Source organism: Musca autumnalis, unplaced genomic scaffold (assembly GCF_047663935.1).
Source record: "Musca autumnalis isolate F117 unplaced genomic scaffold, ASM4766393v1 scaffold_3, whole genome shotgun sequence".
NCBI classification, from domain to species: Eukaryota; Metazoa; Arthropoda; class Insecta; order Diptera; family Muscidae; genus Musca; species Musca autumnalis.
The window spans coordinates 217997794-219151226 of NW_027411866.1; the positions used below are offsets into that span (position 1 = coordinate 217997794).

General features: G+C 35.7%; 6 protein-coding genes and 1 long non-coding RNA gene across 20 annotated transcripts; 5 read left to right on the forward strand and 2 right to left on the reverse strand.

Moving 5' to 3' along the window:
• Positions 1–21811: 21811 nt before the first annotated feature.
• fog (folded gastrulation) lies at positions 21812–445691 on the reverse strand. 13 transcript variants are annotated; one of them, XM_073976864.1, is made up of 5 exons: positions 255240–256518; positions 207152–207184; positions 138950–139127; positions 81956–83504; positions 21812–31747 (listed from the first exon to the last, which is right to left on the reverse strand). In XM_073976864.1, exon 5 carries the CDS (start codon positions 31390–31392, stop codon positions 28339–28341), a length of 3054 nt encoding a protein of 1017 aa, XP_073832965.1. In that variant the 5' UTR covers positions 31393–31747; positions 81956–83504; positions 138950–139127; positions 207152–207184; positions 255240–256518; the 3' UTR covers positions 21812–28338. The 13 variants fall into 13 exon arrangements, with proteins under 13 accessions (XP_073832965.1, XP_073832969.1, XP_073832967.1 ...); XM_073976868.1 differs by lacking the exon at positions 207152–207184 and having other exon boundaries at positions 255240–256086; positions 256430–256508; XM_073976866.1 differs by lacking the exon at positions 207152–207184 and having other exon boundaries at positions 255240–256089; positions 256430–256508.
• Positions 126318–565159, forward strand: LOC141398983 (uncharacterized). The gene is made up of 8 exons (XM_073976860.1): positions 126318–126630; positions 291557–291580; positions 375866–375994; positions 476129–478108; positions 489989–490251; positions 535452–538362; positions 547581–548107; positions 563833–565159. Exons 4-8 carry the CDS (start codon positions 476698–476700, stop codon positions 564991–564993), a joined length of 6273 nt encoding a protein of 2090 aa, XP_073832961.1. The 5' UTR covers positions 126318–126630; positions 291557–291580; positions 375866–375994; positions 476129–476697; the 3' UTR covers positions 564994–565159.
• On the forward strand, positions 310120–311715 carry LOC141397124 (uncharacterized). Its single transcript, XR_012411311.1, has 2 exons — positions 310120–310304; positions 310364–311715. It is a non-coding gene; the product is annotated as an uncharacterized lncRNA (long non-coding RNA).
• LOC141397125 (uncharacterized) lies at positions 441380–442177 on the forward strand. Its single transcript, XM_073973047.1, has 3 exons — positions 441380–441425; positions 441486–441656; positions 441727–442177. The coding sequence occupies exons 1-3, from the start codon at positions 441401–441403 to the stop codon at positions 442047–442049; spliced, it is 519 nt and encodes a 172-aa protein (XP_073829148.1). The 5' UTR covers positions 441380–441400; the 3' UTR covers positions 442050–442177.
• Positions 526603–527251, forward strand: LOC141396761 (uncharacterized). Its single transcript, XM_073972394.1, has 3 exons — positions 526603–526627; positions 526690–526863; positions 526932–527251. The coding sequence occupies exons 1-3, from the start codon at positions 526603–526605 to the stop codon at positions 527249–527251; spliced, it is 519 nt and encodes a 172-aa protein (XP_073828495.1).
• A 406341-nt stretch (positions 565160–971500) lies between the features above and the next one.
• Positions 971501–997071, reverse strand: LOC141398988 (ryncolin-1-like). 2 transcript variants are annotated; one of them, XM_073976880.1, is made up of 6 exons: positions 996836–997071; positions 996685–996773; positions 996523–996596; positions 996327–996452; positions 971761–972171; positions 971501–971696 (listed from the first exon to the last, which is right to left on the reverse strand). In XM_073976880.1, the coding sequence occupies exons 3-6, from the start codon at positions 996543–996545 to the stop codon at positions 971561–971563; spliced, it is 696 nt and encodes a 231-aa protein (XP_073832981.1). In that variant the 5' UTR covers positions 996546–996596; positions 996685–996773; positions 996836–997071; the 3' UTR covers positions 971501–971560. The 2 variants fall into 2 exon arrangements, with proteins under 2 accessions (XP_073832981.1, XP_073832982.1); XM_073976881.1 differs by having other exon boundaries at positions 996523–996618; positions 996836–996956.
• Positions 997072–1018408: 21337 nt separating this feature from the next.
• Positions 1018409–1018816, forward strand: LOC141398439 (uncharacterized). Its single transcript, XM_073975723.1, has 2 exons — positions 1018409–1018607; positions 1018680–1018816. The coding sequence occupies exons 1-2, from the start codon at positions 1018409–1018411 to the stop codon at positions 1018814–1018816; spliced, it is 336 nt and encodes a 111-aa protein (XP_073831824.1).
• The last annotated feature ends 134617 nt before the right edge of the window (positions 1018817–1153433 follow it).

Genomic DNA, 1153433 nt, shown 5'->3' on the forward strand with positions numbered 1-1153433 from the left:
GTGCCCGAAGGAGTGGACTGATTGAGTCCATATTCAAACCTTATCTAAGTCTGGTACACATTTCAGGATGTGCAAAGGATGGACCAATTCGGTTACTCCCTTCAAGAGTTATCGTGCTCACATTTTCGAACTTTTGTGTTGGAGGTACCGGAAGGAGTGGACCGATATAGCCCATCTTCGAACTTAAACTAAGTTTGGGCAAAATATTGCGAAAGCCAAAATTTGAATCGAATCGGTTCATCCGTTTGAGAGTGCGCTCCAGACAGGCAGGCAGACGGACGGACATTGCTCAATCGACTCCAAATTGTCTTAAACACATTTGGTCCAAACATAATTGGGGTCTAAAACCATTATTTCGATGAGGCACATTTTGCCCGTTTGAAAGTGTATATACCCTCGTTAGCATAAATGCTGAGGGTATAAAAAATAATTATCCAAATCGGTCCAGCCGTTCTCAACTGATGCCATTACCAACGAACGACATTTGATTTTTATTTATGTATATCGTCACCATTAATGCCCGAAGACGTAACCCACAAAACCAAAACTTTACAGGAGAAGCAAAAAACGTTATAAAATTAAAAACTGTTTTACGGAATATTAATCTTATGAAGGCGAGTGTATGGGATATTATCGATCATATATGAAGGGGAATAAGTAGTGAAACTAAAACCGCTGAATTGCTTAGTTTTGAGATCCTCCATTACAACAATATCTGCAATATTAGCCCATTTTCCGAAATGCCATTTCTTGAATAGGATCGTTGTTTTTGAACGAAGAAGCTTAGCTTAATTTTGCCAGAGCCTGTATTTTAGCTTTATGTATCAGATTACGTCAAAAAACGAATTTCGATTTTCATGTCGGTTACGTCTTCGGGCATTTATGGTGACGATATAGATTTATTTATTTCTTATATATTTATTTATTATATATTTATATTATTTATTTATTTTTTTGAGACACTGTACTGCACGAATGAGCCTTAAAAACTATGTGAACCTAAATAGGCATGTGTTTCTGGCCGGAAGCCTTTTCAACTTGAAGCCTGTGGATTGTTTCTTTATAACGTGTAGATATCTTTATTTATTTCCTTTAATGTCATTACAGAAAAGCAACAAAGAAGGAGAAAAAAAACAAAGGTAATAACACCACAATTATCTATAACCGTACAGCACTTAGCAAATTTTCTATGTGCCTTGGAGTAAGTAAAATATATTAGACATGTATGTGTGTGTCTGTCTGTGTATGTAATTTAGCGATAAATGACAGCACCATATCTAAAACAAGCTAAAGTTTAGGTGTGAGTGGTGAGCTGTTAAATTCTACACATTTACACTTAATTTTCACAGGAAAAGGAAATTGAGTTACTTGTTAGGTATTTAGTTGTACCGTTAATACGGTTTATAAGTATGTGTGATAGATAATAAACGACACCGAGCAACGTAGCTGGATATGTGAATTGGTAATAAAGATTATTTGTTGTGTGGACATTGTTAGAATTCTTTCCTATGTGGCACATTCGTGACATTTCGCAATATAAACGTATTTCGTGTGTTATGCCCTTAAGCTTTAATATTTGGAAATTTCCCTTTAAGCTATGCCATAACACATACAACTCTCAGAAGATTAAAGTCTTGAAACTTTGGATGTCTTTATGGTAACTTCTAAGTGTTGCAGAAAGTTGTAAGAAAGTATGTGCGTTTGTCAATTAAATGTAATGTTGTGTTAGGGAAATATTTGAACACAGTTTTTATTTGTTTTATTAATTAGGGATATGTAAACATAATTTTGTTTTGTAGTATTACAGGCCGAAATATATGTACGTAATGTGCATAGGAAATTTTAACATTTTACATGAGTTTTCTAGAGTTATGTATGTTTTTATGGAATAATCTATTTAACAATGTAAAATAAATATGCTCCTAAAAGTATGCTTTCAATTTGATGTAAACTTTTAAATAATTTATTGTTTGAAAGTTTTCGATTATTACTATACTTAAAGCGTACTTTAGGGTGTGGCGATTTGCATTTATATCTTCGAAATTTGAAAGTAACATGTTTCTCTACTTAATTGGGTGTCGTAGCATAACATTGGTTCTTGCAAACGAAACTGAGATAGACCTTCAAGTGAAATATTAGCTTTTAGGAATATGGACAAATTATCCGAAGCAAATGAAAGTTTTCAACATGTTTAAGAATTTCTGAAAATTAATGAAAACACATGGATAGTTCAAACAGTAGGTGCCAGGGCGATTTTGCATCCGAATTTAAGTAACATAGTAGAGCAAGTGTTACGTATATACATTAAAATATTTCATGTGTATTATGTCTCATTTAAAATGCCTTGAAATAAATGTCCCATAAGGGGATGCCTACATTTAATGTTTATAAGTGGCGAAAGAAGTTTCAGAAGTTTCCGCAAGGATCCTAGATCGGTTTATAACCGCTTTTTGTGGAATTATCCTAAACATGGAATATATGGGGGTAACAGTAAGTTCTGGAACTGCCGAGATTTACTTGCTTAAGGTCCCGGCCATAAATAGCTGTACTCCAAGTTATTGGTTTTGGAAGATAGTAATGGTCTGATCTTGGGAGACATTAATGTTCATCAAGAGTTGTGGCATTCGTTCCTAGACAATGCCCATAGATATCGCACTGTCAATCAGGACGGCCCTACCAGAATTAGTGGAGTGTTCCACAGTTCGCCAGATATAACCATCGTGTCACCTGGTCTGACAAATGATGCCACCTGGCAACCCGTCGTTTCTCTTGAATCAGAGCATCTCCTAATCAGAATACCGCCCGATTTCATCATCTCTGGGAAAGCTGATTGGCCCAGTTTCAGAGAGTCCACAGCTTCATAGATCTGCCGAACCCTCCTGATGTTCGAATAGCAATGAATGGCTACATATAAAATAAGATCAAATTTTCCTACATTTAAAAAAAAACAAAGAAACATTGTCGGATAATGCTAATTATGATCATAGGGACTCCTCGCTATGGAATTTTCAACGCGATCCAAGAATTGAACTTGAAACGGATTCATGCTCAATGGTCTCGAATTTTGTGAGGTGGATTTTCAACTTGATGTACGTTTGGATTTCATATTACGATTACGTGTGTGGAACAATCGCTGCTGTGTTGTCTGTACCATGAAATATGAGCTTGGTCACAAAAACAATGACATCATTGATCAAGACCACAAGGACAGTAAAAATTTCAAATTGTGCCTCGATTAGTCATGAAACTACACTTATTCCAAAATTATTGTAACAACCAAATTTAGGCAATTTTATACACTCAGCCTTAAGGCTAAAGAGAGTATATTACAAATATTGTTAATTATTTCATATGCCATTTCAAAAAAAAAGGATATTTTTCTCGCTACATCAAAGATTTTTGATATATAGGTTAAGGAAAAATTCCACAGTACGAATCTGCTCGCGATCCAATTTTCGGTTGTTGCGGACAAAAGTTATGGCGGTTTTACTTCGCATTTTAAGAAAGAAGATATTATAAAAACGCTTATTATTTTAATGAGCGCAATTGTTACTATAAACATCTCTCGAAAAAATATTTTTTCACACGCGTTATGTAGTAGAAAATATTGGAAAAAATCTATAGGAATACTTTCTTCATTTTGCTTAAATCTCCCTATAAAATATACAAATTTTCCTTTATAGACATTCATATTAAAGCTTTCCCATTGAGGAAGATAATTTGGTTGATAAGGATATATCTCAGGGCTTCTAAAATGGAAATAGAGGTCAAATAACCCATTTTATGTATTTTAAAATACGTGTAAATCGCCTAATTATCAAAATCATTTTGTCCGCATGCGATTTTCATGTACAGAAAGACCATATCTTTTAAGTTGTATATATTTTTCGAAATTTAATTTGGAGGCTAAGATGTAGCATCAATGCAGTCGATTTACATTAAAAACCTATTAAATATCGCTAATTTGCGCAAAGTGCATACAATTTTTGTCCGCATCCGATTTCAGTGTTCACCATGAAAATCTATATCGATATATATCTATTTCGAGGCGATCAATCAAGAACCGTGGATGTAGCATCACACACCATTTTTTATCAGTGAAGTTTTCAAATCTCTGTTTCCGCTAAAACAAAGATGCTGCGATAAAATACGCAATATTTTTTTTTAAAAATTATTTTTTCAACTCACAGAATTCGATGAGTTCTTAGTTGATACGTGCTGACATGTTGCAAAATATTTTGATTTTGGTGTTTCTTTGGAAAAGCCGAAAAGTGAGTGTGATTCTCATTTATTTGAGAATACTAGACACTTAAAGAGTTCGGTTTTTCGCTAAAAAGGCATCATTTCAAAAACTGAGAAGCCAATTGATAATTCCCTTCGCCGGGATGAAATTATGATATTGGTAGCGATCAGTAAAATTTTGCAACACTGTCAGTTCGATTTAAAAAAACATTACTCTCTGTAATAGAGAGTAATAATGAAGTTTAAGCCATTGGGGGTAACACTCTAGACTTAAAAACAATCAAATAATTTTATGTGATTTTTCTTCTTTGGAATTTCTCGTAACTCGGTTTTGGCAGATGGATTTTCACGGGAAGTGATTTATTGGATCCGGAACGTAAAAAATCAAAATGTGTAATGGAGTACGAGCTATTCTAATGGCAATTGCAAATATTAGACCCGAAAAATATGATTTTTAGAAAAATGTTCGCACAAAGTTTAAGCATTTGGATGCAGATTTCTATGAAGCGGTGTCGACTACATTCACGACACATGTACCAAATAACTCAGAATCGCGTAGTATACAATCAAAAGTCGCGTATTCTAAACGAATAAACCTTGGCTTCAGCTACATATATTAAATTTTCAAAAAATATTGGTGATATACACTTTTGAGAAATGAAAATTTGATGACAGAGAAGTCACTCCACAGCCGATATATCTGATGAGCTGCTCCCAACAGCGAAACATGTGGTGGTTTTGGGGGTTCGAATCGTCGGCTTTCCTTTTTCACTTGCAAAAAATCATCGGTCATCAAGCTCGACTCTAACGAGAAATTAATTTAAAATTAATACTAAAATCATCTTCGATCTAATAGGCAAAATTAAAAAAAAAAAATAATAACATTCATTCTTCTTTAGAAAGTTCACGTTAATTGCTCTCCAAGAAAATATTCTTAAGAAAATCAATGTTTATTGTTGTGATAGTTATTATTTCTAATGTTTTTTTTCTATTCTTTCTTACTTTTTTTTCGGTAACCTAGCGTTAAGTCCTAATGCTGTCAACTTGAATTAAAACATTTCAGGTAAAATTTTGCTTTTTATTTTTGTCAAATGCTCATTAGTGGACTAAGAAAATATTGCGTTTTAAATTTGAATTTTACGCGACTAAAGTTGACTACTATATAGCCAAATCGGAAAAAATAATGTACAAACTTTTTGACAAAAACAAACATAATATCCTTTTCACAAACTGGTGTGGCGTTTAAAACAGCCAAGATTACCCATATACGTTATTGTGACCGCAAAAACAACATATCGCTCATTTACTCAAAGAGTGGCATAACTCAAAAATGTTTTTTCTGAGTTAGCAACTTCTACTTTTTCTACGACTTCTACTGTATCTTGTGTCAAATTTTCATGCTGATATCTCTAAAACTCGACGAGTTACAGCTGATTTAGTACGAGTTTCGCATAATTCGACACAAAAGTTTTTGGAGTTTATGAAGCAAAAAAACACTTTAAATCATGCTTGATCTTGCACAGAAATTTAACACTGATATCTGGCTAGGTGTTTGCAAAATAGGGTCCACGTAGTTTTTTTTGTGTAGTAATCTTTTTAAGTCTGGAAGTCAAATTGCAATCGCCAACTTAAAATGCATTTTTCTCGATACTCGATTTTTTGAAATGTGTCACTCTTTGAGTAAATGAGCGATATGTTCTCTTTATTCTCATCTGTCGTTATTTAGCAAACAAAAGACTCACTCGTTTCGTTTTATTGTGCCACTTATTTAATCCATTCATTCTTACAAAGAAAAATATTGGCTTATTTTTAAATTAACAAATATTATGCTTGGGATTATAAAAATCTCTTAAGCCTAGATGTGTCGGGTTGTATATTCGTACAGTAGACTTACTACATGTACATCATCACACATTTTAATTTTTAAAATTCATTCAGTGTTGCCCAAAAAATAGGATTGTTAAAAAGGGCTAATCTCTCAAAATAATTGTTACTTAACCTAATCTTAAAACTATACTTAAACTATCTTATAATTAACTATATACAAATATATACAAACATGAGTATGCATTATTGTGATGTAATGTATATGATCTATATCTCCTATGGTAGAATAATCCCAGCAAAAATACTTATTACAAATTGACCTACTTCCTGATTATTTTATCAAGGGAATGTCATAGGAAATCAGTATTTATTTTTTGGCCAATAAAAAGTAGATAAATAAGTAGTTACTCTCTGGTTACTTTAAGTTGAAACTACTTATTTAACTACATATTTATCTGCTATTAGTGGCCAAAAAATTAGTATTGATTTCCTATGACATGCCCTTGTTAAAATAATCAGAAAGTAGGTCAATTTGTAATGAGTATTTTTGCTGGGATAGATTATTATCTTTAAAAAGTAGTAGTGAAGACTTGGAAGATCGGCAGGAGAAAGATGTTTTTTATGCTCGATAGAACGGTTGTCAGTGTTATTCAATGCTTTCTGAATCATTTCATTGTCCAGTCCAAGGCTTTTCTCAAAAAATTTTAGACCACTGTTGATTATAAAACAGTCGATTCGTCGAAGGCCAGATCTCTCGTATATTAATTTATTTGATGGACCGTTCTCTCCTATGTACGTATCCTTTCCATCTGATGGGATGAAATTCCGAACCAGGATGGAAAGGCATATGAAATTATAGGCCTAAAGACCTGGGTATATATTAAAAGCTTCACTTGGATAGGTAGTCCGCCACTCATACTTAGTGTACGGTGGTACGAAAAATAAATCTTTTTGGCTTTCTTTAAGATATAATCCACATGTCTACAAACATCGAACTTATCATGGAATAATATTCCAAGATATTTCATTGTGTTATATGTTTGTATAACACCATCTCCTACTTGCAAATTTAGAATAAAATATCGGAAATTTTTATAAACCAGACCCTTGGCATCCGTAAGTACGATGGATTGGCATTTCGCAACATTTAGACGTAATTTCCATCGATAAAAATACACACGTAGTTCTTCTAAATAGGTGTTCATTTTCCTATTTAGACTCTTCGCCAATGGTCCCTTAAATGCTATGAGGACGTCGTTCGCATAGACTAGTAGCAGGCCGCCCTAAGGATATCACTTACGTAAATATTGTATATCAGGGTCCCTAGGATAGAGCCTTGAGGCACACCTGATAATACCCTTCTCTCAAATGATTGCTTATCACCCACCTTTACTGTGAAGTAACGCCCCTCAAAAAAGCCTGCCACCAGACTGCAGATGTGCTCGCTGAAGCCGAAAGACTGCAGGTTGTACACAACCCCCTGATGTCACACTCCATCGAAAGGAACTGTCAACGGGTAAATCACCTGAACGGTATGTGCTCTCTATGTGGCTGGCCATTATTTCTGTCTTTTCCAAATCCTCGCAAACTACATAACCATCTTGGCTAACAAGATTACCAACAGAATATCGACCCTCTATGCCTGCTGCGCGTTTTACCTTCGAATAGGTTTTACTACTTACAGTAATACCCTGAAGAAAAGTTTTACGGCGATCTCCTTCAAATTGACATATCATTTCCTCAATTATTCAACTGAGGTTACGTATGTCAGCCCTCAAAATTGACATCCTATCGGGATCGTGAGATCCCCTTAAGGCTGGCATTATACCCGGAGAATGGAGGAAAAAAATCTATGTGTGACCCACCCGACCCATTGGGCTTGGTTGCCTAAAGGTGGAACATGGCATCAAACTTGGGCAGAGAGAAATGAAGTTTTCTAATCTTCTACCCCGTTCATTCGTTTCGCTTCCACCCCATGAGGGGCGTTTCGCATTCAAATCTGAACCTATAACAACCTCGCCGGTGTTGTAAAGATCTATAATTGTATTGAGGCTATGTTCGTGAAAACTTTTAGTTGGTGTTAAATATAAAGAGACAAAGGTAATTGGTGTACCATCCCCCCTCCATAATCTAGCAGCGCATACTTCTATATCCCCACTATCTAAGTATACCCTTTCGCATCTATATTTTTCATTTACTAGAACGGCAGTCCCTCCCCCTGCTCCACCTGTTCTATCACTACGAAATATTTTATACCCCTTAAAAAATATATTGCGTTTAGATGATAATTTATTCCCAGCTAATAATAAAACATCGGGTTTGTTATTTTTTATAAAATTATTCAAATAATGTCTCTTGGCCATAGAGACACAAAAGTTAATGTTGAAGAAGAAACAAATGAGTGTATTATTATCCTTCTATATTACTCATGGCAAAAATCATTCCTAGAGTGGCTTGGTTTTGCCTCTGCTTTTCCCGAATTTGTCTATATTCGGGAATCCGCGGAAACCGTAGAAAAGATATCCATAAATCCCTCAGTCTGCTGTCCATAGGAGTAGGCAGTTTAACTGGTGTTAGATTGCTTGGACGGTCGTTGTTTGTCGCAATATCATACGAAACACCGGGACGTGTATTAACAAAAGGAGCCTTATGAGCCATGGATTTGGCACGCGCTTCTTCTTTGGCTTTAGTAATTCTAGCTACGTAAGCCACCACCTTTGGGCATTGAGGAGAACTAGCAACATGCCCTTCTTCCTCACAATTAATGCATTTTATAGTTGTCTTAACTGTTTTTCCAGAATCTCCATCAACAGTTATAATGTCGTTTTGACCTTGGTCTTTGGTAGGTAACGGGCAGTTACCAGGACCGTGAGGTTCGGCACACTTGACACATTTAAACGGCATGCCACAGCTGTTAGAAGTTTGTCCAAATCTTTGGCAGTTGAAACACTGCGTAACATTTCTATCCTTGTGTTTGCGAATATGCACATCCCAGCGTAGAATTTTCTTTATTTTATAAACCTTGCTTATATCGGAATGTCGTGCAAGACGAAGTATCCATTTATATGCAGAGATATTTGTAGCTTTTAATACCTCTATCGGAAAATTAAAATTAAATTTAGAGAGACTAATGCGCGAAAGCACTGAATCGAACTAAAAATTCAGATTGTGATGTAACGACATATTAATGTGACAACATTTGTTTCTAATAATATTTATCTCACTCTCTCAATTTTATGTTTCTTACAAAACTTTCAGGTTTTGATACACTGATGGGCAGAAATGCTCTGCCTCACACACAAAAGTGTAAAAAATACATGAGTCTCTCGCAATTTGCCCACCATTGTTTTGATATTAACATAATATTCAGGTGATACTATTCTTTCTCACCCTCTCACCATCACGTTTCTTAACTAACAAACAAAAGTTTCAGGTTTCACTTAACGAAATATTCAGATAGCAGAGAGTTTTTACTCTCTGTAAAGTTTAACTAATACGTTTGTTTCTCACTCTCACAACTTACAAATTTAGAGTTTGTTTCTTAAGTCGTCTATTGAAGTGATTCTTAATGAAGATACATAAGTGGAAACTAATTCTCTGCTCAGTAATGACAATGAAAATGATGTGAAAAACAAGAACTGTTCGATGTTTAAATAAAAATTAAAATAGTCATTAGTACTATAAATTTTTTCGCGTTCATATTTGCATATTATGGAGTCAACCTCACATGCAAATATGGACCATAAATAGCATGAAACATGTGGTAAATCTTTCTAGTCAATTGGGGAAAATTGGCTTGGATATGATCGCTGAAAGGGAAGAAATATCATTTTTATTGAAGTATATTATTTTTAAACTCGGGGTTCATCATATATTTTTGTGGCCTTATTTAGGGCACGATCAAGACTTTTATCGTTTGATTTATTTTATAAAAAGAAATGCAAGGTCCACAGCGGAATTTTTGTTAATAACAAAATTTTTACTTCAGCTAATAGCTCTTTCACAATATCTTATATATTTCTTATACCCTACACCACTATGTGGAAAGGGTATTATAAGTTTGTTTTGGGAAAAATTCATATAACACTGCGAAATATTCATCGGAGACCCCCAATGTGGTATACCAATCTTCATATCTCGACGAGATAAAGCGATTTTGAGATGTGTGTCCTTCCGTCCGTCTGTCCTTTATAAATTGTAATCAAACTCCAGGCCACAATCGTCACGAAATTTTGTATGGAGGTCGGGTTCAGACCAGAATAGATCCCTATTTTTATTGGTGATGATCGTGATATATTTAGCGGGTGAAATGGACCAAAAACATATTATTAATTCAATTTAGTAGCGGCTCTGTAGGTCGCAATAATAGCCCTATCGCCTTGAAATTTTAACTAAGGTAAGAGTATATGACAAAGAAGAAGCTTGCTTATTGAGATAGCGATCAGATAATATTTAGGGGGTTAAATGGACCACAACTTTTATGTGAAAATTGTGAAAAATTTTAATATACAGTTTATATCGATTTTCCTGGCAAACACATTCCTCCCTCGTGAGTTATATTTGAAAGACGATCTCTTGACCTTTCCATTGATGTGAACTATGTTGATGTACCTGATCAGATAACATAGTTACAGCCTAATATATCCAGTGTTTTATTTTTTGAAATTTTGCCTTTTATGGCGAAGATCATTTTTTTAATGATTTTTGTTAATTTTCTCGTTTAGAGTTAAGCTTGATGATCTGAAATTATTTGCAAGTGAAAAAGGAAAGCCAAGGACTCGAACCCACATAGTCACCAAATTACGTTACCTGGTTTCATTGGTGGTAAAGCAAATCTTCGGACGTATCGACTATGCAATGGCTTCTCTGTCCTAGAACTTATCGTTTTTCAAATGCAAATGTGTTTTTGTACATTAACGCGGATACTTGGCCACAGAAATGTATTCTTCATGACAAACGCTTTTTGCGCTGACTTTGAAGTTATGAGTTGGCTTTGAACGCTAACACGCCATGACAACATTTTTTGATATGTTTTTCAAGGACGTGGGTTCAAATCCCAGCCGGGCTCAGCCTGTTTTTTATTTTTTGAAATTTTGCCTTTTATGGCGAAGATCATTTTTTTAATGATTTTTGTTAATTTTCTCGTTTAGAGTTAAGCTTGATGATCTGAAATTATTTGCAAGTGAAAAAGGAAAGCCAAGGACTCGAACCCACATAGTCACCAAATTACGTTACCTGGTTTCATTGGTGGTAAAGCAAATCTTCGGACGTATCGACTATGCAATGGCTTCTCTGTCCTAGAACTTATCGTTTTTCAAATGCAAATGTGTTTTTGTACATTAACGCGGATACTTGGCCACAGAAATGTATTCTTCATGACAAACGCTTTTTGCGCTGACTTTGAAGTTATGAGTTGGCTTTGAACGCTAACACGCCATGACAACAGTTTTTGATATGTTTTTCAAGGACGTGGGTTCAAATCCCAGCCGGGCTCAGCCTGTTTTTTATTTTTTGAAATTTTGCCTTTTATGGCGAAGATCATTTTTTTAATGATTTTTGTTAATTTTCTCGTTTAGAGTTAAGCTTGATGATCTGAAATTATTTGCAAGTGAAAAAGGAAAGCCAAGGACTCGAACCCACATAGTCACCAAATTACGTTACCTGGTTTCATTGGTGGTAAAGCAAATCTTCGGACGTATCGACTATGCAATGGTTTGTAGTGTAATCATAAACACGCTAGAGGTAGCAATTAAAGTTCAATAGCCACGAAATTTTGCACGTGGTAAGAGTCTACGATAGGTTGAAGAAAATATGCCTATAATTTTGCATAATGATCAGATATTATTTAGCTGGTGACATAGACCATTACTTTTGCATGAAAAATATGCAAATTTTATTTTTGGTCCATATTTTAATTCCTGGAGGGCATATACCGGCAAAGTAGCCTACATATGGAATAATAACTACTGACCTTTCCCCTGATGCAAATTGCAATAACGTTTCTGCTAGATAACGGACCTACTGCCTAATATATAATGGGTTTTGTGTAGCGAAACACAATTTCCTCCCATGCTACATGGGATAGTCTCTATCATGACAGAGAATTTATCAGTTCAGTTTTCCAACTGGATTTTTTATACAAATATTGCAGGGTGGGGTCGCCTCGCCACCTTTTTTATACCTCAGGATTTACAGTAAAGGGGATTCATTCAAAATGCGATTAAATATATGTCTCATCGAAATAATGGTTTTATGCCCCAAGTAAGTTTGAACGAAATTCGTTGGAGTCGATTTAGCCCTGTTCGTTCATCTGTCTCTCTTACTGTTTAGCTGGCTGGTGCGCACTATAACTTTCGAACAGATCTACCGATTCAAACCAAATTTTATTCTTTGTAATGTTTTGCACAAACTTAGTTTATGTTCGAATATAGGCTATATAAGTCCACTCCTACCCGACAAAAGTTAAAATTTTTTCGAAAAATTGTGTGAACGATAACTGGCGAAGTGAACAAACTATTTGGTCCAAACTTTCCATACATTATTATTCCTTCCAGATATAGATCGGATGAGACCATGTCGGTCCACACCTTCGGGTACCTCCCACACAAAATTCGGAAAAGTGAAATTTAAGAGTCCTCTCGAATCGTTTTGAATTTTTTTCAGCAGATCGTTCTTGTGGCCCCTTTACGATTGTACAATTACAATGACAAGTCCATACTTCCGGAGATTATGACCGAAAAGCCCCAAGAAACCCTGAAAAACAAACAAGAAACCTAAATAAAATGGCAAATCCGTATGATAACTCTCAAGGGTATTTTCTGATTGGTCCAAACATTGCATACCGTACTATTTCATCCAGTCACACAAAATTTTGGAAAAGACTCTTATCGGATCTATTTGAATGTTTTTTGAACAAGGGTTTTTTTTCACGCCCCTATTACAACGGTACAATTTATCTGGGGTAAATCCATACTTCCCGAGATAATGGTCCAAAAGTTCCAAAAACTCCTGCGGGCTCCAACTAAAATTACAAATCCGAAAATAATTCTCAAACTTTTTCAAAAATCAGAAGTTAGCTTACTAAAATTGATTTGGTATAGCCCCACATTAGGATACCCACAGATTCCACATATTTTGAAGCAAACTCGTGATACAAAATCAACATATTTTTATACGGCGTAATTATTGTGTTTGTTTCTTTTGGTCAGAGGCTGAGGTTATATCACAGTTAGTGCAGCTGACTTGTACTATCCTCGTTGGTGTGTAATTGAATATGAATAATTTTGAAATTTATAAATTTTTTGAATTTCTATTCAATAAACTCACAATTTTCCCAAATATCAAATGTCACACATATAGCGAATTGAATTGTATATATCAGCAAAAATGTCTAAAATCGTCTTTTCCATTTCAAAAAAATCAAAAAAAAATTTTGATACTACATCTATGATTTTTGGTACATAGATTAAGAAAAAAATCGTCATTCCAAATCTGTTTTCGTTACCAACTTTGATTGTTGCAAATTAGAAAAAATTCTAAAAAAATCGCGGTTTAATATAGTAAGCTGTTATATCCAATTGTCGTTAACTGAATTCGCACCCTTTGAGAATATGCAAAAAAAAATTCAAAAAAAAATTCAATGGATTCGCGAAAAATTAAATTTGTTAAATAATTTCACGTATTTACAAACATATTTTTGAAACAATAGCGCTTATACTTACAAAAAATATATAAAAAAAATTATAGCAGCATCCAGACATTGTGAGGAATAAAATGAAACCTAAGTCGTGAAGTTTGGAGCTATAGTATTCGTGTTATTTGCAAAAATACAATGAAAATGTGACGAAAAAATAAAAATTATGTTATTCTAATTTTATTTTTTTATGGTTTTATAGGAAATGTTGAAGAAAAAATGATTGAGTTCTTCGTCATTTTCGTCCAAATTTCACGCAATAATGAAGATATTCCGTTGCAACAACTTTTTCACTTATAGTTTTCCTATTGGCGAATATTTTTAGAACATTATATTAAATCACAAGGAATTCCAATTGTGGCATAACATTAAAATAATGTTATATTGAATATTACAACATTTGAAACGCATAGAAACCGCGTAATAGTGGAAATCACAAGATGCGCATCCGATTTTCCAAAACAGCGAATCAATCCCTCTTATTTGATACACACTTTGTGAAATTCCATTTGACGACCACCAAAAGTAAAATGCCCATAATTTCCACGAAGTACATTTGCATTTTATGCGCATCCGATTTCAATGATCACCATTAACCCAGATATGCCCACTGTCCTATATATAGGACACACAAAATTCTTGCTAATTTGATATTTTATGTTTATCAAAGTACCGTTTATTTTGGTGATATACTCAGTACACATCTGTAGCTCTTGGGATATTATGTGATTTCATTATTTTGAGCTACTATTTTTGAGTTTTGAGGTCTAGTTCATCGAAGTTGCCACCTATCGCTTAGTTTTTACAATGATTTGCGTTATGACCGATTAATTATTGGGTAGTTTTATAACGAAAACATACACGATGTGGAGCCTACTACGAAAAAACGTTAACTAGATGCCGAAAAGGTGTCTTTGGACTATATGTCAAATGTTTTGTGTCCCATAACTCCCAATTATATGATAACACCCTGTATCCAAAAGTGGCCTCAAAAACCACTTTTTCAAAATTTTTTTAAAAAACATATAAACATACTGTTATTATTTTACGTTTGCTTCTAAAATAATATAAAAATACTTTTAAAATGATCACGATCAAGCAATGGGCATATCTGGGTTAAAAAATACATCATCCTATGTCATTTCAATGCGATCCATCAAGAACCGTGGATGTAGCATCGCACTCAGTTTTTAGAAAAAATCTATTATATCCCCGGATTCGCGAACGTGTTTCAATATCTGTTTTCGCACGTTTTAAATATGCGTTTCGCTCTATTTATCTAAGTAGGAATAACACATCTAAAAGGTGTCTAAATACGCGATATTTTCAAAAATATTTTTTGCATATTTTCGAAATTTGAGGAGTATCATATCCGCCGATCTAGTGGATGGATTTAGACGCGCAAAGGCTTGTTAGATTCAGAACGTAAAAAAACTAAATTCACGCGGGTTTCCACTAAAATCGAAAGGCATTTGTAAGTTTTGAATTAAAAAAACAGGTTTTGTATAAAAATTTACGCACAAAAATTTCGACTTTAAGCTGAGATTGTTGTGAACCTTTGAAGGCTACACGCCCGAGTTATACATCAAAAAATGCGTAATTGCGAGTACTACAATCTCATAATCAGTTTTTAAACGAGTACAGTTGCGCGTTCCGATTAGAGCAAAAATTCAAAAAACCCAAATTTTCAGTCTTCAAAATGTCAGCATCCGTTTGAGATTGATGCGGTGGTTATATTAAAAAATCATACATTAGAAACTTCATCTCTGAAGTGTCTTCTTTAACTTCTTCTTTGAACATTATACTCTACATTGTATTGTAAAGCCACTAATTGAAAATTGACTTAAAAAAAACTCGTTTCCTTCAACGATTTATTTCTATTTTTTACATTTTACATCCGCTCAAATTATAATTTTAAGAAATCCATCGGTGAATCGTGCTAAAACAGTTTATTTTACCTAAATGCGTTCAAAAGTTATGGTATATTACAACAATTCGCGAGATACAATACCCCATACCTCAGTTTCAACAGAAGTAAATTTTCTACAAAAAGGCCGATATGTGTATTTATTTATTCATTTTGGGTGTATTCCGAAAAGGAACCTGATATTCAGGGGCTAATCAATGTAAATTTTCCAATTTTCGAATATTTTTTAGAAATTTAATATTTTGTAACCATTTAATTTATATAATTGTTCCACAAACATCCCAGTAGGGACAAGGGAGGCTTCTCTTATACCAATGGATTGGTATTAAGTTATTGATATGTGACCTCGTTTTTATCGCCGATTCCGAACGGCGTGTCCCTTCATGGCTGAAATACTAAGGAAATATGGCCAACATTACTAAGGGGTATTTTGCCACCGTTGAAAATTTGATATGCCCAGGCCTGGGAATCGAACCCGGACATTCAGCGTGCAAGGCGGTTGCGCTTAGCTAATTCCTAGAGGTTCTGATGTAGGGTATCACATGGTCGGCCCCGTCCGACTATAGCCTTTGCTTACTTGTTTTTAGCTTATATTTATGCTAAAAAAAGCGCAATTAACAAACCAAGAGTTATTCGTCGAAAGGAGGATATAGATGAGATTTTTCTTGAGGCGACAACCCAAACCTTTCATGGAAGGAGATCTATGCGAATAATAACTCCAGTACTGGATGATGATGAAGACCAGAGGAATGAAAATGATGACCAATCTGCCTTTTTATCACCAACCAATTAGAATGTTTTTTATATTTTTTATGAATATTTTCGAATTTATTTTTATATAATGTTAAATAACAACAAATATTTTGAAAACTTAAATTCATTTATTGAAAATATTTCTGATATTAATGAATATAATTTTAATATTATGTCAATTAACGTCAGAAGCATTTCATCCATTAAAAAGTTTAATTATTTCAAATCAATAACTGCACAGTTTCCTTTTCTGCCGAACATAATTGCGGTTCAAGAGACCTGGTTTCCAGAGGATGTGACACAAATATATAGTATCAGTGGGTATAATGCTGTACATTGTTGCCGCAAAGACGGTTATGGAGGTACCTCTATTTATGTTCGGAAAAACCTTTCGTATACGATTGAACTATGTGAAAGCAAACACTTTATTGAAGCAATCCGAATTTCATTACATGGATTCTTAATCAATGGGATACCTCTGAAAATAACGTCATTTTACCGATCTCCGAAATGTAATTTGAATTCTTTTGTTATGTACTTTGAAAATGAGCTCTGCGGTCCTTGCCCCTCGTCGTCTATAATTGTTGGGGACGCAAATGTTGACCAATTAATCCCATATAATTCTGAACTTTTTTCCACTCTTTCTTGTGTCGACTATCAATCACGCCATACACTTATTTCACGGCCGTGTAGCAACCAGGGTTTCGGAGTCGAGGTATTTTTGGCTCGACTCCGACTCCAGGCGAGTTTTTTTCACGACTCCGACTCCGACTCAGACTCCGGGTCGACTCCGAGAGTGAATTCCTATACCACTAAACATGAATAAAATGTGCACAAGTTTTTAACTTTTTCCTATATTTTGGCCTATATAGGCTAATGTGTTAGTTTTTCCTTACTTATTCATTAGAAAGGGCATTGGTTCGAATACATTCGAACATATCAATACTGTTTCTGCCGAATCTTACATTGAAAAATAGCAAAGTTAAAAAGTTTTTGTCGGTTTTCATTTTTTTTTGCACGAGTATATTCTGGACGGGTTTCTTCCGCGTGAGAAAATCTTTAAGCTTTCAAAATATTTGAAAATGATGGGACAATACAAATCGTAAGGACTACATGCAATAAAAACTATAAGCAATTTACGATTTGGTGTGCTTAGCCTTAAAATGAGACCAATTGTAAATCTCAATAAAAGCCATTTTTCATGATTTTTGTTCCGAGAAAACTACGTAACTTTTTGGTAGAATTTTTTTCATCTGAAAGAGAAAAATATTACGAAGGTTTGAGGTCGTCTACGAAAATTTGTTTTCATTAAAGCATTTTGCGGTGCCAACTCTATCTCGAAAACTAATAAACCAATTGTTATATATTTTTGTGGCCGATTTCGAGAAAAACAAGGTTTATATGCTGCATACAAAATAAAATAAATTGTTCCCATCCAACGCTCATACTGAGGCAATATTGTTTCGATCGACTTAAAAATTTGACCACGTATTCTATGCTTTTTATACTTTCTACCTTTTTCTGAAATTTTAAATTGGGATCACCCCTTAAACTAAAATTCAGCGCTCACATTTTGAACTTTGGTGTGGAGTGGATAATTTTATTGAAATATTTGAGATATATTGTGTACACCACTCAGCACGAAGGCAGATGGATGTTTTCTGGAACTGAAAATTAGAAAACGATGAGATTTCGTGCTTGAAAATGTACTACAGAAATGTTGCTAGGAAAATTTTATGTAGTGTCGCTTCACTAGGACAAGAAATCGATGTTGTCATGTTTTTATTGTCCTTTATCACTTTTACCCGATCCTTTCTTATGAAAACTCTATGATTATGTATTTCATTGAATTTCGTATATGCAATTGTATGTGCAGAAAACTCTGACAGATTCTGTTATTTGAATATCTACATCTAAAGCCCTCATAGAGTATTTAATGAATCCTAGATGAAACATTCGCCGTTTGTGAGACTTCTGTTAACCAACAACGAATTTATGATGCCTAATTCAGAAGAAGAATTTGATATATAGTTAATAGATTATGCGAAATTTACGGAAATAGAACTTTACTATTGTTTGCAAAAATGTGAAGAATCAATTGGATCAACAAAATAGGGATGAATAGACTACACTTCAGAGGATAGTAAATATCCTGTGAATTGTCCTTTAACTTAGTATAATAAATAATTTGCATATATATTTTCTTTTACCTTTCTTTTAAAATAAATAATCATTTTAAAGAAATGTTCTTGTTCCAAATTTAAGGTTATATATCTATAACGTAGAAAAAATTTTGCCCGGAGTCGGAGTCGAGTTATTTTTTTCGACTCAGACTCCGACTCCGACTCCAGCAAAATTGCTCGACTCCGACTCGTAGACTCCGACTCCGACTCCGACTCCGAAACCCTGGTAGCAACACATCTATTGATCACGTATACAGCAATGTTGCGAACAGACTACATATAGCATCCGTGGAATGCAGCATATCAGACCACAATATTATATGGTGTTGTTTAAAAAGCACACACAAAAATTGCCAAGAAAGTAGGAAAACCTGGAGACACTGCAATTATAGCAACATAGCCGCAAATATTCAAACATTCCTTACTAACTACACACATTCTGGGAATCCTTCTACTGACCTTCAGCACATGACCCATAATTTAAAGGAAATAGTAAATAATAATACAATAGTTAAGGAAGCAATAGTAGAATCAAAAGCATTATTAATGCCATGGTCAAATGATCATCTGCAATCTCTTATCACATATAAGAACAGAATATTGAAGAGGAGAAGGAAAAATCCTGGAGATGCGAAAACCGAGTATATACTAAAGAATATAAGTCGTATTATCAAGATTGCCAATAAAATATGTATGAACTCCTATATTAGCTCTAACTTGGAGCAATTTAATGATAACCCACGAAAATGCTGGAGCTTTTTAAACGACTGTTTGGGGAGAAACGTTAAAATTAAAAACGTCAGAAAAGGTTGCGGTACTCAGGATGCCGTTGTAAATATTATCAACCTTATCTGTGAGGGTTTTGATTCGAACTTTGGCGGTGTGGGGGCAGCCTTCTATGACTTGTCAAAAGCTTTCGACCTCGTTGATCATCAAATTCTGCTTGGGAAACTGAAATACTATGGAGTGCGAGGAAATGAATTAAAACTTTTTGAGAGTTATATCAGCTGTAGAAAGCAGTATGTAGAGATCAATGGAGTGAAAGGAGATATAGGGACTGTAGAGCACGGTGTCCCACAAGGAAGTGTATTGGGGCCCTTATTATTTACGTTATACCTAAATGACATGTGCAATCTAAGCCTCTACGGAAAATTGGTGATGTATGCCGATGATATAGCGCTTGTTTACCCATATAATCACGAGGTGGTTTTGAAATGCCAAATGGAGCATGATGCGGAGATAATAATGGAATATTGTCGACTAAATAAACTAGTGATAAATTCTAAGAAGACGAAAATAATCCGATTCCGACCTAGAGTCCCACAAAATGATTCAAATTTCAATATTACAATCGGTGATACAAGCATTGTGGAATGTCAATCGTTAACATACTTGGGAATCCATTTGCAAACTAACTTATCATGGAGCCTTCATATAGAGGATTTGAAAAGGAAGGTTGCGCCTGCAATAGGAATTTTGTACAAATTCAAAAATATATTTAATGAAAAAACGAAATTGCTGCTGTATAACGCATTAGTTCATAGCCATTTTACTTATATGGCAATGATTTACGCGTACAAAAAAAGCGTTTGCTTAAAATCACTACAGAGGATTCAAAACAAGGCACTAAAGGTGGTGTATAATTTGCCAAGATCATTCCCAACAAATCAACTTTATAATATGAATACAAATAAAATCTTACCGTTACATGGTATATACAAATTACAAATTCTAACGAACATGTACAAAGTCTTACATAACACCGGACCTCGAACAATACAATTTAATATAAATCAAACAACAATTAATGCAAGAAGTAGCTCAAATTTAAGAGTTAAGAGATGTCGACTGGAGATTTCAAAGCAACGAATTGAGCACAACGGATGCCTCGAGTTCAATCATATACCCAACAATATCAAAAACCTTACAAAAATACCATTATTTAAAAGAAAGTTAAAGTCGCATTTATTAAACAATACGGAAATGTTTCTGATGTAGAATGGAATAAATAATATTTTAATTTGTCAATGTAAATAAATACTTACACGTCTTTAAGATCATTTAAAAAAAAATATCCCCAAAAAGCCTTCAAGGCGCTGGGGTAACATTTAATAATTGTAATAAAATTGTAAAATGTAAAATTGAATTAAACCAAAAAAAAAAAAAAAATTAAAAAATCATTCACACCTAATGCATTTAATTATTCCTTTTGAAAATCCAAGTTTTTTGCTGTGTTGGCTTGCCAAACAAATATTCTTTGAAAAAATCCACGTCTATTCCTGTTATAGCTTGCCAAAAAATATCCTTTAAAAACAAGTCTTGGCATTATTCTTTTTAGTCCCCACCCTATTCCATCCCAATGATAAAAGGAAAATAAAACACCAACGGTTTAATATTTTTCGTAAAACATCATTGTTTCGTTTATTGTTTGTATTTCGTTTTTCGTTTTTGTTTCGTTAAAAAAATGTGTTTTTAATATATTTAATTTTATTATTGGTACATAATTATTTTATTTATTTACTGAGCTTTTTTAAATATAAAATATAATTTACACAAAATTTTAATATTAATTTATATTAAGAAAACATAATATAAAATTACAAAAGGAAATATATTATTATAATAAATACATAGAAAAATCTCACATATTTTCTTATGATGAAAATAGGTGAAGAGGGGCCTAAACTAATAATATAAAACATGTTATTGAGATATTATATACAGAAGATATTAATAATAATAAAATGGTAATTACAAACATATATAAATGAATTTTTATTAATTTAATAAAAATTGCTGAAAAATTAAATTTTTTAAATATTGTGGTGATTGTTTAAAAAGAAGGAATATGTAAAAGAGGAGATGGGGGTTAGAGGAAAGCAATATTGTTTTGGATATATGTATATGAGTGGCTAAAATTGGTAATGAATAGATATTTATTAAAAAATACTATTTACAAAAATATTTAAGGGGGGAGATATGCTTGTTTTTTTTTAAATCACCTAAGGGGTCAGAAAAGTTATGTAAAACCTACTAGATCCCAGCAGCAAAGAGACTATTATTTACTTCTTAAAATTCCCTTTGACTTTTTGCTAAAAAACTCTTCTATTGAAAGAAGTTTTTGGTTCAAGTCCTGTTTTAGGGTTTTATATGAAATTGTATGGACAATTTCAGTTCATTTGCTAGTTTTCTTTTTCCAAAAATGGACCCTTTTAAATTTTTTCTCAACTTGTGTTATGAATAAAATAGAATTTTTAATAGGCCAGTTGTATAAAACCAATTAACCAATTAGAAAAGGGGTTTCGAGATTCTTTTTGTTTCCATATACGTTTATTTGGGGGGTGAAAATATAAAAATGGAAACAGTTTTTGTTTATAATTGATATATTATTTTGTTTTGTTTATACATAAAATAACCCCTTAAACAATATTTATTTTAAAACTTTTATGCGATTAAATCTAAACAACTAAGAGAGGGGAAAAACAGTTTAGACAAATTGCAAAGAAACATTACAGATTTTTATGGGCTTACTTTACTAGAATAAAATATACAAATTTTTAGTTTAAAAAACAAACTTAAATACTAAAAAATTAATGATATAAACTATAATACATATACATACAGATATAAATACTTATGCTATAATATTTGGATGTGTTTCTTGAATTTAAGGATTGTTTGACAATGACAGATCCTTCACATACATATAATTAAGGGTTTTTGGAGATTAACTTAATTGTTTATACATACAAAAAAATATATACTTTAATTATTATTGTATTAAATCACACTTGAATATTGCTACTGGTTTCCATACATGGTACGACGCATAAATTTAATTTTTGATTTGTTTTTTCTTTAAATTTAATCATTTGTTTTTATCAAAGAAACAAACATTTGTAAACAACAACAACATAAGATATTTTTTACACACAAAAAATACAAATTATAAAAAAAAACGTAATAACAACATGTACTAAAATTTAAAAATTTATTTAAATGTATTTTGTTGCGTTTTGTTACTCTTAAACTTCCTGCGCAAATGATTTGTGGCTTTTAATTCTTGGAATATTTTTTTCGATTGTTCAATGGGAGGTATGAAATTTTGGATTTTTTTCTCTATAATAAACAATTTCCGATTTAAACACTCACACATGTAAAAATTAACATACCATAGCGATTAAAACTTGACATGTTTTTGTTGGTGTTTATATGTGGTTTATTAATGAGTTTTGTGTGTTGGGGGACGTGCAGTTTTTAAAAATCCTTCCTTAATTGTTATCATTAAAATATTTCACTTTGTATTATGGAATTTTTTCTTGAATTTTTCTGCTGTTTTTTTGCGTTCTTTTCAAAAGAAAATGATAAGTTCTTTGACTTATACCTCAAGGTAAACAAAAACTTATTTGTTAGAAATTTTTATTCTAAGAAAAATATCAAACAAATAAGTGGTATAAGTCGTTGTCATTAACGTATTGAGTGTTAAAGTTCTGGAATATAATGAAAATATGTATTTTGAGGAGATTTGAAAAAAATATATATGAGATTTGGTTAGTAATGGAGAATATAATACTGTTATGGTAAACCTATTGAAGTGTTGGAAAGACAGGAAACTACAGTCATGATTTCGAAAGCTTTTTAAGGAAAATTCACTACTAAGAGGAGTTTTAGGATGGCGTAAACAATGTGGAAAAATATAGTCCATCATAGGCAAGTAAACATATGAAAAGAGTGCTGGATCTAAGAGGAGTTTTAGGATGGCATAAACAGTGTGGAAAAATATAGACCATCAGAGACAAGTAAAAATCTGAAAGTTGGGCTGGATCTAAGAGGAGTTTTAGAATGACGTAAACAAACTAGGAAAATATAGTCCATCAAAGGCAAGTAAACATCTGAAAGGAGTGCTGGATCTACCAGGTCTAAGCTTAAGAAATTCTGCTGTAGAAGACTTAAATCCTCAGCAGGAGTATCATATTTGCATCTTGGGTTCCAACATTCCGAATCTTTTTACGATTTCAAAATATTTCCTAGCATATAAGCAAAATTTTCCCTTGTTTTACATATTTGTAAGAGAAACATTAACAAGAAATCAAAAAAGACTAAGACGATTCGAATTCAAATTCGCTCAAATTACGAAAGTCCTCTTATTGTAGATTTTTGTTTGATTGATAACAAAAATGTTTCAAATATAAAAACAGATGTTTGGTAGTATTTCGAACGAATTTGGTTTCGAATTGTCATAGTGAAACAGGCCATATTTCTTAACTTAGACCTACCGACTTAGCCCGACCTAATAGCATGGCATGCAGTTAATTGCAGTTAATATAATCGGCTCACAAGAATCTATAGTCGTCCTTCAAATCCTTTGATCATCGTCTTTCTTAAAAAAAAGTTCTCTCTTTAAGCCCTACCGACAAAATATAATTATACCAAAAGCTTTAGTAATTACAACAAAGCCTTTAAGACCACTTTTATTGGGCCAAATTTTAGGGTAAAGGGGTTCTAGAGGCTGTAGTGAGAAATATACCAGCGGGCATATAAAGAACTAACAAAAAAGCTTCGTCCCCTATAGGTAATGCTGATATTTACAAAAAGCTTCGTCCCCTATAGGTAAAGTGAAATATTTACAGACCGTCAATCTGTTTCTTTACCACAGGGGTCTGCAGCTTCTTCGACATTATAAGCAAAAGCTCTATACCTCACATTTTAATTCGTTCTATTACATTAATTCTTATCTTTTACTTAGTTCATTAGAAAAAAGCTTTCAATTTTAGGACACTACTTCTTAAAAGCTATTTTGAAAAGCTCCAAACAGCTATGGCATGCTTTTATAAAACTCAGGGGATTAAAAAGCCTATTTATAGCTTTGAGTTTATGCCAAAACAAATGCATAGAGCTTCCTTATATAGAGAGTTAATTGACTTTAAGTGCTGATAAGGGTCAGGCTTTTGGTTATAAAGCTAAAAACACATTGATTCTGAAATGCCCTCATTACATAGATAATTTTTAAAAAGTTTTTTAAAAACTTTTATTTTAGGGCAATGTTGTTTGAATGTAATAAAAACTTCTAAACATTGGTAATATGATGAGACTTGACACTTATATTGACCCTCGAATGAAAACTTTGTAGTGCCATATTGACTTAGCCTGTCTGATAGGGCTCCGGCTTTTAATTACAAGACTCAAAGTCCTCAAAACTATTCTTATAAGAATTCATTGCAAGGAAAGCTTTCAAAATTGTTGGAATGTAAAAAGTGTTGGAAATAAAATGACTTAACACATCTCATGACACGATAAGTACCTAGGCAATAAGGACTTACGCCCCTTTTTTGTAAGTTTCCGTTAAATTTGTAGCTTTCAGAAAAAAAGTTAAGTCACCACATTCATAAAGCTTTAAACTTGCGTAATAGAAAAATAAAGCTTTAAGCTTTCACAATAAAATTGCGTTTTAATGCTAATAAGTTTCTAGTAAAAGCTATTAGAGGCTTAGTATATATAAAGCTCTCAATAGCTTCTCAATAGAGGTATGATTACAAAGTTGTAACCCCTTGACCTAATGGCTGCTGTTGTTAGAAGGCCCAAAGCAATTATGCCTGTTCGTATAAGGCTTCATTGCATGTGTAGCTTTCAAAAAGCTACTTTGTAGCTTTGAGTTTGATCTAAAAAAGCTGTAACTTTTCAATGTAGAATGCCTTAACATGTCCAATGACTCCCTAATGAAAGCTTTGAAGGTACACAAGTTAGGTATAGCTCAAATTTTTTGCCCATTTCTAGACCGAAATGAGAGGAAAGTTTCTAATTTTTTGAAATTCAAATTTAAAGCTCACTCAAAACCATATTTGTTCATGCAAACCATAACATGGTTTTGATACCCTGATTCAAATCTTGCCCCAGTGATTATAAAGTAAATTGTAGACCTAGATTTTAGCCAAGACTTCCAAATAGGGGCTGGACCATAAGCTTTCGTCAGAGTTCTAGATCAGTAGGAAAAATCTATATGTAATTTTTATGATCATTAAAGCTTTTTAACGCGATTAATTGTTGATGTGATGATTAAGCTTTTGAAAAGGTGTAATTACTAAAGCTTTATATTATAAGGGAGCCATCGGCTGAAAGCTTTTCGCTGAATTTTGAAAAGGATTTATTAAACAACCTTCTATAGCTTTCAAAATGTATCATGGTTGGAATTTTAAGAAAAAAAATCTCAGTGCTCTTAAAGCTTTAGAATGTATACAAATCTACAAAATTCGCCCAAAGCTCCAATTTAAAAAAAGCTTAAAACCTCTCTTAGTCTAGCCCAGCCGTTTATGTGAGATGAATTAGCATAATCTGAAAGCTTTTTACTCTCAACACTTTGAAATGTACACCTACAACCTTCACCTACAATCCACGCATGGGCCTTACATATTTTTATGGTCCTGCCAAAAGCTTTTCACTGAGTTCTAAACTGCAATAAAGAACGATTTACTAAACCTTTTTTATTACGTCCAAAAGCTTTTAAACAGTTCTTAATAACGATATGAATTAGCTTAATCTGAAAGCTTTTTTGTCGAAAAGCTTTAAAATGCACACAAATCTAGAACCTTTATCTACAAACCAGGCATGGGACATGATTTTACGACACTACCGAAAGCTTTTCGCTGAGTTCTAAATTGGAGAGAATAACGGTTTATTGAGTTTTGATGTTTATGTTTTAACTTAAAAAGCTTTGCATCACGCTTAACTGTTTAGGTGGGGTGAATTAACTTTATCGTAAAACTTTTAGTAGGAAAAAACAGATATTTTATGTGGAAATAAAATGCTCGTTAAAATGTTATAATCCCAAAGCTTTCATTGTATTATGGCAAAAATTAAAAAAAATATATATTCCCACGTTGCTTTGCCTTTAGAGGCTTTTAACTTCATGTAAGGAAATTTAATCAATGCTTTGGGTCCTTCAAGCGACAATCTCTCCCCAAAACTTCCCTTTTCAGACACAAAAGCTCATATTATTACGTTAAAATAACCCTTCTACTTGTTTCTTTACAGATTCAATAATGCTTGGTCTCTCGAAGTGAACATCCAGGTAAGACCGAATAAAGCTTAACTTATTTTATTACATATTATTTATTGAAGTTTTCTTCAAAGGTAGAAAAAAACTGGCGGGCAAAGAAAGAAGAGATAAGCCGTTGAAATAGATATTCCTTCAAAACAAATTAAAAAAAGCTCTCAACAAAAATGTCATTTTAGAAGTTTACAGTTCTTTGTGATAAATAAAGCTTTTACACGTTGACATAAATTTGTTGATTGATAGCTTTTTAAACTCTTATATTTCAAAACAAATTAAAAAGCTTTTAACCAAAATTTAAGTTTAAATGTCCATTTTCATTTGAAAGCTTTTTTAAACTGTTATATTTAAAATATTTTATTACTTAAAAGTTTTAAATTTGTATTACAAAAACCTTATATGTTTGTTTTTGTAATAAAAATTGAAAACTTTTGTGTAGATTTGAAATGTCATCAAGGCTTGATCTAATGCGGAGGCTTCTAAATCGATTTATTTTTCGTAAACTTTATTTTAGTTTGTAAAAGCTTTTGGTTACCTTGTGCCATCTCTTTTCTCTACAAAAAAGCTTTTGAATATAGGTTAAATCTTTTCCAGTTTGTCGTAATCTATAAAGCATTGAATTACAAGAAAAAAATTTAATAAACTATGTTCGATTTTAATAATCACGGAGACTTGATAAGCTATGGTGCTTCCTTAATTGTGTTTCATTCGTAAACTTTATTTATGATTTTTAATTTGTAAAAGCTTTTTATTTCATTGCACTTTTATTTTATATATTGTAGAAAATTTGCTGATTAAAAGGTTTTTTAAATGTTATATTTTCAATAACTTTTATAAAGCTTTTAATTTTTATTGGGAGAACAACAAAGAAAGTTTTCTTTTAATTATTATTTGGTTTTTGTTTATACTTGAAATATACACAAGGCTTAAAAGACATCTAGGTGGGCTTTGTTTTGTAAACTGCATTTACGATTTATTATTTCTAAAAGCTTTTGATTTCCCTCTATTTTCTGCAATGAGTCTCCTTTTGCATAAAAACGTTAGAAATTACTTCAAAAATTGTTTTGATTTATTCACGCTTGTAGTTCCAACACTTTCTTGGAATTATTTAATTTTTTTTTTAAGTTTAGAATTTTTTCTAAAAAAAGTTTTCTAAAAAAATTTGTTTAAATGGTTTATCCTTACTTATCATTTCCTTCTCATCTTCTTCCTCATACTGTGTTTACACAGTCGTTGCTGATCTTCAGCAATCTAAATAACGTTACGTTTCACTTTAACGCCATAGATGCTGTGTTTTATTGCAAAAACAAGCTGCACAGCAAAAAAATCCTCAAAAATTCCCATTAGCTTTTTCGGAAAGCATTCAAACTGCATTACATCCCCCTGAATCCGATTTAATACCACAAAATCAAATGCCTAGCTTAGCTTAGAGATTTCTTTTTTCTTCTTCCTTTCGTTCTTTAGTACTAATACTTTTGTGGGAATTTGTATGGGGTGGGGAAGAGTTTGGGGTGAGTTTGTATGAACATTTTTGTAAGTTAGTTTTACTTTGAGCAAAATTTAACTACAAATAAACAATAAAAAAGAAATAATAATGAAACAATTTGAACTATGGCTTCCTATACTTTATGTAGGGAGTATATTTGTTTTTTCCAGTACTGTACACTTAACTTGATTTCGGTGCATGATAAGTTGACCAAAATCGTAATAATAGAGGCATATCTTCTTGTTGTTGCTCTGGACTTTGGTCGGGTTTTACTGTGGTACTTGTTGTTGTTGCTGTTTCTTTGTTTGGCTGGCTATCTAAACGCCAGGAAATTGGTAACCACCAAAAGGGTCCAAAGGCATTGTTATCTTCAGACTCATCATTATGCTCTACCTCAGCAGCAGCAGCAGCAGCATCATCCTCATTCTCATCTGCCAAATGTGTAGTAGATGAGGTTGATGATTCTATTGTTGCTGAGGTGGAATCCTCTTGTGTTATCCTCTCTGTACTTGTTGTTGTTGAGGAAATATCTGCAGTTGTTGTTGTTGTTGCTGTTAAAGTTTTTTTACCCTGCTTGAAATCTAAACTATTTAAACCATTTATCCGTATAATTTTACTATTTCTATGACTACGATTGCTTACTACTAAGCTAGCAGCATTTGGTGTTTGTTTTGTTGTTGTTGTTGCTGTTGATGATTCGTTTGGGGTAGTGCTGGGCGAAACCGAGGAGGAGCTGGATTCATCCACCTCTGTATTGCTATTTGCAGTTGATGTTTCTTCATTTATTTTGAAATTTCCGGTAACCTCAGGGGATTTTTCAGTTGTGGTTGTTGTTGTTGTGGTTTTTATCAATGGCATGATTTTGGACCATATTTTTGTTGTTTCCAGTGTATATTTTATGGAACTGGCAGAACTTTCACTTGGTGGTGGTGATGCTGATACCGAGTAGGCTGGCTTTGGTGATGTATGTATTTCATTATCAACGTCATCATTTGTTTGTTGTGATGTTTTTGTAGTTTTCAATGTTGTCGTTTCACTTGCGGTTAAGGTTATACCTGGACGTTGTTTGTTGCCCTTCACCAATTCATTAATTAAACGCAATTCTTCGGCCAGATCAATTTCACTTGTTGTTGTGCTGGGGCTTACGGATGTTTCTGCTGCTGGAGCTGCTGAGGATGATGGCGATGACGATGATGACGTGCTGCTGGGTGTTGTTGTTGTGCTGGTAGGCGTAGTAGTGGTTGTTGTTGTTTCCTTGGCCACATCAGATTTAAGTGCTGCACTTTCAAGATCTTGTTTGCCAAAGTGTTGATAGTAAAACCGGTCATTATTATGCTCTTTATTGACGTTGTTGTTGGTGCTGTTGTTGTTATTTTTATTGACAGATTTGTTGTTGTTGTCAATATTATTATGGACGGTAAGTAACGGTGTCACTGTTTCTCCGCTTGTTGTTATTAATTCATCCAATGTTGCCGTCGTTGTCGTCTCTTGTTGGCTTGCCATGCTAGCAGTTGGAACAGTTGCTGTTGTTGTTGCTGCTGCTGGCATTGCTGCCGTAGTTCTTGTGGCCAACACCTCAACCGGTTCTACTTTCGATTTCTTCTTTACATTATGTTGTTGATCTTTTTGTAATTCCTCAAAATCCTGTAGCGATTGTTCCAACAATTCTTGAAGGCTTTCTGAGACAGGACTGGTGGAGGAGGAAGTAGTGGAAGAGGTGGTAGCTGATTCTGTTGTTGATGAAGCTGGCTCTTGTTCTTGCGGTATTATTGTTGTAATTTCAATATTACCTTCAATAATGGTTGTATCATCCAATTGTATTGTTGTTGATGGATCCATTGTTGTGGTTTCAAAAGCTTCATCCATTTCCTCCGCTTGCCTTACTTCTTGTTCATCACCATTACCGGTGGATGGTGTCAAGGTTGTTGTAAACTCCACATCCTGTTCATCTTCATCTTGTTTGCTGTTGCTGCTGTCTTCATCATACATGGGATTCATGGTTACACTGCGCACAAATTCCGCCTTGGTTTGTTGTTCCTCTGTATCGGCCAATGTACTGTGACCGTTCATCATCAGCTCAGGCATTATTGTGGTAATTTCTTCTACATCTTCAATTTGCAGCGCAGAAGGTTGGTCCACATCCATTGATGTCTGGTTGGTGGTATTTGCTTGGGTCAAAGGTAAACTTTCCAAAGCCACCAAAGTGGAGGCAGTTGTGTGATTCAACATTGGCATAAGGGATTCGGTTTGCAGTAGTGATTCCAAATCATGGGGCTTGGATTTTTCTTCAACATCTTCTTCTCCCTCTGTATCCATAAGCGTGGTAACCAAATGTATGGCCGAATCTTCATTGAACAAAGAAATCCTATGGTGTTGAAAATCCTGGCCATTTGTGGAAGATGAGGAAGAGGGCGAAGAGGAGGAGTGCACTGGCACAGAAATGGCCTCCAAACTTTCCAAATTGAATTGATTGAGACTGTGGCTCTTGGAATCATTACTGGCCTCTCCCACCATATCTTTGTCATTGGTCACATTTACAGCCGAATTTCTGGACTTCTCCTGATCCTCCAACAAAACAGGTGCTACCACAGGTGGTGCTTGGGCAGCTGCACCTTCATTGGATAGCCCCGAATAATCTTCCAATGGATAATCATCGGTGGGAAATTTACTTTGAAAAATATTAAATTTCAAAGGCTCATCTTGGCTGGGTGGTTTTAGTTCCAACACCGTTTCGGTATTTGACTTGCCATCATGTCCCGACATCAGAAATAGCGGAGGATTAAATGGCATATTATTACCACCACCATTACTACCGCCATCACCCATTATTGTCTCATCTTCATAATCATATTCAATATCAGCGGTGGGTGCATCGCCCAACACCAAACCCAAGGCATTGGGATCAATCAACACATCATTGGTGCCAATTACCGTGGGCAGACATTTCGAATCAACCTGTTGATGGCCTTCGGGACATTGCACCCTTTGGGGTAGGGTAAATATTGATTTTGGTGTAACTTTACGTGATTTTATTAATTGTTTCTGTTCGGGCGGTAACATAATCCATGCTTGCCATGCTAAATTTTCTGCCGTACTTTCAATGGGTTTTGAGGTTACCGGTAATGCTGTTGCTGTCGTTATGGTTGTTCTCAAGGGCATCACGACGAGTAGTGTCATTAGCACTTGCAACGCCACCAGTAGCCGTGCTATGCATATTGTGGGTGTAAAATCCATTTTGTGGCGGATTTTTGTTTACTCGTCGGTGTCGGTGTTGTTGTTGGAGTGGGGTTTTGGGTTTTTTTTGGTTTTCTCTTTCGTTGACTTCTCCTCCGCTTCTTCTTTGTTGTTTCTTTTTTGTTTTTTTAGGTTACTTAATTTTCAATATTCGTTACAATGACCAACGGGAAAAAATGTGAATAATTTTCGTATTTATTTTCATAATACATTAAAGTATGCTAAGCGTATTGGCTGGCATTTAAAGGCCTTTCTTGACGTGCTGGACAGTCGAGGAATTTATGCAAGAATGTTGCTGCTTCTGCTGCTGATGTTTTCTTTGTAGTTTGTTACAATATAAACGCCGTAAGTAGGTCTGTAAAGAGAAGAAAGATGAAAAAATATAATTTATATTTTGTTCAAATAAAGAGAGATGTTTTTGGAAACGTTTTAAAAATTAATAAATAAATTAACAATTTTATTCTTTGAATTTGAAATTAATATAAAATGTGTAAGCTTATTTTTATAATGCCTGGATGCCACGATATTAACACCAAACTGCATTAGCACTCATTAACTCCAATAAACTGAGGTTAAGGGGGTTTCAAAAAAGATCAGGAAGATGTAAACGTTCTGTATAATATGACGTGATCACAAGGATGCCCAACCATTATAATTTCAACGCAAAGGGGACTTCTCAGGTCGCATTGAAAAAATAATAGTAGTAGAAAAATTGGATTTAAGTTCAGCATTGTTGACCTTTTAAGGATGAGGCATCGAAAGGAATGAGCCTTTTTGGAATTTTGATCTAAGACCAATTTTCTAATTTTTAATTTCAAAACGTTCCGAGACTTGCACTTAAATTGCTCTCTGCGAAATATGTTTAATACCCCCAGAAGTGTATTGATTTAGTCCGTATACTCGTATCTGAACATTTTCTAGGTCTGGTATAAATATTACGAGGATCAATGTATGGACAAAATCGGATACACCGATACATCGAGAGTTATCTGCGCAACATTTTAAAGAAAAATTTGGGAAATTTATGGGGAGTTTGATATTGGAAAGAGGGTACCGATATGCTCCATCGAAACTTATTTTGAAAATTGAAAAATGTTACTTACAAAATCAACTTTTTTGGTCTTTCGAAAATTGAAACATATTCTTTAAAAAATGCACGTTTTTTGAAAAGGTAGCATATAAAGAATTCAGGATTTTTGGTCTTTGAAAAAAAATATTCTTTAAAAAACCCATGTTTTCTTGGATTTGAAAAAAAAATCTTTTAAAAATGCATATTTTGAGACATATATTCAAATATTCGTTATAAAATCCACGTTTTCTGGATGTTAAAAAAAATTGAATGTGCGTTTGAAAAATATTCTTCAAAACTCTACGGTTTTGGACGCTGAAAAAATATTCTTTAAAAAAATCCATGTTTTTTGGATTTGAAAAAAATAAATCGTTTAAAAATGCATATTTTGAGACATTGAAAAAATACTTGTTATAAAATCCAGGTTTTTTGGATGTCAAAAAAATTTTTAATTTACATTTGAAAAATATTCTTCAAATATCTACGACTTTTTGGAAGCTCAAAAAATATTCTTTAAAAAATACACGTTGTTTGGACGTTGAGAGAAGATTATTTAAAAAAAATATTCCTTAAACATTTTTGGACTTAATTTTATTTTTTTAAATTATCGTTTTTTCGTTTGGAACTTAAAAATATTTTTTTAAAAATCCAATCTTTTGGAAATTTAAAAAATTGTATTTAAAAAATCCGCGTTAAAAAATATTCCTTAAAAATGTTTGAACTTGAAAAAAAAAAATTCTTTAAAAAATTCAACTTTTTCTCTTTCGGAACTTGAAAATATTTAAAAAAAATGTCTTTTTGGATTTGAAAAAAAAAATATTCTTTAAAAAATCCATATTTTGAGACATTGAAAAAATATTCGTTATAAAATCCACGTTTTTTGGATGTTAAAAAAATTTAATGTGCGTTTGAAAAATATTCTTCAAAAATCTACGTTTTTGGACGCTGAAAAAATATTTTTTAAAAAATCCACGTTTTTGGATGCTGAAAAAATATTCTTTAAAAAATCCACGTTTTTGGACGAAAACATTCTTTAAAAATTCCACGTTTTTTTGATATTGAAAAATATTCCTTAACATTTTTTAACTTAAAAAAAATTCGCGTTTTTTATTTGGAATTTGAAAATATTTTTTAAAAAATCATGTTTTGGACTTTTGGAAATTTAAAAAATTGTATTTAAAAAATCCACGTTAAAAATATTCCTTAAAAATTTTTGAACTTGAAAAAAAATCAATTTCAATCAAATTTCTTTAAAAAATCCACGTTTTCTCTTTTGGAACTTGAAAATATTTTTAAAAAAATTGTCTTTAAAAAATCCACGTTTTCTCTTTTGGAACTTGAAAATATTTTTAAAAAAATTGTCTTTAAAAAATCCACGTTTTCTCTTTTGGAACTTGAAAATATTTTTAAAAAAATTGTCTTTAAAAAATCCACGTTTTCTCTTTTGGAACTTGAAAATATTTTTAAAAAAATTGTCTTTAAAAAATCCACGTTTTCCCTTTTGGAACTTGAAAATATTTTTAAAAAAATTGTCTTTAAAAAATCCACGTTTTCTCTTTTGGAACTTGAAAATATTTTTAAAAAAATTGTCTTTAAAAAATCCACGTTTTCTCTTTTGGAACTTGAAAATATTTTTAAAAAAATTGTCTTTAAAAAATCCACGTTTTCTCTTTTGGAACTTGAAAATATTTTTAAAAAAATTGTCTTTAAAATATCCACGTTTTTTTCTTTTCGAACTTGAAAATATTTTTAAAAAATTGTCTTTAAAAAATGCACGTTTTTTCTTTTGGAACTTGAAAATATTTTTTAAAAAAATTGTCTTTAAAAAATCCACGTTTTTTTCTTTTGGAACTTGAAAATATTTTTAAAAAATTGTCTTTAAAAAATCTACGTTTCTTTCTTCTGGAACTTGAAAATATTTAAAAAAAAATTGTCTTTAAAAAATTTACGTTTCTTTCTTTTGGAACTTGAAAATATTAAAAAAAAATGTCTTAAAAAAATCCACTTTTTTCTTTTGGAACATGAAAATATTTTTAAAAAATTGTCTTAAAAATTCCATGTTTTTTCCTTTGGAACTTGAAAATATTTTTAAAAAATTGTCTGTAAAAAATCCACGTTTTTTCTTTAGGAACTTAAAAAGATTTTGAAAAATTGTCTTTAAAAAATCCACGATTTTTCCTTTGGAACTTGAAAATATTTTTCAAAAAATGTCTTCAAAAAATCCACGTCGTTTCTTTTTGAACTTGGAAATATTTTTAAAAAATTGTCTTTAAAAAATCCACGTTTTCTCTTTTGGAATTTGAAAATATTTAAAAAAAATGTCTTAAAAAAACCACGTTTTTTCTTTTGGAGTTTGAAAATATTTTTAAAAGATTGTCTTTAAAAAATCTACGATTTTTCTTTTGGAACTTGAAAATATTTTTAAAAAATTGTCTTTAAAAAATCCACGTTTTTTGTTTTGGAACTTGAAAATATTTTTAAAAAATTGTCTTAAAAAAATCCACGTATTTTCTTTTGGAACTTAAAAATATTTTTAAAAAATTGTCTTTAAAAAATCCACATTTTTTTTTGGAACTTGAGAATATTTTTAAAAAATTGTCTTTAAAAAATCCACGTTGTTTCTTTTGGAACTTGAGAATATTTTTAAAAAATTGTCTTTAAAAAATCCACGTTGTTTCTTTTGGAACTTGAGAATATTTTTAAAAAATTGTCTTAAAAAAAATCCACGTATTTTCTTTTAGAACTTAAAAATATTTTTAAAAAATTGTCCTTAAAAAATCCACGTTTTTTGGACGTGGATTTTGGGTCTTTTGGACGTTGAAAAAATATTTTTTAAAAAATCCACGCCTTTTTGACGTTGAAAAATATTCTTTAAAAAATCCACGTTTTTAGGTCTTTTGGACGTTGAAAAAATATTTTTTAAAAAATCCACGCCTTTTTGACGTTGAAAAATATTCTTTAAAAAATCCACGTTTTTAGGTCTTTTGGACGTTGAAAAAATATTTTTTAAAAAATCCACGCCTTTTTGACGTTGAAAAATATTCTTTAAAAAATCCACGTTTTTAGGTCTTTTGGACGTTGAAAAAATATTTTTTTAAAAAATCCACGCCTTTTTGGTCTTTTGGACGTTGAAAAAATAATCTTTAAAAAATCCACGTTTTTGGGTCTTTTGGACGTTGAAAAAATATTTTTTAAAAAATCCACGTTTTTGGGTCATTTGGACGTTGAAAAAATATTTTTTAAAAAATCCACGCCTTTTTGGTCTTTTGGACGTTGAAAAAATATTCTTTAAAAAATCCACGTTTTTGGGACTTTTGGACGTTGAAAAATATTTTTTTAAAAAATACACGTTTTTGGGCCTTTTGGACGTTGAAAAAATATTTTTTAAAAAATCCACGCCTTTTTGGACTTGGACGTTGAAAAAATATTCTTTAAAATATCTACGTTTTTGTTTCTTTGGGTAGTTGAAAAAATATTCTTTAAAAATCCACGTTGTTGGGTCTTTTGGAAATTGAAAAATATTCTTTAAAAATCGAATTTTTTGGTCTTTTGGAGGCTGAAAATATATTCTTTAAAAAATCTACCTTTCTTGGTATTTTGGAGGTTGAAAATATTCTTTAAAAAGTCACCGTTTTTTGGTCTTTTGGAGTTTAAAAAATATTCTTTAAAAAATCACATTTTTTAGTATTTTGAACGTAAAAAAATATTTAAAAAATTTACGTTTGTTGGTCTTCTGGAACTTGAAAAAAATATTCATTAAAAAATATTCATAAAAAATTTTGGTCTTTCGGACGTTAAAAAATATTTTATAAAAAACCACGTTTTTTGGTCTTTTGGACGTTGAAAAATATTTCGTTAAAACACCAACTTTTTTGTTTTTGTCTTTGGAAATATTCTTAAAACTATCCAAATGTTTAGGCCTTTTGGAACTTTGAAAAATATACTTTAAAAATCCACGATTCTTGGTCTTTTGAAACTTGAAAAATACCCTCCAATTTGTCTGGATTGTTGATTGTATTAAAATAAATATGCGCTAGTTAAATACTTCGCCTAAACGTTTGCTCTTCAGATTATTTTTCTCAGACAAACAATATAAAGTTTTAAATATAGATGGCCTAAATTTGTAGATGTAGTCAAGATATCTGTGAGAATTTTTCAAAAATTATTTCCATAGAAATATCAAAATAGAAGGGTCGGATAGGGAAGAATATTTTTGGTAGATCGAATTTTTGTAATATTGTGAGCGCATGATTACTAAGTTAGAAACATTATACGTGTGTGTAAAGAATGCCCGTCTACATTCAGCAACTTTAATAAGTTAAATATTCCGCCTATAAGTATGCTATCCAATATGTCATTTTCATGTAAATAAATTTTAATCCAAGTATAGATGGCGTAGCAAGACACATCATTTCCTTTTTTTGAAATATTTTTCTGTAACTTTTTCAAAAAAATGCTCATTTCAATTTGTTACTTTACATATTTGAGAATTAAAAAAAAAGTATATGTAATTCTGAACAATTGGCCTGTGCCACTTTGGCGAAGCATTTTAAATGCATAAATTGTGTATCTGTCCAAATGGAATTTTTCAAACTTCAAGAAGTTTTCCACTTAATCAAAACTTCTTCCTAAATTCCCAAACAAAATTGACGAACATAATTATTTGAAAACAGCTGGTATACATCACTATGGTTTGCACTTTCAAAATTTAACATGTTTCGACAAGTGAAGTTCGTCAAACTTCACAACCTATTTCCCCGAACAATTCATGCCTCAATTAAATTGATCTAAAGTCGATGTCATATCACATATTGTTTTCCTCAAAATCCCATAGATTATACATTTTTATTATTGAGAAAAGACAAAAAAAGAGTAAATTGATCTGTCGCTTTATTTCCACTTGAAATTTCCAATGAATAATTCAACATCAAAATAAGTGGGTTACATAGGAAAACTACCGGATGTGTGGTAAGTAAGGAAAAAAATTGTGTGCTGGGAAATGTTTTGTAAAATTTGTATGTAGTTCATCAAGAATGTGTTGCAGGGCATCACTAGCTGTCAGTCAAAAATAAAAAAAACCGTTAGCATAAAATGGGGGCTATGCCATTAACCTTATCACCACCACTCATTTACGGTTGCATAGAACTTTTTTTATATATGTAAGTATGTATGTTATGCCGCCCCATCACATCAAACAAGCATATCAAACTTAAGAATGGAGAAAAAAAAGTACACCAAATTTATTATTCCAATAAACACTTAACATTTGTTGCTTGTTGTAACAAAATAATATATAAAAACACATTTCTTTGCTTTGTAAAAGAATTTACCGAGACAAGAATGCCATCAACGTTCTTAGAATCTTACAAGATCATCATTGTTTGTTTTGTTTCCATCATATTGCACTTAAAGGTGGGCTTGCAGCCCATAAAAAACATATAATAAGCAAATAAAATTACCAAAAAAACAAAGTACCAAGAGGAAAATAAAAACCAGTAGGCTGATGATGGATACTTAACCTTGTACACCTAGACGGTGTGCGTAGCAAGAGCAACACATTAACGCAATGCTAAAAACATTTATCACATAAAAAAGTCAAAAGAATGCTCATACAACAGAACAACAAACAACATGAAGCAGCGTAAAGGTAGGTGATTGAAGGTGGAAACAAAAATTCATCACACATCATAAACAAGATGAACGAGCCAGATATGATATAAATGATGGTGTTCTTCGGCTGGTTGTTCTTTATTATTACTATGTATTTTTGTTGCTTTATCAGAAATTAACAAATTTCATAATAATGTAAAAGGCAGACAGACAGACCGCCACAAAGATAGGCAGCAGCATCAGACACCATCAACATCATCATAATAATAACAATAAAATTTACAAGAATAATAATAAAACATGTTAATGATAATGCAGTTATCATTATCACACACAGAGTCATACGCCACATCTATTACTTCATACCTGTCGACAATACCTGGCCCCTGGTATGTTGTTATGTCTCAATATGCATAATCAACAAACAAACAGACATATGAGAATGAATATATAAAATTAATTATAAATATTGTTATTGTTTTATTACATTATGTTAATGAAATATGAAATCAACTTTAGAGAGTGTTACCAAAGTTTGGGGTGAGTTTGACTGAGTGCATCAGGTCCGTAAAGGAATGGGAACAAATTTATTATATTTTATTGGAGAGAAAAACATATTTTATAGGTTAATGTTTTACTCTGTGAGGAGGGAATAAATTGCTAAATAAAAAATTCGAAATTAAAAATAAAAAATATACCATCAAAGACGCTTTATACGAAAAAGCTGCAATGACAAAAGACAGTACCAAAGTGTTTGATGAACGTGTTCAAAATTATAGTTGTGTAGTTTCGGGAACTATTCCGGACATGGAACTATTGGAACTACAGCCAACTCTTTCCTTTTGTTCATATAGTTTTCGTTAATCTTGTTCCTAGAGTTGGGCAATATAGTTCCTGGAGCGGATCGATCTTTCTAGTTCATTTTCCCAAAAGGAACTAGTTTCTAGTAATATAGTTCCATTGTTCCAGATAGTTCCGAGAGCTATATAGTTCAATGAATCTTTCTCGTTCATCGTTATTTCTATTTCCTTCATTCCAAGTAGCTCGAGAGCGATACAGTTCAATAAATCTTTCTCTTTCGTGGTTCTTTTTATTTCCTTCGTTGCAAATATTTCCGAGAGCGATGCAGTTGACGAATCTTTCTCTTTCTTTTTGTTTTTATCCTTTGGTGGATGAATTGACATAAAAATAAGTACTTTGCAGGATGGGATTTACGTTTATTTAAGAATGTGGCAGCATTTGAATGATGAAGAAACCGAACGTGAAAGATCGAAGTAAGTGTGGAATTAAATTAAGAAAATAAATTATACAAATGAAAGGAATTATATGCACGGTTGGAGCTATATTTACTAAAGGAACTATATAAATGCAGGGTGCCACCGTGGTGCAATGGTATGCACGCCCGCCTTGCACGCAGAAGATCGGTGGTTCGATTCCCCGGCCAGGCAACATCAAACATTTTTCAACGGTGGCAAAATACCCCTCAGTAATGTTGGCGACATTTCCTGAGTATTCCAGCCTTGAAAAACTTCTCCACAAGTGGTGTCTTAAGACACGCCGTTCGGACTCGGTGATAAACAGTAGGTCCCATGTCATTGAGCTAATATGAATCGCGGTGCACTCATTGATATGAGAGAAGTCTCCCTTGTCGCATCTGGGATGTTTGTGAAACAATTATGATTATTATTATAAAGGGTTGTAAATCAAACTTGTATATTTTTCAGTAGAGACAAAAACCTATTAATACATAAGAAGTTACTCTTAATACATGAAGAGTGAAATAACGTTGTTTTTTGTCGAAAAATTAGACAATATTGCGAGATTTTTACAGAGGGTAGAGAAGATCTTTATATTTTGTTTTATAGCAAAAAAAAGAAAGTTTAAAAATTTTGGGTAATACTCTTTTATTGAACATGTGCTATAAATTTCCTCGCTGCGTTCATTTTTTCAAATTCTGTAACATTGTAAAAAAAGTAAATCACACACCCGTTACATCACTGCAATTTATTTACTTTTTATAAATGTCTTTATTTCAAATCATACACCAAAGGATGCAAGAGAACGATTCATTGAACTATTTCGTTCACTGAACAGATTGGAACCATATAATGGATTAGTTCCTTTTGGGAAAATGAACTAGATAGACTAAGTCGCTGCAGTAACTAGATTGCCCAACCCTATTGAAAATAACTCTATCGGTATGATGTGCCACCTAACAGGCATCCAAAACATGTCAAGGAGTGTCGTGCGAAGGGAAGAATGGGACATATATGGAACGAGAGAAGAGAAATGATAACAAGTAAGAAAAGCGTTAAGTTCGGTCGTGCCGAACTTTTTATACCCTCCACCACAAATTTCAGCCATTTCGGTGGATTAATGTGGCCACAACCTTCAAAATACCAAAATGCGGAAGGTACCGTTCTATGGGGGCTATATGATGGCGTGGACCTATACCTAAAAATTTCTAGGGGAAAGTTTTATACGCCTAAAGAAGACTAAATATCAAATTTCAGCCATCTCGGTGTGATAATGAGGCTAAAACCTTCAAAATATCGAAAATCGGGAGATATTGTATTATGGGGGGCTATATCAACACGTGGACCTATATAAACATTTTATGGTAGAAATGTTTCTTAGCCTCTGGAAACACAAAATACAAAGTTACAACCGATTCTTCGGTCAAATGGGTCTAATACATTCAAAATATATTCAAATGACGCGTACTTTATAAGGGGCCTTATGTGGGGGCTATACCAAAACGTGGACCTATATAACCCAACTATGGTAGGAATATTTGTTGGCCTCTGGAGACACAAAGTACAAAATTACAACCAATTCGGTGGTAAAATGGGCCAAATATCTTGAAAATTCCTTAAAACGACGACGCGTCACGCGTCATTTTGTATGGGGGCTATACGAAAGCGTGGACTTACATAGCCCGCTTTCAATACCAAAAGTCCTACGTAAAAATAACATATTTTCCACAAATTTCATCAACCTACGTCAATCCGTTCGGACGCTAGAGTGATTTCCACAGACGGACAGACGGACGGACATGGCTATATCGATGTAGAATTGCACGCTGATCAAGAATATACATACTTTGTGGGGTCTACAATGATTATTTCGAGTAGTTACAAACGTAGTGACAAACTTAATATACACCCATCCTATGGTGGAGGGTATAAAAAGAGTGAATCGTAATAAATGTTGAATCGGATGTTACAAGTTACATTGCTCAAATTTATTTATTTTTTTGTAAAGTTATTTATTTCAAATCATTCACCAAACGATGAAAGAGAAAGATTCATTGAACTATATCGGTCTCGGAACTGTTTGAAACTATAGTAAGGAACTAGTTCCCTTTGTGAAAATGAACTAGAAAGACCAATCCTCTCCAGGAACTAGATTGCCCAATTCAATATAAATGTTTTCCATGGATATATTTAACCACCACCAATGCATCCACGATATGTCAGGGAGTGTCGTGCTTTTCTCTTCGCATAGAAAAACAGAATGAGAGAGGAGAAATGTATTTTCCATGAAGAGGGAACTGTAATGAAGGCGCAACATTTGCCCAAATCTATTTTTAAGTAGAAAATCTTGTAACAGTTAAGTTTATTGACAAGAGGTCTTGGAATAATCGTTCCAGGAGATTATTCCTTCAGAGATCTTGGTGTACAGTGGAGTTGAGAAGAAATAATCGTTCCAGGAGGGGATATTTGATATCATTATTAGGTAATGAGAACACATTATTACCAGCATTGCAAAGAATGTATGACATTTTTAGAGTTGACAAGGAATAATCGTTCCAGAAGATTATTCTATCAGAGATCTTGGTCTACAGTAGAGTTCACAAGGAATAATCGTTCCTGGAGGGAATATTTGATATCATTATCTAATGCAATAATAGGTAATGAGGACACATTATTACCAGCATTGCTAAAGAATGTATGATATTTTTAGAGTTGTTTAGAATGATCTAGTTCAATTGAAAGATTCATTGAAAAGAACGACTTTGTTCACATGAGTTCACTGAGCTAAGATTGAATGGTCGATTATTGACATCCACCATAGTGACATCGATTAATGCATCATATTACTATAGGAGCTTGGTTTGCGAATCAACTAGTTCCATAGAATTACGATTGCTGACGTCCACCACAGTGGCATCAATTTATGCATCAAATTACTAGATTTGTGTGGTTTGTGAATGAACTATTTCAATTATTTCAATGAACTAAAATCATTGAACGGACGAAATATTACCAAACTATTTCTGCCCATAGTCTCATAAAGAACCTAACTGATTTGTTTAGTTCGCCAATGATCTAATTCAATAGGATGATTCATTGAAAAGTGTACATTAGCCTAGTCAGCCAATTTCGTTTAAATTAGTTGCCCCGAGCTAAGTGGAGGAATTGATGATTTCCGTACTAGTTACCCCTCAAAGACATAGATAAATCCGTAAAGTCGCCAGTATCGTTTATTTCAGAAAATGATTTACTTCATAAAACTATTCATTTTAAAGATTGTATGAACTAAATTAGTCAATTTCGTTCATATTAGTTCACTAAATTAAATTCAGTAAAAGGACAAACGAACAATTATTAACGCCTACAGAGCCTTAGGTAGAGGTATTGAGTTACTAGTTTTGTTTAGTTTGCAAATAAACTAGTTCAACAGGACGGTTCATTGAAAAGAGCATAAGAACTTGTTCCTCTTAACTAATATCAGCGATGGAAAGAATTATTACCAGACTTCTTCATTCAAATAATTACAGCGATTTGGTTAGCAAGTTAACTAGTTCAATAAAACTATTCATTGGAAAGAGCTAATGAACTGCAGTCAAAATTCCCTATAACAAACGTCCCTAAGACAAAAAAATTCTCTATAACAAATTGTTTTATAGACAAAAATTTGAGTTTTCAATCAAATTATTAATTTTTTGTCCAACTACGTTTTATAGAAATTAAACTAAAGTTCATTTTAGTTCACTGTACGAACCAAACTAGTTCAACATTTCAATTTGTATTAAGTGATCCCGTCGTAAATTTAACATGGATTTTAAGAAGTTATTTCAATAATTAAAAAAAAATTTATTTCAACTATTAAACAAAAATTGTATTATAATGAAAACTTATATATGGAGTCCTCTTTATACCAAACTTTACATTTAACTGAGAAAAATAACTAAGTGTTATAATTTTTTTAAGCTCGAGTAGTTTGTTCTTATTGATAAAATTCTGGTTTCCCTTCTGATATTATATGTATGAAATTTCATACAAACCTATTGCTAATTAATGATTAAGAGATGATGAACACTTCCGACCTAAACTATTGAACTAGATTGTGAACAATAAATTAGTTTTTGAACTAGGTCAGTGGCAAGGTTCTTGTTGTATGAAAATTTGAATTGGAAAACAATATTTATTATATTTTTTCATTTAACATTTATTTCCTTTACAAAACTTTTCTTTCAAATTTTCATAGAACAAGAATTGAGTCCCCAGTCCATAAAATTGAACCCAATGGAGCGTTCTTGCTAATGAACTATAATGTACAACTCTACAAATATCATATTTAGTTAACAAAGTGTCAATCTACGTTGACGTTTTTTGTTATCATAATTGTTTATTAGTTCTAAGATTTAGTCTTGGAACTATAGTTGTAGTTTAAGTTATTTTGTATAAAATAGAGGACCTTTAAGGCTTGAATGCCTTTATGTAAACTGAATTAAATTCTTGTTCTTTGAAAATCTGAATTGAAAAAAAATGTACATACATAAAATTTTTTCATTTAACATTTATTTCCTTTATAAATCTTTTCATTTCAAATTTTCAAAGAACAAGAACTGAGCGCCAGAACATAAAATTGAACCAAATGGAGCGTTCTTGGTAATGAACTATAATGCACAACTCTACAAATTGCATCTTTAGTGTTTTTTCTGTAATCATAATTTTTTATTAGTTCTAATATGTAGTCTTGGAACTAGAGTTGTCGGTTATGTTATTTTCTGTAACATAGATGACATCTGAGGCTTGGTTGGTTGCCTTTATGTGAACTGAACTAAATTAAATAAAAGAATGTGAACCTGCTGACACATCAAGTAGAAAAGTCGTTGAAAACTACTACGGAAAGCTCAAGTGAAGGAAATCATAACAAAACCAGGCAATAGCATAATTCTAAATTCGTCTGCAAGAGCAGGAAGATAAGAAGGGGCAGTAGCTATTTTTTATTTAATATAACATAAGAAAAAGTTATCAGAGGACTTTTCTTGCATCACCATTCAAATCTTCGTTTAGCGCACATGAAGACTATGGTCTTCAAAGATGTGGAAAATTCTATTCGAGACAGTACTTCTCTCCAAATTTATTTCAATAATATACGATTATGATTATTATGAAGAAAAATGTAATTAAATTTGTATTTTTCCCATAAAAAAGCTACCACAATTCTTAGAAACTATCGAAACAGCCTTGGTTAACACTTCCGATCTTCACTTGTTTTTATTCAAAATAAATCAAAATTACTTATTTGGGAATTTTAAGCAGTCAGTCATCATGACAAGAAGTAAATTTTCCATGAGAATTTTGAAAAACATGGTAAAAATGGAAAATTTTAAATTCCACAAACAATACAAATACATTCATCACAAGATGAAGAATGTCTGACAAGTGGTTTGGATGTGTGGCGGAAAAAATACCCACATTATTTCAAATAGAGGAAGCAATAAAATTTGAATTTTTCTTCTTGTGGCAGCAAGTTGAGTGAGTGAAGTAGCGGTGGTGACAATGATGGCCATAGGTTTTTTGTTTCCCATGGTATTCTATTATGTTGGCGTTTTTAACTGTTTTTAAAATTTATTTCTAACAATATTTAGTTCACTTTTCAAATAATGACGTGAGAATTTACTGTTAACCTCCATCATAGCAAGGGAAATATGTGGGTAAGTTTTAAGTGTTTTTTTTTTGGATGGGTGACAAAGGGAATTTAAAATTTTGTCGGAGGTAAATTAAATTAGAGCAGCAAAATGCATAGCTGATAAAATTCACAATGGGTTCATGGAATACATTTGGTGGGCATCTCCAAAGAACTACTGCTTTAAAGCAGAAAAGAAAGAATTCTAGAATGGATGTCTAAGCGAACTTCTAAATAACGCAACTGCCTACCACGAAGAATTGCTAAAGATACTAGTTTGTAGAAAAAATTATATTTGTTGAGGGTTATAAACAAGACAAAAAATAAAAAAATAAAATAATATTTTCAAAATGGCCAGTATAAACTAATGTGTTTAGTTCATGGTCACTTTGGGGAAATATAAATCAACGAAAATTGTTTTTAAAATTTAAGACACCACTGATACTACTTTACCTTATAAGAAAACAACTATGCCATTTTTAGTAATTAATACCATTTTTCAATTCCTTACCCTAATCTCAACCTAGACCAATGACTCTTACCTTATAACTTATTGGCGCTATTGACCTTATATGTCATTTTAAGAATACAAATATTTACTTTTTCTCAATAAGTAATAATTTCTTTAAATTTCTAGCCCCAACCTAGGCCAATGACTCTCTCTTTCGTTAATTAACCAAATCCAGTTTTTTGTTATCGTTCAAAAGAAAAAGTGCCTAAACCCTTGGGTCACTGGCCCGTTCAACAAAAAAAAGCTCATATTGACCTTTCACTCGTTTTCCCCAAAAATTCAAAAGAACTCAAGAAGTAACTTATTATATTTAGCAATATTGATTATTTCAACTAATGGAAAACCAAGTTATTGATGTATGTCACTGCTAAAAAAGAAAGAATTACACACACCTTCTTGCATGTGACATACGTTGGACAGGTGAACTTATACACTTGCCACTCAGGCGTGATATTAGATTGCCTATTGTGGATAGCAAAGGTTATTAAGGTAATCATAAATATATATGTTCATACAACATGTTGGGGCATACATCAGGTTGTGGTGGCAATCACCTTCTTTTTTTTAATAACGACTAAAACACTTGTCAATACATAGACATTATGACCGTTCAGTGACCGATAAACCAGATACCACAAAATTGTATTTGTTATAATTGTGGTCAACTATAATTTAAGGTTTTTTTGTGTTTTTTTCGATGTGGAAGTTATGTTTTTTTCGTTTATTAGAAAAAAAAAAAACGAAATTAGGTGTATTGACATATAATCAAGTGCGTGTCCAATGTGTTTAACTAGGCATAATAAATTTGATAAGTAAATTACATTTGAGTGTGTATTAGAAAAAATATTATTAAAATTGTTAGCTTTGAATTGTTGCGAGAGTTGAAGTACATAGTTATGATGATGTTAGACACAGTGGGTGGAAAAATATTAGGGAAATTCATATTTTCTATGATGATGCCAATAAAAATTTAAAATTTAAATAATATATAGAAATTAAGATTTTTAAATAATAAAAATCCAGTCTTGTGAATTTTCCTGACAATATAAAAAATATTATTTTTAGGCCAGTTCTTGGGGCTCTGGACATTAACAATAACTTTAATTTTAAATCTGGGGTAAAAGTGACAAGTTTTATGGCAGGGATGTCGCACTGTGGGTGAAATTCAAATCTAGCGGGGAAAAATTAATAACTTTTAAACTAGTTAAGATAGACTATTGAAATTTTGATCATATGTTTTTTATGACCGTAGGACCCATGTTATGGAATATGGTCTATATTGGCCCACCTTTTGGTATAGATCCCATATAGCGGTACCGCCCGATTTTCGGCGTTTTGAATAACTTTGCTAAATTTTCTGGCCAAATCAACTGTATTTTGACATTTCGGATTCCCTGAGGTCAAAAAACTTCTCCACAAAAATTGGGGACATAGATCCACGTTTTGGTTTAGCCTCCATATATAGGTATTGTTCGATTTTACTTATTTTAAAGTTTTTAACAAATTTTTCTGACCGACTTAGCTGTATTTTGGCATTTAGGGTAACCAGTGGCCCAAAAACTTTCCCCAAAACAAGTGGAGGCATAGCTTCACGTTTTGGTATAGGTTCCATGTAATGATATCCAAACTAAACGACTTTTTTACTTCAAAATAAAATGGCGATAAAATGAAGAGTTGCAAATAGTAGCAGTCGGAATTTTAGGAGTAATTACCTCGGAGTATGTATTTTAAGAAAAACAATATTCGGAATTGATCCCCGGTTATCCCCGGTTAGTTGTACTTTATATAAGATACTTAAAGTCGAAAAGTTTTTTCTTAATAATTAAAGATTATTTTTTTGAATATTTACAACAGTAAATAATTAAGCAATCACTTTCTTTTTAAAGCAGCACATCCAAACTGTTGGAAAAAATTCAATTATGCACTCTTTACTTTAATGTTTCCCACAATTTTTGACGATCAAAACAAATACCAAAAAAGTCGATTTAGCAATCACGAATAAAAACTCCCAATGTATGTACCGCTATAACAGCCAACTACAATAAAATACAAATTTGTTTATTGTTTTCGGGTGCCGCAAGATGTTTAGAACAGGACACCATTAATTATTTCCATATAACATAAGGTCAGTTTTCGGACTTTTGCTCCGCTAGATTTGAATTTCGCCCACAGTGTGTCGTAGGGGATGGAAGATACCAAGGAACGGTCTTGACCGGTTTTAACATGGCAAAGCCCAGGATTTATCTTGGTACCTCTTTCATCTCAAGTGGACACTGAACTCCCCTTGGTGTCACCTGGGGAACTGCCTTTAACACCCGTTAAAGGTAATGAGCTAACATGTGCCGCGCGTTCACCCATAAGAACGTTAAAACTTGGGTTTGGGCGTCGGGTTAGTAACCCTTCCCTAGAAAAAACAGTCTACTATGAAAAAACGAAAGAAAAGAAAAACAAACCCCTCCAAAGTTGACGTTTTAAGGACCATGATCTGCGAATCTGCACCAAGAATGTTGGCACTCTTTATAGAGAAGGTGCAGTCTTCGCATTGGCAGACGTACTTTAAAAGAACAAGGCGGATATTACTGCCACAGAGGAAATGCGATGGATTGGGAAAGGCGTCACAACAACACCTAAAGGTGACGCACTGTATTATAGCTAGCATGACGTAAAGCATGAGTTTGGCTGCGGATTCGTAGTTAGTCGGAGGCTAAAACATCTAGTATCATGCTTCACCCCAGTGAATGAAAGGCTTGCTGCAATTCGAATAAAAGCTAAATTCTTCAACGTCAGCTTTATTTGCGCTCATGCTCCCACTGAAGAAAAGGACGAACAGACCAAAGATAAATTTTACGAGCGCTTAGAAGAAACATATGAGCGTTGCCCTGCCCATGACATTAAAATCATTCTAGGCGATTTTAATGCCGAAATTGGAAAGGAGAATATCTTTGGCCCAACAGTCGGGCATTTCAGTATCCACATCTGACAATGGTATGAGGCTGATAGACTTTGCAGCTGCAAAAAACATGGTAGTTAGCAGTACCAGATTTAATTATCTCGATATTCATAAGTGCATCTGGCTGTCTCCAGATCAAAGAACAAGAAACCAAATTGATCATGTTGTGATAGATGGAAGACATTCATCGAGCGTGTTGGATGTACTCGTACGATTGTTCCGAGGCGCAAACATTGATTCGGACCACTACCTCGTTGCAGCAAAGGTACGTACCCGTCTAAACGTTGTAAATAAAGCACGAACAGACACAACGCGGAAGTTGGACATCGATAGGCTGCAAACTCAACAGATAGCCACAGCATATTCCACTCAACTAGCCCAATTGCTTAATGCGAGCACTCCTTGTCCCGATAACATAACAACACAATGGCAAAATATTGCCCACTCCATGCAAACAGCCGCAAAATCCATACTTGGATTCCAGAGACCTCCACAAAGGAATTCATGGTATGACCAGGAGTGTCGTGCTGCTACCGAAGAGAAAAGTGCGGCATATAGAGCTACTTTACAATCAGTAGCAACGCGTAGCGCACGAGAGAGATATCGGGAGAAAAAGAGAGAAGAAAAACGTCTTTTCCGCAAGAAAAAGAGAGAAATGAAAAAGCGGGAGTGTGAAAAAATCGAGATGTACAGGAAAATTCCGAAAATTCTACCAAAGAGTGAAACATCAAACAGATGGCTTCGGTACAGGCACATCCTCCTGTAGAGACCAGCAAGGTAATCTGGTAACAGATGCAGATAGCGTGCTCAGGATATGGAAGGAACATTTATCCAATCTGCTGGTATCCAATAGTAGCGAGGACGATGATACCACAGATCCAATCCCAGAAGATGGTATAGAATGTATACCGCCCGGCCAAGATGACGTAAAAACTGCAATCAACCGGCTGAAGAATAATAAAGCAGCAGGAGCCGATGGCTTACCAGCCCAGCTGTTTAAAACCGGCGGCGACGCGCTGATAAGGTGTATGCATCAGCTAGTTAGCACCATCTGGCAGGAAGAACGCGTACCCGACGATTGGAACCTGAGCATCATGTGTCCAGTCCAAAAGAAGGGTGATAAGACTGTGTGATCCAATTACAGGGGCATAAGTCTGCTCCCTATTGCCTATAAGATGGTGTGAGGGATATTGTGCGAACGACTAAAGCCAATGGTCAACGAGATAATTGGACTAGCGGCATAGCGAAATAAAAAGAAGAATTGTATTGGCCAATAGATGCTACTTTGGTTTAAGTAAGCAGTTTAAAAACAAAGCCACATCTCGTCAAACAAAAATAACGCTCTACAAAACACTGATACTACCCGTGCTGATGTATGGCTCCAAAGCCTGGGTACTTGCGCAAGCAGACATGGCAGTGCTTGTTGTGTTTGATAGAAAAATTCTCCGAAAGATCTATGCACCAATCTGCGTTGACAGTGAATATCGATGTCGCATGATCCACGAGCTGTATCTGCTATACAACGACATCAATATAGTTAAACGTATAGAGATGCTGCGATTGCGTTGGCTAGGCCATATCATAAGAATGAGTGAAGATGAACCCGCTAAAAAGGTGTACAAATACGGACCGCTTGGCGGTGCACGCAGAATTGGCAGGCCAAGGAATCGATGGCGCAAACAAGTGGATGAAAAGATGAAAAGGCGCGGTATTCTAGAGTGCGAAGCAACAAATAGAGAGAAATGGAGATCTTTTCTTAGTTAGGCCTTAGGCCTATGGAACAAATGTTCTGTAATGGGCCAGCTAAGTAAGTAAGTAAGTGCGAACTTGAATTAATTATTAGAGAAATATTGCTTCGATCGAAACGGCTGATGAAGTTATAATATACATCAGTCAGTTAATCGTCATTATCTCTGGAAGCATGCACTTGCCCACGAAAAATGCACTTAGTTAGGGCCGTGATGACTACCTTCTTTCAAATGTTCAAAGGGAGGTACCCAAACAGTTGTCCAATATAGACCTTCTTGAAACTTTATGCACTTTTGGGAGAAATATTATGGTTCACAAGCTCCTATCGAAGCTCATGAGTCATTCAAGTCGTCATCTCGTGGTCATCAGTTACTCAAGTTGATTCTGGTAACGTTTGCGGAGCTATTGTGTCGTCATCTCGGGGAGTACACACTTGCTCAAGAAAAAATATATATGATTGTAATTAGAACTACAAGGACTAGCTGCAGTGGAAATTGCAAAACCATAGTCGATCATTCTTTAAACTAAACTCATTCAAAAAAACTTCCGTGTGGAAGGTATCCGAACAACCAATGTATGTTGACAATTTTTTGTGGAGAAATTTTGTGACCATTGGGAACTTCAAATGACAAATAACAGGTGGTTCGGTCAACAAATGTAGCTGAAATCCTCAAAATACATACAGTCGGGAGATACCTTTATATGGGGGATGTACCAAAACATGGACCAATGTTGAAAAAATTTGGTGAAGAAGAAGGAATCTCAAACTTTAAATTACAAGTTGTTTGGTAAATAATAGCTAAGATCCCCAAAATACTTGACCGTACATATGGAAGCCATTATAATCCTGGACATATATTTCCAATTTTTTTTGGGAAAGTTTCGTGACCAGTGGGCATCTCAAATTTCAAATTACAGCTAGTTTGGTTAAAAAATGGTGTAGTGGTCTCAAAACTTTTTGGTGGAGAAGTTTTGAGACCACTTTGAACCTTAAATGTCAAGTAACAGGTAGTCAACAAATGTAGCTAAAATCCTCCAACTACTACAGTATGGAGGTACCGTTATATGGGAGATGTACCAAAACATATTTCGATTGTGCTCAAGCTTTGGCAATCTGAAAATCTGACAAAACTAAATAATTTAGAATGATGCCACCTAAAACTTTGATTTGACTTTGATTTTTTAAAACCACCCTAGTGTGTATAGGGCGCTAATGATGAGACCTTGTTTTTAAGATAAACACAGATAGACAGATTCTTATGTTTAGAACTGTGCGACTTTTAAAATTTTATGTTATTTTCATCGTTAAAAAACAAAAAAGAAAACATAACTTATTTTTGTCAAATATTTTAACAACATTGCCTTTCATTTTTTGGGACTTTAAAATTTTTGATATATTGTGAACTGAGTTTATTTTTCCTCTCCACATAAATTTTAAGTCCTATCTTCGCTTTTCTGTTTACCAAATATGTTAAGGAAAGATTTCAATATTTTGTCATACATCAACCCACTGTGTCAAACTATCTAAAGTTGTTAGGTGATTGTCATACAACATCAAATTTGTGTACACCTGTTGCTTTGGCAAAAACAAAGCCATCGAAGCGGCTAGCTGCGCTCAGTAATCTCTGGGTTAAAATTTAACATAATAGACTGGCTGCTAGCTGGCGGTTGCACATGTTCGGTAAGTCTGAGCAAAAGTATTGACAGGTTATAGCCGGCAATACTTTATAGAAAATAGTATTACCTGAAACGATGTAATACGTAGATGCTGAAATTGAAACGATGGCACAAAGCACGAGAACTAATCTATAACAAAAGAACAATAGATTATTGCTAAAAATGCTCGTGTATGGGGTATTTTCCACAGACTTTTTTTTCGCATTTTATTACAAAAGTACAATGACCTAGAAGTTACTCTAATACAGGCAAGCAGATTGTCGCACATTTACAGAGATGGGTGGATGGATGAATGTTTGGGTTTTGTTGTTGAATGTAATAGTATTTGTTTTACAATAATTTGTATAGTAATAATAAAAATGGAAAAAATTGAATTTAAATTCCATACAATGCTACTATACAAGGGTAATTGTAATTAGTTTTTTTGTTGTTGCTGTAATTAGTGTTTTTTTGTGTAATTGTAAAACGTAAAAATGAAAATTGAATATTGTGGCATTATTGTTTTTTTTTTCTTTTTGGAAAGATTATCAACAATTGTTAAAGTTGAATATTTTTTTCATTTACAACGACATCATCATCAATTGATTCATTTGTTTTGAAAATTGATTTCCTTTTTTTGATTGCTAAGCCGCCAACAATGATGCTCCACATTGTTGTCTCTATCATTAACAATTTATCTATGGCAAAAATGTGTGTTGTTGTTTTTTTAATAGTTTTGGTTTTTTGTTTAATAGAATAATTTCCTTTGTTTTCCGAATTTGTAAACATTTAGGTTTTTGATTACTATATTCCTAAAGGCTTTTTTGCGTTTTGTGCTATCATCCACCAGACAATCAGTTGTGTGATTAGCTGCTTAGTGTTGTTGAGGGTTGCCAAGGCATGTTTATATAAGTCAGAAAAATGTACCAAAATAGTAGCATCATAAAAAATTGTGCAAAAAGTGTTAGGGACTTTTAAGGACTCATGGTGAGGAAAAAGGGAATGTTGTTCATTTTAGATTGTTCATATTAGCCTCATGGTATGTATCGTACGGCGAAACGTAAAGAGCTCCCTTAATAACTTTACAGGGAATCCAAAGAGAAATATTATTAGTTTTGAAAGTCGTAAAATAAAATGAAATTTAAGCCCTGCTGTTTCCGATTTTAATTTTATTTATTTATTTATTTATTTTATTTTATTTTATTTTATTTTATTTTATTTTATTTTATTTTATTTTATTTTATTTTATTTTATTTTATTTTATTTTATTTTATTTTATTTTATTTTATTTTATTTTATTTTATTTTATTTTATTTTATTTTATTTTATTTTATTTTATTTTATTTTATTTTATTTTATTTTATTTTATTTTATTTTATTTTATTTTATTTTATTTTATTTTATTATATTTTATTATATTTTATTTTATTTTATTTTATTTTATTTTATTTTATTTTATTTTATTTTATTTTATTTTATTTTATTTTATTTTATTTTATTTTATTTTATTTTATTTTATTTTATTTTATTTTATTTTATTTTATTTTATTTTATTTTATTTTATTTTATTTTATTTTATTTTATTTTATTTTATTTTATTTTATTTTATTTTATTTTATTTTATTTTATTTTATTTTATTTTATTTTATTTTATTTTATTTTATTTTATTTTATTTTATTTTATTTTATTTTATTTTATTTTATTTTATTTTATTTTATTTTATTTTATTTTATTTTATTTTATTTTATTTTATTTTATTTTATTTTATTTTATTTTATTTTATTTTATTTTATTTTATTTTATTTTATTTTATTTTATTTTATTTTATTTTATTTTATTTTATTTTATTTTATTTTATTTTATTTTATTTTATTTTATTTTATTTTATTTTATTTTATTTTATTTTATTTTATTTTATTTTATTTTATTTTATTTTATTTTATTTTATTTTATTTTATTTTATTTTATTTTATTTTATTTTATTTTATTTTATTTTATTTTATTTTATTTTATTTTATTTTATTTTATTTTATTTTATTTTATTTTATTTTATTTTATTTTATTTTATTTTATTTTATTTTATTTTATTTTATTTTATTTTATTTTATTTTATTTTATTTTATTTTATTTTATTTTATTTTATTTTATTTTATTTTATTTTATTTTATTTTATTTTATTTTATTTTATTTTATTTTATTTTATTTTATTTTATTTTATTTTATTTTATTTTATTTTATTTTATTTTATTTATTTATTTATTTATTTATTTATTTATTTATTTATTTATTTATTTATTTATTTATTTATTTATTTATTTATTTATTTATTTATTTATTTATTTATTTATTTATTTATTTATTTATTTATTTATTTATTTATTTATTTATTTATTTATTTATTTATTTATTTATTTATTTATTTATTTATTTATTTATTTATTTATTTATTTATTTATTTATTTATTTATTTATTGATTGTTTAAAGTATTATTATTTTTTTTTGTTTTTAAAGTATTATTTATTTATTTAATTTATTTATTTAATTTTTTTGAGACAATATAATTCATCAGATACTAGCGAGAGGTAGTGGTTATCATGTCTATATAATTTGCTCTTTAATAGGATAGTTCGTGGAAGGTGTTTTATTCTTAGTATGGGTATATGTGTATTCCCGCTGTAGTATCCTAAAGACATTTTTATAAAATTTCCTGACTTTTCTTCTTCAAATATTTTCTTGGCAACCATGATTTCTGTGAGCATACGACCCCACCGATGACAGACCAGTAGCCATCCAAGCCACACGTTTTAACCTTGTTTTTTATGATAAACACAGACACAGATTTTTCTGTTTAGAATTGTTGCGATTTTTCAATTTTTTATGTTATTTCCATCAACAACAAAAAAAAAACACAACACACAAAACATTGTTTTTTTTTGTGAATTAATTTAACAACATCGCCATTCAGACCATCAACAAACAGCAGCATCATCATTGCAATAAAAATTTGTTTTTATGTACAAAATAACCTTTTCACGCTACATTGTTTATTGTTTTCCACAATCGAAATAAAAAACCAACAACAACAAAGAAGAAACAGCTTTGCCTATAAGCAGATTACCATACAAAAGCTAATAACCACCATAGATGAGAATAGTCAAATGGTTGGATAGATTTGCAAAATTCTATGTGTTGATTGGTTTTTGAATAAGAATTACATTTTAATGGGCCATGATGATGGCAAGATTTCGGTGTGTGTTTGGTTTTGATGATGAATTAATCATAAAATGGGGTTTTTTAAATGATTTTCATGCTAGACATGTTATTGATATTACATTAATTGAAGAGTGTTTTTTATGGCACAAAATCAAGAGAAAAATAAACATAAATGTTTATTAGGCGATTTGAAAAAAAAAAATGAGTTGCTAAGAAGGATATTGCAACAAATTGACGAAGATATTAGGTAGAAGGCAAATAATATCGAATTATGAAATCATTGAAAGTTGGTTAATGGCAATTTTAGGAAACGTATATTAGGCCTTTTGATGGCTTCATTAGCAATGTTCCTATTTCTCAATGCTAATAAAGCTATCAATAGGCATAATAAACGTTCTCTAAAATTTGCTATTAACCGATTTTCAATGATTTCATAATTTAATGTTATTTGCCTCCTAAATATTGTAATAACATCAAATTGTGGTAATTTTCCTTCTATGATTGAGTTGGAATTTCTAAGTAATTTTGAATTTCTAGTAGTTTCTAAAGAAGGAAATGCATAGATTTTTTTGAAAGAAATAGTTTTATAGTACGTGAGATATTTTCAAAACTAAAAATGTTGTAGTACTTCGAATGATTTATGAATTACCCCTTCGGGTACCTCCCACACACAATTTCGGAGAAGTTCAGTTTAGGACCTGTTCTTGAATCGCTTCGTGTTGTAGCAACTTGTATTCACTTCCCCCATACGACGGTACAACTTTCATCAGGGGCAGCTCCATATTTCCTGAGCAAATAGCCTGAATGGTACAAAAAACCCCTGTGACGCCGTGTCTAATTGTTGAAGCTCAAGATAACTCTCGAAAGGATCTGCCGATTCGGTCCATAATTTGGCCTTCGTATTATTTTGTGAAAATACAGTTTAAGTTCAAAGATAAGCCATATCCGTCAACTCCTTCAGGTAACTCACCCACAAAAGTTCAAAAATGTTCGGAAGAATTGTGCACACTATAACTCTTGAAGGGAGTGACCGATTTGGTCCATACTTTACATATCGTAATATATCTACCAAATATAGATCATGTCCGAATATGGACTGTATTTGTCCACTCCTTCGGTTACCTCCACATAAAATTTCGGATAAATTCACTAATATCAGCTCTCGAATCACTTTGATTTTTCTTGAAGCAACTTGCATTACCTGTCTCCATTAGGGCGGTAAAATCTTTATCAGGGGCAAGTCTATACTTATTGAAAAAACAGCGCATGGCAACGCTCGAAGCTTTGAGCTTTTATCCTAGTCCATATTTTTGTCGGGAAGTTCGTACGCTTAAAATTTTGAAACCCCCCTAAATACATACGTTTTTTCGAGAAAAAAGTATTTTAATTCACTCAGGCTAAGGGTATATCTCTGTCGGCAAAGCCGACTGATACTTTTTTACTTGTTTTAACTTAAATCTTCAACAAAGTCGTCATTTCTAGTTCACTGAGACTACAAACAATCAACACAAACAATGGACGGTTTAATGAAATAATTGTTCCACAAACATCCCAGACGGGACAAGGGAGACTTCTTTCATATCAATGAGTCCACCCCGATTCATATTAGCTCAATGATATGATATGATACTGTTTATCGCCGAGTCCGAACGGTGTGACTCAAGACACCACTTGTAGAGAAGTTTCACATGGCTGAAAATACTCAGGAAAGGAGGGGTATTTTGTCACCATTGAAAATTTGATGTTGCCCGGCTTGGGAATCGAACCCACGACCTTCTACGTGCAAGGCATACCATTGGCACCCGGGCGATTTAATGAAGTAAATTAAAACAAAAATTATAAAGATGTATATTCAAACATTTTTAGTAGTATCGAGTAATACTCCAGTGAACGGGTTCAATTGAACGATTCACTGTAAAGAGCAACTGAACACACTCATCCAAAATCGACACTTTTAGTTGCATAACAAAATAAAATCGGAAATTATTGGCTTATAATAGGGTGATAAATCATAAAATGACACGAAATTTGAAACACCTTCAACCATTTTCTGCCTTGTTAAACTAGTTCAATAAAATAACTTTAGTTTACTACAACAACCACAATTATACACCGCAATAACTCATAATGATACCAATAATCCTTAAAATGGACTTAAATATTTTTAAAATGTCAGTCTATAAATATCTCCAAAGTGAAAAAATCTTCATCATAATTTACTCTCACACATTTCCATTATTTCTTCTAGTTCCCGAAAGAACTAGTTCAATTGTACGATTCACTGTAATGAGCAACTGAACTATACATCCACAGTCGCAAAATAAAATAACGAACTACGAAATGTCAGGGTATTTAAAAAAATATTGCATCATCCATCTTCAGCTACTTCCAGTAGGGTAATATAATAAACGAAGGTCAATTAAAATATTCACTGCAGAGAGCAACTGAACAATGTCATCATTTTTGGTTCATTGAAACAGGATTGAAAAAAAATATTCCTAAAGCTTCAATATTAACTTTTCTCAAAATTAAAAAAAAAATTCTTCAACATTTTTCTTCAGGCATTTCCTGTGTTTTTTATGTAATTCCCTTAGAAGCTAGTTCAAATTGAACAATTCACCGTAATGAGGAACTGACCACATATTTTCACAGTCGACATTTCAGACATATAACAAAAAATATTACTAAAGCTTCAATACTAACATTTCTCAAAATTAAAAAAAAAAATCTTCTTCGACATTTTTCTTCAGGCATTTCCTGTATATTGAACGATTCACTGTAATGAGGAACTGACCACATATTTTCACAGTAGTCATTTCAGACATATAACAAAAAATATTCTTAAAGCTTCAATATTAAAATTTCTCAAAATTAAAAAAAAATCTTCTTCAACATTTTTCTTCAGGCATTTCCTGTATTTTTTATGTAATTCCCTTAGAAGCTAGTTCAAATTGAACGATTCACTGTAATGAGGAGCTGACCACATATTTCCACAGTCCTAATTTTAGACATATAACAACAAATTAATGTCCGTTAATGTCTACAGCTATTTCCGATAGCGTTTTTTAATTAACGAAGTTCAATTAAAAGATTCACTGCAGAGAGCAAGTGAACAATGTCATCACTTCTAGTTCATTGAAACAGGATACAATCATATAAAAGAACAAAAGTTTAATTGAACTAAAATATTTCTAAAACTTCAATGCTTAATTTTCTCAAAACTAAAAAAAAAATTCTTCGATGTTTGTCTTCAAAAATTTCCTGTATTGTCGTTTAATTTCCTTAGAAGCTAGTTCAAATGAACGACTCACTGTAATGAGCAACTGATGGATGAGCAAAGACCTCCACAAAAGTCGCTTTATGTTGATATAATAAAAAGTTTCTCCGTCGGTCTGTCTGGCTAACTGGTGCACACCATAAGTCTCAGTCTATTTGGTCTAAATTTTTCACTCTGAAATTTTTTATCCAATCGTATATCAAGTTCGAAGATGGGTCATATCTATCCGCTCCTCATCGTACCAACCCCACAAAACTTCAAACTTTTTCCCGAAAACTCTAAACTTTGGACCTCGTAATATTTTTTCCATGCAGATCAGATTCGGGAAGGACATACATATAACGGTCCATTCCTTCGGGTACTTTGCAGCAGTACTTCAAATTTTTTCGCTAAAATGTGCAATCGATAGATCTTGGAGGGAGTAGCAGATTTAGTCCAAACTTACCACCTCGGAATATTTTTCCAGACATAGATCAGTTTCCCATATGCACGTGGGTGCACATGTAAGTGTTTAAACAACCCTTAACGTTCGTACGTGTAGCACAGTGTTTAGTGTGTTTGGCTACAAATCAGAAGTTCACCTGATCAAATCCAGAAGAGAGCAAAATAAAATAAAATTTTTTAGTGTGTTGGAATTGAAAACAAATTTCACCTCAACTGTTCTAAAAATAGAACAAATGTTTTTTAGTTTATTTTTTAACTTCTGGTGACCATAGAATAACTAGTTATTCCAGTGGTTATAGAATAACTAGTCAATCAGTGCGACATGCCCTTGTTAAAATAATGGGTTAGTGGGGGGTTTTGTAAGTAGTTACGACTACCAAAGAGTACTATAAAAAACCATTAATTGGTAATGATTTTTTTTGCTAGGTACTATTAACTTTTAAACAATTAGGACATTCTTTTAATGGCTGAGGATATGTAGTTGATTGATTCCTTTATACTCGCTATTACTTTGCAAATTGCCACATATCCACGAATGACCCTCAAGAAATATTTTTATTATTAAATTTAATTTTATTTCAAATTATTTCAATTTAAATAAAAGTAAAACAACAAAACGATGTTCTCAATAAAACTATCACAAAAAGTTCGTCTAATGCCAAATTAAGGGGCAGTTAATTGCTTTTTGAGACGTAAAAGATCAGAGCCTGTGGAACAATTATCAAGAACAACTTCCACATTCAACAATGTTCCATGCATAGAAAAACATCGGATAGCTTACAAAGTTTTCCAAAAACTACTTATTGGCTTAGTTGGATATAATATAGATGAAGGCTGTTATAAAAAAACAAATCACACTTGACATTGTAATGGCCCTATGCATGCCCTAAAGTCAATATAATCCCAAAATCCCATATTATCATTTAAATCCCAAAATCTGTTTTTATCGCCGAATTTCCAATTAACTTTCCAAAGATTTCAATTTAAAATAAAAATCGACAAAATCCATTAAAATTGTTCAGTTGAATTTATTGCCATTAAGTGTAGGCCATAAGTATATCCTCGGTCGCATTTATACCAAAAACAAGGCTAAAAGCCTACAATTGGTTTTTGTTTTTTTCGCAAAATAATTTTAATTGATTTCCATTTCAATAAATGTAAATCGATTTCATTTTCTGGGTGCAGTTCAACTAACATATGGACAAAATTATGCCAACATTTAAATTAAATGAATTAAATTAAATGCCATTTCGTTTGGGTCATACATAAATGTTTGGTTTGCTGGATGCCCTCGTTTTTTTTATTTTTGTTGATTTGCCTGAGCGGGAAAAAGTTTCGCATTTGCAGTGATTTAAAAAAAAACCAACCAAATAAGTGAGCTACAAGAATTACTTAAATTTCAAATGCATTTTATGCAATTTTTAGAGCTTTCTCTCAGTTTTTCTGATTTTCCCGAAATTTAAAACATTTTCACCATTCATTTGAATGGTGTGCAATTTCAATTTCATTCTCGCATTGCTTAATTTATATTGATGGCTAAAAATTTTACAATTATTCAAAACAACAACACCCAAAAAAAGGTGGGAAGCTTTGGAAAATTTGTATGGCACCCAATCAACATCATCATCACCATCACAATTTATCTCACTTTACAAAATTTTGCAATACAATTCAAATTGAAATCATAGAATTCTTGTATTCGCTGTTATAGAATTTCGTAAATCACATCACACCACAACATTGCAGTGTGGGGTGTAGTGGCTCGGCTCCCCACCAGATGCATGAATTACATTTGCTAGCATCACATATGAATCAACGATGAATGAGAGAATGCACATTTCAAAAGTGGAATAAAAACTTGTTGCAATTTAACACCTTAACACAACATTCCCGAAAAAATTGTAATTATCCCTTCTCTCCCACCATCACCATTAAACACAAGTGCACCACCATGCAACCAGACAGATTGAATGAATGAAATTCGGCACTATTTTTTATGCAAATTCCAATGTAAAAAAATTTAGGTGGGTGGGTGGTTGTTGCTGCTGTTGCTTTTACATTGTTTTGATTTTGTTAAAACAACAAAAAGAAACCGAAACAAACACCAGCAAAGAAAACAAATCCGCCAACAACTAACCTAACCATCAGAAATGTAAACATAACAAACCAAAAACAAACAAACGTAAGGGAACATTCTGAATGTAATTGAAATCGCATAACAAAAAAAAAAAAAAAAAGAAAAACAAAATTCCAACACCTCCAAAATAAAAAACACACTACCTGTGCTGCAGTTCCTCCTACCTTCCTCCTTCTTTCCACCTTTTATTTTTTCTTGCTAGCGTCTATCACAATGCGGCAATGCCCTTCGGCAAGTTGCATTTCCCTACACCACAAAAGAAAAAATATTGAGGCAGAGAATAAATACTCTCTTGCATTCGTGTTGGCTGGTTTTCCATGAATGAAATGTACATGAAGCTTGCAGTAGGCGGTTTTTGAAATGCCCTACAGATAGGCCTATTGTGCTTAGAGAGGGCATGGTATTTTTACATTCAAAGTCCGAAAAAACGAAAAAAGTAACGTAACAATCCTCAAAAAAATTCTTTAAACAATCCAAATATTCAGTTCCACAAAGGTCCTTAAAAGTCCAAATATTGAGGCCCACAAAGATCCTGAAAGAAAGATCCTGAACTAATTCTACAAATGTACTGAAAATATTGTTTAAAAATCCAAATATTGAGCTCTACAAAAATTCTGAAAAAATATTTTTTAAAAATCCAAATATTGAGCTCTACAAAAATCCTGAAAAAATATTTCTTTTAAAATCCAAATATTAAGATCTACAAATGTCCTCAAAATATTCATTTAAAAATCCAAATATTGAGCTCTACAAAAATCCTGAAAAAATATTTCTTTTAAAATCCAAATATTAAGCTCTACAAAAATCCTGAAAAAATATTTCTTTTAAAATCCAAATATTAAGCTCTACAAATGTCCTCAAAATATTCATTTAAAAATCCAAATATTAAGCTCTACAAAAATCCTGAAAAAATATTTCTTTTAAAATCCAAATATTAAGCTCTACAAATGTCCTCAAAATATTCCTTTAAAAATGCACGTGTTGAGCTCTACGGATACCCTCAAAATATTCCTTTAAAAATCCACGTGTTGAGCTCTACGGATACCCTTTAAAAATCCACTGTTGAGCTCTAGGGATACCCTCAAAATATTCCTTTAAAAATCCACGTGTTGAGCTCTACGGATACCCTCAAAATATTCCTTTAAAAATCCACGTGTTGAGCTCTACGGATACCCTCAAAATATTCCTTTAAAAATCCACGTGTTGAGCTCTACGGATACCCTCAAAATATTCCTTTAAAAATCCACGTGTTGAGCTCTACGGATACCCTCAAAATATTCCTTTAAAAATCCACGTGTTGAGCTCTACGGATACCCTCAAAATATTCCTTTAAAAATCCACGTGTTGAGCTCTACGGATACCCTCAAAATATTCCTTTAAAAATCCACGTGTTGAGCTCTACGGATACCCTCAAAATATTCCTTTAAAAATCCACGTGTTGAGCTCTACGGATACCCTCAAAATATTCCTTTAAAAATCCACGTGTTGAGCTCAAATATTCCTTTAAAAATCCACGTGTTGAGCTCAAATATTCCTTTAAAAATCCACGTGTTGAGCTCTACGGATAACCTCAAAATATTCCTTTAAAAATCCACGTGTTGAGCTCTACGGATACCCTCAAAATATTCCTTTAAAAATCCACGTGTTGAGCTCTACGGATACCCTCAAAATATTCCTTTAAAAATCCACGTGTTGAGCTCTACGAATACCCTCAAAATATTCCTTTAAAAATCCACGTGTTGAGCTCTACGGATACCCTCAAAATATTCCTTTAAAAATCCACGTGTTGAGCTCTACGGATACCCTCAAAATATTCCTTTAAAAATCCACGTGTTGAGCTCTACGGATACCCTCAAAATATTCCTTTAAAAATCCACGTGTTGAGCTCTACGGATACCCTCAAAATATTCCTTTAAAAATCCACGTGTTGAGCTCAAATATTCCTTTAAAAATCCACGTGTTGAGCTCTACGGATACCCTCAAAATATTCCTTTAAAAATCCACGTGTTGAGCTCAAATATTCCTTTAAAAATCCACGTGTTGAGCTCAAATATTCCTTTAAAAATCCACGTGTTGAGCTCTACGGATACCCTCAAAATATTCCTTTAAAAATCCACGTGTTGAGCTCTACGGATACCCTCAAAATATTCCTTTAAAAATCCACGTGTTGAGCTCAAATATTCCTTTAAAAATCCACGTGTTGAGCTCTACAAATGTCCTCAAAATATTCCTTTAAAAATCCACGTGTTGAGCACTACAAATGTCCTCAAAATATTCCTTTAAAAATCCACGTGTTGAGCTCTACAAATGTCCTCAAAATATTCCTTTAAAAATCCACGTGTTGAGCTCTACAAATGTCCTCAAAATATTCCTTAAAAATCCACGTGTTGAGCTCTACAAATGTCCTCAAAATATTCCTTTAAAAATCCACGTGTTGAGCTCTACAAATGTCCTCAAAATATTCCTTTAAAAATCCACGTGTTGAGCTCTACGGATACCCTCAAAATATTCCTTTAAAAATCCACGTGTTGAGCTCTACAAATGTCCTCAAAATATTCCTTTAAAAATCCACGTGTTGAGCTCTACAAATGTCCTCAAAATATTCCTTTAAAAATCCAGGTGTTGAGCTCTACAAATGTCCTCAAAATATTCCTTTAAAAATCCAGGTGTTGAGCTCTACAAATGTCCTCAAAATATTCCTCTAAAAATCCACGTGTTGAGCTCTACAAATGTCCTCAAAATATTCCTTTAAAAATCCACGTGTTGAGCTCTACAAATGTCCTCAAAATATTCCTTTAAAAATCCACGTGTTGAGCTCTACAAATGTCCTCAAAATATTCCTTTAAAAACCCACGTGTTGAGCTCTACAAATGTCCTCAAAATATTCCTTTAAAAATCCACGTGTTGAGCTCTACAAATGTCCTCAAAATATTCCTTTAAAAATCCAATATTGAGCTCTAGAAAGGTCCTCGGAAACATTCTTTAAAAATACACATATTGAGCTATACAAATGTCCTCAAAAATATTCTATTAAAAATCCACGTGTTGAGCTCTACAAATGTCCTCAAAAATATACTATTAAAAATTCACGTGTTGAGCTCTACAAATATCCTCAAAATATTCTTTTAAAAATCCACGTGTTGAGCTCTATAAATGTCCTCAAAAATATTCTATTAAAAATCCACGTGTTGAGCTCTACAAATATCCTCAAAATATTCTTTTAAAAATCCACGTGTTGAGCTCTACAAATGTCCTCAAAATATTCCTTTAAAAAATCCACGTGTTGAGCTCTAAAAATTTCCTCGAAATATTCCTTTAAAAATCCACGTGTTGAGCTCTACAAATGTCCTCAAAAATATACTATTAAAAATTCACGTGTTGAGCTCTACAAATATCCTCAAAATATTCTTTTAAAAATCCACGTGTTGAGCTCTACAAATGTCCTCAAAATATTCCTTTAAAAAATCCACGTGTTGAGCTCTAAAAATGTCCTCGAAATATTCCCTTAAAATTCATGAATTGAGCTCTAAAAATTTCCTCAGAAATATTCTTTTAAAATACTCCTCTGGAGTTCCTGAAAGGTCCTCAAAAATATTCTTTAAAAATCCACGTTTGTAGAGCTCAATAAAATTTTAAAAATTTTCTTTTAAAATCCACGTTTGTAGAGCTCAATAAAATTTTAAAAATTTTCTTTAAAAATCAACGTTTGTAGAGCTCAATAAAATTTTAAAAATTTTCTTTAAAAATCCACGTTTGTAGAGCTCAATAAAATTTTAAAAATTTTCTTTAAAAATCCACGTTTGTAGAGCTCAATAAAATTTTAAAAATTTTCTTTAAAAATCCACGTTTGTAGAGCTCAATAAAGCCCTTAAAATATTAAAAATCCACGTTTGTAGAGCTAAATAAAGGTCTCAAAACAACCCAAGTTTTTGGGGCTCCATCCGGCTATCAAAATATTTTTTAAGTTCACTACTTTAGATTTCAATAAGACCCTTAAAATATTCCTCCAATAGTTGTCGTGTCCATCAGACATTTTAGTTGATCACCTTAATAATTTCCCATAAATATTCACAAATAATTTTGAAATGAAATTCAACAACTGGAACAAGGTTACAAATCGATCAATAAATTTATTATAACCCCCCAAACCATGTAAAGGGTACCTAAAAAACCAAACGTTTAGAGTCGCACTGCATATTGAATTGCAGCCAATTAAAAATTCAAATTTCACATACATACATACATATATTAACTCGCGTATGTGTGACTGAGCCCGCTAATAAATGCATGAAACATAAACTATACCAAAAAAAAAATCTCATAAAATTTTATGTGATTAAATTCGGGAAAAATATGCACTGGTCTTATCATTATTATTACTATGCGATACGATATTCTAGAGGGGATTTCTTTCATGTGTCGGTCGGTATATTTTTGTTTCATGCTTTTGTAAATATTGCACACAAACTCATATTCACTGCAGAGGATTTCCCTAGGGAGAGTGTGGCACACCATCACCATCTCCCCTTTCCAATGTATAAAAATTCATAAAAACAATTCGAATATTCATTTGTAAAAGTATGAAAAATAATGTTGATGTTATATGGATTGGTGCTGACACATAGTTGGGAAGGTTGTTGTTTTTTGTTTTTGCTGCACAAGTTGCAACAAGCTTTATTGGGAGGCATTATACATTGGCCATATTAACGGCAATGCATACAACCACCGCAACAATCTCAAAATAAAACATAACATCAACAAAATATACAATTTGAAAAAAAAGGAAACAAAAATATGCAACTGCAAATAACACGAAAACAAGCCATGAATGAGTGAGCAAATAAATGAATGAATGAGCGAATGATGGAGGGAAGTCTGAATGGGGTTTTTATATGTATGTATGAGCCTATTGTTTTTTAAACATATAAACATAAATATTTATGTAGGCGCATACTTTTTATTTTGGTATATATGGATGTGTGGCCATAATATATCCAATTATATACACATTTTGTATGAGTATGTGTGTGGGGAACAAGAAATCTTTTCATTTTCAAGGGAAAAAAGAACATTGTGTTCTCCTACATGACCACCACACAACAGTAACAGTATCCGCAAAAAGGAAGTAAATGAAAGAAAAAACAAACAAATGCAAGGCATAAACATCAAAGAAAAGGAAATGCATTAATGAATATTTCAATTTTAATTTGTTCAGCCTTTTGGCAAATTAATAAAAAGGGGCTATCTGGATTCGCTGTTCTAGGGAGGAAGTTCTGCAGATAATGCAAAGACATAACTGCAGCTAATGTCAATATATTTTCTTACAAAGAAGGATCTTGACATTCTTTACAAAAATTAAAGAAAAATAATACACAATTCCTTAGAACTCGTTTAAAGCAACCGTGATTATTAATATTTCAAGTTCAGGAATATTTTTTGAATTTTTGAAAAGGTTTGATTACAATGCGGGACAGTGTTTTTGACATGAAAGCTTGGATATTCGGTTAAGGCTGGCAAGCCGTCTTCGTGGGGACAAACCTTTATAAAAATCCCAATATATTCATATAAGGATATGGCTATTAACTGTTGACGTTCCAAACAAGGCTAGAGGTATCATACGTATGATATGGGTATATAGGGGCTGCCAATGGGAATACAGTGAGTAAACCAACTTTATTGCACAGTGTAACGAAAACGTTAATTAAATTAAATAGTATATGTCTACACGAATGTCATCGAAGTGACAAGGCAGACTTCCCTCATATCAATAAGTGCACCCCGATTCATATTAGCTGAATGTTAAGGACATACTTTTCAAAAATGAGTCCGAACGGCGTGTCTTACGGCACCACTTGTAGAGAAGTTTTAAATGGCTGGATTACTGAGGCCAACATTACGCTGAGAGTTATTTTTGCCACCGTTAGAAAATGTGATATTGTTTGGTTTGAGAATCGAACGCCCACTACTGGGTTCAGTAGCAAATATATAAAAAGTGAGGTAGCCAAATATTAGATAGTGTGAGGTTGGCGTAATTCTGAGTTATAAAGGAGTAAAATTTCCAAAGGCTAAAATTATTATTTTGATTTTTTTTTAAAGAAAAAAGTAAGTATGAGTGTCCTGTTAAAAATATTAAATTTGACATCAGTCCAAAGCAGTCCGTTTTTTTATTATTTTCTTATTTTTATATTGAAATCAATAGGCAGGAAAAGCGGAACGTTTATTTTATTTAATTATTTTATTCCTTAAACTCCCACTGGAGTATAGGGCCCGCCAGCGGGATATTAAACGTATCGAGTTGCAACACGCAGAACTAGAAGGCCAAGGATAGAGGGCGTCAGCAAGTGGAAGACGAAATCAGAAAACACGATATCCCAAATTGGCAAAATAAAGCAACCAATAGAGAGAAATCGAGGCATTTTTCTTAGTTCGGCAAATGTTCTGTAGAGGGCCAGCACAGTAAGCAAGTGCTATGTTAGACTACAATACCTATAGTTGTATCCCAAGGGAAGCACTGCTGGGTGCAACCATGCGCGTTTATAGGTTGCGGGTAATGGAAAACTCTGTAGATATACAGAGTTGCTGCTTTGCAGTCGCGGAAAATTCAGAGGTCCAGAGTGAAGGGAACAAGACAGGTTGGTGGCACTGGTCTTCCCGGTAAATACTAAGTGCCAGTGAGACTCTGGACGAAGAGGCAAGTATTTGGTGTCATAAAAAAAAAACCTTCCGAATTCTGAAACATTGTAGGCTGAGTGGTCATGATCAGTGTGATTTTATGATTAGGTGACAATTACAGAAGAAAATCACTGAAGCAGAGTTGCTAATGTTGCCGCCGAAAGGCAGTATGGCTGGAGCATAAATAGCAGCCATATCACCACACTAGGCCAGCACCCCACTTTTTGGACGATATATTGGTAACGAATCGCTACTATTAATTTTAATTTTATAGTCTCTGCCTTTAGGCTAACAAGGTTAAATACAAAATGAAGATTTTCAACAACTTGGAGTCAATTTAGACCTGTCCGCCCGTTTACCTGTATTTTGGTCTGGTTGATGCGCCACGATAACTTTAGCAATTATCAAGCGATGTGGTTGAAACTCCACTCGTAATATTTTATCCAAACATAGATCATGTTCGAAGACTGGCTATATCGATCCAGTATTCATAATAATTTATCTGGAGGTGCAGTTTTGTGCTGAAATTTTGCACCAGATCAGTCTGCCCAAATTTACCAATACCATATAATTGTATAGGTTAACTTTGTGATTCCGACCTGTGTGCCTCGAGTACCTCCACCACAAAAGTTCAACAATATTCGATAACACCCTTGAAAAGATTAAGCTATTTGGTCCCTATTTTGAGCAATGCAAAATTTCTTCCCCTCCTTCGATTACCTGCCTCATAACATGTTAAAATTTTTCGCAAACGAGAAATCCAAGACCTGCTCTGGGTTTATTTTGAAAATGTTTGCAATGACATAACGTTACAATTTTTTCGTTGGCAAGTCCATACATCCTGAGAAATTGACCAAAACATAAAAACCTACCGGAACCAAGTAAAAAATAATGAAATAAAATAAAAAGGACTATATCGCACAATAACTTTAGGGACCACCCCACACAATTTAAAAATGTTTTTGGAAAAATGAATTTTAGGATCAGCCCTCGGATCTTTTTTTTTTTTTTTGCAACAGGTTGTCTTCGCTGCCCCTGTTAAAACGGTACAATTTTGTTCTAGGGCAATGGCCTTCAGAAATCCTGTCGGGAACAACCAAAATGACTAATGGTAAGATAACTTATAACTCACTTGGAAACTTCGTAAAATGCCTTCTGGTATATATCGAATATATATAACACCTTAGGAAACCTTCCTTCAAAAAAATCAACATTCAACAATAGGCAAGTTGACTTTCGATTAATCGACTTTTTGCGGTCAAAAGACTGAAAATCGTAGTCGACTTTTGTCTGGAGGAGAAATCGCATAATCGATTATCTTGTGATCGATTTTCGAGTTTGTTGACTTGGCGTTTTTATAGTTTAGGCGGTTTTACAGTTTGAAAACAGATCTCGAAAATTGACGAATAATCGATTATAATCGATTTTCTGCGATTATGAAAAATTCTAAAGTAGAGTTTTAGGACAAATGAAATAATCGCCAGACCAAAAAAAACGCATTTTGTAGTTATAGGCCAAAATCGAAAAGTCGAAAACTCAATTTTTGCTTTCCATTTTAATATGTTGCCAAAGATACTTCTTGTGGTCCTGATTACTACGATATAATGTTTTCCGCGGGCAAGTCCATGACTTCGGACATAAAGTTCAAAACTACGTATACAAATTCAACCAACTAAACCGGCTGCTTAAATGGACCAATTTAAAATATTAGATAAATTATGTTCAAATATAGACCATATCAGGCAACTCTTTCCGATACCTCCGTCACAAAAGTCCACAGGTTTCCTTGAGTACAGTTTTAAGGCTGTGCAAGGACTGAAGGTGTGTCTGAAACTTCTTAAAATTCCTTTGAAACGTCCTTCAGTTTCTAAGACGGGCACCACCATCGGGCACCTCCCTCACAAAAGTTCAAAATTTTCGCTTGAGTGAAAATTTAACCAAAGTTTTTCCCTGTGTTCCTTTTTACCACGGTATAATTTTTCTCTCTAACATACACACGCAGAGAAGATATATTGTAGGAGCAATCATATTCTAAGATCAAAATACTGTATTTTAAAAATCAGAAAATATATATTGTTGATTTAACAATATATTTTGTGTCATTATGGCATTATGTGACAAAATATATGGTTGGAACGATAATATATATTTTCAGATTTTTAAAATACAGTATTTAGTTATTAGAATAAGATTGACCCAACAATATCTCTTCTCTGCGTGTACCAACTTCGAAGATAGACTATATATTTTTGGAACCTCTGTCACAAAGATCCAATAGCTCCATTTAAGGGCTGTTTAAAGGCTTTTGATATATTCATCAAAGTTAGTCCTTGAAGTTCGAACGGATTTCAGCGATATAATTGTTTCCTTGACCAATCCTACTGTGACCATTAAATTTGCGCTCTAGTCAAATTAAAGGTAATTTTCTGGATCAAGTAAAAACGTTAGGGCAACCACTAAATGTCCCAAAATCTCTAAAAATCCTTTATTGGCCAACTAAATTGATTAGTTTTCGCGATAACTAACAAACAGAATCACTCTCAAAATGAGGTCCAGTTCCATTATTACAATGTCGCTCCATTCCTTCAGTTACCTCATCAGCAACAGTTTAGCGTATAAGGTCATTTTCCTCATCGTGTTACAATAGCGGGTAGTCATTGTGATCATGACTACAAGAAAGCCAATACCTCCTGACTAGGCGAAGCAAATACCTCCTGAGATATGGGCTGTGAAATTCCTCAATGTTTAGAGCCACACTACTCGCGCTAATGGTTTTGGTAGTCTTTGGGGTCTCTGTTACAACGCTAAAATTGGACAAAAAAATGCATGTTCTCTTTCTAGAACTATTGATGAGAATTTATATTAAATTTCAACACGCTGGGAGTTAACACGTGAACTTCTGATTTGCGGCAAAACACAATACACACTGCCCCAAGTTTAACAATATTAGGGCTTCTTTCCCATGAAAGGCAAAGGTAGCCACGTATTGCCATGGATTGGTAGATTAGCATAAAATTCCTGCTGTTAAAAGTGCTATAAGAAGCCATTTAATTGTTTATGATATTCCATATATTTCCTATAATTATGACAATCATTGTCCTTGAACGTTTTTTTTATAAAAGAGAATTATTTTTTGTTGCTATTTCACGCAGGATTATGAAACCCTAGAACTTTGTTATGATACTTTATACATTGTTATTGATTTTGTTTAATTGCGAAAATAAGGAAAATATTAATTAACTGCTGACAATTTAGGCCATCAGCAAACTCAACACTTGCTGGGATCCTACTTATTGAAATTCCAAACTTTATTAATGAAAACACTTAGGCTGACTTCATTGCTTCTTAAATGGATAAACAAATAAATAATTCTATCAGAATGATATTTTCAAGGTAACTAGACCGCCAGTATCATCAACATTTATGAAATCATACCAAAAATAATCTTCAATATTTGTTTTTAGCACACTATTAAAATTATGGCAAAATTTGTTGGCTGATTTTTGTTCTCTTAAGTGGTTTTGTTGAAACAAGTGTAATTGCTCACCGAAATAAAATATCATATCACAACAAACATTAAAAATGGATCACTTGAAAATGAATTTTTACAATTGGCACTTTAAAGCCAATATACAAAAGTGTGCAAATGTGTGTTTCTTTTACACGCACAACAAAATTGGCCAAAAAATATGAACTGAAAACCAACAGCACAACAATGCCAAAAACACATAAATGTTTATAAACAAAATACAGCCAAACCAAAATAAAAAAAACTATAAACATATATAATATGTAAGTAAGACAAAACGCGTGCCGAATTAATAAACAGTGAAAAATCAATTGCTGTGGGAAGCTATCACACAAAAACAAAACGTTATACAAATTCGCCACACCAAAAAGAAACGACGAAACAAAACATGATTTTTGCAATATTGTTTCTTCTTTTGATTTTTTTTAAGCAAATAAACAAATTGTTGTTTATCGCTTCATTGAGCTGCCCAATAAATACTCGAGATATATGAGAGATATGTATGTTGGCAATTATCTTAGCTATTGTAAATATGAGAATATGTATTTATGATTGCCACTGTTTGTTGTGGATAATAGTTTTGAGTGCCTGCGTGTTTTTGCCATGCCATTTTTGTTTGTTTCAAGTGGTGTGGTTTTTCTGGCATATGTTACATTTTAGTGCCCTCTACTTTATTACAGTATGTAAAATAATAAAATATTTTATTACACTTCAATTTAATATTAAAAGATTTTTATGGATTTTCCAACACTTCATAAACATTTGCTACACATTTAGTGTTTACATAGGCGGCGGATACACATACTATGCGGAAAGGGGACAAGTTTATGGTTGAGGTTAATATTTGTTACCTATCGTATCCGTTGTAAGGGGTTATTTACCTGACTGGCGGTTTTCATTAATTGGAAATGTGACAGAGAAGAAGAATTTTTTGTTCTACCTAATAGTAGCTGATAACGATAAAAAGTAAAAAAATATTAATAAAAATTAGAATTATATCATAAAATTTTAAAATTAAATTTTTTATTTATTTTTATAATAATTATTAGTTATAATAAAAAACATTGATAATAATTATAATTAGTTTTAATATAATAAGACATATTTTAAACAATAAATATAATAGTTATAATTTTTATTAATATTGCAATACATAATAATAATTAATTATTATTTAATTAATTATTTTAAAACAATTATGAATTATTATATTATAACTAACCATAATAATTATTATAGTTTTTATTATTAATATTATTTATAAAATTTTTAAAATTAATTATTATTTATTATTGTTAACTTATAATGTTTTTATTATTATTATTATTATTATTATTATTATTATTATTATTATTATTATTATTATTATTATTATTATTATTATTATTATTATTATTATTAACCCACTTAGCGCCGAGAATTTTGTTTGCGAGAAAACTAAAAACTTTTTATGAATAATATATTTTTGAGACTTTTTAAGCATTTTTTATAAAATAACTTTTTTCTCTAAAACGTATAGTTTTCCTGCAATCGGGCCTTCTTTTAAAAGTGCCAAAAACTTTGGAGGGTAATATTGGTGTATCCTTACATGCCAATCCCATAGTTTTTGATTGAGAAAATACTCTTACTATATTCCTAACAAATCCCTGACTTTATATGATTCTAACATTTATGATTAAATTTTTATTGCATATTTAAATTTTTCATAAAAAGTCGAAAATTACAAAAAAGTCGATTTTTTTGAAAAGCTTGGGTTTTAGGCCAATTGCGTGGAAATGCGTAGGTCAAATGAAGCGTTATAGGCGTGAAATGACAGATAAGAGACAATACTTTAACAAAATGCAAAAAACCCCACAAAAATATTCGAAAAAACCAGAGTTTTACGTCACTTTTTACAACCATTTTTCGTGGCGTTTAAACGACCAGTGGCTTTATCTGGGTTAATACAATTTTTTAAATTAAATATTATTTATAATTAATAACTTATAATAATTATAATTATGTATAAGTATGATTATATATTATAGCTACAGAATATAATAATAATTATTATAATTTATTAATAATAAATAATTAGTAAATTAAATAAAAAAAATAATTATTATTATTTGTTATAAGAATAAAAAATAATAATTAAAACACTAATAATAATTGTAGTTAGTTATATTATAATAAGTCATAATAGTTTTAAATAATAATTAATTATTATTTGTTATTAGACTTATATAATATTTATTACAATTATAATTATTATTATATTGTTATAATCAATTTAATATTAATATTGGAACAAATAAATAAATAAATAAATAAATAAATAAATAAATAAATAAATAAATACATAAATAAATAAATAAATAAATAAATAAATAAATAAATAAATAAATAAATAAATAAATAAATAAATAAATAAATAAATAAATAAATAAATAAATAAATAAATAAATAAATAAATAAATAAATAAATAAATAAATAAATAAATAAATAAATAAATAAATAAATAAATAAATAAATAAATAAATAAATAAATAAATAAATAAATAAATAAATAAATAAATAAATAAATAAATAAATAAATAAATAAATAAATAAATAAATAAATAAATAAATAAATAAATAAATAAATAAATAAATAAATAAATAAATAAGTAAGTAAATAAATAAATAAATAAATAAATAAATAAATAAATAAATAAATAAATAAATAAATAAATAAATAAATAAATAAATAAAGCAATAATTAATTATTATTAAATTAATTGCTGTTAAAAACAATTATAACTTATTGCATAATAACTAAATATAATTATTATTAATGCTTTTATTATTAATATTAATTATTATAATAAATAATAATCATTATTTTTTATTATTATTATTATTGTTACTATATATAGTTTTAATATATAATTAGACTTATAACTTATAATTATTATAATTTATTAGTAACAAATAATTACAAAATTAAATAATAGAAAATAATTATTATTTTTTATAATAAAAAGTAATAATAAAAACATTATTTATAATTATATTTAGTTACATTATAATAAGTCATAAATGTTTTAAGTAATAATTTAATATTATTATTTGTTATTATGATTATTATAATTATATAAGATTATAATTATAATATTAAAAATTAAATTTATTATTAAAATTATTATTATAATGTATTAATAATAAGTACTTAATAGTTTTAAATATATGAGTTAATAATACAAATCATAGTTTTTTTAATATTATTAATAATTATTTTAAATAATAATTATTTGTTATTATTCTAAAATATTACTAAATATATAATATAGCATTATAATAATTATTACAATTATAATTTAATATTATTATAATAAATAATATTTTTATTTAATTTATTATAAGCAATGTTTTATTAATAATTATTTATTATAAATATACAATTATTTAGAATTATTATAATAACTATTTACAATTATAGCTATAATATATAATTTTAATAATTATATAATATGCAATTATACTTGTAAATAAAAATAATTATTATAATTATTTAATAATAAGTAATTATTTTAATAATAAATAATTATTATTGTTTATTACTATAATGAATAATAATATTATTTGTTATATTATAATATTATTATTTATTATATTATAATATTATATAATGAATAATAATATTATTTGCCGTTACAAAAATTACTGTTATAATAACTAGTAAATTAATAATAAATAAATACATAAATAACTATTATTTTAAATAATAAATATTAATTTGATTTTATTTTTTTATTTTATAACTAAATAATTATTTATATTTAATTATTACAGTTATAATTTTTATAATTATAATTATCATTTTTATAATAAAAATTATAATTTTATAATTATTATTAAATTTTGACTGTAATATATACTTTTCATAATATAATTATTGTTATATCCTCTTTGTGATGCCATTTTTGGCTTTTTTGAGATACAGGTAGTTTCTTTGATTTCTATATTTTTGCAAATATCTACTATATACTACTATTATAAATTCAAGTCAAAAATTTAAATAATTTGTTTTGTCAGCTCCACGCAGTTGCGACGCAACACATTAAAATGCTATTATCTCAAAACGGGAAAAATGGCGTATGGAACACTTGAGCATGGCACCGACGATATTTGTTTATAATTATTACTAATTTATAAATATTAATATATAATAATTATAACTTAATATATAATTATTATAATTGCAATAATATTATAATTATATGTAAATTTAGTATTATAATTACAATATAATTATTATTACTATTATAATAAAAATTAGTATTGTATTTTCATTATTTTCCTTTAAATTATTATTTTTCAATAGAAATCTAAATGTGGTTTTGGAATTTATTATTTGTTAAAACTCAATAACCATAACATTCCTCTAAAACCTGACTCAAATCAAATCTCTTTATAGCACCCAAGTTACAATAAAATCTTTAGGATATTACGACAAAATATTGTTTGCACAATAAATTATCAAATTTCTACCGATTTTCACACCAAATTCCATTGATGGACGACACATGCCACAAATTGAATAACTCGTCCAAATCCAAAAAATGTGTGTATTTAGGCTCTCTTTGTTTCTTCCGGAGATAAGATACAACCGGTATGGCATATTTCTCAAACATAGTGAAAGTCAATTCTTAGAAAAGAGACACGTGTAAAACTTCATAGATTTTCAATTAAAAAAAAGATACACAACAAAAAGCAATTTACCACAAATATTGTTATTATGAAATAAATCCCAAGATGTCTTATCTCAATATTTTGGGTGTTTCAATCATATGTCTGCAGTTTAATGTAATTTCAATCACTTCAAAACAACAACAAAATAGATAACTTTATTAAACAAAAACAACAACTTTGATTTTTCAAATTTTGATTTTTCAAAATAGTCCCAAAAACAACAACATCAGAAAATAATATTGAAAAACAACAAAAAAAAAATTAAAGAGAACTTCATTTATCTTTCACCTCCAACAAATTTCATATTGTGCAAGTCTCTCGTCTTAACAAGTGCCATCATCATCATCATTTGATATGAAATGCATACAAGTAGGAAGGAACGGAACGAGAGGAGAAATGTACAAGAAGAAAAAATAATCATATGAAAAAAACGCGCACACATTTTTTAACAGACAACACACTTTTGAATATGATAGCACACAACAATGCTGTTACTACTGGTGCAACCAAAGAAACCACTTGAACCTCCCCTCCCCTTGGGGAATAAAGAAAAAACTCATTTCAATGATGTTTAAAAAAATATTGTTTGTGAAAAACTTTCATTATTTTTGATTAAGTAAAAATAAAAAAAAGCAATTGTTGTTTTCAATACTCAATGTAAATATGAACAATATATATATATTTTTTTTTTTTTTGATTTTCTTATAGAAAAACTATAACATCATCACTCAGAAAATGTTCTACAAATTGAAAATAATTAAACTGCCAACAACAGTTATGTAAATATTATAAAATGTTTGCCGGAATTTCCTGTCATTTAAATGTTATGACAGGAATCAATGCAATACACCTTTTTTCTGAGCAGTAATTTTTTATAGGGACTTGTTTTCTGTTATTTAATATGGTTGTAAATATGAACTACAAAATTATGAAAATGGTAAAGGGGAGAATGAAATGCATTTAAGAATATAATGAATTTTTTGCTCACTTTCGTTCAATACTACATTTCCCTGATATGAAAGAATTATATTTATTGATTCGATCTAAATAAACGAGATAACTTAATTGATTGATATAAACGAATGGGATGAATAAAGTTCCTTTGTTTCATTTCACAGAATCGTTCCTTTGAACTAATTCGTTCATAAACGACATAACTATTGACATTATTTAACTAAATTTAAGGGGAATTGGACCATAGTCAACGGTATAGATTAAAAACAAGGACGTTATGCGGTAGAGTAGAGGAATTATATAACTAATTTATAGGTTCTAAGCCACATCGGGTAACTGTGGTCAAAATAGGACCGTAAGGGGTTTTTGTAACAATTTATCGACCTTTTAAAACAAGTAAAAAAGGATTAGTCGGCTTTGCCGATGGAGATATACCCTCAGCTTGTGTGGATTGAACGATTGACGATATGGCTCTTCTTTGAACTTAAAATAAGTTAGGACAAATATTAAGGACCTACATTTTAGGCCGAATCGGCTGATATTTTCGAGAGTTATCAGGCACTACACATGGTACCGTAGAGTTTTTTTTACAACTTTCAGGCTATTTTCTGAAAAAATATGTACCTTTGTTATGGGGGCAGCGAATACAAGTTATTTCAAAAAGAATCAAAGCGATTCGAAATCTTCTCTTAAACTGCACATTTTCGAAATTTTGTGTTGAAGGTATCCGAAGGAATGAACCGACAGAGCTTATATTGGAACTTTATCTATGTCAGGTAGAAAGTTTACGATGTGTGAAGTATGAACCAACTCGGTTACTGCCTTCGAGATTTATAGTGCGCACAATTTTAGAGACAAATTTGAACTTTTGTGAGGTACCCGAAGGAGTGGATATTAGGCCGGGGCGATTTGAAAACCTTAATGAGCCCTTCGCGTTTCCGATTCCTGGAATTGAACTGAGCAAAAAAGTCTACTGGACCATATGTCTACGATGAAAATCGAGCCTCCCGATTTTGAATTTAAGTTTTTTATCTACGTTTTTTGTGACATCTTGGCATATAACAGCCAAACCATTGAGATTTTCGATCAAATGCAAATACAAAAATTGTAGCCAAGACAGTAATTAAGAACTCTTTAATACATCTCTAAAGCATTGGAACGCTTTTTCAGGCAGTTTTGGTCTTGAGAATGTGCAAACTTCTCGGAAAATGTCGATAAATGGCACTGTGCTACAAAAGTTGACCAGAAAAATATCGGGAAGCTCGATATTCATCGAAGATATATGGCCCAGTAGACTTTTTTCCTCAGTTCTATCCCAGGAATCAGAAACGCGAAGGGCCTATTAAGGTTTTTTTCCTTCCACACAAATTACCCCGGCCTAGTGGATATGGCCCACCTTCGAACTTAAATTAAGTTTAAACGAAATGTTACGAGGGCCAAATTTTGGACCGAATCTGTCGTGAGATATCATACCCCCCGGCTTTCAGGGTATTTTCTCAAGAAGTATGGACTTGAACCTGAAAAAATATGTACCTTCGTAATGGGGGCAGCTAATACAAGTTATTTCAAAAAGAATCAAAGCCATTCGATATCAGGTCTTAAACTGCACTTTTCCGAAATTTTGTGTGGGAGGCATCCGAAGGAGTGAACCGACAAAGTTCATATTGGAACCTCATTTATGTCAGGTAGAAATTTCACGATGAGCAAGGTATGAACAAAATCGATTTCTCCCTTCAAGAGTTATCGTGCACAGAAGGTATGATCCTATATATTAGACCAGGACATATATCAGTTCTGTCTATATCGCATATAAAACAAGTAAAAAAGTATCAGTTGGCTTTGCCGACATAGATATACCCTCAGCCTGCGTATTGAAACAATTTTTCCCAAAATACGTATGTATTTAGGGGGTTTTAAAAATTGTGGGCGTTTGAACAGACAAAAATGTTGATTAGGATTAAAGATCAAAAGTTTTGCGGAGGAGATACTAAAAGGAATCGACATTGACCGTTATGGAAGTGGATCTCCAGCCGCAACATATGGTGACACAGGGGGTTTTTACACTCTTAGGGCTGTTTGCTCAAGAAGTATGGACTTGCCCCTAAAAAAAACTTTTACCATCGTAAATGAGGCAGCGAATGCAAGTTGCTTCAACAAAAATCAAAGTGATTCGATATCAGGTTTTAAAGGGAACTTATCCGAAATTTTGTGTGGGAGGTACCGGATAGAGTCGACAAATATAGTCCATATTTGAACCTGATCTATATCTGGTAGATATATTAGGATGTGTAAAGTATAGACGAATACGGCCACTCCCCTCAAGTGTTACCGTACTAACAATTTTTCGGAACATTTTTGAACTTTTGTGGGGGAGGTACCTGAAGGATTGGACCGATATGGTTTATCTTCAAACTTAAACTATGTTTGGACAAAATATTACTAAGACCATATTTTGGACCGAATCGACAGATCCTTTCTTATCGAGCGTTCCAACCACCTTACACGGTGTCATAGGGGTTTTTTTTTTGCAACTTTCATGCTATTTTCTCAGGACTTGCCCCTGATGAAACTTGTACCGTCGCATGGAGGGCAGTGAATACTAGTTGCTAAAACAAAAATCAAATCGATTCGAGAGATGGCCCTAAACTGAATTGTTCCGAAATTTTGTGTGAAAGGTACCCGAAAGAGTGGACCTATTGAGACCATATTGGAACCTCAAATTACTCTGGTAGAAAGTTTACACCATACAAAGTATGGACCAAATCGGTCACTCCCTTCAAGATTTATCGTGCGCACAAACTTTCCGAACATTTTCAAACTTTTGTGGGGAGGTACCGGAAGGAGTGGACCGATGTAGCTCATCTTCGAACTTAAACTAAGTTTGGGCAAAATATTACGAAAGCCAAAATTTGAACTGAATCGCTTCATCCGTTCGAGAGTTATCGTGCGCTCCAGCCAGCAGGACAGACAGGCACACGGACGGACATGGCTAAATCGACTCCAAATTGTCTGAAACACATTTCGTCCGAACATACTTGGGGTCTAAAACCATTATTTCGATGAGGCACATTTTCATCGTATCAAAGTGTATATACCCTCCTTAGCCTAAAGGCTGAGGGTATAAAAATAAAAATTTCGAATGTGGGCGCCATCCTTCAGTAATGTTGCGATATTTCCTGAGGATTTCAGCCATGGATGAATCTCATTGATGCACTCATTGATATGAGAGAAGTCTCCCATTTCCCTTATGGGATGTTTGTGGAACCATCTCTAGATGTGCGAATTCCGAGAGAAAAGTGTTGTAATCAAAACGACAGGGACAACCTACCGTAAATTCAAAACGATAAGAAAAAAGAATCAAGTAAAAAATCGTTAAATTCTGTCGGTCCGTAGCGGCATATTTCCAACATGAAATATTCTGAACTAAATGAAGTAACTTGTTTCATTTCGTGTCCACAACTGTAGGTTAAAAGATTTTTGACTACGGATAACCCAGAATATCAAGAATAAGCCCAAAAATATATCTAAAAATACAAGTTTTGTGTGGCCAGTGGGAATCTCAAATGTCAAAATATCGTTATTTCGGTCAAAATACCTAAAATGGGGAGGTGCCGTTACAAAAGGACCGCATACCACAACATGAAGTAACAGGTATAGACTTCTCCCATAAAAAGGATTGCATTATATTTTAAGGATAATTATATGGGACATCCTTTTCATTGCACCCTACCACTCGTCAAAACATTTTACTTGACTAAAATGCCCAGGATGGATTAAAATCCTGTGCAGTTTTGCCCGGGCGTCGAATTTCCGCAGATTGGCAGGTACATCTAAAGCCGTTAAGAATGCTAATAAAAAGGAAATCTAGGGCATTAATTTTAAGGACAATGATATGGGACATCCTTTTTATCGCACCCTACCACTCGTCAAAACATTTTACTTGACTAAAATGCCCAGGATGGATTAAAATCATGTGCAGTTTTGCCCGGGATTCGAATTTCCGCAGAGTGGCAGGCAGATCTAAAGTGGTTGAGAATGCTAATAAAAAGGAAATAAAGTGAGATTTCACACACGCTCTATTACGGTAGACATTTCACCGTTGGAAAAGATAATTTCAGAGTTTCGCCTAGAATCGATTTGAGTGTTTTTTTTTTTTTTCATTTCATTTTAGATGAGATGAAATGTTGCTTTAAAAATTTCAAAATTTCAAAACTAGCAATTTTATACACATGTGTCTGGGGCTAAGCGACTCATAAGCATAGCATTTTTAGATTGAAGCACTGGACTACCCATTAAATTCTATCTAATGCGATGTTGATAAAACATTGAAACACAAATGTCTTACATTATTCGAATATCAAAGTAATTGACTAAATAATTGCAGTCGTCACTAAACAAACAAAATGCACAGAAGATGGATTCAAAGGCCTTGTTTATAAGAAAATTTCAATGTAAAGTGTAAATATTCATTTTGGGAATATTGATCGTAAAAAAAATTATAGAAAAAATATTTAAAAATTTTACTTAAGCAACACTGCAGAAAATTTTAATTATAAACCCAGTTAATGACATCATAATTTTTGTAGATAGTTTGGTATTTTTCCTAGATGTTTTGGATAATTTCAAAAATTTCCAAATTGTTTTTAACATTATCCCCTTTATTTGCAAAATTTCGCAAATGCAAGATTGAATACGTTCATTTTCTATACGATTTTATATTCCTTCGGTCAAGCACACAAATGGTAAAGCTTTTAAAGGGTTAAAGTCAAACTCAAAATTTCTTTGAAGGAGGTTATCACTTTCAATTCAATACCATAGTTATAACAATAGTTTAAAAATAAATATTTTGCACTACACTTTCAACACAATATCAAAAGTGGAAACCCACAAAACAATTTAAATTTTACAATCCAAAAATAAAGACACACACAAATCCCGAGGAACCGAAAGTACACACATGGTCTTTTCTTCCGTTACTTAGAGTCAAGCAAAACCTTGAAATTCTTATCAGCAAGTAACAACAAGAAAACTATCCACGCATTCTTAACATAAAACAAACTTTGGATAAAAAAACTACGGAATTTCAAATATGAAACTGATTTCGAAATTCATAACAAAAAACAGAAATTAAAATAAGAAACAACACAACACTTACATGATTTTTGAGTCCACAATATGGAAAATTAAAATCCGCTATTGAACAAGAGCTGGGACTGTGATAAAATAATAATCCATAAGAAGAAGTAGTGGGTTGTTGTAGGCTTTTTCATACACTTAGAAAAATCAGTATTTGCCAAACACAAAATTAATAACACTTTAGAGAAATTTGGCAAATATTCACTTTAGTTTTGTTTTAAACTTTTTCAATATTTATTTGTTTTGAATTTCTCCTTGAAATTTCCACAATTTTTGTTTTCTTTTCTTTTAGTTATTTACTTGGTGGAATCTTTTTTTCCATTATTATTATTCCATGTTTACTTTTAACCTTTGTTTATTTATGACACTCAATAAATCTTCTGTTATTTATTCATTTTCCTTATTTACACTTTGTTTTGATTTATTTCATTTTTCATTGATTCTTCTTCGCGTTTTTCACACATTAATTTATTACATGATGGGTTTCTTATATGGGTATATTTTCTTATTTTTTTTTTTAATTGGAAATTTTATTTCCACCTCAATATTATTATTATTTTTCTTTTTGTATTTCAATTTCGCTAAAAACAAAATCCATACGCCGTCCGTTAAACGTTACGTTTTGAAAATGATTTTTCCGAAAATTTTTGCGTCTTAAATCTGTGAAATCTGAATATGAACTGAGAGTAAGTAGACAACTAATATTTCGATTTTGTTGAAACACCGCACTCTTACAATTTCGTATTGAAAACAAAACCAAAAACAGAAAAATACACAAGGAACATGAAACAAAAACAATATCAAAATTCCAGCAACAATAATCTATCGAGCAAAACGAGCGAGTGTCCGATCGAGCTACGATGAGTAGAAACAGAAGCAGACGTTCTAAACGAAAAACTCACAACACTCGGAACCAAAAAAATATGCTTGCTGCATGCACACACAAAGACGATCCATCCGTTTCGTTACACACATATACTCTCAAAGGGAAACATCATATCGTAGCTAGAAAAAGAACGTAGATCGTAAGCAGTGGCGGAGGAGTATCAGCCCGTCAGGCAACCGAACCTAACACACACAATCCCACTCACAACTAACATCACTCAAATCGTGGCAGTATAGTATGGAAATAGAAGAAGAAGCCAACAAAACGGAACAGACCACATAAAAAGGAAATGAACTAACACATTAATAACCCAAACATACAAACCGATCACGATCATGGTGTTTTAAGAATCATACTCAAACATGCAGTCACTATACATCTTGTATTGGTGTAGGTGTTTGTTGTAGCAAAACAAAACCCCCCAAAATTAGAGATACATTTACGCAATTCTGTTTTTGTGTTATAGACCTCTAGGAAGACGTGGATTGTTGTTTAATTGTGACCCTCTGGAAAAGTACTCAATAATGTAAGTGGGAAAAGGTTTTACACTCATTTCGTTTTGTTAAAGGATTGTTTTAGTATTGAGTGGTTATTGAGAAAGAAGGTTTATTAGGGTGTCTTGATAAAAAAAGAGATATTCTTAAAATATGTTCTTTTTTAACTTACATACCTTTTATGTGAGCTGAAATGATAAGAAGAAAAAAAGTATTTTAATAACATTATAAAAAACAATTAAAAAGCTTTATGAAATATTCCGAACCTCAATGAGTAACTAGATTCCTTTCTGTTACGAAAGTACTTAGTTTTTTTACCACTAAATGACAACTTACAGATAGATAACTAACTATGTACCTTTATATGGGGGCTATGGTGATAAACTATCGATAGTATGACGTCCTAGGCTAACGGAAGTACATCATTATTGACGACCAGAAGGTCATCATAATTGTCAACCAGAAGAGCATATCGGTAGAAGAGCATGTTTACTGTAAACCAGAAGAGCTTATTTGAAGACAAACCAAAAAGGTGACCTTTTAGATTGTTAAAATTAGGGTCTTTATGGTATGTTGCATTTTCATAGGCGGTCTGCCGTTTTTACAGACTAACAAAATGGGGTTTTAAAACACGACCGGAAGAGCCTACATATACACTTGTGTATGTCAAGGACGTCTCTACCCAGCAAACCAAAATCGGAAGAAACATCAGAGTTCGGACCGAAGTCGATCAGACGCGTCGGAAAAAACTTCCGACTTTGAGCAGACGCGTCGGACGCCCGACATTGTGTTTGCTGGTTATAGATAACTAGAATGGTGTAGAAAGGGCTCGTATTATTGTGCTCCAATAAATCTTTAAAAATTGCCGTTATTGAGGTCTTAGGTCGCTCCTAAAAATCTTAAAGAATCCTTTCCTTTTTTTGCAATATTAAAAAAATCCGTTTTTTTTTCTCCAAAAATATTTAAAATATTCTACTCTTTTAATTCTAAAAGTCTTAACCACGTTAATAACCCCTTTTGAGGCATCTTTTTTTCCTAAAAATATTTAAAAAATCCATGTTTTTTCTTCTACAAATATTTAAAAATTCCACGTTTTATCACCTAATAATATTTTAAAAATTCCACTTTTTTTCGCCTAATAATATTTTAAAATTCCGCGTCTTTTTCTCCTACAAATATTTTAGAAATCCACATTTCTTCCCCTACAAATATTTTAAAATTCCGCGTTTTTTTCCTGCTACAAATATTTTAAAATTCCACTTTTACTCCTCAAAATATTTTAAAAATCCACGCGCTTTCTCCTAAAAATATGTTAAAAATTCCACGTATATTGCTTCTAAAAATATTTTAAGAATCCACGCGTTTTCTCCTAAAGATATTTAAAAAAAATCCACGTGTATTGCTCCTAAAAATATTTTAATAATCCACGCGTTTTCTCCTAAAAATATTTTTTAAAATCCACGTATATTGCTGTTAAAAATTTTAAAAAATCTACGTTTTTTTTTTCTACAAATATTAAAAAAACGCATTTTCCCCTTAAAATTATTTTAAAAAATCCACGTTATTTATCTTAAAATTATTTTAAAAAATCCACGTTTTTTATCTTAAAATTATTTAAAAATTAACCGTTTTTTCTCATAAAAATAATTAAAAATTACATGTTTTCTCTCTTAAAAACATTAAAAAAATCTACGTTTTTTTCTCTTAAATATTTTAAAAAAATCCACGATTTTTTTATTAAAAATATTTAAAAATACACGTTTTGTTTTTTCTTAAAGATAATTTAAAAAAACACATGTTTGGTCTCTTTAAAATTTTTTAAACAATCCACGTCTTTTTCTTCTAAAAATATTTAAAAAAATCACGTTTTCTCCTCATATTTAAATACACTTTTTTCCTATTTTTTTTTTAAATGCACGTTTTTTTAATATTTAAAAAATTCCAGTTTTTTCTCCTTAAATATTTAAGAAACACCTTCTTTCGTAAAAATATTTTAAAAACAGTTTTTTAATTTATTAAAAAATTAATGTTTTTTTTAATTTTTTTTAAAAAAATCCCCTTTTTCGCTTTTTCTCTTAAATTATTTTAAAAAATCCAAGTTTTTAAATCCACTTTTTTCTTCTATTTTTTTTTAAATCCAGATTTTTTTAATATTTAAATACAAAAATCATGTTCTTTTTTCCTAAAATATTTAAAGAAACACTTTTTTCTTAAAAATATTTTAAAAGTTCATGTATTTTTAATTTTTTTTAAAACCATGTTTTCGTTTTTTTCTCTTAAAAATATTTTAAAAAATCCAAGTTTTTTTCCTAAAAAAATTCCATCTTAAAAATATTTTTAAAAATCCACGTTTTTTTTTCCTAAAATATTTAAAAAGTCAAGGTTTTTTTCTTAAAAATATTTGAAAAAATTTATGTTTTTTTCTTAAATTTTTTTTCTTTTTCTTAAAATAATTTAAAAAATCCTCTTTTTTAAATAATTTAAAAAAAATTCACTTTTTTTCTTAAATAAATTTAAAAAAATCCACTCTTTTCTTAAAATAATTAAAAAAAAACTCCACTTTATTTACTTAAAATATTTAAATCCACGTTTTTTTGTTAAAAATATTTTTAAAAATCCACGTTTTTTTGTTAAAAATATTTTTAAAAATCCACGTTTTTTTGTTAAAAATATTTTTTAAAATCCACGTTTTTTTGTTAAAAATATTTTTAAAAATCCACGTTTTTTTGTTAAAAATATTTTTAAAAATCCACGTTTTTTTGTTAAAAATATTTTTAAAAATCCACGTTTTTTTTTTGTTAAAAATATTTTTAAAAATCCACGTTTTTTTGTTAAAAATATTTTTAAAAATCCACGTTTTTTTGTTAAACATAATTTTAAAAATCCACGTTTTTTTGTTAAAAATATTTTTAAAAATCCACGTTTATTCCCCCTAAAAATATTCAAAAAATCCACGTTATAGCGCCCTGTGTGTTCTTCTAAAAACCCTAAAAATCATGTTAATAGTTCCCTGTGGTTGCCTCTAAAACTCCTTCAAAAAACCAAGTTATTAGTCCACTGTGGGTGTATTAAAAATCTTTAAAAAATCCACGTTAAATGTCCATTGTGGGTGTGCTAAAAATCTTTAAAAAATCCACGTTAGTAGTCCACTGTGGGTGTGCTAAAAATCTTTAAAAAATCCACGTTAAATGTCCATTGTGAGTACTTTTAAAAATCTTTAAAAGTCTTGTGGTTGCTTCTAAAATTCTTTAAAAAACACGTCAAAAGTCCCTTGTTGGTGCTTCTAAAAATATTTAAAAAAATCCACGTTAAAAATTCTAAATTTTTTTCTCTTAAAAATATTTTAAAATCCACATTTATTTTTCTTAAAATTATTTCAAAAATCCAAGTTTATTTTTCTTAAAAATATTTTAAAAATTCAAGTCTTTTCTCGTAAAAATATTTTAAGAAATCCGCATTTTTTCTTTAAAATATTTTAAACAATCCGCATAGTTTTCTCCTAAAAATACTTTAAAAAACCCCGCGTATTTTCTCTTATTTTTTCAAACCCACTTTTTTCTCCTAAAATATTTAAAAACAGGGTTTTTAAAAAAAACACGTTTTTGCTCCTAAAAATATTTTAAAATATTCAAGTTGTTGCTCCTAAAAATATTTTTAAAAAAATCTAGGTTTTTACTCCTAAAAATATTTTAAAATATCACGTTGTTGCTCATAAAAATATTTTTAAAAAAATCTAGGTTTTTACTCCTAAAAATATTAAGAAAACTCCACGTTTTGCTCCAAGAGGTATTTCAAAAATCCACATTTTTTACTCCTAAAAATATTTAAAAAAAACACATTTGTTTGCTCCTAAAATAAAAAATCCACGGTTACTGAGGTCTCAGGTTGATCCTAAAAATATTTTAAATCCATTTTTTGTTCCTAAAAATCCGTTTTTGTTCCTAAAAAATATTTTAAATCAACGTTTTTTGCTCTTAAAAATATTTTAAGAAAATCCACTCCTAAAAATATTTTAAGAAAATCCACTCCTAAAAATATTTTAAAAAATCCACGATTGTTTGCTCCTAAAATAAAAAAACACGGTTACTGTGGTCTCAGGTTGATCCTAAAAATATTTTAAATTCACGTTTTTTACTCCTAAAAATAAACTAAATCCGCGTTTTTTAGTCTTAAAAATATTTAAGTACACTTTTTTTGTTCCTAAAAATATTTTAAATCAACGTTTTTTCCTCCTAAGAATATTTTAAGAAAATCCACGTTTTTTGCTACTTAAAATATTTTGAAAATCCACGTTAATTATCTGTGGATGATCCTAAAAGTCTTTAAAAAATCACGTTAATAATCCCCTAAGTTTAAAGCTTTAAAAAATCAGCCCTAATTGTTTCGGAGCAATATTTCTGGATCAACAAAATGGATCCTAAAATATTGCTCCGAAAACATAGGTATTTTAAAATCCAAATTTGTTTTTCCAAAAATTCTAGAAAAAAGGATGTAAGGATAGATAAAGTATATCAATCCACATTTAACATCCTAAAGCATTCTAAAATAGAAAAAGGAGTTAAAATCCCTATATTTTATATTCAATCTGGGACTAAGTAAATTCGGAAGGAAGTTTAACACCTCCATTCATATAAAAACTAAAACCCACAAATTTGCCACAGTGCATTTCTTTGAGTAAAACTCTTATTCTTCAAAATTGATTTCGACTCAATTACAAAACTCACCCAAAGGACAACTCAATTGAGCACAAAAAGATCACAACATAACAAATATTATCAAGGTGTATATTATGCTCATCAGGTAGTTAATTTTCATTAACGTTTTTCCAAAATCGAGAAAGACACAAGAACAAATCAAAGTAGAAAATGCATTATCTAAAGACAAATAATAAATACCTTTACAAAACACAAAAAGAAGAGAAGATAAACATGACAACCATAGAATGAACATTGTAACATATGCTCAGGTATAAATGATAACAAAAAAACATACAGGAAAATAACTCAAAATGAACACAAGAAAAAAAACACAAATGAAAACAAACCTCATATACCATCGTCTGATCATCACAACGACAACAACAGCCGAAAATGCATCCAGTGAAAACTTAAAATCTTCACGGTTGTCTATTTGGAAAATTGGTTCAAAATAATATTTTTGTTGGTAGAGGTCAGTATCTAACAAACAAACAAAACAACAACAACAGCCATCGAGCCGTACTACGGCAATAACAGAATATCATCCGAGCCGCAGAAGAAGAAGCAAAATCATAGTCATCATCACAGAATGTCACCTCTCGTCCATAGGTAACAAATACAACAATTCAATGGTGATGATGGTAATACATTGTGGACAATAACTAACCAGGCAGGGTGTCGTATTCCCAATTTTAGAGTTTCGTTTTTAATTGGGTCAAAGACCAAAAACAAAGTATTAACACAACAACAATCTTGGTATTTGGTATTGTTCTTATCATTGCATTTGTGACCAGCAGCAGGTTTTGTTATGGTCAACATCAGCAAAAGGATGAAAAGGTAAAAACAACACGTACTACCTTTAGAATCTTCTTGGGATGGATGGAATATTACCAACATTTTTCAAATAATAGATGCAAAAGATAAAGAAATGGATAATTGCTTGAATAGACCTGGGGATGGATTTTATAATTGTTAGCTAAGCCTACCAACAAAGAGACACAACAAACATGATGGTGACAAAATTGTTATTGTTGTTAATGGGTTTTTTGGTTTCTTTTTGTAACGTATAAATTGAGTTTAAAATAAATTGTTGTTTTGGTATTTAAGATTATTGGAATTGGGGATTGAGTGCCCTACGACGTTGTTTGGGTTGGTTCGAAAAGCTTGTAACAGAGAGATCTTAAAAATATCCCCGTTTGTTGGAGTCTTTGATTATTGCTAAAATATGTTTAAAAATATATGTTTGTTGGAGTCTTTGGTTGTTGCTAAAAATCCTAAAAATATCCACGTTTATTGGAGTCTTTGGTTGTTGCTCGAAATCTTTAAAAACTCCAAATTTATTGGAGTCTTTGGCTGTTGCTACAAATCTTTAAAAAATCCATGTTTTTTGGAGTCTTTGGTTGTTGCTCGAAATTTTTAAAAACTCCAAATTTATTGGAGTCTTTTGTTGTTGCTAAAATCGTTAAAAACATCAACGTTTATTGGAGTCTTCGGTTGCTAAAAATCTCTAAAAAAATCACTTTGTTTGGAGGCTTTGGTTCTTGCTAAAAATCTTTAAAAATCCAAGTTTATTGGAGTTTTTGGTTGTTGCTTAAAATCTATAAAAAATCCACGTTTATTGGAGTTTTTGGTTGTTGCTAAAAATCTTTAAAAAATCCACGTTTATTGGAGTTTTTGGTTGTTGCTAAAAATCTTTAAAAAATCCACGTTTGCTGCAGTCTTTAGTTGTTTGCTAAAAATCTTTAAAAAATCCACGTTTATTGTGTTCTTTGATGGTAGCTAAAAATCTTTAAAAAATCCACATTTATTGTGGTCTTTGATGGTAGCTAAAAATCTTTAAAAAATCCACGTTTATTGGAGTCTTTGGTTGTTGCTAAAAATCTTTAAAAAATCCACGTTTATTGGAGTCTTTGGTTGTTGCTAAAAATCTTTAAAAAATCCACGTTTATTGGAGTCTTTGGTTGTTGCTAAAAATCTTTAAAAAATCCACGTTTATTGGAGTCTTTGGTTGTTGCTAAAAATCTTTAAAAAATCCACGTTTATTGGAGTCTTTGGTTGTTGCTAAAAATCTTTAAAAAATCCACGTTTATTGGAGTCTTTGGTTGTTGCTAAAAATCTTTAAAAAATCCACGTTTATTGGAGTCTTTGGTTGTTGCTAAAAATCTTTAAAAAATCCACGTTTATTGGAGTCTTTGGTTGTTGCTAAAAATCTTTAAAAAATCCACGTTTATTGGAGTCTTTGGTTGTTGCTAAAAATCTTTAAAAAATCCACGTTTATTGGAGTCTTTGGTTGTTGCTAAAAATCTTTAAAAAATCCACGTTTATTGGAGTCTTTGGTTGTTGCTAAAAATCTTTAAAAAATCCACGTTTATTGGAGTCTTTGGTTGTAGCTAAAAATCTTTAAAAAAATCAACGTTTATTGGAGTCTTCGGTTGCTGCTAAAATTCTTTAAAAATCCACGTTTATTGGAGTCGTTGGTTGCTAAAAATCTTTAAAAACCACGTTTATTGAAGTCTTTGGTTGCTGCTAAAAATCTCTAAAAATCCACGTTTTTTTGAGTCTTTGGTTGTTGTTAAAAATCTTTAAAAAATCCACGTTTATTGGAGTCTTTGGGTGTTGCTAAAATCTTTAAAAAATTCACGTTTATTGGAGTCTTTGGTTGTTGCTAAAAATCTTAAAAAAATCCACGTTTATTGTGGTCGTTGATGGTTCCTAAAATCTTTAAAAACTCCACTTTTATTGTGGTCTTTAGTGGTTCCTAAAAAATTTTAAAAAATCCCCGTTTATCGTGGTCTTTGATAGTTCCTAAAATCTTTAAAATTTGGTGACTCCTTAAAATATCATACCAATTTTCAAAAACCTGAATTTATTACCGTCTTTGGATACTGCTTAGCTACTCTTTGAGTTCTGTTGTCCTCTTTTGTTTCTCCCAATTTGCTCCTTATTGTTATATTTGTGTTTGTCACACTGATGTAGGGTATGAAATAGTCGTTGCACATCACAACCCCTTTGATTTTATTTTTGTTTCGGATCTAACCAGATCATCCTGGCAATTTAATCTCCTTTTGGCGCGTTGTTTAAACGCGTGCTTAGGTAGCCATAAAATCGAAGGGCCGACATGCAGAAGCATCAGTAGACATAGCCGTTTAAGAAAAAGGCCAAAACGTGGTTTAAAGGGAAAACGTTACTTAGAGTTCATAAATGATGTTTATGTGTGTGACTTTGTGGCTACACATGTGTGTGTGTGGAAAATGAGAAAAAACCTGTGCATATTAAAATAAGATTATTATCTTCATTAACATTTTAAGTCATTTTTATTATAGTTGTCCGTCTGCCTCAACACAGAAAAAGGCAATTTTAGACATTGGTAAAGCATTTGCATCAGGTGGTGGATTAGAAACAATAGACACGGACTGACTTATATGGTTGACTGTCTGTAACAAGTGGAATGTCCATTTTGATTGTCCATCTGTCTGTCTGGTCGGTTGGTTGTAAATTTATCAGTCATGCTTCTTCTTCTGTTTTTTTTTTGTTCTTCTAAGACTTTTAATACAGGTGTTTTGCTTCGGGTTGACCGGTTTCTCTGTGAGCGTATTATGATATTACTTATTTTTTCCATTTTTTTTTTTTTTTTTGGTGTTAAAATTACATTTTTCACAATGACTTTTTATTTTTCTTCTTCTGCTTATGACCGACCGTCCATGTACACTGGCTGCCATTGTGAGACTATTACTGTCTAAAAATATGAAAAATATTAAGTTAATCTTTATAATTACCTTGAATTGTAAATTGTATGACAAAGACAAAGCATTTCAAGTGCCATATTAACTTTCATTTGTTTTAGTTCGTTTCGTTTAGGTTTTAAATGTCATCAAATTGCCCAAAGGTGTCTGTCTGTCTGTCGTTTAAACTATTTGAGTTACATAAAAACAAAAAGAAGAGGTGGTTAGTTTAATATACCCCTCAGCCACATGTAAATGATGTGCTCTATTAAGAAGTTAGTGCAAGTATTACGATTCATGGATCGACAATCATTAGAACACAACCTTGAAGATTCAAGGAGATATTGTGTTAGTAGGTACCATAACAGTTGCTATGTACCAGTATACAAAGGCAACCCATTAATTTGGATTTTATGAAGATTGTTTGGAGACTTAATCAATAATGCTAATTTTTAAAGATATTTAAAAAGGAGTATCCTAAAATACGATGTATAATTTATTTTTTTAGATTTTATGAACAGTCAAGCGAATCAATAAACCTGTACTTTTGAAGACTTTAAAAGTTATGCAATAAAGTTGGATTGGTTAAAAAAAAAATATTTTTTTTTTTATTTTTACCAGTAAATATAAACTTTAAGGAGCAGCCGAAGATACCATTTCTCGTAAATTTGTATAGTAGGTCCCAATAAAAGTGTTTTTTAATAATTTTGGAGAACACCAAAAACATGAAATAATTTTAAATTTTGAAGAGGATACTTGTTCAGGATTAATTTGCGTATTGAGTAGGAGTTAAAATAAATTAAACTTGCCGTTTTACCATTTTTGGAGAAATAAAGAACATACAATATCTTTGATTTTGTTATCAAATTTTAGTGGAACATGAATATGCTTTTTTGCGATCTTTAAAATAAAAACAATCTGAAAAGAACATTTACCTGATTCTTTATTTGGTTTATTTCGGCTTAAGGTCAATAAAATTATTGTTTTGTTTTATTATTTTCTTTTAATTTTCCAATATTTCGACTGTAATCTGCAGTCATCTTTAGAGAAATATTTACTGAGAAAAGCAACAAGTTCCCTACACCGGCTGTGCTAAACTCTGATTTTAAAAGAAGGCCTCAAAAAAGTGTGTCGAAGAAATCCACAGACCGACCCAATCAACGCAGTCTAAACAAAAATAAATGATCCTTTTTATATTGAATAAGAATATATGGGTCATCATCGAAGAAATTATGCAGAATATAATTATATCAAAAAGCCCACTAAAAAACTTGTTTGCGAAAGGTGTATAAAGGAGTGCACAGTGGTTCCGCCCGTGGACAAAAATCGAAAAATTTATGGCGACAAATTTGATTGTAAATGAAAAAAATATTCTCTAAACCAGGGTTTCGGAGTCGGAGTCGAGCAATTTTTCTGGAGTCGGAGACGGAGTCTGAGTCTGAGTCGAAAAAAAATAGCTCGACTCCGACTCCGGGCAAATTTTCTTTTACATTATAGAAATATAACAATAAATCCGGGACACCAACATTTTTTTCAAAAATCATTATTTATTTTTTAAAAAAAGCTGTAAGAAAACATTCAAACAAAAGGTATATTATACTAAGTTAGAGGAAGATTTACAGCATATTTACTATCCTTTGAATTCTAATCTTTTCATCTCTATTTTAATCCCAAAATGCAAGTCGAGAATATATTTGGTCTAATTGATCCTTTAATTTTTTGAAACCAAAAGAAAAGATCTATGACAATCGAATTATAATTGGAGATTTAACGTCTTCTAAAGCTGTATCTTGATTTCAACAGACGGACATTGTTAAATCGACTTATGCTGATCAAGAATATATATACCTTAAAGGGTGTTACTATGTTTCGATGTGTTACAAACGGAATGACAAAGTTAATTATACCCTCCATATTATGGTGGAGGGTATACAAACAGGGTTTCATAGACGGCCATTTGCCACAAAACTTCTTAATATTTTTCAACAAAAAATTCAGAAAGCCGATTAAGTTATGCTCATTCTGATGAAGAAAACCTCTGCCACAAAAGTTTTCTTGGACAAAAAATTATGAAAATGGGTTTTATTGGGCTTTCAACTGGATGTCACCCCTTAAGGCTCTCGAAGCACTCTAAAATGTTGGCTTACTTCCATTTTAAAACCTGGTCATGAACGTTTTATCGCATGTAGTACTTATGTTTTGTATTGCCCCTTCATTTTCACATATTTTAAAAGCTTAAAAATTTTTCTACGGGGAAGAGTTCCTTTCTGAATATACTCGTGCAAAAAACGGGCAAAACCGACAAATACTTTATATATTGGATTTTATTGCCGTTTTTTAAAGTAAGATTCAGACGAAACAATATAGGTATTAATTTTACTTTATATTTATGTTCTGTAGTTGAGTATTATATCCGAACGAATGCTCTTTCTATAGAATATGTTAGGAAAACCCAACAGATTAGCCTATATGGGCCCAACTATAGGAACAAGTTAAAATTATTACATTATTATATTACATTCGGAGTCGACCCGGAGTCGGAGCCGGAGTCGTGAAAAAAATTGGTCTGGAGTCGGAGTCGACCCAAAAATACCTCGACCCCGAAACCCTGCTCTAAACACATAAAATTTTTAATATCCAGTATTATTTTTGTCAATTTACAGTGGTAATATGCTAAGTTAAGTCAAAGAAGTTGTGATTTATATGTGGTGCCTTGAAAAAGTAAAATAAATCCGCAAAGCATTCGTAGGTTTGGTGCGATAGTCGATGGTATTGGCAAAGTTTTTACGAAACAACATATTCATAATTCGTTTTCTAACTTTCCTAAAACTAAATTCTTTGTAAATGACTTTTTCTGGTATTTTTTAATATCATTTCTATTATTTGATGTTGAGTTTTACTAATGTTGTGAATATTTGTGAGTCTCAATATTTTTTTTTAATACAGGGGAAACATGAACAAAATTCCAGCTGCCCCCATCTGCTACCCGACAAGTTATTCCCCTTATACCACACCTGTAAAATCGTCAAAATTCCGAAAATCGGAAGGTACGTTTATATGGGAGCTATACCTGAACTTGGACCTATGTTGAACATTTTTTGCAAGGAGCTATTTAATGTACTGAGAACCCAAAATTCAAAATTGCAGCCAAATACCGAAAATCGGGGGGTACCTTTATATGGGGGCTATACCTAAACGTAAACCTATATTGAACATTTTTTGCGAGGAAGACTCAAAACTCTAAACTAAAATAGTCATAATACCGAAAAATCGGGCGGTAACTTTATATGGGGGCTATACCTAAACGTGGACCTTTATTGAACATTTTTTTCGATGAGGTGTTTTGTTCACTCTGGATTCAAAATGGAAAATTTCAACCAAATCGGTTGAAAAATTTGTCTAAATTCTTCAAAATACTACAAATCGGTCGGTACCTTTATATGGGGGTTATACCTAAATGTGGACCTTCATCCACTAAATTTTTTTCTATCTTTTTGTCACGTTATAAGCTAGATCAGAACTATTTTTGACACTCCTTTCCACACAAGTGGGACCAAGTGGAGTGTCCCCAAATATTGGTAAGTTTAACTGTCTATATCTCAGGAAATATTAGCTTAAGGGGTTAAGGGCACATTTTTTATTGGCTCTTATTAAAATACAGGTGGAAAAGAATATGTTGAATTTTTTGTTCAATTGTTATTTTTAATTCAGATTCGTTTAAGGACAAGATTATTAGGCCCCTAATGATCCCACACAAATATGCTGATCGGTTTATTCATTTTCGAGCTACGGTGGGTGAAAACAGATTTCGTAGGCGGCCATTTGCTAGAACATTGTGCAATATTTTTCAATAAAAAATGTCCGAAAGTAGCTTAAGGTCTGATCTTTTAGATAAAAGAAAAATCTTTTAAAAATATTTGGTAGATTTTTTGTAAAACATTAATGAAAAATGTTTTTTTTTGTGAATTTTAAAATGACTACCCGCTTTTAATATTTCAACACTATTCGAGAATCGGTCTTTGATTAAAGCGTAGCCGCGTTGAAGTTTTGCGGAGAAGCGAATCCTATGCAAATGCATATATGGTTAGGATGGTCGAAGAGAAAATCTGATTAGAAACTCGTTTTATTACAAAATAAAAAATAAAATTTCTGCATATTTTGCATATCGTGCATATTTTGACATATTTTTATATATTTGCATAAAATGAGGATACGCAAAACTGTATTCAATGATTTGTGGTCTAAATATCCCACCGAAGTGGCTGAAATTTGGTTTTAAGTCTTAGTTAGGGGTATGAAACTTTGCAACTGAAATTTGTCCGCATAGGTCCACGTCTTCATATAGCCCCCATAGAACTGTACCACCCGATTTCCGACATTTTGAAGGTTGTGGCCTCAACATCACTAAATTGGCTGACATATTGTATTAAGTCTTCGTTGGGAGTATAAAACTTTCCACCTGAAATTTGTCGGTATAGGTCCATGTCTTCATATAGCCCCATAGAACGGTACCTCCCGATTTTTGGTATTTTGAAGGTTGTGGCCTCAATATCGCACCGGAATGACTGAAATTTGGCATTTTGTCTTCGTTGGGTGCATACAACTTTCCACCTGAAATTTGTCCGCATAGGACGTCTTCATATAGACCCAATAGAAGGGTAGCTTCCGATTTCCGGTATTTGGAAGGATGTTGCCTCAATATCACGCCGAAATGACTGAAAGTTGGGGGCAAAAAACTCCACCTAAAATTTGTCGGTTTAGGTTCAGGCTTTCATATAGCCTCCATAGAACGATACCTCCCGATTTTCGGTATTTTGAAGGTTGTGGCTGTGGTTACAAACACAACAAAACATTGTTCCACAACATCCCATACGGGACTGTGGTTACACATTTGTCTATTTTATTGACTTGTCTGAAGAGAATTTTAAACAGAAAAGTTTTACACACACACACACATTTTTGTGCATATTATTAAAATTACAGACCCAAACGCCAAGAAACCCTAGTTGGGTTTTGTTGTGTCAGATCCAGCTCGGATTTTATTACCCCATCTAAACGTGGTTAAATATTGAGTTTTTAAAGAAATTCGGCGTTATATCTCTGAAACCAATGTGAATCTTCTTCTGACCTCTGAAGCAAATTTGTAGATAAGCACAAGAATAAAATATTTGGAGAAATAATGAACTCGCAAAACTACATTTATTTCCTCAAATTTCAAAATATATGCAAAAACTCCACAATTTTTATACATTTCGCACCTCTATGCCGCTGTTTTCAGTACATTTTTCAACGACGATTTAATAAAAATGTCAATAATATAGTGAAATCTGAAATGCGAGAATAAACTATTGGTGTGAACTGTGTTTGAAATACGTGTTGTAAAAGATATGATGCAAAATACCGCTGAAACAACATGAAGTAAGCATTTTAGAGTTTCAGAATGTTCTAACGAATTGTTGAGAACTTTATTTGCGATAGGTTACTTGGTTCAACTCCCAATAGTTTACCCGATACTGACCAGAATTTCAGCAATGATGTAACATTTTTTATATTTTATAGATTTTGATGCCCTAGATGGAGTGTGGTTTCTTATGTGTGGTTTTTTCAAAAAATATATCCAGAAAGTACTCCTTCACCCTCGCAGCTTCCTAGAAGATAGCCTTGTGGCTATCATGGGGTTGGGATTTCAATGCCCCTGCGGAACGCTGGTGGCATACCGTTGTTAATTTTTGGGTTGACTACTTCGAAAAATTAAAAAAAAAAATAACAACAGTGTTTTATATATAAATTCACTAAAAGCTAAAAGAAAATAATTTTCGCTTAGCATGAAATAGTATATTCTTCTACATGATGGAATCTCTCAAATAAAACACTTGCATTTAAACACTGTGTGTAAATTTTTGAGTCATGGTTTATTAACCATATTCTGACACCGCAGCGTGATAGAATACTAAAAATAAGAAGATAGGTGTCCCGACGTTTCTCCTATCACTTCAACTTTCGCGGTTATGGTCACCCAAAGACCTAAGGCCACATTATTGTGGACCATTGTTTTCTTGAACTTTGAACGGTTTAGTATCTATGAAGCAGTAACCGAGAAAAGTGGATAAAATCGCATTTGATTTGCTATTTTGACATTTAAGAACCGTTTCTACAAAGTTGTTTACTAAGATCTACGGTACATTTTGCTTTAGGGTTAATTGCTTTAATTTTGATCGGTTTGATATCTGTAGACTAAAATCCGAGAAAAAATTAAAAGGTAAATTTGACTTTGACAATTTTGACCTTGAAGGTGAGGTTGAATGGAGACGAGACGACAAGACGAGAGCTACAACTTTTCCTTTACGAGTAAACCCAAATTCTAAACGGTTTGGAATATCTGTGCCTGACAAAATGATCCCTTTTGACATCAAGGCCTCAGGTCGTTGGTAGCCCTTAACCGCGAAAGTTGAAGTAATAGGGAAAAACGCCGGGACACGTATATTCTTATTATTCGTCTTCTATCACGCTGTGGTGTCAGAATATGGCTAATAATTTTCGTGTTGCACAGTGAAATTAAGAATGGTAACAAAATTAATCGGCAAGCTCTTTATTTGAGAGATTTCATCATGAAGAACAAAATACTACTTGACGCTTAGCGAAAAATTATTTTCTAGTTTTTTGTGCATTTATAAATAAAACACTGTAGCTTATTTTTTAAATTATTTTTATTTATTGTTTTTATTTGTTTTTAACAGTACCCAAATAATTATTTTTTATCGTTTATAAGATTGGGGCTTTCAAAATTTCGTCTTTATAGATCGACAGTTATTACATTCAGTAACGCTAAGTTTGAGGTTTTTACTGCTATTGCTGCTATCTATCACCCTAATTGAACACACCCTTTTAATGAGAATTGCGTGCAGCTAATTTGATTGAGATATTTGTGAGAATTGCTTACAGACATCAAAATAAATGTTTAACCTTATCACGGAAATTGATTTACAAGATACTGAAAAACCCAAAAAACATAATAATTAGCCATTCACAAGTAACAATTTAAAACATAGCCGAGGAATGTTGTAAAATAAAATAAAAGATTTTTTTGTTTGTAGTGAAAGTTTTACAAAACACGACAAGAAGAAATCAAATTAAAGAATTGACCTATTTCTTTGTGCTGAGGAAAAAATGGATTTGAGGTCACGGTGATAGCAATTATTTTGGTGGAGTTGTTCTACAAAGCAGACGATATGGGAAAATGTAATAGTTTTTATAAAGTTTTAAATGATGGAAAAATTTGCAAGAATTATAATTTTCTTGATCTGTGTTGAATTGTCTAATTCAGAAATAATATTTTGGGATATTTTAAGCTAACACTATATTAAAGTTTTTAGCCTAATTATGCCCTAAAATAAAAGTAATCGAGATGACCTCAAGCTCGACAAACCTCTTACTATTTTAAAATTGAATCAAAAAGGTAGAATTAAACCAAAAATCTGACAAATCTGACAACTAAAAAAATAAGTTATTTTGTTGCCCTCTATTTTAATCTTCTTGAGAAAACTGCAAAGTCCTTCAATGTAGGTTCTTAATTTTGAATTCTTATTGCATTTTTAATGGCACATTTTGTTGGCAATTTCTCTCACCTATTGTTTCTATTTACCTGCCATCAACATAAGCGGAAATCATGAGTTTCTTCCGTATTCCGTTTGTTATTTATAGCCCTCCACTAAAATTATTTGTGACCCTCATCACATCAAGGTAAAAAAGATGTAATGCAATTGTAAAGTAACTTCATTACATTAGTCAATGTCATTACCATTTAAATAAATACCAAAAAGAGAGGGAGAGGGGGGCAACAATACGGAGGAGATAATTTTATGGCGTTTTCTTTTTGAAATACATCCACTGCTACTTTTGTTTGAATGTTTCTAATCAAATAAGACCTTATCTGAAGTTATGTTTTTTCTTCTTATTTACATTCTCTTTCTCCCGGCTGGCTGCTTCGTCTATATGTCTAGCTGGCCATTGTGTGTACTTTGTTTCATCTATCTGTCTGCCTAGAACCATTGTTATGCATAAAACAAAGTTGAGTAGTGTTAACGGTTTTTTAAAAGTGTAAAGTCAAAGAAATAAAACTGATGACATGCGCCGCAAAACACACAAAACGCCAGCTTAATAGCTGGTGGCATGAAATCTAATTCACTTTTGTTTCTTCTTCTTCTGCGTCTTTCTTCAGTTCTTTTATTCGATTTTATTTTTTTATTTGAAACAATAAATAAACAGTTAAAATTTCATTGTCATTTTTGTTACGGCTATTTTACAAAGATGCCAGATGTACATAAGTTACATTTGAAGGCAGTGACGTAGAATAGAATAGAAATTAGCATAGATTATTTTCTGCCACAAATACCAGGATGCAGAGTGAGAATCTCCATCATGAAGCGTATTATGCCGCTGGTAGAAAGCTTTATGTGAAATTTCAATCTTCCATTACTCCTACGAAACCTTTGATTCCTTGTAAACAAACTGTACACCATCTTCCTACAAGGAACTCCCCAAAACATACCCCATCTACGCCCCTGATCATTTAAACAAAAAAATCGTTAAAAATCAGTTTTTTTTATTTGTAACTCTCCTATATTTACTTATCACTTAATATTTGATAGCATTTCTTGATGAGTGGGGTATTTTTTCAATAAAACCGGGAAGAATTCATTATCACCAGATTGAGAGCAAGAGACAGAGAGAGATCATTGTCCAGACATCTTATTTTTTAACAAATATTAAAGTCAATTTTCATTTGTACCATTCCTTGTCATTGCCATTGTCTTTGGCCTATCTGTCTGTCTGCTGTTTTTCTTGGGTAAATAATTAGGATTTTCTTTTCTTTTTCTTCTTGGGGAGATAAGAAATACAAATAGCATGCAATAGAATTTTCAAAATTAAAATTTGTTTTCTCAATTTTGGAAGTCGTATTTACAGTGAGTGCACAAAAACTATACCCATGGGTACGGGGATGTGATGGCTATTGTGATAGTAGATTACTCCCATGGGAAAGTTGTATGGTTTTTTAAGGCACGAAGAATTATGGCATAGATCAGACCTAACGAATGGACCCTTAGTTACTAAGGTGACCTTGTATAGAGTGTTAATACATATGTCCCATAAGAGGAGCTTAAAACAGATTTACAACCTCATACATATTTTACTTTACATTTTGAATTTGATATCTGTGATTTCTTGGCTATTCTATCGGAACCTTGGCTTTTATTTGCTTCGTACCAAAATTTAGGAGCCATTTTAGCGAAATAACCCATTACAAAATAATGCAAAATAACTATCTTCTGCATTATCAGTAGATTAAAAAAATGTTTTTTTTATTAAAAAATTTAGAAGGCAAAATAATTATTTTACGCACTACCAAGTAAAGCGTGTGTCCGGCTACAAAATCGAATCTTTTATCTACGTATAGAATTTTGTGATTTTTTTTTTTGGACATTTAAACTTGCCGAACTTAATCCTAAAGTTCAAAATGTTGCCGAGGATGTACGTGAAGGAATGGACCTACATTGTCCATTATGGAAGTTGATCTTTTTTTGGGGGTCATATCATTTCGAGTGATATAGCGCCCACTAGTCACTTTAGTGGGTCATAGTATAACTTTTGGATCAGTATGCCAGGAAGCATGGACTTGTCCACGGAAAAAATAATCCCGCTGTAAACGGGACCACAACGAACAGCATCGGTATACATTTAACAAGGATCTTCGAACAGACCCTAAACTGCACTTAGACATAAATGTTGAACTTTTGTGGGGAGGTACCCTAAGGAGAGGACCGATATGGACCATTTTAGAAGTTAAACTAAATTTGGACAAAATATTAGGAGATCAAAAGTTTGGACCAAATTGGTTGCCCCGTTCAAGATATATCGTGCATACCATTTTAGTGACATTTTTTTAAATATTGGGGGAAATACCGATATTGCCCATCTTCGAACTGAAACAAAATTCAGACAAAATATGACGAAGGCCAAATGTTGGACCAAATCGGTTGATCCGTTCGAGAGTTATCTTGCGCTCCAACCACTACACACGATGTTTTTTTGCACCTTTCAGGCTATTTTCTCAAGAAGTATAGGCTTACCTCAAAAAAAAAAAGCTCTTGGCGACGTAAAGGAGGCAGCGTACGCAAGTTGCTTCAACAGAAATCAAAGTGATTCGAGAGCGGGCCTTAAAGTGATATTATCCGAAATTTTGTGTGGGAGGTACACGAAGTAGTGGACAAATATAGTTAATATTCAAACCTGGTCTATATCTGGTAGACACATTAGGATGTGTAAAGTATGGACCAAATCGGTCACTCCATTCAAGAGTCATAGCGCGCACAATTTTTCCGAGCATTTTTGAACTTTTGTGGGGGAGGTACCTGAAGGTGTGGACCGATATAGCTTATCATCGAACTTAAATAAAGTTTGGAAAAATATTCTTATTGTTCCACAATAGGGTGGGGCGATTTGTGTGGAAGCAAAAAAACCTTAATGAGCCCTTCGCGTTTCTGATTCCTGGGATTGAACTGAGCAAAAAAGTCCACTGGACCATATATCTACCGTGAAAATCGAGCCTCCCGATTTTGGCTTTAAGTTTTTTATTGACGTTTTTTGGATATTTTGGCATATAACAGCCAAACCATTGGGATTTTCCATCCAACACAAAGACAAGCATTGTAGCCAAGACAGTAATTGAAAACTCTCTAATACATCGCAAAAGCATTGGAACGCTCCTTCAGGCAGTTTTGGCCTTAAGAATGTGCAAACTTTTCGGAAAATGTCGATAAATGACATTGTGCTACAAAATTTGACCCGAAAAATATTCAAGTGTTCTGATGCAAAATTATATCGTGTTGGGATCCATGGACAACGACAATGCATTTATTTCGTTTGGGTCACTTCGTTTTATTTTTTTATAACGGTAAAAGTAGTGAAAATCTAGGTTTCTTACATTTTCAAATTTAAACGGGCATATCTTATTTTTTCCACAACGGATTTCTGTTGATCCTTCTTCCTTTTAAAGGGGTGAATAATGTCTTTTGAATAAGCTATTATTGTTTTACTTCGGTTAACAAATGGCTAAGCTATAGTGGTTTATGTCTGAAAAACCCCACAAAAAACCTATAAAGGAATTTCTCATAATTTTCAAAAATATAATGTTTTTTTGTTTTGTTCAATATTTATTTTGAAAATTATTAGAAATTCCTTTATAGGTTTTTTGTGGGGTTTTTCAGACATAAACCACTATAGCTTAGCCATTTGTTAACCGAATTAACCGAATTAGCTTATTCAAAAGACATTATTTACCCTTTTAAAAGGAAGAAGGATCAAAAGAAATCCGTTGTGGAAAAATAAGATATGCCCGTTTAAATTTGAAAATGTAAGAAACCCAGATTTTCACTACTTTTACCGTTATAAAAAAATAAAACGAAGTGACACAAACGAAATAAATGCATTGTCGTTGTCCATGGATCCCAACACGATATAATTTTGCATCAGAACACTTGAACATTTTTCGGGTCAAATTTTGTAGCACAATGTCATTTATCGACATTTTCCGAAAAGTTTGCGCATTCTTAAGTCCAAGACTGCCTGAAGGAGCGTTCCAATGCTTTTGCGATGTATTAGAGAGTTTTCAATTACTGTCTTGGCTACAATGCTTGTCTTTGTGTTGGATCGAAAATCCCAATGGTTTGGCTGTTATATGCCAAAATATCCAAAAAACGTCAATAAAAAACTTAAAGTCAAAATCGGGAGGCTCGATTTTCATCGTAGACATATGGTCCAGTAGACTTTTTTGCTCAGTTCAAGCCCACGAATCAGAAACGGGAAGGGCCCATTAAGGTTTTCAAATCGCCCCGGCCTATTCCACAAACATTCCAGAAGGGACAAGGTAGACCTATCTCATATCAATGAGTGCACCCCGGTTCATATTAGCTCAATGATATGGGACATACTGTTTATCTCCGAGTCCGAACGGCGTGTCTAAGACACCACTTCTAGCGAAATTTTACATGGCTGAAATACTCAGGAAATGTCGCCAACATTACTGAGGTAGAAATATCACGATGTGCAAAGTATGGACCAAATCGGTTACTCCATTCAAGAGTTATCGTGCGCACAAATTTTCCGAACAATTCGAACCGGAGGGAGTGGAGTTTGGACAAAATATTACGAAAGCCAAATTTTTGACATAATCGGTTCATCCGTTCGAGGGTTATCGTGCGCTCCAGCCAGCCCGACAGATAGGCAGACGGACGGACATTGCTAAATCGACTCCAAATTGTCTGAAACGGATTTCGTCCAAATATACTTGGGGTCTAAAACCATTATTTCGATGAGGTACATTTTGCCCGTATGAAAGTGTATATACCCTCATTAGCATAAATGCTAAGGGTAAAAAATACGAAAACCCATTGATGTACATGAGTGTTGAAACAACCCTTAGCATGTTTAATTCCAACAAAGGGCAAAATAAAAATGGTTCTAAAAATATAACTTTCTGGTATCCAAGTACCGATTTTGAGGCTGTTTGCATGGAGTTATATATACTTTGCTACGATATTTTATCGGTAGGAGAGGCATTTTCATGAAATAATGGTATACGTTGTTACTACACCTGTCTCCTATGTTTGAATACGTTCAATCTGTTGCAACCCTTTAGTGCAGTCATCCTAGTCGATGTTTTTATCCTTTCATCAATAGTACACCCAATACGCTCTATGATTGTCTTACAGTTCATGTGACAGCAGCGCTATGCCATGTTTGCCTTTCGTCGGTCCATGTGGGCAGTAAAGATGCAGAATATAGATACAGTATAATGAAGTGTGCGTCACCATTGTAATTTTCAAACCAATGCGGAAGTTGCACCTTCTCAAACATGAAATGAAATCGGTCACTTCAAGTGAAGATTCGTAGTTTTTGGTACCAAAATGTTTCCGTGGAAAAAATAGGTTTATTTGATCAAGTAAAATTCTGAGTCGATCTAGCCATTTCCGTCTGTTGCAATCAATATAGCTTCTGCAATACTACTTTATATTTTTGCACTCGGTTGTTTTTTTCCATAGGATGGTCAAGTTCGAATATGGGCTATATCGGTCCACGCTTTGGTATAGTCCACATATAACTAACTGTACCTACGGATTTTATGTATTTAGAGGATTTTTGCTATATTTTTGGATCGAATGACTTGTAACTTAAGGTTTGAGGTTCCCAGGAGGACATACAAATTCTCCACCAAAAATTTGGTAAAGCCCCCATATAACGGTAAGTCCGATTTTAGATATTTTGAAGATGTTTGCTATTTTTTTGACCGTATGAACTGTACTTTGACGTTTGAGGGTCTCAGTGTCTCAATCTTATCTCTAATCTTATCCACCAAAAAATTTTAACACAGGTCCACGTTTTGGTATGACCCTACAAAACGGTACAACCGATTTTAGTTTTTTTCTACATTTTCGGGCTAGATTGGATGTCCCTCGGCCTTTATGGTTCCCAGTGGTTACAAACATCTCCATCAAAAAAGTGGACAACGTCGATCAATGTAGCCCCCCCCTAAACGGTACCACCCAATTTCACGTATTTTGAAGTTTTTAGCTGACCGAATTAGCTAAAATTAGGTATCTGGGGACCGTCTATTCCTCTGTTCCGCTCTGGAGTTGGCGAACGGCAACCAATTTATGCGTGAAAGTGTCCTCGAAAAGATCGCACAGATCTGTGATGGTGTGGAGATTCCCCACAACCTGAGGTAACAGAAAATGTACATATATAATGTACTGGTAACCCTCTCCTAGACCGGGAACCGCAATGTCGTTAGACACGTTATTCTCTTTCGAAAATACCCTTGCGAATACAGAAGACCGTCTACAGGTCTCATATACTATAGATAGAATAGAAGGTCTTCTATCTATATGAGACTTCTGCAGAGAGAAGATCTGCCATAGGCTTCATTGAAATAAGTATGATTGGACGGAATCCGTTCAGACATTTTGGCTTCAACTTTGTTACGTCAGTCCCACCGACTAGTGCTCACGATAATTCTCGAACCGACCAACTCATTTGATCCAAACCATACGCCGTAAAATGTTGTTCAAACTCCTAAAATGGTGCACATGATAAATATCGACTAAACTATTTTGTCCAAACTTTGCAGGTACAATTTTTTTCAGGGGATAATGACCCAAAAGCTCTCAGATACTCGAAGGGACGTACTTAAATGCAACTGAGCACTATAAATTACAAATTGAGTATCCGATTTTGCCGAAATTTTGAACATCAAAACTTGTTTCATCTGGGGCAAGTCCATACTTCCTGAAGAAATAGCCTGAAAGTTGCAAAAAAAAAATCACTATGACACCGTGTGTAGTGGTTGGAGCGCTAGACAACTCTTGAACGGATCTGCCGATTCGGTTCAAAATTTGGCCTTCGTAATATTTTGTTCAAACTTAGTATAAGTTCGAAGATAAGCCATATCGGTCCACTTCTTCATGTATCTCCCCCCAAAAGTTCAAAAATGTTCGGAAAAATTGTGAGCACGATAACTCTTGAAAGGAGTAACCGATTTGGTCCATACTTTACACATCCTAATATATCTACTATATGTACATATATCAGGTTTGAATATGGACTATATTTGTCCACTCCTTTGGGTACCTCCCACACAAAATTTCGGATAAGTTCACTTTAAGGCCTGTTCTCGAATCACCTTGATTTTTGTTGCAGCAATTTAGATTCGCTGCCTCAATTACGACGGTAAATGCTGTTTCAGGGGCAAGTCCATACTTCTTGTCCAAACATAGTTTCAGTTCGAAGATTGGTAACAACTCCCTGTACTATCCCTTGAACGGGGCAACCAAATTGGTCCAAACGTTGGACCAAATTTAGTTTAACTTCTAAAATGGCCGATATCGATCTTCTCCTTATGGTACCTCCCCCACAAAAGTTCAACAATTGTGTCGATTTGTCCGTAGATTAAAGTTTCAATTCAGATAGGCTGGGGGGTATATCTCTGTCGGCACAGCCGACTGATACTTTTTTACTTGTTCGTTAAACTACGAGTACCCAGCAAAAACGTATACCCTCCTCATAATATGGAGGATATTATGAAATTATCCGCTTGTAACACATCGAAATATTCGTCGCAGTACAGATATTCTTGATCAGCATAAAATTCTAAGTCGATATAGCCATGTCTGTCTGTCTGTTGAAATCAAGTTAAAGTTCGCAATATTTAAAATGGAACTTTATTATTTGGTATAGAAGTTTATATTACTCCTAGGATGTTTGGTATTGAAAATGGACCATATGGGTCCACGTTTTAATATAGCCCCATAGAAATTTGGTATTTTTGTCAGTACAAGTCCACCTCATCATATAGCCCTCATAAAACGGAACCTCTCGATTTCGGTATTTTGAAGGTTGTGGCGTCAATATCCCACAAAAAAGTCTGAAACTGGTGGTACACAACTTTCCACCAGATTTTTTTTTTTTGGGTTAAGGTCCACCTTCTTACATAGACCCCGATCCCAACCGATTTTCGGTATTTTGAAGATTTCAGAATGAAATTTGATATTAGTCTTCGGGGGTACAAAACAGTCCAAAAGATAATAATGAGTGTAGGTAAACGTTTTCACATTTCCCACGTATTCATATAGCTTCCATAGAAGATTGGGCCTTAATATCCCACAGAAGTGGATCAAGCTTGGTCTAAGTCTTCGTTGGGGTATACAACCTTTCACTAGAAATTTGTCGGTATAAGTCTATGTCTTCATATAAGCCCCATAGAACGTTATCTCTGATTTTCTGTCGAATTGTAATGAGTGTTTTGCTGGGTTATTGTCTCCCTCTTACTTTTCACTGGGACTCACTGTATAGTGTATATCTGTGCAATTAAACCAATCTTGCCCCTCTTTAAAAAAAAAGGTTCTAAAGATAATGTGTTTATTTGTGGTGCCACAAATTTTCTATTTTGTCTGTTTTTTTATCAACGTTTGGCGCATGCGCGGCCAACGTCCAAACGTTGTTCTCCACGCAGTACTTAGAAATATCCAGTAGCAGCAATACCAAATCTAAATAGCGGCATAGTTTTTTTCAGAAGAACGCGAACGGATTGTCTTGTGTTGTGTGTGCGGCAGCGGTACATACATGCGAACGAACGAACAATCGATCGATCGATTTGGTGGTGGTGGTTTGATTGATGTGTCGCCATTGAAATGCCGTTAATGTCGATTTAATGAGTTGTATGTGTAGGATTTCATGGTTTGTTATTGGATTTCAAACGTTGACAATGACAACAAATAAATACAACAGCAGTGTGGCTAAGACCATCATTACTGGTGATGGCTGGATGGATGTCAGGCTGGCTGGCATCGCCACCATCAGCACAGAGGAGTAAGGCAGGGAAAATTATTATGGTTCTATTAAAATTTATTGTGGTGATGAACTTTGTGGTTTTTCTTTCCAGATTGACGTATGTTTCGCTGATTGGTGAGAAAAACAAAAACAAACAGCCGATACAAACGAAGAAGAAGAAAAATCAATTTACTGCCATTCACAAGACACCAACCGCCATCACCACATTGTAATATGGTTCCTTAATGATCATGTCATCATTCCGTTTTTTTCTCGTTTGTTTTTGTTTCTTGTGGTCTCTTTTTTATGAGTTCAAATGCAAAATAATGTTGTTGTCTTGTTGGGTGGGGGTGTTTTAGTGTTTGGGTTTTGTGGGAGCAGCAACAACAATAGTTTATTTATTTTAGAACAGGGTAATTAAAAATTTTAATTTTTCGTAGGGTTGTTCATGTTCTTGTTGCTGCTACATTTATTATTGTTAGTGTCGTATTTCGTATCAAAGATATCAATTCTGTGACCAGCTACTTATCGATTGGATTTTTTTATGATCGTTAAGTACAACCAGATGGTTGGTTAGTTTACTTTGGTTTTGATTATTGTTTTCTCTTATGTTTCTTCTTCATAATGCGGGATGGGAAGATTTTTATAGTTCTAAATATTTAGCGGGCGTTTTTATGACTTTTTAAATAAATATTCAAATCAATTAACAAGTACAGCCCGATTATTTATTTAACTCAGTGAGACCTCCTTTTATCGATGAACCTGAAAAGAATAGAACTAGAACACGAAGTAGAAGTAGACTTGTAAAATGCTCTATATTTTTTTGAGGACGCCATCTATATTTCAATTTTAGTAATGGTCTTGGAAGGAAAGGAGCTTGTCTATTATTGTACATACTTTAAGGCGCACAATCGGAGTACGGAGTATTTAAAAACAAGTAAAACGGCGTTAACCTCCACCATAAAAATAATTTATACCAGATTTCAGTAATTACGGTTGATTGATGTGGCTGAAATTTTAAAATTCGGTTGGATACTAAGAACATAACCTTCAAAATACCGAACATCGGAAGGAACCGTTCTATGGGGGTCTATATAAAAACGTGAACCTATATCCAAAAATTTCTGGTGGAAAGTTGTGTACATACCTCCAACGAACACTAAAAACCAAATTTCGAGCATTTCGGTGGGATATTGAGGCCGTAACCTGAAAAATAACGAAAATCGGCAGGTACCGTTCTATGGGGGCTATATAAAGACGTAGACCTACACCAAAAAATTCCAGATGGAAAGTTTTATTTCCCCAACGAAGACTAAAAGCGAAATTTTAGGCATTTCGGTGGCATATTAAGGCCACATCCTTCAAAATTCCGAAAATAGTGAGGTAACCTTCTATGGGGGCTTTACGTTAACGTGGACCTATACAGAAAAATTATTGGTGGAAAGTTTTACACCTCCAGCGAAGACCAAATACTAAATTTCAGCCATTTCGGTGGGATATTGTGGCCACATCCTTCAAAATTCCGAATATCGTGAGGTACCCTTTTATGGGGGCATTACGAAAACGTGGACCTATTCTGAAACAATTATTGGTGGAAAGTTGTATACTCCCAACGAAGACTAAATACCAAATTTCAGCCATTTTGTTGGAATATTGGGGCTACATCCTTCAAAAATCGGAAGTTACCGTGATTTTGAGGCTCTATCAAAATGTGGACCGATACCGAGAACTTTCTAGTGGAAAGTTATATACCCCCAACGAAGACTAAATAAGAAATTTCAGCAATTTCGTTGGGATATTGAGGCCAAAATTTTAAAAATATCAAAAATCGGGAGGTACCATTCTATAGAGGACAAATTTCAGACGGAAAGTTTTATTCCCCCAACAAAGACTAAGTACGAAATTTCAGCCATTTGGGTGGGATATTGCGGCAACAACCTTGGAAATACTGTAAAATTTATTTTAAAAACTTCCACGCCCTCCTTAAGGGGACCGCAAATTATTTTAAAAATTGTTAAAGAAAAAGTTACCATTACTTAAAGGGTTCTGCAAATTATTTTAATTTTTTTTAATTCCACGCCTCCTTAAAGGGTCTGCAAATTATTTAAAACAAATTTTAAAAATTCCACGCCTCCTTAAAAAGGATCTGCAAATTATTTAAAAAAAAATTTAAAAATTCCACGCCTCCTTAAATGGGTCTGCAAATTATTTAAAAAAAATTTTAAAACTTCCACGCCTCCTTAAATGGGTCTTCAAATTATTAAAAAAAAAAATTAAAAATTCCACGCCTCCTTAAAAAGGATCTGCAAATTATTTAAAAACAATTTTAAAAATACCAATGGGTCTGCAAATTATTTAAAAAAATTTTAAAAATACCAATGGGTCTGCAAATTATTTAAAAAAATTTTTAAAAATTCCACGCCTCTTTAAATGGGATTGCAAATTATTTTAAAAATTCCACGCCTCTTTAAATGGGATTGCAAATTATTTTAAAAATTCCACGCCTCCTTAAATGGGTTTGCAAATTATTTTAAAAATTCCACGCCTCCTTAAATGGGTTTGCAAATTATTTTAAAAATTCCACGCCTCCTAAAATGCGTCTGCAAATTATTTAAAAAAAAATTTTAAAAATTCCACGCCTCCTAAAATGCGTCTGCAAATTATTTAAAAAAAATTTTAAAAATTCCACGCCTCCTAAAATGCGTCTGCAAATTATTTAAAAAAAATTTTAAAAATTCCACGCCTCCTTAAATTGGGTTTGGAAATTATTTTAAAAAATTCCACGCCTCCTTAAATGGGTTTGCAAATTATTTTAAAAAATTCCACGCCTCCTTAAATGGGTTTGCAAATTATTTTAAAAAATTCCACGCCTCCTTAAATGGGTTGCAAATTATTTTAAAAAATTCCACGCCTCCTTAAATGGGTTTGCAAATTATTTTAAAAAATTCCACGCGTCCTTAAATGGGTTTGGAAATTATTTTAAAAAATTCCACGCCTCCTTAAATGGGTTTGGAAATTATTTTAAAAAATTCCACGCCTCCTTAAATGGGTTTGCAAATTATTTTAAAAAATTCCACGCCTCCTTAAATGGGTTTGCAAATTATTTTAAAAAATTCCACGCCTCCTTAAATGGGTTGCAAATTATTTTAAAAAATTCCACGCCTCCTTAAATGGGTTTGCAAATTATTTTAAAAAATTCCACGCCTCCTTAAATGGGTTTGCAAATTATTTTAAAAAATTCCACGCCCCCTTAAATGGGTTTGCAAATTATTTTAAAAAATTCCACGCCTCCTTAAATGGGTTTGCAAATTATTTTAAAAATTCCACGCCTCCTTAAATGGGTTTGCAAATTATTTTAAAAAATTCCACGCCTCCTTAAATGGGTTTGCAAATTATTTTAAAAAATTCCACGCCTCCTTAAATGGGTTTGCAAATTATTTTAAAAAATTCCACGCCTCCTTAAATTGGTTTGCAAATTATTTTAAAAAATTCCACGCCTCCTTAAATGGGTTTGCAAATTATTTTAAAAAATTCCACGCCTCCTTAAATGGGTTTGCAAATTATTTTAAAAAATTCCACGCCTCCTTAAATGGGTTTGCAAATTATTTTAAAAAATTCCACCCCTCCTTAAATGGGTTTGGAAATTATTTTAAAAAATTCCACGACTCATTAAATGGGTTTGGAAATTATTTTAAAAAATTCCACCCCTCCTTAAATGGGTTTGGAAATTATTTTAAAAAATTCCACGCCTCCTTATATGGGTTTGGAAATTATTTTAAAAAATCCCACGCCTCCTTAAATGGGTTTGGAAATTATTTTAAAAAATTCCATGCCTCATTAAATGGGTTTGGAAATTATTTTAAAAAATTCCACGCCTCCTTAAATGGGATTGGAAATTATTTTAAAAAATTCCACGCCTCCTTAAATGGGTTTGGCAATTATTTTAAAAAGTTCCAAGCCTCCTTAAATGGGGTTGGAAATTATTTTAAAACATTCCACGCCTCCTTAAATGGGTTTGCAAATTATTTTAAAAAATTCCACGCCTCCTTAAATGGGTTTGCAAATTATTGTAAAAAATTCCACGCCTCCTTAAATCCCACGCCTCCTTAAATGGGTTTGGAAATTATTTTAAAAAATTCCATGCCTCATTAAATGGGTTTGGAAATTATTTTAAAAAATTCCACGCCTCCTTAAATGGGATTGGAAATTATTTTAAAAAATTCCACGCCTCCTTAAATGGGTTTGGCAATTATTTTAAAAAGTTCCAAGCCTCCTTAAATGGGGTTGGAAATTATTTTAAAACATTCCACGCCTCCTTAAATGGGGTTGGAAGTTATTTTAAAAAAATCCACGCCTCCTTAAATGGGTTTGCAAATTATTTTAAAAAAATCCACGCCTCCTTAAATGGGTTTGCAAATTATTTTAAAAAATTCCACGCCTCCTTAAATGGGTTTGCAAATTATTGTAAAAAATTCCACGCCTCCTTAAATTCCACGCCTCCTTAAATGGGTTTGCAAATTATTGTAAAAAATTCCACGCCTCCTTAAAAGTGTCTCCGAAAATTTGTAAAAAGTTCTCTGAAAATTGTTTATAAAAAAATTCCAAGCCTCCTTAAAAGAGTCTCTAAAACTTATTGTAAAAAATTCCACACCTCCTCAAAAGTGTCTCTGAAACTTATTTTAAAAATTCCACGCCTCTTTAAAAGTTTCTCTTAAAATTATTTTAAAAATTCCACGCCTCTTTAAAAGTGTCTCTAAAAATTATTTTAAAAAATCCACGCCTCCTTAAAAGGATCTGCAAATTATTTAAAAAAAGTCTAAGCCTTCTTTAGTGTCTCTAAAAATTATTTTAAAAAATTCCACGCCAAATTCCAAATTATTTAAAAAAATCAGGCCTCCTTAGGAGAGTGTCCGAAAATTGTATTAAAAATTCCACGCCTTTTTAGAAGTGTCTCTATAAATTATTTTAAAAAATTCCACGCCTCCTTAAAAGTGTCTCCGACAATTTGTAAAACGTTCCACGCCTCCTTAAAAATGTCTCTGAAAATTATTTTAAAAAATTATACGCCTCCTTAAAAGTGTCCCTGAAAGAAGACTAGATATCCGGTTCAGCAGAAACTTTTCTGCTATGCTAGTATACTTAATTAATTTACATTAATCCATATAATTAAACATTTCCACTGATACACAAATGTTCCCGTAAAACACAATTATCGCCAAAAAGCAACCACTTAGTTATGGCTTTTGTACGCATCACCAGCACCACCCCAACAAATTACAATTGGTGGTTTTGCAAAAACTCGCAATTATTTTCCTGCAACTACACTAAAAAAAACCCAAACACAGAAGTTCATTAGAGTTCAACTATATTTTTTGTGTAAATTGTTAATTTTTTGGTGTATAGTTGCTGATGTTGGTCATTTTGTGCTGCTCTGTGCTTCGTCGTGTTGTCCTCAGTCATTGTCTTTTTCCATCAATAATTTATGAAAATAGTTTAACTTTGTTAATTTATTATTTACAAACTGTTGGCAAACTATATGACAGATAATGTAATACATTTAGCATAATAGTTGTCATATGTGTGGGTGCATACATATGTGTGTTGTGTGTCTGGATATATGTAACTGCTGATCCATTGGCGAAAAACAAAATCGTTGTACATTGTTGAGTCATGAATTTTTCATTAAATATTCCATTTTTGTTTCATTCACATAATTTCCAAGTTGTTTTTATTTTTTTCATGTCCACATTTCGAAAAAACATTGAGTGACTTTTGTGTTTTTCGTGTTGTACTTCTCCCAATGATATGTTATTGAATTTCGTTTTGTTCCGCACAACTGTATCATCATTAAATTATAAATTAAAATTTAACATAGAGTGGTGTTATGCGAAAATACTATATTGTGGTAAATGGCGAAATGGGTTAAGTCATAAAATTTGCAAACAGAATGTTGCAGTACTTAAAGTTTAGCAGGTAATGCAATTTTGGCATATTTATCCACATTTATGATAACTAGGAGATTCAGAAAGGTCCTAAAGGTTCTATCAGTAGACTTACACATTGAAGACAGTCTGAAAGGCTTTGCGAAATTCTTATCCTACGAGTGTAATGAAAACTCCCTAACTAAGTTAGCAGCTTAAACAAGCCAACGCTCGCCAATAAAATAGCTCACTCTACATTATTGCCGTTCGCCGGTGTTTTGAAGTGACCACCAATATTTAGGCAAGTAACAAATAGTCGAACTAACAGTGTCCCACGTTGGGCGCCATTATAAGCGAAAGATTGTTGTGATTACACTATAATGAACCAAACCTAAACATTTTGGGTTAATAACAAATTTTACACACATCTCCCTTACCAGTTTTGGGGAGACAATAGCAAAAATACAAACCTTTTCCACGAATACATTTACTTACTTACTTACTTATTTAGCTGGCCCATTACAGAACATTTGCTCTATAGGCCGAACTAAAAAAAGATCTCCATTTCTCTCTGTCTATTGCTTCTCTTTCTGGAATACTGCGCCTTGTCATCTCTTCATCCACTTGTTTGCGCCATCTATTCTGTGGCCTGCCAATTCTGCGTGCACCGCCAAGCGGCTCATATTTATACGCCTTTTTAGCGAGTTCATCATCGCTCATTCTTATGATATGGCCTAGCCAACGCAATCGTTGCATCTCAATACGTTTAACTATATTGATGTCGTTGTATAGCAGATACAGCTCGTTGTTCATTCGACGTCGATATTCACCGTTAACGCAGATTGGTCCGTAGATCTTTCTCTCAAGCACACCAAGCACGGCCTTAACTGCTTGCGCAAGTACCCAGGCTTCGGAACCATACATCAGGACGGATAGTATCAGTGTTTTGTAAAGCGTTATTTTTGTTTGACGAGATGTGGCTTTGTTTTTAAACTGTTTACTTAAGCCAAAGTAGCATCTGTTGGCCAATATAATTCTTCTTTTTATTTCACAGCTGATGTCAGCGGTGCCGAGGTATACGAAGTCTTTTACTACCTCAAAATTATAGGAACCAACTTCAATAGTTGGTCCGATCTCAATGGACGCATTGCGCGTCAACACCATCAGCTTGGTCTTCTCGCCGTTTATCGCCAGACAAACTTTAGCAGATTCTCCTTCGACCTTCATAAAGGTATCTGTTATTTCTTTTACTGATCGTCCCATGATGTCTATATTATCAGCATAAGCAAGTAACATGTGGCTATTGGTGTAGATTGTGCCACTTCTTTTGACGTTTGCCTCTCGAATAACCTTTTGTTGAAGAGATGACACGATGTTGAAGGTATCACACGAGAGGCTTGCCTAAAACCTCTTTTGGTACAAAATTCTTCGGGGCACAGGATACTCAGGTTCCAATCGTCGGGTACTCGTTCTTCCTGCCGGATGGTGCTAACTAGCTGATGAATACACATTATCAGAGTGTCGCCTCCGGTTTTAAACAGCTCGGCTGGTAAGCCATCGGCTCCTATTGCCTTATTATTCTACAACCGGTTTATTGCTGTCTTTACCTCATCTTGGCTGGGCGCTATACATTCAATACCATCTTTTGGGATTGGATCTGTGGTATCTTCGTCGTCTTCGCTACTATTGGATACCAGCAGATTGAAGAAATGTTCCTTCCATATCCTGACACGCTATATGTATCTGTTACCAGATTACCTTGCTGGGCTCTACAGCAGTAGGTGCCTTTACCAAAGCCATCAGTTTTATGCTTCACACTTTGATAGAATTTTCGGACTTCATTCTGGTTCCTGTACATCTCGATTTTTTCACACTACCGCTTTTCCATCTCTGTCTTTTTCCTGCGGAAAAGACGTTTCTCCTCTCTCGTTTTCTCCCGATACCACTTTCGTGCGCTACGCGTTGGTACGGATTGTAAAGTAGCCCTATATGCCGCATTTTTCTCTTCGGTAGCAGTACGACACTCCTGATCATACCATGGATTCCTTGGTACAGGTCTCTGGTATCCCAGTATGAATTTTGCAACTGTTTGCATGAAGTGGGCAATGCTTTGCCATTGCGCTGATATGTTATCGGGATGAGTACTGCTTTCATTAAGCAATTGGGCTAGTTGAGTGGAATACGCTGTGGATGTCTGTTGTGATTGCAGCTTACCGATGTCTAACTTTCGTGTTGTGTCTGTTTGTACTTTGTTTGCTACGATTAATCTGGTACATACCTTTGCTGCAACAAAGTAGTTGTCCGAGTCACGCTAGATGAATGTCTTTCATCTATCACAACGTGATAAATTTGATTTCTTGTTTTCTGATCTGGAGACAGCCAGGTGCACTTATGGATGTCGAGATGTTTAAATCTGGTACTGCTAACTACCATGTTTCTTGCAGCTGCAAAGTCTATCAGCCTCATACCATTGTCAGATGTTTCATTGTGGACACTGAATTTTCCGACTGTTGGGCCAAAGATATTTTCCTTTCCAATTTTGGCATTAAAATTGCCTAAAATAAATTTAATGTCATGGGCAGGACAACGGTCATATGTCTCTTCTAAGCGCCCATAAAATATATCTTTGGTCGGTTCGACCTTGTCTTCAGTAGGAGCATGGGCGCAAATAAAGCTGATGTTGAAGAATTTTGCTTTTACTCGAATTGTAGCAAATCTTTCATTCACGGTTGTGAAGCTGGAGGACCAGGTGTTTGAACCTCCGACCAACTACAAATCCGCAACCAAACTCATGCTTTATGTCATGGCAGCTATAATACAGTGCGGTGTTGTTGTGACGCCTTTCCCAATCCATCGTATTTCCTGTATGGCAGTATGCAGTAATGCCTTGTACTTTTCAAGTACATCTGCCAATGCGTAAACCGCACCTTCTCTATAAAGTGTGCGAACATACCAGGTGCAGATTTGCAGATCATGGTCCTTAAAACATTTGCGGGGGTCGTCAACTTTAGAGGGATTTTTTTTCTTTTCTTTTGTTTTTTCATAGTAGGCTGCTGTTTCTAGGGGAGGGTTACTAACCCGGCTCCCAAATCCAAGTTTTTAACGTTCTTATGGGTGAAAGCGCGGCACATGTTACACATTTTTAGCAATGTTTTGGGAAAAGTACAAATGTATTGGTGAAAATGGTTTGTAACTTTGCTATTTTCTGTTCTAAATTGTCTGCGTGTAAACGCCAGGTTAGTGCCCGATAAAAGTATCGACTTTTAAAATTTATTATAACTTAGTTGTGTTTCACTAAAACTATTTTCATATTTACATTATTTAATCTCTTTTGCTTTTCGATTGCCTCCTCTTTTCATCGTTTATTATTTTCACTGATATTTACATATGTACGTATATAGCTGTATGTAGTTCATATTGCAAACAATTCAAAACCTTTTGAAAAATTTATGATGTGGAATAACCACTCAATACACGTTTTATTAAATCAATTACTAATTGTCACAGATACACACATACACATGTATCGACACATGGTTGTTAAGATCTACGTTCTTCCCGTCACCAAGTAACCGGTTGGTTCCAGGTCACAGTTAAATTGTTGCGCATTTTTGTTTTATTCTTGCCCCGGATGTACTTCTTATTCATTCTTGAAGACCTTCTCTCTGCCGAGGAAGACCGTACTCATGTGTAAAACAATATATTGCCATATAATTGGTCTGTGTCATAGGTGAAAATAATAAAATTGTTTTATTGGCAAAAATTTGTCGTTTGCCAATTGAATTAGGTTGTCAGGGTAACCTAGAGGAAAAAAACATTGGGGTAGGACATTAATGATATTTTATTTTATTTTATGGAGTTTTTGGGCGAGAGAAAAATAGAAAAGGAAATGAGTTAACAGAGAAACATAGACCAGTTTTTGCATTATTTATGGCATTTTAGAGGGACGCATTTTCACAGAATTAGAAAGGGCAGTTATTTCAAACATTCCGCCACACCATAAGCTAATATTGCTACAAATACAGATTTTTTTTATCATACAACAGGTACTCGTACATGAATGTCTAACCTTCATGTACGAGTACCAGTTGTATGATAAAACTAATTCCCTATCAAGGGGACAAACAATTAAATTAACAACATTAACTTTGGTCGAATTTTAATAACCATTGTAAGTCCCTGGCCTTAAAATCCAAAAACACCTGTCCTTATGAAATATTCTGAAATAACCCTAATCATTAGTCTATAATCACAATTACGTTTCGAGTACATTTGGGAGGGCAATACGAAGTATAAATTACTTCATAAATATTCTCCAACACCCATACCACCTTAAAAAAAAACAACACCTCTTATGAATGTTAAATATTAAAAAAAAATAATTAAAAATACAATTTATTATTTCCTATCATTAATTGTTGTTGTTGGTTTTTTTTTTCAAAATTTTGCTATTACAGAATTTGATTAATTCAAAATGTTTTTTATCCATTGTTGTTTTTTACAATTTAGGTTACTCACGCTACTTTTTAAGGTCACATCATCGTAAAATGTTGTCATAAAAATTAAACATACATTTTAATTGTTAAAAAGAAAAAAAACTAACTATCTATCTATCTATCGTTGTAACGGACAACAGAAAAAAAATCCATTTAAAATTCAAACAATTGCCATGCGTTGTTCACAACTAAATACGCACAACTCGTGGTTTATGACCAAATCAATGTGACTAAAATTTGGCTATTTTGTATGCGTAATTTCATGCAATTTACTATATGGGGAGGAGGGACAAACAAAGCAAAAATATGTTATGGCAATAGACAATAACACAAAATAAACCAAAACTATATTCAGTTGTCAGCTGTGCCAAGTGTCAATAGACGGTGAAATGATGTAAAGTGTCCTTGAATTTGTTTGTCATTTGTGTTGTAAATAATCGGGTGTCTAATAGTGCAATTTTGAAAGCCTAAACAATATAATGAAATTGTTTAACTCTTGTTACATGTTGTGAAATTATAATGTAATACAATTAGGAATATTTCACATATTGTATTAACTTTTTACATGAGCTACTCAAATTTTTTACGTTAGTTATTTTGTTTAGAGATCGATTTAAAAAAGAATTTGTAGTTTTTATTAGGACAGAATCACTTCCTAGGGTCAAAATATGAAATTTTGCGAGTAAAATATAAACAATGTGTAAAAAATTACACCAGCAATCAGTCGTCATTCCTAGCAAAGACAAAACCTTAGTCTCTGACATAAAAAAGGAAGCAAATCCAAATCTTTGAGTCTAGGTGACTATAAAATATGAAGATTTCAAGTTAGGGATTTTCTGCTAATTCCATGATTCTGATGATTATGATGATTATTCCCCATTATATTTCATCAAAATTTAGCCTTACAATCACACATTCCGTATGATACACACTTTCGGTTAGAACCTGAAACATTCACCTATTATCTGACCAAATAGTGGTGAAACAACCGTCACCCCTCTTGCTCCAAGAATCAATTATTTCGAGGTTGTAAGCATTTTGTGACACTTTTCAGAAAGTGAAGTTGCCGAAAAATACAGGGTTTATGGAAATTTTGAGGCATTTATCATAGCAATTGTGGACGTTCCGAATAAATTGCCAGCCCATAGAGAAGTTGATATGTATAATTGCAGATAACTTTATGGGAAATGTGTCTAAGACCTTTTCATACTACTAAAAAACGCTGTGACGTTTATAACCTGTCGACAACCGAAAACGACATACAAAATAGTCAACAACTTTTCGTACAGATTTTTCCTGTCCTAAAGAACCTGAAACACCAATACCGAGCTATATGGACTCCAAACTGTCGGAAACAGATTTCGTCCAATATTACTCTAGGTCCAGAACCATTATTTGTATCGATTCAAAGTAAATGCTTATACCCACTGTAGCCTCGAAGCTGAGAGCCTTAGCAACCCAATCGTTTTGGTACCTCCCACCAAAAGTTTACAAAATATTCGCTAAAATGACGCGCACCATAACTCTTGAATTAAGTAACCGATTGAGTCCAAACTTTGCAAATCCTAAGGTTTTGCGGACATAGATCAGTGTATAATATCAACTTTATCGGTCTTCTACTTCGGATGTCACCTACACAAAAATTAAAAAAAAAAAAAAAACAATTTAAAAAGTATCTTTGCCGACAGAGATATACCCTCAGCCTGTCTGAATTGAAATAATTATAATAATATACATACACTTTGATACGAAAAATGTCTGTCTCTCTGGCTTGTGCGCACGATAACTCTCGAACAGTTCAAGCGCTTCGAACCAAATTTTTGGTATCGTAATATTTTGTCCAAACAAAAGTTCAAAATTTTTCTGTAAAATGGTCTGAACGATAACACTCGAAGGGAGCAATCGATTTGGTCAAAACTTTGCACATCGTATTATTCCTTCCAGATATAGATCTGGTTCGAATAAGAACTATATCTGTCCACTCCTTCGGGTACCTCCCACACAAAATTCGGATAAAGTGAAGTTTAAGAGCTCCTCACGGATCGTTTTGAAATTTTTTTCAGCAAGTTTTTTTTGTGGCTCGATTTACGACGTTACAATTTTTTGCCGGAGTAAGTCAATAATTCCTGAGATATTGACCTAAAAGCTCCAAGAAACCCTGACGGCACCAACCAAAATGGCAAATCCGCAAGAGGGAGTTTTTATTCATGCAGGCTTTGCACATCGTATTATTTCATCCAGTCCAGTATGGGATTGAAATATAGACTATATCGGTCCACTCCTTCGGGTACATCCCACACAAAATTCGGATAAAGTGAAGTTTAGGAGCTCCTCTCGCATAGTTTCGACTCTTTTTCAGTAGATTGTTGGAGCGGCCTCATTTACAATGGTACATTTTGTTACGGAGTAAGTCAATACTACCTAAGATAATGGCCCAAAACTTCAAAACCCTGTCGGATATTATGCAAGATAACTCTAAAACTTTTTCAAAAATTTCTCTCAAACTTATTTTAATATTTTGAGTCCTTTATGAGGAAGTTTGGTTGCCAAAAATGATTGGTATATGTCAATGATTTGGTATAAGCCCACGTTACGGTATCTACAGATTTTAAAGAAAACTCGTGATATAAAATCAATATAGTTTATATACGGCATAATTATTGTGTTTGGTTTGGTGTTGCTGTTTTTTTCTTGGTCAGTGGCTGAGGGTATATCTCCGTCAGCACAGATGACTGATACGTCCTTACTTGTTTTATTTTATTTTATTTTATTTTATTTTATTTTATTTTATTTTATTTTATTTTATTTTATTTTATTTTATTTTATTTTATTTTATTTTATTTTATTTTATTTTATTTTATTTTATTTTATTTTATTTTATTTTATTTTATTTTATTTTATTTTATTTTATTATATTTTATTTCATTTTATTTTATTTTATTTTATTTTATTTTATTTTATTTTATTTTATTTTATTTTATTTTATTTTATTTTATTTTATTTTATTTTATTTTATTATACCCTCAGCATTTATGCTAACGAGGGTATATGGTAAATTTCAAATTTCCTTTACAATTCCATCGAAAAAAAATAAAAAAAAAATTTACAAGCACATTCACGATATTTTGTACATGGGTTAAGAAACAAATCGTGGTTTCAAATCTGTTCGCGTTCACAAAATTGGATGCTGCGCCCAAAAGTTATGGGGGTTTTATTCCCATATAAAGAAAAAATATTTAAAAATTCCCTTTGTGTTGTAATACCAAAATGTATATATAAATCGGTAAAAACATTTAATATCTATCCGTAGACGCCTAAATATTTGCTAAATTTATTTTCATTTTTGCGGAAAATCAAAAAATAATGAAAGAACCTTGGAGTAAATTTTATTTATTCTAACTCAGAGTCCATAAAAATCTCTAAAAAAATAAATTAAAAATACGTACAGAATGTAGACAATGTCCAGAAAAATGTGAGACCAAAATTTTATAGATTAGGATTTTAAATTGCATATTGCAGCTACAACAAAAGACAAAAATTTATTGTTGGAACATTATTTCAAGAATATATTTTTTGGTTTAATACGAAAAATTTGACAACATTTTTTGGGATTTATTCTACTATTTCGCTAAATTTCCAAACAAAACCTGAATTATTTTGCTAAAACCTCTTCAAGGAAAATAGTTTATCATCGTGAAAGTATATTTGCTTAGTGTGATAAGCAATAGAATTAGGAAATAAAGAGTGATATTGATATTACAATTAAAGATAAAAACATAAAAGTTTAAAACCGTATAAGGCGCGAAATAGCTAAAATCAGTTGAGGCGCATGTGCTTTTCGCATAAAGCGAGTGCATCTCTGTCAATATGTTTGCATTTTTCCATGTTTCATTCAGCGACCAAAGTGTGCCATCAGTTGCATCTTACTACACCAAAATGCTTTATGTGGGTAAAAATAACGCGATGTTCATATGATTATAAGGCGCATCCGATTTCAGTGACCCCCTGTTAAAAATACGTCAATAAGACAAATTTTATACAGATTCGTCAAGAACCGCGGATGTGCTACTTGATTCTTTTTTTAGTTAAATACGAATACTACTCCCGAATCTCTGTAATTTATGACACACCTTTTTGACAAATATTATAATCGCGTATAAAGGATTCCATTGATGTAAACAATTTTAAGGGAAATCGCGGTTTAGTATGCGGATTAGTCAAAATAAAATTTTGTTTATTTTCCTATTTTCAGGGTATCTATATCAGCGGTTTTAGTGGATGGATTCGATCGCGGTAGGGATCATTAAATCCGGCGTGGAAAAAAACTAAAATCACGCGGGGTTCAAGGGTACCTGTGTCACAGTCGTAAATTTTGGAGCCAAAAAATAGGTTTTTAACGAAAATTTACGCACCGAAAATTCGAATTTGGACACCTATTACTAGGGAGCTGTACGGAGCACACTCATGAGATATATGGTAACATGGGGCGCCTTCGCCACGTTTTTGTTCAAAATGTTCTCATACCGACACCGTTAAAGTTTTTTCAAATATTATTTTTGGTACAAATATTAGCGTATCTTGGCTATAAGTTTTGATATATAAGTGGTTATAATTTTGTTTTTAAAATATTATTTTTGAGAATTTACAAAATGTCTAAAAAGTGGCGAAGCCTCCCCACCCATGGGGCAGCTTCGCCATCGAAATTGAAAAATTTCCAACGGACTCTAAACCTGTTATTTACCATACTTTTTCCTTAAATATCAACATTATGCGAAAGGAACATGTTTTCTATGGAATAATCAAAAATGATTCTAAAATTCACAAATAGCAACCGATTCTAGCGGTTAATTGAAATTGGTTCTTTGAATTTAGGTACAAAAATAATATAACCAAAACAAGATACGTTTATGATACTACTTGATTTTAACTTCACATTATAGTGTGGTATATCTATGGCATAAAGAATTGAAGTTAAACATGACAAATTTCTGACATTAACCCACCACACCCCTATCATGGCGTAGGCGCCCCACCCCCAACATATCTCATAATATGAATATATTGACATTTGTTATTGTTTTTTTCATGCAAATTATTGGGATTTCTATTCTTCAGTAGTTGTATTCTAACGGTATAAAATATGTTTTTGATATCACAAAAGGTAAAGAAGATATCACAAAAAACATCTACCACAACTATTTTTCCCAATACCCTCAAAACACAAAACCGCGTGCGTCCGCTGTCATACTTATGACACAACTGCCAACTTCTGGGAGATGATAGATCTTCATTAAACTCACAATTTTGCCTTTAACGGATTTTATCTAGCACTTGTATTTTGCGAGAAAATCGGCGATGGCGTACCCGCCCCAGTGGCGAAGGCGCCCCATGTTACCATATATCAAACGACGTGGAATCATGAGTTCTACAATCCAATAAATAGTTTAGGTCATTATCTGGTTGCGCCCTCCAATTATAAGAAAAATTCAAAAAACCCCGATTTCAAAACTTCAAAATGTCAGCATCGATTTAAGGGGGATGCACTGTATATATCGAGAAGTCATACATTAGAACCATGTTGCCCAAGGGGTATTCTTCAATTCTTTCTGTGAGCTCAGGTCAGAATTTTCCCTGGTTTGACCAGAAATCAAGAAAAAACACAAAAAAACTTGCTAACTTCAACACATTTTTACCCATTTTTTTATATTACCACCAACACAGCTTCCACGTAATTTATTTATTATGGTCTATATTATGAGAACCCGGCTAAAACACTTCAATTAACACTTCAATCAATATAAAATATATTGACAGTTCGGGACTTATTAAATGGTGAACCTCAACTTCAACGATTGTAAAACATTTTTGAATAATACCATATACACTTTCATACGGGCAAAATGTGCCTCATCGAAATAATGGTTTTAGACCCCAAGTATGTTTGGACTTAATGTGTTTTAGACAATTTGGAGTCGATTGAGCAATGTCCGTCCGTCTGTCTGTCTGGCTGGCTGGAGCGCACGATAACTCTTGAAAGGATAAACCGATTCGGTTCAACTTTTGGATTTCGTAATATTTTACCCTTCCGGTACCTCCCCCACAAAAGTTCGAAAACGATCGGAAAAATTGTGCGCACGATAACTCTTGAAGGGAGTAGCCGATTTGGTCCATACTTTGCCCATCGTGAAATGTGTACCAGACTTAGATAAGGTTCCAATATAGACTCAATCGCTCCACTCCTTCGGATACCTCCCACACAAAATTTCGGAAAAGTTCAGTTTAGGACCATCTCTCGAATCGCTTTGATTTTTGTTTTAGCAACTTGTATTCACTGCCCTCCATACGACGGTACAAATTTCATCAGGGGCATGTCCATACTTCCTGAGAAAATAGCCTGAAAGTTGCAAAAAACCCCTATGACACCGAGTGAGGTGGTTGGCGCGCAAGATAACACTCGAACGGATCTGCCGATTCGGTCCAAAATTTGGCCTTAGTAATATTTTGTCCAAACATAGTTTAAGTTTGAACATAAGTCGTATCGGTCCACTCATTTAGGTATCTCCCCCACTAAAGTTCAAAAATGTTCGGAAAATGTTCGTACGGTAACTCTTGAAGGGAATGGCCGAATTGGTCTATACTTTACACATGCTAATATATCTACCAGATATAGATCAGGTTCAAATATGGACTATATTTGTCCACTCCATCCGGTACCTCCCACACAAAATGTCGGATGAGTCCGCTTTAAGACCTGATATGGAATCAATTTGATTTTTGTTGAAGCAACTTGCATTCGCTGCCTCAATTACGATGGTAAAAGTTTTTTTAGGGGCAAGTCCATACTTCTTGAGTAAACAGCCCGAAGAGTGTAAAAACCCCCTTATGGCACCATATGTTTTGGCTGGAGATCCACTTCCATAACGGTCAATGTCGATCCATTCCTTTTAGTATCTCCTTCGAAAAAATCTTGATCTTTAATCCTAATCAACATTTATGTCGGTTCTTTAAAAACCCGCTAAATACATACATATTTCGGGAAAAAATTGTTTCAATATACACAGGCTGAGGGTATTTCTCTGTCGGCAAATCCAAATGATACTTTTTTACTTGTTTTATTTTATTCTATTTTATTTTATTTTATTTTGTTTTGTTTTGTTTTGTTTTATTTTATTTTATTTTATTTTATTTTATTTTATTTTATTTTATTTTATTTTATTTTATTTTATTTTATTTTATTTTATTTTATTTTATTTTATTTTATTTTATTTTATTTTATTTTATTTTATTTTATTTTATTTTATTTTATTTTATTTTATTTTATTTTATTTTATTTTATTTTATTTTATTTTATTTTATTTTATTTTATTTTATTTTATTTTATTTTATTTTATTTTAGATGTTGGCAAAGCCGACTGAACCTGTTTCACTTGCTTTTTAGACATTTTCTGCATAGTTAAAGTTGATTTTGTTAGTTGCCAACTCCGGCTGCGTCAACCAAGCCTATGTATAGTGCAACAAGGGTCAAAATTGGCATAAATGAGAGAACTTCTATACACTAAAGGGAAATATAAAGATCTGAAATAACATCAGACTTTCTCAGCATATTATTTCATGCATTTTCCAATGCCGTATTTTCTATGCTGACACACATAATGAGCTTTGTAAAATACATTCCCGATCTATAATATATAACACTAGTAAAAATGGTTTTTCAAATAAATCAGATCACCAACGGTATAAATTTTAAGAGTGTTTTTGTATGTTTAGAATATATGGTATGTTGGTTCTGAGTTGTAGAGTTCAGGGTTATAATAATTAGCATATTATTTCAATACTAATTTCTATGATTCTTTTTTTCTTGTTTTTGTTTGTAATTTATGTAAATTTCTTTGTTATTTAAAACCAAAACACAGCATGTTAGAGAATGTTTTCATTTTAACGCTTTACAATCGACAGAAACTAACACATTTTCTTGTTCTTTTGTTTACATTTTCATTTGCAGAGTGCTGACCAGTACCAACAAAGAAAATGCTGATTTTGTTGTAAATCATCAAAAAAAGAAAAAAAAACAGAAACAGAAAACATAGAAACAACAAAGGTAAGTTGAGACTATATAATTTTACCTTACCAATTGATGATGGTTCGTTTGTTTGTTTGTTTGCGCTTGAATTACTGCTGCTGCTGCTGCTGTTCCCTCTATGATGATGTTCACGGTAATGGTGGTTTGGGACACTGTCATAAAATCGTTTAAAACTGGGTCAACGATTGGTTTGCTTTGAGTTTAATGGCTCAGTTTTGTATAACTTATTTTTGTTGTTGTTTTATTTATTTTGGATTCCCTGCCACTGCCACTACTGACACACATATTGTCATACATATGGACGTATGCATATTCAAAGCAACCATGTTGGTCAAATATGTATCTACGTGTTTGTAATGTATCGATTTGTAGCGTACCATAAAACATATTATCATGTGTTTTGGCTTGTGTTTTTTTTAAGTTTTTTTCTTTCTTTCTTTCTTTCTTCGGTGTTATTCATTGGCATATGTTTGAAATTTTTATTCAATGGGAGTTTATGATTGTGTTAACACTTCTTCACATTCATTGTTGTCTTTTTTCGATTTTCGTTTTTAATTTGGCGGGGAATTCGTCTTTGGTTACCTCTCGTCTTGCTGTTTTGGCTTTTGTTTTGGTCATATCATTCGATTAGTCATTGTGGTTAGTTAGTTAGCTTTACTATGGTCTTCTTCACATAGATGTTTTTCAAGACAAAAGAGGAAACTTTATTTGTTTTTAGAGTGATTCAGAACCAGTACATAAAGTTTCACTGGAGCTTAAATCAATCTCTGAAGAATTGTAATTCGAAATTATTGTATGTTTTGCAATAATGAGTTGAAAAATCTTTCATAAATATTTAACATGATTCTGAGGTCATAAACGCTCGAAAAATCAGTAATAATAGTTTCAATCAAAATAGTTTCAATTAAACAACAAATCAAACGGATAATCTCCTCTCTGGGTATGACAAACCCAAAACTATTCATTATGACAAATACTTCAAAAAATCTTCCCTTTAAAAATTACATATTCCACTTCAGAATGCAGGCCTAATTTTTTATACCCTCCACCATAGGATGGGGTCACTACGTTTGTAACTACTCGAAATAATCATTGTAGACCCCACAAAGTATATATATTCTTGATCAGCGTGCAATTCTACATCGATATAGCCATGTCCGTCCGTCTGTCCGTCTGTGGAAATCACTCTAGCGTTCGAACGGATTGACGTAGGTTGATGAAATTTTGGCAAAATATGTTATATTTACGTAGGGCTTTTGGTATTGAAAGCGGGTTATGTAGGTCCACGCTTTCGTATAGCCCCCATACAAAATGACGCGTGACGCGTCGTCGTTTTAAGGAATTTTTAAGATATTTGGCCCATTTTACCACCGAATTGGTTGTAATTTGGGACTTTGTGTCTCCAGAGGCCAAAAAATATTCCTACCAAAGTTGGGTTATATAGGTCCACGTTTTGGTATAGCCCCCATATAAGGCCCCATATAAAGTACGCGTCATTTTAATATATTTTGAATGTATTAGAACCATTTGACCACAGAATTGTTTGTAATTTGGTATTTTGTGTCTTCAGAGGCCAGTAAATATTCCTACCAAAGTTGGGTTATATAGGTCCACGTTTTGGTATAGCCCCCACTTAAGGCCCCTTACCCTGACCAAAGAATCGATTGTAACTTTGTATTTTGTGTTTCCAGAGGCTAAGAAACATTTTTACCATAAAATGTTTATATAGGTCCACGTGTTGATATAGCCCCCATAATACAATATCTTCCGATTTTCGATATTTTGACCGTTTTAGCCTCATTATCACACCGAGATGGCTGAAATTTGGTATTTAGTCTTCTTTAGGCGTATAAAACTTTCCCCCAGAAATTTGTAGGTATAGGTCCACGCCATCATATAGCCCTCATAGAACGGTACCTTCCGAATTTCGGTATTTTGAAGGTTGTGGCCACATTAATCCACCGAAACGCCTGAAATTTGTGGTGGAGGGTATAAAAAGTTCGGCCCGACCGAACTTAACGCTTTTCTTACTTGTTTCTTTGTCGCTTGTAATTCTACTACCAACCTACCTAGCCATTTTTTCACTCTTTTTTAATTCGTGATTTTATTTAAATTACAATTACAAAAAAACGCACAATGTCCATTGTTTTTAATCATTTAATTAATTAAAACAATAACAACTGTATTTACTTTTTTTGGTTGGTACCGTTTGTTCTTAAGCGCAGTAACCACAACATCAAGCCCCGACGAACAAAAAAACACCTATCCACAACTAAAATTCATTAAATATGCCTAAAGCGTATTTAAATTTGAGCTTTTCCAATGCAAGAAATTTAAATGTGAATAACAGAACGGCGAATTAAAATAAATAACAAATCGTTAGCCCCTCAAACTATTGTTACAATTTTTTTTTTAATTTTGTTAACTTCTTTGTCATGAAAAAATAACACTCTGCATATATAGACTTAATACAAAAAACGTGACTTTAAATTACAAAATTCGTCGAAACAAAAACATGCTCAGTGACATATGGTGGCTTTGGGCTATATTAATAAATTGAAATATAATACTCACATTCACATACAATGTCAGTAATCTGATTTTCATATTGAATTGAACTAAATGAATAAATTAAAAAAATAACAAGGAAGATTTACATATGAAGTTATTAGTTTTTATTAAATTTTGAACATATGAATTCCTATTATTTGAAATATCATACAGTAGTCATCAAGTTAAAATAACGAAAAACAACAACATTAATTTGAAACTATGAAATAATTTAAAGAAATTTTAAAATTTATGAGAAACGTAATATGGTGGCTGCCAACTCAGGGATTAATGGGTAATTGGCATGAAAACATACCTAAAACCTTCTAATCGGATAGAACTGTTATCTATGGATTATATACAGACATAGACGTACTTGGAAAAATTTTTGCAGACAATTTTACTTTCCACTCAAATCAGATATCAGTATAAGAATGCTTTTTATACCCTACACCACACTGTGGTAAGGGGTATTATGGCTTTGTGCATTTGTATGTAACATACAAAAGGTAACGAAATAGACCCATAGTTCCTTTTGGGGATATACATATAATCACATTCTGAGTCGATTTATGCATGTCCGTCCGTCTGTCCATGTATTTTTGTTTGCAACGTACAGGTCGCATTTTTTGTCCGATTCAACTGAAAATTGGGGACTACAACTTTTTTAGCCATAGGAAGAACGCTATTGCTTTTGGTGAAAATCGGCTCAGATTTGGATATAGCTCCCATATACATATATTCGCCCGATTTCACGTATTTGCTGCACCAAACACGCTATATACTTCCAATTTTGATGAAATTTTGAATGTGTGACTGAATTCGGTCTACAAATAAGTGTGCCAAATTATATCAAAACCGGTTCAGATTTGGATGTAGCTCCCATATATATTTTCGGCCGATTTCACGTATTTTCTGTACCACACACGCTATATATGTCCGATTTCGATGAAATTTGGAATGCGTGACTGAATTCGGTCTAGAAATAAATGTGCCAAATTATATTGAAATCGCTTCAGATTTGGATATAGCTCCCACATATATGTTCGCACGATTTCACGTATTTGCTGCACCAAACTCGCATTATACGTCCGATTGTAATAACATTTGGAATGTTTGACTGAATTCGGTCTAGAAATAAGTGTGCCAAATTATATCAAAATCGGTTCAGATTTGGGTATAGCTCCCATATATATTTTCGGCCGATTTCACATATTTTCTGTACCAAAGACGCTATATATTTCCGATTTCGATGATATTTGGAATATGTGACTGAATTCGGTCTGGAAATAAATGTGCCAAATTATATCGAAATCGGTTAAGATCTGGATATAGCTCCGATTTATATTTTACATATTCACAGTGATGTAGGGTATCATATAGTCGGCCCCGCCCGACTTTGATCCTTTCCTTACTGGTTCAACATGAAGTTATAATATCATAGTACGGTGATTGTACCATAGCAATTTATTATTTTATGACGATTATAGTCCCGTATGATTATATCGAAAAGAATTGTCTTGGACGCCCTGTAAATATCTAATATTAATTTCACCAATGAGAAAGTCAAATGTCTTGATTTATGGGGTTCGGATCAGTGGTTGCCTAACTGAAACAATTTATATATAAAAATCTTTAAAAAATCTATATCGAATATTGTTGAGGAGCCCTCCCAAAAATCTTTAAAAAATTCACGTCGAAACTTGTTGAGGAGTTATCCTAAAATATTTAAAAAATCCACGTTTAATAATGTAGAGAGGTGCTCCTAAAAATATTAAAAAACAAGTAAAATTGTATCAGTCGGCTTTGCCGCCAGAGATAAACCCTCCGCCTATGTGAACTGGAACCTTCATTTACGGACAGGTCGAATGTATTTAGGGTCTTTTCAGAAATTTGTGTAACTTTTTGGAAATTTTAACTTGCCGACAAAAATGTGGATTAGGATAAAAGTTCAAAAGGAATGGATCGACATAGTGCAATACGGAAGTGGATCTTATTTTTAGAGTCATATATTTTCGATAGATATGGCGCCCACTAGTCATTTAGGTGGATTATCATACACCTGTTGGACAAGTATGCCAGGAAACATGGACACAAAGAACATAATCGGTATAAATTTCCAAAGGATCTCCGAACAGACCCTAAACTGCACTTGGACACAAATGTTGAACTTCTGTGGGGGGATGTATCCTAAGGAGAGGACCGGTATGGGCCATTCTAGAAGTTAAAGTAAGTTTGGACAAAATATGACGAAGGCCAAATTTTGGACCAAATCGGTTTATCAGTTTGTGAGTTATTGTGCTCTTCAGCTTCTACATATGGTGCCATAGGGGTTTTTACAACTTTCCGGCAAGAAGTATAGACTTGCAACTGAAAAAACGTTTACCGTCGTAATTGAGACATCGATTGAAAGTTGCTTAAACAGAAATCAAAGTTAGTCAAGAGCAGGTCTTAAAGTGAATTTATCCGAAATATTGTGTGGGAAGTACCCGAAGGAATGGACAAATATAGTCCATATTCGAACCTTACCTATACCTGGTAGATATATTAGGATGTGTAAAGTATGGACCAAATCTGTCACTCCCATCAAGTGTTATCGTACGCACAATTTTTCCGAATATTTTTGAACTTTTGTGGGGGAGGTACCTGAAGGTGTGGAGCGATATGGCTCATCTTCGAACTTAAACTATGTTTAGACAAAATATTACTAAGGCCAAATTTTGGACCGAATCGGCAGATCCGTTCGAGAGTTATCATGCGCTCCAACCACCTCACACGGTGTCATAGGGGTTTTTATGCAACTTTCAGGCTATTTTCTAAGGAAGTGTGGACTTGCCCCTGATGAAACTTATACCGTCGTATGGGGGGCAGTGAATACAAGTTGCTGAAACATCAAAGCGATTCGATAGCAGGTCTTAAACTGAACTTTTCCCAAATTTTGTGTGGGAGCTACCCGAAGAAGTGGACCGATTGAGTCCATATTGGAACCTCATCTAGGTCTGGTAGAAGTTTAACGATGTGCAAAGTATGGACCAAATCGGTTGTTTTCTTCAAGAGTTTGTGGCGGAGGTACCGGAAGGAGTGGACCGATATAACCCATCTTCGAACTTAAACTAAGTTTGGACAAAATATTACGAAAGCCAAATTTTGGACCGAATCGGTTGATCCGTTCGAGAGTTATCGAGCGCTCCAGCCAGCCAGACAGACAGAAGGACGGACATGGCTAAATCAACTCCAAATTGTCTGAAACACATTTCGTCCAAACATACTTGGGGTCTAAAACCATTATTTCGATTAGGCACATTTTTGCCCGTATGAAAGTGTATATACCCTTGTTAGCATACATGCTGAGGGTATAACTATGAGGCAGCACGTGTAGCTGCTGCAGCGCTTCGTTTTATTTTGCCCAAAAATTAGTTTAAGTTCAAAGAGGAGCCATATCGGTCCACTCCTTCCAGTACTTCCCCTCAAAAGTGCTAGAATGGTACGCCCGGTTTTCTTGAACGGAGCAACCGATTTGGTCCAAACTTTGGAACTCCTAATATTTTGTCCAAATTTACTCTAACTTCGAAAAAGGTTAATATCGGTCTTCTCCTTAGGGTACTGATAATATAAAACAAAATTTTTGTTTAAGAATCTGTTTGAAGATCCTTTGGAAATTTATATCGAAACTACTCTTTGTGGTCCTGTTTACCGCGATATTATGTTTTTCGTGGACAAGTCCATGCTTCCTCACGTAGTTTTCCAAAGTTCAAAGTTATACGGTGACCAATTGATATGAATGGTGGACGCGATATCTATCGATAAGAATTGACTCCCATAATAAGATGCACTTTTAAAATGGACTATGTCGATCCATTCCTTCAGATACCTCCTCCGCGACTCTTTGGGCCAAAAAATCTGAAAATCTTCTAGCACATAATTATTAGGAAACAGTTTCAATTCGTACAGACAATTCCAGACTATTTCTCAGCCATGTAAAACTTACCTACAAGTGGTGTGTTAAGACACGCCGTTCGGACTCTGCTATTGAAAGTGAGTCCGACTTCACTGAGCTATTATGAATATCCTTTGTCCCTTCGGGAATGTTTGTGGAGACATTTGCATGTATGTTCTCTGAGAGTGAAAGAGAGTCAGAAACAAATTCAACCACATCACCCGCGTTGTTCTGTTTTTGCAAAAAATCTTACTTCTTGGTAGGCAATCTAATAATAGTTTAAGAACCCACTTCTGTTAGGACCAAATCCGTTTGAAATAAGTTGGAGTTGATCTGACCATGTCCGTCCTTTGTAATTTTAGCATTAACAACCTAAGGGCTCAATCGATTTGGTTCGAAATTTGTACTTTGTAATATTTTTCCATACATACATATATTAAGTTGAAATACGGGCCGTAGCGATCTAATTCTCCGAGCACATCCAAAATTAAATTTTTTCTTTGAAATGGATCTCACGATAACTATCGGATTTGGTCGAAATGTTGCATATAAAAATGTTTCCTACACAAAGTGTCAAATTTTGTTGTCGCAAAAGTATAGTTTGAGTTCGCCTTTCTGATAGTTTGCCCTCGCGTCCCCTATAACGACGGTATATTTTTTGAGCAAGACCATACTTCCTGAGATAAAATGTCCTCAACTAAAATGGGTGAAGTGCAAGAACTCGAAGGAGTACCCTAACCGGTCTAAACTTTGAACATCGTAATAATTCTTCCGAACATACCACAAATTCGAACATGGAATATATCGGTCAACTTTTTCCTGTGTCTCCTCCAAAAAATTTCAAACATTTTGGGTTAAGAATGGTTTCAAAATTCATTTCGCATAGTTTTGGGTCTACTTATTGCAGCAGTATACTTTTTTTCTTGGGACCTTACCAAAAAATGCTGGTATATTTCATTGTTGTGATACATTCCGCATATAAATAGGCATGCCTTCTAGGCATTTGGAAGTTTTTAGCTAGGTTTTTCCTACCTAATTAGCTTTACATTATTTTGGTGTAACACTGCTGAGGAAATACCTTCGAATGTTCTAAGGGAGTTTTCTCAAGATCATGCTTTTTACAAAATTGTCACTAATTCTGAAAACCACCTAAATACTTAATATTTGGGCAAAGTGGACTTCGGCTGTGTAGACCGTATTCGATCAGTCAATAGATGAAAGTCTCAATTTCTAGCCGAAGTTTAGATTTTGACGAAATCGGACGATATCTATAAAAAATCATGAAATATCAGTAACTCCTGCTAAATTTTAAAATTTTTAAAGTTTTTGAATTCCTATACAGAACCACACAAAATTGTCTTTTCATTAAGAGAAATTGTTTAGAAATTACGGACCCCTTTGTTTTATTAAAATTGGGATATGTATCTAATATTTGGGAACCTTATGCTGTATTCAATACTACTTGTGTTCCAAATTCAGGGCCACAAAAATTGTTAACGTTTACAAAAAGTTATTTAGCTGCATCATCGAACACACTATCCACAGTCTAGTAAGTAGCGGATTGTAATAATTAATTCATTAATTCATATTGATGGCATACTAGCACATCTGACTCTTAGAATAAATAGTCAAAAATTTAAACTTCTTAAATTTGTTTCTAAAAAAATAAAACTCTGCTTCTAACCAATATGCCCTACGACGTGATTAGTCTCCACTGAAATGTCACAGTTTAATTGAAAAATTAAAAAAAAAACAAATCTGACAAAAAAACTTGTTATATTATATTATGAAATATTGTCAACGATTACAGCTCTGTTGCAAGAAATATTAAAAAGCCAAGCAAATATTTCCCCAGTGGCTATCAAATTTAAATAAATTATTGGATAAAACACACACGCTGTGAAAAACATACAGCGCGCTAAGTGCTGTGATTATGATTTATGTTCTATTGATGTATCAACGAGAAACTATACATACATACATACAGACCCCTAACAATTTTCATTAAATGCCATTAAAATGGCACTCGCTGTTTACACCTTCTATTGAAACAAACGATCAAATCTTGTTATATTTCATTAAAGCTAACCTCACTCTCCGCATGGAATTAAAACTAAAAGGCAGATAGGTACCTAGTATGGGTAGGCAACTAATACAAACATTAGAGGAAACACCTTACATGGGAAATATGTATGTATAAAGGCAATATTTAAACACTGACACCTGCTAATTAAACACTTTGACTCATAATGAAAATTAGTATATAAATAACGGTTTAAATTGCAAATTATATATTGTAAATAAAACAATAAATTCAAAAAATTTAACAAATATTGACATAAACGTGAATAGGCGACAATAATAAAAGAGAGAAAAAATCAAAATTATAAGGACTGTTCAGAAAGGAAAATTTATATATGTATAATATGTGGATTAAAGGTGGAAAATTTGGAAAAGTAAATATACTTGCAGATAAGGACATCGAGTGCTGTTCTTCAGATCCTTGTTACATATCGAGTTTCATTCTATTGCTTTGTGATGAGTTTACGTTTAACGTTTATTAAACCTACATGTAATATGTTGAAACTGGAACAGTCCCTAACTTTTTCGTAAACATTTGTACCATATGGGCAAACGTATCCCAGATATAGATTTTTCACATGTAAAATATAACATTTTAAAACATGGTGATAATGTCAAAACCTGTCAACACTTTTAAATTTATGCGTATAAGCATAGCACGCCAAAATTTGCAACAACACAAAAAAAAAACAGTGATGAAAAGGTCAAAGTAGGTCGGGACCGACTATATGATACCTTACACCACATGTAAGTTATATGTATAGTATCGGCCAAAACTAAAGCACCCCCTCAGTAAATTTTTTTGAAATGATAATTTGTTTTATTAAAACTAAATTATACATTTATATTTTATTTTTCTTTTTATTTATTTATATCTTCATAATTGAAAAATACAAAAATAAGGAGATCAGAATTAAATAAACAAAAGTTAAAATTCAAAAAATATTTTAGGTCGCAAATATAAGCGGACAAAACTAAAGCACCCCCCAATTTGAGGTACAACAAAAACTATTGAAATCAATATTTCGGATATTTAAGCCAATATTTCGGATATTTAAGCCACATTTTCCTACTAAATTAGCTGCAATTTGGTACTTAGGGTTCTTAGTGGTCACAAAACATATCCACCAAAAATCGTGGACCTGGGTCCACGTTTGGGTATAGCCTCCATATAACGGTACCTTCCGTTTTTCAGTATTTTGAGGATTTAAGCTAAATAAAAAAAAAATACTGAGGGGTTGCTTTAGTTTTGGCCGATACTGTATATGGAAGTTATATATAAATCTGTTTCAATTTCGATATAATTTGGCACATTTATGTCTAGACCATATTCCGACAAATTCCAAATTTCATTAAAATTTACAAATAAATGGTGTTTGGTGCATCAAATACCCCAAATCGGCCGAAAATATATGTGGGAGCTATATCCAAATCTGAACCAATTTTGAAATAATTTGGCACATTTATTTCTAGACAGAATTTAGGCAAATATTCCAAATTTTAACGAAATCGGACGTATAAACCGTGTTTGGTGCCGCAAGTACGTGAAATCGGCCGAAAATATATATGGGAGCTATATCCAAATCTGAACCGATTTCGATATAATTTGGCGCATTTATTTCTAGGCCGAATTGCTGCACACGTTCCAAATTTCAACGAAATCGGACGTATAAAGCGTGTTTGGTGCAGTAAATACGTGAAATCGGCCGAAAATATATATTGGAGCTATATCCAAATCTGAACCGATTTCAACATAATTTGGCACATTTATTTGTAGACCGAATTTAGTCACACATTACAAATATCATAAAAATCAGACGTATAAAGCGTGTTTGGTGTAGTAAATACGTGAAATCGGCCGAAAATATATATGGGAGCTATATCCAAATCTGAACCGATTTCTATATTACTTCGCACATTTATTTCTAGACCGAAGTTAGGCACATATTCGGAATTTCAACGAAATCGGAGTTATTAAGCGTGTTTGGTGCAGCAAATACTTGAAATCGGCCGAAAATATATATGTAAACTATATCCAAATCTGAACCAATTTTGATATAATTTGGCACATTTATTTCTAGACCTAATTCAGGCACAAAATTTACAAATTTCAACGAAATAGGACGTATAAATCGTGTTTGGTGTAGTAAATACGTGAAATCGGCCGAAAATATATATGGGAGCTATATCCAAATCTGAACCGAGTTCGATATAATTTGGCACATTTATTTCTAGACCGAATTTAGGAACATATTCCAAATTTCAACGAAATCGGACATATATAGCGTGTTTGGTGCAGCAAATAGTGAAATCGGCGGAAATATATATGGGAGCTATATCCAAATCTGCACCGATTTCGATACAATTTTGCACATTTATTTCTAGCCCGGATTTAGTCACACATTACAAATTTCAACGAAATCGGACGTATAAGGCGTGTTTGGTGCAGCAAATACGTCAAATCGGTCGAAAATATATATGGGAGCTATATCCAAATCTGAAGCGATTTCGATATAATTTGGCACATTTATTTCTAGACCGAATTTAGTCACACATTACAAATTTCAACGAAATCGTGTTTGGTGCAGCAAATACGTGAAATCGGCCGTAAATACAAATATATGGAAGCTATATCCAAATCTGAACCGATTTTTAGCAAAAGCAATGACATTTTTCCTATGGATCACAAAATGATATTCCACAATTATCAGCAGAATCCGACAATAAATGAGACTTGCACGTTGCGAGCGGACGGACGGTTATGCATAAATCGACTCAGAAAGTGATTCTATGTATATCCCCAAAAGCAACTATGATGGGTCTATCTCTTCTCCTTATGCATGTTACATACAAATGCACAAACACATAGTACCTCTTACCAGAGTTTGGTGTAGGGTATAAACACACTCTCAAATTTCCAAAACAACGAAACACAAAAACCGCAACAACCGTCAACCAAAAAATTGAGTTTTTAAATATTTAAAACATAAATATTGACGCAAAAAGGAAGTAAGTATTTACAAATACAAATACACACATACACTTGGTCTTCTATATCTCAAAATATTTTGCAAAACAGATGTGATAACAGATTTACTCTGCACTTGACTATGTGTTTTTGGGCATATGAACCAATACATAAACACATGTGATTATACAGTAAAACTACTCTATAACGAACAACTATAGAACAAATAATTCTCTATAACGACCCGTTTTATGAGCCACAAATTGGAATTTCCACACAAAAAAGTTTCTTTGTTAAGTATTTTCTATATGTATATGAGCTACCTTACAGAGAAGTTGGACTGTATATATGGATTTGTATATCAGTATATTCGGACTTCCTTTCCATTTGTGGCATTTAACACAAAGATCCCCCTGTGGAACACAACGATACGATAACCCAAAAATAAAACAAAAAATAAACGTAAAATAAAAATCCAAAAACATGTCAATTTCTTGTCAAAAGCATGTTCATATTCCTTTTTTATTTGAAAGATACTTTTTTTTTTATAAAAGAAATAACTGAATGTGTATGAATTGTATGCCTGCGACATTTCTCATTTCACACCCCCCAACCAAACAAATGTACAATCGTTTTTAACGGCCCACAAGTTATGCGAATTGTGAATTGTGCTTGACACCACCAACACCCACAAGTGGGAATGAATAAAATACCACACACATTCCCCAACTGTATCCCCAAAAAGTGCTCAACAGAACGAACACACTCTCATCTGGTTATTTGCTTCGCTGAATACCTACCTCTACAAACGAATTCATATGTCACAGTGCACAGTGCAGCGTTGTTGTTGACTACCCAGTTTAACGTTATGAGCAATCATCATCATCTTCATATATCACGTGCTGTGTCGTTTTAGTGTCGAATTTTGTATTCCTCTGTAGTTTTTTTCATTCGTTGATGCAATGCCTTCAATGGATGCTGCAAGTAAAAATATAAAAAATAAAAAAAAAATATTAGAAATGTATGTTTTTTATGGGACAAGAGCTTAGATATTGCCATAGAGACAAGTTAATAAAGATACTAGTCATTTCTTTTTTATTTTTGTTAAATAAAAACGTTTCTTTTGAAAACATTTGCAATAATATCCATATGAAAATTTACGTAGATATGTACATATGTTTGCATGTAAGGGGGATGCAATTTAGCAGAGTCACTGTTAGTAATATAGAAGAATTAAATATTAAGAAATTAAAAATATTCCAAAACAAGTAATTTCCGTAAATTAGAAAATGAAATGAAAGTAACTATCTCTATTGCAAAAGGTAGGTATCCAAAAGATATTTTCACAGGAGCTACTAAATGTATATATGTAAATGATTTGGTAAAATATACACATAATTGCACGCAATAGAAGTGGTCAAGATGTTTTATATACAAGTCCCAATTGGTTATGTGAAATGTGTATTTCATCTTTAAAGCATTTTTTTTTTGCTGTTGGCAGCTAGTGGTTGACGTAGTGGATGAAATATACCAAGGAACGGTCCAGACCGGTTTTAACATAACAAAGCTCGGGACTTATCCTGGACCCTCTTTATTCTCATGGGGGCACTGACCTCCCCGTGGTGTCATCTGGAGAACTGCCTTTAACACCCATGAGAACTCTTTTAAAGTTGACCAACCACGCAAACGTTTTAATTATACCTTTAAAGAAATGCTACGGTAACAGGCCGACGAAAAAAACATAAACGATGAAGTAGATGTTGGGTTTATGGTAAATCGGAGACCTAACAAGCAAAAAATAGTTAACTTCGGCGGGATCGAACTTTTATACTAAACACCGTGAAATATTCTAAGCTAATATGGAATAGTTATATTTCTATGACCACATTTCTAGGTGGAAAAATAAATGCCAACATATTACTAATTCGGGTTGAAAACGTGGTTGGAAAACGTCCAAAATACTCGATACCGGATGGTACGGCTATACGCGGGCTAGTACAAAGTGTGGGTCTATGTTCATAATTATACCCTACACTACACTGTGGTAAGAGATATTATGTCTTTGTGTATTTGTATGTAACATACAAAAGGAAACGAGATAGACCCATAGTTCCTTTTGGGGATATTTCACTTTCTGAGTCGATTTATGCATGTCCGTCCCTCTGTCCGTCTGTCCATGTATTTTTGTTCGCAACGAACAGATCGCATTTTTTGTCCGATTCAGCTGAAAATTTGGCAATGGTAAAATCATTTTTTTAGCTATAGGAAGAATTTAATGGAATTTGGAACATGTAACTGAATTTGGTTTTTGGGGTGACGTAGGGGATGAAATGTACCAAGGAACGGTCCTGACCGGCTTTAACATGGCAAAGTCCAGGATTTATCTTGGTCCCTCTTTCATCTTCATGGTGTCACCTGGGGTAGCTGCCTTTCTTCTTCTTTACTTACTTATCCGTTATCCGAATATAAGTGATCGTACAATTCATCTTTTTTAATATTTATCGCATTTTAATTATTATTTTATTGTACAATGGTTGTCACCTCTCCGTGTCTTGCAGCATTCAACAGATCAGTTTCGTTGGCATAACCTGTCCAGTCCATGATGTTTTTGAGCCAGGATGTTTCTTTCCTTCCTCTAGCTGGCCTTCCTTCAATTTTTCCCTTCAGAATTTCTTGTAAAATTATGTATTTGTTGTTCCTTAATACATGTCCGAGATATGCTATTTTGCGCCTTTTTATAGTTGTTATTAATTGCCGGCTTATATTCATCCTTCTTAGTAATTCGTCATTAGACATTTTCGCAGTCCATGGTATTTTCAGTACTCGCCCGTAAATTCATATTTCAAAGGATTCCAATTTTCTTTCATCAGAGGATTTGAACGTCCAAACTTCTGTTCCATATAACAACACCGACCAAACATAACATTTTATAAAACGTATTTTTGTTGTTATGTTTATGTCATGACTTTTCAGGGTTTTACTACAGTTAGGCAAGAAATGTATTGCAAAAACCAAAATTGTAGAAAATTTCATATTTCTTGTTCGTTTATGGCAACAAGTTATGTAAAAACTATACGGTTTTTTGTGCAAATTTCTTGCTATAGGTCCTTACAACAATATTCCGTCAAAACATGCAAAGGTTATTTGCGATTTGTAACAAATACGGTCAAAAATAAGAATTAGCTACTATTTGGGGGTGACAATAAAAGTATTGCAAAAATTGCCAAATCGATGGTTTCTTCGAGAATTACCAAAGATGTGTTCTTTAATGAGTTGCCTATCCACTTTGGACATTCGTTTGAGCATTAATGAGCTTAGTTAAACCAAAAAATAAGGCTCGGTATGTTCCACTCTAAGGATACTGTTTCCCAATTTTTAGTAAATCTTGATCCTTCGTTGGATGATGTTTTTGGAGTTTTTTGTTAAATTGGACCCAAACATTTTATGAGGGTTGATATCAGAATTTTGGTCCGATGTATTTAATAGTTTTGTGTTGTTATATTACATCGGCAATTTACATAAATAAGATTAGCATGTAATTATCTGGTCTTTGGAATGGTGGTAGTTGACTTCGTTTGAGCATTCGGGTTCGATTTTTCTGAGTTTCAGACTAATGACTATTAAATATTTCTTAATAATGTCAGTAGGAATGCCAAAAATTATTATATCCGTGAACCCAATTTTGCATACTATTTTCCATGTTAAAGAATATAGTACGCAAATATTCGGCATTCCAGGTTCTCCAGTAGCGGTTTAATTTCCATATTTGATGGGTTTTATAGCAGAGGATAATATCTATCCACTTAGCAAAAATTAAATCATATCAATACCATTAGGAGACGAACTAGTGCTCTGTCGTAGGTCGTTCCAAAATACTACACTGGTGTACATTTTTTTCATATACTTTCCAGAGGTATTTCGATTTTCTCAAAGTCAAAACCGGACTGTTTTGTATTGTTCCATTATCCTACAATACATATTGAGTCAAATATTCATTCTTTGCCTACTTGCCTATGGCCTATTCGTCATGGTTTATTGTTAACTAGCAAAATGCCCGCTACTTCGTAAGCGGAAAAGGAATAATATACAAATAAGCAATATTTAGTATGGAGAACACTGAAAAATTTGATGTACTAATACCTATTTGAATTGATATTTAATTTCTTTCAAGTACTGTTCGTATACGTTTTGTTCGAATTTCAAAAAAGACCTCTACACTTCAACAGCGGCCTACATTTTAAATTCCAGTCCATGTTTTATTAGAACGGTATGGGTATTTTAAAAATTTTATCCATATTTTCCAACCGAATTTTGGAATTTGTGATATCAAAATGTAGAAAACCATTATTCAGAAGATATAAAATAGTTAAAAATATAACAGTTAATTTTTGATACATTTTATTTTCGGCCTTTTTTCTCAGGATGTAAAAACCTTCTTGTAAAACATTAGCCGCATAGATCTACCTTTTCAAGTGAACTTACAATAACGTTTAGAAAAGACATCAAAGATAAAAACAATTTTGTTGAAAAGGTACGTTTGACTTTTTGATTTCAGTACATTATTTAGAAACCAAATTCGTGTTAACCTAGAAACAATAGTACATTATTCAGTACAATTTTTAAAATCCAGGACCTTAGCTCAAATGTTACAGTTTTAGCTATACTTGTTCACCCAATGTCAATGGTATTACATGTAGAAACCTTTCATACATTTAAAGGCGGGTTTAAATAAACATTCTGATCCAATCTCAACAGTTATCCTCATAACAAATTTCATTTATCGATTCACCCAGTGCCAGTGCTTCAGTATTTAGTATTATTTAATACTTCTAGTACACTTATTGTACGACCACCTCTAACAATGAACCTGACAAATCAATAATATATCAGAATTTCACATCTATACCAAATTGATTGCAATTTTGTACTTTTCACGCACTAATGATATAATTCCATCTTCATTGCTACACCCAACGTCAAATTTAATAGCATTTAGTACATTTCGTATTTCTCAATAAATCAGCCAGCCCTCAGCCTAATTTCAGAATTTGTATGCATTTCAAAAAATCCTTATCTAAACACCAACACAATCCCTTATACAACAATTCGGAATTCCACCTATATCCCATCATGCAACACCAAACTGGTACCAAATTTAGTACTTATAGTATGTATAAGTTTCAAAAATTACTTCCTTTTATCAAAAACTATATCCAAACCGCGATTTAGTATTTTTCGTATACATTAGTACGGATTTCCAAAACTTTCCCTCTATCTCCACTCTAAACGTCAACTGCTATACTAATACAAATTTCACAATTTCAGCTCTACCCCTTTACACAATAACAATTTGGACCAAATTCTGTGCCACTTAGTAATTTTCGTACACCTATTGTACGTATATCCACAACCACATCCATATCTAAACCCTGCACACCAACAACGGCTATAATACCAAATTTCTGAATTCCACTTCTATTCATAATACCATTAATACTTTTCGTATGAAAGTACGAATTTCAATAACTATCTCCAACAGTAATTGTGAATTTCAGGATTCCAACCCTATCCGTCTACCCAAATCTAAATTTCACCTAAATTTAAATTTAAATTGTACCATATTTAGTACCCTTTTGTACTTTCCGTACCCATCAGTTCGAATTTCCAATGCTAAGTCAATCCTACAGTCCAACAGTAATCTTAATTCCAAATTTCAGGATCCCAGCTCCATCCGTTCACCCAAATCCAAATTGTACCAAATTTAGTACATTTAGTACTTTCCGTACCCATAAGTACGAATTTCCAAAACTTCCTCAATCCTACACTCCAATAGTAACCTTAATTCGAAATTTCAGGATTCCAACTCTATCCGTTCACCTAAATTTAAATTGTACCATATTTAGTACTTTCCGTACCCATAAGTACGAATTTCCAAGACTAACTCAATCCTACACTCCAAAAGTAATTAAATTCCACATTTCAGGATTCCAGCTCTATCTGTTCACCCAAATCCAAATTGTACCAAATTTAGTACATTCCGTACCCATAAGTACGAATTTCCAAAACTTCCTCAATCATACACTCCAATAGTAACCCTAATTCGAAATTTCAGGATTCCAACTCTATCCGTTCACCTAAATTTAAATTGTACCATATTTAGTACCATTTAGTACTTTCCGTACCAATAAGTACGAATTTCCAAGACTAAGTCAATCGTACAGTCCAACAGAAATCTTAATTCCAAATTTCAGGATCCCAGCTCTATTCGTTCCCCCAAATCCAAATTGTACCAAATTTAGTACTTTTCGTACCCATAAGTACGAATTTCAAAAAACTTCCTCAATCCTACACTCCAACAGTAACCTTAATTCGAAATTTCAGGATTCCAACTCTATCCGTTCACCTAAATTTAAATTGTACCATATTTAGTACCATTTAGTACTTTCCGTACCAATAAGTACGAATTTCCAAAACTTCCTCAATCCTACACTCCAATAGTAACCTTAATTCGAAATTTCAGGATTCCAACTCTATCCGTTCACCTAAATTTAAATTGTACCATATTTAGTACCATTTAGTACTTTCCGTACCCATAAGTAAGAATTTTCAAGACTAAATCAATCATGCAGTCCAACAGTAATCTTCATTTCAAATTTCAGGATCCCAGCTCTATTCGTTCCCCCAAATCCAAATTGTACCAAATTTAGTACTTTTCGTACCCATAAGTACGAATTTCAAAAAACTTCCTCACTCCAACAGTAACCTTAATTCGAAATTTCAGGATTCCAACTCTATCCGTTCACCTAAATTTAAATTGTACCATATTTAGTACCATTTAGTACTTTCCGTACCAATAAGTACGAATTTCCAAAACTTCCTCAATCCTACACTCCAATAGTAACCTTAATTCGAAATTTCAGGATTCCAACTCTATCCGTTCACCTAAATTTAAATTGTACCATATTTAGTACCATTTAGTACTTTCCGTACCCATAAGTAAGAATTTTCAAGACTAAATCAATCATACAGTCCAACAGTAATCTTAATTCCAAATTTCAGGATCCCAGCTCTATTCGTTCCCCCAAATCCAAATTGTACCAAATTAAGTACTTTTCGTACCCATAAGTACGAATTTCAAAAAACTTCCTCAATCCTACACTCCAACAGTAACCTTAATTCGAAATTTCAGGATTCCAACTCTATCCGTTCACCTAAATTTAAATTGTACCATATTTAGTACCATTTAGTACTTTCCGTACCAATAAGTACGAATTTCCAAAACTTCCTCAATCCTACACTCCAATAGTAACCTTAATTCGAAATTTCAGGATTCCAACTCTATCCCTTCACCTAAATTTAAATTGTACCATATTTAGTACCATTTAGTACTTTCCGTACCCATAAGTAAGAATTTCCAAGACTAAGTCAATCGTACAGTCCAACAGTAATCTTAATTCCAAATGTCAGGATCCCAGCTCTATTCGTTCCCCCAAATCCAAATTGTACCAAATTTAGTACTTATCGTACCCATAAGTACGAATTTCCAAAACTTCCTCAATCCTACACTCCAATAGTAACCTTAATTCGAAATTTCAGGATTCCAACTCTATCCGTTCAACTAAATTTAAATTGTACCAAATTTAGTACCATTTAGTACTTTCCGTACCCATAAGTACGCATTTCCAAGACTAACTCAATCATACACTCCAAAAGTAATTAAATTCCAAATTTCAGGATTCCAGCTCTATCCGTTCACCCAAATCCTATTTGTACCAAATTTAGTACGGTTTACTCCTTTTCGTACCCATAAGTAAGAATTTCCAAAACTACCTCAATCCTTCACTCCATCAGTAATATTAATTCCAAATTTCAGGTTTCCATGTCTATCTAAATCCAAATTGTACCAAATTTGGTACCATTTAGTACTTTTCGTACACATAAGTATTAATTTCCAAAACTACCCCGATATCTCAATCGTACACTTCAACGGTAATCTAAATTTCAAATTTCAGGTTTTCAGCTCTATCCGTTCACCCAAATCCAAATTGTACCAAATTTAGTACCATTTAGTACTACTCGTACACATAAGTACGAACTTCCAAAATCATGTCCTTATATCAACGCCACTTCCCAACCTTGATTCCCATACCAAATATGAAGATTGTAGCTATATCCGCTCAAAATATACAATTGGTACCAAATTTAGTAACTTTTCGTACACTTATAGGTCGAATTTCCAAAAACCCTTTGGTACATCTTTCTAACTCTCCATCAGTTACCCTCATTCCAAATTTCAGAATTCTAGCTCTTCCCGTTTGCCTAATACAAAGGGTACCATATTTAGTACCTTTTAGTACTTTTCGTACCCTTCTAGGTCGAATTTCCAAAAACCCAGCCTTATCTCACCCCTATACACCGGCAGCAACCCACAGTCAAAATTTCAGCTTTCTAGCTTCAGCGGTTTCGTCTGGGCGATGATATGTCAGTCACTCAGTCACTCACTCACTCACTCACTCACTCACTGAGCTCTTTTATATATATAGATATGGTCCCATGCGTTTTTTACCTGTCTGAAGACCCTCCAGAACGGAATTTTTTTATCACTGAACTTTATTACATTCAATACTGTTATTCTATTATTAGCCGCAAAAGTCATAAAAATGCATAATGACCGCAAAAATTTGCAAAAATTGTATAGTTTTGTAGTACTGATTTTCCCTTTGCAATACTTTTATTGTTACCCCCAAGTAGTAGTTAATTCTTATTTTTGGCCGTATTTGTTATAAGTCGCAAATAACCTTTGCATATTTTGGCGGAATATTGTTGTAAGGACCTATAGCAAGATATTTGCACAAAAAGCCGTATAGTTTTTACATAATTTGTTGCTATAAACGAACAATTAATATGAAATTTTCTACAATTTTGGTTTTTGCAATATTTTTCTTGCCTAACTAAATATTTACAGAAAGCATCTCGCGCCATCTCTATTCGACTTTTTATTTCATTCGAGGGATCCCATTTGTCGTTTATTAACATTCCAAGATACTTAAAGGTTCTCTAGCTGCCTTTAACACCCGTTAAAGGTAGTGAGCTAAAATGTGCCGCGCGTTCATCCATAAGAACGTTAAAAACTTGGGTTTGGGCGCCGGGTTAGTAACCCTCCCCTAGAAAAAGCAGCCTACTATGAAAAAACAAAAGAAAAGAAATACAAATCCCTCTAAAGTTGACGACCCCCGCAAACGTTTTAAGGACCATGATCTGAGAATCTGCGCATGGAATGTTCGCACTCTTTATAGAGTACATCTGCCAATGCGTAAACTGCACCTACGCATTGGCAGATGTACTGGAAAAGTACAAGGCCGACATTACTGCCATACAGGAAATACGATGGAACGGGAAAGGCGTCACAACAACACCTAAAGGTGACGCACTGTATTAAAGCTGCCATGACATAAAGCATGAGTTTGGTTGTGGATTTGTAGTTGGTCGGAGGTTAAAACACCTGGTCTCCAGCTTCACATCCGTGAATGAAAGACTTGCTACAATTCGAATAAAAGCAAAATTCTTTAACATTTAACAGGGCACCTGGCTATCTCCAGATCAGAAATTAAGAAATTAAATTGATCACGTTGTGATAGACGGAAGACATTCATCGAGCGTGTTGGATGTACGGTCGTTCCAAGGCGCAAACATTGATTCGGACCACTACCTTATTGCAGCAAAGGTACGCACCCGCATAAACGTAACAAACAAAGTACGAACAGACACAACACGAAAGTTAGACATCGGTAAGCTGCAATCACAACATATAGCCACAGCATATTCCACTCAACTATCTCAATTGCTTAATCAAAGCACTCCTCATCCCGATAACATTTCAGCGCAATGACAAAGCATTGCCCACTCCATGCAAACAGCCGCAAAATTCATACTGGGATACCAGAGACCTCCACCAAGGAATCCATGGTATGACCAGGAGCGTCGTGCTGCTACCGATGAGAAAAATGCGGCATATATGGCTACTTTACAATCCGTAGCAACGCGTAGCGCACGAGAGAGATATCGTGAGAAAAGGAGAAACGTCTTTCCCGCAGAAAAAAGAGAGAGATGGAAAAGCGGGAGTGTGAAAAAATCGAGATGTACAGGAGACAGAATGAAGTCTGAAAATTCTACGAAAGAGTGAAATATGAAACTGATGGCTTTTGAACTGGCACATTCTCCTGTAGAGACCAGCAAGGTAATTTGGTAACTGATACAGATAGTGTGCTAAGGATATGGAAAGCACCTTTTTCAAACCCGTTGGTATCCAGTAACAGCGAAGAAGACGATGATACCACAGATCCAATCCCAGAAGATGCTATTGAATGTATACCACCCGACCAAGATGAGGTAAAGACAGCAATAAACCGGCTGAAGAATAATATGGCAGGGGGGGTATCTGATGGCCCACCAGCCGAGCTGTTTTAAACCGGAGGCGACAGGCAGATACGGTGTATGCATCAGTTAGTTAGCTCCATCTGGCAGGAAGAACGCGTACCCGACGATTGCAACCTGAGCAGCCTGCGTCCCGTCCATAAGAAAGGAGATAAGACTTTATGCTTCAACTATAGGGGCATAAGTCTTCTTCCTATTGCCTATAAGATAGTGTCAGGGATATTGTGCGAACGACTAAAGCCAATGGTCAACGAAATAATTGGGCCATACCAATGTGGCTTTAGACTTGGCAAATCCACCATTGACCAGATATTTACCCTGCGGCAAATCCTGGACAAGACCCAAGAGATGCAGATCGACACCTACCACTTTTTTGTCGATTATAAAGCAGCCTTCGACAGCCCGTTACGTTCAAAGGTATTCCAAGCCATGTCTGAATTTGGTATCCCCGCAAAGCTCATTCGGCTTTGTAAGATGACTTTAACTGATACTAGGTCCTCAGTTAAAATTGGAAAGAACCTCTCCGAAGAATTTTGTACCAAAAGAGGTTTCAGACAAGGAGACAGTCTTTCGTGTGACCTATTCAACATTTTGCTGGAAAAGGTAATACGAGATGCAAATGTCAAAAGAAATGGCACAATTTACACCAATAGCCACATGTTACTTGCCTATGCTGATGACATAGACATCATGGGACGATCAGTAAAGGAAGTAACTGGCGGTAAACGGCGAAAAGACCAAATTGATGGTGTCGACGAGCAAAGCGTCCATAGAGCTCGGACCAACTGTGGATGTTGGTACCTACAATTTTGAGGTAGTTAAAGACTTCGTCCACCTCGGCACTGCCATAAACACAATAAACAACATCAGTTGTGAAATAAGAAGAATTGTATTGGCCAACAGATGCTACTATGGTTTAAGTAAGCAATTTAAAAACAAAGCCACATCTCGTCAAACAAAAATAACACTATACAAAACGCTGATACTACCCGTGCTAATGTATGGCTCCGAAGCATGGGTACTTGCACAAGCAGATAAGGCAGTGCTTGCTGTGTTTGAGAGGAAAATTCTTCGAAAGATCTATGGGCCGATTTGCGTTGACGGTGAATATCGACGTCGTATGAACCACGAGCTATATAAGCTATACAAAGACATGAATATAGTTAAATGTATCGAGATGCAACGATTGCGTTGGCTAGGCCATATCATGAGAATGAGTGATGATGAACCCGCTAAAAAGGCGTATGAATACATGCCACATTGCGGTGCACGCAGAATCGGCAGGCCTAAGCTTCGATGGAGCATACAAGTGGATGAAGAAATGAAAAGGCGCGGTATTCCAAAAAGTCAAGCGAAAAACAGAGAGGAATGGAGATCTCTTCTTAGTTCGGTCTATGGAACAAATGTTCTGTAATGGGCCAACTAAGTAAGTAAGTACATAATATTTAGGGAAATGGATATTGTGTGTGTAGCTGGCATTCAATCATTCCGTAGATGCATGTTTCAACTCACACAGGCTGAGGGTATATCTCTGTCGACAAAGTCGACTGCTATTTTTTATTTGTTCGGAGGCAATTCCATACCGGTACCAACTAAATTGAGCGATGGCCAAAACTTAAATCTAACATAATAAACATAACATAAAGTTTCTAGATGCACGGTGCTCTTGAAGCAACTTTAAATGGAAGGTGCTTACACCTGGGAATTTTTTGCGGATTCTGAAACTACAATGTTCATAGATGAGAAAAATAAAAAAAAAAATTCGCCGGAGCGCTTTTATAATATATCGCGATTCAAGCTTACTTTTTTAGGTTTTTTTTGTGTTTTCACGATTTTGCTTGGAAACCGGACTGAAGATAATGTTGTAGCTATAAAAATTCTCTACAAGATTGACGTACATAATATTTTTGTAGGTTTTACCGTTTTTGAGATATAGAAGTTCAGATCAATCATTCAGATTGTTTTCTCAGGTCTTCAGGATTTTGCTTGAAAACCGCAAGTCCTATCGGAATGGGACTAAAAAGTGTTGTAGCTGTGAATATTCTCTACAAGATTAGCTTTGGTATATTTTTCCTAATGTTGTACCATTTTAATATACATTTATAATTTTAAATTGGGAAATTGCAGTCCTGACACTGTTTTATAAGGAGACGATACAGTCAGTGCGTTGTCCCAATTTGAACTTCTATATCTAAAAAACGGTAAAACCTATGAAAATAACATAAGGTTCAGTCTTGTAGAGAATTTTCATAGCTACAACATTTCCTTTCATCTTATTTCAATAGGACTTGCGGATTCCAAGCAAAAATCTCGAAAACCTAAAAACCCCTTAAAAATGACGTCTTGTAAGGCGATTTATTTGAAAAGCGCTCCTGCGAGAATTTTTGTTTTTTTGATTTTTCTCATCTATGAAGATTGTAGTTTCAGAATCCGCAAAAACTTTCCAGGTGTAAGCACCTTCCATTTAAAGTTGCTTAAAGAGCACCGTGAATGGTAAGATAAACATGTTCGCTTAAATTCAGTTTAGGACTGTTTGAGGATCGCTTTGAAAAGTTTACCAAATCTACACTTCGTGGTCCTGTTTACAGCCATATAACATCTTTATTGAGAAGACCACGATGCTTTGCTGGGTTCCGTAGACTGGGTCTGTCAGTTGATACCAATTTTTTTGGACAATTTGCGTGAAACATCTCGCTGACAATTTTGATGTATGGACATTAGGCCGGGGCGATTTGTATGGAAGGAAACAACCATAACGCTCGCGTCACGTTTCTAATGGGATTGTGCTGATCAAAAAAGTCTACTAGAGCATATGTCTACGTTGAAAATCTAGCCTCCCGATTTTGACTTAATATTTTTGTCTACGTGTTTTTTTTTATATATTTTGGCACATAACAGGCAAACCATTGAGATTTTCCATCCAACACTAAGAAAAAAAATTTAGCCAAGAAAATAATTAAAAAATCTCTAGTACAGGTAATTTTGGCAGATTTGAGAAATACCAGTAAGTTCTTAATTATTGTCTTGGCTACAATTTTTGTCTTAGTGTTGGATCGAAAATCTCAATGTTTAGCTGTTATATGCCAAAATATCCAAAAAACGTGGATAAAAGACTTCAAGTCAAAATCTGGAGGCTACATTTTCACCGTAGACATATGTTCTAGTAGCCTAATGTCCATACAAGTGTCTGTGTAAATAAGTAAAAAGGTAACAGTCGTGCGTGCGTTGCAGGCAGACAGGTGGACAACTCAAAATAAAATTCAATATTTTGGTCGTATGAAAGTGTATGTACGTTCGTTAGCCTAAAGTCTGAGGGTGTAAAATAAAGAAGAACTAAGATTTTTAAGTAACATCAAGATAACTCTAAAAATTATATTCAAATTAACCTATTACCTTTAAAAAATCAGTGAATATGAACTTAGAAGAAATTTAATTACTTTGATTTATGTTTCCGAATTCTACAGACGTATTTTCTTATCTCCTAACAATTTAAGTCGCATTATTTGGCACAACATGATGTTTAATTCGTGACTCAATTTCCAATTAGGCAGGTACAGTGAAACCTCTCACATTAAAACCAATATAAATTTGAAAAAGTTGCAGTCAAAATGAGGAGTCTTTTTGGATAAGCTGGATTATATTTTATTATCTTACGAAATATAATATATGGAGCAAATTCTGCAATCTGGCGACTAATTGTCTAACAACTCGTTGATTGTAATCTTTTAATTTAAAAAGTATCACATGTTTCAGTTTGTTTCGGATTCTAACCTACTTGCTTAAATCTAAATGCCCATGACTTGAACTAAGGTCAATGATAAGGACATAAAAAAATATTGCAAACAATAACAATTTGTTAGGTTGAGTACTTATATTCTGGAAAGTATTTTAAACGAGAGCGACAAAATTTTGCAGATGCTCAGCTGGAAGATTTGTAATCTGGTGGTATAATTTGAAATAAAAAATAAAAAATCTCGCCATTATTATCAGCAATTTTTCAAAAAATAAGGTGGCAAAAAAAAAAAAAAAGAAACTGTAGCCAAGCAATTGCTAAGCCTACATTTGATAAATGGCACATGTTTGTTTGTTTGTTTTTTTTTTAAATATTGTATAATTGTTATTATTTCCCTGTTATTTATTCTTTCTCTTAGTTCCTATGCCATTCGCTTCGGACCCATTTGAGACAAATTGAAAAAAAAAAACAAAATTAAACAATAATATTAGAGAATAGAAAACAAATCTGTATTTAAGCGTAAAAAACATATTTCCGGTTTGTCTCGCAAAAAAGGCGTAGCCAGCCAGCTAACAACCAGTTTGCCCTTTCAAAATTTTGATTGAAAACACATTGTATTATGATTCAGTTTTTTTATTAGTACCTTTATGTGAGTTAACAGCTCTGGCAGAAGTTGTTTCTTCGTTCTTTAATTAACAATTTAACTGCATTCCATGGCGTTGCAGACAAATTAACGGGAACAACACCAAACACCAACTTTGTGTAAAAAAATCATTTCAACATTTAGCTGAAAAATACCACAACAGCAATTACAAACGCCTGTCTGGTAGAGAGGTTTAGGCGTTTCTTTACACAATAACAATTAGAAATACCATGCTGTCAACTACAGATTAGGTTCAGAACAAAATGAAATCAAAATAGCCGATGTTTGGTTTTGGTGTCCGCGAACATATTACACACTACACTAAATAACACCCTTATGAAAAGTCTAAAAAATCCGGCATAACGATTCTTTTCTATATGTATTCTATATACATATATTTGGTCTAAAAATCTTCTCATGTTCTACAAGTTGTCTCAGGTAAATAATCTACGATAAGCCAATCTAATACTCAATGGAGCAAGAAAACGTGTTTCATTCCGCATTACCCATAAAAAAAAAAAACAAATTCACCATTACTCGATTATTATTTTCACAATATTAAAGAGGCTGAAACCATTGAAGTTAACGCAAGAAAAAAAGAAGAAGTCTAGTACCAGAAATGTCAAAAAGTTTAAAATCAAATCGAAATGAAACATGAAATGGATAACTAACAACAAAGTCCAATGATGATGACGACGTTGGAGGCAAAACAGAGAAAAAAATTTAAAGAAAAATGTTTAATTTCTTGTTGTAAGCCAAATCACCAACCACTGAAAAGCTTCCCCTCAATCCCCACTCACTCTAACTTTAGCCCACATCAGACTGTCACAAATGTTGGAAATAATAATAAAAAAAATTCTAAGAAAAAGCACATTCAATATACTAATAATGGTATAAATGTCTGTTGTTGACCTTTAGAGTATTGGCGTTTGAGTATGAGTGTGTTTGCCTTGTGATTGGCAGTTATTAAAAAACCAGTACAAATGCCATCAAAACTTTATTAGGCTTTTTATTTTCGATTTTTTTTAATTTAAAATGGAAAATGTTCCAATTCCAAAAATAAATAAATAAAAATGTAATGTAAAAAGTCTTTCTGAATGCGTAGACGGGTTTTTGCCTATCCAATGATGAATCCTTAAATCCCGGTCGAAGTCCTGGCGCCTTAAACTTTGGGTTTCGAAAGGGACAGGGACATTTTTTATATAAAGGGTACATCTAAATGATCATTTCTTAAATTAAGAGTGATTCTAAGCATCATTTCTTATATAAAGGGTGCTCGTAATGATCACTTCCTACATAAAAGGTGCTTCTAAGGACCATTTCTTATATAAAATGCGCTTCAAATTAATAGTTCTTATATAAGTTGCTTCTAAACACCAATTCTTATATAAAGGGTGCTTCGAAGGACTATTTCTTATATAGGGTGCTTCTCAGGACCATTTCTTATATAAAGGTTACGTATAAAGACCATTTCTTATATAAAGGGTGACTCTAATGACCATTTATTTTATCAAGGGTATTTCTAGAGGGCTATTTTTTATATAAAGGGTACTTCTAAGGACCATTTCTATAAAAGGTTGCATCTGAAAATATTTTTATATAAAGGGTGCTTCAAAGAAACGTTTCTAATGTAAAAGGTGCTGTTAAGGACAATTTTCTTCTAAGGGTCATTTATTATACAAAGGATGCTTCTAAAAACCATATCTTATATAAAGGGTGCATCTAAAGACCATTTCTTATATGATAGTTGCTTCTGAAGACCATTGTTTATATAGGGGGTGCTTCTAAGGACCGTTTCTCATATAAAGGGAGCTTCTAAGGAACATTTGTTATAAAAAGGGTGCTTTTTAGGTCCCTATCTTATATAAAGGGTGCATCTAAATACCATTTCTGATATAAAGGTTGCTTCTAAAGACAATTTCTTATATTAAGGTAGCTTCTAAAGATCATATCCAACATAAAGGGTGTTTCTAAGGACCATTTCTTATATAAAGGGTACTTTTAAGGTCCATCTCTTACATAAAGGGTGCTTCTAAGGGTCATTTCTTATATAAAGGGTGCTTATAAAAAACAATTCTTATATAAAGGGTGCTTATAAGGACCATTTCTTATATAAATGGTGCTTATAAGGACCATTTCTTATATAAAGGGTGCTTATAAGGACCATTTCTTATATAAAGGGTGCTTCTAAGGTCCATATCTTATATAAAGGGTGCATCTAAATACCACTTCTTATATAAAGGTTGATTTTAAAGACAATTTCTTATATAAAGGGTGCTTCGAAGGACTATTTCTTATACAGGGTGCTTCTTAGGACCATTTCTTATATAAAGGTTACGTATAAAGACCATTTCTTATATAAAGGTTGACTCTAATGACCATTTATTTTATATAGGGTGTTTCTAAGGGCTATTTTTTATATAAAGGGTACTTCTAAGGGCTATTTTTTATATAAAGGGTACTTCTAAGGACCATTTCTATAAAAGGTTGCATCTGAAAATATTTTTATATAAAGGGTGCTTCAAAGAAACGTTTCTAATGTAAAGGGTGCTGTTAAGGACAAGACCATTTCTTATATAAAGGTTGCTGCTAAGGACCATTTCTTATATAAGGGGTGCATTTAAGGATCATTTCCTATATAAAGGGAGCTTCTAAGGGCCATTTCTTATACAAAGGGTGCTCCTAAAGACCATATCTAATATAAAGGGTGCACCTAAAGACCATTTCAGATATAAAGGGTGCTACTAAATGTCATTTTTTATATAAAGGGTGCTTCTAAAGACCATTTCTTATATAAAGGATGCATCTAAAGACCATTTCATTCATAAAGGGCGCTTTTAAAGTCCATTTCTTATATAAAGGGTGCTTATAAAAACCAATTATTATATAAAGGATGCATCTAAAGACAATTTCTTATATAAAGGGTGCTTATAAAAACCAATGATTATATAAAGGGTGCTTATAAGGACCATTTCTTATATAAAGGGCGCTTATAAGGACCATTTCTTATATAAAGGGTACTTCTAAGGTCCATATCTTATATAAAGGGTGCATCTAAATACCACTTCTTATATAAAGGGTGCATCTAAATACCACTTCTTATATAAAGGTTGATTTTAAAGACAATTTCTTATATAAAGGGTGCTTCGAAATACTATTTCTTATACAGGGTGCTTCTTAGGACCATTTCTTATATAAAGGTTACGTATAAAGACCATTTCTTATATAAAGGTTGACTCTAATGGCCATTTATTTTATATAGGGTGTTTCTAAGGGCTAGTTTTTATATAATATTTTTATATTTTTATATAAAGGGTGCTTCAAAGAAACGTTTCTAATTTAAAGGGTGCTGTTAAGGACAATTTTCTTCTAAGGGCCACTTCTTATACAAAGGATGCTTATATAAAGGGTGCTTCTAAAGACCTTTCCTTATATAAAGGGTGCTTCTAAAGACCTTTCCTTATATAAAGGGTGCTTCTAAAGACCTTTCCTTATATAAAGGGTGCTTCTAAAGACCTTTCCTTATATAAAGGGTGCTTCTAAAGACCTTTCCTTATATAAAGGGAGCTTCTAAAGTCCTTTCCTTATATAAAGGGTGCTTCTAAAGACCTTTCCTTATATAAAGGGTACTTCTAAAGACCTTTCCTTATATAAAAGGGTGCTTCTAAAGATTTTTCCTTATATAAAGGGTGCTTCTAAAGACCTTTCCTTATATAAAGGTTGCTTCTAAAGACCTTTCCTTATATAAAGGGTGCTTGTAAAGACCTTTCCTTATATAAAGGGTGCTGCTTAAAACCATTTCTTATATAAAGTGGGTTTATTAAGACCATTTCTATTATAAAGGGTGCTTCCAAAAAACAATTTCTTATATGAAAGGTGCTTCTAAAGGCCATTTATTATATAAAGGGTGCTTCTAAAATCCATTTATTATATAACCATTTCCTATATAAAGGGTACTATAAGGACCAATTCTTATTTAAATGATCCTTAGACATTTCTTATATAAGGGGTGCTTTTACGTCTTACATAAAATGCGAACATACACCCTAGGAGTCTTCTGTTGCCTTTGGCTTTGTTTTCAATGTGTCGCAGACGTATTTTGGTTAACTGTTTCGTAAATACTCATCCATTTTCCCAACAAATTTATGTATACTCCAAAATTAGTTTGTTTGAACGTCCTCTAATCAAAAATGTGTAAAAATCATAAACCCTTTCTCTGCCATATGTACGGGTAGTTATGTTTTCAAATTTGCAACGATGATGCTCTTGATGATTGATAATACCGTTAAAGAGGATTGTTTATAAATTATAATATGCGATTGCATGTAAAGATAAGATGTGCACAAATGTACACACACATTGTGTATACAACTAATCCAACATACCTACATATTTTTCAAGCTGAAATGCATATTTACAAACACCAACAACAACACCACAATGAAAAAAGTGTCATTGATTGTAGATGAGTTATTAAGTATTATTGACACAACTTGTGTTTATTTATACAAATGTCTAGAGGGAGAGCGAGAAAAAATATACAATTTTATTAGGTCAAGTATTTTTCAACCACATTGAGAATTAATTTTCTATGGCATTAAAACCCAACGATGGCATTACAACTTACTATGCTGCTCCTGCATCATTCATTGGTGGTTAAATTTCAATAACTAGAAAAATAGAAAAAAAAAAACAAAAATAAATAATGAATGTCAACTTGTTTAAAGTTTAACCACATCTATGGCAGTATTATGGAATTCATTCATCGTGGCGGTATGATGATGATGAAGCTGCCGCTGATGATGAGAATGTGTAGACAAGATCCATCAACAACTTCAAGGCTAAGTTAAAACTATCATCATTAAGCCGCTAAGCCTAATGATATATTAGGTTATTCTTTGATATTTTCAGTGGAATAACGAAATTGTTAATTAAATAGAAAAATTAACTTTAGTTCTTTGTGAATGGAAAATAATCTTTATAAGAAGAATTTTTAAATTTAATAATTTTTAAATTCAATAAGAAATTTAATTTAATAAGTCAAATAAAGTACAGTAGTACCAGCTGTTTTTTAAACATTATACAGAAGATTCATAGTACTCATTCTTATAGAAAGGGTGCTTCCAAAGACGGTTTCTTATAGAAAGGTTGCTTCCAAATATAATTTCTTCTTAGAACCCTTTCTTATAGAAAGGGTGCTGACAAAGGCCCATTCTAATTGAAAGGGTGCTTCTAAAGAACCTTTCTTTTAGAAAGGGTGATTCTAAGGAACTTTTATTATAGAAAGAGTGCTTCCAAGCAACTATTCTTATAGAAAGGGTGCTTCTAAGGAACTTTTCTTATAGAAAGTGTGCATCTAAGGAACTTTTCTTAGAAAGGGAGAAAAGGTGCTCCAAAGACCCATTCTTATTGAAAGGGCGCTTCCAAGGATCATTTCTTATTGAAATGTTGCGCCAAAGAGCATTTCTTATTGCAAAAGTCCAAAACCCTTTCTTTCAAAAAGGGTGCCCCAAAGACTCTTTCTTATAGGAAGGGTACATCCAAAAACCATTCCTTATTGAAAAGGTGCTTCCAAAGACTCTTTCTCTTCGAAAGGGTGCTTCCAAAGACCCTTTCTTATAGAAGGGGTGCTTCCAAAGACTTTTTCTTATAGAAGGGGAGCTTCCAAAGGCCATTTCATATGGAAAGGGGGTTCCTAAAGACCATTTCGTATAGAAAGAGGCCCTTCTAAAGACCTTTTCTAATGGAAAGGGCGTTTCTAAAAACCTTTCGTATAGAAAGAGGCCCTTCTAAGAAAGGCCCTTCAGAATGGGGCTTCTAAGGTTCCTTTCTTATTGAAAGGGTGTTTCTAAGGATAATTTCTTATAGAAAGGGTGATTTGAAGGACCCTTTCCTATAGAAAGGATCATTCTAATGACCATTTCTTATAGAAAGGGTGCTTTTAAGGACCCTTTCTTAAAGATTATGTTTGAAAAGGTGCTTTACCATGGAAAATGGTACTTCTATTCATCTTTTCCATAGAAAAGGGTGATTCTATTCACCCTTTTCATGGAAAACGGTGCTTCTATTCACCCTTTCCTTGGAAAAGGCTGCATCTATTCACCCTATCATCGAAAAGTGTGCTTCTACTGACCCTTTTCATTGGAAATGGTGCTTCTATTGACCCTTCCATTGGAAGAGGTGCTTCTTTTGCCCCTTTCCAGAAGTTAGGGTGCTTCTATTGACCCTTCCACAGGAAAGGGTGCTTCTATAGACCATTTCCATTAGAAATGGTGCTCCTATTGACCCTTTCCATAGGAAATGGTGCTCCTATTGACCCTTTCCATAGGAAATGGTGCTCCTATTGACCCTTTCCATGGGAAATGGTGCTTCTGTTGACCCTTTTCATGGGAAAGGATGCCTCTATTGACCCTTTCTATGGGAAAGGGTGCTTCTATTTGAACTTTCTATGGGAAAGGATGCTTCTATTTGAACTTTCTATGGGAAAGGATGCTTCTATTGACCCTTTCCATGGGAAAGGGTGCTATCCATGGAAAAGGGGGGCTTCTATTTTGAAATGTTGCGCCAAAGAGCATTTCTTATTGCAAAAGTCCAAAACCCTTTCTTTCAAAAAGGGTGCCCCAAAGACTCTTTCTTATAGGAAGGGTACATCCAAAAACCATTCCTTATTGAAAAGGTGCTTCCAAAGACTCTTTCTCTTCGAAAGGGTGCTTCCAAAGACCCTTTCTTATAGAAGGGGTGCTTCCAAAGACTTTTTCTTATAGAAGGGGAGCTTCCAAAGGCCATTTCATATGGAAAGGGGGTTCCTAAAGACCATTTCGTATAGAAAGAGGCCCTTCTAAAGACCTTTTCTAATGGAAAGGGCGTTTCTAAAAACCTTTCGTATAGAAAGAGGCCCTTCTAAGAAAGGCCCTTCAGAATGGGGCTTCTAAGGTTCCTTTCTTATTGAAAGGGTGTTTCTAAGGATAATTTCTTATAGAAAGGGTGATTTGAAGGACCCTTTCCTATAGAAAGGATCATTCTAATGACCATTTCTTATAGAAAGGGTGCTTTTAAGGACCCTTTCTTAAAGATTATGTTTGAAAAGGTGCTTTACCATGGAAAATGGTACTTCTATTCATCTTTTCCATAGAAAAGGGTGATTCTATTCACCCTTTTCATGGAAAACGGTGCTTCTATTCACCCTTTCCTTGGAAAAGGCTGCATCTATTCACCCTATCATCGAAAAGTGTGCTTCTACTGACCCTTTTCATTGGAAATGGTGCTTCTATTGACCCTTCCATTGGAAGAGGTGCTTCTTTTGCCCCTTTCCAGAAGTTAGGGTGCTTCTATTGACCCTTCCACAGGAAAGGGTGCTTCTATAGACCATTTCCATTAGAAATGGTGCTCCTATTGACCCTTTCCATAGGAAATGGTGCTCCTATTGACCCTTTCCATAGGAAATGGTGCTCCTATTGACCCTTTCCATGGGAAATGGTGCTTCTGTTGACCCTTTTCATGGGAAAGGATGCCTCTATTGACCCTTTCTATGGGAAAGGGTGCTTCTATTTGAACTTTCTATGGGAAAGGATGCTTCTATTTGAACTTTCTATGGGAAAGGATGCTTCTATTGACCCTTTCCATGGGAAAGGGTGCTATCCATGGAAAAGGGGGGCTTCTATTGAACCGTTCCATGGGAAAGGGTGCTTCTATTAACCCATTCCATGGGAAAGGATGCTTCTATTTGAACTTTCTATGGGAAAGGATGCTTCTATTGACCCTTTCCTAGGGAAAGGGTGCTATCCATGGAAAAGGGTGCTTCTATTAACCCTTTCCATGGGAAAGGGTGCTTCTATTAACCCTTTCCATGGGAAAGGGTGCTTCTATTAACCCTTTCCATGGGAAAGGGTGCTTCTATTAACCCTTTCCATGGGAAAGGGTGCTTCTATTAACCCTTTCCATGGGAAAGGCTGCTTCTATTAACCCTTTCCATGGGAAAGGGTGCTTCTATTAACCCTTTCCATGGGAAAGGGTGCTTCTATTAACCCTTTCCATGGGAAAGGGTGCTTCTATTAACCCTTTCCATGGGAAAGGGTGCTTCTATTAACCCTTTCCATGGGAAAGGGTGCTTCTATTAACCCTTTCCATGGGAAAGGGTGCTTCTATTAACCCTTTCCATGGGAAAGGGTGCTTCTATTAACCCTTTCCATGGGAAAGGGTGCTTCTATTAACCCTTTCCATGGGAAAGGGTGCTTCTATTAACCCTTTCCATGGGAAAGGGTGCTTCTATTAACCCTTTCCATGGGAAAGGGTGCTTCTATTAACCCTTTCCATGGGAAAGGGTGCTTCTATTAACCCTTTCCATGGGAAAGGGTGCTTCTATTAACCCTTTCCATGGGAAAGGGTGCTTCTATTAACCCTTTCCATGGGAAAGGGTGCTTCTATTAACCCTTTCCATGGGAAAGGGTGCTTCTATTAACCCTTTCCATGGGAAAGGGTGCTTCTATTAACCCTTTCCATGGGAAAGGGTGCTTCTATTAACCCTTTCCATGGGAAAGGGTGCTTCTATTAACCCTTTCCATGGGAAAGGGTGCTTCTATTAACCCTTTCCATGGGAAAGGGTGCTTCTATTAACCCTTTCCATGGGAAAGGGTGCTTCTATTAACCCTTTCCATGGGAAAGGGTGCTTCTATTAACCCTTTCCATGGGAAAGGGTGCTTCTATTAACCCTTTCCATGGGAAAGGGTGCTTCTATTAACCCTTTCCATGGGAAAGGGTGCTTCTATTAACCCTTTCCATGGGAAAGGGTGCTTCTATTAACCCTTTCCATGGGAAAGGGTGCTTCTATTAACCCTTTCCATGGGAAAGGGTGCTTCTATTAACCCTTTCCATGGGAAAGGGTGCTTCTATTAACCCTTTCCATGGGAAAGGGTGCTTCTATTAACCCTTTCCATGGGAAAGGGTGCTTCTATTAACCCTTTCCATGGGAAAGGGTGCTTCTATTAACCCTTTCCATGGGAAAGGGTGCTTCTATTAACCCTTTCCATGGGAAAGGGTGCTTCTATTAACCCTTTCCATGGGAAAGGGTGCTTCTATTAACCCTTTCCATGGGAAAGGGTGCTTCTATTAACCCTTTCCATGGGAAAGGGTGCTTCTATTAACCCTTTCCATGGGAAAGGGTGCTTCTATTAACCCTTTCCATGGGAAAGGGTGCTTCTATTAACCCTTTCCATGGGAAAGGGTGCTTCTATTAACCCTTTCCATGGGAAAGGGTGCTTCTATTAACCCTTTCCATGGGAAAGGGTGCTTCTATTAACCCTTTCCATGGGAAAGGGTGCTTCTATTAACCCTTTCCATGGGAAAGGGTGCTTCTATTAACCCTTTCCATGGGAAAGGGTGCTTCTATTAACCCTTTCCATGGGAAAGGGTGCTTCTATTAACCCTTTCCATGGGAAATGGTGCTTCTATTAACCCTTTCCATGGGAAAGGGTGCTTCTTTTGAACTTTCTATGGGAAAGGATGCTTCTATTTGAACTTTCTATGGAAAAGGGTGCTTCTATTGACACTCTCCATAGGAAAGGGTGCTTCTATTGACCCTTTCCATGGGAAAGGGTGCTTCTAATGACCCTTTCCATGGGAAAGGGTGCTTCTAATGACCCTTTCCATGGGAAAGGTTGCTTCTATTGACCCTTTCCATGGGAAAGGGTGCTTCTATTAACTCTTTCCATCGGAAAGTGTGCTTCTATTGACCCTTTTCATGGGAAAGTGTGCTTGTATTGACCCTTTCCATGATATACGGTGCTTCCATTGACCCTTTCCATGATAACGGTGCTTCCATTGACCCTTTCCATGATAACGGTGCTTCCATTGACCCTTTCCATGATAACGGTGCTTCCATTGACACTTTCCATGATAACGGTGCTTCCATTGACCCTTTCCATGGGAGAAGGATGATTCGATTGACCCTTTCCTTGGGAAAGGGTGCTTCTATTGACCCTTTACATGGGAATTGTTGCTCCTATTGACCCTTTCCATGGGAATGGGTGCTCCTATTGCCCCTTTCCATGGGAATGCGTGCTCCTTTTGACCCTTTGGATGGGAAAGAGTGCTTCTATTGACCCTTTGGACGGGAAAGAGTGCTTCTATTGACCATTTGAATGGGAAAGAGTGCTTCTATTGACCCTTTCCATGGGAAAGAGTGCTTCTATTGACCCTTTCCATGGGAATGCGTGCTCCTATTGCCTATTGCTCCTATTCTATTGACCCTTTACATGGGAATTGTTGCTCCTATTGACCCTTTCCATGGGAATGGGTGCTCCTATTGCCCCTTTCCATGGGAATGCGTGCTCCTTTTGACCCTTTGGATGGGAAAGAGTGCTTCTATTGACCCTTTGGATGGGAAAGAGTGCTTCTATTGACCCTTTGTATGGGAAAGAGTGCTTCTATTGACCCTTTGGATGGGAAAGAGTGCTTCTGTTGACACTTTCCATGGGAAAGGGTGCATCTATTGACCCCTTCGTTGGGAAAGGGTGCTTCTATTGACCCTTTCCATGGGAAAGGGTGCTTCTGTTGACCCTTTCCATGGGAAAGGGTGTTTCTCTTGACCCTTTCGATGGTAAAGGGTGCTTCTATTGACCATTTACATGGGAAAGGGCGCTTCTATTGACCCTTTCCATGGGAAAGGGTGCTTCTGTTGACCCTTTCCATGGGAAAGGGTGCTTCTATTGACCCTTTCCATGGGAAAGGGTGCTTCTGTTGACCCTTTCCATGGGAAAGGGTGCTTCTATTGACCCTTTCCATGGGAAAGGGTGCTTCTATTGACCCTTTCCATGGGAAAGGGTGCTTCTATTGACCCTTTCCATGGGAAAGGGTGTTTCTATTGACCCTTTCCATGGGAAAGGGTGCTTCTATTGACCCTTTCCATGGGAAAGGGTGCCTCTATTGACCCTTTCCATGGGAAAGGGTGCTTCTATTGACCCTTTCCATGGGAAAGGGTGCTTCTATTGACCCTTTCCATGGGAAAGGGTGCCTCTATTGACCCTTTCCATGGGAAAGGGTGCCTCTATTGACCCTTTCCATGGGAAAGGGTGCTTCTATTGACCCTTTCCATGGGAAAGGGTGCTTCTATTGACCCTTTCCATGGGAAAGGGTGCTTCTATTGACCCTTTCAATGGGAAAGGGTGCTTCTATTGACCCTTTCAATGGGAAAGGGTGCTTCTATAGACCCTTTCCATGGGAAAGGGTGCTTCTGTTGATCCATTCCATGTGAAAGGGTGCTTCTATTGACCCTTTCAATGGGAAAGGGTGCTTTTATTGACCCTTTCAATGGGAAAGTGTATTTCTATTGACCCTTTCCATGGGAAAGTGTGCTTCTATTGACCCTTTCCATGGGAAAATGTGCTCCTATAGACAATTTCCATTGGAAAGGGGGTGTTGTATTGAAAATTCTGCATCTGAACAAAATTTTGTTTATATGTATACATGAAAATAAGAGGAAAATTGCCGTTTTTTCATGAATACTGATAATTTTCCTCAACTCACTTTTTTTACAAATCCCGTGTCAAGCATAAAAATCGAAACGAAAAATTGCAAAATTAAGAAAAATATTGTGTAACACTAACCCTTTATTACATCATTCTCAAATGGACATTTCTCAAATTTGTTTACATTTAAATTTTTATGCTTATCGGAGCAACAATTAGCACCTAACATTATCAACGTAATCATCATCATTAGTGGTGCCTCCTTTTAGTAGTATTCTAATCTGCTTGTTTTAGCAACCCAAACAACAATAATGGGTCACTGTATTCATAGATTTTTTTCCTTGCCATAAGGCACAAACAACCCAGCCACGAGGCTTGTGATGAAGATAACACCAGGGACCTTGAAATTGTCATTTCACTAGATTTACCAGTTCAAGCCAGACAACGGGGGAAAACCTTCACACATATTTTTGTTGGGTACACAACGACATACAGAGTTAACGTCCATTGAACTAAAAAGATATACAAGGATCCGAAACAAAACAAAATATTGAATTTTTTGGGCCATCAGACAATAAGGCATTCATTACAGTGTCAGCCAGCAACAAATGCCAAAATATATTTGTGTAGTTTTGTTTAACAAAAAAATCATTAGCAAAGGGTTTTTCACACCTCAATTAACAAAATATGTTATATAATTTGTGTAAGCAAATGGCTGATGATATTCGTAATGATGATGGTAATTAAAATGATGGCGGGTGTTTGTTGGATTGTTTGTTTTGTGAGTTACGGTAGTTAAATCAAGGATAAAGCAGTAATGATGGTGTGAAATATTTATCTTCATTGTGTTTCGAATTGAATGAGTGCTCTCTTTAAATTGTTGTATTTTTCCCATTGAGAACTCTTTTAACAACCTGATTTTTTGGTATTAAAATCGAAGTAAGTGCTATCATATCTAAGAGGTCTTCCCGTATATTGGGAAGATTCAAGAATTAACAACTTTTTACCTATATTAATTTGTTTATGATGTCAGGATATCTGTGAATCCTTTACATAGTTTATCCTATATGATTCGCTTATCATTAAAAAAAACCCTTAAAATTGCTTTGAATATTATAAATGTTAGTGATCTTTTAAAATGTAATTTTCATATTTGAAATAACAAATTATAAAAATGCATAGCTACCAGCTATCGTATCGGATCAATTCCCTTCTACAAAAAAAAAAAAAAAAATCTGAATGTTAATGGGTTTTAAACTTGTTTCGTTTGGTTTTTTATTTTTTTTTAACGTATTTTTGCATTAACTAGAAAAACAAGTGGAATTGCAATGACGAATAAAGTAAAGTAACCAACACGTAAAAGACGCAAGAATATAAGAAATAAACAAAATTTTTTCTTAAAGAAATAATAAACAAGAAACTGGCAATTTTTTATTCACTTCATATTTTATGAGTATATCGCAGTCGTTGTTATTTGGCTTGTGGTGGCGTTTTTTAAGAATTGAATTGAATCGAAACAAGCTGCAACTCAATTTTTTAAGCCATAGCACCCAGACGTCGCCAATCGTCGTAGTCAGAAGAAACAAGAAATTAACAGCAAATCCCTTGTATTAACATCGATTGATTATTGCAATTTTTTGAGGTTTGTTTGCAAAGAGAGATGGAGGTAGCGAGAGAGCGAGGGAAAAGGGCATGTGAAGTGAATTAAAAACACAGAAAAAATCCATAAATTCCCCCAACCATTATTCCATCAATATGCATTTCAAATTGATTTTTTTTATTTTTTACATTTATTTATTCGTCGTTTTTTTTAATAATTAATTTGCATATGAAATTTGTGATTAAGGAAGTGAGATTTTTTTCTGTTTATATTTAGCAGATGGACAAATTATGCCTGAGGGCAAGTTCAGATGTCTGTACATACATACATATGTTAATGGGAAGTGAGAGTGATTAAATATTGAATGATGGCGCATTGTTTATGAATTCCAAAAAAGTTATGCAGAAATAAACGTCAGGCAAATCAAGAATATTAACTACAACAATGGCCGTACTCCAGCTTATAGCTCAAAAAAAAGCTGTCATTTGGAAATTCATAAACAGCTGGTCTTTCGGGGACTTAAACGCACATCATGAGGTGTATCATGGGTGCACTGCTATCTGAGCAGATTGATAACTCTACGTTTTTGCACGGTCAGTGGGGACGACCCTACCAGGACGACCCTGCGAAGAGTGTCACAGACAAAAATGGACTGTCATAAGTCGAAAAAGTCATAATTTTTTTATTAGAACATGACAGGAAAATACTCAGGAAGGTGTCCAAAGGCGGTATCAATAGGAAAAATTGAAAGATTTTTCCCTACAACTAAAAGAAAATATTTTAAGTTTTCGGGAAAACAGCAAAAAAATTAGATACTGGCTACTGCAAGGACCCGTTGTATACCACTGAAAGGGAACTTCAAAAGATCGAGTTAAATTTAAACAGTGAGGGAAACATGAGGTTGGCCTTCTTTTCTCGACGAATCCACTTTTCATCTCGCTTTTTGTGATTTTAGCGTCCTTTCCGCAAATTTTGACCCGTATAGAGGCTCTATTTCGTTTTAAGCATCTTAGTTTATTTTGAGCAAAGCTCCGAATACTCGCTCGAATTCTACTCGCGAGTGAAACTCTTCTCGAATTCGAGCAAGTTGAGGGAGGCAACTTGCCCGCTACCTACCACCATAACAAATACTTACCCCACCCCCAGAAAAACTGGAACAATACCCACCAAAAAAAAAAAAAAAAAAACACACAAAAAATTTCCACCCCCCACCAATTTTTCACTCTCGAGTAAATTAGAGCTCTGATTTTGAGGCCGTTTTCTTCTATTTATTTTTTATCGCTTATTCCTAATACCGTAAGTCTTCCATCCCCAATAATACCAATATGGTATTATTGGCAACTTGATACGAACTCGTTTGAATACCATAATCTTTCCGCAGTTTACGACGTTTACAATTTTTAATACGTTTTCAGCGAGTATGTGACCTTTTCTATGTTTTAAACTTTTTGAATGTCGAAAACCTAAAAAAAACAAACCATCTTTGGTCACACTTCGCCGGACATAACCATCGTGTCACATGGTGTGATAAATGATGTCACCGGAAAACACGTCGTTTCTCTTGGGCCAGACCATCTCCCTATAATCGTTTCTATCAGCAGACCTCCCAACTTCATCACCTTTGAATGCCGCACGTTCACCAACCATTAGGAAGCTAATTGGCCTAATTTCCGAGGGTTCACCAATCACCGCTACGGAGAATTGCCCAACTCTTGTGATATTCGGCTAGCAGAAAGGACGTTCCGGGACATTATCACTAGCTATATACTTACTGGTCTAATACCCAAAGTGATGCCGAATTTCTCATCAGAGGCAAAATCATCGAAAGCGTTGAAGCGTTACCGAACCTCCATGATGCGGAAACATCACGATGAACCGTGCCCAAAATATGGAAAGTGGGCAGAGTAGCAGGATACTTCATCCAGACAAGATTGACATCAAAAGCGAATCATATAAACTGATTTAGCTATTACAGCCCGCACCACATACTCTTCAGGCTATAATCCTCCACAACGTCAGAAGTAACTATCCCATTGCCGATCATCAGCTAGGGTTTCACAATCAGCACTCCACATACATATATCAGTCGAAGACTCAACCCAAACAAGGTTTACGATAGGGCAGGTTGGAACATGTGTCGTTTAGGGGCACCTCTCGGCTGGGGCTAAAATTTTTACCATAGGTAGTCCTTTGGGCCCTGATCATAACGATATTGTTGCTGGAGGAAGTCCATACTTTCCGTGATATGGGTGTTGACATTTTGGAAAAGGCTTACTTAACCAGCATTACGTTGTTTATGGACTCTTCTTGAATGGTCAAGCTACCCTCCGACCAATTTTGAAACGTTACAATTCAGTAACAAGCAGTCCCGTATAGTGCAATAGCGAGTTTCACAAGGTGAGATCACATTTCCTGTATTCCACCCCCTTCACATGGTGTTGATATCGTTATATATGCGGATGATTGTACAATTTGGCGTCGGGTTCCTTCCTTAATGCTATTTGTGAATAACTGATTTAAGGAACTTAGTACCCTACGTCCGCTCTCCACACTGTTACAGACATCGAGAAGACTACCTTTCGGCCCAGTTTGAAAATTTTAATATTCAATTATATGTATGGACATCAGTTGTACGTGAAAGTCAGGAACAAGAAGTCAAAGTCCAATGGAGTGAAACTGCAAGTTTCCCAATATGGGGTGACATCTACGGAACTGTTTCATCTCTACTTTTTGGGTATTTGAAATCCAGACTGCATTGATATCGTTACGTAAGCAAATGATTGCATTAGCGTCGTATACCATCCCTAATGCACTTCGTCAAAGGTTGAACTTCCATTTAACCGAATTTAACGCTATACAGCCGCTCTCCACATTCGAGCAGATCACGTATTACATGTGTGGACAACTGTCGTACGTGAAATTCAGGAACAAGAAATCGAAGACTAAACAGGCAGTTCCAGAAGTAGAGGTAATATCTCCGGAACTGTTTAACCTCTACATTTCATATAGTCTACCCGCTTCAGACGAAATTAAGATCGTTACGTTTTCCTCACATGTGATTTGTGAAAAATTGAACTCCTATTTTACTGACCATACCATATGTTTCTACGCGAATAATATGCAAGTATACGCCACTAATGCTACTGCCACTCTGCTCACCATATTGAGTCGGAAATGAGCGCATAACCAAAGTTTCTGGCCAATGATAACCGAATTCCGAGCACTAACTACCCCAAGATTGTAGGGGCATATCCTTGAAAAAATATTCTTTAAAAATTTCACGTTTCTTGGTCTGATGTCCAAAAATATTTTTTAAAAATTCCACGTTTCTTGGTCTGATGTCCAGAAATATTTTTTAAAAATTCCACGTTTCTTGGTCTGATGTCCAAAAATATTTTTTAAACATTCCACGTTTCTTGGTCTGATGTCCAAAAATATTTTTTAAAAATTCCACGTTTCTTGGTCTGATGTCCAAAAATATTTTTTAAAAAATCCACCTTTCTTCGTCCCTTGAAAAAATATTCTTTAAAATATCCAGGTTTCTTTGTAAGATGTCCCTTAAAAAATATTCTTTAAAAAATCCAGGTTTCTTTGTAAGATGTCCCTTAAAAAAATATTCTTTAAAAAAATCCAAGTTTCTTGGTCTGATACCCCTTGAAAGAATATTCTTAAAAAAATTCACGTGAAAAAATTTTCTTCAAAAATTCCACATTTTTTGGTCAGATATCCCTTGATAAAAGATTCTTTAAAAATCCACGTTTCTTGGTCCGATGTCCCTTGATAAAAGATTCTTTAAAAAAATCCACGTTTCTTGGTCTGATGTCCCTTGAAAAAATATTCTTTAAAAAATCCACGTTTCTTGGTCTGATGTCCCTTGATAAAAAATTCTTTAAAAATCCACGTTTCTTGGTCTGATGTCCCTTAATAAAAAATTCTTTAAAAATCCACGTTTATTAATGGAAAGGGTGCTTCTAAGGACCTTTATTAATGGAAAGGGTGCTTCTAAGGACCTTTATTAATGGAAAGGGTGCTTCTAAGGACCTTTATTAATGGAAAGGGTGCTCCTATGGACCTTTATTAATGGAAAGGGTGTTTCTAAGGACCTTTATTAATGGAAAGGGTGCTTCTAAGGACCTTTATTAATGGAAAGGGTGCTTCTAAAGACCTTTATTAATGGAAAGGGTGCTTCTAAGGACCTTTATTAATGGAAAGCGTGCTTCTAAGGACCTTTATTAATGGAAAGGGTGCTTCTAAGGACCTTTATTAAGGGAAAGGGTGCTTCTAAGGACCTTTATTAATGGAAAGGGTGCTTCTAAGGACCTTTATTAATGGAAAGGGTGCTTCTAAGGACCTTTATTAATGGAAAGCGTGCTTCTAAGGACCTTTATTAATGGAAAGGGTGCTCCTAAGGACATTTAATAATGGAAAGGGTGTTTCTAAGGACCTTTATTAATGGAAAGGGTGCTTCTAAGGACCTTTATTAATGGAAAGGGTGCTTCTAAGGACCTTTATTAATGTAAAGGGTGCTTCTAGGGACCTTCATTAATGGAAAGGATGCTTCTAAGGACCTTTATTAATGGAAAGGGTGCTTCTAAGGACCTTTATTAATGGAAAGGGGGCTTCTAAGGACCTTTATTAATGAAAAGGGGGCTTCTAAGGACCTTTATTGATGGAAAGGGTGCTCCTAAGGACCTTTATTAATGGAAAGGGTGCTCCTAAGGACCTTTATTAATGGAAAGGGTGCTTCTAAGGACCTTTATTAATGTAAAGGGTGCTTCTAAGGACATTTATTAATGGAAAGGGTGCTTCTAAGGATATTTATAAATGGAAAGGGTGCTTCTAAGGTTATTTATTAATGGAAAGGGTGATTCTAAGGACCTTTATTAATGGAAAGGGGGCTTCTAAGGACCTTTATTAATGGAAAGGGTGCTTCTAAGGACCTTTTTTTAATGGAAAGGGTGCTTCTAAGGATATTTATTAGTGGAAAGGGTGCTTCTAAGGACCTTTATTAATGGAAAGGGTGCTTCTAAGGACCTTTATTAATAGAAAGGGTGCTTCTAAGGACCTTTATTAATGGAAAGGGTGCTTCTAAGGACCTTTATTAAAGGAAAGGGTGCTTCTAAGGACCTTTATTAATAGAAAGGGTGCTTCTAAGGACCTTTATTAATAGAAAGGGTGCATCTAAGGACCTTTATTAATGGAAAGGATGCTTCTAAGGACCTTTATTAATGGAAAGGGTGCTTCTAAGGACCTTTATTAATGGAAAGGGTGCTTCTAAGGACCTTTATTAATGGAAAGGGTGCTTCTAAGGACCTTTATTAATGGAAAGGGAGCTTCTAAGGACCTTTATTAATAGAAAGGGTGCTTCTAAGGACCTTTATTAATGGAAAGGGTGCTTCTAAGGACCTTTATTAATGGAAAGGGTGCTTCTAAGGATCTTTATTAATGGAAAGTGTGCTCCTAAGGACCTTAATTAATGGAAAGGGTGCTTCTAAGGACCTTTATTAATGGAAAGGGTGCTTCTAAGGACCTTTATTAATGGAAAGGGTGCTTCTAAGGACCTTTATTAAAGGAAACGGTGCTTCAAAGTACCTTTATTAATGGAAAGGGTGCTTCTAAGGACCTCTATTAATGGAAAGGGTGCTTCTAAGGGCCTTTATTAATGGAAAGGCTGCTTCTAAGGACCTTTATTAACGGAAAGGGTGCTTAAAGGACCTTTATTAATGAAAAGGGACCTTTATTAATGAAAAGGGTGCTTCTAAGGACCTTTATTAATAGAAAGGGTGCTTCTAAGGACCTTAATTAATGGAATGGGTGCTTCTAAGGACATTTATTAATGGATAGGGTGCTTCTAAGGACCTTTATTAATGGAAATGGTGCTTCTAAGGACCTTTATTAATGGAAAGGGTGCCTCTAAGGACCTTTATTAATAGAAAGGGTGCTTCTAAGGACCTTTATTAATGGAAAGGGTGCTTCTAAGGACCTTTATTAATAGAAAAGGTGCTTCTAAGGACTATTATTAATGGAAAGGGTGCTTCTAAGGACCTTTATTAATGGAAAGGGTGCTTCCAAGGACCTTTATTAATGGAAAGGGTGCTTCTAAGGACCTTTATTAATGGAAAGGGTGCTTCTAAGGACCTATATACAGAAATCCTCTTAAATGTCTTTCATACACAAAATAAATTTTAAAGATCTCCTATCGAAAGAAGACCTCTAGAAACCGTTTAAAATAAAAGGGCCTTTGACATTTTATTTTAAACGGTTTCTATAAACAGAACACCTTTTTTAGGTCTTCTATGAACAGAAGATATTTTAGTGATCTTCAATAAGTGGCATATTTACACTTATAACCGCAAGAAAAATCTTCAGCAGAATTCTGTTTACAGAATACAGAAAACCAATTTAATAGTTTAGTCGTTTTCTCTCACCCATAGTTAGTGGTGGTGCGCCTGGGAAGTAATTACTCCCATATTCCCAGCAATATTTATTTCTTCAAAACAACATACTATAAAAATCCTCCTTTACTTGTCGTCTTTATAATTACTTGGCGGTGACATTAAATTGTCAGTAATATGTCTTAAGATTTTATGGCTTGGAATCTTAATTAAATACTTAATTTTCTGGTTTATTGTACATGTTAAAAAAAGTGTTGAATGTGTTGTTTTGTTGTTGTTGTTCGGTTCTTCTTTGCATTGTTTACTGTTTTCTTGCATATATCATTTTTGACATTTACAGTTGAATTTGCACAGAAAGAAAGAAATAAAAAACCAGAAGACAAAATCATTTAGTCCCAATTTACATTAGGCGAGTTTACTTGCGGCAATTGTCAGTTTGTTGGTGAGAGAGGGTGTTGAGAGGCAAAGGGTTACCATATACCTCACCTCTCTCTCCATCAACCTAACAATTGCCGCAAGTAAACTCGCCTAATGTAAATTGGGACTTATAATGTTTCTCAAAACAACAACAAAGTAACAACTACAAAAAAAAAACGACTGATTTAAAAAATGAAAGGTTTACAGTGAAAACAATCGGTAAATGCAAGAAGACATATCGGCGGCAAGGAGGAAGCAACCTTGCCGCCGATATGTCTTTTTTCATTCTTAAAGGCAATTTTGATAAATTAAAAAATCAGGCCGGTCGAAAGATTTACCGAGAAATCAGAAAACGAGTTAGTTATTATTTGTTAGAGGTTCCACTGTGGTTGCGTATAAACAACATAAAAAACAATCGGGTTTAAGCAAATTCAAAATAATTTTTTCTTTTTACACCGGCACTGAGGCTTGCATTCAATTTTTGTTTGTGTGGTGAATATTTTGTAACTAAAACTTTAAAAACAGTTTACGGCTCTTTCCTTGTCTTTTTTGTGATTTTTGATACAGTTGCATTACAAATATGAACCAAATGCTGAAACACTTTCTTAATTAAGAAAGATTATATGAATAAAATTAAATCAAAATTAATTAGCACCCATTTTTTCCTAATACCAATATGCCCAAGAAATGTGAGTCATTTTTCGCTTTTAAGGTATGTATAATTAGCTTTGGTTTTTTAGAGTAAAATTTTTACTTTTGCTATAAAAAATTATTTCTAATCTTGTGGTTTTCTTTGAGACTTAATGTTTGTAGCCAAAATATTGGTAGAAAAAGAATTTCCTGATCTCAATACCACTGGTCATGATTCATTTCCCTATTACCCGTGTGGTTAAGATGTAGGTTATCTAAAACCATAAGAACGAAATCAAAATAAAGTCGACAACAAGGAAGAGAACATAAATGGCACCAATGTCTTTTTTTGTCAACCGGATTCCAGATAAGAATACAAAGAAATTAATTGATGTTATGGCTCTCCATCTTCTTTTTCCTGATGCTTTTAGGAATTAAAAAGCAACTGCAGACAAATTAAAACCTATAAAAAGAAGCAACTATATTTTCTGTTGGGATATCCGAAAAAAAAACAGAAAAACATTTTCGACCAAAAAATGCTTCAAAACAAACAGCATATTTGTTTATAAACAAACAAATAACCATAACAAAATAGCATTCATTATTTTCTTTTTTTTTTTTTCATTTCATTGGTCTGCATCTTGGAAACATTAAGATACAAAAAAACACGAATGGCATCTTTGGGGGTAATGCCGTACAATGACCTTTGAAGAAGAAGAAAAAGATGTGAGATAAAAATCATTTAAACAAATATTTATGTATGTTTTTTCCCTTTAAAATACATTTGTATAGATGAGTATGTGAATTATATAAATTTTTAATTTTTTTAAGTTTGTCCAAAAACATATATTTTTTTTGGTTTTAACTGATTATCTTTAACTGATGAGTTTAATTGCTGGGCTTAATGGGAAATGATAAATGTAATTGACAATTGACAGTATAATTAAATGTGACCTAACTTCCGTTTTATTGTTATCCATATTGCAATTATAATAACATAAAATGTGCCAATGTGTATTAGGGTGGATGGAAAACGAAGATGATTTTTATTGAACTTCAAATGAATTGTAATTAAATAATTAAATTATATTTAATTAAAAGCTCTTCTAAAGATAGAAGATGGTTTTGTGGTATTCTGTAGACAGGAGACCTTTAAAAGGCCTCCAAGAGATCGAAGACATATTAAAGATCTTTTAGATACAGAATACCTTTAACGGCCTTCAATATACACAAGACCGTTTTAAATGTCCTATATTGAAAGAGGACCTTCCAAGGGACTTCAGTAGACCTTTTAACGGTCTTATATGAGTACACGATTTTGAACTGCCTTTTGAAGACAGACAAAATACTTCTGAAAAGTCGCCTGTGGACAGAAGAATTCTTACATGTAGTCTATGTACAACAGACCTGTCAAAGGTCTTCTAAAAATAGACGATTATTTTAACATTTTTTTGGACATTCCTAAAAGGAGAATTTTTATAATATCAGTGAGGGCTATTCATTTTAATTCCTTATTCAAAAGACACATAGGACTTAAATTTATACACTTTTAGCAGTATTGATATACCGACTCTAAGCTATGTGAGGTTCTATTTCCGCTGATAACACTGAAACGACGAGAAACCCTAGTTGGGTTTTGTTGTGTCAGATTTAGCTCGGATTTTATGGCCCTATCTAAACATGGTTAAATATTGAGTTTTTATAGAAATTCGGGGCTATATCTCTGAAACCAATGCGAATCTTCTTCTGACCTCTGAAGCAAATTTGTAGATAAGGACAGGAATAAAATATTTTGAGAAATAATGAACTCGAAAAATTACATTTATTGCCTCAAATTTCAAACTATCTGCAAAAATTCCACAATTTTTATACATTTCGCACCGTATCTCTAAAACCGTTTTTTTTCTGATTATATTCTTTACTCAGAGAAACTTTCTATGAGAGCAAGTGGGTGTCCTTTTGCATATCGCTGACCTCATGTCACCTTTAACAAGACCCCTTAAAAATGTACCCAGCAAAATCTTGTGGAAGTGGTTCCATGAGATGCCATGATTTCACTCGATCTTTTGCATTGGTTCAAATGAAGTCGTGAAAAATCCGATATTTTCATCAGCATTTGAACCCATTCGAAGGAAGTCGTGAAAGATCCGATATTTTCATCAGCATTTGAACCAATTCAAAGGAAGTCGTGATAGATCCGATCTTTTTCTTAGCATTTGAACCCATTCCATCGATCCAATAGAGATGAATTTTGTGTTTTTATTATTTATTTTATTATATTTTTACTTTTACACATGTATATATTCATTTATTTATCTAAATATGTACGTTTAAAGCAATGTAAGATTTATTATGCTAGGAAGTCCCAATCATTGAGCTAAAATTAGAGTCGGACTGCACTCTTTGGTATTAGTCGTGTTCCTTTACGTGCCTGAGGTTACCAGTTTTTACCCGCAAAGTGTTTCCTTACTTTTAAAAGCATACAATTTATATGAGAGCAGTTCACCACTTTTACCATTTTTAAAAGTAAAGGAACGGACCAATTAGAAAAGTTTCCTTGCCTGCACTATACAACCCCGCTCAACAAGTCGATTTGTAGATCCCTACAACAAACATTTCCAAAACGTTGTAAAATAAAATTCACGAAATAGTAATCTGCAGTTGGAGTCAATGTCGAAATCTGCACTGCACTGATGAGAAGTAAAATCCTTTTGTAAGATGAATCAAAACCTGTTGCGGAGGAAGTAAACTCTGTTGCGTGCAGCGGCGGTGTTTAGACTACAACAGCTGGGACGGACGGAAGTCAAGTTTCTCACTTAAATTTACAACCTGTCGCTTGCCAAACACATCGTTCCCGAAGTCTGGAAAATAGGCCAGCTGCTGAAGCCCGAACAGGATGCCAGCAAAGGTGAATTTACAAACCGATTTCGCTTTTGTCGCCCGTAGCAAGGACCCTTGTGGCTATAGTTCTTCCAGCATCAGAAATAACTTTCCAGTTGCCGATCAATAGCATAGGATCCGTAAGCAGCACAACAACTGCGCTGAAGGCCATCTCCATCTCCATATTAACAGAGAACTCACTCAGAGCAAGCCGTGCTCATAATCTAGAAAGAGAAGTCTAACGTTACAAGAGAGAACCTCTAGATCAACAAGCCTTTCAACCAGGTTTAAGTAGCATTCACACGAATGCAGTCGCAGATGCAGTAAACAGTTATCGTGTGAATGCGGTCCTTGGAGAACATCTACGATCTATTGCCGCGGAGAAGCGCCAGCTGTCAGGACAAACCAGAGTAGTTTTGGGTCAATACGCTCTGGATGGTGCAGCCGTCAAAGTTCCTATAGGGCAAGTAATGATGACACCGTGGAAAACATCTGCCCAGCATACAGCACAGGCCCCCACGACACACAGCTCCTTTTCAATTGCCCTACCAATCCTGCTAAGAAACTTAAGTTTGCAGCTTTGTGGTTACAAAAAATATAAATAACGAAATAGCCACATTCTTACGACTGCTAGACCCAGAGTCAGATTAAGCAGAAAAATGAGAATACAAACATATTAACTACTGTTACAACAACGAGAACAAACTGCAATTATAGATGTAAACTTTATTATGATAAATAAATTATAGTTATTTCATTAATTCCTTTGAATTAATAAAATAAAAAAATGAAAATCATTTTTCAATACAGCATTTTCCATTTTCCGAACAAGACGTGAAAATGACATGCCAAAGATTAGTGAAAATGCTATTCATGGGAATTGGTTAAGATGGCATGCCAAAAGATTGGTATAGATGCCATGCCAAAGAATTGTTGAAGATGCCATTCCATCGAGTTAGTAAAGATGACATGCTAGGATCCGAATATTAATTGCATCTTTTGGGGATCACGCTCTTGTAAAAAGAATGAGTGAAGATGCTGAAAAAATGACATTCCATTTCACTTGCACCCATTCTTGAATAGCATCTTTGGCATCGAACATTTTGCTGGGTATGAGTGAGTGCAGTTTACGCACAGGTGAATGTAATTGAGAAATAGAAGGCAATTGACGGAATAGTAGAAATATAAAATCTCTTTTTTGCAACACAAAATAAAAAAAACGTTGTATTCAGAATCGTAACACTCTACGTTCTGCAATCATAATATAGGCTACATAGGCTGGTTGTTAACATAATACTATGCCGGTATCCAAATGCATCGGAAATTATTGTCATGGCTTCGAATAACACATGTACAACAACGGATAATTGTTTCCCAGGAAATTTGAGATATTCTCTGAAACAATAAATGTTATGAATATTTAAGTTGTAACGAAATGAAAAACAATTTGTGACAATTAAATGAAGTTGCAATATTAATATGAATGAATGGAAAGTATTGTATTTGGCAAAATAATACAGTTGCGCTAAGTGCACTACTTAATGCTGCATATATGCAAATAAAGTTGACGAACCCCGCAAACGTTTTAAGGACCATGATCTGCGAATCTGCACCTGGAATGTTGGCACTCTTAATAGAGAAGATGCAGTTTACGTATTGGCAGATGTACTTGAAAAGTACAAGGCCGACACAACAACACCTAAAGGTGACGCACTGTATTATAGCTGCCATGACACAAAGCGGATTTGTAGTTGGTTGGAGGTTAAAACATCTGGTCTCCAGCTTCACCCATTGAAAGAAAGACTCGCTGCAATTCGATTAAAAGCAAAATTCTTTAACATCAGCTTTATTTGCGCTCATGCTCCCACTGAAGACAAGGGCGAACAGACCAAAGATATATTTTACGAGCGCTTAGAAGAAACATATGACCGTTGTCGTGTCCATGACATTAAAATTATACTAGGCGATTTGAATGCCAAAAATGGAAAGGAGAATATTTTTGGCCCAACAGTCCTGAAATTCAGTCTCCACAGTGAAACATCTGACAATGGCATGAGGCTGATAGACTTTGCAGCTGCAAGAAACATGATAGTTAGCAGTACCAGATTTAAGCATCTCTATATTCATAAGGGCACCTGGCTGTCGCCAGATCAAAGAACAAGAAAGCAAATTGATCACGTTGTGATAGATGGAAGACATACATCAAGCGTGTTGGATGTATACGATCGTTCCGAGGTGCAAACATAGACTCGGACCACTACCTAGTTGTAGCAAAGGTACGTACCCGCTTAAATGTAGCAAACAAAGTGCAAACAGACACAACACGGAAGTTGGACATCGGTAAGCTGCAATCACAACAGATATCTACAGCATATTCCACTCAACTGGCCCAACTGCTTAATCAAAGCACTCCTCATCCCGATAACATATCAGGACATTGGCAAAACATTGCCCACGCCATGCGAACAGCCGCAAAATCAGTACTTGAATACCAGAGACCTCCACCAAGGAATCCATGGTATGACCAGGAGTGTCGTGCTGCTACCGAAGAGAAAAATGCGGCACATAGGGCTACTTTACAATCAGTAGAAACGCGTAACGCACGAGAGAGGTATCGTGAGAAAAGGAGAGAGGAAAAAGAGAGAGATGGAAAAGCGGGAGTGTGAACAAATCGAGATGTACAGGAGACAGAATGAAGTCTGAAAATTCTACCAAAGAGTGAAACATCAAACTGATGGCTTTCGAACTGGCACATCCTCCTGTAGAGACCAGCAAGGTAATCTGGTAATTGATACAGATAGTGTGCTAAGAATATGGAAAGAGCATTTTTCCAAACTGTTGGTATCCAATGGTAGCGAAGTCGACGAAGATACCACAGATCCAATCCCAGAAGATGGTATTGAATGTATACCACCATGAGGTAAAGACAGCAATAAACCGGCTGAAGAATAATAAGGCAGCTGGAGCTGATAGCCTACCAGCCGATATGTTTTAAACCGGAGGCGACACGCTGATAAGGTGTATGCATCTGCTAGTTAGCTCCATCTGGCAGGAAGAACGCGTACCCGACGATTGGAACCTTAGCATCCTGTTTCCCGTCCATAAGAAAGGAGATAAGACTTTATGCTCCAACTATAGGGGCATAAGTTTTCTCCCTATCGCTTACAAGATAGTGTCAGGGATATTGTGCGAACGACTAAAGCCCGTGGTCAACGAAATAATTGGCCCATTCCAATGCGGCTTTACTCCTGGAAAGTTCACCATTGACCAGATATTTACCCTGCGCAAATCCTGGAGAAGACCAAGAGATTCAGATCGACACCTACCACCTTTTTGTCGATTATAAAGCAGCATTCGACAGCCCGCTACGATCAAAGGTATCCCAAGCAATTTCTGAATTTGGTATCCCCGCAAAGCTTGTTCGGCTTTGTAAAACGACTCTAACTGACACAAGATCTTCAGTTAAAAGTGGAAAGCATCTCTCCGAAGAGTTTTGTACCAAAATAGGTTTCAGGCAAGGAGACAGCCTTTCGTGTGACCTATTCAACATTTTGCTGGAAAAGGTAATACGAGATGCAAATGTCAAAAGAAATGGCACAATTTACACCAATAGCCACATGTTACTTGCTTATGCTGATGATATAGACATCATGGGACGACCAGTAAAAGAAGTAACCGATACCTTTATGAAGGTCGAAGTAGAATCTGATAAAGTGGGTCTGGCGGTAAACGGCGAGAAGACCAAGTTGATGGTGTCGACGCGCAATGCGTCCGCAGAGCTCGGACCAACTGTTGAAGTTGGTTCCTATAATTTTGAGGTAGTAAAAGACTTCGTATGCCTCGGCACCGTCGTAAACACAACAAACGACATTAGTTGTGAAATAAAAAGAAGAATTGTATTGGCCAACAGATCCTACTTTGGCTTAAGTAAGCACCTTAAAAACAAAGCCACAATTCGTCAAACAAAAATAACGCTTTACAAAACACTGATACTACCCGTACTGATGTATGGTTCCAAAGCCTGGGTACTTGCGCAACCAGATAAAGCAGTGCTTGGCGTGTTTGAGAGAAAAATTCTTCGAAAGATCTACCGACCAATCTGTGTTGACGGTGAATATCGATGTCGTATGAACCACGAGCTGTATCTGCTATACAACGACATCAATATAGTTAAACGTATCGAGATGCAGCGATTGCGTTGGCTAGGCCATATAATAAGAATGAGCGATGATGAACCCGCTAAAAAGGCGTATAAATTCGACCCACATGGCGGTGCACGCAGAATTGGCAGGAATAGATGGCGCAAACAAGTGGATGAAGAGATGACAAGGCGCGGTATTTCAAAAAGCGAAGCACTGAACAGAGAGAATTGGAGATCTTTTCTTAGTTCGGTCTATGTAACAAATGTTCTGTAATGGGCCAACTAAGTAAGTAAGTACATTGAAAGAAGACTTTTTAAGGGACTTCAGTAGACCTTATATGAGTACAAGATTTTTAAATGCCTTTTGAAGACAGACAAAATACTTCTTAAAAGTCGCCTATCGACAGAAGACTTCTTACATGTAGTCTAGGTACAACAGACCTGTCAAAGTTCTTCTACAAATAGACGATTATTTAAACATTTCCTTGAACATTCCTAAAAGGAGAGTTTTTGTAATATCAGTGAGGGATTCTCGATTCTAATTTTAGTTCCTTATTCAAAAGATACATAGGACTTAAATTTATATATGAGGTTATATTTCCACTGACAATTGTATTATTTTGTGATATGGTTTGTACCCAGGACCTGGCTAAGCTTACTATTAAAGCAATTTGGTCTTTAAGCAACGATTTAACCTCAAACAATGATAGACACCACACCTTTGGAAGCATTAAAGGGCTGACATTGTGTGAGTGCTTGATTTTTCAATTAGCTGAATTATGTATGTGGTGAGGGAAATGTTGTATGAGAACAAGTGGGCGCCCTTTCCCATATAGCTGAAGTCATGGCACCTTTAACAAGGCTCCCTAACTATTAGTGTGTGCAATTTAAGAAACAAGAAAGTGCTGTAAAAAAAATTAACAGAATAGTATAAAAATAAAATCTCTTTTTTGCAACAAAAAATATAAAAAAAAAAAATGTTGTATTCTGAATCGTTACACTCTACGTTCTGCAATCATAATATAGACTACATAGGTTGATTTTCAAACTATAGTTAACACAACACCATGCCGGTATCCAAATGCATTGGAAATTATTGTCATGGCTTCGAATAACACATGTACAACAACGGATAATTGTTTCCCAGGAAATTTGAGATATTCTCTGAAACAATAAATGTTATGAATATTTAAGTCGCAACGAAATGAAAAACAATTTGTGACAATTAAATGAAATTTCAATATGAATAAGAATCTATGGAACGAATTGTATTTGGCAAAATAATACAGTTGCGCTAAGTGCACTACTTAATGCTTGCATATACGCAAATAAAGTTGACGAACCCCGCAAACGTTTTATGGACCATGATCTGCGAATCTGCAAATGGAATGTTCGCACTCTTTATAGAGAAGGTGCAGTTTATGTATTGGCAGATGTACTTGAAAAGTACAAGGCCGACACAACAACACCTAAAGGTGACGCACTGTATTATAGCTGCCATGACACAAAGCGGATTTGTAGTTGGTCGGAGGTTTAAACATCTTGTCTCCAGCTTCAGCCCAGTGAATGAAAGACTTGCTTCTTCAACATCAGCTTCACTTGCGCTCATGCTCCCACTGACAAGGACGAACCGACCAAAGATATATTTTACGAGCGCTTAGAAGAAACTTATGACCGTTGCCCTGCCCATGGCATTCAAATTATACTAGGCGATTTTAATGCCAAAATTGGAGAGGAGAATATCTTTGGCTCAAAAGATGGGAAATTCAGTCTCCACAGTGAAACATCTGACAATGGTATGAGGCTGATATACTTTGCAGCTGCAACAAACATGGTAGTTAGCAGTACCAGATTTAATCATCTCGATATTCATAAGGGCACCTGGCTGTCTCCAGATCAGAAAACAAGAAATCAAATTGATCATGTTGTGATAGATGGAAGACATTCATCGAGCGTGTTGGATGAACGATCGTTCCGAGGCGCAAACATTGATTCGGACCTCTACCTTGTTGCAACAAAGGTACGCACCAGATTAAACGTAGCAAACAAAGTGCGAACAGACACAGCACGGAAGTTGGACATCGGTAAGCTGCAATCACAGCAATAGTCACAGCATATTCCACTCAACTGGCCCAACGGCTTAATCAAAGCACTCCTCGTCCCGATAACATATCAGGACAATGGCAAAACATTGCCCCCTCCATACAAACAGCCGCAAAATCACTACTTGGATACCAGAGACCTCCACCAAGGAATCCATGGTATGACCAGGAGTGTCGTGCTGCTACCGAAGAGAAAAATGCGGCACATAGGGCTACTTTACAATCAGTAGCAACGCGTAGCGCACGAGAGAGGTATCGGGAGAAAAGGAGAGAGAAGAATCGTCTTTTCCGCAGGAAAAAGAGAGCGATGGAAAAGCGCGAGTGTGAACAAATCGAGATGTACAGGAGACAGAATGAAGTCCGAAAATTCTACCAAAGAGTGAAACATCAAACTGATGGCTTTGGAACTGGCACATCCTCCTGCAAGGTAATTTGGTAACTGATACAGATAGTATGCTAAGGATATGGAGAGAGCATTTTTCCAAACTGTTGGTATCCAATAGTAGCGAAGTCGACGAAGATACCACAGATCCAATCCCAGAAGATGGTATTGAATGTATACCACCCGGCCAAGATGAGGTAAAGACAGCAATAAACCGGCTGAAGAATAATATGGCAGCAGGAGCTGAAGGCCTACCAGCCGAGCTGTTTAAAACCGGAGGCGACACGCTGATAAGGTGTATGCATCAGCTAGTTAGCTCCATCTGGCAGGAAGAACGCGTATCCGACGATTGGAACCTGAGCATCCTGTGTCCCGTCCATAAGAAAGGATATAAGACTTTATGCTATAACTATAGGGGCATAAGTCTTCTCTCCATCGCCTACAAGATAGTGTCAGGGATATTGTGCGAACGACTAAAGCCCATGTACAACGAAATAATTGGACCATACCAATGCGGCTTTAGACCTGGCAAGTCCACCATTGACCAGATATTTACCCTGCGGCAAATCCTGGAGAGGACCCAAGAGATGCAGATCAACACCTATCACCTTTTTGTCGATTATAAAGCAGCCTTCGACAGCCCGCTACGTTCAAAGTTATTCTAAGCCATGTCTGAATTTGGTATCCCCGCAAAGCTCATTCGGCTTTGTAAAATGACTATAACTGACACAAGATCTTCAGTTAAAATTGGAAAGAACCTCTCCGAAGAGGTTTGTACCAAAAGAGGTTTCAGACAAGGAGACAGCCTTTCGTGTGATCTTTTTAACATCCTGCTAGAAAAGGTTATACGAGAGGCAAACGTGAAAAGAAGTGCCACAATCTACACCAATAGCCACATGTTACTTGCTTATGCTGATGATATAGACATTATGGGACGATCAGTAAAAGAAGTAACCGATACCTTTATGAAGGTCGAAGGAGAATCTGCTAAAGTGGGTCTGGCGGTAAACGGCGAGAAGACCAAGTTGATGGTGTCGAGGCGCAATGCGTCCATTAAGATCGGACAAACTGTTGAAGTTGGTTCCTATAATTTTGAGGTAGTAAAAGACTTCGTATGCCTCGGCACCGTCGTAAGCACAACAATCGACATCAGTTGTGAAATAAAAAGAAGAATTGTATTGGCCAACATAGCTACAACTCTTAAAAAAAATAACGCTTTACAAAACACTGATACTACCCGTCCTGATGTATGGTTCCTAAGCCTGGGTACTTGCGCAAGCAGATAAAGCAGTGCTTGACGTGTTTGAAAGAAAAATTCTTTGAAAGATCTACGGACCGATTTGCGTTGACGGTGAATATCGACATCGTATGAACCACGAGCTGTATCTGCTATACAACGACATCAATATTGTTAAACGTATCGAGATGCAGCGATTGCGTTGGCTAGGCCATATCATAAGAATTAGCGATGATGAACCCGCTAAAAAGGCGTGTAAATACGGACCGCTTGGCGGTGCACGCAGAATTGGCAGGCCAAAGAATAGACAAACAAGTGGATGAAGAGATGACAAGGTGCGGTATTCCAAAAAGCGAAGCACGAAACAGAGAGATTTTTTTCTTAGTTCGGTCTATGGAGAATGAGAATCATTTCTTAGTTCGGTCTATGGAACAAATGTTCTGTAATGGGCCAGCTAAGTAAGTAAGTATGCAAATACATATGTAATTTTCTTTGAAAACCGCAGCAAGTATTTCAGTACACATTAAATATTTGTAAACTAATAATAATAAATGTAATTTACATTTTCAGGGTATTTTGCCTTTTTGTTTATAATAAAACACGGATGCAATTAAATATTCATACAAATTTCTTTTGTTCAATTTTTTTCTGCCACTCACTACAACAACCGCCTCCAGCTGAGTGTCTTCAACACCTTACAGATATTTAAATTGTATTTTGTTATTTTTGCTTTGTTAATTTGACTTACATAATATGGATTTAATAACACGATTTTTGTTTTAAATATTTATTTAAAAATTAAAATATCAGCAGTATTGAAAAATATGAAAACAAAAAAATTGTTCTTCATTAAAAAGCCCTTCAATTTTAAATTAAAATGAAAAAAAAAACATGAACAAGCTCCCTGGGCTTTCTACTATCGCATAGTATTGATGAGTTCAACATGAACAGTAGAAACAGGTTGGTACAGATGGCAATGGTTATTAACAAAAGCGGTTATAGGCAGGCAACTATCAATTTACTACTTCGTATCCCTGTATCATATTTTGATGAGTTTTAATCTAAGATTATAAGGTGTTTCGATAAAAAATGTACACGCACAAAGTCATTAAGAAATTTTTCTATATAGCTTTTTTGATAAACTTGTGAAGTCGCTATCCGCAGATGTATCTAAAAATAAGCTTTTGAACCACACGACCTAACCATTATGGCATAACACATTGTCTCTCACTAAATGTATCATCATATCATTACACGTATATCATATATAATTTTATTTTATATATCATATCAATAAAAAGTGGTTTAAATGGAATAATGGTTATTATAGTCAATAGTAGGCAAAAGGCATTCGTGTAACAGGAAATAATTTTTTGAGGAACAAATTTTCACTTCATAGTATTTTTCAAAAAAAATTGTTTTCAAAGTGGTTTGAGATCTGTTTTATACTTAAATATAATAAACGTTATTTTAGTCATTAATGGGCCAACGTTCGTTCATTCTTGCTACGGGAAATCATTTTTGAGAAAAAGGGTCAAAACGACATAACCCTAATGAACACACAGTTATGGTGAAACGTCTATAAAATGTAATTCATCTCAGAGAATGCAAGGAGATACTACTCTCAGAGCAAAGAGTGCTGACTAATTTTATTTGAAATGTAGTTAAACGGTGTCCACGTTCTTATACGCGACGTGTGGTGCACTTCTTCTTCTCGCATATCAATGTGTGCACCCGATTCATATTAGCTCAATGATACTTTTTATAACCGATTCCGATCGTATCTCAAGACACCACTTGTAGAAAAGTTTAACAACGTCGTACTGTAATGCCTTTTTTTCAACAATGATTGCATAAAACCTCACCGCAACAGATAATTTGTAAAAAAATAACAACAACAACAACTACAGAAAAAGCAATCAATATATTTTTTAATGTGATATGATGATGATGATGATGAGCAGCAGCATCATGATGTCGGCGGTGATGATACAACAACCACAATATCACATGCATATGTCGAAAGTATGTCCATGTGTATTTATATAAATATATAGTATATTATTATTTGTTGTATTTTGACACTTGAATACTTATCATCTGTCAGTTGTTTTATGAATATTAACCAGTGGCTGTTTCATTAATGTTTTGCAATTAATAAAATTCACCGCAGGTTGCTCTTTAGGTTTCTCTTTTTAACCTCAGGGATTGATTTTCACAAATCCAGTAGCAAAAAAAATTGTCGGTGTGAGTGTAGCCAGATAATATCTAAATTATGCTATGTGTGTGGATTTTAGAAATGTTAAATGTTTATTTATAATTGACGAACAACTGTTTGTTATAAAAGCTTCTATTAGTTAGAGAAAGGGTTTACTGCAGGACCTTAAAATCAATTTACAGAGAACTGGTTTATATTTTGTCTGTTCCTTTACTTTTGAAAATTGTAAAACCGGCAAAAGTAATAATAGTTGTAAACTGCTCCCATATGAATTGTATGGTGTCAAAAGTAAAGGAACGCTTTTCGAGTAAAAAGCGGTAAAACTTGAGGATTCTTGCACGTAAAGGAACAGAGGAATTATTTATTATGGCTTTTTGTGGGGTCTTATCAATCTAACCTCCATCACATTTTCAGTCTAGACTCCCCTCGAACTTATGTTGCATATTTGTTCTTAGGTTGTTTCCTTATTAGTAGACAGCGAAATTTTATGCAACCCCTATTTTTGGTCCGATTCATGTAAAATTTTGGGACTGGGTATATTTTTGGCTTCTGATTAACTTGCAATCGAAATATATGGCATATGCAAAGTTACGCAAACGCATAAATTTTGCATATGCAAAAACTAATATATACACATTCAAAATTTATGCATTATACATATTTTCTTATGCAACAAATATTTTAATAATAGGTACAAACATTTCTGTGTGTACAATTTTTCTGTCTAAAATTCTCTTCAGACAAGTCAATAAAATAGAGAAATGTATAACCACAGCCACAACCTTCAAAATACCGAAAATCGGAAGTTACCGTTCTATGGGGGCTGTATGAAGACGTGGACCTATACCGACAAATTTCAAGTGGAATGGTTTTTACCCCCATTTCGGAGGGATATTGAGGCCACAACCTTCCAAATACCAGAAATCCAGAGGTACCGTTCTATGGGGGGGTATATGAAGAGTGGACCTATACCGACAAATTTCAGGTGGAAAGTTTTATACCCCCAACGAAGACTTAATACCAAATTTCAGCCATTTCGGATGGATATTGAGGCCACAACCTTCAAAATACCAGAAATCAGGAGTTACCGTTCTTTGGGGGCTATATAAAGACCTGAACCTATACCGACAAATTTCAAGTGGAAAGTTTTTTCCCACAAGGAAGGACGTATCAAATTTCAGCCATTTTGGAGGGATATTGAGGCCACAACCTTTTAAATACCAGAAATCCCGAGGTATCGTTTTATGGGGGCAATATGAAGACGTGGACCTATACCGACAAATTTCAGGTGGAAAGTTTTATGCCCCAACGAAGACAAAATACCAAATGTCAGTCATTTCAGTGTTATATTGAGGCCACGACCCTCAAAATGCCGCAAATCGGGAAGTACCGTTCTATGGGGGCTATATGAAGACGTGGGCCTATACCGACAAATTCCAGGTAGAAAGTTTTGTACCCCTAACGAGGACTAAATATCAACTTTCAGTAATTTCGCTGGGATATTGGGGCCACAACTTTCAAAATATCGGAAATCGGGATGTACCGTTCAGGTGTAAAATGTCATACCCCCAACGAAGACTTAGTACCAAATTTCAGCCTTTTCGGTGAGATATTCGGGCCACAAACCCTTGCATATGGTTTTGCATATGCTCATTTTATGGAAATATGTAAAAATATGTCAAAATATGCAATGCAATATATACAAAAATTTCTGGACCTAATTCGTTTTACTTTGTGATAGAACGAGTTTCTGTGTAATCAGATTTTCTCTACGACCATCCTAACCATATATGCATTTGCATATGATTCCACTGCCTACTTATTAATTAAGACTGTGTCAATCATTAAACCCTCAGCTTTTAGGCTAGATAGGGTATATACCCTCTGATACGACCAAAAATGTGCCTCATCGAAATAACGGTTTTAGACCCCAAGTATATTTGGACGATATTCGTTTCAGACACTTTGGAGTCGGTCTGTCTGTCGGTCTGTCTTGCTGGCTGGTGCGCACCAAATTTTGGATATCGTAATATTTTGTCCAAACGTAGTTTAAGTTCGAAGATGGGCAATACGGTCCACTCCCACAAAAGTTCTAAATTTTTCTGTAAAATGGTGTGAACGATAACTTTCGAAGGGAACAATCGATTTGGTCCAAACTTTGCACGTCGTATTATTCCTTCCAGACATAGATAGAGTTCGAATATAAAGAACATCGGTCCGCTCCTTCGGGTACCTCCCACACAAAATTGGGATAAAGTGAAGTTAAAGAACAACTCGCGGATCGTTTTGAAATTTTTTTCAGTTAGTTGTCCTTTTGGCTCCCTTTAAGACGGTCTATTTTTGTCGGGCGCAGGTCCATACTTCCTGAGATAATGGCCTAAAAGCTCTAAGAAAAAGTTCTTGACGGCACCAACCAAAATGGCAAATCCGCAAGATACTTCTGGCAGGGAGTTTCTGATTAATCCAAACTTTGCACGTCGTTATATTCCTTCCAGACATAGATAGGGTTGGAATATAGACTATATCGGTCAACTCCTTCGGATACCTCCCACACCAAATTCGGATAAAGTAAATTTCAAGAGCAACTCGCGGATCGTTTTGAAATTTTTTTCAGTTAGTTGTCCTTTTGGCTCCCTTTACGACGATATAATTTTTGTCGGGCGCAAGTACATACTTCCTGAGATAATGGCCTAAAAGCTCCAAGAAAAAGTTCCTGACGGCACCAACCAAAATGGCAAATCCGCAAGATACTTCTCGCAGGGAGTTTCTTATTTATCCAAACTTTGCTCATCGTATTATTTCATCCAGTCATGTATCAGGTTGGAATATGGACTATATCGGACCACTCCTTCGGGTAACTCCCACACAAAATTCGGATAGAGTGAAGTTTAAGAGCTCTTCTCGGATCGTTTTGAATTTTTTTCAGCAGGTTGTCTTTGCTACTCCCTTTACGACGCTACAAGTTTTTTTCCGCGCAAGTTCATACTTCCTGAGATATTGGCCTAAAAACCCCAAGAAACCCTGATGGCACAAACCAAAAAGGCAAATCCGCAAGATAAATCTCGCTGGGAGTTTCTGATTGGTACAGACTTTGCACATCGTATTATTTCGTCCAGTCATGTATCAGGTTGGAATATGGTCTACATCGGTCCACCCCTTCGGGTACCTTCCGCATAAATTTCGGAAAAGCTCATCTTGGATTCTTTTTTCAATAGATTGTTTTATTGACCCCATTTACAGCGGTACAATATTTTCCGGAGTAAGTCTTTACTTTCTAAGATAATGGCCTAAAAGCTCCTACCAGCACATGCAAAATGGTTACTATGCAAGATAAATCTGAAAAATTTCTTCCAAACATAGTTTAACGTTATTTAATTTGTATTTCGAGTTCTCTATGAATCAGAAGTTTGCTTACCGAAAATTGTATGTATACGTCGACTATTTGGTATTGCCCCAAATACCAGTACCTACAGATTCCATGTATTTTAAAACAAATTCGTGATTATTGTTATTTTTTCTGTGGCTGTCGGTATATCTCTCTCAGCACAGCTGACTGATACTTTTTTACTTCTTTTTATACCCTTTATTATATTAGGGAGCGTATATTGGTGGTTTGTAACTCCTCGAAATAATTATTTCAGATCCCAGAACGGTACATTTTTAGTGTGCTCATCATAGCTCATTGTTATGACATTTTCTAGCCAACTCGACAGTTTAACTCTGCCAATGTCGTTGTATTGAGAGTACAGGTTGTGGTCTATAAGACGATATTTACCGCCAACGCAGATTGGCGAAGGATGTTTTCGCAAACTGATGAAGTGCTGTCGTATATACTTGTATAAGTACCCATGTCTCGGAATCATACATTGGAAAGGCCGGGATTATAATCAGATCGCTTCGTCAATTGAATCCTTTTACGGTTCGATTTACGGGTGGGTTTTTCAGTCTTCTTCATTCCTTTGAGGAGAACAGAATTAGACTTCTGAACATTGCTTAGGGCAGTAGGCTCCTTCATCTCCACTGTTTTCTTCGCCGTCGCAACTTTCTTAGAGGCTGTGGCTTGAGCTACAGGGCATAGTAGAAACATCTTATCCATCTGAAGCTCTAGTCGAGGCGCATTGTCGCCGCCCATAATTTCGGTCCTGTCAGCCGTAAACTGGTTTGCACCAATCTTGGCTTTATCGTTGCGCAAATCCGTAACACAATCGTTTGATAAAGACAATTATTCATGATTACATACCAATGAACGCAAACAAACAAAACGATTCCCGTCCCAATCACACAACGTCACAAACTTTTCAGTTTCTCTGCATCGTTTCGCTCTCAAAACAAAACAAATCCACAAACTTTTTAATGCAAAGATACAAGAACTGTACGATTACTGAAATGTATTTCGGCTATACTTTGCCGTAGTTGTTTCATTCAGCACCGAAACAAAAAGAAGTTTTGGCAAACATTTACTGTGCGAAATGATCAATGCCACACTCAGATGCACACACATTTGATTGCTTAACAACCCTATCAGCTAACATCAACATACTTGGAACATGCTACGGTTGATGTTTTCAACTACAAAATGGACCATTCATTTTCGTTTTTCGTTTTCTATCGGTATTGTGGAATTGATAACTTTTCGCTATTCGTTTTGTTCGCACTCACGAATGTAAACAAAACAGCGAGTTCGGTCAACGTGGGTTATGTTTCGTTTTGTATTGTTCCTATGGAAAATACGAAACGAAACAATTCGAAATGTTTTTAAAGTATTTTTACATACGCTTTTACGCACACGCTTACCGACTATACTCAATTTAGGCCCTGCACCTTAACTTGTTTCCTTTTATTTGTCTCTAAAGGGGATCTAAAGGATTCAGTTGTTGTCAGTCCACGTTTTGGTATAGTCCCCATATAATGGTATCGCCCGAATCTTTGTTTTTACCATTTAACTTCAATATAATTTCTGTTGGAGGGCCGTCCTGCCTTAAGACTGAGTTGCTAAATTGGATGCATGATTTATGGACATAAACATAAGGCTACCAAAACATCAACATTTCCGGAGGCGGCAAATCTCCTCAGTGCTGGCTTACATTTCCTGAATATTTCAGCCATGCAAAACTCCTCTACAAGTGGTGGCGTTCAGACACGCCGTTCGGGTTCAACGATAAACAGTAGGTTTTATATCATTGAACCAATATGATTAGGCGTACACTCATTTACATGCGAGAAGTCTCTCTGGTCCCTTCAGTTATCTTGTGGGAACATATGGATGTATATATGTAATCTGATTAGATTTTCCATAAATCGCTCTGTAAGAAGTTCTTCCTATTTGGTTGGTCCCAAACTCCTTAGAATAGGAATATTAAATCTGCGAGCCGCCACCTTTCTTTTTTACATCGAATGATTAATTTCATTTTCTAGAAATTTTCTTCAATTGGAAGTTCTCTAACAGGCATATCTGTGTAACTACAAAACTTCTTTATAATCAATGAGAATGAACATCATTACATGAAACGAAGTTTATCTCTGCCGCTCATAAATACTATATAAGGGAAAACAAGAACAAAAACAAAACGAACTAAAAAACACAAAAATAATAGATGAAGAAGAATACTTGGGCTGGGAAAAACATAGTCAAGAAACATAAAACAATACAATTTTCAGTATTTGAACTTTTAAACGATATCTCGCCGCAAACCATCAAGAACAGCAGCAACAACAGCAACAATTACAACTTGCTGTGAACATTTGCAAAAGCAACGCTGGCAGCAAACACCATCACTGGGAAAGGAAAAACGAAGAAAAACTACTTTGGCGCCAAATGCAACATTTACAATGAAAAATTCGTGCAGATTTATTGCAACTGATTAAAATGGAACAAACGAACGAACGAACGGACGAGCAGAAACGACAAAGACTTGATAGAATGAATGGCGTTTTTTTTTTCTCTTCAAATATAAGTATGGTTATAGTCCAAAGCCATTAGTTCTAGGGAGACTGAGAGCAAGATGAGATAATGGCAGATGAGCAATAACATCTGCCGCCACAGCAGCAGCACCGGCAGTGGTTATATAGTAGTGCAATAAGAAAAATGGAAATCTTATTAAATGCAAAATCTAATTAAAGTTAAATTTTAAAGGATCTTTCTTAACTAAAGAATTAGAGATTTTGAATTTACCTTAGGCCAACTATTTTCCATCAACTTCCCAAAGGCAAGGGGTTATATTAAACGCCGCCAGTAGACAGGATAAACTACTGCCCTCTAGATGGATGTATGTTTATTTCTAGACAAACACCACAAATTTTCTCAACTTAAACCTCAAACCTCGCGAATCCTATTACTCTAATATGAAACAAAAAGCCGGCTACTGCCCAATAACAGACATAATTTTTACACCTGCATGACAATTCTTTATGATATATTTCCTATTTTAAACTAATTGGAAATATCCTTACTAAGTTAGTCTAATTGGTATGGTGTGTGTCTGTGCTAAATAAGTGTTGCCCACCGTTGAATTATTTACTACATTGATATAACTATTGTGATTTAAATTCATCCAAACTCTTAAAATGCTTGTTAGGTTTTCATACGAGTTATTCACAATTACAATGAATTTGTCAGCTTGGGTGGGATCAGCTGGCCCTACTACGCCGATTTATAAGTGCGGAATAGGATACATGGAAATCTCATGGTGCAAAAAATAAGGTGGAGCGACAAGACCAGCTGATTTCGTCCAATCTTTCAAATTCATGATGAAATGAAATTATAAGTTGGTGTAAAACGCCAGCGACATGTATTCAATCTGTCAATTTTTTTTGTTATTGTGAATAAATTGTATGAAAATCTAAAGAAACATTTTGACATCTTGAAGAATTTTCTGCCAAAATAGAGTTGTTATTGTGCTACTAGGTGATGGGTGACGTAGGGGATGGAAGATACCAAGGAAAGGTCCTGACCGGCTTTAACATGGCGAAGCCCAGGATTTATCTTGGTCCCTCTTTCATCTCAAGTGGCCACTGACCTCCCCGTGGTGTCACTGGGGAACTGCCTTTAACACCCGTTAAAGTTAGTGAGCTATCATGTGCCGCGCGTTTACCCATAAGAACGTTAGTAACCCTCCCCTAGAAAAAACAGCCGACTATGAAAAAACGAAAGAAATGAAAAACAAACCCCTCTAAAGTTGACGAACCCCGCAAACGTTTTTAAGGACCATGATTTGCGAATCTGCACCTGGTTTACGCATTGGCATATCTACTTGAAAAGTACAAGACCGAAATTACTGCCATACAGGAAATACGATGGAACGGGAAAGGCGTCACAACAACACCTAAAGGTGACAGAATGTATTATTGCCGCCATGACACAAAGCATGAGTTTGGTTGCGGATTTGTAGTTGGTCGGAAGTTAACACATCTGGACTCCAGCTTCACCCCAGTGAATGAAAGACCGCTGCAATTCGTTCAAAAGCAAAATTCTTCAACATCAGTTTTATTTGCGCCCATGCTCCCACTGAAGACAAGGACGAACAGACCAAAGATATATTTTACGAGCGCTTAGAAGAAACTTATGACCGTTGCCCTGCCCATGCCATTAAAATTATTCCAGGCGATTTTAATGCCAAAATTGTTTAGGAGAATATCTTTGGCCAAACAGTCAGGAAATTCAGTCTCCACAGTGAAAATCTGACAATGGTATGAGGCTGATAGACTTTGCAGCTGCCAGCAACATAGTACTTAGCAGTACCAGATTTAAGCATCTCGATATTCATAAGGGCAAGAAATCAAATTGATCACGTTATGATAGATGGAAGACATGCATCAAGCGATTGGATGTACGATCGTTCCGAGGTGCAAACATAGACTCGGACCACTACCTTGTTGCAGCAAAGATACATACCAGAAGTTGGACATCGGTAAGCTGCAATCAAAATAGATAGCCACAGCATATTCCACTCAACTGGTCCAACTGCTTAATCAAAGCACTCCTCGTCCCGATAACATATCAGCAAAATGGCAAAGCATTGTCCATTCCTTGCAAACAGCCGCAAAATCAGTACTTGGATACCAGAGACCTCCACCAAGGAATCCATGGTATGACCAGGAGTGTCGTGCTGCTACCGAATAGAAAAATGCAGCATATAGGGCTACTTTACAATCAGTAGGAACGCGTTGCGCACGAGTGAGGTATCGGGAGAAAAGGAGAGAGGAGAAACGTATTTTCCGAAGAAAAAAGAGAGACAGAATGACAGGGGACAGAATGAAGTCCGAAAATTCTACCAAAGAGTGAAACATCAAACTGATGGCTTTGGAACTGGCTCGTCCTCCTGTAGAGACCAGCAAGGTAATTTGGTAACTGATACAGATAGTGTGCCAAGGATATGGAAAGAACATTTTTCCAAACTGTTGGTATCCAATAGTAGCGAAGTCGACGAAGATACCACAGTTCCAATCCCAGAAGATGGTATTGAATGTATACCACCCGGCCAAGATGAGGTAAAGACAGCAATAAACCAGAATATAAGACTTTATGTTCCTACTATAGGGGCATAAGTCTTCTCCCTATCGCCTACAAGATAGTGTCAGGGATATTGTGCGAACGACTAAAGCCTATGTTCAACGAGATAATTGGACCATACCAATGCGGCTTTAGACCTGGCAAGTCCACCATTGACCAGATATTTACCCTACGGCAAATCCTGGAGAAGACCCAAGAGATGCAGATCGACACCTACAACCTTTTTGTCGATTATAAAGCAGCCTTCGACAGCCCGCTACGTTCAAAGGTATTCCACGCCATGTCTGAATTTGGTATCCCCGCAAAGCTCATTCCGCTTTGTAAAATGACTCTAACTTACACACGATCTTCAGTTAAAATAGGAAAGAACCTCTCCGAAGAGTTTTGTACCAAAAGAGGTTTCAGACAATGAGACTGCCTTTCGTGTGATCTTTCCAACATCCTGCTAGAAAAGGTTATACGAGAGGCAAATGTCAAAATAAGTGACACAATCTACACCAATAGCCACATGTTACATGCTTATGCTGATGATATAGACATCGTGGGACTATCAGTAAAAGAAGTAACCAATACCTTTATGAAGGTCGAAGGAGAATCTGCTAAAGTTGGTCTGGCGGTAAACGGCGAGAAGACCAAGCTGATGGTGTTGAAGCGAAATGCGTCCATTGAGTTTACCAACTGTTGAAGTTGGTTCCTATAATTTTGAGGTAGTAAAAGACTTCGTCTACCTCGGCACCGCCGTAAACACAACAAACGACATCAGTTGTGAAATAAAAAGAAGAATTGTATTGGCCAACAGACGCTACTTTTGCTTAAGTAAGCACTTTAAAAACAAAGCCACAACTCGTCAAACAAAAATAACGCTTTACAAAACACTGATACTACCCGTGCTGATGTATGGTTCCGAAGCCTGGGAACTTGCACAAGCAGATAAGGCAGTGCTTGGCGTGTTTGAGAGAAAAATTCTTCGAAAGATCTACGGACCGATCTGCGTTGAAGGTGAATATCTGTCATGAGCTGTATCTGCTATACAACGATATCAATATAGTTAAACGTATCGAGATGCAGCGATTGCGTTGGCTAGGCCATATAATAAGAATAAAGAATAAGCACTAAACAGAGAATTGGAGATCTTTTCTTAGTTCGGTCTATGGAACAAATGTTCTGTAATGGACCAGCTAAGTAAGTAGACCTGGTAAATAGATCTTGGTCATTGCAGGTCTACTTACATAGCTGGCCCATTACAGAACATTTGTTCCATAGACCGAACTAAGAAAAGATCTCCAATTCTCTGTTTAGTGCTTTGCTTTTTGGAATACCGCGCTTTGTCATCTCTTCATCAACTTGTTTGCGCCATCTATTCTTTGGCCTGCCAATTGTGCGTGCACCGCCATGTGGCTCTAATTTATACGCCTTTTTAGCGGGTTCATCTTCGCTCATTCTTAATATTTGGCCTAGCCAACGCAATCGCTGCATCTCGATACGTTTAACTATATTGATATCGTTGTATAGCAGATGCAGCTCATCGCTATTGTGAATTAATCGCGGTTGTTACCAGTAACTCTTCACCTTATTTATTTGATCACGTGGCAATCTATCGTAATATTCATTTCATTTTAAACAAGTCTTTTGCATACTTTTAGGAGTAAACAGATGATTTATCATTCTTTACTGATTTATTTTTAATTTAATCATAATATTCACATGTGACATCATTTTTCTAAACCTTAGCGCCATTCTCATCTACCTTTAAAAAGAATTTCAGAATTTCACAACAACACATCATCATTTGTTTTTTTATAATTTTAATTTAATCATTTAACAATAGTTTAAAATATTCAAAACTTCAAAGTCATATTTCTAACAAAAAACCACCCAATAACCTTTATGAAACTGAGAAACAACAGCAATAACAACAATAAAACAAACAATAACAAAAAAGCAAAACAACATTTTTTTTCAATAAATAAATTGACGCCGACCGCATGCTGATATTGAGTTCTCTTTCAAATAAATTGCGCGCTTGCGTAAATTCCCATCACCCATCAGTATCATCAAATGGCAGCTGATGCAGTCAGCACCGGCTTTGTGTTTTATGGTTATGTGTTGTGCCTGTCGCGCCATTCAAAGAGAATCCATCAGGTTCATGATGACACAACTGAACAACTTGACGGATTAATATTAGATACATTCGTTCGCACATCAATATTAAAGCGCAGAAACAGAAGAAGAACATCACCCAGCAGCAGCAACAGCAATGCCAATAGCTAGTCAAGCTGTCCAGCTATCCATCAGTATGTCTCATTTGCTGTCGTTGTTTAATGGCAAAGAAGGCGCTGAATTAAAACAAAAGGAACAGATGGAAAAAACAACAATAACAACTTTGTAACATTGCCATCGTGGAAATAGAAACACAGAAAGTGTAAATTTTAAAGGGAATTGTAGGGAGAGAGAAAATACTACTTCGCGACCACTTGTTAACTTTGAAACGGTATGGGTGTTCTATATATGCATATGAAATTGTATGTGTGAAAGATTAAGGGGTAGGTAGAACAGTTGAGGAATTTGTATGGGAGCATTTTAAGTTTCTTATACGGTATTTATAAAGCGGAGAGATATATAACTTTAAGTTTTTATACCAAATGCAAACCTAAAGACACAATCAACTGAGAAAATGTTACTGTCGAAGCTATGTCATCAGCATTATTTAGTCTACAAATAACTGCTCTAAAAAGAGCAGTTGAACTGGTCCTTTTTATTCACTAAGTGCGAATGTCTAAAGTTTTGACACTGAAACGGCAAACGAATGATAAGTAACTTTAAAATATCAGAAGCGAAACGGCGCAATACTACGAGTACACAACAACTGAAGACAGTAACTGCCTATAAAATGGCGACATATGGGAGAAATTATGAAATATGGATCCATATTTAGGTTCTCTTTCTGAAAGAGGCACCGGTTTTGGTAATACTGCTGAGGTTATGCCATTAAAATTGCATATTCCACGAAGCAACTAGTTCAATTAAAAGATTTACTGAAAAGAGCAGTCGAATTTTTTCGTACAACTAGGGTGAAAGCTAATGCTAGGTTTACATTTACGAAATCCACTCGATTTAAATTTACAATTCCACTGCTTAAACGTCAAATGAAATCCAATGGATTTCAGGTGAGATTTCATTTGACGTATACGCAAAGGAATTGGGAGTTGAAATCCACTCGATTTCGTAAATGTAAACGTACTGTAAGACATGATCCACTGAGCAATTCTAAAAGGACAAGGGAATGACAACAAAATAAAACCAGTAAGGAAAGGATCATAGTCGGGCGGGGCCGACTATATGATACCCTACACCACTGTGAATATGTAAAATATAGGAGATATGTATCAATTTGAACTGATTTATATACATATATATACACATCCCAAATTTCATCAAAATTAGACAGAGCGGGCGAAAATATACATAGGAGCTATATCCAAATCTGAACCGATTTCGATATAAGTTGTTACACTTATTTCTAGACTAAATTCAGTCACACATTCCAAATTTCATCAAAATTGCACGTAAATAGCGTGTTTTCAGCAAATACGTCAAATCGGCCGAAAATATATTTGGGAGCTATATCCAAATATGAACCGATTTCGATGTAGTTTGGGACATTTATTTTGAGACCGAATTCAGTTACACATTCAAAATTTCATCAAAATCGGACGTATATAGCGTGTTTGGTGCAGCAAATACGCCAAATCGGCGGAAAAATATATGGGAGCTATATCCAAATCTGAACCGATTTCGATATAATTTGGTACATTTATTTATAGACCTAATAAATTTAAATGTCAAATTATAGCTACATCGGTCTGAAAATGTAGCTACAAACGTCAAAACATTGCAAATCGGGGGTACCGTTATATGGGGGCTATACCAAAACGTGGACCTATGTCCACAAGTTTGGTTATATAAGTTTATTGACACTTAAGAACCCTAAGTGTCAAAATATAGCTAAATCGGTCTGAAAATGTAGCTAAAACTGTCAAAATACCGTAAATCGGGGGGTACCGTTATATGGGGGCTATACCGAAACGTGGACCTATGTCCACAACTTTTGTTATATAAGTTTATTGACATTTAAGAACCCTAAATGTCAAATTATTGCTACATCGGTCTGAAAATGTAGGTAAAAACGTCAAAATACCGCAAATCGGAGGGTACCGTTATATGGGGGCTATACCAAAACGTGGACCTATGTCCACAACTTTTGTTATATAAGTTTATTGACATTTAAGAACCCTAAATGTCAAATTATAGCTATATCGGTCTGAAAATGTAGCTAAAAACATCAAAACACCGTAAATCGGGGGGGCACCGTTATATGGGGGCTATACCAAAACGGGGACCTATGTCCACAACTTTTGTTATATAAGTTTATTGACACTTAAGAACCCTAAATGTCAAGTTATAGCTAAATCGGTCTGAAAATGTAGCTAAAAACGTCAAAATACCGCAAATCGGGGGGTACGTTATATGGGGGCTATACCAAAACGTGGACCTATGTCCACAAGTTTTGTCATATATATGTTTATTGACCCTTAAGAACCCTAAATGTCAAATTATAGCCAAATCGGTCTGAAAATGTAGCTGAAAACGTCAAAATACCGTAAATCGGGGGGTACCGTTATATGGGGGCTATACCAAAACGTGGACCGATATATCCCATCTTCGAATTTGATCTTCCGACGGCTAAAAAAATGGTATTCCCCAATTTTCAGCGAAATCGGCCAACAAATGCGACCTGTATGTTGCGAACGGACGGACGGACGGACGGACGTACGGACATGCATAAATCGACTCAGAAAGTGATTCTATGTATATCCCTAGAAGGAACTATGGGTCTATCTCGCTTCCTTTTGTATGTTACATACAAATGCACTAACACATAATACCCCTTACCACATAGTGGTGTAGGGTATAAAAACTATCGGGAATGACAATCAATAATACGCCGCACGATTGCAGAACAACTGGGGAGACTGCAACTGCCAGCAAATGATGGGGATATATGGGAGAAATGTTAGAATTTGGACCCACATTGAAGTTTTCTGTTCAATGAGAACCCGAATGGGAAACCGGCTGGGAATAGTATAGTGACGAACTAACCAGTTCAATTGAAAGATTTACTAAATAGATCAGTCGAGTTATAATGATAATTCTAAAGTCAACATAGTCAGTAGTTCAATTGAAAGATTCACTGAAAGGAGCAGCCAGTCGAGTAGGTTATATTTATTCAATAATAACTGAACCATATTGAAAACTGCAAACGAATGATAAGAAAGTTAACAATATCAGAAATGAGGTACAAAAATGCGGCGCACGGTTGCAAAACAACTAGGGTAGGCTCCAAATGCCTACAGAGTGGCGACATATGGGCCACTCTACCTAATGAAAACCCGAATGGGAAACCGACTGCGTAAATGTTACTACTGAGAGTATGTCACGAAGATTGTATAGTCCATGAACTAACTAGTTCAATTCAATGATTCGCTGATTCTTTTTAGTTCATTATAATAGAAAGTTCGATCTATTAAAAGGAACGACAACAACTAATATGAAGGTTAAAGAAGAACAAGCGGAGACGGCAACCGGCTTTTACAATCGATAAGGAGGTTCAGCGGAAAAGAGAAATATTTCCGAAGGGTAGATATACCAATCCGTGGAAAGCAAATATTTGGAAAAGTAAACTTTAATCGGACGTGATAATAACTCCAATACGATTGTCCAATTTCATCTTGGAAGGTCACTCCTTCACACACTTCTCGCTCAAAAGTTGTTAATAGTCTGTATTAGCATATGGGTCTACCTGCAGATCTTGGAACGTGGCTCTACTGGAGTTAGTTAAGCAGGTTTGACAGGTCAGTTGGTCAGGTATTGTGTAGGCCTGTGGCGCATTCTGGCCAGATGTTCCACACAGTGTCATCAATCGTTGCCCTATAGGAATATAGACCACTATCCCGAGCGTAGTTGAGCCAAAACTGCTGTGGTTTGTCGTGGGAGCTGACGCTCCTCAGCAACGATAGATGGGGGATGTACTCCGAGGACTGCATTCACATGATAATTGTTTATGACAACTGAAACAGCATCTGTGTGAATGGTACTAAAAGCTGTATGATAGAATTGCTAATCTATGGATTCTCTATGTGACGTTGGAGCTCTCTTTTTAGATCATGAAGATCCCATCTAACATGTCTAGGTAGGAGGGTCCTATCCACAACATGGTGATTAGGATGGATCTCATGATAACACCCGAGAGAGTACTGCAACGAGAGAATGCCATTGTGTAGCTGTGCAATACTGTAAGAATCTTTGTCTCCTTGTATCTACTGGTACACTGAAGACAGGAGAAGACACCCTGATAAAGGTCTCAGGACAGCATTCGGCAACTTTAAATATTTTTTTAAAATATATTTCACACTGGCATTAAATAGTTTGCCACATACCGAGCTAACGCGTTATATGTGGTCAGCAAAGTTTATTTTTCTGCAACTAAAATGCTGCCAACTAGGGACTTTATGAGCTTGTTCTTACATCTAAGCTTGTCGCAGATACCTACCTGCTGTTGAATGTTACCCCTACAATCTTGGGGTAGTTCGTGGTCGGAATTCTGCTGCCATTGCATCCAGCTCAGTCCACAACTTCGCAGTCCATGTGGTGAATAGAGTGGCCGTAGATTTAGCTGGGGATATTTACACATTTTTTGCGGGAAAAAACCTCACTTTTCCGCGCTAAAAATATGTATTTTCCAAAGAGTAACGATCTCAGTACCGTCTGGAGTGGGGTGGAATACAGGAGAGCTAGAGGTTAAACATTTTCAGAGATATCACGCCGTACCTTAGGGTCTTGGACTTCTTGTTCCTGTAATCCACGTACGACTGACATTCACACATTTTATGATGATTATCCAACACTTCAAACTTAGCCGGATGCAGAATACCCGTTCAATATACAGTAGAATCGCGATAATGCGTACCTCAATAAATCGAAACACTCGGTAATTCGAATAAGCTGTCATTTGCTTCGTATTTTAACCCCGATCCACCATCGAAATCCGATAATTCGTATAAAATTCCCGGTCCCTTGGATAACAAATTATCGAGGTTCTACTGTACTTAAACAACGTAGAATGCTTCCAAGTATCAAAGGCTTTCGATAAGTAGCCCACCAACATTATCCTATCGCATGGCTTTTTCTGGTTAAGTCCTCGAAAAACTAGTGCGGAGATGGCGTGCTGAGCTGCTTACGGAGCCCATGCTGAAGATCGACAACTGACGCTGGGGCGAGTAATGATTCAAGAGTCTTTGCTAGAAACAACTGTGGTGGTTTCTCCTCGGCAGGAAGAAATCTAATGCGAAGTAGTATTCTTCTCTTTGCCCTACCCCGACAATTGGTGCTCGACGAACTGTAGATTAAAATAGTTTGCGCTTCGCTTGGGATCAGTCAGCGTAACATCGCCAAACGTTTCTGATGTTCTATATTCCTTCTTCCCAGGGTTGGATAGTTACTTAACTGTTGCCCACTATTCACATATTCCGGCTCCACTTCTTACGACTTACCTGTAAAGAGCGGCGTTCAAATGTAATGAAATCCAAGTAAAACGACAGGTTGCCAGGTGACCTCATTTGTCAGACCAGGTGACACGATGGTAATATCTGGCGTACAGTGACACTTGCCACGTAGCCAAACGTTACTTATGTCCTATCTTCCTTCTTCCCAGGGTTCGAGAGTGACTTTAGCATTATCCACAATTCACTTATTCCGGCTCCAGTGTTACAACTCTTCGGATGATTAAGTGACTTAATTATTCAGCCTATGCTCACCAACCAACATGTGAACTCCCAGTATCAGCTTCCTTGACTCTGGGGTCACTGATTTAGCTCGACGAAGCTCATAACACGAGCGGCTGTAGTAGTTATGATGTCTCGGAAAGTCCTCTCTGCTACCCAAACATGACAAGGGCAGATCTCTGAAGCGGTGACTAGTGAAATCTCTGAAAGTAAGTCAATTAACTTTCCCATGATTGAAGAAAGTTCAGCGTTGAAAGATGATGACATCGCGTGACAACTGTGGAGAAATGGTGCAACCGAAGAGAAGCGACGGGTTGTCAGGTAACGTCATTTGTCCGACCAGGTGACACGATGGTTACATCTGGCGAAGTGTGGCATTCTCCACTAATTCTGGTGGGTTCGTCCTCATTGACCGTGCAAAACGTAGAGCTATCAATCTGCTCTACCAGCGCTATATCCCTTAACGACCGAGAACAGAATGCCACAACTCATGATAACAATTAAAGTTTCCTAAGACCAGTCGGTTATAATCTTCCAAAGCAGGCTAATGTTGTGCCTGTAACCTGGAGAACACGCATTTAACGGCGGGTTTTATACGTAAAGCAACTCTATCTTGGCAGTTTCCAGAACCACTGCGATCTTATTATTCTTCCGACCCAAAAAAAACTTACACTCACAGGGGCCCGTGCTCTTGTCTGCAGCACCACAGACCCATGAAAGAGTCCAAAGAAGCCTTTGAGATGTACCCACTTCCGGCATCAGTTCATGAATTCTCTTAGGCTTATCGGAGAAGGGCTTACTTTCGATATAATTTTAATCTTTCCATAGTGCACAGTTTTAACCCCACTTCTCTAACCATCCTCCCAAATTCAATTTGCACTGACCTCCCCAAACCAAGACAACATATTAGGTTTTAGTTTCACAAGACTGTTGTTATTGTTTTCATTTCAGTTTTGTGTTGTTGTTTTGTTTGCTTCATAGTTTGTTTGCGAAAAACAAAAAAACGGTAGAAGTATCTACAAAGTTCTCAACATGCAATTCAATGCTGGGCTGCTGACTGCTGGGTCACACGAGTTGCCAATAAAACATTGACGATGGATGAAAGGACAGACAGACAAGGCACAGTTGTTTCTTTTTTTTCGCCGCAGTGAACGTTTCATGAACGTGTTGCTGCTGGCTGACTGACGGTGGTTCTCAGTGGTAAATAGTGTTGGTGTTGTTTGGTTACTGTCGCTTCGCTGATTCCTGAGAAATTGCAAAGATGCAAAAAAAAAAACCATCAACACAATCAACAACAACAAAACTTTTATGTTCAAAAGAGTGGCGTTTTCTCAGGCTCAAGAGTCTTAGAAAATATTATTATTACCAACATTTGTGTAAATATTGGACGTTTGGTGCATCACAGCGCCTCAGAGCAATTGCAGTAGAAGTTAAAGTTGCTGGGGCCCTGCTGCTTCGGCTATTGTTGTTATTTTTCCTATTGTCAGCTACTTCAGCATCTGCCATTAATGGTAGCAATAGTTAGTTTGTAGTATACTTTAGTTTTATTACTTCCATAAGTAGCAGCTAATATGCTTTACAACAACATGAGAAGAAAATAACAACAAACAATACGATCAACAATAACATGAGTACACAATACTATTGACAAAGAAGATGAAGTAACTTTTAAAAGTTTGTCACGGAAAGCCCATGGACATCAATGGCAATACAATGATGACAGCATTAATAGAAGAAGAGTTGCCATTGCACAGTGGTTCCGCCCGTGGACAAAAATCGAAAAAGTGATGGCGACAAATTTTATTGCGATTGAAATAAATATTCTCTAAACATATTAAATTTTTAACATCCAGCCTTATTTTTGTAAATTAACAGCGGTTATACGCCAAGTTAAGTCGAAGAAGTTGTGATTTGTATGTGAGCCCTTAAAAACGAAAAATACATCCGCAAAGCATTCGTAGGTTATGAGTAAAATTATAAAAAATTGGAGAGGTAAATGTGCAATTTTCAAAATGAAACTTATAGGCGATGGCATTGGCAATATTTTTACGAAAAAAAACAAATTCATAATTCGTTTTCTAACTTCATTAAAAATAAATTCTTAATAAATGACTTTTTCTGCTATTTTAATATAATTACTATTAATTTAGGTTGAGTTTTACTAATGTTGTGAGCATTTGTGAGTTTCGAAATTTTTTTTAGAATGCAGGGAAAAGTCTCTAGTTTACGACTAAAAAAAGTCCAGCTGCCCCCATCTGCCACCCGCTATGTTAAACCTCTTATACCACGCCCGTAAAATAGTCAAAATTCCGAAAATCGGGAGGTAAGTTTATATGGGAGCTATTCCTAAACTTGGACCTATACTGAACATTTTTGGCAAGGAGGTATTTTGTTCACTCAGAACTCAAAATGCAAAATTACAGCCAAATGGGTTGGAAAATGTGGGTAAAATCGTCAAAATTCCGAAAATCGGGAGGTACGTTTATATGGGGGCTATACCTAAACGTAGACCGATATTGACCATTTTTTGCATAGAGGTATTTGGTTCACTCATAACTCAAAATGCCAAATTACAGCCAAATCAGTTGGAAAATTTCGCTAAAATTGTCAAAATACCGAAAATCTGAGGGTACATTTATATGGCGGCTATACCTAAACGTGGACCTACATTGAATATTTTTTGCAGGGTTGTAGTTTATTCACTCAGAACCCAAAATGCAAAATAACATCCAAATCGGTTGGTTAATTTGGCCAAAATCGTCAAAATACCACAAATCGGGCGGTACCTTTCTATGGGAGCTATACCGAAATGTGGACCTATATCCACTAAAAATGGTTTTCTATCTTTTTGGCTTGTTGTAAACCTATGTTTAAAATTTGGAGGCGGTAGCTGTATTAGAACTATTTTTGGCACTCTTTTCCATACAAGTGGGACCACTGTGCATTGTCGGGATTTTTGGTGGAAATAAATGGGGATATGGCCCATATTAGATGTTTATCTAAGTTTTGGTAAAATATTTCAAGGTGCAATGTTTGGAGCAAATCGGTTAATCCGTTCGAGATTCATAGTGCCCTCCAACCATAGAGACAGAAGGACGGACAGGTCTAAATCGACTTCATATTGTCTGAAACGAATTTCGTTCAAAAATACTTGGCGACAAAAACTACTTTTTCGACGAGGCACTGTCTTGATCCTATCAAAGGATATATACAGTCGTTAACCTAAAGGCTGAAGGTAAAAAATAATTTATACTCTACAAGATTTTTAAACTCCGATCTCAAGTTTCGTTTTTTCAAAACATGTCAAAGCTAGGTTCGATGATATTTGAATATTTTTCTTTCTTTCCGTATAAATACCTAACTTTTTTTACAAATTCTAATCTTAGTTGGAAACTCTGCTGATAACTATAATAAGATTTTCCCTGATTCTGAATTGGGAAGTGTTTTTTGTCTTGCTTTGTTATTCTTTCTCTTCGACTATTGAGGGTTTATTTTCATTCGCAACTCTTTTGACTTGTTGCAAAAAAAAATTGCCGCTGTCTTTTACCCTGTAACGTTATCTCGATATTGTATTCTGACCAAGAATCGCCCACTTGTGTAAACACATTTTTTGCGCGAAATATCAACACATCTGTATGTACGGTCGTTCATATCTTGAAATGATGCGATAAACAATCTGTGACATCTCCAATGGGATTCTTAGTGATTATTATTTTTTCCGCGGCTGCATGGAAAGGCTGCAAACAAACGTAGCGACGAAACCTTGACAGATTTCAGTGGAAATGGAAACAGACTGCTAGTTTGACCAGATGAAGTATTTCACTGTCAAATTTTGTGATTTTTAAATATTTTGGTGTAAACAACAAATCACTTGTTATTGTAAACCGATGGTGGTAATGCAAATCGGAGAAGACAATTTTGTTTGTTTGTCTGTTGGTATTGGTGAAATGAAAAATTGAATATTTTCATTACACAAATTATTAATTATTTCCATTGTTGTGGAAAAGTTTTGGGGGATATTTTTAATTTTGAAATATTTTTTAACACCATAAATTTGCTACGTATAATATATTAATGGCAATTGTTTGTAGAACATTACACATATGTTAATATTTAAAAATAATATCTAATATAAATAAAAATAATTTTAAGATAATTATATTAATTTAGCTTTGTTCTATTCTTCTTCTTTTCAGGTAAATTCGTAGAGAAAGTAAAGAAGAATTTAATGTATGTAGCAAATTTCTCATATTCAATGTATGCTAACTCGGAGTCCTTTTCCTCCAATAGTATATGTATCTATAAGGATGCTTTAGTTTCTTTGTTTCGTCACCTATAGTGTAAAAGGATCTGTTTTTTTAATACCTCAAGTACTTACGGAACATTTAAGGAAACATCCAATGACACTCACCTGAAATAAAGCACACAAAATAAATTATTTTATATTAAAATATAAAAACAATTAAAATCAAATTATAAATGCAAACATTATGGGGAATAATATCCAAATTGTTCAAGACCGGAAGAAATACACTGATAATATGTGGAACCAGCTGGTTAATCATCTGACAAGGTGGACAAAATACTCATTGAATTTGTGCAAAAAAAAAAAAATACGACACAATGTTTCAATTAATGAGAAATAATAGAATGAATTAATTGAGCTATGGTGGGTGACCCAAGGAGTTTATATTGAAAAAGTGATATCTAGAGAAGTCCACACTGATCTAACCAATATGCTACAATCGTTTCACTGGTGGTTATTCATCGCATCAGGCATAACAGAGAAATAAATTGTCTTCCTTCGGCAAAAAATGGTACTAGCGAAACAACTAAGACCTAAGGTCAATGAATAATTACACTGTATAAAGGCGTCAATGGGCCTGAAAATCCACGATAATCGCCCTGAATCTTAACTTATATGAAAAACGGGAGAAGATAAAATTTGCATATTTTTTGGATATTCAAGAACTTTCTACTGTCTACGTTACGCAGTTAAAGTGGACAAGAATCTATGCAAATCTAACGGGTGTTCATTAGGGTTATGACTTTTATAAAACCTCATATCCCTGTATCATAGCATGATGAGTTTCTACATAAGATCAAATAAAATCGTTTATAAAACAAGTAAAAAAGTATCAGTCGGCTTTGCCGACAGAGTATACCCTCAGCCTGTGCAAATTGAAACACTTTTTTCACAAAAAAAACTTATGTATTTAGGGGGTTTCAAAATGTTGGTCGTATGAACCGACAAAAATTTTGATTAGGATTAGAGTTCAAAAATTTTGCGGAAAAGGTACTTAAAGGAATGGACCGACATAGACCATGGGGGTGCCATAGGGGGTTTTTACACCCTTCCGGCTGTTTTCTCAAGAAGTATGGACTTGCCCCTAAAACAACTTTTACCTTCGTACTTGAAGCAGCGAATGTAAGTTTCTTCAACAAAAATCAAAGTGATTCAATAGCAGGTCTTAAAGTGAACTTATCCAAAATTTTGTGTGGGAGGTACCGGATGGAGTGGACAAATATAGTCCATATTCGAACCTGATTTATATCTGGCAGATATTATGAGAATGTGTAAAGTATGGACCAAATCGGTCACTCCCATCAAGAGTTATCGTGCGCACAATTTTTCCGAATATTTTTGAACTTTTGTGGGGTAGGTACCTGAAGGAGTGGAACGATATGGCTTATCTACGAACTTAAACTAAGTTTGGAAACAATATTACGAAAGCCAAATTTTGGCCGGAATCGGCATTTCCGTTCGAGAATTATCTTGCGCTTCCAACCATAAACATGGTGTCATAGGGTTTGTTTTTCAACTTTCAGGCTATTTTTTCAGGAAGTATGGATTTGCCCCTGAGGAAACTTGTACCTTCGTATAGGGGACACTGAATACAAGATGTTACAACAAAAACCAAGGCGATTCGAGAGCCGGTCCTAAACTGAACTTTTCCGATATTTTGTGTGGGAGGTACTCGAAGGAGTTTACCGATTAAGTCCATATTGGAACCTCATCTAAGACTGGTAGAAATTTCATAATGTGCAAAGTATGGACCAAATCGGTTACTTCCTTCAAGAGTTATCGTACGCACAAATATTCCGAACATTTTCGAACTTTTGTGGGGGAGGTCCCGAAAGGAGTGGACCGATACAATCCATCTTTGAACTTTAACTAAGTTTGGACAAAAAATTACGAAAGCCAAATTTTGGACCGAATCGGCAGATCCGTTCCAGAGTTATCTAGCGCTCCAACCACTACACACGGTGTCATAGGGTTTTTTGTAACTTTCAGGCTATTTTCTCAGAAAGTATGGACTTGCCCCAATGAAACTTACAGCGTCGTATAGGGGACGGCGAATACAACTTGCGTAAACAAAAATCAAAGCGATTCGAGACCAGGTCCTAAACTGAACTTTTCCGAAATTTTGTGTGGGAGGTACCCAAAGGAGTGGACCGATTGAGTCGATATTGGAACCTTACCTAAGTTTGGTAGAAATTACACGATGTGCAAAGTATGGACCAAATCGGTTATTCCCTACAAGAGTTATCGTGCGCACAAATTTTGCGACAATTTTTGAACATTTGTGGGGGAGGTATCTGAAGGAGTGGACCTATATGGCCCATCTTCGAACTTTAATCGAATCTGGACAAAATATTTCGGTACCCAAAATTTGAACCAAATCGATTGATCCGTTCGAGAGTTATCGTTCGCACCAGCCAGCCAGACAGACAGACGGACGGACATTGCTAGATCTACTCAAAATTGTCTGAAACGGATATCGTACAAACATACTTGGGTTCTAAAACCATTATTTCGATGAGGCACATTTTTGGTCGTATCAAAGTGTAAATACCCTCTTTAGCCTAAAGGCTGAGGGTATAAACAGATATTCCCCACGAACAGGCTCTAAATGACTCCTAATAATGAGTGCAGGACACTTCATTGGGACCTCCGAATGGTGTTACTAACGACTCAAACTATCAACAGAAATAGCAGAATTGACGGGAGCAGAATATATCTTATGCCTCCTTTAGAGGATCTATGCCATTTTTTAAAAAATGCAGCTTTTTCAGTTTTTTCTTTTAAATAATTTTTATTATTTATTATTTTAAAAAATTCCACGCCTCTTAAAATAATTTTAAGACACCGTATAAGGGCGTCGAATTTTTAAAAATAATTTACAGACCATTTTAAAAAATTCCACCCCTTTTTAAAGGGCATGAAAATTATTTAAAAAAATTCCACGCCTTTTACAGGGTCTGAAAATGATTGAATAACAGAAATAACAGAACTGACGGGAGGAGAACTCATCTCACCATTTTTTAAATATATTATTTTTAAAAAAAATTATTTTAAGTCTGGAGTTTCCCCCATTGGCTTAACTTCATCACTTTCCTCTTTGCAGAGAAAAATGTTTACAAAACGCACTGACAGCTTGCAAAATTTACTGATCGCTACCAATATCATGATTTCATCCCGGCGAAGGGAATTATCAATTGGCTTTTCAGTTTTTGAAATGATGATTTTTTAGTGAAAACCTGAACTCTTTAAGCATCGAGTATTCTCATGTTAATGAGAATGATGCTCACTTTTCGCGCAAAACGGAATTTTGTAAATAAAATTCCAACGACATACTCACAGGTAACTGTGTTGATGTTATTTCAACTTAACAGAAATCGATGATTTCTTAGTTGAATCGTGCTGTCAGCTTGCAAATATTTTGTTCTGGTGTTTTTTGGGAAAGCCGAAAAGTGAGCATCATTCTCATTAACATGAGAATACTCGATGCTTAAAGAGTTCAGGTTTTCACTAAAAAATCATCATTTCAAAAACTGAAAAGCCAATTGATAATTCCCTTCGCCGGGATGAAATCATGATATTGGTAGCGATCAGTAAATTTTGCAAGCTGTCAGTGCGTTTTGTAAACATTTTTCTCTGCAAAGAGGAAAGTGATGAAGTTAAGCCAATGGGGGAAACTCCAGACTTAGACAATCATATGATTGAATCTTCAACTAAAACAAAACAAACAAAAAACAGCGAAGGCTCGCGCAAAACGGAATTTTGTAAATAAAATTCCAACGACATACTCACAGGTAACTGTGTTGATGTTATTTCAACTTAACAGAAATCGATGATTTCTTAGTTGAATCGTGCTGTCAGCTTGCAAATATTTTGTTCTGGTGTTTTTTGGGAAAGCCGAAAAGTGAGCATCATTCTCATTAACATGAGAATACTCGATGCTTAAAGAGTTCAGGTTTTCACTAAAAAATCATCATTTCAAAAACTGAAAAGCCAATTGATAATTCCCTTCGCCGGGATGAAATCATGATATTGGTAGCGATCAGTAAATTTTGCAAGCTGTCAGTGCGTTTTGTAAACATTTTTCTCTGCAAAGAGGAAAGTGATGAAGTTAAGCCAATGGGGGAAACTCCAGACTTAGACAATCATATGATTGAATCTTCAACTAAAACAAAACAAACAAAAATTATTTTATTAAAAAATTCCACGCCTCTTACAGGGTCTGAAAATTATTTTAAAATATTGCAAGCCTTTTTACAAGTGTCTGAAATTATTTTAAAAAATGCCACGCCTCTTTACAAGGGTCTGAAAATTATTTTAAAAACTTCCACGCCGTTTTACAGGGTCTGTAAATTATTTTAAAAAATGCCACGCCTCTTTACAAGGGTCTGAAAATTATTTTAAAAAATGCCACGCCTCTTTACAAGGGTCTGAAAATTATTTTAAAAAATTCCACGCCTCTTTACAAGGGTCTGAAAATTATTTTAAAAAATTCCTCGCCTCTCTACAAGGGTCTGAAAATTATTTTAAAAAATTCCACGCCTCTTTACAAGAGTCTGAAAATTTAAAGAATTCCACGCCTCTATACAGAGCCTGGAAATGATGTTAAAACAATTCCACGCCTATTTACAAGGGTCTGAAAATTATATTACAAAATTTCACACCTTTTTACAAGGGTCTGAAAATTATTTTAACAAATTCCACGCCTCTTTACAAGAGTCTAGAAATTATTTTAAAAAATGTCACAGCTTTTTACAAGGGTCTGAAAAAAACTTAAAAAAAATTCCACGCCTCCTTTCAAGAGTCTGAAAATTATTTTAAAAAGTTCAGCGCCTTTTTAGAGGGGCTAAAAATTATTTTAAAAAAATGCACGCCTTTTTAGTGGGTCTAGAAATTATTTAAAAAAATTCCACGCCTTTTTAAAGGGGCTAAAAATTATTTAAACAACTCTTAGGCCATTTTACAGGATCTGAAAATTATTTTAAAAAATTCCACGCCTCTTTACTGGATCTGAAAATTATTTTAAAATATTGCAAACCTTTTTAAAAGTGTCTGAAAATTATTTTAAAAAATTCCACGCCTCTTTACAGGGTCTGAAAATTATTTTAAAAAATTCCACGCCTCTTTACAGGGTCTGAAAATTATTTTAAAAAATTCCACGCCTCTTTACAAGGGTCTGAAAATTATTTTAAAAAATTCCAATCTTTACAAGACTCTTAAAATTATTTTAAAAAATTCTAATCTTTACAAGACTCTTAGAATTATTTTAAAATATTTCACGCCTCTTTACCAGGCTCTGAAAACTATTTTAAAAAATTCCAAACCTTTTAACAAGGGCCTGAAAATTATTTTAAAACATTCCACGCCTCTTTACAAGGCTCTTAAAATTATTTTAAAACATTCCACGCCTCTTTACAAGGCTCTTAAAATTATTTCAAAAAATTCCACGCCTCTTTACTGGATCTGAAAATTATTTTAAAATATTGCAAACCTTTTTAAAAGTGTCTGAAAATTATTTTAAAAAATTCCACGCCTCTTTACAGGGTCTGAAAATTATTTTAAAAAATTCCACGCCTCTTTACAAGGGTCTGAAAATTATGTTAAAAAATTCCACGCCTCTTAACAACGGTCTGAAAATTATTTTAAAAAATTCCAATCTTTACAAGACTCTTAAAATTATTTTAAAAAATTCTAATCTTTACAAGACTCTTAGAATTATTTTAAAATATTTCACGCCTCTTTACCAGGCTCTGAAAACTATTTTAAAAAATTCCAAACCTTTTAACAAGGGCCTGAAAATTATTTTAAAACATTCCACGCCTCTTTACAAGGCTCTTAAAATTATTTTAAAACATTCCACGCCTCTTTACAAGGCTCTTAAAATTATTTCAAAAAATTCCACGCCTCTTTACAAGACCCTGAAAATTATTTTAAAAAATTCCACGCCTCTTTACAAGACTCTGAAAATTATTTTAAAAAATTCCACGCCTCTTTACAAGACTCTGAAAATTATTTTAAAAAATTCCACGCCTCTTTACAAGACTCTGAAAATTATTTTAAAAAATTCCACGCCTCTTTACAAGACACTGAAAATTATTTTAAAAAATTCCACGCCTCTTTACAAGACTCTGAAAATTATTTTAAAAAATTCCACGCCTCTTTACAAGACTCTGAAAATTATTTTAAAAAATTCCACGTATCTTTACAAGACTCTGAAAATTATTTTAAAAAATTCCACGCCTCTTTACAAGACTCTGAAAATTATATTAAAAAATTCCACGCCTCTTTTCAAGACTCTGAAAATTATTTTAAAAAATTCCACGCCTCTTTACAAGAGTCTGAAAATTATTCTAAAAAAATCCTCGCCTCTATACAGGGTCTAAAAATTATTTTAAAAAATTCCACGCCTCCTTTCAAGGGTCTGAAAATTATTTTAAAACATTCCCCGCCCCTACAAAGGGTCTGAAAATTATTTTAAAAATGCCACGCCTCTTTACAAGAGTCTGAATTTTTTTTTAAAAATTTCCACGTACTTTTCCAATGTTCTGAAAATTATTTTAAAAAATCCTCGCTTCTTTACAAGTCTGTATGTACATACATATGTTTGTCTGTAGAACTAAGAGGGGTTTTTCAAGCGCTGAAAATGTGATGTTGGCTTTCGAAAATCTCTAAGGTCGGTCAATCGATCAGATTAATTGCATATTACTAATAGCTTAGGGGAAGGGTTGTTGCATGATAAACATTAACTTTATTTAATTATGTTCCTAATAAACATCCCACAAGCATCTAAGCTTTACCCAACTACTAAACAAAGACCTCCATTCAATGTCATGTGAATTCCCCCCTTTTGATGATAAAGCGATTCATTTAATGATCTCACATTTATCAACTTCACTTTAGAAAACTTGTTTTATTACTAGAGATGAATGCATTTTAATATTATATAATAGCTATTGGCACATCAATAAACAAACTAAGTTTATAAGCTAAATTGCATTAGAGCCATGCTTTAGGCCAATAAAAATGCAATGGAAATCCCATTACATAATCATGATTAAAATATCAGGCATTAGTTTATTTTTCTTTCTTCATCATATCCATCCATGGCCTAACAATGAATAGACAATCTGTAACTAATAGGCAAAAGCTTAGATTTACCATTCACTTTAATTATTATATTGACTATAGCAAACTAACCAACTATCATTTACTAAGGTAAAATCTTGGCATTCGGGTAGGTCCCAGTGCGACGAAGAAGAAGATGGCATGACTACCTAACCAAACTCAATGACGATGTAATCTTCTTAAAAGAGAAAAAAACTGCTGCTAAAGAATACACCATTATAAAAGAAAGGTTTTAAAAGAATGAAAACTAAACCTATTAACTTTGTTTCCTTTCATGGCAAACACAGATTCAGATTTAAACGTAGTAGCACTAACATTGATTCGAACTTAGGACTCGATACCATTTCTTTGGTCTTGGCCAAGAAGCTGAGCTAAAGAAAACAAAGAACAAGAACCTTAATGGCAATAACAACAAAACAAAGGCGAAGAACCAAAAAAGCTTAAGCAATTTTCTATGCTTTAAAAACAGCTGGAATAGAATATAAGTCTACAAAAATACAAAAATTAGTAATGCTTATTACATCAATAGACAAACGAAAAAATACTCCCCAATAAACTAATGGCCGAAGAAGACCAGAGAACCAGACAATCAAATGGACAGATAAACCAAATTGTATAAATAGCCAGAAAAACAACCTGTTGTACTTTTCAGTTTAATTTGTAAAGACAGAAGAAAAAACACTTGCACTCACAAAATTCTAAAAGGGGTGCAAGACAGAACCGTACACCTAAAAGAACGAAGTCTGCCAACTAAATAGTGAGTCCAAACACCCAACCATCCATCCAATGAAATGAAATGTAGTCACAGGTGAAACTAGCAACAAAAACAAAGCAAGACACTATTTTATTTGCTTCCTGCCAGTCAGCCAGCCAGCCAACCATTCAGCCAAATCAAATAAAGTCTCAGCATATTCTGCTTCAATTCTTCATTTCACAAACAAACACACACACATTGTAGCTCTACCAGAGAGTGTCAGTTTGACTGTCCATCACAAAAAAATGGTCATAAAACACAGCTCTAATGAAAAAAAAATGAATTAAGAATTTAATGCGTGAAAAGCGAAAAAAGTAGAATTTCTTAGTAAAAGAGGAAGAACAGTGAGAGAGGGGATATATGGAACCCCACGTATTTTTTTAATTTTTATTTGATTTGTTAAAGAAAACTCATAGACCATAGAATAAATCTAAGTACACCAGAACTTCACCATTAAGTCTGACTTATAGATAAAATAAAATAAGTAGATAAAAATGAATAACAAGAAGTAATGGGTGGACGGACGGACGGACAACGTAACAATATTTTATTTATTTTTCTTGTTTTTTGTTTTCATAATATGAGACAAGACACCACCACCTGTATGTGTAATGTCTAGGAAGAAGAAGAAAAAAAAACAAACCTAAAAAAGAGGAAGTACAGATAGACCTGGAAAATATGGGAAGGTTGTACATGTAAAATATCTATCCAATTTAGGCAGGTATTCTTGAAATAGTCCACGCCTCCTTAAAGGGGGTCAGAAAAAAATCTTAAAACACCCGTGAGCTGTTTTAAGATTTTTTTAAAGGTAATCAGATGCTCTAAAGGTGCTTAGAAAAACATCTTCAGAGTCCATGCCTCTTTAAAGGGACTTAGCAAAAAAACTTCATAGTCCACGCCTCCTTAAAGGGGCTTAGAAAAAATTCTTCATAGTTCACGCCTCCTTAAGGGTGCTTAGAAAAAATTTCTTAATAGTCCACGCCTCCCTAAAGGGGCTTAGGAACAAATTCTTCACACTCCACGCCTCTTTAAAGCTGCTTAGAAAAATTCTTGATAGTCCACGCCTCCTTGAATATGCTTAGAGAAAATTTTGATAGTCCACGCCTCGTTAAAGATGCTTAGAAAAAATTCTTGATAGTCTACGCCACCTTAAAGGGGCTCAGAAAAAAAAGAAAATAATCCACGCCTTCTTAAAAAGAGATCTAACAAAATATCGATATAATCTGCGCCTTCTTAAAATGAGATCTAACAAAATATCAAAATAATCCACGATTTCTTAAAATGAAAAAAAGCAAAATATCGAAATAATTCACGCCTTCTTTAAATGAGATCTAACAAAATCCAAATATCTACGTCTTTTTTAAATGAGATCTAACAACATATCGAAGTAATCCACCCTTCCTAAAAGGATCTGAAAATAACTTTAAACAAGTAAAAAAGTATCAGTCAGCTTTGCTGACAGAGATATACCCTCAGCCTGTGTATATTGAGAAAAAATTCTGTTTTTTTTCCAAAAAACGTTTTCAAAATTTTGGATGTATGAACCGACAAAAATGTTGATTAGGATTAAAGATCAAAAGTTTTGCGGAGGAGATACTTAAAGGAAGTGGACCGATATGGCTTATCTTCGATCTTAAACCATGTTTGGACAAATTATTACTAAGGCCAAATTTTGGACCGAATCGGCAGATCCGTTCGAGGGTTATCTTGCGTTCCAACCACCTCACACGGTGTCGCGGGTTTTTTTTTTTTTGCAAATTTCAGGCTACTTTCTCTGGAAGTATGGACTTGCCCCTAATGAAACTTGTACCTTGAAAATTATTTTGAAAAATTCCACGTCTCCTTAAAAGGTTCTAAAAATTTTTTAAAAATTTCCAAATGATATGGAAATTATTTTAAAAAATTCCAGAGTCTGGATATTATTTTAAAATATTTGAAAGGTCCTGGAATTATTTTTAAAAAATCCACGCCTCCTTAACTATTATAGAAAATTCCAAAAGTCTGAGTAGTACTTTAAAAAAATTCCAAAGGGTCTAAAAATTATTAAAAAAAGTATTAAAAAAAAACTTAAGAGGCTCTGAAAATTATTTAAGAGGATTCCTAAAGTCTGAAAATTATTTTAAAAAAATTCAAAGGGCTTGAAAAATCCACGTCTTCTTAAAAGGTTCTGAAAATTATTTTAAATAATGCCAACGGGTCTGGAAATTATTTTAAAAAAATTCCTAGGTCCTGGAATTATTTTTAAAACTTCCACGGCTCCTTAAAAGGCTCTGAAAACTATTTCAGAAAATTCCAAAATTATGAGTATTTTATTAAAAAAAATTCCAAAGGGTCTAAAATTTGTTTTTAAAAATTTCACAATTCTTTAAAAAGGTCTGAAAATTATTAAAAGAATCTTAAACGGCTCTGAAATTTTTTTAGATAATTCCAAAAGTCTGTAAATAATTATAAAAATTCCAAAGAGTCTGAAAATTATTTAAAAAATTGTCAAAGGTCCTGAAATTATTTTTAAAAATTCTACGTCTCCTTAAAAGGCTCTGAAATTTATTTTAAGAAATTCCACGCCTATTTAAAAGGCTCTGAAAATTATTTTGAATTCAGAAGGGTCTGAAAATTATTTAAAAATATTTCACGACTCCTTAAAAGTGTCTGAAAATTATTAAAAAAAAAAATCAAAAAGTCTCAAAATTATTTAAAAAATGTCAAACTTCCTGAAATTATTTTTAAAAATTCTAAAATGCTCTGAAAATTATTTTAAAATCAAAAGGGAATGAAAATTATTTAAAAAATTTCATAGGTCCTGAAATTATTTTTAAAAATTCTACGCCTCCTTAAAAGGCTCTAAAAATTATTTTAAGAAATTCTACGCCTCCTTAAAAGGCTCTGAAAATTAGTTTAAATTCAAAAGGGTCTGAATATTATTTTAAAAAAATGTAAAATGTCTAAAATTATTTTTAAAAAGTCTACGCCTCCTTAAAAGGATCTGAAATTTATTTTAAAAAATTCCACGCCTCATTAAAAGGCTCTGAAAATTATTTTAAGAAGTTCCACGCGTTCTTAAAAGGCCCTAAAAATTATTTTAAATTCAAAAGGGTCTGAAAAGATTTTTAAAAAAATGTCAAAGGTTCTGAAATTATTTTAAGAAATTCCACGCCTCCTTAAAAGTCTCTGAAAATTATTTTAAAATCAAAAGGGTCTGAAAATTATTTAAAAAATTTCAAAGGTCCTGAAATTATTTTTAAAAATTCTACACCTCCTTAAAAGGCTCTGAAAATTATTTTAAGAAATTCCACGCCTCATTAAAAGGCTCTGAAAATTATTTTAAGAAATTCCACGCCTCATTAAAAGGCTCTGAAAATTATTTAAAGCAATTCCACGTCTCCTTAAAAGGCTCTGAAAATTATTTTAAATTTAAAATGGGCTTGAAAATTATTTAAAAAAATGTCAAAGATTCTGAATTTATTTTTAAAAACTCTACGCCTTAAGAAATTCCACGCCTCCTTAAAAGTCTCTGAAAATTATTTAAACAATTTCGAAGGTCCTGAAATTGTTTTTAAAAATTCTAAAAGGCTTTTAAAATTATTTAAGAAAACTCCAAAGTTCTGAAAATCATTTTAAAATATTGCAAAGGTTCTCAAATGTTTTTTTAAAAAATCCACGACTCCATAAAAGGGTCTGAAAATTCTTGTAAAAAATTTCACGACAGCTTAAAATTTTTTCCGAAATTAAAAAAGGTAAAATGATTTCTAAATTAAAAACAAAAAACATACCTCCTAAAAAGGGTCTTTAAATTAATAAAACAAATCCACGCCTCTAAAATTAAAAAAAAATCCACCCATTTTTAATTTAAAATGGTCTCTAAATTCTCTTGAAAAAATTTATTCCCCCTTAAAAGGATCTCTCTAATTTCCTTTAAATTCCAATAAGGTTGTCTAAAATTAAAAAATCCACGCAGTTTTAAATAGGTCTCTAAGTTGTTTTAAACAGTTCCATTCCATCTTAAAAATCTACATTAAAAAAGCATCTCTATTACAACCATGTCATGCCTCCCTAAAATTGTCTCAGGAATAATTTGAAAACTTACACGCTACCTAGAGGATCCCAGAGTATTTTTGAAAAATTCAACTCCTCCTTAAAATGGTCTAATTTTTTTTTTTTTGTTGAAAAATTCCACGCTTCCTTTAAACGGTCTTAGATTTTTTTTTTTTAAATTCGATGCCGATGTCTCAAAGTTGTTTAAAAATTCTACGCCTTCTCAAAAGTGTTTCCACAATTTTGAAAAAAATGCCATGTCCTTGTAAGGAGTCTCTAAATGTTTGTAAAAAAATTCCATGCCCTTGTAAGTGTCTCAGAATTTTTATATAGTGTCTCCTTAAAGGTTCTCCGAAAATTATTTGAAAAAATTCCACGCATTTTTGGAAAGGTCTCTCCAAATTATTAAAAATTAATTGAACGACTGCTTAAAATGGTCTCAGAATTTTTTTACAATTCGACGGTTCCTAAAAATTATTTTAAAAGTTTCCACACCTTCCGGCACCTTAAAATTTTCTCAGACTTTTTTTACAATTCCACACCTCCTAAGAGTCTCTGAATATTATTTTAAAATGAACCATGCCTGCTTAATTGGGTCTGCCTCTTCAAAAGGGCCTGATAATTATTTAAAAAAAAAAAAAAAATTCCACGACCCCTTAAAAAGGATCTCTTAAAATCATTTTAAAAATGCCACGCCTCCAAATAATGGTTACTCCCAAAAAATGGGAAAAGCTCAAGGGTTGTCTTTTCCTTACGTGACCCTACTAGTTATTTGTGTTATCCAATTGGCGTACACATTTTATACTCTTCCCCATAACACATTCCAACGGTCCACCTGTATTATTTTACCGCCAATTGTTTGTCATTGCATTGCATTGGAAATGTTCTAAGTAATTGTCTGTGCGTACACGCATTTATGCATTTTAGACACAAAAAAAAGTAAATGTATATTGAGGGTACTACAGACTGCATAAACACATTTACTCTTTGCTCCCACTCTTCCCCCTCCCTGTTGCAAATGCAACGAAGCGTCAAAGTGTTGATGAACGTGTTTTGGCTGACCATTTTTAGTTCTGGCAGTTCTATGTGTTCAGTTACCACATTTTACAAATGTGTGTTCTTGTCATAGAATTTGCCCGAAACTTACTAGAATTGTGTTGTGTGGCATGATGACTGAGCGTGAGTCCAAATTAAAAGGGTCATTCATTAGGATGGCACACAAAAATGACTCGTTGCAACCGGGCAACTTATTGTTGCTAAAATGAGGCAAGAACAAATGGAATGAGAGAGAGACAGGGACAGAAAAATAAGTACATAAATAAAACCATGTTAAGTAGTTTTATTGACCGGCGATCATCAGAAAACCGACAAACAAAGTTGCCGGCATAACAAGAGAAAAAATATTATTATTGGGTTTTGGGTGGTGCTGGAGAAGGTGGTGGTGATGGTACGGAAAACACTAGTCGTGAATGTTGGCTTTGGTTGGAAATATGAATTTCATCTATGTGTGTGAATGACTATGTATGTGTTTGAGCATGACTACCAACCGGAAGTTTTTCAAATGAAAATGCATAAACTTTTCCATTCTGTGTGTGTACATTACTATTTATGACCAAAACAGCCGGCCAGCCGGCCAGCCGACCAACACAACCATCTATCTACTCATCATAAGAGCAAAAAGGGGGTACAGGGTCTACCGCCGCCACCCAGCAAACTACAGTAGCTACCACTGCACAAGTTACTCTTTATGGGTGGTTTGGAGTTTCAGTGGGTGATGAATGTGTTTTGTCGTGGGGGCCATTTCGTATGAAATTGTGGTATTGTGGGCATAGTTTTCCACAACAATTTTCCTCTATATAATTTTTGTTTTTCGTATGTACTCATTGCTGCCAAACATCGCCATTATGTTGATCATAAATGCCATCATTGTTCTATGCTAAATCTAGTTCAGTTGTTGTTGTTGCTGTGATTATTCATTCATTTTGGAAGACTTTAATTTATACACCCTTTACAGAGGGCAAGCAGGGAGTTCAAATAAAAGATTTCTCTCTACTGAAGCACTACATAAAGTAAATGCTCTAATAAAATTATTTGAAATAGTGTATTCAGTTTTGTAGAATAATCCGCACCCCCATATGCCTGGATTCTTGCTCATTTGAAAAAAAAAAATTAAATAATAATGGAGTTAAAAAATTTTCGGATATTTTAGAGATATGAAAAATGTAATTCCACGCCTCCTTAAAATTGAGTTTGAAAAATTCTTGGATATTAAAAAAAAATGAAATAATCCACGCCTGCTTTAAATGAAACTGATTTCTGTTTTGAGATTTGAAAATTTTTGAAATCCACAACTCCTTAAAATGGAGTTTAAAAAAATTCTTGGATATTAAACAAAAAAATTAAATCCATTTTAAGGACCGGGAGACGTTTTTAAATTATCACGCCTAATTAAAATTTAATAAAAAAATATTAGATTTTTGAAAAAATCCACGCCTATTTAAAATAAACCCTGCATTGATTTTAAATAATTGTTGGATACCTGAAAAATACTTGAAAAAATCCACGATTCTTTAAAATGAACTCGGAAAAAAATTTTGGATATCTAAAAAAAATTAAAAAATCAAATTGAAAAATAGACTAGGAAAAAAATCTTGGATACGTATTTGAAAAATTCTTAAAAAATGCTTAAAATGGACTTAGAAAAAATTCTTGGATATTTAAAAAAATTTTTGAAAAAAAACCTCGAGGCGTTCATTTTTTCAAGTATTTTTCAGATATCCAAGAATTTTTCAGAGTCAATTCAAAGGGACTCTGAAAAATTCTTGGATAACTGAAAAACACTGTGCAACAAAATGGAGCTCGAGGTCTGGGGGGTGGAAAATTCCTTTTGGGTATGAAAGCCCTTGATGAGTATATACAGAAACCCAAATGGCAGATCCGCCGTGAGTCGAACTTTTGAGTTATGGCGTGATGAATTTTTCACTGGAAACCCTATAAGCCATCATAAATAAGCGTTATATCTTTGTTCGCTGTTGATTTGGCTTATTCTTGATATGACATGTCTTCAGTCAAATCTTATGAGGATCTTTTTTGTAGAACATTTCGACCTTCTAACTCGCTTCCTTCCGTGTCCTTTTCGTCCTTTATTTAAGGAAACGTAATAAAAGTTCCACAAGATGACGATTTTCAGCTTCGAAATGTTCTGCAAAAATGTCGCTCAGAAAATTTTAGGTATGGCTCTCATTGACAACTTATTGATTTTGTAGGGTTTTCATAGTCATTTTTGACATTTACCCTGTTTTGGCTCGGAAAAATACTATATTTTGTTCTTTGTATATTCGTTACAGAACATACAAAAACACAAAACACAGTTTTTTTCTGAGCAAACAGGGGTAAATGTCAAAAATGACTATGAAAACGCCACAAAATCGATTAGTTGTCAATGAGAGTCATACCTAAAATTTTCTGAGCGATATTTTTGGAGAACATTTCGATGCTGAAAAACGTCATCTTGTGGTACTTTTTTGCGTTTCCTGAAATAAAGGACGAAAAGGACATGGAAGGAAGCGAGTTAGAAGGTCGAAATATTCTACAAAAAAGATCCTCATAAGATTTGACTGAAGACATGTCATATCAAGAGTAAGCCAAATAAACAGCGAACAAAGATATAACGCTAATTTAATATGGCTTATAGGGGCTCCAGTGAAAAATTCATCACGCCATAACTCAAAAGTTCGACTCACGGCGGATCTACTCTTTGGGGTTCTGTATGTACTCTTCAAGGGCTTTCATACCCAAAAGGAATTTTCCACCCCCAAAATTTCGGTTCACAGTGAAATACTTGAAAAAACAACGACTCCTTAAAATGGACGCTGAAAGATTCTTGGATATCTGAAATATACTTGAAAAAATCAACGGCTCCTTAAAATGGGTTCAGAAAAAATTCTTGAATATCTGAAAAATTCCCGACTCCTATACATGGACTCTGAAAACCTCTTGGATATCTGAAAAATTCTCGAAAAACCTAGACTCCTTTAAATGGACTCTGAGAAAATCTTGGTTATCTGAAAAATTCTCGAAAAAAACCTCGACTCCTTCACATGGACTCTGAAAAATTCTTGGATATCTGAAAAATTCTTGAACAAATCCACGCCTCCTTAAAATGGAGTCGGAAAAAATTCTTGGATATCTAAAAATTCTTAAAAAAAATCCACGTCTCCTTAAAATCGGAGTCGGAAAAAATGACCCGGAAAATTTTCTTGAAAAAATCAACGAATCCTTAAAATGGACTCGGAAAAATCCTGAATATCTGAAAAATGGACGCCTCCTTAAAGTGGACTCAGAACAAATTCTTTGATATCTGAAGAAGTTCTTGAACAAATCCACGCCTCCTTAAAACGGATTTGGAAAAAAATCTTGAAATATCTGAAAATTTATTTAAATAATCCACGCTTTCTTAAAATGGATCCTGAAAGGTTTTTAAATAAAGCCTCCTTAAAATTGACTGTAAAAAATGTTGGATTAAATTTCTAAAATATTCAATCCTCCCTAAAATGGACTCTAAAAAAATTATTGCATATTTGAAAACAATGAAATAATCCAGTCTCACTTAAAATGGAGGCTAAAAATAAAATATTGGATATTGAAAAAAAAAATAAAAATGAAATAAAATAAAATAAAAATAAAAATGAAATAAAATAAAATAAAATAAAAATAAAAATAAAAATAAAAATAAAAATAAAAATAAAAATAAAATAAAATAAAATAAAATAAAATAAAATAAAATAAAATAAAATAAAATAAAATAAAATAAAATAAAATCAAATAAAATAAAATAAAATAAAATCAAATAAAATAAAATAAAATAAAATAAAATAAAATAAAATAAAATAAAATAAAATAAAATAAAATAAAATAAAATAAAATAAAATAAAATAAAATAAAATAAAATAAAATAAAATAAAATAAAATAAAATAAAATAAAATAAAATAAAATAAAATAAAATAAAATAAAATAAAATAAAATAAAATAAAATAAAATAAAATAAAATAAAATAAAATAAAATAAAATAAAATAAAATAAAATAAAATAAAATAAAATAAAATAAAATAAAATAAAATAAAATAAAATAAAATAAAATAAAATAAAATAAAATAAAATAAAATAAAATAAAATAAAATAAAATAAAATAAAATAAAATAAAATAAAATAAAATAAAATAAAATAAAATAAAATAGAATGAAATAAAATAAAATAAAATAAAAGTAAAATGAAATAAAATAAAATAAAATAAAATAAAATAAAATGAAATAAAATAAAATAAAATAAAATAAAATAAAATAAAATAAAATAAAATAAAATAAAATAAAATAAAATAAAATAAAATAAAATAAAATAAAATGAAATAAAATAAAATAAAATAAAATAAAATAAAATAAAATAAAATAAAATAAAATAATTTATTAGTGGGAAAAAATTGGCGATGTATACCAAGGGGTAAGGCAGGGAATACTATAGTTTCAGATCTCGCCACAGATCTTCATCAGTTCCCTTATTTCTTGTTTTCCAACAAGAAACTTTTTATACCCAAGTGTCAATTGCTAGCTCAAATAGATACGTGCGCAAAGAAACACTCTGATCGAGAATTTCTTTGGCACTACCTAAACTCTAGCAACTTCACTTGCAAACAAATCCAAATTTTTCCCACTGCTATGCGTTCGTCGATTCTCGACGAAAAAGCACATAACTAGTTTGTTGGTATTGCATACTACAGCAATAAACAACATTTTGACGGTGCCCGGTCTCACAATTAGGAGGGTTGGCGTTTTTTGTTTGGGATGACGACTTCTATTTTGTTTTTCAAAATAGTCAGGCTTAATCCCATAGTCGTTGTCTTAATATTTTATTAAAACAACTTTAATTTATTAGTGGGAAAAAATTGGCGATGTATACCAAGGGGTAAGGCAGGGAATACTATAGTTTCAGATCTCGCCACAGATCTTCATCAGTTCCCTTATTTCTTGTTTTCCAACAAGAAACTTTTTATACCCAAGTGTCAATTGCTAGCTCAAATAGATACGTGCGCAAAGAAACACTCTGATCGAAAATTTCTTTGGCACTACCTAAACTCTAGCAACTTCACTTGCAAACAAGTGAAAAAAGTTTCTTGTTGGAAAACAAGAAATAAGGGAACTGATGAAGATCTGTGGCGAGATCTGAAACTATAGTATTCCCTGCCTTACCCCTTGGTATACATCGCCAATTTTTTCCCACTAATAAATTAAAGTTGTTTTAATAAAATATTAAGACAACGACTATGGGATTAAGCCTGACTATTTTGAAAAACAAAATAGAAGTCGTCATCCCAAACAAAAAACGCCAACCCTCCTAAAATAAAATAAAATAAAATAAAATAAAGTAAAATAAAATAAAATAAAATAAAATAAAATAAAGTAAAGTAAAATAAAATAAAATAAAATAAAATAGAATAAAATAAAATAAAATAAAATAAAATAAAATAAAATAAAATAAAATAAAATAAAATAAAATAAAATAAAATAAAATAAAATAAAATAAAATAAAATAAAATAAAATAAAATAAAATAAAATAAAATAAAATAAAATAAAATAAAATAAAATAAAATAAAATAAAATAAAATAAAATAAAATAAAATAAAATAAAATAAAATAAAATAAAATAAAATAAAATAAAATAAAATAAAATAAAATAAAATAAAATAAAATAAAATAAAATAAAATAAAATAAAATAAAATAAAATAAAATAAAATAAAATAAAATAAAATAAAATAAAATAAAATAAAATAAAATAAAATAAAATAAAATAAAATAAAATAAATAATAAATAAAATAAAAAAATAAAATAAAATACAATACAACATACAACGCTACCTCCAGATTTTCAGTATTTTGAGGATTTAAGCTTCAATTTTTAACCGAACCAGCTGTAATTTGATATTTGAGTTTCGCAGTGGTCACGAAACGTCTTCACCAAAAATTTTCAGCATAGTTCCATATTTTGGTATAGCTCCCATATATACCATATTCTGGCATAGCTCCCGATTTTCCGTATTTTAACGGTTTTAGCTACATTGTTTGATGGAATTACCTGTAATTTGACATTTGAGATTCCTAGCAGTCACAAAAAGTTCTCACTAAAATTTTCCATTCTTTGGTATAGGCCCCATTTAAGCGTACCTCGCGATTTTCGGTATTTTGAGAATTTTCCGAACTTGCTATAATTTGAAGCTTCTATTGCGCACAACACTTCTCCACCAAAAGTTGTCAATATAGGTTCATGTTTTGGTATAGGTCCCTTTTAACGGTACCTCCCGATTTTCGGTATTTCGAGGGTTTTGGTAACAATTTTTTACGGAACCGCCCGAAATTTGAGTTTTGACAATAGTTCGAAAATGTTCGGAACATTTTTGCGCACGATAACTCTTGAAGGAAGTTATCAACTTGGTCCATGTTTTGCACATCGTGAAATTTGTACTTAGAAGAGGTTCTAATATGGACTCAATTTTCCACTCCTTTGGGTAGGGGGGTACAAAATTTCGGAAAAGTTCAGTTTAGGACCCGTTCTCGAATCGCTTTGATTTTTGATGTAACAACTTGTATTCACTGCCCCCCATACGACGGTACAAGTTTCATCAGGTGCAAGTCCATACTTACTGAGAGAATTGCCTAAAATTTAAAAAAAAAAACCCTATTACACCGTATGTATTGGTTGGAGAGCAAAGTATCTTCGAACGGATCTGTCGAATATCTGTCGATTCGGCAAAAATTTGGCCTTCCTCATATTTTATCCAAACTTAGTTTCAATATTTAAAAATGTCATTAAAATGGTATTCATGATATCTCTTGAACGGGGCAACCAATTTGGTCCAAACTTTGGATCTCCTAATATGTGGTCCAAATTTAGTTTAACTTATAAAATGGCCTATATCGGTCCTCTCCTTAGGGTACCTCCCCCACAAAAGTTCTCCGTTAGTGTCCAAGTGCAGTTTAGGGTCTGTTCGAAGATCCTTTGGAAATGTATACCGATGCTGTCCCTTGTGGTCCTGTTTACAGCGATATTTTGTTTTCCGTGGACAAGTCCATGCTAACTTGCATAATTGTCCAAAAGGTATACCATGACCCACTGAAATGATAAGTGGGCCCAATATCTATCGAAAGGATATGACTCCAAATATAAAATCCACTTCTATAATGGACTATGTCGGTCCAATTCTTTAGGTACCTCCTCCGCAACACTTTTGAACTTTAATCAAATGTCCAGAAAGGGCCAAAAATACGTTCGAAGTGTCCGTAGATGAAAGTTTCAATTCAGATAGGCTAAAGGTATATCTCTGTCGGCAAAGCCTACTGATACTTTTTTTACGGAAATTATAATCATTTTAATTTTATGATTTTTGTGGGTAACTCAAAAAATGAGTAAGACAATCGCACAGCACATGTTAATTTTTGCATTTTATAATCCGGCAGTTCTTTGGGTATAACATCAAATCTTTGTACATATTAAGAATGTTTTCCATCCCTCTGTCATACCCTTGACCATAGTATACTGTAACATGATAAACATGCTAATTTCTATCGTCAGTGTGGCCGAAGCACGTCCAGAACATTTTATTTTGATTTTGTGTACATCGTACCCCCCGCCCTTACATAGAATTCCACCCGCAACGATTTCATAATTTTTAAATGTATGTAGTATAATTAAATCCAACATGTCAGAGCTATCGACCATCACAAATGCAGACGAACGTATGGATAAGATACTGGCTTTACTAAACATTAGATAACTGGCTGTCTAGCTGGATGACAGACTGACATATGTAAATGTTGTTACATATTTCTGTTGTCCTGATGATGCACATTTTCCAAAACATTGGTCAAATGGTCCTACCAGCCTAGCCTGGCTGTCTAGATTTTGTCTGTTGTTGGGCTTATTTTTTCCAGTTTACAGTTGGTTGCGTGTTAAATTAAATCTTAATTACATTTAAGTCATCAGCAGTGGCAATCACTTCTATATTCTGACACTTTCAAATGCCATAGAAGAGTCCCGCCTAATACCCTCCCTCGTTCACTGAAAGTAGCGGCAGCCACATAACAATGGAAAATTCTCTATCGAAATGTTTGAAAGCCTATCTAGCTATCTGCTGCTGCAGCTAGCTACTGGTGTTCATGTCATGTGCGTGGTTGAATGTTTGAATATTGAATTGAAATTTAAATAAATATTCATTAGACTGAATGAATGATTTAATTAAAATGAGGTTTTGTTTTACTGAAAATGTGTGGTAGCACACATGTGAGGGAGGGAGACGAGGGAAAGGGTGCTGTGTCAATTTTCCTCACATGAATACTTTTACTATTGCCAAGGAAGGGAAATGTAGATTTCAGAGCTGACACATATACTAGAATGATAGATGGAGGCATTGATATCGTTTAATCACGTGTATTGAGGATTTTAAAAATGAGTCTAAAATGCACGCTCACGCTTGAGCATACACAATCAATAACAAGTATCGAATAGCTGACAATTTGTATAATCTATGGTTTTCATTGCCATTGCACGTTTATTGCGGTATTTTCTTTTAAACTAAAATTTATATAAGAACCAGGCTAGGAACATGTTCTGGAGGCAAGGCATTGTGTCAACGGCAGCTGCGATGGTTGCGGAGAGAAAGTAGACTAAAGAGGGACTATGTAATGAAAATTAATAGTTGCGGAATAGTTATTAAGACTGTGCCAGAGATTTATTTGTGACATAATATGAATTGCATTTGCTGGCTTTGGTAAGCGTTGAATGATGGAGGGATGTGGATAGTATATTATTGGGTTCCTTTTCCTCGCACACTATTTCATTTTCATTCAGATTGACTCAAAATATTAATAACCAAAAAAATTAACTTCAGCTTAACCCCTTTAACTAATTTTTATGTTCCACTTCTCCCTACTTCATAATTCATCAACTCTTGTTCTTGTCAAATATTAATCTTAATTAATATTCATTTATCTGTTATTGCAAATCATTAATTTTGTTTACATAAAAATTATCAAAATTACAAACAAATAAATTTCCCATTTTTGTACATTTCCAATCATCTGCTGCATTGTTTTTGGACCCATTGACAAATCAAAACCCCAATGGAAAAGCCAGAGGGCGACATGAATAAAGAAGCCAGAATAAAGAACGGCAATAAAACGTATGTCATAATCTATTGTAATAAAAGCTGATGATGCCGGCAATTGTGTACGATTATGTTGGGAGACACAAACAACAATAAACACATATGCATGTGAAAAAATTCATACACATTTATATAAATACGTACATGCTTGCATTTATACAACATAATTATGCTATATTTCCGCATTTCCTGTTTGTTTTGCTGTTTGCTTTTTTGACTCTTTTTCTCTTTCTATTATTTACTGCAGCTATTGTCTGCATTATTGAGTGTGTACGTCTGGCTGTGTGTCTTTTGTTTGTATGTAAATTAAATTGTATTTTTATTTTTGGGTGCAAGTTTACTTTGCCAACAGTTGGAAAGTAAATTTCAATGAGCATATTTAGCCCCATAGTTCATTTGTCAGCAAGTGTGTGAGCTTGTGTGTGATTGTTTGATTGTGAACTCATCTCTCAATCAGTTTTGTCATTTCACATGATTTAAACGCATTTCTTTTTTGAAGTCCCCTACAATATGGTATGACGGCGCAATTATGGTTATTATATGTGTGTAACTTTATTCTACACCATTACACAATTTCTTTAATTTTCATGTGGAATGACATTGCAAATATAGAATATCCAAAGATTTTTTTATTTCAATTTATATTTATGATTTTTTAAAAATATATTAGGCAATTTTCTTTGCTGCAATTGTCAGTTTGTTGTTGCGAGAAAAGAGGAGCCTTTCATCTGAAAAAAAAAACTGTCCGTTACAGGCAAACTAACAATTTCTGCAAGGCTTTAACCCGAAAGATCGACTTACATTTACAATAAATAACCCAACGTAAGTTTCTTATAGAAATTCAACAAAAATCCAACTTTGGCAGTCCCACAATCGCCCCTTAGAAAAATCGTTTCCTAAAGCTTCCATAGACTCTAAAAAACTGTTTATAGGTATCTGCGTTTTAAATATTAATATATCCTAAAACATTAACTAGAAAAACCTTTCTCTAAACACTAAAAGGCTTGCAAGAAAAATTCAAGTGTACAGCGTTGAAAGTATCTCAAACATTCATAAGCCTCTTAAATTTTTGTGAGAAAAATACACGTTTTAACTGTGTAGTCTTACAAACATCCGAGATGTAAAAGGGGGACATCTCCCCGATTCATATTACTACTCTTTTTCACTACGCCTGAACGGCGCACAATGGTTCAGGATCGATTTTACTGCCTAAAAATCCCAATTTTTCATCGACACCGATTGCCAATTTCCATTTGGGATTCGAAACTAAGGAAAGCAAAAAAATATGTGCAAATATTGGAAGCTGTGAGCGTGGTGTGCTCCTAAAAACGACAATTTTTCATTTTTTTAGTTTTTTTATATGGTTTATTTATAAAGGGTGTTTTTTTAAGGCCGATAGAACTTGAAATTGTAAAAAATAACACAAACAATTAAATTGTAATCAAAATTTTTTTTATTCGAAAGATCAATACTTGACATTAACATTTGAAAATTATTTCGGGCATATGGGCACCGCGGCTGTTCTTGACGAAGTGCATTCTGGACGTCCAATTTTTGGCCACTTTTTCGAGCACTGCTGGCCGTATGTCACGAATAACACGAACAATGCTGGCCTCCAAGGCATCAATTGTTGCTGGTTTATCAGCATAAACCAGTGACTTCACGTAGCCCCACAGGAAATAATCGAGAGGTGTCAAATCGCACGACCTTGGAGGCCAATTGACAGGTCCACTTCTCGAAATCAACTTGTCGCCAAATTTTGATTTCAATAAGTCGATGGTTACGTTCGCCGTATGGCACGTAGCGCCATCCTGTTGAAACCACATCTCCTCCGGATCAATGTCATCCATATTTTCAAACAAAAAATCATTGATCATGGTGCGGTAACGATCTCCATTGACCGTAACGCGAGCTCCGGCCTCATTTTTGAAGAAATAAAGTCCGATGATGCCACCAGCGTGAAAACCGCACCATACGGTGCATTTTTCTGGATGTAATGGAGTCTGTAGGGTCTCTTGTGGATTGGTCTCACTCCATATGCGGCAATTTTGCTTATTAACAAACCCGAATGGCTTGTTCAGATGGACGATTATGTACGCCATATAAATGACGAAGTCGTCTATAAGTTGCGCGAATCGACGACTGATTTTCAAAGTAAATTTGGATAATTTCGTAGCGTTGTTCAAGCGTGAGTCTATTCATGATGATTTGTCAGAGTATACTGAAACAAATAAAAAAAAGTTTCATCAAAATTTAATTTTTTGTGTTACTTTTTACAATTTAAAGTTCTATCTAGCTTAAAAAAAACACCCTTTAGGAATTTAACGATTTTTAATATATAGAAGAGTATAAAAAAATTCTTATATTTCGATGAAAAATAGTAAAGAAAAACTCAAAATGGACCCAATTTAACCGTTTTTATTCACCGGAAAAGTGAGTGTGTTTGTTATCTGTTATGAAATTATAAAAACCAGGAAAAACGAAACGGTAAGTTCAGCCTTCATGAGGTAACATTCAACAACGGAATGAGGCTGATCGATTTTACAGCGGCAAAAAACGCGAAAGAATAATATCGGGAAAAGAGGAGAGAGGAAAATCGTAATTCAAGCAGAAAAAATAAATATAAGACTCGAGATTTTCAGGAGTCAGAGTGAAGTCCGAAAATTTTACCAGACTGAAGAGTATGGTGCATGCACATTCTCCGTCAAAGATGATGAAGGGAATCTGGCAACTGATTCAGATAGCGTTCTGAGGATCTGCAAGGTGCGTTTCATGAAGCTCTTAGTATCGAATATGGGCGGCAGTTAAGATACACTAGAACCAATCGCAAACGACTACGTTGAGTGTTTATCACCTAGCCAAAGCGAAGTCATGCCAGTAATTAATCGGCACAGCAATTAAAGCAGCAAGAGCTAATGGGTTGCCCGCCGAACTGTTCAAGACTGGTGGCGAAATGCTGATAAGGAATATGCGTCCCGTACATAAGAAAGGAGACAAGACAGTGTGTACACCAAGCAAAAAAATTGGATCCGGTAGTCATTACGTAACCCCTTACAAAGTATTGTAATGTAATACAAGTAATCTGAAAAGAATAACTAGTTATTCTAGTGGTCATAAAATAACTACAAACTAAGTGCGACATTTCCATGTAAAAATAATGGGGAAGAAAGGGGGTTTGAGAGTAGTTACCGCTGCCAAAAATCCCTTACGAAACCCATGATTTTGGGAGGACTTTGTTTGCTGGGAATGCATTGACAGACTTAGCTTTTGGAATACTCCTATTTGAAACGGAGATATTCGAATAAGAACAAAACGTGCAACTATTCTCCACCACAGAACCACAAATGTTTTTCAGGCAAGTTCATACTTAATGATGTAATAGCCCGAAAGCTCTACATATTATACTAGGGTGACTAATATTAGTCCAACCTTATCTAAAACTTAAATCACATTTATTATATTAGATAATTTCTTCGTGTACCTATCTCATAAAAATTTTAAATTTTCTTTAAAATGTTGTCTGAAGGTTGTTTAAAACTAAAAGAAGAGGACCGATAAAAGTCGTCAAATATCCATACGCACATACAGTTATGCCAGGTTAGCCTAAAAGTGCGCTCTTGACTTAGTAAGAATTTTGGTCAAAGAAGATGCCTACAATTTTGGATAATGAGCGAATAGTTCTTAGCGTGTGAACTTTTGTGGGAAAAATGTCCAAATTTAATTGTTGGTCTACATTTTATTTCTAGGAGACAATCTACGAAAATAAACTTGAAACCCAACATGAATATAGCGATTAGATAACTGAACTACTTCCTAACTGTAATTGGATTTTATTGTTGTGATTTTCTTGTCGCAATCATGAGAGAAAAGTTTTCAAATCATGAAAGAAGTATTCCCAGGTTTTAAATTGTTTCACATTACAATACCATTGGTAAAAAGTAATGTAATATTACGTCGAATTATTGATCTTTTTCATTGATCGATTTGATAAAAATCGCCGAAAACTATTTCTAAAATTCTTTAAATATTTGTTTATACCCTCAATTTAAATATTTGTTTATACCCTCAATTTAAATATTTGTTTATACCCTCAACGCTCCAACCTTAATTTAAGTTCGAAAATCGGTCTACCTCTTCCGTCAATTACCCCCTCAAAAGTTAAAAATTGTTCGCTAAGATTATTCGCACGATAGTTCCAGTAGGGACTAACCGAATTTTTTGTCTTTGTGGCCTTTGTTACGTCGGTACAATTTTCTGGGGATCAAAGTCCATTCTTCTTGGGAAATTAGTCCAACATTTAAAAAAGCCCATATAGTCCGGTCAAAATAGACATGCGTATAAGGGGGAAATAGCAAAAATTCCCACAAAGCTGAATTTTGGTGGAGAGCTAGGGTTGGCCATTACAAGCAACGTCCTAAAAGTCCCCATCGATCCCATGTGTGCAAAACAAGTTATTCGGGGTCAAAGGTCATTTTTGGAGCCATTATTCAGTTTTTTTAATTTTTCTCAAAAACGGTAATACTTAGCAAAAGCCCGCTAAAGTAAAAGTTGTAGATTCAATAATTGTCTACAAGATTGGTCCTTATGATTCTTATAAAAGACTTACCATTTTCGAGATATCTCGATCTAAAGGTCAAATAAAAAATTAGCCGCGTAAGTACATTATGAGGCGAACCGGTTAAAGTAACGACACTATGTGTTAGATACTTCCGTAAGCATTCAAACGATCTCCACTTTGCAGTAATCGGTTCAGTAGAACCGGGTCTAACCCGGTTTTTAAATTTGGCCTTTCGGGTCTAATAACCGGCGAACCGGATCCGCAACCGTTGAAAATTATACATTTCCGTAATCAGCGCAACAAACCCTACCTTCGGACAAAACTTGAAAAAAAATCGGAGAGTTTTCGTTGGGGTCGTTCCCGTTGGGCTTTCGATTATACATGTGGGTTAAATGGGCTATTTTTGCATAAAATGACTCTAACATTGAATAACTCTTCTAAACTGACTCCGATTTTGTTGGAATTTTTTTTAAAAGATAGCCATAATTTCGCTCTTCAAGAAAATATATATATTTTTGGGGGACAGACCCGATTACTTCGCTTATTTTAGCCGGTTCGTCTGAATATGTGCATATTTCCCTTATAAGTGCATAATAATCATGTGTTTTTTAGAACAGCTATATCTCAATAATGGTTCCTTCTAAGAAAAAAATTATTAGGGTCAAACTTGTAGATAATTTTTCTGTCTACAATAATTACTTTAGTCACTTTTTGATTAGATCAACCGTTTTCAAAAAATAAATCCGAAAACCTAAAAACACTTTAATTTTGACCTTTGACCCCGAATAATTTTTTTTTCACACATGGGATCGATGGGGACTTTTAGGACGTTGCTTCTAATGGCAAACCCTAGCTCTCCACCAAAATTCAGCTTTGTGGGAATTTTTGCTATTTCAATGTCTATTTTGACCGGACTAATAGAGACGTTATAAGTATTGAGTTTATTTATTTCCTTTGTGTCCGAGGCTGAAGGTATATCTCCGTCGGCACTGCTGGCTGATACTTTCTAACTTGTTTTACTAATATGTAGCGAAAAGCCCCGATTGGCCATTATAAAATATCGAAAATAATACCTTACCTTACCAGTTATGACGTCGTATATATGTATGTATCTTCTATATCTCTGGTATGTTACCATGTATATCAACGTATGTATGTATGAGCTGACGGCTAAAATATGTGCCCAGGTGTAATAGAGTAGGGTGTCACATGGCCGGCACTGTCCGACTATAACCCTCTCTTACTTGTTTCACTGATCGATTCGGTAAAAATCACCGAAAGATATATCTGAATGCCTTTGATTTTTGTTCTTAATACTAAATTAATGTAGCCAAAACGATCCATGTGTCCATTATATAAAATAAATATCTTCTAAGTGGGTTCCGCCTCGTCCGACTACAGCCCTTTCTTACTTGTTTTTTGTTAACTTTTTGTAATGGCTATAGATTACATTTTATGTCTACCATACTACAGTGGCATATGCTAGAATTGGTCTAATTATGGTCCCTATTACAGCAATATAATTGTAGTCTCCATACTTCCCTCGATAATGGGCCGAACGTTCCAAATGGTGCTCTTGTAATACATATATAACAAATTGTGGATTTTGTTCGTGTAAACAGCGTTGATTGGAGGTGATCTGATATATTACCTAACTTTTATAAGACTTATAGGGCGCTATAACTGTCAAGACAACATATTCTTAATTTACTTTTTGGGAGATATGACCGTCACAATGCCGATCGCAAAGCCCACTGAGCGCTGAGTAAGTTTTTAATAGAAACATTAGAAAGGTAATGTTCAAAAGTGGAAGCCTTAAACCCACTCCCACCCACAGAAAGCCGGTTACGTTCAGAAAATTTTAATTTAAAGTTGATTATAATACCCGGGATTCTCTTAGCGCGTCGCTAAATCCAACTGTTAAAAACTTTCCTTCTATAAAACCAAATATTTGGGCCTTATGGCCGTGGTTCCGCGCTCTGTGATATGGAAAAACTTTGCTGTGGAAGCCTTTTTTTCATATAACGAAAATATGTGTTTGTTTGTTAAGGACCTGTTGCTTCTGTTTTTACAGTCGTCTTGCAAAGCCGATTGATTTTTGTACCTATTTAATACTATTTTATTTTAAACTAAAATGTGCGGTCGGAAATATGTTTATTTTCGACTATTCGAGTACTCTATAAAATTTAAGAAAGAAATCCGATTTTTCCTTTTTTTGAAAATAATGTCTTTTTCTCTCAATATTTTTTTGTAACCCTGCGTTTGTAAAAACTTCTGAAACAATTAAAAAAGTATCAGTCAGCTTTACCGACAGAGATATACCCTCAGCCTATGTGAATTGAAACTTTCATCTACGGTCAGATTGAATGCATTTAGGGTCTTTTCACAGTATTTTGTGGTCTTTTTTTAACATATGAACTTACCGACGAAAATATGGATTAGGGTTAAAGTTCAAAAGTGTGGCAGAGAAGGTACTTAAAGTAATGGACCGACATAGTCCATTATGGATGTGGTTCTTATTTTGGGAGTCATATCTATTGGCTAGATATCGCGCCCAGTAATCATTTCAGTAGGTCATCTTATAAATTTTGGACCAGTATGCCAGGAAGCATGGACATGTCCACGCAAAACATAATATCGCTGTAAACAGGACCACAACGAACAGCATCGGTATATATTTCCAAAGGATCTTCGAACAGACCTTAAACTGCACTTAGATACAAATGTTGCACATTTGTGGGGGAGGTACCTCTATTTTAGAAGTTAAACTAAATTTGGACAAAATATTAGGAGATCCAAAGTTTGGACCAACTTTGTTCAAGAGATATCGTGCATACCATTTAAGTGACATTTTTTTAAATATTTTTTAATACCGGAAGTTTTGGTTGTGTTGCCTATCTTCGACCTGAAACTACGACAAAATATGACGAAGGTCAAATTTTGGATCAGTGCGAGAGTTATCGTGCCACTATATATAGTGCCATAGAGCTTTATACCTTTCGGGCTGTTTTCTCAAGAAGTATGTACTTGCCGCTGTAAAAAATTTACTGTCGTAATTGATGCAGCGAAAGCTAGTTCCTTCAACAAAAATCAAAGTGATTCGAGAGCAGGTCTTAAAGTGAACTTATCGGAAATTTTGTGTGATAGGTACCCGAAGGAGTGGAAATATTTGTCCACTCCTTCGGGTACCTATCACCATATCCATATTCGAAATTGATCTATATCTGGTAGTTATATTAGGATGTGTAAAGTATAGATCAAATCGGTCACTGCCTTCAAGAGTTATCATGTGAACAATTTTTCCGAACATTTTTGAACTTTTGTGGGGGACGTACCTGGAGGAGTGGGCCAATATGGCTTATCTTCGAACTTAAATTATGTTTGGACAAAATATTACGAAGGCCAAATTGTAGACCAAGTCGGTTGATCCGTTCGGGTACTATCTTGCGCTCCAACCACTACACACGGTGTTATAGTGGCTTTTTTCATCTTTCAGGCTATTTTCTCAGGAAGTATGGGCTTGCCCCTGATGAAACTTGTACCGTTGTATGGGGGGCAGTGAATACAAGTTGTTGCAACAAAAATCAAAGCGATTCGAGTGCAGGTCATAAACTTAACTTTTCCGAAATTTTGTGTGGGAGGTGCCCGAAGGAGTGGACCGATTGAGTCCATATTGGAACCTCAACGAAGTCTGGTAGATATTTCACTATGTGCAAAGCATGTACCAAAGTGGTTTTGCCCGTATGAAAGTGTATATATCCTCCTTATCATAAATGCTGATGGTATAATAACATCGGCAAATATCCCCTTCCATAGATGCTCATTTTCTTCCTTTTCTGCAATTAAAGTATTTTTTGGGGAACTTGTAACTCTAAGTTTACCTCCGTCCGTGGTCACACCTGTCCGAAGCAGGGTATATATGCGTCGACCATATATGTATAATTTTTGGTAAAAAATAATATTTTTTGTGGATTTTGAAGAGGAATAAAACAACAATGTTTTATTTATTTTCCTCGTTTCCTCGCTTGTGTGATTATTGACATTACAATGACAGAGAGAGATTCATTTTTGTAAGTTTGGCATTTCACATTAATGTGGTTGGTTGACGGTTGATGATGGGTTGCTCGACAAGTTGGATAGATAGGCAATGCATACGAAAATGTTTTTTTATTTGCTGTGTTAATGATGGCGTAGTTATTGTTGTTGATGGTTTAAGGGGGGGCATTAAATAACACTATCATCATTGCTGACAATTGCGTGTGAATGTGTTTTTTCTGTGTGGTTTAAATTAAAATGAGTTTATTTTTGGTTGGTTTTCAAATTAATGCATCATTATTAAATATGTGCGGGGAATAACCAAAAAACAAAAAAAAACTACTAACGGCAAGTGATGGGTGATAAATTATGTTTTTTTGGTTTGAAAAAATGAAAGAGAAAAAAATAACTTTTTTGAGGGAAAACGGAAGTTACTGAACTAGAAAATTTAAATATTGACACTATTACGGGCATAAAAAAGAGGACATAAGGAAAATGTATAAGCAGGATTTGGTCCATAACCTGGACAAAATGTGGTAGGAATCATTTCTAAATATATCACATACTGCCTCCCATAGATATTGTGAATAGTTTCGTATTTTGGTATTTGTAAAATTATGTTCTCTTATTACATTTTCACATCTCCATGTAATTTATGAAAATTATACGAGATCTTGACCTTTCAAATAAAATAAACACCGAATCTCCCACATTTCCCATTTGGGCTAGTACAAATTTACGACCCCCTTAAAAATATTTGCCATATATTGCTTAATGTTTATTTACACCAAAAAACCAGAAGAAGACTAAGACCAATACCACGAAAATAATATTAATTTAAAACTTGTGTTTATTATTTAAATAAACAGATGTCTGATGATATACAACATTTTTACACTTAGTTGGAGGGGGCGAGGGTGAGCACTCTTGCTTCAGAGAGATGTGATTTTTTTCCTCTTCATTTGTCTTCATTGGTTAAGCAATAAATTTCTCAACACTTTCGGTTTCATTTACATACTCTAAGGCAAATGGACAGACGACGCCCAAACAAAACTGACATATGAAAACCATCGGTGGCTAAGCTGTGGCGGGACAGACACTATAAAACACTTTCAAATCTCTTCCAACCACGACCACAACTTTTCCATGGTTAGAAGAAATATGAAGACGAAAGAAAAAAATCAGAAAGCTAGAAAAAAAAATAAAGCATCACCACAAAATAGCCCCTTAATCCATAACGTAACAAACATAACCGCCAACAACCAAAGAAATGAAATCAAAAGTCGCCAACAACATCATAATTTGTATCTTTATATGTTGTACAACATATTCGACAGCGGCAGCAGCAGCACCAGTCATTTTACTTTTGCTTCTTCTAATGCTCTCATTTATGAATATTATTATTGTTATTATTACAACAAAATGCCCCACTTCAGGGCAAAAACTACTAACTCGCCCTCACAAACAAACACACACACAGCAATACAAACATTTGAAAAGGGAACTCAACGACAGTTCACCCATAAGAAAACATACAAAAACCAAAAACAACCACACCATGCAAACAAGTAAAAGATTCTATGTGGGTGACCCCCAAAAACCAAAACAGCGACAAAATTACAGCTGTGTTCATTGCAGTAGCAGTAGGGCAAATGGAAAGAGTGTGCAAAAACGGCTATTTTGAAAATTAAAAATTTAAATTTCTGAATGAAAAGTGATGTCGTAACCCAGCAAACCAATCGTACCGACAGGTAACGAAATCGGGACAAAATTTCCGACGATACGTCCGATTTCGGATACGAAATCGTAACGATAGCTAAACGAACGTTGTATGAAGTGGTTGATATATTTTCGGAACGAAATGTCGGAGCTAAATCGGATCGATTTCGGTCAGAATTCGGATACGAAATCGTAACGATATCTTAATTCGGAACGAATAATGTCGTATGCATATCGAAAGAAAAAAATTTTACTGTGACACATCTTTTTTATACTCTCTACCATATTATGGAGGGTATAATTATATTTGTCATTCCGTTTGTAACACATCGAAATATTCGTCGGAGACCCTATAAAGTAGTCCGTCTGTCTGTCTGTTGAAATCAAGATACAGCTCGCAATTTTTAAGATAGAGAGTCAATATTTGGTACAGAAGTTTTTATTACTTGCAGGATGGTTGGTATTGAAAATGGTCCACGTTTTGATATAGCCCCCATAGAACGGTACCACACGATTTTCGGTATTTGGAGGTACTAGCTTCATTATCACACCGAAATGGCTGAAATTTTGCACTTAGTCTTCTTTAAGGGTATACAACTTTCCCCTAGAATTTTGTTGGTACCGGTCCACGTCTTCATATAGCCCCCATAGAACGGTACCTCCCGATTTTCGGTATTTTGAAGGTTTTAGTTTCATTATCACACCGATATGACTGAAATTTAGTACTTAGTCTACGTTGGGGGTATAAAACCTTCCCCCTGAATTGTGTTGGTATGGGTCCATGCCTTCATATAGCCCCCATAGAACGGTACCTCCCGATTTTCGGTATTTTGAACGTTGTGGCCTCAATATTCCACCGAAATGGCTGAAGTTTGGTATATAGCATTTTTGGGGGTATACAACTTCCCCCTATAAATTTGTCGGTATAGGTCCACGCCTTCATGTAGCCCACATAGAACGGTACCTCCCAATTTTCGGTATTTTGAAGGTTGTGGCCTCAATTTTCCTCCGAAATTTTAGACATCGTTTCGTGGATTGTTTGGGAATGTTTTTGAGAAAATATCCGAGTTCGTTGGCTTGAATCGTCATCACTGTTCGGTTGTTGTTGTTCCAACAGTGTTTTTATTTTATGTTTGTACGTTCATTTTCTGCTTAATGTGGATCTGGGTCTATCTCCATTTCCAGGAATGCGGCTGCTTCAATGGGATGTAACCACGCTAACTGGAGTTAGTTGAGTAGGTTTGATGGGGCAGTTGATAAAATGCAGAGTGTCGTGCGGGCCGTGCCGCGTATTGGACAGATATTCTGCACGGTGTCATCGGTACTGGCCCTATAGGAATTCAGGTGCACCATCCCGAGCGTAATTGAGCTAAAACTACTCTGGTTTGTCGTTGCAGCTAACTCTTTTCAGCTACGATAGATGAGGGATGTTCTCCGAGGAGGGCATTCCCACGATAGTGAAACTGCATCCGTGTGAATGCTATTAAAACCTGCTTGATAGGCTTCTTGATCGAACCCCTAGACCTCTCTTTCTAGATCATGAACATCCCTCCTGACAAGCCACGGCGGAGGTCTCATCCACCATATGATGATCAGGATGGTTCTCACCATGCCATTGTGTTGCTGTACGGGAAGATTCCAATCACAGTTCTCAGGGCGGCATTCTGACAGGTTTGAATATTTTTCCAGATAGTGTTGCACTTGTATTCGTGGACCATACTGGCGCCGCATAACTTACAACAATTTTTCCTTTCTGCATCCCAAGTACTGCCGGCTACCTTGTTCCTACATCTAAGCTTGTCACAGATAGCTGTGGTATGCGCGGACGATATGAACATGCTGTGTAATTTGACCCTTAGAATTTTGTTGTATTTTGTGTTCGGAATTCTGCTACCATAGCCCATGACATTCAACTCTGTTCTCACTTCTGCCGTCCATGCGGTGAACAGAGTGGCCGTAGATTTAGTAGCGGATATTCGCATATTACTCGCGTGAAAAAATTTGGTAATATCGGGCAAATAGAAGTTCAGCCTTCCACAAATAACACCAAGAAAGGTACGTGACGCCAAGATCGTCTGGAGCGGGCGGAATACAGGAGTTGTGGAGATAGCGTACAGCGCTGTTGTCATGCTTTGCTGCTTACGGAAGCCATGCTGATGATCGACAACTGGTTAGCTATTTCTAACGCTGGGGAGGATTTAAGCGACAAAAGCAAAAGTGGTCTGTACGATTAAACTTTGTCAGCATCCTGCCCCTTTTCCAGACTTCATGTGCCATGTGGGTTTCTATCGACAGGTTGAGAACTTTAGTGAGATACTCGACTCCCAGGTGTGGAGATTCCATCAGGGTCCAACGCATTAGATGATTTAACGTCCCTGATGGCATTCGCAACATCTTCCATTGTAAATTTTGGTTGTTCATCCATCCTACTGCGACATAGTACTCTTCTTTCTGCCCTGTCACTCCCGGGGTGTTCGACAAACTGTCGACTGAAATAACTTGCGCACCTCTTCGGATCAGTCAGCGTAACGTTGACAAACGACACTGAAGCAGTGTTGCCGAATTTGACGATTTATCGTCATTTTGACGATTTTTTTCCCAAAATTGAAAAATGACGATTTGACGATGGTATTATGGAATGCATGAAATAAAAGACGATAACTACATTTTGACCAAAATTTCACGAAAGATTTTAAGGAAAACAATGTTCCAAACTCGATTTTTGAACTTCTTGAATTCAATTTCCAGACGGAGTGGCTATATTTAGGCACATATCTGGAATACAGGTATTTTCATAGTTTTTGCCCCACATTCAAATTACATCAGCTGAAAATTTTCGTTTAGTTTTGTTAATGGATGAAAATCTTCCTTGAAAACTTTTCGAGATAAAATATTAATCGTATCTATTTTGTTGTAAAAAATATGAGTCCAGGTTTATTAACTTCCTAGTAATGCCGCCGTTAAGCTGTCAGACAGTTTTGAATGACAATTTTTATCGATTTCCGACTGCCCAACCAACAACCGAAATATACATGTACCCACAAACATGGGCGGTTTCCTTCCTTCATCTACTGAGTGCTGTTTTTATAGCGGTATTTAGGTGATACTGGGTTAGATTTATTGCTGTTGGTTGTATATCTTATGTTGCCAGTCTCACTCACAAAAATATCAGCGAAAAATCGCAATAAACGGTAACCAAACCGAGTTATGGACTATGTTGACGATTTTTTGACGATTTTCCAAATTTTGATGATGATTTGACGATTTTTTTGACAATTTCCGATCAAAAACTGTCGGCAACGCTGCACTGAAGTCCTGTTTTCCTTCTTTCTAGGGTTCGAGAGTGACTTAACTGTTGCCCACAATTCACTTATTCCGGCTCCAATGTTGCAACACTTCAGATGATTTAACCACTTGCACCGAGGTGGACTAGAGTTGTTCAGGGAAAACTAGTTCAAATGAACGATTCCACTAAATGAACTAACGGAATCGTATTTAGATTATCTCATTCATTTATCTCCTGTCGATAATATAACTCTTCCATTTTATTATGTTGAACGAGTGAGAATAGTTTCTTCAGGTCAGTGAAATATAATAATGAACGAAAATGAGCTAACGAACGAAATGAATCATTTTGGTGAACGGAATGGAAAATATCGACTCGCTTAGTGAAAGAGTTTGCCCAGCATTAGAGTGGACCGATATCGTCCAAATTTGAAGACAATCATTATTTCGATGTTTATACCCTCGGTAGCATAAAGCTGAGCCAGGTACCATATAGAATCGAGCTGCGGCCTTCGATATGAGAGAAGTCATGCTTTACTTGCGACCGGGCACAACGAACATTGTTCCACAACATCCCATACGGGACAAGGGAGACTTCTCTCATATCAATGAGTGCACCCCGATTCATATTTAGCTCAATGATATGGGACCTACTGTTTATCGCCGAGTCCGAACGGCGTGTCCTAAGACACCTCTTATAGAGAAGTTTTTCAAGGCTGAAATACTCAGGAAATGTCGCCAACATTACTGAGGGGTATTTTGCCACCGTTGAAAAATGTTTGGTGTTGCCTGGCCGGGGAATCGAACCACCGACCTTCTGCGTGCAAGGCGGGCGTGCATACCATTGCACCACGGTGGCACCCGACCGGGCACAACGACTAAAGGAAATAAGGCCTGATTCTTGGTTGGTATAGCCGTACAGACGGCAGTCATAAGGTCTAAAGGGAATTTTTGCAGAGGAGTATTTTGAATGCGTAGCTGGTTTTAACTCTATCCAAGAAGGAAAGTCTTAAATCGCGGACGAAGGCCGGCTACATACAGAAATATTAATTTAAAATTGATAATAGGGCTAATGAGGTTCCACATTCGTGCCAAACTTTGCATCTGCCCAAAAACAAAAAGGTTTAAATTCGGGGCGGAGGCCGCAAATGTCGCGAAAATTTATTTGTACGAACCAAAAAAATGGGCCTTATGTCCTATTTAATTTCTCTAAGTCTTATTTTGACAACTTTTCCTTTTATTTGCAAGTCCTGTTAGGCGGATACGCCTGCCTTATACTTCAAGATGCCACCAGCACTAATATACTTATTTACTTAGGGATCTCGATACAAAACATTGGTCCCGAATTAAAAACAGCTTTCATGATCTATATTTCTGATGTTAAATGCCACACCTTTCAAGCTCCGAAATACTCGCTCGAATTCTACTCGCGAGTTCGAGCGAGAGTACTCGCGCTAGTAGAAACAATAAATCGAGAACCAAAAGTTCTTTGAAACATTTATCAATCTGCGTACAAGCTATATCATGACATACCAATCGAATAAAGCACAAAAACGAGGAAGAATGCTTAAAATAGAGCTAACAAAGTATAGACGTACAATCGGTCTATCATTCTGATAGTTGTCGCTAAGCTAGGTGTGTACCTTAGAATCCGGTATATGGAGCAGCTATAATTTTAAGCTTTATTCAAAATTCGGCTCATGGGACAAATATTCCTCTATACAAATTTCAACAAATCGAAATAACTATTTTCTTGTTTGGTATTTTTCTGCAAAAAAACACATCTTAATCATCCTTGTAAGGACCAAACAATTAATACACACGGCCATGTATACTACGAAATTAAAATGACACTGATTGTGTAGATCGGAAAGCTCTGATAAGCTGAGAACGGCAACGGGATCCTCACGCACCTACAGTCGAACAATACATAATGTGTAGATAGATGTAAGTGTTTGTTTAAGATCTGTCAGTGATAAGCCATCCGACAGTACTGATTTGCCCGAACACAGTATTGTTTCAGTGTGGGAATGGAAACTTATTTCCTACTACCAGAAGCTGAAATAGGTACCACCCCTTGACCATCAATATAAGCAAGTGAAGAGATTTTTCTTTAACGTCCTTATAAAGGGACTCAATATTTGCCTTAGAATTACTAGATCTTCAGTTTTAGATACTCTACATTATTTGTAAAGAACCAACGACCTTTAAGTCTGCTAATTTCTTACACAATACTTCCATTGGAAGCATAATAAGAAATATGCTTCTTTTTCACACTCACTCACTCATCTTCTTCCTCATGAATTATTTTGTGTCTAAAATATGTGAATGGTGTCATGGTGTGGTGTGGACGCAGTACGATTTAATGTGACTGTAGGTATTTTTATAGTGATGACATTATTAATGTTTATATTTAATAAAGAATAAATCAATCGTTTAGATAGTTATCGAAAGGCAGGAAGACGAAGAAGATTGGAGACAACAAAATTAGAGTTTAATATCTACCACAGGAAAATTAATTTTCAAGGAGAGCTGTGACACTTTGGTATGTCACAGATTTGAATTTCTTACAAATTAGTCCCATAGGAATTTATAGAATATTTGTTGTGATTCAAAACACATAATAGGTGTAAAATGCATATGAATGTACAGTATATGGCATGTGGAGGTGAGTGAGTGTAAACCCACAACATAGCGAATGAACTTTTTTATGCTGTTGACACATTTTTCGGGGTCTTGATTAGTGGGATGAACAAGGGTGAATGGGGATAGATTTATAGCTTTAGGAAGAAAGTATGAAAAATAATTTTAAAATGCCAATATTTTAATTAGGGGAAAATTATCCTAATTAAATAAAAAACTATGAGAAAAACAAAAAACGTATCAATTGCATTCGTAACACTATTTTGTGTGTAATACCACATAATATCATCAGGCAAGAATAAGTGTTTCTTCGTAGTTACAATATTTGTTATACCCTTAAAATGTGTATGTTTCTTGTGATCAAATACATACTCTTTGCGTAGGAAGTTGACATTTTTGTTTGAAAATACTTCTCCGCCTAATTGATATATTCACCTGTCACCAACTGTCTTTGTTTTCGCCTCATTCCATTGTGATCCGGTTATTGCTTTATTGTAACACTTTCGCAATCTATATAAAAGTAAATTTTATGTTAATGTGTTTGTTCTCTTCATCTGTTTTTCTCTTTTGTCTTTTCAACCTATTTACCATATAATTTGTGTTTATTTTTAATGCTAATCTGTTATATTGACGACTGACTTTGTCATTTCTTCAAAGCATTTCTTTTGCTTTTCAAACGAAGAACAGGTGTTTGGCCAGCAAATTTCTTATTTTTCGTCATCTTGTCTTGTGGTTGGTAGTTTTCTGAGGTATTGCCCATGGTATAATACTTAAGGTAGGTGAATGAATCAGCCTAGCTGATGGAACATGGAACGGCAATACAAACGATCGTAAGTTTAATTTGTCGTAAGCAAACATATGGTAATTTAAATTATCTGAAATGGAAATCTGAAATGATACTATAATTCTTTATTTGTTAATTTGCTAGTATTAAATTAACAAATAAAGAATTTTTTATCGTGTAGCCCTCTCAACCAATGTTGATTAGAAATGAATTATTTTATTTTCGTTTATAAATTTCGACATATTCAACAAATTTGTTGTAACACTGCATCTACCTTGCTTATTGTGCCATGTTATTGCCTCATATTTATTTTGAATTTTGATTAGTTTGCCTGATCGATGCCAACTGTCATGAAACCCACCTGCAGTACTGTTGAGCGTTTAGCTGCACAATTTTTGTCATTTGAATTTGATTTATTTGAATTCCAAAAATATATGTATATATTCGAATAGAATGAGTAAAAACGGGGCAAATATACACCACAAATATTTGGAGCATAAAATGGAAATATTTCAATTAAGAAAAGAAGAAGAAATGGAAATTGTCAAAAATTATAAATTTTTGTCGTTTTATGAATACATTTTGGCAGTAAAATTTAAATATCAAAATAGAAATAAATTTCTTGCTAGGTGGAATATGAAGGAGGAAGCAAGCGGAACGGTCAAAGCAAAGAAAAGGTCGGACTTCTATTATTGCAAACAGTGCAGCCTTGTCCATAAACAATATCTCAAAAAATACAATATTAATAATAATAATAATAATAATAATAATAATAATAATAATAATAATAATAATAATAATAATAATAATAATAATAATAATAATAATAATAATAATAATAATAATAATAATAATAATAATAATAATAATAATAATAATAATAATAATAATAATAATAATAATAATAATAATAATAATAATAATAATAATAATGATAATAATAATAATAATAATAATAATAATAATAATAATAATAATAATAATAATAATAATAATAATAATAATAATAATAATAATAATAATAATAATAATAATAATAATAATAATAATAATAATAATAATAATAATAATAATAATATAATAATAATAATAATAATAATAATAATAATAATAATAATAATAATAATAATAATAATAATAATAATAATAATAATAATGATAATAATGATAATAATAATAATAATAATAATAATAATAATAATAATAATAATAATAATAATAATAATAATAATAATAATAATAATAATAATAATAATAATAATAATAATAAGAATAATAATAATAATAATAATAATAATAATAATAATAATAATAATAATAATAATAATAATAATAATAATAATAATAATAATAATAATAATAATAATAATAATAATAATAATAATAATAATAATAATACTAATAATAATAATAATAATAATAATAATAATAATAATAATAATAATAATAATAATAATAATAATACTAATAATAATAATAATAATAATAATAATAATAATAATAATAATAATAATAATAATAATAATAATAATAATAATAATAATAATAATAATAATAATAATAATAATAATAATAATAATAATAATAATAATAATAATAATACTAATAATAATAATAATAATAATAATAATAATAATAATAATAATAATAATAATAATAATAATAATAATAATAATAATGATAATAATAATAATAATAATAATAATAATAATAATAATAATGATAATAATAATAATAATAATAATAATAATAATAATAATAATAATAATAATAATAATAATAATAATAATACTAATAATAATACTAATAATAATAATAATAATAATAATAATAATAATAATAATAATAATAATAATAATAATAATAATAATAATAATAATAATAATAATAATAATAATAATAATAATAATAATAATAATAATAATAATAATATAATAATAATAATAATAATAATAATAATAATAATAATAAAAATAATAATAATAATAATAATAATAATAATAATAATAATAATAATAATAATAATAATAATAATAATAATAATAATAATAATAATAATAATAATAATAATAATAATAATAATAATAATAATACTAATAATAATAATAATAATAATAATAAGAATAATAATAATAATAATAATAATAATAATAATAATAATAATAATAATAATAATAATAATAATAATAATAATAATAATTGTAATATAATCATCATTATTATAATTTTTATAATTATAATCATATTATTTATTATAATTATAGCATTCTTATTTATAATTATTACTATAGTTATTTTGATTACACTATGCAACACTGAAAATGCAAACAACTTCTAGTATGGATTTTTTGAAAGTACATATTTAGACTACAAAAACCCTAGTTGGGTTTTGTCCTGTCAGATCCAGTTCGGATTTTATGGCCTCATCTAAACCGGACTAAATCTACACTTTTTGGCATTTATCAGGCCTTTATCTCAGAAACGAATAGGAATTTGGCCTTACTGTCTTTAGCAATATTGTAGCTCTAAACTAGTAGAACTTATATTTTGAAGAAACCACATAAGAAAAAATCCATCTAGGGCATCAAAATCTATAAAATATAGAAATTTTTACATAATTGCTGAAATTCTGGTCAGTATCGGCTAAACTATTGGGACTTGAACCAAGTAACCCTTTGCAAAAATCTTCCAAATAAAGTTCTCAACAATTCTTTAGAACATTCTGAAACTCTAAAATGCTTACTTCATGTTGTTTCAGCGGTATTTTGCATCATATCTTTTACAACACGTATTTCAAACACAGTTCACACCAACAGTTTATTCTCGCATTTCGGATTTCACTACATTATTGACATTTTTATTAAATCGTCGTTGAAAAATGTGCTGAAAACAGCGGGATAGAGGCATTTTACAACAATGACATGTTCTGAAGAGTTGTGTATTACATTCCAGGGAATATTTTTCCAAAAGAAAATATTCAGAAAAAATTAACGGTTTTGGAGATACGGTGCGAAATTGTAGTATTTTTGCATATATTTTGAAATTTGAGGCAATAAATGTAGTTCTTCGAGTTCACTATTTCTCCAAATATTGTATTCTTGTCCTTATCTACAAATTTGCTTCAGAGGTCAGAAGAAGATTCGCATTGGTTTCAGAGATATAGCCCCGAATTTCTTTAAAAACTCAATATTTAATCATGTTTAGATGGGGCCATAAAATCCGAGCTGGATCTGACACAAAAAAAAACTTTCAAAAAATCCTCAGTTCGAATTGTTTGCACAAGATCACCTTGAAAATGTTGCACAGTGTTATAGAAAATATCTTTCAAAAGTCCCACTAAAATTCTTCTAGCTGTGATAAATATTAACTTCTAAAACTTTGTCATGACTTCATTTCCCCTTAAAAATTAACTCTCACATATCCGAAATTTCTCTTTATTTCGCATTTCCTCATCTCAACCCTCCCATCACGCTCACCTAATCAATTAACTTTGGTTATTTATTTTCAATCTTAATTAATTTTGATAAATATTTAATTTATACGAAACCCAACACCATAAACAAAACAGTAAATTATTTCTCTCCCTTGCGGTATCGCCACACATACACAAATGTTGTTAATTTTATAAAGTTTATTCATAATTAAAAAATTAGCATAACGGGTTATTTTGTATTTTATTATCATTTTGTTGTTATTTTTTCGGAGAGGTTGTTTTGCGATATTCACCAAAATTTCTGGTTATTTTACCAAACAATAAAAATTTTTAATATCATTTGTCCAAATTTAATTGTTTTGCTGGATACATTGAAAAATGTTTGCTTTTGACAACAAATATCAGTAAAAATGTTTTTATTTGAAAATAATTCATTAAAATTGTAATAGGTAAGTTAATTTTATTTATATTGCCTAGTAAGTACACCGGTTTAATTTACAGTGTGTAATAAAATGGTTGAGTCAAATATTTTTATAATTGATGCAGTCAGAGTCATACTAGGGTATTACCCAGTAGGCAGGGAATATAAGAACGTCGTATGTATAAAAAGCCATTTAAATCATATTTTAAAAACAACCGGATCTTTATTATATCTTGTTTATTATTTCATACCGATCCGGCAAGAGACCCTAAACTGCACTTGTGCCAAAAATTTTAAAAATTTGCGTGGGAGGTATTCAATGGAGTGTCCCGATATAATCCATATTCGAAGCTGATATATGTCTAGGGAAAATATAACAACGTGCAGAGTTTGGAGACAATTCACAATTCTGTGGGGAAGTACCCGATATAGGTCATTTTTGAACTTGATCTAAGTTTAGACAAAAAATTACGAGACCCAAAATTTGCAGCAAATCAGTTGATCCGTTCGAGAGTTATAGTGCTATCCAGGCAGCCGGACAGACTGACAGACATGGCTAAATAGACTTGAAATTATTTGAAGCGGATTTCTTCAAATAGAAAATTTAAAGTTTTTACACAAAATTTATGGGCCATTTTACCCGATAGTTATTACTTAATCATAAAACCAAATTGTAAACTTCGTGATGATAATTGCGGCTTGGATTGTGATTATAATTTTTAATAGAGAGACAAACACACATAGCTAGATCATTTTATACGCTCAACGATAATTTTTATAATAGAGCTTTATAATTTGGTATAGAAGTTTCTATTACGCCTAGGATGTTTGGTCCTCGTTTTCATATAATGCCCAAAGAACGGTACTTCCCGATGTTCGGTATTTTGTGGCAGAAATTTGGTCTTCGTCTTCGTTGGGTGTACACAACTTTCCACCTGAAATTTGTCGGTATAGGTTTTTATTTGCCCAATTTTATGTATTTCGAGGAGTTTTTGCCACATTTTCGAACCGAGATTGCTATAACTTGGTATTGTGTTTAGTCGGAGGATCGAAAGAACAACAATGAGCTCTTTTAGAGAGTGTTGCTACATTTTCCTTCTGAAGTGTATGTAACATGGAATGTTGGAATCTCAATAAGAAAAACCTCTACACAGAAAATAATCACTGTAAAGTGATTATCATCAGCAAAGATTAGGGTTATGACTTTTTGAAATTTTTTCTCAAAAATGATTTCCTGTAGCAGGGATGAATGAACTTTTGCCTAATAATCACTACGCTATCGTTTATTCCATTGAAATGTAAAAAAAGTTCACGCACAAATCAATTTTAAAAATATAATTTTTTAAAAAAATGTATGAAATGAAAAATAATTTTTTTTTTCAAAAATTATTTTTTGTTGCACGAATGAATATATATAAGCCTACTAATAACTATAAAAATGTTTATTTCATTCAAATATTGAAAAAGGTCATGCACAAACCACTTTGAAAAAATTTTAAATTTTTTGTTCTTTGTTAAAAAAATTATATCTTTAAATAAAATTTTTACGATTCTCAGAATTGAAGAAAATTAATGAGAAATAAATGTTATGTCAGTTTAATTATGTCATGTGACACTAAAGTTTAATTTCAATTGTATATCTGCTTACAGTGTCTTCAAAAAATTGTCCATAATGTTGATAAATTCAAATTTTAAAATGATTTTGTGCGTGAGGTTTTTTCACCGAATCACCTTATAATTATGATTTTATGTAATCTTATGGCAAAACTCATCACGCTATGATACAGGGATATGAGGTTGTAAAAAGGTCATAACCCTAGTAAAGATATTATTCTTCTCACTACGGTGGTGGTGGAGGGTAAAAAATGTTCGGCCCGGCCAAACTTAGCGCCGTTCTTACTTGTTATCTCCTCCAAATATGAAATGTGGTATACTCAAATGAGGATCTTGAACCAATATTTCGAGTTAATAAATAGTTTTTGACAGATCAAACATAGGGTACCCTCTCAAAATTGTGGTAAATATGAAATAAATATATTAGAAATAAAACTTTTTAGAAATGTTATTAACACCATATTAATTGTATACATATATACATATGTACATTAGACTGACCAAAAAAAAAACAAAAGGCCTTCCATAGTAATTTTTATGGGACCAAATGTGCATTTTCACGAAAATTGTCTAAAATCCGCATTTATAGTACATTCGATCAAAATTTTTACCAGTTAATTTTTGTGGCAAAAAACGAATCCTACAAAAAATTTTTGAAAATCGGATCGGATTTTGGTGTAGCTCCGATAGGCCTATTTAAGGTATTTTGGGTCCTATGTAGCTATACCCTATGTAGCTATCTGATCCGATTTTCATAATTTTTTTTGTAGGATTCGTTTTTAGCCCCAGCAATGGACTGATAAAAACTTTTCATCGATTGGACCATAAATGCGGAGTTTAGGGAATTTTTGCAAACAAAGATCTCCCTGGTGGCACGGGTTGACGTTAACCGACCGCCAACATTTGTACCAGTACATTGTTGTGGCAAAAACAGAATCCTACAACAAATTTTTGAACATAGGATCGGATTTTGGTGTAGCTCCGATAGGACTATTTTAGATATTTTATGTACCGAAATCTGATCCGATTTTCATAATTTTTTGTGTGATTCGTTTTTTAGCCACAACAATGGACTGGAAAAAACTTTTCATGCGGGGTTTAGGAAATTTTTGTGTAACTGCACCTTTGGCCCCATATTATGGAATCAAAGATCCCTCTGGTGGCACGGATTGACGTTAAACGATCGCCATAAATTCCATTCCATTCCATATATAAGGTTTTGGATCAAATGTAACAAAATTAGGGGGTTGGTAGGGTTTCAAAGAGATCAGATCGACACCTAACTTTTTGTCGATTATAAAGCAGCCTTCGACAGCCCGTTACGTTCAAAGGTATTCCAAGCAATGTCAGAATTTGGTATCCCCGCAATGCTCATTCGGCTTTGTAAAATGACTCTAACTGACACAAAATCTTCAGTTAAAATAGGAAAGAACCTCTCCGAAGAGTTTTGTACCAAAAGAGGTTTCAGGCAAGGAGACAACCTTTCGTGGGATCTTTTCAACATCCTGCTAGAAAAGGATATACGAGAGGCAAATGTCAAAAGAAGTGGCACAATCTACACCAATAGCCACATGTTACATGCTTATGCCGATGTTATAGACATCATGGAACGATCAGTAAAAGAAGTAACCAATACCTTTATGAAGGTATAAGGAGAATCTGCTAAAGTGGGTCTGGCGGTTAACGGCAAGAAGACCAAGCTGATGGTGTCGACACGCAAAGCGTCCATAGAGCTCGGACGAACTGTGAAAGTTGGTACCTATACCTATAATTTTGAGGTAGTTAAAGACTTCGTCTACCTCGGCACTGACATAAACACAACAAACAACATCAGTTGTGAAATAAGAAGAAGAATTGTATTGCCCAACAGATTCTACTATGGTTTAAATAAGCAATTTAAAAACAAAGCCACATCTCGTCAGACAAAAATAACACTATACAAAACGCTGATACTGCCCGTGCTAATGTGTGGCTCCGAAGCATGGGTACTTGCGCAAGCAGATAAGGCAGTGCTTGGTGTGTTTGAGAGGAAAATTCTTCGAAAGATCTACGGGCCGATCTGCGTTGACGGTGAATATCGACGTCGTATGAACCACGAGCTACATATATCAGCTATACAAAGACATGAATATAGTTAAACGTATCGAGATGCAACGATTGCGTTGGCTAGGCCATATCATAAGAATGAACGATGATGAACCCGCTAAAAAGGCGTATGAATACATGCCACATGGCGGTGCACGCAGAATCGGGAGGCATAAGCTTCGATGGAGCATACAACTGGATGAAGAAATGAAAAGGCGCGGTATTCCAAAAAGCGAAGCAGAAAACAGAGAGGATTGGAGATCTTTTCGTAGTTTAGTCTATGGAACAAATATTCTGTAATGGGCCAGCTAAGTAAATAAGTAAGGAAAGGATATAGTCGGGGCGGGGGATGTATTACCGACTATTGCGATATCTCCGTTATTTAGCCACCTACGCCAACCTACTGCGCGTCATACGATTTTAAACTTTCTTAGTCAGGCTTTGTTTTTGGAAAGTCCCCAATCCAAGCTGTGATATTCGTCATTATAATTAAAATCGCAAAAATGAAAAGTTGGGTTGTATTAGCGACTATTGTGATATCTTCGTTGTTTGACACCTACCTACTAACCTACCTACCTACTTTACATCGTTAGAAAGGTGATATTTTCTACTTTCATTGCTTTTGGTATACCCCTTATAGAAGCTGAGATATTCGCTTTGGAGAAAAACGTTGACTTTTTCTCCAAATAAGTTTTTTGGCCATTCCGACCTAAATATTGTTCGAGTATCACCAAAATCAATAGGCTTCTTCCCCTCCGGGACCTCCATCAACACCCAAAATTTGGTGACGATCCTATCAAAATTGCGACCTGTAGCGTGATTACAAGGCTTAGATGGACAAAAGTACGGACGGACACATATAGCCAGATCGACTCAGCTCGTCGAGATGATCATTTTGGTATATATATGCATGGGTCTACGACCATTATTTCGATTTTGGTGAGGCAAAAATCGAATCCTACAAACAAATTTTGAAAATCGGATCGGATTTTGGTGTGGCTCCGAAAGGTCTATGTTAGGTATTTTGGGCCCTATGTAGCTATACCGAAATCTGATCCGATTTTCATAATTTTTTTGTAGAATTCGTTTTTTTAGCCACAACAATGGACTGGAAAAACTTTTCATCGATTGGACCATAAATGCGGAGTTTAGGGGATTTTTGTGTAACTGCACCTTTGGCCCATACAAATTATTATGAAAACAAAGATCCCTCTGGTGGCACAGGTTGACATTAACCGATCGCCATAAATTCCATATATAAGATTTCCATATTAAGATTTCAAAATCAATTTTGTTTGTTTTTTTTGGGTTAGTGTAATGTATGTACATATGTATACAATTACTATGGTCTTAATAACATTTTTAACAAGTTTTATTTCTAACATTTTACTTCAATCAATATTACTACCAAAAGAGAGCAGTCCCGAAGTAATAAAATAAGTTAAATTTAAACTCAACTTACGTTATAATGTTAATAATCCAATATACGGAATTTGCAAAGGCGGTTTCCAAGTATTTAAATATTCCCAAGACAGATAATGGTGGTGGTGCAGCAATGAAAACCAGTTATAAATTGTTGATAACTTTTTAAATATTGAAAAAAAAACACAAATTTTTCTGCTCTTTCTTTTTTTATAAAATTTTGAGGGTGTAACTTTTGGTGATTTCTTTCTTTATTTATTTTGTTTCACTGGTATATTTTAAACTTTCTTGATTCTGACTTTGCTTTAAGCATTTCTTTGCATTTCACTGCTTTATATTTTTTTCTCTTGATACAACAATAAGAATTAATATTATGTGATGTTGTAAGGCAAAGAATTTAATTCTTCTTTTTTTATTTATTTACAAGAAACACTGATGATAATAACAAAAACAAAAAATAATCACCGAACAACACCACACCAGGCGACACTGGCTCCAAATAAAAAAGCGGCGACGGACAACAGGCACAGTAATGAAACACAACAACAATAATATTAAAAACAATGCTTTAATTTTTTTCTTTTTTGAAACGTTGTATGGAATACAATTTGTAAATTAATATTGCATCTGCAGCGTTATGGGACTCTGCTCGGACAATGCTTCTTCAACTTATTAAGACGTAAAGCGAAGAAGAGTGGATGAGCTTTGTGTTATGGAAACCATGTAAAATTTTTAATTGATTGAAATTTTCTTTCATTTATTTTTATTGATTTATAAATTTATAACTTTATTACTATTATTGAGGCTGATGCGATGAAGTCCGCTTACATTTACGTTTGTATGTATATGTTGTAAATATGTACTATTTTACAAAACAGATGATGCTGCTGCTGGGAATAAGAGAGAAACACACAATGTAAAATTTTTGAATAAATATTGAAAACACTGATAAGAAAAGACAATTGGACTTTATTTTGTTGTGGTACACATTTTCACATTTATTTATATTTTTATTTTATTTTAAAAACAATAACTTTTTCCTCTGTGATTTTACGATTTTTCACTCTCTGTTATTAAACAAAAAATTGTTTTTTTTTATTTATTTTCTCACAATTTGAAATATTTGGTTTTATTTTATTTAAAATTTAAGTTCTCTACGTTTGTTTGTTTCACATCGACGACGACTTTTGAGGTACGTAAATCGATCATTTGTTTTTATTTTATTATTACTTTTTTTGCTTCGCTACTCTTTCGCCTCGGTTATTTAAAAACATTTAAGTCCGTTCAAAACGGTATCTCGCTATTGACTAAAATACGACAAAACAAATGAAACACATTTTTCCCATATGTATGTTGTTTGGTTTGACTGACGGACTGACGACGGCTACTTCTTTCAGTTAGTAGTGCTGCTGCTACATGCCGTTGACGTTGCTCAGTGTCGCATTCGTCCATCATCATCATCATCATCGTCACAGTGTTAACTAAGTAGTTTGCATTGTATTTTGTAAACGTACCCACTGCACTGCTAAGTCGCAGAGCAGTCAACGTCAGTTGATCATCATTATTAAGCCTCCATGTCCCTCTCTTTTCTCTCTGTTTTGTGACATGACGACAACAATAAATGACAATAATGATGTTTTTGTTGTTGTTACTTCTGTTCATCATCATTATCAGCCTAGTAATTATCATGATCATCATGTATGGGGTTTTTTTGTGGGCTAACAACACACAGACACATCACAATCACCACACTTGTTTTAATCCATTTGTAGTTTTCGAGAAATCCCTTCCTTTAATTGTTGTTGTTAGTGCATCGTGATGGCTGCACGATGCGTGGCTAGCTGGCATTATCCAAAGATCAACAGTTGGCTGACTCTTCTTCGTTTATATTTTGTTTTGTTATCATTATTAAGTAATGAAAGTTAGTTGGGTTTTTCTGCACCCTACAACACAACGTGTTATTTAATTTTCTCGGCATACACTTTGTAACACATTGGGTGGGCAAATGATATGATGCCTAATAGGCTGGGGCGATTTGTGTGGAAGGAAAAAACCTTAATAGACCCTTCGCGTTTCTGATTCCTGGGATTGACCTGAGCAAAAAAGTCTGCTGGACCATATGTCCACGATGAAAATCGAGTCTCCCGATTTTGACTTTAAGTTTTCTATCTACATTTTTTTTAACTTCTTGGCATATAACAGCCAAACCATTGAGATTTTCGAGCCAACACAAACACAAAAATTGTAGCCAAGACAGTAATTAAGAACTCTCTAATACATCACAAAAGCATTGGAACGCTTTTTCAGGCAGTTTTGGTCTTGAGAAGGTGCAAACTTTTCGAAAAATGTCGATAAATGGCACTGTGCTATAAAAGTTGACCAGAAAAATATTCAAGCGTTCTGATGCAAAATTTCATCGTGTTGGGATCCATGGAGAACGAAAATTCCTTTAGTTCGTTTGGGTCACTTCGTTTTATTTTTTTATAACGGTAAAGGTAGTGAAAATCTGGGTTTCTTACATATTCAAATTTAAACGGCCATATCTTCTTTTTTTTCACAACGGATTTTAATTGATCCTTCTTCCTTTTAAAGGGGAGGATAATATCTTTTGAATAAGCTATTATTGTTTTAAATCCGTTAACAAATGGTTAAGTTATAGTGGTTTATGTCTGAAAACCCCCACAAAAAACCTAAAACTGAATTTCTCACAATTTTCAAAATAAATATTGAACAAAACAAAAAAAAATAAATAAATAAATAAGACGAAGTGACCCAAACGAACTACATTTTCGTTCTCCATGGATCCCAACACAATGAAATTTTGCATCAGAACGCTTGAATATTTTTCTTGTCAACTTTTGTAGCACAGTGCCATTTATCGACATTTTTCGAAAAGTTTGCACCTTCTCAAGACCAACACTGCCTGAAAAAGCGTTCCAATGCTTTTGTGATGTATTAGAGAGTTCTTAATTACTGTCTTGGCTACAATTTTTGTGTTTGTGTTGGCTCGAAAATCTCAATGGTTTGGCTGTTATATGCCAAGATGTCAAAAAAAAAAAACGTAGATAAAAAACTTAAAGTCAAAATCGGGAGGCTCGATTTTCATCCCAGGAATCAGAAACGAGAAGGGCCAATTAAGGTTTTCAAATCGGCCCGGGTCTAATGCCTAAATATCAGTTTTGTTTGGACTGGAATTTGTGCCTTCATTGCACAAACAAACATATATAGGAACCTATATTGCCTGGGTGACGCGTAGTGGATGAAAGATACCAGGGAGCGATCCTGACCGACTTTAACATGGCAAAGCCCAGGATTTATCTTGCTCCCTCCTTCATCTCAAGTTGACACTGCCCTTCACGGGGTGTCACCTGGGGAGCTGCCTTTAACACCCTTTAAAGGTAGTGAGCTAACATGTGTCGCGCGTTCACATATAAGAACGTTAAAAACTTGGGTTTCGGCGTCAGGTTAGTAACCCTCCCCTAGAAAAAAGCAGCCTACTATGAAAAACGAAAGAAAAGAAAAACAAACCCCACTAAAATCGACGAACCCCGCACACGTTTTAAGGACCATGATCTGCGAATCTGCACCTGGTATAACATAACAACACCTAAGAGTGACGCATTGTATTATAGCTGCATGACACAAAGCATGACTTTGTGTGCATGACTCAGCTAGTTACCACCATCAGGCAGGAAGAACGAATACCCGACGATTGGAACCTTATCATTGGAAATGCCCTGTCCATAAGAAAGGAGATAAGACTGTATACTCTAACTATAGAGGCATAAGTTTCCTACAATCTAGTCTGTATAGCCTATCTCAAACATGGTACAACCTAGGAAAAAAAACAATATTGTAAAGAATTTTCACAGATACAAGATCTTCTCTAGTTCCATTTCGATAAGACTTGCCGTTTTCAAGCAAAAGCGTGAAAACCTAACACAAAAAAAAACTAAAAATGTGAACTTCTATATCTAAAAAATGGTAAAACCTAGGAACAAGTCATAATGGTCAATCCTCTACAGAATTTTCACAACATTTTCTTTAGCTCCATTTGGATTGCCGTTTCCAAGCAAAATCCTGAAAACCTAAAATAAACCTAAAAATGCGACCTTTGACCGCGATTTATTTAAAAATCCCTCAAGCGATTTTTTCTTGTTTTTTTTTTTTTTTGGATTTTTCACATCAATGAACATTGCTTTTTCAGTATCCCCAGATACTTCCCAGATTTTAGCGGTTTTCACTTAAAGTTAGTTACGGTGCATCCTGAATGACATTGTTTTATAAGGAGACAATGCAGTCAGTGCATTGTCCCAATATAAACTTCTATATCTCAAAAATGGTAAAACCTAATCATAATGGTCAATCGTCTAGAGAATTTTCACAGCTACAACATTTTCTTTAGCTCCATTTCCATAGGACTTGCGGTTTCCATGAACATTGTGAACATTGATTTTTCTAGCTTTGTAACGCATAAGTTATTTTAATTTAGATGTTCCGGGGTAAATAAATGCATGGTCAATTTTTTTTTAATTCTTAAATTAAAATAGGGCTTTAATATGGAAATTAGTCGAGTTTAGCTTTGATTCTTTTTTTTAATTTTTTATGTATCTTTTCTAGAATAATGTCTTAAATTTTTACCTGCGACTTCAACAAGTACGCTTCTATGGGGATATAGGAAGACGTGGACTTATACTTATTCCAATACTCTTCTGGAATATTTAATAACTCTTGGAAGACGAAATAACGAATTTAAGCCATTTCGGTTGGATATTGACGTCACAATCTTCAGTATTACGAAAATCGGGAGGTACCGTTCTATGGGGGCTATATCGAAACGTGGACTTATACCGACGAATTTTAGTCAGAAATGGGGCAATATGAAAGCGTCGACCTGTACAGACATATTTCTGGCGAACTATTTTATATCACATTGAAGACTAAATACCAAGTTTCAGTCATTTTGGTGGAATATTGGAGACACAACCTTCAAAATACGAAAAATCGGGAGGTACCTTTCCATGCGGGCTATATGAAGGCGTGGACATATACCGACAAATTTAAAGGGGAAGTTTGAGTACCCCCAACGAAGTCTAAATACCAAATTTTAGCCATTTCGGTAAAATATTGAGGCCACAAAGTTCAAAATACCGAAAAGGCATGGACCGATACCGACAAAGTTCTAGGGAAAAGTTTTATACCACCAACGTAGACTAAGTACCAAATTTCAGCCATTTCGGTGTGATAATGAAGCTAAAACCTTCAAAATACCGAAAATCGGGAGGTACCGTTCTATGGGGGCTATATGAAGGTGTGGACCGATACCGACAAAATTCTGGGGGAAAGTTTTATAGCCCTAAAGAGGACTACGTACCACATTTCAGCCATTTTGGTAGGATAATGAAGCTAATACCTTCACAATACCGAAAATCGGGAGGTACCGTTCTATGGGGGCTATATGAAGGTGTGGACCGATACCGACAAAATTCTGGGGGAAAGTTTTATATCCCTAAAGAAGACTACATACCAAATTTCAGACATTTTGGTAGGATAATGAAGCTAAAACCTTAAAATTACCGAAAATCGGGAGGTACCTTTCTATGGGGGCTATATCAAAACGTGGACCGATATATCTCATTTTCAATACCAACCATCCTGCAAGTAATAAAAACTTCTGTACCAAATTTTGACTCTCTATCTTTAAAATTGCGAGCTGTATCTTGATTTCAACAGACAGACAGACGGACGGACGGACAGACGGACATGGTCAAATCGACATAGAATTTTATGCTGATCAATAATATATATACTTTATAGGTTTATGGGGACAACATCAAAGGGGGACCTACATAAATCGACAATATTCTGGGGGTAACCTACCTCCAGGAAAGATTAAGTGGCATTTCGGCCATTTCGAATAAATAACTTATATAAAACCTTCAAAATTCCGAAAATCGGGCGGTACCATTATATGGGGACCATATGAAAACGTGGACCCAATTCAAAATTTTTTTGCAAGAATGTTTTCTAACACTAGGGAATACCGATAGCCAAAGTGTAGCCAATTTCATTGAAAGATGTGGTCAAGACTCCCAAAATACCACAAATCAGGGGGTACCGTTCTATGAGGGCCATACCTAAAGTTGGACCTATGTTGAATTTTTTTGCTTCTTTTTATTTTTGTTGTTAAACTAGACTTTACTGAAATTTTCGTGTTGATATCTGCTCAGGAAGTATTTTTGACCGATCATCCCATACAAGTTCGACCCCCAATTTTCTGAATTTTGAAGATTTTAACATATTTTTTATCTGAAATGTGGTATTTAGTATTCGTTAGAGCTACAAAATTTTTATCTAAGAAATTTTTCGGTACCGGTCTTAGTTTATATGTTGCCAATGTTTTAGCCACATTCCGAAATTGATCAAATTTGGTTTATTTCCAAGTGTTAATAAAGCTCCCATACGACGGTACTGCCAGATTTTTGGACTTGTAAATGTTTTAGCCGCATTATCCAACCGAAATAGCTGACATTTGGTATTTAGTCTTCGTGCGGGGTATAAAACATTCATGCAGAGAATGGTCGGTCCAGGTCCACGTTTTAATATAGTCCACATAGGACAACACCGCCCGAGTTTTGGTGTTTTTAAAATTGTATCTACATTATGCAACCAAAATGGCTAAAATTTGGTTCCAATACAATTTCTGTTGGAGGATTTAAAAATTTCGACTCGGCTGAACTTAACGCCGTTTTTTACTTATTGCATTTAAACCACTCTCACGACTGAATCTCAACTATACACTTGGTCGATACACATAATTAACCAACAGTTGGATTAAAAATGGGAGTCGACTACCTGTTCCCAAAAGTTCCTAAAATCTGAAAAATGGACTTTGAAGTGAATTATACAGGAGAATTTTGTCATCAAAAGCGATTATTCTTGAGACGTTATTCCACCCCACAATATTACACTGTAGCATTAACAGGGGAATTCAGCATTTCGAAAAATACCACAAAACACTGAAAAGTTGTGAATTTTGCAATTCTTTAGTTGACAGTACAAATAATGAGTTGTCTCTTTTGTTAATTTTAAGAACATGTTTAGAAAAATTTAGCTCCTTTTTTATTTTATTTTATTTTATTTTATTTTATTTTATTTTATTTTATTTTATTTTATTTTATTTTATTTTATTTTATTTTATTTTATTTTATTTTATTTTATTTTATTTTATTTTATTTTATTTTATTTTATTTTATTTTATGTTATTTTATTTTATTTTATTTTATTTTATTTTATTTTATTTTATTTTATTTTATTTTATTTTATTTTATTTTATTTTATTTTATTTTATTTTATTTTATTTTATTTTATTTTATTTTATTTTATTTTATTTTATTTTATTTTATTTTATTTTATTTTATTTAATTTATTTTTATTTTATTTTATTTTATTTTATTTTATTTTATTAATAAACATGTGTATGAATTAAACTGTTAACAAAAATATTTATAATGATATTTATTTATACCAATAAAATGATGTTTTATTTAAATTTGTTAATAACACTGTGATACAAAAGTGGACAAAATTTTTTTGCAGGATTTCTGATGCACAAATTCGGTTTTGTGGAAGTCCATAGAAGACGAAAATACCTTTGGTTTCTTTGGGTCACTTCGGGTTTTGGTTTTATAACGGTAAATGTAGTGAAAAATGGGCTTTCTTGGATTTTCAAATTTAAACGAACATTACTTCTTTTTTCCACAACCGATTTGCACACACTGTTTTTCATTATAAAGGGGAGAGTAAAGCCTTTCGAACAAGCCATAGATTTTTAAAAACGCACTAAAAACAGTCAAATGTTTTTCCTTGTGCTCTAGGCTGCGTAAACGACACCTAACTGTACAATTATTTACTGTTAGCAAGTAGGAAATTTAATTGGCTTTCCAAAATGAGAACCAACGAAATCGGTTGAAAAATGAATGCGTTATGGCATTTTTTGTGTTTCAACTTTTTGGTTTTTTTCATATTTTCCTTTATAAAAGATGGGTATCTTAGCATGTATGATTCTAATTGTGATTATCCTGCTTAACAAGGAGGTATCAATGTTTTATAAAGGAAAATGTGAAAAAAACCAAAAAGTTGAAACACAACAAATGCCATAACGCATTAATTTTTCAACGGATTTTGTTGGTTTTTCCCATTTTGGAAAGCCAAGTAAATTTCCTACTTGCTAACTGTAAATAATTGTTCTGTTAGGTGTCATTTACGCAGCCTAGAGAACAAGGAAAAACATTTTACTGTTTTTTAATGCGTATTTGTCACACTTAATCCGCTATTAATTAGCCATTTGTTAATCAATTTTAGAAATCTATGGCTTGTTCGAAAGGCATTACTCTCCCCTTTATAATGAAAAACAGTGTGTGCAAATCAGTTGTGGAAAAAGGAAGTAATGTCCGTTTAAAGTTGAAAATCCAAGAAAGCCCATTTTTCACTACATTTACCGTTATAAAATGAAAAACCGAAGTGACCCAAAGAAACCAAAGGTATTTTCGTCTTCTGTGGACTCCCACAAAACCGAATTTATGCATTAGAACCCCTGCAAATTTTCACTGTAGCACAGTGTAATTTTGGTTTTGCAATAATTAAGTTGACTTATTGTACCTATAGAGATAAGTTCTGGACACTGACAGATACTTTCATACTTGATAAATATCGCTGTTACTTTATCATTCGAATACCGAATACTGTCTTAATAACGAAACTTTAATAGATATCAAAAATCGCACATTGCATAGATTCTATAGAGGTATAACAAGGTCGACTTTATCTTGCATTCTTTTTTCTATGTATTCCTCTGCAAACGCTTGTTTTGACGACGCCACCATCCATTGTCTTGTCTTTGACCAGAGAGTACATGACTGAGGTTTTAAGTCTCTCTTTTTGTTTAGTAATTTGTTTTTTTTTTTTTTGTTGGCTTGATCTCTCATTCTTTTCCTTTGATTATGTGAGCTGAGTTTTAAACACATGAGTTTTCTTTGTTGTTGGTCGTGGCTTAAACGAATTTCACGATCAAAACAGAAGCGAAAAACGGTAAACATGTTGCGTAAAGATGAATGTTGCATTTGTGGTTGGCAAGGCAACATGTTGATATTAAGGTAAACTCACGTTTAGATACCTTATAAAAATTTGGAAATTATCGGACGATTAGGGTTTACCATATATATTTTTTTATAATTATAATATGTTATTACATATTTTTTCAGCATCCTAGCTAAAATAATATAATTTTTCCTACCGCACTGCACAATGTAATTTGCTGATAAAGCTTTGAGATACTTTGAAAAAGTGTGTGTTTTAAACTGAGGTTAATGAACAGTATATTTTTGTCTACAAAGTATGTTTTGATTAATCTTTTTTGGAGCAATAGACTGTGAATTTATACATTTTATTTGTTTTTAGCAGCGATGATTTCCAACCTCATTTTCAATTCAAGTGTGTGTCAACGGCTGCGGAATTAATTCGAATTTGATAGGATCAGATGACATGTGCTAAATTTAAGTGAACTCCACTTTCAGTTTGAAAACGTGCCTAAATAAAAACAGGGAGGTTTGAGGTTTGCTTTGTGGTTAGAGAGAGAAAATTAACCCTGCCTTATGTGACCATGGAAGTTTACAGTTTGGTCGGCGAGAATAAGCAGAAAAAGTGGTTAAATTAAAATAAGTGAATTGTGAGCAACTGATAAGTCACTCTCGAACCCTGGAAAAAAGGAAGATATGACCTCAGTTACCTTTGGCGACGTTACGTTGCCTGACCCGAAGAGGTGCGCACGTTATTTCAATCGACAGTTTGTCGAGCACCCAAGAGTGACAGGGCGACTAAAAGAATACTACGTCGCATCATATCTCTTCCTGCCAAGCATGAACCACCACAGTTCACAATGGGCGATGTTGTGAATGTCATCAATAACGAAGCGTTGGACCCTGATGGAATGCTTATACCGTGAATATTTGACATCTAATGCCTAAACAACTGGATGTGCCCCAGTATCGCACTAAGGTTCTCAACATGGCCACCCTCATTGTTCCCAAAGTCTGGAAATTGAGCAGGGTGGGAAGCCTGGCAAGGATGTCAGCAAAAGTGAATCATACGGGCCGATTTCGCCTTTGACGCCCGTAGCAACGACTCTTGAGGCCTTAATCCTCCCATCCTCAGAAATAGCTATACAGGTTCGATTCAACAGCATGGATCCCGTAAACAGCACTGCATGACAACAGAGCTGCACGCAATCTCCTCACATATTTGTCGAGGACTCAACCAGGATATGCCGTGTGATATAACAGTGATGGTGGCGCTTGACTTATCAAAAACCGTTGATACTATTGAGATGACAACCCGCCGACTAAGTTCCATATGCTGGAAAATCAGTTATATGAGTGGACGCCATTGAGGACATTGAGCAGACAACTCACAGGTCAAGTCTAAAACGCGGATTTCAGGAACAAGTAGTCCAAACCCCGTAGAGGGAAACAGGGAGTTCTTGTGCAAATGCCTCCGATCTTATTAGTGGCTAATCCAGGGGATAGTGAAACTAGACCATCTGGGCTTTATATGAATTTTTATACCCTCAGCATTTATGCTAACGAGTATGTTTGGACGAAATGTGTTTCAGACAATTTGGAGTTGATTTAGCCATGTCCGTCCGTCTGTCTGTCTGGCTGGCTGGTGCGCACGATAACTCTCGAACGGATCAACCGATTCGGTCCAAAATTTGGCTTTCCTAATATTTTGTCCAAACTTAGTTTAAGTTCGAAGATGGGTTATATCGGTCCACTCCTTCCGGTACCTCCCCCACAAAAGTTCGAAAATGTTCGGAAAAATTGTGGTCACGATAACTCTTGAAGGGAGTGACCGATGTAATCCATACTTTGCACATCCTAATATATCTACCAGATCAGGGACGAATATGAACCATATACATATGTCTACTCCTTCTGGTACCTTTCACATAAAATTACGGATAAATTCACTTAAAGACCTGCTCTCGAATCACTTTGATTTTTGTTAAAGCGATTTGTATTTGCTACCTCCTTTACGACGGTTAAAGTTTTTCAGGGGCAATTCCACATTTCTTGGGAAAACAGTCCGAAAGGTGTAAAAAACCCCTATGTCACCATATGTGGCGGTCGGAGAGCACGATATCTCAAGAACTGTTTAACCGATTAGATCCAACATTTGGCCTTCGTCATATTATATCCAAACTTAGTTTCATGGGACAATACCGGTCCCAACTTCCGGTACTTCTCCCCTTTATTCTAAAAATGTCACTGAAAGGCTAGGACGATATCACTTGAATGGGGCAACCAATTTGGTCCAAATTTTGGACCTCCTAATATTTTGTCAACATTTAGTTTAACTTCTAAAATGGTCCACATCGGTCCTCGCTAAAGGTACATCCCACACAAAAGTTCAACATTTGCGTCTAAGTGCAGTTAATTCCTAATCCACATTTTTGTCGGCAAGTTCAAATGTCTAAAAAGGGCCACAAAATTCTGAAGAGACTTTAAATACATTCGATCTGTCCGTAGGTTAAAGTTTCACTTCACATTGCCTGAGGGTATATATCTGTCGGCAAAGCCGACTGACACTTTTTTACTTGTTATATTTTGTAATATTTATTTTAATGACACACACATAGTTCTGTTTCTCTTCTTGTGCAAAGTAGATTGTCGATAGTAGTCAAATATATTTAGTCCTAAATCATTTGGTATGAAAACTATGGTGGGTGAAAACTTAAGTATCTTCCTAAAAGAAATGCTTACCAGTAAAGCGGTCCCTAAAACCTTTCGCAAAAGTATTTTTCTCGTTTTCTACCCTATGTGGCTACTCAACTATTATCGCTCGCGTAGGTGAACGTACAACTTTATGTTATAGTTCTGTCACAAGACCACTCTCTTAGTCGGTGATTATAGCCACTCTGACATTTTGTCTCAAACTGCATTACCAATAACAATTTTCTTTACCAATAACATTTTAATTTGTCGTCCAAGTCGCGGTTCTTCCAAAGCTGCTGAGATCTTTGATCCGAGTTCATTAGATGCTAATCTTTTTCTAAATCATGCATATACAAAATTAAATATAGGAAACAGGAAATTTTCTCCCATCTATGTATCTGCTCTTAAAACTATATTCATCCCGCTTGCAATGCATCACATCATTAAAATGTCTCATTGTTTTCTTGGCCCGTATTCCAGTTGTTGTTATTGTCTTTCTTCCCACTTAACATTTATCATATTGTGTGATGGAAATGTATCATTTTACTTAGTTTTTGTTATTTTTCATTGGTATTATCACTCACATTATTGTTGTTGTTTTGGTTTTCAAAAGAAAAACATCAGTCGATTTGAATTTTATAATGACAATAAATGTGTTTGCATTTGGCCCAGTCAGCGCCATCTTGATGAAGATGATGCTGGTGATGAAGTTGTTCGATTGGCGGCGGGTGCTGGGGATGGGTGGTAGGCAAAATAGACAATTCATATGATGATAAACATAATAATTATAGATCCATTACCATCTACTCTTACTCAGTCAGATATCACACGACCACCATCACCATACGTCACCCTTTTCAAAATATCGTGACCATTTCCGGCATCCCATATCAACTCTTCATTATTCACAAATTTGCAAGAATTTTCGTTGTTGTTGCTTTTGTTATGTGGTGGCAACGGTGATGGCGGTTTTGTTTTGTTCAAGCGAGTGAATGCAACACAAATCCTTCATTCGCATGTTTTCATCACTTTATTGAAATAACATCAAACGCTGCAATGAACCAACAACAATGACAGCAACAACAAAGCATACATTCGTTCTCAGTCGCTATTTTTTTGGATTAATTTCCATTTGGCGTTCATTGTTCTTGTTTGGTGTCATTGTGGTGTGGCTGTCATCAATGTTATTGAGCATCCTTTATCAGCAACACCACCACCACCAATCAATTTAAAAATTGCTATAAAACCTATAGTCGGTTAAGAACCGATTTATGTCATTTTACTGGGAGGTAAGCTTTGATTTTTAAGAATATTTTTTCTACGCCTCTAACAAAGCGTGGATTTTTAACAATATTTCCCTAGGCCTCTAACAAAGCGTGGATTTTTAAAAATATTTTTTCTACGCCTCTAACAAAGCGTGGATTTTTAAGAATATTTTTTCTACGCCTCTAACAAAGCGTAGATTTGTAAGAATATTTTTTCTAGGCCCTTAACAAAGCGTGGATTTTTAAGAATATTTTTTCTACGCCTCCAACAAAGCGTGGATTTCTAAGAATATATTTTCTAGGCTTCCGACAAAGCGTGGATTTTTTAAGAATATTTTGTCCAGGCCTCTAACAAAGCCTAGATATTTAAGAATATTTTGTTTATGTCTCTAAAAAAGCTTGGATTTTTTAAGAAAACTTTTTCTAGGCCTCTAACAAAGCTTGGATTTTTTATGATTATTTTTTCTAGGCCTCTAACAAAGCGTGGATTTTAAAGAATATTTTTTCTAGGCCTCTAGCAAAGCGTAGAGTTTTCAGAATATTTTTTCTAGGCCTCTAGCAAAGCGTAGAGTTTTCAGAATATTTTCTAGGCCTCTAACAAAGCTTGAATTTTTTAAGAATATTTTTTCTAGGCCTGTAACAAAGCTTAGCTTTTTAGGAATATTTTTTCTAGGCCTCTAACAAAGCGTGGATTTTTAAGAATATTTTTTCTGGGCCTCTAACAAAGCGTGGATTTTTAAGAATATTTTTTCCAGGCCTCTAAAAAACTTGGATTTTTTAAGAAAATTTTTTCTAGGCCTCTAACAAATCGTGGATTTTTAAGAACATTTTTTCTAGGCCTCTAACAAAGCTTAGATGTTAGGCATCTAACAAAGCTGGATTTTTAAGAATATTTTTTCCAGGCCTCTAACAAAGCTTGGATTTTGTTTAGAATATTTTTTCCAGGCCTCTAACAAAGCTTGGATTTTTTTAGAATATCTTTTCTACGCCTCTAACAAAGCTTAGATTTTTAAGAATATTTTTTTAGGCATCTTACAAAGCTGGATTTTTAAGAATATTTTTTCCAGGCCTCTAGCAAAGCTTGGATTTTTTAAGAATATTTTTTCTAGGCATCCAACAAAGCTTGGGTTTTTTAAGAATATTTTTCTAGGCATCTAACAAAGCGTGGGTTTTTTAAGAATATTTTTCTAGGCATCGAACAAAGCGTTGGTTTTTAAGGAATATTGTTTAAGAATATTTTTTCTAGGCCTGTAACAAAGCTAGAATTTTTTAAGAACATTTTTTCTATGCATCTAACAAAGCGTGGATTTTTAAGAATATTTTTTCTAGGCCTCTAACAATGCGTGGATTTTTAAGAATATTTTTTCTAGGCCTCTAAAAAAAGCTTGGATTTTTTAAGAATATTTTTTCTGGGCCTCTAACAAAGCGTGGATTTTTTTAAGAATATTTTTCTGGGCCTCTAACAAAGCTTTGATTTTTATGAATATTTTTTCTAGGCCTCTAACAAAGCTTGGATTTCTTAAGAATATTTTTTCGATGTCTCTAACAACGCTTGGATTTTTAAGAATATTTTTCCAGGCCTCTTACAAAGCTTGGGTTTTTAAGAATATTTTTTCTAGGCCTCTAACAAAGCTTGGATTTTTTATGAATATTTTTTCTACGTCTCTAACAAAGCGTGGATTTTTAAGAATATTTTTTCTAGGCGTGGATTTTTAAGAATATTTTTCCAGGCCTCTAAAAAAACTTGGATTTTTTAAGAATATTTTTTTTTTGGCCTTTAACAAAGCGTGGATTTTTAAGAATATTTTTTCAAGGCATCTAACAAAGCGTGTATTTTTAGGAATGTTTTGTCTAGGCCTCTAAAAAAGCTTGGCTTTTTTAAGAATATTTTTTGTAGGTCTCTAACAAAGCGTGGATTTTTAAGAATATTTTTTCTAGGCCTCTAAAAACTTGGATTTTTTAAGAATATTTTTTCTGGGCCTCTAACGAGCGTGAGTTTTTAAGAATATTTTTCCAGGCCTCTTAGAAAGCGTGGATTTTTAAGAATATTTTTTCCAGGCCTCTAAAAAACTTGGATTTTTTAGGAATATTTTTTCTAGGCCTCTAACAAAGGGTGGATTTTTAAGAATATTTTTTCTAGGCCTCTAACAAAGCGAGGATTTTTAAGAATATTTTTCTATACCTCTAAAAAGCTTTGATTTTTTAAGAATATTTGTTCTAGGCCTCTAACAAAGCGTGGATTTTTAGGAATATTTTTTCTAGGCCTCTAACAAAGCGTGGATTTTTAAGAATATTTTTTCTAGGCCTCTAACAAAGCGAGGATTTTTAAGAATATTTTTCTATACCTCTAAAAAGCTTTAATTTTTTAAAGAATATTTGTTCTAGGCCTCTAACAAAGCGTGGATTTTTAAGAATATTTTTTCTAGGCCTCTAACAAAGCGTGGATTTTTAAGAATATTTTTTCTACGCCTCTAACAAAGCTTAGATTTTTAAGAATATTTTTTAGGCATCTAACAAAGCTGGATTTTTAAGAATACTTTTTCCAGGCCTCTAACAAAGCTTGGATTTTTTTAGAATATTTTTTCCAGGCCTCTAACAAAGCTTGGATTTTTTTAGAATATTTTTTCTAGGCCTGTAACAAAGCTTGGATTTTTTAAGAATATCTTTTCTACGCCTCTAACAAAGCTTAGATTTTTAAGAATATTTTTTCCAGGCCTCTAGCAAAGCTTGGATTTTTTAAGAATATTGTTTCTAGGCCTGTAACAAAACTAGAATTTTTTAAGAACATTTTTTCTATGCATCTAACAAAGCGTGGGTTTTTAAGAATATTTTTTCTAGGCCTCTAACAATGCGTGGATTTGTAAGAATATTTTTTCTAGGCCTCTAAAAAAAGCTTGGATTTTTTAAGAATATTTTTTCTGGGCCTCTAACAAAGCGTGGATTTTTTTAAGAATATTTTTCTGGGCCTCTAACAAAGCTTTGATTTTTTAAGAATATTTTTTCGATGTCTCTAACAACGCGTGGATTTTTAAGAATATTTGTTCTAGGCGTGGATTTTTAAGAATATTTTTCCAGGCCTCTTACAAAGCTTAGGTTTTTAAGAATATTTTTTCTAGGCCTCTAACAAAGCTTGGATTTTTTATGAATATTTTTTCTACGTCTCTAACAAAGCGTGGATTTTTAAGAATATTTTTTCTAGGCGTTGATTTTTAAGAATATTTTTCCAGGCCTCTAAAAAAACTTGGATTTTTTAAGAATATTTTTTCTAGGCCTTTAACAAAGCGTGGATTTTTACGAATATTTTTTCAAGGCATCTAACAAAGCGTGTATTTTTAGGAATGTTTTGTCTAGGCCTCTAAAAAAGCTTGGCTTTTTTAAGAATATTTTTTGTAGGTCTCTAACAAAGCGTGGATTTTTAAGAATATTTTTTCTAGGCCTCTAAAAAACTTGGATTTTTTAAGAATATTTTTTCTAGGCCTCTAACAAGCGTGAGTTTTTAAGAATATTTTTCCAGGCCTCTTACAAAGCGTGGATTTTTAAGAATATTTTTTCCAGGCCTCTAAAAAACTTGTATTTTTTAAGAATATTTTTTCTAGGCCTCTAACAAAGCGTGGATTTTTAAGAATATTTTTTCTAGGCCTCTAACAAAGCGAGGATTTTTAAGAATATTTTTCTATACCTCTAAAAAGCTTTGATTTTTTAAGAATATTTGTTCTAGGCCTCTAACAAAGCGTGGATTTTGAAGAATATTTTTTCTAGGCCTCTAACAAAGCTTGGATTTTTTTAGAATATTTTTTCCAGGCCTCTAACAAAGCTTGGATTTTTTTAGAATATTTTTTCTAGGCCTGTAACAAAGCTTGGATTTTTTAAGAATATCTTTGCTACGCCTCTAACAAAGCTTAGATTTTTAAGAATATTTTTTTAGGCATCTAACAAAGCTGGATTTTTAAGAATATTTTTTCCAGGCCTCTAGCAAAGCTTGGATTTTTTAAGAATATTTTTTCTAGGCCTCTAAAAAAGCTTGGGTTTTTTAAGAATATTTTTCTAGGCATCTAACAAAGCGTGGGTTTTTTAAGAATATTTTTTCTAGGCCTGTAACAAAGCTAGAATTTTTTAAGAACATTTTTTCTATGCATCTAACAAAGCGTGGATTTTTAAGATTTTTTTTTCTAAGCATCTAACAAAGCGTGGATTTTTAAGAATATTTTTTCAAGATCTCTAACAAATCATGGATTTTTAAGAATATTTTTTCTAGGCCTCTAACAAAGCTTGGATTTTTAAGAATATTTTTCTAGGCCTTTAACAAAGCGTGGATTTTTAAGAATATTTTTCTAGGTCTTTAACAAAGCGTGGATTTTTAAGAATATTTTTCTAGGCCTTTAACAAAGCGTGGATTTTTAAGAATATTTTTCTAGGCCTTTAACAAAGCGTGGATTTTTAAGAATATTTTTCTAGGCCTTTAACAAAGCGTGGATTTTTAAGAATATTTTTCTAGGCCTTTAACAAAGCGTGGATTTTTAAGAATATTTTTCTAGGCCTTTAACAAAGCGTGGATTTTTAAGAATATTTTTCTAGGCCTTTAACAAAGCGTGGATTTTTAAGAATATTTTTCTAGGCCTTTAACAAAGCGTGGATTTTTAAGAATATTTTTCTAGGCCTTTAACAAAGCGTGGATTTTTAAGAATATTTTTCTAGGCCTTTAACAAAGCGTGGATTTTTAAGAATATTTTTCTAGGCCTTTAACAAAGCGTGGATTTTTAAGAATATTTTTCTAGGCCTTTAACAAAGCGTGGATTTTTAAGAATATTTTTCTAGGCCTTTAACAAAGCGTGGATTTTTAAGAATATTTTTCTAGGCCTTTAACAAAGCGTGGATTATTAAGAATATTTTTCTAGGCCTCTAACATAGCGTGGATTTTTAAGAATATTTTTTCTAGGCCTCTAACAAAGCGTGGATTTTTAAGAATATTTTTCTAGGCTTCTAAAAAAGCTTGGATTTTTTAAGAATATTTTTCTAGGCCTCTAACAAAGCGTATATTTTTAAGAATATTTTTTCTAGACCTCTAATAAAGCGTGGATTTTTAAGAATATTTTTTCTAGGCCTCCAACAAAGCGTATATTTTTAAGAATATTTTTCTAGACCTCCAACAAAGCGTGGATTTTTAAGAATATTTTTCTAGGCCTTTAACAAAGCGTGGATTTTTAAGAATATTTTTCTAGGCCTTTAACAAAGCGTGGATTTTTAAGAATATTTTTCTAGGCCTTTAACAAAGCGTGGATTTTTAAGAATATTTTTCTAGGCCTTTAACAAAGCGTGGATTTTTAAGAATATTTTTCTAGGCCTTTAACAAAGCGTGGATTTTTAAGAATATTTTTCTAGGCCTTTAACAAAGCGTGGATTTTTAAGAATATTTTTCTTTAACAAAGCGTGGATTTTTAAGAATATTTTTCTAGGTTTTTAACAAAGCGTGGATTTTTAAAAATATTTTTCTAGGTCTTTAACAAAGCGTGGATTTTTAAGAATATTTTTCTAGGCTTTTAACAAAGCGTGGATTTTTAAGAATATTTTTCTAGGCTTTTAACAAAGCGTGGATTTTTAAGAATATTTTTCTAGGCCCTTAACAAAGCGTGGATTTTTAAGAATATTTTTTTAGGCCTTTAACAAAGCGTGGATTTTTAAGAATATTTTTCTAGGGGTTTATCAAAGCGTGGATTTTTAAGAATATTTTTCTAGGCTTTTAACAAAGCGTATATTTTTAAGAATATTTTTTCTAGACCTCCAACAAAGCGTGGATTTTTAAGAATATTTTTCTAGGCCTTTAACAAAGCGTGGATTTTTAAAAATATTTTTCTAGGTCTTTAACAAAGCGTGGATTTTTAAGAATATTTTTCTAGGCCTTTAACAAAGCGTGGATTTTTAAGAATATTTTTCTAGGCCTTTAACAAAGCGTGAATTTTTAAGAATATTTTTCTAGGCCTTTAACAAAGCGTGGATTTTTAAGAATATTTTTCTAGGTCTTTAACAAAGCGTGGATTTTTAAGAATATTTTTCTAGGCTTCTAAAAAAGCTTGGATTTTTTAAGAATATTTTTCTAGGCCTCTAACAAAGCGTGGATTTTTAAGAATATTTTTCTAGGCCTTTAACAAAGCGTGGATTTTTAAGAATATTTTTCTAGGATTCTAAAAAAGCTTGGATTTTTTAAGAATATTTTTCTATGCCTCTAACAAAGCGTATATTTTTAAGAATATTTTTTCTAGGCCTCCAACAAAGCGTGGATTTTTAAGAATATTTTTCTAGGCCTCTAACAAAGCGTGGATTTTTAAGAATATTTTTCTAGGCTTCTAAAAAAGCTTGGATTTTTTAAGAATATTTTTCTAGGCCTCTAACAAAGCGTATATTTTTAAGAATATTTTTTCTAGACCTCCAACAAAGCGTGGATTTTTAAGAATATTTTTCTAGGCCTTTAACAAAGCGTGGATTTTTAAGAATATTTTTCTAGGCCTTTAACAAAGCGTGGATTTTTAAGAATATTTTTCTAGGCCTTTAACAAAGCGTGGATTTTTAAGAATATTTTTCTAGGCCTTTAACAAAGCGTGGATTTTTAAGAATATTTTTCTAGGACTTTAACAAAGCGTGGATTTTTAAGAATATTTTTCTTTAACAAAGCGTGGATTTTTAAGAATATTTTTCTAGGTCTTTAACAAAGCGTGGATTTTTAAGAATATTTTGCTAGGCCTTTAACAAAGCGTGGATTTTTAAGAATATTTTTCTAGGTTTTTAACAAAGCGTGGATTTTTAAGAATATTTTTCTAGGCCTTTAACAAAGCGTGGATTTTTAAAAATATTTTTCTAGGTCTTTAACAAAGCGTGGATTTTTAAGAATATTTTTCTAGGCCTTTAACAAAGCGTGGATTTTTAAGAATATTTTTCTAGGCCTTTAACAAAGCGTGGATTTTTAAGAATATTTTTCTAGGCCTTTAACAAAGCGTGGATTTTTAAGAATATTTTTCTAGGCCTTTAACAAAGCGTGGATTTTTAAGAATATTTTTCTAGGCCTTTAACAAAGCGTGGATTTTTAAGAATATTTTTCTAGGACTTTAACAAAGCGTGGATTTTTAAGAATATTTTTCTTTAACAAAGCGTGGATTTTTAAGAATATTTTTCTAGGTCTTTAACAAAGCGTGGATTTTTAAGAATATTTTGCTAGGCCTTTAACAAAGCGTGGATTTTTAAGAATATTTTTCTAGGTTTTTAACAAAGCGTGGATTTTTAAGAATATTTTTCTAGGCCTTTAACAAAGCGTGGATTTTTAAAAATATTTTTCTAGGTCTTTAACAAAGCGTGGATTTTTAAGAATATTTTTCTAGGCCTTTAACAAAGCGTGGATTTTTAAGAATATTTTTCTAGGCCTTTAACAAAGCGTGGATTTTTAAGAATATTTTTCTAGGCCTTTAACAAAGCGTGGATTTTTAAGAATATTTTTCTAGGTCTTTAGCAAAGCGTGGATTTTTAAGAATATTTTTCTAGGCCTTTAACAAAGCGTGGATTTTTAAGAATATTTTTCTAGGCCTCTAACAAAGCGTGGATTTTTAAGAATATTTTTTCTAGGCCTCTAACAAAGCGTGGATTTTTAAGAATATTTTTCTAGGCTTCTAAAAAGCTTGGATTTTTTAAGAATATTTTTCTAGGCCTCTAACAAAGCGTATATTTTTAAGAATATTTTTCTAGGCCTCTAACAAAGCGTATATTTTTAAGAATATTTTTTCTAGACCTCTAACAAAGCGTGGATTTTTAAGAATATTTTTTCTAGACCTCCAACAAAGCGTGGATTTTTAAGAATATTTTTCTAGGCTTCTAAAAAAGCTTGGATTTTTTAAGAATATTTTTCTAGGCCTCTAACAAAGCGTATATTTTTAAGAATATTTTTTCTAGACCTCTAACAAAGCGTGGATTTTTAAGAATATTTTTTCTAGACCTCCAACAAAGCGTGGATTTTTAAGAATATTTTTCTAGGCTTCTAAAAAAGCTTGGATTTTTTAAGAATATTTTCTAGGCCTTTAACAAAGCGTGGATTTTTAAGAATATTTTTCTAGGCCTTTAACAAAGCGTGGATTTTTAAGAATATTTTTCTAGGCCTTTAACAAAGCGTGGATTTTTAAGAATATTTTTCTAGGCCTTTAACAAAGCGTGGATTTTTAAGAATATTTTTCTAGGCCTCTAACATAGCGTGGATTTTTAAGAATATTTTTTCTAGGCCTTTAACAAAGCTTGGATTTTTTAAGAATATTTTTCTAGGCCTTTAACAAAGCGTGGATTTTTAAGAATATTTTTCTAGGCCTTTAACAAAGCGTGGATTTTTAAGAATATTTTTCTAGGCCTTTAACAAAGCGTGGATTTTTAAGAATATTTTTCTAGGCCTCTAACATAGCGTGGATTTTTAAGAATATTTTTTCTAGGCCTCTAACAAAGCGTGGATTTTTAAGAATATTTTTCTAGGCTTCTAAAAAAGCTTGGATTTTTTAAGAATATTTTTCTAGGCCTCTAACAAAGCGTATATTTTTAAGAATATTTTTTCTAGACCTCTAACAAAGCGTGGATTTTTAAGAATATTTTTTCTAGGCCTCCAACAAAGCGTATATTTTTAAGAATATTTTTTCTAGACCTCCAACAAAGCGTGGATTTTTAAGAATATTTTTCTAGGCCTTTAACAAAGCGTGGATTTTTAAGAATATTTTTTCTAGGCCTCCAACAAAGCGTATATTTTTAAGAATATTTTTTCTAGACCTCCAACAAAGCGTGGATTTTTAAGAATATTTTTCTAGGCCTTTAACAAAGCGTGGATTTTTAAGAATATTTTTCTAGGCCTTTAACAAAGCGTGGATTTTTAAGAATATTTTTCTAGGCCTTTAACAAAGCGTGGATTTTTAAGAATATTTTTCTAGGCCTTTAACAAAGCGTGGATTTTTAAGAATATTTTTCTAGGCCTTTAACAAAGCGTGGATTTTTAAGAATATTTTTCTAGGCCTTTAACAAAGCGTGGATTTTTAAGAATATTTTTCTAGGCCTTTAACAAAGCGTGGATTTTTAAGAATATTTTTCTAGGCCTCTAACATAGCGTGGATTTTTAAGAATATTTTTTCTAGGCCTCTAACAAAGCGTGGATTTTTAAGAATATTTTTCTAGGCTTCTAAAAAAGCTTGGATTTTTTAAGAATATTTTTCTAGGCCTCTAACAAAGCGTATATTTTTAAGAATATTTTTTCTAGACCTCTAACAAAGCGTGGATTTTTAAGAATATTTTTTCTAGGCCTCCAACAAAGCGTATATTTTTAAGAATATTTTTTCTAGACCTCCAACAAAGCGTGGATTTTTAAGAATATTTTTCTAGGCCTTTAACAAAGCGTGGATTTTTAAGAATATTTTTTCTAGGCCTCCAACAAAGCGTATATTTTTAAGAATATTTTTTCTAGACCTCCAACAAAGCGTGGATTTTTAAGAATATTTTTCTAGGCCTTTAACAAAGCGTGGATTTTTAAGAATATTTTTCTAGGCCTTTAACAAAGCGTGGATTTTTAAGAATATTTTTCTAGGCCTTTAACAAAGCGTGGATTTTTAAGAATATTTTTCTAGGCCTTTAACAAAGCGTGGATTTTTAAGAATATTTTTCTAGGCCTTTAACAAAGCGTGGATTTTTAAGAATATTTTTCTAGGCCTTTAACAAAGCGTGGATTTTTAAGAATATTTTTCTAGGCCTTTAACAAAGCGTGGATTTTTAAGAATATTTTTCTAGGCCTTTAACAAAGCGTGGATTTTTAAGAATATTTTTCTAGGCCTTTAACAAAGCGTGGATTTTTAAGAATATTTTTCTAGGCCTCTAACATAGCGTGGATTTTTAAGAATATTTTTTCTAGGCCTCTAACAAAGCGTGGATTTTTAAGAATATTTTTCTAGGCTTCTAAAAAAGCTTGGATTTTTTAAGAATATTTTTCTAGGCCTCTAACAAAGCGTATATTTTTAAGAATATTTTTTCTAGACCTCTAACAAAGCGTGGATTTTTAAGAATATTTTTTCTAGGCCTCCAACAAAGCGTATATTTTTAAGAATATTTTTTCTAGACCTCCAACAAAGCGTGGATTTTTAAGAATATTTTTCTAGGCCTTTAACAAAGCGTGGATTTTTAAGAATATTTTTTCTAGGCCTCCAACAAAGCGTATATTTTTAAGAATATTTTTTCTAGACCTCCAACAAAGCGTGGATTTTTAAGAATATTTTTCTAGGCCTTTAACAAAGCGTGGATTTTTAAGAATATTTTTCTAGGCCTTTAACAAAGCGTGGATTTTTAAGAATATTTTTCTAGGCCTTTAACAAAAGCGTGGATTTTTAAGAATATTTTTTCTAGGCCTCCAACAAAGCGTATATTTTTAAGAATATTTTTTCTAGACCTCCAACAAAGCGTGGATTTTTAAGAATATTTTTCTAGGCCTTTAACAAAGCGTGGATTTTTAAGAATATTTTTCTAGGCCTTTAACAAAGCGTGGATTTTTAAGAATATTTTTCTAGGTCTTTAACAAAGCGTGGATTTTTAAGAATATTTTTCTAGGCCTTTAACAAAGCGTGGATTTTTAAGAATATTTTTCTAGGCCTTTAACAAAGCGTGGATTTTTAAGAATATTTTTCTAGGCCTTTAACAAAGCGTGGATTTTTAAGAATATTTTTCTAGGCCTCTAACATAGCGTGGATTTTTAAGAATATTTTTTCTAGGCCTCTAACAAAGCGTGGATTTTTAAGAATATTTTTCTAGGCTTCTAAAAAAGCTTGGATTTTTTAAGAATATTTTTCTAGGCCTCTAACAAAGCGTATATTTTTAAGAATATTTTTTCTAGACCTCTAACAAAGCGTGGATTTTTAAGAATATTTTTTCTAGGCCTCCAACAAAGCGTATATTTTTAAGAATATTTTTTCTAGACCTCCAACAAAGCGTGGATTTTTAAGAATATTTTTCTAGGCCTTTAACAAAGCGTGGATTTTTAAGAATATTTTTTCTAGGCCTCCAACAAAGCGTATATTTTTAAGAATATTTTTTCTAGACCTCCAACAAAGCGTGGATTTTTAAGAATATTTTTCTAGGCCTTTAACAAAGCGTGGATTTTTAAGAATATTTTTCTAGGCCTTTAACAAAGCGTGGATTTTTAAGAATATTTTTCTAGGTCTTTAACAAAGCGTGGATTTTTAAGAATATTTTTCTAGGCCTTTAACAAAGCGTGGATTTTTAAGAATATTTTTCTAGGCCTCTAACAAAGCGTGGATTTTTAAGAATATTTTTTCTAGGCCTCTAACAAAGCGTGGATTTTTAAGAATATTTTTCTAGGCTTCTAAAAAAGCTTGGATTTTTTAAGAATATTTTTCTAGGCCTCTAACAAAGCGTATATTTTTAAGAATATTTTTTCTAGACCTCTAACAAAGCGTGGATTTTTAAGAATATTTTTTCTAGGCCTCCAACAAAGCGTATATTTTTAAGAATATTTTTTCTAGACCTCCAACAAAGCGTGGATTTTTAAGAATATTTTTTCTAGGCCTCTAACAAAGCGTGGATTTTTAAAAAAAATTTTTCCAGGCCTCTAACAAAGAGTGGATTTTTAAGAATATTTTTTCTAGGTCTCTAACAAAGCGTTGATTTTTAAGAATATTTTTTCTAGGCCTCTAACAAAGCGTGGATTTTTAAAAAAAATTTTTTCCAGGCCTCTAACAAAGAGTGGATTTTTAAGAATATTTTTCTAGGCCTTTAACAAAGCGTGGATTTTTAAGAATATTTTTTCTAGGCCTTTAACAAAGCGTGGATTTTTAAGAATATTTTTCTAGGCCTTTAACAAAGCGTGGATTTTAAGAATATTTTTCTAGGCCTTTAACAAAGCGTGGATTTTTAAGAATATTTTTCTAGGCCTTTAACAAAGCGTGGATTTTTAAGAATATTTTTCTAGGCCTCCAACAAAGCGTATATTTTTAAGAATATTTTTTCTAGACCTCCAACAAAGCGTGGATTTTTAAGAATATTTTTCTAGGTCTTTAACAAAGCGTGGATTTTTAAGAATATTTTTCTAGACCTTTAACAAAGCGTGGATTTTTAAGAATATTTTTCTAGGCCTCTAACAAAGCGTGGATTTTTAAGAATATTTTTTCTAGGCCTCTAACAAAGCGTGGATTTTTAAGAATATTTTTCTAGGCTTCTAAAAAAGCTTGGATTTTTTAGGAATATTTTTCTAGGCCTCTAACAAAGCGTATATTTTTAAGAATATTTTTTCTAGACCTCTAACAAAGCGTGGATTTTTAAGAATATTTTTTCTAGGCCTCCAACAAAGCGTATATTTTTAAGAATATTTTTTCTAGACCTCCAACAAAGCGTGGATTTTTAAGAATATTTTTTCTAGGCCTCTAACAAAGCGTGGATTTTTAAAAAAAAATTTTCCAGGCCTCTAACAAAGAGTGGATTTTTAAGAATATTTTTTCTAGGTCTCTAACAAAGCGTTGATTTTTAAGAATATTTTTTCTAGGCCTCTAACAAAGCGTGGATTTTTAAAAAAATTTTTTCCAGGCCTCTAACAAAGAGTGGATTTTTAAGAATATTTTTCTAGGTCTCTAACAAAGCGTGGATTTTTAAGAATATTTTTTTCTTTTGTCACTTTCAAAGTTGGCAAGAAAACATCAGGCTTACATTTCCCATCGCTATATACGCCCTTCGGGTTCGGTGATAAAAATTGATCTTCTTTAGTGAGACCACTCATAAGGGGTATAACAATATTCGGTATTCTCGAATAAATTTACTTAATGTCAAATATAATCATTCCATTTCCCTGATAAGTAACCGGTTTTAAAAATCCATCTCCACCACTTCTTCTTCATCACTAATTATCATTCCCAAAAAAATAAAATCTTAATATTTGATTTCGATCAACATCTAAGTATGTGTTTTTCACAAGAGATTTTCATTATTCTTGCCATAGCTCGAAATGATTTTCCTTTTATTGATGTTGATGATGATGCTGCTGCTGCCGATGTTGTTGTTTGCACAGTTCCAAAACTTCCTAGAGTGAGTGAGTAGCGGGTTGGTAGTTTCAAATGGATGTATGGATGTGGATGGATAACTGTTTGTTGGTATCATCTTGTACCACAATATGTACGCAAAGTACTTTTAAATACGGGCACACAATAATACCAAGCCAGATGATGCATTTGTTGTGTAAACACAATACGACAGACTGAACGAATGAATCCGAAATAAGAGAAAAACAAAATATTTGTCAAAAACGTACCGAAAAAAATAAAAGAAATTTAATTTAGTGAAATGTGTACTCTATGGATGACTTCGAAATGAGACGTGTCAATGAATAAACAATGTCAGCAAAGGGAAAGAACGACGATATATTAAAACAACATCATGAGTGGTGTTGTTGTTTGGTCCGTGTCTTTTGGTCCACAATAAGAATCATCGTCAATATCAACGCCATCAGAATTTGAAAGAAAGGAGCATATAAAGTTGTTCGACTTTATTGTGCTTCTTTTTAGAACTACTTTATGAACTTAATAGCTTTTCCAAATAATGCACACAAAGACATTGTTTTCAAAAGGATTATTGTTTATTGGGAAATATTCAAATTTTGGCAATCAAATCAAATGCAGCATAAAATTCGGGGTTAAAAGTAAATTTATTTTTTTCACGGTACCACGCCATAGTAAAATGAACTCTTCACATCAAATCACTTTTAGTGAAGGATATTTTGATATCAACAAGCAAAAAATCGTTAAGTTCGGCCGGATCGAACTTTTTCATCCTCCACCATAAAATATACAGAAATAATAATAACTAGTTTTCTTTCGTTCATACGATTTTTGATGGAGAAGTTTTCCGACCACGAATGCCCAAATGCCTAAACTAGGTCAGAAGGTGTATCTACAAATGTCTTCAATCGGTTGTAGCTTTTTTATATGGGGGATATATCAAAGTGTTGACCTATGCTGACAATTTTTGGTGGAGCTGTTTCGTGACTGCAGGGAACCTCAAAAGTCAAACTACAGGTAGTTTAGTAAAAAACAAGTAAAAAAGTAACAGTCGGCTTTACCGACAGAGATTTACCCTCAGCCTCTGTAATTTGAAACTTTCATCTCTGGACAGATCGATTGTAGTTAGGGTCTTTTCAGAATTTTGTGGCCCTTTTTGGACATTTGAACTTGCCGATTAAAGGATTAATTATTAGGATTAAAGTTCAAAAGCGTTGCGGAGGAGGTACTTGAAGGAATGGACAGACATAGTCCACTATGGAAGTGGATCTCATTTTGGCAGTCATATCTTTTTGAAAGATATCGCACCTACTAGTCATTTCAGTGGGTTATCGTATAATTATGGACCAGTATGCCAGGAAGCATGGACTTGTCCATTGAAAACATAATATGACTGCAAACAGGACCACAACGAAGAGCATCGGTATACATTTTCAAGATGTATGAAAATGCCCCTAAAAAACTTTTACCGTCGTAATTGAGAAATCCACTACAAGTTTCTTCTACAGAAATCAAAGTGATTCGAGCGCGGGTCTTGAAGTGAACTTATCCGAAATTTTGTGTGGGGGTACCTGATGAAGTGGGCCGATATGGCTTATCTTCGAACTTTAACTAATTGTGCACAAAATATTACGAAAGCCATATTTTGGACCAAATTGGCAGATCCGTTCGAGAGTTGTCTTGCGTTCCAACCACTACACACGGTGTCATATATGGGGGAGGTACCCGAAGGAGTGGACAAATATAGTCCATATTCAAACCTTACATACATCTGTTAAATACAGTAGGATGTATAAAGTATGGACCAAATCGATCACTCCTTTCAAGAGTTATCGAGCGCACAATTTTTCCAAATATTTTTGAACTTTTGTGGGACAAAATATTACGAATGCCAAATTTTGGACCGAATCGGCATATCCGTTCGAAAGTTATCTTGCGCTCCAACCACTACTCACGGTGCGGTGCGATAGGGGTTTTTCTCGCACTTTTTGGGTTATTTTTTCAGGAAGTATGGACTTGCCCTAGATGGAACTTGTACCGTTGTATGGGGGCGGTGAATGCAAGTTGTTGCAACAAAAATCAAAGCGATTCGAGAGCAGGCCCTGAACTGAACTTTTCCGAAATGTTGTGTGAGAGGTACCCGAAGGAGAGGACCGATTGTCTCCATATTGGAACCTTATCTTCACGATGTGCAAAGTACGGGCCATATCGATGATTCCTTCAAGAGTTATCATGCGCTCACATTTTTGAACTTAAACTAAGTTTGTACAAAATATTACGAAAGCCAAATTTTGGAACGAATCGGTTGATCCGTTCGAGAGTTATCGTGCGTTCCAGCCAGACAGACGGACGGACATGGCTAAATCAACTCCAAATTGTCTGAAACGGATTTCGCCTAAACATACTTGGGGTCTAAAACCATTATTTCGATGGGACACTATATACGTTTTAATAAAAACCTCAAGCGTCAATTTACAGGTAGTTATGAAAAAATGTAGGTAATTTTCTCAAAATGCCGAAAATCGGGAAGTATCGTTATATGGAGGCTCTGCCAAATCATTGACATATGTTGACAATTTTAGGTGGAGATGTTTTGTTACCACTAGCAACCTCAACTGTTAAACTGCAAGTAGTTCGGTCAAAAAATGAAGCTAAAATTCTCAAAATACTGAAAATCGGGAGGCACCGTCATAAGGGTTAAGATATTTTGTGACCACTGGCAACCTCAAATGGTAAATTGCAGGTAGTTCGGTCCAAAAATGTAGCTAAAATCCTGAAAATACCGAAACTCGGGAGGTACTTCTACCGAGACATGGACTTATGTTGACAATTTATGGTGGAGATGTGTTGTGACCATTGGGAGCCTCAAATGCGCAAAATGTAGCTAGGACCCTCAAAATAACTAAAATCGGGAGGTAACCTTATATCGGGGATATAACAAAACGTGGGCCGATATACAGTCTGTCGCAAAAATTAGTATACACCGTTGAAACCAAAATGTATTAGCGATAAATATCACTATAACTTATTGAAATCAACGAACAATTAGTTTTATTTGATAGACAAGAAGGTTGTCTTCCGTAATAACAATTAAAAGTGCGCAATATTTGCATACATTAGCAAACGTACGGTTCGAATCCCAAAAAGACCAAAATGTATGTCGCAAAAGTTAGTATACAACGGAGAATCCTTGTGGAACTGTGTAAAAAATTCTTGATATTTTTGAACAAAAAGAAACTAAATCTGTACTTAAGCTCATAAAGAGTATATTAATTGGTTTTAATGGCAGTTATAGTACTTATAGTGATAAGTCCAACGTACACTGGATCGTAAAATCCACAAAAATTGGTCATCTAGAAATACAACAACTGTAGCGACAAAATTCCGGGTGTTATGTCCTGGTTATGAATTCTAAAGCAATGAAATGCTCAGAAAAGCTCTTCAGTTTCAATATGGCTGATTTTGATCGAGTTTCGACTCGTCTTGTTTGAAAAAACGGGAATTTCTTTAAGGAAATCCATACTTTTGAGGCCATTGTCCTTCTAAAACATGTGATAATCCTTAATCCTTACACATAAGGACTTTCCTTTTGAGTTAATTTTCTCACAAATGTTGCCCCTTTTCGTATTCCCACCAAAAGTAAATAGTAGGAGAACCTCAAGATCCGTTGTAGCCCTACAGTTATACTGTCCTACCGACCTTTTAGCAGTATCGGACATGCTTCTCGTGTCCATAGTGTCTAATGTCTAATGAACTATTTCTAACTGATCCATTTAGTTGTATTTTGGTTCTAAGTGAAGCGAACACAGTTTTTCAGAACGTTTTTGCACAATCCATGCGTTATAACACTGTATTAAAATTTTAAATTAGCTATCATATCCTTCTGTGGTGGTGGAGTATCACTGTAGGGCTTACACCAGAACTTGAGGTTCTCCTACTATTTACTTTGGTGGGAATACGAAAAGGGGGAACATTTGTGAGAAAATTAACTCAAAAGGAAATTCCTTATGTGTAAGGATTAAGGATTATCACATGTTTTAGAAGGACAATGGCCTCAAAAGTGTGGGTTTCCTTCAAGACATTCCCGTTTGTTCAAACAAGGCAAGTCGAAACTCGATCAAAATCACCCCATATTGAAACTTTAGAGCTTTTCTGAGCATTTCATGGCTTTAGATTTCATAAACAGGATATAACAACCGGAATTTTGTCGCTACAGTTGTTGTATTTGCAGATGACCAATTTTTGTGGATTTTACGATCCAGTGTACGTTGGACTTGTCACTATAAGTACTATAACTGCCATTAAAACCAATTAATATACTCTTTATGAGCTTAAGGACATATTTAGTTTCATTGTGTTCAAAAATATCAAGAATTTTTTACACAGTTCCACGAGGATTCTCCGTTGTATACTAACTTTTGCGACATAAATTTTGGTATTTTTGGGATTCGAACCGTACATTTGCTAATGTATGCAAATATTGCGCACTTTCAATTGTTATTACGGAAGACAACCTTCTTGTCTATCAAATAAAACTAATTGTTCGTTGATTTCAATAAGTTATAGTGATATTTATCGCTAATACATTTTGGTTTCAACGGTGTATACTAATTTTTGCGACAGACTGTAGTTCATTTTTCGAACTTGGCCTGACTATAGAAAAAAAAACTCGGACACTGCTGCGATTTTTACTTATTGTACAAGGTGGCGCAAAAGTAATCCTCCTATCAGAAAAGGCTATAAACTTTGCGATTGGCCCCTAATGTCAGTTCTGTTTTGACATTTGTGTAGTAAACACATGCGAAATACACGTTAATAAACAATGTTACGCTACACTGCTCCAGAACGCGGAATATTGGTGACTATTTATTGGACCAATAATCGGTCGGTGACATTGGCACAACGTGAATTTCGTCGCAGATTTCCTGGCCGTCCGCTCCAGACTTGTTTTTGTGGGGTTTTATGAAGTCGCGGGTTTATGTCAACAAGCCTCAGACTCTTTCAGCTCTGAAAGACAATATCCGTCAAGAATGTGAGGACCTATCGCCGGAAGTTTTGGCCAAAGTGATGGAAAATGCTATAAAAAGGGCTCAAATGGCAATAAACTATGGCGGCGGTATAGATAAATATCTGACATATATTCTCGACTTGATGTAAAAAAATTAAAAGACCAAATAAAAATAATCCACAAGAAGAATGAAAGTTTTTCATTTTTTTTTTTAATTACAGCCAAAAACATAGGAAGTTTACTTTTGCGCCACCTTGTATTACTTCCATCATAGTACAGAGGGTATCCTAAACTTGTTTCATCGTTGCTAAGGCATTGAAATAATCGTTTAAGACCCTATTAAATATATATGGAGATTTCTGAGAGAAATAGGACTCTTTTTCAAAAATGGTCTTCGATTTCCTTTCTTTTTTGCCTTGGTGATACTGCTCGTCAGCAAAACGTTTTAGTTTAGTTTCAGACTTTTTTAGTAACAGTTCCAGAGTTATCACGCCGTGAAAAAGTCGAATTCTGTAAAAACTATTGGCAAAGAAATACTCATAACTTCTTTAATATTGTTCCAATTTGAAAAAAATCTTTTTTGTTATTTTTTTGTTTTTTTTTTTTTTATCAATTTTCGCTATTTAATACTGAAAATCAAGTTTTAACAATGATTGTACTCTTTGATTTTCTTGAAGTTATTTGGTAGTGGGATTCGAGTGATTACAATTTTTTCTTAATTTATTAATTTTTGTTTGTTAAAATAATAGATGTTTTACACTGGTTTAAAAGTAAAAAAAATCATTGACAAATTAAAAAAAAAAAAAAATAGAAAAAGTAGTTATTTTTCGAATCCCACTATCATTGAATTGTTGAATTTCGGAGGGGACGGGGTACTTCCCCTATACCTTGTTTCTTTAAAAATGCCATATCTTTAAAAATGAAAATTAAATGTCGTACGTGGTAATGGCATCAGTTGAGAAAGGCTAAACCGATTTGGATAATTCTTTTTCTGAAATGTTAGCCATAACCCGACTTAGGTTTTTATGCAAAGAACATTTGACCATGCCCACTTTTACGCCAACTTTTTTAAATTTCAATTTCTATCTTATCTAAAACAACTACTGAATTGATTTTTCTGAAATTGTCAGGGAATGTGCAGGGATGGCCCCGGTTAAAATGGGCTACATATTTTGTTGAATTTTGGAAAGGGCTCTATTTCTTTAAAAATGCTATATTTACAATAATTACGAATGCATCGGTTTGGAAATTAATATGCGAGACAATTGTGGTTGTGTCTCAGAACATATCTACTTGTTTGGGACCCAAAGACTTGACCACACCCACTTTTTAAAGTATGTTACATCTCCAAAACTACTGAACTGATTTTCCTGAAACTTCAGGGATGGCACCCGGCATTTTCTTGAATTTCGAAGCGTGCAGGGTACCTCTCTTTGCCATATTGAAAAAACCATATCTTGATGAATAAAAATCAAATGTCGTCATAACCCAACGTAGGTTTTTATGAAAAGAACATTTTACTACGTCTAATTTTTTCAATTTTCAATTAAAATTTCTTCAAAAAAACTGCTGAACCGATTTTTCTGAAATTGTCAGCTCCCAAGAGCAGGCTACGTAATTTATTTATTTCCAGAGGGGGCGGGGTACATCCCCTATGCGATATTTAAAAAAATATGCTATATTCGCAAACATTGCGAATGTGTCGGTTTAAAAATTTACCAATTAATCTACAATCTAGCTCAAGGTTTGCCGTTCTTACGTATATTTTATGAATTTCGGAGGAGATGGGGTAACTTCCCCATGCCTTTATTTTAAACACTATATGTATAAGCCAAACTTATGATGATATCGGTTTCAGCATAAATTTTAGGAGACAACGGGGTTGTGTGTACCTTTGGTACACATTTGGAGCCAAAATACCGGACCACACCCACTTTTTAGATATGTTACATCTTGAAAATGATGACCACGCCCACTCTTTTCAATACATTATTTTTAAAAAACTACGAAACCTACTTTCATGCAATTTTCAAACTTAAACTTTGTTTAAGCTCGAAGATGGATCATATCGGTTCACTACTTCGTGTACTACCCCCCAAAAGTTAAATTTTTTCCAAAAATGGTGCTTACCATCAGGAATGTACGCTGGGGGTTGGCACAGGGGGCCAGGGTTCCCCCGCCCCGAAATGAAATTGTTCAATTGTTAAACATTTTAATAATAGGTGAGCTTCGAATATCGACTATATCGGTCGACTCATTACTTCACACACAAATTTTCAAAATTTTAGGCGCAAGTGCAGTTTATTAACACTTCTCGAATCCTTTATCGGCACCTTTACCGACTGTATATTTTTATACCCTTAGCATTTATGCTAACGAGGGTATATACACTTTCATATGGGCAAAATGTGCCACATCGAAATAATGGTTTTAGACCCCAAGTAGGTTTGGACGAAATGTGTTTAAGATAATTTGGAGTCGATTTAGCAATGTCCTTCCGTCCGTCTGGCTGGTGCGCATGATAACTTTTGAACGGATGAACCGATTGGGTCCAAAAGTTGGCAATCGCAATATATTGTCCAAACTTAGTTTAAGTTCGAAGATGGGTTATATCGGTCCACTCCTTCGGGTACCTCCCACACAAAATTTCGGAAAAGTTCAGCTTAGGACCTGCTCTCGAATCGTTTTGATTTTTGTTGCAGCAACTTGTATTCACGGCCCTCCATACGACGGTACAAGTTTCATCAGGGGCAAGCCCATACTTCTTGACAAAATAGCCTGAAAGTTGCAAAAAACCCCAATGACACCGTGTGTAGTTATTGGAGCGCAGCATAATTCTCCAATAGATCTGCCGATTCGGTCCAACATTTGGCCTTCGAAATATTTTGTGCAAACTTAGTTTAAGTTCGAAAATAAGTCATATCGGTCCACTCCTTTAGGTACCTCCTCCACAAAATTTCAAAAATGTTCAGAAAAATTGTGCGTACGTCAACTCTTGAAGGGGGTGACCGATTTAGTCCATACTTTACACATCCTAATATATCTGCCAGGTGTAGATCAGCTTCGAATATGGACTATATTTGTCCACTCCTTCGGGTACCTCCCACACAAAATTTCGCATAAGTTCACTTTAAGACCTGCTCTCGAATCACTTTGATTTTTGTTGAAGCAACTTCCATTCACTGACCCCCTTTACGATGGTACAAGTTTTTTCAGGGGCAAATAAAGTAAAAATCCCTATGACACCATGTGTAGTGGCTGGAGCGCACTATAGCAGTCGGACTGGTCAACGAATTTGGTCCAAAAATTGTCCTTCGTCATATTTTATCCAAACTTAGTTTCAGTTCGAAGATGGGCAGTACCGGTCAACAACTTCCAGTATTAAATGGTATGCACGATACACCTTCTTGAACAGGGAAACCACTTTGGATCTACAAATTTAGTTTAACTTCGAAAATGGCCATTATTGGTCCTTAAGGTACCTCCCCCGCAAAAGTTCAAGATTTTTGTTTAAGTGCAGTTTAGGGTCTGTTCGAAGATCCTTTGGAAATGTATACCGATGATATTGGCTGTGATCCTGTTTACAGCGATATTATGTTTTCCATAGAGAAGTTCATGCTTCCTGGCATACTGGTCCAAATGACCCACTGAAATGACTAGTGCGATATCTATTGAAAAGATATGACTCCCAAAGTCAGATCCACTTTCATAATGGACTATGTCGGTCCATTCCTTCAAGTGCAACTTTAATACTACTTTTTTACTTGTTTCCGTTGCAAGTCCATAGATAAGATAATGTCCAAAGCTCTTAATAACCTGGCGGCACCTACTCAAATAGAAGGTTTTGAGATCCTAAAATTTCTTCCAAACATACATCAAGTTCCAAGGAGGTCTATGTTTGAAAACTTTATCGGTCACCACCCCCACAAATGTTCAAAATTGTCGCTTAAGTGCAGCTTAAGGGCTGTTCGAGGATTGTTTAGACATTTTTACCGAAAGTACTTCTTGTGGTCCTGTTAAGAGCGATATAATGTTTTTTATGTATTTTTTTACCGAAATAACTCAAAATTTGGGAGTTTGTATTCGCGTTAAAAATCATCTGAAAATGGAATTAAAATATACATTATTTGATTGTAGTATAATTATAATTTATGAAAGAGTTCTTTCTATATTCTGAAATGCTTGAAATACATATTGTAAAACGCACTTTCATACTTATACATACATATGTACATGCGTACATGAATGTAACCCACTCTCTACTTTGCTTCATAGTTTATTGATACAATTTTCCAACTTCATTTCCAACACCCTGATGGTTCATTGCTCTGATTAGAGTTTCTTTATTACATTCCCACATCAAAAATTATATCATAAACAATTCATCATCATCAGCATTGCCATCAACAACAGCAACATACGCACAATCATTATTTTCACTTCTATTCGAATCATTCTTTGTACAAGTCATGAACTGTGTAAGCGAAAGTGATGTTATGTGTTGTTGTTGCTGCTGTTGTTGAGGGTTTAAAATGTCAGCAGCAATAAGGAATTCTTGGCATATTTACAAAACACCAACATCTTGCCCATTTCACCACATTGCATCTCAGCGCCAACAGCGGGGCATGCTGTTGTTCTGCATCTCTCGTTTTGGGTGCATCACGGCACTGTATTGTGGGCTTTGTTGGGATTCTGTAAGATTCGGTAGGCTTTCTTTTGTCTCTTTGTGGGGTCGTTTTACTTATGCCCATATCTGTCTTCTAGAAGTCTTTGTCTGTCTATTCTGTTTTTCTTCTGTTTAATTTGTTTAGTTGTAATAACAACAGAAAGTGTCATACAAAATTCATGCATTTAATACACGCACTTTGTTTTAAATGTTCATACAAGAGAACATGTACTTACATACATACTATGTATGTACATGAATATGTGGTACGATGTACACAGCTTCATGACATTTACATTAAATACATTGCATTCATACAAACAAACATGAGACTTTCATTTTAGCCGATAGATAAATCTAAATAGCATTGGATATTTATCATCAAATGATGCGGACATTAGATGCAGCCCCAACATGTCGCAAACATATGGTGACAGTGGGACAAGATCGTGATTTTCAGATTGAAAAACAAAAATCTCAAACATTTTTGACGAAAGTTATGATATTTCTTTCGACAGATATTTTGATTTTTCTTTATTTTTCTCTCAATATTCTTTGGCCTTAATTTTAATTAGTATTTTTACTCCTTTTTCAGATATCCTGTATTCTCTGGCACAAGGTAATTCAAACTATGAGTCTTAAAGTTATAATGACAATTCATTTTCTATTATTTAAAATTGATTGATTACAATATTTATTCACAATATTTTTGAACAAAAATAAATGTAACTACAAACTCCCACTGTTTCTACCAGCTGGTTCTCGCATTAAATCAACTGAAGAGGAGATGTAATACTCATTGTTATAGTTTAGGTATAAAATAGAAACGCTTACTCATTTGGTTTCCGCAGGGGACAGGAACGGTCGGCCAGACGCTTTCTTTACATAACAGAAATTTAGCATCTCTTCATTAGTTCTTACAATAAAACAACAAAAACATTAACAATAACACAATAACTTACAAATCAACATTTGAACAAAAAAGAAAACAACCACATTGTCATTTAACACACTTTGCATGATTGATGACAAATTGGTTTTAACATGAATTTAACAGTGTTGCCATCAGCAATAAATAAGTATTTACAAAGTTTTGGGTGAAATAGGGAATGAGCAACGGACCTGACCGACTTTAGCATGATTAAGTCCTGGATTTATATTGTTCGCTCTCTCATTTCATGTGGATATGGAAAGAAGACTAAATAAAAATTTAAGTTATTCTGTTTGAATAATGTGACTAAAACATTCAAAATACAGAAAATCGGGGTGTATCGTTCTATAGGGCTATATGAAAAATTTCTGGTGGAAAGTTTTATACCTTCAACAAAGACCAAATACCAAATTTCGGTCGTTTCGGTGGGATATTGAGAGAACTACCTTAAAAATACTAAAAATCTGGAGGTATGCTTCTTCTATTTGAAGACGTGACCCTATACTAATAATTTTTTTCTGGGATATTGAAGACTCCATCTTCAAAATACCGAATGTTGGATGGTACCGTTTTATGTGGGATCTATGAGCACTAGGGTTATGATTTTTTGACATTTTTTCTCAAAAATGATTTCCAGTAGTGAGAATGAATGAACTTTTGCCTATTAATGATAAAAATATCTTTTAATCCATTTTATTTTAAAAAAGGTTTCGCACAAACCACTTTGAAATTTTTTTTTTAAAATTCTATGAAACGGAAAAAAATTTTTTTCTCAGAAAAGAATTTCCTGTTACACGAATGAATGACCTTTTGCCTATTAATTACTAAACAACTTTTATTCCATTTTAATATTGAAAAAGGTCCCGTTCAAACCAAATTTTTATGATATATGAAATAAAGTTATAAATGATATATATGTAATGATATGAGGATAAAATTAGTGAAAAACAAACGGTTTCGTCATTTTGGTTATGTCGTATCCCCTATACCTTAATTTCAGATAAATATCGACTTACAGTGACTTAAAAAATTTTTCGAAAATTCTGAATCACTTTATTATTAAGATTTTATGTAATCTTAGGTAAAAACTCGTCAAAATATAATACAGGGATACGAGGTTGTAAAAAAGTCATAACCCTAATGAACACGTGGACCTATACTGACAAATTTTAGGTGGAAAATTGTATACGCCCAACGAATCCTAACTACCAAATTACAGGAATTTCGGTGCGTTATTGAGGTCGCAACCTTCAAAATACCAAAAATCGGGAGGTTCCGCTCTATGCTGGTTATATGAAGTCGTGGACCCATACAGACAAATTTCAGGTGGAAAGTTTTATATCCTAAACGAAGCCTAGGTACCAAATTACAGCCACTTCATTGGGATATTGAGGTCAAAACCTTCAAAATACCGAAAATCGGGAGAGCAATGTGCAGGCGTGGAACAATACAGATACATTTCAGGTGAAAAGTTTTATACCCACAACAAAAACTAAATACCAACATTCATACATTTCGTTGTGATAATGAGGCTAAAGCCTTCAAAATACCGAAAATAGGGAAGTGCCGTTCTATGGGGGCTTTATCAGAACTTGGACCGATATAGACCATTTTACTTCATCCTAGGAGTAACAGAAACGTCACTACAAAATAGCAAAACTCTATCTTTAAAATTGCGAGCTGTATCTTGATTTCAATAGGCGGACGAAAGAACATGGTTATATCGACTTAGAATGTTCTGCTGAAGAATATACATATTATGGCACAATTACCCAGGTAGTGGCATCGTAAAATTTTGAATATGTTATGTCAAAACTTTCTTTATGTTGTTGGGGAAATTACAACAAAAATATTTTTTTATAAAGGGATTTGACTTTTCATATTCGATCAGCTGGTGTGATACCACTACCTGGTAGTTCTGCCATGATACATATATACTTTATAGGGTAACCAACAACTATTTGGAATATTGCTTAGTTCCTCTAGCTTGAGATTGAAGAAAAAGCAATAACAGCAGTGATGAACCTGAATGGAATATGAACTGATACCTTCTTTTGGCTAGAAAGGGTATATACACTTTCATATGGGCAAGATGTGCCTCATGGAAATAATGGTTTTAGACCCCAAGTATGTTTGGACGAAATGCGTTTCAGACAATTTGGAGTCGATTTAGCAATGTCCGGCCGTCTGTCTGTCTGGCTGGTGCGCACGACAACTTTCAAATGGATGAGCCGATTTGGTCCAAAATTTGGCTATCGTAATATTTTGTCCAAACTTAGTTTAAGTTCGAAGATGGGCCATATCGGTCTACTCCTTTAGGTACCTCCCCCACAAAAGTTCGGAAAATTTGTGCGCACGATAACTCTTGAAGGGAGTAACCGATTTGGTCCATACTTTGCACATCGTGAAATTTCTACCAGACTTAGATGATGTTCCAATATGGACTCAATAGGTGTAATCCTTCCCACACAAAAATTCGGAAAAGTTCAGTTTAGGACCTGCTCTCGAGTCACTTTGATTTTTGTTGTAGCAACTTGTATTCACTGCCCCCCATACCACGATATAAACTTTATCAGGGGCAAGTCCATACTTCCTGAGGAAATAGCCTGAAAGGTACAAAAAAACCCTATGACACCGTGTGTAGTGGTTGAAACGCAAGATAACTCTCGAACGGATCTGCCGATTCGGTCAAAAATGTGACCTTCGTAATATTTTGTGCAAACTTAGTTTAAGTTCAAAGATAAGCCATATCGGCCCACTCCTTCAGGTACCTCCCCCACAAAAGTTCAAAAATGTTCGGAAAAATTGTGTGCACGACAACTCTTGATGGGAGTGACCGATTTGGTACACACTTTACACTTTCTAATATATCTACCAGACAAAGATCAGGTTCGAATATGGATTATATTTGTCCACTCTGTCGGCAAAGCCGACTTATACTTTCTTACTTGTTTCTATTACTTTCAATAACACTGTGCAAAATTTTTTAGGTGATCTTGTGCAAACAATTCGAACTGAGGATTTTTTGAAAGTACAGACCCAAACGACAAGAAACCCTAGTTGGGTTTTGTTGTGTCAGATCCAGCTCTGGTTTTATGGCCCCATCTAAACATGGTTAAAAATTGAGTTTTTAAAGAAATTCTCTAAAACCAATGCGAATCTCCTTCTGAGCTCTGAAGCAAATTTGTAGATAAGGACAAGAATAAAATATCCGGAGAAATAATGGACTCAAAAAACTACATTTATTGCCTCAAATTTCAAAATATATGCAAAAATTCCACATTATATACATATCGCACCGTATCTCCAAAACCGTTAATTTTTTCTGAATATTTTCTTTTGGAAAAATATTCCCTGGAATATAATACACAACTCTTCAGAACATGTCATTGTTGTAAAATGCCTCTATACCGTTGTTTTCAGTACATTTTTCAACGACGATTTAATAAAAATGTCAATAATGTAGTAAAACCCGAAATGCGAGAATAAACTGTTGGTGTGAACTGTGTTTGAAATACGTGTTGTAAAGGATATGATGCAAAATATCGCTGAAACAACATGAAGTAAGCATTTTAGAGTTCTAAAGAATTGTTAAGAACTTTATTTGGTAGATTTTTGCAAAAGGTTAATTGGTTCAACTCCCAATGGTTTAGGCGATACTGATCAGAATTTTAGCAATTATGTAAAATTTTCTATATTTTATAGAATTTGATGCCCTAGATGGAGTTTTTCTTATGTGGTTTTTATAAAAGATAAGCTCTACTAGTATAGGGCTACAATATTGCTAAAGACAGCAAGGCCAAATTCCTATTCGTTTCTGAGAGAAAGGCCTGATAAATACAAAAATGTGTAGATTTAGTCCGGTTTAGATGAGGCCATAAAATTCGAACTGGATCTGACAGGACAAAACCCTACTAGGGTTTTTGTAGTCTAAATATGTACTTTCAAAAATGCATACTAGAATGCATACTAGAAGTTGTTTGCAACACTGAAAATGCATAGTATAAACCACCACCATTTATAAATGTGTGTATATGTTTGAGATAGCCAGTGAGCGCTTACTGAGAGCAAGTGAGCATACATTTCAATGTGTTTCACATTGCTATATGATGGCGTGGACCTGTAATGACAAATTGCCTGGAGAAAGTTTTATACCCCCAGCGAAGACTAAATACCAAATTACAGCCACTTCGGATGATTATTGAGGCCACAACCTTCAAAATACCGAAAATCGGTAGGTACCGTTCTGTATGAAGGAGTACCCACAAATTTCTGGGGGAAAGTTTAGTACCCCAACGAAGACTAATTACAAAATTTAAGCCATTTCGAAGGTATATTGAGGCCACAACCTTCAAAATACCGAAAATCGGGAGGTACCGTTCTATGGGGGCTGTATTAAGGCGTGGACCTGTACCGACAAATTTCTTGGGGAAAGTTTTATACCCCCAACGAAGACTAAAAACCAAATTTCAGCAACTTCGGATGACGATTGAGGCCACAACCTTCAAAATACCGAAAATCGGGAGGTACCGGCGTGGACCTGTACATACAAATTTCTGGGGGAAAGTTTAGTATCACCAACGAAGACTAATTAGAAAATTTCAGCCATTTCAAATGACCATTGAGGCCATAACCTTCAAAATACTGAAAATCGGGAGGTACCGTTCTATGGAGGCTTTATAAAGTCGTGGACCTATACCAACAACATTTCAGTGTGATAATGAAGCTAAAACCTTCAAAATACCGAAAGTCGGGTGATACCGTTCTATATCAAAACGTGGACCGATAATAATTATACCCTCCATATTATGATGGAGGGCATAAAAATGGGATGTAATACCGACTAGTGCGATATCTGCGTTATTTGACCACCTACGCCAACCTATTTTACATCATTCTAGAGGTGAGATTTTATACTTTCATTGTAAGGTTTTGCTTTTGAAAGGTCCCAATCAAAGGTGTGATACATCCCAAAAGTGTGTTGGATTTTTGACTATTGTGATATTTCCCTTGTATTCGCATGAAAATAAAACGTTGAAATAACTTGTTTGCCCATTCCGAAGCATATTTCCAATTTGCTCGGTATTATTTACGATTGAATTACTTGCAAGAAAATAACAGTAGGAACGAACTTCGACGCCTCCGAACTTCGGCCTCTCTGAAATAAGAACCACTTGAATTCCTCCCTTCGAATTTCGACCTCTCCGAACTTCCTCCCCTCTGCCTTCAGTCCGTAGGAACATCAAAATCTGTTTGGTACTTAATGCAGGCACACAAACAACGGCCAAAAAAATAAATAAATAAACTTTTCCCGATTTTACTCATAAAGCAAACTCTTACTATATTTGGAGTACTTCAGGTTCCATTTTTATTTTAATCCCACTCGCGAGTATTTTTCACTAGAGAGTAAAACCGAGCAAATCAGGGATCTGGTCCATTGACCGATGCCAGTAGTTTCCGATATCCACATACGAAATGTGATTTCACAAATATTTGAGTCCATAAAAGCAGAGTGACCTCAAGTGTGTGCCAACGTGTCCCTGAATGTTGAGAATGAGAACAAATTTACGATTATTGCAAATAAAGCCACACAATTATTAAATTGTATTGAATATACATTTTCTGGCCATGTTATAATCAGTATTGTAACATGGCAACTCTAACATTGTGTAGGCATACAAATACAAAATTTACTGCTAGTCATTTTCATACAATGATTTGAAAATTACATGTTCTTCGTCGGCAAAATTTCTTCTTATACACCACAACCCACTTGCCGGCACTCTCACTGCGACAGACCTCTGTAGAATGCAACAACAGCGTTAACGCATGGTGTGGTCACTCTCACTACTTGCAATGTGTCGGCAGCCAACAATGTTACGTTAAGATATCAGCATAGAAAGTGAAATTAATTTAATTGAAATGCTGTGTCGGTTTCTGGTTTTGCTGTTGTAGTCGACGTTCCGTCATTGTTGTTCAATATCGTTTGCATTGCAGCTGTCCATCGAATAGAAACAGAACCGCACAACAAACAAGAATCATTTACAATTTTACAAAATGCGTATTTCTATTAAGAAATGTTCAACTCACCCGCAAGCCAATCAATTCACTGTGGAAAGTGTTAAGTGGTTAAAGGGAATTCAAAACGGTTGCCGCAATGTCTCCTCCGAGTGTTCCGAGTGTGCAATGCCACGCGACGCTGCAAGAAAATGGCATAAATAACAATTAGAAAAATAACAAGAAGCTGAAAAAAAAAACAAAACAAATAAATATTAACAACAAAATTCTATTATTTTCTGTTTGTGAAAGATTCCATGTTCCATTTGTCCCAATGTAACAAGTGTTGGGTCAGGTCGTTTGTGTGGGGGGAATTCTTTATGGATAATTTATCATATATTCTTCCTTTTCTTTTTCAGTTTGGAATGTTCGTTTTTTGTTCTCAACCATAACATGATGATGATGACTCAACATCACTCTCCACGAGTAGGACAACCGACAAAAACCGTACACAATTTGTTTGGATGCCTTGTAGCGGTTTCTTCAAAGTTTCTTTGGGGGTCTGACAAATTCCAAATGTCTTTGATATGAAAATCTACTTGCTGCTCACCACTGCTCGTTGTGGAGAACTTGTCATGTAAAAAACAGGTGTTGTAAAACATTTGACATATTCAGGATGTCATAAAGTTTTGAGTTTACTAGCAAACAATGTTCCGTTGCCATGATGGGTCAAATGGTTGCAAGAGGTTCTTTCATTCGTCCGTAATGGTTTAGTTGTAGTTTGAAACTGTGCTGACATAAAGAACATGGGTGTTAGCACAAGGCAAAGTGTGTTTGATTTATACTCACCCTCTGACACGCTATGTGGTAACAAAATTTTAGGCTTATGAAGTGTGACAGTGTGGGTTAAATTTTTATTTTTCAATACAAAACTAAGGAGAATGAAATAGGCGAAATCTCCTCATAAATTATTTCAGTAAAATATTCAAATGATGTATTAGAAGTTCGTTTGGGCCGAACATGGAAACCCTTCACCATGAATTATATTAAAACAAGATTTGAGTCGAAAATCGGGCGTTACCGTTCTATGGGGACTATATGAAAACGTGGATATATGTCCACAATTTTGGTGCATAAACTTTTGACCACTGAGAATCATACCTGAACTCGGGTAATACTGTTATATTGGGGCTATACCAATATTTTGTCCAAACTTTAAATTATATCGGTCCACTCCTTCGGGCACTTCCCCCACAAGACTTGAAAATTATTCTCTAAAATGGTGCGCACCATAACTCTCGATTCTTTCGACACATATATTAGATTTGAATATGGATTATATCGATTCAATTCTTCAGGTACCATCCACACAAACTTGACCGAAACTTTGAACATCCTAAAATAACTTTTAGATGCATATACGAGGGTCACAAAAAAACTTCTGACCTAGGCAACACGCACACGGTGCTCTTGAAGCAAATTTAAAGGGAAGGTGCTTGCACCTGGGAAGTTTTTGCAGATTCTGAAACTACAATGATCATAAATGAGAAAAATCAAAAACAAGTAAATACGTATCATTCAGCTGTGCTGACGGAGTAATACCCTCAGCAACTGACCAAGAAAAAAACAACAAAACCAAACCAAAAACAATAATTATGCCGTATATAAAATATATTGATTTTATACCACGAGTTTGCTTTAAAATTTGTAGGTACCGTATACCAAATCATTGACATATACCGTGGGCTTATACCAAATCATTGACATATACCAAACATTGTTGGCAACCAGACTTCCTCATAAAGGACTCAAAATATTAAATTATGTTAAAATAAGTTTGAAAGGAATTTTTGAAAAAGTTTCAGAGTTATCTTGCACAATATCCGATAGGATTTTGAAGCTTTTGGTCCATTATCTTAGGGAGTATTGACTTACTCCGAAACAAAATGTACCATTGTAAATGAGGCCGATCCAACAATCTACTGAAAAAGAGTCAAAACGAGCTCCTAAACTTCACTTTTTCTGAATTTTGTGTGGGAGGTACCCGAATGAGTGGACCGATATAGACTATATTTCACTCCCATACTGGACTGGATGAAATAATACGATGTGCAAAGACTGGATCGAGCAAAAACCGCCTGCGAGGATTATCTTGCGGATTTGCCATTTTGGTTGGTGCCGTCAGGGTTTCTTGGAGCTTTTAGGCCAATATCTCAGGAAATATTAACTTAATCCGGCAAAAAATTGTACCATCGTAAAGCGAGCCACAAAAAAACTTACTGGAAAAAATGTCAAAATGATCCATGAGGAGCTCTTAAACTTCACTTTATCCGAATTTTGTGTGGGTGGTACTCGAGGGAGTGGACCGATACAATCCATATTCCAACCTGATACATGACTGGATGAAATAATACGATGTGCAAAGCCTGCACCAATCAGAAATTCCTGCGAGGATTATCTTGTGGATTTGCCATTTTGGTTGGTGCCGCCAGGGTTTCTTGGAGTTTTTAGGCCAATATCTCAGGAATTATTAACTTAATCCAGCAAAAAATTGTACCGTCGTAAAGCGAGCCACAAAAAAACTTACTGGAAAAAATGTCAAAATGATCCGTGAGGAGCTCTTAAACTTCACTTTATCCGAATTTTGTGTGGGTGGTACTCGAGGGTGTGGACCGATACAATCCATATTCCAACCTGATACATGACTGGATGAAATAATACGATGTGCAAAGCCTGCACCAATCAGAAGTTCTGAAAAATTGCAAAACCATCTGGGAGGAGCCTGCTCTCGAATTGCTTTGATTATACCCTCAGCCTTTAGGCTAAAGAGGGTATTTACACTTTGATACGACCAAAAATGTGCCTCATCGAAATAATGGTTTTAGACCCCAAGTATGTTTGTACGATATCCGTTTCAGACAATTTTGAGTAGATCTAGCAATGTCCGTCCGTCTGTCTGTCTGTCTGTCTGTCCGTCTGGCTGGCTGGTGCGCACGATAACTCTCGAACGGATCAATCGATTCGGTTCAAATTTTGGGTATAAAAATATTTTGTCCAGATTCGATATAAGTTCGAAGATGGGCCATATAGGTCCACTCCTTCAGGTACCTCCCTCACAAATGTTCAAAAATTGTCGGAAAACTTGTGCGCACGATAATAACCGATTTGGTCCATACTTTGCACATCGTGTAATTTCTACCAAACTTAGATGAAGTTCCAATATGGACTCAATTGGTCCACTCCTTCGGGTACCTCCCACACAAAATTTCGGAAAAGTTCAGTTTAGGACCTGGTCTCGAATCGCTTTGATTTTTTTTTTTACTCAAGTTGTATTCGCTGTCCTGTATACGACGCTGTAAGTTTCATTAGGGGCAAGTCCATACTTCCTCAGAAAATAGCCTGAAAGTTTCAAAAAAACCTATGACACCGTGTGTAGAGGTTGGAGCGCATGATAACTCTCGAACGGACTTGCCGATTCGGTCCAAAATTTGGCTTTCGTAATATTTTGTCCAAACTAAGTTCAAGTTCAAAGATGGATTATATCGGTCCACTCCTTCCGGTACCTCCCCCACAAGAGTTCGAAAATGTTCGGAAAATTTGTGCGTGCGATAAGTCTTGAAGGAAGTAACCCATTTGGTCCATACATTGCACATTATGAAATTTCTACCAGACTTAGATGAGGTTCCAATATGGACTCAATCGGTAAACTCCTTCGAGTACCTCCCACACAAAATTTCGGAAAAGTTCAGTTTAGGACCTGCTCTCGAATCGCCTTGGTTTTTGTTGTAACATTTTGTATTCACTGTCCCCTATACGAAGGTACAAGTTTCCTCAGGGGCAAGTCCATACTTTTTGAAAAAATAGCCTGAAAGTTGAAAAACAAACCCTATGATATGGGTGGAAGCGCAAGATAATTCTCGAACGGATATGCCGATTCCGGCCACAATTTGGCCTTCGTAACCCCACAAAAGTTCGAAAATATTCGGAAAAATTGTGCGCACGATAACTCTTGATGGGAGTGACCGATTTGCTCCATACTTTACACATTCTCATAATATTTACCAGATATAGATCAGGTTCGAATATGGAATATGGAGTGGACAAATATCTACTCCATCCCGTACCTCCCACACAAAATTTTGGATAAGGTCACTTTAAGTCCTGCTATTAAATCACTTTGATTTTTGTTGAAGCAACTTACATTCGCTGCCTCAATTACGATGGTAAAAGTTGTTTCAGGGACAAGTCCATACTTCTTAACAAAACAGTCCGAAGGGTGTAAAAACCCCCTATGGCACCACCATGGTCTATGTCGGTCCATCCCTTTAAGTACATTTTCCGCAACATTTTTGAACTTTAATCGTAATCAACATTTTTGTCGGTTCATACGACCAACATTTTGAAACCCCCTAAATACTTAAGTTTCTTTTTGTGAAAAAAGTGTTTCAATTTGCACAGGCTGAGGGTATATCTCTGTCGGCAAGGCCGACTGATACTTTTTAACTTGTTTTTGTTGCAACAACTTGTTTTCACTGTCCCCATACGACGGTACAAATTTAATCAGGGCCAAGCCCATATTTTCCTGAGAAAATAGAATAAAAGTTGCAAAAAGCCCCTATGACACCGTATGTAGTGGTTGGAGCGCAAGATAACTTTCGGACGGATCTGCAGATTCGGTACAAAATTTAGCCTTCGTAATATGTTGTCCACACATAGTTTAAATTCGAAGATAAGCCATATCGGTCCACTCCTTCTGGTACCTGAAAAATGTTCGGCAAAAATTGTGCGCACTATATCTTTTGAAGGGAGTGGCCGATGTAATCCATACTTTGCACATCCTAATATATCTACCAGATATAGATCAGGATCGAATAAGGACTATATTTGTCACTTCTGGTACCTCTCACACAAGAACTTAAGTGAAGTTCACTTTAAGACCTACACTCGAATCACTTTGATTTGTGTTGAAGCGATTCGCTAACTCCATTAGACGGTAAACCTTTTTTTCAGGGGCGAGTCCATATTTCTTTGGAAAACAGTCCGAAAGGTGTTAAAAAAACCCCTATGTCACCATATGTGGTTGTCAGAGAGAACGATAACTCTCAAGCTGTTCAAGCGGTTTGATCCCACATTTGGTCTTCGTCATATTATATCCAAACTTAGTTTCATGGGGCAATAACGGTCCACAACTTCCGGTACTTCTCCCCAATATTAAAAAATGTCACTAAAATGCTAGGACGATATCATTTGAATGGAACAACCAATTTGGTCCAAACTTTGGATCTCCTAATAAAAATTTAGTTTAACTTCTAAAATGGCCCATATCGGTCCTCCCTAATGGTACTTCCCCCACAAAAGTTCAACAATTGTGTCTTAGTGCAGTTAATTCCTAATCCACATGTCGGCAATTTCGAATGTCCAAAAAGGGCCACAATTTTTTTATAAGTTTGTCTTCGCTCTGCCGACAGAATTGATTAGTCTTTGGCCATAGTCCTTATAAAGTTTTTGATGTCATCGAGCCCACAAATATCTAATCGTACAATTAAGAGTTATTTCGACTTCGAGGGATTTATTTCGACTTATCAAATGTTTTCAGGACTTAGCCAGAATTTAGTCGAGCTTTTTTTAAAGATATTTTTTTGGTCATGTTTTTGCGTAGTTTCAAACAGTACTGCGAGTTAGATTCGGAGTATATGAGTCGTAGTTTATATCGCCCGACTCCTGTTAATTTTTTTTCTTTTTTTCTTAATGTTATTTTCTGAATTTTTAGTTGGCTCTCACTTCCGGTAAAATAAATGGTGTTTTTATTTTCATCACGTGGATCTATTTTCTCCCACCAAAAGGATTTCAAAAATCCATCCATATTACAGGCGATATTTTTAAAAATGATTCTAGTAGCCTCGAATGACAGAAAATAAAAATTGAACTAGAATTCGTTTCGAACAACATTTGTTCATTGTCTCACAAATTCCCATGAAATTCCTTGAATTTTGCTACTCCTTGTTGCTATGCATCGTTGTTATCCTATTTCCGGAGTATTATTTTATATTGTTTATATACATATATTTAGTATTATTATTATTTTATATTATTGTGTCTTTTGGATATTTACACACAATATTGTATATATGAATTTAAACGTAACCTGGGGACATTGATATTTATTATTGTTAAATAAATATGAAATACAGTTAGGCAACAAATGTATTGCCAAAAACCAAAATATTAATATTAATTGTTCGTTTATGGCAACAAAATACACTCCTCGTCAGTAGAATAGAACACCTACTTTTTTGTTAATGTTCGCTTATTTATCCCAAAACGAATGAATCTTCGTTTTGAATTTTGTGGGGATTTAAAGTCTATGATGTTTTGTATCAAACACAGAAAAAATTATGTTTCTAGCTTTTCGCGAAATGATTTTCTGATCAATTTTCAGATAGTACTATGAAAAATAGACATTTATTTTTGGTCATCAGGATAGAACAGTCACTTTATTTTCGCGAATTGTTGAGATATTAACGCCGAAATTTCTTTCAGTCAATAAAACAAGGCTTTCTAATCATTTTCCACCAAAGAAAACCTAAAAATTATTCCGCGGACACCGAAATAACAGCGTTAAAGGGTTTAATTTGACAGATATTTGAAACATCTCGGAATATCAATAGGAGTCGCGCATTTATGTCATATTTCTTCACAATAAGATAGAATATAACACAGACAAGCTCGACGGATACAATCGAGTGCTTCGGATGCTGATAAGATGGAACATTTTCAAAATAATTATGAAAACGTCAAATTTTCTCATAAAACCATGATGTTTTGATCAATAAAACGGGTTTTCCGCGAACAAGTCTGCCGTTTAAAGGTTTGGAAATATGCTCCACATTTAGAAAAAAATAATCTGATATGAAAACAACCGCTATTTTAATACACTGAGGGAAATTTTAGCTCATTTTCAAATTGAACACACCCTTTGGACTTTGAATTTTACATGTGTTCTTATTTTGGTGTCCGCGACTGTTCTCAACAGTGTTATGCTCCAATATTAATGGACCAGATTATGCTCTCCATACCGGATTTTACGAATTAGTAGTTTCTTTAACTGAACTCGCAAATGTAAAAGACCCGTTTTCGCGGAAAAACACAGTCATGGAAATTGAGGTTTTAGGTTTCGTATGTTGTTTTAAAAAGTACTAAAATTTCTCTCAATGTATGAAAATAATGGTTGTTTTCGTATCAGATTATCTTCCTTCAACGCTGGAGCATATTTCCAAACCGTTGAACGGCAGACTTGTTCGCGGAAAACCCGTTTTATTGAACAAAACGTCATGGTTTTTATGAGAAATTTTGAAGCTTTTCATAATTATTTTGAAAATGTTCCATCTTATCAGCATCCGAAGCACTCGATTGTATCCGTCGAGCTTGTCTGTGTTATATTCTATCTTATTGTGAAGAAATATGACATAAATGCGCGACTCCTATTGATATTCCGAGATGTTTCAAATATCTGTCAAATTAAACCCTTTAACGCTGTTATTTCGGTGTCCGCGGAATAATTTTTAGGTTTTCTTTGGTGGAAAATGATTAGAAAGCCTTGTTTTATCGACAAAAAGAAATTTCTGCGTTAATATCTCAAAAATTCGCGAAAATAAAGTGACTGTTCTATCTTGATGACCAAAAATAAATGTCTATTTTTCATAGTACTATCTGAAAATTGATCAGAAAATCATTTCGCGAAAAGCTAGAAACATAATTTTTTCTGTGCTTGATACGGAACATCATAGACTTTAAATCCCCACAAAATTAAAAATAAAGTTTAATTCGTTTTGGGATAAATAAGCTAACATTAACAAAAATTTAGGTGTTCTATTCTACTGACGTGGAGTGTATGTAAAAACTATACGTACTGAAAATAATATTCCGTCGAAATAAGCAAAGTTTATTTGCGATAAAAAATACGGTCAAAAATAAAAATTGCCCTCTACATAGAGGTGTAAATAAGATATTACAAAAATTACTAAAACTATGGGCGGGACTGTACAAAATTGCATTGATCTCCTCTTCCAAACAACGTCATCTTGTGGTACTTTTATAGCGGCTCTTAAAATAAAGGACGAAAAGGACATTGAAAGAAGTGGGTTTGAAGGTCGAAGTGCTCTACGAAAATAATCCTAACACTAATTCCTGACGGCTTACAGGGTCTCTAGCAAAAACTTCATCACGCCATAACGCGGGAGTTCGACTCACGGCGGATCTGTCCTTTGGGATTCTTAATATAATCACCAAGTGATTTCATCTCCAAAAGGAATTGTCTCTGCCCTAAAATTCGTGTTCACAGTGTAATTTGCTACCGTAAACGAACAATTAATATGCAATTTTCTACAATTTTTGTCTCTGCAATACATTTCTTGCCTAACTGTATATACATAGCTACCTATAGTTGTTATTGGTTGATTCTCCTCAATTTTTGTACAATGATACAATTTTCAGTATTTATTTTTATATTGAATGATAAAGAAAACCTAAACGATACTTTCATGTTTTGCTTTCCATTAGACTAAGAAAAGGACGAGGAGACACACATACATATGGATGAGTATTTGCCAATAAAAATGAAATGAAAACACTTTCAATTTATTTTTCATATTGTGTATCAATTTTTAAAATGCAAGTCTCCTTGATTTCAGATTTTTGTTTTCATGAACAGATAAACAATTAAATATTACTTTGTTTAATTTATGCTATAGAATTTTCAAACTAAACACAGTAGTACAGGGGAAATAAAGATGTATGTACATATTAGTTCTCGGGTTGGTATAGTGTAGCAAACATAGACGTATATATTTAAGTAAGTTGCAAGAAAGAAGGTTCTGCCAAAGAAGTGTAATTGTTGCCAGATAACTTTGAAATTTGCATAACCTCAATTCAATTTTCGTCTGAACGACTCTAGAACAGCCGAGAATACAAGCATCCACACACAGAGAAGAGATATTGTTGGAACAATCATATTCTAAGAACAAAATAGTGTATTTTAAAAATCTGAAAATACAGGAGAGGTAGAGATTAGACAGTTCCGAAGAACTTGGGAGTTCCTTACCCTACAGGGTTTGGATTTATTGTACCTGAATTTTGCGTACGACTGCGTCCACACATATACTTGGCTACCCAACGTTTCAAGCATGTCTGCTCAATGTCCTCAAACAGCGTGGAATGTCTTGAGTGCCCTAAGTCAAGCGCCACAATCACTGTTCTATTACACGGCGGTCTCTGGTTGAGTCCTTGACAAATATGTTTGCAGGTAGCATGCAGCGCTATTGTCGTGCTGTGCTGCTTACGGAATCCATGCTGGTGAGCGGCAACTTGGTAGCTATTTCCAACGCTCGGGAGGACTAAGGCGTCAATGGTCTTTGCCTGCCTTCAGTAGCGGCTAGCGATTGTTTGAGAACTTTAGTGGGATACTCCACTCCCGGCTCATCCAGCTGTTTCAGCATAACCATGGATATTCCATCAGTACCCAATACTTTGGATAATTTAACGTTTCTGATGGCGTTCACAACATCATCCATGATAAACTGTAGTGGTTCATCCTTGGCAGCAAGATATTTGATGCGACGTAGTACGCATCAATCAATCAATTCGTCCTGTTACTCTCGGGGTGCTCGACAAACTGTCGATTGAAATAACTCGCGCATCTCTTCAGGTCAGTCAGCGTAACGTCGCCATACGTGACTGAGGTCCTACCTTCCTTCTTTCCAGGGTTCGACTTAACCATTGCCCACAGTTCACTTATACCGGCTCCGATGTTGCTATTCTTCAGATGATTTAACCATTTGTTCCGCTTATGCTCGCCGACCAACCGGATAACTTCCTGTGTCAGCTCTCTGACTCTGCGGTCACTGGGTTTGGCTCGATGAAGCTCATCACGCTCATTTGCTAATCCCGTCGCTTCTGTTGGGAAGTTTGGTCTCACTTCGGGTATTCGTCCAGCAGGTATGTATGGTAACATGGGGCGGCTTCGCCACTGGGGCGCCTTCGCCAGTACTGATTTTCTTGATAATTATAACTGCTACAGAAATGCCGTTAAAGGAAAAATTGTGAGTTTAACGAAGATCTTTCATCTCCCAAAAATTGGCATTGCTATCAAATATATGATTGCTGATGCACGCGGTTTCATGTTTCTGGGGTATTGCGAAAAAATATTTATGGTAGGTATATTTTGTAATATCTTGTATACCTTTTCTGATATCAAAATTATATTTTATACCGTTAATAGACAACTACTGAAGAATATAAATCCAAATAATTTGCATGATAAAAGTAATTATAAACGTTAATATATTCATATTATGAACTATGTAGGGGGTGGGGCGGCCCCGCCATGATAGGGGTGTTGTGGGTTAATGTGAGAAATATGTCAGGTTTAACTTAAATTGTTTATGCTATTGATATACCACGCTATAATGTGAATTGAAATCAAATACTGTGCTAAACCTATCTAATTTGGCAAAATTTTCATTTTTATGCCTAAATTCAAGGTACCTACTTCAATTAACGGCTAGAATATGTTTCTTTTTGTAAATTTTAGACTCATTTTTGATTATTAAATAGAAAACATGTTCCTTTTATGCATAATGTTGATATTTGGGGAGGATGTATGTTAAATGCCAGTTTTAGAGTCCGTTGATATATGTCCTATGTCGATGGCGAAGCTACCCCATGGGTGGGGAGGCTTCGCCACTTTTTAGACATTTTGTAAATGTTAAAAAATAATATTTTAAAAACAAAATTATAATCATTTATATATCAAAACTTATAGTCAAGACATGCTAATATTCTTACCAAAAATAATATTTGGAAAAACTTTAATGATGTCGATATGAGAACATTTTGAAAAAAACGTGGCGAAGGCGCCCCATGTTACCATATATGGTGAGCGGCTGCAGCAGTGATAATGCCTCGGAACGTCCTTTTCGCTACCCGACCATCAGAAGGATTAGGCAGATCTCTGAAGCGGTGATTGTTGAACTCTCTGAAATTCGGCCAATCAGTTTTCCCATGATTGTGCGGCGTTAAGAGGTGATGAAATCGGGCGGTGTAACCATGGTGGTCTGATCCGAAATAAATAACGGTTGTCAGGTGACGTCATTTGTCAGACCAGGTAACACGGTGATTAATTCTGGCGAATTGAAACACTCTCCTCTAATTCCGGTAGGGGCGTCCTCATTGGCCTAGCAAAAAGTAGAGCTATCTATCTGCGTTTCCGAGGACCGAATGCCACATCTTATGATGCCCATAACCAAGACCAGACCAAGCTCAGCCTTGTAGTGAACGTTTTCCATTACAACCAAATTTTGCCTTATCAAGACAACAACAAATTATCAACGGAAAAACCAAATTCATAATTCGGCGAATAAAATTGTATTCATGGTAAAAATATAATTCTTAGTCTTTAAAGATATTTACCAATTACATTGCTTGAAGTCTGCATACAATTCCACAAATAATTTTGTTTGTTGGTATATCCGCATTGGCTATGTTTTGCCCTCATTCTTGGTACCTGGCCTCAATTTTTTTTGTAAAACGCTCACAATTACCCACAACGCTTGAAATAGATTCTAATACTCTGGTCATTCAAATTCCATTCACCGTGTATCTTCTTACAGTTCATCAATATATTTATATTTTTTTTCTACTAAATTCATTCCTGTTTTGCTCACATTTTACAACTTTTCTAATTTTATTAGCTTCACTTAAAATTTCTTGTTTTTAACTGTGCTTTAATTGTTTACGAATGAACTAATAACATATCAATTAAAATTGACAGATAGTAAATGAGATTAACAGCTATCCCATTTTTTATAAGTTTTGTTTTGATCGGATATCCTATTTATGTGGTGACTATAGCTACATCTCAGATCGTAAGCGGTTTGTTACTTGACTAACAAATACATGTTGTTTGACAGACATATCTGATTATTGTTTTTAGATTTCTTTTTAAGCTTAAATTGCAATTAAACGATCAGAAAAACTAATTTTTTATAATAAATTGAATATTAACTCTTATAACAAACAATAAATCTGATTAATATTCAATCGAATTCTTGTCATTGAATCGTACAATTCCATACTAATTGTTGCAACTTTGAGACAAGTTAATGAATGTGGCAACATTGAAGACTGATTTTTAAGCCCTTGTCAAAATGACAACAAATCTAAGGTATCAAGTTGCACAGGTTGTGATTTCAACTTCCTTTACAAATCTACATTGCAAGTGTTAACATCAATTTTGATTCTGCCAATAATCAGTGTTTTTAGTCAGCATCATTAGCTGCAAAGCTATATAATTTTAATATTTGAAAAGATCAAACTCTGTTTTTGAAAACTTTTGCCTAATTTATAAAAGCAATAGAAGGTGAGCATGCAAAAAAAGATTGGTTAGTTTTTGCTTTAAAGCAAGTATTTCTTTTAAAGATTACAACCAGAAAAATACTGGAGAAATTCACTTCACCTTTATCAGAATCCGTGCTACAAAAAGTGGTCTATACCACAAAGACTCACGCTACCCACAGGGTAGCGTGTTGGCCCTTTTGTGGATTCTTCAAAAATCGCATGGAGTGTGCTACCTCTACCTTAAACATAATTTCTGTGAGTTACTTCAACTAAAGCAAAAATTGCCACCCAATCATTATTGTGAAGGGAGTGTTCAACATATGATGGGGATCTGAGTATAACCATATTGCAAATCATCATCCTCAATCAAGTGCTTGCCCGTTAGTTAATTAATCCAGATAAGTGAACATATCGATTATCATCAATATGAGCCTGTAATTGGATACATTCCAAAAAAATGCAAATCTTCCCATCATATTGCTTCCATACCAACAATACCCAACAAGTGATTCTATCTCCTCAATACACCGGAGATACATCATCCTAAACAACACGCAACTTCAGATACATTTTTACGTATTTGCAACAAGTGGTCAGAAGACGTAACCCCTTGCTGATAATCATTTATGAGCCGCTATGACTCAACTAACTCTGGATTCCCGATGAACTTTATTTAAGTATACGTATGGATATCAATATCACCACATAATATTTAATAATTTTTTTGAGTAATTTAATTTTGAGTCAAGAGCATTTAGAGTATTCTAATCAACGTAAGAGACAGCACTCGCCCCGTTTCCATCTACTTTCCTTTTTGCAGCAGCAGCAACCATCAATTCGATGCAGGAGGCCTTCTTCATTCAATAGTTGGTGGTAAGTTTGGTAACAGCTGATTTTTATTTGTCCCTTATTGATATTTCATTGCGCTCTTACATTGATTTATTAAAAGAAACAAGTAATGAGAATTTATAATAAACAATGAGTACCGTTCATAATGATTTCTCCCAATTGAGGTGAATATTGCCATAGTATAACAGTTCCAGATTAAGTACTCACTCTCATTATCGATTCTCATTACGTACGGCATAACAAAGAAATAAAAAAAAACACACATATCTATACTTACATACATAGTATGTAAATTTTTAATTTAAATAATTTTTTTGTATCTTTGTTTTGCTAAGCGTTTTGCCTACCGTTTTATACAGAATAGATATTTAGAATTTTAACCCCTTAAGGGCTGAACATTTTTTTGTGTTCTCATAAAAGTAAATGATCAAAATGAATTGTATTTATATATTTCAATTCTAAATTCCTTTTTGATTAAGCCATAAGCTGATCATTTCATTTTCTTAGTAATATATTATCTAAATTATGCATTATGTTTTGAATAAAATAGAGATTGTATGCCAAAGGATGCCCTGGTAAATTAATATCTGATGTTTTCTGCCATGTGAAGTGAAGAAGTGTAAGTATGAATGCTGGGGGTCCTGGATATACATTTTTAGCGCCTTCAGGACGATGGATGGTGTGGGTAAAGAAGCGCAGCATTCTCACAAAAACATCCGTGAGAATCGATAAACGAAAAAGACATAGGTATTTATAATAGGTTTGTCATTATTAATGTTGCAGTGGCTAATATGGGGATTTTTAATATTGATTTAGTCCACTCTGGTCCATTTAGTTAATGCAATAGTTTAATTTAAAAATAAAAAGGGAGTCTACATTAATTCAATGTAGTGGATAAAGATTTTTGTGAAAAAAGGACCGAACCACCCCACCCGACTGATCGCTGGCAAAGCAAAGGCTCCCGCAGTCCTTCCTTCACAGAAATTCTACGGTGTTAAAATTTATGTTTTTTTTTAAGAAAGGGACACCATATCCTCCGGGTCACTACATTAATTTGGCGCCCATACGTGCGGGGCCGAAGCGATGTTGCTCATCATTTGGCTCACATTTTTCTTTATATTTTAACATTTTTTATTATTTTTTTAGACTTCATACATTTTCAGGTTGAACGATCTCGTTGACTTAAAATTCGTTTTTGCAAATAGTTGCGGCGTTCTTTCAGGAATATTTAGCATTCTGGCGTTTTAAGACCGGAATAGCTAACCGATTGAAAAGCTACAGCAATTTTGCTGACTCGAAGGATAAGAAAATATAGAGAGTTTGATCTGAAAAGCTTTGTGAGCTGGTTAAAATTATAATTAGTGAGCTGAGATATCAATAACCTTACAGTCAAACAGGATTTCATTAAAATAGCAGGTTTGCAATTTAGTGACCTTTGATTGGAAGGGCAGATGACAGTTCAAATACTTTAATTGGTTTGCTCCTGTTAGTATGTTTTGATTATGTTAGCAAAGTTCCATAGCCCAGGTTGTTTTCCTTATCTATTGTCTTTTTCCAGCGTACATACATACGTATTTCTTCGTCACCGACTTCACAATGGCAAGAAAACATAATACAAATTAATTTATATTAAAAAACTTCAAGTTCGATTTTGATTCATTCCTTTTAGTATATATATACTGGAAAAGGAAATACATATATACAACATTTTTCAACACAATATTATTACTAATTTTTTTAGCAATATTGAATTCTAAATTTGATCCTGGCAGCAGAATTATCGTTTCCTTATAGTTACATAAAATTCGTTTACAAAAACAAATTCCTCAGATATATAGTATAATTCGTTTATACTTATTGTACATTAATGAACAGCAAAATCTGCAAAATATCTTTAGAAACTATAACGATTTTTGTTTGATCAAAAATTTAGATCTCTATTGATCGATACATTGATTATCAATGCAAAAATAAATACTTTCTACCACCTTTAACCCAATAATTTTTCAATTTTACGAAAATATTATTTTTTTTTTGGGAATTCTCCTTTTTATGAGTCTAAAGATAGAATATCTGGAATAGTACAGACTCGTATCCATTAAATCTTCAAGAACATTTATTTCCAAGCATTTGTCAACATGCCCGTACAAAACTCGCCACCCGCTTCTTCTTCTTCAGAACCTCCACCGCCTTCTTTTTCACAACCTCCACCGCCTTCCACGGCAGCCCTTTCCACGGTTCCGCCGGTATGTAGTGTGTGCAATGAAACTATAGCAGATGGTGACGAATGTCTTGTGCTACAAGTATGTTTGCATTCATTCCATCGATCTTGTATCGAAAATCACTTCTCAGCGTCTAAAGAATGTCCAACATGCAAAAGACCGTGTGAACCCAGTGAACTAAGAGGTGTAGTCACACAGCCTACAAATACTCCTGCACCTAAACCACCAGCCGCCCGAGGCAAAGGAAGAGGAGCAATGGCCAAGCGTTATATTACGAGAAATGCTGCTCGAAATTTATTTCAAGAAAACTCCTTTTTTAATCAGAACCAAAACTTACCATATTATGGGGAAAATATTCCAAGTCAGAACGTTCCAACTCCTAGTCAGAATGCTGAAGAATCACACAGTCCTTTTTCACCCATTCAGACCACAAATCATAATAACTCCGTTAGTACCAACCAAATCGAGAGAATTGTTGAAGCAAGCTTAGCCAGAATTCTTCAAAATTTGAACATTGTACCCAGCGGTAACAACGAAAATACCAACAACAACTTCATTAACCACAATGGTAATTCTATGTCGTCATTATCATTTCATCCACAACAACAACAGCAAGCAATGTCTCAAAATAACCAAAATCCAAATTTTCCTTTGAATGGCAATGCCAGTAGTTTACCCCAACAGCATGGTTATTCCAATTCACATAGGTCAAATCAAATTCTACCGAATCAGATAATCCCATTTCAAGGAAATCCTTCGGGATCCAATCAACAATCATCCCAATCGTCAAATAATCAAAATACTAATGGACAACAACAATCGCAAAATAATAAGAACACTTCCAACATCCCACCATATCCTAATCAAAATGCCGATAACTCTGGTAATTTGAATTTATCTTCCAATGTACCAAGTACATCCAGTAATATGCCTTTCGATAAGGTAACATCTATTATCCAAAGTTGGAACCTTAAATTTGATGGGTCATCAAATGGTTTGAGTGTGGATGAATTTTTGTACAGGCTAGGATCGTTGACTTTTGACTATTTTAATGGCGATTACAGCCTCATATGTAGGAATTTAAACTGCCTACTTACCGGTAAAGCCAGAGACTGGTACTGGCGCTACCATAAGCAGGTGAGGTTTATAGAATGGAACGCATTTTGCGTAGCACTTAGAGACCAATATAAAGAATTCAAATCCTCTTATGATATAAGAGAAGAAATTCGGGCAAGGAAACAAAAGCCCAACGAAACATTCGATGCATTCTTTGACTCTGTTTTAGCAATGGCGGACAGATTGCCTAGGGCTATGACCGAAGCTGAACTAATCGAAATTTTAGCTCGAAATCTTCGGCCAGACATTCGGCAAGATCTGCTGTACGTCCCGATAGTTTCAATATCGCATCTACGAAAACTCGTACAGATGCGTGAGAACTTCTTTAATGACGAGTATGTTCGTAAAACCTTACCCAGTCGAAATCTTCAATATCAACTACCTCGTCGTAATGTAGCAGAAATAGCTACAGACGAGCATGACCTCACTTTAATAAATGAACATACAGATCACAGTATTGAGGCTTTACAAAAGTCTGATATTGTTTCCACTTGTTGGAACTGTGATGTAGTAGGCCACCACTGGCAGGATTGTCTCCAAGACAGATCAGTGTTTTGCTACGGATGTGGGGCCAAAAACACTTACAAGCCCAACTGCAACAAGTGTGCTAATAGAAAACATAGCACTTCAAAAAACTTGAAGACTTTCAGTCCTCAAATGGACAAACCCCAATAAATACTCCACAATTTTCTTCAAATCTTAATCAATACCATAACTCAAACTACAACACACCCAAATATGACGTCATCACTGATAAGCCTAAACCCATTACTGTTTTGAAAAAACCAGTACAAAACGAAACCAATGACAAAGATAATTGTACTAAGATAATACACCCAAAGTTGCCTTACCACATTAGATGGCAGATGTACTGCGAAAGACGAAACGAAATCTTTAACCCATCTGAAATTTCAGCCGTTCACGTCAAAAAAACTAAACGTTCTACAAAGAGACTTAGAACTTACTTTAAAACGCGCAAACTTTGTTCGAAACTTCTAGTTTCCACAATAGTAGCGAATCCAAAAGATTTACGCTATTATGCGAAAGTGTCCTTCTTGAGTTTCGACGAGTATGGGTTAATTGACACGGGTGCAAATGTCAGTTGCATTGGCTCAGATCTAGCAGCGACAGATTTCACGAAGTTTCCTAATTTCAATAAAATTAAATCTATCGTGAAAACTGCCGATGGTAGCTCGCAAAAAGTTCATGGCTGGATAGACGTCAGCATATCCTTTAAAGGCCAAGCCAGAACCCTTCGGTTATTCATTATACCTACCATTTCTCAAAGACTTATTTTGGGAATCGATTTTTGTCGAAACTTTAATTTAATTCCAAATATAATGTGTTCGGGAGACATAATAACCACTAATTGCAATTTAAATGACAAAGAACAATCACCAACTTTTAATTCTTCATCAATTTTGAGCTGCCAAGAAATATCTGATAGCCCAAAAGCGCCTAATCCTGACGAATATCCCCTTACAGAGGCAGAACGTCATCAATTACAGACAGTAATTGACCTTTTTCCTAATTTCGAGGCCAAAGGATTAGGTCGAACAAGCCTTTTAAAACACAGCATAGACGTAGGTTCTGCTCAGCCCATCAAGCAGAGGTTTTACCCTGTATCTCCTGCAGTGGAAAAACTGATGTTTGCTGAGGTTGACAGGATGCTACAATTAGGAGTGATAGAGCCATCAAACTCATCATGGAGTTCTCCGATGAGGTTGGTGGTAAAACCCAATAAAGTAAGACTGTGTCTTGACGCCAGAAAATTGAATTCGGTTACGGTAAAGGATGCATATCCTTTACCCAATATCGAAGGTATTTTCGCTCGATTACCAAAGGCCAACATCATATCCAAGTTGGATTTGAAAGACGCATTTTGGCAGATCGGGTTGGATGAGAAGTCCAAACATTTGACTGCGTTCACAGTCCCGGGAAGGCCTCTGTACCAATTTGTGGTCATGCCATTCGGGCTGTGTAACGCAGCTCAAACTATGTGTCGTCTCATGGACGAAATAATACCACCCGATCTTCGCCACAGTGTGTTCGGATACTTGGATGACTTGGTAATTGTTTCCGAAGATTTTCCGACGCATTTAGAAGTGTTAATGAGAATTTCAGCCCAATTCCGTAAGGCCAACCTTACATTAAACATTTCGAAAAGTCACTTTTGTGTAACAAAAGTGAACTATCTTGGCTATGTCATAGGGAATGGGGGTATTATGACCGACAACGACAAAATTGTAGCTATCCTTCAGTGGCCTATACCGAAAAATTTAAAGCAGGTTCGGGGGTTCCTGGGTCTAGCGGGGTGGTACAGGAGATTTATACCAAACTTCTCTACAGAAGTGTCTCCAATAACCGACATATTGTCAACAAAGAGAAAGTTCCTTTGGACCAACGAGGCCCAAAAGGCTTTCGAGCGAATAAAGTTATTGTTGACTACGGCTCCTGTACTCACCAACCCAGATTTCGGAAAGAAATTTTACCTCCACTGTGACGCCAGTGATTACGGGGTTGGGGCAGTTCTTGTTCAACTGGACGATGAAGGTAATGAAAAACCCATCGCCTATATGAGCAAGAAACTGAACTCAGCCCAGCGTAATTACAGCGTCACAGAGAGGGAATGCCTGGCTGCCATCGAGGCAATTAAAAAATTTCGGTGCTACTTGGAGCTGCAAGAGTTCGAAGTCATAACGGACCACTCAAGTTTGCTTTGGCTCATGCGGCAACCAGACCTGACAGGACGATTAGCGCGCTGGGTATTCAAGCTGCAAAGCTACAAGTTCACCATAACCCACAGGAAAGGGAAAGATAATGTCGTCCCAGACGCCTTATCTAGAATACCCAATGAGGAAATAGCAGCACTTGAGTTTTCTGAACCCGAAATTGATCTGAATTCCCCTTCATTCAACGATGAGGACTATCAGACCCTCAAAGAAAAGGTCACTAATAATCAGGCTAAATTTCCAGACCTGAAAATCATTGACAAATACGTGTATTATCGAACACAACATTATTCAGGAGATGAAATCCAAGAGCAAGAGGCGTGGAAATTATGGGTTCCTCTCAAATTGAGAAGGAAAACCATTTCTGTTGCTCATGACACTCCCGTAGCTGCACACGGAGGCATGGGAAAAACACTCCAACTCTTGAGGCGACATTTCTTCTGGCCGGGAATGGTCTCTGATGTCAGGAAATATGTCAGAGATTGTGAAACATGTAAGCAGACTAAATCACCCAACATGGTCATGAAGCCACCAATGGTAAACCCTTCTGTGTCTATTCGACCTTTTCAGAGGATATACATTGACATTTTAGGACCTTATCCGCGCAGTAAAACAGGACATATTGGGCTATTGATTGTTCTTGACCATCTTACTAAGTTTCACTGGCTTTGCCCATTGAAGAAGTTTACTTCGGCAGCCATACAGAATTTCCTCGAAAAACAAATCTTTCACACATATGGTGTCCCAGAATCCATTATCAGCGATAACGGTAGTCAGTTTCGCGCATATGATCTGAACGCTTTCTTTACGTCATTGGGGATAAATCATATCTATACGGCTTTATACTCGCCCCAGGCCAATGCGTCAGAAAGAGTTAACAGATCTCTGATTGCTGGCATTAGAGCATACCTTAAAAGTGATCATAGGCAATGGGATGAAAACCTATCTGCAATCAGTTGTGCACTTCGTAACTCATATCACCAATCGATAAATTGTTCGCCCTATCACGCTCTGTTTGGGTTTGATATGATTACACATGCATCCTCCTATGACCTTTTGAAGAACCTTAACCTTTTGAATGAACCTACTGTTAAGCTGACAAATGATGATCAATTACAACTTATCCGACATGACCTCAAGAAGCATATAAAAGAAGCTTTTGAGAAAAACCAAAAGCAGTACAATTTACGTACTCGCCAACAAACATTCAGTGTTGGACAAGAAGTCTTTCGGCGAAATTTTGCACAATCCAACATGGAAAAACAGTTTAATGCAAAATTAGCACCAGTCTTCTTAAAGGCAAAAATTCGAGATAAGCTGGGAAATCATTATTATATTCTTGAGGATATGAACGGTAAGCTTGTCGGCACGTTCCATGCAAAGGATATACGCTCCTAAAAACGTTCTGTTTCCTATTAATTCGCTTATCAAATTGAGCGAATTACTCGGTTTGTAGTGAACGTTTTCCATTACAACCAAATTTTGCCTTATCAAGACAACAACAAATTATCAACGGAAAAACCAAATTCATAATTCGGCGAATAAAATTGTATTCATGGTAAAAATATAATTCTTAGTCTTTAAAGATATTTACCAATTACATTGCTTGAAGTCTGCATACAATTCCACAAATAATTTTGTTTGTTGGTATATCCGCATTGGCTATGTTTTGCCCTCATTCTTGGTACCTGGCCTTAATTTTTTTTGTAAAACGCTCACAATTACCCACAACGCTTGAAATAGATTCTAATACTCTGGTCATTCAAATTCCATTCACCGTGTATCTTCTTACAGTTCATCAATATATTTATATTTTTTTTCTACTAAATTCATTCCTGTTTTGCTCACATTTTACAACTTTTCTAATTTTATTAGCTTCACTTAAAATTTCTTGTTTTTAACTGTGCTTTAATTGTTTACGAATGAACTAATAACATATCAATTAAAATTGACAGATAGTAAATGAGATTAACAGCTATCCCATTTTTTATAAGTTTTGTTTTGATCGGATATCCTATTTATGTGGTGACTATAGCTACATCTCAGATCGTAAGCGGTTTGTTACTTGACTAACAAATACATGTTGTTTGACAGACATATCTGATTATTGTTTTTAGATTTCTTTTTAAGCTTAAATTGCAATTAAACGATCAGAAAAACTAATTTTTTATAATAAATTGAATATTAACTCTTATAACAAACAATAAATCTGATTAATATTCAATCGAATTCTTGTCATTGAATCGTACAATTCCATACTAATTGTTGCAACTTTGAGACAAGTTAATGAATGTGGCAACATTGAAGACTGATTTTTAAGCCCTTGTCAAAATGACAACAAATCTAAGGTATCAAGTTGCACAGGTTGTGATTTCAACTTCCTTTACAAATCTACATTGCAAGTGTTAACATCAATTTTGATTCTGCCAATAATCAGTGTTTTTAGTCAGCATCATTAGCTGCAAAGCTATATAATTTTAATATTTGAAAAGATCAAACTCTGTTTTTGAAAACTTTTGCCTAATTTATAAAAGCAATAGAAGGTGAGCATGCAAAAAAAGATTGGTTAGTTTTTGCTTTAAAGCAAGTATTTCTTTTAAAGATTACAACCAGAAAAATACTGGAGAAATTCACTTCACCTTTATCAGAATCCGTGCTACAAAAAGTGGTCTATACCACAAAGACTCACGCTACCCACAGGGTAGCGTGTTGGCCCTTTTGTGGATTCTTCAAAAATCGCATGGAGTGTGCTACCTCTACCTTAAACATAATTTCTGTGAGTTACTTCAACTAAAGCAAAAATTGCCACCCAATCATTATTGTGAAGGGAGTGTTCAACATATGATGGGGATCTGAGTATAACCATATTGCAAATCATCATCCTCAATCAAGTGCTTGCCCGTTAGTTAATTAATCCAGATAAGTGAACATATCGATTATCATCAATATGAGCCTGTAATTGGATACATTCCAAAAAAATGCAAATCTTCCCATCATATTGCTTCCATACCAACAATACCCAACAAGTGATTCTATCTCCTCAATACACCGGAGATACATCATCCTAAACAACACGCAACTTCAGATACATTTTTACGTATTTGCAACAAGTGGTCAGAAGACGTAACCCCTTGCTGATAATCATTTATGAGCCGCTATGACTCAACTAACTCTGGATTCCCGATGAACTTTATTTAAGTATACGTATGGATATCAATATCACCACATAATATTTAATAATTTTTTTGAGTAATTTAATTTTGAGTCAAGAGCATTTAGAGTATTCTAATCAACGTAAGAGACAGCACTCGCCCCGTTTCCATCTACTTTCCTTTTTGCAGCAGCAGCAACCATCAATTCGATGCAGGAGGCCTTCTTCATTCAATAGTTGGTGGTAAGTTTGGTAACAGCTGATTTTTATTTGTCCCTTATTGATATTTCATTGCGCTCTTACATTGATTTATTAAAAGAAACAAGTAATGAGAATTTATAATAAACAATGAGTACCGTTCATAATGATTTCTCCCAATTGAGGTGAATATTGCCATAGTATAACAGTTCCAGATTAAGTACTCACTCTCATTATCGATTCTCATTACGTACGGCATAACAAAGAAATAAAAAAAAAACACACATATCTATACTTACATACATAGTATGTAAATTTTTAATTTAAATAATTTTTTTGTATCTTTGTTTTGCTAAGCGTTTTGCCTACCGTTTTATACAGAATAGATATTTAGAATTTTAACCCCTTAAGGGCTGAACATTTTTTTGTGTTCTCATAAAAGTAAATGATCAAAATGAATTGTATTTATATATTTCAATTCTAAATTCCTTTTTGATTAAGCCATAAGCTGATCATTTCATTTTCTTAGTAATATATTATCTAAATTATGCATTATGTTTTGAATAAAATAGAGATTGTATGCCAAAGGATGCCCTGGTAAATTAATATCTGATGTTTTCTGCCATGTGAAGTGAAGAAGTGTAAGTATGAATGCTGGGGGTCCTGGATATACATTTTTAGCGCCTTCAGGACGATGGATGGTGTGGGTAAAGAAGCGCAGCATTCTCACAAAAACATCCGTGAGAATCGATAAACGAAAAAGACATAGGTATTTATAATAGGTTTGTCATTATTAATGTTGCAGTGGCTAATATGGGGATTTTTAATATTGATTTAGTCCACTCTGGTCCATTTAGTTAATGCAATAGTTTAATTTAAAAATAAAAAGGGAGTCTACATTAATTCAATGTAGTGGATAAAGATTTTTGTGAAAAAAGGACCGAACCACCCCACCCGACTGATCGCTGGCAAAGCAAAGGCTCCCGCAGTCCTTCCTTCACAGAAATTCTACGGTGTTAAAATTTATGTTTTTTTTTAAGAAAGGGACACCATATCCTCCGGGTCACTACAGCCTTTTATCGGGGATGTATACGTTCAGCAACTTTATGTCGGAGTTCCACACCTGACTGCTACCCCCATACATTCTATGTACGGGTCATTAGAGTTAGGCTCAAGCGAGATAGGCCTGTATTGAACATACTGGTGCAATAGGAAAGCTAATCTCCCACCTCCCACCACAACGCTGTAATCTGCAGTTGTTTTAAAACTTGGTTTCCTGCACCGCCGCGACCATGATCTTCCTCCGATTCATGAAGTCCACTATTTCTTCGATATTATTTCGGAGCCCATTGTAATTAAATTGCAAAAGGGACGCATTTTCTGGTATCGGAACAACAACGGCTGGTGTTAATTGCTGCGTGTGCGGTTGCTGTTGGGGGACTGCGCAGAGTTTCGTTCATGATTCATGTGTACATGATTTTTTATACCCTACACCACTATGTGGGGAGGGTATTATAAGTTGGTTTTGGCCAAAAAGTTTGTAACGCATCGAAATAATGGTCGTAGACCCATACTTATATATACCAAAATGAATGTCTCGACGAGCTGAGTCGATCTGGCTATGTGAGTCCGTCCGTCCGTCCGTCTGTCCGTCTGTCCATCTAAACCTTTTAATCACGCTACAGGTCGCAATTTTGATCGGATCGTCACGAAATTTTGGATGTTGATGGGGGTCCCGCCTATTGATTTTGGTGATGGTCGGATAATATTTAGAGGTCGGAATGGGCAAAAAACGTATGTGGATAAAAGGACAACGTTTTTTCAAAGCGAATATCTCAGCTTCTATACGGGGTATACCAAAAGCAAAACCTGACAATAAAAGCAGAAAATATTACCTTTCTAATGATGTAAAGTAGGTTGTCGTAGGTGATCAAACAACGAATATATCGCAATAGCCGCTAATAGAACCCAATTTTTATTTTTGCGATTTTAATAATAATGACGAATATCACAGCTTCGGTTGGGGATCTTCCAAAAGCAAAGCCTGGCTATGAAAGTAGAAGATCCCATCTTTACAATGATCTAAACTAGGTCGGCGCAGGTGACCAAATAACGGAGATATCGCAATAGTCGGTAATACATCCCATTTTTCCACTTTTTTGGAAATCACGCTACAGGTCGCAACTTTGATCGGATCGTCACGAAATTTTGAGGGTTAATGGGGGTCACACAGATGAAGAAGTCTATTTTGGTAATGGTCGGATAATATTTAGGGGTCGTAATGGGCAAAAAACTTATTTGGAGAAAAAGACAAGGTTTTTTTCCTAAGCGAATATCTCTGCTTTAATATGGGGTATACCAAAAGCAGAACCTTGCTATGAAAGTAGAAAATATCGGCTTTCTAATGATGTAAAGTAGGCTCTCGTAGGTGATCAAACAACGAATATATCGCAATAGCCGCTAATAGAAAGCAACTTTTTATTTTTGCGATTTTAATAATAATTACGAATATCACAGCTTCGGTTGGGGATCTTCCAAAAACAAAGTCAGACTGTGAAAGTGGAAAATCCCATATTTACAGTGATGCAAAGTAGGTTGGCGTTGGTGGCCACATAACGGAGATATCACAATAGTCGGAAATACATCCCATTTTTTCATTTTTTATAATCACGCTACAGGTCGCAATTTTTAACGGATCGTCACGAAATTTTGGGGGCTAATGGGGATCCTACAGAGAAAGAAGCCTATTGATTTTGGTGATGGTCGGATAATATTTAGGGGTCGTGTTGGGCAAAAAACTTATTTGGAGAAAAAGACAACGCTTTTTTTCCTAAGCGAATATCTCTGCTTTAATATGGGGTATACCAAAAGCAGAACCTTGCCATGAAAGTAGAAAATATCGGCTTTCTAATGATGTAAAGTAGGCTCTCGTAGGTGGTCAAACAACGAATATATCGCAATAGCCGCTAAGTACAGTTGTATTTTTGCGATTTTAATAATAACGACGATTATCACAGCTTTGGTTCGGGACCTTCCAAAAGCAAAGTCTGACAATGAAAGTAAAAAATCCCATCATTACAATGATGTAAAGCAAGTTGGCGTAGGTTTCCAAATAAGATATCGCAATAGTCGGTAATACATCCCATTTTTCAACTTTTTGGAAATCACGCTACAGGTCGCAATTTTAATTGGATCGTCACGAAATTTTGGGTGTTATTGGGGGTCCCACAGAGGAAAAAACCTTTTGATTTTTGATAATGGTCGGATATTAGTCAGGGGTCGGAATGTGAAAAAAAAATATTTGGAAAAAAGACCAACGTTTTATTTCAAAGCAAATCCTGGCAAGGAAAGTAGAAAATATCACCATAGGTCGTCAAACAATAGAGATATCGCAATAGTCGGTAATGCACTCCTTTTTCCATTTTTGTGCAATCACACTACGAATTTTTATTCGGATCCTCACGAAATTTTGGGGGTTGACGGGGGTCTAACAGAGAAAGAAGCCTATTGATGGTTGGCATACATCCCACTTTTCCATTTTTTATTTGGGTTGTACTGTCGATGCACTTATATGCGTTTCAAAAAATTGACCTGTGTTAATGAAGACATTCAGAGCAAAGGCGCTAAGCTATCCCAATTTTAATACAGTCGGACCTCGATTATCCGTGATGGTCGGGACCGGAGGCATTACGGATAATCGATTTTCCCGGATAATGGAGGCAATGCTTTTATGTAGTATTTGAACATATTTTTTAAGTAAAAATTGCATAATATTGTACAATAATATGAAAATCTGCAATTTTTATTAAATTTATTACGGTAATCCACCAAATTTTAGTAGGATACATAATATCATCATCATCAGATTCATCTGAATTGACTTTGTACCATGGTTTTTGTGATACCATAAATACCCAAATTGTGTAACACGCGAGATTTTCCACTTTTCGTTTGTTTACCTTTTGTTTGCGTACTCAAATTAATTGGAAAGTGTGTTTTTACTCCCGGGTAATGAAGTTTATAACGAAAAATAGAAGAAATGGGAAACAGTCCAACATTTCTTTTCTATCACGGATAATGGAGGTTCCCGGATAATCGATTCACGGATAATCGAGGTTCAACTGTATTTTGAATTTTATTAGTCAAAAGCTTATGAACAGGGGTAGCGGTGTAGGGTATCACATAGTCGGCACCGACCCGACTATAGCCTTGTTTTTTTTGCTTTTATTTGTTAATAATTTATTTAATGGACGATTTTAGATTTGGTTTGTTTTTTGAAAGTAGTAAGTAAATAATAAAATTGGTAATAAAAAATAATTAAACAAAATAATCTACAGTGTTTTATTTATAAATGCACTTAAAGCTAGAAAGTAATTATTCTACTTCATAACGGAATCTCTCAAATAAAACGCTTGCCATTAAATTTTGTCACCATTTTTAATTTAATTGCAAGCGTTTTATTTGAGAGGGTCTATAAAGAATAAAAATATATTACTTGATGCTAAGCGAAAAATTATTTTTTAGCTTTAAGTGCATTTATAAATAAAACACTGTAGCAAAAATTTTTAATTATTTTTATTTTTTTATTTTAGCCAAATTACAGCCAATGTTTGCCGAATCAACCTGGCCCTATGTCCACAATTTTTGGTGGGGTATTGTCTGTACCATTGGAAACTCTAAATGACAGGTTACAGCCAATTCGGGCTAGGAATGAAGATAAAATCCTCAAAACACATGAAATCGGTTGGTACATATTATGAGTTATTAGATCTGAACTAAACAGACACGAAAGCAACTACTCTCTTAAATTCTGTTTTGTACGTCATTGCTGTAGAACCACTGTACTTCAGTATTTGCTGTAAATATACAAATATTAAACGTTCTTGATTTCAATGTTTCCCAATGATGATTTGAAAATATATATTGCGTTTTAGAAAAAATCATCAATCAGACATTATTGGGGACGGACTCACAGAAAAAATCACAACAACGGAAATTTATTAAAATTTTTATTTATTTAGTTCTTCAGACCTCTTGTCGTCTACCTACCAACCAACCATCCATTTTGCACGATGCCTTGCAAAAGGAAAAATATACAAATTTTCTTTCATTTTGTTTTGCAAATTTCCAATTTCATTTAAATACTCACATACATTTGATTACAATTCCAAGAATTGATGAATATTTTTTTTTCAACAGACTAATGTGAATATTTTTATTTATTCAATACTTTTTTTGTGTTGAGGGGGCGTGGGGTAATGAATGCAAACAAACTTTTTTTTTTCTGTGTATGTCTGCCAGACGAAGGTTTCGCATATCAAAATTGTAGGCACTGCAAGGCAAATATAATGAAATATGAATGTAATTCAGTTTTTTTTTTCTGAAAATTTCTTTGATGTGAAACATTTAATATTGTGAAGGTAGGTTGTTTTCGTTAATGGAATTCATGGGTATCGATATGTGCGTTGTTGTTATTATTGTAAACATTAATTCGTGATGTTTTATAAGATATTTTATGCGCATTTTGGCGAAATTGGGAGGCGGTCTTATTTTCTGTTAATTATTATATGTTTTCATAGGTTATGTTGTAAGGAAAACTTTTGTATGCGCACTTCCTTCTTTTTTGGATTGAAATAAACTCCAAACAATATTTTTGTTTGAATGTTTATGTCTGAATGAATTTATGATGTGACATTTATTCTTATCTGATTCCTTACTAAGAAGGCTATAACAGAAAATTTGTTTTGAAGCCAAAGGTAAGATGGGATTTCAAGCGACTGGATGTTCTGCTCTCTGATGTGTTCTTCTTTGTTCAGGCTTTCAAAAAGAAGCTTCTACCAGACTTAGATTAGGTTCCAATATGGACTCAGTCGGTGCACTCCTTCGGGTACCTACCACACAAAATTCCGGAAAAGTACAGTTTAGGACCTGCTCTCGAATCGCTTTGATTTTTGTTGTAACAACTTGTAATTCTGAGAAAATAGCCTGAAAGTGTCAAAAAACCCTATAACACTGTGTGTAGTGGTTGGAGCGCAGTATAACTCTCGAACGGATCTGCCGATTCGGTCCAAAATTTGGCCTTTGTAATATTTTGTCCAAAATTAGTTTAAGTTCGAAGATAAGCCATATGGGTCCACTCCACCGGGTACCCAAGATAAGTTCAAAAATGTTTAGAACAATTGTGCGCACGATAACTCTTGAAGGAAGTGACCGATTTGGTCCACACTTTACACGTCCTAATATATCTACCAGTTATAGATCAGGATCTCCTAATATTTTGTTTAAATTTAGTTTAACTTCTAAAATGGCCCGTTGCGGTCCTCTCTTTGGGGTATTTCCCTAACGATATTATGTTTTCCGTGGACAACTCCATGCTTCCTGGCATTCTCGTCCAAACTGAAATGACTATTGGGCTCGATATCTAACGAAAAGATATGACTCCCGAAATAAGATCCACTCCCATACTTCCTCCGCAAAACTTTAGAACTCTAATCCTGATCCACATTTTTGTCGGTTCATACGCCCATAATTTTGAAAACCTCCTAAATACATACGTTTTTTTTTTTTTGGAAAAAAAGGGTTTCAATTTGCTGATAGTTTTTTGCTTGTGTTGAAGAAATTTCACGCATCAAATTTTTTGCCTTTAGACTCCAATTACTAGGATCAGCGTACGTAAAAATACTTTAAATAACATTTCCAATCGTTTCGTTTCGTATTTTCAATAGGAACAATACAAAACCAAACATAACCCACGTTGGCCGAGCTCGCTGTTTAGTTTTGTTTTGTTTACATTCGCGAGTGCAAACAAAACGAAAAGCGAAAAGTACTCAACTCCACAAGAGCAGATAGAAAGCGGAATAGTACAAAACACATGTGAATAAATCAAAAACGTTTGGTGGTTGATAAAATTCACAGTGGTATGCTGATTGGTGGTTGATAAAATTGACTGTGGTATGTTGATGCTAACTTATAGGGTTGTTAAGCAATCACATGTGCGTGTGTCTGAGTGTGACATTGACAATACGCACGGGAAACGTTTCCCAAAAATACTTTTTGTTTGGGTGGTGAATGAAACAACTCAGCAAAGCATAGCCGAAGTTACAATTCAGCAATCGTACGGTTTCTATCTTTTTACGTTGAAAAGTTTGTGTTTTTGTTTTGGTTGTGAGAATGAAACGATTCAGAGAAGCTGAAAAGTTTGTGGCTTTGTGTGATTGGTACGGGAATCGTTTTGTTTGTTTCCGTTCATTGACTAGGATACTGTAAGGAGCACACTCATGAGATATACATCAAACGACGTAAAATCACGAGTTTTGTAATTCTATTATACGCTTTGAATATTACCTTGTTGCGCGTCCGGATTATTAAAAAATTCCAAAAACCCTGAAATTTCGAATTCAAAATGTCAGCATCAATGTTAGGTGGATGCAGTGGATATATCGTAAAGTCATACAGTAGTATCATATTACCAATGGAGTATTCTTTGATTCTTTCTCTGGGCATAGGTCTACCCATTTTTCTACATTGCTGCCAACAGAGCTTCCACGATAAATAATTTTTATGGTCGAAATTATGGGATCCCTCCTAAAACACTTCATTTTAGAGAATTTCAGTCAGACTATATAGAATATGTTAACAGTTCTCGAATTCTGAATGGGTGAAACTCGGATTCATTGATTGTAAAATTTTTGGTTTTTACCTGGGACGTACGCACTGTATATTTCTATTCGAAATATTCTCGAATACAATCCCTCTATTCGAACGTGGATCTATTTTCCCCACATTCTGCATGGAAGTTCTCCCACCAAAAGGATTTCCAAAATCCATATTACAGACGATATTTTTAAAAACAAGTGAGCCAAGGCTATAGTCGGGTCGGGGCCGACTATGTGATACCCTACACCACTACCCCTGTGCATAAGCTTTTGACTGGCAAAATTCAAAATATTAAAATTGGGATAGCTTAGCGCCTTTGCTCTGAATGTCTTCATTATCACAGGTCATTTTTTTGAAACGCATTTAAGTGCATCGACAGTACAACCCAAATAAAAAATGGAAAAGTGGGATGTATGCCAACCATCAATAAGCTCTGTTCCCTGTTAGACCCCCATCAACCCCCAAAATTTCGTGAGGATCCGATCAAAATTTCGTAGTGTGATTGCACAAAAATGGAAAAAGGGATGCATTACCGACTATTGCGATATCTCTGTTGTTTGACCACCTATGACAACCTACTTCACATCGTTGTAAAGGTGATATTTTCTAATTTCCTTGCCAGGTTTTGCTTTCGATATACCTCCTACAGAAGGGAGATATTAACTTTGAAATAAATCGTTGGTCTTTTTTCCAAATATTTTTTTTGTCACATTCCGACCCCTGAATAATATCCGCCCATTATCAAAAATCAAAGGGTTTTTTCCTCTGTGGGACCCCCAATAACACCCAAAATTTCGTGACGATCCACTTAAAATTGCGACCTGTAGCGTGATTTCCAAAAAAGTGGAAAATGGGATGTATTACCGACTATTGCAATATCTCCGTTATTTGGATACCTATCTATGCCAACCTGCTTTACATCATTGTAATGATGGGATTTTTAACTTTCATTGTCTGACATTGCTTTTGGAAGGTCCCGAACCAAAGCTGTGATATTCGTCATTATTATTAAAATCCCAAAATTGAAAAGTTGTGTTCTATTAGCGGCTTTTGCGATATCTTCGTTGTTTGACTACCTACGACAACCTACGTAACATCGTTGCAAAGGTGATATTTTCTACTTTCATTAGCAGGTTTTGCTTTGAAATAAAACGTTGACTTTTTCTCCAAATAAGTTTTTTGCTCATTTCGACCCCAGAGTATTATCCGACCATCACCAAAATCAATAGGCTTCTTTCTCTGTAGGATCCCCATTAGCCCCCAAAATTTCGTGGCGATCCGATCAAAATTGCGACCTGTAGCGTGATTACAAAAAAATGAAAAAATGGGATGTATTGCCGACTATTGTGATATCTCCGTTATATGGCCACCTACGCCAACCTACTTTGCATCACTGTAAAGATGGGATTTTCTACTTTCATAGTCAGACTTTGTTTTTGGAAGATCCCCAACCGAAGCTGTGATATTCGTCATTATTATTAAAATCGCAAAAATAAAAAGTTGGGTTCTATTAGCGGCTATTGCTATATATTCGTTGTTTGATCACCTACGAGAACCTACTTTACATCACTAGAAAGGCGATATTTTCTGCTTTCATGACCAGGTTCTTCTTTTGGTATACCCCACATTGAAGCTGAGATATTCGCTTAGGAAAAAAACGTTGTCTTTTTCTCCAAATAAGTTTTTTGCCCATTACGACCCCTAAATATTATCCGACCATCACCAAAATCAATAGGCTTCTTCATCCGTGTGACGCCCATTAACCCTCAAAATTTCGTGACGATCCGATCAAAATTGCGACCTGTAGCGTGATTACAAGGTTTAGATGGACAGACGGACAGACGGACGGACGGACACACATAGCCAGATCGACTCAGCTCGTCGAGACATTCATTTTGGTATATATAAGTATGGGTCTACGACCATTATTTCGATGCGTTACAAACTTTTTGGCCCAAACCAACTTATAATACCCTCCCCACATAGTGGTGTAGGGTATAATTAGCAGCTTTGAATTACAGAAAATCTTTCGAAAGCGAAAACATGGAGTCTTTCCAGCTATTCTCTGCGGGAGTTAGAACCCAAAGTGCCAAATAAGAGCTAATGTGAAAATTCTGGGATACACCAAAATGTAAACCTAAATGGGTAATATTCATTTGTAAGCTTTCTAGTTGTGGCTTCAATTGTGTTGGAGAATTTGTTTAAAAACTTTTGTTTGAGGACTATATCGACCGTGGTCTGATATGGTTCATTTTAAATTCTAAACATCTAAATTCCAAATTTCAAACTTGAATGTGTGTATGTATATACCTTGTGGCAATATTGCATACAAAATGAACAAAAAACCTTTAAAATAGCTTTACGTAACGCTACACAACACTTTTAACTTTCATGATTTTTGGTCAAGTTGGGACCAAAGTATGGTTTCGATTGGCGTTAACTCTTTTTTTTGGAAATTTTAAGTGGTTTTGGTCAGTAAAATTCAATTCTAAAACACTGTGTGTCGCCCACATTTTTCGAATACTCTTCTCTCCCTTTCCATATGGCATTTATAATCCTGCAACATGATTAATGATCATTGCATATTAAAAGCAAAATCATGGCTTTTTTTCAAAATTCCAGATAACCTTTCAAAAGCAAACCATTTAATTATATACAGTCAATCATGTTCGACATGAAAATAATACGAATCAAAGAAAAAAAATCATCATTCCTTTGTATGTAAATCAAATTAGATTTGTTCTGATGACATGATCTATAAATGTATTTGTTGTACGTGTATTATATGTGTGCGGATGACTGGATATATCAAGGATATCCATAAATTATCACAATATGCGTTATATTTACACATTCAGCCATAAGCAAATTTATCCGTTTTTTGTGGGACAACACAAAAACAAAATACAAAACACAGACAGAGGACATGCACCACAACAAATCTTTATTTGCTGCATTTATGTATGAGCAGAACGAGAATCATGGTAGGAGGAGGATTGGTTCTAATGACATTTTATATTCCAGCTAGCTGGATGGTTGGCTGGCTGGTTGTTTAGTAAGACTGAATGCCAGTCCTGCTAGGGTTTTATTTTTTGGTGATATAGAGCACCATCATACATATGCAAGGATTTCCGATGTCAGTAGGTCTGAAAGAGAATGGGACAAAAATAAAACAAATCGATTCGATTGTTGTTGTGTATGGTCAATATTTCATGTTATCGTTTCCTTTGCACACAAAAGGACAAACTAAAAACATTTCTATGAATAAAAAGCAATACGTCCCAAAAAACAACAACAGTAGCAACAGCATCACCAACAACATGACAACATAACCAACGGAACGAAAGAAACACAAAAAGTGTAAAGCGTGCATATCAACAACATCATATTTCTTCGGGTATTAACATGTCAATTTGGTCTTAGTGGGGCGGTTGGTTAGTCGTTGATTTTTTTGTTGACTGGTTTCTTTGTTGCTGTTGTTATTATTTGGTTAGTTAGTACATGGGTACGTTGTTCATAGCAAAGAATATTTTGGTATCATCATGGCCCAGAAAATGTTCATCCATTGCTTCGTAAGATAAACAACAGATGCTTCTTGAATAAGCTCAAGTGCTAAGCTAAACATTTCTGTTTCTGAGGGGGAAACTTCATACGAATCAAATGCACTTGCTAGTGTATTCAGAAACCATTTAAATATTTACATAAAAACGAAAGTGAATTTTAAATCTACATTGTTTTATAAAACTTTAACAGATATATTCGTAATGATGTTAATTTATAAAAGATGTCAACAAATTTAAAGAATGAAAAAATATGTCAGTCGACAGAGGTATACCCTCAGCTTGGCCACGAGTAGAATTTGCTGCACAAAAAATCAGAAAGACGCATCGAATACTGACTACTACAACATATTCTAACATGGTCTATGCAGTGAAGAAATATTACGAAGTGCATGGTTTGGATCACAACTGGTGATCCGTTCTGTGTTGTCGTGCATATCCGCCAAACAGACGTACGAACTATAAGGCTAAATCAAATCCAAATTGTCGGAAGCTGATTTCGTTCAACCATACATTGGGTTTAAAACCATTAATTCGATGTGGGACACTTTTAGGCTTTTATATTTGTAACCTTTTCTAACCAAAACAAGTGAGCCAAGGCTATAGTCGGGTCGGGGCCGACTATGTGATACCCTACACCACTACCCCTGTTCATAAGCTTTTGACTAATAAAATTCAAAATATTAAAATTGGGATAGCTTAGCGCCTTTGCTCTGAATGTCTTCATTAACACAGTTAAATTTTTTTGAAACGCATTTAAGTGCATCGGCAGTACAACCCAAATAAAAAATCGAAAAGTGGGATGTATGCCAACCATCAATAGGCTTCTTTCTGTGTTAGACCCCCATCAACCCCCAAAATTTCGTGAGGATCCGATCAAAATTTCGTAGTGTGATTGCACTTTCTTGCCAGGTTTTGCTTTCGATATACCTCCTACAGAAGGGAGATATTAACTTTAAAATAAAACGTTGGCCTTTTTTCCAAATATTTTTTTTGTCACATTCCGACCCCTGAATAATATCCGACTAATATCAAAAATCAAAAGGTTTTTTCCTCTGTGGGACCCCAATAACACCAAAAATTTCGTGACGATCCAATTAAAATTGCGACCTGTAGCGTGATTTCCAAAAAAGTGGAAAAATGGGATGTATTACCGACTATTGCGACATCTCCGTTATTTGGATACCTATGCCAACCTGCTTTACATTATTGTAATGATGGGATTTTTTACTTTCATTGTCAGACTTTGCTTTTGGAAGGTCCGGAACCAAAGCTGTTATATTCGTCATTATTATTAAAATCGCAAAAATGAAAAGTTGTGTTCTATTAGCGGCTTTTGCGATATCTTCGTTGTTTGACCACCTACGACAACCTGCTTTACATCATTAGAAAGGTGATATTTTCTAATTTCATCAGCAGTTTTTGCTTTTGATATACTCCTGTTAGAAGCAGAGATATTCGCTTTGGAAAAAAACGTTGACTTTTTCTCCAAATAAATTTTTTGTCCATTCCGACCTCTTAATATTATCCGACCATCACCAAAATCAATAGGATCCCCATTAGCCCCCAAAATTTCGTGACGATCCGATGAATGGTATGTATTGCCGACTATTGTGATATCTCCGTTATGTGGCCACCTACGCCAACCTACTTTGCATCACTGTAAAGATGGGATTTTCTACTTTCATAGTCAGACTTTGTTTTTGGAAGATCCCCAACCGAACCTGTGATATTCGTCATTATTATTAAAATCGCAGAAATAAAAAGTTGGGTTCTATTAGCGACTATTGCGATATATTCGTTGTTTGATCACCTACGAGAACCTACTTTACATCATTAGAAAGGCGATATTTTCTACTTTCATGGCCAGGTTCTGCTTTTGGTATACCCCATATTGAAGCTGAGATATTCGCTTTGGAAAAAAACGTTGTCTTTTTCTCCAAATAAGTTTTTTGCCCATTACGACCCTAAACATTATCCGACCATCACCAAAATCAATAGGCTTCTTCATCTGTGTGACGCCCATTAACCCTCAAAATTTCGTGACGATCCGATCAAAATTGAGACCTGGAGCGTGATTTCCAAAAAATGTGGAAAAATGGGATGTATTTATTACCTACTATTGCGATATCTCCGTTATTTGGTCACCTACGCCGACCTAGTTTACATCATTGTAAAGATGGGATTTTCTTCTTTCACAGCCAGGCTTTGCTTTTGGAAAGTCCCAACCAAAGCTGTGATATTCGTCATTATAATTAAAATTGCAAAAATAAAAATTTTGGTTTAATTTGCGACTATTGTGATATCTTCGTTGTTTGAATACCTACGAGAACCTACTTTAAATCATTAGAAAGGCGATATTTTCTACTTTTATTGTCAGGTTTTGCTTTTGGTATACCCCGTATAGAAGCTGAGATATTCGCTTTGGAAAAAAACGTTGTCTTTTTATCCACATAAGTTTTTTGCCCATTCCGACCCCTAAATATTATCCGACCATCACCAAAATCAATAGGCTTCTTCCCCTCCGGGACCCCCATCAACATCCAAAATTTCGTGACGATCCGATCAAAATTGCGACCTGTAGCGTGATTACAAGGTTTAGATGGACAGACGGACAGACGGACGGACGGACGGACTGACGGACGGACACACATAGCCAGATCGACTCAGCTCGTCGAGACATTCATTTTGGTATATATAAGTATGGGTCTACGACCATTATTTCGATGCGTTACAAACTTTTTGGCCAAAACCAACTTATAATACCCTCCCCACATAGTGGTGTAGGGTATAAAAATCAATTTTTTTTTTGCGAGCACATCTTCGATTTTTGGCATAGAAAAAAATTAAAGAAAAAAATCTGGTTTCAAATCTGTTCGCGTTCACAAAAGACCCTAGATCTTCTATAAAAACCCCTAGGTCTTCTATAAGAAGCTTTCAATATCACTGTGCAACATTTTTGAGCCAATCGCGTGCAAACAACTTATGTCCAGAATTTTATGAAAGTAGAGGACCAATAGACAAAAACAATATTTGGGTTTTGTTTTCTTAGGTCGGGTTCGGTTTTTATGGCCTCATCTAAACATGGTTAAAGATCGAATTTTTAAAACAAATCGGTTCTGTATCACTGAAACCAATACGAATCTTGTTTTGACATCTGCAGCAAACTTGTAGAGAAGAGCAAGAAGAAAATATTTGGCGGAATAGTGAACTCGAAAAACTGCATTTATTGCCGCAAATTTTATCATATATCTAAAAATTCTATAATTTGTGTATATTTCGCAGCGTAAAATTCTTCAATTAATGTTACCTTTTGGGAAAATATTCTCTGGAATGTAGTACACAACTCTTCAGAACATTATATTGTTGTAAAATTCCTCTATTGCCTTGTTTATAGCAAATTTTTCATCAACAATTTGTTAAATATTTCAATAATTCATTGAAATCCCCAACATGAGAATAAACAGCCTGTGTGAACATTGTTTGAAATAAGTTTTGTAAAAGGTAATACCCCTTAAACAACAACAAATAACAATTTTAGAGTTTCAGAATGTTCTGAAGATTTGATGGTCACATTATTTGGAACAGTTTTAGAATGGTTACTTGTTTCAACTTCCAACAGATTGGTTGTTACTGACCAGAATTTCAGACATTTCTATATTTTAACGAGCTTGATGCGCTAGATGTAGCTTTTCCTAGTTCATCTGCTTGACGCATAAGTTCTACTACTTTAGGGCTACAATATTGCTGAAGACTGCAAAGCTAAATTCTTATTAGTTTCGGAGATAAAGGTCCGATCAATGGGAAAAAGGCTCATTTTAGGTCGGTTTAGATGGAGCCATAAAATCTAAACCCGATCATAGAACACAAAACCCAATTAAGGTTTTTGTAGTCTCAATATATACTTTCAGAAAATGCCCATTAGAAGTTGTTTGCATTTCCAGTGTTGCACAGTGTATTCTAAAAGAAGATCTCCAGATATTCTATAAGAAGACTTTCTACGTGGAGACCCCCAAATCTTCTAAAAGTAGAACTCCAGATCTTCTATAAAAACCTTATCAAGACCTTATGCTTTTCTATAAGAAGGACCCCTGCTCTTCTATGAGAAGGCCATCTGTTTTTTTTTAAGAAGGTCTCCTGCTTTTCTATAAAAAGATCTCCCAGCTCTTCTATGAGAAGGCCACCTGCCCTTCTACGAGAGGACCCTCTGCTGTTCTATGAGAAGACGTCCTGATCTTCTATGAGACGACCTCCTGGTCTTCTATGAGAAGACCTCCTGCTCTTCTATAAGAATACCTCCTGCTTTTTATAAGAAGACATTCTGCTCTTTTATGGGATGACCATCTGCTCTTCTATGAGAAAACGTCCTTCTCTTCTATAGAAGACTTCCTGGCCTTTTATATGCAAACGTCCTGCTCTTCTATGAGACGACCTCCTGCTCTTCTATGAGGAGACATCATGCCTTTCTATGAGAAGACATCCTGCCGTTCTATGAGACGACCTTTTGCTCTTCAAGGAGAAGATATCCTGCCCTTCTATAAGAAGACCTCTTCCTCTTCTATAAGGACTCCTGGTCTTCTATAAGATAAAATGAATTAATAACTTGAATATTTTAGTTTTGTTTTTTTCCTTTAAATGCATTCTATATAATAAACAAGTAAGAAAAGCGTTAAGTTCGGTCGGGCCGAACTTTTTATACCCTCCACCACAAATTTCAGCCATTTCGGTGGATTAATGTGGCCACAACCTTCAAAATACCGAAATTCGGAAGGTACCGTTCTATGGGGGCTATATGATGGCGTGGACCTATACCTAAAAATTTCTGGGGGAAAGTTTTATACGCCTAAAGAAGACTAAATATCAAATTTCAGCCATCTCGGTGTGATAATGAGGCTAAAACGTTCAAAATATCGAAAATCGGGAGATATTGTATTATGGGGGCTATATCAACACGTGGACCTATATAAACATTTTATGGTAGAAATGTTTCTTAGCCTCTGGAAACACAAAATACAAAGTTACAACCGATTCTTTGGTCAAAGACATTCAAAATATATTCAAATGACGCGTACTTTATAAGGGGCCTTATGTGCGGGCTATACCAAAACGTGGACCTATATAACCCAACTTTGGTAGGAATGTTTTCTGGCCTCTGAAGACACAAAATACCAAATTACAACCAATTCTGTGGTAAAATGGGCCAAATATCTTAAAAATTCCTTAAAACGACGACGCGTCACGCGTCATTTTGTATGGGGCTATACGAAAGCGTGGGCCTACATAGCCCGCTTTCAATACCAAAAGTCCTACGTAAATATAACATATATTGCCAAAATTTCATCAACCTACGTCAATCCGTTCGGACGCTAGTGTGATTTCCACAGACGGACAGACGGACGGACAAGGCTATATCGATGTAGAATTGCACGCTGATCAAGAATATATATACTTTGTGGGGTCTACAATGATTATTTCGAGTAGTTACAAACGTAGTGACAAACTTAATATACCCCCATCCTATGGTGGAGGGTATAAAAATGCAGTTATTCGCGAATTAGTTAAAGGCGGTTGATGCGCATCTGATTTTGGATACAGCGAATCAATCTCTTTCAATATTATTCTCAGGAAATGTCGCAAACATTGCACTGAATAGTATTCCGCCACCGTTGAAAATGTTATGTTGCTTTTAGTTTATGCATTGGATTTTTGGGAAACATGAAATTCATTTTATCTTTCTTTAAATAATAGCTGCTCGTCGTTAAGCCAAAGATAAATTTAAATATACGTAATGTTCTAGATAGCGAAATATCTATATAATACAATTTTAACCAGCACAGTAAGACATTTCTCTTAATTTTTAAGAAAGTATTCCGAAAGAATATGACCTTTGGCAAAAATTGAAATTGATGCGCGTCGGTATGTTGCAATATCCCTCAAGTAGCTATCAATTTGCTCTCTTTTTTGATTATGGTACCAGAAGTGTCCGATCAAAAGCATATATTAGAAACATTAAAAGCAGGCTGTAATATTCACCAGTATTTTATTGCATTATATCAATTTGTGTTTGTTTCTAATAGCTCGAAATATTACACATTTTGTACTTTTATTCACAGCCAATGCTTTATTGTGTTTATCGCAATATTTCGATGCCTGACATGGCAGCTGGTAATTTTACCGATGTTCTCCAATCATTATGAATTAGGGTTGTAAAAACCGTTGCTAAATAAATATTCAACATAATGATTTCGTTACGTAGATTTCGCACAGTAGGTTTATGAATTATTGAACCATTAACAATTTATTGAGCCATTAACTACGAATTATAACTTTATTAACAGCTTCACGTATCGTGACTAGTAGCTATTTATGTTCGGAGCTTATGTTTTTTCACACGCTTTGTTTTTCCCCCAAAATGGAAGTTACAAACATAAATAAAATTATATTTACAGCGTGATTTTTGTTTATTTATTCTTAACCTACAAGTTATGAAGTCATCGAGTTTCAGATTTTATGGGTCAAGGCTCTCTTTGGATGAAGTTAAGACTGCAAATAAAATAAATGAAACAAAAAATGTAATATTATCTTAATGATGTAAAGGTATTAAGTGATGTTTAAAAGAAGAGTTGTCTTAATTATCGCAAACGTAAAAAAGAACCTTGAAATTCTATACTCCAAAGCCGACAGAAAAACAATACATTTTTATAGGCATTATAAAAATAATTTTAAAATGATGAACATTAAGAACAAAAGAAGAACATTGCTAAACTACGTGCTGAATCCTCAAGTTGTTTAATTAAAACGTATATCACAATTCACACTTGAGTATCGTGACAATAAATGAATAAAACCATTCACTGCCCTGCCACCGCCAATGCCAATAAACCAACCAATCGCATCTGTTTGCTTATTTTAAATGGTTTTCCATCAGCATTCGAATGTGCCTGTTCTTGTTCGTCGTCTTCTTCTTTAATGGAGAAATATTCCATTATCTTCAACCAATTTAAAAAAAGAAAGGAATTATACAAGTATTCACACCCTTGTAAAATGGTAATGGATTTCAATGTTGATATTTTCAACTTCCTTGAATCAGGGAGGAATTTGAAGGCATAACAGGCCTTGTTTTGTAAATATTTAAGTAAATTTGTGGATGTCTCATTTTACATTTTTGTTTTTGACAATCAGGAACGTAGGCAGATTTTCAATGCCCATTAAAAAACCGGCAGCCGACTTTAAAATAAGTCTGTTTCACAACAAACGGGGATTTTAATTTGTTTAGGAATATTGATTAGAGGTCTTACATTTTTATAACAGGTCTTACTGTCATCCATAATCGTGTTATGTAAGGTCGTTAAATAATCCTTTTCATTTTTTTGGATTCCCGAGAATTTTTAAATACATTCAGAAGAATATTTTGACCGCTACATACGTGGATATATATTTTTAAAATTTTCGAAGGTAACATGTCCATTGCTACCGAAGATTTCTTTTATTTATTAGAGGCACACCCTCAGCCCTCAAGGCAATCAAAGGGTGAGGCGAATACGAAGAATACATAGGCAATACTCTTCAATAGCCAACTTCACCCACTGTCTACTTGCGAAATGGTGTACTCTGTTTTCTCATACGAGACTCTAGCGTCCTACTAAAGGCGGTAACCTAACCACGAAGGACTTGGGAAATAAGGTCGAAAGACAACAATAGTACCCACATACTTCACCAGGTTTACGATTGAGATTATACGTTTTTTGATTGTCAGGCTCAATGAGCTCTTCCTTGTGTGTACAGGCGAAGGAAAAAAATATCTAACGAACCCGGAAGGAAAAACCAAAAGAAAATATATTAATCTCACAGTAGGTCACAGACAAATTCTAACTCCCCCCGTAGTTGAGTCCTCTCAGAACCGTTCATTTCTATGTCGGTTGAAAGACAAGGCTGCTTACCTTTTACCATTTTTCTATTTCTGTCGGTTATCGACAAAGTCCTGAATGACACAATCGATCCACCAACACAATTAGTCCACAAAACATTGCGATATGCAGCCAATGTTGTTTTTTTATACCCTCCATGCCATAATACTACATGTAATTAGAACGACCTGTAATTTGAGGTTCCGAAAGGTCACAAAATATAACCACCAAAAATTGTCAACATAGGTCCATGTTTTGGTATAGCCGCCATATAACGGTACCTCCCAATATCGGTATTTTTAGGGTTTTATCTACAATTTATAACCGAACTACCTATAACGTTTGAGGTTCCCACAAAAAATTGTCAACATAGTCCATGTTTTGGTATAGCCCCATATAACGCTACCTCTCGATTTTTCGGGATTTTAGTTAAAATGTTTAACCGAACGAGCTGCAATTTACCATTTGAAGTCCCCGGACGTCAAAGAATTTCTCCACCAAAGAGAAGGTGCAGTTTACACATTGGCAGATGTACTTGAAAAGTACAAGGCCGACATGACTGCCATACAAGAAATACGATAGAATGGGAAATGCGTCACAACAACACCTAAAGGTGACGCACTGTATTATAGCTGCCATGACATAAAGCATGAGTTTGGTTGCGAATTTGTAATTGATCGAAGGTTAAACCACCTGGTCTCCAGCTTCACACCAGTGAATGAAAGGCTTGCTACAATTCGAATAAAAGCAAAATTTTTCAACATCTGCTTTATTTGCGCTCATGCTCCCACTGAAGACAAGGACGACCAGACCAAAGATATATTTTATGAGCGCTTAGAAGAAACATATGACCGTTGTCCTGCCCATGACATTAAAAGTATTCTAGGCGATTTTAATGCCAAAATTGGAAATTATCTTTGGCCCAACAGTCGGAAAATTCAGTCTCCACAGTGAAACATCTGACAATGGTATGAGGTTGATAGACTTCGCAGCGGCAAAAAACATGGTAGTTAGCAGCACCAGATTTCAGCATCTCGACATCCATAAGGGCACCTGGCTGTCTCCAGATCAGAAAACAAGAAATCAAATTGATCCCGTTGTGATAGATGGAAGACATTAATCGAGCGTGTTGGATGTGCGTTCGTTCCGAGGAGCAAACATAGACTCGGACCACTACCTTGTTGCACCAAAGTTACACACCCGGTAAAACGTAGCAAACAAAGTACGAACAGACACAACACGAAAGCTAGACATCACAACAGATAGCCACAGCATATTCCACTCAACTAGCCCAATTGCTTAATCAAAACACTCCTCATCCCGATAATATATCAGCGCAATGCAAAGTATTGCCCACTCCATGCAAGCAGCCGCAAAATGAATATTTGGATACCAGAGACCCCCACCAAGGAATCCATGGTATGATCAGGAGTGTCGTGCTGCTACGGAATAGAAAAATGCGGCATATACATAGGTCTACTTTAAAATCCGTAGCAACGCGTAGCGCACGAGAGAGATATCTGGAGAAAAGGAAAGAAGAGAAACGTCTTTTCCGCAGGAAAAAGAGGGAGATGGAAAAGCGGGAGTATGAACCAGAATGAAGTCCGAAAATTCTACCAAAGAGTCAAGCATCAAACTGATGGCTTTGGTACAGGCACATCCTCCTCAGGATATGGAATGAACATTTTTCAAAACTGTTGGTATCCAATAGCAGAGAAGACGACGAAGATACCACAGACCCAATCCCATGGTATGGTACTGAATGTATACCGCCCAGCCAAGATGAGGTAAAGACAGCAATAAATCGGCTAAAGAATAATAAGGCAGCAGGAGCCGATGGCTTACCAGCCGATCTATCCAAACCCGACAAGGAGACAGCCTTTCGTATGATCTCTTCAACATCCTGCTGGAAAAGGTTATACGAGAGCTGATGATATAGACATCATGGGACGACCAGTAAAGAAGTAACAGATACCTTTATAAAGGTCGGAGGAGAATCTGCTAAAGTGGGTCTGGCGGTAAACGGTGAGAAGACCAAGTTGATGGTGTCGACGCGCAATGCGTCCATTGAGCTCGGACCGACTGTGGAAGTTGGTTCCTATAATATTTAGGTAGTAAAAGACTTCGTCTACCTCGGCACCTACGTAAACACAACAAACGACATCAGCTGTGAAATAAAAAGAAGAATTGTATTGGCCAACAGAGGCTACTTTGGTTTAAGTAAGCAGTTTAAAAACAAAGCCACATCTCGTCAAACAAAAATAACGCTCTACAAAACACTGATACTACCCGTGCTGACGTATGGCTCCGAAGCCTGGGAACTTGTGCAAGCAGATAAGGCAGTGCTTGGTGTGCTTGAGAGAAAAGTTCCTCGAAAGATCTACGGACCAATCTGCGTGTACGGTGAATATCGACGTCGGATGAACCACGAGCTGTATCTGCTTATAACGACATCAATATAATTAAACGTATCGAGATGCAGTGATTGCGTTGGCTAGGCCATATCATAAGAATGGGCGAAGATCAACCGGCTAAAAAGGCGTATAAATACGAACCACTTGGCGGTGCACGCAGAATTGGCAGGCCAAGGAATAGATGGCTCAAACAAGTGGATGAAGAGCTAAAAAGGCTCGGTATTTCGGAGTTCAGCCTATGGAACAAATGTTCTGTAATGGGCCAGCTAAGTAAGTAAGTCTTCCACAGAAGTTCAATGGACCCTTTCCTGTAAGACAAGAATGACTTCTTAACGAAGATGAGAAGACCAGTGGCCCATTTGTGAGATGAGAAGTTGGTCTCCAAGCAGATCTTAGCAAACCAAAACAGTTTCCAATATGTATTCGGTAATCAAAATAGCGGGAAAGAGTGTTGTTTAGAAGATTGTTCACTAACCAAGTTTATATAACCCTTTCTTATATGTTTTCTCAAAGTTTTTTTTGTTCTTATAAAATGAATGAATGTGCCACCACAATTTCTTCTTCCCTAATTGCGCATCCGGTATTCGGATGTAAAGAGATCATACAATATTATTGTTTATATATTTTAAAATAAATTTAAAATATAGATAATAGTTAGTTGGTAGGTAACCTCCAGATTTTTAGCAGCATTTAATAACTTAGTTTCATCTCTGTATCCCGTCCAGTCTTGAGCATTTTTTAGCCAGTATACCGCTCTCCTGCCTCTGTTCCGGTTTCTTTCCATTTTGCTTTTTATAATGTTTTGCAGAAATTTGTATTTTTCGTTTCTCATAAGGTGACCCAAGTACGAGATTTTTCGGGATTTTATAGTTGTCTGACATTGTTAATTCTTCTCAGAACATCCTGGTTTGTTGCGTGTGCAGTATAGAGTATTTTTAAAATTCGTCGATATAATCATATTTCGAACACTTCGATTTTATTTTCATCTCCACTTTTGATTGCCCAGGTTTCGAGTTCATATAATAGCACAGATCAAATGTAACAATTCATAAATCTTATCTTTGTTGATAGGCTTACGAGTTAACTCCAGCTAAATTCTTTAGACTACGACTCCGAAACCCTTGTTTTGGGGGGTTTTAGAGTGTCCAACAACAATTGGATCCCTAACCTAACAAGAATAAACGAATAGTTTTTATACCCTCCACCATAATATGGAGGGTATAATTAAATTTGTCATTCCGTTTGTAACACATCGAAATATTCATCAGAGACCATATAAAGTATATATATTCTTGATCAGGGTAAAATTCTAAGTCGATATAACCATGTCCGTCCGTCCGTCTGTTGAAATCAAGATACAGCACAATTTTTATGACAGAGCTTTGTAGCCTCAATATTCGTCCGAAGTGGCTGAAATTTGGTATTTAGTCTTCGTTGGGGTATAACACTTTCCCCCAGACCACGCCTTAATACAGCCCCCATAGAACGGTACCACCCGATTTTCGGTATTTTGAAGGTTGTGGCCAGAATATTCCTCCGAAATTGCTGAAATTTGGTATTTAATCCTCATTTGAGGTATAAAACTGTACATATGAAATTTGTTGGTATAGGCCCACGCCTTCATATAGCCCACATAGAACGGTACCTCCCGATTTTCGGTATTTTGACGGTTGAGGCCACAAAATTCACCGAAATGGCTAAGATTTGGAAGCAAAAATCTACGTTGGAAGTAAAACCCTTGTCTTCTTTGAGTCTAATAAATTTACGCCAGAAATTTGTCGATATAGATCGACGTTTTGATATAGTCCCCATAGGACGGTACATCCCGGTACGGTATTTTGAAGGATAACGACATTGTTTTACCGAAATTGGTGAAATTTGGTATCAAGTCTTCTTCATAAACGAAAGGAAACTAATTGTTCCATTTTACTTAAATACCACTCGTAGTGGAGGGTATAAAAAGTTCGACCCGGCCGAACTTAAAGCCGTTCTTACTTGTTATTTATTTTTTTGTTAGGGGTTTGAATATTTTTTTTTATTTTATTTGTTTTTATTATTATTGCTAGTTTTTATTTTATTTGTTTTTATTGTTATTGCTAATTTTTAAAGCTTTTTAACATTTTGTCCTTCTTAAATTTGTCTAAACAAAAAAACAAAAAAAAACTTAAAGACCTATCTCAATTATGAAAACCATGAACAAAACAGATGCGCACCATTTCTGCAGAAGATCACAAAAATATTTGCTGATGCTGCTGTATTTTTAAGTGGCTCGTGCCAGCAGCCATCCATCTCATCCAAGGCATTAGAAAATCAAATGATTATGGCTAATCATAAGCGTTGTCATGTGTGTGTGTGTTGGTAGGGTTCTGTGAAGTAGCCGTCAAATGCCACAAGCGAAGATACATTTCATGTTTTTGTTGTGGAAAAGAAAAACACGCATCCCTGATTTGTTCCCATTTCGCAAATTGGAGGGACCAATTTGTTGTACCGATTGTTGTGATGTTCTTTTTTATTTTGGACGAGGGAAATTTTTGTTTTTATTTTGCCATCAATAAATCTTTTAATTGATTCTTGGCTACATTTCCATTCCCAAGAAAAAAAAATAAATTGTTTTCTTTTGTTTTAATAAAAAATCACGAAATTAAATAATGAAAAAAAAAAGAAAATAGAAAAAAGAAATGCCAAGGAAAATAAACTACTTCAAATGTTAAAAAATGAGAATAAAAATTACACAAAAACCACTTGACCCACAACAACAACCGGGGCCAAAATGAAGAAGAAGACGAAGTATCAGCAACAGAGCAACATCATAAATTGACTGCATAATTACTCGTATTTCAGTCTCTGCAGGGCTTTTGTTAAGGAATTTATTTTCACTGAATTAAAAGAAAAAGCCTCAACTAGAGCGAGTGCCTTGACAGTGAGTAGAGTACACATCTACAGTCAACCAATACCAACCATCTCGACCACCCTCCACAAAAACCATGGCCATTTAAAAAATGTCTATTATGGTCGAGATTGGCCATATGGCAGAGACAGCTAGCCAGCCAACAATCCTGACTGGCCATGGCAAATTAAACTCGGAGTAAAATAAAATAAATAAAATGTGTATTAAGGCGCATTATGTGGAAGCTTATAGTGTTTTCTTTTCGTTCTTGTTGCTTTTATTTCTGTTGTAGGCAAAACCACACCATTCATACACCACCATCATCTCTTGTAGTACCAATACATGATGACCACGACGACAATTTAAGTCGGTAAATGAAATTTAAGCCTCCGGTTTGGGAGAAATGAGAACAAAGACATGCATCAGGAAAAGGAAAACATTCTATATCAAATCCTACAAGTGTGCTTGTTTTACATATTATTGATGTTCTAAAAACTTCAGATGATAATTTATGTTGTTTTTTGTCATTTTTATCGCTCAAAATGAAATTATTTATTTTGGGAAATTTGGAATTATAATTTAAACGAAATCGATTGCAATAGACATGGTGATTCCTTACAAACAAAAGTGCTTAATGCTCCCAAATTTAGGTTGGTGACAAGCATTGTATTAGGTTATCCAGCAAACACTCAGACGTAGATCCCTGATGAGATTTTAAACATATGTATTAATGCATCTAAAAAAGCTGTAAAATAATATTTAAAGCTTAAATACTGCGAAAAATTTAGAACATATTATGTTGGCCGTTTGCTAAATAACAAATTGCTTTGAAATAGCGACTAAGAGTTGTCAGTCCCAGTATTATAATAAGACCATTTAGGCCCTCGAGTCTGTACACATACACTGGACTATGGTCTTAAATCCAATTCTTCTGGCCAAAATTATTTCGACATCCAGTTTGTATTCAAATTAGTCATTATTTATAATAAATGTGTAAAAACAGATTAAGCATTATCGATCAAAATTGCAAAAAACTGCAAAAATTCATTGAACAGGGTGGTCCCGTTGTATGGGGTCTAAACCAAAACATTGATATATGTTAATAATTTTTGATACGACGGATTCATACTTTCCAAGACGTCGAAACACCAAAATTCAGCCGAATCGGCTATAAAGTGTCGCTAAAACCGCCAAGGTATATAAAATTGGATGGAACCGTTATGTGGGGGCTATGACAAAAGGTGAAACTATTTTCAAAAAAAAAAAGAATAATAATAATAATAAATAAATAAATAAAATTTTCAATTTACAATATTTAATTTTAATCTTTTCTACAAAAACTAAATTTCCTGAAATTGTCATGGAATGCGCAGGGATGGCCCCTGGTTAAAATAGACTACAAATTTTGTTGAATTTCGGAGGACGAGGGGTACTTCCCCTACACCCTATTTCGTTTAAAATGCTATATTTACAATAATTTCGAATGTATCGGTTTGATTGTGTCTCCGACCTTACCAACATTTTTAGGAAAATATGTGACATCTACAAAAACTACTGAACCGATTTTCCTGAAAATTTCACGGAATGTACAGGAATGGTGAAAATAGGATGTATGTTTTCTTGAATTTCGAAGGGGGTGGGGTACTTCCTTTTGCCATATTTAAAAAAAGCCTTATCTTTATGAATAAAAATGAAATGCCGTCATAACCCAATTTAGGTTTTTATGGAAAGAAAATTTTATTTTTTTCAATTTATTTTTTTCTGTAAAACCCGATTTCCATAAAATCAATTTTTATTTTTTTAAAAATACCGGACCACGCCCACTTTATTAAATATGTTTTATCTTGAAAGCTGATGAAAACGTCCACTCTTTTCAAAACATTATTTTTCCAAAACTACTGAACTTAATTTCATGAAATTTTCAGAAACTGTTCAGGAATGTCCCGTGGTCCAAAATACAATATATGTGTAGACGAATTTCGGTGGTCTATTGTTTTATAATCTCTTTATTTGCTAAGCTTAGGAGTGCATCGACTTGCAAATTCATTTTCGAGACAACGGTGGTTGCGCCCCGGTCAAGATAAACGAAATATTTACAAATTTCCTTAAACGGTAAGGTTCAACGGTACATAAGCCATGCAAAACTTTTCACTTTAAATTTGTCGGTATAGGTCAACGCCTTTATATAGCCCCCACAGAACAGTATCTCCCAATTGTCTGTATTTTGAAGGTTGTGGCCTCAAAATCCCACCGAAATGGTTGAAATTTGTTATTTAGTCTTCGTTGAAGGTAAACAACGTTCCATCTGAAATTTGTCGGTATGGGTCAACGCCTTCATATTACGTCTCAATATGAGGGAGAATTCGACTTTACCATTCTTTTATCTTTATAATTAGAATCGATTTAGGATAAAGACAGAGGACGTGGACGATAATAAATCCCAAACAGCATCAATGGGCGAAAATCCGACAAAGTCCGTAAGAGAAAAGAAAGGTTACACACAAAATCTGTTAATAAATTTAAAATCATCTTCGGTTTGACAATGGACCGAAGAAGTGAAATAGGAAATACCTATTTTTGAATTGTCAAGCATAAAATCCATAAAAAGTTGTCATTAAAACTTATCACGACGGGTCAGTAACGCGGACCGGGGTCTGCTAGTAAATAAAATTAAAAATAAACATACTTGTTTTCTACACTCTGAAACCCTTATATACGAATTTTAAGGAAAATCGGTTGATAAATGCGGGTATTACCGTTATATTTCAATTTCAATAACACATACGGTCACAACTTCTTAAAATAGAAGTATCCACTTTATTTTAACTGTGGCAAATTTGAGCCAGATTTGACTTCTGAATTTATTAGTACAGACCCGCTTCTAGCATCCAAATTCGATATGGAAATGCATATATTTGGACTTTTTTTTACCTCCACCATACTATGGGGGTATATTAAGTTATTCATTCCATTTGTAACTACTCGAAATCATAATTTTAGACCCTACAAACTATATATCACCAACATTTTTGAAATTTAAAATGACTGAAGTCAAGGTTTGCGCTTTTAAGACACGCAACTTTTGATTATATATTATACAAAATAACTATTTTTGGATAAAATGAAATGTTTTTGGACGTGGCAAAAATATTGACCTTAAAAGATAATTTTCGTGGAAACTGTGGCTATGTTTATGTTAAAATATGGGTTGAAGCCAACCTGTCTTTCTTTGTATTCTCTAGATTTGTGAGTAAACGACACTTTCCACGAGTTTGCAGTCAAAGTAAATGTAGAAGCAAACTAAATATGGATCATCTCACTAATGTATTACTTTTCAAAATTTTATCTTCTTCTGCCATTAAATGATGCTGACATTTTGAAGCCAGATTTACAGTGTTTTTTGACATATTCTTCTAGTTTCGCTCCGCAAACAGGTTTTACAAAAATTCACTTATAGGATTGTAGTACTTGCGATTCTGTATTATTAGATACGTATATCGTAAATGTAGTCTAGACAGCTTCATAGAAACATGCATCCAAACATGCATCCAAAACTAGTGCAGCATCTTCGTTTTTGCGAAAACAGAGATTTAAAAACTTCACTGATAAGGGAGCACCATTTCATTTTATCTCAAAAAAATAGTGTGTGATACTACATCCACGGTTCTTGATTGATCGCCTTGAAATAGATACATATGGATATAGATGTTCATGGTGAACACTGAAATCGGACGCGGACAAAAATTGTATGCACTTTGCGCAAAATAGCGATATTTTATAGGGTTTTTAATGCTAAGATGCAGCCGATGCTACATCTTAGCCTCCAAATTATATTTCGAAAAATATATACAACTTAAAAGATATGCTCTTGCTGTACATGAAAATCACATGCGCACAAAATGATTTTGATAATTACGCGATTTACATGTATTTGAAAATGCATATAAATTAAAATGGGTTATTTGACCTCCATTACCATTTCTGGAGCTTTGAGATATATGCTCAGCAACCCAATTATCTTCCCCAATGGGAAAGCATTAATATTAGTGTCTATAAAGCAAAATGAAGGAAGTATTCCAATAGATTTTTCCAATTTTTTTAATACAAAAATATTTTTTTGACCAAAATATGTGTTTATTTTGACTGTAACATCGAAACTGTAATTGTATGATTTTGGTCTCATTTGATTCGCCGTGAAGTTTTGATCCACAACAATTTTTTATGTAATTTTATGACCGCTAAATGGTCCTTTATTTTAAAAAAAAGTTGACTTAAATTCAATAATTTATCAATTTTATGTACATTCCGCGAATTCTGAGTAACATTTTACTTGTATTATGCAATATGTCTGCTGAAGTCACTTCGAGAGAACTTTTTAGTAACAATTGTGCTTATTAAAATAATTAGCGTTTTTATAATATTTTTTTCTTAAAGGACGAAATAAAACCGCCGTAACTTTTGTCCGCAACAACCAAACATTGGCTCAAAAGCAGATTCATACTGGGGGATTTTTTCTTAACCTATGTACCAACAATCTTTGATGTAGCGAGAAAACAAATTTAAGCCTTTTTTAATGGATTATGAAATAATTGACAATATTTGTGATATATTCTTGATCAGAGTGCAATTCTATATCGATATAGTCACGTCTGTCCGTCTGTGGAAATCACTCTAGCGTCTGAACGGATTGAAGTAGGTGGATGATTTTTTTAAAATCTATTGGATGTACTCGTACGTAGTACTTTTGGTATTGAAAACGTGCTATGTAGGTTCACATTTTGGTATAGCCCCCATACAGAGAGACGCGTGACGCGTTCCATTTTAAGATATTTGTCCCATTTGACCACCGAATTGGTTGTAATTTCGTATTTTGTGTATCCAGAAGCTTAAAAACATTTCTAACAAAACTGGTTTATAGAGGTTCACGTTTTGGTATAGCCCTTATATAACGCCCCACATATAGTATGCGTCATTTTTAGATATTTTGCATATATTAGTCCCATTTGACTACAGAATGCATTGTAATTTGGAATTTCGTGTCTCCAGAGGCTAAAAATATTTCTATCAAAAAATAATTAAATATGTAGGTCCACGTTTCGATATTGCCCCCACAGGACGGTAACCTTGGTATTCGGGGCTACAAAATTCCCCCCCCCCCCAGAAATTTATCGGTTCACGTTTTGATATAGCCCCCATAGAACGATACCTCTCGATTTTCGATATTTTGAAGGTTTTAGCGTATTTAATATTTGATCTTCGTTGGAGCTACAAAACTTTCCGCCGGTATAGGTTCACGCCTTCATATAGCCCCCATAGAACGGTATCTCCCGATTTTCGGTATTGTGAAGGTCGTGTCCTCGATATCCCACCGAAATGGCTGACATTTGGTAGTTAGCCTTCGTTGGGGGTATAAAACTTTCCACTTTAAAATTGTTGGTATAGGTCCACGACTTTATATAGCCCCCATAGAACAGTATCTCCCGATTTTTTTTGTTGCCTTAAAATCCCACCGAAATGGCTGAAATTTGGTACTTAGTCTTCGTTGAAGGTATAAAACATTCCATCTGAAATTTGTAGGTATGGGTCAACGGCTTCATATTATTGTGAAGGTGGTGTCCTCAATATCTCATCGCAATGGCTTTGGTATTTAGTGTTAGCTGAGGTGCAAAACTTTCAACCAGAAATTTGTCGGTATAGTCCCCATAGACCGGTCTTCGTATAGTCCCCAATAGAACGGTACCTTCCACCAAAATGATTTAAATTTTTAGATAGTCTTCGTTGGGGGTACAAAACTTTCCACTTTAAACTTTTCAGTATAGGTCGACGTCCTCATATAGCCCCCCATAGAACGGTACCTCTCGATTTTCGGTATTTTGAAAGTTGTAGCCTCACCCGTCCTCCATTGAACCGTATCTATCGGTTTTCGATATTTCGAAAGTAGTGGCCTCAATGTACCACCGATATTACTAAAATTTGGTATTTAGATTTCCACGGGGGTATAAACTATTGCAGAAAGACTTACTAGTATAAGTCCGTGTATTCAAATAGCCCCCGTAGAAGCGTACTTCCCGATTTTCGGTATTTTGAAACGGCTGACATTTAATATTTTGTCTCCGTTGGTGGTTGGAAATTTCCACCTGAAAAATGTCGGTATTGTCCCTCCCAATTTTCGGTATTTTGAAAGTTTTATCCACATTATTTAACCGGAATAACTGCAATTTGGTACTTAGTCTTCGCTGGAGTTACAAAACTTTCCTCCAGAAATGTATCGGTACATGTGCGTACAACGGTGACCCCGATGTTCGTTAACTATCGAAATCCAGAATATTCAGGTTTTGGTATAGCCGGTATTCCCTAATTTTATGTTTTTAAGATGACATTAACTGATACTCGGTCCTCAGTTAAAATTGGAAAGAATCTCTCCGATCAGTTTAGTACCAAAAGAGGTTTTAGACAAAAGACAGACTTTCGTGATCTATTCAACAAGTATTTAAAATATTTTTTGAGAGATGTTGTCCTTTGAAAGATCAACAGGATGAGAAAACGAAAAATCTCAAATGCCAATTTACACCATTTTGCCTATAGTTTCAGACGCATGTAATATTAATTTTTAAGACGCGTTATATTTCTTTTATGCTAATTGAAGATATTAGACAATTAGCTCGACTTAAGAACTAGTATCACATCTCGATTACATTATTTCAATTCCATAACTTGCTCTTTTATTGCCCGTATCTTCTATTAGGTTCCTAGTTCTGTCAATGTTTTGTTGTATGCTTAAGCTCCAATACTCCATTTATTTCTTTTTAGGTTTGTGATCCATTATCAATTTTTTCTTAAATTTCAATACTAATCCATAAAACAGCCATAAATATTCTGACAAACCTTCGTTTGTATAAACTCAAAGCGGTATAAAATTTACAACATTTTGCTTTAATGTTTTCTACCGTTAACCTTTTTTCGTATTAAAAGAGGATATAGGATAACATGTAGTTATTTATCCACTTTGTGTTTTGTGACTTTAATGCACTTTTAATAAGTAATCATCCCCCAACGGTTGCATATTCCCCAATCATGACACACGTCATGTCACGACATGTATCCTAATGGCTAATCATCACTCAACACCCACCGCAAAGAAACATCAAAAATCAATTTAAATTTGACAACTGAACAGTCGGTCCCAAACATTTCAAAACAAATTAAACTAATTTGCTGTTAAAGTCTTTAAAACAAAAGAGCAAAACTACCATAAAAATCATCTTCAAGTAAACAGCACTGAACTGAAAAAGAAACTATTATTTTCAAGTGGATTTGGAACAAGTCAAGTACTTGGCCGGCCACAAGGAGCAACAAAAGGAGTCTGATTTAAGATCAACACATTCCTGTCACATTCCCAAAATACAATTTCCCACTCGCATCATATTGAACAGACTACTATTACGTGAGCAAACGGAATACCCTACGGGTGGTTGTGTTTCAGTGTGCTGCTTCTGCCACTTTAACCTACCCACCCAGCAGCGTTTCGAAATGTTTGAAATGCTATAAAATCAACATTTACTCACATGTCACTTTGTGATATGATGAAGAGAACGTACATAAGCAGATCATTACAGAATATGAGAAGGAGCTCAAAGTACTTGTAGGAGTTTTGCCGCATGAGGAGTTTGAGGCAAAAGAAAAGGGAGGTTGAAATTTAATGGGTTAGCAAACATGTTACACATGTCATTTTGACAGCCAAGATGTTCTGCTCTTTTACTCTTTACAAGAAGAAATTTAGGTATGTTTGTGAGTTTGTATCAGCGAAAATCAACCAAGCCAAGTAACTGGCCGTGAAGAGTTGCTCTGCGTTCTCCTTACTTGTTGGCACGTTTGCTTGGGGGTGCGTGATTGCATGGGAATTTTTTACAAATTTAGAAGGCAGGGATGGAAATGTAAAAATGGGGACAGAAGGTCTTCCTACAATAGGCCACAACATCTTCTAACAGATTGTCTGAATGTCTCTTATAGGAGGTCGTATGTAGGAACCTTCTTATATATCCCATGTTCTTTTATATACATATAAGATCTGGAATTCTACTTACAGAATACTGGATAGGCCTTTAATAGCAGACCGCAAACTATTCTTAAATGGGAGGCATTCTAAACGATGACCGAGTCTCACCGATGACAGGATGGTCCACTAATAGGATAAGGGAAAGACTTCTTATAGAAGCCAGGAAGGTTTATAATAGGAGATGGGAAAGGATTCTTTTAGAAGACAGGAAGGTCTTCTCAAAACGGTCTGGAAAGTTTTCTTAAAGACTAGTCCAAATTATTCACACAGAAGGCTGAAAGATCCTTATATAGAAAATTGAAAGGTCCCGTAATAGAAGACTAGAGGGTCTTCTTATAAAAGACTAGACTAGTCTTATAAAAGACTAGACTAGTCTTATAAAACACTAGACTAGTCTTATAAAATACTAGAGAAGTCCACGAGGACCACTAGATGACCTAATTAAAGAAGACCACCAGAGATTGTTCTTACACAAGATAACCAATAACCACAATGTGTTCTTATATAAGACCACGAGAAGGTCTTCTTATGGAAGAACACCAGAAGGTGTAAGGTATTATTAAAGAAAACCATCAGAAGTACTTCTGAGACGAAAAGTCATCAAGGAGGTATTCTTATGGAAGACCTCCTGAAGGTCATCTTATAGAAAGAACCATAAGACCGTCTTACATAAGACCATCATAGGGTGTTCTTATAAAAGACCACCAGATCGTCTTACAGAAAACCATCACAGGGTCTTCTTATAGAAGGCCACTAAAGCCACTTCTTAAAAAACCACCAGAACGTCTTCATGTTTCGACATTCATCAGATCACAAAACGGGGATCTGTTAGATCATTTGTTTCGCCCTTCATCTGATCACAAAGCGTGGATTTTTTAAAGAACTTTTCGGCCCTCATCTGATCGCAAAACGTGGATTTATTAAAGAATTTGTTTGCCTCTCATCTGATCACAAAACGTGGATTTTTTAAAGAAGTTTGTTCGCCCCTCAACTGATCACAAAACGTGGATTTTTTAAAGGAAATTTGTTCGCCCCTCATCTGATCACAAAACGTGGATTTTTTAAAGGAAATTTGTTCGCCCCTCATCTGATCACAAAACGTGGATTTTTTAAAGAATTTGTTTGCCACTCAACTGATTACAAAACGTGGATTTTTTAAAGAAATTTATTCGCCCCTCAACTGATCACAAAACGTGGATTTTTAAAGAAATTTGTTCGCCCATCAACTGATCACAAAACGTGGATTTTTTAAAGAAATTTGTTCGCCCCTCAACTGATCACAAAACGTGGATTTTTTAAAGAAATTTGTTCGCCCCTCAACTGATCACAAAACGTGGATTTTTTAAAGAAATTTGTTCGCCCCTCATCTGATCACAAAACGTGGATTTTTTAAAGAAATTTGTTCGCCCCTCATCTGATCACAAAACGTGGATTTTTTAAAGAAATTTGTTCGCCCCTCAACTGATCACAAAACGTGGATTTTTTATAGAAATTTGTTCGCTCCTCAACTGATCACAAAACGTGGATTTTTTAAAGAAATTTGTTCGCCCCTCATCTGATCACAAAACGTGGATTTTTTAAAGAAATTTGTTCGCCCCTCATCTGATCACAAAACGTGGATTTTTTAAAGAAATTTGTTCGCCCCTCAACTGATCACAAAACGTGGATTTTTTAAAGAAATTTGTTCGCCCCTCAACTGATCACAAAACGTGGATTTTTTAAAGAAATTTGTTCGCCCCTCAACTGATCACAAAACGTGGATTTTTTAAAGAAATTTGTTCGCTCCTCAACTGATCACAAAACGTGGATTTTTTAAAGAAATTTGTTCGCCCCTCAACTGATCGCAAAACGTGGATTTTTTAAGAAATTTGTTCGCCCCTAAACTGATCACAAAACGTGGATTTTTTTTAAGAAATTTGTTCGCCCCTCAACTGATCACAAAACGTGGATTTTTTTTAAGAAATTTGTTCGCCCCTCAACTGGTCACAAAACGTGGATTTTTTTAAGAAATTTGTTCGCCCCTCAACTGATCACAAAACGTGGATTTTTTAAAGAAATTTGTTCGCCCCTAAACTGATCACAAAACGTGGATTTTTTAAAGAAATTTGTTCGCCCCTAAACTGATCACAAAACGTGGATTTTTTAAAGAAATTTGTTCGCCCTTCATCTCATCACAAAACTTGGATTTTTTAAAGAATTTTTTTCGCCCTTCATCTCATCGCAAAACGTGGATTTTTTAAAGAATTTTTTTCGCCCTTCATCTCATCGCAAAACGTGGATTTTTTAAAGAATTTTTTTCGCCCTTCATCTCATCGCAAAACGTGGATTTTTTAAAGAATTTTTTTCGCCCTTCATCTCATCGCAAAACGTGGATTTTTTAAAGAATTTTTTTCGCCCTTCATCTCATCGCAAAACGTGGATTTTTTAAAGAATTTTTTTCGCCCTTCATCTCATCGCAAAACGTGGATTTTTTAAAGAATTTTTTTCGCCCTTCATCTCATCGCAAAACGTGGATTTTTTAAAGAATTTTTTTCGCCCTTCATCTCATCGCAAAACGTGGATTTTTTAAAGAATTTTTTTCGCCCTTCACCTCATCGCAAAACGTGGATTTTTTAAAGAATTTTTTTCGCCCTTCATCTCATCGCAAAACGTGGATTTTTTAAAGAATTTTTTTCGCCCTTCATCTCATCGCAAAACGTGGATTTTTTAAAGAATTTTTTTCGCCCTTCATCTCATCGCAAAACGTGGATTTTTTAAAGAATTTTTTTCGCCCTTCATCTCATCGCAAAACGTGGATTTTTTAAAGAATTTTTTTCGCCCTTCATCTCATCGCAAAACGTGGATTTTTTAAAGAATTTTTTTCGCCCTTCATCTCATCGCAAAACGTGGATTTTTTAAAGAATTTTTTTCGCCCTTCATCTCATCGCAAAACGTGGATTTTTTAAAGAATTTTTTTCGCCCTTCATCTCATCGCAAAACGTGGATTTTTTAAAGAAATTTGTTCGCCCTTCATCTCATCACAAAACTTGGATTTTTTAAAGAATTTTTTTCGCCCTTCATCTCATCGCAAAACGTGGATTTTTTAAAGAATTTTTTTCGCCCTTCATCTCATCGCAAAACGTGGATTTTTTAAAGAATTTTTTTCGCCCTTCATCTCATCGCAAAACGTGGATTTTTTAAAGAATTTTTTTCGCCCTTCATCTCATCGCAAAACGTGGATTTTTTAAAGAATTTTTTTCGCCCTTCATCTCATCGCAAAACGTGGATTTTTTAAAGAATTTTTTTCGCCCTTCATCTCATCGCGAAACGTGGATTTTTTAAAGAATTTTTTTCGCCCTTCATCTCATCGCAAAACGTGGATTTTTTAAAGAATTTTTTTCGCCCTCATCTGATCGCAAAACGTGGATTTATTAAAGAATTTGTTTGCCTCTCATCTGATCACAAAACGTGGATTTTTTAAAGAAGTTTGTTCGCCCCTCAACTGATCACAAAACGTGGATTTTTTAAAGGAAATTTGTTCGCCCCTCATCTGATCACAAAACGTGGATTTTTTAAAGAATTTGTTTGCCACTCAACTGATTACAAAACGTGGATTTTTTAAAGAAATTTATTCGCCCCTCAACTGATCACAAAACGTGAATTTTTTAAAGGAAATTTGTTCGCCCCTCATCTGATCACAAAACGTGGATTTTTTAAAGAATTTGTTTGCCCCTCATCTGATCACAAAACGTGGATTTTTAAAGAATTTGTTTGCCACTCAACTGATCACAAAACGTGGATTTTTTAAAGAAATTTGTTCGCCCCTCAACTGATCACAAAACGTGAATTTTTTAAAGGAAATTTGTTCGCCCCTCATCTGATCACAAAACGTGGATTTTTTAAAGAATTTGTTTGCCACTCAACTGATCACAAAACGTGGATTTTTTAAATAAATTTATTCGCCCCTCAACTGATCACAACACGAGGATTTTTTAAAGAAATTTGTTCGCCCCTCAACTGATCGCAAAACGTGGATTTTTTAAAGAAATTTGTTCGCCCCTCAACTGATCACAAAACGTGGATTTTTTAAAGAAATTTGTTCGCCCCTCAACTGATCACAAAACGTGGATTTTTTAAAGAAATTTGTTCGCCCCTCAACTGATCACAAAACGTGGATTTTTTAAAGAAATTTGTTCGCCCCTCAACTGATCGCAAAACGTGGATTTTTTAAGAAATTTGTTCGCCCCTAAACTGATCACAAAACGTGGATTTTTTAAAGAAATTTGTTCGCTCCTCAACTGATCACAAAACGTGGATTTTTTAAAGAAATTTGTTCGCCCCTCAACTGATCGCAAAACGTGGATTTTTTAAGAAATTTGTTCGCCCCTAAACTGATCACAAAACGTGGATTTTTTTTTAAGAAATTTGTTCGCCCCTCAACTGATCACAAAACGTGGATTTTTTTTAAGAAATTTGTTCGCCCCTCAACTGGTCACAAAACGTGGATTTTTTTAAGAAATTTGTTCGCCCCTCAACTGATCACAAAACGAGGATTTTTAAAGAAATTTGTTCGCCCCTAAACTGATCACAAAACGTGGATTTTTTAAAGAAATTTGTTCGCCCCTAAACTGATCACAAAACGTGGATTTTTTAAAGAAATTTGTTCGCCCTTCATCTCATCACAAAACTTGGATTTTTTAAAGAATTTTTTTCGCCCTTCATCTCATCGCAAAACGTGGATTTTTTAAAGAATTTTTTTCGCCCTTCATCTCATCGCAAAACGTGGATTTTTTAAAGAATTTTTTTCGCCCTTCATCTCATCGCAAAACGTGGATTTTTTAAAGAATTTTTTTCGCCCTTCATCTCATCGCAAAACGTGGATTTTTTAAAGAATTTTTTTCGCCCTTCATCTCATCGCAAAACGTGGATTTTTTAAAGAATTTTTTTCGCCCTTCATCTCATCGCAAAACGTGGATTTTTTAAAGAATTTTTTTCGCCCTTCATCTCATCGCAAAACGTGGATTTTTTAAAGAATTTTTTTCGCCCTTCATCTCATCGCAAAACGTGGATTTTTTAAAGAATTTTTTTCGCCCTTCATCTCATCGTAAAACGTGGATTTTTTAAAGAATTTTTTTCGCCCTTCATCTCATCGCAAAACGTGGATTTTTTAAAGATTTTTTTTCGCCCTTCATCTCATCGCAAAACGTGGATTTTTTAAAGAATTTTTTTCGCCCTTCATCTCATCGCAAAACGTGGATTTTTTAAAGAATTTTTTTCGCCCTTCATCTCATCGCAAAACGTGGATTTTTTAAAGAATTTTTTTCGCCCTTCATCTCATCGCAAAACGTGGATTTTTTAAAGAATTTTTTTCGCCCTTCATCTCATCGCAAAACGTGGATTTTTTAAAGAATTTTTTTCGCCCTTCATCTCATCGCAAAACGTGGATTTTTTAAAGAAATTTGTTCGCCCTTCATCTCATCACAAAACTTGGATTTTTTAAAGAATTTTTTTCGCCCTTCATCTCATCGCAAAACGTGGATTTTTTAAAGAATTTTTTTCGCCCTTCATCTCATCGCAAAACGTGGATTTTTTAAAGAATTTTTTTCGCCCTTCATCTCATCGCAAAACGTGGATTTTTTAAAGAATTTTTTTCGCCCTTCATCTCATCGCAAAACGTGGATTTTTTAAAGAATTTTTTTCGCCCTTCATCTCATCGCAAAACGTGGATTTTTTAAAGAATTTTTTTCGCCCTTCATCTCATCGCGAAACGTGGATTTTTTAAAGAATTTTTTTCGCCCTTCATCTCATCGCAAAACGTGGATTTTTTAAAGAATTTTTTTCGCCCTTCATCTCATCGCAAAACGTGGATTTTTTAAAGAATTTTTTTCGCCCTTCATCTCATCGCAAAACGTGGATTTTTTAAAGAATTTTTTTCGCCCTTCATCTCATCGCAAAACGTGGATTTTTTAAAGAATTTTTTTCGCCCTTCATCTCATCGCAAAACGTGGATTTTTTAAAGAATTTTTTTCGCCCTTCATCTCATCGCAAAACGTGGATTTTTTAAAGAATTTTTTTCGCCCTTCATCTCATCGCAAAACGTGGATTTTTTAAAGAATTTTTTTCGCCCTTCATCTCATCGCAAAACGTGGATTTTTTAAAGAATTTTTTTCGCCCTTCATCTCATCGCAAAACGTGGATTTTTTAAAGAATTTTTTTCGCCCTTCATCTCATCGCAAAACGTGGATTTTTTAAAGAATTTTTTTCGCCCTTCATCTCATCGCAAAACGTGGATTTTTTAAAGAATTTTTTCGCCCTTCATCTCATCGCAAAACGTGGATTTTTTAAAGAATTTTTTTCGCCCTTCATCTCATCGCAAAACGTGGATTTTTTAAAGAATTTTTTTCGCCCTTCATCTCATCGCAAAACGTGGATTTCTTAAAGAATTTTTTTCGCCCTTCATCTCATCGCAAAACGTGGATTTTTTAAAGAATTTTTTTCGCCCTTCATCTCATCGCAAAACGTGGATTTTTTAAAGAATTTTTTTCGCCCTTCATCTCATCGCAAAACGTCGATTTTTTAAAGATTTTTTTTCGCCCTTCATCTCATCGCAAAACGTCGATTTTTTAAAGAATTTTTTTCGCCCTTTTCACAAAACGTGGATTTTTTAAAGAATTTTTTTCGCCCTTCATCTCATCACAAAACGTGGATTTTTTAAAGTTTTTTTTTCGCCCCTCATCTCATCACAATACGTGGATTTTTTAAAGAATTTTTGTCGCCCTTCATCTCATTACAATACGTGGATTTTTTAAAGAATTTTTTTCGCCCTTCATCTCATCTCAAAACGTGGATTTTTAAAGAATTTTTTTCGCCCTTCATCTCATCACAAAACGTGAATTTAAAAAAAAAATCGCCCTTCATCTCATCACAAAACGTGAATTAAAAAAAAAAAAATTCGCCCTTCATCTAATCACAAAACGTGGATTTTTTAAAGAATTTTTGTCGCCCTTCATCTCATTACAATACGTGGATTTTTTAAAGAATTTTTTTCGCCCTTCATCTCATCTCAAAACGTGGATTTTTAAAGAATTTTTTTCGCCCTTCATCTCATCACAAAACGTGAATTTAAAAAAAAAATCGCCCTTCATCTCATCACAAAACGTGAATTAAAAAAAAAAAAATTCGCCCTTCATCTAATCACAAAACGTGGATTTTTTAAAGAATTTTTTTTCGCCCTTCATCTCATCACAAAACGTGGATTTTAAAAAAAAAAATCGCCCTTCATCTAATCACAAAACGTGGATTTTTTAAAGAATTTTTTTTCGCCCTTCATCTCATCACAAAACGTGGATTTTTTTAAAAACAAATTTTCGCCCTTCATCTCATAACAAAACATGGATTTTTTAAAGAATTTTTTTCACCCTTCATCTCATCTCAAAACGTGGATTTTTAAAGAATTTTTTTCGCCCTTCATCTCATCACAAAACATGGATTTTTTAAAGAATTTTTTTCACCCTTCATCTCATCTCAAAACGTGGATTTTTAAAGAATTTTTTTCGCCCTTCATCTCATCACAAAACGTGGATTTTTTAAAGAATTTTTTTCGCCCTTCATCTCATCACAAAACGTGGATTTTTTAAATAATTTTTTTCGCCCTTCATCTCATCACAAAACGTGGATTTAAAAAAAAAAATCGCCCTTCATTTAATCACAAAACATGGATTAAAAAAAAAATCGCCCTTCATTTAATCACAAAACATGGATTAAAAAAAAAAATCGCCCTTCATTTAATCACAAAACATGGAAAAAAAAATCGTGGATTTTTTAAAGAAATTTGTTCGCCCTTCATCTCATCACAAAACTTGGATTCTTTAAAGATTTTTTTCGCCCTTCATCTCATCGTAAAACGTGGATTTTTAAAGAATTTTTTTCGCCCTTCATCTCATCGCAAAACGTGGATTTTTTAAAGAATTTTTTTCGCCCTTCATCTCATCGCAAAACGTGGATTTTTTAAAGAATTTTTTTCGCCCTTCATCTCATCGCAAAACGTGGATTTTTTAAAGAATTTTTTTCGCCCTTCATCTCATCGCAAAACGTGGATTTTTTAAAGAATTTTTTTCGCCCTTCATCTCATCGCAAAACGTGGATTTTTTAAAGAATTTTTTTCGCCCTTCATCTCATCGCAAAACGTGGATTTTTTAAAGAATTTTTTTCGCCCTTCATCTCATCGCAAAACGTGGATTTTTTAAAGAATTTTTTTCGCCCTTCATCTCATCGCAAAACGTGGATTTTTTAAAGAATTTTTTTCGCCCTTCATCTCATCGCAAAACGTGGATTTTTTAAAGAATTTTTTTCGCCCTTCATCTCATCGCAAAACGTGGATTTTTTAAAGAATTTGTTTGCCACTCAACTGATCACAAAACGTGGATTTTTTAAAGAAATTTATTCGCCCCTCAACTGATCGCAAAACGTGAATTTTTTAAAGGAAATTTATTTGCCCCTCATCTGATCACAAAACGTGGATTTTTTAAAGAATTTGTTTGCCCCTCATCTGATCACAAAACGTGGAATTTTTTAAAGAATTTGTTTGCCACTCAACTGATCACAAAACGTGGATTTTTTAAAGAAATTTGTTCGCCCCTCAACTGATCACAAAACGTGAATTTTTTAAAGGAAATTTGTTCGCCTCTCATCTGATCACAAAACGTGGATTTTTTAAAGAATTTGTTTGCCACTCAACTGATCACAAAACGTGGATTTTTTAAATAAATTTATTCGCCCCTCAACTGATCACAAAACGAGGATTTTTTAAAGAAATTTGTTCGCCCCTCATCTGATCACAAAACGTGGATTTTTTAAAGAATTTGTTTGCCCCTCATCTGATTGCAAAACGTTGATTTTTTAAAGAAATTTGTTCGCCCCTCAACTGATCACAAAACGTGGATTTTTTAAAGGAAATTTGTTCGCCCCTCATCTGATCACAAAACGTGGATTTTTTAAAGAATTTGTTTGCCCCTCATCTGATCACAAAACGTGGATTTTTTAAAGAATTTGTTTGCCCCTCAACTGATCACAAAACGTGGATTTTTTAAAGAAATTTGTGCGCCCCTCATCTGATCACAAAACGTGTTTTTTTTTTTTAAGGAAATTTGTTCGCTCCTCAACTGATCCAAAACGTGGATTTTTTAAAGAAATTTGTTCGACCCTCAGCTGTTCACAAAACATGGATTTTTTAAAGAAATTTGTTCGCCCCTCAACTGATCACAAAACGTGGATTTTTTAAAGAAATTTGTTCGCCCCTCAACTGATTACAAAACGTGGATTTTTTTAAGGAAATTTGTTCGCCCCTCAACTGATCACAAAACGTGGATTTTTTAAAGAAATTTGTTCGCCCCTCAACTGATTACAAAACGTGGATTTTTTAAGGAAATTTGTTCGCCCCTCAACTGATCACAAAACGTAGATTTTTTTAAGGAAATTTGTTCGCCCCTCAACTGATCACAAAACGTGGATTTTTTAAAGAAATTTTTTGGCCCCTCAACTGATCACAAAACGTGGATTTTTTAAAGAAATTTGTTCGCCCCTCAACTGATCACAAAACGTGGATTTTTTAAAGAAATTTGTTCGCCCCTCATCTGATCACAAAACGTGTTTTTTTTTTAAGGAAATTTGTTCGCCCCTCATCTGATCACAAAACGTGTTTTTTTTTTTAAGGAAATTTGTTCGCCCCTCAACTGATCCAAAACGTGGATTTTTTAAAGAAATTTGTTCGACCCTCAACTGTTCACAAAACATGGATTTTTTAAAGAAATTTGTTCGCCCCTCAACTGATCACAAAACGTGGATTTTTTAAAGAAATTTGTTCGCCCCTCAACTGATTACAAAACGTGGATTTTTTTAAGGAAATTTGTTCGCCCCTCAACTGATCACAAAACGTGGATTTTTTAAAGAAATTTGTTCGCCCCTCAACTGATCACAAAACGTGGATTTTTTAAAGAAATTTGTTCGCCCCTCAACTGATTACAAAACGTGGATTTTTTAAAGAAATTTGTTCGCCCCTCAACTGATTACAAAACGTGGATTTTTTAAGGAAATTTGTTCGCCCCTCAACTGATCACAAAACGTGGATTTTTTAAGGAAATTTGTTCGCCCCTCAACTGATCACAAAACGTGGATTTTTTAAAGAAATTTTTTGGCCCCTCAACTGATCACAAAACGTGGATTTTTTAAAGAAATTTGTTCGCCCCTCAACTGATCACAAAACGTGGATTTTTTAAAGAAATTTGTTCGCCCCTCAACTGATCACAAAACGTGGATTTTTTAAAGAAATTTGTTCGCCCCTCAACTGATCACAAAACGTGGATTTTTTAAAGAAATTTGTTCGCCCCTCAACTGATCACAAAACGTGGATTTTTTAAAGAAATTTGATCACAAAACGTGGATTTTTTAAAGGAAATTTGTTCGCCCCTCATCTGATCACAAAACGTGGATTTTTTAAAGAAATTTGTTCGACCCTCAGCTGTTCACAAAACATGGATTTTTTAAAGAAATTTGTTCGCCCCTCAACTGATCACAAAACGTGGATTTTTTAAAGAAATTTGTTCGCCCCTCAACTGATTACAAAACGTGGATTTTTTTAAGGAAATTTGTTCGCCCCTCAACTGATCACAAAACGTGGATTTTTTAAGGAAATTTGTTCGCCCCTCAACTGATCACAAAACGTGGATTTTTTAAAGAAATTTGTTCGCCCCTCAACTGATTACAAAACGTGGATTTTTTAAGGAAATTTGTTCGCCCCTCAACTGATCACAAAACGTGGATTTTTTTAAGGAAATTTGTTCGCCCCTCAACTGATCACAAAACGTGGATTTTTTAAAGAAATTTTTTGGCCCCTCAACTGATCACAAAACGTGGATTTTTTAAAGAAATTTGTTCGCCCCTCAACTGATCACAAAACGTGGATTTTTTAAAGAAATTTGTTCGCCCCTCAACTGATCACAAAACGTGGATTTTTTAAAGAAATTTGTTCGCCCCTCATCTGATCACAAAACGTTTTTTTTTTTTAAGGAAATTTGTTCGCCCCTCAACTGATCCAAAACGTGGATTTTTTAAAGAAATTTGTTCGCCCCTCAACTGATCGCAAAACGTGGATTTTTTAAAGAAATTTGTTCGCCCCTCAACTGATCACAAAACGTGGATTTTTTTAAGGAAATTTGTTCGCCCCTCAACTGAAAACAAAAAGTGGATTTTTTAAAGAAATTTGTTCGCCCCTCAACTGATCGCAAAACGTGGATTTTTTAAAGAAATTTGTTCGCCCCTCAACTGATCACAAAACGTGGATTTTTTAAAGAAATTTGTTCGCCCCTCAACTGATTACAAAACGTGGATTTTTTAAGGAAATTTGTTCGCCCCTCAACTGATCACAAAACGTGGATTTTTTAAAGAAATTTGTTCGCCCCTCAACTGATCACAAAACGTGGATTTTTTTAAGGAAATTTGTTCGCCCCTCAACTGAAAACAAAAAGTGGATTTTTTAAAGAAATTTGTTCGCCCCTCAACTGATCGCAAAACGTGGATTTTTTAAAGAAATTTGTTCGCCCCTCAACTGATCACAAAACGTGGATTTTTTAAAGAAATTTGTTCGCCCCTCAACTGATCACAAAACGTGGATTTTTTAAGGAAATTTGTTCGCCCCTCAACTGATCACAAAACGTGGATTTTTTAAAGAAATTTGTTCGCCCCTCAACTGATTACAAAACGTGGATTTTTTAAAGAAATTTGTTCGCCCCTCAACTGATCGCAAAACGTGGATTTTTTAAAGAAATTTGTTCGCCCCTCAACTGATTACAAAACGTGGATTTTTTAAAGAAATTTGTTCGCCCCTCAACTGATCGCAAAACGTGGATTTTTTAAGAAATTTGTTCGCCCCTCAACTGATTACAAACCGTGGATTTTTTAAAGAAATTTGTTCGCCCCTCAACTGATCGCAAAACGTGGATTTTTTAAAGAAATTTGTTCGCCCCTCAACTGATCACAAAACGTGGATTTTTTTAAGGAAATTTGTTCGCCCCTCAACTGAAAACAAAAAGTGGATTTTTTAAAGAAATTTGTTCGCCCCTCAACTGATCGCAAAACGTGGATTTTTTAAAGAAATTTGTTCGCCCCTCAACTGATCACAAAACGTGGATTTTTTAAAGAAATTTGTTCGCCCCTCAACTGATCACAAAACGTGGATTTTTTAAGGAAATTTGTTCGCCCCTCAACTGATCACAAAACGTGGATTTTTTAAAGAAATTTGTTCGCCCCTCAACTGATCACAAAACGTGGATTTCTTAAAGAAATTTGTTCGCCCCTCAACTGATCACAAAACGTTGATTTTTTAAAGAAATTTGTTCGCCCCTCAACTGATCACAAAACGTGGATTTTTTTAAGGAAATTTGTTCGCCCCTCAACTGATCACAAAACGTGGATTTTTTTAAGGAAATTTGTTCGCCCCTCAACTGATCACAAAACGTGGACTTTTTTAAGGAAATTTCTTCGCCCCTCAACTGAAAACAAAAAGTGGATTTTTTAAAGAAATTTGTTCGCCCCTCAACTGATCACAAAACGTGGATTTTTTAAAGAAATTTGTTCGCCCCTCATCTGATCACAAAACGTAGATTTTTTAAAGAAATTTGTTCGCCCCTCAACTGATCACAAAACGTGGATTTTTTTAAGGAACTTTGTTCGCCCCTCAACTGATCACAAAACGTGGATTTTTTAAAGAAATTTGTTCGCCCCTCAACTGATCACAAAACGTGGATTTTTTAAAGAAATTTGTTCGCCCCTCAACTGATCACAAAACGTTGATTTTTTAAAGAAATTTGTTCGCCCCTCAACTGATCACAAAACGTGGATTTTTTAAAGAAATTTGTTCGTCCCTCATCTGATCACAAAACGTGGATTTTTTTAAAGAAATTTGTTCGCCCCTCAACTGCAAACAAAAAGTGGAATTTTTAAAGAAATTTGTTCGCCCCTCAACTGATCACAAAACGTGGATTTTTTAAAGAAATTTGTTCGCCCCTCATCTGATCACAAAACGTGGATTTTTTAAAGAAATTTGTTCGCTCCTCAACTGATCACAAAACGTGGATTTTTTAAAGAAATTTGTTCGCCCCTCAACTGATCACAAAACTTTGATTTTTTAAAGAAATTTTTTCGACCCTCAACTGATCACAAAACGTGGATTTTTTTAAGGAAATTTGTTCGCCCCTCAACTGATCACAAAACGTGGATTTTTTTAAGGAAATTTGTTCGCCCCTCAACTGATCACAAAACGTGGATTTTTTAAAGAAATTTGTTCGCCCCTCAACTGATCACAAAACGTGGATTTTTTAAAGAAATTTGTTCGCTCCTCAACTGATCACAAAACGTGGATTTTTTAAAGAAATTTGTTCGCCCCTCAACTGATCACAAAACTTTGATTTTTTAAAGAAATTTTTTCGACCCTCAACTGATCACAAAACGTGGATTTTTTTAAGGAAATTTGTTCGCCCCTCAACTGATCACAAAACGTGGATTTTTTTAAGGAAATTTGTTCGCCCCTCAACTGATCACAAAACGTGGATTTTTTAAAGAAATTTGTTCGCCCCTCAACTGATCACAAAACGTGGATTTTTTTAAGGAAATTTGTTCGCCCCTCAACTGGTCACAAAACGTGGATTTTTTAAAGAAATTTGTTCGCTCCTCAACTGATCACAAAACGTGGATTTTTTAAAGAAATTTGTTCGCCCCTCAACTGATCACAAAACTTTGATTTTTTAAAGAAATTTTTTCGACCCTCAACTGATCACAAAACGTGGATTTTTTTAAGGAAATTTGTTCGCCCCTCAACTGATCACAAAACGTGGATTTTTTTAAGGAAATTTGTTCGCCCCTCAACTGATCACAAAACGTGGATTTTTTAAAGAAATTTGTTCGCCCCTCAACTGATCACAAAACGTGGATTTTTTTAAGGAAATTTGTTCGCCCCTCAACTGATCACAAAACGTGGATTTTTTAAAGAAATTTGTTCGCCCCTCAACTGATCACAAAACGTGGATTTTTTAAAGAAATTTGTTCGCCCCTCAACTGATCACAAAACGTAGATTTTTTAAAGAAATTTGTTCGCCCCTCAACTGATCACAAAACATGGATTTTTTAAAGAAATTTGTTCGCCCCTCAACTGATCACAAAACGTGGATTTTTTAAAGAAATTTGTTCGCCCCTCAACTGATCACAAAACGTAGATTTTTTAAAGAAATTTGTTCGCCCCTCAACTGATCACAAAACGTTGATTTTTTAAAGAATTTTTTTCGACCCTCAACTGATCAAAAAACGTGGATTTTTTAAAGAAATTTGTTCGCCCCTCAACTGATCACAAAACGTTGATTTTTTAAAGAAATTTGTTCGCCCCTCAACTGATCACAAAACGTGGATTTTTTAAAGAAATTTGTTCGCCCCTCATCTGATCACAAAACGTGGATTTTTTTAAAGAAATTTGTTCGCCCCTCAATTGCAAACAAAAAGTGGAATTTTTAAAGAAATTTGTTCGCCCCTCAACTGATCACAAAACGTGGATTTTTTAAAGAAATTTGTTCGCTCCTCAACTGATCACAAAACGTGGATTTTTTAAAGAAATTTGTTCGCTCCTCAACTGATCACAAAACTTTGATTTTTTAAAGACATTTTTTCGACCCTCAACTGATCACAAAACGTGGATTTTTTAAAGAAATTTTTTCGACCCTCAACTGATCATAAAACATGGATTTTTTAAAGAAATTTGTTCGCCCCTCAACTGATCACAAAACGTGGATTTTTTAAAGAAATTTGTTCCCCCCTCAACTGATCACAAAACGTGGATTTTTTTAAGGAAATTTGTTCGCCCCTCAACTGATCACAAAACGTGGATTTTTTAAAGAAATTTGTTCGCCCCTCAACTGATCACAAAACGTGGATTTTTTAAAGAAATTTGTTCGCCCCTCAACTGATCACGAAACGTGGATCTTTTAAAGAAATTTGTTCGCCCCTCAACTGATCACAAAACGTGGATTTTTTAAAGAAATTTGTTCGCCCCTCAACTGATCACAAAACGTGGATTTTTTAAAGAAATTTGTTCGCCCCTCAACTGATCACAAAACGTGGATCTTTTAAAGAAATTTGTTCGCCCCTCAACTGATCACAAAACGTGGATTTTTTAAGGAAATTTGTTCGCCCCTCAACTGATCACAAAACGTGGATTTTTTAAAGAAATTTGTTCGCCCCTCAACTGATCACAAAACGTGGATTTTTTAAAGAAATTTGTTCGCCCCTCAACTGATCACAAAACGTAGATTTTTTAAAGAAATTTGTTCGCCCCTCAACTGATCACAAAACGTTGATTTTTTAAAGAAATTTGTTCGCTCCTCAACTGATCACAAAACGTGGATTTTTTAAAGAAATTTGTTCGCCCCTCAACTGATCACAAAACGTTGATTTTTTAAAGAAATTTGTTCGCCCCTCAACTGATCACAAAACGTGGATTTTTTAAAGAAATTTGTTCGCCCCTCATCTGATCACAAAACGTGGATTTTTTTAAAGAAATTTGTTCGCCCCTCAACTGCAAACAAAAAGTGGAATTTTTAAAGAAATTTGTTCGCCCCTCAACTGATCACAAAACGTGGATTTTTTAAAGAAATTTGTTCGCCCCTCATCTGATCACAAAACGTGGATTTTTTAAAGAAATTTGTTCGCTCCTCAACTGATCACAAAACGTGGATTTTTTAAAGAAATTTGTTCGCCCCTCAACTGATCACAAAACTTTGATTTTTTAAAGAAATTTTTTCGACCCTCAACTGATCACGAAACGTGGATTTTTTAAAGAAATTTGTTCGCCACTCAACTGATCACAAAACGTGGATTTTTTAATGATTTTTGTTGCACATCATCTGATCACAAAACGTGGATTTTTTAATAATTTTTTTGCACATCATCTGATCACAAAACGTGGATTTTTAAATGATTTTTTTTGCACATCATCTGATCACAAAACATGATTTTTTTATTTTTAACTAATAAGACACTTTTTGAGCTTGAGGTCAGTGTTTTGTTTCATTTACAAGCTCAACAAGTCTTATTATTTAAAAAATATTGAAAATGTTACAAGCTCAACAAGTCTTATTATTTAAAAATATTGAAAATGTCGAATAATAACCAATTATCAAAAATGATTTTTTTAAAGATTTTTTTGCCCCTCATCTGATCATAAAACGTGGATTTTTTATAGAATTTTGTTGGCCCTCATCTCACAAAACGCAATTTTTTTTAAATTTTTTTTTGTTCCTCATCTGATCACAAAACGTAGATTTTTTTAAAGAATTCTTTTGCCCCTCATCTGATCACAAAATGTGGATTTTTAAAGAATTTTATTTGCCCCTCAACTGATCCTAGAGCTTTAAGGAACACCTCTTAGAGAAGAACACCAGAAGGTCTTCTTATAGGAGACCCCAGAAGGTCTTCTTATTGAATACCACCATGACTCCCTTAAGAAGACCACCAGATAAAGAAGGCTACCAGATCTTCTAATAGAAGACCTCCTGAAGGTCATCATATAGAAGACAACCATAGGATCGTCTTAGAAAACCATCTTATATAAGATCGAAAGGTCTTCTAATAGAAAACCATCTTATAGAAAATCGGAAGGTCTTCTTTTAGTAGAGCATTTATTTTCATTAATGTATTACTTATTCTTTCATTTATATTCATACACATTTTGTATTTTTCACAAGCTCCATCCCTGCTTGTAAGTTTTAAGAACTTTTTTTTAAAAACGTAAAAGGTTGAGTGTTGATGTTTATAAGAATGTATTTCTGTTTATTTGTGTGGACATCTTTTATGTATGTTTAAGTGTCAATTTTCATTTGACATATCCTTTATTATGTTATGAATAACATTCTCCTTCTTCTTCTTCATCATCAAACTTGCCAGGCATTATGCGGTTATATTAAAACACAAAAACAACATTTTTGATGATGACCCCAAAAAAGCAGATGAGACGTGAACATCAAAAATTCTAAGAAGGTCAGTTTATGGATTACATATTTTTTGTTGTTTTTTTTTTTTTTGCTGTTGAAATAATTTCTTTAATGTGAATGTTGAATGGATTTCAAATAAGCCTGATGACGTTGACCTTCTTCTCATGCGGATGATGATGATTCATTGTCCAATAATAAAATGTTCTTTTATATGATTTTTGTTTATGTGGTTTAAGCCATGTCCCGGTGTGTGACTAAGGCATTGAAAGAGTTCCATTCATGTTCTTGTGGTCTCTTTGTAACTTTCCTTCCACCTTGACATGTGTTTAAAATTGGAAGAAATTGAAAAATGAAAGGCGAAGGAAAAGAACATACAGTGTGAATACCAAGGAAAACCCCATTATCATCATCATCTCTCATGGCTTTCTATGTTAATGACATTCATAATTGCTAATGATGTTGACATTTTCTAATGAAAATTTTTCTTACTCCATTCCATTCTCGTTGTTACCTTTTCCATCAACAACCCCCAAGAAGATGTAGAAGTGTTGTTTGTTTCATATACTCGTATGTGGACATAATTAAATGTCCAAATTGATTGATAATTTGAAGTAAGAAGGAAAAAAATAATAGGAAGATGGACATGCATTTAATGTGTTTTGGTAGAGGATTAATTTCTTTTGTGTTTCTTTTTTTTTTCTTCTTTTTAAAATGAAATAATGTCATGACATTTAAATTTCTTTCACATCTCTATGACAATTAGTGTTTTTGATTTAATTTATGATGTGTGTTTTCTTTTAAATCCAATTATCTATGGTTGGCTGTCGGTTCATATTGTGTTATACCCCCAATAAACCCACAGTCATATAAAATCAAATAGAAATAAAATTTGTTAAAATTAAATAATATTGCGTGTATTGTATCCATCGTTATTGTGACAAAGTCCAGGATTTGCCTTGGTCCCTCGTTCATCTCATGACCAGTGGTATACAAGAAGATATATTATATATATTTTGCCCAGGATGTTCAAGACTAGAAGCGACACGTTGATAATTGTTCTGAACCCAATTTGTTCTAAACTTTGCACCTCTTAATATTTCGCTTCACTTCTATCGGTATCTCCCCCATCGGTATCAACATTGTTCGGTAAAATGGTGCGCGCAATGACTCTCAAAGGAAACAACCGATTTGGTCCAAGCTCTGCACTTTACTATATTTTTAAACATAAACACCTTGTTATAATATTTTTGTATGGGAGGTTCATAAAGTTTGTAAAGGCACAGTTAAGGTACATGTGTCGGATCGTTTTGAAATTTGTGGCAGCGTATTACGACGGTACGATTTTTTGGTGCTGCCATTTTTCGCCTTTCCTCAGATTACAAAACGTGGATTTTTTTAAGAATTTTCCGCCCTTTATCTGACCACAAAACGTGGATGTTTTAAGGATTTTTTTGCCCTTCATCTGATCCCAGAGCTTTAAGGAACTCTTCTTAGAGAAGGACACCAGAAGGTCTTCTTATAGAAGAAGGTCTTTTTATAGAACACCACCATACCTCCCTTAAGGAGACCACCAGATATATTCTTAACGAATAGAGGGCTCTATTAAAGAAGGGTCCTCTTACGTGGATATTTTAAAGAATTTTTTTCGCACTTCATCTGATCACAAAACGTCGATTTTTAAAAGAAATGTTCGCCCTTCATCTGATCAGAAAACGTTGATTTATTAAAGAATTTTTTTCGCCTTCATCTGATCGCAGAGTCCCCCAGAAGGTCTTTATATAGACGACCACCAAAGGTCTTTTTATAGAAGACCACCAGAAGGTCTTCTTATAGAACACCACCAGAAGGTCTTCTTATAGAACCTTATAGAAGCTCCCTTAAGAAGACCACCAGATATCTTCTTAACGACGACCAACAGAAGGCCCTATTAACGTGGATTTTTTAAAGAAATTTTTTCGCCCTTCATATGATCACAAAACGTGTTTTTTAAAGAATTTTTTCCCCTCTTCTGATCACAAAACGTGGATTTTTTAAAGAATTTTTTCCCCTCTTCTGATCCAAAACGTGGATTTTTTAAAGAATTTTTTCCCCTCTTCTGATCACAAAACGTGGATTTTTTAAAGAATTTTTTCCCCTCTTCTGATCACAAAATGTGGATTTTTTAAAGAATTTTTTCCCCTCTTCTGATCACAAAATGTGGATTTTTTAAAGAATTTTTCTCCCTCTTCTGATCACAAAACGTGGATTTTTTAAATAATTTTGTTCCCCTCTTCTGATCACAAAACGTGGATTTTTTAAATAATTTTTTCCCCTTTTCTGATCACAAACCGTGGATTTTTTAAATAATTTTGTTCCCCTCTTCTGATCACAAAACGTGGATTTTTTAAATAATTTTTTCCCCTTTTCTGATCACAAACCGTGGATTTTTTAAATAATTTTTCCCCTCTTCTGATCACAAAACGTGGATTTTTTAAATAATTTTTTCCCCTCTTCTGATCACAAAACGTGGATTTTTAAAGAATTTTTTCCCCACTTCCGATCACAAAACTTGGATTTTTAAAGAATTTTTCCCCTCTTCTGATCACAAAACGTGGATTTTTTTAAAGGATTTTTTCCCCTCTCCTGATCACAAAACGTGGATTTTTTTAAAGTATTTTTTCCCCTCTTCTGATCACAAAACGTGGATTTTTTAAAGAATTTTTTCCCCTCTTCTGATTACAAAACTTGGATTTTTTAAAGAATTTTTTCCCCCCTTCTGATCACAAAACGTGGATTTATTTGAAGGATTTTTCCCCTCTTCTGATCACAAAACGTGGATTTTTTTAAAGAATTTTTTCCCCTCTTCTGATCACAAAACGTGGATTTTTAAAGAATTTTTTCCCCTCTTCTGATCACAAAACGTGGATTTTTTAAAGAATTTTTTCCCCTCTTCTGATCACAAAACGTGGATTTTTTAAAGAATTTTTTCCCCTCTTCTGATCACAAAACGTGGATTTTTTAAAGAATTTTTTCCCCTCTTCTGATCACAAAACGTGGATTTTTTAAAGAATTTTTTCCCCTCTTCTGATCACAAAACGTGGATTTTTTAAAGAATTTTTTCCCATCTTCTGATCACAAAACGTGGATTTTTTAAAGAATTTTTTCCCCTCTTCTGATCACAAAACGTGGATTTTTTACAGAATTTTTTCCCCTCTTCTGATCAAAAAACGTGGATTTTTTACAGAATTTTTTCCCCTCTTCTGATCAAAAAACGTGGATTTTTTACAGAATTTTTCCCCTCTTCTGATCACAAAAAGTGGATTTTTTAAAGAATTTTTTCCCCTCTTCTGATCACAAAACGTGGATTTTTTACAGAATTTTTTCCCCTCTTCTGATCACAAAACGTGGATTTTTTAAAGAATTTTTTCCCCTCTTCTGATCACAAAACGTGGATTTTTTACAGAATTTTTTCCCCTCTTCTGATCACAAAACGTGGATTTTTTACAGAATTTTTTCCCCTCTTCTGATCACAAAACGTGGATTTTTTAAAGAATTTTTTCCCCTCTTCTGATCACAAAACGTGGATTTTTTAAAGAATTTTTTCCCCTCTTCTGATCACAAAACGTGGATTTTTTAAAGAATTTTTTCCCCTCTTCTGATCACAAAACGTGGATTTTTTTAAAGAATTTTTTCCTCTCTTCTGATCACAAAACGTTGATTTTTTAAAGAATTGTTTCCCTCTTCTGATCACAAGACGTGGATTGTTTAAAGAATTGTTTCCCCTCTTCTGATCACAAAATGTGAATTTTTTAAAGAATTTTTTCCCCTCTTCTAATCACAAAACGTGGATTTGTTAAAGAATTTTTTCCCCTCTTCTAATCACAAAACGTGGATTTTTTTAAGAATTTTTTCCCCTCTTCTGATCACAAAACGTGGATTTTTTAAAGAATTTTTCCCCTCTTCTGATCACAAAACGTGGATTTTTTAAAGAATTTTTTCCCCTCTTCTTATCACAAAACGTGGATTTTTTTAAGAATTTTTTCCCCTCTTCTGATCACAAAACGTGGATTTTTTAAAGAATTTTTTCCCCTCTTCTGATCACAAAACGTGGATTTTTTAAAGAATTTTTCCCCTCTTCTGATCACAAAACGTGGATTTTTTAAAGAATTTTTTCCCCTCTTCTGATCACAAAACGTGGATTTTTTAAAGAATTTTTTCCCCTCTTCTGATCACAAAACGTGGATTTTTTAAAGAATTTTTTCCCCTCTTCTGATCACAAAACGTGGATTTTTTAAAGAATTTTTTCCCCTCTTCTGATCACAAAACGTGGATTTTTTAAAGAATTTTTTCCCCTCTTCTGATCACAAAACGTGGATTTTTTAAAGAATTTTTTCCCCTCTTCTGATCACAAAACGTGGATTTTTTAAAGAATTTTTTTCGCCCTTCACCTGTCTTAATAGGTGGATGTTTTAAAGATTTTTTGCCCTTCGCCTGACCTAATACGTGGATGTTTTAAAATATTTGTTTGCCCTATTGAGTCCAAGGCACTGTTGGGCAGAAATGCTCGGCCTCATACACAAAAGTGTAAAAAATACATGAATCTCTCGCAATTTGCCCACCATTGGTCCAAGGTGATTTGGTTAATGCACGTAACACCCAGTAGACGAAAGACTTGCTTTGTCTACATGCCACATTTATAGTCCGATCATCTCGGACTTTCAAAATATGTTATACCTTTTGACCCGATTGGTGCTACAATATTGTACCATGATCAGATAATATCTAGCGGTTGAAATTAACCACAAAATTTATGTGAAAAATGTCAAAATGTTTACGCAAGGCCTACACATTACTCCTTTAGAACACCTTCTGGTTCAGTAACGTTCATGGAAATATGTGCAATTTGTCCTGGGGCTGGATTATTTTTCTATGAACATTTTAAATGACAAATATTTTTTTATAATTCTTTTTATTTTACATTTATTTTCTTTATAAAATATTTCATTTTCACAGAAACAGAATTGATCTCCTGGTTCTCATGGGCCACCGTAATTAGTGATATTTGCCTTAATCCCAGCCTTGAGCAATTGCAAAATTGGCGACGCTTATGATACCTTTTTAATTCAAATATTTTTTATCCCTTGAACATACTTAAGGCCGGTTACGCTATCGAAATTCTCTTTATACTATCATAAGTGGATACTTCAAAAGAAACCCCTTAAATAACGGTTCATGTGGCATCTTATCCTGTGCCAAATATATGTCCATCTACTTTACTATTTTTTGTAAAAAAAATCTATTTAAAATAAACTCCAATCATATAAATGAAACAGTTTCCAATATTTTGCCAAACAGTTGAAGTAATAATCATTTTTTCGAACGCAGTTTTTGGGAAATTTTTCTATTATTTATTTTTTTAATTTGAACATATTTAATTTGTATATGTTGTATTAAATACAATTTATATTTTTATTTAAAATAGTATCTATTCTATGTTTTCAAACATATTATATTACGCAGACTAAGTATTGTTTAATAGTGGATCTGCTGGGCTACAATACCCCTATAGCAAGCTGTTACAAACAGAAATATATATGTATTTGTAACCTTGTAATAATGTCGAAAATATTCGTGGTACAATAGCATGTCTTTGAGTAACAGTAAGAATAAATATTCTTCACATGCCCTTATATTGAAATTTAAAAAATTTATTCAAATTAAACTTCTTCTTTTGCGCTGCACTAACTCCAAATGCGGGTTAACAAAGAATACACAACTTATATTTACCGTTTTATTAAGACAGTTTTCTAACACCTGTTCTAAGCTACAAATTATTTCTTGTCTTTATAGGATCGAAAGTTATTGGAGCATTGCAAGACCTTACAACCCTTAAGTAACGTTGTTCTTTGAAACGACTTTACTACATTTGGATGGAAGGAAGAAGGAAAGCTTCTAAGTGATATTTGGAAGATAAAAAAGGTAAGCAAGACTTATTTACATTACAAAGGTTTATTTTATAAATTACTAGAAAAGTACCAGCTACTTCGTATGCGAAACAGAAATGAAATACAGTGTAATTTAAATAAATAAATATAAATATAAAAAACTTTTTAATGTGGAAAAAGTTAACATTGGAATTTTTCTAATTGCTATTTGAACATCAAAAAAAAAAAAATACGTACGGCTATATTGGGGTAATTTAAACAGTTTTTCCAATCTTGGTTTTGTTAGTCCATAGAAAAAATAAATCATTATTACCCGAAATAAAATAAATACAGTTCTTATTTTTTGACCTTACTGAAGAGATATAATAAAACCAAATTATCATCTTTTCGAATCAACTTAAAGGATTACTTAGGAAACAAACCAAGCACTTAGTTGTGAGATTGAGAAAAATACTCATTAGTTGAAATTTACAAAGAGTATACACTCTCTGCAATATACATATCTATATATGTATGTATTTCGTTAACCTGAAAGTACTGTAAACCTGAAACTTTTGTAAGAATGTTAGAGGTTGAGGCAGTGTGTGTTATCACCTGAACATTTTGTAATGCCAAATGCTGAACGTTTTGTACGAAAATAAAAATTGTGATATAGAGACAAAACCCTGAAACTTTTGTTCGATTAAATGTTTTGACAAAAATTTAATTTGTAGGTGCTGTGTCACTACATAAAGAGGATATTCTATGATGGTTTTAGTCAATATGAATGTACATATGCATCTTACCAAAAATGGTAAATAAAGGAGATACATTATCAAATCAGCAACAAGAGAGTGATTTCATTGATTAAATATGGGAATTCATTTTAAATAAATAGATTTTTTCATTTAATGCAAGGAAAAAAATTAAAAAAAAATAATTTTAATGTAGAGAAAAAATAAATTAATGTACTTTAACTTCAACAACTAATTTTTATTTCGATTTAAAATGTTTAATTCGATTGTTTACAGTCTTGATTGATTTTGGAAGTAATCGCTTTGGTATTTAACAAGTAAGAACAGCGTTAAGTTCGGCCGGGCCGAACTTGTTACACCCTCCACCACGAGCTGTATTGAAGTAAAATGGAACAAAATACCGAAATTAGGTAGGTACCGTTCTATGGGGGCTATATCAAGGCGTGGACCTATACCAACAAATTTCAGGTGGAACGATTTTTTATATCCTCAACGAAGGCGAATTACCAAATTTCAGCCATTTTGGTGGGATAATGAAGCTAAAACCTTCAAAATACCGAAAATCGGGAGGTACCGTTCTATGGGGGCTATATCAAAACGTGGACCGATATATTCCATTTTCAATACCAACCATCCTGCAAGTAATAAAAACTTCTGTACCAAATATTGACTCTCTATCTTTAACATTGCGAGCTGTATCTTGATTTCAACACACAGACGGAGGGACAGACGGACATGGTTAAATCGACATAGAATTTGTTACAAACGGAATGAAATTTGTCCATATGGTGGAGGGTATAAAAATAATGAAAAAATACTCTTCGCTAACATATTGTTTTTGTCTACAATTACTTATTTCAAAACACTTTCCAACCTTAGTTCAAGACCTATAAATCGCTATCAGTTCTAACCACTTTTGTAAATTCCTTTACATTTTTGCAATCTTTGCCCAGTCTTCATACCGGCACAAGGACGGCCATTAGTCCATTTTAACAAATTCGAATGACCATGTTTGCAATTGATGCGTTGCAATAGGCAAGCAGTCAAAAGTTGGCAGTTGTTCTTTTTAGAACGATAACATCTCAATAGCTAAACACATTGGAAATCGTTAGTCAGGTCTTGTTTATGTAATTACGGTTACCCTTACTTGGTATATTTGTAGCCTAAAGCCCTAAACACATCCAACGTTTGAGTAAAGTTTGGTGCCATTTCTGGTAGATGAATAAAGGAAAAAGTGCTGCTAATTTTCAATTTTTCTTTATTCTTCTACCAGAAATGACACAAAACTTTACTCAAACGTTGGATGTGTTTAGGGCTTTACGACGACAATTTTCTTCATCCAATTGGCATTGGCTCTTACGAAAACAGTATTTCTGATGATTATCAGCAGCGCATATTGCTTGACTGGGTACTTTAAGATTACAAACCGGTCGACATTTTCGGCCCTCACAAGTCACCACTAAGACAAGAGCTATGTAATGAATAATATATGTCAATTTCTCATGCACTACTTTTTTGTGGGTATTTTAGAACCTTACCAAAAATGCATACTTCTTTAAGTATTTTGATTTTATTTACTGATTATAATTTTGATAACAATATCCACTATTTATATGCAGTTTTAATAAGAAATTCATGAGCTACATACGTGTGTTTTATTGTTTTGATAGTATGAACCCTTTATTTTATAGTTTACATGCGCCTACCGACATATGGGTCTTCCTTTATTGCAACAGAAACATGTGCCGGATGTGTCTACCTGAGACCCAATACAGTCTACTTCAAAACAAAAAAGTCCTTATTATATTGCAAGAACATTTTCATTATCATGAGAAGTATGAGGAATAAAATTGTAGCGTTGTAACAAAGATCACAAAAAATAATTTTTGTTAACAAAATATATAAAATTATAAGATGGTATTTTCATGAAAATTTTAAATCGAACGAGGAGCGCTCGCTCTGTCAGACATGGGTCCACCAATCAACATTTTTTGTCGATTTATTTTTAGATAACAAACAAAACAAAAACATTGTTCCACAACATCCCATACGGGACAAGGGAGACTTCTCTCATATCAATGAGTGCACCCCGATTCATATTTAGCTCAATGATATGGGACCTACTGTTTATCGCCTAGTCCGAACGGCGTGTCTTAAGACACCACTTATGGAGAAGTTTTTCAAGGCTGAAATACTCAGGAAATGTCGCCAACATTACTGAGGGGTATTTTGCCACCGTTGAAAAAATGTTTGATGTTGCCTGGCCGGGGAATCGAACCCCCGACCTTCTGCGTGCAAGGCGGGTGTGCTTACCATTGCACCACGGTGACACCCACAGATAACACTTCAGGGAAAAATAAAAAATTATTAAAAAAGGGTACCCATAAGTATTTTGCCTCTATTAAAACTTCAATACGATCCAAAGTGTTGGATTTTTGCGGAGGAGGTGCCTGAATGTTCGAACATATTCCACCTTATAACTGGATATAATACCAACCATCCATCTTAGTTGGTCACTGTAAATAAGCATAGACTTGCCCACTAAAATCGTTATCGCTGTATAGCCGATACAGCTCGAGATTCATACTTCGACGATATTCACCGTCAACGCATATTGACCAGTAAATCTTTCGAAGAATTTTTCTCTGGCCCAAGTACACAGACTTCGGAACCATACATTATAACGGGCGTTAAAGGCACCTCCCCAGGTGACACCACGGGGAGGTCAGTGTCCACTTGAGATAAAAGAGGGACCAAGAAAAGTCTTGGACTTTAATGCCGGTCAGGACCGCTGCTTGGTATCGTTCATCTCCTACGTCACCCTAGAAACTTCATCTCTGAAATTTATTCTTTATCTTCTTCTGTGAAAATTAAGCTGAACATTGTGTTGTAAAAGCACTATTTGGACCTTAACATAAAAATTCGTTTCCTTCAATGATTTTTTCATTTATTTTTATATCCTCAGCATTTATGCTAACGAGGGTATATACACTTTCATACGGGCAAAATGTGCCTCATCGAAATAACCGTTTTAGACCCCAAGTATGCTTGGACGAAATCCGTTTCAGACAATTTCGAGTCGATTTAGCAATGTCCGTCCGTCTGTCTGGCTGAAGCGCACGATAACTCTCGAACGGATAACCCGATTTGGTCCAAAATTTGTCTTTCGTAATATTTTGTCCAAATATAGTTTAAGTACGAAGATGGGCCATATCGGTCCACTCCTTCCGGCACCTCCCCCATAAAAGTTCGAAAATGTTCGGAAAATTTGTGCGCACTATAACTCTTGAAGGGGGCAACCGATTTGGTTCATACTTTGCACATCGTGAAATTTGTACAAGGCATGGACTATAACGGTCCATTCCTTCGGGTACCTCCCACACAACATTTCGGAAAAGTTCAGTTTAGTACTAGCTCTCGGATCGTTTTGATTTTTGTTGCAGCAACTTATATTCGCTCCCCCTATTACGAAGGGCAAATCCATACTTCCTGAGAAAATAGCCAGATAATTGTAAAAATCACCTATGGCACAATGTGTAGTGGTTGGAGCGCACGATAACTCTCGTTCGGATCTGCCAATTCGGTCTAAAATTAGGCCATCGTAATATTTTGTCTGAATTTAGTTTAAGTCCGAAGGTGAGACATATCGGTCAATTCCTTTAAGTACCTGCCACGATAACACCTGAAAGCGGTAACGGATTTAGTCCATACTTTGCACATCGTAATATTTCTACGAGACATCGATCGGGCTTGAATATATGTCAACTCCTTCCGGTACCTCCACACAAAATTTCGGAAAAATGCAGTCTAAGGCCTACTTTCGAATCGCATTTCTCTTTATTGTAACAACTTGTATAGGCTGCCCCATGACGACGGACAAGTACATAATTCCTGAGAAAATAGCCCGAAAGCTGTAAAAATCCCTATGGCACTATGTGCACGATAACTCTCGATCGGATCAGCCGATTCCGTCCGAAATTTGGGTTTCGTAATATTTAGTCCAAACTTACTAACTATCAAAGGGAATGAATCCCAAAATAGGATCCACTTCCAAAATGGACTATGTCGGTCCATTCCTTCAACACATTTGAGCTTCAAACCAAATCTATTTTTTGTTGGCAAATTTCAAAAAGGGCTACAAAATCCGTAATCCGTAGCTTCGATTTTGTCAATAGATGGACGTTCAATTCACACAGGCTGAGGGTGCATCTCTGTCGGAAAAGCCGACTGATACTTTTTTGCTTGTTCACATTAATACGACCACAGCTTCCGCTCAAATTATTGTTTTAGTAATAATTTATAATGACCTAACACTAAACATGATATGAAAATTAAAATAATTTATTCAAATAAAACGTCTTCTTTTATGCTGTACTTACTCTAAATTCAGGTTAAGAAAAAATACACTACTTCTATTTGTCGTTTTATTGAGAGAGCTTTCTTTTCTAAGCTACCAATTATTTCTTGTCTTTCTTGTCGACAGATGTTGTTTAGATGTTTTGTGACGCCTTTCCCAATTCATCGTATTTCTTGTATGAAATTGGGCTAGTTGAGTGGAATATGCTGTGGCTATATGTTGTCTAACTTTCGTATTATGTCTGTTCGCACTGTATTCGCTACGTTGAACCGGGTACAAACCTTTGCTGCAACAAAGTAGTGGTCCGAGTCTATTTTTGCTCCTCGGAACGAAGTACATACAACAAGCTCGATGAATGTCTCCCATCTATCACAACGTGATCAATTTGATATCTTGTTTTCTGATCCGGAGACAGCCAGGTGCACTTATGAATGTCGAGATGCTTAAATCTGGTACTGCAAACTACCATGTTTCTTGCAGCTGCAAAGTCTATCAGCCTCACACCATTGTCAGATGTTTCACTGTGGAGACGGAATTTCCCGACTGTTGGGCCAAAGCTATTCTCTTTCCAATTTTGGCATTAAAATCGCCTAGTATAATTTTAATGTCATGGCAACGTTCATAAGTTTCTTCTATGCGCTCGTAAAATATATCTTTGGTCTGTTCGTCCTTATCTTCAGTGGGAGCATGAGCGCAAATAAAGCTGATGTTGAAGAATTTTGCTTTTAATCGAACTGCAGCGAGTCTTCATTCAATAGGGTGAAGCTGGAGACCAGATGTTTTAACCTCCGACCAACTAGAAATCCGCAACCAAACTCATGCTTTGTGTCATGGCAGCTATAATACATTGCGTCAACGTTAGGTGTTGTTGTGACGCCTTTCCCAATCCATAGAATTTCCTGTATGGCAGTAATGTCGGCCTTGCACTTTTCAAGTACATCTGTCAATGCGTAAACTACACCTTCTGTATAAAGAGTACGAACATTCCAGGTGCAGATTCGTATATCATGGTTCATAAAACGTTTACATGTGTCGTCAACTTTAGAGGGCTTTGATTTTAATTCTCTTTCATTTTATCATTGTATGTTCTTATGGGTGAACGCGCAGCACTCTATCGTTGAACAGATGACACCATGTCAAAGCCGATCATCACCTACGTCACCCAATTTGTCTTTAGAACGAAATATATTTTCCATGCATTTCATTTCAATGCAAATACTAATGACATCAAAACAGTACCCTCAGATATTTTGATAGTACAAGAAAAATATTTCGTCTAAGACACAATTTACCCTTATGCAACTATGCACTAAACTACATTGTCCTCAATATAATTATTATAGTGTATTTGTTATTGCATTGTTTTTCGGTTGTATATTTTGAACGTTTTTCTTTCTTATTCATCACAAAATGCAAACACTTGTTTTCAGTTCAAAGGCAACTATTTGTTGTCATTCTAGTTACTGGAGGGGCAGTCGTCATTGTCATTTGCTGTAACATCATCATTCAACACTTCCAACAAACCAACCACTTGTCACCCCTATTCTTATTATGTCGAAATTGTCCCTAGTTTGCATGTGATACCAACAACTATGAAAATAAGAGACATGAAAATTTATTTCACACACTTTTAAATAAACAACAACAAATATAATTATAAATAATGAATTCTAGAGCAAAAAGAAGCCGGGTCAAAAAACAGGCGGGTGGAAAAATATTGAACAAACTTAGCAAGAGAGCGTGCAGTAAGTGGAGCTTCATACGGTAGAGGAGCGAATTTGTACACTGAAAGAAATACAGCTATGGATATACAAAATAGGGCATTGTAGTCGAGTACTTTTGGTTAGACTCCGAATCCATCCAAATTTTTTCCTATACTTGTAACTTTCTATAACCTAATATTTTCTTCAATCTTAGATTAGAGAAGGGCTTTCTTCTTAAATTAAAAGGCCAGAAAAATCTTAAATTTCCGAGGCTAGAAAGTTACAATAACCACAAATGTTATTTTAGTTCAAGATATATTGGTCCATGGGTCAAGTCAAATTTTCCGACGAAAGGCCCACTAACAAAGAAATCTGTATTTTCAGGCCGTAACCGACCGACTGAGTGACCCACAAAGTATTATCTCACTACCTTCAACGGTAAACTGATATAAGTTTTCTATCATGTTAGGCCGATCAGAGCCTTCATAAAAGCAAATATTTCAATGCGGTTTACTTATATGACAAATCTGATGTTGTCCTTTTCAAAATGCCTCACCTTGATGTTCTGTCTACTAAAAACCCAAAGTTCCGTTTAAACATTTCTATGTTGTTGTGTGAAGGAGTTTTTTGAGAATTACTCAAAGCCACAGGTGTTTTTCATGTTTTTGTCTTCTTTCCCCCGTTTGGCTTTGTCACGCTTGACAAAAGAAATAACGTCTAAAAAACACAGGTGAAATGTCTTATATGGCTTTTGTGATAACAAATAGGGAGTAGAGCCGGGCGACAGAACAATATTCACTTAAGTCACTGCCAGTCAAAATCATTCAAGTACACAATACAAACACCAATGAGACAAACAACGGCAGTAGTTGATTGCCGTGAATAAAACGTGAAATAACAAAGTCAAATTTATGAAATATGTTATGAATTCTCGCTTATCAAAATTCATAACCATTTTTCCATGTCACTTGGCAAACACAATACAAGGATTTATTTTTGTGTATTTTGTTCGTGAGATGACTTTGATGTAGGCTTTGAGGATAAATTTCATGATGTCTTCATGTCGTTTGTGTTTTCGGTATTTCCTTTTCATGACCTTGACAATATTTTCCATACATACAGCTATCAATATATGGAACATATTCTAACGGTGGGTGACATACAGATGCTATGACATTTGTAGAATTTCATGAATTTATGAATGAATTTGTTTTGATTGTAGACAGACAGAATTGATATTGAAATGTTAAATAAAGTTGTCCACATCAGCCATGACAATGACAATAATACAAAAAATAAATTTTTTGAAGGCTTATATTCCCATGACTGGGTGAATTGTGAGTGTGTATGTATATTTTTTTTTTTGTTATATTTTTCGGTTATGTAATTCAAAATTATTTCTCTTTTTTTGTAATCTTCCATTCCCGCCAAATGTTATCTAGCAATAATGAAGATATGTTTTGGTTGGTTTAGTTTGTTTTGTCAGTTGTCTCCTTTCACATGTAAAAAAGGTTCTTTCCACGGTCAATGTTGTCACAAGCATTATTATTAGTTTTTTTTCAAGTCAGGAATTGAGGAATAAAAAAAATGGTAGCATGATTAATGCAGGAAAGAACTGTATCACCAGCCATCAGAATTTAACATGAATTATTCTATTTACATAGCCCGACCATCAAAAGCAACAATTGCTTGTTGCTGCTGCTGCCGCTGGTGGGTACACCACTTCAAATGATAATGAAAAAATTTCAACGATGCATATCGAAACAAATTACATATTCAGGTGGTTTGTTCTTCTTCGGATGATGATACAAATGCAAGTGTTTAATTCATGAGTCATCAACACTGTGAGAAAACTTGTGCTGGCCACCACTATAATTTGAGGGGAATACATTTTTCAAATTCCTAAAAGATATCGTCATACTAAAACAAAAAGCAATCAAACGACGTAACCAGTATTAATAAAGACCAAGAAGAATATTCCTTGTTAGGTTGTTTGTACTAAGTTAGAAAAAACCCCAAGGTGCTTTTGCTGTATGTGTATTGTCACGGTGCTCTTGAAGCAACTTTAAATGGAAGGTGCTTACACATGGAAAGTTTTTGCGAATCCTGAAACTACAATGTTCATAGATGAGAAAAACCAAAAAACAAAAAAAAAAAAATCGCCGGAGCGCTAAATTGCGATTCAAGTTGACATTTTTAGGGGTTTTTTAGGGTTTCACGACTTTGCTCGGAAACCGCGAGTCTTATCGAAATGGGAATAAAGAAAATATTGTAGCCATAAAAATTCTCTACAAGATTGAACTTTACGATAATTTCGCAAGTTTCACCGTTATTGAGATATAGGGACAATGCATTGACTGTATCGCCTCCTTATAGAACAATGTCATTCCTGCAATTTCGCAACTTAAACTTATATATCTCAAAAATGGTACAACCTAGGAAAAAATTGCGAAAGCCAACTTTGTAGAGAATTTGCAAAGCTAAAAGCATTTCGTGAAAACCTAACAAAAAAGCTGAAAATGTGACCTGATCATCTATATATCTCAAAAATGGTAAAACGTAGGAAAAAATCATAACGGCCAATCCTCTAGAGAATTTTCACAGCTACTACATTTCCTTTAGCCTCATTTCGACAGGACTTGCGGTTTCCACGCAAAATCGGGAAAACCTATAATGAACTTAAAAATGTGAATTTTGACCGCGATTTATTTAAATATCCCTCCAGCGATTTTTTCTTGTTTTTGGATTTTTCTCACCTATGAACATTGCTGTTTTAAAATCCGCAAAAGCTTTCCAGGTGTAAACGGTCTTCACTTAAATTTAGTTAAGGCGCACCATGTATGACATTGTTTTGTAAGGTAGCGATACAGTCAATGCATTGTTCGGTTTCGGTTCGGTTTGGCTATGGCCATTTTTTATTGATTTACATCTTAAGACTATACAGCATGACTTACTGCTAATTAAAAATAAGTATACATGTGACAATCGCCACCTTCTCCAGTACAAAATTAAGCTGCAGCTTAACTGCGAGCTGAAATCCATTAATTTTAAAAGTAATATTTTTATAATTATTATGTATGTAAGCCCCAAAATGTCAATTCAAAAAATGGGCAAATTAACACGAGTAAATGCTTAAAAAACTATGTACTAAAACTAAGAACTAAAACTAAAAACTTAAGGCTACTATTTACAAATATTTACAAGGATCTACTGGGATGTTATGTATACGGTGTCAGTAGTGTTCATCGTATTGAACCGTCTGTGGTAAAACATTAGGTTATTTTCGTTGTTATACAACAAACCTTCTTCGTTAATTTTTAATAATGCTACAGGTGGGAGGTGTTTTCGTAGCATTATAGAGTCCCTATCCACAGGATGTTCCAGGAATCCTCGCACGAGCGCATTGTCGACGTTCCGTGAAGTCTGTCAATGCATTGTCCAAATTTTAACCTTTATATCTCAATAACAGTAAAACATACGAAATTAAATGTCAATCTTGTAGAGAATTTTCATAGCTACAATATTTTATTTAGTCCCATTTCGATAAGACTTGCGGTTTACGAGAAAAATCGTGAAAACCTAAAAAATCCCTAAAAGTGTCAATCTGAATCGCGATTCATTTAAAAAGCGCTCCTGCGATGTTTGTTTTGTTTTTGTGATTTTTCTCATCTATGAACATTGTAGTTTCAGAATCCGCAAAAACTTCCCACGTGTAAGCACCTTCCATTTAAAGTTGCTTCAAGAGCACCGTGTTGTATAAATGAATGCACATTTTATAAAAACCATGAAGGCATAATTCATAAACTGGATTTGTATTAGGCTTGAATAATGGCAGATCGACAAAGATCATAACTTGATCATTCCGAGTTAACACTAGACGCCAAAAAAAAAACCAAATAATTATTCCCTCAGTCTTTAGGCTAGATTATTTTTGACATTTGTGGCAAAAGAAGGTTTGTAAGCTTGAAGCGTAAATTTCTAGGTGGCAAAAAGAGTGGTCCTAAAAAAATAATATCGTCGTATACAGGGCATTAGGAGCACCTTCGATAAAATTGCCAAAACAGCCCTCTTTTACTGCATTTAAAAATAAATATAAACATTTTTTTGAGGTAGGATCCTGAACGCTGTGCTCTTAAACCAACTTTAAATAACAGGAAGTTGCATCAGGGAAGTTTTTGCGGATTCTGAAACTTCAATGTTCACAGATGAGAAAAAACAAAAAAATCCCCGGAGCGCTTTTCAGGCCTTTTTTAGGTTTTCATGATTTTTGATTTGGGAATCCACAAGCGGTATCAAGATTTGATATATAGAAGTTCAAATTGGGACAATGCACAGAATGTGAAGGTTCTGTCTGAAATAGACCTTTTGGAAAAAACTTTACGATATGCAAAGTTTTAAATGTTATCGTTTATGTAAACAGGACCACATGGAGTATTTTCGGTGTACATTTAAGAATAACCCTCAAACATCCCTTCAACTGCACTAAGCTAACCCGAATGTAAATTTGGAAGAAATTTTACGATGTGAAAAATTTCGGCGAAGTCGGATAATCAATTCGTATGTTATCGTTGTCATCAGTCATTACAGTTGGCTCCCACAGGATTTTTTAGAGCTTTTTTGCCATTATTTTCGGAAGTATGGACTTGCATCACTCAAAAACAAAATTTATCTATGCAAAAAATTATTCAACTCTCTTTGATACATGTCTTTAAACTACACAGGTACGAAAAATTGTTAGATTGTGCGTGTAAGTTAACCAAATACTTATACCACTATACGAGTAATTTGAATGCACATTCTAATGTTACCCTCCACCGTAATATGGAGGGTATAATTATATTTCACATTCCGTTTTTAATGCATCGAAATATTCGTCGGGGACCCTATTAGGTATTTATACTCTTGACCAGGATAACATTCTAAGTCGATATTACCTTGTCCGCCTCTCTATTTAAATCGATATGCAGCTCGCAATATTTGAGGTCAATAATTTGGTACAGACGTCTCTACTACTCCTAGGATATTTCGTATCGATCTAAGTTTTCATATAGCCTCCAAAGAACGGTACCTCCTGATTTTCGGTATTCTGAAGGCTGTGGCCTCAATATCGCACCGAAATGGCTGAAATTTGGTACTTAGTATTCGCTGGTAGTATACAACTTTCCCCCTGAAATTTTTCCATACATCTAGCCCCCATAAAATGGTTCCTCCCGATTTTCCGTATTTTGAAGTTTATGACCACAATAATCCGTCAAACTGTCTGAAATTTGGTACTTAGTCTTCGTTGGGGTATGAAATTTTCCACCAGAAATTTGTCCTTATTTGTCAAAGTTTTCATATGGACTCATATTACAGATTTTCGGTATTTGAAACGTTTCAGCGTTATTATTAAACCGAAATGGATGACATTTGGTATTTAGTCTTCGATGGGGGTACAAAATAATCCAGAACATAATTATCAGTATAGGTCCTCATTTTCATAAATCCCCAATAGAAGAGTACAGCCCGATCTTCGGTTTGGAAAATGACTGAAATTTGGTATCTAGTCTTCATTTGGGCTCTCAAACTTTCCTCCAAAGGTTTGTCAGTATAAGTCTATGTTTTGCTATAGCCCCCATAGAACGCAAACTCCCGATTTCCGGTATTTTGGGTCTACAAAATTTTCCACCATAAATTTCTCGGTATATGTCCACGTTTAGATATAGCACCCACAGAATGCTAACACCCGATTTTCGGTATGTTGAAGGTTTAAGCTGCATTATCACACCGAAGTGGCTGAAATTTAGCATTTAGTCTTCGTTGGGGTTATAAAAATTTTCCCCAGAATTTTGTCTGTAAAGGCCCGCGCTTTTCCACCAAAATGGCTAAAATTTGGTACTTATTCTTAATTTGGGGAACAAAACCGTCCATATGAAATTTGTCAGTATGGGTACACGCCTTCATATAACCCCCATAGAACGGTATCTACGAATTTTAGGTATTTGCGGTTATTAACAGCATCTTTGGTCCAAACTAGCTGTAAATTGACATTTGAAGTTCCCAGTGACCACAAAATATCTCCAACAAAAATTTTCACCATAGGTCCATGTTTGGTATATCCCTCGTATAACGGTACCTCCCGGATTTCGATATTTTAATTAAATTGTTGACCGAACTAGTTGTAATTTGACATTAACGAAGACTAAATATAAAATTTCAACAACAACCTTCAAAACACAGTAAATCGGGAGATATAGCTGTATGGGGGCAATATGAAGGCTGAAACCTATACCTACAAATTTCTGGTCAAAAGTTTTCCAGCCCCAACGAAAACCGAATACAAAATTTCAGCCATTTCGGTGGAATATTGAGGCCACAACCTTTAAAATACCGAAAACTGGGATATACTGTTCTTTGGGGGCTAAACTTGAAGGTGTGGACTTATACCGACATATTTAAAGGGGGAAGTTGAATACCTCCAAGGAAGACCAAATACGAAATTTCTGCCATTTAGATGCATTATTGTGTCATAGCTTTCAAAATACTGAAAATCGAGAGGTACCGATAAAACTTTCCCCTAGAAATGTGTCGGTACAGGCCTATATGGGGGGTTATATGAGAGAAAGTTTTACACCAGCAACAAATACTAAATTTCAGCCATTTCGGAGGAGGACAACTTTCATATGGACGGTTTTGTTCCCCAAATGAAGAATAAGTACCAAATTTCAGCCATTTTGGTGGAATAGCGCGGGCCTTTACAGACAAAATTCTGGGGACAATTTTTTTAACCCCAACGAAGACTAAATACTAAATTTCAGCCACTTCGGTGTGGTAATGCAGCTTAAACCTTCAACATACCGAAAATCGGGTGGTACCGTTCTATGACGACTATATCAAAACGTGGACCGATGTAGCCGATTTGCAATACCAAACACCCTAGTAGTAATAGAAACTTCTATACAAAACAAGTAAAAAAGTATCAGTCGGCTTTGCCGACACAGATATACCCTTAGCCTATACATATAGCATCGGTATACATTTCCAAAGGATCTTCGAACAGACCCTAAACTGCACTTAGACATAAATGTTGAACTTTGGTGGGGGAGGTACCCTAAGAAGGGGCCGATATGGACCATTTTAGCAGTTAAACTTAATGTAGACAAAATATTAGGAGATCAACAGTGTGGACTAAATTGGTTACCCCGTTCAAGATACATATATCGTGCATACCATTTTAGTGACATTTTTAAAAATTGGGAAAAATACCGATATTGCCCATGTTCGAACTGAAATCAAGTTTGCACAAAATATGACGAAGACCAAATTTTTGACCAAATCGGTTGATCCGTTCAAAGGTTATTTTGCGCTTCAACCACTACACACGGTGTCATGAGGTTTTTTCACCTTTCAAGCTATTTTCTCAAGAAGTATGGACTTGCCTCTGAAACTGAAATACTAAATTTCAGCCACTTCGGTGTGGTAATGCAGCTTAAACCTTCAACATACCGAAAATCGGGTGGTACCGTTCTATGACGACTATATCAAAACGTGGACCGATGTAGCCGATTTGCAATACCAAACACCCTAGGAGTAATAGAAACTTCTATACAAAACAAGTAAAAAAGTATCAGTCGGCTTTGCCGACACAGATGTACCCTTAGCCTATACATATAGCATCGGTATACATTTCCAAAGGATCTTCGAACAGACCCTAAACTGCACTTAGACATAAATGTTGAACTTTGGTGGGGGAGGTACCCTAAGAAGAGACCGATATGGACCATTTTAGCAGTTAAACTTAATGTAGACAAAATATTAGGAGATCAACAGTTTGGACTAAATTGGTTACCCCGTTCAAGATACATATATCGTGCATACCATTTTAGTGACATTTTTAAAAATTGGGAAAAATACCGATATTGCCCATGTTCGAACTGAAATCAAGTTTGCACAAAATATGACGAAGACCAAATTTTGGACCAAATCGGTTGATCCGTTCGAAGGTTATTTTGCGCTTCAACCACTACACACGGTGTCATTAGGTTTTTTCACCTTTCAAGCTATTTTCTCAAGAAGTATGGACTTGCCTCTGAAAAAACTCTTGCCGACGCACAATGGTCTCAAATCCAAATTTTGTGGCCAAAACTATTTCAACGTCCATTTTGTATTGAAATTAATTATTATTTATATTAAATGTGTACAAATAGCAATTCTTACGTTTTATCGACCAAAATGACCCAAAACAGCCAAAATGGTCGAACAGGGTGGTCCCGTTGTGTGGGGTCTAAACCAAAACATTGACCTATGTTAATAATTTTTGGTACGAAGGATTCATATCTTCCAAGAGGTCGAAATACCAAATTTCAGCCGAATCGCTTATAAAGTGTCGCTAAAATCCACAAAATATATAAAATCGGACTGTACTTTTATGTGGGGGCTATGACAAAAAATTTACCTATTTTCAAAAAAATATACCAACTTCTTTCTTCATAAATATGAATTTTAAGAAGAATCGGTTGATGTATGTATTATCGTTCTATTTCAATTGGATACTACGTACAGTCACAACAGGTATTTACAAAAAATTAACCCAAAATAAAATAGAAAAATCCACTTTATTTTAACTGTGGCAAATTTGAGCAAGAATTTATTTCTCAATTTATTAGTTCAGACCCCCAGCTATCTTCCAAAATCAATTTGGGGGTGGACAAACTTGGACATTTTTTTAAAAGTTTAAATATATTTTAAAAATATTTGTAAAAAATAATTTTCAATATACATACAGACAGGGATTTTACTACTCTAATTTTACAACATTTTTAGTTCTTTCCGGGTTCCTTATAACTTTGGTTTCACTTCTCTATATTTATGCAGCGACACAACACAACAAAAAGAGTCTATTATACAAATTTTTTTTTTTTTTGTTTTTTTTTTACAATTATGTGCGGACTTTGACACTGCTCCAACTAACGGCATCTATCGGTAATTACATAAACTAATTATTTTCAGAACAATTAGAACAGAAAGAACAAAAAAAACGTAGACCACGATATGATGTTGCCAAACTACAAGAGGAGACCGTGCGAAACAGATACTCAAGGAAACTCGATGCAAAATATGCCGAATTACAAGCCGTCGAAAGTTCTAACGTAAATGATTACTGGGAAAAGGCTAAGTCCACAATTTTAGAAACAGCCGCCGAATGTCTAACTGCCACGAGAGCACCCAGGAAATGCTGGATATCAGACGATACGTGGATGCTCATCGAACAGCGGAAAAACATAAAGTCTCAACTAAACGCAGCCAGAACAAGATCGATAAAACTCACCTTAAACAGACACTACAATGAGTTGGATAAGAAAGTTAAAAAAAGTGCCAGAAACGACAAAAGACATTGGGCAGAAAATATGGCAGTACAAGCGGAAACTGCAGCATCATCCAACAAAACAAAAGAAATGTACCAAACAATAAAAAAGCTCAGTGGAAAAAAGACAAAATTTTTCAAAAGGTAAACCTTTAGTTGGCCCAGATGGAACATCACACACAAACAGCCAATCTCAACTCGATGTATGGGTACATCACTATACCAACATTCTCTCCATAAACCAAACAGTTAGGAATTCAAATATCTGCAACTGTGAGCATCACGAGACAAGAGACGACATAAACACAGCACCTCCTTCCATAGACGAAATATGTCATGCCATATCATCTTTAAAAAATAGTAAATCAGCAGGCATTGACGAAATCGCACCTGAAATGTTAAAAGCAAACCCATTCACAAGTGCATTGATCTTACATCCAGTCGTCAACAACTTTTGGAGTACTGGGGAATTGCCATCCGACCTAAAGGAAGGACTGGTAATAAATGTGCCAAAAAAAGGCAATCTTTCTCAATGCTCAAACTACAGGGGCATAACTCTTTTGAGCATGGCAAATAAAACAATTACATATATTTTAAACGACCGAATTTCGTCAGCAATTGCACCCGAACTAAGAAAGCAGCAAGCTGGCTTTCGACAAAACTATTCCTGTGTGGATCACATAAATACTCTAAGAATCATCATAGAACAATCTATAGAACTAAGATCATCACTGTATCTAACGTTCATAGACTTTCAAAAAGCATTCGACACTATATCCCACAATGCCATATGGGCGTCCCTAGTATGCAAGGGTGTTCCAACAAAAATAATCGACCTTATTAAAGCTCTCTATGATGACTCACACTGCAGAATTTTGCACGACGGCTTAACTAGCCAGAGAATTAAAATATGTGCAGGAGTAAGACAAGGATGCGTATTATCGCCGCTCCTTTTTAACATTGTTTTAGATACGGTGTTTTGGCGGCATCATTTGGGGTTTAAACGGCAGATTGACTGATTTAGACTACGCTGATGATATTTGCCTTTTGTCGCATCAGAACTCAAACATGCAACATCAAATCAACCAAGTTCAGGAGTATGCGCAGAGAGCTGGCCTTCATATAAATGTATCCAAGACTAAATGCATGCGCATCAATGCTGCAAACGAAACACCATTAACCTTGGACAACACCCCTTTGGAAGAAGTAGAAGAATTTATCTATCTCGGCAGTATGTTAACGTCGACAGGAGGCTCTGAAGTAGATATAAATAGCCGCATGCGAAAGGCAAAACAAACATTCGGAGCACTCAACAATATATGGAGATCATCGCAAATCAGACGGAGTACAAAAATACGACTGTTCAACTCAAATGTAAAATCTGTTCTATTGTACGGATGCGAAACATGGAACATGTCCTCAAGAATAGCGAACTCACTCCAGGCATTCGTCAATAGATGCTTAAGAAGAATTTTGAGAATACATTGGCCTAATGTGATTACAAACCAATCTCTTTATGAAAGGTGCAACCAAAATCCAATAGTCAAGGAAATCAGACTAAGAAAATGGAGATGGATCGGTCATACACTGAGGAAACAAGAAGGAAATATTGCCAAAGAAGCCCTTGAATGGAACCCGCAAGGTAGCCGCCGTAGAGGTAGACCTTTGCTAACGTGGAGACGGCAAGTTTTAGAAGAACTGAGGAAGGCGAATAAATCATGGAATGAAATTAAAATTTTAGCTTTAAATAGAAATAATTGGAAAAATTTTGTTGTGGCCCTATGTTCCACCTAGGAACCTGGATATTAATAATAATAATAATAATTATTTTCAGATCACTTGATGTGTTGTTTTATTATTCTGTGCAAAAAAACTTAAAATTTCGAAACTTCAAAAATAGGGTTTTGGCCAAAAATTTCCTGATTGATACCTATGTGCGACGTGAAGGAGGCAGCGTATGCAAGTTGCTTCAACAGAAATTAAAGTAATTCGAGAGCGTGCCTTAAAGTGAATTTATCCGAAATTTTGAGTGGGAGGTACCCGAAGGAGTGAACAAATTTAGTTCATATTCAAACCTGATCTATATCTTGTAGACGTATTAAGATGTGTTAAGTATGGACCAAATCGGTCACTCCATTCACGAGTTATCGTGCGCACAATTTTTCCGAACATTTTAGAACTTTTGTGTGGGAGGTACCCGAAGGAGTGGATCGATTGAGTCCACACTAAAACCTCATCTAAGTCCGGCAGAAATTTCAGGGTGTGCAAAGTATGGACCTAATCGGTTACTCCCTACAAGAGTTATAGTGCGCACAAATTTCCGGGCATTTCCGAACTTTTGTGGGGGAGGTACAGGAAGGAGTGGACCGATATAACCCATCTTCCAACTAAAACTAAGGTTGGACAAAATATTACGAGGGCCAAATTTTGGACCAAATCGATTCATCCGTTCGAGAGTTACCGTGCACACCAGACATCCAGACAGACAGGACGGACATTGCTAAATCGATTCCAAATTGGCTGAAACGGATTTCCTCCATACATACTTGGGGTCTAAAACCATTATTTCGATGAGGCACATTTTATCCGTATGAAAGTGTATATACCCTCGTTAGCATAAATGCTGAGGGTATAATTAAAAAGCTTTATCTTAAAAATTGCGAGCTGTATCTTGATTTCAACAGACGGACGGACATACGGACTTGGTTATATCGACTTAAAATTTTACCCTGATCATGAATATATACACGATATAGGTTCTCCGATAAATATTTCGATGTGTTACTAACGGAAAGAAAAATTTAATTATACCCTCCATATTATGCTGGAGGGTATCAAAACCGGAAGATAATGTTCTATAACTGATTGCAAGGAGGTTTTGCATTTCTGGAGAAAAATATACAAAATGTCAGTAAAATTAATAAGAATAATAGAGTTGTTTGCAGATCAAAACCTTGACCTATTTAGCCTATTTTCAATACATAACATCATATAAACTATATATAAAGTTGTGTACCAAATTTTGATATAATCACACGGCCGGACATCGTGAATCAACTTAGATTTTAAAGCTGATCAGAAATAGGGTATACAATTTTCTGTAAAAACCACAGTAACGTTTTCTTATGCCGAACAGATTCCAAATTGCCTAAGAACAGATATGACATTTCTTATAAGTTCTGGTCAACTACTCACTGCATTAGTAACTTTTACACAACAACAACCAATTGTAATTTAAACAATGTTCTATTCATAAATAGCGATATTCAGAAATATCGACAACAACCGCAAAAATAATCTGAGTCACCTAAGGTTAAAATACCATTTACCCATCCAATGAAAGGCGATATAATTCAAATTTCACTTTATCCCGTCATTATGTTAATTATAATTTCTTTGTAATTAAATGCAACCATTTGCTCACTTTTATATTCATAACTTGGAGCTAAACAGCCTTTTGGCATTGCACAATGGGATATAAGACCCCAGTTGGTGTTTCCATATCTAAATAGTTAGTCATTCACAGATTATTTCATATGTTGAAAACTATCATAATGGAATTTTAATGCTCTGATTATTAGCTTTAAAATTCCATTATGATTTAGTCTATATTTTATTTATTTATTTATTTTTTGCTATCCAAATAACCCATTGTGCATTGGTTTGTTCTTTGTCATTGCACTTGAAATAGATATCTGGCTCGTCCATAATAGCAAACTCTGCTATTGCAGCGTTGCACTTTTTTCTCTGGCTAATTTTAGTAATTTCCTTAAGAAAGTTTTTCCATTTTCTGCATAAACTTTGTTGGGAAAAATCACCATAAGTATATAGTTATGACTTAGAGACGGTCTGTTGCTTGTTAACTGGCCAAAAAGAACTTCGAGATAAAAGGCAAGGAGTTTCTCTAGAATACCATAAAAGGGTCTCTTATAAACGCCATAAAATTAGTATGGCTAGATAGACCAGACGCAGTAGCAGCAACACCACCAGCGCGCAGTATTAATAATAGCAACAACAACCAAAAACAGCAACAAAAACATACATCAACCAGTATGTTGGTGTCGCTTGCTACCTATTTGAAACAGTTGGTTGGTTATAAGTAACATCATGTTTTCATGCTTGTTATAAACGCAGAAGAAGAACACCGTTAAAGGAACAAGGAAGTCCTCTTAACTTTTGCTATAAAAGTAAGTACCTGATGTTGCTACTCTGCCGGTACTTCCACCATCATATTAGCGAGGAGAGAGAGGAAAAATGCTAAATAAAGCAAATGTTACAGTTGCTTGTTTTTTTTTTTTTTTTTTTTTGGTTTGCACTTCATTCCCTTTCTGGTTACACTGAAGTTGTCATTTTGAAACATCCTCTAGTTGCTTGGGCTCTAAAAGACAACAATTTGAATTGATTGTAATTACTAGTAAACATGCCACCATAACAACACATTGCAACCTGCACTGACACTGCCACTAACATCTCAAAACATGATTGTTGCACAGCAACAACCTGCAGCAAAAAAAGAACAACTAGAAGTTACTAAAAGTCATTTACTTTGCCAAGCAATTACATAACCTTCCCACTACAGGCATACACAACCATTGACATTTGGATGAAAAAAAAGTTGGCCAGATGGTGGTAACCCAACAAGATTTTTCGCAAGCGAATTCTGGGTATTGATGCTTTTAATGGACATGAAATAAAGGTGGGTTGCGAAAATTATTTTCGAAAGCAAGCCATAACTTAGTTTTCGATTGACAAGTTTATAATGATTCATATTGAAACTTCTATGTAGGGGTTATTAGGAACAATTTTAAATTGAAGATCTTTGTCAAACGAAACCTAATATTGCTATGTATAACTGAAATTATATATAACCTACAATAAGATTCGACTTAGTCAGCATTGCATTCATTTGTAGTTTCTCTAAACTCTGTTCTATCTCCTTCCACCAGCATTTTCTACCAAAGAATTTCTCTGGGATTTCCCCCACGAAAGTCAAAGAGGAAATCCCAGCACAAACTTTTGTAATACAATTTTTCCTTTCTTGGCCTTAACTTTGCTGCTTGCATCTTTTTTCTCCTTTTTTACGCATTTTCTTTGTGCTTATTAACTACACGTTGTATATGTACATTGTTGTGTGTATTTACGGGTACGTCGTCTTAACACAAGCTGTTCCGATCATTAAAATTTTGTTTGTTGCTACAAGTATGCACTATGTAGTTGTAATGATTATTAGATGAAGTTATTTTTACTTAAACTGACATTAATATGAGAGTACAAATATTATTTTTATAACTTGCTTAACACGATAATGAAACTATAGATGTTGTTGTGAAGAAAACTACAAGAGTCATTCGGGAAATAGTTGGTTTTAATATGTTACACTATGATAGTACTATCTTGGAAACCTTAGAAGAAATATTTTTTTTTGTTTTGGTAAATAGAAGTTGAACTTGTAAAATTTTAAATAAATTTAAGGAAGATAAATAAATTTAAATCAATTTGAGAGATAAAAAGGAGCTAGTACTTATGTTTTCATTAAATTTTAAGAAAATTCTTATGTTAAAGTTGTTGTGGAACAACACTTTGAATTTTTAAATTTAGAAGCCTGTTTATGTATGTCGGCCGAAAGGTTTCTTGCGTTTTCGAAAGGGAAAAAATCATTTTCTTTGCATGTAAACACTGTCGAAACGAAAATCTATGCGACCGGCACGCCATACGAAATAAAACGTAAACGTACTCTTTTCCATGTTAATGTGGGTTTATGCATTTTGAAAGGACTGTATTTTGTACAAAGAGAATGTCAAAATCACTCACTTGCTTTGTAGCTGTCGAGTAGAACGTAAATTCGCGAATAACACAAAAAATCTTAAATCAAATTTTTGCAACATGTTCTCGAAACAAAATAACAATTTTAGAGACACGTTTTAAAGGCGGTTTCATTCATTATTTTGGAGAAATCAATTAAATAAAACAATTCAAAATACCGACACACTTTATTTTCTCAAACAAAACAACACTGCAAACATTTTCTATCGCTTAAGAATAATTCGCGATTTTCCTGGAAGATCAATTAGTCGCAGGCGAGCGAGCCTAAAAATCTTCCGCGAATTACCAAACTAAAGTAAGTGTTTATGCAATGCGAATCGCGACCAAGATTCGCGGACGAATCATATGGAAAATCTTAAGAAGAAGAAAATATGAATTAAAAAATTAAAGGAAATTTACTTTTCATTATTCTTTGGTTTTTGTTTCTTTCGTTAGTTGTCTTTGATTTTTACCACTTTTGTTTTCTTTTCTGATTTGTTATCATTTTAATTATTCCTTTTGTTGTGTGGTTCTATACTGGTTCTCATTTACTTTCTTCATTTCACTTGTGTTTCTCAATACTCATAATATTATACGTGCCATTTATATCAAAGTTATGTAGAATGTGTATATGGGAATTATATGCAACCAAATCAAAAATTTCATTAACAATGGCGTGATCGGGGTTCGGAAGAATAATATATTATTCCCTGTACTAATAACAGCGGAACATAATAAAAATTCGCCAAAAATTCGCCGGAAAGAAGCACAGAAGAATCATCTGATCAAAAAATTGTCCAACAATCTTCCAAAAGTTTGCAGGGGTAACGGCAGTTTGGGAAATACATAAACGCCGTTTTAGACGGAAGTGAGTGACTGCTTTCCTTTCGCATTGGTTTTCTTCCGACATACAAAAACAGGCTGTAAATGAAGAGAACGGATGTGAGAATAAAGTTCAGTTTAGGACCTGCTCTCGAATCGCCTTGGTTTTTATTATCGTCATCATCATTTTTTTAACATCGTGTATTCACTGTCCTCTATACGAAGGTACAAGTTTCTTCAGGGGTCCATAGTTCCTGAAAAAATAGCCTGAAAGTTGAAAAACAAACACTATGACACCATGTTTATGGGTGGAACCGCAAGATATTTCTCGAACGGAAATGCCGATTCCGGCCAAAATTTGGCCTTCGTAATATTGTTTCCAAACTTACTTTAAGTTCGTAGATAAGCCATATCGGTCCACTCCTTCAGGTACCTACCCCACAAAAGTTTAAAAATATTCGGAAAAATTGTGCGCACGATAACTCTTGATGGGAGTGACCGATTTGGTCCATACTTTACACATTCTCATAATATCTACCAGATTAGTCCACTCCATCCCGTACCTCCCACACAAAATTTTGGATAAGTTCACTTTAAGACCTGCTATTGAATCACTTTGATTTTTGTTGAAGCAACTTACATTCGCTGCCTCAATTACGATGGTAAAAGTTGTTTCAGGGGCAAGTCCATACTTCTTGAGAAAACAGCCCGAAGGGTGTAAAAACCCCCTATGGCACCCCCATGGTCTATGTCGGTCCCACCGATGTATCCAGGGGGGGGGCCCCGGGCCCCCCCGAAATGATTTTAGTTTCCATAGGATATTAGCTTATATTACACATTTTTTAATTTTTGAGTAAAATTTTTAACTGTTTTAAATTGTTCAAGAAATATGTAAAGTAGTTGGAAGTATTGCAGAGAATTATTTAACTACATTAGTATACTTATTGTCCAACATATTTGAAAATATAAAAATAATGAACAAGTTAGGCTTTTTGAACATTTTTATGCAAAGTTCTGGTTAAGTTTTAAGGTGTTGTTTAAACGTTCAATCGTAATTTTAGACTGACTGTAAGTGTTACTGAAAGTTGACGAACCCCGCAAACGTTTTAAGGACGATGATCTGCGAATCTGCACCTGGAATGTTCGCACTACTTATAGAGAAGGTGCAGTCTTCGCATTGGCAGACGTACTTGAAAAGTACAAGACCGATATTACTGCCATACAGGAAATACGATGGATTGGGAAAGACGTCACAACAACATCTAAAGGTGACGCACTGTATTATAGCTGCCATGACGTAAAGCATGAGTTTGGTTGCGGATTCGTAGTTAGTCGGAGACTAAAACATCTGGTATCCAGCTTAACCCCAGTGAATGAAAGACTTGCTGCAATTCGAATAAAAGCTAAATTCTTCAACATCAGCTTTATTTGTGCTCATGCTCCCACCGAAGAAAAGGACGAACAGACCAAATATATATTTTACGAGCGCTTAGAAGAAACATATGACCGTTGCTCTGCCCATGACATTAAAATCATTCTAGGCGATTTTAATGCCAAAATTGGAAAGGAGAATATCTTTGGCCCAACAGTCGGGAAATTCAGTCTCCACAGTGAAACATCTGACAATGGTATGAGACTGATAGACTTTGCAGCTGCAAAAAACATGGTAGTTAGCAGTACCAGATTTAATCATCTCGATATTCATAAGGGCACCTGGCTGTCTCCAGATCAAAGAACAAGTAATCAAATTGATCATAATGTGATAGATGGAAGACATTCATCCAGCGTGTTGGATGTACGATCGTTCCGAGGCGCAAACATTGATTCGGACCACTACCTTGTTGCAGCAAAGGTACGTACCCGTCTAAACGCTGCAAATAAAGCACGAACAGACTCAACGCGGAAGTTGGACATCGATAGGCTGCAAACACAACAGATAGCCACAGCATATTCCACTCAACACCACTATGTGGGGAGGGTATTATAAGTTGGTTTTGGCCAAAAAGTTTGTAACGCATCGAAATAATGGTCGTAGACCCATACTTATGTATACCAAAATGAATGTCTCGACGAGCTGAGTCGATCTGGCAATGTGTGTCCGTCCGTCTGTCCATCTAAACCTTGTAATCACGCTACAGGTCGCAATTTTGATCGGATCGTCACGAAATTTCGGATGTTGATGGGGGTCCCGGAGGGGAAGAAGCCTATTGATTTTGGTGATTCTTCTTCTTTATTTGCGGATCCGTTATTCGGATATAAGCGATCATACAATACTATATGTATTACAAATTAATATATTTTAATGTTTTATGTTATGAAATTATTGACAGCTCTCGATTCTTCGCAGCATATATTAGATTCGTTTCATCCCAGTATCCTGTCCATTCTTGGATGTTCCTTAACCAGTACGTCTCTCTTCTGCCTCTTGTTCTGTGTCCTTCTATATTACATTTAATAATGGCTTGTATAAATTTATATTTATGGTTCCTCATCAGGTGCCCCAGGTATGCGATTTTCCTTGATTTTGCGGTGCGTAAAAGTTGCCTATCGAGGTTCATTCGTCTTAGAATTTCTTGATTCGTAATATGCGATGTATAGGGTATCTTCAGTATTCTTCGGTATACCCACATTTCAAATGCTTCAATTTTTTTCTCATCTGCACTTTTTAGGGTCCAGGTTTCTACTGCATATAGTAGTATAGACCAAATGTAGCATTTGACAAATCTTGCCTTCGTTTTGAGACAAATTTCATGGTTTGTAAGTGTTTTTTTGTATTTAAAAAAGGCATTTCTGGCCATCTCCACTCGACGCTTAATTTCGTTTGATGTGTTCCATTGGTCGTTAATTAAAACGCCGAGGTATGTAAAAGATTTTACGCGTTCGATGTTTTCGTTTTTGATATTTAGTGACGTCTCACAACTGACATATTTTCGACTTACAATCATATATTTTGTCTTCTTTATATTTATTTTGAGGCCATATGATTCGCTTACGTACGTGAGTTTGTCTAAGAGTTGTTGCAGCCCAGATATACTGCTAGCAATAATTGTGGAATCATCAGCATAGCGTATATTATTTATAATTTTACCCTGAACTCTTATTCCAATTCGTTCTCCTTCAATTGACTCATTAAATATCTTTTGGGAGTATATATTAAAAAGAAGCGGCGATAGTATGCATCCTTGCCTGACTCCTTTTGATATGGGAATTTCGTCAGTCAGATCACCATTTATTTCAATTCTTGCAGTTTGGTTCCAATATAAATTGCGTATGCATCTAATTTCTTTTTCTTGTATTCCAATTTCCCTTAGTATATTTATCAATTTGTCGTGTTGGACGTTATCGAATGCCTTTTCATAATCAATGAAACATATATAAACATCTTTTTGAACTTCGCGGCATTTCTGTACCAGTACTTGGATGGATAATATGGCTTCTCTGGTGCCCATACCCTCCTTGAAGCCGAACTGGGACTCTCCCATAGCACGTTCGCATTTCGTGTAAATTCGTTTGTGGATTATTCTCAAAAAAATTTTTAATATGTGGCACATAAGGCTAATAAGCCTGTAGTCACAACACTTTTTTGCATTAGATTTCTTTGGTATCGCAATAAAAGTTGATTTCAGCCATTCGTTTGGATATTGGCCAGTATCATACACATGATTGAAAAGTCTTACAATGAGTGAGATGTTATCACCATCTATTAATTTTAAGACTTCAGAAGGAATTTCGTCGGGTCCGGTTGATTTCCTATCTTTTAGTGATTGAATTGCATATTCTACTTCGGATTTGGTAATTGGGTTTCCCGTTAAAGATGTATTTATGTTGTTATCATATCTTGACCGTTGGTCGTCAGTGAATAATTGTTCAATATAGTTTTTCCATCGTTTCTTTATGTGTAATGGCTCAAAGATTGGTCGATTGTTGTCATCCATTAGTACTGATGGTGATGCTCTCTTATACACTCCTGCGGATTCTTTTAGTTTTTTATGAAGATTGTAATCATCGTGAATATTTTGTAGATGTTCAATTTCTCTACACTTTTCATTCAATAGAGCATTTTTTGCAGCACGCGTAGCGGTGCGGATTTCCTTGTTGATTTCCCAGTAACGTTCATAGTCAACATTCCTATATTTGCTTCGTTCCACACGAAGTTCCATAATTTCATTATTCATCCATTCATTTTGGGGTCTTCTTGTACAGTTTCCAAGATATTTTTTTGTTATTTTGCACATCGTATCCTTGACATTGTTCCATATATTTTCTACATCGTTTGAATCTATGTTTTCAAGTTTATTATTGATTTGCACCTTCACTTCATTTCTGGTTGATGAGTTATTGAGTATCTCAGTATTTATCTTGTGAGATTTTTTCTTCCTTTTCTTAAATCTTGCAATTTTTATTCGAACGTTGAGCATCAACAGATTGTGGTCGGATGGCACATCAGCTCCCGGGTACGTTGAGCATTTGGTCACACAAGATCTGAATCTGCTGTTGATCATTATGTAGTCAATTTGATTTCGAACGATATTCCTTCTGTTATCTAATGGTGATCTCCATGTATAGAGTCTTCTGGGGTGTAGTCGGAATATTGTATTAGTTATGGTCATCTTAAACTCTTGACAAAATTGAATTAATCTTTCTCCTCTCTCATTCCTTTCGCCAAGCCCATATCTTCCAGTTATACCATTTACTTCTTCATTCCCCACTTTGGCATTGAAGTCGCCTTGAACTATTGTTATTTCATGTGACTTCGTCATGTTTAATAATTGACTTATTTCTTCATAGAAATGTTCAACCTCGTCATTATTTCCATCACATGAAGGGGCATATACTTGGATGATATTTAAATTCAAGGGTTTTGCTGAGATTTTTATCATCATAGTCCTTTCAGACATGGGGATAAATCCAATTATACAGTCTGCAATGCTTTTTTTGACAATAATGCATACACCTCTCCTGTGTATCCCTTCCATATTTCCTGAGTGATATACTATTACATTTTGGGATTGAAAATCGCCGCATTCTGTCCACCAGGTTTCACTTACACCTAGTATATCAATATCAAGTCGGTTCATTTCATTGATTGTATTGTTTAATTTACCGATTTCGTATAAACTTCGGACGTTCCAGGTTCCAATGTTTAGCTTTTGGTTGGTTTTACCTCCGGGGATTCTTAGCACCCTCGTTTGGCCGGAGACTGAGGGCCGTTTGTTTTGATTTGTGTTGTTCATACTGTATGATTTTCAAGGGAAATTACTTCAGTGGTTTCCCGTTGCCTTCTGAAGGGTTTATAGTTTTCCTTCACGTTTTCAGCCGCTCCTCCTGGAGTTCAGACGCTGTTTGCTGCCGCTTTACTTAAGAACAGACGCAGCTACCTGTTGGTCCACGAGACGTATTTGATTTCCGTCTTACCACCCATATCTGGGAAGCATTCCCCTATCCGCCACCTGGGGACGCGCCCTATAGGGGTTACAGGTTCCCCCAAGGGTGATTTTGGTGATGGTCGGATAATATTTATGGCGAATATATAAAGCGAATATCTCAGCTTCTATACGGGGTATTCCAGAAGCAAAAACGGACACAGCGAATATCACAGCTTCGGTTGGGGATCTCCCAAAAACAAAATTATAATGTTAAGATATTTGAAAATTAAATGTTATGATATTTCTAAGGGTTTCCGATTCTATTCGCTTTCTTTTGGTCTTACCGAAGTGATATCACTGAATTTTATAACATTCACATGCCCAAAAATATATGGGATTATTAACATATTCATTGTTTTGACCATATATTAACTGTGACATATTGTCAAAAAGTTCTAAAAACAAGATACAATTGGCCAAGAAGTCTTATACCATTTGAATTAAAAAAAATTTCATAAGTAAAATAAGTCTAAAATAAGGTTTAAATCTTTGCTAAATAAGACATTTTCGCTAACATAAACTTTCAAAATTTTGGTCCACAATGTGGAAAAGGGTATTATAAGTTTGTTTTGGTAAAAATTCATGTAACACCGCGAAATATTCGTCGGAGACCCCCAATGTGGTATACCAATCTTCATATCTCGACGAGATAAAGCGATTTTGAGATGTGTGTCCTTCCGTCCTTCCGTTCGTCCGTCCGTCTGTCCATTATAAATTGTAAACACGCTCCAGGCCGCAATTATGGACCGATCGTCACGAAATTTGGTTTGGAGGTCGGGTTCAGATCAGAATAGATCCCTATTCTTATTGGTGATGATCGTGAAATATTTAGTGGGTGAAATGGACCAAAAACATAATATTTATCCAATTTTCTAGCGGCTCTGTAGGTCTCAATAATAGTCCGATCAACGCGTAATTTAAAATAAGGTAAGAGTATATCACAAAGGAGAAGCTTTCAATTTGAGATGGCGATCGGATAATATTTAGAGGGTTAAATGGACCAAAACTTTTGTGTGAAAATTGTGAAAATTTTTAATATACAGCTTATATCTTAATTCCTGGAAGTGACATTCCGGACAAGTGGGATATACTTGAAAGTGGAACGCTTGACCTTTCAACTGATGCCAATTATGTTGGTGTGCATGATCAGATAACAGAGTTACAGCCTAATATATTCCGTTATTTGTTTGTAGTGTAATAATAAACTCGCTAGAAGTCGCAATTATACATCAATAGTACCGAAACTTTGCACCGGGTAAGAGTATAGGTCGAAAAAGATGCCTACAATTTTGAATGATGATCTGATATTCTTTAGCGGGTGAAATGGACCATTACATTTGTATGAAAAATATAAAAATGTTATTTTTGGTCGATATTTTAATTCCTTGAGACATATATATTTCGCAAAGTAGCCTACATATCTCTCTGATGTAAATTACAATAAAGTATTTGCTAGAACACGGGTCTACTGCCTAATATATAATGAGTTCTTTGTAGAGAACCACAGTTTTATCCCATGCTACATATTGTCTCTCGAAAAGTTTATGTAACACCACGAAATATTCGTCCTAGACCCCTTATTTGGTATGCCAAAATTCACATCTCGACGAGATAGAGCGATTTAGCGATGTGTGTCCGTCCATTAAAAATTGTAAACAAGCTTAAGGTCGCAATTATGAACCGATTGTAACGAATTTTTTAAGGAGGTTGGGTTCGGGCCAGAATAGAAATGGTTAGTTTTTGGTGATGATCGTGAAATGTTCAGGGGATGAAATGGACCAAAAACAAAATGTTAACCATTTTTGTAGCGGCTCTCTAGGTCAAAATAATAACCCGCAAAATTTTAAACAAAGTTAGAGTTTATGATGAAGTAGAAGCGTACAAACCAACGTGAAGATCAGATAATACTTAGCGGGTTAAATGGACTGAAACTTTTGTGTGAAATTGGTAAAAATTTCAATAACGTAGCTGTTAAACAACGGAAGTAGTAGTATTACATAAGTGGGTTTCATTACATTTTAGTTTGTGTGAACTAAATTTTCCGTTCCTGCTACAAAAATGTCTTTGTCATGCTAGATAACTTTTAGGTTTTGGTCATAAGTATTATACATTACATCTCTGATATTTGATAATTAAATTTTCACAATCGTTGAAAAGAAGTTCCGTGGAGAGCGATTGTCCAGGGATAGTGGTATAGGGTATCCCATGGTCGGCTCCGTCCGACTATAGACTTTTCTTACTTGTTTTGATATATGTATGATGCTACATATAATATGAAAAACAAGTAAAAATATAAAGTTCTGTCGCACCGAATTTTATTATATCTCCTACCATGAAATATTTTGACCTCAAATGGAATATTTTGTTTCCTTTCCTGTCCACGATACCGGTCGGAGACGTTTTTTGACCAGTAAGAACTCCAAATAGCAAATTACAACCAATTCGAACCGAAAATGTAGAAAAAAGCCTCAAAATAACTGAAATAGGAAGGTTCCGTAATATGAGGGGTATACCGAAACCTGGACCTAAGACCTCAATTTTTGGCGCAGAAAGTTTCTGATCATTGAGAACCCCAAATGGCAAATTACAACCAATTCGGGCCGAAAATGTTGATAATATCTTCAAAATACCAGAAATCGGGAGGTATCATAATATGAGAGCTATACCGAAACCTGGACCTAAGACCACAATTTTAGGGCCGAAAATGTAGATAAAAGCTTCAAAATACCTGAAATCGGGTGATACCTCTATATGGGGGCTATGGAAAAACTGGACCCATATTGATGATTTTTGGGTAAAGAATTTTTAACTTATTTTTAGCATATACTGAAAAAATCAGATTGATCCGACGATTATAAATATTTTTGTCGCACCTTTCCATACAAGTGGCACCACTGAGCGCTGTTTTCGTTCAAACCAGGAAAAAAAACGTTTCCGAACCACTGTGTTTCGTAGCACAAAAAATGTTCGACGACGAGAGAAGTATTCCTAAATCCAAAAACGCAATGGAGCCAAAAATTTAAAAAAAAAAATGTGTGGGTGATACCCTTATAATGGACCGATATAGGTTTTCGAAGATCAACAATGCCTGCAAGAAGTATTACGATGTGCAAAGCATAGACCAAATGGGGTTCTCTCCTCAAGAGTTATGGTGCGCACAATTTTATCAAAAATTTTGAACTTTTGTGGGGACGGTACTCTATGGAGTGGACCGATATGGCCTATATTTGAACTAAAACTAAATTTGGACAAAATATTACCAGGGCCCAGTTTTGTACCCAATCTGTGAATCCATTCGAGAGTTATCGTGCGCTACAGCCAGCCAGCCAGGCCAGGACAGACAGACCCATATGCCTAATTCGACACCAAATTGTCTAAAACGGATTTCGTCCAAACATACTTGGGGTCTAAAAGTAGTATTTCTATGAGGAACATTTTCATCGCATCAAAGTGTACATACCCTCATTAGCATAAAGGCTGAGGGTATATAAAGAAGCAAATACATACCAAGTTAGCTATTCGCATGGAACCTCCGTGAGATACATCTCATTCCAGGTGACACAAAGGGCGCTATATTTTAGTGCCCGAGTGTCTGAACTACCTGTAATTTCACCATTAGGGTTCCCAGTGGTCACAAAACATCTGCACTAAAAAGCGTCAACATAGGTCCATGTTTTGGTATAGCCCCCATATAACGGTACCACCCGATTTTCGGTATTTTGAGGATTTTAGCAACAATTTTTGATCGAACTACCTGTAATTTGACAGTTGAGGTAATCACAACACATCTCCACATTTAACTGTCAACATAGGTCCATGTTTTGGTATGGCCCCCATATTTGTTTTTTTTTCCCACAGGCGTTGTTGAATTTGTCCATTGATACTAGGCCGCAAAATAGTGAGAATCACTTTATTATTTTGTTATTTGGTATTATTGATAATTATCTGAGGAATCGAAACGGAAACGTTAAAAACCAGGCTATAGTATGAATTTAACTAAAAAATTATTGATTCCACAACCCTGGTTAATACTATCATCCTCCAAGTAATAGCTGGTGTTCTCTTATGTTCCAAAAAAAATAATATTTTAATTCTCCAATTGTCTAAAACTTCAGTGATAAATTTCCTATACCCGGCTATTGTTCTATTGTCAGTGAATAGGTCAAAACACAGCTAAACTTTTTTTTGGGTGGCAAAAACTATAAAATATGTATTAATATCTAAAAGTATGTGTAACATGAGTTTCCGTTCCATTTGACTATTCTCGTGAAAAACAACTAAGAGTAGAATTTACACTTGACAAAGTATGAAAACTCATGAACTTTTGTGCACTTTTCTACTCCAAGTGATATCAACAGTATAGCCATCATCAACAACAACAACTAAAGGATTCTAGTTCAACTGCATAACGTATTGGGAAGAAATATCAAACAAAATAAAAAACGAATTTTTTGGAATGTGAATAGACCCCAGGAAAAAAGACGTATTGTCATCCAAAAAATATATAGTGAAACATGGTTATAACAAACAACAAGTACTTGAAATGAAAAACTTTAGATTTGATTTCATGACAATTACAATATTTTTGTTGACAGACCTGTAGCATATAACGAGGAAAATTGTTATTTCCACCCTGTTGCCTATAGCTCTGTTTCACTGTTTCTCGTTTTTTTCTTTTCTTTACCATGATGTGAATGTGTTAAAAATATGAACTTTACTCGTATTTTAACAATTGTCACCCCAAAAACAAAAAGAGAAATGAAATAAAATAAAACGGATAGAATGCAAGGACAAATAGGAAATGTGTAATATTTATTTTGTGAACTGCAATAATAAAATGAAAACAACAGCAAAACTGTAAGTAAAGACAAAAAACATCCGTACAGTGCAACCGGAGTGCCAACAATGATGCTGAGCTTTCTTTTTTCTTCTTCTTCTTCGTTTTTATCCAATATTTTATTACACTATGTGTGTAAAACAATGTAATGATGATAACACCAACAAAAATAATACAATTTTTTTATTTTATTACAATAATCATGGCAGAAAGGAAATAAAGTGTCATAAAGCATCCATCGTTGTTTATCCACATACATATGCATATGTGCATATGTATGTGTATGGAACACTAGGTGACAAGTATAAACAATTGGAAGCAAAGAAATATAAAGCCATCAGAGTGTATAAAATATATATTTAGTTTACGTATGTATAAAGACTGACGATGAAAATATTAGTATGGATATGAAGGTATTAGAAAATTTCGAACTTTTCGACAAAACAAAAGAAAGCTTAAAAAAAACAAAATGTATAATATTTTCGATAGATATTGTGTTTCAAATCACGTGGTTGTCCATTTATATTAGAGTGACCCAAAACAAATTATTTTATATTTCCTACACCGCAATCTTTTCCATTTGATTCAAAACCCCGTATATGTGAAATTTTATAGCGATCGGTTAAGGTTAACCCATGCAAACCTAGCGTAGTAATTTGTATGGGGCCAAAGGCAGACTTTCACCAAAATTCTTTAAATGCCACAATGGTCCGATCGATGAAAAAACTTTACCTGTTCATTATTGTAACCCACATGAAAATCGAAATTCGTTTTTTGATGGAATCTAATACATTAAGCTAAAATACATGCTCTGGCAAAAATGCAAGCATCTACGTTTAAAAATAACGATCATATTTAAGAATTGCCAAAAGACGTAACACCATACTGTAATTTTCATAAACCACATTATTTGAAAATTAATCAGCAGTACAAACAATTTATTCTTTGATTTTTGCAGCAATTATTGAGTTTATTGAGTATCTAAACATATAAAAGATCTTACTGATGACTGAGTGGGTGAGTGACTGACTGGGATATCATCGAACAGAGGAAACCGCTGAAGCTAGAAAGCTGAAATTTTGACTGTGTTGCTGTTGGTGTGTATGGGTCAGATAAGGCTGGGTTTTTGGAAATTCGACCTAGAATGGTACGAAAAGTACTAAAAGGTCTAAGTATGGTACCCTTTGTATTAGGCAAACGGGAAGAGCAAAAATTCTGAAATTGGAATAAGGGTAACAGATAGAGAGTTAGAAAGATGTACCAAAGGGTTTTCGGAAATTCGACCTCTAAGTTTACGAAAAGTACTACATTTAGTACCAATTGTATATTTTGAACGGATTTAGCTCGAAACTTGGAATTTGGTATGGAAATGAAGGTTGGGAAGTGGTGATTATAAAAGGAAATGGTTTATGAAGTTTATACTAATGCGTACGAAAACTACTAAATGGTACTAAATTTAATACAATTTGAGCTGGAAACTTGAAATTTGGAATTAAGATTACTGTTGCAAAGTAGGATTGAGATATATGGGTAGTTTTGGAAATTCGTACCTATGTGTACGAAAAGTACTAAATTTGGTACAATTTGGAATTGATTGAACGGATAGGCCTGGAAACCTGACATTTGGAGTTAAGGTTACTGTTGGAGTGTAGGATTGAAGAAGATTTGGAAATTCTTAATTATGGGTAGGAAATGTACTAAATAGTACTACATTTGTTACCATTTGTGTTTGGGTAAACGGAAAGAGCTGGAATCCTGAAATTTGTAATTAAGATTACTGTTGGACTGGAGGATTGAGGAAGTTTTGGAAATTCGTACTTTTGTGTACAAAATACTTTTCGTAAATGGTACTAAATTTGGTACACTTTGGAATTGCGTGAACGGACAGAGCTGGAAACCTGAAATTTGGGATTAAGGTTACTGTTGCAGTGTAGGATTGAGATATGTAGTTAGATTTGGAAATTCGTACTTATGTGTTCGAAAAGTACTAAATGGTACTACATTTGGTACAATTTGGAATTGATTGAAAGGATAGGCCTGGAGACCTGACATTTGGAGTTAAGGTTACTGTTGGAGTGTAGTATTGAAGAAGATTTGGAAATTCGTAATTATGGGTACGAAAAGTACTAAATAGTACTACATTTTTTACAATTTATTGATTGAAACATTTTGTAAAGTAAGCCTGAAGGCCAATTAGTTTTACAATATTCATAAGAAGAGTTCCTACTCCAAAATATAGTAATATAAATAGTGTATACAAATTCATATATAAATACAAGTTATTTATAAGCTAAATGCATAAAGCTAAAACTATAATTTAAAGTTATAAATATGTAATTGTTTTGCCTGTCTATTTAATATAACACATTAGTACAACAGGATATGTGAGATATTCTCGTATGTTGATCTAATGTATAGAAGAAAGCGCTTTCGAAAAGTAGAAATAGAGAAATTGAACATTTTTAGATTATTGGGAAGGGAATTGAAGAGACGAGAAACTCTAACTTGAAACGAATTATCCATTCGTCCATCCAAGCGAGGGATTTTGAGGTTAGTAATTCGTGTAAATCGAGAAAATGTAAAGGAAGTCGCAAGGAAACTAGGACACTGGAATTCACAAATCTTATAAAAAAGAAGGAGGCACCGAAGTTTAATCAGATCTTCAAAAGTGCATCCTAAAAAATCTATTGCAAAAGGCGTTATATGTGAAAAGCGTTTGGTGGAATATAGATAACGCATAGCACTGTTGAAGGCTTTTTAACAAGTTTCAGTCTGGATGAGGTTGTTCCGGAATACAGCTCAAGACAATATAGTATGTTAGGCATGACTAAAGCGTGAATTAAAGTCTTTTTAATGTCACGAGGTAAAACCAAGTCGCAATTGTAAAGTTGGCGTAAAGCAAAGTTAGTACGTGAGACTACTCGATCAATGTGATAAGTGAAGTCCAACTTATTGTCCAAAATGACACCGAGACATTCCATTCTGTCTACGAAATCAATTGATATACCCTTGTATTTCACATCTAAAGAGAAAGTGTGCGAGGAAAAGAGTATTGCTTTGGTTTTGGAAGGGTTAACCGATAGTTTGTTAAGGCCCATCCATTGCTCAACCGAAGAAAGAGTATAATTAATCTTTGCTTGTAAAACATCAGGCGAGTCTATGTTACTCGTGAATAAAATTTGAACATCATCCGCAAACAGATATGGTGAGCAATAAAGGTTCAATGAGGAAAAGAGATCATTGATATACAGCATAAACAGTAATGGCCCAATAACCGAACCTTGGGGCACACCACTTTTTACGGGGAGTACACTGGAAGCAACACCATTAACGTATACATACTGTTTTCTATTTCTTAGATATAAGGCAATCAAACGACAAGCGCTACCTTGAAGCCGAAACTGCGAATTCAGTTTATTTAAAAGTGTGCCATAGTCCAATCGGTCAAAAGCTTTTTCCATATCAATAGAGACAAGGACACATTGACTATGACCATTAAACGACCTTCTAATGGAGTCGGTGAGACCAAGAAGCAAGGTTGCAGTACTTCTATGCCCACGAAAGGCGCACTGAAAATCGGTGAGAAGGCTTAATGTTTCAATGTGTTGCGAAAGTTGACGTTTTGAGACATGCTCTACTAACTTACCTAATATGGGTAATATAGATATTGGTCTAACGTTATCGAGGCTGACCGAACTAGTTTTCTTAGCAATAGGGATTATCTTTGCCACCTTCCATTCGGAAGGAAACGAAGAAGTTGTAACTATGGTATTCACAAGATGAAGGAAGGCAACACTAATAAGAGGCAAAACTATTTTTAAAAATTTTAGCGGGTATCCATCATTGCCGGCCACGTTAGACTTAATCGAGGAGAGAGCCAAAAACAATTCATCAAGAGATATAGTCCGAAAGGAGAAAATGACTGAATGTTACTGCATAATGTATCATCCAATTGGTTAGAAACAAAAGTGTTATTCAATTGATCAGCGTCAACATCCAAAGAGGTACATATATCTGGAGTATTATCTAGTAAACCATTTCTCCTAATTTTTTGCCATAGAGATTTTCCATTACCCGTCTCCAGAAAGGATGCTGCATGAGCTTCTCTTTTACATTTCCTCACAACCGTTTTTGCTCTGTTCCTAGCTTTACAGTAGATCTTCCAGTTCTCTTCCGTACTATTTTCTTGAAAAGCTTTGAACGCTAAGTCTCTAAGAGAAGTGTAATAATCAATATTAGGGCAGTTATACCAGTTATCAGAAGTTGACTGAACTCTTCGCCTTTTCAAAGGGACGGCAGAATGAATGTGAGACAAACCAGACATGAATATAGTAAGCTGACCGTTAACATTTGACGTACGCCACATGCCAAAAAAGTCAAAGGAATTTATTTTCGTTTGTAATGAGTCAATACTCACACTGCAATAGTCATAAAACTCATAATATGCCAACTCACGCGTAACAGGTAACTTAATCCCAACGTATATCAGCGCATGTTTAGAAATTGATGGGCATATAACCTGATCAGAAAGTAATATAATATCATGAACAGATAACAAAAAGAAATCTAAAAGGGACGTCGACTTGTGAGCGACGTCAAAATGTGTAGGTATTGAGTTATGCCTAATTGACATGTTCATTCTTATACAAGCTTGTCTAACGGAGGAGCCAACATCGGGATCTAATAAATTTTTGTTATAGTCACCCATTATAAAAATTTTAGTATACCTGAGCAACAGACTTGAAACTTCTTTCTCGAATGCCTCAAAGTCACCGTGAGGTAAATAAACTACACCCACCAAAACAGTATCCGTCCCACATAAGACCTCGGCAAACAAGCATTCAACAATGCCATAATTACTGCCCTTATAAACAATTTTATAAGATAGGGATTTGGATAAATATAACGCGACTCCACCGCCTCTATGGTTTAGACGATCGTTACGACAACAGTTGAATCCATTAATAGAAACACAATTGGAAGAAATGCTGGGCTTAAGCCACGTTTCAGAAATCCCCACAATATCCAAGTCACTGTCCATAATAATATTTCTAATTTCCGAAAGCTTTATAGAGGACGGATTGACACAGAAGCTTTGAATGTTGGAATGAGCAAATTTTAAATCCGAACTTAAATTATTAAACTGAGATCGAAGTTTTTGGCTATTATGAATTACATCACCCAAATTATTCATTATATTATTAATATCAAAACATGTAAAATAATTATTTATCGAGAAAATTAATTGAAAGCACAAATAAATAGTGTACTAAATTCACGACATAGTGATACGATCATACCAGCGCAACGGTATCATCTCATTTTTCACTGAGCTAAAGGTGCAGACGGCAAAAACCAAGTCCCTACAATCTCGGGAGAATTGCAGAGACATGGGTTTTGGAATCCATCACCAGAGCTCTAAATAAAAGGAAATTTTACCATGCAGGAACTACAGAGCACAAATTTATCCTAATCGCATAAAATCAGTCTGGTTTAACTACTCTAGTGAATGAAATAAAATATTGTACACTAAGATAAACAATCCTGAGCCGGTCAGCAGTATTAGGAAAATCAAGACGAAATTATTCAGCATGATGAAGAGAAGATGACATAAATCCATGAAGCGATGTGTTGTCGGATAGGATATTTTCAGACAAGAGACTACTGGAAAGCAAGACACATTGTTGCAAATTCAGAGTTTCCTTTTGGCCATCCAAATGAGTAATCGTTGCTTTTGGGTCATCACCATTGATAAGTGTATACTTTGCTATACATTTATTATCTCTTAACCGTCGACATATGTAAACGACCTTGGACGCTTCAGGTTAAATGGTCATTGAGGTAAATTTTAGAGTTACCCTCACCTTCAATTAATTCACAGATATTGATAGATCGCCTTCGATAAAAATTTGACATAATCCGATCTCTCAGTTGAACGGAATTGAAATTTACCAAAATTGACTTTCCATTAGCAAAGTAACAGCAATGCTGCATATCTGTGTAATTTATTGTTACATCGCACAGTTTACCAATATCTATGATGTACTTGCTAATGTCAACAATCCCCCTGGGTAGACCATTTATAACAATATTCGCACGGTTGAGCCTTCTTATCAGAGTATTGTTATGTCTTTCAACTAGTTGTAGCCTCTTACAGAATTCATTGTTAGTTTTCGTTATCAACTCAATATCAGCCTTTATGCCACTTATAAGAGTGTTGAACTCTGTTCGCAGATGTTGCACCCATTTGTCAATAGTTTCTTCAAAATCAGCTGTAGTTTTTCGCAAATGCTCATCTAAGTCTTTTTGTTGTGCCATGATCTGATTTTTAAGGGACTCGCCAAAATCTTGGAAACGGCTATCTAGAAGATCCGTATGCGGAGTGGACTGTCGTGCACTACTGCTAGTATCAGTCCCAAGGTTGGAGGAACGAGAAGTACACATATCTGTTTCAATAATGGACGGACGATTAGAAACATGTTTATCATTTCCATTGACGGACGAATCATTGATACTGCATCTGGGACAGGTGAATTCAACCGAATTACTTTTTAGTCTTGCAGTAGAAATGCCCAAGCACTTAGTAGCGTGATAATGCGCAAAGCAGCGCCTGCAATAAACTTTGTATTGGGTTTTTGTGCAATTAGATTTACAAATGCCACACTTGTATTCTTTGACAGGAGCCATTAGCACAACGCAGGTTATGTTTTCGTTTTGTAAACAACAATCAACAGCTTTCAGCGTGAATACCACATTCAATTAAGAATGCAATGAATACTGGAAATTTGAATAAATGCTACAAAATATAAATTCCTTGCGGCAATTCAATACTTTTTAACATCATATACTGCGCCGAATTATTTATTTATAATTTCAATAAATTTTTTCGATAAGCTCGCGTATTTTTAGTTGTTCATCGCGGCGTTGCCAGATCAATTTGTATTTGGAATCCTGAAATTTTGAATTAAGATTACTTTTGGAGTGTAAGATTGAGGTTGTTTTGGAAATTCGTACTTATGGGTACGGAAAGTACTATATAGCACTAAATTTTGTACAATTCGAGTTTGGGTGAACGCATAGCGCTGGAATCCTGAAATTTGGAATTTAGATTACAGTTGGCCTGTCGGATTGAGGGATTTTTGTAAAATTCGTATTTATGGTTACGAAAAGTATTACATTTTGTACAATATAGATATGGTTGCACGGAGAGAGCTGTAATTCTGTGTTTGGAATTAAAGTTACTGTTAAAGTAAAGAATTGAGGTAGTTTTGGAAAATCGTACTTGTGGGTACGAAGAGTACTAAGTGTAATCAAGATTACTGTTGTTATTTGTATAATTGTCAGTGTAGGGTTGAGACATGTGAAAAACATACTATTAGGTAACGAAGAAGCACTAAATGGTACTGAATTTTGGAATTAAGATTACTGTTGGAGTAGAGGATTTAAGTAAACTTTGAAATTCTTTCGTATGTGTGCCAAAAGTACTAAATTATACTTAACGTGATAAAATTTGGTTTGGTCAACGCATCGAGCTAAAATTTTGAGGATAGTAGTTGGGGTATAGAGTGGAGATAAGAAGGATGTTTTGGAAATTCATTAAATTTGGTGTTAGGAGAACAGTTAGTGCTGTAAATGGGAATCGTTGTTTCGATATAGTTTTTTATATAGGGATGTAATTTTTGAAACTATTACATATTATAGTACTATATTTGTTACCGTATCTGTATCTGAAATTTCGAATTTTTGTATTAGGTTCTGTGTTAGTATTTTGATAACAGGTTTTCTTAAATACACACAAATTTCGAAATTAGGTATGGAGGTCGCTGAGGGCTGCGGTATTGAGCTGGTGTTGGAAATGCGGAAATACATTTTGATAACACAAATTCCGAAATTACAGCTACTTCGGAAAAAATCTCCAATCCTCTCTGTTTGCTGCTGTATTTTCCCAATCTGGGATATGTAGCTTTGTGATATCTCGTTTCACTTGTTCGCTCAAACGAAGCTTTGGCCTTCCAGATCTGCGAGAACCTCCATGCGGCCCGTATTTATAAGCCTTTTTAGCGGGTTCATCATCACTCATTCTTATAACATGGCCTAGCCATCGCAATCGTTGTATCTCGATTCGTTCAACTATATTGATGTCATTGTATAGTTGATACAGCTCGATGTTCATACGACGCCGATATTCGCCGTCAACACAGATTGGCCCGTAGATCTTTCGAAGAATTTTTCTTTCAAACACACAAAGCACTGCCTTATCTGCTTGTGCAAGTACCCATGCTTCGGAACCATACATTAGCACGGGTAGTATCAGTGTTTTGTACAGTGTTATTTTTGTTTGACGAGAGGTGGCTTTATTCCTAAACTGCTTACTCAGCCCAAAGTAGCATCTGTTAGCCAACACTATTCTTCTTCGTATTTCACAACTGATGTTATTTGTTGTGTTTATGGCGGAGCCGAGGTAGACGAAGTCCTTTACTACCCCAAAATTATAGGTACCAACATTCACAGATGGTGCGGTGTTTATGGACATATTACGCGTCGATACCACCAACTTGGTTTTTACGCCGTTTACTGCCAGACCAACTTTAGCAGATTCTCTTTCGACTTTTGCAAAGGTGTCAGTTACTTCCTTTACCGATCGACCCATGATGTCAATGTCGTCGGCATAAGCCAGTAACATGTGGCTGTTCGTGTATATCGTTCCATTTCTTTTGACCTTCGCGTCTCGTATGACCTTTTCCAGCAGGATGTTGAATAGATCACACGACAGGCCGTCTCCTTGTCTGAAACCTCTTTTGGTAGTAAACTCTTCGGAGAGGTTCTTTCCAATTTTAACTGAGGATCTCGTCTCAGTTAATGTCATTCTACAAAGTCGAATGAGCTTTGCAGGAATACCAAAATCAGACATGGCTTGGAACACCTTTGAACGTATAGGGCTGTCGAATGCTGCTTTATAATCGACGAAAAGATGGAAGGTGTCGATCTGCATTTCTTGGGTCTTTTCCAGGATTTGTCTCAAGGTAAATATCTGGTCAATGGTGGATTTGCCAGGTCTAAAGCCGCACTGATAGGGTCCAATAATTTCATTGACCATAGGCTTTAGTCTCTCACACAATATGCCATATACTATCTTATATGCAATAGGGAGCAGACTTATGCCCCTATAATTGGAGAACACAGTCTTATCACCCTTCCTGTGGACTGGACATAGGATACTCACGTTCCAATCGTCGGGTACGCGTTCTTCCTGCCAGATGGTGCTAACTAGCTGATGCATACACCTTATCAGCGTGTCGCCTCCGGTTTTGAACAGCTCGGCTGGTAGGCCATCTGCTCCTGCCGCCTTATTATTCTTCAGCCGGTTTATTGCTGTCCTTACCTCATCTTGGCTGGGCGGTATACATTCAATACCATCATCTGGGATTGGATCTGTGGTATCTTCGCCGTCTTCACTGCTATCGGATACCAACAGTTTGGAAAAATGTTCTTTTCATATCCTGAGCACACTATCTGTATCAGTTACCAAATTACCTTGTTGATCTCTACAGGAGGATATTCCTGTACCAAAGCCATCAGTTTGATGCTTCACTCTTTGGTAGAATTTTCGGACTTCGTTCTGTCTCCTGTACATCTCCATTTGTTCACACTCCCTCTTTGACATTTCTCTCTTTTTCCTGCGGAAAAGACGTTTCTCCTCTCTCCTTTTCTCCCGATACCTCTCTCGTGCGCTACGCGTTGCTACTGATTGTAAAGTAGCCCTATATGCCGCATTTTTTTCTTCGGTAGCAGCACGGCACTCCTGGTCATACCACGGATTCTTTGGTGGAGGTCTCTGGTATCCAAGTACTGATTTTGCGGCTGTTTGCATGGAGTGGGCAATATTTTGCCATTGTGCTGATATGTTATCGGGACGAGAAGCGCTATCATTAAGCAATTGGGTCAGTTGAGTGGAATATGCTGTGGCTATCTGTTGTGTTTGCAGCTTGGCGATGTCCAACTTTCGTGTTGTGTCTGTCCGTGCTTTATTTGCAACGTTTAGACGGGTACGTACTGCAACGTTGCTGCAACGAGGTAATGGTCCGAATCTATTTTTGCTCCTCGGAACGATCGTACATCCAACACGCTCGATGAATGTCTTCCATCTATCACAACGTGATCAATTTGATTTATTGTTCTTTGGTCTGGAGACAGCCAAGTGCCCTTATGAATATCGAGATGCTTAAATCTGGTACTGCTAACTACCATGTTTTTTTGCCGCTGCGAAGTCTATCAGCCTCATTCCATTGTCTGATGTTTCACTATGTAGACTGAATTTTCCAACTGTTTGTCCAAAGATATTCTCCTTTCCAATTTTGGCATTAAAATCGCCTAGAACAATTTTAATGTCATGGGCAGGACAACGGTCATATGTTTCTTCTAAGCTCTCGTAGAATATATCTTTGGTCTGTTCGTCCTTGTCTTCGGTTGGGGCATGAGCGCAGATAAAGCTGATGTTGAAGAATTTTGCTTTAAATCGAATTGTAGCAAGTCTTTCATTCACTGGGGTGAAGCTGGAGACCAGATGTTTTAACCTCCGACCAACTACAAAACCGCAACCAAACTCATGCTTTGTGTCATGGCAGCTATAATACGGTGCGTCACCTTTAGGTGTTGTTGTGACACCTTTCCCAGTCCATCGTATTTCCTGTATGGCAGTAATATCGGCTTTGTACTTTCCAAGTACGTCTGCCAATGCGAAGACTGCACCTTCTCTTTAAAGAGTGCGAACATTCCAGGTGCAGATTCGCAGATCATGGTCCTTAAAACGTTTGCGGGGTTCGTCAACTTTAGAGGGGTTTGTTTTTCTTTTCTTTCGTTTTTTCATAGTAGGCTGTTTTTTCTAGGGGAGGGTTACTAACCCGACGCCCAAACCCAAGTTTTTAACGTTCTTATGGGTGAACGCGCGGCACATGTTAGCTCACTACCTTTAACGAGTGTTAAAGGCAGTTCCCCAGGTGACACCACGGGGAGGTCAGTGTCCACTTGAGATGAAAGAGGGACCAAGATAAATCCTGGGCATTGCCATGTTAAAACCGGTCAGGACCGTTCCTTGGTATCTTCCATCCCCTACGTCACCCAATTAAATTAAAATAGGTATTAATAAATCAAAATTGTTAGTGTTGACCATTTTCATATAAAGTATAGTTTATTTGTATATTCTTCCTTTTCCGCATACGAAGTAGCGGGCATTTTGCTAGTAATGTATAATTTCCACGGGGGCAGATTCGGTTAACAGGTTATTTGACCCGAAAGTCCAGGTTCAACACCGGGTTAGACCCGGTTCTAATGAACCGATTACTACAAAATGGGTAACGTATGAAAGCTTATGGAAATACTTATCACATAGTGTTTATTTGCTTTAGCTGTTTTGCCTCGTACTCGGCTTAATTCTCCATAAGTGTAACTTGACTCTTAGATGACGACATCTCAAGAATGGTAGCTTTTTTTCAAAAATCAAAAAGACCTTTTTTAGTTAATTTTTAAATCAACAACTTAAACTTTAGACGGTTTTTAATGGTCTAACAGAAAAAATCCATAACTGAAATAATTGAAGATGATATCAGAAGACCTATGTCCTGATTTAAATAAACATCTACAACGCACATATGGAAAACAATATGTTAACCGAACAAAATGAAGTGGTTATTCGGAAGGTAATGCAAGATAAATGAAGCCCAGATGTAAAGCGGTCGTCTCGATATTGCTTATTTTTCCAAGAGAAAGAACAAACGGAAATATTCAAAATTTCTAACAGCAAAAAAAAAGATGCACGTAACGAGAATATTGATGTATTGATACGAAAACGTGTATATGTTTAAAATTCACGTCGTTCTAATACAAAGATGTATTCTTTAAAGTCGGATACGATTAGGCTGTATGTTTGCAAAAGATGGTTTTGTCAACCAACCCATGCATTGGCCAAAAATAAAAAAAATGAATGTCAAAATTTTTGTACAACATATGGCAACTCTAACAGCTATGACATGGACCTTTTTAAACATATATTAGTTTTCGTTTAATTCGAACGCGATATTCTTAAGAATAGCTTCAAAAATCGAAACATTTGACTAATACTTTTTGTTGTGAGTACAACCTATATTTTAAGTGCAAGTAAATATATTCCAAATATCGCGAAACTAATAGGTATAGCAAAATATGATAGTGGATTTTGAAGCAGGTGGTAATAGCTTAATTTTCATTAAAAAATAGTGTTTTAGCGTGTTGTGGAATTCTACTTAGCTGCATATTTTCTTAGTGTATTTTGTAATTCCCATTCGATCATATACCTTAATTTGACCTAAGGTTTTAGTAATGATGCCCACCAGTGCCCACCTCGTGAATAATTTTCCAAAGTAGGTCATGGGTTAAGGATTATTCAGTATTAAAATCAGCTGCCATCTAGTGCCAGACTATAAATGGTGGGTCGCTGACTGAAGCTGCTCTAGAATAGGGTTTCTATGGATATATTAGCGTATAACTCTGTTATCTGACCACGTACATGAACATAATTGGCATCAGTGGCAAGATGAAGAAATCTTTTTTCCAAATTTGTCTTACGTTGCCTGTACGTGCCTTCCAGGAAGAACGCTATAATATCTTTATTAAAAATTTTACCAATTTTCAGACAAAAATGTTGATTTTTTTAATCCGCTAAATTGGTTGGATTTTATGTTGTTTTGGAGATTGTTTTGTTTCCCCAAGCTCGTTTTTGCATCATAAGATAATCGGGGCCTTTGTTTATGTCATTTTGTATTAACAGCATAAAACCATTCTTATCGTATACCCCCTCCAGAGGGGCATGGGGGAGAATGTTACGCTCGTGGTTTCTTAAAATACTCTTTGCAGCAGCACAAAGCTGTAACCGGCGCATTGGCTTGATTTTTACACTCTAAATATTTTTGGCCACTTTCTCCATACAAGTGGATCCACTGTGCCATGGTATAATAGAGGTAATTGGATAAATTCAACTGATTGTAGTAATCAAATAGGTCCAGAGAATAAGAGAATATTGGTTTACTTAGACAAAAAGAAAGAAGATAACGGAAGAATGAATGGATGACTGCAGAAATACTGGGCCTAATGGAAGAACGTCGAAAATATAAGAATTCCAACTACGAATTATATAAAGAAGTACAATCTGCAATCAGAGCAGCTAAAAATGACAATCTTAACAAACAATGCCAGGAGATCGAAAGATTACATGAACTTCATGACGATTTTAATCTCCATAAAAAAATTAAGGAAGCAGCGGGAATATATCGTAAATCACTGCCAAAAGTTCTATACAACAGCAACAATGAAGCTGTTTTTGATATTACGGAGAAAAAAGCTATATGGCAGAATTACATAACCTCTTTTTATACAGATGAAAACAGATCAAACTACGACATAATGGAACCCGAGCCACAAGTAGGAACTCCGATAACTAAACACGAAACTGAAGCTGCTATTAAAACTTTAAAAATGAAGAAAGCATGTGGTCCAGATGAAATCCCATCCGAAATTCTTAAACTGATTGAAGGCGATAATATCAACATACAGTGACACAGGAAAGTATACATACACCCTACAAAAATGCAGTTTTGGCTAAATCGTTGGGTTTTTTACAGCAACAACTGCACTGTGTGGCTCTTGGTGACAAAATAACCATAATTACACAAATTTATTTTAATCTAATACGTATGTTTAATACAATTAAAGAAATTCAATTTTCACAACACAGAAAAGTATACATACACCACAAGTAAATACGAGTATTATCGTAAAATTTATGGAATTCATACATTTTTTAGTTTTGGCGGATGTCTCTGGGTATCTGAGTTATATTTTAGAGAAAAGAAAATAATTTTTTAATTGCATATATGAAACCGGTAAATATCCACAGGACTGGCTAAAATCTACGTTCATAGCTATTCCTAAAAAAGGACATCCAATAGCATGCAACGATTATAGACTAATTAGTCTTATGAGCCATGCCCTTAAAATTTTTCTCAAGATAATTCATGGCAGGATATATAAAAGATGTGAAAATGTTATGGGATTCTCTCAATTCGGCTTTAAAGAAGGAATGGGAACACGTGAAGCGCTTTTTTCAATTGAAGTTCTTCTTCAAAAATGTAAAAATGCTCAAAAAGACGTTTATATTTGCTTTGTAGACTATGAAAAAGCATTTGATACAGTCAAACACGATAAACTTGTAGAAATCCTTGCATCTATTGGTATCGAAGAAAAGGAAATTCGCTGCATAAAAAGTTTATATTGGCAACAGACCGCACAGGTTGATGTTGAAGGAGAGATGACTGAAGATATAATAATATCTAAAGGTGTTAGGCAAGGATGTATATTGTCACCTTTACTATTCAATGTATACTCCGAAAAAATATTTCAGGAATCATTTAAAAATGTTCAGAAAGGAATATTTGTAAATGGCGCTTTCATCAACAATATAAGATATGCAGACGACACAACAATCTTAGCTGACAGCATGTCAGGTCTTCAATATCTCTTAAATAGGCTGGTAGCACAAAGCGAGCTGTATGGGTTAAAAATCAATATTAAGAAAACAAAATATATGATTGTGAGCAAAGAAAACCGCTGTCCCCCTTTCACACTAACAATAAAAGATACACCAGTAGAGAGAGTATACAGCTTTAAATATCTCGGTGCAGTGATAAATGACAAGCTGGATAACTCATCCGAAATAAGATGCCGAATTGAAATGGCGAGGGAAGCATTTATCAAGTACAAAAAAATCTTTACCAGCCATGATATAAACATAAAAACCAAGCTGCGATACATGAAAACATATGTATGGTCAGTTCTGTTATACGCTGTCGAAGTTTGGACCTTAAAGGCAACAGATATTAAAAAACTAGAAGCTTTTGAAATGTGGACACACAGAAGAATATTGAAAATTCCATGGACGCAGTTTGTTTCAAACAGTGAGGTACTGCAAAGGCTACACCAGGAAAAGGAAATAATCCATATAATAAAAAAACGAAAAACAGCTTATCTTGGTCATATAATGCGAAACATCAAATATAAGCTACTCCAAAATATAATCCGAACAAAAATTGAAGGAAGACCCCCTAGAGGAAGAAAGGAAATGATATGGATTAATAACATACAGGAGTGGACTCGTATCCAAGACGTTGGGAATCTTCTCAGCGAAAGCCGAAACAGAGAGTCATTTGCTGAGATAATAAGAAATTTATAAACACCAAAATGAAATTTATAATGTAACAGATGTAATATGTATGTATATAATTGCATTGATCGCCAAAATTCGAAAAACGAATAGGCAAATAAAGAAGAAGAAGACAAAAAGACAGGAGATCATACAGTCAATAAACTGCGAGCATTGGCTCTTGATCCTAGCAGTATCATCTTTTTTAAAACTCATATCAAAGACGACTACCAGATTCTACCACAAAATTGAACCCAATACCTTAAGTTAAAGTTCACTTAACCGCGTAAAGTTTTTTGCTGCTGCTGTAAAGTTTTAGTTTCGTGGGTTACGTCTTCTGGCATTTATGGTGACGATATTTGTGCTATATCAAAATCCGGTCCGATTTTCATTTTTTTAGAAATTGTTGTTTAGCCACAATGAATAAATAATGAACTGATGAAGGTAGGTTGGCACGGCTTAACCTTAACCGATCGCCATAAAATTTCACATATAAAATTTTTGGATGAAATGGAAAAAATGGGGGTAGGTTACCAAAAAAAAAAAAAAAATAGTTTAACTCGAATATTTCGGAAAAACTAGAAATGGGCGAAACTTGCCCCGCTTTGGTTACTTTACTTTGGGTATTATGTCTTTGTGCATTTGTATGTAACATGCATAAGGAAACGAAATAGATCCATAGGAACTTTTGGGGATATACATATAATCACTTTCTGAGTCGATTTATGCATGTCCGTCCGTCTGTCCCTGTATTTTTGTTCGCAACGTACAGGTCGCATTTATAGTCCGATTCAGTTGAAAATTGGGGAATATAAGTTTTTTGCCATAGCACTATTGGCCCAATGACCGGTTTCTGTGGCAAAAAGTCTATTTTTGAAGTCATATATTTGGATTAAATAGTAACGGGATTAGATTCTTAACACTTTGAGCCACTTAGAAACAAAATCATTTCAACCTGGCAACGCTTCATGACCACATACCGGGCTGTCAAAGAAATTGCATTTTACATTGTAAAATTTTATAAAAATCTATCAAACGAAGAACAAATTTGTTTCGCTCGACAATTAAAAACCGCTAACATAATAAACAGTTTTTTTTAATGGATAACACGTTTAAAGGTATGTAAATTAATATTCTGATTAAGAATTAAAAAGAAGTTAGATTTGGTAAGGAATATTTGATGTAGACTTGTGATGTATTTTTGTGTAGTTTATATGGTTTTTGGAATAGAACTCTCAGTATTGCGACGTATTCGCGAAACTATATATATGTGGTAGAATGTAATACTGAGTACTATATGTGTAGAAAATTGTATCCCCGTATGGATCCGTAAACTTATAGAAAAATACTTATAGATAATATCATGGGCATCTCAAATGATCGAGTCCATTTAATTTTGCATGAAGAACTACCGATGAAAAAGCTTTCTGCAAGATGGGTGCCGCATTTGTTAACAGTCGATCAAAAACGCATAAGAATGAACATTTCTCAAGGTTGTTTGGATCGTTTTAAGCGAAATAAAATGGATTTTAAGCGTCGTTTCATAACTGTTGATGAGACATGGATCCACCACTATACTCCAGAGACAAAAGAACAATCCAAACAATGGACTGAAGCTGGAGGAAGTGCCCCAAAGAAGGCAAAAACAATTCAATCGGCTGGTAAGGTTATGGCAAGGGTTTTTTGGGACTTCAAATGTATTTTATTGATTGACTATCTGCAAAAGGGTAAAACTATAAATTCAGAGTATTGTTACAACCTTTTGGATCAATTAAATGTACAAATTCGAGAAAAACGTCCTGGCTTACAACACGAATTAAAGTACGAGTTGCTTGACCACCCACCTTATTCTCCTGATTTAGCTCCCAGTGACTTTTACTTGTTCCCAAATTTAAAAAAAAATTCCTTGCTGGCAAGCGTTTTATCTCAAATGAAGATGCAATTACAGTTGTAAACCACTATTTTGAAGACCTTGAGGAAAACTATTTTAATCAAGGGATAGAATTGCTAGAAAAGCGTTAGACTAAGTGTATTGAAGTTTCAGGAGATTATATTGAAAAATAAAAATATTTTTGAACAAGTGAGCAAAGGCTATAGTCGGGACGGGGCCGACCATGTGTTACCCTTCCCCACTACCTCTGTGCATAAGCTTTTCACTGGTAAACATTCCCTTTAGGGAATTTAATCCGAATACCATCAAACATAATATGCCTCTTTCTCTCGGGACCCCCATAAGCAACCAAAATTTCGTGACCATCCGATCAAAATTGCGACCTGTAGCGTGATTGCAAAAAATGGAAGAATTGGATGCATTGTGGTATCTCCCTTGTTTGGTCACCTTCGCCAACCTACTATACACCAATTTAAAGGTAATATTTTCTTCTTCTATTGACAGGCTTTGCCGTTGGAATACCCCTACTAGAAGCCGATATATTCACAAAGAATAAAACTTTGAATTTGTCTCCACATGAGTTTTTCCCCATTCCGACCCCTAAATATTATCCGACTATCACCAAAATCAATAGGCTTCTTCCTCTGTGGGGCCCGCATCTACCCCCAAAATCTCGTGACTATCAGATCAAAATTCCAACCGGTAGCGTGTTTACAAAAAAATGAAAAATGGATATATTACTGACTTTTGCGATATCTCGGTTGTTTGCCCATCTACGCCAACATACTTTGCATCAATATGAAGGAGATCTTTTCTTCTACCATTGGCGGGCTTTCTTTTTGGAATACTCCTACCAGAAGCGGAGATATTCCCATAACAAAAAAACATTGACTTTTCTCCACATAAGCTTTTTGCTTATTCCGACAACTGAATATTATCCGACCATCACCAAACGTGGGACTCGCATCAACTCCCAAAAAATTCGTGACCATCCGATCAAAGCTGCGACCTGTAGCGTGATTACAAAAAAATCGGAAAATGTGATGCACTACGGACTATTGCGATATCTTTGTTGTTTGACCACCTACGACAGCCTACTGTACATCGTTCTAAAGGTGATATTATCTACTTTCCTTGCCAGGTTTTGCTTTTGATATACCTCTTAATGAAACAGAGCTATTGGCTTTGAAATAAAACGTTGACCTTTTCTCTAAATAAGTTATTGCCCAGTTCGACCCCTGAATATTATCTGACCATCATCAAAATCAATAGGCTTCTTCCTCCCAAAATTCGTGACGATCCGATAGAAATTGCGACCTGTAGCGCGATTTTGAAAAAAATTGAAAAATGGGATGTATCACCGACTATTGTTATATCTCCGTTATTTGGCCACCTACGCCAACCCTGTTTGAATCATTGTAAAGGTGGGATATTCTTCTTTCATAGTCAGGCTTTGCTTGTGGAAGATCCCCAACCAAAGCTATGATATTCGTCATTATAACTCAAATCGCAAAAATAAAAAGATGGGTTGTATTAGCGACTATTGCGATTTCTTGTTTGTTTGACCTCCTACGACAACCTACTATACATCGTTGTAAAGGTAATAATTTATACTTTCATTAGCAGGTTTTTATATACCCATTTTAGATGCGGAGATATTAGCTTTGAAACAAAACGTTGACTTTTTCCCCAAATAAGTTTTTTGCCTATTCCGACCCCTGAATATTATCCGACCATCACCAAAATCAATAGGCTTCTTCCCCTCCGGGGCCCTCATCAACACCCAAAATTTGGTGACGATCCGATCAAAATTGCGAGCTTTAGCGTGATTACAAGGTTTAGATGGACAGACGGGCGGACGGACGGACACACATAGCCAGATCGACTCAGCTCGTCGAGACATTCATTTTGGTATATATAAGTATGGGTCTACGACCATTATTTCGATGCGTTACAAATTTTTTGGCCAAAACCAACTTATAATACCCTCCCCACATAGTGGTGTAGGGTATAAAAACTAACTATTCTCTTTCATTGATAGGCTAAGTAGTTTCCGAACCGCCCTCGTATTGGGCTTTGCTGGGAGTGACACAAGTCACCAAATTTGATAGTTATCTTAATCGAGTTATACAAAGCATTGAAATCTTTTATGTCCAAAATCTTTTAATTTAGTAACTGGGACTACAAACACCTACTAAATTTAAAAATCGCTGTTTTCTACTTCCAAATCATCAATTAATGATGGAGGTCACAATTACTATAGTATTGTATACCAATACGTCTAATATTCTCTGAGATTTCGCGTTTGGCTAAAACCCGTTGTTGGGAAGGTTCCCCTTCCCCCTTAATTTTTCGGTATAAAAACTACCTTACGATCAATTCTAAGTCTAAAGAATCTGCAGTCATTTTTTTATTACATTCGGTCCAGCCATTTCAGAGGATTTATATTTCGTACATCATGGCAGACCTGAATGATTTTCTATATTTATCTAGATATATGTATATACCTGAACCGATCAGAACCAAAATTTCCGGACGCGATTCAAAATTGAACAGGATTTACCATATCAAATATTAAAGCGATCGGATGCAAATTGTGACCTTTGAAACTTATATATGAAAGCTATGCCTATATCTAAACCGATTCCTTCCAAATTTTGCAGATGTATTTTTATGCTCAATATAAACATCGGGGCTAAATTTGAAAGGTCCAGCAGCTTTCAGTGACTTGTTGCCTCAAAAACCTGTCATTGGGCCCAAAGTGCATAGGAAGAACGCTATTGTTTTTGGTGAAAATCGATTCAGATTTGGATATAGCTCCCATATATATTTTCGCTATATAATTCCGATTTCGATGGAATTTGGAATGTGTGACTGAAGTCGGTCTGGAAATAAATGTGCTAAATTTTATTGAAATCGGTTAAGATTTGGATATAGCTCCCATATATATTTTCGGCCGATTTGACATATTTGCTGCATCAAACACGCTATATATGTCCGATTTCCATAAAATTTGGAACATGTGACTGCATTCGGTCAAGAAATAAATGTGCCAAATTATGTCGAAATCAGTTCAGATTTGGATATAGCTCCCATATATATTTTCGGACGATTTGAGGGAGGTATTGGATGAACCAAACACCTTATGTGTGACGGAATTTGGTCTAGAAATAAGTGTGCCATATTATATCGGAATCGGTTCAGATTTCGATATAGCTCCCATATATATTTTACATATTCACATTGGTGTAGGGTATCATATAGTCGGCCCCGACCGACTTTAATCCTTTCCTTACTGGTTTTAATTAATGTATTTCATGATATTTTATTTTATTAATATGTTCTTCTGTTCTATTGGCTGTTTAGAGGTTAAATTTGCAATACCTTTTAATGCAGCTTATTAAATTATATGTTTAATTTTTTCTCCTAGTTGAATGTCTTCTGACACAACTTAAAACGCAATTAAGAAAAAAGAATCGTTTCAAATAGCATGCTTCTATATGTACCAGGTATGTCTGTCTCTATTGACAAAATCTATGTCAACAGATGCTGCTGCATTGGTCAAGGTCATCATTACGGTATAGAGTTGAACGTGGTGTTGTCGAGACAAGTTTTTTTCGCTTTTCATAACGAAAATGAAAAGCTACAAGGCACTGCAATCAGACATTTACACAATATCTGCTGTGAACAAGACAACTATAGTTGGTTGGTTGGTTGGCTTGTGGGCAAACTGGCTGCAGGAAAAAAATCCGATTACATGAAATATTATTTTTTAATTAAGTTGTACCATAAACCCAGAAAAAATGTAAACATTCAACATTTATCAATGCAGACATGGAAGTCAAGTGTCATAACTACATAGCTAATGAATAATGTACAAAATGTAAATACCAATAACAAGCAACAAGTTTGTTAGTCAGGTTTAATTTAAGAACGTGTTCTTAGTGATAATTGAAAAAAGTAAAAAAGTTGAGGTGCTAGGAGCCGTGGCTTTTTATACCCTACACCACTATGTGGGGAGGGTATTATAAGTTGGTTTTGGCCAAAAAGTTTGTAACGCATCGAAATACTGGTCGTAGACCCATACTTATATATACCAAAATGAATGCCTCGACGAGCTGAGTCGATCTGGCTATGTGTGTCCGTCCGTCTGTCCGTCTGTCCATCTAAACCTTGTAATCACGCTACAGGTCGCAATTTTGATCGGATCGTCACCAAATTTTGGATGTTGATGAGGGTCCCGGAGGGGAAGAAGCCTATTGATTTTGGTGATGGTCGGATAATATTCAGGGGTCGAAATGGGCAAAAAACTTATTTGCGGAAAATTTCAACGTTTTATTTCAAAGCGTATATCTCCGTATCTATAAGGGGTATATTAAAGGCAAAGCCTGCTAATGAAAGCAAAAAATATCACCTTTACAGCGATGTATGGTAGGTTGTCGTAGGTGGTTAAACAACGAAGATATCGCAATAGCCGGTTATAGAACCCAACTTTTCGTTTATTCGATTTTAATTATAATGACGAATAACACAGCTTTTATTGGATACTTTCCAAAAACAAAACCTGGCTATGAAAGTAGAAAATCCTGTCTTTACAATGATGCAAAGTAGGTTAGCGGTGTTGGCCAAATAATGGAGATATCACAATAGTCGGTAATATATCCCATTTTTCCATTTTTAAAGAAATCACGCTACAGGTCGTAATTTTGATCGGATCGTCACCAAATTTTGGGTGTTGATGGGGGTCCCGCAGGAGAAAAAGCCTATTTATTTTGGTGATGGTCGGATAATATTTCGGGGTCGGAATTGGCAAAAAAACTTTTTTGGAGAAAAAGACAATGTTTTTTCCAAACCGAATATCTCAGCTTCTATAGGGGGTATGCCAAAAGCAAAACCTGCTAATGAAAGAAGAAAATATCGCCTTTGCAACGATATATAGTAGGTTGTTGTAGGTGGTCAAACAACGAAGATATCGCAATAGCCGCTATTAAAACACAACTTCCCATTTTTGCGATTTTAATAATAATGACGAATAGCACAGCATTGGTTGGGGACCTCCCAAAGGCAAAGTCCGACTGTGAAAGTAGAAAATCCCATCTTTGCAATGATGTGAAGCATGTTGGCGTATGTGGCCAAATAACGGAGATATAGCAATAGTCGTTAATACGTCCTATTTTTTAATTTTTTGTAATCACGCTACACGTCGGTGTTAATGGGGGTCCCACAGAGGAATAAACATATTGATTTTGGTAATGGTCGGATATTATTCAGGGGTCGGAATGTGATTTTATTTGAGTTATTTTTTATTTGAGTTATTCTGACCATGCACTTAAACGCGTTTCAATAAAATTGACCTGTATTAATGAAGACATTCAGAGCAAAGGCGCTAAGCTATCCCAATTTTAATATTTTGAATTTTACCAGTCAAAAGCTTATGCACAGGGGAGGTGGTGTAGGGTATCACATAGTCGGCCCCGACCCGACTATAGCCTTGGCTCACTTGTTTAAAATGTACTCGTTTATCTACGAAAATCCAACACTAGTCCTTAACTTTTTTTTCAAAATAATTTCTACTCATTTGACAACTCCTAAAAAGTACTAGAGGAATGCTTCTCAAAAATACAGATTTTAATTATTAAATTTTAAAACATTTTCCCAATTCCCATCCTTCCATTTCCATTATGTTAACGTTTAATAGAAACACTCCTTTTTCCACAATGACACTCACCCATGGGTCGGTCATTCGAACAATCAGTTTAATCATTCATTAAATTTGCATGAATGACTAAAAGCCTTGATCTGGGGTCATTATCATCATTGTCATCATCGTCTTTGGAGGATTAGCTCCATTCACTGGAAGACAAAGCATATAAGCAAAGAGGAAAAAAGGAAATAACAATATCAACAACAGCAACAAAGTTACCGACCACATAAATGAATGGCAAATGATTTGACAGTAAAGGATTGAACATCAGTAACCAATGTTTGTAGTTTTATTTTCTGTGATTTTAAAGTTTATTTTCTGACCAAGTACCACTACTGCCCGCCCATAATGTGGTCAAAGTGTTTACAATATTATGACAGCAATTTCCAGAAACTTACATACATGCATGCAGGAATATATGCCGAATAAGGATTTCTTTTCAAGTTATTTCTTTTGTTGTTGTTATTGTGATCCTTAGTCCATTTCAACTCATTGAAGTAATTTAAAAAGAAATAAACATTTTTTGAAATCTTCCAAAATTGTGTGAAAAGTTCAAAATTAATTTAAAACACCATAACGATTGAAATTGTTCAATTTAAAGGCATTTGCATAATCTTTTATTTGGATCAAATGTCCATATGTATAAAATAAATGCATATACATCTGTATTGTAAGAAACATTTTGTGCCTGGAACTTAAAGGATTGTTTGATAGATGACATTAAATACTTAACATGGTGTATGATTTGTACTTGTATTGTGCAAAATTATTAAAACGGTCAACTGTTAGTGAACTTTTAAGTCCACTTTATATCTTTCGTACATACCTATCTGTTTGATGGCAAATGTCAAACTAAATACATATAATTATTCTATTAGTGTCTAACAACAAGTTTGCAGTAAATTAAAAAGCGAATCCTTTGGAATTTGAGAAAAATAAACTAATCTTTTAACGTATGCATATTGTTTGTATGTGCAGAAAAAAAACTACTTGTTATTCAAATAACTTTCAATCATGCCTTCATTGAAAACTTTTGTCAACATATTAGCTTTTGTGTATTATAATGTTCATGCATATTCATTCTGTTTTCGTTTACTTATCAATAAAGACTATTTGTGTTTTTGTAACCTATTTTTGGAATTTCTGCGATTCAACAGTATGTATTTTGGGATATCGTTTGAAGTCTTACTCTTTCCACCATATCGACTGTACGTTTCATTGTCTTGAGTAAGAATGAGATTAAATTTAGAGGGTTATCCTACCGGGCTATAGCAGTATAGGCGAGATGTAAGCAAGCGTTGAAAACTGCTGTCAGCTTGGACGAAATTTAGTACGCTTTTCTTTATAGTAAGACAGGATAGATCAACTCAAGGTAAAGGAAATAATACAACAAATACAACTCATACAAAAAATTTTTTCTGATGAATCAGCTCGTCTCGAAAGAGAAAAATAACAAACAATTAAAACATATGATCATCATCGCCTTAAAAGGTAAACATAAATAAAGCAAGCCGAGCCTGGCTTAACAAAACGTTCCAACATAAAACAAGTAGGAAAAGCGTTAAGTTCGGTCGGGCCGAACTTTTTATACCCTCCACCACAAATTTCAGCCATTTCGGTGGATTAATGTGGCCACAACCTTCAAAATACCGAAAATCGGAAGTTACCGTTCTATGGGGCCTATATAATGGCGTGGACCTATACCTACAAATTTCTGGGGGAAAGTTGTATACCCCAAACGAAGACTAAATACCAAATTTCAGCCATCTCGGTGTTATAATGAGGCTAAACCCTTTAAAATACCGAAAATCGGGAGATATCGTCCTATGGGGGCTATATCAAAACGTGGACCTATATAAATATTTCATGGTAATAATGTTTCTTAGCCTCTGGAAACACAAAATACAAAGTTACAACCGATTCTGTTGTCAAATGGGACTAATACATTCAAAATATATTAAAATGACGCGTACTTTATATTGGGCGTTATATGGGGACTATACCAAAACGTGGACCTATATAAACCAACTTTGGTAGGAATGTTTTTTGGCCTCTGGAGACACAAAATACCAAATTACAACCAATTCGGTGGTAAAATGGGACAAATATCTTAAAAATTCCTTAAAACTACGACGCGTCACGCGTCATTTTGTATGGGGGCTATACGAAAGCGTGAACTTACATAGCCCGCTTTCAATACCAAAATTCCTACGTACATATAAAAGATTTTCTCAAAATTTCATCTACCTACGTCAATCCGTTCGGACGCTACAGTGATTTCCACAGACGAACAGACGAACGGATATGACTATATCGATGTAGAATTGCACGCTGATCAAGAATATATATAGTTTGTGGGGTCTACAATGATTATTTCGAATAGTTACAAACGGAATGACAAACTTAATATACCCCCATCCTATGGTGGAGGGTATAAAAATTGCAACTAAATGGTTGTTGTTGCGTTCTAAAAATAACCACATCACAAAACTAGTACAGTTAAAAAAGTAATATTTTTTTGCATTTGATTGAATAGTTTAGAAAAACAAACATAAAATATTCTTATTTTATTTTAATAAGATAATAATACAAGTAAAAAAGTATCAGTCGTTTGCCAACAGAGATATACCCTCAGCCTGTGTGAAGTGAAACACTTCTTTCTTATTGTATTTATTGCGGTTTCCAAAATGTTGGGCTTTTTAAGCTCAAAAATTTGCAGGGGATATCGATAGATAACATCATATCGCTGTAAACAGGACCACTAGGAAAACCTTCGGTAAAAATTTCCACAAAATTTCGATAAAATATTTAGATTTCCAAAGTTTGGACCAAATCGTTTCGGGCTGTTTTCTCAAGAAGTATGGACTTGCCCCTGAAAAAACTTTTACTGTCGTAATTGAGGCAGCGAATGCAAGTTGCTTTAACATAAATCAAAGTGATTCGAGAGCAAGTCTTAAAGTGAATTTATCCGAAATTTTGTGTGGGAGGTATCCATATTTGACCTGATTTATATCTCGTAGTTATATTAGGATATCCAAATCGGTCACTCCCTTAAAGATTTATCGTGATTATGGACCAATATGACTTTTCTTCGAACTTAAACTATGTTTGGACAAAATATTACTAAGGCCAAATTTTGGACCGAATCGGCAGATCCGTTCGAGAGTTATCTTGCGCTCCAACCACCTCACACAGTGTCATAGGTTTTTTTTTGCAACGTTCAGGCTATTTTCTCAGGAAGTATGGACTTGCCCCTGATGAAACTTGTACCGTCGTATGGGGGGGGGGGGCAGTGAATATAAGTTGCTAAAATAAAAATCGAAGCGATTCGAGAGATGACCCTAAACTGAACTTTTCCGAAATTTTGTGTGGAGGGTACCCGAAGGAGTGGACCGTTTGAGTCTATATTGAAACCTTATCAAAGTCTGGTACACATTTCAGGATGGGCAAAGGATGGACCAAATCGATTACTCCCTTCAAGATTTATCGTGCGCGCAAATTTTCCAAACATTTGCGAACTTTTGTGGGGGAAGTACCGGAAGGAGTGGACCTATATAGTCCATCTTCGAACTTAAACTAAGTTTGGACAAAATATTACGAAAGCCAAAATTTGAACCGACTCGGTTCATCCGTTCGAGAGTTATCGTGAGCTCCAGCCAGCGAGACAGACAGACGGACAGACAAATTGTCTGAATCACATTTCGCCCAAACATACTTGGGGTCTAAAACCATTATTTCGATGAGGCACATTTTGCCCGTATGAAAGTGTATATACTAGGCCGGGGAGATTTGAAAACCTTAATGAGCCCTTCACATTTCTGATTTCTGGGATGGAACTGAGCAAAAAAGTACACTATACCATATATCTACCGTGAAAATCGAGCCTCCCGATTTTGACTTTAAGTTTTTTATTGATGTTTTTTGGATATTTTGGCATATAACAGCCAAACCATTGAGATTTTCGATCCAACACAAATACAAAAGTTGTAGCCAAGACAGTAATTAAGAACTCTCTAATACATCACGAAAGCATTGGAACGCTCCTTCAGGCAGTTTTGGTCTTGAGAAGGTGCAAACTTTTCGAAAAATGTCGATAAATGTCACTGTGTTACAAAAGTTGAGCAGAAAACTATTCAAGTGTTCTGATGCAAAATTATATCGTGTTGGGATCCATGGACAACGACAATGCCTTTAGTTCGTTGGGGCCACTTCGCTTTATTTTTTTATAACGGTAAAAGTAGTGAAAATCTGGGTTTCTTACATTTTCAAATTTAAACGGACATATCTTCTTTTTTTCACAACGGATTTCTAGTGATCCTTCTTCCTTTTAAAGGGGTGAATAATACCTTTAGAACAAGTTATTATTTGTTTACATCGCTTAACAAATGAGTAAGTTATAGTGGTTTAAGTCTGAAAACCCCCTCAAAAAAACTATAACTGAATTTCTCATAATTTTCAAAAATATAATGTTTTTTTGTTTTGTTCCATAATTATTTTCAAAATTATGAGAAGTTCAGTTATAGTTTTTTTGAGGGGGTTTTCAGACTTAAACCACTATAAATTAGCCATTTGTTAACCGATTTAAACACCCTTGGAATCAGAAACGCGAAGGGCTCATTAAGGTTTTTTTTTTCCTTTCACACAAATCGCTCCACCCTAGTATATACCCTCGTTAGCATAAATGCTGAGGGTATAAAAAGGGAATTAAACTTTTGGTCATAACTGCCAAAACCGCAAATTTCCGCAAAAAGTCTATACAGTTTTGAAATCTACAGGCGCTAGGCTTCAATTTGGTACTAGTGGCCCTTCTTGCGAATTTTCGGGAAGTAACTTAAACTTTAAGGAAATCGATACATCTATATTAAATAATTTCATTTTGACCGATATATGGCAACCCTTGCAATTAAGAGGAATTTTCATAACTAGAAAAATGAAGCTAAGGTAATTTACTACATGATTCGACTTAAATTAAGGCGTTAATAGTAGTCCTTTGTTTCATAAATTCGCTTAGAATATACTCATTTTCTCTAATTTTTAAATAAAATTTTTTCTTCAAAATTAGTTATGCTTGTAAGCCTTTTTCTCTCTAAGAACCGCGCAAAAATTGAGTTTTGAAAAATTTGGAAAGTTTTGGAGTGATTTACGTTTTAAAATTTTTAAAACGGAGTCATGAATTTTTTGATTTTTGTCGTTGGGCGCATCCACTGTGGAACCGTAGAATTTTTTAAAGCAGTTGGGTCATTATGTCAGGAAACGTGGACTTGCCCGCGGAAAAAATTATTTCGTTGTTATTCGTGTCATATGGACAGCATTCAATGTCAATTTCAAACTGCTCTTATGCAAAAATTTTGAACTTTTGCGAAGGAGGTATTGAAATTCAACTTTGGTCCCATCGAAATTAATATGGAAACAAAGATCTCTCTGGTGGCACGGGTTAACATAAACCGATCGCCATAAAATTATATGTAAGGTTGTTGGATCAAATGGAAAAAAATTTAGATTTTTATCCTTTTTTGGTTCATCTTTTTGTCCATGTTCAAACTATGTTTGATGTCAATCAGTCAATATTAGTCTCTCCTTTCAATAATTATAATGCAAACTAACCATTTGCTCACAAAAAAACGTGATATCTCTGTAATGAGGACCACAAGGAGTACCTTCAGTGAACATTTTAAGACTATCCTCGAACAGGCCTTATACTACACTTGTGTGAAAATGTTGAACTTTTGTGTAGAGTTTGAACTTGAATGTAGGTTTGGAAGAAATGTTACAATATACATACAAAGTCCGGATATTCAATTTGTAAGTTGCCGTGCTCCTCTATCATTTTAGTTGGTGCCCTTACCACTATAGCAGAAAGTATACATTTGACCCCAAAAAAATATATATCACGAATGTTGTCAAATATTTCATATTCCGTTTCAAAAAAAATGTTAAATTTTTTTTTGCGCTACATCAAAGATTTTTGGTATATAAGTTAAGAAACAAATTCCTAGTACGAATCCGCTCGCGAGCCAGTTTTTTATTGATGCGGACAAAAGTTATAGCGGTTTTATTTTCGTTTTAAAGAAAAAAATATTATAAAAACGCTAATTATTTTACCGCGAGCAATGGCTACTAAAAAGTTATCTGGAAGTGGCTTGAGTTAGTAGATTGCATAATATTTGTTAAATGTTACTCAGTACTCGCGAAATGTATAATAAATTGATAAATTATTGAATGTAAGTCAACTTTTTTCAAAATAGAGGTCCCTTTACCTGCTATAAAATTACGAAAAAATTCGTATGAGAGCAAAACTTCACGGCGAATCAAATGAGACTAAAATCATACAGATTGGTATTATAGTCTCGATGTCACTACCAAAATAAACACATTTTTTGGGTTAAAAAATAATTTTTTTTGAAAAAATATTTTTTTACATTCATTATGTAGTATAAAATTTTGGAAAAATCTATAGGAATACTTCCTTCATTTTGCTCAAATCTCCCATTAAAATATACGGATTTTGCTTTATAGACATTCATATAAAAGCTTTCCTATTAAGGAAGATAATTGGGTTGCTGAGGATATATCTCATGGCTTCTGAAATGGAAATAGGGGTCACATAACTCATTTTAATTTATATGCATTTTAAAATACGTGTAAATCGCGTAATTATCAAAATCATTTTGTCCGCATGTGATTTTCGTATACAGCAAGACCATATCTTTTAATTTGTATATATTTTTCGAAATTTAATTTGGAGGCTAAGATGTAGCATCGGCTGCATCTTAGCACTAAAAAACCTATAAAATATCGCTAATTTGCGCAAAGTGCATTCAATTTTTGTCCGCATCCGATTTCAATGTCCACCATGAAAATCTACATCGATATATATCTATTTCAAGGCGATCAATCAAGAACCGTGGATGTAGCATCCCACACTATTTTTATACCCTGAGCCTTTAGGCTAAGGAGGGTATATACACTTTGATACGATGAAAATGTGCCTCATCGAAATAATGGTTTTAGACCATAAGTATGTTTGGACGAAATGTGTTTCAGACAATTCGGAGTCGATCTAGCCATGTCCGTCCGTCTGTCTGTCTGTCTGTCTGTCTGTCCTGCTGGCTGGAGCGCACGATAACTCTCGAACGGATGAACCGATTCGGTTCAAGTTTTGGTTTTCATAATATTTTGCCCAAACTTAGTTTAAGTTCGAAGATGAGCAACATCGGTCCACTCCTTCCGGTACCTCCCCCACAAAAGTTCGAAAATGTTCGGAAAGTTTGTACGCACGATAACTCTTGAAGGGAGTGACCGATTTGGTCCAAACTTTGTATAGCGAAAACTTTCTACCAGAGTAATATGAGGTTCCAATATGGTCTCAATAGGTCCACTCCTTCGGGTACCTCCCACACAAAATTTCGGAAAAGTTCAGTTTAGGGCCATCTCTCGAATCGCTTTGATTTTTGTTTTAGCAACTTGTATTCCCCGCCCTTCATACGACGGTACAAGTTTCATCAGGGGCAAGTCCATACTTCCTGAGAAAATAGCATGAAAGTTGCAAAAACCCGTATGACACCGTGTGGGGTGGTTAGAGCGCAAGATAACTCTAGAACGGATCCGCCGATTCGGTCCAAAATATGGCCTTAGTAATACTTTGTCCAAACATATTTTAAGTTAGAAGATAAGCCATATCGGTCCACTCCTTCAGGTACCTCCCCCACAAAAGTTCAAAAATGTTCGGAAAAATTGTTCGTTCGGTAACTCTTGAAGGGAGTGGCCGAATTGGTCTATACTTTACACATCCTAATATATCTACCAGATATAGATCAGGTTCAAATATGGACTATATTTGTCCACTCCATCCGGTACCTCCCACACAAAATTTCGGATAAGTTCACTTTAAGACCTGCTATCGAATCACTTTGATTTTTGTTGAAGAAACTTGCATTCGCTGCCTCAATTACGATGGCAAAATTTTTTTTAGGGGCAAGTCCATAGTTCTTGAGCAAACAGCCCGTAGAGTGTAAAAACCCCCTATGGCACCGATCCTAAAAAACCCCCTAAATACATACGTATTTTGGGAAAACATTTTTTCAATATACACAGGCTGAGGGTATATCTCTGTCGGCAAAGCCGACTGATACTTTTTTACTTGTTTGGGATAAAATTAATGTAGCTCACTTATCATTGAATTTTTCATATCTCTGTTTCCGCTAAAACGAAGAGGCTGTATTCGTTGTTTCATTGCAGTGGAAACGAACCGCAGAAAACGCGATAAAATACGCGATATTTTCAAAAACATTTTTAGGTGATTTTTCTACTTTGGAATTTATCGTAACTCGCGTTTTAGTAGATGGATTTTCACGGGGAATGATTTATTGGATCCGGAACGTAAAAAACTAAAATGTACAACCAAGTACGAGGAATTCGAATGACAAATGTAAAAATTAGGCCCGAAAAATATGATTTTTAGAAAAATGTTCGCACAAAATTTCCGTATTTGGATGCAGATTTCTATGAAGCTGTTCAGACTACATTCACAATATACGTATCAAATAACTCAGAATCGCGAGTTCTACAATCCTATATACGATTTTTTGAAAAACCTGTTTGCGGAATGAAATTAGAAGAAAATGTCAAAAAACACTGTAAATCTGGCTTCAAAATGTCAGCATCATTTAATGGTAGAAGCAGTTCAAATATAGCAGTTCAAAAATAATACATAAGTGAGATGATCCTTATTTAGTTTGCTTCTACTTTTACTTTGACAGAAAAATCGGGAAAAGTTTGGTTTATTCACAAATCAAGAGAAAACAAAAAAAGACACGTTGGCTTAACCCATTTTACCTATTTTTTTTACATAAATATAGCCACAGCTTCCACGCAAATTAACTTTTTTGCCAATATTTTTTGCAACGTCCAAAAACATCTCATTTTAGGTAAAACCATTTAATTTGTATAATATACAATCACAAGTCGCGTGTTCTAAAAGGGTAAACCTTGGCTTCAGCCATGTTAAATTTTCAAAAATATTGGTGATATATATACCGCAGTGGCCCTATGGGTACCCGATAAAGTGGGCCGATAATGTTTATATTTGAACCAAAGTTTGGATCAGATCTGTTCTTCATGACTTATCGTACTCACCAGCCAGCCGAGCGGAAGGATTTCGTTTAGGTATACTTGGGATCCAATACCATTGTCTCGTTGATGCACATTTTCGTTGTATCAAAATGTATATACCCTCGTTAGCCGAAACTCTGCGGGTATAGATATAAGAAAACAATAACATATAGACACAAATACTGGAAGCATGTTACCTGATGAAGGAAAAATCCTACAGCTGTTTTGTTTATTGTAAATATAATTTGTTCCGATCGGGCACGTGTATTATAGGTTACAAAAGGAGTTATTATACTCATAAAACTTTACAAATATATTGCTTTCATTATGAATGGCATTGTTTTACGTTGTGAATACGGGTCATACTAAAATACGATTTTTTCAAAGTTGTTTTACTGGTATAAATAGTCGAAAATTTCACTATAACAGTCATCAGTTACTTTCTACACCGTGATACAACAACTACAGCGAAAAACTCGAAATGTTTAAAGTTATTTGCATTTTTGGTAAGATTTTTGAACAGATGATATTTTTGGATGTTTTATAGAGAATTTATTTTTACATAGCCCTTATCTTGGTCGTGACTTGTGAACAGCACAAATGTCGTCCGGTTTGTAGGCCCAAAGTACACAGTCCAGCTGTTTGTGCTGCAGATAATCATCAGAAATATTGTTTCCGCATGAGCCAATGTCAATTGGATGAAGAAAATTGTCGTCGAAAGGCTGCGGGGAGAGCAAGTAAGAATAAGTTTTCACTTTTAATATGTCAACTTCCCACCTATATTTCAATTCTTATAATACTTTCTAGCCATTTCCAATGTTGATCCAATTCGTTGCCGCAACATTAAGTCACCGAATCGTAAAGGTAAATGTGCTCCGGCCCATCCACGTCATCCACGTTCCACAAGACCGGATTGCAATCGCTTGAAGTGTCGTAATCCAAGTAAGCTTTTGCTGTGTTATCGTTGCAAGAAGAATATGTGCCAACTATTGACTCCCTGCCAATTGGAACGTGTCAACTGCCTTCGTGGTCGTTCAAATCGATTAAACTTAACCGATTATCGTCACTGTGCTGGCATGAGAGCTGGGCAAAAATTGCAAAGATGTAAAAAAGTCCACAAAAGCGGTTGAATTTTAGAACTTGAAAATGTTGCCAGATTTGTTTTCTAATATCGGATTCCTTTATAAATATTTTGTCTAAATATCCCTTAAAACCATTTTGAATTTAATAAAGAATAATTTTGTCTTCTAAAATAAAACTTTTTTCATAAAATACACTTTTATTTGAAACTTAAAGCAATCTCTGCAATCTATTGCAATTCATTTTTCTAAATGTCTGCCTATTCAAAAACTTCCTTTTTTGTTGTTACAAAATCCACAATACAAATGTTTCAAATTGACTACTATTTTCCATCTGTTACCACTTAACAAATAGAACTCGTTCTCATATTTAACAATATTTGAACATTTTTAATGGCCGTTCGGTCGGTCGTCGACCAACTCAAAAGGGAATATATTTTATTGCTGTTGCACGTGCTGCAAATGCCACCCCCAATAATTTGCTTGTAATGCACATTGTGCCACGGTAAACGTGTATTCCATTGAGACGGTAGAATATTTAACGTATTTGAGTATATTTCCATGTTTCCATAAAGCACGAAAATATATCAAAGGGAATGCAGGGATACGGATTATCAATGACGACTCTTTCGATACCCTACAAAAAACAATTTAATAAAAATATTCTATATATTGAAAAAATATTCATTAAAAAATCCACGTTTGCTGGCGATGCTTGAAAAAATACTCTTTAAAAAATCCACGTTCGCTGGCGATGCTTGTAAAAGTATTTTTTAAAAAATCCACGTTAGCTGGCGATGCTTGTAAAAGTATTTTTTAAAAAATCCACGTTAGCTGGCGATGCTTGTAAAAGTATTTTTTAAAAAATCCACGTTAGCTGGCGATGCTTGTAAAAGTATTTTTTAAAAAATCCACGTTAGCTGGCGATGCTTGTAAAAGTATTTTTTAAAAAATACACGTTTGCCGGCGATGCTTAAAAATATTCTTTAAAAAATCCACGTTTGATGGCAATGCTTGAAAAAATATTCTTTAAAAAATCCACGTTTGATGAAAAAGCTTGAAAAAATATTCTTTAAAAAATCCACGTTTGATGACAAAGCTTGAAAAAAATATTCTTTAAAAAATCCACGTTTGATGACAAAGCTTGGAAAAATATTCTTTAAAAAATCCACGTTTGATGACAAAGCTTGAAAAAATATTCTTTAAAAAATCCACGTTTGCTGGCAATGCTTGAAAAAATATTCTTTAAAAAATCCACGTTTGATGGCAATGCTTGAAAAAATATTCTTTAAAAAATCCACGTTTGATGGCAATGCTTGAAAAAATATTCTTTAAAAAATCCACGTTTGATGGCAATGCTTGAAAAAATATTCTTTAAAAAATCCACGTTTGATGGCAATGCTTGAAAAAATATTCTTTAAAAAATCCACGTTTGATGGCAATGCTTGAAAAAATATTCTTTAAAAAATCCACGTTTGATGGCAATGCTTGAAAAAATATTCTTTAAAAAATCCACGTTTGATGGCAATGCTTGAAAAAATATTCTTTAAAAAATCCACGTTTGATGGCAATGCTTGAAAAAATATTCTTTAAAAAATCCACGTTTGATGGCAATGCTTGAAAAAATATTCTTTAAAAAATCCACGTTTGATGGCAATGCTTGAAAAAATATTCTTTAAAAAATCCACGTTTGATGGCAATGCTTGAAAAAATATTCTTTAAAAAATCCACGTTTGATGGCAATGCTTGAAAAAATATTCTTTAAAAAATCCACGTTTGATGGCAATGCTTGAAAAAATATTCTTTAAAAAATCCACGTTTGATGGCAATGCTTGAAAAAATATTCTTTAAAAAATCCACGTTTGATGGCAATGCTTGAAAAAATATTCTTTAAAAAATCCACGTTTGATGGCAATGCTTGAAAAAATATTCTTTAAAAAATCCACGTTGATGGCAATGCTTGAAAAAATATTCTTTAAAAAATCCACGTTTGATGGCAATGCTTGAAAAAATATTCTTTAAAAAATCCACGTTTGATGGCAATGCTTGAAAAAATATTCTTTAAAAAATCCACGTTTGATGGCAATGCTTGAAAAAATATTCTTTAAAAAATCCACGTTTGATGGCAATGCTTGAAAAAATATTCTTTAAAAAATCCACGTTTGATGGCAATGCTTGAAAAAATATTCTTTAAAAAATCCACGTTTGATGGCAATGCTTGAAAAAATATTCTTTAAAAAATCCACGTTTGATGGCAATGCTTGAAAAAATATTCTTTAAAAAATCCACGTTTGATGGCAATGCTTGAAAAAATATTCTTTAAAAAATCCACGTTTGATGGCAATGCTTGAAAAAATATTCTTTAAAAAATCCACGTTTGATGGCAATGCTTGAAAAAATATTCTTTAAAAAATCCACGTTTGATGGCAATGCTTGAAAAAATATTCTTTAAAAAATCCACGTTTGATGGCAATGCTTGAAAAAATATTCTTTAAAAAATCCACGTTTGATGGCAATGCTTGAAAAAATATTCTTTAAAAAATCCACGTTTGATGGCAATGCTTGAAAAAATATTCTTTAAAAAATCCACGTTTGCTGGCAATGCTTGAAAAAATATTCTTTAAAAAATCCACGTTTGCTGGCGATGCTTGAAAAAATATTCTTTAAAAAATCCAAGCTGCACAACAAAAATTTAAAAAAAAATTCACGTTTGCTGGCGATGCTTGGAAAATATTCTTTAAAAAATCCATATTTGCTGGCGATGCTTGAAAAAATATTTTTTTAAAAAATCCACGTTTGCTGGCGAAGCTTGAACAAATATTGTATAAAAAATCCACTTTTGCAGGCGATGCTTGAAAAAAATATTCATTAAAAAATGTACGTCTGTTGATGCTTGAATACATTTTTTTTAAATCCAAGAAAAAATATTCTTTAAAAAATCAACCTTTGAAAAATATTTTTTAACAACTTTTTCGATCTAATTCTGAATACTATTAGTTATCATTTGCCCAAAATACCACACACTAGATTACTTGACAAGGCCCAATAAATTTTGTGTTACACATCTACCAACCACATGTACTTTACTTACCCTTAATGTGTAGAAGAGGCTATTTATGTGTAATACCTTGCGGCAGACAAAAAAGGAGGGAAAAAAATAAACCGCCACTTTTACCGGAAGGTATTGTCTACGAATATTACCATGCAATTTTTTCTCTGTATGTTTTTTTATCGCTATCTTTGCACATTACCGTAATGGAAAAATCAATATTTAATGCCGGTACTAAATTTAATAGGAAATTTGCAAAACATATTCACAAAATCACTTACTTTTTAGGTAAAAAGAGACTTTAAATAAGGGAATAATAAAAATATTCTATTTCATTATTATATTTCTTAAACATTCTTCATTTATTTACATATGACGATTATATTTCACTTCAAAATATGCCGGCTTTTGATATTCAAATATTATTTACTTGTTAAAATTTTACATCTCTTTGATATTCACTTCAATAATTTCCATATTTGTATTTTATTAGGTTATTTGTTTTCTTATTTTGTTTGCTTTATGTATTTTATTAGCTTGAATTTTGTTTTTATTTCCAATTTCACTTTATGTCTGTCGTCTTATCCAAAAACACTTGTCTCTCGTTTTGTGTGTCCTTTCTTCTTTTGAGCAGATGTTGCAATGTTTTGTAACATTTTTTTCACTGTCTGTCTAACACAAACTGGCCGTCTGTCTGTCTAGCAATTTGTAATGTTTGTTGGAAGGATATTTTGTTAACAGAGAAACAACAAAACACGCATGTGCATGTGTAGTGTGTGTTTGTACTCCACCGCTTCTTCTGAGGGTAATCGAGTGTGTGTCATGGCAACATAGCATAGCAGCCTAACTATAGGCAACACAAAACACATGTTTCATGTTTTCACTTTTTGTGTGTGGGCCTGCAGCATTTGTGTTTTCTCTTGGTGGGTCTTTTTATGATTTTCTCCCTCAAAGTATGCTATACATTTTGTATTATGTTGTTAAAAATAAGAAATTAGAAGTACAGCGGTTGTTTTCTTTATCTTGGCAATGAAACATTTGCAGAAAAGAGGAAAAAAGAGTACAAGTCCTTTCTTGACACAACCTTACGAGTGTCGGTCGGAGTAGCCTTGAAATTGACAAACACCAATCGCCATTCCCTCTCGAACGTCGGTACAGAGAAGAATAAAGTTCATTGTAATACGGCTGGCGGTATGTTTAACTTGCCGGTTAATCTTAATATTATTTCTAAACGAACCGTTCTTTGTTGTTAACAAAAAAAAAAAACATCTATTTAATCATTGTGGTGAATTTTGTGGTGGTGATAAATGTTAACGCAAACAAAGAAAGTGTGGTGTAGTCGTGAATCCTCTGTGTGTCTGTCGTCGGTTACAAAGAAAGGAAGAAATTTACCATGATGATTATATCTGTGTGGGCCGTAAACAACCTGTAACCTTATTAGAATTTTCATTCTCTCGTTGACACTCAACCAGAGATGTTCAATTGTGTGTGGAAAGAATATCTAATTGGTGTTTCGTTATTCAAACGTGAAAAAAGGTAGCTTTAAGAAATGTTGTCGTCTATTTCATAAAGAAATTAAAATAGTCATGGATTTAAGGTGAATTTGTTTGAAAATTAAAAAAAGGCCATTGAGTTATAGATTGGCTTCAATTAAAAATAAAAATGATGTAAATGATTTTGCAATACATGATATTGATAGTTTCAAGTGGTATAAAAGGTGATGTTTTTGATTATTAAAATATTGAAATATGAAGTGGCTTCCATTCAATGAAAATAAATAAATACAAAACAACATAAATAGTTTTAAGCGGCATGAAATTGAAACCAAATAAATGTTTAAATTATAAAAATTAAAAAAAACACCATTGCCTACATAGATATTTTTTAAATCTAAAATCTATAATTATAACAATGTTATTATAATAATTTTGAAACTTACCTCTTTTCAAACCCCTTTATTAATTTACGAAATTGTGTAAAAAGAAAAAGAAATGTGATATGATTACAACAGTGAAGAGGTAATAAAATATGAATGAAAATTCGTTCATAGAAATCAAAAATTCAAACAAATTAGAACGTTCGTATAAATTTATTTATTTATTTAAAAATATTTACTATAATTAGAAATTATAATAAAGAAAATATAATACCCCTAACAATAAAAGCTATCGGCTACTGTTCGAATAAATACCATTACTTTAATTTAAAAAATTCCAATACTGTGTGAAAAGAAAAGATTTCGATTTCATAGAAAAAAACTAAGGGAAAAAATAGTGTGGATGTAAAACAACTAAACAATAATAAAATTTAAAGATGAACAGCCTGAAAGTGGGATTTTTACCAAAAATTTAAATTACAAAAAAAAAAAAAATTAATTAATAAAACAGAAAAATGACAACTTTATATTATTTCAAAAATTCACGTTGGATGCCACTGCTTGAAAATATTCTTTAAATAAGCCACGTGCTTGAAAAAAACTATTATTTAAATAAAATATTATTTAAATAATCCACGTGTTGAAAAAAATATTATTTATATAATCCACGTGATTTAAAAAATATTATTTAAATAATCCACGTGCTTTAAAAAATATTATTTAAATAATCATCGTGCTTGAAAAAAATATTATATAAATAATCCACGTGCTCAACAAATACCCTGTGAAAAACCAGGTGCATAAAAAATAGTGATTTAAATAATTCAAATGTTTGAAAATATGTTCTTTAATAATTGACGTTGTCGAAAATTATTCATTAAAGAAACCAGGTGCTTAAAAAATATTCTCTAATTAAAAAACCAAGTTCTATATCTGTGTCGATGCCTGAAAAAATATTTTTTTGATGAATGTTTGAAAACTTATTATTTAACATTAACGATTGATGCCGCTGTCAACGTTTAAAAAATATTATTTAAAAAACTTAAAGTCTGATTAGAAAACAATTTTTTCTAGACTTAAACTTGAAAAATAATTAAATAAATAAACTCAAACTTTAACAGATGAAAGTCAAAATTATAACAACAAAATTAAAATTATCAAACCAATATTAAAATAAAAAGTTATGTTTTATAATAATAAATAATTTACATTGAAAATAGTAAAAAATACAAAAATGTGTTCAATAATATTATGTGAAATAACTAAGAACTAATGGAATGGAAATATTAGACCAAGTTTACAAATAAATAATTCAAAGTGAATGCGACAGTATATTAAAGTGGAATATTTAATATTGGTGATTCAGTGATTCGAATTCGTTTATCTTGCCCAAAAACGGGATAAGCTATCTTATTTGTCCTCGGATACAATGTTTTATTGAAATGCAAGTATGCCCAGACGAAATCCGTTTCATAGAATTTAGTGTCGATTCAGTCCTACCTCTCCATCTGTCTGCTTGGCTAGTGCGCACCGATTTGGCCCAAACTTTGCACCTCGGCATACTTTGTCGGTCCATTCATTTATTCAGGTACCTCCTTTACAAAATTTCAACTTCATTTGGGCATTAATTTAGTTTAAAGCCACTTGAAAATGGTTAGCACGTCCGCCTTGCACTCAGAAGGTCTGCGGTTCGAATCCCAGGCCAAGCAACATCAAATTTTCAACGGTGGCAAAATACCCCTCAGTAATGTTGGCGACATTTCCTGAGTATTTCAGCCATGTAAAACTTCTCTATTAAGTGGTGTCGTAAGACACGCCGTTCGGACTCGGCGATAAACAGTAGGTCCCATATCATTGAGCTAATATGAATCGGGGTGCACTCATTGATATGAGAGAAGTCTCCCCTGTCCCGTCTGGGATGTTTGTGGAACAATTATATTATTTAATAGCTAATCATGACAACAACATTCTACTTCTTTGTTTAGGGGAATTCAATACTTTCAGAGATAATAGCCCAAAATATCGCAATATTTAGAATACTTCTATATATACTTTGCGCTCTGAAGGTTTTAGTGGACCTTGTGGTCTTTGGTACTTGTTTATATTTTTGAATTCCGTTTCATGTTGCAAACTGAAACATCTGATGAACATCTTAAAAATTGTCAATGTTATTTCAAAAAGTTCAGAGTTCAATGAGTCGAAATAAAGAAGCACTGTGTGAAATGCATGATTACTCAGGATATACAGTGACTGTAACTGAAAATTATGCAATCTGAAATAAAAAATGTAAACGTTGATAACATGGAAAAGAGTTGAGATTTTTTAACAATTAAAAAATGTTTTATAGATGTTTTATTGGGCTTTCTTGGTCAGTTTAATAAATGAAAATAAATTAATTTATTTCATGTTTGCTCAACGTTTCGTTGGCTTGTTTCCAACATTTTCAAGGGCGTATTTTTATTCAATTCTAGTAACAGATGAGAAAATGTTTCATTACATTTTTTGTTTTGTGAAATATTGTGTTTCGTTTAACTTACATTAAATATTTTGCATTATTATAAATTTCTTATTATTAAAAAAAAACGGGACTTCACAACATTTAATTAATAAAAATAAATAATTAATAATCAAAAATATAAAAATCACTGTTAAACTAAAGCTAAATCACAGAACCGTTTACTAAATAATCGCAATAGAATACTAAAGCTTAGTATTATCTTTATCTTCTTTCGTATTAATTGATCTGGCAATCCTTTTTTGCAGTCTGCCTTTAAGATGGCATCCAAAAATATTCCGCTTACATTACCGTTATACTAAAATTTTACCGGAAAAAATTGGCATTTTTAAATTGAGCAATGAAAATGATGCACCACAATAAGAGGAAGCAAGGTGTGTACCTGAGTTTAAATAAATAAAGTGTCACTACCAAAGGCTTCGTAAGAAGTATTATTGTTTGGGTTTGAATGACAACAAAGGGTATTGAAACTTTTGTTTTAATAAAAGCTAACATGACCAAGACATTGTTAACAATGTTTCTAAAACTGTTTTCAAAGAAAATACAACAACTTTTGTTCTATGCCCTGAATTTTTCCTCTATCAGGACAATGCCGTTAAAGACTAGTCTAGTATGGGGGCAAGCCTGGCTGATACAGCACTTTGCATATATCATTAAATTGTTTGTACGTACTTTAGACATGACCGATAATGATTTTTTCACAGATATTTGTTGGAAAATATTTTCAAAAACCTAGAAAATTCTAGCCAAGTTTCCTATGAAGAAACACTAATTACGATCATGCCACAATTACGTCATTAACATCATTCTTTCTGTCGGAATCAATGACAAAAGTACTGAAAACGATTGAGAGCCAATTATTTCACCGTTCTGATGGCAAAAAACGCGAAACATTTGGAAATTATTAATCGATTATTGTGGTGCATCATTTTTAATGCTCAATTTAAAAATGACCATTTTCTGTTTCCAGTAAAGTTTTAGTATAACGGTATTGTAAGCGGTATATTTTTGTATGCCATCTTAAAGACAACTTTTCAGGATACGAATTTGTTTTTTTGAATTGTTAAAAAAATCTCAACTCGTTTCCAAATTATCAACGTTTACATTATATATTTCAGGTTGCATAATTTTCGGCGACAGTCACTGTATGTTAAGATATTAAAATAACATATTAAGAATTATTTTCAAAGGAGAAAGTGAGTGTGTATTTAAAATTTTTAAATAAGACATACGATAATAATCATATTACCCTACAATACATAATTATATACAGTTCAAATCAATCCATCAGGTTTAATTAATATTTACTAAAATTAGTGGAATTCTTACTAAAAGTGAATGTTGAGTGCAAACAGCGAAAACCCCAAATATTTATGAGTGACAAACTAATAAGAAAAATTAAAATCCAAAACAAACACGACAAAATAATTTGCTAATTAAATATTTATTTTTATTGCATTTATTAGAGAAAAAGTGATTGCAGATAAACATATTTAAATATTGTGAAATGTTTAAATCCATTTTCAAAATCTTCTAATGGAGTCTTCAAATTAAAACTGTGTCTGTGCTCTGTTCTGTGACCTAAAAAAACACACGGTCTTCAGAGTGAATAAATCCGAAGTTTGAGCCAAATCGGTTGCGCGTACCATTTTGGGGAAGTTGTGTGTGGAAGCCTTTCAGGCCATTTTCTCAGGGAGTATGGACTTGCCCCTGAAAAAAAACTTGTACCGTTGTAATAAAGGCACCGAGAACAAATTGTTGCAAAAAGTCAAAACAATTCTTGAATATGGGACATCTTCGAAGTTGATGTAAGTTTGTACAAAATACTACTACGGTCAAATTTTGCACCGAATCGGTTGATGCGTTAGAGAGTCATCGTACCTTCAAGCTAGCAAAACAGACGGACGGACATGGCTAAATCGACTCCAAATTGTCTGAAAACCATTATTTTGTTCGTAATGGTTTTTAGTTTGGCCTAAAGATTTAGGGTATAAAACATAGAATGGACCAAATTGTGTACATCGATTTTTTCCTAAATGGAATATTATTTACACGGCCAAGACCTTTTGGTCTTAAGAAATTATTTATGATAAGATCCAAGATTCACGATTATGGACCAAAATTTTTATTATTATAATATTCAAGATTGGGCGCCAAAATATCTTTACGCAAATAACTTTCTTTATGAAAATAATGAATTTCTGTATGAAAATTTCAACCTTTGGGTTTGGATGTTTCACTATGAAAATAACCAGTTTGGGAGCCAGAGTTTGACGGGAAATAGAAAAACAAATTCCACAATTCATCTATTAACAGGTTCACTTTCCAGACCAGAATTGGTCTACTAACAAACCCACGTCCACGAATTCTACCTATCAATACCAAAACGTAGTTGAAGTGTTCTGTTGAGTGTCTCCAATTTGATAAACGATAAACATATTTGCGATTATTAATAAACCCATTGTATTCAACATATCCTAACTGAGATTTATTATGCAAAGTGCTTTATAAGCAAGCGGAAATTGGTCAAGAAGTTGTCTTAAGTCATTTAAAACAAGTAAGAAAAGTCTATAGTCGGACGGAGCCGACCATGGGATACCCTATACCACTATCCCTGGACAATCGCTCTCCACGGAATATCAGAGATGTAATGTATAATACTTATGACCAAAACCAAAAAGTTATCTAGCATGACAAAGATATTTTTGTAGCAGGAAAATTTAGTTCACACAAACTAAAATGTAATGAAACTCACTTATGTAGTACTACTACTTCCGTTGTTTAACCGCTACGTTATTGAAATTTTTACCAATTTCACACACAAGTTTCAGTCCATTTAACCCGTTAAGTATTATCTGATCTTCACGTTGGTTTGTACGCTTCTTCTTTATCATAAACTCAAACTTTGTTTAAAATTTTGCGGGTTATTATTTTGACCTACAGAGCCGCTACAAAATTGGTTAAAATTTTGTTTTTGGTCCATTTCATCCCCTGAACATTTCACGATCATCACCAAAAACTAATCTTTTCTATTCTGGCCCTAACCCAACCTCCTTAAAAAATTCGTTACAATCGGTCCATAATTGCGGGCTTAAGCTTTTTTAAAATTTTTAATGGACGGACACACATCGTAAATCGCTTTATCTCGTCGAGATATGAATTTTGGCATACCAAATAAGGGGTCTAGGACAAATATTTCGTGGTGTTACATAAACTTTTGGAGAGACAATATGTAGCATGGGATAAAAATTATATATTAGGCAGTAGGTCCGTTATCTAGCAAACACTTTATTGCAATTTACATCAGAGGAAAGGTCAGTGGTTTTTTTTCCATATGCAGGCTACTTTGCGAAATATATATGTCCTCAAGGACTTAAAATATCGACCAAAAATAAAATTTTTATATTTTTCATACAAAAGTAATGGTCCATTTCACCAGCTAAAGAATATCAGATCATCATTCAAAATTGTAGGCATCTTTTTCGACTTATACTCTTATCCGGTGCCCTTTCTGGACATGTGCCGACAAAAATGTGGATTAGGATTAAAGCTCAAAAGTGTTGCGGAGCATGTACTTAAAGGAATGGACCAACATAGTCCATTTCAGTGGGTCATGGTATAACTTTTGAATCGGTAGGCCAGAAAGCATGGACTTGTCCACGGAAAACATAATATAGCTTTAAACAGGACCACAACGAACAGGATCGATATACATTTCCGAAGAATATTCCAACAGACCGTAAACTGCACTTCGGTATTGTCCATCTTCGAACTGAAACTAAGTTTGGACAAAATAGGCTAAATTTTGGATCAAATCAGACGAGAGTTATCGCGCTCTTTAGCCACTACATATGGTGCCATATGGGGGTTGGCGGTTTTCTCAACAAGTATGGACTTGACTCTGCTTGCAAGATGTTTCATCAAAAATAAAGTGATTCGAGCGCAGATCTTAAAGTGAATTTATCCGAAATTTTGTGTGGAAGGTACCCAACCGAAGGAGTGGTTAAATATAGTCCATATTCGATCCTGATCTATAGCTGGTAGATATATTAGGATAAGCAAAGTATGGTCCAAATCGGTCACTCCCTTCAAGAGTTGTCGTGCTCACAATTTTTCCGAACATTTTGGAACTTTTGTGGACCGATATGACTTATCTTCCAACTTAAACTAAGTTTGGACAAAATATTACGAAGGCCAAGTTTTGGACCGAACCGACAGATGCGTTCGAGAGTTATCCTGCGCTCTAACCCCTGCATATGGTGTCATAGGGGTTTTTTCATTTTTCAGGCTATTTTCTCAGGACGAATGGACTTGCCCCTGATGAAACTTGTGCCGTCGTATGGGGGCGGTGAATACATGTTTTAAATACAAAATCTAACTGAATCAAGAGAAGGTCTTAAAGTGAACTTATCCGAAATTTTGTATAGTAGGTACCCGAAGGAACCTCATCTAAGTCTTGTGTAAATTTCAAGATATGCAAAGTATGAACCAAATCGGTTACTCCCTTCAAGAGTTATAGTGGGAACAAATTTTCCGAAAATGTTCGATCTTTTTTGGGGGAGGTACCGGAAGGAGTGCACCGATTCGGTTAATCCGTTCGAGAGTTATCGTGCGCTGCAGCCAGCCAGCCAGACAGACGGACATGGCTAAATCAACTCAAAATTGTCTGAAACTAATTTCGTCCAAACATACTTGGGGTCTTAAACCGTTATTTCGACGAGGCATATTTTGCCCGTATGAAAGTGTATATCACAAATATTGTCAATTATTACATATTCCATTTCAAAAAAAAAAGGTTACAATTTTTTTGGTACATAGGTTAAGAAAAAAATCCACAGTACTAATCTGCTGGCGAGCCAATTTTTGGTTGTTGCGGACAAAAGTTATGGCGGCTTTATTTCGCTTTTTTAAGTAGAAAATATTATAAAAACGCACAATTGTTACAAAAAAGTTCTCTCGAAGTGACTTCCGCGAGTAGATTGCATAATACCTGCAAAATGTTACACAGAATTCGCGGAATGTACATAAAATTGATAAATTATTCAATGTAAGTCAATTTTTTTCAAAATTAAGGTCCATTTAGTGGTCCTAAAATTACATAAAAATTTGTTGTGGATCAAAACTCCACGGCCAATCAAATGAGACTAAAATCATACAGATTGGTATTAAAGTATCGGTGCTAAAATTTTGTCAAAAATTTTTTGTTTGAAAAATATTTTTTCCATGCATAATTTAGTTGAAAATATTGGAAATATCTATTCCTTCATTTTGCTTATATCTCCCAATAAAATAGACGGATTTTGCTTTATAGAGATTGTTATTAAAGCTTTCCCATTGAGGAAGATAACTGGGTGGCTGAGGATATATCTCAAGGCTTCTGAAATGGAAATAGAGGTCAAATAACCCATTTTTATTTATATGCATTTTAAAATACGTGTAAATCGCGTAATTATCAAAATCATTTTGTCCGCATGTGATTTTCATGTACAGCAAGAACATATCTTTTAATTTGTAAATATTTTTTGAAATTTAATTTGGAACCTAAGATGCATCATAGTGTTCAAAAAACTATAAAACATTGCTAGTTTGCGCAGGGTGCATACAAAAGTTGTCCGCATCCGATTTCAGTGTTCACCATGAAAATCTATACCTACAGTGTTGCGCATATCAAAAGCAACAAATCCAGGATTTTGCATTATTTAAATTTTTGGATCGGTTACAATTTTTTAAAGTGCAATATTTTGTGCCCAGTTGTTCTTTGTTATGTACAGAAGGCTTTCAACAAGTTGTTTCTGTACTTTGTAGTTGGATGGGATAACAACAACAACAATATTGATTGATCCTCGAGAATGGGAAATGCAAAACAAAAGCAACAATAGAATATTATAAAAATTTTATTGTAGTCGGTGTTAATTAACTGTACTTTTGACTTAAATTTGTATTTTGGAGCATGGCTGTGTAATTTTAGAAAGAATTTGCATTTGTTATCCTAACAGGGTTGCCACTTTCTACCACTTTTCCCATGGTATGGGGAAATATCAAAATACCCTCAAATTAAAAATTTTTCCCTCATATAAAAATTAAAATTTTAAAATGTTCATTCAGAAAGTGGATTAAAATCAACCATTCTTATGTTTGCCGTGTAATAAAAACGTTAAACAACCGAATATTGTTAAACACAATACATCCTGTTGGTAACCCCTTGAGGCCATCGGCACATTGTGGCTAAAAACGTTGGGGAAACTTAAAAAATAATGCGAATAGGAACTTCCAAGAATTAGTTGGGGCTCTTATTTACGATATATGGGCCAGGGTACTTCGCAGAAGAAGTTTTGAAAACAATTTGAAAAGTTATACACTGGCCAAGAAACCATTGTCATACCCAAAAGGAAGACAATTTGGGAAACACTGGTAGAAAATGCAATATTTTATATGGTTTAAACGACACAATATGATTTTTTTATTTAATTTTTAATGAATAATACTTTAATATAAGATTTAATAACAAAAAATATAAAAAACTTGAATTATTTAGCCATATTATGATATTTTACCCATTGTTGGTTGAAGCAATGGGTTCTTGACCGTTGTGTAGTTTGAGTTGGGGGCTGTGTAGCTTTTCAAATCGTTTTCAAAACTTCTTTTGCGAAGTACTCTGGGCCATATATCGGAAATAAGAGCCCCAAATAATTCTTGGAAGTTCCTATTCGCATTATTTTTGAAGTTTCCCCGACGTTTTTAGCCACAATGTGCCGATGGCCTCAAGGGGTTTACAACAGGATCCATTGTGTTTACCAATATTCGGTTGTTTAACGTTTTTATTACACGGTAAACATAAGAATGATTGATTGTAATCCACTTTCCTAATGAACATTTTAAAATTTTAATTTTTCTATGAGGAAAAAATTTTTAATTTGAGGGTATTTTAATATTTCCCCATACCATGGGAAAAGTGGTAGAAAGTGGCAACCCTGTTAGGATAACAAATGCAAATTCTTTCTAAAATTACACAGCCATGCTCCAAAAGACAAATTTAAGTCAAAAGTACAGTTAATTAACACAGACTACAATAAAATTTTTATAATATTCTATTGTTGCTTTTGTTTTGCATTTCCCATTCTCGAGGATCAGTCAATATTGTTGTTGTTGTGATTACATCCAACTACAAAGTACTGAAACAACTTGCTGAAAGCTCTCTGTACATAACAAAGAATAACTGGGCACAAAATATTACATATTAAAAATTGTAACTGATCCAAAAATTTAAATAATGCAAAATCCTGGATTTGTTGCTTTTGATATGCGCAACACTGTATATATATCTATTTCACCGTGGATGTAGCATCACACACTATTTTTGGGATAAAATGAATGTAGCTCCCTTATCAGTGAAGTTTCTCTGTTTCCGCTAAAACACTGGAAACGACCCGCATAAAAAGCGTTAAAATACACTATATTTTCAAAAGCGATTTTAGGTGAATTTCATACTATTGAATTTCTCGTAATTCGCGTTTTAGTAAATGGATTTTCACGGAGAATGATTTATTGGAACTGGAACGTAAAAAACCAAAATGTGCAATGGAGTACGAGGTATTCTAATGAAAATTGCAAAGTTGACAGGAAAATCGTGAAAAGTGTGGTTTACGCACAAACCAAGGGAAAACAAAAAAAAAATGGCTTCAATTCATTTTTATACTCTCAGAATTTATGCTAACGAGGGTACGAGTATATGAAGAAAAGACAAAATTTTTTAGTTTTCCATAAAAAAAAATTGAAAAATTTTTTTTAAGCTACATGAAAGATTTTTGGTACAAAGATTGGGAAAAAAATCCCATTCTTAAATCTGTTCGAGATACTAATTTTGGTTGATGCGCGCAAAAGTTATGGCGGTTTCAATTCTGATAAAAAGAAAAAGAACTTTAAAAGACTCTAATCATTATATTGAAAAACTCTCTTAATTAGGGGCTCCCTACGTAATATATGATTACTGAGGCCCCATAACATTAGTGAAAAAGTTTTAAGTTTTCGGGGAAATTGAGAAAGAGTTAAACAAATTGGTACTTTGCAAATTTTTTTTGAATAAAATTCAAACTGTTTACGCATCCTAAAAATATTTAAAAAAAATATGTACGTAATCTAAACATCGCGATGATTCAAATGAAACCAAAACTATACAAATCCGTTTAATGGTTTGCATATTATAGCAAAAACAAAAAGATATATTGAGGAAATTTATAAAATTTTTCTAAGAGAAAATATTTATTAAAATTTATTTTGTGAGTTAGTTGAAAAAATTTAGGAAAAATTTGTCGGAGTTATTCTTCTATTTTAGAGAAATTCCACGCAAAAAGTCGAATTTTATATTCTAATCACTTCTCGAATACATACTAACATCTAGCGGAAGATATGGGTATCGATCAAATAAATGTTGGGTTCCTTTTAATGGGGTATACTCTTGAAATAAAACTGTATCGAGTAATGTTCTTTTTGAAATGCGTGTAAATCGCGAAATCCTCAAAATCACTTGATGCGCATGCGGTTTAACAACACAGCGAATTCTTCTCTTTTAATTTGTACACATTTGCTAGGATTTACTTTGGCCGCTAAGATGTAGCATCATCTGCAGTTTAGTGTGCAACAAACTGTATAACGCTTATAATTTGCACAAAGTGCATACACTTTTTATGCGCATCCGATTTCACTATCATCCATGAAAAAATACATCGATCTAAACCTATTTCGATAAAATCCATCAAGAACCGTGGATGTAGCATCACACACTATTTTTGGGATAAATCTGATAAAGCTTCCATGGCACTAAATTTTTTAAACCACTGTTTTCGCAAGAACTCGAGTGATGTGTCAGTTTCTTCATTGAAAAGGAAACGATCCACAGAAAACGCGATTTAATCCGCGATATTTTCAAAAACATTTTTCGCAAATTTTTCAATTTTTGCAGTAGCCATTTCCGCCGTTCTAGTAGATGGATTTTTACGATCTGTGATTCATATGATCCGGATCGTCGAAAAACTAAAATATCGCGGGGTACCAGTACACTAAAAACGATATTGTAAATACTGTACCCAAAAAATAGGTTTTTTAGAAAAAATATCGCACTAAATTTTGGCCTTTGGCAGTAGATTACTCTGCTACTGTGTGGGCTACATACTCAATATACATATCAGATTATGCGAAATCGCGAGTTATTTAATCCTATAATTGGTTTTTCGAAATATCCGAATTCGCGTCCCAGTTAGATAAAAAATACAAAAAACACCTGAAATCCGGCTTCAAAATGTCAGCATCCATAAAAGGTGGATGCAGTGGAAATTTTGGAAAGTGATACATTAGAAGTGTAATCTTCATTTTGTATTCTCCTACTTTTACTTTGGACAGATGTCCGTCATTTGAATGGTTTGATCAGAAATCGAATAGCAATGTAAAAAACCTGTTTAGCTTCAACGTGTTTTTACCTATGTTTTTTCCTTTACGCGGTCTTTGTCTCAATTTGAACTTCTCTATCACAAAAACGGTAAAACCTACGAAAATATCATAAAGGACAATCTTGTAGCAAATTTTCACAGCTACAACATTTTCTTAATGCCCATTTATATAGGACTCGCGCTTTCCAAGCAAAATCGTGAAAACCTAAAGAACTCCTAAAAATGTGAACTTAAATCGCGATTTATTTGAAAATCCCTCCGGCGATTTTTTTTGTTTCTTGATATTTCTCATCTATGAGCCTTGTAGTTTCACAATCAGCAAAAACTTTCGAGGTGTAAGCACCTTCCATTTAAATTTGGTTAAGGCACACCGTGTGGTTTTAGACCCCAAGTATGTTTGGACGAAATGTGTTTCAGACAATTTGGAGTCGATTTAGCAATGTCCGTCTGTCTGTTTGTCTGGCTAGCTAGTGCGACGATAACTCTCGAACGGATGCACCGATTTAGTCCAAATTTTGGCGTTAGTAATATTTTATCTTAACATAGTGCTATATCGGTCCACTCCTTTAGATACCTCCCCCACAAAAGTTCCGATTTGGTCCATACTTTTCACATTGTGAAATTTCTACCAAACATAGATGAGATTCGAATATGGACTCTATCGGTCCACTCCTTCGGGTACCTCCCACACAAAATTTTGGAAAAGTTCAGTTTAGACCGCCTCTCGAATCGCTTTGTTTTATGTTGTAACAACTTGTATTCGTGCAAGATTCTTCCTGAGAAAATAGTCCGAAAGTTTTAAAAACCCTTATGGAGTGGGTAATTCAATTAAATTAAATTCAATTCAAAACTTATTGAGTCTTAATTTTAAAATTATACGAAGTTTGAATAAGTATAATAGAGCTCACGATAACTCTCGAACGGATCAGCCGATTGGGTCTAAAATTTAGCGTTGATAATATTTCGTCCAAACTTACTTGAAGTTAGACCCTATCGGTCGACTCCTTCAGGTACCTCCCCCACAAAAGTTTGAAAATGTTCGGAAAAATCGTGCGCACGAATATTCTTGAAGGGAGTAACGAAATTTGGTCCATACTTTTCGTATCGTACTATCTTTACGGGACATAGATCAGGGTCAAATATGGACTATATAAGCCCACTCCTTCGAGTACTTCCCACACAAAATTTGTAAAGAGTGCAGTTTAAGGCCTGCTCTCAAATCGTTTTGCTTCTTTTTGTAAAAACTTGTATTCGCTGCCTCCATTACGAGAGTACACGTTTTTTTCAGGGGAAAGTCCATACTTCCTGAGAAAATAGTCCGAAAGGTTTAAAATACCCCTATGGCACCAGGTGTTGTTACTGGAGCGCAAGATAACTCTCGAACGGATCAGACGAAACGGTCCAAAATTTGAACTTCATCGCTTTGGTTTTTGCTGTAACATCTTGTATTCGCTTTCCCCATTACGGCGGTATATGTTTTTTCAGGGGCATGTACTTACTTCTAGAGATAATGGCCCAAAATAACCTTCGAAGGGGGAAACTGATTTGGTCCAAACGTTGTACATCGTATTATATAGACGTCAGAAGTATTGTGTGTAATTTTCTTTTCTTTAGGTTCGAGGCTGAGGGTATATCTCTGTCGGCCAAGCCGACTGATACTTTTTTAGTTGTATTTTTTGCCACGTCCAAAAACATTTCATTTTATTCAAAAATATTTAATTTTTATAATATACAACCACAATTAGAGAGTTATAAAAGGGTAATACTTGGCTTCAACTATGTTAAATTTTCAAAAATATTGTCCATACACCCTCGTTAGCATAAATTCTGAGGGTATAAAAAAGTAATGAAAATTATTTGATCAGAAATACAGGCCTAAAACAAGGTTTATATCATTGTTAAATAAAAATCTTTCGCTAAGATGAACTTTCACAAATTTGGTCCGTCCCGAAATAAAATTCTGACTACATCCCTACCCTCCAGGAAATAAAATATGGACCAAAAATTGTTTTATGAAAACATATCAGTAAATAATGTCAGTTTATCATACGAAGGTATCTTCCTCGACCTAAACTTTTACCTAGTTCATTAAACTTTGAGACTATTGAACTACATGTTTGTCCTCTAGCGTTGTTTTGACTACATTAAAAAATTACTGGATGTTTAAGGCTTCACTCTGTTATTTGATAATATACATCAACATACTTGCTTTCTTTACACATTTAGGAAATTAGCCTTATGCCATCTGGTCTTAAATGCAAGGGTGGCGAATTACTTTGGTACGAGTATCACCGGCTCCTCCCGCCTATAGCCTTTGCTTTAAAATAGAAAACTTGTAGTAAATGATGTATAGCTAATCTTAATTTCTAATTAAATGTTAATGTGTTTTTATTAAATAATTTCTGATAAATTTGCAATTTCACATATTTCTCATTAATTACTAATGAAAATTGTTTTAAACTTTAAGAACCATTAAAAACATTGCCAGCAAATGAAGCAACAACAAAATGCATATCATGTAAGCATTCTAATAAATAATATATTCCCCAACACAACTACACAAAGGGAATTGCTTAGAAGAAAGCACTTGTTCATTCTGTACCGATGATCATGCATCATAGCACATGATTATCTTAAATTATAAGCGCCTTAATTATTTTCTGTTTATGGCAAACTATCAGAGACAAGTTTCCTGTTTCCGGTTTTCATGTCACTCAATGTTTTGTGAACTCTCATGTTAAGACACTGCTGATGTCACTGTAGTTGAATGTTGGTTGGTCGGTTGGTGGTTGAAACTTTCTTTATTGGTGTTGTTGTTGTTGTTGCTGCTGCTGATGTATTGTATTAAACTGCTGCTCCTATGTTGTTTTGTGCGATATTAGATTTTTCTTGATGTTTGGTTGCCTTAGATTTATGGTAACTAACCAAAAACTTGCTCTAACAAAGAACCGCCAACATTGCGGAACACATGAACACATGCAGCTACGCAAAACACAAAGGATGCTAGCTAGCATTAGTTGTGAATTTACGTAAAGGAGCACAGAAAAATATACAGAACTTTACTATTAACAATGACTAAATCGCATGCTGCTGCAATTTGTAGATATAGGGATGGTATGAACTTTGGTGATCAAAAAGATTTTCTAAAATTAACGCATATACCGTATGATATTTATACAGATCTAGTAAAAATGGAATTTCAAAATTTTATAAAGTATTAATTATACCCTCAGCCTTTAGGCTAAACAGGGTATTTACACTTTGATACGACCAAAAATGTGCCTCACCGAAATAATGGTTTTAGACCCCAAGTATGTTTGTACGATATCCGTTTCAGACAATTTTGAGTAGATCTACCAATGTCCGTCCGTCTGTCTGTCTGTTTGGCTGGTGCGCACGATAACTCTCGAACGGATCAATCGATTCGGTTCAAATTTTGGGTATCGAAATATTTTGTCCAGATTTGATTTAAGTTCGAAGATGGTCCATGTAGGTCTTCTCCTTCAGGTACCTCCCCCACAAAAGTTCGAAAATGTTCGGAAAATTTCTGCGTACGATAACTCTTGAAGGGAGTAACAGATTTGATCCATACATTGCCCATCGTAAAATGTGTAGCAGACTTAGATAATGTTTCAATATAGACTCAATCAGCCCACTCCTTCGGGTACCTCCCACACAAATTTTCGGAAAAGTTCAGTTTAGGGCCATCTCTCGAATCGCTCTGATTTTTGTTTTTGCAACTTGTATGCACTGCCCTCCGTACGACGGTACAAGTTTTATTAGGGGCAAGTCCATACTTCCTGAGAAAATAGCCTGAAAGTTGCAAAAAAACCCTGTGACACCATGTGAGGTGGTTGGAGCGCAAGATAACTCTAGAACGGATCTGCCGATTCGGTCTAAAATTTGGCTTTAGTAATATTTTGTCCAAACATGGTTTAAGTTTGAAAAGATGCCATATATGTCCACTCCTTCAGGTACCTCCCCCACAGAAGTTCAAAAATTTTCGGAAAATGTATTCATACGGTAACTCTTGAAGGGAGTGACCGAATTGGTCCATTCTTTACACATCCTAATATATCTACTAGAAATAGATCAGGTTCAAATATGGACTATATTTGTCCACTCCATCCGGTTCCTCCCACAAAAAGTTCACTTTAAGACCTGCTATCGAATCACATTGATTTTTGGTGAAGCAACTTGCATTCGCTGCATCAATTCCGATGGCAAACGTATCCCGAAGGGTGTAAAAACCCCCTATGGCACCATATGAAGTGGCTTGAGATCCACTTCCATAATGGTCAATGTAGATCCACTCCTTTTAATATCTCCTCCTAAAAACTTTTGATCTCTAATCCTAATGAACATTTTTGTCGGTTCAAATTCCCAAAATTTTTAAAAACCCCAAAATATCTACGTTTTTGGGAAAAAGTTGTTTCAATATATACAGGCTGAGGGTATATCTCTGTCGGCAAAGCCGACTGATACTTTTTTACTTGTGTTCACTTAAGTATTGTATACTGTAAATGCTTAAATAAAAAAAAAAACAAGTAAAAAAGCGTTAAGTTCGACCGGGCCAAACTTTTCATATCCTCCACCATAAAATATTCTGAACTAAAATGGAATAATTAGTTTTCATTCCTGTCCCCAACTTTAAGTGGGTACGTCAGATAATGTACATAAAATGTTTCATCCGGTAGGCCCTTTTTTATGGTGCCTATATCTAACTATGCATGTTGACAATTTTGGTGGGAGCTTTTAATGTCAAATAACTCCTAATTCGGTTAAAAATTGTAGCTAGAATCCTCAAAATACCGAAAATGGGTACATAACGTGGGAACTTCAAATGCCATTAACAGCTAGTTCGGAGGTATGTGGGCTATACGAAAATATGACCTTAAATGAACAATTTTTGTTGACTTTTAAATTTCAAATTACAGAAAGTTCGTCCAAAAAATAAAGCTAAGGTACGGAAAATCGGGAGGTTTGTTTTGTGGTTATACCAAAACATGGACCTACGTTCGGTTAAACATTTTAAGTAAAATAATCAAAGTACCGAAAATCGGGAAGTATCGTTATATTGGGGCTATGTGGAAAATTGTTGATGCATGTGTGTGGTGACCATTACAACCTTCAAATATCAAATTACAGTTAGTTCGGTTAAAAATTTTAGCTAAAATTGCCAATTACTGAAAATTGGGAGGTACCGTTATATGGGAGCTATATGCGAACATGGACCTATGTTGACAATTTTTATGGAGAGGTGTTGTGACCACTAAGAACTTCAAATGCCAAATTACTGCTAGTTCGGTTAATATTGTAGTTCAAATCATCAAATTACTGAAAATCGGGAGGTGCTTTAATATGGGAGCTGTATCAGTACATCGACCTTTCTTGATAATTTTTCAAATGTTCAAATTACAGATAATTCGGTTAAAACTTGTAGGTAAAATTCTCAAAATACCGAAAATCCGTTATATGGGGATACCGAAATCCGTTATACCGAGGTACCGTTATATGGGGGCTATACCAAAACGTGGACCTATGTCCACAACTTTTGTTATATAAGTTTATTGACACTTAAGAACCCTAAATGTCAAATTATAGCTACATCGGTCTGAAAATGTAGCTAAAAACGTCAAAATACCGTAAATCGGGGCGTACCTTTATATGGGGGCTATACCAAAACGTGGACCGATATAGCACATCATCGAACTTGACCTGCCTGCAAACAAAAGACGCATTTTCCCACAATTTCAGCGTCCTATCTCCATTTTGTGGATGCTAGAGTGATTACCACAGACGGACGGACGGATGTGCACAGATCGACTCCGAATTTGACCCTGATCAAGAATATATATACTTTATAGGGTCGCAAATGAGTATTTCAATGCGTTACAAACGGAAAAACAAACTTAATATACCCTCTATACTATGGTGGAGGGTATAAAAACAAAAAACTTAAGCCTTAATATGTATTGTTGATAATAAACGTCGAATAGTAATTTAATGTTTACTTTTAATGTGCTTGAATGATTCTCTTACTTTGAAAAAAGGATTTTTAGCTTTTTGTATATCTCAGTTCGCCACTGTGTCTAATAAAATTAACAACTACTTCCATTGTCGTCAATTTTTTACACGAATATTTAAATTAGATGGTCTTCGAGTAACACCCTTTGAGAAATTTATGTGTTGTCATTTTGTATTTATTCATTATAATGAAAGTTTAATGAATCATAACCAAAAATATTCTCCTCGTACTTTGCCATCAACATCTTCCAAATTAAGGCAATAATTAAATTTATGTTGCTAATCATCTGAAAGGATTGCAAATTTATGAACATTCTGTAAAGCTCTTGCTATTAATTACAAAGTCATGAATAAAAATTAGACGATGATGATGTTTACTGAAAAACACTGAAGTATGTACTTACAGTGAAGGCAAAACTTTAAACTAGCAAATTTTGACTTAGGTTTAAGCCATTTTGTACCAGCAATATATATTCGCTAAACTATTATTTTGCTGAAGACTTTTAAGAAAATTGAACGGCATGTAATATCGTTGGTATTATGGGGGAAAATTTGAAGCATTTTAATTAAGTTTCCAAAATATTTTTGCGGTAGTTGTTTGTTTAATCAACAGTCTAATTTGTGTTGGCTGGTTTATACGAAGTATACAAATTTAATAACAAGAAAGAAATATTGTTGGAATATAAGAGAAATCGAATAAATTAAATTCCCTTTTCAAAATGAATTGAACTTTTTACAGCCTCCACCATTAAAAATTCGGAATTAAAATTCCATAATTAGCCTCCTTTCTGTTACGAAAGTATCATTGTTAGCAATTTTTGGTGGGGAAGTTTTCTGTGCATTAGGATATCCTAATTACTTAAGATACCCAACCGCCCAAAAATTAAGGATACAGTCAACTACAAAAATGTCCCATAGATTTCAATAAACAAGTTTCAAAATTCGATTATTTTAGATCATTCTTTCCTGTTCAGGTGCGTAAATACCAAACCTTTCAAATTTCCTTGAGTTTTTAGCAGTTTGTTATTTCCAAACCTTAGCAGGGGGAATGTTAAAAATAATTGAATTAATTATTCCTGAATTCCATCCCTGAGAATCATTCCTAGAATCTTCATATGTTATAGAAAGTTGTTTATTGAAATCTAAGGTACATTTTGTAGTTGACTGTATCCTTAATTTTTGGGCGGTTGGGTATCTTTGGACCAGAATCGGAGAAAAAAATATTAACACTGAATATTTTCAAAAGATTTTTGCTATTTTTATATGTGTTCACAATTTTTGTTCTGTAGGAAAAGAGCTACAACTTTGGCTCTGAAAAAAAATTTAAATTTCCTAACGGTTTGGAAGATAAAGCCTTGATAAATTACCCTTTTTACATCAAAGCCTCAAACCTTTGGAGACCTAAAACCGCAAAAGTTGATGACATAAGAAAAAACGGCGAGACACGTGTCCTCTCTTTTTTGGTATTCTATCACTCTGCGGTGTCAGAATATGGTTAATAATTTTCGTGTTGCACAGTGACACCAAAATCAGACATGGCTTGGAACACCTTTGAACGTATAGGGCTGTCGAATGCTGCTTTATAATCGACGAAAATATGGAGGGTGTCGATCTGCATTTCTTGGGTCTTTTCCAGGATTTGTTTCAAGGCAAATATCTGGTCAATGGAGAATTTGCCCGGTCTAAAGCCGCACTGATAGGGTCCACTAATTTCATTGACCATAGGCTTTAGTCTCTCACAAAATATGCCTGATACTATCTTAGACTTATGCCCCTGTAATTGGAGCACACGACTGTGTATCTCCCTTCTTGTATACTGGACATAGTATGCTCACGTTCCAATCGTCGGGTACGCGTTCTTCCTGCCAGATGGTGTGTCGCCTCTGGTTTCGAACAGCTCGGTTGGCAATTCATCGGCTCCTACTGCCTTATTATTCTTCAGCCCGTTTATTGCTGTCTTTACCTCATCCTGGCTGGGCGGTATACATTCAATACCATCTTCTAGGATTGGATCTGTGGTATCTTCGCCATCATCGCTACTATCGGATACCAACAGTTCGGAAAAATGTTCTTTCCATAACCTGAGCACACTATCTGTATCAGATAGCAAATTACAGGAGGATGCGCCTGTACCAAAGCCACCAGTTTGATGTTCTACTCTTTGGTAGAACTTTCGGACTTCATTCTGGCTCCTGTACATCTCGATTTTTTCACACTCCCGCCTTTCCATTTCTCTCTCTTTTTCCTGCGGACAAGACGTTTCTCCTCTCTCATTTTCTCCCGATACCTCTCTCGTGCGCTACGCGTTGCTGATTGTAGAGTAGCCTTATATGCCGCATTTTTCTGTTCGGTAGCAGTTTGACTCTCCAGGACATACCATGGATTCCTTGCTGGGGGTCTCTGGTATCCAAGTACTGATTTTGCGGCTGTATTGCATGGAGTGGGCAATGTTTTGCCATTGTCCTGATATGTTATCGGGACGATGAGTGCTTTGATTAAGCAGTTGGGTCAGTTGAGTGGAATATGATGTGGCTATCTGTTGTGATTGCAGCGTACCGATGTCCAACTTCCGTGTTGTGTCTGCTCGCACTTTGTTTGTTACGTTTAATCTGGTACGAACCTTTGCTACAACAAGGTAGTGGTCCGAATCTACTGTTTGCACCTCGGAACGATCGTACATCCAATACGCTCGATGCATGTCTTCCATCTATCACAACGTGATCAATTTTTTGTACTTTGATCTGGCAACAGCAAGGTACCCTTATGATATATCGAGATGCTTAAATCTGGTACTGCTAGCTACCATATTTTTTGCAGCTGCAAAGTCTATCAGCCTCATACCATTGTCAGATGTTTCACTGTGGAGACTAAATTTCCCGACTGTTGGGCCAAAGCTATTCTCTTTCCAAATTTGGCATTAAAATCGCCTAGTATAATTTTAATGTCATGGGCAGTGCAACGGTTTCTTCAATGCGCACGTAAAATATACCTTTGCTCTGTTCTTCAGTGGGAGCATGAGCGCAAATAAAGCTGATGTTGAAGAATTTTGCATTTAATCGAATTGCAGCGGGTCTTTCATTCAATGGGTTGAAGTTGGAACCCAGATGTTTTAATCTCCGACCAACTACAAATCCACAACCAAACTCATGCTTTGCGTCATGAAAGCTATAATAGAGTGCGTCACCGTTAGGTGTTGTTGTGACGCCTTTCCCAATCCATCTTATTTCCTGTATGGCAGTAATGTCGGCCTTGTACTTTTCAAGTACATCTGCCTATGCGTAAACTGCACTTTATCTATAAAGAGTGCGAAAATTCCAGGTGCAGATTCGAAGATCATGGCTCTTAAAACGTTTGCGGGGTTCGTCAAACTTTGAGGGGTTTGTTTTTCTTTTCTTTCGTTTTTTTATAGTAGGCTGCTTTTTCTATGGGAGGGTTACTAACCCCTACTTCGTATGCGGAAAGGGATAATATATACAAATAAACAATAATTAATAATCCTTAAAACACAGGCAATTTTTTTGTTCTAGCTCAACATTTAATTGATTTAATTCAGTGCCGTATTCTGTAGTTCTACTTTCCAAAAATTCGGCGTATTGCATCCCTACACATGAACACTTAGCCACATTTTTAATTTCAATTTTTCAAAACTACAATCTCATAGCACAGATACACAACAACAGGTCTGGTTTCATTCTTTCACTAACATTCGATCCCTTACAAAACGAATTTCCAAACACTAAGCCTTGTCTCACCCCAACACAAAACATAATTACAATTAAAATCGGCTTACGGCTTACCAGCTTATGAAAGAGGACCGAAAAATAGATGACACGTGTATCGGCATTTTGAAAGCTTACATCGGGAAGTACCCTAAATGCGTGGGCGAAGTTTTCCCTATTTGTACATTTTTGCAAATAATCGAGTTAGGATTCCTTGGAATACTTGCATTTTAGGCATAGAATGCCTTTGGCAATATTACTGCCAACAATGCGAGGTACCTTTAATCTTTTTGGTCCCTTTTTCCAAAAACTTTTTAAATCAGATTTAAAATAAGACAGAATCGGATTCGAATATTCTACAAAAATGTTCGCCATAAAATTTCACTATAGGCTCTAGCATACATAACAACTCAAAATCTTAACTGAAAGCCCAGAATCTGTAAAAATCAATAACACGTTTTAGGGATAAAGTTGTATTTTATCTATGTTAATACCATGTTATCCCACAAAACATCATTCTAGATGGATGACGTCAAGGATAAAATTAGTCTCCGTTTAATTTTGCTATAAGTCACCGAAGAAATTAACTATCTATTTACATTATATAACAATGAAATATCTATATCAATTTTGCCAACAAAATATTTTTGTATTTTGTATAATTTCCCAAATTTTCTCAACGCAAGAGTCTAAGACACTATGCTATTTTATGTACGTTAGAAACAATATGTCATATCTATTTTCACCTTGCTATAACCGTAGACCTCTCCCGCATTTTAACATACAATACCAAGAACGCATGGCTTATACGAGAGGAGTAATTTTAGTTTAAATTGCAATTTTACAAATCCGGATTTAAGTTTTCAACTCCATACTTCCAGAGATACGATAACTCTTGAACGGATCTGCCGATTCGGTTCAAAATTTGGCATTAGTAATATTCTGTCCAAACTAAGTTCAAGCTTGAAGATGGGCACTAATAGTACGCACATTACTGTACATCCCGATATCGACCGATATCGGTAATTTCTGAAGTAAAAATACATTTGGACAAACTATAACACATAAAGACAATCACAAAGTGTCCTGGAAAAACCCATCTGGCCATGGTGAAAACCAGATAGACCACATCTGTGTATCCAGAAAGTGGTTTTATACAGTACACGATATTGGCAGATTGCGGATATTGGCAGCGACCACTACTTAATTATAGCTGAACTGTTTCTGAAATTACACCCAAAACGTCTTACACAGCAATCAAACCCACCTATTGATACAGAAAAACTTAAAACTCTGGATACGAGTAACGCCTTCAAAAGTAAAATTAGAAATATCGAAATTAGCGACGATGACAGCAACGATATTGATATCATATGGAGCTGCCTAAGAAAGAGAATACAAGAAATATGCAAAAATGTTCTAGGTTATAAATCGAAGTCGAAGAAAGAATGGAAACGGAAAAGTGGAAGGTAATAGAAGAAAGACGTCTAGTCAACGTAAGGAGTATGGCACAAAATAACCCAGAATGCAAAACCGAGCTAAATAGGAAATATAAGGAGTTAACAAATACAATAAAGAGATATGTCAAGCAAGACAAACAGAATTATTTCAATGGTATGAGCAGTGCAGCACAACTGGCAGCAAACAAATGCGATACGAAACAAGTTTTCAAAATAACACTGTGATACAAAAGTGGACAAAATTTTTTTGCAGGATTTCTGATGCACAAATTCGGTTTTGTGGGAGTCCATAGAAGACGAAAATACCTTTGGTTTCTTTGGGTCACTTCGGGTTTTGATTTTATAACGGTAAATGTAGTGAAAAATGGGCTTTCTTGGATTTTCAACTTTAAACGGACATTACTTCTTTTTTCCACAACCGATTTGCACACACAGTTTTTCATTATAAAGGGGAGAGTAAAGCCTTTCGAAGAAGCCATAGATTTTTAAAATCGGTTAACAAATGGCTAAGTAATAGTGGTTTAAGTGTGACAAAAACGCATTAAAAAACAGTAAAATGTTTTTCCTTGTGCTCTAGGCTGCGTAAACGACACCTAACGGTACAATTATTTACTGTTAACAAGTAGGAAATTTAGTTGGCTTTCCAAAATGGGAAAAACCAACGAAATCGGTTGAAAAATGAATGCGTTATGGCATTTTTTGTGTTTCAACTTTTTGGTTTTTTTCATATTTTCCTTTATAAAAGATGGGTATCTTAGCATGTATGATTCTAATTGTGATTATCCTGCTTAACAATTACGCACAAGGCATCAATGTTTTATAAAGGAAAATATGAAAAAAACCAACAAGTTGAAACACAAAAAATGCCATAACACATTCATTTTTCAACCGATTTCGTTGGTTTTTCCCATTTTGGAAAGCCAACTAAATTTAATATTTGCTAGCTGTAAATAACTGTACTGTTAGGTGTCATTTACGCAGCCTAGAGCACAAGGAAAAACATTTTACTGTTTTTTAATGCGTTTTTGTCACACTTAAACCACTATTACTTAATCATTTGTTAACCGATTTTAAAAATCTATGGCTTGTTCAAGGCATTACTCTCCCCTTTATAATGAAAAACAGTGAGTGCAAATCGGTTCTGGAAAAAAGAAACAATGTCCGTTTAAAGTTGAAAATCCAAGAAAGCCCATTTTTCACTACATTTACCGTTATAAAATGAAAAACCGAAGTGACCCAAAGAAACCTAAGGTATTTTCGTCTTCTGTGGACTCCCACAAAACCGAATTTATGCATTAGAACCCCTGCAAATTTTCACTGTAGCACAGTGTAATCAAGCAAATGACCGGGAGTCAGGAAATGACTTCAACACCAATCGAATATGAAAGGAATGAGCAAATCACGGATAAATCGGAACAACTGAATATATGGAAGAGGTATTTTGAGAGGACATTAAACGTTATTCATGAGCATAATGATCCTAACGACGGAGACGTGTTAGAAAGTGAATTTACAGATACAGATATTGACGTAAACCCTCCTACTTATGCGGAAGTAATTGAGGCAATCTCGAAACTGAAAGCAGGCAAGGCAGCTGGATTTGATCGTATCCCAGCAGAATGTTTTAAATGTGATCCAGTGACCTTTAGCAAACTTTTGGAGCCAGTATTTAAACGAGTGTGGATAGAAGAGAACATACATACGGAGTGGAAAGAATCCGTCATTATAAAAATTCCCAAAAAGGGCGACAGGAAGAAATGTAGCAACTGGAGGGGTATATATCTAATGCCAACGGTCATGAAAATATTCAACAACATAATCGTCAGCAGAATATCAGAACAACTCGACAATCAACTCAGCTCTTCACAGGCTGGTTTCAGGCCAAACAAGTCATGCATAGACCATATAAACTCCATGAGAATTATCATTGAACAATCAGCAGAATTTAATGCTCCTTTATACCTAGTGTTTATAGACTTTGAAAAAGCATTTGATGCTCTGAGACGGGACTATGTTTGGAAAGCATTGCGATCACGAGGTATACCAAATAAAATTATATGTATACTAAAAAACTCCTATGATGGTGCAAGTAATCGAGTACTTCACAACGGAAGTCTTAGTGATGCCTTTATATCGATAAGTGGTGTAAAGCAAGGATGTGGGCTGTCACCATTATTATTTATAACAGTTTTAGATGTTATTCTACAACGAGCGAATCAAGAGAATTATGGGATTAATTGGTATCTACATAATAAACTAGGTGAAATGGCTTACGCAGACGACATAGTCCTTGTAACAAACAATCGTTCCGACATGCAAAACAAATTGAATAATATTGTCCAAGAGGCTGAGAAAGCAGGATTAAAGATAAACATTAAAAAAACAAAAACTATGAGGATAAACTCATCAGTCAACACACCTATTTATATATACAATGAGGCCATAGAGGACATCGACAAATTTGAATACCTTGGCAGTATGCTCACAAAGGATGGAGGTACAACAATGGATGTGAAAAACAGAATACGAAAGGCGCGTATATCTTTTGCCACCCTGAATCGCATATGGAGATCAAGAAGCCTAACTCTAAATACCAAGATAAATATATTTAATTCATGCGTCAAGTCAGTGTTGTTATATGGCTGCGAAACCTGGCATGTCACCAAATCGATCACTATGAGCATGCAAACTTTTACGAACAGATGATTGCGACGCATTCTTGGTATATGGTGGCCCAACACAATCTCAAATAATAACTTATTACACGTTACGTACCAAAAACGTATAGATAAAGAAATCCTCCAAAGAAAATATGGTTGGATTGGACACACGTTAAGGAAGCCAAGAACTGAAATAGCTCATGCAGCGTTGGAATGGAATCCCCAAGGATCGCGCAAGAGGGGTCGGCCTAAAATGACGTGGAGACGCACTGTCCAGATTGAGACGACCAAATCGTTTAGCGAGTTACGATCGATGGCGAGAAATAGAGAAACGTGGAAAACTTTTGTAAAATCTATTTATGAATAGACTAAATATAAATTTAAGAACATGTCAATAAATAAATATAAATAAATTAGGAGATCCAAAGTTTGGACAGTTGCTCCATTCAACAGATATAGCGCGTACTATTTTAGTTAATTTTTTTACTTTTGAGGAGATGTACGGGAATATGCGTGCTATTAGTGCCCATCTTCAAACTTAAACTTAGGTTGGACAGAATATTACGAAGGCCAAATTTTGGACCAAATTGACAGATCCGTTCGAGAGTTATCGTGGGCTCCAATCACTACACTTTGTGCATATGAGATTTTTACACCTTTCCGGCTATTTACCCAGGAAGTATGGACTTGCCCCTGATAAAGCTTGTACCGTCGTAATGGTGGCAGCGAATACAAGTTGTTACAACAAAAGTGGACTTTTTTTGCAATACAATTTCGAACAGCCCTTAAACTGCACCTATGCAAAAAATGTGTGCTTTTATGGGGAAGTACCCTGAGGAGTTTTCCTATTGGTTCATATCTGAACTGGATTTAAGTTTAGAAGAAATATAACAATGTTTAAAAGTTTGAGCAATTTCTTCGATTCCTCCTTCAGTCATCATTCATTTCAATTGGCGCCGCACAGTGTCACGACTGTGGCCAAAAATGATCAAATCAAGCACTTCGGAATACAAATTTATTGATGATAATTTATAGTAAACATTTTAATTCGAATGAATTTGAATTATGGTATTGATTCGTCATGTCCATGGGAAGGTTCAAATCCGATAATTGTTGGAAATATATTTTTTGACCTTATTTTACTAAAATTAATAAATTGTATTATACTCCAAAATTTTAATATTTAAAGTAATTTATCGTTCTAAAATAAATTTTTAAAGTTGCTTTGGATGTAATAAACATGGGTTTAATTTTGTTTGGAAGCAAATAGTGATCAAATGGTGTTTACAGCTACCCAGGTCTGTGGTACTTAGTACATCGATTTTGTGAACCAAATTTTAAAATTAGAGGAGTGGGAAAAATTTTATAAAAGTGTATATCGATATTATTTGTTGTTTGCATTGCTAAAAGTGAGTACTTCAAACGTATAAAGGTTTCAGCTGCAGAGGATTGCAGACGAACATGTTATTTCTCTTTTTCAGCGACCACCTCATTTACCCCTTATTTTAACAAAGCGCTTTGCTGTGTTGGCTATAGCGCGAAAATTCAATTCAATGAGCTCACAAAAAATATGAAGACTGAACACGAAATTTCAGTAATTTCGGGTGGATATTGAGACTACAACATTCAAAATACCGAAAATGGGAGGTACGGTTCTATGGGGGCTATAGGAAGATGAGAACCTGTACTGATAGATTTCTTGTGGAAAGTTATAAGCCCCCAACGAAGTCTTAATACCAATTTTCAGCCATTTCGGTGTCATAATCAGGCTAAAATCTCCAAAATACTGACAATCGGGAGGTACCGTTCTTTGGGGGCTATATCAAAACGTGGATCTACACCCAAAATTCTCGGTTGGAATGTTTCATACCTCTGCTGAGGACTAACCGCCAAATTTCAGTAATTTCGGGGGCTATATCAAAACGTGGACCGACCATCCCAGTTTTTTGTCCTGGAGATTGTAAGTCAATAATAGGTACGTGTACCAAAATTGATGCACCTACAACAACTCCTTCTATTTTTGGCCACAGTTAATATGAACTCGCACATAGTGCGCCGCACAGTGGTTCAGAATCGTTTTTCGTGGTCAACATTCTGTAACTTTTAAATGGATAAAGATATTTTCGACAGATAACACAATCAGCTTTCACGTGATCTACGGAAGTAATATTACTATATGTAAAGTTAAGACCAATTCGGTTACTTCATGCGCACCATTTTATCGATAATTTTGAAACTGTTGTTGGGGGTGGTACGGCATGGAGTAGAACGGCATGGCCTGTCTTGGAGCTTAAATTTGAATCAAAATTTGTTCATATTTTGAACCCAATTGGTTGATCCCTTCGAGACATGACTATGGAGGGTAAAATTACCTTTACCATTCCGTTTCTAACACATATAAATATTAGTAGGAGACCCTATAAAGTATATATATTTTTGATCAGCATAAAATTTTATGTCGATATAACTATGCCCGTCAGTTAAAATCAAGATGCTAGATGTATTTAAGATAGAGCTTTAGAGTTAAGTACAGAAGTTTTTATTACTCCTAGGATGTTTGGTATTGAAAATGGCCTATATCGGTCCACGTGTTGATATAGCCACCATAGAACGGTATGTCCACGTCCCCATAGAACGGTACCTCGGCATTATCCTACAGGTAAAATCTTTGTGGATCTTTGTGGGAACGTATCCAACCTGTTCAATAATAGCTAATTCAAAATTTTGATATATGTATTGTAAAAAGCTCCCATTGTCTTGTCCACTGAAAAATATAAAATTTTGAGTTACTACCGTTTTATTGAACAGGTGATTGATGTTTATATTTGTTTGAAAAATAAAGATACTCAAAAATGAGGCTAAATTTTTGTGTGTTAGGCGTGCTTCTAAATCAAATTTGTTTTTGATATTTAGCTTTAAAATAAAAGTTTACAAAGGAACTGAAAAAATAATAATGAGAAAAATCACGTCCAAAATAAGCAAACATATTCTAAATGTCGGATCTTGATGCCACATTTCTGAGCTGGTATTAATTGAAGTAAAGATAAATGTGGGTGAACGTAGGGTATATGTTACGTTAATGCTTTTAGCCATTGTTAAAGTTAGCTCCACAGTTGACTCTACGCACGAGGAGCCGCTATGAAGTCTTAAATATTCCACGTTAAAGCCCATCACGACCATTTCTGGTGTCTACCCTACCCTAAGTCAACCAGTCTTTATGCACCATAGCTGCAGCTTTATGCTGCGTGAACTAATTACTTTATCTCAGATATTTGCTAGAAAATTTTTGCTCATTCATGAATAAAATCGTTTAATTACGTTTATTAGGTAAAGTCACAGAGATCACTCATTTAATTTGAATTTTCTTTTTTCTATTTTCAGGAAGTTGCAACAACAAATTATCTTAATAACGATGAAAGACTGAATTTAACTAGAACAAGAACAACAACAAACAAGAAAACAACAACTGCAGTCATTCAAATGTTGCATTTGTATAAATTATATGACACACACCATCAACAGAGAGGGAGAGAGAGAAACTTAGCAAAGAACATTTTATTTCAAATAGTTGCTAAGTTTTGAAAATATTATTTTTTGCTAAAGCTTTAATTGTTCCAAAGAAGTTAAAAGACGAAAATTTACAACTGCAAAAAAAGGAGCAAACGGAAAATAAGTTGTGTCTCAAAAGAAATGCTTGTCTCCACTTGTCGTCGTCATCCGTAGAAATAGTAAAGAACATTTGGGGTTTTGTATGTATTCCAGGATTAATTATGCAAATTGAATTGAAACTGTCAACAAAGTTGGGCCAACAAAACCCTAGCTGCCTTAGCAGGAGACGATAAAAGAAGAATTGCATGAACAACCAGCACTGGAATAATTATGCTGCTGATGCTGACAAAGACATATTTCGGGTTAAGAATTTGAACTTGGCATAGCTGCAAGTCAAAGTCATGGAAAATTATAAAAATCTAAACCATAAAGGGGAACCAAGCATGCTCATGGCAACCAAGTACGACCAAACTATGCTGCATTCTAGTAAAATATTAAAGCTAACCTCACAACAAAAGCAACGAAAACCAAACAATTCAACATCGTTCACAAATTTATCAGTAGAGTCAACATCAACCGCAGTATCCGCAACAATGTCCTCCTCCAAAGTGGTATTTGAAACACAAAATAATTCATCGTCAGCAATATCAGGGTTATTGTCATCTCCATTATATAAGTCGTCGTTGTCGCCCTCGCCCTTGTCATCAACATCAACTACAACGAATAGCTGTTTTGCTAGAAACAAAAGCAATGCAAGAGCTAAAACATCATTAACACCAACGTGCTTATTAAGGAGTCTAAGAAAAACTCTGGAAAGCCACAGTTCAACCTGCAACATCAGCAGCACCAGCAACACCAGCAGCTATAACAAGGGATCATCTTATATTTCTTGTTGGCTCAACAGTATCATCAACACAAACATCAAAATCACAATGCGGAGACAGGACGATGAACATCAGCACAAACATCCTCAGAAACAGGCGTTAGGCCATCACCAACAGCAACAGAAACACATCCCAGAAAACTATCATCAAAATTGTCATCCACTAACTAACCATTGTGCCGTATTTCCATTACAACAGCCAAACACAAGTAGCACAAATCTTGTACAGCAACATGGAAAACATCATCATCAACGACGACTACGACGAGAGAAAGACCAACACCATCAACAACAACAGTTTTTAAATAAAACACGAAAATTCTTACAATTGCTGACATATTTCGTAGCAATCATTACAACATTAACAGTGCCGACATCACATGCAATAGCAACAACAACAACAACAGCAACTGGCGAACATATGAATTTAAACGAAAGGAATTTGGAAGAGGCCGACACGACGACACGGAAAATTTCATCATCCTCATGGCCATCAACTTTTATAGTTAAGCACCACAGCACCACCAACAAGATGGACAACAGTAACGAATATTCACAAGAATTTTCACCAACACCATCATTGCCATTGGCATTCATTGATGATAATGATGCCGCCGTTGTAGCATCGGCAACAATAACATCGACCTCCTCCCACGACATTTCTGCACCAACATCATCCAGCAACAGCTACTCCTTTGCTAATAACAATAACATCGATACGAAGTTTGTTGCTAACACCAATAACGTCATTTCCTCACGTTTTGTGCGTTCACTTGATGGTGGTGGTGGTGGAAGCAGTAGCAGTTCGACGGGCCCATCTAATTTTATGAATATAAACAATCAAAATTTAGATGTTGGTGTGGGCAATAACATTGAATGTCCCAGCTTTGATGAGAGTTCAGCGTGTCCTTGTTATAAGTTTGAGGATGGTAAGTGTTTTTTCTGTGATTTTATTAAATTGTGAAACACGTTCTTATAACCTATTCACGTCAGTGGTGAAGACGCTGAAAATAAATTATAATATTACCAGGCTATTTTAACCAATACACAGTGGATCCACCCATTGCACTATAGGTAATTTGCCCAGTTTTTGAGGCAAAAAGTTGATTTTGCAAGTTTTAATAATAAAAATTTGTTAGTTGGCATTGAAAAAAGAACATGTCAAAATTTATTAATATAAATGATATTTTTCAAAATAGCGTCATTATCGCGGTTTAAATTGCAGTCAAAGTGAGAATTTCGAAGAAGAAATAAAAAAATATATATTGTAAGGCATATTTCAATGTATTTAAAACCGCGGAAAAATAAACCAAATGTAAATATATGTAAAATGGAATAGATTTGCAATTTCGAGAGGAATTTATTTAATATATGTTATAGCTTAAACATTTTGGGTAGCGACCAAAAAACACAAAAAGTCAGAAATAAATATTTTATTTTTCTTAAACTCACTTCTTATAGACTTATACTAAATTGGCCGTGTTTGGCCGTGATTTTGCCACCTAGAACACATTACTGAAAGTCTTCTGCATTGGTATTACCAGGTTTCAAAACCCGATTTTGCCCGTTTTTTGACATTTATGAGATTTTATTAGGTTACTTCTCAATAAAAAGTCTTAAAATTATGGAAGTTTGGTTTGAGGAAATAAACAATAAATGTAAAAAATATTATTGTTTACAATTTCATTGCAAGTTAAGTAAGTAATGGCGACAAATTGTTCGGTATATCCGTGGTTTTCTATAAACGGTGCGGCAGTAGTAACCTTTATTTTATTTCTCTATTACATATTAATCATTGATACGGCTTAGGGGAGTACTAAACTCGTCTTTATTAACGTATATTCAAAAAAATATACAATACTGTAGTAACAATTCGTTGGAAAATCTACTCGCGGGGACAAAATGTTTGTTACTTACTACCGTGATCGTTTTCAACAGTTTGTTGTGTATAAGAAAACTAATGAAAATTGAATTGAAAAAAATAACTTTGTTCGTTATATACGTAGTTGCTTATAACCGTTGTTCGTTATATCCGAATTTATCTGTAAAAATATTTGTTTTATCTTACTTTTACACATAAATAATTTAAAAAGTTAAAAAATCCTTTAATTCCGCTTTTATTAATTTTTGTCTCAAAAACCGGTCAAATTACCTATAGTGCATTGGCCAAATATAAAAAAATGAATTTCATGATGAATACAACATCTGACAGCGATGACATGGACCTTTTTAAAAATATATTAGTTTTTGTTTCATTCGAACGCGATCTTCTTAAGAATAGCTTCAAAAGTCAGAACATTTGCCTAATATTTTTTGTTGTGAGTACAACCTATTTTTTAAGTGCAAGTAAATATATTCAAAATATTGCGAAACTAATACGTAAAGCAAACTATTATAGCGGATATTGAAGGAGGAGGTAATAGCTTAATTTTCATTAAAAAATAGTGTTTTAGCGTGTTGTGGAATTCTAGTTAGCTGCATATTTTCTTAGTGTATTTTGTAACGCCAATTCGATCATATACTTACATTTGACATAAGGTTTTAGTCATGATGCCCACCTGCGCCCACCTCGGGAATAATTTTCCAAAGTAGGTCATGGGTTTAAAATTATTCAGTATTAAAATCAGCTGCCATCTATTGCCAGACTATAAATGGTGGGTCGCTGACTAAAGCTGTCCTAGAATAGGGTTTCTATGGATATATTAGCGTATAACTCTGTTATCTGACAAGTTACTTACTTACTTAGCTGGTCCATTACAGAACATTTGTTCCATAGACCGAACTAAGAAAAGAAAGTGGAAAATTCCTATTGGAGATAAAAGCCATTCGGTTCATAAAAACCGTTTAAAAAATCGGTTTTAATATCAGAATAACCGGTTCCATAATTCGGATATCCGTATCTTTATTCCAAAACAAAATGAAATTAACGTGCTTAGCAAAACAAGATGCAACTGTTTTAACGACTCCGAGAATTCTAGGTCATAAATAGGTTAACAATAATATATTGAAATAAATAGATATAGGGCTGTCTGATAGAGTTGTACAATCTAGTTCATTTGAAAGATCTAGTTCAATAGCTCAGCTCTTTTAACTGAACTAGGTCAGTAATCTAGTTCATAGTCCACTATCCAGTTCAATCATTCGGATCAGAATCGTTCACGAGCTCTTAATCGTTCTCTTGATGAAAACACATACATACATACATCAAATAGGAACAAACATAAGAATAGTATAATTAAACCACAAAGATATTACATTTAGATATTTTTATTCCAATCATAAGGAAAGATTAAGTTTAGAAAAAACATCCTTCGAAAAAAAATGTAATTACAATTTCATTTAAGTGGCTGGCAAAAAAATCTTACGTTGTGTGTTTGTAGAAATTATCACTGTATGTATGTTTCTTTTTATTTTTTCCTTTTTTCTATCTAAAATAGGCCTGCTCACACACATACAAATACATTTTGTTATTGTGTTGGTTTTGAACTACACAAATTTCAATGTTTTCATTTTGCCTCTGTAGACTGTGAGAAATACTGTACAAGTTTTTTTATTGTAGGTTTCAAAATTTAAAGTAGAAGAATTATTTTATTTTGACCAAATATGACTGTTGATGTTATAATTTGTTGCAAATCAAGTTCGTGTTAAACCAAAGTGCGCTGACAAACCAAACACTCTAATTTGCCGTAATAATTTTCGGCAAATAAAAAATCGTATTCAGTATCTTCATTCATTTTTTCAGTGTACGCATATAAATTCATAGACAAATTCGAAAACAGAACCTTCCTCATTGATTGTTCAATAGAGACTGATTGGTAATTTTGAAGATATTCAAAACAAAAACAAAACCTCTCTTTTTAAATTGTGTGTGTGAGCAAATTGACACACACCGACAGCCCAGGTGCGCACTTTGAGCAGGCCTAATCTAAAACAAAGCACATTGAATAGGTAATGGATTCGATATATTGGGATACGATGTGTTTAAAATGCTCTTAAAATCTACTTTTTTTAAAATGGGGGATGACACTTCACATTGATCCAAAACATAAACAAAACTAATTACATTACGAAGGCGTCACTTAGCAAAGAGGACGGCGTCACTTTATGTGAATGACATGCAGAACTAGACTAGGATCTTTCGGTCGGCGCTCAGTGAGCTAATGAACTATAATGAACTATATCGACTGATCTAGTTCATACGCTCTTTTCAATGAATCGTTCAATTGAACTAGTTCGTTCATGAACTATACAACTCTACTGTCTAAGCAAGATTCGGATAAAAGTGAAAAACGACCGCTTAAACAAGATTTTAACGATTTTATGTCTTTGGGGCCCGTACCTAAAATCTTCCGAGCGACATTTTTGTAGAATATTCCGAAGCTGAAAAATGTCATCTTGTGTCACTTTTATTGCGGTTCTTGAAATAAAGGACGAAAAGGACATTGAAGGAAGCGAGTTAGAAGGTCGAAATTTTCTACGAAAAAAAATCCTCATTTGATTTGACTGAAGAAGATGGCATATCTTTAATATAAGCTTTCACAATAGCGAACAAAGATATAACGCTGATTCCAGATGGCTTTTAGGGTCTTCAGCAAAATATTCATCACGCCATATCGCGAAACTTCGACTCACGGCGAATCTGTCCTTCGGGGTTCTGTATATACTCACCAAGGGCTTTCATCTGCAATAGGAATTTTCCACCCCCAGACTTTAAACTCCATTTTGTTGCACAGTGCTATTGGTGTAGATTGTGCCACTTCTTTTGACGTTTGCCTCTCGTATAACCTTTTCCAGCAGGATGTTGAAGAGGTCACATGAAAGGCTGTCTCCTTGTCTGAAACCCCTTTTGGTACCAAACTCTTCGGAGAGGATCTTTCCTATTTTAACTGAGGACCTGGTGTCAGTAAAAGACATTTTACAAAGCCGGATGAGCTTTGCGGGGATACCAAATTTAGACATTTGAACGCAGCGGGCTGCGATGGCTGCTTTATAATCGACAAAAAGGTGGTAGGTGATGATCTGCATCTTTTGGGTCTTCTCCAGGATTTGCCGCAGGGTAAATATCTGGTCAATGGTGGACTTGCCAGGTCTAAAGCCGCATTTGTATGGTCCAATTATCTCGTTGACCATAGGCTTTAGTCGTTCGTTCAATATCCCTGATACGATCTTGTAGGCAATAGGGTGTAGACTTATGCCCCTATAGTTAGAGCATACAGTCTTATCTCCTTTCTTGTGGACGGGGCACAGAATACTCAGGTTCCAATCATCGGGTACTCGTTCTTCCTACCAGATGGTGCTAACTAGCTGATGAATACACCTTATCAGCGTGTCGCCTCCGGTTTTGAACAGCTCGGCTGGCAAGTCATCAGCTCCTGCTGCCTTATTATTTTTCAGCCGGTTTATTGCTCACTTTGCCTCATCTTGGCTGGGCGGTATACATTCAACAACATCTTCTGGGATTGGATCTGTGGTATCTTCTTCGTCTTCGCTACTATTGGACACCAACAGTTTGGAAAAATGCTCTTTCCATATCCTGAGCACACTATCTGCATCAGTTACCAAATTACCTTGCTGGTCTCTACAGGAGGATGTGCCTGTACCAAAGCCATCAGTGTGATGTTTTACTCTTTGGTAGAACTTTCAGACTTCATTCTGGCTCTTGTTCATCTCGATTTTTTCACATTCTAGCTTTTCTTTTTCTCTCTTTTTCTTGCGGAAAAGACGTTTCACATCTCTGCTTTTCTCCCAAAACCTCTCTCGTGGGTTACGCGTTGCTACTGATTGTAGAGTAGCACTATGAGCTGCTTTTTTCTCTTCGGTAGCAGTACGACCCTCCTTTTCATACCATGGATTTCTTGGTGGAGGTCTCTGGTATCCATGAATGGATTTTGCGGCTGTTTGCATGGAGTGGACAAGACTTTGCAATTGCGCTGATATGTTATCGTGCTGAGGAGTGCTTTGATTAAGCAATTGGGCTAGTTGAGTGTAATATACTGTGGCTATCTGTTGTGATTCCAGTTTACCGATGTATAACTTTCGTGTTGTGTCTGTGCGTACTTTATTCGCTACGTTTAACCGGGTACGTACCTTTGCTGCAACAAGGTAGTGGTACGAGTCTATGTTTGCTCCTCGGAACGAAAGTACATCCAACACTCTCGATTAATGTCTCCGATCTATCATAACGTGATCAATTTGATTTCTTGTTTTCTGATCCGGAGACAGCCAGGTGCCCTTATGATTATCGAGATGATTAAATCTGATACTGCTAACTACCATGTTTTTTGCAGCTGCAAAGTCTATCAGCCTCATACCGTTGTCAGATGTTTCACTGTGGAGACTGAATTTCCCAACTATTGGGCCAAAGATATTTTCCTTTCGAATTTTGGCATTAAAATCGCCTAGAATAATTTTAATGTCATGGGCAGGACAACGGTCATAAGTTTCTTCTAAGCGCTCATCAAATATATCTTTGGTCAGTTCGTCCTTGGCTTCAGTGGGAGCATGAGTGCAAATAAAGCAGATGTTAAAGAATTTTGCTTTTACTCGAATTGTAGCAAGTCTTTCATTCACTGGTGTGAAGCTGGAGACCGGTTGTTTTAACCTCCGACCAAATACAAATCCGCAACCAAACTCATGCTTTATGTAATGGCAGCTATAATACAGTGCGTCACCTTTAGGTGTTGTTGTGACGCCTTTTCCATTCCATCGTATTTCTTGTATGACAGTAATGTCGGCCTTGAACTTTTCAAGTACATCTGCCAATGCGTAAACTGCACTTTCTCTATAAAGAGTGCGAATATTCCAGGTGCAGATTCGAAGATCATGGTCCTTAAAACGTTTGCGGGGGTCGTAAACTTTTGAGGGATTTGTTTTTCTTTTCTTTTGTTTTTTCATAGTAAACTGCTTTTTTCTAGGGGAGGGTTACTAACCCGACGCCCAAACCCAAGCTTTTAACGTTCTTATGGGTGAACGGTATTTGAAAGTTATTATCAACATTTTCGACCTTAATTCTCAAAATTCTCCATTAAAATTATAGACACAAACCTTCGTTCTCACACGTTGTGGTGTAGCCTCCATATAACGATATCGCCCGGTTTAAGGCATTTTTAAGTTTTTAGCTGGCTGAGCTAGCTAAAATTAGGTAAAACACTTTTCCAAGTTGGTACTTTCGTAACAGAAGGAAACTAGTTATTCCATAGTAGTGCAGAATATTTTATCGTGGAGGGTATAAAAAGTTCGATCTGGCTGAATTAAGAGCTTTTTAACTTGGTTTTCTTCCTAGAGTTATAATGTGTTTTTACGTTGTCGACAGATTTCTTATTCTGGCCCAAAGCCGTAACACCCTTTTGTTCCGTTGGTGTTTCACTACCAGCCTTGACTTTCGCTGCCAGCGATGAAGCCATCACGATGATATCCTAGTCCCGCTGTTTTTTGTTGTCTTGCGAGCAGCTGCAGCAGAGAGTTGGGTAATTATTTGTAACGTTGATCACATGGATGATGGTAGGGCCACGTTCAGAGTTGATAATGTCAGTATATGTGCTGATAGGAATGATCTGTTAGTTAATATGGAGCCTATAAACTGGGGTACAATTTTTAATCGGCGGTGTGTATACGTAGAATGCACCTCTGTTCACTGGATGAAATAGGAAAGCTAATTGTTGTTTTTGTTTCGCTCACTTCGATACTCTTGCTCTCAGGAAAATAAATGTAAATGTAGTAGAAAACGACAACGATCCTCTGCGATCACTGCAATCCTTGTTTGCAAGAACCTCTGCGTTCACTTGTCGTCTAGAATTGAAAGCGAAAGCACAAAGACCTCTGTCGCCACCCCAAATTACAAAGGTAATTTTGTTGTTGTATTAGAAAATAACATACTTGAACTCAATAAAGCCAATTATTATTTTATACAAAAGAACTGATACCGCTTTGTTTTTATTTATCTCTTTCAATTTTCCCCACCACCGCTCTACATAAACAGTATTTCTTCAATAATTTATAAGCACCACAATGTTTTAAGCGGCAGTTGCTGTTGAACTTGATTTCTTGCTATCGGCGTCCATGACATAATTTCGACTCATAAATTCCACTATTTTTCGGTATTCTCTCGGAGACCATTAAAGAAAGGATGTATTTTCAGGTGTTGGGGCAGCATTATATGGTGGTCCTGGAGGGACTGTGTATGATGAAACAGAGTACCTATCGTAATCCCTCACATGTACAGGACAAGATCAACTTCTTAAATTCACCCACTTATTGAAATGTCAAAATATCAATATGAAATTTAATAAAATAATATGAGCTGAAAGGTTAGAAATTGTTAACTTGTACAATGCACAGTGGATCCACTTGTATGGTGAAAGTGGCCAAAAACATTCAGAGTGTAAAAATCAAGCCAATGCGCCGGTTACAGCTTTTTGCTGATGCGAAGAATGTTTTAAGAAACCACGAGAGTGACATTCTCCCCCCTTTCCCCTCTGGAATTGTTTTATGTTGTTAATACAAAATGACATGAACAAAGGTCCCGATAGTCTTATCAATCCAAAAATAGGCTTGGGGAAACAAAACAATATCTAAAACAACATAAAATCCAACCAATTTTGCGGATTAAAAAAATCAATATTTTTTTTTTGAAAATTGGTAAAATTTTCGATTGTTTGAGTGGAGTATTCCCCCATTGGCTCAACTTCATTTATTACCCTCTATTACAGAGAGTAATGTTTTTCAAAACGAACTGACAGTGTTGCAAAATTTTACTGATCGCTACCAATATCATGATTTCATCCCGGCGAAGGGAATTATCAATTGGCTTCTCAGTTTTTGAAATGATGCCTTTTTTAGCGAAAAACCGAACTCTTTAAGTGTCTAGTATTCCCATATGAATGAGAATCACACTCACTTTTCGGCTTTTCCAAAGAAACACCAAAATCAAAATATTTTGCAACATGTCAGCACGTATCAACTAAGAATTCTTCGAATTCTGTGAGTTGAAAAGAACACCAACACAGTTGCCTGTGAGGTTGATTATTGGAATTTTGTTTTTTTGTTTTTAACAAAGCTCCAATTCGCCCGTGCCTCGGCTGTTTTTTGTTTGTTTTGTTTTTTGTTGAAGTACAATCTCATTTTCGATTGTTTGAGTGGAGTATTCCCCCATTGGCTCAACTTCATTTATTACCCTCTATTACAGAGAGTAATGTTTTTCAAAACGAACTGACAGTGTTGCAAAATTTTACTGATCGCTACCAATATCATGATTTCATCCCGGCGAAGGGAATTATCAATTGGCTTCTCAGTTTTTGAAATGATGCCTTTTTTAGCGAAAAACCGAACTCTTTAAGTGTCTAGTATTCCCATATGAATGAGAATCACACTCACTTTTCGGCTTTTCCAAAGAAACACCAAAATCAAAATATTTTGCAACATGTCAGCACGTATCAACTAAGAATTCTTCGAATTCTGTGAGTTGAAAAGAACACCAACACAGTTGCCTGTGAGGTTGATTATTGGAATTTTGTTTTTTTGTTTTTAACAAAGCTCCAATTCGCCCGTGCCTCGGCTGTTTTTTGTTTGTTTTGTTTTTTGTTGAAGTACAATCTCATTTTCGATTGTTTGAGTGGAGTATTCCCCCATTGGCTCAACTTCATTTATTACCCTCTATTACAGAGAGTAATGTTTTTCAAAACGAACTGACAGTGTTGCAAAATTTTACTGATCGCTACCAATATCATGATTTCATCCCGGCGAAGGGAATTATCAATTGGCTTCTCAGTTTTTGAAATGATGCCTTTTTTAGCGAAAAATCAAAAATTTTTTTTAGCGAAAATCAAAATATTTTGCAACATGTCAGCACGTATCAACTAAGAATTCTTCGAATTCTGTGAGTTGAAAAGAACACCAACACAGTTAGTTGATACGTGCTGACATGTTGCAAAATATTTTGATTTTGGTGTTTCTTTGGAAAAGCCGAAAAGTGAGTGTGATTCTCATTCATATGGGAATACTAGACACTTAAAGAGTTCGGTTTTTCGCTAAAAAAGGCATCATTTCAAAAACTGAGAAGCCAATTGATAATTCCCTTCGCCGGGATGAAATCATGATATTGGTAGCGATCAGTAAAATTTTGCAACACTGTCAGTTCGTTTTGAAAAACATTACTCTCTGTAATAGAGGGTAATAAATGAAGTTGAGCCAATGGGGGAATACTCCACTCAAACAATCGAAAATGAGATTGTACTTCAACAAAAAACAAAACAAACATTGGTAAAATTTTAAATATAGATCTTATAGCGTTCTTCCTGGAAGGCACATATCGCCAACGTAAGACTAATTTGGAAGAAGATTTCTTCATCTTGCTTGTTGTCAGATAACAGAGTTAAACGCTAATATGTCCATAGAAACCCTATTCTAGGGCAGCTTTAGTCAGCGACCCACCATTTATAGTCTGGCACTAGATGACAGCTGATTTTAATACTGAATAATCTTAAACCCATGACCTACTTTGGAAAATTATTCCCGAGGTGGGCGCTGGTGGGCATCATGACTAAAACCTTTGGTCAAATTTAAGTATATGATCGAATTGGCATTACAAAATACACTAAGAAAATATGCAGCTATCTAGAATCCCACAACACGCTAAACCACTATTTTTTAATAAAATTTAACTATTACCTCCTCCTTCAAAATCCACTATAACATTTTGCTATATTAGTCAAATGTTCCGACTTTTGAAGCTATTCTTAAGAAGATCGCGTTCGAATGAAAAAAAACTAATATATTTTTAAAAAGGCCCATGTCATAGCTGTCAGAGTTGCCACATATTGTACCAACATTTTGACATTCATTTTTTTATTTTTGGCCAATGGGTGGATCCACTGTGCAATGGTTCCCTGGTCTAAACGATATCGGGAACCCGCCACCAAGTAATTTCGACTTGAAATCCTTTAACAACATTTCACTTCTTTAAATGTAACACACAAATATATACACACATACATATGGTAAATTTCAAAATTCCTTTACAATTACATACAAAATAAATTAAAAACTTTTTTGGCGAGCACATCCGCCATTTTTGGTACATGTGTTACGAAAAAAATCGTGGTTTCAAATCTGTTCGCGTTCACAAAATTGGATGCTGCACTCAAAAGTTATATGCGGTTTTACTCTCTTGTAAAGAAAAAATATTTAAAAATTCCTATTGTGTTGTAATATGAACATGTATATATGAATCGTTAGCAACATTTGATATCTATCCGTAGATGCTAAAATAGTTGCTAAATTTATTTTTATTTTCGCGGAAAATCAAAAAAATATTGAAGAAATCTTGGAATAAATTTTATTTATTCTAAATCAGAGTCCAAAAAATCTCTAAATAAATCATTTAAAAATACGTACAGAATCTAGACAACGCGTAGAAAAATGTGAGACCAAAATTATAAATATCGCGTTTATAACTTGCATATTACAGCAACAACAAAGAACGGAAACTTATTGTTGGAAATTATTTCAAAAATATATTTTTGGTTAAATACGAAAAATTTTAAAAATAAATGTTGGGAGTTATTCTATTATTTCGCTAAATTTCGATCCAAATCCTGAAGTATTTTGCTTAAACTTCTACGAGAAAAGTAATTAGTCATCGTGAAAGTATATTTGCTTTCTGTGATAAGCAATAGAAATAAGAAGTAGAGAGTAATATTGAAATTACAATCAAAGAAAAAACATAGAAGTTAAAAACCGAATAATTCGCGAATTGGTTTAAATCGGTTGATGTGCATGTGCTTTTCGGATACAGGGAGTCCATGTCTATCAATATGCATGGATTTTCCCATGTTTCATTCAGCGGCCAAAGTGTGCCATCAGTTGCATCTTACTTATTTTGGGATAAATAGGGATATTACTCCTGAATCTTTGTAATTTGTTACACACCTTTTTGGCAAATATTATAATCGCGTATAAAGGATTACATTTATGCAAAAATAATCAAAGAAAATCGCGGTTCAATTCACGGAATTGTCAAAATATATTTTTGCAGATTTTCCTACTTTCAAGGTATCTATATTCGGCGTTTTAGTGGATGGATTCGACCGCGGAAGAGCTCATTAGATCCGGCACGTAAAAAAACTAAAATCACGCGGGGTTCAGGGATACCTGTACGACAGTTGTAAATTTTAAAGACAAAAAATAGGTTTTTTCAGAAAATTTTCGCACCAAATTTTCGCCTTTGGACTCCTATTACTAGGAAGCTGTACGGAGCACACTCATGAGATATACATCGAACGACGTGGAATCGCGAGTTCTACAATCCTATAAACTAGTTTGGATTATTATCTAGTTGCACCCACTATTTATAAGAAAAATTCGAAAAACCCAGTTTTCAAAACTTCAAAATGTTAGCATCGATTTTAGGGGGATGCAGTGTATATATCGACAAGTCATACATTAGAACCATGTTGCCCAAGGGGTATTCTTCAATTCTTTCTTTGAGCTTATGTCTGAATTTTCCGTGGTTTGACCAGAAATCAAGAAAGAACACAAAAAAACTTGTAAACTTCAACACATTTTTACCCATTTTTTAATATTACCACCAACGCAGCTTCCACGAAAATTATTTGTTATGGTCCATATTATGAGATCGTGGCTAAAACACTTCAATTAATATAAATATATTCATATTTTATAAGATATATTAACAGTTCGCGACTTATTAAATGGTAAACCTCAACTTCAACGATTGAAAAACTTTTTTGAATATTACCATATCTATTTAAAATTCATAATATTCATATCATTCCTTTGTCCTCTTCTTGCAGGCCTCTTTCTTGAATGTCCCGGTACCACAGCAATATCATTACGTTCAACTTTGGAGCGAATATCATCACCTATACATTCGCTGTCAATTTATGATTTTGATCGTTCGGTCACGTCTCTATCGCAGGATGTCTTCCAACCAGGTGTCAATATAAGACATTTACAGTTTTCACATTCACATTTGGAAACGTTGAAAGATAATAGTCTCAAGAATGTACGTGCATCATTGGAATCGTTGAGCATCGTTAATGGTAAATTAACACAGGTATGTATAACGCGCAGCACATGTTTGAAGTGTAACATTGTGGGTGGTATACACGTGTTTCTATATCCATATAAGTTTATATGTTGTAGAGGCATATGTTCGAAATGTTCGGTCATATGGACATGATTATATATTTGTATATGAGTGTCATAAAAATAACGAATTTCGTAAGGGGGAACGAATGTCCATTTCACATTTGGTTGATAATGATATGTGTCAGTATGTTGAAAATAGGAACAGTGCTGAAGAGTGCTCCTTTTTATTTACGTTTGAGGTTTCAAGTTACTTATTACGTTCTGGAAACTCATTTCATTTTGAAAACATTTCTCCAAAGGTATATCCTTTTCTCTATTAAAGGAATTTAAAAGAGACACATTTCTTTATTAGCAAACGTAATTTTATAACATGAGGAACATTTTTCCATTGCATTGGATTTTCATTAAAATCTTCGTGTTGTATAAGATTTCAAAATAAGCCTTAGGCAGAAATTTTTAATACATTACAGCAGTTTGTTTGTTTTCTTCTTTGAATTCTCATTTCCTTTGATATCTTAAAATACTCATTCATTTTGAAATAATGCTGCAACCACGGTAATGGCTGGATGGAATTAGTAGGAATTATTGTTCCAGTGGAAATCAGAACAAGAAGAAGAAAATGATGAATAAAGCAACCGATTACAAAAGTGAATATTACACGAATAATGCGCATTACTTATGCATGTTATACTGTGCGTCTATGGTAATGTGAATACGTTGTTGGTTGGTGTTAGTCATCGTTAAGCATAAACACGTGTGGATGCATGAATATGGAACGGAAACGGATGTGTTTGCGTGTTGGGTACAGCAACACACATTCACTCACCTACACACTCTTGTACTGACATAAACTCCAACAATCTCATAACTACAACCAAGTTTATTGTGGCATAGGGAACATCAAAACACATCTCCAAAAGCCAAACCCAAGATGTGATAACACGTTTCCAGCAATCATGGATGTTCTTATGTGATTTTCATATCCAGGTTACAAGGGAGAGCTTTATGGAGGGATTGTTGAATTTGTTTTGCCCACTGTTGTTGTTCGTTTATTTTGGTGTTCCTCCTTCATACCAAGGACCTGTGTCGAATTGAAAACGTGTTGAAAACAGATTCTTCATCATCTGTTCATGTTGTCGTTGTTGTCGTTATTAGAGTGTTGACGCGCTCCAGTGTGAATTAAATATTTAATTTACAGTCAGAATAATTTACCACACATGACTGATGTTGTTATTCTCTACGTGTTCGTATTATTGTTGTTAGCCCTTTATGACCAATACTAGTGGCTTAACGTCAAAAATTTAGTCTGTCATGTTTCTGTATTTTCATTTGTATGTTAACACAACAAATGTTGGCAGCGTATTTTTCGTTTACGTTATTAATACAAATATGTCTAAGCAAATTTTAGCATGTCATGTAAATCTGTGTGTGAACATATGTGCATGTAATATGCTAATTTGACAGTAGAGAAGGATGGTCAGATTCCAAACATATGCTATGGAATTTATAACACATTCATTGATTGTGTATTTTGAAAGAGGATTTACGTTAAAACGTATGGCGCCAGTGGTAAAGACATTGAAGATTTCCAAATAAAAGCAAATGTCGACAACTTCAAAGTGTTGAAAGCTGATTAAACAGGAGAATTTAAGAGAACCTTTGTCCTTTCAGTGATAATAATGGTAGTTTTCCAAGCAAAAGCTAGGGCTACTTCAACTGACTCGCGGTTTTTCTCCGAAACTATATATCAAAAGTGTCTTTTATGCTAAACACTTTCAAAACAAAAATTAAATATTGGGGAATTTCGGAATGAAATCGAACATTTTTATTTTTCAAAAAAGTGTTCTTTGTTTTCCATTGCTTTGTTGATGCTGCTAATCAGCAAAGCACTTCAGTATATTTTCAGATTTTGTGGCTAACGGTTCCAGAGATATCGGGTCTTGAAAAAGTCGAATTCTGTAAAACCAATACGCTCCCCATAAACGATACTCCCGACTTTCGGTTTTTTGGGGATCTTAGCTACAATTTCTTTACCAAACTAGCTGTAATTTGACATTTGAGGTTCTTAGATGTCATAAAATATCTCCACAAAAAACCGTCAATATAGGTCCATGTTTTGGTATAGCCCTCATGTAACGGTACCTCCCGATTTTCGGTATTTTGGGGGATTTTAGCTACATTTTTGACCGAACTACCTGTAATTTAGCGTTTGGGGTTCCCAGTGGCCACAAAACTATTCCACCAAAAATTGTCAATATTGGTACATAACGGTACTTTCCGGTTTAGGTACTTTGGGGTTTAGCTAAAATTTTTTACCAACCCAGCTGTAATTTGGCATTTAAGGTTTAGCTATATTTGTTATACCTGTAATTTAACGTTTGGGGTTCAAAAAGGCCGCAAAACTACTCCACCAAAAAATGTCAACATAGATCCATGTTTTGGTATAGCCCCCTATATCGGTACCTCCCGGTTTCGGTATATTGAGCATTTTAGCTACAATATTTTACCAACTCACCTGTAATTTGACATTTAAGGTTCTTAGTGGTCACAAAACATCGTCTCTAAAAATTGTCAGCATAGGTCCACGTTTTGATATAGCCACCCTATATCGCTACCTCCCGATTTTCGGTATTTTGGGGATCTTAGCTAAAATTTTCTACAAAACTAGCTGTAATTTGACATTTGAGGCTCTTAGAGGTCACAAAATATGTCCACTAAAAATCATCAACATAGGTCCATGTTTTGTTATATCCCCCATATAACAGTACCTTCCGATTTTCAGTATTTTGGGGATTTTAGGTAATTTTTTTTTACCGAACTACCTGTAATTCGATGGGTTCCCAGTGGCCATAAAACATCTCCACCAAAATTTGTGAACATAAACTCATGTTTTGGTAAAGCCCCAAATAACGGTACCTCATGATTTTGGGGATTTTAGCTAAATTTTGAGACCGAGCTGCCTGTAATTTCACGTTTGGGGATCCCAGTGGCCACAAAACTACTCCACAACCCACCCCCCCATATATCGCTTCCTCCGATTTTCGGTATTGTGAGGATTATAGCCACAATTTTTGACGTAACTATCTGTAAAGATGCCGATAGGTTGAAGATATTTTTTAGGTAAAATAAAAATATCTCAGCCAAAAATTGTGAACAGAAAAGAAAGTAAATATTCCGTTTTAGTTCAGAATATTTTATGGTGGTGGGTATAAGAAGTTCGGCCAGGCCGAACTTAACGCTTGTTTTGTATTTATGTTTTTGTTGTAGCAACGCATATATGTTCGTTAGAGTATTATTTCAGCTATCAGGTTTTGGTTCCTCTGAAATTCTGCAACCTTGACTGGTTGCGTCCATAAATAATCAAGAGACCGGTATTGGGGTTAGCTGGGCAGCTAAAAACATGCAGTGTGTCGTGTGGTCCAAATCCACATGACTGGAATGTGTTGGGTATCGTTGCATCAATTCGATCCTAATACGAATAGAGGCGGCTACATCGTCCGGATCTTAACTGGTCTAAAACAAATGGTGTTGGCCTTGACAGCTGGTTATGGATGGGTGGTCCCCAAGAACGACATTCACACTGTATCTCTGTATTACGGCGTAACAGTCCGTTGACTTCAAGGGTAAGCTCTCTAACTCTTGGTTCTTCAGGGTTCGTACGACGAAGGTCATTTGCTAGTCCTGTCGCCTCTGCTGGGATATTCGGTCATATTTCGGGTATTCGACCAGCAGGTATGTAACGAGCGGCTGATGCAGTGATGATGACCCGGAAAGTTCTCTCAGCTACCCGAGGATCTGAGGAAATGAGCAGCTCTCTCAAATGGTGATTGGTAAAATCTCTGAACCCTTGCCAATAAGCCTTTCGACGGTTCAGGAAAGTACGGCGTTCACCCCCCTAGGAGCGTCTTCATTTACCGTGCAAAACCTGGAGCTATCAATTTGCTCGACCAGCGTTGTGCTCCTCTGGTCATTACCTAGAGTGATTGGTAAAATCTCTGAACCCTTGCCAATAAGCCTTTCCACGGTTCAGAAAAGTACGGCGTTCACAAGTTATGGAATCGGGTGATCTATTTACGGAGACAGTTATAGGGAGGTGGTCCGAGCCAGGGGACATGTCGGGTTGTAGGATACGTCATTTATCAGAGCAGATGCCACAATGTTGATATCTGCCAAGCTGTGGCAATCTCCCCAAACCCCCTAGGAGCGTCTTCATTTACCGTGCACAACGTGGAGCTATCAATTTGCTCGACCAGCGTTGTACTCCTCTGGTCATTACCTTGAACGGAATGCCAAAACTCATGATAAGTATTGAGGTCCCCTAGCATCAGACGGTTATTGCCCTCTAAAAGCGAACTAATATCGGGCATATAACGCAGGGCACAGCTATTAATTGGCGGTATGTGCACATTATGCAGCTCTACCTCGGCAGTAATGCAATTACTGCTAACCCCTACAGATCTGTACTGGAAGGCAAGTATTAGGAAGGTAAGTCTTCCTCCTCACCGCTTCATGTGCGAACCTTCCGCATAAAATTGTAACCATCACAACGTTGGAAGCTACAGGTGGCGGTGAGCTTTGTTTCCTGGATTGCGTCGACCTTGATGTTTCCGACTCATAAAGTCCACAATTTCGTATTGCGGAGACCGTTGCAATTGAGTTGCAGGAATTATGCATTTCCCGGCCGTTGAACAACAACTTTGCTGTGTTCCTTGTTGTTGGGGAGTGTCGGACGACGAAGTTGAAGACACACTAGGTGATGTTCTGGCGCAGCAAGTAGCAACATACCTATCGCTGTAATGTCGGGTGCAACAAAGCCGGAGCACCCTCGAAAATGCACCCATTCCCTACATCCACTACATCTCACCGATACTGACAGGTGGTGGATGCTAATCTGGCAAACGGAACAGATCCATACTAGCCCGGGGCTCATCTCTATTCCTAAAGAAGATGAGATCAGGCATTCCGGGATAAATTGCCGATCCCTCCGATTGGAAAAATTTTAATTATTCGAATTCCACTATAAACAACGGCTTAGAATTTGTAATTAATCGTAGTTCAATACAAAAAAATCAAGAAAAAAACATTTATAAAAATTGATTTTAAATATTACATCGCGAAAATTACATCCAAGCCCAATGTACAGTTTTTTTTTCTATTTGTTATACCCTCAGCATTTATGTGAACGAGGCACAGTGGAAAAAAGTACCGAATTAGCGCGCCAAAAGTAAAAGTCTATGTTTTATTGTATGTTTGTCCATAAATTCGATATGAACAGCAATAAATTGACAATTTTACTTCATTTATTAATATATTTGGTAAATTTGTATTTTTACCGTAGAATGGTACCTATCGATTTTCGGTATTTTAAAGATTTCTACCACATTATCCAACCGAAACGGCTAGGATCTGGTATTTAGTCTCCGTGGGGGTTATGCATACACTCCTATAAACATTTTCGGTATAGGACCATGTTTTCATATAGCCCCCATAGACCGGTACCACCGATTTCGGTAATTTTGGAGGTTTTAGCCATATTATCCAACCGATATAGCTGAAAGTTGACATTTAGTCTTCGTTGGTGGTATAAAATATTCCAACGGAGAATTTTCGGCGCAGGTACACGCATAGATATGGCCCCCATAGAAAGGTACCGCTCTAATTACAGCATTTTTACATAAAAAATGATATTAATAAAAATAGTAATAAAATAAAATGTTGCAGTTTGTTGCAGCTAAAATTTTACAAATCAGTTAAGAACTATGTGTACTAAAAATAAAATAAAAAATCTACGCGCCATCCCGCGACACTCCTTAATAATAGCTTTAACAAAGTGCTCAATTTGGAAAAAAAATCGGATGTCACATGTTTTAAGTGTAAAATCCGAGTTGCAATAAATAACATCTTATATTCAACATTTTTTAAATCACCTGCTTCACGAAATGTTAAATTCAATAAAGCTTTAAAATTACTTTGTAAGAAGAGTGCATGCGACGATCACAAATTTACTACTAAACTATATTATGAAAACTAGTTAAAAAAATGTCAACCAAAAACGGACCGTTATTCCGCTTAGACTGATGCAAAACAAATTATTTTAAATGCCGTTGCATTCTGTGGACACCTTAGATTAATACTGCAACAATCATTTTTAAATTGGCGTATGCGATTTTTTTTACTTTTGGCGCGCTAGATCGGTATTTTTTTCCACTGTGCGAGGGTATATACACTTTCATACGGGCAAAATGTGCCTCATCGAAATAATGGTTTTAGACCCCAAGTATGTTTGTACGATATCCGTTTCAGACAATTTGGAGTCGATTGAGCAATGTCCGTCCGCCTGTCTGGCTGGCTGGAGCGCTCGATAACTCTAGAACGGATGAACCGATTAGGTTCAAATTTTGGCTTTCGCAATATTTTGTCCAAACTTAGTTTAACTTCGAAAAAAATCGATCCACTATTTCCGGTACCTCCCACACAAAAGTTCGAAAATGTTCGAAAATTTGTGCACACGATAACTCTTGGAGGTAGTAACCGATTTGGTCCATACGTTGCACATCCTGAAATGTGTACCAGAATTAGATAAGGTTTCAATATGGATTCAATCGCTCCACCCCTTCGGGTACCTCCTACACAAAATTTCGGAAAAGTTCAGTTTAGGGCCATCTCTAGAATCGCTTTGATTTTTGTTTAAGCGTCTTGTATTCACTGCCCCCATACGACGGTACAAGTTTCATTAAAAGCAAGTCCATACTTCCTGAGAAAATAGCATGAAAGTTGCAAAAAACCCCTATGACCCCATGTGAAGTGGTTGGAGAGCAAGATATCACTAGAACGGGTTTGCCGATTCGGTCCAACATTTGGCCTCAGTAATATGTTGTCCAAACATATTTTAAGTTCGAAGATACGCCATATCGGTCCACTCCTTCAGGTACCTCTCCAACAAAAGATCAAAAATGTTCGGAAAAGTTGTTCGTACGGTATCTCTTAAAGGGAGTGGCCGAATTGGTCCATACTTTACACATCCTAATACATCTACCAGATATAGATCAGGTTCAAATATGGACTATTGTATGTGGGAGGTACCGGATGGAGTGGACAACATCCGGTACCTCCCACATACAATTTCGGATTAGTTCACTTTAAGACCTGCTGTCGAATCCCTTTTAATTTTTGTTGAAGCAACTTGCATTCGCTGCCTCAATTACGATGGTAAATGTTTTTTCAGGGTCAAGTCCATACTTCTTGAGCAAACAGCCCGAAGGGTGTAAAAACCCCATCGGCACCATATGTAGTGGCTGGAGATCCACTTCCATAATGGTCAATTCCTTTTAGTATCTGCTCCGCAAAACTTTTGATCTTTTATCCTAATCAACATTTTTGTCGATGAAAACGCCCAACGCCCCCCTAAATACATACGTTTTCTTTTTTTTTTTTTTTTTTTGGAAAAATTGTTTCAATGTACACGGTGCTCTTGAAACAATTTTAAATGGAAGGTGCTTACACCTTAGAAGTTTTTGCGGATTCTGAAACTACAATGTTCGTAGATGAGAAAAATCAAAAAACAAAAAAAATCGCCTGAGCGCTTTTTAAATAAATCGCGATTTAAGTTGACATTTTTAGGGGTTGTTTAGGTTATCACGATTTTGCTGAGAAACCGCAAGTCCTATCAAAATGGGACTAAAGAAAATATTGTAGCTATGAACATTTTCTACAAGATCGACCTTCACGGTGTTTTCGTAGTTTTTGCCATTTTTGAGATATAGAAGTTTAAATTGGGACAATGCACTGACTGTATCGCCCACTTATAAAACAATGTCATGAAGGGTGCGCCTTAACTAACATTTGATAAAAACCTCTTACACAGGGAAAGTTTTTGTGAATTCTGAAAGAGCTGTGTTCATAGATGAGAAAAATTCAAAAACAAGAAAAAATCGCTGTTGGGATTTTTAAATAAATCGCGGTCAAAATTCACATTTTTAGGTGTTTTTTAGGTTTTCACGATTTTGCTTGGAAACCGCAAGTCCAATCGAAATGGAGCTAAAGAAATCCTCAAAATTCTCTAGAGGATTTACGTTTATCATTTGTTCCCAGCTTGTACCATGTTTGAGATAAGGAAGCTCAGTTTACATTTTTAGTTTTTTTGTTAGGGTTTCGCGAATTTGCTTGAATACGGTAAGTCTTATCGATATGGGACCTGAGAAAATCTTAAAGTTGTGAAAATTCTATACAAGACTGGCTTAAGTAACTTATCCTAAGTTGTAACAGTTTTTTAGATATATAAGTTGGGAATTTGCAGTCATGACATTGTTCTATAAGGGGGCGATACAGAATTGAATTGAATTTGAATTGTCCCAATTTGAACTTCTATATCAAGCTTTTTGTAGAAAATTAACTTATGTTGAAACTGAGGTATGGGGTATTGTAACTCGCGATCAGTTTTACTATACCATAACTTTTGACCGCATTTAGGCAAAATAAACTGTTTTAGCCCGATTCACCGAGGGGTTTCGTAAAATAATAATTTGACCGGAAGCTGCGGTCGTACTAATGTAAAAAAATCGGAAAAAATCGATGAAATAAACGAGTTTCATTATGTTATTTTCCAATTAGTGGTTTTACAACACAATGTAGAGCTTAATGCTCAAAGGAGAAGTTAAAGAGCACACTTCAGAGTTGAAGTTTCTGATGTATGATTTTTTAATATATCCACTGTATCTACCTCAAACGGATGCTGACATTTTGAAACCTGAAAAATGGGGTTTTTTGAATTTTTGCTCTAATCGGGACGCGCAGCTGGATTTCCCTAAAAGCTTATTATTGGATTGTGGTATTCGCGATTTCGCATTTTTTAATGTATAACATGAGGGTGTAGCCCTCACAGGATCACAGTAATCTGCGCCTAAACACGAAATTTTTGTGCGTAAATTTTTCACAAAAACCTATTTTTTTGGTTTAAAATTTACAAACATCATTCGATTTCCGTGGAAACCCGCGTAAATTTAATTTTTTTACGTTCTGAATCTAACAAGCCACGACGCGTAAAAATCCACCCACTAGATCGGCGGATATGATACCCCTCAAATTTCGAAAATTTGCAAAAAATTATTTTGAAAATATCGCATATTAAAACGCGTTTTGGATGTGTCAGTTCTACTTAAATAAATAGATCGATACGCGTGTTTAAACTGCGCGAAAACAGATATTTAAAAACTATCGCTAATCCAGAGATATAATAGATTTTTTCTAAAAATTAAGTGCGATGCTACATCCACGGTTCTTGATGGATCGCATTAAAACGGCATAGAAAGATGTATTTTTTAATGGTGATTATTGAAATCGGATGCGCATAAAATGTAAATGAACTTCGCGGTAATTGTGACCATTTTACTGTATTTTGCACCCTTAAATGCAGCAGATGCTACATCGTGGCCGCCAAATGGAATTTGACAAACTGTACATCAAATAAAAGGGATTGATTAGCTGTGTTGGAAAATCGGATGCGCATCATGTCATTTTCATAATTACGCGGTTTATATGCATCTTAAATGTTGTAATATTCAATATAACATTATTTTAATATTATGCCACAATTGGAATTCCTTGTGATTTAATATAAGGTTCTAATAATATTATCCAATAGGAAAACTATAAGCCAAAAATTTGTTACAACGGAATATCATCATTATTGCCTGAAATTTTGACGAAAATGCCGAAGAACTCAAACATTTTTTCTCCATCTTTTCCTATAAAACCATAAAAAAATAAAATTAGAATAATATGATTTTAATTTTTTCGTAATATTTTCTTCGTATTTTTGCAAATAACATGAATACTATAGCTCCAACCTTCACAACTTAGGTTTCATTTTATTCCTCAAAATTTCTGGATGCTGTTATAATTTTTTTATATATTTTTCGTAACTATGAGCGCTTATGTTTCAAAAATATGTTTGTAAATACGTGAAATTATTTAACAAATTTGATTTTTCGCGAATCCATTGAGACTTTGCGATTATTTTTTGCATCATCGCAAAGGGTACGAATTCAGTTAACGATAATAGGATATAACAGCTAACTATATTAAGCCGCGATTTTTTTTACAATTTTTTCTAATTATCATAATTAAAACGGTCATATCTTTTGCGCGCAAAGATCAAAGTTAGTAACGAAAACAGATTTGGAATGCTGATTTTTTTCTTAATCTATGTACCAAAAATCATTGATATAGCATCAAAAATTTTTTTTGATTTTTTTGAAATGGAAAAGACAATTTTAGACATTTTTCCTGATATCTCAATAACGGTAAAACCGACGAGAATGCCATAAAGGTCAATCTTGTAGAGAATTTTTATAGCTCGAACATTTGTTTTAGTCCCATTTTGATAGAACTTGCGGTTTCCAAGCAAAATAGCGAAAACCTAAACAACCACTAAAAATTTCAACTTAAATCGCGATTTATTTAAAAAGCGCTCCGGCGATTTTTTTTGTTTTTTGATTTTTCTCATCTATAAACATTGTAGTTTCAGAATCCGCAAAAACTTCCGAGGTGTAAGCACCTTCCATTTAAAATTGTTTCAAGAGCACCGTGTGTACACAGGCTGGGGGTATATCTCTGTCGGCAAAGCCGACTGATACTTTTTTACTTGTTATTAAAAAACAAAAAATACAAAAAAAGATTTAGTTAATTCCGACCAATATTAAAGAAATTATGAGTATAACTTTGCATAAAGTTTTAACAGAATTCGACTTTTTCAAGGCGCGATATCCCTGGAATTGTCGGCCAAAAAAAATCTGAAGATATACTGAAATGTTTTCATGAGGAGCAGTAGCATCACAGCAATAAATGAAATCAAAAACCACTTTTTGCAAAAGTGTCCGATTTCACTTAGAAATCCCCATATATGTATGTTGTATTGTTCGGCTACAGGTTTTTCAATTAAAAAAAAAACTTGATGTTCTTAGTTTTCAAGATTTTTTTTATTTCCAAAATTTTGGTTGGAGTCTCCAATCATCTTCAGAAAACTACAATAATTATTTCTTTTAAATCCTCAATTATATTGTCAATAATGGCCCAAAATACTCTTAAAAATAATAACAAAAATATTCCTAAAAATCCTGCATTACAGCACATCTACAATTTTATTCGACATCCATTTTCAACACAGTTTGTAACATGTTATATTCAATTTAAGAATACAACAAAGTTAATGAAATATTACAAATGTTTGAATGAACTCTGTAAATACACTTGTTGTTGTTGCTGCTGTTGGCTGCCTGCAAGAGAAAATAACACTATAAAAATTTCGTTACATATAATGTATGTAGGACACTGGAGTGCCTGTAACCGAAAGTGACACAATTGTGTGTTGTGGAGTGAAAATTATGTTTGTCGCCAAAATGAATTATAACATATACACAGTTTTGTCACATTTAAACAATGTTGTTTTCCCAAAACATATATACGCACACAATGTTGATACAACCCACACCCCTTAAAAATATATTAACAAATTTTGTCATCACCAGCAAGCATCATGACCGCTGTCAACGCCATGATAATCGTTTTTAACATTTGCAATAGTAGTGGTTGAAAGTTTTTTAAAGCAGATACAGTGGATACTAGAGTTGTGCCAAAGAAACTATATTGAACTATCTAGTTCACTTTGCAGTTTCAATGGCCCACATTTTTCCTATGAACAAACTGCGTATACTTAATATCACACGTTTTATTTTATGATGTTAGTCATAGGTTTTGGGAACTAGTACAAGGAACTAGGAATTACATTACCTAATTCTAGTGGGTACATAACATATTAATAGACAGAAGAATCCTATGCAAATGCATATATGGTTAGGATAGTCGTAGAGGAAATCTGATTAGACAGAAACTCGTTTTATCACAAAATAAAACGAATTAGGCCCAGAAATTTTTGCATGTTTTGCAAAAAAAAACCACATGTAAGGATTTGTGGCCTCAATATTGCACCGAAATTACTGAAATTTTGAATTAAGTCTTCGTTGGGCGTATAAAACTATCCACCTGAAATTTGTTAGTATAGGTCCACGACTTCATATAGCCCCCATAGAACTGTACCCGATTTCCAGTATTTTGAAGGTTGTGTTCTCAATATCCTTCGGAAATGGCTGAAATTTGGTAGTAAGTCTTCCTTGGGGGTAAAAACTTTCCACCTACAAATTTCCGGTTTAGGTTTCGGCATTCATATGGCCCCCATAGTACGATACCTCCCGATTTTCGGTATTTTGAAGGTTATGGCTGTGGTTATACATTTATTTATTTTGTTGACTTGTCTGAAGAGACTTTTAAACAGAAAATTGTACACACAAACATTTTTGTACCTATTATTGAAATATTTGTTGAATAAGAAAATATGTAAATTGCATATGACATATGTTTCGACTGCAATTTAATCAGAAGCCAAAAAAAGCGCGTGTCAAAATTTGACATGAATCGAACCAAAAATTCAGTTGTCTACATATTAATGAGCAGGCATTTTGTAGAACTATGGTAGCGTATGTGTATTCGAATTTATATAAATGAAATATTACTAATCCGACACCATCAATCTGGAACACTGTACCATATTTAAGATAATCGTGTGCAAACAACAAACAAAATATCTAAAACTTCCATAATGTTTATACATTTCGCACCATATCTCCAAAACGGTTAAATTTATCGTAGTGTTTTCTGTCGTATAAATATTCGAAACATTCCAGAACACGCGACATGTAATTGTATATTATACAAACTAAATATTTTTGGATAAAATAAAATGTTTTTGGAAGTGGCAAAAAATATTGGTCTTAAAAGATAATTTGCGTGGAAGCTGTGGCTATATTTATGTTAAAAAATGGGTAAAAATAGGTTGAAGCCAACATGTCTTTTTTGTTTTCTCTAAATTTTTGAGTAAACCACACTTCTCTCGATTTTCCTCTCAAAGTAAAAGTAGAAGCAAACTAAATAAGGATCATCTCACTAACGTATTACTTTTCAAAATTTGAAGTGCTTCTACCATTAAATGATGCTGACATTTTGAGGCCTGATTTACAGTGTTTTTTGAAAATTTCTTCTAATTTCATTCCGTAAACAAGTTTTTCAAAAAATCGTATATAGGATTGTAGTACTTGATCGCCTTGAAATAGATATATATAGTTGTAGATTTTCATGGTGATATTGAAACCGGATGAGGAACGAAATTGTATGCACTTTGCGCAAATTAGCGATGTTTTATAGGGTTTTTAATGCTAAGATGCAGCCGATGCTACATCTTAGTATCCAAACTATATTTCAAAAAATATACACAAATTAAAATATATGGTCTTGCGGTACATGAAATTCACATTCGGACAAAATGATTTTGATAATTGCGCGATTTACTTGTATTTTAAAATGCATATATATTAAAATGGGTTATTTGGCCTCTATTTCCATTTCAGAAGCCTTGAGATATATCCTCCGCAACCCAATTATCTTTCTCAATGGGAAAACTTTAAAATGAATGTCCATAAAGCAAAATCCGTTATTTTATTGGAAGATTTAAATAAAATGAAGGAAGTAGTCCTAGAGATTTTTCCAATATTTTCTACTGCATGTGAAAAAAATATTTTATCAAACAAAAAATTATTTTTTTACAAAAATATGTGCTTATTTTGGCTGTAACATCGAAACTATAACACCAACCTGTATGATTTTAGTCTCATTTGATTAGCCGTGAAGTTTTGATCTACCACCTATTTTGAAAAAAAGCTGACTTATATTCAATCATTTATCAATTTTATGTACACTCCGCGAATTCTGAGTAAAATTTTACATGTATTATGCAATCTTCTCGCTGCAGTCACTTCGAGAGAACTTTTAAGCAACAATTGTGCTCATTAAACTAATTAGCGTTTTTATAATGTTTTCTTTATTAAAAGCCGAAATAAAACCGCCATAACTTTTGCCCGCAACAACCAAAAATTGGCTCGCGACCTGATTCGTACTGGTAAATTTTTTCTTAACTTATATACGAAAAATCTTTTATGTTGCGCGAAAAAAATTATCCTTTTTTTTTGAAATGGTATATGAAATAATTGACAATATTCGTGATATACTCCCAGCAAAATTTGAAGGAAGGGATTCCATGCGATGGCGTGATTTCATGCCATCTTTTGCACTGGTTCAAACGAAGTCGTGAATGATTCGATCTTTTCATTAGCATTTGAACCAATGCAAAGGAATGATCCGATCTTTTCATCAGCATTTAAACACATTCCATCGATCGAATAGAGATGAATTTTGTGTGTTTTATACCCTCCACCATAGGGTGGGGGTATATTAAGTTTGCCACTACGTTTGTAGCTACTCGAAAAAATCATTGTAGGCCCCACAAAGTATATATATACTGGATCAATGTGCAATTCTACATCGATATAGCCATGTCCGTCCGTCTGTGGAAATCACTCTAGCGTCCGAACGGATTGACGTAGGTTGATGAAATTTTGGGAAAATATGTTATATTTACGTAGGACTTTTGGTATTGAAAGCGGGCTATGTAGGTCCACGCTCTCGTATAGCTCCCATACAAAATGACGCGTGGCGCGTCGTCGTTTTAAGGAATTTTTAAGATATTTGGACCATTTTACCACCGAATTGGTTGTAATTTGGTACTTTGTGTTTCCAGATGCCAAAAAATATTCCTACCAAAGTTGGGTTATATAGGTCCACGTTTTGGTATAGCCCCCATATAAGGCCCCATATAAAGTACGCGTCATTTCAATATATTTTGAATGTATTAGACCCATTTGACCACAGAATTGGTTGTAAATTATTATTTTGTGTCTTCGGAGGCCAGAAAACATTCCTTCCAAAGTTGGGTTCACGTTTTGGTATAGCACCACATAAGGCCCCTTATAAAGTACGCGTCATTTTAATATATTTTGACCAAAGAATCGGTTGAAACTTTGTATTTTGTGTTTCCGGAGGCTAAGAAACATTTCTACCATAAAATGTTTATATAGGTCCACGTGTTGATATAGCCCCCATAATACAATATCTCCCGATTTTCGATATTTTGAACGTTTTAGCCTCATTATCACACCGAAATGGCTGAAATTTGGTATTTAGTCTTCTTTAGGCGTATAAAACTTTCCCCCAGAAATTTGTAGGTTTAAGTCCATGCCATCATATAGCCCCCATAGAACGGTACCTTCCGAATTTCGGTATTTTGAAGGTTGTGGCCACATTTATCCACCGAAATGGCTGAAATATGTGGTGGAGGGTATAAAAAGTTCGGCCCGACCGAACTTAACGCTTTTCTTACTTGTTATTTATACACATTTTTCTAAATATATAAGATTAATTATTTACAACAGGCTTGATGTTGTCAGAGATGCAAAGGGTTAGTGAAAATTACATGCCAAAGCATTATAGGAAATGACATGTATGTTAATGACATGCTTTCCAGCTCATATAAAATTCATCGATGAAGATGCTAAAAAGATGACATGCCAGATCATTTTCACCCATGATTGAATGGCACCTTTTGCTGGGTTTACACAAAAATTACCGAATGTCAATGTTGCCTTTGTTTTGAAATACTATTGATGGAGGCGATTCAAAGCAAACTTCATTTGTATTTAATTTAACATTTCTCCATTACATTTGGGACTGTCTATCCTGCCACGCAATTTGTGTGATGTGTTTGAACCACATACTAAGCTAGTAATGTAATAAACTCAGTGAGTCATACTGTGTGCAAAAGTTCACTCATATGTAATAATACAGGGAAAGCTTAACACAAGCATTCGCCAAAATGCTGTGAGTTTTTCAAGTGTGGCATTGACTGATTTTCGAAAAGGACATGTTTGAAATGTGCCAATTGTCTTCGACAATGTCTTGTTAAGTGTGTCTTGTTTTTGAACATTGAGAGACTTTCTCAGCTAGCATTTTCCATCGTACATTACTCCAAACAGGCACTACCAGGCGATAGAAAACCGCAACAGCGAGCTCACGTTCTTAGCGATGAAGGTAAATCGTACTCGTATTATCTTAAATGTGTTTAAAAATTTGATTTTGAAATCATAATTGCATTAGCTATTGAGACAATAATTTTTTTGCAACATTTCATTGACTTGAATTATATGTCATGTTCTTGGCACAGAATAACATGGCTTAAATTTTTGCTTCAATCCTTAAATAGTAAAGAAACAAGTGACTTTTACAGACCTTCATTGCGTACCCTTTACGGTTAATGTATCTGACAGAACGCATGTGAGAAATAATTCGTTCTGATGGTTTATTTTTAGTCATTCAACATAAATTATATTTCATGTTTGTTGTGTTATGAATGAAAATGTGTAGATTTGTGTGCCTGCCTGCCTGCCAGAATGTGCATAAATGCTGCCACGTTTGGTTGGTTACATGGCTCCATTCATGTGTTGGCGTTGAGTGTAAATGACAGTTGTAGCCACCGCCATCATCAGTATCCTTTTAAATGTTTGTAATTTATTTTAATAAGAGGATTTTAGATGAATTCTTTTTTCACCTAGCTTTGATGTACCCGACTACCACACTCACAGCACAGACAAACACACTCAAATATGGTACCGGGCGTTAATTAAATTGAAATAAAACAAATGTAAACTGTTGACAGAGCAAATGAGTTTCCGTGTGCATTATGCTAAAAATTCGTTTAAGTTTTACAACAACAAATATGTAATAGACTAAATACAATTAAAAAAATACAATACTGTTTAACAAATGAAATTGAGTCTTTAAGGATGATGGAGGAAGAATTTGGGAATTTTATTTTTAATGATGAATTAAGAGGAAAAATAATGTCTTTGGTGGTTAGGAATCTCGGAAAAGCTTTTATTTTTTTTGTACATTCACTTGGGAATATGAGAAATAATATACATTGCGATATTTTGATGACGAAATAAATATGCTTTGGATACTTCTAGGTATAATTTCTAATGTAACTTTTTACTTGTTGTTTAAAATGAAGGTTAAAGTTAAAAATAATTATTTTGACCAATTTTTAAAAAAAGTATTGGATATAAGAATTAGAAAGCGCTTTCAGGGTTATGGAATGCTAATGGCGATAACACTAACCACTAACCGACCGGAAAAATATTGGCCTCTTCTGTCCACTGGCGTCGTGAAGAGACACCATGTTACAGTCCTCAGGACGGTGCCAGTAGGTAGGTTTGAATATTCGTCCACTGCCGTATAGCTTACCTCAAACCGGTCTATTGCTTTATAAGAGGCCAACACAATTTTTCTGTCAGCACCCAAGTGATGCCGTTCAGCGATTTGAGGACATTGTTCCAAACTCTGATTTGGTCGCAAATAAATGTATCCTACCAAAGCTGTACGATAATATATATCACTTCAGCCGTCCAGGTGGTGAACAGTGCGTTCGTAAATTTAATGGAGGCTATTTTCATATTCCTCAGACTGTACTAAGTCAGCTTTTTAGATATTTAACCTATCACATATGACATCGAAGATCGAACCCGACGCCTAGATCGTATAATCATCTGCAAACATTACGATCTCTACGCCGTCTGGAAGATGTGGGATATCAGAACGGTAGAGGTTAAACAGTTCCGGAGATATCACCCCGGTTTGCGGGACTCTAAGCTTTCTGCCTGTAAGCAGCATACCACTGAGACCGCCAACGCTCGTCAGCAGCTACTTGCTCACCGCTCTCAGCCAGATTACCGGCGTGACCATATCGCAGCCAGCCCGTTCGCAGCATGGTCGCTTACCTCCCGCTACCCCAGCTCACCGCTCGTAGCCAGTTCGCCCATGACATCTTACCGCCCATAACTTCAGCTCACCGCTCCCAGTCAGACTGCTCGTGACACAGTACCGCCCGTATCTAGCTACTCGCTGATGACCAGCACGGTGACAGCTCAAAGATTGGCACCTTTAAATTCACCTAAGCAGCCCAGTGCCAGCTAACCGCTCGTAGCCAGTCGTGACAGATTACAGCACGTAGTCAGCAACTCGCTTGTGAACAACTCACCGCTCAGAATCGCTCGTAGCCAGCAAGTGATCAACTCGCAGACACCATACCGATCACAGACAGCTCGCGCCAACAACCATTTCACCGCTTAGAATAGCACTACCTGAACATCCCTGTGGGAATCTCTCGAGGGCAACCGTATACCAAAGAAGTGCAATCAGGACCTGATTTTATAACTGTCTGAACTTCATCTGTATATTCTATTACATCTGAAATTCCACTTATTTTCCGGAATTCATACTGATGTTGGGCAGTTGGGAAACAGCTTCTGATCATGGGAAGCAGTAGTGTCTCAAGAATTTTCGCTGTTGGCAATAGCAGAAAAATCGGCCTTTTTGACTCGCTTCTGCTGACATACTTGTCTGGCTTCAGCAGCGGAACCACCTCAGCTACAATATGGGTGCATAGAAATCAGTTGATGACACTAGCCAACTACTCAACTGCGGGATCATGCTTAAGTAATTCAGTGAGGGCCCAAGAGTTAGAACGACTTTGCGTTTCAAAAGACAGGTGTACCACCACCTCAACTGAGAGAGTTCTAACACGCTCACCTCTTCGCAACTCTGTCACTGTCACGCTGTTAAAATTAACATTCGTTTTGCGATTATTCTTTCCGGCATTCGAGAGAGATTTAACCTATGCCCATAACTTATTCAATCCTGTACCAATGTGTCATTGTTTCAGTGGTCCTACCACTTTTTCGCTTATATATATATCCTTTATATACATCTGTATATCTTACATAAAGTGTGAATTAATTACATAAAAACAGGCGTAAAATATTCATGTTGAACATAGGGCATCGACAAGCTCTCACCATCTTATTCTATCATTGGCCTGACCCCAGGTTATATGGACTGATTCAAGTTCTCTTTTTGTACAACGAATTCAGGTGTTTCTTGGTTGTCCTCGTTTGCGTTGCCTTTGCGGATTCCAGTCTAGAACGGTTCTGGCGATATCACTGTGTGGTCGACGCAAAATGTGGCCCAACTAAATCCATTTCCTCCTGCGAATTTCTACATCGACAGGGCTACAGTTGGTTCGGAGCAATAGTTCTGAATTTGATATTCTGTTAGGCCACAAAATTCTCAAAAGATGGCGTAAGCAATGTTTAATAAATACTTGAAGCTTCCGAGTCGTCGCTTGTGTAAAACTCCAAGTCGTACACCCATACAGCAGAATAGATTTGATGCTGCAGTTAAATATTCTAATTTTTTTTGTGGTTGATATGACATTACTCTCCAGACTTTGTTGAGCGATCAAAAAGCGTTTCTAGCCTTGTTAATACGATCGCTGATATCAGCTTCAGATCCACCGTCTTTGGTAATCTTGCTACCTAAGTAACAGAAGTATTCGACGTCTTCAATGTTGTGTCCGTTTATTGATAGTGGCGTTTAAAATGTTGTACCTATTCTCATAAGCTTTGTCTTTACGGTATTTATTTTTAAACCTACTTTGGAGGCGTTTCGTGTTAGCGATTCTAATTTGGTTTTGATGTGGTCGATGCTGTGAACGAAAAAGCAAATGTCATCTTCGTAATCGATGTCATCAAGGAAGTCATTTATATAGCGGGTACGCTATTTGTTGATTCTAAAACAGAATAAAAAGGATAAGAAAACGAGTGGGGGATAAGAGGCAGCCCTACTTCACACCCTTGCAGGTCGGGAAGGGTAAGCTTTGTTTGCCGTTGAAATGGACGGATATTTCGTCGTCTCTATAAAGTTCCCTGATTAGGGATACAATTTTAAGATCCCTTTATATCCCTTTTTTAAGGGCGTTCCACATAGTATCTCGGTAAACAGTATCAAAAGCTCGTTCCACGAATAAAAGATACAAAGGTGAGTTTAATTCAGCAGACTGTTCAATAAAGATACGTATGAAATTGATGTGATCTGCACACGATCGACCAGGTCGAAAACCAACCTGTTCATTCCGTAGAATTGAATCTAGGACAGGGGATATGCGGTTTAGTAGAAGTTGTGCCATTACTTAGCTGATGGCGTTTAATAATGTTATCCCTCGACAACTTTTGCACTGGGTGAGATCGCCTTTTTTGGAATTGTAACAATGGTGCCCTTTTCCCATTCTTTGGGGAGGACAGTTGTCAACCACACGTCTATTACAGCTGGAGTGATTGCTTGCGCAGTGGGTTCTGCCCCATACCGAAGTAGTTCTGAGGTGATGAGCTGCCTTGCTGTTTTGTGTGACTTCAGAACGTTTAATATTTCTATATACATAGGTGGATCTGTATTTACATCTCTCTTCTGGTTGTGGCGCAATATAGAGGCTCAAGTACATGGTTGCGTCTCATTTTCTAATGGCTCTTCGGTGCTGAAGAATTGACGCCAGCGGTCTATTTGCTCATCAGGGCTGCTTAATTCTCCTCGATTTCCGCTTGATTTCCCCTACTTGCCTTTTGAATTCTAGATTAATTTCCCTAACTCTTGGTTCTTTAGGATTTGTACTACAAGCTTTTTTTCGCCTCTGCTGGAAAGTTTGGTCTTATTTCGGGCATTCGACCAGCAGGTATGTGATGATTTCACAGAAAATTCTCTGAGCTACGCGAGAATTTGAGGGAATGAGCAAATCTGTGTAGGGGTGATTAGTAAATACTCTTAGGAGCGTCTTCGTTCGTCTAAATGTGAAGTTATCAATTTGATCGGCCACAGCTAAAGTAATCTACCAATTGACCAATATTTTGCGTCTATGACCCCTGTATGTTTTATATTTTGGCGGAAACCGTTTCAGGTTAAGATTTAACGATGTCCTTCCTTCCCACATTCGAGATTGACAAGCGCCGGATAAAGTTCGATGATGGACTATATCGGACCACTTTTTGGTATAGCCCCCATATAAAGGAACCTCCCGATTTTGGGGATTTTAGCTACATTTTTTTACCGAAATACCTGCAATTGAACATTGGAGGTTCCCAGTGGTCACAAATCAATTTCACCAAAAACCTTCAACATAGGTTCATGTTTTGGTATGGCCCCCATATTACGGTACCTCCCGATTTTGGGTATTTTGAGGATTTTAGCTACAATCTTTGACAGTTAATGTCAACATAGGTCCTGTTTTGGTATAGCCCCTATATAACGGTACCTCCCGATTTTTGGTATTTTTAAGATTGTAGGTAAAATTTTTCACCGAACTAATGTAATTTGACTGTTCAAATTCCTAGTGATCACGAAACATTTCCACTAAAAACTGACAACATAGGTCCATGTTTTGGTATAGCCCCAATATAACCGTACCTCCCGATTTTCGCTATTTTGAGGATTTTAGCTACAATTTTTGAATAAACAACCTGTAATTTGACAGTTGACGTTCCAAGTGATCACAAAACATCTCCACTAAAAACTGTCAATGTAGGTCCATGTTTTGGTATAGCCCCCATATAACGGTACCACCCGATTTTTGGTATTTTGAAGATTTTAGCTACAATTTTCGATATTTGAGGTTCCCAGTGGTCACACAACATCTCCATCAAAAACTTTCAACATTTGTCCATGTTGTAGTATAGCCCCCTATATAAATTGTGAACATAGGCCCATGTATTGGTATAGCCCCCATATATCGGTGCCTCCCCATTGTCGGTATTTTGACCGTAATATCTGTAATTCGAAAAATGGTCAACAAATGTCCATGTTTTGGTAGAGGCCCCATATAACGATACGTCCCTATTTTCGGGTTTTTTGGATTATAGCTACAATTTTTGATACAAGTATCTGAAATTTTATATTTGAGGTTCCCAGTGGCCACACTTATATACCAAAAACATAGGTCCACACTTTGATATAGCCCCATATAAGGTTCCAGACCGATCAAACATATTTTTATACTCTCAGCATTTATGCTAACGAGGGTATGTACACTTTTTTACGGGCAAAATGTGCCTCATCGAAATAATGGTTTTAGACCCCAAGTATGTTTGGATGAAATGTGTTTTAGACAATTTGGAGTCGATTTAGCAATGTTCTTCCGTATGTCTAGCTGGTTGGTGCGCACGATAGCTCTCGAACGGATAAACCGATTTTGTCCAAAATTTGGCTTTCGCAATATTTTGTCCAAACTTAGTTTAAGTTCGAAGATGAGCTATATCGGTCCACTCCTTCCGGTACCTCCCCCACAAAAGTTCAAAATGTTCGGAAAATTTGTGCGCACGATAACTCTTGAAAGGAGTAACTGATTTGGTCCATACTTTGCACATCGTGAAATTTCAAACTTCGATGAGGACTCAATATGGACTCAATCGGTCCACGCCTTCGGGTACCTTCCACACAAAATTTCGGAAAAATTCAGTTTAGGACCTGCTATTGAATCGTTTTAATTTTTGTTGTAGCAACTTGAATTCACGGTCCCCCATACGACGGTACAAGTTTTATCAGGGGCAAAGCCATACTTCCTGAGAAAATCGCCTGAAAGATTCAAAAAACCGATATGACACCGTGTGTAGTGGTTGGAGCGCTAGATAATTCTCGAACGGATCTGCTGATTCGATCCAAAATGTGGCCTTCGTAATATTTTGTTCAAACTTAGTTTAAGTTCGGAGAAAGGCTATATCGGTCCACTCTTCTGGTACCTACCCCGCAAAAGTTCAAAAATGTTCGGAGAAATTGTGCGCACGATAACTAACTCTTGATGGGAGTGACCGATTGGGTCCTTACTTTGCACATCCTAATATATCTACCAAATATAGATCAGGTTCGAATATGGGCTATATTTGTCAACTCCTTCGGGTAACTCATTTCGCAACATTTCGGATAAATTCTTTTTGAGACCTGTTCTCGAATCAATTAGTTTTTTGTTGAAGCAACTTGTATCCGCTGCCTCAAATACGAAAGTATAAGCTTATTCAGCGGCAAAGAGTCTGAGAGAGGTTCCGCAAATTTTTGATCTTTAATCCACTCCATTTTTTTGTCAGTTCATACGCCAAAAGTGTTTCACTTCACACATGCTGAGGGTATATCTCTGTGGGCAAAGCCGACTGATACTTTTATACTTGTTTTTATCTAAGCTAAGTCCATACTGACTGAGATAATTACATTTAAGCAGTAGAAACCATAAGCCCAGAAAATATGGCTCCTAAATGGATTTAGTCTAATCTTTGGACATCGTAATTGTTCTTTCACACTTACGCTAATATTGAACATGTGCTATATCGGACCAAATCTTCCGATACAGCACCCACAAAAATTCAATCATTTAGGCTTAAAAACAGCTTGAGGCCTCTTGGCGGATAGATGTTAAACACATACTTAGTGTATATATCTGTATGCAAAGCTGACAAATACTTTTTTTACCTGCTTTGATAGACTTAGCGAAAAATTTCTTACGGGGAATTTACAATTCCACGAAATCTTATTGCAAAGATACAAATAGTATTGTATAATATCGAAAGCTCTTTTATTATTTAATATCATACGATTTAATTTTGCTTCATCGTCTCTCACTCTTTCTATATTAAGAGCATTACATAATTCATTAAACAAACTGCGAAAACTTTTGCTAACCAATGATAACACAAATTGCCATATTTGTATGATTTCCTTGAATAGCCTAAAATGTGAAAACTGTGGCGGTTTTTGTGGTTTGATTGCGTGTGGCGTCAATGATGTTGCCTATGACAGACAATAAGCATATTTTGGTGGTTTATTTTAATGTCCACTTTTCGTATTGGTTTAGAAGTTAATAGGCAAGTAAGCTGTTTGGGTACATTTCATTATCGGCTTGCCTCTGTTAGTCATATTACGCATATTTCCATAGAAATAAATGCTCTGAAATGGGTCATGGGGAGATAGGATATTAAATTCGATAATTATTGCATAAGGATGGGAATGTATAGTAGGATGGGAATGTCTAAATAGTAGGGATATTCAAACTTAAAAAAAAAAAACAATTTTAAATGTATTCATTTTGCATGTTACCTATTTCTAATGACTTTTCTCTACTTTGCATTATATATGGATTCTTCTTACATTTCTGATGACCAAAGTTTTGTATACAAAACAACTTATTTACATATTTTATAATAAATTATTTATTTTCGAAAAGTTTTATTCACAATTCGTGTTCTTCTCGCTTCAGTACGGCATACTCCGTAGCCACCAAGCTTTATTAGATGACATTCGATCAGTGGAAGTCTAACTAATACTGTTAAGAAAAAAAACATAGTAAAGGTTAAAATGAAGTGACATTAAATAAAAAAGAAAAAATAAATAAAATATAATTAAGATGGAATTTTTTATATTGCCCACTAAAATGTAGAGCATTCTGGCCGCCAACGATTACTTCATTATTTAGTTCGGCATACATTCCCTTCCATTTGGTGGGGCGTGTTAAAAATGAAACATATACAATAGGCCGAGGCGATTTGTATAGAGGGAAACAAATTTAATGGGAGCCTGGAGTTTCTGATTCTTGGGATTGTACTGAGCAAAAAAGTCTACTAGACCATATGTCTATGGTGAAGATCGAGCCCCCGGATTTTGGCTTGAAGTTTGTTATCCAGTTTTTTCGTTGGATATTGAACTATTGAGATTTTCGATTCAACACAAATACAAAAATTATACCCAAGACAATAATTAAAAACTCTCTGGTACATCTCAAAAGCATTGGAATGCTCCTTCAGGCAGTTATGGCCTTGAGAAGGTGCACATTTCTTGGAAAATATCGATAAATTGCACTGTGCTACAAAATGGGACTCAAAGTCAGTGGGTGGAAAATGTCTTTTGGAGATGAAAGCCCTTGGTGTGTGTACTAAGAACCCAAAAGGAAATCTTCACCATAGGTCAAGTTTCTGATCTATCGCCTTATTAATGGTTTAATGGTTGCCGCTTAATTTGTGAGAAAATAGCTTAATATATCTGTTCAGCGTTATTGTAGCTTCATTTTGAGATTACATGTCTTCAGTTAAATCGAATGGCGAATCTTTTTGTAGAATATTTCATTCCTCTAACTAAATTTCTTCCATGCCCTTTTCGTCCTTTATTTCTTGAACCGTAGTAAAAGTACCACAGGACGAGATTTTACAACATCCCAATATTCTACAAAAATGTTTTTCAGAAGATTTTAAGTACGGTTCCCATTTATGACTAATCGATATTTCCCAGTTTTTATGGTCCTTTTTGACGTTTATACGTTTTTTTGTCAGAAAACTATGTTTTGTTTTTACGTATATTCGTCATTGGTCTGTAGTGCTTCTGAAATACTTACAACAAATAGCTCTTTCAATGGCCTTTGAGCCCATCTATCCAACGATAGATGGCCTTTGAGCCCATCTATCCAACGATAGATGGCCTTTGAGCCCATCTATCCAACCAGAGATGGCCTTTGAGCCCATCTATCCAACCAGAGATGGCCTTTGAGCCCATCTATCCAACGATAGATGGCCTTTGAGCCCATCTATCCAACGATAGATGGCCTTTGAGCCCATCTATCCAACGATAGATGGCCTTTGAGCCCATCTATCCAACGATAGATGGCCTTTGAGCCCATCTATCCAACGATAGATGGCCTTTGAGCCCATCTATCCAACAATAGATGGCCTTTGAGCCCAACTATCCAACAATAGATGGCCTTTGAGCCCATCTATCCAACGATAGATGGCCTTCGAGCCCATCTATCCAACGATAGATGGCCTTTGAACCCATCTATCCAACGATAGATGGCCTTTGAACCCATATATCCAACGATAGATGGCCTTTGAGCCCATCTATCCAACGATAGATGGCCTTTGAGGTCATCTATCCAACGATAGATGGCCTTTGAGGTCATCTATCCAACGATAGATGGCCTTTGAGGTCATCTATCCAACGATAGATGGCCTTTGAGCCCATCTATCCAACGATAGATGGCCTTTGAGCCCATCTATCCAACGATAGATGGCCTTTGAGCCCATCTATCCAACCAGAGATGGCCTTTGAGCCCATCTATCCAACCAGAGATGGCCTTTGAGCCCATCTATCCAACGAGAGATGGCCTTTGAGCCCATCTATCCAACGAGAGATGGCCTTTGAGAAAAATACTTACAACAAGTGATATCGTCCTAGCATTTTAGTGAAATTTTTTAAATATTGGGGAGAAGCACCGGAAGTTGTGGACCGGTATTGCCCCATGAAACTAAATTTGGATATAATATGACGAAGACCAAATGTTGGACCAAATCGGTTGAACAGTTCGAGAGTTATCGTTCTCTCCGACCGCCACATATAGTGACATAGGGAGTTTTTACACCTTTTGGGCTGTTTTCCCAAGAAATATGGACTCGCCCCTGAAAAAACTGAAGTGATTCGAGAGCAGTTCTTAAAGTGAACTTATCCGAAATTTTGTGTGGGAGGTACCCGAAGGAGTGGACAAATACAGTCCATATTCGAACCTGTTCTATATCTGGTAAATATATTAGGATGTGTAAAGTATGGACCAAATCGGTCACTCCCTTCAATAGTTATGGTACGCACAATTTTTCCAAACATTTTTGAACTTTTGTGGGAGAGGTACCTGAAGGAGTGGACCGATATGCCTTATCTTCGAACTTAAACTAAGTTTGCACAAAATATTACGAAGGCCATAATTAGGACCGAGTCGGCAGATCCGTTCGAGAGTTATCTTGCGCTCCAACCACTACACACGGTGTCAAAGGGGTCATTTGCACATTTTAGGCTATTTTCTCAGGAAGTATGGACTTGCCCCTGATGAAACTTGTAACGTCGTATGGAGGGCTGTGAATACAAGTTGTTACAGCAAAAATCAAAGCGATTCGAGGGCAGGTCCTAAGGCACATTTTGCCCGTATGAAAGTATATATACCCTCTTTAGCATAAATGCTGTGGGTATAAAAACACATGGTGTCATAGGGATTTTTTACAACTTGCAGGCCATTTTCCCAGGAAGTACTAACTTGCATCTGAAGAAACTTGTATCATCGTAAGGGGACAACAAAAATCAAAGAGATTCGAAAGTAGGTATTCAAATGAACTTTTCCGTACTTGTGTGTGGGTAGCCGAAGGAGTGGACCGATTAAGACCATATTGAAATCTTCTTAAATCTAACTGAAATCTAGCCAAAATGTTCTGTCTTTTCTGGCGTGTCTGGGTGCAGAAAGGCTGTCGGATAAGTTGTGGCAGCGATGCTTATGGCGATAACGGCATGGACAACATATTGTTGTGCTGATTCATCTTAAAAATATTCGTTTCTTCATGAATATATTGATGTCATAAGAAGGCACCCCCTTGTAGTTTTCAGTGCGGCATTCTGGCGGGTTTGAACATTTTACTGTAGCCTAGCGTGAATGTTTATATACCACCGACCCATTACTTTATAAGAGGTCAGCAAGGTTTATTTGTGAGCATCCTAAATCGCTGCCGGCCAGTGATGTGAAGGCCTATGATCTTATCACAGATAGTAGTGGCTTGCTCGGAAGTCTTAAAAATGCTATCGAAAGATACATAATATATCTTGGGGAAGTTAGTGGTCTGAATCTAGTGGAGTTCTGATGGAGCCTCATTGCAACAGTCCAAGTAGCGAACAGTGTAGTAGCACATTTGGCCGCGGATACTCCTTAGATAGAAAAACTGTATTAAGTCAGCTTTGTAGACATTTAACATATCACATTATGGAGCCACCGTGGTGCAGTGGTAAGCTCGTCTGCCTTGCATTCAGAAGGTTGCAGTTCAATCCCTGATCAGAACATCAACATTTTCGGCGGTGGCAAATCCCCTCAGTACCATGCGGTATTTCCTGAGAATTTCAGCCATGAAAATGTACGACAGAACTCAACGCCAGTATCGTACTATTCGCATATGGAGGGTATGGAATTTCAGAAACGTAGACTTCATATTTCTGAATCCCACAAATCACTGGCTCTACACATATGCATCCACTGTGCCTTATTTGTGTCGTCGAACATCATGGCATAGGTGATGGTTTCGAAGGCCTTCGTTGAGTCCACAGTTCGCTCACACAGTCTGTTCTGGTTCTGGTCCTCGACTGGTATGTATTTTTCGGAATCCATGCTGATGTTGAGGAACTGGTTAACAGCTTCTCATCATGGGAAGGAGCGATGCCTCAAGAATCACCCTGCATATTTTCCAGGCTTCAGGTATAATAAAGTTGGCTAACTTCATACTTAGGACACATGTAAAATACAAACCTATTGATTAATGCAGTTGCTTAGGCATTACCATTGTGACTTCGTGTGGGCCAAACGATTTGGATGATTTCGTGTTACAGATGGTATCTACAACATCGTTGTGGTCGTACCTCTTTACAATATGCCCTATACACTATCTGGTCAGCCACTGTTACAACGTTAAAAGTAACAGCCGTTCTATCGTTTTAGGCCAGCTGTCCAGGAAAATTCTCTCAGCTACCCGAAGATTAGATGGACTGTAATCTCAAAAAATAAAAATATGGCGGTCGGTGGTTATTTTGTCGCTGTACCCCTTTAGTCATTACCAAGAACGAAATACCAAAGTACATGGTGAGCGACGAAGTTCTCTAACTCCATAGAGTCATTACCCTCCAGCGAACTATTGTCAGGCAGATGCAGTTATTCGTAGTTTCACCTGAATCCTTCTTTTCCCAAGGATCTACTGTTTTCAATACGCAGAATAATAACTAGAAAAGTGAGAAAAGACGATACGATAAAAATTGCGACCTGAAGCGTGGTTTCCAAAAATGATAAAATGGGATGTATTACCCACTATTGTGATATCTCCGTTACTTGGCCACCTACGCCAACCTACTTTACATAATTGTAAAGGTGGGATTTTCTACATTCATAGTTAGACTTTGCTTTTGGAAAATCCCCAACCAATACTGTGATATTCGTCATTATAATTAAAATGAAAAGTTGGGTTTCATTAGCAATTATTGCGATATATTCGATATTTGACCAACTACGACAACCTACTTTACATCGTTTTTGCTTTTGGTATACCCTTATAGAAGCTGAGATATTCGCTTTAAAAAAACGTTGTATTTTTCTCTAAATAAGTTTTTTTGCCCATTCCTACCCCTAAATATTACCCGATCAGCACCGAAAATTTGGTGACGATCCGATCAAAATTGCTACCTGTAGCATGATTACAAGGTTTAGATAACAGAAGGACGGACACACATAGCCATCTCGACTCAGCTCGTCGAGACATTCATGTTGGTATATATAAGTATGGGTCTACGACCATGCGTTACAAATTTTTTGGCCAAAATCAATTTATAATATTCTCCCCACATGGTGGTGTAGGTTATAATAACACGACGAATACATATATTTCATTGCAGCGCTGCATTTATTAACTCGACCGTTATTTTAAATTTAAATTTTTTATTTTATCTTATTTTAATATATAAATTCTTTATTCCGTGTAATATATACTACATAAACACCTATTGCTTGCGTCTAACTTCACTATCGCATAATCCATGACCATTCAGACGTATATGACGGCACTCCGATAGTGGAACTTTTTCTAAAACTATTAGAAATTAGAAAATAAATTAACAAATTCGTTAACTTTTTTACATTTGTGGAGTGTTTCTCGAAACCAAATTCGTTGATTGATTGAAAACAAAAATGAATCAAATATTTAAAAAGACATTATGTAATAGTAATTCGAACGAATTTGGTTACGAATCGACTTAAAGAAACAGACATTAGTTCACACATACGTGGTAGATTTCTTTGAGCATAGCGACAATTTGCAACTTGCATGTCACATTCTCTCATGAAAACACAAACTACACGACGAAAATCGCTAATGCATGTTGGTCTATAGGAATCGGTTATCATACAACGAGTAGGACAAGATGCATTGATGCTTAATATGGCGAATATGGTAAAAATTGCTGAAATATGAAAAGTTAATAGTTTTATTTTATTGATTGTTTGAACGTTTTTTTTAAGAAAACTTACATAGTATTATTAAAATTCTAGACATTATTTTATACAACTCACTGACAAATGGGACTTATTTCGCTACTGATTTATGACAATAAATGAAAAACAGTAATGATGTTGAGGCTTTTATAAATTTTAAGTCTATTGTTTTATTTGCTATTGATTGATTAAAAAAAAGGGGTTATTAAACTTCCATTGTTTCTGAACATCTGATTCACAACTGGCTTGATACATAGTAAATAATGAAGTTGCATACTCTTAAACATATTTTTATACAATGTTTTTTTTTTATTATTTTTATTTATTTAAATTTATTACAATTTTAAATTATAATAAACTTAACCGGCTATATATTGTAACAAGATTGTATGGAAAATTATATACTATATAGTTTGAAAATGTGGTCAAGAATTTTTTATACCCTACACCACTATGTGGGGAGGGAGACCATCTGAGTCGATTTGGCTATGTGTGTCCGTCTGTCCGTCTGTCCATCTAAACTTTGTAATCAGGCTACAGGCCGCAATTTTAATCCGATCGTCACCAAATTTTGGCTTTTGATGAGGTTCCCGGAAGGGAAGAAGCCTTTTGCTGATGGTCGGATAATATTCAGGGGTTGGAATGGGCAAAAAACTTATTTGGAGAAAAGGTCAACGTTTTATTTCAAAGCGAATATCTCCGCTTCTATAAGGGGTATTTCAAAAGCCAAACCTGCTAATGAAAGTATTAACTTTACAACGATGTAACGTAGGTTGTAGTAGGTGGTCAAACAACGAAGATATCGCAATAGTCGCTAATATATCTTTTTTATTTTTGCGATTTTAATAATAATGACAAATATCGCAGCTTTGGTTGGGGACCTTCTAAAAGCAAAGTCTGACTTATGAAAATAGAAAATCCGATCTTTACAATGATGCAAAGTAGGTTGGCGTAAGTGGCCAAATAACGGAGACATCACAATAGTCGGTAATAGATCTCATTTTTCCATTTTTTGTAATCACGCTACAGGTCACGAAATTTTGGGGGTTTATGAGGAAGAAACCCATTAATTTTGGTAATGGTCGGATATTATTCAGGGGCCGGAATGAAAAATAAAACTTATTTGGAGAAAAGGTCAACGTCTTATTTCAAAGCGAATATCTCTGCTTCTGTAAGAGGTATATCAAAAGTAAAACCTGACAAGGAAAGTAGAAAATATCGCCTTTACAACGATGTAACGTAGATTGTAGTAGGTGGTCAAACAACGAAGATATCGCAATAGTCGGCAATGCATCCCTTTTTCCATTTTTTGTGCAACCACACTACAGGTCGGAATTTTAATCGGATCCTCACGAAATGTTCGGATAATATTCACGTCGGAATGGGCAAAAACGTGTGTGGAGCAAAATTCAAAGTTTTATTCTTTTTGCGAATATCTCGGCTTTTAGCAGGGGTATTCCAACGGCAAAGCCTGTCAATGGAGGAAGAAAAGATATCCTTTACATTGATGCAAAGTAGATTGGCGTAGTTAGTCAAAGAAGGGAGAAATCGCAATAGTCAGTAATGCATCCAATTTTTCCATCGTTTGGAACCCAGCTACAGGTCACAATTTTGACTAATGGTTGGATTGTCATGGTCGGATAATATTCAGGGGTCGGAATGCGCAAAAACTTATGTGGAAAAAATTCAAAGTTTACTTCATATGCGAATATCTCCGCTACTACTAGGGATGTTCCACCGACAAAGTCTGCCAATGGAAGAAGAAAATATAACATTTATAATTATGCAAGATAAATTTGCGTACATCCCACTTTTCCATTTTTATACCCTCAGCTTTTAGGCTAAAGTGGTACGACCAAAAATGTGCCTCATCGAAATAATGGTTTTAGACCCCAAGTATGTTTGTACGATATCCGTTTCAGTAAATTTTGAGTAGATCTAGCAATGTCCGTCCGTATGTCTGTCTGGCTGGTGCGCACGATAACTCTCGAACGGATCAATCAATTCGGTTCAAATTTTGGGTATCGAAGATGGGCCATATAGGTCCACTCCTTCAGGTACCTCCCCCAGAAAAGTTCAACAATGTTCGGAAAATTTGTGCGCACGGTAACTCTTGAAGGAAGTAACCGATTTGATCCATACTTTGCACATCGTGAAACTTTTACCAAACTTAGGTGAGGTTCCAATATGGACTCAATCGGTAAACTCCTTCGGGTACCTCCCACACAAAATTTCTGATAAGTTCAGATTGGGACCTGCTCTCGAATTGCTTCGGTGTTTCTTGTAGCATCTTGTATTAACCGCCTCCCATACGACGGTACAATTTTTATCTGGGGCAAGTCCGTACTTCCTGAGAAAATAGCCTGAAAAGTACAAAAACACACTATAACACCATGTGTAGTGGTTGGAGCGCAAGATAACCCTCGAACGGATCTGCCGATTTTGTCCAACATTTTGACCTTCGTCATATTTTGTCCAAATTTAACTTAAGTTCGAAGATAAGCCATACCGGTACACTGCTTCATGTATCTCACAACGAAATTCAAAAATACTCGGAAAAATTATGCTCACGATAAGTCTTGAAGGGAGTGACCGATGTGGTCCATACATTACACACCCTAATATATCTACTAGATGTATATCAGTTATGAAAGGTGTAAAAATCCCATAGCACCACATGTAGTCGCTGCGGAGCACTATAACTCTCGAACTGATCAACCGATTTGGTCCAAAATTTGGCTTTCGTCATGTTTTGTCCAAACTTAGTTTCAGTTTGAAATGTCTAGTGGGCGCGATGTTTATCAAAAATAAGATCAACTTTCGTAATGGACTATATCGGTCCATTCCTTTAAGTACCTCCACCGCAACACTTTTGATTTTTTGTCGCAAGTTCAAATGTCTAAAAAGGGCCACCAAATTCTGAAAACACCCTAAATACATTCGACCAGTCTGTAGATGATAGTTTAAATTCAGATAGGCTGAGGGTATATTTCTGTCGGCAAAGCCGACGGATACTTGTTTACTTGTATTTATTTGAGTTGTACTGACGCTGTACTTGAATGCGTTTCAACAAAATTGACCTGTATTAATGAAGACATGAGTTTTAAATTAACACAAATGTGGGATTGATTCTAAAATATCAGAGTTATTGCATCCCTATCCCTATTTTAATAGTTTGAAATTTATTAGTCAAAAGCTTAAGTACAGGGGTAGCGGCGTAGGGTATCACATAGTCGGCCCCGTCCTGACTATAGCATTGGCTTACTTGTTAAGTATTTTGTTTTACGAAGAAGGCCCTGTTACTTCGAATATAACGGTCCAACCAAAGAAATTTAAAATTTTTCTCTTTTAACTGAATATTGCATTTGTTCACACTGTTCCCTGTGATGGTCAAGAGTATTCCTGAACTTTGCTAAATTTTAAAATTACTCAAAGAGCAAGGTGCTCTTCAAGCAACTTTAAATGGAAGGTGCTTACAACTGGGAAGTTTTTGCGGATTCTGAAACTACAATGTTCATAGATGAGGTAAATCAAAAAACAAACAAATATGAAAAGCGTTAATTTAGGTCGGGCCGAACTTTTTATACTCTCCACCACAAATTTCAGCCATTTCGGTGGATTCATGTAGCCCAACCTACAAAATACCGAAAATCGGAAGATACCGTTCTATGAGGGCTATATGATGGCGTGGACCTATATAAACATTTTATGTTAGAAATGTTTCTTAGCCTCTGGAAACACAAAATACAAAGTTACAACCGATTCTGTTGTCAAATGGGACTAATACATTCAAAATATATTAAAATGACGCGTACTTTATATGGGACGTTATATGGGGGCTACACCAAAACGTGGACCTATATAAACCAACTTTGGTAGGAATGTTTTTTGGCCACTGGAGACACAAAATACCACATTACAACCAATTCGGCGGTAGAATGGGACAAATATCTTAAAAATTCCTTAAAACGACGAAGCGTGGACCTACATATCACACTTTCAATGCCAAAAGTCCTACGTGCATGTAATAGATTTTCATAAAATTTCATCCACCTACGTCAATCCGTTCGGACGCTAGAGTGATTTCCAGAGACGGACAGACGGACGGACATGGCTATATCAATGCAGAATTGCACGCTGATCAAGAATATATATAGTTCGTGGGGTCTACAATGATTATTTCGAGTAGTTACAAACGGAATGACAAACTTAATATACCCGGATCCTATGGTGGAGGGTATAAAAAAAATCGCCCGAGCGCTTTTTATATAAATCGCGATTCAAGTTGACATGTTTAGGGGTTTTTTTAGATTTTCACGATTTTGTTTGGAAACCGCTAGTCCTATCGGAATAAGACTAAACAAGTAAAAAAGTATCAGTCGGCTTTGCCGACAGAGATATACCCTCAGCTTGTGTATATTGAAACAATTTTTCCCAAAATACGTCTGTTTTTAGGGGGTTTAAAAATTTTGGGCGTTTGAACCGACAAAAATGTTGATTAGGATTGAAGATCAAAAATTTGCGGAGGAGATACTAAAAGGAATGGATCGACATTGACCGTAATGGAAGTGGATCTCCAGGGGGGTTTTACACTCTTCGGGCTGTTTGCTCAAGAAGTATGGACTTGCCCCTAAAAAACTTTTACCATCGTAATTAAGGCAGCGAAAGCAAGTTGATTCAACACAAATCAAAGTGATTCGGTATTAGGTCTTAAAGTGAACTTATCCGAAATTTTGTGTGGGAGGTACCGGACGGAGTGGACAAATATAGTCCATATTTGAACCTGATCTATATCTGGTAGATATATTAGGATGTGTAAAGTATGGTCCAATTCGGCCACTCTCTTCAAGAGTTATCTTATGCACAATTTTTCCGAACATTTTTGAACTTTTGTGGGGGAGGTACCTGAAGGAGTGTACCGATATGGCTTATCTTCGAACTTAAACTATGTTTGGACAAAATATTACTAAGGCCAAACTTTGGACCGAATCGGCAGACCTGTTCGAGAGTTATTTTGCCCTCCAACCTCCTCACACGGTGTCATAGGGGTTTTTTTGCAACTTTCAGGCTATTTTCTCAGGAAGTATGGACTTGCGCCTGATGAAACTTATACCGTCGTATGGAGGGCAGTGAATACAAGTTGCTAAAGCAAAAATCAAAGCGATTCGAGAGATGGTCCTAAACTGAACTTTTCCAAATTTTTGTGTGGGAGGTACCCGACAGAGTGGACCGATTGAGTCCATATTAAAACCTGATCTAAGTCTGGTTTACGCTCCACGGTGGGCAAAGTATGGACCAAATCGGTTACTCCCTTCAAGAGTTATCGTGCGCACAAATTTTCCGAACATTTCCGAACTTTTGTGGGGGAGGTACCGGAAGGAGTGGACCGATATAGCTCATCTTCGAACTTAAACTAAGTTTGGGCAAAATATTACGAAAGCCAAAATTTGAACCGAATCGGTTCATCCGTTCGAGAGTTATCGTGCGCTCCAGCCAGCCAGACAGACAGACAGACAGACAGACGGACGGACATTGCTCAATCGACTCCAAATTGTCTGAAACACATTTCGTCCAAACATACTTGGGGTCTAAAACCATTATTTCGATGAGGCACATTTTGCCCGTATGAAAGTGTATATACCCTTCATAGCCTAAAGGCTGAGGGTATAAAAAATGTTATAGCTACGAAAATTCCCCACAAGATTGTTTTTTATGGTATTGTCGTTAAAAAGCGCTTCTGCGATTTTTTTGTAGTTTCAGAATCTGCAAAAACTTGCTTCAAGAGCACCATGAGAGTGTCACATAAAATCAGATTTTAGAAAAACGCGTTTTAATTAATTTTTACACAAACAATTAAATAGCTTCTTAGAACAGCTTTTGTAAAAAGCTAGCCAGATATCAGTGCTAAATTCTGTGCAAGATCAAGCCTGATGTAAAGTGCTTTAGTGCTTCATAAACCCACAAAAAATGATTTTGATTATTTACGTCAAACTCCTAGAAAATAAGCTGTAACGCATTTTTTGATTTATGCCACTCTTTGCGTAAATGAGCGATATGTATGTCACCCAGAGTAAACCGTATGCATTATGCACCCAAATGAGAATTGTCAAGACATATTTATTATTTTTTAAATATAATCTGGGACATGAATATTTACGTGTCTGGACAGCAGCAGGTCATTCATTCAATGTGATGATAACAATTAAGAAACTGTTAACACCTGCAAATATTTTTTGTTTTTTGAAATTACAATCGAATTTACAATTTATTGTTAAATATTAGGTCACATATTTAATAATTCGCTGAATATTATTAATCTATTCCCGAAATTAAATATATAAGAGACCACTTGACGTAGAAAGTTATCGGCAGTTGTTGATAGCCAACAATTCTTTAAACATTAAAATGTTAAAAGTTATTTGCATTTTTGGTAAGTTAAAAAAAAACTCAACCATTAAGAATTCGAAAATTTAAATCGTATTTCACCCACAGCCTTGGTCCTGGTGGTCAGTGTCCATGCCAATCGTGGTTGTAGACCCATTTGTAGACCCGATGTTCCCAGCAAGGCTGTTTGTGCCACCGATAGCAAACGTCAAGTTTGTCATCGTATGAGTCAATGTCAAATGTTGGAGGAAAATTGTCGTCGCCGTCATACAAATCGTCCAGGTATAATTTAATGAGAGTAGCATTATATACAAAAATAAAGATTTTTTTATAAAATGTTAACCGTTTAGTACTTGGACAAACTAACGCTGCACGTTGTCGCGACATAAAAGCACCACGTCGTAGCGGTGCCTGTGCCAAGTTACGTGACCCACGCAATTCCCCAAGAGTTGATTGCCAACGCTTGAAATGTCGTAGTCCAGATAAAACCGTTCGCTGCTATCGTTGCAGTCACAACAATTGTCAACTATTGAATGTCTGTCAGGCGGAACGAGCGAATTGTCAACGTAATCCTTTCTATAGATTGCGATTAACTAATCGTCGTCATTGTGCTGGCATGAAACCAGGTCAAAAATCACAAAGATGCAGACCAATACGCACAACTGGTTAAACAACAGTGTATCGAATGATTATTAACAAATTTTGTAAGATATATTGACTTGAATGGAAAAATATCTATTAATAGCCTTAACTTAGTTACCTGCCTTGAATAAAACGTAATACGTTTCATAAAAAAAATATTTTCGATTTTTCAAAATAGTCTGGCTTAATCCCTTTTGTTGTTTTAATATTTAAAACAACAAGTTTATTAGTGGAGAAGGTTTGGCATTGTTCGCCAAGGGGTAAGGCAAGGAAGACTAGTTTCGATCCACGCCACTGGATCTCATCAGTTCCCTTTGTTTCTTGTTTGTGGATATTCTCCACCGAAGTTATTTTTCAATAACTTCTTCAACAAGGAACTTTTTATACCCAAACATCAATCGTCAGCTCGAAGTATAAACGTAAACAAAGAAAACCCTTCAATGAGAAGTTTTTCTTTGGGTACCTAACACATTAATTAAGCCAGACTATTTTGAAAAATCAAAATTGTAACAGCTATCCCAATTAAATAAACGCCACCAATGTTCTATTTGAGAAACACTGGCACGGTTTTGTGTGTTGTTGGTATATAAGCTACCAAACAGCATTTGGGTATGTGCATTTGTTGAAAAATCAACGACACATACGAGTGGAAGAAGGTTTGCTTTGTTTCGTAAACACTTTCGTCGGAGTTGTGTTAGGTACCCAAAGAAAAACTTCTCATTGAAGGGTTTTCTTTGTTTACGTTTATACTTCGAGCTGACGATTGATGTTTGGGTATAAAAAGTTCCTTGTTGAAGAAGTTATTGAAAAATAACTTCGGTGGAGAATATCCACAAACAAGAAACAAAGGGAACTGATGAGATCCAGTGGCGTGGATCGAAACTAGTCTTCCTTGCCTTACCCCTTGGCGAACAATGCCAAACCTTCTCCACTAATAAACTTGTTGTTTTAAATATTAAAACAACAAAAGGGATTAAGCCAGACTATTTTGAAAAATCAAAATTGTAACAGCTATCCCAATTAAATAAACGCCACCAATGTTCTAAAAAATATTTTCTCTATTTCCCACATTTATCATTATCATATCCAGACAAACGATTACAATCAAAATATATGTATGTCAACATTTTAACCCGGAATTTAAATTAAAAGAAACCACTGCAACATTATAACCACCACTAACAACCGACTTACGTTCAAATAAACAACATTGAAAAACAAAGGAAATCCCTGTTATAAAAATAATAAAGTGGTAATGGATTTTAATAAAATTATTTTTATGCATGTTGTCACTGTTCTTTTTCTCTATTTCCTGGTTGAGTTCTGCAAAATGTGCCTTTGTTTCTTTTCTCCTTTGCCAGACACAGTCATGGTAGAATTGTAATCTGTACAAAAAAACTGAACAAAAGTAAGACGCGTTGATTACTGCACGCTATATGCAATAACCATGTCGCCATTTATATCCTGTCGCCGTAAGCAGTTTGAATATCAGAGTATTTTGTACATTACGATGCTTGCTGTTGGCTGTCGCTGATGCTGTCATTTCTTTCAAAAAAACGGGCATATGAACTATGAACGTGTATGACAGTGTTGAAGACTGAATGCAATCTTCAGGAGCCAATTGCAGTAAAATTATACATATTTTCGTATTGTGTCTACTTCGGCTTTGAAATTAATATATTTTCTTTGCAAAATTAAAATTACAAAAGCGAAAGGAAATGTCAAATATGTAATTGTAGGGCGTTGCTGGGGATTTGATTATAAATATAATTTAAGAAAGTGGTGAAATTTTCATTGAGATTTACTGAAAGGTTATGTGAATCGGTAATTCGCCAAAATACATGAAATTTCAAATAAATTACGCTAATGTACAGTGGTACAGTTGTATGGAAATAGCGACCAACAATACTTCAATATTATCATTTGGTCGCAGCGTTATAATGTTGTGCTAACGTAAAGCAATGGTCGGATAGCAATTCGGATTTTTTCATTTGATCCAAAAACCTTAAATTTTAAATTGTATGTCAATTTTTTCACCTTAACGTTTTTCATCGATTGGACCATAAATGCGGCCTTAACCCGTTTTACGTTTTTATAACCTCAGCCTTTAGGCCCCAAAGAGGGTATATACACTAGGCCTAACCCCAAATTTTTTTCATTTGATCCAAAAAATGTTAAATTTTATGTAACTTTTTTAACCTTGACGTTTTTTCATCGATTGGACCATAAATGCGGCCTTAACGCGTTTTACGTTTTTATTTCGGTTTACATGAATAAAAATGTATTTTTGGTAAAATTACAAGGAGTCTTCTATTCCTGGTTCCGCCGACGATGCAGCTTGTAAAATGGAAATTTGGTGTTGCCTTCGCAACATCCTTCCTTCACGAGTGCACTCGGCCGCACGTCGCTCTGCCACTGCAATTCGTGCTTAGTCGATTTTTTTAGCATATTCGTGTGCGTTTTGTCCACAGCTCACTCCGATTGAGCTCAAATAAAATAACAATGATTTTGTACCTTCGTTAAAAAGCTGATAAACGTAAGCTGCTAAATTTGCAACGAGTGCTCCACTTGAAAGGGTTTTGGGGCAAATTTTCCAAATAAGTTGATTGAAGCTTTCGTTGCTATTTTGATTGAAGCCGCCGACGCATCTTTCGAGTAAAGACTCTTTACTTAGATCCTTGTATATAGGTCTAATAGCATCCAAAACATTTGATGGAAGTGGTATGTAATCATGTATGAAAGCCTCTTTTCTTGCCCGAGCCCGTTGATATGAACACCACGAGCCTTCACCTGTTGGATATCTCTCGTGACGTGGATTTGTATCGCTTGAACTGTAATGATCAAATGTCGCCCATGTTGCCTCATGCATACCGTAAATTGAATTCGAATGGCGTTGAATTGCAAGTCCATAGTAGACAGTGAGCATGTCAATAAATTTTCCTGTCAACATTACTTTGCCTCCAAGCTTTTTGTTACTTTTTACTAAACTTCGAAGACGGGACCCCATACGCTTTTGGACGTGTCCGATACATTCCTTTTTTATGACTTTTACCTCGCCATATGGATTAGAATTTAATAGGCCAGTGTAAGTCTTCGAGTCTAATTCATAAGTTTCAAGTGAATTCATTTCAAAGAATTCCCAGCAGGTAGCCATTGTGAGGTACATTAAAATTATGCAAAAAAAAGTGGTATAAAAACCAATAAAGTACCCCTAAACACACAAATAACTACGGGTTCTCCACTTTGAAAGGTCATATCTCAGCCAAATTTGCACTTCAAAATAAGCTAATACAATTTTTTCGATTTTTTGAAATTGACATGTAGGGATAACCCCTTAACCTCACTATGGCTGGGCTACATACTTTCGATTCCATCCAGCATTTATGCCAACGAGGGTATATACACTTTCATACGGGCAACTTTGTTTCTACATCTCAGCTTGTTGCAGATAGCTGTGAACATGCTGTCGGATATGACCCCTAGATTCGCCGCCGAAGTTGTGTACAAAGTGGCGGCAAAGTTTGTAAGATCAATCAAATAGGACGTCAGTCTTTCACAAATGACATCGGTCAAGGTACTTATCGCAGTTGTTACAACATTACCAGGGCTTAGCATACCTGATGGCATTTGCAACAACATTATTAGTAAATTTTATGAGTAAGCGTAACTTCGCCATAGGTGACTGACGGCCTATATTCCTTCGTTCCATGGTTCAAGGGTGACTTAACCATTGTCCACAATTCAATTATTCCGGCTTCAATATTCGGCTCTTCAGTCGACCTAGCGACTTGTTCCCCTTATGCTCACCGACCAGCCTCGTAAATTCCTGTGTCAGTTCCGTGACTCTGGTGTCACTGCTACCTGAACAAAAGAACATACAAATTACGGTGGTCTTAAACCTACTTTAAATTGAAGGATCTTACACCTAGGAAGTGTTTGCGGATTCTGAAACTGCAATGTTCATAGATGAGAAAAATAAAAAAAAAAACAAAAAATCACCGGAGCGCTTTTTAAATAAATCGCGATTCAATTTGATATTTTTGGGGTTTTTTCACGATTTTGCTTGGAAACCGCAAGTCCTATCAAAATAGGACTAAAAATGTTGTAGCTATGAAAATTCTCTGCAAGACTGACTATTGTTGAGTCTATAACCTGGAGTACAGCTATTTACCTGCAGTTCCACAGTTGCACACCTGACATACATTCTATGTGTGTGTCATTAGAGTCAGGTTCAGGCGAGTTTGGTATGTATTGCAGACACCACTTCTGCCGCGATCCTTTCTCTGTACGTTGTAACCATCATAACGCCGCTGATATTCTTCAGACTCATAAAATCAACTATTTCCTCGATCTTACCTTGAAGTCCATTGCAATTAAATTGGTGTTAAGTGGTGCTATTGGGCTTCTATTGGGGTGACTGCAGAGACTGCTGATGCCGAAGATTCTCTGGAGGCTGTGGTCACGCAGCATGCAACAACATTGTCCCTGAGATGCACCTACTCCAGTATTTTTTGCATTTCACAGAAGCTTGAGTATGGTGGTCCTGGGTTTTCCTCCGTTCCGACACGGACCAAAAGAATCCGGAGCAGATAATCCGGAATAAGCTCCCAACAGAAATGAAAAATAATTCTAAATAAAACACTGAAACTTAATTTTTTTAAATTAATTTTTATTTTTAACTTTTTAGTAATTATATATATTTTTTTGACCACTGAGAAAAAAATTATAATCAATTTAGGCCAAAAATTTAGATAAAAACTTTAAAATGCCTGAAATCGTGTAGTACCGTTATATAAAGGCTATACCAAAACCTGGACTTATGTCCATAATTTTTGATGGGGAAGTTACAGCCAATTCTGGCTAAAAATGAAGATAAAATCCTTAAAACACTTGGAATCAGGTGGTACCACTATATGGGGGCTATACCAAAACCTGTACCAATGTTAACAATTTTTGGTGGAGAAGTTTCGGTACCATTGGGGACTCCAAATGCCAAGTTACAGCCAATTCGGCCTAAAAATGAAGATAAGGTCCTTGAAACACTTGAAATCGGGCCGTACCGCTATATGGGGGTTATACCAAAACCTGGACCTATGTCCACAATTTTTGTTGAGGAAGTTTCAATACCAGTGGGAACCCCTTATGCCAAATTATAGCCTATTCGGGTTAAAAATGAAGATAAAATCCTTAAAACACTTGAAATCAGGTGGTACCGCTATATGGGGGCTATACCAAAACCTGTACCAATGTTTATCATTTTTAGTGAGGAAGTTTCTGTACCAAGTTACAGCCAATTCGACCAAAAAATTAAGATAAAATCCTCATAATACTTGAAATCGGGTGGTACCGCCATAAGGGGGCTATACCAAAACCTGGACCTATGTTCAAATTTTGTTGGGGAAATGTCTGCATCATTTGAAAACCCAAATGCCAGCTAATTCGGGCAAAAATGAAGATAAAATCCTCAAAATATCTGAAATCAGGTGGTACCGCTATATGGGGGGCTGTAGGAAAAAATGGTCCCATATTCATGTATTGTCATCCAAATCTGAAAAGTGTGCAAATTTTCAGTTCGATTGGTTAACTGCAATTGCGTTAAAAATGAATTACTAGATTTGAACTAAATCGGGTGGTACCGCTATATGGGGGCTATAGGAAAAAATGAACTCATATTGGATTTGGTTTCATATTCATGTATTGTCATCCAAATCTGAAAAGTGTGCAAAGTTTCAGTTCGATTGGTCAACTGCAACTGTGTTAAAAATGAGTTACCAGATTTGAAAAGCAAGTTAAATAAAACACTGTAAAATGGTAAAAATGGACCAATTTTGGTTTTGATTTCATATTCACGTATTGTCATCCAAATCTGAAAAGTGTGCAAAGTTTCAGTTCGATTGGTCAGCTGCAACTGTGTTAAAAATGAGTTACCAGATTTGAAATGCAAGTTAAATAAAACACCGTTAAAACACGGTAAAATGGATCGATCTTTGTTCTAATTTCATATTCATGTATTGTTATCCAAATCTGAAAAGTGACTGTGTGGAAAATGAGTTACCAGATTTGAAAAGCAAGTTAAATAAAACTCCGTAAAAATGGACAAATCTTTGTTTTAATTTCATATTCATCTATTGTCATCCAAATCTGAAAAGTGTGCAAAGTTAATCCGATTGGTCAACTGCAACTGTGTCAAAATTGAGTTACCAGATTTGAAATGCAATTTAAATAAAACACCGTTAAAACACTATAATAATGAACCAATATTGGTTTTTGATTCCATATTCATGTATTGTCATCTAAATCTGAAAAGTGTGCAAAGTTTCAGTTCGATTGGTCAACTGCAACTGTGTTAAAATTAAGTTACCAGATTTTTACTAAACGGACACCAAAGCAAGTTACCACTGTGGTGGCAAACAATGACTTAAGCAGGGGTGTTGTGCGGTTCCGGGTCAATCCGGTGTCAAAGAACCCACCACCGTGAAATATCTATTTCCTTTTCTCCTGGTAGTACACTTTACAAGGGTTGTTTAACAACCATAGCCTAAATTCTACTCCTCTCTCACAAACCCAGTCTTAACCGGAAATGGTGGATTTGTTGAATATGTTAGTGGATAAATTAGGTCCGCTCTTTATGGTACTCGATAAATGTGTACTCCAGACTTCTCAAAATGTATTTTCGCATCTACGAAACTGCTACTTCTTTTTTTTGGCAAGCCACTCACCTCAAAATGTGTCTACTCGTATTAGACGATCGACGACAAAAAGAAGGTCCCATATAAATATGTTGAATGTAGGGTCGAGCTGCACTCATTAACATGCGAGACATTTATCAGCTTATTGCTTTGTATATGTCACAATCCTTTAATTTATAACTAAGTCCCTCTGCATTTTTACTGTAGTAATCCCTGTATACATATGTCACAATTCTTTAATTTATAACTAAGTCACTCTGCATTTTTAAGGTACTAATCCTTTATTTTGAATTTATTTCATTATAAAACCTTAATTAATTTGAATTATATTTTTGTAAATAATGATTTTGGTCCAACACAAATTTAATTACAAAATTCACTAAAACTTCTAATAAGGATTAGTGAAAGCAATTTAAATTATTATCCTTTTAATTCCGACCATTTAAAAAGCTATTAATTTTAAACATTCCCCGCCTAATTGAATAACATAAATCTTTTGCCGATATTACATTTGGATTACATTTTCATATTTGATTGACATTTTAAATGATATTGCAAATAATGTTGCTTCGCTTACACGTACAATTTCAAAATGTCTTCGTTCGGCGCCGCACCTTAAATGGAATAACACCTGAAGTGACCCCTTCACACTCTCTGCAACCAAAGAAAAACACCATCTTTACTCACAATGTAAGGCATACAATTTCGTTTTGTGACATTCATATTGAAAGGAGGAAGCAAAAGGTGTAAGAGTGGAGGGATGTGCAGCAAACATAACCTTAAATATAGGTAGACAGATAGACAGGAAATAAAGGAAGACAAATGAATATTACAATAATTACATTTAACCATTATGGCACATACATCATCTCCGATGGGACCACCAACCATGCTATCTCTGAATCGATAGACGGTATGTATTCGTATCCTAAGAACGAACGAATACAAGATAGAAAGAAAGACACATGTAAAGACAACTAAAGCTGCACCTATATTACTTTTTCCTCCTCCATAAAAATAAATTCAATTTCAAAAAGTGCTCACTATTCTTATAGAATGGATACTGCTTACGTAGCTGGTACGTAGAATACCACTTGACAATTTGCACGTTTTACCTGGCACGCCGTTAGCAATTGACATATGTCACCTTTTTTACCATCCAGCCATACTATGGGTGATAACATCCAGCAGAGCAGTTGTTATCCAGATGTAAAACTACGTAGAACTACAATCATGCACCATGTACATGTGCATGTTTTATCCTAGTCGGAAACTAATGGGGCGTGTAGGACAGGGAGATTGTTGGGAGGGAAAGAAAAACAATACGTATGTATGATTTGTAGAAGTTATACTTTAAAGAAGGAAATTAATTTAATTTCCATAAACTTATATATCTGGGCAGATTAAATTGTCGGATAAATTAGTGGGATTGCTGTTGTTTTGTAGTGTTTACCATTCTCCCTTCAAATTAAGCAACTTACTTAAATATTCTTTATGTTTTTACCGTAATAACTAACACGTCGATTTCTTTCTTTTCAGCTACCATCCCGGGCACTTAATGCGTTGCAAAAATTAAGCGCCTTAGATTTTGATTACAATGAAATTGAGAAGATCGAAGACTACAGTTTCTATGGTCTGAGGCTGTCCAAGCTGAATATGAAAGGAAATCGTTTACAAAGTATACCGGAACATGCTTTTGTGGGTTTGGAAGAATCAATGCAAGAAATTGACTTGTCTGAAAACAGCCTGAGATCTTTCCCCATGATGGCATTGAGAAAACTCGACTATTTGCGAATTTTACGGCTATCGAATAATAAAATATCCACATTTTATGGTGATATCCAGTTGGTGACCAATAATGCAACAGCGGCATCGGCCTTACGACTGCCCTCGTTGACATTTTTGGATTTGAGTTCAAATAAATTTACGGAAATTTTAGATGATTGTTTTCGCACATTTCCCCAACTGAAAACGTTGTCGATGTATGCCAATCAAATTGAAACCGTGCAGGCAGATGCATTTAAAAGTTTGAAGGAGTTGATGTCTTTGGATATGTCGCATAATCGGATCATTGCTTTGGATTCGAAGATATTTGATAAAAATAAGAAACTGCAGACTGTAGATTTGAGTCACAATCACATCCATTCTATAAGTGGGGTGTTTTCCAACCTACCCCATTTGAGGGAAATATTTCTATCGGAAAATAATATTTTGGAACTGCCGGCAGATGCTTTCACCAATTCTTCGAATGTGGAGGTCATTTATTTGGAATATAATGCCATTGCCCATGTGGATCCAAATGTGTTTTCTTCCCTGGTGAATTTGGATCATTTGTATTTGAGGGCCAATTTTATACCACTGCTACCGGTAACATTGCTGGATAAGTGCCAGAAATTGAGTTCTTTGTCACTGGATGATAATGAAATACAAGATTTGGAAATTGGTATGTTTCGCAAATTGGAATTCTTGAGGGAGGTAAGGCTGCACAATAACCGCATAAGGCGTATAAGAAAGGGTGTGTTTGAACCCCTACCCACCCTGCAGGAGCTGCATGTTCAAAAGAATAACATTGAGGACATTGAACCGGGAGCATTTCAAACGCTTTACAATTTGCAGCACATTAATCTGCAAGATAATCAATTGACGGTGTTGGAGGATATTTTTCCCAAGGAATCAAATACCTCAGCGCTGTTGACAATACAACTGGAGGCAAATTATTTGAATAAAATTCATGTGAAAACATTTCGTCGCCAGGATAAAATACAATTTATGTGGCTAAGTCACAATGAGCTGACGAGGGTGGAAAAATCCATGTTTGAGGATCAGGTGGATTTGGCAAGGCTATATTTGAATCACAACTTTATCAGGGACATAGATCGTGACACCTTTGGCAAGTTGAAGAATTTAAAATTTCTCGATATGAGCTGGAATCGCCTAAAGCAGCTGAGACGGGACTATTTTGCAGCCCTCAGTAATGTGGAGGAGTTGTTGCTGGCCCATAACCTCATTGAAGCCATAGAAGGCTATGCTTTTAATAAACTAAAAAATCTCAAGATACTCGATCTCTCTCACAATCCACTGCATCAAATAACCAACGATGTGTTCATGGAAGATTTATCGCTAACCCATTTGAATTTGAAAAATACCTCTTTGCGGAAAATCGAAAATAATACCTTTAAATCGCTGCAAAATCTCAACGAACTTAATTTGGAGCTTAATTATTTGTTGCCGTCCGATATACAAAAATTAGAATTACCAGGCTTAAGGACTCTGTATTTGTCGCACAACAACTTCACCAATCACATCGAGGCCATGGCCAGCATGTTTGATAAGTTGAGGTCGCTACAACACCTGACTATGGCCAATTGTTCTCTCACCGCCCTGCCCGAAGATATGTTTAACAAAAACACCAATTTAGTAAAACTCGATTTGTGTGATAATCTTCTCACCACCATGAGCCGCAATCTTTTCAATGGCCTAAATGTCTTTAAGGAACTGCGGCTATGTCGCAACCATCTAATTGAATTTCCCCATGTGGCCCTTTACAATCTCAGCACCTTGGAGATATTGGATTTATCACGCAACCTTTTTTCCACCATTGATTTCTACAAATTGAGCGGCACCTTGAATTTGAGGCAACTAAATCTCAAGGACAACAAAATCACATCCCTTACAGGCTTTAATGCCGTCAATCTGACACAACTCGATACTGTAGATCTTAGCGGTAATCATTTACTCTCACTACCCGCCAATTTCTTAAGGAACTCCATAAATCTACAAAAAGTCGATTTGTCCAGTAATCGCTTTCTACAAATCCCCAGTTCAGCATTATCGGATATATCGCTGCCACGACTCTCTTGGCTCAATCTTACCGGCAATCCCATCAACACCATTTACACAGTTATCGAGGAGAGATATCCCTATCTCAAGGAGCTCTACATATGTCAAACCAATCTCTCCATTTTGACCTCCTATGATTTCAAGGCCTTTAAGGCCCTACAACACTTACATTTGGTTAACAATCGCATAACACGCATTTCACCTGGAGCTTTTACCAATCTCACCAACTTACTTACCTTGGACATCAGCATCAATGAACTGGAACTGCTACCCATTGAACGTTTAAAGGGTCTAAATAATTTGCGTGTTCTAAATATTTCCCACAACATCTTACGTGAATTGGATGAATTTTCTTCAGATTTGTTGCAATTACAAGTTTGCGATTTATCCTTCAATCAATTGGATCGCATATCGAGATTTACATTTACGCATCTACATAATTTGGTTGAGCTGTATTTGATGGGAAATCGCATGACCGTCTTGTCGGTGGATGCCTTTCGTTATCTGCGCAAGCTACATATTTTGGATTTGAGAAAGAATTATTTCGAACTGATACCGATTGAAGCGCTGAAACCATTGGAGCCGAATATTAAGACCCTGAGGTTGGAAGGTAAGTGGTATTTTTATTACAATCAATTACAATGCACAGAACATAAAAATTACATAATGTTTTTGGAAATATTCGGCCAAAGGTGGGTTTAAGTTTTGTAGTGTCATCAAGGAACATTTCTGTGGGAGACATTAAACCTTTAACGTATCCTGAATGGGTTGTTTTTATCTGTTGTACCATAAGCATAATGACTACAAAGGAGAAAATCAAAGTCAGGAAATCAACCTATTAACATAATGGTTTTAGAACCACATATGTTCAGACAAAATCCGTTTCAGACAATTTGGATTCGATCTATCAATTCGTCCGTGTCTTGTATGGCGCTGGTTCACACAATAAGTCACGAAACGAATCTGTGTGTTTTGCCAACCGATTTGGTCCTAACTTTAAACATATTAATACTTTGTCCAAACTTCTTACTTTTTATACCCCCCCACCATAAAATATTCTGTGCACAATTTTACAAGTAAAAAAGTATCAGTCGGCTTTGTCGACAGAGATATACCATCAGCCTATGTGAATTGGAACTTTCATCTACGGACAGATCGAATGTATTTAGGGTCTTTTCAGAATTTTGTGGCACTTTTTGGACATTTGAACCGACCAAAATGTGGATTAGGACTAAGGTTCAAAAGTTTTGCGGAGGAAAGAATGGACCGACATAGTGAATTACGGAAGCGGATCTTATTTTGAGAGTCATATCTTATCGATAGATATCGTGCCCACTAGTCATTTCAATGGGTTATCGTACACCTGTTGGACCAGTATGCCAGGAAGCACGGTATAATTTTCCAAAGGATTACCGAACAGACCCTAAACTGCACTTGGACACAAATGTTGAACTTTTGTGGGGGAGGTATCCCAAGGAGAGGGCCGATATGGGCAATTTTTGAAGGTAAACTAAGTTTGGACAAAATATGACGAAGGCCAAATTTTGGACCAAATCGGTCTTTCTGTTCGAGAATTATTGTGCTCCAACTACTAGATATGGTGCCATAGGGGTTTTTTACAACTTCCGGGCTGTTTTCCCAAGAAGTATGGACTTGCCACCGAAAAACTTTTTCCGTTGTAATTGAGACAGCGATTGCAAGTTGCTTCAACAGAAATAATAGTTAGTCAAGAGCTGGTCTTAAAGTGAACTTATCTGAAATTTTATGTGGGAGGTACCCGAAGAAATGGGAAAATATAGTCCATATTCAAAACTGATCTATATCTGGTAGATATATTAGGATGCGAAAAGTATGGACCAAATCGGTCACTCCCATCAAGAGTTATGGTGCGCACAATTTTTCCGAACATTTTTGAACTTTTGTGGTGGAGGTACCTGAAGGAGTGAACCGATTGGCTTATCTTCGAACTTAAACATATATGTTTAAGCCAATATGGCTTATCTGCGAAACATATTAAGAAGGCCAAATTTTGGACCAAATCGGTTGATCCGTTCGAGAGTTATCTTGCGTTCCAACCACTATACACCGCGTCATAGGGCTTTTTTGCAACTGTCAGCTTTTTTCTCAGGAAGTATGGACTTGCGCCTGATGAAACTTATACCATCGTATGAGGGACAGTGAATACAAGTTGTTACAACAAAAATCAATGAGATTCGAGAGCAGGTCCTAAACTGAACTTTCCCGAAATTTTGTGTGGTAGGTATCCGAAGGAGTGGACCGATTGAGTCCATACTAGAACCTCATTTATGTCTAGTAGAATTTCCACGATGTTCAAAGTATGAACCAAATCGGTTGCTCCCTTCAAGTGTTATTGTGCGCACAAATTTTCCGAACATTTTCGAACTTTTGTGGGGGATGTGCCGGAAGTAGTGGACCCATGTGGCCATTCTTCGAACCTAAGCTAAGTGTAGACAACATATTACGAAAGCCAAATTTTGGACCAAATCTGTTCATCCGTTCGAGAATTATCGTGCCCACCAATCAGCCAGACGGACTGACATTACTAAATCGACTCCAAATTGTTTGAAACGGACATCTTCCAAACGTACTTGGGGTCTAAAACCATTTTTTCGATGAGACAAATTTTGCCCGTATGAAAGTGTATATTGGGGGTATAACCAAAAAAATACCACGCCAATACCATGTGCGGAATATTGTTCTGATAACAAAAACGCGTGATTTAGTTCGTTTCGGTGAAAAAAGTTTCCGCACCGACTGCTATTATTAAAATCCTTTTGATATTTTTTCTATTTAAAAAGATAAATATGCATTGTTTAAATAAATATTTATAGAAAACAAAAACAATTCTCACAGACAAATTCATTAAAAACAGTCAGTAACTTTCGCGAATTCCTTGCAAATGACCACATATTCTTTTGTCCGATAGGTACAATAAATATAAACATACAATTTGCGAGTTTATAAAGAAGAAGTAAAAAAGTAAAAAAAAAATCATGTATGTAGGGATGTAGGATTGAAGCTCAAAAAATTGCGGGGATATCGATAAATAGGGCTTTTTTATCACATTAGCCTACGAAAAACATAATATCGCTGTAAACAGCGCCACTAGGAAAACCTTCAGTAAAAATGCCCAAAGGAACCTCCAACCACACAAAACTGTTGAACATTTGTGTGGGTGGTACCACAAGGATTGGATAGATATGGCCAAAACTGTAAACTGTGTAAACTGTATTTTGTAACTAAATTTTAATGAGGTGAATATAAATATCTAGATTTAAACAAATGTTTAGTTTAAGTATCATAGTCTGTAAGGAATACTTTGTTCTATAGACTGAAATAAATAAATTAAATTAAGATTTAAACTTAAACTAAGTTTCGACAATATTTAGAGATCCAAAGTTTGGACCAAATCGGTTGCTACGTCTATGAGAAATCGCGCGTACCATATTAGCGAATATTTTCGAACTTTTGTGGGGGAGGTACCAGAAGAAGTGGACCTATGAGCACCACATTCGAATTTAATATAATATTCGAAGAAATATTACAATATCCAAAGTGTGGACGAATGCAGTATTCAGTTTGAGCTCTCCAGCCACTACACATGCTGCCATAGGGGCTTTTTTACAACTTTCGGGCAGTTTTCTCATGAAGTATGGACTTGCCCCTGAAAAAAATTTTACTGTCGTAATTAAGGCAGCGAATTCAATTAAAATCAAAGTCGAGACCTGGTCTTAAAGTGAATTTAGTCCAAAACCATTATTTCGATGAGGCACATTTTACCCGTATGAAAGTGTATATCACCAATATTTTTGAAAATTTAACATAGTTGAAGCCAAGCCAAGCCTGTAAGAACACGCGACTTGTGATTGTATATTATACAAATTAAATGTGTTTGGCTAAAATGAGATGTTTTTGGACGAGGCAAAAAATATTGGCATCAAAAGTTAATTTGCGTGGAAGCGGTGGCTATATTTATGTTAAAAAATTGGTAAAAATGGGTTGAAGCCAACGTGTCTTTTTCTGTTTTCTCTTGATTTGTGAATAAACAAAACTTTTCCCGATTTTCCTGTCAAAGTAAAAGTAGAAGCAAACTTAATAGGGACCATCTCACTAATGTATTACTTTTCAAAATCTGATCTGTTTCTACCATTAAATGATGCTGACATTTTGAAGCCAGATTTCCAGTGTTTTTTTGAAATTTTCTTCTAACTTCATTCCGCAAACAGGTTTTTAAAAAACCCGTTTATAGGATTGTAGATCTCGCGATTCTGAGTTATTTGATATATGTGTCGTGAATGTAGTATACACAGCTTCATAGAAATCTGCATCCAAATACGGAAATTTTGTGCGAACATTTTTCTAAAAATCCTATTTTTCGGGCCTAATTTGTACAATTGTCATTCGAATTCCTCGTACTTGATTGCACATCTTAGTTTTTTACGTTCCGGATCCAATAAATCATTCCCCGTGAAAATCCATCTACTAAAACGCGAGCTACGATAAAATCCAAAATAGAAAAATCACCTAAAAATGTTTTTGAAAATATCGCGTATTTTATCGCGTTTTCTGCGGTTCGTTTCCACTGCAATGAAACAACAAGTACAGCATCTTCGTTTTAGCGGAAAGAGAGATTTGAAAACTTCAATGATAAGGGAGCTACATTAATTTTATCCCAAAAAATTTTGTGGGATGCTACATCCACGGTTCTTGATTGATCACCTTGAAATAGACATATATCGATGTAGATTTTCATGGTGGACACTGAAATCGGATGCGGACAAAAATTGTATGCACTTTGCGCAAATTAGCGATATTTTAAAGGTTTTTTAATGCTAAGATGCAGCCGATGCTACATCTTAGGCTCCAAATTAAATTTCCAAAAATATATACAAATTAAAAGAAATGGTCTTGCTGTACCTGAAAATCACATGCGGACAAAATGATTTTGATAATTACTCGATTTACACGTATTTTAAAATGCATATTAATTAAAATGGGGTATGTGACCTCTATTTTCATTTCAGAAGCCTTGAGATATATCCTCAGAACCCAATTATCTTCCTCAATAGGAAAGCTTTTATATGAATGTCTATAAAGCAAAATCCGTATATTTTAATAGGAGATTTAAGCAAAATGAAGGAAGTATTCCTAAAGATTTTTCCAAAATTTTATACTACGTAATGAATGTGAAAAAATATTTTTTCGTAATTTTATAGCGGGTAAATGGACCTTTATTTTGAAACAAGTTGACTTACATTCAATAATTTATCAATTTTTTATACATTTCGCGAGTACTGAGTAACATTTAACAAATATTATGCAATCTACTAACTCAAGCCACTTCCAGATAACTTTTAAGTAGCAATTGCTCGCGGTTAAATAATTAGCGTTTTTATAATAATTTTTTCTTTAAAACGAAAATGAAACCGCCATAACGTTTGTCCGCATCAACAAAAAACTGGCTCGCGAACGGATTTGTACTGGGAATTTGTTTCTTAACCAATGTACCAAAAATCTTTGATGTAGCGCGAAAAAAAATTTAACATTTTTTTGAAATGGAATATGAAATATTTGACAACATTTGTGATATACCCTCGTTAGCATAAATGCTGAGGGTACACGCAGACAAATTTATGTTAGAAATATGTTTGGATCCAAACAAATATATGTTTGGGACCGGTTGCAAACAAATATATGTTTGGATCCAAACATAATATGTTTGGGCCCAAACAAATATATGTTTGCAACATTTTGTAACATATCTCAATTTGATATGTTTGGGTAAAACATATTTTTTATGTTAGAATATTTTTTTCATGGGTGGAGAGAGGATGTTTGTCAACGAGATTAATAACAGTGCTCTCGCTACTGTGGAATGCTGTTTTATAATGAAGAGTTGTGTGTATTGTATAATAGAAGACGTAGAAGCGAAGAAGGGGGCTTTGGTGGCATGTATGCGTCAAACTCGTTTGTTTCTTGTTTTGTTGTTGTTAACCAAATTAGCAGGCGAAGAAGAAAAGAAGAAATGATATGAATTATATTTTTTTCTTTCTTCAGTGTTTTAGATGCCTTTGTAGAGTCAAGACGGTAAAGTGAGTGAATAGATCTGTGTTTTGTGTTTTCTTAAAGGAATTGCGCTTTTTAGTAAATTAAATGCCCAATACATTTTATAATTGAATCGGAAAGTTGAATGGAATTATTTTACTGTACAAGGAAGAAATCGCATTTAATATTGGTAATTACATACATACTTATGTATATTTGAAATATGGCATATCCATATTAATTTATTACATTACATAATCATTTGATTCTAGATGCCGATTCCCCGCTGATGATTTCAACTATGAGGACAATTTGTTTTATTTCACAACTAAGGAGAAGCGTTCAACTACGTTTCTATATATTTTTCCTTTTTAAAAGTGTGACTATTTACAAATTATTTCAATCAGTTTTTCTTTTATTAAAGTGTGTTATGTATTTCTTTGGAATTTTGTATGTACACGGTGCTCTTGAAACAATTTTAAATGGAAGGTGCTTACACCTCGGAAATTTTTGCGGATTCTGAAACTACAATGTTTATAGATGAGAACAATCAAAAAACAAAAAAAATCACCGGACCGCTTTTTAAATAAATCGCGATTAAAGTTGACATTTTTAGGAGTTGTTTAGGTTTTCGCGATTTTTCTTAGAAACCGCAATTCCCATCAAAATAGGACTAAAACAAATGTTGTAGCCATGAAAATTCTCTACAAGACTAACCTTTACGGTATTCTCGTCTGTCTTACCATTTTTGAGATTTAGAAGTTCAAATTGGGACAATTCAAATTCAATTCAATTCTGTATCGCCCCCTTATAAAACAATGTCATGACTGCAAATTCCCAACTTAAACTTATATATCTAAACAAATGTTACAACTTAGGATAAGATACTTAAGCCAGTCTTGTAGAGAATTTTCACAGCTTTCAGATTTTCTCAGGTCCCATATCGATAAGACTTACCGTATTCAAGCAAAATCGCGAAACCCTAACAAAAAAACCTAAAAATGTAAACTGAGCTTCTTTATCTCAAAAATGGTACAGGCTGGGAACAAAAGATAAACGTCAATCCTCTAGAGAATTTTCACAGCTACAACATTTTCCTTAGCTCCATTTCGATTGGACTTGCGGTTTCCAAGCAAAATCGTGAAAACCTAAAAAACACCTAAAAATGTGAATTTTGACCGCGATTTATTTAAAAATCCCTACAGCGATTTTTTCTTGTTTTTGGATTTTTCTCATCTATGAACACTGCTGTTTCAGAATTCACAAAAACTTTCCCTGTGTAAGCGGTTTTCATCAAAAGTTAGTTAAGGCGCACCCTCCATGACTTTGTTTTATAAGGGGGCGATACAGTTAGTGCATTGTCCCAATTTAGACTTCTATATCTCGAAAATGGTAAAAACTACGAAAATACCATAAAGGTCGATATTGTAGAGAATTTTCATAGCTTCATCATTTTCTTTAGTCCCATTTTGATAGGACTTGCGGTTTCTAAGCAAAATCGTGAAAAACTAAACAACCCCCAAAAATGTCAACTTAAATCGCGATTTATTGAAAAAGCGCTCCGGCGATTTTTTTTTTGTTTTTTGATTGTTCTCATCTATAAACATTGTAGTTTCAGAATCCGCAAAAACTTCCGAGGTGTAAGCACCTTCCATTTAAAATTGTTTCAAGAGCACCGTGTGTACCTAGTGTTTGTTGTTCTTTTTCCTTTCAATAATCAACCTCAACATTTGTGTGTACACTATAGAGAGCAAGGGAGCACACATTTTAAAGTGTTTTACATTGAATTTTACGCTCCCTTGCTCTCAGTAAGCGCCCACTGGTGCATGTGTTTGTTTTTTGTGTGCCTTTTGTGTTTGTATTTTTTTGCACCCAAACATATAAAATGTTTGCACCCAAACATAAAATTGTTTCCACCCAAACATATATTTCTTTGCACACAAACATATATATCTTTGCACCCAAACATATATATGTTTGCACCCAAACATATATTTGTTTCCACCCAAACATATATTTGTTTGCAGACCCAAACATATATTATGTTTGGGACTGTTGCAAACATATATATATGTTTGCTGCAAAATATGTTTGGGACATATGTTAGAGAGGCCGTTTTTTTTTGCGTGTATAAAATCAAACAATTTCAGTATTGTCAAAGGTGCATTAAATGCTCTGAAATATCGCGATTTGATAACAAATTGATCCAGAATGGTTCGACATTGATCTTAAATAATAATAATAACCGCCTAACTCGCGGTTTCCAAGCAAAATCGTGAAAACCTAAAGAACCCCTAAAAATGTGAACTAAAATCGCGATTTATTTTCAAATCCCTCCTGCGATTTTTTTTTTTTGTTTCATGATATTTCTCATCTAGGAGCATTGTAGTTTCAGAATCAGCAAAAACTTCCGAGGTGTAAGCACCTTCCATTTAAAATTAACTAAGGCGCACCGTGTATAGAAATTATGAAAGAAAAGTTTAAATAACTATTGACAGTATTCTTGCTATAGGCAGAACTACTTTTTTAGCGCTAACTTACTGAAAAATATTGTCAGTTACCGAAATTTTAAGCAATTTAATTTAACCAATTTTTTCGGTAACGCAAAAAATGAGTTGGATAATAACGTTTTTGGTATAGAAATTGCAATAAATTATTTAAAAACGTAAGACTCCTTTTATTTTCATTCGTTGGTATACAAAATCACCGGCAACTACGCATTATTGTATTGTATTATCGTAATTATACAATAATAGATTTAAATTCCATTTATTTCGAACTCCATAACATTTATATAAATCAATACCTTATATGGTTTCGACGACAAGGTAAGGTCAATTTCTGATGTTCATAGAAATAACTAAAATATAGTCCCCTGTTCTCTGAAAATCAATATGTGTACATGGGCTACGAAGTTTATATCATTGAAAAAAGGCTTTGAATAAATATACACCAATTGCAAAGAAGTTTTAGATTACCAAAATACACAGAAAATGTAACCTAAATTACTCTGGAGGAGTAAAATTAAGAACTAAATTTTGGTAGCCAGGAAAGCTGCTTAATATGTGATACTAGCTTAATATGAATTCGTTTACCTTATATGTCAGGCTATTATCTAGTACCATAATTATTGTGGTTTCTTCGACTAAAATCAAATCAGCTTTTATTGGTTCTACTATACATTGCCCATACATTTAGCGCTATGATTATTTCGTTTGCATTTCAATTTTTATGAAAGCATTGTAAAATGGGTACATTTTACGAAATGGTGACTATTTAAGAATTGAAATGCAAACGAAATAATCATAGCATTTAATGTGCAAAAATATCCACAACCTGCTAATTAATTGAAAATTATATAAAATACACATAACCCAAATAAATACCATTTAATTTTTTGGCAATACTAACAGGAAATGTTTATCCTCTTCTTATAACCTCATTTCATATCGCCGCTGTTCGTGTGAAACCAACTATAAACCGCAATTGTGAATGGCACCACCAATGGAATGCGATGACAACATTGCAATTTCACATCCAACCCACCCACAACTCCCAAAATGCTTAAATGACTGCGTGGACATTAATTAAACTGTATGGTCTTGTGGAATATAACTTAATCGGGTGACTTTATTCACGCCGCACCGCATTTTTGGCTCAATTTCATCGGTACAACGTTTGGCAAAATATATGAATTACATGACGATGACGGCGACAAAAACAACAACAACAACATCACCACAACATTGGTGTATTTCACAGAAAATCCACTGCATTGCAGTTGTGATGCCCAAAAACTCTGGGAATGGTTACGTGATCATCGTAAATGGTCTTCATCTACTACGGCCAGCTTAACATCATCCTCATCGAGTTCATCGTTATCAGGTGGCTCAATATCACCTTCCTCCTATGCCGTGTCATCATTGTCGTCATCATCGTATTCCCTGTCGTCACCATCGTCGTCTTCCTCCTCATCATCGTCGTCGTTGTCCTCGTTAATGATGTCATCGGGCGATAACATTAATTATCTAAGGTGCGAACATCCGGCTGAGTTGCGTGGCAAGATATTTGCCAAAATGGAGCCGCAACAATTCTGTGATGCACCATTAATACCAAAAATTGCCATACAGGATATACAACCGTACTCGGTTATTGTATCCTGGCAAAGCCGTGAGCATTTAGGATTAAACGGCTATGAAATTGTTTATCATTCCATTGTTGGGGATGGCAGTGGTGGTGGTAGCAGCAATAGTGTTGGAGGTATGGGTGGCTATGCTGACATAGATGAGGTAAGTGCAATTCTACATATACATATAATTACATGCATACATTCATATGTATATAATTAACAGAAATTACAGGCAAATACTAGAAAGCTTGGTTCATTTATGTAAATTTTAGATATTGTTAAGGCCAGGCATTATGCCAGTGACACAGAACTGCTATTAGCTTGTTGGGAGGGACGCCCACATCTTTTGTTTTCTATTTCTTCTTACCAATGCACAGAGGTTCCACAGGTTCATTGGGTTGAACATATAATACGTCTGCCCTCTTTGATGTGAAGAGATAAGATTTAGTGTTTTACGTCAAACAGAGGACCCTTACGTATAAGTGGAACGTGAATAATTTGCCTTCAACAATTCACAATCTACATAATCCACACACGCGGATAATTTACAGACAATTATTTACAAATGTGGATAACTTATTTACAATTATCAACAACCTTGGATAATTTACATATCCATAAACGTGGATAATTTACCTGCAACTATCCACAAACGTAAGTGACGTATCTACAATTATATACAAACTCGGATAATTTATCTAGATATATCTACAAAAGTGTATAATTTATCTAAAATTATTCACCAACGTGGATTATTAGTCTACAATTATATAATGTCTCAGTTATCCACCAATGTGCATAATTTATCTAAATTATCCATCAATGTGGATAACTTATCTAGAATTATCTATCAACGTACATAATTTGTCTTCAATTATTTATCAACATGGACAATTTACCTACAATTATCCACCGATGTGAACAATCTATCTTCAATTATCCAACAACGTAGATAATTTGCTTACAATTATCCACCAACGTAGAGAATTCAGCTACAACCACCAATGGGGAGAATTTATCTACAATTATCCACAAACGTCGATAATTTATCTACAATTATACACCAACGTGGAGAATTTATCTACAATTATTCACCAACGTGGAGAATTAATCCACAATTATTCACCAACGTGGAGAATTTACCTACAATTATTCACCAACGTGGAGAATTTACCTACAATTATCCACCAACCTGGAGAATTTACCTACAATTATCCACCAACGTGGAGAATTTATTTACAATTATTCACAAACGTGAAGGATTTATCTACAATTATCCACAAAAGTGGAGAATTTATCTACAATTATCCACCAAAGTGGAGAATTTATCTACAATTATCTACGAAAGTGGAGAATTTATCTACAATTATCCACCAAAGTGGAGAATTTATCTATAATTATACACCAGCGTGGAGAATTTATCTATAATTATACACCAGCGTGGAGAATTAATACACAATTATTCACCAACGTGGATAATTTATCTATAATTATCCACCAAGCTGGAGAATTTACCTGCAATTTTCCTCAAACGTGGATAATTTATCTACAATTATCCACAAAAGTGGACAATTTTTCTATAATCAGCCACAAACGTGGATAATTTATCTACAATTATCCACCAAAGTGGAGAATTTGTATACAATTATCAACCAAAGTGGAGAATTTATCTACAATTATCCACCAAAGTGGAGAATTTGTATACAATTATCAACCAAAGTGGAGTATTTATCTACAATTATCCACAAACGTGGATAATTTATCTACTATTATCCGCAAACGTGGATAATTTATCTACAATTGTCCACAAACGTGGATGATTTATCTACAATTGTCCACAAACGTTGACAATTTATCTACAATTGTCCACAAACGTGGATAATTTATCTACAATTATCCACAAACGTGAATAATTTATCTACTATTATCCGCAAACGTGGATAATTTATCTACAATTATCCACAAACGTGGATAATTTATCTACAATTATCCACAAACGTGGATAATTTATATACAGTTATCCACAAAAGTTTATAATATATCTTCAATTATCCACAAACTTGCATTATTTATCTACAGTTATCCACAAACGTGGATAATGTATCTACTATTATTTGCAAACCTGGATAATTTATCTACAATTGTCCATAAACGTGGATAATTTATCTACAATTGTCCACAAATGTGGATAATTTATCTACAATTGTCTACAAACGTGGATAATTTATCTACAATTATCCACAAACGTGGATAATTTATCTACTATTATCCGCAAACGTGGATAATTTATCTACAATTATCCACAAACGTGTCTAATTTATTTACAATTATCCACAAACGTGGACAATTTATCTACTATTATCCGCAAACGTGGACAATTTATCTACTTTTATCAGCAAACGTGGATAATTTATCTACAAATGTGTGCAAACGAGGATAATTTATCTACAATTATCCACAAACGTGGATAATTTATCTACAATTGTCCGCAAACGTGTATAATTTATCTACAATTGTCCACAAATGTGAATAATCTATCTACAAATGTGTACAAACGTGGATAATTTATCTGCTATTATCCGCAAACGTGGATAATTTATCTACAATTATCCACAAACGTGAATAATTTATCTGCTATTATCCGCAAACGTGGATAATTTATCTACAATTATCCATAAACGTGTCTAATTTATTTACAATTATCCACAAACGTGGACAATTTATCTACTATTATCCGCAAACGTGGATAATTTATCTAAAAATGTGTACAAACGTGGATAATTTATCTACAAATGTGTACAAACGTGGATAATTTATCTACAATTGTCCACAAACGTGGATAATTTATCTACAATTGTCTACAAATGTGGATAATTTATCTACAATTGTCCACAAATGTGGATAATTTATCTACAATTGTCCACAAACGTGGATAATTTATCTACAATTATCCGCAAACGTGGATAATTTATCTGCAATTGTCCACAAACGTGGATAATTTATCTACAATTAATGTCCACAAACGTGGACAATTTATCTACTATTATCCGCAAACGTGGACAATTTATCTACTTTTATCAGCAAACGTGGATAATTTATCTACAAATGTGTGCAAACGAGGATAATTTATCTACAATTATCCACAAACGTGGATAATTTATCTACAATTGTCCGCAAACGTGTATAATTTATCTACAATTGTCCACAAATGTGGATAATCTATCTACAAATGTGTACTAACGTGGATAGTTTATCTGCTATTATCCGCAAACGTGGATAATTTATCTACAATTATCCACAAACGTGAATAATTTATCTGCTATTATCCGCAAACGTGGATAATTTATCTACAATTATCCATAAACGTGTCTAATTTATTTACAATTATCCACAAACGTGGACAATTTATCTACTATTATCCGCAAACGTGGATAATTTAACTACAAATGTGTACAAACGTGGATAATTTATCTACAAATGTGTACAAACGTGGATAATTTATCTACAATTGTCTACAAATGTGGATAATTTATCTACAATTGTCCACAAATGTGGATAATTTATCTACAATTGTCCACAAACGTGGATAGTTTATCTACAATTATCCGCAAACGTGGATAATTTATCTGCAATTGTCCACAAACGTGGATAATTTATCTACAATTATCCACAAACGTGGATAATTTTTCTACATTTATCCACAAACGTGGATAATTTTTCTACAATTATCCCAAACGTGGATAATTTATTTACAATTATCCACAAACGTGGATAATTTATATAAAAATGTCCACGCATGTGGATAATTTATCTACTATTATCCACAAACGAGGATAATTTATCAACAATTATCCACAAAAGTTTATACTTTATCTACAATTATCCACAAAAGTTTATCATTTATCTACAATTGTCCACAAACGTGGATAATTTATCTACACTTATCCACAAAAATTCATAATTATCTACAATTATCCACAAAAGTGGATAATTTATCTACAATTATCCACAAACTTGGATTGTTCATCTACAATCATCCGCAAACGTGGACAATTTATCTACAATTATCCACAAACGTGGATAATTTGCCGACAACTATCCACAATCTAGATAATACACAAACGTGGATAATTTAGATGCAAATATCCACAAACATGAATAATTTATCTTATCGTGTATAATTTGTCTACAATCATTCACCAACGTGGATAATTAGTCTACAATTATCCACGGTCTCAGTTATTCAACGACGTTAATAACTTATCTACAATTATCCATCAACGTGGATAATTTATATATAATTATAATATGTCTAAATTTATACACCAACATGGATAACTGATTTAAATTTATCCATCGATATGGATAATTTATTTACAATTATCCACATTCGTGAATAATTTATCTATTTTATTTATTTATTAACTTAAATAACTTATCTACAATTATCAACCAACGTGGACAATTTGTCTACAATTTTCCACCAATGGTGATAATTTGTCTACATTTATCCATCAAGGTGGATAATTTATTTACAAAGTGGATAATTTACTATAATTATCCACAAAAGTGGATAATTTATCTACAATTTTTCACAAACTTGGATAAATTTTCTACATTTATGCACCAAAGTTTATAATTAATAACTACGTCGATTATTTTTGTATAATTTATCTACAACTTTTTATCAACATGGAAAATTTATCTACAATTATCCACTTACTTGGGTAATTCATTTCTAGTGGTAAACACCAGTGAATTTATACCAAGCGATTAAGGTGGAAAGACAAACTGATTTATAAAGAATTTTGGCTATTTCATTATTTTTCCTAACAACAGTGCTACAAAATTGTTAGAATGGTCTTCAATTTCGACTTGGCTTTATAGGTATGAGCATAATTTTTTATGTTTACTCATACGTGATCCTCTACACGAATCATAGCCTAACCATAGCAACATGGACCTCATCAGCATACGTAATGGATCTCTTTTTAAGTACATTTAAGAGGGCGATGTTGGGTGTTGAACAAAAATCATTTTAAATTTCATTACATAATGTAGTTGTTGCTATTCCTTCCTCTTTTTGGCATTCAAAAACGAAATTACGAACAACATAAAATTGTTCAGTTCCAACATCATCAACTACGGTAAATGTTATAACAACAATAACAACACCAAAAACAACGACCATCCAGCAATAGTAGCAACAATAAACATGTGTGCGTAACCCATCGTCATTGGAGGAAAAGTGACAATTTTTACTGTTGGAAAATTACTGCAATAAAATTAACAATAATTACACATATGGGGATAGGAGTTAAACTGACACACACCCACTCACCCACCCATCCAATGTGTGTGTGTGTGTGCGTATGTGATCGGTGTTGTAGTTACCAGCATCCTGCTCATTTTGCGTTTGCAAATGCATCACTAAACGGAAATAGGCCCCTCAATGACACACATTGACTCATTTGAATGTCCTTATGGACAGGATAAACATATATTCGTACACAAAGATATGGCACATCCGCCGTCGACTCTTAATGTTCCATGTAATTCGGTACGTGTTTGTAATTGACAATGTTTTTCGTGTTCTTTTTATTTGACATTTTATTGCCGTAATTTGAACTGAGATTTAAGAATGATGATCAACATATTGAAAGCTTTTTGCATCAATGAGTTTAACTACATAATTTCGTTGGTTGGGGGTTCGACAATTTTGAGTTAATAGTGCATGTAGTTGGGGCAGAAAATTAAGTAATTGTATATTGAGGGGGAGGGTGAGAATGGTATTTTTGTAACACCAACATTTTATATGGTTCTTCGCAGGATTGGACGATAATAATCTGGACGATAAGAAGTAGGTTACATATCATTAACTCACAATTTATATTGTGTGGCACACTCTAATATGAGGCAATATAAGGCAAAATAATCTTAGAATAAAAAACTGCTTACACAATTTAGATCCTAGCTCTTATCCATAATGTTTAATAACAAGTGTTTAATGTCCGTGGCATTACCGTGCAAAATAACTCATACCCTTTAATAGGTCAACCCCAAATGTAAATTAAAAAAAATCAAAATGTCAGCTGCCTCAGAATTTTTATTATACCCTATACCACAATGTGGAAAAGGGTATTATAAGTTTGTTTTGGTAAAAATTCATGTAACACCGCGAAATATTCGTCGGAGACCCCCAATGTGGTATACCAATCTTCATATCTCGACGAGATAAAGCGATTTTGAGATGTGTGTCCGTCCGTCAGTCCGTCCGTCCGTCTGTCCATTATAAATTGTAAACACGCTCCAGGCCGCAATTATAGACCGATCGTCACGAAATTTTGTATGGAGGTCGGGTTTAGATCAGAATAGATCCCTATTCTTATTGGTGATGATCGTGAAATATTTAGCGGGTGAAATGGACCAAAAACATAATATTTATCAAATCTTCTAGCGGCTCTGTAGGTCTCAATAATGGTCCGATCAACGCGTTATTTTAAGTAAGGTAAGAATATATCACAAGGGAGTAGCTTGCAATTTGAGATGGCGATCGGATAATATTTAGAGGGTTAAATGGACCAAAACTTTTGTGTGAAAATTATGAAAATTTTTAATATACAGCTTATATCTTAATTCCTGGATGTGACATTCCGGACGAGTGAGATATACTTGAAAGTGGAACGCTTGACCTTTCAATTGATGCCAATTATGTTGGTGTACATGATCAGATAACAGAGTTACAGCCTAATATATTCCTTTATTTGTTTGTAGTGTAATAATAAACTCGCTAGAAGTCGCAATTATACATCAATAGTCACGAAAATTTGCACCGGGTAAGAGTATAGGTCGAAAAAAATGCCTACAATTTTGAATGATGATCTGATATTCTTTAGCGGGTGAAATGGACCACTACTTTTGTATGAAAAATATAAAAATTTTATTTTTGGTCGATATTAATTCCTTGAAGCCATATATATTTTGCAAAGTAGCCTACATATGGAAAAAAACTACTGACCTTTCCTCTGATGTAAATTGCGATAGTGTTTGCTAGATAACGGGCCTACTGCCTAATATATAATGGGTTCTGTGTAGAGAACCACATTTTTATCCCATGCTACATATTGTCTCTCCAAAAGTTTATGTAACACCACGAAATATTCGTCCTAGACCCCTTATTTGGTATACCAAAATTCATATCTCGACGAGATAAAGCGATTTAGCGATGTGTGTCCGTCCATTAAAAATTGTAAACAAGCTTAAGGCCGCAATTATGGACCGATTGTAACGAATTTTTTAAGGAGGTTGGGTTCGGGCCAGAATAGAAATGATTAGTTTTTGGTGATGATCGTGAAATGTTCAGGGGATGAAATAGACCAAAAACAAAATTTTAACCAATTTTTTAGCGGCTCTGTAAGTCAAATTAATAACCCGCAAAATTTTAAACAAAGTTTGAGTTTATGATGAAGAAGAAGTGTACAAACCAACGTTTGTGTGAATTAATTTTCCTTTCCTGCTACAAAAATGCCTTTGTCATGCTAGATAACTTTTTATACCCTCAGCCTTTAGGCTAAGGAGGGTATATACACTTTGATACGATGAAAATGTGCCTCATCGAAATAATGGTTTTAGACCCCAAGTATGTTTGGACGAAATGTGTTTCAGACATTTTGGAGTCGATCTAGCCATGTCTGTCCGTCTGTCTGTCTGTCCTGCTGGCTGGAGCTCACGATAACTCTCGAACGGATTAACCGATCCGGTGCAAATTTTGGCTTTCGTAATATTTTGCCCAAACTTAGTTTAAGTTCGAAGATGAGCTACATCGGTCCACTCCTTCCGATACCTCCCCCACAAAAGTTCGAAAATGTTCGGAAAGTTTGTGCGCACGATAAATCTTGAAGGGAGTGACCGATTTGGTCCATACTTTGTATAGCGTAATCTTTCTACCAGAGTAATATGAGGTTCCAATATGGTCTCAATAGGTCCACTCCTTTAGGTACCTCCCACACAAAATTTCGGAAAAGTTCAGTTTAGGGCCATCTCTCGAATCACTTTGATTTTAGTTTTAGCAACTTGTATTCACTGCCCTTCATACGACGGCACAAGTTTCATCAGGGGCAAGTCCATACTTCCTGAGAAAATAGCATGAAAGTTGCAAAAAACCCCTATGACACCTTGTGAGGTGGTTGGAGCGCAAGATAACTCTCAAACGGATCTGCCGATTCGGTCCAAAATATGGCCTTTGTAATATTTTGTCCAAACATAGTTTAAGTTTGAAGTTAAGCCATATCGGTCCACTCCTTCAGGTACCTTCTCCACAAAAGTTCAAAAATGTTCGAAAAAATTGTTCGTACGGTAACTCTTGAAGGGAGTGGCCGAATTGGTCTATACTTTACACATCCTAATATATCTACCAAATATAGATCAGGTTCAAATATGGACTATATTTGTCCATTCCATCCGGTACCTCCCACACAACATTTTCGGATAAGTTCGCTTTAAGACCTGATATCGAATCACTTTGAATTTTTTTGAAGCAACTTGCATTCGCTGCCTCATTTACGATGGTAAAAGTTTTTTAGGGGCAAGTCCATACTTCTTGAGCAAACATCCCGATGAGTGTAAGAACCCCTTATGGCACCATATGTTGTGGCTGGAGATCCACATCCATAATGGTCAATGTCGATCCATTCCTTTTAGTATCTCCTCCGCAAAACTTTTGATCTTTAATCCTAATCAACATTTTTGTCTGTTCAAACGGCCAACAATTTCTAAAACCCCCTAAATACGTACGTATTTTGGGAAAAAAATTGTTTCAATATACACAGGCTGAGGGTATATCTCTGTCGGCAAAGCCGATTGATATTTTTTTACTTGTTGGTTTTGGTTATAATTATTTTACATTACATCTCTGATATTTGATAATTAAATGTTCACAATCATTGGAAAGAAGTTCCGTGGAGAGCGATTGTCCAGAGATAGTGGTATAGGGTATCCCATGGTCGGCTCCGTCCGACTATAGACTTTTCTTACTTGTTTTTATATAGAATTGTCCATTTTTTCACTTGTCTTTTATAATTTCATTTGCTCAAACTTGTTGTTATTAAAATTATATACCTTAAGTCTTAAGTTTAATCACTCGCGATATTTTATTGAGTTTTCAAAAAAAAAAGTTTTTCACGCACCGCCAAAATTATTTACAATTAAGAAAATAAAGAAAAAATAAGAGAATGTTTTGTTGGGCTATCAGCTTTCAATATGAACAATGCTTCTTCTTATTAAGGTAAAAGTATCAATTGTTGAAAACATGTTGACAGAGTGTTGTCACTTTGTCACCATAATAGTAGATAAATTGGTGACATGTCGTCACATGACCCCATGCTTCTTACAGGGAAGTTATATCATTAGTCATCTCTTTAGAACAATATTTAGGGTCAAATTGTAATAGAAAACATCTTAAACGACTTTGCGCCAAAATCTTAAAAGTACCAATAAATCATATATGGCAGATGTTCAAGAATATAAATACAGTTAGTCAACGATATTATTGCAAACGATGAATTTTAAAAAAATTTTTGTAAATACCTGTTGATTTACCTGTTAATGACAACATCAAGCCAATAAATCCAGATATCGGTTGGAAATAACAAAAACAACGGGCCAAAAGGATAGGTACCCGGTTTTTGTGGTGTCAACTAAATAATTGCAAAATGAATTAATGTGCAGTAAAATTATGGGGTTTCCCCCGCGATTTTTTGCATTTAAGGATTTTTAAGACTTTTATGGTATGTGGACATGTAGATCCATAATTTTTGATCATAAATTAATTTTTGTGTGTGTAACATAGACGGTAAATTCAGAAAAAGAGAAAGTCAGGTAAACTGGTTCCGGAAAATATGCTACATTTGGTCTATTCCAATTGTAATAATGGTAAATCCGAAAGAGAAATCCCTAAAATTACCTCTCGTAAGCTGAGAAGTGTATACAACATTATATACCGCACCGAGAAAGAAGCCAGGCTCAAACTGAGGGCGTTACATGGCAGGTCCAAAATAGTAACCTCACGAATTGACTGTAGAATGATTAAAGAAATTAACGAAATAGCCCAAATCAGCGCCAGAAAATAGCTTTTTCTAATTAAAAATGATTTTGGAGTAAGTGTGTTACATGGCAAAGTCAGAAAAGTGCTACATAATAACAAGTACTCATCACGAGTGATGAGGTAAAAACCATTGCCCTCCCATCACTATATATAGAAACTATTCCGACTTGTTATAGACAACTTTTCACGCCATCTTTAGTATTGGGATTGCGTTATATTTTCTGATGAGACTAAAATTATGTTGTGGTATCACAATGAACCTCAAAAAGTATTGGGAAAAGCCTTGAAAGCCATGGAAAACAAAAATTTAATACATACCGTAAAGTTCGGAAAACTGTAGTTATGGTATGGGGTTGTATACCAAGCAATGACGTTGGTAAAATCCTGATTTTGGAAGAAACAATGACATAGGAGGTTTATTTAGATGTTTTAAGAAAAGGTTTAACGAAAAACGTCAAGAAATTTGGGCCTGTTGGCCCTGAAAATTCAAACAAATTGCAATATTAGTACTACCAAGACAACGACCCTAAGCATAAATCTTATTTATGTAGGACTTGGTTGTTATACAATTGTACCAAAGTCATTTACACGCCGTTCCAGTGTCTAGACATTAACCCCATCGAAAATTCATAGGTACACCTGAAGGAAAAAGTCGGGAATAGGTCGCCCACTACCCTGGGGGAGTAAATGAAATGCAATAAAGAAGAATGGCTAAAAAATACCATTGAAATATGACATTCCGAACCTTATTTATTAAATTCAGGTACATTTACAAGCTTTTTTGATGCCAAATGAGGGCATACGATATATTAGAACCAACTTTTCGAAAAATAACGCGAAATACTGAAAAATTGTGAATTTTGAAATTCTTTAGTTGACAGTGCAAATAATGAGTTGTACCCATTTTTGTTAATTTTAAGAAAATGTTTAGTGAAATTTATATACTTTTTATTTTATTATATTAATAAACATGTGTAAGAATTGCACTGTTAACAAAAATATTAATAATGATATTTATTTATTCCAATAAAATGATGTTTTATTAAAAATTTTGTAATAATTTTGGTTTTGCAATAATTAAGTTGACTAACTGTATCTATGCTGTCAAAACCGAATTCTTCCTGACTAATTACCAGTGGTTCTATAAAATGTCAGTTTCCCACGATTATCCTAAAAAGATTTTCTTCATATCAAAGAGTGTTGCCCGCTTATATTTTAAAAGTCAACGATATGGAACGTTCTGCTTATTGTTCGAATGGCGTGTCGATCATAGAACTAATCCGTTTATAACGATTTTTACCCGGCTGACCATTTTATACCCTCAGCATTTATGCTAACGAGGGTATATACACAAAATGCAAAATGTGCCTCATCGAAATAATGGTTTTGGGACCCCAGTATGTTTGGACGAAATGTGTTTCAGACAATTTGGAGTTGATTTAGCTATGTCCGTCCTTCTGTCTGTCGGGCTGGCTGGTGCGCACGATAACTCTCGAACGGATCAACCGAATCGGTCCAAAATTTGACTGTCGTAATATTTTGCCCAAACTTAGTTTAAGTTCGAAGATGGGTTATATCGGTCAACTCCTTCCGGTACCACCCCCACAAAAGTTCGAAAATGTTCGGAAAATTTGTGCGCCCTATAACTCTTGAAGGGATTAACCGATTTGGCCCATACTTTGTACATCGTGAAATTTCTACCAGACTTAGATTAGGTTCTAATATGGACTCAATCGGTCCACTCATTCGGGTACCTACCACACAAAATTTCGGAAAAGTTCAGTTTAGGACCTGCTCTCGAATCGCTTTGATTTTTATTGTAGCAACTTGTATTCACTGTCCCCCATACGACGGTATAAGTTTCATCAGGGGCAAGTCCATACTTCCTGAGAAAATAGCCTGAAAGTTGTAAAAAACCCCTATGACACCGTGTGAGGTTGTTGGAGCGCAAGATAACTCTCGATTCGGTCCAAAATTTGGCCTTAGTAATATTTTGTCCAAACATAGATTAAGTTCGAAGATAAGCCATATCGGTCCACTCCTTCAGGTGGCTTCCCCACAAAAGTTAAAAAATGTTCGGTAAATTGTTCGTACGGTAACTCTTGAAGAGAGTGGCCGAATTGGTCCATACTTTACACATCCTAATATATCTACCAGATATACATAGATCAGGTTCAAATATGGACTATATTTGTCCACTCCATCCGGTACCTCCCACACAAAATTTCGGATAAGTTCACTTTAAGACCTGATATGGAATCACTTTGATTTTTGTTAAAGCAACTGGCATTCGCTCCCCCAATTGCGATGGTAAATTTTTTTCAGAGGCAAGTCCATACATCTTGAGCAAACAGCCCGAAGGGTGTAAAAACCCCTATGGTACCATATGTAGTGGCTGGAGATCCATTCTTTTTAGTATCTCCTCCGCTATTGATCTTTAATCCTAATCAACATTTTTGTCAGTTCAAACGCCCAAAATTTTTAAAACCCCCTAAATACATGCGTTTTTTGGGAAAAAATTTTGTTAATATACACAGGCTGAGGGTATATCTCTGTCGGCAAAGCCTTTCGTTCTCAAGTGATGCAATAACCATAACCATGTCCGTCTGTCCGACTGTATGTTGAAATCAAAATACATTTTGCAATATTTATACCCTCAGCATTTATGCTAACGAGGGTATATACATACACTTTCATACGGGCAAAATGTGCCTCATCGAAATAATGGTTTTAGTCCCCAAGTATGTTTGGACGAAAACATTTTCAGACAATTTGGAGTTGATGTAGCCATGCCCGTCCATCTGTCTGGCTGGAGCGCACGATAACTCTCGAACGGAGCAACCGATTCGGTAAAACATTTGGCTTTCGTAATATTATGTCCAAAATTAGTTTTAGTTCGAAGATGGGTTATATCGGGCAACTCCTTGCGGTACCTCCCCCACAAAAGTTCGCGCACGATAACTCTTGAAGGGAGTAACCGATTTGGTCCATACTTTGCAAATCGTGAAATTTCTACCAGAATTAGGTGAGGTTCTAATATGGACTCAATCGGTCCACTCCTTCAATACCTTCCACACAAAATTTCGGAAGAGTTCAGTTTAGGACTTGCTCTTGAATAGCTTTTATTTTTGTTGTAACAACTTGTATTCACAGCTGACCATACGACGCGATAAGTTTCATCAGGGGCAACTCCATACTTCCTGAGAAAATAGCTTGAAAGGTACAAAAAACCCCTATGACACCTTGTGTAGTGGTTGGAGCGTAAGATAACTCTCGAACGGATCTGCCGTTTCGGTCCAAGATTTGGCTTTCGTTATATTTTGTCCAACCTTAGTTCAAGTTCGAAGATGGATTATATCGGGGCACTCCTTCCGGTACCTCCTCCACAAAAGTTCGAAAATGTTCTCTTGAAGGGAATGACCGGTTTGGTTCATAATTTACACATCCTAATATATATACCAGATATAGATCAGGTTCGATTATGGACTATATTTGCTCTCGCCTGTTGGTACATCCCACACAAAATTTCGGATAAGTTCACCATAAGACCTGCTCTCGAATCACTTTGATTTTGTTGAAGCAACTTGCATCCGCTGCCTCAGTTACTACGGTAAGAGTTTTTCCAGGGGAAAGTTCATACTTCTTGAGAAAACAGCCCGAAAGGTGTAAAAAACTCAAATCGCACCATATGTAGTGGTTGGAGAGCACGATATCTCTCGAACTGAACAGCCGATTGGATCCAAAATTTGGCCTTCGTCACATTTTGTCCAAACTTAGTTTCAGTTCGAAGATGAGCAATACCGGTCCACAACTTACGGTACTTCCCCCCATAATTAAAACCTGTAACTAAAATAGCATGCACGATATCTCTGTAACCAATTTGCTCCAAACTTTGGATCTCCTGATATTTTGCGCAAATTTATTTAAACTTCTAAAATGGTCCCTATTGAAGCTCTCCTTAGGGTACCTCCCTCACAAAAGTTCAACATTTGTGTCTAAGTTCAGTTTAGGGTCTGTTCGCAGATTCGAAGATCCTTTCAAAATGTGTATATAACGAAGCTATTCGTTGTGATCCTGTTTACAGCGATATTATGTTTTCCTTGGACAACTCCATGCTTCCTGGCATACTGGTCGAAAAGAAAAGATATGACTTCCAAAATAAGATCCACTTCCATAATGTACTACGTCGATCCATTCCTTCAAGTAACTCCTCCGCAACACTTTTAAACTTTAATCGACAAGTTCACATATACAAAAAGGGCCACAAAATTCTGAAAAGACCCACACACATTCGATCTGTCCGTAGATGAAAGTTTTACTTCACATTGGCTGAGCGGATATCTCTGTCGGCAAAGCCGACTGACACTCTTTTTACTTGTTCATATAGAGATTTGTAATTTCGTATAAACATTTACATTACTCCTAGGATGTTCTGCATTGGAAATGGGATATATTGGTCCAAGTTTTGATATAGCCCCCCCTAGAACGGTACCACCATATTTTTTTTTTTAATTTGAAGATTTTAGCTTCATTATCACACTGAAATGGCCGAAGTTTGGTACTTGGTATTCGTTGGTGGTATATATTTTTCCTCTAGAAATTTGTCGGTATAGGTCCACGCCTTCATATAGTCCCCATAGAAAGGTACCTCCCGATTTTCGGTATGTTGAAGGTTGTGGCCTCAATATTCCTCTGAAATGGCTGAATTTTGTTACTTAGACTTAGTTGGGGGTATTAAACACTCCCTCAGAAATATGTCGGTATAGGTCCGTCCACGCCTTCATATAGCGCCCATAGAAAGGTATCTCCAGAATTTCGGTATGTTGAAGGTTGTGTCCTCAATATTCCTCTGAATTGGCTGAATTTTGTTACTTAGCCTTCGTTGGGGGTATAAAACATTCCCCCAGAAATATGTCGGTACAGGTTCACGCCTTAATATAGCCCCCATACTTGTAGAATGGTACCTGTCGATTTTCGTCTGAGGCTGGTAACGTCAATATCCCACCGAAATTACTAAAATTTGTAATTTAGTCTTCCATGGGGTTATAAAATATTTTAGAAGAGAATTATCAGTATAGGTCCACGTCTTCCTGTATACCCCATAAAAGCGTAGCTCTTAATTTTTGGTATTTTGAAGGTTGTAGCCACCTTATCTTACCGAAATATCTTCTTTGAGTATAGAAACGTTCTGCCAGAAATTTGTCGTTATAGATCAACGTTTTGATATAGCCCCCTTAGAGAGGGACCTGAATTTCGGTATTTTGAAGGTTAAAGTTCTTTTAGACTACGCTGGATTTAGCAATTATCTGGTTTTATTTGACATATGTTGTATGAAAATGACAACTTAAATCCACTGGATATGCTAAATCCAGCATAGTCTAAATCAGGCATTAGCCACATTGTTGTAACGAAATTTGTGAAATTTTATATTTAGTCTTATTCATAAACGAAAGGAAACTAATTGTTCCCTTTTATTTCAATACAACTCGTGGTGAAGGTTATAACAGCCGGGCTGAACTTAAAGCCGTTCTTACTTGTTTCTTCATAGAATTGGAATTTGCAATCACCGCCAATGTATGCGAATGTGTCTTACCTACCATAGCTACAACTTCTTTAGTAATGAATACGTTTTTAATAAAACCAAAAGCGCCGCAGGGCAACAACCACAAATTTCTTGTAATAATGATAGCCACTAATTTTATGCACGTACATTAATTTAAGATTTGTCCATTTTATCTTATCTTCATGCTTTGTTGTTTCTTTTTTTCTTTCTCTTCTTGCAGATACGCGGCAAACGTTTAAATGGTTCGGCACATTCAGCAAAATTAACCAAACTTAGCCCAAATACACGTTACCACATTTGTGTTATCGGCACCGGTAATTGGCTATCGGAGCCTGTAGCAAATGCCTTACAAAGGATACATGTTAACGAGAGCTTCCTTATGACGCCACGTGATGAACCAGTGTATCCCTTTGTGTCTGCCTCATCTTCATCTTCGCCATCATCAGCGGAAACTGGAGGCTATACACCGTATCATTTATCGTATACGGGGGGTAGTTTGTTTAATACAAATGGCATGGCCTTTGGTGAACATCCATCGTTGGCCCAACCCCAACAACAGCAGGCCTTAATCGAAAACACTGTGGCCACAGACAATGCTCTACAAGAAGTTCTCAAAAATTCTCGCTTCTCCACCTGTACCGATGTACAAACGCTCGACTCCACACCAAGTGTTATCACCGATGAGAATGGCCTAGCCACTAATGGCTTCATTCATTCCATACTAACACGACGCCTCGGTCTTATTGTGGGTTGTTGCATGGGCATTATTGTTTTCATCGTTATGATATCCGTGCTAAGCTATGTGAAGCTGAAGAAACAACGCATTGAGAATGCCAAACGTCAAGCGGCCCTGCCACCCGATTACATGTCCTATCGTCATTTCTCAATACCTAATGAAGACCTGCTGAGAACCAGTGCGGCGGGTACGGTTATGTCAAGTGTGCCGAGTGGCATCAGTGCTCACATCAGTGGCACCAGTCTAAGTACTAGTGCAACAACAACAGCCACGGCCACAACACCTCTTGGAATTTTAAAAGTAACTGAAAGTCTGAATAGCAGTATGGGTGGAGGTGCAACAACAGCAACGTCTACCGGTAATGCGGTAATGTCTGGAGGCAATGGAACTTTAATTTCAGTCTCTCAGTCGGATAGTGGCCCAGTAGCGGCATCGGCGGCGGCGACAGTAGCAACATCGTCTGCGGCGGCCGGAACAAGTAACCATCATCACATGCCAACGCATCATCACAATCACCATAATCATCAGCAGCATACTTCCCAACAACACCAGCAACACTATCAGCAAGGAAATGGTAATGTCGTTGGCTATATGGCAGCCGGAGTAGTGCTAGGTGCAAATCATTTAAATAACGTCGCCTGTTAGTAGTCGTTAGTTATGGCCGATGGCTGGATGAAAATGAAGAAGTGAATCGTTGCCATGCCACACTAGGTGGATGGTGGAGGTAGGTGGTGTTTAAATGCTGATACCCCAGATTCAATTTAAAAAAGAAAAAAATAATAATAAACCAAACTAACAAGTAAGAAAAAAATAACATTGCAAAATAGTATAGAATATGAATATCTTTAGTTATTTTGTAAAAGTGTGTCTGTGTGCGTGCGTGTGATTCTGTGAGTTTATATACCCTTTGCATGTGGATTTGTGTGTGAAAGCGAGTGTCTACTTTATGGGTTTTTATTTTTATATATTTTTTATGCAGACAAACATGGGTTTTATAACAAAGAGGTTTTTTGAAATTTAAGCTTAACGGTAACAATTCTGCGCACAGTGGTTGAAATTATTATTTTCTTTCAAATTATTTTTAATTTAATAACCAAAATGACTTTTAATTTACATGAAAAAAAGAAAGAAAATACTAAACACCATCCCATTGTGCAAACACCACTAATGAAGAGATGTCTTAACGATAACTAGTACTGCCAACTATTTCATTTAGCCATTACCAGTTTTTTGGCTTATGCCATTTTTGTGGCTTATTTAAATGAGTTTTAAGCTCTTTTTAGTGTCTTCCTTTTGTTCCCTCGTTTTTTGTGCTGCTCGACATTTTGATGTTTGTTGTGGCTTCATTTATTCTTTCAATTTCATTTATCGTTATATTCCTTTCCAAGCTTACCTTAAGGCCAGCTCCTGTCATCAGTATTATCATCATCTGTAGCAGCGCCAGCAGATTCAGAGAGGCAGATTCGTTGGTATTTGCTTTCATTCTTCGTTCAACTTGTTTTTGTTTACTTTCAACAATTTGTAGTTTCCTTTAGGTTTGTCATTGGTCCATGTTGTTGTTCTTGTCGTTGTTGGCACATCTTAAGCTACTTCATTATACCCATTCATTCATTTATGTTCAAAAGGATAATACGAAGGATTTTCACTACCGTGTAATAATAATTGTAAATAAGTAGCAAAATGACAGGAAAGGGAATATAAAATAAATAATACGTAGAATGAAATTAAATCGTTTCTTCTTTTTGTTTTGCTACCCAAGTTTTGTTTAAGTTTAGTGGCCAGAGCAAATAACTTAAGTAAATTATTTTGTGGCTTCGAAAAATTGCATTCTGCAGCATTGTTCTCGAATGAATTATTTTTGTAAAGTTTCAATTTCAAAATTTAAGAGGATTATAATAAACTATTTTTTATCCTGAGGAGAAATTTTGAAGTGAAATTTTAATAAGAATAGGAAGCCCGAAAAAAATAATTGATATTGATTTTTTAAAACGTTTGTTCCATAGAACGAACTAAGAAAAGATCTCCAATTCTCTCTGTTTAGTGCTTCGCTTTCTGGAACACCGCGCCTTGTCATCTCTTCATCCACTTGTCTGCGCCATCTATTCTTTGGCCTGCCAATTCTGCGTGCACCGCCACGCGGCCCGAATTTATAGGCATTTTTAGCGGGTTAATAATCGCTCATTCTTATGATATGGCCAAGCCAACGCAATCGCTGCATCTCGACACGTTTAACTATTTCGATGTCGTTGTATAGCAGATACAGCTCGTGGTTCATACGACGTTGGTCCATAGATCTTTGGAAGAATTGTTCTCTTAAACACGCCAAGCACTGCCTTTTCTGCTTGTGCAAGTACCCAGGCTTCGTAACCATACATCAGCGCGGGTAGTATCAGTGTTTTGTAAAGCGTTATTTTGTTTGACGAGTTATGGCTTTGTTGTTAAAGTGCTTACTTAAGCTAAAGTAGCATCTGTTCGCCAATACAATTCTTCTTTTTATTTCACAATTGATGTCGTTTGTTGTATTTACAGTGGTGCCGAGGTATGCGAAGTCTTGTACTACCTAAAATTATAGCAACCAACATCAAGAGTTGGTCCGATTTCAATGGACGCATTGCGAGTCGACACCATCAATTTGGCGTTCTCGCCGTTTACCGCCAGACCCACTTTAGCAGATTCTCCTCCGACCTTCATAAAGGTATCGGTTACTTATTTTACTGATCGTCCCATGATGTCTATATCATCAGCATAAGCAAGTAACATGTGGCTATTGGTGTAGATTGTGCCAATTCTTTTCACGTTTGCCTCTCGTGTAACCTTCTCTAGCAGGATGTTGAAAAGATCACACGGAATGCTGTGTCCTTGTCTGAAACCTCTTTTGGTGCAAAACTCTTCGGAGAGGTTCTTTCCTATTTTAACTGAGAATATTATGTCAATTTGAGTCATTTTACAAAGCCAAATGAGCTTTGCAGGGATATCAAATTCAGACATGGCTTGGAATACCTTTGAACGTAGGGTGCTGTCGAAGGCTGATTTGTAATCGACAAAAATGTGGTATGTGTCGATCTGCATCTCTTGGGTCTTCTCCAGGATTTGCCGCAGGGTAAATACGAGAGGCACTAAAAAACCTTCTGGCCTAGGCAACTCGCAGTGTCGCCAGGTGTCATTTGACTTTTTTTTTTTTTTGGAAAGTTTGACAGTTTTTATCCTAAGCGTACTCAGGTCAGTTTGACATATGACCATGTGTTGGGTTCTTTACAGTGACTTGAAAAAAATACTTTGCGAAAAAATGGAATTTACTTGTAAACATTTTCGTCCGAAAAATTTTTACACCTTTCGACGTGGATAATCACGGCAAGAGTGCATCGATCAAACTAAATTTTTGTTGGTCGATAAATGGCCATCCTATAGGACTATGGCGGACACTCGCTATAAAACGAAGGTCGAGAAGGTCGTCCAAAAACGGCAAAAAATTAAGTCGTGCGTGAACGGATAATCCAAGATCGCCATGTTAAATACCGTCAGATAGAGACATCCTTACGTATTTATTCCATGAACATGAACACCTGGCCGCAAAAACGGATTTTTCTCGCTAGATTCAGCAAAATTGGTCAACCGCTTAAAAAAGGGATCTCGTAGATTAGTGCAATGAAATTGTGCATAAAAACAATCGCGGTGCTTCAAACAGCATTATAAGATCACCACAGATGACGAATCTGGGATCTATGCTTAGGAGCCCGAAACAAAGCAGGAATCGATCGTTTGAGTCTCCTAAAACGAGCCAAATCCAACTAGAGTTGTTCATGGAAATAGACCTTCGAAGCAAATGTTCGCCTGTCTCTTCGGCATTACTGACGATGTGGCGACTCTACGGCATGAGAAATAAAGGACGGTTAATTCTGAGCATTACACTACAATTTGTTTGACTGAAGTCTCCTGAGAAATTTGAAAAACTAACAAGAGAAGACGAATTGTTCTGCATCATGACAATGCGAGCTCTCACACATCGATTCAAACCAGCGCCTTTTTGACCGGAAAAAACGTGGAATTGATGGGTCATACTCCGTACAGACACGACTGGGGATCGAATGACTTTATTTGATTCCAGTAAATCAAGACAAAAAGGCGCGGTCAACGATTTTCGTCGCTAGAAGATGTTGTAAAAGCGTTCAAAAGCCATGTTTTGGAGGTGTCTCAATCAAGCCACTTTAAACAACCCAACACATGGTCATATGTCAAACTGACGTGAGTACGCTTATGCTAAAAACTGCCAAACTTTCCAAAAAAAGGTCAAATGACACCTGGCGACATTGCGAGTTGCCTAGGCCAGAAGGTTTTTTAGTACCCTCGTATCAGGTCAATGGTGGATTTGCCAGGCCTAAAGCCGCATTACCATAGGCTTTAGTTCGTTCGCATAATATCCCTAACAATATCTTGTAGGCAAGAGGGAGAAGACTTATACCCCCATAGTTAGAGCATACAGTCTTATCTCCTTTCTCCTTTCCAATCGTCGGGTAGTCGCTTTTGCTGCCAGATGGTGCTAACTAGCTGATGAACACACTTTATCAGCGTGTCGCCTTCGGTTTTGAACAGCTCGGCTGGTAAGCCATCGGCTCCTGCTGCCTTCAGCCGGTTTATTGCTGTCTTTACCTTACCTTGGCTGGGCGGTATACATTCAATACCATCTTCTGGGATTGAATCTGTGGTATCTTCGCCGTCTTCGCTACTATCGCATACCAACTGTTTGGAAAAATGTTCTTTCCACATACTGAGCACACTATGTTTATCAGTTACCAAATTATATTGCTGGTCTCTACAGGAGGAGGTGCCTGTACCAAAGCCATCAGTTTGATGCTTGACTCTTTGGTAGAATTTTCGGACTTCATTCTGGCTCCTGTACATCTCGATTTTTTAACACTCCCGCTTTTCCATCTCTCTTCTTTTCCTGCGGAAAAGACGTTTCTCCTCGCTCTTTTTCTCCCTGTATCTCTCTCGTGCGCTACGCGTTGTTACGGATTGTAAAGTAGCCCTATATGCCTCATTTTTCTCTTCGGTGGCAGCACGACACTCCTGATCATACCATGGATTCCTTGGTGGAGGTCTCTGGTATCCAAATGCGGCTGTTTGCATGGAGTGGGCAATGCTTTGCCATTGCGCTTATATGTTATCGGGATGAGGAGTGTTTTGATTAAGCAATTGGGCTAGTTGGGTGGAATATGCTGTGGCTATCTGTTGTGATTGCAGCTTACCGATGTCTAACTTTCGTGTTGTCTCTGTTCGTACTTTGTTTGCTACGTTTAAGCGGGTGCGTACCTTTGCTACAACAAGGTAGTGGTCCGAGTCTATGTTTGCACCTAGGAACGATCGTACATCCAACACGCTCGATACATGTCTTGCATCTATCACAACGTGATCAATTTGATTTTTTGTTCTTTGATCTGGCAAGAGCCAGGTGTCCTTATGAATATCAAGATCATTAAATCTGGTACTGCTAACTAATGTTTTTGCAGCTGCAAAGTCTATCAGCCTCATACCATTGTCAGATGTTTCACTTTGGAGACTGAATTTCCCGACTGTTGGGCCAAAAATATTCTCCTTTCCAATTTTGTCATTAAAATCGCCTAGTATAATTTTAATGTCATGGGCAGGGCAACTGTCATAAGTTGCTTCTAAGCGCTCGTAAAATATATTTTTGGTGTGTTCGTCCTTGTCTTCAGTGGGAGCTAGAGCGCAAATAAAGCTGATGTTGAAGAATTCACTGGGGTGAAGCTGGAGACCAGATGTTTTAACCTCCGAGCAACTACAAATCCGCAAGCAAACTCACGCTTTGTGTCATGGCAGCTATAATACAGTGCGTCACCTTTAGGTGTAGTTGTGACGCTTTTCCCGTTCCATCGTATTTCCTGTATGGCAGAAATGTCGGCCTTGTACTTTTCAAGTACATCTGCCAATGCGTAGACTGCGCCTTCTCTATAAAGAGTGCGAACATTCCAGGTGCAGATTAGCAGATCATGGTCCTTAAAACGTTTGCGGGGTTCGTCATCTTTAGAGGGGTTTGTTTTTCTTTTCTTTCGTCTTTTCATAGTAGGTTGTTTTTTTAGGGGAAGGTTACTAACCCGACGCCCAAACCCAAGTTTTTAACGTTCTTATGGGTGAACGCGCGGCACATGTTAGCTCACTACCTTTAACGGCTGTTAAAATCAATTCCCCAGGTGACACCACTGGGAGGTCAGTGTCCACTTGGGATGAAAGAGGGACCAAGATAAATCCTGGGCTTTGCCCTGTTAAAGCCGGTCAGAACCGTTCCATGGCATCTTCCATCCCCTACGTCACCCAGAGATGTGTATTACTTTATTATTGTAAGGTAATGGAGCTTAAGCTCAATTTTGTTTTTTTACATTTTAAAAACAACACGTTTTTTAAGTGGGATACAGTTAACACTGATTTAATTTCGGGAAAGGCAGAGAAGACTAGTTTCGTCCAACCCCACTTGGGCTTATCAATACTCTTAGTTCTTTGTATTGAAACAAAAAACTCTTCCCCAATTTTATGACGACTTTTGGATTGCATAAAAAAACGCCACAATGCTTCTAATTGAAGACACTGGCACAACGTGTGTTGTTTTTGCTGCAAAGCAGACCAACCAAATTTTTGGTGTGTGCATTCGTTGAAATTCGACGACACATGCTAGTGGAAGAGGTTTGAATTGTTTTCGCAGACACTTTCGTCGGAGTTGTATGAGGTTGCCAAGGAAAAACTTTTCATTGAACTTTTTTCTTTGCTTACCTTTATACTTCGAGCTGACGATTGATGTTTGGGTATAAAAAGTTTCTTGTTGAAGAAGTTATTGAAAAATAACTTCGGTGGAGAATATCCACAAACAAGAAACAAGGGAACTGATGAGATCCAGTGGCGTGGATCGAAACTACAGTATTCCCTGCCTTACCCCTTGGCGAACAATGCCAAATCTTTTCCACTAATAAAATAGTTGTTTTAAAATATTAAAACAACAACAATGGGATTAAGGCAGACTATTTTGAAAAAACATAAATGCAAACGCTATCCCAATAAAAAAAGCCACAATGCTTCTAAAAATTTATATTTATAATAGACGTCCCAATGTACCCTGGAACACTTTTGAAAATCAGTTTCCCAGTCAATATTTGTTTATCTAATTCTTAGTTTGTCCCTATCTATAAATATACCACTAATTTTGAAATTGAATTAAAGAAAAAAGAATTAATTTATCACTTAGAATAGGGACCAAATTCTTTCCAAAAATTTTTTTTCACTTACTGTGCGCAGAAAGATACAACTTTCATCAATATTCTGCAGAATATATCTTTGAATCAATTTCACAGAACTTTCCCCATGTTACTGCACATAAAACCCTTCAACATATTTCATTGTAGGCAAATCTTATGAATTTTGGTTGCGAGAAATATTTTGATTCATTTAAAGAAAATAGCTTAAAAAATATCGAATGTTAAGCATATTTTTAGATAAAAAAGCACAAATATTAGGTTAGTGATTGTTATGACATTAAAATAGAACTAAATTTAAAACCAAACAAAAACGGCAACAGCAAAACTGAATATGAATAATCAAAACCATGTGTAAATATAACAATAAAAGGTAAAATTTTAAATAAACAAAAAAAACAATAAATTTTAAGATTTAGTTAATACAAATCAAATTATTAACCCAGATAAAAACCACACACACACATTTTGCATTTAATTAATGAATAATTAACATGTCTTAGACGAACAAATGAAAGCGCGGTAACATCAAAACTCATAAAATAATAAATAAATTAAATTAAACAAAAAGAAATCAAAAATTATAAAAAAAAAATTGGGAAAAAAGCAAAACAAAATAGGAATTAAAAAAAAAATATACTAGTAATAAAGAACAACACAATAATTATAAAACAATTAATTATAAAAACAAACACTTTATAAAATAAAAATTGCTTAAGATAGTCTATGAAATAAAAACACACGATTAAAAAAACCTAAATTAATATGAAGATGATAAATATCTAAAACTAACTTTTAGTTATAAAAAAAAAAAAAAAAAAAAAAAAAAAAACTCAAAGAGTTTCATTTGTAAAACGAACAAAATTAAAAAAATAATTAAATAAATTAAATATAATTTAATTAGCATTAAGTGTGAATTAATTATAAAAAAAATAATTGCAAATGTATAATCTTAACAATAGAAAATTATAAGTGAATGAATATGTGTAATGAAGACCATGGAATTTTGTTTATTTACAATTTTTGACATGTTTAATAACTTTCAAACATTCTGACGGATATGTAAGTCTTGTTATAAAATTTTTAATCCAATACTGTAATAAAGTAATCCACCCTCGTTTTGTTTTAAAGCAATTTTTGTGTCTGATTTGAATTGTTTGGTAAAAATACTTGCAGAAGCCGCGCAGGAGCCAAATTGATTTACATCAGACCCATGCGACCAAGACAAAGATATATTCCACGAGATCAGATCATATGACTGCTACGAGAGAGAATATCTTTTATCATACCTTCGGAGTGTTTTTTGTGAGCACACTTTAAATAATGGTTTAACTCCAATATTGCTGTAGTAATAGGTACGGCTACATTCAGTTTGTTTATTAATCGGGCTGCCTTTCCAGGTTCAGGAAGAATGTGAATAAATTGGGTGCTCTCTTAGAGATATGGCGAACATATTAGTGAGCATTACTGGGCACGAGTTGGTGTAGTTGACCGTGCTGACCGTTTGCACTTTTTGGACAGATGTTAGGAGTCCTGTTATCAATTATGGCCCAGTAGGAATTAAGCTGCTACACAGAGGGAAAAAAGTACCGATTCAAAATCAACACCGTATGGCGTCAATATGAGCACATGCGTGCTCAATTTTTAGTATTTCGACCCCAAACGTGCTCACTTTTAACACGGTACGTTGTCAATTCTCGAAACCGTTGACAACCATTGGTTGTCAAATTGACATTAGCGTGCTCAATTCAATAAACACGTACCACTGGGACCCACCGACGTAGCCAGCCAGCGAAATGATTTTAGTTCCCATAGGATATTAGCTTATGTTACACATTTTTTAATTTTTTAGTAAGATTTTAAACTGTTTTAAATTGTTCAAGAAATATGTAAAGTAGTTGGAAGTATTACAGAGAATTATTTAGCTACATTGGTATACTTATTGTCCAACATATTTGAAAGTATAAAAATAATGAACAAGTTAGGCTTTTTGAGCAATTTTATGCATAGTTCTTGTTAAGTATTAAGGTGTTGTTTAAGCGTTTTTGGCTGACTGTAAGTGTTGCTGAGTTCGGAACAAAACGTTTATGTGTATTTATTGAACGTTTATAGCATACTAAGTCCAATACTTTGGCTTATAAACAACATGCAGAAAAAAACATTTTTGCGATATTTTGTTTTTGAAAATTTTTATAAGAGCAATTCAACATTAAAGATAAAACCGTTGCTTAATCTTTGTGGTTTTAAATGTTTGTATATTTTCTCTAACACGTTTTTATAATGAACTATTTTGGAATTCATAACATTTACAAATTCTTTATTATGTTGAAATTTGTCGTAAATGTCTATTGGACAAAAAGATTTTTCTGTCCAATTTTTATGTTTTGTTCGACCTTTCGAATGTTAATAAAATCAGGATTATTGAGCTTGAGGTCAATGTTTATATTTTACTAGCTGAACCCGGTGCACTTCGCTACCCCGAATAAGGTAAAATATAGTTTGACATATTTATTTGTAGGCCAATTTTCGTCACTCTTTCCAACTTTCATTAAAATCGCGTATAAAAAGCGTGTTTGTTGCATCAAATACATGAAATCGGACGGAAATATATAAGGGAGCTATATCCAAATCTGAACCGATTTCAATATAATTTGGAAAATACATTTCTAGACCCAATTCCGCCACACATCTCAAATTTCATTGAAATTGGACATACACATGAAATCGGCCGAAAATATATATGGGCGCTATATCCAAATCTGAACCGATTTCAACATAATTTGGCAAATTTATTTCTAGACCAAATTCCTGCACACATCCCAAATTTGGAGACATTATCTGTTACCATTCTAAATTTCTTGGAGGTACCTCCGATTCTGATGCTATATCTCAGGATCAACGCGGAATTTCAGAAATTTTTATAGCCTATGTTACTTTCAGGCCATGTGGTGATATACTTTACAAATTTCAGGAAGATCAGTTCAGCGGTTTTTGAGTCCATAAACTGCAAACAAACAAACGTACAAACATTTTTCTACTTTATATATATTGATTTATTACATATTATTTCCAATATTTCAAAATTACAATGAATTTCATCTTCAAGGATTATTCTGTCGATTACTCTTTGAACAAAACCAGAAGAAAACGTCATAGAATTCCACAGCAATTTATTTTGGGAAGTACTTCCTTCGGTAAAAAACTTTGTGACGACAAACGAAAACTACAAACTGATCGGAAACAGGTTCTTCTTCGTCAAAATCTCAACAAGTACCACTCGACTTTGAGCCTGTGTGAATTGAAATTTTCAGCTATAGACAGATCGAATAGCGGCTACACAGCCAAAATCCTTAAACCCAAGAACTATGTATCAGGAGATTTTCAGAAATTTGTAGCCATTTTCGGACGTATGAACTTGCAAACAAAATATCAAAAGTGTTGGTATGGCGAAATGGACCGGACTGATATAGTTCATTTTGGGAGTAGATCTTATTTTGGGAATCATTCATATTAAAAGATATTGCGCCCACCAGTTATTTCAGTTCGCCACAGTATAATTTTCACTTTTGACCCTAATGTCAGGAAATATGGACTTGTCTGACTTGTATTGTGCTTTCAAAATACTCTTTTAATTTTCTGAAATTTTAGGCATTAGAGTATAAATGTTATTTTGAGTATGTAGTTTCACAAAGAATTTCCCTTCATAATCTATAACTTCAAAGGAAATGCCAAAATCTTTCAAGTCTTTCCTGATTCCAATTAGAATGCCAAATCTATGTGTTCGTGTTGCATGTTCGAAGACCAGATGAAAATTATTAAAATAAGATCGAGCTCTTTCCGTTTTGCCAGAATCTAAATGTGTTTCTAACAGAATAAATATTTCAAACTGCTTGACGTATTTGAAAAATGAAGGAAAAATATATTTATTTTCAAGGCCATTTATGTTATACGATACTATAGAAATATTCTTGGTTTTTATATCATTGATACTTCTTATTAGTTTTTTGATTGGGTATCGTTAAGTTCATCGTAAAAGTTCTAAAAACAAGATAAAATTCGATAAAATCGCCATTTGAATTAAAAAATAGTAATGAAAATTATTTCATCAGTAAAATTAGTCTAAAATAAGGTTTACATCTTTGCTAAATAAGACATTTTCGCTAACATGAACTTTCAAAATTTTGGTCAGGTGGGCCCCCCCCCCCCGAAATGAAATCCTGGCTACGTCCCTGCTGGGACCTCAAAGTTTCCATCGTAATTTGAATGGGGCCAAAGGTGAATTTTCACGAAATAGGTCTACAGACCACATTTATTGTCCAGTAGATGAAAAAATTTTACCGGTTCATCATTGTGGCTAAAAAACTTATCCTACCAAAATTTTTGAAAATCGGCCATAGAAACATTGAGGTCCCAGTGGCACGTGTTAACATATTCCGACACTGACAAAAAAACCAAATCAAACCAAACCAAGCACAATAATTATGCGGTATATATTGATTTTGTACCATGAGTTTGCTTTAAAATTTGTAGGTACCGTAATGTGGGGCTAAACCAAAATCATTGACATATACAAAACATTTTTAGTAACAAAACTTCTTCATAAAGGACTCAAAATATTAAATTAGGTTAAACTAAGTTTGGAAAAAAAATTTGAAAAAGTTTTAGAAAAAGAATCAAAACTATGCGAAAAGAGCTCTTAAACTTCAGTTTTTCCGAATTTTGTATGGGAGGTACCCGAAGAAGTGGACCGATATAGTCCATATTCTAACCTGATACATGACTGTATGAAATAATACGATGTGCAAAGTCTTACCAATCAGAAACTCACTGCAAGAATTATTTTGCGAATTTGCCATTTTGGTTGGTGCCGTCGGAGTTTCATTGAGGTTTTAGGCTAATATCTCAAGATGTATGGACTTACGCAAGACAAAAATTGTACCGTCATAAAGCGAGCTTCAAGAAGAACCTACTGAAAAAAAATTTCAAAACGATCCGAGAGGTGCTATTAAAATTCACTTTATCCGAATTTTGTGTGGGAGGTATCCGAAGGAGTGGACCGATATAGTCCCTATTCGAGTCCGATATATATATCTGGAAGAAATAATACAATGCGAAAAGTTTGGACCAAATCTATTCCTCCCTTCAGGAGCTATCGTTCACACCAGTTTACAGAAAAATTTTGAACTTTTGTGGGAGAGGTACCAGAAGGAGAGGGCCGATATGGGTCAACTTCGAACTTAAACTAAGTTTGGACAAATTATTATTATCTCTTTATTTTGTAACTACTGAACAAAGTAGGTAGTAACCACTGAAATAAGTAGATACTGAGTAGACTACTTATTTCAGTGGTTACAACATAACCAGATATTTCGCGCGACATGCCCTTGTTCAAATAATGGGTAGGAAAGGAGGTTTGTAATGAGGATTTTTGCTGGGACACTTTAAGAGACCAAATTCGATTTTTTAAAACCACCCTAATGTTCTCTCAGTGCAATATTCACACTATATTATAGGGCTGCGTTTTTTATACCCTTCTCCATATTCTTGATCAGGGTAAAATTCTGAGTCGATCTATGCATGTCAGTCCGTCCGTCTGTGGCAATAACTCTATCATCCACACGCATTTTCAAACCGAATTAGCTATAATTTGACATTTAGGGTTCCTAGTGACCAGCAAACTTATATTCTAAACATTATTGTCATAGGTCCATATTTTGGTACAGCCCCCATATAACGGAATTTTGTGGATTTTAGCTAAAATTTTTAACCGAACTGGCTTCAATTTGACATTTGAGGTCCTCAGTGGTCACGAAACTTTTCACCCAAAAATCGTCAACATAGGGTAATTTTTGGTATAGCCTCCATACAACGGTACCTCCCGATTTTCAGTATTTTGAGGATTTGAGTTCCAATTGTTAACCGAACTACCTGTACTTTGACATTTGATGTTCTCAGTGGTCACGAAAAATCGTCACTAAAAATCGTCAACATAGGTCCATGTTTTTATATAGCCCTCATATAACGATACCTCACGATTTTCGATATTTTTGGGATCCTTGCTACATTGTTTTTTTTTTTTTTGTAGTCAGGTTCTGCGTCCAGCTCAAAAATATTTAACAAAATGCGCCACATATAGTGCAAAAAAGCCGATCAAATTGAAAAACAAACCAAGGAATAACAAATACAAGTAAAAAGGGCAATAAGTAGCGCCGTGCCGAACTTTTTATACCCTCCATCACGAGTTGTATTGAAGTAAAATGGAATAATTAGTTTCCTTCCGTTGATGAAAGTACTGATGCTTTATTTTAATCGCACATTACCGATTATTGTCCGTAACGGCAAAATGAGTTACATAATCGCACTACAGGATGTGATTTGACCATAAGAAAATGGGGGCGTTATTGCATGCTTGGCAAATGTTTTGCATTACAACATTGATTCTCGCCTAATAGGAAGTGAGGCAGCATCAATCGTATCTTAACAGCCCAAAGCGAACCTTTTTTATCTGCTGCTACGGATGATATTCATACGGTTCGATCTTATAGTATTCGCGACTGCATCAGTATGAATGCTGTTCAAACCTGCTCGATGAGGCTGTAGATCTTTGGATAATGAAAATCTCCCCTGACATAGCTGGACTGGAATTTGGTGATGCTGCATCGACTATTGAAAAGGTGTTTGCGTCCTCATGTAATTGGTCCTCCGAAGAAATGGAGCGACCTTCTGCCTTAGGTGTGCATCCTGACAGGTTTTTTTGTACGTTAGCATACCACACTGCTCCCGCATTACCATAGATATACGTATGGCGTTGTATGTGCTACCACCGATAGTTGTGGCATGCGCAAATGGCTTATATAAACTATTGAATCTGAATCTGATTATTGGTCGGAATTATTTACCCATCGTCCTGTACATTCATGGGGAGTTTCATATCCGCAATGTGGCTGTTGACTTTATGGCGGACATTTTGGTATTCCTCAAGTGGAAGAACTTAAGAAAAGTAATAGGCATTTAGCCTGACACAAAAGTTAACAACGTTGGTGATGCGACGGACTCCTCGTCGCATCACAAAATGCAACCAAGAAAACTACGGGGAAACCCCCAAGAATGAAAACACGCGGGCTGATGTGTCTTCTTCAACGGATCGAAAGAAACTCAAATTTTATTAAGTTATATGTTTCAACTATATCTTAAAATGTAATCTAAAAATAAATGCACGCTGTACCTAAAAATGTATTATGCACCCAGCCCGCATAATGCTTCGTGGGTAATAAAAATACACAATTTATGGCCGACAGTTTTCATATCATTAAATATACACCCTAATCACACAATGACCCCATGCTTTGTTGATTATCTGACTCCACTTAACATAGAAAAACAGTTCTACAAAACTGTACAGGTGGGACCTGGCGTCCTGAGTATTACGTACGTCATTATCAATGGTCACTATAAGGGCGTAAAATCGAAGAAAGGTACATGCTTGAAAGTTTCAGAGATATAACCATTACTTGGGGAACACTCTTCTGCTTCCCTATACGGTGTTGGAACTATTTGTTCCTTCTTGACTCGTAGCCAACTGTATGTGGTGACCCAACGTTTCAGAAAAGGTCGGAGGGTAGTAATTTCGACATACTCGCATAAGTTAGCATGGTAACAACTCTAACAACTTAACAACTGTATATGTGGAAATAATGAGCAGGGCTGTTTGTGATCCTCAACTAGATAACACTGTCTGATGTTGAGTAGAAGTAACGCCTCAAGAACCTTTGCTAATGATGAAACAAGTGAGATCGGACTGTGAGATTCACCTTTGATTATTATTTACTTTATTTACTTTAGTATTCTTATTCACAACCGACTTTAATTACTAAGCACACAGCTTAATTATATTAAGCACACAGCTTTCCTTTACTTTTTCTTTAACCGGCTGTTAAGTTTGACGTCTCAAACACAACTATCTCATTGTTCCAAAATTCCCCGTATTTATAGCCCAATAACCTCTCGTTGACGATTCCTCCAGAACATCTGAAAACAACCTACAACTAACAGACAGATGCACCCACACTTATACGGGCTAGAGGTCGAAAACACAAGAAAATCGAAGCAATAACGTCACAACTATCAAAATAAACATGAAAGGGTACAACAAAAACAATAACAAAAGAAATGTACATCAAAATAAACAAGAAAAGAAAGGACTTGACTGATTGAGAGAATTCTATTCAATAGTTGTTGTTGTAAACCGATTTAAACTAAGTAACTGCTTAATAAACATCTACGTTACAATAAAAAATTTCAAATTAACGGAAATTCATCTAAACTAAGCTGAACTTATCGTAGCAATATATAGCTGTTTTAGCATCACCATTGAGAGTTCTTCATGTCCAAGCACATTAGATGATTTTGTGCCTCGAATAAAATTTGCAGCATCACCCATCTTAAACTCTGATGTTTTATCTTATCTTCTGTTGGGAACGAATCAATCTTCTAAAGTAACCTACACACCTCTTGGGATCTATCACAATTACGTTTTAAATTCAAATCTCATTTTTCCAGAATTCGATAATGCCGTAACCTTTTTGTGCTACTGATTCTAATGTTGCAGCACTTCATATACTCCTGCCACTTTTTCCATTTTTCCAGAAATTACCCTACTAGCTTCAGTTCTTTGACTTTGGGGCCACTCGAATTCGTACGGCAGAGTTCATCACGCTCATTTGCTAGTGACGACGCATCCGCCGTGAAATCAAGTTTTATTTCAGGTATTCATCCAGCATTGATATGGTGAGCTGCGGTTTAATTATCCCATTGTTTAGGAAAAGTACGGCGCAGATAGCATTGCCAGGTATTTATTTTCTAAATACGCGGTCGAATGGGACCTCTTGTGTTGTGTTTGTGGTCGGAATTCGTATAACTTCGGCTTGCTCATCCGAGAACGGATGCGTGCGTCCGTTATCCATGTTGTGAGCATCGTGGCAATGGATTTTGCTGTTGATATTTTCTCAAGGGGAAGAAAATAACAAAGATCGCCATCGTTACCCTGTAAACTTTTAGTGCTAGACATCGCAACGAATTCACACGCATAATTTAATTTTTACGCCATTTGGTGGTTGAGCAATTCCAGAACTTGAACTTCCCGTTCAATCTTTGGGTTTGCGACTACGCTTTTCTGAACTCCAATGATTGGCGAATCGATTTAAACTTGGTTAAAGGTTGGTTACATTTTTTATCCCTATGCATAATAGCATGGCTGACCGTATCGAATGCCCTCAAAAGTAGAGTGCAACGAGAACCTTCCTGTCGTTTTGTGACATCTGATTTCGTATATTGTTATTACGCCCAGAGAAGTCCTTGTACTTTATTGCTCCCGGAAACCAAGTCGAAGGATTACCTACTGGCTAGAGACGACAAAAGGCCGCGTAAAATTATATTTTAACCACCTTAGCGGTATCACCCTATTACTCTCCAGGTATTAAGTACTCAACTTCCGGTTCACTTAACTGCTACAACGTGACCATGAAAATTCAATTAGTAAAAATTGCGTTGGAAGATTTTGCATTCCTTACAACTTCTATACCATCGCCACTGGCAAACTGTGGCGGCTCATATCGGACTGGAATAGTTCTTATATGACATAAAACATAAATCTGTGTCCTATCACTTTGCAGTTGCTCCACGCCTATCACAGTTTCTCTGGCTATTTTGTTATTCTTCTCTTTTGTTGGTCTACCAAATTGTGGGCTCGATTGTATGTTTCCTGACTCTCGATTTAGCGGGGTTGGTGCGGTGAAGAATAACTCAACTTATGGCGATCTCTGTAGCACCTGCTGTCAAAGAAAGCATACTACACAGCAGCAAACGTCGTAGAAACTGCAAAATTGATAATGCCTCGAGAACCTTTCCCAACGAAACGAGCATTTGAGGGTTAGGCAAATTCCAAAGCGATTGTCGCTCAGTTCTCTGGGTTCCTGTTAGTTAACTTTCTCAAAATAAACAAAATTTCGACCATCTGAAGCGGTGAAATCGTGTAGTGGATAATGAATGTTTCATTTACAAGTGTAACACCTTCCTCCTAATACTGATTGTTTGATTTGAATTGAATACCAATTTTATTTTAAATATATAAAACGCTTATAAAAGTGGGCCATCGGAAATCTTCTTAAAAATATTTAAAGTTTAAAAATGCCTAATACGTCATACAAAGAAACGTCATTATAAAAAACAATTCCTGAAGTTCTTCCAATTTATTAGTCTTCATTCACATTTAATTTATTGAACAGATAAAAACTGAATGATATGAGCAACCGAAATAAAAAAGAATTATCAAAACTAAGTAATAATAAATACAATAAGGAACCCAACAAACAATTTTTAGTTTTACCAATTAATTATAAAACAATAATAAGAGAATGAAAATATTTAATATTTTAATAATTCAAAGGAAATACTGAAACAAAAAAAAAACTCAAGAACAGAAAAGAAACAAAAAAATGGCAAACTATCAAAATTAAATCAAATAAAAGCTCATGCAATTTATATACCTAATAAATAAAACAAAAACAATATATAAGAAATTGAAATACATACACACAGATATGCATATAAAAACTAAATATATGATGAATAACAAATAAAGAAAACCAAAAACAAAAATACCTTTTTGTCTTTTATTTATTTTTTATTAATCAAATAAATAATTGGAATTTAAAGAACTGAAATCACAGTAGGTGGCTTACTTGAAAACGAAGGCAGTCTAATAAAGTGGACTTTATAATTTTGCACTTCTGCGAAATAAGTCGGTAGACTGTACGAAGGTAGGCATGTACTTGATTGATAAAATATCCCTCTTCAAATGTCTACAATTTTTAAAGTGGCTATCAATTCGTAGAATAATGATGAATGGAAAAATTGATTACACATCATTAAAGTTATATTTTTTGATGACTTAAGTCTAAAGTATTATATTTTTTTTTAATAAAAAAATTATTTTTCAAATAAAACATTTGAGTTTTTTGTTTGCATAATTAGAAAAACAATAACAACCTAATAGCCTTTAGGTAAATTTGTTTTAAGCGGTATTATGATTTGGTAAGTATTAATTACAAAACGTCTGTATCATTTAGGTAGGGCCTTTTAACTTTACTATATATGCACTAGGCTATGCAAACAATACTTTGAAATTACACTAGTAGTAGCCCAGTCAAAATAGACATTGAATAGCAAAAATTCCTCCAAAGCTGAATTTTGGTGGATAGCTAAGGTTTGTCATTAGCGACGTCCTAAAAGTCCCCATCGATCCCATGTTAGCAAAAAAAAAAGTTATTCGGGGTCAAAGGTCAAATTTAAAGGGGTTTTTAGGATTTCGGATTTATTTTTTGAAAACGGTTGATCTAATCAAAAAGTGACTAAAGTAAATATTGTAGATAGAAAAATTATCTACAAGTTTGGTCTTTATAGTTTTTGAATTGACAATTCTTGAGATATATGTAGTTGTTCTACAAAAACACATACTTTTTATACACACATAACCGAAATATGCACATACTCAGACGAACCTCCTAAAATAACCGATGTAACCGGGTCTGTCCACCCAAAAAATATATGGTTCCTTGAAAAGCGAAATTATACCTATCGTTAAAAAAAGATTCCAACAAAATCGAAGCGTGTTTAGAATTATTCCATGTTAGAGTCATTTTATGCAAAATAGCCCATTTAACCCACATGTGTAATCTAAAGCCCAACGGGAACGAACCCACGAAAACTCTCCGATTTTTTAAATTTTTGTTCGAAGTTAGGGTTTGTTTCGCTGGGCATGGGCGGCAGATCCGGTTCGCAGGTTATTGGACCCGAAAAACCAGATTAAAAACCGGGTTAGACCCGGTTCTACAGAACCGATTACTGTAAGTGGATATCGTTTGAAAGTTTATGGAAATACCTAACACATAATATAATTGTTTCACAAACATCCCAGACGGGAGAAGGGAGACTTCTCTCACATCAACGAGTGCACCCCGATTCATATTAGCTCAACGATATGGGACCTACTGTTTATCGCCGAGTCGAACGGCGTGCCTTAAGACACCACTTGTAAGAGAAGTTTTACACGACTGCAAATACTCAGGAAATGTCGCCAACATTACTGAGAAGTATTTTGCCACCGTTGATAATTTGATGTTGCCTGGCCTGGGAATCGAACCCACGACCGGCGTGCATACCATTGTACCACGGTGGCACCCATACCTAACACATAGTGTGGTTATTTTAACCATTTTGCTGGGATACCAGAGATATAATACATACCCAGCAAAATGTTCGATGCCAAAGATGTCATTCAATCATGGGTGCAAGTGATCTGGCATGTCATCTTTTTAGCATCTTCATCGATGAATTTTATATGAACGTGAACCCCAAAAGATGCTATTGATTTTGGGTCCAAACCATGTCATTTACAACAATGCTTTGAAATGAAATTTCCACCAATGCTTTGACATGTCATTTCCACCAATGCTTTGGCATGTCATTTTCACCAACACTTTGCAATGACATTATCATTACGACGAGAGTTTTAACAACGTTGGTCGTGATTTCGAGTCTCCGACAACATCAAGCCTACTGTAAATAATTAATCTTATATATTTAGAAAAATGTGTAAAAATAGAAACACAAAATTCATATCTATTGGATCGATGGAATGGGTTCAAATGCCGATGAAAAGATCGTATCGTTCACGACTTCCTTTGCATGGAGTCAAATGCAGATGAAAAGATCGGATCTTTCACGACTTCGTTTGAACCAATGCAAAAGATGCAATGAAATTGCGTCATCGCAAGGATCCCCTTCCTTCAAATTTTGCTGGGTACATATACCGCCATTATTGGAAGCATTAGGTGTTATTTGTTATTTTATAATGGACACATATACCGTTTTGGCTTTGTATATGTACATACATACTCAATTGTTCGGGTAACTAGGGAATAACTAGCAATTTTGCTGGCTTCTTACTTACTTCGCTGGCCCATTACAGAACATTTGTTCCATAGACCGAACTAAAAAAAGATCTCCAATTCTCTCTGTTTAGTGCTTCGCTTTCTGGAATACCGCGCCTTGTCATCTCTTCATCCACTTGTTTGCGCCATATAATCTTTGGTCTGCCAATTCTGCGTGCACCGCCATGTGGCTCGAATTTATACGCCCTTTTAGCGGGTTCATCATCGCTCATTCTTATGATGTGGCCTAGCCAACGCAATCGCTGTATCTCGATACGTTTAACTATATTGATGTCGTTGTATAGCAGATACAGCTCGTGGTTCATACGACGTCGATATTCACCGTCAACGCAGATCGGTCCGTACATCTTTCGAAGAATTTTTCTCTCAAACACGCCAAGCATTGCCTCATCTGCTTGCACAAGTACCCATGCCTCGGAACCATACATCAGCATGGGTAGTATCAGTGTTTTGTAAAGCGTGTTGTTTGTTTGACGAGTTGTGGCTTTGTTTTTAAAGTGTTTACTTAAGCCAAAGTAGCATCTGTTGGCCAATACATTTCTTCTTTTTATTTCACAACTGATGTCGTTTGATGAGTTTACGGAGGTGCAGAGGTATACGAAGTCTTTTATTACCTCAAAATTATAGGAACCAACTTCAACAGATGGTCCGATCTCAATGGACGCAATGGACGCGTCGACACCATCAGCTTGGTCTTCTCGCCGTTTACCGCCAGACCCACTTTTGCAGATTCTCCTTCGGCCTTCATAAATGTATCGGTTACTTCTTTTACTGATCGTTCCATGATGTCTATATCATCAGCATAAGCAAGTAACATGTGGCTAATGGTGTAGATTGTGCCACTTCTTTTGACGTTTGCCTCTCGTATAACCTTTTCTAGCAGAATGTTGAAAAGATGACACGAAAGGCTGTCTCCTTGCCTGAAACCTCTTTTGGTACAAAACTCTTCGGAGAGGTCTGAACATCTTGTGTCAGTTAGAGTAATTTTACAAAGCCGAATGAGCTTTGCAGGGATACCAAATTCAGACATGGCTTGGAATACCTTTGAATGCAAAGGCTGCTTTATAATCGACAAAAATACGGTATGTGTCGATCTGCATCTCTTGGGTCTTCTCCAGGATTTGCCGCATGGTAAATATCTGGTCATTGGTGGACTTGCCAGGTCTAAAGCCGCATTGTTATGGTCCAATTATTTCGTTGACCATGGGCTTTAGTGGTTCGCCCAATATCCCTGACACTATCATGTAAGCAAAAGGGAGAAGACTTATGCCCCTATAGTTAGAGCATACAGTCTTATCTAATTTCTTGTGGACAGGGCACAGGATGCTCAGGTTCCAATCGTGGGTACTCGTTTTTTCCTGCCAGATGGCGCTAACTAGCTGATGAATACTTTTTATCAGCCTGGTAAGCCATCGGCTCCTGCTGCCTTATTATTCTTCAGCCGGCTTATTGCTGTCTTTATCTCATCTTAACTGGGTGGTATACATTCAATACCATCTTCTGGGATTGGATCTGTGGTATTTTTGCCGTCTTCGCTACTATCAGATACCAACAGTTTGGAAAAATATTATTTCTATATCCTGAGCACACTATCTGCATCAATTACCAAATTACCTTGCTGGTCTCTGCAGGAGATGGCTGAACCAAAGCCATCAGTTTGATGTTTCACTCTTTGGTAGAACTTTCGGACTTCATTCTGGCTCTTGTACATCTCGATCTTTTCACACTCTCACTTTTCCATTTCTCTCTTGTTCCTGCGGAAAAGACGTTTCTCCTCTGTCCTTTTCTCCCGATACCTTTCTCGTGTGCTACGCGTTGCTACAGATTGTAGAGTAGCCGTATATGCCGCATTTTTCTCCTCGGTAGCAGCACGACACTCTGGTCATACCATGGATTCCTTGGTGGAGGCCTCTGGTATCCAAGTACTGATTTTGCGGCTGTTTGCATGGAGTGGGCTATGTTTTGCCATTGTCCTGATATGTTATCGGGACGAGGAGAGCTTTGATTAAGCAGTTGGGCCAGTTGAGTAAAATATGCTGTGGCTATCTGTTGTGTTTGCAGCTTACCGATGTCCAACTTCCGTGTTGTATCTGTTCGCAATTTGTTTGCTACGTTTAATCTGGTACGTACATTTACTGCAACAAGGTAGTGGTCCGAATCTATGTTTGCTCCTCGGAACGATCGTACATCCAACACGCTTTTGCGTGTTTTCCGTCTATCACAACGTGATCAATTTGGTTTCTTGTTTTTTGATCTGGCGACAGCCAGGTACCCTTAAGAATATCGAGATTCTTAAATCTGGTACTGCTAACTACCATGTTTCTTGCAGCTGCAAAGTCTATCAGCCTCATGCCATTCAGATGTTTCACTGTGGAGACTGAATTTCCCGACTGTTGGGCCAAAGATATTCCCCTCTCTAATTTTGGCATTAAAATCGCCTAGTATAATTTTAATGTAATGGGCAGGGCAACGGTCATAAGTTTCTTCTAAACGCTCGTAAAATATATCTTTGGTCTGTTCGTCCTTTTCTTCAGTGGGAGCATGGGCGCAAATAAAGCTGATGTTGAAGAATTTTGCTTTTAATCGAATTGCAGCGAGTCTTTCATTCACTAGGGTGAAGCTGGAGATCAGATGTTTTTATCTTCGATCAACTGCAAATCCGCAACCAAACGCATGCTTTACGTCATGGCAGCTATAATACAGTGCGTCACCTTTAGGTGTTGTTTTGACGCCTTTCCCTATCCATCTTATTTCCTGTATGGCAGTGATGTCGGCCTTGTACTTTTCAAGTACATCTGCCCATGCGTAAACTGCACCTTCTCTATAAAGAGTGAGAACATTCCAGGTGCAGATTCGCAGGTCATGGTCCTAAAAACGTTTGCGGGGTTCGTCAACTTTAGAGGGGGTTTTTTTCTGTTCTTTCGTTTTTTCATAGTAGTCTGATTTTTCTAACCCGACGCCCAAGCCCAAGTTTTTAACGTTCTTATGGGTGAACGCGCGGCACATGTTTGCTCACTACGTTTAACGGGTGTTAAAGGCAGTTCCCCAGGTGACACCACGGGGAGGTCAGTGTCCACTTGAGATGAAAGAGGCACCAAGATAAATCCTGGCCTTTGCCATGTTAAAACCGGTCAGGACCGTCCATCCTCTACGTCACCCTGGTAAACACAACTAGTTACCATCCAATCTAATCGAATTGCTATAGACTAGTGAATTTAACATGAGGTTGTCATACGTCACCCTGGTAAACACAACTAGTTACCATCCAATCTAATCGAATTGCTATAGACTAGTGAATTTAACATGAGGTTGTCATACGTCACCCTGGTAAACACAACTAGTTACCATCCAATCTAATCGTATTGCTATAGACTAGTGAATTTAACATGAGGTTGTCATACGTCACCCTGGTAAACACAACTAGTTACCATCCAATCTAATCGAATTGCTATAGACTAGTGAATTTAACATGAGGTTGTCATAGGAGGGGGTCTATTGTCCCCTCACTTTAAGGACCTGCTCTCAAATCACTTTGATTTTTGGTGAAGCAACTTGCATTCGCTGGCTCAATTACGGCAGTAAATTTTTTTTTTTTTTTTAGAGAAAAAAGTTTTTCGATCCACACAGGCTGGGGGTATATCTCTGTCGGCAAAGCCGACTGATACTTTTTTACTTGTTAAATAGGTAAGAGTATATTACAAAGAAGAAGTTTGGAATTTGAGATGGTGATCTGATAAGATTAAGAGGATTAATCTTATCGGATCACAGTCTAAAATTGCAAACTTCTTATTTGTAATATACTCTTACCTAAATTAAAATTTCGAGTCGACCTACAGAGCAGCTACAATTTCGGTTAAAATTTTGTTTTTGGTCCAGTTCACCCGCTAAATATTTCAAGATCATATCCAATAACAATATGTGTCTATTCTGTTCTGAACCCGAACTCCGTGAAAAGTTTCGTGACGATCGGTCCATAATTGCGGCCTGGAGTTTGATTACAATGTATCTAAACCCACATCGCTTACTCAAGGATGATGTGTATTTGTATCCCATTCATTGCACAAAATTTGGAAACTCTATTCAAAACTAACATTTTCAGACATTTATTTTTTGCGAATAAATATTTTGGTTTAGATGAGGTCATAAAATTAAAACCCGACCTAACTAAAAAAAGTTAGTGTTTTTGGTCTTTGATTGTACTTTAAAAATATGCGCTGCAGAATTTGTTTGCACTTTTAAAATTTTAACATCTTGCACAATACTATTCAAGTTATTGGCATTTTTTTATTTAATAAATATGTAAATTATATTGATTAAATAAAGGCAAATACAAATAAGATTCTAAATAGATAATTTTGCACACAATGTAAAAAAAAACTGAAAAAGATAATAAATAATTATATTATGAATTCATGAATTTTTAAGGATAATAGAATTAATTTACCATAAACAATGAATTGAAAAAATAATAAATAAATATAACGAATATATAAACAAACATTTGTAAATTTCTATTTAACCAGACATATGCCAACACATACATGTGCACTAGGGCTATAACCAAAAAAATACCACCACATAGCCGTGTAGAGCATGGAAAACTATTATGAAATTCGGTGTCAATTTTTCTCTATCGCGAAAAAAGTTTCCGCACCAAATGCATGAAAGTTCAGAAATGCATTTTTTAATTTTATCTGTTATAACAACATATTTGCTTTTCATTAAAATTTTTGTTTTTTTGTAATCTAATTTAAAATCATTGTTAAAGCGTTCTGGACCAATTTGATCTCAAATCGCGCCATTTCGAAGCATATTAGGAACTTTTGACACTATTGCAATTTTTGGTTTTTCTTTATAAACTCGTGAATTTTATGTTTATATTTTTTGTACCTATCGGACAAGAGAATTTGGGGTCATTTGAAACGAATTCGCGAAAGTTACAAGATGTTTTTGTTGACATTGCCTGTGAGAATTGTATTTGTTTTCTACAAAGATACAACACCAGTACCATGTGGGGAATTTTGTCCTAATAATGAAAACGTGTTTCTAAGATCGATTCGATGAAAAAAGTTTCAGCACCGACCGCAATTACTAAAACACTTTTGGTATTTTTTCTACTGATAATTTTAAATTTGCTTTGTTTGAATAAATATTTATAGACAAAAATACATTTCTCACAGGCAAAGTCATTAAAAACGGTCTGTAACTTTCGCGAATTTGTTGCAAATGACACCATATTCTCTTGTCCGATAGGTACAAAAAATATAAACATAAAATTCACGAGTTTATAAAGAAAAACCAAAAATTGCAATAGTGTCAAAAGTTCCTAATATGCTTCGAAATGGCGCGATTTGAGATCAAATTGGTCCAGAACGCTTTGATAATGATTTTATATTAGATTACAAAAAAATAAAAATTTTAATGAAAAGCAAATATGTTGTTATAACAGATAAAATTAAAAAATGCATTTCTGAACTTCCATGCATTTGGTGCGGAAACTTTTTTCGCGATAGAGAAAAATTGACACCGAATTTCATAATAGTTTTCCATGCTCTACACGGCTATGTGGTGGTATTTTCGATATCTGCAAAAAAGTGCAAAAAGTTATATCCCTAATGTGCACGTACATATATACTCCTAGGTCATTAGGCCTTTAACACAAAACAAATATATAGAATTATTTGCTAAAACAAACACAAAACATTTTTAAAGTCTAATGAAATGTTTTTACATCTAAAAATATCGATAATATAAGAGACTGTGTGTGGGTATAAGTAGTGTGGGAAGAGGTATTGTAAAAACGAAAATTCACAAAGGAGTACAGTATAATCTCGATAGTAAAAATTTTGAGATAATGGTATTGGGCAACAGAACATTAATCTAATATTTCTATCTAATTATATTAATGGAGACATGTGTACGGTGCGATTGGAGAACGGCAGATAGAAGGCCACTCTACTGTCCTCAATCTACACGACCTACGAGGACTCTGATCCACCAAATCAGGGGGTACATAGGCTGCTGAATGAGAACCTGGGCGCTTGTAACGTAATTCCACCATTTCCATTGGGGCAATAAGGACACAATCATTAGAGGTGAGTCAATTTTCAACTTTATATTATCTTATAATTTAAGAATATGTAATAGAGGAAATGGCCCATCCTTTAAAATTGGAGACAGAGTGGAGATCATTAACCTAACCCTGTCAAATTTAGATGACTCTGTAGTTAAGAACTGTAGGGTATCTGACAAATGCTCCTTTTCGGATCATATGAGGATATACTTTGAAATGTCTTTCGACGGAGCCCGCCAAAATCCTTATGGCAACCCGAGAAGGACGGACTGGGGCAGGTTCACTGATCTGACGAACCATCAACTGACACTTACCGGAAGGACAGTTGCTAACGGAAACCCTTCTTCGCTGCCATAAGGATGCCTGTCCATTAACTTATCTCTGGAGAAATACCAGCCGGTGTGGTGGAACAAGGATCTTGGCTAACTGCGGAAAATCACCAAAAGGCTGTATAATAGGGCGCATGCGACGAAACTTGACAGTGACTGAAACAAATACAAGAGTGAAATCAAACGCGCCATGAAGAAATCATGGGTTTGTTTCTGTGAGTCTGTAGAAGTAGTAAAGGACGCTGCCAGGTTCCGTAAGATACTCTCCAAGGACCCCCAATCCATTGGCAGTATCAAAAAACCGGACGGCACGTGGACAGACTCTGGTCTTGAAACTTTAAACCTTCTAGCTGGGACCCACCTTATGACTGCACGGACGCCGGTAGCCTTCACACTGAATGTGATAACTTCCAAGTCCAAGAGTCGGTGGACGAGAGTCTCATCGATAAGGTTGTAAACAGAAATAAGATAAAGTGGACAGTCAGTATTAGCCACCTGGTCCAGACGGAATAACTCCGGCGATGCTTCAATTTGCCTCACCGCAGATATACCTAATTCTGGAGGAGATTTTCAGGGTCTGTTTGTTTCTTTCTTGCGTACCAGGTCTGTGGAAAGAGGCAAAGGTAACTTACATCCCTAAAGCGGGGAAAGCCAGTCACTCTGCAACGAAAGACTACATACCTATAAACTTATCCTCCTTTCTCCTCAAGACACTCGAACGACTGATCGATCTGGAGATTAGGAGATTAGGAGCTTTGCAGACACTGCCTCACTGAGCAACTCGCAGCATGCTTATATCAAAGGCAAATCTGTGGGGACTGCTCTTCATGAGGTTGTGGGTTTTATTGAGAGAAACATGGAGAATTCAAACTTTACCCTGGCAGCTTTCCTGGATATAGAGGGAGCTTTCGACAATGTACAACTTGAGTCCATTCATCTCTCGCTTAGAACGGTCAACACACCGGAAACCCTGATATGCTGGATAAATAGGATGCTGAGGGCAGGATCATTAATTCCAGTATTGGGGAGATGACGAAAAGGAAAACAGTAACTAGAGGTACCCTCCAGGGAGGTGTACTCTCACCGCTGCTGTGGCTACTTGTGATAAATAACATATTGACGGAATTCGACAATCAGGGCACTAAGGTTATCTCGTACGCGGAAGATATGGTTATACTGATATGCAAAGAGCCTTATCAAAGCTGCCCCGTTGGGCTACTGCAAATGGCCTTGGTGTAAATCCAACGAAGACAGAACTGGTACTGTTCACCAGAAAGCGAAAGCTCGGCGACTTCGTGCCACCCTCACTGGATGGGGTACAATTACATCTATCTCCTGGGGCTAAATACCTAGGTACAATCCTGGATTCACAATTGAGATGGAAAAGAAACGTTGAGGAACGGACGAAGAGGGGTATGATTGCACTCTATTCATGCAAGAATTCGACTGGGAAGAGCTGGGGATTGAATCCACCTATTATACACTGGCCATAATTTAATCCCACGGATGCCTGGTCTGGTGGCACGCGCTTCGAACTCCGGCCACATAGACAAGGTGCAGAGGGCAGCCTCGATCCTGATAACTGGAGCTTTTAAAAGTACACCGCAAGCGGCTCTAAATGCGATGTTGAACCTCTTGCCCATGATACTCAGCATCAAAGGTCAAGCAGCACGTAGTGCCCTAAGGCTACATGAATTGAATCGTTGGCGCGACAGCACCTATGGACATGGATGCATTCTTCAGGAGCCAGGACCAAACCTTAGCTTAAATCCACATGGGAAATTCAGCGACTATATATCACCAGTGCAAAGATTTGAAGATATTGAGGTCGTTATCCCTAGTAGAGATGACTGGATCCGTAGTAACCCTCCTTTGGACGGTCTGGCTTTCTACACAGACGGTTCGAAGATGGAAGAAGGTACCGGAGCTGGCGTCTACTGCGAAAAGCTTTGTCTTGAACACTCATACAGGTTAAACAGTGTAGTCTTCGCGATCAGAATGGCTGCAGAGTTGATAAAAAGTCTGGATGCAGAAATCTTTGAACCGGTGACTATCTTCGTTGATAGTCAGGCGGCTCTTAAAGCCATCAAATCCTCCAACATCATGTCTGAGGCTGTGCTTGAGTGTAGAACTGCTTTGGAGAACCTCACAAACGCTGTCCGACTCTGCTGGGTACCGGGACACTCTGACATTATGGGAAATGAGAAGGCAGGTGAACTGGGAAGGCATGGATCGCAATCGACAAGTCTAGCAACCACTGATTCTCTCAAACCACCTATATGTCACTTTTTCCTGAGCGTGGATACGTTCATTGAAGAACGAGCCAAGGAACTATGGCACAATGAATCAAGGTGCAACGTGTCAAGGGCCATTTGGCCGACTCCATCAACAAATAGAACAACTTCACTCTTAAATTTGAGCAATCAGAAATTCGGGTAGTGACGGGGGTCATTACCGGTCATTGCAACATCCGATCATTTACCAACAAATGGCAGGATGATGGCGTGGAATATTGCAGGCTCTGTGAAGATGAGGAAACGGAGACTATCGAGCATATTTTATTCCCCTGCCCAATGATAGCTCGAAAGCGACATAGTTTAACTGGAGTATGCTTTCCTCCGAGCTTAACCTTCAACTCAAACATAGAACCATCAATCATTAATAACATAATCAAACATTTAAATTGGCGGGGACGGCGCAATCCATAAGAGTAACTACTTCTCTGACAGTTTTCTAACCATCACCAAATAACACCACATTCCTTCTTTCTTAAATGTCATTTTCCTCTTTAATAATTTATTTATTATTATTTTCCCAACCTCCACTTTTTTTCTTTATTTTCTTTCGTTTCTTTTCGTTTTTTTTCAGATACCTCTCAACTTCTTTTTCTGATTTATGGATGATCACAATGGACCGAAAGGTCTCCAAGTGGCTTAGTCACATCCCCAAACCTAACCTAACAGATGCTACTATGGGCAACAGATGATAAGTAGGCAGTTTAGAAACAATACATCTCGCACAACAAAAAAATACATTCTGCGAAATATCAACGATAATATATGGTATGGGTATTTGCGAAGGCAGAGAAAACTGTACTTGGTGTGTTTGATAGAAAAATGCTTTTGAATTCCTGACAACAAACAATATTAAATTACAGCAATCTAGGTTCGAAAATTTGACAAAAAAACCCTCGAAATACATAAAATTGAGCAATTTCGGCAAGACTTAAATCTGGATATATGTATATGGACAGTTTGTTTGCGAGCAAGTTTTCTATCTTCTGGGAACATTAAAATCCGCTATACCAAAACGTGATACTATACTGTCTTATTTTTTTGCAATGGATGTTTGTACCTATATAAATATCTTGAAGACTAAATTCACAATTTCAGTTATTCCGTTTGAATAATGTGGCTAAAACTTTGAAAGCACCGAAAATAGAAAAACCGAAATAAAGACGTGGGCCTATTCCGGCAAATTTCTGGTGGAAAGTTGTATGCCCCCAACGAAGACTATATACCAAATGTAAAACATTTCGATGTGATATTGGAACCAAAATCTTCGAAATACCCAACATTTGAAGGGCCAGTTCTACGGGAGCTATATTAAGACGTGGAGCAATAGCGCAAAATGTCATTTGGAAACTTGTATACCTCCAAAGAAGACTAAATACAAAATTTTGACATTTTCGGCGTGATGTTGAGGGCACAACCTTCAATATACAAAAATCGGGAGGTACTGTTCTATAGGGGCTACATAAAGGCGTGGACCTATACCTACACATTTCAGGTGGAAAGTTTTATACCCTCAACAAGCACTAAATACCAAATTTCAACCATTTCGGTTGGATAGTGATGCCACAGCCTTCAAAATAACGAAAATTCGTATATGACCTATACCCACAAATTTCAGGTGGCAAGTTTCATACTCCCAACGAAGACTAAATACCAAACGTCAGCCATTTCGTTGGGAGATTTAAGCCACAACTTTCAAAAAATCGGGAGTTATTGTTCTACGGGGGCTATATGCAGACGTGGACCTATAGTAAGTTGCGCACACCCAGCTAACACTTAATACGAAATTTCTGTCTTTTTGGTGTGATATTGAGGACACAACCTTAAAAAAACCGAAAATCGGGAGGTACCGTTCTTTGAGGATCGTATGAAGACGTGGATCTACTTACTAACATAGCCGGCCCATTACAGAACATTTGTTCCATAGGCCGAACTAAGAAAAGATCTCCATTTCTCTCTATGTATTGCTTCGCATTCCGAATAACGCGCCTCTTCATATCTTCATCTACTTGTTTGCGCCATTTATTCCTTGGCTTGCCAATTCTGCGTGCCACGCCAAGCTGCCCGTATTTATACGCATTTTTAGCAGGATCACCATCGCTCATTCTTATTATATGACCTAGCCAACGCAATCCCTGCATCTCGATACGTTTAACAATATTGACGTCGTTGTATAGCAGATTCAGCTCATGGTTCATACGACGTCGATATTCACCGTCAACGCAGATCGGTCCGTAGATTTTTCGAAGAATTTTTCTCTCAAACACGCCAAGCACTGCCATATCTGCTTGCGCAAGTACCTAGGCTTCGGAACCGTACATCAGCACGGGTAGTATCAGTGTTTTGTAAAGCGTTGTTTTTGTTTGACGAGTTGTGGCTTTGTTTTAAAGTGCTTACTTAAGCCAAAGTAGCATCTGTTGGCCAATAAAATTCTTCTTTTTATTCCTCAAAATTATAGGAACAAACTTAACAGTTGGTCCGATCCCAATGGACGCATTACTCGTCGACACCATCAGCTTGGTCTTCTCGCCGTTTACCGCCAGACCCACTTTAGCATATTCTCCTTCGACCTTCATAAAGGTATCGGTTACTTATTTTACTGATCGTCCCATGATGTCTATATCATCAGCATAAGCAAGTAACATGTGGCTATTGGTGTAGATTGTGCCACTTCTTTTGACGTTTGCCTCTCGTATAACCTTTTCCAGCAGGATGTTGAAGAGATCACACGAAAGGCTGTCTCCTTGTCTGAAACCTATTTTGGTACAAAACTCTAAGGAGAGGTTCTTTCCTATTTTCCTATTTTACAAAGTTGAATGAGCTTTGGTTGAATGAGGCTTGGTATACCTTTGAATGTAGCGGGCTGTCGAAGACTGCTTTATCATCGACGAAAAGTTGGTAGGTGTCGATCTGCACCTCTTGGTCTTCTCCAGGAGTTGCTGCAGGGTAAATATCTGGCCAATGGTGGACTTGCCAGTTCTAGAGCCGCACTGGTATGGTCCAATTATTTCGTTGACCATGGGCTTCAGTCGTTCGCACAATATCCCTGACACTATCTTGTAGGCGATAGGGAGAAGACTTATGCCCCTATAGTTGGAACATAAAGTCTTATCTCCTTTCTTATGGACGGGATACAGGATGCTCAGGTTCCAATCGTCGGGTACGCGTTCTTCCTGCCAGATGGAGCTAACTAGCTGATGCATACACCTTATCAGCGTGTCGCCTCCGGTTTTAAATAGCTCGGCTGGTAGGTCATCAGCTCCTGCTGCCTTATTATTCTTCAGCCGGTTTATTGCTGTCCTTAGCTCATCTTGGCCGGGGGGTATACATTCAATACCATCTTCTGGGATTGGATCTGTGGTATCTTCGTCGACTTTGCTACTATTGCATACCAACAGTTTTGAAAAATGATCTTTCCATATCCTTAGCACACTATCTGTATCAGTTACCAGTTTACCTTGCTGGTCTCTACAGGAGGATGTGCCAGTCCCAAAGCCATCAGTTTGATGTTTCACTCTTTGGTAGAATTTTCGGACTTCATTCTGTTTCCTGTACATCTCGATTTGTTCACTCTCCCGCTTTTCCATCTCTCTCTTTTTCCTGCGGAAAAGACCTCCTCTCTCCTTTTCTCCCGATAGCTCTCTTGTGCGCTACTGATTGTAAAGTAGCCCTATATGCCGCATTTTTCTCTTCGGTAGCAGCACGCCACTCCTGGTCAGACCATGGATTCCTTGGTGGAGGTCTCTGGTATACAAGTATGGATTTTGCGGCTGTTTGCATGGAGTGGGCAATGTTTTGCCATTGTCCTGATATGTTATCGGGACGAGGAGTGCTTTGATTAAGCAGTAGTGCCAGTTGAGTGGAATATGCTGTGGCTATCTGTTGTGATTGCAGCTTACCGATGTCCAACTTCCGTGTTGTGTCTGTTCGCACTTTTTTGCTACGTTTAATCTGGTACGTACCTTTGCTGCAACAAGGCTTGCACCTCGGAACGATCGCACATCCATTTTCCCGACTGTTGGGCCGAAGATATTCTCCTTTCCAATTTTGGCATTAAAATCGCCTAGTATAATTTTAATGTCATGGGCAGGGTAACGGTCCTTCTAAGTGCTCGTAAAATATGAACAGTGCGTCACCTTTAGATGTTTTTGTGGCGCCTTTCCCGTTCCATCGTATTTCCTGCATGGCATCAATGTCGCCCTTGTACTTTTCAAGTACATCTGCCAATGCGCAAACTGCACCTTCTCTATAACGAGTGCGAACATTCCAGGTGCAGATTCGCAGATCATGGTCCTTAAAACGAGAATCGGGAGGTGGATCTATACCTACGAATTTCAGGTGGAACGTTGTATACCCTCAACGAACATTATATACCAAATTTCAACCATTTCGCTGTTAAAATGAGACTAAAACGTTCAAAATATTATATATATTCAAAAAAAATATATTGGGAGGTACTGTTCTATGGGGGCCATATAAAGGCGTAGACCTATACCGACAAATTTCAGGCGGAATGTTTTGCACCCCCAGCTAACCCCAAATTCGAAATTTCAGCCTTTTCGGTGTGATATCGAGGACACAACTTTCAAAATACCGAAAATCGGGAGGTACCGTTCTTTGGAGGCCGTATGAAGACCTGGACCTATACCGAAAAATTTCAGGTGGAAAGTTTTGTGCCCCCAACGAAAACTAAAAATAAAATTTCGGCCATTTGGGTGTTATAATGAGGCTAAAAATAAAATACCGAAAATCGGGAGGTACCGTCCTATGGGGGCTACATCAAAACGTGAACCGATATAGCCCATTTTCAATACCACACTTCCTAGAAGTAATATAAACTTCTATAGCAAATTATAAAGCTCTATCTTAAAAATTGCGAGCTGTATCTTAATTTCAATCTTAATTTCAACAGGCTGACATCGTTATATCGACTTAGAATTTTATGCTGATCAAAAAAAAAAAAAATATATATATATATATATATATATATATATTTTATGGGGTCTCCGACGAATATTTCTATGGGTTACAAACGGAATGAATTTAATTTAATTATCCTGAATTTAATTTAATTAATTGTACTCTCCATATTATGGTGGAGGGTATAGATAATAGTCCAGAATAACTACACAACGCAGTTTATCGAGACTATACTGTATACTAAACTATGTTAAGTTTTAAATAATAGAATAGTATTAAAAATTAACAATACAGCAACAGAAAAAATATCTATTATGACAATTAAAACAGTTACAAAAGATGTGCAACCTCAATAATATATGGAGGCAACAAGCAAAATATATAAAAATGATTTCTACAAAAAAACTTAAATACAACTTCACAACACTTCCAATGACCCAAATAGTCTAGTTATAAAATAACTTTAAACAAAAGTAAATAAAATACATAAATACAATTTTAATAAACTCTTCTCATTTATATACCCTGTGGATGTACGTCCCGTCCACAAACACACATGTACACACGTTTTCGCCAACTGAAAACATCAAAAATGAAAGTAAATAAAAAACAGAAACAGGAACTCAATAAAGCGGCACCAGAAAATAAATCAATAATAAATGACAATGAACAAAAATGTGAAAAACTCAAATAGGAAACTAAAAAAATAACAATTTATGATGAAATAAAGAAATTATATAAAAACAACGACAACAAAAAAGAGATGCGGAATATAAACTTAAATAATAAACATGTGTTTTTATTTTCATGTCGTTATTTATTGAATGGAGGCTATTCAGAGGTTGGTAAATATCGAAAATAATAAAAATATTGAAAAATTTAAAACATATTTAAAAGGTGAATATGTAGATTGGCACGTTTTTTATTGCCAACAAAAATTATGTTCTGCTGAGCAGATTTAAGTACAATTTATGATAAGAAATTAATTTATTATTTTTTTAAAGAGGGTTTCAACATCACAAGATGATGGATGAGAAAATCTACACTACAAAGTGGAGACGGTTTGTTTTCCATAAAAATGCATGTAAACCCTCCAAATATCCTAGACCCCTTTACTTACTTAGTTGGCCCTCTACAGAACATTTGTCCTACAAGCCGAACAAAGAAAATATTTCATTGCTCTCTATTTTTTGCTTAATTTTGCATTTCACGTGTTTACTCCATTGGTCATTTAGTTCATCGGCCCGAATTTATACGTCTTCTTAGAGAATACAAACGCAATCGTTGTATCTCGATACGTTTTACTATACTGATGTCGATGTATAGCCGACACAGTTCGTGGTTCATACCACATCTTCGAAGAATTGTTCTCTCAAACACACTACGCACTGCCTTATCTGCGCCAGTACCCATGTTTCGGAACCATACATCAGCACGGGTAGTATTCGTATTTTGCAAAGTATTATTTTTGTTTGACGAGATGTGGCTTTGTTTTTAAACTGATTTCCTAAGCCAATGTAGCATCTGTTGGTCAATACAATTCTTCTTAATTCACAATTGAAGTTTTTTTGTTGTTTTATGGTGGTGTCGATCTAGACGAAATCCGTAACTACTTTAAAATTATAGGAACCAACTTCCACAGTTGGTACGAGTTCTATGGACGGATTGCGCGTGTCAACAACATCAAGTTTGTTCTGTCGCCGTTTACCGCCAGACCCACTTTAGCAGATTCCCCTTCGACCTTCTTAAAGATATTCGTTAATTCTTTTACGGATCGACCCATGATTTGAATATCGTCAGATTAAGCAAGTAGCATGTGGCTAATGGTGTTTATTGTGCCATTGTCACATGTCTGAAACCTCTTCTGCTACTGAAAACTCTTTGCGTATCAGTTAGAGTCATCCTACAAAGCCGAATGAGCTTTGCGGGGATACCAAATTCAGACATAGCTTGTAATACCTTTGAACGTAGGGGGCTGTACAAAGCTGCTTTATAATCGACAAACATGTGGTAGGTGTCGATCTGTATCTCTTGCGTCTTCTCCAGGATTTTCCTCAGTTTAAATATCTGGTCAATTGTGGATTTGCCAGGTCTAAAGTAGCATTGGTATGGGCCGTTGACCATAGGCTTTAGTCGTTCGTATAATATATACCTGACACTATGTTATAAGCAAAAGGGAACAGACGTATGCCCATGTAAGTAGGTCACTCAGTCTTATCTCCCCTTCATGTGGACGGGACACAGGGTGCTCAGGTTCCAATCATCGGTTACGCGTTCTTCTAAGAACTTAAGTTCTTCTTCTTCTAACTATCTGATGAAAACACTTTATCAGCGTGTCGCCTCCGGTTTTTAACAGATCGGCTGGTAAGTTATCGGATCCTGCTGCGTTATTATTCTTCAGCCGGTTTATTGCTGTCTGGAATTGGATCTGCGATATCGTCGTGGATCGGCGTCTGCGCTCCTATTGGATTCCAACAATTTGGAACATTTTTTTCCGTATCCTAAGCACACTATCTGTAACAGTTACCAAATGACTTAGCAGGTCTCTACAGGAGGATGTGCTTGTTAACAAACCATTTGTTTGATGTTTCACTCTTTTCTTGAAACTTCGAATTTCATTCTGGCCTATGTACATCTCGAATTTTTCACCTTCCCGCTTTTACATATCTCTCTTGTTTTTCTATGGAAAAGACGTTTCTCCTCTCTTCTTTTCATCCGATATCTTTTTCGTGCGCTACTATACAATTTTCAAATGTAATTCGAAGAATTCCAGTTGTAATTTGAGTATTTCATTTGAAATTCGAAACATTTCATTTGTAATTTGAGAACTCCATTTGAAATTCGAAAATGAAACAATATTTGCAATTTGAATTTTTTTCACTTGCAATTCCACGTATTTCATTTGTAATTCGAATTTTCCTATTTCTAATTTGAATTTTTCTATTTTAAATCGAAGTTTTTCATTTCAAATTACAAAATTTCAAATTACAAATGGAAAAATTCGAATTACAAATGAAAAAATTACAAATTACAAATGAATTCATTACAAATGAAATTATTCGAATTTCAAATTGAATTTTCAAAATACAAATGAAATAATTCTAATTTCTTCAAAAAAAAAAAAAAAAATGGAATTCAATTGGAATTCTCAAATTATAAGTGAAATGTTTCGAATTACATGTACAAATGAAATTATTCGAATTTCAAATTGAATTTTCAAATTACAAATGAAATAATTCTAATTTAAAAAAAAATGGAATTCAATTGGAATTCTCAAATTATAAGTGAAATGTTTCGAATTACATGTGAAAATGGTGTAGTTGCAACTGAGTGTAGGATAACCTTGTATGCAGCATTTTTCTCTTCGGTAGCAACACGAAACTCCTGGTCATACCATAGGTTTAATGGTTAATGTCTCTGGTATCAAATTATGGATTTTGCAGATGTTTGCATGGCGTAGCCAATACTCTGCAATTGTGCTGATCTGCCATCAGGACGAGGCGTGCTTTGATAAGGCATTTGGGATAGTTCAGTAAAATATGTTGCGGCTATTTGTTGTGATTGCAGCTTGTCCAATTTCCGTGTTGTGTCTCTTCGTACATGTTGTGTCGGGTACGTACCTTTTCCGCAACAAAGTGGTGGTCCTAGTTTGTGTTTGCTCCTTGGAACGATCGTACATCCAACAACTCGATGAATGTCTTCCATCTACCTCAGCGTGATAAATTTGATTTCTTGCTTTCTGGTCTGGAGAGAGACGAGTGCCCTCATGAAAACCTAGATGCTTAAATCTGGTACTGCTAGCTACCATGTTTTTGCAGCTGCGAAGTCTATAAACCTCATACAGTTGTCAGATGTTTAACTGTGGAGACTGAATTTCCCAACTATTGGGCCAAAGATATTCTCCTTTCCAATTTTGGCATTAATATCGCCTAGAATAATTTTAATTCCATAGACTGTGCAACGGTCATATGTTTCTTCTAACCGATCGTAATATATGAGAAAAGGTCAGAATTTTTTAATATTCCATTTGAAAAAAATTATTTTGACGCTAAATGAACGATTTTTGGTACATAGATTGAGAAAAAATTCCCATTCTCAAATCTGTTCAAGATACTAATTTTGGATATTGCGCGCAAAAGTTATGGCGGTTTCAATTCTGATTATTAGAAAAAATCTTATCAAAACGCTATTCATTATATCGAGAAACATTGTTAATTTATGGCTTCCTACATACTATATGTTTACTGAGGCCCCATAACATTAGTGGAAAGGTTGCACATTTTTGCGGAAATTAGGAAAGAATTCAAAAAAATGATAGTTTGCAACTTGTTTTAATAAAATTCAACCTGGTTATGGATCTGAAAAATATATAAAAAATATGCACGTAATCCAAACATGGCGAAGATTCAAATGAAACCACAGCTATAAAAATCCGTTTAGTGGTTTGCGTATTATAGGAAAAACAACAAAATATGTTGAGGAAATTTATAAAATTTTTGTAAGAGAAAATATTTATTAAAATTTATTTTGTGATTTAGTTGAAAAAAATGTAGGAAAAAGAGGTCGGAGTTATTCTTCTATTTTAGTTAAATTTCACGCAAAAAATCACATTTTTTATTCTAATCACTTCTCGAATGCACCCTAACATCTAGCGGAAGATAAAGGTATCGTTCAAATAAATGTTGGGTTCCTTTAAATGGGGTATACTCTTGAAATAAAACTGTTTCGGGTAATGTTCATTTGGAAATGCGTGTAAATCGCGAAATTCTCAAAATCACTTGATGTTCATGCGGTTTACCAATACAGCGAATTCTTCTCTTTTAATTTGTACACATTTGCCAGGATTTACTTTGGCCGCTAAGAGTAGCATCGTCTGTAGTTTAGTGTGCAACAAACTGTATAACGCTTATAATTTGCACAAAGCGCATACACTTTTTATGCGCATCCGTGTTACTGTCATCCATGAAATACATCGATCTAAACCTATTTCGATAAAATCCATCACACAATTTTTTGGGATAAATCGGATAAAGCTCCCATGCCACTAAATCGTTTAAGCCGCTGTTTTCTCAAAAACTTTTCGGTTGTTGCAGTTGCTGTTTTCGCCGTTCTAGTGGATGGATTTTCACGATCTATGATTTATATGATTCGGACCATAAAAAAACTAAAATATCTTGAGGTCCCAGCACAATCAAAAGGATATTGTAAATACTGTACCCAAAACATAGAGTTTTTCGAAAAAATATCGCACTAAATTTTGGCTTTTGGCAGTGGATTACTGTGATGCTGTCTGGGCTACATAATCAATATGCATATAAAATTATGCATAATCGCGATTACTTTGATACTATTATATGTTTTCTGAAATACCCGAATGCGCGACGCAGTTAGATCAAAAATACAAAAAACACCTAAAATCTGGCTTCCAAATGTCAGCATCCATAAAAGGTGGATGTAGTGGAGATTTTGAAATGTGATACATTAGAAGTGTAATGTTCATTTTGTATTCATCTACTTTTACTTTGGACAGATAACCGTAATTTAAACGGTTTAACCGCCAATCGAATAATAACGTAAAAAACTCGTTTGCTTCAACGCGTTTTTACCTGTTTTTATTCATTTACGTGGTCATAGCTTCCGCACGATTTAACCTTTGTAGCCACATTTTGAGCTTTTAGTAAAAACACTTCGTTTGATTCAACTATTGTCATATTTCGTGGTACACAACAACATTTCGCGATTTATAACAGTGCAAACCTTGGCTTCATCAATATTAAATTTTTTGACTTTTCGTCATATATCTTTGGTTTGTTCGTCCCTTTCATCAGTGGGAGCATCAGCGCAAATAAAGCTAATTTTGAAGAATTTTGCTTTTATCCGTATTCACTGGGGTAAAGCTGGAGACCAGATGTTTTAACCTGCGACCGACTACAAATCCGCAACCAAACTCATGCTTTGTGTCAAGTCAGTAATAATACAGTGCGTCACCTTTAGGTGTTGTTCTGACGCCTTTCTCAATACATCGTATTTCATGTATGGCAGTAACGTTGGCCTTGTACTTTTTAAGTTCATCTGCCAGTGCGTAAACTGCACCTTCTCTATGAAGAGTGCGAACATTCCAGATACCGATTCGCAGATCATGGTCCTTAAATAGTTTGCGGGGGTCGTCAACTTTAGAGGGGTTTGTTTTTCTTTTTCTTCGTTCTTTGATAATAAGATGCTCTTTTCTAGAGGTGGGTTGCTAACCCTACGCCCAAACCCAAGTTGTTATCGTTCTTATAGGTAAAAGCGCGGCAAATGTTACCTCACAATCTTTATCGGTTGTTAAAGACAGTTCCCCAGGTGACACCACGGGGAGGTCAGTGAGTAAAGGCTATAATCGGGGCGGGGCCGACTATGTGATACCCTACACCACTACTGATTGAAAGTTTTTCTGGTCTTCTTGATTAGCATTTTACATGTCTTTAATACACCAAATAGAAGCAGTCTTATTTGTCATTAAAGTAAAAACATCAAAATATTAAAATTGTGATATCTTAGCGCCTTTTGAAATTAACCTGATATTTTACCATAAATGCCGCATTTGGTATTAATTTAAAGCTCAGATGGTTTAGTTTTATTATCAAGCTCTCTCCTTGGAATATGTCTAACCGAAATATTGTGACATTGGACGAGTCCATGTTCTGCATAATAAAACGTACTCTTCATAATATATTGAGTTGGAACATATAGTAAGTTTAGAATTAGAAGTAGGCTGAACAGAAACAAATTTGTCAACTTTGAAACTTGTAAAAAGGAAAATTTTAATTATTTGATTATTACTTGGTTAGACACCTAAAGAGCAAGACATTTTTTTTTTTAATAAAAAAATATTATAAAGAAAGGAAAATTTAAAAAAAATTTCAATTGGAGGAAAAATCTGGATATTTTGGAGAAAACATTCAATTGTGCCGAAGATACGTTATTTATCCAAACCTTCTTTTAAACGGGTTTACGTGCATTGACATTATTCAAGATTTAAACCCAAATTTTTCTGAGAAACAGCATTTTCAAATTTTTCTGAGAAACAGCATTTTCAATTCCTAATTTAATGATTGGATTCTGAATATCAAAGCCTATACCTTTATCGGAACAATCCCTTCAAGTCTTAAAATATTACCAACATTTTTTTTGCTGGATGATACATTTTCTATATCCACAATTATAAATAAATTCAAATGGCATTCATCCAATGCAGATAAACGGAGAACTTCTCAAAACCAAGATCAAATTTTTGCATTCAAGATACAATAAAAGAACATCCTGCTACTTAATCTTTATTTAATAAGAACTCACATATTTTCACAACATTAAATTAATCGTGGGGTATGAAATGAAATTCTAAATTCATCCACTATAGAAAGTCGGCATCGAGATCCTTCGTCACCAGGCCTGAGGACTACACAGGATTTTATTTGGGTAAGTCGGCTGTAATATTTGTTTTCATTCCATATATATCCACGAATCAGTACCACACTTTTCATATTGATGTAATAAACACTGAGTTTTCTTAACTATAATTTGCATTAAAAATATCATACATTATACTTAACTAAACTTCTTGAATTGATAATTATCTCCATTTTCTGTTTATTATATAAAACAATATCAGATTTAATGATACTCTTTATTAGTTCCCGATCTAATATTTTATGTTGTTAAATATAATCTTTGTATTATTTAATATGAACCAGTAAAGGGTTTCATTCTGCCACGAAAGGGGAAGATGTTCTTATAGGGGGGTACACTAGGGCTGATATAAAATCAAGTGTCAGCAGGTAGTGCGGGTAGAGAACTACGAGCAACTCACAATCATCTAATGTTGCTCACTTTCAGTAACACCGTTTCACACACACACATATATATATATATATATATATATATATATATATATATATATATATATATATATATATATATATATATATATATATATATATATATATATATATATATATACACTTTCACCCACACACACATTCCAACAAAGCTACCTTAAAATTTTACTTTTATGTGAACGCATCCGAATCCATCTCTGAAGGAAAAGGACTGCCCCAGACTGAGCACGGCCGGGGCCAGAAGGTAGCGAACTCTGGAGGAGATGGAACCGGATGGGAGGATCGTTACATAAATTAAATGGCGCCCAACGTGGGGCCACAACGGCAAAATTATTGAAGATTATACGTCACCTACTTCATCTGATGAGGTCCAATACAGAACAATTAAAAAATGTAGACAGACCTCAAGGTGGAATTTTCAAATTTCGGGATTTTTATACCCTGTAAGGTTTGTCTATATTTCTACACATACATATACATACACAAATCTTAGATGAGAGTTTCATTGGAGTTTTGGGATTTGAACGTTTGTGCTGAACCAAACCAATGACATTACTGCTAAGATTCATAAACACTTTTATTAAAATTGTATTAAAGAACGAGCCGGATTTAGAGGCTGACACTGTGTCAGACCTTTACCCTCACACTTAAATGCAGTTTTTGTGGAATATACATTCTTTGGAAGATTTTTGTGTCTAGTTTATCATCTGGAAACATACCTCAGGGATGTAATTCAACGCTAATGGTGTTATATGAAAGAAAGAATGAAATAAAAGTAGTATCTCTTCAAAGAACAATCTTCTTCCGAGTAGTGGCATATTTAAATAATTTTTGCGGTTAATAAGAGATTCTTGTTGTTTTATTTATCTAAATATTTTATACAAAGAAATAGTATATAACTTTTGAAAATGCCTATTACCAGAAGTGTTGAAGATTTGACAGCAGAAGGTTTGGAAAGAAGTAATAATGACGTGTCTTTTGTTGTTAATGGAGAAGAGGAAAGTAGACGTACAACAAGGTCACAAACTAGGAATACTCGGGGTGGAGCTAGAAGATCGCGAAGCGGAGCAGCGGATGTTCTCTTAGGTACTACAAATTCATTAGATGAGGATAGGGTACGTGTGATTATTTCGGAATCTCTTTCCGATAGGAGGAGGGAGATAACAACTGAAATTAGTAGTTTGATAACAGAGCTTAATTTAGGTCAGAATTCAGGGGCATATCTATTAATCCAACCATTTCTACACAACCTAGAGAAGTGAATAATAGACCCAACCCACCTACACATTCATCCGAAAAGACTATGAATGTTATTAGGAACTGGAGACTAACTTTCACCGGGAAAAATAATGACATTCCTGTAGATGAGTTTATATATAGGGTCAATATAATGACCTCCAACACACTAGGAGGGGATTTTCAATTGTTGTCCAAGTACGCTCATTTGCTGTTCGACGGCAAAGCTTTAGGATGGTTTTGGAGATATCATCGCCAAAACGATAACATAGTATGGTCCGAACTTTCGGCTGCTTTAAAGAGACAATACAAGGAATTTTACAGCGACTATGACATCAGGGATAACATCCGTCGCAGAAAACAAAGACAAAATGAGACATATGACGATTATTGCGACTCCATAATGAGATTAGCCAATAGACTTCGAACACCAATGAATGAAGAAGAAATGTGTGAAACGTTGCTACGAAATTTAAGATCCGAAATTCGTCACGAGTTATTGCATGTTAGTATTGGTAGTGTGGCCGAATTAACCCCTCATACCAATTGCGGATCCCCCCATACCATTGCTATCGAAAACGATATCGTTTTCGAATGTTTCTCGAGAGTTTTGCGGATATTTTGTTCGAGAACGACACACGAGAATGAATTAAAAACGATTCACTCGTCGCTCAGTTTGTGGCAGGAAATCCTTCGATTTCGAATATCGTTAATAATATTATTAGCGAATGATTGACGATAGTTTTACGATAGTGGCGAAAAACATTTTTTGTGGAGTTTCTTGATGTTTCTGTTATGTACCTTTTCCGTTTTTATTTCTTTATGTTTGCGACGCGATATTTAACTGTTGTCTTGTGTTTGGCAACCTACCCATATGTTGTCTTTATCAACACTTATTGTCTATATTATACGTAGCATTTATATCGAAATTATTTGAAAAAAGCAAATGGGAATTTTTTACAAACAACGTAAATTTTTTTTTTGAAACAAAAAAATTTTCAAAGTAAAAAATGTTTCTCGAAACAATTTTTCTTGTGAAGAAAAAACATTCGCCAAATGTTCGAAAACGATATCGTTTTTAAACTGCAATTGGTATGAGGGGATCCGCAATCCGCAATTGGTATGAGGGGATATTATTCGAATGTTCGACACAACTTTCGAAAACGATATCACATTCGAAGAATTGGCAATTGTTTTTCGGGCGTACACAAGCACGTTGTTCTTTTGTTCGTCAAAAGTTTAAAAACGATATCGTTTTCGAACATTTGGCGAATGTTTTTTCTTCACAAGAAAAATTGTTTCGAGAAACATTTTTTACTTTGAAAATTTTTTTGTTTCAAAAAAAAAAAAATTTACGTTGTTTGTAAAAAATTCCCATTTGCTTTTTTCAAATAATTTCGATATAAATGCTACGTATAATATAGACAATAAGTGTTGATAAAGACAACATATGGGTAGGTTGCCAAACACAAGACAACAATGTTTATCAACAGTTAAATATCGCGTCGCAAACATAAAGAAATAAAAACGGAAAAGGTACATAACAGAAACATCAAGAAACTCCACAAAAAATGTTTTTCGCCACTATCGTAAAACTATCGTCAATCATTCGCTAATAATATTATTAACGATATTCGAAATCGAAGAATTTCCTGCCACAAACTGAGCGACGAGTGAATCGTTTTTAATTCATTCTCGTGTGTCGTTCTCGAACAAAATATCCGCAAAACTCTCGAGAAACATTCGAAAACGATATCGTTTTCGATAGCAATGGTATGGGGGGAAGGAAGGCTGTTAGAAAGCATGAAAAATTTGTAAGTGACACTCAAGCCATTAATCGAAATAGACAGTTCCGTGATACTGGCAAGGTTTCTCAAATTAGTGAAGAACTAGAAGCAGTTGAGGGCGAAATAATCGATAATGATTTGCTTGAAATTTCCAGACAAATACTATGCTGGAATTGTGGAGAAAATGGTCACACGTATAAAGAGTGTATGAAAGATAAAACGATATTTTGTTACGGTTGTGGACAAAAGAATGTGTACAAACCTAACGGCATAAAATGTAGTATATCGGGAAACTCCAAGAGGGATGTCCCTCAACTAAAGAGAGGACATCCAGCAAGGAAATAAACATTACTACAAATTTGGATGTTAGCGAAGTGATGGCAAGAAAATGTGAACGTCAGATTGAATTGGTCCCGCAGGACTTGCTAGAAAAAGGATGCAGAAATTGCTCTTTAGAGAAAATAACAAATTATCGCGTAGTGCAATTCGAATGAGGAATTTTTGGAAAAATTTGAAATCATTTAAGAAATTCGTAGTAGCATCAATAGTTTTGAAAGATAATGATACCAGGCCATTTTTACCATTATCTATCAAAGGTAAGTTGTATTTTGCACTGTTGGATAGTGGGGCAAATAGAAGTGTAATAGGAGGAAATTTGGCGGAAGCTGTAGAAAATTTGTCTAGTTTTAAGAAGAGTCATGGAAACGTGAGAACTGCAGATGGCCAGAGACAAAACATTTCGGGTATAGTAAATTTGGAATTTGCTATTCAAAATCAGGTGTTTAAATTTGAATTTTTGGTGATAAAATCTATAAAGCAGGATATTATATGTGGGATGGACTTTTGGAATAAGTTTAAGATTTCTATAAATATAAATAAGGAAATTTCTGAAATTGATAGCCATTGTGGAGACTCCGATTTTGTTGAATTATCAAACGAACAAAAAAGGAAATTAAACGCTATCGTCGACATGTTCCCAAATTCAGAAAAGGAAGGTTTAGGTTGCACAAGTTTAGTTGAACACAGTATTGATACGGGGGACGCTAAACCCATTAAACAAAGGTATTATCCTATATCGCCGGCTAAGGAAAAATTATTGTGCGCGGAAATTGACAGGATGCTCTCTTTAGGGGTAATTGAGGAATGCCCACAATCTCCATGGTCTTCTCCAGGAGTATTAATAGTTAAACCAGAGAAAGTTAGGTTCTGCGTTGATAGTAGAAAATTAAATTCCGTGACAGTTAAAGATTCATACCCGATACCCAATATCGAAGGGATACTGTCTAGATTACCAGCCGTTCAATTCATCTCAAAAGTGGACTTAAAGGATGCCTTTTGGCAAATTAAGTTGGATGAGTCGTCGAAACCAAAAACCGCCTTTACGATTCCAAATAGGCCTCTATATCAATTTACGAGAATGCCATTTGGGCTCTGCAATGCACCCCAAACAATGTGCAGATTAATGGACATTGTCATTCCGTATAATTTGAAGTCTCGGGTATTCGTTTATTTGGATGATTTGCTGATAGTATCCGAGGGATTTGAGGAACATCTGCAACATCTTCAGGAAGTGGCTATGCGTTTCCGAAATGCAAATCTGACAATTAATGTGAAGAAGAGCTCATTTGCCATAAAAACGGTAAAATACTTGGGCTATATTGTAGGAGAAGGATCCCTAAAAGTCGACCCGGATAAGGTGAAAGCCATATCCGAATTCCCTACGCCAACTTCAATACGGGCCCTCAGACAATTTTTGGGGATGATCGAATGGTACCGAAGATTCATTGGGGAATTCTAAAGGTACAGTTTTCCACTAACAGAATTATTATCTAAAAAGAAGACATTTAAATGGTCCAAAGAGGCTCAAGATGCTTTTGACTCGTTGAAGGCAAAATTATGCAGCGCACCGGTTCTAGTACATGCCGATTTTACAAAACCATTCGTATTACAGTGCGATGCTAGTACGGTGGGAGTGGGGGCAGTTTTAGCACAGGAGGACTGTGATGGGATTGAGCGACCCATAGCATTTATGTCACAGAAACTTACCAAAGCCCAGAGGAATTATACGGTAACGGAACTTGAATGTTTAGCCGTCGTTTTGGCAATTAAGAAATTTCGTGCGTATATAGAGGGTCACGAGTTCAAGGTTGTGACGGATCACGCTAGTTTGAAGTGGCTTATGCGGCAGAACGACTTGTCAGGACGGCTGGCCAGATGGGCATTAAAGTTACAGGGGTTTCAGTTTACAATTGAGCACAGAAAAGGAAGGGAAAATGTTGTACCGGATGCCCTATCAAGAGCTTTTGAAACTAATGATTCAGTTTCAGGAATCGAAAAAGAAGTGTTACCGCGCGTTGATATGGATTCAGAATCCTTCAGCGGAGAGGAGTATACAAGATGGCGGGACACCCTTATCGAGTCCGAATACCCAGATTTTAAAGTAGATGGGAAACATATTTATAAAAGGATATCATTTTGCAATGGGGATGTAGGCGATCAACAGTCTTGGAAGTTGGTACTACCAAGAGAGTTGAGAAACGATGTTATTTATGCTGCTCACAATCAACCTAATGTATCTCATTGTGGTATTGCAAAAACCACCGAATTGATTCGACGGTACTTTTACTGGCCAAGACTTGTCACGGACGTAAAAGAATATATAGGAAAGTGCGATGTTTGTAAAACTACAAAGGTGCCAACAACAGTTTTACGTCCACCAATGGGACAAATGGTAACAACAGAGAGACCATTCCAGAGGTTATATGTGGATATAATTGGACCTTTTCCTCGGAACGGCCACGTAGGAATACTAATTGTTTTAGACCATTTTTCAAAATTTACTTTTATGAAGCCCTTAAAGAAATTGGTATCACTGCCGATTATTTTATATTTAAGGGATGAAGTTTTTACGTGTTTTGGTGTTCCGGAAATTATAATTTCAGACAATGGTTCGCAATTCAAAAGTAAAGAATTTGATAATTTATTGAAAACTTATGGCATCAAGCACCAATTTACAGCAGTTTACAGCCCGCAATCAAACGCCAGTGAGCGCGTAAATAGATCCATAAACGCAGCTCTACGAGCATATGTTAAAGTTGACCATCGACAGTGGGATATCTATTTGCCAAGCGTAAATTGTGCCTTGAGAAACACTATTCATGCTTCGACGAATCAAACGCCCTATCAAATTATCTTTGGTCAAAACATGATTACCCATGGCAAAGATTTCGAGGTTTTAAAAAAATTGCAGAACTACGAGCAACTCACAATCATCTAATGTTGCTCACTTTCAGTAACACCGTTTCACACACACACACACACACATATATATATATATATATATATATATATATATATATATATATATATATATATATATATATATACACTTTCACCCACACACACATTCCAACAAAGCTACCTTAAAATTTTACTTTTATGTGAACGCATCCGAATCCATCTCTGAAGGAAAAGGACTGCCCCAGACTGCGCACGGCCGGGGCCAGAAGGTAGCGAACTCTGGAGGAGATGGAACCGGATGGGAGGATCGTTACAATATCTGACACGGAAATAAAATTCCATAAATTGGACATTGGGATATTCCAGCATCGCATTGTTGAAGCGCATCTAACCAAAGCTGAGATACTCGTCAGTACAATTCAAATAGAAAAATGAGAAAGTGGGTTGAGCGCCAACCAGTTTTCCATCATAATAAAGGTGATATTTTCCTCATCCATTGACGGGCTTTCCCTTGGAATACGACTACTAGAAGCGGAGATATTGATATAAGAATAAAAGTTTGAATTTTTGTCCACATAAGTTTTTTGAATATTGTCCGACCTTCTCCAAACTCAATATGTGTCTTTCTCTCTGGGAGCCCTAATACTTACCAAATTTTCGTGATTATTCTATGAAAATTGCGTCCTGTAGCTTTGCTTTTAGAAGGTCCAAAAAAGCTTTGATATTCGTCATTATAATTAAAATCGTAAAAATTAAAAGTTGGGTTTCATTAGCGACTATTGAAATATACAGTGGCGGCCATATAATTAAGAACGACATCGTATTAAAAAGTATTTGACTTGCTACGTTCCAAATATTTGAATATTTATATGGAACAAAATTTGTAAATAAAGTACAGGCTAAGCACTTTCAAATAAAGCCAAAACATGTTTTAATTCTCCTTCTTTTATACGAAAGAAACCACGATTTATTCAAATAGTCATAAATCGACCTGGCCACATAATTAAGAACGATATAAGTAAAGGTTACTTTAAGGTAATTTTCATACACAATATGTGAATATATCGTTATGTATTTTAGAAATCAGTTACTTTGGTTCATTTTTAGTATCAAATGTCCTTCAATGGTACATATTATTCAGTCTAAGTTTGATAATTAGGGCATACCTAACGTTTTCAAAAATTGTCCCATAATTTGACGAATTTATTTTATTTTTGGGATCTAAAGCCACAGTTTTGGCTTTCTCTCTTTCCCTCGGTGACGCTCTGGACGATACCCTGTGATTATCGTTCCATAGTCGGCGCTTATTTACCCTTAAATTGGTTTTTACCCCACTCCTTTGAGTCCTTTACGAGGGAATTGTCTGGGAAATAGTTTCGTATGAGCCATTTCCACCTTATAAAGCGGTAGGATTGTTGTCTGCGGTTGGTAGACAGGAAATAAAAAAATTATTTCGTTTTGTACAAAAAATTGGCCTAACGGTAAACCGAACAAAAATGAAAGTTTTAATATTTTGAAAGCATTCATTGCACAATGTCTTTGTGGGTGTGGTAGGTATAGTTATGTAAGACTTTTTAATCAATGAAGCTCTTATTAATATCAAAACCTTTAAAATCAATAATTTTTATGGATGAAAAAACAATTTTTGTATAAACTAATGTCTGATGTACATACACAAAATTATTGTGGAATTCGAGCATTCAAAAGTTTATGTTAATAAATGTTATATTCGGTGTGGAATTCTTCCAATTTTTGTATAGACGTTATAATATTGTTTCATTTCCTTTCTACTACCTGCAGACAAAAATCCTACCGCTTTATAAGGTGGAAATGGTTCTTACGAAACTATTTCCCAGACAATTCCCTCGTAAAGGACTCAAACAAATGGGATTAAAGCCAATTTAAGGGTAAATAAGCGCCGATTATGGAACGACAATCACAGGGTATCGTCCGGAGCGTCGTCGAAGGAATGAAAGGAAGCCAAAACTGTGGCTTTAGATCCCAAAAATATAATAAATTCGTCAAATTATGGGCAAATTTTGGAAAACCTTAGGTTCGCCCTAATTATCAAACTTAGACTCAATAATATGTACCATTGAAGGACATTTGATACTAAAAATGGATCAAAGTAACCGATTTCTAAAATACATAACGATATATTCACATATTGTGTATGAAAATTACCATAAAGTAACCTTTACTTATATCGTTCTTAATTATGTGGCCAGGTCGATTTATGACTATTTTAATAAATCGTGGTTTCTTCCGTATAAACGAGGGAGAATTAAAACATGTTTTGGCTTTATTTGAAAGCACTTACCCTGTACTTTATTTACAAATTTTGTTCCATATAAATATTCAAATATTTGGAACGTAGCAAGTCAAATACTTTTTAATACGATGTCGTTCTTAATTATATGGCCGCCACTGTATTTGTTGTTTGACCACCTACGACAAACTACTTCACATCGTTAGACAGGTTATATTTTCTACTTTCATCGTCAGGTTTTGCTTTTGGTATGCTCATTACAGACGCTGATATATCTGCTTTTGAATAAAACTTTGACTTTTTCTCCAAATAAGTTTTTTATCCATTACGACCCTAAGTATTATCCGACCATCACCAAATTAGGCTTCTTGCCCTCCAGGGCCCCCATCAACACCCAAAATTTGGTGACGATCCGAACAAAATTGTGGCCTGTAGCTTGATTGCAAGGTCGGATCGACTCAGCTCGTCGAGACATTCATTTTGGTATATACAAATATGGGTCTGCGACCATTATTTCGATGCGTTACAAACTTTGGTGTAGGGCAGGCATGACCAAAAGGAGAACGGAGAAAATGTGAATGTATTCAAAATATTGGCAACTTATAACAGTGTGTTAGTAAGTTTGCATTCACGCAAGCTGTAAAACAATAACAAATTAAAACATTTGTTCTCTCTTGTACGGTCTTTCTGTGCATTCGGGTCGTGTGTGTGTAAATTGCCGAAAATCATCGGCTCCGCCGTGCCAAATGCGACCATGCTTGGTGTAGGATATAAAATGTTTTGCGTTACATACTGATACTGAAATATCCCATAATTTTCTCTACCTTCTTTGGGAACTAAATATCGGTATATTTGATTTCCTCTAAACTTTTCTAAAGAGGACTACTTTCGAATTAATACTCTAATTAAAGTATATTGCTTGGGTATAAATATGTGAATATTTCCATATGTTGATATAGTAGTTTATGCAGGTTTGACATGGTGACATCTTCCAACTATATCCTAATCTTAATAATATTATCTTCTATAATTGCTTGTTAATCCATAATTTAATAAATGCTACAGCGACCTATCCATGTTGGTCGTTCTATATTTCTACAGCGACTCATGCTCACTCTACCGAGTTCTAGAAAAATAAAAAATATATATTTAATATTACATGTTTTGTATTATTATTTAAATCCTACCTGGTAGTCGTGACATTCTTCGAATGCAATTTTCAGCATTTAAATTACATTGACTGAAACGATAGCAAGTACGTTGGGTTCTTTCCGTGGCACAAATTAATTCAGCATTGGGAACTATTGTTGGACAATTTGAACGGCAACCCTGTGTACGTGATGTCAAAAGCAAAACTGTTTGGGATATACATACATATATATGTACATGAGTTCACTATTAAATTAGGCTATTTATTATAAATTATTGGGATTGCACTTACCAACTAATATAATTGATGAGTACATATTAAAACGACTAATCGCTACGAAGGGTATACTATAAATTAAGAGAAACTATAGAATTACCTAAATGGTAGACATTATAAACAAGTTTAAAGATAATGAAATTTTTTGTTTATTTGAATGATTTAATTTAATTTATTAAAACAAAACCAAGTCAATGCAATGACCTTCATTGGTTTTAATATGGAAGTAGGTTAACATATGTCACGAAAAACATCCATATTAAGCTTAAACACGTAAACACAGATGTCGGATAGTAAACGACATTTAATGAATGTTATTCTATAAAGACTTTTTCAAATATTTCCAAAAACATGATCAGCGAATTTGTGCTCGGAAGAGCAGGACACTACAGAGTGTTGTTGCTTTTTCTGTACTGGTGTCTGTAGTTGAAATATCTCCACAAAATCTAGATAATGCGTAGAAAAATATGAAACCAAATTTATAGAGATTGATTATATATAAAACTTATGGTCTGAAAAAACTTATGGTCTGTTTCTTCAAGACGATTCGAATACAAGGTCATTCGAACTACTACCAAACATCTGTTTATTGAAATATATTTGACATGTTTTTATTTTCAATCAAACAAACACTTCCAACGACAACAGAAGTAATTCGAACGAATTTGAATTCGAATCGTCTTAGAGAAACAGGTCATTATTGTTGCAATATTGTTCCAAATATATTTTTTGGTTTGGTTAGACAAATTAGAAAAAAACATTTGGGACTTCTCGAACTATTTCGTTAAAATCCAATACAATCATTAATGTGTTCTGCTAAAACTTCATCAAAAAATATGGTTTACTACCACGAAGGCTTAGTTACTTACTGTGATAACTTATAAATATTGAAATTACAATTATTCCAAATATATGAAAATTAAAAAGCCTGTCATTCGCGAAATAGTTAAAATAAGTTTATGCGCATCCTCTTTTGGATACAGCGAATCAATCTTTTTCAATATTTATGCATATTTCGACGTTTCACTTACGATTTTGATGCGTATCCGATTTCAGTAGCACCCATTACAAAAAAAAAAAATACGGATGTGCCTCCACATTCTATTTTGGGTAAAATACCCATATTACTCCCGTATCTCTGTAATTTATTACACACGTTTCTTTGCAAATATTATAATCTCTCATAAAGGATTCCACATGTGTACAAATTTTCAAAAAAAAAAAAAAAAAAAAAACAACTAAAAAGGTATCAGTCGGCTTTGCCGACAGAGTTATACCCTCAGCATATGTGAATTGGAACTTTCATCTACGGACAGATCGAATGTATTTAGGATCTTTTCAGAATTTTGTGGCACTTTTTGGGCATTTGAACTTGCTGACAAAAATGTGTATTAGGATTAAAGTTCAAAATTTTTGCGCAGAAGGGAATTGACCGACATAGTGCATTACTGAAGTGTATCTTATTTTGAGAGTCATATCTTTTCGATAGATATCGCGTCACTATTCATTCCAGTGGGTTATCTATCATACACCAGTTAGACCAGTATGCAATGGACTTGTCCACGACAATCATAATATGGCTGTAAACAGGACCACAAAGAGCATCATTGGTATAAATTTCCAAAGGATCTCCGAACAGACCCTAAGCTGCACTTGGACAAAAATGTTGACCTTTTGTGTGGGAGGTATCTTAAGGAGAGGGCAATTTTAGAAGTTAAACTAAGTTTGGACAAAATATGACGAAGCCCAAATTTTGGACTAAATCGGTTTATCAGTTCGAGAGTTATTGTGCTCTTCACCTACTACATATGGTGCCATAGGGGTTTTTTACAACTTTCGGGGAGTTTTCTCAAGACGTATGGATTTGCCACTAAAAAAACTTTTACCGTCGTAATTGAGACAGCGATTGCAAGTTGCCTCAACAGAAACCAAAGTTAGTCAAGAGCAGGTCTTAAAGTGAACTTATCCGAAATTTTGTTTGGAATGGACAAATATAGTCCATATTCAAACCTGATCTATATCTGGTAGATATATTAGGATGTGTAAAGTATGGACCGATTTCCTTTCCTTCAAGAGTTATCGTGCACACAATTTTTCCGAACATTTTTGAACTTTTGTGGGAGAGGTACTTGAAGGAGTGAACCGATGTGGCTTATCTGCGAACTTAAATTATGTTTGGACAAAATATTATGAAGACCAAATGTAGGGTCGAATCGGCAAACCCGTTCGAGAGTTATCTTGCACACCAAGCACTACACACGGTATCATAGGGGTTTTTTGAACATTTCCGGCTATTTTCTCAGGAAGTATGGTTTTTTCCCGGATGAAACGTGTACCGCCGTATGGGGGGGGGGCGTGAATGCAAGTTGTTACAACAAAAATTAAAACGATTCGAGAGCAGGTCCTAAACTGAACTTTTCCGAAATTTTGTGTGGGAGGTACCCGAAGGCGTGGACGGATTGGGTCCATATTGAAACCTTATCTAAGTTTGGTAGAAATTTCTCGATGAGAAAAGTATGGACCCAATCGGTTTCTCCCTTCAAGAGTTATCGTGCGTACAAATTTTCAGAACATTTTCGAACTTTTGTGGGGGAGGTACCGGAAGGAGTGGACCGATATAACCCATCTTCGAACTTAAACTATGTTTGGACAAAATAGTGCGAAAGCCAAATTGTGGACCAAATCGGTTCATCCGTTCGAGAGTTATCGTGGGCACCAGCCAGCCAGACAGACAGACAGACGGACGGACATTGCTAAGTCGACACCAAATTGTCTGAAACGGATTTCGTCCAAACATACTTGGGGCCTAAAACCATTATTTCGATGAGGCACATTTTGCAAGTGTATATACCCTCGTTAGCATAAATGCTGAGGGTATAAATAAATTGCGGTTTAGTACGCGGATTTGACAAAATATATTTTTGCAGAAATGCTCATCAGATCCGTCGCGTAAAACATCTAAATTCACGCGGGGTTCAAAAGAAATTGAATGACACTTGTAAATGTTACACGCAGAAAATAGGTTGTTTTTAAGTAAATTCACGCAACAAATTATGGCATTTAAACTCCAATTACTTGGATGCTGTAGGAAGCAAACACGTCAAATCACGATTTCTATAATTCTATTATGAGTTTTGAATATTATCCTGTTATTAAAAAATTCAAAAAACCCCGATATTCCGGCTTCAAAATGTCAGCATCAATTTTAGGTGGATGCAGTGGATAGATCGAAAAATCATAAGCTATAAATCGGAAGGGAACATAAAAAACTTGTTGGCTTCAACCCGTTTTTACCCATTTTTCTACATTGATGTCAACACAGCTCTCTCGTAAATTAATTTTAATAGTCGACATTTTGGGATCATCGATTTTAAAACATTTTTGGTTTTTACCATATACTTTCTAAAGACTTTTAATATTTTTACCCTACACCATAATGTGGGAAGGATATTATAAGTTAGTTTTTCCGAAAATTCATGTAACACCGCGAAATTTTCATCGAAAACTCTCATGTGGTATACCAAAATTCATATATCGACGAGATAAAGCGATGTGTACAGGCCACAATTATGGACCGATCATCACGAAATTTTGTTTTGATAGACACATGTTGTTGTTCGTGAATATTAGCCGGTCGCCTTAGATTCTAGTGCTATTTCTTACATAACACTATGCGACACGAAAATTATTAACCATATTATGACACCGCAGCGCGATAGAAGACCAAAAATATGAAGACACGTGTCGCGGCGTTTTTCCCTATCACTTCAACTTTCGCGGTCATGGGCACAAAAGACCTGAGGCTTTGATGTCAAAAGGGATCATTTTGGATCATCGTGAAGGCAGGGTTGTAGCTCTCGTCCTAAAGAATAATAATTTTGAATACATTAAATCCACACAACTTCATCTTCAAGGTCAAACTCGTCAAGGTCAAATTTCCATTTTGTTTTTTTTTCTCGGGTTTTAGTCTGCAGTTATCAAACTGATCAAAACTGAAGCAAACAACCAACAAGTAAAATGTTCCTTTGGTCTCAATAAACAACTTTCTAGAACATACGAATTTTGTAGAAACTGTTCTTAATGGCCAAAATAGCTGAACAAATGCGATTTTTATCCTCTTTTCTCGGTTTCCGCTCCACAGATACTAAACCGTTCAAAATTCAAAATATATCAGCAAACAACTTTCTGGAACATTCGAAATGTCTATTAACGGTTCTTAAATGGAAAATAGCAAAAAACTTTTGAATATACATATAAGATTTTTATACTTTTCTTCTCCTGTTCTAGTCCACAGATACCGAACAGCCCAAAAATTAAGGATACCGTCAAACACAGAAATGTACCTAAGATTTCAATAAACAACTTTTTAGAACATATGAAAATTCTAGTAACGGTTTATCAAGCTCAAAATAACAAACTTTTCAAATTTTCTTTAATTTTGAACAGTTTGTTATTTCCAGATCTGAGTAATGGGAAACATTAAATTAATTTTATTGTTTGCAAATTTCAGCTTAAAAAAATCATTCCTAGAATCCGTTTATGTTCTAGAAAATTGATTATTGAAATCTTAGGTACATTTTTGTAGTTTACTGTATCCTTAATTTTTGGGTTGTTCGGTATCTGTGGACCAGAATAGGAGAAAAATGTATAACTATCTAATATTTTCGAACGTTTTTGGCTATTTTCGCATTTAAGAACCGTTCATATACATTTCGTATATTCCAGAAAGTTGTTTGCTGATATATTTGCTACATTATGGAGCGGAAACCAAGAAAAGAGGATAAAATTGGCATTGGCCGTTTCTACAGAGTTCGTATGTTTTAGAAAGTTGTTTATTAAGATCTAACGAACATTTTTTATTTGTTTGTTTGTTTCAATTTTGATCCGTTTGATATCTACAGGCTAAAATCCGAGAAAAGCCATAATGGAAATTAAACCTTGACGATTTTGACCTTGAAGATGGGGTCGAATGGATTTTATTCTTTATACATTAGAACGTGAGCTACAACTTTGCCTCCACGAGTAATCCCGAATTCCAAGCGGTTTAGGAGATATGTGCCTGACAAAATTATTCCTTTCGACATAAAGGCCTCAGGTCTCTGTTGGCCCATAACCGCGAAAGTTGAATTGATAGGGAAAAACGCCGGGACACGTGTCTTCTTATTTTTGGTCTTTTATCATGCTGTGTTGCCAGAATGTGGTTAATAAACCATGACTCAAAAAATTACACACATTGTAATTTTTTATTATAACAAATATTAGAAATTAATCAAATAAAAAATAAATAATAGTTGTTCGTGAATACCGTGAAATATTTAGGGGGTGAAAGGGACCAACAAATGTTTATCCGAGTTTGCAGTGGCTCTGTAGATCGCAATGATAGTCTGATCGGCGCCAATTGTAAGATTTGGGAGTACGACGAGGAAGAAGCTTGCAATTAACCATGATAATGAGTTAATATTTAGCGGGTTAAATGGTCTCAAATTTTGTGTGAAAATTGCTAAAATTGTTATTATAATGACTAACTTTTATTCCTGGAAGATATGTTCCACCCGCGTTAGTTGTATTTAGAAGAGGAACTCTTGATCTCTCCATTGATGACAAGTATGTTGATGTTCGTGGACAGATAACAGAGTTTTGTGGGAAAAATATTCAAATTTAATTCCATATTTTAAATTCTGGGGACATATTTCGACAAATTACGAAAACGAAACGTGAAAACCAACTCTCTTGATGCAAATTATATAAAAAATCGGTTACACAACGGAACATATAATTGGGTTTCCTTTATCCGTGTGGGTTGTTTGTGAAGAATAGTATAGTTGTGTCAATCTAGTTCAATTTAACAACCTAGTTCACTATATATTTCAGTAAACTCCGGTCGTTTGTACGAAAAAACTGTGTATGCGTAATTTCATAAAGTAGTTAGAACAGTTAACTATGAAATATATTGCACAACTCTACTTCCATGCGCTACAAAATGTCGCAATCATGATAGAAAAGTTTTGAAATCATGATACAGAAATGTCCAGTTTTTTTTAAATTGATGCTAATTGCGATGCTGTAGGGGTCTTGAAGTTTTTGTGCCACCCTTGGTTAAAAGTTAGTGTAATACCTCGAAATTTTGGCTCGAAAGACTATTTCTAAAGGCCTTTGGTATTTTTTCTTATTACATATTTTAATTTTGTTGAAAAAACAATATATATATACGCAACAAATTCCGTGGAATAACCTAGGGGTAGCGGTGTAGAGTGTCACATGGTCGGCCTTGTCCGACTAACGCCCTCTTTTAGTTGTTTTTATTCAATAACTTAATGCAGGCGGCAACGACCTGTAGTATTTGGCGGTTTTATATCTCTACAGCGACTCATATCCACTCCGCCAAGCACTGAAATTTACAAAATCAAAATTGGGTTAAGTCTTTATATTGAGAAAAATTTTAAATGTATAGCTTACGTGGTAGTCGCAACATTCTTCTATTACAATTTGCATCGGCCAAATGACACGAACTAAAACGATAACATATTTTACCAACATTATCGGTGGCACAAATTAATTTATCTGCTGGAACATTTGGACAAAAAAATCGACAGCCATGAGCACACGAAACTAGAAACAGAACTGTAAAAAATATGATATGGTTTTGCTTTTAACAAATTGGTAAAACTTACCGACGAGTATTATTAATGTGTTCATATTGTAATGTACTGATCGAAGTGAAAGCTGTGGTTTGAATGAAAATAAATTACGACTTTGAGTAGCTTTTAAACTGTTGAAAACAAAGAAGTGAATTAATTACCTGATGATACAACTGGAATGCGCGACAAAATTTGTTTACACAATAAAAAACTCCTTCTGTCATAATACCTACTTTCGGTTCAGGTTATTACACTGTGCAGTCATGTCTTTAAGAACTGTTTAAATTTATTTCTTATAGTGACTCAAATCAATCTTCTGTGCTCTCCAAAGTTCATTGCCTTCAAATTTCCCCTCCACCCAATTAAATGCAAATTATCTCATTAAAGTATCCTTAACGAATAATTGACCTACATTGATGAAAATCAATCATTTCACCAATAAAGCTCTCCTCTTCACTTTCAAATTTAATTTAAAACTACTCAGACATTGACAGTTAAAACAATTAAAGAACGAAAAGAAAAATGTGATAATTTATGCAAGAGGCACTTTGTAAAGAGTTCTTTACAAATAAAATCAATAAATGTCGCAAAGATGCTAACGACATACTTTTGGAAGACAAACACCCACCCATACACACAAACAGGCAATGAAATCTGTGTCGAATTTTATGGTATTTGCCATCACCTCCACCATCCAGCACCACTACTACTTCTTAGTAATGGACCAATGAGTTCGGTTTATTGGCCAAAAACTTTTATGACGCTAAATAAATAATTCCACAGGCATTTTATGATAATTACATGAAAATTAAAATATATTGAAGACATTGCGCCAAGTGTTGTGCTTTGTGGTGGTGGTCGGCATGCTACCTACCATCTCCTCCCCTGCCCTCAAAAGTCAACAACATTAATAACAATGACTTTTCATTAGAGAAGTTTTTCACCAAGAGCCAAGTACCACCAACGAAAGTGGAAAACTCTAAATGTCTACAAGATTGGACTGGTTTCTGGCTGCGTTAGGAGCAAAAAGGAAATTTTATTGTCTGCAAATGTATGGAGTACTGGGAACAACATTGTGTGTTATACACAAAATTATTCCGCTACGCCGTCCAGGTACTTAGGATTTTGTAAATGTTGAAATCTCAACTCAAACAAAACATCCCACACAGAAGAAGTGATGGCTGTAATAGAAAGGATTACATTTACACTTTGTGCTTTATACGTCCACACAAAAACAAATCTAAATTAGATGTACAGTTGGGGTAAATATGATAGCAGTAATGTCATAAATAAAATGTAGACACGCACAGAAAATATGATGGAACAAGCAAAACAACGTATATCCAATATCGACACCTACCTATGGTTAGGAGTTACGGAGGGTAAAGGCGAACCACAATTCGTTTAAAAGCTAAATTCTTGCCAAATGTCGGACTGAAGTCATGGACAGGCAAACCAAAGATATTTTAATGAGTGACTTGAGAATACATGTTAACAATGCCCTTTATAATGTTTTTCTCTTTCGAGATGAGCTGAATGATCAGAAGATTTTTACATTACAATAATCCTATATTTTTAATGTAAATATTGGAAAATATATTTAGCAAAAAGTCGCTAATTTCAGCCTGAATGTGAAATGAGACAGATCGACTTCACGGACGGGCAATGAGACTTGTTTAGACAATTACGACAGTAAAAGTTTTTTTTCAGGGCAAGTTCATACTTCTTGAGAAAACAGCCCGAAAGTTGTAAAAAACCCCTATGGCACCACATGTAGTGGCTGCAGAGCTCGAACCGAATACTGTGTTCGTCCACACTTTGGATATTGTAATATAGGTGCACTCCTTCCGGTACCTCCCCCACAAAAGTTCGAAAATATTCGCTAAAATGTTACGCGCGATTTCTCATAGACGTAGCAACCGATTTGGTGCAAATTTAGATATCTAAATATGGTCGAAACTTAGTTTATGTTCAAATTTGGACCCTATCTGACCAATCTTTGTGGCACCACCCACACAAATGTTCAAAATTTTTGTGTGTTTAAGGGTTTGTTCGAGGATCCTTTGGACATTTTTACCGAAGGTTTTCGTAGTGGCCCTCTTTACAGCGATCTATTTTCGTAGGCTAGTGTGATAAAAAAGCTCTAACTATCGATATCCCTGCAAATTTTTGAGCTTTAATTCTCTCCACATTTTTGTCGGTTCATGCTCCCAAAATTTTGAAAACACCACTAAATACATAAGTTTTTTTAAGAAAAAAAGTATTTCAATCCACACAGACTGAGGGTATATCTCTGTCGGCAAAGTCGACTGATACTTTTTTACTTGTTTATACCCTCAGCCTTTAGGATAAAGAGGGTATTTACACTTTGATACGACCAAAAATGTGCCTCATCGAAATAATGGTTTTAGGCCCCAAGTATGTTTGTATGATATCCGTTTCAGACCATTTTGAGTAGATCTAGCAATGTCCGTCTGTCTGTCTGTCGGTCTGTCTGGCTGGCTGGTGCGCACGATAACTCTCGAACGGATCAATCGATTCGGTTCAAATTTTGGGTATCGAAATATTTTGTCCATATTCGATTTAAGTTCGAAGATGGGCCATATAGGTCCTCTCCTTGAGGTACCTCCCACACAAATGTTCAAAAATTTTCCCAAAACTTGTGCGCACGATAACTCTTGCAGGGAATAACCGATTTGGTCCATACTTTGCACATCGTGTAATTTCTACCATGGACTCAATCGGTCCACTCCTTCGGGTACCTCCCACACAAATTTTCGGAAAAGTTCAGCTTAGGACCTGATCTCGAATCGCTTTGATTTTTGTTTACGCAAGTGGTATTCGCTGTCCTCTATACGACGTTGTAAGTTTCATTAGGGGCAAGTCCATACTTCCTGAGAAAATAGCCTGAATGTTACAAAAAAACCCTATGACACCGTGTGTAGTGGTTGGAGCGCTAGATAACTCTCGAACGGATCTGCCGATTCAGTCCAAAATTTGGCTATCGTAATATTTTGTCCAAACTTAGTTCAAGTTCAAAGATGGATTATATCGGTCCACTTCTTCCGGTACCTCCCCCACACAAAGTTCGAAAATGTGAAAATATGTGCGTACGGTAACTCTTGAAGGGAGTAACCGATCTGGTCCATACTTTGCACATTATTAAATTTCTACCGGACTTAGATGAGGTTCCAATATGGACTCAATCGGTAAACTCCTACGAGTACCTTCCACACAAAATTTCGGAAAAGTTCAGTTTAGGACCAGCTCTCGAATCGACATGGTTTTTGTTGTAACATCTTGTATTCACTGTCCCCTATACGAAGGTACAAGTTTCCTCAGGGGCAAGTCCATACTTCCTGAAAAAATAGCCTGAAAGTTGAAAAACAAACCCTATGACACCATGTTTATGAGTGGAAGCGCAAGATAATTCTCGAACGGGAATGCCGATTCCGGCTAAAATTTAGCCTTCGTAATATTGTTTCCAAACTTAGTTTAAGTTCGTAGATAAGCCATATCGGTCCACTCCTTCAGGTACCTACCCCACAAAAGTTCAAAAATATTCGGAAAAATTGTGCGCACGATAACTCTTGATGGGAGTGACCGATTTGGTCCATACTTTACACATTCTCATAATGTCTACCAGATATAGATCAGGTTCAAATATGGACTATATTTGTCCACTCCATCCCGTACCTCCCACACAAAATTTTGGATAAGTACACTTTAAGGCCTGGTATTGAATCGTTTAGATTTTTGTTGAAGCAACTTACATTCGCTGCCTCAATCACGATGGTAAAAGTTGTTTCAGGGGCATGTCCATACTTCTTGAGAAAACAGCGCGTAGAGTGTAAAAACTCCCTATGGCACTCCCATGGTCTATGTCGGTCCATTCCTTTAAGTACCTTTTCCGCAAACTTTTTGAACTTTAATCCTAATCAACATTTTTGTCCGTTGAAACCCCCTAAATACATAAGTTTTTTGTGAAAAAAGTGTTTCAATTTGCACAGGCTGAGGGTATATCTCTGTCGGCTCAGCTGACTGATACTTTCTTACTTGTTTTATATCGTTTCCCATATAATGTTCATAGTTACTTTAAAAGCTTTTGGTGCGTGAGCTTTTTATCGAATCACCTTATAATTAAGTTTTTTATCTAATCTTAGGTAAAAGCTCATAAAAATATCATACAGGGATATGTGGTTGTAAAAAAGTCATAACCCTTGTGTATATACCTTTAGCTTAAATGATGAAGGTGTAAAAATGTATCTAACAATTTCTTTAATCAAAACACGGACCTTTGTTGACAAGTTTTGGTAAAGCAGCTGTATACCCACTGGAAACATCAAATGTCAAATTATCCGTACTTCGCTCAAAAAGGTAGCTAAAATTCTAAAAATACCGAAGTAACCTTATTGGATTTTGATAGAGAAGTTTTGTGATCAATGCGAGCCTCAAATACCAAGTAACAAGTAATTTGATCAAAAAATGTAGCTAAAATCCTCAAAATACCTAAAATTGAGAGGTTCTGTTTTATACCACAAATTGGCCCTTATGCTGACCAGTTTTTGTTGACCACTAGGAACTTCAAAAGACAAAGTACAGCTAGAAAATATCGAAATTTGTGAAATACCGTTATATAGCTGTACCAAAACATGGACTTATGTTGACAATTTTTGATGGAGAAATTTTTGTGGCTGCAGATAATTTCAAATGTAAAATTACAAGTAGTAATGAGTCCCCTGACGCACTAAAAAAATACTATCCACCACCGTGGACGTCTGCGCTATCAAACCTAAGTAAACAATCAAGAACAACTTTTAACATTTGGTACCGAGGCTGTTTCTGGCAGACACACAAGAATAAGTTAAAACAGTACAAAAATATTTGCCAAAGCAAAACAAAAATCAATCCTGGATTGAATTCTGTGGATCGATAGATAGAACCAAAGATACACGGTGCAACATTTTTAAGGTAATCTTTTGCAAACAATTTGAGCTGAAGATATTTTGAAAGTGCCGACCCAAACGACAAAAACCATTGGGTTGGGTTATGTTGTGTCAAATACAGCTTGGATTTTATGGCCCCATATAAACATGGTTAAATATTGACTTTTTAAAGCAATTCTGGGCTATATATCTGAAACCAATATGAATCTTTATCTCACCTCTGAAGCAAATTTGTAGATAAGGGCAAGAATAAAATATTTGAAGAAATAATGAACTCGAAAAAATACATTTATTGCCTGAAATTTTATAAAATATCGAAAATTTCCATAATTTGTATACATTTCGCACTATATCTCCAAAAACCGTTAATTTTTTCTTAATGTTTTCTTTTGGAAAAATATTTGGTGAAATGTAATACGCAACCCTTCAAAACATGTCATTGTTGTAAAATGCATATATCTCGTTCTTTATACCAGAGTGAGGCAGAGAACATTTTTGGGTCTCTCTTGTGCTCTCAATGAGCGTAAATCTGTTGTTGTTCACAACGTGTTAGCATCTACACAGGCAGGGCTGCCAGATTATTTTTATGGAAAATCGTCAAAATGACGATTTTTAAAATTAAAATCGTCAAATCTATTTTACAAAATCGTCAAAAAAAAACGTCAAAAATTAAAATGGTAATATTTAGTTATATTTAAATATATTTTTAATTAAAATAAACATTAAATGGCTATTCGAGTGAAAAAACATATTTTTACTTCAAATCAGTACTAAATTAAATGATTAATTAAACGATTTTGTAAATAAATATATATATTAGTTAACATTCTTAACAAGTCGTGTTTAATCAATGTATTAAACAATTTATTTTGTTAAGTATACTCTGCATTGAATCCTTATGAAAAGATTTACTTGGCTGAAAACACGTTTAACATTTGCTGGCGAATGTGGTAATACCTATTATTATTTTCTTTTAAAATTTTGTTATTATAGGAAAAACATATGAACCATCAACACGTTTCAAATCATATATTAAAATGCGAAATAAAGCCGTTTCATTATTTTCAAACATTTCCCCAAAATCCAAAAGCTTTAGTTCACGAAATTCTTAATCCATATTTTGCTTTTCCTTTTTGATGACAAAATGTGAAAGTTCGTTAAGGATGTCGAAAAATCAGTAAAACTATTTCCAAAATCAAATTTATTAAACTTTTAAAATTTCTGCACAAAGCTCAATATAACGCAGTTAATTGCCCAAAACAGAATCTACTATTGTTGAAATTTTGACTTTTTGTTCCTTTAAAAATTTACCAAAAAATAGGAGATTGTTGCAGGTTGTGGAGCAGTGCAATTATATATTTTGCTTGTTTCCATTGTATTCAGTTTGGTTCTAGTTGAAAATTCCTGTGCATATCGTCACTATTGATGAAATCTGATACATAAAGCTAAAATACATGTTCTGGCAAAATTTCAAGCTTCTACGTTCAAAATTAACGACTATTGTGATTATTGTTTAACAATTAATTTTTAAAATCAACTAATTTTTTACAAATTCATATTTTACAAAATTTTTTATGACTGCATTAGCAAAATATCCAAAAATCGTCATTTTTTGGGTAAAAATCGTCAAATCGTCATTTGTCAATTTTTGACCAAAAAATCGTCAAAATGACGATAAATCGTCAAATCTGGCAGCCCTGTACACAGGCTGTGAGCGATAACAAATTTACGCTCACTTAGAGCACATTGGCTCTCTTGTGCCTCCTCCTGCTTTATACCCTCAGCATTTATGCTAACACTTTCATACGGGCAAAATGTGTCTCATAGAAATAATGGTTTTAGACCCCAAGTATGTTTGCACGAAATGTGTTTCAGACAATTTGGAGTCGATTGAGCAATGTCCGTCCGTCTGTCTGGCTGGAGCGCGCGATAACTCTCTAACGGATAAACCGATTCGGTTTAAATGTTGGCTTTCGTAATATTTTACCCAAACTTAGTTTAAGTTCGAAGATGGGCTATATCGGTCCACTCCTTCCGGTACCTCTAACACAAAAGTTCGAAAATGTAAAATGTAAAAAAACACCTATGGCACCATATGTAGTAGTGGAGGACACAATAACTCTCGAACTGATAAACCGGTTTGGTCCAAAATTTGGCCTTCGTCATATTTTGTCCAAACTTAGTTTAACTTCTAAAATGGCCCATATCCGTCCTCTCCTTAGGATAACTCCCTCACAAAGATTCAACATTTTTGTCAAAGTGCAGTTTAGGGTCTGTTCGGAGATCCTTTGCAAATTTATACCGATGCTGTTTTTTTTTTGTCCTGTTTACAGATATGTTTTTTCGTGGACAAGTCCTTGCTTCCTGGCATATTGGTCCAACAGGTGTATGAGAACCCACTGAAATTATCTATCGAAAAGATATGACTCTCAAAATAAGATCCACTTCCGTAATACACAATGTCGGTCCATTTCCTCCTCCGCAAAACTTTTGAACTTTAATCCTAATCCACATTTTGGTCGCAAGTTCAAATGCCCAAAAAGTGCCACAAAATTCTGAAAAGACCCTATATACGATTGATCTGTCCGTAGATGAAAGTTCCAATTCAATTATGCTGAGGGTATATCTCTGTTGGCAAAGCTGACTGATACTTTTTTACTTATTTGCTAGCACATTCACAATTTTTGGTACATGTTTTAAGAAAAAATCGTGGTTTCAAATCTGTTCGGGTTCACAAAATTGGATGTTGCGCCCAAAAGTTATGGCGGGTTTTATTCTCTTATAAAGAAAAAATATTTAAAAATTCCCTTTGTGTTGTAATACCAAAATGTATATATAACTAGGTAACAGCATTTAATATCTATCCGTAGACGCCAAAATATTTGCTAAATTTATTTTCATTTTCGAGGAAAATCAAAAAAATAATGAAGGAATCTTGGAGTAAACTTTATATTTTCTAACTCAGAGCCCATAAGAATCTCTAAAAAATAAATTAAAAAAATGTGAGACCAAAATTTTATAGATTGGGTTTTTAAGTTGCATATTGCAGCAAATTTCAAAAATATATATTTTGGTTTAATACGAAAAATTTGAGAAAATTTTTTGGGAGTTATTCTACTATTTCGCTAAATTTCCATACAAAACCTGAAGTATTTAAATAAAACTTCTTCAAGGAAATAGTTATAATCGTGAAAGTATATTTGCTTAGTGTGATAAGCAATAGAATTGAGAAGTGCAGAGTAATACCAACCAAAGAAAAAACACAAAAGTTAAAAAGCGAACCCTTTAAAATCAGTTGAGGCGCATGCTCTTTTCGGATACAGCGAGTGCATCTCTATCAATATATATATAATTTTATCCATTCATTTTATTTATTTAGCCGCCAAAGTGTGCCGTTAGTTGCATCTTACCATTCAAAAATTCTTTCTTTGAGCACAAGTCTGAATGTGGCGTGATTTGGTCACAAATTAAGAAACAACACAAAAAAACTTGTTTACTTCAACACATTTTTACCCATTTTTTGTATTGCCACCAACACAGCTTCCACGTAAATTACACTATGCGACAACCAAAAAATGACGAGGAAATCTGAGTAGATGATGAAAGTAGAGCTAAAAATATGAGACACGTGTATCGGCGTTTTTAAAGTCAAGTTCCGTCCATATCTAGTTTTTTTCGAAATGTTCGAGTTGAAATATCTTGGAATCCTCGCATTACAGGTATATATTGTCTTTGGCAAATTTACTAAGGAGGATATGGGGAATATTTTTGCTGAAAGTCTTAACCCTCATGCGGTTCATCGAAAGGGTCTTTTGGGTCCTTTTTTCGAAAATCTTTCAAAAACTCCTTTAAAATTTAATCATATCAAATTCAAATATTCTACAAAATTATTTGTCATAAAATTTTATTTTAAGGTATCAGAACACAACAAATCTGTAAATCTTATCTAATCGCCAGGAATCTCTAAAAATGAAAAATACGTTTTAGGGTTAAAGTCGGATTTTATGTGAGATTGTCCAAACCAGGGCTGCGGAGTCGGAGTCTAGGAAATTTAGCTGGAGTCGGAGTCGGAGTCTGGAGTCGTGAAAAAAAGCTCGATTCCGACTCCGGGTAAAATGTTTTTTTCTACATTTATCAAAAGAGATTTTATTTTTATACCCTCCACCATAGTATGGAGGGTATATTAAGTTTGTCATTCCGTTTGTAACACATCGAACTAATCATTTGCGACCCTATAAAGAATATATATTCTTGATCAGGATAAAATTCTAAGACGATCTAGCCATGTCCGTCTGTCCGTCTGTTGTAATCACTCTAGCGTCCGCAATAATTGAGATAGAGTGCTGAAATTTTGCACCCGAGGTTCTTTTTTCCATAGGCAGGTCAAGATCGAAGATGGGCTATATAGGTCCACTCTTTGGTATAGCCCCCATATAACGGTACCTCCGGATTTGAGGTATTTTGACGTTCTTCGCCACATTTGCAGACCGAATTCGCTATAATTTGGCACTTAGAGTCCCTAGTGATCAACAAACTTATATCCCAAAGGATATGGGCATAGGTCTATGTTTTGGTATAGTCCCCATATAACGGTACCTCCCGATTTTCGGTATTTTGAGAATTTTAGCCACAATTTTTAACCGAACTATCTGCAATTTGACATTTGAAGTTCTCAGTGGTCATAAAACATCTCCACGAAACTTCGTCAACATAGGTCCATGTTTTGGTATAGCCCTCATATATCCGTACCTCCCGATTTTCGGTATTTTGAGAATTTTAGCTACAATTTTTAACAGAACTAGCTGTAATTTGCCATTTTGAGGTTCTCAGTGGTCATGAAATATCTCCATCAAACATCGTCAACATATGTAGGTGTTGGTATAGCCCCCATATAACGGTACCCCCGATTTTCGGTATTTTGAGAATTTTAGCTACAATTTTTAACCGAACTAGCTGTAATTTGCCATTTGAGGTTCTCAGTGGTCATAAAACATCTCCACGAAACTTCGTCAACATAGGTCCATGTTTTGGTATAGCCCCCATATATCCGTACCTCCCGTTTTTCGGTATTTTGAGAATTTTAGCTACATTTTTTAACCGAACTAGCTGTAATTTGCCATTTGAGGTTCTCAGTGGTCATGAAATATCTCCACCAAACATCATCGACATAGGTCTATGTTTCGGTATAGCCCCCTCACAACGGTATCTCCCGATTTTCGGTATTTTGAGAATTTTAGCTGCAATTTTTAACCGAAATAGCTGTAATTTGACACTTGAAGTTCTCAGTGGTCATAAAATATCCCCACCAAACATCGTCAACGTAGGTCCATGTTTTGGTATAGCCCCCATATAACGGTACCTCCCGATCTTCGGTATTTTGAGAATTTTAGCAGAACACATTTTTTTAGATTAGATTAGATAACACTGTGCAACAAAATGGAGGTGAAAGTCAGGGGCACGGAAAATTCCCCTTGGGGAGGAAAGGCCTTGGTGAGTATATTATGAACACCGAAGTAAGGAATGATGGCTTACAGGGTCTCATGCAAAAACTTGATCACTCCATAACGCGGAAGTTCGACTCACAGCGCATCTGTCCTTCGGGGTTTTTATTATACACCAAGGGCTTTCATCTTCCCAACATTTGTGTTCACAGTGTAATTTAACCAATGGTGGGAGGCAGTAGGAGTCTATCCATTGTCGAAAAGTTGTTCCACACAAAATTGTGAAAGGACCCTAATTATTCCATTTTAATTAAGACTATTTTATGGTGGAGGGTATAAAAAGTTCGGCCCGGCCGAACTTAACGACTTTTTACTTGTTTTATGATAGAGATTAACTTTATTAGCATTTTGATAAATCGTTTATTCATTTTATAGGAAATCTATGAGTAAACTTGTAAGCAAAGGATTTATTATATTTAGTAATGTTCCATGACAAAAGAATTATAATTGCATCTTTCAATATGAATCGATTTCTTAATATACCATCACATTTGTGGCAAAATTTATATACACTCTGGAATACTAGTTTTAGATCTCACATATTTATACTTCACAATATAATGTGGAAAAATTATTATAAGTTTATTTTGTCCACAATTAAGGGGTTATGGTCACTTTTTGTGCACGAAAAAATGAAATTTTTCATGAATTTTTACAAGTAATCTACCAATTTTTCCAAAAGATATTGTTTTAATCTGATTTATAATACCTTGAGCCACTTTCAGATTTTTTTTTTTTTTTTGTTGAAAAATATTGCACAGTTTTCTGACAAATGGCCACCCACGAAACACTGTTTTTACCAAAGCAGTTTGCGGTGACCACTGAAGCTCGAAAACGAATAAACCGATCAGCATATGTTTTTGTGGGATCAATGTGCATTTAAAAAAAGGGAACTGTAGAAGTCAAAATTTCGCTTTCGTAAAATCTGTAAGTAACAAATTACTGTTGGCATACCCATCTTCATATTTCGACAAAATAAAACGAAAAAGATATGTGACCCGTCCCACAGAGGGGAAATTTGTGTTAAAAGTTGATCAAAAGTCCTAGAAAGCTCATTTATACTTCGATTGATATAATATTTTGCACAAAGCATATCTTCTGCACAAGGATTAATCCTATAGAAAATAATGAAAATCGGCCCAGATTTGGATACAGCTTCCATATATGTTCGCATCTGATATGAGATAAAAATGCACCAAAATCACTAAAATTTGACACATGCAACCTGAACTAGCCTTAAAAAAATTGAGCCATTTTTCAAACAAATCAGTACAGATGTATATATAGTCCCATATACATATATTTCATTCCAAATTTTATTTTTTGAAATTTACTTAAATTAAATTTTTCTCAATTCACATGAGAAAAGCCGTGAATGTTTCTGAATAATGCAAACATATTTGATAGGTGTTTGTTTAGTCTGATAAATTAGAGCCCCGGTTATAACGCGGAGCAAAATTTAGTGTGAGTAAACCTTGCAATTCCATATAAAAATATTTCATATTTTAGTTGAGAAAAAATAAATTTTTTCGGAATGGCGCAAATATGCGCAATTTTTTATGATTGAATCTGATATTTGAGGCTCAATCGCATAAAACATTAGAAGAAACTATGGTCGGAAAACGACGGGGAAATAGACTTTTTCACTATTGAAATTGTAGTAATCTTAAAAATGATCATAAACAATTTTCATAAAGAGGATATGTATTACCATTTTTAAAGAGCAAAGATGTAAAATCAATCTGAAAATTTTAAATGCTAATCGTGTTCGGAGACTGTACAAAAACAATAAATCTTGAAAAATATTAGTTTTCGCGAAAATAATGTCATTTTAATGTTCACCTAATTTAGTTAGTTTTCGAAAATTTACTTTTTGTTTTCAGTAAGGCTGAGTTCAATCGACTGCTGCATTGGATTGGTTAATCTTACAAAGTCGAGGATGGTTATAGCACAGGGACGTACGCAGGGGGGGGGGGCCGGCCCCCCGTGCCCCCCCCGAAATGGTTTGGTCTGACAAAATTTTTTTAGCCACTTTAACAAATTATTAAGATTTTTTCTCTAAAATAATTTTTGTTTTTGAAATTTCAAATGAAAACTGATATTGTTCTGAAGGTTCTGTACTGAAAATGTACTTTGTCAACAAGTTGTCTAAAAAATATTTATTTTTTTGTGTGAATACTCTTTTTAGAGAAACTTCCATTAAAACTGAATTCCTTCTTTATGCCATGCCAGTGTTTTGAAATTCTGTAATGAATAAAAAGGTCTTGAGGCTTTAAACTCATTTTGTATTCAAAACGATTACAAATTCAGTATTGTGCGGATTAGAAGTACATAAAATGAATGGACAATATGTACGACATACCAAGGGTTTTTCGTGGAGTATATCTCGAAAACCATTTAGAAAATTGTTTTACTGCCTTAATCAAAATTTTGTATTCCTAGTTTATATTAATTTGTTGCTAAACAGTGGAATAAAATAATAAAGAAAAATGTATTTTTGTGCATTATAAAGGGATAATATCTCCTATAAATAGCATGCCAATATGAATTTTTTCCTATCAGTAACAAATTTGTAGCTGAAAACAACCGTAAACGAAATTAATGCTTAAATTTTGGTTATATGGTATTGTATTAAAATATGCTATTATTTGTATTGTATATCACGGTGCTCTTGAACCTACTTTAAATGAAAGAAGCTTAAATGAGAAAATAAAAAATCGCAATTTTAGGGTTTTTTAGGTTTGGACGGTTTTGCTGGGAAACCAAAAGCCATTTCAAAATGTAACTAACGAAAATGTTGTAGCAGTGAAAATTCTCTACAATATTGTTTTTTTTTTATGATATTTTCGTGTGTTTTACCATTTATGAAATATAGATATTGAACCATCACGATAAAAATGTATCTAATCGAAATAATGTTCTTAGACTAATCATATGTTTTGACGAAACCCGCGTCAAACAATTTGGAGTCGATTTATTCCAGTTCCAGGCTCGTGCTCACTATATCTCTCAAACAGATCAGCAGATTTGGTCCAAATTTTGGATCGCGCAATATTTTGTCCAAACTTCCTTAGGGCACCAGACTTCAAAATATTTCCCTAAAATCTTGAGCAAAGTCCAATTCGATTTTTGCGAGACCTAGAGTAGGTTCGAATATGGATTATATCGATTTACTCCTTCAGATACCTCCAACACAAAATTTCAATTACCCGATTTGACCGAAACTATAAACATCCTAAAATTACGTACATATATCAAGTCTATTTGGGACAACATCTTCGGATACATCCCTCACAAAAGTTCAACATTAGTGTAGTTTAAGGGCTGTTCGATAAGCCATTGCACTTTTTGACCAGTGGTACTTCTTGCGGTCTTGTTTACAGCGATATTGTATTTTTAGTGCGTAAGTCCATGGTATGTCAGGATTGGTCCAAAAGCTCTAAATCTTACGCCGACCAACTAAATTGAATTCCAAAATTAGGTCCACTTCCAAAATGGACTATATCAGTCGATACTTTCAGGTATCGGTTGTACAAAAGTGCAAAACTTTTGCCCTTTCATAGAAGTCACATTTTTGAGCACAACATAAGTATTGATTCGTAACGCCAACAATCGTGAAGTTATACACCTAAAATGTTTCGAAATTATTGTTGAAAAGTTTATACGTCCAAAACAGGAGACGAAATTCTGAAATTTTTGGCTACACAATTTATAGAAAAAAATTGGCTATGTAGCCCGTATTCGCTCTGTCTATATATAAAAGTCTCAACCCATACAGGCTGAGGGTATATATCTGTATTCAAACCCGACTGTTACTTTTTACTTCTTTTAGAGAAAACAAAAGTTATGAATTTTCATCAGTTTGTCTCCGCTGTGCCGATAGAAGTGATTGGTCGTTGGAAAGTTTTAAAGGTCATCGAGTCCACAAAAAAAATCTAGTCGTACAATTAAGATAGAAATAAGCGGGAACAACAACCATTGATGTATCAGATGGAGTTTTTTGACTTAACCTATTTCTTCAGAATTTAGCTTAAATGTTGCCGAGCTCTTTTTAGAGATATTTTTTCGACCATGTTTTTGCGTAGTCTCAAACAATACTGCAAGTTGTATTCGGAGTCAATGAGAGCTAATGTGGTTGAAAAGTCTGGGATACACCAAAACGTACATCTATATGGGTAATATTCATTTGAAAGATTTTTTAGTTATTGCTTCAATTCTATTGGAGAATTTGGTTAAAAACTTTTGTATGGAAACTATACCGAACGTGGTCTGATGTGGTTCATTTTCAATTCTAAACATCCAATGACTAGTATGTATATTATAATCAGTTCCAAATTTCAATCTTGTATCTAAAATATTGTGATCTCTCTCTAATGGTAATATTGAATATACATAAAATCAACTTAAAACCCTTAAAAATAGCTTTACGTAACGACACACAACATTTTTAATTTTCATGATTTTTGGTCAAGTTGGGCCCCCCCGAAATGAAATCCTGCGTACGTCCCTGTTATAGCAAATGTAGAAAAGAGTCTGGGTGCCGTTTATCAACATTTTTTCATAAAAAAAACGATTTTCATATTTTGAGTTTTGAGCAACTTTATGCCTATGTTTCCCCTCTGTGCGTCCGTACAAAAAAAAAAATTAATCAAACTCGTCAGTTCTACTTGTTCTTGTTTTAAATTGATAACACTATGCGACACTGAAAATGCAAACAACTTCTAGTATGGATTTTTTGAAAGTACATATTTAGACTACAAAAACCCTAGTAGGGTTTTGTCCTGTCAGATCCAGTTCGGATTTTATTGCCTCATCTAAACCGGGCTAAATCTACACTTTTTTGCATTTATCAGGCCTTTATCTCAGAAACGAATAGGAATTTGGCCTTGCTGTTTTTAGCAATATTGTAGTCCTAAACTAGTAGAACTTATCTTTTGAAAAAACCACATAAGAAAAACTCCATCTAGGGCACCAAAATCTATAAAATATAGAAAATTTTACATAATTGCTGAAATTCTGGTCAGTATTGGCTAAACTATTGGGAGTTGAACAAAGTAACCTTTTGCAAAAATCTTCCAAAAAAAGTTCTCAACAATTCTTTAGAACATTCTAAAACTCTAAAATGCTTGCTTCATGTTGTTTCAGCGGTATTTTGCATCATATCTTTTACAACACGTATTTCAAACACAGTTCACACCAAACATTTATTCTCGCATTTCGGATTTCACTACATTATTGACATTTTTGTTAAATCGTCGTTGAAAAATGTACTGTAAACAACGGCATAGAGTCATTTTACAACAATGACATGTTCTGAAGAGATGTGTAATACATTCTAGGGATTATTTTTCCAAAAGAAAATATTCAGAAAAAATTAACGGCTTTGGAGATACGGTGCGAAATGTATAAAAATTGTGGAATTTTTGCATATATTTTGAAATTTGAGGCAATAAGTGTAGTTTTTCGAGTTCATTATTTCTCCAAATATTTTATTCTTGTCCTTATCTATAAATTTGCTTCAGACGTCAGAAGAAGATTCGCATTGGTTTCAGAGATATAGCCCCGAATTTCTTTAAAAACTCAATATTTAACCATGTTTAGATGGGGCCATAAAATCCGAGCTGGATCTGACACAACAAAACCCAACTAGGGTTTCTTGTCGTTTGGGTCTGTACTTTCAAAAAATCCTCAGTTCGAATTGTTTGCACAAGATCACCTTGAAAATGTTGCACAGTGTAATCGGAGGGTATACTCGTACATATATTTCGGCAAAATCTACTGAAACTTTCTAAATTCTTTCTGTTGTTTTTCTTCTTTTTGATATAAGATACAGCAGATTCAATACGGAACATCAATTTTACATCGCATTGCATTACAAATTGTCTTAAAGAAAAGAACACATAAGAATATAGGGTCCTAGTATAGGAAAAGTTGAAAAATTTAGCAAATTTTATTAATTTTTAGTGGTATAGGAAATTACCCTCGGAGTCGACTCCGGAGTCGGAGTCGTGACAAAAAACTGGACTGCAGTCGAAGGAAAAATGGCTCGACTCCGAAACCCTGGTCCAAACTGTCCTGCGAAACATAAATTTAGAGAGATAACATCAAAGAAAAAAATATTCTTTGTCAGATTTCACTATGGATCACCATAGAAATGAAATGTCTATTTACATTATGTATCATGAAAATGTCAGTATCAAATTTGCTGAAAAAACATATAAATATTTTCCAATTTTTTTGATGAATTTTTCCCCGTCTATGAAACTTGGTTCTAGGTTAAAATTGTCAAAAGAAGAAAAATTCTACACAAAATTCCACTATGAGTTTCAGAATAAACCATATATCGAGGTATACTATTTCCGTAAGAAAATTAGATTACAAATTTGTATATTTTAGGATAAAATTATTTGTTTTAATGTTGTACTCTTAATTTTACATAATTCCGTGCTGGATCAAAATCTCACAAAATCCTTCACTTTTTGGGGTAATTGTTAAAAAAAGAAATGTTCCAAATCAAATTTCACTATGAGTCTCTGAGTAAAAGACATCTGTAACCATAACATATAACATTTTTATCAGCCCTTATTTTTTACATGGGGCTTAGGGCATTAGTTTTTTTCCAGATTGTCGTTGTGACTCCAAATAAACAAATTTTTTTTAAATATTTGTGGTGAATATTTATTTGAAAAATATAGAAAACTCGGATCGGACTTTGTAAAATTTCATATTTTTAGATACGTTTGTTAGGATAAGCCTATGGTTGCTTATATTGTATGGGAAAATACGTGACCATAGCCGTAGACCCCTCACATGTTTTAACATACAATATAAGCAACCAATGGCTTATCCTAACTAACGTAATTTAAGATAAACTACTAAAAATAAGAAATTTTACAAAGTCCGATCCGAGTTTTCTATATTTTCAAATAAATATTCACCACAAATATTTCAAAAAATGATTATATGGAGCCCACAATATCTTCTGTATGAATTCATAACGAAAGACCATCAATAAAATATTCATAGTGTCCAATCACAACGACAATCTGGAAAAAAAATTTTAAAATAATGCCCTAAGCTGTCAAAAGTAAGGGCTGATAAAAATGTTATATGTAATGGTTACAGATTTCTTTTACTTTTTTGTGAGATTTGGAACATTTCTTGTTTTAACAATATCCCCAAAAAGTGAAGGATTTTGTGAGATTTTTATCCAGAATGGAATTATGTAATATTAACAATACAAACTTAAAACAAATAACAATAATTTCATCCTAAAATATACAAATTTGTAATCTAATTTTCTTATGGGAATGGTATACCTAGATATATTTTGTGTAGAATTTTTCTTCTTGACATTTTTAACCTAGAACCAAGTTTCGTATTACTTTCATGCATAAAATCAAAAAAAGACGAACAAAATTTCATCAAAAAATTGGAAATATTTTCATGTTTTTTCAGCAAAACTGATACTGATGTTTTCATGATATATAATGTAAATAGACATTTAATTTTAGTAAAATCTGACAAAGAATATTTTTGTCTTTGATGTCGTCTCTCTAAATTTCTGTTTTGTAGGACAGTTTTGAAGAATCTGAGATGAAGTCCGACTTCCTGGCGATTAGATAAGATTTACAGATTTGGTGTGTTCTGAGACCTATAGTAAAATTATATGACAAATAATTTTGCAGAATATTTGAATTTGATATGATCACATTTTAAAGAAGTGTTTGAAAAATTTTCTAAAAAAGGACCCAAAAGACCCTTTTGATGAACCGAGTGAGGGTTAAAACTATTAACAAAAATATTCCCCATATCCTTCTCCACTATATACCTATAATTTGAAGATTCCAAGATATCTTAACTCGAACATTTCGAGAGAACTAGAAATGGACGGAACTTGCCCCGCCTACTTTGGTTACTTTCCGACGTAAACTTTACAAACGCCGATACACGTGTCTCATACTTTTAGCTCTACTTTCATCATCAACTCCCATCCCATCATTTTTAAAAAAATTGAATTTTGTTGCATAGTGTTATTTGTTAAGGTCCATAATCTAAAATATATTGATATTGTATAAAATATATTTACAGTTAAGCCAAGATAAATATTTACAGAGGGGCCAAGATAAATCCTGTACTTTGCCATGTTAAAGCCGTCAAATTCATATATGCAGCATATCGTTATTAAATATCGGAAAATTCTACATACGTCCAATACATAAATGTCGTAAAATCGAGATATTTTAACATAAATAAAGCATATGTATACAAATAAATATGTGTTCAAAACACTACAATCAAATTTTTTCTTTATAAAAATGTTCAAAAGGCATTTAGAAATCGTAGACGGTGTGGAAACTTCTGTCATATAATCGAACTAAAACTCGAGTTTTCGTTATCAGGGCAATATTCCGCACATGGTATTGACGTAGTATTTTGTTGGTATACACCCAAGTACTTATTTTGCTAATCAAGAAAATTCAAACTGTTATAAAATATTGTTATAAAGCTCACGACGAAATTACTCATAATAATTTTAAGCAATCCGTATATTTCTAATGACCATTGCCATGACTAAAATTTGTAACTTTGGGGTAAAAATATTGAAATTTCATTTCTGTTTTTTGGACTAAATCGTGAAAATGTCGATAAATCGGCAAATCTGTCATCACTGTTTACTGCAATTGGTATGTGATCGATACCGACATAATTAAGCTAATCAAATTCCAAATGTTACGTTAACTGCCCAGCAAACCAAATGTCGGACGTCTAAGGTCGTTTTTTCACAAAAAACTTATGTATTTAGGGGGTTTCAACATTTTGGTCGTATGAACCGACAAAAATGTTGATTAGGATTAAAGTTCAAAAATTTTGCTGAAAAGGTACTTAAAGGAATGGACCGGCATAGACCATGGGTGTGCCATAGCGGGTTTGTGTAAAGTATAGACCAAATCGGTCCATACTTTTTGGGGTAGGTACCTGAAGGAGTGGACCCATATGGCTTATCTACGAACTTACACTAAGTTTGGAAACAATATTACGAAGGCCAATTTTTGGTCGGAATCGGCATATTCGTTCGAGAATTATCTTGCGCTTCCACCTGTAAACATGGTGTCATAGGGTTTGTTTTTCAACGTTCAGGCTATTTTTTCAGGAAGTATGGACTTGCCCATGAGGAAACTTGTACCTTCGTATAGGGGACAGTGTTTATAAGATGTTACAACAAAAACCAAGGCGATTCGAGAGCAGGTCCTAAACTGAACTCTTCCGAAATTTTGTGTGAGAGGTACTCGAAAGAGTTTACCGATTGAGTCCATATTGGAACCTCATCTAAGTTTGGTAGAAATTTCATAATGTGCAAAGTATGGACCAAATCGGTTAATCCCTTCAAGAGTTATCAAATTTTAAGAACATTTTCGAACTTTTGTGGGGGAGGTACCGGAAGGAGTAAACCGATATAATCCATCTTTGAACTTAAACTAAGTTTGGACAAAATATTACAAAAGCCAAATTTTGGACCGAATCGGCAGATCCGTTCGAGAGTTATCTTGCGCTCCAACCACTACACAGGGTGTCATAGGTTTTTTTGTAATTTTCAGGCTATTTTCTCAGGAAGTATGGACTTGCCCCTAATGAAACTTATAGCGTCGTATAGAGGACAGCGAATACAATTTTCGTAAGCAAAAATCAAAGCGATTCGAGACCAGGTCCTAAACTGAACTTTTCCGAAATTTTGTGTGGGAGGTACCCGAAGGAGTGGGTCCATATTGAAACCTCATTTAAGTTTGGTAGAAATTACTCGATGTGCAAAGTATGAACCAAATCGGTTATTCCCTATAAGAGTTATCGTGCGAACAAGTTTTGCGACAATTTTTGAACATTTGTGGGGGAGGTACCTGAAGGAGTGGACCTATATGGCCCATCTTCGAACTTAAATCGAATCTGGATAAAATATTTCGATACCCAAAATTTGAACCGAATCGATTGATCCGTTCGAGAGTTATCGTGCGCACCAGCCTGCCAGACAGACGGACGGACATTGCTAGATCTACTCAAAGTTGTCTGAAACGGATATCGTACAAACATACTTGGGGTCTAAAACCATTATTTCGATGAGGCACATTTTTGGTCGTATCAAAGTGTAGCCTAAAGGCTGAGGGTATAAAAATAAATAAATAAATAGAGTACGCAACGAATTCGTTCCGAAAGTCTGCCAAATTGTCATAATTTTTATAAGATTTGACTTCCAAATTCGGACCGATATGTGTTAAAAAATCAGAAATTCATACGGTAGTTCATCAGAATTCGAACCGAATTCGGTCCGAAAGTCGGGAAAAACATTCGATTTTCATCCGACTTTCGGTCAGAGAACACGTCAAGCACGCCATATGACTTTCGGCCAGAGTTCGGACCTAATTCGCATGCGAACTCGTATGTTTCTTCGGATCGAATGTTTTTTCCGATTTTGGTTTGCTGGGTGATCATGTTTTGAAATGAATAAATGCTGTGTTGATACGGCCACACTGAATAAAGGATCTCATAAAATATAGTGTAAATTGGAGTGGTAATATTTATCTTATGGGTAAATGGTTGGAAGGGCACATTTTGGTTGACTAAAAAAGAAATGGTCTTCCACGACGCAGTCTTACTCATAACCATCTGAAAAAAATTTGCTATTTTAATATTACACAGCTTTGTAAAACAATTCAACATCATATTACAGCATCCCGACACAGTTTTCGTTTCATTTCATTTCTTTTTCTAAGAAGATGGAAAAAATGAAACAATACTTAAAAATAAATAGAAATGAAATAAAAATCCCTACTATAGCCAAGGGAGCTGTAAATCGTTTTACATTGTACATACAAACGAAACACAATAATAACAGCAACGAAATGTGAACATTGAAATTGAACAACAACAACAAGATCCAATACAACATTTCAAAGCCATAAACGCCATGGCTAAACTCTTTACGGTGAACCAGGCAACCAACCAAGCGGCGAAAGCTTGCCTTTGGTCTGCCACCATCTTCATAACCGCCAAAGCAAAAACTGAACGATGAATAAAAGTGAAATATATGTACGTGTGTCCTTAACAAAAGAACACCACACTCTAAAGCCTGTCATTAACAAGCAAAAGTGTTGGAGAAGTACTATTGAAGTGGTTACCTACCCACCTACCTGTTTTGGTTTCGTGGTAATGGTATTGAATGGGAGCACAGTAGCTCTCGAAACCAGCCAAAAGGTGACTGACTATACATACCAACACACAAAATATTGTGTGGTAGAATTAAAGTGAAATAAAAATTCAAATCGACATTATGATCGCGATGCATGGTTACCATAGTGTGGGTTAAGGTAACATCTTTCGCGGAATGGTTGAATGGACGTTGTTTCTTTCTTCAATGCCAGGAAATGGTAATAAAGTTAGCAGGACATAAGAGCAGACGGCTGAATTTAACTCATTCAAATCGAAAAATGTAAAGTACAAAGAAAACAAATCCAGGTGAATGGTCGGATTAAGTTGGCAAATGTTTAAAGGATTTTATATTCGACATTTATTTCTTCTCTACTTTCATGTTTTGATTGCACAGTGGTTTTAGAATTAAATTATGAGTTTTATGCACCTCAAAACAGTACTGATAGATATCACACCTGTATGCACATGTAGAAAACTGTATTGTGCGGAACAGCTCATATATCAATAAAACGATATAAGCTCGCTTTAGTAACGTAATTTCGGGTGTTAGACCGATGTAAAAAATCAGTCCCATTTGTCCACATCAAACTAACCCTGCCTCATTATACCCTTCACCATAATATGGAGGGTATACTTAATTTTATAATCCCGTTTGTAACACATCGAAATCTTCGTCGAAGACCCTATAAAGTAAATATATTCTTGATCAGCATAAAATTCTAACCGACCCATAGAACCGTACCTCCCTATTTTAGGCATTTTGAAGGTTGTGGCCTCAATATCTCACCGAAATGGCTTAAAATTAATACTTAGTCTTCGCAGGGGTCATAAAACATTCTAAACAGAAACTTGTCGGTATAGTTCCACGCCTTTATATAGCCCCCATAGATCGGTACTTGCCGATTTCCAGCATTTTGAATGTTGTGTTTGTAGATATAGGTCAACGTCTTCACATAGTCCCCATAGAACGGTACCACGCCATTTTCAGTCTTTTGAAGGTTGCGGCCTCAATAACTCACCAAAATGGCTAAAATTTAGTACTCTGTCTTCGATGTGGGTATAAAACACTCCTTCTTAAATTTGCTGGTATAGGTCCACGTCTTCACGTAGTCCCCATAGAACGACACCTAACGATTTTCGGTCTTTTAAATGTTGTGGCCTCAATATCCCCCGTAAAGGCAGTATTTTGAATGTTGTGGACTACATAACCCACCAAAATGGCTGAAATTTGGAATTTATTCTTCTTTGTGGGTGTTAAAGTTTCCACATGGGGTATTAAAGTTTGAACCGACAAAAATGGTGATTAGGATTAAAAATCAAAAGTGACCATTATGGAAGTGGATCTCCAGCCACTACATATGGTGCCATAGGGGGTTTTTACACCCTTCGGGCTGTTTGCTCAAGAAGTATGGACTTACCCCTGAAAAAACTTTTACCATCGTAATTGAGGCTGCGAATGCAAGTTGTTTTAACAAAAATCAAAGTAATTCGATATCGATATTAAAGTCAACTTATCCGAAATTTTATGTGGGAGGTACCGGACCGAATCGGCAGATCCGTTCTAGAGTTATCTTGCGCTCCAACCACCTCACACGGTGTCATAAGGTTTTTTTTGCAACTTTCATGCTAGTTTCTCAGGAAGTATGGACTTGCCGCTAATGAAAATTGTACCGTCGTATGGGGGCAGTGAATACAAGTTACTAAAACAAAAAAAGACAGACAGACAGACGGACGGACATTGCTTAATCGACTCCAAATTGTCTGAAACACATTTCGTCCAAACATACTTGGGATCTAAAATATACCCTTGTTAGCATAAGTGCTGAGGATATAATTAGCATTAAACATCCGAATATTTTCCGAAATATAAATCACCGGAATTTTTTTCCGATTTTCGTATCAAACATCCGATAATCTTCCGAATTTTTCCCGTTTTCGAATGTTCCTTCAGAGTTTTTCCGAAATTGTGCAGATAATCGGAAATTCCCTTAAAATTCCCCTTTTTATCATTCGAGTTTTTTTTACGAATTCGTTCAGAATTCGGAAAGAAACTCTAATATTCCTTCCGATTTTTTTCCGATAAAACTTTCCGAATTCGTGGGCACCTTCACACAATTTTGTTTCTGAACGAATTCGGCATCAGAATCGCATACTTGTGCAGAGTTCGTTCCGAATTCGGAAAAAATCGGAAAAAATTGTTAGCTGAGTTGGTACTTAGTCTTCGTTGGTGGTATACAACTTTCCCCCAGAATTGTGTTGGTATTGGTCCACACCTTCATATAGCCCCCATAGAGCAGTACCTCCCGATCTTCGGTATTTTGAAGGTTGTGGCCTTATTATCCCACCGAAATGGCTCACTGAAATGCGTGCTGTCTTCTTTGGAGATATCAAACTTTCTATGTAAAATTTGTCGGTAGTGGTATTTAGTCTTCGTAGGGGGTACTAAGCTCTCCTCCCTGAATTTATCGGTATAAGTTCGCGCCTTCATATAGCCACCATAGCCGCCCTATCCTCCGATTTTCGGTATTTTGAATGGTGTGGCCTACATAACCCACCAAAATGGCTAAAATTTGGAATTTATTCTTCTTTGTGGGAATAAAAGTTTCCACATGAAATTTGTAGGCATAAGTCCACGACTTCATATAGCTCCCATAGAATGGTACCCCCGATTTTTCGGTATTTTGCCTTTTGTGGCCTCAATATCCCCTTGAAAAGGCTTAAAGTAGTCTTCGTTGGGTGTGTAAAACTTACCACTTGAAATTTGTCGGTATAGGTCCACGTCTTCATATAGCCCCCATAGAATGGTACCTTCCGATTTTCGGTATTTTGAAGGTTGTGGCCTCAATACTACACCGAAATGGCTGAGATTTGGTATTTAGTCTTCGTTTGGGGTATTCAACTCTCCACCAGAAATTTGTCGGTACAGGTCCACGCCTTCATATAGCCCCCATGAAATGTGTTATTTTGTCTGCCATGGTATTATAAAGTATTCCAGAAGAGAATTTGTTTGTAGAGGATTTTCATTCCGTTCTTTAGTCCCATTTCGATAGGACTTGGCGCTTCCAAGCAAAATACTGAAAATCTAAAATAAATCTAAAAATGTGAACTTTAACCGCGATTTATTTTAAGATCGCTACTGCGATTTTTTTCTTGTTTTTGGATTTTTCTCATCTATGATGATTGCTGTTTGAGAATTCACAAAAACTTCACCGGTGTAAGCGATTTTCGTTTGTAAAAGCGCATCGTGCATGACATTGCTTTATAAGGAGGTGATACAGTCTGTGCATTGTCCTAATTTGAACTTATATATCTCAAAAATGGTAAAACCTACGGAAACCACGTTAAGGTCAATCTTGTAGAGAATTTTCACTGCTACAACATTTTCTTAAGTGCCATTACGATAGGACTTGCGTTTTCTCAGTAAAATCGTGAAAACATAAAAAAACCCTAAAAATGTTAACTTTGTCCGCGATTTATTTGAAAATCCCTCCGGCGTTTTTTATTTTTCTTATCTATGAACATTGTAGTTTCAGAATCTGCAAAAACTTCCCAGGTGTAAGCACGTTTCATTTAAATTCAGTTAAGGCGCACTGTGAGATGTGATGAAATGTACTCCTCATGAAAGCTTTTTGCCCTCTTCTTCTGACTAAAAACAATTTTATTCCAATCAATACAAAACACTCGTCAAAAATGAACTAATCGATATTCGTACCACAGGGTTTTGAGCAGGCTAAAACAGGTGTTTCTGCGATATTTAACACATTTTTGTACCATAAGCGTTAGTAATTGAATAATCATTTTTAAATCTTGAAAGAATCAAATTACAAAAATAAATATATTTCTAAATTCAAAATATCCCTAAAAATAGAGTAAGTGCGAAATAAGCATCTGTGTTGCAAATGTTTTGACCAGCACTGTATATGTAAGATTTAGTCTAACCCCATGAACCGATATTGCCCAATTTTATGTTTTTCGAGGGTTTTTTTGTCAACATTTCGAACCGAGATTGCTGTAATTTGGTATTTTGTTTTGTCAGAGTATAGAATGAACAAAGAGTGTTTTCTTTAAACAGAGTTTTCTTCCGAAGTGGATGTAACTTGATATTCTGGAATCTGAATGGGTGAAAACCTTCATATTTTAAGATACGATATTATTCTTCTCCAAGGAATAATACTTAACGTAAAGAAAGAGCTTAGTAGTTACTAATTGTTCATCTTTACTTCAATACAGTGATAATGAAGGGTACAAAAAGTTCACCCCGAACGAACTTAACACCGCTCTTACTTCTTTATATGTATAATGAAATACACAAGGCCTAACACATGTGAAAATCAAAACTATACAAAAAGTCCTACAGCGCCAAAAATTATTAAACATTTACTTGCCCTCATTTTATACCACTGTCCCATTTCTATAATAACTAAAACATCTAAATGAGAGCAAAACTTTCTACCCATTTGCGCTGTAAGCTTAAATTGAAAATAAAATTTTTAAAATCTTTGACATAAAGCCGTTGAGAGAAGAAAGAAGATTTATGACCATCGTTCTTTTCGTGAAATTTAAATAATTCTATACGTACGTTGTATCTTTGTGATAACAACAAACGGTAAAAAATCTTATTGCTTATTCTTTGGTTGTATAATCATCTTTGTTTCTAAGAACCAATTTTAAAATTTTATTATGGTATTACAATTCAATTACACAATACACTGCAATCCTTTGGGGAATAATCACCTGACATAGTAGAAGGCCTTTAAAGGATTTTAGACTAAATACAGATTTCATAAGAAAACGAAATTTATTAATTTAGTGAAATAATTTCAAGATATAAATGGGATACCAACATAATTTCTATGGTGTAACATATAAATGAACGAGCGAGTTTCAAAATTCTGCATCTAAAAACAATTATCTTAAGAACGAATTTTGACCACCACATTACTCTTGGTGATGATAAGTTGAGTAGTCTCAGAAGGTCTCCCAGACTTCGTTCGGTGCACTTAAAACTAGAGAACAATTTTTCATGATGGAATCTCTCAAATAAAACGCTTGCCGCTTAATATTGTCACAATTTTTAATTCGAATGCAAGCGTTTTATTTGAGAGATTCTCATGTCTCCCTCACAATCGCCTAACACCCCCTTATCCAGTTTAAGTCTAGTCTTGGATCATTTTAAATGTTTATTCCGCTAGTAGGCTTTGTTGGAGATCACTCCTATTGTCACGAAATTGTAAACATGCAACGAATACTGAGGGTGTTTATCTGATGATTAATTGTTATTTATTTTAATTGTTTTTCATTATAAAATATTTTTATAGAGCTAAACCTCAAAACTAATTTCTTCGTTCATAAATCTACATATCGTCGGTGTCATGCTTAAGTGTTCCATACGCCAAACGTTTTGAGATCTTCGCATTTTGAAGTTTACGTCACAACTGCGTGGAGCTGACTGAAGAAAATATTTATATTTTTCACTTGAATTAGTGATAAAAGTATATTGAATGTATTTGCAAACAATTACTTACTTACTTAGTTGGCCCATTACAGAACATTTGTTCCATAGACCGAACTAAGAAAAGATCTCCATTCCTCTCTGTTTTTCGCTTGACTTTTTGGAATACCGCGCCTTTCCATTTCTTCATCCACTTGTTTGCTCCATCGAAGCTTAGGCCTGCCGATTCTGCGTGCACCGCCATGGGGCATGTATTCATACGCCTTTTTAGCGGGTTCATCATCGCTCATTCTCATGATATGGCCTAGCCAACGCAATCGTTGCATCTCGATACGTTTAACTATATTCATGTCTTTGTATAGCTTATATAGCTCGTGGTTCATACGTTGTCGATATTCACCGTCAACGCAAATCGACCCGTAGATCTTTCGAAGAATTTTCCTCTCAAACACACCAAGCACTGCCTTATCTGCTTGCGCAAGTACCCATGCTTCGGAGCCATACATTAGCACGGGTAGTATCAGCGTTTTGTATAATGTTATTTTTGTTTGACGAGATGTGGCTTTGTTTTTAAGTTTTACTTAGACCACAGTAGCATCTGTTGGCCAATACAATTCTTCTTATTTCACAACTGATGTTGTTTGTTGTGTTTATGGCAGTGCCGAGGTAGACGAAGTCTTTAACTACCTCAAAATTGTAGGTACCAACTTCCACAGTTGGTCGGAACTCTATGGACGCTTTGCGCGTCGACACCATCAATTTGGTCTTTTCGCCGTTTACCGCCAGACCCACTTCAGTTACTTCCTTTACTGATCGTCCCATGATGTCTATGTCATCAGCATAGGGGATACCAAATTCAGACATTGCGTGGAATACCTTTGATCGGAGAGGACTGTCGAATGCTGCTTTATAATCGACAAAAAGGTGAAATATGTCGATCTGCATCTCTTGGGTCTTCTCTAAGATTTGCCGCAGGGTAAATATCTGGTGAATGGTGGACTTGCCAGGTCTAAAGCCACATTGGTATGGTCCAATTATTTCGTTGACCATTGGCTCTAGTCGTTCGCACAATATCCCTGACACTATCTTATAGGCAATAGGGAGAAGACTTATGCCCCTATAGTTTGAACATACAGTCTTATCTCCTTTCTTGTGGACGGGACATAGGATGCTCAGGTTCCAATCGTCGGGTACGCGTTCTTCCTGCCAGATGGTGCTAACTAGCTGATGCATACACCTTATCAGCGCGTCGCCTCCGGTTTTAAACAGCTCGGCTGGTAAGCCATCGGCTCCTGCTGCTTTATTATTCTTCAGCCGGTTGATTGCTGTTTTTACCTCACCTTGGCCGGGCGGTATACATTCTATGCCATCTTCTGTGATTGGATCTGTGGTATCATCGTCTTCGCTACTATTGGATACCAGCAGATTGGAGAAATGTTGCTTCCATATCCAGAGCACGATATCTGCATCAGTTACCAGATTACCTTGCTGGTCTCTACAGGAGGATGTGCCTGTACAAAAGCCATCTGTTTGATGTTTCACTCTTTGGTAGAATTTTCGGACTTCATTCTGGCTCCTGCATATCTCGATTTTTTCACACTCCCACTTTTCCATTTTTCTCTTTTTCTTGCGGAAAAGACGTTTCTCTTCTCTCCTTTTTTCCCGATATCCCTCTCGTGCGCTACGCGTTGCTACTGATTGTAAAGTAGCTCTATATGCCGCATTTTTCTCTTCGGTGACAGCACGACACTCCTGGTCATACCATGAATTCCTTTTTGGAGGTCTCTGGTATCCAAGTATGGATTTTGCGGCTGGTTACATGGAGTGGGCAATATTTTGCCATTGTGTTGTTATGTTATCGGGACAAGGAGTGCTCTCATTAAGCAATTGGGCTAGTTGATTGGAATATGCTGTGGCTATCTGTTGTGTTTGCAGCCTATCGATGTCCAACTTCCGCGTTGTGTCTGTTCGTGCTTTATTTGCAACGTTTAGACGGGTACGTACCTTTGCTGCAACAAGGTAGTGGTCCGAAGCAATGTTTGCGCCTCGGAACGATCGTACATCCAACACGCTCGATGAATGTCGTCCATCTATCTCAACATGATCAATTTGATTAATTGTTGTTTGATCTGGAGACAGCCAGGTGCCCTTATGAATATCGAGATGATTAAATCTGGTACTGCTAACTACCATATTTTTTGCAGCTGCAAAGTCTATCAGCCTCATACCATTGTCAGATGTTTCACTGTGGAGACTGAAATTCCCGACTGTTGGGCCAAAGATATTCTCCTTTCCAATTTTGTCATTAAAATCGCCTAAAATAATTTTAATGTCATGGGCAGGACAACGGTCATATGTATCTTCTATGCGCTCGTAAAATATATCTTTGGTCAGTTCGTCCTTGTCTTCAGTGGGAGCATGAGCGCAAATAAAGCTGATGTTGAAGAATTTAGCTTTTATTCGAATTGAAGCAAGTCTTTCATTCACTGGGGTGAAGCTGGATACCAGATGTTTTAGTCTCCGACTAACTACAAATCCGGAAACACTCATATGGCAGCTATAAACAGTGCGTCACCTTAGGTGTTGTTGTGACGCCTTTCGCAATCCACCGTATTTCCTGTATGGCAGCAATATTGGCCTTGTACTTTTCAAGTACGTCTGCCAATGCGAATACTGCACCTTCTCTATAAAGAGTGCGAACATTCCAGGTGCAGATTCGCAGATCGTGGTCCTTAGAACGTTTGCGGGGTTCGTCATTTTTAGAGGGGTTTGTTTTTCTTTTCTTTCGTTTTTTCATAGTAGGCTGTTTTTTCTAGGGGAGGGTTACTAACCCGACGCCCAAACCCAAGTTTTTAACGTTCTTATGGGTGAACGCGCAGCACATGTTAGCTCACTACCTTTAACGGGTGTTAAGGGCAGTTCCCCAGGTGACACCACGAGGAGGTCAGTGTCCAATTGATATAAAAGAGGGACCAAGATAAATCCTGGGCTTCGCCATGTTAAAACCGGTCAGGACCGTTCCTTGGTATCTTCCACCCCTACGTCACCCACCATTAGTTTACATTATAAGTATTATTGTAATTATAATTTGGTATTAATGAAAGGCTGCAGCGACACTGCAGCCTCCCACAGAGTATTATTTAGATGAACTTAGAAAAATAAGAAATTATGCTAAGTATATTTAAGGTATAGACTTAAGAACTAATGTTAGAAAATGAGTTATTAATTAACTATGTGTAAGGTTCAGATGAAACTAGTCGTTGATGGGGATCACTCTTATTGTCACGTATTTCACGAAATTGTAAACATTCAACGAATACTGAGGGTGTTTATCTGATGATTCGTTGTTATTTACTTTAGTTGTTTTTCATTATAAAAAAAGGTTTGTAGAGCTAAATCTCAAAACAAAATTCTTCGTTCTTAAATCTACAAATGTTGCGCAGCACTTGTTAGCTCTCGTTAACTTTAATGTTAAGAACAAACGGGATCGTTGTCACCCGGTCTTTATCGTATGATTATAGTTTTCTTCTATCAAATTGTTCTTCATAATATTTTAAGTGTACTGTTCCTTAATATAACGTTCATCTTAACCAGTCCATGGAGACTCACGATATTTGCCTCTATCACCAGCATATAAAGGATGTTTTCTTAAGGAATTTACATTGAAAAGTAGCTAGGCGTATTATTAGCAATATGTTTCGTTTTTGTTGACCATGAAACATTTTACGGCATAGGTGTTATCACGTTTCTCCCTCCACAATCGTAGTATTTATTTAACTGTTAATTAAATTCATCTTCATTTGAAAATTTTCTTACCACTTCCTCAAAGTATTTAAAGAAGCACTGTTGCGGTGTGTTATCTCATGCCGCAATGATAATGTCGTTTACCAACAACCATCCTCTCTATTAATAGAACTCTGGTTTAAGGAAATCACTGAAATGAAAAAGTAGCACGACAACCACACCAACAACAATAAAAAAATTAACAACAATACTAAATTTTTGGCAATTAAAGTTTATCTTAATTAGAGAACACGCATTCAAACACAAGTCCTTGTTATGTGAACGTGTACCACGTACACAAAAGGGCGTGCGTGTTTGTCGAGTGATGTAAAGATGTTGAGTGCTGCTTGTGGCATCAACAACAAGAGTGTAAACCAACAAGCCAAAGATTATTCGTACACTTATACCTACCTGTAGTTACTTTACTAACGAAAAGCACAATATAAACACACCTTTAATTATATACTTACCCCCCATGGTTTTCTTAGCTTAAGCCAAAAGATTCTGTTTTAATGCCACCCAACCACCACATCCACATTCCACCACACCTTTATCGTTGGCAATGTTTTCAGCACTTCTTGCGAGCTTAGTTTAACCTCAACACTAAAGGCTGTTGGCAAAACAACGGCAACACAAAAGACAAACAAACGTATCTTACGTTATAGTGAAGAGTTGAAATTTAAGCCAGCACTGGGGATGGTGATGAAAGTGGTGCTACGCATTCCAACAGCAGTAGTTTCTTTTAATTTCTTTGGGTTTTTTTCTATTTTCGGTTGGGTATTAAAATCGTCACATAATACCATCATCATCATCGTCGTCGTAGTCCCCAAAATGCAACACTGCACTTTTAAAATGGATTTTTTGTCGGTTTACACAAATACGAACGAACGCACGCACACCTACACACATACAGAAAGAATAAAACGCTACTGATTAGTTGGCAAATGCAATCTAATAGAACTGTCACCACAAGACTCCTCTGGTAAAAGAAGATCTTAATTAAAATTTGTATTTGGTTTTCTAACGAAATTCACTTATCTTAGTTATTTACGTGATTCAACTTAAGTAAATTCTAATATTTACTTTTGGCATGTACAATCTACAAATCCACAAATCCACAAAAGCCTATAGTTTTTAATTATCTGGTGAGCATTTATTTAGTTTCATTAGAAATAATAATGTCGTAAAGTTGTGTTCGATACCAAACAACTATACTAATTGACTTGTCTTGATTCCGCTATGTATCTTTAAACGCCTTAGATATAGTGTGTAGCATGTGTGCCATTAACAGTGTGCAACAAAATGGTGCTCAAGGTCTGGGGCGGAAAATTCCTTTTGGAGGTGAGAGTCTTTGATGAGTATATGGTAAAAACCAAAAATGGTTTACAATCGATGAATCCGAGTTTCACCCTTACAGAATTCGCGAACTATTAATATATTCTATATAGTATGACAGTAATTCTTTAAAATGAAGTGTTTTAGGAGGGATCCCATAATGTCGATCATTAAAATTCATTTTCGTGGAAGCTATGTTGGCATCCGTGTCGTAAAATGGGCAAAAAAATGGGTTGAGGCCAACAAGTTTTTTTATGTTCCCTTCCGATTTATGGCTTAACCTTACATTTCATAGACATACGCCCAAAGAAAGACGCAAAGAATATTCCATTGACAACATGTTACTAGTGTATGATTTTTCGATATATCCACTGCATCCACCTAAAATTGATGCTGAAATTTTGAAGCCGGAATTTCGGGTTTTTTTTGCATTTTTATAATAATCCGGACGCGCAACAAGATCATATTCAACATTTATACTAGGGTTATAGAACTCGTGATTTTACATCGTTTCATTTTGCATATTTGAATATTTTTTTAATAATAAAGATACGAAGATTCTGTTTGGACCAAAATCCGTTTTAAGAAAACTGAATTCAAAAACAGGGTCATATTTTGTATTTATTTTGTATATTTGCTTATTTTGCATATGCACAAAATATGCAGAATATGCAAAAAATATGCAAAGTATGCAAACAGATTTTGGCCGAAAATCGTCATAAAAGTCGTAAAATTGTCATTTAAAGTTGAAAAACCATCAAAAAAATACTTAAATTGTTCTAAACTGAGACTGTTGTCCGTTTAAAGTCGATTTTATTCATCTGATTATTATGTTATTGAGACAGTTTACGACAGTGTGGTGTAGGGTATAAAAATATGATATCGTAATACCATTTTGTTATTATTAAACTATGCAAAATTATAAAATTTGATAAAATATCTAACGTTTTATCTAAAAGTCAATATTTTCTTTGTATTAATTTGTAGCATTAAAGCGGGCTACACACGATCAGTTTTGACTGTCGATTTTGCGGAAATATCGATAACTGTCCAACCGTCCAGCAACCACAAAACATTTTGTGGTTGCCTGATGACTGACAGAAGTGAACGGCCACACTGGCAAGCAATCGATTATTTGAGCAAAACTGACACTCAAAACTGATCGTGTGTACCCCACTTTAGGGTGTCCAAAACCGAATCCGGTTAACCGGTTTTGAGTTACAAAACCGAAACCGGTTTTCGCCAAAAACGTAATTTTCGGTTAACCAAAAAAAACCGGTTATTTGTGTCGGTTAACTGGTTTTATTTGTTATATTAAATTAAAATTGTGTTCTTGGCAGTAAACTAAACTTAACTAACAAAAGGTACGGGCCAAGTTGTAAATGTCAGATACCTTTAAATTTGAAAAATATTTTGTGTTAAATGTATAGTGTCTCCAATCTAGTTAAACTGAACGATCTATGAAAAAACTGCGTATACGTAATATCTCAAGGTAGTTTGAATAAAGTTATTAATAAATTTTTGAGTTAGTACAGTAAACTAAGAAATTGTCGAATTTAAGGTTGTAAACGATAAGAAAATGCATCTTTGATTCAGGCACGGTAATTTGAGGTTCTAAACGCATGAGGTCTCCCTCACTACTTACTTACTTAGCTGGCCCATTGCAGAACATTTGTTCTATAGGTCGAACTAAGAAAAGATCTCCAATTCTCTCTATTTGTTGCTTCGCAATCTGGAATACCGCGCCTTTTCATCTCTTCATCCACTTGTTTGCGCCACCTATTCTTTGGCCTGCCAATTCTGCGTGCACCGCCTAGCGGTTCGTATTTATACGCCTTTTTAGCGAAGTCTTCCACTACCTCAAAATTATAGGAACCAACTTCAACAGTTGGTCCGATCTCAATGGATGCATTGCGCGTCGACACCATCAACTTTGTCTTGTCGCCGTTTACCGTCAGACCCACTTTAGCAGATTCTCCTTCGACCATCATAAAGGAATCGGTTATTTCTTTTGCTGGTCGTCCCATTATGTCTATATCATCAGCATAAGCAAGTAACATGTGGTTATTGGTGTAGATTGTGCCACTTCTTTTGACGTTTGCCTCTCGTACAACCTTTCCTAGCAGGATGTTGAAAAGATCACACGAAAGGCTGTCTCCTTGCTTGAAACCTCTTTCGGTACAAAACTCTTCGGAGAGGTTCTTTCCTATTTTAACTGAAGATCTTGTGTAAGTTAGAGTCATTTTACAAAGCCGAATGAGCTTTGAGGGGATACCAAACTCAGACATTGCTTGGAATACCTTTGAACGTAGCGGGCTGTCGAAGGCTGCTTTATAATCGACAAAAAGGTGGTATGTGTTGATCTGCATCTCTTGCGTCTTCTTCAGGATTTGCCGCAGGGTAAATATCTGGTCAATGGAGGACTTGCCAGATCTAAAGCCGCATAGTTATAATCCAATTATTTCGTTGATCATGGGCTTTAGGGAGAAAACTTATGCCCCTGTAGTTGGAGCATAAAGTCTTATCTCCTTTCTTATGGAAAGGGCACAATAGGCTCAGGTTCCAATCGTCGGGTACGCGTTCTTCCTGCCAGATGGAGCTAACTAGCTGATGCCTACACCTTATCAGCGTGTCGCCTCCGGATATAGATACCTTGAAAATAGAAAAATGAGCAAAAATATATTTTGACAAATTCGCATACTAACCCAGCGAAAAGTTTGCCTCCAAAGAGGCAGTTAAATGATATGTACAAGTGATTTGGAAGTGCATCAAATTATGCATTTTCACTCATGATTTTTACAAGGGAGTGACCCCGGAAAGAGGCACTCCATTGCACCGCATTTTAACTGACCCTTTGGCATTGCATTTTAACTGATCCTTTGGCACCGCATTTTAACTGAACCTTTGGCACCGCATTTTAACTGACCCTTTGGCATTGCATTTTAACTGACCCTTTGGGGTAGAATAGGAGGCAGTCCAGAGCACGTGTTTTTAATAACAAAATAAAATGCATTTATTATTTGTGTAAAACGAAAATATTAATAACTTTATTAAATTAACACAAATTATGAAAATTCTCTATTGAATTCAATCGCAAACATGTGTGTTTCCTCCGCTTTTCATTTAATCCAAACTTAAGTGTTTTTGCTTCATTTGCTAAATGGGTTTGATATTGTCTTCCCATCACCAGTTAAGATTTCGACATGTACTCCAACAGCACTCCATTGGGAAATTTTCTTCTCGTGAGTTACCGGAAAAATGTTCACAAATTAAATATTATTTAGTTTGTATTAACAAATGTTTGGAAATGTTAACACGATTATCTCTTTTTGCCTGTAGAGATGAACAAACTGATTTATGTACATGTAGGGATCTCTAACAACTGCTAATAAAATGTAGTGAACGGAGTGCCTTTTTCACGACTCCGTTTGCACTGCATCCGGATGCTGTTAAATTGTGAGGAATTGGAGTGCCTTTTTCACGACTCCGTTGAACTGCCTCCGGATGTTGTTAAAATGTGACAAATGGATGTGATTCTTTGGATTGCATCCAAATGCGGTTAAAATGTGAGGAATGGAGTGCCTTTTTCACGACTCCGTTTGAACTGCATAAAAACATGCCGTGAAAGAACTAGTCTACATTGCACTACTTCCAATTTATTTTGCTGGGAAACCGTGATTTTCTTTAACATTGTTTACGTAAATGGAGTCCCTTATACGCGATTACACTATCTGCGAAAACGCGTGTCATAAATTACAGGGATACGCAAGTAATATGGGTATCTTACGCAAAATAGAATGTGGAGGCACATCCGCGGTTCTTGAAGCATCTGTTTGAAATATATGTATATTGACGTATTTTTATAAGTGCTACTGAAATCACCACTTTAAGATTTTTTGCATTGTGTGATGCAACTGGCGGCACACCTTGACCGCCGAGTGAAACATCGAAATATGCATAAATATTGAAAGAGATTGATTTTAACTAATTCGCGAATAATAGGCTTTTTAATTTCCACATTTTTTGAATAATTGTAATTTCAATATTACTCTTAATTTCCTATCCTTAAAAGTTTCCACAGTAAGTTAATAAGCTTTCACGGTGGTAAACCATATTTCTTGATGAAGTTTTAGCAGTGCACATTAATTATTATATAGGGTTTTAGCGAAATAGTTGGAGAACTCCCAAATATTGTTTTCTAATTTTTGGAATCAAACCAAAAAATATATTTGCAACAATATTTTCCAACAATAAGTTTTTCCATTTTGTTGTTGCTATAATATGCAATCTCTATAAATTTGGTATCATATTTTTCTAGCATTGTCTAGATTCCGCAAATATTTTTTAATTTATTTTTTGAGGGTTTGTACGGACTCTGGGATAGAATAAGTTTGACTTACTTCAAATTTTTTTTAGTATTTGTTGATTTTCCGCGAAAATAATAATAAATGTAATAACTATTTGCTGTTAATGATTTATGTATAAATTTTCTCATAACAACAAATAAGATATTTTTAAATATTTTTTCTTTATGTGAGAATAAAAACCGCTATAGTTTTTTGCGCGCATCGTCCAAATTTGTGAACGCGAACAGATTTGAAACCAGAATTTCTTTCTTATCCTCTATGCCAAAAATTGTAGATGTGCACGGAAATTTTTTTTTTAATTTTTTTCAAATGGAATTGCAAAGGATTTTTCGTTTTTGCCATATACATTCTTCATCGTTCATATTTTGAAACTTTTAACCACATTTTCAATAGAAAGGGCTGAAATTTGGCTGGCTTCAATTTAGCCCCAATGAAACGATATTGCTTCTGCAAATAATGAGAAGAAGAGCAAAGTACTTTCAAAAGTCGGGTTTTCTCCTTGGATCCGTTGTCGATCGGTGCAAGAGAGACGTTTATAAAATGAATTCAGGTGACGAATCATGAAAATATGCGTGTGAGCCTGAAAAATATCAGCAATCGCCGGAAGATGCTGTAGAAACGTTCAAAAACCACGTTTTGGAAGTGTTTCAATGGGAGTGGAAAAAGGTCAAACCCCAATAAGCAAATAATAAAAATACAGAAAAGGGGTTCTCTAACATATGTCCCAAACAAATTTTGCAGCAAACATATATTTGCTTGCAAGCAGTCCCAAACATAACATATGCCACAAAAACACATGCACCAGTGGGCGCTTTCTGAGAGCAAGGGAGCGTAAATGTCAATGTGAAACACACTGAAATGTATGCTCCCTTGCTCTCAGAAAGCGCTCACTGGCTATCTCTAGCATATACACACATTTATAACTTGCGGTGTTTTATTGAAAGGCATAGAAAAAAACAAAAGCACAACAGACACATAGGCACATAAAAAATTTCAAAGAAAGACAAAACAGAATTTAATAAAAGAAAAAACTGAATGAAATAACTTATAAAAAGTCACACTTTTAAAAAGAAAAAATATATAGAAATAGCGTCGAACGCTTCTCCCTAGTTGTAAAATAAAACACCATTTCTTCAAAGTTCAAATCATCAGCGGGAAATCGGCATCTGGAATCAAATGATTATATAATGTAATAAATAGGTACATCCAAATTTCAAATACACATATGTATGTATGTATGTATGTATGTATGTATATGAAAAATGTATTGATGTAATTACCAATATTAAATGCGATTTCTTCCTTGTCCAATAAAATATTTCCATTACTTTTTGATTCAATTATGAAATTGGGCGTTTAATTGACTAGAGCGCACAATTTCTTTAAGTAAAGACAAAATACTGATTTATTCAATTTCTTTACCGGCTTTACTCAACGATGTTCTCTACTGAACACTGAAGAAAGACCAACATAATTAATACGATTTTTTTCTTTTCTTCTTCGCTTGCTACGTTGGCTAACAACAAAAAAGCACGAAACACACGTGTTTTACGCATACACATCACAAAACTACAATTTTTCCTATTACACCATACACACAACTCTTTGTTATAAACCGGCATTCGGCAGCCACGAGAGCCCCGTTGTTACTCTCTTTGACAAACATCTTCTCTCCACCCATGAAAAATATGTTCTAACATAAAAAATATGTTGGTACCCAAACATATAAAATTGAGATATGTTACAAAATGTTGCAAACATATATTTGTTTGGACCCAGGAAAATTGATTTATGAACCACTGTGCGGCGTAGGGTATCAAAAGGTGGGCCCTGTCCGACTATAGTCTTTACATACTTGTTTTCGTAAGAAAACAACGTAATTTTTTTAACAATTTTTGTACCCTTTACCATATGGAGGGTATAATTAAATTTGTCATTCCGTTTGTAACACATCGAAATATTCGTCGGAGACCCTATAAAGTATAAATGTTATTGATCAGCATAAAATTCTAACCATGTCGGTCTGTCCGTCCGTCCGTCTGTCTGTTTAAATCAAGATACAGCTCGCAATTTTAAAGATAGAGAGTCAATATTTGGTACAGAAGTTTTTATTATTTGCAGGATGGTTGGTATTGAAAATGGGATATATCGGTTCACGTTTTGATATAGCCCCCATAGAACGGTACCTCCCGATTTTCGGTATTTTTAAGATTTTATCTTCATTATCCTACCAAAATGGCTAATATTTGGTACGTAGTCTTCTTAAGGGGTATAAAACTTTCCCCCAGAATTTTGTCGGTATCGGTCCACGCCTTCAGATAGCCCCCATAGAACGGTACCTCCCGATGTTCGGTATTTTGAAGGTTTTAGCTTCATTATCACACCGAAATGGCTGAAATTTGGTACTTAGTCTACGTTGGTGGTATAAAACTTTCCCCCAGAACTTTGTCGGTATCGGTCCATGCCTTCATATGGCCCCCATAGAACGGTACCTCGGTATTTATACCCTAGACCACCTTGTGGTAAGGGGTATTATGTCTTTGTGCATTAGTATGTAACGAACGTTAGTACGGACGAACGCTATTTATTTTGGTAAAAATCGGTTCAGATTTGGATATAGCCCCCATATATAATTTCGCCCGATTTAAGCATTTGGTGCACGAAACACGCTATATATGTCCGAGTTCAATGAAATTTGGAATGTGCGACGGAATTTAGTCTAGAAATAAGTGTGCCAGATTATATAGAAATCGGTTCAGATTTGGATATAGCCCCCATATATATTTTCGCCCGATTTAAGGAATTTGGTGCACGAAACACGCTATATATGTCCGATTTCAATTAAATTTGGAATGTGCGACCGTATGTAGTCTAGAAATAAATATGCCAAATTATATAGAATTTTTGGCTATAGCTCCTATAAATATTCTCGGCCGATTTTAGGTATTTGATGCATGAAACGCGCTATATATGTACGATTTCAATAAAATTTCGAATGTTTGCCGGGATTTGGCCTAGAAATAAGTGTGGATATAGCTCCCATATATATTTTTGGCCGATTTGAGTTATTTGATGCACGAAACACGCTATACATATATGACCAATTTTGATGAAATTTGGACTATGTGACGGAATTCGGTCTACAAATAAATGTGAACAATTATATCAAAATCTGTTCTGATTTGGATTTAGCTCCCATATATACATTACATATTCACAGTGGTGTAGGGTATTATATAGTCGGCCCCGCCCGACTTTGATCATCTCCTTACTGGTTTTAACGTTGTGGCCTCAAACTTCCCCTTTAAATTTGTCGGTATAGGTTCACGCCTTCATATAGCCCGATGGAAAGGTACCTCCCGATTTTCCGTATTTTGAAGGTTGTGGCTGCAATATTCCACCAAAATGGCTGAAATTTGGTATTTAGTCTTCAATGTGATATAAAACTGTTCGCTAGAAATTTGTCTGTACAGGTCCACGATTTCATATTGCCCCATTTCCGACTAAAATTCGTCGGTATAGGTCCACGTTTCGATATAGCCCCCTTAGAACGGTACCTCCCGATTTTCGTAATACTGAAGATTGTGACGTCAATATCCCACCCAAATGGCTGAAATTCGTTATTTAGTCTTTTAGGAGTTATAAAATATTTCAAAAGAGTATTATCAGTATAGGTCCGCGTATACCTATATCCCCATAGAAGCGTACTTCTTGATTTTCGGTATTTTTTAAGTGTTAGCCACATTCTCATACCGAAATATAGGAAATTTTGTATTTAGTCTTCTTTGAGTCTAAAAACTTTCCGTCAGAAATTTGTCGGTATATATCGACGTTTTGAAATAGTCTTCTTCATACACGAAAGGAAACTAATTATTCCCTTTTACTTTAATACAACTTGTGATGGAGGATATAACAAGTTCGGCCCGGCCGAACTTAACGTCGTTCGTACTTGTTTTATATTTTATCCTTTGTTTAACAAAAATATATGATTTGACATATTAAATTTTTATTAGAGTTAGATAACCTGAAACTGTAATAAAAAACCTATCAATTCTAATACGAATGTTATTGTTGAAAAAATATTTTCCATAAATCAATGAAATCCGAATAAACAACGCAAGTAATTTGTTGGTAGTACATTGTTTTATATTTTTTAATTCATTTACTTTAAAACTTTAAAAACGCATAGATACTTTTTTGATATTTTGCCAACAAAATGAAAAAAAGAAATAAATGAAAAACATACACTCAAGTATAGTTTTATTTGTATGATGAAACAAAATATATGTCACAAAAATTTTAGTTATAAATTTAAAATTTTTAAAACTTGCACAGTGACAACGAATAAGCTATTAAATATATAAAACATATTTTCAAATATTTGTTGAATATGAAAGGCTAAATATTTCCAATGACTGGTGTAGAATAGGGTAGTGGGATAGGTTATTAACTCTCTTGCAAAACACAATATGTGTGTATATTCCACTATTCCGAGATATTGATAGCAATTTTATTATTGTCCATTACCACTGTTACCAATGAACGTGTGAATGGAAAAACAAAGTAACTTTTTTGAAAGTCATTCCTTCATTTTAGGATTACAAATTAAATCAAAAAAACATTTCAAAACAAACATTTCAAAAAAGTTTCTATGTGCCATAATTCACTAATTTTAGCCTCTACATATTTTTGGTGTTTTCATTTCAAATAACATTTTGATACTTTATTCCGTATGTTTTTTAAGACTAACTTTTTATAAATATTTCTATTTCAATAACTTTGTGTTTGATTTTTCTTTTGTTGTTATTGCTATTGTTCGCATAACAAAAACATATTTTCCTGAAAACATCAAAGGATAAAAGAGAAAAAAACTATGGAATTGTCCATAGCGAAAAGTTTAACAACATAATTTTTAGTTGCATGTCCCCTATTTTTTATAAATCAGGTTGAATGTTTGACAAAAGATTATAAGCCGGCAGTCATGCAGGCCAACAAACGAAGTCATTTTGTTCAAAAACATACATTGTTAAAATACCAGCAAAAGGGTTAAATGTAATTTTAACTCAGAATTTTTGGCAACCAAATACACTATGAAATGATGCACATGAAATTAACGACTAAAATAGTCGGGTCTGCTCGTGTAATCTTATTATATAAAAGATCTTAGTGATAAGGGAGTGAGTGATTGACTGACTGACAGATCATCGCCCAGACAGGTGTAGGTTGCTGTTGGTGTGTAGGGGTGAGATAAGGCTGGGTTTATGGAAATTCGTACTAGAAGGGTACGAAAAATACTAAAAGGTACTAAATATGGTACCCTTTGTATTAGGCAAACGGGAAGAGCTAGAATTCTGAAATTTGGAATGTGGGTCACTGATGGAGAGTTGGAAAGATGTAACAAAGGGTTTTTGGAAATTCGACCTATCTTCTTCTTTGTTTGCCGTTCCGTATTCGGGTTTTAGCGATCATACAATTACATAATGATAATTTGGTATATTTTACAAATCAGTTTATTAATTTATATATAGGTTTCTGTTTTTGGCGGCATTCAGAAAAGTTCTTTCATTATTGTGTCCAGTCCAGTCTTGAATGTTTTTGAGCCATGATGTTTCCCGTCGCCCTCTTGGTCTTCTCCCATCGATTTTTGTTTGGATAATTGTTTGCAGAAGCTTATATTTTCCATGCCTCATAATCTGACCAAGATATGCGGTTTTTTGTGTTTTTATATTTTTTATTAATTGGCGTTCGACTTGCATGCGTTCTAACACTTCGTCGTTTTTATGCGCTCGGTCCATGGGATCTTTAAAATTCGACGATATATCCATATTTCAAACGAGTTCAGTCTTTTTTCATCTACAGCTTTCAAAGTCCATGTTTCCGCAGAGTACAATAAAACGGACCATATGTAACATTTTACAAATCGTATTTTTGTAGTAAGACTTATGTCGTGGCTAAGTAAAACTTTGTTATGTTTGAAAAGTGTACGAAAAGTACTAAAATTTATTAAATTTAGTTCCAATTGTTTATTTTGAATGGCTACAGCTAGAATCTTGGAATTTGGTATGGAAATCAAGATTGGTAAGAGGTGTATATAAAAGAAAAGGAAATTCGTACTTATGTGTACGAAAAGTACTAAATGGTACTGAATTTAGGTGAACGGATAGAGCTGCAAACCTGAAATTTGGAAGTAGTTTTACTGTTGAAGTGTAGGATTAATATATCAAGGTAGCTTTCGAATGTGTACGAAAAGTACTAAAGTGTACTAAATTTGGTACAATTTGGATGAACGAATAGAGGTGGACTCCTGCATTTTGGAATAATGATCACTGTTGGAGTATAGGATTCAGGTAGTTTTGGAAATTCGTGCTTATGTGTATGAAAAGTACCAAACGGTACTAAATTTGGTACAATTTGGATTTGGGTGAACGGATAGAGATGGAAACATGAAATTTGGAATTAGGATTACTGTTGAAGTGTAGGATTGAGATATGGATGTAGCTTTGGAAATCCGTACATATGTGTACGAAAAGTACTAAACGGTACTAAATTTGGTAGAATTTGGATAGAGCTGGATGCCTATAATTTAGAATAACGATTACTGTTGAAGTTTAGGATTGAGATATGGTGGTGCTTTTGGAAATTCGTAATTATGTGAACGAAAACTTCTAAATGGTACTAAATTTGGTAAAATTTGGTTTTGGATGAACGGATAGAGCTAAGATCCTGAAGTTAAGACTTAAGATAACTGATGGAGTGTAAAATTGAGATATGGAAGTATTTTTGTAAGTTCGTACTTAAAAGGTACTAAATTCAGTACTATTTGGATTTGATTGAAGGGATAGAGATAAATATGGGTATAAAAGCAGGAAAAAAAATTTTGGAAAATATTATAATATTCAAAATAAACAACGGTTTTTACATATCTTTTGTTTTGTAATTGTAATGAAAAATTAAACCATCGACCCGAAAATCATAAGAACCCGTGCTTTTCGAGTCGCTGGTTTCATTTTTATACCCATAGCTTTTATGTTAACGAGGGTATGTACACTTTGATACGGGCAAAATATGCCTCATCGAAATAATGGTTTTAGACCCCAAGTATGTTTGGACCAAATACGTTTCAGACAATTTGGAGTCGATTTAGCCTGTCTGTCTGTCTGGCTGGCTGGTGCGCAATATAAGTCTCGAACGGATGAACCAATATTTTGTGCAAACTTAATTTAAGTTCGAAGATGGGTTATATCGGTCCACTCCTTCCGGTACCTCCCCCACAAAAGTTCGAAAATGTTCGGAAAATTTGTGCGCACTACAACTCTTGAAGGGAGTAACCGATTTGGTCCAAAGTTTGCACATCGTGAAATTTCTACCAAACTTAGATGAGGTTCCACACAAAATTTCGGAAAAGTTCAGTTTAGGACCTGCTCTCGAATCGTTTTGAATTTTGTTTTAGCATCTTGTAGTTACTGTCCCTCACATGATGATATAAGTTTCATTGAGGGCACGTCCATACTTCCTGAGAAAGTAGCCTGAAAGTTGAATGAAACCCCTATGACACCGTGTGGAGTGGTTGGAGCGCAATATAACTCTCGAACGGATCTGCCGATTCGGTCCAAAATTTGACCTTCTTAATATTTTGTCCAAACTTAGTTTAAGTTCGAAGATGGGATAAATCGCTCCACTCCTTCCGGTAGCTGCCCCACAAAAGTTTGAAAATGTTCGGAAAATTTGTGCGCACTATAACTCTTGAAGGGAGTAACCGATTTGGCCCACACTTTGCACATCGTGAAATTTTTACCAGACTTAGATGAGGTTCATGTATGGACTCAATCGGCCCACTCCTTCTGGTACCTCCCCCTCAAAAGTTCAAAAATGTTCGGAAATTTTTTTCGCACAATAACTATTGACGGGAGTGACCGATTTGGTCCATACTTTACACATCCTCATATATCTACCAGATAAAGATCAGGTTCGAATATGGACTATATTTGTTAACTCCTTCGGGTATCTGCCACACAAAATTACGGATAAGTTTAATTTAAGACCTGCTCTCGAATCACTTTAATTTTTGTTGAAACAACTTGCTTTCGCTGGCTCAATTACGAAGGTATACGGTTTTTCAGGGGCAAGTCCCTACGTCTGGACAAAATAGCCCGAAAGCTGTAAAAAACCCCTATGGCACCGTATGTGGTGGCGGGAGAGCACGATAACTCTCGAACTGATCAACTGATTTGGTCCAAAATTTGGCTTTCTTCATATTTTGTCATAGTTTCAGTTCGAAGAAAGGCAATACCGGTCCACAAGTTCCGTTACTTACGTGATATCTATCGAAAATATATGACTCCCAAAATAAGATCCACTTTCATATTGGACTAAGTCGGTCCATTCCTTTAAGTACCTCCTCTGCAACACTTTTGAACTTTAATCCGAATCTATATTTTCGTCGGCAAGTTCAAATGTCCAAAAATGTTACAAAATACTAAAAAGACCCTAAATACATTTGATCTGACCGTAGATGAAAGTTTCAATTCACATAGGCTGAGGGTATATCTCTCTCGGCAAAGCCGACTGATACTTTCTTACTTGTTCATACTCAGGCGGACATTAAAGGGGTCTTTATGGTCCCTTCTCCTTTAAAATGTGATCGTATCATTATTAGAGTTTTGGCCTGGTTTTTCGTAAAACTGGTGATGACACTTATCGTATAGTCAATATAAGAACCCCTTAAGGAGTTAAAACAAGAACATTTCAGCTTGGATTATATGGAGAGAGGAAGAACAAAAATCAGTTGCGATTGAATTTAATGAAGAAGTTTCATAATTTGTGTTAATGGAATAAAGTTTGTAATATTTTCGTTTTACACAAATAATACATTTATTTAGTCTGGGACATATTACAATGGCTTGTATTTTTATTGATTCTTTAAACTGATTCCGAAGAGTGCCTTTAAATTCAATCCAAAGCACTGCATCAAAACTCGTGCTTTGGATGCAAATTGGACTGCATCCTATGCTAACTAAAATGCAATGCCAAAGGTTAAGTTAAAATGCAGTTCCAATGGAGTGCATTTTTCGGTAGTCAAACTCTTCTACAAATCATGAGTGAAAATGCATAAGTTGATGTCATTCCAAATCACTTGTACGTATGATTTATCTGGATCTTTGGAGGAAAACTTTTGGCTGGATGGTATTCACAAAAATTGCAAAGACAGTATTTTTCGGGTGCCCACTGATTTGTTTTTGCATTTGCTTCTCTCCCTCACGTACACTGTACGTGAATACAAACAAATCATAAATATAATTCTGTTGGTATCCACACCCGCCTTGCACTCTGAAGGTCGTAAGTACGATTACCCGGCCAGTCAACATAAAATTTCCAACGGTGGCAAAATACCCCTCAGTAATGTTGGCGACTTTTCCTGAGTATTTTAACCACGTAAAACTTCTCTACACAATTGGTGTCTTAGACACGCCGTTCGGACTCGGCGATAATGGGGGTGCAATCATTGATGTGAGAGAAGTCTCCTTGTGCCTTCTGAGATGTTTGTGGAACAATTATTAAATTATTTTTTGTGGTTTGATGCATGTGCTATATTAATACTTTTATACCAGAGAGTACATTTTTAATTGTAAGATATTTTTCTTTCCTTTTTTCGATACATCCCTTTTACTCATTTTCATTGGCATTTGCATAATGTGTGTTTGCATAAAAATTGCCTTTCATGTGCAGATTCAAAAGGATTTATTTATTTTCCTCTTACTTTTTTGTGGTTGTTTCATATATTGCAAGTAAATTGATTTATTTTCATTTCTTTAGCTCTTTCATCGGAAATCCTTGGAGAAAAAGTGTTCATGTCCATAGATAGATCCGATACATTTTTATGTGTTTGGCATACAAATTTTCGTTCGGATTAAATTTGTGAGGTGTAAATGAATATGCAAATGAAAGGAATTTAATTTGGGTTCTAACAGAAATATATAAAATGTAAAATTATATTTACTTGTATTTATGTACGTGTGTGCATTCATATTAAAGTAATTTTACTAGGAGATTTAAGGAAGGAACAAAAAAAAAAAACAAATTATTGAAAATGTATACCCTACTTAAGTGTATTTGAATGATTTAGAATTGATAGTTATAAAGTCATAATATTCTAAACATCAGTCATTGTAATTTCCTTCTGATGTTATAAACTACATCGGATACAGCTTCCATACCACTAAACTTTTTAAACCTCTGTTACAGCAAAAAACGCGAGTGATGTGTCGGTTTCTTAACTGAAAAAGAAACGATCCACAGATAACGCGACATTTTCAAAAATTTTAAGAACACCAACACAGTTGCCTGTGAGGTTGTTATTGGAATTTTGTTTTTTTGTTTTTAACAAAGCTCCATTCATTCGCCCGTGCCTCGGCTGTTTTTTGTTTGTTTTGTTTATTGTTGAAGTTCAATCTCATTTTCGATTGTTTGAGTGGAGTATTCCCCCATTGGCTCAACTTCATTTATTACCCTCTATTACAGAGAGTAATGTTTTTCAAAACGAACTGACAGTGTTGCAAAATTTTTACTGATCGCTACCAATATCATGATTTCATCCCGGCGAAGGGAATTATCAATTGGCTTCTCAGTTTTTGAAATGATGCCTTTTTAGCGAAAAACCGAACTCTTTAAGTGTCTAGTATTCTCATATGAATGAGAATCGCACTCACTTTTCGGCTTTTCCAAAGAAACACCAAAATCAAAATATTTTGCAACATGTCAGCACGTATCAACTAAGAATTCTTCGAATTCGGTGAGTTGAAAAGAACACCAACACAGTTGCCTGTGAGGTTGTTATTGGAATTTTGTTTTTTTGTTTTTAACAAAGCTCCATTCATTCGCCCGTGCCTCGGCTGTTTTTTGTTTGTTTTGTTTATTGTTGAAGTTCAATCTCATTTTGCAAAATATTTTGATTTTGGTGTTTCTTTGGAAAAGCCGAAAAGTGAGTGCGATTCTCATTCATATGAGAATACTAGACACTTAAAGAGTTCGGTTTTTCGCTAAAAAGGCATCATTTCAAAAACTGAGAAGCCAATTGATAATTCCCTTCGCCGGGATGAAATCATGATATTGGTAGCGATCAGTAAAAATTTTGCAACACTGTCAGTTCGTTTTGAAAAACATTACTCTCTGTAATAGAGGGTAATAAATGAAGTTGAGCCAATGGGGGAATACTCCACTCAAACAATCGAAAATGAGATTGAACTTCAACAATAAACAAAACAAACAATTTTAAGAACATTTTTCGTAAATTTTTCAATTGTTGCAGTAGCCGTTTACTCGTGCAGATTAAATTTACTTGTGACATTTTTTAAATATTGGGGGAAGTACCGGAAGCTGTGGACCGGTATTGCCCATTTTCGAACTGAAACTAAGTTTGGACATAATATGATGAAGGCCAAATTTTGAGCCAAATCGGTTGGTTATTTTCTCAAGAAGTATGATCTTACCCCTGAAAAAAGTTTACCGTCGTAATTGAGGCAGCAAATGCAAGTCAACAAAAATCAAAGTAATTCGAAAACATGTCTTAAAGTGAACTTATCCGAAACTTTGTGCGGGAGGTACCCGAAGGAGTGGACAAATATAGTCCATATTCAAACCTGATCTATATCTGAAAAATATATTAGGATGTGTAAAGTATGGACCAAATCGATCACTCCCTTCAAGAGTTATCGTGCGCACAATTTGTCCGAACATTTTTGAAATTTTATGGGGGAAGTACCTGAAGGAGTGGAACGATACAGCCTATCTTTGAACTTAATCTTAGTTTGGGCAAAACTTTACGAAAACCAAATTTTGAACCGAATCGGTTGCTCCGTTCGAGATTTATCGTGCGCACCAGCCAGCCAGACAGACAGACGGACGGACATTGCTCAATCGACACCAAATTTTTTGAAACGGATTTCGTCCAAACATACTTGGGGTCTCAAACCATTATTTTGATGAGGCACATTTTGCCCGTATGAAGGTGTATATACTCTCGTTAGCATAAATGCTGAGGGTATAAACATTTATTTTTACCTATGTTATTTCCAAAAGTTTAAAAAGTGTTAAACGGACGGAACGGTGCGGGTACAAAAGTATATGGACTGAAAGAGGACACTCTCCAAGCTGTTCAAAAAAAGTTCTAGTCCACTAAATTTCTGGAATTTATCTAAAACTTAGTACCTGTGGAAAAAAAAGTAGCTCACTTCGTGAAAATCCACGGTAATTTATTAAAACGACTCTTAAAACCAACAATCCTACCTACCTAACTCAAAAACTATGAACATTATATCTGTTATAGTTTCTGAGAAATATCTGTTTCTTTCTCCAGTTATGTGCACAAATTACGTATTTTCCAAAATTGGGAAACATGTTTCGTCTATAGGACCACTCCACGCCCACACCTTCCAATATTTTTATATAATTCTTTGATTTCCTTACTTTAAATAGGTTTACTATCGAATCCTATATAGAAATTAACAATCGGTGACGACAAAACGGGGGTTTTGGCCAGGAAAATCGATTTTTGAACCACTGTGCGCCGCATAGCTTAGCACAGAACGACCTATCGTGTTATATGTGGCCAAAAAGGTTTCTGTATCTGCACCCCAATTGGTGCCGGCTAGGAACATGGGGACGTTGTTCCTAGATGTCATCTTGTTGCAGATAGCTGTAACATACGCGGACGACGTGAACATATTGTCGACTGTGACCCTTAGTGCACTCCTATGCACTCCTCCATGTGGTGAACGGAGTGGCCGCAAATGTAGAGGCGTATATTTGTATAATTATCTCGTTTAAAAAGGTGGTGTAAGAACATTCTAATATGTAACAAATGACAACAAGGAAGGTACCCGACGGCAAGACCGTACAAGAGGTTATACAGTTCCCCACCTTGGGGAACTCCCTGTTTCACTTCAGGGGGCTTGGAGTTCTTGTTACTGAATTCCACGTACGACTGGCTTCTGCTCGATGTCCTTAATGGCGTATGAAAAGTCGAATGCCACCATCACTGTTCTATGCCACGGCTTGATCTGATTGAGTACTCGACTAATATGTGTGGGTAGGATTGAAGACTCGGTTTGTACGATTCACCTTTTCTGGCATCCCTGCTTTGCGTATACAACGGGACTACCTGCCCATTTGCCAAACTTCGGAAACGATGTGGGTGGATAGCAACAGGTTGAGAATTTTAGTGAGATACTCGAAAGGAAGAGAATTCATGCGACACAATAATCTTCTATTCGCCCTGTCACTCCCGGGGTGATCGACAAACTGGGAAATTTGAACTTACTTCGGGAATTCGACCAGCAGGTATACATATGTATATGTGAGCGACTACATGTCTAGGATCTTTGTTTCTGCTACTCGAATATCAGGAGGGTTAAGTAGATCTCAAAAGATGTTACTAGTGATTTCTCTGGAACTAGATCAATTAGTTTTCCCATGATTGATGAAAGTGCGGCATTCAGAGGTGAAGAAATCGAGCGTTCTGCTGACGGAGACACAGTCGTGTCGAGTTATAGGGAAATGGTCTGACCCAAAGAGAAACGAAGGGTTGCCAGGTGACGTCATTTGTCAGACCAGGTGCCACTATGGTTGTGTCTGGAAAACTTTGACACTCTCCACTAGTTCTGTTAGGGGCGTCCTCATTGACCGTGGAAAACGTAGAGCTACCAATCTGCTATGTTCGTTTCAGAAAACCGAATGCCACAGCTCATGATGAGCAGACGGTTATTTATCGGAGGGATGTATACGTTGAGCAACTCTGTCGCGGCAGTTCCACACTTGACTGCTGCTTTTATGCATTCCATGTACCGATCATTAGATTCAGGCTCAAGCAAAATAGGCCCATCGGCCCCTGCATGTTTTGAACAGACTGGTACAATAGGAAAGCTAATCACCCACCTCCTTTTCTTGTGCGATCCTTTCTCAATCCGTTGTGACCATCACAACGCTGTAAGCTGCAGTTGTTATTGAGCTTGGTTTTCTGCACGCCGCGACCATGATATTCTTCCAACTCATGAAATCCATAATTTGCTTCGATCTTACCTCGGAGTCTATTGCAACAAAGTTGCAAAAATCCTGCATTTACGGAGTAACAATGGTGTTGCATGTGTGCAACTGTTTGGGGGGACTGCGGAGCAGTCACGTATTCTGATGACGACAACGACCCACTGGGTGCTGCGTTCACGCAGCATGCAGCAACATAGTCCATGTCGTCGTTCATCACATGGACGAGTCCAGAACAACCATCCCACCAAAGTATGAGTATTGTGGATGCGGATGCGCCAAACTGAGCACATTCTTATTGGTCCAGGGTTTTCCTCCGTCCCGGCACCGACCAAAAAATCCGAGCACGCATTCCGGGATATGATGCTCCCAACACAGAAAACGATATAAATAAAACATGGGTTGCGGCCGCTGACCGGAACACGGGTGTTGTGTGGTTCCGGGTCAATGCGGTATCAAAGAACCCGCCGCTGGGGAATTGATCTAATTCAGGGAGGTAGATGACCTTCGTAGAGTAGAACGTTAACCCGTGCCAACCGGGCGATCTTTCCATAGCAATTTGTATGGGGCTAAAGGTGAGTTTTCACGAAAATTCTCTATAAACCGCATTTATGGTCTAATCGATGATTTTTTTATCAGATCATGGTTGTGGCTAAAAAACGAATCCTACAAAAAATTGTGAACATCGGATCAGATAGGCCCCGAAATACCTAAAATTGGCCTATCGGTGCTATATCAAAATTCGTTCCTGTTTTCAAAATTTGTGGTAGGATTTGACCATAAATGCGGCTTTTAGAGAATTTTCGTGAAAATGCACCTTTGACCACCACTTTTCTAAAGATGTTATCCTTCGGAAAATCTCTTCAGCCGCATTTAAGCGGTATTTTTAGTGCACGCAGTAATCGACACTTAACTTCATTTTTTTGTGTCTTTTGTATAAACTTATACAAAAGACAATATTTTCGATATCCCATAAATATATCCACTGAATTTTTAATTTTCGTTTGTCTGTTGCAATCCTCATGTTTCATAGATTGTTACTGACAAGGAATAAAACATTATTCAAAGAAATATTTATTTATACATAGTTTTTTTTCTCTCTTTGAATTTTAATAAAACTAAAGTGTGTACAAATATTTTGCATAATACCACTGCTTTGTTTCAATATTAAATTTTATAATCTTAAAGATAAATATTTGGCAAATTTAAATATTGACAAGACACAAAATCATAGATTCTGTGCAGGGGAACAAATATTCTATGATGTAGGATTAGTACGTATTGTATGTGTGTGCGTTTAGAGATATAATCAGTTGTCATGGATAATTGTAATTATTTGTGTCTTTGCAAATATCAATTAAAGATTGAAAGAGAGTATTTAGTTTTTCAATGATGTAAGATATAATAACAAATAAGAAAAGAATTTCAAAGATGGGTAAATTGTAAAAATTCTTGCTAATCGCATTTATTTGAGATAATATTTTTTAATGAAATCAATGCGCCAGAATTAATGCTATTTTAAAAATTCTAATGAAAAGACATAACACGAGCTCATTAGATAAAATAATTGTATAGAACTACACGTGTTGTATAAAATATTTATGTTAATTTAGGTGGGCTTGCTGAACTATTTGCAAGAAAAATTGCGAACAAATATATTTAGAGAGACTGTATATACACTCCGGTTCATCTGAATAGAACGAACCATATTTGTCCATAAATACCGTTTTATCTATCGATAGGAGAGGAAATGTAGATTTTGTTTTTGTTGACGTGTAGAGCCGTATATAGTAGCAGGATATTTTCAATATCTAGCATTTTTCACAAATGCGTCATAACGGCACTTTTTACACGATTTATGAAAAAATGCCAAAATATTAGCATTTTAATGGTTTAACGGGTTAGAACCACCTTAAGAATTTACAAAAGTCCTTTGTCAGATGTGGTAAAATTTAAAAAAAAAATATACTTCTAATTAAGAATAAAGGCCGCGAGTGCTCTTTCCCAACAAATATTGAACACAAAATTTGTATTTGGCTCTTGGAATATGATGAAAATCGATGTTAGAGCTCCAAAAAATAATCTTATGAAGAAATCGGTAGAAACAATTTATAAAGTCAAAATTTTATACTGAATTTTATTCAAAGTTTTCAAAACCACAACGAAATTACAAATAAGTCGCATTTTATAGGTTTATTAGTCCGAAACAGAGCAAATATGGTAAGGGTAACTCTATTTTCTGCCTTTCCAATTCAAATATTGATATTTTATCTCAGGAAAGTGAATTAAAATCGATGTATTCCACACAGTTTCGTTGGCTGAGGACGTCTACGGATCCAAGAAATAAAGAAAACCCTACCGCTTAATGCCTCATATCACCTTCAGGGTCTTGAAATTTCAAAAGATCACGAGATATTTAATATGAAGAAGGAAGGAACTATACCGGACAAGGCACTATTGGAACTATATCCGGCTCTTGCATTTATATAGTTCCTTAAGTTCATATAGTTCCAACCGTGCATATAATTCCTTTCATTTGTATAGTTCATTTTCTTTATTTTAATTCCACACTTACTTCGATCTTTCACGTTCGGTTCCTTCATAATTCGGATGCGGTCACCTTTTCAAATAAACGTAAATCACATACTCGTTACATCGCTGTAATTTATTTAATCCACCATAAGATGAAAACAAAAAGAAAGAGAACGATTCGTTCAACTACTTCACAATCGGAACTACAGTCGGGCCTCGATTATCCGTGATGGTCGGGACCGAAGGCATTACGGATAATCGATTTTCCCGGATAATGGAGGCAATGTTTTTATGCAGTTTTTGAACATATTTTGAAGTAAAAATGGCATAGTATCGTACAATAATATGAAAATCTGAACTTTTTTAGCTCGTTACGGCAATCCCCCACAATTTTATAAGATTTTTAATATAATCAGATTCATCTGAATTGACTTTGTCCCATGGTTTTTGTGATACCATAAATACATACATTGTGTAATACGGGAGAATTTCCAGTTTTTGTTTGTTTACCTTTTGTTTGCTTAACCAAATTAATTGGAAAGTGTTCTTTTAATGCCGGGTAATGAAGTTTATAACGAAAAATAGAGGAAATGGAACAAAGTCCAACATTTCTTTTCTATCACGGATAATGGAGGTTCCCGGATAATCGATTCACGGATAATCGAGGTTCAACTGTATTTGAAACGAAGGAAATAAAGAAAGATTCATTGAACTATATCGCTCTCGGAAATATTTGGAACTATGGAACTGTATTAAGGAACTAGTTCCTTTTGGGAAAAGGAACTAGAAAAATCGTTCGGCTCCAGGCCAAATTGCCCAACTTTAGTTAAGATCCCGTTCACTTATGGTATATGTACGAGAGCTGCACGAAAACTACCTGGCCTAGGCAACACCACGTATTGCCAAGAGCCATTTGAACAATTTTTTTGGATAGTTTGACAATTTTAAGCCTAAACTTACTCAGGACAGTTTGTCGTACGCCCATGTTATGTGTTGTTTACAGTGACTTGAAAAAATCACTTTGCAAAAAAATGGAATTTACTTTTAAACATTTTCGTCCAAGAATTTTTCACAACTTTCGACATGGATAATCACCACAAGAGTGTATCGATCAAATTAAATCTTTGTATGTCGATAAAGGACCATACTACAGGACTATGAAAAACTGGTTTAATGAATTCAACCGTGGTCGGCACTCGCCAAAAAACGAATGTCGTGAGGGTCGCACACAACTGGTCGTTGTGCCGTTCACGAACGGATAATGTGAGATCGCCACATTAAATACCGTGAGATAGAGGTTTCCTTGGGCATTTCTTCCACCAACTAACATTTGAAATTGCATAAACACCTGGCCGCAAAATGGATTTTTCTCGTTAGATTCGGAAAAATTGGACAATCGCTCAAAAAAGGCTCCTGTGAATTGATCGTCACAGACGACGAATCTAGGATCTATGCTTAGGAGCCGGAAAGAAAGCAGAAATCGGCCGTTTGGGTCTTCGAAAGAGAGCCAAATCAGACGAAAGTTGTTTATGTAAGAAGCACTTCGAACCAAATGGTTCCCTTTTTCTTCGGCAAAACTGACCATGTGGCGGCCATACGGCTTGAGATATGTAGGACAGTTAATTCTGAGTGTTACACTACAATTTGTTTGCCTGAAGTCTCCCGAGAAATTCGAAAAACGAACAAGAGAAATCGTATCCTTCTGCATCATGACAATGCGAGCTCTCACACATCGATTCAAACCAGCGCCTGTGTGATCGGACAAAACGGGAATTGATGGGTCATGCGCCATACAGTCCTGACTGGGGATCCAATGACTTCATTTGATTGCAGCAAATCAAGAAAAAAGGCGTGGTCAACGATTTTCGTCGCCAGAAGATGCTGTAAAAGCGTTCAAAAACCATGTTTTGGAGGCGTCTCAATCGGAGTGGAAAAAGTGCTTCGCCAATAGGTTTGAGCGTACGAAAAAGTGTATAAATTATGCTGGAGACTACTTAAGAAAATTAAAAAAATCGTTTTTGATGGTCGATATTCCCGTTTTCCTTTTTAGGCCAGATAGTTATCGTTCAGCCCTCGTATTTATCTGACTATGTCTCTACCCTAAATTTTTCGATCTATATGTATATACTGAATTTATTGTGAAATTGCAATTTGGAATTCAATACAACGGATTTTTTAAGGCAAATGGCATTGCCAACTCTAACAATCTTATTCATTTAATTTTTTTTTTGAATATGAATGTTAAAGTTGTTAAATTCAGTATATACATATAGATCGAAAAATTTAGAGTAGAGACATAGTCAGATTGCCGCACAAGATACACCTGAGACGCACTTCTCACAATTCTCTGACATTCTTTTTCATTTACAAAAAACTTAATTTCAAATTTTCATAGAACAAAAATCCAACCCCTGGAGCTCAATTCCGTTTCTATGAAAATGTGAAATGAAAACTTTTATTAAACTGTCAAATGAAAAAAATTATAAAGGAAATACATATTTGTCATTGCAAATTTTCATAGAACAAGAATCCAGCCCCTGGTCTTGAAAATTTTGAATACAATTCAGTATAAAATTTTGACTTTAAAAATTGTTTCTACCGATTTCTTCATAAGAATATTTTTAGAGCTCTAACATCGACTTTCATATTCCAAGACCCTAGTACACATTTTCTGTACACGCCCTTTATTCTTACCGGCTACGCAACCAAAATCCGTTTTCCCAATAATTATATATTTAGGAGGTTTTCAGATTTTGGGCCCTTGTTGGATGTATGAACTTGTCGACAAAAAAAAATATTTTTTAGATTGAAGTTCAAAAGTGTTGCGGAGCAATTACTTGAAAGAATGGACGGACATTGTTCATTTTGAGAGTTGTTCCTTTCGATAGATATCGCGCCCACCAGTAATTTCAGTTGGTCACCGCTTAACTTAGAGCTTTTCGACCACTATGTAAGGAAGCATGGACTTGGTCACAAAAAAAACATAACATCGCTGTAAACAGGACCACAAGGACCAGCATGGGTATAATTTTCCAAAAGTTCTTCTAACAGATCCTAAACTGCACTTAAACAAAAATGTTGAAGTTTGGTGGAGGAGGGCTATTCTTACCATTTGGACAAAATATTAGGTGATCCAAAGTTTGGACCGAATTGGTTGATCCGTCTTATAGATATAGCGCGTACCATTTTGGTGACTTTTTTAACTTTTGAGGGGAAGTACTGGAAGGTGCGCACAGATAGTGCACATCTTCGAACTTAAACTAAGTTTGGACAATATACTACGAAAATTTGAACCGAATCGGTTCATCCGTTCGAGAGTTATCGTGCCCTCCAGACACTATACATGGTATCATACAGTTTAGGGCTATTTTCTCAGGAAGTATGGTCTTGCTCCTGAAAAAACTTGTACCATCGCCATTGGGGCCGCGTATACAAGTTGTTACAATAAATATCAAAGCGGTTCGAGAGCTGGTCTTAAACTGCATTTTTCCGAAAATATTTGTGGGAGGTACCCGAAGGAGTTGAGATATACAGTCTATATTCGAACCTAATCTGCGTACGATGGCCAAATTTTGGAACGAATCGGGAGATCCGTTCGAGAGTTATCATGCACTCCAACACCTACACATGGTGCCATAGAGGTTATTTACACCTTTCGGGCTATTTTCTCAGGAAGTTCCTTCCCCTTGATAAAACTTGTACCGTCATAATGGGTGGCAGCGAATACGATTTGTTAAAACAAAAATAGAAGCGATTCGAGAGCAGGTCCTAAACTGAACTTTTCCGAAATTTTATGTGAGAGGTACCCGAAAGAGTGAACCGATATAGTCCATATTAGAACCTCATCTATGCCTGGTAGAAATTTGATGCAAAGTACGGACAAAATCGGTTTCTCCAGTCAATTTTTTCGGACATTTTCGAACTTTTGTGGGGGGAAGTACTTAAAGGAATGGACCGATATGTACCATCTTCGAACTTAAACTAAGTTTGGGAAAAATATTACGAAGTGCAAAATTTGGTTGGTTGGAAGCGCTTAGAAAAAACATACGACGTTGTCCGGCCAATAATATTAAAGTTTTTCTAGGCGATTTTAATGCTAAAATTGGAAAAGAGAATTTCAATGGCCCAACAGTTGGGAAATTCTGTCTCCACAGTGAAAAATTTGACAATGGAATTAAGGAAAAAACACAATGTTTAACAATACCAGCTTAAAGCATATCGATATTCATGTTTCAAAATTGAAAGTGGTTCCGTATAGCAATAAAAACGAAATCCCTTTCATTTCAAAAATCTTTATAGATGACAAAGTAAAATGTAATTTGTATCCCTTACCATACCAAAAGCATACATTTATATCTACACATGTATACGACATTTCATACTTTGTCTCCTCCCAAAAGAAAAAATAAGCCAAAAAACATATTGGATATGATGAGTAAACCCTATAAGATTTTATGTGAATGCATGCTTGGGTTGCCTGCGTTTGGACGAAAAGGTACTTAGTGCACATATTTGGGGCTTACAGTTGTTTGCTGTTCTTGTTTTTTGTCTGACTTTATGTTCTTCATAAATGTTTTGTTGCCATCAACATTTTCTCCCTTAAGTTTTATAGGCGGCGTTGTTTTTTTGCATTTTTGCGCCAAGTAAAGACATCAACACATAAAAAGTCATTCACTCGGAAACGGATGTCTGTTATAAAACGGAAGTAAAGTGTTTGCTTGTTACACCTTTTCATTTCATTGTTACAAAAGCTTTTTATGCTCAACTTGTTGTGGGCATAATTTTTCTGGCCATGTTGTAGGGTAAAAGTTTTTACAACAAAATATGTTTTTTGATGGTTATCTTAACTTCTTTTGCAAAGGAACGGCCACACAGACATCCTTTATTTATGTTTTTTCTTTGAGGATAAGCATCTGTTTCTTGGAATTACCACGGTTGCATGTGTGCTGCGGAAATAGGAGATTTATAAAGGTTGTTCTTTATGTGAAACTGGAGGAGAGGAAGTGGGGGAAAATTCATCATTGAGTTATAGAATGTGAGGACATATTACGGTACCGGCTATAGATAAGTTTTGCATAACCGAAGTACTTAGAAAGTATGTCTAGCATTTTGCAACGGCAAAAGATCTTGAATCTCGAACTCTCAAACTTATGTGGGTTTGCATGACAATTCAAGACGAATGATAATTAGAGACTTCTTGACGAAAAACTAATGCACTCATAAAGAGTGACTGACTGTTTGGTGCGATTTATGAGCTGACGGCATTATATTACCATTACCATTACTTTGTTCGCAATCCTGATATGATGACGATAATTTTTTGGTCCTAATTGGAAAATGTGAATGTGTTATTTAACAGAAATCTGAGCAATAGTTCTAGAGCTAGAACTTCAATTATGCCATTGGATGTACCGTCAAGATATTTGGCCAATATTGTATCCTATATTTGATTTTTTATAAATCCAAGCGCAGTTTCCCCGAGATTGTTTTTTCGTAAGCTAATCTTAGCCTTTTTTATATTCATTTTATTCAACATTTTAGTTTACAATCGGATCTTCTAGAGTGAGTGAGCAGTAGGTTGGAAAAACGCTGGAAAGTTTTTGCGGAATTTTTATAATTTGTTTATTGGCCTTTTGACCTTTTTCCACTCCCATTGAAACACCTCCAAAACGTGGTTTTTGAACGTTTCTACAGCATCTTCCGGCAGTATTTTTGGTATTTTTCAGGCTCACATGCACAGTTTCATGATTCGTCACCTGAATTCATGATTCTCTTGCAACTATCGACAAGGGATTCAACGAAAAAACCCGACTTTTGCGGCCAGATGTTCATCCAATATCTAATGTATATTGGTGGAAGAAATACACAAAATGCCTCTATTGGCAACGACTGAATTCATGTTTTTACAGTGCTATAGGATGTTGCTTCATTGTCATACAAATATTCAATTTCATCGATGTACTCTTGCCTATACAAAGTTGTAAAAAATGATCGAACAAAAATGTTCACAAGTAAACTCAATTTTTTCTGCAAAGTGATTTTTTCAAGTCACTGTAAACAGCACAGCACATGATCGTATGTCAAACTGTACTGAGTACGTCCAGGATAAAAACTGTCAAGCTTTTTAAAAAAAATTAAATGGCGGCCAGGCCAGGCCGGATAATCAGTGACACTGCAGGCATAATATGGCGCTTTTGCATTACATTTAATTAACTAAAGGCTTTCAATTAAAAGTTTTTCCGCCACATCCCCTATTTTGGGAGGTTCGTTAACCTTTTTGTTCGTTATTTGGTATATTCCCCCTCATTCTTCCTCAACTTTACAAATTTCAATATATTTCGACACTACCTTACTCTTGAAATGTTCCAATGGTATGAGTTCATGCATGTGATGTGATAACATTGTCAGTGTTTTAAACGTTTTTGTGTTAGATCTTTTGTTTAAAATGTGTGAAAATAAAGCGAAATGTTTTCAAAAAGCCGGAAAATAAAACAGTTTGAGTTTGACATTAAGAGTGACTATACTTTTTATATATGTATCCATACATACACACAAATATTACATAGTCTATGAAATTTATTTTTACTAAAGAAAAAACGGAAATTACCAAAAGACAAAGTTGTCATACACGTCAACTTTTTTCGCAACTTTATTTTGTTAACTCTTGTCTCAATTGTATTGACTTATATTTCTCCATACCCGTGCCGTTTTGTGGTTATTGTACTGCCTTCAATAGGTGTCAATATTGTGGAAATTGATTTCGTTGACACAAGACAAGTCATAAGGAAATGCTATTGCCACATGTCGATAGGCTGTTTTACAGGAGGTTATTGAACTGACAAAAGTTTTTTTGTCATGTGGAGAGGAACATTGTTCGATGATGTCGGAATTCACATTTTGTAACACGCAACGAAATAGTCATTGTTAAAGGCCCTAAATAAAAAAATCTAAATATAAATGGAAAGTGGCTCATGGGATTATTCCAAGATGTTTTCAACATATATTTTCGATAAGACCATGACCCAAATACAAGGTCATCTAGTTGGGCCGGCTGATTTGAAGATCTTCCGTTAAAAGCTATAGTTGTGTTTTGAAATCGAACACAAAATATTATCAAATTTTATTCAAATACTAGCAGACCTCTGGTGCCTCCTAATGAGTTTTAATAACAACTTTTTATGGACTCTTTGCTTGACAATTCAAAAATTGGTACTAGTTTTGTATGTTAGTAATAATTATTACTAATGTTGCAGATTTTGACAGTTGTATAAAGGAAAAGTTGCTGAAAAAATGTTTCACCATTAAGTAAGTAAAAGGACACACCTATTTTCTACCTCACTTCTTCGGTCCACTGTCAAATCGACAGACATTGTAGGATTTTTTCGCCCATTGATGCTGTTTAGGATTTATTATCGTCCATGTCCCCTGTTTTTATCCTTAAGCGATCTAATTATAATAGTTAAAAACTGTCATTGATCAAGAATTTAGAAGAATTGAAGCTACAGATAGTGAACAGATGTGGAATTCTGTTAAAAATACGCTAAAATCCATAGCGGACAATAATCTAGGAATCATGAAAAAACCACAAAAGAATGAATGGATGACAAAGGAGATACTGGATCTGATGGAGGAACGTCGAAAACATAAAAATCGAAACTACGAAATATACTACGAATTAAATAGAGAAATACAATCTGCAATCAGAAATGCGAAAAACAATCTCATAAACAGACAATGCCAGGAGATTGAAAGATTGGAACAGTTAAATGACGATTTCAATCTTCACAAGAAAATCAAAGAAATGGCAGGCGTATACCACAAATCAATACCAAACATTTTATACAATAATGAAAATGAACCTATTTTTGATAAATCGGAAAAGATGGCAATATGGAAAGATTACATAAAGCTCCTGTTTACCGACCAGAACCGATCTACCTATGAGATGATGAGAAATGAACCGCCAGAAGGAACATCTATAACCAAGCAAGAAATTGAGTCAGCGATAAAATCCTTAAAAGTTAAAAAAGCATGTGGTCCTGACGAGATTCCATCGGAAATACTAAAGTTAATAGAGGGAGATAACATTAATATCCTGAACAAGCTATTCAACTACATATATGAGACCGGAGAATACCCAAATGATTGGCTGAGATCAACGTTTATAACGATCCCAAAGAAAAACCAACCGAAACACTGAAGTGACTATAGGCTTATCAGCTTAATGAGCCATGCTTTGAAGATTTTTCTAAAAATAATTCATGGGCGAATATATGAGAAGTGTGAGAAAGTTATGGGTGCATCCCAATTTGGTTTTAAAGAAGGCATGGGAACACGCGAAGCTCTTTCATCCCTACAAATCCTAGTCCAAAAATGCAAAACTGTTCAAAAAGATGTATACATATGCTTTATCGATTACGAGAAGGCTTTTGACACAGTACAACATGATAAATTGATAGAGGTTCTAACGTCCATTGGTATTGGACAGAATGAATTTCGATGCATAAAAAGCTTGTATTGGCACCAGACTGCACATGTGGATGTAAATGGAGAATGTACAGAAGACATAGTAATATCTAAAGGTGTGAGACAAGGATGCATATTATCCCCCCTATTGTTCAATGTCTACTCCGAAAGAATATTCCAAGAATCAATCAACGATATCAAAAAAGGAATTCTTATAAATGGTACTTTTCTCAACAATATTAGATATGCAGACGACACAACCATACTAGCTGATAGCTTTACAGGACTCCAATACCTACTACATAGACTGGCAGCACACAGTGAAAGCTATGGTTTAAAGATAAACATTAGAAAGACTAAGTATATGGTTATTTCCAAAGAGAGTATGGGCAATCAAACGCCTTTAAAAATAAAAAATACCGACGTGGAAAGAGTACATAGTTTTAAATACCTTGGTGCCACAATAAATGACAAGTGGAGCATTTCAAACGAAATAAGAAGCAGAATTGAAATGGCGAGAGAAGCTTTCATAAAATACAAGAAAATTTTTGTGAGTCATGATATCAATATAAAGTCAAAATTAAGATATCTGAAAACATATGTATGGTCAGTTTTGCTATATGGAGTCGAAATGTGGACCCTGAAGGCAGCCGACATGAAGAAGCTTGAAGCTTTCGAGTTTTGGACCTACAGACGAATTCTAAAAATACCATGGACCAAGTTTGTAACGAACAATGAAGTGCTGCAAAGAATACATCAAGAAAAAGAGCTTATACGTACAATAAAGAAACGAAAAACTGCATATCTTGGACACATCATGCGAAACAACAAATACAAACTACTCCAAAACATTATCCGATGCAAAATAGAGGGAAGACAGTCCAGGGGAAGAAAAGAGAAATCTTGGATAAATAATATTCAGGAATGGACCGGTATAAATGATGTTGCAACTCTACTCAGCGAGTGCAGAAATCGACAATCTTTTGCTGAAATAATCAACAACTTATAAACACATATATGTACCGAATATACTGTAATACATTTTATGTAACTGCATTGATCACCATAAATTCGTAAAACGAATAGGCAAATAAAGAAGAAGAAAAACTGGTTAAGCCGAATTCTCCCGCTTATTGAGACTTATATATTTTTTAATTTTGCATGGCTGATGGACCGTTGATCCTCACCATTTAATGAAAGTTTGTAAATATGTATATCGTTTTTCTTGATCGGGGGCGCAACCACCGTTGTCTCGAAAATTAATTTGCAAGTCGATGCACTAATAAGTTTAGCAAATGTAGCGTTTATAGAACAATAGGCCCCCGAAATTCGTCTACAAATATATATAGCATTTTGGAACGCTATGCATTCGTGAACATTTTCTGAAAATCGCATGGAATTAGGTTCAGTAGTTTTGGAAAAATAATGTATTGATAAGAGATGACCACACCCATCAGTTTTCACGATATAACATATTGAAACATGCAAGAACAGCGTTAAGTTCGGCCAGGATAAACTTGTTATACCCTCCACCATGAGTTGAATTGAAGTAAAATGGAACAAGTAGTGTCCTTGCGTTTATGAAGAAGACTTTCAAAATACCGAAATTCGGGGCTATATTAAAATTTCGATCTATACCGACAAATTTCTGGCGGAAAGTTTTAAGACTCAAAGAAGACTAAATACCAAACATCCGACATTTCGGTAAGATAATGTGACTAAAACCTTCAAAATACCAAAAATCAAGAGGTACGCTTCTATGGCGGAAATAGGAAGACGTCGACTTATAATGATAATTCTCTTTTGGAATATTTTATAACCAAATGGAAGACTAAAAAACAAATTTCCGTCATTTCGGTGAGATATTGACGTCACAACCATCAAAACTACGAAAATCGGAAGGTATCGTTATACGTGGACTTAATACCCAATTTCAGCCATTTCGGTGGCTGATTTCGGTATTTTAAAGATTGTGGCCACAAACCTTCAAAATACCGAAAATCGGGATGTACCGATCTATAAGGGCAATATAAAGGAGATGTCATATACCTAAAAATTTCTATGGGTGTTATATGAAGTCGTGGACCTATATACCGAAAAAATTTTGGAGGAAAGTTTTATACACCCAACGAAGACAAAGTACCAAATATCAGCCATTTCGTAGGAATATTGAGGCCACAACGTTCAAAATACCGAAAATCGGGAGGTATTGTTCTATGGCGGCTTCATGAAGGCGTGGACCTATACCGACAAATTTCATGTGGAAGGTTGTATACCCCAAATGAAGACTTAATACCAATTTTCAACAATTTCGTAGAATACTGATGCCACAACCTCAAAATATCGGAAATCCGGAGGTACCGTTCTATGGGGACTTTATCGAAACGAGGACCGATATATCCCATTTGCAATACCAAACATCCTAGAAGTAATAGAAACTTCTATATCAAATTACAATGCTCTATATTAAAAATTGCGAGCTGTATCTTGATCTCAACAGACGGACGGACATGGTTAAATCGATATAATTTTCGATTTTATCCTGATCAAGAATATACATTCTCGTCGGAGACTCTATGAATATGTCGATGTGTTACAAACGGAATGAAAAATTTTATTATGCCCTACATATTATGGTACAGGGTTTAGAAAGTGGGCGCTGTCTCGTATTATGGCTCCATATATGTATGTGCCTTAAGTAAACACAACCCCATTGACTCCCAAAATTTATGCCAAAACCTATATAATTGTAAGTTTGGCTTATACACATAGCGCTTAAAAGAAAGGCGTGGGGATGTACCCCACCTTCTTCGAAAATCAAAAAATATACATAACAACGGCAAACTTTGAGCTTTTGCTGCAAATTTCGTGGAAATCGGTTCAGTGGTATCCAATACATATAACATATTTAAAAAAGCAGGCGTGCTTGGGTCTTTAGGCTCCAAAGAAATACCTAGATTGTAGATTACTTCGTAAATTTTTAAACCGATACATTCGTAATTTTTGCAAATATAGCGTTTTTTAAAAATATCACATAGGGAATTCAATAAAATATGTAGCATGTTTTCGGGGACCATCCATGTACATTACCTGACAATTTCAGGAAAATCGGTTCAGTAGTTTTTGCAGAAAAACTTTAAATTGAAATGAAAATTGAACAAGTAAGAAAGTATCAGTCAGCTGAGCCGACAGAGATATACCCTCAGCCACGTACCCGAAGAAAAAAGGTAACACAATACTTCTGTAGGGTTTTTAGCTGTTGGGAAAATTTTCCAGGATGGAAAGGGCCGAAAAAAACTACATGTTGAAACAAAATTCAAAATTACCCAAGACGAGTCCTTAAACTGCATTTTTTTTTACTTTGGGTAGGGTGTGCCCGTAGGAGTGATCCGATGTAGCACATATTCGGACCTAATACAAATCTGTAGGAAATAATATGATTTACAAAGTTTGAGCTAAATCGATTTCTCTCTTTTGGGTCATTATCTCAGGAAGTATGGACTTGCTCACGAAACAAAAATTACAACATCGCAACAGGGACCGCAAGTGCAACCTGCTGCATCACAAATTAATAAGATCAGAGAGAAGTTGTTAAACTATACTTTTTCCAAATTTTGTGTGGGAGGTACCCAAATGAATGGACCCATATAGTCCATATTAGAAACCCATCTATGCCTGAAAGTAATATTACCAATAGCAAAGTTTGACTCAATTCGGTTACTCCACCCTAAAGTTATCATGCCAACAATCTTGGCGAAAAGTTTTGAACCTTTGTGGGGGAGGTACCGGAAGGAGTGGACCGATATGGTCTATCTTCGAACTTAAACTAAGTTTGGACAAAATATTGAAAGACACAAAATTTGAACCAAATATGTTGATCCGTTCGAGAGTTATAGTGCGCTCCAAATATGACATATGGTATTATATGGGTTGTTTGCAGTCTTCGTGCTGATTTCTGAGGATATATGGACTTGCTCCTGAAAAAAATTATATCGTCGTAATGGGGGTAGTGAATACAAGTGGCTGCAACAAAAATCAAAGCGATTTGATAGCAGGCCTTAAACTGCACTTAAGCAAAATTTTGTGTGGGAGGTACCCGAAGGGCCCATATTGGAATCTCATCTATGTCTGGTAGAAATGTCACGATGTGCAAAGTATGGACTAATTCGGTTACTCCCTTCAAGAGTTATCGTGCGGACAATTTCTCCGAACATTTTTCAACTTTTGTGGGGGAGGTACCTGAAGTAGTGGACCGATATGGCCCATCTTCGAACTTAAATCAAATCTGGACAAAATATTTCGATAACCAAAATTTGAACCGAATCGATTGATCCGTTCGAGAGTTATCGTGCGCACCAGCCAGCCAGACAGACAGACGGACGGACATTGCTAGATCTACTGGCTGGAGCGCACGATAACTCTCGAACGGATAAACCGATTCGGTTCAAATTTTGGCTCTCGTAATATTTTACCCAAACTTAGTTTAAGTTCGAAGATGGGATATATCAGTCCACTCCTTCCGGTACCTCCCCCACAAAAATTCGAAAATGTTCGAAAAATTTGTGCGCACGATAACTCTTGAAGGGAGTTACCGATTTGGTCCATACTTTGTCCATCGTGAAATGTGTACCAGACTTAAATAAGGTTTCAATATGGACTCAATCGGTCCACTACTTCGGGTACCTCCCACACAAAATTTCGGAAAAGTTCAGTTTAGGGCAATCCCTCGAATCGCTTCGATTTTTGTTTTAGAAACGTTTATTCACTGCCCTCCATACGACGGTACAAGTTTCATCAGGGGCAAGTCCATACTTCCCGAGAAAATAGCCTGAAAGTTGCAAAAACCCCTATGACACCGTGTGAGGTGGTTGGAGCCCAAGATAACTCTCGAACGGATCTGCCGATTCGGTTCAAAATTTGACCTTAGTAATATTTTCTCCAAACAGAGTTTAAGTTCGAAGATAGGCCATATCGGTCCACTTCTTCAGGTACCTCTCCCACAAACGTTCAAAAATGTTCGGAAAATTTGTTCGTACGGTAACTCTTGAAGGGAGTGGCCGAATTGGTCCATACTTTACACATCCTAATATATTTACTAGATATAAATCAGGTTCAAATATGGACTATATCTGTCCACCCCATCCGGTACTTCCCACACAAAATTTCGGACAAGTTCACTATAAGACCTGCTTTCGATTCACTTTGATTTTTGTTGAAGCCACTTGCACTCGCTACCTCACTTACGATGGTAAAAGTTTTTTCAGCGGCAAGTCCATACTTCTTGAGCAAACAGCCCGAAGGGTGGAAAGGCCCCTATGACACTATATGTAGTGGCTGGAGATCCACTTCCATAATGGTCAATGTAGATCCATTCCTTTTAGCACCTCCTCCGCAAAACTTTTGATCTCTAATCTTAATCAACATTTTTGTCGGTTCAAACGTTTTTTGGGAAATTGTTTCAGTATACACAGGCTGAGGGTATATCTCTGTCGGCAAAGCCGACTGATACTTTTTTACTTGTTATTTATAAAGATATAGCATTTTTAAAGAAATAGGGTATAGGGGAAGTACCCCGCGCCCTCCGAAATTCATTAGTCCATTTAAACCGGGGCCATACCTGTACATTCCCTGACAATTTCAGAAAAAAAAAGTTCAGTTTTTTTTTAGAAAAGATAAAAATTGAAAGTGGGCGTAAAAGTTGGCGTGGTCAAATTTTCTTTGCATAAAAACCTAAGTCGGGTTATGGCGAACATTTCACAAAAAGAATTATCCAAATTGGTCCAGCCGTTCTCAACTGCTGCAAATACCAACGAACGACATTTGATTTTAATTTATAAGGTAACTAGCTAAACCCGGTGCGCTTCGCCACCCCGACTAAGGTATAATATAGTTTTACACATTTGTTTGGAGGCCAAATTTCATTAAAACCTGGTATACATAGCGAGTTTGGTGCATCAAATACATGAAATCGGACGAAAATATACACTCTGTTTCATGTCAATAGCACATTTCAAATTGCGTTTTGTAACTTCAGTTTAGTCGATATCCGTAGAATAACCTCGGGAAAGTTTATATATCTTGGTTTGTAATTTTATAAAGTATCTTTCAACATTTTTTATATTTTTTATATTTTTTTAATTTTCTTTCAAAAATCCCAAAAGTTTTACGGTTTAAATTGTTTAATCGGAATAGCACATTTTTTAAAAACTTGAGTAAAAATGTAAATTTTGAATGCTACTGTTGCGATTCTTTAAAATTGGTCGAACTATGACTTTAATACCGGGGAAAAAAGACCTTATGAAAGCTGTGGACTTTAATTGTCTATAATATGTTAACAATTTGGCATAAATTGACAGTTTCTTCTTAGTTTTATAAAAAACTAAAGAAAAACGAAGGAATGAACAGAGATAGTGCAAAAATAAACTTGAAATTCTACTGAAAATTGGGTATTTTTGATCGAGAAACTTCAAATTCCTACGACTTCTATTCCATAATACGGGTCAATGATGGCATTAATATAAGTTAATCATTAAAATATCAGGTGATTGTTATTGCTCTGAGTCTGAGCCAACATACTATAAAGGAAAAACGAGATCCTTCCCATACACAGAAAGAAAATAGGTTAGATTTCTTACACAGACATAAACTGGAGATAACATTAAATTTTGTACCGCAATATTTTGTACTTTCCGATTCCATGAGGCGGTCACCTCGGCAATGCAGATGGTCAATTTAGTTCTTCTCATCCCAGGAGAACCAAAAAGTGAAAGTTTCTGTCATCGAGAACCTGCAAATAATGATTATTTTACCTCGGGAAATGTCTACTGGTTTTTCCTTCCCCCTAGTTTCTTTCTGTGTATAGGAAGGACCTCGTTTTTTCTTGATATTATGTTGGCTCAGACCCAGAGCAATAACAATCAGCTGATATTTTAATGATTAACTTATATTAATGCCATCATTGACCCGTATTATGGAATAGAAGTCGTAGGAATTTGAAGTTTCTCGATCAAAAATACCCAATTTTCAGTAGAATTCCAAGTTTATTTTGCACCATCTCTCTTCATTCCTTCGTTTTTCTTTAGTTTTTTATAAAACTAAGAAGAAACTGTCAATTTATGCCAAACAGTTAACGTATTATAGATAATTAAAGTCCACAGATTTCATAAGGTCTTATTTCCCCGGTATTAAAGTCATAGTTCGAACAATTTTAGCGTTTTAAACTTGAAATAGCTTTTATTTATTCCAATTTTAAAGAATCGTAATAGTAGCATTCAAGATTTACATTTTTACTCAAGTTATTAAAAAATGTGCTATTCCGATGAAACAATTTAAACCGTACAACTTTTGGAATTTTTGAAAGAAAATTAAAAAAATTTATAACGGTAAGTTATCGAAGCCAAACTTTCTGTTGAAAGATACTTCATAAAATTACAAACCAAGATATATAAACTTTCCCGAAGTTATTCCACCGATATCGACTATACTGAAGTAACAAAAAGCAATTTGAAATGTGCTATTGCCATGAAACAGAGTGTATATGGGAGCTATATCCAAATCTCAGCCGATTTCAATATAACTTGTCAAATAACATATTTAAAAAAGTTGGCGTGTTAATTTGTTCTTTAAGTAAAAACCATAGCTGGGCTATGACGAACATTTGATAAATAAATATCCAAATCGGTCCAGCCGTTCACAACTGATGCAATTGCCAAAGAACGACATTTGATTTTTATTTAGAAAGATTTTTTCGAAATCATGATATTTTATATATAGAACAGTTCACATGTGGCAATCTTAATTAATGCTTCTTTCAATATGTTTCTTTGTTCTGTTCCTAGCACGTGTATTTGAATACAAACATGACTTGAACTGCATAAAAATGTCTTCCTATTGTTCCGATGCACCTGTGCTATCACTATATATGTATGTCTTAAAATCTTAAGCATTTCCTGGAAATACATAAATAAAGAACATTGCAAAGCAATTTGCCCATTTTAATAACAGAAATTCTTGAGAAGAAATCCCCCAAACCAGAAACCAGAATCTCACTTTACTATACTTCTGTATATATAGCACACATCTTGTAAACAGAGTGATTTACAAGAGTAACGAACAATTTCAACAATTTATTTGCAAAAAATGCAAATATTTTACAACTTTGTGGTTTTAGTGTTAAGTTGTTGGTGCCTTTGGTCTACGATATGTTTTGTGGTCCTGGCACAATCACCAGCTGAACGACATCCATGTGTGTCGACATGTAATCGAACCGATTTCGATGTTTGTGCAACAAATGGTCAAAATTGTAAACGTTTTCCTTCGAACTGTGACCTGCAGACGGAGAATTGTAATTTGACATTAGCAACAGGTAAGTAGAGAATGCAGACTTGAATGTTATATGGATGTGTGGGTATGTGTTAAAAGGGGTTGGGTGGAATCTTGAAAAATAAAAAAAAAAACTATAGAAGAGATTTTGATAAGCTTCGTTGAATTTGTAATAGATGTACGAAATCTTGACATAACACTTCGGAGAGATCTGGCCCGATGTCAGAGTGTCCTGCTTACCACTGAGCCTGAAGAGTATGGCAATATTTAAAGACATGTTTGTTAAAATAATATTGCGACTACCCTTAACCGCCACAAAACAAATTTGAGATGTTCTTGCCGAGGATTGAGCCTTAAATACTCCAAAGTACAACCCCTGCAAAATTTTCAAATAAATGTCTGCTTTGTTGTCCTTTGTTGCCATCAAATCTCTAGAAAACAACAATAACTTTACCAAAGACATTTCTTTAATTTTTTTCTTTATAGGTTGGAATCGCACCAACAGCATAGAATGTTCTTATTTACAGGTTAATGGAACAGGCTTATGTGCCTGTTCACCAAATGGCCTTCGTGAGTGCTCCAATCGAACTGTGACACCAGGTCTTTGTGTTCATGGTGGTGCAGGTTTTCGTCGACAACAATGCCATCTATTTGGAACTGAATGTGATTTAAGAAGAGCTCGTTGTGCAGGAACAGGTATGTATCGATGTATGTGTGTATGTGTGTCGTATTGTGTTCAAGTATGTTGCAAATATCCCTATAAATGTATGACATGGATTTTATAGTTCACATAGATGCACCTTGTTTGGTGCACACACCATCTTCATTCCATGCCATTAGGAAAATTTATTCATTAACATGAAAACTCTAACCCCAACACTTTCGTCTTTCTTTGCTTCATCCACGTCGATTTTTGCTCAGAGTGGCATGAAATCGACAATAGACAGTGCAGAGGATTTACTTTAAATCAAACTAATCCCTGCCGTTGCCCAAAATTGGTACAGTGTTCGAGCGTAAGTCGTTTCAGTTGTGTCCGAGAAAATCAAAATACCTGTCACCTATACGGCAATGAGTGTGACCTGGAACGAAGTCGTTGTGATGGCGAGAGTAAGTTGACTTGTTGGGCATTGTTAAATTTTGAAAATTGAAATGGGTGTGTTTTTTCTGCTTTAAGGTTTAAATGATGTGGACATTTTGCATTGTTACAAATTTCAAGTGAATCAAAACCAAACTTGTTATTGTCCGGCTCTATTGAACTGTCAAAGAAACAATACTTCAAATGTATGTGTTCGCAATGCAATTGGTCATTGTCTGTTACTGGGAAATAATTGCGATTTGGAGAGGAGACGGTGTCTTGGTGAAGGTAAGTAGATAATGTATAAAATGTTGTTATGTTTTTGTGTTGTTCGTATAACTGGGGACAAATTCTCTTCAATGAATAATCGATGAACGTTTAAAATTTCAATTTCAAGGTGCTCTGCTATAAGAACGAACGTACCTATGTCCATCATTTTGGGTGGAGAAGTTTCTACATCACTGGGAACACTAAATGCCAAATTATATCTTATTCGGTCTGAAAATGTCGGACTGAAATATCTGAAATCTGGTTTAATGAGGTCTATAATAAAACGTGGACCGATGTATCATACCATCTTCGAACTTGATCTAAGTTAAAACCAAATACACGAATGCACATGTGTACAAAATTTCAGCCCTCTGTCTCAAACAATTCAGAAAATATGAAAGCACATAAAACTAGAAAATAATTTTTCATGATGGAATCTCTCAAATAAAACGCTTGCATTTGAATTAAAAATTGTGACAATATTAAACGGCAAGCGTTTTATTTGAGAGATTCCATCTTGAAAAATTATTTTCTAGTTTTATGTGCTTTTATAAATAAAACACTGTAAATTAATTTTTAAAATTATTTTTAGCTTTTTAGCAATTAAATTGTTTGACCACTGAGAACCTCATAACAAAATTATAGCCAATTTAGGCCGAAAATTTAGATAAAAACTTTAAGTTTTTTTGGCATGACGACTTCTATTTTGCTTTTCAAAATAGTCAGGCTTAATCCCATAGTCGTTGTTTTAATATTTAATTTATTAGTGGGATTAAGCCTGACTATTTTGAAAAGCAAAATAGAAGTCGTCATCCCAAAAAAAGAAAAAACGACAACCCTCCTAATTGTGAGACAGGGCACCGTCAAATGTTTGGTTTATTGCTGTTAATAAGCAATACCAACAAATTAGTTATGCGCTTTTTTGTTGAGACTCAGCGAACGCATAGCAGTGGGAAGATTTGGTTTTGTTTGCAAGTGAAGTTGCTCGAGTTTAGGTAGTGCCAAAAATATTCTAGATCAGAGTGTTTCTTTGGACACTTATCTATTTGAGCGAGCAATTGACACTTGGGTATAAAAAGTTTCTTGTTGAAAAACAAGAAACAAGGGAACTGACTATTTTGAAAAGCAAAATAAAAACTTTAAAATGCCTGAAATCGTGTGGTACAGTTATATAAGTTCTAAACCAAAACCTGGGCCTATGTCAATAATTTTTGGTGGGGAAGTTTCTTTTGTACCATTGGGATTTGGAGGTCAAGTTTCAGCCAATTCGGGTTGAAAATTAAGATAAAATCCTTAAATACCTAAAACCGGGCGGTACCCATATATGGAGGCAATACCAAAACCTTGACCTATGTCCATAATTTTTGGTGAGGAATTTTCTGTACCATTGGGAACCCCAAATGCCAATTATAGCCAATTCGGCCTTAACATCGCGAAAATTCAAATGAGTATAGCAAAAACAAAAAAAATATATTGAGGAAATTTATAACATTTTTGTAAGAGAAACTATTTATTAAAATTTATTTTTTGAGGTTCTTGGAGAAATTGTAGGAAAAATAGGTCGGAGTTATTCTTCTATTTCACGCAAAAAATCAATTTTTATACCCTCCACCATAGGATGAGGGTATATTAAGTTTGTCACTACGTTTGTAACTACTCGAAATAATCATTGTAGACCCCACAAACTATAAATATTGCACGCTGATCAAGAATATATCAGCGTTCAATTCTACATCGTTATAGCCATGTCCGTCCGTCTGTCCGTCTGTGGAAATCACTCTAGCGTCCGAACGGATTGACGTAGGTGGATGAAATTTTGGGAAAATCTATTATTTATACGTAGGACTTTTGATATTGAAAGCGGGCTATGTAGGTCCACGCTTTCGTATAGCCCCCATACAAAATGACGCGTCGTCGTTTTAAGGAATTTTTAAGATATTTGGCCCATTTTACCACCGAATTGGTTGTAATTTGGTACTTTGTGTCTCCAGAGGCCAAAAAATATTCCTACCAAAGTTGGGTTATATAGGTCCACGTTTTGGTATTACCCCCACATAACGCCCCATATACATAAAGTACGCGTCATTTTAATATATTTTGAATGTATTATTCCCATTTGACAACGGAATCGGTTGTTACTTTGTATTTTGCATTTTTAGAGGCTAAGAAACATTTCTACCATAAAATGTTTATATAGGTCCACGTTTTGATATAGCCCCCATAGGACCATATCTCCCGATTTTCGGTATTTTGAAGGTTTTGGCCTCATTATCACACCGAGATGGCTGAAATTTGGTATTTAGTCTTCGTTGGAGGTATTAAACTTGGTTTCCTTTGAATGTGGTATAATTTTGAAATAAAACTGTATCGGGTAATGTTAATTGTGAAAAGCGTGTAAATCGCGATATCCTCTAAATCATTTTATGCGCATTCTATTTCCCGATATAACGAAGGATTTTCGTTTCATTTAGTGTGCAAACAACTTATAACGCTTATAATTTGCACAAAGTGCATACACTTTTTATCAACCATGAAAAAATACATCGATCTAAACCTACTTCAATAAAATCTATCAAGAACCGCGGATGTAGCTTCACACACTATTTTTGAGATAAATCAGATACAGCTCCCTTGTCACTTAATTTTTTAAACCGCTGTTTTCGTAAAAACGCGAGTGATGTGTCAGTTTCTTCATTGAAAAGGAAACGATCCACAGAAAACGAGATTAAATCTGCGATATTTTCAAAAACATTTATCGCACATTTTTCTGTTTTGGCAGTAGCCGTTTCCGCGGTACTAGTGGATGGATTTTCATGATCTATGATTTATATGATCCGGACCGTGAAAAAAGTAAATTAAAAAAACTAAAAACGATGCTCAAAATACTGTACCGAAAAAATAGGTTTTTAGAAAAAATTTCGCACAAATTTTTGGCTTTTAACAGTAGATTACTGTGATGCTTTATAGACTACATAGTAAATATACATATCGAACTATGCGTAATCGCGAGTCATTTAATCCCACTACTGGCTTTTTGAAATACCCGAATTCGTGCCGCATTTAGATCAAAAATACAAAAAACACCTAAAATCTGGATTCAAAATGTCAGCATCCATAAAAGGTGGATGCAGTGGAGATTTTGAAAAGTAATACAGTAGAAGTGAAATCTAAATTTTTTTCTTATACTTTGACTTTGGGCAGATATCAGTAAATTAAACGGTTTAATCAGCATTCGAATGGCAACGTAAAAAACTCGTTCGCTTCAACGTGTTTTTACCTATTTTTATTCATTTACGAGGTCATAGCTACCACGCAAATTAACTTTGTTAGCCACTTTATTGGGTCGATAACGTTTATTTGAATTCGTTACAAACGAAAAAAAAAACAAATTTAATATATCCTCCATACTATGGTGGAGGGTATAAACAATTAGACACTCACACTTAAAACAACGCAACATCGAAAATCGTACGACGCCCGGTGGTTTGATTTTTATACCCTCAGCATTTATGCTAAAGAGGGAATATACACTTTCATACGGGCAAAATGTGCCTCATCGAAATAATGGTTTTAGACACCAAGTATGTTTGGACGAAATCCGTTTCAAACAATTTGGAGTTGGTTTAGCAATGTCCGTCCGTCTGTCTGACTGGCTGGAGCGCACGATAACTCTCGAATGGATTAACCGATTCGGTCCAAAATTTGGCTTTCGTAATATTTTGCCGAAACTTAGCTTAAGTTCGATGGGCTATACCTGTCCACTCCTTCCGGTACCTCCCCCACAAAAGTTCGAAAATGTTCGGAAAATTTGTGCGCAAGATAACTCTTGAAGGAAGTAATCGAGTTAATCCATACTTTGCACATCGTGAAATTTCTACTAGACTTTTCGGGTACTGCACACACAAAAATTGGGATAAGTTCAGATTAGGACCTGCTCTCGAATCGCCTTGATTTTTGTTGCAACAACTTGTATTCATTGCCCCCCATACGACGGTACAAGTTTCATCAGGGGCAAGTCCATACTTCCTGAGAAAATAGCCTGAAAGGTTCAAAAAGCCCCTATGACACCGTATGTAGTGAATGGAGCGCAAAATAACTCTCGAACGCATCCGCCGATTCGGTCACTTGAATGGGACAACCAATTTGGTCAAAATTTTGGATCTCCTAATATTTTGTCGAAATTTAGTTTAATTTCTAAAATGGCCCATATCCCTAAGGATACCTCCCCCACAAAAGTTCAACATTTGTGTCTTAGTGCAGTTAATTCCTAATCCACATTTTTGTCGGCAAGTTCAAACATCCAAAAAGGGCCACAAAATTCTGAAGAGACCTTAAATACATTCGAATTGTCCGTAGGCGAAAGTATCGATTCACATTGGCTGAGGGTATATATCTGTCGGCAAAGCCGACTGACACCTTTTCACTTGTTTCAAGGTCAATTTTCACAATATATGATGGAAATAATTGTGAGTATGATCGTGTTGGGCAGTGTACCTTATCATTTCTCAAAAAGGGAAGAGCTTTATACCAATTTCCATCGAAACATCCTACACATATTTGCACTTTTCATTTTTATGTGATACTAGCAGGCCCGAGTCCGCGATGCTAGCCCGTCGTATTTAGTTTTAATGACACACTTTTATGGACTTTATGCTTTAAAATTCAAAAATAGTTATTTTCAACCTCATTTCTTCGGGTCCACTATCAAACCGAGTTATTCATTGATGATTTTAAATTTATCAACAGATTCTGTATGCAACGTTTCTTTTCTCTTACGGACTTTGTCGGATCTGTTCGCCTTTTATGCTGGTTAGTATTTATTGTCGCCCATGTCCTCAATTTTTATTCTAAAGAGATTTAATTATAAAAATTGAAAAAATGGTAAGGTCGTACTCTCCCGCTTTTTAAGCCTTATATGTTTTTAGTTTTTCATGGCTGAATTTCACAATTTAAGCAAATTTGTAAATATATAGTTTTTCTTAATAGGGGAGATACATACCTTCAAAATTCATGCCTACATGTACCACGGCACATTCCACAAAGTTTCATGAAAATCGGTTCGTTAGTTCCCAAGCACCGTTGTCTCGAAAATTAATTTGAAAGCCGATGCATTCATAGGTTAAGCAAAAATGGCAATTATAAAACAATAGGGCCCCGAAATTCATCAACATATATATATAGCATTTTGAGCCACGGGACATTCCTGAACATTTTCTGAAAATTTCATGAAATTAAATTCAGCAATTTTGAAAAAAATAATGTATTGAAATGAGTGGTCGTGATCCTCAGTTTTCAAGATATAATACATTTAAGAAAGTGTGCGTGGTCCGGTATTTTAGCTCCAAATATGTACCTAAGGTCAGAGACACAACCCATTGTCTCCCAAAATTAATGCTGAAACCGATATAATCATAACTGTGGCATATACATATAGCGTATAAAGAAAGGCGTGCGAAGGTACCCCACGTCCTCTGCAATTCATAGTGTATACATTGTCATGGCAAACTTGGAGCATTTGCTGCAAATTTCATGGAATTCGGTTAAGTAGTTTCGGAGATATAACATATTTAAAAAAGTTAACGTAGTCGGGTCTTTAGGCCCAAAAGAAGTACCTAGATTCTAGACTATTCGTGAATTTTCAAACAGATACATTCGTCATTATTGCAAATGTAGCAATTTGTACATTCCCTGACAACTTCAAGAAAATAGGTTCAGTAGTTTTTGTAGGAAAGATTAAAACTGAAGATTGGAAAAAGTGGGCGTGGTCAAATTATCGTTGCATAAAAACCCAAATTAAGTTATAACGAACATTTCGAAAAAAGAATTAACGAAATCGGTACAGCTGTTTTCAACTGATGCCATTACCAACGAACGACATTTGATTTTTATTTATAAAGAAGATTTTATTTTGCAGATATGTACAGATTTTCTTTGATTCAGAATGTCAGAATATAGTATAGGGTCACTTCCTGTCATGTGGGTATAATTAAGATTTTTGATGTATTCTAGGACCTATAGTAAAATTTTTGTGGCGAACAAATATGTAGAATATTTTGATCTGATACAATCACGTTTCATTGGTTTTTTTTTTTGGCAAAATTGCTACCGACATTTCCTTGGTATATAATGCAAATAGAGATTTCATTTTTTGATGACTTATAGTGAAATTTAGCGGAAAACATTTTTGCCTTTGACGCCATTCTTCCAATACTATGTTTTGTATGACAATTTTGCCAAAACTCACATGAAGTACGATTTTAATACTAAAATGTGTTTTTAATTTTGCATATTTTTTGGAGTTCAGATCTAATATTCTAGGTCCTATATTAGATCTGAATATTTTGATCTGATAATATCACATTTTATAGAAGAAGGGACCAAAATGACTGCTTCAATGACCGTCTGAGGTTTAAAAAATATGAAAATTGAAACTAGCGACCCAAAAACATAAAAACTCAAGATTAGGTCTAAATCCAATCATTTTTAGAGTATTGGCTAGGTTTTTCGTAAAATTGGCCACTATGCGAGGCTTATTGAAAATTGGTATTAACTAAGCAACGACACAACTTCGGAAACAAAGCAAAGTGAAATGACGCAAAGCGAGGTTTTGTTATACTTAGAAAGTTCGAATAAGAAATCGATCCATTCGGCACTATTTTATTTTTGTTAGTGAACACTTCATATCACTGTATACTTGGACCACAAGCATTGACCGACACTGCAAAGACCTAAGTATTATTACGAGGTCTGGAAATATCCCTAGCAATCGCGCAAAAAGTAAATTTACAGCTGCATACTACAAATGTTGTTTCGAATCTTTGGGGGTTTCAAATCCGTAATGTTGTTATGGTAATTAGGGAAACCTGTGTTATACGTCGACATCATTACACATCAAACTCGCTTCACCAAGTCAACAAGCAAATATTAAACAAATAAGAACGGCATTTAGTTCGACCGAACCGAACTTTTCATACCCTTCACCACGATCTTTATTGAAGTGAATGAGAACAAGCACTTCCTCTTATTGCAGGAGTATTATATCCCAACTGATAATAATCCCTTAAAAAGACCTCGTATGGGGCACCATCGTGGTTCTTTCCAAAACATGGATTAATACTTTCAATTTTCCGAACTCCTGGTAACACACAATATAAAATAATATCAAACTCGGTTCAAAAATTTGCCATAAAAAATTTTTAAAAAAATCATAAAATTGGGTAATACCAGCTAAACTTAAACCTGGATATATGTATATGGACAGTTTGCTTGCGAGTAAGTTTTCTGTCTTTGGGAACACACAAATTCAATTAAAGGGTTAACCCCAGTTGTGCAGACCAAAAAACTAATTTTTCATTAATTTTTTTCAAAGAAACTACCAATATTTTTAAGTAGTTCTTTCCTTCATCTGAAAGAGCACATCTTATACTACTCAAATCGAAACAACGCAAATCGAGGTATTAGTGTAATTGTGCCCTTTAACAGACAAATAGGCGGACATCGCTATATCGACTTCGAGTTTTATGCCGATCATGAATATGTATTCTTTATAGGGTCTCACAAAAATGTTTCCAAGTGTTACAAAATGAATTACAAAGTGAATAGGCTGGTACATTTTGTGGTGGAAAGTAAAGGAGGTAAAATTCAAATCGAAAACTAAAGAGATTTTCACAGACGGACACACAAGTGGATTGTCTAAACTATTTGAATGCCGATTTATTTACTTTTTTGGTTCATAAATTAATTTTTCGATGAATTTAAACGAAAGAAGAGTTTTAATATACCATCCATAATATGGTGGAGGCCACACAAAATAAATAAAGATGCTACAGATAATAAAACAACAATTTTCTAGAATTTTGTTGTATAATATTTTCACCTGTTCAAATTCGGAATTATTTATATATTCATACAGTTCTACGACCCGTTAACGCTGTTCAATGTACAAATATCGAGGTAAATCAAGAAAGGTTTTGTTTCTGTCCCAAATTAAACAACTGTTCAACACAACATTCACAAACGTGTGTTCGAACTCGACGTGGTTGTAAGCTGTTGGTAAACGAATGTCAAGTTGAAGAGGCTCGATGTCGTGGAGAAGGTAAATCAAATATTTAAAATGTATTTTTTTTGTGCAACTAAAAGCGTTACTTACTATGTTGCAGTTGTGGAAACAGTGGATGCAGCCCAATGCCATGGGTTCCGTGATGAAGAAGAGAAGACATGTGCATGTCCGCAAATGCAGAATTGCAGTCGAAATCAAACATCAATTTGTATTAGAAAATCATCGTCGAATTGCAATTTGTTGAGGAATGAATGTGAATTGGAACGTTATAAGTGTCAAAACCCGGGTAAGTAAAGGTTCGTCACATGTCGTTCATTTATTAAAAGAGTGTCGTTATGAGTTGGAACACTATTTGAGTAAATGAACGATATGTTTCGATTATGGCAAAAACCTAGAAAATTTGCTGTCCAGTATTTTAAAACATTTGATTGGATGAATGTGAGAAGTCCAGAGAGTGTAATCTTACAAAAAATATTTATTTTCAGCTGCTACCGCGGTTTCCCTTTTAAACTGCAGAGATTTCACATTTGGACAAAACCGAACGTGTACCTGTCCCAGCTTATTTACATGTTCCCGCAACAATACAAATATTTGCGTTAGGGATACTAGTGGATGTAGGCTACTAAGAAATGAATGCGAATTGGAGGAATTGAAATGTCAGGGAATAGGTAAAAATTATATAAAATTTTCTGAAATAGAATTAATTTATACTTTTTGTTCCAAAGATGCCACCGTTTTGCCCGCTGAGCAGTGTAGGCAAATAAAACCCGGAGAGCATGGCTCTTGTGCTTGCCCCAAGTGGTTGGGTTGCAGCAATACCTCCTCCAGATTATGTGTGGAAAGTAATAGTGGCTGTGAATTATTACCAAATGAATGTGAATTGGAAAGGAGAAGATGCCTAGGAGAAGGTAATGTCGTAACCGAGATACCTTTATTACCCCACGCTAAATCGATACCTGGTTTTTTTACAGCTTTAAATGACGTTAACATTGAACTTTGCCCAAATTTCCGTTTCGGCCAAGTGAGGCCATGTTTTTGCCCCGCCTTGAAAACTTGTACACGTACGGCAAAGAATATCACCACTGGTATTTGTGTTAAGGGTTCCCGAGGATGTAAACTAATGACTGATGGTTGTGATTTAGAATTGGCCAAATGTCATGGCGAACGTAGGTAATTTTGAAAATTAAATTTCACTATTTTCATCAGCATCATCTCTTGTAGAATGGTCTCCTCAGGATTCTGTGCAATGTTTGGGAATTGCCTTGGGTAATGTGGGTCAATGTTTTTGTCCCGAAATGGAACATTGCTCACATTGGGGCAATTCGAGTATTTGTACCAGAAAACAAAAACAATGTAAACATTTGGCGAATAGATGTGAATTTGAAAAATCTTTGTGCCTAGAAGAAGGTAGGTGTCATTTGTGATGGGATTTTACATCGTAACCAAATAATGGATTATATTTTTCACGTTCTAGGTTTCACAGCTACATCGTCGTTGAGATGCCGTGGCATGGCTGAAGGCTCAAGCGGAAATTGTCGGTGTCCGGTCTTGGATAACTGCAACAAGCGTCAACGTATATGTGGTCAAATTGGTGGCCGTTGTAAACTTTTTAGAAGCGACTGTGATCACAGGGCTGCCGGGTGTAGAGGAGAAAGTAAGTAAACCTTTATATTTCTGATATATCTACCAAAATGTATCACCTTTCAGACTGGACACGCACCTCACTGGACAATTGCTGCCAGTTTCGCGTTAATCAAATTTCAAACTGCTCCCTACAGACTGAAAGGGGCATTTGTGGACGGACTTCAAGCAATAGATGTCGTATTTTTGCAAATCGTTGTCAATTGAATGCCATTAATTCACATTTGCGCAGAAGTAAGTAGAATATTTTGAAAAATAACCTCCTTCCAAGAGATAAATTTTCCTGTATTTAGAATATTCTGTGGTGACCGATAACCGTTGTAAATGTTTAAATGGCGGTCGAGTTGGCAGATGTGCTCTACAACCGACATGTAAAGTGCCACGTCACGATAGACGTGTTGTTTGTGCTCAATCGGGAGATGCCTTCAGATGGTTTAATTCTCGTTGCCAGTTGTTGCATACCAATTTTGATACATGTGAAAGTAAGACAAACTTCCCTTTATATTTCACCGAAAAATTATTAAACAAATGCTTTCGTTTTAGATTTCCGTATCGTAAGGGAAAAGCTGTGTGAAGGGACCAAAAATTAAAAACAAAAAAAAAAAAACTAAAAATATCCTTTAAATAAATTTCAAAATTATTTATGATGTATTTTTTAATAATATTTGATATATGTAAGTTTTTTTTCAAACTAATTTCTAAGATTGCTCGAGCTATACTCGAATGAATCGTGGCATGGCAACGATACTGAAATCGATCCATCACCTTGTTGCAGCAGAGGTAAGTACCCGATAAAATGTTGCAAAATGGAGACCAGGGAACTCCACCGAGTAAACCATAGTATGACCAATCAAAAGCAATGCGTAGCGCACGAGAAAGGTATGAGGAGAAAAGGAAAGAGGAGAGATATTTTTTCCGCAGGATAAAGAGATAAATGGAATAGTGGGAGGGTGAAAAAATCGAAATTTACAGGAGCCAAAATGGAGTCTGAAAATTCTACCAATTATTGGAACATCAAACTGATGCCTTTGCTACAGGCACAACCTCCTGTAGAGACCAGCAAGGCAATTTGGTAACTGATACAGATAGTGTGTTCATTATATGGAAAGAACATTTTTGCAAACTGTTGGTATCCAACGACACGCTGATAAGTGATTCGAGAGCCGGTCTTAAAAGGAACTTATCCGAAATTTTGTGTGGGAGGTACCCGAATGAGGGGACACATATAGTCCATATTCAAACCCAATTTATATCTGGTATATATATTAGGATGTGTAAAGTATGGACCAAATCGGTCGCTCCCTTCAAGAGTTATCGAGGCCACACTTTTTCCGAATATTTATCAACTTTTGTTGGGGAGGTATCTGAAGGAGTGGACCGACATGGCTTATCTTCGAACTTAAACTAAGTTTGGACAAACTATTATGAAGGCCAAATTGTGGACCGAATCGGCAAATCCGTTTGAGAGTTATCTTGCGCCAACCACTACACACTTGCCCCTGATGAAACTTGTACCATTGTATAGGGGGCAGTGAATACAAGTTGCTACAGCATAAACCAAAGCGATTCGAGAGCAGCTCCTAAACTGAACTCTTCCAAAATTTTGTGTGGGAGGTACCCCAAGGAATGGACCGATTGAGCCCATATTGGAACTTTATTTAAGTCACGATGTGCAAAGTATGGACCAAATCGGTTACTCCCTTCAAGAGTTATCGTGCGCACAACTTTTCCGAACATTTTCGAACTTTTGTGGGGGAGGTACCGGAAGGTGTGGACCGATATAACCTATCTTCGAACTTAAACTAAGTTCGGACAAAATAGCGAAAGCCAAATTTTGGATCGAGTCGGTTGAGAAATGGAAAAGCGCTAGTGAAGTCCACAACCAAGGAGTGAAACACCAAACTGAGGCTTTGGTACAAGCACATTCTCCTGTAGAGACCAGCAAGATAATTTGGTAACTGATACAGAAAGTGTGCTCGGGATATGGAAAGAACATTTTTCCAAACTAATGGTATCCAATAGTAGCGAAGACGACGAAGATACAGCAGATGCAATCCCAGAAGATGAGGTAAAGTCAACTCTGTCGCTAGATTTGTGTATGGTGTGGGTCGTCGGGAACATATATCTTCTCATGTTGAGAATTTTCTGGGAATGGATTTTAAATGGTTTGTCTCCTGTAAACTATTATATGCGTTTCACAAAATAATTAAGACTGGTACGCCAGCTTCCTTAGGTAACATGTTAAGCTTTAGCTATTATTCCAGAAACACACAATTCTTTATACCCAGAATATACAACTCTACTTTTGAGAAATCATTCTTAATACGTGTTGCAAGATTGTGGAATTATTTACCTGTTGAACTGAGACTTTTTTCACATTCCAATAATGCTTTTCGGTTAAAATTGTTGAATCATTTTGGATTTCGACGTTAATATAGACTAAATTCCAATAAATGTTTTTTTTTTCTTTCTTTTTGCTTTTACTATATTAATGTTGGCATTTTAATATTTTAACCATGCTTGGGCTAAATTCTATCGTATCTAATTACGTCTGTCGTGTTTGGTTGCACTACTGCAACTTGATGTCTACCTGGCTTAGTGTACCGAGAATATGTTCGTTGCTTTTGGCCATTGTTTGCTGTAATTTTCTTGTTATGGCTGGGGAGCCAATTACAATTATTACAATTATAATAACGAATTTTTATAAATTGAGTTTATAAATAATTTCTATTTGGAATTTGATATAGAATACTGTTAATACTAATTATTGGCCTTGGAGGCTTTTGTATTATTATATGGATTAAATAAATAAATAAATAAATAAATAAATAAATAAATAAATAAATAAATAAATAAATAAATAAATAAATAAATAAATAAATAAATAAATAAATAAATAAATAAATAAATAAATAAATAAATAAATAAATAAATAAATAAATAAATAAATAAATAAATAAATAAATAAATAAATAAATAAATAAATAAATAAATAAATAAATAAATAAATAAATAAATAAATAAATAAATAAATAAATAAATAAATAAATAAATAAATAAATAAATAAATAAATAAATAAATAAATAAATAAATAAATAAATAAATAAATAAATAAATAAATAAATAAATAAATAAATAAATAAATAAATAAATAAATAAATAAATAAATAAATAAATAAATAAATAAATAAATAAATAAATAAATAAATAAATAAATAAATAAATAAATAAATAAATAAATAAATAAATAAATAAATAAATAAATAAATAAATAAATAAATAAATAAATAAATAAATAAATAAATAAATAAATAAATAAATAAATAAATAAATAAATAAATAAATAAATAAATAAATAAATAAATAAATAAATAAATAAATAAATAAATAAATAAATAAATAAATAAATAAATAAATAAATAAATAAATAAATAAATAAATAAATAAATAAATAAATAAATAAATAAATAAATAAATAAATAAATAAATAAATAAATAAATAAATAAATAAATAAATAAATAAATAAATAAATAAATAAATAAATAAATAAATAAATAAATAAATAAATAAATAAATAAATAAATAAATAAATAAATAAATAAATAAATAAATAAATAAATAAATAAATAAATAAATAAATAAATAAATAAATAAATAAATAAATAAATAAATAAATAAATAAATAAATAAATAAATAAATAAATAAATAAATAAATAAATAAATAAATAAATAAATAAATAAATAAATAAATAAATAAATAAATAAATAAATAAATAAATAAATAAATAAAGACAGCAATAAACTAACTGAAGAATAATAAGGCAGCAGGAGGCGATGACCTTCCAGCCGAGCTGTTCAAAACGCTGATTAGTTCTATGCATCAGCTAGTTAGCACCATCCAGCTGGATGAACGCCTACCCGACGATTGGAACCTGAGCATCTTGTGTCCCGTCCACAGGAGATAAGATTGTATGTTCAAACTACAGGTGCATAAGTCTGCTGCCTATTGCTTATAAGATAGTATCAGAGTTATTGTGTGAATGACTAAAGCCTAAATGGTCATCGAAATAATTGGGTCGTACCAATGCGGTTTTAAGCCTGGCAATTCCACCATTAACCAGATATTTACACTGCGAGAAATACTGGAGAAGACCCAAGAGATGCAGATCAACACCTACCATCTTTTTGTCGTTTATAAAGCAGTAATATCTGAATGAATGAAATGAATCCCCACAAAGCTCATTCGGCTTTGTTACCTGTTTTAGGCCTGGCAATTCCACCATTGACCATATTTACCCTGCGAGAAATCCTGGAGAAGACCCAAGAGATGCAGATCGACCTCTACCTTTTTTTTCATCGGGCTTTGTAAGATCTCAACTGATGCTAGGTCCTCAGTAAAAATAGGGAAGAACCTCTACGAAGAGTTTAATACCAAAAGAGGTTTCAGACCAGGTGACATGCTTTCGTGTGACCTATTCAACATTCTGCTGAAAAAGGTTATACGAGATGAAGATGTAACAAATAAAAAAGTATCAGTAGAATTTGCCGACAGAGATAGTATACCCTCAGCCTATGTGAATTCAAACTTTCATCTATGGACAGATCAAATGTACGAGGTTAGGTCTTTCCAGAATTTTATGGCCCTTTTTGGACATGTGAGCTTGTCGAAAAAATGTGGATTAGGATTAATGGAATTTACCGCCTTGGTCCATTATGGACGTGGATCTTATTTTGAGAGTCTAATCTTTTCAATAGATAGCGCGCCCACTAGTCATTTCAGTGCGTTCTAGTATAACTTTTGGACCAACATGACAGGAAGCATGGACTTGTTCACGGAAAACATAATATCGCTGTAAATAGGTCCACAACGAACAGCATCAGTATACATTTCCAAAGGATCTTCGAACAGACCATAAACTGCACTTAAATACAAATGTTGAACTTTTTTTAGTGACATTGAAATTATTATCCGAAATTTTGAGTGGGAGGTATCCGAAGGATTGGACAAATATAATCTATATTCGAACCTGATCTATATCTGGTAGATATATTAGGATGTGTAAAGTAATCGGTCACTCCTATCAAGAGTTATCGTGCGTAAAATTTTTCCGAACATTTTTGAACTTTTGTGGAGGAGCATGGTGCAATAAAGAAGGTGATACAATAATACCATCTGATGTCTTCATTTGCTGTCAAAACATATTTTTAATCAAAAATAAATAACAAATATTTCTTTTCTATAAAGAATATCTGTGTACAACATCTTTATTTAAGCTTCGCGAAGAATATTTTACCGTTTTCTTCCTTTTGTGAAAAATTTTGACAGCAAATGAAGACTTCGGCCTGAATTCGCCCGAATTCGCCTATTGGATCACGTTGTTAAATTCGCCTTGGTGGAGGAGGTACCTGAAGGAGTGGACAGATATGGCTTATCTTCGAACTTAAACTAAGTTTTGACAAATTATTAGGAATGCCAAATTTTGGACTGAATCAGCAGATTCGTTCGAAAGTTATCTTGCACACCAACCACTGCACACGGTGTCATAAGGATTTTTTTGCAACTTTCAGACCATTTTCTCAGGAAGTATGAACTCTCCCCTGATTAAACTTGTACCGTCGTATAGGAGACAATGAATACAAAATGTTACAACAAAAATCAAGGCGATTCGAGAGCAGGTCCTAAACTGAACTTTTTCAAAATTTTGTTTGGGTGGTACCCGAAGGAAAGACCGATAGGGTCCATATTGAAACCTCATCTAAGTCTGGTAGAAATTTCAGGATGTGCAAAACATGGACAAAATCGGTTACTCCCTTTAAGAGCTATCGTGCGCACACATTTTCCGAACATTTTCGAACTTTTGGGGGGAGGTATTGAAAGGAGTGGCCGATATAACCCATCTTCGAGCTTAAAATAAGTTTGGAACAAATATTACGAAAGCCAAGTTTTGGACCGAATCGGTTGATCCGTTCAGGAGTTATCGTGCGCTCCAGACAGACAGACGGACGGACATTGGTAAATCAACTCCAATTTGTCTGAAACGGATTTCGTCCAAACATACTTGGGGTATACAACCATTATTTCGATGAAGCACATTTTGCCCGTATGAAGTTGTATATGAGTGAAAGTAAAAAAAAATTAGAGAGTGATTTCATTGAAAAAAATTATTGAAATTGGGCGTTCGTAGATCGAGTTCTCCACTACTGCAATTTCACTATAAATGTTTATTATTCACATGTATTCGTAAAACAAATTAAAGAAAGAGGACATAGAGTACGTCCAATGAAAATAGAGGACAAATGGAGTACTTTAAACAAATAGATTACTGACGCCTAAAATAGAGTACTGGACTCTATAATAGAGTACGTATGGTCACCGTAACTATATCCTATCATCCGAAAACCTTATAATTGTCATTCTTTAAAAAGTCCCATATCTCATGTCGCTTTTAATTTGTTGACAACGCCAAGTAATAAAGAATTTGTATTTTTACATATTTGGGATTTACTGGGACAAGGGATGCATAACATATTATGCTTGCAGCTAGATTAATGTTGTTGCATAATATAATATTTTTGTTCATTTAAAATGCGACATGAATGAGTACCCTGTTAAGATAATTTGGCTTCTTGACAACGCTGTTGATATTTTACAATGTTTGTACAAACGTGAAAAGCTTTACACAGAGAAAAAAAACATAAAAAAGTGGAACAAGTGGAAAAGCGTTTAGTCCAGTAGGAGCGAAATGCACCACCAGTACACAACTATTTGAAGGAACCAAAAATTATTTGTTCCACAAACATCTCCAGAAGGGACAATGGAGACTTCTCTCATATCAATGAGTGCACCCCGATTCACATTAGCTCAATGATATGGGACCTACTTGTAGAGAAGTTTTACATGGCTGAAATACTCAGAAAATATCGCCAACATTACTGAGGGGTATTTTGCCACTGTTGAAAAGGGTTTGATGTTGTCTGGTCGGGGAATCGAACCAACGACCTTAATCGTGCAAGGCGGGTGGGCATACCATTGCACCACGGTGGCAACCAAAAATTACTCCAAATTTTCGAGGGCTACGGTGTCACGTGCGGAGCTTCTTTTAAACCCCGTTATAGGTAGTAAGCTAGCATTGTACCATGAAAAAGCAAAGAAATAGAAACACAAATCCCTCTAGAGTTAACAATACCCGCAAACGATTTAAGAAATATGCAGCCGGATTATTCTGACTCTTTATAATTGTGCAGCTTACGCACTGACAGTAACTACGATGGATTGGGAAAGGAGACGCAACAACAACTAAAAGTGGCGCACTGTATTATATCTGCCATGAGCACAAAAAATTACTCCATTTCAGGAATAGTGTCCATAAAGTTTTGCCAAGGTTCAAATTTCTGCATTTCATAAACGTTTTTAATAAGGCAAACAAGTAAGCTAAGGCTGTAGTCGGACGGAGCCGACCATGTGATACCCTACACCACTACCCCTGGGAGTTAGCTTTCAGCATATCATAATTCCTTTTTGGAACAAATAAACTTATTGTAAGAAATAAAGGCCGCGACACATAAGAAGCATGATAGAGACAATGTGTAGAATGGTAAGAATATGTGGTTCTCTACACAAAACCCATTATATATTAGGCAGTAGGTCGGTTATCTAGGATATGTAGGCTACTTTGGCGGTATATGCCCTCTAGGAAATCAAATATAGACCAAAAATATTTGTTTTAATTTTTCATACAAAAGTAATGCAAAATTAATACAAAATCGGGAAGTACCGAAAATCGGGAGGTACCGTTCTATGGGGGCTATATGAAGACGTGGACCTATACCGACAAATTTCAGGTGAAAACTTTTGTACCCCAACGAAGACTAATTACCAAATTTCAGTCATTTCGGTGCGATATTGAGGCCACAACCCTCAAAATACCGAAAATCGTGAGGTACCGTTCTATGGGGGCTATAAGAAGACATGGACCTATACCGACACATTTCAAGTGAAAAGTTTCATACCCCTAACGAAGACTTAATACCAAATTTGTTAGGCCGGGGCGATTTGTATGGAAGGAAAAACCTTAATGGGCCCTTCGCGTTTCTGATTCCTGGAATTGAACTGTGCAAAAAGACCACTAGACGGTGAAAATCAAGCCTCCCGATTTTAACTTTGAGATTCAGATTTTCGATCCGACACATAGACAAAAATTGTAGTCAAGACACTGAAGACAAGGACGAGCAGACCAAAACCGTTGTCCTGCTCATGACATTAAAATTATACTAGACGATTTGAATGCCAAAATTGAAAATGAGAATATCTTTGGCCCAACAGTCTCCACAGTGAAATGTCGGACAATGAAATGAGGCTGATAGGCTTTGCAGCGGAACAACAAAAACATTTACAACAACCTATAAACATCTCGACTTTCATAAGGGCACTTGTATGGCTCCAGACTAAAAACAGGATATCAAATTGATCTGTTTGTCAAAGATGGAACACATTCATCGAAAGTGTAGACTCGGACCATCACCTTGTTGCAGAAACATTCATTGGCGGTAGCAAATAATGTACGAACAGTCACAACACTGATGTTGAACATCAGTACATCTGGCCCAATTGCTTCATGGAAGCTCTCCTCATTCCGATAACATATCTACACAGTGACAAAGTATTGCCCAGTTAATGCAAACAGCTTCAAAGTCATACTACCACTCTACAGAAGCAACGCACAGTGCACGAAAGTGGTATCGAGTGAAGAGGACATTCGTATTTTGCGCAGGAAAAAGAGAGAAATGGAAAAACGGAAAAAATCGAGATGTACAGGAGACAGAATGAAGTCCGAAAATTCCAACAATGTTTTTAACATCAAACATGTGGTACATCCTCCTGTAGAGATGAGGTCATCTGGTAACAGATACAGATAATGTGCTCAGGATATTTTCCAAACTGTTGGTACCCAATACTCAGAAGTTTATATCGAATGTGTACCGCCAGGCCCAGATGAGGTAAAGACTGGAATAATATGGCTGAATAATAAATAACACTGTGCAACGAAATGGAAACCAAGGTCTGCAGGGTGGAAAATTCCTCTTGGGAGTGAAAGCTCTTGATGACAAAGATCCAGAGGACACATCCGGCGTGAGTCGAACTTTTGAGTTATGGCATGATAAACTTTTTGGTAGAGTCCCTATAAGCCATCAGAATTTAGCTTTATATCTTTGTGTGACGTTCTTTAGCTTATTTCGGATACGACAATTAATTGTTCCACTAACATCCCTGGGAGACTTCTCCCATATCAATGAGTGCACCCGATTCATATTTGCTCAATGATATGGGACCTACTGTTTATCGCCGAGTCCGAACGGCGTGCCTTAAGACACCACTTGTAGAGACCAACACTCAGGAAATGTCGCCAGCATTACTGAGGGGTATTCTGTCACCGCTAAAAATTTTATGTTGATTGGCCTTGGAATCGAACCGCAGACCTTCTGAGTGCAAGGCGGGTGTGCATACCATTGCACCACGGTGGCACCCTCTAAGACGACATGTCTTCAATCAAATATAATGATGATTTTTTCGTAGAGCAATTTAACCTTCTGACTAGATTCCTTCAATGTCCTTTTCGTCCTTTATTTCAAGGACCGCAATAACCATCAACGGATTTGACTTAGAACTTATCATCCCAGAAACACCCTTCAACCGCTAAAAATTAAGTTATATAAATGTTTAATATTGGAACAAAGGGTCACTCTATATCTCAAAAACGGTAAAACCTACGAAAATATCATAAAGGCCAATCTTGTGAAGAATTTTCTCTGCTACAACATTTTCTTTAGACCCATTTACATAGAACTCGCGGTTTCCAAGCAAAATTGTGAAAACCTTAAGAACCCCTAAAAATGTGAACTTAAATCGCGATTTATTTTAAAATCCCTCCGGCGATTTTTTTTTTGTTTCTTGATATTTCTCATCTACGAGCATTGTAGTTTCAGAATCAGCAAAAACTTCCGGGGTGTAAGCACCTTCCATTTAAATTTGCTAAGGCACACCGTGATAAGAGCCAACTTCAACAGTTGGTCCGAGCTCTTTGGGCGCATTGCGTGTCGACACCATCAACTTGGTCTTCTCGCCGTTTACCGCCAGACCCAATTTGGCAAAGGTATCTTCGCAAAGGTATCAGTTACTTCTTTTTCTGATCGTCCTATGATGTCTATATCGTCAGCATAAGCAAGTAACACGTGGCTATTGGTGTTACTTTTCCAGCAGTATGTTGAAGAGATCACACGAAAGGCTGTCTCCTTGTCTGAAACCTCTTTTGGTACAAAACTGTTCGGAGAGGTTCTTTTCTATTTTAACTGAAGATCAAGTGTCAGTTAAAGTCATTTTACAAAGCCGTATGAGATTTGCGGGGATACCAAATTCATACATGGCTGCTTTACAATCGACAAAAGGCTGGTAGGTGTCGATCTTCATCTCTTGGGACTTCTCCTGGATTTGCCGCAGGGTAAATATCTGGTCAATGGTGGACTTGCCAGGTCTAAAGCCGCATTGGTACGTTGACCATACATGGTGCTCTTGAACCAAATTTAAATGGAAGGGGCTTACACCAGGGAAGTTTTTGCGGATTTTGAAACTACAATGTTCATATACGAGAAAAATAAAAAAAAAAAAAACAAAAAAATCGGCGGAGCGGTTTTTAAATAAATCGCGATTCAAGTTAACATTTTTAGGGTTTTTTTTTTTAATTTTCACGATTTTGCTTGGAAACTGCAAGTTCTATCGAAATGGGACTAACGAAAATGTTGTAGCTATTTTCTACAAGATTGGCTTTTATGATATCTTCGTGGTTTTTACCGTTACTGAGATATAAAAGTTCATATTAGGACAATGGAAGTTCAAATTAGGACTGTACTTACTTATTTCGTTGACCATGGGCTTTAGTCGTTTCCACAATATCCCTGACACTATCTTGTAGGCGATAGGAAGAAGACGTACGTCCCTAGAGCATACAGTCTTATCTCCTTTCTTGTGGACGGGACACAGGATGTTCAAGTTCCAATCTTCGGGTACACGTTCTTCATTCCAAATGGTGCTAACTAAGTGATGCATATACCTTATCAGAGTGTCGCCTCCGGTCTTGAACAGCTCGGCTGATACCTCATCTTGGCTGGGCGGTATACATTCAATACCATCTTCTGGGATTGGATCTGTGGTATCTTCGTCGACTTCGCTGGATACCAACAGGTTTGAAAAATGTTCTTTCCATATCCTGAGCGCACTATCTGTATCAGTTACCAAATTACCTTGCTGGTATCTACGAGAGTATGTGCCTGTACCAAAGCCATCAGTTTGATGCTTGATTCTTTGGTAGAATTTTCGGGCTTCATTCTGGCTCCTGTACATCTCGATTTTTTCGCACTCCCGCTTTTTCATTTCTCTCTTATTCCTGCGGAAAAGACGTTTCTCCTCTCTCTTTTTCTCCCGATACCTCTGTCGTGTGCTATGCGTTGTAGCTGATTGTAGTGTAGCCATATGTGCCGCATTTTTCTCTTTAGTAGCAGCACGACACTCCTAGTTCCTTGGTGGAGGTCTCTAGGATCCAAGTATGGGTTTTGCGGTTGTTTGCATGAAGTGGGCAATAAATTGTCATTGTGCTGATATGTTATCAGGACGAGGAGTGCTTTGATTAAGCAATTGGGCCAGTTAAGAGGTATATGCTGTGGCTATCTGTTGTGATTGCAGCTTACCGATGTCCAGTTTGCGAGTTGTTCGTACCTTATTTGCTGCGTTTAATCTGGTACGCACATTTGTTGCAACAAGGTGGTGGTCCGAGACTATGTTGGCTCCTCGGAACGATCGCACATCCAACACGCTCAATGAATGTCTTCCATCTATAAAAACGTGTTCAATTTGATTTCTTGTTCTTTGATCTGGCGACAGCCAGTTGCCCTTATGAATGTCGAGATGCTTTAATCTGGTACTGCTAACCACCATGTTTTTTGCAGCTGCAAAGTCTATCAGCATCATACCATTGTCAGATCTTTCATTGTGGAGACTGAATTTCCCGACTGTTGGGCCACAGATATTCTCCATTCCAATTTTGGCATTAAAATTGCCTAGAATACTTTTAACGTCATGGGCAGGACAACGGTCATATGTTTCTTCTAAGCGCTCGTAGAATATATCTTTAGTCTGTTCGTCCTTGTCTTCGGTTGCTGTTATCCGTATTGTAGCAAGTCTTTCATTCACTGGGGTGAAGCTGGATACCAGGTGTTTTAACCTCCAACCAACTACAAATATGTAACCAAACTCATGCTTTGTGTCATGGCAGCTATAATACAGTGCGTCACCTTTAGGTGTTGTTGTGACGCCTTTCCCAATCCATCGTATTTCTTGTATGGCAGTAATGTCGGACTTGTACTTTTCAATCGACCACTGCGTAAAAGCAGTTTATCTATAAAGAGTGCGAAAATTCCAGGTACAGAATCGCAAATCATGATCCTTAAAACGTTTGCGGGGGTCGTCAGCTTTAGAGGGGTTTGTTTTGCTTTACTTTCGGTTTTTCATAGTAGACTGCTTTTTCTAGAGGAGGGTTACTAGCCCGACGCCCAAACCCAAGTTTTTATACCCTCCACCATAGTATGGAGGGTATATTAAGTTTGTCATTCCGTTTGTAACACATCGAACTAATCATTTGCGACCCTATAAAGTATATATATTCTTGATCAGGATAAAATTCTAAGACGATCTAGCCGTCCGTCTGTCCGTCTGTTGTAATCACTCTAGCGTCCGCAATAATTGAGATAGAGTGCTGAAATTTTGCACCCGAGGGTCTTTTTTCTATAGGCAGGTCAAGATCGAAGATGGGCTATATCGGTCCACTATTTGGTATAGCCCCCATATAACGGTACCTCCGGATTTGAGGTATTTTGACGTTCTTCGCCACATTTGTAGACCGAATTAGCTATAATTTGGCACTTAGGGTTCCTAGTGATCAACAAACTTATATCCCAAAGGATATGGGCATAGGTCCATGTTTTGGTATAGTCCCCATATAACGGTACCTCCCGATTTTTGGTATTTTGAGAATTTTAGCCACAATTTTTAACCGAACTATCTGCAATTTGACATTTGAGGTTCTCAGTGGTCATAAAACATCTCCACGAAACATCGTCAAAATAGGTCCATGTTTTGGTATAGGCCCCATATATCGGTTCCTCCAGATTTTCGGTATTTTGAGAATTTTAGCTACAAATTTTAACCGAACTAGCTGTAATTTGCCATTTGAGGTTCTTAGTGATCATGAAATATCTCCACCAAGCATCGTCAACATAGGTCCATGTTTTGGTATAGCCCCCATATAACGATACCTCCCGATTTTCGGTATTTTGAGAATTTTAGCCACAATTTGTAACCGAACTATCTGCAATTTGACATTTGAGGTTCTCAGTGGTCACGAAATATCTCCACCAAACATCGTCAACATCGGTGCACGTTTTGGTATAGCCCCCATATAACGGTACCTCGCAATTTTCGGTATTTTGAGAATTTTAGCTACAGTTTTTAACCGAAATAGCTGTAAATTGACATTTGAAGTTCTCAGTGGTCATAAAACATCTCCAACGAAACATCGTCAACATAGGTCCATGTTATGGTATGGCCCCCATATAACGGTTACTCCCGATTTTCGGTATTTTGAGAATTTTAGCTGCAATTTTTAACGGAACTAGCTGTAATGATCGGTATTTTGAGAATTTTAGCTCCAATTTTGTCTATTCAAAAATAATCGTCAATATAGGTCCATGTTTTGGTATATACCCTCCTTATAACTGTACCTCCCGTTTTCGGGAATTTTCAGTGGTCACGAAATTTCTTCACTAAATTTCGACAACATGGGTCCATTTTTGAGGGTCTACATTGTTTTGATGAAACTACCCTCAATTTGACTATTGATGTTCCCTGCAGCTATAAAACTTTTCCGCCAAAAAATTTAAAAATAGGTTGACTCTTTGATATAGCCCCGTATGTGGTACGTTTCACCTCGCTGAACACATTTTTTTAGATTAGATTAGATAACACTGTGCAACAAAATGGAGGTGAAAGTCTGGGGCACGGAAAATTCCTCTTGGGGAAGAAAGGCCTTGGTGGGTACATTATGAACCTCGAAGGACAGATCCGCCGTGAGTCGAACTTCCGCGTTATGGCGTGATGAAATTTTTGTTAGAGACCCTGTGGGCCATCAGGAATTAGCGCTATATCTTTGTTCACTGTTTCTTAAGTGCTCTACAAAAACAACAAACAAAGATATAATGCTAATTGATGATGGCTTACAGGGTCTCTTGCAAAAACTTCATCACGCCATAACGCTGAAGTTCGACTCACGGCGAATCTGTCCTGCGGGGGTTTTAATATACGCACACCAAGGGCTTTCATCTCCAAAAGGAATTATCTCTGCCCCAACATTTGTGTTCACAGTTTAATTTAAGCAATAGTGGGAGGCAGTAGGAGTCTATCCATTGTCGAAAAGTTATTCCACCTAAAATTTTAAAAGGACCCTAATTATTCCATTTTAATTAAGACTATTTTATGGTGGAGGGTATAAAAAGTTCGGCCCAGCCGAACTTAACGACTTTTTACTTGTTAACATTCTTATGGGTGAACGCGCGGCACATGTTAGCTCACTACCTTTAACGGGTGTTAAAGGCAGTTCCCCAGATGACACCACGAGGAGGTCAGTGTCCACTTGAAATTAAAGGGGACCAAGATAAACCCTGAGCTTTGCCATGATAAAGCCGGTCAGGGCCGTTCCTTGGTATCTTTCATTCCCTACATCTTTCTTAGTTCGGGTTATAAAAGAAATGTTCTGTAGAGGGCCATCTACATATGTAAATAATAACCCGGAAAGCCGAATTACAGTCTGAAGAAAAAATATGAAATGGTATACGGTCCTTAAACTATTTTACTTCTGTTCGCAAGTTATCCGACCACTGAAGACCTATAACTATGCTTATAACTATACCACAAGGTCTATCTATGTGGAAAATATTCTGTCGGACGGTTTTCAAACCACTGAGAATCTTGAGGGGGTAACACTGAAAGACATTTTTGGAAATTAAATTCATATTTAAATATGACCGTCGCAGTATGATTGCCTATAATGCGACGGTCATATTTAAATATGAATTTAATTTCCAAAAATGTCTTTCAGTGTTTTGTTCCGCTGACAGAGGAGTGTCCATATTAATTTCTTTGCTTGTACGTTGTTGAATTTGTGTCTTTAGGTAAAAAAGGAAAGTGCAAAACAAAAAGTGATATGAATGAAACGAAAAGAAAAACAAACTTTTTAACCACTTTTCAGAATATAATGAGGATGTAAAAACATCACATTTTGTCATGCGGTTTTTCTTCTCCGTCTTCAATGATTTCATATGCGTACCGAGGAAACTATACTTATGTATATGAGCTATTCATGTTATCCACGTCCATGATGTGTGTGAGTGTGGTTGTGTGTGTGTTTGTGGTATGCAGGATGTAAAACATGTCACCGGATGTCAACTTACTGCATCATATGCTGAAGACAACTGCGTTGACGGTAAATGCGGGAGGCATACATATGTATGTGCACATATACGTCGTCATAATATGCACGGCGCTTAAATAAACGACATGCGATGAGATAATCAGTTGTAGTAGTAGTCGTTGTCATCATCATCGTCATTGTTGTTGTTGTCTTCGCCGTTGTAGTAAAATTTCACTCATTTGGCGTAGTAAAAAAATACGCTTTATGCGAAAGTGCTGAAATTCTTCCGTAGCTTTATGTAATTTTCTTTTATTTGAAGTTTTTTTTCCATCTTCTTCTCCGTGGCACTTCATTTTGTGTCTTTGATGATGTCGAAGTCATGTCGAATTGTAGCTGGTATCTGTTTTGAATACTTTCCTTTTGGAAAGCGAACATTTGTCGTAAAACAGGATGACAATAATAATCACAATGGCAACCAAGTCAACAATGACAGCCAGCCAGTCAGCAGCAACGACAGCGTCAGCCACAATAACAATAAAAAAGTGAAATATGAAACTTTTCGCAAAGAATTGCGTTTTTTCACTGTGGCATTTTTTCTCTACTCCTGCCGATTCCATTCATAAGCAAGAATACGCGCAAAAAAACGTGTTACAGAAACCTACATCCTTGTACGCAAAAATACCATAATTTTCGCTAACGCATTACGCTAAACGTCACCACCATTGTTGTTGTTTTTTTCTTTCATTCATTATTGCTTCACATTTCCTCTGCTTAAGTGAAAAGTGTTGCATTTTGCATAGAAATTTTGCCATGTTGTGGAACAATTTCCGCAAACATTGTTATCGAATTGTTCTCAGTGGGAATTTCACCAACAAATTTAGTTTAAAGAATATTTTAATGAAGCAGTGAGGGACTGACGGGCTAATGAAGTAATTCGTAGAAGAGTTTATCAAATCTCGACAAATATAATTTGTATAAGGAATCTGTGACGTAGGGGTGACGCAGGGGATGAAAGATACCAAGCAACGGTCCTGACCGGCTTTAACACGGCAAAACCCAGGACTTTTTTTGGTCCTTTTTTAAAGCAAATAAAGTAAGAACATACACAACACGGAAGTTGGACATCGCTAAGCTGCAACTACAACAGGTATCCTCAGCATGTTCCACTCAACTGGCCCATTTACTTAATCAAAGCACTCCTCGTCCGGATATCATATCAGAGCATATTGCTCGCTCCCTGTAAAGAGCCGCAAAATCCATATTTGGATATCAGAGACAAAGAAACGGATGGAATGACCAGGAGTGTCGTACTGCTACCGAAGAGAAACATGTGGTATATAGGGCTACTCTAAACTCAGTAGCAAGACATAGCACACGAGAGAGGTAGAGAGGGAAAAGAAGAAAGGAGAGAAACGTATTTTCGCAGAAAAAAGAGAGAAATGGAAGGCTGGAGTTTGAAAAAATCAAGGTGTATAGATGCCAGAATGAAGTCTGTAAATTGTTACAGGCACATCCTCCTCTAGAGACCAGAAACGTAATTTTGTCGCTGCTACAGATAGTGTGCTCAGGATATAAATATATATTTAATGTATACCGTCCGGCCAAGATGAGGTAAGAGCTGCAATAAGCCTGGTGGAGAATAATAAGGCAGCGGTAGATGACCTATCAGCCGAGCTGTTCAAAACCGGCACGCTGATATGCTGTATGCATCAGCTAGTTAGCATCATCTGGCAGGAAGAACGAGTACCCGACGGAACCTGAGTATCCTGTGCCCCGTCCACAAGAAAGGAGATAAGACTGTGTGCTCAAAACCAAAGTGGCATAAATCTGCTCCCTTTTGCTTAAAAGATAGTGTCAGAGATATTGGGCGAATGATGACTAAAGTCTATGGTCGACGAAATAAGTAAGCCATGCCAATTCGGCTTTAGACCTTCTAAATCCACCATTGGTCAGATATTTACCCTGCGAAAAACCCAAGAGATGGAGAGATGCAAATCGACACCTACCAACTTTTTACCTTCAACACCGCCAAAACCAGTTGTAGCGACATCAGTATCTTTAAACGTATCGAGAAACAACGATTACGTTGGGTAGGCCTTGCGTAGGAATGGTTGATCATAAACCTACTAAAAAGGTGTATTAATACGGGGCGCATGGCTGTACACGATACACTCAGATCTGAAAGGCCAAGGCTTCGATCGTGGTGCTTCAAACGAAGTCTATAAGATCGCCATAGAACCAACGAATCTTGGATCTGTGAGTATGATCCAGAAATAAAGTAGCAATCGACCGTGGGGGTGAGTGGTACATAACAATTTGTTTCTTTAGTCCGGTCAAAATAGACATGCGTATAAGGGGGAAATAGCAAAAATTCCCACAAAGCTGAATTTTGGTGGAGAGCTAGGGTTAGCCATTAGAAGCAACGTCCTAAAAGTCCCCATCGATCCCATGTGTGCAAAACAAGTTATTCGGGGTCAAAGGTCATTTTTGGAGGCATTATTCAGTTTTTTTTTTTAATTTTTCTCAAAAACGGTAAGACTTAGCAAAAGCCGGCTAAAGTAAAAGTTGTAGATTCAATAATTGTCTACAAGAGTGGTCTTTATTATACTTAAAAAATACTTACCATTTTCGAGATATCGCGGTCTAAAGGTAAAAAAAAACTAGCCGCGTAAGTACATTATGAGGCGAACCGGTTAAAGTAACGACACTATGTGGTAGATACTTCCGTAAGCTTTCAGACGATATCCACTTTGCATGAATCGGTTCAGTAGATCCGGGTCTAACCCGGTTGTTAAATTTGGCCTTTCGGGTCGAATAACCGGCGAACCGGATCCGCAACCGTTAAAAATTATACATATCCGTAATCAGCGCAACAAACCTTACCTTCGGACAAAACTTGAAAAAAATCGGAGAGTTTTCGTTGGGGTCGTTCCCTTTGGGCTTTCGATTACACATGTGGGTTAAATGGGCTATTTTTGCATAAAATGACTCTAACATTGAATAACTCTACTAAACAAGCTCCGATTTTGTTGGATTTTTTTTTAGAAGATAGCTATAATCTCGCTCTTCAAATATATATTTTTTTGGGGGACAGACCCGATTACTTCGCTTATTTTAGCCGATTCGTCTGAATATGTGCATATTTCCCTTATAAGTGCATAAAAATCATGTGTTTTTTAGAACAGCTATATCTCAAGAATGGTTCCTTCTAAGAAAGAAATTATAAAGGTCAAACTTGTAGATAATTTTTCTGTCTACAATATTTACTTTAGTCACTTTTTGATTAGATCAACCGTTATCAAAAAATAAATCCGAAAACCAAAAAACCCTTAAAATTTGACCTTTGACCCCGATCGATGGGGACTTTTAGGACGTTGCTGCTAATGGCAAACTCTAGCTCTCCACCAAAATTCAGCTTTGTGGAAATTTTTGCTATTTCAATGTCAATTTTGACCGGACTACTTGTCTCCTCAGAAGTTCGAAAAACACAGAAGAGGTATTCTTGTGCAACATGAATATGACAATCATTGTGCGCCATGGCAATGAGAGCTCTCACACATCAAATCAAACCAGCGGCTTATTGACCGGAAAAACGTGGAATTGATGGGTCACACGCCGTACAGCCCTGACTTCGCACCTAATGACTTCATCTGACTTCCGCATATCAAGAAAGAAAGGCGTGGCCAATGATTTTCTTCGCCAGAACATACCGTAAAAGCGTTCAAAAGCCATGTTTTGGAGGTGTCTTATTCGGAGTGTTAAAAGTGTTTCAAAAATTTATTTGAGTGTATGAAAAAGTATATATTAAAAATAGAATGCCCTTGACAGTTGTGTATTAGATTCCAGCGAATATTTCTCCAAATATTTTCTTCCTCCTCTTCTCTACAAATTTGACAAAACAAAATCTATATAAGGGTTTGGTTATTGCGTCTGTACTTTCATAAAATTCTCAGCAGTAGTTGTTTGCATATAAATATCCTAAAAATTTTGCACAATAAAATTTGAGATTCAGTTTAAAACGAATAAATTCTACATAAAATTGAAGTGAAGAGCACATTTTTATTTGAATTAATATATTTAATTTATTATTATTTTGGCGATGAAAATATTTCAAATAAAGGGAATCTATAAGACATGTTTGCGCTAGAATTCTAAAATAATTTAAAATCACTTATCATTGCATGTAATGACAAAATTAATCATTTCAAATCACTTTCGATTTTTAGCTCAAAATCTAAAAAACAGTGTCAGTTTTTTTGTGAGGTCTTGAAACTTCTACACCAAAAATTGTCATCATAGTTCCACACTTTGATGTAGCCCCCATGTAAATGTACCACCCGATTGAAAATATATTTGGATACATTTTTGACCTTATTTAGGATACCTCCGTGGTTGAAAAACTTCTTCGCCTAAAATTGTTGACAGGACGGAAATCCAATTATTTTACTTTAGTTCAGAATATTTTATGGTGGAGCGTATAAAATGTTCGACCCGGCCAACCTTAACTTGTTATCAATTCAAATAAGTTTGTTTTCAAAAACTATTTAAACATTATGGGATGAAGTAGACGACTTGATTCGTCCGGCATTTAAGACTTCAACCCTTGGTCTGATTTGTTTTATTTATGGCCCCATTGATGAAAGATTCGATTTTCCAGGTTCAAACCAAATATAGCTACCAATGGTACCCTTCGCTCGCAATTTTTTAGTTGTTTTTGGACGCCTAAACTGTGGGCTTGAATGTTCCACTGACAGACCCAAACAACACAGTATACGCGGAAAAAAATATATTTTAACTTGTTTTATAAGGTAGGATGCAGTCAAAGCATTGCCCCAATTTGAACTTCTATATCTCAATAACGGTAAAACCTATAAAATTATCATAGAGGACAGTCTTGTAGAGAATTTTCATAGCTACAATATTTTCTTTATTCCCATTTCGATAGGTCTTGCGGTTTCCAAGCAAAATCGTGAAAACCTAAAAACCCCTAAAAATGTCATCTTGAATCGCGATTTATTTAAAAACGGTCCGGCGATTTTTTTGTTTTTGATTTTTCTCATCTATGAACATTGTAGTTTCAGAATCCGCAAAAACTTCCCAGGTGTAAGCACCTTCCATTTAAAGTTGCTTCAAGAGCACCGTGTAGATTTTTAAGAATTTTAAAAATCTTAAATGTAAGCAACTTTATCACTTATTCCCCCTCAAGGACTAATGTCATCTTCATCCACACTAACCCCTTATGTACTGATGTCATGTGTCAAGTCCACAAAACAAGGACAAGCAAAAGTAGGAAGAAGAAAATCACATGAAAAAGCAACATCAACAAAACTGACCTCAACCAAAATGAGACAAAATAACAAAAACAAACCGAAACATGTTTGTTTGCAATTTAAACGCCCCACATACTAATTTAAAGGACACTTAACAAACACGCACATACTCCCTCACACTATAACATAGATTAAAAAAACACCAAAAGATTTTAGACAAACCACCAAAAGTGGTGGACACGACAAGTCCCAGCTAGCATTTGGAAGTGACTTACTCACTTCCTCTACCAAAAGTAATCGCTTTCTGAACTTCTTTTCTATAAAAGAGCGATACTTTATCATTTTACAATAACAAAGGTATTACTGTTCAAATTAGATCGATCTGCAAGAACTACCTAGTGTCACAGAAGAAGATGAAAATTCTGCATTTGATTGTTTACACAAACAATTTACATTGTTTTACTATTTCTTCTCGTGAGAGAGATAAGTTGAGAGTTTTACAGCTACTCCAAGTATTTGCAAATATCAACAATAAGAAAAATATCAGTCAGTTTAATATTGTAAGTGCGAAAGGTTCGTGGAAAAGTGAAATTGAAAAAATTAAATTAATAATTTAATATTTAAACATTTATAAATTGAAATGTAAAAAAGTGCAGTGACTAAATAATTGTGAATGATAAAAAGCAGAAAAAATAATAATATGTATTGTGTATAATGTGAGTGATATTTAGATAAGAAAAAATAAATTTCATTTTCTTTATCATAGAGTGAATTTGAATATTAGAAAAAAAAAACAAAAAACGATTTTAATTTTTGTTTTATTTATTTATTTATTTATTTATTTATTTATTTATTTATTTATTTATTTATTTATTTATTTATTTATTTATTTATTTATTTATTTATTTATTTATTTATTTATTTATTTATTTATTTATTTATTTATTTATTTATTTATTTATTTATTTATTTATTTATTTATTTATTTATTTATTTATTTATTTATTTATGTATTTATTTATTTATTTATTTATTTATTTATTTATTTATTTATTTATTTATTTATTTATTTATTTATTTATTTATTTATTTATTTATTTATTTATTTATTTATTTATTTATTTATTTATTTATTTATTTATTTATTTATTTATTTATTTATTTATTTATTTATTTATTTATTTATTTATTTATTTATTTATTTATATTATTTATTTATTTATTTATTTATTTTTTTATTTATTTATTTATTTATTTATTTATTTATTTATTTATTTATTTATTTATTTATTTATTTATTTATTTATTTATTTATTTATTTATTTATTTATTTATTTATTTATTTATTTATTTATTTATTTATTTATTTATTTATGTATTTATTTATTTATTTATTTATTTATTTATTTATTTATTTATTTATTTATTTATTTATTTATTTATTTATTTATTTATTTATTTATTTATTTATTTATTTATTTATTTATTTATTTATTTATTTATTTATTTATTTATTTATTTATTTATTTATTTATTTATTGGTCATTGCCACTATTTTATGGTAAAATATACAATATCTTTCAAACAATGTACTTATTTGTCGCCTAAAGGTACTATATCCAACAAGCATTTTCTATCGCCCATTACCCGAAGCAGTCACTCCCGGGCGATAGAAACACACATCCCCGATATCGCATTCTAATTGATGTAGGCACACCGTACGGGAAGAAATGAACCACGCACTCGTTTCCTCATAAATGTGTCTCATGCGTTGTCTTTGAAAGAATCGCTTTAGTCCAGAGTCGAGAGTCACGATGGCGATATTTTTATGAGGAAACGAATGCGTGGTTCATTTCTTCCCGTACGGTGTGCCTACATCAATTAGAATGCGATATCGCGGATGTGTGTTTCTATCGCCCGGGAGTGACTGCTTCGGGTAATGGGCGATAGAAAATGCTTGCTGGGGTTGATGCTGTTGTTGTTGTCGTTGACCCTTGTGTTAATTTTGCGAGGTAAGGAGAACAACATACAACTTTTGAGAAAAAGTAAAGTATTGCCAAAGCAAATTGAGAGTCCTTGGATAATAAAGACAGTGGTTGACATTAAATCCTTGTGGGTAACTGCTGATGAATGTGTATAACCGTTGTCGTAAGTGACCAGTATTATGTGTATGTATTGTAGCTTTTTAGTTTCCTCTTTCCCACAGTCTTACATCTTTGTGTCCTTTGAAAAACTGCAAATGATTGCTTTGGTTTTGCACGGAAACTAGAGATCATTTATTTATGCAAATATGTACGTGGAAACGTTGGGACCAGCCTTTATTCATATGGCACTTTCTATTCTAATTAGAATTTCTGTCTTGAATATTCCAGGAGTTTAGTTTATTTAAATTTTCTTTGCAGTGAAGAAGGCAGGATAAATATCGTTAAATCAGAAAATAATATTAAATAAGATAGTTAATGAGAAATATTTTTTATTGTTGCTATGGATTAGATTATATGACCATATAGAGTTTATTTATTCGACCGATTCCATACGAGGGATACTAAAAAACCTTCTGGCCTAGGCAACTTGCAGTGTCGCCAGGTGTCATTTGACATTTTTTGGAATGTTTGACAGTTTTTATCCTAAGCGTATGCAGGTCAGTTTGACATACGACCTTCTGTTGTGTTGTTCACAGTGGCTTGATTGAGACACCTCCAAAACATGGTTTTTGAACGCTTTTACAGCATCTACTGGCGACGAAAATCGTTGACCACGCCTTTTTTTCTTAATGTGCTGAAATCAGAAGAAGTCATTGGATCCCCAGTCAGGGCTGTACGACGCATGACGCATCAATTCCACGTTTTGTCCGGTCAAGCAGGCGCTGGTCTGAATCGATGTGTGAGAGCTGGCTTTGTCATGATGCAGAACGATTCGTCTTCTCTTGTTCGTTTTTCGAATTCCTCAGGCGACTTCAGGCAAACAACTTGTAGTGTAATACTCAGATATAACCGTCCTACATTTCTCATGCCGTATAGTCGTTGGACTTGGCTTGCTTTCGAAGACCCAAACGGTCGATTCCTTTTCTGTTTCGAGTTCCTAAGCATAGATATAAGATTCGCCGTCTGTGACGATCTTATAAATGTCGTTTGAAGCTCCGCGATTGTTTTGGTTCACAATTTCTTTGCACAAATGGTGGAAGAAATGCCCAAGAAAGTCTCTATCTCATGGTATTTAACATGGCGATCTTGCATTATCCGTTTTTGCATGACCGTTTTTCGACGACCCTCACGACCTTCGTTTTTTAGTGATTGTCCGCCACGATTGAATTTATTAAACCAGTTTTTCATAGTCCTATAGGATGGTCCTTTATCGACATACAAAGATTTAGTTTGATCGATGCAATTTTAACGTGATTATCAACGTCTAAAGTTATGAAAAATTATCGGAAGAAAATGTTCACAAATAAATTCCATTTTTTCTTTGCAAAGTGATTTTTTAACAGCACAACAGATGGTCGTATGTCAAACTGACCTGAGTACGCTTAGGCTAAAAACTGTCAAACTTTCCAAAAAACAAGTAAGAAAGTATTAGTCAGCTGAGCCGACAGAGATATACCCTCAGCCACATACCCGAAGAAAAAAGTTAACACAATACTTCTGTAGGTTTTTTAGCTGTTGGGAAAATTTTCCAGGATGGAAAGGGCCGCAAAAAACTACATGTTGCAACAAAATTCAGAATGATCCAAGACGAGTGTATTTTTTCCAAACTTTGGGTAGGGTGTACCCATAGGAGTGATCCGATGTAGTACATATTCGGACCTAATACAAATCTGTAGGAAATATTTTTTTTCTTTATTAGTCGATAGATCGATTTCTCTCTTAAAGGGTTATTTTACACATTAGCCAGTTTAGGTGGTGTCGGTAGGATTTTCTGGACCATTTGGGTCATTATATCAGGAAGTATGGACTTTCCCACGAAAAAAAATTACAACGTCGTAACAGGGGCCGCAAGTGCAACCTGATGCTCACAAATTAATAAGATCAGAGAAGAGTTGTTAAACTATACTTTTTCTAAATTTTGTGTGGGAGGTACTCAAATGAGTGGACCGATATAGTCCATATTAGAACTCGATCTATGCCTGAAAGTAATATTACCAATAGCAAAGTTTGGCTCAATTCGGTTATTCCCTCCTAGAGTTATCATGCCCACAATCTTGGCGAAAAATTTTGAACCTTCGAATTTAAACTAAGTTTTGACAAAATATTGAAAGACCCAAAATTTTAGCCAAATATCTTGATCCGTTCGAGAGTTATCGTGCACTCCAACTACGACTCATGGTATTATATGGGTTGTTTGCAGTTTTCGTGCTGATTTCTGAGGATATATGGACTTGCTCCTGAAAAAAATTATATCGTCGTAATGGGGGTATTGAATACAAGTGGCTGCAAGAAAAATCAAAGCTATTCGAGAGCAGGCCTTAAACTGCACTTAAGCAAAATTTTGTGTGGGAGGTACCCGAAAGAGTGAACCAATAGGGATCATATTGGAACCTCATCTATGTCTGGTAGAAATGTCACGATGTGCAAAGTATGGACTAATTCGTTTACTCCCTTCAAGAGTTATCGTGCGGACAATTTTTCCGAACATTTTTGAACTTTTGTGGGGGAGGTACCTGAAGGAGTGGACCGATACGGCCCATCTTCGAACTTAAATCAAATGTGGACAAAATATTTCGATACCCAAAATTTGAACCGAATCGATTGATCCGTTCGAGAGTTATCGTGCGCACCAGCCAGCCAGACGGACAGACAGACAGACGGACGAACATTGCTAGATCGACTCAAAATTGTCTGAAACGGATATCGTACAAACATACTTGGGGTCTAAAACCATTATTTCGATGAGGCACATTTTTGGCCGTATCAAAGTGTAAATACCCTCTTTAGCCTAAAGGCTGAGGGTATAAATATCAAATGACACCTGGCGTCACTGCAAGTTTCCTAGGCCAGAAGGTTTTTTAGTACCCTCGTACAAGTTTTCTATTACAATTGTCCATTTTATGCTTTGGAATCATTATGACAAATCGTTCACGGTGCGCCTTAACTAACTTTGAATGAAACCCGCTTACAACTGGGAATTTGTTGCGGATTCTAAAACAGCAATGTTCATAGATGAGAAAAATTGTCCCAGTAGAACCCTAACCCCACTTGAAATTCAGTTACTTAACTTTTTACTCTTGTAATAATGGGTCACCACCATCCCAGAATTCACTCGCGGCGGATCTGCCCTTCGGGGTTCTGTATGTCCTCACCAGGGGCTTTCAACTTCAAAAGGAATTTTCCACCCCCCAGGTCATGATCATAATTTTTTTCACGCACAGAAATGTATCCTCACAAAAGTTAAGAAACGGTACAAAAATACGGTTTTTTGTTCCAGCACCAATGCCGCTTACAATGTCTAATGCATATTAATCATATCTGATTGACAATTTTAATAGCCTTCTAATGATATAGATATACGGTTAATCGGTTCATAAAAACCGGATAAAAATTCGGTTTTAATATCAGAATAGCCGGTTCCATAATTCGGATATCCGGATCTTTATTCCAAAAAATAATGAAAGTAACGTGCTTAGAAAAACGAGATCCAACTGTTTTAATTACACCGAGAATTCTAGGTGATCAATAGGTTAACAATAATATATTGAAATAAATGGGTATAAGGCTGTCTGAGCAAGCTTCGGGTAAAAGTGAAAAACTACCACTTAAGATTTTATCGATTTTTTGTATTTGGGAACCTTACCTAAAATCATTCGAGAGACATTTTTGTAGAATATTCCGAAGCTGAAAAATGTCATCTTGTGCCACTTTCATTGCGGTTTTTGAAATAAAGGACTAAAAGGACATTGAAGGAAGCGAGTTAGAAGATCGAAATGTTCATTTGATTTGACTGAAGACGTGTAATCTTAAATATAAGCTTAAACAACAGCGAACAAAGATATAACGCTGATTCCAGATGGCATTTAGGGTCTCCAGCAAAATATTCATCACGCTATATCGCGAAAGTTCGACTCACGGCGAATCTGTCCTTCGGAGTTCTGCATATACTCACCAAGGGCTTTCATCTCCAATAGGAATTTTCCACTTCCCAAAATTTCGGTTCACAGTGTTATTTAGACATAATATGTTGAGTAATTAAATATAATTTCCAATATCAAACCATTCTCTATACGTTTAATACAGATTATTGCCGATGTCGCGTTTATTTTAACTTAATTAAGTCAAGAAAAAACAAGTTAGAGAGGGTTATAGTCGGATATGGCCGAAAATGTGATACCCTACTCAACTACCCCAGGTCACTAGTTTTTAACGGAATTTTTTTGTATGATTGGGAAAAATTTTATCCATTTGGTGATACATACAAAAAATGATATATAAATAACACACCAGACATATAGCATAAAGATACGCCGTTGTTAATGGACGTTAGGTGTTATTTGCCTTATTTTATAATGGACAATCGGACGTTTCTGGCTATATGTTATTAAGAAAACAATATTAAACAAGTAAAAAGTCGTTAAGTTCGGCCGGGCCGAACTTTTTATACCCTCCACCATAAAATACTCTTAATTAAAATGGAATAATTAGGGTCCTTTCACAATTTTTGGTGTAACAACTTTTCGACAATGGATATACTCCTACTGCCTCCCACTATTGTTTAAATTACACTGTGAACACAAATGTTGGGGCAGAGATAATTCCTTTTGAAGATGAAAGCCCTTGGTGTGTGTATATTAAAAACCCCGAAGGACAGATGCGCCGTGAGTCGAACTTCCGCGTTATGGCGTGATGAAGTTTTTGCAAGAGACCCTGTAAGCCATCATGAATTAGCATTATATCTTTGTTTGTGGTTTTTGTAGAGCACTTAAGCAACAGTGAACAAAGATATAACGCTAATTCCTGATGGCCCACAGGGTCTCTAACAAAAATTTCATCACGCCATAACGCGGAAGTTCGACTCACGGCGGATCAGTCCTTCGGGGTTCATAAAATACTCACCAAGGCCTTTCATCCCCAAGAGGAATTTTCCGTGCCCCAGACTTTTACCTCCATTTTGTTGCACAGTGTTATCTAATCTAATCTAAAAAAATGTGTTCAGCTAGGTGAAAGTTACCACCTACGGGGCTATATCAAAGAGTCAACCTATCTTTAAATTTTTGGCGGAAAAGTTTTATAGCTGCAGGAAACTTCAAGAGTCGAATTGAGGGTGGTTTCATCAAAACAATGTAGACCCTCAAAAATGGACCCATGTTGACGAATTTTAGTGAAAAAATTTCGTGACCACTGAAAATTCCCGAAAACCGGGAGGTACAGTTATATGGGTGGATATAAAAAAACATGGGCATATGTATATTGACGATTATTTTTTAATAGACAAAATTGTAGCTAAAATTCTCAAAATACCGATCATGACAGCTAGTTCGGTTAAAAATTGCAGCTAAAATTCTCAAAATACCGAAAATCGGGAGGTACCGTTATATGGGGGCTATACTAAAACATGGACCTATGTTGACGATGTTTCGTTGGAGATGTTTTATGACCACTGAGAACTTCAAATGTCAAATTACAGCTATTTCGGTTAAAAACTGTAGCTAAAATTCTCAAAATACCGAAAATCGGGAGGTACCGTTAAATGGGGGCTATACCAAAACATTGACCTCTGTTGACGATGTTTGGTGGAGATGTTTCATGACCACTGAGAACCTTTAATGGCAAATTACAGCTAGTTCGGTTAAAAATTGTAGCTAAAATTCTCAAAATACCGAAAATCGGGAGGTACCGATATATGGGGGCTATACCAAAACATGGACCTATGTTGACGATGTTTGGTGGAGATGTTTCATGATCACTGAGAACCTCAAATGTCAAATTACAGATAGTTCGGTTAAAAATTGTAGCTAAAATTCTTAAAATACCGAAAATCGGGAGGTACCGATATATGGGGGCTATACCAAAACATGGACCTATGTTGACGATGTTTCGTGGAGATGTTTCATGACCACTGAGAGCCTCAAATGTCAAAATTGCAGATAGTTCGGTTAAAAATTGTGGCTAAAATTCTCAAAATACCGAAAATCGGGAGGTACCGTTATATGGGGACTATACCAAAACATGGACCTATGACCATATCCTTTGGGATATAAGTTTGTTGATCACTAGGAACCCTAAGTGCCAAATTATAGCTAATTCGGTCTGCAAATGTGGCGAAGAACGTCAAAATACATCAAATCCGGAGGTACCGTTATATGGGGGCTATACCAAAGAGTGGACCGATATAGCCCATCTTCGAACTTGACCTGCCTATGGAAAAAAGACCCTCGGGTGCAAAATTTCAGCACTCTATCTCAATTATTGCGGACGCTAGAGTGATTACAACAGACGGACAGACGGACAGACAGACGGACAGACGGACATGGCTAGATCGCCTTAGAATTTTATCCTGATCAAGAATATATATACTTTATAGGGTCGCAAATGATTAGTTCGATGTGTTACAAACGGAATGACAAACTTAATATACCCTCCATACTATGGTGGAGGGTATAAAAACTTTTAAAAATAGCTTTGGCTGATTTTCACCGAATCGACCAATGAAAAATGACCAATATTTTGAATTATTACATTAATTTTATGCAAAAGGTAACACGGACCCTTCAAGACCCGTACATCATTGTAATTTGCATCAATTTAAAAATTTGGATTTTTTTTTTTTTTGATTTGGCGAATTCTCCGTCATTCTGGAGACATTTTGTAGCATGGAAGGTAAATGTAGTACAAACAAAATAGTAAATGAAACAACTTGTACGTTAAAGAGTAGTTCAGTTATCTAACTACTACATTGATGTAATTAAGAGGGAGGTCAAGAGCTGGTTTTCAAGTTTCGTTTTCGTAATTTGCTGGAATATGTTCCCTAGATTTTTTCCCACAAAAGTTATGGTCAATTTCTCCCGCTTAATACTATCCGATCATTATCCAAAAGTATTGGCATGTTCTTTGACCAAAACTCTTACCTCGTGCAAACATTTAACAGCACTAAACTATATCATAGAACTCTGTTGTATATACTAGACTTTAACACTGTTATCTGACCACGTACATCAACAAAATTGGCATCAATGGACAGGTGGAGAGATCGTCTTCCAAATATAACTCACGTAGGTAGGATGTGTCCACCAAGAATATAGATACAAGATATATATTAAAAACTTCAGCGATTTTCACAAACCATATTAAATTGCAAGCATATTTTCTGTCATAACCTCAAACATTATTTAAAATTTCGTGCTGATCGGACTGTTATTGAAAACTACAGGTTAGGTTAGGTTAGGTTTGGGGATGTGTAGTCAATATATATGTATATTGACTACGCCACTCGGAGACCTTTCGGTCCATTGTGATCATCCATAAAGAAAAAAAGGAGGTTCAGAATTACCTGAAAAGAGAAGAGAAAAGAGAGAAGAATAAAGAAAAAAGGGGGGTGTGGTTTGGAGAATAATAATAAATGAATTAATTATAAGAAATAATGAAGATGTAATAAAGACAGAGAGAGTGGTTTTTTGGCGATGGTGGAAAAAACTGTCAGAGAAGTAGTTACGCTTATGGGTCGCGCCGTCCCAGCCACTTCAGATTTTTAATGATGTTGTTTATGATTGTTGGTTCCATGTTTGAGTAGAAGGTTAAGCTTGGAGGAAAGCGTACTCCTGTTAGTCTATACCGCTTTCGAGTTAACATCGGGCAACGACATAGAATATGCTCGATCGTCTCCGTTTCCTCCTCATCTTCACAGAGCCTGCAATAGTCCACGCCATCATCCTGCCATTTGCCGATAAAAGCTCGGATGTTGCAATGGCCGGTAATGACTCCCGTCAATACCCTGATTTCTGATTTACTCAGACTTAAAAGCGAAGTTGTTCTTTTTGTTGAAAGATTCGGCCAAATGGCCCTTGGCACGTTGCACCTTGGTTCATTATGCCATAGTTCCTTGGCCTGTTCTTCAAAGAACGTCTCCACCTTCCGAAAAACGTGACATATGGGTGGTTTAATAGAAACAGTGATAGCTTGACTTGTTGATTGAGATCCGTGTCTTGCCAATTCATCTGCCTTCTCGTTTCCCACAATGTCACAGTGACCCGGTACCCAGCAGAGTCGGACAGCGTTAGTTAGGTTCGCCAAAGCAGTTCTACACTCAAGAACGGCCTCAGACTTGATATTGGGGGATTTGATGGCTTTAAGAGCCGGCTGACTATCAACGAAGATAGTCACCGGTTCAAAGATTTCAGCATCCAGACTTTTTATCAACTCTGCGGCCATTTTGATCGCGAAGATTTCTGCTTGGAAAATGCTACAGTCGCTGTTCAACCTATAGGAGTACTCGAGGCAAAGCTTTTCGCAGTAGACGCCAGCTCCGGTACCTTCTTCCATCTTGGAACCGTCTGTATAGAAAGCCAGACCGTCCAGAGGAGGGTTACCACGGATCCAGTCATCTCTACTAGGGATAACGACCTCAAAATCATCAAATCTATGGATTGGTGATAAGTAGTCGCTGAACTTCCCCTGTTGATTTAAGCCAAGGTTTGGCCCTAGCTCTCGAAGAATGCATGCATGACCATAGGTGCTGTCACGCCAACGATTCAATTCATGTAGCCTTAGAGCACTACGTGCTGCTTGACCTTTGATGCTAATTCTCGTGGGCAAGAGGTTTAGCATCGCGTTCAGAGCTGCTTGTGGTGTACTTCTAAAAGCTCCAGTTATCAGGATCGAGGCTGCCCTTTGCACCTTGTCTATGCTGCCCGAGTTCGACTTGTGTCGAAGCGCATGCCACCAGACAAGACATCCGTAGGATAGGATGGGTCTCACCACAGTATTATACAACCAGTGTATAATAGCTGGATTTAGACCCCAACTTTTCCCAATCGAATTCTTACATGAATAGAGTGCGATCATACCTCTCTTCGTCCGTTCCTCGACGTTCCTTTTCCATCTCAGTTGAGAATCCAGGATTGTACCTAGGTATTTGGCCTCAGGAGATAGATGCAACTGCACTCCATCCAATGTTGGTGGTATGAAGTCGCCAAGCTTACGCTTTCTGGTGAACAATACCAGTTCTGTTTTCGTTGGATTTACACCAAGGCCATTTGTGGTGGCCCAACGAGACAGCTTTGATAAGGCTCCTTGCATAAGCTCCGAAATAGTGGACAAGAATTTGCCAGTTATTAGTAAAACTACATCATCCGCGTATGCGACAACCTTGATGCCCTGATTGTCGAATTCCGCCAAAATATTGTTTATCACAAGTAGCCACAGCAGCGGTGAGAGTACACCTCCCTGGGGAGTACCTCGTGTTACTGTCTTCCTTGTTGTCAACTCCCCGATACTGGAATTTATGATCCTGCTCTCCAGCATTCTCTTTATCCAGCAGATCAGGGTTTCCGGGGTGTTGACCGATCTAAGCGAGAGATGAATGGATTCAAGTTTTACGTTGTTAAAGGCTCCTTCTATATCTAGGAAAGCCGCCAAGGTAAAGTTTGAGTTCTCCATATTTCTCTCAATGAAACCCACGACCTCATGAAGAGCAGTTTCGACAGATTTACCTTTCATGTAGGCATGCTGCGAGTCGCTCAGCGAGGCAGTGTCTACAAAGCTCCTAATCTCCAGATCGATCAGTCGTTCGAGTGTCTTGAGGAGAAAGGAGGATAGACTAATAGGTCTGTAGTCTTTCGGTGCAGAGTGACTGGCTTTCCCCGCTTTGGGGATGTAAGTTACCTTTACCTCTTTCCACAGATCTGGTACGCAGGAAAGAAACAAACAGGCCCTAAAGATCTCCTCCAGAATTTGGTATATCTGCGGTGCAGCAAATTGAAGCATCGCAGGAATTACTCCATCTGGACCAGGTGACTTATAGGGTTTGAATGTACTTACTGCCCATTTTATTTTGTTTCTGCTTACAACCTTATCAATGAGGCTCTCGTCCACTGACTCTTGGACTTGGAAGTTGTCACATTCAATGTGAAGGTTACTGGCATCCGTGCAGTCAGGGAAGTGGGTCTCAGCTAGAAGGTTTAGAGTCTCAAGACCTGAGTCTGTCCACGTGCCGTCCGGTTTTTTGACACTACCGATGGATTTGGGGTCCTTCGAGAGTATCTTACGGAATCTGGCAGCGTCGTTTACCCCTTCTACAGACTCACAGAAACAAACCCATGACTTCTTTTTGGCGCGCTTGATTTCACTCTTGTATTTGGTGAAACTCGCTTTATACGATTCCCAGTCACTGTCAAGTTTCGTCGAGTGCGCCTTGTTGTACAATTTTTTGGTGTTTTTCCGTAGTTCGCCAAGATCCTTGTTCCACCACACCGGTTGGGATTTCTTCCCAGGATAAGTTAATGGACAGGCATCCTTATGGCAGCGAAGAAGGATTTCTGTTAGGTTGGACACCTTACTGTTAAGCTCAGCAACTGTTTCTATCCTTCCGGGAAGTGTCAGTTGATGGTTCGTCAGATCAGTGAACCTTCCCCAGTCCGTCCTTCTCGGGTTCCTATAAGGATTTTGGCGGACTCCGTCGAAAGAGATTTCAAAGTATATCCTCATATGATCCGAAAAGGAGCATTTGTTGGATACCCTCCAGTTCCTGACGACAGAATCATCTAAATTAGACAGGGTTAGATCAATGACCTCCTCCCTGCCTCTAATTTTAAAGGTGGGATCGTTTCCTATATTACATATTCTTAGATTGTAAGATAATATAAAATTGAAAATCGACTCACCTCTAGTGTTTGTGTCTTTGCTGCCCCAGTGAAAATGGTGGGCGTTGGCGTCACATCCAAGGATAACGTTACAAACGCCCAGGTTCTCCTTCAGCAGCCTGTGTACCCCCTGATTTGGTGGATCAGGGTCCTCATACGGCATGAAGATTGAGGACAGGAGAGTGGCCTTCTCCCTGCCGTTCTCCAGTCGCACCGTGCACATGTCTCCATTACTGTAATTAGATAGAAAGATTAGATTGAGGTTCTTCCTACCTACCACACAGGTCCTCACCTTGTCCCCTTCGGACGATGCAAAGACCTCGAAGTTGGCATTGTTCAGTCCAGAGACCTTATTTTTATATATATAAGGTTCCTGGACTAGAACAATGTCTACCTCTGAGTTCGTGAGGGACAGGAGTAGTTCGGCGGCAGCTGCTTTACAATGATGCAGATTAATCTGCAAAATGCGTAGCACCTGCCGCCTGTCTACTCCTACTGACTTCCGCGAGGTGGACTCAGTCGGAACCGAACCCATCCTGAACCGAAGTTCAGTTTTCCCTCACGAATCTTAAGGTACTCCTCTCCTGAGGAGTCTACCGCCATCTTAATGTCCATCCCTCCATTCTCCTTACAAGGGGTGAGACTCATTACAGTCCAGTCCTTAGTAAGGAGACCGGGGTTCTGAAGCTCCAGCATCCTCAGCAGAAGTTCCTTATCCACGGTAGGTGGGGGAACCCATGCTGGGAATACCTTCCTGGACGGAATCTCCGTTATAGACACCGCAGCAATTTTTGCCCCTTCCCAAAGTTCATCAAAGCCATTAACTGTCTTCTTAAGGTACTCTTGCGAGCTCCTGTTGAGACATTTAATGACTTTAACTCCCTTGTGAAGGAAGGCGCCACCAAACTGACGGTCACCCTGGTTCGCCTCAGTGGACACAATGGCTAAACGAAGCCGAGTCTCGAAGAGCAACCAGTGACTTTCGCTGATTTTCCCGAAGGGGTCAGCTCGGTCGATGATTGCTACTAGGAGCTCGTCATCGTTTGCCACCGTGGCCGTTTTGGCGTAGGGTTTCCTACGTCCTCGCTCACGTGCCTTGGTAACAGCTTTTCCTGAGGAGGTGGACGCCTTCTCAGTACTGGTGCTGCTTCCCTTGGCTTTGTGAGCAAGGACACCAGCATAGGAGTTCGCCGTGTTGACCGTCTGAGAGATCATCGTCTTCTTTGGCGAAGGCTGAGGGCCTTCTGAAGAGCGAACTCGCTTCACAGTCTTTGACTGCGAGGACTTGTTCGTCTTCTTCGAAGTCGATGGTGTCCCAGTCGATCCACCCGTCGTTACTCCCGAGTGGCTTGCGCAGGTCTTAGACACCTTCTGTTCGTCCGCTTTACCCTCATTAGTTGGGGTAGGAGCCGGATTTGGGACAGTCACCTTCTCCAGTTGACTACTCTTACGAGAATCATTTGGAGTCGGATTATGCCCCTTATCCTTTTCCAGTCCCTTCTGGCTCGGGTTCGGCTTCGGAACAGCTTTAGGTTCCACCTTGCTGTCAGAAGCAGCAGGATTCACCTCCACCTTTTTGCTTGTCGCCGCAGTCTCTACTGAGTCTTTGGCTGAAGCTGAAGCAGGGTTCGGGAGAAAGATTTTGTCCACCAAGAGCTCGCATCTGGGTGCATTTGGATAAATTCTTTCGAATTTCCGCATGTACTTCAGCTTGCTCTTGATGAACATGATCTCTCTCCTAGTATGCGAGCTCGCGTCCCTTCCCACGAACTTGCGCAGATACGAAGCTGCACGCTTGTAGTGCCTCGTATCTGAAGCCTCTTTGGCGGAAATTGCGTCTGCGTCGGTGTCCGTCGATGAGGTTTCCTTGGATTCCCCAACGCAGGCCGGAGACTCAGAGTCAGTGGCAATTGTTGGAGCTTCCGTTGATTCCCCCTCGATGGTCATCGACTTAGAGTCAGTGGCTGTTGATGGATCATCTCTAGGTTCTCCATCAACATCCATTGACTCCGTGGCAATCTGCCTTCGAAGCTTAGTATCGGCTGGTGCCGATACAGGACCAGACTGGTTGCGACTTGTCTGTGGTTGCGAACCAAGGTTCACAACCTCTTCGACCACATCACCGTCAGTGGACATGTCGTCATCAGACCTTCTTGTTGACTCAGCTGGGATCACCGTAATGTCCAGTTCGTCGTCAGTGAGGGTGAGATTGTTGAGCATGTCCTCTGGTGGTATGGTCGGAACAAGTCTCTCCAGTTGGTCAAGGAGTTCCCTACTCTGTCTCTCCAGACTGTCTCCAATCACTTTGAGATGTAGGTCGTCCCCGCCCAAAACTTCGGTCCTGTCAGCCGTGGACTGATTAACACCAGTTTTGGCTAAAGCATTATCCTTTTGAAAAACCGGTCCGTCAACAATATTTCGGGTTGTATATACTGCACTTGTAGCAGTTACGGCTGTAGGTGCCAAGGCATCCACACCTGAGACAGCCGGATCACAATCGCTTGATCTCGACGGTACGTGGCTTGTGATCTCACCAACGCTTACCGCCGGTACTGGGTTATTAACTCCCTGCACCGTAACTTTACTCCTTTTACGTCTTTTACCCATATTAGTTGATTTATTTAAGGGAACTACCCCGATCCAATTTTGGTCCACGGGGGGTTTGAAAGAGAAACAAACCCCCAGGGTTTCTGAGATATGTGGAGACAGTAAACACCTTCAGTTTCCCTCGGGCGCTGCCGACCCCGCATATCTCAGAAACCCCCTTCCCATCCGCCACCCGGGAAGACGCGCCCAGTAGAAGATTGGCAACTCCCGTGGGAATTGAAAACTACAAAATCCGATAAAAACTTTATTTTTGGTCCATTTCAACCCCTAAATGCTTCACGATAATCACTAATAACAATAGGTGTCTATTCAGGTCTGAAGCTGGCCTCCATACCAAACTTCGTCGGTTCATAATGTATTTATTAAAATCCCGTATCGGGATTCGCGTCCAACTAAAACCACTAAACAAGCACTGCACGAGCATCCGGTCTAATTACACCATTCCCTGACTATGCATTTCCCACGACTCGAAATGCGCACAATGCCATCGAATAGGAGAGCTAATGGGAAGATGAATGGAAGGCTACAATGAGTCTTAGCCACGGAGCGATCGTGTACGGTTTATCAATTTAATAAATATTAAGTGAATACATTATTAATGAAAATACTAAGTGAATTTCGAATTTGTTATTAATAAGAATACTAAAGGAATTTACTGTTAAATGAATTGTGTAAAAAATTATCTTTTGAATTAAAGTGTTTAATTTATTATTTAGCAGACCGCCGTTGAGGTCTGCAAGATATATTTTTTTAATTTAAAATAACAAAATTCCTTAACAATAATAATAATAATAATAATAATAATAATAATAATAATAATAATAATAATAATAATAATAATAATAATAATAATAATAATAATAACAATAATAATAATAATAACAATAATAATAATAATAATAACATTAATAATAATAATAATAATAATAATAATAATAATAATAATAATAATAATAATAATAATAATAATAATAATAATAATAATAATAATAATAATAAAATAATAATAATAATAATAATAATAATAATAATAATAATAATAATAATAATAATAATAATAATAATAATAATAATAATAATAATAATAATAATAACAATAATAATAATAATAATAATAATAATAATAATAATAATAATAATAATAATAATAATAATTTTTTTTTTTTTTTTTTTTTTTTGCGGTTAGGGATGGGAAAATGCGTTGCGCATCTGGCGATGTCGTCACAATCGTCGTATGCCGGACTCAGATCTATACCGGCTAAAAACCCACCACCTTCCTCCTCGGGGTCGGCTCCACCTCGGAACCGCTCGTGCATTACTTCGAGGTGGACCCCTAATTTGGTGTCTCGCACCAACATCTTCACTTATTGCCTGCGTCCAGGCACCGCTATTTTATTTTAGTGGTTCATATCAAGATCAAACTTTTTCTTGCGGAGAACGTATTCCACATATTTACATACCTCTTTCCACACTACTTCTCTTTCGATCATTTTCATTGCGATGTTTCTGATTCCAACTTCACCAATCTCGGTTTCTAGTGTTTGTCGTCTTTCTGACCATCGGCTACACTTAAAGAACGTGTGTTCCGCGTCGTCAAGCACCTCATCCTCTTCGTATATGCAATGGGGTGTGCTGCATTTGCCCGTTCTATATAGGTACTTGCGGAAATATCCGTGACCTGTCAGCATCTGCGTTACATAATAGTTGACTTCCCCATGCTTCCTCTTGTACCAGCTCTGTACGTCTGGGATTAACCTCCGTGTCCATTTACCACTATTTTCGGCTTGCCACCGTTGTTGCCATACTTCCATTGTTTCTTGTCGAAAAGCCGGGGCGTATTCAGTTTGTAATGCATTTTGCTGCTTCGCGGTAAAGATTTTATGACGCTCTATTGCTTGTAGATCGAAAGGGATCATTCCAGCTATTACAAGTACGGCTGCTGCAGATACCGTGCGGTATGCTGATGTTACGCGCAATGCCGCTGTTCTTTGCACCGATAATAGTTTATTTGCTCTCGAGCAGGTTTTTAGAGCCGGGGCCCAAATTTCTGAACCGTACAGCATTACACTATTGCACGCCTCCATGAGAATCTTCCTCCTACTTGGCAGAGGGCCGCCAATATTTGCCATCAACTGACTCAATTGTGAAGTTATTTTTGCAGCTTTAGTGGTTGCATACTCAATTTGCTTTGAGTATGTCAACTTTGAGTCCAATCTCATGCCTAGGTATGTAAGGAATTGCTTTGTTGGGAGTACAATGTCTCCTATGTTCATCTCTATTTCGGTGGGGATATGTCGTCTGGTAAGCAAAAGAAGTTCTGTTTTTTGCAGTGCTAATTGAAGGCCGTGTTCATCAAGCCAATGTTTTGTGCGAATCATGGTTTGTCGCAGTTTGCTTTGGGCTTCATCGGTGCTCCTGGCTTTAATAACTGCTGCAATGTCATCTGCGTATCCCACAAGGTAAGTGTCATGTGGCATTTCAATTTTCAGAATTTCGTCGTAGGTTGCGTTCCACAAGTCAGGTCCGAGTATAGACCCTTGGGCTGCTCCCGACGTGACCTGTATGTTTTTATTACCTTGTTTGGTATCATACAACAGCGTTCTATTTCGTAGGTAATCTCGGATGATACTGAGTAAGTATTTCGGAATATTGAAGATTTTATCTAAAGCTGCTATAACGTCGGCCCAGCGCAGGCTATTGAAAGCGTTTTTTACATCCAGTGTGGCTAACAATATAATAGACCGGGAGTGATGATTTCCAATTTGACTGCCTTCTACAGTGTCTATCACGTCTTTGAGGGCTCCTACCGTTGATTTGCCTGGACGAAACCCGTATTGTCTTCTGGAGAGACCGCCTGCGGCTTGTATGGCTTCATTTAGTCTGGGCTTGATTAGCCTCTCTAGTAGTTTCCCAGCTGTGTCGAGCATACAGAGTGGTCTGTACGCTGATGGTTCTGTGCTTTCGCCTTTTCCTTTACTTAGCAGGACCAGTTTTTGTGTTTTCCATGGATCCGGGAAAATGCCTTCCATTAAACATCTATTGTACATTGTGAGTAGTACATCAGGGCGGTTTTTTGCAATTGCTTTAATAACTTCGGTAGGTATGCCATCGGGGCCGGGTGCTTTTTTAGTTTTGAGACTTTGAGCAGCTGTTTGCAGTTCATCTGTGGTGAACAGTGGTATGTTTGTGTGGGATTCTGGTTCCGTTGATTCGTCTCTAATGGCGTGTTTTGGAAATAATGTGTTCACAATATTATCCATAATGTCTTCATCCATCTGGCCAACCGTGGTTTTTGATCCGAGTTTTCGCATGACGACCTTGTAACCCAGTCCCCATGGATCTTGGTTGATGTCTGCTCTCAGTTCTTCCCATTTTTGTTTTTTACTTCTCTCGATGGTGTTCTGCAGCTCTTTTTTAGCATCTTTGTATGCCTCGTGTTCCATATGTGCTTCGCCTCTTCGTCTAGCTCTTGTGTATTTTCTCCTCATCTTGAGACAGTTTCGTCTGGACTCATCGATCGTGGTATTCCACCAATAGACCTCTTTTCGTTTTTGACGAGCTGTTGCTTTTGGCATGGCTTTATTACAGCTTCTAGTGACAATATCCATTACGTTTTTCACGGTTTGGTTTGCATCTAATTCGTCTTGTACTTCTTGAGTTAATCTGTCTATCTCTGCGAGTAGTACGGCTGTGTTGAGTTTGTTAACGTTCCATTTTCGGGTGGATACGTTGGTACATTTGTTCTGCAGGTTTTCGTCTGTTTTCACACAAAATGATATGTATTGGTGGTCGCTTCCTGTGTATGTTTCCATGACACGCCATTCTTTAACTTTCCCTAGTAATCCATCTGAAGCAAAGGTTACATCTGGGATTGTGCCTTCGCACCCTGGCCGTCTGAAAGTTGCAATGTTTCCGGTGTTTACGGTAGTTACACCTAATCTAGCTACCATGTCTACAATTCGCTTGCCTCTAGCGTCTGTTGTCGCCATACCCCATTCGACAGCGCGAGCGTTAAAGTCTCCAGCGATTATAAGGCATCCATGTTGGGACATTGCAAAATCTTCTATCCGCTCTAGTTTTTCATGGAAGGTGTCAATGTTGTCGCTTGGAGTAAGGTAGCAGCTAATAATTGTAAGCTTGTCAATTTGAATCCACGAAAACCCATTTCCATGACCGCTCCTTCTTACATTAACTTTACCGCAAGGGACCCAAATTGCGGCAGTTTTTGACTCATCTTCGATCCATGTCCCGCTGGCAATGCTTGCGTACTGTTCGCTGATTATAACAATGTCAGTGTTCTCTTCATGTACAATTTGAGATAGAAGCGCGTGCGCAACTTTTCCCCGATGCATGTTAGCCTGGAGAAACCTCATTGTTTATTTTCTTGGTTTGGTTTACACCTATAACTGCCGGGCATATGGTTTGTTCGGCTGTTTTTGTACTGCGAGCAGATACAGCAATTCAATAATAATAATAATAATAATAATAATAATAATAATAATAATAATAATAATAATAATAATAATAATAATAATAATAATAATAATAATAATAATAATAATAATAATAATAATATTTTTTTTTTTTTTTTTTTTTTGCGGTTAGGGATGGGAAAATGCGTTGCGCATCTGGCGATGTCGTCACAATCGTCGTATGCCGGACTCAGATCTATACCGGCTAAAAACCCACCACCTTCCTCCTCGGGGTCGGCTCCACCTCGGAACCGCTCGTGCATTACTTCGAGGTGGACCCCTAATTTGGTGTCTCGCACCAACATCTTCACTTATTGCCTGCGTCCAGGCACCGCTATTTTATTTTAGTGGTTCATATCAAGATCAAACTTTTTCTTGCGGAGAACGTATTCCACATATTTACATACCTCTTTCCACACTACTTCTCTTTCGATCATTTTCATTGCGATGTTTCTGATTCCAACTTCACCAATCTCGGTTTCTAGTGTTTGTCGTCTTTCTGACCATCGGCTACACTTAAAGAACGTGTGTTCCGCGTCGTCAAGCACCTCATCCTCTTCGTATATGCAATGGGGTGTGCTGCATTTGCCCGTTCTATATAGGTACTTGCGGAAATATCCGTGACCTGTCAGCATCTGCGTTACATAATAGTTGACTTCCCCATGCTTCCTCTTGTACCAGCTCTGTACGTCTGGGATTAACCTCCGTGTCCATTTACCACTATTTTCGGCTTGCCACCGTTGTTGCCATACTTCCATTGTTTCTTGTCGAAAAGCCGGGGCGTATTCAGTTTGTAATGCATTTTGCTGCTTCGCGGTAAAGATTTTATGACGCTCTATTGCTTGTAGATCGAAAGGGATCATTCCAGCTATTACAAGTACGGCTGCTGCAGATACCGTGCGGTATGCTGATGTTACGCGCAATGCCGCTGTTCTTTGCACCGATAATAGTTTATTTGCTCTCGAGCAGGTTTTTAGAGCCGGGGCCCAAATTTCTGAACCGTACAGCATTACACTATTGCACGCCTCCATGAGAATCTTCCTCCTACTTGGCAGAGGGCCGCCAATATTTGCCATCAACTGACTCAATTGTGAAGTTATTTTTGCAGCTTTAGTGGTTGCATACTCAATTTGCTTTGAGTATGTCAACTTTGAGTCCAATCTCATGCCTAGGTATGTAAGGAATTGCTTTGTTGGGAGTACAATGTCTCCTATGTTCATCTCTATTTCGGTGGGGATATGTCGTCTGGTAAGCAAAAGAAGTTCTGTTTTTTGCAGTGCTAATTGAAGGCCGTGTTCATCAAGCCAATGTTTTGTGCGAATCATGGTTTGTCGCAGTTTGCTTTGGGCTTCATCGGTGCTCCTGGCTTTAATAACTGCTGCAATGTCATCTGCGTATCCCACAAGGTAAGTGTCATGTGGCATTTCAATTTTCAGAATTTCGTCGTAGGTTGCGTTCCACAAGTCAGGTCCGAGTATAGACCCTTGGGCTGCTCCCGACGTGACCTGTATGTTTTTATTACCTTGTTTGGTATCATACAACAGCGTTCTATTTCGTAGGTAATCTCGGATGATACTGAGTAAGTATTTCGGAATATTGAAGATTTTATCTAAAGCTGCTATAACGTCGGCCCAGCGCAGGCTATTGAAAGCGTTTTTTACATCCAGTGTGGCTAACAATATAATAGACCGGGAGTGATGATTTCCAATTTGACTGCCTTCTACAGTGTCTATCACGTCTTTGAGGGCTCCTACCGTTGATTTGCCTGGACGAAACCCGTATTGTCTTCTGGAGAGACCGCCTGCGGCTTGTATGGCTTCATTTAGTCTGGGCTTGATTAGCCTCTCTAGTAGTTTCCCAGCTGTGTCGAGCATACAGAGTGGTCTGTACGCTGATGGTTCTGTGCTTTCGCCTTTTCCTTTACTTAGCAGGACCAGTTTTTGTGTTTTCCATGGATCCGGGAAAATGCCTTCCATTAAACATCTATTGTACATTGTGAGTAGTACATCAGGGCGGTTTTTTGCAATTGCTTTAATAACTTCGGTAGGTATGCCATCGGGGCCGGGTGCTTTTTTAGTTTTGAGACTTTGAGCAGCTGTTTGCAGTTCATCTGTGGTGAACAGTGGTATGTTTGTGTGGGATTCTGGTTCCGTTGATTCGTCTCTAATGGCGTGTTTGAAATAATGTGTTCACAATATTATCCATAATGTCTTCATCCATCTGGCCAACCGTGGTTTTTGATCCGAGTTTTCGCATGACGACCTTGTAACCCGGCCCCATGGATCTTGGTTGATGTCTGCTCTCAGTTCTTCCCACTTTTGTTTTTTACTTCTCTCGATGGTGTTCTGCAGCTCTTTTTTAGCATCTTTGTATGCCTCGTGTTCCATATGTGCTTCGCCTCTTCGTCTAGCTCTTGTGTATTTTCTCCTCATCTTGAGACAGTTTCGTCTGGACTCATCGATCGTGGTATTCCACCAATAGACCTCTTTTCGTTTTTGACGAGCTGTTGCTTTTGGCATGGCTTTATTACAGCTTCTAGTGACAATATCCATTACGTTTTTCACGGTTTGGTTTGCATCTAATTCGTCTTGTACTTCTTGAGTTAATCTGTCTATCTCTGCGAGTAGTACGGCTGTGTTGAGTTTGTTAACGTTCCATTTTCGGGTGGATACGTTGGTACATTTGTTCTGCAGGTTTTCGTCTGTTTTCACACAAAATGATATGTATTGGTGGTCGCTTCTGTGTATGTTTCCATGACACGCCATTCTTTAACTTTCCCTAGTAATCCATCTGAAGCAAAGGTTACATCTGGGATTGTGCCTTCGCACCCTGGCCGTCTGAAAGTTGCAATGTTTCCGGTGTTTACGGTAGTTACACCTAATCTAGCTACCATGTCTACAATTCGCTTGCCTCTAGCGTCTGTTGTCGCCATACCCCATTCGACAGCGCGAGCGTTAAAGTCTCCAGCGATTATAAGGCATCCATGTTGGGACATTGCAAAATCTTCTATCCGCTCTAGTTTTTCATGGAAGGTGTCAATGTTGTCGCTTGGAGTAAGGTAGCAGGTAATAATTGTAAGCTTGTCAATTTGAATCCACGAAAACCCATTTCCATGACCGCTCCTTCTTACATTAACTTTACCGCAAGGGACCCAAATTGCGGCAGTTTTTGACTCATCTTCGATCCATGTCCGCTGGCAATGCTTGCGTACTGTTCGCTGATTATAACAATGTCAGTGTTCTCTTCATGTACAATTTGAGATAGAAGCGCGTGCGCAACTTTTCCCCGATGCATGTTAGCCTGGAGAAACCTCATTGTTTATTTTCTTGGTTTGGTTTACACCTATAACTGCCGGGCATATGGTTTGTTCGGCTGTTTTGTACTGCGAGCAGATACAGCAATTCACTGCGTTTGTACATTCCTTCAGTTTGTGTCCCTTCTGGCCACACCTTAAGCACATTCCCATGCCTTTTCGGTCGGGTCCTTTGCAGTCCCATTGCATATGGCCCGACTCGAAACATCTGTAGCAACGCTTCACTTCTTGTTTGTATTTTATTTGGGCATATCCCAATCCAATAAATATCCTTCGCTTATCGATGAGTTTATTTGCATCTGTTGCAGATAAAGATACAAAAGCCCTCTTTTGTTCTCGCGCGTTGGTACCAGTTACTTGCACGTTCATGTCTTCTAATGGGATATTCATCGTTTTATTTATAGCATCCATCACCTCCCTTTCGGTGGTGAGCGCGTCGAGATTTTGAATTTCAATAGTGGCCATCGTCTTCATGCTTCTCACAACGGCTTCTTCCTTTAGTGACCCCACAATTGTCTCGCGAAACTGCTCTTTGTTTCCTCCTTTCCCCATTACAAGGAGTACAGAGCCAGTCTTTGTCTTGCGGACGGATTGGACTGCCACGTCAGTGCTTTCTGGGTTCACCTTTTCCCTAAGAGTTCTTAATACATCTGCGTAGTTGTGGCCGTCTAGAGGTTTTATGATGACGGCATCTGGCCTCTCCCTTTGGTCTCCTCGCACGCGGCTTCCTTCGTCTGCCTGCAGTTTTCCATTCAGGTTCGTCCTCTGTTTGGGTTCGGTTCGACACTGCATCTAGGGGATTTTCTACTGCTTTCTTTTTGTGTTTTTTCTCCGGGTTGGTTTCGACTGGACTGGGTGCACTTCGCTTCTTTTGATGTGCTTGTGATGTTGGAGTATTTAGGCATGTTGCGAGAGTTTGTGCCTTAAAGGAATCTCTCTCCTTTTCGGCCTTTTTCCAATTTCTCCTATATTCACCAATGACATCTAATAGCTCTGCTAGTTCGTTCACGCCATTTTGAACGTCTCTGCTGATGTTGCGATGCTTTGCAAAAGCTTCTCTCATTTTCCGAAGAACATTGTAGCACTTCCCGAGCGCTTCTTCTTCTGATGTTCTCATCTTGAAAATGAACTCCTGTTTAGGGGAGTTGTAGATCAGTGCTGACCTCTCTTTTCGTGATGCACCAGCGGTAGATTGTGGGGTTTCTATCACCATCGGCGTCACCGTTTCTTCTACTCTGATTTCTTTTTCCAGGGAGTTTACCGGAGTTCTTTTGGTTTTCGAACTCATTTGGAAGGCGTTTACTCCATCTTCGGTGGTTTTTGGGGGTTTCATTATTCAACATCAGGTGAGTGGGTCCCGACTCAGAGCCGTTATCCTTACTCGTTATGCAGTTGTCCTTCTTTGACCCCGAGGGTGCCTTTGCGAGCAGTGAGGTCCTCGCGAGGGTTGACACAAGGCCTTATGAGCACTTGTGTTCAGAGCCAGGTCGGACACGAATCAGGATTAAATCAACTGAACCTGCAAGGCCAATTTAATGACGACGAAATTAAGGAGCGTTCTCTGAGTCCTCGCCAAGGTTTTATTGGGACGGAAGACAGACACGACATTAGCCTGAAAGCCATTTCGGTGAGATGTCACTCTCACTTACTGAGGTAACAGAATGCCGCGTCTGCCAGCCCGAAGCAATCTTGTCGTAAAGTTTCCGATCGTATTCCATGTTCATAGCGATGTCGTCAGCGTGGGGTTTTTTGATTGGGGGAACCACGGAGGCATCACTCTCCTGTTTGCTCTATCAGTAGAACACCCAGTGTGGGTGGATGCTTAGTTAGATGGCGGCTTCCGTTCGCCATGTCGTGACAAGCCTTATCGGACGTTGATGTCCTTTTATAACATATCCTCAGCTGTCACCGCTCAATGGTCTGGGACTGCTTATTTAATTCGCAGCTAACCTACGTGATGTAGGCCATTCAGCTATCCGCCACTACTGACCCACCGTAGTAGCTCTGAGCATGAAGCCCTAGGATAATAATAATAATAATAATAATAATAATAATAATAATAATAATAATAATAATAATAATAATAATAATAATAATAATAATAATAATAATAATAATAATAATAATAATATTAATAATAATAATAATAAAATAATAATAATAATAATAATAATAATAATAATAACAATAATAATAATAATAATAATAATAATAATAATAATAATAATAATAATAATAATAATAATGATAATAATAATAATAATAATAATAATAATAATAATAATAATAATAATAATAATAATAATAATAATAATAATAATAATAATAATAATAATAATAAATAATAATAATAATAATAATAATAATAATTATAATAATAATAATAATAATAATAATAATAATAATAATAATAATAATAATAATAATAATAATAATAATAATAATAATAATAATAATAATAATAATTAATAATATAATAATAATAATAATAAATAATAATAATAATAATAATAATAATAATAATAATAATAATAATAATAATAATAATAATAATAATAATAATAATATATAATAATAATAATAATAATAATAATAATAATAATAATAATAATAATAATAATAATAATAATAATAATAATAATAATAATAATAATAATAATAATAATAATAATAATAATAATAATAATATATAATATAATAATAATAATAATAAATAATAATAATAATAATAATAATAATAATAATAATAATATAATAATAATAATATAATAATAATAATAATAATAATAATAATAATAATAATAATAATAATAATAATAATAATATAATAATAATAATAATAATAATAATAATAATAATAATAATAATAAAATAATAATAATAATAATAATAATAATAATAATAATAATAATAAAATAATAATAATAATAATAATAATAATAATAATAATAATAATAATAATAATAATAATAATAAATAAAATAATAATAATAATAATAATAATAATAATAATAATAATAATAATAATAATAATAATAATATAATAATAATAATATATAATAATAATAATAATAATAATAATATATAATAATATAATAAATAATAATAATAATAATAATAATAATAATAATAATAATAATAATAATAATAATAATAATAATAATAATAATAATAATAATAATAATAATAATAATAATAATAATAATAATAATAATAATAATAATAATAATAATAATAATAATAATAATAATAATAATAATAATAATAAATAATAACAATAATAATAATAATAATAATAATAATAAAATATAATAATAATAATATAATATAATAATAATAATAACCTTGTTCATAAGCTTTTGACTAAATAAAATTCAAAATATTAAAATTGGGATAGCTTAGCGCCTTTGCTCTGAATGTCTTCATTAACACAGGTCAATTTTTTTGAAGCGCATTTAAGTGCATCGACAGTACAACCCAAATAAAAAATGGAAAAGTGGGATGTATGCCAACCATCAATAGGCTTCTTTCTCTGTTAGACCCCCATCAACCCCCAAAATTTCGTGAGGATCCGATCAAAATTTCGTAGTGTGATTGCACAAAAATGGAAAAAGGGATGCATTACCGACTATTGCGATATCTCTGTTGTTTGACCACCTATGACAACCTACTTCACATCGTTGTAAAGGTTATATTTTCTACTTTCCTTGCCAGGTTTTGCTTTCGATATACCTCCTACAGAAGGGAGATATTAACTTTGAAATAAAACGTTGGTCTTTTTTCCAAATATTTTTTTGTCACATTCCGACCCCTGAATAATATCCGACCATTATCAAAAATCAAAAGGGTTTTTCCTCTGTGGGACCCCCAATAACACCCAAAATTTCGTGACGATCCAATTAAAATTGCGACCTGTAGCGTGATTACAAAAAAAATGAAAAAATGGGATGTATTGCCGACTATTGTGATATCTCCGTTATGTGGCCACCTACGCCAATCTACTTTGCATCATTGTAAATATGGGATTTTCTACTTTCATAGTCTGACTTTGTTTTTGGAAGATCCCCAACCGAAGCTGTGATATTCGTCATTATTATTAAAATCGCAAAAATAAAAAGTTGGGTTCTATTAGCGGCTATTGCGATATATTCGTTGTTTGATCACCTACGAGAACCTACTTTACATCATTAGAAAGGCGATATTTTCTACTTTCATCGCCAGGTTCTGCTTTTTGTATACTTCATATTGAAGCTGAGATACTCGCTTAGGAAAAAAACGTTGTCTTTTTCTCCAAATATGTTGTTTGCCCATTACGACCCCTAAATATTATCCGACCATCACCAAAATCAATAGGCTTCTTCACCTGTGTGACCCCCTATAACCCTCAAAATTTCGTGCCGATCCGATCAAAATTGAGACCTGTAGCGTGATTTCCAAAAAAGAGGAAAAATGGGATGTATTACCGACTATTGCGATATCTCCGTTGTTTGGTCACCTACGCCGACTTAGTTTACATCATTGTAAAGATGGGATCTTCTTCTATCATAGCCATGCTTTGCTTTTGGAAAGTCCCCAACCAAAGCTGTGATATTCGTCATTATAATTAAAATCGCAAAAATGAAAATTTGGGTTTTATTTGCGACTATTGTGATATCTTCGTTGTTTGATCACCTACGAGAACCTATTTTACATCATTAGAAAGGTGATATTTTCTACTTTCATTGTCAGGTTTTGCTTTTGATATACCCAATACAGAAGCTGAGATATTCGCTTTGGAAAAAAACGTTGTCTTTTTATCCACATAAGTTTTTTGCCCATTCCGACCCCTAAATATTATCCGACCATCACCATAATCAATAGGCTTCTTCCCCTCCGGGACCCTCATCAACACCCAAAATTTGGTGACGATCCGATCAAAATTGCGACCTGTAGCGTGATTACAAGGTTTAGATGGACAGACGGACAGACGGACGGACGGACGGACAGACGGACGGACGGACGGACACACATAGCCACATCGACTCAGCTCGTCGAGACATTCATTTTGGTATATATAAGTATGGGTCTACGACCATTATTTCGATGCGTTACAAACTTTTTGTCCAAAACCAACTTATAATACCCTCCCCACATAGTGGTGTAGGGTATAATAATAATAACAATAATAATAATAATAACAATATGAAAAAAACCCTCGGTAATGTTAGCGACATTTCCTGAGTATTTCAGCCATGTAAACCTTCTCTACAAGTTGCAAGCATTCTTTATTATAACGATATAATTTTTATATCCTCAGTATTTATGCTAACGAGGGTATACACACCCCAAGTATGTTTGGACGAAATCCGTTTCAGACAGTCTGGCCGGCCGGAGCGCACGATAACTCTTGAACGGAGCAACCGATTATGTCCCAAATTCGGCTTTCGTAATATTTTGTCCAAACTTAGTTCAACTTCGAAGATGGGTTATATCGGTCCACTCCGAAAATGTTAGCAAAATTTGAGCGCACGATAACTCTTGAAGGGAGTAACCGATTTGGTGCATACTTTGCACTTCGTGAAATTTCTACCAGACTTAGGTAATATGAATTCAATGGGTCTACTTCTTCGGGTACCTCCCACACAAAATTTCGGATAAGTTCTGTTTAGGACCAGTCCTCTTCCTTCCTGCCTCTGCTCTTCCTTCCTGCCACTTCCTGATAAAATAGCCTGAAAGGTGAAAAAAACCAAGATAACTCTCGAACGGATCTGCCGATTCGGTCCAAAATTTGGCCTTCGTAATATTTTGTCCAAACTAAATTAAGTTCGATGATAAGCTATATTGGTCCACTCCTTCTGGTACCTCCCCTACAAAAGTTCAAAAATGTTCGGAAAAATTGTGCGCACGATAACTCTTGAATGGAGTGACCGATTTAGTCCATACTTTACACATCCTTATATGTCTACCAGGTATAGATCAGCCTTGAATATGAACTATATTTGTCCACTCCTTCGGGTACCTCACACGCAAAATTTCGGATGAATTCAGTTTAAGGCCCGCTCTCGAATCACTTTGATTTCTGTTGAAGCAACGTGCATACGCTGCCTCCTTTACGGCGGCAAGAGTTTTTCGGAGGCAAGTCCATATTTCTTGAGAAAATAGCCAGAAAAGGTGCAAAAAATCCCCATGACACCGTGTGTAGTGGTTGGATCGGAAGAAAACTCTCGAACGGACCAATCGTTTTGGTCCAAAATTTGGTCTTCGTCATATTTTGTCCAAACTTAGTTTCTGTTCGAAGATGGGCAATACCAGTCCACAACTTCCGGTACTTCCCCCAATATTTAAAAAATGTCACTAAAATGGTATGGTATCTCTTGAACGGGGCAACCAATTTGGTCCAAACTTTTAATCTCCTAATATTTTGTACACATTTAGTTTAACTTCTAAAATGGACCATTTCGGTCCTCTCCTTAGGGTACCTCCCCCACAAAAGTTCAACATTTATTTCTAAGTTCAGTTTAGGGTCTGTTCGAAGATCCTTGGGAAATGTATACCGATGCTGTTCGTTGTGGTCCCGTTTACAGCTTACAGTTTTCCGTGGACAAGTCCATGCTTCCTGGTATACTGATCCAAAAGTTATATTGTAACCCTGCAGAGTGTCCAGTGGGCGTTATATAAATCGAAAAGATAATGGTCTATGTCGGACCATTCCTTCCAGTACCTCCTCCACATTTTGGTCGGCAACTTCAAATGTCCAAAAGGAGCCAAAATTCTGTATGTAAATTAAATTTTCGATTCATATAGGCTGAGGGTATGTCTCTGTCGGCAAAGCCGACTAATACTTTTTTACTTGTTTGGGTGGCAAATCAATACTCGTACCTCCTAAGACAATTACCCTAAAGTTGTAAAACAACCGCCATCAACACAAATGTGAGTACCCGATTTGGTGCAAACTTTGAACACCGAAAAATTTCTTCCAAAGTCGTAGGTCCCACACATTAGGAGTTCTTAAGTCAAATTAAATGACATCGGTCTATGTTTATTTTGAAGGCTTTAGACATGTTTTCCAACCGAATTACCTGTAATTTTGTATGGGTAAGAAACATCTACATGGAAAGTTGCCGTGATTGATTTCCCGTATTTTGAGGGTTTTTCTTAGAGTTGTTGGTATTGGTCAACGTTTTAGTGTTATAGTTACTAAAAGACTTTAAGCACATTTTCAAACCACTGACCAGTAAATAGACATTTCGAATCTATCGAATCTACCACGAAGGTTGACATTTTTCGGAATAATTGACAAAGCAAAGGCGCCAAAACTAAAAAAACGCACATTTTTCGGCAAGTTCACATTTTCTAAAAACACACGGATTGTGCAAAAAGGATTTTTGGTTGTGTGATTATATTCGTTCAGTCGAGAAATGAACGTTTAAATTTCTAGCAGATGATCTGCGGAAACTGTGATTGCAGGATTATATTTTGATGAAATGTAATGGTGAATAACTCCATATGCCTAAAAAAATCATGGAATTGTCGGAAATCCCTTCATAATACATTTTCCTGTCACAGACTTTGAGCAATTAACCCAGAAAAAGTTACCATGGGATACCGGTCACATCAGAACTCCCACTTAGCCCTTGAGCATTAATATCGACTGACAAGACTTTATTTATGTGAATGTGTGTGTTATCATTTACAGTGCAAAAATGTTTGCAATCTTCTCTATTCTCTGGTTGTAGGGGACTCTGCTGTTACAACTTTTTATTAAAAGTGTGTGGCTTGACTCGGATGTAAAAGTCAAAGGAAATAGTTTATACTTTTAAAACAAAACTATAAAACTATATTTTATTGAAATTTTTTCTATTTTTCTTATACCTAAAACTAAGTGCAATGGAAAGAAATAACAAAAACTATTCGTAAGCAATATTTCTTACCCGAAAATTGCATTATCTTTTAAAATATAATTTAAGGATATCCAAAACATTTATAAAGATATAAAACTCTTTGCATTTGTATATGTATACATGTGTTTGTTCATATGCGTTCCTAACGATAGACAGACATACAGGCATAACATAAATTTTTTTTCACTCTCAAACAGAACAAATGAAATTTTTGTTGAAAACCATATCAAAAAAAAAACACAACTTTAACTTTATTTTCAAGAGTGCTGGAACTGTATATTGCCTTTTTTCTTCTTCCACCATTGGTCTGTTATTGACAGCCTTTTGAGATTATTTGATAAAGTTCTACTTGTCTAGAGCCGGCAAAATGGCCAAACACGACAGACACATACTCATTGGGATTTTAACAGAAAAGGAGGAAAAAATGTTTAAAAGCATAACATGTCAAACAAAAATGAAATGAAGCAGAAAATCCAAGGGGAGTTCTATAAACATGGTTTTTTAAAGTATATTTGTCTTTGTATTTCGGGTTTGGGTAAATTGGTGAATTGTTGAAGTTTTATATATTAAGAAAAGAAGAGGTGTTGTTGTTGCTGATAGAATGTTATTGGCGAATAGAAAAACATTTTGAAGTATTCACACATGAAGAAGATAGGACAGTAAATAAACTATTGCTAAAGTCAATGAAATACTTTGCTTTTTAAAATAAATGTCTTTAAAAAAATTTATAAAATTTTTCTCTCACAAAAATCAATGGTCCGAATTATTGTTTTTAAAAAAATATAAACATGTTAATTTCAACATATTTTTCAGCATACAACGCTTTATCAATATGGAAATTATTAACAGAAATTACAATTTGCGGTATCCCAATCCAAAGCATTTATGGACCGTAATGAAAGCCAATCATCAGCCAAACTAGCCAGACAATCAAAGACGTACTTTGACTTGCAATAATTCTACTCGTTGTGCAGTCGTCGATGCCAAATTACCAGCTAAAACATTCTCATCATCGTCATCACCATTCAAACATCTAAATTCTTGAAGTTCGCAGTCCTATGAGATATCACAAACATATACGCGCGCACCCACACTCACAAAAAGAATCTGAAATGGGTGCAATGAATTTTGGGCCCTCTTTCTCCAGCTACAATAATATCTGCATATGTGATTCTTTGCTATGTGTTGAGCTGCATTTGAGAATGTGCACATGTAATAGTCATAAAAGGAAAGCATTTCCGTAAGTAAAGTTAGGTAGCGTGGTATGAATGGCAACATAAATATGACGGATAATTACTACATTGGTAAAAGTCGACTTTATGGATTACTATAAGAACTTATTTTCCTTTAGAACAATAAATTGTATACCAACCACCATTGGATGGAAGCACCATACAATAAATACAAAATTGCGAAAGGCGTCACATCAACAACACCTAAAGGTGACCGGGCAACCTCCCCTGCCCAGAAATGGTAATTTTCTAGATATTTTTGTTTTACTCACAAAATATAAATTTTGCCCTTTGGCCATCCCCCCGAAATGGTGTTAAGATGAATTTCTGACTACGTCCCTGGATGGAAGGTATATTAAGTTTTCTTTTCTCTTGGAAACGCATTGAAATAGTTATTGGCGATCCAATAAAGTAAATATATTCTTGATCAGGATAAATTCTGAATCGATATAGTCATGCCCGTCTGTTGTAGTCACTCTATCGTCTGCAATAGTTGAGTATTTTTTGCAATATGCAGGTTAAGTTCGAAGATTCGCCATATCGGCCAATTTTTTGGTATTGCCCCATATCACGGTACCTCCCGATTTTAGTTTTTTTGATGATTTTAGCTAATTTTTTTTACTGAACTTCGAAGGTCTTCTTCCATGAACAACTTTCGTTGGATTTGGCTCGCTTTCGGAGACCCAAACGGTCGATTCATTGGCGACCCAATAAAGTACATATATTCTTGAACAGCTAAATTCTGAATCGATATAGTCATGCCCGTCTGTTAAGTCACTCTATCGTCTACAATAGTTGAGTATTTTTTGCAGTATGCAGGTTAAGTTCGAAGATTCGCCATATCGGCCAATTTTTTGGTATTGCCCCATATCACGGTACCTCCCGATTTTAGTTTTTTTGATGATTTTAGCTAATTTTTTTTACTGAACTTCGAAGGTCTTCTTCCATGAACAACTTTCGTTGGATTTGGCTCGCTTTCGAAGACCCAAACGGTCGATTCCTTTGTTTCGGGATCCTAAGCATATATTCAAGATTCATCGCTTGTGACGATCTTATAAATGTCGTTTGAAGCACGGCGACTGTTTTTATTCACAATTTATTTGCGCCAATCCACAAGAGAGTTTTTTTGCGATTGACGAATTTTGCTGGATCTAGGGAGCGAGAATTAATTTTTGCGGCCAGTTATTCATGCAATGCCAAATGTTAGTTGATGGAAGAAATGCCCAAGGATGTCTCTATCTCACAATATGTAACATGGTGATCTTGCATCATCCGTTCACGCACTGCTATATTTTTTTTCTGGCACAACTTCCGATTTTGGGCGAACCTCACGACCTTCGTTTTTTGTCGAGTTCCGGCCACGATTGAATTCATTAAACCAGTTTTTCATAGTGCTGTAAGATGGTCCTTTATCGATATATAACGCTATAATTTGATCGATGCACTCTTGCTGTGATTATTCACCCCGAATGAAATTATCGAACGAAAATGTTCACAAGTAAATTAAATTTTTTTTTCACCTTGAACAACCCAACACATAGTCGTATGTCAAACTGTCCTGAGTACGCTTGGCTAAAAACTGTCAAACTTTCCAAAAACAAATGTCAAATGACGCCTGGCAACACTGCGTGTAGCCTAGGCCAGAAAGTTGTCTAGTTCCCTTCGTATTCGTAAATGTGACTCACTCTTTTATAGCTGCAATGATATAAAGCTTTAGTTTTGTTGCGGGTTTGTAGTTAGTCGAAGTCAAGAACATCTGGGCCCTATTCCTCGAAACAACTTATCGCTTTTCATTTTGCATTTATCAAAAAGTATGTAGTTATTTTGAAAAGTGATAACCTTTTTTTGTTCCACAAAATTACTTTTCAATTTCCCTTGCACTTAGCAAATTTGTCTATCACTGTTCTTTTAGCACAGTTGTTGTGCTCTCTTGCTCAATTTTTCCGCCATATTGGTAAGTCTCTCAGTTCTCTTGCAAAGTGTGAATGATATTTGTTCCACAGAACGTTTTATCATCTTTGCATTATTATACCCTACACCACTATGTGGGGAGGGTATTATAAGTTGGTTTTGGCCAAAAAGTTTGTAACGCATCGAAATAATGGTCGTTGACCCATACTTATATATACCAAAATGAATGTCTCGACGAGCTGAGTCGATTTGGCTATGTGTGTCCGTCCGTCAGTCCGTCCGTCCGTCCGTCTGTCCGTCTGTCCATCTAAACTTTGTAATCACGCTACAGGTCGCAATTTTGATCGGATCGTCACGAAATTTGGGATGTTGATGGGGGTCCCGGAGGGGAAGAAGCCTATTGATTTTGGTGATGGTCGGATAATATTTAGGGGTCGGAAAGGGCAAAAAACTTAGGTGGATAAAAAGACAACGTCTTTTTCCAAAGCGAATATCTCAGCTTCTACATATGGTATACAAAAAGCAAAACCTGACAATGAAAGTAGAAAATATCACCTTTCTACTGATGTAAAGTAGGTGCTCGTAGGTGATCAAACAACGAAGATATCACAATAGTAGCAAATAAAACCCCAATTTTAATTTTTGCGATTTTAATTATATTGACGAATATCACAGCTTTGGTTGGAAACTTTCCAAAAGCAAAGCCTCACTATGAAAGTAGAAGATCCCGTCTTTACAATGACGTAAACGAGGTCGGCGTAGGTAACCAAATAACGGAGATATCGCAATAGTCGGTAATACATCCCATTTATCCATTTTTTGGAAATCACGCTACAGGTCGCAATTTTGATCGGATCGTCACGAAGTTTTGGGGGTTAATGGGGGTCCCATAGAGGAAGAAGCCTACTGATTTTAATGATGGTCGGACAATATTAAGGGGTCGGAATGGGCAAAAACTTATTTGGAGAATGGTCAACGTTTTATTTCAAAGCCAATATCTCTGTTTATTTAAGAGGTGTAACAAAAGCAAAACCTGGCAAGGAAAGTAGAAAATATTACCTTTACAATGATGTAAAGTAGGTTGTCGTAGCTGCTCAAACAACAGAGATATCGCAATAGTCGTTAATGCATCCCATTTTTTGTAACCACGCTACAGGTCGCAATTTTGATCGGATCGTCACGAAGTTTTTGGAATTTTATGCGGGTCCCACAGAGGAAGAAGCCTATTTATTTTGGTGATGGTCGGATAATAGTCAGGAGTCGGAATAAGCGAAAAGCTTATGTGGAGAAAAGTCAACGTTTTTTTTCTTATGAGAATATTTCCGCTTCTAGTAGGAGTATTCCAAAAGGAAAGCCCGCCAATGGAAGAAGAAAATATGTCCTTAACATTGACGTAAAGTATGTTGGAGTAAGTGGGCAAACAACCGAGATATCGCGAAATATATTATAAAATATAATATATCCAATTTTTCCATTTTTTGTAATCACGCTACAGTTTGGAATTTTGATTGGAGAGTCACGAATTTTTGGGGGTTGATGGGGGCCCCACAGAGGAAGATGCTTATTGATTTTGTTGATAGTCGGATCGGATATTTAAGGATCGGAATGGGGAAAAACTCATGTGGAGACAAATTCAAAATTGTATTCTTTGTGAATATATCGATTTCTTGTAGGGTTATTTCAACGGTAAAGCCTGTCAATGGAAGAAGAAAATATTACCTATACATTGGTGTAAAGTAGGTTGGCGAAGGTGGTCAAACAAGGGATATACCACAATAGTCGGTAATGCATCCAATTCTTCCATTCTACAGGTCGAAATTTTGATCGGATGGTCACACAATTTTGGTTGCTTATGTGGGTCCCAGAGAGAAAGAGGCATATTTTTTTGATTAAAAACCTAAATATGTTTGGTGGTAGTCGGATTATATTCCCTAAAATAAATGTTTACCAGTGAAAAGCTTATGCACAGGGGTAGTGGTGTAGGGTATCACATGGTCGGCCCCGTCCCGACTATAGCCTTTGCTCACTTGTTTTTTACTTGGCAATAATAAATAAGACATGTAAAATTGAGACGAGCGAAAAAATGAAATGAAACTGATATTATTAAAAGTAAATAAAGTAAAATAAAATAAAATAAAATAAAATAAAATAAAATAAAATAAAATAAAATAAAATAAAATAAAATAAAATAAAATAAAATAAAATAAAATAAAATAAAATAAAATAAAATAAAATAAAATAAAATAAAATAAAATAAAATAAAATAAAATAAAATAAAATAAAATAAAATAAAATAAAATAAAATAAAATAAAATAAAATAAAATAAAATAAAATAAAATAAAATAAAATAAAATAAAATAAAATAAAATAAAATAAAATAAAATAAAATAAAATAAAATAAAATAAAATAAAATAAAATAAAATAAAATAAAATAAAATAAAATAAAATAAAATAAAATAAAATAAAATAAAATAAAATAAAATAAAATAAAATAAAATAAAATAAAATAAAATAAAATAAAATAAAATAAAATAAAATAAAATAAAATAAAATAAAATAAAATAAAATAAAATAAAATAAAATAAAATAAAATAAAATAAAATAAAATAAAATAAAATAAAATAAAATAAAATAAAATAAAATAAAATAAAATAAAATAAAATAAAATAAAATAAAATAAAATAAAATAAAATAAAATAAAATAAAATAAAATAAAATAAAATAAAATAAAATAAAATAAAATAAAATAAAATAAAATAAAATAAAATAAAATAAAATAAAATAAAATAAAATAAAATAAAATAAAATAAAATAAAATAAAATAAAATAAAATAAAATAAAATAAAATAAAATAAAATAAAATAAAATAAAATAAAATAAAATAAAATAAAATAAAATAAAATAAAATAAAATAATATAAAATTAAACGAAATAAATGAAATGAAATTAAAATAAAGTAAAAAAAGATCAAATAAAATAAAATGAAGTAAAATAAAATAAAAATAAAATAAAACAAAATAAAATAAAAAATAAAATGAAATGAAATAAAATAAAAAATTAAAACAATGTAAAATGAAGTGAAATAAAATAAAATAAAATTAAGTGAAATAAAGTAAAGTAATTTCAAATAAAGTTAAAAAATAAATAAAATAAAGTAAAATAACATTAAGTGAAATAAAATAATCTAAAATAAAGTGAAGGGAAATACAAATAAAATAAAATACAATAAAATTAAGCGAAATCAAACAAGTAAAAAGCGTTATGTTCGGCATAGAGTAATTAGTTTTCTTTCTCCACAAAGTGGAGAAGTTACTTGTCAAATTATAACTAATTCGTTCTAGAAATGTATCTAAAAACCTTAAAATAGCTGTAATCGGACAGTACTGCTATATGGAGGCTATATAGACCTATATCCATAATTTTTTGTGGAGACGTTTCTTGGTGATTGACTGAATTATACCTAATTCGGCCTGGAAATGTAGCTAATAACCACAAATTAGCTGAAATAGGGCGGTATGTTTTGGAAGCATATTAAAACTAATTCGTTCTGAAAATGTAGCTAAAAGCCTTAAAATAGCTGAAATCGACGGCACTGCTATAAGGGGTCTATAACAAAGCTCAACTTCCAACTTGATTTAAGACACGTGTGAACAGCATTTCATCCCCCTATCTCAACTCGTTCGGAAGATAGCGTTATTACAACAGACTGACGGATGTGGTTAAATCAACTTAGAATTTTACGCTGATCAAAAATATATGTATATACCTTATAGGGTCGCAAATGATTATTTCGATGAGTTACAAATGAAATATTATGGTGGAGGGTATAGTAATAAATAAAAATAGTCTCTCAAATAGAGTTTAGTCTAAATGTAAAATCGAGAAACATCGATTTGTGAGGTTGTTCGCAGGGTGGAAGTTCGGAATGGGGTTGTTCGTAGGATGGAATTTCGGATAGTGAGTGTTCGAAGTAGGATAATTGATTTAGAGGTTCGGAAAAATCTTTACAATTTCTTGTCATAACCGTGTTTTCAGTATTTCCGAACAAAATCTCGCTTTAACAATGTACATTGGCAAAGAGAACGTTTACCTCGCAAATTTAAGGCAAACTTATCAAAATTTGATCTGCAAAATCAAAATGCAGAGTTTTCTGTGGAACGAAAGAGCAATTTTTTTTTTGCAAAATCTTAGCAAAATACGCTTTGCCGTTCCAACTTTTCACTTAGCAGAAATAACGTTTGTGGAACAGAAATCAAAAAAGAGCTACATTATTTTGAAAAGTAAGCAAACTCACTTTATAATTAGCACCTTATCACTTATCAAAAAATAATGGTTCTGTGGAACACTTAACTTTGAGCATTGTCAAAAATATTGATAAGTGCAAAATGAAAAGTTGATAAGTTGTTTCGTGGAATAGGGCCCTGGTCTCCAGTTTCACCCCAGTGGATGAAAGACTTGCCATAATACGCATAAAACCTACCTATACATATATTTTACCGACAGTCAGAAGAAAAATATGACCGCTGTCCTGCTCATGACGTTGAAATTATTCTAGACGACTTTAATACGAAAATTGGAAAGGAGAATATCTTTGGCCCAACATTCAGGAAATTCAGTTTCCACAGTGAAACATCTGACAATCCACTGAGGCTGATAGACCGCACAGAAGCAAAAGCATGGTAGTTAGCAGTGCCAGATTTTAGTATCTTGACATTCATTGTAGTACCTGTCTGTCTCCAGACCAAAAATCAAGAAATAAACTTGATCGCGTTGCGATTGATGGAAGCCATTCGCCGACCATCTTACCGAAATTGTTGTAAAATAAACAATTACTCATTGTTGTTAAAAAGTTACAGAATAGGTACCCTGTAAGCTTATTCTGTAACTTTTATCGATTCAAAAGCTGTTAAAATTTCTTTTGTTTTTGTAACAACTACAAAACAAACAAATGAAATTGTTGTAAAATAAACAATGAATGAAGTTGTTAAAAAGTTACAGAATAGGTACCCTGTAGGCCTATTCTGTAACTTTTATCGATTGAAAAGTTGTTAAAATTTCCTTTGTTTTTGTAACAACTACAAAACAAACAAATGAAATTGTTGTAAAATAAACAATGAGTAAAGTTGTTAAAAAGTTACTGAATAGGCCCCCTGATTAGTAAATATTTTACTCATTTTGAGTTTTGGAATTTACTTTCGGAGTCGATTCCGAAGTTGGAGTCGTGAAAAATTTTGGTTGGAATCGAAGTTTAACCAACAATGTTGTTGCAATATAACTTACTTATTTACTTAGCTGTCCCATTACAGAACATTTGTTCCATAAACCGAACTATGAAAAGATCTCCAATTGCCTCTGTTGTTACTTCGCTTTCTGGAATACCTCCATCTAATCTTAGGCCTGCCAATTCTGCGTGCACCGCCATCTGGCACGTATTTATAAGCCTTTTTAGCGGATTCATCATAGCTCATTCTTATGATATGGCCTAGCCAACGCAATCGTTGTATCTCGACAGGTTTATCTATACTGATGTTGTATAGCATATACAGCTCGTGGTTCATACGATACAGCTCGTGGTTCACGGTCAACGCAGATTGGTCCATAGATCTTTCGAAGAATTTTTCTCTCAAACACACCAAACACTGTCTTGCCTGCTTGCGCAAGTTCCCAGGCTTCAGAACCATATATCAGCAAGTGTTTTGTAAAGCGTTATTTTTGTTTGACGTGATGTGCCTTTGTTTTTAAACTGCTTGTTCTAAACTGCTTTAGCAGATTCTCCTTCGACCTTTATAAAGGTATCGGTTACTTCTTTTACTGATCGTCCGATGATGTCTATATTATCAGTATAAGCAAGTAACATGTGGCTATTGGTGTAGATTGTGCCACTTCTTTTGGCGTTTGCCTCTCGTATAACCTTTTCTAGCAGGATGTTGAAAAGATCACACGAAAGGCTGTCTCCTTGCCTGAAAGCTCTTTTGGCACAAAACTCTTCGGAGAGGTTCTTTCCTATTTTAACTGAAGATCTTGTGTCAGTTAGAGTCATTTTACAAAGCCGAGTGAGCTTTGCGGGGATACCAAATTCAGACATGGCTTGGAATACCTTTGAACGTAGTGGGCTGTCGAAGGCGGCTTTATAATCGACAAAAAGGTGGTATTTGTCGATCTGCATCTCTTCGGTCTTCTCCAGGATTTGCCGCAGGGTAAATATCTTGTCAATGGTGGACTTGCCAGGTCTAAAGTCGCATTGGTATGGTCCAATTATTTCGTTGACCATGGGCTTTAGTCGTTCGCACAATATCCCTGACTCTATTTTGTAGGCGATATGGAGAAGACTTATGCCCCTATAGTTGGAGCATAAAGTCGTATATCTTTTTTTATGGACGGGACACAGGATGCTCAGGTTCCAATCGTCGGGTACGCGTTCTTCCTGCCAGATGGAGCTAACTAGCGGATGCATACACCTTATCAGCGTGTCGCCTCCGGTTTTAAACAGCTCGGCTGGTAGGCCATCAGCTCCTGCTGCCTTATTATTCTTCAGCCGGTTTGCTGTCTTTACCTTATCTTAGCTGGGCGGTATACATTCAATAACATCTTCTGGGATTGGATCTGTGCTATCTTTGTCGTATTTGCTGCTATTGGATACCAACAGTTTGTAAAAATGCTCTTTCCATATCCTTAGCACACTATCTGTATCAGTTAAAAGATTTCCTTGCTGGTCTCTACAGGAGGATGTGCCAGTTCCAAAGCCATCAGTTTGATGGCTCTTTCGTAGAATTTTCGGACTTCATTCTGTCTCCTATAAATCTCGATTTGTTCACACTCCCGCTTTTCCATCTCTCTCTTTTTCCTGCGGAAAAGACGTTTCTCCTCTCTCCTTTTCACCCGATAACTCTCTCGTGCGCTACGCGTTACTACTGATTGTAAAGCAGCACGACACTCCTGGTCATACCATGGATTCCTTGGTGGAGGTCTCTGGTATCCATGTACTGATTTTGCGGCTGTTTGGATGGAGTGGGCAATATTTTGCATTTGGGCTAGTTGAGTGAAATATGATGTGGCTATCAGTTGTGTTTGCAGACTACCAGCGGCCAACTTCCCCATTGTATCTGTTCGTGCTTTATTTACAACGTTTAGGCGGCTACGTACCTTTGCTGCAACAAGGTAATGGTCCGAATCCATATTTGCTCTTCAGAACGATCGTACGCAAGACGAATGTCTTCCATCTATCACAACATGATCAATTTGATTACTTGTTCTTTGATCTGGAGACAGCAAGGTGCCCTTATGAATATCGAGATGCTTAAATTTGGTACTGGTAATTACCGTGTTTTTTGCAGCTATCTATCAGCCTCATACCATTGTCAGATGTTTCACTGTGGAGACTGAATTTTCCGACTGTTGGGCCAAAGATATTCTCGTTTCCAATTTTGGCATTTAAATCGCCTAGAATAATTTTAATGTCATGGGGAGTGGGATCATGAGCGCAAACAAAGCTGATGTTGAAGAAGTTTGCTTTTAATCAATTTGTAGCGAGTCTTTCATTCACTGGGGTGAAGCTGGAGACCAGATGTTTTAATCTCCGACCAAGTACAAATCCGCAACCAAACTAATGCTTTGTGTCATGGCAGCTATTATACAGTGCCTCACCTTTAGGTGTTGCTCTGACGCCTTTCCCAATCCATCGTATTTCCTGTATGGCAGTAATGTCGGCATTGTACCTTTCAAGAACATTTGCCACTGCGTAGACTGCACCTTCTCTATAAAGAGTGCGAACATTTCAGATGGAGATTCGCAGATCATGGTTCTTAAAACGTTTGCGGGCTTCGTCAACTTTAGAGGGGTTTGTTTTTCTTTTTTGCAATATAACTATTGTTCGTTTATTATAACATTTTTCTATGGCTCTCTGGATACCCCAAAACTGAAGTCAGTTCGTCAGAACCAATCAATTAATACCCCACAATACATACTTAAAATCTAACATAACGGTTTTACAGAAAGTAGGCGTAATTAGTATTGGCCATACAATATGGTGTTTTCATAGAAGAATAATTGATCCCCATGTCTAAACGTCTGAAAATTCGTAAATATCGTCCATCCATATTGCAGGTACCACAAAAAGGAAATCTTTTAGACAGGTTGTGTTAATGTTACGATTTTCTCATTGTATTTTTTTCTTTCTCATTCTCTTCCTAGTTACACTCATCTTTTGCAATAAAAATTTGTTCATGTGTGTCGAGATGAATATCTTCGCATCGGTCCGTGTGTCGGTCGGTCGGACGTATGGTTGCAACGTTGTTCGTTCGCTTAACATGTGAACTGGACAGGATGCATAGCAATTTTGAAAGCATTATAGGCTTGTTATGCGTATGTAAAATGCAAATGTTACTCTCATCCAGCATCAAATGATGTGAATATGCACAAGATTGCCTTCCCAAAATGTATACTTGTATGTAAGTATGTGTTAGTAAGTGATAGTAGTCAGGTGTAGGTGTGTGTGTGTGTAGATGGTATAGATATTTGGATGGATCTAATGTGTTGTTGGTATGCTGTATGCAAATGTTATGGAGTATTTGCATTTTAGATTGTTATGCGTAAAGCAAATGATATCCTTTGGTTGCAGCACCACAGATGAACACATACAATGAGTATAGGCCATGTAAGCTATAGGTATGTGAATTGACATTAAATGTGGTAACGTTTATTTCAGTTTTTCTGTTATCGGTCCTATTTTCTTAGTTATACAACTTTTTCAGACGTAATTCGAATCATTTTAGTTGTAATTCGAGAATTCCATTTGTAATTCGTTGCATTTTATTTGTAATTCGAGAATTCCATTTTTAATTCGAAACATTTCAATTGCAATTCGAATTATTTTATTTGTAATTCAAATTATTCTATTTGTAATTCGAATTATTCCATCTGTAATTCGAATTATTTTATTTGAAATTGGATTTTACCCATGTGTAATTCGAACTATTCTATTTGTAATTCAATTTATTCTATTTGCAAATCGAATTATTTTATTTGTAATTCGAATTGTATTATTATAATTATTATTTTTGAAAACAAACATTTGTATAAATTCTCCCTACCCACCTTAATATACTATTTCACATGCACTCAACTTTGATTTGTATATCAAGCAATGCATTTGCCAACCAAAAGCAATACTCTGTGAATAATTGGCACAAAAAAGCATAGCTGTCAGTACTCCTTTATATCTATTGGCCGTAAGCAATAATGCTTTGCGCCGCCCACCCATAAAAGTGCACTTAGATTGTGTTTGTATTTAACACCAGATGTCATTAACACAGGGACGTGCTTCTTTGCTTAGATCATATAGTGAGGGCGCCCACTGAGTTGTTTTTGCATTTGCTTCTCTCTCTCACGTACAGTGTAATTGAATGAAAACAGACAAAAACATAATGTGGTTGTTGCTTTTTTCACTCATACGTTCATACATGTCTTCGCTTTGGTTGTATTTCAGTGGTCGTCGCTGCATTAACATCACCATAACTAGCTTACCTAACAACTTGTATCTTTCAATGCTAAGCCAGTTGACAGACATATCTTTGTCGCTTATTTCTTACTTAAAAACATGGAACGCATGGCCGATACCATGAATATGGGGAAGATCTCAAACGAAGTGCTTAAATACATACAAACAACATGCTTATCTTAAAGTTAGATAAGTGGAAACCGCTTTAGAAGAAGTTGTACATCACATTCAATAAAGTAAGCACCGAAGCTCTTATTCGGTTCGTACGCTGTTGCCCAATCAGCCGTACGTCCTAAATTAAATCGATTACATCCACTAAGTTCAGCATGAGAACTGTCGTAGTTTTCATCTCCGGCAGAAAAACTACTGGCCATAAAGGAAACTTGTAATATATTTATACAGCATCACACATTAAACTCATTGGGAATTTTTCTTGACAGTCATGCCGCACATCTAGCATTAAGATCAAACTCTCTCACGTCAAATCTATTGAAAGAATCTAAAGAATATCTTACTACTAATGTCATAAGAACGAACTAACCAGAGCAGGTAACACCTCTGACGAACTCGCAAAGGCGTCAGTCGCAACACCACTGGTAGTACTTAAAGGGGTATCCTCAAATACTATCTATCAGACAAGACTGGTACAAGACTGAAATTTGTATGATATCAGCATGTACATGGCCACATAACAACATTAATATTACAAAGCCTTTCTGCAACCAATGATAGCTCGAGAGTTTATAGTACAAGACTTGAGAGCCTTAAATGCCGATAACAGTCTTCGGTCCTATAAGGTTGCTTCCAATTCTTTTCACCAATTCTACTGCTTATGTTGTATTAACAGGTTCTCGTAATAGACGCCGCTGCCTTCCTCCTTCTTGGATCCATCTTTCCAGAGGAGAGTATGCTATAGCCCAAATGTCCCTACTTCCCATACGTTTTGACGAAATCCGCCTCAAACAATTTGGAGTCGATTTTTGTTTGTATGCTCTTTTTGAGAGAAACTTCCAATGAAATCTGAATTACTTCTTCATGTCATATCATTCCCCTATCAAATATGAATTCCGTAATGAATATACTTCATGTCTGTTATGTCATATTCGAGCTATATAAAGGTCTCGAGGCTTTACAATCATCCTGTAACAACAAAATCAATGAGCTTAGCATTGTGGGAATGGAAGTGTATCTTCTTCTTCTTCTTTATTTGCAAATCCGTTATCCGGATATAAGCGATCATACAATAGAATTATAAATGTGTTAATATAAGTTCATATTTATATTATAATGATTATTCAGGCATAAACAGCTCTCTATTTCTTGCAGCCGAAATCACATTTCCTTCATCTTGGCATCCTGTCCAGTCTTGGATATTTTTCAGCCAGTTCAGTTCTGGAAGTGTATCAAAAAATGCCTATTTGATAAAATGTATGAAGGGACCTTCGTGGATTACGTCTTGAAAGCCAATTAGAAATTTGTCTCGGTTTGGTCCGAGTTTCGGATCTCGCAATGTTTTGCCCAAATTACATTTAAGTCATATCGGTACCTCCGCCATAAAACTTTAAAATGTTTCGCTTAAAACATGCGCACGACATCTCTCGAAGGGAGGAATTGATTTAATCTAAACTTTGCACATCGTAATACTACTTCGAAACACAGATCGAACCTGGATTATATCGGATCCTTCAAATATCGTAAAATTGCTTCCCAAAGTAGACCAAGATAACTTCCACACACAATTTCAACATAGCTGCAGTTTAAATACTGTTCTTAGTCTTATTTACTACGGTATCCCATTTTTTGTGGACAAGTCCATGTTTCCTTACAAAGCTCTAACTGAAAAAGATTTTGGGCGCAGTAACTGTCGAAAAGAGTGACTCTCAAAATAAGATCCATTTCTAAAACGGACTATGTAGGGGAAAACATTTTGGTTGTGTAGCCTATATTCGATCTGTTCATAGTTGCAAATTCACACAAGCAAAGGGAACATATCCCAGCAAAATTTGAAGGATGGGGTTCCATGCGATGACGTGATTTCATGGCATCTTTTGCATTGGTTTAAACGAAGTCGTGAAAGATCCGATCTTTTCATTACCATTTGAACCAATGCAAAGGAGGTCGTGAAAGATCCGATCTTTTCATTAGCATTTGAAACAATGCAAAGGAGGTCGTGAAAGATCCGATATTTTCATCAACATTTGAACTCATTCCATCGATCCAATAGAGATGAATTTTGTGTTTTAATTTATACACATTTTTCCAAATATATAAGATTAATTAATTACAATAGGCTTGATGTTGTCGTAGACTTGAAATCACAACCAACGTTGTTAAAACTCTCGTCGTAATGATAATGTCAATGCAAAGGGTTGGTGAAAATGACATGCCAAAGCATTGGTGAAAATGACATGCCAAAACATTGGTGAAAATGACATGCTTTGGGTCCAAAAATGAATAGCATCTTTTGGGGTCCACGCTCACATAAAATTCATCGATGAAGATGCTAAAAAGATGACATGCCAGATTACCTACATAGCCGAAATGATTTTTGGTCCCATAGGATCCCAGCAAAATGTTCGATGCCAAAGATGACATTCAATCATGGGTGCAAGTGATCTAGCATGTCATCTTTTTAGCATCTTCATCGATGAATTTTATATGAGCGTGGACCCCAAAAGATGACGTTCTTTTCTGGATCCTAAGCATGTCATTTTAACCAATGCGTTGACATGTCATTTCCACCAATGCTTTGGCATGTCATTTTCACCCATGCTTTGACATGTCATTTTAACCAATGCTTTGGCATGTCATTTTCACCAACCCCTTGGCATGAAATTTTCATGTATTGTTTGGAAAATGGAAATGCTGTATTGAAATATGGTTTTCATAAAAAACAAAACTCTTTATTAATTAAAACGATTTCATGAAATAACTACAATTAATTTATCAGTTTAGCTTTTCAAAAGTTTACATCCAAAATTGCAATGTAATCACCACCGCTGCAACGCAAAAGATTACTTCCTCCGTTCTCCGCAACTGATATTCTTTCATCTTACAAAAGGTTTTTTCAATTATGTTCCCATCACCAGTTCAGATTTCGACATGGACTCCAAATGCATTCCTTTAAGTATTTTTATTTCGTAAATTACTTTTATTTTATAATTTTGTTATTTTATAACAACATTTTGGTAATTTATACTCTTTTGTTTAGTGACGGAAATATGTAGAGATCTACAACCCGGCTTGCTTTAGGGATCTCTAAGAACAAAATGTAACGAACGGGGAGGAGAGACTTTTTATGGAAAATACCATTTATGCTTAATTAATTTATTTTTAATTGTTTCTTTCCAAAAGTAGTTTCTTCTTTATTTTCAGATTCTTGTTCCTTTTCGTTTCGGACTTTTTTTCAAATTCCAAGAAGCAAGATTTGATTGATTTCATTCTATGTCAGATTTAGAACAGACAAGGGAACTTTTAAAATAGCAATGTGTGCAGTCCGATTCTATTTTTAGCTCGATGGTTGGGACTTCATATAATACCAATTGTTTAGAAGTTTTAGTTGTTTGATATGCAGGAAATGTAAGACAACATCACGACGACAGTTCTAACAACTTTGGTCTGTTCCAGAAACTGCAAGAATCTACTTATTTTTACTACGATAACAATTTTTCCTTTATGTTATCGGAAAAAATAGTAAAAATTAGTAGATTTTTGCAGTACTGGAACATACCAAAATGAAAATAAACAGGTGTGTAAATAAAAACACAAACATCATCTCTATTGGATCGATGGAATGGGTACAAATGCTGATGAAAAGATCGGATCTTTCACGACTTCCTTTGCATTGGTTCAAATCCTAATGAAAAGATCGGATCTTCCACGACTTCCTTTGAACCAATGCAAAAGATGACATGAAATCACGTCATCGCAAAGAACCCCTTCCGTCAAATTTTGCTGGGATATTACTTATGCTACACATTTTTTTTTAATTTTTGAAAAAAAATTAAAAATGTTTTGAATGTGTCAAGAAATATGTAAAGTATTTGGAGGAAGTATTACAGAGAATTATTTAAATACATTGGTATACTTATTGTCCAATATATTTGAAAGTATAATGACTAATAAACACGTTAGGCTTTTTGAGCAATTTTCCGCATAGTTTTGTAATTAACTATATAATTCTATTCCACCGCAGTGTCGCCCATTGAGATTATTTGAAAGTGATCTCTTGCTACAAATTAGTAAATGCCTATTGCAAAAAAAAAGGATTTTTCTGTCGTATTTTTCAGGGTGATTATGTTTGTGTTTGGTTCGATCTTTCGAATGATAATAAAATCAAGATTATTAAGGTTAAAGTTTATATTTTATTTATTGCATATTATTTCCAATAGTTCGAAATTACATTGCATTGAATTGTATTTTGGGACGTACTTTCAATGGATACACATTTGAAATGTGGGCCTTCATATAGCCCCCATAGAACGGTACCTCCCGATTTTCGGTATTTTGCAGTTTGTGGCCTCAATATTCCTCCGAAATGGCTAAAATTTGGTATTTAGTCTTCGCTGGGGGTATACAACTTTTCTCTACGCCTTCATTTAGCATCCATAGAACGGTACCTCCAGATTTTTGGTATTTTATATATTGTGCCCTCAATATTCCACCGAAATTGCTGAAATTTGGTATTTAATCTTCATTTGGGGTATAAAACGTTTCCCTAACATTTTGTTTGTACATGTCCACTAGGGCTATAACCAAAAAAATACCACCACATTGCCGTGTAGAGCATGGAAAACTATTATGAAATATGGTGTCAATTTTTCTCTATCGCGAAAAAAGTTTCCGCACCAAATGCATGGAAGTTCAGAAATGCATTTTTTAATTTTATCTGTTATAACAACATATTTGCTTTTGATTAAAATTTTTATTTTTTTGTAATCTAATTCAAAATCATTATCAAAGCGTTCTGGACCAATTTGTTCTCAAATCGCGCCATTTCGGACCATTTTAGGATTTTTTGACATTATTGCAATTTTTGGTTTTTCTTTATAAACTCGTGAATTTTATGTTTATATTTTTTGTACCTATCGGACAACAGAAATTGGGGTCATTTGCAACGTATTCGCGAAAGTTACAGGCTGTTTTTGTTGACCTTGCCTGTAAGAATTGTATTTGTTTTCTACAAAAATACAACACCAGTACCATGTGGGGAATTTTGTCCTAATAATGAAAACGCGTTTCTAAGATCGATTCGATGAAAAACGTTTCAGCACCGACCGCAATTACTAAAACTCTTTTGATATTTTTTCTACTTAAAATTTTAAATTTGCTTTGTTTGAATAAATATTTATAAACAAAAATACATTTCTCACAGGCAAAGTCATTAAAAACGGTCTGTAACTTTCGCGAATTTGTTGCAAATGAGACCATACTCTCTTGTCCGATAGGTACAAAAAATATAAACATAAAATTCGCGAGTTTATAAAGAAAAACCAAAAATTGCAATAGTGTCAAAAAATCCTAAAATGGTCCGAAATGGCGCGATTTAAGAACAAATTGGTCCAGGACGCTTTGATAATGATTTTAAATTAGATTACAAAAAAATAAAAATTTTAATCAAAAGCAAATATGTTGTTATAACAGATAAAATTAAAAAATGCATTTCTGAACTTCAATGCATTTGGTGCGGAAACTTTTTTCGCGATAGAGAAAAATTGACACCGTATTTCATAATAGTTTTCCATGCTCTACACGGCTATGTGGTGGTATTTTCGATATCTGCAAAAAAGTGCAAAAAGTTATATCCCTAATGTCCACGCCTTCATATAGTCCGCATAGAACGGTACCTCACGATTTTTGGTATTTTGAAGGTTGTGGCCTCAATATTCCACAGAAATTGCGGAAATTGGATATTTAGTCTTCATTTCGGGTCCACACCTTCATTTAGGTCCAAGCCTAAAACGGTACCTCCCGATTTTTGGTATTTTGAAGGTTGTTGCCTCAATATTTTACCAAATTGGCTGAATTTTGGTGTTAAGACTTCATTTGGGGTATACAACTTTCCATATGATATTTGTCGGTAAAGGTTCACGCGTTAATATAGCCCCCATAGAACGGTACCTCCCGATTTTCGTAATTCTAAAGGTTGCGACATCAATATCCTACCGAAATGACTGAATTTTGTTATTTAGTCTTCCAGGGGTTACAAAGTTATCCTGAAAAGAATTTTTAGTGTAGGTTCACGTCTTCCTTCATGCCCAATAGAATCATACCTCTTGATTTTTGAAATTTTTTAAGTTGTAGCCACTTTATCTTACTGAAATATAGGATATTTGTTAATAAGTCTTCTTTGAGTCTAAAAACTTTCCGCAGGAATTTGTAGGTATAGATTGACGAAATTTGCTGAAATTTGGTAACTAGTCTTCTTCAGTAACAAAAGAAAACTAATTGTTCCATTTTACTTCAATACAACTCGTGGTGTAGAGTATGACAAGTTCGGCCCGGTCGTTCTTACTTTTTCTAAATTTCATTATTCCAAATTCATAGAAATCCAAATTGTACCAAATTTAGCACACTTTATTATTTTTCGTGCTCAACTTCATTTATTACTCTCTATTACAGAGAGTAATGTTTTTCAAAACGAACTGACAGTGTTGCAAAATTTTACTGATCAATATCATGATTTCATCCCGGCGAAGAGAATTATCAATTGGCTTCTCAGTTTTTGAAATGATGCCTTTTTAGCGAAAAACCGAACTCTTTAAGTTTCTAGTATTCTCATATGAATGAGAATCACACTCACTTTTCGGCTTTTCCAAAGAAACACCAAAATCAAAATATTTTGCAACATGTCAGCACGTATCAACTAAGAATTCTGCGAATTCTGTGAGTTGAAAAGAACACCAACACAGTTGCCTGTGAGGTTGTTATTGGAATTTTGTTTTTTTGTTTTTAACAAAGCTCCATTCATTCGCCCGTGCCTCTGCTGTTTTTTGTTTGTTTTGTTTATTGTTGAAGATTCAATCTCATTTTCGATTGTTTGAGTGCAGTATTCCCCCATTGGCTCAACTTCATTTATTACCCTCTATTACAGAGAGTAATGTTTTTCAAAACGAACTGACAGTGTTGCAAAATTTTACTGATCGCTACCAATATCATGATTTCATCCCGGCGTGCACATAAGTACGGATTTCCAAAGCTACATCAATATCTCAATCCTACACTTCAACAACAATCCTTAATCCAAATTTCAAGTGTTCACCTCTATCCGTTCATCCAAATCCAAATTGTGCTAAACTTAGTACCATTTATTAATTTTCGTACACATGAGTACGAATTTCCGAACCCATTTCCTTTTATAAACACCTCTTCCCATCCTTGATTTCCATTGGTACTAAATTTAATAACTTTAAGTACTTTTCGTACACTTATAGGTCGAATTTCCAAAAACCCTTTGATACATCTTTCAAATTCTCCATCAGTGACCCTTATTACAACTTTCAGAGTTCTAGCTCTTTCCGGTACCATATTTGGTACTTCTTGGCACTTTTCGTACCCTTTTAGTTCGAATTTCCAAAAACCCAGCCTTATCTCACCCCTACACACCAACAACAACCCACACTCAAAATTCAAACTTCTAGCTTCAACCGATGATCTGTCAGTCACTCACACAGTTACTCAGTCATCACCCTTTAAATTAGCTTTACCTAAAGCTACACAACAACAACTTAAATGATTTTTCGTCAAATTGACCCACCCGGAATGAAATCCTGCGTACGAACCTGCCACTCGTGGTGGTTAAACTCTTCTGCGTTATGTTGGATACATTTAAGGAATATTTTAACTTTACTCCAACTCAAGTTCCATATTTGAAACGCTGTGGACGATAAGTTATTACATATCTTTGAAATTATTTAATCGGTCCGCTCTCGTTGAAATTAAAGAGCCCACTGGTTGCCACTTCACAGATATTCGTAGCAAATAGTTTTTTAATCAATAATGTGAAGCTTTTTATAAAAGAGGCCTACTGAAAAAATCAGAGTGTCTGCATGGAGTTTGATTACTTACAGAAAGATTCAACAAAGCCAACCTACAACGCTGAGAGTTTTTAAGAAACTAATATTATTACAATGTTCTTAACATTGCGTTACGAAACAGACTATAAAATTACACATTTTCTTACATAAAATTCAGATTTGTTATATTATCCAACCTATCTATGGTATGTTACATAATTTGAGAAACTATACAAATTCTATTCCTGTTATTGAATAACATCCGAAGTTTGCCTCACATTTGTAGTTATTTTTTCAAGTGGCAATTTTCTTATTTCTTTGCCTTCTTGTTTTCACTTTGTTCTCAGTTTTGTCTACTTTGCAATATTAAGACAAGGAAAAAATACACTAATGGCTGTTGAGAAGCTGTAAGAACATGTAATCATTATATCCTCCATCAAATATCCAAACAGACGAATTCCACTGACAGACGTATAGACCAAATGCAACACATAATGATTGTTTTTTTTTGTGCTCCAGAAAGACCGCAAAAAAACTCATACATATTTCAAACTGGCACTTTTTGCATTTTTTTTGCCTTCATTGCATTCCTTATTTTCTGGTTACTGAGACCAATAGTTTTTAATGGTATTTCTTTATGTCTTTTTGTAATAAAAAACCACATTATATTCTATACAAAAAAGAACATGCCGGCATGTACACACTCACACTTTACCACTTTCAAAAGAAAGAGGGAGTGTAATTACGATAATATTATTATGCAATTACTTTGAATTTATACAGCATGGGGTTATTGAATCGTACTGGAATAATAATAGTATTTGATTAGATTACTGTTAATTTTAATATTTCGTAATTTTAATATTTAGTAATATTTCGTATTCGACAGGTAACATCTTAATCAAAATCGGTCCGGTGCACAGTGGTCGAAATCACTGATCTAGCGGCGCTTAATTAATAACTCGGAAAAGAATGGATATATGTCTCTGAAATTTTGCACAAACGTAGTACGAGTATGTGTCCGTGGGTAATAATAGACTATTTATGAACAACACCGGCTAATATTTTGATATAGCCCCCATATAACGGTGCCTCCTGGTATTCGGTATTTTGAGGATTTAAACAATCCTTTTCTTTTAAATAAGTTGCAATTTGATACTTAAGGTTTCTAGTGGTCACCAAAAATTGTGGACATAGGTCCACGTTTGGGTATAGGCCCCTTTGTAGGTACCTCACGATTTTCAGTTTCTTGGTTGATTCGAGCTACATTTTCCGCCCAAATTATGAGAAATGTGCTGTTTAGAGTTTCCAGTAACCGAAAATATTCACCACCAAAAATTTTCAACGTTTTGATATAGCCCCCATATAACTGTACCGCTCGATTGTTGGTATTTTGAGAATTTTAGTCACATTTTCCATGCATTTATCAGCAAGATTTTTTTTTTCACATATTTATGGGTGCGGTTATTTGCAGCCAAACGTTGATCATTCGGAATCTAGGAAGTCCAATTTAATTTGTCGAAAAAAGAATTCGACTGGACATGAGAGAACTTTTGTAGTTACGCTCCATTTAACGAAAGTATATTACACTAAAAACACAAGAAAAATAATGGTTTCGAAAATATATTGCTATATAACTATGTACCTCCAGGCCCCAAACGATTTAAAAAAAATCAAATCGTCAATAAAATTTTGAAAATCGTCAAAAATCCTCAAAATGACCCAAAACTCGGTTGGTTTACGGTTCACTAAAATTTTTCGCTGATATTTTTGTCAATGAGATTGACAATATAAGATATACAACCCACAGCAATAAATCTAACCTAATCTAAATACCGCTATAAATACAGCTTTCAGAAGATTATAGTTTTCTATGGTTAGCTCAAATACCGCTTGCTTGAGAGTGTGGCCGTCCATGTTTATAGGTACACGTACATTTTCGTTTTTGGGCGGACGGAAATCGATAAAAATCGATAGAAACTGGCTGACCGCTTCATGAGGGCATTAGTAGGAAGTTAAGAAGGATGAACTCATATGTTTACCAAAAAAAAAAAATAGTTGTAACTAATATTATGTCTTGAAAACTTTTCAAGGAAGATTTTCATCCATTAACAAAAATAAACGAACATATAAATGTCTGGAAATTGCTATAAAACATTAAAAAATCAAAAAATTGAATTTGGAACATTGTTTTCCTTAAAGCCTTTCGTGAAAATTCGGTCAAAATATAGTTATAGTGTTTTATTTCATGCAATTCCGGCTAACGTGGAAAATAGTCATTTTGGACCATAAAATCAATCAAATCGTCATTTTTCAATTTTGGGCCAAAAAAATCGCCAAAATGACTACAAACCGTCAAATTCGGAAACACTGTCTCCAACATAAAATATTCGATTTTTGGCATAAATAGTTTCCTTTCCTGTCCACAATAAATGATGGATAAGTTTTTTACCTACGGATACACCAAATGCTTAAATTAGGTCATCTAAACATGACTTCAATCCGGCGCACTGTGGTCCAGAATCTGATTAAATCTCTGTAACTCTTCAACGGATACAGATATTTTTATAAGAATTCGGTATAGAAGCTGCAGAGGAATTCAAGGCAAAATATAAAAATTTGAATATTTTAAACTACTATTTAAAAAACTTCAAACACCAATAAACAATCATCCACCCAATTTGTCGGAGACTTAAATGATATGTATACGGTGTAAACAGACATGTATACGATATGTATATGGTGTAAACAGACATCACCATATCTCACATTTAACAACCAGTCTCTACGGATTTAATAATCGATCCCGCGACGGCCGGTTCTATGCACCGGATTGACTCGGAGGAATCTTCGACCAGGGGCCGTCACCTCAACAATTATGTGTTTGTGTTCGTGTATTTTTTTCACCATGGGAGCGGCAATTTATCCCGGAGTGCCTGCTCTGAGCTCTTCTGGTCCGTGCCGGGATAGAAATGAACCCCGGGCCAGTATGGATCTGTTCCGTTTGCCAGATCCACATCCACCACATGTCAACAATGGGGAGATGTAATGGATGTATGGAATGGGTGCATTTTCGTGGGTGCTCTGGCCTTAGTAGCACCCGGGATTACAGCGACAGGTATGTTGCTGCTTGCTGCGTCAGCGCATCACCCAGTGCGTCTTCTACGTCGTCGTCTGACTCTTCGTCGTGGTAGGAATACGAGACGCCCCCGCAGTCTCCCAACAACAACAAATACAGCATCTAACACCACATGTTGTTGTTCAACGGCCCGGAGATGCATCATTCCTGCAATTCAATTGCAACGGTCTCCGCAATAAGGTCAGTGAAATTGTGGACTTTATGAGTCGGAAAAACATCATGGTCGCCGCGATCCAGGAAACAAAGCTCACCGCCAACTGTAGCTTACGTTGTGATGGTTACAACGTTTTGCGGAAGGATCGCACAAGAAGCGAAGGAGGAGGACTTGCCTTCCTAATACACCAGTCTGTCCAGTACAGACCTATCTCGCTTGAGCTTGGCTCTAGTGACCCATACATAGAGTGTATGGGGGTAGCAGTAAAGTGTGGTACTGTCGAGGTAGAGCGGCTTAATGTGTACATACCGCCGATGAATAGCTGTGCCCGACGTTATATGCCCAATATTAGTTCGCTGTTAGAGGGCGATAACCGTCTGGTGCTAGGGGACTTCAATGCTCATCATGAGCTTTGGCACTCCGTCCTAGGTAATGACCAGCGGGGTACAGCGCTGGCAGAGCAAATCGATAGCTCCACGTTTTGCACGGTGAATGAAGACGCTCCTACGAGGATTAGAGGAAACTGCCACAGCTCGCCAGATATCACCATTGTGGCACCAGGTCTGATAAATGACGTAACCTGGCAAGCCGTCATTTCCCTTAGTTCGGACCACCTCCCTATCATCGTCTCCGTAAACAGACCACCCGACTTCATAACCTCTGAACGCCGTACTTTACTGAACCATGGGAAAGCTGATTGGCAAGGTTTCAGAGAATTTACCAATCACCGCTTCAGTCAATTGCCCACCCCCTCAGATCCTCGGGTAGCTGAGAGAACTTTCCGAGACATCATCACTGAAGCAGCCGCTCGCTACATACCTGCTGGTCGAATACCCGAAATAAGACCAAATTTCCCAGCAGAGGCGACGGGACTAGCAAATGAACGTGATGAGCTTCGTCGTACGAACCCCGAAGACCCATGAGTTAGAGAACTTACTCTTGAAGTCAACAGGCTAGTGGGCGAACATGAGCGGAAAAAGTGGCTAGACCATCTGAAGCAGTGCAACATTGGTGCAGGAATAAGTAAATTGTGGGCAACGGTTATATCACTGTCGAGTCCGGAAAAGAAGGATGACAGAACGGCTGTTACTTTCAACGGCGTGACAGTAACTGACCCAAAGAGGTGCGCGTGTTATTTTAACCGGCAGTTCATAGAGCACCCCGAGAGTGATAGGGCGAAGAGAAGTGTGCTACGCCGTATAAGAAGAACTCTTCCAGCCGAGGAGGTACCACCACAATTTACGATGAGCGATGTTGCAGATGCCATCCGAAACGCTAAATCATCCAAAGCGTTGGGCCCGCACCGAATATCGATGGCAATGCTTAAGCAGCTGGATGAACCTGGAGTTGAGTATTTAACAAGTGTTCTCAACCTATCGTTAGCCACCCATGTTGTACCGGATGCCTGGAAAGTTGGCAGGGTGGTCCCGCTACTGAAGCCTGGCAAGGATGCAAGCAGAGGTGAATCGTACAGGCCGATTTCACTCCTGTCGCCAGTAGCAAAGATCCTAGAGGCGCTACTCCTCCCCACGATGAGAAGGTGTTTTCCCGTTGCCCAACATCAACATGGATTTCGGAAAATGCATAGTACTACAACAGCATTAGACGCCATATCCACACATATCAGTAGAGGACTGAACCAGAAAAGGCCGTGCGACCGAACAGTCATGGTGGCTCTTGACCTATCGAAGGCCTTCGATACCGTCAACCATGCCAAGCTGTTCGAGGATATAGAGAAAACTAATCTCCAGCCATGTTTGAAACGTTGGGTAATCAACTATATGTGTGGACGCCAGTCGTTTGTAGAATTCAGAAACAAGAAGTCCAAAACCCGTAGAGTGAAACAGGGAGTTCCCCAAGGAGGGGTGATATCTCCGGAACTGTTTAACCTCTACCTTTCTGAAATTCCACACCCTCCAGACGGCATAGAGATCGTGATGTATGCGGATGATTGTACGATCTTGGCGTCGGGTCCTATCGTCGATGACATATGTGATAGGTTAAATGTCTACATAGCTGACCTAGTGCAGTTCTTCCATCTGCGGAATATGAAAATATCCGCCGCTAAATCCACAGCCACGCTGTTCATCACATGGACGGCTGAGATGAGGCTCCCACTGAACATATTGGTCGATGGTGCACTGATTCCGACCACTAACTACCCTAAAATACTGGGTGTAACGTTCGATAGCATGTTCAAGTCGTCCGCGCATGCCACAGCTATTTCCAATAAGATCAGAAGTAGGAACAAGGTTCTCAAGTCGTTGGCCGGCAGCACTTGGGGTGCTGATAAAGAAACCTTGTTGACCACCTACAATGCAATAGGCCGGTCTGTGGTAAGCTATGCGGCGCCAGCGTGGTCCGCAAAGGTTAGCGCATCGCAGTTGAAGCAGATTCAAACCTGCCTGAATGCCGTCCTGAGGACTGCAACAGGGTGCCTCCTCATGACACCAGTGGACCATCTTCATGAGGAGGCGAAGGTTTTACAGGTGCGTCAGCACAATAAGATGTTGTCGATGCAGTACCTGCTTGGGTGTTACCGCAGTGAGCATCCCTGTCACGATTTAATGGAAAGGCACGTCAGGAGAGACCTTCATGATCTAGAGAGAGAGGTCAAAAGATATAAAACAGAACCGCTAGATCAACGAGCCTATCAGGCAGGCTTGAATCGCATTCACACCAATATGGTTGCGCAAGCAGTACGAAGATACAGTGTGAATGCCGTACTTGGAAACCATCCCCCATCCATCGCAGCAGAAGAACGACAGCTGCCAAGGCAAACACGAGTGGTTTTAGCTCAGTTAAGATCCGGACGATGAGCCGCCTCAATTCGTATTGGGCCAGAATTGACGCCACGATACCCAACATATGTCCAGCATGTGGATTGGGACCACACGATACTCTGCATTTATTCAACTGCCCAGCTAACCCCACTCACCTGTCTCCTCATTCTTTATGGACGCAACCAGTCCAGGTTGCAGAATTCTTGAGTCTGGATACAGAGGAACTTGATAACTGAAATAATACACGAACGAACACATATGCGTTGCTACAACAACAACAACAACGGATTTAATCTAAATACTCTTCTTTACAAAGTGCCTTATATTGCTGAATAAAATTATTATTAAACAAAAACCTAAATACCTCTTTGAGAAACTGCAGTTTGCTCAATTTAAAAGAGAAAGAAAGTTAATACCCTTCAGATGAAGTCTCGTCTCTGAACGACAATTCTTTATAGGAACCATACGCCTTTGCAATACACTACCAAGCCAAATACAAATCATCAGCAACGCGCTAATTTTCAAAAAATTGCTTATTCGATTTCTCACAAATCAATAATTTTCATATTTTACTTACACTGTGCAACAAAATGGAGGTGAAAGTCTGGGGCACAGAAAATTCCTCTCGGGAAAGAAAGGCCTTGGTGAGTATATTAAGAACCCCGAAGGACAGATTAACAAAGATATAACGCTAATTTATGATGGCTTAGAGAGTCTCTAGCAAAAACTTCATTATGCCATAACGCGGAAGTTCGACACAAGGCAGATCTGTCTTTCGAGATTCTTAATGTACTCATCAAGGGCTTTCATCCCCAAAAGGAATTGTCTCTGCCCCAAATTTGTGTTCACAGTGTTATTAATGTTTTTTTTTTTTTTAATTTTTTAATCCTTGTTTTCATATTTACATATATACATTTCTTACATAATTTTGTTTAGTTTCAACTGTGTTTTTACCAAATGTAACCTATTTAATTTTTTATTACTCAAATTTTATTATTTGTTACTTATTTTAAGTTGGATACTAGATGAAATGATGGATAGACATTTAATAAATAAATAAAAAATAAAATAAAAAACAAACAATAAAAATACAAAAATGAAAAAAACAAATTTGGAAACAATATTAAAACCAGTAAGGAAAGGATCATAGTCGGGCGGGGCCGACTATATGATACCCTACACCACTGTGAATATGTAAAATATAGGAGATATGTATCAATTTGAACTGATTTATATAAATATATATACACATCCCAAATTTCATAAAAATTAGACAGAACGGGCGAAAATATACATAGGAGCTATATCCAAATCTGAACCGATTTCGATATAAGTTGTTACACTTATTTCTAGACTAAATTCAGTCACACATTCCAAATTTCATCAAAATTGCACGTAAATAGCGTGTTTTCAGCAAATACGTCAAATCGGCCGAAAATATATTTGGGAGCTATATCCAAATATGAACCGATTTCGATGTAGTTTGGGACATTTATTTTGAGACCGAATTCAGTTACACATTCAAAATTTCATCAAAATCGGACGTATATAGCGTGTTTGGTGCAGCAAATACGCCAAATCGGCGGAAAAATATATGGAGCTATATCCAAATCTGAACCGATTTCGATATAATTTGGTACATTTATTTATAGACCTAATAAATTTAAATGTCAAATTATAGCTACATCGGTCTGAAAATGTAGCTAAAAACGTCAAAATACCGTAAATTGGGGGGTACCGTTATATGGGGGCTATACCAAAACGTGGACCTATGTCCACAACTTTTGTTATATAAGTTTATTGATACTTAAGAACCCTAAATGTCAAGTTATAGCTAAATCGGTCAGAAAATGTTGCTAAAAACGTCAAAATACCGCAAATCGGGGGGTACCGTTATATGGGGGCTATACCAAAACGTGGACCTATGTCCACAAGTTTTGTTATATATGTTTATTGACACTTAAGAACCCTAAATGTCAAATTATAGCCAAATCGGTCGGAAAATGTAGCTGAAAACGTCAAAATACCGTAAATCGGGGGGTACCGTTATATGGGGGCTATACCAAAACGTGGACCGATATATCCTATCTTCGAACTTGATCTTCCGACGGCTAAATGGTATTCCCCAATTTTCAGCGAAATCGGTCAACAAATGCGACCTGTATGTTGCGAACGGACGGACGGACGGACGGACGGACATGCATAAATCGACTCAGAAAGTGATTCTATGTATATCCCTAGAAGGAACTATGGGTCTATCTCGCTTCCTTTTGTATGTTACATACAAATGCACTAACACATAATACCCCTTACCACATAGTGGTGTAGGGTATAAAAATTAAATGTTATCCAAATTAAAAAAATACTCCTTTTTAAATAAAAAAAAATGTAAAATTTTTACCCACGTAATTTCAAAAAATTTTAAAAAGTGTTAAACGTACGGAACGGGTAGGGTACAGAAGTATATCTCGGCTGAAATAGGTCACTCTCTGGCATCATTTTCTGTTCTCCAAAAGGTCTAGTCCACTAAATTTTGAATTTCACTAAAATTTAGTACCTGAGGAAAAATAAAATAGCTCACTTCGTATAAACGCCACGACAATTTAAAGACACTGTTCTTAAAGACAACGATCCTACCTACCAAACAAAAAACAATGAACACAATATATGTTAAATTTTTTCTCCAGGAAATTGCAAAAATTACGCATTTTCCAAAATTGCGAAAACAAAATGGTCGTCTTCGGATCACTGGGAATACCAAATTTCAAATGACCGCTATTTCGATAACAAATGTAGCTAAATCCTCAAAATACCGAAAATCAGGAGGTACATAATGTGGGCTATACCAAAACATAGACCTTAATTGATAATTTTTGGTGGAGAAGTTTCGTGACGGCACGAAATCTCATATATAAAACTATATGTAGTTCAGTCAAAAAATGTAGCTAAAGCCCTCAAAATACCTAAAATCGGGCGGTACCATTTTAAGGGGGCTATACCAAAACATGGATCTATGCTGATAATTTTTGGTGGAGAAGTTTAGTGATACTGGGAACCTCAAATGTCAAATAACAAGTAGTTTGGTCAAACATGTAGCTAAAATTTTGGAAAATACCTCGGGAGGTACCGGTATATGTGGGCTATACCAACAGAGATTAAACTGCGGACGGACGACAACAAATTTTCTGAAACGGATTTCGCCAAACGCCCTTGGGTTCTAAAAACATTATACCGATGTAACACACTTTCGATCGTATCAACGTGTACATTAGGGTTATGACTCTTTTACAACCTCATATCCCTGTATCAGAGCGTGATGAGTTTCTACGTAAGATTGCATACAATCTTAATTATAAGGTAATTCGGTGAAAAAACTTCACACACAGATTTGAATTTTATGGGCAAATTCTTATAGCCAATGTAAGCAGAAACAGTCTGCCAATTAATTGTTTTCACACTGAGAAAACGAGCACATTTCATTTAAGACCAAATTGAATTTATAAATAAAAAATTAAAACACTTACCCCCATTATTACAAGCCTTCTTTTGTTATTTATTGGATTTTTCGAACAGATTTATAGGGTTCCGGTTAACTTAAAATTAAAAGTGATCATTAAATTTGAAGAATGACCTCCTTAGCATTGAATTTTAATGCGTAAATTATATCTCGGAGTCCTCCAAATTGGTTTATTTTGCGATTTCAAATCCATCCAATAGTAAAAGGCAACATGTAATAATGACCCTTAGTTCAACAATAATAACCAAAACAAATAATTAACATGTAAAGCAAGGTGTCAAGTAAATGTTTAAAAAATGTAATAAAGTCTCCAAAATACCCCATGTTTTCGGCAAATGCTTAAAAATCATGACATAATATGTATTTTATTCTTAATAAGGATAAACTACTAACAAGTATAAACATAATTAGGCAGGGAACACCCCTACTAAAAGGTTGACCATATGGACCAAAGAGGTATCAGATCATATTGTGTGTAAATAATGTCCTATAAGTGTCAAACCGGGAATTTATGGAACCTAAGACGTTTTATGAGTTTTTCAGTTTACAAGTATGGACTGCCATCAATTACAATAAATATTACCTACAGCAGAACTCGATCAGGAGGAGCCAAGTGGTTTATTAAACTTAAAACAAGTAAAAAAGTGTCAGTCGGCTTTGCCGACAGAGATATACCCTCAGCCTGTATATATTGAAATAATTTTTCCCAAAAAACGTATGTATTTAGGGGTTTTTAAAAATATTGGGAATTTGAACCGACAAAAATGTTCATTAGGATTAGAGATCAAAAGTTTTGCGGAGGAGATACTGAAAGGAATGGATCTACATTGACCATTATGGAAGTGGATTTCCAGCCACTACTTATGGTCCCTATGGCACCCTATGGCTTTTACACCCTTCGGGATGTTTGCTCAAGAAGTATGGACTTGCCCCTGAAAAAACGTTTACGATCGTAATTGAGGCAGCGAATGCAAGTTGCTTCAAAAATCAAAGTGATTCGATAGCAGGTCTTAAAGTAAACTTACCCGAAATTTTGTGTGGGAGGTACCCGAAGGAGTGGACAAATATTGTCCATATTCGAACCTAATCTATATCTGGAAGATATATTAGGATGTGTAAAGTATGGACCAAATCGGTCACTCCCATCAAGAGTTATCGTGCGCACAATTTTTCCGAACATTTTTGAGCTTATGTGGGGGAGGTACCTGAAGGAGTGGAACGATATGGCTTATCTTCAAATGTAAACTATGTTTGGACAAAATGTTGCTAACGCCAAATTTTGGACCGAATCGGCAGATCCGTTCTAGAGTTATCTTGCGCTCCAACCGCCTCACACCTTTCAGGCTATATTCTCAGAAAGTATGGACATGCCCCTAATGAAACTTGTTCCGTCGTATGGAGGGCGGTGAATACAAGTTGCTAAAACAAAAATCAGAGCGATTCGAGAGATGGCCCTAAACTGAACATTTCCCAAATTTTGTGTGGGAGGTACCCGAAGGAATGGGCCGATTGAGTCCATATTGAAACATTATCTAAGTCTGGTGCACACTTTACGATGGGCAAAGTATGGACCAAATCGGTTACTCCCTTCAAGAGTTATCGTGCGCACAAATTTTCCGAACATTTTCGAACTTTTGTGGGGGAGGTACCGGAAGGAGTGGACCGATATAGCCCATTTTCGAACTTAAACTAAGTTTGGGCAAAATATTACGAAAGCCAAAATTTGAACCGAATCGATAGATCCGTTCGAGAGTTATCGTTCGCTCCAGCCAGACAGACAGACAGACGGACGGACATTGCTCAATCGACTCCAAATTGTCTGAAACACATTTGGTTCAAACATACTTGGGGTCTAAAACCATTATTTCGATGAGGCACATTTTGCCCGTATGAAAGTGTATATACCCTCGTTAGCATAAATGCTGAGGGTATAATTAATTAAGAGATAAGAAGAAGAAGTAGTAGAAAACAGCACATTTGGAGACCAAGTTCCTTAGGAAAACGTGGGGTATAAATTTCCACAATTTTCAGTAATGCTTATTAAGACCTTTTGGAGACATTTCGTGTACTCTTAAGTAATACTGTTGCATATTTTCCTAAGTGACGGGGAAATAATGCTACAGTGTTACCATGGAAACAAAAAAAACTTATAGAAGTCTCTGAACTGGCTGTAAATAATTTACATTTTATGTCTATACAATATCGCTATAAATTGGCAATATTTTACATATGCATTTTAAAGCGAGTTTTGTACCTTTTGGACATATTCTGGTTTGTTTGTTTGTTTATCCTTTGATCCAACTTCAGTTAAATAAACCACTTTTAGGTCCCTGTTATGGACCCAGGTGGTCTCGTTTACTGTTAATATGGCCTGGTACTTTAGATCTGTTAATCCTACTGATCAAAATCTGCTGTAGGTAATATTTATTATTGCTCATCCTGGTAAACCAAAAAACTCATAAAACATCGTAGTTTCCAGATATTTTCGGTTTTGGTACCCATAGGACATTGTTTACAAGTAATATGATTTGGTACCCCCATATGATAATCCTCTTAGTAGGGACATGCTATGCCTAATATCGTTGGTACTTGTTAGCAGTTAACACTTTTTAAGAATTAAATTCCTTAAACGTCATGATTTTTAAGCAATTACCGAAAGAATGGGGTATTTTGGAACCTTCATTACATTTTGAAAATATTTACTTGACATCTTGCGTTACATGTTAATTATTAGTTTTTGTTATTATTGCAAAGACATAGACACAAAAAATAATTAAAAAAAATTATGTTACAGTGTTTTATTTATAAATTAATTTAAAATTGTAAAATAATTAATCTTGATAGAATCTCTCAAATAAAATGCTTGCATTTGAATTAAAAATTGTGACAATATTAAACGGCAAGCGTTTTATTTGAGAGATTCCATCATGAAAAATTATTTTCTAGGTTTACGTACATTTATAAATAAAACACTATAACTTAATTGTTTGCTTATTTTTATACCCTCCACCATAGTATGGAGGGTATATTAAGTTTGTTTTTCCGTTTGTAACGCATTGAAATACTCATTTGCGACCCTATAAAGTATATATATTCTTGATCAGGGTAAAATTCTAAGTCGATCTGAGCACGTCCGTCCGTCCGTCCGTCCGTCCGTCCGTCCGTCCGTCCGTCTGTGGTAATCACTCTAGCATCCACAAAAATGGAGATAGGACGCTGAAATTTTGGGAAAATGCGTCTTTTGTTTGCAGGCAGGTCAAGTTCGATGATGGGCTATATCGGTCCACGTTTTGGTATAGCCCCCATATAACGGTACCCCCCGATTTGCGGTATTTTGACGTTTTTAGCTACATTTTTAGACCGATTAAGCTATAATTTGACATTTAGGGTTCTTAAGTATCAATAAACTTATATAACAAAAGTTGTGGACATAGGTCCACGTTTTGGTATAGCCCCCATATAACGGTACCCCCCGATATACGGTATTTTGACGTTTTTAGCTACATTATCAGACCGATGTAGCTATAATTTGACATTTATGATTCATAAGTGTTAATAAACTTATATATTAGAAGTTGTGGACATAGGTCCACGTTTTGGTATAGCCCCCATATAACGGTACCCCCCGATTTACGGTATTTTGACGGTTTTAGCTACATTTTCAGACCGACTTAGCTATATTTTGACATATGGGGTTCTTAAGTGTCATTAAACTTATTTAACAAAACTTGTGGACATAGGTCCACGTTTTGGTATAGCCACCATATAACGGTACCCCCCGATTTGCGGTATTTTGACGTTTGTAGCTACATTTTCAGACCGATTTAGCTATAATTTGACATTTAGGGTTCTTAAATGCCAATAAACTTATATAACAAAAGTTGTGGACATAGGTCCACGTTTTGGTATAGCCCCCATATAACGGTACCCCCCGATTTACGGTATTTTGACGGTTTTAGCTACATTTTCAGACCGATTTAGCTATAATTTGACATTTAGGGTTCTTAAGTATCAATAAACTTATACAACAAAAGTTGTAGACATAGGTCCACGTTTTGGTATAGCCCCCTTATAACGGTACCCCCCGATTTACGGTATTTTGACGTTTTTAGCTACATTTTCAGACCGATATAGCTATAATTTGACATTTAGGGTTCTTAAACTTATATAACAAAAGTAGTGGACCTAGGTCCACGTTTTGGTATAGCCCCCATATAAAGCTACCCCCGATTTACGGCATTTTGACGTTTTTATCTACATTTTCAGACCGATTTAGCTATCAATTGACATTTAGGGTTCTTAAATGTCAATAAACATTTATAACTAGTGGACATAGGTCCATGTTTTGGAATAGCCCCCATATAACGTTACCGCCCGATTTCAGGTATTTTGAGAATTTTACCTACAAGTTTTAACCGAATTATCTGTAATTTGAACATTTGACATTTGAAATTCTTAGTGGTCACCACACCTCTCCACCAAAAATTGTCAAGAAAGCCCCCATATAACGGTACCTTCCGATTTTCAGTAATTTGATGATTTTACCTACAATATAAAACCGAACTAGCAGTAATTTGACATTTGAAGTTCTTAGTGGTCACAACACCTCTCCATCAAAAATTGTCAACATAGGTCCATGTTCGGATATAGCTCCCATGTAACGGTACCTCCCAATTTTTAGTAATTTGGCAATTTTAGCTACAATTTTTAACAGAACTAACTGTAATTTGACATTTGAAGGTTGTAGTGGTCACCACACATCTGCATCAACAATTTTCAACATAGCCCCAATATAACGATACTTCCCGATTTTCGGTACTTTGAGGATTTTACTTAAAATGTTTAACCGAACGTAGGTCCATGTTTTTGTATAGCCACAAAACAAACCTCCCGATTTTCCGTACCTTAGCTTTATTTTTTGGACGAACTTTCTGTAATTTGTTCATTTAAGTTCATATTTTCGTATAGCCCAGATACCTCCGAAATAGCTGTCAATGACATTTGAAGTTCCCACGTTATGTACCGATTTTCGATATTTTGAGGATTCTAGTTAAATTTTTTAACCGAATTAGGAGCTATTTGGCATTAAAGGCTCCCATCAAAAACTGTCAACATAGGCCCATATTTTATTATAACCCCTATATAACAGTACCTCCCAATTTCTAGCCCACAAAAATTGTCAACAGTTAGATATAGGCACCATAAAAAAGGACCTCCCGAATGAAGCATTTTATATACATTATCTGACATTTTAACGTACTCACTTAAAGTTGGGGACAGGAATGAATATTTTATGGTGGAGGGTATGAAAAGTTCGGCCCGGCCGAACTTAATGCTTTTTTACTTGTTTATTTTACTTTTTTAAATGTGTTAGATCTCCAAAATTCTAAACCGATTTCCATGAAATTGGCAGCAAATGCTCAAGGTTTTCTGTGGTAATGTATATTTTATGAATTTCGGAGGAGGTGGGGTACTTTCCCCAGGGCTTTCTTTTAAACGCTATATGTATATGCAAAACTTATGATTATACCGGGTTTAGCATTGGGAGACAGTGGGGTTGTGTCTCCGACCCTAGGTTCATATTTGGAGCCAAAATCCCGGACCACGCCCACTTTGTTATATATCTTATATCTTGAAAACTGATGACTACGCCCACTCTTTTCAATACATTATTTTTCCAAACCTAATAATGTTCCACAAACATCCCAAGCGGGATAAGGGAGACTTCTCTCCTTTATTCCCCCCCTCTTTTTCAGAAAACTACTGAACCTAATTTCATTAAATTTTCAGGAATTTGTTGACGATTTTCGAGAGCCTATTGTTTTCGAATCGATATATTTGCTAAACTTATGAGTGTATTGGCTTGCAAATTAATTTTCGAGACAACGGTGGTTGCGCCTCCGACATAATGTTCTTTTCGGTGCCCGAAGTCCACACCACTTTTTATGTTCGTTAAATCTCGAAAACTAACGAACCTATTTTCATAAAATTTTGTGGAATGTGCCATAGTATATGTAGGCATGAATTTTGAAGGTGGCACGTCATTTCTCTATTAAGAAAAACTATATACATATTTACAAACTTCTTTAAATGGTGATGTTCATTATCCATGAAAAACTAAAAACATATGTATAAGTGTCAATAAGATGGAGAATTCGATTTTACCATTTTTTAAGTTTTATAATTAGATCGCTTGAAAACTGATGACTACGCCCACTCTTTTCAATACATTATTTTTCCAAACCTAATAATGTTCCACAAACATCCCAAGCGGGATAAGGGAGACTTCTCTCCTTTATTCCCCCCCTCTTTTTCAGAAAATTACTGAACCTAATTTCATTAAATTTTCAGGAATTTGTTGACGATTTTCGAGAGCCTATTGTTTTCTAATCGATATATTTGCTAAACTTATGAGTGTATTGGCTTGCAAATTAATTTTCGAGACAAAGTGGTTGCGCATCCGATATAATGTTCTTTTCGGTGCCCGAAGTCCACACCACTTCTTATGTTCGTTAAATCTCGAAAACTAACGAACCTATTTTCATAAAATTTTGTGGAATGTGCCATCGTATATGTAGGCGTGAATTTTGAAGGTGGCACGTAATTTCTCTATTAAGAAAAACTATATACATATTTACAAACTTCTTTAAATGGTGATGTTCATTATCCATGAAAAACTAAAAACATATGTATAAGTGTCAATAAGATGGAGAATTCGATTTTACCATTTTTTAAGTTTTTTAATTAGATCGCTTTAGGATTAAGATAGGGGATATGGACGATAATAAATCCTAAACAGTATCAATGGGCGAAAAACTCCGACAAAGTCCGTAAAATAAATGAATGTTTGCAGACAAAATCTGTTGATAAATTTAAAATGCTCAGTGATTACTCGGTTGGACAATGGACCCAAAGAAATGATGTAGAGAATACCTTTTTTTAAATTGTAAAGCATAAAGTCCTTAAAAGTTGTCATTAAAACTCAATGCGACGGCCCAGCAACACGGACCCGGGTCTGCTAGTTTTATTATAAATATTGGCGCATCTGGAACAGGGACGTAGCCAGGATTTCATTTCGGGGGAGGGGCCACCTGACCAAAATTTTTAAAGTTAATGTTAGCGAAAATTTTGTATTTAGCAATGATTTAAACCTTATTTTAGGCTTATATTAATGATGAAATAATTGTCATTACTATTTTTAATTAAAACGACGTAAGACTGCTTTGCCAATTTCCTCTTGTTTTCAGAACTTTTTTGACAATATATCAGAGTTAACATATGTTCAAAATAATGGATATATTAATAATCGCATATATTTTTGAGTGTATAATTTATCGAATAACTCATAACCACAGTGAATGTTATGTAATTCAGTTATATCACTATTGCTGAGCAATAGTGAGTCCATCCATCATGAAATTCTAGCGGGTATGTAAATGACAAATTCTGTCGCCCAATCGTACATATGTCAATAGACTAATTTTTGCGTCCAATCGTCGAACTTTATTTATAGAAATTCTGGTTTCCTATTGTAGATCTTCTCATAAATTGATCAGGAACAAGGAAAACTCTCGCAACCAGTCTTGAATTCATTTAAAATGAAATTCTGGCGTCCTATCCAAGGTATTCGTAGGCATAAATTATTTGATTTTTTCCCAATCTACATTTTTTATACTCTCAGCCTTTAGTCAAAATGTGCACATTGAAATAATTATTTTAGGGCCAAAGTGTGTTTGGAAGAAATCTGTTTCTGAAAACTTGGAGTCGACTTAGCTATCTTCGTCCTTCTGGATGGCTGCCCGGAGAGCACGACAATTCTTGAACAGATCAACCGATTCGGTCCAAAATTTGGCCTTCGTAACATTTTGTCCAAATCTTTATCAACTTCGAAGATGGACCATATCGATCCACTCTTTCTGTAACCTTCCACAGAGTATTTGAAAAAAATTCAGAAAAGTGCAGGTTAAGGCTTCTCTGGATAATTTGTAAATATACATGTGTAAGCTTAAGATCTCAGTAGTTGTGGCTTCACTTCCTTTATTCTAATAACCTAGTTATAAGTAAAAATATGAAATAAATAAATTAATAAATAAAAAAACCTCTCTGGAAACGCTTTGCTTTTTTGCAACAAGTGTTCTCGGGGTCCCTATTACTACAGTACCATTTTTTTCAGTCCATACTTCCAAAGAAAATGGCCCGAAAGCCGTAAAGAACAACTACGGCTACCATGTGTAGTGGCTGGTGCGCACGTCAACTTTCGAATCGGATACTGCGTTGGTCCAAACATTGTTTATCACAATATTTCTGCGAGCGTTATATAAAGTTCGAGGATGGTATTTCTGGTATTTTCCCCAAAATTTCAAGAATTTTAGCTAAAGTGGTATGCGCGATTTTCTTGAACGGAGCAACAGATTTGGTCCAAACTTTGGATTTAGTAATATTTTGTCCAAACTTATTTTTAGCTCAAAAATGGACCATACTGGGGTACCTCCCTCACAAACCTTCAAAATAGTTGTTTAATGCAGTTTAAGGATCGAGGATCCTTAGAGATTTTTACTAAAAGTATTCCTTGTGTTTAGAACGGTATTATGGTTTTCGTGGGCAAGTCCATATTTTCTGAAAAAAACTGAAAATTATACTATGACGAACTGAAATGACTGGTGGGCGCAATATCATTTAAAAGGAATGACTCCCAAACTAAAATCAACTTCCAAAATGAACTATGTCGGGCCGTTAAATTTCTTCAGGTATCCCTCCACAACAATTCTGATCCATATCTTCTATACGTCCGAAAATGGCTACACAATTCTGAAAATCTCCTAATACATAGATTTGTGTTAAAGAATTATGGTTGTGTTGCCGCTATTCGATCTGTCCATAGATGCAAGTTGCAGTTCCTGTCCGCAAATCCGACTGATACTTGTTGAGATTTTGACGAAGAAGAATATGTTTCCGATCAGTTTTTTTTGATTTCGTTTGTCGTCACAAAGTCCTTTGCCGAAGAAGGAAAGACTATTATTTTAAAAATTTGCATCCATTGAAAGTACTTCCTAAAATAAAATTCAAAGAGTAATAGACAAAAAAATCCCTTAAAGATGAAATTCAATGTAATTTCGAAACATTGGAAATAATACGCAATAAATAATATATATTCATTGACCTCAAGCTCAATAATCTTGATTTTATTAACATTCGAAAAGGTCGAACAAATCATAAAAATACGACAGAAAATCCGTTTTTGTACAATAGACATTTACTAATTTGTAGCAAGACACAAGTTTCAAATAACCTCAAAGACGACACTGCGGTGGAACAGAAATGATATCATAAACAAGTAAGAAAAGTCTATAGTCGGACGGAGCCGACCATGGGATACCCTATACCACTATCCCTGGACAATCGCTTTCCACGGAACTTATTTTCAATGATTGTGAGAATTTAATTACACTGTGCCACATTTTTAAGGTGATCTTGTGCAAACAATTCGAACTGAGTATTTTTTGAAAGTACAGACACGACAAGACACGACAGTACACGACAAGAAACCCTAGTTGGATTTTATTGTGCCAGATCCAGCTCGGATTTTATGGCCCCATCTTAGCATGGTTAAATATTGAGTTTTTAAAGAAATCCGGGGCTATATCTCTGAAACCAATGCGAATCTTCTTCTGACCTCTTAAGCAAATTTGTAGATAAGGACAAGATAAAATATTTGGAGAAATAATGAACTCGAAAAACTACATTTATTGCCTCAAATTTTAAAATATATGCAAAAATTCCACAATTGTTATACATTTCGCACCGTATCTCCAAAACCGTTTTCAGAATATTTTCTTTTGCTAAAATATACCCTGGAATGTAATACACAACTCTTCAGAACATGTCATTGTTGTAAAATGCCTCTATGCCGTTTTTTCTGTAAATTTTTCAACGACGATTTAATAAAAATGTAAATATTGTAGTGAAATCCGAAATGCGAGAATAAACTGTTGGTGTAAACAGTGTTTGAAATAAGTGTTGTAAAAGATATGATGCAAAATACCGCTGAAACAACATAAAGTAAGCATTTTAGAGTTTCAGAATGTTCTAAAGAATTGTTGAGAACTTCATTTGGAAGATTTTAGCAAATGGTTACTTGGTTCAACTCCCAATAGTTTAGCCGATACTGACCAGAATTTCAGCAATTATGTAAAATGTTCTATATTTTATAGATTTTGATGCCCTAGATGGAGTTTTTCTTATGTGGTTTTTTCAAAAGATAAGTTCTACTAGTTTAGGGCTACAATATTGCTAAAGACAGCAAGGCCAAATTTCTATTCGTTTCTGAGATAAAGGGCTGATAAATGCAAAAAAGTGTAGATTTAGCCCGGTTTAGATGAGGCCATAAAATCCGAACTGGATCTGACAGGACAAAACCCTACTAGGGTTTTTGTAGTCTAGATATGTACTTTCAAAAAATAGATAGCAAAAGTTGTTTGCATTTTCAATGTTGCATAGTGTTATCAAATATCAGAGATGTAATGTATAATACTTATGACCATAACCAAAAATTATCTAGCATGACAAAGGCATTTTTGTAGCAGGAAAGGAAAATTTAGTTCACACAAAATAAAATGTAATGAAACCCACTTATGTAGTACTACTTCCGTTGTTTAACCGCTACTTAATGAAATTTTTACCAATTTCACCAAAAGTTTCAGCCCATTTAACCCGCTAAGTAATATATGATCTTCACGTCGGTTTTTACGTTTCATCTTCATCATAAACTCAAACTTTGTTTAAAATTTTGCGGGTTATTATTTTGACCTACAGAGCCGCTACAAAATTGGTTAAAATTTTGTTTTTGGTCCATTTCATCCCCTGAACATTTCATGATCATCACCAAAAACTAATCATTTCTATTCTGGCCCGAACCCAACCTCCTTAAAAAATTCGTTACAATCCATAATTGCGGCCTTAAGCTTGTTTACAATTTTTAATGGACGGACGCACATCGCTAAATCGCTTTATCTCGTCGAGATATGAATTTTGGCATACCAAATAAGGGCTCTAGGACGAATATTTCGTGGTGTTACATAAACTTTTGGAGAGACAATATGTAGCATGGGATAAAATTGTGGTTCTCTACACAGAACCCATTATATATTAGGCAGTAGGCCCGTTATCTAGCAAACACTTTATTGCAATTTACATCAGAGGAAAGGTCAGTAGTTTTTTCCATATGTAGGCTACTTTGCGTAATATATATGTCCTCAAGAAATTAAACTATCGACCAAAAATAAAATTTGTATATTTTTCATACAAAAGTAATGGTCCATTTGAACCGCTAAAGAATATCAGATCATCATTCAAAATTGTAGGCATCTTTTTCGACCTATACTCTTACCCGGTGCAAAATTTCGTGACTATTGATGTATAATTGCGACTTCTAGCGAGTTTATTATTACACTACAAACAAATAACAGAATATATTAGGCTGTAACTCTGTTATTTGATCATGCACACCAACATAATTGGCATCAATTGAAAGGTCAAGCGTTCCACTTTCAAGTATATCTCACTTGTCCGGAATGTCACTTCCATAAATTAAGATATAAGCTGTATATTAAAATTTTTCACAATTTTCACACAAAAGTTTTGGTCCATTTAACCCTCTTAATATTATCCGATCGCCATCTTAAATTGCAAGCTTCTCCTTTGTGATATACTCTTACGTTATTTGAAATTACGCGTTGATCGGACTATTATTGAGACCTACAGAGCCGCTAGAAAATTGGAAAAATATTATGTTTTTGGTCCATTTCACCCGCTAAATATTTCACGATCATCACCAATAACAATAGGGATCTATTCTGATCTAAACCCGACCTCCATACAAAATTTCATGACGATCAGTCCATAATTGCGGCCTGGAGCGTGTTTACAATTTATAATGGACAGACGGACGGACGGACGGACGGACACACATCTCAAAATCGCTTTATCTCGTCGAGATATTAAGATTGGTATACCACATTGGGGGTCTCCGACGAATATTTCGCGGTGTTACATGAATTTTTACCAAAACAAACTTATAATACCCTTTTCCACATGTGGTATAGGGTATAAAAATGGTTGATAAGTTTCTTTTGCATGAATTTGTAATTGTTTTGATGTTCAAAATAGTTCATCACAAAAACGTGTTAGAGACTATATACAAACATTTAAAACCACAAAGATTAAGCAACGATTTTATATTTTATTGCTGTATTGCTCTATCAAAAATTTTAAAAACAAAAGATCGCAAGAATGTTTTTCTAGATGTTGTGTATGAGCCAAAGTATTGGACCTAATATGCTACAAACGTTCAAGACAGCCTAAAATTACGATTAAACTCTTAAACAACGCCTTAAAACTTAACAACAACTATGGAGAAAATTGCTCAAAACGCCTAACTTTTTAATTATTTTTATATTTTCAAATATGTTGAACAATAAGTATGCCAATGTAGTTAAATTATTCTCTATAATTTTTCCTCCAAATGCTTTACATATTTCTTGAAAAATTTAAAACAGTTTAAAATTTTACTCAATTAATTAAAAAATGCGCAACATAAGCTAATATCCTATGGGAACGAAAATCATTGGATATACGTACACCAGTAACCTAATATAATGCGAAAATCTGAAGCGATTTCAATATAATATGGCAAACTTTTTTCTAGGCCAAATTCGGCCACACGTTTTAATTTCATCAACATAGGACAGGAATTGCGTGATTGGTGCACAAAATACCTAATGTCGAAAAAAATGGCGTTCGTCCTGTACTTTGATTACAAAAATACATGGACAAACGGACATGCATAGCTTTTATGTTTTTACTATCTTATCCCATCACTATTATGAGTTGGCAAACTTTAGGAATTTAGCCATTGAATTAAAATTTATAATCGATGTGCGCTTAATGAATTTATAACTTCTACCTCTAGAATTGTGTACTAGACACAGACATATCCCACATGATATTGTAACAAAATTTGCCTTTATTAGTTTATTTTATATTTTTACAAACAAAAAGAAATGTTGTTTAATTAAAATTGGTTCCCGAGATTTTTATGTTCTGTTTTGATCGGCAAGTTTTGTTGGTTGAGGTGTTGATGAGATGGCCGCACGGAAATTAATCAAACGACGGAGTATTTGCAGCTGACTGATGATTTAAGGGCAAGAATAGCACGGCGGATGGAAGGTCGCAGTGAGCTGAGCTATAGATAAAAAAACGAAGCTGGTAGAGCAGGGCATAAGCAGCTGGTGATGACGTATGCAAATCGCAGGAATGAAAGTTGTGATGCGATGTGATTAGCTGGCGACAACACTTATGGGGCGGTGGAGCGAGACGGTAGCTGAATGGTGTACCTCCGGTACACAACAATTATCAAACGATACAAGACTCGGCGATCCACTGTTCCAACAAGATCGGTTCGATAAAACACAGCGAAACTTTTTATTTTGTTAAAAAAAACTGCTATCTGGTTTTGCGAACTGCACTTCACTTTGTTCTATGTAAAGACAAAAATCACCACTCATCCTCTTTCTTAAAAAAACATTCTTGTTTTCCTCCAATCGAACCATTTTAACGCATAATCCCTCTGTTATTATTGCATTCTCTCCTATTAAAGTTTTGTTTTTGCTTGTCTCACCTTAATTATCATTGTTGTAATAGGAGGCGGAGACATATGGAGAGGGAGAGAGCAACAGTTGATCAGGCTTCCAATGCGTTCCACTTCCATTGTTTTAGTTTTGCATGCCCTCTGTTTTGGATGCAGAGTAATAATTGTTGTGGAATATTGGATACAAAAACAATGATAAATAACCAGTTCTCTCTTTGCTGCTTCCTCATTCTACGTGTGATTTTATGATTTCAAGTTCAAGGTTATTGTTTCATTTCTTATGACTCTTGTTTTCGCGAATTTCAATTATGGGATCCTCCATGCTAACTATAAAAAACTATGTTCGTAACAATATATACCGTCTTGTATCCTCTCACATAATAGGACCTGTGGTCTGAAATCGTTTTGAAGGAGTTTGGTAGAAAAAATGATCCGTTTCGGACTTGCCGATAAAAAAAATGGTCCCATGCCCATTATCTAAATTAAAAAGCGGCCTGCACTCATTGATATGAGAGAAGTTATCAATCGTCCTTTAAGAGATTTTCGTTTAAAATAGTTATGTTATCTGCATTTTTGTAAAATACATGCGTATCTGCAGAAGGAAAAATAAAAATTTGGATGGGAAGCTGAAATGAAAGAGAACACATCAACCTCGGCTGAGAATATTCTTGCGATGCAAGAACAACGTTGTCGCCTAATCACCTATGTAAGTTATTACACTTTTCGGAGGCTGTAATTTAACAAGCCAATTGCCATGACTTATAGTGAATGGCGGAATAAAACTACTTATTTCCCATACTATTTTTCCTTCTGTTTCCACTTTAGCACAGACATAATGAAAATAATAACTCGAATATCCCCCACACACATATACAAGCTCACTCAAATAACATAACTCTTATTGCATTAAATGCAAAATTGTTATACAAATGTAACCATAATAACCTCAAAGTAGTGGAACACAAAAAGAGAGGGACTTTTGCACCCACACCCACCCACACGTACAAGTTCACACACGCCTTTATTCAAAGGCATAGACATGCAATAATGTCGACGGCGGCTACAAACTACACACGCAAAAAAAATCACAAAACACAAATGAAACAGATGTCGTAACTAACGATGAATATGAAAACCGTAAAGGAAACCCCAAACAATCGAGAGGCAAAAAAGGGAATGGCAATATAATTTCAATGAACCTATATTTGAGGTTTCCTTTTTGCGGAAGTAATCACAATTTAAACGGAAATGTGCCTAACCACACTTAAAATAATACCCGTTTGCTGTGCAGGCAAGCTATATGGAGAAGTTCTCATTTTGAATTATGTGTAGGTATGTATGTTGTAAGTAATTGTCGTACGTACGCATGCAACACCATTACATTAAGTTATTTATACAATTAGTACATGAAATACCACTGTAGCCTTTTTATATTGCTCTGCGCTACTGTTGCTTGTAGTGGTTAAAACTAACAATTGTGGCAAAAGAAAGGAAACAGAAAAAGCGGCTAACTACTAATGGGAGGAAGCCCGGCAATAATCGTGCTATTGTGAAGCGCGTGTTCAAAGGCAATTATATATGTAATGTTATATTCTTTATGAGTCGTTGGTAGATGGATGAATGTGTTTTGTCATTTAAATTTTTTCCAAATTAAATCTAGTCCTAATTAACAGCATAGCAAATGATCTTTAACGCTTTGAAAATGAAAATGATGACAAAAATGATCAAGTGAAACTTCACAAAAAGATTAGTGACGCGTTTAACATCCCATCGGGACGGGCAAGAAAATCTGGTCACATATACTTGAAGCGTGCTCAGGATATAGGAAGAACAATTTCTCTTTTGGTATCCAGCAGTGGCGTTGACTCTAGAATAAGTTGTGATTATATACCACCCAAACAGAATAAGGCTAAAATATATGCAAGTAATGAGACTGAAGAATAAAACTGCATCAGAAGCCGATGTGAAAACAGTAGCATTGCTAATGACCTATGTCGACACGTTGATAAGGTGTTATACAAATAATATATAATTGTTCCACAAACATCTCAGATGGGACAAGGGAGACTTCTCTCATATCAATGAGTGCACCCCGATTCATATTAGCTCAAGGATATGGGACCTACAGTTTATTGCCGAGTCCGAACGGCGTGTCCTAAGACACCACTTGTCGCCAACATCACTGAGGGGTATTTTGCCACCATTGACATTTTTGATGTTTCCTGGCCGGGGAATCGAAACCACGACCTTCAGCGTGCAAGGCGGGTGTGCATACCATTGCACCACGGTGGCACCCTCGGTGTTACCCTCGACCAAAATGTGCCTCATCGAACTAACTGTTTTGGATCCAAAGTAAGTTTGGACGAAATCCATTTGAGACTATTTGGAGTCGATTTAGCCCGTACACTTGTATGGTTGGCTTGAGCGTACGATAACTCTGGAACGGATCAACCGATTCGGTGCAAAATTTGGCCTTCGTAATTATTTTTTAAAATTAAGTCAAGTTCGAAAATAGGCAATATCGTTCCACTTCTTCGGGTACCTACCCTAAAATAGTTCAAAACATTTTTGTACAACAATGCGCACGATAACTCTCGAAGGCAGTAACCGATTGGTCCATACTCTGCGCATCTACCAGATATAAATCAGATTCGAATATCGATCCGTTCCTTCGGGTACCTCTCACTGAAAATTTCGAAAAAGTATAGTTCACGATCTGCTCTCGAATTGCGTTGATGTCTTGCAACAACTTGTGTTCGCTGCCAATATTTCGTGTGGCCTTTCTAACTGGTTTGTCCAAACATTTCATTTCGTTATAGTTCTGCGAATTTTACATAAACTACCCAAATGGCATCGCTCCCTCTAAAGTTAAGAGAAATTTGCTGCTGTAATTAACTGCCTTTGGACGAAATCAGTGTCAGAAAAGTGTGAGTCTATTTAGCCCTGCCCGTCCATCTGACTGTATGGTTGGTTGAAGCGCAGATAACTGTGACACGGAGTAACTGATTGGGTACAAATTTTCTAAATCCTATATTTTTTGATTTTTTGCAAAATCCTATAGTAATTTCGACGGTTGCACCATCCTGCACGTAGTTAAGCCACAACTACTCTGGTTTATTGTTGTTATAAGAGTCTTTATTATTGTATGTTTGTGTGTTCATTCTATTGCTCAATCTGGCTCTATTTCCAGTTCCAGGAATGTGGATGCATCGATGGGATGTAACTAGAGATCCACTGGTGTAAGATGACTAGGTTTGGCAGGGCAGTTGAAAACGTGCCTATAAGAATTTAGGCGACTGCAATATCCCGAGCGTAGTTGAGCCAAAACCTCTATTTTGTTGTGGAAACTGACGCTCCTCAGCTGCGATAGATGGGGGTGTACACCGAGGACTTTATTTACAGTGTAGTTGCTTATGGCCTTAGCAACTGCATCCGTGTGGATGCTCTTCAAACCTGCTTGATATATATACTTGTTCATCTAGGGGCTCTCTCCTGTATTGTTGGCAATCCCTCTCTAGAACGTTAAGACCCTTCTTCATGTGCCTGGGTGTATCGGGGCTACCCACTAGATAGTGATTGGGATGGCTTTCATGAAGATGGTCCACTGTTTTCAGGATGGCATTGTTGTTTTCAGGATGGCATTCTGACAAGTTTGAATATTATTCCATTGCATATCATATAACCTAGCAGACCAAACTGGCGCCGTATAGCTCACCACTGACCGACGTACCGGATTATAATTTTATTTTTTTTAACCTTTGCAGGGAAGGTACCTTAAGGAGAGGACCAATATGGGTCATTTTTGGAAGTTAAACTAAATTTGGACAAAATATTAGAAAATAGACTCCAAATTGTCTGAAACGGATTTCGTCCAAACATACTTGGGGTCTTAATCCATTATTTCGATGAGGCACATTTTGCCCGTATGAAAGTGTATATGGCGAATAACAAAAATGTTTTGCAATCGATGAATCCGAGTTTCACCCTATCAGAATTCGCGAACTGTTAATATATTCTATAAAGTATGACTACAATTCTTTAAAATGAAGTGTTTTAGGAGGGATCCCATAATGTCGACCATTAAAATTAATTTTCGTGGAAGCTGTGTTGGCATCAATGTAGAAAAATGAGTAAAAATGGGTTGAAGCCAACAAGTTTTTTTATGTTCCCATACGATTTTTGGCTTAACCTTACATTTTATAGACATATCCCCAAAGAAAGAATCACAGAATACTCCATGGGCAACAAGATTGTAGTGTATGATTTTTCGATATATCCACTGCATCCTCCTAAAATTGATGCTGACATTTTGAAGCCGGAATTTCGGGGTTTTTTGAATTTTTTTAATAATCCGGACGCGCAAGAAGATAATATTCCAAACTCTTAACACGATTATAGAACTCGTGATTTTACGTCGTTTGATGCATATCTCATGAGTGTGCTCCTTACAGCATCCTAGTAATTGGAGTCGAAAGGCCAAAATTTGATGCGTGAATTTTCTTACAAAACCTATTTTTTGCGTGTAAAATTTACAACTGTCATTCCATTTCCTTTGAAACCCGCGTGAATTTAGTTTTTTTACGCGACGGTTCTAATGAAGCCTTCCGCGATAGAGTCCATCTACTAAAACCCCGGATATAGATACCTTGAAAATCGGAAAATCAGCAAAAATATATTTTGACAAATCCGCGTACTAAACCGCGATTTTCTTTAATTTTTTTAACATAAATGGAATCCTTTACTTGCGATTATAATATTTGCGAAAACGCGTGTCATAAAAGAAAAGAGATACGCGAGTAATATGGGTCTTTCACAAAAAATTGAATATGGAGGCACAACCGCGGTTCTTGAAGAATCTAATTAAAATTGTTATATTTTGACGTATTTTTGATAGGCGCTGATGAAACCGGATGCGCATCAAAATCGTATGCACATTGCGCGACTTTTACCAACTTTAAGGTTTTTTGCAGTGTATGATGCAACTGGCGGCACACAATGGCCCCTGAGTGAAACATCGAAATATGCATAAATTTTGAAAGAGATTGATTCGCTGTATCCAAAAACGAATGCGCATCAACCAACTTTAACTAATTCGCGAATAACGGGCTTTTTAATTTTAATATTTATTGAATGATTGTAATTTCAATATTACTCTTAATTTCCTACACATATAAGTAATCACAGTAATCAGTTAAACTCTCGCGATTGTAAACCATATTTTTTGATGAAGTTTTAACAGTATACATTCATTATTCTATGGGATTTTAGCAAAATAGTTGGAGAACTCCCAAATATTTTTTTCGAATTTTTAGAATCAAACCAAAAAAATATTTGCAACAATATTTTCCAACAATAAGTTCTTCTCTTTTGTTGTTGCTATAATATGCAATTTATGTACCCAATCTCCATAAATTTGGTATCATATTTTTCTACGCATTGTCTAGATTCCGCATATATTTTTTAATTTATTTTTTGAGGGTTTGTACGGATTCTGGGAAAGGATAATTTGGATTTACTTCAAAATTTTTTTATTATTTGTTGATTTTCCGCGAAAATAAGAATAAATTTAATAACTTTTTAAACATCCACGAATAGATATGGAATGCTGTTAACGATTTATGCATTCATTTTCTCATAACAACAAAAAAGATATTTTTAAATATTTTTTCTTTATATGAGAATAAAAACCGCTATAACTTTTGCGCGCATTGGCCAATTTCGTGAACGCGAGTAGATTTGAAACCGGATTTTTTTCCTTTACCTCTATACCAAAAATCGTAGATGTGCTCGCAAAAAAAATTTTTAATTTTTTTCAAATGGAATTGTAAAGGAATTTTGTTATTCGCCATATACCCTCGTTACCATAAATGCTGAGGGTATAAAAAAACCTTAAAGTTTACATGTTCCAAATTTTGTGTGGTAGATACCCTAAGGAGTGGTACGATGTACGTTCCATATTTGGACGTAATCCAAGTATGTACGCGAGTGTTATGTTAGGCACAACCAAGTTTAGTTAGTGCCGGCAGATTTTTTTGGAGCTCCAGGGCCATTATCTCAAAAAGTATGAAGTATGAGCAAAAAAATGCTGAGGGTATAAAAATGATCAACGACTGTTCCCTTAATAAAATGTTTACACGACCCGAGAAGTGACCTTAAACAGGATTAAAGCGCAAAGTCTTAAACTCTTGCATTTTAAATCATGGAACTGGATACAATTTTTGAAATAATTCTGTCGTGTGTTCTGGCCAACTAAAATGCCTGGTAAGCACGATATTTAACCAGACATTTTAGTTGTAGAATTCATTACAACTTTAAGTTCATTGCTTCAGGAAGCGTGGACTTGCTCACACAATCACAAAATTTTATGAACATTTCAAAAAAGTTCAAAGCCCTTAAATTGCTTAAGCGAAAGTTTTGAATTTTTGTGAGCGAAGTACCGAGAGAAGTTGTTCCATTTAGTCAATCTTATGCCAAGTTTACACTTGCGCTGTAAAATCCACTGGATTTCACGAAATCCTGAAATACATCCCGGTGTTTATACTTATTTTTTTGTTGATTTCAAATATACCACAATGATCAAGGTAGATGCATATGCGCAGCTGATCGAACATGAATTTTCAAAACAAGTGGTTGTAAATTTAATTAGTCATCAAAAATATACGACAATATAGAACTTTACAACTTTATTTCGAAAGTTATCGTAAAATTATCTATATATCGTATTAATTGTGTATAGTAATAACAAATGAAAAAATAAAAAATGATTTTATCGTTGAGACATCATAATAATAAATTTTTATAGATAAAAGGTGTGTTCAGAACTTGCAGCAGTTTTCCCGTTTAGTGCTAAAAATGCGTTCCAGTACTTCGAAGTTTAGCAAGACTTGCACTTCTCTTTAAACAAAAACAGCGCCGAATAACACCCTATTCTCCTGTTTTTTGCCATACAATTTTGGCATAGTAGAAATTAGCAACATGTTCATTATCATCTAAATACGATAGCTGATACGTTGATTTGCTGCAATTTTTGCAATTTCCGTAATTTTTTCGTTTCATTATTTCTTAAGAAATTTGTATGGGGAATCAATTTTTGCCAATTCGCTCTTTTTTCTAACATTACCATTAAAAAAGTACAAAAACACACTGAAAAATAGCATTGTGACAAAGTAATTTAATATTTTTTTCACATTGTTTACAAATTTTGATACTAAAATTTTTTGTTGCATCAATTGACCATCTACCTTGTTTATTGTGATATGTGAAAAGTGTTGCAACTTTTGGACTTTTTCAGGCAATAGCAGGGTTGTATATCATGTGTACTGCGATTTCGATGTTGATTTCGCTGAAATCACGAAATGAGATGATTTCATTTTTGTATGCGAAATCATGATAATTTTTGCTTGATTCCGCGCGAAATCACGAAACGCCTTCGAAATCACGAAAAGACGCCGAATGTAAACCAAACATTATAAATTTATTCCTTAAAATGCGTCGTTTGCGATTGCTTCAGGGATATTATCAACCTTATAATAAAATGAAATTTAGAATGTGTGACGGAATTTGGTCTAGAAAGTAGTTTGCCAAATTATATTGAAATCGATGGGTTGGCTCCCGTATACATTATTATGAAAATGTTTAAGATATCGATAAAGCTCCTATATATATTTCATGTATTTAACGCATCATACACAAAACTGGATAGCCATATAAAACAAATTCAAAAATGTGACTAAGTGTGGTCTTCAAAAAATTTCGCCAAATTATATTGAAATCGTGGTGGTGCAGGGATATAGACCGCTTCGTATGAGATAAATTCTTTCTTACTGATTAAACATTGTTTATGGATGAGAGCTTTTTAGTAAAATTTACATGTCAAATGGATTCCAATTTTACATTCTTAATGTCTGGGATTGATAAACTTGGTATCATTTGTAAATTGGTATAATAATCACCAAAATAAAAAAGTAGTTTACCAAATTGCTTATATTTTACCTTTTGTCCGGTTGCTCCATTTATCTTACCTTTAATGTTACACAAAAGCCCATTATTATCTTACTCTAAATCATATTACCCATTTATCATTATCAATTTCCATTTATTGCGAAATTTCTCTTTCGTTCCACAAATTTTTGTCTATTTCAATGCCATCTGAAATCTTAAAACAAAAAAAGGAATAATTCTCATTTGTCCATTCATCAATGCTCGTTTGATCATTCAGACATAGAAAATAATCCTAACTAATTTGAAATAAATCCTGTTTAATTTTCCTTTTATCTACTACTACAACCACAAAAACAACATCAATGTTATACAATTATGTTCATTTATACGTACGCCACATAAAGCGGAGAATGGTCAATCAAGAAACAGATTAATGCTAGTTGAAAATATGCGATGTAATATCTACATATATACGTTGGGAAGAGGTAGGTAGCATAAATTAATATTCATCATACGTCATATGGTGGTGGTACTCGTTAAGTTATTTGCCCATTTATTCATTCTTTCCTTGATTTCATTTTGCCCATAACTGGTATGTTGGCTGGCTTCCGCCACAGCTCTGCCTTAACATTTCGAGGTATTCGTAATACCAACTATTAATACATACATACAGCATGATGGCTTGTGGATTTAAATAGAATGAACTCACGTCTGATGAATGGTTATAATGCCATTATAATTGCTGTCTTTAATCATGTTTTTGGTTGTATTTTTAGAAAGATGTGGAATGAGATGAAGCAATACATTGCTCTTGCCCTTTTGCGCGTGCTTCGTTTAGTGGTGGTTTAAACATTCATACAATTTTTTGGTAAACATTTTTGCGAGGATTTTTGATGAAATAGAAAAAACAAAAAATATGCAATAATTCTTTGTATCGTACCCTCGGCCTATAAGCTTACGTGGGGTAATTGAAATATTTTCATTACTTATTTATTTCTTTATTTCAGACAATTTAGAGTCAATATAGCCCTGTTCGTCTGTCTATCTGGTTGAGTGGTGCGCATGATAACTCTCGAACAGAACAATCGACATGATCCTTACTTTGCACACCGAAACATTTTGTCCAAACTTAGAATGAGGTCGAAGATGGGCCATATCGGTCCACACCGATTCTAATATTGTTTCTAAAATAACGCGCATGTGCACTCCCGACAGGAGTAAATGATATAGTCCGAATTTTATTCATAGTAACACACCGTCGAAGCTTGTATCAAGTTCGAATATATACATTATTGGTTTTGGCCAAAAAGTTTGAAGCGCATCGAGATAATGGTCGTAGACCCATACATATATATACCAAAATGAATGTCTCGACGAGCTGAGCCGATCTGTCTATGTGTTGTCCGTCCGTCTGTCCATCTAAACCTTGTAATCACGCTACAGGTCGCAATATTGATCGGATCTTCACCAAATTTTGTGTGTTGATGAGGGTCCCGGAGAGGAAGAAGCCTATTGATTTTGGTGATGGTCGGATAATATTTAGGGGTTGGAATGGGCAAAAAACTTGTTTAGAAAAAAGTCAACGTTTTATTTCAAAGCGAATATTTCTGCATCTATAAGGGTATATCAAAAGCAAAACCTGCCAATGAAAGTAGAAAATATCACCTTTACAACGTTGTATAGGAGGTTGTCGTAGGTGGTCAAACAACGAAGATATCTCAATAGTCGCTAGTACAACCCAACTTTTAATTTTTGCCATTTTAATTATAATGACGAATATCAAAGCTTTGGTTGGGGAGCTTCCAAAAGCAGAGCCTGGCTATGAAAGTAGAATATCCCACCTTTACAATGATGCAAAGTAGGTTGGCGTAGGTGGCCAAATAACGGAGATATATCAATAGTCGGTAATTCATCCCATTTTGGGATTTTTTGTAATCACGCTGCAAGTCGCAATTTTGATAAAATCGTCAGGAATTTTTTGGGAGTTGATGCGGGTCCCACGGAGGAAGAAGCCTATTAATTTTGGTGATAGTCGGATAATATTTAGGGGTCCGAATGGGGAAAAACTCATGTGGAGACAAATTCAAAGTTTTTTCTTTTTGAATATATAGGGATATTTCAATGGCAAAGCCAGTCAATGGAAGAAGAAAATATTACCTTTACATTGTGAACAGTAGGTTGGCGAAGGTGGTCAAACAAGGGTGATACCACAATATTCGGTAATGCATCCAATTCTTCCATTTTTTGCTATCACGATACAGGTCATAATTTTGATCGGATGGTCACGAAATTTTGGTTGCTTATGGGGGTACCAGAGAGAAAGAGGCATATTATGTTTGGAGGTAGTCGTATTATATTCCCCAAACGAAATGGTTACCAGTGAAAAGCTTATGCACAGAGGTAGTGGTGTAGGGTATCACATGGTCGGCCCCGTCCCGACTATAGCCTTTGCTTTCTTGTTTATAATACTTTTTTTCAAGTCTTAAATATTGAAGTAGAGTTTTACTAACTTCGCCACTCTCCAAATTTTTTTAAGAATGTTCGAAATAGTATCAAGTCTACAACAAATTTGGTGCCAGCTGCATATATATGCATTTCCGTGTGTGACATTAGAAATACTGACGATGCCTCTTGTAGTTTCAGCGAATATGCGGTATTACTGTATTCTCAGTTTATTCTTTGTTTTGTTTATTAATTGTTTGTTTTGACTTTTTTCTTTAAAGATTTAGACATTTTTGTTTTGGGATCTACTAATGAGTGTATTTGTTTACATTTTTATATTGTTGATATATGTATGATGCTAAATATAATATGAAAAACAAGTAAACATGATAAGTTCGTTCGCACCGAACTTTATTATATCCCCCACCATGAGATATTCTTACCTCAAATGAAATAATTTGTTTCCTTTCCTGTCCACGATACCAGTCGGAGACGTTTTTTGACCACTAAAAACTCCAAATAGCAAATTACAACCAATTCGAACCGAAAATGTAGATAAAAACCTCAAAATAACTGAAATAGGGAGGTATCGTAATATGAGAGCTATACCTGATACCACAATTTTTGGCGCAGAAGGTTTTTTACCATTGGGAACCCCAAATACCAAAGTACAGCCAATAAGGGCCGAAAATGTAGATAAAAGCTTCAAAATACTTGAAATCGGGTGGTACCGCTGGACCCATATTGATGATTTTTCGGCTAAAGTATTTTTTACTTATTTTTAGCATATACTGAAAAAAATCAGATTGATCCCACCATTATAAATATTTTTGTCGCACCTTCCCATACAAGTGGGACCACTGTGCAATGGTGACTTAATGAGTGCACCCCCATTCATATTAGCTCAATGATATTGGGACTACTGTTTATCGCCGAGTCCGAACGCCGTGTATTAAGACACCACTTTTAGAGAAGTTGAACATGTCTGAAATACTCAGGAAATGTCGCCAACATTACTGATGGGTATTTTGCCACCGTTGAAAATTTGATGTTGCCTGGACGGGGAATCAAACCCACGGCCTTCAAAGTGGAAGGCGGGTGTGCATACCATTGCACCACAGTGGCACCACCTGTATTGGACATACAATAGGGTTATGACTTTTTCACAACCTCGTATCCCTGTATCATAATTTGTTGAGCTTTTACCTAAGATTAGATAAAATCTTAATTGATTCAATAAAAAAAGATCACGCACAAAAGCATTTAAAATTTTCATATATGAGCTTTTTGATAAATTTTTGGAGTCACTTTAAGCACACAAGTATATAACTCAAAACAAGATTTAAAGCCACACGACATCACCAAAAGGACAAAAGCTTTTCTTTCTCACCAATTATGTATATCGAACTATCTTTACATATATAATTTTAGCTTAATATATAAAAGATCTTAGTGATGACTGAGTGACTGACTGGGATATCATCGCCCAGACGAAACGGCTGAAGCTAGAAACTTGTAATTTTGAGTGTGGGTTGTTGTTGGTGTGTAGGAGTGAGATATGGCCGTTTCTTTTTTTGAAATTCAAACTAGAAGGGTACGAAAAGTACTAAAATGTACTAAATAAGGTAGAATTCTGAATTCTGAAATGCATGTGGGTCACTGACAGGGATTTTGAAAAATGTAACAAAGGGTTTTGGAAATTCGAACTACAAGTGTATGAAAAGTACTAAAAGTTACTAAATTTGGTACCAATTGTATATTTTTAATGAATATAGCTAGAATCTTGGGATTTGGTATGGGTATCACGGTTGAAAAGTAGGGTTATTATGTGGAAATGGTTTTTGGAAATTCGTACTAATGTGTACGAAAATTATTAAATGGTACGAAATTTCGTACAACTAGGATTTGAGTGAACTGAAAACCTGAAATTTGGAATTAAGATTACTGTTGTAGTGTAGGAGTGAGATAAAGAGTTAGTTGTGGAAATTCGTACTTGTATGTACGAAAAGTACAAAATGGTACAATTTTTATTCGGGTTAGAAACCTAAAATTTGGAATTAAAATTACTATTGGAGTGTTTGATTGAGGATGTTTTGGAAATTCGAACGTGTGGGTGAAATATACCAAGGAACGGTCCTGAATGGCTTTAACATGGCAAAGTCCAGGATTTATCATTGTCCCTCTCTCATCTCAAGTGGACACTGACCTCTTCGTAGTGACACCTGGGATAGCTGCCTATAACACCCGTTAAAAGTAGTGAGCTAAAATGTGCCGCGCATTCACCCATAAGAACGTTAAAAACTTGGGTTTGGGCGCCGGGTTAGTAACTATGAAAAAACGAATGAAAAGAAAAACAAATCCATCTAAAGTTGACGAACGCCGCAAACGTTTTAAGGACCATGATCTGCGAATCTGCACCTCGCACTATTTATAGAGAATGTGCAGTTTACGCATTGGCAGATGTATTTGAAAAGTACAAGGCCGTCATTACTGCCATACACGAAATACGATGGAGCGGGAAAGACGTCACAACACCAAAAGGTGATGCAATGTATTATAGCTGCCATGACACAAAGCATTAGTGTGGTTGCGGATTTGTTTTTGGTCGGAGGTTAAAGCATCTGGCCTCCAGCTTCACCTCAGTGAATGACTCGCTGCATTTCGATTAAAAGCAAAATTCTTCATCATCAGCTTTATTTGCGCTCATGCTCCCACTGAAGACAAGGACGAACAGACCAAATATATATTTTACGAACGCTTAGAAGAAAATATATTTGGCGATTTTACTGCCAAAAATGGAAAAGAGAATATATTCCAACTGTTGGAAAATTCAGTCTCCACAGCGAAACATCTGACAATGGTATGAGGCTAATAGACTTTGCAGCTGCAAGAAACATGGTAGTTAGCAGTACCAGATTTAAGCATCGCGATATTCATAAGGGCGCCTGGCTGTCGCCAGATCAATGAACAAGAAATCAAATTGATCACGTTGTGATAGATGGAAGACATGCATCGAGCGTGTTGGATGTACGATCGTTTCGAGGTGCAAACATAGACTCGGACCACTACATTGTTGCAGCAAAGGTACGTACCAGATTAAACGCTGCAAACATAGTGCGAACAGACACAACACGGAAGTTGAAAATCCGTAAGCTGCAATCACAACAGATAACCACAGCATATAACACTCATCTGGCCCAATTTCTTAATCAAAGCACTCCTCGTCCCGATAACATATCAGCACAAGGGCAAAGTATTGCCACCTCCATGCAAACAGCCGCAAAATCAGTACTTGGATACCAGAGACCCGCACCAAGGAATCCATGGTATGACCAGGAGTGGCGTGCTGCTACCGAAGAGGAAAATGCGGCATATAGGCTACTTTACAATCAGTAGCAATGCGTAGCGCACGAAAGAGGTATCGGGAGAATAGGAGAGGAGAAACGTCTTTTCCGCAGGAAAAAGACATAGAGATGGAAAAGTAGGAATATGAACAAATCGAGATGTATAGGAGAGAGAATGAAGTCCGAAAATTTTACCAAAGAGTGAAATATCAAACTGATAGCTTTGGCACTGGCACATCCTCCTGTAGAGACCAGCAATTTAATTTGGTAACTGATACAGATAGTGTACTGAGGATATGGAAAGAGCATTTTTCCAAACTGTTGGTATCCAATAGTAGCGAAGTTGACGAAGATACCACAGATCCAATTCCAGAAGATGGTATTGAATGTATACCGCTCAGCCAAGATGATGTAAAGACAGCAATCAAAATCGAGCTGTTCAAAATCGGACGCTGGTAAGGTGTATGCATAAGCTTGTTATCACCATCAGGCAGGAAGAACGCGTACCCGACGATTGCAACCTGAGTATACTTCGCCCCGTTCATAGGAAATGAGATAAGACTGCATGCTCTAACTATAGGGGCATAAGTCTTCTCCCTATTGCCTACAAGATAGTGTCAGGGATATTATGGACCATACCAATGCGGCTTTAGAACTGGCAACTCCGCCATTGAGTAGATATTTACCCTGCGACAAATTCTGGAGAGGAACCAAAAGATGCAGATTGACACCTACCACCTTTTTGTCGATTATAAGGTAGCCTTTGACAGCCACTTACGCCCAAAATTATTCCAAGCCATGTCTGAATTTAGTATCCCCGCAAAGCTCACTCGGCTTTGTAAGCTGACTATAACTGGTACTATGTCTTCAGGTTAAATAGGAAAGAACCTCTCCGAACAATTCAGTGCCAAGAGAGGTTTCAGACAAGGATACAGCCTTTTGTGCGACCTGTTCAACATCCTGCTGGAAAAGGTTATACGAGATGCAAATGTCAAACCAAATGGCACAATCTACAGCAACAGCCACATGTTACTTGATTATGCTGATGATATAGACATCATGGAACGATCAGTAAAGGAAGTAACTGATACCTTTAAGAAAGTCGAAGGAGAATCTGCTAATGTGGGTCTGGCGGTAAACGGCTAGAAGACCAAGTTGATGGTGTCGACGCGCAATGCGTCCATAGAGCTCCGACCAACAGTGGAAGTTGGTTGCTAGAATTTTGAGGTAGTAAAAGACTCCGTCTACATCGGCACCGCCGTAATCACAACAAACAACATCAGTTGTGAAATAAAGAGAAGAATTTTTTGCCAACACATGCTACTTTGGTATAAGTAAGTAGTTTAAAACCAAAGCCACATCTAGTCCAACAACAACAACGCTTTAGAAAACATTGATACTAACTGTGTTAATGTATGGTTCAGAAGCCTGGGTACTTGCGCAAGCAGATTAGGTGGTACTTGGTGTTTTTGAGAGTTCTACGGGGCAATCTGCGTTGATAGTGAATATCGACGTCGTATGAACCACGAGCTGAATCTGCTATACAACGATATCAATATTGGCAAGTAAGAAAGTATCAGTCAGAAGGAATGGACCGATATAGTACATATTTCAACCTAATACATGAATGGACGAAATAATACGAATTGCAAAGTCTGCACCAATCAGAAACTCCCTGCGATTATAATTTTGCGGATTTGCCATTTTGTTTGGTGCGCAAGAAAAAATTTTTCCGCCGTAAAGAGAGTAGCAAGGGCAACGTACTGACAAACAATTTCAAAACGATCAGAGAGAAGCTCTTAAACTTCACTTTATCCGAATTTTGTGTGGGAGGTACCTGAAAGGGACGACCGATATAGTTCATATTCGAACCCGATCTATATATGTAAGGAATAATACGGTGTGCAAAGTTTGGACCAAATCGATTGCTGCCTTAGAGAGTTATCGTTCACATCAGTTTACAGAAAAATGTTGAACTTTTGTGGGGGAGGTAACCGAAGGAGGGGACCGATATAGCCGATCTTCGTACTTAAACTAAGTTTGGACAAAATATTACGATACCTAAAATTTGGTTCGAATCGGTTGATCCTTTCGGACGGACGGACATGGCTAAATCGGCTCCAAATTTTCTGGAACGAATTTCGTCCAAACATACTTGGGGTTTAAAACCGTTATTTCGATGAGGCACATTTTTGGTCGTATCAAAGTGTATTCACCCTTTCTAGCCGAAATGTTGGCTAGGACAGATCATAAGAATGAACGATGACGAACCCACTAAAAATTCGTATAAATCCGTGCCACATGGCGGTACACGCAGAACTGACAGGCCAAGGCTTCGATGTAGCAAACTAATGGAAAAAGAGATGGAAAGAGGCGGTGTTCCAAAAAGCGAAGCAACAAACAGAGAGAATTGGATATCTTTTCTTAGTTCGGCTTATGGAACAAATGTTCTGAATTGGGCAAACTAAGTAAATTATATTGTTGATACTTGTTAGCATTTAATACTTATTAAGAATAAAATTCCTAAAATTTCATGATTGTTAAACATTAATTTCATTTTGAAAACATTTCTTTGTTACATTGAATTACATGCTAATTATTGATTTTGGCTATTATTGTTGAACTACGTGGGTTAATTCTTTATTTATATATTCAATCTGGTCTCAAGTAAGTCTACCACAACTATTTGTCATTTTTCACTAATTTATACATAAAAAGTGTTGGTTTTCGTAGTTTGAAAATAATTATTTGTCCAACTGTATGTTATTATTACAAATTAAGCTTATAAAATAAGCTTAATTAATAACTTAATATCAATTTATTTTCAATGTATCCAAAAATATATCTTTGTTTACCTCTGATTGGAACTGGAAAAGTAATGAACAAAATATTAATTGTTATTGGCACAGTAGTAGGCTTTCCATGATAGCCTATCCTCGCACAAACATCCAATTCTGTATTGAAGAACAATTCAGTTTCAGCTGCAGATAAATAAACATTATTACATGATTAACCAAATAATTCACTGGTAACCACACTAAGCTTACATTGCCTAATTGCCAGTGATTTGTTAGAACGAACAAATGAATACCAGGTGTAGAAGATATTTAAAGCACAAATATTTATGTATGTGTGCGGCATTACCGTCTATGCAACGATCCAAGAAGTCATAAGAACCTACAAATTAAGAAACATGGCACACACACATATCCAATGGGGCCTGGTGCACCACTATGTTCTTGTGGTGGTACCCCCCAGGGTGACATGGTGTAATAATGACTTTGGATATGATAATATTACAACCGATGTCGAGGATGACGCTAAAGAACACGACTGCGAAGAAGAAGAACAGCAACAAGGCAAATAAGTGATAAAACGGTTTGAGGAAAAACATATCAAAAGATTGCAACAGTATCAGCGTTCGTTAGTTTGAATGCGGTTTGTAAGAATATCTCCACGTTTGTATGTGTGTGTGTAGTAAGCACATCAGAGAAAACAAATCCACAGGGAGCAGACTGTTTAATTAATTTGTCACAGTAGTGGTAACACACAACAATTTATAATAGTCTACAATTTTATATAAGTGGCATTTCATATGAAATCGTGAACTGTGTTGTTACTACATGGCAAGGCACACAAGAGTCAGCGTTCATTTGAGAATGCTTGTGTGTGTTTGAAATGTTTGCTAACCAAAGGAGAATTAAAATATTGCAAGGAAACTATATACATATGTATATGCGTATGTTTGCAAACATTTTCCATACTGATAGTAGATATAATTCTAAGTGAAATTCGTGGGAACAGTGGGATTGAGAAATAATATTTTTCAATTTAAGTGGCTTTTCGAAGAAAAATAAGCAGTAATGAAGGTACATAAGTTACTTTGGCGTATTAGTCATATAAACAAAGGGGTTGCTCATAACATGTATACGCCACATACTACATATGTATAGTATTCCACAACTAAATTCAATCAATGATTCCTTAGTCGGGACATCAATATCGTATTCGACAGGGCTAAAATAGTGGCCATAGATCCAATTTACTTAAATTATGACAAATTATATCGTTCTAATCAGAATCACATGAGCTACGTTCCATGAACATTTCAAAACAATCCACGCACAGCACTTAAGCTGCACTTAATCCAAGTTTTGAACTTTTGAAAGGGATGTTGTCCGATATAGAACATCTTGGCACTTGTTGTAGGTTTGACATCAATATTACGATGCGTTTGACCAAACGGCCTTTGAACAAAAAAGCAATGTAAAGAAAAGAACATTAACATAAAACTTCGAGTATTTGTGAGGGTGGTATTAGAAGTTTATTGGGTAACATTTTGTAATACCTCGCTCACAAACTTCTTTCAACTTGATATACGTTTAAAAAAATAAGATGTGTAAAGTTTCAGCCAAATTAGGTAGATATACAACTCGAAAGTAATTATGACCATCAGTCAGTTTAGTTGATATCGACAGAGAGTTTGTAGTGCTTTTGCGATATAATATCAGTAAATATGGGCTTGCCACCGAGACATGCCCTTAAACTTCAAGTGTGCGAAGTATTTTTAACTGTTGTTTTGGAGGTACCCGAAGGAGTGGATGGATATACGAAGGCTGCACGAAAACTGTCTGCCCTAGGGAACACTGTGTGTTGTCAAGCGGCATTTTACATTTTTTTTTTTTGGAAAGTTTGACAGTTTCTACCCTAAACGTACTCAGAAAAGTTTGACATACGACCATGTGCATTTTTCACAATTTTCGACGTGGATAATCATGGCAAGAGTACAGGGATCGAATTATATCTTTATATGCCGATAAAGGGCCATTCTAAACACTACAAAAAACTGTTTTTTTGAATTCAATCGTGGCCGACACTTGCTTAAAAATGAAGGTCGTAAGGGTCGTCCAAACACGGATAATGCGACATTGCCATGTTATATAACGTGAGATAGAGACATCGTTGGGCATTTCTTCCATTGCATTAATACCTGGCCGCAAAAATGAGGGCTTCTCGTTAGATCCAGCACAATTTGGAAATCGCTCAAGAAGGCTCTTGTCGATTGGTGCAAAGAAATTTTGAATAAATACAATCGCGGTGCTTTAAACGACGGTTCCAAGGCGAGCCAAATCCAACGGAAGTGGTTTATGGAAAGACGGTTCCTTCGGCAAAACTGACCATGTAGCGAATATGCGGCTTGAACAACGAAGGGCTTTTAATTCTGAGTTTGCTTGAACTCTTCGGAAAAATTAAAAATATTACATGAGAAGACCAATCATTTTGCAACATGGCAATGAGAGCTATCACACATCGATTTAAAGCAGCGCCTTTTAGATAGAGTTGGGTAATCTAGTTCATTGTGCTAGTTCCAAAACGTATGAGTAACATCATGAAATGTGACGTGTGATATTAAGTATACGCAGTTTGTTCAAAGAAAAAATGTGGGCCATTGTGCGAAGTGAACGAGATAGTTCCTTTGGCACAACTCTACTTTTTGACAGGGCAAAACGCGGAATTGATAAGTCATCCGCCGTACCGCTCTGACTGGGTATGAAGTTCCAAAACAACAAGTAAAAAAGTATCAGTCGGCTTTGACAACAGAGATATACCCTCAGCCTGTGTATATTGAAACAATTTTTCCCAAAAAACGTATGTATTTGGGGGGTTTTAGGATTAAAGATCAAAAGTTTTGCGGAGGAGATACTAAAAGGAATGGATCGACATTGACCATTATGGAAGTGGATCTCCAGCCACTACATATGGTGCCATATACCATATGGTGCCACACAAAAATGTTGGATTGGACAGATAAGTCCCAAATTTGAACATAAACTAAGTTTCGACAATATTTAGAGATCCAAAGTTTGGACCAAATCGTTTGCTACGTCTATGAAAAATCGGGCGTACCATTTTAGCGAATATTTTCGAACTTTTGTGGGGGAGGTACCGGAAGGCGTGAACCTATCAGCAGCAACTTCGAATTTCATCTAATATTCGAAGAAATATTATAATATCCAAAGTGTGGACGAACGCAGTATTCGGTTCGAGCTCTCCAGCCACTACATAAGGTGACATAGGGGTTTCTTTGCAACTTTCGGGCGGTTTTATCAAGAAGAGCGGACTTGCCCCTGAAAAAAACTTTTACTGCCGTAATTGAGGCAGCGAACGCAAGTTGCTTCAATAAAAATCAAAGTGATTCGAGAGCAGGTCTCAAAGTGAACTTATCCGAAATTTTGTGTGGAAGGAGGACAAATATAGTCCATATTTGAACCTGATCTATATTTGGTAGATATATTAGAGTGTGTAAAGTATGGACCAATTCGGCCACTCCCTTCAAGAGTTACCCGACGAACAATTTTTCCAAACATTTTTGAACTTTTGTGGGGGAGGTTCCTGAAGAAGTGGACCGATATGGCTTATCTTTGAACTTAAACTATGCTGGACAAAATATTACTAAGGCCAAAATTTGGACCGAATCGGCAGATCCGTTCTAGAGTTATCTTGCGCTCCAACCACCTCAAACGGTGTCATAGGGGTTTTTTGCAACTTTCATGCTATTTTCTCAGGAAGTATGAACTTGCCGCTTATGCAACTTGTACCGTCATATGGGGGGCAGTGAGAGATGGCCCTAAACTGAACTTATCCGAAATTGTGTGTGGAAGGTACCCGAAGGAGTGGACCGATTGAGTCCGTATTGGAACTTCATCTAAGTTTGGTAGAAATTTCAGGATGTGCAAACTTTTCACGAAATCGATTACCCCCTTCATGAGTTATCGTGCGTACAAATTTTCCGAACATTTTCGAACTTTTGTGGGGGAGGTATCGAAAGGAGTGGACCGATATAACCCATCTTAGAACTTAAACTAAGTTTGGACAAAATATTGCGAAAGCCAAATTTTGGACCAAATCGGTTGATCCGTTCGAGAATTATCGTACGCACCAGCCAGCCAGACAGACAGACAGACGGACATTGCTGACTCCATATTGTCTGAAACACATTTCGTCCAAACATGCTTGGGGTCTAAAACCATTATTTCGATGAGGCACATTTTGCCCGTATGAAAGTGTATATACCATCGTTAGCATAAATTCTGAGGGTATAAAAACGTGTAGATTCTTGCCTGGAACATGCATTGTGTCATGTAAAGATATCCCATTGATATCCCTAGTATATATAACGTTTTGCACTTTTTTGCAAATATCACAAATACCACCACATAGCCGTGTAGAGCATGAAAAACTATTATGAAATAGCGTGAAATTTTTTCTCTATCGCGAAAAAAGTTTCCGCACCAAATGCATTGAAGTTCAGTAATGCATTTTTTAAATTTATCTGTTACTAGCAAATGCCCGCTACTTAGTATGCGGAAAGGGAACAGAATATATAATCAATATTTAATACGGGAATGGTGAATGCTGCAGATTCTGTTGTACTAAGACCTATTTTTATTACCAATATTTTTTTCGATTGTAGCCAGAATTTACAAAAAAAAAAAAAAAAATCTGCCGTATCGCATCCCTACACATCTACCATATTTTTTATTTCGAATTTCCAAAACTACGTATCAAATTGCAAATTTCAGATTTGACTCCTGGTTTTAACCCTTCTAACATATATTCAAACCCCAATTCACTTTTCCAGCTTTATCTGTTCCCCTGAAACCCATTATAGTACTATTTAAAGCCTCCTCCCTACCTCCGCTCTAAACACGAATTGCTAATCTAATGCCAAATTTCAAAATTCCAGTTCTACCCCTTACAAAATCACAAATTGTACAAAATTCTATACCATATAGCCAATACCAAAAGGTGCCAAATTTTGTACCATTTAGCACTTTTCGTACACGATTTTCCAAAATGTACTTTCATATCTATCCGTTCACCTAAACCCAATTTATAGCCAATGTAGTTCCATTTAGCACTTTTCCATAAGTACGAATTTCCAACACTACCTCAATCCTACACTTCAACAGTAATCTGTTCACGCAAATAGAAATTGTAGCGAATTCTGTACCATTTAGTACTGCTTCGTGCACGTTAGTACGATTTTCCAAAGCTACGTCTATATCTCAATTCTATATTCCAACAGTAATCTTAATTCCATATTTCAGGATTCCAGCTCTTCAAATCCAAATCATACTAAGCTCACTACCATTCAGGACTATTCGACCTTTAGTACATCTTTCTTACTCTTCATCAGTGACCCCCATTCCAAATTTCAGGATTCCAACTCTATCCGTTCACCCAAATCCAAATTGTACTAAATTTAGTAACATTAAGAACTTTTCGTATCCTTATAGTTCGAATTTACAAAAACTTTCATTGTTACTCTTCATCAGTGACCCTCATTCCAAATGTCTGTATTCCAGCTCAATCCGTTCACCCAATTCAAAATTGTATTAAATTTAGTACCATTTAGTACTTTTCGTATCCTTATAGTTCGAATTTCCAAAAACCTTTCATTGTTACTCTTCATCAGTGACCCTCATTGCAAATGTTTGTATTCCAGCTCTATCCGTTCACCCAAATCCAAATTGTACTATATTTAGTACCATTAAGTACTTTTCGTATACTTTTAATTCGAATTTCCAAAACCTTTCTTTTTTACTCTCCATCAGTGACCTTAATTCCAAATTTCAGGATTCCAGCTCTATCCGTCCACCTAAACTCAAATTGTACTAAATTTAGTACAATTTATTACTTTTCGTACACTTATAGTTCGAATTCCAAAAACCTTTAATTTTTACTCTTCATCAGTGATCCTATTCCAAACTCCAGGAATCCGGCTCTATCCGTTCACCCAAATCTAAATTGTACTAAATTTAGTACCATTTAGTACTTTTCGTGCATTTATAGTTCGAATTTCTAAAAACCTTTCTTTGTTACTCTCCACCAGTGACCCTAATTTAAAATTTCAGGATTCCAGCTCTATCCGTTCACCCAAATCCAAATTGTACTAAATTTAGTACCATTTAGTACTTTTCGTACCCCTATATTTCGAATTTACAAAAACCTTTCATTGTTACTCCTCATCAGTGACCCACATTCCAAATGTCTTTATTCCAGCTCAATCTGTTCCCCTAAATCAAAATTATACTAAATTTAGTACCATTTAGTGCTTTTCGTACCCTTATAGTTCGAATTTCCAAAAACCTATCATTGTTACTCTTCATCAGTGACCTTCATTCCAAATGTTTGTATTCCAGCTCTATCCGTTCACCCAAATCAAAATTGTACTAAATTTAGTACCATTTAGTACTATTGATGCACTTATAGTTCGAATTTCCAAAAACCTTTCTTTTCTACTCTCCATCAGTGACCTTAATTCCAAATTTCAGGATTCCAGCTCAATTCGTTCACCCAAACCCAAATTGTACTAAATTTAGTACCATTTAAAACTTTTCGTGCACTGATAGTTCGGATTTCCAAAAACCTTTCTTTGTTACTCTCCACCACTGACCCTAATTTCAAATTTCAGGATTCCAGCTCTATCCGTTCACCCAAATCCAAATTGTACTAAATTTAGCACCATTTAGTACTTTTCGTGCACTTATAGTTCGAATTTCTAAAAACTTTTCTTTGATACTCTCCATCAGTGACCCTCATTACAAATTTCAGGATTCCAGCTCAATCCGTTCACCCAAATCCAAATTGTACAAAATTTAGTACCATTTAGTACTTTTCGTACCCCTATAGTTCGAATTTACAAAAACCTTTCATTGTTACTCTTCATCAGTGACCCTCATTCCAAATGTCTGTATTCCAGCTCAATCTGTTCACCCAAATCAAAATTGTACTAAATTTAGTACCATTTAGTACTTTTCGTGCCCTTAAAGTTCGAACTTCCAAAAACCTTTCATTGTTACTCTTCATCAGTGACCCTCATTCCAAATGTTTGTATTCCAGCTCTATCCGTTCACCCAAATTCAAATTGTACTAAATTTAGTACCATTTAGTACTTTTCGTACCCCTATAGTTCGAATTTACGAAAACCTTTCATTGTTACTCTTCATCAGTGACCCTCATTCCAAATGTCTGTATTCCAGCTCAATCTGTTCACCCAAATCAAAATTGTACTAAATTTAGTACCATTTAGTACTTTTCGTACCCTTATAGTTCGAACTTCCAAAAACCTTTCATTGTTACTCTTCATCGGTGACCCTCATTCCAAGTGTTTGTATTCCAGCTCTATCCGTTCACCCAAATCCAAATTGTACTAAATTTAGTACCATTTAGTACTTTTCGTACCCTTGTAGTTCGAATTTCCAACCAAAGGGTTTCATCTTTCTAACTCTCCATCAGTTACCCTCATTCCAAATTTCAGAATTCTAGCTCTTCGCGTTTGGCTAATCGATCTTGGAAACGCGTTTTCATTATTAGCACAAAACTCCCCACATGGTACTGGTGTTGTATTTTTGTAGAAAACAAATACGATTCTCACAGGCAAAGTCAACAAAAACAGCCTGTAACTTTCGGGAATTCGTTGCAAATGACCCCATATTCTCTTGTCCGATAGGTACAAAAAATATAAACATAAAATTCACTAGTTTATAAAGAAAAACCAATAATTGCAATAGTGTCAAAAGTTACTAATATGCTCCGAAATGGCGCGATTTGAGAACAAATTGGTCCAGAACGATTTGATAATGATTTGAAATAAGATTAACAAAAAATAAAAATTTTAAAGAAAAGCAAATATGTTGTTATGACAGATAAATTTAAAAAATGCATTACTGAACTTCAGTTCATTTGGTGCGGAAACTTTTTTCGCGATAGAGAAAAAATTACACCGTTTTTCATAATAGTTTTCCATGCTCTACACGGCTATGTGGTGGTATTTTTTTGGTTATAGCCCTAGTATATACCCTTGTTAGCATAAATTCTGAGGGTATAATTTTTTTTTTTTGGGTCGCCCTAATAACATTGTTGAAATATGCTCTGTGTACGAATTAATTTTGGTTAGGACTCGTATGAGACTGACAAAATTATCCTTTTTGATATCAAGGTATTAAGTTTTTGGGGGCCCATATCTTCGAAATTGCAAGAATTTCGTGATCCAAAGCTTGGACCAAATATGCTGCGTAGCATTTTTATACCCTCCACCATAGGATGGGGGTATATTAAGTTTGTCACTACGTTTGTAACTACTCGAAATAATAATTGTAGACCCCACAAACTATATATATTCTTGATCAGCGTACAATTCTACGTCGATATAGCCATGTCCGTCTGTCTGTCTGTCCGTCTGTGGAAATCACTCTAGCGTCCGAACGGATTGACGTAGGTGGATGAAATTTTGGGAAAATCTATTATTTGTACGTAGGACTTTTGGTATTAAAAGTGGGCTATGTAGGTCCACGCTTTCGTATAGCCCCCATAAAAAATGACGCGTGACGCGTCGTCGTTTTAAGGAATTTTTAAGATATTTGTCCCATTTTACCACCGAATTGGTTGTAATATGGTATTTTGTGTCTCCAGAGGCCAAAAAACATTCCTACCAAAGTTGGTTTATATAGGTCCACGTTTTGGTATAGCCCCCATATAACGCCCCATATAAAGTACGCGTCATTTTAATATATTTTGAATGTATTAGTCCCATTTGACAACAGAATCGGTTGTAACTTTTTATTTTGTGTTTGCAGAGGCTAAGAAACATTTCCACCGTAAAGTGTTTATATAGGTCCACGTTTTGATATAGCCCCCATAGGACGATATCTCACGATTTTCGGTATTTTTAAGGTTTTGGCCTCATTATCACACCGAGATGGCTGAAATTTTGGTATTAAGTCTTCGTTGGGGATATAAAACTTCCCCCCCAGAAAGTTGTAGGTATAGGTCCGCGCCATCAAATAGCCCCCATAGAACGGTAACTTCCGATTTTCGGTATTTTGAAGGTTGTGGCCACATTAATCCACCGAAATGGCTGAAATTTGTGGTGGAGGGTGTAAAAAGTTCGGCCCGACCGAACTTAAAGCTTTTCCCACTTGTTTCAAATATTTTCGAACTTTTGTTTGAGAGGTACCGGAAGGAGTGGACCTATAAGCACCACATTATATTCAAAGAAATACTTCGATATGCAAAGTGTGGACCAACGCAGTACTCGGTTCGAGAGTTGTCGTGCGGTGCGGTGGTTGGTACAGTCACTACACATGCTGGTCGCAGGGTATTTTACAGCTTTCGGGTAATTTTCTCAAAAAATTTTGACTTACCTAAAAAACCTGTACCATCGTAAAATGGCCTTGAGTGCAACCTGTTGCAAGAAAACTCAAAACGAGAGGAGATCCTAAGCTGCACTTTTCCCAAAGTTTGTGGAGTTTATATATAGTCCATATTCAAACCTGATCTATGTCTCGCAGAAATATTACGACGTGCAAAGTATGGACCAAATCGGTTATTACCATCGATATTCGTGCGACAATTTTACCGAAAAGTTCTAAACTTTGTGTACTGAAAGTTCTAAACGAAGGCTAAATTTTGGACCGAATCGGCGGATTTCACCGAAAATCTGGAGGTACCGGGGGCTTGAAATATCGTGTTTTTGGATCTAGTCTTCCACTTGTTCACTCTATCGAAGGTTTGGTCTTCTAGTTTTCCGTGTACCGTCATGCTGACGGTATGTATATGCCTTTTTAGTGGATTCATAATCGCTCATTCTCATGACATAGCCTGCAATTGTTGTAACTCTATATGTTTAACTGAGGACTTGATATCGGTCAATGTGAACTAAGCGTTGTTTTTGTTTGACGAGATGTGGCTTTGTCTTTAAGCTGCTTACTTATGCCAAAGTAGCAACTGTCTGCCAATACAATTCTTCCTTTTATTTCACAACTGATTGTTTGTTGTGTTTATGACGGTGCCGAGGTAGACGAAGTCTTTTACTACCTCAAAATTATAGGAACTAACTTCCACTATTGGCCCGAGCTCTATGGACACATTGCGCGGCGATACCATTAACGTTGTATTTTCGCCGTTTACTGCCAGACCCACTTTAGCAGATTCTCCTTCGACCTTCTTAAAGATATCAGTTACTTCCGGTACTGATCAACCAATGAGGTCAATATTGTCAGCGTAAGCACGCAACGGTGGCTATTGGTGTAAATTGTGTAATTTCTTTTACCATCTGCGTCTCGTATAACCTTTTCCAGCAGAATGTCTAATCAGTCACACGAAAGCCTGTCTCCTTGTATGAAACCTTTTTTTGGTACTAAACTCTTCGGGGAGTTTCTTTCCTATTTTAACTGAGGACCAAGTATCGTATAAGTCATTTTACAAAGATGAATGAGCTTTGCGGGGATATCAAATTCAGAAATGGCTTGGAATATTTTAAACGTACGGAACTGTCGAAGGCTGCTTTATAATTGACAAAATCGTGGTCGTTCGCAAAATATCCCAGACATTATCTTGTAAGAAGTTAAAGCACACAGTCTTATCTAATTTTATCAGGTATGCGTTCTTCCTGCCAGTCAGCTAATAGCTGATGCATACACCTTATCAGGGTGTCGTCTCTGGTTTTGAACAGCTCGACTTTTAAGCCATCGCCCCTTCTGCTTTTTTTTGCTATTACTGTCTTTACCTTATCTTGACTGGTCGGTATAAACTCAATGCCATCTTTTGGGTTTGGTTATGAGGTATTTTCGTCGTCTTCACTAGTATTGGATTGGACAAATGCTCCTTTCATATCCCGTACTTTTCCATTTGTCATATTCCGGTTTTTCCATTTGTCATATTCCGGTTTTTCGATTTCTCTCTTTAAACTGCGGAAAATTTGTTTCTCCCCCCTCTTTTTCTCTCGATAGAGAAGCCTTATATGCCGCATTTTTCTCTTCGCTAGCAGCACGGTACTGCTGCTTATACCAGGGGTTCCTTGGTGGAGGTCTCTGGTATCCAAGTATTGATTTTGAGGCTGTTTGTCGGATTGGCCAATACATTGTCACTGTGTTGATATGTAATTGGGACAAGGAGTGATAAAGCAATTGGGTCAATTGAGTGGAATATGCTGTGGCTATCTGTTGTGATTGCAGCTTACCGATGGCCAACCTCCGTGTTGTGACTGCTTGTATTTTATTTGCTACGTTTAACCGGAGTCGCACCTTTGCTGCAACAAGGTGCTGGTCGGAGTCTATGTTTGCTCCTCAGAATGAACGTACATCCAACACGCTCGATCAATATCTTCCATCTATCACAACGTGGTCAATTTGATTTCTTGTTTTCTGATCTGGAGACTGGCAGTTGCCCTTATGAGTGTCGATATGCGTATGTCTGGTACTCCTAACTACCAGGGACGTAGAAAGGACAAAATGTTAACGTTTGCACGTAAAATACTCAAAAAATGTTGAGATATTCGCTCTTGAAAAAACAACGTTGACTTTTTCTCCAAATAAGATTTTTGTCCAAAATCATATCGACTCAGCTCGTCGAGACGTTAATTTTGGTATACATAATCGACCATTATATCGATGCATTACAAATTTTTGGCCAACCCTCCCCACATAGTGGTGCAGGGTATAATCATGGTTGATGTCAGGGCAATAAAAGCGACGCCTTACCCAATCCATTGACTCCCTGTATGGCTCTAATATCAGCTTTATACGTTGGAAGTACATCTATCAGTACAAAAACTGCACCTTCTATATATAAATAGTCCGAACTTTCCAAGTGAAAATTCAACGACCATGATCGTTAAAACGTTTTCGGGGGTTGTCAATATTTGCTAATAGGATCTTTTACAAGGGAGGGTTACCAAACCATTGTCTAAAACCCCCTCCGTTTTCATCTGCTCTTGGACCGGCAATGACGGATCAAGAGACAAATGTGACCTCACATAAATAAAAAATTGTAGACTACTTCTTTTGAAACTGAGTACTGATAAGTAGTGGAATTGTGTAACTTATTTTTTAAGTTACCGCCAATAATCGGTAAAATTAAAATGCAAAGTTATGAATGACAATTTTTATTACCGAAATATTTCGTTTATTAGCGAAATTATAAGCATTTTGCCGATTTTTGTCGGTAACTCGAAAAATTAGCTACAGAATTCCACTACTGATCGGAATTGTGTTCTGTAAAAAGATGATTAAATTAGGCAAAATTATAGGTTTCGGTCCATTCGGACCTCTAAATTTCTCGATGGTCACATCCTATCGAAATAATATTCATTGCTATAGTAGTGATGAAAAACAATATGTTTTGTGCTAATTGAGACCATAATGGGTTTATAGCCACTACGTAAACCAATAACCCTGTCCATTTCAATCCACATACTTTGATCCTATTTTTTATATTTTAACAATACACTAACCACTGTTCAACCAAGGCCAAGAAAGAAATATTATCGAAATTAATATATTTAACAAACATCTTCTGTAAACCGCAGCTATTTGAGGTTTGATTGCGGTTTTATTTTTCAACAAAATTACAACTCACACACACGCTCTATCTCTGTTTACCGTTCACATCTTCCTTACAAGTAGATATCTTTGGGGATTTTCTAAATAAAACCAACATAAAATAAAAAAACAAATCTCTTGTTAGAAGTTTTTCGTTGGGTTTTGATAGCGGTCTACATTGTCGCAATAGCCCTCGTCGTATGTGGCTGTGGTGATGACCAAAAGTAACATCTTGTTAAGTGTTCAAATAAAAAAATATGCCATAGATTTTTAGATGGCTCGGCAAGAATTACATATCCTCGATACGGATGCTGGTGGTAGTACTGAAGTTGTAAGTACTTTGATTGTAATGGATGAAGTTGAAGTTGTACAAACGTACATCATAGTCATCATCAACAGTAGCAATATACTCGTAGTAGTTCTTCGATGGTGGTCATGTGAACAATTGTCACATAGCTGAACTCTCTTTGCTCTTCTTCACTTGTCGTTGTCAACGTAATGGCTTGAGTTTTGTGATGATGTCAGCTAAACTATAGACAAATATCCAACATTCCTTTTCCTCAAATTGGCGGTGGCAAAGACATTTCAAATTCTTGAATAAAACGTAGGTAAACTTTAGTTAAATGCGATTTTACTACAATTGCAGTTGTGTTCATCTGGGCTATTTTTTGTCAGAGGAGACACGAAATAAGTGCAATAAAGAAGGAAATCTTACAACAATTTTTGCTTATTTTAGCAAATTTATTTTATTTTGGGATAGCATGCTAAAGTGTTTGGTAAATTTGGTTTATCATTTGAGTTGTTACAATTTAAAATAATAAGTTATGCGAACCCAAAACAGTTGAGTCTGGGGAAATATTCCTTAAAAATCCAAGTAGATGCTTGAAAAAAATATTCCTTAAAAAACACCTTGATGCTTGGAAAAATATTCTTTAAAAAATCCACGTAGAAAAAATATTCTTTAAAACATCAAAAAATAAAAAAATATTCCTTAAAAAATCCACGTAGAAAAAATATGCAATAAAAAATCCACGTAGAAAAAATTAACTTTACAAAATCCACGTATAAAAAATATTCCTTAAAAAATCCACGTAGAAAAAAAATATCCATTAAAAATCGACGTAAAAAATAAAAAATCCACGTACAAAACATATTCTTTAAAAAATCCAAGTAAAAAAATATTTTACTTTTTTTTACCATAAAAAATCCACGTTGAAAAAATGTTGATTAAAAATTCACGTTTAGAAAAATATTCTTTAAATAACCCACGTTGAAAAAAATATTCATTAAAAAATTCACGTTGAAGAAATATGCTCTAAAAATATGAATTGAAAAAATATTCTTTAAAAAATCTACGTTGAAAAAATATTCTTTAAAAAATCCACGTTGAAAAAAATTCTTTAATAAATCAACGTTAAAAAATATTCTTTAAAACATTTACGTTAAAAAACTATTCTTTAAAAAGTCCACGTTGAGAAAAATATTCTTTAAAAAATCCATGTTGAAAAAAATATTCTTTAAAAAATCCAGGTTGAGAAAAATATTCTTTAAAAAATCCAGGTTGAGAAAAATATTCTTTAAAAAGTTCACGTTGAGAAAAATATTCTTTAAAAAATCATGTTGAGAAAAATATTCCTGAAAAATCCATGCTGAGAAAAATATTCTTTAAAAAATTAACTTTGAGATAAATATTCTTTAAAAAATCCAGATTGAGAAAAATATTATTTAAAATCCACTTTGAGAAAAAAATTCTAAAAAACACCAAGTTGATGCTTGCAAAAATAGTCTTTAAAAATTATCCTTTTAAATATCTACGTTGATGATTGGAAAAATATTCTTCAAAAAATCCACGTTGATGCTTGGAAAAATATTCTTTAAAAAATCTAAGTTGATGATTGGAAAGTATTCTTTAAAAAATCCACATTGATGCTTGGAAAAATATATTCTAAAAAATCCACGTTGATGCTTAAAAAATATTTTTTAAAAAATCCAAGATGATCCTAGGAAATTTCGTTTTTAAAAAAATCCACGTTTATCTTTGGAGAAATATTCTTGGTCCTTAAAAAAATATTCTTTAAAAAATCCACTATATTTAAAAAGTATTCTTTACAAAATAAGGTTGATCCTTGGAAAAATATTCTTTAAAAAATCCTCGTTGATGCTTGGAAAAATATTATTTAAAAACTGACGTTGATCCTTACTTACTTAGCTTTCCCATTACAGAACATTTGTTTTATAGGCAGAACTAAGAAAAGATCTCTATTTCTCTCTGTCTGTTACTTCTCTTTCTGGAATACCGCGCCTTGTCATCTCTTCATCCACTTGTTTGCGCCCTCTATTCTTTGGCCTGCCAATTCTGCGTGCACCGCCAAGCGGCTCATATTTATATGCCATTTTAGCGGGTTCATCATCGATCATTCTTATGTTATGGCCTAGCCAACGCAATCGTTGCATCTCAATAAGTTTAAGAAGAATTTTTTTCTCAAACACACCAAACACTGCCCTATCTGCTTGCGCACGTACTTCGGAACCGTACATCAGCACGGGTAGTATCAGTGTTTTTGTTTGACGAGATGTGGCATTGTTTTTAAACTGCTTACTTAAACCAAAGTAACATCTGCTGGCCAATACAATTCTTCTTTTTATTTCACAACTGATGTCGTTTGTTGTGTTTACGGCGGTGCCTAGGTAGACGAAGTCTTTTACTACCTCAAAATTATAGGAACGAACATCAACAGTTGGCCCGATCTCTGTAGACGCATTGCGCGTCGACACCACCAACTTAGTCTTCCCGCCGTTTACCGCCAGACCCACTTTAGCAGATTCTCCTTCGACCTTCATAAAGGTATCTGTTACTTCTTTTACTGATCGTCCCATGATGTCTATATCTTGCCTGAAACCTGTTTTGGTACAAAATTCCTCGGAGAGGTTCTTTCCTATTTTAACTGATCTCGTGTCAGTTAAAGTAATTTGACAAAGCCGAATGAGCTTTGCGGGGATACCAAATTCAGACATGGCCTGGAATACCTTTGAACGTAGTGGGCTATCGAAGGCTGCTTTATAATCGACAAAAAGGTGGTAGGTGTCGATCTGCATCTCTTTTCTCTTCTACAGGATTTGCCGCAGGTCAATGGTGGACTTGCCAGGTCTAAAACCGCATTGGCATGACCCCATTATCTCGTTTACCATAGGCTTTAGTCGTTCGCACAATATCCGTGACACGATCTTGTATGCCATCGGGAGTAGGCAGTCTTATCTCCTTTCTTATAGACGGGGCACAGGAAACTTAGGTTCCAATCGTGGGGTACTCGTTCTTCCTGCCAGATGGTGCTAACTAGCTGATGAATACACCTTATCAGCGTGTCGCCTCCGGTTTTGAACAGCTCGGCTTTTAAGCCATCGGCTCCTGCTGTCTTATTATTCTTCAGCCGGTTTATTGCTGTCTTTACCTCATCTTGGCTGGGCGATATACATTCAATACCATCTTCTGGGATTGGATCTGTAGTATCTTCGTCGTCTTCGCTGGATACCAACAGGTTTGAAAAATGCTCTTTCCATATCCTGAGCACACTATCTGTATCAGTTACCAAATAACCAAAGCCATCAGTTTGATGCTACACTCTTTGGTAGAATTTTAGGACTTCATTCTGGCTCCTGTACATCTCGATTTTTTCACACTCTCGCTTTTCCATCTCTCTCTTTTTCCTGCGGAAAATACGTTTTTCCTCTCTCCTTTTTCTCCCAATATCTCTCTCGTGCGCTACGCGTTGCTACGGATTGTAAAGTAGCCCTATATGCCGCATTTTTCTCTTCAGTAGCACCACGACACTCCTGATCATACCATGGATTCCTTGGTGGAGGTCTCTGGTATCCAAGTATGGATTTTGCGGCTGTTTGCATGGAGTGGGCAATACTTTGCGCTGATATATTATCGGGATGAGGAGTGCAATTGAGCTAGTTGAGTGGAATATGCTGTGGCTATCTGTTATGATTGCAGCTTACCGATGTCTAAATTTCGTGTTGATATAGCCAGGATGTCGAGATGTTTAAATCTGGTGCTGCTAACTACCATGTTTTTGCCGCTGCGAAGTCTATCAGCCTCGTGCCATTGTCAGATGTTTCATTGTGGAGACTGAATTTTCCGACTGTTGGGCCAAAGATATTTTCCTTTCCAATTTTGACATTAAAATCGCCTAGAATAATTTTAATGTCATGGGCAGGACAACAGTCATATGTTTCTTCTAAGCATTCACAAAATATATCTTTGGTCTGTTCGTCCTTGTCTTTAGTGGGAGCATGAGCGCAAATAAAGCTGATGTTGAAGAATTTTGCTTTTATTCAAATTGCAGCAAGTCTTTCATTCACGGGTGTGAAGCTGGAGACCAGGTGTTTCAACCTCCGAGCAACTACAAATCCGCAACCAAACTCATACTTTATAATACAGTGCGTCACCTTTAGGTGTTGTTGTGACGCCTTTCCCGTTCCATCGTATTTCCTGTATGGCAGTAATATCGGCCTTGTACTTTTCAAGTACATCTGACAATGCGTAAACTGCACCTTCTCTATAAATAGTGCGAACATTCCAGGTGCAGATTCGCAGATCATGGTCCTTAAAACGATCGCGAGGTTCGTCAACTTTAGAGGGGGTTGTTTTATTTTTCTTTCGTTTTTTCATAGTATGCTGTTTTTTGTAGGGGAGGGTTACTAACCCGACGTCCAAACCCAAGTTTTTAACGTTCTTACGGGAGAACGCGCGTTCTCTCAAAAATCCACGTTGAGAAAAAAATTCTTAAAAAACGCACGTCGAGAAAAATATTATTTAAAATATACACGTTGAGAAAACTATTCTTTAAAAAACAACGTTGAGAAAAATATTCTTAAAAATCCACGTTGAGAAAAATGTTCTTTAAAAAATTCATATTGAGAAAAATATTCTTTAAAATATCCACGATGATAAAATTATTCTTAAAAATACCACGTTGACGCTTGGAAAAATATTCTTTAAAAAACCCACATTTAGAAAAATATTCTTTAAAAAATCCACGATGATAAAATTATTCTTAAAAATACCACGTTGACGCTTGGAAAAATATTCTTTAAATAAAAATCCACGTTGATGCTTGAAAAAATATTCTTTAAATACAAATCCACGTTGATGTTTGGAAAAATATTCTTTAAATAAAAAACCACGTTGATGCTTGGAAAAATATTCTTTAAATAAAAATCCACGTTGATGCTTGGAAAAATATTTGTTAAAAAATCCAAGTTGATCCATGGAAATATCGTTTTTAAAATCGAGAAATATTGGAATAATATCCACGTTGATCCTTGAGAAAATATTCTTTAAAAAAATCTACTATATTTCAAAAAATATGGAAATTTTCTTTAAAAATTACACGTTGATCCTTGGAAGAAAAGATATTAAAAAATCCACGTTGATCCTTGAAAAAATACTCTTTAAAAATCCGCTATATTTGAGAATATATTCTTTACAAAATCAGGTTGATCCTTGGTAAATTATTCTTTAAAAATCCAAGTTGGTCCTTGGGAAATATTCTTTTAAAAATTCACTTTTTTTGAAAAAATATTCTTTACAAAACCAGATTGATCCTATTTTTAAAAAAATACACGTTGATCCTTGGAAAAATATTTTTTAAAAAAACACGTTAATCCTTGGAAAAATATTTTTTAAAAAAACACGTTAATCCTTGGAAAAATATTTTTTAAAAAACCACGTCGATCCTTGAAAAAATACTCTTTAAAAAATCCACTACATTTGAAAAAAGTATTCTTTACAAAATCAGTTTGATCCTTGGAAAAATATTTTTTTTAAAAATCCACGTTATTTAAAAAAATATTCATTACAAAACCAGGATGATCCTTGCAAAAATATTTTTTAATAATCTACGTTATTGCAAAAATATTTCTTCCCAAGATCCTTGTTAATCCTTGAAAATATTCTTATAGAATCCACGTTATGTGGTCGTGGTCTTTAAAATCAATCCTTCTTTATTACATAGCATGCGTATATTTCGGCTTAGTTTTATTATCCTTCGATATCTTCTGATTACTCTGTTCATTCACCCATGTGCATATTTTCACTCAGCCTTTCTCTCCATCTCTCCTTTTGAAATATTTTGATTTGGTGTTGATGTTACGAAGAATTCTTTACGTTTCAACAAATTCTTAGCTTGCAACAATTGTATATTTTCTCCTTTTTGTCTGACACCTTTTTGTACAGTTCGACATGGAATTTTGTTGTTGTCATCCTTTTCTGTAGTTTTTTTCTCGTTGTCATTTTGTTCACTTCACCATTCACAGGCAATAAAGACTGATTGGAATTTTATGAGACTAAGTGATAAAATGTTGTTGGAGTCATGTTGGGAGAATAACAAAAAATAAACCTTGTCTTGTCATTGCGAAAACCAGGTGCGATGGTAGATAGACAGAGAAACGACAAATTAAACTGTCGACATATGAAATAGAGATTACGTTGAAAATTATTGTCCTTTTGTTTCATTGAAAATTGAATATCATTGTGTTAGGTGAGCAATTGTTAAATTTTGGTAAAACATAACATTGAATACACGTACATATTTTTGAATAACTAACTAGGAACCGTTTGTAATTGGTACAAATTTATTGATGAAAATGGAAACAACATCGAAAATATTCAAATTAGTTGTTATTTTTTAATATTTGGTGTACAACATTCATTTGGCTTTTAAAGCAGATAAATGTCAATCTATAGAAAACACTGATATTATTAGTTTTAATCAATGGCTTAAATGGTTATAGTGTGCATAATACAAAAAGACCTGGTAAATATATTCATATGCGTATTTGAAGAATATGTTACACTTGTTATGTAAATCTGTGGAAATGCTCCAGCTAAAAAAGTAAATGGATCTAGTTGGGCGAAACACGTAAAAGCACAAGGTAAACGCTTCAATGGAAAGCCACGAAATAACATCTCACAAAATAGTTCCGTGTCAAACGTAGGCTTGAGTTTATCGCTGAAGTAGGTTTAACCTGATACGAATATTAATGGAAATGGAACACCACAAAACGGTAAGTCCGCCTTTCAAACATTCCACAATGAACATATTAACTAGGAAGGGTAGTGGTATCAAAGTATAAAATGTGGTAAGCGATTGTGTATACCTAAGTATGGTCAACATCAGCAAGGACTAATTTTTCCAATGATAGATCCAATTAATATCGAGTACACGAATAAAACCTAAAATAACTCATATGTTTATAAAGAAGGGGCAAAGTAGAGCTGCATGATATCGATGGCTCTATCGATAGTATCGATTTTTTTTTTTAATTCAATATCGGTAGATAATTTTCTCTGTCATTATTATCGGATTAAAAACCGCTAACCTAAAATCTATTGAAATGAATATAAATTACGCGGATTTTTCGGTATTGTGGGTGTGAGAAAGTAAGTCCGTAGTCACATGTACAAATTTTTCGGAAAAGTGAATTGTATTTTTGTTTATTTTTATTAAATAAAAGCATTTTGTTAATTTTTGTACACTCTCTCACTTATTTTGACTATTCGGTTGTGCTTCTGTATTGTGACGTCATTCATTGTAACCCCTAGTAGTCCCTATTATTTATTACCTCTGCCCCATTGATGCGTTGTTTATCGACTGTTTGTGTACTGGTATGTGTGCATCTGGATCTCGTTTGAAAATTGGAGAACCTCCCAGATGAAGAATGCTAGAATAGTCTAAGCTTACGACAGCGGGTATAATAAATACGGGAGCGTAACGGGTGGGCAATTGAATTATAGACTAGACCGCGACTTAAAACCGTCAGTGTAATCTATATATTAAACTGAATAGAGTAAAGTTGTGTATTTACTAGTTACTAGGAGTTAGTTGTGCTAGTAGAGAAATAAAGTCTTGTGTGAATAACTGGAGTGAAGTCAATAAAGCATTGTAGAATCGTAATCCGAAATGAACCCTCGTCTTATATGGTATAAAACGTACCGGGGAATAAAACAACGTCTGCCCGATGCTAAGCCTTAAACTTCGAAATTAAACTAAGTTTGGAAGAGATATTAAGCTGTACAAATTAACTTTGGATCAAATCGTAACGCCGTTCGAAAGTTATCCTACGTTCCAGCCAGCTACACAGCTGCCAAATCGGATCCAAACTGTATTACAGAGCTTCCTGGAATTTGAGGTCTTTTATGAATTGGATAATCAATTCGTATGTTATTGTGCAAGCAGACCTTCTTTAGAACTTTTGGGCCAATATCTCAGGAAGTATGAATTTGCCCCAAAAAAATCTAACGTCGATCCAATACATATTCTTAAACTGTATTTTTTCGAAATTTTATGTGGTATGTAACTGAAAATCTTCTACCTTCCTGGTCAAAATTACCAAATTGGTTAAAAATTATAAGCGGTCAAATTCGGTCTGGTAGATGCAGAGAAATTCAAGGTCAAAGTTAAACTTTTGAGTTTTTCAACTATTTTTCATCAAAATATGAGTGTTTTGGTGGTTGTTCTATCTTCATATAAAATTACCAAAAAACTAAAAAAAATCAAAAAAAAAAATGTTGAATTTTTTTTTAGAAATTTGTATATAAAAAATTTTTACAAAAAATTTAAATTTTTTTCAAATATTAAAAAAATATTTCTTGGGTTTTCATAAAATTTATATAACTCGTATAAAAACTCATATACTCAAAAAAATGTTAATTTGTGTCCAAAAGCTGTAATTCATATGGAAACAGTATAGAAAAACACACATTTTACCCATGTAATTTCAATAAATTGAAAAAAATGTTAAACGGACTGAATGGGACGGGTACCAAAGTATATATGGGCTGAAAGACGAGACTCTTGGGCATCTTTCTGTGAAAATAGAAATTTGTTTCATGATGTTCCACACAAGTTCTAGTCCACTAAATTTGGAATTTCATAAAATTTAGTATCTGAGGAAAAATAAAATAGCTCGTGTTGTGTAAACGCTACGGTAATTTACTAAAACGGGTTTTAAAGGTCACAATCCTACCTACCTTACAAAAAACAATGAACACAATATCTGTTATAGTTTCCGAGAAATAGCTACGTCTTACTCCAGAAATTTGCAAAAATTAAGTATATCCCAAAAATTGGGAAAATGTTCGTCTTTAGGGGCACACCACGCCCACACCTTCCAATATTTTGACCTAATTTTTTGGTTTCCTTAGTTTCAGTATGTTTACTATCCAATCCCATATAGAAATTAAATATCTTTGACAAACCCAAATTTTGATTTTTGGCCAGGGAAATCGATTCCTGAACCATTGTGCGGCGTCTTAGCGTTCTGAGCCACCATCAACTTGTCAAAACTTTAGTATACAATAATTGATGATCAAAAATGTTATGATATAGGAAAACAATTACTAATGACGTAGGAATAAACCTTACCATAGTATTTGTGAACATTGAAAAATGGGATTACCAAGCAGGACTATAGGAAAAGTTTGGAGTTTCAATTAACTGACATAATTTCGCATATGCATTTATCTAATGAAGTGCGATAAATATACTAGTTCCCAAGCTTTGCCTCCGTCTGCCACAAAAACAACATTCAATACGCCTAAAGATCGGCTTAACCACCCGTGAAACGTAGCGTAATGGTTGAATGAGTGGGACTTCGGTAGACTCCTAATTTTTCAATGTATATTATAGGTCTAATAAGCTCAACTCGAAAGAGAATTAATTAAATATCACTATAAATGACCTTCGCCTTAATAAGGCAAAAATAAAAAATATGTTAAAATAAGTTTGAAAGAAATTTTAGAAAATGTTTTGGAGTTATCTTGCACAATATCCGACAGGGTTTTGAAGTGGGCCATTATCTTAGGAAGTATTGACTTACTCCGGAACAAAATGTACCGTTGTAAATGAGGCCGCCCCAACAATCTACAATGAAAACAATCTACCCGAAGGAGTGGACCGATATAGTCTATATTTCCATCCCATACTGGACAGGATGAAATAATACGATGCGCAAAGCCTGCATCAATCAAAAACTCCCTGCGAGGATTATCTTGCAGATTTGCCATTTTGGTTGGTGCCGTCAGGGTTTCTTGGAGCTTTTAGGCCAATATCTCAGGAATTATTGACTTACTCCGGCAAAAAATTGTACCGTCGTAAAGGGAGTCGCAAGAAAAAAATTGCAAAATCATCCGAGAGGAGCCCTTAAACTTCACTTTATCCGAATTTTGTGTGGGAGGTACTCGAAGGAGTGGACCGATACAATCCATATTCCAACCTGATACATGACTGGATGAAATAATACGATGTGCAAAGCCTGCACCAATCAGAAATTCCCTGCGAGGATTATCTTGCGTGTTTGCCATTTTGGTTGGTGCCGTCAGGGTTTCTTGGAGCTTTTAGTCCAATATCTTAGGAAATCTGGACTTCCGCAAGAAAAAAATTGTACCGTCATAAAGGGAGCCACAAGGAAAACTTACTAAAAAAAATTGCAAAACCATCCGAAAGGAGCCCTTAAACTTCACTTTATCCGAATTTTGTGTGGGAGGTACCCGAAGGAGTGGACAGATATAGTTCATATTCCAACCAGATCTATATCTGGAAGGAATAATACGATATGCAAAGTTTTGACCAAATCGATTGCTCCCTTCGAGAGTTATCGCTCAGACCATTTTACAGAAAATTTTTTAACTTTTGTGGGGGAGGTACCAGAAAGAGTGGAGCGATATGGCCCATCTTCGAAGCTAAAGTAAGTTTGGACAAAATATTACGATACCCAAAATTTGGCTCGAATCGGTTGAACAGTTCGAGAGTTGTCGTCCGCACAACAGACAGACAGACATTTTTCATATCAAAGTGTATATTGGAAATGTTGCCAATTATTTAACATTCCATTTCCAAAAAATTGATTTTTTTCTTTTCCCGCTACATTAACGATTTTTGGTACATAGGTTACAATACAAATCCGCTTGCGAGCAAATTTTTGGTTGTTGTGGACAAATGTTATCGCGGTTTTATTTCTGCTTTTAAGAAAAAATTATTTTAAAAATGCTAATTAGTTTATTGAGCGCAATTGTCACTAAAAAGTTATCACGAAGTGACGTCATTAAGTAGATTGCATTATATTTAGAATTTTTAGATCCGCAACGTAAAAATCTAAAATTTGCAATGTACGAGTAAATCGAATGACAATTGTAAAAATTAGGCCCGAAAAATATGATTTTTAGAAAAATTTTCGTATTTGGATGCAGATTTCTGTGAAGCTGTGTATGCTACATTCACAACACATATATCAAATAACTCAGAATCGCGAGATCTACAATAATTTATACGATTTTTTGAAAAACCTGTTTGCGGAACGAAATTAGAAGAAAATTTCAAAAAACACATAAAATCTGGGTTCAAAATGTCAGCATCATTTAATGGTAGACGCAGATCAAATTTTGAAAAGTTATACACTAATGAGATGATCCTTATTTAGTTGCCTTCTACTTTTACTTTGACGGGAAAATCGTGAAAAGTGCGGTTTAATCAAAAATCGAGAGAAAACAATAAAAAACACGTTGGTTTCAACCCATTTTTACCCATTATTAACATAAATGTAGCCACAGCTTCCACGCAAATTAACTTTTAAGGCCAATATTTTCGGTCAAGTCTAAAAACATTTCATTTTATCCGATAGCATTTAATTTGTATAATATTCAACCACATTTCGCGAGTTATTAAAGGCTAAACCTTGGCTTCAACTATGTTAAATTTTCAAAAATGTTGCCCATATACCCTTCTAGCCTAAAGGCTTGGGGTAATCACGGCAAGAGTGCATCGATCAAATTAAATCTTTTTATGTCGTAAAGGACCATCTTATAGCACTATGAAATACTGGTTTAATGAATTCAATCGTGCCCGACACTCGCCTAAGAACGAAGGTCGTGAGGGTCGCCATAAGCGGGAGTTTTACCAGAAAAAAATACCGTGAGATAGAGGCACCCTTGGCATGGACAACTGTATTTTTCTCGATATATCCAGCAAAAATAGTCAATCGCTCAAAAAAGGCTTTTGTGGATCTATTTTTTTTTTTTCAATTCAATAAACTTTATTTTTTCGAAATCGTTATAATACATAAAATATTTTATATGAATATATGAATTTTCGGATAGACATAAAGTTTTACAGCATGGTTTATATATAAACCGTCTGCCGGTGTATTGAGTATTAGAAAAATATTAATATATTAATAATTGTATTCATTTGTTAGGAACTGTCTGTATTTCAGCGCTTCTTTCACATAGTTATAAAAGTGCAACCAACTGTTATCTCCACAACCGTTTAAAACATTGAACACTTCACTGTCACATAATGAGGTTTTGTTGAAATAATGTTTTCTAATGTTATTAAAAATAGGACATTTTCCTATGAAGTGTTGCGTATTTTCTGGCTCCCTGAGATTACATATTGAGCACAGATTATATGGTGCTGATCTATAACTATTACAGTTTAATCCGAGCATTCCTGCTCTTGCTCTAATTATGTAGGATATTTGTATTTGTTTGTATTCGTTATTGCAGTACGTTGGCCCAAGTTCGTGGTTTAAAAATTTATAAATTCGATGTTCACTTTGTTGAGACATTTGAACATTTTGCATATAGACATTATTTTTCACTTCCAATAATAACTTTTGGCAAGCATTGCACCATTTTTCCTTGTCCAATGTGACATTTTGGTTCTCAATGTTGTAAGATCTCAATTGGTCTTTATAATCTTTATACCAGAAAACATTGCGTTCAACCGTCTTCTTTGCTAGAATATGAGGAAGTCTATTGTTGTCGTATTGGAAAAGTACTTTGGCAACATATTTCAAATGAAGTGCATATGTGTATATATACCCGGGCTCATATCCAGTTTCTAAAGTTAAAACATAATTGGGGGTGGTATCTGGTAGCTTCAGAATACGTTTAATAAAAAATCTATATAATTTGTCCACCTCCTCAAAATAATGATTCCCCCACACTTGTGAACCATAACTTTGGATAGAACGGCATACGGCCAGGAACATTTTCCACTTAGCAGTCAGTGATATATTAGGTTTTCCAATGAAGTTCTTCCAGGTAGCATTTAGACATGACTTAGCTGCTTCATTTTTCGTTGCTATATGTTTACTGAAAGACATTTTAGGCGTTAATAAGATACCAAGGTATTTATATTCATTGACAACTCTAAGGGTATTTCCCTTATATTCCCATTTATCGCTTGCACTCATTCTGCCTCCGTTTCGAAAAATCATTATTTCTTATTTTGTTTGGTTGACTTCCATTCCCCATTTGTCACAATACACAACCAGATTATCAATCATATTTTGCAGTACAAGGGGGTTATCTGCCAGAATGACGATGTCATCTGCATACATTAAGATTCTAATATTCATTTTATCAATATAAAGACCGCCGCCAAGGGCATCATGCAAGTCGTTCAGATATAATGCAAATAAGGTAGGGGACAATAGACATCCTTGCTTCACTCCCGATTTCGTCTCAAAATGTGCAGATAGATTCTCTCCTGACCATACTGAAGATTTTGTGTCCATATATACTTTCTCTATAAAGTTCAGAATTTTATTAGAAAGCCCACATTCATATAATTTATATATTAGTAGGCCGCGAGGTACTCTATCGAACGCTGCCTTGAAATCGACAAAAAATGCATATACTTTTTTGTTTTCTGTAAATTTCAGATTTATGATTGACACTAAATTAAATATATTATCTGTGGTTGAATATCCTTTGCGAAAGCCAGCTTGGTATTCATTGATAACATTGGTTCTGTTTATCCAATCAGATATTCTATTATTTAACATACCCATCATAATTTTTGCTATGCAATTCATAAATGTGATTCCTCTATAGTTGCCCGGATCATTTGGGTCACCTTTTTTGTAAATTGGATAAATAATGCTAGACCGAAACATCTCGAAATCATCGTGACCGTTAAATATCTTCTAGTACGAATCACACAGCGAAGTTAAAAATTCATAAGTCGCATGAATAAAAAATTCATATGGAATCCTATCCATTCCGGCCGCTTTGTTTTCTTTTAGCGTTTTAAGGATTTCCGTTATTTCTATAAGAGAAAAATTTCTGTCCAACATACTGTCTCTTACTTCGTTTTGGACGTAGTACAGATCTGGGGTTTGTATGGGAGGATTAAGTAGCAGATCAAAATGTTCTTTTAAGTCCTCAGCTGATATATTGCATCCAATTACATTATTATTTTGCCTTATTTCTTTCACCATATTCCACCATGTTTTACTATCATTTATTGTATCCAACCTGTTTTTAATTCCGCGGTAATAATCTCTTTGTTTCTGGGCGCATAACTTCTGGTAAATCTTCTTCCGCGCGACGTAAGCTTCTCTATCTTTGGGGTCTTGCGTCGATCTGAACATGTTTAATTTTCTCATTGATTTTTTTCTGGCTTTTAAACACTCCTTATCAAACCATTTGTTATGGAAATGTGATTGTTCCCTTTGCGTGTTTGATGGATAAGATTTCTCAATCAATGAAATAAAATCGTGCATGTTTGAACTTTTTTGTAAGAGGTGCATATTATTATTCAGGGTTTGTTTGTAGTATACTTCATTGTATTTATTCCATTTAAGTTTCGGTAACAGTTTCAAATTTTCTGAATCATTGTGACTAACATTTGATGTTTTTAGTTGGAGAGTTATCGGAAGATGATCCGACCAAATCTTGCTTTCAACAGCAAACGACTGTATGTCATTTATTAGATCCATTGACACTGCACACAGATCTATAACAGAGCTGCCATTATTGTTCACGAATGTGAAACAACCTTCTTCATCTCCTACAACTCTACCATTTAGAATAACAAGTCCGTTATTGTTACAAAATTCAATATATTTTTTGCCGTTTGCATTTACTATTTTGTCTCTAGACTTTCTTGAATTTGTTACAGTGTGGAATTCTTCTAATAGTTCTTTGGACATTTTTTGTTCTTCACCAATGCGTATATTGTGATCGCCTATTACAATTTTGCACACATCATTACATTCCACTGCCTTCTTTGCTTGTTCAAAATCCTCCATCCAGTTTGAACCACGTAGGTAAATGGGAATTATTTCAAATTTTAATGAATTTACTGAACAGCACAATATATCACAGCTTTCCCTGGTGATCATTTCATATTTGAATCCTTTTTCCATCAAACTCTTTTTTACTCCGCAAAGCATTCCTCCAATGCCTCGACCTCGATTATGATTTCTAGACGCAAACCTCCAATGAGTTTTGAAATTAATAAATTTGTTTCTATAGTTATTTTGATTTTTTTCTTCTACATGTGTCTCTAACAATATAAATATATCGAATCTTTCAAGATATTCATAAAACTGGTTGTGGAGATATTTGTTTGATAAGCCATGAATATTATATGCTACTAAATTAATTATTGACTTATTTTTACATTCATGTTTGGAACAATTTTTGCTTTTCTTTTTACTATTACGTTTTGTATTTGATTTTAAAAGTTTTTTGAATTAATTTTTGCAAGAATTACGTTATAATCTAAATCAACACTCTTTATTTTCTCTCCATAAATTTTTACCAGTGCACTTTCTGCTTCTTCTTTATCACACTTAAGTTCTTTCTTTGCATTCCAATATAACACTTTTCCCTCAATAACCAACTGATCACCACGAACGCCAATCTTCTTTTCTTTGTTGATTTTTTGGATTTCTTTTTTCAGCTGCAGCATCACTTTTTTCTTTTCCAGCCGAGATCCACATAAATCCCTCTCTATAAAAATGTTTGATCCTGCTAGTAGTTTTGTGTTTCTCATTATTTCGGTTACCATTTTGGAAGATTTTAGTTCTACAAGTACGGTCATCTTTTCTCCTTGTTGATGTAGCTTTTTCACATGCTCAATATCCACATCAGACTTCATTCTTAAATTATTTTTGAAAAGCTTTCAAACGGCTGCATATAATGAATTTTGATTTCCAAGTCCACGTATAATTATTTTCTTTCTCCCTAGTTCCTCCTCTAGCCATTGAATGCTGCGACTATCAACCTCTTTTTCTTCTCTCAGCTTCTGCACTTCCGTTCTTATTTCAATATTCTCTTCCTTCAACCTGTCTACCTCAGTTTTAACGTTTTCGATTGCGTTTTTCACCTCAGCAATATCAGATTTTGTTGCAAGGTTCTCCAGTTTCTCATCTAAAAGCCTCGACATGGAGTCATGCATAAGCTGCATAAGCTCCGTTGTTGACATATTCCCAACAACAGCTGTTTGATCTGGTGATGTTTCTGCGAGTTTGCGTTTTGGAATTTGCACATCGTGAGACAATGAGCCAGTTGGAGTGTTGGCAAAACTACCGGTTTTATTTGACATATTTCAAAATATTTTTGCCACACGTCGATATATAAGGTGGAGTCACACGTCAAAATACAAGGTTCTGCCACAGGACTATGTTCAAGGTGTACTCTCCAAAAATAACCCAGTATTTGTAGGAAAGAAATAAACACAGCTGATTATGTTTGTTATTGTCAGTGCTCTTTTATCTTTTGAGCAAAATTGATTTTAAACTTTCCAATGGAAATTAAAAATTTTTGGATCTATGCTTGGGAGCCCGAAACAAAACAGAAATCGACCCGCTTGGGCCTTCGCGCTTTTTGACCGGACATGCGGCGTACAGCCCTGACTGGATATCCAATGACTTCAATTGATTGGAACACATCCACAACAAAAGGCGTGGTCATCGATTTTCGTCGCCAGAAGATGTTGTAAAAGCGTTAAAACACCATGTTTTGGAGGTGTCTCAATCAAGCCACTGAAATTAACCCAAGACATGATCGCATGTCAAACTGGATTAGTCTTCCACAAAAATATAAAAAAAAATATTTTTTGGCTAAACGTTTACTAGAGTACATAAACTTAGTAATAAATTTTTCAATTCAAATTTACACTTGCACTTTTTTAATGGAAATAAAATTTCACTGCGTGGCATAAATATTTTGACAAAAATGTTCTACTGAGTTTAGACGTCAACAATTAAAAATGTCTTATTTTTATTTTTCATTATTATCAGTTACGGTAAAAATAATATATTTCACACACATCTGTGTCATTATGGACCCATTTACGGATCGATATTTCAAGGATATAGGGATGCTTAAGAGATTTATTAGTAAGTAGGAACATCTTTTCTCTTACAAATGTGATATTTGAAGGAAATATCTTTAAATTTTAACCTACAGTGTTCTGCAAATGAATACATAACACTTCAATCAATTTACTACCATGTTGTTATCAAAGTTAGTTTAATGTGCCAAATTATTTATTACAATCCACAGCATTAACGATAAAAACTAAATATCGCAGTATTTGAAATGGAGAATCAGACCATTCTGATGACTGCGAGCATTTGGGCATGGAAAAATCATCAGAAAGAGATTTATTTCACAAAGATACCCAACTTTTTGGCGGTCTTTTGACTCAAGCTTAGCGAAAAGTGTATTTTAAGATGAATTATGTTCAACTATATATCATTCCACAGTTGAGTAAATGATTTTTATTTAAAAACTATTCGACAATTTTGAAGCTATGCATTATAAACCGACTTCAAATTAATATTTGTTCTAATACCTAGAGGTTATTGCTAAGAGGATGAGGAATAAATAAATAAGATTAGATTTGTAATTATATTTGTAATTTTGCTCTATTTACCGGAGAGCAACGTCTGTAATTCCAAATTTTCTGCATAGATCGTTTAGATCGACAGCGTTTTCAATATTTTGATATTTATCCGTTACAATATCTAATCATAGCACCAATATCTAATCATTAGCTACATTTATTGCCGAAACTGTAATTTTAATTTCCGTTGCAACTTTTGACACCAACATATTTTAATTTAAAATCTATGATTGTCAAGTACATTTTTACTTAAATGTTAAAATTTAGCTAAATCAATTAATTTTTGTACCAACACGTACGATTAAGTACCAAAAGTAACATAAGTACGAAGTGTCAAAATACTTTTGCCGTTTTACTTTTGCCTCCTTACTTAACCATACGCCTACCTAATCAGAAATTAAGCTGGAATTTCTTGGGCCCATTAATTTTTATTTAGCTGAGAGGTCAAAGAAAAAACCTAAGCTGTTAGTATCCCGTTTTATAAATACTGACAATAATTATATGCCTTTTAAAACATATGTAGGTTTTGTCAAAATAATTATGCCAGGAACTGTACCTCAAATCGGGCGAAAATATATATGTGGGCTATATCCAAATCTGAACCGATTTTTACCAAAATAAATAACATTTTTCCTTTGGCCGAAAAAAAGACATAATACCCTTCACCAAAGTGTGGTGTAGGGTATAAAAATAGGCTATAAGGGTGTTTTCTGATTTCAGATATGTTCAAAAAATTGTTGATATGGGACCTTATGCAAAGTCCAATGTAAACATTTCCAGAATTATATGTAATGGTTAATACTTGTTTTTTTTTTCAAGATTTTTTAAATGTTTTTAAGAGTCACATAGTCAATAGAGTAGCTCTTAAGACATGAACTGCTCCTAATTTATGAGAAAAAAGAATACTACTATTTAGATTGAACTAATTCAAATAATTCCTGCAATAGAAATATTAACGTAAATTTTAAATCAGGATAAAATAAGTTCCCCAAAACTTTTTTCAAATAAAATGTCATTATCTTAAGACAAAAAGTTTTTCATTTCGAACTAAAAACAACTGAGCAAAGAAAATAAACCACAACAAGACAAAAAACCCATCGTATTTAAAATTAAAACCATTACAATGAAAATAGGTTGTTGTTATTCTTAGTTAAGTACAACAAACCACAGAAAAAAAGACCATCCATCCCATTGACTCAATGTTAACCTGGCGTAAATATTGGCTGAAAGAAAGAAGAAAGCGATGTGCAATGCGCTTAGCAATGGGCAAAACAACTCCAGTGTGGCATTAACGCTGCCTTACATGTGCTGTGCGGCGAAACAAATGTCTGCACTTTGCGATTGCCACGAATTAATTGCAATACTTGATTATCCTAAAAGTTTGCAGTTTATCAAGGAGTTGAAGTTTTTCTGTTTGGAGTTTCTTGTTGTTTCTATTTTGTTGGTTTTGTTCCTTTTTGCTCGTTTATTGTGTTGCTAGAGGGATCCTAATGGGAAGAGGAAACTACTACTACTAGTATGGCAGTTGGCTTTCAGCTTCTGGCTTTCTTTTTTGTATTCTTGTGAGCAGATGTTAAATTGGATAGCTGCAAACCAAAAGGAAAACTTAGCCAAAGGGGTTAACCAACATTTACATTGTGTTCGAGTGTGTGTGTAGATATTTGTATACTTTCGCAGCAAATGAAACCAGCGAAAAAAATAAACAAAAATAAATGAAAATAAAAGAAAGACTCGTCACAATACCCATTTGGATCATTAAAACTTGTTAAAAGAAAATGACGCACACACACACATACAAATATATCTACGTATGTATATTTCTGCACAATAGTTGCAGTAGCAGCCGCATTGAGTTTGAAATGCACTTTCGACTTTCTTCTGCTTTAGTTGTGATTACGTTTTAAACTTCCAATTGACTAAGACATTAGTTGTTGGTATAATAAGTCGGGGTTTATTTGATGATTAGTTGAATTTAGATTATGGGGCGTCTGGATGATCATTACTTCAGACTTCGTATTTACCCTGGACGAATAAAATGTAATTTTACCAAGTAAAAAAGTATCAGTCGGCCTTGTGTAACGTCACGGTTTTCTCGTCAGCTGGGGTAACTTCCGTCGCGTCCAGGGTCTCCATAAGGACCCATTAAACCTTACGAAATGAAAAGACTAGTATTCTTCCTTTCCTGGGGGCTAAATCGGGGATTTTTTTATTAAATAATAATTTTTAATATACTTGTATTTAAATGCGATAAGAATGAATTCAATGGGTATATATTTGGATTAATAGTTTGCGTAAGTATTATGCAGACTCGCTGGGGTTTGGCAGCTGAGGAGATCGTGTTGAATTAGCGGGCTCTTTTTCGAGGAATACGGTGTTGTTTGTGTTCGGGTGTGAATGATGTATTCGGTGCTCGGCTGCAGAGGATCGGAGAGACGATGAATTCGGTGTTCGGGTCTGAACGATGTATTCATTGTTCGGCTGCAGATGGTCGGGAAGACGATGTATTCGGTGTTCGGCTGCAGATGATCGGGGAGACGATGAATTCGGTGTTCGGCTGCAGATGATCGGGAAGACGATGAATTCAGTGTTCGGCTGCAGATGATCGGGAAGAGGATGTACTTGGTGTTCGGCTGCAGATGATCGGAAAGACGATGTATTCGGTGTTCGGCTGCAGATGATCGGGGGGACGATGAATTCGGTATTCGGCTGTTTGTGTTCGGGTGTGAATGATGTATTCGGCGTTCGGCTGCAGATGATCGGGGAGACGATTAATTCGGTGTTCGTCTGTTTGTGTTCGGGTGTGAATGATGTATTCAGATGATCGGGAAGACGATGAATTCAGTGTTCGGCTGCAGATGATTCGGAAGATGATGTATTCAGTGTTCGGCTGCAGATGATCGGAAGACGATGAATTCAGTGTTCGGCTGCAGATGATCGGAAGATGATGAATTCAGTGTTCGGCTGCAGATGATCGGAAGATGATGAATTCAGTGTTCGGCTGCAGATGATCGGAAGATGATGAATTCAGTGTTCGGCTGCAGATGATCGGGAAGACGATGTATTCAGTGTTCGGCTGCAGCTGATCGGAAGACGATGAATTCAGTATTCGGCTGTTGATGATCGGAAAGACGATGTATTTGGTGTTCGGCTACAGATGATCGGGAAGACGATGTATTTGGTGTTCGGCTGCAGATGATCGGGAAGACGATGTATTCAGTGTTCGGCTGCAGATGATCGGGAGGACGATGTATTTGGTGTTCGGCTGCAGATGATCGGGAAGACGATGTATTCAGTGTTCGGCTGCAGATGATCGGGAGGACGATGTATTTGGTGTTCGGCTGCAGATGATCGGGAAGACGATGTGTTTCGTCTTCGGCTGCAGATGATCGGGAAGACGATGAATTCAGTGTTCGGCTGCAGATGATCGGGAAGACGATGTATTTGGTGTTCGGCTGCAGATGATCGGGAAGACGATGTATTCAGTGTTCGACTGCAGATGATCGGGAAGACGATGTATTTTATCTTCGGCTGCAGATGATCGGTAAGACGATGTATTCAATGTTCGGATGCAGATGATCGGGAGGACGATGTATTTGGTGTTCGGCTGCAGATGATCGTGAAGACGATGAGTTCGGCTGTTGATGTCGGGGAACACGATGGGTTCGGCTGTTGATGTTCGGGAACACGGTGGGTTCTGCTGTTGATGTTCGGGAACACGGCGTTCGGGTGTTAGTCTAGGACTACGGTCTAGTTTCTACATGGAATGGAACAGATGACCCGAAGGCCCTGTAGAACTGAAAAACCCGAAGGTCCAGTGCAATTTATTAGCCACCACAAATTAATGGATAGCTTCCACAAAGTATTCTCAACTCGGTAACACCAAGGTGTACGTTGGCGGATTTTGGACAGCCTTTAATTCCAACCCGTGTAGCTAACTCCCCGCAGTAGCCATGTGAGTGACTCGAGGCATGAAGTGAATGCGAATTATTCGCCCTAAGCACTGACTATGATGGTTGCAAAAATACACTGGAGTTAAATTTACCAGTGTGTGGTCTGTTATATCACTAGTGTCAGGTAGAGATAATGTATGGTGGAGTGTTGTCACAGCGCTGTTTACCCATGACTGTATGGGGTTTCTTGGTAGTAGTTGTTGTGTTATGTACGTGATCATATTGTCACGTTACACTTGTCGTCAGAGATATACCCTCAACCAAAGTCCTTTACCCCAATAATAATGTAAACCTCCTAAGGTTTTCAGATTTTGTTGCCCTTTTTGGACCTTTGAATTTTTTAGATTCATAGCGTTTCGTTTAACCTAGACTGAACATTACATTTCAAGGAGGACCTACTTAGCATTAACTTTCAATATGAAATTATATCTTAACGTCCTTCAAGTTGGTTTATTTTGCGATTTTAAATACATCCAATAGTAAAAGAAAACATATAATAAAGGCCCTAAAAATGTTGCGGTGGATATATCTGAAGTAATGCATCGCAAAGTTTATTTTCGAAGTGGATCTCATTTTTGAGGAATTATTCCTTTTGATAGTCATCGCGCCCTCCAGTCATTTCATTTGGTCGCCGTAAGCGTGGACGGGACTACAAGGAGTAACATCGGTAAACATTTCCATAGGATCATGGAACAGACTCTAAACTACACTTAAACAAAAATGTTGAAGGGAGGTACCCTAAGAAGTGGACAGATATAGACCATATTCGAACTTTATATAAGATTCGCAGAATAATAAAATGTGCATAGTATGGACCAACTCGATTCCTGCCTTCTGGAATTATTATGCGCACGATTTTAGCGAAAAGTTTTAAACTTTTATTGCGTAGGGTGGACCAATATGGCCCATCTACCAACTTAAACTTGCGCCCATTGTTCCCAAATGAGCAGCAACAAGGTCATTTGTGGTGAGACCGAATCAGGAAAGAGTCTCAGGGACGATGTTTGAATGTGCCTGTTGTTGTTGCAACGCAAATATGTTCGATCGTGTATTATTTCAGTCATCAGGTTGTGGTTCCTGTATCCAAACTAAGAAATTCTGAAACTTGGACTGGCTGCATCCATAAAGAATCAGGAGACAGGTAGGTGGGATTAGCTGGACAGCTAAACAACTGCAGGGTGTCGTGTGATCCCAATCCACATGCTGGGCAAGTGTTGGGTATCGTGGCATCAATTCGGTCCGAATACGAATTGGGCGGCTGCATCCTCCGGATTTTAACTGGGTTTAAACCACTTGTGTTTGCTTTGGTAGCTGGCGTTTTTTCTGCTGCGACGGTATTCAGGCTGTATATCTATACTGCCTGCGTGACTACACCAGTGCGAATGCTATCCATGTCTGCCTGATAGGCTCGTTAGTCTAGAAGTTCCACTTTATAACTTCTGATGTGCCTGGGTGGGGGAAGACTTTCCATTAAATAGTGACAACAATGATCACTACGATAACACCCAGACGTGTACTGCATCGACAACATCCTGTTGTGTTGATGCACGGGTAAAACCTTCGCCTCCCCCTGAATATGGTCCACTGGTGTCATGAGGAGGCATCCTGTTGCAGTCGTCAGGTCGGCTGTGTAGCGCTAACATTTGCATACCACGTTAGGCCACCACAGAGCAGCCTATTGCTTTGTAAGAGGTCAAAAAGGTTTCCTTGTCTGCACCCCTAGTTCTGCCGGCCATCGACTTGAGGACCTTGTTCCTACTTCTGATCTTATCGCAAATAGCTGTGGCTTGCGCGAATTACTTAAACATACTATCGAACGTCACACCCAAAAATTTGGGGTAGTTTGTGATCGGAATCAGTGCACCATCGACCAATATGTTTAGTGGGAGCCTTCTTTCAGGCTTCCAAGTGCTGAACAGTGTGGCAGTGGATTTAGCGGCGGATATTTTCATATTCCTCAGATGAAAGAACTGCACTAGGCCAGCTATGTAGACATTTAACCTAAATTTCATCGACGATAAGACCCAAGAGTGATGGTTGTTGTTCTTGTAACGGTGTTTATATGTTGTGTTTGTACCTTAAGTTCTGCTTAATATGGGTCTTGTCCTATCTCCACTTCTAGGAATGTGGCTGCTTCGATGGAATGTAACAACAGATCTAATGTAGTTAGTTGAGTAGGTTTGTCATCTATCCTTGCCCTATAGGAATTTAGACGGCTGCAACATACCGAGCGTACTTGGGCCAAACATACTCTGGTTTGTCGTGGTAGCTGACGCAGCTCAGCTGCGAGATATGGCGGGTGTTGTTCGAAGACTGCATTTATACGATAATTGTTTATGGTATCTGTGACTGCAACCATGTGAATGCTATTCTAACCTGATTGATATGCTTGTTGATCTAGGAGAACTCTCTTGTAACGCTGGACTTCTCTTTCTAGATAATGACAGGCCTGGGAGGGGCGTCCTGTCCACCATACGCGGACTGTAACACTCGAGCAAGTACTGTAACGAAAGCATGCAATTGTGTTGATGTACTGGAAGAATCTTTGTCTCCTCATGTAATTGGTCCACTGAAGACATGAGAAGATTACCTGTCGCAGTTTTCACGGCGGCATTCTGAGAGGTTTGATAAATTTTCCATAGCGTTGCACTTATATTCGCGACCCATCCTGGAGCCGCATACCACAGACCTACCTACCGCTTTATATGTGGTCAACGAGGTTTCTTTATCTGCGCCACAAGTAGTGCTGGCTAGGGATTTGAGGATCTTGTTCCTATATCCCAGCTTGTCGCAGATAGCTGTGGCACGTTAGTGCGACGTGAACATGCCATCAAATGTGGCCACTAGAATATTCGGGTAGTTTGTAGTCGGGATTCTGCTACCATCGGCCATGACATTCAGAGTGGCGGGGAAGGTACCTCTACAACAACCTTGCGGAATTCCTTGTTTCACTCTGCGGGAATTAAACTTATTTGTTGCCAGGCGACGTTATTTGTCAGACCAGGTGACACGGTGGATATGTCCGGCAAACTGCGAAACTCCCCTCTGCAAAACGTAGAGCTATCAATCTCAGTGTACACATGTCGAAATGGTGATTCTATGCGTCAGTTTGGCATAAATTCGTTGGGCACTAACTCCACGGCAACTGTATAGAGTAGTTGTTCTTGCTTATATCACTTGACTGGGTGAAGAGTGATCCTCATTTGATTCGGTTGTTGGTAAAATGTTGGAGAAGACTGTGGTGCTAAGGCTTAGGGTGCTACAATTATTATGTGTCTCCGCATAAGTTCGGTTTTACCGATTCACAGCGGACGTGTGTGCATGGGCAGGATTGTAAGAGCGGGTCATATACTAAATGTGACTTTAGAATTTTTGTGAACTTTAGGACCGCATTTGACTTTTCCTGTTGGAATGGGGGTATCCTCGGGTGAGTGTTGAGTTGGCCGTTCAAGTTGGTAAAGTTGACATATAACATGTTAGTCAATTCAAGAGATTTTAACTCGATCATTCTGATGTTGTGAATAAGGATGTTACGCAGTGTAGTGCACGTCTTCGGAAGCGAAATGCTAATATGTGAAGGACTAGGTAGACAGACGTTACACTTTGCCACGCATTTATTTGTCACGTTATGTTCGTACTGGACCGCCCAGACATCTGTTTAGCATGATTGTGGGTTTGTTATTGACTGGGTTTGGCACTGAATGCATTTTTTACATATGAGAAGCCTGTCTGAGACAAATCTGTGTGAACTGGATGTAATACGGACGGATTGTAGTTACTATGATGACATTAAAGTTTTATTAAATATGCCTATAACTAAATCTTCAGGTTGGGATTTTAGTAGGGTACTGTCAGATCGTCAGTTGTTTCAGTAGTTTTGCAAGTGATGTGTTTGATTTTGTGGAGGCGTAAGTGAGCATCGCAGTTGCTGCGATCCGCCGAATGTTTCGCTGCTATTTATTTATTTAGCAGCTATCGAGTGTTTTTGTTGGGATTTCTACAACTTATGGACGGATTCGGGAAGTGCTCAACTATGCTAAGTTGGTTCTTAGGCTATTGTTTTTTAACCATACTTCTTGACTTCCTTACCCAAAACTAAAACAAATTTTATGGTGAGCACGATAAACTTCGAATATAACCAAAATCTCTCGACTCTGGGTACTTTCATTTAAAAGGTTCACAACTTAGCTTAGAGGTCCCCTTTAATCCCATTGGCCTGATTACATCTGTATAACTTTATTGTGGGGCAAACCAATACATCTGCATCTGATGGGTTACTGTTCCGATACCTCAAATGTGCATATTCCTCACTACCTTTACGGCTACTAAAAGCTAATTCCCATATATTAGTACCAGAAGTCAATGCTACCCTGAAAATAAAGACCATTCATATGTATTACTTTGACAACATCTGCAAAAAAATTTCCTCACCAAACATACCAACCTCCTTCATTTTCTTTTGTATTACAACTTCATCCCGCCATTCATTTTGTACCAGAGCAAAAAAAAACAAACCAACAAAACTAATAAAAGTCGATTAAATGAAGTAGAATTACTACTACCGAAAAATGGTCCATAGTTGTTACTAAATGGCCACAAATACCATCAGACACACACAAACAACAGCTGCCAAACATTGACTACCAACACCAACCAACACGTGGACATACATCTTCGGTCGTGCAGACATACGAAAAGAACGCACAAAAAATATGTTTCAAATGTTCCCATAAGTTCCGGCCATTGCCAGTAGTGTCTGTGTAATTGCAAAATTCATCGAGTAGAACAAAATATTCACCATTACAATGTAGTTTTTATTACCGAAAATAATTTAGCATTTCACTTAGCTTACAATACGATTTTGCAAACGAGAAATAACATTTCTCTCAAAACTAATGGCCAAATGTACACTAAGTACAGATTTGTAAGTAGGGTCTGTTTGTTAATGGTGTAATGGGAAGTATAAAATCCAGAAGACAACAAGGGGATGCTAGTAAATGTCATACAAAGTGTTATAATTTGTAAAGAAAAGTCAATGGTAACTGCATATAGCAGTTGGAGTGAAATTTTAGTATAATCATGCTTATAGTGAAAATGTACCGGGAGTATTGATACACTTCAATTGCTAGCCTCTATAGTCTATATATTTATGCTCAGGATAAAATTCTGAGTTCATATTTCGGTCCGTCTGTTCATTCTGCATCATTCTAGCGTCACACAGGATTTTAGCTACATGTTGATCGAACTACCTGTAGTTAAAAATTTAAACTATATTTCTCCTCCAAATATTTTCGACACAGGTTCATGTTTTGGTATGCACCCCATATAACTTTACCTCCCGATTTTATGTAGTTTGAGGATTTTAGCTATATTGTTGACCAAACAACATGTAATTCGACATTTCAGATTAGAAGTGGTCACAAAACTTCTTCACAAAAAGTTGTCAAAATATGTAGGTCATCATTCCCAATATAGGTATTTAGAGGGTTTTATCTACATTTTTGATTGTGGTCACAAATTTCCCCATCAAAAATTGTCAACATATGTCCATGTTTTGCTATAGCCCTAATATAACGGTACCTCCCAATTTCGTGTATTTTGATCTTGGGTATTTTGAGAATTTTAGAAACTTTGTTTGACCGAACATTATGTACTTCGACATTTACACCAAAAATTGTCAAGAGATGTTCGTGTTTTGACGTGTATATCCATATAACGGGCCCTTCCGATTTTAGGAGTCTTGAGGAGCTTCGCTGGTTGACGTAGCGGATAAAACAAAACAAACGTAAATATGGCAAAGCCCAACACTTATCTAAGGCCCATATTCATCTCAAGTTGACACTATCCTCCCTGCTGTTGAAATATACGTAACGAGCGAGCGAGCGAGTATAAATACGGAATAGTAAGGGATGAAAGATACCAAGCAACGGCCCTGACCACATCTAACATGGCAAAGCTCAGGGCTCATCACGTAGTGTCACCTGTGGAGTTGCTTTAACAGCCGCGCGTTTGCTAATAACAATATTATAATCTTGGGTTGGGCGATGGGCTAGTAACCCATCCCTCCAAAAAGCAATATATTATGAATACAAGTAAAAAAAGTATCAGTCGGCTTTGCCGACAGAGATATACCCTCAGCCTATGTAAAGTGAAAGTTTAATCTACGGACAGATCGAATGTATTAAGGGTCTTCCCATAATTTTGTAGCCCTTTTTGGACACTTGAACTTGCCAACAAAAATATGGATTAGGATTAAAGTTCAAAAGTGTTGCGGAAGAGAGGTAAAGGAATGGACCAACATAGTCCATTATGGAAGTGGATCTTATACTGGGCGTCATATCTTCTCGATAGACAACGCGCCCACTAGTCATTTCAGTGGTTCATCGTATAACTTTTGTACCAGTATGCCAGGGAGCATGGACATGTCCACAGAAAACATAATATCGCTGCAAACAGGACCACAACGAACAGCATCGTTATAAATTTCGAGAGGATTTTGGAACAGACCCTTAACTGCTCTTAGACACAAATGTTGCACTTTTGTGTGGGAGGTACCCTAAGGAGAGGACAAAATATTAGGAGATACAAAGTTTGGACCAAATTGAGCAGGTCTTAAAGTGAATTTATCCCAAATATTGTGTGAGAGGTACCCGAAGGAGTTGACAAATATAGTCCATATTGACCTGATCTATATCTGGTGTAAAGTATGGATCAAATTGTTCACTCCCTACAAGACCTATCGTGCGCAATTTTTTCTTTTTGAACTTTTGTGGGGGAGGTACCCGAAGAAGTAGAAGAATATTACGAAGGCCAAATTTTGAACCGTATCGGCAGATCCGTTCAGAAGTTATCTTGCATTCCAACCACTACGCACGGTGTCATAGGGTTTTTTTTTTTGCACCTTTCAAGCTATTTTCTCAGGACGTATAGAATTGCCCCTGATGAAACTTGTACCGTCGTATGGAGGACAGAGGAGATTCGAGAGAAGGTCCTAAACTGAACTTTTCCGAAATTTTGTGTGGGAGGTACCCGAGGGTGTGGACCGATAGGGTCCATTTTAGAACCTCATCCATGTCTGGTAGAAATTTCACGATGTGTAAAGTATGGCCCAAATCGGCTACTACCTTTAATTGTTATCGTTCGCACAAATTTTCCGAACATTTTCGAACTTTTGTGGGGGAGGTACCTGAAGGAGTTGACCGATATGGCCCATATTTGAACTTAAACTAAGTATGGAAGAAATATATCGAAGGCCAAATTTTGGACCAAATCGGTTCATCCGTTCGAGAGTTATCGTGCGCACGAACCAGCCAGACAGACATTGCTAAATCGACTCAAAATTGATTTCATCCAAACATACTTGGCCCGTATGAAAGTGCATATACCCTCGTTAGCATAAATGCTTAGGGTATACAAAACAAATATCACGGTCAAAAGGACCATGATCTTCGAATCCCCACCTATTTTCTGGCAGATGTACTTGCAAAATATAAGGCCAATGTTACTGCCATAAAGAAAGTACAACGGATTGGGAAAGGCGTCACAACAACACCAACATAAAACAACAACAACAAGCGACGCTCTGTTGGATAGCTGACATGACATAAAGCATGAGTTTAGTTGCGGATTTGTAGTTGGACGGAAGTCAACATATCTAGTCTACAGCTTCTACCCAGTGAATGAAAAACTTGCTATAATACGGATAAAATCAAAATTGTTTAACATCTGCTATATTTGCGCTCATGCTGCCACTGAAGACAAGGACAAACACACCAAAGATATATTTTACGAGCGCTTAAAAGAAAAATATGACCGCTGTTCTGGCCATGACATTAAAATTATTCTTGACGACTTTAATGCCAAAATTGGAAATGAGAATACAGCGTCCGACAATTTTCAAAAATGTCATTACACCTGAACCGGGCTATATGCGCCCAGTTGACCTTTTAAAAGACATTTCAAACAAATATTTTAAATACTTGTACTCATCACCCGATGCTGGTGTTGATGTCATAATAAAGAGAAGAATATTGGCCTTATATAATAATTTTCATTTATTGCATTGAAGGATAGATAACACTGTGTGTAATTTTTTGAGTCATGTTTTATTAACCATATTCTGACTCCACAGTGTGATAAAAAACCAAAAAATAGAAGACACGTGTCTCGCCGTTTTTCCCTATCTCATCAACTTTCGCGGCTATAGGGGTCATTTTTCAAGACTATATCTTCCAAACCGTTAGGAATTTTGAACTTATCTCAGAGACAAGATGGAGATCTTGTCTTAAGGAACAAAAATTGTGAAGACATATAATCCATCAAACTTCATCTGCAGGGTCAAAATCGCCAAGGTCAAATTTATTTTAAAAATTTTCTCTGGTTTTGGTCTGCAGCTATAATACCGATTAAATTTGAAGCCAACAACTAAGTACCTAAGATCCCAATAAACATCTTTCTAGAATATATGATCTTTGTATAGACGTTTCTTAAAGGTCAAAATAACAAAGCACATGGGATTTTTATCCTGTTTTCTCTGGTTCTGGTCCACAGATACTAAACCGTTCAATATTCAAGAAAACAACCAACTGCAATAATGTAGCAAAGACATCAATGAACCACTTTCTGCAAAACGCGAAATGTCTATGAACGGTTCTTAAATGTGAAAATAGCAAAAAAACTTTTGAAAGTAATAAATGTTTACACCTTTTTCTCCACTTCTGCTCCAAAGATACAGAGAACACTTGTTCCACAAGCCGAACTAAGAAAAGATATCCACATCTTTCGAAGTGTTTTGTAAAGCATTGTTTTTGTTTGACAAGATGGCCTTGTTTTTTAAATGCTTACTTAAACCAAAGTAGCATCTGTTGGCCAACACAATTCTTCTCCTTATATCACAACTGATGTTGTTTGTTGTGTTTATGGCGGTGCCGAGGTAGACGAAGTCTTTTACTACCTCAAAATCATAGGAACCAACTAGCTCTATGGACACATTGCGCGTCGACACCACCAACTTCGTCTCATCGCCGTTTACTGCCAGACCCACTTTCGCTGATTCTCCTTCGACCTTCTTAAAGGTATCATTACTTACTTTACTGATCGTCCCAAGATGTCAGTGTAATTATCATAAGCAAGTAACATGTGACTGTTGCTGTATATTGTGCCATTTCTTTTGATATTTGCATCTCGTATAACCTTTTCCAGCTGGATGTTAAACAGGTCACACGAAAGGCTGTATCCTTGTCTGAAACCTTTTTTGGTACTGAATTATTCGGAGAGGATATTTCCTATTTTAACTGAGGACCTAGTATCAGTTAAAGTCATCTTACAAAGCCGAATGAGCTTTGTGGGGATACCAAATTCAGGCATGGCTTAGAATACCTTTTGGCGTAGGGGGCTGTCGAGGGCTGCCTTATAATCGACAAAAAGGTGGTAGGTGTCGATCTGCATCTCTGGATTTACGCCCATATAAAGGTGGCGACCCATCGAATACATTTTTGAATAAATTTTCTGACCCAATTTGTTCATAAAATATCTCCACATAATATTGTAAGAGTGAGAAAGTAAACTAATTATTCCATTTTAATTCAGAATATTTTAAGGTTGAGGGTATAAAAATTTAGGCGGGTATGAAACGTTCGACGTTTTGGGTATAACTTCAATCCATCGGAGCTCGTGAGCTCTATGGATGAGAAGAAAGTGGTGCTTGCATTCAGTATTTCCTCCATAGAAAGATTTAGCATTGTTAAAACTGGTTCTTAATCATTTGTTGATTTCATAACTGACATGAAATGCGTTACTTTCCAATGTCCACAATAATTATTTATTTTTTTATTCATTATTTTTCATCCCACCCTACGATAATCCTCCGTAATGGAAAAAAATCGGCGTTCTCGTGTCATTGCGAAATTCTCTTACGTGGAATTTACTGCAGTAGATTGTGTTCATCGCAGTACCTCTCGTTCATACAACTCCTATTGTTGAAGTAGCCTAAAGAATCCCACAAAAATCCTGTTGTTAGGTGGTGTAGAAAGCCTTTTAAAGTGTTTACAATACTCTTCGCTAAAAGGGGTGCATTGAAAAGCAAATCTTGAAAAACTGTTCCATATAATTCTAGCCAAAAACTTCACACAGAAACTGCACACAACATCTTTACGCAGTTTAAGATTTCAACATAGCTTTCATTGTATCGAGTTGTTGTGGTGTATTTACTGCTTAACTGCTGCTTCCTTTGCTATGCTTTACGAAGTCTTTCTAACGCAGTACGACAATGGCCAAGAATTCATTTGTGTTTTTAGTTTGTGTGTGTGCGTGAGTGCCGGCACATTTGTTTATGTGAAGCATGTGTTGAACAAATATTCAAATTTGTTACATTGCACTCTTAAGCTTTGCAAGTGGTTAACAGAAACGGATATAAAAGCTTGTTACTGCACGAGTTTTATACACATTTGCTTTTGTGCTCTACCAACATCGTCGTCATCACACATCATCTGTTTTCTAATGAAGACCATTTGTAGATTTAATTCTTTTAATCCATTTGCTCAGCTTGAAACAGAAGAGGAATGAATGAATGGGCCAAAGTAAAAACTGTGATTTGTGGTTTCGTTAGAAGACTAGAAGAAAGGAATGGTTGTAAACAGAGTTGTTGGTTACGTTTTAGTTTGCTTGAGAAAAGTGGCAGTAAAGTGTTCCACAGTATGCAAATCTAGGAGAAAAGGTTATGCCAAACTAACGACAATGTGAAATAACAAGTAATGATTTACCACCATCGCTAGAAAAGACATTTTGGCTATTAAAATTTTCGTTTTTAACGAAAACTGAAAAATGAAAAAAATCCTCACTTAAATAATAAATATTTTTATGTACTTGCCAAGTCAAATACAATCGTCATAGTCATACTTGCCATCAATCATCCACAACTTCACCTCAGTTTAAATTATTATGTAAGTAATACATAACATTTTCAATATTTATCTACACCAAACACCAATAAATAAATAAACCCATCCACATTTATAAAAATAATACTTTCAGATAAGCTAACTCAAAGAAGTATCCTTTAATTGTATAACATTTTATTTTCAATTAATTGACATTAATTTTATTGCCGCAGCAATTAAACGATACATAAATATTGATGGCAATTTAAAACAATACCCACCAGCAGCTCTACGCTAAATGAGTAATGATGCCCACCAACAACAACCAGCAAATCATTCAGAAAGTATGCATTGAGGCTATTTAAAGCAAGTTAATAATACGTAATTTGCCTTTTTCCTGCATCCTTTCGTTGTTGCTGTTGTTGTTACTGCTATTCCGCTTTAATGTATTTCCATATGAATTCATTGATTCTAATGACGGTCAATGTGGTTACGTTGTTTGCATATATGTGGGTTGTACAGTATGTAAAAGCTGTATTAGTGCATTTAATTCAAAATATGCCTCCCAAGTCAAACCAAGAAAGTTCGGCCGGGCCTCCATCATAAAATGTTTTGAACTAAATTTAATTTTACTTACTTCTCCTGTTCACAATTTTAGGTGAAGAAGTGTTTCGACCATTGATGCTCCCAAATGCATATATTAGGTCACAAAATATACCTAAAAATGTCTTCAATCGGGCGGTATATTTAGATGGGGACTATATCACAGTGTGGAACTATGTTGATAATTTTTGGCGAAGAAGTTTTTGAGAAATTAAAAATAGTTCGGTCAAGAAATACACGCAGAAAAATATATGTTAGAAATATGTTTTGATCCAAACAAATATTTGTTTTGGGACTAGTTGCAAACAAGTATATGTTGGGACTAGTTGCTATGTTTAACCGAGTACGTACCTTTGCTGCAACAAGGTAGTGGTCCGAGTCTATGTTTGCTCCTCGGAACGAACATACATCCAACACGCTCGATGAATGTCTCAAATTTATCACAACGTGATCAATTGGATTTCTAGTTTTCTGATCCGGAGACAGCCAGGTGCCCTTATGAATGTCGAGATACTTAAATCTGGTGCGGCAAACTACCACCTTTTTGCCCAAAGGTATTCCAAGCCTGAATTCGGTACCCCGCAAAGCTCATTCGGATTTGTATGATGACTATAACTGATACTAGGTCCTCAGTTAAAATAGGAAAGAACCTCTCGGAACATTTCAGTACCAAAAGAGGTTTCAGGCAAGGAGACAGCCTTTCATGTGATCTCTTCAACATCCTGCTGGAAAAAGTTTTACGAGAGGCAAACGTTAAAAGAAATGGCACAATCTACACCAATAGCCACATGGTACTTGCTTATGCTGATGATATAGACATCATGGTCATCATCAGTAAAAAAGTAACTGATACCTTTGTGAAGGTCGATGGAGAATCTGCCAAACGGCGAGAAGACCAAGTTGATGGTGTCTACGAGCAAAGCGTCCATAGAGCTCGGACCATCGGTGGAAGTTGGTTCCTATAATTTTGAGGTAGTAAAAGACTTCGTCTACCGCGGCACCGCCATAAACACAACAAACAACATCAGTTGTGAAATAAAGAGAAGAATTGTGTTACCCAACAGATGCTACTTTGGCTTAAGTAAGCTGTTTAAAAACAAGGCCACATCTCGTCAAACAAAAGCAACGCTTTACAAAACACTGATACTACCTGTGCTAATGTATGGTTCCGAAGCCTGGGTACTTGCTCAATCAAATAAGGTAATGCTTGGTGTGTTTGAGAGAAAAATTCTTCGACAAATCTACGGGCCAATTTGCGTTGACGGTGAATATCGACGTCGTATGAACCACGAGCTGTATCTGCTATACAAATACATCAGTATAGATAAACGTATCGAAATGCAACGATTGCGTTGGCTAGGCCATATCATAAGATGAGATGAGCGATGATGAACCCGCTAAAAAGTAGTTTAAATACGGGCCACATGGCGCTACACGCAGAACTGGCAGGCCAAGGCTTCGATGGAGGGAACAAGTGAAAAAAGAGATGGAATGACGCGAAGAAACAAACAGAGATAATTGGAGATCTAGTTCGCCTTATCGACAAATGTTCTGTAATGGACCAGCTAATTAAATAAGTAAAGGTTATAGGGAATTTTTTTACAAATATAATTTGTCCATATCCGCACTTATGACAAAAATGTGAAATATTGTAAGGAACAAAGTGACATAAAATTCGATCTTTACCTCCATAAATTAAAAGCTTCCAAATTGAAAATTAAAGTTCTGATTTTTGAATTGTGTTTTTAAACTTGTAAATGTTTAATTAAACTGTGCTACAAAAGTTGACAAAATTTTTTTGCACGGGGTTCTGATGTATATATTCAGTTTTGTGGGAGTCCATGGAAAACGAAAATACCTTTGGTTTCCTTGGGTCACTTCGTTTTTTGATTTTATAACGGTAAATGCAGTGAAAAACTTGGTTTTTTGGATTTTCAACTTAAAACGGACATAACTTTTTTTTTCCACAACGGACTTTTATAGCTTATTTCTTTTTTAAAAGGTGAAAATCATGTCTTTCGAACAAGTAATAATTTTAAAAAATTGGGTAACAAATGGTTAAGTTATAGTGATTTAAGTGCGACAAATGCATAAAAAAACAGGAAATGGTTTTCCTCGTGTATTGCGCAGTGCGGAGAAGAAACCAAACTGCGTAATAATTTGCTATTATCAAGAAAGAAATTTAGTTAGCTTTACAAAATGCGGAAAACCAATGAAATAGGTTGAAAAGTATATGAGTTATGGCATTTTTTGTGTTTTAACTTTTTGGTTTTTCCTTTATAAAATATTGGTACCTTGTGCGTAATTATTAGGTAGACAAATTCAAATTACAATCATACGCCCAAAGGTACCAACTTTTATAAATGTTTGGGACTGCTTGCAAACAAATATATGTTTGCTTCAAAATATGTTTGGGACATATGCTAGAGAGGCCATTTTTCTCTGTGTGTATGTACCACCTGTTGTTGCTTTTGTATTTGGTATTTTTATGTATTCAATAAAAGAAAAAAACACCACAATTTCTAAATGTGTATGTATGTATGTGTCTGTTTGTTTTTGGTGGCTTTTCGGTTTGTATTTATATTACATCCAAACAAACATTTTTTGCACCCAAAAATATATATTTGTTTGCACGACACAAACATATATTATGTTTCGGACTGGTTCCTAACAAATATATGTTTGCTGCAAAATATTTTTTGACATATGTTAGAGAGGCTTTGTTTGCTCCTTGTATAGATAAATTCCTCAAAACACCTAAAATAGGGAGGATTCGCTATACCGTAAATCGGGAGGTGCCGTTACATGGCATATATATTGAAAATCTTTGGTAGATAAGTGTTGTGACCACAAAGAACCTCAAATGTCAAATTACAGCTAGATTGGTTACACATTGTAGCTGAAATAATTAAAACTTTCAAAATCGGGAAATACAGTTATATTGGGGCCGTACCAAAACATGGATCTATGTTGACAATATTTGATGGGGCAGATTTGTGACCACTAAGAACATCTTGCTTGGTTAATAATTGTAACTAAAATACTAAAGGAACGGCAATTGGGAGGTATGGTTATATGGGGACTGTACCAAAACATTGACCTATGTCGACAATTTTTCATGGAGAATTTTCGTGACCACTGGGGACCTCAAATGACAAATAACAAGTAGTTCGGCCAAAACTGCAGCTAAAATCGTCAAAATACCGAAAATCGGAAAGTACTGTTATATCGGGCCTATACTAAAATATGAATCTACATTAGGGTTATGACTTTTAGACATTTTTTCTCAAGAACGATTTCCTTTAGCACGGATGAATGAACTTTTGCTTATTAATCACTAAACTAGCGTGTATTCCATTGAAATATAAAAAAAGTTCACACACAAATCGATTTAAAAAAATTATTTTTTAAAAAATAATTATGAAATGAAAATAATTTTTTTTTCAAAAATTATTTTCTCTTGCACGAATATTAAGCCTACTAATAACTAAAATAACGTTTATTCAATTCTAATATTAAAAACCAAACCACTTTCAATTTTTTTTATTTTTTTTGATTTTGTTAAAAAATTATATCTTTGCAGAAAGCGTTTACGACATATTTATGATTGTCAGAATGAACGAAAATTAGTGAGAAACAAATGTTATGTCAGTTTGGTTATCCCATGTGACTTTTAAATTTATTTTCAATTATATATCTGCTTACAGTGACTTCAAAAAGTTGTCCATAATTCTGATAAGTTCAAATTTTGAAATTATTTTGTGCGTGAGGTTTTTTTAAAGAATCACCTTATAATTAAGATTCGTGTAATCTTATGTAGAAACAGGTAGTTCGGCAAAAACTTTAGCTAAAAGTCTAAAAAAAGGAAAAGTGGATATACAGTGGTGGTCAATAGAAAATTTTCTGTAAAATAATTTTTAGTTAAATGCTTCAAGTATAAAAAAATATAAAATGTTTTGACACGATATCCAACAAGAATTAAAAACAAAAAAAAAAAAAACAAACTGAAAATACATAAAAAGCCTTAAAATTGTATAATACTAAACAAATCGAAAGCAAAAATCGTCAATATTTTGTAAAATATCATTTTTAATATGATTCAAATTATTTGTTTTTGTTTTGGAAAGTTTAAAATAAACAAGTAAAAAAGTATCAGTCGGCTTTGCCGACAGAGATATACACTCAGCCTGTGTGAATTGGAACTTTTATCTACGGAGAGATCGAATGTATTTAGAGTCTTTTCAGAATTTTGTGGCACTTTTTGGACATTTGAACTTGTCGACACAAATGTGAATTAGGATTAAAGTTCAAAAGTTTTGCGGAGGAGGGAATTGACCGACATAGTGCATTACGGAAGTGGATCTTATTTTAAGAGTCATTTCTTTTTGATAGATATTGCGCCCACTAGTCATTGCAGTGGGTTATCGTAGACCTGTCCACGAAAAACATAATACTGCTGTAAACAGGACCACAAAGAACATCATCGGTATAAATTGCCAAAGGATCTCCGAACAGAACCTAAACTGCACTTGGACACAAATGTTGAACTTTTGTGGGGGAGGTATCCTAAGGAGACGACCGATATGGACCATTTTAGAAGATAACTAAGTTTGGACAAAATATGACGAAGGCAAAATTTTGGACCAAATCTGTTTATCAGTTCGAGAGTTGTTGTGCTCTCCAGCTACTACGTATGGTGCCATAAGGGCTTTTTTTTCAACTTTCGGACTGTTTTCCCAAGAAGTATGGACTTGCCACTGAAAAAAAAACGTTTACCGTCGTAATTGAGACATCGATTGCAAGTTGCTTCAACAGAAATCAATGTTAGTCAAGAGCAGGTCTTAAAGTGAACTTATCCGAAATTTTGTGTGGGAGGTACCTGAAGGAATGGACAAATACAGTTCATATTCAAACCTGATCTATATCTGGTAGATATATTAGGATGCGTAAAGTATGGACCAACTCGGTCCTTCCCTTCAAGAGTTATCGTGCGCACAATTATTCTGAACATTTTTGAACTTTTGTGGGGAGCTACCTGAAGGAGTGAACCGATATGGTTTATCTTCGAACTTAAACTAAGTTTGGACAAAATAAAATGAAGGTAAAAATTTGGATCGAATCGGCATATCCGTTTTTTTACAACAAAGATCAAAACGATTCGAGAGCAGTAGTGCGATTCTCTACCACATTTTTTGAGTTACCGAAAAAAATCGGTAAAATTAAAACGCAAAATTATGAATGAAAAGTTCAAATAAAAGTTGACAACACTCTTGCCATCGGTAGAACATTACGACTGCTTTTTATTCGTCGCTAACTTACCGAAAAACATCGGTAATTACCGAAATTATAGGCATTTTAATTTTACCGACGATTGTCAGTAACTCAAATAATGAGTTCGAGAATCGCACTACAGGTCCTAAACTGAACTTATCCGACATTTTGTGTGGGAGGTACCCTAAGGCGTGGACCGATTGAGTCCATATTGGATCCTCATATAAGTTTGGTAGAAATTTCACTATGTGCAAAGTGTGGACCAAATCGGTTACTCCCTTCAAGAGTTATCGTGCGCACAAATTTTCCGCACATCTTCTAATTTAAACTAAGTTTTGACAAATTATTGCCAAATTTTGGATAAAATCGGTTCATCCGTTCGAGAGCTATCGTGTGCACCAGCTAGACAGACAAACAGACAGGCGGGCGGACATTGCTAAATCGACTCCAAATTGTCTGAAACACATTTCGTCCAAACATACTTGGGGTCGAAAACCATTATTTCCGATGTGTTGCAAACCTTTTCTTTTCTTGGGAAGCCTGTACTCTTCCCGGAAATGTCTATATACAAAATGTGTGCGGCAATTTATCATCTGAAGGGCTTTCTAAAACTTGTTGCCTTTATAGAATCCCGACTTTCCAATAATATCGTCCAATATAACGTCAATAGATCAGTAGTACTCACCCTGATACCGGTCCGATCCCTACGCTCATATGTTTTTCAAGACCCAGACTTCTGACTTTTGGTAATAAACGATATAACTGCACTCTGGACACTGAATTTTATTAAATCCAAAACTAAAATGTCAATTATTACCGAAGTTTCTGACTCTTGCACCCAGGTTTATACTCCTCCCCTAGACCCGCCACTCCACCGATGAAGTACGAATGACTAATATCGGTTTTAAAATTTGACTCATTTTTAAACTTCCCAAAACAAAAAAAAACTTGAATCATATTAAAAATAATTTTTTAAAAAATTTTGAAGATTTTTGCGTGCGATTTGGTTCAGTTGCATATGTTTTGACCATTCAATTTTAAGGCTTTTTATGTATTTTCATATTTTATGTATTTTCATATATGTACATATATAAAGGACAGTGTATGTATGTTAATACGTTTGTGTGTTCCGTATAGACTCAAAAACGGCTGAACCGATTTTCTTGAAAATTTTATAGAATGTACAGGGAACACCCGTGGTGAAAATAGGCTACATATTTTGTTGAAGTTCAGATGGGGCGGGGTACCTCCCCCATGTCCTACTTTTTTAAAAACCATATTTTAACACACCCATTTTTTATTAAATATGCTATATTTTCAAAACCACTGAACCGATATTCCTGAAATTTCAGAGCATGTACAGGGCGGACACGTGATGAAACTATAATATACATTTTGCTGAATTACGAATGCACGCGGAGCCTCCCCTAAGCCCGATTTTTTAAAAACGCTATATTAGCACGCCCACTTTTTAAATATGTCATAAATTGTGTTCCTTTCCTTACCATAGTTAACCTGTAAAGCGTTCCTCAACCCCAAAAAATGGTAAAACTGGAAGCATTTTTTTAAATTAAAATGCTTATAATTTCAGTAATTAACGAAATTTTTTGGTAAGTTAACAACCAAAATAAAGCAGTTGCCAAATCCTACCGATATTATTGATACTTTTCATTCATAGTTTTGGGTTTAATGTTACCGATTTTTGTCGATAACTCAAAAAATTAGTTACAGAATTCCACTACAGATCTAAAATTTTTCCGTTCCTTTACTTTTCTGGTAAAACTGTTATGAGAGAGAAATTTTGACAGTTTTCTCTTTTACCACCTTTACTATTAAAAAAGTAATAGAACAAAGCTATACATCCAAAACTACTGAACCTATTTTCCTGAAAATTTCAGAGAATGTACAGGGAGGACCCATGGTGAAGAAAAGGCCTGTATCAAAGCACTTCGCTCTTTCGCGAGCTACGCGATGCTACTGATTTTAGAGTAGCCCCATATGCCGTATTTGATCATAACAGGCTTTCCTTGGTGGAGGTCTCTGGAATCCAACTATGGATTTTGCGGCTGGTTGTATGGAGTAGGCAATACTATATTTAAAAGTTACCAGGACGAAAAGTGTTTTGGTTAAGCAATTAAGTGAGTTGAATAGAATATATTTTCCAAGTACATATGCCAATGCATTAACTGCACCTTCTCTATAAAGAGAAAAAATTGCAGGGGATGTCAACTTAAAAGTGGTTATGTTTTCTTGAATATGTTAGATCACTTAGTTTAAAGGGTGTTAAAGGCAGCTCCCAAGGTGGGTGGGGGCCAGTGTCCACTTGAGGTGAAAGATGGACCAGATGGGTCCTGGGCTTTGCCATGTTAAAGCCGATCAGGCCCGTTGCTTGATACCTTCTATCCCCTACGTCATCGTAGTACATGTTAAACAATCATACAACGCATTACTTTAGGAAGCAACAACTGTATCAAAACTTCACTCCATTAAGGTCAAACGATATTTTTGCTCGACGAAGTTACTAAAGTGTGTACCCCGATCAGTATTGACTGTCAGTTTTGCTCAAATAATCGGTTGCTTGCCAGTGTGGCCGCTCACTTTTGTCAGTCATCAGGCAACCACAAAAGATGTTGTGGTTGCTGGACTGTTTGACAGTAATCGATCATTTCGAAAAATCGACAGTCAAAACTGATCGTGTGTACCGTGTAAGCGGGCTATTATACCACGGTTGCATGCAGTGAACAGTGATCAAAATAACTCGTAATCTTAAGGCTACAAAATCATAAATTCTCAATCAGTGTACGAATACCATGTTTTCATACTGTATACGAATGTTTATGTGGGTGTATTTATGTAATATTTACTCTATGAACAATTATCATTAGGCCTTCACTGTTTATAATAAACACATACATATGTAGATACATATTAGCATTCACAACACACATATTTATAAATAATTTGCATTCAAACCCACAAAATGTGAAATTAAATGTTATTTAAATATGGTGGTCACCAAAGTGTATTAGCGCATTAAAAAATTGTGTAAATAATAACAAGTGGGTGAAATTAAATATATTAAATAATTGGATTTTTTGTTTCAAACATACATACATTTTGCATACAGCTCATACTGATAGCAGCTCCTGACTGAGGGTATAAGGATATGTAACTTAGCCCTATTTTTAAGGTAATCCTTTCCATTGCTTTTCCGAATTTTATCTTAATCTACTACTTGAGAGACATACATACATATATATGATCATCGCAACGATGTCCGCATCGTATATTCGATTTTTGCATTGTTTATGTTATGTTTTTACACATGAAAGGAGACAAGACGGTGTGTACAAATCGAACACGGTTTCACCAGACGAAAATTACAAATTACTTAAAAAGTACAAGGCCGACATTACTGCCATACAGGAAATACGATGGAATCGGAAAAGCGTCACAACAACACCTAAAGGTGACTCACTGTATTATAGCTGCCTTGACATAAAGCATTAGTTTTGTTGCTGATTTATAGTTGCTCGGAGGTTAAAACACCTGGTCTACAGCTTCACACTAGTAAAGTGAAAGACTTGCTACAATTCGAATAAAAGCAAAATTCTTCAACATCAGCTTTATTCGAGCTCATGCTCCCACTGAAGACAAGGATATAAAATGATATAAAAATTATCTTTGGCCCAACAGTCTCCACAATGAAACAACTGACAATGGTATGAGGCTGATAGTTTTCCCAGCGGCAAAAAACATGATAGTTAGCAGAACCAGATTTAAAGATCTCGACATCCATAAGGGCACCTCGCTGTCTCCAGATCAGAAAACAAGAAATCAAATTGATCACGTTGTGATAGATGGATGACATTCATCGAGCGTGTCGGATGTACGATCGTTCCGAGGAGCAAACATAGAATCGGACCACTACCTTGTTGCAGCAAAGACACGTACCCGTCTAATCGTTGCAAATAAAGCACGAATAGATACAACGCGGAAGTTGGACATCGGTAGGCTGCAAACACAACAGATAGCCACAGCATATTCCACTCAACTAGCCCAATTGCTTAATGAGAGCACTCCTTGTCCCGATAACATAACAACACAATGGCAAAATATTGCCCACTCCATGCAAACAGCCATACTTGGATACTAGGGACCTCCACCTAGGAAACCATGGTATGACCAGGAGAATCGTGCTGCTACTCGGTCCTTAGTCAGTACCAACGCGTAGGGCACGACATAGATATCGCGAGAAGAGGAGAGAAGAGAAACGTCTTTTCGCAGGAAAAAAATCGAGATGTACAGGAGCCAGAATGAAGCCCGAAAGTTCTACCAAAGAGTGAAGCATCAAACTAATGGTTTTGGTACAGGCACATCCTCCTGTAGGGACCAGCAAGGTAATATGGTAACAGATACAGATAGCGTGCTCAGGATATGGACGGAACATTTCTCCAATCTGCTGGTATCCATTAGTAGCGAAGACGATGATACCACAGATCCAATCCCAGAAGATGGTATAGAATGTATACCGCCCGGCCAAGATGAGGTAAAAACAGCAGTAAACCGGCTGAAGAATAATAAGGCAGCAGGAGCCGACTGCTTACCAGCCGAGCTGTTCAAAACCGGAGGCGACAGGCTGAAAAGGTGTATTTATCAGGTAGTTAGCTCCATCTGGCAGGAAGAACGCGTACCCGACGATTGGAACCTGAGCATCCTGTGTCCCGTCCATAAGAAAGGAAATAATACTTTATGTTCCAACTATGACATAAGTCTTCTCCCTATCGCCTACAAGATAGTGTCAGGGATATTGTGCGAACGAATACAGCCCATGGTCAACGAAATAATTGGACTATACCAATGCGGCTTTAGACCTGGCCAGAAGACCCAAGAGATGCAGACCTTTTTGCCGATTATAAAGCAGCCTGCGATAGCCCGTTCAAAGGTATTCCAAGCCATGTCTGAATTTGATATCGCCGCAAAGCTCATTCGGCTTTGTAAAATGACTCTAACTGACAAAAGATCTTCAGTTAAAATTGGAAAGAACCTCTCCGAAGAGTTTTGTACCAAAAGAGGTTTCAGGCAAGGAGAAGCCATTCGTGTGATCTTTTTAACATCCTGCTACAAAAGGTTATACGAGAGGCAAACGTCAAAAGAAGTGGCACAATCTACACTAATAGCCACATGTTACTTGCTTATGCTGATGATATAGACATAATGAGACGATCAGTAAAAGAAGTAACCGATACCTTTATGAAGGTCGAAGGAGAATCTGTTAAAGTGGGTCTGGCGGTAAACGGCGAGAAGCCCAAGTTGATAATGTCGACGCGCAATGCGTCCATTGAGATCGGACCAACTGTTGAAGTTGGTTCCTATAATTTTGAGGTAGTAAAAGACTTGATATACCTCGGCACCGCCGTAAACACAACAAACGAAATAAAAAGAAGAATTGTATCGGCTAACATATGGTACTTTGGCTTAAGTAAGCAGTTTAAAAACAAAGCCACATCTCGTCAAACAAAAATAACGCTTTACAAAACACTCATACTACCCGTGCTGATGTATGGTCCCGAAGCCTGGGTACTTGCGCAAGCAGATAAGGCAGTGCTTGGTGTGTTTGAGAGAAAAATTTTTCGAAAGACTTACGGACCCATCTGCGTTAACGGTGAATATCGGCGTCGTATGAACCACGAGCTGTATCTGTTATACAACGACATCAATATTGTTAAACGTATCCAGATGCAGCGATTGCGTTGGCTAGGCTGTATAATAAGATGATGAACCCGCTAAAAAGGCTTAAAAATTCGAGCCACATGGTGGTGCACGCAGATTTGGCAGGCGAAGGAATAGATGGCGCAAACAAGTCGATGAAGAGATGAAAAGGTGCGGTATTCCAGAAAGCGACGCAATAAACAGAGAGAAATGGGGGTATATTTTTAGTTCGGCCTATAGAAGAAATGTTCTGTTATGGGCCAGCTAATTAAGTAAGTAAAATCTATGATTTCGACCACTGTGTGGCGGTGGCAAGTTTCCTAAGCGAAATTTCCACCACATTTTCAGAAAATTTCGGCTACGAAACTTCTCCACCTACTGCAGACGTGATGTAATTATGGGAAGTTAGGTTATGTTGTAGAATGCGCAGCATTTAAGGCTTCTGTTACATCTTAACAGGGTCTCAGGTTTTATGGAGAGAAAATAAAACAGACTGATTCTTTTATTTATCAGACCAGGACTCCGTTCAGTTTACGTTTCTTCCACATATTTACATAGCCTGCAGTACTCAATGTCATTGTTCTCCGATTTATTTGCCATTCTGAATTTCGAAGGGAGAGAAAGGATGGAGTTCAACGTTCTGAGATTACCGGTCAGGTTGACTTCGTTGCCTTGCCCCCAGATCAGTCCTGTCAGATCATTACAGTTTTCTCAAAGTAGAATTTTTGACAAAACAACACTTCACTTGTCGTTAAGTGTGAACGAGCGTCGGATCTACAGTTCTTCCCAGTACTCACCGCCCCCGTTCCCTCAGGAAAGTGGGTGCTGACGGACTTGACTCCCCATCACATACTATACAGTGTACTATGTGAGCGACAAAAGCCTATGTTCAATATTCTAATAATGAGATCTTCGATCTGGCAATTCCACCATCAACCAGATCTGAACCTTACGAAAATGCGGTTAAAAACTCAAGAAAAGCTAATCGACACCTAAAAAAGCCGTCTAGTGCAACTTCGTTTCCAATCCATGCTGCTGATTAATCTTCAAGAATATAGACAATGGTGGTTTTTGCATAACGCGGATACGTGTTGTTCATTTCGAACAAAACAAAAAATGTATTAATTTCACTTGATTGCAATGAAGCCACTAATATTTGAAATGCCACAACAGTGCAGTGGTATTGGCAGTTGCAATGACAACAACTGAATGAACCCACATTAACAGTCGAAATACCAAAACGAAAAAAATGGAACAGATGAAGAGAAAACCCGCGAGAGTGTAAAGTACACAATGAAATATTTCACACATCAAGTTCATTAAAAGTTTCAATATAACCGAAACACACACACCCAGAAAAAAAACCAACAGTAGAAGAAATAATTATCCAAAAACCACAACGATTGAAGTGGCAATGGTTTATTATTTCTTCTCACCAATATACTCGTACATAGCTTTGAAGTACAGTGATGTCATTGATATAAATGTTTCTTATGTATACCTTCTAGGGTGTTCCACATCCAACATTTGTATATATGTTTCAAACTACATCAAGTCCGTATTAGACCTCATCAATTTCGTTTAATGAATCCATTTAATTTTCTTATTACTAACTCGGAAGTGAAGTATGGTATGAAAGATACCAAGAAACAGTCCTGAGCGGCTTTAACATGGCAAAGCAAAGGTGTTCTCTTGGTCCCTCTCCCACATCAAGTGGGCACTGACCTCCCCGTAGTGTCACCTGGGGAATTGTCTGAAATATCAGTTGAATGTAGTGAGCTAACATGTGCCGCACTTTCACCCATATGAAAGTTAAAAACTTCGGTTGGACGATGGGCTAGTAACCATTCCCTCCAAAAAGTAATATACCATGAAACAACGAAGGAAAAGAAAAAATAAACTCCTCTAAAGTTGACGACCACGCAAATGTTTTAAGGACCATGATATGCGAATATGAACCTAGCAAGTTCGCATTCTTTATAGAGAAGGCGCTGCTTAAGGTCGAAATTACTGTCATGCAGGAAATACGACGGATTGGGAAAGGCGTCACAACAACACATAAAGGTGACACACTGTATTATAGCTGATATGATATGTATAATGCAAGAATTTGTTAGCGAATTTATAGTTAATCGGAGCTTAAAAACCTGCTATCCAGCTGTACAACTCACAGTGGTTCTGAAATCAATTTTTCTGGCCAAAACCCCCATTTTTTGTTGTCACCGATTGTTAGTTTCTATATTGGATTCGATAGTAAACATATTGAAACTAAGGAAAGCAAAAAAATTATATCAAAATATTGGAAGGTGTGGGCGTGGCATGTTCCTAAAGACGAAAAATGTTTCCCAGTTTTGGAAAATACGTAATTTTTGCAAATTTCTGAGAAAGAAACACCTATTCTCAGAAACTACACGCAGAAAAATATATGTTAGAAGTATGAAATATTTGTTTGGGACTAGTTGCAAAAATATATGTTTGGATCCAAAAATAATTTGTTTGTGTCCAAACAAATATATGTTTACAACATTTTGTAACATATCTCAATTTTATTTTTTTGGGTACCAACATATTTTTTATGTTAGAACATATTTTTTATGGGTGGAGAGAGGACTTTTCTCAAATAGAGTAACAACAGGGCTCCCTCGGCTGCGGAATGGTGTTTTATAATAAAGAGCTGTGTGTATGGTTTAATAGGAGAAGCAGAAGCTTTGGTGGTGTATTTCGTGCTTTGTTGTTTTTAAATGATATTATGTTGTTCTTCTTTTTTCTTCGGGTTTCTAAATACAATCGTTGAGTAAAGACGGTAAAGTGAGTGAATAAATCAGTGTTGTGTGTTTTCTTAAAGAAATGGTGGTTTTTAGTAAATTAAATGCCCAATACATTTTATAATTGGAAATTTTATAATTGAATCAAAAAGTGAATGGAAATATTTTATTGGACTAGGAAGAAATCGCATGTAATATTGGTAATTACATCAATACATTTTTCACATACATACTTACTTACTTATGTGGCCCATAACAAAACATTTGTTCCATAGACCGAACTAAGAAAAGATCTCCAATTCTCTCTGTTTAGTGCTTCGCTTTTTGGAACACCGCGCCTTGTCATCTCTTCATCCACTTGTTTGGGTCATCTATTCTTTGGCCTGTCAATTCTGCGTGCACCGATTTTTGGCTCCAAATTAAAAGCCTTTTTAGCTGGTTGATGATCATCGCTCATTCTTATAATATGGCCTAGCCAACGCAATCGCTGCATCTCGATACGTTTAACTATATTGATGTCGTTGTATAGCAGATACAGCTCGTGGTTCATACGACGTCGATACTCACCGTCAACGCAGATTGGTCCGTAGATCTTTCGAATATTTTTTCTCTCAAACACGCCAAGCACTGCCTTATCTGCTTGCGCAAGTACCCAGACTTTGGAACCATACATCAGCAAGGGTAGTATTAGTGGTTTGTAAAGCGATATTTTTGTTTGACGAATTGTGGCTTTGTTTTTGAAGTGCTTATTTAAGTAGCATCTGCCGAGCATTGCCGAGGTATACGAAGTCTTTTACTACCCCAAATTTATAGGAACCAACTTTAACAGTTGGTCCGATCTCATTGCGCGTCGACACCATCAACTTGGCCTTCTCGCCGTTTACCGCCAGACCCACTTTAGCAGATTCTCCTTGGACCTTCATAAAGGTATCGGTTACTTCTTTTACTGATCTCCCATGATGTCGATATCATCGGCATAAGCAAGTAACATGTGGCTATTGGTGTAGATTGTGCCAATTCTTTTGACGTTTGCCTCTCGTATAACCTTTTCTAGCAGGATGTTGAAAAGATCACACGAAAGGTTGTCTCCTTGCCTGAAACCTCTTTTGGTACAAAACTCTTCGGAGAAGTTCTTTCCTATTTTAACTGAAGATCTTGTGTCAGGTAGAGTCATTTTACAAAGGCGAATGAGCTTTGCGGGGATACCAAATTCAGTCATGGCTGTGAATACCTTTGAACGTAGCGGGCTGTCAACGGCCGGGCCGAATTCGTGGACCTATACTGATAATACTCTTCTGGAATATTTTATAACCCCATGGGAGACTAAATAAAAAATGACATTAATTTCGGTAGGATATTGACGTCACAATCTTCAGTATTACGAAAATCGGGAGGTACCGTTCTATGGCGGCTATATCGAAACGTGGACCTATACCGACGAATTTTATTCAGAAATGGGGCAATATGAAAGCGTGGACCTGTTCAGACATATTTCTGGCGAACAGTTTTATATCACATTGAAGACTAAATACCAAATTTCAGCCATTTTGGTGGAATATTGAAGACACAACCTTTAAAATACGAAAAATCGGGAGGTACCTTTCCATGGGGGCTATATGAAGGTGTGGACCGATACCGACAGAATTCTGGGGGAACGTTTTATACCCCTAAATAAGACTACGTACCAAATTTCAGCCATTTTGATAGGATAATGAAGCTAAAACCTTCAAAATACCGAAAATCGGGAGGTATCGTTCTATGGGGGCTATATGAAGGTGTGGACCGATACCGACAAAATTCTTGGGGAAAGTTTCATACCCCTAAAGAAGACTACGTACCAAATTTCAGCCATTTTGGTAGGATAATGAAGCCAAAACCTTCAAAATACCGAAAATCGGGAGGTACCGTCCTATGGGGCTATATGAAGGTGTGGACCGATACCGACAAAATTCTGGGAGAAAGTTTTATACCACTAAAGAAGACTACGCACCAAATTTCAGCCGTTTTGGAAGGATAATGAAGCTAAAACCTTAAAAATACCGAAAATCGGGAGGTACCGTTCTATGGGGGCTATATCAAAATGTGGACCGATATATCCCATTTTCAATACCAACCATCCTGCAAGTAATAAAAACTTCTGTACCAAATGTTAACTCTCCACTTTTAAAATTGCGAGCTGTATCTTGATTTCTACATAGAATTTTATGCTGATCAATAATATATACTTTATAGGGTCTCCGACGAATATTTCGATATGTTACAAACGGAATGACGAAATTAATTATAACCTCCATATGGTGGAAGGTATAAAAAGGTGGTAGGTGTCGATCTGCATCTCTTGGGTCTTCTCCAGGATTTGCCTCAGGGTAAATATCTGGTCAATGGTGGACTTGCCAGGTCTTAAGCCGCGTTGGTATCCTCCAATTATTTCGTTGACCATGGGCTTTAGTCGTTCGCACAATATCCCTGACACTATCTTGTAGGCGATAGGGAGAAGACTTATGCCTTATGGAGCATAAAGTCCTATCTCCTTTCAATCGTCGGGTACGCATTCTTCCTGCCAGATGGAGCTAACTAGCTGATGCATACACCTTATCAGCGTGTCGCCTCCGGTTTTAAACAGCTCGGCTGGCAAGCCGGTATATATTCAATACCATCTTCTGGGATTGGATTTGGGAAAATGTTCTTTCCATATCCTTAGCACACTATATGTATCAGTTACCTGATTACCTTGCTGGTCTCTACAGGAGAATGTGCCAGTTCCAAAGTTATCAGTTTGATGTTTCACTATTTGGTGGAAGTTTCGGACTTCATTCTGTCTCCTGTACATCTCGACTGGTTCAAACTCCCGTTTTTCCATCTCTCTCTCTTTTTTCCTGCGGAAAATACGTTTTTTCCCTCTATATTTCTCCCGATACCTCTCTCGTGCGCTACGCTTTGCTAATGATTGTAAAGTAGCCCTATATCTGTGTTAATCACCACTGCGCTCGCGAGCCGTGTCTGTGTGAACACACACAATCTCAATTGTGGTGAGTGTGAACATTGCTCTCACCACCGATCATCTTCTTTGTTTTAGCAATGAATTAACGCACTCGATGTTTATCTATAGAGGGATAGATAATCTCGTGTGAGTGCCCAACACAAACGCAGCGGTTGAATTTGTTGTTGCTGGTGAACACTGCCCTATATGCCGCATTTTTCTTCGGTAGCAGCACGACAATCCTGGCCATACCATGGATTCTGTGGTGGAGGTCTCTGGTATCCAAGTACTGATTTTGCGGCTGTTTGCATGGAGTGGGTAATGTTTTCTCATTGTCCTGATATGTTCACGTGACTGGGAGTGCTTTGGGCCAGTAGGTGGAATATACTGTGGCTATCTGTTATGATTGCAGCTTACGGATGACCAACTTCTGTGTTGTCCCTGTTCGCACTTTGTTTGCTACGTTTAATCTGATACGTACCTTTGCTGCAAGAAGGTGGTGGTCCAAGTCTATTTTTGCACCTCGGAATGATTGATCTGGCGACAGCCAGGTGCCTTTATGAATATCGAGATGCTTAAATCTGGTACTGCTAACTATCATGTTTCTTGCAGCCTATCAGCCCCATGCCATTGTCAGATGTTTCTCTGTGGAGACTGAATTTCGCGACTGTTGGGCCAAAGATATTCTCCTTTCCAATTTTGGCATTAAAATCGCCTACCATAATTTTAATGTCATGGGCAGGGCAACGGTCATAAGTTTCTTCTAAGCGCTCGTAAAATATATCTTTGGTCTGTTCGTCCATGCCTTCAGTGGGATCATGAGCGCAAATAAAGCTGATGTTGAAGAATTTTGCTCTTAATCGAATTGCAGCGAGTCTTTCATTCACTAGGGTAAAGCTGGAGACCAAAGCCGCAACGAAACTCATGCTTTGTGTCATGGCAACTATAATACAGTGCGTCACCTTTAGGTGTTGTTGTGACGCCTTTTCCAATCCATCGTATTTCCTGTATGGCAGTAATGTCGGTCTTGTACTTTTCAAGTACATCTGCCAATGCGTAAACTGCACCTTCTCTATAAAGAGTGCGAATATTCCAGGTGCAGATACGCAGATCATGGTCCTTAAAACGTTTGCGGGGTTCATCCACTTTAGAGGGATTTGTTTTTCTTTTGTTTTTTCATAGTAGCCTGTTTTTTCTAGGGGAGGGTTACTAACCCGACGCCCAAACTCAAGTTTTTAACGTTCTTATGAGTGAACGCGAGGCACATGTTAGCTCACTACCTTTAACGGGTGTTAAAGGCAGGTCCCCAGGTGACACAACGGCGAGGTCAGTGTCCACTTGAGATGAAAGAGGTACCAAGATAAATCCTGGGCTTTGCCGTGTTAAAGCCGGTAAGGACCGTTCCTTGCTATCTTTCATCCCCTACGTCCCCTACAATGTTAGGTGTAATATATTTGACAGCCCGGAATGTGATCATGAAGCGTTGTCAGGTTGAAATATTTTTCTTATTAAGTGGTCCAAAGTGTCAAGAATCTAATCTTATTACTACTTTTTTCAAATATATGACTTGAAAAATATACTTTTTGCCTCAGGAACTTGCCATTGGGCCTATAGTGCACTGTGCGTCGTACAAGCCACGAGCTTGTTCGGCTTGTGGAACAAATATTCTGAAGATGGCCAGCTAAGTATAGAAGTAACGCCGAAGTTCGTCACTGTTCAACAAATTTAAATTTGTGTTACATCAATTCTTCCGATACTTTACTGTCATTTATTATTGTTATTCTGATGTAAGTGAAAAAGAAGAAAAAACAACAACACAAAGGAATAATAATAAATTGTTGCCACTGTTGTCTGCAGTGTTGATGAAATGGAGCTATGGAATACATCCTCCATTTCCTTCAACTTTTAAACTGGGTGCAATTATGTACATTCTCTTTGCTCTCTATAAATTTCATAGTTACCACAAAGGGACTGACACACCTCACACATTTAGATATTGAATATATGAGTGGGAATGAGTTTGTGTGCACACTGGGTTATTTTTATGTTTTCTCCATTCAAGTTGTTTTTTTTTGCTCTTGCAACAAATGCCCAATGCCCTGTAAAATATGCAACAATGTTGATTATTTTAAAAACCCCAATTCATCACCGCTTTGTTCCTTTGGGTTGTTGCTGCATTCGTTACGGAGCTGATGGCCATGACCATGTTGTTGTGGCTGGGAGTGTAAATGTATGTGTGTGTTTATGTTGGCTTTTTATGGTTAAAGTTGTTGGAAAACAACAAGTTCCACTTGTTGTTGTTGTTGGGTTTGTTCTTCTTCTGCTTTTCCATTCTCATTTGATTTGTTGTTATTGTAGTTATATTTTTATAAAGAAAAGTTTAATTAATAAATGCTTAAATACTTCATTCGTTAAGGGTACAAGAACAATAACAAGTACAGCTATTACACAACTCGTACTCTAATATGCAGCTCACATGTACGCACATACATATGCACGAAGGGAAACGGACTAAGGCCAACAAAGACAAACCATCCCTGGGCACAGCTAGTTACTGTTACTTGTATTACAAAGTCAGTCCAGCTGAATTCAGTTCATTTCATTGTGAACCCTTTAGAACGTATGTGTGTAGGGTTTGCATCAAATTCATTTAGCCATCATTCATTCTCCTTCATGGTTGTTGGATTATTTTTTGTTGATTTTCTATCTTTTTTGTTTTTGCCAAGGATTCATTCATATATTTAGTTTTAAGGTCTTAGTTAAGATGTTTTAAAAAAAATGTTACGAAAAAGTTTTTGAATTTCCGCAAAAGCCAAAAAAAAATTCGAAGTATTAAAAGGTTACAATTGGAATGCGTATTAATTAAGGGAATAGAAATTTAAGACAAAGTTTAATTTTTTATTTAAAATCCTAAACTTTTAATTGTGTTTTATTAGAAATATGTAATTTAACGCGTTATTACGCCTTGGCTTACCTGCATTGGAAACAATTTTGTTTTGGAATGAAGAGTAACACAATACCAAAGCTATGTAAGAGTTACTAAAGTAATAATATGAAATCGAATTCGAACCAACTGTCACAGCTTAATTACTTTCGCCAACCACGCCAATCTCTTACATATTTTCTCCACCTGGAGGAAAGAGGGAAGGAGTAACGCATTTTCTGCAGAATAAATGAGAAACGGTGAAACAGGAATGTGAACGAATTGGGATAAACAGGAATCTTTATGAAGTCTAACAAGTAAAAAGTCATTAAGTTCGGCCGGGCCGAACTTTTTATACCCTCCACCATAAAATAGTATTAATTAAAATGGAATAATTTGGGTCCTTTTACAATTTTAGGTGGAACAACTTTTCGACTCCTACTGCCTCCCACTATTGCTTAAATTACACTGTGAACACAAATGTTGGGGCAGATATAATTCCTTTTTGAGATGAAAGCCCTTGGTGTGTGTATATTAGAACCCCCGAAGGACTTCCGCGTTATGGCGTGAAAAAGTCCCTGTAAGCCATCATGAATTAGCATTATATCTTTGTTTGTTGTTTTTGTAGAGCACTTAAGCAAAAGAGAACAAAGATATAAAGCTAATTCCTGATGGCCCACAGGGTTTCTAACAAAAATTTTATCACGCCATAACGTGGAAGTTCGTCTCACGGCGGATCTGTCCTTCGGGGTTCATAATATACTCACCAAGGCCTTTCTTCCCCAAGAGGAAGTTTCCGTGCCCCAGACTTTCACCTCTATTTTGTTGCACAGTGTTATCTAATCTAAAAAAATGTGTTCAGCTAGATGAAAAGTACCACCTACGGGGCTATATCAAATAGTCAACCTATCTTTAAATTTTTTGGCGGAAAAGTTTTATAGCTGCAGGGAACTTCAAGAGTCAAATTGAGGGTAGTTTCATCAAAACAATGTAGACCCTCAAAAATGGACCCATGTTGACGAGTTTTAGTGAAGAAATTTCGTGACCACTGAAAATTCTCGAAAATCGGGAGGTACAGTTATATGGGTGGAAATATAACAAAACGTGGACCAATATTGACGATTATTTTTGAATAGACAAAATTGTAGCTAAAATTCTCAAAATACCGATCATGACAGCTAGTTCGGTTAAAAATTGCAGCTAAAATTCTCAAAAAACCGAAAATCGGCAGATACCGTTATATGGGGGCTATACCAAAACATGGACCTATGTTGACGATGTTTCGTTGGAGATGTTTTATGACCACTGAGAACTTAAAATGTCAAATATCAGCTATTTCGGTTAAAAACTGTAGCTAAAATTCTCAAAATACCGAAAATTGGAAGGTACCGTTATATGGGGGCTATACCAAAACATGGACCTTTGTTGACGATGTTTGGTGGGGATGTTTCATGACCACTGAGAACCTCAAATGGCAAATTACAGCTAGTTCGGTTACAAATTGTAACTAAAATGCTCAAAATACCGAAAATCGGGAGGTACCGTTATATGGGGGCTATACCAAAACATGGACCTATGTTGACGATGTTTGGTGGAGATGTTTCATGACCACTGAGAACCTCAATTGTCAAATTGCAGATAGTTCGGTTACAAATTGTGGCTAAAATTCTCAAAATACCGAAAATCGGGAGGTACCGTTATATGGGGGCTATACCAAAACATGGACCTATGTTGACGATGCTTGGTGGAGATATTTCATGACAACTGGGAACCTCAAATGGCAAATTACAGCTAGTTTGGTTAAAAATTGTAGCTAAAATTCTCAAAATACCGAAAATCGGGAGGTACCGATATATGGGGGCTATGCAAAAAAATGGACCTATGTTGACGATGTTTCGTGGAGATGTTTCATGACCACTGAGAACCTCAAATGTCAAATTGCAGATAGTTCGTTTAAAAATTGTGGCTAAAGTTCTCAAAATACCGAAAATCGGGAGGTACCGTTATATGGGGACTATACCAAAACATGGACCTATGCACATATCCTTTGGGATGTAAGTTTGTTGATCACTAGGAACCCTAAGTGCCAAATTATAGCTAATTCGGTCTGCAAATGTGGCAAAGAACGTCAAAATACCTCAAATCCGGAGGTACCGTTATTTGGGGGCTATACCAAAGAGTGGACCGATATCTTCGAACTTGACCTGCCTATGGAAAAAAGACCCTCGCGTGCAAAATTTCAGCACTCGATCTCAATTATTGCGGCCGCTAGAGTGATTACAACAGACGGACGGACAAACGGACATGGCTAGATCGTCTTAGAATTTTATCCTGATCAAGAATATATATACTTTATAGGGTCGCAAATGATTAGTTCGATGTGTTACAAACAGAATGACAAACATAATATACCCTCCATACTATGGTGGAGGGTATAAAAATTCTATCATACAGTGAAACGAAGGGCACTCAGAAAGCAATCATCCAGCTATAAAACTAAACTGCTCAAAGAATCTAGCTGTTAGCACAAAATTCCAATAGAAACCTATAGAAGGCAATTGGAATTTTTCACCGATTAGAACTTGTAGATAAATGAATTGAAACTTGTGAGCAAAAAAAATATTTTTACAAAAGAGGAAGAAGCTCACAGAGAAAATAGAAACGAATTGAGTAATATAAAGAATTTTGTACCTATAGATATATTTACAAAGTCAATATGATCGATTGGATGAAATTACTCTAAATAAATACAAAGACGGGAATTGAATTCCAAACAGATTAAATTGAGGTGAATGAATGATAACCTTAAAACGGAATCCACATAAATAGGTATTAGCGACGATGATGGGTTTGTTTCACCTAATTAGCTTTTCATACTATCAACTTTTTGGATAACGTCGGTATAAACATTTTAATATGATCAATAACAATGTGCAACAAATTTCGTGTCATGGTCGGAGGGTTGGGGAATTCCAAGTGCCGGCGATTATATACAGTTAGTAAATCAAAACCGCCAAAGGGATTTGGGTTCCCAGGCCACACTTTTTTGTTATATACAATACTAAGCGCTATGTTTTTATAGAGAATTTTTGAAATTTTATAGACACCTTAGGATTGCACCGCAGCGTGATAGAAGACCAATAATAAGAAGACACGTGTCCCGGCGTTTTTCCCTATCACTTCAACTTTTGCGGTTATGGGAACACAAAGGAGTGATGCCAGATAAGTTTGGTCGAAAATCGTCAATTTTCGGGAGTCAAAATCGTCAATCGGCAAAATAGTATTTCAAATCGTCAAAAAATTGGCAAATACAATAACTTGTATTTCAGTTCAAATTATTACTATATAAGATAAAAAATAAAATATTAACTAATGAAAACAATTACCAATTCATAAAACAAAACCGTTTTGTGATAAATGACCATCTACAAAACACTGCTTTTAAAAAAACGGTGTTCACTATACGTCGAGAAGGACTGTACCGATCATCATATATTTTTGTGGGCTAATTGAGTACAACACCGCCCAACCCTCACTTGCCGCTTCTGGGATGTCTGTGGAACAATTAAGTACATAAAAATATTTTCTTTAAAGAAGAAATTTTTTTACATTTTGAAAGTTTTTTTTTTGCCAAAAAAACTACCCAATTTTTAACAAAGTTTGAATGTTAAAAGTCCGCCATTTTTTAATTAATATTTTTCAAATTCCCTCATCTAAAGACAAGATTATTAGATACTTAATAAGCCAATAGAAATATGTGATGATATCCAGTTGTTTTCGAGATAGGGCGGACTCAGCAAGACGCTTTTTTAAAAACAGTGTCTCATAGATCGTCATTTGCCACAAAATTATGCAATATTTTTCAACAAAAATTACCGAAGCTAGATCAAAATGTGTTTTTCCTCATGAAAAAATATCTGTTAAAAAAGTCTGGTATGTTTTTTGAGCTGCACGACTAGGTTTGCCCCTTTAAAAAAACTAATACAAATATAGTTTTAAGAGGTTAATTAATAGCCTGCTTAGATTACATGGTTTTTTCGGGTTAATCTTCTTTATGAGATTTTTCTTGGCGTATACACAATGGAATTAACATTTAAAACCCAGTGGCTTTATTTAATTCGGTTATATATAAACGTACTATAATAAGGTGATAGATTTATGTATAGCTGTCTTTCAAAGATCAGTGCTACCAATCACAATATTCACAAAAAACGCAAATTTTATGTGAAAAAGTTGTCATAAATAAAAATCGGCGTTTTAGTGGTAAAAATCGTCAAATCGGTATTTCTGCTTTTTTGGTCTAAAAATCGTAAAAATGTCGGCAAATCTGGCATCACTGCCCCAAAGACCTGAGGCTTTGATGTCAAAAGGTATCATTTTGTCAGACACATATTTTCGTGAACTATTTTATTTTTAGCGGTTTAGAAGATATGTGCCTGACAAAATGATCCCTTTTGACAACAAACCCTCAGGTCTCTGTGGACCCATAACCACAAAAGTTGAAGTGATAGGGAAAAACGCCAGCACGCGTGTCTTCTTAGTTTTGGTCTTCTATCACGCTGTGGTGTCAGAATGTGGTTAATAAACCATGACTCAAAAATGACACACAGTCCATTAGTACATGTCGGTCCACTTTTCGGTATAGCCCCCATATAAGGGTATCCCCGATTTTTACGTTTTATCAATTTTATACCTTCAGCATTTATGCTAACGAGGGTATATACAAAATAACATACTTGGGGTTTAGTATGTTTGGACGAAATGTGTTTCAGACAATTTGGAGGCACGATAACTCTCGAACGGACGAACCGATTTCGTCCAAAATTTGGCGTTAGTAATATTTTATACAAACTTAGTTTAAGATCGAAGATGAGCCATTTCGGCCCACTCCTTCTTAGCTTCTTTTGGTAACAACTTGTATCCGCTGCCTCCATTACGACAGTACCCCTTTTTTAGGGGAAAGTCCATAATAGTCCGAAAGGTTTAAAATACACCTATGACACTATGTGTAGTGGATGGAGCGCCGGAGCGAACGATAACTCTCGAATGGATCAGCCGAATTGGTCCAAAATTTAAACTTCGAAACCCTTTGGTTTTTACATGTTTTTTTTCAGGGGGCAAGTTCTCACTTCTTGAGATAATGGTCCAAAAGCTCTAAAAATCCAGCCGGCACAAACTAAATTGGGTAATACGTAAGATAACCCTCAAAGGCAGAAGCCGAATTGGTCCACTATTAATTCGTACACCTGTAGTGGGATTCTGTAATTCATTTTTGCTGTTACCGACAAATATCGGTAAAATTATATCGCAAAAATGAGTTACAGAATCCCACTACAGGTATTTCTCATTATTTAGCATGAAATTTTATAAGAATCAAATGTATGATTAAAGAGAATAGATTTTCATAAATTTTTGTAGGACTCATTTTTGGCCACAATAATGAACTGGTAAATTCTTTTGATTGGTTGGAAAGTATTCGATCTACAGGATTGATTTTATAAAAACTCGCCTTTGGCCCCCATATAAAGAACTATGAAAAAAGAGAGCGGCCAGAAGCACGGGCTATCATTAACCGACACATTGTTGAAATATGTTCTGTGTACGAATTAATTGTGGTTAGGGCTCGTTCCTTTCCATAGGTCCGAGAGAGGCTGTCAGCCAAGCCGACTGATACTTTTCGTACTTGTTCTAACTGATTTTATAAATTTTGGTATTTTGAGTTCTTAGTAAATAAAAACCATCTATGCAAAAATCATAAATGTATGCCCATGTCTTAGCATGGTCTCTGTCTCTGGGAGTTAGAAGCATTCATTAAAGTGGGTCGTTGTATCAACTAGACGTGACAGAAACAGGCAGTCCCAAAATGGAAAAATGTACCGGCGCTTGCGTCTAATGTGAAATGCTAGGTCTGCAACACTAATAAAAGTTGGAATACGACACTACAGTCTTTTTACGATAAGGAAGCCTACAGATTTGAAATTGGGACTATATTTGTGGATAGCTAAGAGGCTCTTGAAACCATTAAATTCTTTAGTATCAAATCTGAAGTTGTCCTTGAGTCTAGAATAGCCTTGGGAATTCTTACAAATGCTCTACGATTATTTTGGGTACCAGGACATTGTGCCACTTTCTTTGTCAATTGAAATATTCTTTGATGAAATAGCCAAAAAAATATGGCGCAATGAATGAAACGATGATGTCGTTTATTACTGGAATCCAGATGAAGAACATCAACATTTCTAATGTCGTTGCCCAATGGTAGCCCACAAGCGTATATTTCGTTTTACTAAAATATAGAGTCCCTTACCATTAATAACATAATCAAGAGTTTGAAGTGCCTGGAATGCACAGTGGTCGAAATCACTGATCTAGTGGTGCAAAATTAATAACTTGCAAAGTAATAGAAGTATTTTTTAGGTTTTGCCTTTTTAGGGCGAAGGCCATTATTTGTGAGATTTTTTAAATAAATTAATTGAGCTATATGACCTAAGGAGATTACATTGAAAAATTGATATCTAGCGAAGTCCTACACACACATCACGCGACGACCGTTTCGGTAACTATGCGACGACCGTTTCGGTAACTGGTTAGGTTAACATCCTCAAGCACAAACTCAGTCTGTGTCCGAGGGACTAAATGTGAACAACATCGGCTAACTTTTTGGTATAGCCCCCATATAACGGTAACACCTGATTTTAGTTATTTTAAGGATATGGGCCGCACTTTCCTTCCAAATTAGTTGTAACTAGGTACTTAGGGTTTCTAGTGGTCACTAAACTTTTTCAGCAACAATTACGGACATAGGTCGACGTTTGGGTATAAACCCCTTTTTAGGTACCTTCCAATTTTCAGTATCTTCCGAGCATATTAGGTTAATTTGGTATTTGGGGTTCATAGTAGACACAAACATTCTCCACCAAGGATTGTGGACATAGATCTACTTTTTTGTTTGGCCCCATAAATAGGTACCTCCAAACATTCGGTATTTTGAGGATTTTGTCCCCATTTTTAGATCAAATAAGCTAAATTTTGGCATTGGAGGTTCTTGATGTTTAAACATATTCTACATCAAAAATTTTGAACATAGGTCTACGTTTTGATATAGTCCCCATTTAACGGTACCACCTGTGTTATGGTGGTTTGAGGATTTAAACTACGGTTGCAGCTAAATTTAGCTTAGAAAATATTTGTTGTTACGCTCCATTCAACTAAAGTATATTACACTAAAAACACAAAAAAATAATTTTTAAAAATTTGTTTCTATATAACTGTGTATCTTCAGTCCTGAAACAATTTTTTTTAACCCACACCTTCCCCTATCAATTAAGATTTAAAAATAAAAAAAAGTTTTATGACGTATTTATTTAACAATTAAACAAATTTGAAGTTAGATATTTTTCAACATTTTTTTTTAAATCTGCTGCAGTAAAATTTCTTGCATTAACTGAGAGAATATTTACAAAAAAAGTAAAAACAAAATTTTAGTCGTCAGAGTGTCTGTAATCAATACAATGGACAACATTTTGCATTTTATAGTTTAATTTTTTGACTTTCGCTCCGCTAGATCAGTGGTTTCGGCCAGTGTGGGACAGTGTAAACTGCCATGAACTGATTTTTATCATCACTGCTTTCATATCTATTTAAATTACCACGATTACTTTCTATGTTTCGGGTGACGTAGGGGATGAATGATACCAAGGAACGATCTTGACGGGCTTTAACATGGAAAAGCCCAGGACTTATCTTGATCGCTCTTTCATCTCAAGTGGACACTGACCTTTCCTTGGTGTCACCTGGGGAGCTGCCTTTAACGCCCGTTATAGGTAGTGAGCTAACATGTGTCGCGCGTTCACCCATAAGAACGATAAAAACTTGGGTTTGGGCGTCAGGTTAGTAACCCTTCCCTAGAAAAAACAGTCTACTATGAAAAAACGAAAGAAAAGTTGACGACCCCCGCAAACGTTTTAAGGACCATGATCTGCGAATCTGCACCTGAAATGTTCGCCCTCTTTATAGAGAAGGTGCAGTTAACGCATTGGCAGATGTACTTGAAAAGTGCAAGGCCGTCATTACTGTCATACAGGAAATACGATGGAACGGGAAAGGCGTCACAACAACACCTAAAGGTGACGTACTGTATTATAGCTGCCATGACACAAAGCATGAGTTTGGTTGCGGGTATGTAGTAAGTCGGAGGTTAAAACATCTGGTCTCCAGCGTCACCCCAGTGAATGAAAGACTCGCTGCAATTCGAATAAAAGCTAAATTCTTCAACATCAGCTTTATTTGCGCTCATGCCCCAACCGAAGACAAGGACGAACAGACCAAAGATATACTTTACGAGCGCTTAGAAGAATTTTATGGCCGTTGCCCTGCCCATGACATTAAAATTATACTAGGCGATTTAATGCCAAAATTGGAAAGGAGAATATCTTTGGCCCAACAGGAAATTCAGTCTCCACAGTGAAATATCTGACAATGGTATGAGGCTGATAGACTTTGCAGCTGCAAGAAACATGGTAGTTAGCAGTACCAGATTTAAGCATCTCAATATTCTTAAGGGCACCTGGCTGTCGCCAGATCAAAAAGCAAGAAATCAAATTCATCACGTTGTGATAGATAGAAGACATGCATCAAGCGTGTTGAATGTGCGATCGTTCCGAGGTGCAAACATAGACTCGAAAGACTACATTGTTGCAGCAAAGGTACGTACCAGATTAAACGTAGCAAACAAAGTGGGAACAAAAACAACACGGAAGTTGGACATCGGTAAGCTGCAATTACAACAGGTAGCCACAGCATATTCCACTCAACTGGCCCTACTGCTTAATCAAAGCACTCCTCACCGATAACATATCAGGACAATGGCAAAACATTGCCCACTCTATGCAAACAGCCGCAAAATCAGTATTTGGATACCAGAGACCTCCACCAAGGAATCCATGAGTAAAACATCAAACTGATGGCTTTGGAACTGGCACATCCTCCTGTAGAGACCAGCAAGGTAATCTGGTAACTAATATAGATAGTGTGTTAGGTTATGGAACGAGCACTTTTCGAAACAGCTTAGTATTAAAAAAACAAAGAAAAAGAAGAAAAACAAACACCTCTAAGGTTGACGACACCCTTCCTAAAGATCACAAACTATTACTATTATAGCTGCCATGAAACGAAGCATGAGCTAGGTGTTGGATTTATGGTAAACCGGAGGCTTAAAAATCTGGTATCCAGTTTCACTCTGGTTGATGAGAGAATTGCCACAATCCGTATAAAAGTAACGTTTTTTAACATCAGTCTCATCTGCGCCTATGCTCCGACCGAAGAGAAAGACGAACAGACCAAGGATATATTCTACGAGCGCCTAGAGAGAGAGAATATGACCTCTGCCCTGGTCATGATTGTTTTAGGAGATTTTAATGCTAAAATTGGAAGGGAATATATATTTTGTCCCACGGTCGGCAAGTTTAGCCTTCACGACAACGGAATGAGGTTGATTGATTTTGCAGCGGCAAAGAACATGGTAGTGAGCAGCAACAGGTTCAACACCTCGACATACACAAGGTTACGTGGATATCCCCAGATGGGAAAACAATATATCAGATTGATCATGTTGTGATAGATGGAAGACACTCGTCCAGCATGATTCGGACCATTTCCTTGAAGCAGCCAAGGTACGCACTTGTCTTAATGTTGCGGCAAAAGTGCGATCAAACACAGGACGGAAGCTGGATGTCGAGAAGCTGCAAACACAACAGACAGCACAAGCCTACTCCGCTCAACTGACCCTCATGCTGGAAGACAGCACTCCTTGTCCCGATAATGTAGAAGCGCAGTGGCAAAGAATAGTCCACTCCCTTTAGACTGCCGCAAAATCGATAATTGGGTACCAAACACCTCGACCTAAAAATTTATGGTACGTTCAGGACTGTCGTAAAGCTACAGAAGAGAAGAACGCGGCATACAGAGCAACATTGGATTTAGTAGAAACACGAAGCGCGAAAGAAACTTATCGGGAGAATAGGAGAGAGGAGAAGCGTATTTTCAGGAGAAAAAATAAGGAGCAAGATAAACGTGAGCGTGAGAAACTCGAGATGTTCAGGAGTCAGAATGAAGTCCGAAAATGTTACTTTTAAGTTTTTGCCTTTTTAGCGGCGAAGACCATTATTTGTGAGATTTTAATTAATCAAGCTCTATGACCTAAGGAGATTACATTGAAAAATTGATATCTAGCGAAGTCCTACACACACATCAATCGCTATGCGACGATCGTTTCGTTAGCTGGTTAGGCTAACATCCTCAGGCATATTAGATGTTGTTGTTGCTAGACAATTTTCGCCATTTGGAGCCCCTATTTATACATCCAAGATTGCAAATTTGCATTTGTAAATTTAAAAATGAAACTTTTTATTTCCAAAGACGACTCATTTGTCCCCCTTCTATTCCAGAAATCAATTGTTCAATATTACATTCATATTGCAGCCAATGGTTTTTTTCCATCGTAGACTGTATATGTCTATCACATCGAAAGATTTTTTAAGTAAATTGTGGTTTAGAACGCGAAGACGTCAGCAACATTGTCTGTTGGTGACGACCAGGGTTTCGGAGTCGAGCCATTTTTCCTTCGACTCCGACTCCGACTCCAGGCCAGTTTTTTTTCACGACTCCGACTCCGGAGTCGACTCCGAGGGTAATTTCCTATACCACTAAAAATTAATAAAATTTGCTAAATTTTTCAACTTTTCCTAAACTAGGACCCTATATGCTTATCTGTTCTTTTCTCTAAGACAATTTGTAATGCAATGCGATGTAAAATTTATGTTCCGTATTGAATCTGCTGTATCTTATATCAAAAAGAACAACAACAGCAGAAAGAATTTAGAAAGTTTCAGTAGATTTTGCCGAAATATATGTACGAATATACCCTCAGATTATCAATTTAAAACAAAAAACAAGTAAAAAAGTGTCAGTCGGCTTTGCCGACAGAGATATACGCTCAGCCTGTATATATTGAAATAATTTTTCCCAAAAAACGTATGCAAATCTGTACTTAGTTCGGCTTATGTAATAAAAGGTTCTATTTAGAATAATATCCATCTAAGTAAGAAATGAGAGTTTTAAGTAACCATCATTCATTGTAAGTTTGATTTGTACATATTTAAACTTCCATGAGAAACAATGTCACATTCCAATGAGAATTAATATACATACATATTCAATGTCAGCATTTAGTAATTCAAATATTATAACATTTTTCTAAGTTGTTCTAATTCAGTATTAATGTGTTAAGACAAGGCATTCAAAACGTACTTCAATGAAAGCAATTATCACAAAACAAGTAAAAAAGTATCAGTCGGCTTTGCCGACAGAGATATACCATCAGCCTGTGTATATTGAAAATTTTTTTTTCCAAAATAATTATTTAGGGGTTTTAAAAATATTGGGAATTTGAATCGACAAAAATGTTTATTAGGATTAGAGATCAAAAGTTTTGCGGGGGAAATACTAAAAGGAATGGATCTACATTGACCATTATGGAAGTGGATTTCCAGTCACTACATATGGTGCCATAGGGGGCTTTTACACCCTTCGGGATGTTTGCTCAAGAAGTATGGACTTGCTTCTGAAAAACGTTTACGATCGTAATTGAGGCAGTGAATGCAAGTTGCTTCAACAAAAATCAAAGTGATTCGATAGCAGGTCTTAAAGTGAACTTATCCGAAATTTTGTGTGGGAGGTACCCGAAGGAGTGGACCGATTGAGTCAATTTTGGAGCCTCATCTAAGTCTGGTAGAAATTGCAGGATGTGCAAAGTATGGATCAAATCGGTAACTTCCTTCAAGAGTTATCGTGCGCAGAAATTTTCCGAACATTTTCGAACTTTTGTGGGGGAGGTACCGGAAGGAATGGACCGATATAGCCCATCTTAGAACTTAAACTAAGTTTCGACAAAATGTTACGAAAGACAAATTTTGGATCGAATCGGTTGATCCGTTCGAGAGTTATCGTGCGCTCCAGCCAGCCAGAAAGACAGACGGACGGACATTGCTGAATCGACTCCAAACTGTCTGAAACACATTTGGTCCAAACATACTTGGGGTCTAAAACCATTATTTCGATGAGGCACATTTTGCCCGTATGAAAGTGTATATACCCTCGTTAGAATAAATGCTGAGGGTATAACAAGTAGAACTGACGAGTTTGATTAATTTTTTTTGTACGTCACGTCACATATCTTTTTCGTTTTATTTTGTCGAAATATGAAGATGGGTATGCCAACAGTAATTTGTTACTTACAGATTTTACGAAAGCGAACATTTTTTGCTGACTCATTTTAAAGTACTTGTAGAATAGAATATGTCTAACGGATAAAAATTAGCTGAGATATGAGTGTTAGAAAGAGAAAATTCATTGTGGTTTGTATGTAACATCGAAGTTTGAAACACGGTTTTCTCAAAATAGCATTTTGGGATTATTATACGTATAAAAAGATTGTACTTAAGCAAGAGAATTTAAAAAAAAAAAAATTTGACCGATTTATGCCGAAAAAACTCTCAACTTTTTTAGGTAAAATCGAAATTTTGACTTCTACAGTTCACATTTTTCTTAAATGCATATTTTTTAATTCGTTTCGCTTAAGTACACGATTATTATGTTCTTAATGATCCCACAAAAACATATGCTGATCGGTTTATTCGTTTTCGAGCTACAGTGGTCACAGCAAACTGCTTTAGTAAAAACAGTGTTTCGTAGGTGGCCATTTGTCAGAAAACTGTGCAATATTTTTCAACAAAAAAAAATTCTGAAAGTAGCTCAAGGTATTATAAATCAGATGAAAACAATATCTTTTGGAAAAAATTGGTAGATTACTTGTAAAAATTCATGAAAAATTTCATTTTTCGTGCACAATAAGTGACCATAACCCCTTAATTGTGGACAAAATAAACTTATAATACTTTTTCCACAATTCATTGTGAAGTATAAATAGGTGAGATCTAAAACTAGTATTCCAGAGTGTATATAAGTTTTGTCATAAATGTGATGGTATATTAAGAAATCGATTCATATTGAAAGATGCAATTATAATTCTATTGTCATGGAACATTACTGAATATAATAAATCCTTTGCTTACAAGTTTACTCATAGATTTCCTATAAAATGAATAAACGATTTATCAAAATTTTAATAAAGTTAATCTCTCTATCATAAAAAATAAAAACTCTTTTGATAAATGTAGAAAAAACATTTTGCCCGGAGTCGGAGTCGAGCTTTTTTTCACGACTCCAGACTCCGACTCCGACTCCAGCAAAATTTGCTAGACTCCGACTCCAGACTCCGACTCCGAAGCCCTGGTGACGACCCAGTTTCGAATCCCAGCCGGGCTCAGCTGAGTTTTTGTTTTTAAGCTTTTGCCATTATTTGTAAGATTTTAATTAATTTAATTAATCGAGCTCTATGACCTAAGGAGATTACCTTGAACAATTTAGCAGAGTGTAAAACACCAGACTGAAGGATATGGTGCAGACACATTCTCCTGCAAAGATGACGAAGGGAATCTGGTAACTGATACATATAGCGTACTAAGGACTTGGAAGAAGCGCTTCATGAAGCTTTTGGTATCGAATATGGGTGGCGATGAAGATACCCCAGAACACTCGTAAATGACAACGTTGAATGTCTACCACCTAGCCAAAGCGAGGTTATTACAGCTATTAATCGGCTGGAAAACAATAAGGCAGCAGGAGCTGATGGACTTCCCGCCGAGCTGTTAAAGACCGGTGGCTAAATGCTGATAAGGAGTTTGCATCAGTTAATTTGCGAAATTTAGCAGGAGGAAAGCATACGCAACGATTGGAACCTCAGCCTACTATGTCCTGTACTCAAGAAAGGAGACAGGACGGTTTGTGCAAATTACAGAGGCATAAGTCAACTACCAATCGCATACAAAGTTCTGTCGAGCATACTGTGTGACCGTTTAAAACCCATGGTCAATCAAATAATCGGGACCTGGTAAGTCGACAATTGTCCAAATCTTCACACTGCGCCAAATACTGAAAAAGACCCACGAAAGACAGATCGACACATACCACCTGTTCGTCCACTATAAGGCCGCGTCGACAGCCCAATTAGAGCAAAGGTGCTTCAAGCCATGTCTGAGTTTGGCATCCCTGCAAACGACCAGCAGTTAAAATGGAAAGAACGTCTCCGAGCCTTTCAACACAAAATGAGGTTTTAGACAAGGTGACAGTATATCGTGTGACCTTTTTAACATCTTACTGAAAACGTCATACGAGATGCGAATCTATCTATATACGGCCAGAGATTAAAACAGCACGATATACAATAAAGATGTAATGTTGCTTGCATACACAGATGACATAGACATAATAGGTAGATCAACGGGAGCCGTAAAGAGTCTGCCAAAGTGGGTCTGGCAGTCAACGGCGATAAGACGAAGTTTATGTTATCAACACGCAAGTTGTCCAGTAGACTCGGACCAACTGTGGATGTTGATAACACTGTGAACAAAAATTTTGGGGCAGAGATAATTCTTTTTGGAGATGAAAGCCCATGGTGAGTATATTAAGAACCCCGAAGGGCAGATCCGCGGTGAGTCGAACTTCCGCGTAATGGAGTGATGAAGTTTTTGCTAGAGACCCTGTAAGCCATCAGGAATTAGCGTTAAATATTTGTTCACTGTTGCTTTAGCTTATTTTTGAGATGACATGTCTTCAGTGAAGGATTATTTTCGTAGAGCACTTCGACCATCTAACTCGCTTCCTTCAATGTCCATTCCGTCCTTTATTTTAAGAGCCGCTATAAAAGTACCACAAGACGACCTTTTTCAGCTTCGAAATGTTCTGCAAAAATGTCGCTCAGAAAATTTTAGCTACGGCTCTCATTGACAACTAATCGATTTTGTCGCGGCCAACAGATGCTACTTTGGTTTAAGCAACCAGTTTAAATGCAAAACCTCTCGTTAAACAAAACGTACACTCTACTAGACACTAATACTACCCGTACTTATGTACGAATCTAAAGCATGGGTACTTGCGAAAGCAGATGAGGCAGAACTTGGTGTGTTTAAGAGAAAAATTCTACAAAATGGACCAATATGCGTTGACAGGTGAATACCAACGTCGTATGAACCAAGAGAAGGCCAAAACTCCGATGGAAAGACCAAGTTGAAGAAGATATCACAAAACATGGCATCCAAAATTGGAGAAGTAAAGCACAAGATCGGTGCGTTTTGAAATCTATTCATAGTTCGGCTTATGAAACAAGACGTTCTGTTTAGTATAAAAGCCATCTAAGCAATCAAACAAACTTTCTATTAAAAGGATTTTTGCTTCATTTTCCCCTCCTACATAATTGATGATCATGTCTGCGAGTAGCGGGCTATCCCTATAAAGTATACATGTTATTGATCATCATAATTCTAAGTCGATATAACAATGCGCGCCCATCCTGTTGAAATTAAGATACAGCTCGGAATATTTAAGAAGGGACTTTATAATTTGGTACATAAGTTTCTATAACTCTTTGAGATGTTCGGGTTTGAAAATGGTGCACATTTTGATATAGTCCCATAGAATGGTGCCTCCCGATGCCTGCATGTCAAATGTATTAGCCTCATTATCCCACCGAAATGGCTGAAATTTGGTATTTAATTTGTTGGTGCTAAAACACTTTTCTCCAAAAAATTGGTCGGTTTTGATATAGCCTCAATAGAACGGTATTTCCCGAATTTGGAAAATTTTCTTTACGCCGTTTCTGCTTGTTCTTGTTGTCCTTATCAAAATTTATTGACAAAGGTCAATGTTTTTGACACGTTTTCTAACGAAATTAAATCCACACTTCAAGTTCATACTACCCAAAAATATGCCACAAAAATTTGAAAACCTCAAACTAAATAAAAATGATTTCGGTTGTGTAGTTTGTATTCAGTCATCCCATTGATAAAATCCTCAATGTCTGGACATGGGAAAATTGCAAACACAATACAATTTACCGGATTGCTTCATGAAAGCACTCTACTCTCCCGTAACATATGTAACAATAGCAAGGTATTCCCACTAACACCTGCTAACACCTCTAAGGTATGTACTTAATTAGCAGAATACTTCACGATGGAACTTACAGTACGATAGGATCCGAAAAACCGTGTGGATTATGAAAGTAAGGTTGTCTGAACTATCATCTAAATCTACTCTAACCTTTTGTATTACCGATTTCAATTAATAAAAATGTGTAAATATTTGCCATACCTTCGCAAACTCTCTATTTTCTCTATTTCCTAAAAAAATATTTCACAGATGAGATTATTAATTATGTGAGACTAAAAGCACAATATACACATACAATGACCTTTTCCACTCCTCTTTCGGGTGGATCATAATCCTTTTATATTTTACTTCTTGAGTCAATATTAAAAGGTCCATAAAAGAAACCAACTTGAGAAGAAAATTGTGAACAAAAAACTTCATGACAAGCTCATAGAAATAAAAACTTTTGCAACAACAGCATGGCAAAGTAAATGTAATTTCCAATGAAGTTACAACATAGAACAAGCTTGGGAAACAGCTAAACCAACAAACACATTTTTACTTTGAAAAGTTGAGGCAACAACAACAAATATGTACGATGTCGGCACATGTGTCATTTGCTCGGTGTGGTCAGCAATTGTAAATATCTGGTCAATCGTCTATGGTCAGATGGTTGGCTGCTACTATAGAATGATCGCCTAATGTAAAACTATAGAATAAAAAAGAAAGGGAATTGTATCATAGTGTTTGGTTGGTATTGTTAGTAAAGAAAACAGAAAGGAAACTGAGGAAAAAAAAGTAAATAGCAACAAAAGAAACTCGTCGATTCGCTTCTGAAAGTCCACACGGTAAGAAGTTCCGTTCCTTGGGATTGTTAGATCAACAAAGGAGAAGGGTTATGGGATGATTGTAAAAGTAAGCGGAAATAAATGTGAAGCTGTTGTGTTAGTCTTTGTTGTAAGCTATACTTTTGTTGAATGGGAATTTTTACTACAGAAACCTGTTACTAAATACAGTAGTATGTTGAGTAATTGTGGACACAAATAAAGATCGAAGGGAAACAAATTTTCGACCTCGGATAACGCAAATGCCTATATTATCTAATCTGATATAAAAAATGCGTTCAATCAGGTGGTACTTTTATATGGCGGCTTTATCAAAGTGTGAACCTATCAAGAAAAAAATCTGATCCTTTAGTCATCATGTAACGCATTACAAAGTAATGTATACGAAAATAACTACTTATATTACCCGTTACTAAGTAATAAGTGTGATGATATAGAGTTTGTGTGTCCGACTATAAAGTTGAAGGTTGTGTGTTCAATGCCCACCGTCGGCCGGGTACTAAAAAAAACCAAGAACCGTTCCTGGTGCGCATGTAAGCACATATACGCATTCCAACAACCCTTAATAATCGCACTCGTGGACGATTGTGTAGTGTCCCAGCAAAAAAAGTCCTCCCAAAATCATGGGTTTTGTAAGGGATTTTTGGCAGCCGTAACTACTCCCAAACCCCCTTTCTTCCCCATTATTTTTACAAGGGCATGTCGCACTCAGTTTCTAGTTACTTTTTGATCACTAGAATAACTAGTTATTTTGTGGCCAGTAGAAGTTGAAAAGTAAGGTGAAAAACAATTTTATTTTTAGAACAGTTGATGTAGAGAATTTGTTTTTAATTTCATCACACTTCTTACTTTTATTTTACTTTATTTTATTTCGCTGTCAGTCCGAGTTGAACGCACAAACCCTTTAATTTCTAGCCAAAGACACTACACACTATGCCACGCACACGAATATTAAGGGTTGCTTAAAAACTTAAATGTGCAGTGCACATGTACACCACGAACTGTTATTTTTTAATTAAAAAAAGACGCTGAGCATTGAACACACAACTCTAGGATTTATAGTCATTACTTAGAGAGGAGTAAAGTAAGTAGGTTTGCCTTGTATTTTTTTTAAGAAGTAACCCATTACTTTTCAGATTACTTGTAATGCGAAAAGAAGCTTGTTTACATTACTTTGTAATGGGTTACGTAATGACTAACGGATCCGAATTTTTGCTGGGGTGTTAGCCTTTAAAGCAGAAATTCGTGTGTTAAAATCCAGTAGAGGGCGAACAAATAAATTGAATAAATAATATGAACTGTGTTGAAATTGAAAACAAATTCCACCACAATGTTCTTAAAATAGAAAATATAATTTTTTAACTTATAGTTTATTTTTCAACTTCCAGTGGTCATAAAATAACTAGTTATTCTAGTGGTTATATTAGTCATAAAATAACTAGTTATTCAGTGCGACATGCCCTTGTAAAAATAATGGGTTAGTAGGGGGTTTTGTAAGTAGTTACGACTAGCAAAAAGTACTATCAAAACCCATTATTTTGGAACTATGTATATTGACATCTATTGCTGAAGAATTGTTGTGGGCGAAAGAAGCTTCAAATTACAGCAAGTTCGTTCAACAAATAAAGCTAAAATAAACAAAGTACATTAAATCGGGAAGTACGCTTAATTGGGGTATATACCAAAAAGTGGAACTATATGAAAATTTTTAATGACAACGTTTTGTAAATACTACGAATATCAAATGTCAAATTATTGATAATTCCGTCAAACAATGTAGCTAAAACCTTTTAAATACCGAAAATCGAGAGGTACCGTTGCACAATAGGTAACTTGCCTTGTTTTTGAGACAAAAATTAATAATAGCGGAATTAAAGGATTTTTTAACCTTTTATATTATTTATGTGTACAAGTGAGATAAAACGAAGATTTCTACCGATAAATTCGGATATAACGAGCAACGGTTATAAGCAATTACGTATATAACGAACAAAGCACTTTCTTCCAATGCCATTTTTATTAGTTTTCTTATACACAACAAACTGTTGATAACGATGACGGTAGTAAGATTACAAAATTTTATACCCGCGAGTAGATTTTCAAACGAATTTTTATTGCAATTTTGTATATTTTTTTAACATACGTTAATAAAGGCGAGTTTAGTACTCCTCTAAACCGTATAAATGCATAATATGTAAAAGAGAGATAAAATAAAGCTTACTACTGCCGCACCGTTTATAGAAAACCACGGGTATAACGAATAATTTGTCACCATTACTTGTTTTACGTGCAGTGAAATTGTAAACAAGACTATTTTTGTATTTATTACTTATTTCCTCAAACCAAACCTCAACACTTTTAAGACTTTTTATTGAGAAGTACCCTAATAAAATCTGATAAATATCAAAAAACGGTCAAAATCGGGTTTTGAAACCTAGTAATACCAATGCAGAAGGCTTTCAGTAATATGTTCCAATTTAGTATAAGTCTATATGAAGTGAGTTTAAGAAAAATAAAATATTTATTTCTGCATTTTTGTGCTTTTTGGTCGCTACCCAAAATGTTTAAGCTATATTATATATTAAATTAATTCCTATCGCAATTGCCAATCTATTCCATTTTACATATATTTATATTTGGTTTATTTTTCCGCGGTTTTCAATGCATTGAAATATGCCTCATAATATATTTTATATATTTTAGTTTTTCTTCGAAATTCTCACTTTGACGGCAATTTAAACCGCGATAATGTCGCTATTTTGAAAAATATAATTTATATTAATAAATTTTGACATGTTCTTTTTTCAATGCCAACTAATAAATGATTATTATTAAAAGTTGCAAAATCGACTTTTTGCCTAAAAAGTGAGCATATTACCTATAGGGCGTTGTATGGATGCTATACTAAAATATGGACCTATGTTGACGATTTTTGATGGAGAACTTTCGTAATCACTAGATACCTCAAATGTCAAATAAGAGCTAGTTCGGTTAAAACTGTAGTTTAAATCCTCAAAAAAACTGATAACACTGTGCAACAAAATGGAGGTGAAAGTCTGGGGCACGGTAAATTCCTCTTGGGGAAGAAAGGCCTTGGTGAGTATATTGAGAACCCCGAAGGATAGATCCGCCGTGAGTCAAACTTCCGCGTTATGCCGTGATGAAGTTTTTGCTAGAGACCCTGTTAGCCGTCAGGAATTAGCATTATATCTTTGTCCATTGTTGCTTTAGCTTGAGATGATTTGTCTTCCGTCGAATCGAATGAAGACTATTTTCGTAAGGCTCTTCGAACTTCTTCTCGTTTCCTTCAACGTCCTTTATTTTAAGAGCCGCTTCGAAATGTTCTGCAAAAATGTCGCTCAAAAATGTTAGGTACGGTTCTCATTGACAACTAAACGAATTTGTCATCTCTAAAAGGAGTTACTCTGCCCCAAAATTTGTGTTCACAGTGTAATCGGGAGGAACTTTATATGGGTCTATACCAAAACATGGACCTAAATTGGCCATTTTTGACGGAGAACTTTCGTAACGTCTTAGAACTTTAAATGTCAAATTACAGTTAGTTCGGTTAAAAATTGTAGCTAGGGGTTTATACCGAAAATCAGGAGGTACCGTTGTATTTGAGCGATACCTAAACATGGACCTATGTTGACAGTTTTTGGTGGAGTAATGTTTTGACCCCTAATAAAAAAAAAATAAAATAAACAAATTGTAGCTAAAACCCTCAAAATACCGAAAATCGGGAGGACAGATGTATATATGTGAGATATACCCGAACAGTGTTGACAGTAGTTGTAAACTCTAGATGACAACTTTATATGTCAAATTACAGCAACTTCGGTGGTGCCTTTGATGGGGGTTATACCTAATCGTGGACCTATGCACATTGGATGCGCCCATAGGACAAAAATGAAAAATGTTATGTCTGCGTATAACACTTTTATGAGCTTTAACGTGTTATAAACATACCAAAATTCACTGTACTAACAATGTTTTGACAATTTATAACGGTATATTATGATGGGAGCATCGTAAACATATGTGTTCATTCTTAAAAATAGTGCGTTGAAAACGGAAAAAATAAAGTGCTTTACCAATAAAACAAAAATATAAATGAAATCAAATATATATGACGATTTCTAAAATGGAAGTTGTTATTCAAGATATGAGCTTATTTTCTATATCATTTCATCTGTGCATAGTGATCCTTGTGTTTTAATAATAACAGCCAACAAAATATGTTAAAATATGTAATATTTTGGTTTTTTGACAAACTTCCCATAAGCTTTTAACTAGTATCGCTACCGATCTCCGCCGACTCATTAGCATTTTTTCTAGCTTTAGGTTTCAAGATTTAAAAATGTATAAGTTAGCTGCGGAAATTTGCGGATGAACATGGTGTAACCAATTTTGTGACATAACCTCTAAATGAAGAATTTGGAAAAGGGCCCAAAATTCTGTAAAAAAAAACCCTAACCCTATTGTATATCGTAATATTTCCCCGAATCTTAGATAGAGTAAAGATGGTACATATCGGTCCACTCCTTCCTCCTTAAAGTTCAAAAATATTCAATAAAATGTAACGCGCGATATCCCATAAACGGAGCAACCAATTTGGTCCAAACTTAGTTTAAACTCGAAACTAGGCCATATCGATCCACTTTTAGGGTACCTACCTTACAAAAGTTCAAAATTTTTGTATAAGTGCAGTTTAAGGTCTGTCCGAGGATCCTTTGGAAATTTTTACCGAAGGTAGTCCTTGTTATCCTATTTACAACGATATCATGTTTTTCGTGGGCAAGTCTATGCTTCCTGGAATAATGGCTCCAAATTAAAAGGTGATCGACTGAAATGACTGGTGGGTGCAAAATCTATCGACAGTAATAACTCCCACAATAAGACCCACTTACAAAATGGAGTACATCCGTCCATTCCTTCGGGTACCTCCTCCGAAACCTTGTGAACTTTAATCAAAATCCATATTTTTGTCGACAAGTTCATACGTCGAAAAGAGGGCACAGAATTCTGAAAACCATCTAAATACATAGTTTTCTGTGAAAAACAGATTTTCAAATCACACAGACTAAGGGTATATCATGTTTTACATTGATTTTTTAATACAACATTAAGTGGTACTATTAATTGATATGTATTTATATGGTTTTAGCATCGAAATGATATTTAAGCATGCCGGATCATGCTCAAAATTTGTGATGATTCTTGTGTAGTGATAAATACACAGTCCCTAAAGTTTTAAGATGATATACCAATATTTAATATTTTTGTCGCACTGTCATAAAGGAATGCATCCACTGTGCTATGTGGACAGTTTTTAGTGGAGTAGTGTTGTGACCCCTAAGAACCTTAAATGTCAAATTACAGATAGTTCGGTAACAAATTGTAGGTAAAACTCTCAAAATAACGAAAATCGGGAGGTACCGTTATATGTACTTAACCATGGACCTATGTTGACAGTTTTTCGTGGAGTAATGTTTTGACCCCTAATAAACTTAAATGTCAAATTACAAATTGTTTGGTTAAAGACTGTAGCTAAAACCCTCAAAATACCCAAAAACGTTAGGTAAAAACATGGGCGTATATAGCCCATCTTTGAACTTGACCTGCCTATGGCAAAAATATACTCGTGTGTAAAGCTCTCTAGCTTAAAATTTTGCATACGCTAGAGTGATTACAACACAGGGGCAGAGATATGGCTATATGGACTCAGAATTTTGTCCTGATCGAATATTTCATGAAATCTCATATTTGAATGCATTACAAAAGGAAATACATCTATGAACGTTGCTATTTTAGAATCCGCAAAAACTTAACTTTCATTTAATGTTAGTTGAGGCGCACCATGTACGTGTTGTAACTGATTGTAGAGGAGTCCTATATGCCTCATTTCCTCTTCGGTAGCAGCACTACTACTGGTATCCAAGTGTGAATTTTGAGGCTGTTTGCATGGAGTAGACAGTACTTTACCCCTTTGCTGATATGTTATCGGAACGAGGAGTGCTTTGATTAAGCTATTGAGCCAGTTGAGTGTAATATGCTGCGACTATCTGTTGTGATTGCAGCTTACCGATATCCAACTTTCTTGTTGTGCCTGTTTGTACTTTATTTGCTACGCTTACCTGTGTTGGAACAAGATGGTGGCACGAGTCTATGTTTGCTCTTCGGAGCGATCGCACATTCAACATGCTCGATTCGCAGATCATGACCTTTTGTGGGCGTCGTCAACTTTAGAGGGGTTGTTATACCTACACCACTATGTGGGGAGGGTATTATAAGTTGGTTTTTGCCAAAAAGTTTGTAACACATCGAAATAATGGTCGTAGGCCCATACTTATATATACCAAAACGAATGTATTGATGAGTTGAGTCGATCTGGCTATGTGTGTCCGTCCTTCTGTCCATCTAAACCTTGTAATCACGCAATTTTGATCGGATCGTCACCAAATTTTGGATGGTGATGAGGATCCCGGAGGGGAAGAAGTCTATTGTTTTTTGCGATGGTCGGATAATATTCAAGGGTCGGAATGGGCAAAAAACGTATTTGGGGAAAAAGTCAACGTTTTATTTCATATCGCATATCTCCGCATCTATAAAGGGGTATTTTAAAATCAAAACCGCTAATGAAATTATAAAATATCACCTTTACAACGATGTATAGTAGGTTGTCGTAGGTGGTCAAACAACGAAGATATCGCAATAGTCGCCAATACAACCCTACTTTTCAATTAAGAAATTTTAATTATAATGACGAATATCACAGTTTTGGATGGGGAGCTTCTAAAAGCAAATCCTGGCTATGAAAGTAGAATTGCCCACCTTTACAATGATTGAAATATGTGACCAAATAACGGAGATATAGCAATAGTCCCACTTATATTTTTTTTCCGAAATCGCGCTACAGGTCGCAATTTTGATCGGACCGTCACGAAATTTCGAGGGTTAATGGGGGTCCCACAGAGGAAGAAGCCAATTGATTTTGATGATGATCGTAAAATATTCAGGGGTCGGAATGGGCAAAAACTTATTTGGAGAAAATGTCAACGTTTTATTTCAAAGCCAATATCTCTGTTTCTTTAGGTGGTATATCAAAAGCAGAAACTGGCAAGGAAAGTAGAAAATATCACCTTTACAACGGTGTAAAGTATGTTGTCGTAGGTCAAACAACAGAGATATCGCAATAGTCGGAAATGCATCCCATTTTCCGATTTTTTTGTAATCACGCTATAGGTCGCAACTTTGATCGGATCGTCACAATTTTTTTGGGAATTGATGCGGTTCAGAGGAAGAAGCCTATTAAGTTTGGTGATAGTCGGATAATATTCAGGAGTCAGAATAAGGAAAAAGCGTACGTGGAGAAAAATCTACGTTTTTTTCAATGGAAGAAGAAAAGATATCCTTTATATTGATGCAAAGTATGTTGGCGTAAGTGGGCAAACAACCGATATATCGCAAAAGTCAGTAATATATCCAATTTTTCCATTTTTTGTAATCACGCTACAGGTTGTCCCGAAATTTTGGATCCACATAGGAAGAAGCCTATTGATTTTGGTAATAGTCGGATAATATTTAGGGGTCGGAATGGAGAAAAACTCATGTGGAGACAAATTCAAAGTTTTATTCTCTGTGAATATATCGACTTCTAGTAGGGGTATTCCAACGGCAAAGCCGGTCAATGGAAGAAGAAAATATTACCTTTACATTGGTGTAAAGTATGTTGGCGAAGGTGGTCAAACATGAGAGATACCACAAACGTTTTTTTGCATTAGGCATATTATGTTTGGTGGTAGTCGGATCATATTCCCTAAAGAATTGTATACCAGGTAAGAGCTTATGCACAGGGGTAATGGTGTAGGTTATTACATGATCGGTCCCATCCCTATTATAGCCTTTTTGTTTGTTTTTCTTTTCCTTTGTTCTTTTCATAGTATGTTGACCTTTGGAGAGGTGGTATACTAGCACATGCCCGCCCAAGTTTTTAACATTTTTGTGGTTGAAACACGACCTTCATACAAAATTTCGTGACATTCCTTCCATAACTTCGGCCGGCCTATAGTTTGATTAAGGTTTTTAATGGATAAATAGAGGGACAGGCGGACAAACATCGCTAAATCGCTTTATCTCGTCAATATATGAAAAAGGGTACACCATGAGGGGCTACGATGCAATTTTGGTGGGAAGCCGCCTCCATACATGGTGTTACAAGAATTGTGGTGTTGGGTTCTTGGTATTTCACTTTCCTCTATAATCAAATCATGCGTACACTGTAAATCTCTTTACACTCTGCACAAATCTTCAACACAAAGAATAAGAAATCCAAAGTGGTCAGGTCAATATACTAAAAATACACATATGACCACATACAGTTCCAGCTACCCAGCCGTCCAGCCAGACAACATTATGACTTCTTTCAATGCAATTGGTTAAAGTTACTTTTGTTCATCGACCCTTCGGTGCATTACACAAAATATAATGCCAAGAATTGAGTGGAAAGAGGCAGATAGTTTTGTTGCACTCTAAAAACTACAAAAACAAAACAAAAAACACACACACAAATACAAATAGGACTTTGAAGTAGAGATTACAACAAAATATTGTATAGATTTCAAGGATATTACTTGAACTTATCTTTAATTGAATTTGACCACAAACAAACATTAGTTTTTCTCTGTGCTTCTTCTTCCACTCAATGGCTATGGTAAATCTTTTTGCAGGAAATTTGCTACAAATGAAATATCCATTTACACAAATACACAAACATAGATAAATGCATATATACGACTTATAGATACTTACCACAAAAAGATGATTTGTTTCTCTACCACACCAACCAAAGAAACCTGAAAACAAAACAAAAAACCAAACTAAATAAGAAAATCGAATTGTAGATCGTAGATTGTTAGCTTTAGATTGCATTCTTGTTGCTGTTGTTTTTGTATTTTGTAAGTTATTCATAAGAGGAAATATAAATTCAAATAAATAAATTAGAAACTTCTTTTGATGACCACAAACTCCTTTTGTGTTCAATTAGAAGGATAAAGTTTTTGCTTTTTATTGTTTTTAGTTGTTGGAAAAGTATGGTTGTTGTTGTTGAGTTTGGTCTAAAATTTGAAATGTAAATATACATTTTTCAATATTAAACAATAGGAGAATTTAAAAAAGGGGTAAGAGCTAAAACCTCTAAGAAATAAAAAAATATTTAATTTATGAACAGGAAATGTTTGTTCGGCAAGGAATTCAAATTATTCAAATATGAAATCTTTAAAGAAAACACAAGTACGAACCATTGTACCACATCTCCGGAAATATCTTTGTATGATAAAATATGAAACCTATTGTAGGATCCTAATGTTCTAAACACAAGTAAAAAGGTATCAGTCGGTTTGGTCGACAGATATATAACCTCAGCCTGTGTGAATTTAAACATTTATTTGTCAAAAAACGTATGTATTTTGGACGTTTTCAAAAACATGAATTTGGATTAAAGCTCAACAGTTTTGCGGTGGAGGTACCTAAAAGAATGGACCAACATAGTCAATCTTGGAAGTGGGTCTTATTTTGTAAATTTAGCTTTTTGTCATTTCAGTTGGTGACCACATAATTTAGAGCTTTTGGACCATTATATCAGGAAGCATATACTTGCCTACGATAAACATAATATCGCTGTGGAAATGTCCACTAGGAGTACCTTCGGTAAAAATTTCCAAAGGATCCTCGAACATACCCTAATGGCACTTAATGAACATTTGCGTAGGTGAACATTTGTGTAGGTGCTACCTCAAAGAGTGGACCAATAGGGCCCACTTTTGAATAGAAACTAAGTTTGGACAGAGATCCAAAGTTTGCACGATATCGGTTTTACCGAATATTATCGATTATTATCAAACTTTTGTTGGGGAGATGCTGGAAGGAGTGCACCTATAAGCACCACCTTCGAATTTGATCTAATATTCGAAAAGATATTGCGATATGCCAAGTGCGGACCAACGCAGTATTCGCTTCCAGAGTTGTTGTGCGCACCGGTCAGTACACATACTTGCCACTCAAAGCACTTGTACCATTTAAATAGGAGCTTTGAGCGCAAAATGTTGCTAGAAAAATTAGGTTCTAAACTGGACTTTTCAGAAATTTTGTGTGGGAGGTACCCGAAGGCGTTGACATATATAGACATTATTCTAACCGGATCTACATATGTCTTGCAGAAATATTACGATGTGCAAAATATGGATGAAGTCGGTTACTGCCTGCGAGAGTTATCGTGCGCACCATTTTAGCGAAGAGTTTTAAAGTTTTGTGGGGGAGGTACACGAAGTAGTGGACCTATGTGCCATCTTAGAACGTTTTTATTTTTGCGCAAAATATTACGACTGCCAAATTTTGAATCGAATGGGATTATCCGTTTGAGAGTTATGGTGCACTCAGTCCACTACAAATGGTGCCACAGCCGGTTTTGACAGTTTTCGGGCCATTTTCTCAGGAAATGTTCCGTCGTAATGGGGGCGGCGAATAAAGGTTCTTACACCAAATATCAAAACAATTCGAGGGGAGGTCTTAAACTGTATTTTTCCGAAATTTTGTGTGGGGGTACCCGAAGATGTGGACCTATATAGACAATATTCAAAACTGATCTATTTCTGGTACAAGTAGTACAAAATGCAATGTTTGGACCAAATCGATTGCTCGCTTCTAGAGTTATCGTTCACACGATATTACAAGCAAATTTTCAAGTTTTGTGGGGGAGGTATCCGAAAGAGTATGCCGACATATTCAAACCTGATCTATTTCTAGTAGAAAAAATAGACAAAATATTTCGAAAGCCAAATTTTGTATAAAATCGGTTAATCCGTTCGAGAGTTATCGTGTGTCCCAACCAGACAGACAGACGGACGGATATTGCTTAATCGACTCCAAATTGTCTGAAACGAGAGTTATCGTGCGCACCATTTTAGCAAAATGTTCTGAACTTTTGTTGGGGAGGTATCCGAAGGATTGGACCAATATGGCCCATCCTAGAACTTGTTTCAATTTTGCGAAAAATATTACGACCGCCAAATTTTGGACCGAATCGGTTCCTGGTATGACAAACGACGAAAAACAGCAATCCGTTGTTTTTCTGGGGTCAGAAGAAAGAATACTTCGGGATATCATCACAGCTACAGCCGCACGTTCAAGTTGATAGAATACCCAAGTTTACCCGTAGAGACGGCAGTACTAGCAAATGAACTTGATGATTTTAGTAGAGGTAACCCCAGTGACCCCATATTTAGAAGGTTGATCAGGTGAATCATGCAGGCCAATTTCACTTTTGTCGGCCGTTGTTGAGACTATCCTACGGCCAAGTTTGAAACGTTAGAAAATCAATAATACTCGTATATGCGGACGCCAATCGTATGTTGAATTCAGGAAAACGGAGTCGAAGCCCAATATATTGAAACAGGAAGTTTCCCGAAGCGCGGTACCATCTCCGAAACTGTTTAACCTTTAGCTTTCATGTATGCCACCCCATCCACATCGCAAAGAGCTCGTAACCTTCCCAAGTGTCAATTTCTAAAAGCAAGAATATGTAAATATTCCAGGATGAGCCGGAAGTTGAGGATCTAATCAAAGTTTTTAACCTGTCCTTAGCCACCCATATTATGCCTGAAGTATGGGAAATGGGCAGGGTAGACCCGCTATTGAAGTCAAGTAATAATTTCAGAAAAAAGTAAATCGTACCGATCTATTTCATTCTGATCGCCAGTATCAAATACTCTTAAGGCTTTAGCGTCAGAAATAGCTATTCAGTTGTTGATCACCAGGACGGATTTCTAAGCAGCACAGTGATACAAAAGCGATACTCTCAGTCGAGAACTCAACCACAACTAGTCCAGCAAGGTAATCCCGCTATTAAAGCCAGGCAATAATGTCAGCAAAAGTGAATCTACAGATCGATTTTTCTTTTATCGCCAGTAGCGAAGACTCTTGAGGCATTAGCGCCAGGCTAGACCGTTAAAAGTAGCATAATCAGCATGGATTTCATAAGCAGCACAACACTACAACAAGGCCACATGCCATACCCACCCACATCAGTGGAGATTTCCAGCAGAACACGCCGTGCTATAGGTTAGTACAGGCGGCGCTTAACTTATCAAAAGACTTTGATACTGTCAAGCACTCCACACTGTTAGAGGACATCTAGCAGACTACACTCCAGGCAAGTTTGAGTGTAATCAACTATATATATGTGTGGAGGCCAGTCGAACCTGATATTCAGGAACACGAAGTATAACTCCGGTTGAGTCAAAAACAGGAAGTTCCCCAAAGTGGAGTGATATCTCCGGAACTGTTTAACCTTTACATTTCCTGTATTCTAAACCCTCCAGAAGGCATTCAGATCGTAAGGAATACAAATTGTACGATCTTGGGGTCAGTTACCTTCCCTGGTGTCATTTGTGAAATGCTGATCTCCTATTTGACTAATATGCAAATATCCGCCACTAAATCGACTGCCACTCTCTTCATCACATGGATGGAGAGTTGAGTGTAGTAGTCGATAGTAGCAGTTACCCCAAGATTCTTGGGGTAACATTCGACAGTATGTTCACGGCGTCCACGCATGACCACATCTAACGAGATTAGTCTGATGTAAACTATGCTGCTGTAACGTCGTTTTGTCGTAGGCTGGGGATAGACTTAGTCGTATCCAGGGTCGCCATAAGGGCCCGCTAAACCTTACGTAATAATAAGACGAGTAATCTCCCTTTCCTGGGGGTTAAATCGGATATTTATTGATGTAAAACTAATTTATAATCTGCTGATGTTTAAATACGATAAGAAGGATAATTGGCTGGGGAATGGGCAACTTGGATTCAGTAAATGATTTGATGATGATCGGGAACTCGGTGATTCGCCGTTCGGTAGTAGGCGATCTGAAGATAATCGGAAACTCGATGATTCGATCTTCGGTAGAAGGCGATTTGAAGATAGTCGGGAACTCGATGATGAGCTGTTCGGTAGTAAGCGATTTGAAAATAATCGGGAACTCGATGATTCGCTCTTTTTTTTTTGCCTGGATCCCCTGTCGATTGGCTCATGGAATTTCGAAAAAAAATACGATCGGTAGTAGGCGATTTGAAGATAGTCGGGAACTCGAACAGACCCTTAACGGCACAATAATGTTGAGCATTTGTATAGGTGGTACCTCAAGGAGTGGACCAAAACGGTCCACTTTTGAATAGAAACTAAGTTTGGATAGAGTATTTCGAGATGACACGCGTAGCATTTTAGCAAATATTTTCGAACATTTGTGGGGGAGGTGCTGGAAGGAGTGCACCTATAAGCACCACCTTCGATTTTCATCTAATATTCGAAAAACATTACGATATGAAAGTGTGGACCAACGCAGTATTCGGTTCCACAATTGTCGTGCGCACCAGTCACTACTACACTTGCTGGCCGTAGGGGTTTTTACAGCATTCGGGTTAAGAAGTATGGACTTGCTACTCAAAACACTTGTACCACTGTAGCAAATTTAGCGCAACATGTTGCTAGAAAAGTCAATACGATTCGGGAGGAGGTCCTAAACTGCACTTTTCCGAAATCTTGTGTGGGAGGTAACCGAAGGCGTTGACATATATAGTCCATATTCTTACCGGCTAAATGTCTCGTAGAAATATTACGTTGTGCAAAATATGGATGTGCCTTCGAGAGTTATCGTGCGCATAACGGATGCCATGGCGGGTTTTGACAGCTTACGGTCCATTTTCTCAGGAAATCTACTGTCGTAAGGGGGGCGGCGAATATAGCTTGTTACAACAAAAATCAAAACGATACAAGAAGAGGTCTGAAATTGCACTTTTCCGAAATTTTGTGTGGGGGTACCCGAAGGTGTGGACCTATATAGACAATATTCAAATCTGATATAACAGATGTAGATCTTTTACAAATTTTACGACTTGCAATGTTTGGACCACATTGATTGCTCGCTTCTAAAGTTATCGTTCGCACTATTTTACAAGCAAATTTTGAAGTTTTGTGGTTAGGTATCCGAAAGAGTATGCCGACAAAATATTTCGAAAACCTCATTTTGTAGCAAATCGGTTAATCTGTTCGAGAATTATCGTGTGCCCCAACCAGACAGACAGACGGACGGATATTGCTTAATCGACTCCAAATTGTCTGAAGGCGATTTGAAGATAGTCGGGAACTCGATGATGAGCTGTTCGGTAGTAAGCGATTTGAAAATAATCGGGAACTCGATGATTCGCTCTTTTTTTTTGCCTGGATCCCCTGTCGATTGGCTCATGAAATTTCGAAAAAAAAATACGATCGGTAGTAGGCGATTTGAAGATAGTAGGGAACTCGATGATGAGATGTTCGGTAGTAGGCGATTTGAAGATAATAGGGAACTCGATGATTCCCTTTTCGGTAGTGGGCGATTTGTAGATAGTCGGGAACTCGATGATTCGTGTTGTAGATGTTCGGCCACTCGAAGCTCGTATATGTTCGACCACTCGGAGATTCGTGTTTTAGATGTTCGGCCACTCGGAGTTCGTATGTGTTTGGCCACTCGGTGATTCGGTTTTCAGGGTTCAGACATTCGGTGATTCGTGTAGTAGATGTGCGAAGGTGACGCCTGGCGACACTGCCTGCTGCCTAGGCCAGCAGGTTTTTTAGTGACCCTCATATCATCCCCAAACTATAGAAGCTTAAAACCTTAAAAACCAAACCAGAGTAGCACAGCGAGTTCTTTCGTACCGAATTGACCCGAAAGCATAGTGTTTCGGCCAGCGGCTGCCAATGAGGCATAAAACCTGTTCTTGTAAGTAGGTTTCTATGCTGCTACAGCACCAACAAACTAGAGTACTTTTGGATCAACGACGTTTGGGATGGTACAACCATTTGAATTCGTGTAGGGCAAGGATTGGTGACACCTTGCAAAACATCTGCTCAGAATGCGCTACAGGTCCCCTGGCAGAAATATGATTCAGAACGGCCTGAATTCGAATTCTGAATTTTGTAATATTTCGTATATTATTCAAAATGGCGGATAACGTAGGTTTTATCAATCCCATCAATATGGGTATCAAAGAAAGGGTTCAACAAGCAGAATACAATACACTATACAAAATTGAAATCCAAGATGGCGGCCGCTACAAAATGGCGGATAACGTAGGTTTTATCAATCCCATAAAAAATTGAAATCCAAGATGTCCGCCGCTACAAAATGGCGGATAACGTAGGTTTTATCAATCCCATCAATATGGATATCAAATGAAAGGGCTCAACAAGCAGAATACAATATACTATAAAAAATTGAAATCCAAGATGGCGGCCGCTACAAAATGGCGGATAACGTAGGTTTTATCAATCCCATCAATATGGGTATCAAATGAAAGTGCTCAACCAGTAGAATACAATACACTATAAACAAGTAAAAAAGTGTCAGTCGGCTTTACCGACAGATATATACCCTCAGCCAAGGTGAAGTGAAACTTTCACCTACGGACAGATCGAATGTATTTAAGGTCTCTTCAGACTTTTGTGGCCCTTTTTGGACATTTGAACTTGCCGACAAAAATGTGGATTAGGAATTAACTGCACTAAGACACAAATGTTGAACTTTTGTGGGGGAGGTACCCTTAGGGAGGACCGATATGGGCCATTTTAGAAGTTAAACTAAATTTTTACAAAATATTAGGAGATCCAAAGTTTGGACCAAATTGGTTGCCCCATTCAAGTGATATCGTCCTAGCATTTTAGTGACATTTTTAAATATTGGGGAGAAGTACCGGAAGTTGTGGACCGGTATTGCCCCATGAAACTAAGTTTGGATATAATATGACGAAGACCAAATGTTGGACCAAATCGGTTGAACAGTTCGAGAGTTATCGTGATCTCCGACCGCCACATATGGTGACGTAGGCGGTTTTTACACCTTCCGGTTTGTTTTCCCAAGAAATATGGAGGTAGCGAATGCAAATCGCTTCGACAAAAATCAAAGTGATTTGAGAGCAGGTCTTAAAGTGAACTTATCGAACATTTTGTGTGAGAGGTACCAGAAGGAGCAGATAAATATACTATATATTCGAACCTGATCTATATCTGGTAGATATATTAGAATGTGCAAAGTATGGATTACATCGGTCACTCCCTTCAAGAGTTATCGTGCGTACATTTTTTCCGAACATTATTGAACTTTTGTGGGGGAGGTACCTGAAGGAGTGGATCTATATGGCTTATCTTCGAAAATAAACTATGTTTGGACAAAATATTACGAATGCCAAATTTTGGACCGAATCGGCAGACCCGTTCGAGGGTTATCTTGCGCTCCAACCACTACACACGGTGTCAAAGGGGCTTTTTGCAACTTTCAATCTATTTTCTCAGGAAGTATGGATTTGCCGCTGATGAAACTTGAACCGTCGTATAGGGGGCAGAAAGTACAAGTTGTTACAACAAAAACCAAAGCGATTCGAGAGCTGCTCCTAAACTGAACTTCTCCGAAATTTAGTGTGGGAGGTACCCGAAGGAGTGGAGCGATTGAGTCTATATTGGAACCTCATCTAAGTCTGGTAGAAATTTCGCGATGTGCAAAGATTGGATCAAATAGGTTCCTCCCTTCAAGAGTTATCGTACGCACAAATTTTCCGAACATTTTCGAACTTTTGTGGGGGAGGTACCGGAAGGAGTTGACCGATATAATCCATCTTTGAACTTGAACTAAGTTTGGGCAAAATATTACGAAAGCCAAATTGTGGACCGAATCGGCAGATCCGTTCGAGAGTTATCTTGCGCTCCAACCACTACACACGGTGTCAAAGGGGCTTTTTGCAAATTTCAAGCTATTTTCTCAGGAAGTATGGATTTGCCGCTGATGAAACTTGAACCGTCGTATAGGGGGCAGCAAGTACAAGTTGTTACAACAAAAACCAAAGTGATTCGAGAGCTGCTCCTAAACTGAACTTCTCCGAAATTTTGTGTGGGAGGTACCCGAAGGAGTGGAGCGATTGAGTCCATATTGGAACCTCATCTAAGTCTGGTAGAAATTTCACGATGTGCAAAGATTGGATCAAATCGGTTCCTCCCTTCAAGAGTTATCGTGCGCACAAGTTTTACGACAATTTTTGAACATTTGTGGGGGAGGTACCTGAAGGAGTGGACCTATATGGCCCATCTTCGAACTTAAATCGAATCTGGACAAAATATTTCGATACCCAAAATTTGAACCGAATCGATTGATCCGTTCGAGAGTTATCGTGCGCACCAGCCAGCCAGACAGACAGACAGACAGACGGACAGACAGACAGACGGACGGACATTGCTAGATCTACTCAAAATTGTCTGAAACGGATATCGTACAAACATACTTGGGGTCTAAAACCATTATTTCGATGAGGCACATTTTTGGTCGTATCAAAGTGTAAATACCCTCTTTAGCCTAAAGGCTGAGGGTATAAAAATTGAAATCCAAGATGGAGGCCGCTACAAAATGGCGGATAACGTAGGTTTTATCAATCCCATCAATATGGATATCAAATGAAAGGGCTCAACAAGCAGAATACAATATACTATAAAAAATTGAAATCCAAGATGGCGGCCGCTACAAAATGGCGGATAACGTAGGTTTTATCAATCCCATCAATATGGGTATCAAATGAAAGTGCTCAACCAGTAGAATACAATGTACTATATAAAATTAAAATCCAAGATGGCGGCCTCTACAAACTGGCGGATAACTTAGGTTTTATCAATCCCATCAACATGGGTATCAAATGAAAGGTCTCAACAAGTAGAATACAATTTACTATGCAAAATTGAAATCTAAGATGGCCGCCGCTACCAAATGGCTGATAACAATTTTTTATCAATCCCACCAATATGGGTATCAAATAAAAGGGCTTGACAAGAAGAATACAGTGCACTATACAACCTCAATATTTAAGATGTGCGCAGCCACTAAATGGCGTATAATTAAGATTTAAATTTAGAAATTGAATCTGTAATTTAGGTATCTGATTAATCCAGCCTGAATCCACCACCCAAGTCAAGATTTTTTATCGGGTTGAGGACTGTGTGGCGTTAGGGTGGCTAAAAATGATACGTCGTTAGCGGTACACCACCCAAGTTAAGGTGAAAGGTTAAAACGCGCCGATAACTGTATGGTGGATAAAAATGATATGTCGTTAGCGTTTTCCCCTCAAGACTCAGGCGCATCTTGTTGTACATAGCCTTGCCCCTTTATTGGACCTCTGGGGGGGTCGACCGTTTAAATGTCCATTACTCGTGGGAACAAAATGGTAAAAAATATAAAAAATACAAACACAAATAAAACAGAAACTGCAACACAACGTAAACGAAGGCTTCAAAAAGCGAAAGAAAAGTATAAAGCAAAACGAGCTAAAGCAAGTGAAAGTGATAGAAATAGTCGATTACAGAAACGACGGGAACAATTAGCGTCAAAAACACCTGAGCAATATGAGGCCAGGTTAAAAAAGCAACGTCAGCGATATACACAAATGACGGCGTCGGAAACGCCTGAAGAATATGAAGCCAAGTTAACAAAGCAACGTGAGCGATACACACAGATGATAGCGTCAGAAACGCCTGAAGAATATGAAGCCAGGTTAACAAAACAACGGGAGCGATACACACAGATGCGTGTTGCCTTTAATACTATCATGGGCTTCTACAATACATAAAATGCAGGGCAGCACTGTGGATCACGCAGTCGTATACTTAGGTGCGAAACTGTTTGAAGAAGGTCAAGCCTACGTGGCTCTTAGTAGAGTAAGATCTTTGCAGGGACTACGTATAGAGGAGTTGGACTGCAATAAACTAACGGGCAAGAAACTTTGCAATAATGAAGCACTAAACGAATTAAACAGAATGCGAAATAAAAACTAAAAACTAGAAAATAACAAGTAAAAAGTCGTTAAGTTCGGCCGGGCCGAACTTTTTATACCCTCCACCATAAAATAGTCTTAATTAAAATGGAATAATTAGGGTCCTTTTACAATTTTAGGTGGAACAACTTTTCGACAATTGTTAGACTCCTACTGCCTCCCACTATTGCTTAAATTACACTGTGAACACAAATGTTGGGACAGAGATCATTCCTTTTGGAGATGAAAGCCCTTGGTGTGTGTATATTAAAAACACCGAAGGACAGATGCGCCGTGATTCCAACTTCCGCGTTATGGCGTGATGAAGTTTTTGCAAGAGACCCTGTAAGCCATCATGAATTAGCATTATATCGTTGTTTTTGTAGAGCACTTAAGCAACAGTGAACAAAGATATAACGCTAATTCCTGATGGCCACAGGGTCTCTAACAAAGATTTCATCACGCCATAACGCGGAAGTTCGACTCACGGCGGATCTGTCCTTCGGGGTTCATAATATACTCACCAAGGCCTTTCTTCCCCAAGAGCAATTTTCCGTGCCCCATACTTTCACCTCCATTTTGTTGCACAGTGTTATCTGATCTAATATAAAAAAATGTGTTCAGCTAGGGGAAAGGTACCACCTACGGGGCTATATCAAAGAGTCAACCTATCTTTAAATTTTTTGGCGGAAAAGTTTTATAGCTGCAGGGAACTTCAAGAGTCAAATTGAGGTTAGTTTCATCAAAACAATGTAGACCCTCAAACGAATTTTAGTGAAAAAATTTCGTGACCACTGAAAATTCCCGAAAATCGGGCGGTACAGTTATATGGGGGCTATACCAAAACATGGACCTATGTAGACGATGTTTCGTTGGAGATGTTTTATGACCACTGAGAACCTCAAATGTCAAATTGCAGATATTTCGGTTACAAATTGTGGTTAAAATTCTCAAAATACCGAAAATCGGGAGGTACCGTTATATGGGGGATATACCAAAACATGAACCTATGTTGACGATGTTTGGTAGAGATATTTCATGACCACTGAGAACCTCAAATGTCAAATTGCAGATATTTCGGTTACAAATTGCGGTTAAAATTCTCAAAATACCGAAAATCGGGAGGTACCGTTATATGGGGGCTATAACAAAACATGGACCTATGTTGACGATGCTTGGTGGAGATATTTCATGACCACTGAGAACCTCAAATGGCAAATTACAGCTAGTTTTGTTAAAAATTGTAGCTAAAATTCTCAAAATACCGAAAATCGGGAGGTACCGTTATATGGGGACTATACCAAAACATGGACCTATGCCCATATCCTTTGGGATATAAGTTTGTTGATCACTAGGAACCCTAAATCCCAAATTATAGCCAATTCGGTCTGCAAATGTGGCGAAGAACGTCAAAATACCTCAAATCCGGAGGTACCGTTATATGGGGGCTATACCAAAAAGTGGACCGATATAGCCCATCTTCGAACTTGACCTGCCTATGGAGAAAAGATTCTCGGGTGCAAAATTTCAGCACTCTATCTCAATTATTGCGGACGCTAGAGTGATTACAACAGACGGACAGACAGACGGACAGACGGACATTGCAATGTTTAAGATAAATGTACTAAAAACCAAAAAATAATAAAATAGATACAGTCGTGGGAATTATAAACATATGCATAGACTAGACTAAAATAAAACCGTGGGGCACGTCAATTGTCTACAAATTATCGACTTAATGTGCGATAGAAGAATCGTTTAATTCGTCGTTAGGCAGTTGGCCCGCAAACGGTGAGGAAATTACGTACTATTTTCTTGCTCATGGAAATTCCAATAGTAATACACTCCATGTAAATAAAAGAGATGTTTCAACTAGTTTATCGTTGGACATTCACCCTGCTGGCTGGCGAGGAATCGTTTCACTGCTCGTAGTTTGTCTTTAATCGACAAAGTACTACTCGCTCACCACTATGAAACCCTAAAACTCGCTTATAATCGAGCTTGCTAGCTCGTTTCCACATTCTAGCCCTACTTATCACACGTCCATCGTTGTCGGTTGAACAACTGCCTAATTATATAGTAACATTACAAAACAAACATTTTAATCAACGATTGTAGACAATTGACGTGCCCCACTGTTTTATTTTAGTCTAGTCTATGCATATGTTTATAATTCCCACGACTGTATCTATTTTATTATTTTTTGGTTTTTAGTACATTTATCTTAAACATTGCAATGTATGTTTAACATAAAACCGGTTAACTTAAAAAGTTTTTTTACCTATTTTTATTAATGTTTCCTTTCAAAAATTGTTGATTGACAACATTAACATTCTATTCTCCCCAATGAACGGAAACAAACAAAACGATTCCCGTACCAATCACACAAAGCCACAAACTTTTCAGCTTCTCTGTATCGTTTCATTCTCACAACCAAAACAAAAACACAAACTTTTCAATGTAAAAAGATGGAAACTGTACGATTGCTTTAATGTAACTTCGGCTATGCTTTGCCGAGTTGTTTCATTCACCACCGAAACGACAAGTATTTTTGGGAAACGTTTGCCGTGCGTATTGTCAATGGCACACTCAGACACACACACACATGTGATTGCTTAACAACCCTATAAGTTAGCATCAGCATACCACAGTGAACACAGTGAATTTTATCAACCACCAAACGTTTTTGATTTATTCACATGTGTTTAGTACTATTCCGTTTTCTATCTGCTCTTGTGGAGTTGAGTACTTTTCGCTTTTCGTTTTGTTCGTACTCACAAATGTAAACAAAACAAAACTAAACAGCGAGCTCGGCCAACGTGGTTTATGTTTTGTTTTGTATTGTTCCTATGGAAAATACGAAACGAAACGATTGGAAATGTTATTTAAAGTATTTTTACGTACGCTGATTCTCCCTTTTCCTAAACATCCTTTAAAAAAACACGCACATTAATTATGAAAGCAAAATTGCACTGGTCCAGAAGAATAGCAGAAAAACAGAGCAAAAGAAGAAGAAATATGGAACATGTTTTAGTGCAGCTTTTAATTTGGAGCATATTCTTCGTTAACCTTATTACCTCTTTTAATTGGTTTAAGTTGAGCTCTTTTGTGTCTAAGGCTATAAGAACTCTAAACAACGTGGTACACGTCCAGGAAAATACAACGCACAATACATAACGGAAAAACAGCGGCAAACAGCCAGCATGCAGCAGCTAGCAGCAGAGGCAACAACGTCACCAACAACATTTACCAAACTCTGAAGAAACTTAACTTTTTCATTTGGCCTGCAACGAATGCACATTTGCTGGAAAACAGCAGGAGCAATGCCACACACCTAGCTGAGAATATGGTTAAAGTATGAAGGCGACCAGAGGACATGGCGGCACACGCACATACAATGAAAATGACTTGGGGAAAAATTCCCACCGAGCCAACTTCAAGTATTACCAATGGTTTCTGACCACACCACAGACAGAGTGGGTAGAACAAAAAAAAAAAACAAAACGAAAACTAACAAAAATGTTAGACGCACTAACACCACCACAAGATGTATTCGAATGAATGAGGAAAATATGGCAACAAAGAGCTGATTTAGTTCAACATAAATCTGCCACAAGAATACGAGGAAGACGAAAAATTTCAGCAATATAAAATCGAAGAAGAAAAAAAATACTCGCCTAGTTTACATGAATGCAATTTTCCTACTGCCTGCTAAAGGCAAACTTTTTGGAATACACTTAGACACACACAAATTTTGTGGCTAAACGCAAAAAAATCAGACACAGTTCAAATGCAAAATGCCGCCAGTAAATCCAAAAGCTAAAACTGTCTAAAAGTAAGGATTTTCGTTGTGCCTTTTCTTAACCACAAAACTCCTCCTAAGTATGTAGGTTAGGGCTTCGAATTTTTTCCTTTGACGTTCAACGTTAAGTCAACGGGCTTTTTATTTTCCAAAAAATTTTCTTGGTAATGTTTTTATGTTGCCAAACTTAAATCCTTTAAAGGCAATCAATTCAAAGTAATTGGCTTTAAGAAACTATTGCGGTATTTTACCGAAGAGATTTTCTGTGAATATTTTTTTTTTTTTTTTTTGAAAAACTTAAACTAAGGATTTGAGGAATTTTCGGATATTTATGAATATGACGAATGGTATTAGGGAAGTGCTATATTAAAAAGAAGTAGCATAAAAGTGTTCCGTTGAAAATTCAAGAAATAATCATAAGCAAAAGAATAAAAAGGTGTAAAGTTCGGCCGGGCCACATTTTTATTCCGTCCACCATGCAATATTCTGAGCTAATATGAAATAATTGGTTTGGTTTCTGTTACGAAAGTTCAAATGCCCACAATTTTAGGGGGGCTTTTTTGATCAAAACCTAATTTTCACTAATTCGGTTAAAAAATGTTAAAAACCCTAAAACCATCTAAACATTTTTGTTAGATCATTTTTAGGCAATCTGTCAATAACTTACAGATAGTGGTCAGATAGGTCAGGATATGGAAAAACCATGGAACTTTTGGTATCCAGTAGTAGGGAAGATGACGAAGATGGTATTGAATTCATACCGCTCGGCCAAGACGAGGTAAAGACATAAATAAACCGGCTGAAAAACAATAAAGCAGCAGAAGTGGATTGCCTACAAGCCGAGCTGTTGAAAACCGGAGACGACACGCTGATAAGGCGTATGCAGACACTATTTAGCACCGTTTAGCAGGAAGAAAGTGTACCCGACGATTGGAATCTGAGAACCCGTGCACAACAAGGGATATAAGACGTGTGCTCAAACCACAGGGGTATAAGTCTGCTCCCTATTACTTTTATGATAGTGTCAGGGATATTGTTCGAAGGACTAAAGCCCAACGAAATAATTGCGCAATACAAGCTTTAGTCGTTCACACAATATCCCTGACACGATCTTGTAGGCAATAGGGAGAAGACTTATGCCAATATAGTCAGAGCATACAGTCTTATCTCCCTTCTTGTGGACGGGGCACAGGATACTCAGGTTCCAATCGGTGGGTACTCGTTCTTCCTGCCAGATGGTGCTTACTAGCTGATGAATACACCGTATCAGGGTGTCGCCTCCGGTTTTGAACAGTTCGGCTGGTAAGCCATCGGCTCCTGCTGCCTTATTATTCTTCAGCCGATTTATTGCTGTCTTTACCTCATCTTGGCTGGGCGGTATACATTTAATACCATCTTCTGGGATTGGGTCTGTTGTATCTTCGTAGTCTTCGCTGCTATTGGATGCCAACACTTTTGAAAATTTTCTTTCCATATCCTGATTCTTTGGTAGAATTTTCGGGCTTCATTCTGGTTCCTGTACATCTCGAATTTTTTACACTCCCGCTGTTCCTTCTCTCTCTTTTTCCTGCTGAAAAGACGTTTCTCCTCTCTCCTTTTCACCCGATATCTTTCTCGTGCGCTACGCGTTGCTACGGATTGTATAGTAGCCATATATGTATGCCGCATTTTTCTCTTCGGTAGCAGCATAACACTCCTGATCATACCATGAATTCCTTATTTCCTTTGATTTCTTGTTTTCTGATCTGGAGATAGCCAGGTGCCCTTATGGATGTCGAGATGTTGAAATCTGGTGCTGCTAACTACCATGTTTTTTGCCGCTGCGAAGTCTATCAGCCTCATACCATTGTCAGATGTTTCACTGTGGAGACTGAATTTTTCGACTGTTGGGTCAAAGATAATTTCCTTTCCAATTTTGACATTAAACTCGCCTAGAATAATTTTAATGTCATGGGCAGGGCAATGGTCATAAGTTTCTTCTAAGCGCTCGTAAAATATATCTTTGGCAGATCAGTGGGAGCATGAGCGCAAATAAAGCTGATGTTGAAGAATTTTGCTTTTAATCGAATTGCAGCGAGTCTTTCATTCGCTGGTTTGAAGCTGGAGACCAGACCTCCGACCAACTACAAATCCGCAACCAAACTCATGCTTTATGTCATGGCAACTATAATACAGTGCGTCACTTTAGGTGTTGTTGTGAAGCCTTCCCCATTCCATCGTATTTCCTGTATGGCGGTAATGTCGGCCTTGTACTTTTTAAGTACATCTGCCAATGCGTAAACTGCACCTTCCCTATAAAGAGAGCGAACATTCCAGGTGCAGATTCGCAGATCATGGTCCTTACAAAGTTTGTGGGGGTCGTTAATTTTAGAGTTATTTGTTTTTCTTTTCTTTTGTTTTTTCATAGTAGACTGCTTTTTCTAGGGGAGGGTTACTAACCCTGCTCCCAAACCCAAGTTTTTAACGTTCTTATGATTGACCGCTCGGCACATTTTAGATCACTACCTCTAACGGGTGTTGAAGGCAGCTACCCCAGGCGCCACTTGAGATGAAAGAGAGACCAAGATAAATCCTGGACTTTGCCATCCCCTACGTCACCCTACATATGCGGTTTTAGACCTGTAAATGCTCCATTGACCCATTATCCATGCGACAAACATATTGTAGTCGATTATAAAGCAGCCTTCGATAGTCCCCTACGTTCAAAGGTATTCCAAGCCATGTCTGAATTTGGTATCCCCGCAAAACTCACTCGGATTTATATGATGACATTAACTGATATTCAGTCATCAGTTAAAATAGGAAAGAACCTCTCCGAAGATTTTAGTACCAAAAGAGGTTATAATAAGGGTTTTAACTAATGCTGAAGAAAGATGGGTATGGAGGCACTTCTCTGTATGTGCGGGATCATCTATCGTATACTGTCGAATACTGTGAAAGCAAAAATTATATTGAAACTATTCGGATTTCGTTAGATTGTTTCTTAATAAATGGAAATCCCTTAAAATTTATCTCTTTTTACCGTTCTCCACAATGTCCGTTGAGCACATTCCTATGTTATTTAGAAAACGAGTTGTGTGAATCCTGTCATAATGCTACAATATTTGCCGGAGACTCAAATGTTGATCAGTTTACATCACAAGGCTATTCAGATATTTTTTCAGCTATATCATGTGTGAACTTTGTATCATGCCACGAACTAGTAACACGACCAAAGAGTAATACATCAATTGATCATGTATATGCTAATATTCCGGATAGACTAGAAATAAACTCTGTCGAATGTAAAATGTCGGACCACAACATTTTATGGTGCCGAATTGGAAGTGCGCTCAGAAATATTCAAGTAACCAAGACAACAATTAAAAGCTATAATTACAAGAATATAACTAATAAAATTCAAAACTACCTTACCACCTTCAACAGTTCTACCAACCCTTCAGCAGATATAGCTAACATTATCCATACTTTTAAAAATGTTACAAATAATAATACAAAAATAGAAGAAGTTGAAGTGCAATCTAAAGCAATGTTAGTACCATGGGAAAATGATCAGCTACAGTCACTCCGAAAATACAAGGATAAACTATTAGCGAGGAGGAGGAAGCATGGCAGAGATCAGAAAACTGAATATGTTCTTAAAAATATTAGCAGAGTCATAAAAATCGCCAGCAAATGTTGTATGGATTCATATGTTAGCTGGAAAATGGGACAATTAAATCAAAACCCACGAAAATGTTGGATTTTTCTCAATGAGTGTTTGGGAAGGAAAGATGAAAAAAGAATAATATTGAAAAATGATATTAATCAACTAATTGACGATGACTTGGCCAAATGTAATATGTTTAACGAATATTTTTTGAATATCCCAAAAATAATTAAAGAGAAAATAATCTGTAAAGAAGGTGATGACATTGAGAATCCCAATCTTCTATCTCACTGCCAATCGACATTTAGTTTTGAGGATGTTAGTAGAGAAGAGATGGCTGACTTAATTTCAAAGATTGATAAAAGTAAAAGTCCTGGACATGATGAAATATCAGGCAAAGTACTGGTAATGGTGAAAGATTTTATTAGTGGGCACCTGGCCTCAATTTTTAATACGATGATAAATGTATCAACTTACCCGGAAGATTTGAAAATCGCTAAAATTGTACCAATTCCCAAAATTAGGAATTCTTTTAAAATATGTGACTTCAGGCCATTTGCATTGCTGCCGGCAATAGATAAATTGTTTGAAAAATTAATTTACAAGCAGATTTCAACATTTCTGGAACATACAGAACAAATGTTTCCACTGCAATTTGGTTTCAGGAAAGGTAGTGGAACGCAGGATGCTATTGTTAATGTTGTAAACCTTATTTGTGACGGTCTTGATGCAAGCTTCGGCGGAGTTGGTGCAGCATTCTATGATCTATCGAAGGCTTTTGACATTGTTGACCATAGGATACTACTCGCAAAACTCCCCTATTATGGTGTGCGGCAAAAAGAATTAAAGTTACTGCAAAGTTATATTCAAAACAGGAAGCAGTTCGTGGAGATCGGTGGCGTAAGAAGAAGCATTGAAATAGTAGAACACGGCGTGCCCCAAGGAAGTGTTTTGGGTCCACTTTTATTCAGCATATACGTAAATGATTTATCCAAACTACATCTTATTGGGAAATTAGTAATGTACGCTGATGACATTGCGTTGATTTACCCATACAATCATGACAGAATATTAAAATACCAGATGGAACACGATGCTGAATTAATAATGGAGTATTGCAGACTAAATAAATTGGTATTAAACTCAGAAAAGACAAAAGTTATTCGATTTCGACCTCGATGTCCCCAAAACGATATTTCATTCAGCATTACGATCGGAGATAGCCATATTTATGAATGCCAGTCCGTAAAGTATTTAGGAATAACTCTGCAGCATAATTTATCATGGACTATGCATATTGACGAAGTAAAAAGGAAAGTGGCTCCTGCCATTGGATTATTATACAAATTCAAGAATATTTTTAGTATGGAAACTAAACTACTTCTATACAATTCATTAATACAAAGCCATTTTAGCTATATGGCAATGGTTTATGCGTACAAAAAATGTGAACATTTAAAATCCCTACAAAGATCACAAAATAATTTGCCGAGATTGTACCCTATACAGGACTTGTATATGAATCCAAATAATAATATTCTACCCTTGTACGGAATATACAAATTGCAACTTCTGACGTATATGTATAAGGTTTTGCATAATGTTGGTCCAAGAACAATAATGTTTAAAGTTAACCAAACTGCGATTAATACAAGGAACAGTTCAAACTTACGGTTCAAGAGATGCCGCTTGGAATTGTCAAAACAAAGAATTGAATATAATGGTTGTCTAGAATTTAACCATATACCAGACAGTATTAAAAACTGTCCAAAAATATCGTCCTTTAAAAGGGAACTAAAGAATTTCTTATCAAACAATATGGAAATGCTTCTGATGTAAAGTAAACATTATCATAATTAACACAATTGTTATTTCCATATTGCAACACACGTCCACTTAAACTGAAATTGTAATTAAAGAGTTCGCCCCAATAATGCCTCTAAGTCGCTAGGGCAAAATTTGAACATTGTACATAAATAACATTGAATAAATTGAAAAAAAAAGTTCAGTCGCTGCCAGGTTCAATTCAAGGACCCTCAAACCTTAAGGAAAAACACGAGTTATGATGATTTAATATCATTATTATCACCTGGCTTGGGGTCTCAATAATGAGAAACATGTGAGCGTTAGAGTACTTTGTGTTTATTTCATTCGGATGACAGGAGTCAGCCAGGTGGAACTCGTCTCGTATTGCCGGCGGCACTCGACATTGGAGTCGAATTAATGACGCTCGGCTGCAATAGTCGTGTTGACTGCTCTCGGTTTGATGTAGTTTGATGAATAATACTCTGCTCGTCCTACTCGTGCTGATGCCCTTCGGCTTGAGGAATCGGGTTGGTGGCACTCGGCTCGGTATAGTCGGCTATAATAGACGTACTGATTACCCTTGTCTTCGGCAATCGGATTAATAGCCCTGGGCTCGGTAACTTATTGAGAAAACTTCCCGAAATTAAAAAAAAAACCGTACGTAGTGGCTGGAGAGCACGATAACTCTCGAACTGATCAACCGATTTGGTCCAAAGCCTTCGTCATATTTTGTCCAAACTTAGTTTCATTTCGAAGATGAGCACGACCGGTCCACAACTTCCGGTACCCCCCCCCCCCCTCCATTTATTTAAAAATTGTCATTAAAATGGTATGCGCGATATGTCTTCAACGGGGATACCTATTGTTTAAAACTTTGTATCTCCTAATATTCTGTCCAAAATAAGTTCAACTTCTAAAATGGCCCACATAGGTCCTATCCTTCGAATATCCTTTGGAAATGTATACCGATGCTGTTCGTTGTGGTCCTGTTTACAGTGTTATTATGTTTTCCGTACACAAGTCCAGCTTCCTGGCATACTGGTCCAAAAGTTATACGATGACCCACTGAAATTACTATCGATATCTATCGAAAAGATATGACTCCCAAAATAAGATCCACTTCCATAATAGACTATGTCGGTCCTCCGCAACACTTTTGAATTTAACTCCTAATCCAAGTTCAAACGTCCAAAAAGGGTTACAAAATCCTGAAAAGAGCCTAAATAGATTGGTGCCATTCGATCTGTCTGTTGATGAAAGTTTAAATTTCCATAGGCTGAGGGTATATCACTGTCGGCAAGTTCAAATGTCCGAAAGGTCCACAAAATTCTGTAAAGACCCTAAATACATTCGACCTGTCTGTAGATGAAAGTTTAAATGCTGAGGGTATATCTCTGTCGGCAAAGCCGACTTATACTTTTGTACTTGTTAAATTTGAAAGTAACAGATCTGAGATTAAGCTGACTTACTTTACAAAAAAATATTTTTGTAACCGAATTGTAGCAAGTATTTCATTCACTGGGGTGATGTTCATGTTTTAACCTATGACCTACTACAAACCCGCAACCAAACTCATTATTTATGTCATGACAGCTATAAGACAGTGCGTTACCCTTAGGTGCTGTTGTAACGCTTTTCCGAATCCGTAGTATTTCCTGTATGGCAGTAATATCGGCCTTGTACTCTGCAATTATATTTGCCATTACTCGGTAAATACATTTGTCAGTGCATAAGTTTCTGTAGAGTCCGAACATTCCAGGTGCAGGTTCGCAGCTTATGGTCCTTAAAACGTTTGCGAGGACCGTAAACGTTAGAGGACTTTGTTTTTCTTTTTTTTAATACCTAGGTTTTTGGATCACCTGGATCCTTACCTGGATGTGTTAGTGTGAAAAAGAAGCTTTGTCACATGCGTTGTCATCTCCTGCGGCTGCTAACAAAGATATCCAAATATTTCTTGTTCTCATAGAAGATTACATCGACTCCCCTGCGCCTGATAACAAGGAATTCTCTACGCTAACAAAGAAATCCAAATATTTGTTCATCTCCCAGTAGATTACCTCGACTTCCCTGTAGATCTTCCGAACTGTGTATTTTACCAGAAAACACAGTGTTTCGCATACGATTTTTGATCAGCCTCCGTCGATTGCCGATTTTTTATAGGGTCACCTCTATCGACGACGGCTACTCAAAGCTCTTCTGAAGCAATTGGTTGTTTGGTGTTTTTATACCCTCAGCATTTATACTAACGAGGGTCTAATGGTTTTAGACCCCAAGTATGTTTGGACGAAATCCGTTTCAGACAATTTGGAGTCGATTTAGCCATGTCCGTCCGTCTGTCTGGCTGGCTTGTGCGCACAATAACTCTCGAACAGATTAACCGATTCGAACCAAAATTTGGGTATCGTAATATTTTGTCCAAGCTTAGTTTAAGTTCGAAGATGGGTCATATCGGTCCATTCCTGCCAGTACCTCCCCCAAAAAATTCGGATAAAGTACTGTTTAAAAGCACCTCTCGGATCGTTTTGAAATTTCTTCCATTAGGTTGTACTTGCGGCTCTCTTTACGACAGTACAATTTTTTCCTGCGCAAGTCCATACTCCCTGAGATATTGGCTCCAAGAAACCCTGACGGCACCAATCAAAATGGCAAATCCGCAAGATAATTCTCGCATGGAGTTTCTGATTGGTGCAGACTTTTCACATCGCATTACTTCATCCTGTCATGTATCAGGTTGGAATATGGATTGTATCGGTCCACTCTTTCGGGTACCTCCCACACAAAATTCGGATAGAGTAAAGTTTAAAAGCTCCTCTCGGATGGTTTTAAATTTTTTCAGTAAGTTTTCCTTGCGGCTACCTTTACAAGGGTGCAATTTTTTTTCTTGCGCAAGCCCATACTTCCTGAGATATTGGCCTAAAAGCTCCAAGAACCCTGACGGCATCAACCAAAATGGCAAACCCGCAATATAATTCTCGCAGGGAGTTTGTGATTGGTGCAGACTTTGCACATCGTATTATTTCATCCAGTCATGTGTCAGGTTGGAATATGGACTATATCGGTCCACTCCTTCGGGTACCTTCCACACAAAATTCGGATAAAGTGAAGTTTAAGAGCTCCTCTCGCATCGTTTTGACTCTTTTTTCAGTAGGTGTTCTAGCGGCCTCATTTAAAACAGTACAATTTGTTTGCGGAGTAAGTCAATACTTTCTAAGATAATGGCCCAAAAGCTCCAAAACCCAACTGACGCATAATTAAAAAAGCTATTGGGCAAGATAACTCTAAATTTGTTCAAAAATTTCTTTCAAACGTAATTTAATATTTCGACTGCTTTATGAAAAAGTTTGGTTACTAAAAATGTTTGGTATATGTCAATGATTTGGTATAGCCCCACATAACGGTACATACATATTTTAAAGCAAACTCGTGATACAAAATCAATATATTTTATATAGGCATCATTATTGTGTTTGGTTTGGTAATAGTTTTTTTGTCAGTGGTTGAGGTTATTTCTCCGTCAGCATAGCTGACTGATACTTTCTTACTTGTTCTTATCGGTTTTGCTATCCTTGAGATGAGATTTGAGACTGGGTTTAATTTTTAAGGAAATTTTCAGAATTTCTGTTTTTTGAATGCAAGCGGAGGAGGTAGAAGTTTTTGAGCGCTGGCTCTGGCTGTGTATCTTGGCCTTCCGGCGCTGTTCCTACGCTGACCTAACTCTCATTACCGTAGTTTTTTGAAGAAGGATTGGTGTGTGTCGAAACAACACGACTGAGGGCCGAGACCGGTACTGAATCAGTCATCCCTGCCTCTGCGTACTCAGTATTTCCCGCCCTGTTCTTCAACTTCGAGAATGGTTCTGCCGGTGTAGTGGCAAAGCTCCCCCTTAAATAGGTATAGGATAAATCACCCGTGGGATGTCGAGCCAATGGACGAGGGTTGCCCGCCTAGAAACTTTCTAAGAAATACTTGCCATTTGGGATCTGTTATTAAGCCATTTAGGTTAAACACTCCTATTTTTCTGATACTTTTTTACTTGTTAAATATAACAATTGCGAGGACGTGTATATAATTGTGAATAGAAAGTTTTTCGAAAAAGTTGGTTATTCTACCAAAGCTCGAAACTAAATCCTGATGTCCTTCATACCAAACGTGTTCCCCTTAGATGACTTTCTTTGAGATAATCATTGCTTAGTAACGAAAATAACCTATTGTCTCATGTAAATGATAGTTTAAGTTTCATCCCTAAAGCAATTTTAATATTTGCAACATTCATTTTTCATGGAATTCATCATGTAACGAACAGACTCGTATATTATCGTTCACTTGTCAATATTCATATGCTGATATATGAGCATGCAAAGGATCATCATTACACTTCAAGACGCATAAACAGTTACTCTAAGAATATAATATCAGATGTCGATAAGTTGAGTAAGTACAACTATGTATGTGTGTGTTTTACGATACGCCACGCTATTGTTATAATACAAAGAATGAGTACACAAAACTTGCTCATAACATCAACAACACTAAGACGAATATCAACAACTAAAACTATGTACTTGGCAGTGTAGTGACTACGACGACAACGTCAACAATATTGATGTTATGTTGGATGCCAGCCCGTAAAGCTCCACACAGGAACCAAAGACAAAACCAAGACAACCCCTGTATGTAACCAATACCAAGAGGGATATTTTACCTTTTTACACCAGATGAGATTGTAAGTAAATACACTTAACAGGATTATTTACACTCACATACACACACACCCACACACATGCAAACAACCAAACTATAAATGCATTTACATATGAGTATCCTTGTAAGAATACTTAACGTCAATATTAGCATCCATCTAACATCCATATCAAACATAAACATAATCATAATTGACGCTGTCGTTGTTGTCGACAACTTACCAAAGCCATTATCGTCATCGACATCATCATCGTCATCAGCAGCAGGAACATCACCAACAAAATAATTCAAGCTAATAAAATGATAGGTTTATGTTTGTGTGTATTTAGATGTAAATAAATGTGCATAGGTGGGTGTGTGTGGTTAGAACAGGTGTGTATGTTCATGGGTGTTTTATTTACATTTAACAACATGCTATAAATGTTAATGATAGTTTAATAATTATAATATATATTTAGAAGGCGTATTTAGCAGAACAAAAATTTATTAATAAACATTCATTTAAATTTTAGTAACAGTTATGATGTAGGTTTAGTAATGGTAGAAAATTATTACTCTAAAGGAGGGTTCTATAAAAGAAGTAAAAATGAACCGAAAGGCGTAGGTGACGAATGAAGTATTCAGGACTACAAGCCTTGCAAATTTTTTTAAAATGACCAAAGAGCTTATGAAACAAACAGTGGACCTTATAATTGGACATAGTCTATAAAACTCTAGAATTCCTCATTTATTACATTTATGGACTACAAAGCCATTATCCTAAATATTTGGTTAACACCTCCAACAGCGACTACAGAAATATTTTATTTTTTTACAGAAAGAAATTTACAAATTCTAAGATTTTGACATAATATTTTTTAAAAAATGTACGATTATGAAAAAATATTTTTTTTAATCCACGATTATAAAAAAATACTTTTTTTAATCCACGATTATAAAAAAATATTTTTTTTAATCCACGATTATAAAAAAATATTTTTTTAATCCACGATTTTAAAAAAATATTTTTTAAAAAATCCACGATTATGAAAAAATATTTTTTTTAATTCACGATTATAAAAAAAAAAATATTTTTTTAATCCACGATTATAAAAAAATATTTCTTAAATAACCATGATTTTGAATAAAATTTTTCTTAAAAAACCATGATTTTGAAAAAAATTTGGCTTAACTTTACTTTACCCTTAAGGCTCGGATAACGCTGAAATTTTTGTTATAGATAGATCTTGTCTTCCTGATTACGGCAATATATATTTTTCGGCTGGGACGTACCCGGTTATTTGATCCGTAAATTTGAATTAAAAACCCACCGTATAACCGGTTATTTTGAACCGATATACATGACATGGGTATCATATGAAAGCTTATGAAAATGCCTATCGAATGGTATACGGGTTTATACCCTTCATTTAATCGGTTCGACAGATATATCCAAAAAATCGGTTATTTTATAAAAAATTTAAAAACATTAAAAATAACCCATTATGAAGTCCATCACACAGTTTGTAGCCTGCACTGTAACCTTTCCAACGCGATACTATTCGCAGCGGTACCATATATGGAGCCGGAGATATTGGTCTTCAACTATTTACATTATTCTTTCTATAAAAATCTAAATTTTTACAATAGAATGCCATGTTAATGTAATGGAATAAAATTAATTTGGTAAAACTTTGGATGGCGTAGCCGGTTTTTGGGCATACACCAGAGCTGAAAATCTTAAGCCCCGGCCGAAAGCCGGCTGCCCAGAAAAACTTTAAAATATAGGAAAAACTTGGATGTAGGAAAACTTTGGATCGCGTAGCCGGTTTTTGGACATAACCCAGGGGTGGAAATCTTAAGCCCCGGCCGAAGGCCGGCAGTCTAGAAAAACTTTAAAATATAGGAAAAACTTGGATGTAGGAAAACTTTGGATCGCGTAGCCGGTTTTTGGACATACCCCAGGGGTGAAAATCTTAAGCCCCGGCCGAAGGCCGGCAGTCTAGGAAAACTTTGGATCGCGTAGCCGGTTTTTGGACATACCCCAGGGGTGAAAATCTTAAGCCCCGGTCGAAGGCCGGCAGTCTAGAAAAACTTTAAAATATAGGAAAAACTTGGATGTAGGAAAACTTTGGATTGCGTAGCCGGTTTTAGGACATACCCCAGGGATGAAAATCTTAAGCCCCGGCCGAAGGCCGTCTGTCTAGGAAAACTTTAAAATACAGGAAAAACTTGGTTATTTTTAACGATTTAACATTTTTATAAAATAACCGGTTTAACCCGTATACCATTCGATAGGCATTTTCATAAGCTTTCATATGATACCCATATCAAGTAAATCGGTTCAAAACAACCGGGTGGGGTTTTTATTCAAACTTACGGATCAAATAACCGGATAACCGGGTACGTCCCAGCCGAAAAATATATATTGCCGTAATCAGGAAGACAAGATCTATCGAAATATTTTTTTCCAAAAAAAATCCGAGGTTTCAGGGTAAAGTAAAGTTGTTCCAAAAATTTTTCTTAAAAAACCATGATTTTGAAAAAAAATTTTCTTAAAAAACCATGATTTTGAAAAAAAATTTTCTTAAAAAACCATGATTTTGAAAAAAAAATTTTCTTAAAAAACATGATTTTGAAAAAAAAATATTTCTTAAAAAACCATGATTTTGAAAAAAAAATTTCTTAAAAAACCATGATTTTGAAAAAAAATATTTCTTAAAAAACAATGATTTTGAAAAAAAAAATATTTTTTAAAAAATCCACGATTATGAAAAAATAATTTTTAAAAAATCCACGATTATGAAAAAATAATTTTTAAAAAATCCACGATTATGAAAAAATAATTTTTAAAAAATTCACGATTATGAAAAAATAATTTTTAAAAAATCCACGATTATGAAAAAATAATTTTTAAAAAATCCACGATTATGAAAAAATAATTTTTAAAAAATCCACGATTATGAAAAAATAATTTTTAAAAAATCCACGATTATGAAAAAATAATTTTTAAAAAATATTATATATATATATAATTTTATAAAAATATTTTTTTAAAAAATCCACGATTATGTAAAAATAATTTTTAAAAAATCCACGATTGTGTAAAAATAATTTTTAAAAAATCCACGATTATGTTAATATAATATTTAAAAAATCCACGATTATGAAAAAATAATTTTTAAAAAATCCACGATTATGAAAAAATAATTTTCAAAAAAATCCACGATTATGAAAAAATAATTTTCAAAAAAATCCACGATTATGACCAAATAATTTTTAAAAAATCCACGATTATGGAAAAATAATTTTCAAAAAAATCCGCGATTATGAAAAAATAATTTTCAAAAAAATCCACGATTATGAAAAAATAATTTTCAAAAAAATCCACGATTATGACCAAATAATTTTTAAAAAATTCACGATTATGGAAAAATAATTTTCAAAAAAATCCACGATTATGAACAAATAATTTTTAACAAATCTACGATTATGAAAAAATAATTTTTAAAAAATCCACGATTATGAAAACATAATTTTTAAAAAATCCACGATTATGAAAAAATAATTTTTAAAAAATCCACGATTATGAAAAAATAATTTTTAAAAAATCTACGATTATGAAAAAATAATTTTTAAAAAATCTACGATTATGAAAAAATAATTTTTAAAAAATCCACGATTATGAACAAATAATTTTTAAAAAATCCACGATTTTGAAAAAATAATTTTTAAAAAATCCACGATTATGAAAAAATAATTTTTAAAAAATCTACGATTATGAAAAAATAATGTTTAAAAAATCCACGATTATGATAAAATAATTTTTAAAAAATCCACGATCATGAAAAAATAACTTTTAAAAAGTCCACGATTATGAAAAAATAATTTTTAAAAAATCCACGATTATGAAAAAATAATTTTCAAAAAAATCCACGATTATGAAAAAATAATTTTTAAAAAATCCACGATTATGAAAAAATAATTTTTAAAAAATCTACGATTATGAAAAAATAATTTTTAAAAAATCCACGATTATGAAAAAATAATTTTTAAAAAATCCACGATTATGAAAAAATAATTTTTAAAAAATCCACGATTATGAAAAAATAATTTTTAAAAAATCCACGATTATGAAAAAATAATTTTTAAAAAATCCACGATTATGAAAAAATAATTTTTAAAAAATCCACGATTATGAAAAAATAATTTTTAAAAAATCCACGATTATGAAAAAATAATTTTTAAAAAATCCACGATTATGAAAAAATAATTTTTAAAAAATCCACGATTATGTTAATAAAATATTTAAAAAATCCACGATTATGTTAATAAAATATTTAAAAAATCCACGATTATGTTAATAAAATATTTAAAAAATCCACGATTATGAAAAAATAATTTTTAAAAAATCCACGATTATGAAAAATTAATTTTCAAAAAAATCCACGATTATGGAAAAATAATTTTCAAAAAAATCCACGATTATGAACAAATAATTTTTAACAAATCTACGATTATGAAAAAATAATTTTTAAAAAATCCACGATTATGAAAAAATAATTTTTAAAAAATCCACGATTATGAAAAAATAATTTTTAAAAAATCTACGATTATGAAAAAATAATTTTTAAAAAATCCACGATAATGAAAAAATAATTTTTAAAAAATCCACGATTATGAACAAATAATTTTTAAAAAATCCACGATTTTGAAAAAATAATTTTTAAAAAATCCACGATTATGAAAAAATAATTTTTAAAAAATCTACGATTATGAAAAAATAATGTTTAAAAAATCCACGATTATGATAAAATAATTTTTAAAAAATCCACGATCATGAAAAAATAACTTTTAAAAAGTCCACGATTATGAAAAAATAATTTTTAAAAAATCCACGATTATGAAAAAATAATTTTTAAAAAATCCACGATTATGAAAAAATAATTTTTAAAAAATCCACGATTATGAAAAAATAATTTTTAAAAAATCCACGATTATGAAAAAATAATTTTTAAAAAATCCACGATTATGAAAAAATAATTTTTAAAAAATCCACGATTATGAAAAAATAATTTTTAAAAAATCCACGATTATGAAAAAATAATTTTTAAAAAATCCACGATTATGAAAAAATAATTTTTAAAAAATCCACGATTATGAAAAAATAATTTTTAAAAAATCCACGATCATGAAAAAATAACTTTTAAAAAGTCCACGATTATGAAAAAATAACTTTTAAAAAGTCCACGATTATGAAAAAATAATTTTTAAAAAATCCACGATTATGAAAAAATAATTTTTAAAAAATCCACGATTATGAAAAAATAATTTTTAAAAAATCCACGATTATGAAAAAATAATTTTTAAAAAATCCACGATTATGAAAAAATAATTTTTAAAAAATCCACGATTATGAAAAAATAATTTTTAAAAAATCCACGATTATGAAAAAATAATTTTTAAAAAATCCACGATTATGAAAAAATAATTTTTAAAAAATCCACGATTATGAAAAAATAATTTTTAAAAAATCCACGATTATGAAAAAATAATTTTTAAAAAATCCACGATTATGAAAAAATAATTTTTAAAAAATCCACGATTATGAAAAAATAATTTTTAAAAAATCCACGATTATGAAAAAATAATTTTTAAAAAATCCACGATTATGAAAAAATAATTTTTAAAAAATCCACGATTATGAATAAATAATTTAAAAAAATCCACGATTATAAAAAAATATTTTTTAAAAAATCCACTGTTATGAAAAAATATTTTTTAAAAAATCCACGATTATGAAAAAATATTTTTTAAAAAATCCACGACTATGAAAAAATATTTTTTAAGAAATCCACGATTATGAAAAAATATTTTTTAAAAAATCCACGATTATGAAAAAATATTTTTTAAAAAATCCACGATTATGAAAAAATATTTTATAAAAAATCCACGATTATGAAAAAATAATTTTTAAAAAATCCATGATTATGAAAAAATAATTTTTAAAAAATCCATGATTATGAAAAATTAATTTATAAAAAATCTGCGATTATGAAAAAATAATTTTTAAAAAATCTGCGATTATGAAAAAATAATTTTTAAAAAATCTGCGATTATGAAAAAATAATTTTTAAAAAATCTGCGATTATGAAAAAATAATTTTTAAAAAACCCACGATTATGAAAAAATAATTTTTAAAAAATCCACGATTATGAAAAAATAATTTTTAAAAAATCCACGATTATGAAAAAATAATTTTTTAAAAATCCACGATTATGAAAAAATTATTTTTAAAAAATCCACGATTATGAAAAAATAATTTTTAAAAAATCCACGATTATGAAAAAATAATTTTTAAAAAATGCACGATTATGAAAAAATAATTTTTAAAAAATCCACGATTATGAAAAAATAATTTTTAAAAAATCCACGATTATGAAAAAATAATTTTTAAAAAATCCACGATTATGAAAAAATAATTTTTAAAAAATCCACGATTATGAAAAAATAATTTTTAAAAAATCCACGATTATGAAAAAATAATTTTTAAAAAATCCACGATTATGAAAAAATTATTTTTAAAAAATCCACGGTTATGAAAAAATAGTTTTTAAAAAATCCACGATTATGAAAAAATAATTTTTAAAAAATCCACGATTATGAAAAAATTATTTTTAAAAAATCCACGATTATAAAAAAAATTATTTTTAAAAAATCCACGATTATGAAAAAATTATTTTTAAAAAATCCACGATTATGAAAAAATAATTTTTAAAAAATCCACAATTATGAAAAATATTTTTTAAAAAATCCACTATTATGAAAAATATTTTTTAAAAAATCCACAATTATGAAAAATATTGTTTAAAAAATCCACGATTATGAAAAATATTTTTTAAAAAATCCACGATTATGAAAAAATAATTTTAAAAAAATTCACGATTATGAAAAAATAATTTTAAAAAAATCCACGATTATGAAAAAATTATTTTTAAAAAATCAACGATTATGAAAAAATTATTTTTAAAAAATCACGATTATGAAAAAATATTTTTTAAAAAATCCACGATTATGAAAAAATATTTTTTAAAAAATCCACGATTATGAAAAAATATTTTATAAAAAATCCACGATTATGAAAAAATAATTTTTAAAAAATCCATGATTATGAAAAAATAATTTTTAAAAAATCCATGATTATGAAAAATTAATTTATAAAAAATCTGCGATTATGAAAAAATAATTTTTAAAAAATCTGCGATTATGAAAAAATAATTTTTAAAAAATCTGCGATTATGAAAAAATAATTTTTAAAAAATCTGCGATTATGAAAAAATAATTTTTAAAAAACCCACGATTATGAAAAAATAATTTTTAAAAAATCCACGATTATGAAAAAATAATTTTTAAAAAATCCACGATTATGAAAAAATAATTTTTTAAAAATCCACGATTATGAAAAAATTATTTTTAAAAAATCCACGATTATGAAAAAATAATTTTTAAAAAATCCACGATTATGAAAAAATAATTTTTAAAAAATGCACGATTATGAAAAAATAATTTTTAAAAAATGCACGATTATGAAAAAATAATTTTTAAAAAATCCACGATTATGAAAAAATAATTTTTAAAAAATCCACGATTATGAAAAAATAATTTTTAAAAAATCCACGATTATGAAAAAATAATTTTTAAAAAATCCACGATTATGAAAAAATAATTTTTAAAAAATCCACGATTATGAAAAAATAATTTTTAAAAAATCCACGATTATGAAAAAATAATTTTTAAAAAATCCACGATTATGAAAAAATTATTTTTAAAAAATCCACGGTTATGAAAAAATAGTTTTTAAAAAATCCACGATTATGAAAAAATAATTTTTAAAAAATCCACGATTATGAAAAAATTATTTTTAAAAAATCCACGATTATAAAAAAAATTATTTTTAAAAAATCCACGATTATGAAAAAATTATTTTTAAAAAATCCACGATTATGAAAAAATAATTTTTAAAAAATCCACAATTATGAAAAATATTTTTTAAAAAATCCACTATTATGAAAAATATTTTTTAAAAAATCCACAATTATGAAAAATATTGTTTAAAAAATCCACGATTATGAAAAATATTTTTTAAAAAATCCACGATTATGAAAAAATAATTTTAAAAAAATTCACGATTATGAAAAAATAATTTTAAAAAAATCCACGATTATGAAAAAATTATTTTTAAAAAATCAACGATTATGAAAAAATTATTTTTAAAAAATCAACGATTATGAAAAAGTAATTTTAAAAAATCCACGATTATGACCAAATATTTTCAAAAAAACAACGTAATTAAAAAATATTTTTTAAGAAATCCTCGATGATGGAAAAAATATTTTTTTAAAAAATAAACGATTAAAAAAATATTTTTTTTTTTAAAAATCCACGATTATGATTTTTTTTTTAAACAATCCACGATTATGAAAAAATATTTTTTTAAAAATCCAAAGTTATGAGAAACATATTTTTTAAAAAAATCCACAGTTATGAGGAAAATAATTTTTAAAATCCAAGATTTTGACAAAAGTTTTAAACAAAATTATCCCAGTTTGTGTTCGAAATGTAAACATACAACTTTCGATTTAGTGATTTGATGTTTTTGTCGTTTCGTGGTCTGAGAAGAAAATGCTTTAAATTTTTTTTATAAGAAACTTCTCCTTTTTAAAGTGGCCCAAAAATACAACTAATTTCTTCAAAAAATTGGGTACGTAAATATGTGTATATGTACTCCACAAACTCTTTCACATATTTGCTGCCAAACAATATTCGATTCTGTAAACATTTGCTATCGTGTTAATTTTTGCCACAACATTTAACCACATTGCGGTTTAGAAGGCCTTAAATCACAAACGTTTGCCCATATAGACCGTAATAATATGCTCTTGTAATTGTTAATAATAATTATAATAGTCGAACAATAGTGTGTACACATACATATGTGGCATATTAAGGTTTACATTTGAACACGATACAACAACAACTGTGTAAATGACTTGGTTAGTTAGAACATACTGCCTTACATGCTATTCCATAACAACTTTGTATAGATTTGTAACATTGTTGTTTCCATAACTGTTTACACCACCACCTGCACACAATATTTTCATATCCTGCAAATTTATTGCAATTTACAGAACCACGCATGTTTAAAATTTAGTTATAATTACTTTTAATTGTTTGCAATAAAATATTTTGTATATAAAATATAATTAACTCGCCAACCACATCGCATGTATCGCATTAATCCAATTATTATTTTAATACCACTCTATTAAAAGTATAACAACTTAGTTATGAACGAGCGAGGATTTGTTTGTAAACAACAGCAATAAAAATTATATTGGTGTTTTTTTCCTGGGGTTCATAGCTCTAAAGAAAATTGGGAGATAGAAGTATGAGAATTAATATTAAGGAGGATTTTTGATTGAGAAGAAGATTTGAATATAAAAAAGTTTGTTTTCATGGAGACGCCTTAATGATGGATGTGTTTAAGTGCCAATGCTAAGATGTAACACACTAGCAAGGTAAAATATTTCAATATGTGTTCCCATCGTTCTTCTACGCCTTCGTTTGGGTCACTCTTCGGGCTTCGTGATAACGAGGATATTTCAATTTTCCTACATCAAACTTTGGTGAGGAATTTTTTTTGATGTTTATTGTTGATGGCGCTTACTTTCATTTGCACCATCGCGAGACGTAGGTGGTGGTCAGAAGCAATGTCAACACTTCGTTTTACCCATACATCACAAAGATGATGTTTCCATTTACGGCTTATGCAAAAGTGGTCAATCTGGTTTTCAGTTCTCCTCTCTGGACATATCCATGTCGTTTTGTGACTACGTGCCTGAAACAAGTAGCACCTACCATGAGACCACGTCTGACACAAGTTTCTAATAGAAGTTCTCCATGCTCGTTTCGTACTCCTATACCGTGTTTACCCATACAGTGTTTGTAGGTAGTACTGTCTTTTCCTACTTTAAAATTAAAGTCTCCCATGCATATCAGTATATATTCCTAAGGTGTTTTGGAGAGTACTTTATTTAATTCACTATAGAATTTCGTCTTAATGTCTGAGGCTGAAGTCTCTGTCGGGGCATATACTTGTTGTTGTTGTAACAGTGTTTTATTATTATGTTTGTATGTTGCTTCACCTGTTCAATCTGGCTCTGGGTATATCTCCAGTTCCACGATAGTGGCTACTTCGGTGGGTTGTAACCACAGATCCACTGGAGTTAAATGAGTAGGTTTGGCGGGACAGTTGAATAGGTGCTTAGAATCGTGCGGGCCCATGCCGCATACTGGGCAGATGTCTTGCACGGTGCGATCAACTCCCGCCAAATAGAAATTTAGGCGACTGTAATATCCCGAGCGACATTGAGCCAAAACTACTATGGTTGGTCGTGGCAGCTGACGCGATAGATGGGGGATGTACTCCGATGACTGCATTCACACAATAATTGCTTATGGCCTTGGCAACTGTGTCCATGTGAATGCTGTTCATACCTGCCTGATATGCATGTTGATCTAGAGGTTTTCTCCCATATTGCTGGACCTCCGTCTCTAGAGCATGAATATCCTTCCTGAATGTATCGGTGGCCAGCACATGATGATTGGGATGGCTCTCACGGTAACACTCGAGCAAGTACTGCAATGATAGCATCTCATTATGTTGCCGTACTGGAAGAATCTTTGCTGTTGCTGTTCTCAGGGCGGCGTTCTGACAAATTTGAATATTACCCAACTGCGTGTCACATAAATTCAGGGTCCAAACTGGCGCCGCATAGCTTAACACAGACCGACCTATCGCTTTATATGTGGTCAACAAGGATTCTTTATCTGCACCCCAAGTGCTGCCGGCTAGGGACTTGAAGACCTTGTTCGTACATTCCAGTTTATCGCAGATAGCTGTGGCATGCGAGGATGACGTCAAAGTAGTGGGGTCACATTCGAACCCCTAAAATGTTGGGGCAGTTTGTGGTCGGAATTCTGCTACCATCGACCCTGATATTCAACTCTCTTCTATACTGCGCCGTCCATGTGGTGAACAGAGTGGCCGTCGATTAAGTGGCGGATATCTGCATATTCCTCGCGTGGAAAAATGTGGTATGATCGGTTATATAGGAGTTGAGTCTCTCACAGATGTCATCAGGGTAGGCACCTGACGCCAGGATCGTACAACCATCCGCATACGTTACGATCTCAATGCCGTCTGGAGGAAGCGGAATACAGAGAAAGGTAGAGGTTAAACAGTTCCAGAGATATCACCCCCTCCTTGGGGATCTCCCGACTTCACTCTATGGGGATTGGATTTCTTGTTCCTGAATTCCACATATGACTGGCGACCACATATATAGTTGATTATCCAACGCTTCAGACTTGGCCGGAGGGTTGTCTGCTCGATGTCCTCGAAAAGCGTGGAGTGCTTGACAGTATCAAAGACTTTTGATAAGTCAAGCGCCACCATTACTGTTCTATCACACGGCCGCTCCTGGTTGAGTCCTCGACAAATATGTGTGGAGATGGCGTGCAGCGCTGTTGTCGTGCTGTGCTGCTTACGGAATCCATCCTGATGATCGGCAACATGATAGCTGTTTCTAATGCTGGGGAGGACTAAGGCCTCAATGGTCTTCGCTACAGATGACAAAAGCGTAATCGGCCTGTACGATTCACCTTTGCTGGCATCATTGCCTGGCTTCAGCAGGGGGACCACCCTGCACATTTTCCAGGCTTCGGGAACAATAAGGGTGGCTAGTGACAGGATGAGAACTTTAGTGACATACTCCACTCCCGGCTCATCCAGCTGTTTCATCCATCAGGGCCCAACGCTTTGGATGATTTAGCGTTCCTGATGGCATTCGCAACATCATCCATTGTAAACTGTGGTGGTTTATCCTCGGCAGGAAGAGATCTAATGCGACGTAACAATCTTCTCTTCGCCCAGTCTCTCTCGGGGTGCGCGACAAACTGTCGATTGAAGTAACTTGCACACCTCTTCCTGTCAGTCAACGTTACGTCGCAAAACGTGACTGAGGTCCTGTCATCCCTCCTTCCGGGGTTCAAGAGTGACTTAACCGTTGCCCACAATTCACCTATACCGAATCCAATGTTGCAACTCTTCAGATGATTTAACCACATGTTCCGCTTATGTTCGCCGACCAGCTCCCTGACTCTGGGGTCGTCGGGTTTGGTTCGACGAAGCTCATCACGCTCATTTGCTAATCACGTCGCCTCTGCTGGGAAATTTGGTCTTACTTCGGGTACTCGACCAGCAGGTATATGGCGAGCGGCTGCAGCATTGATGATGTCTCGGAACGTCCTTTCCGCTACCCGAACATTACAAGGATTGGGCAATTCTCTGAATTCTCTGATTGCTGAACTCTCTGAAACTCGGCCAATCAGCTTTCCCATGATTGACGAATGTACGGCGTTCAGATGTAATGAAATCGGGTGGTCTGCTGATGGAGACAATTATGGGGAGATGGTCTGATCCAAGGAAAATGACGGGTTGCCAGGTGACGTCATTTGTCAGACCAGGTGACAAGATGTGGGTAGGGGCGTCCTCATTGACCGAGCAAAACGTACAGCTATTAATCTGCTCAGCCAGCGCTATACCCCTCTGGTCGTTTCCGAGGGCCGAATGTCACATCTCATGTCCCCCAGGACCAGACGATTATGACCTTCCAAAAGCGGCCTAATGTCAGGCTTATAATCTGAGATACAGCTATTTCTCGGCGGGATGTATACGTTCAGCAACTCTATCTCGTCAGTTCCACACCTGACTGCTACCCCCATATATTCCATGTACGGGTCGTTAGAGGCAGGCTCAAGCGAGATAGGTCTGTATTGAACAGACTGGTGCAAAAGGAAAGCTAATCCCCCACCTCCCCATCTGGTGCGATCCTTCCTTATTACACTGTAACCATCACAACGTACTGAGCTGTTGTCGTTCAGCATGATTTGCTGCACCGCCGCGACCTTGACCTTCTTCCGATTCATAAATTCCACTATAGCATCGATCTTACCACGGAGTCCATTGCAATTAAATTGCAAAAAGGATGAATTTTCCGGGACTGGAACAACAACGGCTGGTGTTAAGTGCTGTGCGTGCGACTGCTTTAAGGTGGACTGCGGGGGAGTTTCGTAATCTGACGACGAAGGAGTTTCGTAATCTGACGACGACTCACTGGGGGCTGTGTTCGCACAGCATGCAGCAACATAGTCCCTATCGTAGTCCCTCGCGTGGACAAGTCCAGAGAAACCCTTTAAATGCGCCCACTCCTGACATCTATAGCATCTCACCGAAGATTGGATATGGGTGAAGATGCGGATGTGACAAACCGTGCTCTTATTAGTCCTGGGTTTTCCTCCGTTCCGGCACGGACCAAAAGAATCCGGAGCAGACATTCCGGGATATGCTGCTCCCAGCACAGAAAAACGAAACAGATACAAACATATGTACACTGAGGTTGCAACGCTGATGTGTGGTCCCGGGATGTTACATATTCTGGAGTGGAATCTGGCTGTCATTATGAGTTTATTTTGCCTAAAAATAACGTTTATTCTACTTAAGTATTAAGAAAAGGTAAAAAATTTAATTTTTCTTCTGTCGTATGGCTCCCAAGCTTAATTTTTGTTATACATGTATCTGCTTGGGTGACACCGTGGTGCAATGGTATGGACACCTGCCTCGCACGCTGAAGGTCGTGGGTTCGATTCCGCGGCCAGGCAAGATCAAAATACCCTTCAGTTATGTTGGCGACATTTCCTGAGTATTTCAGCCATGTAAAACTTTTCTACAAGTGGTGTCTTAGACACGCCGTTCGGACTCGACGATAAACAGTAGGTCACATATCATTGGAGCGGGAAAGATATATATGGGGGCTACATCCAAATCTGAACTGATTTTTGTTAAAATCGGTGTAGCTATTCAGGGACCTAAGAAAATTTTATTTAGCGTATGGAGTTTTTTTTAAATTACAGAGTTATTTTTGATTTTATGTATCTACAGATTCAATGTGTTTAGCCAGGATATTACGAATGTACTTTATCAATATTTCCTGGAAAAGGTAGCATCGGAAAATTGTAAAGTATGTGATCGATAGACTGGGTTTGGGCTCCGCACATACAGCTAGCGTCATCGGCGAGACCCCATCTGTGTAGATTTTCCATTGTTCGTTCTGTGGAAGAGCGGAGTCGATTAAAATTACACCAAGGTTTGCGTGGTAGATCGAATTCATTTGTTCTGGTTTGTGGGTTGAAAAGAGGACTGCTGCGACCCAAAGAGTTCCAAAGAGATAGCCAAATTTTTGCTAGTAATAAAGGCGGTTTTCTGGATTTCAGCCTGGATTCATACGCTATTGAGGGGAATGCCGGTATTTTCGGTGATTTTGTTATACTCCTGGAGAAGAGCGTGTTTTCTTCTTAAGTTTGGAAGTTGAATGTTCGATAGCATTGGAAGGCATTCTATCGGTGTTGATGTTAATGTCCCTGTTATCAATCTCATGGTGGAGTTTAGTTGGGTGTCAATTTGTTTTACGTGGTGTCTGTTGAGCCACACAGGAGCTCCGTATTCAGCTGTTGAGCAAACCAGAGACAAGGCAGATGTTCGAAGACAGTTGGCCGATGCACCCCAATTCGTTCCTGCGAGTTTCTGTATGATGGTGTTTCTAGAATTGATTTTTGGGCTGTTTTATCTAGGTGTTGTTTAAAAGAAAGGGTTTTGTCACGGGTTATTCCCAGGTATTTTGGATTGAAGTTATTGTTTAAACGAAAGGGTTCTGTCACGGGTTATTCCCAGGTATTTTGGATTGAAGTTGTGGGAGAGAACAGTCCCATTGAGGCGAACTGTACGTTCTTTTCCCTGCATCAATATGCGTGAGGTGGAAGCAACATACTTCGGTTTTCGATAGGTTTTAGTCTCCATCTTCGGCAATAGGATGATATTATTGATAGACCATCCTCTAAAGCCTTTTCCAAAATATGAAACTTAGATTTTTGAACTGCGAACGCCATATCGTCCGCGTGGATGAACTTGCGGGAAACAGTCTCAGGAAGGACGTGGATGTACAGGTTGAAGAGTGTAGGAGCTAGAACTGAGCCCTGTGGCAAGTCGTTGTTGAGTTTTCTTCTTCTGCTATGATTGTTGTTTAAATGAACAGTGAAGATGCGGTCGCTGAGAAGGCTGATAAAATGTTGCAAATTCTACTGCACGGTATGATCTTATCTAGTTTCAGCAGGAGTCCTTTTCTCCATACTGTGTCATAGGCAGCCGACAGATCGACGAATGACACCGCCATTTTCTATAAAATTCGTGAGTGCTAGTACTTGATCGGTGCAGTTCCTACCTTTTCCAAATCCAGGTTGTTCATGTAAGATAATCTTCTCAATTTCTTCCTCAATTCGGCTCAATATAAGCCTTTCAAATAACTTTAGGTACACTGAGAGGAGGGCAATTGGTCGGTAGCTCGATGCTTCAGCTGGGTTTTTGCCTGGAGTGGGAAGAGCAATGACATTTGACTTCTTAAAGAGACCCGGGATACGGCCTGAGTGAAGGATATCGGTGTAGAATATGGCAAGTCATTTCCTAGTACGGGGACCACTAAGTTTTATGAACTCAGGGTAAATGCAATCCACCCCTGCTGTTGTTCCATTTTTCATCTTTGACAGTGTTTGGTCAATTTCCGACACGGAGAAAGGGTGGGAGAAGGAGTCATTTGGTGAGGTGTGACTACGTAGGACTTTTAATTCCGAGTTAATGTTTCATGTGAACGGTTTGTCAGCCTCGGCCTTGGATAAATTGACTATATGGGCAGCAATGATGTTTGGATCCATCTTAGGACTTGTGGATGAGGGAGTGTTTGCAGACCCAAAATTGCGAAGAAGTTGCCATACTTTACAACTTGAGTGTTTGAAGCTCATGTTGGACATGGACTTTTCCCACTCAAATTTTCTACCATCGTTCAGACTTTTTATGAGTTCATCTGCTACCTCTGGACTTTGGTTTGTACGGAATTCTTAGAGAAGTCTTTCACTGTCCTCATTGCAGCATGGGATATTGTCTTTACGGAAGCCTTTTGGGATGCACTTTTTGGCTGTGGCAATAACAAGTCCAGAGAAACGTTCGAAGTTGTTAGACTTAGGGGGTGTAAATGTACCGTCCCCGTCGAGTTTGGCGGTGAATTTGGGCCAGTCAGCTTAGCGAAAGTTCGACCTTGGTTTTGGGGGTGAATCTTATAATCGGAACGGTTATGCCAATGTTTACAATTGCCGGACGGTGTTGGCTTTGAGGAAAGTGAGGCAGTATGCGTTTTGAAGCTGTGAGGGGGTTGTCGTTGGAATCAGAAACAGAGCATAGGTCGGGATTGTAATCACGGTGCCATCTGGCTGAGCGAAAGCTGTCGGGGTCCTTGGCATCAAACAGTAGGTGGAAACCATGATTTTCTGACCATTGGTAGAGCCGCTCGCCGTTTTCATCTTCGTTGGCATATCTCCAGAGGCTGTGGTGGCTGTTGAAGTCGCCGCAGTCGACTGCCGGGAGACTGTAGGAGGTTTATAGATGTTTACGATGTGCAGGCCTTGTATCAGAGTTGTGATTATGGATATGTCTTCTGTATCTGAACGTAAGATCACCTCAGCAGAAGATATATCAATGTGTACATACGTAGCGATGCCATATTTGCTGTTATTAATAGCTGCTAGAAGTTTATAGCCAGATATATTGCCTCTGTTGTGTAATGTTTGGTGTGAACCTGTATGAGTTTCCTGGATGAGGACGACATCAACTTTTTCATCTGTCAATAATCTGGACAGATAGTCAGACTTTGATTTTCTTATCCCCTCGATATTGAGTTGGCACACACGGACCTGTGTTCCTATTTCTTTTGTTAATTTTGCCATTTTAACCTTATTTGTGGCTATGTCAGGATTATGCTTAGCTTGTTTTCTTTTCTTTTCCTTGTATATCGTATTCTGTTTATCAATATTTTCTCCTGGGAATCGGAGACGAGTATATATACCGTCACCAAAAATGCACGAAGACGAAACCCACACGCAAATCGAAATTCGTTTTTTGATGTGATCTGATATATAAAGTTAAATACATGGTCATGCAAAATTTTAAGCTTCTACGTTCAAAAACAACGACCCTATTCAAGAAATGGCATTTCGGAAAATGGGATAATATTGCAGATTTTGTTGTAATGACGGATCCCAAAACCAAGCGTTTCCGCTGTTTTGGTTTCATTTATTACTCCCATTCGTATAGGATTGATAATATCCAGAATACTCGCCCTCATAAGAATTATATTCCACAAAACAGTTTTTAATTTTATAACGTTTTTTTTTTTTTTGCTTCTCCTGTAAAGTTTTGATATTGTGGGTTATTTTTTGTTGATATGATAATTTGCGATTTCTTTTATGTTAGTTTGTGGATTTGGAAAGGCTTTATTTCAGTTTCACTTTCTTTCTCTGTATTTGTTGTATTGGCCAGGAGGTTAATTTCATTTAGCGTTACCCAGGATGCACCACTACGGTTGCATCCCAAAGTTGATATTTTTCATTAATGTGCCCTCATAAACACTTGTGTAAATTCATCAACCTAGGTCAACGCCTTTTATTTTTGTCCACTTTTGTATGGAAGCGGCAATACTGTGTTCCGTTCTGACTCGACGATAAACAGTAGGTCCCAAATCATTGAGCTAACATGAATCGGGGTGAACTCATTGATATGACAGAAGTCTTCCTTGCCCCTTCTGGAATGTTTGTGGAACAATTATATATCTGCTTATAGCGACTTCAAGCGTTTGGCGAAAAGCTCATATTAGAAAATCTTTCAAACGACTTTGTACGTGAACTTTTTTTCTCAGATCATCTTTTAAATACTCTTTTATCTAATCATAGGTAAAAACTCATCGAAATATGATACAGTGATACGAGGTTGTAGAAAATTCATAACTTTTTTTTGCATATTTTTGAAAATTATAATGGACCTTTGTACGAATTATTGATTATCTTCAATATGACATCCAATTTCTATCGTTGGAACGATGTAATTCTATATAATAACGTAGCAACAATTGCTTAAAATTTCAAAAATATGCAAAAATCCGATGTGTAGTCATATACCTATTGAATACATCTGACACATTCTTCAGTTCTTCTGTGATTGTTTGAAATTGCGCATGTTTCAATTTGAGACCAGTAAATTTAATTTTTATACATTCATTCTTGAGAACCAAAGATCTCAAGACGTTTGCCGTCAAGAGACATGTTACATTTCTCCTGATAAAGTATGCTTACGATGAACCCCTTCATCTGAACAAGTTTGTTGTAGATATTCTATTGTATTACTGTCCAAGGGGTTGGGATTTCAATGCCGTCAATGGCACGCAGTTGCGGCTTTGTGGGAGGACAGTTTTAAAACCCTTTGGGTTATGCTTCCTTTTGCTCCATGAATCTGCATTTACATCCTTCCAAGGACTGTATATTGCGCCCGATGCAAGTTATTTTGAGGAAAGCTGTACCAATTTCCTACTGAAATGAGTGTTACATATTTGGTATTTTTTGTTATTTCTGATTGGCAGAATTGCCTTAAAAATTATATTTTAGTTGGCAGCGGATAAAAAAACTGATGCAAAATTAACATTTCCTACAAATTACGTTTCATCGAGAAAAAAAAATCCCCTCTTTTTATAATTTAGATAAAATACCAAATATTTCACATTTTAATTATTAAAAATTTAATTTTCTGGAATGCCCAAAAAACTTTGTTTACCTACTGCCTGCAACTGGCAAATCCAATAATTTATGTTATTTACAATAGCATTTTCATTTTCAATAAAATATCCTACGGCCTAATTATTCTTTGTCTATTACAAAGGGCGTTTTTTGTTGTTGTTTGCATATTACCAACTAACTTTCGCTGATTAGATTTATTAAACTATTTAAATAAATAGTTTAATTGTTTAAAAAATGCCGCCAGTCGTATTAGCTGATCTGTGCAGTGACAACAATAAATTATTTATTTTTATTTATTTTGTGTATGTACAGTTTTACCGCACCTGCTTCTATGTACATTCATTGACATTAGGGTGTCCTTTACACTTTTTCCCTTTTGGTGCAAAAACCAAAAATACCATACAAATTTTTTATCCTGCAAACCCATTATTTTAAAAAGGGCATATCACGCGAATTAGGATGTTATTTTTTGACTACCGAAAGACGTAGTTAAACAGCTATTTACTAAAAGTCGTTACTACTTATTTAAATACTTATTTCAGTGGCCAAAAAATAACTACATATTTTGCGCCGCATGCCATTTTAAAAATAGTGGGTAAGTTTTTAATCGATATTTTTGCTGGGATCGGTTAACTGTGTCACATGTTAATGTGTATTGTCATATATATTGCCGGTGTCATCAATAGTCGATTTTCACCAATTTTTCACATCCAATTGATTTGAAAATTTTACTAGTAGAAAATTTGAAAAAATCAACAAAGGTTTTTATATAGCTATATAGGAAATAAAACCGACTGAACTTAAATAATATCAGATCCTAGGATTTCGTAAAAATCCACTGCTTGTTAGATAGCCCAACGCAGTAATATTTCGTATTTAGGGCTTTTGGATTCAGTGGAAGCATTCGGAGGTGTATGCATTCCAATAGAAGATTGATTTTTTAGGGACACCCTAAAATTCTTATTATGTATGTGTGTATGTATGTATGTATATACATTGTATTAGGGCCAATCACATAAAGCACTTTTGTGATTTGTAAATATTTACAGTTTAATTATAATTCCCTCAATTAGGTTAGTTTTGTTGAAATACGAAAACAAAATTTTAAAATGTTAAAATATATTAAAAGAAAAGTTTAAATATTTTATATTATAAAATACCCATATTATTAACAAAATAAATAATACGAACCCTCTTTGGCCCATTGAACTTCCACTGGTCGGTAAGTGATAACTCATGCGATGTCCAGGGGGTTTAAAAATGTGAAAATGAAGATCTTGGCTCTGAATTGTCACAATTGTCATTGCATTAACAACATAAGCATTAGCATCCCTGCAATCTGTACAGGATTTTGACGATTGGGTCGTTACTTATCTGCATATATGACCCACTACAGAATAACATTTAACCTACAAGCTGAGCCAACAGTAAATATTTGCTAATTTATTTTCCAATTTTGAATACACATGATGATTTTTGGTCTTCCCGTTCTATATGTACAGTCATGCGACCATATTTATACGCGTCCTAAGTGCAATCATTGTTAGTCTATACGTTGCCAATATCGTTGTATAGCCGATACAGCTTGTGGTCCATAGGACTACAATATTCAGCGTCATCGCTGATTGATCTGTAGATCTTAATAAAGGCTGTCTCCTGGAACGGCATAGAGAACTAGACAGGCCTATATAATTAATTTGGCACAACTCTACTCGGAATACATTTGCACGTATAATCATCTAAACTAAACATCTGGTCATATCAATATATTTCATTGACCACAAGCTTTATTCGTTCGTAAAATATCCCTGACACTATATTATAAGTAATAGGGAGCAGATTTATACCCTTATAGTTTGAGACCACAGTCTTATCTTCTTTCTTCAAAATCCACACTTAAACAGCTCTTGGCGGCCATATTGTTCATCAGCTTGTTCCAGTATTTCATGTGGGAAAAACGTTTCCCCTTTCTCTACACATCACATCTCATACACATACACATTGCATTGTAACTAACTGCACCGAGCAGTCCTATATGCTGCATTATTATATTCGGTAGCAGAATGATACTTTAGGGTTTTCCATGGGTCTTGGTATCTAAATAAGCATGAAATCCAAGTCGATATAACCATGACCAGCTATGGTAAAATGGTATAGAAGTTTCTTTTCCTCCTAAGATGATTGGTATTGAAAATGGCCTATATCGGTCCAGGTTTTGATATAGCCCCCATATAACGGTACCTCCCGATTTTCGGTATTTCGAAGGTTTTAGCCTCACTATCACAAAATAACTGATATTTGGTATTACAAAAAATTTTTATATGTACAAAACATCCCAGCAAAATGTTCGATGCGAAAGATGCCATTCAATCATGGGTGCAACTGGTCTGTCATGTCATATTTTTAGCATCTTCATCGATCAATTTTATATGAGCTTGGACTCAAGAGATGCTGTTCATTTTTGGATCCAAAGCATGTCATTTACACCAATGCTTTGACATGTCATTTTCACCGACGAGAGTCTTAACAAAGTTGGTTGTGATTTCGAGTCTCCGACAACATCAAGCCTATTGTAAATAATTAATCTTATAATAATAATAATAATAATTGTTCCACAAACATCCCATAAGGGACAATGGAGACTTCTCTCATATCAATGAGTGCACCCCCGTTCATATTAGCTCAATGATATGGGACCTACAGTTTATCGCCGAGTCCGAACGGCGTGTCTAAGACACCACTTTTGTAGAGAAGTTTTACTGAAGGGTATTTTGCCACCGTTGAAAAGTGTTTTGATGTTGCCTGGCCTGGGAATCGAACCCACCACCTTATGAGTGCAAGGCGGGTGTGCATACCATTGCACCACGGTGGCACCCAATTAATCTTATATATTTAGAAAAATGTGTATAAATAAAAACTCAAAATTCAACTGTATTGGATTGATGGATTGGGTTCAAATGCTGGTGAAAAGATCGGATCTTTCACGACTTCCTTTACATGGGTTCAAATGCTGGTGAAAAGATCGGATCTTTCACGACTTCCTTTACATGGGTTCAAATGCTGATGAAAAGATCGGATCTTTCACGAATTCCTTTGCATTGGTTCAAATCCTAATGAAAAGATCGGATCTTTCACGACTTGGTTTGAACCAGTGCAAAAGATGCCACGAAATCACGTCATCGCATGGAACCCATTCCTTCAAATTTTGGTACAGATGCCATGCCAAAGAATTGTTGAAGATGACATTCCACCGAGTTAGGAAAGATGACATGCTTAGGATCTGAAAATGAATTGCATCTTTTGGGGGTCACGCTCCTGTAAAAAAAATGAGTGAAGATGCCAAAAAATGGCATTCCATTTCACTTGCACCCATTCTTGAATAGCATCTTTGGCATCGAATATTTTACTGGGTTGGTCCATGTCTAAAAAAGAACAACGACGGCATCTCATATGCTCTCTCTTAAAGGGAATAATATCAGTTAAGAAATTTTGCTCTTGCAAGGAATAAGACGAAGAGCTTAGTACTTTCATAACCGAAAGGAACTTAATTGTTCCTTTTCACTTTCCCAATCCATCGTATTTCAAGTTTGGCAATAATATCGGCTTTGTGTTTACATGTACATCTGCTAGAGTGGAAACTACATCTTATCTACAAACACTCGGAACATTATGTATATTTGTACATTTACAGATCGTAATCCTGAAAAATTTCGGGGGGCCGTCAACTCTTGAGGGGGTTGTTTTCCGTAGTAGTTCCTCAGATGTCACCAAGAAGTCAGTGTCCACTTTTAATGGGAGGGACTAAGATTAATCCTGAGGTTTGTCATATCAAAAAACGTTGTTTGGTATTTTTTATCCTCTAAGTAACCTCGTGTAAGACAAAATTCTGTATATCTGTCTGTCTAACATGAAGGGTATATAAAATTTCTTATTCCGCTTGTAACTCATCAAAATAATCGTTTTAGTCCCATCAAAGTATATATTTTTGAATCAAGGTAAAATTCTATGGTTAACAATGTCCGTCTGTTGTAACATGTGTTTGGTCTGAACTGACATCAAGTTTCAAAATGGGCAATATTGGTCCACGTTTTCCTATAGCCGCCATGTAACGGTACCATCCTATTTCAGGTGTTTAAAAATTTTTAGCTACATTTGCTGGCCATAATCAAGAAATTTCTCCACCAACAATTATCAACATTGGTCCACGTTTTGAAATAGCCGCCACATAACGGTACCTCCACCATAATATGCAGGGCGTAATTAAATTTGTCATTCCGTTTGTAACACACCGAAATATTCATCGGAGACTCTATAAAGTGTTTATATTCTTGATCAGGGTAAAATTCTAAGTCGATATGGTTATGTCCGTCTGTTCGTCTGTTGAAATCAATTTTTATACCCTACACCACTATGTGGGGAGGGTATTATAAGTTGGTTTTGGCCAAAAAGTTTGTAACGCATCGAAATAATGGTCGTAGACCCATACTTATACATACCAAAATGAATGTCTCGACGAGCTGAGTCGATCTGGCTATGTGTGTCCGTCAGTCTGTCCGTCTGTCCATCTAAACCTTGTAATCACGCTGTAAGTAGAAAATATCACCTTTCTACTGAGATGCTCGTAGGTGATCAAACAACGAAGATATCACAATAGTAGCAAATAAAACCCCAATTTTCATTTTTGCGATTTTTATTATATTGACGAATATCACAGCTTTGGTTGGAAACTTTCCAAAAGCAAAGCCTGACTATGAAAGTAGAAGATCCCGTCTTTACAATGACGTAAACAAGGTCGGCCTAGGTAACCAAATAACGGAGATATCGCAATAGTCGGTAACACATCCCATTTATCCATTTTTTGGAAATCACGCTACAGGTCCCAATTTTGATCGATTCGTCACGAAATTATGAGGGTTAATGGGGGTCTCACAGAGGAAGAAGCCTATTGATTTTGGCGATGGTCGGATAATATTTATGGGTCGGAATGGGCAAAAAAAAACTTGTTTGGAAAAAAGTCAACATTTTATTTCAAAGACAATATCTCTGTTTCTTTAAGAGGTATATCAAAAGCAAAACCTGGCAAGGAAAGTAGAAAATAAATAGGTTGTCGTAGGTGGTCGAATAGCAGAGATATGGCAATAGTCGATTATGCATCCCATTTTCCGATATTTTTGTAATCACGCTACAGGTCGCAATTTTGATCGGATCGTCACGAAATTTTGGGGGTTAATGGGGGTCCCAAAGAGAAAGAAGCCTATTGATTTTGTTATGGTCGGATAATGTTCAGGGGTCGGAATGGGCAAACACTTATTTGGAGAAAGGTCAACGTTTTATTTCAAAGCCAATATCTTTGTTTCTTTAAGAGGTATAACAAAAGCAAAACCTGGCAAGGAAAGCAGAAAATATCACCTTTACAACGATGTAAAGTAGGTTGTCGTAGGTGGTAAAATAGCAGAGATATGGCAATAGCCGATAATGCATCCCATTTTCCGATTTTTTTGTAATCACGCCACAGGTCGCAATTTTGATCGGATCGTCACGAAGTTTTTGGTATTTTATGCGGGTCCCACAGAGGAAGATGGATTATGTTCCCTAAAATAAATGTTTACCAGTGAAAAGCTTATGCACATGGTTAGTGGTGTAGGGTATCACATGGTCGGCCCCATCCCGACTATAGCCTTTGCTCACTTGTTTTAAGATAGATCTTTGTAATTTGGTGTAGAAGTTTCTATGGTATTGCAAATCGATTTTCGATTCGAACGATTTTCGACATTTTGAAGGTTTTAGATTCACTATCACACCGAAATGCTGAAACTTGGTAGCTAGTCTTCGTTGGGAGTTCAAAACTTTTACTCAGAATTTTGTCGGTATAGGCCTAGGCTTTCATATACCTCCCGATTTTCGGTATTTTGAGGGTTGTGGCCTCAATATTCCTCCGAAATGGCTGAAAATTGGTATTTAGTCTTCATCTGGTGTATAAAACTTTCCATATGAAATTTGTCGGTATAGGTCCACGCCCTCATATAGTCCCCATAGAACGGTTGCTCCCGATTTTCAGTGTTTGGGAGGTTGTGGCGACAATATTCCACCGAAATGGCTGAAATTTGGTATTTAGTCTTCATTTGGAGTATAAAACTTTTCAGATGAAATTTGTCGGTATAGGTCCACGCCCTCATATAGTCCCCATAGAACGGTTGCTCCCGATTTGCGGTTTTTTGAAGGTTGTGGCGACAATATTCCACCGAAATGGCTGAAATTTGGTATTTAGTCTTCATTTGGAGTATAAAACTTTTCAGATGAAATTTGTCGGTATAGGTCCACGCCCTCATATAGTCCCCATAGAACGGTTGCTCCCGATTTGCGGTTTTTTGAAGGTTGTGGCGACAATATTCCACCGAAATGGCTGAAATTTGGTATTTAGTCTTCATTTGGAGTATAAAACTTTTCAGATGAAATTTGTCGGTATAGGTCCACGCCCTCATATAGTCCCCATAGAACGGTTGCTCCCGATTTGCGGTTTTTTGAAGGTTGTGGCGACAATATTCCACCGAAATGGCTGAAATTTGGTATCTAGTCTTCATTTGGGGTAAAAAACTTTTCATATGAAATTTGTCGGTATAGGTCCACGCCCTCAATCTCTTTTGTATCTAAATCAAGTAGCAAAAATGTTCCCGCACACAAGATGAAAATATGTTAGTCGTAATATGGCCATAGAATTGTTATTGTAATTTGCCTGCATTTCTCTGCATTACATTTTGAAAGCTGTTTCCAGTAAACTTTGTTTTTGTTAAAGAATAGTAGTCGTAGTTTTATCTAAGTGTCAGTCACCAAATGGTGACTGGGTTCGATGCAAATGAGATAACAATGTAATTGTTATTGTATATTAGAAAATTGTCAATTTTTTACAGAAAATAAGTAACTAAAAATCACGCATTGCTGAGAGAAGATAAAACTCACTTCAAAATGCTGGGTTGAGATATTAGATGTTCCCTTATATTAAAGAAATTACAAAATTGTAGATGCGAACTAGTTGGTACAGCCAATTAAATTATTTTTTCCGACACCAAACGCACTGTAGTTGTTTGGTTTATTAGTTGTGGTGGTTGTGGTGGTACCCAGTTGGAAATTGTACGACGATACAATGGACATAGGCTTGTTTTTTGTCGTTGATGAATGCATAGACAACTTTGTGTTGAACTTAGTCATTGATGACAGTATTATTCAAATTGTCGCCCATCTTGTCTTCAGTGACCTCTAAATGGATTCCAACCTAAAATGGAAGATAAAAATCAGTAATTTTTCCATAATATTTACTTACACTTTTTACTCTGCACTTTTGCACAATATTTCCTCCCCTCCGACTTTTAGTTTACCTTTAAAAATTTAAAATCTGTAAGAAATGGAAAATGTCAACTTACCGGATATTTTCCATTCTCCATTTCCTTCTCCTTAAAAAAATTTGGAAAAATATTTATAAAAAAGAAACAATTTTAATTACTGTATTAATTATAATATTAGAACTTACCGATTGTTTGTTACTTGCACCTTAATTGTTTAGACAAGACGTGGCTGACTTGTCCAAATCTTTAACTTGTACTGATTTCAAAGTCTCGAAGAGAGAATTAAATGTCATGTCATGATATATTTTTCGTTTGTTCTATTTTTTCCGTATGCATGATATATTGCAAGAAATTGTCGTTGAGAATGTCACACATCGCACATGCAAGAGTGTAAAATTCGGTGGAGGACCACGAATTATAATAAGCAATTCTTTGCTTATTATAATCCGACACCGAAATCGATTATTGTTTCATGTCCACTGAGGTTTTCATTTGCAGATATAATCTCACAATTTTCAGACCATCGCATTTCGCTTATACCCAACATGGCAATTTTTTTTTGTTTTGTTTGCGCCTCTAATTGGGCAAGCCTTGAAGGTTCCCTTGATGAGCGAATAGAGTTTGGGAATTCCCGACTTTTTTTCATTCCCGGGAAATCGGGAATACAAATTTCTCATTCCCGGGAACCCGGGAATTCCCGGGACTATGAGAAATCGAGTTTGTGGGGCATAGACGTGAGAAAGCAAACGTAAAGGAAATAAATACTCTTTATATGTATAGTTGTATCATTAGTTATCTCTTTGGAACAATATGGAACAATATTGACGACGATACGCCAAAATCTTGAAAGTACCAATACATCATATACATATGGCAGCTGTTCAAGCCAACCAATTCTTCCTGACTAATTTGCGGAGATTATAGCTTTGTTCCTTTACTTTATTAATAGTAAAAGTAGCAAAAGAGAGAAGTTCTCTCTTCTCTCAGAAAACTGTGAAAATTGCTCTCGCGTAACAAGTTTTGCACAAAAGTAAAGAAACGGAGAAGTAGTAGATCTGGCAGGAATGTCAAAAACACACATTTCTGCTAAAAAAAATAACAAACAAAATAAATTTTTTATTTTTTTATTTCATGGATTAAATTTTTATTATTTTATTTCTTTTTATTTTGCTTTGAAAAAGCGCGTAGTTTTCTTTTTTCCTTTTGCCTTAATTGTCAAATAAATGTCAAATTAGCAGTTTGACGTATTTTCCACTTTTTACACAACGAAATTTGTCGAGCAGAAAGTAGTAAAACAGAAAGCCATTTCAGTTCTCTCTCCTCCCTCACTCTCTTAAAAATTGCTCCCAGTTCTACTACTTTTTGGGGTTAAGGAACGCTTTCCGAGTTAAAAATGGTAAAACTTGAAGAAACTTTAACGTAAAGGAACAAAGCTTTTATAAATTGCTGTTTTCCACGACCATCCTAGCAAAGACTTCAAAGATTACTGTGCGACTCTATTTTTTAGGTCAATGATATGGGGAGTTCTTTTTATGTTTCGAAGAGCGTGTCGATCATAGAATAAATCCGTTGACAAAGGATTTTTACAAGGTTGAACTTTTGTGTACAAAGCTTCACAATTGCACCACGTTGAACCAAAGATATAGAGTCGTACTTATATGAACATACATACTATAGTTATTACTGAATTCCATTCCTAATATACACGATTTGCCACCTACACATTATACAGTTTTTAATATTACATACAATAATTTTGGAGAAAACAACAATTCGAATCGATCACAGAGTTTATATCTTAGCAAATTAATACACTTCAAGAATGCCATTAATAAAAATATGGACTAGAACAACAAGGAAATGGCTCCAAATAGTTCAGAATTATGTGAAGTTATACAGACTTCGTATTCCAGAAAAAAAAAACAATAATTATTGAGAGGACCAAAATGTATTTACACGAATTATCGCGATTTTTACTATGGACCCTAAGTTTGTGACAAATGATCGGGAATTACGAATTATCGGGACATGAATAATCGCTATTCCACTATATTTTCAACATTTAATAACTATAAGACAAATAATATAAGACTTATATATGAAAAATACAAATACCCGTATACCCGGGAATTTCAAAAAAATTTCCCGGGAAATCCCGTCCGAAAAAAATCGAGAATTCCCGGGAAATCCCGGGTCAGGAATTCCCGACCAGAAACTCTATGAGCGAAGGTCCTATTATTCGGTTTCGTTTGCAAGAGATCGTCATCGTTCCGGTTTATCCAGTTTCTGTTTCGATTTATGTTTCAGATAGATGAATCCATCTTATCCTATGATGGTACTAGGGCTGTCAGTTCATAGCCACCATCCCGGCACATGTATACGTTTATATAGCGAGCCGATTTATACAAGTAGACATATTGGTTATTTTAGGGGCGACAAATTCTCGCCGCGTCGAACCAGGGATCTTAGGCACTTGGATATTTACTGCAAGACTCTTCCCCAGATCCGCTGCGCTGTATGCGGCTGCTTATTTGATTCGCAGCTACTTAGTATATCTACTGCGCGTACCAATATCCGCTACCTGTGAATTTGTGGAATTTATTATTAATTGATAAACGTCTGGTTATATTACCGTTTGTCATAAACGAAATACTTTATTTAGATTGTATTTATACCATTGCTTATTTAATACAGTGAATAAATTTGAAGTTTACAAATGTATGTTATGTACTTAAATGTTTGTGTAGTATGTCTAAAATCTACAAAAAGAAAACAATTTTACATATATCTTATTTTACTTTCATTATTTTATATTTACATTTTCACTGATATTTTGAGTAACACACAAACACTAACACATATTTTAATGTAACGCTACAAACTTGAACTTCCTTTTTATTCAGAAATATTAGCGTTTTATTCATAATATGGCGGATACTAAGCAACCAACCAACATTCTCATTATTATTGACATACAAATGCACACACAAACTTAACATCCTTTTTATTACAAATACATATCCCCCATACATACATTTATTTATATGGTCTACATATAATAACATATGCAAGTTGTTGCTTTTTTGTTGCAAAACAAATTCACATTATATAAAAAAGAAGATTAGTCCCCCACATTTTGCCGAGTTTTTATTTTAGAAAAAAAGTATTTCATGGCTACCACTTTGCCACAACATCCTCGTCAGTTTCATCATAGAACATCAGCTTTCATCTGTATGAAAGAGGCTTTAAGTGTGAAGTGGTGGAAGGCACTGTATTTAGAGTCAAACAATTTAACGTTCAGTAAGGGATAAACTGCCTGAAGGATAAAAATGGGACCAGATATGGAGCATAAGGCTGCTACCTATTGCCTTCGAAAATGTAACAGGAATGTTGTGTGAACGACAAAATAAAAACGGTCTATTAACTAATTTTAGTTAGACTAAATTCTGAGTCAGAATACGATATGTTTATAATTTTAACATGCTTTTAGTTATGTACACGCAGAAAAATATATGTTAGAAATATTTTTGGATCCAAAAAAAAAATATTTATTTGGGACTGATTGCAAACAAATATATGTTTGGATCCAAACCTAATTTTTTGTGTCCAAACAAATATATGTTTGCAATATTTTATACATATCTAAATTTTATTTGTTTGGGTACCAACATATTTTTTATGTTAGAACATATTTTTTATGGGTGGAGAGAGGATTCTTGTCAAAGAAAGTAACAACAGGGCTCTCGCGACTGCGGAATTCTTTTTTATAATAAAGAGCTGTGGGTACGCGGAGGAAAAAACGGCCTCTCTAACATATTTTGCAGCAAACATATATCGACACCTCCAAATAATAGTATGCTATGTCTAAAAAGTGAGTTTTGCAGGAGAAGCTCTCAAAGTTTGGAAATTTTTTTGAACTTCAGTACTATGCTAAGTCAATATTTGTTTATAACTTCTGTTCGGATTGTCCGATCATTACCAAAATTTGACAGAATTTAAGTTAAAGGACGTTAAATATAAAAATGTAAAGAGCTTGAAAACATGCTAAGTCGACTTAGCATACTATTGTTTGGAGGCGTCGATATATGTTCTAACATAAAAATATGTTATAACATAAAATATGTTTGGATCCAAAATATGTTATGCTAGGGACTGTTGCAAACATATAATATATTTGGATCCAAACATATTATATGTTTGCTGATTTTTTTCTGCGTGTATGGGGTAATAGGAGAATCAGAAGCTTTGGTGGTGTGTATGCGGTAAACACGTATGTTTCGTGCTTTGTTGTTGCTAACCGACGTAGCAAGCGAAGAGGAAAAGAAAAAATGGTATTAATTATGTTGTTATTTTTTCTTCAGTTTTCTAAATACAATCGTTGAGTAAAGACGTTAAAGTGAGTGAATAAATCAGTGTTTTGTCTTTTCTTAAAGAAAATTAAATGCCCAATTCATTTTTAATTGAATCAAAAAGGTGAATGGAAATATTTTATTGAAAGAGAAAAAATTGCATTTAATATTGGTAATTACATCAACAAATTTTTCATATACATACATATATATATATATATATATATATTTGAAATATGGATGTACCAATTTATTCCATTATATAATCATTTGATTCCAGATGCCGATTTCCCGCTGATCACGGTGTACCTTAACCAAATTTAAATGGAAGGTGCTTACACCTGAGAAATTTTTGCAGATTCTGAAACCACAATGCTCATAGATGAGAAATATCAAGAAACAAAAAAAAAAATCGCCGGAGGGATTTTTAAATAAATCGCGATTTAAGTTCACATTTGTAGGGGTTCTTTAGGTTTTCACGATTTTGCTTGGAAACCGCGAGTCCTATGTAAATGGGCTTAAGAAATATGTTGTAGCTGTGAAAATTCTCCACAAGACTTACCTTTATGATATTTTTGTAGGTTTTACCGTTTTGAGATATAGAAGTTCAAATTGAGACAATGCACTGATTGTATCGCCTCCTTACGAAACAATATCATGCTCAGGGCGCCTTAACTAACTTTTGATGAAAACCGCTTACACATGGGAAGATTTCGCGGATTCTAAAACAGCAATGTTCATAGATAAGAAAAATAAAAAACCAGAAAAAATCCCCTGAGGGGTTTTGAAATAAATCGCGATCAAAATTCACAATTTTAAGGTTTTTTAGGTTTTTACGATTTTGCTTGGAAACCGAAAGTCGTATCGAAATGAGTCTAAAGAAAATATTGTAGCTGTGAAAATTCTCTACAAGACTGAGCTTTAGGTTTTTTCGTAGGTTTTACCATTTTTGAGATCTAGAGGTTTAGTTGAAATTTTTAGGTTTTTATCTTAAGTCTTCAAGATTTTGCTTGGAAACCGCAAGTCGCATCAAAATGGGACTTAAGAAAATGTTGAAGCTGTAAAAATTCTCTACAAGATTGGATGATTTCCTAGGTTGTACCATTTTCAAGATATATAAGTTTAATTTGGGAAATTACCGTAATGACTTTGTTTTATAAGGAGGCGATACAGTCAGTGCATTGTCTCAATTTGAACTTCAATATATCCAAAACGGTAAAACCTACGAAAATATCATAAAGGTCAATCTTTTGGAGAATTTTCACAGCTTCAACATTTTCTTTAGGCGTAATTAAATAGGACTCGCAGTTTCCAAGCAAAATCGTGAAAACCTAAAGAACCCCTAAAAATGAGAACTTAAATAGCGATTTATTTGAAAATCCCTCCGGCGATTTTTTTGTTTCTTGATATTTCTCATCTATGAGCATTGTAGTTTCAGAATCTGCAAAAACTTCCCAGGTGTAAGCACCTTCCATTTAAAATTTGTTAAGGCGCACCGTGTGATGATTTCAACTTTGAGGAAAATGTGTTTTATTTTACAACTATGGAGAAGCGTTCAACGATGTTTCTACATATATATTTTCTTTTTATACCCTCAGCCTTTAGGTTTTAGACCCCAAGTATGTTTGGACGAAATGGTTTTCAGACAATTTGGAGTCGATCTAGCCATGTCCGTCCGTCTGTCTGTCTGTCCTGCTGGCTGGAGCGCACGATAACTCTCGAACGGATGAACCGATTCGGTTCAAATTTTGGCTTTCGTAATATTTTGCCCAAACTTAGTTTAAGTTCGAAATTGTTCGGAAAGTTTGTGCGCACGATAACTCTTGAAGGGAGTGACCGATTTGGTCCATACTTTGTACAGCGTAAACTTTCTACCAGAGTACCTCCCACACAAAATTTCAGAAAAGTTCAGTTTAGGGCCATTTCTCGTATCGCGTTGATTTTTGTTTTAGCAACTTTTATTCACTGCCCTCCATACGACGGTACAAGTTTCATCAGGGGCAAGTCCATACTTCCTGAGAAAATAGCATGAAAGTTGCAAAAAACCCCTATGACACCGTGCGAAGTGGTTGGAGCGCAAGATAACTCTCGAACGGATCTGCCGATTCGGTCCAAAATTTTGCCTTAGTAATATTTTGTCCAAACATAGTTTAAGTTTGAAGATAAGCCAGATCGGTCCACTCCTGCAGGTACCTCCCCCACAAAAGTTCAAAAATGTTCGGAAAAATTGTTCGTACGGTAACTCTTGAAGGGAGTGGCCGAATTGGTCTATACTTTACACATCCTAATATATCTACCAGATACAGATCAGGTTCAAATATGGACTATATTTGTCCACTCCATCCGGTACCTCCCAAACAAAATTTTGGATAAGTTCACTTTAAGACCTGCTATCGAATCACTTTGATTTTTGTTGAATCAACTTGCTTTCGCTGCCTCAATTACGATGGTAAACGTTTTTTTAGGGGCAAGTCCATACTTCTTGAGCAAACAGCCCGAAGAGTATAAAAACCCTCTATTGCACCATATGTTGTGCCTGGAGATCCACTTCCATAACGGTCAATGTCGATCCTTTCCTTTTAGTATCTCCTCCGCAAAACTTTTTTTTGTCGGTTCAAACGCTCAACATTTTTAAAGCCCCCTAAATACAGACGTATTTTGGGAAAAAATTGTTTCAATATACACAAGCTGAGGGTATATCTCTGTCGGCAAAGCCGACTGATACTTTTTTACTTGTTCTTTTTAAAAGTGCGACTTTTTATACATTATATCATTCAGTTGTTCTTTTATTAAAGTCTTTTATGTATTTCTTTGGAATTTTTTATGTACCTATGTGTCTGTTGTTGCTTTTGCTTTTTTCTATGCCTTTCAATAAACCACCACCATTTATAAATGTGTGTATATGTTTAAGAAATCCAGTGAGCGCTTATTGAGAGCAAGTGAGCATACATTTCAATGTGTTTGACATTGAAATTTACGCTCACTTGCTCTCAGAAAGCGCCCACTTGTGCTTGTGTTTATTTTTTTTTTTTTGGCTTTTGGGTTTGTATTTTTTTTGCACCCCAACAAATATTTGTTTACACCCAAACATATATTTTGTTTGCACCCAAACATATAATTAGTTTACACCCAATCATATAATTTGTTTGCAAACAAATATATGTATGTTTGCTTCAAAATATGTTTGGGACCTATATTAGAGAGGCGTTTTTTCCTCCATATATGATGGATGTTGGCCATCATATTTGTAATCATAGACCTAAAAGTCGTTAGTTGTGCCGTTTTTAAGTACTGTAGATATTTGAAAAAAAAACAAAATAAAGACACTTGCACAGGAAATTATAAAGTTTTTTGTGCGTTTTCTACATCAACTGGGTTAGCTTACTGGTTCTCGTCTAAATTTTCTGATGACGATGTAATTTTAATTGCATGCAATGGGGATATTCCGTACGCTTGATATTCGTGTTAGCGTATAAGGCTTACAAATAGAGCCCAGTACCTTTTATTGTCATTTCCTGTATCATTTCTATTATATCATGTTTGCCTTCATTTTAGAAACACTGTATGTAATTTTTTGAGTCATGTTTTATTAACCATACTCTGACTCCACAGTGTGATAGAACACAAAAAACGAGAAGACACGTGTCTCGCCGTTTTTCCCTATCTCATCAACTTTCGCGGTTATGGGCCGCCAAGGGTTTGAGGCTTTGATGTAAAAAGGGTCATTTAGTCAGGACTATATCTTCCAAACCGTTAGAAAATTTGAATTCATTTCAGAGGCAAAGTTGTAGCTCTTGTCTTAAAGAACAAAAATTGTGAACACATATTGTCCATCAAACTTCATCTGCAAGGTCAAAATCGCCATGGTCAAATTTCTTTTAATTTTTTTCTCAAGTTTTGTTATACAGCTATCAAACCGATCGAATTTGAAGCAAACAACCAACTGCAAAAATGTACCTCAGATCTCAATAAACATCTTTGTAGAATATACGAACTCTGTAGGAACGGATCTTAATTGTCAAAATAGTAAAACAATTTCGATTTTTATCCTCTTTTCTTGGCTTCTGCTCCATACATATATACTAAACCGTTCAAAATTCAAGAAAACAATCAACCACAATATTTTAGCACAGGCATCAATAAACAACTTTCTGGAATGATAAAAATAGCAAAAGTCTTTTGAAAATATCCAATTTTTATACTTTTTTCTCCGACTGTGGTCCAAAGATACGCAACCGCCCAAAAATTAAGGATACAGTCAACCACAAAAATGTACCTAAGATTTCAATAAACAACTTTTTAGAACATATAAAGATTCTAGGAATGATTCTTAGGTCTGAAATGCACGAACAATTAAATTATTTTTAACATTCCCCCTGCTCAGGTTTGGAAATAACAAACTGTTAAAAAATCAAGGAAATTTGAAAGGTTTGTTATTTACGGACCTGAACAGGAAAGAATGATCTAAAATAATCGAATTTTTGAGCTTGAAGAATCATTCCTTTTTACATCAAAGCCTCAAATCTTTGGAGGCCTATAACCGCGAAAGTTGATGAGATACGAAAAAACTGCGAGACACGTATCCTCTCTTTTTTGGTCTTCTATCAGGCTGCGGTGTCAGAATATGGTTAATAATTTTCGTGTTGCACAGTGAAAGTAAAGAGTTATTTTATGAACAAGTTTCCTTACATTTGCTTTTTTGTGTGTAAACTCGAGTTTTTCTTCACTTATTAATATTTATATATCTGTATAGTCTCTGTCTCATTACCTACGGATATTCTTTTGAAGGAAAAACACTTGTTGCTGTTCTCATTTTCAAAGGCTTAGGCCGCCTACAACAATTATGCATTTAATAATATGTCTCAAGAGTTTGGGTGCCTGCACGAAATTCCTGGAATTATTATTTATTTATTTTTTTTTTTTGGGGGGGATGGAAATTTTATTTATTAATATATGCAAATCTGATAGCATTTTATATACATACCTATACCAATTATAATATATTTTAATTAATTTAAATTGCTTTAATCTGCACTTCACAATAATATTGTTGTATTTCAAATTTAATAACAAATTGAAAATTTGAAAGACAAATAATCTACTAATAAAACAATAGATGGCGCAAACAAGTGGATAAAGAGATGACAAGGCGCGGTATTCCAGAAAGCGAAGCACGAAACAGAGAATTGGAGATCTTTTCTTAGTTCGGTCTATGGAAAAAATGTTCTGTAATGGACCAGCTAAGTAAGTAAGTAATAAAACAAGTAAGAGAGGACTATAGTCGGAAGGTACCGACCATGTGATACCCTACACCACTACCCTGGGCAATAATTTTAAACGTAATTTATTTTATACGATTGCCACATATTTATATATCGCTACGATTTCGGATCCGACATCGGACTTAGCGTCCGAATTTTATTCCGATTTCGTTACGATGTCGGTACGATTGGTTTGCTGGGAACATACGATTGATATAACACATACATTCATATACCGTCATTAGTCAATTTTTTGTAATGAAAAATTGGTGTTCGATTTTTCGAACAGTAAAATCATCTTTTTTCAAAAAAATATTTATGGATGAAAAAGTTTAAATTTTAAACAAGTTTTGGTATATGTATAAAGTCTAATCTGTCAGCAAATAAAAAAAAATTGTTCCCTTGAAAACCCCACCCCCCCCCTCGATGTTAAGGATGGATTTTTAAAACCTATATTTTTGGATCTTTTTTAAATTAATTTTAAAAAAATTATAAAAAAATTAAATTAAAAAAGTAATCATGGGGAATTATTGCCAATATATGTACCCGTTTCACAAAATATAGAGAACATGATTTACATGCGCAAGCGCGACTTTACAGATGTGCAAAGTTGACTGTTCGAAATTTCGAACGCTGGTACTTAACCTACATATCGATGAGTATATCAAAACGTGGAAATTTACTTACAAATTGCGGGGAAAATTTATAATAGCACCATATAAGACTAAATACTAAATTTCAGCCATTTCTAAAGGATAGTGCGGCTTAAAGCCTGAAAAACTCTAAAATAGTTAGGTACAATTCAACGGAGGCTATATAAAACGTGGACCTATGCTGACAAATTTCTGGGGGAAAGTTAAGTAACCTCAAAAAAGACTAAATATGTATAAATTTACAGTCATTTCTGTAGGATAATGCAGCTAAATCCTTGAGATCTCCCGAAAATCGGGCGGTACAATTCTATGGGGGGCAATCCAAAACGTGGACCAGTGCTGACACATTTCGGGAAAAAGTTTCGTAGGTCCACATAAGTCTCAATACCAATCTTCAACCATATTTTCATACAAAAATTGTGAAATAAATCAATAAAACGGCAAATAAATTAATTTTATTTTACTTCTAAACATATAGCTTAAGTGCCAGTGTTCGAAATTTCGAACACCACTTTCCGGGAAAATGAAAAATCGGAAAATTTTTTTGAGTTGATTTTTGACATCAGTGGGTCCTAATTACCCTAAAAAGTGCTTTGTTTTTAAAAAAATAAATAAAAAAATTTTCTCGGTACGATATGGGTTAAGGTAAAATGGAACGATTAGTTTCCTTTCGTTTATGAAGGTACTAAATTCTGCATCACGTCAAGGCTTTTTGCTAGGAGAAGTGGTGCACAAACTTAAAATATGTAAAATCAGGAGGTACCAGCGGGAATACCACAATATTAACCTATATTGATAATTTTCTGCGTGGAAATGAACCCGCAATATCTTTTCAACCTCTTTACCCACATCTGTAAGCATGTTCTATGGCCATGTCGAATACTATATGTGCCATTCTGTGTGGGCTAAATAATGACTTGGACCTATACCGACAAATTTCAGGTAGAAAGTATTATACCATATCGATTACTAAAAACTAAATTTCAGGAATGTCGGTGCGATATTGAGGCCAGAACCTTTAAAATACCTAAAATAGGAAAGTGCCGTCCTATGGGAGCTATATGAATGCCTGGACACACCGACAAATTTCAGGTGGAAAGTTTAGTACCCCCCAGGAAGACTAAATACAAAACTTCTGCCATTTCGGTGGGATATTGAGACCACAACCTTCAAAACACCGGAAATAAGGAAATATTGTTCTTTGGGGGGCTATGCTAAGGCGTGGTCCTGTACCGACAAGTATCTGGGGGAAGTTTTATACCTCTCACGAAGACTAAATATCAAATTTCAGCCATTTCTGAGGAATATTAAAGCCATTAAAACACCGAAAATCGGGAGGTATTTTTTATGGGGGGCTATATGAAGACCTGTACCTATACTGACAAACTTCATATGGAAAGTTTGGTACCCCAAATGAATACTAAATACCAAATTTCAAAAGTTTCGGTGGAATATTAATGCCACTAACTTCAATCCGGCAATCCGGGGGTACCGTTCTATGGGAGCTATATGATGGCGTGGACATATACCAATAAATTTCTGGGGGAAAGTTTTCTACCCTCAACGAAGACTAACCCCCAGTTTTTGTAAAAAATTTTATTGTTCTCACACGAATTGTCAAATTTTGTATGTCGATTTACTCGCTTTAGCGCAAATGTAGAGCGCTGATTTTTAAATGAGGAATCCTTAACGGTATATGGAACGGGTATACGAAAAATTAGATGTGTATGTCATCTTGGGGCTAAGCTATGAATGCCTAAATTATTACGAATATAGACGAACGAACAAAAATAAGTTACAAAAACTGGGGGTAAGTACCCAATTTCAGCCATTTCTGTGCAATAATGAAGCTGAAACTTTCAAAATACCGAAAATCGGTTGGTACCTTTCTATGGGGGCTATGTCAAAAGGTGGACCAATTTAGCACATTTGCAATAGCAAACATCGTAGGAGAAACTTCTATACCAAATTACAAAGCTCTATCTTAAAAATTACGAGCTGTATCTTGATTTCAACGGACGGACAGACGGACATGGTTATATCGACTTAGAATTTTACCCTGATCAAGAAAACATATACTTTATAGGGTCTCCGATGAATAATTCTATGTGTTACAAACGGAATGACAAATTTAATTATACCCTCTATATTATGGTGGAGGGAATAAAAAAGTGTAAACATTAAAAATAATAAAAACAAGTAAAAAAGTGTCAGTCGGCTTTGCCGACAGATATATACCCTCAGCTAATGTCAAGTGAAACTTTCACCTACGGACAGATTGAATGTATTTAAAGACTCTTCAGAAATTTGTGGCCCTTTTTGAACATTTCAACATGCCGACAATAATGTGGATTAGGAATTAACTGCACTAAGACACAAATGTTGAACTTTTGTGGGGGAGGTACGCTTAGGGAGGACCGATATGGGCCATTTTAGAAGTTAAACTAAATTTTGACAAAATATTAGGAAATCCAAAGTTTGGACCAAATTGGTTGCCCCATTCAAGTGATATCGTCATAGCATTTTAGTGACTTTTTTAAATATTGGGAAGAAGTACCGGAAGTTGTGGGCCGGTATTGCCCCATGAAACTAATCTTGGATATAATATGACGAAGACCAAATGTTGGACCAAATCGGTTGACCAGTTCGAGAGTTATCGTGCTCTTCGACCGCCACATATGGTGACATAAGTGTTTTTCCAAAAAATGTGGACTTGTCCCTGAAAAAACTTTTACCGTCGTAATGGAGGTAGCGAATGCAAAGCGCTTCAACAAAAACCAAAGTGATTCGAGAGCAGGTCTTAAAGTGAACTTATCCGATATTTTGTGTGAGAGGTACCAGAAGGAATTTAGCCCGTATTCGAACCTGATCTAAATGTGGTGCATCTTTCAGACTTTTTTCTCAGGAAGTATATACTTGCCCCTGATGAAAATTGTACCGTCGTAGGAGGCAGTAAATCAAAGCGATTTGAGAGCAGGTCATAATCCGAACCTAATATTTTTGTTTCACACAGATTATAAATGCATTTTATTTGCTCTGGGATATTTTGCAATGGCTTGCACACATTCCGCAGAATGCCTGTATTAAAACACGTGCTTTGGACTGCATCCTATTCTACCCCAAAGGGTTAGTTAAAATACAGTACCTGGGGTCAAAATGCTGTGCTAATGGGGTACCTCTTTCCGGCGTCACGCTCATGTAAAAAGAATAAGTGAAAATGCATAATTTGATGCATTTCCAAATCAAAGAGTGACACATCTCAAAAAATCCAGTTTCGAGAAAAACCAGTTTTAAGTTGGCGATTGAAATTTGACTTCCCCACTTAAAAAGATTATTACACAAAAACTAAAATGACCACTTGGACCCTATTTTGCAAACAGATAACCAGCGCTACATTTCTGTGCAAGATGAAGCATGATTTGAAATGTCATAAACTCAAAATACTTGTATTGAATTATGGCAAAGTCGTAGTAAATAAGTTGTAACTCGTCGAGTTTTAGAGATATCAGAATGAAAATTTGACACAATATAAATTAGAAGTCGTAGAAGAAATAGAAATTGCTAACCCAGAAAACGCATTTTTTGAGTTAGGCCACTCTTTGAGTAAATGAGCGATATGATTTAACTGCCTCTTTGGAGGCAAACTTTTTGCTGGGTTTATTACAATTTTAATTTACCTTTCTCATGATAAGTTGTTTTAATTTCCGAAATTACTGACATATGCCTTACATATGGGGGTTCCTGAGCGAAATCGGACACTTTTTCAAGATGAGGTTTTTGATTTCCTTTGTTTTTTGCTGTGGTGATGCTGCTCATCAACAAAACATTTTAGTATATTTTCAGAATTTTTTGACAAACGGTTCTAGAGATATCGCCCCCTAAAAATGTCAAATTCTGTAAAAACTATGTGCACAGAAATATTCATAACTTCTTTAATATTGGTCCAAATAGAAGAAAAAATATTTTTTTATTTTTTGTTGTTTTATCAGCTATCTAATAAAAAATATAAAAAAATTTTGCACAGTGGGCTTGTATGGAATTTTCGTGATTTAAAATTTAAATTCATTTTTAACGCTGTTGTAGAATCAAAGGGAACAAATTTATTAATTTTGTTATTCCATATTAAACATTTATTAATTGTTTATTTTTGGGCGCAACAACATTGCGGCATATTCAAACGAATAGTAGGAACCTTTCCAATCCGGATTATTCCAGCTAACACCTCTTGTAGATGCATTCACTTCTTGCATATATGGTCCAAATAAATGACTGAAAAAAATTAAAAAATGATGAAAAATACAAATTTCCATGGTATGACATAAATGAACTATACCTTTCATAGCAAGCGTTAAACCACCATGCACCTCTCCACGCTTTGGCACAATTTCCTTCGTCATATGCGTCATTATCCTCATCGTATGTGGAAAAATTGTACCCAATGTGAGTCCGCATTTGATCACCCGCATTTCCATCATATTTACCCAAAAATTTGATTCGATATTTTTCCGTCTCATTGCCTATCTCAAAGCCATCATAGATAGCACAACGCTCTTCTCCATCCCATGTTCTCAATATAATTAACAATTCTACAACTGCTTTAGTAGTGGTTAGTGGATGAAGTTTTTCCATGCCAATGAAAAATTCTCCGAAAGGTGGATTTCCGAATCCGGCTTTATATTCACTCCAACTTCTTTTAAAATACACGGAGCCATCCATTCTCGTTAAAATGGTTGTCCATCTAGACCTACATCCGTTATGTGAAAATATCATAAACAACAATCTAAATTAAAAAAGGAATTATGGACGGACCTATCAACTGGCTAATTGGTTGATTCATCATGTTTTGGGTGCAAGGTATTCTTGGTTCCATGGATAAGACAAGACTGTTTTTTGGAAAGTGGTACCAGAAGGTTGCGATAAGAACTACAATATAGGAAATTAGAAAAACTTTAAAAAAATTCTTTAAAAAATCCACGTTTTGTGGTCTGAGTAACCTTGGAAAAAATTGTTTAAAAAATCCACGTTTTGTGGTCTGAGTAACCTTGGAAAAAATTCTTTAAAAAATCCACGTTTTGTGGTCTGAGTAACCTTGGAAAAAATTGTTTAAAAAATCCACGTTTTGTGGTCTGAGTAACCTTGGAAAAAATTGTTTAAAAAATCCACGTTTTGTGGTCTGAGTAACCTTGGAAAAAATTGTTTAAAAAATCCACGTTTTGTGGTCTGAGTAACCTTGGAAAAAATTGTTTAAAAAATCCACGTTTTGTGGTCTGAGTAACCTTGGAAAAAATTGTTTAAAAAATCCACGTTTTGTGGTCTGAGTAACCTTGGAAAAAATTGTTTAAAAAATCCACGTTTTGTGGTCTGAGTAACCTTGGAAAAAATTGTTTAAAAAATCCACGTTTTGTGGTCTGAGTAACCTTGGAAAAAATTGTTTAAAAAATCCACGTTTTGTGGTCTGAGTAACCTTGGAAAAAATTGTTTAAAAAATCCACGTTTTGTGGTCTGAGTAACCTTGGAAAAAATTGTTTAAAAAATCCACGTTTTGTGGTCTGAGTAACCTTGGAAAAAATTGTTTAAAAAATCCACGTTTTGTGGTCTGAGTAACCTTGGAAAAAATTGTTTAAAAAATCCACGTTTTGTGGTCTGAGTAACCTTGGAAAAAATTGTTTAAAAAATCCACGTTTTGTGGTCTGAGTAACCTTGGAAAAAATTGTTTAAAAAATCCACGTTTTGTGGTCTGAGTAACCTTGGAAAAAATTGTTTAAAAAATCCACGTTTTGTGGTCTGAGTAACCTTGGAAAAAATTGTTTAAAAAATCCACGTTTTGTGGTCTGAGTAACCTTGGAAAAAATTGTTTAAAAAATCCACGTTTTGTGGTCTGAGTAACCTTGGAAAAAATTGTTTAAAAAATCCACGTTTTGTGGTCTGAGTAACCTTGGAAAAAATTGTTTAAAAAATCCACGTTTTGTGGTCTGAGTAACCTTGGAAAAAATTGTTTAAAAAATCCACGTTTTGTGGTCTGAGTAACCTTGGAAAAAATTCTTTAAAAAATCCACGTTTTGTGGTCTGAGTAACCTTGGAAAAAATTCTTTAAAAAATCCACGTTTTGTGGTCTGAGTAACCTTGGAAAAAATTCTTTAAAAAATCCACGTTTTGTGGTCTGAGTAACCTTGGAAAAAATTCTTTAAAAAATCCACGTTTTGTGGTCTGAGTAACCTTGGAAAAAATTCTTTAAAAAATCCACGTTTTGTGGTCTGAGTAACCTTGGAAAAAATTCTTTAAAAAATCCACGTTTTGTGGTCTGTGTAACCTTGGAAAAATTTTTTTTAAAAATCCACGTTTTGTGGTCTGTGTAACCTTGGAAAAAATTCTTTAAAAAATCCATGTTTTGTGGTCTGAGTAACCTTGGAAAAAATTCTTTAAAAAATCCATGTTTTGTGGTCTGAGTAACCTTGGAAAAAATTCTTTAAAAAATCCACGTTTTGTGGTCTGATTAATTTTGGAAAAATTGTTTAAAAAATTCACGTTTTGTGGTCTGATTAATTTTGGAAAAAATTCTTTAAAAAATCCACGTTTTGTGGTCAGATTAATTTTGGAAAAATTCTTTAAAAAATCCACGTTTTGTGGTCTGATTAATTTTGGAAAAAATTCTTTAAAAAATCCACGTTTTTGTGGTCTGATTAATTTTGGAAAAATTCTTTAAAAAATCCACGTTTTGTGGTCTGATTAATTTTGGAAAAAATTCTTTAAAAAATCCACGTTTTGTGGTCTGATTAATTTTGGAAAAAATTCTTTAAAAAATCCATGTTTTGTGGTCTGATTAATTTTGGAAAAAATTCTTTAAAAAATCAACGTTTTGTGGTCTGATTAATTTTGGAAAAAATTCTTTAAAAAATCCACGTTTTGTGGTCTGATTAATTTTGGAAAAAATTCTTTAAAAAATCCACGTTTTGTGGTCTGATTAATTTTGGAAAAAATTCTTTAAAAAATCCACGTTTTGTGGTCTGATTAATTTTGGAAAAAATTCTTTAAAAAATCCACGTTTTGTGGTCTGATTAATTTTGGAAAAAATTCTTTAAAAAATCCACGTTTTGTGGTCTGATTAATATTGGAAAAAATTCTTAAAAAAATGCACGTTTTGTTGTCTGATAAATTTTGAAAAATTCTTTAAAAAATCCACGTTTTGTGGTCTGATTAATTTTGGAAAAAATTCTTTAAAAAATCCACGTTTTGTGGTCTGATTTATTTTGGAAAAAATTTTTTAAAAAATCCAAGTTTTGTTGTCTGATTAATTTTGGAAAAAATTCTTAAAAAAATGCACGTTTTGTTGTCTGATAAATTTTGAAAAATTCTTTAAAAAATCCACGTTTTGTGGTCTGATTTATTTTGGAAAAAATTTTTTAAAAAATCCACGTTTTGTGGTCTGATTAATTTTGGAAAAAATTCTTTAAAAAATCCACGTTTTGTGGTCTGATTAATATTGGAAAAAGTTCTTAAAAAAATGCACGTTTTGTTGTCTGATAAATTTTGAAAAATTCTTTAAAAAATCCACGTTTTGTGGTCTGATTAATTTTGGAAAAAATTCTTTAAAAAATCCACGTTTTGTGGTCTGATTTATTTTGGAAAAAATTTTTTAAAAAATCCAAGTTTTGTTGTCTGATTAATTTTGGAAAAAATTCTTTAAAAAATCCACGTTTTGTGGTCTGATTAATTTTGGAAAAAATTCCTTATAGATCCACGTTTTGTGGTCTGAGTAACCTTGGAAAAAATTCTTTAAAAAATCCACGTTTTGTGGTCTGAGTAACCTTGGAAAAAATTCTTTAAAAAATCCACGTTTTGTGGTCTGAGTAACCTTGGAAAAAATTCTTTAAAAAATCCACGTTTTGTGGTCTGAGTAACCTTGGAAAAAATTCTTTAAAAAATCCACGTTTTGTGGTCTGAGTAACCTTGGAAAAAATTCTTTAAAAAATCCACGTTTTGTGGTCTGAGTAACCTTGGAAAAAATTCTTTAAAAAATCCACGTTTTGTGGTCTGAGTAACCTTGGAAAAAATTCTTTAAAAAATCCACGTTTTGTGGTCTGAGTAACCTTGGAAAAAATTCTTTAAAAAATCCACGTTTTGTGGTCTGAGTAACCTTGGAAAAAATTCTTTAAAAAATCCACGTTTTGTGGTCTGAGTAACCTTGGAAAAAATTCTTTAAAAAATCCACGTTTTGTGGTCTGAGTAACCTTGGAAAAAATTCTTTAAAAAATCCACGTTTTGTGGTCTGAGTAACCTTGGAAAAAATTCTTTAAAAAATCCACGTTTTGTGGTCTGAGTAACCTTGGAAAAAATTCTTTAAAAAATCCACGTTTTGTGGTCTGAGTAACCTTGGAAAAAATTCTTTAAAAAATCCACGTTTTGTGGTCTAAGTAACCTTGGAAAAAATTCTTTAAAAAATCCACGTTTTGTGGTCTGAGTAACCTTGGAAAAAATTCTTTAAAAAATCCACGTTTTGTGGTCTGAGTAACCTTGGAAAAAATTCTTTAAAAAATCCACGTTTTGTGGTCTGAGTAACCTTGGAAAAAATTCTTTAAAAAATCCACGTTTTGTGGTCTGAGTAACCTTGGAAAAAATTCTTTAAAAAATCCACGTTTTGTGGTCTGAGTAACCTTGGAAAAAATTCTTTAAAAAATCCACGTTTTGTGGTCTGAGTAACCTTGGAAAAAATTCTTTAAAAAATCCACGTTTTGTGGTCTGAGTAACCTTGGAAAAAATTCTTTAAAGAATCCACGTTTTGTGGTCTGAGTAACCTTGGAAAAAATTCTTTAAAGAATCCACGTTTTGTGGTCTGAGTAACCTTGGAAAAAATTCTTTAAAAAATCCACGTTTTGTGGTCTGAGTAACCTTGGAAAAAATTCTTTAAAAAATCCACGTTTTGTGGTCTGAGTAACCTTGGAAAAAATTCTTTAAAAAATCCACGTTTTGTGGTCTGAGTAACCTTGGAAAAAATTCTTTAAAAAATCCACGTTTTGTGGTCTGAGTAAACTTGGAAAAAATTCTTTAAAAAATCCACGTTTTGTGGTCTGAGTAACCTTGGAAAAAATTCTTTAAAAATCCACGTTTTGTGGTCTGAGTAACCTTGGAAAAAATTCTTTAAAAAACCCACGTTTTGTGGTATGAGTAACCTTGGAAAAAATTCTTTAAAAAATCCACGTTTTGTGGTCTGAGTAACCTTGGAAAAAATTCTTTAAAAAATCCACGTTTTGTGGTCTGAGTAACCTTGGAAAAAATTCTTTAAAAATCCACGTTTTGTGGTCTGAGTAACCTTGGAAAAAATTCTTTAAAAAATCCACGTTTTGTGGTCTGAGTAACCTTGGAAAAAATTCTTTAAAAATCCACGTTTTGTGGTCTGAGTAACCTTGGAAAAAATTCTTTAAAAAATCCACGTTTTGTGGTCTGAGTAACCTTGGAAAAAATTCTTTAAAAAATCTACGTTTTGTGGTCTGAGTAACCTTGGAAAAAATTCTTTAAAAAATCCACGTCTGAGTAATCTTGGAAAAGTTCTTTAAAAAATCGACGTTTTGTGGTCTGAGTAACCTTAGAAAAAATTCTTTAAAAAATCCACGTTTTGTGGTCTGAGTAACCGTGGAAAAAAATTCTTTAAAAAATCCACGTTTTGTGGTCTGAGTAAACTTGGAAAAAACTCTTTAAAAATCCTCGTTTTGTGGTCTGAGTAACCTTGGAAAAAATTTTTTAAAAAATCCAAGTTTTGTGGTCTGAGTAACCTTGGAAAAAATTGTTTAAAAAATCCACGTTTTGTGGTCTGAGTAAACTTGGAAAAAACTCTTTAAAAATCCTCGTTTTGTGGTCTGAGTAACCTTGGAAAAAATTCTTTAAAAAATCCACGTTTTGTGGTCTGAGTAACCTTGGAAAAAATTCTTTAAAAAATCCACGTTTTGTGGTCTGAGTAACCTTGGAAAAAATTCTTAAAAAAATCCACGTTTTGTGGTCAGAGTAACCTTGGAAAAAATTCTTTAAAAAATCCACGTTTTGTGGTCAGAGTAACCTTGGAAAAAATTGTTTAAAAAATCCACGTTTTGTGGTATGAGTAACCTTGGAAAAAATTCTTTAAAAAATCCACGTTTTGTGGTATGAGTAACCTTGGAAAAAATTCTTTAAAAAATCCACGTTTTGTGGTCTGAGTAACCTTGGAAAAAATTCTTTAAAAATCCACGTTTTGTGGTATGAGTAACCTTGGAAAAAATTGTTTAAAAAATCCACGTTTTGTGGTCTGAGTAACCTTGGAAAAAATTGTTTAAAAAATCCACGTTTTGTGGTATGAGTAACCTTGGAAAAAATTCTTTAAAAAATCCACGTTTTGTGGTCTGAGTAACCTTGGAAAAAATTCTTTAAAAATCCACGTTTTGTGGTATGAGTAACCTTGGAAAAATTTTTTTAAAAATCCACGTTTTGTGGTCTGAGTAACCTTGGAAAAAATTTTTTAAAAATCCACGTTTTGTGGTCTGAGTAACCTTGGAAAAAATTGTTTAAAAAATCCACGTTTTGTGGTCTGAGTAACCTTGGAAAAAATTGTTTAAAAAATCCACGTTTTGTGGAAAAAAATTGTTTAAAAAATCCTCGTTTTGTAGTCTGAGTAATCTTGGAAAAGTTCTTTAAAAAATCCACGTCTGAGTAATCTTGGAAAAGTTCTTTAAAAAATCGACGTTTTGTGGTCTAAGTAACCTTAGAAAAAATTCTTTAAAAAATCCACGTTTTGTGGTCTGAGTAACCGTGGAAAAAAATTCTTTAAAAAATCCACGTTTTGTGGTCTAAGTAAACTTGGAAAAAACTCTTTAAAAATCCACGTTTTGTGGTCTGAGTAACCTTGGAAAAAATTCTTTAAAAAATCCACGTTTTGTGGTCTGAGTAACCTTGGAAAAAATTCTTTAAAATATCCACGTTTTGTGGTCTGAGTAACCTTGGAAAAAAATTCTTTAAAAATCCACGTTTTGTGGTCTGAGTAACCTTGGAGAAAATTCTTTAAAAAATCCACGTTTTGTGGTCTGAGTAACCTTGGAAAAAATTCTTTAAAAAATCCACGTTTTGTGGTCTGAGTAACCTTGGAAAAAATTCTTTAAAAAATCCACGTTTTGTGGTCTGAGTAACCTTGGAAAAAATTCTTTAAAAAATCCACGTTTTGTGGTCTGAGTAACCTTGGAAAAAATTCTTTAAAAAATCCACGTTTTGTGGTCTGAGTAACCTTGGAAAAAATTCTTTAAAAAATCCACGTTTTGTGGTCTGAGTAACCTTGGAAAAAATTCTTTAAAAAATCCACGTTTTGTGGTCTGAGTAACCTTGGAAAAAATTCTTTAAAAAATCCACGTTTTGTGGTCTGAGTAACCTTGGAAAAAATTCTTTAAAAAATCCACGTTTTGTGGTCTGAGTAACCTTGGAAAAAATTCTTTAAAAAATCCACGTTTTGTGGTCTGAGTAACCTTGGAAAAAATTCTTTAAAAAATCCACGTTTTGTGGTCTGAGTAACCTTGGAAAAAATTCTTTAAAAAATCCACGTTTTGTGGTCTGAGTAACCTTGGAAAAAATTCTTTAAAAAATCCACGTTTTGTGGTCTGAGTAACCTTGGAAAAAATTCTTTAAAAAATCCACGTTTTGTGGTCTGAGTAACCTTGGAAAAAATTCTTTAAAAAATCCACGTTTTGTGGTCTGAGTAACCTTGGAAAAAATTCTTTAAAAAATCCACGTTTTGTGGTCTGAGTAACCTTGGAAAAAATTCTTTAAAAAATCCACGTTTTGTGGTCTGAGTAACCTTGGAAAAAATTCTTTAAAAAATCCACGTTTTGTGGTCTGAGTAACCTTGGAAAAAATTCTTTAAAAAATCCACGTTTTGTGGTCTGAGTAACCTTGGAAAAAATTCTTTAAAAAATCCACGTTTTGTGGTCTGAGTAACCTTGGAAAAAATTCTTTAAAAAATCCACGTTTTGTGGTCTGAGTAACCTTGGAAAAAATTCTTTAAAAAATCCACGTTTTGTGGTCTGAGTAACCTTGGAAAAAATTCTTTAAAAAATCCACGTTTTGTGGTCTGAGTAACCTTGGAAAAAATTCTTTAAAAATCCTCGTTTTGTGGTCTGAGTAACCTTGGAAAAAATTCTTTAAAAAATCCACGTTTTGTGGTCTGAGTAACCTTGGAAAAAATTCTTTAAAAAATCCACGTTTTGTGGTCTGAGTAACCTTGGAAAAAATTCTTTAAAAAATCCACGTTTTGTGGTCTGAGTAACCTTGGAAAAAATTCTTTAAAAAATCCACGTTTTGTGGTCTGAGTAACCTTGGAAAAAATTCTTTAAAAAATCCACGTTTTGTGGTCTGAGTAACCTTGGAAAAAATTCTTTAAAAAATCCACGTTTTGTGGTCTGAGTAACCTTGGAAAAAATTCTTTAAAAAATCCACGTTTTGTGGTCTGAGTAACCTTGGAAAAAATTCATTAAAAAATCCACGTTTTGTGGTCTGAGTAACCTTGGAAAAAATTCTTTAAAAAATCAACGTTTTGTGGTCTGAGTAACCTTGGAAAAAATTCTTTAAAAAATCCACGTTTTGTGGTCTGAGTAACCTTGGAAAAAATTCTTTAAAAAATCCACGTTTTGTGGTCTGAGTAACCTTGGAAAAAATTCTTTAAAAAATCCACGTTTTGTGGTCTGAGTAACCTTGGAAAAAATTCTTTAAAAAATCCACGTTTTGTGGTCTGAGTAACCTTGGAAAAAATTCTTTAAAAAATCCACGTTTTGTGGTCTGAGTAACCTTGGAAAAAATTCTTTAAAAAATCCACGTTTTGTGGTCTGAGTAACCTTGGAAAAAATTCTTTAAAAAATCCACGTTTTGTGGTCTGAGTAACCTTGGAAAAAATTCTTTAAAAAATCCACGTTTTGTGGTCTGAGTAACCTTGGAAAAAATTCTTTAAAAAATCCACGTTTTGTGGTCTGAGTAACCTTGGAAAAAATTCTTTAAAAAATCCACGTTTTGTGGTCTGAGTAACCTTGGAAAAAATTCTTTAAAAAATCCACGTTTTGTGGTCTGAGTAACCTTGGAAAAAATTCTTTAAAAAATCCACGTTTTGTGGTCTGAGTAACCTTGGAAAAAATTCTTTAAAGAATCCACGTTTTGTGGTCTGAGTAACCTTGGAAAAAATTCTTTAAAGAATCCACGTTTTGTGGTCTGAGTAACCTTGGAAAAAATTCTTTAAAAAATCCACGTTTTGTGGTCTGAGTAACCTTGGAAAAAATTCTTTAAAAAATCCACGTTTTGTGGTCTGAGTAACCTTGGAAAAAATTCTTTAAAAAATCCACGTTTTGTGGTCTGAGTAACCTTGGAAAAAATTCTTTAAAAAATCCACGTTTTGTGGTCTGAGTAAACTTGGAAAAAATTCTTTAAAAAATCCACGTTTTGTGGTCTGAGTAACATTGGAAAAAATTCTTTAAAAATCCACGTTTTGTGGTCTGAGTAACCTTGGAAAAAATTCTTTAAAAAACCCACGTTTTGTGGTATGAGTAACCTTGGAAAAAATTCTTTAAAAAATCCACGTTTTGTGGTCTGAGTAACCTTGGAAAAAATTCTTTAAAAAATCCACGTTTTGTGGTCTGAGTAACCTTGGAAAAAATTCTTTAAAAATCCACGTTTTGTGGTCTGAGTAACCTTGGAAAAAATTCTTTAAAAAATCCACGTTTTGTGGTCTGAGTAACCTTGGAAAAAATTCTTTAAAAATCCACGTTTTGTGGTCTGAGTAACCTTGGAAAAAATTCTTTAAAAAATCCACGTTTTGTGGTCTGAGTAACCTTGGAAAAAATTCTTTAAAAAATCTACGTTTTGTGGTCTGAGTAACCTTGGAAAAAATTCTTTAAAAAATCCACGTCTGAGTAATCTTGGAAAAGTTCTTTAAAAAATCGACGTTTTGTGGTCTGAGTAACCTTAGAAAAAATTCTTTAAAAAATCCACGTTTTGTGGTCTGAGTAACCGTGGAAAAAAATTCTTTAAAAAATCCACGTTTTGTGGTCTGAGTAAACTTGGAAAAAACTCTTTAAAAATCCTCGTTTTGTGGTCTGAGTAACCTTGGAAAAAATTTTTTAAAAAATCCAAGTTTTGTGGTCTGAGTAACCTTGGAAAAAATTGTTTAAAAAATCCACGTTTTGTGGTCTGAGTAAACTTGGAAAAAACTCTTTAAAAATCCTCGTTTTGTGGTCTGAGTAACCTTGGAAAAAATTCTTTAAAAAATCCACGTTTTGTGGTCTGAGTAACCTTGGAAAAAATTCTTTAAAAAATCCACGTTTTGTGGTCTGAGTAACCTTGGAAAAAATTCTTAAAAAAATCCACGTTTTGTGGTCAGAGTAACCTTGGAAAAAATTCTTTAAAAAATCCACGTTTTGTGGTCAGAGTAACCTTGGAAAAAATTGTTTAAAAAATCCACGTTTTGTGGTATGAGTAACCTTGGAAAAAATTCTTTAAAAAATCCACGTTTTGTGGTATGAGTAACCTTGGAAAAAATTCTTTAAAAAATCCACGTTTTGTGGTCTGAGTAACCTTGGAAAAAATTCTTTAAAAATCCACGTTTTGTGGTATGAGTAACCTTGGAAAAAATTGTTTAAAAAATCCACGTTTTGTGGTCTGAGTAACCTTGGAAAAAATTGTTTAAAAAATCCACGTTTTGTGGTATGAGTAACCTTGGAAAAAATTCTTTAAAAAATCCACGTTTTGTGGTCTGAGTAACCTTGGAAAAAATTCTTTAAAAATCCACGTTTTGTGGTATGAGTAACCTTGGAAAAATTTTTTTAAAAATCCACGTTTTGTGGTCTGAGTAACCTTGGAAAAAATTTTTTAAAAATCCACGTTTTGTGGTCTGAGTAACCTTGGAAAAAATTGTTTAAAAAATCCACGTTTTGTGGTCTGAGTAACCTTGGAAAAAATTGTTTAAAAAATCCACGTTTTGTGGAAAAAAATTGTTTAAAAAATCCTCGTTTTGTAGTCTGAGTAATCTTGGAAAAGTTCTTTAAAAAATCCACGTCTGAGTAATCTTGGAAAAGTTCTTTAAAAAATCGACGTTTTGTGGTCTAAGTAACCTTAGAAAAAATTCTTTAAAAAATCCACGTTTTGTGGTCTGAGTAACCGTGGAAAAAAATTCTTTAAAAAATCCACGTTTTGTGGTCTAAGTAAACTTGGAAAAAACTCTTTAAAAATCCACGTTTTGTGGTCTGAGTAACCTTGGAAAAAATTCTTTAAAAAATCCACGTTTTGTGGTCTGAGTAACCTTGGAAAAAATTCTTTAAAATATCCACGTTTTGTGGTCTGAGTAACCTTGGAAAAAAATTCTTTAAAAATCCACGTTTTGTGGTCTGAGTAACCTTGGAGAAAATTCTTTAAAAAATCCACGTTTTGTGGTCTGAGTAACCTTGGAAAAAATTCTTTAAAAAATCCACGTTTTGTGGTCTGAGTAACCTTGGAAAAAATTCTTTAAAAAATCCACGTTTTGTGGTCTGAGTAACCTTGGAAAAAATTCTTTAAAAAATCCACGTTTTGTGGTCTGAGTAACCTTGGAAAAAATTCTTTAAAAAATCCACGTTTTGTGGTCTGAGTAACCTTGGAAAAAATTCTTTAAAAAATCCACGTTTTGTGGTCTGAGTAACCTTGGAAAAAATTCTTTAAAAAATCCACGTTTTGTGGTCTGAGTAACCTTGGAAAAAATTCTTTAAAAAATCCACGTTTTGTGGTCTGAGTAACCTTGGAAAAAATTCTTTAAAAAATCCACGTTTTGTGGTCTGAGTAACCTTGGAAAAAATTCTTTAAAAAATCCACGTTTTGTGGTCTGAGTAACCTTGGAAAAAATTCTTTAAAAAATCCACGTTTTGTGGTCTGAGTAACCTTGGAAAAAATTCTTTAAAAAATCCACGTTTTGTGGTCTGAGTAACCTTGGAAAAAATTCTTTAAAAAATCCACGTTTTGTGGTCTGAGTAACCTTGGAAAAAATTCTTTAAAAAATCCACGTTTTGTGGTCTGAGTAACCTTGGAAAAAATTCTTTAAAAAATCCACGTTTTGTGGTCTGAGTAACCTTGGAAAAAATTCTTTAAAAAATCCACGTTTTGTGGTCTGAGTAACCTTGGAAAAAATTCTTTAAAAAATCCACGTTTTGTGGTCTGAGTAACCTTGGAAAAAATTCTTTAAAAAATCCACGTTTTGTGGTCTGAGTAACCTTGGAAAAAATTCTTTAAAAAATCCACGTTTTGTGGTCTGAGTAACCTTGGAAAAAATTCTTTAAAAAATCCACGTTTTGTGGTCTGAGTAACCTTGGAAAAAATTCTTTAAAAAATCCACGTTTTGTGGTCTGAGTAACCTTGGAAAAAATTCTTTAAAAAATCCACGTTTTGTGGTCTGAGTAACCTTGGAAAAAATTCTTTAAAAAATCCACGTTTTGTGGTCTGAGTAACCTTGGAAAAAATTCTTTAAAAAATCCACGTTTTGTGGTCTGAGTAACCTTGGAAAAAATTCTTTAAAAATCCTCGTTTTGTGGTCTGAGTAACCTTGGAAAAAATTCTTTAAAAAATCCACGTTTTGTGGTCTGAGTAACCTTGGAAAAAATTCTTTAAAAAATCCACGTTTTGTGGTCTGAGTAACCTTGGAAAAAATTCTTTAAAAAATCCACGTTTTGTGGTCTGAGTAACCTTGGAAAAAATTCTTTAAAAAATCCACGTTTTGTGGTCTGAGTAACCTTGGAAAAAATTCTTTAAAAAATCCACGTTTTGTGGTCTGAGTAACCTTGGAAAAAATTCTTTAAAAAATCCACGTTTTGTGGTCTGAGTAACCTTGGAAAAAATTCTTTAAAAAATCCACGTTTTGTGGTCTGAGTAACCTTGGAAAAAATTCATTAAAAAATCCACGTTTTGTGGTCTGAGTAACCTTGGAAAAAATTCTTTAAAAAATCAACGTTTTGTGGTCTGAGTAACCTTGGAAAAAATTCTTTAAAAAATCCACGTTTTGTGGTCTGAGTAACCTTGGAAAAAATTCTTTAAAAAATCCACGTTTTGTGGTCTGATTAATTTTGGAAAAAATTCTTTAAAAAATCCATGTTTTGTGGTCTGAGTAACCTTGGAAAAAATTCATTAAAAAATCCACGTTTTGTGGTCTGAGTAACCTTGGAAAAAATTCTTTAAAAAATCCACGTTTTGTGGTCTGAGTAACCTTGGAAAAAATTCTTTAAAAAATCCAGGTTTTGTGTTCTGAGTAACCTTGGAAAAAATTCTTTAAAAAATCCACGTTTTGTGGTCTGAGTAACCTTGGAAAAAATTCTTTAAAAAATCCACGTTTTGTGGTCTGAGTAACCTTGGAAAAAATTCTTTAAAAAATCCACGTTTTGTGGTCTGAGTAACCTTGGAAAAAATTCTTTAAAAAATCCACGTTTTGTGGTCTGAGTAACCTTGGAAAAAATTCTTTAAAAAATCCACGTTTTGTGGTCTGAGTAACCTTGGAAAAAATTCTTTAAAAAATCTACGTTTTGTGGTCTGAGTAACCTTGGAAAAAATTCTTTAAAAAATCCACGTTTTGTGGTCTGAGTAACCTTGGAAAAAATTCTTTAAAAAATCCACGTTTTGTGGTCTGAGTAACCTTGGAAAAAATTCTTTAAAAAATCCACGTTTTGTGGTCTGAGTAACCTTGGAAAAAATTCTTTAAAAAATCCACGTTTTGTGGTCTGAGTAACCTTGGAAAAAATTCTTTAAAAAATCCACGTTTTGTGGTCTGAGTAACCTTGGAAAAAATTCTTTAAAAAATCCACGTTTTGTGGTCTGAGTAACCTTGAAAAAAATTCTTTAAAAAATCCACGTTTTGTGGTCTGAGTAACCTTGGAAAAAATTCTTTAAAAAATCCACGTTTTGTGGTCTGAGTAACCTTGGAAAAAATTCTTTAAAAAATCCACGTTTTGTGGTCTGAGTAACCTTGGAAAAAATTCTTTAAAAAATCAACGTTTTGTGGTCTGAGTAACCTTGGAAAAAATTCTTTAAAAAATCCACGTTTTGTGGTCTGAGTAACCTTGGAAAAAATTCTTTAAAACATCCACGTTTTGTGGTCTGATTAATTTTGGAAAAAATTCTTTAAAAAATCCACGTTTTGTGGTCTGATTAATTTTGGAAAAAATTCTTTAAAAAATCCACGTTTTGTGGTCTGATTAATTTTGGAAAAAATTCTTTAAAAAATCCACGTTTTGTGGTCTGATTAATTTTGGAAAAAATTCTTTAAAAAATCCACGTTTTGTGGTCTGATTAATTTTGGAAAAAATTCTTTAAAAAATCCACGTTTTGTGGTCTGATTAATTTTGGAAAAAATTCTTTAAAAAATCCACGTTTTGTGGTCTGATTAATTTTGGAAAAAATTCTTTAAAAAATCCACGTTTTGTGGTCTGATTAATTTTGGAAAAAATTCTTTAAAAAATCCACGTTTTGTGGTCTGATTAATTTTGGAAAAAATTCTTTAAAAAATCCACGTTTTGTGGTCTGATTAATTTTGGAAAAAATTCTTTAAAAAATCAACGTTTTGTGGTCTGATTAATTTTGGAAAAAATTCTTTAAAAAATCCACGTTTTGTGGTCTGATTAATTTTGGAAAAAATTCTTTAAAAAATCCACGTTTTGTGGTCTGATTAATTTTGGAAAAAATTCTTTAAAAAATCAACGTTTTGTGGTCTGATTAATTTTGGAAAAAATTCTTTAAAAAATCCACGTTTTGTGGTCTGATTAATTTTGGAAAAAATTCTTTAAAAAATCCACGTTTTGTGGTCTGATTAATTTTGGAAAAAATTCTTTAAAAAATCCACGTTTTGTGGTCTGATTAATTTTGGAAAATATTCTTTAAAAAATCCACGTTTTGTGGTCTGATTAATTTTGGAAAAAATTCTTTAAAAAATCCACGTTTTGTGGTCTGATTAATTTTGGAAAAAAATCTTTAAAAAATCCACGTTTTGTGGTCTGATTAATTTTGGAAAAAATTCTTTAAAAAATCCACGTTTTGTGGTCTGATTAATTTTGGAAAAAATTCTTTAAAAAATCCACGTTTTGTGGTCTGATTAATTTTGGAAAAAATTCTTTAAAAAATCCACGTTTTGTGGTCTGATTAATTTTGGAAAAAATTCTTTAAAGAATCCACGTTTTGTGGTCTGATTAATTTTGGAAAAATATCTTTAAAGAATCCACGTTTTGTGGTCTGATTAATTTTGGAAAAAATTCTTTAAAAAATCCATGTTTTGTGGTCTGATTAATTTTGGAAAAAATTCTTTAAAAAATCCACGTTTTGTGGTCTGAGTAACCTTGAAAAAATTCTTTAAAAAATCCACGTTTTGTGGTCTGAGTAACCTTGGAAAAAATTCTTTAAAAAATCCAAGTTTAGTGGTCTGAGTAACCTTGGAAAAAAGTCTTTAAAAAATCCACGTTTTGTGGTCTGAGTAACCTTGGAAAAAAATGGTTTAAAAAATCCACGTTTTGTGGTCTGAGTAACCTTGGAAAAAATTCTTTAAAAAATCCACGTTTTGTGGTATGAGTAACCTTGGAAAAAATTCTTTAAAAAATCCACGTTTTGTGGTCTGAGTAACCTTGGAAAAAATTCTTTAAAAAATCCACGTTTTGTGGTCTGAGTAACCTTGGAAAAAATTGTTTAAAAAATCCACGTTTTGTGGTCTGAGTAACCTTGGAAAAAATTTTTTAAAAAATCCACGTTTTGTGGTCTGAGTAACCTTGGAAAAAATTCTTTAAAAAATCCACGTTTTGTGGTCTGAGTAACCTTGGAAAAAATTGTTTAAAAAATCCACGTTTTGTGGTCTGAGTAACCTTGGAAAAAATTTTTTAAAAAATCCACGTTTTGTGGTCTGAGTAACCTTGGAAAAAATTCTTTAAAAAATCCACGTTTTGTGGTCTGAGTAACCTTGGAAAAAATTGTTTAAAAAATCCACGTTTTGTGGTCTGAGTAACCTTGGAAAAAAATTGTTCAAAAAATCCACGTTTTGTGGTCTGAGTAACCTTGGAAAAAATTGTTTAAAAAATCCACGTTTTGTGGTCTGAGTAACCTTGGAAAAAATTGTTTAAAAAATCCACGTTTTGTGGTCTGAGTAACCTTGGAAAAATTGTTTAAAAAATCCACGTTTTGTGGTCTGAGTAACCTTGGAAAAAATTGTTTAAAAAATCCACGTTTTGTGGTCTGAGTAACCTTGGAAAAAATTCTTTAAAAAATCCACGTTTTGTGGTCTGAGTAACCTTGGAAAAAATTGTTTAAAAAATCCACGTTTTGTGGTCTGAGTAACCTTGGAAAAAATTCTTTAAAAAATCCACGTTTTGTGGTCTGAGTAACCTTGGAAAAAATTGTTTAAAAAATCCACGTTTTGTGGTCTGAGTAACCTTGGAAAAAATTCTTTAAAAAATCCACGTTTTGTGGTCTGAGTAACCTTGGAAAAAATTGTTTAAAAAATCCACGTTTTGTGGTCTGAGTAACCTTGGAAAAAATTGTTTAAAAAATCCACGTTTTGTGGTCTGAGTAACCTTGGAAAAAATTGTTTAAAAAATCCACGTTTTGTGGTCTGAGTAACCTTGGAAAAAATTGTTTAAAAAATCCACGTTTTGTGGTCTGAGTAACCTTGGAAAAAATTGTTTAAAAAATCCACGTTTTGTGGTCTGAGTAACCTTGGAAAAAATTGTTTAAAAAATCCACGTTTTGTGGTCTGAGTAACCTTGGAAAAAATTCTTTAAAAAATCCACGTTTTGTGGTCTGAGTAACCTTGGAAAAAATTCTTTAAAAAATCCACGTTTTGTGGTCTGAGTAACCTTGGAAAAAATTGTTTAAAAAATCCACGTTTTGTGGTCTGAGTAACCTTGGAAAAAATTGTTTAAAAAGTCCACGTTTTGTGGTCTGAGTAACCTTGGAAAAAATTGTTTAAAAAATCCACGTTTTGTGGTCTGAGTAACCTTGGAAAAAATTGTTTAAAAAATCCACGTTTTGTGGTCTGAGTAACCTTGGAAAAAATTCTTTAAAAAATCCACGTTTTGTGGTCTGAGTAACCTTGGAAAAAATTGTTTAAAAAATCCACGTTTTGTGGTCTGAGTAACCTTGGAAAAAATTGTTTAAAAAGTCCACGTTTTGTGGTCTGAGTAACCTTGGAAAAAATTGTTTAAAAAATCCACGTTTTGTGGTCTGAGTAACCTTGGAAAAAATTCTTTAAAAAATCCACGTTTTGTGGTCTGAGTAACCTTGGAAAAAATTGTTTAAAAAATCCACGTTTTGTGGTCTGAGTAACCTTGGAAAAAATTCTTTAAAAAATCCACGTTTTGTGGTCTGAGTAACCTTGGAAAAAATTGTTTAAAAAATCCACGTTTTGTGGTCTGAGTAACCTTGGAAAAAATTGTTTAAAAAATCCACGTTTTGTGGTCTGAGTAACCTTGGAAAAAATTCTTTAAAAAATCCACGTTTTGTGGTCTGAGTAACCTTGGAAAAAATTGTTTAAAAAATCCACGTTTTGTGGTCTGAGTAACCTTGGAAAAAATTCTTTAAAAAATCCACGTTTTGTGGTCTGAGTAACCTTGGAAAAAATTGTTTAAAAAATCCACGTTTTGTGGTCTGAGTAACCTTGGAAAAAATTGTTTAAAAAATCCACGTTTTGTGGTCTGAGTAACCTTGGAAAAAATTCTTTAAAAAATCCACGTTTTGTGGTCTGAGTAACCTTGGAAAAAATTCTTTAAAAAATCCACGTTTTGTGGTCTGAGTAACCTTGGAAAAAATTGTTTAAAAAGTCCACGTTTTGTGGTCTGAGTAACCTTGGAAAAAATTGTTTAAAAAATCCACGTTTTGTGGTCTGAGTAACCTTGGAAAAAATTCTTTAAAAAATCCACGTTTTGTGGTCTGAGTAACCTTGGAAAAAATTCTTTAAAAAATCCACGTTTTGTGGTCTGAGTAAACTTGGAAAAAATTCTTTAAAAAATCCACGTTTTGTGGTCTGAGAAACCATGGAGAAAATTCTTTAAAAAATCCACGTTTTGTGGTCTGAGTAACCTTGGAAAAAATTCTTTAAAAAATCCACGTTTTGTGGTCTGAGTAACCTTGGAGAAAATTCTTTAAAAAAAAGACGTTTTGTGGTCTGAGAAACCATGGAGAAAATTCTTTAAAAAATCCACGTTTTGTGGTCTGAGTAACCTTGGAAAAAATTCTTTAAAAAATCCACGTTTTGTGGTCTGAGTAACATTGGAAAAAATTCTTTAAAAAATCCACGTTTTGTGGTCTGAGTAACCTTGGACAAAATTCTTTAAAAAATCCACGTTTTGTGGTCTGAGTAACCTTGGAAAAAATTCTTTAAAAAATCCACGTTTTGTGGTCTGAGTAACCTTGGAAAAAATTCTTTAAAAAATCCACGTTTTGTGGTCTGAGTAACCTTGGAAAAAATTCTTTAAAAAATCCACGTTTTGTGGTCTGAGTAACCTTGGAAAAAATTCTTTAAAAAATCCACGTTTTGTGGTCTGAGTAACCTTGGAAAAAATTCTTTAAAAAATCCACGTTTTGTGGTCTGAGTAACCTTGGAAAAAATTCTTTAAAAAATCCACGTTTTGTGGTCTGAGTAACCTTGGAAAAAATTCTTTAAAAAATCCACGTTTTGTGGTCTGAGTAACCTTGGAAAAAATTCTTTAAAAAATTCACGTTTTGTGGTCTGAGTAACCTTGGAAAAAATTCTTTAAAAAATCCACGTTTTGTGGTCTGAGTAACCTTGGAAAAAGTTCTTTAAAAAATCCACGTTTTGTGGTCTGAGTAACCTTGGAAAGAATTCTTTAAAAAATCCACGTTTTGTGGTCTGAGTAACCTTGGAAAAAATTCTTTAAAAAATCCACGTTTTGTGGTCTGAGTAACCTTGGAAAAAATTCTTTAAAAAATCCACGTTTTGTGGTCTGAGTAACCTTGGAAAAATTTCTTTAAAAAATCCACGTTTTGTGGTCTGAGTAACCTTGGAAAAAATTCTTTAAAAAATCCACGTTTTGTGGTCTGAGTAACCTTGGAAAAAATTCTTTAAAAAATCCACGTTTTGTGGTCTGAGTAACCTTGGAAAAAATTCTTTAAAAAATCCACGTTTTGTGGTCTGAGTAACCTTGGAAAAAATTCTTTAAAAAATCCACGTTTTGTGGTCTGAGTAACCTTGGAAAAAATTCTTTAAAAAATCCACGTTTTGTGGTCTGAGTAACCTTGGAAAAAATTCTTTAAAAAATCCACGTTTTGTGGTCTGAGTAACCTTGGAAAAAATTCTTTAAAAAATCCAAGTTTTGTGGTCTGAGTAACCTTGGAAAAAATTCTTTACAAAATCCACGTTTTGTGGTCTGAGTAACCTTGGAAAAAATTTTTTAAAAAATCCACGTTTTGTGGTCTGAGTAACCTTGGAAAAAATTCTTTAAAAAATCCACGTTTGGTGGTCTGAGTAACCTTGGAAAAAATTCTTTAAAAAATCCACGTTTTGTGGTCTGAGTAACCTTGGAGAAAATTCTTTAAAAAAAGACGTTTTGTGGTCTGAGTAACCTTGGAGAAAATTCTTTAAAAAAAAGACGTTTTGTGGTCTGAGAAACCTTGGAGAAAATTCTTTAAAAAATCCACGTTTTGTGGTCTGAGCAACCTTGGAAAAAATTCTTTAAAAAATCCACGTTTTGTGGTCTGAGTAACCTTGGAAAAAATTCTTTGAAAAATCAACGCTTTGTGGTCTGAGTAACCTTGGAAAAATTCTTTAAAAAATCCACGTTTTGTGGTCTGAGTAACCTTGGAAGAAATTCTTTAAAAATCCGCGTTTTGTTGTCCGATTAATTTTGGAAAAAATTGTTTAAAAAATCCGCGTTTTGTGGTCCGATTAATTTTGGAAAAAATTCTTTAAAAAATCCACGTTTTGTCGTCTGAGTAACCTTGGAAAAAATTCTTTAAAAAATCCACATTTTGTGGTCTGAGTTGTTGAACAAATTTCTACTTTGTTTAGAAATATCTAAAATCACAATATATGCTTTGAAATTTATATATGTGTCAAATTATGAAAATTGTAAAAATATTTTTTCATTCTAATAAAACTTTTGAACTGTGAATATTACAATAGGTTATGGGCCTATAGTTTTCACATTACATACAAGGATAAAAGGTAGACTTTCGCAACTAAAAGGATTACGATGGGCGACAACAATAAGTTCTTTGGAATTGAAAAGCTTAACCAAGATAATTATTATAATTGGAACTTTAAACTTAAAATGTATTTGATAAAGGAAGATCTTTGGTCTGTCATAGAGTCTCCCACCCCAGAAGAATCTGAGATTTGGAACAAACAAGATAAAGAGGCATTTGCCATTATAAGTTTATGTGTAGAAGACAATCAGTTGATACACATTCGGAACGAAAAAAGCTCAAGAGGGGCATGGAATAGTTTGAAGGCTCAGCATGAACGGGTAACATTAAGTTCAAAGGTTACGCTAATGAGAAAGATATGTAATATGCATATGAGCGAAGGGGAAAACATGCAATCACATATAAATACCATGATGGAGTTATTCGATAAATTGCAAGCTATTGGATCTCAAAGCATAACGGAAGACTGGAAAGTATCAATGCTACTGAGCAGCCTCCCATCCAGCTATGATGGCTTAATTACAGCACTAGAGGTAAGACCTGACAAAGATCTTTCAATTGACATGGTGAAAAGCAAATTAATGGAAGAATACCATAAGAGATGTGAGCGTGATATTCCACATGAAATGTCAGTCCTAAAAAGCTTCAAAAATCCGAAGAAATTTGATTTAAAAACATGTTATTTTTGCAAGAAACCTGGCCATATTAAATCTGAATGTGTGAAGTATCAAGAGTGGTGCAGGAAAAACAGAAAATATGCCAATGTAAGTGAATGTATGCAAGAAAATCAAGAGACCGAATACGTTTTGATGACAGCAAATAAAGAAGACGATGACACTGTGTGGATTATAGACTCTGGAGCAAGTTGTCACATTTCAAGAAACCAAAAATTATTCAATCAACTGGATTTCAACGACCAATCTCATACAATAAGTGTAGCAAATGGAAGTCGGTCTCAATCCAAAGGAAAAGGTGTATGCAAAATAAGAACGGATTCGGCCATCCTAAGTATTACTGATGTTTATTTTGTACCTGACTTTAATTCTAACTTGCTTTCAGTAAGAAAGATTACTGAGAAAGGGTACAAAGTCAGTTTTTTTGAGAAAGAATGTGTAATACTGAAAGATTCTAAAATCATTTGCAAGCAGTTCTTAAGAATGGTTTATATGTTCTAAATTCTAATTCTGAAAAAGCTCTGTCCGATGATGATTGTAATAAAGGTTGTATACACTATTGGCATCGTGTTCTTGGTCATCACAATGAAGCCGATATTCAAAAATTAAAGAGAGATGATTTAGCAGATGATTTACAAATTGGTATTTGCAATAAACATGATGCACCTTGCGAGGTGTGTTTACAAAGCAAAATGGTCAGAACATCATTCCCGAAGGAAAGCCTAAGCCGATCGAAGAGCTGTTTTGATCTAATTCATTCTGATGTTTGTGGCGCAATATATCCTGCGACTTATAGTGGTAATAAGTACTTTATAACTCTAATAGATGACTATAGTAGATATTGCACTGTATATCTTTTGAAGACAAAAGATGAAGTCTATGACAAGATAGTAGAGTTTTGGAATACAGTACGAAATTAGACCGGTAATTTCCCAAAGGCTATTAGGTCAGATAGAGGAGGAGAATATATAAATCAAAAATTGAAGACGTTCTTAAATACATGTGGTACAGAAATTCAATATACAGTTCCATATAGCCCCCAACAAAATGGGGCTGCAGAACGAAAGAATCGCACTTTAATGGAGATGGTAAAATGCATGTTGGTTGATTCAAAACTCAATAAAGCCATTTGGGGAGAGGCATTAATGACTGCAAATTACATTCAGAATCGATTGCCTTCACGAAGTGTTGCAACAACACCATATGAATTGAAGTTCAAAAGGAAACCAAGTTTGAAAAATTTGCATACATTTGGTTGTTATTGTTATGTGCATGTACCAAAAGAAAAAAAGGAGAAAATTGGATGCTAAATCAAGCCGAAAGATATTAGTCGGATATGACCACAATTCTAAGGGTTTCAGAATTCTTGATCCGAGTAGTAACAAAATTGAAATTTCACGGGGTGTTTCATTTTTAAATAAGGAACTGATCAGTATCTTCAATCAATCTTCAAATCAATCTCATAGTTTAGTACTTTTGCCATATAGTCTCAAAGAGGAATGTAAAAATCAAGAAAAAAGTAGTGTTGTCAATAACTTAGAAAGTGTGGATCTTTTGGAAGATGAAGATAATGACCCTGAAGAGACAATTGAAAATGATAACACAGAACATGAAGAATTGAGTGAAAATTTCGAACATATATCAGATTCCAATGAAAATTTTGAAGATGCCATACAAAGTCCAATTCCAAAAAGAAGAATATCGAGTCGCGCTAATAAAGGAGTCTTACCTAAAAAATTTCAAATAAATTCGGCCATTATCACGAAAGAACCAAGTAATTTTAATGAGGCCATTTCAATTAAGGAGGAGAAAGCTCAATGGATATCAGCCATGAAAGAAGAACTGGCTTCAATATATGAAAATGGTACGTGGATTTTCGTCGACCTTCCTCCAGGTAGAAATGCTATTGGATGTAAATGGGTTTTTAAAAAAAGACAAATGAAAAGGACGAAGTTGAACGATTTAAGGCTCGTTTAGTAGCTCAAGGATATAATCAAAAATTTGGCATAGACTACGATGAAGTATTTGCTCCCGTTGTTAGACATACAACATCAAGAATTTTATTTTCAATAGCAGGAAAGAATCAAATGCATTTATATCACTTTGACGTGAAGACCGCTTTTTTGAATAATGATTTACATGAAACGATTTATATGAAACAACCGCCTGGATTCCAATCAAGAGATGAACCAAATAAAGTATGCATGCTTAAGAAAAGTCTGTATGGTCTGAAACAAGCGGCTCGTTCGTGGAACCAATGCTTTCATACGGCATTAATAGAATACGGTTTTCAACAAAGTGCTATAGATCCATGTTTATATACAAATATTTGCGGAGAAAATATTCAATACCTTTTGGTTTATGTCGATGACATAATAGTAGCAAGTAAAAATATTGAATTTATCGAAGAAGTATTCAAGAAGCTAAGTAGTAAATTTCTTATAACAAATTTGGGACCGATCAAACATTATCTAGGAATGCAAGTAGTTCGTAACAAAGATGGAAGTTACATGTTAAATCAAGAAAGCTATATAATAAAGATAGTGAATAATTTCGGACTTCGAGATACAAAGTACTCAGATATTCCTCTAAATCCAGCTTACAACAGAACATCAGAGGCAGAAAAACTACTGGACAATAAAATGTATCAACGAGCAATTGGATGTCTCCTATATATTGCGACCAATACAAGACCTGACAATGCAGCAAGTGTGGCAATTCTTTCTCAAAAGGTGGATGGACCAACTACCGAAGATTGGAACGAAGTGAAACGTATTATAAAGTATTTGAAGGGGACAGCAAAACTATTTTTAAAACTTAGCAGTGTTTTGGAAAATGATCAATTACACGGATACGTCGATGCTGATTGGGCAGAGAATAAAATTGATCGAAAATCTCATAGTGGCTATGTTTTTTATCTGAATGGTGGAATAATTAGTTGGTCTTGTCGAAAACAATCAAGTGTGTCTTTATCGACTGCAAAGGCAGAGTATATTGCTTTGGTTGAAGGATGTAAAGAGGCTAAGTGGATTCATGGCCTTTTAACAGAAATGTGTTTTAGTGTCATTACTCCTATCACTATATACGAAGACAATCAAAGCTGTATCAAAATGGTTTTCAATGAGAAATTCAATGCAACATCAAAACATATAGATATTAAATACAATTTTGTGAAAGATTATTGTAATCAAAATTTTGTAAATCTGAAATATTGTCCAACTGAAGAAATGGTAGCCGATTTGTTAACAAAGCCTTTACCAAGAAATCGGCTGCAATACTTAAGATCTTTGATTGGACTTCTAAACAAAGAGGAGGAGTGTTGAACAAATTTCTACTTTGTGTAGAAATATCTAAAATCACAATATATGCTTTGAAATTTATATGTGTCAAATTATGAAAATTGTAAAAATATTTTTTCATTCTAATAAAACTTTTGAACTGTGAACATTACAATATGAGTAACCTTGGAAAAAATTCTTTAAAATATCCACGTTTTCACGTTTCACTTTAAGACCTCCTCTCGAATCACCTTGATTTTTGTTGAAGCGATTTGCATTCGCTACCTCCATTACAACGGTAAAAGTTTTTTCAGGGGCAAGTCCATATTTCTTAGGAAAACACCCCGAAAGGTGTAAAAAAATCCCTATGTCAGCATATGTGGCGGTCGGAGAGCACGGTAACTCTCGAACTGTTCAACCGATTTGGTCCAACATTTGGTCTTCGTCATATTGTATCCAAACTTAGTTTCATGGGACAATACCGGTCCACAACTTCCGGTACTTCTCCCCAATATTTAAAAAATGGCTGAGGGTATATATGTGTCGGCAAAACCGACTAACAATTTTTTACTTGTTTTCTTTTATTTCGCTCTCTGCTGCTTTTGAACTCACGAACTTCTGATTTGTAGAAATGTACATCAATATTTCTTCGTAATTTTGTGAACAAAAAACCAAGGTTTTGTAGTCGAACACACTAGCTCTGAGTGGGCACATTCTAATCTTAATATAAAAAATGTTTGATGATTGAAATGGTTTGATTTGAAATGTCTTCGTTTCCGGCATATTGCCATTACGAGTATACCTACCAATTTTTATCTAGCCGATTACATATGTTTTGCACATTCACTTTCTGTGCATTTTCCACTATATTTCCGTTCACATCTTCAATTCTTGCCAAAATGTCTGTCTTATTAATCTGTTGACGAAGTTGTCTGAAAATAGTTTAGCAAATAAGAAAACTTGAATAATATCATTTGAATACTGAATCACAATGTTACTTACATATGCCGGATATCAGAATTCATTACTTAAATTTTTTCCAAAATTTTATCCATTTTTTCTCTTGTTCATATTGCCTGAAAATACGAATATAGAAGACTTAGATTTGAATTGAGAATTTTCGTTTGGAGCAATTGAATTGAATAAATTTATTCCAGCACCCACCTCTTGTCCGATTCCAGCAAAAGGGTATTCACTTTTATGAATAAATGTCTCCACAAAAATAAAAGATGGTCATCTTCTTCATAGGGATACTGGTGAATTACAATGACTTTAAATATGTTGTTATTCATTATTATTTTTGGTTACGACTTACACATAATTCTTCGCTGGTGATATTATCAGCTGCATCATTAGAAGCGAGTATAATTATCAATAAGAAAATAATTGGAATCACTTTCATTTTACTCGTACAAAATTAAACATCACAGTCACAACCGTTGGAGCGTACTGATAATTCTATACAAAGAATCCTCTTTTTAAGTGTCAATGATTTCATATTTATTCAGATTAATTGTATTCAATTAATTGCTGATAAGCGATATGCATGATCTGTAACGAACAACAGATGGTGAATTCTTATCTTTTAACTTGAAACAGTATTTCTTTTAATCAATAGTTTCTTAAATATTACCCCATTCTGAGAGAAGAAAATTATGTTTTACACCGACGTCAATTTTTCCAGCCAGCAAAAAGTGCCATCTTCTGATTAGAGGTTGAACTACACAATGTCTATGTCCACGGAGGGCAAGCTTACCACGTCCGAGTATTGGAGAGAAAATGTTGTCGAAATGATAAATTGACCAATTTGCGTAAATGGAAAATAACCATGTCGTGTGAAGCGTGATAATGATAAAGCATTAACATTATTGGGACAAGTTATCACTATAGGCGTCATTACTGACGGCTCAGTTAAAAGCACTCCTCGGGCTGCTTTAAATGATATTCTGGATCTCCGAACGACAGCCGTTGCTTCAGGTTTGACTCATTATCCGTAATCTTTCCGGGACGGTCTGGCAATATACACAGACGGATCCAAAGTGGGAGAAGGCACTGGCGCCGGCTTCTTTTTCGAGAACCCACTAATTGAACACTCATACAGGCTTTACGATAGCTGCTTCGTTTTTCAGACATGGATCCTTGCTATCAAAAAAGCTGCTGGTGACGGTATAAGTGGATAGACATGCGCCCCTCAAGAATCTCAAGTCACAAACCTTTATTTCTCCTGAAAAACAGTTGCAGATGAACTAGCTCGCGGTGGCACTAAGTCTATCGACCTATCAGTTGATCCAACTGTCCGGCCACCAATGTACTACTTCGGTAAACTTTATGAAATCTATGGCGAAAAGGCACATCAAAGATGGCTCTTAGAACTTAGCTGCAGGACATCCAAAGAAATCTGACATGTAGTCCCTCCTCTCATTCGATATGTTAGGGATGAAAATCACGGTGGGACTGCCTTTTTCCTCGATGAAAGGAAAGCGTTTTACTACCATTAAGGCAGAAAAAGGAAAACTCGAAACATGAGCTTTTGAAGGTTGGAAAAAAACACTGGCATTAGTGTAATATGTTTGAGAAAAATTATTTTGAAGGGGACAAGATATTTAGTAACTGACTAGCAAAATGCCCGCTACTTCGTATGGGGAAAATGAAGAATATACAAATAAACAATACTTAATATGAAAAAATTTATGTATCAACACCTATTTTAAATGATTTTTAATTTAATATTGTTCGTACACCTTTAGTTCCAATTTCTAAAAAAAAGAAAACCTTGGCGCATTACAACGGTGCGGCTAGTTGTATCCACTTTTTCCAACCGAAGTAGTTGTAATTTCGGAATTTGTGATATCAAAATGTATTTCCGCATTTCCGACAACAGCTCAACACCTTGGCCCTCAGTGACCTCCATACCTAATTTCGCATATAAAAAACCTCCTTATCTAAAAACTAACACTGAACCTAAACAAAAATGCGAAATTCCAGCTATATCCCTTTATGCAACAACAAAACGGTTCCAAATTTAGTACTAACAATAGGTAATAGTTCCAAAACTTACATCCCTATATCAAAAACTATATCGCAACAGCGATACCTATTTAATGATCCTTATCTCCATTCTATACCCCAACCGCTATCCTAATGCCGAACTTCACAATTTCAGCTCTACCTTTTATGGTACGTATATCCACAATGACATCCACAACTCAAACATACACACCAACAGCAACTATAGTACCAAATTTCCGAATTCCGTATACAAAATTTAGTACCATTTAATACTTTTCATACGAAAGTACAAATTTCAATGACTAACTCAATCCTCCACTCCGGCAATAATCTTAGTTCTATATTTCAGGACTTTAGCTCGATGCGTTAACCAAATCCAAATTTTATCACGTTAAGTATAATTTAGTACTTTCGGTACACATAAGAACGAATTTCAAAGGTTACTTAAATCCTCCACTCCAACAGTAATCTTAATTCCAAGTTTCAGTACCATTTAGTACTTTTTTGTTACCTAATATTAGATATTTCAAATATCATTTCAGCCATCAACAGTGACTCTAAAAACAAAGTTTAAAATTCCACCCGTGCCTACACCCGATACAACATTTAGACATCTTTAGTACTCTTCGTAAATATACAAATGTTACACACCAATACTCACCCTAACTCCAAAAATACAGATGCCAGCTCCGTCCCCACACCCAACAACAAATTGAGTACCATTTAGTAATTTTCGTAAACTTATCGTACGTATTTTGGAAACCACATGTCTCAACCCTACACTGACAATTATACAAAATAACAACATTAATATTGATTCAAAATCTCAGAATTCAAGCAGTATCTGTTCGTCCATTATCAAATTGTACGAAACATAGTTCCATTTAGTATTCTTCGTACCCATAAGTACGATTTTCCAATCTTCATTTACATACCAAATTCCAAATTTCCAGCTAAATCCCTTCAAAATATACAACTTGTACTAAATTTTGTAACTTTTAGTACCCATAAGTACGAATTTCCAAAACAACATCAATCCTACACTTCAACAGTAATCTTAATTCCAAACGTAAGGATTCCAGCTCTATCCTTTCACCCAAATCGAAATTGTATGAAATTTAGTACCATTTAAAACTTTCCGTACCCATAAGTACTAATTTCTAAAACCACTTCAATCCTACACTCCAACAGTAATCATAATTCCAAATTTCAGGATTCCAGCTCTATTCGTCCACCAAATACAAATTGTACCAAATTTAGTACTATTTAGTACTTTTCGTACCCATTATTACGAATTTCCAAATCTTCTTCAATCCCACACTCCAACTGTAACCTTAACTCCAAATTTCAGGTTTCCAGACCTATCCGTTCAATCAATTACAAATTCTACCAAATTTAGTACCATTTAGTACTCTTCGTACACATAAGTACGAATTTCCAAAACTACCCCATATCTCAATCCTAGACTGCAACAGTAATCTTAATCCTAAATTTCAGGTTTCCAGCTATTTCCGTTAACCCAAATCCAAGTTGTACTAAATACAGTACCATTTAGTACTTTTCGTTCACATAATTTACGAATTTCCAAACCTATCTCAATCCTACACGCCACCAGTAATCTTAATTCCAAATTTCAGTTTTCGAATTCTATCCATTCACCCAAATCCAAGTTGTACTAAATTGAGTACCATTTAGTACTTTTCATACACAATCCTATACTCCGTCAGTAATCTTAATTCCAAATTTCAGTTTTCCAGCTCTATCCTTTCACCCCAATCCAAATTGTACTAAATTTAGTACTTTTCGTACACATGAGTACGAATTTCCTAAACCATTTCCTTTCCCAACCTTCACTTACATATCAAATTTCAAGTTTCTAGCTAAATCCGTTCAAAATATACAACTGGAATTTAGTACCAGTTGTATATTTTGAACGGATTTAGTACTTTTCGTACACTTAGAGGTGGAATTTCGAAAAACCCTTTGGTACATCTTTCTAACTCTCCATCAGTTATGCTCAGCAACGGTCCTGACCGGTTTTAACATGGCAAAGCCCAGGATTTATCTTGGTCCCTCTTTCATCCCAAGTGGACACTGACCTCCCCGTGGTGTCACCTGGGGAACTGCCTTTAACACCCGTTAAAGGTAGTGAGCTAACATGTGCCGCGCGTTCACCCATAAGAACGTTAAAAACTTGGGTTTGGGCGTCGGGTTAGTAACCCTCCCCTAGAAAAAACATCCTACTATGAAAAAACGAAAGAAAAGAAAAACAAACCACTCTAAAGTTGACGAACCCCGCAAACGTTTAAGGACCATGATCTGCGAATCTGCACCTGGAATGTTCGCACTCTTTATAGAGAAGGTGCAGTCTTCGCATTGGCAGACGTACTTGAAAAGTACAAGACCGATATTACTGCCATACAGGAAATACGATGGATTGGGAAAGGCGTCGCAACAACACCTAAAGGTGACGCACTGTATTATAGCTGCCATGACGTAAAGCATGAATTTGGTTGTGGATTCGTAGTTAGTCGGAGACTAAAACATCTGATATCCAGCTTCACTCCAGTGAATGAAAGACTTGCTGCAATTCGGATAAAAGCTAAATTCTTCAACATCAGCTTTATTTGCGCTCATGCTCCCACTGAAGAAAAGGACGAACAGACCAAAGATATATTTTACGAGCGCTTAGAAGAAACATATGACCGTTGCCCTGCCCATGACATTAAAATCATTCTAGGCGATTTTAATGCCAAAATTGGAAAGGAGAATATCTTTGGCCCAACAGTCGGGAAATTCAGTCTCCACAGCGAAACATCTTATAATGGTATGAGGCTGATAGACTTTGCAGCTGCAAAAAACTTGGTAGTTAGCAATACCAGATTTAATCATCTCGATATTCATAAGGGCACCTGGCTGTCTCCAGATCAGAAAACAAGAAACCAAATTGATCATGTTGTGATAGATGGAAGACATTCATCGAGCGTGTTGGATGTACGATCGTTCCGAGGCGCAAACATTGATTCGGACCACTACCTTGTTGCAGCAAAGGTACGCACCCGCTTAAACGTAGCAAACAAAGTACGAACAGACACAACACGAAAGTTAGACATCGGTAAGCTGCAATCACAACAGATAGCCACAGCATATTCCACTCAACTAGCCCAATTGCTTAATCAAAGCACTCCTCATCCCGATAACATATCAGCGCAATGGCAAAGCATTGCCCACTCCATGCAAACAGCCGCAAAATCCATACCTCCACCAAGGAATCCATTGTATGATCAGGAGTGTCGTGCTGCCACCGAAGAGAAAAATGCGACACATAGGGCTACTTTACAATCCGTAGCAACGCGTAGCGAACTAGAGAGATACAGGGAGAAAAGGAGAGACGAGAAACGTCTTTTCCGCAGGAAAAAGAGAGAGATGGAAAAGCGGGAGTGTGAAAAATCGAGATATACAGGAGCCGGAATGAAGTCCGAAAATTCTACCAAAGAGTCAAGCATCAAACTGATGGCTTTGGTATAGGCACATCCTCCTATAGAGACCAGCAAGGTAATTTGGTAACTGATACAGATAGTGTACTCAGGATATGGAAAAAACATTTTTCAAATCTGTTGGTATCCAATAGCAGCGAAGACGACGAAGATACCACAGTCCCAATCCCAGAAGATGGTATTGAATGTATACCGCCCAGCCAAGATGAGGTAAAGACAGCAATAAATCGGCTGAAGAATAATAAGGCAGCAGGAGCCGATGGCTTACCAGCCGAGCTGTTCAAAACCGGAGGCGACACGCTGATAAGGTGTATTCATCAGCTAGTTAGCACCATCTGGCAGGAAGAAGGAGTACCCGACGATTGGAACCTGAGTATCCTGTGCCCCGTCCACAAGAAGGGAGATAAGACTGTATGCTCTAACTATAGGGGCATAAGTCTACTCCCTATTGCCTACAAGATCGTGTCAGGGATATTGTGCGAACGATTAAAGCCTATGGTCAACGAGATAATTGGACCATACCAATGCGGCTTTAGACCTGGCAAGTCCACCATTGACCAGATATTTACCCTGCGGCAAATCCTGGAGAAGACCCAAGAGATGCAGATCGACACCTACCACCTTTTTGTCGATTATAAAGCAGCCTTTGACAGCCCGCTGCGTTCCAAGGTATTCCAAGCCATGTCTGAATTTGGTATCCCCGCAAAGCTCATCCGGCTTTGTAAAATGACTTTAACTGACACGAGGTCCTCAGTTAAAATAGGAAAGAACCTCTCCGAAGAGTTTGGTACCAAAAGAGGTTTCAGACAAGGAGGCAGCCTTTCGTGTGACCTCTTCAACATCCTGCTAGAAAAGGTTATACGAGAGGCAAACGTCAAAAGAAGTGGCACAATCTACACCAATAGTCACATGTTACTTGCTTATGCTGATGATATAGACATCATGGGCCGATCAGTAAAGGAAGTAACTGATACATTTATAAAGGTCGAAGGAGAATCTGCTAAGGTGGGTCTGGCGGTAAACGGTGAGAAGACCAAGTTGATGGTGTCGACGAGCAATGCGTCCATTGAGATCGGACCAACTGTTGAAGTTGGTTCCTATAATTTTGAGGTAGTAAAAGACTTCGTATACCTCGGCACCTCCGTAAACACAACAAACGACATCAGTTGTGAAATAAAAAGAACAATTGTATTGGCCAACAGATGCTACTTTGGTTTAAGTAAGCAGTTTAAAAACAAAGCCACATCTCGTCAAACACAAATAACGCTCTACAAAACACTGATAATACCCGTGCTGCTGTATGGCTCCGAAGCCTGGGTACTTGCGCAAGCAGACATGGCGGTGCTTGGTGTGTTTGAGAGAAAAATTCTTCGAAAGATCTACGGACCAATCTGCGTTGACGGTGAATATCGACGTCGCATGAACCACGAGCTGTATCTGCTATACAACGACATCAATATTGTTAAACGTATCGAGATGCAGCGATTGCGTTGGCTAGGCCATATCATAAGAATGAGCGATGATGAACCCGCTAAAAAGGCGTATGAATACATGCCACATGGCGGTGCACGCAGAATTGGCAGGCCAAGGAATAGATGGCGCAAACAAGTGGATGATGAGATGAAAAGGCGCGGTATTCCAGAGTGCAAAGCAACAAATAGAGAGGAATGGAGATCTCTTCTTAGTTCGGCCTATAGAACAAATGTTCTGTAATGGGCCAGCTAAGTAAGTAAGTAAGTTATTTTTTGATCAGATCTCGTATATTTGTTATTATTTTATTTTCAAATTACTACTAATCTATAAATAATGCTGTGTTGATGCACGCATTAAAACATTTTATTTTTTTTTTTTTAGTTTAATCTAATCGAACAACGCTGATAAAGAGACAATGTTGCAACACAATTAGTAATTTTCAATTAAATTTTGTACTATATATTTTGTATATTCACGTTCAGTCGTAATATTCAGGGTTCATTTAGTAGGGTTACACATGTGGCGTATGCACGTCTAAGTCATCTCTTGCTGGCAAAAGAAAAAAAAACTATAAACTTTTCTTAGGAAATAATGTATTTTCCATTTATACTATATATTTGAGAATACATATATAATTTTATTGATATTTTTGTAATTGGTGACTATTTTTTGTTGTTGTTCGATTTGAAATGAAATCAATATTTTTACTTGGCATGCGACTCTTTTAGTTTTGCAATTCCAAATCGGATTTTAACAAGACGTTGAACGCAAACGTTATGTGATCCAACGGAAGCAACTAACATCATGATAATGCCGATAACCTTAGATGGTAGTGATATTTTTATACAATTTTATTGTAATTTTTATACACTCCACCATAGTATGGAGGGTATATTAAGTTTGTCATTCCGTTTGTAACACATCGAACTAATCATTTGCGACCCTATAAAGTATATATATTCTTGATCAGCGTGCAATTCTACATCGATATAGCCATGTCCGTCCGTCTGTGGAAATCACTCTAGCGTCCGAACGGATTGACGTAGGTGGATGAAATTTTGGGAAAATATATTATATGTACGTAGGACTTTTGGTAATGAAAGCGGGCGATGTAGGTCCACGCTTTCGTGTAGCCCCCATACAAAATGACGCGTGACGCGTCGTCGTTTTAAGGAATTTTTAAGATATTTGTCCCATTTTACCACCGAATTGGTTGTAAATTGATATTTTGTGTCTCCAGAGGCCAAAAAATATTCCTACCAAAGTTGGTTTATATAGGTCCACGTTTTGGTAGAGCCCCCATATAACGCCACATATAAAGTACGCGTCATTTTAATATATTTTGAATGTATTAGTCCCATTTTACAACACAATCGGTTGTAACTTTGTATTTTGTGTTTCCAGAGGCTAAGAAACTTTCCACGGTAAAGTGTTTATATAGGTCCACGTTTTGATATAGCCCCCATAGGACGATATCTCCCGATTTTCGGTATTTTGAAGGTTTTGGCCTCATTATCACACCGAGATGGCTAAAATTTGGTATTTAGTGTTCGTAGGGGGTATAAAACTTTCCCCCAGAAATTTTAAGGTATAGGTCCACGCCATCATATAGCCCCCATGGAACGGCACCTTGCGATTTTCGGTATTTTGAAGGTTGTGGCCACATTAATCCAGGGTATAAAAAGTTCGGCCCGACCGAACTTAACGCTTTTCCTACTTGTTTATTATAATAAATATTTCAAATAAATCACGAATAACGAATATTTTCGGAGTGAAATCAGAAGAAAAATCCTTGGAATATTACCCTGTGCTACACGAAAAATATTCAAGGGTTCTGATGCAAAAATTCTGTCGTGTTGGGGCCCATAGACAAAGAAAATATTGTTGGTTCCTTTGGGTCGCGTCGTGTTTTTTAACGTTAATTCGGTCCGAAAATGGAGCTAAAATCGTCAAAATACCTGAAATCGGGCTGTACCGTTATAAGGGGGCCATACCAAAACGTGGACCGATATCGTACATCGTCGACCTTGACAAAAAAGAGGGAGAGAAAGAGAGTAAAAACACAAAAAATTCCATAACATATATATTTTTCATCCAATTTCGTTAGTTTTTCCGTTTTCGAAAGCTGACTTAATATACTTTTGCGGTAAAAATAAGTTGTTATGTTGAAAAATAGCATTTTCCTTTTTTGGATGCTTTTTTTCATTCATCCAGAGTGTTGGATGTACGATCGTTCCGAGGCGCAAACATTGATTCGGACCACTACCTTGTTGCAGCAAAGGTACGTACCAGATTAAACGTAGCAAATAAAGCACGAACAGACACAACGCGGAAGTTGGACATCGATAGGCTGCAAACACAACAGATAGCCACAGCATATTCCACTCAACTAGCCCAATTGCTTAACACGAGCACTCCTTGTCTCGATAACATAACAACACAATGGCAACATATTGCCCACTCCATGCAAACAGCCGCAAAATCCACACTTGAATTCCAGAGACCTCCACAAAGGAATTCATGGTATGACCAGGAGTGTCGTGCTGCTACCGAAGAGAAAAATGCGGCATATAGAGCTACTTTGCAATCAGTAGCAACGCGTAGCGCGCGTGAGAGATATCGGGAGAAAAGGAGAGAAGAGAAATGGAAAAGCGGGAGTGTGAAAAAATCGAGATGTACAGGAGCCAGGATGAAGTCCGAAAATTCTACCAAAGAGTGAAACATCAAACAGATAGCTTTGGTACAGGCACATCCTCCTGTAGAGACCAGCAAGCTAATTTGGTAACAGATACAGATAGCGTGCTCAGGATATGGAAGGAACATTTCTCCAATCTGCTGGTATCCAATAGTAGCGAAGACGATGATACCATAGATACAATCCCAGAAGATGGTATAGAATGTATACCGCCCGGCCAAGATGAGGTAAAAACAGCAATCAACCGGCTGAAGAATAATAAAGCAGCAGGAGCCGATGGATTACCAGCCGAGCTGTTTAAAACCGGAGGCGACGCGCTGATAAGGTGTATGCATCAACTAGTTAGCACCATCTGGCAGGAAGAATGCGTACCCGACGATTGGAACCTGAGCATCCTATGTCCCGTCCACAAGAAAGGAGATAAGACTGTATGCTCCAACTATAGGGGCATAAGACTTCTCCCTATTGCCTATAAGATAGTGTCAGGGATATTGTGCGAACGACTAAAGCCAATGGTCAACGAAATAATTGGACCATACCAATGTGGCTTTAGACCTGGCAAGTCCACCATTGACCAAATCCTAGAGAAGAACCAAGAGATGCAGATCGACATATTTCACCTTTTTGTCGATTATAAAGCAGCATTCGACAGTCCCCTCCGATCAAAGGTATTCCACGCAATGTCTGAATTTGGTATCCCCGCAAAGCTCATCCGGCTTTGTAAGATGACTTTAACTGATACTAGGTCCTCAGTTAAAATTGGAAAGAACCTCTCCGAAGAATTTTGTACCAAAAGAGGTTTTAGACAAGGAGACAGCCTTTCGTGTGACCTATTCAACATTTTGCTGGAAAAGGTAATACGAGATGCAAATGTCAAAAGAAATGGCACAATTTACACCAATAGCCACATGTTACTTGCCTATGCTGATGACATAGACATCATGGGACGATCAGTAAAGGAAGTAACTGATACCTTTAGGAAGGTCTAAGCAGAATCTGCGAAAGTGGGTCTGGCGGTAAACGGCGAAAAGACCAAATTGATGGTGTCGACGCGCAAAGCGTCCATAGAGCTCGGACCAACTGTTGAAGTTGGTACCCACAATTTTGAGGTAATTAAAGACTTCGTCTACCTCGGCACTGCCATAAACACAACAAACAACATCAGTTGTGAAATAAGAAGAAGAATTGTATTGGCCAACAGATGCTAGTTTGGTTTAAGTAAGCAATTTAAAAACAAAGCCACATCTCGTCAAACAAAAATAACACTATACAAAACGCTGATACTACCCGTGCTAATGTATGGCTCCGAAGCATGGGTACTTGCGCAAGCAGATAAGGCAGTGTTTGGCGTGTTTGAGAGGAAAATTCTTCGAAAGATCTACGGGCCGATCTGCGTTGACGGTGAATATCGACGTCTATGAACCACGAGCTATATAAGCTATACAAAGACATGAATATAGTTAAACGTATCGAGATGCAACGATTGTGTTGGCTAGGCCATATCATGAGAATGAGCGATGATGAACCCGCTAAAAAGGCGTATGAATACATGCCCCATGGCGGTGCACGCAGAATCGGCAGGCCTAAGCTTCGATGGAGCAAACAAGTGGATGAAGAAATGGAAAGGCGCGGTATTCCAAAAAGTCAAGCGAAAAGCAGAGAGGAATGGAGATCTTTTCTTAGTTCGGTCTATGGAACAAATGTTCTGTAATGGGCCAACTAAGTAAGTAAGTAATGATGCGTTTTTTCGCACTTCTACCACTATAACTTAGCCATTTGTTAATCGATTTTGTTCGTCTCTTGTACTCGTCTCTTTAAAAACCAACAACGCTTAGCGAACAATGCATAGTGAACAATTGTATTAACTAAACAACGACGCAATTTCGAAAACAACGCAAAGTGAAACGGCGCAAAGCGAGGTTTTGGTGTATACCCTATATGCTTTGTTGGAAGGCCTTACACTGGATCAACGCACAAAAGTGTTTAACTTTAACAGACGAGACACCTGAATGAATGTACCAATATTGTCCATCATCTAGACGATCGCCGTAGAATTATAGCTATTGAAAGGATAGGTCAGACAAGCATCGTTAAAAACAGGATCGCAAAGAATGCCTGCCGTAACATTTTAAAATGATTTTCGAACAGTCCTTAACGACACTTCAGCGAAAATTGCGAACTTTTGTGAGGGAGGTGGTTAGATGTATAAACGACAATATTTGTTGACGTTTCTTTAATTTAAATTTATTTGCTATATTTCAGGTCCAATTATATTTTTAATAAACTCTCCGCTACACCCACGTATGTAAATACCAAAAAAGGACTCTATGTAAACCTCATTAGAATGCCACATACATAAGGATAATTTGCTAAGACAATAAAGAGTAATAAAGTAAAACAGTTGTTGTTTTTAGCGCCAACAAAGAACGGACAGAAGCAAATGGCAGAAAAAAAACACTTGTTATATATGAATAACAAAGCAAGTGATGATGAATGTATAGAAATGGATGGAGTGGAAATCGGTAGAAAAACAAAGTAAAGAAAACAAAATGAGAAAAATGGTATAACATCTCCCTATGATAAGTATGTCTACAAACGTTGTCATCACCAAGTACTACTACAAAAGTGCCACACGTGACAATATACTTATTTGCACACACACCCACACACTCAGCCACACTTGCAAACACTCTGTCTAACTCAGTAGTCGCTTACATATTCATAGATAAACATAAGCGTATAAAAGGATTACATTTAATGAAATAAAATGAGCAAAGAATTAACACAATAGACAAACTTGACAGTTCTGTTTTTTGTTGTTGTTAATGTTGTTGCTGTTCTTTATTTCGTTGTCAGTTTTATTTTTCGCTTAACAGTGTTTGAGACAAAGCATCAACATTGAGCAGTGTATCCAGAAACTTTTTGTCTCCTTATAAAAGGTATCCAAGGCATGTGGATGTGTGTCTGTTGCTTAATGTTAGTTTATGGTGATGATAATGATTCTACAGTATGTAGCTGTGTGCATGTGTTGAAGTGCTTCCACATACTCCTTATTGTCATACTTGCAACAAATTGTTTCCCATTTTCTTTCCTTTGTATTGAAAATTATGATGAAATTTGAAATAATTTACGATCTAAGCATATCTATAAACTCTTGTGTTTATAATTATAGGGGCGGGTAAAGTGGTTTCTAGACTCTCCATACGAAGGCAAAATGCTCGCATAGCTTAGCACATGTAAAAGTTATTATTGTTTATATTACACTTAAAAGGAGTACAGAACCATAGACAAATACATGTGTGTTCGCCCTGCTACATGTGCAAAAAATTCAACTGGTTAAGTGTGGCAATCCCAAGGTATATCTGCCACAGTTGGTGGTAATAATAAAAGTGAATTACGCGTAGCAACAAAAGCGCTAATAATAAACATTGTGGCGTAATTGGTATGTGGATATATGGAATTTTTGCAAAACGCAATGTGCACGCAATAATCATAACGACAAATTAATTTCATATCCTGGTATCTTGACTTAATGGCTCACAATTACATATATGATTTTTTATATCTTAAGTACCTTAGAGAAATATTGGCCTTTATTTGCCTTCTGACGTACTTCCCCCATAAGTTGTTTGTAAAACAGAATAAACTGAAGATCTACCTTTATAGTTCAAGAGACATTACTTTAAACAAAGTTAAAAAAACTAAAATTACTCGCTTACTAAAAAACACTGACAATATAGTATAGATCCAAGGTATAAATACAGGCTCAATCAGATAAGGCAGTAAAATCGCTAGATACTGTTCAGCTATTCCCACAACCCTGGTTAGCTTCCCACAATGTGGCTGATTAATCCCGCAGCGGTTGGTTTTATGCACATGCTTGACTCGGAAGAGTCTTCGATCAGCGATCGTTACCTTAACAATTACCTCCAGGATTACTTCGATTAGAATAATATTGCTGTCATCTGCGTGTCTCCAACTTTGTCATCCACTTCAACATTTTTATCGGAATACGAAGAAGCCTCCTACGCACAGTGGGAAAAATACAGATCTAGGGTGCAGAAAGTCGATGTTTTATTGTACGTTTATTCATAATTTAGATAAGAATAGCTTTAAATTGACTATTTTACTTCATTTATTGATATTTTGGGCAAATTTGTATTTTTATATACTTTTGATATAGCCCCCATAGAACGATATCTCCCGATATTCGGTATTTTTAACGTTTCAGGCACATCATTCAACTGAAACGGCTGAAATCTGGTTGGAATATATGTACATAATTTGTGGTGGAGGGTATAATAAGACATAGGGGATGGAAGATGCCAAGGAACGGGCCTGACCGGCTTTAACATGGCAAAGCCCAGGATTTATCTTGGTCCCTCTTTCATCTCAAGTGGACACTAACCTCCCCGTGGTGTCACCTGGGGAACTGCCTTTAACACCCGTTAAAAGCAGTGAGCTAACACGTGCCGCGCGTTCATCCATAAGAACGTTAAAAACATGGGTTTGGGTGTCGAGTTAGTAACACTCCACTAGAAAAAACAACCTACTATGAAACAAGTAAAATGTCGTTAATTTCGGCCGGGCCGAACTTTTTATACCCTCCACCATAAAATAGTCTTAATTAAAATGGAATAATTAGGGTCCTTTCACAATTTTAGGTGGAACAACTTTTCGACAATGGATAGACTCCTACTGCCTCCCACTATTGCTTCCACTGTGAACACAAATGTTGGGGCAGAGATAATTCCCTTTGGAGATGAAAGCCCTTGGTGTGTGTATATTAAAAACACCGAAGGACAGATGCGCCGTGAGTCGAACTTCCGCTTTACGGCGTGATGAAGTTTTTGCAAGAGACCCTGTAAGCCTTCATGAATTAGCATTATATCTTTGTTTGTTGTTTTTGTAGAGCACTTAAGCAACAGTGAACAAAGATATAACGCTAATTCCTGATGGCCCACAGGGTCTCTAACAAAAATTTCATCCCGCCATAACGCGGAAGTTCGACTCACGGCGGATCTGTCTTTCGGGGTTCATAATATACTCACCAAGGCCTTTCTTCCCCAAGAGGAATTTTCCGTGCCCCAGACTTTCACTTCCATTTTGTTCCACAGTGTTATCTAATCTAAAAAAAATGTGTTCAGCTAGGTGAAATGTACCACCTACGGGGCTATATCAAAGAATCAACTTATCTTTAAATTTTTAAGCGGAAAAGTTTTATAGCTGCAGGGAACTTCAAGAGTCAAATTGAGGGTAGTTTCATCAAAACAATGTAGACCCTCAAAAATGGACGCATGTTGACGAATTTTAGTGAAGAAATTTCGTGACCACTGAAAATTACCGAAAATCGAGGGGGGGGGGATATACCAAAACATGGACCTATATTGACGATGTTTCGTTGGAGATGTTTTATGACCACTGAGAACTACAAATGTCAAATTACAGCTATTTCGGTTAAAAACTGTAGCTTGTAACGTGACCGTTTCATACCATCCTTACATCTCCGCCGACCCACATTAATATGCATTCCACCTTAAGGTGTTTATTATAACGACAGTATAAACTTATAAAGTTACCCTACACATAATATTTCCTTCTCGTCGTATAGCATATGTTGAATCCAATGCTGTCAACGGCAACACCGTTTTATAGTAATTCTCATTCACTTCGTGTATCTACCCGAATATGTATTCTGGGTTTATTCATCGAAGTCGTCGGTCACCAGCCGACAAAGTACGACAAGACGTGTGGCTCGTCCGCAGTCTCGTTACTCGTTAGCTACGAATCGAACACGCTCCTAGTAAGCTCCAAGTCTCTTAGCAAGCTCCAGTCTCTTAGCAAGCTCCAAGCTCTTAGCAAGCTCCAAGCTCTAAGCAAGCTCCAAGTCTCTTAGCAAGCTCCAGTCTCTTAGCAAGCTCCAAGCTCTTAGCAAGCTCCAAGCTCTTAGCAAGCTCCAGACTCTTAGCAAGCTCCAAGCTCTTAGTAAGCTCCAAGCTCTAGCAAGCTCCAGACTCTTAGCAAGCTCCAAGCTCTTAGCAAGCTCAACGCTCATAGCCAGCTCGACGCTCATAGCCAGCTCAACGCTCATAGCCAGCTCAATGCTCATAGCCAGCTCCTAAATATTTACCGACCTCTTTCCCCCACAGCAACCCGAATGCCATCGAGTCGAGTCATACACCCGACGACCGCCGAACCGACAACCATCCGAAAGCATTACCGAACCACAACCGACAACTGCCGAGCTGACAGCCGCCCGATTGCCCAGAGCCGAGTCGTGTAGAGCCGAGTCAACCATTGCCGAGCCGAACGGTGCCGATTGTCCCGAGCCGACAGCAACCCGAGTCTTGTAGAGCCGAGTCCACCACTGCCAAGCCGAAAGTTACCGATTGCCCAGAGCCGACAGCAACCCGAGTCTTGTAGAGCCGAGCCACATCCGACAACTGCCGAGCCGAAAGCCACCCGATTGCCCCGAGCCGACAGCAACCCGAGTCTTGTAGAGCCGAGCCGAACGATTACCGAGCCACTGCCGATAATAATAACTAACATTGCATCCATTCTCCACACACATATATTATTCGTTCATCAAAAACCAAGAGTTCACAATAAAGATTAAACTTGCAAACACTCGTGTTTTACTTAAGGTTTGTGGGACCTTAGGCCGACCCTGGCAGCGACTGAGCCTACCTCAGCCCTAGATAAAACCACCCGTTATAAGCTAAGATTCTCAAAATACCGAAAATTGGGAGGTACCGTTATATGGGGGCTATACCAAAACATGGACCTATGTTGACGATGTTTGGTGGAGATGTTTCATGACCACTCAGAACCTCAAATGGCAAATTACAGCTAGTTCGGTTAAATATTGTAACTAAAATGCTCAAAATACTGAATATCGGGAGGTACGGTTATAAGGGGGCCATACCAAAACATGGACCTATGTTGACGATGTTTGGTGGAGATGTTTCATGACCACTAAGAACCTCAACTGTCAAATTGCAGATAGTTCGGTTAAATATTGTAACTAAAATGCTCAAAATACCGAATATCGGGAGGTACGGTTATAAGGGGGCCATACCAAAACATGGACTTATGTTGACGATGTTTGGTGGAGATGTTTCATGACCACTAAGAACCTCAAATGTCAAATTGCAGATAGTTCGGTGACAAATTGTGGCTAAAATTCTCAAAATACCGAAAATCGAGAGGTACCGTTATATGGGGGCTATACCAAAACATGGACCTATGTTGACGATGTTTGGTGGAGATATTTCATGACCACTGGGAATCTCAAATGGCAAATTACAGCTAGTTCGGTTAAAAATTGTAGCTAAAATTCTCAAAATACCGAAAATCGGGAGGTATCGATATATGGGGGCTATACCAAAACATGGACCTATATTGACGATGTTTCGTGGAGATGTTTCATGGCCACTAAGAACCTCAAATGTCAAATTGCAGATAATTCGGTTAAAATTTGTGGCTAAAATTCTCAAAATACCGAAAATCGGGAGGTTCCGTTATATGGGGACTATACCAAAACATGGACCTATGCCCATTCCTTTGGGATATAAGTTTGTTGATCACTAGGAACCCTAAGTGCCACATTATAGCTAATTCGGTCTGCAAATTTGGCGAAGAACGTCAAAACACCTCAAATCCGGAGGTACCGTTATATGGGGGCTATACCAAAGAGTGGTCCGATATAGCCCATCTTCGAACTTGACCAGCCTATGGAAAAAAGACCCTCGGGTGCAAAATTTCAGCACTATATCTCAATTATTGCGGACGCTAGAGTGATAACAACAGACGGACAGACAGACGGACATGGCTAGATCGTCTTAGAATTTTATCCTGATCAAGAATATATATATACTTTATAGGGTCGCAAATGATTTGTTCGATGTGTTACAAACGGAATGACAAACTTAATATACCCTCCATACTATGGTGGAGGGTATAAAAATGAAAGAAAAGAAAAACAAACCCCTCTAAAATTGACGAAACCCGCAAACGTTTTAAGGTCCATGATCTGCGAATCTGCACCTGGAATGTTCGCACTCTTTATAGAGAAGGTGCAGTTTAGGCATTGGCAGATGTACTTGAATAGTACAAGGCCGACATTACTGCCATGCAGGAAATACGATGGAACGTTAAAGGCGTCACAACAACACCTAAAGGTGACGCACTGTATTATAGCTGCCATGACACAAAGCATGATTTTGGTTGCGGATTTGTAGTTTGTCGGAGGTTAAAACATCTGGTCTCCAGCTTTACACCAGTGAATGAAAGACTTGCTGCAATTCGAATAAAAGCTAAATTCTTCAACATCGGCTTTATATGCGCTCATGCTCCCACTGAAGAAAAGGACAAACAGACCAAAGATATATTTTACGAGCGCTTAGAAGAAGCATATGACCGTTGCCCTGCCCATGACATTTAAATCATTCTCGGCGATTTTAATGCCAAAATTAGAAAGGAGAATACCTTTGGCCCAACAGTCGGGAAATTCAGTCTCCACAGTGAAACATCTGACAATGGTATGAGACTGATAGACTTTGCAGCTGCAAAAAACATGGTAGTTAGCAGTACCAGATTTAATCATCTCGATATTCATAAGGGCACCTGACTGTATCCAGATCAGAAAACAAGAAATCAAATTGATCATGTTGTGATAGATGGAAGACATACATAGAGCGTGTTGGATGTACGATCGTTCCGAGGCGCAAACATTTATTCGGACCACTACCTTGTTGCAGCAAAGGTACGCACCCGCTTAAACGTAGCAAACAAAGTGCGAACAGACACAACACGAAAGTTAGACATCGGTAACATGCAATCACAACAGATAGCTACAGCATATTCCACTCAACTGGCCCAACTGCTTAATCAAAACACTCCTCGTCCCGATAACATATCAGGACAACGGCAAATGACATTGCCCACTCCATGCAAACAACCGCAAAATCAGTACTAGGATACCAGAGACCTCCACCAAGGAATCCATTGTATGACCAGGAGTGTCGCGCTGCTACCGAAGAGAAAAATGCGGCATGTAGGGCTACTTTACAATCAGTAGCAACGCGTAGCGCACGAGAGAGGTATCGGGAGAAAAGTAGAGAAGAGAAACGTCTTTTCCGCAGGAAAAAAAAAGATAGATGGAAAAACGGGAGTGTGAACAAATCGAGATGTACAGGAGACAGAATGAAGTCCGAAAATTCTTCCAAAGAGTGAAACATCAAATTGATGGCTTTGGAACTGGCACATCCTCCTGTAGAGACCAGCAAGGTAATCTGGTAACTGATACAGATAGTGAGCTAAGGATACGGAAAGAGCATTTTTCCAAACTGTTGGTATCCGATAGTGGCGAAGACGGCGAAGATACCACAGATCCAATCCCAGAAGATGGTACTGAATGTATACCACCCAGCCAAGATGAGGTAATGACAGCAATAAAACGGCTGAAGAATAATAAGACAGCAGGAGCTGATGGCCTACCAGCCGAGCTGTTAAAAACCGCAGGCGATACGCTGATAAGGTGTATGCATCAGCTAGTTAGCTTCATCTGGCAGAAAGAACGCGTACCCGACGATTGGAACCTGAGCATCCTGTGCCCCGTCCACAAGAAGGGAGATAAGACTGTATGCTCCAACTATAGGAGCATAAGTCTACTCCCTATTGCCTACAAGATCGTGTCAGGGATATTGTGTGAAAGACTAAAACCTATGGTCAACAAGATAATTGGACCATACCAATGCGGCTTTAGACCTGGCAAGTCTACCATTGACCAGATATTTACCCTACGGCAAATCCTGGAGAAGACCCAAGAGATGCAGATCGACACCTACCACCTTTTTGTCGATTATAAAGCAGCCTTCGACAACCCGCTGCGTTCAAAGGTATTCCCAGCCATGTCTGAATTTGGTATCCCCGCAAAGCTTATCCCGCTTTGTAAGATCACTTTAACTGACACGAGGTCCTCAGTTAAAATAGGAAAGAACCTCTCCGAAGAGTTTTGTACCAAAAGAGGTTTAATACAAGGAGGCAGCTTTTCGTATGATCTCTTCAACATCCTGCTGGAAAAGGTTATAAGGGAGGCAAACGTCAAAAGAAGAGGCACAATCTACACCAATAGCCACATTTTACTTGCTTATGCTGATGATATAGACATCATGGGACGATCAGTAACAGAGGTAACTGATACCTTTATGAAGGTCAAAGGAGAATCTGCTAAAGTGGGTCTGGCGGTAAACGGTGAGAAGACCAAGTTAGTGGTGTTAACGCGCAATGCGTCCATTGAGCTCGGACGAACTGAGATAGACTTTGTCTATCTCGGCACCTCCGTAAACACAACAAACGACATCAGTTGTGAAATAAAAAGAAGAATTGTATTGGCCAACAGATGCTACTTTGGTTTAAGTAAGCAGTTTAAAAACAAAGCCACATCTCGTCAAACAAAAATAACGCTCTACAAAACACTGATACTACCCGTGCTGATGTATGGCTCAGAAGCCTTGCGCAAACAGACATGGCAGTGCTTGGTGTGTTTGAGAGAACAATTCTTCGAAAGATCTACGGACCAATCTGCGTTGACCGTGAATATCGACGTCGCATGAACCACGAGCTGTATCTGCTGTACAACGACATCAATATTGTAAAACGTATCGAGATGCAGCGATTGTGTTGGCTAGGTCATATCATAAGAATGGGCGAAGATGAACCCACTAAACAGGCTTATAAATACAAACCGCTTAAGGGCTGTTTACACCATCTATCAATGTCATATGAGCTGCCATTTCTTTCACCCATTCGACATTCTCTATGTTTGTCAAAATTGACGTCATCCATACAACTTTCAATTTGTGCGTTCATACTTGCAAGTGTTATTTTCGTATGACATGACCTAAAAATATAAAAACAGCTGTTTTTGTCATTATTTACATTTATTGTTGAGTTGCAATTTTGCGAAAAATTTAATTTTGGTTGAAGGAAACTGAATTGGTAGAATTGGTGTTTGGAGTTATAGAGGCATTCATATTTTTGCCACCAAACAATCATTTCAAAGACTGCTTCTTTCGACCAATCGATCTGAAAATAACATTATAAACGCCATTTATTTACTTTACCGAATATTTAAATATACATACCTTTCCGTTTTCTTTTTTAAAAGATTTTGTTTTTAATTTTTTGTTTGAGAATGTCAGAAAACAGCTGATAAATTTATGTTTACATACGAGAATGCCGTATCAAATAGAGCGCTCCCTAAATGAAAAATTTACATATGAGTTGCCAAATCATTTTGATAGATGAAAATTATCATAGTGGTTACACTATGTGTACAGCATTCGCAGGTAGAAAATTTGGCATCTCATACGACATTGATAGATGGTGTAAACAACCCTTTAGCGGTGCACGCAGAATTGGCAGGCCAAGAAATAGATGGCGCAAACAAGTGGATGAAGAGATGAAAAGACGGGGTATTCTAGAGTGCGAAGCAAAAAATAAAGAGAAATGGAGATCTTTTCTTAGTTCGGCCTATGGAACAAATGTTCTGTAATGGTCCAGCTAAGTAATAAATTTATCAATTTAAGGTAAGTGAATGCCAAGCAATCCTGAACATTTTACAATGAAAAAAATGTGTTCCAAAGTAATTATGTGAGAGACAGAAGATTGGAGGAAGTAACTACTAAAATATTTCTTCCATAATTCTCTGTAAATTAAAGAAATCCGTTTCAAAATTATTTAATTTAAAATACACCGTATCCCGCTTATTGCAAACAATATGATTGATAAATGACTACTATATACCAATAGAATTAGTTTATACAGAATTCTTAACAAACGTCTAGAAACATTTATTAGCGCAATGTGTGCCAATATGTTCTGATGACCTTGACATGAAAAAATAAGTCGAACAAATTTAGCTACCGGATTCTAAAAATAAAAAACATCATATGTACATATTTTGGTTTTTCTATCACTAACCCACTTTAGCATTCATTTTGCTATGCAATATTTATTTGTTCTATTTTTCATTTATTTTTTATTTATTTATTTTTTGTTAAACTTAGCTTCCTATTGACAAATATATACAAATATTTTGCTAAATATCGTCTTAAACTACCACTGACAAATTTGAGTATAAAAACCCCTGTAAAACTCCTCAGCAGCCATCATTGTTCTAAACAACGCTTAAAAAAAAATTAAAATAAAAATGAAATTCATTATTTCTACTTTCTTCATTTTATCCGTTCTTGCTTTGGGTTCTTTGGTTGCTGCCAAGGTGTGTGTAATTCGTGCCACCAATTGTAATAGTAACGTTAATGTTTGTGGCCGTTATGGTAAATCTGATTTATGCAAACGTTTTCAAAATATGTGTGATTTTGAATCAGCTAATTGCAAAGACAATGCTGGTAAGAAATTTTAAAAATTGTTTTCACAGAACTGTGTATAATTTATTAAAATGTTAATTTATTTCAATTTAGGTTATACTGCTGTAAATGCCACCCTCTGTACAGGTATTGCTTTAAATCAACGCAGGATGTGCTATGGTGTGTCGACAACTGGTTTAGGTGGCAGCAACATTATTGTTCAACCTATCGTTATTAAAACAGGAAAATAAAGTGACATATTAACATACCGTTCTTGCAGAAACGGGTCCTAGTAATAATTAGTAATCAGTAAATAGATAGAACATAATAATAAATATTTTTCGTATAATTATAATTAAACAAAAATAAAATCTATAATAGAATCTTTGATAAGATATGCTTAGTGATACCGAATTCGTTTAAAATATACTTTCAAAAATTTCAAGAGTTGTGTTTTGAAATTCCACGAGTTGGCGTTTAAAATATACTGAATAAAAATTCCACGGCTTGGGATTTAAAATATATTTAATTCCACGAGTAGGAGTTTAAAATATACTTTAAAAAATTTAACGAGCTGGGGTTTAAAATGTACTTCAAAAATGATTGCTTAAGTCTGGAGTATTCCCCCATCGTCTTAACTTCATCATTACCTTTGAGAGTAATGTTTACAAAACGCACCGACAGCCTGCAAAATTTACTGATAGCTACCAATATCATGATTTCAACCCGACGAAGGGAATTATCAATTGGCTTTTCAGTTTTGATGATTGATTCTAGAGAAATGATGATTTTTCTAGTGAAAACCGGAACTCTCACTTTTCGGCTTTCCCCCAAAAAAAAAAAACAAGTAAAAAGTCGTTAAGTTCGTCCGTGCCGAACTTTTTATACCCTCCACCATAAAATAGTTTTACTTAATTGGAATAATTAGGGCCCTTTCACAATTTTAGGTGGAACTACTTTTCGACAATGGACAGACTCCTACTGTCTCCCACTATTGCTTAAATTACACTGTGAACACACATGTTGGGGCAGAGATAATTCCTTTTGGAGATGAAAGCCCTTGGTGTGTGTATATTAAAAACCCCGAAGCACAGAGCATAGCATTATATCTTTGTTTTTTGTTTTTGTAGAGCACTTAAGCAACAGTGAACAAAGATACAACGCTAATTCCTGATGGCCCACAGGGTCTCTAACAAAAATTTCATCACGCCATAACGCGGAAGTTCGACTCACGGCGGATCTGTCCTTCGGGGTTCATAATATACTCACCAAGGCCTTTCTTCCCCAAGAGGAATTTTCCGTGCCCCAGATTTTCAGCTCCATTTTGTTGCACAGTGTTATCTAATCTAATCTAAAAAAATGTGTTCAACTAGGTGAAAGGTACCACCTACGGGGCTATATCAAAGTGTCAACCTATCTTTAATTTTTTTGGAGGAAAAGTTTTATAGCTGCATGGAACTTCAAGAGTCAAATTGAGAGTAGTTTCATCAAAACAATGTAGACCCTCAAAAATGGACCCATGTTGACGAATTTTAGTGAAGAAATTTCGTGACCACTGAAAATTCCCGAAAATCGGGAGGTACAGTTAGATGGGAGATGTTTCATGACCACTGAGAACCTCAAATGGCAAATTACAAATAGTTCTGTTAAAAATTGTAACTAAAATGCTCAAAATACCGAAAATCGTGAGGTACGGTTATAAGGGGGCCATACCAAAACATGGACCTATGTTGACGATGTTTGGTGGAGATGTTTCATGACCACTGAGAACCTCAAATGTCAAATTGCAGATAGTTCGGTTACAAATTGCAGCTAAAATTCTCAAAATACCGAAAATCGGGAGGTACCGTTATATGGGGGCTATACCAAAACATAGACCTATGTTGACGATGTTTGGTGGAGATGTTTCATGACCACTAAGAACCTCAAATGGCAAATTACAGCTAGTTCGGTTAAAAATTGTAACTAAAATGCTCAAAATACCGAAAAACGGGAGGTACGGTTATAAGGGGGCCATACCAAAACATGGACCTATGTTGACGATGTTTGGTGGAGATGTTTCATGACCACTGAGAACCTCAAATGTCAAATTACAGATAGTTCGGTTACAAAATGCAGCTAAAATTCTCTAAATACCGAAAATCGGGAGGTACCGTTATGTGGGGGCTACACCAAAACATGGACCTACGTTGACGATGTTTGGTGGAGATGTTTCATGACCACTGAGAACCTCAAATGGCAAATTACAGCTAGTTCGGTTAAAAATTGTAGCTAAAATTCTCAAAATTACGAAAATCGGGAGGTACCGATATATGGGGGCTATACCAAAACATGGACCTATGTTGACGATGTTTCGTGGTGATGTTTCATGACCACTGAGAACCTCAAATATCAAATTGCAGATAGTTCGGTTAAAAATTGTGGCTAAAATTCTCAAAATACCGAAAATCGGGAGGTTCCGTTATATGGGGACTATACCAAAACATGGACCTATGCCCATATCCTTTAAGATATAAGTTTGTTGATCACTGGGAACCCTAAGTGCCAAATTATAGCTAATTCGGTCCGCAAATGTGGCGAAGAACGTCAAAATACCTCAAATCCGGAGGTACCGTTATATAGGGGCTATACCGATATAGCCCATCTTCGAACTTGACCTGCCTATGGAAAAAAGACCCTTGGGTGCAAAATTTCAGCACTCTATCTCAGACGGACAGACATGGCTAGATCGTCTTAGAATTTTATCCTGATCAAGAATATATATACTTTATAGGGTCGCAAATGATTAGTTCGATGTGTTACAAACGGAATGACAAACTTAATATATCCTCCATACTATGGTGGAGGGTATAAAAATAATAGCACCACCATTAAACATTTTCTTGAAATTATAGAAATTGGACAAATATTTTCACTTTATTGCACAAGAATAGTAGTACATCAAGAGAAGCAAGTAACTACTGATTTATTGTTCAGTTGAATTCGATACCCAGCAAAAAGTTTGCCTCCAAAGAGGCAGTTAAATCATATGTACATGTGATCTGGAAGTGCATCAAATTATGCATTTTCACTCACAATTTTTACAAGAGCGTGACTACTGAAAGAGGCACTCCATTGCACTGCATTTTAACTGGCCCTTTGGCACTGCATTTAAACTGACCCTCTGGCACTGCATTTTAACTGACCCTTTGGCACTGCATTTTAACTGACCCTTTGGCATTGCATTTTAACTAACCATTTGAGGTAGAATAGGATGCAGTCCAAAGCACGTGTTTTTATGGAAGCCATTACAAAATATCCCAGAACTAATAAAATGCATTTATTATTTGTGTAAAACAAAAATATTTGCTCTGTTCCAGAACGGCAAGAATCTACTAATTTTTACTATTTTTCCGATAACATAAAGGAAAAAGTGTTATCGTAGTAAAAAATAGTAGCTTCTTGTAAGTTCTGGAACAGAGCAATTAAAAACTTTATTACATTAAAACAAATTATGAAAATTCTCCATTGAATTCAATCGCAAACATGCGTTTTGCTTCATCTGCTATATGGGTTTGATATTGTCTTCCCATCACCAGTTAAGATTTGGACATGTACTCCAAAAGCACTTGATTTGACATAGCCTAGGGACAACGCACAACCCTAGAGAATGGCCAAGGAACTTCTAAAAGACAATTTCTTTAACTTTCTTCCAGATTATAACCCAGTTTATTACTGTTCATATCCTTATGGAAGGGCCAAACTAGTGCCATCATAGTTATACCCTACACCACTATGTGGGGAGGGTATTATAAGTTGGTTTTGGCCAAAAAGTTTGTAACGCATCGAAATAATGGTCGTAGACCCATACTTATATATACCAAAATGAATGTCTCGACGAGCTGAGTCAATCTGGCTATGTGTGTCCGTCCGTCCGTCTGTCCATCTAAACCTTGTACTCAAGCTACAGGTCGCAATTTTGATCGGATCGGAAAATATTACCTTTCTAATGATGTAATGTAGATTCTCGTAGGTGATCAAACAACGAAGATATCACAATAGTCGCAAATAAAACCCAAATTTTAATTTTTGCGATTTTAATTATATTGACGAATATCACAGCTATGGTTGAGGACTTTCCAAAAGCAAAGCCTGACTATGAAAGTATAAGATTCCATCTTTACAATGATGCAAACTAGTTCGGCATAGGTGGCCAAATAACGGAGATATCGCAAGAGTCGGTAATACATCCCATTTTTCCAGAGGAAGAAGCCTATTGATTTTGGTGATGGTCGGATAATATTCAGGGGTCGGAATGGGCAAACAACCTATTTGGAGAAAGATTCAAAGTTTTATTTCAAAGCTTCTATAAGAGGTATATCAAAAGCAAAACCTGCTAATGAAAGTAGAAAATATCACATGTGCAACGATGTAACATAGGTTGTCGTAGGTGGCGGCGAAGATATCGCCGCTAATAGAACACAACTTTTCATTTTTGCAATTTTAATAATAATGACGAATGTCACAGCTTTGGTTGGAAACATTCCAAAAGCAAAGTCTGACTATGAAAGTAGAAAATCCCACTTTTACAACGATGTAAGCAGGTTGGTGTAGGTGGCCAAATAACGGAGATATCACAATAGTCGGTAATACATCCCATTTTTTATTTTTTTTTTTTTGTAATCACGCTACAAGTCGCAATTTTGATTGGATCGTTACCAAATTTTGGGTGTTAATGGGGGTCCCACAGAGGAAAAAACCTAGTGATTTTGGTAATGGTCGGATATTATTCACGGGTCGGAATTCGAAAAAAAACTTATTTGGAGAAAAAGGCCAACGTTTTATTTCAAAGCGAATATCTCTCTTCTGTAAGAGGTATATCGAAAGCAAAAACTGGCAAGTAAAGTAGAAAATATCACCTTTAAAACGATGTGAAGTAGGTTGTCAAAGGTTCTCAAACAACAGAGATATCGCAATAGTCGGTATTGCATCCCTTTTTCCACTTTTGTGTAATCACACTACAGGTCGGAGTGTTGTTCGGATCCTCACGAAATTTTGGAGGTTGATGGGGGTCTCACAGAGAAAGAAGCCTATTGTTGGTTAGCGTACATCCCCCTTTTCCATTTTTTTTTTAGGTTGTACTGACTGATGTACTTAAATGCGTTTCAACAAAATTTACCTGTATTAATGAAGACACTCAGAGGAAAGGCGCTAAGCTGTCCCAATTTTAATATTTTGAATTTTACCAGTCAAAAGCTTATGCATAGGGGTAGTGGTGTAGGGTATCACATAGTCGGCCCGACCCGACTATAGCCTTGGCTCACTTGTTTTTAAATGAAATAGAGTCATATTTTCTAGGATTTCAACGATAAAAACTTAATTCTTTACAGTTTTCTTGCCATGTATAGGGCTTAGTCTCTAACGACAAAATCAGTGGCAAACAAATTGTTCACGGTGGTACTCTTATTATTGTTTTCGCAACTGTACATACTTATCTCATATCAATCAGTGTACGCCGATTCATATTGACACCTATTTTTACCTAACGGCGTGTCTTACGACACCACTAGTAGACAAGTTTTTCATGGCTATAATACTCAGAAAATATGTACCACCTACATTACCCAAAGTGGATTTGAAACCACCGAATGCAAGGCAGACGTGCATACAACAGGACAACGTTGGCTTCGGGCTTTCGAGTCATTACATTACTTCAATGGGTGACGTAGGGGATGGAACATACCAAGCAACGGTCCTGACCAGTTTTAACATGGCAAAGCCCAGGATTTATCTTGGTCCCTCTTTCATCCCAAGTGGACACTGACCTCCCCGTGGTGTCACCTGGGGAACTGCCTTTAACATCCGTTAAAGGTAGTGAGCTAACATGTGCCGCGCGTTCACCCATAAGAACGTTAAAAACTTGGGTTTGGGCGTCGGGTTAGTAACCCTCCCCTAGAAAAAACAGCCTACTATGAAAAATCGAAAGAAAAGAAAAACAAACCCCTCTAAAGTTGACGAACCCCGCAAACGTTTTAAGGACCATGATCTGCGAATCTGCACCTGGAATGTTCGCACTCTTTATAGAGAAGGTGCAGTCTTCGCATTGGCAGACGTACTTGAAAAGTACAAGACCGATATTACTGGAAATATGATGGATTGGGAAAGGCGTCACAACAACACCTAAAGGTGACGGACTGTATTATAGCTGCCATGACGTAAAGCATGAGTTTGGTTGTGGATTCGTAGTTAAAACATCTGGTATCCAGCTTCACCCCAGTGAATGAAAGACTTGCTGCAATTCGAATAAAAGCTAAATTCTTTAACATCAGCTTTATTTGCGCTCATGCTCCCACTGAAGAAAAGACGAACAGACCAAAGATATATTTTACGAGCGCTTAGAAGAAACATATGACCGTTGTCCTGCCCATGACATTAAAAATCATTCTAGGCGATTTTAATGCCAAAATTGGAAAGGAGAATATCTTTGGCCCAACAGTCGGGAAATTCAGTCTCCACAGTGAAACAGTGACAATGGTATGAGGGTGATAGACTTTGCACCTGCAAAAAACATGGTAGTTAGCAGTACCAGATTTAATCATCTCGATATTCATAAGGGCACCTGGCTGTCTCCAGATCAGAAAACAAGAAACCAAATTGATCATGTTGTGATAGATGGAAGACATTCATCGAGCGTGTTGGATGTACGATCGTTCCTTGGCGCAAGCATTGATTCGGACCACTACCTTGTTGCAGCAAAGGTACGCACCCGCTTAAACGTAGCAAACAAAGTACGAACAGACACAACACGAAAGTTAGATATCGGTAAGCTGCAATCACAACAAATAGCCAAAGCATATTCCACTCAACTAGACCAATTGCTTAATCAAACCACTCCTCATCCCGATAACATATCAGCGCAATGGCAAACCATTGCCCACTCCATGCAAACAGCCGCAAAATCCATACTTGGATACCAGAGACCTCCACCAAGGAATCCATGGTATGATGAGGAGTGTCGTGCTGCCACCGAAGAGAAAAATGCGGCATATAGGGCTACTTTACAATCCGTAGCAACGCGTAGCGCACGAGAGAGATAAAGGGAGAAAAGGAGAGAGGAGAAACGTCTTTTCCGCAGGAAAAAGAGAGAGATGGAAAAGCGGGAGTGTGAAAAAATTGATATGTACAGGAGGCAGAATGAAGTCCGAAAATTCTGCCAAAGAGTCAAGCATCAAACTGATGGCTTTGGTACAGGCACATCCTCCTGTAGAGACCAGCAAGGTAATTTGGTAACTGATACAGATAGTGTACTCAGGATATGGAAAGAACATTTTTCAAATCTGTTGGTATCCAATAGCAGCGAAGACGACGAAGATACCACAGTCCCAATCCCAGAAGATGGTATTGAATGTATACCGCCCAGCCAAGATGAGGTAAAGACAGCAATAAATCGGCTGAAGAATAATAAGGCAGCAGGGGCCGTGCTGTTCAAAACCGGAGGCGACACGCTGATAAGGTGTATTCATCAGCTAGTTAGCACCATCTGGCAGGAAGAACGAGTACCCGACGATTGGAACCTGAGTATCCTGTGCCCCGTCCACAAGAAGAGAGATAAGACTGTATGCTCTAACTATAGGGGCATAAGTCTACTCCCTATTGCCTAAAAGATCGTGTCAGGGATATTGTGCGAAGGACTAAAGCCTATGGTCAACGAGATAATTGGACCATACCAATGCGGCTATAGACTTGGCAAGTCCACCATTGAGCAGATGTTTACCCTACGGCAAATCCTGGAGAAGACCCAAGAGATGCAGATCGACACCTACCACATTTTTGTCGATTATAAAGCAGCCTTCGACAGCCCGCTGCGTTCAAAGGTATTCCAAGCCATGTCTGAATTTGGTATTTTGACCAAATTTTTTGGTTTCCTTAGTTTCAATATGTTTACTATCGAATCCCATATAGAAATTAAATATCTGTGACAAAACAACATTTTGATTTTTGGCCAGGAAAATCGTTTCTTGAACCATTGTGCGTCGACAGCTACCCCAAATAACTTGTTTTGGTGGCCGACGTAGCCTTTGTTTTACGACAGCAATCACTGCGATAGTGGACCTATCGATGGTTTGTCAGCTCTACTCAAAAACCCATATGATGCATCTATTTGCAAATGTTTTTAAGAAATCCTCAAATAAAGTCTGGGCACGTTTTTGTGTTTCAATATTTTGATAACCTTCATGTTGGAAGTCAAAAAAATAAACACCACTTTCTAAAATTAAACAAACAAACAAACAAGTTAATGTGTCCGCATGTGTCTCTACTACTCCAACTTGAGCTTTAAATAACTATTTATTTCAAATTTATATTTACATTCATACGCAATACATACATATTTATACAATTGGCTTCTTAAATGAATCGCTAATTTAAAAACGCTTTCAAATTTAGTATAAAAACATCTTGAAAACTTTTGAACAGACATAATTGTTCTAAACAACTCTTACGCAAAAATAAAAAATTTTAAAATGAAATTCCTTATTTCTACTTTCTTTATTTTATCCGTGCTTGCTATCGGATCTTTGGATGCTATTAAAGTGTGTGTAATTCGTGCCAACGATTGCAATAGCAACGTCAATGTTTGTGGTCGTTATGGTAAATCTGATTTATGCAGACGTTTCCAAAATATGTGCGACCTTCAATCAGCTAATTGTGAAGACAATGCCGGTAAGGTTTTTTTTTTTAAATTTTGTTATATATGTATGTAACTATATATTATTGTAAATGTAAATATATTTTAGGTTACACTGCTGTCAACGCCACTCTCTGTACAGGTATTGCTTTAAATCAACGCAGGATGTGCAAAGGTGTAACGACAGCTACAACAGGTGTAGGTGGTTTATGGTCAAAATTAATGGGTCTTGGCTCAGGCAGCGGCTATACTGTTCAAAAACCAATTGTTATTAACGCTGGAAAATAAATTAGGGAAGAGAGATGCATACGAATTTGTCTTCCATGTTAAATAAAAGAATATCCTTGGCCTTAAAAATGAAATCAAACGAAGGAAATAAATAAATACTATCCAATGTTTTGCAAGATAATTTACATTCCATGTCAATATTATTAGCTCCAGGAGAAAGCCAGTAACCGCTGTGCTGTGACAATAAAATAAAGAATGGCATTCACTTTACTTACTTAGCTGGCCCAATACAGAACATTTGTTCCATAGACCGAACTAAGAAAAGATCTCCAATTCTCTCTCTTTAGTGCTTCGCTTTTTGGAATACCGCGCCTTGTCATCTCTTCATCCACTTGATTGCGCCGTCTATTCTTTGGCCTGCCAAATCTGCGTGCACCGCCATGTGGCTCGAATTTATACGCCTCTTTAGCGGGTTCACCATTGCTCGTTCTTATTATATGGCCTAGCCAACGCAATCGCTGCATCTCGATACGTTTAACTATATTAATGTCGTTTTATAGCAGATACAGCTCGTGATTCATATGACGTCGATATTCACCGTCAACGCAGATCGGTCCGTAGATCTTTCAATGAATTTTTCTCTCAAACATGCCAAGCACTGCCTTATATGCTTGCGCAAGTATCGATGCTTCGGAACCATACATCAGAACGGGTAGTATCAGTGTTTTGTAAAACGTTATTTTTGTTTGACGAGTTGTGACTTTGTTTTTGAAGTGCTTACTTAAGCCAAAGTAGCATCTGTTGGCCAATACAATTCTTCTTTATACCCTCAGCCTTTAGGCTAAGGAGGGTATATACACTTTGATACGATGAAAATGAGCCTCATCGAAATAATGAACTTAGTTTAAGTTCGAAGATGAGCTACATCGGTCCACTCCTTCCGGTACCTCCCCCACAAAAGTTCGAAAATGTTCGGAAAGTTTGTGCGCACGATAACTCTTGAAAGGAGTGACCGATTTGGTCCATACTTTGTATAGCGAAAACTTTCTACAAGAGTAATATGAGGTTCCAATATGGTCTCAATAGGTCCACTCCATCGGGTACCTCCCACACAAAATTTCGGAAAAGTTCAGTAAGGGCCATCTCTCGAATCGCTTTGATTTTTGTTTTAGCAACTTGTATTCACTGCCCTCCATACGACGGTACAAGTTTTATCAGGGACAAGTCCATACTTCCTGAGAAAATAGCATGAAAGTTGCAAAAAAAAACCCCCTATGACACCGTGTGAGGTGGTTGGAGCGCAATATAACTCTCGAACGGATCTGCCAATTCGGTCCAAAATATGGCCTTAGTAATATTTTGTCCAAGCATAGTTTAAGTTTGAAGATAAGCCATATCGGTCCACTCCTTCAAAACAGCCCGTATAGTGTAAAAACCCCCTATGGCACCATATGTTGTGGCTGGAGATCCACTTCCATAACGGTCAATGTCGATCCATTCCGTTTAGTATCTCCTCCGCAAAACTTTTGATCTATAATCCTTATCAACATTTTTGTCGGTTCAAACGCACAAAATTTTTAAAACCCCCTAAATACATACGTATTTTGGGAAAAACATTTTTCAACATACACAGGCTGAGGGTATATCTCTGTCGGCAAAGCCGACTGATACTTTTTTACTTGTTTTATTTCATATAAGAAGTCTTTTACTAACTCAAAATTATAGGAACCAACTTCAACAGTTGGTCCGATCGCAATGGACGCGCGTCGACACTATCAACTTGGTCTTCTTGCCGTTTACCGCCAGACCCACTTTTGCAAATTCTCCGTCGACCTTCATAAAGGTATCGGTTATCTCCTTTACTGATCGTCCCATGATGTCTATATCATCAGTATAAGCAAGTAACATTTGGCTATTGGTATAGATTGTGCCACTTCTTTTGACGTTTGACTCTCGTATAACCTTTTCTAGCAGGATGTTGAAAAGATCACAAGAAACATTCAGTTAATGGATACAATAGTTTCATCGAGGTTCCAAAAAAAAAACTTTGAAATACTGCTATCTTATAGACACGGTATCGTGTCAACAGCATTGTTTCCGCCAGCTGTCACCTCAGTATTTTTGTACTTGTATTGTTTATTGTTCTGGGCAGCATATCCCGGAATGCCTGCTCCGCATTCTGTTGGTCCATGCCGGGATGGAGGAAAACACTGGTCTAATATGTATGTGCTCAGTTTGTTATATTAGCATCCACAACTCTCAAACTTCGGTGAGATGCAATAGATGCCGGTAGTGGGTGCATCTCAGGGGTTGCTCGACAGGGATTATGTTGCTGCACGACAGACACCCTCACAGCAGGCTTAAACGCAGCACCTTACACAGCTGTTGCTGTTCCAATTCCTGAATTCCTGCATCCTTTTTGAATTTTAATTGCAATGGACATTGAGTTAAGATCGAAGAAATAATGAATTTTATTAGTCGGAAGAATAGCGTGCAGTAAACCAAACTCAACAACAACTGCAGCGTTGTGATGTTTACACCGTACTGATGAAGGATCGCACCAGAAGTGGAGATGGCATTCGGTCCTCGGCAATGGCAGAGGGGTATAGAGCTGCGTGACACATTGATATCTCTACGTTTTGCACCGTCAACCACAGTTCTTCAGACATAACCATCGTGTCTCATGACCTGACAAATTACGTCATTTGGTAACCCGTCGTATACCATCTACCCATAAATGCCTACATCAGCAGACTGCTCGATTTTACCACCTCCGAACACCGCTCTTTTAAGCATGGTACACATTGTCAGTTTTGAATGTGGATATTTCGCAATTATCGATAACTGTCAAACTATCCACCAACCACAAAACATTTTGAGGTTGCATGATGAATAACTAAAATGAACGGCCACACTAGCAAGCAACAACAAAGCTGTTATTCAAAACTGACAAAGTGTACCCAGCTTTATCAATCATGGGAAAGCTAATATTCTTAGTTTCAGAGGCTTCCCTAATCACCGCTTCCGAGATCTGCCCAACCTTTCTGATGTTCGAGCAGAAAAAAATAACCTTCCAAGACAACATCACTGCTGCAGCCGCTCCCCATATATCTGTTGGTCGAACACCCGAAGTGAGGCCAAATTTCTCAGCTGATTAGCAAATGAGCATGATGAGCAACATCGTGCCAATCCCAGTGACCCCAGAGCGAATGTGCTGGGGCTGACTGATCCGAAAAGTTGCACAAGTTTTTTCAATTGACAGTTTTTTGAGCACATCAGGAGAGGATGAACCGCCACAATTTACAGTGGATAATGTTGATACTGCTGGGTGCCACCGTGGTGCAATGGTATGCACACCCGCCTTGCACGCAGAAGGTCGTGGGTGCGATTCCCCGGCCAGGCAGCATCAAAAATTTCAACGGTGGCAAAATACCCCTCAGTAATGTTGGCGACATTTCCTGAGTATTTCAGCCATGAAAAACTTCTCTATAAAGTGGTGTCGTAAGGCACGCCGTTCGGACTCGGCGATAAACAGTAGGTCCCATATCATTGAGCTAATATGAATCGGGGTGCACTCATTGATATGAGAGAAGTCTCCCCTGTCCCGTCTGGGATGTTTGTGGAACAATTATATTATTATATTATTAATGTTGATACTGCTGGATGTTCTGGGAATTGAGTATCTCACCAAAGTTCTCAACTTGTCGCTAGGTATCTACATTGTTCTCGAAGTCTGGAAAACGAACTGGGTGGTCCCGCTACTAAAGTCAGGCAAGGATGCCAACAAAGGTGCATCGTTCAGAACGATTTCGCTTTTGTAGCCCATAACAAAAATTCTTTAGTCAGAAATAGATATCCCGTTGCCGTTCATTAGAATGGGTTCAGTAAGCAGCACATCACGCCATCGCTACACATATTAGTCGTGGACTTAACCAGAGCCAGCCCACAGAGGACGAAATCATTGATCTAGCGGCGCGAAAGTCAACAAATCAAAGTATAAAATTGCGAAATGTTTTCCATTATATCGATTACAGACACTCTGCTGACTAAGATTTTGTTTTTACTTTTTTGTTGTTGTAAATATTCACTCAGTTATTCAGTGTCAAGTGCAAGAAATTTTGACGGATCAGATTTTAATAAAATTGTTGCTAAAAACCTGGTCTCATATTTGTTTAATTCTTAAATAAATTCGTAATAAAACTAAACAACGTTTATTTTTTATTGATAGGGGAGGGTTTAAGTTAAATTAAAATAAAATGTTTGGGGCCAGAAGTTACATAGTTATAAAGCAATAAATTTTCAAAAAATATTATTTTTTGTATGTTTTTAGTGCAATATACTTTTGTTGGATGGAGCGTAACTACAAAGGTCCACCGAGGTTCGGTCCAGTTATTTTTTTAATAATTGAATTGGACTCCCTAGATTCCGAATAACCAAAATTTAGCTGCAAATACCTGCAAATCTTGCTGATAAATGGTCTTGAAAAATAGCTTAAATCCTCAAAATACCAAAAATCTGTCGGTACGGTTATATGGGGCCTATATCAAAATGTAGACCTATGTTCGCAATTTTTGGTGGAGAATTTTTGCGTCCACTGGGAACCCCAAATACCAAATTACACCTAATTTGGTCGGAAAATTTAGCTCTAAATCCCCAAACTACTGAAAGTCGGGAGGTACGTTAAAAGGGGACTGTACCCAAACGTGGACCTATGTCCACAATTTTTGGTGGAAAGGTTTAGTGATCACTAGAAACCCTAAGTACCAAATTGCAACTAATTTGCAAGGAAAGGCTGGCTTAAATCCCCAAAATACCGAATATCAGGAGGTACCGTTATATGGGGGCTATACCAAAATATTAGCCGATGTTGTTCATACTTAGTACATTATTACCCACGGGCACAGACTGCGTTTGTGCAAAATTTCAGAAAGATATCTTCATTCGTTTCCAAGTTATTAATTTCGCGCCGCTAGATCAGTGGTTTCGGCCACTGTGCAGCCGTGCGATAGAACAGTGATGATGGCGTTCGACTTATCAAAAGCCTTTGATATTGTCAAGTACTCCACGCTGTTTCAGGCCTTTGAGCAGACAACCTTCCGGCCAAGTTTGAAACGTTGGATAATCAATTATATGTGTGGACACTAGGGTGGTTTTAAAAAATCGATGTCGGATTTTTTATGCGGCACCCTCTTTAAGTGTTTAGTTTTGTTAGATTTTAAGATTGCCAGAGTTTGAATATTATCGGAATATGTTAACACGTGCCACTGGGGCCTCAAAGTTTCCATTGGTCCTATACTTAGCCAATATTAAAATACGATCCGATTTCCAAAATTTTTTTGTATGATTACTTGTTTAGCCACAGAAATAAACTGGTAAAATTGTTGCAGCGATTGGACAATAAATGTGGTCTGTAGAGCGATTTCGAGAAAATTCGCCTTCGGCTCCTTACAAATCACTATGGAAACTTTCAGGCCCCAGTGGCACGTGTTAACATATTCCGATTGTGCTCAAACTTTGGCAATCTCAAAATCTAACAAACCTAGACACTTTACGGGGACGCCGCAAAAAAATCCGACATCGATTTTTTCCCTTTGAGTTAAAACCAGTCTAGTGGACACCAGTCATATGTGGAATTTAGGAAGAAGAAGTCCAAGCCCCGTAGAGTAAAACAGGGAGTTCCCCAAGGTGGATTGATATCCCCGGAACTAGAGTTGTGCCAAAGGAACTATACGGAACTATCTAGTTCACTTCGCAGTTCCAATGGCCCACATTTTTTCTTTGAACAAACTGCGTATATTATTATCACACGTTATATTTCATGATGTTACTCATACGTTTTGGAGCTAGTACAAGGAACTAGGAACTAGATTACCCAACTCTACCAGGAACTCTTTATTCTCTACCTCTTCTGTATTCCGCCCTCTTCAGATGGCAGTGAGATCGAGATTGTACATTCCCTGATGTCATTTGTGAAAGGCTGAAGGCTGAAAGACGAAGTTTTTAACTACCTCAAAATTATAGGTACCAACTTTCACAGTTGGTCCGAGCTCTACGGACGCTTTGCCCGTCGACACCATCAATTTGGTCTTTTCGCCGTTTACCGCCGGACCCACTTTCGCAGATTCTGCTTCTACCTTCTTAAAGGTATCAGTTACCTCCTTTACTGATCGTCCCATGATGTTTATGTCATCAGCATAAGCAAGCAACATGTGACTATTGGTGTAAATTGTAACATTTCTTTTCACATTTGCATCTCGTATTACCTTTTCCAGCAAAATGTTGAATAGGTCACACAAAAGGCTGTCTCCTTGTCTGAAACCCCTTTCTTTCCAATTTCAACTGAGGACCTAGTATCAGTTAAAGTCATCTTGCAAAGCCGGATGAGCTTTGCGGGGATACCAAATTCAGACATTGCACGGAATACCTTTGATCGGAGGGGACTGTCGAATGCTGCTTTATAATCGACAAAAAGGTGACATGTGTCGATCTGAAACTCTTGGGTCTTCTCCAGGATTTGCCGCAGGGAAAATATCTGGTCAATGGTGGAATTGCCAGGTCTGAAGCCACATTGGTATGGTCCAATTATTTCGTTGACCATTGGCTAGTCGTTCGCACAATATCCCTGACACTATCTTATAGGCAATAGGGAGAAGACTTATGCCCCTATAGTTGGAGCATACAGTCTTATCTCCTTTCTTGTGGACGGGACACATGATGCTCAGGTTCCAATCGTCGAGTACACGTTCTTCCTGCCAGATGGTGCAAACTAGCTGATGCATACACCTTATCAGCGCGTCGCCACCGGTTTTAAATAGCTCGTCTGGTAAGCCATCGGCTCCTGCTGCTTTGTTATTCTTCAGCCGGTTGATTGCCGTTTTTACCTCATCTTGGCTGGGCGGTATACATTCTACACCATCTTCTGGGATTGGATCTGTGATATCTTCGTCGTCTTCGCTACTATTGGATACCAGCAGATTGGAGAAATGTTTCTTCCATATCCTGAGCACGCTATCTGTATCTGTTACCCGATTACCTTGCTGGTCTCTATAGGAGGATGTGCCTGTACCAAAGCCATCTGTTTGATGTTTCACTCTTTGGTAGAATTTTCGGACTTCATTCTGGCCCCTGTACATCTAGATTTTTCACACTCCCTCTTTTCCTTTTCTCTCTTTTTCTTGCGGAAAAGACGTTTCTCCTTTTCTCCCGATATCTCTCTCGTGCGCTACGCGTTGATACTGATTGTAAAGTAGCTCTATATGCCGCATTTTTCTCTTCGGTAACAGCACGACACTCCTGGTCATACCTTGATTTCCTTTGTTGAGGTCTCTGGAATCCAAGTATGGATTTTGCGGCTGTTTGCATGGAGTGTCATTGTGTTGTTATGTTATCGGGGCAAGGAGTGCTCGCATTAAGCAATTGGGCTAGTTGAGTGGAATATGCTGTGGCTATCTGTTGTGTTTGCAGCCTATCGATGTCCAACTTCCGCGTTGTGTTTGTTCGTGCTTTATTTGCAACGTTTAGGTACGTACCTTTGCTGCAACAAGGTAGTGGCCCGAATCAATGTTTGCGCCTCGGAACGATCTTACATCCAACATGCTCGATGAATGTCATCCATCTATCACAACATGATCAATTTGATTACTTGTTCTTTGATCTGGAGACAGCCAGGTGCCCTTATGAATATCGAGATGATTAAATCTGGTACTGCTAACTACCACGTTTTTTGCAGCTGCAAAGTCTATCAGCCTCAGATGTTTCACTGTGGAGACTGAATTTTCCGACTGTTGGGCCAAAGATATTCTCCTTTCCAATTTTGGCATTAAAATCGCCTAGAATGATTTTAATGTCATGGGCAGGGCAACGGTCATATGTTTCTTCTTAGCGCTCGTGAAATATATCTTTGTTCTGTTCGTCCTTTTCTGGATACCAGATGTTTTAGTCTCCGACTAACTACGAATCCGCAACCAAACTCATGCTTTACGTCATGACAGCTATAATACAGTGCGTCACCTTTAGGTGTTGTTGTGACGCCTTTCGCAATCCATCGTATTTCCTGTATGGCAGTAATATCGGCCTTGTACTGTTCAAGTACGTCAATGCGAAGACTGCACCTTCTTTATAAAGAGTGCGAACATTCCAGGTGCAGATTAACAGATCGTTTGCGGGGTTCGTCAACTTTAGAGGGGTTTGTTTTTCTTTTCTTTCATTTTTTCATAGTAGGCTGTTTTTTCTAGGGGAGGGTTACTAACCCGATGCCCAAACCCAAGTTTTCAACGTTCTTATGGGTGAACACGCGGCACATGTTAGCTCACTACCTTTAACGGGTTTTAAAGGCAGTTTCCCAGGTGACAACACGGGGAGGTCAGTGTCCACTTGAGATTTAAGAGGGACCAAGATAAATCCTGGGCTTTGCCATATTAAAACCGGTCAGGACCGTTCCTTGGTATCTTCCAACCCCTACGTCAACAAAATATTACGAAGGCCAAATTTTGGACCCAATCGTTTGACCCGTTCGAGAGTTATCGTGCGCTCCAGCCAGCGGACAGACGGTCGGACATTGGCTATTCGACTCAATATATTTTGGGGTCTACAATCCATATTTCACGTGTATAAAAAAGAGAGTATAAACAAAATGTATATCGTCACCAAAAATGCCCAAAGACGAAACCTACACGCAAATCAAAATTCGTTTTTTGATGGGATCTTATACATAAAGTTAAAATACATGCTCTGGCAAAATTTCAAGCTTCTACGTTCCTATTCAAGAAATGGCATTTCGGAAAATGAGATAATATTGCAGATTTTGTTGTTATGACGGATCCCAAAACCAAGCGTTTCCGCTGTTTTGGTTTAATTTATTACTCCCATTCGTATAGGATTGATAATATCCCGAATACTTGCCCTCATAAGAATTATATTCCATAAAACAGATTTTCATTTTAACGTTTTTTGCTTCTCCTGGAAAGTTTTGATTTTGTGGGTTACGTCTTCGGGCATTTATGGTGACGATATGTATGTCAGAATTAAATTAATACGTATGTATGTGTGAGTATTGTCAGCGAAATTTCATGTTCTTTCAATAGGATATCATTATACAACATAATGCATGTTCCAGGCAAGAATCTACACATTTTTACTACGATAACAATTTTTACTTTATGTTATTGAAAAAAATGCTAAAATGTTTTAGATTCTTGGAGTTCGGGAACAGACCAATAACTCTCCATGTGTCTACTTATTTAACTATTTGTTAACTGCCCAAAATTAACTGTAAGTGACGTACACATTGATAGTAGATTGGTTGAAAACATTTAGCTAATGTTCCTGCTAGCTGATTAACCTACAGATATATCATCACTCTCTCCCTTTCTCGACAGTGGAATAGATGCCGACACAGCGGTATGATGTAATTAAAAACGTAAACAATTTTCTAGTCACATGGATTACAGTTCCATATCATCATCAGCCAGCGCCGCCAGTCAACAAATTGGATTAATTTGTGGCGTCATTCAAACATCGACATCTTTTAAAACAAAGAGGAAGCGAAACCAAAAGTGAGAACACGGCTGGTTCAACAACATTTTGCTGATGTGTATCATACATATAAATTGACTCTGGTGGGATGGTGGTGTTACTATTCGAAATCACACTGTGGTGGTAATGGGACAAGGACATCAACCATGGTTAAGATGACACAATAGACACAACAAAAGCAGGAACACATTGAGGTCTAAGAATTAATCCGAATACAGACATATTTACATAACTAAGAGTCATGCGGGCTTTTGTACATAATCTGTGATATCAATATTGTTAGAATGAGTCGGGATAGCGGGTTTCATTGGTGTATTGGGTGTTGCAGCAACGGCGGAAGAGAAAGCAGGCTGCTAAACATGCTTGTTAACACTTAGCAAACAAATAATACAGTGACATGTATTCACTACAGTTGTTGCTGTCTGTACCATATGTGTTTATTGGGGTGTTTCAAAGAAATGCAAATTCCGAATACTGCCATTCCCACTAAAGACGTAGAGAAAATCATACATTTTACAGCAAACACAAGGACAACCAAAAAAACGTATAACTCTCTCTAGTTTCCTAACACTTCCTTTTATCCACCCCAATACCCATGGCTATAGTCTACTCCTTCGACTTGTTCTTCTTCTCCCATGTTGTATACATCTTTTGACATGTTTATATTGAGACAAGCATGTAAATCACGATTTTACCACAATATAATTTGCCACAATTATTTGTACCATTCCGCCAAACCTCGTAGAAAACACAAGAATGTTTGTCCCACGTACACGCATTGCTAGCAGTGATACCAATAATAACCGTAGGCCTCACACATGTACCCACATTCGTTGGGTATCTAATTGGCCGGATAATGACAGTAAAATATACACAAGACAACGTTCTCAAAATGTTTCTATGAAATAAATACAACAGCAAAAAAAAAAAGAATATACCTCTTTACAAAACTCATTAGTTATTACCCCAGGGAATGATATGGGCGGTGTTTAAGAGATAATGGCTATAATGTGCCAGTATGTCGTAATTTGTTTTGCAACGCAACATTTTCTTTTGTGTTAATTCCTATTTGAATTCTTATCAAATTGCATTAACTTGAATTATTTGCTTTGCTTATTCGGCACAATTTACTTTAGCCTAAAATTAGGAATTCTTTACAAGCCTAAATTGTATGACATAATGCTGTAACATGCTGTGGCAAACTCCTGGTACCATTTTCCATTGCCACACGTTGAGAGAAATTTTGCATTAACCGTCATTAGTTTCCCGTTGTTATTTCAGAGTATCATATCGACGCCTCCAAACAATAGTATGCTAAGTCGACTTAGCATGTTTTCAAGTTCTTTACATTTTTATATTTAAAGTCCTTTAACTTACATTCTGTCAAATTTTGGTAATGATCGGACAATCCGAACAGAAGTTATAAACAAATTCTTACTTAGCATAGTATTGAAGCTCAAAGAAATTTCCAAACTTTTAGAGCTTGTCCTGCAAAACTCGCTTTTCAGAATTAGCAAACTATTATTTGTAGGTGTCGAACGTCCTTTAACTTAAATTCTGTCTAATTTTGGTAATGATCGGTCAACCCGAACAGAAGTTATAAACAAATTCTTACTTAGCATGGTACTGAAGTTCATAAAAATTTCCAAACTTTGAGAGCTTCTCCTGCAAAACTCACTTTTTAGACTTAGCATACTATTAATTGGAGGTGTCGATATAATCGTTGTTCTTACGTATGTTTGACTAGTCAATTTCAGTATATAGCTATGACAGCTTGTATTTTATAAGACACTCTTAACGCAAATTGGTCCAAAGATCTCCTAAAGAATTAACTTCTTAATACACAGAAATGAAAATTAAAATTGTTCAGGCCATTTTTAAAGTGTTAAACTGCACAAAGAATGTGTTCTTATGACCTATTGGTTGTTACAAGTCATTCCCGGAAAGTCGTATAAAGTCCAGCCAATCAGCAAAATCGACACCAAAGATGAATGTTTTTATGAGCAATAGAAATTAATTCGCTTCTAAACATCAATCAAAGAAAACCGACCAGAAGAAGACCCGAAGCCACAATTATACCCTACACCACAATGCGAAAAGGTTATTATTTAAGTGTTTTTCCGAAAATGCATGTTACACCGCGAAATATGCTGCAAATTCATATCTAGACGAGATACACTGACTGTCACTGAAACTGATGTATCCTAAAATAAAAAATGTAAACGTTGATAACTTGGAAACGGGTTGCGATTAATTAGCAACTCAAAAAGCAATTTTGTATGCTGAAAAGTTGTATTTAAGATAACTTAAAAAAATATTCCGTTTACAGTACCGTTATACTAAAGTTTACCGGAAAACAAAAAATGGGAATTTTTAATTGAGCATTGAACAGGATGCGCCACAATAATCAATTAATAATTTCCAAATTATTTAGCTTTTTATGACATTTTAGTAATCAGAATGGTGAAATAATTGGTTCCCTATCGTTTTCAGTAGTTTTGTCATTGATTCCGATAGAAAAAATTATGACGTAATTTTGGCATGGTTGTAATTAATGTCTCTTTGCAGGCAATTTGGCTAGAAATTTGTAGTATTTGAAGTTATTTTTCAAAAAATGACTATGAAATATGATTAAGATTTATGTCCTAAGCACGTACAAACAATCTAATGACATATGGAAAGTCCTGTATTAGCCACGCTTACCCTATATTATACTAGTCTTTAACGGCGCACAGTGGTTCAGAATCGTTTTTTCCTGGTCAAAAATCTGTAACTTTTGAACGGATAGAGATTATTTCATAATTCTGCTTTTGTTAGACAGATAACACAATCAGCTTTCCGGTGAATTATAGGCGGTCAAATTCGGTCTGGTAGTTACAGAGGAATTCAATGTCAAAGTTGAACTTTTGAATTTTTTTACTATTTTTCATCAAAATATCAGTGTTTTTGTGTTTTTATATCTTCTTATGTATTAAAGATGGTCAAAATCCAATAAATAAACATAAATATACAAAAAAAAAAACCAAAAAAAAATTTTCAAAAAAAAATTAAATTTTTTTTTTCAGAAATTTTTCACCAAAAAAAATTCAAAAAATTTAAATTTTTTCAAAAATTATAATAAAATGCTCCTTGGGTTTTCATAAAACTTATATAATTCATATGAAAACTCATATACTCCAAAAAATTTTAATTTGTGTAAAAAAGCTGTAATTCATATGAGAATTGTTATGGAAAAACACACATTTTTACCCATGTAATTTCAATAAATTTAAAAAAGTGTTAAACGGACGGAACGGGACGGGAACAAAAGTATATATAATCTGAAAAAGGAGACTCTCGGGCATATTTCAGTGGAAACAGAACATTGTTCCATGTTGTTCCACAAAAGTTCTAGTCCACTAAATTTCATAAAATTTAGTACCTGAGGAAAAATAAAATAGCTCATGTTGTGTAAACGCCACGGTAATTTGTCATTTAAAGGCCACAATCCTACCTACCTAACAAAAAACAGCGAACACAATATATGTTATAGTTTCCGAGAAATAGCTATTTCTTTCTCCAGAAGTTTTAAAAAATCACGTATTTCTCAAACATGGGAAAATTGTTCGTCTTTAGGGGCACCCCACGCCCCACCTTCCAATATTTTGACCTAATTTTTTGGTTGCCTTAGTTTCAATATGTTTACTATCGAATCCCATATAGAAATGAAATATCTGTTACAAAACAAAATTTTCATTTTTGGCCAGGAAAATCGTTTCTTGAACCATTGTGCGGCGTTGCCTTGATAGGGGTTAAAATCGGGGCATAGCACTAAATTTTTTGCACTTTTCTTTGAAAATAGTTTCCAGAAATGTTATTAGCAGTGTTCTGACAATGTTTGCTTTATAAAAAACAAATTTTTCAACACACTTTGTTGCCATTCAAGCCCAAACAATAATACTTTTTACGAAGCGTTTTGATAGCGACATTTTATATATTTAATCGCAGGTGTGTGCTGGCTTCTTCCACAAGTAAAACGTCGATTTTACGCAAGATATACTGATTTTCATCCGAAATAAGAATTTTACACCAAACAATGCTCGGGAAAATACGACATTGCCTGAAAAACACGCACAAAAAAAATAATTGAGGTGCTTCTAGAAATTCATCGAAGGAAGTAATATTGTTTGGGCTTGGGTGTTGACATTTTTGTTTTTGTAAAAGCAAATGTGGTCAAGGCATTTTTAACTATGTTTTTAAAAACTATTTTCTATGCCCTGATTTTTTCCTCTATCAGGGCAATGCCATTAAAGATGGGGCAAGTCTGGCAGATACAAGACTTTCCATATATCATTAAATTGTTTGTACGTACTCTAGGCATAACCCATAATATTTTTATACCCTCCACCATAGCATGGAGGTTATATTAAGTTTGTCGTTCCGTATGTAACACATCGAACTAATCATTTGCGACCCTATAAAATATATATATTCTTGATTAGGATAAAATTCTAAGACGATCTAGCCATGTCCGTCTGTCCGTCCGTCCGTCTGTTGTAATCACTGTAGCGTCCGCAATAATTTTTCATAGGCAGGCCAAGTTCGAAGATGGGATATATCGGTTCACTCTTTGGTATAGCCCCCATATAACGGTACCTCCGGATTTGAGGTATTTTGAAGTTCTTCGCCACATTTGCAGACCGCATTAGCTATAATTTGACACTTAGGGTTCCTGGAGGCCAAGAAACATATATACAAAAAATTATGTATATAGGTCCAAGTTTTGGTATAGCCCCCATATAACGGTACCTCCCGATCTTAGGTATTTTCACGTTTTTCGCTACATTTGCAGACCGAATTAGCTATAATTTGGCATTTATGGAGGCCAAACAACATATCCACAAAAAATTATGTATATAGGTCCAAGTTTTGGTATAGCCCCCATATAACGGTACCTCCCGATTTGAGGTATTTTGGTGTTTTTTGCCAGACCGGATTAGATACAATTTGACATTTAGGGTTCCTGGAGGCCAGGAAACATATCTACAAAAAAGTATGTATATAGGTCCAAGTTTTGATATAGCCCCCATATAACGGTACCTCACGATTTGAGGTATTTTGAGTTTTTACGCCACATTTGCAGACCGAATTAGATATTATTTGGCATTTAGGGTACTTGGAAGTCAAAAAACATATCTACAAAAAATATGGATATAGATAGGTTCAAGTTTTGGTATAGCTCTCATATAACGGTTCCTCCCGATTTGAGGTATTTTGGTGTTTTTCGCTACATTTTCAGACCGGATTAGATACAATTTGGCATTTAGAGTCTCTGTAGGTCAAAAAACATTTTATCAAAAATTCCACGTCCACGTTTTGGTATAGCCCCCATATAAGATACCGCCCGTTTTCAGGTATTTTGAAGTTTTTATTTACTTTTTATACCATCCACCATAGTATGGAGGGTATATTAAGTTTGTCATTCCGTTTGTAACACATCGAACTAATCATTTGCGACCCTATAAAGTATATATATTCTTGATCAGGATAAAATTCTAAGACGATCCATCCATGTCCGTCTGTTGTAATCACTCTAGCGTCCGCAATAATTGAGAGATCATTTTGCACCGGAGTGTCTTTTTTACATAGGCAGGTCAAGTTCGAAGATGGGTTATATTGATCCACTTTTTGGTATAGCCCCCATATAACGGTACCGCTCGATTTCAGGTAATTTTACGTTTTAAACCTCATTTTCAGACCGAGATAGTTATAATTTGCTATATAGTGTTCCTGGAGGTCAAAACACATATCTACAAATAATTACGGATATAGGTCTAAGTTTTGGTATAGCCCCAATATAACGGTACCGCCTGATATCAGGTAATTTGACATTTTAACCACAATTTCAGACCGAATTAGCTTCAATTTAACATTTCTAGAGATCAACAACTTCTTCACAAAAAATGATTCATACAGTTTGTATAGGCCCTATACAAATAACGGTACCAGTGCACATAGGTTTCAATCAGAAAATTTTTGGCCAAAACCCTATTTTTGAAGTTTCGAAATTTTAACTTTTTTTTGCACAGAATAATGAAAAACACCTCAAGTCATCTGAAAATAATTAGTTTTTGTAAATAACGTTAATATTCGTTGATTGGCGCAGTACCAAAGTTGACACTTTTTTATGTAAAAATAAAACGGACTTTGTGCTGTAAAATATACAATTTTTGTTGTATTGCGTCGCTGCATAAATATACAGAAGTGAGACCAAAGTTATTATGAATCGGGAAGGTGTTAATGAGTACTTTCATAATATTTACAAAAAGGGCGATGACATTTGTAAAATTAGCGTCATAAAATCAATTTTTATATATATATATATATATATATATATATATATATATATATATATATATATATATATATATATATATATATATATATATATATATATATATATATATATATATATATATATATTAAAAATTATTTTTTACAAATATTTTTAAAATATATTTAAACTTTTAAAAAAATGTCCAAGTTTGTCCACCTCCAAATTGATTTTGGGAGATAGCTGGGGGTCTGAACTAATAAATTGAGAAATAAATTCCTGCTCAAATTTGGCACAGTTAAAATAAAGTGGATTTTTCTATTTTGAGATGGGAGAATTTTTTGTAAATACCTGTTGTGACTGTACGTAGTATCCAATTGAAATAGAATGGTAATACATACATCTATCAACCGATTTTTCTTAAAATTCATATTTAAGGGTTTCAGAGTGTAGAAAACAAGTACGTGTATGTTTTTTGAAAATAGGTCAATTTTTTGTCATAGCCCCCACATAAAAGTACCGTCCGATTTTAGATATTTTGTGAATTTTAGCGACACTTTATGACCTATTCGGCTGAAATTTGGTATTTCGACCTCTTGGAAGATATGAATCCTTCGTACCAAAAATTGTTAACATTGGTCAATGTTTTGGTTTAGACCCCACACAACGGGACCACCCTGTTCAACAATTTTTGGCAGTTTTTGGTAATTTTGGTCGATAAAACGTAAACGTAACATTTATTAAAAATAATAATTAATTTCAATACAAAATGGACGTTGAAATAGTTTTGGCCAGAAAATTTGGATTTGGGACCATTGTGCAGTGTAGGTTTTCATGGTGAAGTACTCAGGAAATGTCACCAACTTTACATTGAGGGGTGTTTATCACCGTTCATAATGATATGTTGTCCGATCTGGCAATCGAACCCCGGACCTTTAGCGTTCAAGGCAGCTGTGCATACCATTGCACCTCGGTGGCACTAAGTCTGCTTTTTATACCATCCACAATAGTATGGATGGTATATTAACTTTGTTTTTCTGTTAGTAACACATCAAGCTAATGATTTGCTACCCTGTAAAGTTCTATATGTTCTGGATCAGGGTAAAGATTTGAGTCGATCTAGCCATGTTCCTCAGTTGTAATCATTCTACCGTCCTCAAACATTGAGATAGGAAGGTGAAATATTGCACCCGAGTGCAAGTTCCCCTATATCGGCTCCCTTTTTGGCATAGGCCCCATATAAAAGTACCGCTCGATATATGTATCAGAGCAAAATGTTAAGTAAGTTTGAGTTTACAATAAAGAAGAATTCAATAGTAACCCGCTATATACTATTGAATTCTTCTTTATGGACCAAAAACGCTTAAACCGCGTACATGAAGGAAGTTTTTGCAGATACTGAAACAGCAATGTTCCTCGATAAAACAAGTAAAAAAGTATCGGTCGGCTTTGCCGACAGAGATATACCCTCAGCCTATGTGAATTGAAACTTTCATCTACGAAGAGATCGACACAATTGTTGCACTTTTGTTGGGGAGGTGCTATAAGGAAAATATCGATGTAGGTCATTTTAAAACTTAAACTACATTTAGACAAAATATTAGGAGATCCAAATTGATTGCCCCGTTCAAGAGATATCGTGCATACCATTTTCGAACTTAAACTAAGTTTGGACAAAATATTACAATGGCCAAATTTTGGACCGAATCGGCAGATCCGTTCAAGAGTTATCTTGTGCCCCAACCACTACACACTGTGTCATAGGGTTTTTTTTGCTAATTTCAGGCCTTTCTCCAGATGAAACTTATACCGTCGTATGGGGGGGGCAGTGAATACAAGTTGTTACAGCAAAAATTAATGCGATTCGAGAGCAGGTCCTAAACTGAACTTTTCCTCAATTTTGTGTGCGAGGTACCCGAAAGAGTAGACCGATTGAGTCCATATTGGAACACCATCTAACGGTACCACCCGATTTTCGGTTTTAGCTTAATTATCACACCGAAATGACTGAAATTTGATACTCAGTCTTCGTTGGGGGTATACAACTTTCCCCAAGAGTTTTGTCGGTATAGGTCAACGCCTTCATATAGCCCCCATAGAACGATACCTCCCGATTTTCGGTATCTTGAAGGTTGTGGCCTCAATATTTCTCCGAAATGGCAAAAGTTTGGTATTTAGTCTTCGCTAGGGGTATAAAACTTTCCCCCAGAATTTTGTCGGTATATGTCTACGCCTTCATATAGCCCCCATAGAACGCTACCCCCCTTTTTGATACTCAGTCTTCGTTGGGGGTATACAACTTTCCCCCAGAGTTTTGTCGGTATAGGTCAACGCCTTCATATAGCCCCCATAGAACGGTAGCCCCCGATTTTTGGTATTTTGAAGGATGTGGCCTCAATATTCATCCGACATTACTGATATTTGGTATTTAGCCTTCACTGGGGGTATAAAACTTTCCCCCAGAATTTCGTCGGTAAAAGTCCACGCCTTCATATAGCCCCCATTGAACGCTACCACCCGATTTTCGGCATTTGGCCTCAATATTCCACCTAAATGCCTGAAATTTGGTATTTACTCTTCATTTGGAGTATGAAAAGTTACCCCAGAATATTGTTTGTATGGGTCCACGCCTTCATATAGCCCCCAAAGAACGGTACCTCCCGATTTCCGGTATTTTGAAGGTTGAGGACTCCATCGAAGTGGCTAAAATTTGGTATTTAGTCTTCATTTAGGGTATACAACTTTTGCCCAGAATTTTGTTGTTATAGGTCCACGCCTTAATTTAGCCCCCATAGAACGGTACCTCCCGATTTTCGGCATTTTAAAGGTTGTGGCCTCAATATTCCTCCGAAATGACTAAAATTTGGTATTTAGGTTTCGTTGGGAGTTTTCAACTTTCCCTTCTAATTTTGTCGGTATAGGTCCACGCCTTCATATAGCCCCCATAGAACGGTACCTATTGATTTTCGATATTTTGAAGGTTGAGGACTCGATCGAAATGGCTGAAATTTGGTATTTAGTCTTCATTTATAGTATACAACTTTCGCCCAGAATTTTGTTGTTATAGGTCCACGCCTTCATATAGCTATATCTTACCGAAATATTGGAAATTTGGCAATTGGTTTGGTTTGGTTTTAGGACGCGCAGTTTCCGTTGTTGGCAGCTACTTCACTCGGAGACCTTGAGGTCCATTGTGATCATCCATAAAGAAACTGTGTGTTGTGGTTGGGCTATATGTGATGATGATAGATGCTGGACTACTGCGGATTTGTTGTGAAGTTGAGTATGTAGGTGATGCTGTGATGATGGGTGCGAGTTTATAGGTTGTTGCTGAGGTTGTGATGGTGGATGTAAGTTTATAATTGTAGAGTGGTTTTGATGGGTTGGATATGATGATGATGGATGCTGATTTATAAGATGGGTGTTGAAAGTGGTGACTGGTTTGTTCTGAAGTAATATGAGGTGGTTGGTTTATTTCCGGTTTGTTGATGTAAAGTGGTTTGGTGTGATGGGTGCGATGAGTAATGTATATGGATGCGCGGCTGCTTTGATTTGTGACAAAGATGATGATGTAGTGGATGTGATGTGGGTGTGTTGCCGCTGAGGGTGTTGTTCAGTGTTGAGCCAATTTCTATCCCCCTGTGTGAAGGAGAAGGAAAAACAATGATTAATTAGTTTTGTTTGCCAGCCATGTGAGGTTTTTGGAAAATTGGTACAAGTAGATGGGGTCTATGTCGGAGAAGAAAGTCAGAGTATTTATCTCATATCTACCGAAGATGCGATGTCTCCTCGTGAGTAACGAGGGGCACCTACATAGTAAATGTTCGACCGTCTCTGTTTCTTCTGGATCTTGACATAGCCTACAGTAGTCTACACTACTGTTGTCCCATCTAGAAGTTAGGGACCTGACCATGTTGTGTCCGGTAATGAGACCTACAGTGATCTTTATCCCTAACTTATTTAGTGAGAAAAGAGAGTTGGTTTTATGCTGAGAATAGCTGGGCCAGATTGCCTTGGATACCTTACAGCCAGTTTCCATTTGCCATCTTTGCCCCGCCTTCTCATGGAAGTAACCGCGAAGTTTCCGGATGTAGTAGCACTTTGGTGGTCTGATAGATGACTCGACTGGTAAGTCAGTCGACTGAGAGCCACCCCTTGCTAGTTCATCCGCCTCTTCGTTTCCCTTTATATCACTGTGTCCTGGAACCCAGCAAAGATCAACGAAGTCGCGTACTTCAAGCAGAGCGTTTTTGCAATCGAGGATAGCTTTTGAGCTTATGGTCCATGACTTGAGAGCCTTAAGGGCCGCTTGACTATCGACAAAAATAGTCACCGGTCCTTTCAGGACACTCCCAAGTTCTTTGATCATCTCCGCTGTTTTCTTAATTGCAAAAATCTCTGCCTGTAAGACGCTGCATTTATCGTTGAGTTTGAAGGATTGCTTAATTTGTGGGTTTTCGCAGAAGACCCCGGCACCTGTGCCATCCTCCATCTTTGAACCGTCTATGTAGATGGCCAGACCGCCAAGAGGAGGGCTGCCACTTGACCAGGCATCTCTGCTTGGGATTATGACGTTAATTTGGTTGAAATTGAGTGCGGTGGGTATATAATCACTGATGTGATCGGGTCCACTGGACTCAAGTAAATCGGTGAAGGGGAAGAGGACCTTTGCATGTCCAAATCGTGAACACTGCCACATACCTGCCTCTCTAAGCCTGAAAGCCGTTCTCGCCGCCTGAAAGTTGATAGTGATGTCCAGAGGTTGGAGATCCAGTATCACATTCAGGGCGGCTTGAGGTGTACTTCTAATGGCTCCAGGGATTAGCAGAGATGCGGCTCTTTGAACACTAGATAATTTGTACAGAAGTGCACTGTTCCCGAGTGCATGCCATAAGACAAGCCCTCCATAGGTAAGAATTGGGAGAACCACGGTATCATACAACCAGTGTATGATCTTTGGTTTGAGACCCCAACTTTTACCAATGGAGTTCTTACAGGAATAGAGTGCCATAAAACCCCTCTTAACCCTCTCCTCAGTATTCATTTTCCAATTTAAGCGTTGGTCCAGGATAACACCGAGGTATTTGGCTTCCGATGAGAGTTTTAGGGCAACACCATCCAGCTATGGTAGCGGGAAATCGGGAATTTTGCGCTTCTTCGTGTAGAGTACGAGCTCGGTCTTCGTTGGATTCACACCAAGTCCATTGGTCTAAAACATTCCGCATACCGAATCCACGAAATTTGGTAATTGATGCATACTTCAATATAACTCGTGGTGGAGGGTATTACAAGTTCGGCCCGGACGAACTTAACGCAGTTCTTACTTGCTATTTTTTAGGGTTTCAGGATTTTGCTTGGAAGCAACAAGTCCTATCCAAATGGGACTAAAGAGAATTTTGTAATTGCTAACCCATTTTTAAAATCGCAAAATGTGACTAGAAATAAGTTTGTCAAATTATACTGAAATCGGCTCAGATTTAGACACTGCTCCCATATATATTTTGATCCGATTGGTGTAGGGTATCGTATAGTCGGCTCCGACTGACTTTAATCTTTTCCTCACAGTGCTTAAGGTAGAATTTTAATCCGAATATTGCTTCAGTTTATATCCTTTTATTAAATTGTTTATATAAATATTTGCCAATTTGTCAAATACGCATTTTGTGAACACAATGTGTGACCAACTACTGACTTGATTGAAAATGAAAATACATTATTGTAATTTTCCTAATTTCACACAATGACACGTGTTTTTGTAGTGGGCTCCTTCTCAAGTCTGTCATCATTACAACATGTACTTCACAAAGGGCATGATTTGTCGAAGTGAAAACGTGACACATTCTCTATTTCATATGATCGTATATAATACTTTTTTGCTTCCCTGCAATGTTTATTTGCATCTACATTTCGTTTCATCTGTAATAGCGTTTTATTTGTTTACGTAATTTGCTTGGAGTATCAGATTGAATACTTAGGGTTTTCTTTTTAGGATTTTAATGGTGAAAAGTGTTTCCAATATTAAAGTTTGTGAAAATTTTGGAAATGTGCGTTTGTTATACCCTCAGCCTTTAGGCTATGAAGGGTATATACACTTTCATACGGGCAAAATGTGCCTCATCGAAATAATGGTTTTAGACCCCAAGTATGTTTGGACGAAATGTGTTTCAGACAATTTGGAGTCGATTGAGCAATGTCCGTCAGTCTGTCAGTCTGTCTGTCTGTCTGTCTGTCAGGCTGGCTGGAGCGCACGATAACTCTCGAACGGATGAACCGATTCGGTTCAAATTTTGGCTTTCGTAATATTTTGCCCAAACTTAGTTTAAGTTCGAAGATGAGCTATATCGGTCCACTCCTTCCGGTACCTCCCCCACAAAAGTTCGGAAATGTTCGGAAAATTTGTGCGCACGATAACTCTTGAAGGGAGTAACCGATTTAGTCCATACTTTGCCCATCGTGGAGCGTGTACCAGACATAGATCAGGTTTTAATATGGACTCAATCGGTTAACTCCGTCGGGTACCTCCCACACAAAAATTTGGAAAAGTTCAGTTTAGAACCAGGGGCAAGTCCATACTTCCTGAGAAAATAGCCTGAAAGTTGCAAAAAAAAAACCCCTATGACACCGTGTGAGGAGGTTGGAGGGCAAAATAACTCTCGAACAGGTCTGCCGATTCGGTCCAAAGTTTGACCTTAGTAATATTTTGTCCAAAATAGTTTAAGTTCGAAGATAAGCCATATCGGTCCACTCCTTCAGGTACCTCCCCCACAAAAGTTCAAAAATGTTCGGAAAAATTGTGCGTACGATAACTCTTGAAGAGAGTGGCCGAATTGGACCATACTTTACACATCCTAACATATCTACCAGATATAGATCAGGTTCAAATATGGACTATATTTGTCCACTCCATCCGGTACCTCCCACACAAAATTTCGGATACATGTTCACTTTAAGACCTGCTTTCGAATCACTTTGATTTTTGTTGAAGCAACTTGCATTCGCTGCCTCAATTGCGATGGTAAAAGTTGTTTCAGGGGCAAGTCCATACTTCTTGAGCAAACAGTCCGAAGGGTGTAAAAACCCCCTATGGCACCATATGTAGTGGATGGAGATCCACTTCCATAATGGTCAATGTCGATCCAGTCCTTTTTGTATCTCCTCCGCAAAACGTTTGATCTTTAATCATAATCAACATTTTTGTCGGTTCAAACGCCCAAAATTTTTAAAACCCCCTAAATACATACGTTTTTTGGGAAAAAAAAGTTTCAATATATTCAGGCTGAGGGTATATCTCTGTCGGCAAAGCCGACTGATACTTTTTTACTTGTTTTTAATACGATTTGCCGGTACACTTCATACATTTTATTTATTTTTTTCTAACAACAAATATAATGATACTAGCAAAATGCCCGCTACTTCGTATGCGGAAAAGGAATAACATACGAACAAACAATATTTAATATGGTGGACACTGAAAATTTTGATGTACTAATACCTTTTTGTTTTGATATTTAATTTTATTTAAGTACTGTTAGTACACCTTTTGTTCGAATTTCAAAAAATACCTTATCGCACCTCTACACTTCACCAGCGGCCTACATTTTAAATTCCAGTCAATGCTTTATAAAAACGGTATGGGTATTTTAAAAATATTATCCACATTTTGTATCCCCATTTTCCAACCGAATTTTGGAATTTTGATATCAAAATGTAGAAAACCTTTATTCAAAAGATGTTAAGTTAAGTTTTGAGACATTTTATTTTAGGCCTTTTTATTCTCAGGGTTTAAAAACCTTCTTATAAAACATTAGTCGCATAGGTCTGCCTTTTCAAATTAACTTACTACAACGTTCAGAACAGACAACAACAAAAAACAAATTTTGTTGAAAAGATACGTTTGACTTTTTCATTTCAGTACAATATTTAGAAATTCGTGTTAACATGAAAACAATAGTACAATATTCAGTAAAATTTTTAAAATCCAGGACCTTAGCTCAAATTGTTCAGTTTTAGCTCTACTTGTTCACCCAATGCCAATGGTATTACATGTAGAAACCTTTCATACATTTAAAGGCGGATTTTAATAAACATTCTGATCCAATCTCAACAGTGATTCTCATAACAAATTTCATTTATCGATTCACTCAATACCAATGCATCAATATTTAGTATTATTTAATACCTCTGGAACACTTATTGTACGACCACCTCTAACAATGAACCTGACAAATAAATACTAAATCACAATTACACTTCTATTCCATAGCCCAATACCAAATTTATTGCAATTTTAAACATTTCACACACTAATTATATAATTCCAGTTTCATTGCTGCACCCAACGTCAAATTTAATACAGTTTAGTGCATTTGGTATTTCTCAATAAGTCGGCCAGCTCTCAGCCTAATTTCAGAATTTGTATGCATATAAAAAATCCTTATCTAAACACCAACACAAACCCTCATACAACAATTCGAAATTCCACCTTTATGCAATACCGAACTGGTACCATATTTAGTACTTATAATGTGTATTAGTTTCAAAAATTACTTCCTTATATCCAAAACTATATCCCAACCGCGATTTAGTATTTTTCATATACATAAGTTCGAATTTCCAAAACTTCCTCTCTATCTCCACTCTAAACGCCAACTGCTATACTAATACCGAATTTTACAATTTCAGCTCTACCCCTTTACACATTAACAATTTGAACCAAATTCTCTGCCATTTAGTAATTTTCGTACACTTATTGTACGTATATCCGCAACCACATCCATATCTCAAGCCTACACACCAACAGCGGCTATAATACCAAATTTCCGAATTATAATACTATGTATTATAATTATATAATACTTTTCGTGTGAAAGCACGAATTTCAATAACTATCACCAACAATAATTCCGAATTTCAGGGTTCCACCTCTATCCGTTCACCCAAACCTAAAATGTACTAAATTTAGTACCATTTAGTATTTTTCATATACATAAGTTCCAAGAGTAATCTAAATTCCAAATTTCAGGATTCCAGCTCTCTCCGTTCACCCAAATTCAAATTATACCATATTTAGTACCATTTAGTACTTTCCGTACCCATAAGTACGAATTTCCAAATCCAACTCAAACCTACACTCCAACAGCAATCTTAATTTCAAATATCAGGATTCCAGCGCCATCCGTTCACCCCACTCCACATTGTACCAAATTTAGTACTTTTCGTACCCATAAGTACGAATTTCCAAAACTTCCATAATCCTACACTCCAAAAGTAACCTTATCTCAAAATTTCAGGATTCCAGCTGTATCCGTTCATCCAAATCTAAATTGTACAAAATTCAGTACCATTTAGTACTTTCCGCACCAATAAGTACGAATTTCCAAAACTACCTCAATCCTGCACTCCATAAGTAATCTTAATTATAAATTTCAGGATTCCAGCTCTATCTCTTCACCCAAATCCAATAGTACCAAATTTAGTACCATTTAGTACTTTCCGTACCCATAACTAAGAATTTCCATAACTACCTCAATCCTACACTCCATAAGTAATCTTGATTCCAAACTTCAGAATTCCAGCTCTATCTGTTCACCCAAATCCAAATTGCACCAAACTTAGTACCATTTAGTACTTTCCGCAACCATAAGTACGAATTTCGAAAATATCCCATATCGCAATCCTATACTCCTTCAGTAATCTTAATTCCAAATTTCAGATTTCTAGTCCTATCCGTTCACCCAAATCCAAATTGTACTAAATTTAGTACTTTTCGTATACATGAGTACGAATTTCACATACCATTCCCTTTTATAAACACCACTTTCCAACCTTCATTTCCATACCAAATTCCAAGTGTCTAGCTAAATCCGTTCAAAATATACAATTGGTACTAAATTAAGTACTTTTCGTACACTTAGAGGTCGAATTTCCAAAAACCCTTTGATACACCTTTCTAGCTCTCCATCAGTTAGCTTCGTTCCAAGTTTCAGAATTCTAGCTCTTCCCGTTTGCCTAATACAAAGGGTACCATATTTAGTACCTTTTAGTACTTTTCGTACCCTTCTAGGTCGAATTTTCAAAAACCCAGCCTTATCTCAGCCCTACACACCGACAGCAACCCGCAGTCAAAATTTCAGCTTTCTAGCTTCAGCGGTTTCGTCTGGGCGATGATATACATGTCACTCACTCACTCACTCACTTATCACTAAGCTCTTTTATATATATAGATTAATTTAATAAGTCACAGATGTGCAGCGGCAAACATGATCAGTTTTTTAACTCAATAAAATTATATGTTGTTGTTGAAACAACGCAAATGTGTTCGTCCGTGTATTATTTCAGTTGTCAGGTTCCTCTGTATCCAGATTCAAGAATTCTGCAACGTGCACTGGTTGCGTCCATAAGAAATCAGGAGACAGCTGAGCAGCTAAACAAATGCAGTGTATCTTGTGGTCCCAATCCACATGCTGGCCATGTGGCGTCAATTCGGGCCCAATACGAAGCTTAACTGGGATCTTAACTGGGCTAAAACAACTCGTGTTTGCCTTGGCAGCTGGCGTTCTTCTGCTGCGATGGTTTGGGGGTGGTCTCCAAGTACGACATTCACGCTGTATCTCTCTACTGCCTGCGCAACCATGTCAGTGTGAATGCTATCCAAGCCTGCCTGAGAAGCTCGTTGGTCTAGAGGTTATCTTTTATACCTTTGGACCTCTCTCTCTCTAGATCATGAAGATTTCTCCTGACGTGCCTGTGTGGAGGAAGCCTGTTCATTAAATCGTGACAGGGATGCTCACTGCTATAACACCCAAGCAGGTACTGCACATCTTATTGTGTTGACGCACTGGTAAAATCTTCGTCTCCTCATGAAGATGGTCCACTGGTGTCATGAGGAGGTACTCTGTTGCAATCCTAAGGGCAGCATTCTGGCAGGTTTGAATCTTCTTCCACTGCGTAGTGCTAACCTTTGCCACGCTTGCGCCGCATAGCCTACCACAGACCGGCCTATTGCAAAAACAAGGTTTCTTTGTCAGCCTGCGACTTGATCACCTTGTTCCTACCTCTGATCTTATCGCAAATAGCTGTGGCATGCGCGGACGACTAAAACATGCTATCGAACGTTACACCCAGTATTTTGGGGTAGTTAATGGTCGGAATCAGTGCACCAATATGTTCAGTGGGTGCCTCATTTCAGCCGTCCATGTGGTGAACAGTGTGGCAGTGGATTTAGCGGCGGATATTTTTACTCTACGGGGTTTGGACTTCTGGTTTCTGAAGTCCACAAACGACTTGCGTCCGCACATATAGTTCATTACCCAACGTTTCAAACATGGCTGGAGATTAGTCTTCTCTATAAGCTCGAAAAGCTTGGCATGGTTGACGGTATCGAAATCCTTCGATAAGTCAAGAGCCACCATGACTGTTCGGTCGCACGGCCTTTTCTGGTTTAGTCCTCTACTGATATGTGTGGATATGGCGTCTAATTCTGTTGTAGTACTATGCATTTTCCGAAATCCATGTTGATGTTGGGCAACTGGAAAACACCTTCTCATCGTGGGAAGGAGTAGTGCCTCTAGTATCTTCGCTACTGGCGACAGGAGCGAAATCGGTCTGTACGATTCACCTCTGCTGAAATCCTTTCCAGGCTTCAGTAACGGGACCACGCTGCCAACTTTCCAGGCTTCTGATATGATATGGGTGGCTAACGATACGTTGAGGACACTTGTTAAATACTCAACTCCAGGTTCACCCAGTTGCTTAGGCATTACCATCGATATTCGGTGTGGACCCAACGCTTTGGATGATTTCGCTTCGCCCTATCACTCTAGGGGGTACTCTATGAACTGCCGGTTAAAATAACACGCGCACCTCTTTGGGTCACTTACTGTCACGCCGTTGAAAGTAACTGTTGTTCTGTCATCCTTCTTTTCCGGATTCCAGAGTAATTTAACCGTTGCCCACAATTTACTTAATCCTGCACCAATGTTGCATTGCTTCAGGTGGTCTAGCCACTTTTTCCGCTTATGTTTGCCTACTAACCTGTTGACTTCAAGAGTAAGCTCTCTAACTCTTGGGACTTTAGGATTCTTACGACGAAGCTCATTATGCTCAGTTGCTAGTCCCGTCGCCTCTGCTGGGAAATTTGATTTTATTTCGGGTATTCGACCAGCAGATATGTATCGAGCGGCTGCTGCAGTGATGATGCCCCGGAAAGTTTTCTCAGCTACCCGAGGATCTGAGGGATTGGTAAATTCTCTGAACCCTTGCCAATCAGCTTTCCCATGGTTCAGGAAAGTACGGCATTCAGGGGTTATAAAATCGGGTGGTATGTTTACGGAGACGATGATAGGGAGGTGGTCTGACCTAAGGGAAATGACGGATTGCCAGGATACGTCATTTATCAGAGTTGGTGACACAATGGTGATATCTGGCGAGCTGTGGCAGTCTCCTCTAATCCTCGTAGCAGCGTATTCATTCACCATGCAAAACGTGGAGCTATCAATTTGCTCAGCCAGCGCTGAACCCCTCTGGTCATTACCTAGGACGGAATGCCGAAGCTCGTGATGAGCATTGAAGTCCTCTAGCACCAGGCGGTTATTGCCCACTAAAATCTAACTAATATTGGGCATATAACGCCGCTATTCATCGGCGGTATGTACACATTAAGCAGCTCTTCCTCGGCAGTACCACACTTTACTACTACCCCCATACATTCCATGTATGGGTCACTAGAGACAAGCTCAAGCAAGATAGGTCTGTACTGGACAGACTGGTGTATCAGGAAGGCAAGTCCTCCTCCTCCGCTTCTTGTGCGATCCTTCCGCAAAACGTTGTAACCATCACAACGCAAGCTACAGGTGGCGGTGAGCTTTGTTTCTTGGATCGCGGCGACCATAATGTTTTTCCAACTAATAAAATCTAAAATTTCGCTGACCTTATTGCGGAGACCGTTGCAATTGAATTGCAGAAAAGATGCATTTCCGGGCCGTTGAACAACAACTTGTGGTGTTAGATGCTGCATTTGTTGCTGTTGGGGAGACTGCGGGGGCTGCGGGGGCGTCTCGTATTCCGACGACGACGTAGAAGACGCACAGGGCGATGCTCTGACGCGGAAGGCAGCAACATACCTATTACTGTAATCCCGGGTGCTACTAAGGCCAGAGCACCCACGAAAATGCACTTATTCCATACATCCATTACACCTCACCATTGTTGACTTGTGTTGGATGCGGATCTGGTAAACGGAACAGATCCATAATGGCCCGGGGTTCATCTCTATCCCGACACGGACCAGAAGAGCTCGGAGCAGGCATTCCGGAATAAATTGCCGCTCCCATGGTGAAAGAATACACAAACACAAACACATAATTTTTGAGGTGACAGCCCCTGGTCGAAGATTCCTCCGAGTCAATCCGCTGCATAGAACCGGCCGCCGTGGAAAATTATATGTAAGTTGCGCCGCTGTACGTACGATTTCCAGTATAATATGAATAGGGCTGCCCTCCCTGATATTAGAGATGTTTCCCTAGCCCTTCCAGGGAAACATATAAACTATCTATGTATGCGCGTTATTTCCCTATCTTGTTTAACTATAATCTATTTTTTTAAATCTCAGTTTCCTATAATTCCCCTTCACAAAAGTATGTTTTCTAATTTTTCAAAACTAGAACAAAGCTAGCTTTAGCTTCATAAAAATAAAGTAAATACTCCATAAAATTTAATATTTTAGCTTATGGCTTGCGTTTATATAAATTTTAAATACATAAATGTATGTATGCATGCGAATATTTATGCTAGTTCTCGTATTTTATCTGTCTGTCCAAATACAACACCAGCAGCAGCAGTGCAATCACTACCCGAGGTGAGCGTGCGATGTGTGTGTGTGAGTATGTGTTTATATTGTAATCAGTTTTAAACATGTGTTAACTACACAGTACACGTACTAAATTGAATACAACGCCAGCAAATACACGCCGGATTGTATAAGGTGGGTAATGCATGAATTACATCTTACCGATATCGACGATAACAACAAACTACAACGGCAAACCAAATGTGTTTAATATTTGTAACAGGAAATGTAACTATCGAAAAGTATGTTCAATATTTATCGCAAACACATTTATTTATAGATATTTCCAATTAATATTATCAGAAAAAAAATTATGGACATTGTTTGGTGAATTGCTGTGGTGAAGTTGGGTCACACTTGTTAAAATGGTTCATAGAATGTTGCCAACATAAAATATCATTTGAAATATTATAATTATTTAAAAGAACACGTTGGTTTTAAATCAGGCCTGCTCAGACACATACAAACACATTTTGTAATTGTGTTGGTTTTGAAATACACAAATTTCAATTTTCCTTTGTCTCTCTGTATACTGTGAGAAATATCGTAACAGTTTTTTTTTATTTTATATTTCAAAATATAGAGTAGAATAATTATTTTATTTTGACCAAATGTGACTGTTGATGTTATAATTTGTTGCAAATCAAGTTCGTGACAAACCAAAGTGCGTTGACAAACCAAACACTCTAATTTGCCGTAAAAATTTTAGGCAAATAAAAATTCGTATTCAGTATCTTCATTCATTTTTTCAGTGTACGCATATAAATTCATAGACAAATTCGAAAACAGAACCTTCCTCATTGAATGTTCAATAGAGACTGATTTTTAATTTTGAAAATATTCAAAACAAAAACAAAAGCTCTCTTTTTAAATTGTGTGTGTGAGAAAGTTGACACACACCGACAGCTCAGGTGCGCACCTTGAGCAGGCCTGTTTTAAATATTAAGTAGGAAATGTTACCAACTTATTTAAATACGCAAATAGCCATGAACAACCTTGTAAGACATCACTTCTGGAAGTTAAACTTTTTTAAAAGATTTTGAGCTACTTTCTGAATTTACGAAACGCTGTTTTTACTAAAGCCGTTTGCGGTGTCCACTGTAGCTCGAAAACGAATAAACCGATAAGCATATGTTTTTGCGGGATCATTAAGAACCTAATAATTTTGTACATAAGCAAAGCGGAATTAAGAAAACACCAATTTTAAAAAAAAGTTCTGAACTGTCAACGTCAAAATTTTGATTTTAACTAAAAAAAATTATAGTTTTTTTCCCAAAAATTTAAAATTTGTACTTATTTTTTTTAAATCCTCTCGCTTCTGTACGAGCTTTTTATATGTATAATAATCCCACAAAACCATATGATGATCTGATCCTCCGTTTTCAAGCAACAGTGGGCACCGCGTTCCAAAATGCTATTTTTCAAACTTCGATGTTACAAATCACAATAAATTTTCTCTTTCTAACGCTTATATCTCAGCTAATTTTTATCCTATCGACTAAATGTGTGCAACACATTCTATTCTACCTGTACTTTATAACACTGTGCAACAAAATGGAGCTCAAAGTCTGGGGGTGGAAAATTCCTACTGGAGATGAAAGCTCTCGGTGAGTATATACACCCCGAAGGACAGATTCGCCGTGAGTCGAACTTTCGCGATATTGCGTGATGAATATTTTGCTGGAGGCCCTAAAAGCCATCTGGAATCAGCGTTATATCTTTGTTCGCTGTTGTTTAAGCTTATATTTAAGATGACATGTCTTCAGTCAAATCAAATGAGAATTTTTTCGTAGAACATTTCGACCTTCTAACTCGCTTCCTTCAATGTCCTTTTCGCCCTTTTTTTCAAGAACCGCAATAAAAGTGGCACAAGATGACATTTTTCAGCTTCGGAATATTCTACAAAAATGTCGCTCGGAAGATTTTAGGTACGGTTCCCAAAGACATAAAATCGATAAAATCATGTTTAAGCGGTCGTTTTTCACTTTTACCCGAATCATGCTCAGGCAGCCCTATATCTATTTATTTCAATACATTATTGTTAACCTATTGATGATCTAGAATTCTCGGAGTCATTAAAACAGTTGTATCTTGTTTTGCTAAGCACGTTAATTTCATTATTTTTTGGAATAAATATCCGGATATCCGAATTATGGAACCGGTTATTCTGATATTAAAACCGAATTTTTATCCGGTTTTTATGAACCGAATAACCGTATATGTATATCATTAGAAAGCTATTAAAATTGTCCAATTGATATGAGTAATATGCATTAGACGTTTTAAGCGGTTATGGTGCTGGAACAAAAAAAACGTATTATTGAACCGTTTCTTAACGTTTTTGAGGATACATTTATATGCGTGAAAAAAATTATGATCATGACCTGGGGGGTGGAAAATTCTTTTTGGAGATGAAAGCCCTTGGTGTGGACATACAGAACCCTGAAGGGCAGATCCGCCGTGAGTCGAACCTTTGTGTTATGGCGGGTTGAATTCTGGGATGGTGACCCATTATTGCAAGCGTAAAAAGTTACGTAACTGAATTTCAAGTGGGTTTAGGGTGCTACTGGGACAGTATGTGCTAAGTCAAATCGTTTTAAGACGACTTCTGTAGAACATTTACTGTCTTACTCTTATCCTGCTCTTTTTGTTGAAGAAGGTATAAAAATATACTTTAAAGAAAAGGAAAGATACAATTTCAGGGTTAAAATATTGAAACAAAAAAATGCTCAGCCGATTTGGCTAGGGCATATCACGAAAATAATCTTATGCCGACATAGCACATACTGTCCCAGTAGCACCCTAAACCCACTTGAAATTCAGTTACGTAACTTTTTACGCTTGCAATAATGGGTCACCATCCCAGAATTCAACCCGCCAAAACACAAAGGTTCGACTCACGGCGGATCTGCCCTTCAGGGTTCTGTATGTCCACACCAAGGGCTTTCACCTCCAAAAAGAATTTTCCACCCCCCAGGTCATGATCATAATTTTTTTCACGCACAGAAATGTATCCTCAAAAACGTTAAGAAACGGTTCAAAAATACGGTTTTTTTCTTCCAGCACCATAACCGCTTAAAACGTCTAATGCATATTAGTCATATATGTTGGACAATTTTAATAGCTTTCTAATGATATACATATACGGTTATTCGGTTCATAAAAACCGGATAAAAATTCGGTTTTAATATCAGAATAACCGGTTCCATAATTCGGATATTTATTCCAAAAAATAATGAAATTAACGTGCTTAGCAAAATAAGATACAACAGTTTTAATGACTCCGAGAATTCTAGATCATCAATAGGTTAACAATAATGTATTGAAATAAATAGATATAGGGCTGTCTGAGCAAGAATCGGGTAAAAGTGAAAAACGACCGCTTAAACATGATTTTATCGATTTTATGTCTTTGGGAACCGTACCTAAAATCTTCCGAGCGACATTTATGTAGAATATTCCGAAGCTGAAAAATGTCATCTTATGCCACTTTTATTGCGGTTCTTGAAATAAAGGACGAAAAGGACATTGAAGGAAGCGAGTTAGAAGGTCGAAATGTTCTACGAAAAAATTTTCATTTGATTTGACTGAAGACATGTCATCTTAAATAGAAGCTTAAACAACAGCGAACAAAGATATAACGCGGATTCCAGATGGCTTTTAGGGTCTCCAGCCAAATATTCATCACGCCATATCGCGAAAGTTCGACTCACGGCAAATCTGTCCTTCGGGGTTCTGTATATACTCACCAAGGGCTTTCATCTCCAATAGGATTTTTCCACCCCCCAAAATTTCGGTTCACAGTGTAATGAGCCAATAAAAAATTTCGATTTGGTAAAATTTGTAAGTGGCCCCTGAAGGCACGAACGTGTGTCCGTAATCACTCTAACGTCAGCACAAATGGAGCTAGGCTGACCAAGTTCGAAGATGGGCAATATAGGCCCATTTTTGTTATAGCCCTCATTAACGGACTAGCTGTAATTTGAGGTTCTTAGAAGACACAGCACTTCCTAACTAAAAATTGTCAATATAGGTCCATGTTTAGGTGTAGCCCTTCAGGTAACGGTACCTCAGATTTTCGGTAATTGAGGGTCTTGGTTACATTATGTTTCCATCACATAATGTAGCTAAGACTACCCGAACATAATTTGTAGTTACAAAACTTTTCCACCAAAAATTTTCAAGGCACTTTGATATAGCCCCATAGGCGGTACTTTCACCTGGTTGAACACATTGTTATACCCTCAGCATTTATGCTAACGATGGTACATACAATTTCCGAAAATTTGGAGTCGTTTTTCTGTCTGTCTGGCTCGTGCGCACGATAACTCTCGAACGGATAAACCGATTTGGTCTAAAATTTTGCGTTAGTAATATTTTTTGAACATAAACTAAGTTTAGACAAAATATTTTGAGATTCAAAGTTTGGAGATATTGCGTTTACCATTTTAGCGAATATTTTCGAACTTTTGTGGGAGAGATACCGGAAGGAGTGGACCGATATGGCCCATCTTCGAACTTAAACTAAGTTTGGACAAAATATGTATTAAGAAAGTCAATTTTTTTTTTTCAAAGTGGTTTGTGTATGAACTTTTTCAATATTTGAATGGAATGAAAGCTATTTTAGTTATTAGTAGGAAAAAGTTCATTTATCGGTGTTGAAGGAAATTATTTTTGAGAAAAAATGTCGAAAAGTCATAACCCTTGTGTTTATACCCTCGTTGGCATAAATGCGGAGGGTATAAAGATCGAAGGAATAAAAATCTATTCTCATTTCTTCTGTTTTGACAAATGTTCTACATCGACATTACGCTGAGCATATAGATACTGTCGGCTATTACGAGTATGCATATTAGAGCGATCCAAAAAACAATATTTTTTGTTTGGAACCCCTACCCCTTAAGTTTTTCTATTTCCAAAAACGTTATATATGCAATTTTATGGCGATCAGTTAACGTTAATCCATGCCATCTGAGCGATCTTTGTTTCCATAGTAATTTGAATTGGCCCTAAGGTGCATTTTCACGAAATTTCTCTAAAGGACGCATTATGGTCCAATCGATAAACAATCCTACAAACATTTGTAAAAATCGGATCGGATATTGAACTAATGAATTTATTCAACTGAACATAACTAATGTCTTTCATAGCTCATCCTAACCTCCTCTAATAAACCTTTACCTTTTCTATAGCGATGTATAAAGAAACGATTGTGAATGAATAAATGTTTATTTGTATTGACATACCTGAAAGACGGACAAAATGAGAATACAAAGATCCAAACACGAAAACCAGACCATTCCCACATTCATGCCTGGCAAATAGACTCAACGGCAGACCGACCGACATACAGACTGACAAACAAACATACTGTCTATTTAGCATTAGAAACATGCTTTATTTGGTATTTGTATTATAAATGAATGAATGAACGAGTGAATGAACGAACGAATGCTACAGAAATTTCACAAAAATTATTATGCAAAGTAATTATGCAAATGGCATATTAACAGGGATACAATTATTTATACATATAAAGATACTATATATGTATTATATACATATGTATATTTACACATGTACTAGATATCTGTGCATGATTGGCAACAGTAATATCTATGCACATGCATACGCAGTTACTTATGTATGTAGCAGATATATATGTATGTATGTACATACAAATGTATGTACTACAAATATGTTCACATTTGTATTTGCAACATCGACATGCTTCAATACTTCAAATAGAAAATTAAATACTATTAAATATTTACAATCGCCAAGGGAAAGATATAAATTCTTCTTTGAATAAATATAAATACACTTTGTAACATATTTCAAATATTCCTATAAATGATGTTCATTAGTTAAATATAAACTTTAATGCAACCGGAAGATTACTATTGAATGTATGCATGTTGCTGGAAATTGTTTCACTACATATTTGGTTAATTGAAATGTTAACAAATAAATTAATGCACATATTTATTGAAAGTTTAAATTAATATAATTAAATGAAATAAGAAAGTCAATATACAAACATATATGTATGTATTTTCTACAAATCAAGTGTCATAATCAATATATATTATTAAACATATCCTCCAGCAGTGTAAATTTAGATTCAGTGTCCATGGAAAAAACCCAAGTGTTAAATTCGGACTTCTTAAAAATTATGTTGTTGTAGGGCTTTCGTTTCGTTCGTTTTACTGTTGGATCTGACTCATTTCTAGGAATGTTGCTGTTCTTTATATGCAGTGACCACACTGCTTCTGTAGTTCCATAGATTTGACTAGACGGTTGAAAAGAGGCGTTGCGATGTGCATACAAGTTAGCACATCCCTGCCGAACTAACAAACAACATTGTTGCTTGCTTGGCTGTGTTGTGTTCTTGCTAGGCTACATTGATGGAGTCGTGTTACGTCTAGTGGCGTGATCATGGTGTCAGCACTTTTTGTCTTTTATAACTTAAGTAGTTTAAGTAGAATAAGTTTTTGGATTTCAATAAAGACACAGTTTATTTAAGCTCACCAAAAGACGAAGAAGTCTTTTATTGTTAACTGGCGCCCAACCGGGTTCAACCCTACAAATATGAAGATCAAAAAAAAGAGATCTATCAGTTTAAATCAGTCCTACGAATATAAAGATCTAAAAAAAAGAGATCTATCATCTTAAATTTAAATTTTGCTGAAAAAGGAAGCTTTACTTAAAATTTGCTGGATTAAGAGGCCTCGCTTAAAATTTGCTGAAAAATCTAAGGATCTACTCTTTTTAAATAACGTAATACTTACTGAAAGTAATATTTACTGGAAGGAAGCCTTACTTAAAACTTGCTGGATTAAGAGACCCCGCTTAAAACTTGCTGAAAAATATAAGGATTTACTCTTTTTAAACAACATAAAGTCATGTAAGTGTGTCACTCATTGAATTTCAAAATTGTGTCCAAAACTGGTGGTATTAAGAACTTAATATTTAAGAAAAAACAAAGTGTAGTGCGTGTTTAAAACATTTTTATCTTTGTGCCAAAAATAAACAAACACAGTGATTTAGATCTTGTTATAGTCGTAACAATTTTTTGTTTGAAAAGACAATATGAACAGTGAAGAAATGACTGCATTAATAGAATCCGCTGTACGTACAGCGATTCTGGCATATAAAACAGAAGTCGACAAAAAAGTCGACGAGTTAACAAAAAAATTATCGTCCATTTCAGTAGGGCAAACAGATGTGAAACCATACGAAGACGTAAAAATTTATTCATCAATAACGTGTGATGAATCACTTGATATTATCAAATCTTTGCCCGAAAGATACGTCTTTGCCACATCGTTTGCGAATAGGAATGATGAAAAAAAGTTAAGGTCTGAAACCTCAAACAAAATTCAGCCAAGAAAACCGTCTGATAGTGGTTGGAACTATAAACAACAAAACTATCATAAACAGAAAAATTCACATTACGAAAATGGTGGTGATGCTAATTTACAGGCTAGAGATCAAATAGAGGACATGGACTTGGACCCAACTTCGTCTAAATTCAGACAACCGACCAATTATGGTAACGGTAAAACTTCTCACAGACAACCATTTAAGCGTCAAGCTGGGTCTGGCCGAAGTACGGGCCCAAAATTTCAAAAAGTGAATAATATGATTCCGGAATCCCATTCAGGAGAAGAGCAGGCGGGACACTATTGTGACATAGCTCAATCCGAATGTGGAGACATAAACGATGAAATAAATGAAGACCGTGACTATGTAAATTTTTTAGAGGCAGGTCCCTACTACCGTTCATAAGGCGGACGATAGCAGGGAAACCAATACGCCTTTTAATTGACACTGGTGCTTCAAAAAATTATATAAAACCTCTCAATGAACTGAAGCATATAATTCCCGTAAGTACTCCTTTTTCAGTTCACTCTGTCAACGGACAAACTCCTATTAAACAAAAATGTTTTGTAAATTTATTCGGCATGAACTCTACATTCTTCATTTTGCCAACTCTAACAACATTTGATGGAATTGTGGGCTTAGACCTATTAAAGAAAATCAATGCAAACATTGATTTAAAAAAAGGATTTATCCTACATAATTCTGGCTCTGAACTAATTGAATTTTTTGAATGTAAAGATGTTAATTTTATAGACGTCGATAAAATTGATGTGCCTTTCGCAATTAAGGCGGATTTTCAGAAAATTTTAAAAAAACGAATAAAGGTTTTTGCTGATCCTAAAGAAGCACTACCTTATAATACAAATATCGTTGCTACCATTAACATGGAGAACGAAGAACCTATTTATTCTAAACTATATCCATACCCAATGGGTGTATCTGAATTCGTAAATTCAGAAATAAAAAAATTGTTGGCAGATGGTATAATTCGACCTTCAAGGTCACCATTTAATAGCCCAGTATGGGTAGTCGACAAAAAAGGTGTCGATAATCTAGGCAACCGAAACAAACGTCTCGTTATAGATTTTCGGAAGCTTAATGCCAAAACAATTAGTGATAAGTATCCCGTTCCGAACGTAACAATGATATTATCAAATTTAGGTAAAGCAAAGTACTTTACCACTTTAGATCTGAAATCCGGGTTTCATCAAATTGAACTCGCGGAAAGAGATAGGGAAAAAACGGCATTTTCTGTAAATAACGGAAAGTACGAGTTTTGCCGTCTCCCATTTGGACTAAAGAATGCTCCTAGTATGTTTCAAAGAGCGATAGATGACATACTAAGAGATGAAATAGGCAAAACATGTTACGTTTATGTTGATGACGTTATTGTTTTTTCAGAAACCAAAGAGGATCATGTAAAACATATCGACTGTGTTCTTAGGAAACTGCTCGATGCAAACATGAGAGTCTCTGTCGAAAAATCAAATTTTTTTAAATCTGAAGTTGAATACCTTGGCTTTGTCGTATCCAAAGAAGGTATAAAAACCGCACCATCAAAGATAAGTGCAATACAAAATTTCCCAGAACCAACGACGTTGTTCGCACTAAGATCGTTTCTTGGGTTAGCAAATTATTACAGATGTTTTATCAAGGACTTTGCCAAAATTGCAAAACCTTTAACTGATATTTTAAAAGGAGAAAACGGTAAAATTCCTGCAACCAAATCCAAAAAGGTTGTAGTCAATCTTAACGCCTTCCAACTGGATGCATTTCACAAACTGAAAAATATTCTATCTTCGGAGGACGTCATGTTGATGTACCCTGACTATAAAAAACCGTTCGACCTTACCACTGATGCATCAGCACATGGTTTAGGTGCTGTCCTATCCCAAGAGGGAAGACCAATCACTATGATTTCTAGAGCATTGTCGGATAAAGAGTTGCATTTCGCAACAAACGAAAGGGAGCTTTTAGGAATAGTCTGGGCTCTTAAAACATTAAGACATTACCTCTATGGTGTGAAGACTCTTAACATCTTCACTGACCATCAACCTTTGACATATGCAGTTTCGGATCGTAATCCGAATGCAAAAATTAAGAGCTGGAAAGCTTTCATCGATGAACATAATGCAAACTTGTATTATAAGTCAGGAAAAGAAAATCAAGTTGCAGATGCGCTATCAAGGCAACTTGTCCATGCGTTGGAGAACGATAATTCGTCAGACATGGCAACAGTCCATAGTGAAGAGTCATTCACTTACACTATGGAAAGCTCAGACAAACCGGTCAATTGTTTTCGCAACCAAATCATTCTGGAAGAGTCGGAATTTCCCACCACTCGAAATTTTATACTTTTCGGAAACAAAACGAGACATATTGTACAATATAGAGATAAAAACGAAATATTGGCCAAAATTGTTGATGCAGTCAACACTGAAGTTGTCAATGGTATTCATTGCGGCCTACCTGTGTTGGCCCACATTCAACACGATTTGATTAGAATGTTCCCTTCAACGAAGTTCCGATTTTGTAGTAAATTTGTCTCTGACATTTTCAACCAATGCGACCAGAGAGAAATTGTCGTAAGTGAACACAATAGAGCTCATCGGGCAGCCCAAGAGAATGTTAAGCAAATCCTTTCAGACTACTATTTCCCCAAAATGGTGAAAATAGCGAATGAGGTTGTTGCCAACTGCAAGACATGTTCAAAAGCAAAATACAATCGGCATCCAGAAAAACACGTTATAGGAGAAACAAAGGTTCCTTCTTATTCCGGTGAAATTCTACATATTGATATTTATTCAACTGATAAAAACCATTTCTTAACTTGTGTGGATAAATTCTCAAAATTCGCTGTGGTACAGCCAATAGCGTCCAGAACGATTCTAGACGTAAAAGAACCAATTCTCCAATTAATGAATATTTTTCCAGATACCAAAGTTGTCTACTGTGATAATGAGAGGTCCTTTAACTCTGAGACTATCAGATCAATTCTGAAAAACAGGTTTAATGTAGATATTGTCAATTCACCTCCTCTACACAGCACCTCAAATGGGCAGGTAGAGAGATTTCATAGCACTCTTGCCGAAATCGCAAGATGCTTGAAAATAGAAAGGAAGATCGAGGATACCGTCGAACTCATCTTACAATCAACTATAGAATACAACCGAACAATTCATTCTGTCACGAATGAAAGACCTATTGATACGATACATTCTGCACCCTCTGAGGTAAAACAAAAGATTAAAGAGCGAATCTCTAACGCGCAAAACAGGCAGTTACATTACTTTAATAAAAGTCGTCATGACAAAGTTTACAATGTGGGGGATAAAGTCTTTGTTAGGAATAATCGTAGACTTGGAAATAAAATGACACCACTTTATGAAGAAGCTACTGTCGAAGCAGATTTGGGGACAACTGTCCTAATAAAGGGGAGGGTAGTCCATAAGGACAACCTCAGATAAATTTTAGTTTATATTGATAAAATGTTTTTTTCTGCTTTTGTTTTTTACCTAGGCTGTTATGAAATTTTAATGGCCAGAAATCGGATGATAGTTATGGAACTACAAAATATAATTTTATCCGTAACTTTAGCTAAAATAAATATTGTAAATCCAACAGTTTTGGACCAGGACGATTTAAAAATATTTATAAAAAATCAGAGCAATGAGCAACACACAGATTTCACCATATCAGAACTAATGTCTTTGTCTAAAGTAAAAGTAATATCAAATGAATATTGTTTGTATTTTATCATTAAATATCCTATTCCAATAAGAACATGTCAGAAAATTTCTTTATTCCCAGTACCTCACGATAATAAAATTATCCAATTCGCTGACACCAACACTGTAGTAGACTGCGAAGGCAAGACGTATTCAGCAACAAATTGCAAGCAAACAATATCTTCAACCTATTGTCAACTTATGCCAAGCGAAACCTGCGCTCAACAACTCATATCGGGTGAATCAGCACACTGTAATACGCAAAGCAATAATCTTGATAAAGTGGCAGAAATCGACGATGGAATTATCATTGTCAATGACGCTATTGCAGAAGTGAAAGAAGCAACCGAAAATGTAAGAAACATAAACGGCACATTCCTCATAATCTTTGAAAAAAATGTGACTGTCAATGGTACACTATTCGTAAATAGAAACAACATTGATATGCGGAAACCAGGAACACCATCATTCCCCTCAATTATTATAAACAACCACAGTGAAATTTTAAGTTTGTCATCTATCCATCAGATGAACTTGCAAAACTTACAATATATTGGCGACCTTGAAAAAGATGCAAGAATGCGACCAATTTTAGTTGGCGGTGTTGTTTTTATGAGTATCGGAATACTCCATTTCATATTGTGCCTCGTCAAACGTAGGACAAAGATAAGAGAACAACAAAGATTTAAATCTGCCGTAGCAATGGCTATAAAGAAGACCGAGGACGGCCTCCACTTAAGTGAGGGGGTAGTTAGCACATCCCTGCCGAACTAACAAACAACATTGTTGCTTGCTTGGCTGTGTTGTGTTCTTGCTAGGCTACATTGATGGAGTCGTGTTACGTCTAGTGGCGTGATCATGGTGTCAGCACTTTTTGTCTTTTATAACTTAAGTAGTTTAAGTAGAATAAGTTTTTGGATTTCAATAAAGACACAGTTTATTTAAGCTCACCAAAAGACGAAGAAGTCTTTTATTGTTAACTTACATGTACCTCATATTGGGCAGACATTTTGCACAATAAGAATTAAGGCGGCTCAAATGATGAAATACAAAAGCCCACATTTATTGTCATCGCCTATCGAAAGTAAGAAATACACAAAATTGTGTCAAAATATTGGAAGGTGAAGATGTGGTTTATATAATGTCTCCTATTTCGGACAACTTGTAATTTTTACATATTTCGTGAGAAAAGGATAGCTATATATCGTAAACTAGTATCCATTCTTCTGTTCGGTAAGCAGGATTGGTAAAGACAGCCAAGATGAGGTAAAGATAGCAATAAATCGGCTGAAGAATAATAAGGCAGCAGGAGCCGATGGCTTACCAGCCGAGCTCTTCAAAACAGGAGGCGACATGCTGATAAGGTGTATTCATCAGAACAAACATCTGGCAGGAAGAACAAATACCCTACGATTGGAACCTGAGCATCCTCTGCCCGTCCACAAGAAAGGAGATAAGAGTGTATCCTCTAACTATAGTGGCATAAGTCTACTCCCTATTGCCTAAAAGATCGTGTCAGGTATATTGTGCGAACGACTAAAGCCTATAGTCAACGAGATAATTGGGCCTTACCAATGCGGCTTTAGACCTGGCAAGTCCCTGCGGCAAATCCTGGAGAAGACCCAAGAGATGCAAATCGACACCTACCACCTTTTTGTCGATAATAAAGCAGCCTTCGACAGCCCGCTGCGTTCAAAGTTATTCCAGGCCATGTCTGAATTTGGTATCACCGCAAAGCTCATTTGGCTTTGTAAAATGACTTTAACTGACACTAGATCCTCAGTTAAAATAGGAAAGTACCTCTCCGAAGAGTTTTGTACCAAAAGAAGTTTCAGGCAAGGAGACAGCCTTTCATGTGATCTCGTCAACATCCTGCTGGAAAAGGTTATACGAGAGGCAAGCGTCAAAAGTGGTGGCACAATGTACACCAATAGCCAAATGATACTTGCCTATGCTGCTGATATAGACACCATGGGACGATCAGTAAAATATGTAACTGATACCTTTATGAAGGTCGGAAGGAGAATCTGCTAAAGTGGGTCTGGCGGTATACGGTGAGAAGACCCAGTTGATGGTGTTGACGCGCAATGCGTCCATTGAGCTTGGGCCAACTGTGGAAGTTGGTTCGTATAATTTTGAGGTAGTAACTACTTCGTCTACCTCGGCACCTCCGCAAGAACTGCATTGGCCAACAGATACTACTTCGGTTTATGTAAGCAGTTTAAAAACAAAGCCACATCACGTCAAAAAAATAACGCCCTACAAAACACTGATACTACCCGTGCTGATGTATAGCTCCCAAGCCTGGGTACTTGCGCAAGCAGACATGGCTGTGCTTGGTGTGTTTGAGAGAAAACTTCTTCGAATGATGTACAGACCAATCTGCGTTGACGGTGAATATCGGTTTCGCATGAACCACGAGCTGTATCTGCTATACAACGACATCAATATAGTTAAAAGTATCGATGTGCAACGATTGCGTTGGCTAGGTCTTATCATAAGAATGAGCGATGGTGAACCCGCTAAAAAGGCGTATAAATACGGGCCGCTTGGCGGTGCACGCAAAATTGGCAGGCTAAGGAATAGATGGCGCAAACAAGTAGGTGAAGGGACGAAAAGGCGCGGTATTTCAGAAAGTGAAGCAATAAACAGAAAAAAAAATTTAGATCTCTTCTTAGATCGGCCTTTGGAACAAATGTTCTGTAATAGGCCAGCTTTTCAGATTCTGTTGTCTTTTTGGACGTTTGAACTTGCCGACAAAAAATGTGTTTGGATTGAAACTCAAAACTTGACAAGATCCATTTTGGAAGTGTGTTTTATTTTGGGAGTCATTTCTTTTCGATAGATAACGCACATTCCTGTCATTTCAGTTCGTCAACAGATAACTTAAAGCTTTTCGACTTTCCAGGAAGCCTGGATTTTCCCACGAAATATATAATATTTCTCTAACCAGAACCACTAAGGGTAGCATCGGTATGAATTTTCAAAGGATCTTCGAACAGACCTTAAGCTGACCGATATGGATAATTTTCGAAAGTAAACTATATTTGGACAAAATATTAGCGGATCCAAAGCTTGGACCAAATCGGCACGTCTGTTCAAGGGATATAGAGCGTACCATTTTAGTGTCAGTTTTTAAACTTTTGTGGGGAATGTATCCGAAGTGTGGACCGATAAAGCTCACTTTCGAACTTAAACTAAGTTTGGACAAAATATTAAGAAGACCAAACACTGGACCGAATCGGCTGATCCGTTTGAAAGCTACCGTGAGCTCCAGCCACTACACATGGTGCCGTAGGGGTTTTTTTTACAACATTCAGATCATTTTCTCAGGAACTGTGGATTTGGCCCTGAAAAAACTTGTACCGTTGCCGTGGTGGCAGCGAATGCAAACTACTACAACAAAATTCAAAAGGATTCAAAAGCGGCTCATAAACTGCATTTTTCGGAAATTTGTGTGCGAGCTGGGAGCTACCCGATGGAGTTGACATATATAGTCCATATTCGAACCTTCTCATAGGAATATTACGATGCACAGTGGATCCACCCATTAGCCAAAAATAAAAAAATGAATGTCAAAATTTTGATACAACATCTGGCAATCTGACAGCTATGACATGGGCCTTTTTAAAATAATATTAGTTTTTGTTTCATTCGAACGCGATCTTCTTAAGAATAGCTTCAAATGTCGGAACATTTGACTAATATTTTTTGTTGTGAGTAAAACCTATATTTTAAGTGCAAGTAAATATATTCAAAATATCGCAAAACTAATACGTATAGCAAAATATTTCAGTGGATTTTGAAGGTGGATGAATAGCTTAATTTTCATTAAAAATAGTGTTTTAGCGTGTTGTGGAATTCTAGTTAGCTGCATATTTTCTTAGTGTATTTTGTAATGCCAATTCGATCATATACTTAAATTTGACATAAGGTTTTAGTCATGATGCCCACCAGTGCCCACCTCCCGAAAAATTTTCCAAAGTAGGTCATGGGTTTAAGATTATTCAGTATTAAAATCAGCTGCCATTTAGTGCCAGAATGCAAATGGTGGGTCGCTGACTAAAGCTACCCTAGAATAGGGTTTCTATGGATATATTAGCGTATAACTCTGTTATCAAACCACGTACGTTAACATAACTGGCATCAGTGGTAAGATGAAGAAATCTTCTTCAAAATTAGTCTTACGTTGGCGGTGTGTGCCTTCCAGGAAAAACGCTATAAGATCAATATTAAAAATTTTACCAATTTTCAGACAAAAATGATGATTTTTTTTTCTAATCCACTAAATTGGATCGATTTGCATCATAAGATAATCGGAATCTTTGTTCATGTCATTTTGTATTAATAGCATAAAGAATGTTACGCTCGTGGTTTCTTAAAACACGCAGCAGCATCACAGCTTTGACCGGCGCATTGGTTTGATTTACTTAATTACGTACTTAGCTGGCCCATTACAGAACATTTGTTCTATAGGCCGAACTAAGAAAAGATCTCCAATTCTCTATATTTGTTGCTTCGCTTTTGATTTTTACTTTCTAAATATTTTTGGCCACTTTCTCCATACAAATGTGTCCACTGTGCGATGTTCACAGTATGGACCAACTCAGTTATTACCTTCGAGTGTTATCGTGTACACCATATTAGCGAAAATTTGGAACTCTTGTGGGGGAGGTACCAGAAGGAGTGGGCCGATATGGCTAATTTTCGATATTTATCTAAGTATGAACAAAATATTACTAAGGACAATTTTTCATCAGGGCCAAGTCCATACTTCCTGAGAAAATAGCCTATGACACCGTGTGTAGTGATCGGAGCGCACGATAACTCTGGAACGGATCTGCCGATTCGGTCCACAATTTGGTCTTTGTAATATTTTGTACAAACTTAGTTTAAGTTCGAAGATAAGCCATATCGGTCCACTCCTTCAGGTACCTCCCCCACAAAAGTATAAAAATGTTCGGAAAAATTATGCACACGATAACTCTTGTTGGAAGTGACCGATTTGGTCCATACGTTGCACATTCTAAAATATCTACCAGATATAGATCAGGTTCGAATATGGACTATAATTGTCCACTCCTTCGGGTACCTCCCACACGAAATTTTGGATAAATTCACTTTAAGACCTGCTCTCGAATCACTTTGAGTTGTTGAAGCAACTTGCATTCGCTGCCTCAATTACGGCAGTAATTTGTAAGCTTTAATCATATTTATACTTTTGTCGCTTCATACGCCCAACATTTTTGAAAACCCCCCTAAATACTTACTTAGCTGGCCCATTACAGAACATTTGTCCTATAGGCCGAACTAAGAAGAGATCTCCATTCCTCTCTATTTGTTGCTTTGCACTCTGGAATACCGCGCCTTTTCATCTCATCATTCACTTGTTTGCGCCATCTATTCCTTGGCCTGCCAATTCTGCGTGCACCGCCATGTGGCATGTATTCATACGCCTTTTTAGCGGGTTCATCATCGCTCATTCTTATGATATGGCCTAGCCAACGCAATCGCTGCATCTCGATACGTTTAACAATATTGATGTCGTTATATAGCAGATACAGCTCGTGGTTCATGCGACGTCGATATTCACCGTCAACGCAGATTGGTCCGTAGATCTTTCGAAGAATTTTTCTCTCAAACACACCAAGTACTGCCATGTCTGCTTGCGCAAGTACCCAGGCTTCGGAACCATACATCAGCACGGGTAGTATCAGTGTTTTGTAGAGCCTTATTTTTGTTTGACGAGATGTGGCTTTGTTTTTAAACTGCTTACTTAAACCAAAGTAGCATCTGTTGGCCAATACAATTCTTCTTTTTATTTCACAACTGATGTCGTTTGTTGTGTTTACGGAGGTGCCGAGGTAGACGAAGTCTTTTACTACCTCAATATTATAGGAACCAACTTCCACAGTCGGTCCGAGCTCAATGGACGCATTGCGCGTCGACACCATCAACTTGGTCTTCTCACCGTTTACCGCCAGACCCACTTTAGCAGATTCTCCTTCGACCTTTATAAGGTAACAGTTACTTCTTTTACTGATCGGCCCATGATGTCTATATCATCAGCATAAGCAAGTAACATGTGACTATTGGTGTAGATTGTGCCACTTCTTTTGACGTTTGCCTCTCGTACAACCTTTTCTAGCAGGATGTTGAAGAGGTCACACGAAAGGTTGTCTCCTTGTCTGAAACCTCTTTTGGTACCAAACTCTTCTGAGGACCTCGTGAGAGTTAAAGTCATTTTACAAAGCCGGATGAGCTTTGCGGGAATACCAAATTCAGACATGGCTTGGAATACCTTTGAACGTAGCGGGCTGTCGAAGGCTGCTTTATAATCGACAAAAAGGTGGTAGGTGTCGATCTGCATCTCTTGGGTCTTCTCCAGGATTTGCCGCAGGGTAAATATCTGGTCAATGGTGGACTTGCCAGGTCTAAAGCCGCATTGGTATGGTCCAATTATCTCGTTGACCATAGGCTTTAGTCGTTCGCACAATATCCCTGACACGATCTAGTAGGCAATAGGGAGTAGACTTATGCCCCTATAGTTAGAGCATACAGTCTTATCTCCCTTCTTGTGGACGGGGCGCAGGATACTCAGGTTCCAATCGTCGGGTACTCCTTCTTCCTGCCAGATGGTGCTAACTAGCTGATGAATACACCTGATCAGCGTGTCGCCTCCGGTTTTGAACAGCTCGGCTGGTAAGCCATCGGCCCCTGCTGCTTTGTTATTCTTCAGCCGATTTATTGCTGTCTTTACCTCATCTTGGCTGGGCGGTATACATTCAATACCATCTTCTGGGATTGGGACTGTGGTATCTTCGTCGTCTTCGCTGCCATTGGATACCAACAGATTTGAAAAATGTTCTTTCCATATCCTGAGTACACTATCTGTATCAGTTACAAAATTACCTTGCTGGTCTCTACAGGAGGATGTGCCTGTACCAAAGCCATCAGTTTGATGCTTGACTCTTTGGTAGAATTTTCGGACTTCATTCTGGCTACTGTACATCTCGATTTTTTCACACTCCCGCTTTTCCATCTCTCTCTTTTTCCTGCGGAAAAGACGTTTTTCCTCTCTCCTTTTCTCCCTGTATCTCTCTCGTGCGCTACGCTTTGCTACGGATTGTAAAGTAGCCTTATATGCCGCATTTTTGTCTTCGGTGGCAGCACGACACTCCTCATCATACCATGGATTCCTTGGTGGAGGTCTCTGGTATCCAAGTATGGATTTTGCGGCTGTTTGCATGGAGTGGGCAATCCTTTGCCATTGCGCTGATATGTTATCGGGATGAGGAGTGCTTTGATTAAGCAATTGGGCTAGTTGAGTGGAATATGCTGTGGCTATCTGTTGTGATTGCAGCTTACCGATGTCTAACTTTCGTGTTGTGTCTGTTCGTACTTTGTTTGCTACGTTTAAGCGGGTGCGTACCTTTGCTGCAACAAGGTAGTGGTCCGAATCAATGTTTGCGCCTCGGAACGATCGTACATCCAACACGCTCGATGAATGTCTTCCATCTATCACAACATGATCAATTTGGTTTCTTGTTTTCTGATCTGGAGACAGCCAGGTGCCCTTATTAATATCGAGATGATTAAATCTGGTACTGCTAACTACCATGTTTTTTGCAGCTGCAAAGTCTAACAGCCTCATACCATTGTCAGATGTTTCACTATGGAGACTGAATTTCCCGACTGTTGGGCCAAAGATATTCTCCTTTCCAATTTTGGCATTAAAATCGCCTAGAATGATTTTAATGTCATGGGCAGGGCAACGGTCATATGTTTCTTCTAAGCGCTCGTAAAATATATCTTTGGTCTGTTCGTCCTTTTCTTCAGTGGGAGCATGAGCACAAATAAAGCTGATGTTGAAGAATTTAGCTTTTATTCGAATTGCAGCAAGTCTTTCATTCACTGGGGTGAAGCTGGATACCAGATGTTTTAGTCTCCGACTAACTACGAATCCGCAACCAAATTCATGCTTTACGTCATGGCAGCTATAATACAGTGCGTCACCTTTAGGTGTTGTTGTGACGCCTTTCCCAATCCATCGTATTTCCTGTATGGCAGTAATATCGGCCTTGTACTTTTCAAGTACGTCTGCCAATGCGAAGACTGCACCTTCTTTATAAAGAGTGCGAACATTCCAGGTGCAGATTCGCAGATCATGGTCCTTAAAACGTTTGCGGGGTTCGTCAACTTTAGAGGGGTTTGTTTTTCTTTTCTTTCGTTTTTTCATAGTAGGCTGTTTTTTCTAGGGGAGGGTTACTAACCCGACGCCCAAACCCAAGTTTTTAACGTTCTTATGGGTGAACGCGCGGCACATGTTAGCTCACTACCTTTAAAGGCAGTTCCCCAGATGACACCACGGGGAGGTCAGTGTCCACTTGAGATGAAATAGGGACCAAGATAGATCCTGGGCTTTGCCATGTTAAAGCCAGTCAAGACCATTGCTTGGTATCATTCATCCCCTACGTCACCCGGAACTGTGGATTTGCCCCTGAAAAAAATTGTACCGTTGCCGTGGTGGCAGCGAATTCAAACTACTACAACAAAAATCAAAAGGATTCGAAAGCGGCTCTTAAACTGCACTTTTATGAAATTTGTGTGCGAGCTAGGAGCAACCCGATGTAGTTGACATATATAGTCCATATTCGAACCTTCTCGTAGGAATATTACGATGAACAGTGGATCCACCCATTGGCCAAGAATAAAAAAAAAAAATTAATGTCAAAATTTTGATACAACATCTGGCAAATCTGACAGCTATGACATGGGCCTTTTAAAAAATATATTAATTTTTGTTTCATTCGAACGCGATCTTCTTAAGAATAGCTTCAAAGGTCGGAACATTTGACTAATATTTTTTGTTGTGAGTACAACCTATATTTAAAGTGCAAGTAAATATATTCAAAATATCGCGAAACTAATGCGTATAGCAAAATATTATAGTGGATTTTGAAGGAGGAGGTAATAGCTTAATAGCTTAATTTTCATTAAAAATAGTGTTTTAGCGTGTTGTGGAATTCTAGTTAGCTGCATATTTTCTTAGTGTATTTTGTAATGCCAATTCGATCATATACTTAAATTTGACATAAGGTTTTAGTCATGATGCCCACCAGTGCCCACCTCCCGAAAAATTTTCCAAAGTAGGTCATGGGTTTAAGATTATTCAGTATTAAAATCAGCTGCCATTTAGTGCCAGAATGCAAATGGTGGGTCGCTGACTAAAGCTGCCCTAGAATAGGGTTTCTATGGATGTATTAGTGTATAACTCTGTTATCAAACCACGTACATTAACATAACTGGCATCAGTGGTAAGATGAAGAAATCTTCTTCAAAATTAGTCTTACGTTGGCGGTGCGTGCCTTTCAGGAAAAACGCTATAAGAACTATATCAAAATTTTACCAATTTTCAGACAAAAATGATGATTTTTTTCTAATCCACTAAATTGGAAGGATTCTATGTTGTTTTGGAGATTGTTTTGTTTCCCCAAGCCTATTTTTGCATCAGAAGATAATCGGGACCTCTTGTGGGGGAGGTACCAGAAGGAGTGGACCGATATGGCTAATTTTCGATATTTATCTAAGTATAAACAAAATATTACTAAGGACAATTTTCATCAAGGGCAAGTCCATACTTCCTGAGAAAATAGCCTGAAAGGTACAAAAATCCCTATGACGTGTGTAGTGGTCGGAGCACACGAAAAGTATAAAAATGTTCGGAAAAATTGTGCACACGATAACTCTTGGTGGGAGTGACCGATTTGGTCCATACTTTGCACATTCTAAAATATCTACCAGATATATATCAGGTTTGAATATGGACTATATTTGTCCACTTCTTCGGGTACCTCCCACACGAAATTTTGGATAAATTCACTTTAAGACCTGCTCTCGAATCACTTTGATTTATGTTGAAGCAACTTGCATTCGCTGCTTCAATTACGGCAGTAAAAGTTTTTTTAGGGGGAAGTCCATACTTCTTGAGAAAACAGCCCGAAAGTTGTGAAAAACCACTATGGGACCACATGTAGTGGCTGGAGAGCTCGAACCGAATATATTACCGAATATAGCTATATTATGGTTTTCGCAGGCTAGTGTGATAAAAAAGCCCTATCTATCGATATCCCCGCAAATTTTTGAGATTTAATACTATCCATACTTTTGTCGGTGGATCCGGCCAAAATTTTAAAAACCCCCCTAAATACTTACTTAGCTGGCCCATTACAGAACATTTGTTCTATAGGCCGAACTAAGAAGTGATCTCCATTCATCTCTATTTGTTGCTTTGCACTCTGGAATACAGCGCCTTTTCATCTCATCATTCACTTGTTTGCGCCATATATTCCTTGGCCTGCCAATTCTGCGTGCACCGCCATGTGGCATGTATTCATACGCCTTTTTAGCGGGTTCATCATCGCTCATTCTTATGATATGGCCTAGCCAACGCAATCGCTGCATCTCGATACGTTTAACTATATTGATGTCGTTGTATAGCAGATACAGCTCGTGGTTCATGCGAAACCGATATTCACCGTCAACGCAGATTGGTCCGTAGATCTTTCGAAGAATTTTTCTCTCAAACACACCAAGCACTGCCATGTCTGCTTGCGCAAGTACCCAGGCTTCGGAGCCATACATCAGCACGGGTAGTATCAGTGTTTTGTAGAGCCTTATTTTTGTTTGACGAGATGTGGCTTTGTTTTTAAACTGCTTACTTAAACCAAAGTAGCATCTGTTGGCCAATACAATTCTTCTTTTTATTTCACAACTGATGTCGTTTGTTGTGTTTACGAAGGTGCCGAGGTAGACGAAGTCTTTTACTACCTCAGTATTATAGGAACCAACTTCCACAGTCGGTCCGAGCTCAATAGACGCATTGCGCGTCGACACCATCAACTTGGTCTTGTCACCGTTTTCCGCCAAACCCACTTTAGCAGATTCTCCTTCGACCTTTATAAGGTATCAGTTACTTCTTTTACTGATCGGCCCATGATGTCTATATCATCAGCATAAGCAAGTAACATGTGACTATTGGTGTAGATTGTGCCACTTCTTTTGACGTTTGCCTCTCGTATAACCTTTTCTAGCAAGATGTTGAAGAGGTCACACGAAAGGTTGTCTCCTTGTCTGAAACCTCTTTTGGTACCAAACTCTTCGGAGAGATTCTTTCCTTTTTTTAACTGAGGACCTCGTGACAGTTAAAGTCATTTTACAAAGCCGGATGAGCTTTGCGGGAATACCAAATTCAGACATGGCTTGGAATACCTTTGAACGCAGCGGGCTGTCGAAGGCTGCTTTATAATCGACAAAAAGGTGGTAGGTGTCGATCTGCATCTCTTGGGTCTTCTCCAGGATTTGCCGCAGGGTAAATATCTGGTCAATGGTGGACTTGCCAGGTCTAAAGCCGCATTGGTATGGTCCAATTATCTCGTTGACCATAGGCTTTAGTCGTTCGCACAATATCCCTGACACGATCTAGTAGGCAATAGGGAGTAGACTTATGCCCCTATAGTTAGAGCATACAGTCTTATTTCCCTTCTTGTGGACGGGGCGCAGGATACTCAGGTTCCAATCGTCGGGTACTCCTTCTTCCTGCCAGATGGTGCTAACTAGCTGATGAATACACCTTATCAGCGTGTCGCCTCCGGTTTTGAACAGCTCGGCTGGTAAGCCATCGGCCCCTGCTGCTTTGTTATTCTTCAGCCGATTTATTGCTGTCTTTACCTCATCTTGGCTGGGCGGTATACATTCAATACCATCTTCTGGGATTGGGACTGTGGTATCTTCGTCGTCTTCGCTGCCATTGGATACCAACAGATTTGAAAAATGTTCTTTCCATATCCTGAGTACACTATCTGTATCAGTTACAAAATTACCTTGCTGGTCTCTACAGGAGGATGTGCCTGTACCAAAGCCATCAGTTTGATGCTTGACTCTTTGGTAGAATTTTCGGACTTCATTCTGGCTACTGTACATCTCGATTTTTGTCACACTCCCGCTTTTCCATCTCTCTCTTTTTCCTGCGGAAAATACGTTTTTCCTCTCTCCTTTTCTCCCTGTATCTCTCTCGTGCGCTACGCGCTGTTACGGATTGTAAAGTAGCCTTATATGTCGCATTTTTCTCTTCGGTGGCAGCACGACACTCCTCATCATTCCTTGGTGGAGGTCTCTGGTATCCAAGTATGGATTTTGCGGCTGTTTGCATGGAGTGGGCAATGCTTTGCCATTGCGCTGATATGTTATCGGGATGAGGAGTGCTTTGATTAAGCAATTGGGCTAGTTGAGTGGAATATGCTGTGGCTATCTGTTGTGATTCCAGCTTACCGATGTCTAACTTTCGTGTTGTGTCTGTTCGTACTTTGTTTGCTACGTTTAAGCGGGTGCGTACCTTTGCTGCAACAAGGTAGTGGTCCGAATCAATGTTTGCGCCTCGGAACGATCGTACATCCAACACGCTCGATGAATGTCTTCCATCTATCACAACATGATCAATTTGGTTTCTTGTTTTCTGATCTGGAGACAGCCAGGTGCCCTTATGAATATCGAGATGATTAAATCTGGTACTGCTAACTACCATGTTTTTTGCAGCTGCAAAGTCTATCAGCCTCATACCATTGTCAGATGTTTCACTGTGGAGACTGAATTTCCCGACTGTTGGCCAAAGATATTCTCCTCTCCAATTTTGGCATAAAAATCGCCTAGAACCATTTTAATGTCATGGGCAGGGCAACGGTCATATGTTTCTTCTAAGCGCTCGTAAAATATATCTTTGGTCTGTTCGTCCTTTTCTTCAGTGGGAACATGAGCGCAAATAAAGCTGATGTTGAAGAATTTAGCTTTTATTCGAATTGCAGCAAGTCTTTCATTCACTGGAGTGAAGCTGGATACCAGATGTTTTAGTCTCCGACTAACTACGAATCCACAACCAAACTCATGCTTTACGTCAAGGCAGCTATAATACAGTGCGTCACCTTAGGTGTTGTTGTGACGCCTTTCCCAATCCATCGTATTTCCTGTATGGCAGTAATATCGGTCTTGTACTTTTCAAGTACGTCTGCCAATGCGAAGACTGCACCTTCTCTATAAAGAGTGCGAACATTCCAGGTGCAGATTCGCAGATCATGGTCCTTAAAACGTTTGCGGGGTTCGCCAACTTTAGAGGGGTTTGTTTTTCTTTTCTTTCGTTTTTTCATAGTAGGCTGTTTTTTCTAGGGGAGGGTTACTAACCCGACGCCCAAACCCAAGTTTTTAACGTTCTTATGGGTGAACGCGCGGCACATGTTAGCTCACTACCTTTAACGGGTGTTAAAGGCAGTTCGCCAGGTGACACCACGGGGAGGTCAGTGTCCACTTGAGATGAAAGAGGGACCAAGATAAATCCTTGGCTTTGTCATGTTAAAAACGGTCAGGACTATTGCTTGGTATCTTCCCCCCTAAATACATAAGTTTTTTTTTTTTTGGGAAAAATCCACACAGGCTGAGGGTATATCTCTGTCGGCACAGACGACTGATACTTGTTTACTTGTTTTAGTTTTTATCACATTTTTCTAGCGTGTGGGAAAACTCACTCGCCAAAAATATAAATTTACATCTGGGTTTTAGTCTAGACTTCATTAACCGGTTTTGGACAATTTTACAATGTGTATTTCGGAGTTTTTTTTTGTCAAATTTTCGTACGGAGATTGCTGTAATTTTGTATTGTGCTGAACAACGCTCTATGTGAGTGCTTGTAAAAGGTACAAAACCTAGACGCAGAAATTCATCAATATAATTTGATTATCATCAGTTAAAATATTCTGCTCCTCTAAGGAATAATCCTTAAAGTAGAGGAAAAACTTAGTACTTTCATAAACGAGAGAAACTAATTCCTCCCATTTACTTCAATAAAGCTCGTTTTGGAGTTCAAAACTTATAGCCGTTCCTAAGTTTTATCGTTCTTATGAGAAAAACGTGTTTTGCGGCATATGTCAGTCGCAGCCTTTAAAAAGTGTTAAACGAGAGGAATCAAGATAGGTTTTGGATTTTGAGTTTTTTAAGTCGATTAAGAACCTACCGAACGCACATATAACGTGGGGATTCGCAAATAATAACTTTTAAACTTTCCTGAAATCATGGTGTATAGTTTTCTTCTTCTTTTCCGTATTTCTTTTTTCCAAGTTTGGGCATCTCAAACTATATCCTATCATTATTTATTATGGATAAACGAAATTTGAGTGACTGGTTACCTTAATTTTTTTATTTTAATTGGATGTTAAAAGTAGTTACTGTCTCCACCTGAGTTGGAAGATGGACCTAAATAAATAATGCATTTTGTAATGCTAAAGACAATCAGGTCAGTTTCTTCCAATATTTCACTCTCTTCGTGCTGGTCGATGACTTTAATTTTAATAAAAATTACTTGCCTTTAAGCAAAGCATTTGCATTGGTTTTGCCATAAATGCATTTTTAAGCCTACGCACACCCACACATACAAATACAAACATATCCAGGTCATACAAAATGCATATTAATCCCACATACACACTTCAATTGACGCCTTAATAAGGCATTAACTCTTCAATGAATTATCTCATTTCATGTCGACTCACATGTCGCTCATCAACATCAACGATCACATTGTTATTGGGATTTTACATATGGCCAGCTATTCGAGATATACAATGCCTTCCTAGATTTATACATGGACAGAGAGTTATGCATGAATGGCACAGCACCTATGGTCTGGGCAATTGATTATTGAACTTTACACATTAACTTTGCAAACATACACACATGCACACACATACACCCACACTCAGACTTATGAAGATATTACTTTCGGCACATTATTGTTCAAAGCTTAAAAATTTACACTTTAATGAGTAAAATCTTATCTCTAGAATTTCTGCCTCAATGAATTTGAAATATAATATTTCAGTTCATTCACTCGTTGTGGGTCAAGATGGGTCGTTTGGTCACATGCTACGGCCATGTCGCTTAGATAAAAATCATATTGCTAATGAATTGGCATTACGAACTCCAATAGAATGTAATACGCCAACGCCCGAATGTATTTATAACTATGTTGTAGGTGTTATCGCTGTGTTAATAACATGTTTTATTTCCGCCGAATCCGCTAGTACCGTAAATTAAATATTGTTGCAAAAAAACGTTCGTCGTCATGGTATAACTTAAATTAGGTATTGGCTAATAAAATCTATAATGAAAAATGTGACCAGCCATGATATCGATTTCATTAACAGGAATATACATTAAACGTGTCACTGTTGCAATGAAAACATGTGTTCTGTAAAACAGGTAAAATGTAATGAATGTGCAAAGCTTGGGAAAGGGAAATGTTTACATAACAAATAAGAATGGTATTAAGTTCGGCCGGGTCGAACATTTTATACCATCCATAACGTGTTGTATTGGAATAAAATGAAAACATGTAAGAACGGCGTTAAGTTCGGCCGGGCCGAACTTGTTATACCCTCCACCACAAGTTGTATTGAAGTAAAATGGAATAATTAATTTCCTTTCGTGTATGAAGAAGACTTAATACTAAATTTCGGTAAAACAATGTGAGGCACCATTCTATGGGGCTATTTCAAAACGTCGATCTATACCGACAAATTTCTGATGGAAAGTTTTTAGGCTCAAAGAAGACTAAATACCAAATTTCCTATATTTCGGTAAGTGAATGTGGCTAAAACTTAAAATACCGAAAATCAAGAAGTACTCTTCTATGGGGATATAGGAAGACGTGGACCTATACTGGTGATACTCTTCTGGAATATTTTATATTTAGGTGGAATATTGAAGACAGAACGTTAAAAATACCGAAAATCGGGAGGTACCGTTCTATGGGGGCTATATGAAGGCATGGACCGATACCGATAAAGTTCTGGGGGAAAGTTTTATACCACCAACGTAGATTAAGTACCAAATTTCAGCCATTTCTGTGTGATAATGAATCTGAAACCTTCAAAAAACCGAAAATCGGGAGGTACCGTTCTATGGGGGCTATATGAAGGTGTGGACCGATACCGACAAAATTCTGGGGGAAATGTTTATACCCCTAAAGAAGGCTACGTGCCAAATTTCAGCCATTTCGGTGTGATAATGAATCTGAAACCTTCAAAAAACCGAAAATCGGGAGGTACCGTTCTATGGGGGCTATATGAAGGTGTGGACCGATACCGACAAAATTCTGGGGGAAAGTTTTATACCCCTAAAGAAGACTACGTGCCAAATTTCAGCCATTTTGGTAGGATAATGAAACTAAAACCTTCAAAATACCGAAAATCGGGAGGTACCGTTCTATGGGGGCTATATGAAGATGTGGACCGATACCGACAAAATTCTGGGGGAAAGTTTTGTACTCCCAAAGAAGACAACGTACCAAATTTCAGCCATTTTGGTAGGATAATGAAGCTAAAACCTTAAAAATACCGAAAATCGGGAGGTACCGTTCTACGGGGGCTATATGAAGGTGTGGACCGATACCAACAAAATTCTGGGGGAAAGTTTTATACCCCCAAAGATGACAACGTACCAAATTTCAGCCATTTTGGTAGGATAATGAAGCTAAAACCTTAAAAATACCGAAAATCGGGAGGTACCGTTCTATGGGGGCTACATCAAAACGTAGACCGATATATCCCATTTTCAATACCAACCATCCTGCAAGTAATAAAAACTTCTGTACCAAATTTTGACTCTCTATCTTTAAAATTGCGAGCTGTATCTTGATTTCAACAGACAGACAGACGGACGGACTGACGGACGGACAGACAGACGGACATGGTCAAATCGACATAGAATTTTATGCTGATCAATAATATATATACTTTATAGAGTCTCCGACGAATATTTCGATGTGTTACAAACGGAATGACAAATTTAATTATACCCTCCATATGGTGGAGGGTATAAAAAATGTTTCCTATCGTTTTCCTGTGGAAGTACTAAGTAAGTTCATCCGCCATATCATGGCTCATTGCTAGGAGAAGTGAAATATGCTAACGGAAGTATATAGATATCTTTCATGGTTCAATTATTAGAAGGTTGGGCAGGTTAATATGCAGGGTGGCGCAGGGGATGGAAGATACCAAGGAACGGTCCTGACCGGTTTTAATATGGCAAAGCCCAGGATTTATCTTGGTCCCTCTTTCATCTCAAGTGGACACTGACCTCTCCGTGATGTCACCTGGGGAACTGCCTTTAACATCCGTTAAAGGTAGTGAGCTAACATGTACCGCGCGTTCACCCATAAGAATGTTAAAAACTTGGGTTTGGGCGTCGGGTAGGTAACTCTCCCCTAGAAAAAACAGCCTACTATGAAAAAAACGAAAGAAAAGAAAAACAAACCCCTCTAAAGTTGACGAACCCCGCAAACGTTTAAGGGACCATGATCTGGAAATCTGCACGTGGAATGTTCCCAATCTTTATAGAGAAGGTGCAGTCTTCGCATTGGCAGACGTACTTGAAAAGTGCATGAGTTTGGTTGCGGATTCGTAGTTAGTCGGAGGCTAAAACATCTGGTATCCAGCTTCACCCCAGTGAATAAAAGACTTGCTGCTATTCGAATAAAGGCTAAATTCTTCAACATCAGCTTTATTTGCTCTCATGCTCTCACTGAAGAAAAGGACGAACATACCAAGGATATATTTTTGTGAGCGCTTAGAAGAAACATATGACAATTGCCCTGCCCATGCCATTAAAATCATTCTAGGCGATTTTAATGCCAAAATTGGAAAGGAGAATATCTTTGGCCCAACAGTCGGGAAATTCAGTCTCCACAGTGAAACATCTGACAATGAGATGAGGCTGATAAACTTTGCAGCGGCAAAAAACATGGTAGTTAGCAGCACCAGATTTAAGCATCTCATAAGGACACCTGGCTGTCTCCAGCTCAAAGAACAAGTAATAAAATTGATCATGTTGTGATAGATGGAAGACATTCATCGAGCGTGTTCGATCGTTCCGAAGTGCAAACATTGATTTGGACCACTACCTTGTAGCAGCAAAGGCACGTACCTGTCTAAACGTTGCAAATGAAGCACGAATAGACACAACGCGGAAGTTGGTCATCGATAGACTGCAAACACAACAGATAGCCACAGCATATTCCACTCAACTAGCCCAACTGTTTAATGAGAGCACTCCTTGTCCCGATAACATAGCAACACAATGGCAAAATATTGCCCACTCCATGCAAACAGCCGCAAAATCCATACTTGGATTCGAGAGACATCCACAAAGGAATTCATGGTATGGCCAGGAGTGTCGTGCTGCTACCGAAGAGAAAAATGCGGCATAAAGAGCTACTTTACAATCAGTAGCACGAGAGAAATATCGGGGAAAAAGGAGAAAAGCGAAACTTATTTTCCGCAAGAAAAAGAGAGAAATGGAAAAGCGGGAGTTCGAAAAAATCGAGATGTACAGGAGCCAGAATGAAGTCCGAAAATTCTACCAAAGAGTGAAACATCAAACAGATGGCTTTGGTACAGGCACATCCTCCTATAGAGGCCAGCAAGGTAATCTGGTAACAGATACAGATAGCGTGCTCAGGATATGGAAGGAACATTTTCCAATCTGCTGGTATCCAATAATAGCGAAGACGATGATACCACAGATCCAATCCCAGAAGATGGTATAGAATGTATAACACCCGAGCAAGATGAGGTAAAAACAGCAATCAACAAGCTGAAGAATAATAAAGCAGCTGGAGCCGATGGCTCCTCATACCATTCACAGATGTTTCACTGTGGAGACTGGACTTCCCAACTGTTGGGCAAAAGTATTCTACTTTCCAATTTTGGCATTAAAATAGCCTGGAATAAGACCAGATGATTTAACCTCCGACCAACTGCAAATCCGCAACCAAACTCATGGTTTGTGTCATGGCAGCTATAATACAATGCGTCACCTTTTAGGTGTTGTTGTGACGCTTTTCCCACCATGAGAATACAAAAAGTTTCGCCCGGCCGAACTTAACGATTTTTTTTCTTGCCTGATTTTTCTGCTTACCTGCTTAATTACATCACGATGACAACTCAGCATTCTTTTGATGTGTATATTAAAATCTCGTCGCCCATGTGATTCGATTTTCCAAAGAAAAACATTCTTAAAGCCCAAAAAACCCTGTAACAATAAAATACCAATCAAATTGGAGGTCGCGAGTAACAGCATCGCAACAAGGAAACAAATAAATGTTACGTTTTATTATTCTGCTAAGAATTGTAAGAAAAACAAAAAAATAAAAATCCTCAAAAATCTATTTGATGCCAACAAATGTCACAGTAGATGTCTTCCTTCCGTTTCTTTCCCTTGGAAACAGTTGTCTTATTGTTCCCATGTCTTTTTGACTTCTGGTGATATTTCCCATGATTTGTCTGTGTCAAGCTATTTCCGCTGATGCAAACGACATCAACCACAGCAGACGACATAGGATGTAACAACAAAATTTTTATTTTATATTTCTTTTTCATCAACGCTGTCATTTTTTATTTAGATAAATTAACGCCTTTATGGTACACGCCTTCGAAAAAAGAAAAGAATAAATAAATGTATTTTCAAGAAAGCCAGAAACCAAAATAAAGATGAACAAAAAATACATAAATATACACAACAAATGAACTACAGCGTCAAGGCCATTTTTTATGCGAATTAAGAGGCGTGATAACAGCTTAACAAATAACCATGAAAAAAATACACTTTCACTCAGGGCCACCACCGTTTGTTTGTTGTCCACTTTATAATAAAATTGAGCATGATAAGAAGAAGAAAGTAAGATGTAAATAAATATGTTATTCCCAAGGGGCATAAATGAAGAGCTTATTTCAGCCTACCTGCAAACAGAGGTCATCTGTTTGTGATGCCATGAGGGAGACAAAAGAAAAACGCTTAAAATAAAAATACGAAATGTATGCTAAGATACAATCCTGCTGATAATTGTCCGTCCCTTCGTCCGTCCATTGACTTTGCTAAGTTGTATGCCGTATTTTTTTTTCTTTTTAATTCCTTGCTGCCACACTTCAATGAATCTATTTCGCGGCACACCGATGGCGATTTAATGCGTCGTTGACCTTTGCATTATTTTGTTGAGCGTAGAATCTCTGCTACCAACGTTTTCCATAGACAAAAGATAAATAAATAAACTTAAGTGAGGCGGCAGCAGGCAGGCAAATAAAATCACGTGCCCATTAATTTCGCTTTAAGAAAGTTTGAATATTCCGAACTTATCACCATTATAAAGTTATAATTAAGATGTTATTTAAGGGTAGCAGGCTAGGCCAATGTCATAAAGTAAGAGAAGATGTTAAGACGATAAGGTTAATCGAGAGGCAATGGAAGCATTATGCCACCTAAAGTAATTCAAAGAATGTGATGTTTTATAGCTTAGATTAAACGTTTTAATGCATTTTGTTTTTCATCGCCTTATGGATGAGAAGGGTATACATACTTTGATACGATCAACAAATAAGAAAGTATCGGTCAACTGTGCCCCTTACCAAGAAAAAAAAAAAAAAAAAAAATACCGTTATAAATGAGGCCGCTAGAACAACCTACTAAAAAAAGAATCAAAACGATGCCAGAGGAGATCTTTAACTTCATTCCCTACTGAGATACCCAAAGGAGTTACATGACTGGGTGAAATAATTTCCTTCGAGAATTATCTTGCTAATTTGCCATTTTGGTTGGTGCCATCAGAGCTTCTTGGAGCTTTTAGGCAAATATCTCAGGAAGTATGGACTTGTGTTGTTGTAAACGGAGCGCAACGTCAACCTAATGCACAAAATTTCAGAACGATCCGATAGGAGCCCTTATACTTCACTTTATCCGAATTTTGTGTGAAAGGTACCCAAAGGATTGAACCGATATAGTCCATATCGACGCCTCCAAACAATAGTATGCTAAGTCGACTTAGCATGTTTTCAAGTTCTGTACATTTTTATATTTAACGTCCTTTAACTTAAATTCTGTCTAATTTTGGTAATGATCGGACAATCCGAAGTTATAAACAAATATTTACTTAGCATAGTATTGAAGGTCAAAGAAATTTCCAAACTTTTAGAGCTTGTCCTGCAAAACTCACTTTTCAGAATTAGCAAACTATTATTTGGAGGTGTCGAACGTCCTTTAACTTAAACTCTGTCTAATTTTGGTAATGATCGGTCAATCCGAACAGAAGTTATAAACAAATATTGACTTAGCATAGTACTGATGTTCAAAAAAATGTAAAAACTTTGAGAGCTTCTCCTGCAAAACTCACTTTTTAGACTTAGCATACTATTATTTGGAGGTGTCGATATTCGAACCCGAAATATATCTGGAAGGAGTAATATGATGTGCAAAGTTTAAATCAAATCAATTGCTATGTTGGAGAGTTATCGTTCACACCATTTTAGAGGAAAATGTTGAACTTTTGTGGGGGAGGTACCGGAAGGTGTGGACCGATATCGCCCATCTTCGAACTTAATCTATATGATGGTTCATGGTGCGCCTTAACTAAATTTAAATAAAAGGTGCTTACACCTGGGAAGTTTATGCAATTTCTGAAACTACAATGTTCAAAGATGAGAAAAATCAAAAAAAAAAAAAAAAAGCAAAAAAACCGCCGGAGGGATTTTCAAATAAATCGCGGTCAAAGTTCACATTTTTGGGGCTGTTTTAGGTTTTGACGATTTTGCTTTTAAACTGCAAGCCCTATCAAAATGGGAGTAAAGAAAATGTTTGACCTCAACGGAATGTCCGTAGGTTTTACCATTTTTGAGAAATAGAAGTTCAAATTGAGACAATGTACTGACTGTATGGCCCCCTATAAAACAATGTCATGCAGGGTGCCCCTTAACTAACTTTGAATTAAAACCCAGTACACCTGGGAAGTTTTCGCGGATTCTGAAACAGCAATGTTTATAGATGAGAAAAATACAAAAACAAGAAAATAAATAAATCGCGGTCAAAGTTCACATTTTTAGGTTTTGTTTGTTAGGTTTTCACGATTTGCGTGAAAACGGTACATCTTGCGCTACGCGTTCTACTGATTGTAAAGTAACCCTATAAGCCGCATTTTTCTTTTTGGTAGCAGCATGACACTCTTGGTCATACCATGGATTCCTTTCTGGATTGCGGCTGTTTGCATGGAGTGGGCAATGTTTTGCTATTGTACTGATATGTTACCAGGACGAGGAGTGCTTTGATTAAGCAGTTGGGTCAGTTGAGTTGAATATGCTGCGGCTATCTGTTGTGATTGCAGCTTACCGATGTGCAACTTCCGTGTCTGTTCGCACTTTGTTTGCTACGTTTAAACTGGTATGTACCTTAGCTGCAACAAGGTAGTGGTCCGAGTCTATGTTTGCACCTCGGAACGATCGTACATCCAACTCGCTGGATGTATGACTTCCATCTATCACAACGTGATCAATTTGATTTCTTGTTCTTTGATTTGGCGACAGCCAGGTGCCCTTTTGAATATCGAGATGCTTAAATCTGGTACTGCTAACTACAATGTTTCTTGCAGCTCTCAGATGTTTCACTGTGGAGACCGAATTTCCCGACTGTTGGGCCAAAGATACTCTCCTTTCCAATTTTGGCATTAAGATCGGCTAGTATAATTTTAATGTCATGGGTAGGGCAACGGTCATAAGTTTCTTCTAGGCGCTCGTAAAATATATCTTTGGTCTGTTCGTCCTTGTCTTCAGTGTCTTTTAATCGAATTGCAGCGAGTCTTTCATTCTTTTGTGTCATTGCAGCTATAATGCAGTGCGTCACCTTTAGGTGTTGTTGTGAAGCCTTTCCCGTTCCATCGTATTTCCTGTATGGCAGTAATGTCTGTCTTGTACTTTTCAAGTACATCTGCCAATGCGTAAACTGCACCTTCTCTATAAAGAGTGCGAACATTCCAGGAGCAGATTCGCAGATCATGGTCCTTAAAATATTTGCGGGGTTCGTCAACTTTAGAGGGGTTTGTTTTTCTTTTCTTTCGTTTTTTCATAGTAGACTGTTTTTTCTAGTGGAGGGTTACTAACCCGACGCCCAAACCCAAGTTTTTAACGTTCTTATGGGTGAACGCGCGGCACATGTTAGCTCACTACCTTTAACGGGTGTTAAAGGCAGTTGGGGCCACCGTGGTGCAATGGTTAGCACGTCCGCCTTGCACTCAGAAGGTTTGCGGTTCGAATCCCAGGCCAAGCAACATCAAATTTTCAACGGTGGCAAAATTCCCCCTCAGTAATGCTGGCGACATTTCCTGAGTATTAAAGCCATGAAAAACTTCTCTACAAAGTGGTGTCGTAAGACACGCCGTTCGGACTCGGCAATAACAAGTAGGTCCCATATCATTGAGCCAATATGAATCGGCGTGCACTCATTGATATGAGAGAAGTCTCCCTTGTCCCTTCAGGGATGTTGTGGGAACATATGTATGTATGCATGTAAAGGCAGTTCCCCAGGTGACACCACGGGGAGGTCAGTGTCCACTTGAGATGAAAGAGGGACCAAGATAAAGCCGGTCAGGACCGTTCCTTGGTATCTTCCATCCCCTACGTCACAAACATAAATTCGTCAAATTTTGAATCAAATTTTCTTAGTTGCAAATGTTTTGAGCAGAACCAAAATTGAGTTCGAGCTTTGTTTTGTATATTTTTTGTAAAATAAGTACAATTTTGCAAATTAATTTTTAAATCATTAAGAGGAACTCAATAAACAATCAATCTACAAAAATATTTGCATTTCAAATCCATAAACTAGCTTAGAACTATATAAAATATGAACTAGTCATTCCAGTTGCAAATGTTTTGAGCAGCACTGTATGTTGAATATTTTTAATGATGAAGATTATCCAGTATGCAGTGATTCTCAATTCAAAATTCAAAATATGGACTTTTGTTGACAATTTTTGGTGTAAAAGTTTCGAGTCTGCAGTGAGCCTCAAATATCAATTACACATATTCCGGTTAAACAAAGTTAGCTAACCCATCGAAAAACCGAAGGTTCCGACAATATTGACAGTATTTGGTGGATAACTGTTGTGGCCACTAGGAATTTCAAATGTGGAACTACAATTAGTTGGGTTAGGTTAGGAAAAAATTGTATCTAAAACTCTCAAAATATCAAAAATTCGCAGGTACATTTATATTTGGGCTATACATGAATCTATGATGACAATTTTTTATAGAGAAGTTTTATGACTAGTGGAAACGTATATACTAAACTACAAGTAGTTAAAACTTTTAGCTAAAATCCTCAAAATACTGAAAATACGAGGGTAACGTTATATGGGGTTATACACTAAAACATGGACTTTGTTGGCAATTTTTAGTGGAGAAGTTTTGCGACCACTTGAAACCTCAAATGTCAAATAATCCTCATTTCCGTAAAATTGTAGCTAAAATTCTCAAAAAACCGAAAATTGGGAGTTACCATTATAAAGCTGTTATACCAAACATGGACCTATGCCCATAATTTTTTTGGAGAATGTTTTGTATTACAGGGAATCCTTAAAGCCTAATAGAAGGTAATTCGGTCTAAAATGTAGCTAAAAACGTCAAAATACCTGAGATCGGGCGGTAGCGTTATATGGGAGGTATTTCAAACCGTGAACTTAGGTCCATAATTTTTGGGGCATGCGTTACTCTGTTACTTGGAACCTTATATGCCAAATTATAACTAATGGCCCGAAAATGCAGTTAAAACAAGTGCAAAATATCAGTCGGCCTTGCCGACAGAGATATTCCCTCTGCCTATGTGAATTGATACGTTCATCTACGGACAGATAGAATATCGGCAAGGCATCCAAAATCCTTTTCCCCATATATTAAGTATTTAAGGGGTTTTCAGAATTTTGTGGCCCTTTTTGCACATTTGAAACTGCCAACAAAAATGTGCAGACAGAAATGTGGAAAATGTGGGCCTTGAAGGAATGGATCGGCATAGTCCATTTTCGAAGTGGATCATATTTTGGGAGTAATTTCTTTTCGATAGATATCGCGCCCACCTGTCATTTCAGTGGGCACAGTATAACTTAGAGGTTTTGGACCAATATGTCAGGTAGCATGGAGTTGCTACGAAAAATATAATATCTCTGTAAACATGACCACAAGGAGTTGCATCGGTATAAATATTTAAAGAATCTTCGAACAAATCCTTAACTGCACTTTAACAAAAATTTTAAATTTTTTTGGAAAAATAGAAAAAATACTTGTTATATGCTAAATAGTGGATCTACATATATAAGCAAGTTCCCTAGAGCACGTTTTTACCCATTGGATACAAATTCTGTGCAAAAATAAAATCACTATTCTGATTTCTAGAAAAAATAGAAAATAGATAAATCCTCTCTATCGATTTATATTTTTTCTATTTTTAATATATCTTCTTGCAAAAGAACACTTGGTCTTCTCTATAAAAACCGTAGACTTCCTCATAAAAAAACCCTCAAGGCATACAAAATAGAGTTTCTCTGAAAAATGTCAGGAGGATCATATTACATAATACCCTAGCTTTTCTCATAAAATTCATCAAGAAGTCCAGTAGGTTTCGTCATAGGAAAACAATATCACTTCTGCAAAGACCAATTAGTATACTTTTTGAAAATCAGTAGGACTTCTATTAAAATAACGCAAGATCTTTTACAGTATTTTAACAATTCCTTTTATAAAAGACAAAATGACTTCTTATAGAAGATGAGATGAGAAGTCCAGTGGGTTTTCCATGAGATGGTCAGTAGGTTTTTCAAAATATATTCACAAAGAATATATGGAATCTGGAACCATTATCCAAAATATATTCTAAACAGTCAGCCCGCAGGGGCATTCCTTAAAAAGGGGTTACGGGCTTAACGATCCCGCGAACCCCACGTTACTGTACTGTATGGAAGAAATGTCATGCAGCACCTGGAACTCTGTAGCCTGAATGGTCACGATGATGCGTGGCGTCTCAGGTAAGTGGGTAAAAACTGGTGGAGAAAGTCACTGAAGCAGAGTCCCAAATATGCCCGTCACACGGGTGCGTGTTTGGACGCATAGATAGCAGCCCTATCACCAAACCAGGAAAGGCAGGCCGGCAACCCACTTTTCTGAAATTTTCTTACTACGGATTCTGGAATGTGAGAACGCTCAGAGACAGCGATGACGATGAGGTGACAAATATGAACTCCAAGTGTCTTCAAGTAGAGCGTGAAATGTTAAGATATGGGATCTCCATACTGGGTCTCAGTGAAGTACGTTAGAATGGCTCAGGTGAATATGTCTCTTCCAACTGTAATACCAAATTCCTATACTCTGGGAAACCTATTGGCAGTAACCATGAATCGGGTGTGGGGCTGCTATTAACAACAGAGGCTCAAAAAAGTGTAATGTCATGGACACCGTTTTCTGACAGAATTATGACCGCCAGCTTTAAATCTAAAGTGAGAAAAGTTACCATCGTTCAGTGCTATGCCCTAACCGAGTGCGCCTCCGAAGAAGCGAAGGATCTTTTCTACAGCCAACTAAACGCAATCTATGATAAAATTTCTCGTGGAGATATAATATGCGTTATGGGTGATTTAAATGCAAAGGTTGGCTCCGACAATACAGCACTGCACCATGTAATGGGTAAACACGGACTGGGAACACGAAATGATAATAGAGAACGGTTCGTGGACTCTTGCAACGCACGAAGAATGATTATTGGTAGCACCATCTTCGATCATAAAGACTGTCACAAGACTACATGGACCTCGCATGATCGGTATAACACTGCCAATTAAATAGATCATATTGTCATTAGCCGACGTTTCCAGAAATGCTTATTGGATGTACGAAATAAGCGCGGTGCCGATATTGGTCAATCAAGGGACCACTTTCTGGTAGTAGCTAAATTGTGCCTCCAAACCGCTGCTATACAGAAAGATGACCAGTTGAAACGTCCGCAGAAGCTTGCAGTGTACCGAATGAACATTAATTCACTCGGTAAAAAACAATTTTATTGGCAAACTAAGGGAAGTAACATCGAGTTAAAATGTTCAACGTGAATCTCCAGCTGCAGAAAAATGGAATAAAACCAGAGACATATTTATGAAATGCGCAAAAGATACTCTGGGTCCTCTGACTAAAGGCATATAAATATGGATGTCGGACGAAACGTGGAACATCATCCAGAATCGATTGGAGCTGAAGGAGAAGATCTACTCGGGAGAAAACATGAGTCCCGCAACATTAGCCCAGTACGAGTTGGAATATCGATCCCTCCATAAAGTAGTACAGCGCTAAGTCAGAAGAGGCAAACGCAGCCATATTGATAAATTGGCGAATGAAGCTGAAAAGGCAGCAAACATTGGTGACTCCCGTACAGTATCATATCATATCGATTTTGATCCCAACATCTATGCTGTAAATTCAAGGATAAGAGCAACAACACCAAGCTTAAGTGAAGTCGCCGCTGCCATCAAGCAACTACCTAATGGAAAAGCAGCCAGTATTGATGGTATACCCGATGAATTATACAAAGCCGATATAAATCTAAGTGCTGAAATCGTTCTCCCTTTAACATCTGAAGTCTGGGAGCAAGAGACCTTTCCGAGCGAATGGAAAGATTACATAATTGTTAAAATTGCTAAAAAGGGAGATTTAAGGAATGCGGAAATAGGCGTGGTATTTGTGTACTACCGACAATAGCAAAAATAATTGCCAAAATTATTCTCAACCAAATCAAAGATCACCTGGAGGATTCTATAAACTCAGCACAAGCCGGATTCCGAAGTGGATGCTCATGCGCGGACCCTATAAATACCATCCGGCTAATTATTGAGCAAAGTGTTGAATGTAATTCAGAGCTGCATCTACTTTTCATCGATTTTGAAAAGACTTTCACATGGGAGTTCTATTAATAAAAGTAACCATGGAAATTAAACAAGGACAAAGCCAAGCATCGTATTTATTCGCACATAAAATACTCACTTTCAAATTTTATTTTATTTTCAATAGCTTCTTAGAAATCCATCACATGGCACTTTTGGAATACATTTATTATTCCGTTCTTTAAATTCCGAAGCAATAAAACGCGTACAATCTGTTTGAAGAACAGCTATTTATCTGAATAATTGTTCATAAGTAGCGAATGTGATGTTAACAAATTTGTTTGCGGTAGAAAATAATACGACGATTCTTTTCTTTTTGTATGCCTTAAAATAAATAATAAAACAAACAACTTTTTCTCATTTTCACGCTGAGTTCCTAGGAAACAAACATACATATACACACACAGTCGCATTAAGGCGGCATACCGTTACAAATGGTTTCATGTAATTAAATTTAAATAAAAACGTGACATACTTTGAGTTTGTCTGTCAGTTTGTTCACATTTCTTGTGTGACCAAAAAAATGCGCGCAAGCAAATAACCAAGTGTTTGTGATATGTAAATACAAATACATACATCAGGGTATTTACACTGGTCTTCAAAAAATTGTTTTTAAGGGGCCAGAAGCAGAAATACTGTTCTACTTTATAAATTGGTAATGAGAAATGTATTAAAATTTCGAAAGACAACAAACGTTATTAGTCTTCCACACAAATAAATTACACTGTGCGACACGAACATGATTAACAATATTCTGACACTACAGCGGGATAGAAGACCAAAAATAATAAGACACGTGTCCCCGCATTTTCCCTATCACTTCATCATGGTTCCTTTAATCTTTTTATTTTCTAGAAAGTTGTTTATTGAAGTCTTAGGATATTCTCGTCGTTTGGGCGGTTCGGTATCTGTGGACTGTAATCGGAGAAAAAAGTATAAAAGTCGAATCTTTTCAAAAGGTTTTGGCTATTTTCACATTTTTACTTTCCTATGGGCAAAATGTGCCTCATCGAAATAATGGTTCTGGCTGGAGCGCACGATAACTCCCGAACGGATCAACCGATTCGGGCCAAAATTTGGCTTGCGTAATGTTTGGTCTAAACTTAGTTTAAGTTCGAAGATGGGCCATATCGGCTCACTCCTTTTGGTACCTCCCCCACAAAAGTTCAAAATTTTTCTGTAAAATCGATTTGGTCGAAACTTTGCATATGGTATTATTCCTCCCTGATAAAGATCTGGTTCAAATATGAACTATATCTGTCCACTCCTTCGGGTACCTCCCACACAAAATTCGGATAAAGTGAAGTTTAAGAGCTCCCCACGGATCGTTTTGAAAATTTTTTTCAGTAAGTTTTTTTTATGGCTCGCTTTACGACGGTACAATTTTTTGCCGAAGTAAGTCAATATTGACCAAAAAGCTCCAAGAAACCCTGACGGCACCAACCAAAATGGCAAATCAGCAAGATGATCGTATTATTTCATCCAGTCCAGTATGGGATTGAAATATAGACTATATCGGTCCACTCCTTTGGGTACCTCCCACACAAAATTCGGATAAAGTGAAGTTTAGGAGCTCCTCTCGCATCGTTTTGACTCTTTTTTAGTAGATTGTTGGAGCGGCCTCATTTACAATGGTACATTTTGTTCCAGAGTAAGTCAATACTTCCTAAGATAATGGCCCAAAAGCTTCAAAACCCTGTCGGATATTGTGCAAAATGACTCTAAAACTTTTGCAAAAATTTCTTTCAAACTTATTTTAACATCATTTAATATTTTGCTTCCTTTATGAGGAAGTTTGGTTGCCAAAAATGTTTGATATATGTCAATGATTTGGTATAAGACCTACAGATTTTAAAGCAAACTCGTGATATAAAATCAATATATTTTATATACGGCATACTTATTGTGTTTGGTTTGGTTTTGTTGCTTTTTTCTTGGTCAGTGGCTGAGGGTATTTCTCCGTCAGCACAGCTGACTGATACGTACTTTCTAGTTTTTTCCCTTTCTTTGTTGGTATTTATATGGCCCAACTTAATATATACCCCACCTTAACGTACTATGGCAATTCCGGTTAAAGATGTACTTGCCATTGGCATACATGCATCACGAAACCTCGAATCTTATTTGACAACCAATATTATAGAATTATTTTACTTCGGTGTAAAGAAATGTGAAGTATCTTCAAGCTATGGGGAAATAATTCTCCATCACTTTATTTCACTCATTAGCTAAATATTTCGGTTTTTAACACCAGGGTTCGTCAAGTGCTGGAGTTACCCGAGTACGAAATATTTGATTTGTGGCAGTGTTCGCAGTCGGAAGATTTCGTACAAAACCCAAGGCCTTGGTTCCTGCTATTAGTTCGCTTTCTGCGGTTCGTTCGCTTCCGCGATTAGTTCGCTCCTCTCGATCGAGACCGAGTGCCACCAACCCGAGTACCGTTGACGGGGATATCGAGCCGAGGGCCATTAATCTGATTGCCGAGGCCAAGGGTAATCAGCACGCCTATAATAGCCGACTATAACGAGTGCCACCAACCCGATTCCTCAAGCCGAGGAACATCAGCACGATCAGGCCGAGCCGAGTATTGTTCACCACATTACATCAACCTGAACCGCAGTCAACACAACTATTGTAGCCGAGCGTCATCAATTCGACTCCAACGTCGAGTGCCGTCAGCACATCCGCTCCCACTCGGCATACGAGCCGAGTCCCCCACCTTTACGGGAACCAATATTTCCACAGGCCGACTCCTGTCATCCGAACACCGTCGGGCCGACTGCTTCCACTGTACCAACTTCAGACGATCCCGCCAAAGCCACTGAAGACTGTAGCCTAACAGTAACCATACGAAGCCACCCTGCCGAGACGAATAGTCGTACCAAATAAATTAGCCTAAAGTACTCAAACGTCAACATGTTTCTCATTATTTAGACACCAAGAGAGGTGATAATAAAGAAATTAAATCATCATAACTCGTGTTTTTCCTTAAGGTTTTGTGGGTCCTTTAGTTGACCTTGGCAGCAACTGAACTTACTTCAGCCCTAGTTAAAACCCTCGTTATTGGTTTTAATATGGATTCAATCGATCCACGGAGAAGTGCACGGAGAAGTGCAGTTTAAGACCAGCTTTCGAATCGCTTTGATTTTTGTTGTAGGAAGTTCGAATATGGACTATATTTGTCCACTCTTTGGAGTATCTCCCGCACATAATTCCGATAAATTCATTTTAAGGCCTGCTCACGAGTCATCTGATTTTTGTTGAAGCAACTTGCATTCGCTGACTCAATTATGACGGTAAAAGCTTTTTTCAGGATAAAGTCCATACTTCTTTAGAAAATAACCCGAAAGGTGTGAAAATCTTTATGGCACCATATGTAGTGGCTGGAGAGCATAATTTGGTCCAAAATTTTGGCTTCGTCATATTTTGTCCAAAACTACTGGGCGCGATATTTATCGGAAACATATGATTCGCAAAATAAGATCCACTTCCATAATGACTATATATCGGTCCATTTATTTAAGTGCATATACCGCAACACTTTTGAACTCTAATCCTAATCCACATTTTTGTCGGCATCAAAATTCCCCAGGTGTACTTGAGCTGTCCGTAGATAAAACTTTCAATTCACATAGGCTGAGGGTATATCTCTGTCGGCAAAGGCCACTGCCATTTTTTACTTGTTTCTAGTTGGTTGTTTGCTTCACTTTCGATCGGTTTGAAATCTGTAGACTAAAATCCGAGAAAACATTAAAAGGGAAATTTGACTTTGACGATTTTGACCTTGAAGGTGAGGTAGAATGAAATTTATGTGTTCTCAATTCTTATTCTTTAAGACGAGAGCTACAACTTTTCCTCTACTAGTAAATCCAAATTTTTAGCGGTTTAGAAGATATGTGCCTGACAAAATGATCCCTTTTGACAGCAAGGCCTCAGGTCTTTGGGGCACATAAATGCGAAAGTTGAAGTGATAAGGAAAAACACCGGGACACGTATCGTCTTATTTTTTGGTCTTCTATCACTCTGCAGTGTCAGAATACCCATGAATAACCACAACGCAAAAAGTTACACACAGTGTTATTTACATTTATGTACAAACAAATAATTTTCATAATTTTTTTTTTTTTTTTTTTGTAGAAAGGAATAATTTGTTTGACTGCATGTTTATCTTATTACGTTACGAACGAGTGTATAATATATATTTTCCACAAACTTTCCCGTAGGGTTCAGGAAGACTTCTCCCATCCATATAAGCTCATTGATATGGAAACTGCTTTTTGGAGGCGAGTCTATAATGCGTGTCTTATGACACCGATTGTAAAGAAGTTGCACATGGCTGAAATATTTAGAAAATTTCGCCTACATTACATTGACGGTTCTTATGCGCTATCAAATTTAAACCGAGTATTTTTTATTTAGATACACTGTTTCTAAGCATTAGTCCTTTAAACGTAATAAGGAATGTGTCTGAACAAACAAACACACATCCTTTAAATTATTCTACCATCCGCTTTCATTTGTCAACTGTCACCATAGCATTTACGATTATTTTATTTTAATGGTGTCTGACAAACATCGAGAATTTCTTGTGTAAGGATATTCATTTCGAGAGAACAATTAGCAAAATTAAACAAAGAATTGTGATATGTTTTGTTGTTGTTTTTACATTTATTACACAAGCAAACACAGCCATATAAACATGTGTGTTTTAAAATGTTATCTTTATGTAATTATCATTGCATGTGAAAAAGTACATAAGTATATGTAAAGTATTATACACGAAATCTTAAAAAATTAATTTTAAAACTATAGAGATGACCCCTACGGGGAACCTGTAACCCCTATAGGGCGCGTCCCCAGGTGGCGGATAGGGGAATGCTTCCCAGATATGGGTGGTAAGACGGAAATCAAATACGTCTCGTGGACCAACAGGTGGCTGCGTCTGTCTTCAGGTGAAGCGGCAGCAAACAGCGTCTGAACTCCATGAGGAGCGGCTGCAAACAAGATGGAAAACTTTAAATCCTTCAGAAGGAAACGGGAAACCACTGAAGTAACTTCCCTTGAAAATCATACAATGAACAACACAACACAGAATGAATGGCCCTCAGTCTCCGGCGAAATGAGGGTGCTAAGAATCCCCGGAGGTAAAACAAAACATAAACTAAATATTGGAACATGGAATGTTAGAAGCTTATATGAAGCTGGGAAACTCAACAATGCGGTATGTGAAATGAATAGATTAAACATGGACATACTTGGAGTCAGCGAAACTTGGTGGACAGGTTGTGGAGATTTTAGATACGAAAATACAAGAGTGTACCACTCTGGAAACCTAAACGGTGTACATAGAAAAGGTGTGGGCATTATAATGAAGAACCATATAGCTAACTGTGAATCTGGATATGTCCCAATGTCTGAAAGAACAATAATGGTAAAAATAAAGGGAAGACCAATAAACATGAATATAATCCAAGTCTATGCACCCACATGTGATGGGAGTTCAGATGAAGTTGAAAAATTCTACGACGACATAGGAAAACTTTTGAAAATGACAAAACCCCACGAATTGACCATCATACAGGGTGACTTCAATGCTAAAGTTGGCAATGAGCATGTAGCTGGCGTCACGGGAAAACATGGCTTGGGGGAAAGAAACGAAAGGGGAGATAGACTCGTTCAGTTCTGTCAAGAACACAATTTTATAATATCAAATACGCTATTTCAACTCCACCCAAGAAGATTATATACTTGGAAATCCCCACAGGACCATAGAACCAATGTGGTTCGTAACCAAATAGATTACATTCTGATCAACAGACGTTTTAGTTCCTGTATAACAAAATGCTCTACATATCCTGGAGCGGATATACCATCAGATCATAACCTTCTTATGGCAAATGTTCGGACAAAACTTGCAACAATTAAGCGCAAAAAGCAAGTATCGAAACCCGATTTCAATAAGTTGAGCAACCCGACAATTAAACAAGCACTTACGGATACAATAAACGCAGACCTTAGAAGAATTCATCAAGATGGAATAGAAACTGTATGGAATGATGTTAAGGATAGTATTAAAACTACTATGAGAAGTGCTCTAAAAAAAGATCCAACACCAACATACGCAGAATGGATGACTGATGAGATAAGAGAACTTCGATCAGAAAGAAAAAGATGTAAAAACATAAACTTCGAAAGATATTGGGAAATCAACAAAGAAATAAGAATCGCAACGCGTATCGCAAAAAATGAACAACTCAAACGAAAATGTGAAGAGATTGAAGCCCTACAAACACTCCACGACGACTTTAATATGCACAAAAAGCTGAAAGAAACAGCCGGAATATACAAACGGAAACATCCATCTATACTCTTTGATGATAATAACCAAGCCGTTTTTGAAATCTCGCAAAGAAAGCAAATATGGAAAGAATACATATTAAAACTATTTACAGATCATGAAAGATCAGATTGTGATCGTAATGAAAACTCTGACATAAACGAAAATTCTCTCGTAAGTGTAAATCCTATTACCAAAGAAGAAGTCATATATGCAGTAAAATCGTTAAAGGACAAAAAAGCCGTTGGTCCAGATGAAATTCCCGCCGAAATGCTCAAATTAATCGATGAAAACAATATACAATTGTTTGTGAAACTGTTCAATAATATATACGACACAGGACAATATCCGCGAGATTGGTTGAAATCTACATTTATCCCCATACCAAAGAAAGCAAACGCCAGAAACTGCAACGATTATAGATTAATTAGCCTAATGAGCCACGCCTTAAAAGTATTCCTACGTATAATTCACAAAAGAATATACCCCAGATGCGAGGCAGCAATGGGAGAAACGCAATTTGGATTTAAAGAGGGAATGGGAACTCGAGAAGCACTAGTTGGTGTTCAAGTGCTAATCCAAAAGTGTCGCGATGTCCAAAAAGACGTATTTATGTGTTTTGTAGACTATGAAAAGGCTTTTGACACTGTTAAACACGACAAGCTAATGGAAATTCTGACATCCATAGGCATTGAAAACAATGACATAAGATGCATAAAAAATCTATACTGGAACCAGACAGCATCAGTAGAAGTATCCGGTGAAACTACAGATGAAGTAGTAATATCAAAAGGTGTTCGACAGGGGTGTATACTTTCACCATTATTGTTTAATGTATATGCTGAACAAATATTTCGAGAATGCGTAGAAGGAAAAAGGATTGGGATACAAATACATGGACAATTCATTAACAATATTCGATACGCTGATGACACCATGATAATAGCGAGTTCTTTAGTTGGACTCCAAAGTCTCTTAAGTTCCCTCAACGAGATAAGTAATTCATACGGATTATACATTAATCTTAATAAGACAAAATATATGATCGTTAGTAAAAGTACCAATTTCTACAACTCCACACTAAAAATCCGTGAATCAGAAATAGAGAGAGTAAAATCATATAAATACTTGGGAGCACAAATAAATGAGCAGTGGCAATCTTCTAATGAAATACGATGTCGTATAGAAATGGCGAGAGAAGCGTTTCTCAAATACAAAAAAGTGCTAAGCAGCCACGACATCAACATTGAGCTTAAAACCCGCTTTATCAAGTGCTATGTATGGTCTGTTCTATTGTACGGGGCTGAAACATGGACTGTAAAATCAGCAGACGAGAAGAAATTGGAAGCATTTGAAATGTGGGCATACCGACGTGTGCTCAAAATTCCATGGACCGATCGAGTGTCAAATGCCGAAGTTCTGCAAAGAATGAATGTACAACGGCAGCTAATTAAAACCATCAAAACCCGGAAAGTTTCCTATTTGGGACATTTGATGAGGAACAACAAATATAAGATCCTGCAGATCATTCTCAAATCCCAAGTTGAAGGAAGACGTGGTAGAGGTCGAAGAGAATTGTCCTGGCTAAAAAATATTCAAGACTGGACCGGATACCGCGATGAACTCAGTCTTCTAACAGCGGCTAAAAACCGACATTTATCGCTTTCCACATAAACTATATATTTGCAAGAACAATGTAATAAAATGTAATATTGTATGATCGCTTAACATCCGGATAACGGATATGCAAATAAAGAAGAAGAAGAAGATAGAGATGACACATTTTTAGTTAACTGTGTGCTAGGTATCACAAACAGTGTGACTACTTATTTCACTGAGATAACCAAAAAACCCCAGTCTACATGATCAAAATGCATTGTCCTTCATATATTACACGAACACCACTTAGAAGGGGGTTTTTGGAATATCGTGCAATTTTTGAACAAAGTAAGGATAGTAAAATTGCAGTTTTTAAGTAGGGGCCACAAAGGCTACCTATAGTATAGCCTTTTGCAAGGTTAACCTTCTTAATGAGGAATTATTTGACGTATACGCAAAGAAATTGACATTTGAAACCCAGTAGGTTTGTTAAATCCGGTTATATATAAACATACTATTAGACACAAATGTTGAACTTTTGTGGAGGAGGTTCCCTAAGGAGTAGAAGTTAAACTAAATTTGGACAAAATATTAGGAGATCCATCTTCGAACTGAAACTAAGTTTGGACGATATATGACGAAGGCCAAATTTTGGACCAAAAAAATTGATCAATTCGAGAGCTATCGTGCTCTCCAACCGCTACAGATGGTGCCATATGAGGATTCTACAACTTTTTTATGCGGGAGGTACCCAAAGGAGTGGACGTATATAGTTCATATTCGAACCCAAACTATATCTGGTAGATATATTAGGATGTGTAAAGTATGGGCCAAATCGGTCACTCCCTTTAAAAGTTATTGTGCGCACAATTTGTTTGAACATTTTTTTTAACTTTTGTGGGGGAGATTCCTGAATGAGTGGACCGATATGGCAGATCCGTTCGAGCGTTAGCTTGCGCTACAACCATTTTTTGCTACTTACAGGTTTTTTCTTTTTGCACCGTCGCACAGTGCAAAATATGAGCACTTTAGCGGAACTTTACTAATAACTTTTAAAGGTAAAGGTGCACAAATGTTTCTTATATTAGTGGACAGTGTGGGGCTTAAATTGGGCCACATAGACTCGCGGTTTCCTGTAGCGCTCATGTAATGGTGGCTGCCGTTTTTACGTTTTACATTCATTTTTCATTCGATATTGATGCAAATTGGTATATTGAGTTTTCAGCGGATAGAAAATTTAGGTACAAAATATTTTTAATATAGGTTGGCGTTTTGGAATAGCCCCCACATGCCGGGTTCTCTTATATTGGGTATTTTAAAGGTTAAAGACAAAATTTGCAGCCGATTTTGATGCAAATGTAAATTTTAAGATGTTAGCGAATAAAAAACCTCCTCACACAAAAGCTGTCAACATAGGTCCACTTCTGGGTGAAGCCCCACAACTCTACACATCTATTAAGGAGTAAAATGTCAATATTTTTTGTTTTCATTGGTATCTATAATGTTTATTGGTCCATTCAGCAGGTCTGTACCATTAATTTTGTTAATAATGTCTTTCAGATCAAGTTCAGGCCTGCACTGCATTACAATTTTTAAAGTATTTTGGTATTTGCACCGCAGCATCTAAAAATGCTGCGCCAACATTTAGAGGTCAAAACTATGAAAAATTGCGAGAGGTTTCTTAATTTTACACTGTGCGTCGCACTGCACTGCATAAACTATTCTTGAACTTTTGACAGGATGTCAAAAGTGGATTTTATTTTGACATGTATGGAATCCATTTTCTTACTTAGTTAGCCTATTACAGATGACAGTATTTTTAAAGCGTTTTGTTTGTTTGATGAAATGTGGCCCTGCTTTTAAACTTTTTAAGTCAAAGTAGCATATGTTGGCCAATACAATTCGTCTTCTTATTTCACAACTGATGTGGTTTGTTGTGTTTATGGCGGTGCCTAGGTAGACGAAGTATTTTACTACCTCAAAATTATACGAACCAACTTCCACTATCAAATTTGTTTTTTCGCCGTATACCGCCAGACCCACTTTTTTCCAGCAGGATGTTGAAGAGATCACACAAAATACGGTCTCCTTGTCTAAAATCTAATCGACATAAAGGTGATAGGTGTCTAACTACATCTCTTGGGTCTTCTCCAGGATTTGCCGTAGGATAAATATCTGGTCAATGCACATTGGATCCACCCATTGAACAAAAATAAAAAAACTGAATGTCGAATTTTTGGTACAACATCTGACAACTCTGACAGGACGTTTTTTAAAGAACATATATTAGTTTTTGTTTCATTCGAACGCGCTCTTGTTAAAACTAGCCCCAAAAGTCGGAAAATTTGACTAATATTTTTTGTTGTGAGTACAACTTACAATTTACGTGCTAGTAAATATATTCAAAAGTTCGGGAAACAAATACGTATTGCAATATATTATAATGGATTTTGAATTATACCCTCAGCATTTATGCTAACGAGGGTACATACACTTTCATACGGGCAAAATGTGCCTCATCGAAATAATGGTTTTAGACCCCAAGTATGTTTGGACGAAATGTGTTTCAGACAATTTGGAGTCGATTGAGCAATGTCCGTCCGTCTGTCTGTCTGGCTGGAGCGCACGATAACTCTCGAACGGATGGACCGATTCGTTTCAAATTTGGGCTTTCGTAATATTTTGCCCAAACTTAGTTTAAGTTCGAAGATGGGCTTTATCGGTCCACTCCTTCCGGTACCTCCCCGACAAAAGTTCGAAAATGTTCGGAAATTTTGTGCGCACGATAACTCTTGCAGGGAGTAACCGATTTGGTCCATAGTTTGCACATCGTAAAATGTGTACCAGTCTTAGATAATATTTCAATATAGACTCAAACGGCCCACTCCTTCGGGTACCTCCAACACAAAATTTCGGAAAAGTTCAGTTTAGGGCCATCTCTCAAATCGCTTTGATTTTTGTTTTAGAAACTTGTATTCACTGCCCTCCATACGACGGTATAAGTTTCATTAGGGGCAAGTCCATACTTCCTGAGAAAATAGCCTGAAAGTTGCAAAAAAAACCCCATGACACCGTGTGAGGTGGTTGGAGCGCAAGATAACTTTAGAGCGGATCTGCCGATTCGGTCCAAAATTTGGCCTTAGTAATATTTTGTCCAAACAAAGTTTACGTTTGAATATAAGCCATATCGGTTCACTCCTTCAGGTACCTCCCCCATTAAAGTTCAAAAATGTTCGGAAAATTTGTTCATACGGTAACTCTTGAAGGGAGTGGCCGAATTGGTCCATACTTTACACATCAGTGGCAAGTCCATACTTCTTAAGCAAACATCCAGAAGGGTGTAAAAACCCCGTACGACATCATATGTAGTGGCTGGAGATCCACTTCCTTAATGTTCAATGTAGATCCATTCCTTTTATTATCTCCTCCGCAAAACTTTTGATCTATAATCCCAACGAACATTTCGGTTCAAATTCCCAAAATATTTACAAATCCCTAAATACATACGTTTTTTGGGGAAAATTGTTTCAATATATACAGGCTGAGGGTATATCTCTGTCGGCAAAGCCGACTGATCCTTTTTTATTTTTTTTTAACAGATAGTGTTTTAACGTGATGTGGACTTCCAGTTAGATGTGTGTTTTCTTAGTGTATTTTGTAATGCCAATTCTGTCATATATTTATATTTGATCTAAGGTTTTGGTCATGATGCCCAACTGTGCCCACCTCGGGAATAATATTCCAATGTAGGTCATGGGTTATCCAGTATTAATATGAGCTGCCATCTAGTGCCAGTCTTTAAATGGTTGACCGCAGAATAAAGCTGCCCAAAATATGGTTTCTGTGGATATATTAGGATATAACTCTGTTATCTGATCACGTACATTAACATATTAGGCCCCAGTGGAAAGGTCAAGAATTCTTCTTCCATATATGACTTTTGTGGGCTGTACGTCTCTTCCAGGATGAACGCTAAAATATCTTTATTAAAAAGAGAACAAAGTTGTACCCAGCACATTAGCTTGATATTTATACGGGAAATGTTTTTGGTCATTTTCTCCATACAAGTGGACCCACTGTGCAATGGTGAATTTGCCAGTCGTTTGCACAATATTCCTGACACTATTTTTCACGCAATAGGTAGAATACTTATACCCCTATAGTAAGAACATACAGTTTTGTCTCCTTTTATGTGGACAGGGCACAGCATTCTCAGGTTCCAATCGTCGGGTGCTCGTTCTTTCGGCCTTATCTGCGTAAAGCCTGCAGTTTTGAACAGTTCGGCTAATAAGCCATCTTCTTTCTCCTACTGCCTTATCATTCTTCAGTCTTCACCTCATCTTGGTTGGGCGGTATATATTCTATACCATAATCTGGGACTAGATCTGTGATAGCGCTTTCCATATCCTGAGTATTGTAGAAACAGGTTGATAATTTAATATATCAAAATACACAATATAAAGGTATGGACCGATCTTATGTATTTTGAAGGTTATAGGTCACATAACACTGTGCAACACGAAAAAAATAACAATATTCTGACACAGCAGCGTTATAGAAGACAAAAAAGAAGTCTTGTTTTACTATTTTGATCGTTAAGAACCGTTCCTAGAAAGTTCAGGTATTCCAGAAAGTTACTTACTAAAACATTAGGAATGTAGTTGCAGTTGATGGTTTTTCTAGAATTTTGATCGGTTTAATATCTACGGACGGACCAGAACCCAAGAAAAAAGGATAACAAGAAGGCACGGCGTTAAGTACCCTCCACCATGAGATGTCTCGATATAAAATGGTTTAATACCACTGAGACATCGATGTTTTCTATCCATTCAGAATCCAAAATAATACGCTGCCGTCATTCAATTTGTAGATCCTTTAAAATACTTATAATCTGGAGGTACATTCTTATTGGAAATATACAAAAAATGAGCACATATGATAATTTTATTCGTGGAGCTTTTCTACTCATTGAGAATCCGAAATACCAACCCACAGTCGTTTGAATGACTTCACATCTAGTGGTATGGTAGTACTTTCAATCTAAGAACCCGTACTACAAAATTTCGGACATTTCGAAAATGTTTGGGGGCTATATGAAGACGTGGACTTACATCTTCTGATAATTCTTTTCCGGACTATTTTATACCGAAGACTAAATATCAACTTTCAGCAATTTTGGCGAGATATTGACGCCACTAACTTCAAAATACCGAAAATCGGGTCTCCCTTTCTATGGGGGTAAATGAAGACATGGGTCTATACTACCAATTTCGGGTGGAAAGTTCTACATCCCTAACGAAAACTAAATACCAAATATAAGAGATTTGGTATTATATATAGGCCACAACCTTCAAAATACGGAAAATGTGGAGGTACCGTTCTAAGGAGGCTATATGAAAACGTGGACCTACATCGACAAATTTCAGTTGGAAAGTTTTATACTCCGAACGAAGACTACATACCAAACTCCAGCCATTTCAGTGGGATATTGAGGCCACAACCTTACAAGTACCGAAAATATGGACGTACCGTTATATGTGGGCCATATTATGACTTGGACATCTAACGACAAATCTCTGATGGGAAGTTTTATACCCATGACGAAGACAACGTACCAAATTTCAGCCGTTAACGGGGGATACCATTGTATGGGGGCTATTTGAAGACGTGGACCACCACCAACAAATTTAATGGGGAAAGTTAAATACCTCCACCTAAGCCCAAATAACAAATTTCAGTCATTTCGGTGGGATATTGAGGCCACAACCGTCAAAATACCGAAAATCGGGAGGAACCAGTCTTATGGGGTCTATATTAAGGCATAGACCTGTACCGACAAATATCTGGGCGAATGTTTAATACCGAGCGAAGACTAAATACCAAATTTCAGTAATTTCGGTGGAATACTGAAGCCACAGCCTTCAAAATAATCGCAAATCGGGAGGTACCGTTCTATATGGTGGAGGGTATAAAATAGAATTTGTTTAAACAGAAAAACATGTACCGTCGTAATGGGGATGGGGTTTGGACCGACTCGGCTGATCGAAGGAGTGAACCTATATAGCCCATATTCGAACCTGATCCATGTCCCGTTGAGATATTACGATATGAGTAGTAAGGACCAAATCAGTTACTGCCTTTGAGAGTTGCTGTGGGAACCAATTAAGCGAAAAGTTTTAACTTTTGTGGAGGAGATACCTGAAGGAGTGGACCGATATGGCTTATCTTCGAACTTAAACTAAGTTTGGAAAAAATATTACGAAAGCCAAACTTTGGACCGAATCGGCAGATCTCAGAAGTATGAACTTGCCCCTAATGAAATTTTTACCGTCGTATGGGGGGCAGTGAATACCACAAAAGTTCAAAATTTGTCTATAAAATGGTGTGAACGATAACTCCCGAAGGAAACAATCGATTTGGTCCAAACTTTGCACATCGTATTATTCCTTTCAGGTATAGATCTGGTTCGAATATGAACTATAGTGGTCTACTCCTTCGGGTACCTCCCACACAAAATTCGGATAAAGTGAAGTTTAAGAGCTCCTCTCAGACCGTTTTGAAATTTGTTTCAGCAAGTTGTGCTTGCGGTTTCCTTTACGACGGTACAATTTTTTTCTTGTGTAAGTCTACACTTCCTCAGATATTGGCCTAAAAGTTCCAACAAACCCTGACGGCACCAACCAAAATTTCAAATCGCAGGGAGTTGCTGATTAGTGCAGACTTTGCACATCAGATTATTTCATCCAGGTTGGAATATGGGATATATCGGTCCACTCCTTCGGGTACTCCCTACACAAAATTCGGATAAAGTGAAGTTTAAGAGCTCCTCTCAGATCGTCTTGAAACTGTTTTCATCAGGTTGTCCTTGCGGCTCTCTTTACGGCCGTACAGTTTTTTTCTTGCGCAAGTCCATACTTCCTGAGATATTGACCTAAAAGTTTTAAAAAATTCTGCCGGCACCAACCAAGTTGGTTAATTTGCATGATAATTCTCGCAGGGAGTTTTTGATTGGTGCAGACTTTGCACATCATATTATTTCATCCTGTCATGTATCAGGTTAAAATATGGGCTATATCGGTCCACTCTTTCGGGTACCTCCCTCCCACACAAAACTCGGATAAAGTGAAGTTTAGGAGCTCATTTCGGATCGTCTTGAAACTGTTTTCAGCAGGTTGTCCTTGCGGCTCCCTTTACGACGGTACAATGTTCATACTGAAATGGATGTTACTTTGCATTACGGATTTCCAACGGATAGAACACAACCTCGAAGAAAACGAACAATATAGGTTCATGTTTTGATATACCTCCCGATGTAACGTATCTTGAAGGTTTCACACCGGAATGACTGTAACTTACTATCACTGGGTAGATAACAGCGAGGTAAACCTGAATGATTAGTAAATAGTTAATACATTTTGAGTGGTGGAATTTAGTTTCGCAGTCGACTCCAAAGTGGGAGTCAGAGTTGAAAAAAATAGGACTGACGGCGGAGTCTGAACAAAACTGGCTAAGCTCCGAATCCCTGGTTGTGGAAAAAGCAAGAAAGGACTGTAAGCTAAATCGATTTTTTCTTATTGGGATTTGTATTGTATTTGTATTTCAAATTTGTATTTGGCTCAGGAAGGCTTATTGAACGACCTAGAATGGACCCGTTATCTGTGAACGAAGGTTTTAAATTTAAATGTATGAAATTGTTGACATTTCACTCCATTGATATTCACGGTGAGCCTTAACTTATATTAAATGGAAGGTGCTTGCACCTGGGAAGTTTTTGCAGATTCTGAAACTACAATGCTCATAGATGAGAAATATCAAGAAACAAAAAAATCGCCGGAGGGATTTTCAAATAAATCGCGATTTAAGTTCACAATTTTAGGGGTTCTTTAGGTTTTCACGATTTTGCTTGGAAACCGCCAGTCCTTTATAAATGGGCCTAAGGATAATGTTGTAGCTGTGAAAATTGTCCACACGACTGAGCTTTATGATATTTTCGTAGGTTTTATAGTTTTTGAGATATAGAAGTTCAAATTGAGACAAGGCACTGACTGTATCGCCTCCTTATAAAACAATATCACTGTGCAACACTGGAAATGCAAACAAATTCTAATGGGCATTTTCTGAAAGTATATATTGAGACTACAAAATCCTTAATTGGGTTTTGTGATCTTAGATCGGGTTTAGATTTTATGGCCTCATCTAAACCGACCTAAAATGAGCCTTTTTCCAGTGATCGGACCTTTATGTCCGAAACTAATAAGAATTTCGCTTTGCAGTCTTCACCAATATTGTAGCCCTATAGTAGTAGAACTTATGTGTCAAACAGATGAACTAGGAAAAGCTGCATCTAGCGCATCAAACTCGTTAAAATATAGAAAAGTTTACATAATTTCTGAAATTCTGGTCAGTAACAACTAAACTGTTGGAAGTTGAAACAAGTAACCATACTAAAAATGTTCCAAATAATGTGACCATCAATTCTTCAGAACATTCTGAAACTCTAAAATTGTTATTTCACGTTGTTTAAGGGGTATTTCATAACATACCTTTTACAAAACTTATTTCAAACAATGTTCACACAGGCTGTTTATTCTCATGTTGGGGATTTCAATGAATTATTGAAATATTTACCAAATTGTTGTTGAAAAATTTGCTATAAACAAGGCGATAGAGGCATTTTACCACAATATAATGTTCTGAAGAGTTGTGTATTACATTCCAGAGAATATATTCTCAAAGGCAACATTAAGAGGAATTTAACATTTTGGGAGATATGCTGCGAAATATACACAAATTATAGAATTTTTAGATATATTATAAAATTTGAGGCAATAAATGCAGTTTTTGAGTTCACTATTCCTCCAAATATTTTCTTCTTGCTCTTATCTACAAATTTGCTGCAGATGCCAAAACAAGATTCGTATTGGTTTCAGAGATACAGCAACGATTTGTTTAAAAAATTCGATCTTTTACCATGTTTAGATGAGGCCATAAAAACCGAACCCGATCTAAGAAAACAAAACCCAAATATGGTTTTTGCCTATTGGTCCTCTACTTTCATAAAATTCTGGACCGAAGTTGTTTGCACGCGATTGGCTCCAAAATGTTGCACAGTGTATTATGCTCAGTGCGCCTTAACTAACTTTTGATGAAAACCGCTTACACTTGGGAATATTTCGCGGATTCTGAAAGAGCAATGTTCATGGATAAGAAAAATAAATAAGACAGAAAAAATCGCCGGAGGGATTTTTAAATAAATCGCGATCAAAATTCACAATTTTAGGGTTTTTTTAGGTTTTCACGATTTTGCTTGGAAACCGCAAGTCATATCGAAATGAGTCTAAATAAAATGTTGTTGAGGTTAAGTTCAAATTTTTAGGTTTTTATCTTAAGTCCTTAAGATTTTGCTTGGAAACCGCAAGTCATATCAAAACAAGTAAGAGAAGTCTATAGTCGGACGAAGCCGACCATGGGATACCCTATACCACTATCCCAGGACAATCGCTCTCCACGGAACTTCTTTTCAATGATTGTGAAAATTTAATTATCAAATATAAGAGATGTAATGTATAATACTTATGACCAAAACCAAAAAGTTATCTAGCATGACAAAGACATTTTTGTAGCAGGAAAGGAAAATGTAGTTCACACAAACTAAAATGTAATGAAACCCACTTATGAAATTTGAAATTTTTACCAATTTCACACAAAAGTTTCAGTCCATTTAACCCGCTAAGTATTATCTGATCTTCACGTTTGTTTGTACGCTTCTTCTTCATCATCAACTCAAACTTTGTTTAAAATTTTGCGGGTTATTATTTTGACCTACAGAGCCGCTACAAAATTGGTTAAAATTTTGTTTTTGGTCCATTTCATCCCCTGAACATTTCACGATCATCACCAAAAACTAATCATTTCTATTACAATTCGCTAAATCGCTTTATCTCGTCGAGATATGAATTTCGACAATAAGTAGCATGGGACAATAAGTAGCATGGGATAAAAATGTGGTTCTCTACACAGAACCCATTATATATTAGGCAGTAGGCCCGTTATCGAACAAACACTTTATTGCAATTTACATCAGAGGAAAGGTCAATAGTTTTTTTTTTTTCCATATGTAGGCTACTTTGCGAAATATGTATATATGTCCTCAAGGAATTAAAATATCGACCAAAAATAAAATATTTATATTTTTCATACAAAAGTAATGGTCCATTTCACCCGCTAAAGAATATCAGATCATCGTTCAAAATTGTAGGCATCTTTTTCGACCTATACTCTTACCCGGTGCAAAATTTCGTGACTATTGATGTATAATTGCGACTTCTAGCGAGTTTATTATTACACTACAAACAAATAACGGAATATATTAGGCTGTAACTCTGTTATCTGATCATGCACACCAACATAATTGGCATCAATTGAAAGGTCTAGCGTTCCACTTTCAAGTATATCTCACTTGTCCGGAATGTCACTTCCATGAATTAAGATATAAGCTGTATATTAAACATTTTCACAATTTTCACACAAAAGTTTTGGTCCCCTCTAAATATTATCCGATCGCCATCTCAAATTGCAAGCTTCTCCTTTGTGATATACTCTTACCTTATTTAAAATTACGCGTTGATCGGACTATTATTGAGACCTACAGAGCCGCTAGAAAATTGGATAAATATTATGTTTTTGGTCCATTTCACCCGCTAAATATTTCACGATCATCACCAGTAAGAATAGGGAACTGTTCTGATCTGAACCCGACCTCCATACAAAATTTCGTGACGATCGGTTCATAATTGCGGCCTGGAGCGTGTTTACAATTTATAATGGACAGACGGACGGACGGACGGACGGACTGACGGACGGACACACATCTCAAAATCGCTTTATCTCGTCGAGATATGCAGATTGGTATACCACATTGGGGGTCTCCGACGAATATTTCGCGGTGTTACATGAATTTTTACCAAAACAAACTTATAATACCCTTTTCCACATTGTGGTATAGGGTATAATGAGACTAAAGAAAATGTTGATGCTTTGAAAATTCTCTACAACTTTGGATGATTTATTTTTTCCTAGGTTGTACCATTTTCATGATATAAAAATTTAATTTGGGAAATTGCAGTAATGACATTGTTTTATAAGGAGACGATACAGTCAGTGCATTGTCTCAATTTGAACTTCTTTATCTCAAAAACGGTAAAACCTACGAAAATATCGTAAAGACCAATCTTGTAGAGAATTTTTACAGCTACAGCATTCTCCTTATGCCCATTTACATAGGACTTGCAGTTTCCAAGCAAAATCGTGAAAACCTAAAGAACCCCTAAAAATGTGAATTTAAATCGCGATTTTTTTGAAAACCCCTCCGGCGATTTTTCTCGTTTCTTGATGTTTCTCATCTATGAACATTGTAGTTTCAGAATCTGCAAAAACTTCCCAGGTGTAAGCACCTTTCATTTAAATTTGGTTAAGGCACACCGTGTATTATAAACTTAATTCTAAACATATTCCATTATTCCTGGAATACCAAACAATAAAATATAAAACAATACCACTGGGATTAGGCCATACTATTTAAACAAAAAAGGAATCAAACAATGTAATTTTTTGTTGTCTTCATAGACAAATATTTAAAATTCCAAAAATAACATAAAATTGGCTTTATGAGTCAATATTTCACTAAACAAATCTTTTTTGGCGAATATTTAATAAACAAAAAATACCTTTCCTTTTAAAAAATACCCAACCAAATTCCCTGGAAAAAAAAAACCACAAGCGAAATAAACTAAACACAAATATGTAATTCCGAAAAAATACGTACATACATATGTATGTAGTACATAAACAACAAAACACCAATTTTTTCACATTTGCGGTGAAAGTGGTTACGCCACTACATGTCTGGCTTTTCGCCTCATTTGGTCATAATATTTTATGTTATTTATTTAGTTATGGAGCAAAAATTCTTTATGGGGTAAATAAGACTATTGTCTTTCATCTTTCAATGTTATGATGGTAATGAATGTATGGCAAGTGAGTACAAGGACGAAAAAGCTAATAAAACAGCAGTCCATAGTCGGCAAATATACATTACACTTACACACTCACACACAAATACGTACATATATGTTCACACGTGTTTGTTTGCCCTGCAAAATGTTTAATAATGCCACTAAGTGCGTGTTCACATATTATACATAACGCGGTATTTATTTGTGTGTATGTGTGTGTGTGTTTAAGTTTAACGGAGGTCTTTGCGATATTGCCTTGAACTTTGTATACTCGAAAAAATATCCTTCGCCAATGTTAAAGTGAAACGAAAAACACCAAGGAGTGTATATGGCAAACATAAAATAAAACGAAAACATGACATAAATAGCAGCAAGGATGCCGAGACATGATTTCTGTTTTTCTCTCTCTCCGAGTTAAGTGTGGTGAATTTCTAACCGGTATAAAGATACTTGTTCTCAGAGTACAAAATACAATTTGTTGGCACAATGAACGCAGAGAGCATGTCCTTTAAGAGATGTAATTGTTGCCTCACTACTCTTAAATGTTGCCACCGAAGTCTGCTGAATCTGTAATGGGTGTTGCTTTGCAACATGTTTGCGCAAATTACATATCTAATGTTGGCCAACATTTTCACCTTCCTCTTTTGGTTGGTATTTTCGTAAATCATATTTATGTCCATGTTTCTGCCCTTAAATTTCAACGTATTGCTCTTGTCATATTTAGGCCAATGATGTTTACTCAACATGAAATAATGGAATTTAATTTGAATGACATTAAAATAGAGGGTCAGCAGGTGAAATTACTTGAAATTTCAAAATGCCATATAATAACCTTATTTTCATTATTTTTTGGTTAAGGGTGGCGTATGATACTTGCAAAACTTATTATGAACACACATACGCCTTATGGGTAGTAATTAGGAAACACTTAAAATTTGAGCCATTAAATAGATATAAAGGAAATACTCAATTGGAATGCATGAATATTGAACTTCATTAGGGTACTGCACATGAAAAATTGCGTAAGATAGTAAGTTAAATTTCCTTTTCAATATAGCTGAAATCAAAAGGACATCGAATGCAGTTTTAACTATTTCGATATTTCGTCGCGAAAAATTATACCCTACACCACTATGTGGAAAGGGTATTATAAGTTTGTCCTAGACCCCCAATGTGGTATACCGATCTTCATATCTTGACGAGATAAAGCGATTTTGAGATGTTTGTCCGCCCGTCTGTCCATGGAGGTCGGTCTTAGACCAGAATAGACACCTATTATTATTGGTGATGATCGTGAATGATTTAGCGGGTGAAATGGACCAAACTCGATACTGGGTTGTTCCAAACTTGGCATAGTGTAATATTTCTGCAAATCTTAGGTTAAGTTCGAAGATGGGACTAATTGGTCCACTCCTTCTGGTACCTCCCCTACTAAAGTTCAAAAATATTCGCTAGCATTGTACGCGCGATGTTTCATTAACGGAGCAATCGATTTGCTCCAAATTTTGGATCTAGTAATATTTGGTGTAAACATAGTATTAGTTCTGAAGTGGGCCATATCGGGTACCTCACTCTCAAAGGTCAAAATTCTTGTTTACAGCGATATCATGTTTTTGGTGGGCAAGTCTATGCTTCCCCATATAATTGTCCAAAAATTCTAAAAAGTACTTTGACCAAATGAAATGACTTGTTCGCGTGATATCTTTCGAAAGGAATGGCTCCCAAAATACGTGTAAGATCCACTTCTAAATTGGACTATGTCGGTCCATTTCCTTAGGTACCTCCTTAATTCAAATCCATACTTTTGTCGACAAGTTCAAACGTCCAAAAAGGAAAGAAGCAAAAAAGTATCAGTCGGCAAAGCCGACAGAGATATACCCTCAGCCTATGTGAATTGAAGCTGTCATCTACGGATAGATCGAATGTATTTAGGGTCTTTTCAGAACTTTGTGGCCCTTTTTGGACATTTGGACTTGCCGACAAGCATGCCAGGAAGCATGGATTTGTCCACGGAAAACTTAATATCGCTGAGAACAGACAGGATTACAATGAATAGTATCGGTATACAGTTCCACAGGATCTTCGAACAGACCCTAAACTGCACTTAGACACTAATGTTGAACTTTTGTGCGTGAGGTAGCCTAAGGAGAGGACAGATATGGACCATTATAGAAGATAAACTAAATTTGGACAACATTTTAGTAGATCCAAAGTTTGGACCAAATTAGTTGCCCCTTTCAAGAGATATTTTGCATACCAGTTTAGTGACCGCGGTGCAATGTTATGCACACTGCCTCACACGCTCGATTCCTCGGTCAGGCAACATCAAAATTTTCAACGGTGGCAAAATACCCCTCAGTAATGTTGGCGACATTTACTGAGTATTTCAGCCATGTAAAACTTCTCTAGTCTTCTCTACAAGTGGTGTCTTAAGACCAGAGCTCCGATTTACTCGCGAGTGAAAATTTGGGGGGAGGTGGTAATTTTCTATAGGTGCAATGTTTTTGGTTGGTTTGGGGCAAGTTTATTTTAGGGTGGGATAAGTTTTTGTTTGGTGCTGAAGAGGGGGAAATTCCCCCACTCAACTTGCTCAAATTCGAGAAGAGTTTCACTCGCGAGTGGAATTCGAGCGATTTCGAGCGAGTATTCGGAGCTCTGCTTAAGACACACCGTTCGGAATCGGCGATAAACAGTCGGTCCCATATTATTGAGTTAATATGAGTCGGGGTGCACTCATTGATATGAGAGAAGTCTCCCTTGTCCCGCCTGGGATGTTTGTGGAACATATATATTACTTTAGTACAACTTTTTAAATAGTGGGGGAAGTACCTAAAGTTGTGGACCGGTATTGCCCACCTTCGAACTGAAACTAAGTTTGGACAAAATATGACGAAGGCCAAATTTTCGACCAAATCATTTGATTACTTCGAGAGTTATCGTGGTCTCCATCCACTGCATATGGTGCCATAGGGGATTTTTATACCTTCCGGGCTGTATTCTCGAGAAGTATGGACTTGTCCCTAAAAAAAAAACTCTTACCGTTGTAATTGAGGTAGAGAATTCAAGTTACTTCAACAAAAATCAATGTGATTCGAGAGCAGGTCTTAAAGTGAGCTTATCCAAAAATTTGTGTGGGAGGATCCCGAAGTAGTGGAACTTCATCTATATCTGATAGATATATTAGGATGTGTAAAGTATGTACCGGTAACTCCCTTCGGTAAATCCCTTCAAGAATTATTGTGCGCACAATTTTTCCGAAAATTTTTGAACTTTAGTGGAGGAGGAGTTACCCGAAGGAGTGAACCTATATGGCTTATCTTCCAACTTAAATTAAGTTTGGACAAAATATTACGAAATCCAAAATTTGCACCTAATCGGCAGATCCGCTCGAGATTTTTCGTGGGGGGGAGTACGGACAAAATATTACGAAAGCCAAATTTTGAACCGAATCGGTTGATCCGTTCGACGGACAAAATATTACGAAAGCCAAATTTTGAACCGAATCGGTTGATCCGTTTGAGAGATATCGTGCGCTCCAGCCCGACAGACAGACGGACGGACATGTCTAAATCTACTCCAAATTGCCTGAATTCTTCCAAACATACTCGGGGTCTAAAACCAAACATTTTGCCCCTACGAAATTATATATACCCTCGTTAACATAAATGCTGAGGGCGCAAAAAATTCTAAAAACATCATTTTTAGAGAAACGGACTGTGGTTATGTAGCCACAATCCATATATGAAAGATTCAATTCACACGGGCTGGGAGTATATCTCTGTCGGCAAGGACGACGAATAATTTGTTATTTGTTTTCTGAAGACCTACGTTCGCAGTGCAAGAGTAGGAGAACTAGAAAGATGTAATACTCGATGGACTGTTTCATTATGATTCGCACAATACTTATATGGTTCATACATTATTATATTCCAGACCTGAATCTTTTTCTTTACGAAAATTGATTTCCACTAAATATATGTATAAGTTTCAAAATTATGGTGAAGAGAATATTGTTTACATCGTTTTGAAGCGTTATGTTTCCTACTCTTTACTAGAGAGCGGAATCCTATGCAAATGCATATATGGTTAGGATGGTCGTAGAGAAAATCTAATTAGACAGGAACTCGTTTTATTCCAAAATAAAACGAATTAGTTCCAGAAATTTTTGCATATTTTTACATATTTGCATAAAATGAGCATATGCAAAACCATATGCAAGGAGTTGTAGCCTGAATATTCCAATGAAATGTCTGAAATGTTGTATTAGGTTTTCGTTGGGGGTATAAAACTTTCCACCAGAAATTTGTAGGTATATGTCGACGTCTTTATATAGACCCCATAGAACGGTACCTACCGATTTTCAGTTTGGGCCTCAATATCCCTTCGAAATGGCTGAATTTTGGTATTGAGTCCTCCTTGGGAGAATAAAACTTTCCACCAGAAATTTGTCGATATAGGTCCAGTCCTTCATATAGCCCCCATAGAAAGATACCTCCCGGCTTTTGTATTTTGAAGGTTATGGCTGTGGATTTACCTTTCTCTATTTTATTGACTTGTCTGAAAACAATTTTTAACAGAAAAAATTTTCGCAAAATTTGACATGAATCGGACCAAAAATAGGGCTTGCATAAAATTCCGCTGTCTACTCATTACATATCTGTATAGTAATTACAATATAATCCCATCAACATTTAGAGAGGGTCTCATGCACACAGTATCTTCTTATTATAGGCGTCGGCAAAAGGATTACCACCGTATTTAAATAGTTAATCAGTTTTTTTGGTTTTTTATTTGCAATAGTGTGAACCCCAGAATATTCAGGAACTGTAGTCCAAATATTTCTTCTTGGAGTCGTTTATTTCATAAACGACGTTGTCTTTTCCGATTCTACCACATTGTCGAAATAGTAAAATTAGCTGATTACACTGGTCAACAGGACTTTTGTTTCAACCGAAGTTGCAGTTGTTTCTAGATGAAATCGGCGAGTTATTTCCAAATCCGGTCTCGGTTTTTCTCCATCAGCTCTTGTTTTTGAGATATAGCTCAAAATCTGGTTTTACGTGTTTAACACAGACTTTAGTTATTTTCGGATATAAACAAATATTTTTTGTGGGTTTTTCGACATTAATATATTAAGGAGATGTTGTACGCTCGCTACAAATCGTTTTTGAAATAGTTATGGTGAGAATATATCAAAAAATATACAAAATATACGACGGACCTTGCAAAAATTGCATATTTTGAGTACTTTAAGCTGTAATTACGTCATCGGGGGAAGTCATAGGATCTTCATATGGTACTACGGATATGCTTAGGCTGTCCACTATATAATCCAGTATTCAAATGTATAATATAAAGTTCATAGCCCCCATGATTCGGCCATAACATAAAAATCACCATGAAGACTGCTAAAGGGAAATAATTTACCAGTGATATCATTACCCCATAAGCCATTTACTTTTCAATGGCAGTCTTCATGATGATTTTTAGGTTATGGCCGAATCATGGGAGCTATGAACTTTATATTGTATATTTAAATACTGGACTATATAGTAGACACCCTAAGCATATCCGCATTGCCGTATGAAGATCCTATGACTTCCCCCGATGACGTAATTACAGCTTAAATTACTCAAAATAAGCAATTTTTACAAGGTCCGTCGTATATTTTCTATATTTTTTTGATATGTACTCACCATAACTATTTCAGAAACTATTTGTATCGAGCGTACAACATCTCCTTAATATATTATTGTCGAAAAACCCACAAAAAATATTTGTTTGAATCCGAAAATAACGAAAGTCTGGCTTAAACTCGTAAAAACCGATTTTGAGCTATATCTCAAAAACAAGAGCTGATGGAGAAAAGCCGGGACCAGATTTGAAAATAACTCGCCGATTTCATCTAGAAACAACTGCAACTTCGTCTGAAACATTCAACTTTTTCAATTTTGTTGAGCAGTGTTATCGGTATTCAGGTTTTGTGTTTATATTTACTTTTCCTTTGATATATTTATACCCTCAGCATTTATGCTAACGAGGGTATATCACCAATATTTTTGAAAATTTAACATGATTAAATCCAAGGTTTACCCTTTTAGAACATTTGACTTGTGATTGTATATTGTACAAATTAAATGTTTTTTACATTCATTTTATCCCAAACAATAGTGTGGGATGCTACATCCGCGGTTCTTGATTGATCGCCTTGAAATAGATATATATCAATATAGATTTTTATGGTGGACTTGAAATTAGCGTTATTTTATAAAGTTTTTAGTGCTAAGATGCAGCCGATGCTACATCTTAGCCTCCAAATTATATTTCGAAAAATATATACAAATTAAAAGATATGGTCTTGCTGTACATGAACATCACAAGCGGGCAAAATGATTTTGATAACTACGCGATTTACACGTATTTTAAAATGCACATAAATTAAAATGGGTTATGTGACCTCTATTTCCATTTCAAAAGCCTTGAGATATAACCTCAGCAACCCAATTATCTTCCTCAATAGGAAAGCTTTTATATGAATGTCTATAAAGCAAAATCCGTATATTTAAATGGGAGATATAAGCAAAATGGAGGAAGTATTCCTATAGATTTTTCCAAAATGAATGTGAAAAAATATTTTTTAACCAAAATATGTGTTTATTTTGGCTGTGACATCGAATCTATAATACCAATCTATATGATTTTAGTCTCATTTGATTCGCCGTGAAATTTTGCTTCCATACGATTTTTTTCGTAATTTTATAGCGGGTAAATGGACCTTTATTTTGAAAAAAGTTGACTTACATTCAATAATGTATCAATTTATTATACATTTCGCGAGTACTGAGTAACATTTAACAAATATTATGCAATCTACTAACCCAAGCCACTTCCAGATAACTTTTTAGTAGCAATTGCTCGCGGTAAAATAATTAGCGTTTTTATAATAATTTTTTTCTTTAAAACGAAAATAAAACCGCCATAACTTTTATCCGCATCAACAAAAAACTAGCTCGCGAGCGGATTCGTACTGGGTATTTGTTTCTTAAACTATGTACCAAAAAACTTTGATGTAGCTCGAAAAAAAAACAACATTTTTTTTTTTTTTTTTTGAAATGGAAAACGAAATTTTTGACAACATTTGTGATGAGGTTAGTGCGCAAGATAACTCTGCGGTCCAAAATTTTTGCCTTCGTAATATTTTCTCCAGACTTATTTTAAGTTCGGAGATAAGCCGTATCGTCTACTCCTTCAGGTGCCTCCCTCACAAAAGTTCAAAAATGTTCGGAAAAATTGTGCGTACGATAACTCTGGATGGAAGTGACCGATTTGGTTCATACTTTACACATTCTAATATTTATATCAGATATAGATCAGGTTCGAATATGGACTATTTTTGTTTACTCCTTCGAGTATCTGCAACACAAAATTTCGTATAAGTTCACTTTAAGACCTGCGCTCGAATCACTTTGATTTTTGTTAAAGGAACTTGCATTTGCTGCGTCAATTACGACGGTAAAAGTTTTCTTTTTAAGGGCAAGTCCATACTTCTTCAGAAAATATCTTGAAACGTATAAAAAAGTCTTATGGCACCATATGGTCAACTGGTCAACCGAATTGTTTCAAAATTTAGCATTCGTCATATTTTGCCCGAACTTGTTTCAGTTCGAAGATGGGAAATATCGGTCCACAACTTCCGGTACTTCCCCCTAATATTTAAAGAACGTCACAAAATGGTAAGGACGTTAACGCTTGAACAGGGTAACCAAATTGATCCATTTGTCGAAATTTAGTTTAATTTCTAAAATGTCCCATATCGGTCCTCTCCATGCTTCCTGGCAAACTGGTCAAACAGTTATACGGGTCATCGTATGAAATGACTAATGAAAAAATATGACTCCTAAAACAAGTACAACTTTCGAAATGGCCAAATCGGTCCATTCCTTTAAGTACCTCCTCCGCAACATTTTTTCACTTTAATCCTAATCCACATTTTTTGTCGGCAAGCTCATATGTCCAAAACGAACCACAAACTTCTGAAAAGACCCTAAATACATTCGATCTGTCCCTAGGAGAAAGTTTAAATTCACATAGGCTGAGGGTGTATCTCTGTCGCAAAGCCAACCGATACATTTTTACTTGTTTTTCAATTTTTTCCCAAAAACTGTCCACGAAGTTATAGATAGTTAAGAGAGAAACATGAAAATTTCGATAGTTACACCGTTATATTTGAAGTAACGGTACCTATAATATGACTTTTTTCGTAAAAAAATGCTCAACAACGGCAGGGAAATTCGTCGATTTTGTGTGGACCATATTATCACTAGTTAATGGGATCTTTTAATGGTTGTTTCAGCTATCCGATAATACGAAATATGAGCTATTAAAATGTGCTTAGAAGTAATTGTATTTGGGATTCAGTTCTGTTGAATAACCGGATTTGTTTTGAAATCGTTCTTACGCCAATATGTTTAATTTGTTATTTTTCAATAGGATATAACTAAAAAGTTCCACGGGGTTCCACTATTCTAATGGTTCAGACATTTTGAGGAGCTATCAAACAATCTCCACTTCTAACGCTATGTCGAAATAGTATATTTCACGATTGTTCTTCGTTTGTGGACTTTTCTAAAAGCCATTTACTTCTGCTTTGATTTAAATTTCCTCTGTTTTGTTATTTTAAGGATAGTTTCAACAGAAATCTTAGGCTAAGGTGGAAGTATTTACTGACAGAACTTCTAACGCCAATATCAATACATTTTCATAGTGCTATTGTCCTACCCGTTAATAACTTGACAAGAAGTGTTAAATTCTATTGCATAGTAAATTATAATATACATATATGTACGAGTAACTTTATTATTTATTTATTTATTTCATATGACATTAGCTTTAATACAAAAAAACATACAAACATATATAACCTATTTTTTTATTAATCATATTCGCAATTAACAATTAGCCATGCCACACCCAAAGGGTCATTAACAGAGTACATTTCAATTAACCTGTAAATGAAATGAAATTAATTAAACCCTTAGTTAAATTTGAATTGATTTAAATCATTAACGTTGAAGCCACCACCACACTGGTCACTGTCATTTATGTGTTTTTTCTGTTTTGTTTTCGTTTCTCTTTTTTTCCTACATTTGTTGCCATGGCCATGACCATGGCTTATACCAATGAAACGAAATGAATGAAAATCACCAGCAACAACAACACCAACAGCATTTGCAAGAGTAATTTCAATTTAAATGTGACACAATTAACTCTTAATTTCATTTTTATTTCAAAGTAAAAGCTGTCACGAATGGTTGGGTATCCATAACGTTCCACAAAAACAAAAACGAATTAAACGCGAGTGATTCTACCCACATTACTCACTCCTCCTGTTGCTAAATTTTAATATCTCAACACTTTTAATTTAAATCTGTTTCTTTTTTTTCGGAGAGGGTGGGGTTAAAAATATCCTTTCGTTGAATGAAAAAATACAAAATGAAATGGAAGACAAAAAATGGACCCGCCAAGTAATGCTAATGTGCAGACAGTTCACAACACCCACACATATTTGTCAAAGTCACACCAGAAAAACACAACATAACAGCTACAAGCAAAGCAGCAACAGCGCGCGAGAAAACAACAACGACATTCGTAATACAACAGCCACCAATGGTTTTTGGCAGCATCAACCAACATGACCCAAAATTTGAGTAAAAGCAAACCGGACTCAGAAGCCATTGAAATGCAAATGAGAAATGGATGTTATTTGGGTATTTTTGTAAAGGTTTACAGAATGGCGGCGTGGAGTGGCCGCGGTTTACACTACTTTCCACTATGTGACAAAATAATATAAATAGAGGTGTTTATAGGGTAACGTTTTTTTTAAATAATGGTCGATCGAAAGTGAGATTGACGAAACCGCTTCGGCAATATTAGAGCTGAAACGTAACACAGCCCCAGGAGAAGACATAGACCTCCTGAGATCATTCTAACAAATCCCGTAATCTAGGCGAAAATTCTTTACCAATGCATTCACCACGCCTGGTGTGAAGAAGATATACCCAATTCGTGGACGAAAGGCGCTTTAATTAAATTACCGAAAATAACGACCTAACCAGAGGCAGGATTTCGTCCACATCGCAGCTGAGTCGATCAGATTAACACTCTACGTATCATAATTGACCAGTCAATTGAATGGCGAGCTCCATTATATCTAGTATTTATTGACTTCAAAAAGGCATTTGATTCCATCAAAAGAAACGTCATATGGGAGTGCATGCACAAAAGGAGTATCACTAAAAATAATAAACATAATCAAAAGAATGTACGACGGATCAACGCTACACGTCAGACACAAGGGGATGCAAAGCGAAACATTTACAACAAACGCTGGATTGAAACAAGGGTGTCCTCTTTCACCCCTCCTTTTTGCTGTAGCTTTGGACGAAATTATGACAAGAGTATGCCAGAAGAAAAGTGGAAGAGTATGTAAACTACATGCCCCCTATAGAGGACCCTGACTTCGCGTATGATATCTGCCTAATATCACAAAATTCAGCGATATACAAACAAAAATGAATGACTTGGTAGGTATAGCAGAGTCAATGGGCCTAGAAATAAACATACAAAAAACCAACGCGATGTGCATCATAACAGAATACAAATAAAAGGCCAGGAAGTCAACTACGTGCAATCTTTTTTTCAACTGGGATCGATCATGTCAAAAGATTGTAATATTGAAAATGATGTTGCAAATAGACTGAACAAAGCTCATTCAGCATTTGGAAGACTGAATAGTACCTGGAGGTCAAACCAGCTATCACTGAAGACAAAATTAAGAATATTCAATGCATGTGTGAAATCTGCACTACTCTATGTGAGTGAGAAATGTATGACGACGACAAGAACAGCTCAAATATTACAAGTTTTTATCAATAAATGCCTGCAAATAATATGCCGAATATTTTAGTCCAATACAATCACAAACACAAACTTATGGTCACTAACAAACGAAGAACCACTATATCACGACAAATTTTAAGAAAGAAATGGAGTTGGATCGTTCACACTTTGCGCAAGCCTCAATATAGCATTCTAAGGACGGCGCTAGAATGGAATCCACAGGGCAGCCGGCTCCTGGGCGCCGTCCAAGCAAAACCTGGCGTATAACAATGATAAAGGAACTGCACAAACAAAATGTGTAACTAATGTGTAAGTAGTATTTAAATTCCATAACCTAGTAGGATGTTGGAAATAGTTCAGACATTGATATTGCCTGAGATCAGGGACATACGCAGGATTTCATTTCGGGGGTCCCAACTTAACCAAAAATCATAAAATTTGAAAATGTTGTATGGGGTTACGTAAAGCTACTTTATAGTACGTTTATATATAAACAGATTTAACAAACCCACTGGGTTTCAAATGTCACTTCCTTTGCGTATACGTCAAATAAATCCTCATTAAGAAGGTTGACCCTTCAAAAGCCTATAATATAAACATGGCCTTAAAGGTATAGTTAGTTGATTCTATATGAAATATTGACACAAGCTATATAAATTCAATAGAAAAAGTTCAAAATACTTAAGATGTAATTTTGAAATTGGTACATGACAATGAACCATATCGGACCACGGTATAGGCATTTTATATTCTAATTTCCGCACAGAATTGCCATGGTTTTCGCCATCGAAAGATTGTGGATATTTCGAAGATCTTAGCCTAATTTTTAGGAACAGCGTCTATAATATTGATTCTTTTCGTTTTGTAGAATGTCGTTGCAGTCCCTATATAATTCTATTCGCGATTATGTCGAATAGAGTTACGCAAGGGTTTAATGTCGTGGAGCTTATAAAAAGTAAGATTTAAGTTTACGATAAAGAGTATACTTGCATTTGCAAATATTAATCAGATAATATTTAGTGGGTTAAATGGACCAACACTTTTTTGTGAAAATTGGTAGAATTTTCTTCTTCTAATAGTTTGGCTTACCTGGACCTTGACCTATCCCTTGACGCAATTTTTTGCAATATAAGTAAGTAGTAAGTAATAGTTTTTTTTTTTCAAAATAAGTTTAAGTTGGAAGATGGGCCGTATCGGCCAACACCTTCCTCCACAAAAGTTTCGATTTGGTCACATTATATTATTCCTTCTAGACATACGTCTGGTTCGAATATGGAATATATCGGTCAACTCCTTCGGGTACCTTCCACATAAAATTCGGAGAAAATGAAGTTTAATAGCTCCTCTCGGATCGTTTTAAATTTTTAGCGGGTTGTCCTTGCGGCCTCCTTTACGTCCGTGCAAGTTAACGCCATACTTACTGAGAAAATGGTCTAAAAGCATCAAGAAACCATGACGATACAAGATAACTCTCGCAGCAAGTTTCTGATATGTGCAAACTTTGCACATTGCATTCTTTCATCCAGTCATGCATCAGGTTGGGATATTTACTACCTCTCACACAGAGTTTGGAAAAAAGTGCAGTGTGAGAACTCGTCTCGGATCAATTTGAATTTTTTGGAGAAGGTTATTTACACGGTTCCTATTACATCGATAAGATTTTTTCCGGAGTAAGGCCATAGTTTCTGAAATAGCCCAAAGCTTCAAAAAATGCTACTGGCACATACGAAGATGTTTAATATTCAAGATAACTCTCAAACTTTTTTTCAAAAAAATTTCACACGAATTTTGAAGCAAACTCGTGATACAAAATCTAGATATTTTATACACGTTAAATGATTGTGTTTTCTTTTTTGTTGGTCAGGGGCTGAGGTTATATCCTTGTCAGCACAGCTGACTAATGCATTCTTATTGTTCTTTGGTCGATTCGGTAAAGGTCAGCTAATGCTATTTTAAATGCTTTAGGTTCCTTCTTAATAAATATTTTAGAACAACATCCCAGCAAAATTTTATGGAAGTGGTTCCATGAGATGCCATGATTTCACTGGATCTTTTGCATTGGTTCAAATGAAGTCGTGAAAGATCCGATCTTTTCATCAGCATTTGAACCCATTCGAAGGAAGTCGTGAAAGATCCGATCGTTTCATCAGCATTAACCAATTCAAACGAAGTCGTGATAGATCCGATCTTTTCCTTAGCATTTGAACCCATTCCATCGATCCAATAGAGATGAATTTTGTGTTTTTATTTTTACACATGTATATATTCTTTTGGGTGCCACCGTGGTACAATGGTATGCACACCCGCCTTGCACGCTAAAGGTCGTGGGTTCGATTCCCCGGCCAGTCAACATCAAACACTTTTCAACAGTGGCAAAATACCCCCCGGTAATGTTGGCGACATTTTCTGAGTATTTCAGCCTTGTACAACTTCTCTACAAGTGGTGTCTTAGACACGCCGTTCGGACTCGGCGATAAACAGTAGGTCCCATATCATTGAGCTAATATGAATCGGGGTGCACTCATTGATATGAGAGAAGTCTCCCCTGTCCCGCCTGGGATGTTTGTGGAACAATTATATAATTATATATAATTGTGAAGTAAATATATTCTTTTATTTATCTAAATATGTGCGTTTAAAGCAATGTAAGATTTATTATGCTAGGAAGTCCCTGAGGTTACCAGTTTTTACCCGCAAATTGTTTCCTTACTTTTAAAAGCATACAATTTATATGAGAGCAGTTCACCACTTTTACCATTTTTGCAACAATTACCATTTTTAAAAGTAAAGGAACAGACCAATTATAAAAGTTTCCTTGCCTGCTCAGAGAACCCTGCTCAACAAGTCGATTTGTAGATACCTACAAAACAACAAACATTTCCAAAACGTTGTAAAATAAAATTCACGAAATAGTAATCTGCAGTTGGAGTCAATGTCGAAATCTGCACTGCACTGATGGGAAATAAAATCCTTTTGTAAGATGAATGAAAACCTGTTGCGGATTAAGTAAACTCTGTTGCGTGCAGCGGCGGTGTTTTGACTGCAACAGCTGGGACGGCCGGAAGTCAAGTTTCTCGCTTAAATTTATAACCTGTCGCTTGCCAAACACATCGTTCCCGAAGTCTGGAAAATAGGCCAGCTACTGAAGCCCGAAAAGGATGCCAGCAAAGGTGAATCTTACAAACCGATTTCGCTTTTGTTGCCCGTAGCAAGGACCCTTGTGGCTTTAGTTCTTCCAGCATCAGAAATAACTTTCCAGTTGCCGATCAATAGTATAGGATCCGTAAGCAGCACAACAACTGCGCTGAAGGCCAGCTCCATATTAGCCGAGGACTCACTTAGAGCAAGCCGTGCTATAGAACAGTGATAATGACACTTGATTTAGCAAAGCCCTTTGATATTGTCAAGCACCCTCGTTGTTTGATGTTATCGAGCAGACTACGCAGCGTCCAAGTTTGAAACGTTGGATAATAAATTTTAAGTGTGGACGACAGTAGTACGTAGAATTTAGGATCAAGAAGTCCAAGACCCGTAGAGTGAAGAAAACCTCTTCTGAATTCCAAACTCTGCAGACGGCATTGAGATCGTAACGTATGCGAATGATTGTACTATCTTGGCGTCAGGTGCCTTCCCTGACGATATTTGTGAAAGACTGAACTCCTTTTTGTCTGATCTTACCATTTTTTCCACGCGAGGATTATGCAAATACAAGCCAATAAATCTACGGCCACTCTGTTCACTACCTGGGCGGCAGAGTTGGGAACAATAGAGTTGAATGTCATGGTCGATGATAGCAAACTTCAGACCACAGACCTAGGCAGCCAGGGGGTCTTCATAATCTAGAAAGAGAAGTCTAACCTTACAAGAGAGAACCTCTAGATCAACAAGCCTTTCAACCAGGTTTAAGTAGCATTCACACGAATGCAGTCGCAGATGCAGTAAACAGTTATCGTGGAGAACATCCACCATCTGTCGCAGCTGAGAAGCGCCAGCTGTCAGGACAAACCAGAGTAGTTTTGGGTCAATACGCTCGGGATGGTGCAGCCGTCAAAATTCCTATAGGGTAAGTACTGAAGACACCATGGAAAACATCTGCCCAGCATACAGCACATGCCCCCACGATACACTGCTCCTTTTCAATTGCCCTACCAATCCTGCTAAGAAAATTAAGTTTGCAGCTTTGTGGTTACAAACCATATAAATAGCGAAATAGCCACATTCTTACGACTGATAGACACAGAGTCAGATTAAGCAGAAAAATGAGAATACAAACATATTAACTACTGTTACAACCACGATAACAAACTGCAATTATAGATGTAAACTTTATGATGATAAATAAATTATAGTTATTTCATTAATTCCTTTGAATTAATAAAATAAAAAATGAAAATCATTTTTCAATACAGCATTTTCCATTTTCCGAACAAGACGTGAAAATTACATGCCAAAAGGTTGGTGAAAATTACATGCCAAAGATTAGTGAAAATGCTATTCTTCGGAATTGGTTAAGATGGCATGCCAAAGGATTGGTATAGATGCCATGCCAAAGAATTGTTGAAGATGCCATTCCATCGAGTTAGTAAAGATGACATGCTTAGGATCTGAAAATGAATTGCATCTTTTGGGGGTCACGCTCTTGTAAAAAGAATGAGTGATGATGCTGAAAAAATGACATTCCATTTCACTAGCACCCATTCTTGAATAGCATCTTTGGCATCGAACATTTTGCTGGGATATAACATGTCGCAATAATATAATATAAATTCCGTGCTATCACAGCCCCGTCCGACTTACTTACTTGTTTAATATATATCTGAATAGACTCTGTATGTGTTTTTTTATTCCTGAGTGCAATCTAAACAACTTCTTTGAATAAGATACCTCCAAGAAGAACTACAATTCGAAACCGCTAGTACAGATTGAACTTGTATCGAATATTTCTAATCCAGCTATTGTACCACTAAACATGAAGGCATTATGAACTAAGTGAGCAAAGGCTGTTTATTGTCGGTAATATCCAACACCACTAACCCTGTGCATAAGCTTTTTTCTGGTAAACATTAATAATTAATTAATTTTATATTTGATTACATACTTGGTACTGATTGAAAGTTTTGCGGGTCTTCTGGATTAGCATTTTAAATATTTTAATGCACCAAATAGAAGCAGAGTTATATGTCATTAAAACAAAACGCCTAAATATTTAAATTGGGATAGCTTAGAAAAACTATAATAGTTAACCATCAATCCCAAAACATTTGGTATTTATTTAAAGGTCATTATCAAACTCTACTCTTGCTAACAAAAGCAAAGATATCAGCCATAGAAATCAAATTCCAGAAATTGGAAATTGGGATGCCGGAACATCTTTTTTTTCTATATCTCCAGTATTTGATCACTTTTAAAAGCTTAGGAGCTGCTCTTCAATATTAATCACTTTTGTTGAAATGTTTCATTACAATTCAAATCCCAAAAATAGAAAAAAAATGTTTGACCACCTACGCCAACCTACTTTACATCATTGTAATTATGATATTTTCTTCTTGACTTCGTTGACTTTTGAAAAATCATGAAAACGTTGACTTTTCCCCATATTCGTTTTTTTGCTCATTCCGCTCCCTGAATATTATCCGTGACGATCCGATCAAAATTGCAACATGTAGCGTGATTACAATTTTAGGTGGACATACGGACAGCTGAGCGCCTTGTTCAATTTGACCACTTTTGGTAACGCATTTGGTACTCGTTTTAAGCTCAGAGAGTCTTTTTTAATATTGGAGACTTGGGTTTAAATTCTCTCAACCAATGCCGGGATATCAGTCATAGTAACTCAAATACCGACAACTGCGACCTCCTACGCCAATCTACTTTGTATCATTGTAAAGGTGATTTTTCTTCCTCCATTGACAGGATTTGTTTTTGGAATATCCCGATTAGAAGATGAGGTATTAGCATAAGAATTTTTCTCCACATATATTTTTGCCCATTCCGACCACTTGAACGTTATCCGACAATCACCAAAATCAATAGGCTTCTTCCCATCTGGAACCCCCACAAACACCCAAAAATTCGCGACGATCCGTTCTAATTTGCGACCTGTAGCGTGATTACAAAAAAATGTATCTAAGAAAAATCGAATACCCGCGTCACAACTTATATCTTATCCCCAAAACATAAGCATATAGGGAAACATAAGCATCTTGCGACATATGAATTTGGGGTGCTTATCTTAACGATTGTGAACGTTGCGAAAAAATGATTACGTTTTGTTTATAAATTTGAATAGAATAAAGCCAAAAATTGAATTTTTGCGGAGAAGGTACCAACATATCCATTTTGGAAGTGGATCTAATTTTGAGAGCCTTTTCTTTCGATAAGGCCCTCCAACTATTTAAGTTGGTCGCCATATAGTTTTTGGGTCATTATGTCAGGAAGCATGGACTTGATAATGAACAAGTAAAAAAGTATCAGGTACCTGAAGTTGCGCTGATCCCTTCGAGAGTTATCGTGCACTTCATTCAGGCACTTTACATAGTTCCATAGGGGTTTTTATAGCTTTGGGCTATTTTCTCAGGAAGTATGGATTTGCGCACTTGTACATGGGCGTAGCCAGGAATAGCTAAGGAGGGGCAGCTGCCCCCCTAGATCCTACAGAACAGTGCATTTGTATGCAAAAAATTATAAATATTACACCCAAAAAGTATTCCTGGCTACACCCTTGAACATGTATCGTCGTAGTGGCGGAAGCGAACGCAAGTTATTACAACAATGATCACAGTGAATCGAGAAAAGGCCTTAAACTGCGCTTTTCGGAATTTTGTGTGGGAGGTACCCTAAGGAGTATGTAGTCCATATTTGAATCTGGTAGAAATCTTACGATGTTCAAAGTACGGACCAAATCGGAAGCTCTCTTCCAGAGTTATCGAACATTTTAGAACTTCTGTGGGGGAGGTACCTGAAGTAGTGGATCGATATATCTTATCTTCGAACCTAAATTAAGTGTGGACAAAATATTACTAAGGCCAAATTTTGGACCGAATCAACAGATCCGTTCGAGAGTTATCTTGTGCACCAACCAACACACACGGTGTCAAAGGGATTTGTTGCAACTTTCAGGCAATTTTCTCAGGAAGCATGGACTTGCCCTTGATGAAACATAAACCGTCGTAAGCGGGGAAGTGAATACAAGTTCTTACAATAAAAATCAAAGCGATTCGAGAGCAGATCTTAAATTGAACAATTGCGAAATTTTGTGTGGGAGGTACCCTAAGGACTGGACCAATTGAGTCCATATTGGAATCTCATCTAAGTCTGCTAGAAGTTTTACGATGTGCAAAGTATGGACCAAATCGGTAATCACTTGTAGAGTTATCGAGAGCACACATTTTCCGAATATTTTCGAACTTTTGTGGGGGAGGTATAGGAAGGAGTTATTTCGATGAGGCACATTTTGTCCGTATGAAAGTATATATTCCCTTGTTAGCATAAATGCAAAGGGCATGGATGGCCAGCAGAAAAAAGACATTAAACCCTAGCACGCTAGTCTATTCATTTATGTTGCTTGCGCTAACGTAGCTTGTTTGTGTGTAAAACTAATGTCTTGGTCATCAGGGCTATATAGGCCCGGAAAACAAACTTAATATACCCTGCATACTATGATGGAGGGTATAAAAATTATTTATACACTTTGGTAATATCAAAAAGGTGGATTTTCGAAATAATGGCTTAAGAAACTACATAACATAAGATACATAAGACCTACTCCGCTGGTTGAAAAATTAGGATAAATTTTGTCAACTAACTATTCCACAATGCACCTTAAGGACAAACGACATACATATGGGGATTTCTGAGTGAAATCGGACACTTTTTCAAGATGAGGTTTTTGATTTCCTTTATATTTTGCTGTGGCGATGCTGCTGATTAACAAAACATTTTAGTATATTTTCAAATTTTTTTGACTAACGGTTCCAAAGATATCGCGCCTTGAAAAAGTCAAATTCTGTAAAAACTACATGCAAAGAAATACTCATAACTTCTTTAATATTGGTCCAAATTGGACCATCTTTTTTTTATTTGTTTGTTTTTTTATCAGCTATCGAAAGAAATATTTAAAAGAAAAATGCACAGTGGGCTTGAATGCAATTTTCGGGATTTAATATTTAAAATCAATTTTTAAACATGATTGCACCCTTCGATTTTTTCAAAAAAAAATTATGTTAAACTACAATCAATTACAAAAATTTTAAGCCCTATGTGGTAATGGGATTCGGACGATTACTATTTTTTCTGAATTTTTTAAAATTTGTCAATACAATTTTTCCTTTATACCTTTGTCCAAAATTTATTATTTTATTAAAAAAATTAAAAATTTCATTTATAAATATTTGTTTTGATTTTATATTTATGAATTTATCTCAAACATCTTAAAAACTGCGTCATTTTTCGATTCTGAAAATGCATCAGCGAAAATTCCATTAAAGTCCACTGTGGATTTTTTTCTATTTTTTATGATAAATATATAATATATAATGATAAATATGTACTCTTAGCTTCAAAAATACAGGAAATACAAATTTTGGACAAAGGTATTAAGGAAAAATTGTATTGACAAATTTTAAAAAATTCAGAAAAAATAGTAATTATCCGAATCCCATTACCAAATAGGGCTTAAAATTTTTGTAATTGAACGTAGTTTAACATAAATTTTTTTTGAAAAAATCGAAGGGTGCAATCATGTTTAAAAATTGATTTTAAATATTAAATCCCGAAAATTACATTGAAGCCCACTGTGCACTCTTATTTAAAATATTTCTTTCGATAGCTGATAAAAAAACAAACAAATCAAAAAAAAGATGGTCCCATTTGGACCAATATTAAAGAAGTTATGAGTATTTATTTGAACATAGTTCTTTAAAAATGCGATAATATCAATAGGCGATATCTCTGTACCGTTGGTCAAAAAATAATTTTAAAATATACTAAAATGTTCTGTTGGCTAGCAGCATAAATTGAACCAAAAACAATTGAAATCAAAAATTACTTTTCTCCGAACTGTCCGATTTCACTTGGAATTCCCCATATATAAACTTTTAAAATCAAGGTGGTGAAGGAGTTGTCCGAGGAGCTTAATGGCCAACAAGCGTCTGAAGAAGTCTCCTCGTTAACAACACCCTCTCGAATCCTGAACAATGTTCTGCGCAAGCTGTCAGGAACACCATATGGTGATAAAAACAAATCAAACAATCAAACCCCAACTCAAAACCACTCGGTTACTGTCTGGCAACTCTTCCGTGTGTGACCTTTTGTCATCTCGACCTCGTCCATCTCGACAGAAGACATAAAGTTCTCTAAGAGCAAGTAATTAAAGTCAAAGACAACGAATTATTAAAAAAATACCTTTCAACGAAGTCATTAAGGACAACCTCATAATTGTTGACACTAACGATTGAGTGCCACAGCGGTGCAATGTGTTTGATTTCCCAGGTAGGCAAAATCAAATTTCCAGAGGTGGCAAAATACCCCTGAGCTATTTAGCCATGTAAAACTTATCTACAAATGGTGTCTAAGACACGCCTTTCGGACTCGGCGATAAAGTAGGTCCCATATCATGAGCTAATATGAATCGGGGTGCACTCATTTATATGAGAGAAGTCTCCCTTGCCCCTTCTGGGATGCTTGTGGAACTATTATATTATTATTCTAATGGAGCGGTGTGGTTTGTAAAGCATACTAATTAAGGCTATCCAGAATATAACCACCACGCAAATCAGCCAGCAATGTCGAATTGAGACCTATGCTCCAGCGAAGTCAGACGAATAAATGGCATCAGCAAAAACTTTTCTAACAAACTTAACTCTCAGTTATTCGACCAATGCCACTTTTAGCACTAAAACATCATTTCTATTAATTCCCGTTACATTCCCCTTTTGACCTGGTAAATATTTAACTTGCAGAAGGCTTATTAAGCAAAAATCGTTAAACAGAAAAAAGAATCCCATGGAAAGACACGGCAAAAAAAAAAACAAAAACCTAAAACATACTACTAGAATGTTAAAAAGGAGTCGACTGTGATAGCGCAGAAGAAGAAAAAAAGCTGTTAAGGTCATTTTATTAATTAACCCATAAACGAAAAACACAAACTCTCACCCAGATAAACACCCGGCTAAAGACCATCATGAACAAAAAAAAGAAGTTGTGTTTTAGCTTAATTTAAAAAGGAAATCTCCCCTTGTCCCACTTAGCAAGTGGTGGGAATGGAGCCATAACAACAAAGCCATAAAGACCTAAAAAAAACAAAATTGGCTCAACATCATAGAGGAAAATAGAAAGTGCAGAAAAAAACTGGCAAACCATAGTGAAAATAAGCATCCAGCAGCCACAACAGCTAGGAAAAGCGGGAAAGCACGAAAAGAAAAGTATGGAAATGGGAACAACATTCCGTTGTGTTTTTTCGGCGAAAGACGCGCACCATAAAACCGTAACGCAAACCTTAAAATGCGGTAAATTGCAAAGATTTTTATGATGAAGTAGACGACGAAGAAGAACAACACGGAGCGAGCGTTGTGATTATTCAGCTGCTGTTTGTTGGTGATTCACGTTCACATTTTCATTTCACAGTTGTAGTAATTCGTTTAATGATTGCGCTGAGAACATTTCTCCTGCTTTCTGTGCGTTAATGTCTTATTCATGTGTTGTTCATAATGATGACGACTACGACGACACTGACGATGTTGCGGTAGAACCATAAAAACGATGTGGGTGTAACACAACGGAGAGCAGCACAAAGAAGATCCCAAGTCCATTTGTAGTCAAATTGTGTGTGGAAACATCCATCCCCCTTGAGGTAGTGCCAGAAACGCTAGTAGGGCAATTTTCTTCTTCATTAAATTTACATAATTAAAAATGGTAATCGTAATTCTTCATTTTATTTGTCAGTGTTCCACGTTTTTTGTTGTCTTTGCAAAATATTTCAAGGGACTTGTGTTCCATATGCATCGTCTACGTGTGTGTGCAGTTATTAGATTGGTCGTTTGGTTTTGCAATTCTTCACACAAAAACCAATAGAACAATAAATAAAAAATTTAGACGAGAATACTGTGAGCTAATTACAACCAATTACCATTAGAGGTATTTGGAGCATAGAAGAATACAGTAAGGAAAATAAGTCAAATAAACTTTAGGATTTTGGGTGCCACCGTGGTGCAATGGTATGCACACCGGCCTTGCACGCTGAAGGTCGTGGATTCGATGAGGCTGAGTATTTCAGCCATGTAAAACTTCTCTACAAGTGCTGTCTTAAGACACGGCGATAAACAGTAGGTCCCATACCACTGAGATAATATGAATCGGGGTACGCTCATTGATATGAGAGAAGTATCCCTTGTCTCGTATGGGATGTTTGTGGAACAATTATCTATATACATATATATAAAATTCTTCGAGACTGCCATGATGTTCGAAATTAAACTCCTCCGAAACGGCTAGGCCGAATTCGATGAAATTTTGTTTGTGGAGTTTTTAGGTTTGAGAATAGGTTTTTAGCTATTTTTTATACTGGTCAGTGGTGTTACCAGGGTACCTCCCCCACAAAATTTTTTAAGAAAAGGTGAACTCAAAGATATTTTTAACGTATTGCTTAAAAAGTGCTTGCAAAACTATGGTACTAACTGTCTTGATCCTGAATGGTCATCTCGGAAGTGGAATGTCGCGGTCAGCCCAATTTTTCAAGAATGTATATTTAAAGATAATATCCTTAATTTTAGAAAGCGTGACTACAAAAACGCAGTAAATACTGGCTTCAACAAGTGGGAAAGCGCGATCAATCCCTCATTTTGGAATACAGTACAACCCCGATAATGTTAAATGTAGCTTGACCGAATTTCCAAAAAATGGATTGGGAAATCAAGCAAAACCTAATTTCAAAGATGGCTAAATAACTAGAACGTGTGTAGGTTCATAAGATGGGAGAATGCCGAAAATGGAAGGTGTGGGGACCTCCCCTACAACGCACAGTGGTCGAAACCACTGATCTAGCGGCGCGAAATTAATAACTTGGAAACGAATGAAGATATCTTTCTGAAATTTTGCACAAACTCAATCTGTGGGTAATTATGGACTAAATATGAACAACATAGGCAAATATTTTGGTATATTCCCATATAACGGTACCTCCTGATATTCGATATTTTGAGGATTTAAGCCACCTTTTCCTTGCAAATTAGTTGTAATTTGGTAGTTAGGGTTGGTAGTGATCACTAAACCTTTCCACCAAAAATTGTGGACATAGGTCCAAATATTTTGGTATATCCCCCATATAACGGTACCTCCTGATATTCGATATTTTGAGGATTTAAGCCACCTTTTCCTTCCAAATTAGTTGTAATTTGGTACTTAGGGTTCCTAGGTCCACGTTTGGGTATATGCCCCTTTTAAGGTACCTCCCGTCTTTCAGTAGTTTGGGGATTTAAAGCTACATTTTCCGACCAAATTAGGTGTGATTTGGTATTTGGGGTTCCCAGTGGACACAAAACTTCTCCACCAAAAATTGCGAACATAGGTCTACATTTTGATATAGCCCCCATATAACCGTACCGACAGATTTTGGGTATTTTGAGGATTTAAGCTATTTTTCAAGACCATTTATCAGCAAGATTTGCAGATATTTGCAGCTAAATTTTGGTTATTCGAAATCTTGGGACTCCAATTTAATTATTAAAAAAATAACTGGACCGAACCTCGGTGGACCTTTGTATTTACGCTCCATCCAACAAAAGTATATTGCACTAAAAACATACAAAAAATAATAATTTTTGAAAATTTATTGCTTTATATCTATGTAACTTCAGGCCCCAAACATTTTATTTTAATTTAACTTAAACACTCCCCTATCAATAAAAAATAAACTTTGTTTACTTTTATTACGAATTTATTTAACAATTAAATAAATATGAGATCAGGTTGTTAGCAACAATTTTATTAAAATCTAATCCGTCAAAATTTCTTGCACTTGACACTGAATAACTGAGTGAATATTTACAACAACAAAAAAGTAAAAACAAAATCTTAGTCAGCAGAGTGTCTGTAATCGATATTACGGAATACGTTTCGCAATTTTATACTTTGATTTTTTTACTTTCGCGCCGCTAGATCAATGATTTCGTCCTCTGTGCAACGGGGCGAAATCTCACATATTATTAGACGTATTAATATTCAATACAATATCAATTGTGGCCTCTATCATTAATGCTTCCAGAATGCCGCGATTTTTGAAAACTTTATTCTCAAATTTAGTAAGTGAGATAGCAAACACGCCAATGCTTGGAATAACTCCATCAAGACCACGTTGTTTTAATACAGCAAAGTATTGATATATCCAACTAGCATTTTGAAGTATATTTTTTATGAATCACTGATGTTTTCATGTTTAGGAGTGTAAACTAATAACGTGTTCAATGAAACAGCACTTTGTTAACAACAAGGAAAAACGGTATTAATTTCGACCGGCACGAAGGTTTCAGCCAGTTGAATAATGTGGCTAAAACATTCAAAATCCCAAAAAAAAACGGTAGGTATCGTTTAATGGGGGCTATATGAAAACGTGTATTTATACCGACAATTCTCTGCTAAAATATTTCATACCTCCAAGGGAGACTTAGGGCCTGTTCATGTATGTCGATAAGAAAATGAATGCGCAAGAAAAACTACCAAATTTGAGGGTGTTTTTCAAATTTGTTTTTTGTTTTGAAGCAAAAACAAAGGGAATAATATTTCCAGAACTAAAGTTTGGGTGTGTTTCATGCGCACACATTTTCGTATCGAAATACATAAACTGGGGGTAAATACCAAATATAGCCATTTCTGTTGAATAATGCCGCTAAAACCTTGAAAATACCGAAAATCGGAAGGTATTGTTCAATGGAGGCTACATAAGAAACTTCTACCGAATATTCTATGCGGGAATGTTTTATACCCACAATAAGGACTAAACACCTAAACAATAAAAATTCCAAAATATCGAAACTTGGGAGGTATCGTCCTATGGTAGCTGATCTATGGTAGCTGTATTCTCTGCAGAAATGTTTTATACCCCCAACAGAGATTTAGTATCAATTGTAGCCATTTCGTATGAATAATGTGGCTATAAACTGGAAAATACCGAAGATCGAGTGCTGCCTTTCTATGAAGACCTGTACCGAATATACTATGTTTTATACACTGAAGACTAAATATCAAATTGTAGCCATTTCGGTGGGATAATGAGATTAAAACCTCCAAAATATCGAAACTCGGGAGATATCGTTCTAGGGTAGCTCTAGCAAAACGTGGACCTGTGCCGATAATTGTTTGCAGAAATGTTTGATGTCTCCAAGGGAGACTAAATACCCAATTATTGTCATTTCGCCCGAGAGTCGGGCGGTCAGTTCTATGGGGCTATATCAAAATGTGTACTGATATAACCAATTTTCAATGCCAAACGTCTGTACCCAATTTAAACACGTGTTGTTTCCTGATTTCAGTTAGACGGACATCGTTATATCGACTTACTTTTTATTAATACAGTTATTCGTCTTGGAGGGTATAATTAAGGGAATTTTCTATCTTACATCTGGGGATACCAGATGAACGAAAACATCGATTTATTGTCAATTCGGTTCGAAAATATATCTATATTAGATAGATAAATTGTGGATATGTAGATAACTAAGGTCTACACGGAAATCCCAAACGACGGGCCAGCAACGCGGAACCGGGTCAGCTAGTATATATTATATTTAGAAATAGTTTTATGTCATATATAAAGAGTTGACGTTTTTTAACTTATCTACCCGAACAATCGTTGCTTTGATATTTAAAGAATTTCTTATTTGATTACATATTTTCTTTTAGCCCTTAATGGTCTCGAGATCCTACCACTTTTATGCTAACCACTCCAAAGTTTGGACGAAAACAGTATTCAGTCCGATTTCTCCGGGCTGTTTTCTCATGAAGTATGGATTTTCCCCTGAAGAAACTTTTACTGTCATAATGGAGGCAGTGAATGCAAGTTGCTTCAACAAAAATCAAAGTGATTCGAGAAGAGGTCTTTTAGTGAAATTATCCAAAATTTTGAGCGGGAGGTACTCGAAGGAGTGGACAAATAACTATATCTGATCTATATCTGATAGATAGGGTGTGTAAAGTATGGACCAAATAGTCCACTCGCATCAAGAGTTATCGTGCGCACAATTTTTCCGAACATTTTTGAACTTTTGTACGGGAGGTACCTGAAAGAATAGACCGATATGGCTGATCTTCGAACTTAAACTAAGTTTATACAAAATATTACGAAGTCCACATTTTGGACCGAATCTGCAGATCCATTCGAAAGTTATCTTGCGCTCCAACCACGGTGTCACATGGGTTTTTTGTACCTCTCAGGTTTGAAAGTGTATATCGGCCTTTTTGTAGAAAATTTACTTCTGTTGAAACTGAGGTATGGGGTATTGTATCTCGCGAATTGTTGTAATATACCATAACTTTTGAACGCATTTAGGTAAAATAAACTGTTTTAGCACAATTCACCGATGGATTTCTTAAAATTATAATTTGAGCGGAAGCTGTGGTCATATTAATGTAAAAAAATAGAAAAAAATCGTTGAAGGAAACGAGTTTTTTTAAGTCAATTTTCAATTAGTGGCTTAAAAAAACCGGTTTTTTGGATTCAAAACTTACAAATGCCTTTCGATTTCAGTGGAAACCCGCGTGAATTTAGTTTTTTTTTTTACGTTCTGAATCTAACAAGCCTTTGCTCGTCTAAATCCATCCACTAGATCGGCGGATATGATACCCCTCAAATTTCGAAAATATGCAAAAAATATTTTTGAAAATATCGCGTATTTAGACGCGTTTTAGATGTGTTATTCCTACTTAGATAAATAGAGCGAAACACATATTTAAAATGTGAGAAAACAGATATTGAAAAACGTTCGCGAATCCGGAGATATAATAGATTTTTTCTAAAAACTGAGTGCGATGCTACATCCACGGTTCTTGATGGACCGCATTGAAATGACATAGGATGATGTATTTCTTAATGGTGATCATTGAAATCGGATGCGCATTAAATGCAAATGTACTTCGTGGAAATTATGGGCATTTTACTGTTTTTTGCACCCTAACATCAAAAGTGTATATCTAATAAGAGGGATTGATTCGCTGTTTTGGAAAATCGGATGCGCATCTTGTGATTTCCACTAATACGCGGTTTCTATGCGTTTCAAATGTTGTAATATTCAATATAACATTATTTTAATGTTATGCCACAATTGGAATTCCTTGTGATGTGGTAATGTTCTAAAAATATTCGCCAATAGGAAAACTATAAGTGAAAAATTTGTTGCAACGGAATATCTTAATTATTGCGTGAAATTTGGACGAAAATGACGAAGAACTCAATCATTTTTTTCTTCAACATTTCCTATAAAACCATAAAAAAAAATAAAATTAGAATAACATAGTTTTTATTTTTTTCGTCACATTTTCATTGTATTTTTGCAAATAACACGAATACTATAGCTCCAAACTTCACGACTTAGGTTTCATTTTATTCCTCACAATGTCTGGATGCTGCTATAATTTTTTTATAATTTTTTTTGTAAGTATAAGCGCTATTGTTTCAAAAATATGTTTGTAAATACGTGAAATTATTTTAATTTTTCGCGAATCCATTGAAACTTTTTGAATTTTTTTTTTGCATATTCTCAAAGGGTGCGAATTCAGTTAACGACAATTGGACATAACAGCTTACTATATTAAGCCGCGATTTTTTTATAATTTTCTCTAATTAGCATAATTAAAACGGTCATATCTTTTGCGAGCAACAATCAAAGTTGGTAACGAAAACAGATTTGGAATGACGATTTTTTTTCTTAATCTATGCACCAAAAATCATAGATGTAGTATCAAATTTTTTTTTTTTTTTTTTGATTTTTTTGAAATGGAAAAGACGATTTTAGAAATTTTTGCTGATATACCCTCGTTAGCCTAAAAGCTGAGGGTATAATAAAAAATAAGTTACAGTGTTTTTTTTTTATAAATGAACTAAATATACAAAATAAATTTATCTCTTAGTCTCAATAAGTATATTGTGCTTCAGGATGGGATCTCTCTAATAAAATGTTTGCCGTTTATTTCCATTTAATTCTGTCATCATTTTTAATTTAAACGCCAGCGTTTTGTTTCATTGATGCTAAGAGAATTTTTTAGTTCTTAGTGCATTTAAAAATAAAACACTGTAACTAAATAAAAAATGAAAAACGACGACCTTCCCAATGTTTTAATTATTAATTATGTTTTTTTAATTTTTCTTTAATTGTTTGTTTTTTTTTTTTTTTTTTTTTGTTCACTAAGAATAAAATAACCACATTAGGCCAATTTAAGCCGAAAATGTAGACAAAAACTTTAAAGTGCCTGAAATCGGGTGGTACGGTTATATGGCGGCTATAGGTAAAAATGTACCCATATGTCATAATGTCCTAAAATTTATGACACACCACTCAGCTCTTGTGTTTAGCGACTTCATCATGGTGGTTGCTTTGGCTTGGTTGCTCTTGAAAATTTTGTTGTGTGGCTTGGATAGTCTTGAACATTTCGTTGTGTGGCTTGATTGATTCGAACATTTTGTTGTGTGGCTTGATTCACTTGAACATTTCGTTGAGTCAGCATAGCTTGATTGGTCTTGAAAATTTTGTTGATTTGATTTACTTGACTCGTTTGTAGCGTTGACATAGAACGACTTATCTTATTTGTTTCCAATGCTTGAACGAGGAAACAAGTGGCTTGTGCATATGCTTAATTGACATCAATAGAAAGGTCAAGAGTTCTCTCTCTAAATACAACTAAATTGGTTGGCAAGTACCTCCAGGCAGAGACAGTCATTATAATAAAAAATTTACAAATTTCCACACAAAAGTTTTGGTCCCTTTAACCCGCAAATTACACTGCGAACACAAATTTTAGGGCAGAGATGATTTCTTTTTCAGATGAAAGCCCTGGGTGAGTATATTAAGAACCACGAAGGACAGATCCGCCGTGAGTCGAACTTCCGCGTTATGGCGTGATGACGAGACCCTGTAAGCCATCAGGATTTAGCGTTATATCTTTGTTTACTGTTGCTTTAGCTTATTTTTGAGATGACATGTCTTTAGTAAAATCGAATGAGGATTATTTTCATAGAGCACGAAATGTTCTTCAAAAATGTCGCTCAGAAAATTTGGATACGGCTCTCATTGACAACTAATCTATTTTGGTCGTGGTCGTTTTGTGCATTTACCCTGTTTTTGTTCAGAAAAAGACTATATTTTGCTTTTGTATATTCGTAAATGTAAAAAATGACTATGAAAACGCGACGCAGACATGTCATCTCACAAATAGGCTAAAGCAACAGTGAACAAAGATATAACGCTAAATCCTGATGGCTTACAGGGTCTCTAGCAAAAACTTCACCACGCCATAACGCGGAAGTTCGACTCACGGCGGATCTGTCCTTCGGGATTCTTAATATACTCACCAAGGCCTTTCTTTCCCAAGAGGCATTTTCCGTGCCCCAGACTTTGACCTCCATTTTGTTGCAAAGTGGTATTATTTGATCATGTTAAATTGCAAGATTTTTCTTTATCGGGAATCTGAACCTAGACCTACAGAGCCGCTAAAAATCAGATAAAAATTTATGTTTTTTTTCCATTTCAGCCCCTTAATATTTTACGATCGTCAACAAAAACAAATCGTTTTTATTATGGTATCAGCCCGACCACTACATATAATTTCGTGACGATTGGTCCATAATTCCGTTCTGTAATTCGATTACAATATTGAATTGATGGACACATACCTCAAAATCTCTATATCTCGCCGAAATATGAATTTTGGTCTACGACGAATATTTCACGGTGTTACATGCATTTTCGGAAAATCAAACTTATAATAATTCAGATTTTTAAGTTAAAAGAAGTTCATGTAAAATAATTTAAATACGCCAGATACTTTCGTAACAATACAATTTAAAATCGCAAAATCGACAAAAATATATAAAACCAATTTAATTTAAAAGCATATTCAAAACAGTCCGTGCTCTTAGATGCTGTAATACATATATTCCTCATGATGACATCAATCCATGCTTAATGTAACGTTTAGTTTAGCCCTCACTATAATTATAATTGTGTTAAAGTGCTGAATTCCAGGCATCTAGTCGAACTTCTCAATATTTCTACTTTACCTTAGAACCATTGAACAATGCGGCGTATAATTATTCTCAACAAGTACATCAATTGTCAATTATCATACGCAACATGTTCAAAATATTTACCCAGCCCAAACAACTGATTAAATAAATACCTACATACAGAAGGATGCAAGTAAAACGATAATTAATTTCAGGAAAAATACCTTTAATACGCATTGTTTCACTTTTTATGAAAAAATCACAATTCCTTTAAACACCTTCACAAAGGATAATGGAGCAAAGGTACAAGCATCTCGCTGTGGTTATCCCAAGTGATTCGTGTTTCTAAGTTATTGTACGTTAAGCAGCTCTTTTATTTAGAACTACTTTAAAAGAGAGGGTGAAAGCGAAAAGAAAACAACACTAACAAGAATATGTTGTTCATGTGGAGGAAGTCACTCGTCTAGAGGTATGCCGGAGCTAGTCGTATGCCCCCAGTGCGGTTTGATGCAACAATGGCAACAACAAGAAATACAAAAATGTTTTGCAGTATTTTGTTCATGTTTTGTGCTTTGCTTTGCGGATCCTAACAAAACAGAAAAAGGAGCCAACTATGCCGCACACTTGCATTGACTTCCTTTTCTTTTTAACTGCATTCGTAGAAAAAGAGGCAAAAGCTTCTATACAAATTGTTGTTAGCAGGAGTTTTTTTTCTTCTTATTCCTTTCTTGCCGTTTTGTTATGTCCTCTGTTGGAGGCATTTTTTATCCTGATGTTGCTTTATGTACAGGCTAAACGAATTCTTGTGGATGAAGTAACATATTAAGTCTCTCTCTTTTTTTGTTTTACTATTACGACTTTTCCTTTGTTTTCATGGATAATGTAGGCGATAAAGAATAAAAGTGAAGGAAATTATGATTCTTTTGTTTCTTCTTCTTGGCTTTATGAAGAAAACGCAACCAGCAAATGTGATAAAAAAAGACAAAAAAGAAGAGTTTATGTTGTCGTCAGCAGCGTCATTTTGATGTCATACAAGATGTCTGCTCATTTTCATAATTGGATACTTAAGGGAATTTTCTAATTTGCACTAAACTGAAAACATAAAGTATATGAAGTGCTGATGTGGCAGACGCAAAAAAAGCTTCAGCTATCGAAAGGTGAAATGCAGTTTTAGGATGACAACATTTGTAATTTTGAAGTAAGACGTTTTACATTTTATAGTGTAGGATTCGACAACACTTTTCATAATGGCTGACTGCGGAAATATTTAAAGAATATTTGAAGGAAGTTACTAATGTGTAAAATAAGAAAAATGAATACTAATAATTATATTACTAATGTTTGTAAAGTTGGTGTCTCCGACATATCAGGCGTTCAGCACTAAAACGGCCTAAGCCCCCAAAATGGTTCTGAGCAAAACAAAGTTAAAATAAAATACGTTTTTAAAATATTTTTATTATTTTTATATTAATCTTCTATTATATAAAACTGACGTTCTTACTTTAATCAAAAACTCGACCAATTTACAAGCGATTTGTTTGTCGTAAAATGTTTACATTTATTCAAGGAAGGACCTGACATAATTTATTTTTTAGATATCCCGAAAAATCCGCGAAAATTTGCAAAAATATATTTTGAACAAAGTTAATTGATTACTCACATTTCGTTGGAGGCTGTTGTCGACTTATTGAAATCCAACTTTTTTCAATTTTTTAGGGAACAGCGTATGTCACTTACTTTATATTTTAGTTTTATCAATAACTGAAAGTTAAAAAAAATATTTAATTTACGGCAAGCAAATATTTAAAAGAAATTAAAAGATCCAAATTGTCAACGATTGTTAGTGCTTTCGAGTGATGCAATTATTTTTGGTTTACTATTTGGGAAAGTAAATACATTCCCGTGTTAATTTTGTGACCGTAATTACGGCAATCAGTGGTATATAGATGTTCAAGAATACCCCCAACGCAGTGTTAAATTTGCCGTGTTTCGTGCTTCATAACATGGATCTTTACCAAAGTTAAGAAATGTTAGGAAGACCAAATATCAACATTTCTGAGGCTGAACTCCAAATATACCGATCGGTGTCGTTCTATGCTATGCGAAACATGGAGCTTCGCCGAACATTTTCGGCAAGAAATGTTTGTACCTCGACCGCAGAACAAGATCAAAATTGCATACGTTTTTATTGTACAAGGTGCCCATAACCAACAAAATATCGAAAGTATGAAGGTATTGTTCTACGGGCACTATGGACCTATACCGACAAAATAGTAGTATACATCTAATTTCCGAACCTTCAAAATACCGAAAATATGGTATTTTTCTATCGAGTGTATTTTAAAACATGAACCGATAAAATCCATATTCATCCATCTTCTTTATCTGCCAATCCGTATTCGGATGTTCTCGATTACACAATTATAATTTAGTGTTACTATAATTAAATTAACTAACTGTTGAAACTATTACACAATTAAATTACATGTTTATTCAATTATCGAATGGCTTCGGTTTCTGGCGGTATTCAAAACACTTCGTTCTTCCTGCAGACCCGTCCAAAGTCTTAGGAGTTATATAATTGTCATTAAAAACTTCATCAAAAATTGTGAGAGCTCTCTACAAAAGTGCGGACTGAAGGGCACGAATTGGAATTTTATGCAGATTAAAAGTATATCTATACTAGGGTCGTACATTTTTGTATATTTAACAAACATCGAAAATACAACATAACAGTGTAAAAAGCTCCCTCATTGAGTGAATGCATGTTTTTCGTTCCAGTTTCTTTTGTTTTGTCGTTACAAGAAAAAGTTATTCTTAAAAAACTGTCTTTATTGAATTTGAATATCGGGAGACTTCTCTCATATCAATGAGTGCACACCGATTCATATTAGGGACCTACTGTTTACTGCAGAGTCCGAACGGCGTGTCCTAAGACACCACTTGCATAGAAGTTTTACATGGCTGCAATAATTAGGAAATGTCGCCAATAGTACTGAGGGGTATTTTGCCACCGTTGAAATTTTTAATGTTACCGGGCCGCGGAATGGAACCCACGACCTTTAGTGTGCAAGGCGGGTGTGCATACCATTGAGATTTGGATATAGATCCCATATATATTTTCGTCCTTTTTTATGTATTTGATGCACCAATCACGCTATATACATATGTTCAATTTCAATGAAATTTGGAATGTGTGACGAAATTTGGCCTATAAATAAATGCGCCAATTTTTCAATTTTCAATTTTTCGATTTCAATGAAATTTGGAAGGTGTTATGGAAGTTGGCCTACAAATAAATGTGTCAAAATATATCGGAATCGATTCAGATATATTTTCGTCCGATATCCTGCATTGGATGCACCAAACTCGCTATATATGCCCGATTTCAATAAATTTTGGAATGTGTTACGGAATTTGGCCTTTAAATGAATGTGCCAAAATATATCCAAATCGTTTCAGATATAATTTTGGCCGATTTGGGGTATTTGATGCACCATTTTTTTTAATTTTTAAGTGTGCTGGAATTTTGGCTAGATATAAGTTTGCCAAGTTGAATGGAAATCAGTCGAGATTTGTAAAATGTGTGCAGAATTTAGACTAGAAAAATGTTCGAAAAACAAATATTGTGAAAACGGCTCCGATTTCAGGTTATCCTTTCATTAAAAATATCACGCGGGTAGACGTAAGAAATAATAATAAAATATTGAACCTCTCATTATTTAAGGTAGTGACTTTGAAGTCAAAAGAAGTCATCATAACAGTACGCGTGCACTTATAGTTGAAGAAAATCAATACTATAATTATTAATATCATATATCTGAGAGACTTCTTAAGTGGGATGGGCGAAGGGGAAACAGTTACCTATATTTACTTATAACATATCCTTATCTTTATTGGAGTAAAAATTGTCAATGCAAGTGGGAGTTACCCTAAGAGTAATTTAAAGTGTCACAACAGATTGATATATGCACTTGGGTGGGTCAAAAGGTGGGTCAGGCAGGCTTGATTTTGTCATTTTGCAAATGTCACCCACGTACGAGTAGGTGTATTTATTGTTGGAAAGGAGTTAAGCTCCATACACAGCACTCCTTCATATCTCCTATATTCATGCATTAAAATATTTTAAAGAATAAAGTCAATATACAGCTGCGAAAAAAATAATAGCACCACCTCCCACAAAAATGGTTTGGAGGTATTCTTATTTACATGGGCAAATTTTGCTGATGGTTTCATGCGTTTTTAGAATTAACCGACTCTAAAGAATTTAAAACTAACAAACACCACAATTATTTTCGACACTTTTTAAAAAAATAATGCAATTTTTATAAAAACCCCAAAAAGTGGGCGAAAAAATAATAGCACCACCATTAAAAATTCGTTTAGAATTATAGAAATTGGACAAATATCTACACTTTATCACTCAAGAATAGTAGTAAATCAAGAAAACCAAGTGCCTACTGATTTCCTGTTCAGTTGAACTCGATAGTAACGCATTGGGACAGGCTTGGTATCGAACAAGCGGATTCTGACATTGATTGCAGGATTCCACTTCAAGGACCTCTAAGAAACTGTCCAAAATGATTTTCTGGTCGTTAGTTTCGATGTTGTGGTTACCTTATTGAACTTCTCTAACACTTTGTTGATTTGTCATAGTCTAGGGACAGCGTACATCCCTGGAGAATGGTCACATAACTTGTAAACCACTATTTCTTTTACTTTTTTCCAGATTATACCCCAGATTATTACTGTTTATATTCAGTTGGAAAGACCAGTATGTATAACATTCCATTTCATCTTAGTCGGGGTAGCGAAGCGGTCAGCTAGTCGTAAATAAATATTAGTTGTAATATTTGTTTTACGTTAATCATCGTAACTAACTTAGATAAAGACTGTATTTATGTAACGGTTAATAAAAAAATTAAAGCGGCTTAGGCCAACTATATTGATAAGAAATGAGGGTTAGGCCATATTGGCCCCATTTTTTAAAACATACAACATTTCTACACAAATAATAAACAAATTTGTAGAGGTTTAAATAATACAATTAATAATAACACTGTGCAACAAAATTATTATTTTTTTTTAATGATGCGAAAAACTGAGTAGATTATGCAAAACTGAGTAGATTATGAAATGAGCTAAAAATATGAGACACGTGTATCGGCGTTTTTAAAGTTTACTTTGGAATGTGACCAAAAATAGGCGGGGCAAATTCCGCCCATTTCGGGTTTTTGGAAATATTCGAGCTAAGATATCTTGGAATTTTAGGTACATAGTGTCTTTAGCAACTTTACAAAGGAGGATGTGGGGAATATTTCTGTTAAAAATGTCAACCCTCATGCGGTTCATCAAAGGGGTCTTTGTGGTCCTTTTTTCGAAAATCTTTCAAAAACTCCTTTAAAATGTGATCATATCAAATCCAAATATTCCACAAAATTGTTCGTCATAAAATTTTACTATAGGTCCCAGAATACACCAAATATGTAAATCTTATCTAATCAACACGTTTCTTTCACCCTAAGTGCGCACGACAATTTACAAAGTTTAGAACTCCAGGCATTTCCAGTTGTGAGAAGCATTTTCGGATATCCCGAGTAGCGATTTCATCACGATTTTATAAACTTTTGTACACTTCGAGTCATCAAAACATAAATTTTTGAAAAGAAATGCGGATATCCTGGACGGCCCTCATATTCTACAGTGGTAAATATTCTCTAAAATGTATGGGAATGACTTATGCGTAAAATACACGACTAAAGGAGGCAGTACGCATCCAAAAAATAAATTTGTTGAATGAAAAAAGCAAGCTTTGTAAGGCATTACACCTGATTATTTAAAGAATCCTTGCCAAAGCAGGATATACGGGTGTATCCTTAATCAGGAGATATATACTTTTACTGAATATTACTGAAAGTACTTCGTTTTCAATATAGAGTGAATATGCATCGATATTCTAATACAATCTTTCGGAATTCTCAAGTTTTAAAGGGGGGTTCTATTCAAATGAGCCACATTTTTTACTTCAATTTTTTACTTTATTTTGTTTTCCTTGCATAATTTTTATACAAATTGGATTTGAATGCAAATGAATAACTAAGTTTACTCCAAACACATAAAGCAAAATATAATAAAACTTACAAACTTCATATCTTGTATAATTCGGGAAAAAATTAAGGTTGAAAAAAATTTTGCAGGGGGTTCTATTCAAGTGAGCGACAGTGTATCATGAAAATATCAGTATTAATTTTGCTGAAAAAATCATGAAAATATTTCTCAATCTGTTTGATGAAATTTTGTTCCTCCTTTATTCGAGTTGATACATGAATGTAATATAAAACTTGGTTCTAGGTGAAAAGTGTCAAAAGAAGAAAAATTCTACACAGAATAAGCCATATATCTAGGTATACTATTTTCTTAAAAAAAATATATATTTTATATATTTTAGAATGAAATTATTTGTAATAATTTTGGACTGTTAATTTGACATAATTGCTGGATCAAAATCTAACAGAATCCTTCACTTTTTGGGGATATGGTAAAAAGAAGAAATGTTCCAAATCCAATTTCACTATTAGTCTCAAATCTGTAACCATAACATATAACATTCTTAGCAGCCCTTGTTTTTGATATATACAGTAGTTTAGGGCCATATTTTACAAATTTTATCCAGATTGTCGTTGTGATTGGACATTATAAATATTTTAATAATGGTTTTTCGTTATGAATTCATACGGAAGGTGTTGTACGCTAAATTCGAACAGCTTTTGAAAATTTGTGGTGAATATAAATTTGAAAAATAGAAAACCCAGATTGAAAGTTGTAAAATTGCGTATTTTTAGAACCAAGTTTTATATTACATAATAATTATAATTATTGATCTTCTTCGTGAATATCTTCTTCGGCCCTCGAATTTGTTTCTAAATGATTATAAAATTAATGTTTCATAGGAGATATGTGGCTTAGGCTATTTTGGCATCCACATTTTTTCGAAATTTCTGTAGAGAAAAACAGTTTTCAGCATGTAGTATCGCCTAGGGTCACATTACGCAATAGGGGGGTTTTTAGTATATATTTTAAAATGTTCCGGTTCCATCAGCATAGTCAGTTTGATTTTTTTGAAAATGAGGTTTAGGCCGTTTCGGCGCTGAGTGCCTCATGTGTACCCAACACAGAAAAATGGCCCATAAATTATTTTAATTAATCCAAGCAAAAATTAAATTCAGGCCAGTTAAACTGTTTATACCCTATACCATAAAATATTCGGTACAAAAATGGCA

What these genes read in the sequence shown, in the direction of transcription:
- LOC141398983 (XM_073976860.1), top strand. Translation starts at nt 476,698, where the DNA reads ATGGAAAATTATAAAAATCTAAACCATAAAGGGGAACCAAGCATGCTC. An exon ending in TTAATGGTAAATTAACACAG is followed by an intron (nt 490,252 to 535,451) that starts GTATGTATAACG and finishes CTTTCTTTTCAG; the next exon opens with CTACCATCCCGGGCACTTAA. An exon ending in GCTATGCTGACATAGATGAG is followed by an intron (nt 548,108 to 563,832) that starts GTAAGTGCAATT and finishes CTCTTCTTGCAG; the next exon opens with ATACGCGGCAAACGTTTAAA.
- LOC141398988 (XM_073976880.1), bottom strand. Translation starts at nt 996,545, where the DNA reads ATGAATTCTGATATCCGGCATAT. An exon ending in AATTCTGATATCCGGCATAT is followed by an intron (nt 996,453 to 996,522) that starts GTAAGTAACATT and finishes AACTATTTTCAG; the next exon opens with ACAACTTCGTCAACAGATTA. An exon ending in TTTAACGCTTGCTATGAAAG is followed by an intron (nt 971,697 to 971,760) that starts GTATAGTTCATT and finishes AATTTTTTTCAG; the next exon opens with TCATTTATTTGGACCATATA.
- LOC141396761 (XM_073972394.1), top strand. Translation starts at nt 526,603, where the DNA reads ATGTTAAAAGTTATTTGCATTTTTG. An exon ending in AAAAGTTATTTGCATTTTTG is followed by an intron (nt 526,628 to 526,689) that starts GTAAGTTAAAAA and finishes TTTCACCCACAG; the next exon opens with CCTTGGTCCTGGTGGTCAGT. An exon ending in CCGTCATACAAATCGTCCAG is followed by an intron (nt 526,864 to 526,931) that starts GTATAATTTAAT and finishes TTAACCGTTTAG; the next exon opens with TACTTGGACAAACTAACGCT.
- LOC141397125 (XM_073973047.1), top strand. Translation starts at nt 441,401, where the DNA reads ATGTTTAAAGTTATTTGCATTTTTG. An exon ending in TAAAGTTATTTGCATTTTTG is followed by an intron (nt 441,426 to 441,485) that starts GTAAGATTTTTG and finishes ATTTTTACATAG; the next exon opens with CCCTTATCTTGGTCGTGACT. An exon ending in AAAGGCTGCGGGGAGAGCAA is followed by an intron (nt 441,657 to 441,726) that starts GTAAGAATAAGT and finishes AATACTTTCTAG; the next exon opens with CCATTTCCAATGTTGATCCA.
- fog (XM_073976874.1), bottom strand. Translation starts at nt 31,392, where the DNA reads ATGGATTTTACACCCACAATATGCATAGCACGGCTACTGGTGGCGTTG.
- LOC141398439 (XM_073975723.1), top strand. Translation starts at nt 1,018,409, where the DNA reads ATGAAATTCATTATTTCTACTTTCTTCATTTTATCCGTTCTTGCTTTG. An exon ending in TAATTGCAAAGACAATGCTG is followed by an intron (nt 1,018,608 to 1,018,679) that starts GTAAGAAATTTT and finishes ATTTCAATTTAG; the next exon opens with GTTATACTGCTGTAAATGCC.